Source organism: Triturus cristatus, chromosome 11 (genome assembly GCF_964204655.1).
Source record: "Triturus cristatus chromosome 11, aTriCri1.1, whole genome shotgun sequence".
Taxonomy (NCBI): domain Eukaryota; kingdom Metazoa; phylum Chordata; class Amphibia; order Caudata; family Salamandridae; genus Triturus; species Triturus cristatus.
Window position 1 is genome coordinate 1073512875 of NC_140594.1, and position 1153433 is coordinate 1074666307.

A 1153433-nucleotide genomic window follows, 5' to 3' on the forward strand; every position below is an offset into this window, starting at 1 on the left:
CCAGCAGGATGTTGGCCAGCAGGTTGTCCACCCCGCATGCAACCAGGACCTGGCACTCCGTGCAGCGCAGCTCCCAGCAGAAGGTGACTATGTTCTGCAGGCAGCAGCAGCAGAAGGTGTGCTGTCAGGGCAGCATCCGGGCCGAGGTGTCCAGGTACACAGAGCACTCCAGCAGGTCCAGTAGTGACCACTCATCCATCCCGCCACGGCCGCCTCCTCCACCACCTCCACCGCTGTCTTTCCTGGCTCCTCCACTCCCTCTGCGCCTTCTTCTCCTCTCCACCTCTTCTAGGGTGGCTTTCTGCAGTCCCTTGGACATGCACAGTCAAGATGCCCCGAGGAGCATTTAGACAAGAAGCCCAGACCAGGCAGGGAGACATGTGGGCACTGCCAATGCCATGCCAGGCACAGCCGGTGTGGTGGCATGCAGCTCAGAGCAGAGACTCACCCAGAAGAAAAGCAAAAAAACAACTGTGCCCATAACTCTCCTGACAGAAAATCTTAGTTATATTAACAAGCATTTGCAATGCAATAGGACTCGCATTTACGTGAAACCTATTGCTTGCAACGGGAGTGCAAGCATGCGAGAAGGAACGAACAACTGGAGTGGGGGGTGAGAAGGCACGGACGGCGGGGGGAGGAGGCAGAGGAAGCAAATAGTGCTCACAATCTAAATAAAACATACTGTGCAACACTCGAAGTAAAGGTGCCAGTAACCATGGAAGGATACAAATGACGACATGGCCGTCATAAGGAGGGACTAACAAGACTAAAACCAATCGGAAGGCAGCATTTAGGAACAACAAAGACACAAGCCAAAGAAAAAGATGGCCGGAGAGTGGGCGGAGCTTCCATGGAACTTCCACTCCGTACTGAACACTGCATGCCTCCCAACGCGTGCAGCGCATGCGTGCTGCTGCTATAGGCTTGACCTTAAAAAACATGTCTCCAGGGATACACACACATACACTGAGTACCATCTCTGTGGCACCAAGCTCCAGATAACTGTTTCCTTGCTGAACTTATGACCTGTCAGTTCATTGCTTTTAGCAACATTGCATATCTAATCAGTTAGCACTGGCTGAAATAAACCGAAAGCTAATGTGGTAAAAATGTACTTCTGGAGCTGTAGCTTTTATCCAATATTTTCAACCGAATCAGGCCACAGCACAGTGACATTCTTGGTTTTCTTTTTCAGAAATTAAACATGACACAGCACTGCTGTGAAATTCGTGTTTTTCTTTTTCAGAAATGTAACATAACACAGCTTGTCCTGTAAGTCAGGGGTCGCAGCTGCCATCTTTGGCGAACCACTATTTGATGTCTTTGCTTAATGGTTTGTACGGTTCTGGCCTCCCATTGTTAATTCCCAAACCGTCCCATTGCCATGTACCTTTACTGCTTGTTGTTTGTGAGTCCTGACCTTAAATTGGCCGGGATACTTGTTTGTATTGTTATGATCCTTGAGCCAGCCATCTTCTGTTTTTTTTTTCATTTATCTTCATTTTGGTGGTTTATTTTAATTCTCGAACACAGAACACGTTTCCTCCTATTCTGATTTATTTACCCAAGAGCACATTTCAGTCTCTGCTTTGTTTCTGATAGAGGCTAATTTCAAAACATGATGAATGCTTCCAAAGAGGAAAGCTTTTTACGTTTTCATTCTTATTCTGAAATATATTAATTGTATACGGTCAAACAGTTTCTTTATGATTTGCAATGCAACGTTTTACACTGGTTTTAAGCAAGTTCCAGGGTTTGTAGGCAGACGCCAAATCTAGTAGGTTTGTACTTTTACAAAAATGCAGGCATTTTGGAAACATTCTGTTGTGGGAAAGAAAATGTATGCATCTCCTGCGTCCATTGCCTTCCGTGGAGGCAATCAGAGCTTGTAAACAGATGCAGGTTGGTCCCCATGGACCCAAGGAAGGAAAATGACTGTCAGGCAGGAAAGGAAGTTTGCATTTGCAAATTGTAAAATAATTTCCCTAACCAAATAATTTTTTTTTTAAATGTGCTCTAATTTTTGAAGCTCGGTTTCCAAGGCAGTAAATTTATCGGAATTACATGTTTTTGACCCTGCCTTTTCCAAATTGTAAAACAGCATGTCTACATGGATTGCTTGTGATGTTTACACAGATTTTACAAAAAGCTCCTTGGCATTTTGGATGTAATTCCTTATTATATATTTCACATTAATGAGATGTGGTAAGGGTATACTGTTATATATAAGGGGATTCTGTTTGCCTGAATCATTAGTCACAACGTGCCATGTTATTTGGTCCCAATTTAGAGTTTGACAGACAGGGTGCCCCACTGGCAGTGCTCTTGCTGGTTCCACTGCTGGACACCTGCACTGAAGCCTGACTGAGGCCTTTAGTGTAAAAACATCAGACCCTCCCACCCTATTGAGAGTGGATGGTCTTACCTTATTTTTTATATGCTCCGCCGCTATGAAAGAACTTGTAATGGGACCTGAGAGGAACTTGGCAGCATTTCCAGCTGCCCCACATGATTTTTCTTTGCTCTCAAATACTGCTGCTCTCTACTGATGAAGGGCTCAATCCAGAAACAAGGTCTCTAGAGATACATAGCAAGGTCTGCACCAACATTGGAGAAAAACTCAAGCTAATTTTGAAGTAAGCATGAAAAATGTACTGCATTTACTAAGATGCAAATGGGCGAACTGTGCTGGGATGTGAGGCAGTGTGCTCACACCCCCATTCTACAAAAGAAATTAGATTGTAGGCACTTTACTGAATTTAAAAAAATATATTTTATTTGTTTTATTGTCATCAAAAATTGGATTCAAGTTCAAATCCTTTATTTTTGTAACAGTGCCTTTATCTGATCGATTCCTAAAACGCCCCTAACTAGTCAATATATATTTGATATAGTTATTTTACCATATATTATTTATAACTATATGCATATTTGTTACATTCCAAATAAGTAGTAACAGAATTGTGCTGTGATAGTAGAACACTACTCAAGGAAATGCATTTGCTAGGTTTGATATCAGTAGTTGTTGAGCCCTAGAAAAATGTTTTATGTAGCAGTGAAATGAGATAACCTGTTAATTAGGATGGAGCTATCTAGATGATTAAGCATCAAATGGTCCACAAACTTCAGTATGTGGACCATCCGTGATCCCAAATTTCAAAACATAAACAAATCTGGTTGGACAAGAGAGCTTTCTCTTGCTTCGTCATTTCAGGAGCTTGAATATAAAGCTAGATCCAGGGACCAGAAGCTCTTGAACTGGCTAGCCACAACGTGGAGGAAAATTAAGAAACATGAGGACCACTGCTTTCTGAAAACAAATTGAAAGAGTTGCATGAGGGCAGTGGGAGCATCTCCTTACCTCCTGGTTCAGATGAGGGTGGCACAAATCCCCCTAATGTTGAAATTAAAATAATGCTTCTGATTTTGTTGCCAGCTTTGCATACCCCATGGCTAACTTCTCAGTCTCCAGTGTGGCGTGAAAATGAAAGTTCTGGGCTCCCAAAGCAAGGTTGCCCTGGACTATTTTTGGTAATATCAAAAGGCTTTATGGACACAGAGATGGTTCCTCATCAAATAACCCCTTCCATTGGTCATAAGGATGTTTGTTTGTTGACAAGGAGACTTGAGAAGGAACAATCATTTTCATCAAGCATCATGAACAGTGAAGTCCATTTGGGGCTGCATAAGAATTACTAGAGAGGGAGTTGGTGTGAGTGATAGGGTTTTACTAAAAAAGTTATTCAAATTGATTTACTTGTTCAGTTAGTATGAATATTTAGTCATCATCATTACAGATTCAAATAGTCCATTAGTCGTCATTTCAAAAGAAGATAAAATACCACATTAGTAAGAATTTTTTAAAAATGGACAGAATACAGCAAGTGTGATCCATAAAGCAAATCCCTTATCTAAATTAATAAAGGTTTAGGCATATAAAATAATTTTCTTCAATAGCAAAGTAAGGTGCCAGTTCTGATGAGAGAAGAGTAAATTCATAGGCATGAAGCCTTTGCACTTAAGCAAAAGAACATTTTGCAAAGCTGGAAAGTATTCTCAGCTACATAACATCAGGTGCATCTCTAGGTGATAAAGAGAAGGGCTCCAAGGGGGTCTCTCCTATCCAGTTCTGGTCTCTCTAAAACTAAGGAACACACAACAATAGAATTCTGAAAAGAACCATTGCAACTAATATTACATTCCCCATACTCAACCAGCTATCAATTTTCCACAAATTTCAAGGAGAAGGTGAACTCCCCAGCTTCTCATGTCCTCACAATGAAGCGCGGAGTTGAGCCCTTGATATGATGCGCTAGAAACAGCTTGCTGTTCAGACAGTTCTTCCCACAAGTCATGTTTCCTGACATCTACTCTCAATACATTATGGTTCTTTGTTTGAGTGCTTACAATGTCTAAATACGATTACCTACGAAAAACGTTCATTTGTTATATGTGTGTTCTTCGGCATAAAATATTGCACTTTTTAGTAAAATGCGTTTATTTTGCCAAATGAGAACCTTTGCTCCATCAGGTCTATGAGCACCACATCATACATAAAATGAGTTCAGTGTTGAGGTGTGTAGTAAGTGAAGCTGGGATTTAAGGATGACAGAATCACATGTAATAACCAAACCATAGCCATTCATAATGTGCAATAATGCACTTCTTTAATGTTGCATAAAGTTAGGAGAATAAGTGTCAGTGGAATCCTTGAGGGAGTCACATTGAAAGAGTGGACCTTGCAAGTGTCAGTTGTATAAATGAACTAGCAAATGTTTGTGGTTCATCAATGTTACATGCATTGAGATTCCAAATTGCAAAACATAGGTCTCCTTATGTATTCTAGTAATCAACCGTCATCATTGGGATTTGGTTTATGTTGCAGAAAAGTCCCAGCCTGAGCATATAGAGCACCCTCCCTAAGAGATGTTCTGTGTTTGCCCCAGCTTCCTTGACCCTTGCAAAATGCACTATCAGGTGAATTTTCCTACTTCCTGGCAACTTTAGTTGTATGGCCATGCTCCTACCAACTGAGTTATCTGAAGTAATCCTATAAGTTTAGCTGTAGACTTGCTATGTTTGTGTAAGATTTGAGCAACCACCCAAATATCTCACTTTAAATGGAGGAGAAGCCTCTCTGTCTCTTTACACATATCTCTTGTAAGCTGTCTTAGCAGCTACCAAATGTTCATATACAGATTTTCAGATATGCCTGATATCTTGCAACACATAGTATACATAGGAGACAGAGAAAGAACCAGTGTGGGATTGCATGCAAGAGTTAGATCCATAGATACAATACGATTGGGAATTCAACCAGTGAAAAAACATTTACTCCAGTCCAGAGGAGGATTTCTCAAGGAAGATCTCATACATTGTTAATCATACTGATTGAGGGCCTGATTTAAAGCACGACTGGCCAGTTTCTCCATCACAAATGTAGTCTACAGCCACTAGCCAAACTGAACTCATATGAATAAGGACGTTACACAATAAAATCCATCAAAATCATTGCCCAAGGTTGCCTGGAAGTAGTCAATGGTTGCAACTCATATACACTGGAAAAGGCATCGGAATCAGGACGCTCAACAAGAAAATCCATCAAAAATACCTGTCCAAGGTTGCAGCAGTCCTACTGGTTTCACGTGAAGTCTCTTAGTATGAGCACAGATGCTGTATTGTTGAATGAAATTGTGAATAAATGCCTGTATCCGTTGCCACCAAAAGAACTTAAAAAAATGATTTCATCTTTCTCTCTCCTTAATGCACTGTTACTAAAGACCTATACCATCAACTGAAAACTAGTGACAACTCTTTCATAGAAATGTACAAGGCATTGTGATGAAATAACAGTGTGTTAATTCTATGTCTCATATTCAATTTGTTTGCAACCAGGCTGCATGATCAAGTTCTTCACAGCTCTCGTTAATCTTGGCAAAGAACATTTCTGATTTCTGCTCTTCCCCATGCAAAACTGTCAAAAATACTCAGAGGAATTGTAATGTTTACCTTATCATCTGAGTCTGTGATAAAGTGTATGCTTTGCCATCATGGTTTCGTGCACTGTACGTGATCATTCACCGAATATGAGACAAAAATAGAGACCATCTTGCATACCTTGCATTGGTGCATTTCATGGCTGTGAGATGAAGCAGGTTTCATCCACACTGTGTTTTCTTGGATGGCTCCTTCTAAATAATGAAACCAATGTTGCAAAGCTTTTTCAGCGGAAAAGAGTTCACCTTCATAAATTGTGGAGTTCTTCTTTGTACTTTTTAAGGTCCTAAAATAAAAGGCAACTGGTTATAAAACTTCTCTATGAGGATGCCATTAAATAATGCGTGCTCAGATGCATAGGAGGATGTATTTGGATCTATAATAAATAGCAACTGCACATCTGGATGCCTCAAAATAGGGCTGAAGTAAAAATGTGTTTTAGAGCAATGCAAGCTTATTCTTCACCACTGAGAATAGATTTTTCTATTTTGTCAGTTTCATGGTGTGGGCCTTTAGACAAATTTCTGAAAATTTAGGAAGGTCATTTCTAAATCATTTAAGTTTTTTAGCATACAGGGAATGTCTTCTCTACCTTCCCAAAACATCTCTGGCATGTTGACGATGCTGTTCTATTGTTTCAGAGAAAATCAGAATATTGTCCAATTACACAACAATGAAAGTGTCTCATCAGTCTGAAAATACATCATTGAGGAAATGCCAGAATCCCACAGGACAATTACAAAGACAAAATGGCATTATTAGCTATTCATAATGTGCATATCTAGAGGTAAATGCTGTCTCCCACTCATACCCCTCAGGGATCTGCAACAGATTATAAGATCCCCAAAGATTGAATTTATAGAAGGTGTTGACTGTTTTAATGTGGTCCTTGAGCACTGAAATGCGGGAGAGGGTTACAATTTCTTATGGTGATCTTGTTTAATTCACTATAGGCAATAAATGGCGGATTTCCCTCAGAGGCCGTGGGAATAAAAAAGATGGGGATGATGCAGGTGATGTAGAATGTGCTAAACATATTTTCCAAGATTTTCTTGTAGGTATTATAGGAAAACCTTTTAAAGTGAAGGGTAGATTTGGCAATGAAGAATTGAGGTTCCAGGAGCCAGATCTCTCACACAATCATATTGCCTATGAGAATGCAAATGTAAATCCTAGTATGCACCAGGAAGGCCTGTACACTCAATAGTTGCTTTTTTTACTCAAGGAGCCAAAGTCAGAGTTGACACCAAGCATCTAAATTTTCTTAGTTTTTTCTGCTTTTCTCTCATAATATTTCTCAAAGCAGTTATAGGAGGGTAATGTAAGAAATAGAAGGGCCCAATCAATTGTAGGATTGTGTCCTCTTAGCAACATTATTCCAAGAAAAGTGTGGAGCACCATTAATATCAAATTTAATCTTCTCAAAATGACTGGTCTCTGTGGCCATAATTAATAACTACTTTGATCATTTTACAGCTCTTGCAGGGTACCATCAGTCCACTGAGGGGTTCAAGATTATCTTTCGTTTGTACTGGAACTTGCAACTGGCATTGACATTATTCATCCATGAAGTATTCAGGTGAACGGAGTCTACTAAAGCAAATGAGGGTCTGATTTTGAATTTGATGAATAGTACACCATCTGTCCGGGTGGCGGAGAACAGTACCTCCGCCATCTGTATGTGGTACCGTCTGCCAAATCTAGCGGTGAATGCCAGCACAGCAGTAATATCTGTATATTGAAAAAAAATGCTGTCACACTGTCACTCTGTTTTCTTTCAATGTACAAATATGTTGGTGGAGGGTCATGGTCAGTTTTGATGACCATTCACCAAACTTTTCAAAAATATTTGTTTGGCAGAAACAATCTTGCACAGTTTGACTTTGTTTCTGAAAAGCAAAAAAAACGAATGCCCCCTACACCCTGGTTGTTTTTTACTGTAAATTACTGCCAGTCTTTTCCTTGCCTTGAAGGACAGGAAAACAAACGTGGGCTTTGTCGACAGAAAATGTAAGGTACACCCATCACTAAATGAGGCAGCCAGAGTGAACGTTTAGCTGACAAAGTACTTTGTCACATTTGCAATGGCGTACCTTGTCTGCCAAACTATAAATTTGGCTCTAACTGTGGTGGGTATTGTGGAAGCATTTAAGCTATTCTTACACATGACGGATGTAGAATAAAAAATGGACCCAATTGTAATCTTTGAATCACTAATGAGCTACCCTATTTCTGGCCCAGGAAATATGAATAGGTCTGCTTTTTGGTGGCATTAGTTCTCATTGTGAGTTAAGTGCCTCTTTACTCTCACAACTTGCATTGGATCTTCACTGGATCTGCTTTCAGTTAGTCACTGAGGAAGGCTGCATTGGGATCTCGCTCAATCATGTTTTTCACTGTGCCTTGCACTTTGTTGAATGCCAGTGTGAGGTAAGGTCAATCAAAGCTGTTACCATTGTATAATGATTTACCACCGGGGACAAGGAGTCCTTGAACATTTTCCGCAATCTTTGGTAAAAAGAGACAGCAGCTGTATCATCCATCAACATCACTTCAGCTGCAAATTGCTGGAAGTCTGTGAATTTTGGTTCTTTCAAAAAATCTCCTTAAGCTGAGTTATGAACTGTAAATAATTAGAAAGCCAACAAATCTGGTTGTTTATAAGCAGATTTGCCCAAACTAAGCATCTATTGTTAAATAAGAAAGTACAAATGCAACTTTAGCAGTGTCTGAAGAAAACTCTTGAGGCCATGGTAGAAAATGCCATTGACACCGGGCTATAACATTCTAAAATGCAAATTAATTTTTGCTGTATTTGTCAGGATGCGCCAGATGTAAGGACCCATTGATTGGGGAAGAGGTATCTTCCAGTATCTACAAGTTGTTATAAGTAGGTGCCCTCAGCTTATCGGAGGTGCTAACAGTACCAATCAGAGGTTGAAATTCAAAGTTTAAAGTCCTGGAAAAAGCCATCAACAAATGCCTCACCTACTACCTCAATAAACACCAGCTTCTCGGCACGACACAATCTGGATTCAGACTTAACCACAGCATGGAACCCGCAATCTTAGCAGTAACAGATGACACCCAGATGATCCTCAATGGGGGAACCACAGTCCTCATCCTTCTAGAGCTATCAGAAGCCTTCACCGCCATCTCCCAAAGGCATCCAGAGACTTGCCCCTTAATGGATTTTCTTATCTTTTATTAAGTCAAACCATCAACATGCCCCCCTACACCTCTGAGGTAGGAGATCTTATTTGCAGAGTCTGGAATGGCTCCTCAGTCATCCCAATGCCCTTTCACATTTATATGACCACGCTGACCGATGTCATCCAAGTTCACAAAATAAACATGCTCGCTTACGGCCATGACACACAACTGACACTATCCCTCTCAGATAAAACACCCAACACCAGAAACAAGTTCACCACATGCATGATAAAACTGGCCATCTGGATAAAATCCAATTGTCTCAACTTGAACTGGGACAAGACCAAGGTGGTAGTCTTTGAACAGGACGCCTCACCATGAGACTCAACCTGGTCCCCCACAGACCTTGGTTCCACCCTCATGCCCTGCTTGCAAGCGAGAAATATTGTAATCATCATAGACAACAAATTGGACATGACTGTCCAAGTCAATGAGGCGGTCTCAGCTTGCTTCAACACACTAAGAATGTTGAAGAGAATTTTCAAGTGACAACCTGGCAACACCAGGAAAAAGATCACCGAAGCCAGCATCATGAGCAGACTGGGCTATGGAAGCTCCCCTGAATGCAGAGATTGCCAACCAGTTCACAAGAAGACTGCAGAACATCCAAAACACAGCAGCCAGACTAGATTTCAACCTCCTACACTGAGCCCACATCACAACACACCCTAGGGAATTCCACTGACTCCTGATACACAAGTACTCTTATTGTGAAACACCAGGTGGGTGCCATACAAAAATCTACACAAAATGTGCCTGGTCCCCCACTCACACAGCAGTGGAAATCTATAAGGCACAGGCCACGGGGGCTGCACTGAATGGGGTGCAATAATGGAGGTACTCCTTAAGGGCCCTGTTGGGCCTAGGGAAGGGCACACCACTGGTTCCCTCCATTTAGATCTAGGCGTCCTCGAGTTAGAGACAGTGCTTTTGCTAAAACCTTTGTTGTACTGGATTCGAGTGTGGAGTACAAAGAATTGTGCTAACTTAACTTAAGGAGGGTTTGAGGGGCGTTATTTCAGCAAATGGGGCAGGTAGAGCGGGTTGGCTAAGTGTACTTTAAAAAATATGGCTTGACGTGGATCTAGAACAATTCTGGAGTGAGCCCTGAAGGGATGCTGTTGTAGTAAAGAAGATGGTGGGGGAGAAAGTAAGCCGCCTTAGAAATCACAATGCATAGGTAGGGAGTCTGACAAGTTCATTCCTCTCCCATAAGTCTGTGTGTGAGGTTGTGAACTACCTGGATTTTATAAGCCCGCCACGAGCCCGAGCCATATACCTACAATTTAGATACGGCTTCTTACCAGTTATAAGGTAAAATGGAGAAAAGCAAACCAGGAATCTGATTGTTGTCCATGCTGTCAAATTTCCTGTGAAAACGATGAGCATGTCTTGTTATTCTGTCCCTTTTATGAGTAAACAAGGTCTAAAGGGATTGTCTTCATGTGTAAATCTCTCTTTTTACAGACGAGATGAGAGGCCTACAGAATGTGCAAAAGTCGATTGTGGTGGTGGCTGTCTCCAAATTCTTGTATGCTGCATGGTTATTCAGAACCAAAGTGTTAAAATCGAAACAAACCCAAGTTGTGAATGCCCTCTTGTAATTCCTGCCCTATGATTGATTTTAAGGATATTTAATATTTATTATTATTTATACTTGTGCTTTTACAAACCTCTCCACAGCACTGGCCCTGCCCACCTGAACATCCACATTCACTTCCACCAGCCTTCAAGACACTTACTCTTAGCCTGTCTCTCACTAGCACACACCTCATGCATACACAAAAGCAGAGCTGGGGGCCCTGTCCTCCTGTACTTGGCCCCTAATCTTGGAACGACCTCCCACAACACATTACAGACTCCGCCTCTCTTCTTGACTTTCGCAAGATGCTGAAGACCTGGCTTTTCCTATAAGCCTCCAGAGCTGACCTCACACACCTGCTACAAGAGTGTCTCGAGACCCTCATGGGTGATTTGCACTTTATAAAAACACTAGTGCCATAACATACCATAAAATAAGATAATATAACCTAACATATCATATTATGCCGGTGAAATTTGCATAATTTGGGGTATTTCATGTTACACTTGTTATGTGAAATAACACAACTTCTCGTAATTACACACTATTTGTGATAACAATCTATGCAAATTGTGCCATTCGTAGTAAAAATGTATTGCAAACACACTTGATCAACAGACCACAAATGACTTGTTTGCAGCAATTTTAGAGGGCACATTCTGCACTCAGATATAGCGCAAAATCACTGATTTGCATTTGAAGTCGTTTTGCGTCACTTGCCGAAATTTCACAAGATTTTCAAAAGAAAATTATGTGAATTTGACACACCGATAATGCTAATTGGTTTAATCATGCTAAAGGTGAAGATGTATTTTGATTGGTAATACCAAGGTCTTCTTGGATGGTGGTATGGCCATTATCTTTAAATGATACTCAGCACAGTCCCTAGCCCAGTAAATGGCATGGCAAACTAAGCACTGCAAGTCGGGCTGTTGTTCTGATGAGAATATTGTTCCTTCCACTTTCTCTCTCATGATCCAATCAGCAATACTTAGTACATAGTTTGTCAAAGGAGACAAGGAAGGGGGAGAGAAAGGAAGACACAGGTGATTCTCACCCACTTTGAATCTTCCAGAATGGAACAGCTCATATAAGTGGTGCAGCAGGAACAGATTCAGAACAAACAAACACAAGTGTGCATATCACAGAACTTTGGGTACAGAAGGGTAAAAGAATCAGTACACATCAAGAAGGGTCTTCCTGAACTCCATGGCAGATGGTGCTTTGATGAACTTATCAGCAACCAGGATAAAGATGTCAAACCGACGATGCCACAGAGTCTTAGATTAATAAAGCACCATCACGCCACCATGCCACCATGCTACCTTGCCATTTTTATATAGGTGATCTACTGTTTTACTGTTTTGGAAGGTGTCCACACACATTCTTCACCTTTGGCATGTGCACAGCTTATGGGAAATACAAAAGTCTGAATAGAGAAGGTGGTTAAATCCACATATAAAGTGAGTAGTAATGGGGCCGATGTCAAAGTTTGCCACAGTCCTCTCTGCCCAACTTTTACAACTCCCACTTCATTTAGAGTGTAGAGGTCAGCTGGGTTCCCGATAGTGGAAGCAGGTCTGGCTCCATTGTTGAGAAAGCCATTGTGCTCAATGGGAAATGCTCCTAATAAATCATCATAGCCATCTACCGGTGACCAGTGAAATTATCATTTCCAGATTTTATGAATCACATCATTACAATTTTCAAGTGTGCTTCGCATTGGTGAGCAAACTGGAAAGTGGCAATGAATAAGCACTCTGAAAATTGAAAACAATAACCTTTAGAAAATATCAAGAAGGAGCTTAGGAAAAATATGATCACTACAACATTTTAATTATGAAATCAGGAAAATGTTAATCATGCTTAGTCTGTGCATCCAGAGTCTTGTACTGAAAAGAAAATGGCAAAAAATAGCTTTGTTTTCTATTCGTCAATCTCTTTATACATTCACTCATTATCCCTTCATGCACTTATTCCACCCATGCAGTCCTTCATCAGTATAGACACATATCCATTCATTCGCAATTCTAGGCAATCATCCACTTATCGACCCATTCATTCTTGCATTTGCTAATCTACTCACCCATCCATTCATTCAATTATGTGTAATTCATCCATGAATCCATATGCTGTCTGGCCCATTATTCTCTTAATAAACTCTGTACCCTTGTATCCAGTCATTCTCAGAATCATTCATCCATCCACAAGTGCACTATTACCCATCCATCGTTCCATGATTCGAAAATGTGACTATATACACCTTTATGGTGTATTAATATTAATATGGCATTGGTGAAAGGGGATACGTTACTATAAACAATTTTAAATATTGGTCTCAGACAATATTGCATAGCCATGGATGCCATCCAAAAATTATTTTAGATTTAAAGTTTATCAAAGTAATTTCTTGTATTTAAAATAGATTTTAGTTATAACCTTTAGTTCCTTCCATCATTCTTCAATTTACAATCAAGTTAAAAACATATTAGGGTAACGTATTTACTAAGGCATTCATTTCCAGGCACAACCATTTGCTATTATGAATATTTTAGGCACAGCTCCAACCAATTGAAAATGAAAATCGCCTAAATGTGGGCATCAATTCTTCATACTGTATAAATGGAAAATCTTTTATAAAATCTGATGTCTGTTTCCAACGTAGTCCATTAAGCTCAAACAAATATTTCTATGTGCTCAAATTCCTTTCCTGGGATACAGCAGTTAGAGAAATCATTTTAACAATAACATCAAGTACAATTTTTTTAACCCATTGTTAAATTGATTTGTATATGTGGCATGTTATAAAACAATGAAAAGGAGGTAAGTGTTTCTTGCTTTGCCTACAGATAACTATAAACGATAAAACTAAGTCTGTCATCACACTTTTCACTTCTCGTAGCTTATGTTGTAAGGAGTTTTCCAAATAGTTTCCTGTAATCTGTAGGTTTAAAACAACTATATTGAGTGCAGGTGGAATTTCAGAGGTTATACGTTCTTCAGGCATTGTAATGCAAGTCATTCTCACTGGCGTTGCACCTGTAATTCAATCTGAATCACATTTCTAGTTAATAAGTTCACTTTTTTCCTATTTTTTGAAGCTGGTTAATTTCAACCATACTAACATTTATGTACTTATTACTTGCGGAGCTGCAATTTGGTGGTGGTTTTTGCAACATGTACAAAAGTGCAACCCCACATTTTCCCAGACATCAAAGAAATATTGCATGTTCAATTCATTTAAATAACACAGACCAGGAAGATGAAGTAGGTTAATCAAAAACATCCACTACCAAGCTTCTCTAGAGACTCACGCTAATTCCAGTGAAAATAACATATTACAAATTTGACATTACAGCACATATGTGGTGAATAAATAATGTGGCTGTATAACATACATAATAATTTTGAATTTGCCTCTGTAAAAACATGTTAAAGACTGGAAGGATAAGTGACACATTTAAATTGCTTTATATGTGTAATTTTAATAGTAACTTTAATATTGGACATATATTCTAACTGGCCTCAGATGAATATATTCTGAGATGTATACTGTTAGACCAGCCATCCTTAGGGTGGTCTTCCCCCAAACCTACCTCCATTTTTGGTGCTGAAATGTGTTTCTGTTCTCCTTAGGGTGCTGTGCACTTTACTATTGCTAACCAATTTCCTAAACATGGAAAAATTGATTACAATTGATTGGAATATTTAATTTATTATAGGTCCCTTGTAGAGTGGTATACCATATACCCAGAAACTGTAAATTAAATGTTACCAGTGGGCCTGCCACACCTATTGTGCCAACCACTTAAGTAGAACTTTAAAACATGTCACAGGACTGCTATTACAGCCTGAAAGAAATTGTAATCTACAAGTTCCACTTGGCAATAAAACCCTCTTGCCAAGGCTTAAACTCCCTTTTTGTGCATATAGGGCACCCCTAAGGTAGGCCCCAGGTAACCCAAAGGGCAGGGTGCATTGTGAATACAAGGTTGGATATGCACTTTAAAGTTTTACATGTCCTGGTAGTGAAAAACACCTAAATTAGTTTTTCAGTACTTTGAAGACAACCTGGCTCATAAGATAACTTTGCGTTGTCATATTACATTTAATAGGTGCTTACATTTGTTTGAGACCAGGTATCCAGTTCATGTTTGGTATCTAGGAAATTGTGATGACAAATTATCTTTAATGGTAAAGTAGAATTTTTTATTACAATTCTGAAAATGCCCTTTTTAGAAAGTGGGCATTTTTCCTGCCCTTAGTTCTTTTGTGCTTGCAGCCTGTCTTGGACCACATGACTGCGTGTAGATGTCAGTTAAACTTTGTGAATTCTTCCCAGACAGTCACACAAAAGAGCGATCAGAGGTGCCTGAATGGGCCATCTGCTGCCAGGATGGGGGGTGGGGAGTTGAGCACAGATTCACTTGTAACCAAATAGGGTGTGCTCTGCCTCCCACCAATTGCCTATCACCTTCACATTGTCATTGTAGCCAGTTTGGAGCTAGGTCAGGCAAGTCAGGAAATTCCATACACTTCAAAGAACCTTCATTACAGAAAGATGATCAGCATTTACCAAAAGTCATATAGGATATATATGCATCACAAATGGTTTAGATTACATAGTGCACAGACTCCATTGAGGTTTTTCTTGAAAAGTAAAACATGTAGCTTTAAATGTAGGAAATTCGTTTCTCTGAGTGTGCAAAGAAAAACATGTAGCTTTAAATGTAGGAAAGGTTCTTTTTCAAGCGTGTAGAGCAAAAACTGCAGTTTAATAAATACATTAAGCTCCCATTCTTAGTGTGCTCCCACGACTAGATCTTACATTTCTATTCGACCTTTGTTTTCCTCTTACCTAAAATGCTTTTTAGTAAATGTTGACCCAATGCTAGCATCTGACTGCAAAATCGTTCTTCACTTAAAAATGTGCTGTTCTAAAAGAAATGCAATTCCTTGCTTATTCACACCATATGATTTATTTTCTTCTAAAACAATGTGCTTTGCTGTATTTCTTTTCTCTTTCCATAATAATTACAGTATTAGCAATGTTAAGCTGAAGATATTATTTACATGATCTAAGTGATTAAATGAAAAAAAAATTGCAATGTATTCCCACTTCATGGACAAAGGGTTTTAATGTACATACGCCTTGTGAAACACCTCCAACAATCATTCCTGATTTGAATGCTTCTTAAACATCTGCTAGAGAGACAGGTTTGTAAACTGGACACAATGTAGGCTGAATGCCACACTATGGATATCATAGATAGAGAAGATTCGACAAGCACATTTTAGAACTTACTGATAAACTAAAGAGGATTCCATGACTCACACACAGTACTACTTTACACATGGCATGAAATAGATGTTTTTGAGGGAAAATGGGCCAGAACTGACAAATAACAATACTACTGGACAGCTTAGCAGTCGATCCCTGCATTTTTCCACAGGTGAATGTTAATTTTGCTATGATTTTTGTTCCTATAAACAGTAAGATCATCTTTCCGCAGACCAGTGCAAAAATAATTTAAAGTTGAGCATTGCAAATTTCAGTTCAAGGATGAGATGGACATTGTCTGGCACCAGAGTAAGAATAGTCTGCTGCTGTCTGCTGCAGGTGAAATTTATGCATCTGAAGGAAAACATCTGTTTCATCTAGGAACACAATATCTTGTTCTGCTTCAATAAACTAATTGAATTGCAAGGAGAAAGAAACACTGAATGTGCTTTTTTAAGTAAAGCCACAAATAGTAAATTATTAAAAGCATCAACATAGGGCACGATGTAGTCAGACTGTCTCTTCATACTGCAAGGGTTGTTGCCTATCAGGGGGTCAGAGATTTAGAACAGATGGTGGTAATGCTGAAAACTGAATATTTTGTCCGTCTGAACTGTATCTAAAGAAACCCTTTGTATTATACATCAATCATTCAAAATTCTTTTTTCGGTCAAATTAATGTCTATAAAAGCACATAAAAAAATATATGCATACAACATTCAGAAATTAGTCATCAATACACAACTAAAAATGAAAACAATAGAAGTCATTACTGGACAGTTGTCTCTCAAAAAGGGCACAGCTGACAGATACAGAGGATCATGATTACGTTATCAAAAAATCTAAACAGTAGCAAAAACTTTTTATGTACCTTTAAAAAAGAAATGTGTTATTATGAAATTAACATTCTCAGAAAGCGAAACTCTGTCATGATCAATTAGCATATATCTTCCTTCATTTCAATGCAGAGACAATAACGTTTAAAACCACATGGCATAAAGCTGGAAAGTTTAGGCGCTGGATATACTGCAATCCTTCCTTAAATGATCTAAAATTCATGGCCTGTAAAAAACAATATAAATAATGGGCTCTAAAAGTGTGATACAGTGTGCAAAACAGCATAAATGTGAGATAGATTGAATTAAAATGCAATCACATTGGCAACACAGGAGTGATTTAAGCCAAGACCCTGTTTGGGGAAAGGCTACTAGGTAGTGAATTGTACATAGTCTTAAGTGGGTAAGGTACAATCATAACTCCAGGTTTTCTATGTAGCTAAGATATGGCTCAATATCCAAGGTCTCAATATCCAAGGGTGTGGTGAGTGAGACATATCGAGAGATGGTTTGCATTTTAAAGATAATACAATTCTAATTTCATCACAGATGTTGGTGTTTGTTGAGGTATCAAAAAATGTACTTAACCCAAGGTCATTAAGAGAGTTTTTAACATTGCCAACCATGGGATAGCTACTTGATTACTCAACTTGAGGCAGTCCTCCACTTTGTTGTGAGAAAAGCTCAGTTTAGGAGTAACACACAATTAATACCATAAACTGATAGGTGCCAAGATTTCCCCGTTCTCTATGAAGCTTAGGCCAAGTTCACTGTGAGAATAGAGACTGAGGGTAGATTCAGGGATTGACAACAATCTGCACAAGAGAATATTTTCTACAATTTTGAGGGGACGATTTTGTGTAACACTACATCACACCCCATATAAGCCTGGTGAAACACATTTTCTTTTATACAGCATAAGCATCTTTTTAAGTGGCCTGTGACCCAACTTTTTCACAAAACTAAAGACTGCTTCACAGGAGGCCGCCATCTTCGGTGTTTGTTGGGTAATTAGACGATCCCATATCATTCTGGAGTCAATAAGTATACCCACATAGTTACATTTTGAGATCTTAGTAATGAGAGACCCTCTAATATAAGAAGATGCAGAACGTGTAAATCGTGGCCTGTTAGTCAGAATAAAAGATTTCTTTTGGTTCATCTGTAAATTAAGAGTGCCCATAAAATCATAAAAAGCATCTAAAACAGTCAGTAGCCCATTTGTAGTACGGGTCAAAAGGACTGTGTCATCCATGTACAAAAGTAGGGGGACAAGACGAGATCCTATGTTGGGAACATCTATGGCTCTGGAGGCAAAAAATGTATTTAGGACATTTATATAAAATAGAAATAAGAAGGGCACCAATATACAGCCCTGCCTTACACCTCGGGCCACATTTATGACTTATACAGTCACCGGATTGTGTGTAATGGACCTTCATGAGCGTACCCGAATGGAGTCTTTTTAAAAGGTCCAGTAGAGAAGGGTCATGGCCCGCTGCTTCCATCAACCCACACAATATCTTCGTATTCACTAGGTCAAAGTCACACAAGGGGTCCATAAAAGCCATATGATGGCTCCTCTCCCAGCCTTCTCGTATTTACCTTGAATTAGAGAGAGATTAAGTACCTGGTCAACCGTCCCCAAGTGTGGTCTAAAACCAAATTATTCACAGAAAAGGAGTGTGCCTCTGCCCAGTCTTCACATTTGCCTAGAATAACACACCCAAGAGATTTAGCTGAAGAATCCAATATGGATATGAGGCTGTAATTTGCCGGGTGATTCCTAGCCCCTTTCTTAAAGATGGGTATGGAAATCGAATCCCGCCATGTGTCTATTGGGCCAGTTTTGATGATGGCTCTAAAAAGATTGGTTTGTATGGGGCCCAGAAAGTAATATTATACTAGAGTAAATCGACAGCTACCCCATTGGGCCAGGTGCCTTTCCTGCCACAGAACTAGCAATAGCTTTAGGAAATGTCTGCTACAGTGATGGACTTGGATAATGTTAATTTGGTATCGTAGGGGACATCAGCAGAAAATTAGGAAATTTGTTTTTTTTAGTCCAAATTATCAGGGTCAAACATTTGCGAGAAGTGTATCACATTACTGTACAGGAATATGGCAGTTAATTCCCAAGGTGGTAACATCTGTAAAAAAACGGTCAATTAATAACTTTCCAAAATGCTCAAGTGTCCCTTAGTTTTGTAGCCCTTTTTAGATCTTCCCAAACTTTGTGTCCTAATTCCTTCTTTCTGTTATCCAACGCCCAGCTAATAGGCGTTCCTGGCCCTCCTGACAGTTATCTAGTTATGAGGAGTCATGCTGATGGCCTTTTTTAGGGTTTTGTAAGCCATAGCACACTGCATTAAACCATCTGTGGACTAGGCACTGGTGGATTTATTTCTGGTCTACATTTGATTAATTGACTTAGACAGGTCTGTAAAACCTTCCAACATTTTACCTGGCATTGCCTCTTCTTAGAGACAGTTTGCAATAGCCTTGGTCTTCTTGCTAGCCAGATCTTTGAAGAACATATGTGCATGAATTATTGATCATTTCATCTGCCCCCCCATATCTTCTGAGTATCGGAAAGTATTTGTAATTGTCAATCAAGAATGGCTTTGGGCAGGAGAAGAAAAAACTGATGACAATAGGGTGGTGATCGTTCAGCGGAGAGGAGTGTACCTCGTGGCTCCTCAGTAGAGAGGCCAAATCCTCTGAGAGTAAAATAAAATTGATCACACTACCTTCCCCTCTGCAAACAAAGGTAGGTGGGTTGCTCTAATCTTCCCTATGCAAATCTGATGAAAACGAGAGGTCATCTGTGAGTATTAAATGGTTAAGAACTTTTCCATAAGCATTGTGAATTAAGTGGCTTACATTATCGCCCTTTACATTAATAATTCCGCAAACCTGATTACTACTATGGTTGCACATGTTGATATTAAAATTGCCAGCCCACAAGAGGGAAAGATGCTTCTTCTTATTGCTAGACAGTAGATGTTTCCAAATCTTCAATAATACACACTGGTAGTGTTCATACATTTTTTTTTAGAAAAATTAGGCCAACTCCTCTCCACTCAACCAAGCAGCCCTAAAAAGGGTTATCAGACCTGTCATAGTGGTGTCTGCACACAGTTTGTAACTACCATGTTGACCTGGCAAGTGCACCCACTTGCCAGGCCCTAACCTTCCCTTTTCTTACATGTAAGTAGGCCCAAGGTACACATGTGGGCAGGGTGCCATGTATATTAAATCAATTCAATTCAAATAGACTTTATTCGGATTTCACAAACCATCCATAAAAGCACATAATCAGACATTTTAAAATACACATCAAACTACAATTTTGGGCCGTCAGACATTACATATAAAAATATAATTTATAAAAAGACAGCAATGAAAACACAGGAACCTACTAACTGGGCTGTGCATAATACAACTGAATAATATGTTAAATTCCATCAAGACATGTTTTAAAGTGCAAAGTGAATGTTTAACAAAGCTAATCAATTTTCAACGACCTGCGTGAGCATACAATTGCTTTAAGGAAGCTACTAACTCTAAAAATTAATTCATCAGATCCTAGCATTAAAAAGTGTCTATAGGCAAGGTTGTGGCTAAGCAAATCATATTTCTTACAATATGGTATTAGATAATGTTTTGTGAATTCCATATAAAATCCACAACCGAAGATAAAATGGAGCATACTCTGGGTTCCACCGTGGTCACAAGGACAATATAGTTTTTCCAAATTTTTAGTATAACCCAGTGGAAAGCAGATGAGATTTATAATGCTCCTGTCCCTGAATCTAAATAATAAACATCTGGTCCATCTACCCAGTTTTTTACATAAGTAAGGCTGGGGGGACATCGGGGATTCAATATGAGATTCCTGGATTGATAAATAGTCGACTGTGGATTGTTTCACAAAAACTGCTCTTTCCCTTTCATTCTGGAAATGCTGATAGAGTGCTCTTCTCACCAAATTTTTATGAGAGGCGTCAATCCTATCTGGATATGTGAACAGGTGTCCGTAATTGACGCTCTTAAGGCTGCTCTCTACCGCATTAATCCATGGGATTAGGGCTACATTATCACTTTTCAGACAGTCTAAAATAATCTCACGAGTCAATGAGGCTGCCGAGTTTTGCCATATCCTTAGCCAAAATAATGCAGGTCTTGCTCTAATAAAATCCTCAACATATTTTAACTTTAATTCATTGTGACAAACAAAAGTCGGTGCGCTAATAACTCCCCCCAGGATTTTTCGACAAAATCTGTTCTCTTCGCTCTGTATTGGTTTACAGTTTGAAAACCCCCAAACTTCTGCACCATATGTGCCAGTTGGGAGACATTGGGTTCGATAAATTTGTAATAGGCTAAGAACCACATCAGCCTGACGCGGTTGGCGTAGGGAGGTGATAGAATTAATTGATTTTGAGAGTTTGTTTCTCCCCATCGCCACGTGTGGTTGCCATGCACCACTATTAGAGAATAAGAGGCCCAGATAGGGGAAAGTGCATGTGCTTTTTAGAATGTTTGGACCTATCACAATCTTTGGGATTTTATAATTTTTAGGGCCGCAAGTCATGATAAACGATTTGTTAAAATTAGTGCACAGCCCAAGATCGGACATATAATTAACGAATCCCGTTATTAAAATACGTAGAGCATTCGGAGTGCGGCCCATAAGGACCGCATCATCAGCGTAGAGTAACGCCGGGATAGGTTTCTTATTGATAATTGGAACGTCCTTTGTCAAATTGCACAGGGAATGAGTTAATTCATTGATGTATAAGATAAAAAGCAAGGGGGCCAAGACACAGCCCTGTCTTACCCCCTTGCTAATTAAAATCTCATTTGAGACCTCACCATCATTATTTAAACGAACTCGGGCTTTCAAGTTGCGATGAAGATGAGCCAGAAAGTGAACTAGGGGTTCGTCCAAACCATAATTTAAAAGAATGGACCACAAGCGAGAGCGATTAACAAAATCAAACGCTGAGCTTAGGTCCATAAAGCCAAAGTACAGAGGAGATCGTTTAGCTTTCGTGTATTTGGCCATTATGAGGTTAAGGTTTAGACATTGTTCCACCGTCCCAAGCTTGCTCCGAAAGCCGAGCTGGCAACGGTGGATGATGGAGTTATCGTCTGCCCAAGTGCTTATTTTGTCAAACAAGACCCTGCCAAGGACCTTCAGGGTGTTGTCGATCAAAGATATTGGACGATAACACCCCGGGTCCATCCTATTTCCCTTTTTAAAAATAGGCACAATGGTACTGCAAGACCATGTGGGAGGGATAGATTCCTTACCTAAATTATTAAAGAGATTACAAAGTAGGGGGGCCCAAAACCATGTATTTGATTTTATCTGGTCGATGGACAGACCATCCGGGCCAGGGGCCTTGTTGCCAGCACTATTTGCGATGGCTTCCTCCACCTCCTCTAGTGTAATGACTACAGTATCATCTAGGAAAGTGTCCTCAGCAGAATTCCCAGCTGTGGCATAGAGCTTAGAAAAATGGCTGACCCATGAATCACCTGTGATATTACAATTTATCGGGGTGATATTACAGCCCAGGGCTCTCAAACTTTTTACTTCTTTCCAGAAGCCGGTGGTGTCTTTTAGGGCGGTTGTTTTGGTGAGATTATCCCAATGGCTTATTAGGAGCTCTTCAGTTCTTGTTTTTAAAACCTGTTTATATTTAAAACGTAGTGAACTGACAAGGGAAATATCTCGGGGTTTAGCTTCAAGAGCTTTCCTAAGTTCTCTATTAGCCCTGGAGCAATTGGTATCAAACCATCTTTGAGTGTTTGTATTATGTTCTAATACCGGTCTGGAAATAGCCCTTTTTATTGCTGCACATAGATCACAAAAGGATCTAGTAATATCAGGTCCACCAAGTGTTAAACAGTTGGAAATCAACAGGGGATTATTCTTAATTACATTGGTCAAGATCTCTCGGTTATTAATCCCTCTCCAGATGATTCTTAGTCTATCAGACGATACATTAATATTTTGAGCTCCGACCTCACAAAGACCTACAGGCTTTTTAATAGATTTAAGATGAATTACTAATGGTAGATGGTCACTGTATGGGCTACTGACAACCTTAGATTTAATTAACACTTCACTAAGGGGGGGAGAGGTAAACATATAATCAATCGTGGTTGAAGAACCACGACCAATATACGTGGGGGCCGGTACCTTTCCCTCATCAATTCCAAAATGGCCCATGACATCATCTAGATCTCTACATTGTAAAAGATCCAATAATTCCGAGCCTCGTCTACAGGGCGGAGATGTAGTATAAATATGAGCATTAAAGTCTCCGCCAACACAAATACCATCGAATAAACCGTATTTTTCACCATCCACAACATCATCGATAAACTTAAACAGTTCTAAAAAGGTGGGGTTAGGATGGTTGACAAAATCATTATTATAAAAATTTATAAAACAAATCTTTACCCTTGCAGCATATTTAACGGCTACCAGATTTTTACTAACCACATTTAGAGGTTCAATTTTCGTATCCTTAGAAATTTTTGCCCAGATAGATAGACCGCCACTTGGACGTCCCAAGGCAGGGGTCGGTACAATAAGATTGTGGCAAAAGAAACCCTCCAACAGTTGGGTAGATGTACACCATGTTTCCTGTAACATTACCACATCAAAGTTACTTATCCAGGTAACCCATTCTTTGATTTTCATCTTACCTGGGAGCCCTGCAATATTCCAACTAATGACACTTAGGGTGTCAGTTGATGGACTAATGGTAGAGGGAGTAGGAATAGTGGGACAGTCTGAACAAGCTACATGTGGTAGGACTAATCTATCTGGACAAGATTTATTGGTGCGTGTAGAGTTGACCATATCCAATGGGACTGTGCTAGCAACCTTATCCACCGTGGTGGGAAATGTTGATGGTTGTCAGTCTAAACTTTCTAAGTCCGATAAGGCGGAGAATCTATTAGCTATAGGGACGGTGTAAGAGGCTGTCTGAGTTGGTCTCTGGGGGGGCCTATAAAAATACCCCAAAGGGTGGAGGCTTATTGTAGTGGATGTACTGGCATAGGTGTTGCGTGTGTCCATGAAATATTTCACAAAGTTCGGATGTCTAAAGTTAATGACTATACAATCCCCGCTAATATTTTTCTGTTGTGGCCCCACCCAGCTTACCCTACGAGTTAGTATAATTTCATTTGATATGTTCCATCTTGCCCCTCTATGTTTTGTCAGCCAATTAATGCATTTATTATGTAGTTGTACCCATGACTCACTTTGACCTTCTTTCAGAGCAGGTACGCCAGCTAACACTAAAACATACGGGCAAGATTCTGGGGGTAGGTTGAGGAACTGCCCTAAATTATTAGCAGGTCTGTTTCTTACTAATGGGCCTCCGCCAGCCCTTGTATCCTCCGGAATAATACCTATCCTATCTGTTCGGGGGACTAGCGGGGTCTTGGCATCCGGGATAGAGGTACCAGTTATTGTTCCTTCTAGACCAGGGGGGTCATGATCAGGACCCGTGGACAATGTAGGTAAAATGTTAGCAGAGGTACTGTTAGATGACACAATTTTATCAACAGTAAGACCCTGCATATTTACACGGCTGAAATCAGTGGCGACATTCTGATACCCCTCCCTCAGATCCTTGCATAAAATTTCTAATTTACTCATAATTGTATCACCTCTAACAACGTCTAAGTTAATAGATCCTTTCCTTTTTATTTCCTCTTGTTTAACAAGGTTTTCGATTTTGTCCAGTCTCTTAAAAACAGTATTAAATTGTTTGACTATTTGAATTTCGACTTGTTTAAAAATAGTATCAACAATCGTTTCTATCAAGTTGCCATTGGATTTGAGTAAAAAGTTTTGATCGGTGGCCTCAGTCTGGGTACTGACTGTATTGACGCTACTCTCCTTGGATGACATAGAGACTCTACAAATACTTTTGTCCGCGGTTGGTGACTCTAATCTTTGTGTGAGAGTAGTAGGTCTCTCGGGTCCTTCATCCAATGGAAATGACGAGAGTAGTGAGTCCTCATTGGCACTTGATGTTACTATTTCACAATCTTTGGCTTTATCTTTGTTCCACAAACTCTGTGGTGTTGGTTGATTTCTGCATCGACCTAATTGTTTCCTTTTATTTACTATACTTTTCACTGGGCCTCTCTTACGTTTCTCTCTTACAGGTTTGTTGGAGCGTGGCATTTTGTCTGGTGCTGGCTCCGCTTGACAGTCTGTTACAACAATAGTCCGCAAGCTTGATTTTCCAGTGGTCATACTTAGAGTGTCCACGTTGCTATTTGTTTTAACGACTGTTACTATGGGGGAGAGGGGGAGGTCCGGATTAGATAAAGCCTTAGGTGATTGTGAACATGGCACAGTAGTAGTAGTGGTGGGGAATCCAAAAGACATTCTACGTTCAGTGTCAGCGATCTCATTTGTAACCATAGTGAGAGCATTGGCCAACAATGCATCTATTGATGTGGGCGAATCAACAGGGGCGGTAGTAACAGTGCATGTAGTTTTCGTAGTACGTTTACCCATGCTTGAAGTAGTTACCTGTTTCGTATGTAGACTCAAGGGGGATGGCCCAGCCCGGCCTCTTCCGTCCACTGAGGGCCACAGAGGGCCCGCCCTTTGCCCGGGCTTAGCCCGGCGCCACCCGCACGCGTCCCGCGAGGCGGAGGGCGGCGTCAGTTTTGTAGCTCCTTCGGGCGCGAAAATGCGGCACTTCCGGGGTGCCAAGGATCATGGGAGATGTAGTTTCCCAAGCGTCTCCCCCCACACAGCGGTCGCGTTCGTCCGGCGACGGCGGGAGGGAGATTCAGGCGTCAACAGGGAAGGCTGCCCCAAGGATCAGGATGCACAGCAGGTAAGTGCAACAACACTCAGGGATTGTTTCCACTTCGTAGCACCGGGTATATTAAAGGTAGGACATGTACTGGTGTGTGTAACATGTCCTGGTAGTGAATTAGAGTGTGTTTCATTATTCACTATGGAAATGCAATCTGTCCCATAGGATAGAATGGGAGTTTAGTTATAACATCTTATAAGCATATCTTCCCATTGGGACAAGATGGAGAAATGGGGTTTAGTATGCCTGAACTCAGAATATAAAAATACATCTTTTAGTACAGATGATTTTTATGTTCAGTGTTTGAGAATACCACTTTTAGAAAGTAGGTATTTTCTTGCTTATCCATCCTGTGTGCCTCTGCTGGGTTTGTAGATTGACTGTCTGGCTTTGGAGTGACAGGGGCTGGTAATGTACATTCTCATCAGGCAGCCACTGGGGGGAGGGGGGTCAATGTGTGTCCTGCCTTTCCTGGATGAGACAGGGCTGGGCTGAATAGACCTGGGCTGTATTTAGAGTAGTAGGAGGAGATTTTCTTGCACCTAAATGGGCCTGGTCTGCCTTGGACAATGCTGTCTCCACCTCCTGCCAGGAAGCTGGACCACAGAGGATGGAACTGGTTTGGCCTGGGCACAGACACTCTCTGCCCAATAGCACAAAGAGAAACTGAGTATATATATTGAGGCCCAGACCCCAGCACTTTAGAACTCGCAGGAATCAAGGAACTTGCCAAGAACAAGAGCTGGAGGAACTACCCAGAGGAGTACTGCCCCTTTGCTGTGCTGTTGCTTTGTTGGGTTGGCCTGCAGCTGCTGCTTCTGCCTTGGGCAGTGGACTGGACTGGACTTTCTTTACCTGTTGCTGAGTAGCTTAAAGGGCTTGAAGTAGAGCTTGCCTCCTGTTCTGAATTCTCAGGGACCGCAAAGACTTCACTGACCTCTGGGTACTGCCTCTGTGGTTTCAGGTGCCACAGAAGGGGGAAAGCAACCGAGTCCGTCACTGACTCCGTCGCTGGCTCCGTCGCTGGCTCCATGTCCTAAAGGCACTGCTGAGGGCACCGCCGCATCTCGGACCGCAACCATGGTCTCACTAACGATGATTGCTGCCACCGAGCTGCTGCTTGCACAGTGACCTGTGGGCACCGCACTCCGCACTGCCTCGCTTCACTTTGCCAGCCCTGGTGTCACCACTGACGCCGCTGCCCACTGACTTTGACACCTGTGACCGCACTGTGGCTTGGGGGGCACCGCTTGTAAGTCTTGAGACAAGCAGCCTCGTCCTACACCGCAGTCTGGACTGACCGACGCCAGCTCCCCACAACTGGCACTGTCAACTGCATCGTGATCTGTCAGCACCGCAATGAGCACCGCCTTAACTCTGCACTGCCGCTGGATGACCGTCACCGAGCCACTTCCTGCACTGCGACTTGAGGGCACCACACCGCTCCTCTTCACACCACAACCACGACTGTGGCCATGACCGGCCCAAACCAATGTCATCGGCTGCAAAGAAAACGTACTGTTTACAAGTCTGCCGACACCCGACCAAAGCAGTCAGACAGAACTGTTGGATTCTGTTGTTCAGAGCACCGCTGTAGCACCGAACGGACCTACCAACTTCATGGAACTACATTTTTAAGGTTATTCTTGCAAAGTATTGGATATTTTTCTAAACTGGTGTGGTGTCCTTTTGTAGTGTTTTCACTGTATTACTGTTGGTTATGCCAAATGCTTTACACACTGCCTCTGAAATAAGCCTGACGGCTTGTGCCAAGCTTCCAAGGGGGTGAGCAGGGGTTATTAAAGTAGTGTATCCCTCTTACCCTGACTAGAAAGAAGGGTCCCTACTTGGACGATTGCCAACTAGAAGCCCCCATTTCTAACAGCCCCCAATTACCACAGCAAATCATTTTTATGGTGGGGAAATGATATTAAACAGTGTTTAGCAAACCAAAGGTTAGTGTGTAACTAAATACGAAGGCCCTAATTTATGAGGAATTGGCGTAGGGCAGCGCCGCAAGTCCTCTTCCTATGGAGCTGCCCCAGGTTTAGGTGATTATGTAAATATGGGGCAGCATCAAAATCCATGGGTGTTGTGTGGGAACCTCACGCAAAGCCTATGGAACACCCTCCTTGACGCAGAGTAAGGCAATGACTTGTGCTGCTATGTCTTACTCCATATCTATGAGGCCATGCAAAGCCATGCAGGGTGACTTTACACTGCCTCATAGGTATGGTTGAGACTCTTGCGCCACCGGAGCATAAAAAGAATGATGCTCTGGCGATGCAAGCCTCTCATAAATAAGCCGAAAATATTTTTTACGTTTTTTAGGTCTTTCACCATCAGGTATCTACATATAAAATAATGGGCAGCGTAAATGAAAAATGAATAAAAAATGTTATTGCTCAGTGGGAAATGCACTGTAGTACATTATGAAACCTCTATTAGTTAATGCACTGCAGAGATCTGTGTATAACCAGAGAACCACAGAATTAAATCTTGATTGATGCAGTGGAGAATAGTGATGTGTAATTTTTAGTGCTACGTAGTCACAGCCTGTGACAGAAATCACTGTGAATATGTAAGTCAATTTTTTATACTTGCATTACACACAGATAGAATGCTGCAAAACATGAAGATAGTTTTACGATAAAATGGTGCTTTTCAAAATGTCGATTTTAATATGTATGTATGTAATGTAATTTCTTTTTTTTACAAAGCTGTCCCTTCAACACCTCTTTAGGGACACTAAGGGCGGTGCAAATGCAGTTAAAATTAAAAGCAAGAACTTCCCGTCCCAGTTGCTAACTCTTTGTACTCAAAAAAACAAGGGGCAGATTTACGTTTCCTGGTGGATCCGTGCAAATCAGCAGGGATGCACCCAGAAACGTGCGGCTCGCAATGCCATTGTTGTGCCACTACGGATGCGCCGCATTTACAATGCAGCGCGCCATGGCACAAGGATTGGCAGATGCATGTCGCATCTGCCGGCGTAAGTATAGCACAGTGCAGGAGTTGTGTCGTGGGCGCGACGCAACTCCAGCACTGTGCCAACCCGGCCTATCTTCCACATGGTGTGTCACACCTTACGCCTGCTTCAAGCAGGGGCAAGGTTTTGACGCAGCGGGGTCGGAAACGTGAATGAGTGAAATCTTGTAGATTTCACTCAGGCACTTTTCCGAGGCGTTCCGCCCACCCTGCGCCGATACGCCCACATGAAACCTGATGCAGGTTTCAGGTGGCGCAGGGCTTTACAACGTGACGCATCTCCCTAGATGTGTCACATTGTAAATCCCCCGCAGCATGGCGCTAGCTTTACGCCGCCGATGCGTCACAGAAGTGATGCAACGGCTGGGCAAAAGTGGTGCACGGTGCTTGTAAATCTGCCTCCAAATCTTTGTCATCACAAAGATCCAGAACTGCTCCAAAGCATCCTTTACACTTGCAGATGAAGTGATAAGGCTCATTCGCCTTTCATTTAGGCAAGCAGCTGATAACGATCTAAATTAGGCGTCCCTCGACAGCTGTGTTTTTGCAGAGACAATTGAAGCTGGGGAGTCTGCGACCCCCTTTCAGGGACTCCACAGCCCCTCTGGGGGTCACACCCCACAGATTGAAGACCGCTGCCCTATAGTGTTTATTGGCATGGGGCCTCCCCATCTGACACTGCAGTTCATAATGATTATCTCGGCTAAGTTAACTCTACATCCCACCTTTTTCTGACACCAGTGAGCTGCTTTGTTGATTAAACTTTGGGTGTCTTCTTTATCTTTTGATTCAAGAGAAAGAACTCTCTCCTAGACAATCACTTAAGGTGTGAATTATGGTAGCAGGTGTAGATAGTCCGGGTAGGTCCTTGCGGCACACGGCTCACAAGTAGTCAGAGGGGCCCCTGTAGTAGTGCTTGATTTGTAAAATATGAAGGTGCCAGGGCCCTTCTCAGAAGACCACTGTAGCCAGCACCACCCACACCCTGCCAGCGCTGCCAATGGCAGTACCAACATAACACCTCACCATCACACTCTTACAAGTGTGACAATTCACACTATTTCAGGCCACACAAAGCTATAATAATGGCATGGGAGGCTAGAATTAGTCATGTTTAATGTATATTGACTTAATAAACACCATCTGGTGGATTGTCACTAGTGGGTGCTCACAATTAAGTGCCGGTGTTAAGCACCGGAAACCACAGGCACAAATTAAGCACTGCCCTGTGGTAACACTGTGGTTGGGCACTTCAGGGTAGGACATGATGGAATTTGTATCCTGCTCCCTTAGCCTGGACGAGTGAGATAAAGGGGGAGAGGTAAGACCAGTGGGGCCTTGTACCAGTGATATAATGGGAGGTGGGCATTGGAACTCTAAAGGGCCGGGATACTTCCTATTGAGGAGTTCAGTCAGAAATTGGATTTTATCGATCAAAGAATTAAATGGCTTACCATAGCCTGTCAGAGGAAGCCAAGAGTGCTTCCACTCCTGTCATTAGGGGTCGATTCCAAGCCTAAACATGTAGAATGCAGTCATAATTTTAACATTCCCATTTCCTGGCTGAGCTGGGCTGAGTCTGTTGCCCAACACTATTTGGATGAAGAGGTTTATTCTCGCTGCACCCCTTGGTGTTTGACTTATGTTTTTTTCCCTCCCTTGATTCCTGTTAGGGGGAGGAGGTTTATTTTCAGCCCGTTGGGTCTCTTCAAGCTCTGTGATGCTTGTGTCATCGTCCACAATGCAAGGATTGTTTATTTTCCCCCTGGGCCTTTTAGCTGGATGGGAAGGTTGTAGATGTAGTTGATCACCGGACTCACTTGGAACAGCCAAAGAACCCAACAGTAGAATTATGGACGATGAGGGGGGAAGGGAGGGGTCGGTTATTAGCTTCTGGACTGCTTCTATATGGTTTTCTACCATTTTGAGCTCTGTTGAACTAGAGCCTTTTTCCATAGTAAGATAGGTAGTGATTGAGGGGCTGGAGCCCTTTTCCCCTCTATTAGAGGATGCTACACTTTTCTTCCCTATAATGGAGCGAAAAAATCTCCCCAAACTAGAAGGCAAGAGAAAATCTGTTGTGCAGAACACTAGAATATTAGGGGAACAGGGACAGAGGGAAAGATTTCAACTAGGATGAAACAATATTTACACCAAGTCTCTTTTAAGTAGCAACAGATCAAAGAACGTCCAGAGTCTTCTCCAAGCTGCAGAACCAAGAGCCATGGCCCAGCCCAGCATCGGCCTGCCACGGACAGGCCATCCCTTGGTCCGAGTACAGCAGCCTGTTCGCGTCCCAAGCTGCGGAGGAAGAGACAGTACCATGAGCATGATCCAGGTGCCTCCCTCTCTACCAGCTGAAGCTGGTGCCAGTGATGGAGAGGAACTGGACCCTGGGACAGCAAATCCCACCAGGGTCAGCATGTGCTGTGGCCCAAATAGTAAAAACATAATATATATCATATTTATAATGTTTAATGATACTATTTCTTCCAAATACAGATTTGGTGTTTGCAATCCATGAACTGTCATTTTCTTTATATTGCTCTTCACTTTGACAATTTCCGTAGTCGCATTTAGTGTATCGTGCCCCAAAATCTCTCATTGTTGCTGGAATTACTATTACATATCTTAAAATACCCTGCATTGGTAATGCACATTTTACCGACAAAAGTCTCTAGAACTGTACGCAATGAGCCTGGCAAAAGTGAGTGGAGACCACCGGGACTGTAATATGAAGTGAAGCAAAAGACATTTCAGCCAGGCTAGCGGAAAGGAACCCTGGTGAAAGGAATACAGATTCAACATCAGGGAATTTGCATCTCTCATCTTTTTTTAAAAGCGTACATGATTTTCATTGTTTGTTTTGCCAAATTACTGTCACCGGTGTAATTATGTGTGTGTGTATTGCAGTGTTGTTTTGACTTCTGCTTATGGTGGAAACACATAAAAGTGTTTTGTGAAGACGTAGCTGCAGATTCCACAATAGGGGCCGATTACGATGCCGTAGGAAATGGTTCTTACTGCATGGTAATCAGCAGTTTGGATTCATTTCCAACCAACCCATTTGGATGGAGTCAGTCGGAAATGAATCCAAACTGGATTTCCGAACGGCTTCTGACTGGCTCGGAGAGCCTGTCTGCCATTAGGAAAGCCTCCTGTAATCCCAAAGGCAGCTCTTTCCACCTGAGGGATTACAATGTCGGATTCTGACAGTCTTTCTGATGCGGTCTTTCCGACACAGAAAGGCTGTGGGAAGTCGACTTTGGGGAACCCCATGGGTACCAGGCCTCCGGATGGTGGCTGAGGGGGTACCATGCCCCCCTGTTGACCCCTGCACCCGGTGTCTGCCACGGGGTGAGGGATGACCTGCACCTCAGCTCTTTACAATGACAGCATGCATTCCAGTCAGAATGCATGGTCCAATTGTAAAGAATAGGTGACTGAACAGTATTCGGTCACATTCTAACTGCTGGTTTGGGACCAGCGACAGTAGGCCTGTCGGTCCCAGTTCCAGATCGATGTCGGACGGACTCAGGTCTGTTTGACATCGAAATCGGCCCCATAGAGTTCCGAAGTACATTTTCCCAGTAGGTCTTGGAATTACGTTTTAAGGAGAAAACATCGCAGAATGATGTACTGCTTGGTTTTAGGTCACTTATCTTCAATATATGTAAGAGCACATTTTGGGAAAATAGCACTAAAATTGCTGTCCAGTTGCTGCTCTTTCTTATAAAAAGGGAGTAACTTTATTACACACACTACTAAATTCTACATACAGGTTTACAAATACATGCAAAACTAAATGTCTATGGTCTTTGGTGACACACTCTAAAGAGCCTCACAACCAACAGGATGCACACACTAAAGACAAGTACCACTGGTAAAGTAATCACCTTAAGGAATCCTGTCAGAAGGCTCCTCTAACGGGCTGTGCTCTGGCAAACCCTGAACCCTAAAATGCCAGTGACCTCAATCTACTTAACACAGTATAGTGGATGCAGTTAATAAGACAATTCAGGCCAACTGGCTTTTTCACGGTGTCTGAAGAATAGTTAAGGGCAGAAATTTAAGATCAAACAGAATGTAATCACTATTCCAATATTTTAGGATGCTGCCATCTTTCAACACCATTGAGAAACACATGCAATAATTCACTACTAAAACTGTTCTTCTCAACAACAAATAACATGTTCAGAACTAGGCAGTGAATTAATCTTTCCTCCACTTTTACACTTGCTGCAAAGCAGCCATATACCCCAGATAGAAAGATCCCTTCACACCATAAGACTAACAAACTGAGCGCTGTGAGCACTTGATAAAGAACAAAACCTTTTTAGTGCCCTTTTAGCGGCAGCCCAGGAATTTTAAGGTGGCAACAACAGAATCAAGAGAATCTGGGGGTGCACTATTTCCTCTGATGGCACCCTAAACCAGCTGGGAACACTTTGTGGTGCCCCAGCTCTTCTTGGGAGACCGAAAGAAATGTACATATTAGTAAAGAATGCGCTATGGGGTTCATCTTTGCCACATGGTTATTCATAGACACTTATCACCACTCCTGGGGCTCTTACCCTCACCAGAAGCTCTCCTACAGAGCACAGCACTGTTCCACACTACCCTGGGGTGCTGGCCTCCCCTAGCCAAAGGGACATAGAATCATATTACACCCATGCTTCTGTTCGCCTAATGATTCTGGCTCTCCCGAGATGCTATAAGGCTTTCTGCCATGTGAATCCATGTGAGATGATCTTCTCACAAGGCTCTGGTCCTCCTGAAGGAATGCTGAAGTGAAAATGGGGGCGGAAGCTCCAATTCCCTTTGCTCACTAGTCTTTCAAGGTGACTATATCTTACCTGTGGACTGTGAAAGCAGATTCACAAACCTGGTAGCACTGGGGGCCCACCGGATAGTATTCCACTGAGAGGAATGCACAGAGGTTGTTTTCTCTAGGCCTGGGGCACATTTTGATGGAATTTGGCTCATTTTGTTCCTGGTGGTGTGCTCTAGCCACCAGGAGTGTTCATTTTTGGTCTTTAACATTTTTAGATGTCCTGAGCTGTTCTCTTTAACTGCTTGAGAGAGAGTTCATGGCTTGCCCTATTGCCCTAAGCTCAGGGCCGGACTGGCAACCGAAACTGGCTCTGGCAAACTGCTCAGCCGGCACCCAAGGAGGGGGGAGGGGGTGCAGCTGAGCTGTTTGCAAGGGTCAGTTTCAGCTGATTTTGTTACAGGAGGCTGATATTGCAGGCCCCCAGTAACAAAAACGCCCCCCTAGGGACCTAAAACTGGCCCCACCCTGGTGGCCCACTGGGGAAATGTCCCATGCCCACTACGGCCGGTCCGGCCCAGCCTAATCTCTTCTCAGCCTTGTTGAGGTTTTTCTCACTGGACCATCACCTGTCAGTCTCTCTCCTACTACTGTGGCTGTACAGGACTAAAGACCTGTTTCTCTTTCAGGCCTGTAGTTCTTGTCAATTACCCAGGGTCGTCCTCATCAGCATCAAGTATCCGACAGGGCATATTATCTTCTCTGCCTGCACTGCCTCTGAAACACTTGCAAGACGCACATGTGTCCAGCAGTCATTGAATGTACCCATTTGGGGGTCATCCCTCCACAGGACTAGTCAACAGAAGGTCCAGGAAATTGCATTATTCAAGGATCTCCAAGCAATTCCTTCTCTCTACTGTTCCCAAAAGGAAGTGGAGTGGGAGGGAGGGAAGAAGCCAGTGGCATGGGCACTGGAGACACAGACCCGAAAAGTCCACACCAGGAAAAGTCCAAACCTTAATTCACTTGAGACAGGCTCATCCACAAGAAGGCCAGTCATCCTTGGGTCTTGCAAAGTTCAGTGTTTCTCAAAAGTCTCGCCTTTGTGTAGGGGCTTTTAAGTGGTGGTGGTAATTTAAAGAAAGTGGACACCTCTATCTAATCCAAAGAGGACAACACATCACTCCAACCTTGTCCTATCCCTCCTGCACAGCATCTTTGGACTTTTAAAAATTGTGACTTCAAGTCAGCGGCCACAGGTATAAGAGAACGTTAAGTTCCACCCTTGTCGGCTACTGCCAAACTTCAAAGGGGCGCCTGGAGAGAGTGAAGAAAGTTGACTTGCTGTTCCTTCAATATTTCTCTGGATACTATATGTGCTCGTCTGGCAGGGGGAATTTATTCAACTCATACAGATTCTGCCCCACCATCTTCCTCTTCCAGAAAGAGGCGTACTGCCCTCTGAATGACTTATTGTGTGGTAAAGCCTTTTATCTACCTGCTAGCCAGCAGAGTGTTAGACTTCACCTAACAGGGTACTTCATAGTTGGTCAGTGATCTTACTATCAATAAGGTGTTGGTGCAGATCTGTAAAACAAAGACTGAACGAGCGCTCACAATCAAGTTGTGCAGCCCCTGATAATCCTTCACTTCACTGCCCTTCACAAACCATCCAGTGCCTTGAACAATTAGGTCACAGCAATCCACCCAGGACTGCTGGGAAAGCAACAGGTTGTCCCTAAATATCTGCCAGTACTTCTCAGGGGTGAGACATACTTTCTGACATAGGTTTCCTTCATAGCAGATACCTCATCCTGCCTCCCCTTATCTAGGGCAAATAGGTGGCCCTCTTCTTAATACTTAATAGAGATGTCTTTCCAGAGGCTAGTCCACCCAATCCTCCTCTGGGATCCTATCCATCTGTAAAAGCAGCACATAAGCTTTGAACCATTTATCGATGTAGACCTCCACAACAAAGTCAGACTCCAGGCCTTTGGAAATATGGACCCTCTTTTCTCCAGAGGACACTGTAGGGATGTCACCACCATTATTGCTGGACTCAATCTGCTTAGCTGTTAAGTCCAGCTCTTTGAGACTTAGCTCATCGGCCATTCTTCTCTCTTCCATGACAAATCTCTTCTCCTACAAGCGCTCTCAGCCTTAGCCTTCTCCTTTGCCACTGCCCTCTCAGCCTTAGCTTTCTTTTGTTCTGCCTCCGTGGGCAGTTTCTTTTCCTTCATTTTGATCTGGGCCATCTGCACCCTGAACTCCCTTTCTACCTTCCTTTTAGCCAGCTCCTCTTGGGACAGGCTGCAGGTAGAACACATTGCTTTCTGCTCTGGCTGGGCGTTTCAACTCTGGGGTCAATTCATCCTCCTCACTGCCTGCTACATCTCAGGCCTGGTATTCAGGTCCCCCACATCATCCTCTCCATCCTGGTCCTCTGTGGTTACTAGCATTCACGTTCTCGAAGGCTTTTTGAGCTCAATCTTCTTGGTATTCTTTTTTTGCAGGTAGAACACTTTCCATGCAAAATTCCTTGAGTTCAGCCACAGTGTAGCTCTCCAGGTTGAGGAGCTCAAACTCCATCTTAACAGGTGAAGCCACAGACACCAACAGTCAGGTAGAGTAAGGGTGAATTTGAGAAACCAAAAAGGGCAATCAGCGAAAATTTAAAACTCAAATTGAACTCAACTATGAGATGGCAGTGTACACAAAATCACTATATGACCCAGCAGAAAAACAAGTCGAAATCCTCACCGCTGATTGACAGTGTATGAAATTGGGTTGTTGTTTGACTGGGGTGTGAACCCTGGTCAAGCGGCAACTCCAATTCTTAACTGAGTGAGGCACAAGACAACCCTTAACTAACCTGTACTTAACCCTCTAGTAGCTTGTCACTGAGCTGTCAGTATTAACACAGAAGCAATGTATAAAGTATTTGTGCACCACTTCAAACAGTAATAAAGCGTAAAACACGACATAAAGATGATCCCACACCAAGTTAGAAAAATTTAGTATTTTTTGTAAAATAAAACAAGACCAAAACAACAAAAATCCATTCAATAGAACTGGAGATATGTAATTTTAAAGATTTTAGTTAAAAGAGCATCAAAAAGTGCAAATCGCCAACTGGGGAAATCTGGTCGAGCCAGTCCGTTGTCACAAGCTCAGGCTAACTGCGATGGAGCATGGCGCAGCTACAGGGACTCAGTTAGGTCCGCTGAATAAAGCACCTTAGATCCTGGTTTGAGAAACGTTGCGAGGGTCTGTGTTGAAGATGCATAGCACAATCGAAGCAATGCGTTTTTCCAAGGAGCAGTGTGAGTATGGTGCGAGGTCTCACATCAACTAGGGTTTTCAATGCAAAGTTTGATGTCAAGGATGTGTCGCTCTGTTGAGGCAATGCATCATTCTTGAGGAGCTGCAAGGCTGCAGTGTGGAGTTTGTAGTGATCATCGAGGCTGCCATATATGAAGGATGCAAGGGCCTGCACCAAGGATGTGTCGGGCAGCAGCAGTTCTGCTGGAGCATCGGACTGCGATGCGATGCAGGCCTTTGCTGTTATACCGATCCATGCAGCAGCCGCAATGAGTCAGTTCTGTTCTGGGTTGCACCGCACAGTAGAAGAGATACACCAGTTCTGCTGGAGCTACAGAGGCTGGTAGAGATCCTTAGACCCACTTCCAAGAGTCCAGGACTAGGGTGGCACCACTTGGCAGGTTAGACTCGCAGATGGCTGAGTCTAGGTGCTGGGATCAAGGTTGTTGGACCTTCTGTCCCTGACGCTCAAGTCAGGAGGCCAGACAACTAACCTTAGGAGTTAATTATGATGGTCCTGAGATCACTCAGGCAGGAGGGGTTCAGGTAGCAGTTCAAGTCAGCACAGCAGGGCAGCATTCCTTCATAGCAGCAGTCAAGCAGAGTGGCAGTCCTCCCAGCAGCATAGCAGTCCTTCTTCCTGGTAGAATATCCACAGATCCAGAAGTGTACTGAAGAGTTTGTATTGTCTTGTGTTTCCTGCATGGCCCATTGTCATTGTCCCTATGTTGGCCTAGTTAAAAATGTTGTGGGCCACATTTCTGTTGCACATGTTATTAAATAGGCATGCTTGCTTTTGTGCCACATTGTATTTTCACACAGAACATGCATATGTTTTCGTGTTCTGTTATTTTCATAAGATTTAGTCTGAACACCATAGACAAGGTCAAGCAACAATGTCCCTTGCTATTCTCTCTGGTCAGACACTAGCACCTAGACATAACATGAGAAAGCAGCTGCTGTTTGTGAGCAAACACGTCTTTTCATATAACTGAGGACAAGCGTTCTGAAAACGCACACACTGAGTGATGGTCCTGAGGCAAAATTACAGCGTCAGCTAAGATGTAGAATGTCCATGAAAATTTCAGAAATCTTTGATATGTAATAATTTGGCTTCAGTAGGAAAGGGGGGTTTTAGGCTAATCTGTCTTATAACATGACAGGACTTTTTATGATATATGGTTTGTTTACCATGCTAGCTATACTTTTGCTACTCGTTTGTTTTTTAATTGTAGTACAAATATGGCATCTTTAAGCATGATAGTTTAAATCAATATTCTATACTTTTTTCGTGTCTCTTGTTTATCTTATTGTGTACAATTACGTGTGAGAGAGTGTAGGGAAGTAGGATCTGCTTTTATGGTTACCCTCAATTTTTGCCTGGTTCTAAGCTGTTCTTGACTAGTCTGACTAGGATCCTGCTAATCAGGACTCCAGTCTATCTGCTTTCTCTATTAAATTGTTGTGTTCAGTACTTAGGTACATCCCAGATTGGATACTGGGGTACCCTTATCAGTCCCTAGTATATGGTACCAAGGTACCCAGGGCATTGGTACCCCAGAGGTCCCCCCTGGGCTGAAGCATGCATTATGCCACCTATGGGAGATCATTCAAAATAGAACTACAGGCCTGCCATTGCAGCCTGCGTAAGCTGGTGCTAACACCACTTACTAAAGATATATGTTGTCAATATCTAGGGTCACTGCACTTAAAACATATGTCAGCCCTATCGATCGTGAAGTCAGGGTGCTTGGTTCTAAGTGTGAGGGTGCCCCTGCATGAGCAGGACATCCCTACAGCCTACAGAGTCCATTCTCCCAGGTTGTAAGTGAAGCAGCCATATACTACATAGAGGGGCACCGCGTAAATACGTGATGACCATGTCGAAACTGGCTGCTACGAATCCTATCATGTTTGTTATCAAACGTGTTGGAATCATACCCCCACACCGCAAATGGTGTGGGAGGTATGATTCCAAGCACTGGAAGAGCCCACCGTTAGGCTCTCAGTGTTCCCAGTACCAGCCTTCTAGATCTGGACAGCACAAAATGGTTGCTGCTGACCAGAGACACGATTCTGTCCTCTAGATGCTGAGCCAAGGTTGAGCGGGGGAAGGCAGAGCAATAGGCATCCTGTCACAGGGAGGTGTGACCACCTCCCAGTCAGGATTTAGTGTACTAGGGCAGGTTGGGTGCACCTGCCAGCGCCACTCAGTCTGCATAAGGGGCACGTTTGGTGTCCCCATGCATAGTTCAGTTCAAACCAGATCTGGGAGCTGTTGGCTCCAGCTCTGGCAGAAAACTGGGCAAAGGACCTGTGAGTAACCTCCCCCCTGTCCACACCCCCCCCTGGGAGGGTCCCCTGAATCGTCCCAACCCTTTCCTTAGGGTACTTAAGGGCTAACCTGTGGGTGGGTCCCTAGATTAGTCGTGGGACAAGATTCAGATCAGACACCACTTCTTCATTCTACATTCTGGGCACTCTGGACTTTGCTGGACTTTGTTTGGCCTCAACTTCATCTCCCTTCCAGTCTGCTGAATCGTCTGTGCCTGTGCACTATACAGAAACCTTTCAAGGCCTGTGTGCTTCAAAGACACCTGTAGGAATCTCCCTTGGAGTGAAGGAGTCACTCCCCTGCATTCACAGGCACCACAACTAAGTGGATCGGTCTGCTGATCCTGAGCTCCTCCAGGCTCCATAAGGTTCTGCACCACAGGTGGTGGTTCTCCACAACTCCCTAGGCTTGCCCTGCCCTCTCACCTAGTTTGAGGTCAGTATTCCTCGTGGGGGTTGCAATAACCAAAACCCCTGCGCATCGCATCAACTTGCAGCTGCAAAGGCTTGTAGACTTCCTTCCAAGAAGATCTTTGGGCTCCACGTAGCCCCATCCTCGAGTACCTCCAGTGACCAGAATCTTTGGCCATAATGCATTGTTGTGCATCGTGGCCTGCATCTTTTGCTGAGCTGCTTGATTTCCTCTTGCGACTCCAGTGCCTCCAGCCTGTGGGTCCATTTGAGGGTCACCTTTGTTTCTTTTCGGCTCCCCTGATTGCTCGGGACCTGGCCTGACTCCGCTGCTTGTTGTAAGTCCCCTGAACCTTGCTGGTCCTGACATTACACCTTCTTTGACTTCTGTGTGGGCTGCATTTGCAAAGGCTTGTTAGTGCTCCCACCAGACACCGACCCCTCAGCATTAGACATCCGATGTGGGACAGCTTGTGCATGGCTCCTGCTCTTCCTCAGCATCGCATGGTCCTCACAACTGCAGAGTCAAGGTCCTCGTCAACTCTCATGCAACTCCAGACATTGGTGGGTATTCATCTTCCAGATCTCCTGGTTACTCCTGAATGACATAGACTCTGTACCCTCCGCTTGCAGGTACCTCTCAACTAGAATCCACCTTCAGGTTCCACCAAACACTTTCACCTTCGTCAGCAGCGCCACTCTCCAGAAGTCCTCCATTGGGTTCAATGGTGGTTTCCGACACCACTTCACACCCATGCACCTGGCCTCCCTGGTGTACTAGGGTATCCACAGGTGGGGTGGCTCTCCAGCCTTCTGTCTTCCACAAGGTTTCTTTAGGGTGCCCTGGGAAGGGTCTTTCATCTTGGGTGGATCCTTGGGTCCCCAGCACTCCTACGTCCTCTCGACATTGTCTTGACCCAAGTCGTAGTTCTTATACCTCTTTCTTAGTATATGGTTTGGTACCCCCCTGGGGTCCACTGTGTATTTTGTGCGATTTAATGAATTCTTTGCAAAGTATTGTGTGCATTGTGTTCATCTCCGGGTAGGAGATATCTAAACGTGTTAGAGAGTATTTTATAATAAATACATATGTTTTATAAATACCTTGTGTGGTTCTTTTTCCCTTAATCTATACTATAAGATTGCATTCTGGTGAAACAAGCTGCTTTACACTCCTTATGGACTATGCCTGAATGCTGTTCTCCACAGCTACCACTTAGAGAGCTCTTTAAGGTTGTCTAAGACCTCTTAAATCACCATAAGGGTCCTCTGGACTGGTGCAAAGTGCCCAGTTATATTAGTGGACAACATATACCAGACCAGCTTTTCACAGAGAGCAAAATGGTGTGTCCTGTTACAGAGACCCCTGCGAGAATCGAGAATATTGTGTTCTGGGGGGGTCAGCTCACTTGGTTCTCTGGAAAGGTTAGAGGGAAAGTGAGGCACTATAGCTAGTCAGAATCAGGCTCATAGATACTGAGGTAGTATGGTGACTCAGTCCCTACATGCTGTTGTCCTATGGTTCCAAGCATTGTTCTCTTCCTGAGCAGAATCCCTATAACAGTATCTCTGATCCAATATGTATTCTCGGTTGGGCCTTTGAAGTGGAGAGAAGCTTCTAATGAAGTGTACAGGTGCCCTGCCTTCTTGACCCAAGCTTCAGACTTACTACAGGGGATGTGAGGCCCTTTGTGTGGAGGCAGTGTCATGCAGTTTCCACTTTCTCAGTAGGAACTATTTGTTTGTTGGATAACATAAACATATGGATGGTGCCTGACTGATTCTTTGCACCCTCTCAGGATATGCTGGCTTATAGACTAGCTAGCTCACAGTGCCATCATATGTATCCCTAAACCAAGTAAGGTAACAGAAAGTTTAAGTGACCTCAGAACATGACAGGCCTGACTTCTAATGGAATTGTGGTAACAGATCTAGAACCTTTTCGCTCAATCACTTGTGTATACTCAGAAAAGTACACAAGACATAGACAAAGGGGCATTTCAATATTTATTGAACCATTGTTTTTCTTGTATAAAAGATATGTGCTGCAATGAATAACAGACAGTAGCAGATAAAAGGGATTAGCAGAACAGGATAAATGATTCCACCATTGTGCTAAAACTGTGTATATATGCTGGCATATAAGTACCGTGTATAGTGTACTCCTACTATTCGATCCCTAACCTTGTTGCCTAGGGCTGGTGTTCTGCCAATCCCCTACTGGAAGATCTAACTCCACATTACCTGAAGTAAGCGTATGCCAGCTGAACATCTCTCCTCGCAGAAGGTAAACAGGAATCAGCTGGGCTGGGACTCCAACACAGCGACGACCTTGCAATGACAGCAGCGTGCTCTCTGATTTGAACATGGATATGCATATGTATTTATAACAACAGTATCCATGCTTCTGTGTTGAGGCTTCAGCCAGGCTGACATTGTTTATTCTCTTGTGATAGCTATGTTGCCTCATCGACGAATATTAAACAACAACATTTGCCCAATGTGTGTACAGGCCTTGTACCAAATGTTCAAGGTGTCTTGATAGTGTACTTACGAAGTGGAATTGTAAGCAATTGTGGGCCTAAACTAGCCACATGACAGCAGGGCAAGGCCTATTTAAGAGTAAGGGGGACTGGGCCTAACTCCCCTCTCCCATCCCGCCAGTGATGGCCCATCCAGGCACACATAAGTTCCTCATTGTGCATGGCTGTCTAAGAGGAATGCACAAAACCCACTGTCAACTACACCCAGTCATGTGACCCAGAGAGGGTCTGCAGACACCAAATGGCAAAGGCAGGAAAATGCCAGCTTTCAAAAGGTGGCATTTTCTAAATTGTAATTTGAAATCAGACTTCACCATAAGTTAGGATGTTTTATTGCAATTCCAAAGACACCAAACATGAACTAGTAACCTGCTCCCATTGGAGAGCTCCTTGAGGTAAAGCATAAGGAAACATAAAAAGTTTATGAAACTTATATTAATTAAAATATATTTTTTAAATTTATTAAATAAATATCCCAGCTAAATTAAAATGTTTATATTTTTATAGTTCCTCCAGTAGTCTTAAAGAAGAAAGACCACACTCATTGAATACGGCTGTGCCACACTGTTTATTAGTGCAAACCATTACATACATTGTTGGATTTTCAATACATTTTTCAGCAAGCATGTTCATCACTGTGGGGCATTTGCTGAAATGCGTTGGGGATCCAATGCTGGCTATTTATAGAATGACAGGTGGCAGGCAAAACTGCTTAGTTAGCAGATGCATTATCCTCTATTCTTCTGGTTGAGGTCTACAAATTTAGAAATATCTGCTTTTTTAGTGGGGCTCTCTGTGATGAAAGTGCATCTGCCAGTAAGGTAAATTAACTTTCTTCACTTTTGGATGCTGAGCTGGTCACCGTTTTGTGGCCCACTCAGTATTCCGTTTTGCTTTTCAGAAACATACAACCAACTTGAGCCTGTGTTGTTGAAAATTAAAATACAATTGTACTTTTAATGCCATACTAAAAGGAACTGAAATTCCGGATACATGGTCAGGCGCCAAAGTAGTGCCCATATTTAAAAAGGGGGGTAAAAGTGATCCGGAATATTACCGGCCCATTAGCCTCATTGACATCACTCAGAAAATATTTTGCCTGCACTTGTTAGAGAGAATCCAGGACTGGATGAGAGAAGGGAATATATTATCATCCCTGCAGGATTTAGAGGCAAAACAAGCACCATAGATCAGTTATTCAGTTTTCAAATGATCCTCTGGAAATATGCGACAATTAAGAAAGTTCAATTTTATGTAGTGTTTGTAGACCTCCGTGCTGCATTTGATTTAGTTCTCCATGAAAACCTGTGGGCAGCACTCAGCAAAATGGGGATTCCGGAAAAACTCCTGCAAATCATCATTAGATTGCATTCAAATAACTATGCCCGAATTAGATGGGGGAGTGAGGGTGGGGCTTATTGATCGGATCAAGGTAAACAGAGGAGTGCGGCAAGGGTGGGTCCTTGCTCCTACTCTCTTCACCCTTTACATCAATGGTCTGATCGAACCACTCCTAGACTGCAGGGGTGACCCGCCCAGGCTTGCTTGGCAAGTAGTGCCCACTCTTTTATTTGCAGATGACACCATGCTCATCTCCCAAACCCTGCTTGGGCTCCAAAACTTAGTAGACCAGTTCAGGAAGGATTGCAATGAATTTGGATTAGAAATAAACTCCCTAAAAACTAAATTTATGTTTTTTAATTATCACCAGTGCTTTAATCGTAATATCAGGTTGGGTTCGACAGTACTGGAGGAGGTAAAACAATTTGATTATCTAGGGGTAAGGCTGACTAGCACACAATCATGGTCCCCACAAATAGTTAAAAGCCAACTTTCGCTGCAACATGTAGGGACAACACTTGTTACAAAATGAAGGAAGTCAATTTATAGACTACTGACACCAGTAATGCGAGTCTACCAGGCACAGGGTTTAGGATCGGCACTTTACGGGGTGGAGTTATGTGGCTACACAAATATGACTCATTGAAAAAACTGAAAACATATTCATGAGATCAGTCTTGGAGCTCTCCCGAAATACACCACTAATACCAATGCGTTTGGACTTGTGCATGAAGAATGTCGTTCACGCAACTGCCCTTAGGCCTCTTACGTTCTGAATTCGCATTTGGTCGAATGACTCACCACTCCCCATGAAAGAATCACTCTTAGATATACTATCATTAGCTACCAGAGGGTGTGTGAAGTGGCTCAATTACATCAAGAGATGTTTGGTCAAAGTAGGCATTAGTGACTTGTGGCTCAACTCTGACAGCATTCAAAAAAGGTCTTTAAATCTCCTCAAAAAATATATTGGAGTTATATGGATGATAATTGGCTATGCAACTGGGCAGCAGTCATTCAGAGCAGCAGTTCAGCACAGTGGCAGTCCTTTCAAGAGCACAGCAGTCCTTTTCCTGGCAGAGCCCACAGGTCCAGAAATGTAGAGAAGAGTTGGGTCTAAGGGTCTAATAGTTATAACTGGTGCTCACTTTGAAGTAGAGGAAGCTTCTAGAGGGTTCCACCCCTAAGGTGTCAGGAATCCCCTTCCTCCCTATCCTGGCCCCAGCTTGTCTGAGGTCCCAAAATACTAGTCACAAACCCTTTGTAAGTGATCTCAGGCAGAGCCTTTGTGATGTGAAAGTGTGTTAGGTGACTGCTCCTCCCCATTGTTAACTGAGAGGGGCCCATACTGCCAACAAGTAGCTTCCCTTTATCTCACTGTCTGCGAACAATACACAAGGACCAACTGCCATGTACACATAGACATGTGACCCAGGAACAGGCTGCAGTAACCAAATGGTTAGGACAAGACAATGCCAACTTTTTAAATGTGGCATTGTCAGAATTTTCACTAAAAATTCAATTTTACCATAAAAAAAGGCTTTTAATTACAATTATTTAGACACCAAACTCGATCTGTCTAACTGCTCCCAACTGGAAGGTGCAGCTTATTACATGTAATAAGATAACTCCAATGTTAAACTATGGGAGAGGCAGGACTTGCAGTAGTTAAAAAAGGAACTTATGAGTGTTTTAGTACCAGGACATGTAAAACCTAAAAGTACATGTCCTACTTTTTAAATACACTGCACCCTGCCTAATAGGTTGTTAAGGACTTACTCTAGGAGTAGGCCAAACAAAAAATGGAAGGTGCACTCTAATGGAAGTAAAACAGGAAATACACTTGAAGTCCAAAACGATCGATTCTTCTTTTATTCGCAGTTGTTTTACTAAAAACGGCACACAGCTAACGCGTTTCGTTCCCTAGTGCGCGAACCGATTCGCGCCGTCCACAGTTATCAGGCTGTCTGATTTCCTTTACTGCTGACGAGAAAGCTGATAGCGGGATCTAATGGTTCTCTATCATTATTACCTGTGTGAAATTACTGCTCCGGCATTGGCGACTCATTCTGTACCGTATTCCCCCTTCATTAAGGGATCTTTTCAGGTATTATACACATCCGCCTTCTTTGACTATTAGGAACGCTTACTTGATACGAGTTGAATATTCTCTTTCACTGGTTCTTTCTTCAGGAGTACTTGGATTGGTTGAATCAAATTATCCATAGTAGTGTTTGCATACACTATAAGCACTGAACCTGAATTTTGATGCTCACTCTGAAAGTGTTTTTGATATTCTTAGTAAGCCCTGACGAAGTTCCCGTGGCACTAGGGAACGAAACGCGTTGGCTGTGTGCCGTTTTTAGTAAAACAACTGCGAATAAAAGAAGAATCGTTTTGGAATTCAAGTGTATTTCCTGTTTGACTTCCATTACAGTGCACCTTCCATTTTTTGTTTGGACTGATTAATTGATTGGCATCTCCCAACAGAAGATGCGGGGAGTTGTTGCACTTGACTTTTGATATACGCTATTATTTGAATTGAGGTGCCTGACCTTGGTCAGCTGTTGTTTTCTTAATTGCTCTTACTCTAGGAGTAATTTATATGTAGTAAAAAGAAAAGCTTGAGCCTGGCAGAAGGTTTATTTTGCCAGGTTGAAATGGCAGGTTAAAACTGCACACACAGGCTTAAATGACAGGCCTCAGACATGTTAAAGGACAACTCAAGTGGGAAGCACTATCGGTGCTGTAGGCCAACTAGCAGCATGTAATGTACAGGCCATGGTCACATGTAGTACAATTTTACCAGGGACATTAAATAAAATATGCCAATTGGGTGTAAGGGAATTCTACCAAGTTTAATGGGGAGAGCACACACTTTAGCACTGGTTAGCAGTTGTAAAGTGGCACAGAGTCCTAAAGCCAACAAAAACAAAGTCAGCAAAACAGGGGAGTTGAAGGCAAAATGTTAGGGAAGACCCGCGTCAGGGATGCTAGGTCTAACAGACATAGTATGCAGGTTTGCTTGAGGGAGAATTGCCTCCAATTGAATGTGAAATATTTTGAGGTCTGCTTTGACTCTGAGTTTTCCTTCAACCAAGGGATTGTATAAGTGATTAAAACACTAACACTAGGTAGACTTGAAACACAGACTTGAGCTTACAAAAGTACTAGTGGTTTACATTGTTCATCCTTAGACTGGCTTTATAAAGTTTCAGAGAATAAGGAACAATGTGGTTAGACAAACCCAGATGGCGGGGCACTGGCGGTGTATTTCGATACTGACTCTGGTATCGAATGGGGGATGCCAGTACCCCCTCCGCTAGTGGAAATCACTTTAAAAGCATGCCAGATTTGGCGCAGGACACTGCAATTGAATGAATGTAGGAATGCCGTACTTGGCTAACAATACATGAAAACTACTGACACTAGTTTATGGAGTAAGTTAATTAAAGCAGAACAAGATAAATAAGCCCTGACAAAGTTTAATTAATTTTGAACAAAACTTGTTGACTTGATGCTTTGGTTGCTGGACCTTATATTTTAAAGTGGAATTAAAACAAGGAAGAACTTTTGCTATAAACAGTTTAGAAGATTCGCTGATTTTATTCCCTTGGGTGCACCATTCCATTTTGTTTTGAACTTTACTTTGCTCTGCAGCAATATCATACAACGGCTGATATTGGAGATGAAGTGCACCAAACCATAATTATCTGGGACTGTGTGTTAGGTGCTGTTGATAGGTCTGCCGTTGGTGTCTGTCTTTTTTGCTACGTTGAAAATGAAAACTGTGAATTGTGGAAAATGACTTTGATGCTGAATTTTGAGTGAAAATACTATGGGAAGTTTTCACAAAGTCATTTTGGAGTGTGTAAAGTAGAACTTCTGAGGTATTGTTTAAGGCACTCTCACATGCCTGAGTGAACTGGACCCAAAACCTCAAAAAAGGATTAAAGTGTTACAATTCAGGGGACAATCATATAGATGTAGTACAAATTGTAAGGAGTGTGCCCTCTTTAATTTTTTGCTTGTAGAGAATTGAATGTTTTCAGGGCCAACTCACAAAGCAATGTAAGAGCATGTAAAGGAGTACTCCTGCAGCACTGCTCCTGCTTGGGTGAATCGGTCCAGTGGTTTTGCAATAAAAGTAAACTGCAGGGAACAAGAATGAATGCCTTGTCATCTAATGAATATGCTTACTCCTGTTGAAATGACCTTTTCTGCCTTGCAATAAAGGACATTACAAAATAAACACTGGAGAGAAGCACAAAGGAAATATGTTTGCATAATTAAGATCGTCCTGTATGTTGCACTTTTGTTTCCCAGCGTGCTCCTTGTGTCTTGTCTCAAACAGAGCAAATTAATGAGTTTTCTGGCAGGACTGTAATTAAAGATGTCCCCAGTGACTTTGTTGGTATGTTCCTGTGGAAGCACTCTTCAGTGTCTAATAACAAAATATGAAATAGCCTTATTATTCTCCAACTTTTATCCTAGTCATCAAAAACTGACCGCAGACAAAAATACAAACACACCACAGTGCTGCCCATTTACCAACTACAAGGAAGGATCATAGAGATCAAATAAAAGTCAAATGCAAAGTCATAGGGCCCGATTCACAGAACTAACTTAAGACAAAATCCTAAACTTACTACCGTTTTGGTATTCACAGAAGGCACTTACTCATTTTGGTATTCACAGAAGGCACTTACTCATTTCGGTATTCACAGAAGTTAGGAGTCCTAACTTTAGGACTCCTAAATGCCTTCTGTGAATACCGAAAGTCTTAAAATTAGGATTTATCTCAGTTTAGTAGTAGTATAGTTAGGACTCCTAACTTTAGGACTCCTAAATGCCTTCTGTGAATATCGAAAGTCTTAAAATTAGGATTTTCACAATTTAGTAGTAGTAAAGTTAGGACTCCTAACTTTAGGACTCCTAAATGCCTTCTGTGAATACCGAAAGCCTTAAAATTAGGATTTTCCTCAGTTTAGTAGTAGTAAAGTTAGGAGTCCTAACTTTAGGACTCCTAAACTGAGAAAAATCCTAATATTAAGACTTTCGGTATTCACAGAAGGCATTTAGGAGTCCTAAAGTTAGGACTCCTAACTTCTGTGAATACCGAAGTGAGTAAGTGTCTTCTGTGAATACCAAAATGGTAGTAAGTTTAGGATTTTGTCTTAAGTTAGTTCTGTGAATCGGGCCCAAAATGTATCCATTTTAAAAATGCACGCAAATTATCCGAGCCCTTAGTTGCTTGAATTACTGAAAAAATTGTTTGTTCCAGAAGGTCTACTTTCAAGCATTCACTATATATTTTATTCCACTGTATAGTTCATTGAGGATAACCACGGGTTATAGATCTGCACTATTAAATGTTAGGGCTATTCTTCTTTGAAATTTCCACCATCAAAAGTAGTACGGGGTGCTACGCGGTTTTTTCTACTTATCACTGGAACTGCCACACACATCTTGTTTGAGAAAATGTTCCATTTGACTGTAATGAGGTGTGTTAAATGTGATCCAGATTTGCCTATTTAAAGTCGAATCGCATTAGGACAAGACCCAAAGGGAATTTTTATTACACAGGCATAATCTCACATACTTTAATGTTCGGCTTGTTAAACGAAATTCCAGAGATTATGGTACTATGCCATGTTACATAATTATGCACTGTTGATTGCTAGCATTTAACATAAGCACAGCAAAGCAACATGTGTGTGTGTGTGTATTTTCCCATCACTTTTCCAAAACCTTGCAAAATTATGCCAAGGTAAATTACAGGAATTTTGATGTGTGTATTTTGTTCAATTCTCTGTTTGTGCTGTCAATTTGAGCCTACTCTGTTCCTTGGTGTTTTCTGTGAAATAGTTCTGCCTGAAATATCTGAAGCTGATGTTGTCAATTTGCTAGGATTTACTGAGTTACTGGGACTGCTTTTTGCAATCTTTCCTGTGAATAGGACAAAGATGTCTAATTACGTTGATGGTGTTGGTGAAGAATGGTAGCCATTGTTCCTTTGGAGAAGTGGGTCCAGAACTTACAGAGATTATTCAGTGTTTTTTCCTGCTTTCTTATGTCTAATATCCTGCGTAGGTTTTCCAGGCTCAGATGGCTTAGTACGACTAGTGCAACACTGATTGGTCGTGTAATGTGAAGATGGCATTTAACTTGTTTAAGGCAAAAATGGACTCCCCGGAGTGGGTTCAATTTATTGGTAACTTTGACGTTTGCCTCCTCCAGGAGACTTGGTCCTGTGAGCCCCAGCTTCTGCCGGGTTTCCTGAACTTTCATATTCCCGCATCCAAGGGATCCAAAGGGCGTCCCATGGGAGGATTAACAACGTGGGTTCGCCAAGACTTATTTTTCGTGGCTAATGAGATTCCCACAGGGTCCCCCGACATCCAACTGGTCAGATTATCCCTGGGCCCACTGGGTGACATGGATATTTATAATCTGTACCTAAGAGGGACCAAAGGGACAAGGTCCCGGACTCTGGTTATATTGGATTCCCTTATTGCTCAGCACTCGAGTGAGAGGGGAGTGCTTGCCGCGGGGGATTTGAATGTAACCTTCGAACCACTTCTAAATCCAGATTTTTGTTGGGGACTTGACCCTGAGGAAGACCAGCTATGGGGTATTCCTGGACTCGAAATAGAACCAATCAAACGATGGTCAGAGCCCGTAGTGCAGGTCAACGCCCTCTGTTACGAGAGAGGTTTGAGGGCATTGAACGGAAGAACCCCGGGGGCCAACACCTTTGATAACGGCCGCCATAGGAGCAGGATTGACTATGTCCTCTGTAGCATGAGGTTATGGCAATCTGTAAAAGATATGGTAGTCGAACCTAGACCAGAAAGTGACCATAATCCTCTATGTGTAACGCACTGCTGGTGGAAGAATGGCAACTCAAAAGAAGAGGAGACGAAATCCATGCTACCTGAAGTTTTCCCCTCCAATGACATGCGCAGGCTCAAGTGGAGTGTGGTTAAGTCCAATGACAAGGTTACCGATAGCATTGATAATCAGCTGTCCAAAATTATATTGGAGTTTGAGAGTTATAAGACCACTGTCCCAGGCATCTCGCTAATCACTGGACTCCACAAAACTTTTTTCAAGGGATTACACCGGTATTTTTTCAAACCTGCTAGGAAAGACAAAAGTCTCCCTCCCAAGCGTCTATGGTGGTATGATAATGACTGCAGGAGAGCCAGAGCCGATCTTACTACAGCCCTTTCCAGTGGTCGTAATGACCACGTGCGGAAAGCTCGCCAATTTTACAAAAAATGTATAAGCCTGGCTAAAAAGAAATGGGACGAGCTCTATTGGTCTGACTTGAAGGATGCCAGCCATGCCAGGGACACCAGACTATTTTGGAATATCATCAAGTGGGACAGAGGAGGGTTACCCGACAGACCCTCAAATTATGTCTCACAAGATGAATGGGTAAACTATTTTAAACCCCAATATGCATGTGACCCTCAGTCTAATCCCACCTGGGAGATAACTCATGTTTTTTTTCGCCAAGGACCATTTAGCACCAAAGATGCCTTAACGGCTCTGGGATCTGTAGCATCTGGACGAGCACCAGGACTCGATGGGGTTCCATCTGATCTTTTCCTTCACAACAAAAACTGCTGGAGTAAATACATCACTTTACTAGCAAATGCTGTTGCTGAAGGTGCCCCAGTCCCTAAATCTTGGGGGGGGGGGCTGTTATAATCCCAGTGTTCAAGAAGGGTGACAGAACGCTGCCTGGTAACTACAGACCAATCAGCTTGATCGATACAATCCAGAAGGTTATAGGGAGGATGGTACTGAACCAGTTATTAGTGTGGACTGAAGACAACACGATCCTGTCCCCTTTTCAAGCTGGTTTCCGTAAATTAACTAGCACAGTGGACCAGGTCTTTCGCTTCGTGCAACTCCACTGGAAAGTGGTTTCTCTGGGGAAAGGCAGGGCCCGATTCACAGAACTAACTTAAGACAAAATCCTAAACTTACTACCATTTTGGTATTCACAGAAGGCACTTACTCATTTTGGTATTCACAGAAGGCACTTACTCATTTCGGTATTCACAGAAGTTAGGAGTCCTAACTTTAGGACTCCTAAATGCCTTCTGTGAATACCGAAAGCCTTAAAATTAGGATTTTTCGCAGTTTAGTAGTAGTATAGTTAGGACTCCTAACTTTAGGACTCCTAAGTGCCTTCTGTGAATACCGAAAGTCTTAAAATTAGGATTTTTCTCAATTTAGTAGTCCTAAATTTAGATTTAGGATAATGAGGCTCCACGAGTCTAATTTCGCTAAAATCCAGTGGGGAGGACCGGGTGACGATACTCCTGAGTTCCCGGTAGAACGTGGTGTGCGGCAAGGCTGCACCATGGCTCCTACGCTTTTTTCCCTATATATCAATGGGATAGTTAAATCTATGCTTAGTGCCACCACTGACGCCCCTAAGCTTGCCGGAGTTATCACTCCGATATTAATGTTCGCGGATGATACGCTTATCGTATCAAAAATTCCGAGTGGCTTGCAAAGAGCTTTATTAGTTTTTGATGATTTTTGTCTTGGCCATGGCTTGGAGGTAAACGTGGCCAAGACGAAGCTCATGGTTTTTAACCCACATCCAAGCTTTAGAGGGAGAAAGTTCTTTATGGATGGACAACCGTTAGAATTGGTTACTAATTTTGTTTATTTGGGCATACATATAACTAGTAACAATACATGGGACAAGCATATAGAGATGGCCGCCCTGAAGCATAGGCAAATATCAGGAGCATTAACTAGGGAGCACAAAAAATCTTTTACCAAGCCCGTAAAACCTGTGCTCCAAGTTTATGAGGCTAAGGCCTTAAGTTCAGCTTTGTATGGGGCAGAACTATGGGGGTTTAATCGGCTGGCTGCTTTAACTACAGCCGAAAATACATTCCTCCGCAGCATAACAGGTCTTCCTCAGAGCTCCCCTATGGTTCCCTTAAGATATGAGCTTGGTAGGAAGGCCATTGCGGATATAGCCAGACTCCGTCCGGTTCTATATTGGCGAAGGCTCTGGACTACTCCGGAGCTTTCCCTGTATGCCAAAGGGCTTATGGATGTTATAGAATTAGACGTCTTTCACAAGATCGATTGGTTGAGGCAGCTCCGCCAGACCCTTATAGACTTGGGTATGGAGGGGTTGTGGAGCGACCCAGCGGCTGCACAGTTTCCTCCAAAGAAGTCTATCCAATCCATAAACTGGGAACGAGTTGACCACCAAGTATGGAGTAGAGCAAACCCCAACGGGATGACTGGGCGCTATCTCTAGGTAAAGATCACACCTGCTCTAGAACAGTACTGGCACTTGATTGTGAAACCCAGAGACAGGAAGCTTTACTTCCAGCTTAGAGCAGGCTCTCTACCACTAAAATCTCTCACAGGTAGATGGTCTAGTCCCCGAGAGGAAAAGTGCCCCGCCTGTGGGTCACAGACAGAATCTATTGCCCATTTCCTGTTTGTCTGCCCAGCATTAGCCACTCCTGGGCGAGTGTGGTTGTCACCTCTGTGTAGAACTCTAGGTACCAGGAACTGTGTTGTTGCTTTAAGAATTCTATGCACTAGCACTTTACCAATTGTCTCCATATCAATAGCTAAATTTTTGGGCTGGGCATGGACCCTAAGGGCTCAAGCCTGTGGCAAATACTAGAAACATTTCCATTATTTTGCCCAAATTGACGCACTATAGTGTGAACCTTATTAATTGATCCTCCATAACTTTGTAGCTGATGTGGGTTTATTAATCATGTTTTATCAATTCCGTTGTCATCTTGATCTGTTTAATGCTTTTTTACCACTTTTTAAGTATTTATTGATGAATTTCAAAAGTTTTAATGGGTTTTACATGTTATGCTGGGATATATGTTTGTGTCTTCTATGATTTTTTTAAATCGAATAAAGACTAATGATGATGATGATGATGATGATGTTTATGGCTATCATCATGATTATCCTGAGCCAGCCCTTTTTCTTCTAGTACACAGGTGGATGGTTCAAAGTTGTCAAAGGGAACCTTCTGGTGATTGTGTGACTTCCACATGTCTGAAAGATGCTATTGGTGCTTGTATGTCTTTCAAATGCCAGTTGGACATGAGACTGGCATTTTCAGCACACAACATAATGTTTGGCTGCATTTTCTGTGATGATGTATGCTTTCTTTCCAAACAGAATGTCTCAAGCTGACTATTTGATGACGGCCTGGTTGCAGGTGATGACTAGAAGGTGATTGTGTTTGGTATCATGATAGTTTGAGATAATCTATTTTTTTCTTGTTGGTGTTTGAGATTTATTCATGTTCTTGATCTCTTGATTGTTTCAGGAATCTGTCTAGGTTCTTCCTTGCATTGCTCATAGATTCTCTGTGTCAGGATCAGTGTCAAGAGCTTACTGAAGACTTTAAACATTCAAACAGGGAAGAAGTGCTTCTTTCACTGAATGCCACTGAAAGGCCTCGGGTTCATTTATTAAGTATTCCCCTATGTTGATCCTTCGATGATTCTTTTTAGCAGCATGAAAGTGTAAAGGGGAGCAACATTTCAGAAATCAAATTTGTATACAGTGTAACCTAATGTTGCGATACAAATACTCAGAATGGCAACCAAATGAAGGTTAGTCAAATGTATTACAAATTCAGAAATAGTTGGACTTATGCTATTCTCAGCATAAGAGTATAAAACTACAGAGGAAACAGACGAAATCCAAATCTTCTAAAGAGAGTCACTCAATGCAGCGAGAAAAGAACAAGTTGTACGACTATAATGCATGATATCAGAAAGCAAAAGTTAAGGTTCCCCTGCATTGGCACTTAGTTGATGAAAAGCATTACGTTCGATCTATCCCTGCTCTAACTCTGAAAGTGGCATCCCTAATTTAGCCATTAAATGCCAAGAAAACTTATCAGTAGCTAGAGTCTTCCTAAGAAGTCTCCACAACATCAAATGGGTCAAGCAGCATAAAGACACATGCAGGGAAGTAGAAAGCTAGCAAGGTGTTTTCTGTTGAAAAGGCAAGATGGCAATGAGCATTTGTCCCTCTTTTCAACACATCATATATTCAAAATTTGAGTCAGCAAATGTCCCATAATGCTTTTCTCACACATACTCTACAATACTCACACATACTCTACAATAGATACAGCCACCAAATTTTCCATTTAGTCGATTCCTTTCACAGAATCTCCAAATACACCGCTCGGCAACACTTTGTCCTTAGTTTCTTTTCCTTCTCCCTTGTGACCACACCTCATTTCACCTTATCTTCGCCAGTCTGAGCTAACTGTAACTCCTTAATTCCTCAAATATCTCCTACTCTTCACTAACAGGGCATTTGTCCACCTACAATGCAAAACGTGGAACAAGTAACATTCTACAACTTGCATGGGAATCTAAGCATTAGTATCAGAAATGAGCAGATTCAAACGTGCTGTGAATTCAGGCCTATGACTTAGGCTAAAATAATAAATGAATGATGTTATTCGCATTAGTATTTCCATAAAGTCATTAGCATGTTCAATAGACATTCACTAAACTATATTAATACATCCATTTCCACTACATCACTGGCCTACTAACATTCAAAGTACATTTAATTTGTCAATGGGTTACATCACAAATGAACCCTCTATAAGTGTGTTACATCGTTTACACATGGAGAACACTTTTACAACGTGGTCGTTACACCGCAATAGATTTACAACACGGTCATTACAACGACTTGCGCTGGATGGCGCTCTACACTAAGGAATAGTATGATTTACTATTCCAACACCTTCCCTACTGTTCCACACACTGGAGTTGGAATGGTAAATCCTACTATTCCTAAGTCCAGCGCCTCTAGCACAAGTCGTTGTAATGACTTGCGTTGTAACAAACACGATGTAAACTACTGCGTTGTGAATGCATGCAATGTAACGTCATGCATTCTTTACATGTATTCAGTACAATTCTTTAAATCAACTGTTAAACTTCACATCAGATTGTGTTAATTCCACAAGAACATGTTAATTGATTCACATTTATTCTAATATCTAGTTTCACCAATAGCACTGAATATTATGTGAGTGCATACTACCAGTGGTTACTTGCACTCCTAACAGGTACCCTATGTAGGGCACAAATTTTTGCTCAATCACTAATGTATTCCCGAATGATTCAGTCAGCACACGGGTGATTGTCTACAATGCTTACGCCATTCTGCTTGTAGTCACCAAGGAGGGTATGCTTTGCTAGGTGCCCAGAGCGCCATCATAAAAGAAAAATGGGGACACTCCTGAATCCAAGAAAGACAAGGATGTTTAAGTTGGGCTTCTTCATTCATCAAAAGAATACCATGCTTTTCTCAAAGGGTGTGTAGGCAGGTACTGGAAATGACTATCTTTTAGCTGGTATTCCCTAGACATTTGCCTTCTTTTGTTGGCCATAGGACTCCTGCTAGCCTTTGCTTAAGTGTTCCATCACTCCCCTTTAAACCTAGTAAGATTTGAATATGGCTTTTTGCCACATTTAATTTATTTATAAGTCACTAGTAAATGGTACTAGCTGTACCCAGAGCCTGCAAATTAAATGCTACTAGTGGGCATCCCCTTTGGTATCGACTAGTGGGCAGCAGCACTAATTATGCCACCCACTAGCATAGCACTGTAACACGTCTCTAGGCCTGCCCTTGCAGCCTTGGTGTGCAGTTTTAAAATTACCATTTCGATCTGGTAAAAGGAACATTTTGCCAGGTCTAAACCTTCATTTGAAAACTTATAAGTGATCCCTAAGGTAGGCCCCAAATGCCCATAGGGCTGGGTGCATGGTATTTACAAAGTATGGCATGTATATTCAATATTTTACAAGCCCTGATAGCTAAAACCTCCACATTTTGTTTTCTCACATCGGTAAGGATGGCTCTCCCATAGAAAAACAGTAGGGTATACTATAGCAACTTATAGACAGTGGACAAAGGGCTTGGGTATGGAGGGGGGTTTTCCGCCTCGGAGCAGCATGGCCTGATGGGCTGTGCCTGATCCCTTCCTGAGCTTCAAATGATGCCAGACCTGTCAGTGGAAGATGTAGCTCACATGTATTTCTAAAGAACATTGCTCTAAACCCACAATTTGGAGCTTTCACAAACGACCGCACCAAGACCCCTATTTTAACCAACCTGCCACCATCAAGCTCTACTTCAGATCCAGCTTGCAGCTTGCAGCTTTCCCTGCCGACGACTCGTCAACAACCACTTTTTTCCATAAATGTTTCTAAGACAGAACTGGATGAACCGGGTCCCTGTACCCTGTACCCAACCCACACTCCATCGCAGTCAGCCTCAACCCTGTCTAGTGCAGCAAGGTAACACAGCCCTTTGCGCTTTTTGGCACTGTTCTCAGTTCAAACTTAAATATTCATATATCCAGTTTAACTTATTGGATGTTTGTCTTTTCTGTTGCATCGTATTTGTTAAAATATTCAATATTCTTCAAAAATGGTTTGGGAGTTTTCTTGTGTAGTATTTTTACTTCATTATTACTGGATTGCTTCATAAATACTTTACACATTGCCTCTAAGTTATGCCTCACTGCTTTGTGCTAAGCTACCAGAGGGTTAAGAACAAGTTTGTTTAATTACTTTTTTGGATCACCCTCATAAGGATTGTGGTTATCACTTTAGATGGGTCCTCACCTCCTTAACCGGTACTCCCATTTCTTACAACAAGCATGAGAAAAAGCCCTTCCCAAAACTGTGGTTGTCTGTATGATTGTATTCAAGGTTCCCTATCTAAGATGAGGTACAGTTGTTTTTTGTGAATTTAGTTCCTGTCTGAATCATATATAAAGGAGGCAAATATGAGAGGAAGGTGTGCGAGAGAACAAGTTTCCTTAGATTTCATAAAGTTCTTTTCCCTTTCAGAACTATTTTATTCCCAGGCATATGCCATACAAATGTTTAATTGTCTTCTTTCTTCTATTCCAGGTTTGGGCCTTTTTCTGCTGTTTGATGTCAGTGAGAGATTGATGTCCTCTGATGCTGAGTGAAGAGCTAAATGTTTGTCAAAGAGGTGTTCTCTTCTTTGTGGGCTTTTTCTCCACACAGTGACCTTGTTAAGGAGATACTTGACAACTTTCAGAAATTGTATTCTGTGCAGGGTGGCAGCGTGGCTACTTAGAGGAGTCACCCTTTCCTCAGGCAATCAAGAAAGGAACTCAACAGACCTTCTCAGGGTCCACGTTTTCAATCTTCCTCCTCTTCACGTTTGTCACCTGTAACAGCATCATACATTTGCTTCTTAGTATACTGTCTAGCAATGTGCTGTATGTACCACCATGTCTGTTACGGTGTGTAACTGTGATGGGCTACATATGTTACCTCTTTCCTTGATGCCGTTTTTGTGTATCAATTGAATAAAATGTCTATAATGTGAAATCCACCACAGTCTTCTTCTCTCTAAGTCATATTCTCTCATCAGAAGCTGGTACTTCTGCTGTGTACATTCCTTCTATGGTTTGCCAGAAGTACACTGGCATACCTTCTGGGGTCACTCAATCTTTTCTTGCAGAAGTCTAAGTCATTTGGTAATAAACTGACTGCATTTAACCTGTGCCTAATGAATTCCTCTACATTGACTCCATTGATGGCTGACATCTACGGGTAGGGGGTGCGGGGTGGGTTCACAAGCACAATATTATAAAAATATATATAACTTAGCTAAAACAACGTCCTTGTTCCTGAATCTTTTTCATCCTTGAACTGAAACTGGATGCTGGAACTCCCTTGGCCCTGGCACTGCTCACATTTATCCATAGTGTCCTGGAGGCATGCACTGACTCTCAATCCATTCAGCTGTCTTAAAACAGCTGGGTTGAGGGGTTTAAAGTGTGCATGTTTGTCTGCTGTCTCAAGATGGCCAGCCAAAAAGACGTACACTTTAAACAGTGCATTAGGCAGCCCTCCCTCCTCCCTGCTGCTGTCAGTCAGCAGCGGCCCGACTCCAGTCCTAATGTTTGACGTGGGACGGGGGGGATGAAAAATTTAATAGTAACAAACTACCATCTTATTATTCATCTCTGTTGTATTGGAGGGGGATTTTAAGTGGGGTGGCGCTCCTCCGCTCCAACAGAAGAGGCGCCCCTGAAGGTCTCATGGGCTACTTGATGTACTGACTAACAGTAATCCAAACAGATTGCCCCCACTTTATTGGATGGCTCCATAAACTTTACTTTGCAAAGCCTTGCTGCCCATTTCCTGGCAAATGCTGGTCCCCCATTCTTTATTTGCTGCGAGGAAGGAGACCTGTGCACCGTTCCGATTTTAACATGACTTCTCAGCTCCTACTAACCTGCTCTTGTGTGTTTCATTTTACTACAATGCGCCATTTTCCAGCTCCAACTGTCTTATAGAAGTATTGTAATTTTTATTTTGCAAACACAAGTATTCCTGCTCATTGCATAAAGCTAGCTCAAAATTAAATTGCACAGGCTTCTCAAGAAACAACCTGTGGTAATGTTGTTTCCAATTTGTGATATTTGCACCAAGCTGTTTACAAACTCTCTATTTGAATACACTAATGTCAACATTATTTCGGTGTTCATGAAGCTGTTGAATTGGTGTCACAACTGAGAATCATAATGGTTATGCTAATATGTCATTTCTTTCAATTATTAATGGGACCAAATTTATAAAAATAATTATGTCAGTGCAAAATAAGTATTAACAATGTTAATAGTTCAAGAAATATTAAAACATTTGTTAGGCTGTTTTTCTGTATGTATATGACTCAGTGGGCTAGTTTGTTTCAGTACTTTATTGAATAGGATGGTGAGAAGATGTGGTCGAACGAGCTAGGGCTGTCGATCTCAAATATATAGAACTAGGTTTGAGGCTCGGCAATAATGCTCAACATCCTGTGATTCTGGGCAAATCACTTGATCTCCCTGTGCCTAACCAAAATGAATGTGTCCTTGTGTAACGTAACTGGTGCTCATGCAACGATACCTGATACCTTTGGGTCAAGTTCGTGCTATATAAAACTCCGGGGAAAAAACAAAAGGATGATATATATTTCATACAGTGGCTCATGTATATAATACAATTCTAGAGGGTAGAAACTTCCCCCTCAAGTGACTCATAGTTACACAAGCAGCAGTAAAGGCATAATTATCAGAAATTCCAAGTCAAAGAGTAACACAGAATTACCAAAATTATATATAATAATATATAAAGCTTCATTGAACTTGTCTGGGTTACATTATACCAATCCCACAGATATAGCAATAGCCATATTGTAGAACAACATTTACCCCTATTCTACTGCTCAGCCAGCATAATTCTCAAACCAGGTATTTGTACAGGAACATCTAAACCTGATACATGCCTAAGAACTGTAGATCAACGGATGACGTGGAATCACCTCAAGTTAAATGCTTCAAAAACTGAAATATAGCCTTGTGGTGAATGGAGACCTTTATGATCATCTATGTTTCTGGCTGTTTCCATGAATTCCTCAAATATACAGGCTGTCTCAATCAAGTTTCTTCACAATGAAACCTCTTAGATACAGCTTTCCACATTTTGAATTTCCTCAAAAGGTACACGCAACATCACTCATCCTCTTCAAACATGATTATGCTAAAGGGTTATCCCAAAACAATCCACTCTCAACTATGAGAAGAATACAGAGAATCCAAAACTATGGATAAAGACTTCTTCTAAATTTAAAAATAAAAGATATTATGCATCACACACACAGCCTTGAATGGCAAAAGACCAAAATGTATTTGAACAGAGATCACAAAATACACCCAAAAAGAACTTCTGTTCTATACTGTCTTAACACTTAATAATTTCTGCCTACAAAAGAAAACCATTGATACTAAGAGAATGTCTTAGTCTGATGTAAATACACCCTATTTAACAATATGTAGGACAATATTTATCAACAATATTTCTCACTGTGATATTCTGACATGCAACTTGTTTGCCAAAGGAGCACACATAAGTGTCACTAATTCTAAGGTGATTTTTTTCCCCACTGGAATAAGATGATCCCTGGTATGAATGTGAAGTTAAGGGGAAAGGCATTTTGATCCATGGAGCCCTGAAATAGCTGCACCAGAGACATGTCAGGAACCATTGGGAGGATTCCTAAAACTGTTGCTAATTTGCTGAAGCTAACTCTGGTGGTGCTGGTAATTTAGGTGTAAAAGGGACTGTATTTAAATATTGGGTAGTTCTCTGAGGCTCCACTCCAGTGAGGTACCCTAACTCATTAGGCAATGGAGCTACCTTCATACTATTACTTGTGCAGTACTCGTCTTCAAGGGAAGCTCTCCTGTTTTTGAGTCCATCACACTTAAATTATCAATAGAAGACAAACACCCCAGATTATAAATCAATCACAGTAAAAATATTTGTACGAAGAATAACCCATCATAGACCCAACAAAGACAAGTCTGATATATGCAACCCACTGGATGACAAGGTAGAGCTGTAAGTGGTTTTCATTTGACACCCAAGCCACTCAATTACCCTGCCACAGTAAAATACTTTCCATCTACCTGGCAAGTTCATCTTAGTTAACATACTGAATCTCATATCTAATGAAGAGAATTAAGAAATGTTTAGCCATCTGAAACAGGTGTTTAACTCAAACTCAATGCTGATAATAACCGCAATAGATAGGAAAGGTATTTTAAAGTGCATCCTAAGAGTAATCCAATTTCATCTGTCTATGACTTTAAATAAAAATGTACTCTACACTTAGAAATTGGACACAAAAAATATGAACAATATAACCTGCCAAAATACTTTCAAGTAGATTTGTTCACTTTTCCACAAATGTTAAGAAAATAGTTTCACATTCTATTCCCTCCTATTTTTTGCAGTCAACAAATCATTTCTACGTAATTTCACACCATTTAAAAGGCATTGTACAACTATAAAAATGTTTGATTCAAGAGCATTCTATTTTCTCTGCCTTGCATATGGAAAAACACATTTTTATTTTATTTTGTTCTTAGCATAGGTTACAACATGGGTTTCTGAAGTATGATTTCAAAAGGATTCTTGCATGTGCTTTGAAAATAGGAAGCCTTTATTTTTTAAATTTTAGATAAGGTGATTGACATTTCTTTAAAGGCCATAAAGTAAATATACAGAGTCCTATATGTAGAGCAGAGGTCCTCCTAGGCCACTTTCTGGACTTGCTACAATTGTTGCCTGTATTTGTAATCAGTTTATGGCACTAGAAAGAATTAAATGTTCAGTAATATCAAAGGTACACAATGAAACAGGATACTGAAGACTTCAGGGTGACAAAGATGGCGTGTGACTAGCTGCCGCAACCCTCACCATCTGTACCGATGGATTGATGACTCGATGAGGAGCTGCTTAGCCTGGAACTGACCCCAGCGAGCCGCTCATTGTACGCGCTTCTGCAGGTAGCGCTACGGTGGTTCGTTGCAAGTGCTCCCCACCACCACACCTTTTTTGCTTGGACGGGCTGGCGGCTATGGCGGCATTGCGGATTCCCCCTGAATCATTCAATGGCAGTCAGAGGCAGAAAAATGGGGAAAACACGGATTGCAGGAATCCCCAGCGGAGGTGCGGCAATGGCGGTGGGCAGTCAGCCAGAGGAGACCTGCAGAGCAACGGCTGAAGCAAAAAAACATAGAGGGGCTGGAAAGCCAAAACGATAAACCGGATTGAAGTAGGCACCAGGCAAAATGGCAATAAAGGTAGAGGTGGGTGCCGTACAACCTACTGTTGCTTCCATATTTTCCCACCTGGCATTTGACTAGCAGGAAAATTATGTATCACAGGAGGTTGGTGGAGCTGGACATATAGAGGATGAGAACTGCGGCAGGAATGAGAGAGATATAGTGGAAGTGGTATTCTGTGGACTGTTGTATGGTGGGGCAGATGGCTTTGCTTGATCTTTACCCTTAGAATCCAGTAGGAAATGTAGGAGAGAATGGTGGAATACACCTATTAGCTACAAAAGAGCCTACAATACAAATAACTGATGTTGAGATACCTGGACAGCTGAAAGGAGGTCCTGGAGACTTAAACTTGTGTACACCAGTGAATGTAGGTAGCTCTAAAGCAATATGGTTAGTCAGGGGGGAGCTGTCACCATAACTGCCAGGAGAGAAGTTCTTCTCATTAACGGAAGACTCAGATTTTCTGTTCAAGGAAACATGCTCTCAAGTAGTGAGCCTCTATCAGACTCTGGTAGTAGCACATCAGTTGATGAAGTTCTGGTAACACAGAGGAAGAAATCTGCTAGACAAAAGAAGAACAAGGGGAAAGATAGCCAGAGAAAAAGTGCTAGCAAACAGCTAAAATGTGGCTATACAGACTGATGTCTTAGGAAGAGGGGGTGGAAGAACATCTAAAGGAGGGCCCAAAGGAAGATTAATGGTCAGTACGGTTATTAGGGGCCTATAATCTAGAGAAGGGACACAGGGCTATAAAGAAAGGGATACAAATTTGGAGACACCTTGATAATTGGGTAGAAGATTTGAATACCTAAAATAACCTCAGTTTGGTGCGGACATATCTCAGGAGGGAAGAACAAATTTAGGGTACGTCAGTTCCAGCTATGTTATATCTGTTACATAATCTGCACTAAAGACATTTTTGAACCCGCCTTTTAAAAGATCACTTGGGTAATGAGATTGAAATTGTGATTCTTAATTTGCACTAGCACTTTGTGAATTACCTTCGCTGTATATAACTGATATTCAAAACTAGAACTAGAATCGTCATCCATTCTCTATTTGCACTATCTTGTTGGCTTCTATCGCACTATTGCACTTTGAATTTGCTGTTAAATGATGAATTGTAATAATTACTATCCACACTCCTTATGATTGCTTTTGGAATGTATTAAAATGCAGGGCAGGGTGGGGGAGGGAAAGGGTTTTGGGTGTGCTTTAAAAAGGGAAAAATGTGGGGGGTAAGGGAAAATTGTTTTCTTTTTCCTACTCAATAACAATTTTTATTTAAAAAAAAACACAGGATCTAATTAACAGGAGGAAAATGAGTGCATACAAGTACAAGCAAACAAGGGTATGCAGTTCCTAAAAGTGGAGAATGAGAGTGGGATCCCAAGAAAGACGATTGGTTGTCCTCTAGAAGGGAAAGGGGAATCTCTCATTTCGGAATTAGGGCCCTCACACACCCAGCCGGCTGGGTGTCATGCTTCATCATAGGGCATGCTCTTTGTCAGGTCGGCGCTGCAGTACCTGAATGGCTCCCTATGAAGGGGTTCTTTGGCGGAGATCTTTTAGTCCTTGCTGTTTGGTGGCATGGGTGTGAGGGGCCTAAAAGTGTAGATGTGTTTATTGTGAAGGTCAATAGACCGTGTGGATTAAAACAGGAAATGGAAGGTCAGGCACAATAATTTTAATAACCCTGACTTCCAACCTGATTAAAAAGTGGAGTGGCAACTACATGAAGTAATGTTTCAGGATGTTGCGCCCAATCTCATATGGTCGACATGTTTCTTGCCTCTTAGTCAGGACAATCTGGCGGCAATTCCTCAGGATCTAATGAGAAAGTATCTATCTAACACATGCACTGCTACAATCCCTTGACCACTACTGATGCAGTCCAGCTATCTGCGTGTCACTACCCATGCAATCCTCCAATCACCCAGCCAGTTCCATGTCCTTATCTAATCACTGCGCCAAAACACAAGCACTTATAAATTCACCATGCACTCTCCTTGCAGTACTCTAATCATCCAGTCACTACCCATGTATTCATGCAATGACACAGGCACAAACACATGCACTGCTACAATCCCCTGAGCACCACTGATGCAGTCCAGACATTTCCTTGGCACTACCAATGCACTCCTCCAATCACCCACCCAGTTCCATGTCCTTATCTAATCACTGCCCCAAAGCACAAGCACTTATAAATTCACCATGTACTCTCCTTGAAGTACTCTTATCATCCAGTCACTACCCATGTTCTCATGCAATGAACCAGGAAATAACACATGCACTGCTACAATCCCTTGAGCACTACTGATGCAGTCCAGCCATCTGCGTGTCACTATCCATGCAATCCTCCAATCACCCAGCCAGTTCCATCTCCTCATCTAATCACTGCGCCAAAACACAAGCACTTATAAATTCACCATGCACTCTCATTGCAGTACTCTAATCATCCAGTCACTACCCATGTACTCATGCAATGACCCAGGAACTAACACCTGCACTGCTACAATCCCCTGAGCACTACTGATGCAGTCCAGCCATCTCCTTGTCACTACCCATGCACTCCTCCAATCACCCAGGCAGTTCCATGTCCTTATCTAATCACTGCACCAAAACACAAGCAGTTATACATTCACCATGCACTCTCCTTACAGATCTGCACTATTAAATGTTAGGGCTATTCTTCTTTGAAATTTCCACTATCAAAAGTAGTACGGGGTGCTACGCGGTTCTTTCTACTTATCACTGGAACTGCCACACACATCTTGTTTAAGAAAATGTTCCATTTGACTGTAATAAGGTGTGTTAAATGTGATCCAGATTTGCCTATTTAAAGTCGAATCGCATTAGGACAAGACCCAAAGGGAATTTTTATGACACAGGCATAATCTCACATACATTAAGGTTAGGCTTGTTAAACTAAATTCCAGAGATTATGGTACTATGCCATGTTACATAATTATGCACTGTTGATTGCTAGCATTTAACATAAGCACAGCAATGCAAAATGTGTGTGTGTGTATTTTCCCATCACTTTTCCAAAACCTTGCAAAATTATGCCAAGGTAAATTAAAGGAATTTTGATGTGTGTATTTTGTTCAATTCTCTGTTTGTGCTGTCAATTTGAGCCTACTCTGTTCCTTGGTGTTTTCTGTGAAATAGTTCTGCCTGAAATATCTGAAGCTGATGATGTCAATTTGCTAGGATTTACTGAGTTACTGGGTCTGCTCTTTGCAATCTTTCCTGTGAATAGGACAAAGATGTCTAATTACGTTGATGGTGTTGGTGAAGAATGGTAGCCATTGTTCCTTTGGAGAAGTGGGTCCAGAATTTACGGAGATTATTCAGTGTTTTTTCCTGCTTTCTTATGTCCAATATCCTGCGAAGGTTTTCCAGGCTCAGATGGCTTAGTACGACTAGTGCAACACTGATTGGTCGTATAATGTGAAGGTGGCATTTAACTAACACATTGTTTATGGCTATCATCATGATTATCCTCAACCAGCCCTTTTTCTTCTAGTACACAGGTGGATGGTTTAAAGTTGTCAAAGGGAACCTTCTGGTGATTGTGTAACTTCCACATGTCTGAAAGATGCCTTTGGTGCTTGTATGTCTTTCAAATGCCAGTTGGACATGAAACTGGCATTTTCAGCACACAACATAATGTTTGGCTGCAATTTCTGTGATGATGTATGCTTTCTTTCCAAACAGAATGTCTCAAGCTGACTATTTGATGACGGCCTGGCTGCAGGTGATAGTTTCTGTTGATGACTAGAAGGTGATTGTGTTTGGTATCATGATAGCTTGAGATAATCTATTTCTTTCTTGTTGGTGTTTGAGATGTATTCATGTTCTTGATCTCTTGAATGTTTCAGGAATCTGTCTAGGTTCTTCCTTGCATTGCTCATTGATTCTCTGTGTCAGGATCAGTGTCAAGAGCTTACTGAAGACTTTAAACATTCAAACAGGGAAGAAGTGCTTCTTTCACTACATGCCAATGAAAGGCCCCGGGTCCATTTATTCAGTATTCCCCTATGTTGATCCTTCGACGATTCTTTTTAGCAGCATGAAAGTGTAAAGGGGAGCAAAATTTCAGAAATCAAATTTGTATACAGTGTAACCTAATGTTGCGACACAAATACTCAGATTGACAACCAAATGAAGGTTAGTCAAATGTATTACAAATTCAGAAATAGTTGGACTTATGCGATTCTCAGCATAAGAGTATAAAATTACAGAGGAAACAGACGAAATCCAAATCTTCTAAAGAGAGTCACTCAATGCAGCAAGAAAAGAACAACAAGTTGTACGACTATAATGCATGAAATCAGAAAGCAAAAGTTAAGGTTCCCCTGCATTGGCACTTAGTTGATGAAAAGCATTACGTTCGATCTATCCCTGCTCTAACTCTGAAAGTGGCATCCCTAATTTAGCCATTAAATGCCAAGAAAACTTATCAGTAGTTAGAGTCTTCCTAAGAAGTCTCCACAACATCAAATGGGTCAAGCAGCATAAACACACATGCAGGGAAGTAGAAAGCTAGCAAGATGCTTTCTGGTGAAAAGGCAAGATGGCAATGAGCATTTGTCCCTCTTTTCAACGCATCATATATTCAAAGTTTGAGTCAGCAAATGTCCCATAATGCTTTTCTCACACATACTCTACAATACTCACACATACTCTACAATAGATCCAGCCACCAAATTTTCCATTAAGTCGATTCCTTTCACAGAATCTCCAAATACACCGCTCGGCAACACTTTGTCCTTAGTTTCTTTTCCTTCTCCCTTGTGACCACACCTCATTTCACCTTATCTTCGCCAGTCTGAGCTAACTGTAACTCCTTAATTCCTCAAATATCTCCTACTCTTCACTAACAGAGCATTTGTCCACCTACAATGCAAAACGTGGAACAAGTAACATTCTACAACTTGCATGGGAATCTAAGCATTAGTATCAGAAATGAGCAGATTCAAACGTGCTGTGAATTCAGGCCTATGACTTAGGCTAAAATAATAAATGAATGATGTTATTCGCATTAGTATTTCCATAAAGTCATTAGCATGTTCAATAGACATTCACTAAACTATATTAATACATCCATTTCCACTACATCACTGGCCTACTAACATTCAAAATAGATTTAATTTGTCAATGGGTTACATCACAAATGAACCCTCTATAAGTGTGTTACATCGTTTACACATGGAGAACACTTTTACAACGTGGTCGTTACACAGCAATAGATTTACAACACGGTCATTACAATGACTTGCGCTGGATGGCGCTCTACACTAAGGAATAGTATGATTTACTATTCCAACACCTTCCCTACTGTTCCACACACTGGAGTTGGAATGGTAAATCCTACTATTCCTAAGTCCAGCGCCTCTAGCGCAAGTCGTTGTAATGACTTGCGTTGTAACAAATACAATGTAAACTACTGCGTTGTGAATGCATGCAATGTAACGTCATGCATTCTTTACATGTATTCAGTACAATTCTTTAAATCAACTGTTAAACTTCACATCAGATTGTGTTAATTCCACAAGAACATGTTAATTGATTCACATTTATTCTAATATCTAGTTTCACCAATAGCACTGAATATTATGTGAGTGCATACTACCAGTGGTTACTTGCACTCCTAACAGGTACCCTATGTAGGGCACAAATTTCTGCTCAATCACTAATGTATTCCCGAATGATTCAGTCAGCACACGGGTGATTGTCTACAATGCTTACGCCATTCTGCTTGTGGTCACCAAGGAGGGTATGCTTTGCTAGGTGCCCAGAGTGCCATCCTAAAAGAAAAATGGGGACACGGATGTTTAAGTTGGGCTTCTTCATTCATCAAAAGAATACCATGCTTTTCTCAAATGGTGTGTAGGCAGGTACTGGAAATGACTATCTTTTGGCTAGTATTCCCTAGACATTTGCCTTCTTTTGTTGGCCATAGGACTCCTGCTAGCCTTTGCTTAAGTGTTCCATCACTCCCCTTTAAACCTAGTAAGATTTGAATATGGCTTTTTGCCACATTTAATTTATTTATAAGTCACTAGTAAATGGTACTACCTGTACCCAGAGCCTGCAAATTAAATGCTACTAGTGGGCATCCCCTTTGGTATCGACTAGTGGGCAGCAGCACTATTTATGCCACCCACGTCTCTAGGCCTGCCCTTGCAGCCTTGGTGTGCAGTGTTAAAATTACCATTTCGATCTGGTAAAAGGAACACTTTGCCAGGTCTAAACCTTCATTTGAAAACTTATAAGTGATCCCTAAGGTAGGCCCCAAATGCCCATAGGGCTGGGTGCATGGTATTTACAAAGTATGGCATGTATATTCAATATTTTACAAGCCCTGATAGCTAAAACCTCCACATTTGGTTTTCTCACATCGGTAAGGATGGCTCTCCCATAGAAAAACAGTAGGGTATACTATAGCAACTTATAGACAGTGGACAAAGGGCTTGGGTATGGAGGGGGGTTTTCCGCCTCGGAGCAGCATGGCCTGATGGGCTGTGCCTGATCCCTTCCTGAGCTTCAAATGATGCCAGACTTGTCAGTGGAAGATGTAGCTCACATGTATTTCTAAAGAACATTGCTCCAAACCCACAATTTGGAGCTTTCACAAACGACCGCACCAAGACCCCTATTTTAACCAACCTGCCACCATCAAGCTCTACTTCAGATCCAGCTTGCAGCTTGCAGCTTTCCCTGCTGACGACTCATCAACAACCACTTTTTTCCATAAATGTTTCTAAGACAGAACTGGATGAACCGGGTCCCTGTACCCTGTACCCAACCCACACTCCATCGCAGTCAGCCTCAACCCTGTCTAGTGCAGCAAGGTAACACAGCCCTTTGCGCTTTTTGGCACTGTTCTCAGTTCAAACTTAAACATTCATATATCCAGTTTAACTTATTGGGTGTTTGTCTTTTCTGTTGCATCGTATTTGTTAAAATATTCAATATTCTTCAAAAATGGTTTGGGAGTTTTCTTGTGTAGTATTTTTACTTCATTATTACTGGATTGCTTCATAAATACTTTACACATTGCCTCTAAGTTAAGCCTCACTGCTTTGTGCTAAGCTACCAGAGGGTTAAGAACAAGTTTGTTTAGTTACTTTTTTGGATCACCCTCATAAGGATTGTGGTTATTACTTTAGATGGGTCCTCACCCCCTTAACCGGTATTCCCATTTCTTACAACAAGCATGAGAAAAAGCCCTTCCCAAAACTGTGGTTGTCTGTATGATTGTATTCAAGGTTCCCTATCTAAGATGAGGTACAGTTGTTTTTTGTGAATTTAGTTCCTGTCTGAATCATATATAAAGGAGGCAAATATGAGAGGAAGGTGTGCGAGAGAACAAGTTTCCTTAGATTTCATAAAGTTCTTTTCCCTTTCAGAACTATTTTATTCCCAGGCATATGCCATACAAATGTTTAATTGTCTTCTTTCTTCTATTTCAGGTTTGGGCCTTTTTCTGCTGTTTGATGTCAGTGAGAGATTGATGTCCTCTGATGCTGAGTGAAGAGCTAAATGTTTGTCAAAGAGGTGTTCTCTTCTTTGTGGGCTTTTTCTCCACACAGTGACCTTGTTAAGGAGATACTTGACAACTTTCAGAAATTGTATTCTGTGCAGGGTGGCGGCGTGGCTACTTAGAGGAGTCACCCTTTCCTCAGGCAATCAAGAAAGGAACTCAACAGACCTTCTCAGGGTCCACTTTTTCACTCTTCCTCCTCTTCACGTTTGTCACCTGTAACAGCATCATACATTTGCTTCTTAGTATACTGACTAGCAATGTGCTGTATGTACCACTATGTCTGTTACGGTGTGTAACTGTGATGGGCTACATATGTTACCTCTTTCCTTGATGCCGTTTTTGTGTATCAATTGAATAAAATGTCTATAATGTGATATCCACCACAGTCTTCTTCTCTCTAAGTCATATTCTCTCATCAGAAGCTGGTACTTCTGCTGTGTACATTCCTTCTATGGTTTGCCAGAAGTACACTGGCATACCTTCTGGGGTCACTCAATCTTTTCTTGCAGAAGTCTAAGTCATTTGGTAATAAACTGACTGCATTTAACCTGTGCCTAATGAATTCCTCTACATTGACTCCATTGATGGCTGACATCTACGGGGAGGGGGTGCGGGGTGGGTTCACAAGCACAATATTATAAAAATATATATAACTTAGCTAAAACAACGGCCTTGTTCCCGAATCTTTTTCATCCTGGAACTGAAACTGGATGCTGGAACTCCCTTGGCCCTGGCACTGCTCACATTCATCCATAGTGTCCTGGAGGCATGCACTGACTCTCAATCCATTCAGCTGTTTTAAAACAGCTGGGTTGAGGGGTTTAAAGTGTGCATGTTTGTCTGCTGTCTCAAGATGGCCAGCCAAAAAGACGTTCACTTTAAACAGTGCATTAGGCAGCCCTCCCTCCTCCCTGCTGCTGTCAGTCAGCAGCGGCCCGACTCCAGTCCTAATGCTTGACGTGGGACGGGGGGATGAAAAATTTAATAGTAACAAACTACCATCTTATTATTCATCTCTGTTGTATTGGGGGGGATTTTAAGTGGGGTGGCGCTCCTCCGCTCCAACAGAAGAGGCGCCCCTGAAGGTCTCATGGGCTACTTGATGTACTGACTAACAGTAATCCGAACAGATTGCCCCCACTTTATTGGATGGCTCCATAAACTTTACTTTGCAAAGCCTTGCTGCCCATTTCCTGGCAAATGCTGGTCCCCCATTCTTTATTTGCTGCGAGGAAGGAGACCTGTGCACCGTTCCGATTTTAACATGCCTTCTCAGCTCCTACTAACCTGCTCTTGTGTGTTTCATTTTACTACAATGCGCCATTTTCCGGCTCCAACTGTCTTATAGAAGTATTGTAATTTTTATTTTGCAAACACAAGTATTCCTGCTCATTGCATAAAGCTAGCTCAAAATTGCACAGGCTTCTCAAGAAACAACCTGTGGTAATGTTGTTTCCAATTTGTGATATTTGCACCAAGCTGTTTACAAACTCTCTATTTGAATACACTAATGTCAACATTATTTCGGTGTTCATGAAGCTGTTGAATTGGTGTCACAACTGAGAATCATACTGATTATGCTAATATGTCATTTCTTTCAATTATTAATGGAACCAAAATTATAAAAATAATTATGTCAGTGCAAAATAAGTATTAACAATGTTAATAGTTCAAGAAATATTAAAACATTTGTTAGGCTGTTTTTCTGTAGCTTATATGACTCAGTGGGCTAGTCTGTTTCAGTACTTTATTGAATAGGATGGTGAGAAGATGTGGTCGAACGAGCTAGGGCTGTCGATCTCAAATATATAGAACTAGGTTTGAGGCTCGGCAATAATGCTCAACATCCTGTGATTCTGGGCAAATCACTTGATCTCCCTGTGCCTAACAAAAATGAATGTGTCCTTGTGTAACGTAACTGGTGCTCATGCAACGATACCGGATACCTTTGGGTCAAGTTCGTGCTATATAAAACTCCGGGGAAAAAACAAAAGGATGATATATATTTCATACAGTGTCTCATGTATATAATACAATTCTAGAGGGTAGAAACTTCCCCCTCAAGTGACTCATAGTTACACAAGCAGCAGTAAAGGCATAATTATCAGAAATTCCAAGTCAAAGAGTAACACAGAATTACCAAAATTATATATAATAATATATAAAGCTTCATTGAACTTGTCTGGGTTACATTATACCAATCCCACAGATATAGCAATAGCCATATTGTAGAACAACATTTACCCCTATTCTACTGCTCAGCCAGCATAATTCTCAAACTAGGTATTTGTACAGGAACATCTAAACCTGATACATGCCTAAGAACTGTAGATCAATGGATGACGTGGAATCACCTCAAGTTAAATGCTTCAAAAACTGAAATATAGCCTTGTGGTGAATGGAAACCTTTATGATCATCTATGTTTCTGGCTGTTTCCATCAATTCCTCAAATATATAGGCTGTCTCAATCAAGTTTCTTCACAATGAAACCTCTTAGATACAGCTTTCCACATTTTGAATTTCCTCAAAAGGTACACGCAACATCACTCATCCTCTTCAAACATGATTATGCTAAAGGGTTATCCCAAAACAATCCACTCTCAACTATGAGAAGAATACAGAGAATCCAAAACTATGGATAAAGACTTCTTCTAAATTTAAAAATAAAAGATATTATGCATCACACACACAGCCTTGAATGGCAAAAGACCAAAATGTATTTGAACAGAGATCACAAAATACACCCAAAAAGAGCTTCTTTTCTATACTGTCTTAACACTTAATAATTTCTGCCTACAAAAGAAAACCATTGATACTAAGAGAATATCTTAGTCTGATGTAAATACACCCTATTTAACAATATGTAGGACAATATTTATCGACAATATTTCTCACTGTGATATTCTGACATGCAACTTGTTTGCCAAAGGAGCACACATAAGTGTCACTAATTCTAAGGTGATTTTTTTCCCCACTGGAATAAGATGATCCCTGGTATGAATGTGAAGTTAACCTCTTCTGTGCCCATGACGAGATAGTCTCGTCATGGAGCACGGTTGCGCTGTGCCCATGACGAGACTATCTCGTCATGAACCCCACCCACTAATACAACGCCCGGCACAGGAGGGGGAAAGGGCGTGGCACTGAAGGGGTTAAGGGGAAAGGCATTTTGATCCATGGAGCCCTGAAATAGCTGCACCAGAGACATGTCAGGAACCATTGGGAGGATTCCTAAAACTGTTGCTAATTTGCTGAAGCTAACTCTGGTGGTGCTGGTAATTTAGGTGTAAAAGGGACTGTATTTATATATTGGGTAGTTCTCTGAGGCTCCACTCCAGTGAGGTACCCTAACTCATTAGGCAATAGAGCTACCTTCATACTATTACTTGTGCAGTACTCGTCTTCAAGGGAAGCTCTCCTGTTTTTTAGTCCATCACACTTAAATTATCAATAGAAGACAAACACCCCAGATTATAAATCAATCACAGTAAAAATATTTGTACGAAGAATAACCCATCATAGACCCAACAAAGACAAATCTGATATATGCAACCCACTGGATGACAAGGTAGAGCTGTAAGTGGTTTTCATTTGACACCCAAGCCACTCAATTACCCTGCCACAGTAAAATACTTTCCATCTACCTGGCAAGTTCATCTTAGTTAGCATACTGAATCTCATATCTAATGAAGAGAATTAAGAAATGTTTAGCCATCTGAAACAGGTGTTTAACTCAAAATCAATGCTGATAATAACCGCAATAGATAGGAAAGGTATTTTAAAGTGCATCCTAAGAGTAATCCAATTTCATCTGTCTATGACTTTAAATAAAAATGTACTCTACACTTAGAAATTGGACACAAAAAATATGAACAATATAACCTGCCAAAATACTTTCAAGTAGATTTGTGCACTTTTCCACAAATGTTAAGAAAATAGTTTCACATTCTATTCCCTCCTATTTTTTGCAGTCAACAAATCATTTCTACGTAATTTCACACCATTTAAAAGGCATTGTACAACTATAAAAATGTTTGATTCAAGAGCATTCTATTTTCTCTGCCTTGCATATGGAAAAACACATTTTTATTTTGTTTTGTTCTTAGCATAGGTTAGAACATGGGTTTCGGGAGTATGGTTTTAAAAGGATTCTTGCATGTGCTTTGAAAATAGGAAGCCTTTATTTTTTAAATTTTAGATAAAGTGATTGACATTTCTTTAAAGGCCATAAAGTAAATATACAGAGTCCTATATGTAGAGCAGAGGTCCTCCTAGGCCACTTTCTGGACTTGCTACAATTGTTGCATGTATTTGTAATCAGTTTATGGCACTAGAAAGAATTAAATGTTCAGTAATATCAAAGGTACACAATGAAACAGGATACTGAAGACTTCAGGGTGACAAAGATGGCGTGTGACTAGCTGCCGCAAACCTCGCCATCTGTACCGATGGATTGATGACTCGACGAGGAGCTGCTTAGCCTGGAACTGACCCCAGCGAGCCGCTCATTGTACGCGCTTCTGCATGTAGCGCTACGGTGGTTCGTTGCAAGTGCTCCCCACCACCACACCTTTTTTGCTTGGACGGGCTGGCGGCTATGGCGGCTATGGCGGCATTGCGGATTCCCCCTGAATCATTCAATGGCGGTCAGAGGCAGAAAAATGGGGAACACACGGATTGCAGGAATCCCCAGCGGAGGTGCGGCAATGGCGGTGGGCAGTCAGCCAGAGGAGACTTGCGGAGCAACGGCTGAAGCAAGAAAACAGAGAGGGGCTGGAAAGCCAAAACGATAAACCGGATTGAAGAAGGCAACAGGCAAAATTACAAGTGGGTGCCGTACAACCTACTGTTGCTTCCATGTTTTCCCACCTGGCATTTGACTAGCAGGAAAATAATGTATCACAGGAGGTTGGTGGAGCTGGACATATAGAGGATGAGAACTGCGGCAGGAATGAGAGAGATATAGTGGAAGTGGTATTCTGTGGACTGTTGTATGGTGGGGCAGATGGCTTTGCTTGATCTTTACCCTAAGAATCCAGTAGGAAATGTAGGAGAGAATGGTGGAATAAACCTCTTAGCTACAAAAGAGCCTACAATACAAATAACTGATGTTGAGATACCTGGACAGCTGAAAGGAGGTCCTGGAGACTTAAAATTGTGTACACCAGTGAATGTAGGTACCTCTAAAGCAATATGGTTAGTCAGGGGGGAGCTGTCACCATAACTGCCAGGAGAGAAGTTCTTCTCGTTAACTGAAGACTCAGATTTTCTGTTCAAGGAAACATGCTCTCAAGTAGTGAGCCTCTATCAGACTCTGGCAGTAGCACATCAGTTGATGAAGTTCTGGTAACACAGGAAGAAATCTGCTAGACAAAAGAAGAAAAAGGGGAAAGATAGCCAGAGAAAAAGTGCTGGCAAACAGCTAAAATGTGGCTATACAGACTGATGTCTTAGGAAGAGGGGGTGGAAGAACATCTAAAGGAGGGCCCAAAGGAAGATTAATGGTCAGTACGGTTATTAGGGGCCTATAATCTAGAGAAGGGACACAGGGCTATAAAGAAAGGGATACAAATTTGGAGACACCTTGATAATTGGGTAGAAGATTTGAATACCTAAAATAACCTCAGTTTGGTGCGGACATATCTCAGGAGGGAAGAACAAATTTAGGGTCCGTCAGTTCCAGCTATGTTATATCTGTTACACAATCTGCACTAAAGACATTTTTGAACCCGCCTTTTAAAAGATCACTTGGGTAATGAGATTGAAATTGTGATTCTTAATTTGCACTAGCACTTTGTGAATTACCTTCGCTGTATATAACTGATATTCAAAACTAGAACTAGAATCGGCATCCATTCTCTATTTGCACTATCTTGTTGGCTTCTATCGCACTATTGCACTTTGAATTTGCTGTTAAATGATGAATTGTAATAATTACTATCCACACTCCTTATGATTGCTTTTGGAATGTATTAAAATGCAGGGCAGGGTGGGGGAGGGAAAGGGTTTTGGGTGTGCTTTAAAAAGGGAAAAATGTGGGGGGTAAGGGAAAATTGTTTTCTTTTTCCTACTCAATAACAATTTTTATTTAAAAAAAAACACAGGATCTAATTAACAGGAGGAAAATGAGTGCGTACAAGTACAAGCAAACAAGGGTATGCAGTTCCTAAAAGTGGAGAATGAGAGTGGGATCCCAAGAAAGACGATTGGATGTCCTCTAGAAGGGAAAGGGGAATCTCTCCTTTCGGAATTAGGGCCCTCACACACCCAGCCGGCTGGGTGTCATGCTTCATCATAGGGCATGCTCTTTGTCAGGTCGGCGCTGCAGTACCTGAATGGCTCCCTCTGAAGGGGTTCTTTGGCGGAGATGTTTTAGTCCTTGCTGTTTGGTGGCATGGGTGTGAGGAGCCTAAAAGTGTAGATGTGTTTATTGTGAAGGTCAATAGACCGTGCGGATTAAAACAGGAAATGGAAGGTCAGGCACAATAATTTTAATGAACCTGACTTCCAACCTGATTAAAAAGTGGAGTGGCGACTACATGAAGTAATGTTTCAGGATGTTGCGCCCAATCTCATATGGTCGACATGTTTCTTGCCTCTTAGTCAGGACAATCTGGCGGCAATTCCTCAGGATCTAATGAGAAAGTATCTATCTAACACATGCACTGCTACAATCCCTTGACCCCTACTGATGCATTCCAGCTATCTGCGTGTCACTACCCATGCAATCCTCCAATCACCCAGCCAGTTCCATGTCCTTATCTAATCACTGCGCCAAAACACAAGCACTTATAAATTCACCATGCACTCTCCTTGCAGTACTCTAATCATCCAGTCACTACCCATGTATTCATGCAATGACACAGGCACAAACACATGCACTGCTACAATCCCCTGAGCACCACTGATGCAGTCCAGACATTTCCTTGTCACTACCAATGCACTCCTCCAATCACCCACCCAGTTCCATGTCCTTATCTAATCACTGCCCCAAAGCACAAGCACTTATAAATTCACCATGTACTCTCCTTGAAGTACTCTTATCATCCAGTCAAAACCCATGTTCTCATGCAATGAACCAGGAAATAACACATGCACTGCTACAATCCCTTGAGCACTACTGATGCAGTCCAGCCATCTGCGTGTCACTACCCATGCAATCCTCCAATCACCCAGCCAGTTCCATCTCCTTATCTAATCACTGCGCCAAAACACAAGCACTTATAAATTCACCATGCACTCTCATTGCAGTACTCTAATCATCCAGTCACTACCCATGTGCTCATGCAATGACCCAAGCACTACCACATGTACTGCTACTATGCCCTGAGCACTACTGATGCAGTCCAGCCATCTCCCTGTCACTACCCGTGCACTCCTCCAATCAGCCAGCCAGTTCCATGTCCTTTTCTAATCACTGCGCCAAAACACAAGCACTTATACATTCACCATACACTCTCCTTGCAGTACTCTAATCATCCAGTCACTACCCCTGTACTCCTGCAATGACCAATGAACAAAAACATGTACTGCTACAATCCCCTGAGCACTACTGATGTAGTCCAGCCATTTCCTTGTCACTAGCCATACACTCCTCCATTCACCCAGCCAGTTCCATGTCCTTCTCTAATCACTGCACCCAAACACAAGCACTCATAAATTCACCATGCACTCTCCTTGCAGTATTCTAATTATTCAGTCAGTAACCATGTGCTCATGCAATGACCCACGCACTAACACATGCACTGCTACTATCCCCTGAGCAATACTGATGCAGTCCAGCCATCTCTTTGTCACTACCAATGCACTCCACCAATCTCCCAGCCAGTTCCATGTACTTATCAAATCACTCCGCCAAAACACAAGCACTTATAAATTCACCATACACTCTCTTTGCAGTACTGTAATCATCCAGTCAGGACACATGTACTCATGCAATGACCCAGGCACTAACACATGCACTGCTACAATCCCCTGAGCAATACTGATGCAGTCCAGCCATCTACTTGTCACTACCCATGCACTCTACCAATCAACCAGCCAGTTTCATGTCCTTATCTAATCACTGCGCACCAACACAAGCACTTATAAATTCACCATGCACTCTCCTTGCAGTACTCTAATCATCCAGTCACTACCCATGTGCTCTTGCAATGACCCAGGCACTAACACGTGCACTGCTACTATCTCCTGAGCACTACTGATGCAGTCCAGCCATCTCCTTGTCACTACCCAAGCACTCCTCCAATAACCCAGCCAGTTCCATGTCCTTATCTAATCACTGAGCCAAAACACAAGCACTTATACATTCACCATGCACTCTCCTTGCAGTACTCTAATCATCCAGTCACTACCTCTGTACTCCTGCAATGACCAATGAACAAACACATGTACTGCTACAATCCCCTGAGCACTACTGATGTAGTCCAGCCATTTCCATGTCACTAGCCATACACTCCTCCATTCACCCAGCCAGTTCCATGTCCTTCTCTAATCACTGCACCCAAACACAAGCACTCATAAATTCACCATGCACTCTCCTTGCAGTATTCTAATTATTCAGTCAGTAACCATGTGTTCATGCAATGACCCAGGCACTAACACATGCACTGCTACAATCCCCTAAGCAAAACTGATGCAGTCCAGCCATCTCCTTGTCACTACCCATGCACTCTACCAATCACCCAGCCAGTTTCATGTCGTTATCTAATCACTGCGCACAAACACAAGCACTTATAAATTCACCATGCACTCTCCTTGCAGTACTCTAATCATCCAGTCACTACGCATGTGCTCTTGCAATGACCCAGACACTAACACGTGCACTGCTACTATCCCCTGAGCACTACTGATGCAGTCCAGCCATCTCCTTGTCACTACCAATCCACTCCTCCAATCTCCCAGCCAGTTCCATGTCCTTATCTAATCACTGCACCAAAACACAAGCACTCATAAATTCACCCTGCACTCTCTTTGCAGTACTGTAATCATCCAGTCAGTACCAATGTGCTCATGCAATGAACCTGGCACTAACAGATGTACTGGTACAATGCCTTGAGCACTACTGATGCAGTCCAGCCATCTCCTTGTCACTACCCATGCACTCCTCCAATCACCCAGCGAGCACCATGTACTTACAAAATCACTCCACCAAAACCCAAGCACTTATACATTCACCATGCACTCTCCTTGCAGTACTCAAATCATCCAGTCGGTACCCATGTACTTATGCAATGGCCCAGGCACTAACACATACACTGCTACAATCCCCTGAGCACTACTGATGCAGTCCAGCCATCTCCTTGTCACTACCCATGCACTCTTCCAAGCACCCTGCCAGTTCCATGTCCTTATCTAATAACTACACCAAAACACAAGCATTCATAAATTCACTATGCATTCTCCTTGCAGTACTCTAATCATCCATTCGCTACCCATATACTCATGCAATGACCCAGGCACTAACTCATGCAATGCTAAAATCCCCTTAGCACTACTGATGCAGTTCAGCCATATCCTTGTCACTACCCATGCACTCCTCCAATCACCCAGCCAGTTCCATATCCTTGTCTAATCACTGCGCCAAAGCACAAGCACTAAATAAATTCACCATGCACTCTGCTTGCAGTACTCTAACCATCCAGTCAGTACCCATGTGCTCATGCAATGACCCAGGCACTAACACATGCACTGCTACAATCCCCTGAGCACAACTGATGCAGTCCAGCCATCTGCTTGTCACTACCCATGCACTCCTCTAATCACCCAGCCAGCACCATGAACTTATCCAATCACTCCGCCAAAACACAAGCACTTATAAATTCACCATGCACTCTCCTTGCAGTACTCTAATCATCCAGTCACTACCCATGTACTCATGCAATGACCCAGGCACTAACACATGCACTGCTACAATCCCCTGAGCACTACTGATGCAGTCCAGCCATCTGCTTGTCACTACCTATGCACTCCTCCAATATCCCATCCAGTTCCATGTCCTTATTTAATCACTGTTCCAAAACACAAGCAATTATAAATTCACCATGCACTGTCTTTGCAGTACTCTAATCATCTAGTCACTACCCCTGTACTCATACAGTGACCGAGGAACTAACACGTGCTGTGCTACAATCCCCTGAGCACTACTGATGCAGTCCAGCCATCAACTTGTCACTACCCATGCACTCCTTGAATCACCCAGCCAGTTCCATGTCCTTATCTAATCACTGCGTCAAAACACAGGCACTTATACATTCACCATGCACTCTCCTTGCAGTACTCTAATCATCCAGTCACTACCCATGTACTCATGCAATGACCCAGGCACTGACACATGCACTGCTACAATCCCCTGAGCAATACTAATGCAGTCCAGCCATCTCCTTGTCACTACCCATACACTCTACCAATCACCTAGCCAGTTTCATGTCCTTATCTAATCACTGTGCCAAAACACAAGCACTTATAAATTCACCATGCACTCCCCTTGCAGTGCTCTAATCATCCAGTCATTACCCATTTACTCATGCAATGACATAGGCACTAACACATGCACTGCTACAATCCCCTGAGCACTACTGATGCAGTCTAGTCATCTCATTGTCACTACCTATGCACCCCTCCAAAATCCCAGTCCGTTCCATTTCCTTATCTAATCACTGCTCCAAAACACAAGCACTTATCAATTCACCATGCACTTTCCTTGCAGTACTCAAATCATCCGGTCAATATCCATGTACCCAGGCGCTAACAAATGCACTGCTACAAACCCCTGAGCACTTCTGATGCAGTCCAGCCATCCCTTTGTCACTACCCATGCACCCCTCCAATCACCTAGCCAGTTCCATGTCCTTATCTAATCACTGCGTCAAAACACAAGCACTTATCAATTCACCATACACTCTCCTTGCAGTACTCTAATCATCCAGTCAGTACCCATGTGCTCATGCAGTGACCCAGGCACTAACACATGCACTGCTACAATCCCCTGAGTGCTACTGATGCAGTCCAGCCATCCCTTTGTCACTACCCATGCACCCCTCCAATCACCTAGCCAGTTCCATGTCCTTATCTAATCACTGCGCCAAAACACAAGCACTTATCAATTCACCATGCACTCTCCTTGCAGTATTCTAATTACTCAGTCAGTAACCATGTGCTCATGCAATGACCCAGGCACTAACACATGCACTGCTACAATCCCCTGAGCAATACTGATGCAGTCCAGCCATCTCCTTGTCACTACCCATGCACTCTACCAATCACCCAGCCAGTTTCATGTCCTTATCTAATCACTGCGCACAAAAACAAGCACTTATAAATTCACCATGCACTCTCCTTGCAGTACTCTAATCATCCAGTCACTACCCATGTGCTCTTGCAATGACCCAGGCACTAACACGTGCACTGCTACTATCCCCTGAGCACTACTGATGCAGTCCAGCCATCTCTTTGTCACTACCAATGCACTCCTCCAATCTCCCAGCCAGTTCCATGTACTTATCAAATCACTCCGCCAAAACACAAGCACTTATAAATTCACCATACACTCTCTTTGCAGTACTGTAATCATCCAGTCAGGACACATGTACTCATGCAATGACCCAGGCACTAACACATGCACTGCTACAATCCCCTGAGCAATACTGATGCAGTCCAGCCATCTCCTTGTCACTACCCATGCACTCTAACAATCACCCAGCCAGTTTCGTGTCCTTATCTAATAATTGCACACAAACACAAGCACTTATAAATTCACCATGCACTCTCCTTGCAGTACTCTAATCATCCAGTCACTACCCATGTGCTCTTGCAATGACCCAGGCACTAACACGTGCACTGCTACTATCTCCTGAGCACTACTGATGAAGTCCAGCCATCTCCTTGTCACTACCCAAGCACTCCTCCAATAACCCAGCCAGTTCCATGTCCTTATCTAATCACTGAGCCAAACACAAGCACTTATACATTCACCATGCACTCTCCTTGCAGTACTCTAATCATCCAGTCACTACCCATGTACTCCTGCAATGACGAGGAACTAACACGTGCACTGCTACAATCCCCTGAGCACTACTGATGCAGTCCAGCCATTGTCTTGTCACTAGCCATACACTCCTCCATTCACCCAGCCAGTTCCATGTACTTACAAAATCACTCCACCAAAACACAAGCACTTATAAATTCACCATGCACTCTCCTTGCAGTACTCAAATCATCCAGTCGGTACCCATGCACTTATGCAATGGCCCAGGCACTAACACATGCACTGCTACAATCCCCTGAGCACTACTGATGCAGTCCGGCCATCTCCTTGTCACTACCCATGCACTCTTCCAAGCACCCTGCCAGTTCCATGTCCTTATCTAATCACTGCACCAAAACACAAGCATTCATAAATTTACCATGCATTCTCCTTGCAGTACTCCAATCATCCAGTCACTACCCATGTTCTCATGCAATGAACCAGGATCTAACATATACACTGCTACAATCCCTTGAGCACTACTGATGCAGTCCAGCCATCTCCTTGTCACTACCCATGCACTCCTCCAGTCACCCAGACAGTTCCATGTCCTTATCTAATCACTGTGCCGAAACACAAGCACGTTAACATTCACCATGCACTGTCTTTGCAGTACTCTAATCATCCAGTCACTACCCCTGTACTCATACAGTGACCGAGGAACTAACACGTGCTGTGCTACAATCCCCTGAGCACTACTGATGCAGTCCAGCCATCAACTTGTCACTACCCATGCACTCCTTGAATCACCCAGCCAGTTCCATGTCCCTATCTAATCACTGCGTCAAAACACAGGCACTTATACATTCACCATGCACTCTCCTTGCAGTACTCTAATCATCCAGTCACTACCCATGTACTCATGCAATGACCCAGGCACTGACACATGCACTGCTACAATCCCCTGAGCACTACTGATGCAGTCCGGCCATCTCCTTGTCACTACCCATGCACTCTTCCAAGCACCCTGCCAGTTCCATGTCCTTATCTAATCACTGCACCAAAACACAAGCATTCATAAATTTACTATGCATTCTCCTTGCAGTACTCCAATCATCCAGTCACTACCCATGTTCTCATGCAATGAACCAGGATCTAACATATACACTGCTACAATCCCTTGAGCACTACTGATGCAGTCCAGCCATCTCCTTGTCACTACCCATGCACTCCTCCAGTCACTCAGACAGTTCCATGTCCTTATCTAATCACTGTGCCGAAACACAAGCACGTTAACATTCACCATGCACTGTCTTTGCAGTACTCTAATCATCCAGTCACTACCCCTGTACTCATACAGTGACCGAGGAACTAACACGTGCTGTGCTACAATCCCCTGAGCACTACTGATGCAGTCCAGCCATCAACTTGTCACTACCCATGCACTCCTTGAATCACCCAGCCAGTTCCATGTCCCTATCTAATCACTGCGTCAAAACACAGGCACTTATACATTCACCATGCACTCTCCTTGCAGTACTCTAATCATCCAGTCACTACCCATGTACTCATGCAATGACCCAGGCACTGACACATGCACTGCTACAATCCCCTGAGCAATACTAATGCAGTCCAGCCATCTGCTTGTCACTACCTATGCACTCCTCCAATATCCCAGCCAGTTCCATGTCCTTATTTAATCACTGTTCCAAAACACAAGCAATTATAAATTCACCATGCACTCTCCTTGCAGTACTCTAATCATCCATTCGCAACCCATGTACTCATGCAATGACCCAGGCACTAACTCATGCAATGCTAAAATCCCCTTAGCACTACTGATGCAGTTCAGCCATATCCTTGTCACTATCCATGCACTCCTCCAATCACCCAGCCAGTTCCATATCCTTGTCTAATCACTGCGCCAAAGCACAAGCACTAAATAAATTCACCATGCACTCTGCTTGCAGTACTCTAATCATCCAGTCAGTACCCATGTGCTCATGAAATGACCCTGGCACTAACACATGCACTGCTACAATCCCCTGAGCACTACTAATGCAGTCAAGCCATTTCCTTGTCACTAACCATACACTCCTCCAATCACCCAGCCAGTTCCATGTCCTTATCTAATCACTACACCAAAACACAGGCACTTATAAATTCACCATGCACTCTCCTTGCAGTACGCTAATCATCCGGTCAATATCCATGTACCCTTGCAATGAACCAGGATCTAACATATACACTGCTACAATCCCTTGAGCACTACTTATGCAGTCCAGCCATCTCCTTGTCACTACCCATGCACTCCTCCAGTCACCCAGACAGTTCCATGTCCTTATCTAATCACTGTGCCGAAACACAAGCACGTATACATTCACCGTGCACTGTCTTTGCAGTACTCTAATCATCCAGTCACTACCCCTGTACTCATACAGTGTCCGAGGAACTAACACGTGCTGTGCTACAATCCCCTGAGCACTACTGATGCAGTCCAGCCATCAAATTGTCACTACCCAGGCACTCCTTGAATCACCCAGCCAGTTCCATGTCCTTATCTAATCACTGCGTCAAAACACAGGCACTTATACATTCACCATGCACTCTCCTTGCAGTACTCTAATCATCCAGTCACTACCCATGTACTCATGCAATGACCCAGGCCCTGACACATGCACTGCTACAATCCTCTGAGCAATACTAATGCAGTCCAGCCATCTCCTTGTCACTACCCATGCACTCTACCTATCACCTAGCCAGTTTCATGTCCTTATCTAATCACTGTGCCAAAACACAAGCACTTATCAATTCACCATACACTCTCCTTGCAGTACTCTAATCATCCAGTCAGTACCCATGTGCTCATGCAGTGACCCAGGCACTAACACATGCACTGCTACAATCCCCTGAGTACTACTGATGCAGTCCAGCCATCTCCTTGTCACTACCCATGCACTCCTCAAATCACCCTGCCAGTTCATATCCTTATCTAATCACTGCACCAAAACACAAGCACTTATAAATTCACCATGCACGCTGCTTGCAGTACACTAATCATCCAGTCAGTACCCATGTGCTCTTGCAATGACCCAGGCACTAACACATGCACTGCTACAATCCCCTGAGCACAACTGATGCAGTCCAGCCATCTGCTTGCCACTACCCATGCACTCCTCTAATCACCCAGCCAGCACCATGAACTTATCCAATCACTCCGCCAAAACACAAGCACTTATAAATTCACCATGCACTCTCCTTGCAGTACTCTAATCATCCAGTCACTACCCATGTACTCATGCAATGACCCAGGCACTAACACATGCACTGCTACAATCCCCTGAGCACTACTGATGCAGTCCAGCCATCTGCTTGTCACTACCTATGCACTCCTCCAATATCCCAGCCAGTTCCATGTCCTTATTTAATCACTGTTCCAAAACACAAGCAATTATAAATTCACCATGCACTCTCCTTGCAGTACTCTAATCATCCATTCACTACCCATGTACTCATGCAATGACCCAGGCACTAACACATGCACTGCTACAATATCCTGAGCACTACTGATGCAGTCCAGCCATTTCCTTGTCACTAGCCATTCACTCCTCCAATCACCCAGCCAGTTCCATGTCCTTATCTAATCACTGCGCCAAAACACAAGCACTTATAAATTCACCATGGAATCTTCTTGCAGTACTTTAATCATCCGTTCACTATCCATGTACCTATGCAATGACCCATGCACTAACACATGTACTGCTACAAACACCTTAGCACTACTGATGCAGTCCAGCCACCTCCTTGTCACTACCCATGCACTCCTCCAATCACCCAGACAGTTCCATGTCCTTATCTAATCACTGCGCCAAAACATAAGCACTTATAAGTTCATCATGCACTCTCCTTGCAGTACTCGAATCATCTAGTCAGTACCTATGTACTCATGCAATGACCCAGGCACTAACACATGCAATGCTAAAATCCCCTTAGCACTACTGATGCAGTTCAGCCATATCCTTGTCACTACCCATGCACTCCTCCAATCACCCAGCCAGTTCCATATCCTTGGCTAATCACTGTGCCAAAGCACAAGCACTTATAAATCCACCATGCACTATGCTTGCAGTACTCTAATCATCCAGTCAGTACCCATGTGCTCATGCAATGACCCTGGCACTAACACATGCACTGCTACAATCCCCTGAGCACTACTAATGCAGTCCAGCCATCCCCTTGTCACTTCCCATGCACCCCTCCAATCACCCAGCCAGTTCTATGTCCTATCTATTCACTAAGCCAAAACACAAGCACTTATAAATTCACCATGCACTCTTCTTGCAGTACTGTAATCATCCAGTCACTACCCCTGTACTCCTGCAATGACCCAGGCACTAACACATGCACTGCTACAATCCCCTGAGCACTACTGATGCAGTCCAGCCATCTTTTTTTTCACTACCCATGCACTCCTCCAATCACCCAGCCAGTTCAATGTCCTTATCTAATCACTGCGCCAAAACACAAGCACTTCTAAATTCACCATGCACTCTCCTTGCAGTACTCTAATCATCCAGTCAGTACCCATGTGCTCATGCAATGACCCAGGCACTAACTCATGGCAAATACAGAGGAGGTTATGTTAATTGCAGGGGTACCCCCAACGCATAGTGTTCCCTAGTGTATGTAAGTGTTTTCACTGTATTCTATGTGTCTTTTAGCATAGTACTGGCTCTAGGCCTGATTAGTCAGAGTCAGTTACCACCAGGGCTCGTCAGCAAAAGGTTGGGGGCACAGGAGGATATTCTGCTCCTCTGTTGGTTGTTTCTGCACATCTCTTGCTTCTTCTTGCACTTTTCTTCGTCTTTCTGGACTTCTGTTGCCCATTTCTGCATTTGTCTTGCTTACTTCTGCGCTTTTCTTCCTCTTTCTTCACATGTACTACGTGTGTAGGCATAGTTAGAAATTAGCATTTAAAAAAACCTTTGAAATTCACTGAGAAAACCATAGGTTTCAGGGACGTTATAGTTAGAAATTAGCATTTAAAAAAACCTTAGAAATTCACTGAAAAAAACACAGGTTTCAGGGACATTATACCTAGTTGGACATTTAATTCGTACAAAACCAGAGAAATTCAGTCGTTATAGTTAGTTCAGCTAACTGTAACTCGCGCCCCCGCAATGCACTGCTGATGACGTCACATATTACATCATTCATGACATGATCAGTGACATCACTGATGACATCACTGATGACATCACGGAGGACATCATCCACATGATAGTCTGATGCACCTCCTCATACCCTAATATAACCTTTGATACACCCACTCTAAAATACAGACTACCATTTTTGAAACCATAGACACACCAATACCAGTTAATACATACCCACCCACTAATTCCTAGGTCTACACACACATCCACTCATTCAACCATACAATCACTCATATATGTACTCACATATCTATACAGGCACTCACACACCGCCACTCATCCATAGAGTTACTCACACACCTAGTCAGTCATGCAAAGAATCAATCACACTCCCATTTACTCACTTATACAGTTATACACACAACACCTCACTTATTCAAACATATACGAACACATACTTCCACTCTTATACACTAACTAATACAAGCACACACTCATCAATACAGCCACTCTCACAATCACTCACTCTCACATATAGTCATCATATATTCCAACACTCACATATACTGCCTTTCGCATATGCAGTTACTCACACATGTACCAATGAGGCATCCATTCACTCACCAACATACCCATACACACACTTACCCACCCATACAGCCCTTCACAGATGGACTCTTGAACCCATACACCCAGTGAATCACCCACTCACACATCTATGCACAGAGTCACACACCCCACCCACCCACACAGACGCTCTGGCACCCATACAGATACTCAGACAACCAATCATAACCCATATAGACCCTCATTTAGCTACTCCCCAACCCTTGCAACCGCTTACACACCAACTGACAAACTAAACTGTGTTAATGTCTTTATCAGTCACTAACCCATGCATTCAGTAAGACACATTTAATCACTCACTTATACAGTCAGTCACACACCTACTAAATCATCCATTCAGACACTTATACACCCATGTATTCTTCAATACACCTTGGACTATATATATATATATATATATATATATATATATATATATATATATATATATATATATATAACATATTTAAACTTTACAGAAACACACAGACACTGGATGATGTCATCAGTGATCTCATCAGTGATGTCATTTGAGATGTCATCAGTGATGTCACTGACCATGTCATGAATGATGTAATATGTGGCGTCATCAGCAGTGCATTGCGGGGGCGTGAGTTATAGTTAGCTGAATTAACTATAACTGCCAAATTTCTCTGGTTTTGTACGAGTGAAATGTCCAACTAACTATAACATCCCTGAAACCTGTGGTTTTTTCAGTGAATTTCTAAGGTTTAAAAAATGCTAATTTCTAATTATAACGTCTCTGAAACCTATGCTTTTTTCAGTGAATATATATACAGATATATATATGTATATTGAATTATATGCAAATATATATTTATTAATTTAAAAAATATATATATATTTATTTCCTCCTCCCGCTATTCATATGCGGATTAAGACACTTTTATTGCTTTTAATACTTTTGCTATCATAATTTTTACCTAGCTAGATCCATAAACTCATCATTAAGTGCTATGTTTCAGGCTAAACTGTTAACATGTGCTCTCATAATTCTGAATACGACTGTAATACATTATCTATTAAAACACACACATTTCACCAACTGACAAGATCAAACTTAACAAATAATGAAATGCAACAGAAGAAAATGAATGCTTTGAATCGGAACGCGCAATTGGACATATTTCAGTGGAGCCACCCAAGCATGTTATAATTATCACCACATGCTACAAGATACCCCAGGCTTGGCATTGCTCCCACAAAGCTTGGCACGATTACACAGCTTCCAATCAGAGCTGGCACTATAAAAAAAGCCAATCATGTAAAATGAAAATCAGATAAAAGTGAGCTTATCAATATTAGCAAATCAAACTGTCGCCAGTTTGCAAGACAAGTACTACTCGAGTCTAAACTTTTAGCTGGTCCAAATGATTGCTGAAAAGTGATCTGTAAAATGTTTTCAAAGCTAGAAAATTCTCTAGGATATGGCGTGGACCGTTAAGGAAATGGCGACTGTATAATATCCCTCCGTGCAACCTGATGGCGATTCGCTGCAATAAATCAGAATTGCCTTGCTCTACTTTATATGTAAAGCTTCAATTTAGAAATTGGAGGCTGCATTGACACACTGGAAGAAGGAAGAAATGGTGTTTTCAACATGCTGACCCGCCAATGAAAAAACTTACTGGTAGGGCTGGACAGGCCTTGTTTTCAACTGGGCATTTTCCTATTGTGGGCAGGAGTGTTTGGAGGCCGGTTTTATAAGCCATGGGACGCTCCAGTTGTCTCTGTCACTTTCCCCAGTTCCTTGAAGTTAACTGAAGCAGGTGTGGTGATGCCTCAAGAGAAAGAGAGAGTGAGGGAAGTAGGGGAAAGGTAGAGTGAAAGAGACGTGAAAGGGGAGAAGAGAGTGCAGGTAGAAGGAGTGAAAGTGGATGGATGGTAAGAGAAAGGAAGGAAGCTGGGCTGGTTGGAGCATTTCTGCCAGGGTAGTTTTGTGTTCCCCATTCAGGGCCTGCTTACTGGAGATCCAAGCTGGATGAGTGACAAGTGAGTTCTCAGCTGCAAATGCAAATGCTCCTGTAGGAATTAATCAAGTGCAGTGTCAAGAAGAACCTGAAGGACCAAGCGACAAAACCATTCTTGCTTACAGTCAAAAATATTGTAACGCTAGCCCTTTGGTATGGTTAAAGTCTTATGATTATGTGGTGATTACCACCAAGAACAAACTTTGCAATAGAGAGCTGCAGAACCCTGAGAGAGTTGACTCACATGCTGGTGACATTTAAAACGTTATGCAGAGTGTAGAATTCAGTATGATTGAGGTGCGGTAAGTCTCCTTTTGTGTCATGCATGGTGTACTAACCAATGTGTTCTCTTTTTAGTGAAGGTACGAAGCATTTGCTTTATCTATAACTGAAACTACAGCATCGTGTGTAGGACGCCGAGCATTCAGAATCAGACTTCAGAAATTATTCGATGATCTGGCACATGAAACTTAAGTTTAAGAAGAAATGTCAATATTTTTTATTAAAAATTACACAATCAGCTACATGAATACAGAGGGAAGAAGAGACACTTTGACTTCTTTGTACTGAAAAAATCAAGGAACAGATGAAGTGCACCGAGGGGCAGATTTCCAAGGAACTGACGCATCTGCAGAGATGCCTTAGTTTCCTTGCGCTGGTGCCAAATGTCCTTACGCCACCATGGATGCGCTGTATTTACAATACAGTACTCCATGGCACAAGAAATATTGACGCATCTGTTGGCATAAAAGTGACGCATTGCTGGAGTTGCTCATTAAAGTGACGCAACTCCAGCAATGGTCCACAACAGATAAGTGAGTCCCATACCAAAAGCTCTGTGTCATTCCTTACGCCTGGTCTGAGTAGGCGTAGGGATTTTGACGCAGTGAAGGCGTAGAGCGACGCAGTGAAATCTACATTTCTCTGCGTCAGTTCTACATGGATTTTTGCGTGCGAACACCTCACCTATATACATTATACCTGGTGCAGGTAGGTATATTGTGACGAAGGGTTTTACAAAGTGACGCATCTCCCTAGATGCGTCAAGTTGTAAATTGGCCGCATTGTTTGCGCCACTGTTGCGTCAGAAAAAGTGATGCGATGGTGGCACAATCAGGAGCAAGGGCCTTGTAAATCTGCCCCTGAGCTTTTCCCTGGTATTTCCAGAAATTTCCTTTTGAGCAAATCCCTATGTTCCTCAGAAGATGCAGAGGTTTCGATGAGTGATTAATACACTAAGTCTGAGGCTTTATTAAATCCTCAGTTTTATATACACTAACTACTGTCAGACGTAAGTACATCTAGGTATCGATGAGTCAAGCAGTACACTAAGGGCCATATTATCAAGAACGGCGATAACATTATCGTTGCTTTAGCGTCAGGAAACTGCGGCTAAAGCGGCGATAAAGTGCTTGATAATATGCCCTAGAGAATTCCAATAGAAGCCCAAGTTCTGGTGTGAAGGACCACAAACCTGGGCTTCTATTAGAATTCTCTAGGGCATATTATCAAGCCCCTTATCACCTCTTTAGTGGCAGTTTCCTGCAGCTAAAGCGGCGAGAATGTTATTGCCGTTCCTGATAATATGGCCCTAAGTCTGAAGCTTTATTAAATCCTCAGTTTTATATAAACTAACTATTGTCAGACGTAAGTACATCTACCCCAGCAATACGCTTTCGTATAGGAGCAACAAAGTAACATTTCCTAAAATTGGGCCATCCACCACACCTTCATCCCCAAAATGGTAGACAAAAGGGCCAGAGACTAATGTGAGGCACTTTACAGACTCCTGTTATTCATGAATTCATATGCATATGCATATTCATAACATACAGCTAGGATCTTTGAACCACCAGCCTTTCAACCACAGATCCTTCATCAACAATATTGTGTAAATGTAGGCTAAACATACAGTGATTCAAGTGTTCAGATGGTTGATTATCCGTGACATTATGCCTACCTTTATGTTATCTGATGACCCCAATGCCAACCCATATGTTAGATTGCATGCCTCGTTATTTTATGAGTCCAAGTTACTAGGGCAAATTAAAAATAATCAGATTTATAGGAACAGATTTCAGACTGGGAGAGAGTTGGGTTGCTGGGAATTTAGAGCCAGAATAATTCACAGTGAGAAGAAATGTTGGATTTCAATAGCTGTGCATACTTTTAGCATTGGGTGGTGGTAGAGGTATAAGAATGAACATTTATTTTTGCTTGGCCAGCTACACTCTAAGGATGAAGGCCCAGGACCAACTGTTGGTCCTGCAGCTGTTTCATTCCCAACATATTTTCATTTGTTATCTAGATCATCTCCATTTGTTTCTATTTGTCTCAGTTTAAAGGGCTCCTCGTCACTCCTCCAGTCTGCAACTCTAGTGTTCCTTAGGAAAGTCCAGTTGTAGTATAAGGTAGTCAATTTCTACATGGACCTTCCAACCATCTACTCTCGAGGCAGGACCTTATCAACCTCTTAACCCTGGTTCTGTCTTTACTACATTATTGACTTTTGGACTGCAGTACTTGCAGGAAGAGTTTTGCCTTTTAGGATTCTGTGCAAAATCTATCCATTTACCTACTGTGTGTTTTCATAAATGTAAATGTCTGCAAACATTGTTCACATTACTTTTACAGTAATTATTGCTTATATATTGACAGGTGAGGGTAGAGAATTGATCAAGATCAATTTACATGACACTAGGTTTAACCTTAGATCATCTTAAGCATCCTTTTAGTCTGAAGTGAGTGCAAGATGGAGGGTGGATGCTACTCTCATAGAAATGTCAAGGACATCGCTTTTGTCTACAGCTTTTATTTTGCCTCTGGTGCCCGGCCTCCAGGTGCTGTCAGAGGAAAATACACATGGAGTTCAACTAGAGCAGACAGATGGTGAATTTACATGACTGGTGTCATGCAGGTGTAATCCAATGCAGAGTGTTTTTGGAGCAACTCTGCATTGTTTCCTAACACAGAAAACATTATCCAACCGGAGTGATAGCAATTTTTAACCTTTAGGGTGCACTGGTATGCAATGGTAGTGAGGTGCTACTCAAATGTGGGAGTGTATGAATTTTGCCTAATTTACTCTTGCACAATTAGATAAAATGTTGGGAAAATTATGCGAAATTACATGTAGTCATGGGAAATGCAAGTCTGTCATTTATTGCTGTATTTTAACAAGGATGTTTTTTGCTGTAAAATAAATATTGTATAAAACATAAGTGGCACAAGCAACAGCCACTTGTGTTCTTGCCTTTAACATTATTGCTGCACACTCACTGTAAAACTTTGACGTGAACTGCACCTATTCACGTAATGTCGCCTAAGGGTGTAATTTCAAGACATTTTGTGTAAAAAGCATAACACAGATTTTACCAAATTACGCGAGTTACACTGGCATAATTTAACCTTTATTTGGGCCTACCCAACTGCCATGAACTATAAGCATAAGATGAGCCTCTTGAAGAACCTACATTGACTTAGACTTGTGTGAACATTGCTGTAGTGCAACCTGAATGTGGAGCTCCATATGGCCTATTCCTCAAGTCTTAGCGCCTCATTAGCGCCAAGACGCCCCAGGGCAATTGTGCGCTTTAGAAATACCAAATCAAATCAAATCATTACAATGGCGGTGAGACTGCCACTGACAGCCCATCGGTGGCTGTCCCACCACCCTCCATAGAAGTGGTCCAAATCCGGTGGTCTGAGGCATCAGTCGTAGGGACAGACTGCTGCTTTTCCGATGGGCTCAAGGAGCCTCTCGAAGCAGCGGTCAGACCATAATCCCTACAATAGGGGCAGTGTCTGCTCAGACACCACCGTAGGGATTACAAGGTCTGTTTCCTTTGGTCTGTTTCCCTTGGCCTGTACATGGCAGTCCGACTGCCATGTACAGGCAGACAGAAAGGGACTTTAGGGACCCTAGCAGGGCACCTGTCCCCTTTTGGCCTCCACTATGGGGCTTGGGTGGCACATTTGGTGCCCCCCAAACATCCATGGACCCTGTACCAGTGCCTGGCACACGGTGCATGGATGTTTAAAACATGCCTATTTTTATTGTGGCTTCTGCTGCTGCCCATTTTCGGGCCGCTGCACCAGCCGCAATAGAAAACAGCATGTTTCTGACCACCTGCTTGGCGGTCGGATTGTAATTTGGTGGGTGGAACCACTGACTACATGCCACCTGGTATCCATCCCGCAATGATGGCGGTCGGACACTCATCCGTATGCCATCATAATAAAGCCCTAAGACTAAAACTGGTGTCCTTTTAAATCTTGCTTGTCTGCTTTGATCCTGCCATGATCCTGCCATGGGATACACAAAAGCTCCCCACTCCCCACCAATACAAGAAATGCAGTCTCAGTCACTCAAAATCAACATACTCTCTTTACCCTCTGTGAGAGACTGAAGGAATGCTGCCAATACCCATTGATTAACAGGTGGCGGGGAACTGAGTGGCGGCTATTACTGATTAGCACAGTCCCTCCCTTTACCAATGTATCTTTGTAAACTTTGTACACTTGTCATTTGGCATGTCGTCAGTAATGGCATCATTAATGCCATTGACCATGTCATCAGTGATGTAATATGTGAGGTTATGAGCAGTGCATAGCTGGGTACTAGCTTCAGTTAGCTCAGTTAACCATAACTAGAGAATTCCAGATTTATTTGGTTTTAATTGTTAGTTTTTACCTGATAAAACCACCTAACTATATAATGTTTTTTTTACAGTAAAAATGTATTACCATGTCTAACTATAATGTCACTTTAGCAGTTGGGTGATGGTCATTTCATTAAATTTCTGTGTTTTTTATCATATTCAATCAACGGGGTAGGAGATCCCGGCACTAAACCCCATAAGGGCAGCAAACGACCCCTGTGCATGGCTTTGAGCTGTGAACAGTGCAGGTTGGCGACCGGGCCTGATGTGCCAAAGGCTGTCTGCTTTCCAAAGCATGCATTTATCAAGGGGTGTAGTAGGCGCGTAAGGATGGAAATTCCTTTTGATTGAACCCCTGTTAACTAAAGATGAAGGTCCAGGAACAACCACATATGTATTTTCTACATACTGTATAGAAGTGTTGTGTGCATTTCTATAATGTTATTCAGCCATAAAGCAATCTTCTTGAGCCTCCAAACTACTGTTACACTGATAGCATATGTGAACATTCAGCTCTGCCATGTGGTGTTTGGTAGTTCTATTTTGTTTTCTGTGAGCTGTTGATTATCATTTTTGATTGCAGCCTTTGGTGTTCAATAATCATACATGATAGGTTAAAACAGCTGTTATGACAACTTACCCTCCTCTTCCACAGGCCTTGTCATTTTCTTTCTAGAACTGTCTTTGAAAGGCTTCAAAGGCATATTGCTAGCCAAAAGGAGAGCTTTTGGACTTTGTGGTGATTCTGGTATTCTGTTGAGATGATTAAAGTCTTGTGGTTCAGTTTCAGAAGATTTATTATTTGTGTTTATTATACTGTGCAGTCTTAGTCGTCTACTTCACATGAAGTTCTTCACTCTTTTGCACTACAACAAAGAAAGACCCCATCATATTATTAAAAGGCAACAAGTAATTTGTAACAGGTAAGTAGTATTGAGGTAAAAGAGATACCAGTAGGAAAGCAATTTATGACCTATTTAAATATCTCTTCACTAAGCAGGCGGATGTTCAATAGCAAAACAGGAAATCAAGATGTTTTCAGTGGTATCAAAATGATGTGACCCTCTTCCTACAACATGTTTGTTCTCCTTCAGTTCTAGAATATTTTCCTTAATTTTTCACATATACGCCTCACAAATGTTTTCAATAGTCTTCAGGGCCAGAATTTCTAGTTCAAGCCACATTTAATTTGCACACAGTTTTCTGTTAGCTCCAATGAGGTATTACTTCAGTAGCAAAATGGCATCTATTTGTTGTGTATGGAAGTTGGGCTTTTTTTGTCGATGTGCACTTAGGGGCAGATTTATGAGCCCCTTGCGCCACTTTTGCGTCACTTTTAACATGGGAAAAGTGACGCAAAAGTGGCGCAAGGGGCTCATAAATCGGCCCCTTAGTGTCCCGCCCTGTTCAGAAAATATTCAAAACAATGGAAATTTCAATACACATAATATAACAATTTCCAAAACAATTATTGAGAAATGCATCTTCTATGCCACGATGAACATATTAAACCACACACACATATTTCAGAAATACTTTAATATGACAAAATATTTAGGGGCAGATTTATAATAACTGGCGCATCCCTGCATATTAGCAGGGATGCGCCAGTTATTATGCGCCACAGCTGCGCCACCATGGATGCGCCGCATTTATAATGCGGCGCACCATGGGGCAAAAACGGCACAGATGCGTGACGCATCTGTGCCGTAAAAGTGGCGCATTGCTGGAGTTGCGTCGCAAGCGCGACGCAACTCCAGCAATGCTCTGGGGGGCCCTATCTTTACAATGCTGCGTCAATCCTTACGCCTGCTTCAAGCAGGCGCAGGGTTTTGATGCAGCATGGGCCTAAAAGTGACTGAGTGAAATCTTGTAGATTTCACTCAGCCACTTTTAGGAGGCGTTCCTGCGCCGGAACGCCCCCACCTGCCCTGGAACGCCTACATGTGGCACAGGGCTTTACAACGTGACGCATCTCCCAGATGCGTCACGTTGTAAATACCCCGCACCATGGCGCAGGATTTGCGCCGCTGCTGCGTCACAAAAGTGACGCAACGGCGGCGCAAAAGTGGCGCAAGTACAACATAAATCTGCCCCTTACTGTTTTGGCAACATAGATCACTGTGTGTCACAGGGAATGGAAATGGGTACTATTTTAGGTGTAACACATACCAAGGTGTGCATTCCCTTCCTTGTACTATGTATAAACTACAATTTTGCCCACCCTGGGTTTGCACCCACCTGGATTTCAACCAAAGAGTTAAGAAGGAATAGTGCGGAGGTCGTTTTTTCCACAGGTTCGGCGGAAGATCTCATCCATACAGTTTGCTACAAGAAATGGGACAAACAAGTTTTACTCGATTTATGTTCACTCTATAATGCAACATGAACAGTGGATTCTGTAGAGCATGTTGATATTTCATTTTTCACGAGTCCTTGCATGATCACATTAAAGTGCTTTTGTTTTTTTGATCATCGGCAGAGCCATGTTTCTGACGATCCAAGTGCTGAATTGTGGGAGTTGTGGTTCTCTGGTAGAAGGGAGGGTCGTTTTGAAAAGAGAAATCAGCAGCAGGTGGCATTAATCAATTGACGGTTAGCATGGGAGGGTTTTCAGCAACTCAGCGCAGTTTAAAAATGAAGGGGCAGATTTATGAGCCCCTTGCGCCACTTTTGCGTCACTTTTCCCATGTTAAAAGTGACGCAAAAGTGGCGCAAGGGGCTCATAAATCTGCCCCTAGGGTGAACAACAACGTTGCCAATTCCTTTGAAAAGAATAGATGAAGAGGGCTTATTTACGGCAGGTACGTGTTACAGTGAGGTTTAAACGCGGAAGGCTTCTTGTAACTTTGCACCCTTGGAAAACAATGGGGGTTTTGTAAATCGGCGTACAGTACTAGCTGTTAATGTTTAAAAGCTGGGAAGGTAAAATGAGGACGAAAGAATTTGGAAGAGGGTTGATTGTTTAATAAAAGAAGTGTTTCAAGGGGAGGTTCAGGTAGCAGAAAGCTGCGTTTTTGAATTCAGAATGGAAAGGATTAATCTGTTTGGTGTCAGAGGCTGTGCAATGAAGGCTGGGGATCGGAGGGTTCAGCGCATGTATAGTTAGATCAGCAAGCAGGTAGTGATCAGCGAGGGGTTTAGTGATGGGTTTAGTTTTATCAAAATGAGTTTTGCATAAATGATTTTGCAACTGACATGTTTCAAAAAATAACTGTGCAATTAAGATGTGATTTTATTGTTTACTTGCAGTGACCCCTGACGAAGGGCTTGAGCAGCCCGAAATGCATTGGGTATTTTATTAAAGCTGCCGTTGGATGAATTTAATGCGTCATTACGTGTTATTGTAAAGAGGTCCGGATGGGCACATCAATGGCATTAGAAATTTGGAAAATTGGCATGATACTGCGCTTGTGGATTAAACGGGAGATAAAGAGAGAAATGAGCAAGCAAATGATTACACGTTTTAAAAAAATGATTAATTGGTCTAAACACAAATTGAGGATTCAAGGACTTGATCGCTGTGCCTTTGGTTAGGGCGCATGTCGCCCCAAATTGTTTTTCATACTATTTTAGGTGGAACACATACCATTGACAATGTACTATCGGGTTACTTTACCCTCAAACTTTCACCCCATAACTGTGTAAGCAACCTGCCCTCCATTCCACATAGGCCGACTCCACATCTGTGAGCCATGACAAACATTGGTAATATTGAAGACAAGGCAATCGCATTATTGCACTGTATGCCATTATTAGTCCTGGCATCCTTGGCGTGGTTTTACCGCTAACATTTTGACTCCAGGCCTCCTTGTTTTGCTTACTTCGGGCCTCATTTATGAAAAGTGACGCATCACTGCGTGAAAACAGTGATGCGTCACTTTTCACTGCACCCTCCCTGCGACTCCAATGATGCGTCATATTTACAGTATGACGCATCATGTCGCAAGGAGTCACAGATACGTCAGTATTTCTGACGTATCTGTAGGCGCAAAAGTGACGCATTGCTGGAGTGTGTCACAAAAGTGACGCAACTCCAGCAATGTATCCTTTCACATGGGGTAAGCCCCATGTGAAAGGGCCTGCGTCAGTCTTACGCCTGCTGTGAGGCAGGCGCAAGATATTGACGCATTTGCACCCTAGAAGTGGCGCAGTGAAATCTCGTAGATTTCACTGCGTCACTTCTACGATGCTTACTTACGTGGGAACGCCCACCCTGCATACATTATACCTGACGCAGGTATGATGTAGCGCAGGGGTTTACAAAGTGACGCATCTAGGTAGATGCGTCACTTTGTAAATATGGCGCATCATGGCGCATGTTTTACGCCACTGGTGCGTCACAAAAAGTGACGCACCGGTGGCGCAAAAGTGACGCAGGGGCTCATAAATGAGCCCCTTCATTTTTGCTGGCTTTAGGACTTTGCATACTTTACCAGTGCTAACCAGTGCAAAAGTGCTTGTGATCTCTCCTTCAAACATGGTAGAACTGACTTATACCCAATTGCCATATCTAATTCATTTGTAAGTTTCTAGTAAAAGTGGCACTAACTGTGCCCAGAACCAGTAAATTAAATGATACTAGTGGGTCTGCAGCACTTTTTGTGCCACCCACCTAAGTAGCACTTTACATATTTCTCAGGTCTGCCATTTCAGCCTGTGTGCAGTTTTTAAATTTCCATTTTCATATGGCAAATTAAACTTTTTGGGACACCTTCCTGCGCATAAACAATCATTCTCCTCAACACAGGCACCCTTGCAGCATAGTGCAAGGGTGCCTGCGTCGACGCATGGCAGCAAATTGTGCACCAGCACAGGGGAGAGCAAAGGGATCCGTCATATTGTTGTAGATATGAAGCAGCCCTGTGCTTCGGAATTAACGAAGCGCGGGGCAGCCAAATGGCTTGCGGCACCGCCCTGGGTTAATTCCTTGTAAATGAGCCCCAACATTTCCATCTGCAGTTCTGCATTCACAAATGTTCCTGAAGAAATGCATTGCACCTTTGTGTGCAATATTAATCCCTACACGCATATGCACACCAAGAATCACTGGGGAGCACAGCTCTAAATAGTACCTTGTTTTTTATTTATTTTTATTCAAAGACAGCAGAATGGAATTTGCAGTAATTGGCAATGCACAACTTTATTCAAGAGATACGTATATATCACATTTGGGATTTTCTTGAATACCCAGCCATCGTTATTTTCTTTTACATTGTGCAATGCTTTTTCAAGTGCTAATTGGTGTTAGCAGAGGCCCACAGTTTGTAGAAAAAGCACTACAACCCTTTACTAGATCTAAGCTTCCATATTAAAATAACAGTCATAAACTTGGAAATAAATGAAAAATTGAAGGTTAATGCATTTAAAAGGGCGTCAATCTGATCGATTTCACCAGGGACTATATATAGCTTTTAAAGTTTTAGAATTATCTTTTTATTCCTAGGCACACATGCTTTCTAACGTAAAGTTTTGCTTCAAACATAGCATTAGGGGAAACACAGATAAAAGCATGGGGAGTCAGGCTTCGCTTCTCTTCTGCAGATGCGCACCACAGCTGTCTTTCCGATAGGAAGGCCCAGGGGTAAGTGCAGGAAAAAGCCATACTGTTGAGCAGGTGGGATGCCGAATTGAAGTTATGTAAATAGAGAATCAAGTAAATCTTCAGAAATTCTTCCCCTGTTTGTAAATTGTTCATTTTCTGGATAAAGACACCATTCCACAGGGGTATCTTTTGAATTTTGATGGATGAGGCATGCTGTAATGCCTGTCTAAACAGATGTGATATAAATGGCTAGGTGAGATATGATCTGCGATAAATTACTCTTTGCATACAATATGTATCCATGATCCATGTCAGGGTTCATTTGAATAGTAGTCAGTTAGATTACTCAGATGATGAGAGTACAAGTTAGGCGGGCATCACAGTGGAGACAGAATTGTGCACTGGCAGGTAAAATTAGCAGATCCATCACAAAGTAATGAATGCATACAGATCAGGAAAATTTTGCAGAAATTGAAAAAAAACTGTAATAAGCACAAGTACTTCAATATATTCATGGTCCATTCACTTAGTTAGATGAACAACATAATTAAGAGATGTGTGCACTACAATTAAAATCAAAATATATTTGGTTTCTAATTCTATTTGTATACACGATAAAAAGGACAAACTATATTTTCATGGAGTATGTTTTGCATTCAGAGCAAGCAACATGTAGGGCCAGATTTTAAATTGTTTGCACTGGACATATGTCCCTAGTAAACTGGTGCTACCTGTACCCATATGCTGCAGTTCAAACAGTAATAAAGTGAAAACACAGCACAAGAAAAATTCCACACTATTATAGAGAAACAGAATAAAATGTATTAGATTATTTGAGACCAAATGGCAAACATCCAATCAGTGGATCCGGAGATATGACATTTTAAAGATTTAAGTTAAATATAGCACTTAAATGCACAAAGAACCACTAACGGTCATCTGGTCATGCACGACCAGGTGAAAGTCACAAGTTCATTAAGGCTGCAATGAAGTGCATGCTGGATACACAGACTAGGTTAGTTCCACTGAAAGAGTTATCATCAAAAGGCCTGCATGAAGAGTTCAGATAGCAGTGGAGGGGGTGGCATAGAGCAGAGAGACCCTCGTAGATAGTTCAGCACTGTAGCGCGAAGAGCAGTCTGGGTGTTGCGGACAGTCATCGCTGGAGCATGAAGGTCCTGTTTTGAGCGATAGACAGTAGTTGCTGGAGATTTGCATTGACGGTCAGATCTCATGTTGCCGGGAGTCCCTGGGAGTCGCTGGGGTGAGTCGGACTTTCCAGAGCTTCACATTGGCAGGCAGTGCAGGCACAAGATCTTAGCACGGACAAGCCTATTTGCAGTCCCATAGAGCCCAAAACCTCAGGATTTCTCCTTTTGTTGAAGGGAGAGCTCAACTAAAGCCACACCAAGGGTCCAGGTCCTGAGGTAAACCATTTGAGGCTCAGGAACTTACTCCAGCAGAGGCCAGCAGGGCTCAGACAGGTCTACTTGTAGGCCCAGGCAGCAGATCAGCTGCGCTGTTGCAGAGAGGCTTCTGGAGTTTGTTTTGTCCCTGTAACTCAGAACAGGTCAGTCAGCTGACACTTGAAGTCACATCCGCCTGGGGAAAAAAGGGTACATGTCCAATCTTCTCAGCAAGTAGGGAAGGAGGTAGCAGGGCACCAGAGTAACAGGGCAGCAGGGAAGCTGTCTTAGTGGCTGCAAAGCAGCAATGCAGTCCTTCTTGTGTATTATCCACAGGGCATGAGATGTACTGAAATGTTGAGTTTAAGGGTCCAATATTTATACTTGGTGCCAGCTTTGAAGTAGGAGAAGATTCTGGAGCTTTCGTACCAGAGATATTTGAAATTTCCTGCTTCTGTGCCCTGGCCCCAGCTTGTCTGGGGACACAAACAGGTGTCAAAATCTTTGTGAGTGTGCTCAAGCAGAGGAATTGTGATGTACACGTGCGATAGGTAAGAGCTCTGCCCCCTATCAAGTCAGAGATTACCCCTCCTGCCAACACCTATTTCCCTTTGTCTCACTGTCTAGGAGCAATAAACAAAGACCAACTGCCAGCTACACCCAGTCGTAGGACCCAGAATACAGGCGGAAGGCACCAAATGCTTTGAACAAGAAAATGCCAACTTTCTAAAAGTGCCATTTTCAGAATTGCAACAAAATCTGACTTTACAGTGAAATACAGTTTTATGTTACAATTCCTTAGACCCCAAACTCGAAATTCATATCTGCTCCTAATTGAAAGATACTACTTATTGGATGTAATGAAAACAAATGTAGTTGTTTTTCACTAGGGCAACATATAAATCGTAAAAATACATATCTAACTTACAAACTGCACCCCGCATTAAAGGCTGTTTAGAACTAATCTAGGGGTGGCTTATATGTATTAAAAATGAAGGTTTGGCTTGGCAAAAGATTCTATTGACCAGGTCAAAATGGCAGTTTAAAACTAGACACACAGGCAGCAATGGCAGGCCTGAGCCATGTTTAAAGGGCTACTTAAGTGGATGGCACAACCAGAACTGCAGGCCCACTAGTAACATTTAATTTACAGGCCCTGGGTACAGGTAGCACCAGTTTACTAGGAACTTACAAAGAGCAATTTGCCAATTGGGTATAAGCCAATTTTACCATGTTTAGAAGAGAGAGCACAAGCATTTTAGCTCAGGGAAAGTGTGCAAAGTTCTAAAAGCCAACAAAAACGGGTCAGAAAACAGGAACATAAAGCCAAACGTGTGGTGATGACCCTGCAAAAAGGCCAAGTCCAACACCAGTTACTAGCTTATTACTGGTTAGAGATCGGACTAACAATTTCAGATTTGCACTAATTTGACACAGTTCTCGTTTAGGATTCCATAGCAAGTGAAATTATTCTTATTCTTATTATGATTATTATTATTATTATTACTATTATGATTACTATTAATATTAGTTTTGTTATTATTATTCATAATAATACCCAGCTGAACTTGTATCCAGTTTGAGAAATATAACAGTTTTAATATACTCATAAATTTAATGAATTTCTTGCACAATAACTTGTGAGCTACCTGATAGCAGGGTTTTCGAAAATCTACACAACAACACTGGGTTTGGAGTTCTCCTGTCTCTGAGTACATCCAAACTAAAGTGAAAAACATCAGTGTATTACCTGCTCCGAATGTGTGTCTTGTGTCTCTAGAATCAGCTGTCCAATAGAAAGTAGCAACTTAGCAAAAACAGCCTCTGCTCCTTTCACTAAGTTGAGTTTTTCTGTAAATGCGAGTAATGCCTGATGCTGTTTGTAAATAAAAGGGGAAATTGCTGTTCCAAGAATTCACAGAAATAGCAAGATCTATCATTTGTCTCTCCTTGAACATATTAGCACATTTGATCTAATTGGAAAGCGCATCCAGGATAGGTTCTCTGTTTGCTCTTTTCTCAATTTTTTTTACGTTACTCCATGACATTCCTTTCTTTAAATTTGCGTCATATTCACCTAATTTTTGCAAGATAAATTCTCAGGCTCCTTATATAGTCATTTTCTTTCCAACCGGTTTTTATTATTCTTACATTTTTTATCTTTTCCATTCCAGTGTACACAATTTTAAACTTTACATAAATATGTATATGCACTCGCACTTGTTCTGCACATTTGCAAATAAGGATCTAAGGACTTAAGAATATATATTCTTATTCCAGATAACTTTTTGGGTGAGTTGTTGGTAGGGTATGAAATAATGAGAAGCTGGTTATTGAATATCATATAGACTTTGGCATGTTGTGGGTCTGTTGCCTTATCTGTTTAGCATCTGTGGATGTGGGAGCTTTTCCTGGGTCATTGTTCTACATACAGGCACCGGTGGAAATCAGGTCGTTTGGATGAAGGCTTGATTTGACATTTAAACATGTGTCACTTGTTTTTTCATATGCTGCTGCATGTTTAAGTTAGATTGATCCTTTAATATTTGCCCCTTTTAGAGATATCACTGGCATGAGGTTTGTGTCATGTTTCGGGTGGTGTTTCATTGACTTAGTAAGGTGTAGGATTAGACTGGTCTACAGGGCAATAAGGCATTTTCAGAAGAACTGGTCTACCAATTCAGTGTGTGGAGTAGTCTCTTGGCTGTTTGTGGGTCTGTTTTATGGTTAGGTGAGCGAGTCTTTTCTGTTTTCCCTGATATTACCATAAACATTACCTGTGGCAAGCACAAATGCATGCTGTCTCCCATATCTCCCAAAAATCCTATACACTGAGGGCCTGATTCACAAAGGTAAACTTACACGTGTGTTTAAGTTTATTCCTTTTTTGGTATTCACAAAACTGCTCTTTAATAGTAAATTTAAGACTGTGGAGACTCTAAAGTCGGGGCACAGATAATTCCGCACATAAATAGATAGGGCTTGTAAGTTTATCGTTGGGAATCAGGCCCAGTGTCTTTAAAAGTTCAAAAGTGCCCTGATTTGCATCATATAGACCACTTTTTTAGCTATCTGATTTGTTAATGGAGGCCCCTTTTATTTTGGTGCCCAGACCAATATTCTATCCTGGTTCAACCTGATGGGATGTCATGTTCTTAAATGCATTTAGTACTTGGTCCTACTAGCTAGTTATTAGAGTACTTCTAAGGCATCTTTTTCTTCCAAGTGTAATTTAATGGTTTTCTTAGAGGCCAGTGATTGACCTGTGTTCGTCAGGGTCTGAGTGGTGAAGCTAATGTTGACCACCAAGCCACAGCTATAGCCCTCTTTGCAAGCAACAAAGCCCCTTTGAGTTTGAAAGGTATTAAAAAGCCTAATGACCATTACCTGTTGAGTTTAGGTTGGTGCACTCTAATGTTACTTCAGCAATGTAATTTTGTTGATTTCCATCCAATATTTCTAGATGATGGTATAGCCCCACACCATGTGCCAGAAGCCTGTTTTGCGACCCCATTGGGAATTGTAAACAGTGTCTGAGACACTGTTGTACTTTCACTATTGTGAGTCACAAATTGCGAGTCGCAATTTGACGCAGTTTGCAACTCGCAAATGTGAATGTTCGTACACCTGGCCCTTTATGTTTCTTCTTCGCCCTGCTTAAAAGCAGAGGGACGACGTTCCTCTGCCATAGCGGAGGATCTGCCACTGGGCTGAGGCTAGTTGTGGTAAGTGTTAGACCTGGCACCATTGGCGTGGGTCTCCCTTCCGTTTTTTTGCTGTTGTCTCATGTGTTTTTGCTGGTTATAGATGCTTTGGGCACTGTGCCACTACTGTTCTGCGCCACAGTGCAAGTACTCCCAATGGTAAATTGATGTATGGATTAGTGACTCCATGATTGGCTTGATTGGTTTACTTCTCAGACCCTTGTACAGTGCACTGCGTATGCCCAGGGCTTGTAGCCAATGCTGCTGGTTGGCTTGCAGCACTGATTGTGCCACCCACCGGAGCAGCTTGTAAAGTGTGTCTCAGGTCTGCCATTGCAGAGCCTGTGTGCAGTCTGGTACTGCCATGATGACTGGGCAAGTGCACCCACTTGCCAGTCCCTAAACCTTCCCTTTTATACATATTAGTCACCCCTATGGTAGGCCCAAGGACAGGGTGCATTGTAGGTAAAAGGTGGGACATGCCCAGGTGTGTGTGGCATGTCCTAATAGTGAATAACAGCCATTTTCGTTTTTCACTGTTGCAAGGCTACCTGTTCTCCATAGGCCAGTATGGGCAGTTTGATTATTACATTTTATAATCCTAACTGACTCAGGGAACATGATAGAAATTCGAGTTTAGTATGCCTAAACTCAGAATGATAAAATACATCTTTTAGTGAAGTTGGTTTAAACATTTTGTTTTTGAAAATGCCACTTTTAGAAAGTATAGAACACAAAACAATGAACTCCGTACTACCGTACACTCCTACTACTCATGGAGTAACGAACAGTCAACTCTTTCATCTGTCCGAATGGAATTTTTACTAGGCCATTCCTGTTTCTTATTAAATAAAAAATTGATCAAAACAATTTTTAGGGACTGAAAAAGAAACACAGACTTATCAAATTCACACATGAACTTACACGTGTATACAATTCACATTAACATACACTTAAAGACAAAAATGGACTTAGACACTGTGAAAAAATTATTAGCAACAGCTTACAACATGACAAAATCAGCAAATGAATTTATACATTAATCTGATGCAAAACACATTTTAGAAAAATGTACATCACATACAAAATTTAGTAATAAACATGAAAATATCCAATGTTATAGTTATAGTTATAGTTGGCCACATGGGTGTATTGTCTAAGGATAGGGTGTTGTTAATGCCAGACATCACCTAGACCCATAGCCAATAGGAAGTACCCCACTGACCCCACCCTTCTCCACGATGCTGCCACCCAAAACATCCAACTCTACTGGGACAACATTATTCATATTTCCACCTAGTATCAATCGCCCTTCTAAAAACTCTAGGAGTAACGGCCACAGCATATCCAATGTGGGATCCTGCAGCCTAGGTGGGACATACACCCCTCCCACTGGCCGCTTACACCCACAAACCTACAGGTATGCCCATTTTTTCCCTGGAATAAAAGAGAGCATCCTTTCAAATTTTTCCTGGCTTAGATAAGTCATGGCCACTTCCCTTGGCAACCTATCCACTCTGCAATGACCACTTTTCCTTCTCTCTTTCTGAGCACTCAACTTTCTGTCCATGATACTTCCATAATAATTCCCCTTTCCCCAACTTTGACCCACCTCCCCTACCCTGCTAAATAGGTTGTGCATTCCCCAACTTCCCAACCTGCAGAGCACCTGTCCAAATAACATAGAATAACTACAATGGGGGTGTCTTGGCTCTGTCAAGATAACCAGCAGAAAGTGTCACTTATTTCAAACCCCTATTAAAACAATCACTGTCTACAGTACCCAATTGTCCCAGAATGATTATGTCCAAGGTGGTAAATCGGGCACTCCACTTAGAGTTCCATCTTATTATATCTGTCGAGTCATTTCCGTCAGGGCCATTGCACTTGCTCAGTGACAGTTCCCGGCCCCACTCACTCTTGCCTTCAGGACGACTCAGTTGGTCAAATGATTCCACCCCACCATCAACCTGCTGTAATTCTATGGACTTCGTCACCATCTGCTTCTCCTGTTTCTCTCCTGCCTCATTGCTTCGATCTGGTCCTCTGTGGCTACGTCCCGGTCCCTTGCCTCTATTTTGGCCAACTGTGCACTATCCCTCCAGCCCCTCCCAGGCTTTTTCCGGGAATGCAAAGTGCCAAGTTTTACCCTCTGCATTTATGCGAAGCTTTGCTGGAACGAACATCATGTATTTGATTTCTCGCTCCCTCTTCACTGCCTCGAAGCTCCTCTGCTGGTGCTGCACTTGTAATGTAAAGTTGAGGAAGAAGTGGACCAGGGTATATTCATATTGTACGTCTCCTTTTGCTCTTGCTGCTTGCAGGATCACATCCCGGTTGTGGTAGTTGAAGATTTTTGCGATGATAGTGGGAGGAAGAGCATCTGTCTTGGGCGGGGGCACCGGGACCCTGTGTACCCTCTCGACCAAAGAATTTCTTGACAGTCTTTTGTTTTGAGCCGTAGTGAGTTCAGTATGAGGTCCTCCAAGAAGAGGTCTGCACTGGGACCCTCCGCCCACTCCGGGACCCTCACCACCCTGATATTATTCCTTTTTGCCATTCCTTCTTGGTCTTCAAGCTTTGATGCGATGGACGTGGCCTGTTGAGTTAAGGTTAGCACTTGCGCTTCCAGACGTTTCGTCGTGGACTACAGCTGTTGTGACTTTGTCACTCAGCTTTTGAAGATCTGCCCTGATCAAGCTGACCTCAATAGTCACGGTATCTATTTTTACGTTCTACAGTGCATTTTCACATCTTTTATCGCTTCCATGATCGCTCCTAGGGAGGGCGCCGCCGCTGCTTCTCCCTCCACTACAAAGGAGGGATTCAGGACCATGTAGTTACCATTTTGTTGGTCTGGGGCACTCCGATTCCTTTAGGCTTCATCATTGTTACACAGTCTGCCCACTTGGGCACATTGGGTTTGCCTCTTCTAGCTAGTTTGGAGGGGAGGGGGAAAAGGAGGTGTCCCATGCCTTTCCTGCCTCTCAGGAGATTTCAACCTCAAGGGTATCCCACTGACCCCAGGGGCTGCTGCTGTGTGCCTGGGCCTGCTCGATCACTCATTGGGGGGGGCTCTACTGCCTTCTTCCCACCCCTCGACTACAATCCAGGCTGCAGGCTGGTCCCTACCTCCAACCAGGCCTAGTGCTCAGCCACTCATCAGACCTGACTCCACCTTTCCCTCTCCGGGGATCCTCCAGAGATTTCTCAAAGTGTGGTTCTGCAGTAGGATGTAGATCCGACCTTGCCTTCTCCTCCGCTTCAGGATTCCGTGGTCTGCCCTCTGCCACGCTGATCAGTTTAGTGACTCTTAGGGCCCCCGTGTTTCTCAGGCCCACGTCCAGCTGGGCCTGCTTAGTCACTTCCTGGGGGGTCCAGTGCATTCTTCCTGCCACTTGACAATAATCCACGCGACAGGTAGGCCCCCACTCCCAGCCAGGCCCAGTGCTCAGCTGCTAGCCGGGCCTGACTCCAACTATCCATATCCGGGGCACCTTAGAAACTTCTCCCTACGTGGGTCTGCAAAAGATGTAGGCCCGGGTCCCACCGACCCCGCTTTCTCCTCTACTTCAGGACAGCTGGGTCTGCCCTCCGCCCACGCCGACCTGTTCAGTGCCTAAGTGTTATCAGGCCCCAATCTAGCTCTTACTCAGGGGTTCGCACTGAGGTAGAGCGATGCCTAGACCCCACCCCAGGTGGTATGATAGGTCCGTCCTGCTCCTCCGCTTTTCTGCTTGGCTTTCACAGGCCTACCACGTTCAGCATACCTGTGCTGCCGGGCCTCGACTTATTCCTTCTGTGCCTCACTTTTCTTGCTTTGGGCAGTTCTTCAGGTCTGTCACCCTCTGCCTCACCTGCCATAGTAACCACGGGTCTCCTAGACCCCAGGCACTACCGATCCGCCTTGGGTGTCTTCTCTTTCACCGGGTCTGCATCAGCTTGGACCGCCCCACAGTGGGTCAGCCTCCTTGTTTTGCCCTCATTCACCACTGTCCTGGACCCTCAATTACCGATGGGTGACCGACCTGGCATCAGTCATCCAGTCGTTTACTGCTGCGTTGTTGGACTTCAGCTCACCGCCATTACGTCATTCTTCCTCGCCATGGCCTAGGCTGCTTCCCTCGTCGTGTGGGGCGCGATATATAATCTTGGGGTCTGGGAGGCAAAGTATCATGCCTTTCTGTCTTGGATGCCCACTCGGTATCAGATGGGATTTATTCTGGGGCTAACTAACTAACTGCGCGGAGCTCAATTAGTGTGCAGCCATCTTTGTTCATGGCCATGCCACACCCCCCTGCCTTGTTGACTTTTATACTCATCTCACTTCAAGTGGCTCAAATAAGACACATACATGGAGAGTTGACATAAGACAGATTACTACTTTACTGCTTCTGCATGCCTAACTAAACCGCAATGTAGATTTTCCTTCCTTCTCTGAGATGCAATTGCTACAAGGATGAAGACACACAGGTGAAGGTAAGATGATCCTTTAATGAAGCCCCAGCCATAGAACAGACCGCAAAGATTCATGGTCAACCAGGGGCTGTCCCCAGGCGCTGTCCCCTAATTCGATTGGAGTTCCACAAGGCTCAATATTATCTCAATCACTAATCAACCTATATGTCGAACCCCTTACAGAAATTCTCCAGCATGCCAAAATCTTCTATCACATGTATGCACATGACACTCAGATCTACATCAAGCTCTCTTTGCTGGAGGAGATCAAGACAACGAATAATGCCTTAAAGGGGTCATTACATTGGTAAACTAGCAATCATCTGAAACTAAATATGCAAAAAACGGAATTCCTATTAATATCCCCCTAAAAAGCTCCTCAGATGTGAAGAAATGGACCAAAATGATCACAGCGCTATCTCGCACCCCTGTACTAGTTGATTTGACCAAATCGATAGGAATCACGCTCGATAAGAACCTAGACGTGAAAACCCTCATCAAATCAATGGCGAAAAGTGCCCGTTTTCACCTGAACTACCTTAGAACATTTAAATCAATCATTACTACGTCAGACCTCAAATTGGCAGTTCAGTCCTTAGTCATCTCAAGGATTAAATACGGCTGTACGACATTAACAGGACTACCTAAGATCTCCACAGCACCACTAAAAGTCTGTCTCAATACGGCCGCAAGACTCATTACAGGTTCCAGAAAATACGACCACATTTCCCCACACTTGAAAGCGTCAAACTGGCTACCATATGAAGCCAGAATTCAACTTAAACTGGCATGTATTACCCACAAAGTGCTCCACTACAAAACACCAATGTACCTAGCCCGGAAAATTTAGTTATCTGGTGGAGGCAGATGATTTCGGAGTGCCAGAGACCCGATGCTGAAACCTCCCATCTTACAGAAGATGAAAACGTATGACAGAGCATTTTCCGGCACTGCCCCTAGAATCTGGAACTCGCTCCCTCCAAATATAAGAAGAATTACAAACACGTCAACCTTCAAGAGGGAAGCGAAGAACTTCGTAATGAGCAAATTCCTACCATAAACAACTACTGATCATCATCTGGATCATGGTCAGTTGCTAGGTGTTGCCTAGTCCTTCTCAGGAATGGATGCATCCTACTCAAGAAGGATCACAGAGGCACCATTACAGTCCTCACCACTTATCAAGGAGTTAGTGCCAATTAGATCTGGTAGAGGAGTTTGCCTCAACAGGACAATAATGTATTTAAGGGTAAACTTTCTAGATCGCTACAAATGCACTTAGGCTGTACATTACTACAATTAATTGCTCCTACTGTTGTTATTGTCGTACCCAGGTATGAAAGGCATGAATTGGAATTGTGTGTTTGTTACTACTTCTATATCTTCTGTATTGTAAACAATTTACGTCATGTACCTGTAAAGCGTTCTGATACCCATGGGCTATGTTTGTGCTATATAAAACTCGGAATAAAATAAAATTAAAATAAGAGACTCTGGGGCCAACTGTCAATGATTAAACTCTGACATCTACCTCTGTCATAGTGATTTCATGGGGCTCCAAGAGCCTAGGCAGACCAAAGAGAGAAATAGTAGCAACACTATGTCACACATTTCCATTTTACAAGCAACACTTTTGAAAATGACAAAAGTCAAAATACAAATCTAGAAATAGTAACTTTCCGCAATGTAGTTAAAAGAAAATACTGATAAAGGTCTAAATAATAAACATGAAAATCACTAGCTTTAACAGGGAAACAAAGCTATTTTACAAAATCTTTTAGGTGCTTATTTCTTAGTGCGGTGGGTCATCCTCGGTCCACCATGGGAGCACAATTGTTTAGGAACAATTATATCATGAAGTTCTTTCCCACAGAACTTTCATTTTTTAAGGTTCCACTCGGTGTAGAAAAAAGAGTGACACTCTCCGGGCACAGGAAACATCCTTTACACCGTATTCATTACCACTATGTACCTTTACATCGCAGTCAGTACTCTAATATTACCATGTGTTCCTTTAACATGCAATTAGTTACAACAACTGGCTATACAGGATGCGTTGTTGGACTGGTGTTGGATTTTAAGTCCAACACTTTCTCTACTGATACAATGACTGGAGTTGGAACAGTAATTTTCACTATTCCAAAGTCCAGCGACTGCCCTAAGGCAAGTCGTTGTAACAACTTGCATGGTAAAGGAATGTGTGGCAATGTCTCAGTCAGGGTGCTGACTGTGGTGTAAAGGCATGCATGGGAAATGCATGCAGGTTTCTGTCATAGAACCCTTTGGGCGCTGTATTATTAGGATACACTCTGCCCAAGTTCCAAATGCGCCCACAACTGGTTCTGACAACATATTTGAATAATTTGACAACAGCCCTTGGTTGAGTAAACTTGGACCACTCTCTTGTTCCTACTGGAGCACACATCATGACCCAATAAACAAACTGCCCTTTCTCTACTTTCACATATTGCCTCTTATCAGAATTCTTCTTTCTCAGAATGGCAGTTTTGCCTTGTTCAATCATCAGATACCGAGATCTCAACTCATCCCTTTATTTAATTTATCCAACCGAGAAGCAGTTTTAAATGTGGATTGGAAGAGTTTAAAGAGAGTTTTCCCTGTTTTGGAATGTGGAGCAATAATAAATGTCACTAATCTTCCAATTCAAGCTATTAATCGTTGCTAAATGTATTCCCTCTTTTGATGTTATATTAAAACTTTCTACTTCCATGAATGTGGTGATAAAGACAACACCTCTTGTGAATGATGCTACAGGACCCAGTAAAAAATCCGAAAGTGTGTATTTAGAGATATCCCTCTTGTTGAAAGACTCTCTCAGGAACTTTATCACAGAACTTGATGAAACATCATGAACACTCTTAACTTCAGGCCACTGGGAAAACATACTTATAACCACAATGAGATATGGAGTAATACTTTCACCTCTCGGGGAACCTACTATGTCTATTGCTATTTCTTCCCATGGAGCATTAGGCAACTGTCTACAGACCATAGGTGGTACACAAAGACTGTGATTTTTATCGCTTGCAACATATTCACTACAGTTTCTAATGCTTCTTTTTGCTTCCAAATCAAAACTTGGCCACCAAACATCTGTGTGAATGCATTCTTTAGTTTTTATAATACCTAAATGACCTTGATGTGCATGTTAATTACTCTTTCTCTTAGACCTTTTGGAACTATCTGTCTAGTACTACTAAAAAAAGACCAACATTATCTGATAACTTTTCTTTAATGTCAAAAAAATATATTACAAAGGAGTTAATTACTTTTTTTCATGGTCAACCCTCTTTTAAATATTTTATATGCATTTTCTCAACCCCATCTTGTCCTACACATGCCTTCCATTTCATTTCTCCAATAGCCCTTTTCAGTGATGGCACACACACTCTCAAAATACCTTATCTTCTTGTTTCTCCTCTAGCACATTCTCCTTTGCGAATAGTCAACACAACCAATCAGCCATGCAGTTGCTGGTTCCTGGTATTTACTCAACAATAAATGTATGTTTTTGGAGCTCCACCGCCCAACCTTCTTTTGTGAGATGAACGATGGAATGAAACAGGCAGTGGCGGCCGGCACAGGTAAGTCTGGTGGCCACGGCGGGATGGGGGCACGCAAGATAAGTGGTGTCTTTTTTGTTAAATTTAACTTCGTGTGCCGACTTCCCGACCCCCAACCTGCCTCGCCCCAACGCTCTTACCTGTGCCGGCCGTGACTGGACAGAGGTAAAAACAGTAGAAACAATATGCCTCAACATTCTTTAGTATGCCTAGATCTTGGGTGACATTGCATTGCTTAGTCTTGAGCTAAAGCTAGGACCTCAAGCCTGACTCCATATTCAAATTGTAGTCAGAATAATCTAGAGTTGGTAGCATAATCAAAACAAATCTTTCACTTTGGGAAATTCACTCACCACATACTTGCATGAGCTTATTCATCTACAAGCAAATGGGCAATTCTACTTTGGGCTTCATCTTCACAACGACAGCAATATTCAAAGAGCTCTGCAATTAAAATGACTGGTGTGGCTGGGAAAACCTAAAAATGTTTAAGTCTGTTTTTTTAACTAGTGTAACTATTAAGAGTTAAACTTTCATCTGTTTCAAACAATCCAAGATCAATTGCCTTCATTTTCTGCAAGACCCCAATCTTTTGAACCTCATAAAGCCAAACATTAGTGGCATGCTAAGTGATTTTCACATGCTAATGTCTTCTTGATGCACAAGATTGCTGCATGCCACTTCATCATTACTGCAAGGCTCAGGAATATACAAGAGGCCGCCATCTTCCTTGAAACTCACAGTCAGACCAATCAGCACACATAGATTCCATCAACACATGGTTGCAAACTGATAGTCAGGTCACACAGTAAAAAATACATTCCAGTCTCTTTGTCAGCCCTCATTGAAGTACATCTTCACACACTTTTTTGGAAACTTGATTGTACTTCATGAAAGGCATTGCCCTAGATCAGAAAATGTTAGAACTCGCTAGGATGAGCATGCTCTGGCTAGTTTCAACCAGTTCCAGTCTCTTACTCTATCTGTCTCTCCAGCTCTGTCTCTCTCTCTCACACACACACACACACATGCACACACCCCTCACCACCAAAGCTCTCAATCATGACTCATTATAAACAGTGTTTACAATGAACCATGAGTGATAGTTCTGGACTTGAATCTAAAGACAGTGCGATTTTCTCACAGTGCCTGTTAGTGGATAATAAAATTAAAACTAAAATGTTTACTTACCAACTGGCTTGCCCCTTATGGTCCTCAGTGTGCTTTCATTCCATGGACCACTGTGGTTTCAGAACAAACTCCCCTCTAACAAAGCCAGGATTGGCTAGAGAAAAGGATAGCTTGTGTTGGCGAGGTTTAAAGTGTGAATGTCAGGCTGGCGGCCGCAAGACAGATAGCCAAAGTGACACGAACACTTTAAATAGGAGAGGGCACCACTCCTCCCTGCTTCCAATCAGCAACAATGGCCCCACTGCTCCCAGCCAATGGGGAACGCTCAGCTCAGGCTGGGAGCAGTGAAAAATAAAATGGTAATGAATTCATTTTATTAACATTTTAATTGTCACCTTTGCTGTGATTTCAGTAGTGGGGAGATGCTCTTCCACCCTAATGGAGGACCTCTTCTCTGCAACATGGGTATAAACAAAGAACACATGAGAAAATGGTGCATAAATGTAAAAGGATGAGTGAGCACATGCATTTCAAAACTGTAGAAATAGGGTGGAAAGGCACACTCAATTAAGGATGAAACTGTTCGAGAAGGATGATTAGCAATTCAGGCTAAACAGTGAATATCAATATGTCTAGGCTTGAGTCAGGTATGTTTGTATGTGAATTATGATCTGTGTTGGCTGTGTTTTTATACACGCAGCAGTGTGGATACTTAATTCTTTGTTGGTGTACTGAATCTAGGAAACATGACTGCTGCCCTATCTATTCCAGCTTCTGCAATGTGCTAAAATAATATTTGCTGCACAGTTGTAAATTGAAAGAAGTGGCAGCCTGACTCCTTCCCAAAAATCCTTGTGTATTTTCTTATTTCATAAAATTATATACCATATCATCTTAATATATTTGAACTCTTTGCTGTGGCAAATACCCACATGCCTATTTTGAACTGCTCATATACAGAGTTTTATATAATTGCAACATAATGCATGATGACCATTCGTTATGAGTGGCATTTTAAGCATCAGAATGAATCACTTCCTACCCATTTGTACACAAAAACAGAGTGTTTTTGTAGGACAGGAAAGATACGTTTAGCAAATAATGGAATAAACCAAGTTACTGGCATGATTTTAAATGATGGGCTAAAGTATGCGTGACTCGATTTTCCAGTGTAGATATATTTAGAAAGAAAAATGGAGCCGTGTGGACAAAATGTTTTCATGTATACAAATGCAAATAAGCAAACGGTAGCTGTTGATACCTAATTGGTATCAGGCCATGCTCCTCCACCACTGAGTCCAAGACATCTTTCTCCCCCCCAGGAGGAAGATTATGGAGTGTTCCCCCTCAATCTGCTCACCAGAGGCCGGATCGCTGCTGCATCAACCCTCGGCACCTGGATTTTCTCTCGCATTGCACCTAGGCGGCATTTTTTTCCGACGCATCACCCACAGACCAGAACCGTCTTGGATTTTGATGCATCGCTTCCACTTACAGTCCGGATTCAATGCAACACTTCTCCTGCATGCAGGTGAACTGACGCATCACCTCCCGAAGGACTCAGAAACCAACGCATTGCTGTGTTTTCCAGCGCTTCCCTTCTCTGCGGCTGTTTTGACTTGTGAATTGTGGTGCATCTGAAGATACTTTGTGTAAAATCACTGCATCCATAGTTTCCTATGAACAGAATTGCTAAAACCTTTAAAAAGTCATATTTCGTGTAGTGTATGTTGGATTTTTGTTGTTGCGGTCTTGTTTGGTTTAGATACAGATACTTAATTTTTCTAAACTGGTTTGGTGTCCCTTTGTGGTCTTTTCACTGTGTTACTGTATGTGTTTTGTAAAAATGCTTTACAAATTGCCTCTGAGATAGGCCTGACTGCTCATTCCAAGCTACCAAGGGAGTGAGCAGGGGTTATCTTGGTTGTGCAATCCCCTCATCTTGATTAGAAGGAAGGGTCCCTACTTGGACAGCGTACAAATCTAGAGACCCTCCCTTTCTAACATCACCAGTAAAGGGGCGTGTTGTAGGTGTCACTTCTAAATATCAAATTGGTGTCATATGTATAGAAGTATAGATGTTTTGCGACAAAAATCTGGTTACAAAACAATGGAAATTTACTCACCCAAGATGGGGTGGTAATCCATTCCCTCAAGGGAAGGGGTCTTTTTAGGAGTAGGCCCTATCCCTCAAAACAATGTTGGGGAGATCGCAGTGGTCTTTGGGATCACTACAAACTCTCAAACGAAGAAAAAAGTAAACTTCTCTTTTTAAACGCAGTTCCATGTCCTTTATGAAAAATGGGGCTGCAATTTAAAGGAAAATTGACTTTATTGTACGGCAAGGACAGAGATGGAGATCTGCTGATCCCAAAAGGCCACCATAGATGTCAATGCCTCCTATGTGAATGAGTCACAATTAGCGATCTGCCTCATGAATATTAAGGAGGTATTGTTGCAGGGATTTGGCTCAGGAACAGAACTATGTAGGTAGGGACTGAGTCACCGTATCACCTCAGTACCATGAGCCTGAGTCCGACTAGCTATGTACTCTCACTTGCCCTCCTACTCATATCCAGCGAGAAATGTGAATTGACACCAATCAAACACAATACTCCCAACCCTCTCAGGGATGACGGAAAAAGTACACTTCCTTTCGCTCACACACTTGCACTTGTCCACAATAAACTTTCACAGAGTGAGGAAGGAAGTTTGAAATGTTTATTTAAACTATAGTGCTCTACAATGCAGTATACATGCCACAATCAGAAAACAGATGCCTAGCAAAAATACTATCAGCATACTCAGTAAACCGTATATTATGAAAAGCTGTGTCATATTATAAAACAGATTAGGCTAACCCCCCCTACCCTGCTACAGAAGCCTAATGATTATACAGCAAAGATCTCTGGGATTAGTGGTGGACCACGTACCTTAGCATACACAGATGGACATTCTAAATCTCAAATACAGCTGTGACCTTCTCTCAGAAAAGATCTCTCTCTGTGTGTTACATTACTGGGCATACGTATATGACAATAAAATTAAACAGAACAACAAGAGCAACCCTCATGTCCATGCAAACAGGGGTATCAAGAATCCTTAAAATATGTGTTCACATGGAAATCATTCAGAAAAATCTTATAAATATCACAGAACTTTCTGTGTAGATTAAATCCAAATCATAACAATAGTGCGTCAAAATAATAAAAATGAAGCCAGTGTGTCACACGTTCAGCTGAACCGAGTTTTATTCACAATAGAGGTAAAATGCACACAATTATTTTTTTTTTAAATTGTATAGGTGGAGAATATAGTCGAAAAAGACCCCAGGAGTGTAAACAAACCAAAACCAAAGAAAACATAGGACAAAGTGAAATTAAGTGTCAACAAGAGGAGGTAGTTGGTTGGTACAGAAAGGAGGCAGCAGTTTCAATAAAGAACAAACATGGATACAAAAATTCTATTGTTGTATTAACAACATGTAGTAACCTTGTCTGCCTCTAAAATCATGTCAACAACGTTTCGACCCTTTCAGGATCATAGGGTCTCATCAGGACTAAGGATGTCTAGGGTTGGCTGGACTGAAAAACAGATGAATTCAGTAAGATCTCTGTAATATCCTTGATAGAAGGGAATTCTTCAAGTGGCGGCAATCCCTTGTGTCCACTGTAACAATTCACTGGTGGACTTATGAGTCATTTATACATGCAGAAGGGCTCAGAGAAATGCAGAGTCCCTGGAGGAGCCAGAATCGCTTCTCTCCACGTACACGTACACGCTCGCGAGCAGTAATTAGTATATTTTGTCCATGAACAATATCACAATATGACACAGGTAGTATACATAGGTATGCATAGATTAACTGTATGTAACTCCAAATATATGTACTGTGACTGTATGTATGTAATTCTAGGGACATAGAGGCTTATTTATGGGAATCTAATGCAGCACGGTGCCGCAAGTTATTTTGCTGCACCCCACTTCATTAGTTTCCAGGCACAGGGATGCAATTATTTACAGCAACATGTCGGATTTCTGTGCCTTTCCCTGCGCTGGTGCACAAACCCCTGCTATGCGCACCTTCCTTCACAAAAACAATCACTTGAGGTGATTTCCTCTTCCAATGCGTGCTGAACAATGGAGCACGCATTGAAAGAGGAAAAAACGAGGAGAAATAATAACATTTCTCCTTGCTGCGCCTCCCTACACCACCCCTGGGGGTGACATAGCATCCCAACACATTTCCAGATTTACGATTGCTCGTAAATCTGGAAATTCATCAGTGGAGATGGGTGTTGTGTGGGAACACCCACAGCAACACCCATGACACGCCCCTAATAAATGCAGCGTGTTGCGTAGATTGGGGCTAGATTTACGACCACATGTAAAGGCACGCAGGGTGGTTCTACGTGTGCTTGTAAATTTCACGCAGTGAATTGTGCTGCCGGTGCGTCTCGCAACTTAAAGCACCGACGGCCCAAGGGGCTCATAAATAAGCTCCAAAGTTGTGAGGTTAAGACTAATAAATCTATACTAACCTACCTATACCTACCTTCATTATATAATGGTAGTCAATATTTTGGTCACAATATTTTGGCAGGGCGATATTTAAAATTCGACACATTACATTCATATTTTTAACATATTTTTATAACATTGTATGATTATTTGAGCAATCTGAAAATGACTTTCAGAAGTAGGTCAATAACATAAAGTTTTTTCGTTTGTAATGCGTGATTTGCATTTAGTGTTTGCATCTACAGCATTTTCTTGAGAGTGGAACTGACTCTGTAATGAAAAACTATGACTGTGCTAAAGAATGCCTTACTTCTATAATAATCACCATGTTATACACAGTACACACACCATTGGGCTGAGAGTTTCGCTCATTGATGCAGTTGGTAAATCTCAATTTGCTAAGGAAGAAGCATTTTGATTTCAAAGAATGCATCCACTCTCCCCCTAACAGGCCAATTACAGTAAATCCTCCAAGTGATAACCATGCATAATTCAAATCAAGCAGAGCACAATTGTTCAAGAGAGTCATTTAAAGTGTATTTTCTGTCACAGAAGCAACTATAATATGCACTCCTCATAGCCACATTAAATGATGGGCCACTAAAACGGTAGCGTCTGAAGTGTCTCCCTGTTGCTGCATTGAGTTGTTATTCAATTATTAGGGGTTTATAACGAGTTTGCAGAGTATCTACTGCAGGAATTCTATGCATATGAGTTGGTTAAATACTAATCAGAATAAATGGAAGCAACATTCTCATTTTATTCACTCATTGTCATCTCACACTCTACAATGGAATTAAATGATAAAGTACCATGCCTTATATGCAAATATTAGCAAAGTATATTATAGAAAATACAATAGACAATATTAAAGAAATGTCCAACAAAACTATAAGATGTTCTAAATAAATTTAGTTTGAACTGTTAAATAGAAACAGAACTTGGAAAACACAAGGTCGTTTATTGTTGCACATTAATTTAAATGTCACATCACTCACAACTGGCTGCACTCAGCAGGAAAATAAATGTGTAATGCCGTGGGCTAGTATTTTGCATAAACTCTCTTAATGGCACTGCATAGCATCGCGTTCTTAACCCTAGAAACGCGCACAGAAGAACCTTGCATTGGCAGAAGACATTCCAAAATGATTTTCTTTTCTTTATGGCTCCGCAGAGATCTATAAGGCTTTTTATTTTTATTTATTCATTTTCAGTTTGTTTATTTTCTGGTAATACTTTGGCTTCAGTATATGGGACTGTGCTCTTCTCTTCTGTTTTGTAAGCTGTGGTCCCTGTGTTTTATTTGTTAGGAATGGTAGGAAGTAGCTAGTGTTGTCCCTTATAGGGGTTTAGTTTCCCTAGTTATGTCTATGTGTGATGCCCTGTTAATGTATTGTGTCATTCCTGGCTCTCAGTCCACCTATAAGTGTTATGTGAAATGGAGATGTGAGGAGGAAGTGTGAGGTGTCTATTGCCTCAAGGAAGGCCTCCACTGATTAGAGGGCCTGCAGTGCACTTGCTTCCCCTACAGAGGGGAAGGGAAACCGTTGAAATATGGCTTATTTTCATGACGTGAATACAGCCAAATCAGCAGACTCTCAGACAATGTAGGCAGCCATTTTGGTAGGTCTGCCTATTTAGGTGGTTCCCTTGCAAAGCAGGTTCTGATCCATTGAGTAACATTTGCAGGCATTTATGTAAACCATATTAGTCTAGTTATGTGTTAATTAGGCTATGGCTGCCAGCTTCGTCTGTGTACTCTTCTTTAGATTGCAATGCTTTATCTGGGCTCTTAGAAACAAAGGGGGGTATGTTCAAGGAAATGGCGGAGCGAGGCGTTACCCGTTATGGCTTAACGCTTCACTCCGCCACTTCTGAAACACAAGACTGCACCATATTTACAAGGATATGGTGCAGCCTTGCGTTTCCTCCTGCGCTGGTGCCTCACTTAGCAGTGCAGCACCAAGGCAGGCACTCTTGTACCATAGTGCAAGAGTGTTATATGTACAGGGGGACCTTCCTGTACATAAACAATCCAAGGCATTTTGCAAAAACGGGGAGAAATAATGCATTTCTCCTCATTTTGCCAACTTAAGACCAGGTTTTCTCTGGTCTTAATTTTGACAAAGCCTCCTATAATTACACTGCCCTTTTAAATAGAGGGCAGCGTCAACATTAATGTGTGTTGCGGTGGAATGCCAACCGCAACACCCAGTGCCCACCCCTTTCATGCTAAGCAAGCTAACACGACGCAGGAATACACAACAAAGCCCTGGCCTGGACCACCTCCTTCCTCACCGACAGAACCCAGAGGGTCCGCCTTCCCCCATTCCATTCTGAAGCCACCTGGATCATCTGCGGCGTGCCCCAAGGATCATCCCTCAGTCCTACCCTCTTCAATGTCTACATGGCACCACTTGCGCACATTGTCCGCTCACACAACCTCAACATCATCTCCTACGCTGACGACACTCAGCTGATCCTCTCACTTACTAAGAACCCTGCCACCACCAAAACCAACCTGCACGAAGGATTGAAGGCTGTCGCCAACTGGATGCAGAACAGCCACCAGAAACTTAACTCAGACAAGACAGAGGTCCTCATCCTCGGCTCCACCCACTCCGCCTGGGACGACTCTTGGTGGCCAGCCGCCCTGGGAGCTGCACCCACACCCACCAACCACGCATGTAACCTGGGATTCATCCTGGATTCATCGCTGACAATGACCCAGCAAGTCAACGCCATCTCCTCCTCCTGCTTCAACACCATCCGCATGCTTTGCAAGATCTACAGATGGATCCCCACCATAACCAGGAGGACGATCACCCAGGCCCTCATAAGTAACAGACTGGACTATTGCAACGTCCACTATGCAGGAACCACGGCCCAACTCCAGAAAAGACTCCAATGCTTACAGAACGCCTCCGCACGCCTCATTCTGGACATACCCCGCCACACCCACATCAACGCCCACCTGAAAGACCTGCACTGGCTCCCAGTCAACAAGAGGATCACCTTAAAGCTCCTCACCCACTCTCACAAAGCACTCCACAACGCCGGACCAGCATACCTCAACAAACATCTCACCTTCTACACACCAAACCGCCAGCTTCGCTCCGCCGACCTCGCCCTCGCCACTGTCCCACGCATTCACAGGACCTCCACAAGCAGCAGATCCTTCTCCTACCTTGCCGCCAAAACATGGAACACCCTCTCCACACAGCTGCAACAGACCTAGGACCTGCTGACCTTCAGGAGACTTCTCAAGACCTGGCTGTTCGAGCAGTAGCTGCACCCCCCCCAGCGCTGTGAGACCCTCATGGGTGATTAGTGCGCTCTACAAATGTTTGATTAATTTATTGATTGATTAACCATTGAGTGAAAGCCGGCCTTATTTACAAGGCAACGTTAAGCCACGTTAAGTGACTTAACGCTGCCTTGTAAATAAGGCTAAGCCCCTATCGCCACCACAACATTGTTAAAAGTGACGTTGTGGTGGCGATAGGGGCTTGTACATATGCTCCAAAGTCTTTTCTTCTTTGTGGCATATATGCAACAGATCTCCATAACTGCAAACTCAGCTTGATTATGGTAAATTAGGAGCATGTATTTATGACAGATGTTGGTGCAGGACCATTATAAGTTCCATAGCTACCTTGGAGAGAGTCACTGGGACATGCTGGGGATGAGGGTCTGGTACCTTCTAACTCTGCTTCTGGGAAAGAGATAAAGAGTATTCATATGTGCGACCCTCAGGGCAGTGCTTATAATGGGCAGCTACTTCTAGATGATAGGTACTTGCACTTTTTTAATTTGAAAGGGAGAATACCTACACTTCTCAGGACTGGTGTGAAGCCTTTAATGGGAGAGTACCAGCACTTCCCAGGAGCAAACAGGTACTCTAAAAATTGAGTAACTACACATCTCTATTTCCAATCAAAACACTGCCTCAAGGAGAGAAGCTGTTGAATTTACTGAGGATACAGCATCATAGAACATCATAGTGATGGACAGTAAATCACTGACTGTAGTAAATGAAAACAAACATGTCTACAATTTTGCATCCTAAATGATAAGGTACAAGTTTAACCAAATCTGTTGGTGCATTATGTTTTCCATCCTGAAAACACATTTACAGATCTCTGAATCTTTAGATGATGTGGACCATTTAATATGTTTGTTATGCACACAAATGAGAGTGTTAGCGTATTTTCATTATATTATCGGTTACAGATGGAAACAGCCCTGCGCTAGGTTACTAGCCACTGTATCAGTAACCCAATAAACAGATATGTTGCAAGGAAACATATAAACTCATTGGCGGGGAGCCATTATCATCTAGCTAATATTAATTAACCAATACACCCTCACTCTTTTAGCTTTTTCTTTTATTGAAAAACTGTTTTTCTTTAAAATCCTGTTTCAAAAAACCTTTTACTTGTTTACCAGTACATTTCATCCAGAATTTGTTTACAGTGATAACGTTTTCATCAAATTTAAAACAAAGTACAAGCCCCATGAATAGTTCTTGATACTCTGATACAGTCATAGCCTAAACATGTTTTGTGGCTTATCTTTGCCTATTTAGGGCTGTGAAAAGTCAGCATACAAAGCACAACAAATATCACTGATAATTTAAACCATATAAACATTTATAAAAATACCACATAACAGACAAAGAAATCATTTTGCAGCTAACTACAACAAACACATGCTCAGAATTTTTCTGATGAGTGATTAGTGGGAAACAGTATCAAAAGCTGTGGAATGGTCGAGGAGGATGAGTGCGGCCATTTCACCTTGGTTGAGGATGCTTCTGATGTCATCGGTGGCAGCAATGAGAGCGATCAATGTGCTGTGGTTGGCAGGAAAGCCTGATTGTGAAATGTCTATGAGTTGATGGAGTTCTAGGTGATCTGCTAGTTGGGTATTGATGGCTTTCTCAATGACTTTAGCTGTAAAAGGCAGGAGCGAGATGAGTCAGTAGCTGCTGAGGGTGCTGTGGACCGCTGTTGGTTTCTTCAATAGGGCATGGACTTCTGTATTTTTCAAGCAAAATAGGAAAAACGGCTATGGTTATGGAGGTGTTAATATTAGTGGCGAGTGCAGGGAGATTATGGTTCTTCCAAGGTTGTGTATAAAATAGGGGCATGGGTCTGAGTGTGCCCCTGAGTGGATGATATTCATCAGGGTGAGGATTTCCTAATACGAGAGGGGCTTCCAGTTGCTTTGCTGCTGCTTGATGAGGGAGGGGTCCGGCTGGTTGGGGAAGCTTGTATTTGTATGTTGTGGGTTGGCAATCTTCTGTTCGATGAAGTTTGAGAGGTTGTTGCAGAGTGCTTGGGATTGGATGATGTCGCTCTTGGTAGCTGCAGAAAGGAAGAACTCCTTGATGATGGTGAAGAGTTCTTGGCAGTTGTTGGAATTGGCTTCAAGTCACAGAGTTAGGGCCTTTTGCTTTGCGTCTTGTAGTTGTTGGTGTTAGAGATTGAGGGGGGCTTCGTATGTGGATCAGTCTGTAGTGTTTTTGCTGAGTCTCCATTTTCTCTCAAGTTGTTTGCAGTGGCACTTGAAGTCCCTCTTTTGTTCATGTACCAGCTGGGTTGTTTTTTGCTTTTGTACATCTTGTTTCTGGTGGGAGCATTGCAGCTGTGGCAATTGCCAAGGCGTTTATTTAAGAGCTTGGGGTTGACATATATTTTCCCGGTGTGGTTGGGTGGGCATTGCTGTAGGTTCTTAGTACACTTTTCTTCAAAATACTTGCCCCAGTTCTTGATGGAGCTTTACGGTTTTTCTGCTGGGGTGGCTTAGTGGGTGGGTATCTTGAAATGTTTGATGTAGTGGTCAAAGAATGTGAGTGGGTCATGTGGATGGTGATGATCCTGTTGTTAGAGGGTACAATAGAGTCAAGGGTGTGGCCTACTTTGTGGGTTGGTCCTTAGACAAGCTGGGTAAGTCAGAGGTTTCTGAGGCTGTTGACGAGTGCTGTAGCCTTAGAGTCTGTGGTGTCGTCTAGGTGGAAATTGAGGTCACAGAGTTTGTTGATCTGATAGATAAGGGAGCAATGAAGTCTGTGATATGGTTGCAAAATTCCACTCTGGGGTCTAGAGGGCAGTAGGGGAGGGCTCCCTGAAGGGTGGCAATGTAGTCTGTTCATATTTTGAAGGGAAGATGTTCAATGAGGTGGTGTTTGAGTCCGTGGAGGTGGCCTAGTCAATAGGTCATCACATCGCATCATTGCCACATCTCAAAACCGATGCATCGCTTCACCTGCACAACACATCTCTGATATGGATCCTCTCAACGCTCCACAAACCAGGATTATGGGCAGAGCTGGCTTCCTGTAACTGGCCCACGCGCATTGCAGTTAGGCTGAACTTGTGACTTTTCCAGGATCCAGTGCGACCAGATATCCACAGTTGGTGCTTTGTGCTTTTTGGTGCTATTTTCAATAAAATCTTTAAAATTGAATTCCCCAATTCTACCTATTGGGTTTTTGTTGTTTTTATCTTGTTTTATTTTTTATAGAAAGGTCTATTTTTCTATCTGTGTGTGGCATCTTTTTAGTGTGGAGTTTTCACTTTGAATATTAATTCCTCTAAGCACTACTGAATGGATTTACACCATAACACCAAAAGCACTCTTTCTGGGCCTAGATCTAGCTTTCTGTCAAATTTGGTGTAAATCCATTCAGCGGTTTGAGCTATAGTTGTGTCTAAAGTTCCTATGGAAAATTGAATAGGGGAAACATGTTTTGAGATCCCTCTTTTTCTCTTCCCCGCTTGACAAATTCCCACCAAAATCTTACATTTGCAAACTTGCCAAAAAATAGCACTTTATTGGAAGGTTACCTGGAGATTCGTCAGAGGGGTTAAAGTTATTAGCAACACAAAAAATGCATTTCCTGTGGAAACACTATCCTAACTATGACTCTGCACTTGCGACAACCACTGGGTTGCAAGTAGGTAGTTATAGCTAGGACCTAGTTTCTATAGGAAGTGTTTTTTAATTTTCCCAAAACTTTAGCGTTGTTTGATGAATCCTCCCGAAACTTTAAAAAATAGTATGACCATCATTCCAGCTGCTGTCCTGAAAGTTACGTGGTGATTCAACAAGCCGTGCCAAGAACAATGGGGAGGGGGGTTCCCAAAACGTGTTTTCACCATGTTAATTCTCATTGAGATTTTAAACACAACTACAGCCAGAAAGGTGTAATTCTGTTCAGTAGTTTTGAGATACTAGGAGAAAAACCAATTTGTATATATATATAATGACACAAAGGCTACGCAAACCTTCCTGATTTCGAGCTGAGATCTGATTGGTTGCCAACCCTTCCAACTAGGAAGTGCTGGCAGTCATCTTGGGAAGCATTAAACAAAAAATTAGAAGGAGGCAGGAAGGACCACACTAGGGCAAAAAACTTTCTTGGAAAAAGAAATGTAGACGGGAGCCACGCTGGAGCCTCGCCTCCTGCCATAAAATAAAATAAAAAATAAGAGAGGGCTTTTGTACTTTTTTTCTAATAGGCCCCCTTGTAGGCCACACACCGGGGGCATGAGCACTTTTAAGTATGCAGGTAAGCTGGCATGGCACGGCACTCCCCAGGCCCTGATGACCACCACATCCCTTTTATAAACATTTAAATAAACTCATGGGGGGGCCTGAGCGGCCCACTCGCAGTCCTGGACACAGTCATCTCCTTAGGGCACTATCAAAGTACATATGGGGCAGGCCCGATGGACCTATCCATGCCTCAGGGACCGCCACTTCTGTGGGGCACTTCATATTAAACATAATATGTATTGCCAGCACTAGGGAAATCACAGGGGTGCGCCGAATTCTTGTGAATACAACACATCCCTGCATTTTGAAAATGTTGGAGGGCGGCTCTGCCAAAATTGGCACAGTTCAGCGATCCCACATTTTATTGTAAATATGCCCCTTAATGTCATACTGCCCATAGACTGCTATGTGTTTCCCATCCCTCCTGTCTAAAGCCCAAGCGCTAACTCGGCTAATTTTCAAGTTTATGTAAGTGCTAAATATATTGGGATTTAAGCAAAAATAAAGACTGAACAGCATCATCATAAAACCCAAAGCTTCATGACTGTGATTTTCTAAATGCCATGTTATAGTGCTTACATTGTAAAAATAATAAGTGCTGGGACCCAAAGTTTGTTCAGGAGCCTAGAGCTGGTTCTATCAAAGCTCAGGGCGCCAAATACCAAGCTTGTGTAGTCTTGATTCCACCTCATGCCTCTTTCATCCACCGCCAGAGACTCCCTCTCCGTTTATCTCAATCTTGCAGGTCCCTTTTCATCCGCGCTCTCTTCCTTCGACACAGTTGTTTCATCTTTCTCTTCCTTCTTCTTTCCCCCTTTTGTGTATTTCTCTCTCTTGCCCTGTATAAAAGTCTGTTGAGGAAAAGTGAATGCCGGTCCCCAAAAAATGAGTACCAGTGGGCCCCACCTGCAACCACAGCCTTCAAAATAAGCACTGCTAGGTTCCCCTCAAACTATGCAATAAAAGAAAGTTCTTTCAGAAAAGCCAAAGAGCTCAATATGCCACTAAATGCCTGTTCCCTCCGGTTTGTTTGCCAGCATTTCTTGATCTGATCTTTACAGTACCCGCCTAAACAGTTCTGTGCAACAAGAAAGATATCGACGCGCACCCGCGCTTTCCAAACAATGGGTCACTCTTGATTGAACTTCAATTGAACGCTCAAGTTTCAATCTTAATACAAATTGCCTCCTTTCTTTTTAATTTGGACCCAATCTCTTATTTCCCTCCGGTCTCCTGACAGTAATTTATTGATCGCAAAATCAATTGATTGAAGGAGTGAAAATGCAAGAAATATCTTTAGCTTGCATTTCCTTTCAATTCTCAAATTTCCATTTAACGTTTCTCTTCTGGACAAGTTACTTTTTGCGCGATTGTTTCTTTCTTTAACAAATGAAAGAAGTGACAGCACTAAACTCGGGGACCCCGTTTAATTATGGGTTTGAATTGCCTGCATTTCCAAATTGTTCAGTCCCGTGACAATTATGTTTTTTTTTATTAAAGCAGTGGTTATTCTATTGAGAAAAACTACTTATAGGGGTATATTTAGAGATTGCCTAAGAGGGAGGAACACATTCATTAGATAGTGGTCTTGGTGCCACAGGGTGGCTGACCCCCCCTTAGCGCATCATGTGGTATATCCCATTTAACACAATCGTCCCAATAGAGATTTTCCCAACTCAGCTCTGATTAGACATGGTGAACGAGGCAGAGAAAATCAACAGAGGCCTCGTTCATTAGGGTCATTTTTTTTAATCTAATCTTAGAAACAAACCTTCACTTTGATGTTTAGCTTCTGAAACAGAAAGACTTAGGGGCATATTATCAAGAAACGGCGTTAACATTATCGCCACTTCAGCGGCAGAAAATTGCCGCTAAAGCGGCGATAATGGGCTTGATAATATGCCGCAGAGAATTCCCATAGAAGCCCATGTTCTGGTGTCAACATGGGCTTCTAGTGGAATTCTCTGCGGCATATTATCAAGCCCATTATCGCCGCTTTAGCAGCAGTTTTCTGCCGCTAAAGCGGCGATAATTTTAACGCCGTGCTTGATAATATGCCCCCAAGCAGGTAAGGATCTCTCAATAAGGTGGATGTTCCTTCGGAAGGATGGCAGATTCCAGAAAGTGTAGTCTATCACCTGTCAGGGTCTAATGACATTATAATCAGGAAAAAATATTAATTTTAAGTTACAAAGCGCTTTTTATTTTTTTTATTTTTTTTATTGAAATCCATATATTACATAAATTAGCATCTTAATATTCATACATCAAAACTCATCAATATCATCAGATTAGCAGGACTTATAATTTAACATGGAACTCTTAATCAAAAATTCAACAAGCTAACAAATCAGACACTGCATATTAAATCCAATGAGATAAAACACATAGGGGCAGATCTATATTGGAGATGCGCCACTTTTATGCCGCCGTGGCGTCACTTTTGTGACGCAGCGGCGGTGTAAACCCTGCGCCACGTTGCGCCATATTTACATCGTGACGCATCTATGGAGATGCGTCACGATGTAAAGCCCTGCGCCACATAAAACCTGCGTCAGGTTTCACATGGGCGTGTCGACAGAGGGGGGGGCGTTCCGTCGCAGGAACGCCCCTGAAAAGTGACTCAGTCAAATCTATAAGATTTGACTGAGTCACTTTCCCAACGCTGATGCGCCAAAACCCTGCGCCTGCTTGAAGCAGGCGTAAGGCTTGACGCACCATGTTAGGGATAGGATAGGTTGGAACAGTGCTGGAGTTGCGTCGCGCTTGCGACGCAACTGAAGCACTGCGCCAACCTTACGCCATCGGATGCGTCACGCATCTGTTTATTCCTGCGCCATGATGCGCCGCATTGTAAATGCGGCGCATCATGTGTGGCGCAAGGGTAAACTTGCGTGACGCATCATTCCTGGCGCATCCTTGCTGATTTGCAGGGATGCGCCAGGAAACATAAATCTGCCCCATATTATTTTAAAACAACGTCCATTGCCTCATATTCCCATCAATGTTAAATATATACTCGGATCTTACATTCCTAAAATATGAACCTAGTAAAAACATATATCTAAAGTGTAACTTGATCCTGTATAGTTTACTAAGAATGCAAAAACTAATCTAAACGAAATATAGTGCTACTACCTTTTCCTTAAAAATAATAAAAGTCAGGATACCACAGATGAAAGATTCCCATACCAATTCTGCCGATTACGCATCACAATTAAAAAAAGTTACAAAGCGCTTTGTTAAAACATTGATCACATCTTTCTATTATTTAGATATGTATGCATTGCTGAAGAAAATGTCATTCATGCTACATATCAAGAGGTCATGTAATTCTCTAATGCAGGGCTGCGAATATTCAAGTAATGACATGACACTGACACAGAAAAGAGCCGAGACTTTCAGGATAGTTTTAGAAAGGGACACATGCGGGCATAGAGTTCCTAACTAACACAGGTTACTTTTTTATCTTGGTGAAAGGTTTAAATGTTCCCTTTGTTGCAGAAGTTGATGGAGAGCCCATGACATGACTGCGAAGAGGCTGGCACGATGGGGTATGGCATCAGCCAATCTGTTTGGAAATTCAGAGACTAGGGGGCTCCTAAATATAAAATATGTTGAATTAATATCACACTCAAAGGGTCAGATGTACGACCCTCAGTGTTTTTCTAACTCGCAATTTGCATTTTTGTGCTACTCACAAATTGTCACAAACACTGATGTACAACAGTGTCTGAGACACTGTTTGCGATTCCAGAATTGATCTCGAAGGACCTGCCTCATTAATATTCATGAGGCAGGTTCCATTTTGCGACCCTTTCGGAACGCCCTGCACTCACAGGAATGGTGGCCTGCTTGGGTCAGTAGACCACCATGTCTGTGACTGCTTTTTCAAAGAAGCTTTTGTTTTAAATGCAGCCCATTTTACTTAAAGGAAAACGGGAGGCATTTAAAAAATACGAAATTAAGTTTTTCAGTTTGATTTTTTAAGAGCAGGTAGTGGTCCCGGGGACCACTGCCTACTCTTAACAAACATTTTCGCTGCCAATCACAAAACGGAAGGGGTCCCCTGGAAACCCCTTCCTGTTTGCGAATGGCATACCATCAATTTGAAAATAGTGGTAAATGCGATTATTTTGCTACCACATTTGCAGTCAAAAAACATTCTTACATCATCCTATGACTCGTTATTAGGAAAGGACACCTTTGGCACACCCCTTCCTAATAGCGACTCACAAAACATATCTTGCGTCTCGGTGATAGATTACCGACTAGCAAGATAGGTTTGGCACATGTTACAACCCTTTTTAGTGGATGCAAATGGGACAATTTCCCGTTCACGACCACAAAAAATTGTCGTACATCTGGCCCAAATGTAAAGCTTGAGCTGAAAACAGACACACAGTGCATAGTTCCTTGGCCATTCCTCTAAGGAAAGTAAGGGGCATATTTCCCAAAAATGTCTGAGTGTGGTGCTACGTCAAATTTAGCAAAGCCGCACTCTGACATTTTTTAAATGCACCCCTGTGTTTCCCCTAGTGGTCGCACAAAAAAGCTGCAGAGCGCAGGCAAAGGGACACTACCCCATGTTGCAATGATGCCTGTGCTGCAGGGGCCATTGTTTATGTGAAGGAAAGGACACCTTACTGCACATAAACAACTGATAATAGTGATTTGCTCTTTCTGTGTGTGCCGCAGAGTGCAGCACACATAGAAAGAGCAAAAAACAAGAACAAATTAATAACTTATTGCCATTCTAAGACTAGGTATTCCCTGGCCTTCTAAATCTGGGGCAGCGTCAAAAAGCAATAGGGGTTGCGGTGGAACCCACACTGCGGCACCCGTTGCACGCCGCTTTGCTGTAGAGGACTACGATGGAAAGGGGCATATTTACAAGGTGGCGTAAAGCCACGTTAAGCAGCTTAGAGGCATCGTGTAAATATGCATAATGGAGCTACGCCACCAGAGCGTCTAAAAAAGTGACACTCCAGTGGAGAATAGGGCTTGTAAATATGCCCCTAAGTATTATGTCTTTTACCTTCAACCCATGGTATTTCCATAAATTTCACCTCAAAAATAGATGTAAAACTGGACACTTCCGAGCTCCAAAATTCTTCATCCTATCAGGTGACACAACTACCATAAAATGAGAAAAATTGCGAGGATTGCCCATGATATCACTAAGCCAAGCTCTCGAGGGGCTGGGTGAAGGGTTTTCCATCTCAATTCACTGTCTTAGAAAGTCCACATTGCATACTCAGACAGAATAAAACCCTCTAAAGAAGGTGGTTTTGTGACATCATTGTGTGTCTGAAGTCAGTGGTTCATGTAATACTTCAAAACATCAGCTCCCCATCTCCGCCTGTTGAGCAGGGATCAAACATGCGTTGCATCCATGCAACTAATTCTATAGGACTTTCCCAACCCAAATCCCGGGGCTTAATGCCTGCATCAGGGGACACATTTTCCAGGACTGTGGATGGCACCCACCCACATGGAAATCTCTAAGCCCCTCATTGTTGGACCTGTGGTACCACTTGCATACTTTGAAACACATCGAAAAACTACTTGTAGGATGACTTCAAAAGTGTTTGCAACTGTATGCATTTTTACTACCACTACAGGGTTAGTTGACACCCTTGCTGAAGGGCTAGAAGGTGCCCTATATCAAAGAAATTGATTGAGACCCCATGTGAACACTCATGCTGATAGAGCAGAGCCCATAATAAAGGCCATAGCCCACCATCTAATCTGGCTGGTAATGTATGGGCAGGGCCCCCCAACTTGAAAACTATAGAATTAATAAAACATTCACAAATTTGAGAGTAACCTGAAGCCAGACATGCAGGACATATCCTCTTGCCTATTGATAAAAAATGTGGTGCCTGGGGCACCTCTCTATCAACCCCCTAAAATCTGGCTTCAAAATTTGCTGATGCCAGGTGACACAACTGACACTACCACAGGTCATCTAACAAGAAAAAGTGGCTGACATCTGGTCATGGGATGTTTCTACCTTCCACCTTAACAGCTGTGCAGGCCCACTGATGCAGACAATGCTGCAAAATTGAAAATTAATATCTTAGCTACCAAAAAGCATTAAACATCTGTCATGGAATTTTCTGCTAATACGTCTGCAATATCATACAAAAAAAACTTCCAACAGAATGCTGTGATAAAATCACCACCTAGTCTTGTAAAAATCACCAGCATCCAAAACGTTATATGTTCCCCATGTTCCAGACTGAGATCTAGCACAGTGCTGATGATTGAAACGGTCATGTCACCTAATAAGGGATTAAAACCATACTTAATAATAATCTAATACATTACTTTATTTGGAGTCCAGTAAGGATAGATTAAAACTAAGAGGGGAGTGAAACCTCAACCCAGTGATGGTGAGAGATCAACATGTTTCTGATTGTCTTGAGACCCTACAAAGAGGTTCAGGGAATTACTCAGACCATCATCCTTAATAGTCACTCTGCCATGCAATGTGGGGTACAGAGTATATAAAATGCCTATAAGGAAATACAGACAGTGACCAAAAATGTTTGTGGTAATAGTCCACCGTCATTGACACCCATGATAGTCAGGTGTTAGGCCTCAACTGTGAGAAGAGATTGATTACCTGGGCCATAAACTCATGGCCTGCAGCATCTCCCTGAGGCTTCCCCGCTGCAATGAAGATATGATTCTGGGCCGGGGATGCATGGTGATTCTTTGAGGCGAGGATGTGACAGCATCCTCGCCTGCTGCCATGTTGTTTCATTTGCACTAACTTATACAAGAAAATTCTAAGATAACTCCTGGCATACACCACAAGCAGATTAATATAAACATAGGTATACACATATGTTATTAGCACCTTGGTACAAAGCATATTGCAAATATTTGTAACTACTTTTTCTCTGTTTATGCTCATATTATTTCTTTTTATCCCAATCCAAGGTGGCTGAATCTTTATTCTCTTAGGTCATTTCCTGGTCTTCACTGTAAAGAGAGTTCATCACGAAGTCCAGTTGTGTCACAATTGTTTCTTCAGTGTGCATTCCTGGTTTCTGTGGATCTCCTCTGTCTCCAATTTCTATTTCATCATCCTGCACTGCAGTATCCTGTAGTTTTCTTGTGTCCTATATATGGTTGATGAGACGTTTTTCTCAAGAAACCAGTTTTTCCTTCTTGCTGGATTATTTCCTGGAGCAGTTTCATACTTTAACATGTGTATTTGCAAAGTGCACATTCACCCAAGCATATCGTGGTGCTAAATAACATGTTTATTGTTACTCACAATGGTACTTTTTTTTATCGACCTCAGAAGCGTGAACGGCTGAGTGGACCCACCGGGATTTGAACCTGTGACCAAGATGACAGTGTGGACCCCACTCACCTGTGTTTGCTGTCTTTTTCTTGTAGGCACTAGAGTGCCGAGGAGTTGCCTGGCTCCTGACAGCAGCCACCATCTTAGGAAGGTGGACTTTTGATTGTTTTTATGTGTTTAATGTTCACCCAGCTATTTTAACTTGCTTTTTATTTCACAGTAGCTGCACCTCACAAGGGAGCTTGTGAACGTAGCCAGGGTAGCTGGTCCCCAGTCTAATCTTTTATTTGCCCTCACCGTTTGCTTGTGCTCTCTCTTACCCTTGTGTGTAGAAGCTCCTGTGACCACACCCCGTCATGCCCCTAACTCACCCTCAGATGTTGGTCTATAAAGCCGGAGCACTAAAGGCAAGCCAATCTCCACCCGTCGGCGCTCGGCTTGGCTGGATCCAGACATGTTGCAGCCAACGTCCAAACTATATTACTCCAGGAAAGCTCTGCTGAGTTTCAAACCATCAGGTAAGAGATGCACTGGCCCATGCTATGATCCTCAATCGGTTAACAACACCTCGTGCTGTCCCCAATGCAAATTAATTATTACAATCTCCCACTGGACAACACAAAGTCTTATTCCTTTACACCGACATCACATGGGGCAACAAGATCTTTGACCCCCTGTGTGCTGATAAACACGGGATCATTGGTAAAAAATGTGATTGCATTTTATGAATTCATAGAAAACCATTACATAGAACTTGCTTTTGTCACAGAAAAATGGGCCAATGCCTCATCCGATTCCAGACCGGCTTCTGACCCTTTAAAATCCATAGATTAGCTGGATTAGGGAAGAAAGGTGGGAGAATAGCCCTAATCTTAAGAACCAGCCTCACATCTTGTGTCTAACCTCCCCCTGATAATTTAGATTTTGAGGCTCTGGTCTTTAAGATTGAACTAGACAGTCAGTATTCTTTTAATGGCATACTGCTCTACCACCCTCCCAGGACTAAATCCTCATTTATTGACAATATTGACCATCTTTTTTAATACACAGGTGATTTTGCCAATTTTTCCATTTGAGGAGATTTCAACTTTCATATGGAGAACGTCATTAATCATGACTCAGAAGCTCACCTTGATCAAATCGCTAGCAAAGGACTAATCCAAATAGTAAATGATCCAACAAATATCGCAGAACACTCCCTTGACAGCATCTTTTTGGATAACCCCAATTTAATGTGAACTGAATCTCTTCCCCTAACATGGTCTGATCACAACGCAATTTCATTTCCTCAAAAACTAGCTGTTAAACACCTTGAGAAGCTAATCACCAGTTGCCCATGCAACAAGATAGAAGCTAAACAACTAAAAGCCGTACTTACTCAATCCTTGCAGGATACACCCTTTGATCTGTATCTAGCTGCAGCGAACTTCCACTGTTGGCTTGACTCTGTACCATTGCAATTGGCTCCTCCCAGTATTCATCGGTGACCCAGGCTCTCACCTTCAGAACCCTGTTTCAACGACACACTGAGAGCTCAGAAACAAGTATGCCATAGATTAGAAAAGAAATGGAGACTAGATAATAATTTATACATGAAAGCAGAATATAAAATGTCCATTCAAGTATACAAGAAGCTAATCCTGAAGGAAAAGGCGTTCTATTAAACTGGAAAAATCAAAGTGGCTAAAGGCTGCTCAAAAGTATTATTTGCCACGATTAAAATTCTTTCTAAAATCCCAGAAAAACAAGATCCTACAGCTAGTCAGCATTTTTGTTACTCATTAGCTACATCCTTTCAGCATAAGGTAAAAGCTGTTTATGATACCTTTATGCTCCAGGACAAGTGCATGGCTCAGATACTGGTCAGATACTGGTCCAACAGATTTTACTACAACCCTCACCACCTTCTGACTTCGGTTAGGCAATGCTGATGCTCTCATCATTTACCCCTCTTACCGCAGATCAGATGCTAAAAATGATCTCCTAAATTAAATCATGATCTCCCACTGACCCTTGTCCACCGAGAATGGTACATCTATTCCCAGAGATCAGAGCCACTACCCATATACAATATGATGTTTTCATCATGGCACTTTCCTACAGAATGGAAAATGGCATCTGTACTTCCCTTGTTGAAAAAGTCTAATCTAGACTCTAATGACACCCTCAACTATAGACTTATTTTGAGACTTCCTTTCCCCTCAATGGTAATAGAGAAAGCCATCAACATGGAATTATCCAACTTTATTGCCAATAATGCCCTTCTTGACACATCCTAATATGGTTTTCACGCACTTCACAGCACGGAGCTGGCTCTGATTACTGCCACTGAAGAACTTAGACAAACTCTGGATGGGGGGAAAGTGCTGCCCTGGCCCTTTTAGACCTATCAGCGGCTTTCAATACGGTCAAACATGAGCAGCTGGTAGGCCGTCTTGCCTCACTGGGAATCAGGGATAAACTAACGCTCTCCTTGCAGTATTACTTTCTTTCAGAGCATTCCCAAGTGGTGGTTTATGGAGGCTATGTTTCCCCCTCCTTTTTGCTTCCTTGTGGCGTACCTCAGGGATCCTCCTGGAGCCTGACAATTTAACATGTATGTCACCCTCTTGGCTAAATTAAGCAAAAGTTATGGCTTTACACTGGTATCTTATGCCAATGTCACACATATGATTGTCTCTGTGAATAGCCCTTTAAACTCAACAGCAATCAGATTCCATGTGTCATATAGGCAACTGAATGTCTACAGCTTAACTCATCCAAAACCAAAGTACTTTACTTCGGCAATAGCTCATCGATCTGGGCGGACAACTGGTGGCCCTCTTAACTTGGCCCTTTGCCATACCAACAAAAAAAGCAAAACATTAGGGGTAATATTTGACACTAAACTGTCTTTCGAAGTGCAAATCAACCATACCACCTCCGCCTGCTTCTTCATCCTCAAAATCTTGAGGAAAATACTTCTTTTTATTCCTTTTGATTTAAACAAAACAGTGGTCACAGCAGTTATCTCATTCAGGCTGGACTACTGTACTGTCCTGTTCACCAGTTCCTAAAAGCGTAGTATCCACAAGCATCAGATGGCACAAAATGCAGCAGCCCGAGTACTTCTAGGGATCACTAGATTTGATTCCACCTCCAAGGCCCTGTACAACTGCACTGGCTACCAGTTGCTAAGCAAATGCAGTTCAAAGCCTTGTATATACCATTTAAATCTTTGAATGGATTTGAGTCGGAGCGGATGTCATGCTATATGAAGCCATACACCCCCGCAAGATCCCTTAGATCAACTGAAAATGGCAGCCTTGTCATCCCCAGGGTGGGAAAGGTCAGATGGGGTGGTACGAGCTTCACTAACACCACAACTAGACTCTGGAACTCCATGCTAATATTACTAAAAAAAGAAACCAATCTGCTAAAGTTCAGAAAGGGTCTAAAGACCTGACTTTTCAGAGGTTTAGTCTTAGGCAACAGTAAATAGTTCTATCATTCTGAAGGCAGCACCTCGATACCTCATGGTATATGCAGTGCTTTATACGTGCTTCATTTCATTTCAAGAGGTCCAACACAGGCCTCTACAGTGGATGCATTAGTTCACTAAGCCACCAGAAACCTTCAGACTCTTCCATTCCAGGATCGATTCCTGCCGCTGGTAATAAATAAAACCAGCTCTTGACATCAACTCTAGCCTTCTCTGACAAACCAAAACATGGTTGTTATGGTCCGCTGTTGCTCTATGGATGGTTTTCAAGGTGACTAGACAATCTACTCTTTGGGTTGAAGTTTCACTCCCCTTTTAGTTTTGACCTATTTCTTGAGGACATTTAATATTGTCATTATCCAGCCCAAAAGGAGGTAGTTTTATTTCTCACTTTTTCGCTTTGCAAATCTCATCCACACCGACACTCACTTTTCACATAACAAGTGCTCCTCCTTCACTGAAGGGAGTTGGAGCCCACACTATCTCGATGCATGGTGTTAGGAGGAACCCTCTGATGAAGCATGCCACCTAAGGGTGGGTGAGAGTTCTCGTCCTGAAAAAAAGATTCTGTAACAATTACAGAGAGAACCTATTCCAGAACAATATATTTGATTGTTTCCTCAGACTTTGTTCATCCTTTGTGTTTTGAACTGTGATTTAGGGAGTGATTCGTAACTGGTCATCTAAAAACTCCGATTTGATGCCCTTTTGTGTATAGTTCACTTTCTTCATAACAGGAAAAGCCACAAATAATATTTGGCTACTTGCTAGAGCACAGATACCAAGCTCATTCCATTCAGATGCATTGCTAGAGGGTCGATCTGTGTATCTGTGCCTCAGCAAGGATCCAAGGGCTGTCTGCATTTTTTTCTAGTAAATATGCAAACAGCATTTGACTTCTTGCTTAGGCCTAGAATTCTGCTTTTATGTCCCAGAAAAGTGCTAGGCTTTGATTGAAAATGTTCCCCTTTACTCTTCACCTCAACAGGAAATGAATTGGGGAAGGGAGGAGCTGGAGGCAGTGATTGTTGATCTTAACCCCTCCCATTGATCCATCCACCAGCTCAATCCAGTGAAGCCCATGGGAGGTGGTAGGGAGTTCCTCGCTGTTCTTCCATACATTTGTGACATTTATTGTAATATCACATGTAAGAAATTGGGTTATTGGTTGAGGGCAGTAATAGCCCCACTGATGTAACAACCACATTCCTTGTCATGGTGAACCACAAAAGTCACTAAGTTAATCTGTGCTTAAAACTCTAGTAGCTACGAACAAACCAGTGAGGTTTAACTCAGAGGCAATCTGTAAGGGAGTTATGCAGCACACAAACAAAATGAATGGGGAGAGGATGTGGCCTAACTGCTAGAGAAGTCACCCTCAAAGCTGGGGAACCGATTTCGAATTTCGGCAGAGACGTTGAACATCCTGTGATTCTGGGCAAATCACGTAATCTCTCCGTGCCTAACAAAATGAATGTATCCATCTGCAACGCAACTGGTGCTCATGTAAAGGACTTTGATACCTTCAGTCGAGTTTGGACTATACAAAACTCAAAAACACAACAAAATAAAGTACATTTCAATAAATAATGTGACCCTAAAACAAATTAAATCCAATCAGTAGGATGAGAGTTAAGAGTTTTTAAGGTTTTTAGTGAGAAATAGCACCGAAACGGCAACTCTGGGTATCTAGTTGAGAGAGCCCGGGTCATCATCCAAAGTTAAGGCCTGCAGTGATGGCGTGCCGATCACATGCAACAGGTGTATTGGGAATGGTCTCAACTAAACTTCAGATGTAAAAACATTCTTCAAGATTTCCTGGAGAAGTGGAGCGTTCAGTGGGGCAAGACAGCATTTGAGGAGAGGCTATAACCATTGGGGAGCTCATAGATGAGGTTGCGGAGAAGTGCCAGATACCTTCTTCAAAAAGTCCAGCTCAATATGATATGCTGCATGCCATCAATCATTTGTTCTTTAGGTGATACCCTAAAACTGGTCCCTGGATGCTTGTTTCCGGTACAGGGAAGACCTGGCCTGGCAGTTTCTGACTGGACAGTTCCCATGGATTAAATCCAGATCTGTGAATGGGGTGAATGTTTGATTTGCTCAGCATTCCATCCATCATTTGTCTTTGCTTTTATCGCCTTAAGTGGGAAGGGTATGCCCAGGCGTGGGTCCAGTGCTCACTGTGCTACTGGATTCAACCTAGCCTGGCTGATGAAGGGTGACACCCTGAAATGGTTTCCAGGATGCTTGTTTTCGGTCCAGGGAGGATATGGCCTAGCAGTTCAGACTGGACTGTTCTCATGAGGAGTAGGGTCAAGACTGATTTGCATATGGCTGGTTTCAAACTGGGGGGCATGGAGAACAAAAAAATAATGGATTAAACCCAGATCTGTGAATGGGGGTGAATTGTTTGATGTGTTAGCATTCTGCCCATCATTAGTTCTTTTTGCAGAGAAGAATGTAGCGAGAGCTGCGGCATAGTCAATCCCACCAGCAATGCGCCCTCATCGGATTGACTTGTAGGTAGGGCCTGGTCTCCTATTGACTCTGAGAGCAGTTTTTGTTAGTAAATTTTAATAAAAGAAATGATACCAGAATGATAAAAATTCAATAAGTAGAACCAGAGATATTAAAGTATTAAGTGGCAATAGCGCCTGAAAGCACAAACCGCTACTCAGGTCCATCTAGTCGTGCTAGACCACGGGAAAGTCACAAGTTCGGGTTGACCATGATGGAGCTACAGGGATCAAATTGGTCCCACTGAAGAGTTACTTTCAAAGACCGGCACAATGGAGGATGCTGAGAGGAGCAGGAAGGGAGTCATGGATGGTTGTCACTATAGTGCCAAGAGCAGGTCAGGCTTGCAGGCTGTTATCACACTAATGCGAAGAGCGAGTTGGGTGTCATGGACAGTCGTTTCCAGAACTTCTAATTGGCAGTCACCATGGGTTGTTGTTACTGTAGCACAGAGTGTAGATCTGGTACTGCCGGTTGTTGCTGGCAGGTGCTGTAGCTTGCAGAGCTGATCTCTCCTGAGCTTTGTAATAGTGGTCATTGCAGGCAGCAGAGTCTTATGTGAAAGGCCTGTTAACAAATAAAGTTCAGGATTTAACCATATCTTCTTCGAAGGAGCTCAAACCAATGCCAGCTAAGGGTCCTACACCTATGGGTACCTCTTGGGGATCAGGAACACACTCCTACAGAGTCCAGCAAACTTTAGGCAGGTTCAGTTGCAGATCCAGGGAGGTCCAGTGCAGCAGATCAGCTGGGCACATGCAAGGATGCCTCTGGAGCTTATTATGTCCTTGTAGCTCACACAGGATCTGAGCCGACTGATCCGTGGAGTCACTCAGGCTAGGCTGGGATGAAGGTAAGAAGGTCCAGTCTTCCTTCTCAGAGAGAAAGGTGGAACTCAAGTAGCAGGGCCCTCCTCTGGCAGCAATGCAGTCCTTCTTCTGTAATGTTCACAGCTCCAGGAGGGGTCTGATAAGTGGTCAAATACTTATACCTGGTGCCTCCCTGCCCTATCTCCACATCTGGCTCTGAAGATTATTTCCCCTTCCCCTGTCAAGACTCCAAACTGTCTTTGGAAACAAAAGACAGGGCAGGCCTGGTGTCAGATTCCTTTGTGTGTGCAGGAGGCAAAGCCTTTTGATAAGATAGAGGGGATGGATGCAGCCCCCCCTCAGTAGTCCTGCCAGGATGGCTTATTCTGTCCACATCTAAGCCTCCCTTTGTGTTACTCTCTGAAAACAGAACACAAACCCCAAAAGCAGAGCCATTCACTATCATGTGACACAAGACACTGGCAGTAGGCAGCAAATGGTTAGGGAAAGTAAATTCAAACGTTCAGAATTGTTACATAAATATGATTTTTCCATTGAGGAGGACTTTAAATTACAATTCATTTTAATCCCTGCCTGCTTCCAATCAAACGTTAGCGCTTATTACATGTAATAAGGCAACCCAATGTTATCCAATGGGAAAAATAGACCTTAAAGTAGTGAAACATAAATTTAATTGGAGTAGCTGATAAATTATGGGAAACATCCATTATAACGCATTCACTACAACGCACTACCTTTACAACGCAACTGTTACAACTCAACTGCCTTTACATCACATGCCATTACAACGCATGTCATTACAATGCATGTCCTTACAACACATGCCATTACAACGCATTATAAGGTAAGTAAAGGAGATTTTTAGGTTTTAGGGTGGGTATGGGTTTTGGGGTACATGGGAATAGTAATTTTTACCCCTACACTATCCAACACTTACCCTACTGTTGCACTCACTGGAGTGGGAATAGTCATTTTTACCCCTAAACTATCCAACACTTACCCTACTGTTGTCCTAAAAGTATTATGCGTTGTAATGGTATGCATTGTAATGGTATGCGTTGTAATGGAATGCGTTGTAATGGTAGTTTTAAAAAATGTGTGGTAATGGCATGCGTTGTAAAATCATGCAATGTAATGGTAGTTGCAATGTAAAAACTGCGTTGTAAAAGCATGCGTTGTAATTGTTTGCTTGGTAACGTCATATATTCTAAATTAAACTCCACTGGTGGACTTTGTGGACATTTGGGCCACTCCGCGTTACGCTTGTAAAGGCAAGTTGGCAAGCATGAAAGATAATTGGCATCCCCTAGCATCATTTTCAGTGCTATGAGGGCACCCTGCAATATTTCTCAATGCAGGCGGTTGTGACGTTCGCGGTAAGAAAGATGCCGCTAGATTAGGAAACCTACTTGAACAGAAGCAATGAAGCAACACCCTCTGGTGTGCTTCGTGTTGCTGTTCTCACTGATTTTACAGTGCGGAACAAACTTCTGGAGCTAAACAACAACATAAGCAACACAACGTGCTGATTTCCGTTTTCCACCTGCTTGTGAAACTCCGTGGAATATCACACAGATTTCATGTTCCACTGCAGAATTCCGCAAAGCGTAACTCCGCAAGTCCACCCACCACTAGAATTTAGGAGTTTTTCACTGCCAGGACAGGTAACACTTAAACTCCCATGTTCTACGTTTTAAATGCTATGCACACTTCTCTAAGGGCATTTAGGGCACACCTTGGGGTTTCTTAAATGTATTCAAAAGGAAGATTTAGGTCTGGCAAAAGATTTATTTTGCCAGGGTAATTTGGCAGTTTAAAGCTGCATTACAGACTGTAATGGCAGGCCACAGACATGTTTTAAAGGGCTACTTTAGTGGTTGCCACAATAAGAGCTGTAGGCTTTTGCAAAGACGAGTCTCACAAGGATGCTTCAAAAGTATTTAATTGAATTGGTAGAAAGCCCTTGATGTTCAGCGCGCTGCTCTCTATACAACTGCCTCAGTGTCCCCTCCATTCCAGAATCCCCAGTCATCATACAGTTGCTAGGCAAACAAGAACTTCTAAGAGTCACTACAATAAATCTAAGGAATAAATAATGAAGGATACTAATGTGTATTGGAATGTAAATATAACATATCTCCCTTCTAACAATAAAAAAAAACATCAATACATATTTCTCCTACTAAATAAAAAAATATATAAATACAATTATTGAATAAATTGAATAATATGCTTACTTAATATAGAAACGATCAATCACAAATATAATCATCAAGAAATTTGGACTTGCATATGGTACGGGAAGATTGACGGGTACAAATTGTTTTAGATACACCTTTACTATGTGGTATATTCATATTAGAAGTGGAGTTAGAACTATTACTGTGAATAGGTTTAGGAGATTGACATCTAAGCCATTCATTCTGTTCAGTGGTATTACATATGGACACTTTTCTCGTATTCCACCAATTACCATCCGCCAATTTTACACAATTACCTTTTACATGTACAATTTCCTTGAGACATAACCATTTAGAGGTGCCTTTTTTTAATCTATCCCCAATGTGAACTCTTACCCACATTCCTGTCTTGAAAGGTCGGGAGATTTGTAAACACGTGAATTGTGTCTATGGCCATACGAGTTCTGGTATCTTCTAACACGTGCCCTAATTTCATCATGATTGGCTTTACTTTTGCGCGCTCTATTCATCCAAGCAGGCACAGCAACTGTGCAAGGTATTCTTCCTTTGAGAATACTGAAAGGAGTTTCTTTGGTAACTGAATGTGGAGTGGGCCTATAACACCATAACATGTCTTTTACTTGTTGTTTGTAATTCAAACTATTTTTGCTAGCAAGTTGTATGTTTTCAACTAGTACTCTGTTGAACCTCTCCACTAAACCGTTTCCCCTCGGATGATACAATGGAGTCTTGGTATATTTACCTCCCCATTTAATTAAAAATGTCTCAAATTCAGCTGAAATTAATTGAGAACCATTGTCTGAAACAATTTCAGCAGGACAACCCTCCCTTCTGAAAATGTGTTCGCAAAAAGTGATTACTACACTAGACTTTACATCTTTTACAAATGTTACCTCGGGCCACTTTGAAAAATAATCAATCATGGCAATGGCAAATCTGTCATTGTTACCAAGAGTTTCAAATGGACCACAGATGTCAATGGCTAATTTTTCCCAGGGTGATTCAGGTAAAGGTATAGGATTAATGGTGGTTTCTTGGGTGGTGTGTGTTTTATCACTCACAGCACAAGCCTCACAATCACGTACAAATCTTTCAATATGAATGTCCATAGCTGGCCACCAGAAATCTTCTCTGATACGTCTTTTCAAGGCAGACATGCCGCAGTGACCTTCATGCATGAGGTTTAATAGTCTTTCTCTAAGACTTTGTGGGACTACGAGATGACACCCCCTTCTTACAAGATTGTTCAATACAGCGAATTCTGTCCATATAAGTTTGAAAGGTTCTAATGAATCGGGATGTAATTTCCACCCTTGGATATCAGTAAGAGCTTCCATGAGGTTTTTTAAAGTTGTGTCATTACTGGTAGCAGACATCCATTCCTCTTCAGATATGGCATTACAAATGTCATTAATGTGAGCGATCATCCATTCATCATCATCATTCACGCAAGTGTTTTCAATTGGTAATCTAGATAAACAGTCGACATTAACATTCTTTACACCAGGAACATACTTGACATCAAAGGAATATTCTTGAAGTCGATAAAGCCATATGGCCATTCTAGGCGTGGCCTTAGATGATCCTTTGGTGGAAAAAAGATCTTCTAACGGTTTATGGTCCGTTCTTAACGTAAATCTGATGCCCCAAACATATATGCGAAAATATTGCACACCCCACCAGCAAGCAAGGACCTCTTTTTCTACAGTAGAATAAATGTGTTCTGCACCCTTTACGGTGCGAGAAGCAAACGCTACCACTCTTTCTTTCCCCTCGTGTTCTTGGATGAGGAAAGCACCCAGACCATGGTTACTAGCATCAGTAGATATAATGGTCTTGTCATTTGGATTAAATGGTTTTAAAATCACAGCCTTAGCAATGGCCTTTTTTATACCCTCAAATGTAGTTTGGCATTCATCGGACCATGTGAATTTGACTCCATTCTTCATGATATTCCTTAGATTCTGAATTTTATCAGAAAAATGGCATACAAATTTGGAGTAATACTCCACGAGACCAAGAAAAGATCTTAGTTGATCTTTGTCTGTAGGAGGAGGTGCTTTTTCTATGGCATCTATTAAACTACTTTTAGGTTTGACTCCTTCTTTAGTTAAAGTGTGACCTAAATATTCTACTTCAGGTACACAATATGTGCACTTTTCAAGTCCTATGGTAAACCCCGCATCAGCTAGTTTACACAAAACAGATTCTAAAATGAAATCATGTTGTACAACATCACATCCCCAAATCAATACATCGGCCTGAAATACTAAAGTGTTCTTGACTTCCGTTAAGATCTTTTGCATTACTCTTTGAAAAACGGCGGATGCCAAAGCAAGACCAAATGGCATCCGGATAAACTGAAACGCCCCCTCAGGAGTAATGAATGAGGTGAGATGTCTGCATTCTTCGTGTAAAATGATTTGGTGATATGCACTTGATAAGTCGAGTGTGGTAAAATATGCACCTCCTTCAATACTGGCCAACATTTCATTTATTTTGGGAAGAGGGTGACGATCAATCCATATGCAGTCATTTAAGTCTCTCAAGTCAATGCACATCCTGATCTTGCCATTAGGTTTTTTGGCCAAAACCACTGGAATTAGCCATTCAGATGCCTCAATGGGCTCAATTATGCCATCTTTGCATAGTCTCTGAAGTTCATCCTTCAATTTCTGTCTTAGAACCTTCGGTACATTCCTTACTTTGTGTACTTTAGGTATCGCATTGTTTTTTAAACTGATGTGATGTTTAAATTTTTTGAGGCATCCTAACGATTCTTTGAACAGGTTTGGAAACTTGACGACCCATTTATTGTTGGAAGAGCTTATGTTCAAAACTTGATCAGGATGATTAGGATCTAATATAATGCCTAAAGCACGTTGTTCTTTCCGTCCCAGAAGTGGTTTCCTTTTTTCTACTATGTATAGTTTGGCAATCGTTTTCATGTTTTTGAAACCAATTTCAGTAGAAACATAACCAATGACCGGAAGTTTATTGCCACAATAACCTTCAGGTGTGACATCAGTGGTTTGTAGATCCTTCGAGCAAAAAACAATTTTTTCCCAAATAGATTTGTCTATTATGGAAAACGGAGAACATGAATCTGCCCACATGTGAACCTCTGAATCATTAATCCTCACAAGACACTTGGGAGGACGATAGCTATCTTTGGAACCTTCGCAATTGCACACCTGTGATGAATCTATCATTAATAATTCAATATCGTCATTATCGCTTTCGCATGAAACTTCATCCTCTTTCACGAAATGTATGGCTTTGTTATCTCTTTGGAAATTAGGCGTGCCTTTACATAGTCTCGAGTAATGTCCGATTTTCTTGCATCTGTAACATCTGCTCCTAATGGCTGGACAATGGCTTGCATCAGCAGTATGTTTGGGACTACCACATCTGAAGCAATATCTGGGTTTAGATCTGGTTAGATCTAATTTTCTCTCATCAGGTTTGGCCTCAATGGATTTATTGATTTGTTTGTTTGCATTATTGATGCTGTGAACAGATTTATCTTGAACATCTTTACAGGAATACTTGTCGTTTAATTCTTTCACGTATCTAGAAGTATTTTCCATTCTCTTGGCTGTTGCGATAGTTTTTTCTAATGATGGATTTTTCATGCCAAGAAGTTTTTCTTGTATCTTGAGATTATACAATCTGTTGATCATTTGATCCTTGATAAGTTCATCTTTTAGATCCTTGAAATTACAATTTACTGCAAGTTTCCGTAAGCTGGATACATATTGTTCTATGGATACAGTCTGCTTCTGGTCACGAGAGAAAAATGTGTGTCTTTCCACTACTATACTAATTTTTTTTCCAAAGTTTTCTTGTAGAGCTTTTAGAGCCATGTCATAGACATCAACGTCATTAGCATCACCACTTTCATCTGTTTGCTCTACCATTGCATTAATCCCATCCATTTCTGGCAAAGTTTTTAATACATTTCTGCCTTCTTGACCTAAAGAATGTTTTTAAATAGCTAATTTTCTTTTGGAAACGTAAACATCACCACCTATGGCTTCTAAATAAGTCTCAAAGGCTTCTTTCCATTCTTCCCATGGTGTGTCCGGTTGTCCTGGATTTTGTAGGAATGATGGAGGAGCAGTGATTGTAGTTTGAGACGTCATAATGAGTGGAAAGTAGTAATAATAATAATCATACACTTTAAAATGGTGAAATTGCCTTAAAGTTCCACTAGGGGGTGTGTTTTTATCACTATTGTTCAATAGTGACTGACTTCTTATTTGTTTTATTCTCTTTTTTTTTTTTTTCTGAAAAGAGGAGGTGTAGAATCGCTGGGACTGTGAAATTGACTCAACGCTAATATAGTTAAAACGTCACGATCATTAGCTTATGTATTTGAAGCTGGTAACGTTGTTCGAAAGTTTATTTGTTTTCCCAACACAAAATGGATGCACGCACGCTGTGCGTGATGCGTGGCTGAATTTAATTGGTCTTCTAAAGGTGATGTGTCATACAGGAAGCAGCAGCTTGAGGAAAGGAGAAGGCTCGTGAGAGAAGCTCGCGGAAACTCACACGCGCGTAGCAGTGCGGAGAGCGCGGATACATCAAATAACGGTAGGCATCAAAGTCAAAATATAACGAAAGTCACTAAAATGTAACTCAGTTGTCAAACTCTAGACAGACCTGGCAGTTACTCACCGAATATAGAAGTTGTGTATTCAAGGGCTGTGTGGCTTGGATCTTGGGAGGTGAAGAGTCGATTTCTGCAGGTTTAGATGCGGTATCGATTTTTCTTGGAATTTCAAAGATCCCACATCGATTAGAAGATATCCCACGTCGATTAGAAGATGATCCCAAGCTAGTCGCCAATTTTGCAAAGACGAGTCTCACAAGGAAGCTTCAAAAGTATTTAATTGAATTGGTAGAAAGCCCATGATGTTCAGCGCGCTGCTCTCTATACAACTGCCTCAGTGTCCCCTCCATTCCAGAATCCCCAGTCGTCATACAGTTTCTAGGCAAACAAGAACTTCTAAGAGTTACTACATTAAATCTAAGGAATAAATAATGAAGGATACTAATGTGTATTGGAATGTAAATATAACACAGGCCCACTAATATTGTATAATATACAGGCACTGAGGTAATACAGTACCACCTTACTACGGACGTAAGAGTAAATTAAATGTGGCAATCATGTGTAGGCCAAATTTACCATGTTTGATGATGTAAGGACAAGCACTGGTTAGCCATGATTAGGTGCATAGAGTTACAATGCTAATTCAAACAAATCCAGAAATCAGGAGGGGTGAAGGGCAAAATGTTTGGGGGAAGACCACACCAAGGATATCAGGTCTAACAGCGCCCTATCCAAAGATAGCACTTATTAAATGTAATAAGTCAACCTAGTGTTAGTCAGTTTGAAAGATAGGCCTTACAGCAGGGAAAAATGACTTTATGAGTTTTTTACTACCAGGACGTGGAAAACGTACGTACACATGTTCTACTTTTTAAATATAATGCACACTTCCTTATTGGCCTTTAGAGCCTACCTCAAGAGTGCCTTATTTATATTAAAAAGGCAGGTTTATGCCTGGCAAAAGGTTTATTTTACAAGGTCTAAATGGCAGCTTAAATCTGCACTGTAGGTTGCAATGGCAGGCATGAGACATTGTAAAATATTACTTTAGTGGGTGGCACAATGGGTGATCTAAGCCCACTTGTAGCATTTAATTTAGAGGCCAGGATACATGCAGAACCATTTCCTAAGAACGTACAAGTAATTTAAAAGTACCAACTAGGTTTAGGCCAATTTACCATGTTTGAAGGCGAGAGCACAAGCACTTTAGCACTGGTAAAGTGCACAGAATCCTAATGCGAACAAAAAAGATTTCAGCAAAACAGGTGGAGTGAAGGAAAATGTTTGGGGGAATAGCATGTCAAGGATGCCAAGTCTAGCAACATGCAGATTAATGAGGCAGCATGGGCCACATCATGTTGGGAGTTTGCTGGTGCCCAGAAGGGATCAGGCACCAGCAACCCCTCTCTCACCAACCCCAGCACCACAAGAATGGTCCCTATTACCACAAAGAGAGGACAAAGACCCACAATCACCACCACAAGGGGGGAAAGGAAACAAGTTCTGAGTCTGTTGAGAGGGTCTAAGCTCTAAGGCCCATATGTGCGAAATTTCACTTTTGCGACTCCTAAATAGAAAATCCTAAGAAATCGTATTTGGGAATCACATGTTGCAATGTAAATAAATTACGATTTGCTAATAGCGACTACTTTAGATTTACAATCTCCATTGGGGAATCACATTTTAGGAAATCGCTAAATTGCGATTTGCCAAAAGGAATTTGCACAATGTACACATATGGGCCCTAAGAGTCGAAATGTTAGACAGCATTGTGAACGCCTGACACTCTCAATTATCTCACTGAAAACAGTATACTATTGAGCATTGAAGTGGTAAGTGAGAAATGATGACAGCTCTATTCAACTCTGCAATATGCTGGAGGGTTTTTGCATCTCTAATTTCTCTTTTATTTTTTAATGAAATGAAAGAAGCCAATATGTTTCTGCGTCTCTCGCTGGATGTGTTATTCGATTCTTTTTTTTGTTTCTCTTAAAACGAAAGCACATTTCTGTGTCTATTGCTCCGTGTGTTTTTAAGGGGCATATTATCAAGAAAAGGCGTTAAAATTATTGCCGCTTTAGCGGCAGAAAACTGCAGCTAAAGCGGCTATAATGGGCTTGATAATATGGCTTTGAGAACTCCAATAGAAGCCCATGTTCTGGTGTCAACATGGGCTTCTATTGGAATTCTCTACAACATATTATCAAGCCCATTATCGCCGCTTTAGCGGCAGTTTTCTGCTGCTAAAGCGGCGATAATTTTAACGCTGTGCTTGATAATATGCCCCTATGTTCCCAGCAGCAGACTTACAGGCACATTCCTGACATTTGCCTAAACCTGAAGCTAATGGCGAGAGAGAATTGTAAACTATAAAAGAGTGCCTAGAAGAGATGCTGGTCTGGTGTAAGATGGATGGACAAGGATGGGTGTGAGCCCTATTGTACGAATGCAGCTCAGGACTAAGGTATACATTTATTCATATGGCTGATTAGCGACCTGTCCCAACCACACCCTGGACTAGGCAGGACCCAGAGCATTTAACATACCTTGGCACAGGTACAAGATGCATATAGATTAAGTGTTACATTAGCTAAACGCCCCACTTACGCACGTTTAGTAGAACCAATTATTATATGGAACGGGGCAGTTTTACCACTTTTTCACGTAGCGCAGTGTAGCAGCCGCAAATGCTGCGTTGCATTAAAAGAAGAGAGGAAGAGAGCACCAGGTTTACTGAAATATGGCACTCTCCTCCCCTTTCCCTAGAGCCGGCGATGAAATCAGATGCTGTGCGCCACGGAGACACCTTTGCGCCATGGTGCATGGGCGTCTCCGTGAGTCTAGCATAGGCTTTGTACAGGAAGGAACCCTTCCAGTACAAAATACTATGCTTAGACTAACTTAAACCATGTTCCCTCTTTGTATCTGTGCTGTACAGTGCAGCACAGGGACAAAGTCTGAAAAGGAAGGAGAAATTAAAACGTTTCTCCTTCCTTGGGCCTACTTCAAAAGGACAACGTTTTCTGATGCTAAACCCTGTCTACTTTATTTAGTATATTGGATTTAGCATCAGAAACCCTTAAGTGGTTGCATGGGAACCTCAAAGCTCCACCCATGGTACGCCCCCTTGGCGCTAAGTAATGCAAAACAGCGCTATGTGCTGCTCTGTGTTACTTTCACGTTATTTCCAGCGCTAAACATGTTTAGTGCTGGAAAGTAAAACTGAAAAAAAAGATTTTGCGCCAATTTGCATCAATTTTGTGACGCAAACACGGGGTAAAATCTTAGTAAATCACCCCCAATGTCTTGTGTCCTGTTTAGTTTTGGGCAGGCGTGGTCAGGAAAGGTCAGGCAGGGATGTGGGGGTTGATATGTACAGAACTATACTTATAGCATATACAACTTCAGTGTAAAAGGCCTAGTCAGGCAAGTAGTTGCAAAGTCGGGGGCTGGGCCCGCGAGTAAGGCCTCTCACTGCTGACCAAAAGACCAGCACTTGCCTCCAGCAGCGGTCCGTGGAGGGAGTTCCGTGGGGCGGAAAGGCGGGGCGGGGGAGGGACAGGGTGGGGGGTACTAAACACTGGAACATGGATAATTGGAGGTAAGTAAACAATTAAATAAATAAAACGAATTACCTCACATCTAAACCCTTCCGGGCTGATTTTTCATGCAACAAACTTTCGTTTTCTGAATCAGACTTGTCTATATTTGGATGCTATGAGTGTCAAATAAATGATTTAAAGAAGAAAAATATGGTGACTCGATATTAACGCCCTCCATTGGAAGAGCTTTTTTTGGGGGGAAGAATATTCTTTTAAACATGGGAGGTAAATGATAAGGATGTGTTCTTACGTCACAGCCAGCATTATTTAAACTTATGATGGTCAGGTTCCACACTGACGTCTGCACCAGATGCTGAATCCCACTGAAATGCGGCATAGCCTTCTGCATCAAAACTGAACCCTCCCAACCGTAAGGTACATCTGAGTGACAGAAGAAAGGCCTTTTTAAGGTTTGCACCTGGTTACCACGAACTCAGAATCGATAGTAATAGAATTTCCTAAATACCCGATTTGCAATTAGGAAATTCTATGTACATGCGGTTAGGAAATGACAAATACGAAATCCCTATTTGGGTTTTCCAATTTTGGGAAATGCAATAAGCTATTTCTGCTGGGTAGAAATTGCGTTTTGCCACGCTGCATATGCTTTGTACATTAGGAAACGCTGTTTTGCATTTCTTAACGGCCCGAAATAGCAATTTGCAAATTCCTTTCGTACATATGGGCCTAAATATGTTATTGAAGTCAATACACATCACAAGGTCAACCTGTGATTATTTTATGTTATGCTATGTTATGTTATGTGTATTTGTAATGCATTCTCCCACCCAGGAGGGTATCCTGGCACTGAAGCAAGAGCTTTGTGGGTTGGGCCACTTCTAGCCTAGTTTGAAGTCAAAGAACCACGTCTTCAATTTCGGGCAGAATTCAAGAATTGAAGAGGAGGTTCTGATGTGCAAGGGTTAGGCCGTTGCATTATTAAGGAGTGATGTTGGAGGCACAACCATCAGCCTGGCTCTGCAAATGTGTTGTATGTGTGTAAGTAGGAGTCTGGCTGAGTGGAGGCCTTCTAATAGGTTTGTGGAATCTAATGCAGCATTTGAGGTAAACTGGTGGCATATCAGCAAGGGCTGGCGATAATTATCGCTCAGCGCGCTTAGCGCGAGGATGATTATCGCTGGCTAACGCTGAATTTTATCGCTGAGATAGCGTGCTATCAGCAACGCTTAGCTCAACAGCGATAAAATTCCAGGCGCAAGCTGCCAAATGTGAGATTATCGCTGGAAATCCAGCGATAATCGCACAACGTTTGGCGATAGCTTGTTGGTAGGGTAGGGCAGACTCAGCCATGATATCCACCTTCCACTGGATATCATAGCTAAGTCAGATGAAAAGCAGGCATAAGGAAAGTAGTTATAACCGTGGTTAGCGCTACTTTTCTTATCGCTCTGCAGGTTAGCGTGAGGCTAGATAATAGGAGAAATGTCGGTTAGCGACATTTCTGACATACTTTTGGGAAGGAACGCCCACTTTGCATCTCATTAGAGATGCAAAGCTGGGCGTTAAGGGGAAGGGCGCTAAGGCAAGGATTCACGCGATAGCATTATCTTGCTGTTAAGCGATAAAATTATCGCCGCTAATTTTATAGCACCGCCTTGATGATATGCCCCCTGGTCTTATGTTATGGGAGTGAGGGTATGTGTCTGTCCGCTGGCCACCAGTTGAGTTCCAAAATAAAAATAATACAAAACCATTTCTAGAGCGCCTGGTTACACTAGCATAGAGAGGAGTAGCTGAAGATTACGACTTACATCTGCTTGGTGTTCAGTACGAGACAGTTGGGTTCATCCAGCCACCTACTTTGGTCCCGACGATAGTGAACAGGGTCTGGGTGAGTGGCATTATGTCAGAGAGGGAGAGTATCAGCTGTGTGTTGTTGGCTTTCAAATAAGAATTTGGTTCCATGTGTATGGATGATGCTGGTTAGTGGTATCATATAAGTGTTAAAGTGGGTTGGGCTGAGCGATGAGCCTTGCGGTACTCCCCAGATGAGGGTACGGGCATGTGAACAGTAGGGGTGCAGGTTGACTCACTGGTTTGGCCGGTCAGAAAGGAGCATAACCAGCAGAGTGTGGGTCCTTGGATATTGGCTTTGTGCAGTCTTTGGAAGAGGACGGGGTGAGAGACAGTGTTGATGGACGCAGAGAGGCGCAAGACAATGAGGACTACAGTGCCGTCTCTATTTATGCTCATACGGATGTTGTTTGTTGCAGCAATGAAGGGTGCTACCATGCTGAAGTTCAGTCTGAAACCAGATTGAGTGGTGTCTAAGTCTAGTTTAACATATGTCACAGGGCTTGAGACTCACCAGTTACTCCAAACTAAGAAAAAGAAGGGAGATTAAAGGGTCAGAAGTTAGAACATACTTCCTCACAGAGGGTATTTTGTAAATCAAGAGGCAAAACCTTTTGTAGATGTGTATACAATGAAGTTAGTAAAGAAAAAATATTGCACTGTTAACTTTATACCACCATGTGACAAAGGAAGGTTGTGGATAGATTTCTGCAGAATTCAGACAGTTGATAACCATTTTTCTTCCGCAGCTTTTCAAGGCAAGAGGCGTCCACACTGCAGGCTATTGCTCCACCCTCTCAGCTAGAAGAGATTGAGCTCTGTCTGAGTGCTTTCCATCTCTTGAGCATGCACTGCACATCCATACTATGCCAATGGGACACACACTCTAAGGACAATAAATGACTGAAACTGGGACTTTCATTGCACTCAGTTTTTTCTGTAATGGGCAGTTAAGTTCATAAAGTATCTGCAGATTCTAAATAATTCATGTTAAGGGTCTGTATTTTTAATTACAAAAATCAAATTATTGCATATTCGAGGGACGTATTGCCATCTAACATCTTTTCTGCATGAAAGGACACATTTTATCACCAGCATTGTCATTTTCAGGAGAAAGAAATAGTTTTTATTGCTTCTCTTGAACTTCTGTTGTATGAGCAAGCTTTCTTTTACTATCCACATACTTCTATAAAAAGTTAAAAACATCCTTGCCTATTAATCATATATAACTGGTTTTATATGATGTGCTGGAATTCTGCAATTTAACTTTCACGCATTGCTAAATCTGCCTAACGTACAGCATCATGGAAATTCATTGTGGAATCATAATAAATGAAAAGCGGTTTGATATTTTTATAATGTAAAGCTATACTACTACAAAGAAAAATTCCTCGTCATATATAAAATGCAGAGATGAACATGAATACAAAAATCATGCATGCTGGCTTTGCAGATTTATGTGTTGCTTGTATTTTGTTTGTTTTAGTGTCATTGTTAAAAATTGATGCACATTTTAAAATGTTCAATGCTCAAAAAGTAAAGCACATATGTCATTGTAAGTAATACTTAGGTCCCGATTAGGAAATTGGCGGTCTGACTGCTGGACCGCCGGACCACCAGACCACCGCTGTGGTGCTAGGGAGAATGCTGTCAAGCCTGCGGCTTCGCACCCACCGTACTCCAATTTAACCGCCGTGCCGGTAGTGTACCAGCAGCAGTCTTGTGGTGGCGGCATGATGCCACACTGCAGTGCCTGCACTGTTGTGCGAGCACTGTTACTTTGCACTGTCATGCATGGCACACTGTACACCCACAACAATGCAGGCATGGGGGGGCACAACATGTGCCTCAGCCACAATGTCCAATGGGCAAAAACACATGGGGGCCCTGTTCTGGCTCACCTCTTTGCCTTTTCAGTAAACTTTTCATGGTGGGATCCCTGCCATGAAAAGGCTGTTGGAAAGGCAAGTCGTAATATGCAAGTAGATGCCGGCATCAGCACCGCCAGCATTGTGGCCTGCTTACCCAACCGCCACCTCAGTGGGATCCTAGATCCTGGTGGTTGTGGCAGTCTTGTAGCAGTCTGACACCCCGTCTCATAATCTTGTGGTTGGACCGCAGAGGTGGTGGTGGTCGGACCGCCACCTCGGGCACAGCGGTTTCTTGACCGCCGTACTCGTAATCAGGCCCTCAATTTTTAGACTTTGTTATCTAAGATAGCTTCTAGCTTTTTAAATGATATATTTTGAGTGTTCACATTCTAACAGATGTGCATTTTTATAAAGAAATAGGCACAGATGAGACTAATCTTTGAAAAACGTTTTATGGAAACATATCTTTTTGTGAATTAACAAAAATGAAGAAAATATGAGAAAAGCAGTTGAAAATTGAAGGTCTAGAATAAGATAGCATGTATAGGAAATTGGAAGATGTGTATACAAATGAAGTAATTTAAAAAGAGAAAATAAAGAGTTGGGGGTTATGCTAGACTTTTTTCTATTTCTAGAGTGACCCCACCAAAATGTATGGGGCACACACTTGGCTGAAATCAATAAAAGTAAAACAGATAAGAACAGTGGCCACAAAACAGTTACACTTGGTGACAACAGAGGCTGCAAAGGAAAAAAGAAAAGACTCCTGCATAGGGAACAATGTCCCCTACAGTGAAAACGCGCATTATGTAAAAGGGATTATTGGGATTGAAGAGGAAGAAAAAACTAAAATATCAGTATGTTGTTGGACATACTGGGGATGAATTTGAGAGATCGCTTGCCACATGAAGATGAAAAGATGCAAAATTAAGTGGGCGCAAGGGAGAAGGAGGAGAAGGATGAAAAGAGATAAAGAATGATGGATAAGGAGGATAAGAGGAGAGAGACAGAAGTGAAGGAGTCTGGGAGTTCCTCAAAGGAAAGGAAAAAAAAATCCTCCGGAACAATGCTTTAGGTGATGTGGTGTAGAAAAAGAACTAATTTATATGAGATTTGAGAAACATAAACTCGAGAAATGAAATCTCAATATGAAAGACATACACTGAACTATCATTTCAAAGAAACAGGTGACATGAAAGGAATTTTCAAATTGTCAAACTTGTTTTACATAAAGATCACAGTTACACACTACATATACTATGTGACCACATATTAAGCAGAGGCAAAAGTCAACATCCCTATACTAGGTTATTGAGGTTTAGTGTTGTATACACCTGATAAAATGAACTGCCATGATATTAACATTATCCTTAAAACTCCAATAAGAGACCTTTTGTAATTTTCCACCCATTAGACATCCTCTAGGCAGAGCTTTGATTAAAAATACCCTGTAAAATATCTGAAAATCATTGATAAAACAAGGGTTTCAAACTGTAAAAATATAACGTCCTCCTAGTTTTCAGATCTCCAAGCTCTAGGCGCTGGATCATTCATTTACATTCTGCAGTTGCAAAATGTAAAGCCTGCATTTCTCACCCACACAGTTTAAGATAGCCTCTTAACTTTTTTATATAAAACTAAACTGGCTTGTATAGCTTAATGCTCAATCAATCAATCAATCACTGCATTTGTAAAGCGTGCTACATACCCGAGAGGGTCTCAAGGCGCTGGGGGGGGGGCTACTGGTCGAAGAGCCAGGTCTTGAGGAGTCTTCTGAAGGCCAGCAGGTCCTGGGTCTGTCGTAGGATGAGGGGGAGAGTGTTCCAGGTCTTGGCGGCGAGGTAGGAGAAGGATCTGCCGCCAGCGATGGTTTTTCGGATGCGGGGGACTGTGGCGAGGGCGAGGTTGGCTGAGCGGAGGCTTCGGGTGGGGGTGTGGAAGCTGAGTCGGTTGTTGAGGTAGGTGCGTCCGGTGTTGTGCAGTGCTTTGTGTGCGTGGATGAGGAGTTTGAAGGTGATCCTTTTGTTGACGGGGAGCCAGTGAAGGCCTCTCAGGTGGGGTGTGATGTGGCTGCAGCGGGGGACATCGAGGATGAGTCGGGCCGAGGCGTTCTGGATGAGTTGGAGTCGTCTCAGGAGCTTGTTTGCAGTTCCTGAGTAGAGTGCGTTCCCGTAGTCGAGTCTGTTGGTGATGAGGGCCTGGGTGACGGTTTTACTCGTGTCGAGTGGGAGCCACTTGACGATCCTGTGGAGCATATGGAGGGTGTTGAAGCAGGACGCGGAGACGGCGTTGACTTGCCTGTTCATGGAGAGAGTGAAGTCGAGGATGACCCCCAGGTTGCATGCGTGGTCCGTGGATTCCGGTGCTGTGCCTAGTGATGTGGGCCACCAAGAGTCGTCCCAGTCTGATGGGGTGGGTCAGAGAATGAGGACCTCCGTCTTGTCTGAGTTCAGCTTCAGTCTGCTGTTCTTCATCCAGTCGGCTACGGCCTTCATTTCTCTGTGGAGGTTAGCTTTGGCGGTGTGGGGATGTTCGGTGAGGGATATGATCAGCTGGGTGTCATCGGCATAGGAGATGATGTTGAGGTTGTGTTGTCGTGCGACGTGGGCGAGAGGAGCCATGTAGATATTGAACAGCGTCGAGCTGAGGGAGAATCCCTGTGGGACGCCGCAGATGATCTCGGTGGTTTTGGAGTGGAAGGGGGGGAGGCGGACGCTCTGGGTTCTGCCGGAGAGGAAGGATGTGGTCCAGGCCAGGGCCTTCTCTTGGATGCCGGCGTCATGGAGGCGTGCTGATAGGGTGCGGTGGCAGACCGTGTCAAAGGCTGCTGATAGGTCCAGGAGGATGAGGGCGGCTGTTTCTCCTTTGTCCATCAGGGTCCGGATGTCGCCAGTGGCGGCGATGAGGGTGGTTTCGGTGCTGTGGTTGCTGCGGAAACCGGATTGGGAAGGGTCCAGGATGTTGTTAACTTCGACGTAGCGGGTCAGCTGTTTGTTGACGATCTTCTCGGTCACTTTTGCCGGGAAAGGGAGCAGGGAGATGGCCCAGAAGTTCTTGAGATCCTTGGGGTCCGCCTTGGGCTTCTTTAGAAGGGTGTTGATTTCGGCGTGCTTCCAGCTTTCTGGGAAGGTTGCTGTCTCGAAGGAACAGTTGATTGTTTTCCGGAGGTGGGGCGCGATGGTTGTGCTGGCTTTGTTGAAGACGTGGTGAGGGCAGGGGTCCGACGGGGATCCGGAGTGGATGGAGTTAATTGTTTTGATGGTGTCTTCGTCGCTGATGCTGGACCAGACGGTCAGGCGACTGGTGCGAGTGGTGGTCGCAGGGGTGGTGGACACGGTGGTGGCTGCGGGGGGGTCGGAGTTGAAGCTGTCATGGATGTCGGTGGTCTCGCGGTGGAAGAAGGTGGCCAGGGAGTCGCATAGGTCTTGAGATGGCGGGATGTAGATGGTGTTGGAGCTGGGGTTGGAGAGCTCTTTCACGAAGCTGAAGAACTCTTTGGTGTTGTGTACGTTGTTGTCTAGGCGGTCCTTGAAGGCGGTCTTCTTGATGGTCCTGATAAGTTGGTGGTGTCTGCGGGCTGTGTGGTTGTCTGGTGTTCGGTCATGGAGCCATTTCTTCTGCAGCTTCCGACAGGTGTGCTTGGAGATCCGGAGGTCCTCGGTGAACCAGGCGGCTTTCTTGTTGGTGTGGTTGGTTGTAGAGGTCTTGAGAGGGGCGAGGGTGTTGGCGCAGTCGTTGATCCACTGTGTGTGTTTGGTCATGGCGGTGTCTGGGTTGGTGGGGTCGGTGGGTGGTCTCAGGGTGAGGGCGGTAGTCAGTTGGTCCTCGGTGACCTTGCCCCAGCAGCGGCGCGGTAGCTGTTGGGTGCGTTGGTGTGTGGTGGGTTTTCTGAAGGTGAAATGGACGCATCTGTGGTCGGTCCAGTGTGGTTCGGTGGTGTGGTTGAAGGAGACGTGGGGGCTTGCGGAGAAGATGGGGTCGACCGTGTGTCCAGCGGGCTGAGTAGGTGTCGTTACGAGCTGTTTGAGTCCGAGGTTGGCGAGGTTGTCGATCAGGGTGGTGGAGTTGGCGTCGTTGTTGTTCTCGAGGTGGAAGTTCAGGTCCCCGAGAAGGATGTAGTCCGTGGAAGCGAGGGCGTGGGTGCTGATGAGGTCGGCGATGGTTTCGCTAAACTGTGGGCGGGGTCTGTAGATGAGAGTTCCTCTGAGGGTGGTGTTGGGGTCGGTGTGGATCTGGAAGTGCATGTGCTCAGCGGTGGTGAGGGTGTTGTCGGTACCCTTTTTGATGGAGTCTTTGTGGATGATGGAGATTCCTCCTCCCACTCCGTTGGTGCGGTCTCTGCAGGAGATCTTGTAGCCCAGTGGGATGGCTATGGCGATGTCTGGTGCTGAGGTGGCGTTCAGCCAGGTCTCTGTCAGGAAGGCGACGTCGGGGTGGTGGAGTCTAGGAGGTCCCAGAGTTCGATGGCGTGCTTGAGAGCGGAGCGGGTGTTGAGGAGGATGCAGCGGAAGTGGTTGGGTTCTCTGGCTGGTGGTGTGAAGGGTTGGATGCTGGTGAATCTGCAGTTCCGGCAGGTGAAAGGCCCCTGGGTGCGTTTCGGGGTAGCCCGGTAGCAGGGGTGGTCTCGTCTGGTGATGAGTGCGTGGAGGGTGCTTGCGTCGTAGTGCAGTCTGGCGTTGCGGGGTCCAGGGGTCCAGGGGTTCTGGCGCTGGGTGCGGTACAGGCGCGGATGGGCGCAGACGGGCTTGCCTTCGGCGAGCCAGCGGCGTGCCCGCTATACGCGTCCGCTGCGCGGCCGCTTCGCGGCCTCCATATGAGGGCAGAGGGAGGGAGGAGCAGCTGGGAGGTGGGAGCGGGGCGGCCAATGGGGGTGAAGGGGGTGGGGCCGCAGGGGCTCAGCGGCAGTGGAAAACCAGCAAAAAACTGCGGGAAAAGGACGGCGGGAGGGGGACAACAGGGCATAGAGGTACAGAAAGCAAAAAACACTGGGGCACAGAATCAAACAACAAAGGGGTACAGAAAGCAAAGAACACTGGGGCACAGAATGAAACAATAAAGTGGCACTGAGTGCCAGGCGCAGGGGTACAGAAGTGAAAAAAGGGAGCGAACAGTCAGGTGGCAAAAGTGGCAACCCACAGGGGGCTGCATGGCGGATGGGGGGAGCGACCTGCCTGGTGATCTGCTCTTTGTAAGGTACTGTTCCTCATTTGCATATTGTACATCCCACTGTAAATAAGAGTCTATGCTCTCTATGCAACATGTGCCATTAGCCGCATGACCCCAAGAAGGTGCTTGGCCATGAATTTAATTTAAAGGGAACCACTATGGATTTATTTAAGTATGCATACGAGCAGGATGCAGCTGATGGAAGGGGCCTTTGTGGTGCTCCAATACTGTTCCTTGGCAATACTAAAGAAGCGTAATCTCGCAATTGACTCCATATCATCTTTAAAGGGCCATTAACCAGTGCTTAATTTGTAAAATAATAATCGCTGCCAATGACGGTACCAAAACAACTATTAACCATCTCTCTTGTCTGCAAGAGCGACAGTTCAGATTATTCCAGGTCCCCAAAGCTAAACGAATGGCTGGGAAGGCAGGTACTAGTATTTTTTTGTGTACATTATATTAATAAACAACCCCTGTTCTACTCATCTCTAAATTAGATGAGCAGCGCCACCATGTGGCAGAGTGTCATAAGTGTCTTGATGACAATCAAGTGCCAGTGCCGCGCACCGGAAATTAAGTGCCGGTGCCCAGCACTGGAAACCGCCGGCTCAAATTAATCACAGCCGTTAACCTGAATCAATATACATGTGGGAATGCCCTGTGTCAGCAACAGCTATATTAGCATTTGTGCATCCTTGTCCTGTCTTTGAACTGAGACCTGTTGGACCCCTTAAGAATGGTTGCAGTCACCCATGCATCCATGAGGCCCCAGGATGCCACTCACATGGTTGTATGGCAAACGATTGACTGCAAAAATGTTGTGGGACTAAAATTGAAATGTCAAATTATGGACAACCAAAATAACAAATTTTGTACGTATAATGTAAAGCATGAGAATATTAACCTAAAAAATATCATGGACCAACATATCGACACTGCATTGGTAAATAGATGCATTTATATAATTAGCTTTATTGTAATAAAAAAGTAAAATAAGTAAAATAATTATGTTGCATTGATTATTTATAAAGAAACTTTCAGAAACAGTACATTTCAATGGTGTTTATGCCAATACCTTTGTCCATAATGCGATGGCTTTCTTAAAGCAAACTCTACTGATGGGTTTGCAATATACTTTAACCTGTATTTTAGTTTTCATGCACTATTTCTAGCCTCGCTAAAAACACGGGTCGGGGTACAATTTGTGTTACTCCTAATAGGCACAGGACCTCGTTTACGAGGCACTAGCGTCACTTTTGCACCGCTGGAGAGTCACTTTTTTGATGCTCCGGTGGCGCAATGTGCCACAGCATATTTACAAGGCCACACAAAGCAATTTTATGTGGCTTTTCATGGCCCTAAAAATATGTATCCCTTTCACTCAGAACACTGCGTGAAAGGGGCGTGCCATGGGTGTTGCTGTGGCTGTTCCCACGCACCACCCATGGAATCTGAAGCATTCCCAGATTTACGAGGAATCATAAATCTGGGAATGCGTCCGATTTTAACGCCACCCCCTGGGTGGTGTTAGGGAGGTGCAATGAGATGAAATATCCTTATTTCTCCTTGTTTTACTGCAGCACACATGGAAGGAGGAAATCCCCTACATTGATTGATTTTGTACGGAAAAGTGACCCTCCCTGCACAAAATCAATCATCCCCGCAACACAGGCACCCTTGAAACATGGTGCAAGGGTGCCTGCGTTGACTCTAGGCTGCTTTATTAGCTCCGGGGCAGGGGGCAGTACAGGAATGCACCATAATCTTGTAAATACGGCAAATTCCTGCACTTTTAGAATGACACAGCAGGGCGCTGCAAAATTGCTTGCACCACTGTGCCATTCTATTGCAAATGAGGCCCACAACTGGGCAAAAAAGATGTTTGTGCACAAATTGACATTTTACCCACGACTTGGAACGAGCTCAGTTCAATAAAAATGTGCATGCAATTGATATAAACCCCCTATTAGTCATAAAAAAATCAAAAAGTTGTGGTCAAACGAGACAAAAAAACACATATTGGTCCAGGTAAGAACAGCACCGTCTGATAATCATAATGAAGTAAATTGATGTAAAGATGCCTTTTGAGAGTATTAATGGGTGCTGAGCTCCAACTGCGAAAAATGTTCATGTTTCAACAGAAACTAAAATCATGTATTTTAGGTAGGCGAAGCTACAATGTCAAACTGCCAAAATTCAAAACTTTCCTACATAAATTACATTTAAACACCATCCTTCAGACGCTTTCACATTTTTCTTTAGAAATAATTTAGTGGGCCCCGGTTTTACAGTATCTTGGGCTGTCCTATGAATAATGTGACACATTATTTTCACACTTCTCGCCTATATTTGAGTTTGGATGAAGATACAGAAAACAACTTTTATTGCTTGTGTGGTAAAAGTAAATGCTCTGTCATCCAGACTTGGCCAAGTCATAGACAGCGTGCATTAAACTGCCAGGGCAAATTTATCGTGAGCAGTAAATGATATAGAATCTTGCTTGTTTTTGAACAAAGCACATTATATCATTTTTCAAAACAAACTGAACATGTAACAAGATAATGCTTTACTGTATTATAAAAATACAGAATAAGGCACAAGACCAGAAAACCTTGAAATTGGACACCTTTAAAATAATAGTGTATGTAGGTAAACAGGAAGATTATGCCAAAAGGGCATATATAAAAAAAACATACAGTTAATCTGCCCAGACAAAAAGAACTTAAATCCTAAAAATATAAGGGCAGATTTACAAGAAAGTGACGCATCTGTAGAGATGCGTCACTTTCCCTGCGCCACCATGCAAAACCCTTGCGTCATCATGGATGCGCCGTATTTACAATACGGCGCACCATGGCGCAATTATTGACAGATGCGTCAGAAATTCTGACGCATCTGTTGGTGGAAAAGTCACGCATTGCTGCAGTTGTGTCGCAAGCACGGCGCAACTCCAGCAATGCGTGTTGCGGCCTATTCCCAATACACTTTGGGGCAGATTTACAAGAATGTGACGCATCTGTAGAGATGCGTCACTTTCCCTGCGCCAAAATGCAAAACCCTTGCGTCACCATGGATGCGCCGTATTTACAATACGGCGCACCATGGCGCAAGGATTTACAGATGCGTCAGAAATTCTGACGCATCTCTTGACGGAAAAGTTACGCATTGCTGAAGTCGTGTCGCAAGCACGACGCAACTCCAGCAATGCTCAGGGGCGTCATATGCATAACATGCTGCGTCACTCCTTACACCTGCTTCAAGCAGGCGCAGGGTTTTGACGCAGCATGGACGTAAAAGTGGCTCAGTGAAATCTTGTAGATTTCACTGCATCACTTTTACAGGGCTTCCTGCGACGGAACGCCCTCCCTGCATACATTAAACCTGACGCAGGTTTAATGTGGCGCAGGGCTTCACAACGTGACGCATCTCCCTAGATGCGTCATGTTGTAAATGGGCCGCAACTTTCACGCTGCCGCTGCGTCACAAAAGTGACGCAACGACGGTGCAAAAGTGACGCAAGGGGCTTGTAAATCTGCCCCTTCGTCACTCCTTACGCCTGCTTCAAGCAGGCATATGTTTTGATGCAGTGGCATCCTAAAAGTCACGCAGTGAAATCTTGTAGATTTAACTACGTCACTTTTACAAGGTTTTCCTGCGTGGGAACGCCTACCCTGCATACATTATACCTGACGCAGGTATAATGTCACGCAGGGCTTTACAACGTGACGCATCTTCCTAGATGCGTCACGTTGTAAATGGGCCGCAACTTTAACGCTGCCGATGCGTCACAAAAGTGACGCAACAACAGCACAAAAGTGACGCAAGGGGCTTGTAAATCTTCCCCATAGTGTTCTATATTATCTTTAAATTCGTCTATAGTGTGATTTATTTTCATTGCCATTAAGCATTTCTTCGGATGCATACAGCTATTAAAAAATGATGCTAAGCTCAATGGTGGGAGTTGTAATATTAAACGAAAGTGTAACATTTGGAACACACACCACAACATAATGGGATGGTATTGCACCAATATTCAGACCTGACCACTGCTGATTCTTGAAAGTGGAGTATAAATACCTTTGGCGAAGGGGACGGAGTGTACCCCACATCCATAAGGAGAGTTTTGGGGTGTTTTGACGTTGAGGACATTTTGAAAAAACCAAGACCAAATTTTAAATCTTCAAGAGGAATTTTTACATATATTCCAATACTTTTGTGGAGACCTAAGCGAGCCTTATCTTCTTCCCAGGGGTTTTGGGATTCGACCTGCTCAAGAAAAAATTGAAAAAATGGTGACATAGTGTTGGATTCATCAATATAATGTTAAGCATTTATGGCACAAGACACATTTCTCATAATAATTATGTGGCAGCACAGGGATGGATATTTTCACAAAGGACACTGAGAAATCTGATGTTGATGGGCAATCATGTCATGGATTGCTAGGAAGATGTGAGGAAAGGCTGATTATATAACACTGTGTGCCATCTTCATATCAGGGACTTGCAGGACTCTGAAATATGTTACTGATGGGCCATCAGGTTAGAATTCGCGAGCTTGTCCCCAAGCATGTCCTGGAATATGCTGCTGGTTTAGATGAGCTCTTCTTCCATCTGTCAAGGTCCAAAATGTATTATGATGAATGGGGGGATCCTCCCCATTAAACTAGTCAACCTTAGATACCCTCTAGTCTTTTTTAGTATTCATTTCTCACATAAAACTGCACACAGACCTGCACGCACCTTACAGCTAGATCACTAAATGATCTCTGACAAAGTGACCCTTTGGGGGACCCGTAGGGCATTGCAGCACCGGCCTGACGAGGAGCACCCCCCATGATGAAGCAGGATATCCTTCGGGGTGTGTGAGGGCATCTAGTGAACGTCTCATTGACTCCTTTCCATGTCTCTAGAAATGACTTTCTTCTTTCTTTAAAAAAAAACCAAAAGAGTGGAGCCAAAAACAATAGAGAGCTAGCAAGAAGAGTCACTCTTATTCTCTAGAAGAACCCTCACTCACCAAACTAGTTGGTGACATGCTTTATCATTGGGTTCCCACCAGAGAGGCCGAGTGCCTCTCTGGTGTGCTTTAACGCCTGGGTGCAGCGGCGCGGGTTTTTAATCATGATGGTGGAGATCGTGATAGTGCGAAAATTAAAATTGCCTTTATCAATCGAAAGATTTATTGGTAGAGTGGTAAGGCAAGGTTAAAACACTTAAGGTGAGGTGGGTGTAAGACTAGGTAAATTGGCCCGTCACATCACTATGTGGTGATCGAAAAGTGGTCTACATGTTTCAGCCTCTAAAGTGCCAGTTGCAAGGCTTTCTTCAGGAACCAATGCTACGGCGGTGTGCACTCGCTAAGGTGCACCCTAACCTGCGGCTTCAATAAGACCGCATGACTTATGGTTACTGTTCAACCTTCAGAATTCCTGAAAGCGACGTTGCTCTGTAAAACAAAGCATATTTTTAGACAAATTTGTCAACAAACAGATTTCATATAATCAACACTTGACGAATTGTGGTGCAAGTGACAATCTTCATGCTAGCGGTTGTGTACCCTTCGATGTGCAACCATAAGTAGTAGCTTATATCCTATGTTGCCTTGTGCTTGACTATATGTGCAATTAATAATTTAAACACATATATCCGGGCTAAATCCAGGAAAAACACCAAACTGTGCCGATATAGTAGCGCTAGTTAGAGCAGCAACGACAAAGTGAACTTGACTATTAAAATAATAACCACATGGGGTTGTGTGGTTAGTGGCATCAAAATTACAAAACAACAGATGGAGAGCGCCGGGGCTTACATAGTGCGTGGGATACCCCCAAACCATGGATCCTGGTGGGGGACGGTGGCTTGTAGTCACATGCTAGAACGAGAGGTGTAGGCACATTAAGGACAAAATAGAAAGTCAAGGTACATACGAACAGTCACCAGTATGTCCATCAAGTACTTACTACTCCAAAGCCAGACACCCATGTGGCACCTGTGAAGAACCAGAACCTTTTGGACCTGGCGGTGCAGGGTACGCCTTAATCTCCTGGGTTCTCCTGCTTAGCTACACAGAGACACGGGGACACTCTGTCGGCATAAAAGATCAGATTTATTAGCTGCAGCTAGTACAGTTGTCCCAGAAGTACACGAGGTAGGTTCTCAGGAGACTGCCACTTCACTCCGTGGCGTACAACCTTTTATAGCATGTATGAAAAATATACATTAACCAAATACACACCCAGAGTACATAAGAAAGAGCCAATAAGAAAGTTGGAAAATAGGACAGAACCAATAGGAAAAGTTTAAAAACAAGTGTCAGATGACTCGAAGAAGCCTTTCCTTCAACTGTGTTTGTCACCCCTCCTTCAAACTAATTCATTAACGGATCTACAACTAACTTGCAGGTGGCGAGATACGTTTGTGTGTATTGGAGGACAGTTGTGAAACGAGAGAATGCTAGCAGAGGACAGCGAAGGCCAGACGATAAGATAAAGTCAGAAAAGAATAGTGTGAGCCAACAGATAGTTGAGACAGGGATTAGAAAAACCAGACAGGGATTAGTGTACTCGGCCAGACCTAACAACAGCTTTGCAAATAGAGGCAGAAGGTTAATTTTGACACAAAGCTTGCAGAAAAAGCAGAAAAAGACTTTGACCGTCGTGCTGCCTGAGTGAGGGCAACACAAGATGGCGGCGGAGCACAAAATGGCGGGTCGATACGATCTCAATCGAAAATCGAAGTTCCTCAGACCCCCCTTTTGCCAGAACTCAGGCAAGATACTCAGGCTCATATTAATCTGAGTCAATGTCGATGGCCATAAGGTCATCGAGCTGTTGCTGTAGCATCATTCTGATATTCTCTGTTCTTTGTGGCTTGGTTTTAGGGATGCACATAGTAGCACAGAGGTCGCAGATGGCGGGGCCGCAGTGCATACAAAGGCAACAAGAGAATATGATGGCAAAAACTACTCCAAGAAACGTCAATATTTTCCAACCCCATTTGGACAGTAGTCCCCAAAACCACTCCAATAATGACCAATCTCCTTTGTCTTGATGAATCGACTCAGAGATCATGTGTAACTTAGAGATAGCTTGGTATATTGTCGGAGCGTCATTTGGTATGAAAATACAGCAACTTGACCCGATCAATTTGCATACTCCACCACAGTCTGCAAGAACAAAGTCTAAGGCAACTCGGTTTTGTAAAGTCATGAGACGATCTGCCTGTAGTTCTGCCATGACATTACTTAAGGCTCCTACAGTGATGTCTATGGTGGTTTCTACAACACAAACCAATTGCTTTATATTTCTGCTGTTGGCCATTGAACCCCAAAAAGGAAGAAATCCTTTGAGAAAATCTCCTCCCTCTTGTCCTGCTGTGTCCTTGGAATCAATAATCCCTCTGCCGTATCTATTTCGATGATGATTTGCAGAAGCGGTTTATGTAGGGGGAAGAAGGAAAGCTATATAGCAAGTACCAGAGAAACCCATTGGCAACCACGTGTAAGCCCTATTATAACAAATGAAATATGTGCCTTGAGACGGCACTAGAGGAGGCGAGTTTTGAGAGGAGTAGACATATGTGTGGGAACAGCTATTTCTTTGTATAGTGTCAGCAAACTGACCATTTATCTGTAAACAGAAATTGCCCTGATGTGGTATAGTCCAAATCGGTGAAGACTTTCCTTTTTTAACTTTATCACTAAGGCTAGTGATGAATTGGGTGACGTTCCAGTTAGTATACGCTTTTCTTTCGTCAATGGAGATCTTACTATTTTCCATGATATTAGCCATAGCTACCATTCCCTTTATCAACGAACTATGACAAAAATCCGGATCACTAATACGTGATCTAACGGATCGTCTGAATTTGCTCTGATAGGCATTAGAGAAGATGACAAAATATGCCCAAGCAGAACCCTCATAAGAAAACGGAAGGACTAAATACGGCATTCCTTTTTCTACGGTATGTGGCATGAGTCCACACACCCAACAGTCAGTTGTATTGATCACTAATTGATGTTGATGTAACAACTGGACGAAGGAATTGTTATAATATTCAGTTCTTCTAATGAGTTCATGTTGGGGAAGTGTATGAAATAGATGTGGAGAGACAGTAGAAGAAGACGAAGAGGTAGAGGTAGAAGGAGAGACAACTTTTTGCTGCAGAGCAATGACAATCCAATTTATACACGCCAAATGAATACACAATAATATAATAATACATAAAGCAATACCACAACGACCATACATTGATTTACACTGCTTCATTTTATCTTTTGCCTGTTGTAGTTTCCATCTTTCTAAGTGGATGCTCACGGCAATCTTCCTCAATCACTTAATCACAATTGTCTGCCGTCCTCTGACACTGCAAGTCCTGCAGGCCTATTGCCACTACTCAGGTCGCAACTAAGACTCATACCGTGACCTTGCAACCGGGACAGAATACTACATAGGAGAGAGAAATCTTAAGAGTTCTTTGGTCTGGGTCTCAAATTATAATGTTCTTTATTAGGTACAGTTTGTTCTTGGAACAATGTTCGTGGATTGGTCGTATTCAAGCGACGATGTGATGGTATTGCTTCCTGAAGAATGTCGTCGTCCTCTTTCTCAGACAATGTTCCATTCAGGTGTGCATCGCTGAAAGATATGAATCGTGGAACTTTTTCACTTTCTGAGTCACCAACACCCCTACGAACCCACTGATCGAAGGGTAAAGGCAAAGGTACTTTCTTACAATGCACACCGTGAATCCAATTTTTCTTTCCTTCGACTTTGACTGCTGTTCTCGTGGTTAAAAGTACCAACCAAGGCTCCTTCCACCTGGGCTCCAAATTTTTCGTCCTTTGGAAATTCTTGGTGCAGACCCAATCACCTGGTCGGATGGAATGACCTGGGTCTGTGGAAACTTCCGGCAAAGCACTCTGAACCTGTTGATGGAGAACACGCAATTTAGTCGTAAGGTCATGCAAGTAGTCAATTAACATTGGATATGGCAAGGCTGAGTATTTCTTAGGGCGAGGGACTCCCCATACGTTAGCCGGGCATCCAAAAACCACTTCTTAAGGGCTAAGTCCCAAACGAGAGTGTAATGCAGTTCTGGTGGACAGAAGAGCTAATGGCAAAGCATCGGGCCAATTAAGTCCTGTACTAGCCTGAACTTTTGCTAGCTTTAACTTTAAGGCTCCGTTGTAGCATTCTACTAAACTTGCTGACTGTGGATGATTTGCCGCATGAAACTTTTGCTTGATACCAAGACCCGCACAAACTTTTTGCATGACTTGGCCCACAAATTCGCTCCCATTGTCACTCCAGACAATGCGCGGCAAACCAAACCTGGGGAAAAATTCTTTTAGTAGAACTTTAGCTGTTGATAAGGCTGTGTTGTCTTTTAGAGGGTATGCTTCTATCCATCTTGAAAAGGCGCATACTACCACCAGAACATATTTGAGGTTGTTGCATCGCTCCATATGAATATAATCGATCTGCAACACCTCAAATGGATATGTCGGAGGAGCAAAGTGACCTGCTGGAGTTGGGGTTCCCTTTCCCGGATTGTACATCAAACAAACAATACAATGTTTCACTACATTGTCTGCACACTTCGGGATTTCTTTATTTTGCCACACTGGAGCTAGAAGCTTGCATATACCTTTTGCACTTAGGTGAGCTGGACCATGCGCCATAGTGACTACTGGAAGTACATAGGCATCTGGTAACAGCCAACGTTGGTGTTCAGACAATTCCACCCAACAACCCATCTCATCCAACATTCCTGTACTTTCTTTCCACTTGCTCAACTCTTTCTCTGAAGCCTCCTTCTGAATCGCTCTTACACTTTCCACTGTATCCTCATACATTCCTCTCTCTCTAACCCAATTCGCAGGACCTGCCACATACATTCAACTTGTAGCATCTCTCGCTGTCTTTTTCGCTACTTCATCTGCAAATGCATTTCCTCGACCAACATCATCTGTAATCTTTTTGTGCGCACTACACTTCACAATTGCTATTTGGGCAGGCAAAGAAAGTGACTCAAGAAGATCAGTCACTAATTGGCCATGTTGTATTTTAGTGCCATGAGAAGTAAGGAAACCCCGTTCTTTCCAAAGACGCCCAAAATTAAACGCTACACCAAAGGCATACTGACTGTCGGTATACACGTTTACTCTCTTTCCTTTTGACAACACACATGCTCTTGTTAAAGCTATCAATTCTGTTGCTTGAGCCGAATTGTGTCTGATACGTGCGGTTTCCACAACTGTATGTAAAGTAGTAACAGCATAGGCTGAAACTGTATCTCCATTCGGAAGCTTGAAACAAGAACCATCCACCCATAAGATTCCATCCGGATTCTCTAGCGGCGTATCTTTCAGATCATTTCTTCCTTTTGTCTCTTCCTCGGTACGGAGGAAACAATCATGTTGTTCTTGGTCGTCTTTGTCCACTGGAAGAGGCAACAAAGTAGCTGGATTTAAGGTATTACATCGTTTGATGTGTACGTGACTAGCCAAAAGTGTCAACTCATATCCAGACAAACGAGCACTCGTAAAATGCTGCGTTTTTGTTCGGTTCAGTAAGGTATCCACTGCATGCGGCACCATAACAATAAGTGTGTTATCTAACACTATTCCAGCAGACTGCCGAATAGAAATTGCTCCTGCTGCTGTTGCTTTGAAACAACTAGGCAATGCTTTAGTTACTGGGTCTAACGTAGCCGAAAAATATGCACATGGTCGCTGTTTGTCTCCAAATTGCTGCGTTAAAACTGACAACGCACACCCTTCTCTTTCATAAACGTAGAGCGTGAAGGGTTTACTGTAATCGGAAGTACCCAATACAGGAGCGGAACATAGAGCAGTACGTAAGTCAGTAAAACTCTGCTGACATTCGTCAGTCCATGGAAGGGGCTGAGGTGTATCTTTCAAAGTGAGTGCCAACAAAGGATTGGCCAACAGAGAGAAGTTAGGTGTCCACTGCCTACAATAGGAAGTAATACCCAGAAAGGCATGTACCTCCCTTTGTGTGGACGGCACAGACATTTGCGCAATCGCCTGAATTCGTTCTGGGGTTAATCGTCGTCCCTCCTTTGATAGGAGATGACCCAAATAGGTAACCTCTCTACAAACGTATTGTAATTTTGAAGGTGAAACCTTATGATTCAGATCAAACAGATGGCGTAACAATGCAACAGTCACATCTTTGCAAATATCTTCTGAATCAGCAGCGATCAACAAGTCATCCATGTATTGGATAAGAGCAGCACCAGACGGTAAATGAAAAGCATCAAGATTACATTTTAAAGCTTGACTGTAAATAGAGGGACTTCCACAATAGCCCTGAGGTGCTGGTTTAAACCGGAAACTTCGGCCTCCAAGAGAGAAGCCAAAAATATCCCTACTCTCTTCAGCAATGGGAATACTAAAGAAGGCATTCTTTAGATCGATGACAGAAAACCAAGTCGCTGTAGAAGGTATCATTGTCAACAAAGCAGTGATATCTGGTACTACGGGAAATTGCGGCACAGCAATTTTGTTTACCTCCCGGAGATCAATCACGAAACGATATACAGGAGACTGAGAAGGATCAGTGTGTTTAAGAACAGGAAGAATAGGACTATTGCATATGTTACCTCTCGTTTCTTCAACCACACCCTTCTGAATCAAATCATGAATGATTTCCAAAAGCACTTTTTCACCTTCAGTAGAAATCCTGTACTGCGGAATGCGTGGCAATTCAACATTAGGCTTAAGAGTGACAACATAAGGTGGAATCTCAAGACAACCCACATCGTTCGGACCCGTGGCCCAAAGCGTTGCCGGAAGAGAAAGCAATTCAGGTGGAAACTGATCTTTGGACAAATACATTGGAGAGATCAGTTTCTGTCCTAAAGTAAGATGTACACCAGAAGGAGAACAATATATCGTAGCATGCATTCTTTTCAATAAGTCTAGACCCAACAGATTCTCACCGCAACCATTCGTCAAGAGAAGTGGAGCTTCCAAATCATAAGGGCCATTTGAAATGGGCAAAGGGCAAGAAACTGGGTTACAAACAGGGGCGCCAGAAAATCCTACAGAAACATTCGTTAAGCCAGACAAAGGTGCCACAGGGAGTTTGGAATGAATGATAGAACTTTTCATCGCACCAGAATCTAGGAGAAGGGGCTCTGAAACACCCATTGTAGTGACGTTAACATAGGGTCCATTCTGATCTACTGGAATCGACACAACTCCCTTACTTTGTCCATGGCTGTCCTAGTTAGTGTGAAGATTTTTATTCTCGCTTTCAACATAACAATCTTCATTATAATATTGCGTAGACCTAACATTTTGCTGATCAAAATAGTTCATGGAATTGGGAGGAGGACGGGAACGTTGTTCTTGAGTAGACATACCTCGACCTCTTCCTCTGTTTGCTGACTGGAGGCCAGCACGACCTCGTGGAGCAGATGATGCCTTATTGCGCTGCAATAAAACCGGACAACTACTTTTAAAATGACCTTCTACTCTACAATAGGCACATTGATTAGGTCCTAACAAAGGTCGCAGAATATATGACTCAGGTTTTTGATACAACCTCTGAAACTGTGGAGGCTGCTGAAACTGAGGCTGAACATAGCGAGGAGGATAAGCTTGTTGCAAAAGAACCTTTGTTTTTAGTTCTTTCGTCTTTTTCTCTTGCTTTTCTGTTTCTTCTTTATCTCTGTTTTCATAATATTGTGCAGTAGCCAATATCTATGCAGAAGAAGAAACAGCCCATGAACTTTCAGAATCTTTCAATTTGTGCGACAACTCGGGAAGCAAATTAAATACACATTTGTCCACAAATAATCGCTGACAACCCTCTGTAGCCATATCTTGACCACTGTGATCAATAAATGTCTCCTCGAAACGAGTGAAGAAATCAGAGACACTCTCGTCTTTCTTCTGTTTGCATGCTGCTAATTTATCCCAGTTAACTCTCAATGCAGGCATCATTGTTTTCATTAGTGTAATAATCCTACCAGGGAGTTCCGAAATCAAAGCGTCAGGCTTTGCACCACCCACTTGGTCTCTATCTGTGGCAGTTATAACATCCCAATTAGCACCTAGTTCCTGGGCGTGATTCTCTTTACGAATCTTAGCCCATATTGTCTGTGGAACTACATTTCCCATCAACATGTCAATATCAGCTAGGTTCATGATGCAAGCATCAACTGTCTGTCATCATTCTTTGTAATAACCTGCAGGGTTCTTACGAGGATCCGGTAGAGTCTGCTTAAGAGCCAAAACTTCAGATTGTTTCCATGGAACATGTACCCATATACGTTGAAAGTGAGCAGGAATAACCGAATTAGCACCTACTGCTGCAACTTCTTCCTGCCATACTGGAGGAAGCTCTCTCATGGGATAGTTTTTCAATGTCAGTCTAACCGACGGATCGGAATCAAGGAAAGCCTGAGAGGACAATAAGGATCTATAAGAAATAAGTGTCCTTACAGCTTTCTCAACCTTAGCTCCCACAACAAGTCCTTTATCAAAATCAGCCTGAACATCTAACAGATCTCGTGGGATCGGACTCGAATTCACATCTTCCCATTCTTTAATGAGAATATCACACATTGCATTAAAAACATATCTTTGCATAGGCGCATTCCATTGTGAGAAAGTAGACATAATGTCAGGTACACCATACTGAGGACCCTTCTTGATCCATTTACGTGCGAGAGAGTCCAACCTTTCTCGTTCTTCAAAATCTGGGAACTGACTGCGAGATTGTCTTTGAGCAAAAGCCGGAGACACATTTAAAGCTTCAAAGAAAGGAGATAGAGTACCAGTGACGGTGTCTGTGAGACGCTTACGTACAGACGGAGATTTAGACATCAGAATAGGGGACAAGGTATGAGGCGAACTTGTGGACGGAGAACCGATAATTGCAGGAGGAGCAGAAGGCAAAGGAGATCGAAGATCGGAAGATGAGGGCAAAGAAGTTGAATTTAAAGGCAAAACTGGCAGAGGCGGTAATATTGGAGGAGGCAAATGCGGAAGAGCCAGAACAGGCGGAGGTAACAACTGGGGTGCATTAGTACCTTGTACATAGGGCGGAGGCAACCTCAATAAATGGGACATTAGGGGATCTTCTTCTAAATCTCTCTTATTATCGGAAGGGGAAACAGGCAATACCGGATAGCATTTATCTATCGCCATACGATGCTGTCTTTCTGAAATTTCCATCGCATTATCAATTTCATCATCTTTAAATTGTTGGGCAGCCTGTATAATTGTCATACCCTGTGCTTTCCTATCTCGTTTTGCTTGCTTAATTTCTCTCTGTTTGGCTTCCTTATGCCAAAGGCGGAAAGAGTCAAACATTGCCGGCCGGGCTTTTCTTTTGAATAAAACTGCTTCCAAATTATCTAGCACATCAGAGTCGAAACTACCATTTTCTGGCCATTTTAAAACACCATCTTTCTTCATGTATCGGGTCCATGCCTCATTAACCCCTTCCCCGCTCATGACGGAACCGTTCCGTCATGAGCCACGGTTGGCGTGTGCTCATGACGGAACGGTTCCGTCATGACAATCCTGTTGGCGGCCGCTCCGCCTGCGCGGCGCTGTTTCCCCGCCTGTGCGGGGCGACAACGCAAATGGGCGGAGTCATGACGGAACCGTTCCGTCATGAGCACAGCTCAACTGTGGCTCATGACGGAGCGGCTCCGTCATGAGCACAGGCCCACCGCGCTGCCCCCCTGCCCCCCCCAGCGCTGCAGCGGAATGTCCGCAGCAGCGAAGGGGTTAAAGGCAATGGGGCCAACACCATGTTTTGAATAGAGCTCATATGTGGGAGTTCCAACCGAAGGAATCGGACAAGAGTCCTCAAGTCGGGAAACCCTATTACAACCTAAGCAACAAAATTTTCCAAACTTAGTCAGACCAGGCACCTTGTGATTTTACCTGACTGTTCACAAACTTCAAGGGGGTAAAACTCAGTTTACGCAGCACAAATGCACTTACCCTCGGCTTTGGCTATTGCAATAGTCGAATCTAAGGACCAGAAATACTAAGAAAACAAAGGACAAAAAAATTGTGGGCGCGACCCACGAAGATACTTAACTAAGGACGTCTTCTTACACCAACAGAGGCCCGTCTATCGTCTCGCTTTACCATACATCATCAAAGGAAGGGCCAAGGCAGGGCGGCAGTCAGGGCAGCAGTCATTAGTAGCCATCAGGAAGGAGTAACCGGGCTGCAAAAGATCTTCGGACCACTTTCGACATACAGGGGTCGCTTGATGTGGCTCGCGATTCCTCCAGAATTTTCTTGCGGGGTTCCTCACGACCTTCGGGCAGAACCGGTACCACTGAAGCCGCCCCACGTTGGGCGCCAGTTGAAGAACCAGAACCTTTTGGACCTGGCGGCACAGGGTACGCCTTAATCTCCTGGGTTCTCCTGCTTAGCTACACAGAGACACGGGGAGACTCTGTCGGCGTAAAAGATCAGATTTATTAGCTGCAGCTAGTACAGTTGTCCCAGAAGTACACAAGGTAGGCTCTCAGGAGACTGCCACTTCACTCCGTGGCGTACAACCTTTTATAGCATGTGTGAAAAATATACATTAACCAAATACACACCCAGAGTACATAAGAAAGAGCCAATAAGGAAAGTTGGAAAATAGGACAGAACCAATAGGAAAAGTTTAAAAACAAGTGTCAGATGACTCGAAGAAGCCTTTCCTTCAACTGTGTTTGTCACCCCTCCTTCAAACTAATTCATTAACGGATCTACAACTAACTTGCAGGTGGCGAGATACGTTTGTGTGTATTGGAGGACAGTTGTGAAACGAGAGAATGCTAGCAGAGGACAGCGAAGGCCAGACGATAAGATAAAGTCAGAAAAGAATAGTGTGAGCCAACAGATAGTTGAGACGGGGATTAGTAAAACCAGACAGGGATTAGTGTACTCGGCCAGACCTAACACCAGCTTTGCAAATAGAGGCAGAAGGGTAATTTTGACACAAAGCTTGCAGAAAAAGCAGAAAAAGACTTCGACCGTCGTGCTGCCTGAGTGAGGGCAACACAAGATGGCGGCAGAGCACAAAATGGCTGGTCGATACGATCTCAATCGAAAATCGAAGCTCCTCACCTGGACAAGCCCGTCAGCAGGATCCCGAGGATGTTAGGATCCTGTCCCGGGCAGCTTAAGAAGCAGCGCTTACTGCATTGAGGACCCGAGTCCCGAGGCGTGGGTTCAGCGACGTCACGATGTGTGTGTCTGCATCTTGTGCGTGCCAAAAAAGACTGCAATGCTAACCGCTGCAACGCAGCGGCTGGGTTTTGCAAAGAAAACTTTATGCAGAGAGTAAGTCAACAAGCAAAACAGTGCAAATTATGTCTGGATGTACCAGACTGTATGTAACACAATTTTAGCGGTACTGGCAAAAAATATGCACACACCCAAGCTCTCGTACTGAAGAGTGGCCAGAGGAACCATGTCGCAGTACAGAGATAGGGAGCCCTGCTTAGCCACTCTTATCTGTCAACTTTAAATGGGAACAAACTGTACACAAGAGGCGCTTAGGAATGTCATAGGTGCACCCAGTGTAAAAAGAAACCAGGACCAAACGCATAATAAAGAAGGGTACAGGACGCACTAGGAAATGTCACCATGAACAGTACAGTAGGCACTAGAGAATGTCATAGTCCCACCTGGTCTAAAAGTCACCGAGATGTTTTGAATAGTCACAGTCATCCATCCATTAAGAAACTGCCTGTGACGGAATACTAGAGTCTGATGTGGGGATGCTAAATCATCGTCTTAGCACTGAGCCCAATGGGATGTTGTCATTAAGACCATGTCTATGCATGGAGAGGCAGTAGACCCAGTGTAGCTCTTTCTCAAAAAGCACTCCTTGTGTGTTACTGCTTGGTTTTATCTGTTCAATGATAGTCCAATGCAAATCATTTGTGGTGTGATTCATCTCTAGGAAGTGCTCTGTCATTTTGGTGATGCTTTTCTTGCACCGGATATTGCTCCTGTGCTCACATATACATTGATGGATCTTCCTAGTCGTCATCCGCAGATAGCGTAGACCACGTGGGCACGTGATCAGGTAGATCACGTTACTGGAGTTACAATTTGTGTGCGATCTCTGCGTCCAGGTCTTATTAGGCTCAAGCTCCAAAGTTTTTGTCACAGAGGTCAAGTGGCAGACACTACAGTTAGTACAGGGAAAATGGCCTGTAACGTTAGGTAGACCCCATGCATTTAGTACAGATGGAGCGATGTTAATAGTCAATTTCTTTGGGTGAGTGTGTTCACTTTTGGAGGTTTTGCTTACGTGACCTCAGATGGTGGTGTTTGTTTATTCCATCTTTTTATTTGTCTATTCTTTTTGGTTTATCACTCTTTATTCTGCATCTTGTCACTGTATATATATCTCTTTACACACCTATTTGGTGATGGCTATATATATTTTTTTTATTCGGACTTCCTTGGAATGGTCTGTTGCTCCGTCTTGCTATTTAAAACCTTAAATTCCTTTTAATTATTCGTTATATGTTTTCCTCCCACAGACCAACAGTTTTAATGTGAGGGAAGCCCGGCATTAATCTGAAATTACGGTCACAGCCAATATTATGGTTATCCTTAAAATAAACCAATAAATTGCGCCCTGGAGAAGGAGCTTGCTGAGTTACATGGGATCTCCGAAACACGCGGCGGCGGCGCTTTTTTCCTTGTCCACTTTTGTTTTTTCCTGTATGTTGTATTGTATTTTGTCATTAATTGTTTTGTTGAGTCTTCTGTTAGTCATCATTGTAGCTTTTCTCATGTGTTGACTTGGGCGGTTACATGTATCTTCGCCTATCGGCTCCCTAACTATTTTGTGTGCTGGGCTCAGGTTGTGGTTTATTTAATATCTGTGTTATTTTATGTGTTATATATGAAAATGAAGAAAAATGTATATACAATCATTACGATAAATATATTCTGATAAATAAATGAATCAAACATTCTTTTAATAAAAATACTCTTGGTCTGTGGGTGCACTTAATTCAATGGATTATTGCCAATATTTGATGTACTAGTGTGAGGGAAGTTTTGCGTTTTTTGATATTTGTGATTTTTCTGTTGACTTCCCCACCTATCTAATTACTTCAGGGTCCCTCTCTTGTTTTTTGGTTAACCTTGCCTTACCACTCCACCAATAAATCTTTGGATTGGTAAAGGCAATTTTAATTTTCGCACTATCATGATCTGCAACATCACAATCAAAAACCCTCTCCGCTGTAACCAAGGGTTGAAGCACACAAGAGAGGCACTCGGCATCTCTGGTGGGAACCCAATGATGAAACATGTCACCAAGTAGGTTGGTGAGTGAGGGTTCTTCTAGAAAACAGGAGTGACTCTTCTTGCTAACTCTCTATTGTTTTTGGCTCCACTCTTCTGTTGTTTTTTACTGTTTATCAGGGGGTCCAAGAGTGGCTCCAATTCTTTACCCTCTCTCTCTTTACAAATGTCTTCTTTCTTTCCCAACTCTTATCTCAGGAACAGTGACTCTCCTTAGTGACTTATCTACTATTCAGGAGCACGAGCCACTGGACCTAAATCCAGCTCCTTGTCCTCCCCTCTGAGGTTCTGTAGCGATCCGAACCCGTGAATTCGGTATCGTAGTACTGACACGATTTCGGTACCAATGAACCGCAAATGATCCATTACATGCATGACAGTGTTTTCGCTACGCAACTAGCATGAATTCACTGAGAAATAGGGCATTCTGTTGTAAAGTCATGGCATCCATTTTAGTTACGGCATCCATTTTGTTTCTTGCCCTCACATAGTCAATGAACGGGCGATGACCCCGGCAGAGTCACCTTGTTAAGGACACGTAAGCCCGAGCCCCGAGAAAGGCTGACGCTACATGACTAGGCAGAATCAAGCTGCCTCCCCTGCCTGAGGCCAGTCCTGCTATACTGGTTCTCGTGTCCGTTGTCCTGACTGAAAGGCCGAAGACGGTAGCCATGCCCGTTTATGATCCATAAACACCTCTTATCCTACTTTTCAATCCTTTGCACCTGGCTCTGCTCCTCTCCTTCTGGGCTTTTACAATGGGGAGGTTACGATTTTTATGATGGGGAGGTTCAGAGAAAGAATGGAAAACTGTCAGGGGAATCTGATCGAATACCGAAATCCTACGACTAATTATTGTTTGATGTCTATTTACTGTTTGTTTGGGATACCGGGTTGGGCATGAGAAATATTCGTGTAATGTTGCCCAAAGACATTTTGCGTGTATTTAAAGAACAACCCACTTAATGCAATTTGAACAGTCTCGTAGATTCTGCCTCTGTGTGGTTCCTATGACTTCTGTGTCCCTGCAGTAAATAAACCTTGGTCTTTGACGCCACCATCGAGAAGCCTGTGTCTCTGTTTATTTGTGCACCGAGACAGGAGGAACTCAGGGGTCTTTGGGTGTTGTTTCCCTGACACCTCTGGACGTTACGATGAATAGACCCTGCCTTTCTTGGAGGGTTCTGAGAATAAATAGGAGAAACTCCTCCCAGAACCCCATATTAAAAGATGTAGTGCTAAGGCTGTCCTTTGTTCTGCAAACTCTTCCTTTCAACTCCCAGAATGTTGATCCCTGCTAAGTGGTCAGCAGTTAGCACCTCCCTGTCTTCCTGGGATCTGAGACTGGTCAAGGTCTTCTGAACCAGGGCCATTAATATTGTAAGCCACATACCTGTATTTCAGCTCAGGAGCTCAGGTGGTGTAATGAGGGGCAGTTTTACACTAGTTCTGGCTCTGGCAACCTGAAGGACAATATTAAAATGTTACTTTTTAACTTACAGTATCAGAAATCTGCTTTTACCTCTAATACGGATTTTGAAAATTAAGTAGCAAATAATTTGAAATACTTTGCTGGCGTTTTCCTGGGTGGGGATATAAAATTAACTATTTTAATTGCACCTAGTTCTGACATATGGAAAACGAAAGTGGACCTATATAGTAAAATATATTTGAGGCCTTCAGTCACATTGAGGGCACATATAAAAAAGGTTTTCCTACTTGGCATAGTCACTTTTCCTTGTCAAGTGTTACTTTAGTGCCTGTAAACTGCAGAGCAACCAGAGTATAGCGGTGCTCCAGTCAGCCATATATTATTGCCATATACATATGTGTGGCAAATGCACACTGCAGCTCACATATGACACTTAACTCCTACCTCACTGATGCATTTTCTATGCCATTTACTATGCCCTTCCCCAAAAGTTAAGTAGCCCAATTGTGGAAAACCAATTTTACCAATACCACCGTTGAGCCCAAGGACATACACCACTGTGGCAGTGAATAATGATGTCACAGTGCACAGAGTTCTAATACCAACAAAATTAGGATACACAAAATGGCACACATTCCTCCATGACAGTTGACAATACAGAAAATAGGATTTTACTACACTTGCTTTCACTAACTTTGTTAGCTGTTCAAAATGTATAGACATGTGCTCCAACTATGTTGTACAAAGGGCAAGTAGTGCATATTGCATTTTTAAAAGAGAATGTTTTTGAGTTGATCAATTTCTTGAGGGAGGAGGTTTGTATTAAAGAGTTTATGGGGCTTGGCATTTAGACTAAACAGACTTTTGAGCTGACCAGAGTGTGGTTCCTCATCTCTTAAGATAGACCTTGACTGCTCATCCATGCCAATGTTGATCTTGACTATCTTGAGAATCAGGGAGGCTTAGAAAGAGGACTACGCCTCTTAAGATTGTTAAAGTAATCCTTCCGGCATAAATACAATCCTACATATAACACCGGCACCCTTGCTCCTTGGCACAAGGGTGCCTGCTTTGGTGCTAGGCAGCCAAAAGTGAGCCACTGCAAGGGAAGGACAGGAATGTGCCATATTAAATGGAATGCACCATACAATGTTAAATATGGCACATTCCAGCCTTCCCCCTTTCACGCAGGAAATATTGATAAATCTTCCCTTTGATGTTGAATTCCAAGCAAGGCAGACTCAACTTTTATCCTTCTAAACTCAGTGATTGAAGTACAATTAAGTTGAGTAATCGTAGTACCTGTTATTTACGGTGCCTAGACATGGAAGTATGGTATGAAGAGCTATTCAAAAACATATTACTACCGAATATAGTCTTGTTAAAATTGATTCTGAGATTGCATTAAAAAACAAGAAAATTCTATAAGGATAAGTACTGGTTCTTAGCCGGCCTGTACAGACTCACACGCATACAATCTTTTTTAAATGACTTGCAAATTCTCTTTCTAAAAGGTCACATAGTTTGAGGTACATAATCTAGGCAGAATACCAATTTGGATATAACATTATGCAAATTGGAGAAAACAATTACTTCAAGCATTTACACTTTCAAACTAAATATGTTGCAGAGCCCAATGCTTTATGAATCTGATGGGTATTTCAAATCTATAAAACATAGGGGAGTCATTGCACTTAGGAATTGCAAGACTAAATCCCAAAGGTGTGGTAAAATATAATAAAGGTAAATTGTCTTAATCCATGTGCATAGGTTTCTTCATTTTAGTTATTAACAAATATTCTCCTGTGATGCCGGTGTGTTGTATAACATTCTGGGGTTTAGACATCTGTGTAAATAATGAATGAATGAATGAATGAATGAATGAATGAATGAATGAAGCTGTCTATAGAACATAGCTACCACAAGGGTATCCTGGCCTGAGGAGCCTCTTTAATCAAAAGCGGGAATTAATTACACATTCAATTGAAATGTTGCATGTTGTGTAAATCTCAGTCACAGATGGAGCAAGGCTGAATAAAGATTCTGCCGGTGAGGAACATGATGAATTTTTGGCCTTAGATAAGAGGCTTTGTGTAGGATACGCAAGGATTTAAACAGGGTGTGTCTGGCTTAGGACAACTAGTGTAATAGAGTTAAAGAAGAGGTGATAGAGTTCTGCCTCGGAATGTTGAGTATGAGTCCATCAGCTGCATTCTGAACTATTTGGAGGTAGCTGAAAATGAATAGCGGTAGTGCCAGATGGCCACCAGAAGATTTCAGGTCATTTTACCAGGACGTCCCATAGCCACGCTACATATGCAGCATGCATCGTGGCAACACAAGGAAATGAGACCACATAACAACAATCCTGAAATAAACTCCACTGGCTACTGTTAGAAATGAATATAATGCGATACAACGCGTTCCATTACAACGCGATATGTTACATCTTGGTTTTTACTTCGCAAGTCGCTACAATGACTTGCGCTGGGGGTGCTGGACTTTGGAATAGTATGATTTACTATTCCAACTCCAGTCTGTGCGGACAGTAGGGAAGGTGTTGGAATAGTATATCATACTATTCCTTAGTGTACAGCGCCATCCAGCGCAAGTCGTTGTAAAGACTTGCGTTGTGAAAATCGCGATGTAAAAGTATCGCATTGTAAAGGTTGCGTAGTAAAGGATGTCTCCTGATAGAAACATATATCGATTTTAAAATAGCCTGAATAATAAACAAGGGGGCTTCTTTACAAGCCCTTTATGCTGCAGGTGCATCACTTTTTCCCATTTTAAAAGTGGCGCATCGGCAGCGCAAGGGGGTTGTAAATAAGCCCCCAAGACTGAGAAGTAGGCTTTTTCCTGCCAAATCAGATCTGAAAATCCATAAATCCAATTCTAAACCTCCTTACCTTTTGAAAAACCTTCCAAACACACCTTTTCAGGTTCCTTTTTAACTTTCGTATTTCTTCCTTTTCGAGGTCCTGTTCCGTTGATTCGCCAGAATGCAGCCAGAAGCTGAACATATAAAGATGTTTTATTATAGCTTTATGGCCGCTCCAGCGTTAAAGGCCGGAGCCGAAGGCGAGGGACTTTAACAAGGGAGCAGGACTTTAATAACCGGTATAGCCCAGCTACGAAGGGCTATCAGGCTATTAGAACATTCAGCCACTAGCGGGCAGAATGCTCTAACAAATTAAACATATTGCTTCAGGGAGCGCGAGGGGATGGAAATCCCCCCGGGCTCCCTGAAGCCTTTGTTCACAGTCAGAGCTGTGAACAAAGAAGCATTGGAATGTTGGAGCTCCGGGCTTATGCCAGCGATTATAAGCCCGGAGATACTCCATTGTTTTCAATGGAGCTCCCAACATTCCAATGTTCTAATATAACGTAGGGCTGATTTCGATCTCGGCGGACGGGATACTCTGTCACAACGGTGACGGATATCCCGTCCGCCAAAATATAAATCCCATAGGATATAATGGGATTTATATTTCAGCCGATGGGATATCCGTCACCCTTGTGACAGAGTAATCCATCCACCGAGATTTAAATCAGGCCCTAAATTGTTACAGGTATAGCACCCTGCTCCCCCTGTGTCTCGGGTCACGCTCTGTTTATGTCATAGTAAATATTACTATCTGACTCCTGATATTCATTCATTTATGGATCACCAAACAAAAAATATCCTGCCACAAGCTCACTGTCATGCAATGTTTTAAATCAATATTATTTTATTCCAATATAAAATGCAACATTCGAATTTAAAATGCATTAACAGGTTGACATGGATTTCTTCCAAGAGACTGAGTGAACGTTTTAACATAACCTGCGTGCAAAGTGAGATGATGTATTTAAAATGCAAATAGGCAAATTAAGGATTCGAGAAAACATTTTAAGAGACAGAAATCCAAGCTGTGACCTTTTCAGAAACTGTGTTGACTGCCAACTTCAATAGCAATGAATTGTAACACACTGGAGATGTTTATGACACATTATTAAGCCAATAAGACACTTAATAATGTGCAGTATAATTACTTGGACAAAGCTGACAACTGCAGTCTGTCCACAGTTTAGAAGTATTTAAAAAAAAAATGGAGTGAACAACTCCAAGTATGAAAGTAATGAAGTATGTACACTGCATTGTATGTGTGTAGGTGGTATTTCTATAGTGCAAATCTAGCCCAAAAGTCAGATGAGTGCTGTAAATGGTCAAACTCTGGCATAAGGCCACAAAGTGATAGGAGAGGTAGCTGGTTTGTGAATTGTCATTGCATTGTGATGTAGTGTTCTTTAAAAAGCTGCACCTTTACCTCTTTCCTAAATTGGAGCAGCATTGGGGCATTTCTGATGGGTACCGAAATGTTACTCCAGACCCATTGTGCATAGATGAAAAAGGCCCGCTTTTTTTCTTTTATACACTTCTTAGTCTGCACTCTGATGGTGTCCTGGATGAGGGTGTGCTGTGAACCATTAAAGATAGGCATCTTGTCTGCATATAAGTGGGGGTGGTGGCCATGATCTTTTTGTAAATGGTGCAGCTGATGTTGAGGAGGGTGTGGGCTGGCAAAGGGAGCTAATGGCTCTCCAACAGGATGGGGTGATGTGATCATATGGTTTCAGATCCTGGATGAGGCGTGCAGCTGCGAGTGGGATAGCCTTAAAGGTTGCCAGTGTTGAGTTTGGGAGGTTATTGAGTAGAGCATTACCACCCTCAAGATGCAAGACTATGAGGGCTTGAACAGCAGCTCTAAAGTAATTTTCTGAAAGAAAGGTTTTCAGTTTCTTTAGAAAGAGCAGGTACCAGGTACTCAGTTTTTTTGCCAGTGACTTCGTTGAGGACGAGGCTGATGAATCCAATTAAATTGGCCTTCAGTGAAAGTTGGGGGTTCGAAGATCTCAAGTTTAATGTTATTGACCCAGGTTTATATATTGCAATATATTAAAAGCAAGTTTAAAAAAAAGAATTGTCTAGCAACAAATTGTGATTTGTTAAGCTAGGACATTTATAGAACTAATTGTGCAGGGAGCCGATTCCATGGCACAACCCTTCTAAAATAAAACAAACTTCCTTACAATTGTCACATAATTTAGACATTCCAGCCAATGTTGAATAATATGTTTTCTAATAAATTGGAGACTATGATTCCTCCTGTAGAAAAAGTTGCTCTAATTGTTTTATTACATCGATTTGTTACATCACTAGTCACTTATTCCAAGCAAATGAATTTTCTAATCTGATGTAATGTTTATTTATCACACTGACTGAGTTAATTACAGTGGAGTAAAAAATCTATGTGAATGTTATCCACACATTCCAAAGGTCAAACATAGCTTTGATACTGGCTTCCCCTTAAATATTTGAGAGTATATATGTGAAAGAAATTACAAGGTGTTTAGTGATCTGTTTATTTTCAAGACATTGATTTATTTTCTATTATACATCATCTTTAACTGGCATATGGCTTCATTCCTCCATTGTCAGGAATATTCAACCCCAATTGTTTAAAGGTCTACTTTTTACCTTGTTTTCCAACTGATGACCAAGTGGGTTTTCTCTGGTTACTGTGGTCTGTTCACAATAGCACTGGACACATTTCTGACCTACTGGTGTATGTGGTTGGTGGCCACAGAGGCGATTCATGGGCCATGGTCACATTCCTGACTGCATTGTATTATGGGGCTGCCTTCTTGAAGCTTCCCATTTTAGAGTGTTTGCTTGTAGCGCCTTTGTAACACCAAATGCACAGCACATAAGTGCATTCACTCAGGGCTGGCTTTAGCGCTAGTGGCACCCGGTGTAACAATGTTTGATGGCTCCTCCGAATGCCCTCCTTTTCCACGGATTCCCGCACTACCCCCTTTAACATTGCCCCCTCAAGTCTCTATAACCACTCTCTCTCTCTCATACATTTCTTATGTTTTAAAGCAGTGTCAGAGCACTTTACATCACATACACATAACACAGAGAAAATCAATTATATGTGTGAAAATCGATGTATTGGACATGTTACATAAGACAGAGGACTACAAGTTGTAGGGGTCACATGTCATCCATACTAGTAGACAGTATAGTTTAAAAATGCATGGTCCAGAGAAGCACAAACTCAGAATTTAAAACATAATGCCATGGTTGGGGGGGTTGACTTTACCAATAAGAATTGATTTCTAACCAAGTGAACCCTTTTTGTAACATTATGATAATGAAAGACCGGGGGGGGGGGAATCATAACTCTCTAACCTATACGTTGCAGTATGCATGCAGCTCTTTGATAATAGTTAATAGCTCACTGTTATATATCAGGATTGAAACTTATAAACTACAAGTAACAGAAGGGGCTTACTGACAGAAGCAGTAACGCACTGACCTATTTCGTTGTATGCACTTTGTGATCTGCCTGGTACAGGTGCTGTGCAGCAGGCATTTTAACCTCCTGCACTACTTTATGATGAGTCAAAACTTCCACTAGACAAAACTCCATTCTCTCTGCAGCAGGTCCATCAATCACCAGAGTTATCTTGACATTTTTATGATTGCCTGCAAATTGCTGGAAACAAGGAACTTGGCAGCAGTGCGTTTAAAACAATATTGTACTTGAAAAAACAGCACCCCCTCCCAAAGTCAGCTCCTCGATCGCACCGCCCTACGTCTCTGTAGCGCAACATGTACTTTAATACTATTTCTTTGGTTTTACTGTGTTTTGTAGTTTTTGATGAACACTTTACGCATTCAATTCCAGGTTTTACATCTTCAGTAATTCCAACTTTTTATTTTGGTGACTCAAAGGAAGTTGGACGGAAGCAACTTCCTGTTTATTCGTGTAAAGAACTTTCTGAAAGTTAGATGGAGAACTAGACCGTTGTGCGATACATTGCAGCTTTGCTTGTTACGCTTGTTGTTAGCTCCCAGTACCTGTCAGAATCTTCATCCTCATGCTTCTTCTAATTCTTTTTTCAGTGTTCCTTCATCCATGCTTATTGCCTGTTGTTTTTTGGAGATTTTTTTCCCCCTGGGATTTATTTTTTTTACGACCAAGTAATGACTTTGCTTCTAGAGTAATTTCTGTAAAATCTGGAGCCTGAGACTGCTACAGGAAGTGTCAAGCGCTTATTTTATCACGTCTAGACTACGCGAATGTGCTATACCTAGGAGCACCTGTGGCCATCATTAACAGACTTCAATTTATCCAGAACTGCGCAGCACGACTTCTCACCAACTCTGCCAGGTCTCTGGCAGCACTTCACTGGCTACCGGTTCCCCAAAGGATCCAGTTCAAGGCCTTGTGCATTGCTCACAAGGCACTTTCTAACAAGGGACCCCTAGTTGTTCGATCTCTCATTCAGTACTACCACCCAACTAGATCTTTGAGATCAGAAAATAAACATCTGGCCTTAGCACCAACTGTAAAACGAATGCGCAGTGGAGGACGGCGTTTTGGTTACAATGCTGCAAAGCTTTGGAATAGCCTCCCACTGACTATTAGATCTGAATCCAACTACATGCTGTTTCGCAAATGTTTAAAAACTTTCCTGTTCCCTTAATTTGTCCACCTGGTCTGGGAGTTGCTGCAGCGCTGGGATGCTCTAGGGTAGCCATGCACTTTATAAGTGCCCTTTCAATTCAATTCAATTAATTCCATTTGCTCTGGCATAGCAGACCATCAAGACATCAACAAGAGTACCTGCCCTTGACATCCTCCATGATTTACAATAGTTTTATTGATTTACAAGATGGGTTTTTTATTCCATTTATATCAATTGATAACTTTTTCATTAACTGCACATCTTTGGAAAACATATGCAGGCTGCAGTTCACAGAATTATTTTGGTTCACATGTGGAAATTGTAATACAATCTGGGTAAAAAAACAAGGGAACAAGTTCGATCTTAAAATACATACTAAATGGGACTTCATGGTCCAGCTTTACAACTTTCTGAGCTTATGTTGACATATTTTACTGATTGTTGTTACTTTTCAGGGGCCGTACTACATAAATGCCCTGAGGGTGCAATGGCGTTTGCACCTGCTTTGAGCGCCCCCGGGGCACTTTGGTATTACAGTAGGGGGCGCTGAAGCTTGTGCAGCCCCTTCGGTAATATGGAAAGCCCTAGCGCACATAAAGCGCAATCTTCTGGGGGCATCCCCTTAGTTGCATGGGGGCGTGCCCCATGTAAATGAGGGAATCCCTTTGCCTCTGTACCCGCACCACATTATAGATACGGGCGCAAAGGCAAAGAAACTCTCAGGAGGCACACTGCCAGTGGGTGGCGTACTGTCAGTACGCCCCGTGATGGTAGTGCTCTGGAGGGGGGTTCCCATGGTTCCCTCAGAAATCCTCCTACATGCAGGTGCAGTCGCATTGAAGGGAATCTCTAATCCCCTTTAAAAGTGCAGGCAGGTTGCCGCCTGCACTGTGAAAACACAGAGTGGCTTCAAAGCAGCCGTTCTGTTTTTCACAGGAATGCGCTGACCCCAGGGCAGCATGAGTTCACAACTGCCCTAGGGGCAGTGCATTCCAAGTAATAGGGTGCACTTTCCCTGTTTGCGACTACCGCACCTGCTTTAAGGTGCGCCGAAAGCAAACAGTAAAAGTGCTCTCTTTACATAATAGGGCCCCAGGTATGCTCCAGACTATTTTTATACATTATTTCATCTTGCAGACCCCTGCACATACGAATTAAGGGCAGCAGTGATTATTTTACTTATCAACAATCTCCATCCTCCTGGTTTATCCGGGAGAGCCTGGTACCTCTAAGTTCCTAATTGCTGATAACAAAAACATGTTCTCAATATTTTTTGCCTTACTTCTCCTTCATTAAGGGTAAATGTAAATCCACCAAATCACAGACTCTAGTAGAACATAAAATATTGCGAGAATCCTTTGCATTGAGGTTTGTCATGCTTCTATGCAAAGGAAATATTAGCAGACTCCCAGTCATGCCTAAGTTGCAGGATATCTAAATCTGATAGCACAGCTTTTACCCAATCATTAGGGATGGCTAACTGTAAATGTGTATCTGCAAATTGCCACCGGTTTTAAAAAAATCATGGCACTAAATGCATTTTAAACACCAGTTTCAAAACATTGACAGCCCAGCTGATCCTGCCTTAGATTATCACATTCCAGTCCCAGTTGTGCTTGGTTTGAGATTTTAGGTGAAATAAATTGCTCCTCTAAACAGAGAATTAAGTCCTATCTAAGAAGCTTCTCAATTTCTCTAGATGGGTCTCTTGGATACAACAATTTTATTAATAGCCTAAACAAATTTATACAATACACCTACTGCATAAACAAGTGAAATTAAATTAAAGTACATGAGACACAATCAGGGCTGGAATGGCTGTTGCGGGTATCAGACGGTTCCCAGGAGGCTGGTAGAGTGGGGACTAGTTTTTCAGCGGTGCTGCAATATCAGCCCCCAGTAACAAAAGCAGCAGTGCCTCAGACATGCACACACACCCCTCCCTGCCCTCGGAGGGCTAATCAGACAAAACAGCCAGGGCTGCTGTGGGTTCCCAGTCCGGCCCTGAACACAATACTACCCAGAATTAACCACACTACTAACTGCAACTCATTATGCTTCGATAGTCCACTGATTCAGATGAGAGAAAGGCAATATCTTGTCAGGGGAGTGGACACACTCAGAACAGATATAATTTAAAATGCAGTACTAGAACCAGAGCCACTGGTTTAACATGATACAATGTTCAAAAGAAATTCCCATGTTAAGCTCTATTGTTTGTGAAGCCTGAATTGCACCTCAAATGGAGAGAATGCATGAAACAAGACTCACAGTACGAATACAGTATCAGGCGCTTATCAATCAGGTATTACTTGCAAAGAGTTAGATGAGGATACATTATAATATTTAAAATGGTGAACATTGCTAGCCAAAACCGAATACTTTTGCTAATATAAACTGATGCTCGCAAACCTAGAAGTTCACAAACACCTCAATAGAAATGTTTGAAGGAAACACAACAGTATCAACAGTGTAAATGGTGTCTGGAAAGAGAGGGGGCAGTGCCTTAAAGTTTGAGCCCATCCAGTTTGATGTGCAGATAAGGAATGCCAACTTCAGGTGTGTCAATTAACTAACAAAGTCAACAGCCCAAGTACATATAGGTCTCTGGAGCTGTCCAGCTGGCTGCTTGACCACTATGCCCAAATTAGGAATGCCCTGCACAGTTCCGTTGCTCCTGAGAATGCCCTGGATATGGTTATTTTGCAACAGTGTACACCTTGCAATGGCTTCTTGTAAAAGAGGCATATAAAGCTCTTTTAGGAGCCATTAGTCCGAGTTTAGTCCTAATACTATGTTAGCAATTGGGTTTCTGGTTGTAAGAGGTATGCACCTTGTCCAAAGAGGAACCACAATCTTAGGATAAATCAGAAACACACCATAAATTAACCTGTGCTCACCCGAAGGTAGCTTGGCACAGAGCAGGCAAGCTTAACCTAAGAGGCAATGTGTAAAGTATTTTTACAAGACTTCAACCATTAATATGGTGAATATACCACAAAAAGACTCTACACAAGTTCGGAAAAATAGCTTGTATTTATATGGGGAAAAAAAGACAAAAACAAAAAAAATCCCAAAAGTATATCAGAATTATGAATTTCTAAAGGTTAAATTAAATGTTAGTGCTTAAAAGCCTAACACACCAACCTGGGGTATCTGTCTGTACTTGACCGGGGTAAATCCAAAAGTCAAGGCCGACTGCGATGGAGCACGTGTCGGAAACAGGGAACAGCCTTAGCCCGCTGAACAGTTCCTTAGATGCGTCATCGAAAGAGCTGATATGTGGGAAGCAAAAGGTGATATGTCATCGTCAGGATTGAAGGAGATCAATCGGCGTCAAGCCGCGCAAAGTAAGAGAAGCATTGAAAACAGGAGGTGATGTGCTACGTTTTTGGCGATGCAGTTTCCGCGGTCCTTGCAACAGCGGCAATGCATCAGCATTGAGTAACCCGCGCAACAGCATTGATGTGTGGGTTCTAGTTGTAGCAGAACTATATACCCACTTCCAAGGGCCCAGGACTGGATTGGCACCACTTCCAAGGGCAAGACTGGCAGCAAGCAAAGTCAAGGTGCTGTTGCAGGATGATTTCAAGTCTTTGATGTTCCTAACACTTCGAACAGGGGCAAGTCATCAAGCCCTTTGTGTCACTCTGGATTCAAGTGTGATGGGTCCAGTCCTTACTCAGTCAGGGCAGAGAGTAGCAGACAGGAGGGCAGCACAGCAGAAAAGCAGCTCTTCCAGAGCAGCAGTCCAGCAGAGTAACAGTCCTTTTAAGAGCACAGCAGTCTTCCTCCTGGCAGAGTTCTTCACAGGTCCAGTAGTCTACTGAAGGGGCAGGGACAGAAGTCCAGTTCATATACCCAGTGAGTGCTTTTAAATGGGATAGACTACAAAGCGGGGCTTTGAAGTACACAGAGATCTTCCCTCACCAGCCCTGGTTCCAGACTCACTCCTGGGGGTAATACAGACCTTTGTGGGGGACAGGACAAATCCTATTCAGGTGTAAGTGTCAGTTCCTCCCTTCCATCCTGCCCAGGATGACCAATCAGGAAATGGATGGCCACTCAGTGACACATACACTCCCTTTGTGTTTGTCTGTCTAAAGGGAATGCATAAAGTTCAGCTGTCACCCACTCCAGACGTCTTTTAGAGACAGGCTGCAGGCACACAGGGCTAAGAGCAGAAAAATGCCATCTGTCTAAAAGTGCCATTTTTAAAAGGGTAATGATAAATTCGACTTTACCAGTAAAGAGGATTTCTTATTGCCATTCCAGTGATATGAAACATGACAGATCTACACCTTCTCAATCTGCAATTACAGCTTATAAAATATAATAAGAATTTCTCAATGTTAACCTATCACTACCTGGACATGCAAAACGTAAAATTACATGTCTTACCTTTTGATTACGCAGCACCCTGCACCGGGCTATCTAGGGCTTACCTAAGGGTTGACATATTTAATTTAATTAAAGGGCAGTGTAAACTGCACACACAGCCACTGCAGTGGCAGGCCTGAGACACATTTAGTGTGCTACTCGAGTGGGTGGCGTAATCAATGCTGCAGACCCACCAGTAGCATTTAATTTACGGGCCCTGGGCACATGTAGTGCACTCTACTAGGGACATATAGGTAAATTAAATAGGTCAATTGTGGATAACGCAATCAAATCTTACTTAAAGGAGAGAGCACATTCACTTTAGCGTTGGTTAGCAGTGGTAAAGTGCTCAGAGTCCTGAAGCCAACAAAAACAAGGTCAGAAAAAGAGGAGGAGGAAGGCAAAAGGTTTAGGGTGACCCTTCAGAAAGGGCCATTTTCCAACATACCACATATGGTAATTACATATTACAGCTAAAATATGTAGAATTATCTAAAATTCAACATTCCTCTCAGGTATATGGAGGATTACTAGCATTATTCACAATTGCTGACCTATATAACTCAGTAATGCATTTTAACAAAATAGCAATATCACATAACTCTTAATCAAATGTGCAGAGATCCCATCACTGCACATTTATAGAAATTATAGGCATTCTAACTGAGAGTTTGTTAACCCCTCCTAGTGACTTTCCTTATACTAACACTAGTTAATATTTCTGAGCACCGATAACAACTGATTCCCTTCCTAAATCAGGTTCTTATGCATTCCTTACAAGTGAGGGTAAAGCTAATTTTCTCCTGTAAAATTGCTGATCTCCTAGATCTTAAATCTTCTAAGAATGCTTCTCAAAGTGAATCATCAAGTAAAACAGCATTGCCAATAGTATATGAATGCGTCAGGGATACAAAAGGCATATATACCCACATTCTGCACCCCCCTCGGCAATTTTGTATTACAGAAGAGTCTACATGACTGTTGTTCCTGTAATACAGATCTCACCAGCACACATGTGGCCTGGTGCAAATGGTTAAACACTTTGGCTCTATACCCATGTTGCATTATAGACATGGATGCAGAAGCAAAGGAGCTGTCAGATGGCACACGGACTCCATGCCACAAAAATATGTCTTACACTCAGGCCAGACTTACTAAATTCTCATGCAACCTAGCCCAGCAGCTAAAAATGCTCTAGTGTGTTGCATGAGAAGGAGATAGCAGGAGAGCGCTATATTTACATAGATATGTCTCTCTCTTCCCCTCTCCTTAATGCTGACGCAGAAATTTGCTGAAGAGTGCCACACACTCCGCTTTGTGCCATAGTGCAAGGGTATGTGCATCAGTCCATCATCCTATGTCTAGAAACCATTTTTTAACTTTTTCTACTTTGTATGTATATTGTACATTGCAGCACACATAGAAAGTCGGAAAAGGAAGGAGTAATGAAAAAATGCCTCCTCTTAAAGCCACCTTTCAAATGGTGTTAATGTCTCAAATTTCTGGTAGCTAGGGTTTGGTCATAAAGCATGAGTGGTTGCATGGGAATCCCTTTGTCCCACCCATGTAATGTCCCCTTGACGCTAAGTTACGCAAAGCAGAGCTTTGCAATGCTTTGCGTTACTTTTAGGCAACTTTCAATCTCAAAACAAGTTTTGTAAATAACAAAATTGTTGTGTCACTTTTGTAACGCAAACACAACATGTTGATAGATTTGCCCCTTAGTGCGCTCCCAGAGGACACCCTTAGAAAGGAGGAGAAAATGGGACCCACAGACTTCCCAGACATTCCTCCAGAGGTGAGTGCAGTCACTTACTACATCTACCTGGAGAGTGATCTCTGTCCCCTTTAGAAGTGAAGGCCGGCTGCCGCCTGCACGATGAATGGCGGTCTGGCTGCTTCACACAGCTGGTCTGCCTTTCATTAATGCTTCCTCTGGGGCAGGCAAGAGTTAACAGCTGCACTGGGGACAGCACATTAACTAAAACAGTGCCCGCTGAAGACGTCTGTGCCAGCGTATCCAGTTAAAGGTGCACCATGCATGGCCGGACTAGGGGGCATATTATCAAGCACTGCGTTAAAATTATCGCCGCTTTAGCGGCAGAAAACTGCCTCTAAAGCGGCGATAATGGGCTTGATAATATGCCGCAGAGAAATCCCAAAGAAGCCCATGTTCTGGTGTCAACATGGGCTTCTATGGGAATTCTCTGCGGCATATTATCAAACCCATCATATAGAAAACTGCCTCTAAAGCGGCGATAATGGGCTTGATAATATGCCGCAGAGAATTCCCATAGAAGCCCATGTTGACACCAGAACATGGGCTTCTATGGGAATTCTCAAGGGCATATTAGCAAGCCCATTATCGCCGCTTTAGCGGCAGAAAGCGGCGATAATTTTAACGCAGTTTCTTGATAATATGCCCCTTAGATCGCAAACCAGCCCTGGCAATTTCGTCCGATCGGCCCCGGGGGGTGGGGGGATCTGGCGGGAACACTACTGCTAGGCTTTTGTTACAAGGAGCCGATTTTGCAGCACTGCTGCAAACCGGCCCCCATTAACAAAAATGGCCCCCACACTTGCAGCTCACCGGGGAAACGACCGGTGCCCGCTACAGCCAGGCCGGGACAATGGCTCCATGGCACAGACCGGGACGATGTACTCTGAACAAAATACAGCCCCAGGCGTCCCCTGAAACAATCTGTAAGCTGAAATCCGTGTGAATCTGCCTTTTGCTCATACTGTGACAAAACTGTTTAGGAAAGGTAGAAACCAGTGTAAACTGAAAAACCAACGTGAACCAGACCACAAGTAAGTCGAGTTATCATTATATAATTTACGTTTTTCAGGTTCGAGCAAAATATGCTTCCAGAAACTGCCACACATTCGATCAAAATCATTTAAAGCTCTTCCCTTGAAATTGTAAAATAACATTTATTTAACTTTATTTTCTGCTTTCCTCTGGAAATCAATGTTGTTTTCGGTCATTAGAGAACTAGAATGTGTTCCTCTGCCATTATAGGTAGGGACTACAGTGAGCTGGAATGTAAATGATGGAACATCTGTTCTGCGACGGGAGGAATGTGCAGCGGACCACAGGCCTGTCATGAGCGCTGTACTCCTAATCCGGGAGCATCTGCTTCTTTCATTTCCACTACAGAAATCACTCCTTTGAATCTAATTTCAAGCAGACTATAGACATTTTTACTAACAGGTGCAACTGTGTTTACACATTATTTTTTTTGGTAATATTACAGGGAGCTTACATCAGGCAGATATTTCAATTAAAAGCACGGTGCCTTGTGAGGAAGGGATCTTTCTTCTATTTGGCAAACGCACAGCCTGTTTTGCATTTCTGTGGTTTCATTATTGGCAAATTAGATGTACAGATGCTTCTCAAAACTAAAGTGACTTTTTTCACAGGAAAAGGCTAGCAAAATCGTCTTTAAAGGGCATTAGAAATTAAAACTTAACTGGAAGAATATACAGCTGTTAGTTAAAGCTGTGAACCTTTTCGTGTTACTACTGGAGAACATTAATTTCCTTCAAACAAATCCTAATAAAAAATATCCTTTTTATGTCTCCCTAGATTTGTGTGTGTGTGCATTTCATCAACACCAAATAGATAAATCGGGAGGTTCTTAGGTCAGAACTCTTCAGCAATGTGTTGACTTTGTTTTTTAAAGTAAGAAATTCTTTATTCGATTTTGTTTAAAATCATAAAAGCACGATATAAACGACACACAAACTGCTTAAAATCATTGAACATTAATACCGATTTGAAAATAAAATTGCATTGAACTCGTTAAAGTCCGGTCTAAAACTGATGATAAAAAGATTTTCCTTTGATTATATATGAACTTATGGCTTCCAGCCCTACTAAGAAGAAATCGAGCTTCTGATAGGTCTAGGTTAGTCCAATTGCATGTTTCTGATAAAAGTCAACAAATGATTTCCGTAAATAATTAATGAGTAAAGTTTTTGATCTTAGCTAAACAAGATTACATTGGGAAGGCATCATTAGTTCATCTGTCTCTCTTCTCTACTTATTTTGCCACTAAGGTAAAAAAACATTATCGCCTTGTATGCCAGTTGGACTGTCGACCCTCCTAAGCATTTTATGACAGCTCATATTGATGGAGCAAGGACTCGTAGAAAAGAGACTTGCTTGAAGACAGTCCTCTCATAGAGCTCATAACGTCGTACTAATTGTGTATTGTGTAATTACTATGCACTACATTTCCATTTATAGAGAGAAGAGAAGCATGCGTACATGTTCTATGTACTGCGCATGCGTCAACGGCATCTACGTAGTATGACGAGCTGTCGCTTGGAGGGAATTTTCTGCATCTGCGCAGACGCTTCTAAAATGGCTGCTTGAAAGCTCACATGTTAAGCATCTGCTTTGCTGAAACTAAACAAAGCTATTTTACTAATTGCTAATGCGGGGAGAACATTTATAACTAAATGGGAATATAGTAGAGATAGGTGGTATACAGTGAAATCATTTTATTTTGAAACTAATATACATTTTCTTGACTTTTTCTATTAGTTCATATTCTGGCCTTATCAAAGTCTATATCCCATGTAACCGTTACACATGCGCAGTCTAAGTGAGCCAGAAGCCGCAATGTAATCCTTGAATGGCATCCAAGACAGAAACAGCAACATACCCTGGGAACCAGCACAATGTCCTGTGAAAGGAAGAGAATTGATACATAAATGTATACTTTGTTTGATAAAAAAGTGAATACGGGTGGGAATAAAGATTATGCATAGAAATTTAAGGGGCGGGATCATTAGACAATGAACTAAAGAAAATATTGAAAATCTGGCATGGTGTGATGATCATCCCCTTTGCCTGTCCAACCAGAATTAGGAGTTTTGTGAAATTGAAACATTAATGGGTGGTACATAACTTTAGAAAGGTATAATTGAGGTAGTTTAGTTAGTTAAAGTGCGTAGAGAGAGACAGACCGGAATGCTGCACAGCTCGGGATGTTGTTGGAGTGACTAGCGAGTGCTGAAGAAGAATCATATTACAGACTACAAATTAAGCCAAATTAATAAGAAGAAGATCGCGGAAGAATCAAGGAGGAAGAAAGTGTCTGAGAGGGGTGCGACGCAGGCGTCGTACCTTGAAGAGGTGACCTTATCCTGTCCTGAATCCTGTCTTGAATTTTGAAGTCTTTGTCGCCTGATCTTTCCCAGGGGACCCTTAACAACTCCTTTACCAGGGTTGGTTCTCACACCATTCTAGGTAAATATAATTCTGTGAATGTGTAATTGTACTGCTCTCTCTATCCTCTCTTTCCAGGGTATTGTCATTGAAAATTCTTGCTGATTTAATTGTTTCCTTGAGAGACAGAGACTGTACCGTACCGTACTCTGAGTTTGGCTCACATGAATTTAATTTAGAGAAACATTTAAATATTCCCGAGTCTGTGGTTATTTTATTGCAGAGAAAAGTAGGTTTAATTCTTGTCATTTCACCATCAACTAGTTCAACTAAGGGTCCATTGACCAGAGGAAAGACCTTTTTGATCAGTGAAAGATTAGTTAGAATGACAGGTAACTGATCTTAGAAAGAAAATATATAAAAATTGACCCACCAGTGATTTTAACTGGTCTGTGTGTGTGCGTACGTTTATGGGCCCAGGTGAGTAAATGGTAATTGAGTATCTGAGGCTGGTTTACCGCTGGATAAGTTTTTCTGGTAGCAGAGCTATGGTTATTATTGACTAGTTTGGTGATAGGTATTGATTATTGAATTATTGATTTATGTTTTAACAAACCAGTTTGTATCTTGTTTTGTGTTGTCTGGATATTCCCGGGGAATGAATAGCGGGTGGTAAATGGAGGCCACACTGCCGTGAGGTTACTCGTCTGTAAGAAAAGTGCTGAGAAGCTATGCAGGGCTACCAGTGCTAAATTAGGAACTATTTTCTGTGTGAAAGCAAGAGTGACTGATGGCAAAGGGTTCGCTGGTAAAAATTTAGTGTTATATCACCTAGAAAGGGTAACACCGAAGGAGTAGCAGGTTCTTCTGAGCTTGGATGAAGAGTAAGCGGAAGGTTTTACTCGCAGTAAATGAAGAGTAAGCAAAAGGTTTTACTCGTAGCAAGACTAATAATATATTCTTTGGTTTTAGTGGAACAGACAGAGTAGCAAATGATTTTGTTGTTGTTATTAATGAGAAAAATAAATGTGAATTTGAAAGAAAAATACATTTTCGTATTACCTTGTGAAGGTAGGGCCAGTTGGCAGAGTTGTACTGATGTCACAAAGAGTGGCACTAGGATTGGCAGAAGCAGCGGGCGTGTGACAGAAAGAGAAGTTGTAAAGGAGGGGTCAACAGTAAGGAGTTATACTGACGACACGAAAGGTCACGCTGGCATTGGTCAGTTCGCGAGCGTGAGCTGGAATTTGATTGGGAGTTTGGATAAAAGCCGCTTTTAGATTGGTTGACAGAAAATTTGTATGGTTGATTCTCATTTGCCATTTGGTGCAAGTTGACCTGAACAGAAAAGCTTGAGGTTGCAGATTACTGTTTTATGTATTCACAGTATGGAATGTATGGAGAAAAGAGAAAAATGTCAGTGATGAAGAGAGTTAAGAATTTCTTTAAGAAAGACAAGCCAGTATTGACTAGAGAGGGAATTCCTATTCCTCCGCCAAAAACGCCTGCTTCATTTATGATGAAAGAAAGAGTGTATGGATGGAGAATTGGATAGAGTACACAAAAGGTGATGGTGTTTTAGCTTTCCCAGAACATGGTACATTTAATGGAAGAATATTGCAGAATTTAAGAATGCGGATGAATGATTTGGATCCGAGACCCAGAATGACACAGTATGAGGCACTAGAAGAATGGGAGATTGAATCGTATGAGAGAGAAGCGAAAAGAAGTGGAAGGTACATGGGTCATTTTCCAAGGTATTTGCTTGAGTCCCAAGAGAGTCAGATGAAACAATGGAGAAAAGCAATGGTATCAGAAGGGTTATATCCAGTATTAACGGTTGATGAACAGGAAGGAGGCAAATGTAAGGAGAAAACGAAACACTTAACAATGACAGGTTTTGGAGAATCAGAAGATGAGTTTATGGAGGACATTTTAACTAAAAACCCTCCACCATATCAGGATGAACCAAGTAGAATTACTCCAAGTGCACCAGTTTTTGGAACACCTTTGCTTCCATAGATTTTACATATAACAACAGTAAATAGGGTACTTCAGGATAAGGAAAAAGAAGCTTTGAATAAGAACAGAGAAGAATTAATACAGAAAATAACCCAATTGAACATACACCCTGATGCATTGAGAATACCAGTAACTATAGGTCCCCTTGTTCCATTGTATGGAGATAAAGCGAACTGTCCCAACCCGCCAGTTGTAACAACCCCTTTGAATAAATCTAGAAAATAAATTGTAATAACCGATGACCAAATCAGTGAATGTGATTCAGTAATATCTTTCATGGATTTGCCAATAAAAGAACAAACAAATGAGACCCCGGGAAAAGTTATACCTAGTTGTTCAAAAGAAGGAAGATTAGTGACATCTTCAGGAGTTAGAAGTGCTACAGCAGTAATCCAGAGGATCTAGAGAGATGGGCATAAGGAATAGAAAAACAAAGGTCAACCCCAAACATTTTAGAAATGTTCAAATTAAAAGTGGAATTGGAAGAGATGATAGCTGGGAAATGTGAGAATAGATAGGCTAAAAACTTACAGTGAAGAAGAGTTGTTGTTCATATGTAGAAGCATAACTAGAAATGCAAAGATGTTCCATGAAAAATTGACAGAACTTGCTTCTGAGATGGGGATTGAACTAGGGAGATTGAAGGCACTACAGAAATCATATAGAGCAGAATTTACTGATAGGGATTTGGAAAATATGAATGTGTCTGTAAGGAAATTACAGATTTAAGAGTTAATGACCATTTTACCGAAGTGGGGAGACTTAGACAGGTGGAAGACTAGGTTGATAAAGAAGAAAGAGGAAGCACGGGCAAGGGGAACCGCATCTGAATATTTACTAAAGGAATCAGGAAAGACAGAGAGGTTGTGCCTGATGAGAGAAGTTCCCTGAGGGGGATATGTGCATGTTCCATGGAGTCGACAAGATATTTTGTCATTTACCAATGATTTTCCAAAGCTGAGAGAGAAGCCAGTTGAATGGTATAAGCAGGTTGAAAGGTTTTTGAAGGTTTCTAAGGTTTTGTTGAAAGATTTGGATGGTCTGTTTGACATAGTGTTACCTGCTGATTTATGGACAGAATGCAAAATCACAGTTGATTGGTCTAGTGATGAGTACCCAAGAGATTCAAAAACAGGAGCCCCTTCAGATGAAATAATGAAGATGTATCACCAAGTGATTACTTTTTGAAAGGGAAAATTCCACCAAAAGAAACAGATTGGGTAAAAATATATAGAACAATTCAAGAATCCAATGAGTCTGTACATGCCTATTATGAACGCCTATTGCAGGTTTTCAAGCAGTACAGTTGATTTGAAAACATTGGAGATAAGGACATTGGTCATTTTTTGTATAGTTTTGTGCATGGCTTAAGACCAGAAATGAGTCCGATGATTCAGCAGCACATGTTGTGCTGTCAGGGAAAACCCATAGACGACATACTAAAGTTTGCCAAGTATTGTGGGGATGATATTGTGGCCAGACATAAAAAGTTAAAAGAGAAAATGATGTGGGCCGAAGTGAAATTGGCAGAACATCAAGAGCTTAAATTAAATAGTCAGACTGATGATCAATCGAAAGAACAGGGTCAGAAGGATAATGTAGCGAATGGGGCAAAACCAAGAGGACGAATGAGTAGAGAGGAGGCAAAGAAGAAATTTCCTTGTCATGGGTGCGGAAAGCTGGGACATTGGAAAAACGAGTGTAAAAATATTCAAAATAATAATGGCCCAAATCATAATTTAAATCCACAGACGCAGAATGAGGTGCTAATGAATAAACCACAGCAGGTTGTTAATCAGCAGTGTCAGGTGCCACCTGCCCCTATGAAAAAAGTTTGTGAACAAACCAAAGTACAGTGCGGAAGGCAGATTTCCAGGAGGAAGTGGTAAGAAAAATTCTGTACCTTCACAGTTTCTTTTGTAAAACAGCAGTGATAGCGACAATGAACAATGACGGTGCCTGAGGGGGGGGAAGAGGAGTGCGTACTGGCGCATACTTGCCGGTAGATCAGTCAGGTCCATTTATTGATGGGAAAGTAGAAGGAAATTATATCACTTTTCTGTTGAACACTGGTGCTACCCGGTCTACTGTGAGAACAGCAGACATCCCAAACCTACCCCTGTCAGGAAAAGCAATCCAAGTAGTAGGCGTATCTAACAAACAGATTGGAACCCAATTACAGAACCAATGGAGGTGCGCATTGGCAATTTCAGAGAAATTGCACAAATTGGTGGTGTGCGATTCTAGTCCAGTAAACTTGCTAGGAAGAGACTTATTGTGCAAGATGAACTGCACAATTTATTGCACACCAGATGATGTCGCTATTCAGACCCTTGATGAGGACAGTGTCTGTACGATCATGTTGGCAAAGCAAGGCACAGAGGTAGATGAGATGAATTCATTAATGACAAAAGACGACTTACCAGAGGAATTAAAAACAACTGTGAATCCAGAAGTGTGGGATTTCACTGGAAAAGAAGTAGGATTAGTGGTAAATGTAGACGCAGTGAAGGTGACTGTGAAGGAAGGTGCAGTCTATCCTAACACCCGACAATACAAAATGAGTCATGAATTCAAAGCGGGTGTTGCTTCTGAAATTTATTGAATGATTAAACAAGGCATTTTGAAAGGAATAATGAGCAGTCCTTGTAATTCGCCTTTAATTGGTCTTAAAAAGCCTAGCGGAAAATACAGGATAGTACAAGATTTAAGGAAGATAAATAAGATTGTGGTACCTTGTTGCCGTGTAGTACCAAACCCAGCAGTGATCCTGTATCAGATACCCTGGAATGCAGGATGGTTTACAGTGATTGATTTATGTCAAGCATTTTTCTCCATACCGTTACATCCAAACAGCCAGTATCTCTTCTCTTTTATATTTGAAGATCGTATTTTAGTATGGAATCGAGTTCCTCAAGGGTATACAGACTGTCCTTCAATTTTTAATCAAATTTCGAAAAAGTATCTAGAAAAACTAGTTAGGCCTTGAAATTCAGTTCTGGTCCAGTATATCGACGATCTGCTCATAGCATCAAAGTCTCGAGATGACTGTGTTACTGATTCAATTGCATTGTTAAAGCATTTGGCTGATGGCGGACACAAGGTATCCCCAGAAAAGTTAAAATTTTGACGAACTGGAGTAAAATATTTGGGACGCCAAATAGAAAGGGGAGTGCGGAAAGTGACCCCTGAAAGAATGAAAATAATAAAACAGATGCAGTTGCCACAAACCCCAAGAGAGATCAGAATGTTTCTTGGAGTAGTGGGATACTGTAGGCAGTGGATTGTAGGTTTCTCTTTGTTAGCAAAACCATTAATTCAGATGACACGAAAAAGAGCAAAGGACCCAGTAGTTTGGGATGATGGAAGTGTGGAGGCCTTTGTAAAATTACGAAATTGTTTGTGTGAGGCCCCTGCCCTAGGTGTGCCAGATTATTCGGAAGAATTTGCACTATTCTGTTGTGAAAGAGAAAGTTGTGCACTCTCAGTTTTGACCCAAAGACATGGTTTGAGCCGACTTCCAGTAGCATATTTTTATGCTACCTTGGATCCTGTGGCTTCAGCATTACCTGGTTGTCTAAAAGCAGTGGCTGCTACTTGTATGAGTCTAGTGCAAAGTGAGGAAATTGTGATGGGACATCCAGTGAAAGTATATGTTCCACATTCAGTTGAGATTCTTTTAACAATAACTCGAACACAGTATCTTACACCTAGTCAGATGACTACATATGAAAGGATAATTTTGGGAGCTGAAAATGTGACAGGGGTTAGGTCTACCATGTTAAACCCTGCCACTTTATTACCAGATGTACATGGAATAGAAGTGAGAGATGAAGTTGAGCATGATTGCTTAGATGTGACAGAGTTATGCACTAAGCCCCGACCTGACATTCAGGAAGAACCACTGAAAGAATCTGACCATGAGCTTTTTGTAGATGTCTCATGTTTGAGGCTTGAGGAAGGAGGATTAAGTGCAGTTTATGCTGTATGTAAGATTACTGTAGTAGTTGAAGCATCGTGTTTACCAGGAGTCAAGTCGGCACAAGTAGCCAAATTTATAGCTTTAATTAAGGCCTGCAAAATAGGGAACAATTGGAAAGTTACCATATTTACTGATAGCCAGTATGGTTGCTGGGTTGTGCATGACTTTGGCCAACTCTGGATGCAGAGGGATTTCATGACTTCTTCAGGATCCCCTATTAAAAATGGGAAATGTGTAAAAGAATTGTTATAAGCAATACAATTGCCAAAAGAATTAGCAGTGGTCAAGTGTGCTACTCATCAGTCAGGAAATGACTATGTGGTAGCTGGTAATCGATACGCTGACCAGGTTGCTCAATACTGTGCAAGAAATAAAATGGCCATAAACAAGAAAATGTAAACAAGTGGAGTCAGCTGCAACTTATGCTATTCACAGCTCAAGAGACATGGGATGAGGTGAGACAACTGCAGGATGAGGTGGAAGTGAGTGAAAAGGAAGGTTGGAGAAAAACAGGGTGTCAAAGGAGGGCAGAAGATGATGTATGGATTTATCCAGACAGCAGACCAGTCATGCCAGCTTGTTTGCTCTCACAAATGGCTAGAATGTATCATGGAGACACACACATAGGCAGGGACACCATGATTAGACTTTTTAGACAAGATTGGTACAATCCAAGATATAGGGCTGTTGCAGAGAGTCTTTGCAAGAGATGCTTAACTTTTCAACAAATACACCAAGGCAGGAAGACAATGGTCAGTTGGGGAAAAATTGGAAAGGCAGAAGGACCACTTGTGAGGTTGCAGGTTGATTTCATACAATTGCCACCATGCAGAGGATTGAAGTACATCCTTGTTATAGTATGTTTGTTTTCATGGTGGGTGGAGGCATACCCTACTAAGAGAAATGACAGCATACCAGTTGCCAGATTGCTATTGAGGGAGCTAATTACGCGAGTTGATTTTCCAGTAACTTTGGAATCAGATAGAGGATCTCACTTTAATAATGAAATAATTCGGTTAATATGTGAAGCTTTTAAAATTGAACAAAAACTGCACTGTGCATACCGCTCAGAGACTTCTGGAGTGGTAGAACAAATGAATGGCACAATCAAGTCAAGACTGGCAAAGGTGTCTGCATCCACATCACTGTGTTGGCTAGATGCATTATCTCTTGTTCTGATGGGACTCAGAAGATTCCTGACAGAAACACAGGACTGAGCCCCCATGAGATTCTCATGGGAAGAGCAATGAGACAAGCATTTATACCAGTACATAAATTGTTGAATATAACTGATGATCTGGTATTGGACTATTGTAAAGGATTGGCTGACCTAGTGCGTTCTGTCTCTCACCAGGTTGGAGAAGACGCAGTTGCCAGGCAGTCGGATCAAGCACATGATCTGAATCCTGGAGACTGGGTGGTAGTGAAGAATCACACTCGAGAGTCGTGTTTAACACCCAGGTCTGATGATCCGCGACAGGTCATACTGGTCACAACAACAACAGTGAAATGTGCAGGGTTGCCTAACTGGATACATGCCAGTCATACCAAAAGAGTTCCGGCTCCTGAGGAATAAGGACCACAACTGACACAAGCAGTTGAAGCCGCTGAAGGTTGTGCAGCTGAAGAATCTAGAATAACAGATTCTGAAGAAGCTGACAGAGAACAACCAAGCACAAGTCAGGGAGACTGGATACCAGTGGTTGACATACCTGAGGTAATTGTTAAGGCAAGAAGCAGAACCAGATTAGAAAGACAGAAAATTTGAGAGGATCAGTCAGGTGTAGAAGAACAAGCTCGGGAAAGAGTGAATAAAACTGCTGGAGACCCTGAGCAGGACCAGACAGGGAGAGAAAACAGTACTCAGGCAAACAACAAAGTAAAAAGTTCAGGTAGAAGAAGAACAAGTTGAAATAAGACCTGAACAGGGTCAGATAGAGGAAGGAGAACACATTCAGGTGGATGAAGCCACAATAATAAGCCCTGAACAAGGACAGATAGAGAGGGACTCTGAAGACGAAGATAATCAAATTGTGCCACAACATAACAAACATAAAAGGGTTCTCGAAAGAGACGAGGAAATTGAAGGTGCAGTGCAAGCCAAGAAGGTTAGAAAAAGGGAATACTTGCCAGATGGTGTCAAAAGGTTAAAATAATACTTAAAAACAATAAGTGAAGAACCTAAACAAGTAAATGAAGTCACTAGTCAGTCTGGATGGTTGACTGAGAAAGCCAGATGAAGAGGCCAAAGACTGAGATGCCTGAACAATAAGTTCAAGGGTCCCGAATGGACATATGTGATCCTTGAAGATCTTGAGAATCTAGATTTAAATAAAGAAAGTGACGAAGAGATATTTGCCAAACAGATTGACGAAGGAGAAGTGAGACCTCCTTGAAGTGTCGAAAGAAATATAATTCCTAAAAGCAAAGTAAATAAAAGAAGAGAAATCTTCTTAGACTAAAATGGCTGAAAATAGGGTCACTGGAAGACCAAAACGAAATTGTGTAAAGAAGTGCTGTAGAATCTGAATATGTAACATATTATTTGTGATCATAGTTTGGTTATTATTAACAATAACAGTTCCTTATTTAATGAAAACAGAAACGAAAAATAACACAGACACTGATGAAAAGTTAGCTAACATAAAGGGAAATAGAGTAGAATTAGAAGCACCAGATGAGTTATATTTACATCACACTGTGACAAATAACGACACTGCTTTAAATGTATTCACAAAGTTATTATTTCAGTATGTAGACACCGTGGAGATTAGTGATTGTTACGTATGTATGAAACTACCAGCTTCAGTAGCAGAGGGCGTCACCTACCATCATTTACCATATGGCATTTCATGTAGTATTTTAACCAGTTTATTTTATAGAACAGGAAAGTTACAATATTATTATTCAAACTTAGATGTGATATTTTCAGAGATTCCTATTCGAAAGGGTATGAATCCAGTGCTTAGTAATCAAGTTGCACAGTTTCTGGGTGAATTTTTCTTAACCATGAAGACAATAGATATAGCAGAAGCACACAAGGAAAATTGAACATGCTTATCACATGAAGAAGAAAATATATTTTTGAATTTAGATGAAGAAAGGAGGCAGGACTTCCAAAGAAAAGCTTCTGAAAAGAAACCCCATATCCCACCTTGGGCTGAGAAAGAGGGAATGTATACGGCTGGCAAGACTCATGCTGCGATGTCCCTAGATTTTGAAAAGAAAGGGAAAATCTGCCTCCATAGATTAAAGACTGACTATAACAATGTATGTATTGGTACCAGTGAGTGTGAACATAATTTTTGGATTCTTGGACGTTGGTGACTAAAAGGGGGAACAGATCGAGTTTTTCCTGGTGTTTATTATCTGTTTGGGAATAAGCTTATTTTAAGCTGACTGCACGGTGATATGGGAGTTGCTATTTTGGAAGCAATGAAAACACTAAAGAACTAACCCGTAGAAAGAGAGCTAGTTTTTCGGAAATAGTAGGTGACATATTTAGCGCATTGATACCTTCAGTGGGAGTCATTCTGAATTCACGTAAAATGTGTCAATTGTCCACAGTAGTTGATCGTCTATCGGCTGATACTGCTGGGGGTTTCTTAATGATTAATACAGAAATGGTTGCAATTAGGTCTATGGTTCTACAAAATCGACTTGCACTTGATATATTATTAGCAAAAGAAGGCGGAGTCTGTAAAATACTGTAAGCATAACATTGTTGCACTTATATACCAGACAAAAGTTTTTGGAGGATAGATTAAAAATATTACCAAAATTGAAGAAGAATTGAAATCACTGGAAGTTGATAGTGTATGGGAAAAGTTAACAAAAAGTGTTTCCTTAATAGGGACTTGGTTTACTAATATAGCAAAGAGTTTTATAGGTAAAATAATACTACAAATAATTGGTATAATAATATTAATCATAGCAATAATGATATGGTGCAAATGTTACAGAAAAAGAGAGAGATATGAGATAAATGGAAAAGGAAAGAAAATAAAGTATGAAGAAATACAATCAGAAGAAATGAACGGAGAATTATACAAGAAAATGAAAAACTTAAAAGATAAAAATGTGGAAGGGAATGAAAAGACTGGAAGGGGAATTGAGATGTGCTAAAGTTGGCATCTGGTTTGTGATGGGTAATTTTGTGATGGCACAAAAATGCCATCAGAGAGGGCATTGATGGAGCAAGGTCTCGTAGAAAAGAGACTTGCTTGAAGACAGTCCTCTCATATAACTCATAACGCCGTACTAATTGTGTATTGTGTAATTAATATGCACTACATTTCAATTTATACAGAGAAGAGAAGCTTGCGTACGTGCTCTATTAACAAGTAACTCGAGTGAAATCTAAAATGGCTGCTAACGCGGGAAACTGTACTGCGCATGCGTCAACTGCATCTACGTAGTATGACGAGCTGTCGCTTGGAGGGAATTTTCTGCATCTGCGCAGACGCTTCTAAAATGGCCGCTTGAAAGCTCACATGTTAAACATCTGCTTTGTTGAAACTAAACAAAGCTATTTTACTAATTGCAATTGCGGGGAGAATATTTATAAGTAAATGAGAATAGAGTAGAGATAGGTGGTATACAGTGAAATCATTTTATTTTTAAACTAATATACATTTTCTTGACTTTTCCTATTAGTTCATATTCGCGCCTTTTGAAAAAGACCTAAGTCTATATCCCATGTGACCGTTACACATGCGCAGTCTAAGTGAGCCAGAAGCCCCGATATAGTCCTTGAATGCCATCCAAGAAAGAAACAGCAACATACCCTGGGAACCAGCACAATGTCCTATGAAAGGAAGAGAATTTATACGAAAATGTATACTTTGTGTTTGATAAAAATGTGAATACGGGTTGGAATAAAGATTTTGAATAGAAAATTAAGGGGCAGGATCATTAGTCAATGAACTAATGAAAATATTGAAAATCTGGCATGGTGTGATGATCATCCCCTTTGCCTGTCCAACCAGAATTAGGAGTTTTGTGAAATTGAAACATTAATGGGTGGTACATGACTTTAGAAAGGTATAATTAGGGTAGATAAGTTAGTTAAAGTGTGCAGAGAGAGAGAGAGACTTGAATGCCGCAGAGCTCAAGATGTTGTTGGAGTGACTAGCGAGAACTGAAGAAGAATCGTATTACAGACTACAAATTAAGCCAATTCAATTAGAAGAAGATTGCAGAAGAATCGGGGAGGAAGATAAGCCAAATTATTTAGAAGAAGATCGCGGAAGAATCGAGGAGGAAGATAGTGTCAGAGAGGGGTGCGATGCAGGTGTCGGATGTAGAAGAGGTGACCTTATCCTGTCCTAAATTCTGTCTTGAATTATTTTGAAGTCTTTGTCTCCTGACCTTTCCCGGCGGACCCTTCCCAACTCCTTGGCTATGGGTTGGTTCTCACTAGGGGTGGGCGGAATTTGCGGAATTAACCTCCGCAAATTATCGCGAGAATGCAGAAAATCTCCGCAAACACGCCGGAAATATCGCGAAGATGCGGAAGTTTTTTGCCGCCTGTTCGCGGTATTTTTTGCGTGTTCGCGGGTCGCCAACTTACCCATGCGGTCGCTCACGGGCGCGGCCATCTTGTTTTCACTTGTCCCGCCCTCTGGCGTTGTTTACTTCCTGTTCCGGGTCGCGCAATGCATGTTCGCGGTCGATATTTCCTGTTCGCGATCGCTTTTACTTGATCGCGTTGCTTTTTGCTTGCTCAGGGAGAAAATATCGCGCGAACTTGCGCACGTGGTCGCAACGGGCGCGGCCATCTTGTTTTCCACTCTATTGCATGGTTCTGGGGCCTGATTTTCAATCCTCCCTAAATCTTTTCAATCCTTTGTTTATAGCCACTTTTTTCGGATCTTTATTACTTATTATTTCTCTAACTATTTTCCTGCCTCTATATTTTTGGTTTTTGTGTACCTTTTTTTTTGTTTTTTAGCTACTTTTTCTCTTTGTATTGCCTGCTATTTATTTCCTTTACTCCTTTATTTATTTTACCTTTTCTTTCCCGCCCCGTCCCCAGAACCATGTCCAAGGGCAGGGCTGTTCGCCGGCGCAGCCAGAGCCGCGACCGCCTTCCTTGCGGAAGGCGGCGCCCACAAGGGGTGCATGCACGGGCCTTATTTGGGGAGGCGGAGTTGGCTGCACTAATTTTCTTTGTGCAGCGCCACCTCCCCTCAACCCTGGCAGCAGGTGGCAGGCCTGGGTCCGGGTACGGCCTCCGGGAGCGTCGGCAGCGGTGGGGGAAGGTGCGCCGGGCAGTGTCTCGCATCTCTGGGGTCCGGCGCACCCAGGCACAGCTGACGCACCGGTGGTCCGACATCCTGGACCGTGAGCAGGACCTGCTGGACCTGCTAGGAGTGGAGGTCCCGGGGCTTGGTGAGTACCTATTTAATTATTACAACTTTGTGTCTGTTCTTCTGCTCTATATTATATATTGCGAATATCTTTTTTTCCTTCCAACCAGATAGAATGTTGCTGCTTGCAATACATTCCAGGTTAATAATGTTTAAAAGTCTTCTGTGATTATGACACAGGTGCTCTTCTGCGCTACTACTAATCTTACTTGTTTGCAGCTTTGCGTTTGCGCTTGCTTAGCGTGATTCTTTACGAGTTTATTTTAGAGAAATTAAGTTACGTAATGCTACAGTGACTCATGTCCACTCCTTACTTTGTCCTGTCACTAATAGATAGGGGCGGATTGATACATAGGTTTAGGTACTTTGTATGAGCTTCTAATTGGTTAGTGGTATGCGTGATGCCCCCTCACTCAGTTACGTGACGTGCTGCTAGTACGCCAGTCTTTAGAACCTTTCTAGTTTGTTCAATGAGTGGAGGTAGGCTTTGCAGTTACTTAGCAGTAGCAGATGAGCATCAATCAAACCAAAATTGTGTATATACAAAAAATGTAGTCATGTTAATGTGTCCTCCATGATTGGATCATACACATTGTTGAGGAATACAGTCGAAATGCATACTTAATGTACAATTGGCATGCCTGGAATAGGTGGGCTAGGTTGGGTGGTAGGTTGTACTAATACTTAGGCTTACTTGTAACTTAGTTTTCTGGAATCAGAATGGAAGAATGGATTACTGTTGATAAATAGTAACTTAAGTAGTCGAACTGCGAATCCCCCGATATTACATGTTGACCAGATGAGATCGGTCAATGTAGTTATTGCAATTGTTTACATAAGTGTTTTTTGACCGTTGTTGAAAAAAATTGTATTTGCTTAAGTTGACACCATCCATCAATGTTTGTCTTTCTTATATCTTTCCTGTTCATCAGCACCCAGGGGCAGACGGGCAGGGACTGGGCAGTCGGCGGGACAGGAACACCACGAGGAGGACACCGCTGAGGGCTCCTCTGCTGGCCCCAGTAAGTCTTCTTGTTTTTAATAATATTTCTTATTCCATAACTTTTACTGCCCCATTTCTCCCGAACTATAGTGTGTTTCCAAATGCTATTTTTTTACCACCAATTATCCTTCGATCTGTACGGTTTCAAAAAGCTTATCCCTGCCTCCGCTATGATGACTGAGTACTACTACATACTATCAGTCTGTCTGTCTGTACTGTAGTAGCTAGTCTTGCCCAGTGCCACTCTTTGTGAAAGGTTGTAATATAAAACTCATATTCACCAGTAGCTCGTACAATCCGTTGGGTCGTTGTCTTGTACTACTTTTTACTCTTGTTGATGTTTAGGCTTTGAAAATTCACAGCAACAGCCCTACCAGATTTCTTAATATTTTGATATGATACCCTATAGGACATACAACTGTTGTAGGGATCTTGCACATACATTTGCACCAGAAAATAGGATGTTGGTGATGGTAGGTTGGACCTTCCTTGCACACCTCAATCAGAAATTCCGCACCCACCACAATTCCACTGCTTGACTATAGTACTGTCTTGTCATACCTATTAGGTCTCGGAACCCTCTCCCCAAGACAACCAACAAGTAGACAACCCAGAACATTAACACACCCAACCTCTGTCGTGGAAGCAATTCACATGCACACCCTTACTTTAATTTGCTCAATCGTGTAAGTTAGTCCACTCCACACCAAATACCACAAAGTCTATGTAAGTTTAAAATTTTTATTTCAATTTGAGAAGGTCTGTACACTGTTATCTTAGCAGCACCAACCGGCAAATCAATAACATTAAAACAAAATACATTGTTACACTAATACAGTTGGGAATTAAATCATGATAACTGAAGTGGTGGAAGGCAGCACCACCATCCCATAGCAATTTAGTTTATATACATTTATAAATGAAGATGTGAGTGAAGGGACCCCTCACCTCAGAAGAACCTAGTACTGGTAGTTGGTGCATCGTTCAGAAGCTCTGGTTCGTAGAAGCGAATCTTGCGTCTGTAATGCGAAAAAAGGAAATGGTGTGCGTTAGTATATTGCAACTTGCAAGCATTTCTCAGCCGTGCCAAAAAGTGTAGCATCTATGGATAAGCAATATGGACTAACAGTAACAGTAGTACACCAGTTCTTCCTAAAAAAGTGGCTTGTTAATGTTTGTTGACCGCCTGTACGCAGCGCGTAGACTAGACAGTAGCAGTGTGAGGCAGGTCATGTGGGCTCAAAGGTGTCTTAAGAAGCTGCAAGGTAAAGGTAACGTCACATGTGCATGGCTAGGGCTAATCAAGCAAATGCTACAATGATCATATAACTTAGTGTCTACTCTACTACTACCTGATTTGTACTAGTGATTTATGTTAGTATTAACTCATTTTTCAACCTTGCTACTGATCAATAGGGGGGAGGTGTATATGTTGCCTAATAAATGTGTAATGTTTTCTAGGCGCACTACCGACCACCATTGCTGGGGCCAGCGAAGGCGACGCAGAGGGCGAGGATGCGGCAGTTGCAGATAGCAACGGAGGGGGAGTGGCAGCACCAGTGGCAGGCGGTGGTAAGTTAGATTCATAATCTTTAACTATTGTTGAACTTGACAGCACACTCACTGCAAAGGTGTACTGTATGTATATGTATACTGTAAAGTTGTGAATTAGGGCCCCATTAGGATGGTGGGCGTATTGCCCCCGCCGGGCTGGCTGGAATTCACTGCCGTCACAGCAGGGGCAAACCTCCCGCCATCCCTGTAGAAAATATTCAGACATGTCTAGGCGGAAAAGGGTTCAATATGGCGGTGGTGTCTCTCTCACCACACCGGCAGCCATATAATCTGCATTTTGGAATGCCTTTGCGTGGCGGCATTACCGTCCGCCACGGAAAGGCATGCACACATTGCAGAGTATGCTTGGGGGCCCCCATGGAGGGTACCTACCGATGCTATGGTACCCCCCGACTTTCAAAGCAAAACGTGACAGGCTCCGTGCGAGGCCCGTCATGTTGTGCTTGGAAAAGCAGCACAACATTTTAGCATTGCTTTCAGCAAAGCCAACCAGAATTTAAATTTAAAATAACAGGGTGCGCCCGCCACTGTGCCGGGCGCATCATCCTAATTAATTGTCCCCACGGGACCCCCACCCTTTTTAGCAGTCGGATGGCGGGCGGACAAAGTCCGCCCGCTATCCGATGTCGTAAGTAAGTATGAGTTCTTGGGGACGTTTGAAGAGTGAACTAGAAGACTAGAATTCCCTTTAATTGGTATAGGACTAGGAGCCAGAGTATTGAGTAACCAATGGCCTCATCTATCTGATTTCAACTCCGCTTTGAAAGTTTTATGGAGAAGAGCACCTGGTGCACTGTTCAACTAAAAAGTGTAAGACAGGTGGAAGGAAGAAGGACGGGCGACATTTAAAATGTTATGTACTACTGTGCTTTATTTTATAGTGCTACTCTACCATGCCACTATGTGTATAAATAATTACCTTGTCCTACTGTTTTATTAAGACTATATTTTACAATTGTCTTGTTTTTTTCTTTTTGATACACAGCTACTCCGAAAATCAACCGGAAGGAGTTGGCCGCCAAGGCACGGCGCCGGAAGCTGGAGGCAATCCAGCAGGAATACCGGCGGCTGGTGGTCCTAGCCGAGGAGGAGGAGGAGAGTGCAGCAGCAATTGAAGCCTCCTCCAGTGCCCCGGGCCCCAGCCACCGCCCTCCAGCGTTACGGCGCCACCGTCTGGCGGCTGCCCGCCGCCACCGTGCCATCTCCGGTGCCCCCCCCCCACTGTGGTTGCAACTGCCGCGGCCTTAGACGCCGCGTCGCCCATTTAGAGGACCAGATTCGTGTCCTCCTCCAGTCCCGCCCCACCAGTTAGTCCCTGTCACTGCCCCTTTTTTAATTCCTGTTTGTTTCCTCACTCGTTTGGGCGTTCTCTATTTCTATGGACAGTCGTTGGGGTTAGGGAGGGGGGTGGGTCAGCTTTTGTGGGTTTAGTTTATTTGTTAGGGTCAATTAAATATATTTTTCTATGTTACATGCAATGTTGTTAATGTTTTGTAGGTGGGGTAACTGTTTTACATCACACTGTTTCTTTGCTGGTGCATGGCCGCCCATAGCGTGTGTTTGATTTCAATAATTTGCTGACTGTATAAGACACAAACAGATAGATGCGACACACCTCACTCATTGACTGGTCCTACTATGCATTCTTTGGAGTGGTGTTTGAAACTGACATCATTGACAACATGTCCATTATTGATTCTGCCTCCCCCAAACTTCTCTCTTACCGGTGCTTGATGTTTATGTCCAACTGTGGCACAGCACTGGCTGCATGGTGAAGATGGTTTCCTTTTTCATACATGCCATGATTGGGGTGGTGGTGGTAGTATAGTAGTAGTATACACTGGCAGGGTAGCAGCATTTCCAAAAAAAGAAAAGGAGATAGTCAATCGCCTTTGAGAGACTGTTAGAGGAGTAGTTGAATGAAGTACATCACAGAATTTACCGAGCAACAATTATATGCTCAAATATTTGACAAAAAAAATGAATGCTGGATATTATGAGGATAGCCTACTAGACAGAGTTACAAACTATAGTTTTGTCGACTTGGCTATGCCTACAGTCTAACAGTTAGTGCTGTATATGAGGAATGACAACAAACAAATCAAATCAATGCCGGCAATTCATGCTGAGGTATATGTTCCTTTGTTAAATAAAATAACCTGTGAAATATCCTACTCATGGGTGGGCAAGCAGAAGAAGATCATCGCTCTGCATTGAAATTGAAGTAGTGTTGCTTTCACCACATCCGCCCCAGCAAGTGTGTGATTAAGTATTGGTGTACATTTAATTTAGTTACACCTCGACAATAAGTCACACAGCCCGGGGGAAGAGGGTTAGGGTCCGTTGATTGGATGGGAAGGGGGATTTTGGGAAAGGTTTGACATAGAAAAACAGTATGCATACATAGACAAACAAACGACAATCATTGAAGACTACCATACCATATCCATTCCATATGTTAAGGTATAAAAAAGGAAATGCATGCATGATGAGACCCGGATTACATACACTTCTATTTCTTGTTCTGTTCCGGCCTTAAAACTTTAACAGATAGCAAATAGAAATTTTAAATATTGGTAGTGAAGAATCGTAAACACAGAGCAAACGTAATGATGATTGATAATAACAACTCCAAGAACACACTGTTGTAAAGAATGTATACAAGATATTAATCAAATTATTTAAAAGAAGTGAAAAGTGGATACTGTTACTGTCTTATCCTGGTCAAAAATGTGGACTGGTTTTTTGCATCTCGGCATTCCTCTTGCTCCTCTCGTCCATCAATCTTGGGTGTGTCGCCTCACCACTCGCCACTGCCCGGCTGGAATAAAAAGGTGATTGATTGGTAAGGTAATTAATATGCATTGTAATGTTTTACAAAGTTTTGGACAAGGCCCGGCCTGTAATTTTAGATTGAAAACCAAAGGGGATATTCAGAAAGAAAGTGAAAACAAATGCACAAGTGATGGTGTAGTGCAACAAGAACACTTTCCGAGGTGGCATGTATGCATATGCATCATCTCTACTGTAGTCTGTTTCCAGCATAGACCTTCAACAGTAACAGGAGAGATCAGGCCCACAGTGCTTACCATTAGCACATCCTACGTTAACACTTTAGAGTCCTTTTTTTTTTCTCTCAAAGAGTTGGACAAACGCAAAGCACATTATCCATTCCAGACATAGCATTTTACAGTTAAAGTTAGTAAAATCAATGCACTGCAGTCATCCCACCGCTACACTCTATTCAACTTCTACACAGACATTTGGGTGTGCTGTGGTTGTGGTTCACGTGTTTACCTTTAGGCTTTTCCGTTTTATGCCACTCATGAAACATCCTCCTGACTTCATCATCAGCTCTGATACTTCTACTGACTGAAGATCGGCCTGCAGTACAAGTGTAATTTTTAGAACACAACAAGAGTAGAAATATAAATATTACTGACTTGAGTCATTCTTTATTGTGTACAGAAAGATAGATTAACACTAGTACACTTTGACATCATTCACTTTGTGCACAACAAACAACGCAAACACAAAGATCAATAGCTCAGAGTCAGGTGTCCAATGCATGCCATTAATTATCATCATTTATTACCTGTTACTTCTCATCTTAAGTTAACGGGCCGTCTCTTTCGCCATCATCATGACGGACGGTGCTGTTTAAGTCACAGTCATTTGCATTGCGCAGCAGATTGAGTGAGTCCCCTTCCTGTATTGAATTAAAAGCAATGTATCACCAAGATGCAGGAGAAGTACACATTTCTTGTTTGCCAGAAGAGGAAAATTAGTAATTACTAGTGTGTTCTGTAGAAAGTTGATTAGTGGCAGTGCACAATTACATCAATTCATGCGAAACACACCACAAAATCTACATCATTCAGTCTGCTATTCTGCGGCCAATGCATGGCATCAATCATTACCTGTTGCATCTCATCTCGTTAACGCTGCAGGCCGTCTCTTTCGCCATCATCATGATGGACGGTGCTGTTAAGTCACAGTCATTTGCATTGCGCAGATTGAGTGAGTGCCCTTCCTGTATTGAATTAAAAGCAATGTATCACCAAGATGCAGGAGAGAAGTACACATTTCTTGTTTGCCAGAAGAGGAAAATTAGTAATTACTAGTGTGTTCTGTAGAAAGTTGATTAGTGGCAGTGCACAATTACATCAATTCATTCATGCGCAACACACACAACAAAATCTACATCACTCAGTCTGCTTTTCTGCGGACAATGCATGGCATCAATCATTACCTGTTGCATCTTATTTTCAGTTAATGGCCAGTCTCTCTCGGCTCTGAAGGAGGATAGCTATAGAAGTCATCAGATTCATGGTCCACTTGTTTTGGAAGGACGAGGAAAGTTTGAATTTGTTGTTACCATCATCCAATCATCATTCATGAGGGAAATGGAATTGACCAGGAGATGCAGTATGATCGAGCGGAGGAGCTGGATTCTGAGGACTGTAGTGTCAAATGGCAGACACCTGAAACTTGTATCTTAAATTAGAAGATTAGAAGACGGTGATAATGCATTGGTTGCGATTCACAAGTTTATAACCGGAACAACAGACACAAACAAAGGGGGAAAAAAGGGAGGAAGACAGTAAGTGCGAGCCTAATTGTCAGGGAAGTATAGCTCGTCCTCAAACTCTGGGGGATCGTCCAGTAGTAGGTAATCATCTGACACAATACTTCCGTCACCTGAGCCGCTGTCCTCATCTTCCTCTGTTGATTCATGCATTGTGTAATTCGGTGGTATGAAGTGCTGATTCATTTTGATCATTGTTAACCTCTCCACGTTTTTGGGAGATAGACTGGTCCTTCTCAAGGTTACAATGGAACCAGCAGCACTGAAAACACGTTCGGAAGAGACACTTGCGACAGGGCAAGCCAGATAGCTTATTGCCAGCCTGCTGAGCTGTGGCCATTCAGACCTTTTCCTATACCAATACTGCACTGGGTTTTGATCAACGTACACCTCTGTTGGGTCGTCCAGATAGGCCTGGACCATCCGCTCAATGTTCAGGGTTGCTGCTGGTAAGCTTTTGTGCTGTTTTTTCTGTGCATCAGCACTGTGCTTACGGCCCATCTTTACATACCAATCTGATAATGATTGTACTCGGCTGAATGATCCAGTTATTGTTTTTGTAGTCGATGGTGATGGTGAGTGTTGCGATTGTGAGCCAACCGCACTGCCCTCAGCCGACGAAGTTGCACTTGATTCTGCATGGCCTGCTTCAGTATCAGTACTTGTTGTGGGTTGATGTGGCGGGCTTTTAATTAGCAGCCCTTCGTTTTCAAACTTGATGGCTGCTTCAGCTATACAACTTTTGTAGCGGGCAACATCAGTGTCGGAAAAAGAAAGGAATAGTCCTAATTTTGCACGTGGATCCAGAATTGTGGCACAAATGTAATGGTCTTGTGACAAAATTTTATTTTGTATCCTTACATTTTCTGATAAGCGCCTGGATAAGCTCTCCACCAAGTCATGGGCTTGCCTTCTGTCCTCTACACCTTTGTAGGATTCAGACACATTATTCAGCTCATGCTCTAGCATTTGCAACAATGGGATCGCTTGGCCCATTGTACAGTCCTCCTTGCTGACTTCACGTGTGAAGACCTCAAAAGGAGACAGCATCTCAGTCAGGCATTGAATTAGGGTCCATTGCTCCCTCTGAAGGGTCATGCCTTTAACACTAGCATCACTGCTTCTGTACCAGACATAATCATTGAGTGACCTGTGCTGTTCGTACAGACGATCAAGCATGTAATACGTTGAGTTCCAACGTGTTGCCACCTCCTGGATGAGTGCCTTGACTGGCACCCTACGCTCACGTTGGAGGATCCTCAGCTGCTTCCGAGCTTTAAAAGAATGGCTGAAATGAGTGCATATTCTTCGGCAGATGGACAGTAAATTGCTTACTATGGGTTCTTTTTTCAGAAAGTCTTGCACTATAATGTTTATGCAGTGTGCCAAACACGGAACCCTGAAATAGGAACCAAGTTCCATGGCCTTAAGTACATTACTGCCATTGTCTGTGGCAACAAAACCAATACCAAGCCCTCTGGGCTGCAGCCATTCCAAAACCTTGGTGCGAAACTCTTCTAAAATGTTTTCAGCCGTATGAGATTTCTCCATGGCGAACATGGCTACAGTTGCATGTTTCCGAGTACCTTCAAAAATCGCAGCTGTGTCAACAACACCTCGTGCAGATAGTTGATCTTTAACCCCCACAAAAGAGATCCAGTGTGCAGTGATACACATGTAATCTGTGGCTTGGCAACTGGTCCACATGTCTGTTGTCAGGTGGATATTGTGCACAGCACTCTTCTGCAAAGCTTGTCCAACCAATTCCAGCACATCATGATGTAGTGCCGGAACAGCAATTCTTGCGAAATAGGACCGGCTTGGAACTTTCCATTTCGGGCAGATGGCAGACACAAATTCAAGGAAACCCACCCCTTCCACAAATGAAAAAGGAAGAAGGTCCAGCGCTAACATTTTAGCCAGCTTCGCATTGTACAATCGTGCCGTTGGGTGGTTGCGTTGGAACTGCCCCTCCAACCTAAACATGCTGTCAATGGTAGGCTGGCTTACTTTCCTTAGTGGTGCCATTAACCCACTAAGGCTCAACGACACAGATTGTCTCATTGAGGTACTCGCCGCCGGTCGCCTTGGTGTCTCACCCACACTCTGAGTATGGCTCTTACTGCGGTGCCACTCTGATGTTACTGAGGAGGATGTGGGCGTTACCACTGCAGTGACTGCACTACTGGAGACAGGGCTAGAAATGCCTCCCTGTTCTTCACCTGCCACCACAATAATATCGCTCCCTGATTCCTGACCAACTTCAAAGGGTTTAGTTTTCCTACTTTCTTTTAACTTAAGTAGGTGATCCTCCCACACAATAGTGTGGTGTATTCTGAGATGACTTGCTTGTCCTCCGGTACCATAGTTTGTACCAAGCTTACCACGCCGAACACCTTGCCGACAAATTGCGCATATAGCAATGTTCTCCTCCTTGGCGCTAACAGAAAAGAAGTCCCAAACTGGGGAGGAGAACTTTCTGGCACTGCTGGATGTGCCACTTTCAACACCAGATGAACTTGAGGGGGTCCTTGAAAATATGTGACCCTGTCCACCTACACTGTGACTTTTACTACCACTTCCTACTGAGGTGGTTGAGCTGGATGTAGGTCCCTGCCGGGCCTTGGAAAATATGGTAGCTGGAGGTAGTGGTGGTGTAACCTGTGTTGGTGAGATCCGTGCTACATCCCGCTCAGTAGCAGCCTTTCTGGATAGGGTTAGAATGTCGGTCTCCAATCCCTTTGGGGCGGGAGTAATGTGCGTGATGACTGGCTCGTCTTCATCAACATCATCACCCCCCTCTTCTACATCTACCTCCATAACTCTAAGTTTTTCTGGGACCTTCCTTTTCAGAAGCAATGTCTTGTGGCGTACTTCACTCTCAGACCGAGCTGGTGGGACCCAAGTGTCATCACGATCATCAGAAGCGGGGCTTGAAGAAGAAGATGATGGACTAAGCCTCCTTTTCCTTGCTGGTGGTCTGGAAGACAATAGATCTTCCGAAACAGTGGTTTGACTTCGCTCCGCTTTGTCTGCAGGAAGCTCGATTTCCTGAAATGCCCCTACGTCAGGAGCAACAACTACTATGGTGGGCTGTTGTGGCGGCTGCTGCTGTTCTGGTTGCGGCGGCTGCTGCTGCTGTTCTGGTTGCGGCGGCTGCTGCTGCTGGTCTGGTTGCGGCGGCTGCTGCTGTTCTGGTTGCGGCGGCTGCTGCTGCTGTTCTGGTTGCGCCGGCTGCTGCTGCTGTTCTGGTTGCGCCGGCTGCTGCTGCTGTTCTGGTTGCGCCGGCTGCTGCTGCTGTTCTGGTTGCGCCGGCTGCTGCTGCTGTTCTGGTTGCGCCGGCTGCTGCTGCTGTTCTGGTTGCGCCGGCTGCTGCTGCTGTTCTGGTTGCGCCGGCTGCTGCTGCTGTTCTTGTTGCGGCGGCTGCACACTGATCTGCTGAGTTTGCGCCTGCGTTGAACTTGATTGTGTACTACTTTGCGGTAATGACATTTCTTCAACATCGCTGCCCGTTAGTAGACTGGCTACCTCTGCGACAGTAAAGCCCTTGGGCCTAGGTTGGTGGGGTTGCTGGACCGCTGTGCTGCTCCCAGCTTGGTTCCCGGACAACGCTTTGGTGCCAAAAAAAACCTTGGCCGGCACACCACCAGTCGTGGTTAATGGCACTTCCTTTTTCTGTTCCTTCTTCTCACCAGCAACTTTCTTGGTACTGGACCTGGTACCTTTCTTTGGGGCCATCTTATTCCGACGTCAGGCAGGAGGCAGATGCACAACAAGTTCTGGTCACACGTGGGCGTGATGCGCAGCAGGACTTCTGTCTGGCTGGCAGTACAACGGGTAGCCAGGTGATGCCGATGACACCTCCTACTCTGTCTTTTGTGCACCTAAAAGCAAAGAAGACAGGAGAAGAACATCAGTGAAATGTTGCATTTGTTTTTGTGGTTCAGTTACTTAGTACTGTACTAGTGCAAACAAAAGATAGTCTAGCCATTTATGAATTTTTTTTAACTAGAGCTATGTTATACTACTAGTACTGTGTACAGCCACACTACACTCTCAGGAAGGTGATGTCTAAAAATTCAACAGATCACATAGAAAACACTTGATCTATAAAGCTGTGGCTACCTGCTCTGGTAGCAGTGGATGAAAGCAGGCCTGCTGGCAGACAAGGCCAGGCAAGCTTGCAGGCCTAGGCCTCAAAATGGCCACCAGCCACATGGCGAGCCCCAACAACATCAGCAAGGCCACCCCAAAATACACACTTCCCCAACTCAATCCAATGCCATCCATGCCCAAAATGATGTCTAAAATCAACAGAACACACAGAAAACAGTAGATTACTAAAGCTGTGGCTACCTGCTCTGGTAGCAGTGGATGAAAGCAGGCCTGCTGGCAGACAAGGCCAGGCAAGCTTGCAGGCCTAGGCCTCAAAATGGCCACCAGCCACATGGCGAGCCCCAACAACATCAGCAAGGCCACCCCAAAATACACACTTCCCCAACTCAATCCAATGCCATCCATGCCCAAAATGATGTCTAAAATCAACAGAACACACAGAAAACAGTATATTACTAAAGCTGTGGCTACCTGCTCTGGTAGCAGTGGATGAAAGCAGGCCTGCTGGCAGACAAGGCCAGGCAAGCTTGCAGGCCTAGGCCTCAAAATGGCCACCAGCCACATGGCGAGCCCCAACAACATCAGCAAGGCCACCCCAAAATACACACTTCCCCAACTCAATCCAATGCCATCCATGCCCAAAATGATGTCTAAAATCAACAGAACACACAGAAAACAGTAGATTACTAAAGCTGTGGCTACCTGCTCTGGTAGCAGTGGATGAAAGCAGGCCTGCTGGCAGACAAGGCCAGGCAAGCTTGCAGGCCTAGGCCTCAAAATGGCCACCAGCCACATGGCGAGCCCCAACAACATCAGCAAGGCCACCCCAAAATACACACTTCCCCAACTCAATCCAATGCCATCCATGCCCAAAATGATGTCTAAAATCAACAGAACACACAGAAAACAGTAGATTACTAAAGCTGTGGCTACCTGCTCTGGTAGCAGTGGATGAAAGCAGGCCTGCTGGCAGACAAGGCCAGTCAAGCTTGCAGGCCTAGGCCTCAAAATGGCCACCAGCCACATGGCGAGCCCCAACAACATCAGCAAGGCCACCCCAAAATACACACTTCCCCAACTCAATCCAATGCCATCCATGCCCAAAATGATGTCTAAAATCAACAGAACACACAGAAAACAGTAGATTACTAAAGCTGTGGCTACCTGCTCTGGTAGCAGTGGATGAAAGCAGGCCTGCTGGCAGACAAGGCCAGGCAAGCTTGCAGGCCTAGGCCTCAAAATGGCCACCAGCCACATGGCGAGCCCCAACAACATCAGCAAGGCCACCCCAAAATACACACTTCCCCAACTCAATCCAATGCCATCCATGCCCAAAATGATGTCTAAAATCAACAGAACACACAGAAAACAGTAGATTACTAAAGCTGTGGCTACCTGCTCTGGTAGCAGTGGATGAAAGCAGGCCTGTTGGCAGACAAGGCCAGGCAAGCTTGCAGGCCTAGGCCTCAAAATGGCCACCAGCCACATGGAGAGCCCCAACAACATCAGCAAGGCCACCCCAAAATACACACTTCCCCAACTCAATCCAATGGCATCCATGCCCAAAATGATGTCTAAATTCAACAGAGCACACAGAAAACAGTAGATTACTAAAGCTGTGGCTACCTGCTCTGGTAGCAGTGGATGAAAGCAGGCCTGCTGGCAGACAAGGCCAGGCAAGCTTGCAGGCCTAGGCCTCAAAATGGCCACCAGCCACATGGCGAGCCCCAACAACATCAGCAAGGCCACCCCAAAATACACACTTCCCCAACTCAATCCAATGCCATCCATGCCCAAAATGATGTCTAAAATCAACAGAACACACAGAAAACAGTAGATTACTAAAGCTGTGGCTACCTGCTCTGGTAGCAGTGGATGAAAGCAGGCCTGCTGGCAGACAAGGCCAGGCAAGCTTGCAGGCCTAGGCCTCAAAATGGCCACCAGCCACATGGAGAGCCCCAACAACATCAGCAAGGCCACCCCAAAATACACACTTCCCCAACTCAATCCAATGGCATCCATGCCCAAAATGATGTCTAAATTCAACAGAGCACACAGAAAACAGTAGATTACTAAAGCTGTGGCTACCTGCTCTGGTAGCAGTGGATGAAAGCAGGCCTGCTGGCAGACAAGGCCAGGCAAGCTTGCAGGCCTAGGCCTCAAAATGGCCACCAGCCACATGTCCAGGCCCAACAACATCAGCAAGGCCACCCCAAAAAACACACTTCCCCAACTCAATCCAATGCCATCCATGCCCTAAATGTGATTGAAAATGAAATATATTCAAAAAACAAAAGGAACAGTTGCTTCATCATGCACACACACACCCATGAGGCCATGCCCATGGCTAGCTCGGGCCTACTACTACAACCCACAAAATTAAAAAAAATTAAAAAAAAAAAAAAGGAATGATGATAATTAATTATCAAAAATAAATTGTAGTTACACAACAACTGCAATGCCCACAATCAAACACAACAACCACTTACTTGTAAAATATCCTATTCCAAAAATCCTGAAATCCAATTGCAATGATGCAGCAGACAAAAAGAGAGATCTTTCCAGCTGCAAATCCAAAGGCAGAATGAGCAGGAGATGGACAAAGCACTGGGAGGAGCCTGCTGGACAGGAACAGGAAGTTGGAGAATCTGTGTCACTTCCTCCCTCTCTCCACTTTGTAAAAAAAAAATGACTCCTGGAGTCCTTGCACAAAAAAGGAAAGCCAAATGTGAATGTAAGGAGTTCTTTTCATCCAAAATCAGTATTTGCAGATGGTTTCATGCTGCTAGAGCCGATATTCCTCTCCAAATTGTAAATTTTACGTTGTTGAGTTCTCCAGCTTCACATTACTTCCGCCGGCGTGTCGAAAACGATATGATCGCGTTCTCTTCTTTGTCCCTGTCGCGTTGGATATGACGTGTTCGCGGTCTCTTTCTCCTGTTCGCGTTCGATTTCATGTGCCCGCGTCCTCATTCTCTGGCTCGCGATGTAGAATGACATGTTCGAGATCTCAATCTTCTCATACTCGCGCGGTGCATGATCGCGAGAAGAAAGACCTGATCGCGCGACAAATGACGTGATCGCGTGAAAAATGACTTGAATGCGGCCGCGAACTCTCGCGAGACAGCGCAAAATGGCTACCAAAATCCAACATCTCGTGGAGAACGCGACCGGGTCAAGAAAACTTGTCGGAGAACGCAGGGATTCAGGTAAGGCGATCGCGCGCGCGCGAGAATGTATTGTTTTACAGCGCGAGCAAGAAAAAAATTATCGCTAAGCTGCGGAATGCGGAAATTTTGACATTTTCGCGCTTTCCGCGGAACGCGAGAATGCCAAAATATCGCAACTTCCGCGAACGGAACGGAATTTTGGCCCAGGCCTAGTTCTCACACCATTCTAGGTAAATATAATTCTGTGAATGTGTAACTGTACTGCTCTCTCTATCCTCTCTTTCCTGGGTATTGTCATTGAAAATTATTGCTGATTTAATTCTTCCTTCCTTGAGAGATGGAGACTGTACTGTACTCTGAGTTTGGCTCACTTGAATTTAATTTAGATAAACTTTTAAAATCTTCCTGAGTCTGTGGTTATTTAATTGCAGAGAAAAGTAGGTTTTACTCATGTCATTTCACCATCAACTAGTTCAACTAATGGTCCATTGACCATAGGAAAGAACGTTTTGATCAGTGAAAGATTAGTTAGAATGACAGGTAACTAATCTTAGATAGAAAATATATAAAAATTGACCCCCAGAGGTTTTAACTGTTCTGTGTGTGTGCGTACGTTTATGGGCCCAGGTGAGTAAATGGTAATCGAGTATCTGAGGCTGGTTTACCGCTGGATCAACATACAGGTCCTTCTTTGTTCTTGCTTCAATTTTGGCCGTAGAAGGGTTTGTCGAAGAATTAATAGCACCGGGGAAGAGACCAACGGATGGAGTAGTGACTTGTTGCCATAAACACAGAGGTGGCATTCCAGGGTTGGCCAAAATCATTTCCATTTTGGTGTGAGGTCTTTAGACGGATAACCTACAAGTCTCAGTAATGTCAGGTTGAACTTTTTCGATCTTGAAAAGTGTTCCAGCAGATATGATTGAAGTTTTAGTGTTATGTATGTTGTCATCACCACCAAAGTGTGGGTTTTATGAATCATAGATGCTTTGTCTATTAGCTTGGATTGCCGCTTGATGGCCAAGCCTCCTCCAGCTTTAAAGAGAGTGATTCCTTTATCACAGAATATACTGGCTTATTGGACCTGAGCTATTTTCAACCTCCAGCAAGCAGTAATGGGCTAAGGAATTTTCCTTTGCTCCCCTCATTCTCCAGCTGTGGCAGAAGAGGGCACCACGTCATTGGATAGTCACTGGACGAGGTCTCGATGAAGCCATTGACTTTTGGCGGGAACGTTCAGAGTCAAAGAATGTTGAATTTCACCCCCAGAGAAAGTTTCTTGCCAGCCAGATATTTTTTGCACCTTTGCATGGTGAAGATTTACCTTCAATTTTGGAGGCCGTATTCTTCCAGTGTGGCAAGGTTGCAGGCTGCAGCTGAACAGGGCTCAAGGAGGGCAGATATCTCATTCCTCTTAATTGGAATTGCTGCTGTGGAAAAGCTAAGTGCAGGAGCACCCTAAATCTTTGACCCAAAGGCAATGCACCTTCATCGGATAAGCTTAGCAGGTTGGTCCTGGTCCTCCGTAATTGTTTGAAGACAAAAGTTTCCATGTTCCAGGTTTCAGGAAACTTTAGGAGGAGTGCACTTTGACATGTATCAAGGTCCATGACCTTGAGGAGAACATGGGGAGTCAAGACATGGGGGGCAGAGGCCAAAAGCAGGGTCCAGGGCAGGTGCAGTTGCAACTTGTCAGCTGCAGAAAAGGCCTCTTCTAGCACATTGTGTCCCAGTAGTATGAAAAGAAGGTCAGCCTAATGACCCTTGGAGTCCACTTGTTTGTCCTGGGTACAAGACAGAGAGCAGGTCCAGTCTCCTAGGCTCTTCTCAGGTCACAGAGAGAGGGCCCAGTTGTCTTTGTGAAGAATTGTGCACTGATCTAGTGCCTTTCATATGAGGGAACAACTTTAATTTTCTGGGTTGCTGGATTCCGAATACCCATCAATCTAGTCCTGCCACAGAATTGACTGTACATTGTAGTAGGCCCACGGACAGCAGAGAAAAGGGAAAGTGGAATGGAAGAAGGAGAAAGTGATGGTGTGGTGTCCTTGAGGTCATGCTCTTGCCAGAGTAGGTCTTCGGTCTTCACAGAGGCAAGTCATTCAGAGATGTTCCGTTGTTAGTATTCCCCCTGTTCCCTGCCGCAAATCCTATGGTCAATCGGTAGTCTACTTTGGAGGACCTGCTCACCTGGTAAAGCAAACACAATGCCTTTGTCCACAATTGGTTCAATGTACTGACTGCTTCTTGACAAGTCGCGCCTCTATTAAAGGGTCAAAGGTCTTTTGCCCGAAACTTTGACATTTATTTATACAGGTATGATCTGGTGAGATGAAAGTTATTATTTCTCCATAACATTGACATTTCTTAACATAGCTCCTTGGCAAATTTTGTAACAAGGTCAGAATGAGAATTCAAGAGTTTGCACTCATAACAAGCTTTTTCTCAGCTTCATAATTGCAATTTAGCCATGTGCACCAAACACAGGTTAGGTGTTGTAACCTGTATATCTTTTATTTTACAGGTTTCCCCACTGCTGAGGTGCTTTGAATTGACAGGTAAGGTACCTTTAGCTACAAGCACCTGTTTCCTAACTTACTGTTCCTTGATAGGTTTTTTGTTCTCACCTCCTGTCTTTGCTTCTTCCTTTGTAGGTCGCAGGAACACTGGAGGTGCTGGCAAGGCAGAAGATGGCTGTGAACCAAATGAAAACAGCTAAGTGGAAATCTTCTCTTTTGCACACCTTCACAGATCTCCTGCCCTGCAGAAGTTTTCTGTAGTACGGGCATGGTTGTCCATTTGGGAATGACTTAAAAACATTGTCAAGCCAAACATGGCCACTGCCTATCAGGATGGCACTTAGGCACATCAGATGTGGCTTACATGTACCAATCAGGTTTCTGGTCCTGGAGCATGCTTGCCCCTGCACAGCACCCTCCACCCTTGAGCCTGGGGTTACAGCAGTCTTCTGTCTGTACTATGGGTGCCACCTTTATGTCCGTGTTTATTCCTTAAGCTTACAGTGCTGGTGTCCTGCTGAAGCCACCCTAGCTTTGGGAATATGGAATAGAGTGCTGACATAGGAGGCAAAACAGATCAAAAGTTAGGTTGCACCTAAAACCTAAACAAAAATAGTCTTGTATTTGAGAATTCATTTCTTTGAATGATTTAGCTCATTATTTTGTCCGGCCTCCTGGCAGAGTCAAAGATACCATCCAAGCAAGAGAATTTCAGAAGCTAGACAAAAACATTACAGTGTTTATTAGGGTTTTTAACTTAAATGTATATTGATAGTAAGATAAACCTAGCATGCTAGACTGGGGTGCATCCTCAATCCACAACATCGCAATGTACAAGCTTTTCACAATTTCTGGCTTCAGCAACACACTATCTCCATTGTATTAAGTACCCCAGATGATCTTAGCCAGAATGATTGGAGAGTATTGCACTTGTGTTCCTATGCCATACTCGAGGTTAAGCCATAGATAACAACAATACTTGTCCCATAGCCCACCTATTAAGAGTGTCCTCATTTTCAAGTAACAAAAGTGAAACATGATAATCACAAGGCAATTTTCCATGTCCTCTGGGACAACCATCTTCCAATCTACTAACAACTGCAATTGTTTTTTAAGTATTCTTGCATCCAGGACTTTCTATCAGTAAGTAAGACTTGTGAAATACTGTGAATGGTGTGGTGTACAGAAGAAATCTGTGCTAAGTCTCTTGAAGTAGATAATCCTTGTAATAAGATAATATCAGCCATTTTAAGAAAATGGTTCTGCAGGCACGAAAATTACAGTGCAATGTATTGCAAAATTCATTTAAACCCTATGCCTGGGTAAAACTAATAATGGTAAAAAAAACAGGTTTAACATGAGGATTCTTTATCTGAGTAAAAAGTAAACATGTCATATTGTTTCACATCAACAAAAAGGTTTGACCACCAAAAACATCTCCTGACTGCTGCTTACGTATTAGCTAGTCCAGGGTGCCCAGAAGTTTTAGATATATGAAGTCAATTCAAAGCCTACTGTTTTAGTTGAACCACTGGCAGATACATGGTCTTCCCTTGATACAGTAATCCATCATTTGGATGTCTACCTTCCTGTTTGTTAATCCAGGTTTCCATATCTATACCTTGTGTTTCGATAACTAGTTTTGCCAAAAATATTTCCACATTATTTAAAGCTATAGAATGCTTTGCAAATCTTTGATCACAGAATTAATAGCTGGATGGTTCGTCAGTTATTCTTGTTTCAAGGTTGATTCTGCAGAGACACAATGCATCAGTTATACTTCTATTAGGACCTGATCTATAATTATTAAATCAAATCCTAATCAGAAAGGAACAAGGGCCATTTCAATTGTTTGGGTGTTAGTGCCCTAATTATTTTCAGAAATTAAACATTTTCCTAATCTGTAAATGCATCTATAGTATTCTTGGCCCTAAACAAATAATGCATGCATACACTCCAAAAGATCAGTGATGATGGCATAGTTTTATTCTGCTCAAGATGACCTTTAAGAGAAAAAAAATAAGTTACTTGATAAACCTGCCAGTTTCTGGATTTCTCTTAGATAAAACACAATACTCTTTACATGATTTGAGGCATTAATGTAAATAATAAAAGCATGCTGTGCATTGGAATATTGTAAAATGGGAGCACTATAAAAGCAATCTTTCAAAAAGCAAAAGGCCTGGTTAACCTCATTAGTTCATAACAAATTGCTCACCTTAATTGGTAAGATGGTGATGAGTGTCAATATTCCCAAAAAAATTGTGAATTGCCTTCTATAAACATTCACAAATGTCAAAAACCTTTGAATAGCCTTGACAATAGTAGGTATCGGCCAATGAACAATTGCTGCCACTCTCTTCCCATTCATCTTAATGCCTGTGGTGCCCAGGAACTGTGCAGCCATAGTATGAAACACACCTGATCGTTTGTAGCAAAGTTATGATGATCTATTGACTGTTGTAAGACTGCTTTGACATGTTATATGTGTTTACCCCCAGGGTCTGAATAAATCAAATAAGTTATGCAAAACACATTAAATATCCTATGAAAAGTGCTGAAATGCTGCATGGGTGTTGCAGGGTCCAAAAAATTCTAAATAGGTGGTACTCTCATATGAGGTGTAGATTATTGCCAATTTTAACATTTCAAATATGATCAAACAATGCAGTTTGCCTAGGCAATGGGTATCTCTTTTAGATTGTTGTTCTTTATGATGCTTTGTAATGGTTTAAGAAACCAAATTGCAATATTTCAATTAATTGTAGCCTAAAAAGTTCTGTTTCTAATTCTATGAGTGCATACACTCCACTACAAGATATCTGTGCACCAGATTCTAAATCAATTTTCTAATCCTATCTACAATGTGGAGGGCATACAGATGCTTTTTCTTTTCAAACACATCATTGTAAGATTTAGAACAAGGTGATGAAGAAGTCATACAACCAATAAAAGACAGAATTGCAGTTCCATTTAAGGATTTAAAAGGATGACTCCTAAATGATTTGCATGATATCAAAGAACTTTTCTGACAATAGTTAGAACTCAATTTTCCAGCAATCCAGCCAGTGCTGGGGTAATGCAGTGTTAACAAGGGTTTACCAGGAATCACTTCAAACTGAAAAGCATTCATTAGATCAAAATAAATCTTTTCAGGATGATTTCCAACACAAATCAAGTTAGTAATATGTGTATAAAATTGTACAGATGAAACCATAAAATGATTTAACTTTCTCAGGAACATTTTCTTACTCATATGCATGCAAAGAGATTGAGCAAATCTAATGTTCATCTAGTTTCCTGAGGCATCAGAATCTAAAAGTCCTGAAAGAATATTTTCATATCCAACCAACAAAGTAATTTTTCTTGATGCAATGATGTTGACCACTGAAGACTGCATGGGATTAACTAGAATTTTAGGAAAGGATTTAATTTGTTTGGTCAACAAAGCTGCTGTTTTTTATGTGATGGTGCTGATGCAAGATTCTTAGGACCTGCCCTTCCAAAAATTCCCTGTACATCTTATTTCTCATTCTTCTTTTGATATACAGCCTTTTACAGTGTCTGTAACAGTAGCTTCAGAGGCTCATAATTGTCAATTTCGTTTAGCTCTGAATGCACTGCTAATATTGTAGCTTCTGATTTAGTATTCTCTGAACGGCAGGAACATTATAAACTAAGTGCACCATTACCTTTATATGCTCTGCACACTTTTAGGGGGATTTACTACCTGTAGCAAAACTTTCATTATTTCACTTTGAAGCCCTTGATATCACATTGATGCTCTTTTTACTTCAGGCCAGACTCAACAAATAAATGATTAAAAGTGGGTGTATAATTCAACACATCTAGATAGTTAAGTTTTAAATTATCTATGAAATGAGTATGTGACTTTTTGTCAAACAACTTCTTCATTTTCTCTCATTGGAAGAATAATTCTATAATATTTGATCACTTCTGTCTAGCAATGGAACACTCAAATTGGGATTATTTCAATTCAAATATGACTACACCAAATCTACTTTACATTGGTCATCCAGATATATAGAAGTTTTGCATAAAATTGCAAATAGCATTGATTAAGGAACAATGTGAACTTATTTGGATCCCCTGTAAGTCTGATTTAGGATTTATTAATGAAGGTGTCAAGACCAAACAATCTGTATGAAAAGGCTATGAAGATTAAGGTACTATAGTTGTATCTCTTTTTCAGTTTTTGCATGTCTCATTGCCAGAGATTGTATTATTAATGAGGGAGTGGATAACACCTACCAAAGTAAAAACAAAATCTGGTTTGAAAACACTGCTCAAAGAGAATCTCTGCTCAACCCCTTCTATTTATGGCGCAAGCTTCAGGTAATCCCCAGAGAACTGGGGTTCCAGCAGTATGAACATGTTTAGATTCAAGAACACCATAAAATAAATGTAAGGAAATAAAGAAAAAATGAGCAAAAAGATACCAATGCCATTATAATTTGATTATGAGAATCAGAACTATGATTTTGTAATGTTTTAGGGAAGATCTCACCTACAAAATGAAAGTTCCAGTGAAAAACAACTGTTTGGATTGACCAAGACCTATGTATCACTTCAGGCTGATTACCTAGGAGTGGAAATTGAATGCACCAAGTGGGTCACCTCACTCAAAGTTTCTATTTTCTCACTTAGAGGCCCATTAGGAGGGCGGGCGGACTTCCGTCTGCCCGCCACCCTAGCGGTGCTGGGACCAGCCGCCAGTGGTGCGGCGGTCCCGCACCGGTGATTAGGATGCCACCGCCATCCTCCATTCGCAGCATTGTGGCGGGCAGTGCTGTGAGCACCGCCCACCACAATGCTGAGAATGCACTGCGTGTATTGTCATGCACAAGGTGACAGGCACCGCGAGGTGCCTGTCACCATGTACATGACAATGCAGGGTAGTACCATAGGTACCCCCCATGTGCACCCCCCACCCCCCCAATACCCTGAGGGCTCGCAACGGGTCCCCGGAAGTGAATTCTGCATGCCTTTCCGGAAAGGCATGTTTCCGCCCCCATGCTAATATGGATGGCGGTGTCTAGCAGACACCGCCACCATATTAAACCCTTTTCCGCCCGGTCGACTTGTCGACCAGTGCGGAAAAGCTAAGGACGGTCTTCTTGTCCGCCACAGGGGGTAAATGGGTGGCGGGCAGGGAAGGATGTAGGGCGGGTCGCCTCCGCCATGCGGGCGGTGGCGATCCGCCCTACATCCTAATGGGCCCCTTAGTCTCTCAAACAAAACTTTAAATACTTCATTGGAGCAAGGTCCTAGACTGAAGCCATCAGTTGTGGCATCAAAAACTCAGAGCAAGCCACAGCTAAATACTTTAGGCACTGATTTCACTTTAGGGGTCAAATAGATTTTCTGAGTCTCCCTGATCATTTGGACTTAGTTACTTTTTTGCTTCTCAAAACCCCCAGTAGGGCAAGGCTGAAAGCTATGGCTGGGCAGAGCTTTACTTGTAAACTTTTACTTCAATGTCCTGCAAAACCAGTGCAGCAATAAACTGTAAGCAGGATGTCCCTGGGTTTTATTCCATACTTAGGAGCAAGCCCTCACCACCCAGGCACATTTCTGCACCTTGCTAAGGTCCTTCTAAGGTGGAGAAAATGACTAAGTCACACTTTTCTCCAACTGTTCATCCTGGCCAGTTCCGGCCCCAAGGTCATCAAGATAGTCTTCTAGGCACTAGATCTCTCTCCACCTAGTACTCCTTCAGGGTCCAGTCCTCTGTAGTCAGCTGGGTACTCTTAGAATTAGGAGTCATTCTCCTCATTGTGCCCCTGTGAAAGGCAACCAGGAAGCCAACCATGTGTCCCTTGGAGAGAAGTTCCAGAACCTGCCTGCCAGGAAGTATCAGGAGTCCTGGAGTCATTGAGTCCTCTCCATTCATCAGGAGTCACAAATCACCTTTCTTCATCTTCTTGAGTAGCCTTTCCAGGGCCAGGTATAGTCTGAGTTGGCAATGATTGAAGTGCCTCTTTTGTTCTGTGCAATGGCTAGTAATTGGAAAAACTATTCTATCCAATCCTAACAATTTTCTCACAGTCCTTCCACCTGCATTTGCAGCACTTCCTTTTTGTCTTTCTACGAGAGTTCCCCTTTCATGATGTGAGAACCCCTCCTGCATTAGGCAGGCCAATCCCCAGCTATTTAGCCACTACCCTATTTAGGTAAGCTCTGCTCTCAGCTGACAGGCTAAAAAATGATTCCTTGTCCCACTGTGAATGTATCCACGATACCTAGGAGGGTCTACTGGAGATGAATGGGAGAGCACCCTCTCTGGCATCTCCAAGTGAAAGGAAAAAGTGTCTGGTGTGACCTTAGTTTTTCCATGACTTTTTATCCACTCCCAGATAGTTAAAACCTGGCAAGTGTCCAGTAGCTAACATAACCCTGTTCTTTCTTGGCTCAGAGGTAGACTATAGTCACTCTTCCTGCCAAGGATATGTATTCCAGCTATAGAGGGACTAAATGTCAAAACTGGTTATATGTGCCAGTTTAGGTTAGTGGCAAGCAGCAAAAGTAAATGTCTGTATAGATATCTTTCCAAAACATTTTATATAGCGCGAATTAGACCCTGGAAGGGTATAAGAGCGATTTACAAATGTTTACATCAAATAGATAGCATGATAAACTAGGAACAGAAATGTGAGTGGATAGCAGGGAAAGCATAAATTATGTCAATACTAGTAGGGGATCCCGAAGGTACTTAAGAGTGTGTTAGCCATTGTTCCTAAGAATCAAGTGGAGATCATGGTTGGTGAGCTAAATCAAATGTTGTTCATTAAAATCAGTTTGACTTCTTTATTGAAAGAAGTGCTTAAAGGGTTCATTCTGATTTTTGGGGGCAGGGCGTTCCAGATCCTAGGTGGTAGTCCGGAGAAAGAACGGTTGTATGTTTTCTTTTTCTGAATTTTTTGAGGTTTCTATAGCAAGGTGCTGGTGCTTCCGAATGCTCTGCCACCGCCTGATAATTCCAGTTTATCAGATAGATACCGTGGTGTGTTGAAGTACAGGGCTTTGTGTGTTCTGCCTGCAATTGTTTGCTGTGTTCTTGCCTCATAAGAGAGCCAGTTGAGTACCTTTAGATCAGGGGTGATGTGGTTGTTCTTTTTGGAGCCAGTGACAAGTCTTGCGGCCGTGTTGAGGGAGGCTCTTAGTGGAGCCTGTCTGGATTTCAGCAGACCACATAAGGTGGTATTCCCATAGTCTATTCTGTGTATCACTTGAGCTTGCACGGCTGATTTGAGGTCATCGGCGGGGAGAAAGGGTTTTAGTATTCAAATAAAGTTCATATGAAAGATTGCTCCTCTGGTGGCTGTGCTAATGTGTTCCTGCATGGTGAGATTTTTGGGGAGGGTTATACCCAGTGATCTTGTGGAATGTATGATGTGTGGTGTGCAGTTGAAGGCTGTTAAGTTTTTCATCCAATCTTCAATGTTGCCAAGTCCTCGTGGTGGGATAATTAGGAGGAATTCGATTTTGAGCACATTAATTTTGAGGTGGTTCCTGGTAAGCCAGTTGTGGGGTTTTTGCAGAGTTGTATTGAGTAAGTGGATGTGGTTGAAGTCAGTAAGGAATGTTTTTAGGCTATTAGCTGTAGGGTCGTTGTGGTCATCCCAGTGAAGGTTGAAGTCTCCGAGGAAGATTTGGGAGCAGTGTTGCTCCACTTTGGAAAAGAGGATTTCCATGATTTGTGCGATGAATGCGTGGTTGTTGCCTGGAGGGTGGTAGATCAAGTGTAATTTACTTAGGAGACTGTTGTTGTTCACAATGTTTATGCATATTTATTCGCAGGTTGAAAGGTCAATGGTTTGTGACTGATTTACCATGAGGTTAATGCGGTGAATACAGGCTATGCAACCTCCAGTACTTTTTGGTCTGTCTGCCCATATAATGCCATCGTCTGAAGGGATTAAAATGTCAAGGATTAGTGCAGAGTCATTCTTTAGCTATGTTTCGGTTAGGAGGATTAGGTCAAGATCATTTGTAAGGATGAGGTCTACTATGTCCACTGCGTGTTTCACGGCCGATCTGCAATTTAGGAGCATGCATTTCAGGTGAGGTTTGGCGTTCCTTAAGGTTTTCTCTGTGATGGGTGCTAGTTTGAGGTTGACCTTGTCCACCTATCTAGAGTTTGGTCTCTGTTCTCTGTGTGGGTTTGGGGCAATTGTTAAGATGGGATTAGGCCTATGTGGGAGGTCATAGTGTTCATCTTGTATGTGAAGAGAAGGGCTTGGATGTCATTGTCTGACAGATATTCCGTGGTCCAAGCCGGTCTTGAGGAGGCGTTTTGGTAGGGTGCGGATCACAATCTTGTGACCAGGGGTGGCTAGAAGGTAGTGGACCAGTTGAAAGTGTTTATCGGGAGGTAAGAATTGTGTATGTTATTATTAGGGTGTATTTTAACAAAAGCTACAAAATATCTGATTTCACCATTTAATCAGATCTTCAAAATAAAGTAAAATATATCTTTTGATCATTTCTCTTGTATTTTCTCAGTTGTAGATGTATGGCAGACCACAAATTTACGACTGGTTCTGCACTAATCTGTGGTTCAGGCCCAGCAGGAGCGATGTTCGACAAGAGTTCTTCTGCATCCCCCAATGCTTAATGGAGTGAAACTTACTCGCTTGCTGTCGAGAATCAATGAAGGAACTGGGGGAAATGGGACACAATACCAAACAAACAACCAGGTATCACATCTGCCAAACTTGTACGTCCTCTTCAAGTCACTCTCTGAAGAACTGAGCCACTCATGTTGTATGGTCTAGAATAAATATGGGACATACGCACACTGAGCACATGTACACATCATATTTGTACTTTCACCTTTCTTACCTGGTTGCATGTGATGTACTGTCATTATGGTTTGTATTCTGGAATCAATCAAGGGAATGAGCCTAACTCAGAACCAGTCATGGCTGCTTCTGCGATTCAGTATTGGGGTTGGGGGAGGGGGAGAAAAAAAAATAATTAAAAAATCACTTACCTGCTGCCTCGCCGACTGGCCGGCCACCACCTCTCTTCCGTCTTCTTCCTGGCTTCTGTTGGTACAGGAATAAAGAAGCACTATAGGCTCCCTAAGTCAATCACAATGCTGCAATGCAGTGTTGTGATTGGTAAGCACCCAGCCCCCCCGAGCCAATACAGCGTTGTGATTGGTCTGAGTGCTGTGGTTCGGTGCTCAGATGGGGAAGGAAGTCTGGCATGTTCTCCACCCAGGCTTTAATACAGCCTGGGTGGAGAACATTCCTGGGCACTCAGGAGGCTGCCACCTCTCCTTCCCCCTGCACTGCCTAGCATCGCCCAACAAATCTGCCCCATCACGGAAAAATAAAATGACAATAACATCTTGTTATTATCATTTTATTTTTCCTTTTTGCCATGCTGAAAGGCAGTGGGGCGACGCTCCTCCACCTTAGCAGAGGAGCCACCCCTGCTCAGAACCCCCGTCTCAGGGTGGTTCGTAAAAAATAATATTTGAAAATATTTGATTGACACTTAGGCCTGTTCACTAAATATCTAGCACAGTCTACACAATTTACATAGCGTTTAGGCCTTAAGTCCCTGTGAGCGACCAATGAGGAACTCTACTATGTGTTTGTTTTTCTGAAATGTTTAGTCCCTCTGCCTTGTAGGATTGCAAAGCTCACTTTAGAGGTGACAAATTATTATATAAAAGTAGTTTTTCCTACATTGCAAAGGCACAATTCTGTTTCATGTGTTACTGCAGTGCTTTTAAACTGCTGTCCAGCCTGATCACAGTTGTGCTCTTGAAAGCCATATTTTTTTGTAATCTATGTGGTTGATATAAATACATGCTGCAGCTGACACATGGCATTTAACTTCCACAGAACAGGTGCAATTTCTATGCCATTTACCAAGGCTGAACAGGAAAGTGAAATAGGCCAATTATGGTGAACCCAGTTTTACCAATACCATTTAAAGTTTAGAGTACATGTAATGTGTCATTGAATTGTAGTGTCACAATGTGCAAAATCCTAATACCAGCTAAAAAAGGGCCCAGAAAAGGGAGAGCAATCTATGGGGACCAAGCGGAAAACATAAACTTACTACACCCTTACTACTACAAGGGAAGAGGTGTGGTGCAGCGGCCAGGGCGACTGACACCGGATGCTGGGGATCACGGTTCAATCCCCGGCACTGGTGGCAGGTCAGCCCAGCACCATGTGACTCTGCGCAAACCTCGCTTAATCTTCCCGACGGCCCCCAGCGCCGGGATGCCTATGGGTAGCTGTGCGCTACACAAATACTGGATTTTTTTTTTTACACCCCTATTTCTTGTTTGACAGCTACTAAAGCTTTAATGGCAATTTAGGATTGTTTTTTTATTTATGACAGAGCAGTATTGTAATCTTTTGCTTGGGATGGATTATAACATGGGATAGTGAATCTGTCAGAAAGCAGTAACCTTGTAGTCTGGATTCAACAGGAGCAATCAATGTTTCTGCACTTCTCTGAATTCACTGCTAACCATACAGAATGGCAGTATGCACATTAACCATGGACCCAGGGAAAGATGAATAGGATGAACAAAACAGAGCCTCTGGGTATTTCTGCTCTGACTCATCACTATGCTGAGAACATAGCACAATGGTTCCTGGTTCCGTGGGGCTGAGTTGCACAGGTGATGGTTCCTCCTGTAATTCCCCTGAGCAATCAAACCAACTTCCACATATTCAGATAAATGCCTAAAAGGAAGCAGGAACTCTGGGTAGTTCCTAGGTGTAGGTGGAGAGCAGTTTCTCTATATGGAGCACCCTACAACACCACTAGCACTCTGAGAGTGGTGTTGTTGGGTGCTCCATATAAAGGAGCTGTTCCCTATCTACACTTGGGAACTACCCAGAGCTCCCTGTTTTCTTTTTTGTATATGCAAATAAATGTAAACAAGAGGATTTTGATGCAAGTAAATTATTCTGTAATCATATCTCACACTAGAATAATGTAACACAGCAAATAGAGTAATCTGAACAGTTCTCAAAAGGTGAGTAGTTAAGTTATATAGAAAAAACACATCTAAAAATGCTGGGTTGCCAAACAGTAAATAGTAGAGAATGTCCAAACGGAAATATTACTCCCCATTTTATTAGCAATCAATAAAGGACACCAGGACTAATATTGACATGTCAACCCAGTTGTGTTAGTGCAAGTTTCTCATCAGGACAAGTGCCATCTGTTTATGTATCTGTGTAAAAAACAAAAGAGCGCCCTTTGAGTGTATGATTTTTATTACAAAAAATGTAATCTATGTTTCATAAAGTCCACATACCTAATACTTATATTCTTTGACCCAGGGTGTGATATTCACTATAACAATGGAGATGGAGCAACGCTGTCTTAATTAGGCTCGTAACATCTAGCACACTTCTGCCAATTATCCACATTGGGCAAATCAAACATAACCTCCATGGGTCACCTAAAAATTGAACCCACCCTTGAACCAGGGGTGTGTCAACTATTGATTTAATACATCCATGATAAAAGGAAGCACATTAAGGACAGTGGTTAAGCACAATCATATACTTCATGAATATGTTATCCACTGATTAAGAGGGCTTTCATCTGTAAATACCCCTATATCCCTTTTGAAGATATATAGGGACTTAAAGGGCCAATAAAGTAAACTAATGGAGTTCTATTTTCATTGTACTTACGGGATAATGTTATCAACATGGTGCAAGGGTGCCTGCTTTGGTGCTAGGCAGCCTCAAGTGTGCCAAAGCAGGTAGGAAGCTAAAGACTGCCATATCTCAGCAGATATGGTGCTGTTCTGCTCTCTTCCATTCATGCAAAGCATTGCAGCACTGAACAGCAACTTTGCTTGCTGCCCTGCATTGCATGACTTTGTATTAGAGATTCCTGAAAGTGTATGTATAGGACAGTCTGGCAGTGACTGAAGGACTGATCTGACAAGTCAATATATTAGATGGCTTTTTCTGCTGTTTGGCAACCTGTTTTATGGTATTGTGATTTCTCTGATATTCACATAAACATTACCTGCAAAAAGCATAGACTCATGCAATCTCTAATACCTTGTAAAACATCTACACATCCTCTCTTTATATGGTTAAAACTGCCCTGATTTCCACATGTGGGTCACTTCTTTAGCTATCTATTACACCAATGGTCCTGAATATGTGTATATAAATCAACCACTTGTTTGGTCATTTCAGCCTCATACATAATGCAGCAAAGCTCACTGTGTTGTTCAAACAGTATTGCAGGTTTTATGTCAAATCTGATAGCAGTCCACAATATTATTCAAACTTTAGGCATGGTTTTGGAGGAAATCCACTATTCTTCCTACTAAGAATGTGAACATGTAAGTGGCAGTAGAAATGTTCATACTTGTTACGGTTCTTTCAGTTATTGTTCACTCATTATCTAGTGTGTTAGACCTGTAATTCTTAGGGTAGTCTTTCCCCTGATGTTTTGCAATTGGCCTCCCATTTTTGCTGGTTCTTTTTGTTGGCCTTAGAACTCTGAGCACTTTACCACTGCTAATCAGTGCTAAAGTGCATGCCCTTCTTCCCTAAAGCATGATAACATTGGATGTATACCTCATTGACATATTTGTAGTACTTGTAAGTCCCTTGTAAAGTGGCTTACTATATGCCCAGGGGCTGTACTTCAAATGCTACTAGTTCGCTGCCACAGTGATTGTGCCACCCACAGATGTAGCCTTTCAAACCTGTCTTGGGCCTGCCACTGCAGTGTCTGTGTATGCAGTTTACTGCCACTTCAACTTGCCATTTAAAACTACTTGCCAAACCTCAAACTCCCTTTTTGTTAAATATAAGTCACCCCTAAGGTATGCCCTTAGCAATCCTAAAGGCAGGGTGCCACGCAAGTAAAAGGGAGCTGTAACTCTTGATCAAAGCGGAGTAGCTTTTTCATGTTTCATATCTTTGAAATGGTAATGATAAATCCTCCTTACCAGTGAAGTTGGATTTAACATCACTTATTTGAAAAATTCCACTTTTAGGAAATGGACGTTTGTCTGCACTTAATACTCTGTCTGCCTGACAGCCTGTCTCCAATACACAATCGGGTTGGGTGACAGCTACACTTTGTGCATTCCCTCTAGAGAGCCCCAAACATAGGAAGGTGAGGCTCATCTGTATGTGAGCACTCATCTGCATTCATCTACATTCTGATGGATCTTCTTGGGGGCAGGGAGGAATGTGAGGGGCCAAAACCTACACTTCAATAGTGTTCTGTCCACACACAAAGCACTGATTTACCCTGACAGACAGGACTGGATTGAAAGGGATCCTTGTGCGCTTCAGTGAGCTGCTTTGAAGTCACCCCCTACAACCAAGTCACGTTTGGGTGTAAGTACTGGGGCTCTGATCCCTAAAAGCAGACACTTCTGGATCTTGAACTGGACTTCTGTCAGAAGGACTGGTGTGATGCTTAAATGCCTCAACTGGACTGGTTTTCTCCTTATTTCCCTGCTGCCTGCTGCTCCCTGACTCTGATGAAGGAGAGCTGGACACTGCCTTCCCTCCAAGTCATCTCCAAAGACATGTTGGCTTGCCTCCATTTTTCTTAAGTCTCAGGAACACAAAAATCTTTCTGCAATTCTGTTGGGGCTGCTGGACTCGGCCATCTGTGAGCCATACCCTTACATGTAGTACCCTCTGCATTTCTGGGCCTCAGAAGTGGGTTCTTCAGCGGTGTTGCTATGAAACAGACTCATTGTCACCTTTGTGCCAATTGGAACTGACGCATCCTCCTTTGGCACCGACGAAGAGGCTGTTTGACGACAGCAGTTCCACAGCCTGCATGACCCGACGATGATATTCTGCATGGCTCGAATATAAAAATAATATTTATATCAAAAAAAGAATTACACTTACCTTGAATCCAGGCACGGCGTCCTCCTCACTCATTTCTTCTCTTCTCCAGGCAGGCAGGGATCAAGAAGCTGCAGTAACCAATGCTTGTGCTGCTTTCATGCAGCATGGAGAAGCACCAGGATTGGAGGGAGCGGCCTCTCTCACCGGTCCCCAGGGCACCTGAGCCCTATGCTGTCTCTAACCCAGCTGTCTAAGACAGCTGAGTTAGAGAGGTTTTAACTGCACGTCTGGCTGGCCGTCGCAAGCCGGTTGGTCAAAAAGACATGCGCACTTTAAACCTAACTGCCCTGCCCATCACTGCTTTCTTCTGCTGTCATCTATTACCATTTTATTTTTCTATCCCTGAGGGCATTTTTGTAGTGGGGCAACGATCCTCCGCATTAACAAATGAGCCGCCCTTGGATGCCCTTCTTGACGCAACTGGCAAGAGAGGAATATGTTAAAATGCACATAACTCACATAATTATCTACTGAGATTTGTTCTTGCAAATATCAAGTAATACATCAAGTTTATTATTCCATGTTCTTTACCTCACCGTTATAAGTATTTTTCCAGGATCTTTTCCTACAAACAGATTGTCTGTTTTTTCTTCAAATGTTTGTAAGTCTGAACCATTTAGCTTGATATACGGACATTTTCCAGTAAGATAAGTTGTCTTGGAGAAATTAAGATAGTTGCTATAACAGCAACATCTCAACCCAAATTTTGAAAAATATGATAATCTGATCAACCAAGGTGGATTTGGCTCTTGTAGTCCTACGGGGATCTGAGACTCGTAAGGGACAATGGACCCAAGTGCTCTTAATGACTGACCATGACAGAATCTTTCCAGAGTATGCCAATACAGGACATGGAGCTTAGTATTCATGTCTTTAAATAAATGTTAGAAGAGTATAATGCCGCATGGCAGAGCAACCTGTAAGCCCCAGGAGAAAAGGGGCTGGTGGACCACAAAACTAAAAAGATACATATTTGCAAATGAGTTTGGTCAAGGTCTGTGTGCAGTGGTATATGCAGCACTGGGGTCTGCAAGAAAACAACTTACTTTGGGTACTATTATGAGTTTGTCGAATACGAGCCACAGGTCTCAGGATCCACCCTGAGGCTGCTGAATCTGGGGGCTATTCTCAGACCAGCAACTCGGTGAAGAGTCTGTGGACTCCACAAAACAAACCACAATTAAAAAACAAAGCAGTGAACTAGACAGAAGGGCTTGATCAACAAGGAAGTCAGTCACAGGGTTTCTCCATATGCCAGAGCCTGCATCTAATTACCACTAAGCTTGGCTGGCCATAGGGCTTGGTACATCCAAATTCCATAGTTACCGAGGTAGAATGCTGACCACATTAGGCTTTAGGGCAAGTATACTGGCATAAGACCAGCTCTTCTGGCAGGCCCTTCATGTATGTTTTTTCTGTTTTACACGGTGGCATTTAAGCATAGACTCTGGAATCTACCTATAAACTATGAACTAAAGCTTGTAATCACGTTATTTTATGACAGTAGATTCTGTAGCTGCAGTCAAAAAGTCTTGCAATGATCTTTGCATCTAGAAAAAAAAATGATCAACGAACATAGAAAAACTTGTTTTTGACCAGTGTTATTTGATTATGCCTTAAACAAAAACATCCTTTCAACTTCACAATTATTGGGTTTAGAAAAAGCGAAAATGTAGTGAAGAAACTAGGAGGATAAAAAAAAAATCAGCTTAAGGTTTACACTGTCCAATATGAGCATCCTGAAGCAGTGAATGCCTGGTATTGTACAGTACGCCTACTCGAATATATTTACCAAAGCCTATACAAAACGTTGCTTGCTACTTATAGCAAGTGTGCAGATTCTGTGTTTCAGCACCAGGAGCCCTAGGTGATATGTCAGCATCCATAAATGTTATCAGTGGTACCGGTGACCTAATTGTTGACCTACATATTGACAGCAACTCCTCAGGGTGGATTTTTCACTTTTTGCCTTGACAAGCACAATCCTATTTTACATTCAGGTGCCTGTCATTGTGAAATAGCTAAATCATAATCGGTACGAAAGAGCTTGGTCGGAAATATTTAATATATGGCCAGTTGGCAAAGAATTAAAGGGCATAGTTACATGGAAATGTTGGAGCACGGAGCTGCGCCAACTTTGGCAGTGCCATGCTCTGACATTTGGAGGAACGTGCTGTATTTACAACAATACGGCACACACCTGTGTTTTCCATAGTGCTGGCTGAATATATCTTGTTACAACAAATGCGCTATAATGCATTCCATTACAACGCGGTCGTTACAACGACCACATTATTACAACGCATACCATTACATCTCAAGTCGTTAGCACGACTTGCTGTAGGGGGGCACCCCGGACTTTGGAATAGTATAATTTACTATTCCAACTCCAGTGTGCGCAACAGCAGGGAAGGTGTTGGATTGTAAGTCCAACACCTTCTGCCCCCTAAAGCTAGTCGTTTTAATGACTTGAGATGTAATGGTTCGCGTTGAGCGCGTTGTAATGGAATGAGTTGTAGTGCATTCTTTGTAAACAATGACTCCCGTGCTGGTGCTAAAGTTAGCTGCCTAGCACCAATGCAGGCACCCTTGCACCGCAGTGCAAGGGTGCCTGCGTTGCAGGGAATGATTGTTTATGTGCAGGAAGGTATTCCTCCCTGAACATAAACCATCAATAATGACGATTTGTTACTGCTATGTATGCTGCAGAATGCAGCACCCTTAGAAGCATTAGAAAAAGGGGTATACCCAAAAATCACTGGGACCTGGGTGTAGAACAGTATAGGGAAGTGGTCCCAGAGTACATATAATATAGAACACAATAAATAAGGAAAATTAAGAAATTAGAACGACAATAGAGGAAGCAAGAGTGTTGTTTAATCACACTCCGCAAAAGTATCATCTCATTTTAGATACAAAAACACATTCAATTATGCAAAATAAGGTGCAAAATAGTGCCCAGGGGAAGGGGGGGAAGGGAATCGTGTTGATAGTGATAGTTAGGAGGGGGGAGGCAAGTGACACAAAAATTTTAACAGTATCACAAATTAATTGTTTTTGGCAAAATATTTCATGCCACATATTCAGACAGAAGTAAATTCATTGAGACATGTAATCATTTACACAACCATGTACATAGAAGAAGACACAGTGTAAAATACACTATTGAGGTACTGGTATCGATGATAAGTCGACGTTTCGACCCCTTAAACCCAAGTAGGTGGATAGGTAGTTTAGGTCCTTATTGCCGGGGTCTTCATCAGGACAGGGTAGCGGGGGTGGAAGGGGGGAGGGCACCCTTGAAAGGAAACCTCGAAAAATCCTGGCTGAATCTCAAAAAACGGGGCTGGTAGGCTCCCAAGGTGGAGGAGAACAGAGACACTGAATGAAGATAAATCATGCATCAACCCGGAGTGGCCCATCCACTCCGGGTTGATGCATGCTCCCTCCGTGTGGTTCGAGGTCACAAGGGACTGCGATTTATCTCATGCCCTTCACCGATGGTTCAGTTCCACGGCTGCGACTTAGTTCCAACTATGCCTGCATGATTTATCTTCATTCAGTGTCTCTGTTCTCCTCCACCTTGGGAGCCTACCAGCCCCGTTTTTTGAGATTCAGCCAGGATTTTTCGAGGTTTCCTTTCAAGGGTGCCCTCCCCCCTTCCACCCCCGCTACCCTGTCCTGATGAAGACCCCGGCAATAAGGACCTAAACTACCTATCCACCTACTTGGGTTTAAGGGGTCGAAACGTCGACTTATCATCGATACCAGTACCTCAATAGTGTATTTTACACTGTGTCTTCTTCTATGTACATGGTTGTGTAAATGATTACATGTCTCAATGAATTTACTTCTGTCTGAATATGTGGCATGAAATATTTTGCCAAAAACAATTAATTTGTGATACTGTTTAAATTTTTGTGTCACTTGCCTCCCCCCTCCTAACTATCACTATCAACACGATTCCCTTCCCCCCCTTCCCCTGGGCACTATTTTGCACCTTATTTTGCATAATTGAATGTGTTTTTGTATCTAAAATGAGATGATACTTTTGCGGAGTGTGATTGAACAACACTCTTGCTTCCTCTATTGTCGTTCTAATTTCTTAATTTTCCTTATTTATTGTGTTCTATATTATATGTACTCTGGGACCACTTCCCTATACTGCACCCTTAGAAGCAGCAAATTGTCATTATTTAATGATTGTTTATGTTCAAGAAGGGACACCTTCCTGCACATGAACAATCATTCATGGTGTTTTGCTTTCTGTGTGCTGCAGAATGAAGCACACATAGAACAACCAAAAACGAGTAGAAATAAAAGTAATTCTTGTTTCGACATTCAAATGCCTGCTTTTCAGTGGCATTAGATTTTGACTGTGCCTCAGATTTACAGAACCTTGTAAATTTGAGGCAGCTGTGAAAAGCAATGGATGTTGCGCTGGAATGCTCACAGCAACACCCATTGCATGCCCCTTTTAAGCAAAGTGATGCATCTAAAAGGGCCTTATTTACAAGGCGGCGTTTAGGCACAAAAAGTGGCTTAGTGCTGCTTTGTAAATATGGAGAAGGGCATATCGCCACCAAAACGACGCCTAAAGTGACATTCTAGTGGCGCTATCCCCTTCTAACTATCCACTTGAGTCAGCAATGGGTTAAAATGATACCAGGTGCACACTTTTGTGGCGAGGAGGATGTATAAATATGTCCGAACCAATACAAAATAGCCATTCATCAATAACAATTTGCGGTTCATCCACAAACGCCCACCAGCATGGACAGGAGGCTTTCAGTTGTTTGGTTCTGTGGATTTCCTGTCTGCAGACTTAACAGAACAAAAAACAAAAAAATAAGTTTAAATGTATGTATATCTGCTGTTTGTTCCTTAAAATGAGAGTATAGAAATGTGTGGGCTCAAATAGGTAGGTGTTGAAGAATGTGCATTTCTAGTGAACACAGCTTTGATGAAAATGTATGAGGTTCACAGACTAAAACTTGACATCGACCCTTCACATCTTTAAAAAAGAAACTAGTGAAAGTGGGGCTTTCAGCTTATCAAGTCTTTGGTGTTCAAGCCTAAAACAGCAGATTACAAACCATAAAAGAGAAAACTGAATATATCAAAACACATTGCCTGTCCTCTGAGCTAATTTTTTAGACTATGTTGCTGCTCAAATGGTGTTTAAAATGTGCATTGACTGTTAATTCAAATTTGGACTGTTGGACTTGGCCCTTCTGGCAGGTTCACCCCTGAACTTTTTTTGCTTTTTACTGGTGACTTGGTGTGGTAATTTTTGGTTTCTGCGCACTTTCCCTGTGTCCCAGGGTAAAGTGCGTGCGCACTCTGAGTGCATGTGGTTTGATAGGCCTGCCCTCCCATAGGAATGCATGGGGAATGTATGTGTCCCTAGTAGTTCCTGATGCGTGGGGTGTGCAGGCCCGAGTTTGGTATGTGCGGACTCGTGTGATTGAATGCTGCGCGATGATGTGTGCGGCGTGCATGTACCTAGTGTGGAAGTGCCACTTCTAGAAGTGGGCACTTCTGTGTGCAGTGTGTCTGGCGTGTGATTGGCTGGGGCTGGCTGGTGAGCCTGGCTCCAGGAGTCTGGTTGGGTCTGCCCCAGGGGTGAGTGTGAGATTAGCATGCTGATGGCTGGGGAGGAGTGCACCTTGGACCTGAATAGGGCAGGGCTTTCCCCACACAATGCTGGCTCCGCCCCCTGTGGTGCGACTGACGACCCTAGCCCTGCCAGTGAATAGATTGAGGGGCTGAGCACATCAAGGGTGCTCCCCAACCAGCTGCGACTGGTTTTCCCCCTCACCCTGAAACAAGAACAAAGGGTTTTAGTGTATAAAAATGGGGCTGTGTCCCCACAGAGACTGTTCTCTGCCAGGATCTTACCTGAGGGGGGCTGCTGCTGCTGCTGGACCAGAGGACCGCCACTTGGACTACCTCCCTGCCTGGAGGCCCAATGAGCTGGCTCTGGGTCCAGCCTTGCCCCCCACCCATGCCCTGCTGCATGCAGGGAAGAACTTTTCTGGACTTAGGTGTTGACTGGCACCCCTAAGCGCCTGGAAGCGCTTTTCTCTCTCCCAAAGCGCTTGGATTTGCCTGTAGCACTCAGGAGCGCTTTATTTTTGGAAGCCGGTGCCCACCCGGCGTTTGCCCTGTCTTTGCCGATTCCGACGTCAACTGGCAGGTGCCCACCCTGCCAGGGACATTGCTGAGCGTGTTAGCGGGTGCCCACCCCGCTTTATTGAGAAGTTATTACCCCCAGCGGGTGCCCACCCCGCCAGGGACTTTGCCGCGTTCGTTTAGTAACCCCCCATAGCGGGTGCCCACCCCGCATCACCGCGACAACAAAATCACCGCTGCAGCCCGGAGTCCCGGCCGCGTCATCCCCTGCCACGCGGGGATTGGTCCAGCGGGAGGGGGTGTGGCCCACGTGATCGGGGCCTCCAGGACGAAGCCGCGTCGCAAGCCGGGAAGCGGAAGAAGCTGGTGTCTCCCACCGGGGCTCCCGAGAGCGAGGGAGAGGTTGCGGGCCGAGAGGGGCTCCCATGGTGTTGGGAGAGCCCCGCGTAGCGCGTCCGAACCAAGCCAGCAGAGACCCAGGCGGGAGCCTACCCCGCGTTGGGCCGGACTGGGTCGAGATGGGACCCCCGCGTGTCGTCAGCGCCGACGGAGTCCGGAGGTGAGTGAGGGCTGCAGGAGGGCGATCCTTGTCTGTGAGCCCCGGGAGGCTCCAAGTGCTCGGCAGTACTTACTCTCGAGCCCCGAGCGGGCTCCAACGTGAACGGGGGCATTACTATTCAAGAGTCCCCTGAGTGGGACGCCAACCTTTTGGGGGCATATTCGTTTAAGAGCCACAAGGGCTCGAACGCTACGGGGGCAGTTGTATCTAGGAGAAGAGCGGCCCCGGAAGGCAGCGGGCCGCTCCACCATTGGCCCCAACATTGGTTGTAGAGCCTGCGAGGCTCAGGGGGCATTTCTTTTGTGACTGAGGGGCCCCGGATGGCAGCGGGCCCCTCCCACCTTGCCCCACAGCAACGTTCAGAGCCACGAAGGCTCTAGGGGGCATTTTGTGCATTTAGAGTCCAGGAGAGGCTCCAACCCCTGCTATATTTGTTTAGGAAGGCACAGTGGTGCCCCAGCATCTCTCCAGTTGCCTAGCACTTAGTGGGCAACTGCTACGTGTAGGTTGTGCTTTGTGCGCCCTGGGTTGCGCAGCCTGCGCCGGCGCGCCCTGACTCTGCTGGACACAGGGCGTCCTTGCCCCTTCACGGCCAGTTGGCCTAGGGACTGCCACAGTGGTGGCTAATGTGAGTTTGGCGCTATTCTTCCTAACCTGCACCTCTGAATGTGTTTATGCGTCATGTGCCTTGTTCTGCACCTCTGAATGTGTTTATGCGTCATGTGCCTTGTTCTACACCTCTGAATGTGATGCATCATGTGTAATGTGCGTTTACCCCTATAGGTATTGTGATACTTAGGTGGTTGTTTTCTTCCTAGTACAGGTGGTACTAGTGAGGTCCTGATTCCCTGCGCAATATTTTCCTAAGGTGGTTAGGGTTGCGTAGGTGGTACTTACCTGTTACCAGTAGTTACTGGTTGTGTGCTACATGTTCTATTTTTAGTGCTACAGTGATTGTATGTGCTATGTTCTAAAGTATTATTCCTACGTTCTAAGTGTAATTTCTACAAAGTGCTAATTCCTGACAGTGGTCCATGTGGCCCTGTCCCCTGTACATATAATCCCTTGTAAATTCTGCCCGTGCCTGTTGGCACATTGTAAAGTGTGTGTTTTTATCTAATGTGTTTTGGTAATACAAAGGCTATTTTTTTATAATACCTTGTGTGGAGTTTCCTTTGTGGTGGGCCTTGGGTGTTGTTGCTGGGTGCACGCGCAAACGCTTTACACATCGCCTCAGGGATAAGCCTGACTGCTCGTGCCAAGCTACCAAGGGGGTGAGCAGGGGTTATCTTTGGCGTGTAACTCCCCAGCCCTGACTAGAGTGGTGGTTTCTGCCTGGCTTTGGCGCAAGCCCTAGCCAACCAGAATTCCCATTTCTAACATGGACAAATGAACATTTGTTAATGTTTGTGGGTGTGGCATTCAAGCCAAAAGACTCCAAAAAGTCACCTGTCGGAAGCGGAACTTCTGAAGACTTATTGTAAAGTTTAATAGAGAAAGAAGAAAAGTTACATAGCCCTCTACCTAAGGAAAAAGCCTTTGTTGTATAAAAGTTTCAACTTCTTGAGCACTGTGATCGTTCAGTGGATATCTGTAGACAGATACTCATCTCTATTTTCATCTTGTCTGCTTGTCTGCTCCTAGTGGACATGAGAGTGCTTACCCCTTGCAAGAGCCTTACATTTCACTTTTGTTTGTGATTTTTATAGTAATGCATGGAATAACTATATGTTTCCATCGTGAAGGAATTGCAATGTTGTACAAGGGAGGCCTGCCCTGATATACTTACAAATGCTTTCTTCCCCATGATCTGTTTTGGAGTTGCTAGTTTTCTTTCAGAAGCACTAAGACACAGGAAGAAGTTGTTTAAGGAATAGAGAGCTCCTATTTGTCTTCAGGCTGAGATGAATTATGCATGTATTAACTGTGGGCGGTTTCATAGATATTTTACTGCAGATATCTTTTTTTTATGTCTCTGCACCATATCATCTGTACTTTACATGCTCATTTTTATAGCTTTGATTTTGTGTTCTTTGTGCTTTATCACTAATGCTATGCTTTAACCTTTTCCTATCAAGGCTTTAGATGGTTTTATCCCCACCCAATTTGACATTGCAGATGTATTGCTGGTCTGTTTTTAATGGTCACGTATTGAATCTGATTTTGGTAATAACTTTTATTTATGTGTTTTTATGGTCTTCGGTGGCTGAATAAAGAATTTTTGACAGACTGACTGCTTACTCCTTGCAGTCCACAGAAGGAGAAGAACATGAATATAGAAAGAAATGTGGTGCATCTGGGAGACATCACAAGTAAAAGAAAGATTCCTAAAGGACACAGTCATATAGGATCTCTTCCTTCATTCTCCTGTAAAGAAGTAAGTCAATGAGAAAAAGGTAAATGGAAGACTTTGTGGCTAAGTGTGGAATTAGGCAGATTTAGAAATACACTTATTTCCAACATATGATGAAATGACATCTGTGGCAAAACACAAGAATGGATATATAAGATACCTTCTGAAAGGGCAGAGAGGGGCAAAAACAATAAGCCATGGAGTTGAGCAGAAACAAGTGAAATAGGAAGAGAAGGACTAAAGTCTGTGTTACAGTTCAGTGGTAACCACTCTAGGTAAGTTCGCAAGAGCCTTGAAAATAATGAATTATTTTTACAGGTCTAAAGTGGTCATTTGCCACTAATGTATTTGGCAAAATGAAAAGAAAGTACATAAAAAACATCCATTTTGAGAAATAGTTACTTTTAACTTCACTAAAACCATGTTACCATTTATTATCAAGCAACCTTTATATTATGCCTACTAGTTAAGCTGGAGTTTCAAAAATTAAAGACCCATTGGTCTTCTGCTATAAGATATGTCCGAAGACCAAACTCTTTATACATAAATAATGGCGATAATTAAGTGCAAGGTTTGTTTGATGTTTGCCATGCCTCCAGCCAGTGTCTGTTGCAAAGGGCAGTAGGCTGTGCATAGTAGGGTTTAGCTGTTTGGTGGATTGGCTGGTGTTAGAGCTAGTTTCAATGAAGTGAATATAGTGTGGCCTCAGAAACACTGAAAAAACGTTGTTAAGGCTAAACTATTGTGTTCATAAGATGTCTACATATGTGTAAAAATAAACCCTAAATATCCGGATTAAAAATGGGTAATTTGATGCTATGGTTATTAAATCAATTTAAAAATGATTGAAATTGAGCAGCTACCTAAGCAAACCATAACTCATGTCTAGGCCTGGGCGGTGAACTGCACTCCATTCACGGAGTTTGCAGAGTTTTCTGCACTCCGCGGAGCTTGTGGAGTGCAGAAAATTCCGCTTCGCGATGTGCAGCGAGATTTTTTCCCGCTCGCGATCGTGAACGGTAAGTTCGAGAGCGTGAGCTGCCGCTCGGGTAGAATTTCTACCCGAGCGGCAGGAATACCAGCACAAACTGCAGTTCGCACTGCACTCTGCCACTCACGGAACTTCGTGGAGGGTTTTTGTAACTTCGCGGAGTTCCACGTAGCAAAACTCCGCGAACTACGTGCAGACCTGCTCATGTCCACTCCATACATTGAACATCCCTTAAACATGATATTTATGAGGAAGAGCTATTGGTGCTAAATTGAACTTGTTGGCACAGTTTGGCAGGGCCTTCAATCTTAAACTGCAGCTAGAAAGCTAGTTTTGAGAGATATGTAATGGTAAGGGTGAGCATGAAGGGAGTATGCATCTGGGAATCAGAAATGCCACCCCAAAGCAATGAGAACAGCTTCAGCGATTTGGCCGTAAATAGTTTTTTCTCCGAACATTGTATACAAGGTCCAAAGGCCAGAGTTTGTGCATTGACCAAATGGGCAAAATTTCTCCTGCCTCCCAGAATAGATGAGAGTTTAAATGTCCAAGACACGCAATCAACATACTTTGCTGTCTGCAGCTGGCATTCAGAAAAGAAAATCCATGGTTTGTCTACAAAAGCAAATTATACAATTTTGGCTACTCTTGATATGGGTGAAAGCAGAGTTGATGTGGTGGTAAGAGGACAGGCAAAAAAGATAAGAAAGACAGTTGACTTGTGGATACATATATGAAATCTTTTTTTGCAAGACATTCAGATAAGTTAGAGCTGAGCTCAGATTGATAAAATTAGCGCCATCAAAGCTTTACTGTGCTGGCAATTTGAATTGGACAGTTCAGTTCCTGTACCATACCGGCTAAGAAATCATGTTTCACTGCAGCCTTTTCTTTCTGGGCAAATACATTCTCTCAACCCTTGTGTGTGACATAGGCTTATGGCTGTTGGGCTTTGGCTGCAGAAATATGATATACACTCAGGACCCGAGCAGCATCTCCACTCTTGCAGCAACTATTGGTTGTTCTGCACTATGCACTATGTCAAGCAGCATTCTCACTGCTTTGTGGTAATAAAAGAGGCTAAAAATCCATGGGGTACCTGCAGAAATGCTACATTTCCAATACTTTTCAGCATGTGTTTTGTTCCTGAAGATGCTTTCTTGTGTAATCTCAAATAAGCAAAGCTTTTGGGGATGTAAGAAAAACTATTGGGCTCTAATGGGGTGTTGAGCACAGTAGGGTAACATGAAAAGAGTCAGACCAGATTTTATTTGTTATGATAGCAAACTTGTGTCATAAGCATATGGAAAATATAACATGCCTAACACAGTAACAACACCAGATAACTCTTCAAAGCCAATGCATATTTAGCCTCATGTTGTGTAGACATGCTGTGACTGTGTCCCTACTACAAAAAACAACTTTCAAGACGAGTATGTCAGTGTGTGTTAGGATCATAAAGGCAGAGAACACAAATGCATGTATACACGCTTTGTTTTAACACTGAAACACACTCCCACACAACCTGAATTGTTTATTTGTAGGTCAACTAGAGCTCTATGGGCTGTCTATCATGGAAATTGTTAAATCATGAACATAAACACAATTCTATTAATATTTTTAATATATTATATTTTAAATAACAATATTTTTAGACTTGTTCATATTCATGCAAAAAAAGCTATTCTTATCATACAAAGTTAAAAACATGTTTACGAGACCACAAATTATTCATAGATGCAAATGTACAGTTCTTCTGCATTGTAATACATCAAATATTTTTACTTATCATGCTGAAGCAAATTTGGAAATTATGCAGGCACAGTAAAACAATTAGCATTTGTAATATGTGCCCCCTATAAAATCCACCACACACAACCATTCTAACCTCATACGCAGCAGCACGCTAATACACTCACATTTCACACTTAAACTACCAAGCCACTGAAACATACACCGATGAAAATAACGAGAGTAAACTTTAAAAAAAATGTCTGCAATTGTGTTGTGGGTTGGGAGTTCAAAGCAACTAGGTCAACACACGTTTCGGTGGGAATGACAGTTACCAACCACCTTCATCAGGACCACCCATGTGTCTACTTTTAGGTAAGTGGTAGGGGGTATCGTCAGACACCCCTTGCTGGTTACTATAGGTTACTGCCAGATCGGTCTGGTATAATAGCACCGGATAAGGGTGAATCAAATATGTGCAGCCTGAGGCAAGGATTCGATTTATAAATTTATTTTGCCAGTTGGTCCAGAAAAAAGCAAGAATGTCCAGAAGTATAGGCTGGTGAGGAGCTATAATATGCTATAATATGCTCATGGCTATCCAATGTGAGGAGTCATGTGCTTGGGCTGCACCATTATGTGCTAAATCGGGCTGATCTATGTGCCATACCTACGCTCCGTGTAACATCATGGATTCTTAGGCCACATCTTGTGTCAGGAACGTCTAGCTTTACACTATGTTTTAAAATATATATGTATATTAAAGATGTGACTCCATAGCCACTATTCCTGGATATATTGAACAGTGATAACAGAAACATGCAAATATATTTTCTGCCTATCTATCCCTATATTTGTTTTGTTTAGACTCTAGATGTGCGTTAATTGACTTTTATAATTACACATTTATAATGCCATCTATGTTTGCTTATTCTGCATTAGATCTCATCAAAGAATTTATACACTTTACACAGAGTATGAAATAACATAGACTAAATCCCCAGTATAGTCGATGGTTATACAGTCCTGCATGTAAAATGAGCACCCATTGCAACGGATGGTCCAGCTGTTCTGTTGAGAGTGTCATTGACATCAATGCACTATTATAAGGATGACGCAACATAGGCTTTGTACTGGACGGGGTTTCCTTTAATTATATAAATAATATTTTGATACTAACGGCATATAAAATGTGGTGAAGGGGATATTCTTAACATTGTGATCTGTATATGCTGCATCCACTCAACCCAATCTAAGGGTGAATAAAGAATATTAGGATGACACAACAGACTTGTACAATAAGGTACTGTATATATGTTATCTCCTTGCCTATCCACATAATTCTCATAACAAATTAGCATATGTAAGGATTATTCATTACACCTATACATGCCCTATAAATAATGTGGTCATGTTAGTAATGTGGTACACTTACCCTCTTGCTGCTGCTTCTCCTTGACCTTCACCTCTGCCATCAACACTGGGCAGGTCACAGAGACATGGAACACCACAATTTTTGTGTTTTAGGTGGACCTCTCCGATTGTGTAAGCATGTGAGATACATCTCTTGGCATAGGCCCTCAGAGCTGTTCCTACGGCTGTTGACAAAGACTTCCTTAGCAATTGATCTTTGTAGTGATGGCTGTAGCATTTAAAAAATATAGACAAACATGTCAAGCACCTGTGCCTTGTCAAAGTATGACAATTCACAACATATAATCCAGATGATGAAAAAACAATCCCCAATATGTCCACTACCAAAAACACTACACCTTAATATACCCTCTTGGCAAGGTCTGCAAGATATTTCACTCGGATATATGTTTCTCATCATTGCCCTAAAGAGGAACATTCCACTTATCCTAGATTGAGTGATTACCAGTAGGAGCCCGAGGATTATGTTGGAGGCAGGTCACAGGAAGATGACAACGATGAAGAAGATGCAGAAGAAGTGAGGCATGCCATTTTTGAAAATATCTTTGCATGAATTTAGGTACATGGATATAGTAAGATGTTGTTTGGTCAAATGTTATCGGAACAGAATATGAAAAAAAGAATAACAACATCTAGTAATGTTTCCTGTGTTCCATACTGGACATCTCTATTTTTCTAATCCAAGAATATAAGATCATTTTAATTTGCCCAATATTGTGCTGTGTATTTAGGAGTGTGTAGGCATGATGTGTTATTTGTGTATAGTGTTCTATAACATAGGAGGCTGATACCCCATATGGCAAAACACAATTATTCTTCATTTTTGTTGATGTACATAGTGCATTTTTTGTCATTTGTCAATAACTTGGCCGTGTGATGGATTTGTTCTAATATTTGGTTTATTCTGACATGCACAGGCAAATAGCTGTATGGCCTGGCTATTTTGGTACTACTATATTGATAAACTTGTCAGAGAATGTGTGGGAATATGTACCATGGTCATTTTTTACTTAACAATACAAAGTAGGATGGCAGGTTTTGTTACATATGTTGCCATCATTTTATTCCATGCAACTTGGCATCTGTTATTGGGTACACACACTGTACCATGAAATTCTGCATTTAATGTTGTTCATAAATGTAATGTAGATGACATGTATTGTCATGTGCCCAAGGTAGGCCTCGTAGGAAATATTGCCATTTTACATGTACACGGTGCTTTCCTAAAGTTGCCTTCTCTATTTGCCACATTGACTTTTGACAAACATAGGCTTTCGTGACATTTGACGTAGTTTCTTGGAAACACCGACCTTGCTGACATGGAACACTTTGTGAGAATAGTATTATCACACTGCCATGGCATTAGGTGCAAGACCCTCACATGCGTCATACAAGTGTGTTTGTTATCACATCCATATGGCGACACCCTATCTGTGGAATACAATAGCAGCCTGATAACAATCTTGGCCCAAGGCAAGGATACCAGTTTCTATACATATGCTTTTGTTTCCAAATACAATCAGAGGAGACACATCTGTTGACTTCGAGGGGTCCCTGCATGCTGAAGCTTTTGCCTAACAGCTGACGGACATCTCAGTGAGGGGTGTCCAGTTTGTGACCAAGACGGGGTCCTACATTCTAAGATCATCCAGAAATAGGTTTCTTGGCAGACCATACATTGACACCCTAGAAACGTAGGTTAGGGTTTGCATCGTAGGAGAACATTAGGTTGTTATAATACTGTATATGAATGCACATATAAGCTGTCCAAACAAGATGGACGAATTCTTCATTTAATTCACTGTTTTGACACTCATTATAACACTTGTCTGCTTCTGTCGATAAATCATTGCAGCACATATTTTCTATGCAAGATACACTATGGTTCTATAAATATTGAAAAAAGGCCCTTTGTGTATTCTTTGTATATTTCACTGAGTGAAAGAGAGCACAAGCGGCTGAGCTAAAAGTTCTATACTTGTCACCATGGATCCTGAGGAAACAGGGTTGTCATGTTGAGTAGTTGCTAGAACTGTTCGCTCACTGTCTAGGTTCAGGGGGCAAGAGTAGCACTGTGAGATAGCTGGCCCAAGAGACAACATATCCAGCGGGGTGCATGAAGTTAGTCTGGCACCATCCCAACTTTATGTCGTCTGCAAACATGCAGTTCCTAATGATTAGTGGAAACTACAAAACAGTAGGACAGGTGTGTCTTGCAACGTTATAGCGTCCATTAACATATCCTACATTTCTTTGGAAAGTTCATTGAAGTCTCATTGTCTGGTGTGTCATCACTTAACACTATTGCATTACAGAGTGGACCTTGTAGTTATGTTTTTGTTAAACATGCATTAATGGCCAAAGTAATGTGCAAGATTCTTTACGCTGATACGTGAGATAAGGCACTGCTAGATGAAGTTGTGCTATTGTCTGTTTTAAATAATCTACTTTATCATATTTAGAAACTTAAAACGTGTTTGTAGGATAATACTTTACACCAAATTCCATTCACACATCACAATTTGGTAGAAAATCTTCATGGCAGAATGTAATTTTATCTTGCTCTTGGTTAGCGGATCTATGGACATGCTATGGATTCTATGTTTGCTCAATGCCTTAATTTTCATTAAATGTCTAATAAATTTAGGTTCACTTCATGACATCACTAACACATTTGGAGAGTCTCTTTCATCACTGATGTAAGAAGTAGCATTTAATTTTCTACTGATGGGCGCTATTGGTGAGTCCACATGCACTTTCTCCTCATGACACTGGAAGTTAGGAATTGAGTTCCTGGTTGACTGGGGTGTAAGCCCTAATCAAGCAACAACCACAATCCTGGTCAGGGTAAGGCACAAGCAAACCCAAAAATAACCTGTGCTCAACCCTCATTGTCACTTGATACAGAACAATCAGGCTTAACTTAGAGGCAATATGTAAAGTATCTGTGTACCATTTTAAACAGTAAAACTGTGAAAACACGGGGCGTGGCCTAGCGAGCTACCATGACGGACGTGTGCTAGGAGAGCTCCGTCCAGCCCGCTCTAACATCCTACATTCTCCTGCTTCCCTGGTCTACTACCCTATCTGAATTGTGCCCTAAAGTCATCACAAGCCGAAGATTGTCACGGTTGGCGAGTTTTAGATTGCTCCGTGCCTTGGAGCGGGTGCTGCCGACGAGGGCCTGGACCGGGCCTATTCCTGTGGAGATCGGGTGGCCTGCAGCTGCGGAGATCAGGCAACCTGCGGCGGCAGTCGGAACACTAGACTGCGCAGGGGGCTTGCCGCGGCCGGGAGCTAGAGTGCGGCCTTTGTGAAAGACTGCCCTGGAGTCATCCGGAACGTGGTGGATACTACTTGGACCTGAGGCACAGCTGCCGGGGCGGATTACGAGCCCCCCCTACCTGTGGAGAAGTGGTGAGTGAGGCTGGTCAGCGGCTCCATCGGACCGCGAGGGAGCGAGCCGGGATAGGGGCGGCTCAACCGGGGGCTGAGCGTCGAACCCCCAAGGCTGAACCAAGCTTGCTGTGAGCTACCGCCCCCGTGGTGTGTGGGGCCCGCATCGGCGGCATTATCATACCGCGTGGGCCCTGGTGGGGGGTCGCTGTTTGGGCTTCCTGGCACTCAGGGTGTGCACCCCAGTCGCCCCTTGTCCTTTGAGTCTCCTGTGCCATTGATCGGCGGCTGTGTTGGGCCGCGGGGGGGACTGTGTCTGACATGCGGATTTCGGGACTGGGCTTCCTTGACTTACTGTGGCCTGGCGTAGTGCCTGTTGGGCCTGCCTCCGCGCTGCTGTCGACGGCACGGTCCTGGGGGCCGGCTGCACACTAGGGCCATGATGGATGCCATGTCGTTGGAGATGGGGCCAGGCGTAGTCTTGGGGCCCCGGTGGGGGTCTACGTGCCACATATTTCTCTCCCCCACTGGAGGAATGGCAGGCTCGCCTCGGTGGTCAATCAGGCCCCATAAGCCTGCCACAAGTGCCCTGTGGATGCTGTGGCATCGCCCTCTATTTCATGTGTGAGGATCTCTGAGGTGCTGAGGCGAGGCTGCCTTGTACCTCCCCGGGCTCCCGGCTGAGAGCGGTGACCAGTGTGGTTTGCTTGACTGTGAGCGGTGCACTGCATAGTTGTGTCCCTTGGTGCTGTGGAGTTCCGGAGCTCCCCTACATCTCGCCCTGGTGCCCATCTTGTGCTTGGTGGCCAGGCCACATCAACAGGAGAGGATTTCCCTTGTCGGACACTGGGCCTGTGAGTTGGGTTAATTGGTGTACTATCAGGACTGCGGCACACTTTATCCCCCCGTGATATTCTAGGGGCCCCATTTATCTGGACAGCGTCGCACACAGGGCTGGCACAGCACTCTCTAACCCAAAGTGAACTTTTGTATCTGCCATGATGAGAGACCGGCCGGGTGGGGGGTCGTCCAAACAAAGCACAATGGATAAATTCACAGGCCCTGGGCCATCTGCTGTGCCGTCTGGGGGGACGCCTGGTGATGTGCCTGACAACGCCACCCTCCTGGCTGCCATCACACAGTCGAGGGATGCCCTGGATGCCAAAATTAGAGCAGTGGGATCTGACGTCATGCTGTTGCGTCAAGATTTCTGCAATGCGGTGGCACGGATTACGTAGACTGAAACTAGGGTCTCTGGAGTGGAGTATGTGGTGGAGACCCTACAGAAGCGAGTGGCCTCCCTGGAGACGGTCTAACATGGGCTGGCGTCCCAGGTGGAAGATGCAGAGGGAAGGGCCCACCGCAACAATCTTTGCTTTGTTGGATTCCCGGAGGGATGCGAGGAGGGTGGTATGGAGCGGTTCCTCACCCGGGGGTTCGAGAGTTGGCTCCCTCCGGGGTCATTGTCTAAGTGTTTTGTGGTGGAGCGCGCCCACAGAGCGCTGACCCAGAAGCCCCTCCTGGCGCTTGCCCGAGGCCTGTTATCGCGAAGTTACTCAATTATCACGACCAAGACATTATCCTGAAACATGCTAGGGCCAAGGAACCACTGCTGTTTGATAATGCCCGTATCCTGATATTCCTGGACTATACTAAGCTGGTCCAGCAACAACGGCAGCCTTTTATGGCAGCAAAGGCCTGTCTCAGAGAGCTCAAGCTCCCCTATGCCCTGCTATACCCTGCTAGACTGCGGGTGGTTTATCGATCTCGCACCCATTTTTTTGATTCACCAGAAGAGGTCTTTCAATGGACAGATGAGACAGTGCACCTTCGTTCGCACACACCGCCCCGGAGGGATTCAGACTCTTCGTCGAGCGAGGTGGTGCAAAAACAACCTACGCAGAAAGGGAAAGGAAACAGACGCTCCAGGTCCAGACGCAGATCTTTATCGTGTAGCACCTCATCCCGGGCGGCATCGGCTCAGCGTCTGCCTACTGCATTAGGCTGACTTGTGGGGAATGTTTTACTTCATTAATCTCTTGATATGTTTGCCTTGACCAGGGAAGCATGATTGAAGGCCGTTACCCCTGCAGTATATCTGCTGACAGGGAAAGGGCCAGCTGACAATGGGTTGTAAATTGGGGATCCATTGGCGGGCGGGGGGACCCCTTTGGGGTCTATCACGCACGCTCGCCAAGACAGATACTTCATCGTTTTTGAGGTATAGGGTGGGGGGTGTTGTTGGTTTGGTTGGGGGGTGGGGGGGTTGTTGTTCGATCGCACTAGCCTACATTGCTTCTGAGTCACCTTATCCAGTTCACATGGTTTTGCCTGGTACACACTCATGTTTCACACTTTTTCATGGCTGATAAGCGGGATCCTTCTGGGGCCCTTCAAATAATGAGTTGGAATGTCAGGGGGCGCTAGACAAAATCAAGCGTAGCACGATACTCAAACAGGCAAAGCGAGCACATACAGACATCCTCCTACTGCAGGAAACACATCTTATGGGGAATAAGGCGCTGTGCTTCCAACGCTTTGGGTACGTACATGTTTTTCACTCCGGGTTTGTAAGGGGATCCCGGGGGGTGCAATCCTGATACATAGAAGAGTCCTGTACAGACACATGAAGGCATGGAGGGATACACAGGGTAGATATTTATTTCTTCAGGGGACGATAGGGACAGAATCCATAGTTTTGGGAAGTGTTTATGCCCCCACGCCCCTTTCCTGGGACATGGTTAAAAAGCTCATGACACTGTGGACAGACATACCTGATGGTTTAGCGGTTGTGGGGGGAGACATCGAATTATGTATTAGACCTGGTTGGGGATCGTTGGCGGTCTGGCGACCCGTCGGCCACAGGAGGGCCTATTAGGCTGCATTCACTAGTGTCGGGTCTGGATTGGGTAGACCCTTGGCGTCGCCTGCATGGGACGGCATGGGGTTATACATACTTGTCAGCCATCCATGGCTCCTTCTCCCGCCTTGATTACATCTTCGTCCCCTGTGCCCTGGAGAACAGGGTTGTTGCCGCCGATATTCTCCCGTGTGGACTTTCGGACCACTCACCAATCACTCTTACGTTACGTTTGGGCCTAGCACAGCAGCCATTTTGGTGGCGTCTCTCGACATGGAACCTCCAGTGGGAAAACTTTAGAGAACATATGGGAGACGCCAGTGATTAATTCTTGTCAACCAATGTAGGGATGGTGAAGGGGGCTGACTGCCTGTGGGAGGCAATGAAGCCCACGTTTCAAGGGGTGGATATCTTGTTTTGCGCAGCGGCCCGTAGATTGCATAGGGAGACTCTTGCTCAGATGGAGGTGAAGCTACTGGCATTGGAATCCTGCAGTAGGGATGGGGCCGACCAACGCGCTCACCGCCAACTTCTTTTGACGCAGCAGGAATATGCACATATTCTACTTGATGAAGCCCGGCAGGCGTGGCTGGCGACCCGCAGTAGAATCTACCAGTGGGGTGACAAATCCAGCAAGCTGTTGTATAGGTTGTGCCAGCGGTTATTGTACTCCCAGGCCCTACCAGACATTTTGGGCCCGGATGGGTCCGCTCTCACCGACCCCTCCATGATTGCTGAAAGCTTTGCCAAGTATTATGCGGACCTCTTTGCCCCTAGGGAATGCCTCCCCGAACCGGTGGTGGGCTGCTTTCTTGATGATCTACTGCCCAAGGCCCTCTCCATTTAGATGCTCAAGGAGCTGGATCTCCGGCTCACAGAGGAGGAGCTAGGAGCGGCGCTGGGTGAGATGCAGCCTGGAAAGGCCCCGGGACCGAATGGCTTCCCATGCAAATGTTTTAAACGCTATTTTCTGCAGTTGGGACCGCATTTCTGTAGAGTGGTTGAGGAGGCCAGGGAGCGGGGTTGCCTGCCTCGTGACTGGCGGCATGTGGAGATTGTAGTGTTCCACAAGCCGGGAAGACCCCCGGATCAACATGCATCTTATCACCCTATATCCCTCCTTAATGTGGAGGCTAAGGTATTGGCCAAGGCATTGGCCAAACGCCTTCGTGCCAATATGACATCTTTAGTGCATCCCGATCAGGCCGGGTTTATGCCCCAGCGGGCGGCCCGCCACAATATAAGGCACGCACATGTTGCAGTGGCAACTGTCCATGGGCTGGGGGAGCCGGCCGCGCTATTACTTTCAGATATGGACAGGGCTTTTGACTCCCTTAGCTGGGTATATTTATTCGCACTTCTCAGTAGATTACATTTTGGACTACGCTTCCTGTCTTATCTGATCCTTCTCTATACAGACCTGACGGCATCCGTACGAGTGGCAGGCGCTGTTTCCTCCTTGTTCTCTATTGGTCGGGGCACTAGGCAGGGGTGTCCACTGTCCCCCTATCTGTTTGCACTGGCCATGGAACCTTTAGCATCCTGGGTACGGATTGACTCCCAAGTCACTGGACTGGAATGGGCGATAGGTCCATCGGATCGTATTGCCTTATATGGGGACGATGTACTCTTTTTTCTTACAAATATTGATAGGACGGGACCGCGCCTACTATGTATTATGCAGATATTCGGGGAGACGTCGGGCCTGTACATGAACCATCGTAAATCTACACTGTGGGTCCTGGGGGGAGGGGCGGGGGCTCGGTCCATGAGCCTCCTCCTTTCAGGGAGCCTCTGGGCAGTTGAAGTACTTGGGAGTGTTTTTATCCGATTCTCCGATCATCTCTTGGGAGAGGAATCTGGCCCCAGCATGGGAGCGGGTGCTGGAAGACCTTAAAACTTGCTCCCGCATGCCTCTTTCAATATACGGCCGATCGGTCATTTTTAAAATGGTGTCGCTATCCCGCCTCATGTATCAACTACAAAACCATCCCTATCCGATTTCCCCCGGCTGGTTCAGACGTGTCAATACAGCCTTGGGTCAGTTTCTATGGGCTGGCGGAATGGCGAAGGTAGCTCTGCGACTTCCAGTCCACGTATTGCGGGGGATTGGCAACCTCTGACATCCTATCTTATTATATGGTCTCCCATCTCCTGGTCCTCAATGAGTGGTGGTATGGTGATAGGGCCGACCCAGCCTATGCGGTTGAGGGGCGTTGTATGGGAGATAACACCCTACATACTATACTATAGTCCTCACCGCTGCGCAACTCCTTGCCAGTGGCTACAAAACTGATCTTTCAAATATGGCGACAGGCGTTGCGGAGGACAGGGTGGTGGAATAAGTTAACTCTGGAGACGCTCCTTTGGTCGAATTGGCGACTACTGCAACTGGAGGTGTTGGCTGGTTTTCGGAGCTGGGAACGCATTGGCATCTCTACACTGGGGGACATCATGAGGAGACAAGTTCTAAAGTCCTTTCAGGAGTTACAAAAGGACTTCCACATGCCTAAAACTCAATTTTTCCTATATTTACAGCTCCGACATGCCATCACTCCTTACATCGAGGTTATGGTCCCTGGCTGAGTTTAGTCCCATAGAGGCAAAAGAATTTACAGGAGACCTCTATCAGTACCTGGTTCCCCCACACTGCAGTGACTTCAAGAGGCCTGGGAGGGAGACATAGGCCCACTGGAGGAGGAGGACTGGATGGAGGCTCTGGCCTCCCCGCGAGGGTCATCTATAGCCGTAAGTCTTCGTCTTATTCAGTTTAAATATCTCTACCGGGTCTATTTCACCAGGGTTAGGCTCTGGAGGGCGGGATTGGAGGCCTCCCCAGTGTGTCTTCGATGCCAACATGAGGAGGGTACTTTGCTCCACACAATCTGGCAATGCACCGCCTTGGCACGATTTTGGTGGGGAGTCTTGTCGTGCCTATCCGAGGTACTAGGCTGGGACCTCCCCAATTACCCAAAGTTGGTCCTGCTGCATGTTATGGATGATATAGGAGGTAACATATATAAACGCCATCTTATGCTATTAGGGTTCACCTTGGCTAAGAGGGATATTGCCAAAGCCTGGAAGGCTCCGAGAGCACCCTCAGTATCTGTGTGGAAAAATAACATGGATTTCTGTATGGGGCTGGAAATCTCTATCTTTGCAGCCAGGGGGCGCCCGCTTAAACGTTATAAAATCTGGAGGCGATGGGCAGAACATCGCGGCCTGGAGTTGGAACCGGTGTCAGTGGCCAGGCCTGCGGACTTGGTGTCCCTCCCCCTATAATTGGCATGCAACATCGCTCTTTGAATACAGGTGCAATGTGTCTGGATGAATGAGATTGTTCATGTATGGTGCTGTTTTGGGGTAGGCGTGAGTGCAACGGGGGTGGGTTTTGGGGTTTGTTTCTTTGAATTTTTGATTTGCTAAATATTTCAAATGTATTGTTCTTCATTTGTCCTATATTTTCATTGAAATTGTCAAAGTCAATTCAATGTTCATTCTGTATGCATGAGTTGCTGGGTTACAGTGCTCTGCAATATATTGGTTATTTGACAAATAAAATATCTGTTTTAAAAAATAAAACTGTGAAAACACGACAACAGGTGGGAAAATATAGCTGAATTGAATAAATAAAACAAGATGAAAACAACAAAATCCAATTGGAAAAACCAGAGTTATGAATTTTTAAAGAATAAACTGCAATATAGTGCCTAAAAGCATAAAGCGCCAATTGTGACTATCTTGTCATGCTGGACACGGTCAAAGCCAAAAGTTGAAGTTCACAGCGATGGAGCACAGGTCGAATACAGTCCCAGATTAGTCCCACTTAAGTTTTACCTTTTCAAGTTTTGTTCCAAGAGTTCCGCTAGCATTGGGAGGTTTGTGAGGAGCAAAGAAAGCATCACGAGCGGTAGTCTGCATGATGTAAAGAGCAGGCCAGGTGTTGTGGACAGCCAGGCTGGAACTTCGCGTTGGCGGTCCCCGGTGGACTGTTGATGCTGCCGTGTGAAGAGATGGGCTGGCGGTGGCTCACGCTGAATTTTGGTGCAAGCCACATGGTTCTGGTTTGAACTGGCCCATTTGCAGTCACAAATAGTCCAAAAGCTTGAATCTAAGAGTGCTGAGCCACCCCAAGGGTCCAGACCTGAGGGGGACCACTTGGGGTCATGAACCCACTGCATCTGGGCCCAGGAGCAGGTTGGGAAGCTTTTTATGTCCCTGAGACTCAGGTAAGGAGGCCAACAGACTAACCCTTTGAGTCACTCTGGGGTCCTGGGTTCACGATGAAGTTGCAGGTCCAATTCCTCTTCCCCAGGCAAGGGGCAGCATTTCCTTTAGAGTAACAGTACAGCAGAGTGGCAGTCCTTGTAGCAGCACTTGAGTACTTCTTCGTGGCAGAGTATCCACAGGTCCACAAGTGTACTGAAGAGTTGGTGTCCGAGGTCCAGTATTGATACACAGTTTTGCCTTGAGGAGAAGCTTCTGGGTGCATGACTTTGAAGTGCGCAAATGCCCTGACTTCCCTGCCTTAGTTTCAGATTAACTTCAGGGGGTATGCATCCCTTTCTGTGAAGACAGGGCACAGTCGATTCAAGTGTAAGTAGGGCTGAGCCCAGATTGTACCCCCTATCCTTCCAGTGATGGTCTATCCAATAACTCCTAAGCTTCTATTGTCTGCGATTGTCTAGGAATACACAAAGCCCAACTGTTATCCACACCCAGTCATGTGACCCAGAGACAGACTGCATGTACCAAATGTTTAGAAAATGACAACTTTCTAATTGTGAAAGGCTGATGAGGGGTGATACCCCGAAACCGGTCTAAGGATGCTTGTTCCCATGAGGAGCAGGGCCAAGCCTGATTTGCATATGGCAGGGTCTAAACTGGGGTGGCATAGTGAGCAAAAAAACAATGGATTTTACCCTGATTTCTTGACTGGGGGTGAATGTTTGATTTGTTTTGCAGTCCATCCATCATATGTGTGTCTTATGTTTTCTTGCCCTAAGTGCACCAGGTATAAAAAGACATGGGTCCTGTGGTCACTGTGCCACTGGATTCAAGGTAGCCTAGCTGATGAGGGGTGATTCCCCGAAACCAGTTGAACTGTTCCCATGAGGAGTATGGTCAAGACTGATTTGCATATGGCTGGGTCTGAACTGGGATGGCGAAGTGAGCTAAAGAACGATGATGGATTTAAACCAGATCTGTGACTGGGGTGAGTGTCTGAAAAGTTTCAGCGCTATGGTCATCATCGCCTTGTGTTTGCTTTGTTCGTCCCGAAACAACACTGGAGGGAGGCCCCCACCTGGAGTACTTTAGGTCCCAGAGAGTAGATTCCAACCTCCGGGCTTGTGATCTACATGGGACTTGCTCAGGACGGACTGTGCCCTGTCCGCTACTACCGAACACTTTGTGGACACCAGCTTTGAGATCATCCTGGACTGTTCTCATAAGCAGCAGGGTCAAGACTGATTTACATTTGGCTGAGTCTTAACTGGGCTGTCATGGTAAGCAAAAGAACAATGCATTTAACCAAGATCTTTTGCCTGGGGGTTCATTTTGAATGTGTTCCGCATTCCGTTCATCATTTGTATGTCATATGTTAGCTTTCTAAAATTGCATTTTCATAATTGCTATTTAGAATCAGACTTCACCATAAGTTAGGATTTTAAATTGTGATTCCAGAGACACAAAACATGAACTGGTCATCTCTTCCCATTTGGAAATCACACTTATAAAATGTAATAAAGCAATTATAATATTATCCCATAGGAGAGACAGGCCTTGCAGTAGTGGAAAATGAATTTAAGTGATTTTCACTACCAGTACATGTAAAACTTAAAAGTACATGTCCCGCTTTTTAAATACATTCCACCCTGCCTTCTGGCAGGGCCTACTCTTGAGGTAACTTATATATATAAAAAACGTATGGTTTGGGCCTTGTAAAAGGTTAATTTTGCCTGCTGAAAATGACAGTTTAAAACTGCACCCACAGGCCGCAATGGCAGGCCTGAGACATGTTTAAAGGGCTACTTAAGTGGGTGGCACAATCAGTGCTGCATGCCCACTAATAGCATTTACTTTACAGGCCCTAACCACAAGTATTGGAACTTTACTAGGGACTAGGTAAATAAAATATGTCAATAGGGTATAACCGATACTAATATTTGTTAGGGATGGAGCACAATCACTTTAGAACTGGTTAGCAGTGGTAAAGTGCGTATAGTCCTGAGGCCAGCAAAAACAGGAGGTCTGAAGGCAAAAAATTAAGGAGAGTCAATGTCAAGGATGCCAGGTCTAATACTGGATTATGCGTGACTTACCATTTTCACTTACATCTCGGTTGGCTGTTTTGTTTAGATGACAGCTAAGAGAGTTTCTGCATGATCTGGATGGGAACACAAATTGTTTTTTTCATTCTGAAAGTTGACCAATTCTTGTCCTAGGCATGTCAATAACACAGTCATGTCCTATCCTTAGTTCAAAAGCCAGTTTAGTGCTTTCTGATAAAACATTTCCAGCAGATCAATTTGATCAACACTTTCCTCACTGGATAACTTGATGATGAGGATATATTTTTTTTAAAAAGCACGGCTGTTACCTTAACAACAGCATCCTGGCACTCTAAGACTGATGCTACAACCCAATAACTAGAACAGCCATTCGAAACCTGTACAAAACTTTAAATGACTGCACCTTACCTTAAGGGGGGGGGCATTCCATATTTTGGGAACTGAAAGATAAAAGGTTCTGTCGCCAGTCGCTTCTGTGGAACAATAGAAAGAAAAGCCTAAGCAGACCATAGAGGCTTTCACTCATATAGAGAGGGCTCCTGATTAAGGCATTCGTAGAGAACAACAGGAGAAATCAGGAAAACAACCAAAGAAAGTTCTCTACCTGTATAAATCTATGCATGCAAAGAGTCGCTAATTTATAGAACACAAACAACACAAGCGAAAATTTATGATCTCACCACACATGGATAAATAAAGATTATCAAAAGATTTTTTTAAAATGAATTATTACTGCATCAAATTTGATTTTTTTGAAATATATATGTAAATAAAATATTCACAGAGCATATCCCACAAACATTCACTCAAAACATCAGACATCCCAATTCATAAACACACATACTCATACGTCCAACAATATCAGATATCCAGCAATACAATATTTATATACAGATGAGCAAGTCCCCCAGAACATCAAAGGTTACACAGGAGGTATTGCCCACCTTGCAGTGTGTATAAGTGTAACTCAGTAAAGAATAAAGAATAAGAACATGAAAATCAGCTAATCAGTCAAATAATAAATGCAATTTATATCCATACAATGATGAATATTTCTAAAATACAAGGGGGTTCAGTCATAAAGCTCCACGTTGCTAATCCAACGTTCATTTCGGTGTTAGACCCCAATGTAGGTCTCACCTTCCTCAAGGCGCATAGACCGACCTAATTAGTAGTGGGATGTGCCTGGAAGTGCAGACAGGCACACAATAGGTAACCCAGGAGAGCCGGGGAAAACACAATGGTAATCGGGCCACGCGGTCAATACAGCGGACTGAAGTGCTTGTCCTCAATATCTGACAGAGAGAATCCTGAACATCAGAGGCAAGTCTGAAACTGCTTAATATCGGCAAAACATAAGTGAGGTTCCAGGGGGAATCAAAACGGATTAGGGCACCTCCAAAATGTGCAAATGATCATGGAACGAAGGAGGCGTCCCCGCCTAGCGGGCGTGTGGATCCGTGCTGCAATGTTACAGCCAGATAAGCGGATTCAGCCGAATCCAGTAATTGAATAACTGTGGGCCCACACATGATGATGGCGCTCCAGAGCCTTGGAAGGAAATGCATCAGCGTTCAGCAGTGTGGCCGGTAGAAAGTCGATTACTTTAATATGGGTTTATTATGGCGTCAGCGCTGGATTAGCAATGTGGAGTTTTATGACTGAAGCCCCTTGTTTTTGAGAAATATTCATCATTGTATGGATGTACGTAATATCCACAACAATGATAAAACAAATTGTCACAAATAGGAATTCCATAGGGATTACCTAACCAGAATTTCTATTAAGGGAGCATAGAAGGTGTCAGCATAGTATAGACTTATATAGAACTCTTATAAAAGAGAAAATAAGTGTTTAGCATAAAGCTCAGCAGAGAGGACTGCTGCCTCTCCGAGTCTGGAAAGAATCTACCCAACTCACTATGGACGCACCAATTAAAATATCAAAAGCTTCAAAACATCCCTATCTTTTCTTACACCACCAGGAAGCAACCACATTTTTATCTAAGAGGAACATCCGCACCTGCTCTTAAGTTTCCCATCTCATCGAAACTGGGACTGCACACAGCAACTCTGAGTGTCCCACTGTCCGAGTACATGATAAACAGAAGGTCTCCTTTGACCATATTTTTCTAAGTTTGCTGCCAGGTTCCTCCGTGCAGGCCCTCTATTGGCAGACTTATGCAAACAACAGGCCATACTCTAAGTACAGAAAAGCATTATAATGCACCTGCAAAAGCAAAAACAGCATACTGGCAAGGCTAAATGCATTTCAATTGAGGCTTGTAGTTAGGCTGAGTAAATTAAATGGTTAACATGAACTCTTGTTACACAATTATACATAAACATACATGTATAGTGAAAATAAATGGCATGTACATGGGTATGTAAATATGAACACATAAATCAATTAATCAATTCAAATATAACTATGCATGAATTCCTAATAACTACAAAGATTACATTCTATTTGTCGATTTATATGTAACACATGTTAAGGAAATCAAGTCACACATGGAATATAAATGTTGTGTACGAACATATCATTGCATAATTATGATGTAGATATGGTGAATCCTAAATTGTGTTGTTCCAAAGTTGACGTAAAAGGCATTGTCTGTATTAATTGTGAAGGGAATGGATGTTGTTTTTTGGGAAGAGTGATGTGTATTGTAGTGTTTTATGACAAAGTAGCTACTTTAACTTTGTGACAGCTGTAACAGCATGGTGTTGTATTATAGAACTGTGCTGCTTCCTTTGTATACTTGCTATTCTTATTAATCCTTAGCCAGCTTTAAGGTGATGCATGATTGTTTAGGGGTCAATTACTTAGGTGCAAGCCAATATTTGGTGGCAAAATATTGTGGTTGATGTGCTCTCTAATAATGTGTAATACTTTAGCATTAATTTTATAGTGAAAGTAAAGCCAGTCCTCACAGCATGCAGCTGATATTGTTGTATGGTCAGATGTTGCCATCTGATACATTGAGTAAGTTTAGGGACAACAATGATGTGGTAATGCATGTCTTGGCGGATGGATTATATTTCTGCAAGAAATACTTTTAATATCTTGCATGTCATGGGTTGCTAGTGATACGTTTTTACAGTTCTTTTATCTTGAGATGGGATTAAACTGTAAATGTGACTGTATACGCGTTTGTAGATCTATGTGTCAGGCTGTACGTGCTTGTTATGTGTATTGTGGTCGCATTAGATATTTGAGCTGTAAATTGCTCAACTACTAAAAGTTGCAAGTGTCAATATCTGGTTAGGTAGTGGTTGGGGTCTTGTAATAGTGCTGCTCTTGCATTGTGACTGTCGAATTTTTTCTGCTCTCTTGTTTTGACTGTGACACTTTGTAAGAAATGGGATAATTGTTACAAACCACAATTCACACTTCCAAAATTGTATTTGTACTGGAAAACAAGTACCCCATTGCAGCACTTGACTCTTTCAGGGTAGCAAGGCCTGCTCAGGGGAGGTGGTGTGGGTTAGTAACCCCAATTTGATGGTACACAACAACATCACTGTAAATCATTGTCCAATCAGTGTTTTTACTAATAAAAAGAGAAAATTACTTTTATTACACTCAAACACTGCTATATACTGCACATTAAATAATTAATATATACATTCAGGTAGAGGGCAGTACCTTTGGTGACACCCTCATATTATGTTATGTCCTAGTGGGTCCTAAACCCAATGACCACAATGCCCCCGCCCACACCAGATGCAACATCACAATATAAGGGAGTGTCATTCAAAATAAGGAAGGGCTACATCAATAGAAGCAGTCACATGTCATGATTCAACATTATAAAAAAAATGATGTCAATAAAAACAGGATCAACATGTGTGGAAAACGTCATTGTCAACATCAAGGTTTCAATAAAGCATTAAATATGCCTCTGAACCTTTCTTTTACGCTTGACTGCTACTTGAGTTATAGAACTAGCCACATGGGCCCCCTACACTCAAGATTTCTCAAAGGCATTTATTCTACACATAAAACAGATTAAAACAACACAAGACAATATATGCAGATGCTAGGAGAATGTGGTGCCCACTAATTTTATAACAACAAATAATACCACAAAAGGACTGTTCTGCAACAATGTGGATATAACAGAATTATAAAAACAATTAAAAAATCATCCAAGACAAACTTCTAGAAGAAGTTCTGATTTTCTTTAATATGGTCGTCAAAGCATTCAGTATTATTTCCCGGAATTGCTATCTGAGGTAAGTGGTTTGTTGGAAAAAGTGGGTTACTGAAAATAACACTTGAGAATCCAAAATATTAGCGATTAGGTATTTGTGCAGCAGGCTTAGCCTGCACACTCTGCTGCTAGTTTGCTCATAGGTTCTCCTCAACCCCTGCTCCATATGTTTCCACTTCCGGGGTATCAGCAGTCAGTGCTTGATGGCAGAGTGGCGTGCTCAGGAGAAAGTAGCGCAATAGTTAATCAGGAAGATCCATCTGCACTGGCTACTTGGCGCACAAAGAAAAGGAAGAGAATATGGTCTTGATTTCAGATAGACATTCACAAGAAGCCAAACAAAAGCCCTTTTGCCAAACCATTGACTGAGATGCAGAGCAATCGGAGCCCACAGGCACAGAGGTGAGTGAATACCGGCCACGAGGAGTCGGGCGGGACAACACTCATAGGTGCAGGGATTTTGTTGGGGATGGGTCTGTCTTTCAGATTTAGCATTCTCCTTGGTGTAAACAATTCAGAAAAGAGCCTGAAAAGAACTGGATTATGAACTGAATGAAGAAATCAAACATGAGTAGAGTGGGAAGGGAAGGAGATGAGAGCAAAGAAATCAAGGCCCCAAGGGAGGGGAATAAAAGCAGCAAAAGGGGGACATAAAAGTCCAGCCATAGAATGTGACAGCAGCATCTAAAGCATGGGTACCTGTAAACATTTTTTCAAGAGCCACAAAGTTTGGTCTGTGATGTGACGAGGGCCGCATTTATACCAGGAGGGTGGCAAATTGGGAAGGGGGTGTGCGAAGGTGGGTATAGGGGAAGCGAAGTATATACATCTAGTTGCTCAATTGACCCATGTGAAACCAAAAACCCTGAGAATAATTCCAGCTTTCCCGCTTTACTAAATTGTGTGGTATGAAATACACATTTTGAATTTTGAAGAGATGTTATCGTATTTTTACACTTCTGCTGCCAGATGGCTTTGAAAATGAAGGTGTTTCTAAACTTAAGTGGAGCAGGACAACCTAGTAACTTACTTTTCTAAAACATCAATTAACCTATATATAAAGGTCTGCCTGTGTTTTTAATGTCTTTTTAAATATAAGTGCTGATTTCCGTGAACAGCAGCCCAGTGCGGCTGTTGATCAAGGGGCATAATGTAAAGGTCAGGAGAGCAGCATTACTTTGAGTATCACTGATCTAAAGGGACCAGCCGTTTCTAGCACTATGATCCTTCCCTCCCAGAGATCAAAAAGGCGCGCTATTCAAGCCAGGTCAGCAGAGGGTCATGGAAATCTAAGTCAACAGTTTAAAATGGACTCCCAAACAGAGGCACTATTGAATGTCAGCCAGGCAAGTACCCAGATTGTGGTGAGATGGAAGCAAAACCCAAAGGGCTCTGTGTGTCTAATGGGCTCAATTCTCACACTTCTGGGCAATCCTCCACACGAAAGGAACCGGTTGCACATCAATAATGAGAAACAAGTAGGGCTTATGATGAAGGCTTTGACAAATAAGGCCTAAAGACTATCCTCTCTTTGTGAAAAAACATAAAACTTGATTGGGCAAGACGATATTACAGTCTGAGTCCTTTATGGACGACGATGCTGTGCAAGGTTTAAAGTCAAGATTAGAGTCTATATCTGTGGCAACAATCAAGAAGACTTCCATTTCCATTCAAAATTCCTTGCAATGCCAGAACTTGGGTTATTCACGGAACATGCTGTAAGTTCAGAGTCGTACGATTCATATAATAGGGTCTCAGAGTAAAATTTGTCTAATCACAATCAATTAAGGCCCAAATATGGAGGAGGGATAACCTGCAGGGGGACAGTCATTCTGAATCTGTCAAGTCCTTACTAGACACCATACTAATTGAAATACGGGAGCTAAAGCTATCACAGGCACAAGAGATTGCCACTCTCCGCAATGGACTCAAATTGAGGAGAAAATGGCACTACTGCCAGCTTGATTGCAGTATGTGGGATCTAGGATATCACATCTAGAGGATAAGGTGGCATCCATTCAGCAAGAGATGCGCAATATGGGAAAGAAAACCGGTCACCTGGGGAATAAAATTGAGGAATTGGAAAACTACATGAGAAGTTCAAATTTGTGATTTGTGGGCATTCCAGACGGGAGCAAAAGTCAGAAAGTGGATGGACTCATTGTCCAAAGCCCATGTGCTGCCTGACATTTCAGGGGACCTGTCTATTATGAGGATCCACCGTGTTCCAGTTCAATGCTCACCCACTCTGAAATACCCACGTATCATCCTACTGAATTTTGCAGACTAAAGCATCAAAGAACAAGCATTGACCAAAGCAATAGAGAAGAAAATATCCAATTGGCGTATTTTTTCAAATATGTCAGCTTCTGTGGCTTGTTGCTGCAGTGCGTTTCTAAGACTTGCGATCTTGTTCAGAACTCTTGGGGCCCAAGCATCTGTCGTACAACAATCTAAATTGAAGGTGTTAGTGAAGGGCCAGTTTCATCTTTTAATAAATGTTGAAGAAGCTCTGGATTTCTTGTCTAAAATGTAGAATCTATTTTTTGTTAGTTGGTAAAGGTCTAGACATCTGGATAGTCAAACAGATGGGCAGGTAAGAGCATGCGGGTGAGGGTTTTGCTCCTTCCGAGAGGCTACGAGTTGTGCCATGTGTAGGAACATGGCACCTTACACATGGGGTGGTGAGGCAGGATGTAGGGTGGGCAATTTCCCCCCCACTGGGTTGCGGGGCTTGAGGGTCACTGGGTTTTAGGGTGGTGAGTTCAGGGTGGGGGCAGTATGTTCAAGAAAAATGAGCAGGCCAAAGGAGTGCATCAATTTATTATCAAGAATTAGAGGCTGAGAAGGGAAGTGTGTGTACAAAGTGCAGTAGAATGATCAAATGATTTATGATGTCAATGTGTTATCATGCAATGCCAATGATGTTTTCAATAAGTGCAAATATGGGGCTATGATGAGATGGCTCTCCTCATTTAGACTAGAAGTATTTTTTCTTCAGGAGGCGCATGTTAAAAATAGTAACCCAAAACTTCACATCCTGAAGAAATATTCAAATGCATATTTCGCATAAACTGGAGTCCCAATGCGAGGAAGGGCAATTTATCTGGATAGATCTATTTGTTGGCAGGTGAGAGATGTAATTAAGGATGTAGGAGGTAGATGGCTCTGACTAAGGGTCTCAATCCAGGATTCCCCTTTGAATTTCATGAATTACTACAGCCCTTTGGTGATGATGTGGAGCCATTGATGCAACTACGCAATTTCACTCGGGAGGGAGAAGGACCCATTATTTTAGGGGACGATATCAAGTATATTTAAGATTTTACCTTAGATACATTGATCCGATCACAAAACAGTTAAAATCCAAAACTGGTTCTCACTAATATAAAGCAGGATTTTCAATTAGATGATCTCTGGCATGTAGACCATCCATGTACTGTTCAATGTACTTGTTTTTCAAGCAAATTCAATACTGTGTTGTGGTTAGATGTTTTTTAAACAACCCAGACAAACAGGTGGGGGCAACAGATATTTGGGCAAAGGTATTTTCTGATCATTCGTCATATCCAGACCTAGGTGGAAGTTCGATATGTCACTATTAGCTAATCAGAATTGGCTTGTGGAAATTAGATTATTTATGAAAGTTCTTTTGAACCCAATCGCAATACAACTTTAAATTTTGGAGCCTGGGAGGAATTTAAGGCTAACTTTTGAGGACACATTATAGCATATAAAGCAAATCAAAATAATCTGCGTGCTTCTTGAATACACGAATTACAAATGGCGGTTCATTCATCTACAAGTGCCCACGCAGGTACAGAAGACAGGTCTGCCTCAAAAGAACAGCTGGTGGGGTCTAAGCAGTATCTCCGGTTGTTTTTTTTGTTTGGGAAGATAAGTAACTTTAGATAACAACAGCAGCAGATTTACGAAGAAAGCCAGCAAATAGGGAAATTCCTCGCCTGGTCCACCCAGATCAAGCAGGATAAACAATTGTTAAATCAGATTGAGTACATTAATTCTCACATGATTGGATAAAGGACCAAAAATGTGCAGATTATGTGATGCCCCAAAAGAGGACTGCATACATTTGGTCTGCATATGTCCCTCACTAAATAATGTACGCCGTACACTTTTATAGCACCTATTAAATGAGAGATGGATTCGCATATGTAGAACAGCTATCATGAGAAGCCTGGACCCCTCAAACCCTCAGTTAAACTGCAAACTCTTGAAGTTTTTTAAATTTCACGATAAAGCAGTAAAATATGAATTACAAGCTGCTTCCCCCACATTGTAAACATAAAACATTGATATGATATTGACACAATTATGGGATGTTGACATTTGGAGCTGCGGATAATTTTATAAACAAAACTAGTAGTTAATTTTACACTGATGCACATGCCACTTTATAATAATGGAGAAGAGAATCAACGATTGAATTGTAGAAATTTTATAATGATATGCTTCAAAGAAGACCAATATATATATATATAGATATATTTTCCCTTTATTGTGGTAACATTAATCTATGCTTTTAAGAAAACTGATTATTCAAAAAAAGTATTTCTTTTATATGCACATCTAATTTGTATTGTAACGGTTTTTATTAACTAATAACAATAAACATATTCTAGTTCTCCCAAAGAAAAAAATAAATACTCACATGATTGTAACTGAAAATGAGGAAATTACACATGTCTTCTTGCAACATTTATAGAAGATCATATGAGGCTCCCTATTCAGTTTTATTCGCTTCTTTAGAACAAAATTTGAGTTGAATGCAATTGCCCTGAATGTCAAGAACTGAAAAAGATGCAATACTAGCTAAAATACCCACCTCGAAGATGGCAGTGGCATGTTGAAGATACAAAATGCAAAAACCTGCGGGCACGATGGAATACCAAAAGATCTCTACAAGACATTTACAAATGAGCTGCTCCCCTTTCTCACTGATTTATATAACTCATAAGGAAAGATGTTGAGAATGATTCCACCAACATATAAAGAATCCATCATAGTCAGTTTCTCAAGAAAGCTAAACCCCTACATATGTTAATTTGTATAGCTTGGTAAGTCTTATTAGCATGGATTATCAATTGTTAACTAAAGGTTGGGCATCTTGTATTATTCCCAAAGGCCGAACTTTAATCCATAAAGATCAGAGTGGATTTGAATCTAACAGGCTTATGGTGGCAACCACAAACTTTTTAATCCACACAATGTATTACTTTGCTTGTAATCAAACCAGGGAGATGATAGTAATGATGGATGCCAAAAAGTCCTTTGACTTGGTGAATTTGAGTGCCCTTTTCTGCAGTTTGTGAAAATGTGGGTTTCCTAATTTCACAAAAATGCTTAAAAACCTATCTTAGAGTATGGAGGCCAAAATCATTAGAAACTCAAAAGTAGGGGTTTCTGTGAAAAATGAATAGCGGTAGCTGACAGGAGTGCCCTATGTCTCCTATTCTTTTTAAAGTTTTATTGATCCTTTAGCAGAGATGATTTGCAGTACTGGGTCTATTTTCTCACCAACAGATCAGATGCTGAAAATAGAATTATTTGCAGATGATATCATTTTATACCTAAATGCCCTTAGGGCTAATATTTAGAGGGAACTTGATGTGATCCAAGATTTTACCAATATAGTTGGGTACAAGATCAATCAAGGTATATCTGAGTTGCTTCTGTTTAATGCTTTATCAAGTGATCTTGCACCAGTTTTTCAGTAGCAGGGTAACTCTCAGCTCCCAATTCGATATCTGGGAAACTGTGTTACAAATAGATATTCCTAATTATTCCAATTGAATTACATTGTCATGCTCCAGAAAGTTCAATGTTTATTAGAAATATAGGCTCTACTTCTATTAGTGCTGATTGGCCGGTTGGCACTCATTAAAATATCCATACTGCCATTTTTATTAGGCCCGGGCGGAGTTCACTGAGTTCTGTTATGCGAAACTCCGCAAAGTGACAAAAAAACTCCGCCAAGCTACGCGTTCCATGAGCGGCAGAGTGGGTTACCTCGAGCTGTTTGCACTGATTTTTAGTGCCCTTTGTCTTGTGCTGTAAAATCAGTGTGAATGGCATCTTGCACAGTGCAAGAGGGTGCTGCTTCTTTCTGCAGCTCGAGTAGAAGGTCTACTCGAGTGGCAGTTTCCTCAATGCGAACAAAAGGTTTCTCTTCCCGGGCACTAGCGACCATCAGTGACCGTCCACATTGAGAAATCTTGTTGGGAAGTGGTCTAGTGTTGGATTTTCCTTGCTCTCCAATTTACCATTTCGGAACTACGCAAGCTCCTCTCTACAAACAGAGCAGAGTTCAATGCCCAGGCTTATTTTTTTTATTTCTATTTTCTAATTTACCTATTAATATCAATAGTTCAGATTTTAGAGAGTCAGATTCCATCATAATAATTTGTTTTGTAATAGAAAAACCCCTAGGGATGAAAATCCAAATTTTCAGTTGGATAAAACCCTGGACGGTTTAGCACTTGCCCATTTTCAAACTCATTACCAGGCAGCAGTGTTTGATACTATGGCACAACTCATTAAAGGGACTGGAGTGTTAAATGATTTTTTTATTGAAGTGTATGGTGAAAGAATCCGCAATTGATTTACCGACCTACTTAAAGTCTGCAAAGCTTCCAAAGAAGACTAGATATAAGGTGTTACTGGAGCTGGAAAGTCAAATTGGGCCATTTTTAGATCATGGCAGGTTCCGGCTTGTCATAGTTTTGTCAAGCTATAGGATTGTAAATTCTTTGGTATAAAATTATCTAGGGCAACGTTAGGATTTCGGAAATTTAAAGGTGTTATCAAGATAGGAGATTATTTTTTCAGGCCAAAATGAGATTAAATGGGAAGCACTTATCCTGTGTCACAGGACAGGGTGTCATCACTTTGAGGCCCATTACGATGCTGATCGTAGCGGAAACGGGACCACCCAAGAAGGTGTCAGTGGTCCCGCTTCCATTATCACGATGCGACTGCCTTCACGGGGGTTAGAAACCGTATTTGATCTATGGTGGCTTGTGATACGGACTGCAGTACTAGCTGCAATATGAAAAAAAACACTTTTAAAACATCCTTGCACTGTGTTGCAGGCACCATGCGGTTTCTGCCTCACAATGCAGGGATGTTTGGGGGAGGCACAGCAGGTGGCCCGTGTCTTATAATGGAGTTCATGGGGGGACGGGGGCCCTGCTAGGGCCTCCAAAGTCACCTTCCGACAGCCTTTCCATGTCAGAAAGTCTGACATTGAAATGCTGACAGAAATGGACATCATAATCCCACAGTGGTGCCTGAGCAGGGACCGCCGTCCTTTGGGGATTATTTGTGTGACCGATGCCGCAATAGGATCTCTTATCCTGTCGGAGGCATCGGTTTTTCCACCATGCAGCAGCGGTTTGATCAACCGCATCGTAATGTTGAGGTCAGACCACTGAGTCCGACTGTCAGGCGGACCGCCACTGAAACCGGTCGGTGGCGGTCCGCCCGACATCGTAATAGGCCCCTCTATGTTTAGCTTTCTCCAGGTAACTAGTTTCTTAACAGCCAACTATAAGGAGCTGAGAGAAGAGGCCCAGGCAGTTGTTTGTTTCCTATTAAATAGCGTGAGCTGATAAGATTCAGAAATTGATACAGGGTTTAGGGGAAATATTCTAACCAAGTTCTAATTATCGAGTTTTTGGAAAAAATCTATGAGAAAACTGATTGCAAGTTATCAAAAGGTGACAGGCAGTTTATTTCAGAGAAGGGACATAAATCCCTTAGGGGGACGAACTTTGAAAGGATGTAATTTCTGTCCTGTGGATGGCATATTATACCCCACAAGCTCTACATAAAATGCTCCCATTAGTCCCTGATCAATGTTTTCGATTTCAACATGATCGAATGGGCAATTGGTTATCCATATTTAATGCATGTCCAAAATTTGGGGAGGAGATTCTTCTAGCCTTTAGCAAATGTTTGCAATCCAGAATTATGCCAGAAGCAAGTCTAGTGTTATTTGTAGTATGGGCAATATGTTATTTCTATAGCATTAATGGTAGCACGTAATACTGCAATATTGGATAACGCCGAATATTCCAACTCTGCAAGCCAGGCATGAAAAAAATGATTAGGACGAAAGCCTTTAAAGAAGCACATGCAAGATGAGTTTGGAATGTTATCTAGGTATTAGAGCTCTGGAGCAATGTCTTCTTTCATTGCATTGGAGGACTTCATGTTGCATATATTGGTGTCTATATTGGGTTGACGGTCCAATCTCTAGGTAGTGGAATAGTTTCCAAAAGACAGAACTGGTCCTTAAGCAGAGGCCTATAAAATGGTAGTAGTTGTTTGCATCATGGCCTGAAGTAATGAGCCCTGAACATGTTATCAGTTTATTATACGCCGACTTGTTATGTGGAATTACTATCTGCCGAAGCATCAAAGCACTTTATACTAGCTTCAAAATTTTTGTATCCAATTTTTGGGGGCTTTTTATTGCTCTTTATCCATCATGAATTTGATTAAGTCTAGAAATTTGTGAATTATGTAAACACAGGCGATGTGGCATTTACAATGATGAATTAGTTGAATAATGGAGTTGTTTAGTCTAATGTTGATGGTCTTTTTCATAACAATGTATGTACCTTCTTAGAATCTGCTAAAAAAACAAACATAAAAAAAGAGTTTAAAAAAAGTTTTGTGAGTAAGTTTCATTTTGAGAATGCTTACAAATGAGAAAGGAATGAAAAAGAATATCATGGTCCCTGTAATAAAACGTAGGTATGGAAGATACTAAAGAAGTTTTAAACAAGCATAAAATGTCTAGCTCTAAGAAAAAGAGGGAACTGGAAGACAGCATTTTGTAAAATCGGAAAGTAAAGAATACATTGAAATAAAAAGTTTTTGTTATGTTAAGCCTTTTTCAATTTCTACCACACCTCTAAAACACAGTAAACACATTGTAAGAAATGCATGGGCATGGAATGAAGGTCAACATGGGCGATTAAAAAAAGGCAAAATAGTTCAGATACAATAAAGTTGTCTCTTAAAATGTGAGTGAACAGGATCAAGGAGATTTATGAGAAGGGCAAAGTAAAAAACAAATAAAATTATAAGAATGTTCAAAGGGAGGAAGGGTTTGGAGGGAAGGGTTAACCTCCAAAGAAACACAAATATGCAAAATTGAAGTAGACATTTTTAGAAAAAATAATTCACTAACTGTAATTAACATCTGGTGAATGCATGTATCTTGGATACTTTTTAGAAAATAGGTTAGGTTATATGGATGGCCCGAAACAGTATCCTGGAAGTTTGATTTTCACTGAACTCACATTGAACCAAAGCCAGCATCACAAGTGGTTATTGGAAAAGCACCCTCCCAGTGGGATTATTTTGGTAACACCCACTTTAAATGTGTCTTTGACATGCAGGGATTATTTCTGTTGCACATTGGGACAGTTGTATTCCATTCAATGAAATTGCACCATGGCTTAAGTAGTAGTGATGCAAATAGTAGATTTCACAGAAATACTGGCAAACCAGGTAGCCCTAAGTAGGGACAGTCTGACCCTATTTTTCAGCAAATTTTACTCCACATGCAATGGTGAACCTAGTGATGGATCTGTCATTGGGGAGACTGCCTTGCAGCACCCTCAAAAACAGTACAATTGAATGCTAACTGGAGCGGCGGGATCTGTCAGCACTCTCTTCATCTAGACCACAGACATTTGACTCTTGCTGATGTGCATGTAAAGAAAGTGATAGTGATAAAACTAAGTTCAAGGATGAGCAACCTTCCCCCTTAAGGAAACTTTCAAACTCATATGAACATCACCACTTTCAACCCTCCCCAAAGAAGAAGAAATCATGAGCACCCTTTAACAAGACCCCATTAGGGTCTTCTCTACTGATCAATAACATTGTATATTGAGAAGTTATATCAAGGAGACAAATTAGCATGTAAGAATAAAAGAAATGTGTAGCTAAATAATAAAATGCCGGAGTTTGCACTTTTATTGCCTGCGGAGTGCTACAATGCAGGCAATAGGGTTGCAAAAACCTAAATTGCAATGTACTTGAGAGATAATGTGAGCCTCAAATGGGTTTAAGACTCACAGTGTACACTTTGTTGTAAGGAAAAGGCACTTAGGGGTGGGGGAGCATACTGCCATGCTGATCGGAGCGCCCTGGTGTAGCTCTTTGCCTGGGTCCATGGAAGCTAAGCCCATCCTGTCACATGGGCTGCACCACATACTAACCGGGCTGAGATGCTGTCATTGGGCACCCTCCTGTACATGTTTGGGGGATCAGCGCTACTGGAACCAGCTGAGAACACTGTTGATTCTTGGGTGCCACTCCGGCATCACTGAGCCAAGATGGCGGCTGCCAGGAGGGACGGCCAGAGGAGTGTGAAGCGGCCCACTGGTGCCACTTACAGGGCCCGTCCCTAATCCACTGGGCTGCTGTAGACTTCTTGGAGCAGGGTCTGGTGGCTGAAGTGGTGGCTTCTCAGAAGCCCGATTCCTGGGACCAAGTCCGACACCCTGTTTTGGGGCCATGACTGTGGTTGTATTTTTAGATCGATCCCCCCTGACCACTGGAGACACTGGTGAGTGGGAGCCCATCTGCTGAACCCCATTCCTGAAGGCCCCCCATGGGTGGGGCACCTTGTGATAGGTAACCTGAAACAGCACTGAAGGGGAGGCCCCCGCCTGGAGTACTTCAGAGCCCAGCGTGTAGACTCCTACCTCCAGGCTTGTTATCTACATGGCACGTGCTCAGAGCTGACCCTGCCTTCTTCGCTATTCCTGAACACTTTGTGGACACCAGCTTTCAGATCATCCTAGTGAGAGGGCACTGAGAGGAGGATGGACTATTAAACAGGATGCATTCCTTGACGGGGGTCACCCGGAAATCTCGTACAGACACAGCAGAATGCAGCACACGTGGAAAGTGGAAAAAACTAAGAGAAATGTAAACATTTGTTCTAGTCACGACTGCTCAAGGGAGGTGCAAGGTTTTGGCGCTGCCCCAGGTTTACAAGATATTGTAAATCTGGGGCAGCATCACATTCCATGGGTGTTGCGTGGGAGCACCCACAGCAACACCCATGGAATGCCTCTTTGACGCAAAGTAAGGCACAGCAGTGACTTGCGCTGCTGTGCCTTAGTCCATATTTACAAGGCCATGAAAAGCCACGCAGGGCGGCGTTACGTGGACTTGTAGTGACGGCTAAACCCTGTGCACCACCAGAACGTCCCTGAAGGTGATGTTCTGGCAGCTCACAGGACCTGTAAATTTATGCATATTTTATTCTTTAGAGGGTTTTTTCCTAATTCACCTGACTCACTGTAGAGTGTCCGTTTCAGAGAAAGTATGATATTATTTAATTTTAAAATGAATAAATAATTCAATATGTTGTTGATCGTTAATAGAATTCTTTTTTTTTTTTTGCACCTGCTTCGTTCTTTCTCTTTTAAGATCTACCGACCATTCCTCTGCAAATGTAACTCATAAACATTGGCACCGCCTCAGTAAGCTTTCAGAATTACTCTGGTTAGTGTAAGAAACATGAAAAGTCCTCGTTCCAGTTTTCTTCTATCATCGGTGGCGCTTCCGTTTTCCTGCCAATGTTGGTGTTAATTTAGGTGGCTGTTTCATTTCATTAAAGCAATGTGCTTGGTCTGAAATATAGCTTCGGGAAAAACACAGGAGGAAATGTGGCAATGCTCGATCGTGTTTGTGTTTCTGTTATCTTAAGACTCACAGAAAGACAGCACTGAGAAGTTTGCTGTTCCTTTTGGTTAATCCTGGGTATTTAATCAGAAGACAAGGAAAAGTGCAAGTGAAACATTGTATCCTAAAGGCAAGCAAGGAACACTTTGAAGTGTGCTGTACTTTAGCTGGTGCTGAAAACATGGAGGATTACACAGGCATTTCGATGTCAAAACAGCTACTTTAAGCAATTTAAAAATAAAGAAATCTCTGAAATGCAAGTTAATATAGAAATGCTACAGAGAAATCTTTAGAAGAACCGACCTCATATAAGGGCCTAGTGGCTTGCTGTACCAAAGCATCTGCTGGTAAGACCTGTGCTTGACCCCCATGGCCACAGTTGTGGATCCTGATAAAGAAACTCACCCTTTCATGCTTCTAAGGTCGATAGCATAAGTACCATTTAGGTGGGTAACCATAAACATCAGCTATACATATAGCTCTGAGAAAGTCTCGGGTGAACAAGCACTTCAAAAATGCAATTGTAATTCTGTATGTTTCAGTGACAAAAATCAATCAGGGTAATTCTGTGATGTCATGTTAAATAATCAAGGGCCTCACATGACATCCCTGCTGGCAAACCAGAGATGTTCAGATTTCACGCTGACTGGTTTCCCTATGGGAATGTCGTTTGTGATGCAACCTGTGGACCATGTGTAAATATTTTGCAATCCCCTGTGATTGACTGCAAATTCAAAGATGGTGCCTGTATGGGACAGCTCAATGCCATCACTGCATTTGGCTTTCCAACTAAAAACTTTTTTTAAATACAAAAGCAGACCGTGTCCTTGTGAGAGATAGGTTCACAAAAGTGTTGATGTTTGGGGAAACATCAGGTGGAGCAGATTGTCTCCCCCTGGACCACTGCCTATTCCCACAAAGCCATCTGAAAACGTTCTCCAAAGGGAAATTGTCCTTTGGGCACAAATCTCTTTTATTAATCAGATACCACCCCAACTCCATGATGTTATTTGATTTGTGGTTTGCAAGGGCAACCATAGTTACAAGCCTTTGATACATCCCATTGTGGCTCTCAAGTAGAGGGTGACTCCCTTTTCAAGCCTGTTCCTGTTGTCAATGCAAAACCCTTTTGTAAGTCGGATGCAACCATAAGGGATTTATTCATCAGGCCTTAAATGCTTTTCTGAGTTTGATTTTTCAATTATAATTCCTTCAATGTGTCCATGTCCTCATATGAATGGGCACAAATTGAACAATAAGATGGGTGCAGAAGTATTGATATTGACCTTGGTACATTTATAAAGAGCTTAACTACCCCTAGGCATCTTGGCGCTAGCATCCATAAATACAGAAAACAACAGATCTATATAAAATGCTAAGGTTTTATTACAAAAACTAATTGTGAGAAAAGAGCCATATTTTAAGTTGTTCCAAAACTGTGAAAGGGCAGATAAAGCTTTGCTGTACAAGGGAAGAGTATTCCATATTTTAATAGTGACATCTGAAAGACTTCTCCTTCCCCAAGTTGCTTTCCTAGTTTTTGATCTTGCCATTAATTTAGTAGAACTAGAGCTGTCTTAAGTAGAGTGGGCTTGAATCATGAAGTCCTTGGCAAGCTAAAGACAGCGCTTTAAAAGCTATTTTTTTCCCATCTCAAAGTCAATGAAGATTCTCAATGGTTTAGGAGACTGAGAAAAGTTTTGGGATTTTCATCAAAAACAAGCGGCTGCATTTTGGAGGGCCTGCAGTTTATTCAGGTGCCTTTTTTGAATGCTCATATGAATGGCATTACAGAAATCAATCATAGAAAAAACTAAGGTAGTGATTACTTATTTTGTAAATCAAAGGGATGAACTGCAGTATCTTTCCCAGTATTCTTAAGAGATAAAAGCAGGATGATGTGTTTTGAATGATCTGGTCTGAAAAAGGACCTCTAGCACTGCCTGAGGGGGAACTGGCTAATTCCAGTATGGCAGCAGTTCTGGGTATAGTACCTTCTGCTCCTCTGATGTTTGTGCGGGACCAAACAAGCATTTTCGTTTGGTGGGGGCTCGGCTGGGAAAGCTCCTTCAAAAGAAATCACACTCTAGAATTCAATGTGGAAAACTGCTTTAGACGGTAACCCCATGGAGGGAACATCCAAGCCGGAACAAATATCAGCTTGCTTGCAAAATATGACGAGCTGATGTGGAGATTTGTTTGCTTTCTGATCATTCAGACTAGTCGTAAGAGGAGGATTCGGATCCAGACAACCAGCGCCCGAGAGAAAGTTCAATGGGCAGGGTGCTAAGTGATGTGAGCACCCTGGAGGAGCGACAAGAGCTCCACACATATGCAACATGTTGTGAGGTGACTGGAACAGCATGGAAGAATGGGCCATCACAACTGGAGGAGACTAAAGGGGGTACAAAAGGGACTACTGTGTCCTGCCCTGCTTGGAGTGTGCTGCCCAAGGGGTAAGCCAGGCTGTTCAAGGAACCTCTGATATGGTTTCGCTTGTAGCAATTTACCAAAGTATAATGGCACATCGTGAAGAAACAGGGATGGAAATCCACAAAACCCAATCAGCCTGTTGTAAAATGAAAGGTGGCATCTGCCAACTTGCTGAAATGTGCTCTGAATTTGCTGAGAGGATAGGGGAAGGAGAGACTAGAATTATGACTCTGGAGAGTGAATCAGCAACCCACAAGAAAGCCAATGTAACACTGGAGGCTAAAATGGTAGATACCCAGTGGAAATTGGAAGATTTCAAAAATAGACTCAGGCGACAATCTTCGGGTCCTACGTGTCCTGTAAATATATTGTGGTACTCTTCAAGGGAGCTTTTCCAGAACTATCTGATTGGAATGGGGATGTAGAGGTGCAGTGGCCTCAAAGATTCCCCTTTAACCAGAATTCCCAGGGCGTGAAGGAAGGGGCATAGCCCATGGCAACTTTCTGCTACAGCAATTTATGACCCGGCATGTCCCAATCATAAACACCGTGCGGTGGGGTGTCAGTTCTTTTTCAGACCAGTCTTTTGCCACTTTAAGGTGGAGAGGTGATGGCGTCTCTGACAATTGATTCCACTGCTCCAGAATAAGGGAGCCCAGGTTTATTTAATGAGCCCGGCTAAGCTTAAAGTGGTTTATCAGGATAAGTTTAACCTTTTCACTTCAGAAGTGTAAGGCAAAGGATTTCTTAGAGAGCTTGAGCTCATGAAAAATTTAACGCGCCTGACAGGTTTTTCGTGAATTTACTGGTCTAAAGATGTATGATCTTGTATAATTATGATTAATCATGTATGTCTAAATATTTGCTCTTTTCATCTCTTTTTTTCTCCTTTTTCTGAGTAGGGAGTGCCTCCAGTGAACAAAAGAGGGTCAATTGGGGCTCAGGGTCAAAGGGGGCATGCCACCATCAATGGACCTGCTCTGTCCAACTGCTTTTGGTGGTGGCATGGCAGGGGAGGGGGAGGAAAGGGGGCAGGGTGGAGGGGTGCTAAGGAGGGTGGGGGTCTGGTGGCCAGTGGAGGTGGGCAGCAGGGTTGATTAGGAAAATGGTGAGGTACATAGGTAGGTGTCACAGCAGATATGAGAAAGGCAAGAATTTTTTTTATTTTCAAGGGCATTGTCAAAGAGAAAAGGCTTTCCTTAGCAACAGCAGAAACAGTTTTAGCTGGGTTATTCCTCATTTCTAGTCATTTATTTCGTTTGAGTTGAGATGGAACAATGCTTTAGGGGATCAATGAAACACTATAAGAGGATGCAAGTGAAAATTAGTTCATGAAAAAAATAAAATGGCAAGATATGAATTGAAAATTTGCACGATTAATATTTGTGTTCTAAATTACAGGAATAAGAGAGGCAGTGTTGCACTAGGTTTAAGGGTTAAGAAACTGGATTTAGTGTGCATTCAGGAGACTTTATATTCCCTGGAATAAGCGAGCACTCTTTAATGATTCACATACTGCCTGCACATAGTAAGGTTTGACATCTATAGGGGTGGCAATCGTTGCCAGTAGATCTATTTGCTCTTCTGGCCATACACTAGTGGACAAGCTGGGTCATCACAGAATGCCATTTAGGCTACTACCTTTGAGCTACTGAACATAGAATTGGCTTCATGACCACTTCCGTTTATTCTATGTGGAGATTTAAATATTCAACTTGATGTTAAGAATGATCAAACTGAGAGCCAAATGTATTCAAGGAGGAAGCTGTTGGTGTATAGGGCTTTGGAACATTTAGTGAAGGATCATGGTAATACGGATGTGTGTGACAAATGAAAGGCCTCAGATTCAGGCTTACTTTTTATCCTTTCGGCACTATAAGCTGGTGTGATTATATTATTGTTTTGTATCTGCCGCACTGGTTAGTGAGTCTAAGATAGAGATGTTACACAGTGTCCAGTCAGATCATAGCCCACTGGTACTTGAAATCCCTGTTACATGTGCTAACAAACACCGGGGTTCTTGGGCCTTTGATAGGAAGTTATTCCCAGAAACAGCATATTTAGATCAATTGCACGCATGGATAAAGCAATTTTGGGACATTAATAGAAAGACGGCTCCAACTGGTCTGGTGTGGGATGCATTAAAGGCAGGAATTGGGGTGAAACCCTTAGTTTTGGTCAACACCTTCAGAAGGAAAAACAAACGGAGATTTTGGAGTATTAGAAGGAGTTGTCCATTGCAAAGGGTAATTTGACTTGATGGCTGGCTAAGGGCTTTGATCTGCAAGAGTCCCAGTAAGAAATAGCTCTATTAAAGGCCAAAATCAATCAGTATTTTAGTAGAGAGGTGGCTGCTAAATTGAATTTGTACAGGTTGAAATGTTAGAAGAATGGGAAGGCTACCAGAAGATTATCGGCAAAACAGATTATATTTTGAGACACCATTCAATATTTTCAGGGTTTTGGGGGATTTTTATGAAGCCTTATACTTGGAAGATCTTGAACCCCCACCAGATGGCTATGATGATTTTTTTTTTCTGGGATTAGACAGGGCTAGATTAAATTAGTAGGACCAGGTAATTCCAGACTCACCAATAGCTCTGGACTAGATCTTTGAAGCATAGGAAAGCCATGTTGCCAGATAGCCTGTCACTAGAATTCTTCAAAGGTTTTCTTGGGGTGCTCCAACAGGATATACTTCAAACTTTCACAACAGCAGTTAATCCCACCATAAGTGGAAACAACAAACATAATTGTCTTTAAGAAGAAAGTTAAACCACCCTTGCTCCATGGATCATATAGACCAATCTTTTTAATAAATTGTGATGGGAAAATCTACACCAAGGTATTGGCAAATCAGTTGGGGGTGGTTATCTTGCTATTAGTATCCTGCATATTTTATTCCTGAATGCGGCACAGTTGATCATGTCAGGAGAGTGATTACATTGTTTGACATGACTGAAGCTCTAAAGACATCATTGGGATAGATGTTTTAGATGCCGAGAAGGCATTTGACTGTGTTTCACCAGAATGTTTGTGTGCAGTGCTAGAATGGAAAGAGTTTGACAGAAGTTTCATTAAGGCCATATACTGACAATGTTGTGGTGTCATCGTGGATTCCTCTGCCTCACTCACCGAAATTGAAGACCTAGCTGGACAGTTTGGGGCATCTTCAGGATATAAGGTAAACAAGAGTAAAACCCAGGTGTTGTGTACCGAGGATATGGATTTAGGGAGCAACGGTGGTGTCTGAGGTAGTGTATCTAGGAGTCAGAATCACAGCAGCGCTGGACAGGTTAGTAGGCTTGAATATGAAAGTGATACTTTCTAATGTAAAGCAAGAGCTTGATAGAATCAATCACTAACATCTCTCATTATTCGGGATCCGCAACGTGTTCACAATTAATATCTTACCGAACGTGCTATACATTTTTAGTACTGTTTCCTTGGAGATCAGCATATTTTTGCTGTCCATCTTAGAGAGTGTATGCTATGTTTTTTGTGGAAATATCAGAGGCCAAGAAGGGCAGCTAAATACTTGATCTTGCCAAGGTCATGAGGTGGAAGGTTGTCCCTAATTTTATTTTTTATTACTGAGCTTGCATGTTGCAACACATGGGAACCTTAGTTACAGGTGTGTCACATGGAATACATTTGGCAGAAACTCTAAAACTTCAGGAGATGTTGTTGGGAGCCAAGCAAGGGGATGTTTGGTGAAAAAAGTGGAACCTAGTTATTATAAAAAAAACAGCATATAATATTTGGAGTCAGATCTAGCGTAGATTAGGTATTTTTAAGATCAATTTTCATACACCTTTGTCTGCTTCAACAATTTTATCATCTGTCTTTCAAGATGCAAAGATAGACAGGTGTGAGCAGAAGGGAATCACAGTATTGGGTGATCTTTATTGCAATACCCAACTCTGTTTTTTCACTGAACTGCAGGAGTCCTTTGAATTAGCTATGGGTGACTTTTATAAAGTTCTTCCAATACAAGACTCTCTTTAAGAGAGAAAAGGACTTAACGCCAGTAGTGAAGATTCTTTTACTTGAGGCAGCAAGACGTAGGGATAGTATTGGCTCAATGTACAGTCTACTGGCACATAGTCAACAGGATGATATGAAAACACAGAATTCTAAATGGAGGGCTAGATTTGGTACAGAGGGACTATAACTTCAGGAGTCATTGGATCTCAGCAATAAGGTTTTATTAACAGCAGGTTTGAGGAGTCAACACTTCAAGACAGCATTTAATCTACACTACACCCTGGCAAAGGTCGCTAAGTGGAGTGGTAGGTCTGGTGGCAAGTATAATTGGAGTGGTTCGAAGCAGGCTGAAATATTCCATATGTTTTTTCATGCCCCAAGTTAGATTCTTTGATGCATGACATCAGTAGTTTTGGGGAGTTATCATCGGGGGCATGTTCGGATCACTCCTCTGTTGATTTTCATGTGATAGATGAGACAGAGGATAATGCTGTATCAAGGAGAGAATCTTATTTACTAGTTATTGCAATGGCCATCGCTTGTTTTTGCATTGCGTCAGACTGTTTGAACCCAGACACCCAAACATTTTCAATGTGGAGGTCAATATTTTTAGCTGTCTACTACATGGAGATAAATCTTTATAAACTAGCTACATGAAGGTCGTTTAAATCTACTGCTATTATAGAATTACACTGCTGCTACCATTTATCTGGACCTTAGCGCTAGAGGCCTTTCTGTTTGAGATGCTATTTTTTTTGCATTAGACTCTGCAGGTGCACTATAAATAGGACTAACTGAAGTTCTTTTTTAATGTTAGGGATTTGATGAATTGCCAACTGTGAATGAGCATAGGCACTTTATAATGTTTTAGATGTTCACTGTTCTATTCCAGGGGATAAAGTGATGGGTCTGTTGTTGGTTTAGTTTGAGGAGCTTTTTGTATAAATAGACACTATCACTTTATCTTAATGCTGCTACATATGTTATTGTCTATGCTCATGGTAAATGATTATGTATCTGCAATTTGCTGACACTTTATTGCTATACATGCTATTTTTGGATACATACGATAAAGGTCTATGCATCTACATCTTACAGACTAGGTGCGTGAAGGGCAGTAGTGGCTCCGCGAAGGAGTGCTGTGGGCGGTGAGGCGGGGCGGGAGAGGGGCAGGGTTGGGAGAATAGTAAACTACGGCATATGGCCGAACGGAGGTAAGTAAAGAAATAAATAATTAAAACTAATTACATTGCGCAGGCTGCAATGCCAAATGAAATTTACTGGAATATACTGGATCAAGTATTTGAACACCATGATCCCTACAGGTTTAAATGACCATTTAGATATGAGCTGTTTTTTATAATTGAATAGCAAGACGGCCTCCATTTCAGATTGATACCAGGACTGAAGATCATAATTGAGCAGATACACTAGTCACAATAACTTCACATAGAGGAACATTGCCATCACTGGTGATGGGTAACACACGTACGAGGCACTTTATTGTTTCATTTTCCTGGACTCTTGCTTTAGAACATCACATTTTTATGTCCCATATTTCACACTTCTCAGCAATATAAGTCAGACAACATGACATTGCTATCCTTATAGTGTGTTTCATTTCCGCTAGAAATTCACTTCAGTATACCCGTCTCACCTCGTAATTCATCTATAGTTTTGAGGCTTTATCATTAGCCCATTTGTTTGTATTTGTCATCTTCTTAGCTAATTGTTCAGGTCTAATATGGCGGCTATGGAGCAGTTATTCCTAAGTAACAATCGCACATTTTTCTGATTCTGTTTTTAGTATCACCTACGGTAAGATGGCGGTCCTGGTTTTGGTCATTTCTATTTTGAAGAGGTCAGAGGTTTGACAGTCCCGCACGTGCAACCAGTACTCGACATACATTGGCAAGAGGTTTCTACTCGTAATTATAGGGCGGCGGACTCGTCGCTAAGCCATTAAGCGGTGGGAATTTGTTGCTTTATATGAGTCGTGCGTTAGTTGTGGACTTGTTAAAATTCCTATAATGTGTTATTTTCCCTGTAGGATTTTTTATTCATTATCCTTTCTCTTGAACACGATGCATTTTCTTCCAACTCTGCGAGGTAAGCGCATCTGTAGCATTTTAACATAACTGCAGTTTTCTCTATTTCTTCTGCTAAATATTCAGACATGTTTAACTCTTGTTGCAGGCACGGGGTCTAAGAGCTCGGATGGTGTTTAGCCATATCGTATATGTGTTTAAGTTTTAAATTGCTCAGGTGAGCCATTCTTGAGTTTGCGCAAGCATTAAACCATGAGTATTCTCGGGCACCACAGTAAACTGGTTATTTTTTTACCGAACAGGATACACGGTAATCTCGATATAGCAGCACGATATTTACTGACCAGATATTTACTTATTCATCTAGACCTCTGGGTTCTAACCAACACATTGGGTGTTTGTGGACTTTACTATTCCACCACCTTTTTGAAAGAATGCTTTAACAACACAAATTCATTTAGGTTATGGCTGAGTTATTAAATCCTAAAAGACAGACAATTCTTTTGGACTTATGGAAACTAGGGTTACTTACATTTTGCAGTTAATTATCATCTCACGGTTGACTGGGGATTGCAGCTGATGTGACATCATAAAATTAATGTTGATGACTTTGAAAGTGTATCATTTTTTCATTTTTTCCTTGCAGATTGGCCCCTGAGAAAGGGACTGAAACGTCCCGGGAATGCATCAGGCATGTTTGTTTTGTGGATATGACGATGACCACGATTTAACAATGTGATTTGACAATAAGAAAATGTTAGAAATGGGATTTCTGGTTGGCTAAGGCTTGCGCCAAAGTCAGGCAGAAACCACCACTCTAGTCAGGGCAAGGAAGTTACACGCCAAAGATAACCCCTGCTCACCCCCTTGGTAGCTTGGCACGAGCAGTCAGGCTTATCTCTGAGGCGATGTGTAAAGCGTTTGCGCGCGCACCCAGCAACAACACCCAAGGCCCACCACAAAGGAAACTCCACACAAGGTATTCTATAAAAATAGCCTTTGTATTATACACAACACATTAGATAAAAACACACACTCTACAATGTGCCAACAGGCACGGGCAGAATTTACAAGGGATTATATATACAGGGGACAGGGCCACAGGGACCACTGTCAGGAATTAGCACTTAGGACATAGCACAAATCACCAATAGTAAATGTAGAACATAACACAAAGTAACTGTAGAGCACAACCAACCTCTACTGGCGCAATAATGACCTCAGCGTCATCACACTAGCATCAGGTATAAAACCTATCCTGCATCTATCACAGGGGCATAAATCACATTATGCCATTCTCATTGGTCTAACTCATTAGACCTAACCACCTAGGTATAACTATACTAGGGGCGCACATCGCACAGGGAAGTACATTCTCCCTACCATCAACCTGAGCATGTAAAACAACCTTCTAGGCAGAAATAACCACATTTAGAGGTATAAGACACAGGGTGCGCCAAACATACTATACACAGCACATTTCCTAGCACCAAAAGCATGAACACAGGGTGCGCAAAACATACTACACCGTACATTTCCTAGCACCCAAATCACATCAGAGTCCAGGTTGCGCCAGAACCTAAACGTAGCAGCTGCCCACTACTTGCTGGGCAGCTGGGGACAAGCACAGGGCCTAAACGCTGCAGCTGGCACTAAGTGCTGCGCAGCTGGGGGAGGCCAATAGTAGGCATGGGCTCTCACTAGCCCCTGGAACAATATCCACAACGTTGGAGCCACCTAGGCTCGAAAAACAACATGTCCCGCATGGAGCACACGGGCTCCTGAAATCAATATACGCCAAACGTGGGAGCCATCTCTGGGCTCTACACACCATGTCCCCAAGAACTACAGTGGCCCGCTACGGCGGCGCCACTGCCAACACTGGCCCTCTCGTTGGAGCCTCAGGGCTCTATAACAATTATGCCCCTGGTTGGAGCGCACTCGCGCTCTAAAAGCAACACTGCCCCCTCGGTGCAGCTGCCCTCTGCAAGCGGGGCAGCTGAAGTCACAAGTGGAAGCAGGGGGCCTGGCACATCTGTCGGAGCACACTGGCTCACGTTGGAGCGGCCCGCTGCAGGACGGGGCCGCTCAGAACAACAAACTTGTGCCCTTCGTTGGAGCCTCAGGCTCAGAAAGTAGAGATGCCCCCAACCGCTGGAGCCATCTAGGCTCTATGAACATTTGCCCATGTGGATGGAGCGGCCCGCTGCCAGACGGGGCCGCTCTGACTGCCTCTCCCCCCCTGGAGCGCACGGGCGCTGGTGCCTCGAACAGGCACACAGGGAGCCCCCCTTCTCATTGGAGCGGCCCGCAACGGCGGGACCGCTCGGAAAGCAACTTAAACGGGCACACACTGGAGCCCGCCTCTTACCGGCTCTCGGCGTGCGGCGATCTCTGGCTCTGCCCGGTCCCTCTTCTGGGACCGGGACTTTGCTTCTCCGCGGCAGCCCTCCTCATGCAGCGCGGGGCTTCCCTTGCAGATGGGAGCCTCGCGCTGCGCTCAAACTTCACCCGGGCCTCCTCTCCCAGGAATGGTGGCACTTCCGCTTCCGTCCCGTGGCCCCGCCCACAACCAGGCGGGCCGCGGGCTCAGCGGCAATTTTGAAGGCGGCTCGGGCCGCGGCGGTGATTTCTTTCGCGGGCAAAATGCGGGGTGGGCACCCGCAATTGTAAATAACTAAATAAGCGGGGTAGGCACCCGCATCACTCCTGAATATAAAACGAAGACGCAGGGTGGGCACCTGCGCACCCCAGGCAACCAGATAAGCGGGGTGGGCACCCGCAAGGCACGCATCACGGGGGAATCCCTACGCTGGGGATTCCCTCTCTCGCTCGTAGCAGCGCAACGCTGCACAGCTCCAGCTCCTCTCTCTGGGGGAATAAAGCGCTCTCCAGGCGCTATGTTCAGGACCAGAAAAGCACCTTGCTGCAAGAAAAATAAAGCGCTCCCAGGGCGCTAGGCCAGCATCAAGCCTTGGCAAGGTAAAAGGAAAGTCACAAGGGTCCAGAAGGTCCTGAAGGCATCCAAGGGGCAAGGTAGGGCCCAGGGGCCAGCACACAGGGCCCTCCAGCAGGGAGGTAGCCCCCATGGCGGTCCCTCCTGGGCCCCACCAGCAGCACGCCCCTGGTAGATTCAAGACAGAGCAAGAACATTTTGTAAGGGGACACAGCCCCTTTTTATACACCAAATCCCTTTGTCTGGGTTCAGGGTGAGGGGGAAAACCAGTCGCAGCTGGTTGGGGAGCACCCTTGATGTGCTCAGCCCCTCACTCTATTCATTGGCAGGGCTAGGGTCGTCAGTCGCACCACAGGGGGCGGAGCCAGCAGTGTGTGGGGAAAACCCTGCCCTATTCAGGTCCAAGGTGCACTCCTCCCCAGCCATCAGCATGCTAATCTCACACTCACCACTGGGGCAGACCCAACCAGACTCCTGGAGCCAGGCTCACCAGCCAGCTCCAGCCAATCACACGCCAGACGCACTGCACACAGAAGTGCCCACTTCTAGAAGTGGCACTTCCACACTAGGTACATGCACGCCGCACACATCATCGCGCAGCATTCACTCCCACGAGTCCGCACATACCAAACTCGGGCCTGCACACCCCACACATCAGGAACTACTAGGGACACATACATTCCCCATGCATTCCTATGGGAGGGCAGGCCTATCTCACCACATGCACTCAGAGCACGCACGCACTTTATCCTGGGACACAGGGAAAGTGCGCAGAGACCAAACAATTACCACACCAAGTCATCAGTAAAAAGCAAAAAGTTCAGGGGTGAACCTGCCAGAAGGGCCAAGTCCAACACAACCCCCTTCCAGCCAAAACGCAGGGCAGACCAATCACCACCGTGATGGTCTTCCCTGCTTGGGGCGATAGAACACGGACGCAGGCCCGCACTGCAGGGACACTCTCCGGTTCTACGCCATTCTCAATCAACATGGTTCCATCTGAAAAAAAAACAACCGCAAAGAACTCAGGCCCAACTAGGCTACCCCACTGGTACTACCTAGTTGTCCACGGCCAGGACCAGGCCCTAGGCCACCCAGATACCACTGGTCCTTGCCAAACCCAGAGTGGGGGGTAGTAACCCCTGGCATACAAGCCATTCTCCACTCTCCCTCTCAGTGTAGTTCCCAACTACCACTGATCCTTCAACCTAGGGTCCGCACCCTCAGGCTGACCAGAGGTCACGGGCAAGAATGCCCCACCCTACCTCTACTTCTGGGGTTCCGCACCCTCCCAGGGAAGCACCCACCAGAACACAACTCTCCCACCAGTTTAGGACCTCTCTCCACCAACTGGTCTACCACCTGGGATCCAAGGGGTCAGAGGCGAGGACTCCCTCCCTCTGCACCCCCTTCCACTGTAGAGCAGGGTCTCTTCACCTAAGATGAGCCCCACGTGTCCTCAGGACTACAGCTGCCCTTACGTCCAGATCCGGAAACACCGACTACTGGCTCCCCAACCGAGGGACGTACCCTTTGGTCAGATGCCTGGCGAACCAGGACTTAACGAGGGTGACACATAACTAATGGGTCGTGTGACAGTCTGCCTGGCGCTGATCTCACTACCTCCTGTCCATCTGACAGTGCGTGCAGACCCCCCAGGACAGAAGTGGCGACACCACGGTCACTCAGTGGCGACACAGCCCTCCCGGCTGGTCCCTGACCTACTGGTTCCCACTGGGGAATCCCTCCCCCTCTCACCCCTCCCTCTGGACTTCTGCACCCTCCCAACTGGAGCGGTACCGCCAGACACCAGGACTACTGGAGCTCTGATTACAGACGCTCCACGTCCTCTAGACACTGGGAGATCCTCCTCAAGTGACCTATTGGTACAGCCTAGGCCCCCGACCTGATGTTCCCTAAAGAAACCATCCAGGCCCTGACACTGGGTTTCGGGCACCTGGAGACACGCAGTCCCACCCACTCCTTCTCCGCAGAGACAGGCCGTGAGCCCCTACACCGAGACCTAGCTGGGCTACTCTGAACCTCTTCCACCACGCTGGGCTGGAAGACACCTCAGCCACTACTTTTGGAATCACTCCCCAATGCAAGCTCCCTATCCCAGAGAACTCACACCCAATCAACCAGCAAGCTCCTTATTTCAGAGAACTCACACCAAAGAATTCAGCAAGCTCCTTATTTCAGAGAACTCACACCATTCATCCCCACACACACCCCCCAGACTAGTAAGACAGTTTCTACCGCCCCTGATTTCTCAACCTGACCACCACGTGACACAGGTACCACTACCCCTGGAACTGGGAATGGGAATACATGCACTGGACACACATCTGCTGCCACCACTGGATCCCACCCTCTGGTGAATCCAGAAAACACAATGCACTAAGGGGGATGATCTACCCTCCCGAGCTAGGGACACCTAACTCACAGTGCACAAGAACACATTTCCAAAGAAATGACATTTAAAAGCAAACTTTAAAACAATAATCCCTATACCATGTGATTTGTCTAAATGCAGAGTTTTGTAGTGCGGCCAGTTGCTGCTGCGGTACAGCGCAAACGCAGGTCCAAATCCCACCGCTGATCACCAATGTTAGAAATGGGATTTCTGGTTGGCTAAGGCTTGCGCCAAAGTCAGGCAGAAACCACCACTCTAGTCAGGGCAAGGAAGTTACACGCCAAAGATAACCCCTGCTCACCCCCTTGGTAGCTTGGCACGAGCAGTCAGGCTTATCTCTGAGGCGATGTGTAAAGCGTTTGCGCGCGCACCCAGCAACAACACCCAAGGCCCACCACAAAGGAAACTCCACACAAGGTATTCTATAAAAATAGCCTTTGTATTATACACAACACATTAGATAAAAACACACACTCTACAATGTGCCAACAGGCACGGGCAGAATTTACAAGGGATTATATATACAGGGGACAGGGCCACAGGGACCACTGTCAGGAATTAGCACTTAGGACATAGCACAAATCACCAATAGTAAATGTAGAACATAACACAAAGTAACTGTAGAGCACAACCAACCTCTACTGGCGCAATAATGACCTCAGCGTCATCACACTAGCATCAGGTATAAAACCTATCCTGCATCTATCACAGGGGCATAAATCACATTATGCCATTCTCATTGGTCTAACTCATTAGACCTAACCACCTAGGTATAACTATACTAGGGGCGCACATCGCACAGGGAAGTACATTCTCCCTACCATCAACCTGAGCATGTAAAACAACCTTCTAGGCAGAAATAACCACATTTAGAGGTATAAGACACAGGGTGCGCCAAACATACTATACACAGCACATTTCCTAGCACCAAAAGCATGAACACAGGGTGCGCAAAACATACTACACCGTACATTTCCTAGCACCCAAATCACATCAGAGTCCAGGTTGCGCCAGAACCTAAACGTAGCAGCTGCCCACTACTTGCTGGGCAGCTGGGGACAAGCACAGGGCCTAAACGCTGCAGCTGGCACTAAGTGCTGCGCAGCTGGGGGAGGCCAATAGTAGGCATGGGCTCTCACTAGCCCCTGGAACAATATCCACAACGTTGGAGCCACCTAGGCTCGAAAAACAACATGTCCCGCATGGAGCACACGGGCTCCTGAAATCAATATACGCCAAACGTGGGAGCCATCTCTGGGCTCTACACACCATGTCCCCAAGAACTACAGTGGCCCGCTACGGCGGCGCCACTGCCAACACTGGCCCTCTCGTTGGAGCCTCAGGGCTCTATAACAATTATGCCCCTGGTTGGAGCGCACTCGCGCTCTAAAAGCAACACTGCCCCCTCGGTGCAGCTGCCCTCTGCAAGCGGGGCAGCTGAAGTCACAAGTGGAAGCAGGGGGCCTGGCACATCTGTCGGAGCACACTGGCTCACGTTGGAGCGGCCCGCTGCAGGACGGGGCCGCTCAGAACAACAAACTTGTGCCCTTCGTTGGAGCCTCAGGCTCAGAAAGTAGAGATGCCCCCAACCGCTGGAGCCATCTAGGCTCTATGAACATTTGCCCATGTGGATGGAGCGGCCCGCTGCCAGACGGGGCCGCTCTGACTGCCTCTCCCCCCCTGGAGCGCACGGGCGCTGGTGCCTCGAACAGGCACACAGGGAGCCCCCCTTCTCATTGGAGCGGCCCGCAACGGCGGGACCGCTCGGAAAGCAACTTAAACGGGCACACACTGGAGCCCGCCTCTTACCGGCTCTCGGCGTGCGGCGATCTCTGGCTCTGCCCGGTCCCTCTTCTGGGACCGGGACTTTGCTTCTCCGCGGCAGCACTCCTCATGCAGCGCGGGGCTTCCCTTGCAGATGGGAGCCTCGCGCTGCGCTCAAACTTCACCCGGGCCTCCTCTCCCAGGAATGGCGGCACTTCCGCTTCCGTCCCGTGGCCCCGCCCACAACCAGGCGGGCCGCGGGCTCAGCGGCAATTTTGAAGGCGGCTCGGGCCGCGGCGGTGATTTCTTTCGCGGGCAAAATGCGGGGTGGGCACCCGCAATTGTAAATAACTAAATAAGCGGGGTAGGCACCCGCATCACTCCTGAATATAAAACGAAGACGCAGGGTGGGCACCTGCGCACCCCAGGCAACCGGATAAGCGGGGTGGGCACCCGCAAGGCACGCATCACGGGGGAATCCCTACGCTGGGGATTCCCTCTCTCGCTCGTAGCAGCGCAACGCTGCACAGCTCCAGCTCCTCTCTCTGGGGGAATAAAGCGCTCTCCAGGCGCTATGTTCAGGACCAGAAAAGCACCTTGCTGCAAGAAAAATAAAGCGCTCCCAGGGCGCTAGGCCAGCATCAAGCCTTGGCAAGGTAAAAGGAAAGTCACAAGGGTCCAGAAGGTCCTGAAGGCATCCAAGGGGCAAGGTAGGGCCCAGGGGCCAGCACACAGGGCCCTCCAGCAGGGAGGTAGCCCCCATGGCGGTCCCTCCTGGGCCCCACCAGCAGCACGCCCCTGGTAGATTCAAGACAGAGCAAGAACATTTTGTAAGGGGACACAGCCCCTTTTTATACACCAAATCCCTTTGTCTGGGTTCAGGGTGAGGGGGAAAACCAGTCGCAGCTGGTTGGGGAGCACCCTTGATGTGCTCAGCCCCTCACTCTATTCATTGGCAGGGCTAGGGTCGTCAGTCGCACCACAGGGGGCGGAGCCAGCAGTGTGTGGGGAAAACCCTGCCCTATTCAGGTCCAAGGTGCACTCCTCCCCAGCCATCAGCATGCTAATCTCACACTCACCACTGGGGCAGACCCAACCAGACTCCTGGAGCCAGGCTCACCAGCCAGCTCCAGCCAATCACACGCCAGACGCACTGCACACAGAAGTGCCCACTTCTAGAAGTGGCACTTCCACACTAGGTACATGCACGCCGCACACATCATCGCGCAGCATTCACTCCCACGAGTCCGCACATACCAAACTCGGGCCTGCACACCCCACACATCAGGAACTACTAGGGACACATACATTCCCCATGCATTCCTATGGGAGGGCAGGCCTATCTCACCACATGCACTCAGAGCACGCACGCACTTTATCCTGGGACACAGGGAAAGTGCGCAGAGACCAAACAATTACCACACCAAGTCATCAGTAAAAAGCAAAAAGTTCAGGGGTGAACCTGCCAGAAGGGCCAAGTCCAACAGAAAACAATTGACAAATGATAATCCTTGTTGAGTAATGTTTTGAGTAGAATGTTAAATTTGGATACATTCTAGGGGTGTGGTTAGAACTCAGTGAACAGCGCACAGTGCATTCAAGTTACCATACTTGCAATAGCTTCTTATCGCAAATTGTGCCACATTCCGTCCTTACTCAGATTGGATGTCATCAAAGAGATGGTATTCTTCTTAGGTCAGCAGGGCACCATGTTTATGATCGCATTTGATTGCCATAAACCTTTTTTTTAATACAGCCCATTTTTGTAAAAGAAAACAGAACAAATGACACAACTGTTAAATGGTTTTGTACCTCAGGCCCTATAAGATTTGGCAAAAAGCATTGAACTAACTGAGTCATCCGGTCTGCTTGAAACCAAAGTCTTCATCAAGAATAACTGAACTTTAGCTCAGATGCTCAGGCATTGTGAAAGAGGAGGGAACATAGGGCTACAAAAGCAACTAGGGATAATACATTTAGCCATCAAATACAGAAGGCATTAAATAAGGATGATATTTACCATTTAGTGCCATACAGCTCAGACGCTATCAACATGCAGTACACAAATCAGTAATTTGTAAATGATAAAGGCAGAAGGTTAATTTAAAAAAAAAAAAACATAAGTTAGGTTAAATGAGAAGTTACTTTAATAATGAAAGTGTAACCCGTCAATCCCAGGAATACAACTGAAAGTCAAGGAAAGACAAGCTTCCAGACTCAAATAAAGTTGTGCAGCACAGTTGTGGCGGCTTTCATAGTCAAATAATGGCAGACATGCTTCCTTATAATTTAGCAAAGATTCACTAACAGTGCAGGAAATAAAATCCACATTGTATAAAAAATATTATCACTATATTGATCTGTCCAACAATAGACAACGCCAAGAGAAGCCAGTTTTTCACAGTTATATGTATCAGTTACTAACTTACAAGAATCTTTAGAATTACGTGTGAGATACATCCTAAAATAACATACAGATGATCTATTTTGGCTTTCCTCCATGCATCTGCTCTGGCACAAATGTATCTCTATTAATCTTATAACTCCAAACATTATGAAGTCTGAGCTATTATTCTTATAACTGCACATACCCAAGTCTGACCTATTAATCTTATACCTGCAAACCATCCCTAGACTGACCTATTCATCTTATAACTACAAACATTTTCAAATCTGACCACAAGTTGCTACATTGAAGTTTCCTCATAGTCTGAACAAAGCCAAGTGAGCAGCATGTATTTGGTAGGGAAGGCCATAGATTTTGAATAGGCAAACTGTTGCACTAGATGCCAAATGTTTCTCTGTTTCATTTGCCAATATTCTTCTACAAATTACTTGAGGCACTTTGCCAAATCAATAACTGACAGAGTTACATGGGTGTATGTTAAGGGTGTTTGGTAATGGATCCCTTAATTAATGTGGGGGATTTTCATGATAATTACATTAAGGAACATGTATCAGACAGAGTGCACTTGACTGTTGTCGCATGTGAAAATTGTACTCAAGGGCAATTCCTCACAAACAAAAGTCACACCAGCTGCAGAGTCATCTGAGCACAAAATGTGTTGCAGCAGCTGCACACATGAGTTTTACAGTGCACACACTATATGATCAACAGCTAATTGGTTAAAAAGTACACACAATTTGGGATACTATGGCCCAGAGTCACTAAGCCTTTCCATTCTCCTTGGAATGTATGACGTTACAACGCATTCATTTACAATGCATGGCTTTACAACGCAGTTTTTACATTGCAACGTCCTTTACAACGCATTATTTTACATCTCATGCCATTACATCGCATTTTCAGAAACTACCATTACAATGCATACCATTACTTTGCATTTAAGGTAAGTGTTGGATAGTATAGGGTAATAATTACTATTCTAACTCCAGTGAGTGCAACATTAGGGTAAGTGTTGGATAGTGTAGGGATAAAAATGAGTATTCTAACTCCAGTGAGTGCAACAGTAGGGTAAGTGTTGGATAGTGTAAGGGTACTATGGGATGTAATGGTATGCATTGTAATGACTTGCAATGTAATGCCTGCGTTGTAGTGACATGCATTGTCATGACATGCGTTGTAGGGACATGCGATGTAATGGCTGCGTTGTAATGACATGCGATGTAAAGGATATTGCATTGTAATGACTGCTATGTAAAGGTGGTGCGATGTAATGACTGCGTTGTTAAGATTGTCTCCCATTTGAGCCACCTTGCATGGCTTTGTAAAGAAATGTAATGCAATGCAACAGCTTGTGCTGGTTTCCGCAACTTTTCAAGCTGGTAGATGTTCCATTTATGGAGCATGGGCATTCTTGTGCTTCCACCCCATGGATTTGATGCAATTCCAGATTGTAAAACCAAACCTGGGACTGCATCAAATCAGTATGTCTTCTAGAAGATGGTGAAATCAGTATAAAAATCTATATTTATCCTTGTTATTTCCGCTTTCTATGCATGATGCATTCTGTCTCACACATAGAAGGAGGAGAGAGCTGAACTGCTCCATATCTTTGAAAATATGGAGAACTCCTCCTCACTGCCTTTCATGCAACCCAGCCGACGTGAAATAATAACAAAAATGCCAATCTATCTGTAGGAAATGTACCCAATGAAATGAAAATGTTTCCTGTGTCTAGTGGGTGTGTTTAGAAATTCCCAGACCAAACGCAACCACATATCCCGAAGGCATCTATATAAAGGGTATGAGGAATATTATAGTTAACATATACCACAAGCAGAAGCTTAACATGAAGTAACACGTGAAAAGACTGTGTATGATTAAAACTGAGCACATAGTTCATGCTCGATGTAAACTGATTGCTCCTCCTCATAAGAATAGTCATTAACCATTAGCTTTGCTGCTTAAGTACATCCGGGTCACTGGTAACAGGAACAGAAAAATAATATAGCGGGCACTGATTGTGGCTGGGTTTACCAGATAAAACATAACATAATTTTACGACCTTATTTGCCTAGCTAAACTCAGAGATCAAGAAGTGGTCTTTCTTTAAAAATCAACACAAACATTTTAAAGCCTAAAACTTTCAAAAGTAGTCTCATTTAACACACAGTCCTCTGTGCTGCCTGCTGCATGTGTCATAGCTACTAAGGGCTGAGCATGGAATCTCTAAGAGTTGCTATGGGGTAATCTGATGTTGTTTATTACGTTGGCATATGTCACCCCTCCAAAAGTAATAGTACAGTTTCTGACACCAGGCATCTGTCAGTGCTGCTAGTGGGCTCCTAAAAAAACTCTTTGGACTCTGCAAACATATATAGATATACATTCTTTACAAATTAAGCACTGCTTATTCTATTTGGGCATCTATGACAGGTCCCAGAATGCAAACTGATCTTTGACTAAAATAAATAAATGAACAAATAGTAATCTCCGCATTTCATTTGGCCCATTTCATATAAAGTGAGCACCGATAAACACCTTTGGTGTCACTGGGCATTTAAAGGAATGTACTGTTTTTTTATGGAAATGTGATTACACAGCTTTAAAGGAACACAGCTCACTAGCATAACATAAAGCAAAATACCAACACAAATAAATCCTAACAGGCAAATCAGTAAAAACACTCAAAATGGAATGCAGCACAAGAACCTCACTAAAACACAATAAAAGCATGGAACAAGTTAGCACAAAAACACAGAAGTACAAAGACAACCCAACATATCACCACCAAAACAACCTCATCAAACCTGCTGCCATATTGCAGTGGAAAAAAGTTTTAGCACAAAGCATTCATTACCACCAAGGAAAGCAAATTGACCAGCCAACATTTGTTGGGGATCCACACCCCCTAATATCTGCACTGATCTGTTGTATGAAGACAAGAACAGGTTTGAGTTGGAGGCAAACACATCTTCCTAGTGATTACATGTCATGGGTGACTTTGTCAGGTGGTCCTGACTGTTTAGCTAGCAGCTCCTTTTATGTTTTTTTTAAGTTTAGCTTGATTTTGACAGAAAACAAAAAGGGTTTAAAGCCATAGCTGTCTTAAAGTGGCATGTGTCAACATGACATGGGGCCCATTGGCAGCTTTGATTGAGCCACCTCTGTATGTTTATGGACAATTGAACCCAATAGAATGAGTGGGGATCTGGGAACAATCTTGTAGCAGGTGGGCAATTAAAATTGAAAATTGTGCTTTAAAATACACAAAAAGGTACAAAAAGGTGCATATGGTTTGTTGACAAATATAGACTTGTTTGCCATTCACTATCAGCAAATGGCGCCATTATCAAACAACAGGATAGTGTGTAAATGCGATATGACCACTTTCCCAGCAAAAATAACCTATTGAAATCCACATGGTTACCCTTTTTCAGTGACTGTAAGCTTGCACTTTGTGGCATTTATTAAAAACCTGGCACACTGGTCTAATACTTCAAAGGGTGAACACAAATAAGACTGAAGTCAATATCCATCCAAAATGTGTTTTCATGATTAGATTGCCGTCTAATGGACCAAATAAAAGAACCACACAATTGACGTGTGACTGCGAAATAGCTTGTCTGAAAGAGGCCAGGCTAGAGGATCTCCAGAGTGGGGTGGGTTGTTTAACAGAGTGTCATATTTAGAGTTTGGTGGATGGAGTACTCTGTCACAAACATGGTGGATGTCCCATGTGCCTCATTACAAGTGCATCACAGCCTGTGGAACTTTTAAAATCCACACCAATGTCTAGAGAATCCAGCACAAAAACCTTTAAGGCCCTTAGTTTACAAATAAAACACACAGTCTTCTGTCTCCTTTTGACAAGTATTTTGTGGTAAAATCTCAGTGTGAGGGAGGAACATAGCAACCTTATTTAAACCATATTGTGAAATTGGCCTAGCAGACATTGCTCTTAGGTTTTTACCAGGCAGTAAAGCATTTGAGCAGCACATATGTCGATGTTCTGCCAGACATGAAGTATATAAAAGTACATAATGCATTTTCTAAGGGAGTTCAACACTTCTATCAATAGTAACTGCACCCAGCAATTGATATTGGAAATGGCTCCAGCTAAAAAAACCTGTTTCATTCTAAATGAGCAAGTAATCCCTCCTTGAAAAGCTGATAGGGTAGGCATAAAATTAAGGGGCTCATGTTAAGAGTTACAGTAATGTCACAAAAAGGAAAATTGATTAGCAGGAAGTTTTCTTTCTGCAGCATAACAAACTTTTCTGGAAATTACAAGGTGGTGCATCAGAAACATAGTACACCATTTGTTGATTGCTGCAAATGTCTCCACTATCTTCAACAGCCTTTGAGAGAAATATGTAAGTTGTGGTAATGATTGACGGTAACAACACCAATATATATGGCGCATGCTGGCAACGTGCCGATTCCTTGATTGGCTGCACCGTTCCTTACCTCGGCCATACCTTCGGCTCCCAGCCTGTGCCTTAACGCGAAGGCCCATATGCACAGGCCTCTGCCCACGCTGGCAATGTGCCGATTCCGTGATCGGCTTCACCGTTCCTCACCACGGCGTTACCTTCGGCTCCCAGCCTGTGCTTTAATGCGAAGGCCCATCTGCAGAGGCCCCTACCCACACCTCGCACCCACTAGCGACTAGGGTACACGCCGCCCCACCCTTACTCTTTCAACCCACTTTATAGAGACCACCTCCCTCTGTCACCACCTGTGCTTTTACCCAGCGCACACCCGGGTGACACCACCTGTGCCAAGGCCCGCACACTCTAATGCACCCCATCCTGCTGTACACCTCGTCCCCCACCATCCGGCGGCTCCTGGGACTCTCTACATCTGACGGCTCTCCGACCCCACCCGGGACCTAGCATTTTCCATCCCGCCCTCACCACCTTTCTTTCTCTCCCCCCTGTCACACAGTACTCATTCGCATTCTTCTTTCCCACAGACTTAGCGCACATCGGCCCTTATCAAGGCAGCCCGTGCAGCCCGGACTTCCACCCCAAACAATCGTTTTCCTCAACCAGGAGTTGATACGCATGGTACGTACGTGCACCAGATACCTATGTTACCACCCAGTCTCCATTTTCTACAGTATATGTGGGAGGGCTAGCTTAGATTACAGTATGGGGCTTTATTCTGTTATTACTAGAGATCTCACCTACCAGACTGATTTACTGCATGCCAACACCATTGGGGGCCTCGGCACCATGACGCACCCTGCAGCTCCACAGTTAATTGTCTTGTATTTTCTTGTGTGGTTTTGTTTGGATTCGCCTGCATTACCATAGGGACTCCATCAGCTCCAGTTCCTCCACACATATTACCCTCTCCTCATCAGGCACTGGTGGTCTATAACGACTTTTTTATCTGCTTTTTTATTTACTGTATTTATGTGTTATATGTTTTATCTATTGCGTTATTCGTACGTTGGGAGCTCTATTGATGATATCACACTGACTTGTTTTCTGAGTAATATGGCGCATTCTGTGATTATGTGACATCATATGTTTTAATAGCACACTGATCCTACTACCCTCTACTTCCCAATCCCTCCCCCCCGCTCTTGCTCACCAACACCTCTACAAGGTACTATTGCTTTTATCACAATCCCCCTTTCCCTAATCCAGCACATCCTCCCCTCCACATCACTGTTTCATTTCCGTACTCACCTCTGAGTCACGATAACCATGTATTATACACATGCACATGCTCATTGGTGCACATTCTCATTTGGTTTTGTTATAACTTACAGCCCTGAAGAAGTTCATTCTCATGAACGAAACGCGTTGGCTGGCATTTTTGAAAATAAAGAATTATTCAAGACTTATAAACCACAAGACTCATTGACTAATTAACTACCACATGTCTCAATATGGAGTGGTGCACCACTCCACAAATCTGACTTTCTCATTTATCTGCATAGCAGTTGGCACTCAACGACGGTGAGTGCTGGAGTGGTTTTTGTGCACACTCAACCAGATTGACTACTTATTTCAGAAACAACAAGGGAACTTCACAGGGTAGTGCGGTCACTGTGTCCGCCGTTGTGTGGAACTACTTTTTATATATAGAAAATCCTTATTTTTCTTAAAGGTTTTGCATAAAACATTCCATGAAAAAAGATCATCAATATTTTTTTAAGCAAGTCTCATGCACATATGTCAAGCAAGGGCCAATAAATAGGTGGGTCTCAAAAGTGGTGTTTCCAATTTCAACTCCTGTAGGATGATTTACTCAACAAAATAGCCAACAAATGGCAGCACGGAATTACAGCAAAGTTGGCAGAAAAGTAGAACTAACTTAAGGAAGTCCTTTTCCATGGTTTGGTGTTAATCAATTCAATAGTTTTTTAAAAATTAATATTTTGAAAGTCTGTGGAACTTCAATTGATTTGCAAATCCCCCCCCAAAAAACTAAATGCACACCAATGAACTAGAGAACTTTTTCTTTTCTTGTTCACTGTGGATTTGCATATCTACTTTGCTCTGATTCGTGGGACGTCACAGTAACATTTCTGTTTAATCACTATTACCCAGCAGCACAGCACTGTATAGGAAACAATAAAAAAAAGGGCCATAAGGTGGCAGGTGTAAAATCATGAAAAGTCCTCATTAAAAATGAATAAAGTTAAGTTTATTTCAGAAGAAGGATAAGTCCCATCCATCAGCTAACTTCAGTCAGGTGCAACTGACTTGCTCACAACTCCCATGCATTCTATTGCCATGGCGCTGCTCAAACAATAACAAGAGCACTTAAATGAGATAAGTAAATGAGTGTAAGTAGATAAGCACAATGTTACAGCAGGGTAAGCGGATCTAACCCCCAGGCTCATGGGGGACCCAAAGAGGCCTGGTCAGCATTAAAATGATAACGAAAAACACAAGTTTTACCATTGAATCTGCAAATCCTTGGCTGGGTTTGAAAATCCTAGCTCGTCACTGAGTCCTCTGGACCCTTCTAGAATTTGAGGATGCCTAAATCTTTAAAAAATGTTTTAAAATAATATTTTGGTGCACTACAGCTACAGTCAGGTGAGCATGACCAAAGGTCGCACACTGCATTGATTCGGCACCTGCAGCTGGTTGAGTGCGGAGGCCAAACCATGCAGATTACAGTCTTGATGTATGTACAGCAGCGTTTGGCAACCCACAGTGAGTTGGATGCGGGAAACTACTGGGTGATATTTATTTTTATTTACCTTTACCTTTACTGGTTCCTGCATATAACCCTTCATGACTTCAGGAGCAGATAATCCGTGCTGCACTTGCTGTGTTTAGCGGTGGCTGGCCACCTGGAGTGAGTTGAGCAAAGGCCTGGCTGTAGGTCAGGCTTTCAGCCAATCTCTTCTGTACAAGGCTTCAGTTTTACAAAGCATGGTTTGACTTTCTGTGGCAGACTGGATGCTGAAATGTGATGATAGTGCTGTTTGTTGGTTATGTAACACATCCAACTTATTCCTGTGGCAACCATGTGTGGGTGGAAAACTTCAGCTACACATGGGCAAAAGACATGAAGTTCTCTTACTGGCTGCAATAAATTCAAGAAAAATGTTGCAGCAGCCATTATAGGATGCCATGTCCTATTTGAAAAAGAAAAGTGCCAACAGGGCCAAGATATCCCCAAGGAATCCAACCCATGTCAGCAATAAAAAAAAATATGCTGTGGGGTTCACAGCCCACTGGGCTAGGTTGGCTGACCGCATTGCAGCCACAGAGGTCTGCAAACCTTTCCAAAGAAACTGCAAACCCATAGTAAGTTTTTTTTAAAATTCTTATTGCAGAGTTGTGTGCCATATACCACAGTTTCCTTTGCCCAACATGCCATGAGCATCCACCACCTCTGTGCAGGGCCTTTTGCATTGTTCTGCAGAGTTTGACTACCTGTGGCAGTTTGGGAGGCCTTTGGAACTGTTCTGCAGGGGTTAGACTGAGGGATGCGCTGTAGACCAAGCTCTTTGACCAAGCTCTGCTTTGCACAGTTGATGGCCATGTGGCAAGGTGGGCGCAGGGCCTGCCCTTGGTGAGTTTTGTGGAGAAAACATTTGGTGGGGAGATGTTTTTATCATATTCCACATCCAGCAAATTCCCGTGTCCAGCTAGCACAGGGCAGAAAAACATAGCTACATACAGCATTCAACTGTGTTCATTGAGGGCTGGCTGCCTGAGGTGACTTGGGCTTAAAAAAAACACTGTACATGGCTGAAGTTAATGCACAGGGGAGATTGGACACCTGTGTTTGGTAGGGCACAAGCTGTGTAGCCAACCATCTCTGTGCATGACCTTCAGCCTGTAGAGTGTTGGGAACAGTAAGCTGTTGGATATTGGTTTTTTCACCATATACAGCACCCAACAGTTTCATTCATCTCTCCCACCACGGCCTACAAGCACCTACTGCACATGGCCTTTCATTTGGTACGGCAGGGGTTGGCTGTCATATCGATGTTTTAATCATATACCACACCCAACAGTTTTTCTGAACCCACCAAGCTGTGGGCAACCAACCCTATATTGCACAGCCTTTAGACATGCTCAGAAGGTGTGCGCCACCTATGGTGGTTTGGATATTGGATCTGGCCATAGGCCTGGCCTTTAGCCAACGTTCGGACTGCCGAAGGCTTCTTACAGTGGAGGTTAACTGCCAATTGTGGGTGGGTGCGGAAACTGTTGAATGTGGTGTATGATCAAACAACACTGACCAAAACAAGGCTTAAAGTGAAGTTATGGGTGTTAGACATAAGAAACGTGTAAGATGTAGGAGTTAAGGTTTTGTGGTACATTTGATTAGATTCTACATCTCACAGTTTCCTGCAACCAATCTGCCCTAGGCGACTTAACCCTGACTCACATGGCAATTGCCCATTTTCTGTGGGAGTTGGCTGCCTGAAGAGAGTTGAATGTAGGAACTTACCTTATTTCATGCTCAGCTGAAACACCTGGTACACAGCCTTTTGTACGGCATATGAAACGGCTGCAGTTGGTATTTGCTTAAAAGAAAAGTCTCAAACAGAAGGTTTAAGTGAAGGTATCATTAGCTTTGGTTATAACATCTAAGTAAAGGTTTAAAAAAACCCTCAGAAGTTCAATGAAAAATGTAACACTTATGACCTCAACATGTTTAAAGCAATAACAATTCCTAAAAGCACAATGTAATTAAAGAACAACACATACTCAAACTAGTAAATAATTATACAGCCATAGTTATCAGATTCATAGTGCGAAGTGTAAAGCGGTATGGAATCTCATTTGTAAATATATCTGTCACATTAAGGAGTAGGTAATGTGCATTACTTTTAGTATGTGAATTATAATTTGCATAGCTTTTGTGTGAGGTATGAATTGGGGGTCCTAACATTAATTAGCAGAGTTCAATCATATTTTGTTTTACTCCGTAAACATTACTGTACTTTAACTGGGTTTATTCACTGCACATAGTATATATATATATATATATATATATATATATATATATATATATATATATATATATATATATATATATATATATTCACGTAAAAAACCATAGGTTTCACACATGTTATAGTTAGCTGTACATTTCACTCGGAAAAAACCAATGAAATTCCACGTTATAGTTAGATCAGGTAACTATAACTTGCGCGCCCACAATAAACTGCTGATGACGTCACATAGTACATCACTCATGACATGGTCAGTGACATCACTCATGACATCAATGATGACATCTGAAATTACACATTGTGGATTGCGGTCGCGCAAGTTATAGTTACCTGATCTAACTATGACGTGGAATTTCATTGGTTTTTTACGAGTGAAATGTACAGCTAACTATAACATGTGTAAAACCTATGGTTTTTTAAGTGAATTTGCAAGGTTTTGTAAATGATAATTCCTAACTATAACGTGTGTGAAACCTATGGTTTTTTCAGTGAATTTGTACGGTTTTTTAAATGCTAAGTTATGTATTTATTTTTTATTTTTTTTTCTGGTTTTTCACTATGCGCACACCCTGCACGTTGCGCAGTCCATGCCGTGCGCGCCTCGCCTTTTTTTACGCAGTAACATTTGTTTTTTTCTCCCTTGTGGGTCCTTTAATTTATTTAATAAATGTAATTGTTACTTCTTTATTTTTATTTATTTATTTTTATTGCCGTGCGCGTACGGTAAGCTTACCAAACGCGTACGGTAAGCTTACCGTACGCGTACCCCGCGATTTTTTTTTAAAATTATTAAATTTCTTTTTCGTACTTTTGGGTCCTTCTTGGATCCCCTGACAAACACTAGGGGGTCTGCAACTCTCTTCGTTGCCCCCGTTTCACGTTCCCCACCTTTGTTTCTCAGTGCGAGAGACAGAAAATGGCGGCCGACACTGCCTGATTTCGACCGATTCGAATGTTTACAGTCATGTAACCACCAATCAGAATTGAGCTCGCGCACGGCACCGTACGTGTACGGTAAGCATACGGTAAGCGCACGGAGCGCGCTTACAGATATATATATTGATTTAAATGCTATTTTCTCAGGACCTACTGAACAGATTTACACCAGACCTACAAAAGGCACATCCTTGACCTGAGGACTACCTCTCTGCCAAATTTCAAGTAATTCTGTTCAGCCGTTCGGGCTGTAGCTGTGTCTACAGGTCCTATGGAAAAATGCATGGGGAAAACGCGTTTTGGGACCCCCCTTTTTTCTCAGCCCCCGCTTGACGAATCCCCCCGAGACTTTCAGGGTAGGAGCGGAGCGGAGCGCCCCATTAGTTTTGAAAATTTCGCGAGGATTCGTCGACCGGCGCCAAAGTTATTCCAAATAGAATGTTGCGGATTTCCTATGGAAACACGGTCCTAACTATAACTATCTACTGGCGACCGCCAGTAGATAATATATATATATATATATATATATATATATATATATATATATATATATATATATATATTCACAGAAAAAACCATAGGTTTCAGGGGTGTTATAGTTAGCTGGCCATTTCACTCGTACAAAACCATAGAAATTCCTACGTTATAGTTAGTTCTGCTAATTATAACTCGCGCGCCCGCAATGCACTGCTGATGATGTTACATATTGCATCATTCATGACACGGTCAGTGACATCACTGATGACATCACTAATGACATCATCCAGTGAATGTGGTTTAGTTTGAAATTTAAATATGTATTATATATATATACCAATCTGTATTGAAGATTGAGTGGATATATAACTGTCTGGATGGAGGATTTAGTAGCTGTCTGACTGTCTGTTTAAGTGAGTAATTAAAAGTGTCTCACTTAATACATGGATTAGTAACTAAACTATGTGAATGTGTGCAGCACTGTCTCTGTTGTTGTATAACATGCTGCATCAGTTTGTCACTAACTACATGAGTGTGTATATTAGTTATTGATTAGTTGGGTGAGTATTTGTATGGGACATTGAGTTTGTGTGTGGTTAGATGGGGTGTGTGTAACTCTATGCATAGATGTGTGAATGGTTGGTTGACTAGGTGTATAGGTTTAAGAGTGCACGTGGAAACAGTTGTTTGGGTGACTGAGTGTATTTATTTGTGTGTTGGTGAGCGAATATATGTTTTAGTTGTACATCTTCAACAAAGTAAAAAAATAAAAGGCATTGTATGTGAGAGTTGGTGTATATAAATAAGTATGTGTAAGAGTCAGTGATTGTGAGAGTAACTATATGAATGAGTGTATAATTGTAATGGTGATGTTTTAACATATTAACTATGAGTTACTATGTGTTTGAATAAATGAGGTGTTGTTGGATAATTGTGTAAGTGAGTAAATGTAAGTGTGATAAAAAAAATTTATGAGTGAGTAGGATGACTGCATAACCGACTAAGGTGACTGCTGATGTGTCAATGTCTAGATATGTGTATAAGTGCATTTGATAGTGTTCTATTAATTAATGACTGCATGTATAAATGATTCTGTTGTTGAATGGGTAGTTGTGTGTGTAGACTTAGGAATCAGTGAGTAAGTATGTAGTAACTGGTATTGGTGTGTCAATGGTTTCAAATATGGTAATCTGTATTTTACACTGAGTGATGAAAGGTTATACTAGTGTATGATGAGGTGTATCAGATTGTCACGTGGATGATGTCATCAGTGATGTCATTTGAGATGTCATCAGTGATGTCACTGACATGAATGATGCAATATGTGACATCATCAGCATTGCATTGCAGGTGCGCGAGTTATAGTTAGCAGAACTAACTATAACGGAGGAATTTCTATGGTTTTGTACGAGTGAAATGGCCAGCTAACTATAACACCCCTGAAACCTATGTTTTTTTCTGTGAATTTCTAAGGTTTTTTAAATGCTAATTTCTAACTATAACGTCTCTGAAACCTATGGTGTTTTAAGTGAATTTCAAAGCTTTTTTAAATGCTAATTTCTAACTCTAACGTCTCTGAAACCTATGTTTTTTTTCAGTGAATTTAAAAGGTTTTTTAAATGCTAATTTTTAAGTGTGATATTAGTTATACCTATTTTTTTGTACTGATTTTCTACAGTTTTTTAACTGTTTATTTATAAATATTTTATTCATTAAATAACGTTATATATTTTTCTGAACATTGCAAAAAAAAAGTTTCAAAAAATTTCAAACTGAATTATTGATTAATGTTCTTGTTTTCGTTTTTTATTTTAATATATTTATATTATTTTCTTTTTTTAAAAAATCAATTTTTTTTTCGGAGTCGCGCTCTCAAAGCGTGCACATCACGGTGGGTGCGCGCATTCTAGCCGCCATTTTAGAAAAGTCGAGAAGGATCCGTGTACGGTGTGCGACGGCTGCATGTTTTTCAGTTACATCAGATAACATTTAATATTACGTGATGTGCGTGATTGGTATGACACCAGTCTGCGACTCCTGATCCTGCGTAACGTCATATTCGTGCCGGGGTGTGCTGGTGGCGCAACTCCTGCAAAAACAAATTTATGTTACAAAATATTATGTATGTGTCTTTAATATACATATTAGGGCAAGAGATTATCTAAGATATTCATAAAAATAATATATTTGTACTTATAATAATCTTATATTATTTTTAAATATAGTTTGACGAAGTCGGGTGCGTGCATCGTGAGTGCAGAGAACCAGGTCAGCAGAGCTGCTGTAGAGCCAGAGAAACCAGGTCAGCAGAGCTGCTCTAGAGCCTAAGAAGCAGGTCAGCAGAGCTGCTCTAGAACCAGAGACACAGGTCAGCAAAGCAGCTTTAGAGCCAGAGAACCAGGTCAGCAGAGCTGCTCTAGAGCCAGAGAACCAGCTCAGTAGAGCTGCTCTAGAGGCAGAGAACCACATCAGTAGAGCTGATTTAGAGGGAGAGAACCAGGTCAGCAGAGCTGCTTTAGAGCCAGAGAACCAGGTCAGCAGAGCTGCTCTGGAGCCAGAGAACCAGGTCAGCAGAGCTGCTTTAGAGCCATAGAACCAGGTCAGCAGAGCTGTTGTATAGTCAGAGAACCAGGTCAGCAGAGCTGCTCTAGAGCCTAAGAACTAGGTCAGCAGAGCTGCTCTAGAGCCAGAGAACCAGGTCAGCAGAGCTGCTGTAGAGCCAGAGAAACCAGGTCAGCAGAGCTGCTTTAGAGCTAGAGAACCAGGCCAGCAGAGCTGTTTTAGAGCCAGAGAACCAGGTAAGCAGAGCTGCTTTAGAGCTAGAGAACCAGGTCAGCAGAGCTGCTCTAGAGCCAGAGAACCATGTCAGCAGAATTGCTTTAGAGCCATAGAACCGGGTCAGCAGAGCTGCTTTAGAGCCAGTGAACCAGGTCAGCAGAGCAGTTGTAGAGCCAGAGAACCAGATCAGCAGAGCTGCTCTGTAGCCTAAGAACTAGGTCAGCAGGGCTGTTCTAGAGCCAGAGAACCAGGTCAGCAGACCTGCTGTAGAGCCAGAGAAACCAGGTCAGCAGAGCTGCATTAGAAGGAGAGAACCAGGTCAGCAGAGCTGCTTTAGAACCAGAGAACCAGGTCAGCAGAGCTGCTGTAGCTGACACTGACTGACTGACACTGACTGACTGACACTGACTGATTGACACTGACTGACACTGATTGACTGACAATGACACTGACTGACACTGTCACAGACTGACACTGACTGACTGACAATGACTGACACTGACTGACTGACACTGACTGACTGACACTGACTGACTGACTGACTGACTGGCACTGACTGACACTGATTGACTGACACTGACTGACACTGATTGACTGACACTGACTGACTGACTGACACTGACTGACTGACACTGACTGACTACTCTCTACTACTCTACTACTCACTCTCTACTACTCTCTATGACTCTCTATCTACTACTCACTCTTTACTACTCACTCTCTACTACTCACTCTCTACTACTCTCTACTACTCACTCTCTACTACTCTACTACTCTCTACTACTCTCTCTCTACTACTCACTCTCTACTACTCACTCTCTACTACTCCCTACTACTCACTCTCTACTACTCTACTACTCTCTACTACGCACTCTCTACTACTCACTCTCTACTACTCTCTACTACTCACTCTCTATTACTCACTCTCTACTACTCTCTACTACTCACTCTCTACTACTCTCTCTCTACTACTCACTCTCTACTACTATCTACTACTCTCTCTCTACTACTCACTCTCTACTACTCACTCTCTACTACTCTCTACTACTCAGTCTCTACTACTCACTCTCTACTACTCTCTACTACTCACTCTCTACTACTCTCTGCTATTCACTCTCTACTACTCACTCTCTACTACTCTCTACTACTCACTCTACTTCTCACTACTACTCTCTACCACTCACTCTCTACTTTACTACTCAGTCTCTACTACTCAGTCTCTACTACTCTCTACTACTCACTCTCTACTACTCTACTACTCTCTACTACTCTCTCTCTACTACTCACTCTCTACTACTCACTTTCTACTACTCCCTACTACTCACTATCTACCACTCTACTACTCTCTACTACTCACTCTCTACTACTCACTCTCTACTACTCACTCTCTACTACTCTCTACTACTCACTCTCTACTACTCTCTCTCTACTACTCACTCTCTACTAATATCTACTACTCTCTCTCTACTACTCACTCTCTACTACTCACTCTCTACTACTCTACTACTCTCTACTACTCAGTCTCTACTACTCACTCTCTACTACTCTACTACTCTACTACTCTACTACTCTCTACTACTCAGTCTCTACTACTCACTCTCTACTACTCTCTACTACTCACTCTCTACTACTCTCTGCTATTCACTCTCTACTACTCTACTACTCTCTACTATTCTCTCTCTACTACTCACTCTCTACTACTCACTCTCTACTACTCCCTACTACTCACTATCTACCACTCTACTACTCTCTACTACTCACTCTACTTCTCACTACTACTCTCTACAACTCACTCTCTTCTCTACCACTCAGTCTCTACTACTCCCTCTCTACTACTCTCTACTACTCACTCTACTACTCTCTACTACTCACTCTACTTCTCACTACTACTCTCTACAACTCACTCTCTACTACTCTCTACTACTCACTCTCTACTACTCACTCACTACTACTCTCTACTATTCACTCTCGACTACTCACTCTCTACTACTCACTCTACTACTCTCTACTACTCACTCTCTGCTACTCTCACTAATCTCTACTACTCTCTACCACTGACTCTCTACTCTCTATTACTCACTCTCTACCTCTCTACCTCTCTCTACCTCTCTATCTACTACTCTCTACCTCTCTACCTCTCTACCTCTACCTCTCTACCTCTACACCTCTACCTCTACACCTCTACCTCTCTCTACACGCACAAATATGCGCATATATATATTCACTGAAAAAGCCATAGGTTTCAGGCACGTTATAGTTAGGAATTAGCATTTAAAAAACCTTAGAAATTCACTGAAAAAACCATAGGTTTCAGGGGCGTTATAGTTAGCTGGACTTTTCACTCGTACAAAACCATTGAAATTCCCCCGTTATAGTTAGTTCAGCTAACTATAACTTGCGTGCCCGCAATGCACTGCTGATGACGTCACATATTACATCACTCATGACATGGTCAGTGACATCACTCATGACATCACTGATGACATCTCAAATGACATCACTGATGACATCACTCATGACATCATCCCTGTACCCTCAACTTTTTCAGATGGATACTGGTGGTAACTGAGTCTGACTAACCAGTCCTTGAGCCAGTGCTATGTTAAAATACACTCAGAATACAGTGAAAACACCTACATACACTAGGGAACGCATGACCTCCTCTGTAAGCCCCTAGTATATAATAGGGCCGGGGATTAAAACTACCTCTTAAAACGCGCCATAGGGCGTGTTTGCACACGTCATCTCAGGCCCCGTCCCCTCCCTTCCCCACTGTGTAAACACACCCTGTGGCCGTTTTAAGTTGGGAGATTAAGATCCCTTGAATCCTGAGGGTCCCTAGGGTCCAACTAGACCACTAGGTACCTCCAGTAAGCGCCACAGAGCTGCGTTGCAGAGAGATGTGAAAAGTGGCACGGCCTAGACCACCTCTCTGCAACGCAGCGCAGTGGTGCTTACTGGAAGCTCCTGGTGGGCTGGTTGGCCCCCAGGGTCCCTCAGGATTGAAGGGGAATTATTTCCCCAACTTAAAACGTGCCACAGGGCGTGTTTGCACACGTTAACTCAGGCCCCGTCCCCTCCCTTCACCACTGTGTAAACATGCCCTGTGGCCGTTTTTAGTTGGGATATTAAGGGCCATATGTAGGTAGCCCAATACCGGTCGGTAACGGCCGATTTTCGGTAAATATACCGTTACCGACCGGTATTTAGGCTTTTGCTATGTAGGGGGATCATTTCTGTATTCGGTAAATTACCGAATCGGTAAAATTACCGAATCGGTAATTTTACCGATTCGGTAAATACCGAATACAGAAATGAGATGTAGGGGGAGTGTGTCGTGGGTGTGGGGATTCGTTATTTACCACCAACTAAAAGTTGGTGGTAAATGACGAATAGGTGTAAAAATGCATTTTTGTGCACTGTGAAGTGTGCAATGTGGCAGACATACATGCCCCTGGGGCATGTATGTGCGCCACATGTGCACACATGGACGAATCAGGGGTGCAACAGGGTGTCAATGTGACACCCTGCCACCCATGATGATGCCTCCTCCCATTACCGAATCGGTATTTACCGATTCGGTAATGGTAACTGGCTTCCCATTGATTCCTATGGGCCTCCTGGCCCATAGGAATCAATGGGAAACAAGTTACCATTACCGAATCGGTAAATACCGATTCTAAAATACCGACAATTACCGAATCTTTATTTTTTTACCTACATTACATTTACCGATTCATAAATACTGAATTGGTAAAATTCGGTATTTAAGAATCGGTAATTGTAATTTACCTACATATGGCCCTAAGTCCCCTTGAATCCTGAGAGTCCCTAGGGGCAAAATAGCCCACTAGGTACGTCCAGTAAGCGCCATTGCCGAGAGGTGTAAAAAGGGGCACGGCCTGCACCACCTCTCTGCAACGCAGAGCAGTGGCGCTTACTGGAAGCACCTGGGGGGCTAGTTGGCCCCCAGGGGCCTTCAGGATTGAAAGGGAATTATTTCCCCATCTTAAAACGTTCCACAGGGCGTGTTTGCACACGTTAACTCAGGCCCTTTCCCCTCCCTTCACCACTCTGTAAACGCGCCCTGTGGCCGTTCTAAGTTGAGAGATTAAGTCCCCTTGAATCCTAAGGGTCCCTAGGGTCAAACTAGCCCACTAGGTACCTCCAGTAAGCGCCACAGAGCTGCGTTGCATAGAGGTGTAAAAAGGGGAGTGGCCTCAGAACACCTGTCTGCAACGCAGCTCCCTGGCGAATACTGGAGATACCTGTTGGGCTAGTTGGCCCTCAGGGACCCTCAGTATTGAAAGGGAATTAATTCCCCAACTTACAACTGGCCAGGGGGTGCAAGGAGGGGGCGTGGCCTCTGGCGCGATGCCGGTCTTTTATTTTTTTTATTTTTTTAAGAAGGAGGGCTTTGTGACCCCCCTTCTTTTTCTAATTTATTGGCCCTGGGGACCCCATTGGGGACCCCATCCCCCAGGACCTGCAATCTAATTTTTTTTGTTGAAAAAAATAAATTTGGAAGGGAGCCGCGTGGCTCCCCTCCCAAGGCCTTAATCGGCCCCGGGGACCCCAACCCCCGGGTCATGGCCGTTTTAAAAAAAAGAAATCTTTAGGAGGGGGGCTGCGTTGTCCCCCTCCTCAGGCCACTTATTGCCCCGGGGACCGTATCCCCCGGGGCCGGCCTTTGTTTTTTATTATTTTAAAAAAATATATATTTATAGAAACACCTAGGACATGCTGGACAAACCGTATGTACCTATCACCATGACGATTTGCGAGATATTCATTAAAAGGCGACTATGCATACAATGAATCCACGTGGAATGTATTTACACCGCTAGTGAAGCTCTGACGTGTCTGACGCCCTACCGTGCCTAATCCCGGCGCCCCCACCGGTGGGTACTCTCCAAGTAGACACCCTTGTCGTTTATTTATACAAACATGGGTAGCTATTGACGGGCACATTTAATACACACGCACACCAAGCCATTCAAAGGGGATTCGACAAAATTTCGACCAAACTATGCAAGAAACCCCCCTCACGGTTAATAAAACACACATCCACCTCCGGATGTGTAATACTTTTTATTTTACTCTCTGGAAAGGAGATAAACCTCACTTGAGAGTCACAGCATGCTCCTGGCTGAGGCCAATGCTGTGTTACACCCACCAGTGCCCGCCGAGTGCCACACACCTCTGTGTTATATTCCACCAGCTAGTGCGTATGCTATGACACTCTCTAGCCCATGTGCACTGTAACACCACCCCGTGAATATGTCATGCCACACTTGCCTTCGCACGGGTTATATTACCCCATCTAACGTGCCTTGCTCGATGCCTATGTTATAACGCACAGCGCTATGCCATACATATTACAATCTGGGATACATATCTTTGTCACAGTGCATATGCAACGTTATACTGCCCAGCACATATTTTATATTACAACTTTAGAGACTAGTTAGGTTACACAACACTGGCCTGTGCATATTACACTCCAAGGCGCATATCGCATAGCACACACAAGTGCCTGTGCTATCTCGTGCTCTCCAATGAATCTGTCACTGCGCACAATGTATTGCATATTATATTTCACGCCCCGGTTCATCTTATATCGCACTTTTTGGTGCATAGTTTATACAATATACTATATCTAGTTTTCATTTTCAATCGTGCGCTCAGGACTATGTTCTATTTAACACTGCGTCCACCTAACCTTTTCACGGGCATTACATTTTGCGATGGGGGTGGAGGGCCAGGGGGTGTTTCTGCCAAGTGAGCCTGGAGTCACAGTCACAAACGTCCTCTTCTTCCTGAATAAAAGTGAGATAATGCTGCATACTTGTTCATATTTTAAGTAGTTCGCACAGACACACATTTTAAAAACAATAAAGTTCCTAATACCCACCTTCTCTGAACAGTTAACTTGCTGCCCCATCCACCTCCTCCCTATCCTCTGTTGTCTGAATCCATGGACTAGCCTCCTCCCTCCTGCCATGCATGGTATGATGTGCTGCCACTGCCCTCCATTTAGCATGATGTACCAGTCCACTCCTCCTGCCCTCCATTGCCCAATTCTATGGCCCATCATTGACCTCCTGCTTAGCCTCTGTGCTTAGCTTGCTGCCCCTATTCTCCTTCCCCCTGCCCTTCGATGTCTTTGTGCATGCCCCTGCTCCATCCTTTTTGCCCACCATGTTCCATGGACCTGCCACTCCTATCTACTCTGAGTGTTCTGTTGAGCTGCCACTCCCCTCCCTCTGCATAGCATTGTCAGAAGACTGTAACCTGGCCCTGCCACCTCCACCCTGCCTGTCCCCTATCCCCTTCCTCCTGTCCTCCATGGTCCATTTTACTGCCACACCCTTCTGCCCTCCCTGGTCTGTTGTGCTGCAACTGCTCCTCCTGCCTGCCCCACGCGGTCTGTTGTGAGGCCCCTTCCCCTGAACTCTCTTGTCTGTCTCCAGGTCCTGACCCTCCCTTCTATCCTCCATGGTCCTTTGAGCATGCCCCTGCACCCTCCTTCTTGCCCATCATAGCCATTGTGCTGCCACTAACCCTCCCGCTTTCCATGCATGGTCTTCTGTGCTGCCATGGCCCCTCCCACCTTCCCTGTGTGGTCAGCTAGCTGCCACTGACCCCTCCCACCATCCCTCCATGGTCTGTGTGTATGCCATCATAGTCTCATTGTTGCTCTCCATGGTGTGTCTTGTTTCTAGTGCCCATCCTGCCTGACCTCCATGGTCATCTTGCTGCTCCTGCACTGCCCCCTTTCCCCCAGCCCTCTGTCTACATGTGCAGACCCCTATTCCCTCCCTCCTGGCTTGTCTGTTCCATTGTAATGCCCCTGATCCGTCCCTCCTGCCCTTTATGGTCTGTTATGCTGCAGCTTTCTCTCCTGTCTGTCCATTATGGTCAGCTAGCTACCATTGCCTCTTTCCCCTCTGTTCTCTGTTGTCCATGTGCATGGTCCTGTCCCCTCCCTATTGCTTTCTATGGATTGTTGTGCTGCACTCCCATCCCGCATGCCCTGTGTGGTGTATTGTGCTGCTGCAAACCCTGATGCCTGACCTATAGGGTCAGTTTGGTCCACCTCTCCATGTCCCTCCTGCCTTCTGTTATCCGAGTCCAAGTCCCTACCCTAATTCCTCCTGCCTACCATGATCCACTGTACCATACTTGCGAACATTTTGAACTTGGTAAGAGGGAGATTTTGAAAAAAAACTGGGGCATTGATTTTCCCATTTGAGTTACATTGAAAAAGAGGAGATTGTAGACAGGAGACAGATCAAATAAAGCCCATTTGAGCTTAAAAACATTGGACGTTTCCTGGCTGAAACGGGTCTGTTGGCGTGTATGGTTGTACTACCACTGCCTCTTCCTTCTGCCCACAATGGTCTATTATATTGCCACAGCCTCTCTTGCCAGTCCTGTATTGTTGGTTTGTTGCCCCAGCCCCCCTTTCCACTGCCCTCCATAGCCTGTTGTGCTGCCACTGCCCTTCCTGCCTGCCCAGTGTGGTCAAATTGTTGCCTCTGCACTCTCCTACCTGCCTTCAATTTTCAGAGTCCGTGCCCCTGGCCTCTGCCTCTCAACAGTATTCCAATGAACAACTAGATTGCTAACATTCTATATTTATTACAAAAGTGTGGAACGCCTGACATCATCTTGATGTAATCAAATCTGTAATACCTAGAGCATTTCCTTAAGAAATTACATACATGAGAGGGTATTATTTGCATCAAAATTATGGTTAGTGCTCTAAAAAACTAAAATGAGGACATATTTTCTGAGTTTTCAAATAGCGACAAAGAACTTTTAAATTATTTGTAATCTTTTTTTTTTTTTATCCAGTTGACCACTTGATTAAATGTTGCACTTAGGGGAGAGGATGTGGTGTTACTTCCAGAGCTGCAGACTTTGCAACTGGGGAACCAGGTTGGAGTTTCTGCTTCAGCTCAACATTCTGTGATTCTGGTCAAATCACTTCATCTCCCCATGTCTACAACCAAAACGAATTTGATCTTGTGTGATGTAACCAATGCTCATGTAAAGCACTCCAATACCTGACAAGTCTGCACTATATAAAACTGCAAATACACAAAAAGTAAGTGTTTTGCAAACTTCTGTCATTGGGCTACATCTGGGTGATATTTGGGCTGCATTTGGGCTCTTTTGTCTCTGGTGGCCATCTTGGGAGAATTATTTGTTATGAAGTTTCCTAATTTCCTCATTTACTGCAGTCTCCTCAGTAGGAAATGCTTTCAGTTTTTTACTTTGATTCCATCAAGAAGGTATTCAGATATGTCACACATTTGCCATAAATTCTGAATGTTAGCACTCTAGTTGCTCATTAGATCACTGTAGTAAAGCTATTGCTCACCACGGAAGTCTGCTGCTGGTATTAAAAGTGCATGTTTCAGTCTGCATATCAGAATCTTTTAATGAAAAGAAGAGGATTTGAGAAGTCACTCAAAATGTGCCCTAATTTTTCTTTCTTCAGCACTAATCATAATTTCTATGGCAAAATGAACCCCCTCATTGTGTTCCTTTTAAAATTAAATGTTTTAAGTGTTACCAGTTTATTCCAATCAAGATGGCTTCAGGTGTGCCTTACTTTTGTCATAAGTAAGACAGTAAGCGCTCTAGTTGTTCTTAAGAGCACTCTGGGACATTCTGTCATTGGGCTATAATTGGGCTACATCTGGGTGATATTTGGGCTACATTTGGGCTCTTTTGTCTCTGGTGGCCATCTTGGGAGATTTATTTGGTATGAAGTTTCCTAATTTCCTCATTTACTGCAGTCTCCTCAGTAGGAAATACTTTCAGTTTTTTACTTTGGTTCCATCAAGAAGGCATTCAGATGTGTCACACATTTGCCATACATTCTGAATGTTAGCACTCTAGTTGCTCATTAGATCACTGTAGTAAAGCTACTGCTCACCAGGGATGTCAGCTGCTGGTATTTAAAGTGCATGTTTCAGTCTGCATGTCAGAATTTTTTAATGAAATAGAAGAGGATTTGAGAAGTCAAAATGTGCCCTAATTTTTCTTTCTGCAGCACTAATCATAATTTCTATGGCAAAATGAACCCCCTCATTTTGTGTCTTTGCAAATTAATGTTTTAAGTGTTACTACTTTATTCCAATCAAGATGGCTTCAGGTGTGCCATTCTTTTGTCATAAGTAAGACTGTTAGAGATCTAGTTGTTCTTTAGAACACTCTGGGACATTCTGTCATTGGGCTATACTTGGGCTACATCTGGGTGATATTTGTGCTACATTTGGACTCTTCGGTCTCTGATGGCCATCTTGGGAGACTTATTTGTTATGAAGTTTCCTAATTTCCTCATATACTACAGTCTGCTCAGTAGGAAATACTTTCATGTTTTTTACTTTGATTCCAGCAAGGAGGAATTCAGATGTGTCACACATTTGACATAAATTCAGAATGTTAGCACTCTAGTTGCTTATTGGATCACTGTAGTAAAGCTACTGCTCACCAGGGAAGTCTGATGCTGGTATTGAAAGTGCATGTTTCAGTCTGAATGTCAGAATTTTTTAATGAAATAGAAGAGAATTTGAGAAGTCACTCAAAATGTGCCCTAATTTTTCTTTTTTCAGCACTAATCATCATTTCTATGGCAAAATGAACCCCCTCATTGTGTTCCTTTTAAATTAAACTACTCACTCTCTACTACTCACTCACTACTACTCTCTACTACTCACTCTCTTCTACTCACTCTCTACTACTCTCTACTACTCACTCTCTACTACTCTCTACTACTCACTCTACTTCTCTCTACTACTCTCTACCACTCTCTCTCTACTACTCCCTCTCTACTACTCACTCTACTACTCTCTACTACTCACTCTCTACTACTCTACTACTCTCTACTACTCTCTACTCACTCTCTACTACTCACTCTCTACTACTCACTCTCTACTACTCTCTACTACTCTTTCTACTACTCACTCTCTACTACTCACTCTACTACTCTTTACTACTCTCTACTACTCAATCTCTACTACTCTACCACTCACTCTCTAATACTCTCTTTGCTTCTCACTCTCTACTACTCACCCTACAACTCTCTACTGCTCTGTCTCTACTACTCACTCTCTACTACTCTCTACTACTCACTCTCTACTACTCACTCTCTACTACTAACTCTCCACTACTCACTCTCTACTACTCACTCTCTACTACTCTCTACTACTCACTCTACTACTCACTCTCTACTACTCTACTACTCTCTACTACTCTCTCTACTACTCACTCTCTACTACTCTCGCTACTACCGACTCTGTACTACTCTCTACTACTCACTCTCTTCTACACACTCTCTACTACTTGCTCTCTACTACTTGCTCTCTACTACTCTCTACTACTCACTCTACTACTCACTCTCTACTACTCCCTACTACTCACTCTACTACTCACTCTCTACTACTCACTCTCTACTACTCTACTACGCCCTACTACTCTCTCTCTCTACTACTCACTCTACTACTCACTCTCTACTACTCACTCTCTACTACTCTCTCTCTACTGATCTCTACTACTCTCTAATACTCACTCTACTACTCATTCTCTACTACTCACTCTACATCTGTCTACTACTAAATCTCTACTACTCTCTACTACTCTCTCTCTACTACTCTCTCTCCACTACTCACTCTCTACTACTCACTCTCTACTACTCTCTAATACTCACTCTCTACTACTCTCTACTACTCACTCTACTACTCACTCTCTACTACTCTTTACTACACTCTACTATTCACTCTCTATTACCCACTCTCTCTTACTCTCTACTACTCACTCTCTACTACTCTCTACCACTCACTCTCTACAACTCACTTTCCACTACTCACTCTACTACTCTCTACTACTCTCTACTACTCATTCTCTACTCTCTATTACTCATCCTCTACTCTCTACCTCTCTCTACCTCTCTTTCTACTACTCTCTACCTCTCTATCTCTACCTCTCTACCTCTACACCTCTACCTCTCTCTACATGCACACATATGCACATATATATATGCATATATATGCATATGCATTTGTAGATATGTATGTGTATATATATATATATATATATATACATACATATATAAACATTTATATAATCTACATATCTGTATAAATACAAATATAAATGCATACATATACATATACATATACATATATGCATTCTGAATGGTAGCACTCTATTTGCTCATTAGATCACTGGTATTCAAAGTGCATGTTTCAGTCTGCATGTCAGAATTATTTTATGAAATAGAAGAGGATTTAAGAAGTGAAAGTGTGCCCTAATTTTTCTTTCTGCAGCACTAATCATAATTTCTATGGCATAATGAAGCCCCTCATTTTGTCCCTTTTCAAATTAAATGTTTAAGTGTTACCACTTTATTCCAATCAAGATGGCTTCAGGTGTGCCATACTTTTGTCATAAGTAAGACTGTTAGCGCTCTAGTTGTTCTTTAGAACTTTCTGGGACATTCTGTCATTGGGCAATAATTGGGCTTCCTCTGGGTGATATTTGTGCTACATTTGAGCTCTTTTGTCTCGGGTGGCCATCTTGGGAGACTTATTTGTTATGACGTTTTCTAATTTCCTCATTTACTACAGTCTCCTCAGTAGGAATACTTTCAGCTTTTTACTTTGATTCTATCAAGAAGGCATTCAGATGTGTCACACATTTGCCATAAATTCAGAATGTTAGCACTCTAGTTGCTCATTAGATCACTGTAGTAAAGCTACTGCTCACCAGGGAAGTCTGCTGCTGGTATTGAAAGTGCATGTTTCAGTCTGCATGTCAGAATTTTTTCATGAAATTGAAGAGGATTTGAGAAGTCACTCAAAATGTGCCCTAATTTTTCTTTCTAATCATACTTTATGTCGCAAAATGAACCCCCTCATGTTGTTCCATTTTAAATTAAATGTTTTAAGAGTTACCACTTTATTCCAATCAAGATGGCTTCAGGTGTGCCATACGTTTTTGTCATAAGTAGTAGTGTTAGCGCTCTAGTTGTTCTTTGGCACACTTTGGGAAGCTGCAGTAGAACACAAAGGAACCAACTGACAGTCTCTGCCCTTGTTGGATGTACATGTTTTACTGAGAATGTCAGACTTCATTCTCACATGACTGAGAAAGATAATGTGAATTTACAGAAAATATGCTCTCAGTTTAGCTTAGAGATCACCTTCTAAACTTCTGTGGGAAAAGCATGAGAAAATAGTTTTCTCTGAAACATGATTCATGATTTCCCAGCAGAAGGCTTTTTCACATGGTAAAATCACCTTAGAACATACCACAGTTCCTAAAATGAGTATGGTACCATCAGCAAATGATTTATAATGTAACTAAAGTCTTAAAACCTTCTATTAACTGCAATGCTTTTTAATGAGGTGCTATCATGTATATTGGTCCCAAGATGGCTTCCAACACTTCTTGGATGAAGTGCTGACAGCCAATCAGATCTCACGATGAGATGTGTGGTTAGGCTCCGCCCAGATAAATATGTGATTTTACTTTTGATTTTCTCAGGAACTACTAAACGGATTTACACCATTTAAGTAAAAGGCACGACTCTGAACCAAGGTCTACCTTTCTGACAAATTTGGTGTGATTCCGTTCAGCAGTTCAGGCTGTAGCTGCGACTAAAGGTCCCTATGGAAAATTGCATGGGTAAAACACGTTTTGGGTCCCCCCTTTTTTGTCAGCCCCCGTTTGACGAATCACGCCGAGACGTTCAGGATAGGAGCGGACCGGTGCGGGCCACGAGTTTTGAAAATTTTGCAAAGATTCGGCAACCGCCGCCAAAGTTATTCTAAATAGAATGTTACGGATTTCCTATGTATAATAGGTCCTAACTATAACTACCTACTGGCAACCACCAGTAGGTAATATACATATATATAGATATATATATATAGATATGACTGCAAGACCTCCGCCTTACTTCTTGCACTCTCGGGTGGGTGCTGTGATGCGCGTAGCCAAAGACGCGCTAAATTTCACAGCTTTGAAGTCTCGGGGGGATTCGTCAAGCGGGGGCTGAGAAAAAAGGGGGGTCCCAAAACGCGTTAAGAAAGTATAAGAAAATATAAAAGCTTACCTTTCACAACGAAGCGCATAATATGTCCTCCATGTGCGCACGGTGCGCGAAGCGCATCGTGCGTACATGGCCCATCCACGGCACTAACTGCGTAAAGTGGGCGCGCGGTGCGCAAAGCGCACCGCGTGCTCACTGTACGCGCACGGTGCGCAAAGCGCACCGTGCGCACACGGAACAAACTGCATTAAGTGGGCACGCACGCCACGAATGGCGTAAAGTAACTTAGCATTTAAAAAACCGTACAAATTCACTGAAAAAACCATAGGTTTCACACACGTTATAGTTAGGAATTATCATTTAAAAAACCTTGCAAATTCAGTGAAAAAACCATAGGTTTCACACATGTTATAGTTAGCTGGACATTTTACTGATAAAAAACCAATGAAATTCCCCCGTTATAGTTAGTGCAGGCAACTATAACTCACGCGACCGCAATCCTCTGCTGATGACATATGTGTCTTTATGAAAAAAAAATATTTGTAATATATGTATAGCTAAAATTTAATGGAAGAAGACATGGGCAAATAATTGTCTAAATACAGTATTAGCATCAGCAGAGGATTGCGGTCGCGTGAGTTATAGTTGCCTGCACTAACTATAACGGGGGAATTTCCTTGGTTTTTTATCAGTAAAATGTCCAGCTAACTATAACGTGTGAAACCTATGGTTTTTTCACTGAATATATATATATATATATATATATATATATATATATATATATATATATATATATATATATATATATATATATATATATATATATATATAATATATATATACCTATTTATTTGAGTAGTATTGTGCTTTGTTATAAAAGATAGCTACTTTGTAGTGATGTTCGGTGAAATAGAGCTTTAATTGTGGCTGTCAAGTCTGTCCCATGTAGTTTAGGGCTTATCAAGATGTGTAGCAGGAATTTGGTGATATGTGTCTGCTTCTATCTTCCATGAAGTTAAAACACATCTTGTAGGGACCAGTGTCTTTTTTGGGGTAAAGGCAGTACACACGGGCACTCACAGCTAGTAGCCTGATAATCATGGTAGTATCGGATTTAGTATCTCCGGAATAAGCTCTTTTACTGCACCATGACACAGCCATTATAGATTTCCAGCTCAAATGGCCTATACTCCCTAGAAATTGTTGTTTTTGTACAGATTTCCATGTTATTCTCTAATTTTGGGTGGTTTTTCACCTCAACATTTTGTTTCCTTGGAGCAATCCATGGTTTTCCTGTGAATTTGAAAAGGTATGTTATAATGCACTCATAAACTACCTCTGCTTTAATAATCAATAACTTTGCAAAAACTATTTTACACAAATCTTTTTAGTTTTAGCATGCTGCGGTGGAGCAAACTAGCATGTTTTTCACTATTACATTTCCCGCCCTCAAATCTCATCGTTAACTGCTGCTTGCAAGTTATTTTTTTCTCTGTGCTTGATGCATTAGACAATGTTTTGTGTAACGATACAATTCAATGATCATTTCATGGCTATTTTTCATATGGCCGTGTGATTATCGTTTTTTAAGAATCAGTTTCTCACTGTGCACTGTGCACAATGCGCCTGCAAATATTTCGAACAAAGACATAATTAAATGATCAATACATTTTTACTCTGTTGTTTCATCAGGTCTCTTGAAAATTAAGTTTTTTACGAGTGGTGAAAAAGATTCAATACGTACATTGTTCGACTACAATATATTTCAGATTATGGTTTCTTCATAAATTCTGTATATTCCTATATTGTAATATCTCTTACACCGTCTCCTTTTTATTTCTTTACTCCACTGGCAAACGGATTCGGGGTCATTCCATCTTACTCCTATATGCTTTCTACATCGATAATAGAGTTGCACTGGGAACATTTTGTGCTATGTTACGGTTTAAAAGCACTCGGTGTGGCACTGTTCTGAAGCGCGTTGTAGGGTGGAAAGTGTTAGACATGGACTCGTGATAAGGTAATTAGGCCTACCTTTGCCTGGGGGTAGCATTTATGTTGCCCGTTTGTTTTGCTGTTGGAATATCTATGGGGCTCATTATGATGGCAGGCAGAGGCACCTCCACGGTGCTGGCGGAAAATGTCACGTCAACCGCCATAAAAATGCGCCCGCCACTGTGGCAGTGGGAGCCAATAGAGACCCAGCGGCGTGCGGAAGGACGTCCCGCCCGCCGTACAAATCAGGAAGCCCCAAACAGCCCGTCACACCGCAGCGGAGAAACCACCCAACCAGAGACGGCAGAAGCATGACAGCAGAACACAAAATCAGACTCCCGGTCCCCTCCACCCTGTCCGGCCGCAATGGTTCCAGCTTTACACACCTTTCCGGTACTGTACCTGATCCACTACCAGCAAGTAATACACAGTCGCGGACAACGCCGCAGGTACGCAATCACACAACTCCGCACACAACCACAACACACAACTCCTGGGCTGATATACGGTCCCTGTCCACACCAGACACTCTGTTGGGGACAGGAACACATCCACAGGTGTACCCACACATGTCCTACCTGTCACAAAATCACCCCTCCGCAACCGCGAAATCAATGCAATCTACTGGTCACGTCACCGCAGCGGTGAAGACATGGGAAAACCTGCACACAATGTAGTAGGCAGGGCCTGCGCCAGGCATGGGCAGTCCATAAAGATCATAGGGCCACACCTCCACCCTTCACACACTAGGCCCCCACACCCATAAGGAGCCATAATGTGTGCCCCTCCAGTGCCCCCCCTGCACAATTAACCAGCCAGGTGTACCCATACGGTGCACCTTACTCACCAAACAACCAGAGAGCCTGTCTAGTAAGAAGGTGGGGGTGAAGAGGAACACCCTGCACAGAAGCTATGGGGCAGGGCACCCTCCTACCCACACCTACCCTCCACTCATGTCAGGCAAACAGAGTCCAATCACAGAATTATCACTCACACTGAATATGAACCACCACTTAACTGCCTGCCAAGTCACCCAGACACACCCCCACACTGACACACAGCGACATGCACATACCAGATGTTAGAACTAGGCCTGGGCAAAAATTTCGTTCCGTTCGCGGAAATTGCGATAATTTGACATTTTTGCGTTCCGCGGAGAGCGCGAAAATGTCAAAAATTCCGGTTTCCGCAGCTTGGCGATAATTTGTTTCTTGCTCGCGCTGTAAAATGATACATTCTCGCGCGCGCGCGATCGCCTTACCTGAATCCCTGCGTTCGCCGACAAGTTTTCTTGATCCGGTCGCGTTCTCCATGAGATGTTGTATTGTTTTTAGCCATTTGCGCTGTCTCGCGACAGTTCGCGCCCGCAGTGACGTCATGCGTCGCGCGATCACGTCTTTCTTCTCGCGATCATGCACCGCGAGAACAACTCAAAACAAGATGGCCGCGCCCGCAAGCAACCACATGGGTAAGTTGGCGACCCGCAACCATGCAGAAAATCTCGCGAACATGCCGGAAAAAAACTTCCGCATCTTCGCGATATTTCTGCTTGTTTGCGATAATTTTAAACATTCTCGCGATAATTTGCGAAGGTTAATTCCGCAAATTCCGCCCACCCCTAGTTAGAACCAATGGAGGACAATAAATGGGATAGACAAAAGTGAGGAGGACAGTGCTGGAAAGCCATGAAGCAAGCCAAAAAGCATGTGTACATCACATGCAAGGGAAGGAACATATCACAACACCCTTACGCCATCAAATCAGATATGGCTGGCACAGTGAGTGAAATTAAACCACAGTGACCTCTGTGCAACAACTCAGGGAGTCAGCAAGGTAAGACATACATAGGCACTGGGATTATAGGAAGCGCCTGAAGTCAAACAGTGATCAGCCACACATCTGTCTCAACTTACTTGACATGTGTATGTCATCAGCACAACACACATGGCTCATTGTCACACTCCCTGACTGTCAAACACAAGTTGGATCCTTCACAGATACCCCTCCTCCACCCACCTCCCACCTGCACCATTCAATACCAATGTTAAATACACAAAATGGTCCAAATAATGTCCTATGAGTACACTGACAAACAATCACACTCCCTGGGATGCATCCACAAACATCACACACACACTCAGGGATGCCTGAACCAATGCTGGAATAAAAACAATAGCCAAACACAAATCTCACAAACAACATACACAGAAGTCCAACACGCCCACATATGGCCAGCCAAACAGTGGAAAGGCAATGGGACCCCAGACAGCACAGGGGTGTACAAAGTTGTCACTCAGGACCAATGCACAGACACCATACCCCAACACAAACAAGAAGTGCATCATCTCAAAACAATCATGGACACAAACTGGGATCAATGGGACAATAAGCTAACACAGATAGAGATAACACACCACCCATCAGGTTAACATGGTGTCATAGTATACCAAATACATGCACATGCACAATCCTGACAAGTGACAGCTCAAAAATAGGAGGACAAACCACCAAGGTGCACTCAAAACAAGCTCAGGAAAAATGATCCTCCTAACAGCATATGACAGACACAGAAGTAATGCACACTACGCTTGCAACACACATCTGAATGTATCGCAATGCACAAATAACTAGGGGTGGGCGGAATTTGCGAAATTCACTTTCGTAAATTATCGCGAAAATGTTAAAAATCTCCGCAAACACGCAGAAATATCGCGAAGATGCGGAAGTTTTTTTCCCACCCGTTCGCGGTATTTTCTGCGTGGTCGAGGCTCGCCAACTTACCCATGTGGTTGCTCGCGGGCGTGGCCATCTTGTTTTCACTTGTCTCGCAGTGCATGATCGCGAGAAGAAAGACGTGATCGCGCGACGAATGACGTTACTGCGGGCGCGAACTATCGCGAGACAGCGCAAATGGCTACCAACAATCCAACATCTCGTGGAGAACGCGACAGGACCGGGAAAAATTGTCGGCGAACGCGGGGATTCAGGTAAGGCGATCGCGCGCACGCGAGAATGTATTATTTTAGAGCACGAGCAAGCAAAACATTTCCGGTAAAATGCGGATTGCGGAAATGTTGACATTTTCGCGTTCTCCGCGGAACGCGAAAATGTAAAATTACCGCAATTTCCGCGAGCGGAACGGAATTTTAGCCCAGGCCTACAAATAACTCAACAGAATGTAATGCAAAAGAAAACATCAAACACAGAGCATTTGCCAGCAGAGCCAACACAGCCCAAATACTGCACACATCCACATCAAAAACACAACAGATGCACATGCCAATCCATCCCATTGCAAACTCAGCTGGACATCAAGGGATACACACCAGGCAAATACAAGGCAACATACACTCACAGCACTGTATGCACAACAAGCAGTGTGTGCACACCTACCAAATCAGTAGCACACAAATCTCAGTACCACAATATGTACTCCCACAACACAAATCAGCACAGCACACAGACAACCTCACACTCAGGAAGGGTAGCAGTACCTCAGCAAACACACATACAGCTAACTCAACACTCACAGATGCACAACTCAGGGACACCCAGGTGCAAACAACATGACCAGAGGACTGTGCAGCACAAACAGTTACACTGCACATGAGCAACCATGACTGCAAAAAGGAACAAGAAAATCACACATAACTAATTGGGAAACTGTCCTGAGTGGCACATTGGTCATGTGCACAGATCAGCACCACAAAACATAGTGTAACAAATGAAGTGGTGGGGAGGCACACACACTGGCAACCCAAGGGGATAGCTGACATGAGAGTGAAGTGATGTGTACGTCAGTAGTGGACAGGTCAGACGTGCACCATACACAAATACCCTTTATTTAGCAAAGATACTGACAAAACAGACAACAGGAGTAACTGTCTTTATTACATATTACACAGATAGGCATCAAAAGTAGACTAGAGCAAGACCAGCGGCCAGTCCACAGTTCAAAGCAGGCACATGTGTGCATGAGAAGCTGCACAGGGAATGGCCATCAAAAGTGATGAACAACAAGACCAATGGCCAGTACAAAGTGCAAAGTAGGTACATGAGAACCTGCACGGGGAATGGGCAAACACAGTAATAAACAGCAAGGCCAGTGGCCAGTACAAAGTGCAAAGTAGGTACATGAGAACCTGCACAGGGAATGGGCAAACACATTAATAAACAGCAAGGCCATTGGCCAGTACAAAGTGCAAAGTAGGTACATGAGAACCTGCACAGGGAATGGGCAAACACAGTAATAAACAGCAAGGCCATTGGCCAGTACAAAGTGCAAAGTAGGTACATGAGAACCTGCACAGGGAACGGGCAAACACAGTAATGAACAGCAAGGCCAGTGACCAGTACATACTTCGAAGTAGGCACATGTGTACATGAGAATCTGCACAAGGAATGGGCAAAGACAGTAATAAACAGCAAGGCCAGTGGCCAGTCCATACTTCAAAGTAGGCACATGTGTGCATGAGAACCTGCACAGGGAATGGGCAAAATGTAATAAACAGCAAATACGTTAACTATCATCTATAACACCATGATGGCGCATCGGGCAGAAAGTAAATCTGAAAATCTTCGCACTCAAGCCACCTGTACCAAAATGAAAAATGCTATTCGTCGAGCAATTAAAATTTCTGCTGAGACTGCTGATAGAGTAACTGAAGCTGAGGCACGCATTCTGGCTCTGGAGGAAGAGTCTATGTCCCAGAAGCAAGAATTCGAGAATGTTAAAGCCCATAGGGACGACATTTCCTACAAGTTAACGGGCCTAGAAAATCATGCCCGCAGAAATAACTTACGATTTCTTGGAATACCTGAAAAGAAGGAAGGGACTGATGTTAGACAATTTGTTATTGGACTTTTAAATGAGGCTTTTCCTGACTTAAAATCATGGGACTGGGCAAAAGAAGTCCAAAGAGCGCATCGTTTCCCCTTTTCTATTAAGAAATCTCGTCAGGGTGAGACAGATTATCCCCGGGCAATCCTTGTCAGCTTTAACAACTTCCTCGCTAGAGAGGAAATTTCAGCCTTAGCCAGACCCGAGAAAAGAGCAATTGCAAAAGGATGCACATTTTTTGTGCGGCCGGACTTTTGTCAGGCAACGGTGGCCCAGCGGTGGCATCTTAGACAATTAATACCTAATTTCCAGAAAAAAGGGGCCACCGTTTACCTCCAGAACCCAGCCAAACTAAAAATCTTGTGGAAAGGGCAAACAAAATTCTTCATATCAGAGATTAAGGCTAAGGAGTTTCTACATACATTATAAAATTTAGATCGTTATTAGGCATGATATTATGTTTTTATTTAGCTTGTAATATCATTATACCAAACTCAATTCTTAAGTCACTAGGGTTATATTGGATTCTAATTTTTTGTCTGTTTCTCCTTTTTTCCTCTTGTGGTGTGCGGAGCTGGAGGGACGCAGCACTCCATACTTTACAGGAACTGAGAGCTCCTGAGCCTCATGTGTGGGGGAGGGGGGTGGGTGGCTGGTCTCGGACCAGGGGGTGGAGGTGGTGGTGGTGGGGGGTGGGGTGTAATGCAGCAACAATAGTTAACCCAGGCATTATAAAACAGATTAGTTGGACTTTTATAAGCCATAAGAGTATTAAGAATCAATTAAAAAGATTATTGTTCATCGTGTTTTTCAAAATTCTAAAATGGGGAGAAAAAATAAAATCTGTTTGTTAAATATCAATGGCCTGAATGATTTTAAAAAGTTAGGGATTTTGCGGCATTTGACTCAATCTTTGCAATTTGATATTCTGTGCCTACAACAGACACATATTCCATGGTCCAAGAGGAGTTTGTTGAAAAATGTGGGTCTTGAGCTTCTAATCTGTTCCAAACAAACGGGTGTCACAAGAGGAGCTGCTGTTCTCATAAAACAAAGGATTGGCAAATATGTTAGAACTTTAGGCGATACATGGGGGAGATGGGGACTAGCGGAAATTGTTATTGAAGGGACTAAATTTACTGTTGGCTCTATATATGGTCCAAACCTAGGCGATAAGGAAGTATTTAATCTAATTAATTCTCAGTTAGCTGATTGGAATCAACCTTTAATTCTGTGTGGAGATTTTAATACCAACATTGATGCTAATTGTAATATCAGGAATACTTGGAATTACAAAGGTCGTAAGATCCAAACCTTTAGAGCCCTCAGGGAACTAATCTTAGGGAATGGACTGATAGATGTGTGGAACAAGCTAAGACCCACGGAGCTAGGCTTTACTTATTTTTCAGCTCCACACCAAAAATTAGTTCGTTTAGATTTTTTTTTATTTCTGCAAAGTTTACTGAAAATATAAGTATAGATGTTCTACCACAAATGGTCTCCGATCATAACCCTATTGGACTAGAATTATTACTTTCTCCTCAGGATTATTTTCAAAAAAGGCAATGGTCATTTCAAAGAAATCTACTGTTAGACCAGGACTATCTAGCTCATATGGATATGACTATAAAGGAATTATTTTTGAACAATAATAATACGGCTTCGATTCAGACAGTTTGGGACACTTTTAAATCGATTATAAGAGGTGAAACCCTGAGCTATTCGAAATACCGTTTAAAAAACAAACAAGCCGAATTTAAGGCCGCCTTGGACAAAGTAATTCAGGCGGAATTAAAGCTAGCCTCTTGTATCAGATTCGGTTCTGGTGTACAGGAAGCTCAAAAAGCTCTGTCCTCTGAGCGGTCAGCCGTCTATTCACTCCTGGCTGAGCAGGTAGCAGTGAAGTACAAATTATTTAAAAAAGAATGCTATGAATTAAGTGAGCAGACGGGCAGAATACTAGCGCAAAGATTGAGGCAGAAAGCAGCTATTACTGAAATAATTAAAATTACTGATCAAGATGGTGTAAGTCAAGAGTCTAGGTCTGGTATATTGAAGGCATTCCGGGATTTTTATCAATCTCTGTATAATAAATCGAATGATGGTACTAGTGAAGGAGCGTCCAGGTTTTTTTCAAACTTAGATTGTTCCTCTTCTCTCACTGAAGACCAAAGAGCAGTGCTATCCGCCCCAATCACCTGGGAAGAGATAGAAGGGGCTATTCTTGGACTAGCTCCTGGTAAAGCAATGGGTCCGGACAATATTCCCTTGGAATTTTACCGTAAGTTCCGTAATGTTCTGAAACCAGAGTTGCTAAAAAAATTTCAAGAAGCATTTCATGGCCGGTCTCCTTCCTCATGGTGATTAGCAACTATAGTTGCATTTAGAAAAAAAGGAACAGATTCTATGGATCTTGGGTCATATAGACCAATCTCTTTAATAACTTCTGACAGCAAGATCTTTTCTAAAATTTTAGCAAATAGGCTAAACGATCTGCTGCCTAATTTAGTAGCAAAATTTCAACACGGCTTTATAAAAAAGAGAGACACAACGGATCACATAAGAAGAATTATTGCCCTCTTGGATTGGGCGCAGGTCTCGGGATCCCCAGTCGGAGTGGCCCTACTGGACGCCGAGAAGGCGTTTGATAGGGTCGACTGGGGGCTCCTTTGGCGTGTTCTGGCTTGGAAGTGCTTCCCCGTGGAATTTATAACGGCCGTGAATGCTTTATATAACGAACCCAAAGCCTTAATCCGAATAGCTACCGATACTTCTACCACACTATCAATAACAAGGGGGACCAGGCAAGGGTGCCCCTGTTCCCCATTGTTATTTGCGCTTTACATAGAACCATACCTGCAAAAACTCACAAATGAGGATAGCATCCCCCCGGTTATAATCCATCAAATAGGATATAAAATCTTAGCCTACGCTGACGATGTTGCGATCGTCACATCGGATATCAGTTCGGCATTCCCTAAGATCATAGAACTAGCTCCTGAATTTGGCCTATACTCCGGTTACAAATCAAACATTGCAAAAACACAGATAATCCACTCTGCTGCCGGTTCACCAGCCGGTTTGACACTATCAACTACGGCTCTTTACCTAGGTGTGAAACTGTCCGCTAAGGTAGAAGATATTCTACGGCTTAATCTTGATCCATTACTTGCTTCTATTAATAGGTCTCTTGAAAGGTTGAACAATTTACATCTCTTTCTTTATGGCCGTACTAATGCTGTCAAGAGGCTTTTTTTTCCTAAATTTCTTTATTTTTTTCGGACTATGCCTTTATTGTTCCCCTCTAGCTTTTTTATAAAACTAGATAGAATAATCTCAAGATTCTTATGGGGATACAAAAGAGCTAGGAGGTCTCTCAACTGGTGTACCCTACCTATGCTTAGAGGAGGTTGGGGAATGCCGAATTTTCGTCTATACTATCTGGCAAGGGATAACTATAGATGAGCCCACATATCCATCAATTTATGTAATGATCCTTGGTACTCAAGCACGACAATGTCTAGTACGTTTTACCGAACCAAGCTATTACAAAAAAACAAGATTTAAAGTAATGCTAACGGCTTTCCAGATATGGAAGCAATTTAAGATAAGATTTTGTTTGAATAGCAATTTTAGCTACTACACACCACTATCTGATAATCCGATGTTGCCAACAATATTCACAGATCATATTGTGCAGCGCTGGCAAAGTTCTAACATATCCCGGTTAGGGGATCTTTATCAGGAAGAACAATTCGCAACATTCACGTACTTACAACAACAGCATAATCTGCCCTAAGCCGATTTTTTAAAATATCTGCAAGTACGCAGTTTTCTAAATACAAAAAATTTATTGAACACTAATAAAATTAAGAAAATTGATGTATTGGAATGCTGCTGGAAACAAAATTGAATCGGGGTGATCTATCAGACAATGATAAACCGATTGGAAGACAATCTTGAACTATTTAACATAAAATGGCAAAGGGATTTGGGTATAGAGAGTATTACTGTATCTGATGCATTGGCATTGTCCGATCAAGTCTTGTGTAATGGATCTTTAAAAAGCCAATTCTTTATGAGCATATTCGACCTATACTATACCCCTGCTAAATTATTGAAGTGGAAAGCCAATAGAGGTGACAAATGCAGCCGATGTGGATTTCTTGGTGCGAATTCTATTCACATGTTTTTTTTTTGTCCTAATCTAACCCAATTTATTTCTGAAATTCAAAAGTTTTTAAATAACATTATGAACCCACCAGTAATACTTTCTGCCGAACTGGTAATACTTGGTATCCAATCAAATCCTGATAAGCTGCAGACAGGTGCTGAAGAAGGTTTTTTATTTATATCTATGTCTATTTTTAGATATTGTATAACCTCTCATTGGCTTGATGTTGATCCTCCTTCATTTTCTCAGTGGCAATCTAAATTGTTAAACATTTATCAACTAGAGAAAGCTGTGTATTGTCTAAAGGGGGAGAAAAAGAAAGCCTTTGGTTTAAAAATGTGGGCCCCTATTTATAATTGGATTCAATGCTAAAAGTCTACTGTCTACTCATGTCAACGCTGTTAAAGTGATGCTCAGTTCTGTTTATTCTTTATTTTTATCATTTGTCTGATCTGTAATGCTCGGCTAACTATTTATCTGCTGCTATAAAAGTTAATAAAAATATTTTTTTTTTAAAAAGGGAATGGGCAAACACAGTCATAAACAGCAAGGCTTGTGGCCAGTCCATACTTCAAAGTAGGCACATGTGTGCATGAGAGCCTGCACAGGGAATGGGTGAGACTGTACACTACCATGGTCAACAACAAAGCTACGGGGATAACAATGGGCAGTCCAGGCAATGCTGTGGGACAGACAGGTGTGTGAGGGGGACTTTGCCTCAGACTTGGCTGTCAGTCGGACTGGGAGGTGCTGAGTGTCGGGGCCAGTTGGAGGACTGGACCTGGGAGAGAGAGGACCAGCTGAGGTAGAGGCATCAGTGGCTTTGGAAGCCAGAGGGCTGCTTGGACCTGGTGGTGTTGTAGCACGTGGAGGCGGAGACATGCTGCCATGAGACACAGTGTGGGTGGGAGATTGCAGAGGGGTGCCTTTCCACTTCTTGGGGACTCGATATTGAATTTTGGTCTTGGAAGGAGTGGGAGGTGGGGCGTGCACAACAGGCACACTCTCCACCAAAGCTGCATCAGTTGCAGCCGGTGGCCCTCCCTCTGGGGACCTGCTGGATCCAGCGGTATGCTTGGCCTGGCCTTGCTTTTTTCCCTCGATCCCCTGTTGACCAGATGAACCCCCTACAGTGCCCTCCGTTCCCTGCTTCACAGGGGTGTGGATGGGAGTTGAGGTTGTGGGTGAATATGCCTTAGAGGGCTTTTTCTGTGGACTCTTAGCAGGCACCAGCTTCACAGTAGGCACGGCAACTGTCTGCTTTTCTTTGAGAGACGCTTTTGGGACGGGAGTGTCCTTGGATGGGGCTACTTTTGGGGCATGTGAGCCTGAGGCCTGCTTCTTGGCATGATGCCCCTGAGTGTCACCTGAAGTGATTTTGCCTTTGCGCTCTGGAGTGACTTTGGTTTGTTTGGGGGATGGTGTCTGCCCTCTGGCCCGCTTGGGGTGCTGCTGTTGTGTGCTGCATTTGGTCTATCTTGAGCCTGAGGTCTGTGGTGTTGTGGTCACTCTCGTCAGATGTAGCCACTGGCAGGGGGGCGGCCAAAGGGACTGGAGCTGGACTCTGAGCCTGTGACAGCTGAATGGCTGCCGTCACTGTGGAGGACAAAGACTGGACAGTCCTGTGTAGCCCACCTATATCTGAATGAATGCCCTCCATGAAGGCAACTACCTGTGCCAACTTCTTGTCACGGTCTAGGAAGGCATTCAGGAGAGTTGTCTGACCCACACACAGCTGGCGCAAAAGGTCCACAGCCTCAACGCTGAGGGCAGCAGGGAAGACAGGGGCAGCGGTGCCTGGGGGAAGGACACTCTTCCCTTCTCACTGGTGTGAGTACATGCAGCACTAGTGGAAGTAGCTGGGAGGGTGGGCACTGGATGGTGTGTGGTGGAAGAAGAGGCAGAGTTCCCGCTCCCTGTGCCTGCCAACATAGAGGAGTCACCGCTGGCATCAGATGACGTTGAGTTTGGTGTCTCCGGCTGTCATTCCTCAAGCAGACTCCTCCCTCCTCCGAGGGGCTAGACACATCAGTGTCAGTGTGCCCGTGTGTAGCAGTCATGCCTGATGCCTCACCCCTGGTGTCTGTCCCCTGTCCTTCTGTGCCCGCTGTAGATGTTGCAAGAGACAGAGACGTAGGTTCAGTTTAGTGCCAGTTACACAAACATCATATGCAAGCAAAGCACTAAACAAGATGATGATACCCCATGTTGAACACCACCCTGTGCAGTCACATTGTGCAACCTTAATACCAAAGTTAAAAATTGCATGGTATCATGCAAACTTGTCATAATTGACCCATGTAATGCCCACACAGCCAAACAGCTTGCCCGTGCCTCCGTGTAACCAGACATACAGATCCCTCTGAGCATACCTAGGGACCTGTGGGGGGAAAAAGATGTACCTCTCAACATGTTGTCACAGTCACACATGGAGTCGCCATAAGGGGACAACACAGATATAGACTCCAAAACATCAGTTCGCAATGGCCATGAGCTCATGCCATCCACTATATCGTACTTTGGGGCACATTGGTATCAGATGTGAAGTCATCACAATTTAGAGGTCAGGCACTGCACACATTGATGAAAGCACATACAGATGAGGCACACTGCTGTTCACTGCCATAGGATGTCTCCGATTGACCCAATGCAGCCGATGTCATAAGGCCACAACTCAGAATGCACCGTCAAGGGCCATTACATCAATGACATGAGAAAGTACATGTAGCAATAATGCATGCAAGCTGCACCCAACACAGAGGCCACTCACAAGCAATTGCATCACACTAGCAACATCACAGAGCTCAGCACTGGCTCAGGTTTGGAATACATGCAGTCACTCACAACCAAAGTCACCCTTCCCAGAATACTCACCCCCAGCTTCCTACTGATGGTCCTTCAAACGTGCATCCAGCTCTGGCTGTGTCACTGCCAAGATGTGTGCCATTAGTGGTGTCATGCTCCGGCGCGCCAACCTGCCAGTTCGAGGGAGCCAACTCTGCTATGTTTTTGCTCAGCCGGCAGATGTTATCCCACTTCTTGTGACAGTGTGTGAGTCATCAGGTAGAGACACCCAGATCCCGCACCTTGCGTGCAATTGCCCTCCATTTGGCCTTACGCTGGTGGACTTTGAGCTGCAGGCATGGGAGACAAGAGGAGGAAATGTCAGTGACAGTGGGTTATGTACCACTATCTCTCAGTACAGGAGCATGCACAAACTCAGCACAACTTCACAGACATGTTTAGCAGAGACAATACAGCATGGCACGTAGTACATAAGCATGGGATAATCATACCAAAATGCATACAGGTATGAGGATGGACACAGTACCTGCCCATCTCATACACATGCAGATTGTCAGCACAGAAAGCAATGTGAAGAAGGCCCACATCTGCTATCCAGTTTGTGAGTGAGCAAGACATACATTACATTGGAATTGATGTGGCGGGGCAGACTCACTGTGTCCAACACTGCATACCCCTCAATGTCCTTGCCCGGTGAATGGCTCACTGTGTCATGGAGGTCACATTTAGGGACATGATCTTACAATCTCACACCCTTCTCACAAGGTCTGTCTTGTGCAATACACAGGCCTAAGATAGCTAATTCATGAATAGGGTAGCAGACAATCCATATGTCTCACTCTGTCATTACAGTGATGGGTCCATGTCAAATTGGGCAGTGAGTATGCAGGTCCACACTGAGGTTTAACGTGGGGCATCAGAAATGTCACATGCTGGGACTATATGAGAGGGCAAACAGTGCCTACACATGCGAGTCACTATATATAATGATGAAAATGGAAGGGGAACGTTTAAAAAGTACAACAATCTGCTGAGTCATAGGTGAATTTCCAGCAAGAGTGTCACCCTCTGGCATTTCACTCTTGTGCATAATGCTGACATATCCAAGGTGGCAATATTAAGTCAGACACACTTCCATCAGTACCCTCTGGATGGAAACACTTGGTAATGTCACAGATGAGCCTTTGAAGAACCTCATGGGCCCACACATCTATTAGCACAGGCAATTTCTGTCCTGACTCCAGCTTACCCAACTTGCAGTGTCAGTGTATGGCTGCAAAAACAATGCATGTCCCTCCCATCCTGACATGCAGCCAGGGAAATGTGTAAAATATGCTACAAACCCCTTTCCCCTGAAGTCAGCATGCTAGGCAGTGTATCACACAAAGCCACACTTTCAGGCACATACTGCAGCAGACCAACTTCATGTGTGTACTCCCTGCTCTCTCACTTCCACTCTGAAACACTTACCATGACATCTGGAGCACCATATAGCCTCCCATACTGTGCTAGCACCTCGTCCACCAGGACCTCCAGCTCCTCTGTGGTGAAGGGACGGGGCCCTGATGTTCTCAGTCCTCACCATCACTGGGTCAAGGAGACAGGAGCAGCAGCAGTTGGTGGTGAGGCGTGCCAGGCAGCAGTGTCTGGAGACAGGAGACAGGAGCAGCAGCAGCAGTTGGTGGTGAGGAGTGTCAGGCAGCAGTGTCTGTAGACAGGAGACAGGAGCAGCAGCAGTTGGTGGTGAGGAGTGTCAGGCAGTAGGGTCTGGAAGCAGTGGAAATGTGAGGCTCTCTCCCACACAAATATAGCCCCCTCAGTGGTTCTAAGCTGCTGCAATTGGTGTTCCTGGTCCCCATTTTCAAATTCATCCAATGACCCACCCTGTCGTGACAGAGCACGCCTACCGCGAATTTCAAAATTGCAATATGCTACCGCAATTGTGGTTCCCATTGGCTGTAAGCCATCCAACAAATAAAGCTCCCTCACGACCTATGTATAATTTCTTGTATTTATCAAACTGTTATTAAGACATATGAAGAAACATGGGCTTTAGAGCAAACAAATCAATTTGCCACTCTGGTTTATTTCTTTACTCTTATCTATTTTGTTTTGTTTTTAGATTATCCTTTTTTTATATATAAATCAATATTCATTTATGACAATATTACAATTTTACATTTCCATTATTTACATCAATTCACTAATACAAAATTATTATTCCAAACCAAACCCAGGTAGAGAACACAAATCACTCATACTACTCATTCATACATCCACATACCATACACATCCCATATGTAAGTCTAAATAGCTATCCCAGTTAGCGCTTGAAGGTTGATTACAGTCTCTATAACCCTGAAAGGGGACTACTAAAACATTAGTAGGATTTGAAAAGGACTTGGTCAATGCGTTTTTGTGGCATAAGGAAACGTAGAAGCCACCTTCATCAGGACCCGTTACTTCTCACATCACAGGTTCTCAAACCCTGGGGTTTCCTTAAGAAATATATAAAATAAGGGCATGGGCATTGGCAGTGACACACCACAGGGGCCAGGCGGTCACTAACGCGATATGGCGATATTGGTGACAATGATTTGGGTGGCAGAGCATGCCAACTGCCATTTCCCATTGTATATGTCACTACCGCGATTGCGGTTCCTATGGTATGTAAGGGCATGGCATTGGTGGTGACACACCGCAGGGGCCAGGCGGTCGCTACCACGATATGGCTGCTATCCATTGCTGCCAATGACTGTGATTTGGGTGGCGGAGCATTCCAACCGCCATTTCCCAATGTGTATGTCACTACCGCAATTGCGGTTCCGATGGGTTGTAAGGGCATGGACATTGGTGGTGACACACCGCAGGGGCCAGGCGTTCGCTACAGTGATATGGCTGCTATCCATTGGTGCCATTGATGTGATTTGGGTGGCAGAGCACGTTGACAGCACCTATGGACACATCATGCTGTGTCAATGGCCAGTTCTCAACAGTGCACAGTAGACACCTTATTCATGGCACAAGATAGTGCACACAATCCAATGTAACATTTAGCCCACTGCTGGCTACACATGCCATGTTGGTGCAGATGATTGAAAACATTGGCACGTACTCCCTCACATGTCACTTGTGATATTGCTGGGCATGCACACAGATCAGTGTTGTGATGGACTCTCCAATAGGTACACATGCCAAATGTGTGATATGGCTAAGCAACTCACAGTGATGAATGACTGACTACACAAGGAGCATATTTCACTGTGTAGTTTGCTTGGCTCATGTACACACTTGATCTTAATGCACAGACTGTGCTCATTGTGTTGTTGATGTGTGCCCTGTTCGACTTACGCAAGAAGGTGTGGCAGGTACAGCATCTAGATAGGAGCCTGTAGTGTTGCTGTTTCACAAATATGCTGTATGAACTACTGTCAGTGTTGGTTACGCAAGATTTGGACATATACCTTTGGGCATTCACATAGTCAGATTTTGTTTTGGAGGTACTCACTGTGTGAACAGTGGACAAGTGTACAACTAGTGTAGCTGAAGAGGTCCCTACATGTAAGTTGTGATGTAAGCTGAACTGAGATGCCAGTCATTGTTGACGTTGTGTCAGTCAAAACGTAAGATGTTGGACACATCACAGGGTGGATTGCAATGACATGTGTCCCCTTTCATCTTACTTAGGAGGAGAACAAATGTGCATCGTCCCTTCACAGTGCTGGTGGACATGGATGATGAGGATGTAATACAGAAATTCTGTCTGGATCGACCCACCCTACAAGACCTATGTGCTTGCAGAACGTATCCAACTGCTTTGACACTAACGTGTAAGGTGATGGTGGCCCTGCATTTCTTCGCTACTGCTTCATTCCAGTACACAGTGTCCACCGCAGGTGGGATGTCGCAACCTATGTTCAGCATGGTGCTACGTGCTGTCCTGTCCGCTATGATGAACTACAAGGGGAGATACATCCATTTCCCCAGGAGGCATGAATTGGCGGCTGTGAAGGGTGATTTTTATGTCCTTGGCCACATCCCTAATCTTGTTGGTGCCATTGACTGTATACATGTGGGCCTGGTTCCACCACAAGCACGTGAGCACATCTACAGGAACAGGAAACATTTCCATTCCATCAATGTGCAAGTGGTGTGCCAAGCGGATATGATCAACTCACACGTCTGTGCCAAATTTCCCAGCTCTGCCTATGACTCAGACATCCTCCATAACAGCATTGTGCCATGGCTGATGGCAAATCTGCTCCTGGAACCTGCATGGATTGTGGGTGAGTACGCAGAGTCAAGTGGCGTGCTGTATGTGTGACATGCTGTCCTCTGCCACAATTATATCAAAAAATTGGTATGTGTATCTCACACCTAGGTGACTCTGCATATCCCAACCAGCCTTGGTTGCTGAGCCCACTGCGGAATCCCAGGACCCCGGCTGAAGTCCGCTTCAATGATGCCTATGGGAGGACACGTTGTGTGGTGGAGCGTACTTTTGGTCTCCTGAAGTCACGATTTCGCTTCCTGGACAAGACCGGAGGTGCACTGATGTACTCTCCCAAAAAGATGTATCAGATTGTAGTTGCATGCTGCATGCTCCGCAACCTGGCCTTGCGCAAGGAGATCCCCTGCTCCTGGATGCTGATGAGCTGCCGAGGGCCCCCACTGCAAACCCACATATGTCCAGTGAAAAGGATAGTAGAGAGGAGGAAGGTGTCGACCTGCATCAACAGCTCATCAATCGCTACTTCCCTTGAAGGTGAGTGAAAACATACAACGGAGCCATTGTGTGCTCATGTTGTTGTTGGTAAACTTTTTCTAGGATAGCTTTGTGACTGCTGCCTGTTGTTGGCTCTGTGCTGGCTGCTAATGTTTCTAGGTCAGGGTAATTATGCACTATGTCGGTACTGTTGCTCATAGTAATGTGTGTAGCTAGGAGTACTTGATGACAAGTGTTGTGTAATGGCTGTGATGCCACTGTCTGACAAGTGAATATTGCTCTTTTATGTTTTTCTAGGTCTCATCAGACTCTCCTTGCCTACAAACAATCCAAGTTCCTGGTACATTGTAATCATGGTCAACATTTTACGAACGGTGATAAGCATGGAGCAGACATGATTACATAGGTGTGTAAGGAGTGTTTATTTACAATGGGTATATGTGATAGGGTAGTTAATATTTACATTAAGGTAAATAGTGAATCAATGAGTTGTCAGTGATGGAAGATGAGACAATCGAGTAGTCACCACATTGATGTGGTGACCCAGTCCAACAGACGGATGCCATTAACCTGGCAGTGTGGGGAAGACAGTCAACAAAGTCAATGCAATAGTGAAGAGGGGTGCCATCATGGCTAGTTCCTTGACTGGCGTTTGGCTGGTGCTTTACCACGGGAACCTCCTTGGGATTTCTTTGGATAACCCCTTGATCGTTTGGCAGGGGGGGCTTCTGCTGCGGGCCCAGTGGGATCTGAGGAGTCCCCCCTCTCTGTGGCCGCAGGGGAGGTTGGGGAACTGTCATCCTGTGGGCCACTGGAGGGAAGTGGAGCTGTTGTTTGGGCCGCAGGCCTGTCTCTCAGAACTGCCACTAGCTGGCGCAAGAGGTCCACGATTTGGCCCATGCGGGTGTCTATAAACCTCAGAAGCAGGCGGAGCTCACAGGAATCTTCCTGAGCCTCTCCCGTTTGTCACTGGGCGTGTTCAGAGGTCCTAAGCACTCTGGCAATGTTGGCCAGGACTTCGGTGCCAGTGTCCGGTTGTCTTTGACTCCCACTTGCCCTCCCACCTGCCCTGCTGTCACGGACCTGTTGCATCACCACTCTATGCACCCGCCTACTCTCCCTGCCCTCCTCAGTTGGTGGGGTGGGGTGGTCATCCTCTGGGGCAGGGAGAGTGTTGCAGGCAGCACTGTTGGTGGTGGTGGTGGAGGCCGCACAGGTCGTTACAGCAGGGGTCAGCGTAGTTGTTTTTGCTGATGTGGTGACGGGGGGACAGTGGGGTCCTGGGACATGTTGGGCCCTGGCATGCCTGATGGGCCGGCTTCTTGCTCCGCATCCTCGAAATCTAGAGAGTCATCATCAGAGAGTCCATTTTCTGGGGGTGGAGACTGGCTCTGCAGTTCTTGGTCACCTGTGGGACCAACGGAAAATGATCATCGACATGCACCCCTCAAGCTTGGTGTTAGATGTATCTTATTTACAGGTTATGCACCACACAGTTTACTAGTTCTCACATTGTATATCTGCACAGTACTGTGCATCATGACATGATGTGGAGGTACATACATTACTTGTCCATGGTGTGACATGTCAATGGATACCATGCGCCACGTGCAGATTTTGTGATTAAGAGGACATGTTGTCATCTAACGACTAGAGGCACAACAACTTGATGTGTAGCATCTTTGTTGGTTACTCTGCCTGGCAGACGTTACATCTGAGCATGAACTAGCCATTGTTATCTCATGCATACCTTTGTCATGTCATGTGCATTGCTTTATTTGTTCTACAGACCATGCTTGCTTTGTTTTCATATGGTCCTTCAAGCTCTGCCCCCGTGGAACTTACAGGTAGCATTTAGTGCTGTGCATGATTGTGCCTTAAACTTATTCTACATGTGATTTTGTGAGTCACACTTTGGTTTCTGTGACAGTTACATACGCTTAGCTGTCTGCACACTGTAAGTGGCTATTGGATCTATGTCAATCTTAGTGGGATGTGAGGGCTGGTGTTGTCATATGGCCGCATGCTTTTTGAGAAGAATGGTGGGGTGCATGCACTGTCTACTTACCTGTTCTGTTGTCACATTTGGGTGGAATTTCTGATACATCTCTCTGGGTATGTGGTAGAGTGCTACATCCTGCTCAGGGGTGGGACAAGGGGGCCTGTTGGGAGTTGTAGTGCAGGCCTCCCACCCCCAAACACCCTCCCTGTGAAGATGGCTACTTACCTGTAAGTTTGGTTGTTGTAATGCAATGGCTGCCCCATGCTTCTGGGTGGGGGGAATGGTCCATCCTGCTCAGGAGTGGGACAAGGGGTCCTGTTGGGAGTTGTAGTGCTAGACTCCCACACACACACCACACACACACACACACCCCTCCCCGTGTAGATGGCTACCTACATGTAAGTTTGATGAGTGAGCAAAATTGTCTGCCACATGGTTGTGGGTGGGGGGAGTACTCCATCTTGCTCAGCTTTGGGACATGGGAGCCTGTTGGGAGTTGTTATGCTGGCTTCCCACAAACAAACACCCCTCCCTGTTAAGATGGCTACCTACCTGTAAGTTTTGTTGGTGGGATACAATGGCTGCCACATGCTTCTGGCTGAAGGAGTGCTCCATCCTGCTCAGGGGTGGGACATGAGGGCCTGTTAGGAGTTGTAGTGCAGGTCTAACACCCCCAAACCCCCATCCCTGTGAAGATGGCTACCTACATGTTAGGTGAAGGTGAACAATGCAATGGCTGCCACATGCATCTGGGTGTGGTGGAGTGCTACATCCTGCTCAGATATGGGACAGGGTGGACTGATGGGAGTTGTGGTGCTGGCCTCCCACCCACAGACACCCCTCCCTGTTAAGATGCTACCTACCTGTAAGTTTGGTTGGTGAAATACAATGGCTACCACATGCATCTGGCTGTGGGGGAATGTTCCATCTCGCTGAGCTGTAAGATATGGGGGCCTGTTGGGAGTTGTGGTGTTGGCTGCCTGTACACATGCCCCCATTGTAATTTTGCTGGCTACCTTTGGGGTGAATCTGAGGTAGTGAAGGTTGGATCTGTGAGACATGTGTTGGGGAGAGTGTGGTGCACATGAATGGAATTGGGCCGAGGAGGTGTAGCTTTGTAGTTGTGCAAGACAGTACATAGCAGTGTAATGGTAGATATTTGTTTGTACTTACCAGCCTCCACTTCCCCGGGTACTCCTGTGAGACTCTCTGGATGCAGTATGGCAAGCACCTTCTCCTCCCATGCAGTGAATGTTCTTGGTGGAATGGGAGGGCCACCGCCAGTCATCTTAGCCAGATGACGCTTCTTGTAGTTCTTCTTTTTCACCATCCTCTTCAGGTCATGCCCCTGCTTCATGATTTCCTGCTTGGTGCTCAGGGTGGTCCCTAATGCATTGACGTTGTTGACTATCCTTTCCCACATTTGTGCTCTGGTGGCTAATGGTGTCTGTTGGACCAGGTTACCAAACAATTGTGGTTCTACTCTGATTATCTCATCTGCTATGACTGATAATTCACTCTCAGTGAATTTGGGCATTTTCTTTTGTGCCATGGTGTGTGATGTGCAAATGGTTTGAGGTGCAGTTGTTAGGGTGGTGTGGGTGGTGTAGGTGGTGTGTGTGCGCGTGTGTGGTGTTTTGCCTATCCAATGTGCTACAGGGTTTAGTTCCTTCAGGGCTGGAGTAGTGCACAGGATTCTGGTTAGGGAAGGGGCTGGTTTTATACTCAGCTATGTGGGTGTGTCAAAATGTAGTATTGTGTTGTGTGGGTTGTCCAGAGCTTTGTATTTTTTAAGTTGCCATGGGGGTGTCATTGGGGTGTGTTAAGTGTTTTTGTGGGCTGAGCTAGTTTGATGTGTGCACTTGGTGGCCTTGTTGTGTGTTTGTTTTGTCGACTGCCATATTTGTCACGGAGCGTCCACGGTGGTGGCTATGCAGCAGCCCTTCAGCCGGCTCTCCCATTCATCACTGTTTGCGGTCGCAGCGGTTGGGAACAGCGGATCGTCCCGCTGTCGCCTCAATGGAATCCTAATTTTACGTGCGGTCACTCCGCAGGCCTGGCGGCGGTTTTGTGTGTTACCGCAGCGAATCCGACCGCTGCGGATGGATTTTCACTGGCTCCGCCCGCTACCAGCTGTCATTCATGGCATCGTTCTGCCGCGGTCGAAACTTTGACGGTTGATCCTAATCGAACCGCCGGTTTTGCCGCGGTACCAGCAAACGGTTGATTTCCGCTACCATGGTGATCGGGATGGCTTTCCGACCGCCATCCTAATAGACCCCCATGTGTTTTTCCCTTTCAACAGAGGGAGCAATGGAGCCTGGCTCCTTATCATTTCACTTAGCTCAGGGTCTAATCACACATTTTCTGCTGTGGCTCAACTTCATTTTGCAAGATACTTATCAGCTTTTTTGCATTAAGTGGAATTCATGGGATTGAGTTGAGGCTGTGACCTTTTTTTTTTTTTTGCAGGATTACGGGTTCCTAAGCCACTTTGCCACTTTGCTTGGCCAATACAAGAATACTTAACTTGGTTCATATTCATGTAAACTCCTACCGTTAGTGGGTAATAACATTAATGTCTAGTCTGGACTGTCGCATGCTGATATCAGTAGGCTTACATGTGGAGGAGATGCGAATTGAGAACGGTTGGTGTACTTGGTGTCCTTGGGCTATATCGTACACCGCAATGGAATGAAAGGTTATTCATTATGACTATGCACTTCTTTATGAGTCGTTGTCTGATTTTTCCATATTACTGGGGATAGGAGCATGCAGTACACTGCTTTTCCTTAATTACTCGGCCTCAGTTAATGTATTTTGGTCAACTGCGTAGTTGTCTTTGCATGGAGCACAATGCACTCATAATTGAAATACGGCAAGATGCCCACGGAACTTTCTTTTCATAAGTGAGGAAGATCTTTTCCACATGACATGTTGCTTTTTCATGTCCTCCCTGTTTCCTTTCTTAATTTCACAGTTGCCTCAGTAGAAGGGATTGTTTTCCGGAAATGCATTAGATGTTTTTTGGAATGTATTCTGCATATAAAAAACACAAGACAGTACTGTTTACAATGAATTTCACAAATGTGGAGCAACATTTGTATATGGGATGAATGAAACACTATTTTGACTTCAACAGATATCTTAAGATTCTGAGAATCTTTGAGTTAAACTTTTTGTAAAGAATTTGCGTGTTGAGTTTATCATGATGACCTTGTTAAGATTGTGGCCTGTGGGCTATAATGCAGTGTACATTCCTGTGAATTTACCATATACGTTGTAATTCCTTTGAACTGGTAACTCCTCCCTATCCTTCAAATTAAGTGTGAGATGAATCCCAAAATAATATATGGATGATATATGGTGGCTTTCCTCCTTGCCTCTGCTCTGGCACAAATGTATCCCTATTAATCTTATAATTCCAAACATTACCAAGTCTGACCAATTAATCTTATAACAGCAAACCATCCAAAGTCTGACCTATTCATCTTATAGCTACAAACATTCCCAAGTCTGACCACAAGTCACTACATTTAAATTTCCGCATAGTCTGAACAAACCCACATGAGCAACAAGTACCCGGCAGAGAGGACCATAGATTTTGACAAGACTAACTGTTGCATTAGATACCAAAAGTGTTCTCTGTTTCATTTGCCAATGCTTCTAAGAATTACTTTACTTTACCAAAGCAATAGCTAACAGAGTTACATGGCTGTATGCTAGGGCTATTGGAAATTGTGTAATAGATCCCCTAATTAATGCGCATGAGTATCATGGAAATTACATTAAAGTACACATTTCAGAAAAAATGCACATGTTCGGTGTCATGTGTGAAAATGTTACTTGAGGGCAATTCCTCACAAACAAAAGACACACCAGCTGCAGACTCATGGGAGCAGAAAATGTGTTGCACCATCTGCACACATTAGTGTCATAGTACACACACGACATGCTCTTCAGGTAATGGGTTAAAAGTGCACAAAATTTGAGAAACCCTGGCTCAGAGTTAATGAGCCTTTCCATTTTCCTTGTGTTGCGCAAGGTGATGCAAGGACAATGCAAAGGCTTCTGTAAGATGTACAAAGCCACACAAGGGGTGATTTGTGCCACCTTTCATGGCTTTGTAAAGAAATGTACCACATTCTTGTGCATCCACCCCATGGATATGATGCAATTCTAGATTTACAAAGACTTGTAAACCCAAACCTGGGACTGCTTCAAATCGATATGCCTAATAGAAGATGGCCAAATAAGGGGAAAAATCTATTTTTCTTCTCCTTATTTCCTCTTTCTATGCATGATGCATTTTGCCTCACATATATAAAGAGAAAAGAACTGAACTGGTCCGTATCTTTGTAAATATGGAGAACATCTGCTCACTGCCTTTCCTGGAACCCAGCCGGGTTAGCCATTCTATGTTTAGGAATTAGGCCCAATGTAATAAAAATGTTTCCTGTGTCTAGTGGAGGTGCTTAGAAATTCGCAGACCAAACACAACCACGTATCCCGAAGGAATCTATTTAAAGGGTATGAGGAACATAATAGTTAACATATACCACAAGCAGAAGCTTAACATTGGCCTACAACTTGAAGTAACACATAAAAGGGCTGTGTATGATTAAAACTGAGCACATAGTTCATGCTCGATGTAAACTGATCGCTCCTCCTCATAAGCATAGTCATCAAGCATTAGCTTTGCTGGTAAGTACACCCGGGTCACTGGTAATAGGAACAGAAAAATAATATAGCGGACCCTGATTATGACTGGGTTTAACAGATAAAGCATATCATAATTGTATGACCTTATTTGCCTGCCTAAACTCAGAGACCAAGAAGTGGGTTTTCTTTAAAAATCAACACAAATATTTTAAAGTCTAAAACTTTCAAAAGCAGTCCCATTTAACACACAGTCCTCTGGGAATGGCCTGCTGCATGTGTCAGAGCTACGAGGGGATGAGTAGGGACTCTCTAAGAACCGTTATGGATTAATCAGATTTTGTGCATTAAGTTGGCATAGGTCACCTCTCACAAATTAGTAGTCAAGTTTCTGACACCGGGCATTTGTCAGTGCTTGTAGTGGGCTCCTAAGAAATATATTTGGGCGCTGCAGGCATATATAGATATATATTCTTTACAACTTAAGCACTGTCAATTCTGTTTGGGCATCTATGACAGGTCCCAGAATGCAAACATATCTTTGCCTAAAATAGAAAAAGAAAGAGCTAATGAAGAGTTACTTCTCAACAGTAATCTCTGCATTTCATGTGGTCCATGTCACATAGATAAACACATTTGGTGTCACTGGACCTTTTTAAAGAAATGTATTGCTTTTTGCTGGAAATGTGATTACAGAGCTGCAAAGGAACACATCTCAATAGCATTACATAAAGCAAAATTGCAACAAAAACAAATCCTAACAGGCAAATCAGTAAAAACACTCACAATGGAATGCAACACAAGAACCAGACTGAAACACAATGAAAGCATGGAACAATTTAGCACATAAACACAGCAGTACAAAGATAACCCAACATATCACCACCAAAACAAAATGCAACACAACAACCATGCTAAAAAATTACTGTCATTCATTTAAACCTCATCAAACCTGCTTCCATATTACAGTGGAAAAGAGTTTTTGCACGAAGAACTTCCTTACCACCAAGGAAAGCAAATTGACCAGCCAACATGTTTTAAGTTCCAGACCCCCCAATGTCTGCACTGATCTGTTGCAAGGAGAAATGTACATTTTCTTAGACCAAGTTTGGAAGCTGCAGGCAAACACATCTTCCTAGTGACTACATGTCATGTGTGACATCATCAGGTAGTCCTGACTGTTTTGCTTGGATCTCCTTTTATATATTTTTAAGGTTAGCTTGATTTTGACAGAAAACGAAAAGTGTTTAAAGCCAACGCTGTCTTAAAGTGGCACGCATCAACATGACATGGGGCCCATTGGCAGCTTTGATTGAGCCACCTCTAAATGTTTCTGAATAATTGAACCCAACAGAATGAATGGGGATCTGGGAACAATCTTGTGGCAGGAGGGAAATTAAAATTGCAAATTGTGCTTTAAAATGCACAGTAAGGTACAAAAAGGTGCGTATGATTTGTTGACAATAATAGACTTGCTTGCCATTCACTGTCAGCAAATGATGCCATTATTGAACAAAAGGATAGTGCGCAAATGCAATATGGCCAAGCTCCCAGCAAAAATAAGCTATTCAAAACCACATGGTTACTTTTTTCAGTGACTGTATGTTTGCACTTTGTCGCATTTATTAAACACCTGGCACACTGGTCTAACTACTTCAAAGGGTGAACAAAAATGAGACTGAAGTCAATTCCCATCCAAAATGTGTTTTTACGATTAGATTGCCTTCTTTTGGACAAATTAAAAGGCCCAAGCAGTGGACATGTTCGGGCAAAATAGCTTGTTTGAAAGAGGCCAGGCTAGAGGAGCTCCAGAGTTGGGTGGGTTGCTTAACGGAGTGTCATATTTAGAGTTTGGTGGATCGAGTACTATGTCACAAACATGGTGGATGTCCCATGTGCCTCATTACAAGTGCATTACAGCCTGTGGAACTTGTAAAATCCACACCAATATTATAGAATATCTAGCACACAAAACTCTAAGGCCCTTAGTTTACAAAAAACACAGTCTTCTGTCTCCTTTTGACAAGTATTTTGTGATAAAATCTCAGTGTGAGTGTGGAACAAAACAAGCTTATTTAAACCTTATTGTGGAAATTGGCCCAGCAAGACATTGCTCTTAGGTGTTTACCAGGCAGTAAAGCATTTGAGCAGCATATATGTCGGGTTTCTGCCAGACATAAAGTATATAAAAGTACATTATGCATTTTTGTCAGAGAGCACATCACACTTCTGTCAATAGTAACTGCACCCAACCATTGATATTGGAAATGGCTCCAGCAAAAAGAAAAATTGTTTCACTCTAAGTGAGCTCCTTCAAAAGCTGAGTGGGTAGGAGTAAAATTAAGGGGCTCATATTAAGAGTTACAGTAATCTCGTAAAAAGGAAAATTGATTACCAGGAATTACCCTTTCTGCAGCATCACAAACTTTCCTGGACATTACTAGGTGGTGCACTGGGAACATGGTACACCATCTTTTAATTCCTGCAAATGTATCCACCATCTCCAACAGCCTTACGCAGCAATATGTAAGCTGCGGTATGATTGACAGTAATAATATTTCTGCTGGATACAACCCAAAATTTGAGGATATAGAAATGACTGCTTGTGATATTAATTAGAACCCGCTATTTATGTAATCATTTATGTGCAGTATTAATGATCCTGCTAATGTATGTTAAGAACAAATATTCCACTCTGAAATTGGAAAATTGTATTTTGCATTCTACACCTAGATGGCTCAATTCAGTTTCAGCAATTGCCTACTTCAGGCCAGATGTATCGCCGTTGATTCTACTGCAGTGAGTTTTTCTGTGTTGTTAATAGAACACCGAAAATTGTACATATACCAATATATAAGGAAAACAACTAAAGAAAATATGTATTTTTCTTAAAGCTTCTGCATAAAACATTCCAATGAAAAGGTTCAGCAATATTTTTTTGAGGCAAGTTTCATGCACATTAGTTAAACTGGGTCCAATCAATAGATGGGTCTCAAAATTGAAATTTCCTATTTTAACTCCTGTAAGGTGATTTGCTCCACAAAACAGAAAAATTGGCTTACAAGAATTGCAGCAAAGTTGGCAGAAAAGGAGGACTAACATATGGAAGTGCCTTTACTTTGGATTGGTGTTAATCAATTCAATAGTTTTTGATATAATAATATTTAGAAAGTGTTCTAGTCTGGATATTAGGAGGTTAAATAATAGCGTTATCTGAATCTTCAATCTGTGGAACTTCCATGGATTTGCAAATGCAATAAAAAAAAAATACACACCATTTAACTAGAGAACTTTTTCTCTTGTTGTTCTTTGTGGATTTGCATATCTACTGTGCTCTGATTCGTGGGACAGCACAGTAAAACTTCTGTTGTAACCACCATAACCCAGCACAGTGCACTGTGAACTGTGTAGAGACAAACTCCAAACAAAAGTGTCATCAGGTGGCAGGGAAAGTAAATCTTGCAAAATCCCAAAGAGTCCTGGTCAGTATTAAAATTATAAATAAAAAAACAAGTTTTACCATGGAATCTGCGGATTCCTTACTGGATTTGCAAATCTTAGATTATCACTGGATCCTGTGGACCCTCCTAAAATTTTGGGATTTATAAATCTCTAAAAAATGTTTTAAAATAATATTTTGGTGCACTACATCTAAACTCAGTCGATCATGACCAAAGGTCGCCCACTGCATCAATTAGGCACCTGAAGCTGGTTGAGTGCCAAGACCAAACCATGCTGATTACAGGCTTGGTGTATGTACAGGATGGTTTGGCAAACACCCAGTGAGTTGGATGTAGGAAACTATTGGGTGAGATTTCTTTTTATTTATATTTACGGGTTCCTACAACCAACCCGTCATGAGTAGATAATCCATACTGTACTTGCTGTATTAAGTGGTGGCATGCCTCCTGGAGTGAGTTGAGCAAAGGCCTGGCTGTAGGACAGGCTTTCAGCCAATCTCTGCTGTACAAGACTTCAGTTTTAGAAAGCATGTTTTGGCTGTCTGTGGCAGACTGGATCCTGAAATGTGTTGATTGTGCGGTTTGTTGATTATGTAACACATCCAATGGCTTCCTGTGGCAACCAGATGTAGGTTAAAAAATCTAGCTACACACAGGCAAAAGCTGGCTTCACAGACATGAAGTTGTCAAATTGTCTTTACTAAATTCAGGGAAAATACTGCAGCAGCCATTACACGATGCTGGGAGTTGTTCAGCATGTCCTATTTAAAAAAGAAAGGTGCCATGAGGGGACTAGATATCCCCCAGGAACCCACCCTGTGACAGAAACAACTATGCTGGCTGGTTTGGCTGATCCAATTAAAGCCACAGAGGTCTGTGAACCTTTGCGAAGAGATTGGAAACCGATGGAAAGTTTTTTGATCCTTATTGTGGAGTTTTGTGCCATATACCACAGTTCCCTTTGTCCAACATGCCGTGGGCATCCAAACCTCTGTGCAGGACCATTGGCATTGTTATACAGGGGTTGACTGCCTGTGGCAGGTTGGGTGGAGGTTGAACTGAGGGCTGTGCCATAGACCAGACTCTTTTACCAAGCTCTGCTGTGCACAGTTGAGGGCCAACTGGCAAGGAGGGTGTAGGGTCTGCCCTCTGTGAGTTGGAGGGGATCACTGATACAACATCGACTCCTATAATATCGAACTACAAAAATATCGAGTCAATAATATCGTATACAAAATATATACTCCCAATACACAAAACTGAAATGACACAAACATCTATAAAACAATATCGATAACATTAAAATAACATATAAAACATCAATATAAATAATATCAACAACACAAACATAAAAAAACATATAAACAATACTAAAAAATAACATATCAAAATAAAAATAAACTATTTTCAATAATATAATAAAATAACATATACCAAACATTAATAACATACACTAAACAAATTACAAAATTAATAAAACTAAAAAACAAACATGCACTGAAAAAGAAAAAAGAAAAACATTAATAAATAATACTACATAAAAAAATCACAACTATTAAAAATAAACAAATATATATATATATAAAATATATAAAAATAAATAACATTTATTTACACATACATTTTAATTACACTAATAAACAAAATAAAAGCAAACAATGAATAATCATAATTAATATTAAACAAATTAAATTATAACTGCCCAAAAATTAAAAAACCTATCTCAAACAATAAATTTAAACTACGCCAACAAAAACCAATTGAAAACTCTGACTAATTAAATGAACACTATAAAAGCAATCAAGTAATTAACACACAATTTACCGTTAAATGGACAAACACTCAAGAAGAACGAAACTTTGTGTGAGAGAAAACAGAACATAAAATAACTACACAATCATGTATTCAGAAAAACTCTCATGAAAGGTAAGAAGAAAACTTTTTAACTTCATAAATAAAATGAGCTTAAAAATATATATATATATAAACAAATTACCTAAAACTACAACATGTTTTCCTTTATATGTCACAGATTAAACTTCACTAAAACTCCACCTAGAAAATTCAAAACAATGATTTACTTCCAAAATAACTACAAAATCAACATTAACAAAAAATATAAACCAAAGTAAGCATAGGACTTAAACACAAATAGAGGGGCATATTTATAATAACTGACGCATCCCTGCATATCAGCAGGGATACGCCAGTTATTTTGTGCCCCAGCTCCGCCACCATGGATGCGCCGCATTTATAATGCGGCGCACCATGGGGCAAAAACGGCACAGATGCGTCACGCATCTGTGCCCTAAAAGTGGCGCATTGCTGGAGTTGCGTCGCAAGCGCGACGCAGCTCCAGCAATGCTCTGGGGGGCCCTATCTGCACAATGCTGTGTCAATCCTTCTGCCTGCTTCAAGCAGGCGCAGGGTTTTGACGCAGCATGGGCTCAAAAGTGACTGAGTGAAATCTTGTAGATTTCACTCAGCCACTTTTATGAGGCGTTCCTGCGCCAGAACGCCCCAACCTGCCCTGGAACGCCTACATGTGGCGCAGGGCTTTACAACGTGACACATCTCCCAGATGCGTCACGTTGTAAATACCCCGCACCATGGCGCAGGATTTGCGCCGCTGCTGCGTCACAAAAGTGACGCAACGATGGCGTAAATGAGGCGCAAGTCAAACATAAATCTGCCCCAGAGTAAACTAATGAAGACTAATAAATTAAACTTAAAAAAAACATAACTAACAAATACTTTTCTTTTAACAGCTTCTAAATACTTTAACAAAACAAAAAGGTCAACAAATTAAACTTCATCAACTAAAAATAGTATTTTTTAATAACAACTACATAAAATAGAGAATAAATAAAATAATCAAATGAATTCAAACTATAACATGTTTTCCTTTATATTTCACAGACTAAACTTCACTAAAACTCCACCTAGAAAATTCAAAAAAACGATTTACTTCCAAAACAAGTACAAAATCAACTTAACCAAAAATATAAAACAAAGTAAATATATGACTTAACCTTGAAATATAGTAAACTAATAAAATAATTTATAAAAAAGCAAAATATAACTAAAACACTTTTCCTTAACAGCTTCTATAGACCTCAACAAAACAAAAACATCAACGTATAAACTTCAACTAAAAATAGTAAGTATTTGTTTTTACAACTAAGGACCCGAATACGATGCGGTTAGGAAAGCACTCCCACCTAGGGCCCGATTACGATGCATTTAGGAAGGCCTCCTAACGGCATATGCTTCTTCCGAATCCAATTGGGAAGGTGTCTTCCCGACCGAAGGCCAGATTATGATGCGGTTAGGAACATAGGCTCTCATAGAAGTCCTAATCAAACTAAATGTAATACTTTAATAAAAGTAACATTTTCCATTTAATCCAACAGAAAAAAAGAAACCAGTGAATAAACTACAAACATCAAAAAAGTATCCAAGAAGAAAATCAAAGCAAGACAAATGTAAGTTTATTTTCAAATATATTAATTATAAAAACATCTTTATTTATCAGAACATTCTAATTAATAAATCAATATATACATATATTCACATATATACAAAAAGTATGGACAAAGGAGCAAAATTCATCACATCACAAAAGGGAAAACTACTTTTGTGCTACATGGGCTACACTTACACGCAAGGGAAAATAACAGGAAACAAAATCCATTGTGAATGTAGTAAATACTACTTCAATTCTTGCTATGGGAGATCCACAACAGTCAAAACAAATGTTATTAATGTCAGGGAACACAACCGTCCCCCCAATGAGAAGCTTTAGAAACAATCAGAGAAGCAAGCACAAGCTACCAACAGACCAGTACCAAATATTTAAAAAAGTACTAACTAGGGTTCCTGAACATGTGACAGGACAACTATCCTCCATCCCCACTCTAAAATGGCTAACAGCAAGAACTAAAATAGCTACTGCTCAAACACCACCCACCCCTCAAACATTTGCAGAAATCAATATATTACAAAATATACTGTCACACACAAAGATGAGAAATTCATTCTTCATGACAACAACAGTCATAAAAAACAAATTATTATCTATGCCACCAACAACAACATTTAAAAGTTAAAAAATTGCAAAAAATGGATGATGGATTGTACATTCAGTTTGCCCCAAGCCTTTTTACCAACTCATTACCATCCACTGTGACTATGAAGACACTAACATCTCGTTCATATACGCACTACTCCCCAACAAGCAAAATGCCACCTACATAGAACTCCTTACAATAATAACACAACACACCGACAACTACTTTCCACAAAAAAATAATAATTGACTTTAAACAAGCAATGATTCAGTCAATTTAAAAAATATACCACTCACTGCAATACAAGGTTGCTATTATCACTTCAACCAAAGTATCTGGAGACACCTCCAAAAATCTACTCTAAGTATAGATTATGCGGAGGAGGAGCCTAGCGCGCAACCAAGATGGCCGCGTAGGTGCGAGGCTCCCGAGGACCTCCGCGACCTCCTACATATATCCTGACAATATCCTGTCCTAGATGAGGGGACTGTGTTGGTGAGCCCGAGCTGAGGTGGCACCCGCTTTCCGCTTCCAAATTGGACCTCGGACCCCGGCGGTAGCACCGATTGGGATTTCCGGCCTTCTCCACGCCGGACCCCGGATTGGAGTTGTGGGGTGATCCGGAGGCAAAGTCAACAACAGCGGCGGGCTGGGCGCGGCGGCTCGCGTACCCCGCACTTTCACTTTCGCTTTTGCACCCTCCTTGCTGTCTCGGCGAGGTTGGGTCGCGGGGCACTGTGAGGTAGTGTGGCCCCGTTGGGGTGCCCTGCCGGCCCGCCGGCTGTGACTTGCCCCGTGGCCCAGTGGTGACCCCCCCCGGATCCCGTGAACCGGCTTGCCCGCCCTTTACGACGTGCCTGGCACGGCCGTGGGACTGGAACCATGTCCACAAAGCAAGATGGAGATCGGGCAAAGGTGAAATCGACCCGACGTGGCGCAGTCCACCAGTCTAACAGCATGGACCGCTATACCCTCCAGAAGGGATCTCCCGAGGTGCCGCGTAGGTCCCCTGAGGGCCCGACTGATGCTCCTGCTCTGCCCGCGGACCTGACCCTGCGAGACGTGATGGGCGCCATCGCTGAGATGAAGGCCTCGGTGGACCAGCGTTTTGATACACTGGCGCAGAAAATTGACTCGGTCCTTGTGGATGTTGGCCTGGTAAGGGCTGATTTATCCAAGACTAATGACCGGGTCGATTCGTTGGCCCACACCACATCGGGCCTCACGACGGATGTGGCAGCCCTCCAAAAGGAGGTGCGCCGGCTTGGCCAGGCGAGCGCGCTGATGGATCGTCGCCTGGAGGATTCTGAGGGTCGGGCCCGGAGGAACAATGTCCGTATTCTCGGGGTGCCTGAGGGACGGGAGGAGGCGGCGGCGGATCTATTCGTGGAGGACTTGATTCTCACCCACCTCCAGCCCCGGGGACTGAGTAAATTCTTCGCGGTGGAGCGGGCCCACAGGGTTCCCGGGGGAAGGCCCAAGGCCGGAGCCCCCCCGAGGCCTCTCATTGCCCGGATTTTCAACTTTCGGGACAGGGACGCTATCCTGCAATCCTCCAGACTACAGGGGCCGGTCAGACTCGACAATATGGACATAAATTTTTATCCTGACTTCACCCCAGCGGTCCAAAAGCAGAGACTAAGCTTTCTCGGAGTCAAACGTCGTCTACGGGACCTAAATCTCAAGTACGCTATGCTTTTCCCGGCTAAGCTGCGGGTGGAGTTGGATGGCCGTACGCACTTCTTTGATCGTCCCGAAGCAGCCGGGGACTGGTTAGATACCTTGCCTGGGGATTGGGATCGGGGGGGTGGGGGGGGAGCGGTGGGGGGAGAGGGCCCGCCGGATCAGGACTGAGGGACTAATTTTATGCCTCGCTCTGGACAAAATTGATGTCACTTTTGACTGTTCGCCTGTTCGAGTAAGTCTCCTCCTGTGGAGGTCGTGTGGGGTCTCTTGGGGGTTCTCCCTCCTCCTCTGGGGGTTTAGTTAGTTTCACCATCTATGGGGCGACAGGCACACTGCACTTTGGGGGGGCTGTTTGGGCTCATGCAGGGGTGCAGGGAGGGGGGAGTTCTGTTGGGGGGGGGAGTTGGGGTGGGGTGTTGTTGTTCGTTTTTACCACAAGGCAAACCCTTTTCTGTATTGTTTTTAAGGTGCTCTCCGGGGGACGATTGATGGCTCCTGTGTGTGATGGGGGGTAGGGAGTTGACTTTGTTGTCTTGGAACGTTAATGGACTGGGGGATAGGATCAAACGAGGTGTGGTCCTGCAGTATTTGAAACGAATCTCACCCGATGTAGTCTTCCTGCAGGAGACACACCTTATTGGAAACTCTTTTTGTGCCATGAATCGGCGTGGCTATCGTTTGGTGGCCCACTCGGGCTTCACATCGGGTTCACGGGGTGTGGGCATTATGGTGAAGAACTCGCTCCCGTTGGAAATTGATGAGGTGCGCCATGATGATAGGGGACGCTATGCTGTTTTAGTGGGGAGAATGGACGGCAAAGTAGTGGTTTTTGTATCGGTATACGTCCCACCGGGGTTACAGGCGACCACTTTTGCAGACTTGGGGCGCCTCCTCCTGGGCCTTCCGGGGGGACTCCTAATGGTTGGGGGGACTTCAATGCGGTGGTTTCTGGGACTCTGGATCGTCACCCCCCTAGGGACCTCCCCCGGGCCCAGGCGTGGCTATCTGGCCTCTTGGATACACTGGGATTGGTGGACTGCTGGCGCTTAAAACATCCCACGCAGCAGCAGTACACTTTCCACTCGGGGGCACATGGTAGCCTCTCACGGCTTGATCATGTCCTTGTCCCGGCGGCCTATGCTGGGAGTGTGGGGGAGGTGCGCCATCTGGCGCGGGGTATCTCAGATCATTCCCCGCTCCTGTTCCATTTTGATGTCCTTCCGAGGGGTGAGGGCAGGGTAGTTCCCATCAATGCCTGGTACCTGCGCGACCCCACCATTCGCGCTGCTGTGATTAAATCCCTGCAGCGATACTTTGAGGAGAATGTGGGGTCCGTCCTTTCGGCTATCTCCTTGTGGGAAGCCTTCAAGACAGTTCTCAGAGGAGAGGCCCTGTCCCTCATTTCCCATGCCCGGAGGCGCGAGCGGGAGGAGGTTACCCGGGTGGAGGCCGAAATTGCTGAATTGGAGGGTGATTTAGAGGGCGGAGTGACGGATGCCGCACTGCATGTCCTACAACTTAAGCAGGCGGCCTACAGGGCCCTCGTTACGGAGGAGGCCAGGGGCCTCAGTAGGGAGCAGCAGGGGCGACTGTATGATGTGGGTGATAAGGCGGGCAAACTGATAGCGTGGTTGGATAAAAAGGAGAGAGTGAATCGTGTGGTCCCGCTGATTGAGAGGACGGATGGTGTGAGTGTCACCGAGCCAGAAGAAATTGTCTCCTGTTTCGCGGATTATTTCCGCGAGGTGTATTCTCCGGTCTCTCCTTGCTCGGAGGAGGACTCCCATTCCCTGCTTAGGGATATCGCGCTGCCCTCCCTCTCGGAGGAGGACAGGGTGTCGCTGGATGCCGCTCCTACATCCGACGAAATTGCCCTCGCCATACGTTCGGTTGCCTCTGGCAAGGCCATGGGCCCAAATGGCATCCCTATCGAGTTATATAAGTTGCGACCAGATGTACTGGCGCCCCACCTCCGTGCGATGTTCCTGGCGGCCCACTCGCTGGGCTCCCTCCCGCCGGACCAACGTCTGGCTACTATCGTGGTGATCCACAAGGAGGGGAGGCCTCGGGACCGGGTCACATCCTATCGGCCTATCTCGCTTTTGAATGCGGAGCCCAAAATTCTCGCCAAGGTGCTGGCCAATCGGCTGGTCGGCGTGGTGGGCGACCTGGTTCACCAAGACCAGTCCGGCTTTATCCCCCATCGCAATACAGCCCTTAATCTGCGGCGCTTGCACGGGGTGCTCGCACGTGTCCCATTCGTGCGGGAGCCGGCCATTTTGGCGTCCTTAGACGCCACTATGGCGTTTGACACGCTTGAGTGGCCATACATTTGGGCGATGCTGGCGAAGTTTGGATTCGGCCCGGGCTTCATCAGTTGGGTCAAATTGTTGTACTCGGGCCCATTGGCGCAGGTGGTGGTGAATGGAAGAGTTTCGGCCCCATTCGAGCTGGGCCGGGGCACGCGACAGGGCTGCCCCTTGTCGCCGCTCCTGTTTGCGCTGGCCTTGGAGCCCCTGGCGGAGTGGCTGCGGTGGCACCCCTCCATCCGTGGACTCCGTTGGACCCCCGAATATGAGGACCGTGTGTCCCTATACGCTGACGACATCCTTTTGTACCTAGCCTCCCCACGTAAGTCACTCATAGTCCTGGTTGATGTTTTACGTTCATTCGGCCGGAACTCAGGCCTTGTCATCAACTGGGCTAAATCATGCGTGTATGTGCTCTCTGGGGAGGCTCCTGTCCTTCCGCGGGGTTGTCCGATTCAGATTGCCTCTCAGGGGTTTCGATACCTGGGTGTCTACATTACTCTGGACCCAGAGGCTCGCTACGAGCGGAACTTGCTTCCCCCTCTCCAGCGCTTGAAGGAGGACGTCGTGCGCTGGCGGCGTCTGCCGCTTTCGCCGCTCGGCCGGGCGGCGTTGTTTAAGATGATGTCGTTGCCACGTTTCTTATACGCTCTCCAGAACACTATGGACCCAGTCCCGGCGCGCTACTTCAGTGAGGTGGAGAGTTTACAGCGCCGCCTGTTCTGGGACGGGAGGCCGCGCATTGCCCTGGCGAAGTTGACGCTCCCATGGTATGACGGGGGGATTGCCCTCCCGGACATTAAACGGTATTACTGGGCCTCCCAGCTAGCTGCAATTAACCATGGCCTCTATGGGCCCGCCTTGAACCCGGCGTTTGAGATGGACAAGATGCTACTGCCCGGTGGCGACTACAATCGAGCGCTCTACTCTGGCGCGCCCGACGCTCGCTTGACGGGACCTACGCGTGTCATGGTCAGAGTATGGCATGCGGCTAATGCAGCTATGGGGTGGAAGGACCGTTTGACCCGGGCGTCACCGCTGTATGCGTCTGAGAAGTTGGGCTCTCTCTGGACCTCGAAGGGCTTCGCGAAATGGGACATGATAGGCATCAGTAAAGTGGGGGATCTCTGGTCGAGGGGAGGATTTAAAACATTCGAGATGCTGCAGACGGAGTTTCAGTTGCAGGGCAGTGAATACTTTCGATACCTGCAGATCCGTCATGCACTGGGCTCCGTCTTCCCAGATGTCGCCTCCATCCCGGAGTCTTCCCCCCTGGAGGATAGAGTGCTAGATGGCCACGTCCCAGACAGTACGATCTCCCTTATTTATAAAAAACTGATTAATGATCGATCGGGCTTGCTGATTGGCCTTCGCGAGGCTTGGGTTGCTGACGGTCTGGAATTGGACGATGAGGACTGGATCTCCGCGGTGGCCTCTCCGAAGGAGGTGGCTATACCGGCTCGCCTTCGCTTCGTCCAGCTCAAGATACTCCACCGGGTCTACATGACGGGGCCAAGGCTTCAGCGCATGGGCTATACTGTGGATGGATTGTGTAAGCGTGATTGTGGTGCCGTGGCGACCTTTCTGCATATCTTATGGGAATGCCCGAAGGTGGAGCGATTCTGGCGCGGTGTGCACAAGGTCCTGCGAGTGGTTACGCGTGTTGCGCTGCTGCCGGAAGCGAGGAGATGCCTGTTGAATGTGTGGGAACCAACTGACTACTCGGCTCCGCAAACGTGGTGGGTGACTCTGGGATATATGATTGCTAAGCGTGACATTGCGCAACTGTGGGGATCCCAGAACCCCCCGACGGTGTCGGCCAGGAAAGAGCACATGGACTGGTGCATGTTTCGAGAAAAGGTGGTGTATGTGGCGAGGGGTAAGCCTGGGACATGGGTGAAAGTGTGGGGCCCCTGGAACGCCTACCGTGGGAGTATTTGCGCGCCACCATTGCTGCCTGCTGCCTCACCAGCCCCGTCCCCTTAGCTGACCCCTTCCCCTAGCCCCGGGCACAGGGTTCCCCCAGTCCTCGCTCTGTTTCCCTTCCCCTCCTTGGACTCCTCTGATAGTTGGGGTTCCCCATTGGGGAGCACGTGCTGCTACTTTCTACTGTAGGGTAGCCTTGTGGGTGTTGTTTTCTTGTTGTTTGTATAAAATGAAACCGTACTGTGACGTATTATGGCTGTGGCCCATGATGTTGATGACTCCTGCTTATGCTCCTTTGTAACGCCAAGTGTTCTATGAACGTATGCCATATGTTTCTGCCATTCCTAGCGGCCGGCCGGAAGGTTGTGGGCCCATACTTGTATATTCTTGAGATTTGTAATAAACGGTTTAAAAAAAAAAAAAAAAAAAAGTATAGATTATGCCACAAATAGTAACTTTGCTTACCAAATGAAAAAATTAATAGCCCTAGCCTATGTACCAACAACAGAAGTAGCCAACCACTATAATATACTTCTTGAAAGTCCTTTCTCCCAAGCCAACAAAGCAAAACTAACACCCTTCCTTCATTACTTTGAAGAAACCTGGGTGGGAAGGCTACATAGGTCAGGGCACCGAAGGCAACCTAAGTTCCGAATCCCCTGGTGGAACGTCTATGATAGCATGCTAGCTCAAAAAGCTAAAATTAATAACGCAGTGGAAGGATTACAAAATGCCTTCCAAGCCACAATAGGAAGAGGACAACCAACCTTACACAAACTAATCGAAGCCATAATAAAGAACAAAGCTATCAGGAGCTAACACTAAAGCAATCCCTAATTAAAATAGGCCCTAAACTCAGTAAACAAACAAAAACAATGTATGAATACATAAAACACAAAACTCAACTATTTCCAAACACCAAAGGGCTAGAAAACCTAGACATGACAGCTAAATCTATACTATAAACAAAAAACAATGCTAAACATCATAAAACATTTTAAAATGACAAAACACATCAAAAACATCATACTACTCTTTTTTAAATTAATAATTATAATTTTGTCAAACATACATATACATATATGACATAATAAAATAAAATTAAAATTAAAAAATGTAACCAAAAACATTTTCCACCCATAATAAATAAACAAATTACTTACAGGTATGTCGCAGTCGATGGTCCTCAAAAACAAACAAATCCATAGTAGACAAATCAAAACATGAATCCATTCAAAAAGAAAGCCCCAAAAAAAAGCAAAAATACAACTGTAGAAGAAAGGCTCCAATGACACAATAACGAAACCCCCAAAAACCCAAACATTTGCTTAAAAAGAAACACTCCAACAATCCAGAAAAATAAAAGGATATGTACAGAAGTAATTTGTTTAAAAACAAAAAAAACATTTTCCTTTTTTAAAAAAAAGGAATACGTCTTCAGCACCATCCGTTCACGAAATGGGAAACCTGCAAAAAAAACAACACCCTCTCACAATAACATATATAAATCCACAAACATTAATCTGAACATTAAATACAACATAACACAATTAAACAACACATAGCTAACATTATTAAACACTCTACTACTTTTCAACAATACGTCAAACACATCAAACACTAAGGGGCTCATTACGATGACGGACGGATCACCACCACAAGCTGTGTGCTGGCGATCGGTCCGTCATCAAACGTGGAGTGACCGCCTGCCAGATTATGATGGCAGGTGGATCCACACTGCAACCGTGGCGGATGGAAAGACCATCCACCAGGGAACCACCAAAGGCAATTGGACCGATTGCCTGGGGGAGTGGTCTGCATGCATAAAATGGTGGCGGTGCCTAGCAGGCACCGTCCACCATATTATGATGTAGGCTGTGAGCCAGCCTTTCCATGACAGTTACATTGTCGTGAAAAGTCTGGTGTAGACCCTGTTCTGGGGCCCATTGTAGGCCCCCAATGGAGGGGTGTATGTGCACTGGGGGGTACCCACGGTACCCCCCACATTTCAGTGCACTAAGTGGCAGGCACCGTGTGGTGCCTGCCACGTAGTGCACTGAAATGCACAACATGAGGTCCTCAAGACACAAGTGAACTTCATCCCCCGAGCAGCAGAGCGCCAAGAGGCGCGTTTGCAGAGTGGTGTAAAAAGGGGGCATGGCCTTGGGCCACCTCTCTGCAATCCACCTGTGTGGCGCTTACTGGAGGTACCTGGTGGGCTAGTTGACTCCCAGGGACCCTCAGTATTCAAAGGGGACTTAATCCCCCAACTTAGAACACGCCACGAGGCGCGTTTGCAGAGTGGTGAAGAAAGGGGGAGTGGCCTGTGTCCACCTCTCAGCAATCCCACTGTGTGGGGCTTACTGGAGGTAAGAGGTAGGCTGGTTGTCCCCTAAATGACCACCAGCAGCGAAGGGGACTTTAATCCCCATCCCAGAGCGCACCAGGGAGCGTGTTTGCAGAGAGGTGGGCAAAGGAGGCATGGCCTGTTATGAGAACTTAGCAATCCTACTGTGGGGTACTTCCTGGAGGTAATAGGAGGGGTAGTTTGCCCCAAGGATGTCCTTCGGGGCTAAATACCCCACTTGTTACCTCCAGTAAGTCCCGCACAGTGGGATTGGTAAGAAGTCTTTGGAAGCCATGCCCCCCTTTCTCCATCACTCTACAAATGCGTCTCCTGGCAGACTATGGGATGGGGATAAATTCCACTTTACTCCTGAGGGGAGAGGAGTTAGCCTAATGGCTAAGGCGGTTGACCTCGAATCTGGAGTCTCGGCAATGACGCTGAACATCCTGTGATTCTGGGCAAATCACTTAATCTCCCAGTGCCTAACAAATACAATGAATGTGTCCTCATGTAATGCAACTGGTGCTATGTAAAGCGCTCTGATAACCGATGTGGGTCCAGTTCGCTCTATATAAAACTCTGTAAAAAAAAGACCTCCTGGTACCTCCTGTAAGTCCTACGCAGCGGAATTCTGGAGCACTGGTCAGAGACCCAGCACCCTTTCTCTACACTCTGAAAACGTGACTAACACTTAAAGCAGTATCTTTTGGCACCTCTGACTTAGAGGTAGTTTTAATCCCCCTGCCCTATTATGTACTAGCAAAACCAAAGGGGATGATGGACAAAGTGTTGAACATTGCAAGCACTCACCCCCAGTCAACTGATCTGGGTTTAATCCATCATCATTCTTTAGCTCACTCCGACACCCCAGTTCAGACATGGCCATATGCAAATCAGTCTGACCCTGTGCCTCATGGGAACAGTCCATCCCGAACTGCCAAGCCATGTCTTCCCTGGACCGGAAACAAGCATCCTGGGACCGGTTTCTGGCTAATCAGCCGTCATCAGCAGGGCTAGCTTGAATCCAGTGGCAAAGTGAGCAAGGGACTCAGGTCTGGGAATACCCTGCCAACTTAGGGCGAACAAAGCAAAACCAAAGGGGATGTTAATTCACCCACTACTCTAAACTGGTGGTAATATTGAATAGTTGGCCATATGTACCATGGGGTGGGGATGATGGCTTGGGGGCCTAAAAGGCTCTTAAACTGCAGGGGAGAGCATTGAATGACTCCTGGCTGCTCTGGGTGATTATGATGTAGCAAATGGTCTCAGTGTCTGCTCACTACCTACCCTGATGTGATGTGGTTTTACCAGGTATGTATTTGTGCCTTGTAAAAATGAAATCAGTGTTCTTGCATCCTGTAATCCCTGGTGCCTGAACTCCAGGTCATTCAGAAATTGGCTGAAGCTGTAGACCCATGGAGGATACTGTGTCAGCCGGCTCCTCTAAAATAACTTCAAATTCGGGGGCCTTCAGCTGGAAGCTTATTGAAAAAACATTTATAAGAAATCCTAAATTTATAAACTCCTTCTGCTTCATGCTAATTTGAGTAATGAAATAATTGGCAGTAGAACATCACGCCAGCATGTATTTATTGAGATTAACATGTCTCTCTCATAGCCACAAACAAATAAGAAGGATCTAATTTTCTTTGCAGAAAGTGTAATCTTGAAAATTGATCCCAAAATGTATATGCTCTCTTTAGTCAAAGCTCAACTCACTAAATTTATTTTAGAGTTTCACCCAGCAAATGTACCCAAACGTTCTTGTCACACATTACCAGCTCCATACTTCTGTTTTATATTTATGGTGCTAGAAGGTTTTTGGAGCAAGTACTGTCTTGAAAAAAAGATATAAAATAGCGCCAATCAAAAATGTTTGGTGATCTGGCCAACAATGTTCACTACATGGTTGGGCTGACTGGCATCTTAAATGGTTAAAAAACTGGAATAGTAATATTTTAGTACTGTACAGAGTGGTAAATGGTTGTCTGTCACTGGATTCTTAACAAATTGTGCTGCTTTTGGGTTGAAATGTAGCAGCAACAACAAAATAATGAACTAAGTGCATGATACAACAACCAAAAACACATAACCACACAGAGTGCAATGACACTGCACGAATATGACAAGTTACAACGCAAACATTTACAACGCATGCCTTTACAACGAGGTTTTTACATCGCAACATCCATTACAATGCATGATTTACATACCATTATGATGCATAATACTTTTAAAGCAACAGTAAAAATTACTATTCCCTCTCCAGTGAGTGCAACAGTAGGGTAAGTGTTGGATAGTGTAGGGGTAAAAATTACTATTCCCACTCCAGTGAGTGCAACAGTAGGGTAAGTGTTGGATAGTGTAGGGGTAAAAATTCCTCTTCCCACTCCAGTGAGTGCAACAGTAGGGTAAGTGTTGGATAGTGTATGGGTAATAATTACTATTCCCTATTACTTACCTTATAATGCGTTGTAATGGCATGCATTGTAGTGACATGCGTTGTAAAGTCTACGTTGTAATGGCATGCGATGTAAAGGCAGTAATGATTGCGTTGTAAATGTAGTGCGATATGACTGCATTGTAATGGTAGTTTCCCACACTGCACATACGAACAACAGCAAAAAACAACACAACACATCACGAAGGCAACAATATGCCGAAGATCAAATACTCACAATCTTATCATGTATTACAACCCCCACATATCTGGGTTCATAACATTGTGGAAAAATGTGTTTGCATCAAGCACTGCATTACATACCAGCAAGGATGTAATAGCGTCAGTCAAAATGATTTGCCATCGGCCCATGTCTTAAATCAGCTTTTGCACTGCTCACCTCATTAGACACAGTCCATGCAGTCTTGAGGGAGTGCTCAAACTTTTGTAGTTAAATAAGCAGCCTCTTTACAATCACTTCTGTATCTGAATGTTGACTGCAGAGCAGGATCCCCAAGGCTCGGTCAGTGGTGCATCTGTTCTTTAACTGCATAACGTGCAAACAAACATCAACAGTGTGCATGGGTCTTATCAAGAGGGTTGAAGAAGACCCTTAACATGTGCTTTATAAATTATAAAACAATAAGCACAGATGGCTCATTGAGTTAACATCACAGAAGTGTGGAAATTTTGGGACGGCTTCAACATATCTGAATAATGCAAATTTAAAGTTGAGGAATACAAACATATTAGTATTGCTTTATGTAAACTTTGTAAAATATGTATTGAGTGACATCAATTATGCAAAAGAAAAGCACAACTAAGGGCTTACAATGGTGTCCCGTAGAGATCTAGAGCTACCAAAAGTTATTGTTCCATCCAATAACACAACACAATTCATCTGTCAGACAAGGACAAAACATTCAATGTGAAAACCCCATTGTTTTAGATAAAGAGCACAAAAAACTATTGTTATTGCAAATTGTACTTATAGTGCGCTTACTACCCCATGCGAGACATTGAAGGAGTTTGCGTCGAGTAGCATGCTACTTTGAAACCCACGCTTAGAGTTTTGTAGTTTGTAAATTAGGAATAAGCGTTTCTTTCCTTGTTCATTTATTGTGTTATGTTTGTGATATTTATTTCTTGTGTGTTTATTACAGTTAAGGATAGGGATAAAATGGTTGGAATGGGTTTGAAAAGGGGTAGTAGTGAATTGTTTATGTAAGTAGTGGTCACGTGTACCTGTTAGTTGGGTGAAATGCCTAACAATAAGGGGGGAGTTTGAAAAGGATGTTTGTAGTTCATACTAGTGAGAACGGTTTAGGATAAGTCAAGTAGAGGAGGAATGGGACAAAGGTTGAAGTGAGTGTTTTTTTATTAAAAGAATTAAATTAACTTATACATACATATACACATGACGCTTGGTAAGTTTTAGTGGGTTTTACTCAACCCTCTATACGATTACCCATTAGAACATAGGACCAGCAATATTTACATGGTCAGATTTGCACATGGTGAAGTATGCAATTAGTTTTTTTTCAAATAACTGTAATTAAATTATACATACATGAACACATGACACTTCTTAAAGTTTTAGTAGTAGGCATAAACCTCTGTGTATTCACCTATATGTGCACAGAAGCAGCAGTTTTGACATGGTCAGCAAGGTTAACTTTTGCACTGAAGGCTAAATGGCTTATGTTGAAGAACACTGAACTGATAAAAGACTAAAACTGAAAATGTTAAGATGAGATGGAAAGAAATGGTTCAAAAGGCAGCCTGTCAAGATACAAGCTGTAATTTAATGATGCACTCAGCCTGGACTCTTGATGAATTTAGACTTACACCTGACAATATCCCCCATCCTACCTTTGCTCTACAAGCATATCACAGTGGTTAGAAAGTACATTACACTTACAAGAGCCCATTTATCAAACGGAATCTCAAATATGTATCAGTAAAAGTACTCTTGTGTGAGGTTGCAATTCTTTTTCCTGTTCACAAAACTTGGCAGTAATAGATCTTGGAAGCGGCACATATTACAGCTTTCCAGATGTACTGTAGAGTAAATGGTGGTCTTTTTATTTTTTCTATTTCTCCAGTGTCGGAGTGTGTGAAGGGTACATTTAACTGTTGTGGAAAGGCAGCCTGCTGGGTAACTGCACTTTTTCTTCTTTTTGTGTTCTTTCTGTGGAGAAACAGCTTCCCCAAACCTGGAAGATTTATTCCAGCCATTTCACAGACCAAATATTCAACAATTTGCCGGGTGGAAAAGAGTATGATAGACGTTTGTGGACTGTCACAAGCTCTCAAGGCAACCCATCCCTTATTTTGCCCACTATCAAACTCATGAGTGTGGTGATTGTATGCAGGTGGGGCATACAAATATACAGTAGTAAATGCATTTCTGCCTGCTAGGGTTCATTTGTGGATATCGGACTGGCCTAAATTGAACAATTTGTTAGTTAAGCATATGTTTAAGGCTGAACCCGTTTTCTAAATCAGGCCAATAGTCGGCTGAGCCAGCACCCTCTCTTTAAGAGGAGTTCATACTTAGATAAGAACTCTGCATATTCAGAAAAGGGTTGCTCTTCTCAATGGGTCTGTTAAACTGTATGAGAGATTCTCTGCAACAGCTTTGGAAAGTTGCCATGTAACATAGGGAGAGTGGTTCTTGTTCCTTTTGCAGGGGAAATGAAGATCTGCCTTTTGTAAGTTTCTCTCTCCTGTCTCATTGTTTCAAAATTACAAGTAGAGGAAGACTGTCAAAATATTATTTGTAATTTAACAACAAGAGAGGGAGGGCATTTTATTGGAGCCACTCTTAGTCCCCCAGGGCTGGTATAGATAAACAAAGAAAGAGTGTGTCTGTCAGGATTGAACCAGTGCTAAAGTATTTAAAAAGCGCAGGGGTGAATCACTATGTTTTTAGAAGTACCCTCACTCACCAGCCTAGCTGGTGACATGCTTCATCATTGGGTTCCCACCGGAGAGACTGAATGTCTCCCCGGTGTGCTACGACGCCTGATTTTACAGCGGAGCTGGATTTTTTGTGTGTCAAGACAGTGCAATCCGTGATAGTGCTAGTTAAAATGTGTCACAATTTAAACCAATAGACAACTTTAATAGTGGTCAACTGGACACGGTTAAAAAATAGTGTGGTGGATGTGAGAACTCTGGTGATAAATTAGACCAGCTCCGTCCTAGAAAAGGTGCGATGTGAACAAAGTGGTCAACATGTTTCTGCTTCTCACGATATTACATGAAGCATTCTTCAGGACCTAGTGGTGGACCACCACGGCAGTATACGCTCGCTAAGGCGTACCCTGACCTGTGGGGTCCGGAACCGCTAAAACTTACGGTTATGGTAAAATAACCCTTCAGGATTTCTGAGAGCTTTCGGTTCTGTTGGAGCAAAGAAGAGGTGAAAGGAAAAACAAAACAAACAGTGATTCACAACATACATATATATTCACAGGGAACATGGACACTCAAACAAATTTGTGAATGAACCTCATGCTCACAAACGGTGAATTTCCATAAAACCTGGAACACTGGGAGTTAACGTTCGTATCAGCCCGTGCCGGTATAGTGAATTTCTCGTGGTGCTAAATAGCACTAAACAATTGTGCCACAGAGTGCTGCGCCCTAGTGAGTGGTAATTGCATCAAGGGTGGACTTTCACGTGAGGTGCACTCTAGGTACAAAAAGCTTCTGGCCATCAAACTCTTAATCAGCGTTACACTCCGGCTGACTACGGGAGGCAGAATGAAATAAAATACAGCAAAATAAAAACTCTTGGCTTTGTAAATGGAGATGCGAGGCATTATCAGACTGATTGGTAAACACCCACACGGAACCACAAGGTTGGTAAATAGGTGCTTACGTGATGTTGGATGCAACGTCACTGCATGAGTCCGGGTGGGGGGCGGGACTTATAGTCACACACTAAACAGAGAATAAAAAAGTAAGTAACTTACGAGGTAGAGGTGAAGCAGGATTAAGCAAAGCAGGACCTCTACTTACTACGCCAAAGTCACCAGCCCACAGGAAACCTACTCGGTCCACCTTTGGACTCGGATGTTAACGTCCGGGCCGGGAGTGGTACAGAAATAGGATGTGCTTTTCCGGTGGAGGAACGTAGCGTCATCACGCATGTCACGTGGTGCGGTGAATGCGGAAGTGGTAGACTAGACTGCTACACTCAACTCCCATACAAAGAGTATTACGTAGCTACAAGGGTTTCTAAGGAAACCGATAAACACCAAGAGGTTTATTAATTGAGACCTTGTTGTTAGAGCGATGCCGATTATTTGGGATTAATGATGTCTGACATGCAGAGGGAATGAACACCGTGGTGTTGAGGATCCTTTCTCTAATCAGTTGTAAGAATCAGACAAAGGTATAGGTGCACGTAGATTAATAATGATGTCTGACATGCAGAGGGAATGAACACCGTGGTGTTTATGATCCTTTCTCTAACCAATTGTAAGAATCAGACAAAGGTATAGGTGCTCGTAAATACGGACCATTTCTTAGTTATACAGCTTGGTTCTGGGTTTACGAGGCGTCAAAGTAAACAAAGACCATAAAGGTGTTAGCGGGCTTGAAAGATTGTAATTACTGCAGGCTAGGAGAATAAAAAAGTGTGGGTGAGGCCAGTTCTCTATTATAGAACACATAATGGTAATGTGTTAGATGTTAAGTGATATTTGATGTGGGACTGAAGGAATAGAGTCCTTCGAATATATAGATAAATATTCGAAATAGTGTAGTGATTAGCGTTTTAGCACTGTTCCCCAAGGGATATTGTCATTGAATCCCATAGTGTGACTCGAAAGGCGATAGATCCAGCGTTGTTCTTTCTCAAACAGGATACTCGCTGACCTATTCCCTGGTCTGATTTGTTCAATTATTGTCCAAATCAGGTCGTCAGGAGTATGTTTGACGTGTGCATAATGTTCAGTCATTTTAGTGATGTTTTTCCCACAGCTGATGTTACTTCTGTGTTCGACAATACGTTGTTTTATTTTACGTGTGGTCATACCAACGTATCTGATACCACACGGGCATGTTAATAGATAGATAACGTTGGATGAGTTACAATTCCTGTGTGCACGTTGAGTCCACACTTTGTCTCGTTCAAGATCTAGAGTCTTACTGGCTTTCGTTAGATGGCATACACTACACTGACCACATGGAAAGTGGCCTGTAACTTTTGGGAGCCCCCAAGCCTGTAGTACAGAAGGAGTGTTGTCAGATGGTGTTTGCCTTGATTCTTCTTGCCTTTTTGAATGAAAACAAGGGTTTCTGCCATTTTAGGTTGTTGCTTACAAGGATGCCCCAATGTTTACGAATAGATTTAGTCACAGCATTGGAGGCCGTGCTGTAAGTCGTCACACATGTCAAGGGGATTTCTTCCGCTGGTTTTTCTGAATCCTCAAGGAGGGCTTGTCTATGTTGGTTTTTTGCCCTCTTACAGCTGCGATTTAGAATTTTGTCTGGATACCCTCTTCTCCTCAGTTTTGCGTATAGACTGTTAGATTGAGAGCGATAGTCTTCCATGCGGCTGCAGTTGCGTCTAATACGCAAAAATTGACCAGTGGCTCAAGCGGTGGTAGTTTTAAGAATAGACAAAGGGGCAGAGGTACCAACATTACAAACAACATTGGCCTATTTTTCCCAATCAGGGTGGAAATCTCCCCAACCAATACCACCAACCCCAGCAATTCCCTGTGATGGGTTGCAATCCAGCCTTTATGCCAATCCCCCTTACACTCCCAACATGTATCGCCCCCCTTTTTTAGAGAGGGGCCGAAGGGGCTGGGGAAAGAGAAGAAGTCAGGTACATTGGGGACCAGACGAACAGATGGGGATCAACACGAGGAGAAAATCAGGGGCACAACAAGCAGGGCCGAGCAACCAGAGACCTTAGTGACCAACCTGTCTTCCCTTGTACTCTCAGACATTGAGCAACAAGTCTTAGAGAAGGGATTAGGTTTTGTCCCCACAGCCCGCCTTGATCGCTTCCGCCTACACTGTGAACTAGCGGATTTTTTCAGGAAACTTAAACTCAAACATTTCTTTGAATAACAACAATCTGTTAGTCCTTCCACACCAGAAAGTGACACAGGACTACGATTAAAATCTACCTTTACACCACCGCCTCACACTGTCTCGGCAGAACTTATTGCCTTTGAGCAGGCAGTGTTTAATGACATCGAGGCATATGAAGATACCGGCGCTTTTAAGAACATGAGTGCCGCCGAATTCCTGGCACTACAAAGCACAAACCCTTCAGTCAAATTCCTCTGTTGTCATAAAACCAGCGGACAAAGGTGGAGGCCTTGTAATTCAAGACGCCACGGCTTATGACACAGAATGCAGACGCCTTCTTGCTGATAGGGTCAGCTACACCCCGCTAACCACTGATCCATCACTCGAACTGAAAGCAATGATTCTCAATCTAGTGGAAGAGGCTGAGTCCAATGGATACATAAGCAGACATGAGGTCGATTTTCTCACTAAGAGCGAGGGCATTGTTCCCTATTTTTACACGCTACCAAAAACTCATAAAAACAAGATCCCACCGCCTGGCCAACTGATTGTCTCAGGCATTGGATCCTTGTTGGAGCCTCTATCTATCTATTGTGATTTTTTCTTAAAACCTCTGATCCATGCGACACCGACCTACTTAAAAGACACCAAAAGTCTGTTGGTACTTTTACAAGACATAACTCTGACAGACGACCCGACCTTCCTGGTCTCTCTAGACATAGAAAGTCTGTACACCAGCATACCCCAGGAAGATACCATCAGGGTTATCAGTGAGATTTTGGAAGGTACCCCTTGGGATTTTCAGACATCAAAACAGTTTGTTGTAGACTGCGCCACCCTTGCTCTGGAAAATAATTTTTTCGAATACAAGGGGACCCTGTTCCTCCAATCCACCGGTACTTCGATGGGGAGTACCTTTGCCCCCAGTGTGGCAGGTCTTTATGTTCACGACTTTGAACGGAAATACATTCTGACTATCAACAATCCTTTTTCGTCCTATATATCTTTCTGGAAAAGATATATAGACGATATCCTTGTGATCTGGAAAGGACCCGAGAACCAACTTGTGAACTTCTTTGATTGGATCAATACTTGTGATCGTAGTTTGAAGTTCACCAATACTTATGATCAGAATGAATTGATATTTCTTGACCTGGTCATTACCAAATGGGAAGGGAAATTGCTAACTAAGACCCATTACAAACCAACTTCGAAAAATAACCTCTTAGCTTTTTCCAGTTTCCACCCGCGACCCCTGAGAGAAAATCTCCCTTTTGGTCAATTTTTGCGTATTAGACGCAACTGCAGCCGCATGGAAGACTATCGCTCTCAATCTAACAGTCTATACGCAAAACTGAAGAGAAGAGGGTATCCAGACAAAATTCTAAATCGCAGCTGTAAGAGGGCAAAAAACCAACATAGACAAGCCCTCCTTGAGGATTCAGAAAAACCAGCGGAAGAAATCCCCTTGACATGTGTGACGACTTACAGCACGGCCTCCAATGCTGTGACTAAATCTATTCGTAAACATTGGGGCATCCTTGTAAGCAACAACCTAAAATGGCAGAAACCCCTGTTTTCATTCAAAAAGGCAAGAAGCATCAAGGATGCCCTTGTACACACGAGACCAAGGCAAACACCATCTGACAACACTCCTTCTGTACAACAGGCTTGGGGGCTCCCAAAAGTGACAGGCCACTTTCCATGTGGTCAGTGTAGTGTATGCCATCTAACGAAAGCCAGTAAGACTCTAGATCTTGAACAAGACAAAGTGTGGACTCAACGTGCACACACGAATTGTAACTCATACAACGTTATCTATCTATTAACATGCCCGTGTGGTATCAGATACGTTGGTATGACCACACGTAAAATAAAACAACGTATTGTCGAACACAGAAGTAACATCCGCTGTGGGAAAAACATCACTAAAATGACTGAACATTATGCACACGTCAAACATACTCCTGACGACCTGATTTGGACAATAATTGAACAAATCAGACCAGGGAATAGGTCAGCGAGTATCCTGTTTGAGAAAGAACAACGCTGGATCTATCGCCTTTCGAGTCACACTATGGAATTCAATGACAATATCCCTTGGGGAACAGTGCTAAAACGCTAATCACTACACTATTTCGAATATTTATCTATATATTCGAAGGACTCTATTCCTTCAGTCCCACATCAAATATCACTTAACATCTAACACATTACCATCATGTGTTCTATAATAGAGAACTGGCCTCACCCACACTTTTTTATTCTCCTAGCCTGCAGTAATTACAATCTTTCAAGCCCGCTAACACCTTTATGGTCTTTGTTTACTTTGACGCCTCGTAAACCCAGAACCAAGCTGTATAACTAAGAAATGGTCCGTATTTACGAGCACCTATATCTTTGTCTGATTCTTACAATTGGTTAGAGAAAGGATCATTAACACCACGGTGTTCATTCCCTCTGCATGTCAGACATCATTATTAATCTACGTGCACCTATACCTTTGTCTGATTCTTACAACTGATTAGAGAAAGGATCCTCAACACCATGGTGTTCATTCCCTCTGCATGTCAGACATCATTAATCCCAAATAATCGGCATCGCTCTAACAACAAGGTCTCAATTAATAAACCTCTTGGTGTTTATCGGTTTCCTTAGAAACCCTTGTAGCTACGTAATACTCTTTGTATGGGAGTTGAGTGTAGCAGTCACGTAAGCACCTATTTACCAACCTTGTGGTTCCGTGTGGGTGTTTACCAATCAGTCTGATAATGCCTCGCATCTCCATTTACAAAGCCAAGCGTTTTTATTTTGCTGTATTTCATTTCATTCTGCCTCCCGTCGTCAGCCGGAGTGTAACGCTGATTAAGAGTTTGATGGCCAGAAGCTTTTTGTACCTAGAGTGCACCTCACGTGAAAGTCCACCCTTGATGCAATTACCACTCACTAGGGCGCAGCACTCTGTGGCACAATTGTTTAGTGCTATTTAGCACCACGAGAAATTCACTATACCGGCACGGGCTGATACGAACGTTAACTCCCATTGTTCCAGGTTTTATGGAAATTCACCGTTTGTGAGCATGAGGTTCATTCACATATTTGTTTGAGTGTCCATGTTCCCTGTGAATATATATGTATGTTGTGAATCACTGTTTGTTTTGTTTTTCCTTTCACCTCTTCTTTGCTCCAACAGAACCGAAATCTCTCAGAAATCCTGAAGGGTTATTTTACCATAACCGTAAGTTTTGGCGGTTCCGGACCCCACAGGTCAGGGTACGCCTTAGCGAGCGTATAGCGCCGTGGTGGTCCACCACTAGGTCCTGAAGAATGCTTCATGTAATATCGTGAGAAGCAGAAACATGTTGACCACTTTGTTCACATCGCACCTTTTCTAGGACGTAGCTGGTCTAATTTACACCAGAGTTCTCACGTCCACCACACTATTTTTTAACCGTGTCCAGTTGACCACTATTAAAGTTGTCTATTATTTTAAATTGTGACACATTTTAACTAGCACTATCACGGATTGCACTGTCTTCACACACAAAATATCCAGCTCCGCTGTAAATCAGGCGTCGTAGCACACCGGGGAGACATTCGGTCTCTCCGGTGGGAACCCAATGATGACGCATGTCACCAGCTAGGCTGGTGAGTGAGGGTTCTTCTAAAAACATAGTGATTCACCCCTGCGCTTTTTAAATACTTTAGCACTGGTTCAATCCTGACGGACACACTCTTTCTTTGTTTATCCAAAATATTATTTGTGCCACTCTAAGATCTTTCTCTAATCATTTAGGTCTTTAGCAAAGAGCATGGAATACATCCTTCCGTTGCCTGGAAGACTGACAGACTTCTGCAGCAGTACTAAGTGGGGGCCGAAGATTTGTCACTTAAAAAGTAGTTTTTTACTAACATTTAATCTAGATAGATTGCACGAGAGACATGGTTGTGGTCCTGTTTGGACTTCCTCAGTGAGCCCCATTCATGCAGTCTATAAGAGTCTTCGAACATTCCACACTGTCCTGTAAGATATGTCTGCAGCAGCTCCACTACAGGCACAAGGAAGCACTGAGGTCGCAGACAGATACTGGTCAACCAAAGACTATGTAATGAAGTCCCATGCACATGAGTCTTGACGGCCAGAGCTCACAGACCCTGAGACAACCACCCTTTGTGGCAGTAGGAGCGACATGGATGTGGAAAGGTTGGCAGTCCTTAGTGATTCCTTTGCCTGGCCTACGAGAGACACTGCACAGTCCACACAGTCTTGTGGCAGCCTGGCAGAAAGGGCCTCAAGAAAATTCCTGTATGAGGGGAGTCCTGGCATGAGAGGTAAGTCTAAAGCTGCTCTACCAGTGGGCACTGGGAAGCATTATGGCCTTTAAGGAAGACTCCCATTCATCAATGTTTTCCTCGGCATTTGCAGAATTGTCGTCCCCGAAGCCTGAGCACCTTTAAAGAGATCTCCACAGCGGCCACCACACCCACTCTGGATGCACCCCACCTTGTACTATGTGCATAGTCTCCAACACCGTGAGACCAGGATGGTATGAACAACATCGCCAAGGTGAGCTAAAACCTCATGTACATATGGTCAAGAAAAGCAGTCCTGCCCGGCATGTGGCCTGACGAGACTCAGTGGTGTTTGGTTTGTTTGTTCTTTCCCATAGGCTGGTCTTGCTGTTTCTTTTCATTAAAGTTTAGGAGGTAGGTAGTGATCTACTGGACATGGTCTAGTGTTCCAGCACATGCCCTATGTAACCAGCCACTTCCTGAGGGCTGGTCTCTACACTCACCCACACCCATCCATCATAGGTATCACCAGTCAGTTGACCCTGCTAATAAAAGGGGACGGGCGCAGATCCCAGTTCCAGTTACAGTAATTATGTGTCTGCGTAGCCATTAGTGCTGCCTGAGGGCCTAGGGCCCTAAACTTTACACATCCTTCAAAGGAATTTTGGATTTCTAGACTGGCCAAAGGTGAGATTTTCGTAGTACAGGAACCACCCAAGATTTTGGGTTTCCTGAAAAGCAGACAGGCTTATTCAATAGAAGCACTGTTTAGGCCCCACAAAGAGTTTAATGTCAGGGGCGTCTCCTCTGTTATGGTGGAGGAGCATTGCCCCCCCCCGATAAAAGCCAGTAGAGGCAGAGGGCATAAATAAAATAATAATAAAACATTTTTATTATCATTTTATTTTCCTTCCCTCAGGCTGCCAGCCAAGCCGAGGGAGGGACGAGGACATCCAGCAAGCTGCAGCAAGCACCAGGGAGTAGCTGGGAGTGGTGGAGACTGCTAAATGCATATAATGGTTGGGTCGGCCCCAGATGGCCGGCGAAAAAGTCATGCATACTTAGCCTTTCTCCAACCCAAGCTGCATTGTACAGCCAGGTGGAGAGGCAACACAGGCTTCCAGTATCTGTCTGAGCGCTGAACCATAGCACTTGGACCAATCCCAGCATGGCACTCATGCTGAGAATAGTATTTCCAGCATGAGAGCCATGCTGGGATTGGTAGCTGGGAGCCTGCACAGTGTGTAGCAGTTCCTGGAAGGGGGCGAGGAACGGGAGGAATGCGGCTGCCGTCGGAGCAGGTAAGTGCTATTTTATGTATTTATAATTCTGTCTTTTTTTGTGTTGCCCGCTCCACCATTTTACAGTACAAGTGGCTGCTACTGTTTAATGTGTATTCTGGCAGGGAGAGGTAGGTGATAATTTTATTCAGGGTAGTTGGGGTGTTTTCCAATTTGATTGTTTTGCAATAGGTAATCTGCAAGGTGAAGAATGACATTGATTAGCGCATTTTATCTGACCATGTTTATTGAGAAGCGAGCCAACACTGTTGACCCTATAAGGTAGCTGGAAGCAAAGGATTTTTTTGTGCGGTTTGGTAAGCTGGAGCTCTACTGTTTCAGTTTTGTTTTTATATGGTCTTTGAAGGACAGAGCGAGGTTATGCTTATGTTTCCGTTCATGTTATGCTGCTTTTAACTTTCCTCTGCATTTTAGACAGTGATTAATTTGTAAAATAAGTGTCAGGGCCCTTGTCAGAAGGAAACTGCAGCATGCACAACCCATTCCCCCTGCCAGCACTGCCAATGACAGTACTAACACAAATACTAACTATTGCACTCCTACAAGTGTATCAATTCAGAGTATCCCGGGATCCCAAAGCCATAAAAGTTGCTTCAGCAGCTGGTATTGGTCATTTTAAATCTATATTGAATCAATAAACAGCTGTTTTTGTGCTCATATGTAAGTTAGACAAACAGCACTACCATGTGAAAAACTGTTCTAAGAGCTGGTGTTCAGAATTACATGCTAGTGCCGAGCACTGGAAACCGCTGGTTCAAATTAAGCATTCATTTTAGGTGACCTGCCCATGGGGCAGGGTACATTGTGAACAAAAAGTGTTTTATTATTACCATTTTCACACATTTCCTAAAGTGTTTCCAAACAGTCTGAGAATGTAGCAAATGTTGAATCTAGGAGGAGTGAAGATATTTTAGATTCTGGGATAATTACCTAAATGGCCATTAAATGAGAATAGGAGAAATAACGTGTGATCATTGTCAGTCTGTATTGTGGGTGGGAGTTGCACTGTAGAATCAATCAGGCAGATGGTTTAGAGTGGACACTCATTGGCTTGTGGCCACCCAAAAGCTACAGTAAATTTCGTCAACGCTTCCCTTAGAAACTGGCAAGTAAAGTGTTAGAGATGGATTAAAACTCAATGGAGCCAATTCATAAAGATTGGTATATGAGTAGATGTGACTTACTTTTTTAGTGTTCTTTTCTTTCACTACTAAGTTCAGGAGTAAGCTAGGAATACTCCTGGAGTTTAGGAATAAGTCATAAGTTCAACTAAAAGAAGTCACTGCACAACCTTTTTAAAGTGTGGCCTGTGTATCCATGTGACAGAACCCCTTTCTGGGAAGCAACTGTGTGGTAGAGGTCCTTTTATTCCTGATGTCCCAGGGTCGGACATGCTATGGGCCCTGCATACCTGGGCCACATACCCCTTCAGCACTTGACTCTCAGTAGTAGCTCGGGTTGAACAGAACAAGATTTCTTGGATGGAGGTAGGTGCAAGGTTTACAAGGGCACAAGACTCATAATATGCTCAGCAATCCCAAAAAATGAATAGTATATTATATATGAGCCCAAAGTCTTCATAAGTCCTGCACTGCATCAATGTCCGGGTAACATGCTGATTTCCACGTCCCTATCTAAGTACTGTGTTTATCCCCTTGTACGTAAGGCAACATCCAGGCTAGGCCTCATTATTATGTACTAGTCCTAGAAGTTCCATGATGGCGTTTTAAAATTCTATGGCTCTAACCACGATAGCGCTACAGTCAAAGCATGCTCCCCCAGGGACTCTGCAGCGCAGTGATCAGCCTTACCTTGTCTCACTGGTGCCGTAATATGAAAGGCCTGAGCGCATATCAGTAGCCTGGGGTTGAGCAGTAGTCTGGATGTTACAGGCATTGCAGCAGGTGTCCAGGGCACTCCTCCATCCATTCCTGATTCCAGCGGCAGATCTCTGGTGGCTTCTGGGTTCTGATGGTTAAGTTAATGCACTGCTTTAGCAGGTTGCAAAAAGCTGACCTTCACATTTGCCCGCTGCTCAGCCCTCTCTATCACCAAAGTCCCTCCTAGCATATGTGGGGTACGGGCATCAGCCTCTCAATGTCACAGCACTGGATAGGGTGACAGCTGTTAATCTTCACCTCAACCTCTATCTATCATACAGTGGTCGAACAGCGCAACACAGGCAGGTGGCCCAATCATTGACGAAGTCCAGACTGGAACAGACTCTCACACTACGATTCAGGGATCCACACCACAGAATCCAAACTGGCCCTCGCTTCCCCAGGTACTCTCCTCCTCCTCATAGGGACCTGTGGTCTTGGTGGCAAGCAGAGGCTGATGCTCAAGTCTCCAGGGCAAGAGGTTTTGATTCTCCTGAGTGATGTCCCTTCACCCAGCGGGGACACCAGCAGACAATGGTCCACATTCACAACGGGCAGAAGTTGTGCAGAGCTTCTCCATGCTGTCTTACTGCCACAGCTGACTGTCTGAGTTTGACGATTTTGGAAAACTCAAGCACCCCTTTTTATAATCCGCTTCCAGACACAGATGTTAATTAAAGTCTCATTCTTTAAAGTTTGTGCTGGGAGTGTCGCCCACTTTGAAGTGCCCACTCCTTTGCCCTGTCCTTTGTCCAGGAATCAGTCTGTCACAGAAGGAGAGGCTCCGCGCATTATAGCCCCACAACACAGGCCATTGGAGTGGCTGGAGAATCAGACCTGGGTGGCAGCCTCACTGATATATACCTACCAAAAGGTTACAGAGGCCCCAGCCCTGCTGTGTATGATTTCCTCTCTCTGCAGTGTTTCACGTATCAGGCTCATCATTTCTCTGACAATATGCCCAGGCCCAATTGACAAGTGACCTTTCCAGAATCAGAGAGCCCTTTTGACCAAATGTTTTTACCACGTATCCAGATATCTTTGCAACTGGGGGCACTCAGGACAGAGGAGTATGCATGTCACCATACAGGGGGGCTTTTCTATTCCAAAACCATGTGTTCATGGATGAAAGCATTAATACATGAGAACATACATGCTGGAGATAGTGTCACCAGAATCTCCATCAGTTACACTGCTAAGTGAATCAACATTTTAGTTTAGGTGCAGCTCAAACAATATTCTCTATGTGTCCTGAAATAGTCTTACCCCAGTATAGTGTGCAACACCATTTAAAATGTAAGGGGCAGATTTATGTTCCCTGGCGCATCCCTGCAAATCAGCATGGATGCGCCAGGGAAGATGCATCACGCAAGTTTGCCCTTGCGCCACCGCAGATGCGCCGCATTTACAATGCAGCGCATTGTGGCGCAAGGACAAGCAGATGCGTGACGCATCTGCCGGCGTAAGGGTGGCGCAGTGCGCGAAGCAACTTCAGCACTGTTCCAACCTACCCCATACCTAACATGGTGCGTCAAGCCTTACGCCTGCTTCAAGCATGCGCAGGGTTTTGACGCATCAGCGTTGTGAAAGTGACTCAGTGAAATCTTATAGATGGAACGCCCCCCCTGCGTGGAAACGCCCACATGAAACCTGACGCAGGTTTCATGTGGCGCAGGGCTTTACACCGTGACGCATCTCCATAGATGCGTCATGATGTAAATAGGGCGCAACGTGGCGCAGGGTTTACGCCGCCGCTGCGTCACAAAAGTGACGCAACGGCGGCTTAAAAGTGGCGCAACTACAACATAGATCTGCCCCTAAGTGTATAACCCTTAAAAAAAAAATCAACGTCATCAAGCTCAGAAGTCTTGTTTGTAGGTCAACAAACGGACCTTCACAAAAGTAAGCTTACACTTTTGTGTAAGTTTCATTTTTTGCAGTTCATTAAACAGTTTTACAAGTAGTGTCTTTACGCTTGTTTATGTTCAGAGTCTCCCGAACGAGTGGAAGACTCTGCAGGCGTAAAGATACTGGGTCAGACGTATCAAAGGGTTTTACCCATTCTGTGTCTATTGGGAAATGTGTTCATTCATATGGCCCACTACTCGTTAAATTCCTATATAAATTGCAAAATGAGTAAACTTACAGAAAAGTCTAAGGGGCATATTATCAAGGAGCAGCGATAATGAGCATGACAATAGGTCCTTGAGAATTCCAATAGAAATCCATGTTTTGGTGTGAACATGGGCTTCTATTGGAATTCTCCAGGGCATATTATCAAGCCCATTATCGCCGCTTTTAGCGGCAGTTTTCTGCCGCTAAACTGGCGATAATTTTAACGCCGTTCTTGATAATATGCCCCGTAGTTTACATTTGTGAATCAGGCCCTAAAAGTGGAGTCAAGAAAAAAGTTTAAAAAAAAGATGTATCTAAAAAGTCCACATTGCCTCCTACATTTCTACTTCATTTATGTACTTCCTGAAAAAGGACAAGGAGCCTGCAAATTTGGTTATATTTTCTTGCTACCAAATATTTAGTTATACATCTGTACCAAAGAAATGGAATATGCTGTTATTATAGATGTGCACTTACTGGTTCTTTGTAAAAGGCAGCAATGTGACTCTTCCATGAACGAGACCTCCACATGCAAAGAGCAGAACTGATGCTCAATATCATACAACACCAGCTGGCTCACAGGTCTATTGAGTGATGGATGACATAGCCTAATACCAAACACAGGTGTCAAATGTTAGTTTGAAATGACATCCTCAAAATTCGTCCGCATACCACTTTAACTTTATGAACAAATAACACAGTGCTCCAGGAAGGGCTGCTAACATCTGAGACACTGTGACAATAATTCATTGCTTGTGGCCCAGCTTTCACTAGAGGCCCTGGCGTGCCGTGGCCTCCACTCCATCATGGAAAGACTTTTCTTTTTTTTTGTGGGTGTCATCGTGGTACTGACTCACCCCAGGCAACCACCTCTGAGAAGCCGAAACAACCTCCCTATCAGCTGTCACAGAACACGGTCATTCAGAGGTGTTTTTTTCACTGAGCTTTCTGTGCTTCAGAGTTGACAGGATACATTGTTTAGCTCACAGAAGTGATTCTTAGCCTGGAGTCTGCAGACCACTAGTTAAAGCATTAAATAATGCCAGCAAACTAGTAAGGTATATACAATTAAAAAAGCGAAACTTTTAATTTTAATATGCCACTAAAGCGGCGATAATTTTAACGCCTTTTCTTGATAATATGCCCCCAAGTTAATTTGGGAGACCTGAGCAAGAGCAGCAAACAGAAGTCAGCAACAAAAAGAGAGCAAACAGTAGGGGCAAATATCATAGTAACATGTAGGATTCTAGCATATGGCTTCCTCTTTTAGAAACAAAACCTAATTGTAAAAATCTCCAAATTTCCTATTGAAAATGTGTATAATTTTGTGTTTCTGAATACAACAAAATATGCCATAGATTGTGTATTTTCTTGATGTATATGTGTTTCTCTAAATTTGTATATTTTTTTGAGGTTCCAAACATAGAAAATGCTCAGGCCGTGGGTCCTTGGATTCCTATAAAGATTTCCTGGGGCATAAACAGAGCTTAACGGACCCTTCCCCAACCAGAGTCCCCCTCCTGGACCTGCTAAGTGCTGCTGTCCTTATTGTGCCATGCTCTGTTGTGTCAAGGGTTCAAGGACCTGTATTGTGCACGTTTTTCTGCTCGTGCTGTAACTGTATTGTATTGGACTGTGCCTGTTTTCTTTTTCTGTTATTCCCCCCGTTTTTTGCCTTGTTCTTCACTTCTCGTCCGTTTCCCTTCCCGCTGCTGCTGCCCCTGCGGCACCTCCCTGCTGCAGATTTCCCACTCCCAGCTGAAAGTCCCTCCCCCTCCCCCACTTAATGGCAGCAGCGCCACTGGAATGCCAAAGGCGCACCTAAGGCAAGCGCGCCTGCGCCCATCCATGACCCGACCATGATCAGCACCAGAACCCCTGGATCTCCTACCATATACTGCTATGAATCAGCCGCCCTCCTCGCACTCAACCCCAGAAGAAACAACAGCTGCCAGCAGGCCACACCTAACACAACCCATGGCCAGCTCTCCTGCAGCCACTGACATCTGACCTTCACCACCACCCCTGCAACCAACACCGCCCATGCCCTGAAGTGCATCCTCCTCAATGTGCGCTCCATGCATGGACACGCCGTTGAAATGTGGAACCTCCTCGACATCCTCTCACCAGACGTCACCTTCTTTACTGAAACCTGGACAAACGCCTCCTCTGCCCTGAAATCGCCATAGCCATCCCGGACGGATACAAGATCTAGAGGAAGGATCGTCCCAACCCCCCAGGAGGAGGAATCGCCATCTCGCACAAAATCTCCCTCCGCCTCTCCACCTCGTGCGATGCTTTCTCCACTGATGATCACTTGTACTTCAGGTCCAGACCAGCCCCAACTCCACACTCCATGGCATCCTCACCTACAGACCCCCCGGCTCCACGCCCCTTTTGCCTCCACCATCACTGACCTCATCGCACCCCACGCCATCGCCTTAATGGACTACATACTCATCGGACACCTGAACTTCCACCTTGACAACCCCAGCGACCATAACTCTACCACTCTTCTTGACAACCTCGCCAACATCAGACTGAAACAACTCATCACCACGCCCACCCACAAGACAGGACACACCCTCGACCCAATCTTCGCAGGAGGAAACATAACCCACTTCAGCCACACCATGCAACCCCCATGGACTGACCACCATTGCGTACACTTCTTAGAACAACAAACCCAAACCCCCCAAACCTGATCCGCGCCCTCCGCAAAGAAATTGGAGCTGAGTCACCGAGTTGCAGCTCAACTCCACCCTCAACGGTGACCCCCCCACTGCCACAACCGATGCCAACTTCGCAGCCAGGGGACTTCAAACTTGGATCTCCAGCTGTGCAGACAAGCTCGCTGGTTACGCAACTCTGACAGACAGCGCAACAAGAAAGTCAACTGGGTCACCGGGGACCTCCAAGAAGCAGGACACACCTGCAGATGCCTCAAGAAGAACTGGCGAAACAAGGCGCCCGAAAACCACATCACCTACAAAGACACCATTACGGAATACCACCATCACATTAGAACCACCAAAAGAACCTTCATCCACAACAAAATCCTCGCCAACACCAGCATCTCCAAGGAGCTCTTCAGCGTCATCCAGGAATTCACCAAACCCGCCAGCCAAACCACAGACATCACCCCCTCCCAAGACCTCAGCGACAAGCTTGGAACATACTTCCACTTGAAAATCAAGAACCTTTACAACAACTTCAATGACCAAACACCTGGCTCTGCAACCATCGCTCCCTCCAGCAACATCAGTCAGCCTACCATCACCTCCTGGACACCGGTTATGACCAAAGTGACCACCTCAACCATGAAAGGCATCCACTAGGGGACCCCCACGGACCCCTGGCCACTGCACATCTACCACGGAGCTGCCATCGCACCAGAATTACGACAGACCATCAACGCCACCTTCATGACTGGCTCCTTCCCTGACGACTGGAAAAACGCCAAAGTCAGACTCCTGCTCAAGAAATCCTCAGCAGATACCATGGACCTCAAGAACTACCGGCCCATCTCTCTCCTCCCCTTCACGCAAAAGTCACTGAGAAGACCATCAACGCTCAGCTAACAAAGTTAATCGAAGACAACTCCATCCTCGACCCCTCCCAATCCAGATTCCGCAGCAACCACAGTACCGAGACCACCCTACTCACTGCCACAAACATCCTCAGCCTCCTCAACCAAGGCAATACCGCAGCCCTGATACTCCTCGACCTGTGAGCAGCGTTTAACACTGTCTCCCACCGCACACTCGCCGCCAGACTAGACGACGCCTGCATACAAGTAACTGCCCTCGACTGGATCCGCTCATTCTTCACCGCCAGATGCCAAAGAATCAGACTACCACCCTTCCTCTCCAAACCCACAGAAATCAACTGCGAGTACCCCAGGGATCATCACTCAGCCCAACCCTCTTCAACATCTACATGGGCCCACTTGCCGCCATTGTCAGACAGCAAGGCCTCCACAGAGTATCCTACGCCAACAACACCCAGCTCTTTCTCTCCCTCACCAAGAACCCCATCACCACCAGACTCAACTTCCAGGAAGGAATTCATGACATTGCATCCTGAATGAGCAACAGCTGCCTGAAGCTCACTCGGAGAAGACAGAAGTCCTCGTACTCGGAACCCTCCCATCACAATGGAACAACACCTGGTGGCCCACCGAACTCTGCAGCCCTCTGACCCCCATGGACCATGCCAGAACCCTCTGCATCGTACTCGACTCCTCCCTATCTATGAACAAGCAGGTCAAAGCCGTCGGGTCCAGCTTTTTCAACACCCCCGTATCATCCGAAAGACCTTCAAATGGATACCCCCCAAGTCAAGGAAGACAGTCACCTTCACACTCATACCCAGCAGATTGGAATATGAAAATGCCCTCTACGCCCGGCATCAACAAGTCCCTACTCCACAAGCTCCAGATGATACAGAATACCGCAGCCAGACTAGTCCTCGGCATCCCCCGACACGAGTACATCAGCCAACACATACTGAACCTCCACTGGCTCCCTGTAGAGAAGAGAGTCACTTTCAAGTTACTCACCCACACCTACAAATGCCTCCACAACACAAGACCTCAATACCTCAATGAGAGAATCACTTTCCACGTACCCAAAAGAAACCTCCGCTCCACAAACCTCGCCCTCGCCAAAATCACACGTTTCCGCAGAGCCAGAGCAGGGGGAAGAGCCTTCTCCTACAGTACAGCCTAGACTTGGAACAAGCTCCCCATCGACACCAGATGCACCCCCTCCCTGAATACTATCAGGAAGGCTCTCAAGATCTGGCTCTTCAACTAAACAGCACTGCTGCCGCCTCGCCCCGTGCCTTGAGACCCTCATGGGTGAGTACTGCGCTTAAAACTCCCTCATTGATTCATTGATTGATCCAGTGGTGTTTTAAGGAGCTGACCAAGCACATTGTGGGAAGTAAAGTCCAGGCCTGCCAAGAAACATCTAGGAGATTCTACACCCTTGGATTTGTGTTTTGGACACTTGCAACCCACCAGGAGACCTTCTGGAAAGACCTCCAGAACTTTGGAAAATGCTAAAGAAAGTGACTGACCCGACCCCAAGAGCCAAGCCGCTTGCATGTTTGTACCCCTAGTTCCTGCACAGGAAGTAATGCACAACATGGTGCATTTCTCCCTGTTAAGGAATGTGCTGCAGCACTCCCACTGCGGTGCCTTTCTATGGCTCTCCTTTGTGCATTAGAAAGGCACTTTGTGGGACCACGGCCACAGGATCACCTGCCAGGATTACAACTCATAATCTTGCAGGCGGAGAGACTTTGGGTTTGGAGGTCTTGGAGCGGGGCGCTGGTGTGGCAGCCTGCTCCACGACTGCCAAACTCGTAATCAGGCCCTTAGTGTCTTTTTTGGGAGTTGAAAAATCTCCATCGGGGTGGAGCTGAAGACTCTAGCCTACCAGAGTTCGACAGCGCCGGATTGCTCTTTGGCAAAGGACCGCTGAACAGGATATGCTGATGCAGAGAAGAAAGTAGAAGGAGCTGCCGCAAAGTTAGGCAGATTGAAGATGCACCTTGGGGGGATAGACGAGCAGGTCCCAAGTTTGGGATTTTGGCTATCTGTGCACCTTTAACACCACCAATAAGGGTGCAGGATTGGAGGAGCACCACTTGGGTTGTTATGACTAACGCAGGCTTGGTCCAGGTGCGAGTTCAAGATGGTTGGAGTATTTTATGTCCTTCAGGCTCTGATCAGGAGGCCAGCCAACTAGCCCCTTGGAGTCACTCTGGTTGTCCTGGGTTCAAGAAGAGGAACTAGGTTTAAACAGCAGAGCAGGCCTCTGAGGGTTTGAGGCTGACTTTAGACTACAAAATAGTCCTTCCAGGTGCAGCAAAGCAGTCATTTGAAGTACACAGCAAGTCACAGCAGAAGGCAGTCCTCTGAGAGTCCTTACTCAGGTCCAGAAAGTGAAAAGAAGAGTTCTTATACCTGGTGCCTTCTTTGAAGTAGGAAAAGTTTCTAGAGAATTGAAGAGCTTGAAGTTTCCTGCTTCTATTGCCCTGGTTGCAAGTTGACTGCATCAACAATGCAGGGGTCACAAGTTCTTTGTGTGAGGGCAGAGCACAGCCTATTCTGATACAAGTGGGACAGTGCCAAGCTCCACCCCCACCCTGCCTTTGATGACCCATCGAGGACCAGCTAATCCCTCTATTGTGTGGCTGTCTGGTAGGAATAAACAAAGTCCAACTGCCGACTACAACCAGACATGAGACCCAGGAACAGGCTGCAGGCCCAAACAGTTAGGACAGAAAAATGTAATCTTTCTAAAAGTGGCATTTGTAGATTAGGATCTCACTTTACCATTACAGAGAGTTTTCAATTACAATTAATCAGACACCAAACATGAAATGTTTACCTGTTCCCAATCAACTGTTAGCACTTATTAACTGTAATAAGGCAACCCAATGTTATCCTAAGAGACAGCTAGGCCTCCCAGTAGTGGAAAAGATATTTAGACTGTTTTCACTATTAGGACATATAAAACTTAAAAGTACAATCTCCAACCTTTTAATAGAATACACCATGCCATATGGGCAACCCAGGGCCTACCTTAGGGGTTACTTAAATGGAATAAAAGGGAATTTTAGACTTGCCAATTGGGTTGTATTGCCAAGTTGAATTGGCAATTGAAAACTGCAATCAAGCTGCAATTGTCCAATTGGGACATTTTTAAGGGTCTACTTAAATGGATGGCACAATAAGTGCTGCAGGCCTACTAGTAGCATTTAATTTACAGGTCCTGGGTGTAAGGTACACCACTTTACTAGGCACTTATAAGTAAATTGAATATGGCAGTCAGATTTAAGCCAATATTACCATGTTTTAAGGAGTAAGCACAAGCACTTTAGAGCTGGTTAGCAGTGGTAAAGTGCATAGAGTCATAAAGCCAACAAAAACTAATTAATCAAACCAGGATGGGTGAAGGCAAAAGATTTTGGGTGACCCTGCAGAGAGGACCAAGTCCAACAGCCTGCATCACTAAATGTATATGAATACTTGTTGAACAATTATGCGTAAATTCCTCTTGCAAGCACATGACTTAAGAAAAGCTTGTAACATAGTCAAAGTTATAAAATAACTGGGTTTTTTATGGCCAGGCATTTGACAATTAAGTCTCTCTTTGCTCTAACTTTAAAATCCTTGCCTTTGTTTCTGCAAATTAACTGACATACATTTCCTTTCTCCTGCCGACCTTCTGAACTTAGAGGAATAGGTGTTTGCAAGTATATGTCATATCTTTATGAACATACAAATGTATGGAATGCCATACTCATTACAGCCAAATTGTTTTCAAAAAGAGCATTTCCTTTCCATGATCTTAAGTGATATATTCAACTTCAGTAGTCACAAACAGTGGATATATAACATGTTCTGTATATCCGTTCACCATTCATTTAAAATAAGCCAACACATTACCTGCATTTGTTCCTCAGTTCCCCACACACCAAAGCAAGCGGCCCTGCAAAATAATTGGTTCCAAAGCACCCCTTGTTCCAAAACTATCAATTGAGCGTCTTCCTACGGTGCAGGCTTCAGCTTTATGAGATGAGGCGGAGGCCTCGTCTAAGTGTGATATATGTGCCTTACACGATTTGTCAGAAAATTGCATATTGTGGCTAGCACATTAAATATAAAAGATGTTTCTCCGTGCAATTGCCCAAATGGTGATATAAAGCAGACAAGGGACTCAGGTTGACATGCAAGCATTTATTACCTGCCTCAGTATCATTTATGACTTGAGGTTCTCCTAATTGAGCTCTGCTGCTCTAATTGTTTCCTTTCTCTGGTAATAGAAGGCTGCTGATGAAAAAATATCCCTTGGGTTTTTTCTTTTGGTGAGAAAGCATTTAGCATCCTTTGCTTTCAATCCTGTTGCTCCTGTTCTCACACACTGAGATGTACTCTCATTCTGTGATTGAAGTTGTTACTTTATTATTAAACACCAGTTTCTCCGTTATTTTTTTCATGTTATTGTGCTCCCAGGTAGGCATGTGTGTCCGAAAAGATAAGAAAATACAAATGAATTTCTTTGCTAAAGAATGACATTTTGTGAGAGAACACAAAACAGCTGAGGCTCACCCTGGACTATTAGACAAAGAGAGCACGAGGAAGCAAAGGGGACACACAACACTGAAATTCAGATGGAATGACAGTAGGTTAAATAAAAGAAATAAACGTTTGCCAAAGTAACAGAAAAATATTCATGTATTGCCATAAATAGTCTCAGTATAACTCGAAGTATTGGTGCATTTTAACATATTTACATTAGAGTCTATATTTGCAGTCTTAGATATAGTTCTAATAGGAATTTCACAGGTCAAATAAATGTGTGCCAAACCTTGACTGAGTCTATAAATCTCAGAATGCTAAAGTTATTAGCAGAAGGGCCTGAACCTGAACATAATGTCCCCAACGGGATGTGCCAATCAGATAAAACTTCACTCAGTACCTTTTCCGTACATTCAGTGCAATTTTCAGTTGCTGGTAAATAGCAGACTCATGCAGTGATCAGCGGGTTAAAATTAGACTTAAGTATTATACAGAAATACCTTCTTAGTAAGTTGACAGCAAATAAGCCTTCATTGACTGAGTATATAGGTGGCAGCTGTGATTGTGCAAACAAAGATATAAGATGTTGCTAAATGCACAGCTTGGCTGGTCCACTTTCCATGATTGAGGGACAAATGTTCCCTCTGCCCATACTGTGCCATTAATATTTCATATGGATACATCTAAAAGTGAAACAGGGGCGACAGATTGCCTATCTAAATGTAAAAAACATGCACAAAATGTTTTGACTCTGAATTCTCAGGTTCTAGATAATCTATACTCCAGGCAAAATCTTACACCAAACGAATGCATATGCTAACCTCTGTTGTTTCAGGTAACATCTACAGATGTAACTATTCAGACATTGAACTTCGATACACGACTGAAAAACATCACACATGTTTACACACATGTCCTATGACTCCCCCTCCTCCTTTCTAAATATTTCTACTGTATGATCCTCAGCGTTTGGAATAAAACCATAAGGCTACACAATGCACCTTACACAACTCCCTCATTAATAAACAATAAATAAATAAGATTAAAGCCACACATAGGAGCCTGGAAAATGCAAATTTATGAAACTGCATTTATGGATATATACAATCTATCAGCATTGTTATCAATTGTTATTGCACGAAATATACTATTAAATAAAAGCTAACACGCCATGCCTGATTATGACACAGATCATGACTTTGTTAACACACTGTCGCCGAACTTGTTGAAGGAGGATTAAGGATGCGTCTGCTCTGTATTAGATGCTGCCATTTTATTGATAACTTTCAAAATCTCAAGTGGTATAGTAATTCACAAAATAACTCAGTGATAGATTTCCACTATTGAGTCTCCAAAGCAGGATATGTTGCAGGTTACATTCTTAAGAATATGTTGGCACATTATTAGAAGCTGGCATTTATTGAGGGTGATCTCATGTTGTCATAGACTTTGCAATATGCTTTTCGGATGTGGCAACATCACATGCTAAAGGTTACAGTCCTATAAAGACTAAGGGCCCGATTACGATGCGGTTAGGAAATCTTCCCGACCGAATCGGTTTGGAAATGGTTTCCGACCCACTGTGTCCGACCGACCGAGTACGATGGATCCGGATGCTTCCAGATACGATTTGGTTGGACTCCCTTTGACTTCAATGGGAGCCTATGTTACTAACTGCATCGTAATCGGGCCCTCGGTCGGCAAGACACGTTCCCGATCCGATTCGGAAGGAGCATATGCCGTTAGGAGGCCTTCCCAATCGCATCGTAATCGGGCCCTAGGTAGGAATGCTTTCCTAACCTCATCGTAATCGTTCCCTAACTGTTTTAATCTCCAAAAAATCAGGAAGGTTCATCGGGCTTATCATATAGATTGAATACAGCTTCAAAAACACTTTGAAATATAATGGAGTTTACAAAAAGATACATTCAAATGTTGTGAGTTATTGTCACCAAATTCAGAGAAAATAGAAAATATTGGGTTCAGAAATGTTGAGAGCTGTTTCACGAAAGATTTCTAGGTAAATCAAATTCAGTTGTTAGCCTTATGAAATGAAAGATGTATTTTGCAAATAAAACCTTCATTTGTGAAACCAGTCCACCCTTGCCTCACTTTGCTGTAGTTTCTGGCATTTTCTCTGCTGCTAAATTGATTTCATTGTTTTTACAAAAAAGTCATACTTTTTTTTATGTTGGTTGCTAGGGATAATCCAAAGCAGATATTGGCTTGGGGAATGTTTTATACATGTGTTAATTGCTGAAATAAGAAGTTTAATGACCATGCAAGGTGTCTTCCTTCTCCACTAAATTCTTTTTTGAGATAGGAATAAAATTAAGGGGTTTATCTAGAGTTTAGCTGACATAGGTGAACTCTCAAAAATTGGCGGCTCCTTCATCCCCCTCATAAAATACCATCTGCAATATTTAGAGTTTGGCAACATAAGGGGCGAACATCTGCTGCCCTTGTCATCTACAACCACCTTCACCAATCGTTTTAATGTTGAAAATGAACGTGCAGTCCATTGAAACCAGTACTCCAGCTGCCATTTTTAAAATCCCAGTCTCCTATGGAGAACAAAAGCAAAGCCCTGTATGCACCATTCCACAATCAAAACATGCAAGATGTCTTTGTTGTTGAGAGAACTCAAAATGTATGTGGGAGAAGATGTGGACCAAATGGCTGGTATAATACAAAATCTATTTTCAATCCGCAGCAACACAATTACTAAAAAGTACATTTTAGATTAAAATTGAAATGTTTGACTGACCCTGTCTCCTAAATTTCCCTGTAGGCCAGCTATACAGAGCTTATACCTTAAACGCACAGACTCTGGGGGGTTTCCAAGCATTTCTTACACCTTTCATATAATCACTGTGAGAAGTTGGCCTGGTATATGCTGTCCACTAGTTCCAGTGGGCACCTTGCACCAGTCCAAACAACCCTTAATGATGAGTAGGTTTAAGACAACCTTTATTGAAAGCTATCCTAGTGGTAGCTTTGGAGAGCAGCCTTAAGGCTAAGTCTCGAAGGAATGTAAAGCAGCATGGTTTACCAGATTGTAACCTTCTAAATTACCAAATGAAAACAGAACCACACAAGGTATATATATAAAATATATGTATTTATTTCTAAACACTCTCCACTAACCTCTTTATGAGATTAGAGAGCAAGGCACACAATAATACAGTTATAAAACGACAGTAAATAGCACAATGTACAATGCCCCCCAGGGGGAGACCAAACTATATATTAAGAAAGTGGTATAAGAACCACGACTTGACTAGACACAGTGCCTAGAGCACCTAGAATCGCTGGGACCCCAAGGAACCACCCAAGATAGTGACACAGGGGACCCACGGGGGACGTGTGCAGTGTGAGAACACAGCCTCGAGCCCCGTACATTTCTATGGAAAAGTGGCGCTTGGAATTTTATAGTTTAAGGGCACTTAGGAGAGGACTTTGAGCAAACCCTTTCAGACTTAGAGGGTTCTAGGGCCAGCACCCACGGGAGCACCGGAGTACTCGTGTTACCTCACCCAGGGAAGCCGGGTGCATTGGTGGCAAATGGTGTCGGGAATCGTCGTCGTTTTCAATGGCAATGTGCTGCAAAGTGCTGCTGCCATGGAAAGGAGAAGTGTCCGGTGTGATCCAAGCCTGGATTGAAGATGTGAGGAACCTGAGAGCAGAGGGGACAGAGTCTGGGTCACTTGCCAGTGACCAGCGGCACGATAGACAAATGCCCACCGATGTCGGGTGTTTCAGGTGCGAAGAGGTGAAGTTTGACTCCACTGCCACGGGGACCAGGAGGCGTTGACTGCAGTCCGCAGGCGAGCTGTCCTACAAAGGATGTCGAGTGCTGAGGGGTCGGTGTCCGGATTGGAGACCAACAAGCCTTGGCAACGGCAACCCATGGGGTGAGAGTAAAAAGGATTCGGTGTGGACCAGCAAGGTCCTGTGGACTCCCCAAGCAATGGAGAGTCAGGGCACATCTGGAGCAACCAGGAAAGCCCACTGAAAGTTAAAGTACCCTTCTCAGGGACCCACAAGTCGACGGACATGGGATCGCAAAGGGACCTCGAGAGGAATCACTCAATACCAGCCCACGGGTCACTCAAGGAGTGTAGGCCAGTAATCTTCGGTGGAATCACTGCTCGGGGTTGGCACTATAAGTAGCCGAAAGCACAGCCTCAGGGGTTGCCAAAAAGCATATGCTGCTGCAAATGGTCAAGGTGTCCAGGGGTTCGGGTAGCACGGTCCCCACGAGTGCTTTGGATCTCAGGTTTGCTGAGAGCATGGATCGGCCTCGGGTACGCTTGGAAACCCACCTCCTGCATTGCAATAACTTCGGAGTCCTTCAGGAGCTGCTTAGTTGCCAACAGGACAGATGCGTCTTTGGTGCCTGCCTTGCAGGGGAGTAACTCCTTTACTCCAAGGGAGATTCTTCGGTCATCCAACGTCGTGTAGATAGAAGAAGTTCTGGGATTCTGTATCAGAGTTTAGTCCAGGTAAATCTAAAGTCCTGTAGTCAGGGGTTCCTACTTTATACCCAAGGAAGGGGTGGGACAAACTCTGGGGACCCACCTATGGGAGGGTCAGGACAGAGGTGTGGCTACACCCATATCCTTTGGACAGTTTCACACCAGAGCAGGGGCTGGCAGCCCCTGCAACCGGTTTGAGCTGGATTATGCACAGGGACACCAAAAGTGCCCCCAGTGCAGACTTCAAAGCACTCTTGGAGTGCACCCACCCAGCTCCAATACACTAAAGCCTGTCAGGGAGGTGGTCACACCTCCCTGTTACAGGAAACCTATTGTCCAGGCCTCCCCTGCAGGAGTGTTGCCCAGCAGCAGGAGGGCAGACTCGTGTCTGTGGCTGGCAGCATCCATTTTGTGATGCCAGGGGTTGCAAAGCTGGTAACGGGTATACCGGTGCTGTCATATTTCTCCCTCTAGTAGGGTAGAATCATACCTCCCACACCAGTTACTGGTGTGGAGGTATGATTCCAAGGTATTTGACACCAAACACAACATGTTTCCGTGCAGCCATTCCAAAGTTAGCATTTACCGTGAGGTTACAATGCACTTAAGAGTATATGGTTTGGCTGTATCACAAACAACCCCGGAATAAAGGTTCCGAAGGCTGCAGAGGGGCTCTGCTCATGCATGGGCACCCTCTCACATAAAACCAAGCACCCTGCCTTCAGGATTGATCAGGCCTGCCATAGGGGTGACTGATAGGTTTATATGTGCAGTGATATGGAGAGATATCGGGAACATATATCTCAGTAAGGGGTGCCTACACCACCTTACACAGGCTGTTGTAGCAGACCTGTTGTGTCATATTAAATGGCTTCCCAGGGGTGGCACAATACATGCTGCAGCCCCTGGTAGGCCTCTGGGGTACCTATGCCCTGGGTACATAGTGTACGATATACTAGGGACACATACGGGTACCCCAGAATCCAATATGGAGTGTACCTAAAGTACAAGCAATCAATTTAAAGGGGAAAGCAGATAGGCTGGGTTCCTGAATAGCAGGACCCCAGCCAAACTGAGTCGAAAACCAGCAAAACACCAGGAATAAAGTGGGGGAAACCATGCAGTCAGATTCTACCTTCCTACAATTACTATTTCCGTCATTGACTTATTGTGATAATGATACTTTAAGCCTTGGTAATGTTTTTGTCTAGACACAAATCTTTACTGTATATTGACTGTATTGTGAACTACGAACTCATGGAAATAAATAAAGTTTAAAAAAAAAGTCTTAATATTTAAACTGCTGGCTGCACTCACACAATGCATAGAATACTTCAGAAAGCACATCACACAAATGTGAATATAATCATTTCACATAGCTGCCCACTTTGTCTATTTAAAGGTTGTATGACAGAATAATGCATGCCTTCGCAACATATGCCTCAACAACGTGGGCAATACAATGAATGCGTCGTTACCACACGGTCCTTTAGCAAGCAAGTTGTTACATCAACTTGCCTTAGGGAAGCGCTGAACTTTGGAACTGTATAATTTACTATTCCATCTCTGGTCTGTGTATCAGTAGAGAAGGAGTTGAATATAAAATCCAACACCAGCCCAACACCGCGTTCCCTAAAGCAAGTTGTATGTAGGTGCTGGTGACACCCTGCCACCACAGATCATATATCAACTCCGTCTGTCACTAACAATGCACTTGAAATGGCGATTGTATTAAAAAGGAGCATATTAAAATACCTCTAATCATTATAACTTTTAAGGGGCATACGCTGTATGTGAAGTGAGAGGTGTGGGGCATTTGTGCTGGGGAGAGTGTGATTTGGGACTCTAGAGAAAATGCTGTGGTAAAATAGAGGGCTTGTATTTCTTACCAGGCGTGATGTTGGGTTTCCCCAGCACCGACAGGCCATTTAGGGAGGCAAAGTCGATGCTATGGATGATACATTCTTTTAGGTTGGTGAGTAGGGATCTAGGTTCACCTCCAGAAAGAGCCTTCTCCACCTCAATGCGGTAAAATGTCTTCATATACATTTTCTTTAGGTTTGGAGGAGGTCAAGGTAGCTGTAATGATCAATAACAGAGGCAACTAGAAGGTTTGACTCCTCCGGAATGAAGGTTCTTTTTCTCTCCAATGAGACTAACAAGGGGGCATATCAACAAGCAGGCAATAACAAATTATCGCCTCTTTTGCGGCGGTTTTCGGACGAAAAGCGGCGATAATTTTATTGCCAAATCAGCAAGGTCACGCTAACGCGTGAAACCTTGCTTTAGCGTCAGGATTCCTAACGCCCAGCTTTGCATCTCTAATGAGATGCAAAGTGGGCGTTCCTGACCTGGCATGACAGGAGAAATGTCGCTAAGCGACATTTCTCCTATCAGCAAGCCTTACGCTATGAAGCATAGCGTCAGGAAAAGTAGCGATAACCCCTGTTATCGCTACTTTCCTTACGCCTGCTTCAGGACTGACCTAGCCATGATATCCTATGGAAGGTGGATATCATGGCTAAGTTTGTGAGTCCCTATCAACTAGCTAACGTGAGATTATCGCTGGGTTTCCAGCGATAATCTCACGTTAGCCATTTAGCGCTAGGATTTTTATTGCTGATCAGATAAGCGTTGCTAATAGCACGCTGTCTCAGCGATAAAAATCGGCGCTAGCCGGCGATAATTATCTGAGCGTTAAGTGCGCCCAGCGATAATTATCGCCGGTTGTTGTTGACATGCCCCTATATTTTGTAGGCGCGTTCTCTAGTGTAGCATTTCCTTCTTGTACGTCATGCAGTGCTAGTGGAAGAGCCAATGGTCCAGGCTATATTTATGCGCGTCCTGGATTATAGTGGGCCAGATGTGGATGACCTATGTGAGCTGCTGTTTCCTTACACCTCTCATTCAGAGCTTTCTTTAGCGGATGCAATGATCTCCACCTCTTCTGCATTGAACTTCACCTATAGGCGTGGATCTGCTTCCGGGTAAGTTATTGCAGTAACTTTGTAGTCATAATTTCTCTTTTGAGAGGCTTGAGTAAGCTGGTGGGGAATCATAAATCCTCCTACTCGATGGTGATTTACACCTGGGATTTGTGAATATTATCTGGGCGGAGTTGAAGGCAGAAATCTGTTCATGCGAATCTTTGGAGAGAAATTAACCTTTGTGAATTGGGCCAGCACGTTCTGCAGTTATGAGCAAATCAATCAAAGGTTTTCGATTGCCATCTTTTTTGAAGCTTCAACCTGAATGTCAATGTGGTTGACATTCAGGTTGATGTGGTCCGTCGGCTGCGCTGCCGCCTTTGGTGCTGGAAACCAGGGTTCGAGCCTCGGGGTCGCGTCCGCATCCTGTGATTCTGGGCAAATCACTTCATCTCCCCGTGCCTGAATGTGTAATGTAAATACGGTGCTGTGTAAAGCGCTCCAATACCTTCGGGTCGACTTCGCGCTATATAAATATGCAACAAAAAAAAAAAAAATATGTGAAACTTCGAAAATTATTGCCTGACATATCTGCTAAAGACAAGCACAAATTTGATAAAAAATTATTCTCGCAAGAAAACATGAAAAACACTTTTCCATGGTGAGTGGTTGTTACAGATACAAGGGCCACTGTGGTGTTTGCACACGGTTTAGTTTTTGCACTCAATTTGTGCTTATGCTAAAAACTGGGGAATAAAGTGTGCAAACAACAATTATGCAGTTTTAGCACATTTTTACCTCAAATACACATTTTTACATAGGCAGAATCCAGAAATAACTGATTGTAAATTTGTAATTGACTGTACAAACCACAGCAGTGAGCTGTATTTGCGATTGTCGTGTGCTCGGAGCAGGCCTAAACGTCTGAACCGAATTTGCACTTTAGGACCACTCACAATGGCTTGAAAAACTCTCCGTTATCTTCATGCCATTTTAAATGAGTCACTCAAGGTGAACTCTGCAAGTGCCTGCTAAGAATTCCAAGGATTCTCTTGTGAAGCAACGACCACTTAATAAGAGATGCAGATCATGAAAAGCAAGAAATTAAATCAGAGTGGTGGTGGCGGATTACAGACTATGGGGCATATTATTATCTAGGAAGTGGCGGTGAGAGGCGTTAGCCTCTGGCTTAACGCCTTTCATCGCCACTTCGGAAGCGCCAGGCTGCACCACATTACCAAGGATTTGGTGCATCCTGGCGTTTCCCCCTGCGATGGCGTTAAGTCTCACGATGTAACGCCAACGCAGGCACCAGAGTTCAAGGGTGTCAAGTGTGTCTGCGAGCAGGGAGGTTTGTTCATGTACAGGAAGGTGTCCCTTCCTGTACATAAACAAACCTATAAATGCCATTTTGTAACTTACATGTGTGCTGCTTCATGCAGCACACATGTAAGTTACAAAATGGCATTTAAAAACAAAAAGGTTTGTTTATGTTCAGGAAGGGACACCTTCCTGTACATAAACACACCATGGCATTTTGCTTACATGGAAAAAGCAAAAACGAGGAGACATGAAGCATTTCTCCTCGTTTTCGTCACCTTAAGACCAGGGTTTTCCTGGTCTTAGGTTCGGCGCTGCCACCTATTATCGCCTCTCTTGATAATAGGTGGCAGCGTCGAAGTGAATGGGTGTTGCGGTGGAACGCCCACTGCAACACCCACTGCACGCACCTTTCATCCTAATTTTAGCGGGAAAGGGGCCCTATTACCAAGGCAGCGTTAAGCCTATCGCCACCACAACGTCACAAAAAGTGCCATTATTGTACCCATCTTTGAGAAGGGTATCCGACAGTCCCCTAGTTGTTATCGCTCAATATCACTGCTAGATTACGCAGTAAAAATTGGAGCGCTTGCTGTCCTGAACTAGGGGGTTGATCACACTGTCGGATGTACAGAGCAGTTTCCATGAGGGGCTGGGCATGGTGGAGCAATGTCTCAATTTACACCTGCTTATCGACAGGTATACCATCGCTAAGTAGGGCTCCATCTGCCTGGCCTTCATGGACCTGTCTAGTGCCTATGACAGTGTGGTCAAGTCTAAGCAGTTGGTTATGTTGAGTGACCGGGGGATAGGCCCAGGGCTCGTTCAATATTTGTGAAACCTTTCACTTCGACCTTTCTCCGTCAGTTAGGTATGACCCTGCTGGCAAGCACACCTCCAGCTTACCGCTTTGGCCCTAGTCCTTTTTCTTCTGTACATTAATGGCCTTGAGGAAACCTGTGTTGCGGATGTCCCGATGCTGGTCAGGAAAAAAGTCCCTACATTACTTTAAGGTTGATGATGCTCTTAGGGAGAACACACACGTGTTTAGACATCTTCTTCCGGAAATTTGCTAGTTACTTAGGGTCCTTGGTCCTAACCTCTAATAGCTCGAAAACTTGTCCTATGCTTTGTGAGTCCAAATCCATGAAATCAAGAAGTGCTTATCTCCAAGATCATCATGTTGCCTCTACCCAGGAGTTTTCTTATCTGGGGGTGGTCTTTTATTCAAAGGGAAATTGGGGTCTCTGTAAGAGCAGAGCCTCTCAAAGGTTTGCTAGCACGTCTGCTTTATCCACATCTTGGCCTTTTGCATCGACAGAAACTCCATTGCCCCTTTGCTGGAAGTTTTCAGGAGCAAGTGCCTTCCCATTCTCACCTACTGGGCCGGTATTTGCAGCCCCTCTAAAATCTCTGTCCTTCAGATTGAAGGGAACCGAGTTCTGAAACGCTTTTTTGGTGTACCCTCAGCATGTGCCTCCTCAATTGTCCATCAGGAGCTGAGGATGGGGTTTGTTTAAGAATCTATCCAACTGGTCCTCCTTTGTTGCACTATTTCGGCAAACCAACATGCAGGTCTGAATAAGAAAGTGGTTTAGCCATCCCCTGATTGCAATACATTAAACAGGAAAATGTGTGACCTTAGGAGACCTGAGCTCTTTTCCTCTCCTTCGTGTATATCAAAGGCAGACTTCTCTTGGGTCACAAAAGTGTTCCTTAGTAGGACGGCAGAGAGGACTTTGAGATAGCCAAAATCAATGTCAGAGAGTTTATGAATTTGCAATCCAACAACAATATGGCACCATATCTGTCTTGGATGGATACTACTTGGGACATATTCTTGTTAACCAGACTGAGGTTTGGAATCACGAGGTGGCATTTAAGATTTCCATTGAGCTAATTTAATGTCACCAACGTGTAATCTGCCCCTGTGATGAGTCCTCTCCTCAGAGTTTGCTCCACTTTATCCTCTTTTGTAAATACTATAGGGCTTACTCTAAAAACTTTTAGTCCCATTAATTAGAGCTTGTGGCATCAGAAGAAGTGCAGAGGCCTTGTTGTGCCTGCAATCATTGAATTTCCCTACTCGCTGTAGTTGTATCTTTTAATTTTTCAAATGTGCGCTTGCCAGGAGAAAACAAAGGTTTTTTTTTAACTGACCGGAGCTGTATATTGCTGGTATCTTGCACATGTTTTTATTTTGAGTGTTTTCTTATGTATTTATTAAATCAGCGATTGCTCAAGCTTTGTTTTTATATGTGTATTTGATGATGATATATAAAAGTCTGCATTTGTTTGCTATGATGGATCCACAGTGGTAAATGCAAGTCTGTGCTCCATATCCAGTTTCCCTTGGCGCTGATAATAATGAATTCTTTATGCATGGTTTTAAAACTATTTCATCAAAATATCATTAATTACCAATCTATTGTGAGAGTGAGTATATATAGGTAAGCATGGATTTACTAGTTGTAACGCCAGGTCTAGGTACCTTGAGGATATATATTGTCAAGGTGCATTTATATGGTGTGAAGAATAGTATACTTCTACTTCATATATAACACGTGTATAGATACTGTGAGACTTAACAGCCTTAGGGTGGTCTTCCCCCAACTGCCTGCCTCCCTCCTTTTTTCTGTACTCGTTTTGCTGGCTTTAGGACTCAGGGCACTTCACCGCTGCTAACCAGTGCTAATGAGCTTGTGCTCTCTCCCCTAAACATGGGAACATTGGCTCAAACCCAACTGGCATATTTAGTTTACTTATAAGTCCCTAGGAAAGTGCACTACAAGTGCCCAGGGGCTGTAAATTAAATGCTGCTAGTGGGCCTGCTAAACTGATTGTTCCACCCACATAGGTAGCCCCTTAACCATGTCTCAGGCCTGCCGTTTCAGTTCCTCATTGTACAGTTTCCTGCCACTTTGACTTTGCATTTAAAATCACTTGACAAGCCTTAAACTCCTCTTTTATTACACCTAAGTTACGCCTAAGGTAGGCCCTAGGTAACCCATTGTCAGTCGATATCCTCAGGATCGATTTGTTGCATAGAAGGGTCCACCTCTCAATACTCCCGTGCCAGATTGCTGTTAGAGCACTGGTCAACAGGATGATCAAGCGAGGGAAGGCAAGGAAGGGAATAGCAGGGAGGTAGATCTGGAACGACCCCAGGGAATCACAAATATCCTGAATCTGGTATTCGCAAAATACAACTCTTGTAAACACAATATCAAACACACTATATTCCTACTACCTATAAAGAAATATAACAAAGCGTCTGCAGTATGTCTAAGCCTCCTGAGGTGCCTGTGTAGATTCTCCAACAGGCTGATATGGCTACTGTGAGGCGACAGAGAAATGGACATTCAATAATAACATTGCAACAGACTGTACAGTACCCTCCTCCCTATAACTATACATCCTGTACCTCTTGCCTCAACGTATCGTAGTATGACTCCGCTATGCGTCACAGGGAATGATCGTAGTACATTACCACTCTCCTCACTACTCATGTTAAAGAGAGCCAAAAGACATAGAAACATACATGAATGTGTATACACATATGTTATCGCTTGTCACCGGAAATACCACTTTCCGGTAACACCAAAATGGCTCCAGGTTAATTCAAATAATCCAAAGAAAACGGAGTCCCAGTAAATATAAACAATAAGGACACCTCAATGGTGTTAGATTGGCACAGCAAGGTACAGGAAATCCAATCTCAATCAAAATACTGTAGAGATAATAACTTCCACCACAAGAGCTACTGGATGTAGCTCGCCAATGGTGGAATCAAGCTGTGAAAATAGTTGCCGGCAATTAAACAAGTACAGTGGTTCTTCCACCGGAAGAGCAATCCTGCTAGATGGTAGAGAGGCAGAATCCCTAGACCCAGGGACAAGAGTTCCAGCAACAATCAGGTGGTGCGGAGCACCCTTACCGAACCTCTGGAACTCCCAGCACCAACATGAACTGTGGGGTCTCCAGAATATCCGACACTGCAGCGTGGTCTCTCTTCAGTGATATAGACGATTCCGAAGCTGCGTGTCGACATAGCAAGGAATCATGGGGATTGTAGTTCATGCACTCACTTCTGGGTATGCCGTGGAGCAGGTCCTCCACAACCCTGAAGTAAGCAGTTTTCGGGAGTTGCACGCTCGAGACGGGACGTTCATGACACCCATAGGGCGGGGTGCTGTGTAAGTAAAAGGTAGGACACTTTTGTATTTCACATGTTCCGGTAGTGACAAAGAGCTAAATAATTTTTTTGTTAGAAATCTGTTTGTTGAGTTTTGCAAGGCAGAAAAATACAAAAATAACAAAGCCATCACAAACATATGCAGGCAGTCAACATCAGCAGGCCAAAAGTGTGCAGACATGAAATCTCATAATGGCTAAAAAAGTGATACGTAGTGTCTCAAGGTTGTAGACGGAGCCCCTCTTTGAGTTTACATCAGTGTCCAACCACTAAGAGAGCACAGGATGAATATGCCACTCAACAATAGAAGAAGGAAAGTCCAGTCGTAATAGCAAAAGCAAGAGTGACACAAAACAACTCTGAACTTGGAGACGGTTGTAGTGAAGAATAGGTTCAGCAATGGCTATTCGGGGAGGGTTGGTTGCAGGGACCTTCCGAGCCAAGGTGTTGGGGGATTCAGGGATAGTGGGGGGGGCAAGGTGGAGGGGGTCAGCCTCTTTGTGTGTAAGTGAGCTTAGTAATGGGGGAGATTAGTCAAAGAGGTTAAGGCTTTAATCCTGGGTGGAGTAAAACAGGAGTATTCTAATCGGGTGGGATAGGTTATCAATGGCTGCTATATATAGGTGAATTTATTTATCAAAGTGAGGCACCCTATGGGATAAATGTTCCATGGCCATGACAAGCCATAGTCATTGGGACACTGGGCCATCGACGGGGCAGAGATGTTCTTTCAGTGGAGGGCAATTGGTTCCCTGGCTGCTACCATCAAATGGGCTATGAGACGCCAGTCAGCGTGTGTCATGGGTGCTAGGGTCGGAGGGCAAATGTTAACTATTACCATGTTGTATGATTCAGGAAGCTAGTAGCCGACAACCCTCTTGATGTTGCTTAAGATCTCTTTCTGATAGGTTGTGAAAGAAGTCGCCCGTTGCTGAGTTATATCTCCAGCATGACTTACACAAATATCAAGTTGCAAATATCGTGCAACAGAAATATTGACAGCAAGAATATCGTGCTCAAGAATATCGATTTTAAGGTAAGAAATATTGTTTAAAAAAAATAGAAGTCATACATATTGTTTGCAAAAATATAGTTGTTTAAAATATCGATTTTTTTTAATTAGTGTTATGCATTGTAGTATATATTTTAAATGTATGGGATGTATTTTTTTGTATAAGTATTGTTTATGTTTTTTAATATATGTGTTCAATTTATAGTAGTTATCAATGTTATTTTAATTAAATGTAGTTCTTTTTAGTTCCGTCGCGGGTTGTGTGTTTATAGGGGAATAGGGTGGGAAGTAATTTAATTAGACTAAATTAATGATTATTTTTTATTTATTAATATTTATTTAATTGAGATTTGCGTTGATTTTGGGAAGTAATGTATTATTAATTGTTAATTGGTTGTTAATTAATATTAATAAATAATTGGTAATTCATTATGGTAATTATGTTATGTTGCTTAGGTGCAGGTTGTGGGTTCCATTGGGGTAAATGGTGGGAAGTAACTTATTTTCAATTAATTAATAATTAATTGTTAATTAATATTAATTAATTAATTGAAAATTAAATATGGAAATTGTGTAATTACAAGTATGGGTTGTGGGGTTTAAATGGAGTAAAGGGTGGGAAGTACTTTATTTTTGAATAATTAATAATTAGTTGTTAATTGATATTAATTAATTGATATTTAAATATGGAAATTGCATAAATAATGTTAGGTGCGGGTTATGGGGTTTTTAGGGGTAAAGGGTGGGAAGTATTTTATGTTTAATTAATTAATTAGTTGATCATTAATATTAATTAATTAATTGATAATTAATTAGGGTAATTGTTTATTTTGTGTGTATGTAGGTGTAGGTTTTGGTTTATATGGTGAAGAGTGGGGAGTAAATAATGTTTGCTTACTTTATAATTAGTTGTTAAATACAAACTTTTAATTGTGTAATTAATTTTTTTACAGTTTAATTTTAGCTGTGGGTTGTGGAGATTATAGGGGTAGAGTGTGGGAAGTTATTAGATTTTTATGAGTTTTAATTTGTTCTTTAATTAATAATATTTCTTTAATTGATAATTACTTTATTTTATTTAATACAATATTTGCAGGTATTTGTCATTTGTACTCAACATTATAATATGTTTTTAATTTTTTCTATTTTTTTATGATAAATATATTTGTATTTTAATTTTTAATATATTTATATTTTTTTGTTGTTGTTGGTATTTTGTTTGTTTTTAATTTTGAACTGGATGGAGTAGGAATATTAATTTTTACCCCTCCACATTCCAACACTTTCCCTACTGTTGTACTGACTGGAGTAGGAATGGTCAATTTTATTCCGCCACTATCCAACACTTTCCCTACTGTTGCACTTATTGGAGTGGAAATAGTAATTTTTACCCCTCTGCTATCCAACACTTTCCCTACTGTTGCATTTATTGGAGTGGGAATAGTAATTTTTACCCCTCTGCTATCCAACACGTTCCCTACTGTTGCACTGACTGGATAGGAAATTTAAGTTTAAAGATTTTTAAATAGTTTAATGTTTCAATTATTATAGAATGTTTTTTCTTATTAGATTTTATGTTATTTGTATATTCACTGAAAAAAACATAAATTTCAGGGGAGTATAGTTAGTTGGACATTTCACTCGTACAAAACCCTAGAAATTCCCCCATTATAGTTAGTTCAGCTAACTATAACTCGCGCACCCGCAATGCACTGCTGATGACGTCACATATTACATCACTCACGACATGGTCAGTGACATCACTGATGACATCACTGATGACATCACTGATGACATCTCAAATGACATCACTGATGACATCATACTTGTGATAGAGTAGCAGACCTCCTTTCACCCTAATATACCCTTTGATACACACACACACACTCAAAAATACAAACTAACATTTTCAAAACAATGGACATACCAATACCAGTTACAAGACACCTATTCAGTAATTCCAAGATCTACACACACATCCTCTCATTCATCAACAGTCCCTATACAGTCACTCATACATGTACTCACTCATCATATGTGCTCATACAACTATACATCCTGTTACACACCGCCACTCATCCATAGAGTTACTCACACCCTCACACATGCAAACAAAGTATCAAACATCTATTTACTTGCATATACAGTTATACACACACTACCACACTTACTTCTACAGAAACTTACACATACTTACTCTCTAAAACAATCACTTATATAAACACCTACTTATTTGTACAGAAACTCTTCCAATCTCTCACTCTCACATATACTCACTTGTATACACAAATACCCACATATACTAGTTTAAAACATATGTAGTTACTCATAAAGACACTATTGAGACAGTCATTCACTCACTAACACACCCATACACACACTCATCCACCTATACAGTCCTGCACACATACTGTCTTCAACACATACAAACAGTTAGTCACTCATTCATGCATCTATGCACTAAGTAATACCCCCCACCGAACCATACAGACACTCATACTGATACTCAAAAATCCAACTATTAACCCATATAGACACTCATGTAGCTACTCACTGTTAGACCTGTCAGCCATTTGGGTGGTCCCTCCTCATCATTATTTATTTTGTCCCACTTTTGCCTCAAACCCTGTTAGTATTTTTCCTTTTTGGGAACCACCAGATTTTTTAGTGTTGATGCAGGGTCAGGGAGCCATTTTCCCTACCCCTGGAACTTCTGTCTGAGGGCCTGAAACACAAAATGGTGGCCACCCATTGTCACCTGTGACATCACTGGAACCTACTAGTACCTTCCAGAACATTCTAGAACCCTGTGACAGTGTGAGGCAGGTTTAGAATGTTGGGAAGCCAGCTCAGAGTTGGCAGTTGGAGTTGGCAGTTGGCACCTGACTGGTGAAGGGAGAGCAGCACAACACTGAAGGAGGAAGGAGTGAGGCAGCAGGGGTGGAAATTTGTGCCTGGAGTGGGGTCCAGAAACCCACCCTTGATACTAGTCCCTACTGACTGAGCCAAGCCTAGAGCCCTGTGTGGGATAAAGTCAAGAAAAACCAACTCAAGGACCTGAACAGCCGGAACAGGCCTTGAAAGTAAAGAACAGCAAGTTCCTGACCTGTCTATTGGTATCCTCCTGGAGACCCGACGTCGAGTAGCCTAGAGACCTGGGGCCGGAGGTGAAGAAGCGGCGCTGACTGGAAAGCAGACGTAGTACCCGGAGCCGCCAGAGGTCGAGAGAGGGTGCCGACGGAGTTCGTGGAGACACCAGAGGTCGAGGAGGAAGTCACCTGAGGTCGAGTGTGCGGCGTCGACGGGGGAGTGAAGTCCGCCCTCCGGAGTCGCCGGAGACCGAGGTGAATCGTGCCGGAGGTCGGGAGTGGAGATCGCACTCCGGAGTCGCCGGAACCTGAGGAAAGGAGCACCGGAGGTCGGGAGTGGAGATCGCACTCCGGAGTCGCCGGAACCTGAAGGGAAGAGCACTGGAGGTCGGGAGTGGAGGTCACACTCCGGAGACACCCGGAAGTAGGGAGATCGTGTCCCTGTGACGCCGGAGACTGACATCGAATCGAGGCTGCCCAGCGACATCGAGCCGAGGCCGTCCGCCGACATCGATCCGGAACCACCTCACGGCGTCGACAGGAACTGACATCGAGCCGAGGCCGTCCACCGACATCGATCCGGAACCGCCTCACGGCGTCGACAAGAACTGACATCGAGCCAAGGCCGGCTAGCGACATCGTACCGGAACCGCCTCACGGCGTCGACACGACTCCGGCGGAGTCGGAAGTTCATAAAGAGGGCAGTAAGTGGAATAGAGGGCGCCTAAGGCCCTGTGGAGCCCTAAGAGACCATCCTAGGGGCTAGAGAGGTGTTAGGACCAGCCTGGGAGTGCCAGGGGTGGACTGAGACTGATACAGTGACCTGTGTGAGGGGTTGTGTAGTTTGGGAGAGCCAGATTCCTAGATTACCTTTGATCTACCTCAGTTTTAGCCTCAGCCTTATCCAAGCTAGGTGAGACACCCTCAGGCCATCCACATAACCACAAGCTGTGATTGGGCCAAATCAACCCATAGTACCTCACAAATGTGACCTGATTTGAAAGTGGTCTGATGGCTTATATTTATTGAGAGTATTGTATTCTTTGTATGTATCCTATTTATTGTCTCACAGTATTTATTCCCTCACAGTATTTATTTGCCTATGTATTTTATGCACATCTATTTATTCATTGATTATTTATGATCTGAGCTTATTTATTTGACCTACCCCTTTTTACAGAAGAAGCTTTGTGTACTGTAAGTGTGTTATTATTTATTTAACCTGCAACTAAGAGAAAACAAGATAAACACAGATATATTTTCATAAATTTTTACGGTGTAGAGTCGTTTTTGGAATGGATGCACGCATGGTTATTGTGAGGGTGTGACGTACGCTTAACACGGTGCCTGACCCCCGACCGCTCGAGCCAAGCTACCCCTTGTGTGCTGGGAAACACCGGGTGACTGCTAACCCCGGTTGCCCGGGGTTTTCTAACATAATTGGTGTTCAGCGGTGGGATAGAGCTGTGCTTGCGTCCACTCAACAATAACTGTGGGTAGTCCATAGGCCTACACCGGGAGTTTTCTCAAAGCGGACTTCCTAATTCTGAGTTTTGTTTTTTTCAAATTTACTCTGGTGGTGAGAGGAGGTATTACAAAAGGTACCCCCCTGCATAGCTTCTGTAAACACCTGTCTTCTATTCTGAGTGGGCAAAATGGAGTTTGTGTTGGAACATTTGGAAACTTACACTGTGGCCCAACTCAGAGAGTTTTGTCAGCGAGAGGGGGTGTATTGTCCCCCGGGTGCCAAGAAGGCTGAACTCCAGACCAGCTTGAGGGCTTGGGGGAGGCACGACGGGAAAGTAAGGCTGAGCAGGAGGACAGGGATGGAGAGCCTGTTAGCGAGGGGGCTGGGTTGTACCAACCTGAGGTGGGGAACCTGTTAGCGGGGCCCAGAACACTTTCCAGGAAGGGCAGCACTGTCTCTAGCGGTGGCTTATCTGAAGCAAAGTTAACTGACCGGAGGGAGAAAAGACAGCTCACATGGAAGTTGGCGGAGCTGGAGAAAGAGAAGGAGGGACAGAGGATGGCTCACGAGTTGAGGCTGAGGGAAATAGATCTCCAGATCCTACAAGTCGGGGCACACACTGTTCCTAATGGTGGCAGCAAAGACAAAGAAATCACCAGGGAACCCAAACCCTATCTGCCAAAAGACATAGTAGCTAGCTATAGTGCAGGGGATGATATTGCCAAGTGGCTAGCGGCCTATGAGGTCTCTTTAAGGGCCCATGGGGTGCCAGAGAAGTACTGGGGAGGGGGATTGTACAAATACATGCCTCCAGCTGGTAGGGATGCATTATTGGCCCTAGAGCAGGATGAGCAGACCCACTACCCCACCATGAAAGTGGCGCTCGTAAGAAAGTTTGGACTAACACCCGAGAAGTACAGACAGAAGTTCCGGGGTAGCCACAAACTGGGCACACAGAATTGGGTGGATTTCCTGGACTATGCAAAGAAGGCATTAGAGGGTTGGATTCAAGGCAGTGAGGTGAGGGACTACGAGGGGTTGTTTGATTTAATGTTGAAGGAACACCTGCTCGAAAAATGTTTCCCTGAACTGCGTCAACACCTGGTGGATAGCAAGCTGACCAATCCCCGGAAGCTTGCTGAGGAGGCAGACATTTGGGCTAGTACCCGGGTGTCGACAAGGGGGACTGGAGGGGATACTCAAAAGGCCGGACAGGGCGCCCCCCAGAAGAAAGAGGGAGGGGAAAAGAAAAAGGAGTTCTCTAAAGGCCCCCAAAATAACTTCCAAAGAAAGGGAACAGGATTCACCCCTAGGGCTAACCCACCCAGAAACCCTAATCCTGGCCAGAGTCAGCAGCCAAGGGTTGTCCATTGCTTCGAGTGCGGTGGCATCGGACACTATAAGGGAGATGCGAAGTGCCCGAAAAGACCACCCCCTCCCATTGGAGGAAAGGCCCCCGGAGTAGCTAGTGTAGTGCTCGGGGAGGAGATGCCCTTAACTAAGGGAAGGGAGTGGGCGGGTGTCACTTTAGTGTCCCTGGGAGAACGGGAGATGGTTCCTAAGATCCAGGTGCCCGCAAATACCGTAAAGTATGGGCAGTGGGTCACCATCAACGGCCAAAGAGGGGAGGCTCTGAGAGACACAGGAGCCAGTATGACTATGGTACGTAGCCAACTGGTGTCTCCAGAGCAGGTAATTCCCGATGTACTCCACCCAGCCGCGATGGCTGACGGCAGAACCGGCCACTATCCGGTGGTCGAGGTTCCCTTTGAATGGGAGGGGGTTGCAGGTTCACTTCGAGTTGCCGTAAGCCCTGCCGTGCCGGTCGATTGTCTACTGGGGAATGACATGGAGCACAATGCTTGGAAGGAGGTGGAATACCGGACTCATGCTGAGATGCTGGGTACACCTGACTGGGCCTGTGTTAGCACAGGGTCCGCGACTACCCGGAGAGGGATTTTGTTTCGACTGGAGCCTGGAACAAAGGCACAGCCGGCTGCCGACCAAGGGAAGAACCGAGGACAGGAGGAGCCTGCCTCGGCATCCGCGCCCCGTGTGACGGATAGGCCACCGGAGGTGGTGGACCAGGAGTCCGCGGTGGGGGATGTTACCAATCTGGAGGACCTACCCATCCCGGCCGAGTGGCACGTGGAGGGAGGGCCGACCAGGGAGGAATTCTGCAAGGGCCAGAGGGAGTGCCCTACCCTTGAGGGACTGAGGCGACAGGCCAAAGCCCAGGCAGCAGGGAACGTTGAGGGGAACTACAACCTTTACTGGGAGGATGGCCTCCTCTACAGTGAACCCAAGGCACCCCTACATGGATCGTCACGAGCCTTAGTAGTCCCTCAACGTTACCGAGCCTTCCTACTGGAATTGGCTCACGAGATCCCCTTGGCAGGACACCTGGGGCAAGACAAGACCTTCGCCCGTCTTGTCCCACACTTTTATTGGCCTCAAATGAAAGTGTCGTCCGACACCTACTGCCGGACATGTGTGTCTTGCCAAGCCAGTGGGAAAACAGGGGTGAAGCTGAAAGCTCCCCTGGAACCACTTCATGTCATTAGCACCCCCTTTGAAAGGGTGGGCATCGACATTGTGGGTCCATTAGATCCGCCTACTACAGCTGGTCACAGGTTTATCCTGGTTCTGGTGGATCATGCCACACGGTACCCAGAGGCTATACCTCTAAGGACCATTACAGCACCTGTTGTGGCTAGGGCCCTGATGGGAATCTTTACCCGAGTGGGTTTTCCCAAGGAAGTTGTGTCCGACAGGGGGACCAACTTCATGTCAGCATACATGCGGGCCATGTGGAAGGAGTGTGGAGTGACCTACCGGTTCACAACTCCTTACCACCCCCAGACCAATGGTCTGGTGGAGAGGTTTAACAAAACCTTGAAAGGCATGATTAGAAGTCTGCCTGAAAGCCTGCGGAGGAAATGGGACGTCCTCCTACCCTGTCTATTGTTTTCCTACAGGGAAGTGCCACAGAAGGGAGTGGGCTTCAGCCCCTTCGAGCTTTTGTATGGGCACCCTGTGCGTGGACCTCTCAGCCTGGTGAGAGACGGATGGGAAAGAACTCCCAGAAAGCTTCCCCAGGACGTGGTGAGCTACATGCTGGCCTTCCGAAGCCAAATGGCTAAGTTGTGGAAGCAAGCTTGGAGGCCAGCCAAGCAGTAATGAAGGCGTGGTATGACCACAACGCTCACCCGGTGTAATTGGAGCCTGGCCAGAAGGTGTGGGTGATCGAACCAGGAGAGCTTAGCGCCCTCCAGGATCGCTGGTCAGGACCCTTTGAGGTATTGGAGAAGAAGGGTAAGGCTACCTACTTGGTGGATCTTAAGACCCCTCGTCAGCCCCTACGGGTGCTGCATGCCAACCGCCTCAAACCCCACCACGAGAGGCCCGAAGTCATTTTGATGATGGTGACTGACGGAGCAGAGGACGTGGAAAGCGAGCCTCTCCCCGATTTGTTTGCGTCTCAAGAGAAGGATGGGTCGGTGGAGGGAGTGATTCTCTCCCCATCTCTAACTCCTGAAAAGCAGGAGGACTGCCGCCAGGTCCTGGGACAGTACTCTTCGTTGTTCTCCCTTGTTCCGGGTAGGACTCACCTGTGCGTCCATGATGTGGACACAGGAGACAGCCCACCTGTGAAGTCCAAGATCTACCGGATGTCAGACAAGGTGAAGGCCAGCATTCACAGTGAAGTCACTAAGATGCTGGAGCTAGGAGTGATCGAACCTTCCAGCAGCCCCTGGTCTAGTCCGGAGGTGCTAGTACCAAAAGCCGCACCACCGGGTGCCCAACCGGAACTGAGGTTCTGTGTGGACTACCGGGGACTGAACTCAGTAACCAGGACTGATGCTCATCCGATCCCAAGGGCGGATGAATTGATTGACCGGCTGGGAGCTGCCCAATATCTAAGTACCTTTGACCTTACTTCTGGGTACTGGCAGATCTCTCTGACTGACGGAGCTAGGGAAAGGTCAGCCTTCTCCACGCCCAAAGGCCACTACCAGTTCTGTGTGATGCCCTTTGGGCTCAAGAACGCACCTGCCATGTTTCAGCGTCTGGTGAACCAGATCCTCACTGGAATGGAGAGTTTCTCTGCTGCTTATCTGGATGACATAGCCGTCTTCAGTAACAGCTGGGAGGATCACTTGCGTCACCTGCAAGCTGTTCTCCAGGCCCTGAGACAAGCTGGTTTAACGATCAAGGCCAGCAAGTGCCAGATCGGGCAGGGGTCGGTAGTGTACCTTGGACACTTGGTGGGTAGGGGAGCGGTGCAACCCCTCCAGGCGAAGATCGAGGCCATCATGGCCTGGGAACCCCCCAAGACTCAGACTGAGGTCCGAGCTTTGCTGGGCCTCACCGGATATTACAGCCGCTTTGTGAAGGGATACGGTACCATTGTGGCCCCCCTCACGGAGCTTATGTCCAAGAAACAACCTCGATGGGTAGTCTGGACGGAGGCTTGTCAGCAGGCCTTTGTAAAACTGAAGCAAGCCATGTGCGAGGCCCCGGTCTTAAGGGCCCCAGACTTTTCCAAGGAGTTCATTGTCCAGACGGATGCATCGGAACATGGCATTGGGGCAGTGTTATCGCAACTCAATGAAGAGGGTCTGGATCAACCCGTGGTCTTCCTATCCCGGAGACTACTTCCCAGGGAACAGAAGTGGAGTGCAATAGAGCGTGAAGCCTTTGCAGTGGTATGGGCTCTGAAGAAGCTGCGGCCATACCTGTTTGGCACGCACTTCCTAGTTCAGACTGACCACAGACCCCTTCGTTGGCTGATGCAGATGAAGGGGGAGAATCCCAAGTTGTTGAGGTGGTCTATCTCCCTACAGGGAATGGACTTTCAGGTGGAACATCGGCCTGGAGTGGACCACGCCAATGCAGACGGTCTCTCAAGGTATTTCCGCCTTAGTGATGAGAACTCCCAAGGGGTTGGGTAGCTCTCCCCACTTTCAGCTGGGGGGGACGCGTGTTAGACCTGTCAGCCCTTTGGGTGGTCCCTCCTCATCATTATTTATTTTGTCCCACTTTTGCCTCAAACCCTGTTAGTATTTTTCCTTTTTGGGAACCACCAGATTTTTTAGTGTTGATGCAGGGTCAGGGAGCCATTTTCCCTACCCCTGGAACTTCTGTCTGAAGGCCTGAAACACAAAATGGTGGCCACCCATTGTCACCTGTGACATCACTGGAACCTACTAGTACCTTCCAGAACATTCTAGAACCCTGTGCCAGTGTGAGGCAGGTTTAGAATGTTGGGAAGCCAGCTCAGAGTTGGCAGTTGGAGTTGGCAGTTGGCACCTGACTGGTGAAGGGAGAGCAGCACAACACTGAAGGAGGAAGGAGTGAGGCAGCAGGGGTGGAAACTTGTGCCTGGAGTGGGGTCCAGAAACCCACCCTTGATACTAGTCCCTACTGACTGAGCCCAGACTAGAGCCCTGTGTGGGATAAAGTCAAGAAGAACCAACTCAAGGACCTGAACAGCCGGAACAGGCCTTGAAAGTAAAGAACAGCAAGTTCCTGACCTGTCTATTGGTATCCTCCTGGAGACCCAACGTCGAGTAGCCTAGAGACCTGGGGCCGGAGGTGAAGAAGCGGCGCTGACTGGAAAGCAGACGTCGTACCCGGAGCCGCCAGAGGTCGAGAGAGGGCACCGACGGAGGTCGTGGAGACACCAGAGGTCGAGGAGGAAGTCACCTGAGGTCGAGTGTGCGGCGTCGACGGGGGAGTGAAGTCCGCCCTCCGGAGTCGCCGGAGACCGAGGTGAATCGTGCCGGAGGTTGGGAGTGGAGATCGCACTCCGGAGTCGCCGGAACCTGAGGAAAGGAGCACCGGAGGTCGGGAGTGGAGATCGCACTCCGGAGTCGCCGGAACCTGAAGGGAAGAGCACCGGAGGTCGGGAGTGGAGGTCGCACTCCGGACACACCCGGAAGTAGGGAGATCGTGTCCCTGTGACGCCGGAGACCGACATCGAATCGAGGCTGCCCAGCGACATCGAGCCGAGGCCGCCCGCCGACATCGATCCGGAACCACCTCACGGCGTCGACAGGAACTGACATCGAGCCGAGGCCGCCCGCCGACATCGATCCGTACCACCTCACGGCGTTGACAGGAACTGACATCGAGCCGAGGCCGTCCGCCGACATCGATCCGGAACCGCCTCACGGCGTCGACAAGAACTGACATCGAGCCGAGGCCGGCTAGCGACATCGTACCGGAACCGCCTCACGGCGTCGACACGACTCCGGCGGAGTCGGAAGTTCATAAAGAGGGCAGTAAGTGGAATAGAGGGCGCCTAAGGCCCTGTGGAGCCCTAAGAGACCATCCTAGGGGCTAGAGAGGTGTTAGGACCAGCCTGGGAGTGCCAGGGGTGGACTGAGACTGATACAGTGACCTGTGTGAGGGGTTGTGTAGTTTGGGAGAGCCAGATTCCTAGATTACCTTTGATCTACCTCAGTTTTAGCCTCAGCCTTATCCAAGCTAGGTGAGACACCCTCAGGCCATCCACATAACCACAAGCTGTGATTGGGCCAAATCAACCCATAGTACCTCACAAATGTGACCTGATTTGAAAGTGGTCTGATGGCTTATATTTATTGAGAGTATTGTATTCTTTGTATTTATCCTATTTATTGTCTCACAGTATTTATTCCCTCACAGTATTTATTTGCCTATGTATTTTATGCACATCTATTTATTCATTGATTATTTATGATCTGAGCTTATTTATTTGACCTACCCCTTTTTACAGAAGAAGCTTTGTGTACTGTAAGTGTGTTATTATTTATTTAACCTGCAACTAAGAGAAAACAAGATAAACACAGATATATTTTCATAAATTTTTACGGTGTAGAGTCGTTTTTGGAACGGATGCACGCATGGTTATTGTGAGGGTGTGACGTACGCTTAACACGGTGCCTGACCCCCGACCGCTCGAGCCAAGCTACCCCTTGTGTGCTGGGAAACACCAGGTGACTGCTAACCCCGGTTGCCCGGGGTTTTCTAACACTCACCAACCCATGCAGCTACTTACACACAAAGTGAGAGACTGATACAGATATTTACATATTTAAACATTACTCACTAACCCATGTATTCACTAAGATACACTTAATCAGTCAGTTATAAAATCAATTTTACAAAAAAATCATCCATTTAGACACTTGTATACCCATTTATTCTTCCATCGACCTTGAGATATACATATATAAAACGTATTTAATTTTCAGAAAAACACACATTCACTGGATGATATCATCAGTGATGTCATTTGAGATATCATCAGTGATGTCATGAGTGATGTCACTTACCATGTCATGAGTGATGTAATATGTGACGTCAGCAGCAGTGCATTGCAGGCGCGCGAGTTATAGTTCGCTGAACTAACTATACTGGGGGAATTTCTATGGTTTTGTACGAGTGAAATGTCCAACTAACTATAACGCCCCTGAAACTTATGTTTTTTTCAGCGAATTTCTAAGGTTTTTCAAATGCTAATTTCTAACTATAACTTGCCTGAAACCTATGGTTTTTTCAGTGAATATATATATATTTTTTATACTATGTATATATGTGAAAATGTCTCGGTCCGCCTGTTTGGCTCGGTGGTACAGAAAAAATGGGTGGAACTGACGTCAGCACGCTGACGAGGTTCTTATGGCTCCGATGACATCATACGGTGTCGCGAGCGGAGCCGTGCTATTATGTCGTCCTCGCCGACGTGGGAGAGCTAGGAAAGAATTTCCGTGGAATGCTGGTGCAGGGGATATTCACCTAAGTGTTCAAGCTAGTCCTTTGGGAGGAATGGTTTAAGTTGCCACTCCAGAAACCGAAACCAGTGATCCGAGGGCAGAGGCCCTGCAGATGGCACACTAGGTGGGGTGCCCAGTCGTGTGCACCGGCGGGGCAGCGAAGTGACAAGCACCACAACCCACAAAAAAGGTAACAAGGGCACTGAATAACACAGGATCTTCTCTTTGTATCTGGCAGGAACAACAAAGTTAAAATGCCCTAGTACCAAAATGTAGAATTAGTGCTACAACGGTCTTCAAGAGGACCTGCGATGCTGCTTCTGCCTCCCGTACCCTGGAGGCGGCACATGGGTCATGCGGTACGGTCATACTGTGGTGGGACGTACACTCGTTGACCTCTCATGCCACTGCTCCACACTTCAGGTAGGACGCTTTCCATTAGCTATGTTTTCTGATGACGTCTCGCGCCGGCCCCGTCCAACAACAGAACTCCTTTAGATCCAAAGACTCTTCCACTTTCTCACCGAAAGTGAAATCAGGCCACGCGGACACTTTCACAATACAACAGCTGGGAATGCACTTTTCGGTAAAAAAACCCACATTCCTTCCTCCTAATTAATCAAATAAACGTCTCAATGAAGAACAGGGGCCAGCTTCGATCGGTAAACTGCCGTTACAACGACTTTTTTACTTCGCGATACCATTACAACGCATGCATTACCACGCATGTGTTGTACATCGCGAAGTCATTACTACACATTTTTTTAGAACGCATTGTCATTTACCACGCATGCCTTTACAACAAATTTTGTTGTAAAGGTATGTATGGTAAATGACCATGAGTTCTAAAAAACATGTAGACGATCCACGTTGCTGTAAGGAAACAGAGGCTGTTCCATTTCCTCACAACTGCATGCACCGTCTCTCAGAGTCGACGTGAAGCAGGAACCACGAGGAGAGAGGAACCACAAGGAGTGAGAGGTACGGGGGATTGGGCATGGGGTGTTTTTTTTTCTTCTAAGGTTTAGGGTAGTGCAGTGGCATTTGGGTAGTGTAGGGGGTCGTGCTAGGGGTAGTGTTTTAGGGTTTAGGGTAGTGCAGTGGTGTTTGGGTAGTGTAGGGGGTCATGCTGGGGTAGTGTTTTAGGGTTTAGGGTAGTGCATTAGTGTAGGGGGTCATGCTGGGAGTAGTGTTTTAGGGTTTAGGGTAATGCAGTGGTGTTTGAGTAGTGTAGGGGGTCATGCTTGTGGTAGTGTTTTAGGATTTAGGGTAGTTCAGTGGTGTTTGTGTAGTGTAGGGGCCCGAGCTGGGGGTAGTGTTTAATGGCTTAGGGTAGTGCAGTGGTGTTTGGGTAGTGTAGGAGGTCGTGCTGGGGGTAGTTTAGGGTTTAGGGTAGTGCAGTGGTGTTTGGGTAGTGTAGGGAGTCGTGCTGGGGGTAGTGTTTTAGGGTTTAGGGTAGTGCAGTGGTGTTTGTGTAGTGTAGGGGGTTGTGCTGGGGGTAGTGTTTTAGGGTTTATGGAAGTGCAGTGGTGTTTGGGTAGTGTAGGAGGTAGTGCTGGGGGAGATTTAGGGTTTAGGGTAGTGCAGTGGTGTTTGGGTAGTGTAGGGAGTCGTGCTGGGGGTAGTGTTTTAGGGTTTAGGGTAGTGCAGTGGTGTTTGTGTAGTGTAGGGGGTTGTGCTGGGGGTAGTGTTTTAGGGTTTATGGTAGTGCAGTGGTATTTGGGTAGTGTAGGGGTAGTGCTGGGGTAGTGTTTTGGGGTTTAGGGTAGTGCAGTGGTGTTTGTGTAGTGTAGGGGGTAGTGCTGGGGGTAGTGTTTTAGGGTTTAGGGTAGTGCAGTGGTGGTTGTGTGCTGTAGGGGGTCGTGCTGGGTTTTAGTGTTTTAGGGTTTAGGGTAGTGCAGTGGTGTTTGTGTAGTGTAGGGGGTCGTGTTTTAGGGTTTAGGGTCATGCAGTGGTGTTTGGGTAGTGAAGGGGGTCGTGCTGGGGGTAGTGTTTTAGGGTTTAGGGTATTGCAGTGGTGTTTGTGTAGTGTAGGGGGTCATGCTGGGGGTAGATTTAGTGTTTAGGGTAGTGCAGTGGTGTTTGTGTAGTGTAGGGGGTCATGCTGGGGTAGTGTTTTAGGGTTTAAGGCAGTGCAGTGGTGTTTGTGTAGTGAAGGGGGTCCTGCTGGGGTTAGTGTTTTAGGGTTTAGGGTGGTGCAGTGGTGTTTGTGTAGTGTAGGGGGTTGTGCTGGGGTAGATTTAGGGTTTAGGGTAGTGCAGTGGTGTTTGGGTAGTGTAGGGAGTCGTGTTGGTGGTAGTGTTTTAGGGTTTAGGGTACTGCAGTTATGTTTGGGTAGTATAGGGTGTCGTGCTGGGGGTAGTGTTTTAGGGTTTAGGGTAGTGCAGTGGTGTTTGGGTAGTGAAGGGGGTAGTGTTTTAGGATTTAGGGTAGTGCGCCCAACCAGCCTCAATATCCGTGAACAAAGGGGATCCTGACTCTTTTGAACGCTCTGCCAATTGAATAATTTGGGTCAAGGACCCTACCACGTCCAAGGCCTATCAATTCCTTTCTTGGGATCCCTCATATACTTTGAGAAAAAGGTACATAGCTTCTTATCAATTTCAGGTGTGTGCCACCTTCCCCTTCAGTGAGGGCCTGGGGCATTCTCCCCTCATCCTATTCCTGACCTCCCTTTCAAGGGGTTGATGGATTTTCCCCACCACATACTCTGCCACCTTGGTGTCAGGGGTCCACTCCACCAACCTAGGATGGTAAATTTGGGTAGGCTCGAACATGTCCGAGTGGACCCTGTCCCCAACCCGGGACTGAGAGGAGTGGGACTCTGGATGCCAGGGACGCCCCGAGTCCTTATCCTCATCGGAGGAGAAATCATCCTCCGATACACCCTCTAAGGGAAACCCGCGTCGGGGTCTACAATAGTGGGGACAGCATCGCAATTTTCTCCGGACTCCTCCTCTTCCCGGCAGGGTGCATGTTTTTGCGTTCACGCATTCTTGAGGAAGGTCTCCGTAAGTTTATCAAATCCTTCCAAGTGCCCCGCATTATGCTTAACGGCCCTTTTATTTCCCATCTGGGAGCTACAGGGACCCGCCACCACCAGATCTGGGTCACTGAACACCCTAGGGATGCTTTTTGCCAGCTTATCAACCTGATCCCTAAGAAGAGCCAGCGCCCTAGAAATAGCCAGGGAGAGGGCTTGGTCCACTGCTGGAGGGAGAAGTTGGGGGGCCATTCCTCCTCCACTTCCTGGTAGGAGGAGTAAAAATGGTCTTCTGGAGAAGACATGATAGCAGAGGGTGTGAGCACAGAACAAATGCCCTTAAAAACCTTAAGGCAGCCCCCTCGCCGGTGTTCCAACAGCCGGGCTTTTACCGAAGCTGTTATAAGAATAGACTGAGGCGCAATACCAATTAACTAATGTGGGCGTGTGGGGAAATCACTGCGTAGCGGTATCAAAATTAGGCGAGGGTTGGTCGGGAATCAAGCAGACACTAAAGGAGTGACCGGATTCCCAAACGTGTGTAAAGACCAGCGGGAGCGCTCGACGGAGCTGCCTCGCTCGGACCAGACGCACCTGACAGGATCTCACCGCGTGCAGAGCGCACAGCGGGAGAAACTGCGAGGGGGAGAATGCTCTTGGGCAAGAGCCTGCTTCACAGGGAATATGAAACAATACCAAGGCAATAATGCTGATAACGTGCACAAGAAACCGCTATACAAACAGCAACAACGTTACAAGAATGTAAGGAATGCACTTAACTGTTGAGCAGTTAAGAAAGAGGAAGCAGAAGGGACGTCACAATATTATATACGATGGACTGTGATATGATTGAACTGTAGTTGCCTTGGAGACTACCCCCCTAATGGTTCATGGGTTGTGTAGTCTTTTGTTTAATGATTGTTGTGTTACGTTTTCTTTGAACTGCTATGCAAATAAAGTGAGATATGCATAATCCTCGCCTCCGTCCTGCCATAGAATTCATTAAACTTTATTCGATCTGATTTAGAAACATAGATCATAAAAGTGTACATAAAAACAGTAAATCGGGGGCGTGGCCGAACGCGGGGCTAAGATGGCCGCGTAGTGCACTTGCTCCTCCGTGGGTCCCTGCCCCAACGTCTATCCTGACTTCATCCTGGTGCCATCCCATGGCAGCTCCCGAAACCTAAGCGGCAGCGGTTTTCAGCGCGCCAGCCCCGGTCCGTCCAGCTGCTGGGAGAGCTGAGATTTCAGCCCCGGAGGGTTGAGGCCTTCGTCGAACGTGTGAGCTGGGACCCATAGTGGTGGCGGCAGCCGTGGGTGGGCTTGACCCGGTCTGCTTCCTTCGCGTGGGGGCGCCGTGCTTTGGAGGTGCCACCGCAACAACAGCCAGCAGAGGAAACACCCGGGACCCGGAGCTGCGGCGGTGAGCAACACTTGTGATTTTAGCGCGGATGCCATAAAAACACTGTAGCATACGAGGAGCGCGCCGGCCGAAAGTCGATCAATGGCGGCGGCACGCTCCTCCTGATTGCCCCCGCGAGGGAGGAAATGTCAGGCGCCCGGATCGGGGCGGCATCATATTCACTCAGCTCAGGAGGAGGCTAGCTGGCACAACTACCCCCCCCTGCACTTTCAGAGGTGCCTGAATTCGAGTGTGAGGTTGGGGTTTTACAGTGACACCAGGATCACCACAGTTAAAACTTTACAGAGACATCTGGAACCCGTGGCTGAAGCGGTGATTACACCTCTACACCTGGAGACTGGTGAGGTGGAGGGGATACTAATGAGAGAGGACTGCACAGGGTGTGCCTGCCGTGCCTCTGCTGGTGGGGGCAGTGCGGCCCTGTGAGTGGCACATCTTCTTCAGCCTGCTCTACAGTTGTGCATGGATGTAGCAGGAGAGATACTGGGGACCACGACTTGAGTCCATTAAGGCACTGAGGTGAGGGGCCCCCCAAACCCTCTCAACCGGCAGTCCTTCGCAGTCTTCCTGGGTTGCGGGTCTCGCCCCCTGGAGGGGGAAAAACTTGACTTCAGTCCTCGGTCGCTGATACTCTGCATAGTTGACCTTGCTGGTGTGTATTGTCAGATTAGTGCCTTTGCCCTCCCCCGGTACTTCGGCCCCGTTGGGCCATACCTTGCACACCCTGATGGATCGCGTCAAAGGTTCCGGGTCCTGTGGGACAAAGCTGGTCCAGACGAATTAACTGGACAGGTACACCATTTTAAAAGATGCCCAGCAGAACCAGCTGTCCGGAGAGATAGTTCAGGAAAAACCGCTGGAGGAGGGACAAGAGCCGTCACTCAAGGATGTCCTGGAGGCTATCACTGGGGTCAAAACCTCACTGGAACACAAAATGGACACCATGGCGATCGACCTCAATCTTATTAGGGCTGACCTAGGGAAACTCAGTGAAAAAGTCAAGCAGGTGGAAATAACGACCTCCGGCCTGGTGGATGATGTCGCACAACTACAAAGAGAGGTGCAGTACCTCCAGGACTCTCGCAAGTACACTGATCTCAAGCTGGATGACTATGAAGGCCGACATCCTAGGAGTTCCGGAGAAATCGGAGGGGCAATCCCCGGACCTGTTCGTTGAGGACCTCATACTTAAACGCCTGCAGCCCAAAGGCCTCAGCAATTTTTTTGTCATTGAACGTGCACATAGGGTCCCGGGCAGTCGTCTCAGGCCGGGCGCTCCCCCACGGCCCATACTAGCTCGGGTCTTGAACTATCGGGACAGAGATGTTATTCTCCAAAATTCCAGAGCGGGGGCCCCCCTTCGCTATGAAGATGCGGATATCTCCTTCTTTCCGGACTTCACGCAGAGAGTACAGAAGCAGAGGTGGTCCTTCCTTTCTGTGAAACGTGACCTGAGAGAAAGGGGTCTAAAATACTCAATGCTGTTTCCAGCTCATCTTCGAGTTGAAGCAGAGGGAAGAGCGTGGTTCTTTGAACAGCCTGAAGCAGTGGCAGAGTTGATTGAACATCGTGAAGCAAAGATTCGGGCGGATCGAGATGACGGAGGATAGGCACGCATCGAACCAGCCTCCATTGGAACTCTGGGGATGGCGACATAGAACTGAGTAACGGGGATTTTGATGTGGGGTGGGCGGGGTATTTAAGTTTCATTGCGGGAGCTGGGGATATGATATATGTTTTAAGTTTCCTTTCTATCAGGGGTGTCACACTTCCCATAAGTAGGGGCAGGGACACGGAGCACGCTATTCCCCCATTTTTTTCTTCCTTTGAACTTCTCGTTAGGGCGACAGGCACTCTGTAGGTTCCCGATGGGCAGTTTTGAGCTCAAAGTGCAGGGCAGCGGGGTGGTGGTTGTTAGACTGGGGTAGTTGGTTTGTTTGTTATTTGGTACAGTTATTTTGTCAGTGCAATGTATGGGTGCATGTGCAGAGGAGTCGCAGAAAGAATACAAGCCAAGGGCTTCTTGACTTACAGTTCGCATTGAAGGCAAGATGGGGGATAAAAACGTAAAGATTTTGAGTTGGAATGTTAACGGCTTAGGTGATAAAATCAAACGAAGCGTGGTTCTCCAATACATTAAGAGGCACTCTCCGGACATAGTCCTGCTCAGGAAACACATCTGGTTGGAAATTCATGTAGGGCGATGCACAGGGGAGGATACAAACTCATTGCACACTCTGGTTTCACATCAGGATCTAGGGGCGTAGGTATTATGATGAAGAACAACTTCCCATTGACAATCAACTCCACATGGGTTGATGATAGAGGCAGATATGTTGGTATATCCGGGGTATGGGAGGGACGGCCCACCACCTTTATGTTTGTCTATGTTCCACCAGGCCTACAGGGTACAACGTTTGCCGATCTTGGCTCAGCCTTGCTCACACTTCCGGACGGGCTCCTGGTCTTGGGAGGGGCTTTAATGCAGTGGTCTCGGGTACATTGGATAGATATCCCCCTCGAGAGATGCGACCGTCTGCCCGTTGGCAGCCGGACTTCCTTGAGGCGATGGGACTGGTTGATGGCTGAAGAGTATATCATCCAGATCAAGTTCAGCACACCTTTCACTCTGGGGCGCACAGCAGTCTCTCCCGCCTAGACTATTGCCTGGTGCCAGCGGCACAAGCCATATATATCAACGAAATTAAGCAATTGGCCAGAGGTATCTCAGACCACTCGCCTATTTGGGTCCGCTTGCACATAAGTATGGGTGGAGTCGGTAGATTGGCCCCAATCAACCCCTGGTATCTCTGTAACCCCAAGATCCGTAAAGAGCTAATTAAAGATATTGACAACTATTTTTCAGAAAATGAAGGGTCAGTGTCCTCTTTGTGGTCCCTGTGGGAAGCATTTAAAACTGTAATTCGGGGACAAGCCCTGTCATTGATATCTGGCTCCAAGAAGGACAGACAAAAAGCGGTCCTCAAGTTTGAAGCAGACATATATAGACTCTAAAGGGACTTGGAGTCAGGTGTCATGCCGGAGAAGCTCCATCTGCTGAGTCTGAAACAGCACGACTATAAAGCATTGACCTCAGAAAGAGCCAAGGCCCTGAGTAGAGAGCAGCAAGGCAGACTTTATGACTTGGGAGACAAAGCCGGGAAGCTCATAGCGTGGCTAGACAGAAAGGAATGGGCGAGTCGATTGGTCCTGGAGCTCAGGGTGCAAGGAGGTGTCTCCATCACAGAGCCACAGGACATAGTGGACCGGTTTGCGGAACATTTCCACTCAGTATATACAGCGGTGTCCTCCCGCACTGTAGAGGACTCTCAGGACCTACTGCAAGATAACCTTGTCTCTCCCTTGATGACCGGAATTTTATGGATATCCCTCTTACAACCGATGAGATCGCACAAGCGATCCGCTCCCTGAATTCTGGGAAAGCGTTGGGCCCAAATGGGCTTCCCATTGAGCTCTACAAGCTGAAACCAGATAAGCTAGCCCCCTATTTAAAGTCTATGTTTGAAGAATCTAGAGAAGTGGGAATGATGCCCCGGAAACAAAGAATAGCAACTATTGTCACCATCCACAAGGAAGGGAAGGCCAAATCCGAGTGTGCCTCGTATAGGCCCATCTCTCTTTTAAACGCTGAACCTAAGATCTTGGGCAAACTCTTAGCTAACCGTTTGGTGAAGGTGATTGGTGGCTTAGTACACCCAGACCAATCCGGTTTTATGCCGCATCGAAATACAGCCTTGAACTTGCGTAGGGTTCATGGGGTGATAGCCAGAGCCCATACCCTTCGGGAACCAGCCGTGTTCGTGTCTTGGACGCAACTATGCCTTCGATACCATCGATTGGCCGTACTTGTGGGCGGTTCTGGCAAAACTGGGACTTGGCCCGAAGTACATTCAGTGGGTACGTCTTTTATACTTGGAACCACTGGCTCAAGTTGGGGTAAACAGTAAGGTTTCAGCCTCCTTTGTGCTTGGTTGGGGAACTTGTCAGGGTTGCTCACTATCCCCCCTTCTCTTTTTTCTGGCCTTGGAACCCCTTGCCGCCTGAATTCGTTGGGACCCAATGATAAGGGGTTTGCGGTTGTCAACCGGCTGGGAGGACCGCATATCCTTGTATACAGACGACCTCTTACTCTATTTGGCCTCCCCCAGGAAGTCGCTTGCAGCGGTGCTAGACATTCTCGTAGTTTTTGGTAGATTTGCGGGATTTCCCATTAATTGGGATAAATCTTTGTTGTTTGCTCTTAGTGGGAACCCTCCCGTCCCTCCACGGAACTGCCCAATACAAATCAACTTGGATGGATTTAAGTATTTGGGGATTTTTGTCTCGCTGGACCCCTCGGTCCGCTATGCCCAGAATCTCCTTCCCCCGCTTCGTAGACTTAAAAGTGACATTGCTAGCTGGAAGACTCTCCCCATTTCCCTTTTGGGCAGAGCTACTCTGTTCAAAATGATGGCATTACCATCGTTCTTGTACGCCCTACAAAATACCCTAGATCTTGTTCCAGCACGATATTTCAGGGAGGTTGAGAGCCCACAGAGGGACTTATTATGGGACAGAAGGCCTCGAATCGCCTTGAATAAGCTAACGTTACATTGGTATGATGGGGGCATTAGCCTCCCGGATATTAAGAAATACTATTGGGCCTCTCATATGGCAGCTATCAACCATGGCACATATGGTCGGGCGGATGACCCAGGTTATGCCATGGACAGATGGCTCCTTCCGGGTGGCACGTATGGTAGGGCGGTATACTCCCGCTCTCAGCGGTTTCAGCTCACAGGCCCCACGAAGCATTCGGTTCAAATCTGGCACAATGTTACTAATTTTCTTGGGTGGAAAAACAGACTAACATTAGCCACCCCTCTTTGGGATTCAGAGAAGTTGAGCGACCTGTGGAGGACGAAGTCCCACGGACTTAAACACTTCACAGACCCAGTGGGCCACTCTGGGGTACATGCTGGCAAAACGAAATATCGCTCAACTGTGGGGGGCAGCTCACCCACTCACATTGGAAGGTTGGGAGAAAAATCTCGATTGGTGTATGTTTAGAGAAAAAACAGTGTATCTGGCAAGAGGGTGCCCTAGGAAGTGGTCACTTATTTGGAACCCATGGAACACTTTTAGAGGAGAGATCTGCACACCACCTCGAAATGTTGATCATGATGACCCTATTTTGCCGTGATGTTCCTCTCATATTTACTGTCTGTATATCCTTCCATTCATACATTGTGCGAAGTGTTAACTGCATGGCTCCACTGTACTTTACCATTCACCGGTCATTGTTTAATAAAAAGAATGGTAAAAAAAAAACAGTAAATCCTCTTTCCTAATGCAATACAGTGAGAATTAATTAAAACCAGTAGGTAAAATCGGGTGTTACAAAGCCCGGTTCAGAGCAACTTCAGGTTAACAGAATCGTAAAGTTCAATGTTTTGCAAGATCAATCTCATGTACTTCATGCAAAATACGCAATAAGGGGTCCAAGTAAGATGTAACCCTCCAATATCTGACCAGTCCGCACTATATAAAACTGCAGAAAAACTAAAATTAAAAGTGTTTTGCACACTTCTGTCATTGGGCTATATGTGGGCTACATCTGGGTGATATTTGTGCTACATTTGGGCTCTTTTTTCCTCTGGTGGCCATCTTGGGAGACTTATCTGTTATGAAGTTTCCTAATTTCCTCATTTACTGCAGTCTCAATAGTAGGAAATGCTTTCAGTTTTTTACTTTGATTCTATCAAGAAGGCATTCAGATGTGTCACACATTTGCCATAAATTCAGAATGTTAGCACTCTAGTTGTTCATTAGATCACTGTATTAAAGCTACTGCCTGCTCGCCAGAGAGTCAACTGGAAGTCTACTGCTGGTATTGAAAGTGATTGTTTCAGTCTGCATGTCAGAATTTTCTAATGAAATAGAAGAGGATTTGAGATCTCACTTAAAACATGCCCTACATTTTCTTTCTGCAGCACTAACCATATTTTCTATGGCAAAATGAACCCCCTCATTTTGTTCCTTTTAAAATTAAATGTTTTAAGTGTTACCTGTCTATTCCAATCAAGATGGCTTCAGGTGTGCCATCATTTTGTCATACGTAAGACTGTTAGCTCTCTAGTTGGTCTTTAGAATACTCTGGGAAGCTGCAGTAGAACACAAATGCAAAAAAACAGTTGATGGACAGAATGCAGAACAATGTCATACATTCACCGCAGTACAGAGATCTGGGCCTAAATCCATCGTTTTTTGCTCACCATGCCATTCCAGTTTGAACCCAGCCATATGCAAATCAGTCTTGACCCTGTGCCTCATGGGAACAGTCCAGCCGGAACTGCCAAGCCAGGTCCTCCCTGGACTGGAAACAAGCATCCTAGGACCGGTTTCGGGGTTTCACCCCTCTTCAGCAAGGATAGCTTGATTCCAGTGGCATGGAGAGCAAGGGACCCACGTCTGGGCATACCCTTCCCACTCGGGGTGACAAATGCAAAAAAACAGTTGATAGACAGAATGCAGAACAATGTCATACATTCACCCCAGTACAGAGATCTGGGCCTACCCTTCCCACTCGGGGCTGAAGACGGCTGAAATGCCAGAAACCGGTCCTAGGAAGCTTGTTCCCGGTCCAGGGAAGACATGGTTTGGCAGTTTGGGCTGGACTGTTCCCATGAGACACAGGGTCAAACTGATTTGCATATGGCCATGTCTAAAATGGGGTGGCAGAGTGGGCTAAAGAACGGTGATGGATTAAACCCAGATCAGTTGACTGGGGGTGAGTTATTGCAATGTTCAACAATCCGTCCATCATTTCCTTTGGTTTTTGCTTTGTTCGCCATAAGTTGGCAGGGTATGCTCAGACGTGAGTCCCTTGCTCACTTTGCCACTGGATTCAAGCAAGCCTGGCTGAAGACGGCTGAAATGCCAGAAACCGGTCCTAGGAAGCTTGTTTCCGGTCCAGGGAAGACATGGTTTGGCAGTTTGGGCTGGACTGTTCCCATGAGACACAGGGTCAGACTGATTTGCATATGGCCATGTCTGAACTGGGGTGGCAGAGTGGGCTAAAGAACAGTGATGGATTAAACCCAGATCAGTTGACGGGGGTGAGTGCTTGCAATGTTCAACACTCCGTCCATCATTTCCTTTGGTTTTTGCTTTGTTCGCCATAAGTTGGCAGGGTATGCTCAGACGTGAGTCCCTTGCTCACCTTGCCACTGGATTCAAGCAAGCCTGGCTGAAGATGGCTGAAATGCCAGAAACCGGTCCTAGGAAGCTTGTTTCCGGTCCAGGGAAGACATGGTTTGGTAGTTCGGGCTGGACTGTTCCCATGAGACACAGGGTCAGACTGATTTGCATATGGCCATGTCTGAACTGGGGTGGCAGAGTGGGCTAAAGAACGGTGATGGATTAAACCCAGATCAGTTGACTGCGGGTGAGTGCTTGCAATGTTCAACACTCCGTCCATCATTTCCTTTGGTTTTTGCTTTGTTCGCCATAAGTTGGCAGGGTATGCTCAGACGTGAGTCCCTTGCTCCCTTTGCCACTGGATTCAAGCAAGCCTGGCTGAAGACGGCTGAAATGCCAGAAACCGGTCCTAGGAAGCTTGTTTCCGGTCCAGGGAAGACATGGTTTGGCAGTTCGGGCTGGACTGTTCCCATGAGACACAGGGTCAGACTGATTTGCATATGGCCATGTCTGAACTGGGGTGGCAGAGTGGGCTAAAGAACGGTGATGGATTAAACCCAGATCAGTTGACTGGGGGTGAGTGCTTGCAATGTTCAACACTCCGTCCATCATTTCCTTTAGTTTTTGCAGTAGAACACAAAGGCATCAACTGACAGGCTGCTCCGATTGAAATATAACAGGAAGATATTTGAGATCACACTTTTCTAATGAAATAGAAGAGGATTTGAGATCTCACTTAAAACATGTCCTGATTTTTCTTTCTACAGCACTAACCATAATTTCTATGGCAAAATGAACCCCCTCATTTTGTCCTTTTCAAGTTAAATGTTTTAAGAGTTACCAGTTTATTCCAGTCAAGATGGCTTGAGGTGTGCCATAATTTTGTCATAAGTAAGACTGTTTGCGCTCTAGTTGTTCTTTAGAAAACTCTGGGAAGCTGCATTAGAACACAAAGGCATCAACTGACAGGCTGCTCCTGTTGAAATATAACAGGAAGACATTTGAGATCACACTTGAAACATGTCCTAATTTTTCTTTCTACAGCACTAACCATAATTTCTATGACAACATGAACCCCATCATTTTGTTCCTTTTTAAATTAAATGTTTTAAGTGTTACCAGTTTATTCCAATCATGATGGCTTCAGGTGTGCCATACCTTTGTCGTAAGTAAGGCTGTTAGCGCTCTAGTTGTTCTTTACAACACTGTGGGAAGCTGCAGTAGAACACAAAGGCATCAAATGACAAGCTGCTCCTGTTAAAATATAACAGGAAGATATTTGAGATCACACTTGAAACATGTCCTAATTTTTCTTTCTACAGCACTAACCATAATTTCTATGACAAAATGAACCCCATCATTTTGTTCCTTTTTAAATTAAATGTTTTAAGTGTTACCAGTTTATTCCAATCAAGATGGCTTCAGGTGGGCCATACTTTTGTCATAAGTAAGGCTGTTAACGCTCTAGTTGTTCTTTAGAACACTCTGGGAAGCTGCAGTAGAACACAAAGGAATCAACTGACAGTCTCTGCCCTTGTTAGATGTACATGATTTACTGAGAATGACAGACTTCATTCTCATATGAATGAGAAAGATAATGTGACTTTACAGAAAACATGCTCTTATTTTAGCTTCAGTTTTCTCTCAAACGTGATTCCTCATATCCTAGCAGATGGTTTTTCACAGGGTAAAATCACCTTACAACACACCACAATTCCTGAAATTAGTATGGTACCATCAACAAATGAATTCTAAGGTAACTAAAGTCTGTTATCACCCTTTATATTTCTCCTTTTGGTAACCCTCAAAATCTTCGATTCACTACAATGCATTTCAATGGGGTACTATCATGTATATTGGTCCCAAGATGGCTGCCAGCAATTCCAGGATGAAGTGCTGACAGCCAATCAGATCTCACGATGAGATGCGTCGTTATGCTCCGCCCAGATATTGAAACTTTTTCTTTTTCTAATTTCTCATGAACTACTGAACGGAGTTACACCATTTAACAAAAACGGATCTTTCTGAACTAAGGGCTACCTTTTCGCCAAATTTGGTGTAATTCCTTTCAGCAGTTCGGGCTGTAGCCGTGTCTAAAGTTTCCTATGGGAATTAACATGGAGAAAACACGTTTTGGGACCCCCTTTTTTCTAGGCCTTCGCTTGCCGAATCATCCCGAAACTTTTAAGATAAGAGCTGACCGGAGCGCCCCACGAGTTTTGCAAATTTCGCGAAGATTCGTCAACTGACGCAAAAGTTATAGGGAAAAGAATGTTATGATTTTCCTATGGATAATAGGTCCTAACTATAACTACCCACTGGCGACCGCCAGTAGGTAATGTATATATATATATATATGTGGACTGAAACGCGTCATGGCGGCATAGCGCAAAAATATAAATAAATTAATTCGCACAAAAGAAGAGGTGTGCGTTCCTGCTTTCTGAGATTCATGTCGCAGCTGAATCTACGGAAAAAAGGTTACCTGGAATAAATATTATCTACTGGCGGTCGCCAGTAGATAGTTATAGTTACAACCTATTTTCCATAGGAAATCTCAAAATTCTATTTTGAATAACTTTGGCGCTGGTTGACGAATCCTCGCGAAATTTTCAAAACAAATGGGGCGCTCCGTTCAGCTCCTACCCTGAAAGTCTCGGGGTGATTCGTCAAGCGGGGGCCGAGAAAAATGGGGGATCCCAAAACGCATTTTCCCCATGCATTTTTCCATAGGACCTTTAGTCGCAGCTACAGCCCGAACGGCTGAACAGAATTACGTGACATTTGGCAGAGAGGTAGCCATAAGGTCAAGGAAGTGCCTTTTGAAGGTCTCGTGTAAATCTGTTCAGTATATCCTGAGAATATAGCATTTAAAACCATATCAATGTCTATACGCGCGCACCGTGCGCGCACTGTGCGCGCACCCTTACGTGCGCGAGCGCAATTCTGATTGGTTGTTAGATGTCGGTAAACATTCGAATCGGTCGAAACCAGGAAGTGTCGGCCGCCATTTTGTCTCTCACAGTCTGAGGGGGTTAAAAACAAAGGTGGAGAACGTGAAAAGGGGGCAGGGTGGATAGTTCCTGACCCCCTAGCCTTTGTCAGGGGGTCCCAGAAGGACCCCCAAGGGCAAAAAAAAGATTATTTTTTTTCGAAAAATCGCAGAGTGCGCGCACCCTGCGCGCACGGTGAAAAAACTGAAAAAATTCCGCGAAGTTCGCGAGTGTGCGCAAGCTGAAAATTCCATTAAAAAAAAATACATACATAAATTAGCATTTAAAAAACCTTTGAAATTCACTGAAAAAAACCGTAGGTTTCACACACGTTATAGTTACGAATTTGCATTTAAAAAACCTTGCAAATTCACTTAAAAAACCATAGGTTTCACACATGTTATAGTTAGCTGGACATTACACTCGTAAAAAACCAATGAAATTCCCCCGTTATAGTTAGTGCAGGCAACTATAACTCACACGACCGCAATCCTCTGCTGATGACATCAGATATTACATCACTGATGACATATGTGTCTTTCTGAAAAATAAATATTTGTAATATATGTATAGCTAAAGATTAATGGAAGAAGACATGGGTAAATAAGTGTCTAAATACAGTGATGTAATATCTGACGTCATCAGAAGAGGATTGCGGTCGCGTGAGTTATAGTTGCCTGCACTAACTATAATGGGGGAATTTCATTGGTTTTTTACGAGTGAAATGTCCAGGTAACTATAACATGTGTGAAACCTATGGTTTTTTCAGTGAATATATATATATATATATATATATATATATATGCCAGCCACAGTTCAAAGATTGCTGCGCACTCCAACCAGTATTTTTAATTATTCAAATGTTTATTCGTTTGCAAACACGATCAATAAAGCTACTGACAAACGCGTTTCAGCCTCCTGGCCTTCGTCAATGTCAGTGATTCCCTGCTCACACCTCCTATATAAACAAATCATTTCATTGGTTAGCAGGGTTTCCAATCAAAGAAAAAGAATGTGCAGTAATGAAAAAGTAAAAATAGAAAACGGTCTTGCAGAGACTGAATACCGCTTTGAGGAAATGTCAGCCATTTTAACATTGTGTTCTCTACCATTAAACAGAATGACAGTCTCACATTATATACCACGTTTTCACAGGATAATCTAACGAAAAGCAATAAATTAATTCCTCAAATGGAATTTAATCACAATATAGCTTTAGCCTGTCTCAAATCATTCCTTGCTGATCATTAGAAAAAGTGAGCCCCAATGTACTTATTAGATTTTATAAACCCCTAAATAGGGTGGGCGTGTGGACAACGTGGTTGGATTGTCGAGATCCAATCAAATCAAGATAAAGCTCTGCATGAGCAGACTCAAATTACTGCTGTCTATTCTGTTTTCGGTAGTAATTCATGTTTAATACTTCTCCCCATTTGTTAAGCTCTAAAGGCACAGCGCATTGTTTCTACCAATGTTTTTTGTTTATCCGATGAATGACCACAGTTCCTCCTCCTGGTTTAGCCCCCCCGGGATCCTAGTACGCAGTTCCACTATGAGTTTGGCCTCCAGTTGTCTTAGTGTTTTGACTCTGTCTCCCCCTCTTTCTGCCGGCTGAATCTGATCTAGGCAAAAGTATGTTAGTTTATCACTCCTAGCCTCGTGCATGCTGGCAAAATGCCTCGCCACTGGGTATGTTCTGTCCCTGTTGGTTATTGCTCGTTTATGTTCTAATACCCGTTTCTTTGCTGGGTGTATCGTGCTTCCAATATACTGCAACCCGCAAGGGCAGGTTAAACAGTATACCACGAAGCTGGAGTTGCAATTCAGTAATTTATCAATGGGCCTCCTATCTTTCTTTCCAGGTATAGGGTAGTCTTTAACCTTTTTGCAATTCTTGCAGGCCTTGCAATTCATGCATGGAAAAAAGCCCGTAGTCAATGGTTTGATCCGGGGTTTGTCCTCAAAGTGGCTGCGCACCAGGATATCTTTTAGGGAAGAACGCTTCCTATAGGTGATATCGGGACCCGAAGGGATCAGTTTCCCAAGGACCCCATCAGTCAGTAAAATATTCCAGTTTCTCTGAATGAGATTCCTTAGTTTTTGTGCTTCAAATGAGTAGGTCATGATTAACCTAACTTTACCTTGCTCTTCTTCCGTACCCTTCTTGTCTGTTTGTTTTTGAGCTAGCAATTCTAGCCTGCTTCTGCTGCTTGCCTTGACTGTCGCTTCCTGCAGAACCTTGTTGGTATAGCCCCTATCCCTAAATCTGTCTAGAGACTCATTAGCGGCTTCTAGGAAGTCGTCAGGTCGGGAGCAGTTTCTCTTGAGTCTCAGAAGCTCCCCGTACAGTATACTGTTGATTAAATTACGGGGATGTTGACTCCAAGAGTGCAAAACAGTATTCCCTGCTGTGGGCTTGCGATATAGTTTGGTACACAACTTATTGTCTGCCACAAAGACTAGGAGATCTAAAAATGCTACCTCCTTTTCACTGATGTTACTCGTGAACTGCAAATTCAACTCGTTCTCATTGAGAGATCTTACATAATCTTCTGCCTCTGTGCGCGTACCTCTCCATACTATGAAGAGGTCGTCGATGTACCTTGTCCATAGAGCTATCTTGTCTAGACAGATTTCATTTCTGCCCGCCCAGGCCACGTGCTTCTCCCACCAGCCTACGAATAAATTCGCATAGCTGGGGGCGAAGCACGTGCCCATCGCGGTGCCCTGTATCTGCAGGTACAGCTCCCCCGCAAACAAAAAAATATTGTTGTGTAGACAAAAAGATGCTATTTCTAATAGCATTTTATTATGTTCCTGAAACTTCAGGGATCTGGTCTTTAGGAAAAATTCAAGAGCTGCTAATCCTTGCGAGTGTCTAATGCTGGTATATAGACTGGTTATGTCTAATGTGATTAGCAAAAATTCATTGTCCCAAATGATGTTCTGGATCTGACGAATGAAGTCGGTTGAGTCCAGGATGAATGAACTGAGGTCCTTTACCATTGGAAATAGGAAAGAGTCCACGTAGATGGAAGCCTTCTCAAGGAGACTTCCCAGCGAAGACACTATTGGGCGTCCTGGCGGTACTTTGATGTCCTTGTGGACCTTTGGTAGGTGGTAAAAAGTGGGCAGAACTGGACATTCGACCCTCATATATTGAAATTCGTTGACCTCTAGAATTCCTTTGCTGCTCCATTCTTCCAGAAGGTCATGGAAGGCCTGTATACTTTTGTTGTAGTCCTCTCTCTTGATGAGTTTGTAGCTTTGTACATCGCCAAGTAAGCGAAGGGCCTCCTGCTTGTACAGCTCTTTGGTCATTAACACGACATTCCCCCCTTTATCTGATTGTTTGATCACCAGTCTGGGGTCGTCTCTTAGGGATTTAACAGCTTCCCATTGTTTTCTTGTGAGGTTATACTTTCTTCTCCCCCCGGGAGTGGTAGTGGCCACTCTGAATTTATCGAGGTCCTTGATTACCGCCTCATGGAAGCAGTCAATCGCATCGTGTGGAGTCTGCGGGATAAATTTAGATCATGGCTTGAACTCACTTTTCCCGCTCTGAAGCACCGACACCCCCGGTGAGTGCAAGCAGCGAGACGCGCCGCGGTGCGAGAGACACACAGACGGGTTTCAACGGCTGGGTGGAAATCGCTACGGTGTGTCTATCAATGCCCTTGGCACCAATTGAGTGTAATCGCGGCGGCAACAGCGTATAACCGGAGTCACAATTTGCAACTGCAAATTGGTACTTATTAATGCAAACACGATCATGTTCAGCGACGCTGAACGGCTAGAAGCAGCAGAGACAGTCTTTAAAGGCACAGCGCAAAGTTTAAGAACTGAAGGAGAGCGGCAATCGGAACAAACGCCGAGTAATTTGAGAGGTTGGTTCACAAAATTGGAAAGAGCATATGAAAAAGAGATAAGGAAGTGGTGGGAGGCCACTTCCTTGCAACGATACTTGGATGTTGACAGGATTCCTAGAGGGTTGAGGATTTATAGAGTCCCCTCTTATGAAAATCCAGACCCCAATCTCCTGAAGGAATGGGCGGACTATACTAGAGCATCAGCCAAAGGGATGGTGGAAATCCTGGTGAAATACGCCAAAAGCGATAGGGCGAAACTGCTGGATGAAATCAAAGAAGTAGAAGGGAACATAGCCAAAGATACGGACAAAGAACTTACTGAAACCCTGAGAGCTCGCATGAAGACCCGGCTGGTGGCGTATGAGAACGACATAAAGAGACGCAAACAGACGAAGTTTGCGCGTGATCAACAAGATTACGAGAGTGGTAGAGTACTCACTTTCGCGAAAAAATACGACGCTCCAAGGAGAGCTTTAAGAGAGGCGAGGGGTGAAGCAACGGCCACGCCGAGAGACACATCAGAATCGGAAGCGGATCTCTCCGAATCGGAGATACCCAGGAATTCCGGGGGAGCAACTGCCAACACGGACCAGCATTTTCCCGAGGAATATCATCTCATCAAGGAAACATGGCGCAAATTCCCTCAAAAGAGCCGTCCACCGGAACAAAGCGGCGGAAAACAAGGCGAGGAGGGCAGATTGGCAAATCAAAATTACGAACCCCGGGTTACAAGGAGCAGACGGGGCGGCAAGAGAAAGTGAATAACCTTTCCATTATCAACCTCTCAGAAAGAACTTTAACACAAATAGAGAAAACGGTGTTACAAAAGGGGTTGACCTTCTGCCCAACGACCCAATGGGATTACACGACAACACGCATTGACTTGTACCAATACATCCGCAAGCTCAAGCTACGCAAAACTTTCGCGATGCACCCTGGCCCTAAGAAGAAACAACAAGGAACGGAAGGATCGACCTTGGGAAACCTGGTAGGCAGCGATCTGGAAATCTTGACAACGATCCGTGATCTGCACGAATCTGAGCTAGTGGAAAGTGCTGTGGACATTCAAAGCAACACTCAGCTGCTAGTAGAGACTGGGATTGAACAGAGCAGCGGGAAAAGTGAGTTCAAGCCACGATCTAAATTTATCCCGCAGACTCCACACGATGCGATTGACTGCTTCCATGAGGCGGTAATCAAGGACCTCGATAAATTCAGAGTGGCCACTACCACTCCCGGGGGGAGAAGAAAGTATAACCTCACAAGAAAACAATGGGAAGCTGTTAAATCCCTAAGAGACGACCCCAGACTGGTGATCAAACAATCAGATAAAGGGGGGAATGTCGTGTTAATGACCAAAGAGCTGTACAAGCAGGAGGCCCTTCGCTTACTTGGCGATGTACAAAGCTACAAACTCATCAAGAGAGAGGACAACAACAAAAGTATACAGGCCTTCCATGACCTTCTGGAAGAATGGAGCAGCAAAGGAATTCTAGAGGTCAACGAATTTCAATATATGAGGGTCGAATGTCCAGTTCTGCCCACTTTTTACCACCTACCAAAGGTCCACAAGGACATCAAAGTACCGCCAGGACGCCCAATAGTGTCTTCGCTGGGAAGTCTCCTTGAGAAGGCTTCCATCTACGTGGACTCTTTCCTATTTCCAATGGTAAAGGACCTCAGTTCATTCATCCTGGACTCAACCGACTTCATTCGTCAGATCCAGAACATCATTTGGGACAATGAAGTTTTGCTAATCACATTAGACATAACCAGTCTATATACCAGCATTAGACACTCGCAAGGATTAGCAGCTCTTGAATTTTTCCTAAAGACCAGATCCCTGAAGTTTCAGGAACATAATAAAATGCTATTAGAAATAGCATCTTTTTGTCTAGACAACAATATTTTTTTGTTTGCGGGGGAGCTGTACCTGCAGATACAGGGCACCGCGATGGGCACGTGCTTCGCCCCCAGCTATGCGAATTTATTCGTAGGCTGGTGGGAGAAGCACGTGGCCTGGGCGGGCAGAAATGAAATCTGTCTAGACAAGATAGCTCTATGGACAAGGTACATCGACGACCTCTTCATAGTATGGAGAGGTACGCGCACAGAGGCAGAAGATTATGTAAGATCTCTCAATGAGAACGAGTTGAATTTGCAGTTCACGAGTAACATCAGTGAAAAGGAGGTAGCATTTTTAGATCTCCTAGTCTTTGTGGCAGACAATAAGTTGTGTACCAAACTATATCGCAAGCCCACAGCAGGGAATACTGTTTTGCACTCTTGGAGTCAACATCCCCGTAATTTAATCAACAGTATACTGTACGGGGAGCTTCTGAGACTCAAGAGAAACTGCTCCCTACCTGACGACTTCCTAGAAGCCGCTAATGAGTCTCTAGACAGATTTAGGGATAGGGGCTATACCAACAAGGTTCTGCAGGAAGCGACAGTCAAGGCAAGCAGCAGAAGCAGGCTAGAATTGCTAGCTCAAAAACAAACAGACAAGAAGGGTACGGAAGAAGAGCAAGGTAAAGTTAGGTTAATCATGACCTACTCATTTGAAGCACAAAAACTAAGGAATCTCATTCAGAGAAACTGGAATATTTTACTGACTGATGGGGTCCTTGGGAAACTGATCCCTTTGGGTCCCGATATCACCTATAGGAAGAGTTCTTCCCTAAAAGATATCCTGGTGCGCAGCCACTTTGAGGACAAACCCCGGATCAAACCATTGACTACGGGCTTTTTTCCATGCATGAATTGCAAGGCCTGCAAGAATTGCAAAAAGGTTAAAGACTACCCTATACCTGGAAAGAAAGATAGGAGGCCCATTGATAAATTACTGAATTGCAACTCCAGCTTCGTGGTATACTGTTTAACCTGCCCTTGCGGGTTGCAGTATATTGGAAGCACGATACACCCAGCAAAGAAACGGGTATTAGAACATAAATGAGCAATAACCAACAGGGACAGAACATACCCAGTGGCGAGGCATTTTGCCAGCATGCACGAGGCTAGGAGTGATAAACTAACATACTTTTGCCTAGATCAGATTCAGCCGGCAGAAAGAGGGGGAGACAGAGTCAAAACACTAAGACAACTGGAGGCCAAACTCATAGTGGAACTGCGTACTAGGATCCCGGGGGGGCTAAACCAGGAGGAGGAACTGTGGTCATTCATCGGATAAACAAAAAACATTGGTAGAAACAATGCGCTGTGCCTTTAGAGCTTAACAAATGGGGAGAAGTATTAAACATGAATTACTACCGAAAACAGAATAGACAGCAGTAATTTGAGTCTGCTCATGCAGAGCTTTATCTTGATTTGATTGGATCTCGACAATCCAACCACGTTGTCCACACGCCCACCCTATTTAGGGGTTTATAAAATCTAATAAGTACATTGGGGCTCACTTTTTCTAATGATCAGCAAGGAATGATTTGAGACAGGCTAAAGCTATATTGTGATTAAATTCCATTTGAGGAATTAATTTATTGCTTTTCGTTAGATTATCCTGTGAAAACGTGGTATATAATGTGAGACTGTCATTCTGTTTAATGGTAGAGAACACAATGTTAAAATGGCTGACATTTCCTCAAAGCGGTATTCAGTCTCTGCAAGACCGTTTTCTATTTTTACTTTTTCATTACTGCACATTCTTTTTCTTTGATTGGAAACCCTGCTAACCAATGAAATGATTTGTTTATATAGGAGGTGTGAGCAGGGAATCACTGACATTGACGAAGGCCAGGAGGCTGAAACGCGTTTGTCAGTAGCTTTATTGATCGTGTTTGCAAACGAATAAAAATTTGAATAATTAAAAATACTGGTTGGAGTGCGCAGCAATCTTTGAACTGTGGCTGGCGTGAATTCGCGAGTTTTCGTCCTCGCGGCTGGGGCACCCGCTGTGTTGAGAGCAGGGAGTTGACGGGAGAACGTGGTGAAAAATATATATATATATATATATATATATTCACTTAAAAAACCATAGGTTTCACACATGTTATAGTTAGGTGGATATTTCACTCGTAAAATACCAATGAAATTCCCCCGTTATAGTTACTTCAGATAACTATAACTCGCGCGCCCGCAATCCTCTGCTCATGACGTCACATATTACATCACTCATGACATGGTCAGTGGCATCACTCTTGACATCACTGATGACATCATCCTTGTGATAGAGTGGCGGTCACGCGAGTTATAGTTATCTGAAGTAACTATAACGGGGGAATTTCATTGGTTTTTTATGAGTGAAATATCCACCTAACTATAACATGTGTGAAACATATGGTTTTTTAAGTGAATTTGCAAGGTTTTTTAAATGCTAATTCCTAACTATAACGTGTATGAAACCTATGGTTTTCTCAGTGAATTTGTACGGTTTTTTAAATGCTAAGTTATGTATGTATGTATTATTTTTTTATATATTTATTTTACAATAAACTACGTATTTTTTTTGGTCTTTCACCGTGCGCGCACTGTGCGCGCACCACGCGATTAAAAAAAAAAAAATTAAAATGTTTTTTTCTGCCTTCGGGGTGCTTCAGGGACCCCCTGACAAAGGCTAGGGGGTCAGGAACTCTCTACCCTGCGCCCTTTTCACGTTCGCCACCTTCCTTTTTCACTCTCGCACTGAAAACAACCAAAATGGCGGCCGACACTTCCTGATTTCGACCGATTCGAACGTTGACTAACATGTAACCACCAATCAGAATTACGCTCGCGCACATTAGGGTGCTTGCACGGTGCTCGCACGGTGCGCGCACGGTGTGCGGCTATAGATATGTATGTGCTTTTAACTGCAATTTTCTCAGGAACTACTGAACAGATTGACTCCATATATGCAAAAGGCACATCCCTAAACTGAGGACTACCTCTCTGCGAAATTTCAAGTAATTCTGTTTAGCCGTTCGGGCTGTACCTTGGACTAAAGGTCCCTATGGAGAATTGCATGGGGAAAACGCGTTTTGGGACCCCCCTTTTTTCTCAGCCCCCGCTTGACGAATCCCCCCGAGACTTTCAGGGTAGGAGCGGAGCCGAGCGCCCCACTTATTTTGAAAATTTCGCGAGGATTCGTCAACCGGCGCCAAAGTTATTCCAAATAGAATGTTGCAGATTTCCTATGGAAACACGGTCCTAACTATAACTATCTACTGGCGACCGCCAGTAGATAAAATATATATATATATATATTATTATTATTATTATTATTAATCATTTGTAAAGCGCGACAGCTACCTCCAACGGAGGTGTCCCGGCGCTAGCATCCAAAAGAGGGGGGGGGAGAGGACGGTAGAGAGATTGAGGCGCTAGAAGGAAGACGAGAGGTCAAACAGCCAAGTTTTGAGGGCCTTTCTAAATGGCAGTTCCGCTTTGATCTGACGCAAGGGGTTAGGCATCATATTCCACAGCGTAGCCGTTTTTACTGCAAAGGCTCTCCCTCCTATCCTTGCTTTCCTATAGCGTGGAATGGCTAGGAGGTTCAGGTTACTGGATCGTAGAGTTCTGGCATTCTGATATTTTTGGAGCCTCTGTCTCAGATAGCGGGGGCCAACCTCTCTGAGCGCTTTGTGGGCTAGGACCAAAGCCTTAAACATCACTCTTTTTTTTACTGGCAGCCAGTGTAGGCTTTGCGGATGGGGAGTAATGTGATACCTTAGTGGCACATTTCTAATCACTCTAGCAGCAGCATTTTGAATTCTTTGAAGTCTCTTCAAAAGATAGTCAGGGAGACCAATGAAAAGGCTGTTGGCGTAATCTAACTGGGAGGTGATAAGCGCATGAACCACCATCTTTCTGCATTCCATAGGAAGGAGATGAAGACACCTGCGTAGTGCCTTCAATTTCCAAAAACATTGCGAGGATATATAGGCTATTTGAGCCTTGCCTGTTAGTTGGGTATCCATTCTAAAACCCAGGTTCCTTGCTGAATTGACCGGAATTGGTGGGGGGTTAAGTTCTGATGGCCACCAGAGCTCGGATTGAGGAGGGATCGGCTGATTAAAAAACAATATCTCGGTCTTGTCAGTATTTAATTTCAGGCAGTTATCGGTCATCCACGAGGAAATATCACGGAGACACTGCCTGAACTTAGTGAAAGCATTCTCATTTTGCTCTTTGAAGGAGAAGATAAGTTGGGTATCATCAGCGTATGAAACAACACGTATACCCAAGCCTTCAACAATGGATGCCAGGGGGGCCAGATATACGTTGAACAGGGATGGACTCAGGGCGGATCCCTGAGGGACCCCCTGCAATAGTGTCTTAGAGCTCGACACGTGCGGGTGAAGGAAAACTTGTTGGGATCTATCTCCCAAAAACGACTTGAACCAGCGTAAGACGGTCCCTGTAACACCTAGTGAGTGGAGCCTATTGAGCAGAATCTTATGGGAGACCGTGTTGAAGGCTGCCGACAGATCAAGCAGTACCAGCATGGCACCGCTTCCATTATCCATTGTCTCCCGAATTGATTCTGTCACCTCCAGCAGTGCCGTCTCAGTGCTATAGCCCGCCCTAAAACCTGATTGTGAGTCATGTAGGCAGCTATTGGATTCGAGAAAGTCTGACAGCTGCCTTTGGACCTCCTTTTCCAGAATCTTTGCGGGAGCGGGGAGTAGGGAGATAGGCCTAAAATTCTTCAATTCCGTGGGATCAGAGTCTTTTTTTTTTAGAATAGGACGGACAAAGGCTTTCTTCCATTCTGTAGGGAAAATTCCTGTGTCGAGTGAGGTGTTCCAGACATTGTTCAATGTGTTGTTCACTGCAGGGGCTAGGAGTTTGAGAATTCTAGCCGGGCAGGGATCAGAGGGGCAGCCAGACTTGACTTTCATAAGATCCCTCAGGGAAGCGTCCTTTTCATACCGATGGAAATCAGACCATTTACCTGAATGACCAGTCAGGGGCCTCTCCTGCTCATCCGTAATCGGGAAGGCAGAGTAAATGGCCGCAATTTTGTCATGAAAAAAAGAGGCTAATTCCTCACACAGCGGAGGGGTTGACGGAATGATACTTTTAAGGGGTTGAGGTTTCAGAAAACTCTCTACTATCTTAAATATCTCCCTAGGGGAGTTCTCTGCCTCCATAATTTGTTTGGCAAAAAAATCTTTCATGGTTTTACGCTTGAGGGTATGGAATTTTCTCAGTGCTTCCTTATAAGTCTCCTTAGCTGAGATTTCATATTTTTTTCTCCAAATGCGTTCCAGTTTTTTACAATGACTTTTTGCCATTTGGAGTTTGGAGTTAAACCACGGCGCTGAAGGCTTGCTCCTAGCTACTTTACAGGATCTGATCGGAGCAATCTTGTCTAGGGCAGAGGTCAGCCATGTATTGAAAAGGGAGGAGTCTCTGTTGGGGTTACCGGAAGGAATAGGAGTGGTATTAGCTAATTCATTTCTCATTGCGTCAAGAGTAACTTTCCTCCAGTTTCTTCTTTTTTCCACAGTGGGTCCATAGTATTTAGCAGGGCATAATAATCCCAGCTTAAATGTGACTAGCATGTGGTCTGACCAGGTTACTGGTAGCGGTTTTTCCACACTGATGGCCCTGTCATTAGAGAAAATGAGATCTAGTGTGTGTCCCGCTGAGTGGGTGGGGGAATGAACTAATTGCACAAGATTTAAACTTTTTAGTGCATCATCTACTAAGGAGGTTTGAGGGCACATAGCAAGGTCCATATGCACGTTAAAGTCTCCTAGTACAGTGTAGCTGGAGTAGCGTAGTGATAGATTGGCAATGCAATCAAAAAGTGGCGACCAGTAAGAAGTCGGAGTACTAGGGGGTCTATAGATCAGAAGTCCTGCCATTGACTGGTTTTTGTTGAGCTTAATTTGAAAAGACAGGGCCTCAATAGGACCCAGCTCCGTTATTTTTTTATATGAGATTTCCCAGTCTTCTTTCAGAATTATTGCCAGACCTCCTCCAAGTCTGTTGTCGGCTCTGTTGGCTATAACCATTCTGTAGCCTATGGGAACAGTCAGGCAGATGTCTGGATTCGATCCTTCTCGCAGCCAAGTTTCAGTCAGAAATAGCAAATCCAGATTTGAGGTTTTTAAGAGCAGCCACAGATCAGCAGCATGCTTAGGCAGCGATCTGCAGTTTATCAGGGCTGCTTTGATGGATTGTTTCTCCTGATAATTGTCCAGTCTGTTAGCCTTAGGTGTTGTGGAGATATCAGGGGACTTTATAGGTATTGGTCTAGGCAAACGGAACTTACAAGATTTGCACTGTGACTCGCAGGGATTTCTACCCTTTATCAGCATTCTGTCTAGTGAAAAACAGGTCGGAATTGCACAATTCGGTTTTGACAAATCAAGCAGTTGTTTCCTAGACCAAATTTTTCTCCCCTCGGGCGGATGACAAGCAGAATGTCCGGCCCCGGGTGCGGGACGAGCGCGGACGGGCGCAGACGGGCTTGCCTTTGGCACGCCTTCGGCGCGCCAGCGGCGCGCTCGTGCCATTCTGCCGATAAATACCTGTTAGTGTGCTGAGATTGGCCTAGGCCCCACACACCCCCTCAGCTCACCGTGTCAGTGCGCATGCGCCAAGCGCAGGCACTAAATCATCACAGCTGCGCTGTCAACAGGGATCGTAACGGGATGCCAAGAATAAAAACACAGTAAACACTTAAAAGTAGGCAGTAAAATTCAAAGTAAAACAGTTGTTATTTAAAGAATGCTGTGCAAAATAAGCTAAACGACCAATCAGTCGCGTCTCTCCCGGCTGAGCCTCAGGAGGATGCAGTGACGCGCGCTCGCGCCATTCTGCCGATAAATACCTGTTAGTGTGCTGCGATTGGCCTAGGCCCCACACACCCCCTCAGCTCACCGTGTCAGTGCGCATGCGCCAAGCGCAGGCACTAAATCATCACAGCTGCGCTGTCAACAGGGATCGTAACGGGACGCCAAGAATAAAAACACAGTAAATACTTAAAAGTAGGCAGTAAAATTCAAAGTAAAACAGTTATTATTTTAAAGAATGCTGTGCAAAATAAGCTAAACGACCAATCAGTCGCGTCTCTCCCGGCTGAGCCTCAGGAGGATGCAGTGACGCGCGCTCGTGCCATTCTGCCGATAAATACCTGTTAGTGTGCTGCGATTGGCCTAGGCCCCACACACCCCCTCAGCTCACCGTGTCAGTGCGCATGCGCCAAGCGCAGGCACTAAATCATCACAGCTGCGCTGTCAACAGGGATCGTAACGGGACGCCAAGAATAAAAACACAGTAAACACTTAAAAGTAGGCAGTAAAATTCAAAGTAAAACAGTTGTTATTTTAAAGAATGCTGTGCAAAATAAGCTAAACGACCAATCAGTCGCGTCTCTCCCGGCTGAGCCTCAGGAGGATGCAGTGACGCGCGCTCGCGCCATTCTGCCGAGAAATACCTGTTAGTGTGCTGCGATTGGCCTAGGCCCCACACACCCCCTCAGCTCACCGTGTCAGTGCGCATGCGCCAAGCGCAGGCACTAAATCATCACAGCTGCGCTGTCAACAGGGATCGTAACGGGACGCCAAGAATAAAAACACAGTAAACACTTAAAAGTAGGCAGTAAAATTAAAAGTAAAACAGTTGTTATTTTAAAGAATGCTGTGCAAAATAAGCTAAACGACCAATCAGTCGCGTCTCTCCCGGCTGAGCCTCAGGAGGATGCAGTGACGCGCGCTCGCGCCATTTTGCCGATAAATACCTGTTAGTGTGCTGCGATTGGCCTAGGCCCCACACACCCCCTCAGCTCACCGTGTCAGTGCGCATGCGCCAAGCGCAGGCACTAAATCATCACAGCTGCGCTGTCAACAGGGATCGTAACGGGACGCCAAGAATAAAAACACAGTAAACACTTAAAAGTAGGCAGTAAAATTCAAAGTAAAACAGTTGTTATTTAAAGAATGCTGTGCAAAATAAGCTAAACGACCAATCAGTCGCGTCTCTCCCGGCTGAGCCTCAGCCTCATATATATATGTATTATCTACTGGCGGTCACCAGTAGGTAGTTATAGTTAGAACTTAGGGGCTCATTGCAATGGCGGAGGGATTGCCACTGCTGGCCTGGCAGTGGCGGTCCCTCCGCCATCCACATGCCCATTTCCCCCGCCAAATCACAATGGCGGGGGAATTGATCCACAAATGTGATGGGAGCAAAGCCCGCCCACCAGTCTTCCGCCACAGGCAATCGGAACGATTGCCTGGCGGAGCGGATAAGGCTGTGGATATGGGGGCAGTGCCTCGAAGGCACCACCAGCCCAATCACAATGCTGGCATCAGCCAGACTTTGCATGGTGAAAGAACCGCCATTGAAAGGCTGGTGGAGGCTTGCTTCGGGGGGGCCCATTACAGTCCCCCTTTGTGGGGGGGCAGTTGTGCACTGGGGGGTACTCATGGTACCCCCCTCCATTTCCATGCACAAGGTGGCAGGCACTGCGCGGTGCCTGCCACATTGTGCAGGGAAGTGCACAACATTCCATTTGACATTGCGGCAGGTGCTGCAGCCAGCAGCACCCGCCACAATGGTAAATTGCCAGATGTGACCCCTGCAGTGGCAGTTGCATCATGATTAGGGGTGCGGGACCGCCGCATGACAGGCGGGCCGTCCCGTTACCACTAGGATGGCGGGGCGGACTTCCTAATGACCCCCCTGGTTTCCATAGGAAAAGAGTTTTTTGATTTGCCAATAACTTTGGCACTGTTTGAAGAATCTTCACAACATTTTCAAAACTAATAGTACACTCAGGTCAGCTCCTGTCTCAAAAGTTTCAGGGTGAATCGTCAAGGGGGGCTGAGAAAAAAGGGGGGTCCCAAAACGTGTTTTCTATATGTTAATTTCCATAGGAAACATCAGACACGGCTACAGCCTGAACTGCTGAAGGGAATTACACCAAATTTGGCTGGCAGAGAGATAGCTCTTGGTCCAGAAAGCATGCTTTTTTTTAAATGGTGTAATTCCGTTCAGTAGTTTTTTAGATATTTAAAGATTAACAGATATCAATATTTGAAAATTGTGAGATCTGATTGGCTGAGCCCTCTTGAGCATGAGCTTGCCTCTGATTGGCTGCCAACACTTCAAACAAGGAAGTGTTGGCAGCCATCTTTTGCCTGGGACCAAGGGAGAGGAAAAAAGCATTGTTTTTTAACATTTTCGGCCGGGTCGTGCTGGGTGTGCGATCCCCGTAGAAAAAAAAAAAACTCCTGTGCTTCATTTTTTAAAGCCCCCGGGTGGTCCAGGTCCTGGGGTCAATCCTTAATTCTGTAGCGGGGACCCATGGGGGCTCCCGCAGCCCTAGGGACCACCACTACCCCGGGGCTTATATTTGAAATACGTGGGGGGGGCTGCTGCCCCAGGGACTGCCACCTCCCTGGGGCAATATTTATTAATGTGTGGGGGTCTGTTGCGGACCCCCAAGCCCCGGGGACTACCACCTCCCGGGGTTTTAAACAGTAAGGGAAGGGGGCCACGCGGCCCCCCTCCTGGAGCCCTTGATGGCCCTGGGGACCGCCACACCCCAGGGCCGGCTCTTGCAATGTCCCGGGGTGCTCCCCTTGTGCAAAAGCAATGCCGGCTCCCGCAGGAGGCAGGGAGCCAACGGGACTGTGTGGGCATTCCCCACGACCCCAATGGTAAGGCCATGCCCCGGGGGATGGGGTCCCCGGGGCCGAAATTGGCCTTGGGAGGGGGCTGCACTGTCCCCTCCCTGTTTTCTTTTGTTTTCTTTTGTTTTTGTAAAAAGGGGTCAGGACCTGGGAGATGGGGTCCACAGGGTCCCAAAAATAGTACGAGACGGGGGGCCACACAGCCCCTCTTCTAAAACAATACTTTAAAAAAACAGCATATCCCGGAGGTCCCGCCCCCTCCCTGCAACACTCTGCAAACGCGCCCCCTGGCGTGTTGTAAGTGGGGGAATTAAGTCCCTTTCAATATTGAGGGTCCCTAGGGCCTACTAGCCCACCAGGTATCCCCAGTAAGCACCAGAGAGCTGGATTGCAGAGAGGTGGTCCGAGGCCATGCCACTTTTTACACCACTCTGCAAATGCGTCTCTTGGCGCACTGCTGGTGGGGTGATGAGGTCCTCTTGTGTCCTGAGGACCTCAAGACATAAGTGAACTTCATCCCCCGAGCAGCAGTGCGCCAGGAGGTGCATTTGCAGAGTGGTGTAAAAAGGGGGTGTGGCCTCGGACCACCTCTCTGCAATCCAGCGCTCTGGTGCTTACTGGGGAAATGTGGTGGGCTAGTTGGCCCCCAGGGACCCTCAGTATTGAAGGAGAGTTAATCCCCCAACCGAGAATGCGCCAGGAGGCGTGTCTGCAGAGTGGTGGAGAAAAGGGGCGTAGCCTGGTATGAGAAGTTAGGCAATCCTACTGTATGGGACCTACTGGAGGTAATAGGAGGTGGAATTGGCCCCCAAGATTGACGCTGGGGGTTAACTACCCCTCCTATTACCTCCAGTAAATCCCACACAAAAACCTTGGAAATTCACTAAAAATAGCATAGGTTTCATTTGAGATGTCATCAGTGATGTCATCAGTGATATCACTGGGCATATCATGAGTGATGTAATATGTGATGCCATCATCAGTGCATTGTGGGGGCGCGAGTTATAGTTAGCTCAACTAACTATAAAAGCAAAATTTCTCTGGTTTTGTACGAGTGAAATTTCCAACTTATTATAAAGTCCCTGAAACCTATGGTTTTTTCAGTAAATTTCTAAGGTTTTTTAAATGCTAATTTCTTACTATAACATCTCTGAAACCTATGGTTGTTTCAGTTAAATATATTTATATATATATATATATGATTGTTCATATTTATATAATTTTAAAATTATAAAATACATCAAAATTAATAGTTTATTAATTGCTTTGAAGTACATATATTTATATATATATTTATTAATATTTATTTGTGTTTAACATTTTTTAATTAAGGTTATTTGTTATATTTGTTAAAATTGATATTAAATGAAAACAAATATTCATTGTATTACTTTTTATATTTAATTTTCAGTATTTTATTATATAAATATATGAATAACAATATTTTGTGCAACTATATTTCTGACCGATATTTTTTTTCGCAATATTTTTGTATTTACCCTTATAAATATAGGATGTCGAATTTTTTTGACATCAACGTTTAAAACTCGATATTGTGATATTGGGATATTTTAGGTGTTGATATCAGTGAACCAACTAAGAGGCAGAGAGATATATAGTGCGCAAGCAAGCCAGGGTATAATACAATTGTGTCATCAATTTTTATGTCGTCTCGCTTTGGGGTATGCTGATGTACAACTTGGGGAGATCTTGCCACAGCTGGTCCCACTGTTTCTGGGACATTCCCTCATTAATGTCAGATTGTCACTGGGTCTGGTAGGAATGAGTCTGAGGTGGAGATGAATGTTGTAAGTGCCTCAGATCAGGCCATTCGTGCTGCTGACGACCAGACCAGCATCTTGAAGGGGGTGGGTGAGCATGAGGCCCTTGGATTTTGGAGGGGTGTAGTACCTCAGTTGTAGTGTTGCAGTTGATAATATTGTAGTCTAGCTGATTCAGGGGCCTGGCAGTCTTGCCTATACTGATCAAATATTTTGATCTGGTTGCCCTCTAATAGATTATTGAGAGTGCAACAATCGGCAATGCCGGGATGAAATCTGGGTTGCAAGCCTGTGGGGTGTTTGGGGAGCGGAAGGTGGTGAAGCCTCTCTTGAGAGCAATTCTTGTCCCAGATTTCAAAGACCATTTTGGTAAAGACAGCAAAGTAGGCACTCCAGGTCCTAGGAAGCCATGCCAGGTCAAACAGGTGTCTACAGGCAACCTTCCCATCCAAGTGGAAACAATGCTTCTCACTTTCCCGTACCACCCATTCCAAGATGTGACAGAGGAGGGCCACCCAGTTCTATTTGAGGCTACTGGGGCATGCCAATCTCCCGGTTCCCGGGGAGCATCAGGACAGAATTGGACAATCTTGGCTGGTTCCTGACCCAGAAAAAGATTGGAGATTGAGGATCACTTCTTGTGGGACAGTGGTGGGCAGTGTCTGTAACAGTTATAGAATTTTAGGCAAGATGGACATTTTGACAGAGTTCAGGTGCCCTGGTCAGGACACCTGCAGAGGCCTCCATCTGCAGAAGTCATCCAATAGGGATCGCCAATATTCCAGCCAGTTGGCGCGGGTCCAAGAGGCTAAGTCGGGGTGAGATTCAATCCTAAATATTTTATAGATTTTGGAGCCCATTGGAAAGGTGTGAGGGACTGCAAGGCAGTGAGCTCAGTTTTGGGGATTGTCAAGTTGAGGGCTTGTAATTTGTCCAAGTTTATTTTAGAGCCAGAGCATTTTTCAAAGGCAGTTAATGCTGTCACTAAAGTGGGAAGAGAAGGCTCAGTTTGGTTGAGGGCTAGCAAGAGGTAATCTGCATATGGGGTCATTTTATGTTCGTGTACGCCGAAGAGGATGCCCATAGTGTCCTTCACCAGCCGAATGCAGATTGCAAGAGGCTTAATAGCAAGGGTGAAGAGTAAGGGCGATAGCGGGCAACCCTGTCTAGTGCCCCTCTCCAGATGGATCTGCGCTGAGGGATGCCCAGTAACATGGATAGTGGCTCTAGGTACAGCATAAGACACCATGATTTTGGATAAAAGACCGAGTTCTAATCCAGTCTTGTTAAGAATTGCCTGCAGAAAGGCCATGCCAGCCCAACTGAAGGCCTTCTCCGCATCAGCGGAAGAAGACAAGTGGGGATGTTGTGGCGGTCAACTCTTTCTACTAAGTGAGCAAACGGTGAATGTTGTCTTCTCCCTGCCTCTGCCGAATTAATCCCACTTGATCTGGGTTGATAAGACCACGTAAATAGGGTTCCAGCCCATTCGTCAGGATCTTGGTGTAGATGTTAGAATGTGTTTAAAAAGGCAATCAGGCAATAAGAGGCTCACATAGTGGGGTCCTCACCTAGTTTGGAAATAAGCAAGATCGCTGTCACCGAAATGGAGGGTGTTAGAAATGTATCTACAGTAAAATAGTTGATTTCTTGGAGTTGGCGCATTCATTTGTAGTAGAATGTCACAGGAAGGCCATCAGAGCCTTGAGTTTTGTCCACCTGTAACTCCCTGAGGGCTCTGTGGAGTTCAGCTAGAGATGGGAGCATCCAGGAGGTCAGAATGAAGAGGGTCTAGGGATTCTTGAGGGCAATCCTTGAGGTAGGCGTCAATGTGCTCTTGGTGTGTGATGCTCCCTGCATTAAGAGCTCAGTAAAGTTGTGAAATGCCTGATTTGCCTTTTTCTCCGTGGCCCAAGTTCCATCTCCCAGTTTGATTTTAGCGATATGTGTTCATTCGCCTTCTTTACTCAGTTTGTGTGCGAGTAAGGAGACCTCATTGTCTCCCCCTTTATAGTATTTCTGCTTTAAGACCAAGAATGCTCGCTCAGCTTTGTTCGCCCAAAGTGCTCTCAGTTGACCTCAAAGAGTGGCTAATTGCCACTTAGTGCATCTAGAGGGGGCAGAGTGGTTGAGGCATTCCATGGGTTTAATGTCCGCTGTGCGACAGGACTCAACCAGTCTGGCTTCTCCTGCACGGGCGATGGCTATAGAGAAGATGGTCCCCTTATTGTGGCTGTAAAGCCATCCCATACAGTGTGCCTCGAGACATTAGGAAGGGTGTTAGTGTTAAAATAGGCAACAATTTCTTTTTTAAATGCTGCAATATCAACAGGGTCCATACGCAAGTGGGGTGGAAGGCAGTGCCGGTCTTGACCAGCTGAACCTCCTAGTAGGCATGGTCAGAGATTGAGGTATCTGAGAGGCAAGCTGACTTCAGGTCATGGAGTAGTATGGGAGTGAAGAAGAGGTAATCAATACACAAATAGGAGTGAACATGTGAATAAAAGGAATAGTCTTGTACCCTGGTGTTATTGTATCTCCAGGCATCCACTAAACCCAGGTCCCTGGGTTGGCGTTTGAGGGCAGAGGACATCGATCCCACCCCTTGAAAAGAAGTGGCACTACGGTCCAATTCAGATCCCACACTAGATCAACGTCTCCCCCACCCAAGGCCCCCTCCGAACTTTGTCTCATGTTCCCGTAGAGTAGCTCTAAGATATACATCTTGAGCTTAGTTAGGAGCGTAGATGTTCAGGAGGGTGAGGGGTCGTGAGCCCCGTTGGTCAGTATGCTTCAGGAATCGGCCATTGTCATCACATACAAGTTTCAGTATCTCAGAGCAAAAGGAGGCTTTGCACAGGATAGCAACTTCAGCGGGTTTAGTTATAGCGTATGCCCAATAGCTAAACAGGTGTTTAGGATGGGACATGTGGGGGGCATCATTGGGGAGTAGGTGGGTCTCCTGCCGAAATATAACACTGGCGTCATGCATAAGAGGGTACCGTCACACCTGGCATCATTTGTTAGGCACATTCAGCCCTTGTGTGTTAAGAGATTGGAGTTTAATGTGTGGTTTGCTAGTTTTGGGGGAAGGGAGTGATATGTGCCTTCAGAGTGTATGTAGGGATATAGGGGGCCTCACATAGCTAGATGTAGAAAGCCCCAGCGGCCATGTGGGCAGGAGAATGACAGACCCAGTCTCGTGGAGGTGCAGGGGGTGGGTGGCTTATGGGGCCCAATGGATGAGGTCTATGAGGCGACCGATTGCAATGCAGCATGTGGCATAGGGAGAGAAGGGTTGTATAGTAGAGGAGGTGTTGTGGGAAGAGTCTCTACTGTGCGCTCAATGACCTATGAGGGAGAGAAAGGAAGTAACAAAATCATAAACTATGCCAACAGGGCCAAACAATTCTATTCAAGTCCTAGAAGGGCCAGCACTTCCATAGGGAGACCATTCAAAAGAAGTAGTCACTCTCCTATGGCTTGAATCGAGGCGGTAATAGAGAGGAATGGAGTCCCAGTGACTCCTGGTCCTGCTGCCAGCAATAGCCGGGGTAGGGAGCAGCCCACGGGAAGAAACATTAGTTCTGAGGTACCTGGATAGGTCAAACTCTTCAAAGCCCATCGCTGCTGAGAAGAATCTGGAGGGCCGCTGAACAAGCGCACCCGATCGCCGCCCTAGGTACTTCGGACCTGTCCTCCCTTACAAACTGTCAAGCGGAGAATCATACGGCGTTCTAATCCCAGAGGCATAACAACCTCTCTACTCAAGTAATCTCAAACGGAGTTACTGTGAGTACCTTATCACTACACTCACAGCACACTTTAGGGTGTGTGCTGATATTCACACGTGGCCTATACTTTGTTTTTACGGCCATTCACAACAATTTTTTGCTGGTCCTGACGAAAGCCTCTAGAACCATCGAGAAGGCTGAAACTAGTTGACCTTAGTTATAAGGGATATAAGGAAAATAACATTCCTAATTACTTATCCCGCAAAACCTTTTTTACATTAGTCCTGGGACCCTTATAATTAAAGTTTCTCCATAGGGCATCTCCCAGAGACTTTTTTAACTCTTAAACACCTCACACATAGCACGCCACTTACTGCTCAAAACCCTGCTCCGCTGTATCTCAGGCGTTGTAGCACAACTGGATTGTGCTAGAAAATCCAGTTGGGCCCCGATGATGAAGCATGCCACCTACTAGGTAGGTGGGTGAGGGGTTTCATTCACAGCAGTTGTGCTTCTCTCTCCTTTCACGTTTTTTCAATAATGATAGCGAAAAAAGTTTGCTCTGAGTCATAAAACTTGTCCATTTTGTTTGGTCATATTGTTTGGGGAAGAGGACAAGTTTTTCTTTTCCTCGCTCTCTTGTTGTTCCCATTTGGGCCCTCCTATAGTCAAAGAGGGCGTCAGCCTGGTCCCCAGTGGTGGTGGTAGGTGTCGGGATTTCATCTACTTCTCGATTGTGGACATGTGGGTGGGCAGGTCCGACAGAGAGCATCCAGCCACACATCACCAGTTGCGACCTGGTCTAGGTTGATCCAGAAGTCGAGGGGCTGGGTGAGGGTCTCCTCTCTAGGTTGCGGATGTGCTGGGTGATATCCTGTTTGGCATCCTGGGAGGCCTGATCTCTCTTGTGCTTATGGAGGCATGAGGTCTGTACTGTGGCCCATTGTGGCTTCAAGGGTGACTGGCTGATGGAACATGCTGGGTGCAATTCATCCCGATCCATATCCCGTGTGTCCTCAGAAGACCATGTCCACCTTCTTCCGTGAGGCTTAAAGAATGACTTCTTTTTGGTGAAGAAGTGCACCCTCAACAGGATGCCTGGAGTAATGTCAGAGTGACCCAGGGACCAGGGCCACCAGTTGGACCCTGCCCAGCACAGGAAGGGAGGCATCCTCATCACCCCTGATAGTGTGGCAAAGTTTGGGAGTAAAGGTCATTATGTCCGTGCCCTCTGCACTCCACCGTAGCCCCAGATACAGATGTTGTTCCTCCTGCTTCTGTTCTAAAGGTCTTCTTGTTACATTTGCAGTTCAATTTGGTGCTCTTTCAGGGCTGTCACTGTATGCCATAGTGCTCCTCTGACCAGGCATCAACGGTGCATTCCAGATTATCTATGGACCCACCTATTTTAGTGTCCTCATGTGAGAGTTCGTGAATGCAAGTCATGATGCCTGATTTCAGTGATCCTATTTCCGATCTGATTTCAGGTAAGAACTTTTTCAGTTAGGCCTATGAGATGGGCTTAGTAGGGGTGTCTTCATGGCTGGTCCCTGAGAGGCCGCCAGAGGATTCCATGTTGATGGAGGCTGCCCTCTGCCACATCAAGGTGATTGTGTTTTCTCTATTTTGGCTACAGGAGTTCTCTTGTGTTGATTTACCTCAAGTCGTGGCAGTACAAATAATGGCATCACAATACATGCCGGAACATTGAAGCCTGATTGCTGGAAGAGTGTCCTGGGTATGGGTGACGGTAGCCTCGCCCTGCAAGCTGTGCAACCCAGGAAAGAAAGGTCCCCCCCCAAGATGGTCCAAGGCTCAGCAGCGGGAATGCAGCCGGCTACGAGGCACGACAGAGTGTGGCAGGAATACCCAGGCCTGGAGATGGAGGCCACGTGAGGATCCGCAGTACATAGCCTGGGGTAACCACCCAGATCACAGCTCACGATGATGCCAGAGAGAAGGTGCCATAGGATCCCTTTCTCAGAGTGGGGGGGTGATCCAGAAGGTGGTGAGAGCCTTGGAGTCACCCGCGACATCCAAGGGCAGCAGGGGCAGCCACTCAGTGACCTCCCAGGTGGTCAACGAGCTATCAGGGGTCCGGTGGCAAGTATCGCTGTCTGCTCCCACCTGTTTAGATCAGTAATGCCTTGCCAAGGAGTGTGGCAACTGATCCCTGGGGTGCGGAGAAGGATTCACCCAGTTGGTGCAAACGTGGCATATGGGGATGGCGCGGTTAGTCCAAGTCAGAGCGAAGGTGGAGGCGCCAGATCCAGTGGGATTTTGCATGTTGCGGTAGGCAGTTGGTGCAGACACAGTCTTGTGCAGTTCTGAAGGGAAGTTGAGGGAGCCAAACAAAACACTTAGATAAGCATGTGGACTCAGTGAGGGAATGGCGATGCCTCAGGAGGGCCAGAGGGTCACCAGTCTTCATGGCTACGGGAGGGCATCCGCACCACAGTCATGGCCCCCTAGACCGCGTTGCCAGCCAGGCCCAAACAGCAACTCCAGGTAGACCTAAAGCCATCTGCAGAGCCAGGCAAGGCCCACAGGCTCCAGTCCCACACCGAGTGTAGCATCGAAGTAGGTGGTGCTCCCAGGGGCCCTCTCTCACCTGGAGGCAGATGTTGAGGCTTAGTCAGGAGTCACAGAGCTGTGGGGCCACCTCGAAGTGTCCATCAGGTCCTGCTGGTTCGGGGTCGCTGATTTTCAAAAAGGGGAGTGGGCCCTGCTGTGAGCTGGGCAAAGAGATTGGGATGCCTCAGGGCCCACCATCAGCACCCAGATTGTTTATACACCCCCAGTATGCAGCTCGTTGTCCGCCACCACTGCGACCCCCGAAATGCGGCATACAGAGTGGTCAGCGCATCTGGTAATGTGGGCAGCCTCCGCCCCAAGCAGTATGGTGGCCCTTGCTAAGGACAGGGCTGCAAGCAGTAAGTCAGGAAGCACAGATGGAGGCACACTCAGGGGGTCAGGGTGCAGTCCCCGAAATGCGCCAGGCTCTCAGCTTCTGCAGCAGGCTTTGTGGGGGTCAGCCCTCCTTAGATAGGCTGCCTGGCTACAAAATGGCAGGTGGGCATGCAGCTTTGCTCCCGTCCAGTGTGTACTGGCCTTCAAGGCACACTGATGATTACCAGCTCCCGGGGATGTCCTCATTTGCAAAGCGCGAACAATCACCCGTAAGGGTCTCTAGGCGCTGGGGGCCGTCGGGAAGATTAAGCAAGCTACTGCCCAGAGTCAGATGGTTCTGGGCTAATCTGCCACTGGGGATCGAACCGTGATCCGCAGATTCCGGAGTCAGTCTCCCTGGACGCGGCGCCACACCACTTCCTCATGCATATGGCACCCAACAGTGCGGTTTCACTTGCTGTTGGTGTCAAAATGTAGCCGGAGCTGAGGAGAGGCACGTCCTACTCTATTGCGTGTTAGACCATGCCCCCTAAATTAGTTTTTCACTGCTGTGAGGCCTACTCCTCTCATAGGCTAACATTGGGAATTCCTTAAAATACCATTATGCTGTAATTTCTGATCAGAAAGGAGTAACTTTTTCATGTTTCATATGTTTGGATTGGTAATGATAATTTCACTTTAGTGGTAAAGTCAGATTTAACATGACTATTATAGAAATGCCACTTTTAGAAAATTGATATTTCTCTGCTCTTACTGCTCTGTGTGCCTTATAGCCCAGCCTCCAATATATGCCTGGGCTGGGTGACAGTTCCCCTTTGTGCATTCACCCCGACAGCCACAAACACAGGAAGGCTAGGTGTGGCTAAGTACCCAACTACATACATTTACATTCTGACTGCCCTTTTTGGGCAGAAGGGAGGAAGGGGCTCACACTTACACTTCAAAGGGTGGTGGGCTGACCCCACACACTAGACTGATTGCCATCTATAGAAGACTGGGTTGAAAGGGATACTTGTGTACTTCAAAACCACTCTTTGAAGTTTCCCCCACTTCAAAGGCACATTGAGGTATAAGTACTGGGTCTCTGATCCCATCAAATCAGACACTTCTGGATCTTAAACTGAACCTCTGTCAGAAGAAATGCTGGGCTGCTCAAAGGCTTTTCTGGAAAAACTGCTTTTCTGCTTGTTGCCCTGCTGCCTTCTGCTCGCTCACTCTGCTAAAGGATAGCTGGACACTGTCTTCCCTCCACGTGATCTCCAAGGGCTTTCTGGCTTGCCTCCTGTTTCTGAAGTCTCAGAGACACAAAACACTTATGAAATTCTGTTGGAGCTTCTGGATCTGCCATCTGTGAGTCCTACCGTTGTCTGAGGTGCCCCCTCTTGTTCGGGCCCTCAGAAGTATGTTCTTCAGATGTTTTGCTACAGAATCAACGCATTGTCACGCCTGCGCCGATCTGAACTTTCAAGCCGACGCAGTGCAGTTCCACAGACAACCCTGCACGGCTCGAAGATGACGCGGGATCCACTGTGAGGTTCGACTTTGACGCAGAGCTGATCTGAGATCCTGACCACAAGGCTCGACTTCGACGCATTGACCAGACTGCATCAGATTCAGAACAAATGCACTGTCCTCACTGCGTGGAGAAGATCAACACATCTCATTGATTTGCAACTAGGAATGGTATTTGTTCACCAGGACCTGCCTGGGTCCTGTAGCCAGCCTGCGCTCCATCACATTCAGCCTGAACTTTGACTTTGCCCTGGTCCAGCGCAACCTAAAGTAACCATTTTAGTGCCACTTGCGTCTAAGCGCATTGGAATTTTTGTTGTTTTGGTCCTATTTTATTCAGATGAACATGCCCTATTTATCTAAACTATTGTGGGGTCTTTTTGTGGTGTATCTACTGTGTTATTGTATGAGCTATTGCACAAATGCTTTATACATTGCCTTCTAAGGTAAGCCTGCCTACTGTGTGCCAGTCTACCGGAGGGTGAGCACAGGATAATTTAGGTTGTGCTCTGACTTACTCGGACTAGGATTGTGGTCGCTTCTTGGAAATGGGGCGTACCTCTGCCAACTAGAGAGCCAATTTCTAGCACTTACCTTGATGATATTATGTTATAGTATTGTTATTAGGGGTGGGCGGAATTTGCAAAATTAACTTTCACAAATTATCGCGAAAATGCTGAGAATCTCCGCAAACACGGTGGAAGTTTTTTTTCCCGCCTGTTCGCGGTATTGTTTGCGTGATCGCGGGTCGCCAACTTACCCATGCGGTTGCTCACGGGCGCGGCCATCTTGTTTTCACTTGTCCCGCCCTCTCGCGATGCTTACTTCCTGTTCCTGGTCGCGCAATGCATGTTCGGGACCGTTCGCGGTAGTTATTTCCTGTTCGCGATCGCTTTTACTTGATCGCGTTGCTTTTTGCTTGCTCGGGGAGAAAATATCGAGCGAACTGGCGCACGTGGTCACAATGGGCACGGCCATCTTGTTTTTCACTCTATTGCATGGTTCTGGGGCCTGATTTTGAATCCTCCCAAAATCTTTTCAATCCTTTGTTTGTAGACACTTTTTTTGGATCTTTATTACTTATTATTTCTCTAACTATTTTCCTGCTTCTATATTTTTTGTTTTTGTCTACTTTTTTTTTGTTTTTTAGCTACTTTTTCTCTCTTTCTATTGCCTGCTATTTATTTCCTTTACTCCTTTATTTTTTTTACCTTTTCTTTCCCGCCCCGTCCCCAGAACCATGTCTAAGGGTAGGGCTGTTCGCCATTGCAGCCAGAGCCGCGACTGCCTTCCTTGCGGAAGGCGGTGCCCACAAGGGGTGCAGGCACGGGCCTTATTTGGGGAGGTGGAGTTGGCTGCACTGATTTTCTTTGTGCAGCGCCACCTCCCCTCAACCCTGGCAGCAGGTGGCAGGCCTGGGTCCGGGTACGGCCTCGGGGAGCGTCAGCAGAGGTGGGGGAAGGTGCGCCGGGTAGTGTCGCGCTTCTCTGGGGTCCGGCGCACCCAGGCGCAGCTGACGCACCAGTGGTCCGACATCCTGGACCGTGAGCAGGACCTGCTGGACCTGCTAGGAGTGGAGGTCCCGGGGCTTGGTGAGTACCTATTTAATTATTACAACTTTGTGTCTGTTCTTCTGCTCTGTGTTATATATTGCGAATATCTTTTTTTCCTTCCAAGCAGCTAGAATGTTGCTGCTTACAAATCATTCCAGGTTAATAACGTTTAAAAGTCTTCTGTGATTATGACACAGGTGCTCTTCTGCGCTACTACTAATCTTACTTGTTTGCAGCTTTGCGTTTGCGCTTGCTTAGCGTGATTCTTTACGAGTTTATTTTAGAGAAATTAAGTTACGTAATGCTACAGTGACTCTAGTCCACTCCTTACTTTGTCCTGTCACTACTAGATAGGGGCGGATTGATACTTAAGTTTAGGTACTTTGTATGAGCTTCTAATTTGTTAGTGGTATGCGTGATGCCCCCTCACTTAGTTACGTGACGTGCTGCTAGTACGGCAGTCTTTATTAGAACCTTTTCTAGTTTGTTCAATGAGTGGTGGTAGGCTTAGCAGTTAGCACTAGCAGATCAGCATCAATCAATCAAACCAAAATTTGGTGTATACAAAAAATTTAGTCATGTGTCCTCCATGATTTGACCATATGCATTGTTGAGTAATACAGTGGAAATGCATACTTAATGTACAATTGGCATGCCTGGAATAGGTGGGCTAGGTTGGGTGGTACGTTGTACTTAGGCTTAGTTGTAACTTAGTATTCTGGAATCAGAATGGAAGACTGGATTACTGTTGATAAATAGTAACTTAAGTAGTCGAACTGCGAATCCCCCGATATTACTTATTGACCAGATGAGATCGGTCAATTTAGTTATTGCAATTGTTGTTTACATAAGTGTATTTTGACAGTTGTTGAAAAATATTGTATTTGTTTGACACCATCCATCAATGTTTGTCTCTTTCTTATATCTTTCCTGTTCATCAGCACCCAGGGGCAGACAGACAGGGAGTGGGCAGTCGGCGGGACAGTCAGAACACCACCAGGAGGACACCGCTGAGGGCTCCTCTGCTGGCCCCAGTAAGTCTTCTTGTTTTTAATATTATTTCTTATTCCATAACTTTTATTGCCCCATATTTTTCACGAACTATTGTTTGTTTCCAAATGCTATTTTTTACCACCAATTATCCTTCGATCTGTACGGTTTCAAAAATCTTATCCCTGCCTCCGCTATGATGACTCTCAGTACTACTACTACTACATACTATCAGTCTGTCTGTACTGTAGTAGCTAGTCTTGCCCAGTTGGCCAGTGCCACTCTTTATGTGAAAGGTTGTAATATAAAACTCATATTCACCAGTAGCTCGAGCCATTGAGTCCAATCCTTTGGGTCGTCGTCTTGTACTACTTTTACTCTTATTGATCTTGAGTCTTTGTTAATCTTGATGCTTTGAAAATTCACAGCAACAACAGCCCTACCAGATGTATTACTATTTTGATATGATAGCCTATAGGACATACTACTACTGTTGTAGGGATCTTGCACATACACAGACATTTGCACCAGAAAATAGGATGTTTGTGATGGTAGGTTGGACCTTCCTCGCACACCTCAATCAGAAATTCCGCACCCACCACAATTCCACTGCTTGACTATAGTACGGTCTTGTCATAACTATTAGGTCTCGGAACCCTCCCCCAAGATACCCAACAAGTAGACAACCCAGAACATAACACACCCAACCTCTCAGTCGTGGAAGCAATGCACATGCACACCCTTACTTTAATTTGCTCACTCGTGTAAGTTAGTCCACACCAAATACCACCAAGTCTATGTAAGTTCAAAATGTTTATTTCAAATTGAGAAGCTCTGTATTCTGTTTTATTATAAAATGCAGCACCAACCGGAACACCAATAACATTAAAACAATATACATTGTTACACTTATACAGTTGAAATCATGATAACTGAACAGTGGTGGAAGGCAGCACCACCATCCCCTAGGAATTTAGTTTATATAAATTTATAAATGAAGATGTGAGTGAAGGGACCCCTCACCTTAGAAGAACCTAGTACTGGTAGTTGTTGCATCATTCAGAAGCTCTGGTTCGTAGAAGGGAATCTTCCGTCTGTAATGCGAAAAATGAAATGGTGTGCGTTAGTATATTGCAACTTGGAAGCATTTCTCAGCCGTGCCAAAAAGTGTAGCATTTATGGATAAGCAATATGGACTAACAGTAACAGTAGTACACCAGTACTTCCTAAAAAAGTGGCTTGTTAATGTTTTTGTTGACCGCTTGTACGCAGCGCGTAGACTAGAAAGTAGCAGTGTGAGGCAGGTCATGTGGGCTCAAAGGTGTCTTATACAAGAAGCTGCAAGGTAACGTCACATGTGCAAAAATAAAAGACACAAAGGTAAAATGGATAGCATGGCTAGGGCTAATTAAGCAAAGGCTACAATGATCATATTTAACTATTAGTGTCTACTCTACTACTACCTGATTTGTACTAGTGATGTATGTTAGTATTAACTCATTTTTCAACCTTGCTACTGATCAATAGGGGGGAGGTGTATACGACGCCTAATAAATGTGTAATGTTTTCTAGGCGCACTACCGACCACCATTGGAGGATGCGGCAGTTGCTGCAGATAGCAAAGGAGCGGTAGGGGGAGTGGCAGAACCAGTGGCAGGCGGTGGTAAGTTAGATTCATAATCCTTAACTATTGTTGAACTTGACAGTACACTCACTGCAAGGGTGTACTGTATGTATATGTATACTGTACAGTTGTGACTTAGGGCCCCATTAGGATGGTGGGTGTATTGCCCCCGCCAGGCCGGCTGGAATTCACTGCCGACACCGCAGGGGCAAACCTCCCGCCATCCCTGTAGAAAATATTTAGACCCCCCACATGTCGACCAGGCGGAAAAGGGTTCAATATGGCGGTGGTGTCTCTCTGAACACACCGCCAGCCATATAATCTGCATTTTGGAATGCCTTTGCATGGCGGGATTGCCGTCCGCCACGGAAAGGCATGCAGACATTGCAGAGTATGCTTGGGGGCCCCCATTTCAAAGCAAAACGTGACAGGCTCCGTGCGGGGCCCGTCATGTTGTGCTTGGAAAAGCAGCACAACATGTATTTTTAGCATTGCTTTCGGCAACGCCAACCAGAATGTAAAAAAAACAGGATGCGCCCGCCACTGTGCGCATCATCCTAATTAATTGTCCCCACGGGACCCCCACCCTTTTTAGCGTGAGGATGGGGGGACGTTTGAAGAGTGAACTAGAAGACTAGAATTCCCTTTAATTGGCATAGGAGCGGGAGTATTGAGTAACCAATGGCCTCATCTATCTGATTTCAACTCCGCTTTGAAAGTTTTATGGAGAAGAGCACCTGGTGCACTGTTCAACTAAAAAGTGAAAGACGGGTGGAAGGAAGAAGGACGGACGAGATTTAAAATGTTATGTACTACTGTGCTTTATAGTGCTACTCTACCATGCCACTATGTGTATAAATAATTAACTTGTCTTACTGTTTTTCTAAGAGTATATTTTACAATTGTCTTGTTTTTTTCTTTTTGATACACAGCTACTCCAAAACAAAATCGCAAGGAGTTGGCCACCAAGGCACGGCGCCGGAAGCTGGAGGCAATCCAGCGGGAATACCGGCGGCTGGTGGTCCTAACCGAGGAGGAGGAGGAGACTGCGGCAGCAATTGTTCAAGCTTCCTCCAGTGCCCCGGGCCCCAGCCACCACCCTCCAGCGGTACGGCGCCACCGTCTGGCGGCTGCCCGCCGCCACCGTAGTGCCATCTCCGGTGCTCCCCCCCATTGTGGCTGCAACTGCCGCGCCCTTAGACGCCGTGTCGCCCGTTTAGAGGGCCAGATGCGTGTCCTCCTTGAGTCCCGCCCCACAACTTAGTCCCTGTCATCCTGTTCTGCCCCTTTTTTAATTCTTGTTTGGGTGGGTGGGTGGGAACTTGTTTGGGCGTTACAGACTTTTTTCTCCTACGGACATTGGCTGGGGTTAGGGAGGGGGGAGGGTCAGCTTTTGTGGGTTTAGTTTATTTTTGTTAGGGTAAGTTAAATATATTTTTCTATGTTACATGCAATGTTGTTAATGTTTTGTAGGTGGGGTAACTGTTTTACATCACACTGTTTCCTTGCTGGTGCATGGCCACCCATAGCCTGTGTTTGATTTAAATAATTGGCTGACTGTATAAGACACAAACAGATAGATGCGACACACCTCACTGATTGACTTGTCCTTCTAGTACTTTCAGTCTGTCCTCTAGTCTATGCATTCTTTGGACTGGTGTGTGAAAATGAAATCATTGACAACATGTCCATTATTAATTCTGCCTCCCCCAAACTTCTCTCTTACCGGTTCTTGATGTTTATGTCCAACTGTGGCACAGCACTGGCTGCATGGTATAGATGGTTTCCTTTTTCATACCTGCCATGATTGGGGTGGTGGTGGTGGTAGCATAGTAGTAGTAGTAGACACTGGCATGGCGGCAGCATTTGCAAAAAAAGAAAAGGAGACAGTCAATCGCCTTTGAGAGACTGTTAGAGGAGTAGTAGAATGAAGTACAGTACAGAACTTACCGAGCAACAATAATATGCTCAAATATTTGACAAAAAAACATAATGGTGGTTGGGATAGCCTACCAGACAGAGTTACAAACTATAGTTGTGTCGAGTCACTTGACTAGGCCTATAGCCTAACAGTTAGTGCTGTATATGAGGAATGACAACAAACAAATCCAATCAAAGGCCGGCAATTCATGCTGAGGTATATGTTCCTTTGTTAAATAAAATAACCTCTGAAATATCCTACTCATGGGTGGCCAAGCAGAAGAAGATCATCGCTCTGCCTTGAAATTGAAGTAGTGTTGCTTTCACCACATCCGCCCCATCAAGTGTGTGATTAAGTATTGGTGTACATTTAATTTAGTTACACCTCGACAATAAGTCACACAGCCCGGGGTAAGAGGGTTAGGGTTTGTTGAATGGATGGTAAGGGGGTTTTTGGGAAAGGTTTGACATAGAAAAACAGTATGCATACATAGACAAACAAACGACCATCATTGAAGACTACCATATCCATATGTTAAGGGAGAAAAAGGCAATGCATGCATGATGATGAAAGACCCGGATTACATACACTTCTAGTTCTTGTTCTGTTGTTCCGGCCTTAATACTTTTACAGATAGCAAATAGAAATTTTAAATATTGGTAGGGAAGAATTGTAAACACAGAGCAAACCTAATGATGATAATACCAACTCCAAGAACACACTGTTGTAAAGATTGTATACAAAATATTAATCAAATTATTTAAAAGAAGATTAAAGTGGATACTGTTACTGTGTTATCCTGGTAAAAAATGTGGACTGGATTTGCATCTCGGCATTCCTCTTGCTCCTCTCGTCCATCAATCTTGGGTGTGTCGCCTCGCCACTCACCACTGCCCGGCTGGAACAAAAATGTTGATTTATTGGTAAGGTAAGTATGCATTGTAATGTTTTAAAAAGTATAGGGCAAGGCCCGGCCTGTAATTGTAGATGGAAAACCAAAGGGGATATTGAGAAACAAAGTTGAAAGAAATGCACAAGTTATGGTGTAGAGCAACAAGAACACTTTCCGAGGTGGCATGTATGCATCATCTCTACTCTAGTCTGTTTCCAGCATTGACCTTCAACAGTGAAAGGAGAGAGCAGGCCCACAGTGCTTAGCAGAAGCACATCCTACGTTAACACTTTAGAGTCCTGTTTTTTTCTCTCAAAGAGTTGGACAAACGCAAAGCACATTATCCATTCCAAACATAGCATTTTACAGTTTCAGTTAGTAAAATCAATGCACTGCAGTCATCCCACCGCTACACTCTATTCCACTTCTACACAGACATTTGGTTCCGCTGTGGTTGTTGTTGACGTGTTTACCTTTAGGCTTTTCCGTTTTATGCCACTCATGAAACGTCCTCCTGACTTCATCATCATCATCTCCAATACTTTTACTGACTGACTGTGAAGATCGGCCTGCAGTATAAGTAACATTTTTATGACACAACAAGAGTAGAAATATAAATATTACTGACTTGAGTCATTCTTTAGTGTGTACAGAAAGATAGATTACTAGTACACTTTGACTTCCCTTTGTGCACAACAAACAAACAACGAAAACACAAAGACCAATCGCTCAGAGTCAGGTGTCCAATGCATGCCATTAATTGTCATTACCTGTTCCTTCTCATCTTAAGTTAACAGGCCGTCTATTTCGCCATCATCATGATGGACGGTGCTGTTGTGTAAATCATACTCATTGCGCAGATTGAGTGAGTCCCCTTCCTGTATTGAATTAAAAGCAATGTATCACCTAGCTGTAGGAGAAGTACAAATTTAATATTTGCAATAAGGGGACAATTGAATTTACCTTGAGTTAAGTTTAGTGTGTTCTGTAGAAAGTTGATTAGTTGCAGTGCACAATTACATAAATTCATGCACAACAAACACAACACAATCTAAATCATTCAGTCTGCGACTCTGCGTCCAATGCATGGCATCAATCATTACCTGCTCCATCTTATTTTCAGTTAATGGCCAGTCTCTCTCGGCTCTGAAAGGAGGATAGCTATAGTAGTCATCTGATTCATGCTCCATTTCTTTTGGAAGGACTAGGAAAGTTTGAATTTGTTGTTGTTATTTACCATCATCCAATCATCATTCATGAGGGAAATGGAATTGAGCAGGAGATTCAGTATGATGGAGCGAAGGAGCTGGATTCGGAGGACTGTACTGTCAAATTACAGACACCTGAAGCTTGTATATTAAATTAGCAGAGTAGAAGATGGTGGTAATGGATTTGTTGTGATTAACAAGTTTGTAACCGTAACGACAGACACACAAACAAAGGGGGAAAAAAGGGAGGAAGACAGTAAGTGCGAGCCTAATTGTCAGGGAAGTATAGCTCGTCCTCAAACTCTGGGTGTTCAGCCAGTAGTAGGTAATCATCTGACACAATACTTCCATCACCTGAGCCGCTGTCCTCATCTTACTCCATTGCTTCATGTATTGTGTAATTCAGTGGTATGAAGTGCTGATTCATTTTGGATCATTGTTAACCTCTCCACGTTTTTTGGCGATAGACTGGTCCTTCTCAATGTTACAATGGAACCAGCAGCACTGAAAACACGTTCGGAAGAGACACTTGTGACAGGGCAAGCCAGATAGCTTATCGCCAGCCTGCTGAGCTGTGGCCATTCAGACCTTTTCCTATACCAATACTGCAATGGGTTTTGATCAATGTACACCTCTGTTCGGTCATCCAGATAGGCCTGGACCATCCGCTCAATGTTCAGGGTTGCTGCTGGTAAGCTTTCGTGCTGTTTTTTCTGTGCATCAGCACTGTGCTTATTAAGGCCTAACTTTACATACCAAGCCTGTAATGATAATGATTGTACTCGGCCTAATGATCCAGTTATTGCTTCTGTGGTCGATAGTGATGGTGAGTGTTGTGATTGTGATCCAAACGCACTGCCCTCAGCCGACGAAGTTGCACTTGATCCTGCATAGCCTGCTTCAGTACTTCTTGTGGGTTGATCTTGCGGGCTTTTAATTAGCAGCCGTTCGTTTTCCAACTTACTGACTGCTTCAGCTATACAACTTTTGTAGCGGGCAACATCAATGTCGGAAAAAGCAAAGAATGTCTTCAGTCCTAATTTTGCACGTGGATCCAGAATTGTGGCCCAAATGTAATGTTCTTGTGACAAAATTTTATTTTGTATCCTTACATTTTCAGATAAGCGCCGGGATAAGCTCTCCACCAAGTCATGGGCTTGCCTTCTGTCCTCTACACCTTTGTATGATTCCGACACATTATTCAGCTCATGCTCTAGCATTTGCAATAATGTGATAGCTTGGCCCATTGTACAGTCCTCCTTGCTGACTTCACGTGTGAAGACCTCAAAAGGACACAGCATCTCGGTCAGGCATTTAATTAGGGTCCATTGATCCATCTCAAGGTTCATGCCTTTAACACTAGCATCCCCGCTTCTGTTCCAGACATATTCATGGAGTGACCTGTACTGTTCGTACAGACGATCAAGCATGTAATACGTTGAGTTCCAACGTGTTGCCAACTCCTGGATGAGTGCCTTGACTGGCATCCTTTGTTCCCGTTGGATGATCCTGAGCTGCTTCCGAGCTTTAAAAGAATGGCTGAAATGAGTGCATATTCTTCGGCAGATGGCCAGTAAATTGCTGACTATGGGTTCTTTTTTCAGAAAGTCTTGAACTATAATGTTTATGCAGTGCGCCAAACACGGAACCCTGAAATAGGAACCAAGTTCCATGGCCTTAAGTACATTACTGCCATTGTCTGTGGCAACAAAACCAATACCAAGCCCTCTGGGCCGCAGCCATTCCAAAACATTGCTGCGAAACTTGTGTAAAATGTTTGTGATTTGAGATTTCTCCATGGCGAACATGGCTACAGTTGCATGTTTCCGAGTACCTTCAAAAATCGCAGCTGTGTCAACAACACCTCATGCAGATAGCTTATCTCTAACCCCCACAAAGGAGATCCAGTGTGCAGTGATGCACATGTAATCTGTGGCTTGGCAACTGGTCCACATGTCTGTTGTCAGGTGGATATTGTGCACAGCACTCTGCTGCAAAGCTTGTCCAACCAATTCCAGCACATCATGATGTAGTGCCGGAACAGCAATCCTTGCGAAATAGGAACGACTGGGAACCTTCCATATAGGGCAGATGGCAGACACAAATTCAAGGAAACCCACCCCTTCCACAAATGAAAAAGGAAGAAGGTCCAGCGCTAACATTTTAGCCAGCTTCGCATTGTACAATCGTGCCGTTGGGTGGTTGCGTTGGAACTGCGCCTCCAACCTAAACATGCTCTCAATGGTAGGCTGGATTACTTTCCTTTGTGGTGCTGTTTTCATTAACCCACTAAGGCTCAACGACACAGATTGTCTCATTGAGGTACTCGGTCGCCTTGGTGTCTCACACTGACTCTGAGTATGGCTCTTACTGCGGTGCCACTCTGATGTTACTGAGGAGGATGTGGGCGTTACCACTGCACTACTGGGGACAGGGCTAGAAATGCCTCCCTCTTCTTCACCTGCCACCACAATAATATCGCTCCCTGATTCATCCTGACCAACTTCAATGGGTTGAGTTTTTCTACTTTCTTTTAACTTAAGTAGGTGATCCTCCCACACAATAGTGTGGTGTATTCTTAGATGACTTGCATGTCCTCCGGTACCATAGTTTGTACCAAGCTTACCACGCCGAACACCTTGGCGACAAATTGAGCATATAGCAACGTTCTCCTCCTTGGCGCTAACAGAAAAGAAGTCCCAAACTGGGGAGGAGAACTTTCTGGCACTGCTGGATGTGCCACTTTCAACACCAGATGAACTGGAGGGGGTGCTTGAAATGTGACCCTGTGCACCTAGACTGTGACTTTTACTACCACTACCTACTGAAATGGTTGAGCTGGATGTAGGTCCCTGCCGGGCCTTGGAAAATGTGGCAGCTGGAGGTAGTGGTGGTGTAACCTGTGTTGGTGATATCCATGCTACATCCCGCTCAGTAGCAGCCTTTCTGGATAGGGTGAGAATGTTGGTCTCCAATCCCTTTGGGGCGGGAGTAATGTGCGTGATGACTGGCTCGTCTTCATCAACATCATCACCCCCCTCTTCTACATCTACCTCCATAACTCTAAGTTTTTCTGGGACCTTCCTTTTCAGAAGCATTGTCTTGTGGCGTATATCACTCTCAGACTGAGCTGGTGGGAGCCAAGTGGCATCACGATCATCAGAAGCGGGGCTTGAAAAAGAAGATGATGGACTAAGCCTCCTTTTTCTTGCTGGTGGTCTGGAAGACAATAGATCTTCTGAAACTGTGGTTTCACTTTGCTCCACTTTGTCTGCAAGAAGCTCGATTTCCTGAAATGCCCCTACGTCAGGAGCAACAACTACTATGGTGGGCTGTTGCGGCCGGTGCTGTTCTTGTTGCGGCGGCTGCTGCTGTTCTTGTTGCGGCGGCTGCTGCTGTTCCTGTTGCGGCAGCTGCTGCTGTTCTTGTTGCGGTGGCTGCTGCTGTCCTTGTTGCGGCGGCTGCTGCTGTTCTTGTTGCGGCTACACACTGATCTGCTGAGTTTGCGCCTGCGTTTTACTTGATTGTGTACTACTTTGCGGTAATGACATTTCTTCAACATCGCTGCTCGTTAGTAGACTGGCTACCGCTGCGACACTAAAGCCCTTGGGCCTAGGTTGGTGGGGTTGGACCGCTGTGCTGCTCCCAGCTTGGTACCCGGACAACGCTGCTGCAGGCGTCACTTTTTTGGTGCCAAAAAAAACATTGGCCGGCACACCACCAGTCGTGGTTAATGGCACTTCCTTTTTCTGTTCCTTCTTCTCACCGGCCACTTTTTTGGTACTGGAACTGGTACCTTTCTTTGGGGCCATCTTCTTCGGATGTATTTAAGGCAACCAACATCAGAAAGGCCACCTCCAAAAAGCACACTTCCCCAACTCAATCCAATGCCAACCATGCCCTAAATGAAGTCTAAATTCAACAGACCACACAGAAAACACTTGATTAATAAAGCTGTGGCTACCTGCTCTGATCCTAGTGGATGAAAGCAGGCCTGTTGGCAGACAAGGCCAGGCAAGCTTGCAGGCCTAGGCTTCAAAATGGCCACCAGCCACATGGCCAGGCCCAACAACATCAGAAAGGCCACCCCCAAAAAGCACACTTCCCCAACTCAATCCAATGCCGTCCATGCCCTAAATGAAGTCTAAATTCAACAGACCACACAGAAAACACTTGATTAATATAGCTGTGGCTACCTGCTCTGATCCTAGTGGATGAAAGCAGGCCTGTTGGCAGACAAGGCCAGGCAAGCTTGCAGGCCTAGGCTTCAAAATGGCCACCAGCCACATGGCCAGGCCCAGCAACATCAGAAAGGCCACCCCCAAAAAGCACACTTCCCCAACTCAATCCAATGCCATCCATGCCCTAAATGAAGTATAATTCAACAGACCACACAGAAAACACGTGATTATTAAAGCTGTGGCTACTTGCTCTGATCCTAGTGGATGAAAGCAGGCCTGTTGGCAGACAAGGCCAGGCAAGCTTGCAGGCCTAGGCTTCAAAATGGCCACCAGCCACATGGCCAGGCCCAACAACATGAGAAAGGCCACCCCCAAAAAGCACACTTCCCCAACTCAATCCAATGCCATCCATGCCCTAAATGAAGTCTAAATTCAACAGACCACACAGAAAACACTGGATTAATAAAGCTGTGGCTACCTGCTCTGATCCTAGTGGATGAAAGCAGGCCTGTTGGCAGACAAGGCCAGGCAAGCTTGCAGACCTAGGCTTCAAAATGGCCACCAGCCACATGGCCAGGCCCAACAACATCAGAAAGGCCACCCCCAAAAAGCACACTTCCCCAACTCAATCCAATGCCATCCATGCCCTAAATGAAGTCTAAATTCAACAGACCACGCAGAAAACACTGGATTAATAAAGCTGTGGCCACCTGCTCTGATCCTAGTGGATGAAGGCAGGCCTGTTGGCAGACAAGGCCAGGCAAGATTGCAGGCCTAGGCTTCAAAATGGCCACCAGCCACATGGCCAGGCCCAACAACATCAGAAAGGCCACCCCAAAAAAACACACTTCCCCAACTCAATCCAATGCCATCCATGCCCTTAATGATGCTTGAAAATGAAATACAGTCAAAAAACACCCAAAGGAACAGTTGCTTCATCATGCACACACCCATGAGGCCATGCCCATGACTAGCTCGGGCCTACTACTACTACCCACAACATTTTAAAAAAAAAGGAATGATGATAGTTATCAAAAATAAATTATAGTTACAACAACTGCAATGCCCACAATCAAACAGACACAAAACCACTTACTTGTAAAATATCCTATTCCAAAAATCCTCAAATCCAATTGCAATGATGCAGCAGACAAAAAGAGTGATCTTTCCAGCTCCAAATCCAAAGGCAGAATGAGCAGGAGATGGACAAAGCACTGGGAGGAGCCTGCTGGACAGGAACAGGAAGTTGGAGATTCTGTGTCACTTCCTCCCTCTCCCCACCTTTTTAAAAAAGGACTCCTTGCACAAAAAAGGACAGCCAAATGTCAATGTGAGGAGTTGTTTTCATCCAAAATCAGCATTTGCAGAAGGTTTCATGCTGCTAGAGCTGATATTCCTCTCCTAATTGAAAATTTTACATGTTCGAGTTCTCGAGCTTCACATTACTTCCGCCCGATGTCGATGGCGTGTCGAAAATGACATGATCGCGTTCTCTTGCTCCCTGTCGCGTTGGATATGACGTGTTCGGGGTCTCTTTCTCCTGTTCGCGTTCGATTAGACGTGGCCGCGTCCTCACCCTCTCGCTCGCGGTGTAGAATGACGTGTTCGAGATCTCATTTCATTTCATAAGGCTTTATTCGAACAAAAAACAAGTCCATAAAAGCACAACATCAAAAAGACAACAGCATAAAACATCAGTCAGAAGCAGGAAATACGTCAGTTTAAAACAGTTAAAAAAACATACTTTTCCTTGCATTAATTGATTTAAGGAGAAAGGTAGCCGTATAAAAACACACATCAGGGTGATGTAAATTAAAAAGCAAACTCATGCAGTCTCGTATTGACCTGACTCCAAATTTAGCAAACAGGGGTTTCAAATATGCAGTCCGCAGGTGTTTATACAGCCGACAAAGCAAAAGAAAGTGCACAGTGCTTTGGGAGGTAGTGTTGTCACATGGACAGGGGCCAGCGGGATGTAGGTGCAGAGAGGGGAAAGCAACAAGGTTGTGGACTACTCCCATTCTAAGTCTAGTCAACACAAACCGATGTGCCTTCCAGGTTACTTGTGACAAATACGGTTGGAAACCCACAAATTCATTTAAATCATAGTAAAAAACATAAGATGAAAGATCAGAGCTATTTTGATGCCTTCTAGTGGAAAGCTGTTGTAAAGAACACTGCCTAAGATCGATTTTAGACAGCTCGGTAGCCCCATATTGATCCGCAATGATGTTAATGTTAAAGATCTCCCGAAAATTATCCACAATATACTTTAACCATGGGATCTTTAAATGATGGTCCAAAGAGAGACAATCAGAAATAATAGCTCTGCACAAAGAGGTCTCTTCTTTTATCCAGATGGAGCGCCATAGGATCAATGGCCTAAGGAGAATCAAATCGGCAAGATGGTGGATACCCAATTCGTTGTGCACTAAGGCATTAGAAACAGAGCTTGGCAAGCACAGAAGTCTTTTCAGGAATACATTCTCCTCAACCTGAAGAGACCCTGCCGGGGCATAGCCCCAGATGCCGGCTCCGTACAAGGCAATCGAAACACAACGGGACTGAAACATTTTCAGCATGTCGTTGACCCGCCTGTCTCCCAGTTTCGTAGCCATTGTAAAAATTCCGTGAGCACTCCTCGCCATCTTAGCCCGGACATTCTTAGGTTCATTGGCCCAAGTGTTTTTATTTGAAAAAGTGACCCCCAAGTACGAAAAGTTGTCAACTCCAGGAGCGCTTCACCGCGAGACTCCCTTCTGCACAGCCTGATTCCAGCTTGCCTGCTGCTGCCGGTCCTGCCGCCTGTGAGGTGGGAAGGTGAGTCTGCCTCGTGGAGTTGGTAGCCTACCCGATCTGGACTTGTGGCCTCCGCTGCCTCATGCTCTTTAGGGGAGACAGGCTCCCCTATCCAGTCCCCTCCGTGCTGGTGCCTTCTCCTCCCCAGATCCTCAGCTCAGGTGCCTGCTCACCTGCCATCAGCATATTCTACGTGCAGTTTTGGCCTGCTTGTGTCCAGCCCGTGGGATTGAAGCCGGGAGGAGTGGTGGGGCCTGGTACAACGCATTTCCTTTCAACTTCTCATCGCCTCCCCTATATTCCGCAACAGGGGGCTCGATTGACTTGAGGGGAAGCCAGGGACCACAAGCCCCAGTGCCATTTGTGGAAGCCGCCGCCCACCAACAGCACTCATGTGCCAGGAGGCGCGTTATCTGCGGCATGGGGCTCCCGCTGCACGGGTCGCAAGCGGGACATGCCTGGGCCCCGTCAGCAGCCATCAGATGCCAGGCTGGGCTACCACCCTTGGTTCCTGATTGGGAAAAAATTATATATAAAGTACAGCACCCCCTTTTTCCTTTAGATAGCATTATATTTCTTCTTGCTTCACCGAACTGGATCAAATTAACAATTACTCTGAAGAATCTTTATGCTTGGTGCAGGATCCTTTTATTTTGCTCACCTAAACATCTATATATCTACCGTGGACCTGTTGAGATAATTGATTGTAGTAGCCCTTTACATCTGGGCTGTCGAAGAGAAATGGGTGAGAGGAAGCTAACCGTGGGTACTCCGGGGGAACACAGCAACTACCCTAGACTCTTTTTTAACCAGGGCGGCTAATGTCCTGTCTAAAGAAATTGCCCTGACTTGAAAGAGACTTTCGCTGGAAATCATTAATCACCCCCAGGAACCTCTGATTCTTGCTGACCCTTCGGAAACGGAAGACACATCTGGCACCGTTCCCATTGTGATTACTGCTACTGAACTGTTAGACAGTACTGATGGTATTCGGGAAGAAGCTACACGCCTGTCTGAACCACCAGTAAAAAGAAAAAGGGGCGGAGGGAATAAAGGTGCTCAATCACACAAGAAGGACGCCGGTTTAGTAGTGCCAGATCAGACGAACATAAGTATGTCTGTGGTTAATCTAAGATCTAGAATTGAAGATGTGTTAAAATCACTTTTGGCTCCTATTATCTCACGTCTGGCAAGGATTGAAGCTGTGCTTACTCAGTCCATTGAGCCACATCTTGCCCCCCCATTATGCGGAGGTGCAGTGGTAGGGGCAGCTGCGGGTGTGGGGTCTACTCAGACAGCTGGCCCTGCACCTGCAACCTCAACCAACAGCCATAAATGCCTGGCGCATGGAAACACCTTACAGTTAAGTCAAGGGGTCGAACAAATGTTACAGGAGGATTTACGATCCCATAGGGTCTGGGATGGGATTACCCAATAATGTGTTGATAGCGGGAGCAGTAAGGTCAACAATGAGGGCAAGTGGGTTACCATTCAAAAATAATATTTATCAATGCAGAAAATATTATTAACATGGAAGATTTTCCACAATGGTAAGTAAGTCTCATCTGTTTATGTGTCAATTCAGAGTGCCTGACGTTGACTCAGGCTCAAACATTTGCAGGTACATTTGATTCTTTTTTGTTTTCTTAAGTGTCAAAAACATAAACAAGCTCATTTTGCCAGGAGGTAAATTGGAATAAGACTCCTCTACTGCAAACTATGTTTCTCATGGCAAATGTGCTGTCCCACAGTAGAAAAGAGTACCTCATTGGTCCCATTGGTAGCAGAAGATCATGCAATTGTTCCCCGACTTCTAATTTGAGGATAATTGGGAAAACAGCACAGTTGTGCATCAAGTTCCCTTGTGGAACACATGAGGAGTTTCTTTTGTGATGTCTATCTCCTGCCTCATTGGGCCATATTCAATGAGACATTCAATATTTTGCTCCCTGTTACACATTCCAGCCACCAGGAGAGAACTGATAGGGCCTCTCAACCCAAAAAGATTAGCTGATGATTTTATTGATGTCTGTCTTACGGGACCTGGCACTGCACCTCCTCCTACGTAGCAGCAGCTGGCTGTAGGGCCCTGTACCTACCCTTCTGACCTGGTGGTCTCCTGGCCTGGGGTCTTTGTGGCAGTACCCCTACCTCCACCAGACCCTTCACAGCAAGCTAGCAAGCTACGCTACAACCCTTCAATAAAAACACACATAATTTCAGACACTTGAAGGGTACATGTGCTCCCAGCAGGAGTCTGTAGTACATTCTCTGGGAGCTCACACAAACAGGGCCAGTCTAAGGGGACCCTCTTCCTTCAGGGTCTCCAGCAAGCCCACACTTGACTGGTGTACTGGGTATTGGGTGGAAGTCAGGGAGCTAGTGCCACAAGACCTGGAGGCAGAGTTCACAACAAAATGGGACTTCAAATCCAGAGTTGGGTCTTCAGGCTAAAAGCAGGGATTTGTAAACTGTACTGGGCCATTCTCCTGTTTTGAGCAATCTTCCCTGTGTAGAGTTTAAAAACTGGAGGTTGGGATTTCTGGAACATGAGAGTCACATAGAGAGAGGGAGAGGTGTGGTGCAGCAGCCAGAGTGCCTGACTCCAGATCGCGGGGCTCAACAGGTTTGATCCCCGGCGCCAGCGGCAGCTCAGCTCAGCACCATATGGCTGCAGGCAACAGCTCACTTAATCTCCCCGACGGCCCCCAGTGCCTTGAAATCTTAAGGGGTGATATGTTCACGCTTTTCACGTAGGGAGATACGCAATCCAGGGATGCCACTACACGAACTAACCCCAAATTGCACTTCTAGGGAGCAGCTCACTGGCCCAATCCATTTGCAGAGCATTCTGTAAAAAAAACACATAAGGGCTGCCGCCAAACGTAAAGCACATTCCTCCTGTGGCCAATCATCGACCGCTCAAGTGTGGTTTGTGCCCTCCAAGTATTAAAAAAAAACTCTGGTGGCAGTAACCAGATGCCTGCCTGTCCTTCCTCAGGGCCTATCATCAAGGCGCTGCGATAAAATTATCGCCATTTTAGCGTCCGCTTTCGGGTGAAAATTGGCGATAATTTTATCAGCAAGGACACGCTATCGTGTGAATCTATGCCTCAGCGCCTGTTTCCTTAACGCCCAGCATTTCAACGCTAATGAGATGCATAGTAGGCATTCCTCACTAAAATAACGTGAGACATGTCGCTAACACAACTTACTCCTATCAGCAACCTGGCCGCAAACCCACGTAGAGACGATAATAATAACGCTAACCGCTCTTATCGCTGCTTTGTTTACACCTGCTTTCAATCTGACTTACCCATTATATCCAATAGGAGGTGGATTGTAGGGCTGAGTCCGCCCTGCCCTATCAACAAGGATTTGACTATCGCTGTGCTGTTATCGCTGGGTTTTCAGTGATAATCGCACACTTTCGCCGCTATCGCTGGATTTCCTTTCGCATTGGAGATAAGCCTTGCTGATAGTGCGCTATCTCTGCGATTAAAATCCAGCAATATCCGGCGTTAAGTTAAAACACGCTTAGCCATGATTATCGCTTCTTGTTGCTGATGAGCTCCGTAATCTTTACAGGATGGTCCTACTGTTCCAGGTGACTTTGATTTTTCAGATGAGCAGGAGAAAAATTAACCCTCCCAGCTCGGCAGCTCAAAGCCCGAATCTCATTATGGCTGGCTCACAAAAATATGCTAGAGTTATAAGTGCATGAACAAGTAAAATGTGTAGAAAACAGAATCCTAATAGGCTTTTGCGACACATTAATAAATAAATAGGATGACAAATTTGTCCTAGTGCCAAAAAGTTACTCAGAAGGTTACAGTCAATTTAATCTTGGTCTCACCTGCAACAGCGCTACCTATGAGCAGATTTATTCCCTGCTTGTTCGTAAATGTGTGCACGTGTTCATGCATAACCTGCAGTACAATAGTGGATTTTATTTTAGAAGGTGAACACTGGAGGGTAATACTCACATTTATTTTACCATAGAATTTACAATGGATGAATCTCCAACGGACCTTACCCCTGTAGCTGAGACTCAAAAAAGAGAGTTCCATTAGAAAAAATCCTGGGATGTTTAAGGATAAGCATTCACCTTGTTACAGCACTTAGTTGTATCTCGCGATTATCATAGGTTATGCCAGTTTTGTAATTGTGTCCCTATATGTTTAATTTTACTATGTGCAGGTCATATGTAGCTCTGGATTGCACAACCTTTAGCAGATACATGGGTACCTCATTGTGTATGAAGGTACCTCCTTCAACCTATTGGATGTTTTTTGATTTTTCACATTAGGATCACCTAGTTAGACCCTCATTCCTAGGGCCACCAAAATCCTAATTTAGGTGCCACATGAGTTTCACCTAAATCAGGACTCCAAAATGTAAGAACATTACTGCACTCAGCAGTTCCTCCCTACAAACACTTCAGAGAGTAACACCTACTGAAGTTTTTGCACGGCAAAACTGCATTTTTCCATGATCTCCATTGCAGAACCAGGAAGCACATGTGGTGTTACTGTGCTATTCCTTTATTGGAGGTGTAGCGCTTGAAATAGGCCAGTAATGCTACAGCCTGCTGTATCAGTACTCACTGGATATGGTATTACTAATCTTAATACCTGGGCCAGTGGGCTGAGACCCTTATTGCTCAATAGAAGTTAGACTGGCTCACAAAGAGGAGATGCCAGTTCAAGATTCTGACCCATGCATTCAAATCCTTTGTTAGAAATGGGGTTTCTGGTTGACTAGGGTATACATCTACACCATGTAGAGGCCACCACTCTAGTCAGGGTAAGGGAGTTACATACACAAGATAACCCATGCTCACCCCTTTGGTAGCTTGGCAGAGCAGCCAGGCTTATCCCAGAGCCAATGTGTAAAGCGTTTGTGCACCAAACACACCAGTGACACACTAGGCACACCACAAAAAGAGTCTCCACACACTATTATATAAAAACATCCTTTGTATTATATATACAAACACATTAGACCATAATCACATAAAGCACTGTGCCACTAGGCATGATGTCCCATAGATCATATATATCACTTTTTCAACCAGTCAATTGTCTTAACATTACAAGTTAGTGCAATCCAGTAAATATTTATTGGTTGTACATGTTATAAAACCACCATCACTGCACATATAATGCGAATTTTGGAATAATGCTTGTTAGCCTGACAAAGGCAAGCAAAATGACATAAATCATAACATCAGGGCCTAAATAAAGGAAGCAGGTTGGGGTGGAGCAAGTCCCCTTAAACCACTATGGAATATCACCCATGGCTGTGACATGTCAGCCTGTCGTAAATAAAACACCTCATCACCAAGTATGGTCATAAACACATGAAGCATGTGATCAGTAAAAAACATAATCACCAAGACCCATCACTGCACACCAATCACCAAATATTATGAGGAAGCATCAAGTATCACCCTGAATTTATAGAGCACAGCACTTCTGTGCTTCTAATACCCATAATACGGTAATCTTCCACACATGTAGGTGGCAGGGCTTCCCTGCCTACCTACAGCAGTGAATGTTGTAGTTCTGGTGATTTTCCCTGAAGAAAGCATGGGTCTCCGATGAGGTCTCTCCTCGGACTGCCCCTAATAAAGGCAAGAACCCCCAAGTTGTGTATTAACACAGGGGGCACACACAAAAAAAAACCAGCAGCCCAGAATGGTGTCAGTGAATGGCTACAGCTGCGATCATGAGGAGTAGCTGCCAAAACCAATGCAGGTTGTGCTGGTACTTGGGCCAGTGTTGCAGCCTGCCTGGGATCCTCCAGGGCCTCCCTGACTTCGGTTCACTGGCTTGGAAGTTTGGAGGGACTATTTGCATGAGGCACAGGGTCAAGACCGATTTGCATATGGCTGGGTCTGAACTGGGGTGGCGATGTGAGCTAAAGTACGATGATGAAATCAACCCAGATCTGTGACTGGGGCTGAGTGGCTGAAAAGTTTCAGCGCTCCGTCCATAATCTCCTTGTGTTCGCTTTGTATACCTTAAGTATGCAGGGTATGCCCAGACGTGGGTCCCTCACTCACTTTGACACTGGATTCAAGCTAGCCTGGCTGATAAGGGGTGTTACCCCGAAACTGGTCCCAGGATTCTTGTTTCTGGTTCAGGGAAGACTTGACTTGGCAGTTCGGGCTGGACTGTTCCCATGAGGAACAGGGTCAAGACTGATATGATTTGCATATGGCTGGATCTGAACTGGGGTGGCGATGTGAGCTAAAGAACAATGATGGATTCAACCCAGATCTGTGAGTAAGGGTTAGTGTCTGAAAAAGTTTCAGCACTTCGTCCATTATCTCCTTGTGTTTGCTTTGTTCACGAAGGCTCAGCAACAGGCCTCCAGTGACCGGTGGATGGCTCCAGGGATAAAGGCTGCCTCACAGCACACCTGTTAGTTTGCCCACTGGATGGTACGTCTTCGCCAGGCTTGCCGGCTCTGCTCACTCCACAATGTCAGCGGAGTTCTCTGGCTCCACTGTCCGTCCACGCCAGAGGCAGGCAGCGGGTCGTATGAGCTGCCGTTGCAAGAGGGGAGACCTCGATGGGTCTCCCGCTTGTGCCAGAGTATGGGGCAGCTGCCTGTGACCATATGCCTTGAACCACTGCTTTGAGGGGTGCAGTGCAGTGACTCGGGCTGTGACCACAGCCATACACAGGATGTCAGCAATCAGCCAATGGGAGCACCGCGCTCTCCCCCAGATCACTTGTTGGTGTCCCATATCTTCTGCTACTACATGGCAAACCCCAGCTCCTCTTGGCTTGGTCAAACCAGCCACTGTGCAGGAAGAATCGCTCCTCACACACTTTGTAGCCACAGGGGAAAGGAAAAATACAGTGCTCAACACGCACTGATGTGGAATAATTTAGGAGCGGTCTACATCGCTCACCAATACACTCAACCGGTCAAGACAAGGGGCCTGCACAGCACTCCTTGGAGAGCACTGGGGCTCACACAAGCAGGAACGTAGGAAGCAGGCCAGCACACAGGATCCTGTGCAGGCACAAGAGGGAGTCCTTCCTGCAAGGCAGCACAGTCAAGCATAGTCCAAGTGGTGGTTATCTTGGCAGCACAGAAATCCTCTGGTGCGGTATATAGAGCCAGTAGCATCTGGTCACAAGTCCCACGTAGTGTCTAAAAACATGGGATCACAGCCCCTATACTTATACTCATAAAGTCTTTGTTCTGGGGTCACTCCAAAAACCTTAATAAGTGCACAACACCACCAGTCAATCCACAGCCCTGTCTCTAGACACACTACATTGGGGAGGAGACAGCACTGTGAAACGTAGGCACAGCCCTAATCAGGTGCAGGTAACAAATCTGACAAATCCTCCCACCACTTTTAATGTAGATCAAGCCTATTCGGCCCATTATTAATCACCCAGGTAAGGCAGAACACACCTCAACCTCCCTTGTGACTGTCTACAGTGAATGCCCTTCCCCAGCCCCTGTCACTCCAAACCAGAAGATGAATACATAACCAGGTAGTGCGAAAGAGTCATAATCACATAGAAGTGCCCACTTCTAAAAGTGCCAATTCTAAAATAGTAATAATGATTTTGCTTTCACCAATAAGCAGGATTTACCACCACTATTCCAAACATGGCCATGCTACCCCTTTCATATCAGAAATTACCAATGAAATAGATCTCAGGGAATTCCAAATGCAAACCTATGAGAGGGCAGCCTCACAGCAGTGAGAAATAGGCTGTTTGTCACTACCAGGACTCGCCACACAACGAATGCATGTGTCCTACCTTTTACCTACATAGCACCCTGCCCATTGGGCTACCTAGGGCCTACCTTAGGAGTGACCTCAATGTAGTAAAAGGGGAGTTTCAGATGTGGCAAACACTTTAAATGCCACGTCACTGCGGCAGTAAACTGCACGTACAAGCCCTGTAGCGGCAGATGCCCGAAACAGGTTTGAAAGGCTACTTCGGTGGGTGGCACAAGCAGCACTGCAGGTCCACTAGTAGAATTTAATTTACAAGCCCTGGGTATAAAAGATGCCATTGTACAAGGGATGAGGTAAATTAAATGTGCCAAACACGTGTATACCAATCTTACCAAGTTTACAAGAGAGAGCACATACACTTTAGCACTGATCAGAAGTGGTAAAGTGCACAGAGTCATAAAACCAACAAAAACAGGTCGGAAAAAATACGGGAGGAAGGTAAAACGTTTGGAGATAACCCTGCAAAAAGGGCCAGTTTTAACTGCCCTGAACAATGAAGGACCAAGATACATCAACAAACGTCCAAGCTTCCATCAACAGGCCAGAAACATGCGATCCACCTCCCTCTTCCACGCAGACACCACCCAGATCTGCAGAGCCAACAGCGAAGTATATGAAAGAAAGCAAAGGGGGGAGGCCTTATAACCCTCTGGAGCCTAGGCTACACTGCTGTACCCAGTGATAAGGAAAGAGCGCTAGCAGGATAGATATATAACATTTCACAGTGAAGCATACTTGTTATTTGTAGCCTCACAGGGACAAGAATCGCCCTTTAGCAATAAATCCTATGTATTTAATAACATAATTCACACATCATAAGAGCCATTGTTGCCCCACAACCAAGAAAGTCAATGACACTAGACTTGCATTCACATAAACAGTTTTACTTATTTAATGTATACTTTACAAAAAGATTTTCAAATGTAATTACTGCTATACATCAAAAGCAATTGGTGTCACAGAGAAAAACATTTAAATACATGTGAGCATTGGGACCGCAATGATGGACAATTCACCCTTGCCGGAAGGTGACATAGAATTTCCGTCTCTAGGAATAAACACCAAGGGGCATATTTACAAGCCCCTTCTGAGAACTGTACGCTGCCGTTGCATCACTTCTGTGCCGCAGCGACGTCGTAAATAATGCACCACGTTGTGACAGATTTACAACGTGATGCATCTAGGGAGATGCTTCACATTGTAAAGCCCTGCACTACATTATACCTGTGTCAGGTATTATGTATGCAGGGTGGGTGCGTGCCATTGTAAATGCGGCGCATCCATAGTGGTGCAAGGTTTTTTTTAAGGGTCGCAGTTTTACTGGCGCATTCCTGCTAATATGCAGAGACGCACCAGTTCTTGTAAATCTGCCCCCCCCAGTGACTATAGACCTGCTCAAAAAGTGCACAAATTATCTGTATATAAGTATAACACAAATGTTGGTCTATAACAAGATTTGATTTCCCTGTTGCTTCTCTCTGCTTGGTGTAAACCCTAGGGGGTGTGGGCCGACGCAATGATTAATGGCCTCTTCTGGACTAGTTTGAACAAATGTCACCCCAACACTTTGGTTCGACCAGTCCAGCGGGCCAAAAAGGGCTCTGTTGACAAGACAGGGTCAGAAATACACCATCTGCACTCTTGCAGAGAAGGTATAAACTTCTTGAATTGAATCAATATTCCCCTTTAACCCGTTAACCGCGGTGCAAATTCTGCCACGGTGCGGGACTTTTAATGAGTGGGCAGGGCCGCGTCGGCCAACGGACGTGTGCAGCACTAGCCAGGTAGTGCTCGCGACGGCCGTTGGCCGACGCACGCAGGGAACGGGTTAAAAATCACAGCCTGCCTTCGAAAATATCAAAAACGATGTTACAGAAGCAGTACCACTCGTCACGTTCCTCATTAGAACTGGCTTTTAAATTCCAGCAACATGGTTCAAGGGCTGTTGGACATAGATTTGGGTCACAATGGCGATCCACAAAACAGCGTACGGCAAGGGTCATTACGCCAACAGTGGAGGATGCTCCTTCTCTCACCTGGACGCCAAAGCCTGGAGCGACCTTCCCCTGCAACCTAGGAACGCTGCATCCTTCCGGGAATTCAGGAAAGGACGCAAAACGTGGATGTTCCAATGAACAGAGCACTGCGAAGCAGTTAGCAACTCCAACGCCTTGAGGCCCTCACAGGTGGTTTGCCACGCTTTATAAATCTTGATTAATTGACGGATTGAATAGACAACATGAAGTTTTACATTTTATTTGAGAATAGTGTTTTATAATACAGGTACAACTCACAAAGAAAATAGATTTGAAATAATGTAAAAATTGAATTTTGTCAAGATAATCAATAATCTTAACAACATTTGAGCATTAGATAAGGTCACTTTGCTGCATGAATGCAAATCATATTTCAATTTTAAATGAAACTGTGTTGTACAAATAAGTTTACAGCATTTTCTACTGCAAGAACACAGTCAATGTTCTTTATTTATTTTCAGCTTTCTCAATTTTATACATTGTTAAACAAGAATTAGTCTGTCAGCTATGTAATAAATTGTACAAATTATAATTCAATACAAGAAGTTTTCATGCCGCGTTGACCAGATTAAAGCTGCTCTCCCTTTCAAGGAAATTAACTACAGTGTATGTTTAACTATTTTGCTTCCTTGCTGCAAAGGAATACGCAGAAAAGCAGATCTGAAATTATAAGAATATTGTATACAGTAAATTTTATTAAACAATGCACATAATTGAAGAGGATCAAAGATGAGGAAAATCGTATATATTTAACATGTGATCAAGTATTTAAAAGAATTGTGGATGCTCATCTGCACATGATGCTTTTCTTAAACTTTAAAAGATAATACTGACAGTGATACTAAAACTCTCATGTCATTTGTGATGTCATCAGTTATGTCATCCATGATATGTTTTAACATGCCATGAGTGATAGCATATTTAAGGTCATAGGTAGGGCATGACTTTAGGGGGATTGGGGACAGTTAGTGTACTTAACCATAACTGGCAAATTTTGCTACTTTTTAGGTTTTGTTCTGTGACCATACCTGCACTTTAACTGTGTATTTTCGGTAAATTACTTGGATTTTTTTGACCAAGTACTGTAAAGTCCTATAACCAAGCTAACAATAACATAACTTTAGCCTTTGCTTTTTTAAAAGAAGATTCAGTTAGCGGTCGGTCTTTTTTTGTCCGCCGGGGTCCTCCCCACCATGGTAATGTGACGGGGGGGAATTTTGAAGCGGGCGGTGTTTTTTAGCGGTGGATCGCCACCGCCATATGGGCAGTGGCGATCTGCCCGCTATACTAATGGGCCTATTAGTGATTCACAAAAGTTCCCGCATTGGTGCATACTTTTAGCACTTAAGAAAAAGGGTTTAAGCATTTGCATACTCTCTGGTTTACCAAGTCGAAGGGTTTGTGAACACTAAAACCCTTCGTTCATCTCTCCCTAAATGCTTCCTCAGCATAGTGTTATTTTAAACAAAAGATAAACCTTTATACAGTGTTTGCAAAGTTCTGCCACTTCTCCCAGCATATGTTTCATGGCTATCAAAGTCTGCTTAAACAAGATTGCATGGCTTACCAGAATTCTAATTCCATTTCACTTATACATAACAAGGTACATGTACACCTGAGTCTTCAGCACTCACACCTTTGCTATTTGACTGGGTGAGGCAATTACTGTGCTTTTAATGCTTTGACAAAACGTGGGCATTTTCATTGCTGCTTCACTTTATCTCGTTTGTGAGTAGGGGGTGACTTGAGGGGTGATTACTGTGTTTTTAATGCTTTGACATATATTTTTATATCTGTTCAAAAACACTTTCTGTGTTTTTTAAGTTAGTGTGCTTCCCTTTCTTCCCCCTTTTCAACTCTCTGGTCCCCATTGCGAAGGGGGCTTCTTACCTTCCGCCATATCTTCTCCTATGCGTGTTCCCACACCCAAGTTGCTATATTGAAAGTGTGCTCTTTAGTTCTTGGGTAGCAATCATCTGCCGACCTATTTGAAGATGGCTAGCACACACATATGTGCAGCGGACGTGCGCAGCGGGCACTCTGCTGGTGCGCTAAAGGCATGCCAAAGGCAAGCGTGTGCACGCCCCCTCCATGCCAAGGGCCCAGAACACTGCACATTGATCAGGGCCGGACTGGCCGTAGCGGGAACCAGGCAATCCCCCGGTGTGCCGCATGGGTGGGGGCCGGTTTTGGGCCTCTGGAAAATCGGCCCTGTAACAAAATCGGCCAGGGAAAGAGCTCGGCCGCACCCCAACCCCCCGGGGGGGCCGACCGAGCACATTGTCAGGGCCGGTTTTGGTTCCCAGTCCGGCCCTGATGTTGATCCTCCCACATATGCGTCAACAGTGTAAGCCGTGACTTCCTCCTTTCTCTCTGGAATTGTGCTCCTAGCTCCTCCTTGCCTGCATGACTCATGAACATTACTGGTGCTTCAAACTCTATTCAACCCCTTACTATATCACAACAATGCTCCAATGTTTTCCCGACTATTAGCCATGCTAATGATACATTGGGCTATATAGTAGGCTTACTAGCTAATGAGCTCAGTAAACATGCCCTTGAAATATAATCTCTCCTTGAGGACTATAAAATTAGCTCAATGTTCTTAAATGAAACATTACTAAAAGAAGATTCAGGACCTGATTTGGTGTTTGCAATCTCACATGGATAAGTTGGATGCACCGTAAACCTTCCCTCCCGAATAGAATGAGGAGTGGCAGTTGTATATAAATACAAGCTCTCGGTATCATCTTACACACACCACCTCTCTTAGAGAGAGCCACGCTGTCTATCACTCTAAATATTGCTGCAAAGAGATCTGCAAAATTTCTATTCATATTTCTCCAGGTCCTTATAAAAAAAGTGTATATCTTCTCTACAGGGGTCATCTCCTCTGTGTTTCTGGACATTAACATGATCATCCTAGGTGATTTTGATAGACTCATAGACAATGCTTCAGATACTGATGCTATCAAATTACTGCACATATTTTCACCTTTAATCTGTTTCCACATGTTCTGTGGCTCACTCACTCAGTGGGTCACACTTTAGACCACATCTATGCTTGATGTGATCTTAGCAATATCTAGTGTTGTCTGAATCTTTCTTGGACCAACCACAAAGCAATTGGCTTTAGGATACTCGGTGAAGACTACAGACTGGGTTATCCTTTGACCAATTTAAACTTGAATTATCGTCCATGGTTAACACTGGATACCCAAAAACTAAACACTACTCTCACAGCATGCTGGCCTTACAGCATGAGATCAATGCATTTACTTACCAATTTAATACATGGGCCACTGATGCTTTATATGTAACCCTCCCTAAGAAAATAGGTATTTCTCATCACTTTACTCCTTCTAATGTGGCATTCAGTATAATTAACTGAAGCCAAACACAAATGTAAAAATCTCGAAAGGGCTTGGAGGCTTGACAAAATTGCCTGCAAATCAGATATCCCAACTACTATCAAGACTTGTATCCTCTCTGCTCAGAACCCTACTTCATGGTTTATAGTTCCTTGGCTAATGGGGATGCTTTTTGCCCCAAAACCCAGTCCACTCAACATCTACTTTTTTCCACATCAAGGTCGCCCTGCTGCTATCATCTTTTCTCCCTTTGACTCCTTTTTCATTTCCTGATCAATCTTACATCCCTAATGTCTTAGTCAACTTTTTACCCTATTTTGCAGGAAACTTTTCAAACAAAACTACTTGCTATCAAATATCGTTCCCCATTGGACTCAAAGCCTGCAATGATCATCATGATTATTGCCCATTGTATCACCCAATGGATTATGACAATATGCAATCAATCTTTAAACCACCAACATAGTCTCTCCAGTTTGTAGGACTGCATTTTTCTTCCACTTCTGAAGAACCCGAAATTGGATCCCGGAACCCTTTCCAACTATCGCCCCATTTCTCTTCCTCTGGCAAAAATTCTGGAAAGTTAGGTTAAATGTCAGCTATCTCAACACATTGAGAATACCAACTTTCTCAAAACTTTACAGTCCATCTTTAAATATACATAGAGTACTGAGACCATATTGGTTGCCAACACTAATGACATCCAGATGATTTTGGACTCAGGCTCTGCGGTCCTCATCCTACTGGATCTTTCAGCAGCTTTGCACACAAACTCCCATAATATCTTGCTGGATAGGCTTTGGCTGGCTGATCTAGAAAGTATGGTTCTCGATTGGTTTAGCTCCCTTTTGAGCTTCTCCTCATAGGCGGGTTTAGCTGGCCCATACTGCTCAACCTTCAAAGTTGAAGGGTGCAGTGTTCCTCAGGGGGGTGCTCTCAGCCAAAACCTATTCAATCTTTATGTGGCTGCTCTAGGAGATCTGATTTCTTCCTTAGGCTTCCAATCATTGCTTAAATAGACAACACTTAGCCGATCCTTCACATGGAAGATAGATTGTACTTCCACCACCAATTGAAATATTGCATGTTTAAGTTTGCTGAATGGCTGAACACCAACTCATGTCGATTCTATTGGGGAAAAACTGAGGTCTTAAGGGGTTATTAGGATGGCAGAACGACCGCCACCGTCAGCTGTGTGGTGGCGATCTGTCCGCCATCCAAAGTGGATTTTGCCCCCGTCACATTACGATGGAGGGGGAATCCAGACAGGGACAGTGGCGGATGCAAAGACTGTCCACCACTGAACCACCACATGCAATCGGTACGATTGCCCGGTGGACGGCCCATTGAGTCCTAAATGGTGGCGGTGCTTAGCGGGCACCGTCAACCAAATTAGGATGCTGGTTGCAGGCAGCATTTCCATGGTGGTGATGCTGCCATGGAAAGGCTGGCAGAGATTTGTAACGGGGGCCCATTGCGGGCTCCTCTTTTGTTGGGAGAGGTGTGGGTGCACTGGGGGGTACCCATGGTACCCCCCTACATTTCACAGCACCACATGGAAGGCACCATGTGGTGCCTGCCACGTAGTGCTTTGAAATGCAACACCCGGCATTTTTGCATCGTGGGGGGGTGCTGCTGTCAGCAGCACCCACCGCAATGTTGAACTGCAGGACCCTTCCGCCATGGTGGGGGACGCATCCTAATCCATTGTGCGGGAAAATCATATTTAATTTACTTTAAAGTCCCTAGTAAAGTTGCACTGCATGCACCCAGGGCCTATAAATTAAATGCTACTAGTGGGCCTGCAGCACTGATTGAGCAACCCACATAAGTAGCACTTTAAACATGTCTCAAGCCTGCAATTGCAGCCTGTGTGTGTGCAGTTTTAAACTTAAAACTGCCATGCCGACCTGGCAAAGTTAGCCATTTACCATGCCCAAACCTTCCTTTTTAATGCATATAAGCCACCCATAGGGCAGGCCCTAGACAATGTATTTAAAAAGTAGGACGTACTTTTAAGTTTTACATGTCATGATAGCGAAAAACTCTTAAATTCAATTTTCACTGCTGCAAGACCTACCTCCCTTGTAGGATAACATTGGAATTAACTTTTTATTTTTTATAAGTGTAATTTCCAAATGGCAACAGGCAACCCCTTCATGTTTGGTGTCTCTGGAATCCCAAATTAAAATCCTATCTTACTGTGCAGTCAGATTTTAAAATGCAATTCTGAAAATGCCACTTTAAGTAGTTGCCATTTTCTTGCCTTAGTCATTAGGTCCCTGCAACCTATCTCGGGATCACATGACTGGATCTAGGTTGGGCGTTTCATATTCCTCTTAGACAGCCACACAAAATGTGGAATTTAGATGTGAATGGATGGGCCTTTACTGGCAGGATGGGAGAGAGGAGCTGGGTCTAGCCCCACTTACACTTGAATAGGCTGTGTCCCGCCTCCACACAAATGGCTGCACACCCTCTGTAGTTCATTTGGAGCCAGGAAGGCAAGGCATATGTGCACTTCAAAGGCATGCCTGTAGAAGCTTCTCCTCACTTCAAAGGGACAAATGAGAATAAATACTGGACCTCAGACACCAACTCTTAAATTCACTTCTGGACCTGTGGATAATCTGCCAGGAGGAAGGACTGTTGTGCTTCTACCAGGACTGCCACTCTGCTGAACTGCTGCTCTATTAGAACTGCTGGCCTGCTGTGCTGACCTGCAGCCCTCTTGCCTTGGGAGGAATAACTGGACCTTTAATTTCATCTTGAACCCAGGACCCTGGAGTGACTCCAAGGACTAGTCTGTTATCCTCCTGATCTGAGCCTCAGGGACATAAAAGGCTCTTCAAACATCTCCTGGAGCCTGATGCAGCAGGTTCCTGCACCCAAGTGGTGCCTCTAAGCTCCTGAACCCCTGCTGTGGCTCTTACATCAAGCTTTTGGGCTCGACATGACTGCGAATGGGCCCATTCGCACTAGACCATCCTGCTCAGACCCAAATTAAAAACAAAGGGGAATGATGGAAGTAGTGTTGAAAATTGCAAGCACTCACCCCCAGTCAACTGATCTGGGTTTAATCCATCATCATTCTTTAGCTCATTCTGCCACCCCAGTTCAGACATGGCCATAGGCAAATCAGTCTGACCCTGTGCCTCATGGGAACAGTCCAGCCTGAACTGCCAAGCCATATCTTCCCTTGACCGGAAACACGCATCCTGGGACCGGTTTCGGGTTCATAACCCTCATCAGCCAGGCTATCTTGAATCCAGTGACAAAGTGAGGAAGGGACCCACGTCTGGGCATACCCTGCCAACAAAGCAAAACCAAAGGGGTTTGCCACTGGATTCACTGGGGTGGCGGAGTGAGTTAAAGAATGATGATGGATTAAACCCAGATCAGTTGACTGGGGGTGAGTGCTTGCAATGTTCAACACTCCGTCCATCATTCCCTTTGGTTTTGCTTTGTTCAGACTCAAAATAAGTGTGAGCCACCACCAGCTTATCTCTTTTCACTGCAGCATAGACTGCTCTTGGGGGACCACCAACGCGAAGCACCAGACCACCCTTCGGCGATTCCCAGCCTGCTCACTGCACAATGCCGACAACCACCTGCAATGATATCCTGGCTCTTTGCGGCACTCTGCAACATGAAGGGGACTCTTGGCACAAAACATGAGAAGCTAAACCTTCAGCAGGACGAATATGCAACTATATCTCACCCACTCTCCTTCACGGTCGGCTTGAACTTTTGACTTTGACCCGGACCAGTGTGGCAAGATAGCTGCGATTGGCACTCTGTGCTTTTAGGGGCTAATTTATATTTTATTCTTTAAAAATGCATAATTTCTGATCCACTGATTGTAGTTTTGTTTTTTATGGTCATGTTTTATTTTATTAAATGTTGCTCTAGTTTATTAACTTGGTGTGTGAATTTCACTTTTTTATTGTTTTGCTGTTTGAAGTGTTGCACAGATAATTTACCCATTGCCTCTGCATTAAGCCTAGCTGCTCTGTGACAAGCTGCCAGGTGGTTAAGCAAACTTTAATTTGGGGTGTGCGTATTCCTTTCCAAACAAGGATTGTGGTTGCTCCTTGGCCAGGGCTCACACCCTAGTCAACCAACAACCCTATTTCTTAAAATGACCACAACCCGACAAGAGCCTGTCTGACTAGTGCTCATCCACCTTAGCAGCCTTAATGAGCTTGAGAAGGGCTTGGAGTGTGAATCTCTCCTCAAAATGTCCTTCTGCCTAGCAGTAGTAGGTGCAATCATGGTAGCTAAAAGATTGTGTCGTTTGTGCTCAGTCTTGATTGTTCTTCCACTTGCTTCCTCCTTCATGCTGTGTATTTGTTCAACAGTTGTCAGTGCCCTTGCCTTTGAAAAAAATAATAATAGTAGTGACATAAAATGGTTCATAGCTACTGCTCAACCAAATCCCATTTCTGACCTTTTGACATCCTTTTACACATTCAACAGCATCTCTGCCTATCACATGCTGCCATATTGATTATGGGGTGACTTTTGATTACCTCCCTTTTTTGGTGTGTACAAATACAGCCCCTCACTTTTTTGGAGTACACGCCCCAATGGCAAGGCTGGTGCGGTGTAGCTGTTTTTTAAAATTCTTTATTACAATTATGAAATGCTTCTCTATTGGTCATAAACCCTCACTGATTACTCTGCCTGGCAGGTGGTCATCGTGCATGATATGAAAACAAATCCCACGGGATGTGCGGATACGTTTTTGGTTGCCTCATATCGTGGCGGCACACACTATATCAATGCTACAATACAATATAGTCCTTTAAAATTAAAAATGTCCATTCATATTAATTCATTAAGATCAGAGTTTCCATTTTTCAGTTTGATTCAATTATAACTGATAAAACACCACAGAAGAGAACATTTCCTTTTGATTAGAGACTCGAAAACAGCAGATTTTCTTGCACTCTGCATTCAAACAGCATAAGTGCATCTCCTACTTCTAAGTAACTTTCTCTGATGGATGCTCTCGCTATGACCCTCTCAGTCCATGGTAAGCCACTGAATAAGCTCTTTCGACCTCCCTCAAAGTCCCTGGAGCCTACATCCACTCCTGTTTGGGAACATGCCTCAACTCATAGGGCTGCAGCTCACTGCTCAATGCATGTTGCTGTATCATGGTCATCAGGTTTGCAACTGAATTCTGAGCAGGGTCTCAGCAAGGGCAAGCAAAACGCCATTCCTCTCTCCTTTTCTGGTAGCAGTACCAAGCTTTGCTTCCAGAAAGCTCAAGTATTAAGATTGTGGCAACAAAGATCACTGTGCACGCGATCGCCTCTAGAATCAGTGTCCTTTTCCCGATAGTCCTGTTCTTAGTTTTATATGGTGGTGGTCTAACAAGCTATCATTTAGGAGTTCTATCTTTTTACACAGAAAGACAAGGTCCATAACATACACAACTTCATCAACCATGATGAGTCCAGAAGACGCCTATATTTTGGTATTGCTGAAATGGAGCTACCTACGGCACATACATTAACACAGAAAATCTATGAGTTGGTTTAGGAGCTACAGACAGCACAGCTCCAAATCATGAAGAGAAAGTTATAAGGCTGTTTCCAAATGTTTCTGCAGACTGAACAATCTGAGAGAAACATGTGCAGGAACCAGTTTCGAATCTACATACTGAAGTCTACCATGTTCATGATACAGCCCCTGATCACCAAGGTTAAATTTCATCCCTACTACCTCAATGTTGAAATGAAGCTCTGAATCTGTGGTGCTGAAGTAAAGCTTGACACTTGACAAAATTACATGTACAAACTATGCTGAAGTATTTAATATAATATAGAGATGGGATTGTTCTTTTCATAAAAATGGAAAATGCACAGTGAACAAATGATGGAGAACAGGTCCTGCACTGCTTTAAAATAAAAAGGCCACATGTGTGGTAAAATCAATTCTTAGTGCTCCATTTACTGACTTTCAAATAAACATAAAATCACATACCATAGCCCAATGACATAAAACAATCTTCATTCATGCTGTGAATGATGCAGTCAAATTAATCAATGCAACCTACAGGTCATGGAGTTTCTTTACTACATCAACTGCATCTTTACACAGCAGAAGAGTTTGCTATCCCCAATTACCCTTTAGTTAACAGTATGTACATTGTATTGTGTTGTATTGTGATTGCATTTATATAGCGCTTACTACCCCTGAAGAGGCGTCAAAATGCTTTTTCGGTGAGTAGCAAGCTACTACGGGACCCATAGAGGATTAGTGTTGCATTAGTATAGTGAAATATGAAAGTAATTTAATTGGTGACTAGGTTAGTCAGTTATTTGGATTCGGGAGGATAGCAGAAGGATAGAAGAGGAAAAAAGGTTTGTATTTATATAGCGCTTGTTACCCCTAATAGGGTGTTGAACCGCTTTTATTGGCGAGTAGCACGCTACTCCGGAAACCCATAAAGGATTAGTGGTTAATTAGTATGGTGAAATATGAAAGTAATTTGAGTGGTGGATATTAGTCAGTTATTTGGAGTGAGAAGGATAGCGGAGGGATAAAAGGGGAAGAAAGGTTTGCATTCCTATAGCACCTGTTACCCCTGATGGGTGTTGAAGCTTTTCTGGCGATAAGCACGCTACTCCGGAACCCATAAAGGATTAGTGTTGAAAATTAGTATAGTGAAATATGAAGTAATTTGAGTGGTGGCTATGTTATTCAGTTATTTGGATAGAGAAGAGTATGCGTACGGATAGAAGAGGGGAGGGAAAGAGGTTTGTATTTATATAGCGCTTGCTACCCCTGATGTGCTTTGAAGTGCTTTGTTGGTGAGTAGCACACTACTTTGGAACCCATAAGGATTAGTGTTGAATTAGTATAGTGAAATTTGAAAGTAATTTGAGTGGTGGATATGTTAGTCAGTTATTTGTATTGAGGAGGGTTGTGGAGGGATAGAAAAGGGAAAAAGGTTTGCCTTTATATAGCGCTTGTAACCCTGATGGGGTGTTGAAACGCTTTATTGGCGAGTAGCACGCTACTCTGGAACCCATAAAAGATTAGAGGTGAATTAATATAGTGGAATATGAAATTTGAGAAGTGAACATGTTAGTCTGTTATTAGTTTCTCTGTAAACCTTTCACCCAGAACCATGTTGTGTAAGAATAGGCTTGGATTACCAAATTGATTAGCCCAGTCCTTTCTTGGTATCTCAAGACAAAGAACAGGACAGTGTGACCCATTTTTGCAATAACAGAGCCCTGAGCATCCCACCACAATACATACCGCATTTCCCAAGTAGAAAATCTTCATTCAATAGATCTTTGATGAGTAGAGCAGCATATCCTCTTCATTAAGATTTGATCTGCTGCAATTAACTCTTAGTGAAGTGCAAACATATTAGCACTAATGGAGGTGGTAGAAATAATTAAAATAATTAAATCAGAATAATAGGAAGAAATAATTAAAACTAGTAAGAAAAAATGTGGTTAAACTCATAAAATGGCAGCAGGCCATGCCAAGTGAAATGTATGTACAAGAGAGGTGCCTCTCATGCTAGTTTAATGATTAATTTCCAGAAACTAATCAATGTGACATATTATTCTCACCTGCTTTCATTGAAGATTTTGGACTGGTGACTCATCAGAATGTATTTTTCTTAAAATAACCCTGTAGGATGCTTTATTTGAGGGTTTAGTTTGCTATGTTATTACAGATCACTTCAATCTGAGGAAAAGTGCACTTATTGTGTTCTCGCTTTGGCGGGTGGGGGGCATATTGTCATGACGTGATGGGGGCAATTTTTTAATACATTGAATTTCTTGATGTATTGACATTCTTCATTTTTCAAAATCCCAATAATAAGAAATTTTTGTGTTCTGTTCTATGGTTTTTCTATGTGAGATATAAAATGGATACAATTTTTCATCTAACATTTGTTTACAATGCATTTATGACTGAAGGCGACAGTGGATATTTTGCAGAAATAGGTCCTGATTACAATCTTAGTGGATGGGATACTCCGTCACAAACAATGTATTACAAGTTCCATAGGACAAAATGGAACTCGTAATATGGCAGAGAGGATGTCTATGGCGTTTGTGACAGAGCATCCAGACCGCCAAGCTCATAATCAGGGCCTATGTGTTTAACTGAGCGAGAGAGGTATGTTTCTTGTAAATAATGAACAGTTACTTGGAAGAGCAAATTCAAGGGGGAGGTACAGAGAAGGGATCAGGAGCTGCAAAAAAGGAAGCAAGAACTAGCAGATGAATTGAATGAATGAAGAAAATGATAAACACATTCTTTAAAATCAGTGCAAAAATACCATGCCCATGACCTTTTAGGGCACAAAAATGAGTGAACACCGATTACCACTGAGTTGTACAATTTTTGAAAACATTGAAAAAAACCCTCTTGCATTTACAACAAATGGAAACCCTAATTGTGACGTTCATTGAATACTTAAAGCAAATAACTAGGGTTTACCTCAACAACAAAATGCAGTAAGGTGTACTCTTGTGGTGCACATTCTTCATATGAAATGTAGATTTTCCTAGTTCTTATGATGGAAAGTCTTCATTTTATTAAAGACACGGAGGCGAGTATTATGCTTTTCTTATCTTGCTTTATTACACGGCAGCCAAGATAAGTGAAACACTACAGTTCCCAGGGGGCCAAGCGAGAAAAGGCTGGCCAATGGGAACACAGTAAAAACGAAACCAATAACCAATCAGTAACCAGTCACTAATAAAACGTCACATCTGACTGCGGAGCTTCCTCTTTTCGCAGGTGAGCAGATCAGAAAAGGTCAGAAAACAAAGGAGCAATGGAGAGAACAATAAAAATAGCCAAAGTCCAGGGGCAAACACCCTGAGCCAGATCCGTCCAGGAGGAACGAGCAACAGGAAACATCCGAGATGGTAGTAAACCAGAAGAAGGAACCAATTGAGCAGGAGGAGGCCGTCTCTGTGGAGGAATCAGACCATCAGGAAGATGTAGGCGGCAAAGCCGGATTCGCTGAAGGCAGGAAGAGAACACATGTTAGTAGTGAAGAGGTGGGATAATACTCGCCTCCGTGTCTTTAATGAAATTAAGACTTTCCGTCATAAGAACTAGGAAAATCTACATTTTATGGCAAGACCGGAGGCTCCTATTATGCTTGTTCAAAGCATATCCACCACCATAGAAGCCACAGTATCAATCGGTTTGCAATAGAACATACGAAAGACATTATCATTGGTCTAGTCCGCTGATCTCAGAATGCCCTCAAGGCGAGAGCCTGCCCAAAAGGCTTTAGAAGCCATGGCTCCTCTCGTGGAGTGGGCTCCGAAAACGGAGGTATCAATACCCACAAGGGACATAACCCAACGAACCCAACGGGCCAGGGTAGCGTAAGAGACAGGGAGATGGGGTTTACGCAAAGAAATAAGGAGTTGGGAGTGAGAGGGTGCTCTGAGATCAGAAGTCCTTTGTTCATACATTTTAAGACATTGACCAACGCATAGTTTAGGATGAGAGGGAAAATAGGGATAAAACACTGAATTTAAATTTGTTTTAGTTCGTCTATGCACTTGAAACAGAAACCCAGTAGGGGAAAACTGACGAGCTGAAATGTCTAACGCTTTAACATCAGAGACGCGTTTGAAGGAAACAAGGCACAAAAGCATGGTAAGTTTAGCAGATAACATTTTGAGAGAAAGAGCATTAATATCTGGCCAGTCAGAAAGAAGTTTAAGCACAAACGAAACATCCCATAAACTAGAATACTTAGCCAACGGAGGTTTGGAACAACGGACTCCTTTCAGCAGACGACATACCAACGGATGAGAGCCGACTGGCTTGCCATCGATGGGAGAATGATTGAGGGAAATGGCAGATCTGTACAAATTAACTGTTCTGTAAGACTTACCTGCGCTGGCTTTGGAGGCCAAAACATTAACCACGAAATTCAGAGAGGCTGAAAGGGGATCGGTATGCCGTTCCAGGCACAAGTTTGCCCAAAGAGACCAAGCGGATTTGTAAGCTTTAGAGGTCCCGGGGGCCCAGGCTTTGCTGATAAAGAGAGAAGCCTCTTGTGAAATGAAGTCGTCAAGAGGGACAGGCGGAAATCCTTGCAGCTTGGAAGGAGGACCGGAAAGTCCGCCGCCATCTCCAAGAGGGACGGAAACCAAATTTGAGATTGCCAAAAGGGGGCTACCAGGACCAGGGAGGTCGACTGACGACGTACTTGGGAAAGAACTCTGTTGATCATGAGAAAAGGGGGTAAGGCATAGTTGAGTTGACGTGACCAATCCTGGAGGAAAGCATCTGTAGCCAGGGCTGAAGGATCTGGTTGCCAGCTGAAGAAACGGGGCAATTGAGTGTTGAGGCGAGAAGCGAACAGGTTGATGCAGAAAGGGCCCCATTTTTGGGAGAGGGATAGGAAAACGGATGGAAGAAGCTTCCAATCGCTGGAGTCCTGAAGAAAACGAGAGTGCCAGTCCGCCACGGAATTGAGATCTCCTGGCAGATATTCTGCTGTCAAGGAAAGTTGATTTGACAGGCAATACTCCCAAAGGCTCTTTGCCAGCTCTGCCAGAGGTTTGGACTTGGTGCCACAGAGATGGTTTATGTAACGAACCGCAGAAATATTGTCCATGCGAAAGAGGATAGAACACCGAACTCTGTTCTTTGAAAGGCTTTGGATTGCAAAGGAGCCTGCAAGCATCTCTAAACAGTTGATGTGCAATTTCGACTCCTCTCGGGACCATGCACCGCCAGTCGATTTTAGACCACAGCGGGCGCCCCAACCTGACAGGCTGGCATCGGATTCTAATACAAGATCTGGGGCTGAAGCGAAAATAGTTTGCCCGTTCCACGCATCTAAATGGTCTATCCACCATTGAAGTTCTACGCCTGATTCTAGATCTAAGGCAATAAGGTCGGCGTAGGCCAAGCCTTGGTGCAGATGTCTGATTTTGAGACGTTGGAGGCCCCGATAATGTAGGGGACCCGGAAAGATGGCTTGAATGGAGGCCGAGAGGAGACCGACTATCCTCGCCAGTGATCTCAGAGAGATGAGAGAAGTCCGAAGGACGGAAGAAATCTCCGCTTTGATCGAGGAAACCTTCAACTGAGGAAGAAACAGAGAGGCCGCGACGGAATCTACTCTGAAGCCTAAGAATTCGATGCTCTGGGAAGGAAGAAGCATAGATTTCTCGAGATTGAGTAAGAACCCTAGTTCTCCGAGCAGGGACTGAGTTACGTGGAGATGGGAGAGAAGAAGCTGTTTGTCCGTATCCATGATTAAAATGTCGTCCAGATAGATGATCAGTCTGATCCCCAGGGAGGGCAGGAAAGCTGCAACCGGCTTCAAGAGTTTTGTAAAGCACCATGGTGCTGAAGAAAGGCCAAAGGGAAGAGAGGTGAAATGGTAGGTCTCGCCTGACCACTGGAATTGGAGAAACTTGGAATGAGAAGGATGAACGGGAGCCGTGAGATACGCATCCTGAAGGTCCAAACGAACCATCCAGTCGTGTGGACGAAGGGTATCCCTTAAGTGTAGGATAGTCTCCATTTTGAAGTGGCGATAGACCACAAACTGATTGAACCATTTTAGATTGATTACTGGGCGCAATTTTTTGTTCTTTTTCCGGACAAGAAAAATGGAACTTAGGAAACCTGTGAGATCGAACGGGGAAATGACAATGGCTTGTTTTTGGAGGAGGGACTGAATTTCTAACGAAATGAGAGCGGCCATGTCGTTTGAAAAAAATAAAGGAGGAGGAAAAACAGTTTGGAAAGGCGGCGAATAGAGCTCTATAAGATAACCTTGAACCGTGTTTAGGACCCAGGGATCTGAGGTAATCGTTTGCCATTTTTGGAGAAACAGTTTTAGACGCCCTCCCACCGGGGGAAGGGAAGACGGACATACCTTGTTGATTGAAGTTGTTGGAATGAAAACCTCTGTGTCCACGACCTTTGGAACCTCTACCCCGCTGCGGGTAGAATTGTGGTTTGTATTCCTGGGCGGGATTGTTGAAGGAGCCTCTGGAGCCTTGATTGTTGTAGGAGCGGCTGGAAGAGCGACTCCTGCCTCTGCCTGCCCGTCCAAAAACCCGGGGGGAGAACACCTTTTTTATAGATAATTGGGCTTTGTCTAAAGACGCGAAGGTGGACACAAACCTACTGAGGTCCTTGACAAGCGAGTCTCCGAAGAGGAAACCGTTAGCCTTGGCGCCAGGGTCCTGGGGAGCGAAATTGGCCAGTTTAGGGTCTAATTTGATGAGAAGTCCTTTACGCCGCTCATGAGTAATGGCGGCGTTAGCATTGACGAGCAGACAGAAGGCACGTTGGACCCACAAGGAAACCTACTCTGCTGATAAATCAGACCCGTCAAGGCGAGCAGCTTCGGCCATGTCAAAAATGTGTGCTAAGGGACCCACAACATGCAGCAATTTATCCTGGCAGGTGGACCAGGCCTTGTCCACACCTTTGCGGGGATCCTTACCGAATTTGGAGAAGGTAAGTAAGGGTTGGTCGATGGAAGGGACCAAGGTAACCTTATCAGGTAAAGAGGGCTTGGGGCACTCAGATTTTAAACGAGAGCAGACCGCCACATCCAAAGGGAGACGTAAACTTGCGGAAATGTAGTCCGCCACATGAGAGGAAGGCAGCCATTCAGTAGAATTAGGATGACAAATGGAAGCTGGGTCAAACATGGGAACCCCTTCGGAATCATAAACTGGTTCAAAAGTGAAAGAATCAGATTTAGATTGTTTGGCAGGAGGAGAGGGAGGGTCAGAGACATCAAAAAGATCATCTGCGTCATTCAAGTCATCGTCAGTGGCCAATATGGTGGATATAACCAACTTATTTGGTGACTCTGCATGCTTTAATTTATGTTTACGTTTGCCCTCGGAACCTAGAATCCCCTCCTGAACAGGAGGCCTGGGAGGAGCTTGGTCCTCAGTCAAGCGCGAGGAAACCCCGCCAGTCAAAATTGACGCAGAATGAGAAGCATGATCAGAGGCAGAGGAGACCACCTATCTTTTTCTGCTATCCCCCGCCGAATGGGCCAGAGCTTTGGACAAAAGACTTAACATTGACGATTCCATACCCTTGGACATACGTCTCATTGACACCTCCACTGCATTTTCCACAGAGGAATTAATGAATTTGTTCAAATCCTTTTTAAAGGCTTCGCCTTCATCATTGGGATGTATTGGCTCAGGAGAGCTATCCACTTCCATAATAGACAATGAGCAAAGCAACCAGAGGGCAGGAAAGAGTTAACTAGGAAGAGGAGGGAGGGGCGTGAGGAGGAAAAACCTCCCAGGGGCGTGCCAAAATGAGGAAAGTCTCTGGAGCTGCTCGAAGTGGTCGTTAGGAGAGACCGGGAGCTCCGTGTCACCTTTCAAGCGGCAGGATAATAATGGAGGCAGTAGAAACACTCCGAGCGTGACACAAGTATAACGGTGAGCGCTGCGTGAGGAGAAACGAAAGCAGGAGGAAGTGCGCAACAGCGCGTCCCATTAGTGGTACAAGCGCGGGGGAGAAGCGCGGCGCGAGACCGCGGACGCAAGAGAGCACTGTAGGGGCACCGAGGGCGACGTCGGCGATAAGCAGGGAGCGTTAACCTCTTCAGTGCCCATGACGAGATAGTCTTGTCATGGAGCACGGTCGCGCTGTGCCCATGACGAGACTATCTCGTCATGAAACCCGCTCACTAATGTAACGCCCGGCACAGGAGGGGGAAAGGGCGTGGCACAGAAGGGGTTAATAAAAGACAAGCAATATCAATATCAATATCGTGTACATAAACATGAAAATAAATGGAGGCAAAAGATAAGGTCACTTATCTGACTGCGAGCAGCAAGAAAAGAGGGAGCTCCGCAGTCAGATGTGACGTTTTATTACTGGTTACTGATTGGTTACTGGTTTCGTTTTTACTGTGTTCCCATTGCACAGCCTTTTCTCGCTTGGCCCCCTGGGAACTGTAGTGTTTCACTTATCTTGGCTGCTGTGTAATAAAGCAAGATAAGAAAAGCATAATAGGAGCCTCCGGTCTTGCCATAAAATTTGCTTACATAGTTGGCAAATGTTGGACAATACCCAAAGCTGATTCTTAATTTGACCCGACTAATAAGCAACCTATAATTTTGCTGAAATACCAGCATTTGTAAAGCGCACAGCTACCTCCAGAGTGGTGTCCCAGCGCTGGAAGCCATCGAGAAGATTAAGCGCTCGATTGCCCAGAGTCACATGGTGCTGGGCTAAACTGCCGCCGGCGATCGAACCCCGTGGTCCGGAGGCAGGCACCCTGGCCGCTGCGCCACACCACTTCCACAGGATTTATGCAATAAAAGTTCTTAAGTAAACATGCACCTAATATACAAATAGGCCCGCAGGTACTTTGGCAATTATTTTCAACTCTCAGTATTTTATGCAGGATGCCTCCTGGTATTTCCCTTTTGTGCCCTTGCTATTTAATTGTGCAACTATGATGACCTCTTTTGCTCATGCTTGAAAGTGCAACAGTGAGTCTTCTCTACATATCCTGCTGCATTGCAGCTCTCTTCCTAGATTTGACTCTAATCAAATGCAAGTGGGAGACAATGGCCAGCATATTTTGAAAATGGCTGTTATTAGCTAATGTAAAATCCCCTAATAAGGCCACTTAACTGTTTCTCTTTTCGGGGAGTTTTTTCGATGTAACTGATTAGTTATTGCATTATACAAGTCACTAAAACGTAGTATAAGGAGAAGCAATAGCCAGTATACTCATCTTTTTCATTGGTATTGTTATGTTCTAATAAGAGGGTACAGAAGAGTAAATAGTTTTATATTCTTAAAACTAAAATCTCAATTCGTTTTTCACACTGTAGGTCATAGAATGTTATGGGTGAAGCCATGTGATCTTAGATTTAATTTGTTTTTGACTATACGAATAAATTGATTTTATTTCGTTTTTCACACTGGCTCCCGACTAGATCTGATCTCTTTTGCTAACGAATGAGCTACCTATAGAGAGGATGGAGTCGGAGCAGTCAGTGATGTACGATTGTAGTGACCAGGCTCTGAGGGTGCTCAAGATTCCACTACTGAGCCCTAAAAATGCATTTCTGCAGCTCCATGAAACCTCCCTCATTATAACATTTTGCAAAGTGCTGACACTGCACCTCAGTGGTGCGACTGCAGCATGTGTGTCTGATGTAAAACACAGCAATCGCATAGGCGTTTTGGGATGGGCGCTGGTATCATCATGCTCAGCTTTATTCGATTATCCTAAAACAAACCATAAAATAAAAGGCAAATTGATTAAAAACTCATTTCATAATCATAAACCATTAAGCGAAAGAAGATGCAAACAAATTAGCTTCTAATGTGCAGACATATTTTTTCTTAGTAGTATCATGGACCATGAGAAACTTTAAATATTGCAAAAAGGTAAGGAGTTCAATTGTTGCAGAAACAATAAGACGGGAGAGGATGCAGCCTCACGGCTAGAGCAGTCGATCTGGAAGCTGGAGAACCATGTTCAAGTCTGGGCAGGGACGTCCAACATCCTGAGATTCTGGGCAAATCCCTAAGGGCCACATGCATTAGGCTAAGGAATAGCGATTCTCAAGGAATCACTATTAAGAAATCGCTATTCCTTATGCATGTAGGTTTTGCTAAAATATTAACGATTCCTACACATTCCTTAATTGCGAATCGCAAATTGCGATTGACAATTAACCCCTTGTGCGCTGCGCACATTCCCTCGCTGTGCGGGCGAATTAATGAGTGGGCCGGGTTTGGACGGCCCCTGCCCGTCCTCTGCACACGCCCACGGTGACGTCGGACGGCCCCTTAAGGGGTTAAGGAATGCCTTCTCATTCATTCCTATGGGCCTACAGTGCGATGCAATTTGCAAATGCATAATGCATCGCACTGAGGGAATTGCAATTTCCGATACCCTAACTGCATTTGCAAAATAGTTCATCTCAAAAATTGCGAATAACTGTTTTGCGAATGCCTTTGGGCTTGATGCATCGCAAATAGCATTTAACTGTTTGCAAATTGGCCCGTTTGCAACCGCTAAAATGCTTGATGCATGTGCCCCTTAATCTCCCCGTGCCTGACTAAATGAATGTGTCCATCTGTAACGAAATTGATGCTCATGTAAAGCACTTTGATATCTTTGGGTCGGGTTTGCGCTATATAAAACACAAAAAAATCATGCTGGACGACAATATTTAAAATTAAGATCATGTAAAATAGGAAAAATAAAACGTTTGGTAGTCACATCATAAAAAGGACAGAAAAACATAAAGTGCAAAGTGCATTGCCTAAAAAAACTGTTACTAGGACAGTTGGTCAGAACCTCTGACTAGTTGTTTCAGGCGAGAAAATTGGGATGTATAACAGTGTCTCAGACACTGTTTGCGATTCCTATTGAGGTCGCAAATTGCATGCCTCATGAATATTAATGAGGCATGAGCAATTTGCGACCCCATTAGGAATGGCTATCACTCCCAGGGGTGGTGGTCAGTTTCCTTTCTTTATGGGCAGGCAGTGGTCCCTGGGACCACTGGCTGCTCTTAAAAATATTTTCTCAAATACTCACAAAGAGGAAGGGGTCGCCTGGGGACCCCTTCCCGTTTGCGAGTGGTTCACCACCTACTTGAAGGAGATGGTAAACTGCTAGCGTTTTGCAGCCGCAAATACGGTCGCAAAACAATTGTACATGGCATGGTGACTCACTATTAGGAAGGGACACCCCTTTCGAATAGCGGGAGTCGCAAATGTTATTTTGCGGGTCAGTGACTCGCAAAATAGCATTGGTACATGCCATTACCCTTTTTCGCGGTCCCAAAAGGGAGGATTTTCCATTTGCGGCCGCAAAAAAGAGTCGTACATCTGGCCCACAGTGATTAAAAAAATGGCTCATTTGAAACGTGTTAAAATAAATCTTCGTTGACAACTTTGTATAACAGTTAAGTGTGGCTGAATGACGTCGGTGACCAGTGTCAGCTGAATATTGATGACACTAGATTTAACCATTCCCCTGGAAAAATCTTTGATCTTTAAGAAAATACAGGTATCAAATCTCTTCTACTGATGCTGTGTAAAACATTAGCTAAGTCAAAATATTCAGCATGACCTGTGTTCGCACAAACTTGTTTAACAGATTTAAACCAGGAATTCGCTCCAGAGCTTATCAATCTTAGGCAGTCATTAAAAATCGATCAATTTAAAATAGTAAAATTGCTCGTCCATATTTTGTGCCAAAGTAAAATTGGCTGAATGTTGATCAAATCAGATAAAAATGGGGCATTAAGTTCTGCATGACAAACAAAAGTGGAACAACAGGCTGCAACTGCAAAATGATTACTGAAAAAAGCCTTCGTCAAAGTCTGAAGCTGGGCGTTGTTGTTTAAGCCCCACATACCCGCTCCATATTGGGTCACAGATACGCATTTTGAATTATGACTAGTGTACATTTCTCTGAGTATTTTTTTGACTAACTTGGTAGCAAAATTAAGCAATGCTGAGATAGATTTATTAAAATGTTGCTTTCTGATATCAACAGCTGTGGACCATGACCAGGTTCATCAAATAAAATGCCCTGGTCGCAAAATGTCAGGGTAAAACCTAGTCTCAAGTTACTTATCGTGAAGTCACGACACTTCCGAATCAGCCTCCCACACTTCATAATGAAGGTTTTACCTATATTGACCATCAGAATCCGATCGAACATGAAGCCGACAAGCTGTTAAGCAGCTGCTGAAAACACAGCTGGCTGCAGGACATTAGTACAGCATGGAACAAACCGGGTAGAGGTCTATGGCCAATCTAAAGAGAATCACTAAAGGTACTGCTTAGTGTGGGGCCTAACTTATTCATGTAAAACGTAAATAAAAAGGGTGCGGTATGCAGACCAGTCTGACTCCTCTCTTGATATCAAAAGTGCTAGTGCATTCACCCCCAAGGCCAAAGCGTAGTCTGGCCTTGCCACCGGAGAATTTATCTCTAAGAAGGGCAATTATCAGTCAGTCCATCCCCATTTCTGTTAAAACTGCCCAATGTTTACTGTGGAAAACACAATAAAAAGTGCTTGATAAGTCATCGAATGTTCAGAACAAAGTTCACTTAATCACACATTAATACCGATTATTTTAAGAGCTGACACAAGCGCCATTAAATGGTATTCCAAAAATGATTTTCTTTTATTCTGTACAACATCAAACTGCAGCGCAGCCATTGCAATTTATCCCAACAAGGGACTTCATCAGGTTTTATATTTTTCTTAGAGTTTTCTTGTGGAGCCACAAGTGCAAGCCACACAGAAGAAGAGGGGGCTGAATTGTGGTATCACTCAAGATTCATTAAAAATTCCTTATTGATTGTCCCTGGATAAATATAAACTAGGGAAGGGAGAAGGCTGAGTATTTGTATCCCCAGTTTGACCTGCCAGGTTAAGCAGAAAGATGCAGCATCTCATCCATGCAAGACTTCTCATTGATGGTTAAGAAATCTCTCAACACTAATGAAGTTCCTTGTCAGGACGAAACACGTTGGCTGGGCTACAGCGTCATGTTGTGAAGAATAAAGACAACCCTTTTTAGAATATTATTGGAATAAAGCTCTCGACAGATGGGGCTTTAGACTGGCGGTTCACTCAGAGTTTAAGTCTGGTTCCCGGGGGGTAGGAATCCTCATTAAAAAGCAGCACCCAATTGTTATAAAACACACGTACACGGACGATCGGGGCTGTCGCGCGGCACTGTCATGCCAATGGGAAGGTCGGGTACTCAACTTGGTTTCGGTATACATCCCCCCACGCTCCACTCGTTGGCATTTCTAGCGCTCAGCGCATTCCTGCTTCAGCTCCAACAGGGTAACTTAATCATAGGAGGTGACCTCAATGCAACACTAGATGATACCCTAGACCGCACACCCCCTCGACAACAGCATCAGACGCACACTAACTTAGCAAACTTTCTGGACACCATGGGTCTGGTTGACGTCTGGCGGCTCCGCTTTCCACATGCACGACAATACAAGTATCACTCGGGAGCACATAACAGCCTGTCTAGAATAGATCACCTACTGATACCAATGGGCGAAGTCGGGAACTTACTGGACGTTACGCATTTACCAAGGGGCATCTCGGATCATTCCCCTGTCAGTGCTCTGTACAAGTGGCACGCCACAACGCAGTGATGAATATTCCCTATCTACCTGGGATACCTTAAGAACTCAAAAATTTGGAAGGTACTGACTGACACTACTAAACTCTACTTCAGTGAGAACACGCCCTCAGTCTCCTCCACGCTTGTTCCATGGGAAGCCTACAAACAATGCTCTGCGGACAGGCGATCTCCCTCATCACAAACCACAAGAGAGAAAAAGTCCAGGCAGCGATGACACTCGAGCGGGAAGTGAGCGACCTGGAGAGGGCCCACGGACAGGATCCCTCCAACATGACTACCCATTTGCTTCACCTCAAAAAAAAACAGGAATACAAGGACTACTTGTGGGAGGAAGCGAAGATGCGAATCTCTGCTCCTCAGCACACTGTATACGATAAAGCCGGCAAGCTTTTGGCCTGGCTTGAGAAAAGAGAAAAGGCAGACAGAGCTCCAGCTTCCCACTGGAGAAACTACACCGAACCCGCAGGACATAGTAGACCTCCTAGCACATCACTACGAAGAGGTTTACACCTCGGCACTTACAATAACGCAGGCTGATGTGGAGGACTTCCTCTGCGATATCCGACTTCCTAAGCTCACAGAGACGGAGTCTCAACTATTAGAGGCGGAACTCTCCGCAGAAGAGATAGCAATTACGATCGGTAATCTCCAGTCAGGGAAGGCCCTAGGCCCAAACAGTATCCCCACAGAGTGGTACAAACAAAACACAATGACACTCACGCCCCATCTCGTGGCGATGTATGAGGCTGCTCTAGCTAGAGGGGAACATTCGTGAGACCAACGTATAGACACAATAGTGACCATTCACAAGCCCGTTATTCGGCTTGAGAGTGCACCTCCTACAGGCCCATATCTCTGATTAACGCCGAGGCCAAGATATTGGCTAAATCCCTGGCCAATCGACTCACACTGCACCTCGCCACATTGATACATCCGGATCAATCCGGGTTCATGCCAGGTAGGACTACGGCCCTAAATCTGAGGCGTCTCCACAGGGTACTGGGATGCAAACACACCATACAGGAGGACGCCATCGTATTATCCCTGGATCACTGACAAAATATCGAGAAGGAGAATATCGACCTACAAAAATATCGAGGGAAAAATATAGAATGCCAAAATATCGAATCCCTATTTCCAAACAGGTAAGTACAAAAATATAGAATCCAAAATATCGTTGTAAAAAATATAGTTGGTCAAAATATCGAATTTTTTAAATGTCTTAAAAGTAATGTAAAATTAAGGAAATAATACATATAATTAACTAAAACATACTTAAAAATACTTAAATAACTTTAAAATTAATAAATAATTAATGCAAGTAAAAAAATATTTTTTTAAATACACATATATTAACGTAATATTAACTAAAAAGCTTCAATATTTTTTGCGTAGGATAGCGGGCGGGTAGGATAGCGGGCGGGTAAAATTAACTATTACCATTCCAGTAAGTGCAATAGTAGGGAAAGCGTTGGATAGCGGGAGGGTAAAAATTACTATTCCCACTCCAGAGAGTGCAACAGTAGGGAAAGCGTTGGATAGCGGGAGGGTAAAAATTACTATTCCCACTCCAGAGAGTGCAATATTAGGAAAAGCATTGGATAGCGTAGGGGTAAAAATTACTATTCCCACTCCAGAGAGTGCAACAGTAGGGAAAGCGTTGGATAGCGTGAGGGTAAAATGTACTATTCCCACTCCAGTCAGTGCAGCAGTAGGCAAAGCGTTGGATAGCGTAGGGGTAAAAATTACTATTCCCACTCCAAAGAGTGCAACAGTAGGGAAAGCATTGGATAGAGTAGGGGTAAAAATTACTATTCCCACTCCAGAGAGTGCAACAGTAGGGAAAGCGTTGGATAGCGTAGGAGTAAAAATTACTATTCCCACTCTAGAGAGTACATCAGTAGGGAAAGCGTTGGATAGCGTAGGGGTAAAAATTACTATTCCCACTCCAGAGAGTGCAACAGTAGGGAAAGCGTTGGATAGCGTAGGGGTAAAAATTACTATTCCCACTCCAGAGAGTGCAACAGTAGGGAAAGCGTTGGATAGTGGGAGGGCAAAAATTACTATTCCCACTCCAGTGAGTTCAACAGTAGGGAAAACGTCAGATGGCGTAGGGGTAAAACTTACTATTCCCAATCCAGAGAGTGCAACAGTAGGGAAAACGTTGGATAGCGGGAGGGTAAAATTTACTATTCCCACTCCAGTGAGTGCAACAGTAGGGAAAACGTCAGATGGAGTAGGGGTAAAACTTACTATTCCCAATCCAGAGAGTGCAACAGTAGGGAAAGCGTTGGATAGCGGGAGGGTAAAATGTACTATTCCCACTCCAAAGAGTGCAACAGTAGGGAAAGCATTGGATAGAGTAGGGGTAAAAATTACTATTCCCACTCCAGAGAGTGCAACAGTAGGGAAAGCGTTGGATAGCGTAGGAGTAAAAATTACTATTCCCACTCTAGAGAGTACAACAGTAGGGAAAGCGTTGGATAGCGTAGGGGTAAAAATTACTATTCCCACTCTAGAGAGTACATCAGTAGGGAAAGCGTTGGATAGCGTAGGGGTAAAATGTACTATTCCCACTCCAGAGAGTGCAACAGTAGGGAAAGCGTTGGATAGCGTAGGGGTAAAAATTACTATTCCCACTCCAGAGAGTGCAACAGTAGGGAAAGCGTTGGATAGTGGGAGGGCAAAATTTACTATTCCCACTCCAGTGAGTTCAACAGTAGGGAAAACGTCAGATGGCGTAGGGGTAAAACTTACTATTCCCAATCCAGAGAGTGCAACAGTAGGGAAAACGTTGGATAGCGGGAGGGTAAAATTTACTATTCCCACTCCAGTGAGTGCAACAGTAGGGAAAACGTCAGATGGCGTAGGGGTAAAACTAACTATTCCCAATCCAGAGAGTGCAACAGTAGGGAAAGCGTTGGATAGCGGGAGGGTAAAATTTACTATTCCCACTCCAAAGAGTGCAACAGTAGGGAAAGCACTGGATAGAGTAGGGGTAAAAATTACTATTCCCACTCCAGAGAGTGCAACAGTAGGGAAAGCGTTGGATAGCGTAGGAGTAAAAATTACTATTCCCACTCTAGAGAGTACAACAGTAGGGAAAGCGTTGGATAGTGTAGGGGTAAAAATTACTATTCCCACTCCAGAGAGTGCAACAGTAGGGAAAGCGTTGGATAGCGTAGGGGTAAAAATTACTATTCCCACTCCAGAGAGTGCAACAGTAGGGAAAGCGTTGGATAGTGGGAGGGCAAAATTTACTATTCCCACTCCAGTGAGTTCAACAGTAGGGAAAACGTCAGATGGCGTAGGGGTAAAACTTACTATTCCCAATCCAGAGAGTGCAACAGTAGGGAAAACGTTGGATAGCGGGAGGGTAAAATTTACTATTCCCACTCCAGTGAGTGCAACAGTAGGGAAAACGTCAGATGGCGTAGGGGTAAAACTTACTATTCCCAATCCAGAGAGTGCAACAGTAGGGAAAGCGTTGGATAGCGGGAGGGTAAAATTTACTATTCCCACTCCAAAGAGTGCAACAGTAGGGAAAGCATTGGATAGAGTAGGGGTAAAAATTACTATTCCCACTCCAGAGAGTGCAACAGTAGGGAAAGCGTTGGATAGCGTAGGAGTAAAAATTACTATTCCCACTCTAGAGAGTACAACAGTAGGGAAAGCGTTGGATAGCGTAGGGGTAAAAATTACTATTCCCACTCCAGAGAGTGCAACAGTAGGGAAAGCGTTGGATAGCGTAGGGGTAAAAATTACTATTCCCACTCCAGAGAGTGCAACAGTAGGGAAAGCGTTGGATAGTGGGAGGGCAAAATTTACTATTCCCACTCCAGTGAGTGCAACAGTAGGGAAAACGTCAGATGGCGTAGGGGTAAAACTTACTATTCCCAATCCAGAGAGTGCAACAGTAGGGAAAGCGTTGGATAGCGGGAGGGTAAAATTTACTATTCCCACTCCAGTGAGTGCAACTGTAGGGAAAGCGTTGGATAGCATAGGGGTAAAAATTACTATTCCCACTCCAAAGAGTGCAACAGTAGGGAAAGCGTTGGATAGCGTAGGGGTAACAATTATTATTCCCACTCCAGTGAGTGCAATAGTAGGGAAAGCGCTGGATAGCGTAGGGGTAAAAATTACTATTCCCACTCCAGTGAGTGCAATAGTAGGGAATATAATAATTTTATATTTTATTAGAAATAAATTAATTATTAATACCAAAACAAAGTATTACAATTATTTACCAATCACACAATATTTAATAATTAATTAATTATAAATAACAATATATATTTTTTTAATTAATTACCTATTAATAATTAATTAACAACCAATTATTTTTCTATGCCAAAAATTAATAATTACGGATAATATCAATTAATACTTAATTAATAAAAAATTAATTATCAATATTCAAAAATTATTTCAATAATTAATTATTTACAATTAAATTACTTCCCACCATATTCCCCTATAAACCCACAACCCGCTACAAATAATAAATCAATACAATTAACATAATTATCAATTAAACAATTAATACAAATTAATTACCAATTAATACAAATTATTTACCAATTAATAATTAATCAACAACCAATTAATGTTCAATACCAATTAATAATTACCTAATAACAATTAAATTACTTCCCACCCTATTCCCCTATAAACCCACAACCCGCTACAGAAGTAAAACGCAAAATTAAAATTTAAATAATTAATAATTCCTAAATATTATTATTTAATGTACTATAATTAAATTACTTCTTACCCTAATCCCCTATAAACCCACAACCCGCTACGGAATTAAATTACACAAAAATTAAATAACATAAAATTCATTACTTTAAAAATATTCAAACATACATTCCAAAATTAATACATACTTTTAACACATATACTAACACTTAAAACACTATAAAAAAATTCAATATTTTTAACAACTATATTATGACTGTCGATATTACTTACTTCTATATTATTTAAATCGATATTTCTTACCTGATTTTCGATATTCTTCACCACTATATTTTGGCAATTTGATATTCTGTCCATTCTATATTAAAAACTCGATATTCTGTCCAGTCTGTATTTTTTATTCGATATTATGTCTGTTTACCATTATCCCTAGATGCCCGAATGGCCTTTGATACGGTCAAGTGGACCTTCCTATTTGCTGTCCTCATAAAGATGGGGTTCGGGCCAAAATTCTGCGCTTGGGTTAAGTTGCTATACACCACTCCCCTAGCACATGTGATAGCCAATGGACATGTTTCCAGAGAGTTCCCACTGCACCGAGGCACCAGACAAGGCTGCCCATTGTCTCCGCTTCTCTTTGCCCTCTTATTGGAGCCCCTGGCAGCCAGAGTGCGACAAGACCCTGTTATTTGCGGGTTCCGCTGGACAGAGAACTGTGAGGTTCTCCTCTATTTGGCCTCTCCCAAACGTTCTCTATCTTGTATATTAGACATTTGTGACTCATATGGAAGACATTCAGGGTACACAATCAACTGGACTAAATCGTGATGTACGTCTTGAAAGGGTCTCCACCGGCACTACTGGCTGGATGTGCTATAACGATTGTAGGGGATACTTTCAAATATTCGGGAATCCACATCACCCATGATCCGGGGGTCTTCATGGCCCTGAACTTCTAAGCTCCCCTGAGATGGCTACAAAGAGACACCAAATACTGGCAATCGTTCCCACTAACGCTTTTAGGAAAGGCGGCACTTTTTAAGATGATGTAGCTTCCGAGGTTCCTATATGCCCTGCAAAAATATGCCTTTCTTGGTCCCCCAGTCCTACTTCCGAGCAATAGAAGCAGAAGTCACCAAACTCCTCTGGAATAACAAACCAGCTCGCATAGCTATGACCAAACTGTTCCAAACCTGGTATGATGGCGGCATCACGCTCCCGAGTATACAAGTATACTATTGGGCATCCCAATTAACTGTCATTAATCACTGGCTCCACGTCCCACACACGGACCCGGCCTATGGCCTCGATAGACTAGAACTGGGTGAGGAGGGATTATAGCACTCTATAACCAGACTCGGGCCTGATAGACCCAACGAACCACACACTCCAGGTATGGAACATAGTGCATAGAAAGTTGGGGTGGCATAACAAGATCACACAAGCAACGCCCCTCTGGGTCACGGATAAATTAGGTAGGCTGGGTAAGAGCAAAGGTTTCAAACACTGGAACAACATAGGGATATCCAGGGTCGGGGATCTCTGGATGCGGGGAAAGATGGTCCCCTTCACGCAGCTCCTGGAGCAAAACGAGATGGCCCGACTGTGAAGTTCCGTTACCGCCAGATCAAGCATGCATTAGAGGCGGTGATTCCCCCTGACACTATTCCACTGAGGCCTCACTGCTAGAGGATAGACTACTAACGGATAATATGACAACAAGAGCAATCTCCATGAGTTATCGATAGATTATTAACAACATGCCTGACCCCATGCAAAGGCTCCGAGACAAATGGCGGAAGTAGGTGGGAGAACTAGATGACACTGATTGGCAGGAAGCGCTTGCGTCACCCAGAGAAGTAGTGATCACATCCAAGCTGCGCCTCGTACAGCTCAAGATACTTCACAGAATTTACTACACCAAAACCACTCTCTTTGAAATAGGGAGAGCTCATACCCAACTCTGTCTACGGCAATGTGGGGAGATTGGTACCTTCTTCCATACATTCTAGGACTGCCTGCAATAATGTCATACTGGAAATCAGTCAATAACACCATCACACGAGTTAGCGGGAAATCAGTCACTCCAGAGCCCAAACGTTGCCTTTTAAATATTTGGGAAGCAACAGATCTTAACTCTACAGCACAGACGTGGGCAACACTGGGAATGATGCTGGCTAAAACAAAAAACATTGCCAAACATTGGGGTGGGGCTGTCGCACCCCCACATACAGAATGGTGCAAAGATATGGACAGGGCCATGGTGGCGGAAAAGACTGTGTATGTGCGTAGAGGTAGTCCTAAAAAGTGGATTAAATTGTGGGGAGGATGGAACACTTATGGGGGGGAATATGTGAATTTTCCGACAGTGCCTCGTGAACTGGAACTGCCTTAATGCAAAGAACGCTAAGGTATGCGCTGAAATACACACACGAAGCAACATGTGAGAGATGTTCTAATAATGTTGAAACACGATCTGTACTCTCTATGACTGTATGTACTCGATATTTGCAATGTATGAATAAACAGAATTAAAAAAAATATTTTAGAATGCGTAGGCTGTATTTCTTTTCTTTTTTTTGTGATTAAAAGTTGCTTAACAGAAAAATAGTGATTTAAAGCAAAAAAACTGTGTGTGAAAGATTGAGCAAAGAGGCCCAAATCTTACCCTCCAGAAGAGGAAAACGCAAAAAATGCCATCATTAAGAGGAGCTATATCTAAAATCTCCTTTTGAATGACGACTTCTAACAAATATTTTTGGATGAAAATGTATTGGATTTTTCTTTTCAATTTGTTAACCCACATACAGCTAAATAAATGGCAAAATACCCTGTAAATACATTGACCAAACATTTAAAAACTCCAGCCCATATTTATGAAGCCCTTGCATTATCCTTGCATTATGGAAGGCGATGTAAGGACAACGCAAAGGTTTCAGTAAAATTTGCACAGCCATGCAATGATTGATTTGCGCGGTCCTGCGTGGCTTTATAAAGAAATGTAATGCAAGGCAGCTGATTGCACTGCATTACATCACATTTGAACTTCGGAGTAGATGCATGGGCAGAGCATGGGCTTTCCCATGCATCCACCCATGGTTTTTGGCACATTCCCAGATTTACAAGGACTCGCAAACATGAGAGTGCCTCAAAATGCTGCACTTTCCTGAGTGAGGCTTAACGAGGAGAAATATCTTTATCTCCCCTCGTTATTTCCTCTATCTATATAAAGAGTAAAAGATTTTTGTGAAGGAAGGTGTTCTTTCCAGCACAAAAACTATGGTGCAAGGGTAACTGCATTAGTGCCAGGCAGCACATAGGGCACCAGCAGAAATGCTCCATATCTTAGTTAATATGTTGCATTTCTCCTGTCTCCTTTTCATGCAATGCAGCACAACAACTTTGCTTGGTACACTGCATTGCTTGAAAAAGTATTACATCGGCACCCGATGAACCAACCATACCACTGTTCCCCGACTGGGACACATAAAAAGGAATACTTCAAGTGCTTTTTACTCCACTATGAATCTAAGGAGGATATATGACGTGAAAATATTCACAAAATTCGAAAATATCTTACATATATACTCAGTTAACTTTATTTCAGCTAAAAGTTGCCCATCAATCAAATGCTCCAAAGGTACACAATGGGCCGGTAAGATACAATTTTAATGTAGTTGTCTTTCTTTCAACCAACTGGAATAAACCTAAAACACCTGTACAAAGCAGGATGGCCAGAATTTCAAAAACTGATTAAGAAAAGGGTGGCATGTCTGAGCATCTTTACCTACACACACTTAAAAGGGGCAGTGTGGAAATTAATGTTCAGGGAGACCTACTTTTACAACTATAGATTTGATAGAAACTAAAAATGTACATATTCTGCAAGTTTCCAACAAGAGATTCAAATCTTCCATCGGAGAAGCCCAGACATAATAATAAGAGTGGGGTCTGGAAATATAAGGGTGAAACAATAAAACAAATTCTGTGTGTCTGTATCACACTGGTTGAGGAACCCAAAAGACTTATCTGAGTTCAGTTTAGTCATATAAAAGTCAACATATGCTAGCAAGCCCTCATAAAGTGCATGCACAGCTTCAATATGTTTTAAACATATGATTCATAAAACTGATGGAACTAGCCGAAACGAAATTACAAACAGCAGAACAATCATTAATACCAGTCAGTATCAAGAGATTGAATTATTGCCAATTCAGTCATGAAAACGTTTCTAAATCTTAGCACTTTACACCATCTGCAGCTGTACCAAATTGAGCAATGACTGAATAACAGACAAGCCATATAGGGCATCATTTTGAGGCAAAAAAAATGAAAAATAATAATGAATTGGATCATGACAATGATTGGAATCCTGCCATTTTTAAAATGTGTGGAATTTGTTAATTTGCAAAGTTTTCCTTGTTGGAACTCATCATATATATATATGTTTTATTAACTAATTTAGGCATATTAATTGCTAATAGCTTGAACTGACTTCGTTTGCATACTTACACACCTTGATTAAGGTTCTTAGACAGCTAAGATTCGTAGACAGCAAGATCTGTAATAACTTCATCATAAAATTTGCAACACACAGTATTTGAGATGTAATTTTACTGCTACATTTTACAATTTCCTCCTACTGTCTAAGTCACAAAATATGCAGCTTTTATTATTTTCCTGTTTTTATAGATGAATCTGTTGCACTGCAAATTTACTTTGTTGCACAAAATGTACTATTTTAGAAATGTAGAGCTTTAAGGTGACGGTTGACAATGGAACTATGAGGGACCCCACACATTACAGGGATTTTCTGGGACATGGAGGTGCCTGTGTGATTGAACTGAGGGTGGGATAGGTAGGAGTACAACCAGTGAAGAACATTGACAATCAATTGTGTTCAAGACTTCCTGGTCGGGATGATGGTGGGATGGTCAGCGTGACTGAAATGTCCAAGAATTAGGAAGCAGTAGCCATCATCATCTATTATCAAGAGGGTGTTATCTATGATATATAAGGTATAATGCTCAATGTTGCAGCATAACCTGGAGCCAAATTTACAGTTCCTCATAAGATGATTAGCCCTGATTTAGTCTTGGAATTAAGTTTATTGACGATCTTGTCAATGAAGGGTGGGTGAAGTAAGGGCAGGAAGATGCCCTGAGTAAGGGAGGCATTGTAGGGGTGAACGGCCTTCTCCAGAGAGAGCTATGATGAAGAATGAGATTAAAACATCATCATCACTGGAGGTTATTTTGATAGAATTGGGTATGTCAGTAAGATCTACAAGAGAAAGGGCTTAGGGAGGATGGGCACTGTGGGATGCTACGAGAAGGAGTTGATCGAAGAGATGAAACAGTCTTGCTGCTGTCACTCTGCTAACAGTTCTTCCATAATTCTTTCACAAAGTTGATGACTGCACTTGTCTGTGAAGGGTGGAATAGCAGGATAAGCAATGTCTTAATTCAGTGCAAGACAGTTTTGAAGGCCAATGGTGTTGATACAGTGACCTGATGTGATGAGTAGTCTGCATGTTATATAGAGGCAATTCAGTAGCACGAGATCTGTGTACAGATGGAGCCCTTGTTGTCTGCTAAGTATTTGGTAGTGCTGAGGGTTTCAGCTTGCACATGGCTTGCATGTTTGATTTGTAGCATGGGTATTCCCAATGTTTGCCAGGACAAACCAGAAGTTGTTTAGAAAGCTGTTAAAATCGGCCATGGATTGGGAGTTCAAGAGATGAGTTCAGGCTTAGGTTGTCAATCAAGAAGTCTTTGAAGGATCTAAAGGTTTGTTGTTCTCTTTTGGTCTGTTTTTTTCAGTTGATCTTAGTGTGTACTAAACAGTGAGTTTTTTCAAGCTTGCATTTTCTCAGAATTTAAGCCACGTATGTAGGGGGTGGGGTTGAGTCATATGGATGAGGCGGCAAGGAGAATTTATCACTGAAGTCCCTGTTCTGCCTGAGTGGCCTGTAAATGAGATAAAAAGTACTTCTACAGAGTAGGAAGTGGCATGTGAGGAGCTCCATGGAGTTGATTGTTGTTTTCTTGCCTACGGTGCAGAACCAGCATGACGTATTTATGAAAGGTAAGACTTATGTTGTTAAGAGGATCATCTTCATGATTAAATTAAAGAGTTTCAAGAAGCGGTATGAGGGTGTAAGTTAGAGTATGACGAAGTTGGAACACAGCTGCAAATTGGTGGTACTCCACCCCACCAAAATTCGGATTCATACAGACATCTGTGCAATCCAGTGTTAACCAATGGTTATACTATGTTAAATGGTAAAAATGGCAAAACATTGTTTTTTCACTGTGTGTCTTTTGGGTCTGGGAGGCTTGGAGGATTTGTCCAGTGTATAAAGATAAGTTAAAGCGTAGCATCTACATGGATTGAAAGTTTATCCATGATGAAGGTCACACAATCAGATAGGCAGGCGGGATCCCAACAGAGAAGAAGAAAGAATTAAATATTACCTGCAGGCACGCTCTGTGGTGGTAGTTGGCAGGTGCCTTACAGTGGCAGCAACATTGGGAACATTTTCTGTTTCTCTACGTCTCACTTAAAAAAGGGGTCACAGGTCTATACAGGTATTCATTTGAGATGTCATGAGTGATGTCACTGGCCATGTCATGAGTGATGTAATATGTGACGTAATCAGCAGTGCATTGCAGGGGCGCGAGTTATAGTTAGCTCAACTAACTACATCAGCCGAATTTCTCTGGTTTTGTACGAGTGAAAAGTCCAACTAACTATAACATCCCGACACCTGTGCTTTTTCCAGTGAATTTCCAAGGTTTTTTAAATGCTAATTTCTAACTATAAGGTAGTATTCGCATTTGCAGAGTGGTGCAGAAAGGGGCATGGGCCTCCTACCAGCACTCAGGAATTCTGCTGTGTAGGACTTACAGGAGGTACCAGGAGGGCTACTTGGCCGCCAAAGTCACTTAGGAGTAAAGTTAACTTCATCCCCCAACCAGTACTGTGCCAGGAGGTGTGTTTGCAGAGTGGTGGAGGAAGGGGAGCGTGGCCTCTGAGGACCTCTTAGCAATTCCACTGTGAGGGACTTACAGAGGTAACAGGAGGTGTAGTTGGCCCCCAATGTCAACCTTGGGGCCCAACTACCCCTCCTATTACCTCCAGTAAGTCCTACACAGCTGGATTTATTTACTTCAGGTGTCTAAGTGTGTACCTGGAGGATAACTGATTTGAATCCTGGTTAGCGCACTGGAGAATATTGATGTGTACATCAACCTTGAGGCCCAACTACCCCTCCTATTACCTCCAGTAAGTCCCACACAGCTTGATTTATTTACTTCAGGTGTCTAAGTGTGAACCTGGAGGATCACTGATTTGAATCTTGGTTAGCGCACTGGAGAATATTGATGTGTACACCTATTGCTAAGAGGGCCCAGTCTGTGATAGAAAGCTTGTGAAAATGCATCTCGGAAATTTGAAAAATATATTACATACAGTATAGGATATGCTACACACGGTATAAGATAGGCTACCTCACTGTCAGGCCCTGCATTGGTGTTTGTGACACAATGTGTGAAATGCATTAATTTACACACTTGTATGATTTATTATCTCTGTTGTTTTCTTTGTGTAATATGTGTATTTGACAAAGGAGTCTTACATTGGGATCAGTTGTGCTTCAAACGAAATTAAATAAATGTGTGACAACTGCTCTGGAGATATGAGGGGTACTATGGAGGGTGGAAGTGTGGGAATACATGGACAAGGAGGTCAATGGGGGCAAGCAGCAATGAGTGTTGTACAGGGCAGTACCTTCACTAAATGTGGTCCATGGTAAAAAGGATAATATTATGTACACATAGGCATTCAGGTGTAGCATCAGTGTGATCAGGATGATGTTTTTTTTAATAGAACTATAAGGTGACTGAGTCTGCTGTATATACATTGGCCCCACAATGAAAATCGAGGGGCATATTTACAACCCCCTATCGCCACAGGAACAAAACGTTTTCTGATGTTCCTGTGGCGATAAGGGCTTCACCTTATTTACAAGGTGGCGTTTAGCCACTTAACGTGGCTTAATGCTGCCTTGTAAATAAGGCCTCCTTTCACACAACACTTAGTTTGAAAGGGGTGTTGCAGTGGCCATTCCGCTGGAACTCCCATTGATTTTGACACTGCCCCCTATTTACCAGGGTGGCGTAAATAGGTGGCAGCGCCAAAATTAAGACCAAGGAAAACCTGGTCCTAACATGGCAAAACGAGGAGGAATGCTAAATTTCTCCTCATTTTTGCTGTTTCTATGTGTGCTGCATTGTACAGCACTCATAAAAACCGCAAAACGCCATGAATGATTGGATATGTGCAGTAAGGGACACCTAAAAAATGACGATTTGCAACTTCTATGTGTGCTGCACAATGCAGCACACATAGAAGTAACAAATCGCCATTTGTGATTGTTTATGCGCAGGAAGGGACACCTTCCTGCACATAAACAATCATTCCCTCAATGCAGGCACTATGGAGCAAGGGTGGCGCTAGGCAGCTTAATTAAGTGCCAAAATGCTGGTGTGCCCTGTATCTTTGTAAGTAAGGCACATTTCTGCGTTTTCAGAATGGCGGAGTGTGGCGTTGGCATTTTAGGGCTGATTTACAAGCTCCTTGCACTGTAGGTACGTCACTTTTTCCCATATAAAAGTGACTACCAGCGGTGCAAGGAGTCTGTAAATGAGGCAGTTTGTGCTTAACGCCGCGCTCTGCCATTCCCTTGTAATTATGCGCCCAAATATTTAGACGTTCATACATGGGAAGATGGAACCCTTGCTTCACTGTGAATAACATAGCCTGGAAACATGCGCATAGCCCTAGCGTTCATATCTCAAAACTTTTACAGACACATTTGGACAGAAGATAGTGAAGGAAAGCAGTGGTGCAGCAAAGGGTGGTGGTGGGCTGTTCCCGGGAGGCACGAGTTTAGGGGTGGCCCCCCCATGCTCTTACCTGCTGCTGAGCGGGGTGGCAAATGCAGGATTTGTTTTCCAGAACCCCCCGCTGCACTTACAGCCCTTTGGGGCTTATTTACAAGACCCTTGCACCACCGGCAATGTTCCCTCTTATTTGTTATCCTCAGTGTGCGGCAGTGTAAGGTCTCCATGCGGTGCTACCAAAGCTATGTACGCCAGGAACCCGACCACACATGTGGGTGTAGCGACAAATACCAGTGCAGATTGTGTGAGTATTCATGTTGATTGCAGCGTCAGTCATGTGCTGCAATTAGCATGAATACTTTCTCTGTGGCACACAATATGCCCGCATGGGGCCGGCCTTAGCGCTGGTGGCACCCATTGTGGCAATTTTTGTTGGCGCCCCCAAATGATCCCCTCCGCCAGTGATTTCCTTTCTATTAACCTTAAGCAGTGCCCCTCAAGTCTCCATTACCAATCTCTCTAAGATGCCTTTAATTTGATTTATAGCGCCACTCATACCAGTGTAGGGGAATATGAGATGTTATTTCGCATGCCATTACTTCGCATGCTATTACTACGCGGTTATTACATAGCAATAACCGTTACCACGCAAGTTTTTACTTCGCATGGCATTATAATGAAATTGTTAATGTATGCGAAGTAAAAACTTACCAACCAATAAAGATGGTATGCGGAATAACGTGTCATACTAGCTTACACATCAAAAACACTAAAACACTACCAATACACTAAAACACTACACTACCCTACACTATTGAAACACCACTACACTACCCTAAACCCTAAATCACTACCCCCTGCACGAACATACACATTCACCTACTCCTGTCCCTACACTCATTCACTGCCTATCACAACCCCCCGACACTACACTAAACCCTAAAACACTACACTAACCCCACAACACTACCCTAAACCCTAAAGCACTCCCCCCAGCAGTACGACCCTGCCCCTTCCCCTTGTCAGTTCCCTACTCCCAAACACTACCATTCACGACCCCATACAATACACTACACCCAAATACACTACTTTACACTACACCTACACAGCTTCACTTACCTCTCTCTACTCGTGGATCACCTTCCACTGCTCCAGTTTCCTGCGTCTTCAGAGTCGTACTACTTTTTTTACAAATGGACGCGCCTAAATAAAAACAGCGATGTGGATATCCTCCGAAGTAACGGTCATGCGCATTAAAACCATGCGAAGTAATGGTTTCTGCGCGCTAACGATGCGAAGTAAAGGCAATCCGAAGTAGTGGCCGCATAGAAAAGGTCACCCACCGTGTAGGGTGTACTTTACATTGCACACACATTAAATAGAAACAATCAATCACATGTTATTGTTATGTTAAATCATGACTCACCAACTTTGGAACAGTTTCACATTCATGTTCATAAATCGAGTTTTGTAACAAAATGTTAACTAAACAGCATTTTACTGAAAGGAATATAAAGTCTACTAAGTAATCTTTGTTTATACAAATACTGAAAGCACAGAATATAGGGCTCGCTGTATGCAAGAGTGCCTGCTTTCGTAGTAAGGGAGTGGTTGCTGGTGCAATCATTAACAAAACACACCAATTCAAAATGGCGTTTTAATTGAGAGATGAAAAGTTGGCTTTTAATGAAGCAGTCCTCATAAAGGTGTTTCATTGCCCCACATGTGCAAAGCAACATGATGCACTATTTGAGTGTAGCTGCATCAAAGACTGTTTCATTTACAATCCACAAATTTTAAAAAAGCAACAAAAAACAGTTTTGGTAAATACAATTAGAGGTACCTGTATTGCATTCAAAGTTTGAAGAATGTGCCGGCCTAAAGCTAGGTGCCTATTTGCTCTCTTAAACCCCACATAAATACATACACAGTGCAACAATCTGCCTGGTTGACTTCCTGAAGTGATTGTGCTGATTTTAAAATAAATCCAATTATTTCCCACTCAAAATCTATACAAATGCTACCAGGATTGTAGTATTAATTTTTGGTTAAAGTTGGGAATCTTGGAGGTAGTGGCACTATCAATTACTCGCCCTGTAAACACCGTCAGCCTAAACTGAGTAGGGCGGCCCTTTCATCCTCCATGTTGTTTCTGTGTTATTCTAATTTGATGTGTGGCCAGCAGTTGGGTTGTTGTTTGTTCGGCTCAGGCCTCATCTGCACGGTCTATGAATACTGGGAATAAGTGATCGGCCATTGTGCTGTTCGCTATGCTGTCTAGCTGTAACATGCTAAATCTTCATATGGGTTTGGGCAGTGGGATGAAAAAGCTGGGGGGTCTCTCATAGGGATGTGGCCGATAGAATTTAGGGAGTGGCTTAAAACACTTAAGCTAAAAATCTGTACTTAGCATAGTGTGCTGCACCAGTGGTATTTTGCTGCATCTGTCCATTCATCCAGATATACAACACAACAAGTAACATTACACCCAAAACAGGCCAGGGCTCCTGGCTTTGTCAACCATTGTAAATTACATAAGAAAAATAAGCAACATCTATGACTTTGTTGTATATAATCTTGAAAATGCTTCCATGCTTGTGGGCGAAGTTGTGGCATAAGGCTAGAGCAGCCAACCTTCGAGCTGAGAAAGCAGGTTCGAGCCTGACCTCCTGTAATTCAAAAAATAAATATAGCCTTGTGTAATGTAAAGCGCGCCAAGTAATACGTATCACAAACAGCGCATCCTTTTTCACTCCAATCATTTTTTCCCAAATATTAGCTTCTTCATTCACGTTAATCCATCTTTCTGATAGGCGTACTACATAAAACTAGTTTTAAAAAATGATTAATAATTCAATTTTTTTTTTGATTTGAGATTTCTTCATCAGCCAACACGTGTTTCACGAGAACAAGTAGCTTCATCAGGACCAAAATATTGAAACTTTGCTACTGCAATACGGTGATCTTTAACACTTTTCACGGTGAGGGAAAGACAACACAATAGTCTTGATCTTCATCCTAAATATTTTGAACAGATACATTTCATATCGGCACAGACTCCCGGTGAAATCTAGCAATCTGCCACCATACCGAAAGTGTGGAGTTAACTTTCATGAAAAAATATATAGCTCCTAGGCAACACAACACCAGGCGAATATCAGGTAATACACATCAGAACAATGGGGCAGATTTATGTTGCACTTGCGCCACTTTTGCGCCGCCGTTGAGTCACTTTTGTGACGCAGCAGCGGCGCAAATCCTGCGCCATGGTGCGGGGTATTCACAACGTGACGCATCTGGGATATGCGTCACGTTGTAAAGCCCTGCGCCACATGTAGGCGTTCCAGGGCAGGTGAGGGCGTTCCGGCGCAGGAGCGCCTCCTAAAAGTGGCTGAGTGAAATCTACAAGATTTCACTCAGTCACTTTTAGGCCCATGCTGTGTCAAAACCCTGTGCCTGCTTGAAGCAGGCGTAAGGATTGACGCAGCATTGTACAGATAGGGCCCCCCAGAGCATTGCTGGAGCTGCGTCGCGCTTGCGACGCAACTCCAGCAATGCGCCACTTTTACGGCACAGATGCGTCACGCATCTGTGCCGTTTTTGCCTCATGGTGCGTCGCATTATAAATGCGGCGCATCCATGGTGGCGCAGCTGTGGCGCATAATAACTGGCGCATCTCTACTGATATGCAGGGATGCGCCAGTTATCATAAATCTGCCCCAATGCATTTTATTCTTTATCATCATCAATAAAAACAAACAATTCTTATTTTCATAAAAACTACATCAGAAGACAAATGACAAAACAATGACATGATTATTAATAAGGTCATGTGTTAATTATATTACAAATCCTTTGTAGTAAAAAAGACATGTAAACATTACATGAACAAACAATACAAGGGGGCTGAATCTAAGCAGATGGAGATATGAATCTCAATTGATTCATATTTCCATCTGCTTAGATACTCTGAGATAAGATACCCTGTGGGGATTGTGATTTAAGTGTGGCCAGTACAACCTTGGTGCTAGGGTGATAGTATCCAAGATGGGTACCAAACCCAATTGAGGGTATAAGGGAAAAAATGACGTGCCAAGACCCAAATTCAATAGTGATCGCCAGAATGAAATTTAAAAAAATGGCAATTGGTGCAGACATGCCCATAGTTCTGCAGTGTATATTTCTGCCTCTAATGCTTTTTGTCTATAAACTTGTAAGATGATCGGCATGGCACAGAGCCAGATTTTATGTATAACCCGCAGGATAGCATGTGGTTGGTGCTGCAAGGCAATGGTTGCCTTTTCAATATGATCACGCCAGTTTAGTTTATTATTGAAATGAATATCCAAGGAGCCATAGCTCTTGACCACTTCAAGCCCCTGGCCCTCTATCCTTGCATATTTCCCTAAAGGCAGAGCTTTTGAAATTTGAATAGCTTTTGTTTCCTTGTGCATTAATGCAAAGATCCTTCTGGCTACAGAAGCTCTCAAAGTTCTCCAAGCTTTTATGCATTTCATTCTATATGCACATCAATAAGATGTGTCATCTGCGAAATAGAGGATGACTATTTTTTGTTGCACAACTTCAGAATGCCTGGGCTCACTCTGGAATGAATTTCTCTGCAGTCATTTAAAAATAAAGAGTAAAACAATGGGAGGAGAACACATCCTTGCCAGAACATATTGTAAAATGAGGGGTGCATTCACTAGAGCTTCTGCAGCAGACAAAAACACTTGGTTCCTGGTGTTGAGCGATGAAAGCTTGAAGGAGGGTGATTTCCAACCCCATTTTTGTCAAGTGGGTGCCATCATTTGGATCTGTTGACCAGATCAAAAGCCAAACATAAGTCTATATATAAATATATATAGAGATGATTTGAGTGCCCTTAAATATCTGGCGCACATCATGTATAGTTTGACCCCTTAATCGATGGTGCTAATACCTTTGCAGAATCCAGCTTGTGCATAAATGAATGCATTATTTTTGTCAACCAAGGCATGTAGCGTGTTTAAGAAAATATGGGCAAAGACGTTCTCAGTGCCATCAAATAACGAAATGGGCCAGCAGTTACTAGGTAGTAACTTGCTTCTTTTTTTGAGGTAGTGCACTATGGTTGCAGTTTGCCACGGAGAGAGAATGCAGTTTTTTTCCCAAAGATGCGATAAAGATCTTAAACAAGATCGTTGACTAGGCCTTGGGATCAGAGCGAAACATGTCCGCTGGAACAGGGCGAGGACAGGAGCTTTGTTGGCTGTTGCTGTTTCTATATCTGGGCATAGAATATTTAATTCTCCAGTTGATCTTTGGTTGTCAGATTCTTCCAAATGCAGCTAACCATTACTGCCAAATATATACTGCCAAATAATGGTCCACCCAGGTCTGAGAGCAGATCTGATGGTCGTTACTATTAGGGCCAGCCCTGAGCACTCTGGTCATTTTCTCTTCAGCTGCCTTGATAAGGTTGCTCCACACCCCTTGATTGAATGTTTGATTTGTTCTTCCTTAGTACAGCTTTATATATACTCCTTTGCTTTAGTAAGTTTTAACTCCCTATCATATCACCCAAAGTTGTTCTTTACCCTACCATTCTGCTTCACCATATTTGTTTTATACCAGTAGTGTGTAAGCTCACTTGACAAAGCAATTTAATTTGCTAGTACTATGTTATGATCTTCATTTCCAGTGGCTTGGATACTCCGCAGATATTTTTCTATGGCCTTCATCACTATATTCTTGTCTGATGTGTAGGCATACACGTAGCATTTTTAAGCTCTTCTACTGTTTTCTGCTGTGATGCTACATGACACAGAAAACACTCAAGCCCTGTCACTACTCCTCACTTAAAACACAGGGGGTCATGGTTACTTTCAGGCCATTAAATTACTTTTATGTCCATCACCAGTTCCCATTGATTGTTTGGGAATAGGATATAGTCAATGATACTACTTCACTTGGCTTTGGAGTAAGCTATTAGAGATGTCTTTGACCATTCAGAAAGCTTAGATTTAAATTACAGAGGAAATTAGTGAAGGATCTCTCTTTACTGCATCTATTAAGTGGTAAGGAGTGGACAATATCAGAGGACAGGATATCCCAGCTCTCCTCCTCTTCCCCTGATGCCTCGTTTCATATGCTTTCAAGAGGGTGGATATTTAGATCTCCACAAACAATCAGATAATACTTAACGGGAGGATTCACCTTGGCCTTATTTCCATGGATGACTTCCTGTAGTATTGCAAGTTGATCCTCAGGTTTGCCATACTGGTTTGGCTTCATATAGACATTAACAACATCTTTTTGGGCATATAGGTTCTTGTGGGCCTGGGTAAGTCTTGCATGCAGCATACATAATGGGGTGATGGATGAGGAGACTTTTGATACCACATAGTCCAGTTATGTAGAGATCCAGGCGGAGAGCCCCCCATCACTCTCCCTCTACTAGAACTAATTGCTTCAGTGGCAAAGCCCACGTAGACGGGCGAAGCACGAATGCTGCCATAATAACATCCACAGCCCAGGACTCCTGAAAACAGCCAATATCCTTTGAGCTAAAGTATGCCCACAGTCACTATCCTCAAGCTTTGCATGTAGCCTAGCTATATTCCAGGACATAATAGTATCCCGCTGGGTTTATGCTGTAGAATGCCTCCAAGCCTAGTTCACAATTTTGGACAGGAGGCTGGGCACCCTTTTTGTTAAAATAATGAGGCCAAGGTGGAATGAGCTGTATAAGCTGCTGTATTTGAACTGTTCAATACTGATGACAGCTAGTGCCAGGTAACACGACCATCTACTGCAGACTGGAACCTCCTCCAGTGATTAATAATGACAGCTCTATGGCTGATTTCCCCTCTAATAACTGTTACATTCTTTGCTCCCCTTATGACATCAGGTGTCAGTTTATATAGTCCCTCTGGTCTTGGGGGTGGAGCTTGCATATCTTGTCACTACCTCTTCCTTTGATCTGACTCCATGTGGCATTCTCGCTGCTCTGTTGCGGTCTAATCCTTACTTTTAGGGACCATGTATAGGCCCCTCACATACAGCTTTACACATCAGCTTCTTTGAAACGGTTAAAAGGGCCTGGGCCCATCTATTCAGTTCTCTTACACTGTTGGTCTTCCGATTGTTCTTTTTAGCAGCATGAAAGTGTAAAGGGGAGTGCATTTAATGAATCAATTTAAGATACAATGTTATGCCAAAAAGCTACAACCAATTGAGGGTTAGTCAAATCTATTACAAGCTCAAAAATAGTTGGACATACATGAATCAGCATAGGAGTATAAAAGTACGGAGGAGGCAGAAGAAATCCCAACCTTCTGAATATATTTACTTGGTGCAACATGAAAAGGTCAATAAGTTCTATGACGATTATGCAAGAAATGAGAAAGCAATAGTTTAGATCTCCCTGCATTGGCACTACTCCAGTGTGCAGAATATAGTTCTATCTATCCCTACTCTAACTCTAGAGGTGAAATTTCTAAAATTGGCAAGTAAGCAAAAGGATTTGTAAGAGGAAAGATGTCAGTGGGTAAAGCCGTCCTAATAAGTCACTCCAACATAATATGGGTCTGAGGTATGAAGCCACAAGCAAGGAATGGAAGCAAATTAGCACTCAGGTGCTCTTCGTTAGTAAGGTAGCAGGAATGGCATGTCCCTGCCTCTCTACAATGCATCATATACTCAGAGTTGAATTCAGCAAAATGTCCCATAATGCTTTTCTCACACATACTCTAAAGTGGATTTAGCACCAACTTGTCATCATGTTGATTCCTTTTACAGCCTTCCCCATGTGCGCTCCTCTGTAACAGTTTGTTCTTGGTCTCCTGTCTTTCTCCTGTGTGAAAGTGCCTCCCTCTACCTTTTCTTTTCACAAGGTCAAGCTAATTGTACTTAGTTCATTACCTGACTTATAACAATACCCCAACTCTTCCCTAACAAAAGTTGTCCACCTGAAATGCAAAACATGAGACAGGAAGCAATCTACGAACCTCACATGTCAACTTAAACACTAGTTTCAGAAATGAGGACATTTTAAAATGTACTGCAGACTCAGGCCTATGACCTAGGCTAAAATAAGGAATTCATCATAATATATACGTTAGTGAATACGTAAAACATATGAATAGGAAGCTACATTAATACGCATTTTGCAACTACATCATTAGCATAGAGAGGGTTATAACACAGTCAATTCATCACATGATAACATCACTAATGAGGCCTATAGAAATGAGTTACATTGGTTACACCTTCAGCACAAGGTCTATGCAATAATTATTGAGCTTTACATTGGAAAGCATTAATTTTGTAGGAGCCTGTTGCTTGATTCACATTTTCTCTAACATCTAATTTCTCTCATAACATTGAATATTATGTGAGTGTGTTCTACAATTGATTACATTGCACTCCTACCAAGTACCCCATATAGGATTTGAATATTCCACTCTTTCACTGTCATTAATCAGTTTCAGAATAACGTGTATGTAAAACTCCATGTCATTGTACAGTTAACTCCTGCCAACCAAGGAGCTGGGGGTAACAAGCACACAGGGATTAATTCATTCAATATCCTGCGAGGTTATAAGGCTAAGTGCAGGGATGGACCGAAACACTTCTAGTAAGCATGCTTGATTTAATGGCAGTGGGCATATTGGATCTAGAAATAAATAAATAAAGATAAATTCCATCGATGCCTGGGGAGCCAGTACATTACAATACCCGGACATCCCCTGGGGGTTTAGGTCTTTCTGTTGTGCTAGTTAGTTTAGGCAGGAAAGCCTTCACACATGGGTTTAATGGTGCATATCTTCTACCATTTGCACTACTTTGCTCTTCGCCACCTATTCCAGTGATTTTTTCCTTAAAAGGCACTTAAAGGTGTTCCCGCGTGGATGGCAATGTCGCAGGGGTTGTTTCCTACAGCTGGTGTAAAGACCCCTTGCTCCCCTTTCCTATATTATTGGGTGCTTCTAAACCAATCTAGGGTTTATGATTTTATTTAGTTTCTTCTTCCATTTGCATTTCATAAATAATTGTGACACAAAATCTGTGTATTTAGCGAAAGAAAAGAGTCCACGTTGCTGTATGTAACTGTCTGGAAACTTTAGACCTCTGAGGCGGAAGCCGGAGCTATTTTCGCTCGTGTTTTAAATTGTGTGACTTGTGTTTTTTTAAACTTTATTCTCAACTGTGCACTCACCCAGAGCTTTTCCCTGCTATCCCCGCCAAGCAGGCTCCCCACAAACAGCGGATCTCAGCGCTGTTTACCGGGTGAAATAACTCACGGCCGCCATCGCTGCTCAAACGCGAGGCCACGCCCATCCGTCAGGCCACGCCCACCTCCTCTTTCCTTAAATGTGCTTCCCACGCAAGCGCAGCGGACGAGCGCAGCGGGAGCGCCATTTGCGCGCCGAAGGCGCGCCTAAGGCAAGCCCGTCTGCGCCCGTCCGCGCCTGGCCCGTGCCTAGGGCCAGTCCCCCTGGCTGTCGGGCAGTTTCTGGTCGCACTTGCTGGACCAGACCTCAGCTCCTCCTTTTAAAACCCGCTACTTGTCTGTCCACCTCACGCTGTAGTCCTGGTCACCTGGAGGATGCCCCTTTCCACTGCCCTCAATGTAATTACACTCTCCCGCCTTGGAGCCTTCGTCCCTCTCCCTGCCTCAGCCTGCCGAAACGCCTGTTCCACCCTTTGACGCTGAAAGCTGGTTTGATCAACTGCCGTTCCTTGCCCCGCCATTCCAACGAGATCTGGACATCAATAGTCTCGGACGCCTGGGATATTTTGTTTTGTTACCGAGTCCTGGCTTAGAGATACCTCTACCCCCGATATTCACCTGGCTACCCCGCCGGGCTATCTCTTAAAGGGCATTAATCGTGAAGGGGACAAACTAGGAGGTGGTCTTGCCATTATCCTTAAATCCCACTTCAATCTGTCTATTACCAAAATGACGAATATCGGGATGATTGAAGCTATGTACTTCACTATCTCGGATACCGCGGCAGTAGTTTTGGCGGGTACTCTAGTCTATAACCCTCCTACTGCCTCGTCTCTCTCTTTAACGGCATTTATCCACCTGGTGGCTGATCTCTCCCTTAAGCACCAACGGTTCCTGGTGCTTGGAGACTTCAACCTCCACGTGGACAACTCTCTCTGCTCGAAAGCTAACAACCTGCTGGAATCGATGCAGAGCCTGAACTTGCTTCAGTTAGTCAAGGGCCCCACACACATAGCTGGGCATACACTTGACCTTATCTTCGCTAATTTCTCGAATATCACAGTCCCTCCCTCCCTTCCTCTCACCTGGTCTGATCACCATCTTGTCCCTTTTGACCTAGAGCTAAATCTGAGACCCACTCCTACTGTCGTCAGGAAAGTGCTGGGAAGAAAGTGGCATAAAGTTTCCTGTGCAACCTTTGACCCTTTATTCAACTATCAGCCGGACCTTCTGCCTAGTGACATTGATGAAAATGTGTCCAGACTCAATTCCGCACTGCTCCTCGCCATCGATTCCATTGCCCCTCTCAAACCCATCACTTCTGCCAGAACACGCCCCTCTGCTCCTTGGTTCTCTCTAACTCTCCGTGAGGAAAAAAGCCGCTGCAAACTACTTGAACGCAAGTGGCGGCAGAAATATGACCCTGAATCTAAAACAATCTACAAAACTGCTTTGAAAAAATTTCTCAAATTAAAAAAAGTTACCATGAGAGACTATTTCTCACTACAAATCTCCAACGCTAAGAACTCTTCTAAAACCCTTTTTAATATCGTCAAAGAATTTGTAAATCCCCCCGCTAGGGCCGCACAGAACTCTTCTAGCCAGGCACTATGTGATGGACTGTCTGACTATTTCCTTGAGAAAATTGATAAAATTAGAACTTCGTTTCCTATTGAGGAATCCCCCCTGATCCCCCCTGTGATGGCCCCGGAATCTGCCTCCTTACAGTCTTACAATGAGCTGACTCCTGAGACCGCACTTAGGTTACTTACCCAGTGCAGATCTGGTTCTCCTTCCGACATTATTCCCGCTAAGACCATGGGTGACCTGGCCCCTTCATTGGTTTATCCGTTTCTCTCTATCTGGAATGCCTCCCTCCACCATGGCATCTTTCCAACTACGTGGAAGGAAGCTCTGCTGGTCCCCATTCTGAAAAAGCCTGATGCCGATCCTACAAAATTTTCTAACTTTCGCCCCATCTCCCTCCTCCCCAAACCCGCAAAAATTTTGGAAAAGGCTGTGCAGCTGCAACTAACAGAATATCTAGAAAAAAACTCTTTACTACACGACTCCCAATCTGGCTTCAGAGCAGGTTTCAGTACTGAGACTGCTCTCTTGGAAGTGGCTGAGACTATCCGTGAGTGTGTGGATAGGGGCGAGGAGGCCATGCTGGTCCTCCTCGACCTATCCGCCGCTTTTGATACGGTTTCACATACCATCCTATTAAACCGTTTAAAGCAGGTCGGAATCGGTGGCTCCGCTCTCGCCTGGATTGAGTCTTTCCTCACTGGCAGAACTCAGAAGGTGGTGCTCAGGCCTTTCAAATCAGAGGGTAAACCCCTGTTGTGTGGTGTCCCGCAGGGCTCTGCCCTGAGCCCTCTGTTTTTTAACGTTTACCTCGCACCCTTGGCCGCAGTGGTGGAGTCTTGTGGAGTCAGAGTGGTCTCTTATGCTGATGATACTCAGTTGATATTCTCCTTTAGAGACCACTCGGACTCCACCTTTGTCAACGTCCGCCATTGTCTGGATAACATCTGTGCCTGGATGACCATCAACCACCTTAGACTTAATGCTGACAAGACGGAAGTCTTGTTTTTCAACCAGAAAACTCCTATATCCTCTAGCCTGTGGTGGCCTACAGCACTTAACCCTGCGCCTACCCCTGTTCAATCTGCACGCAACCTGGGCTTTCAATTCGACGATACATTTTCTTGCAAAGCGCAAATCAATAAGGTCACCTCTGCCTGCTTCATGAAGCTTCGCATGATTAAAAAGATCCTTCCCTACCTTCCCCTGGATGCCCGTAGAACGATCACTCAGGCCCTCATCACTTCTCATCTAGACTACGCCAACAGCTTATACGCGGGTGCCCCTCAATATCTGATCGCTCGTCTTCAGATCGTTCAGAATGCGGCAGCCAGACTGATCGGAAACATCCCCTACCGTCAATCGGTTGCCTCCTATTGCAAAGAGCTTCACTGGCTCCCCATTGCAAGCCGCATTCAATTTAAGATCCTCGCCCTCGCCTTTCGAGCTATCAACGGCCTTGGACCTGGATACCTGAAAAAGCGAGTAGCAATATCTCAATCTGTTAGATCTCTGAGATCTAACCACTTACGCCTTCTGACTGCACCTCGCTTTCGACGTTCCAGAATGGGTGGTAGAAGGTTCAGCGTAATTACTGCTAAGCTATGGAACTGTCTCCCACTCGACCTCAGGCTCTGCCCGTCTGAATCCATCTTCCGTAGTAAACTAAAAACATGGCTGTTCTCCAGTTCATGATTCCCGTCTTGCAATCGGCTTGACTACTCCCTTCTTTCTGAGTTTCTGTATTAGCGCCGGGACACCCCTCCGGGGGTAGCTGCGCGCTTTATAAGCTACTTAAATAAATAAATAAATAAAAATGTAGCCTTAGTGTGTCTTTATTACAGATGTGCTTGGTTTTCATAGATGGACAGCCAATGTGTTTCGCCCAAACATGGGCTTCTTCAGGGCTGTAATATCATACATTATATATACATATTTAGAATCCAAATATTAACCAAGTATTGAGTACAGGATTAAGGGTGACTTTTGTTTAGAGTGCTCTTGGAGGGAAAAACACAGAAAAAGTGGGGGAGAGGAAGTGTATAGTAAGGGAGGAGAGTCCTTCAGAGAGAAAATAGAAAAACCAATGCTGCATCAACTGGTATGACAGTCCCAATTCAAAGCAGAATGAGGAAGGGAAATTTCACCCTAGGATAAAATAGTGTTAATTGAGTTCCGAGTGGTGCACCAAAAAGCAAAAGTGGACGGTTGTTCTGAATGGTGAGGCTAAGTGTGACGAAAGGTGGGTTTATAAAATTACATCAAGTGTTCTCATTGTGCTGGGAAATACACCACTAAAATCCTATAAAAAATATTATTAAAAAGGCGTTAAAAAAGGCGATTCAAGGAAGAATATTGTTCCTATCATGTACTGGAGTACGCTTACCGATTTGAGCGTACGCTAATCTCGCCAGGGGATCTTAGCTAGGTCCGCATGTTTTTCGTGTCCGCGTCGGGATGTAGGCAAATGAGGAATTAACCTAGGCAGTTAAAAGTTTGTATCAATAAAGAAATTTCCATCATATGTGCAAAGTTTGATTAGTGAGAGTAATCATTCTAACCAACCTCTTTATTGGAGAAGCACTAATGGTCTATTGGTGAGAGGCCTCAAGTCTCTGTCCCTGTCGTATGGGTCCATGTCAGAGGCAATAAGTGTCTATAAGGAAAGGGACCTGAGATAAATGATCGAAAGCAGGCCTTAGTGGTTAAACAAAAGCGATTTGAGAGGACTACACAGTAATACAACCATAAGGGATCTCCAGCAGATTGCAATGCGTAAATGCTAACAGCTAATCTATGCGGTGCGCTTGTTAAACAGAGACTGGTGCGCAGGTACGGTGACTAACCCTAGTGTGTTTCCAACCCCGTATCCATTAAATGTAACCTAGAACACAAGCGGGGGCACTAATTAATGTCGCGCTCGTGCTAGGGTGACCCATATTTCAATAGGGCTGTCAATAGTTCATGTTTTTAATGTGTGCAAAAAATGGTGCAACCTATAAAATAACCTAGAACACAAGCAGTGGCATTGAATAATGGCACGCTAGTGATAAGATCACCGGTATTGCACTAGCACTAGCAATACTGCACTTTCAATACAATTAATGTATACCAAAAAACTGGTATAATATAGAGTTTAATACTAAACCCTAAAATGGCCTCTGTATTACAATAAACCTTCCGTGCAAAGAAGGATGTAAAGGGTGGCAGCAATCTAGTTTACCATGCCGCCAAAGCGTCGACAAGGAGTATTTACACTTTTAAACATTATACCAGAAACAGCTAGGGTGTCGGAAATGTAATGTCTGTAAGAAAGTCATCCTCCGTGCTGCCTGCGTGCCCACAAAGGCTCCCCTTTCCTATATTATTGGGTGCTTCCGAACCAATCTAGTGTTTATGATTTTATTTAGTTTCTTCTTCCATTTGCATTTCATAATTATTTGTGACATTGTCTCAGCAGCACATGGCTCTGTTACAAGGCAGTGTATTTGTGGTACCAGGAATTTTTTTCCTAGAAATTGGAATCAAATGCATATCGTCTTCAATGCTCTCCACTTGTTCTTTAAATAGCTCTCTTAGACTAAAAGCCTTTCCTGCTTCTGATGAGTGACCATTTTGTTTTGATGGTTTTCCTTCCCTTCTCACTGGTGCTTCTGTTATAAATTTATTTTTGTCCCTTTCTGGATGGTAGGCACTATGCTATTTGGTATGCCTGGTCGCCGGCACCAGGCGGTGATGCAACTCCACGATGCTTTGTTTCATACCTTGTATGTTCTTTTGTTATGTTTTTTCCTTGTTAGGGGATATAGATCCCACAGTGACCTCTACAGTTTGACTTTCTGTAATTACCCAGTGGTTTCACTTTAGGATTATCCAAAATAGAGGACTTCTCCATAAGTGCTGTTTCTAAATTCTTGCTCGCCGTTGTCCTGGACATTAAAGTCTCAGTAAGTTTTGCTTTGGGAGAAGAAATTAAACCTACTTCCACCTTTCCTGGTGGGGGGTTACCATAATGCTGATACTTGTCTGAGTAGAGGTTTCAGTTTTGAACTTTTTCAAGGCCATCGTCTCACATGTGAGGGTAAGGAGGTCTGAAATGTGATCGTTGTCTTGTACTACCTGCTACAGGAGCATTTGTACTGAACTTAATATCCTCTAAAATCCAACAAATGATCTGGAGACTATGATCTTGTGGCTTACCTGACAAGGCAAGCCATATTCTCAGCTGCTATCAGAGAAGTTGTAATACCATAGAGTCACTCAGGGAGGAATCGATATTAGATAGGTCTTTCATTCTGGTTGGTAAGATGCTGCGGCTCGTAGCTTTAGCTTCAATGTTCATTAAAGGTTAGAGGCTTTAGGCCCCATATAGTCAATTGATAATGACATGTTCAGGGTTGATGTATCCAGTATTGTCATATCTAATATGTTTTGCAAAGATCCATTATGCGAGTGTTCCACTTAAAGCAGGGAGCCATGACTTGGGGGAGGGGATGGCAGGTGTTGCTCCCAGTTTACCAATGGTTGTTGTTGGCCCATGACCCTCCTTGCTGTTTGTAGGATATTTATTGTTCTTTAGCATTGCACAATCACCTGTGTTTTTCCCAATGCCTTCCAACTTAGGTGCTTTGCTCCCCGCCCTGTTACTCATGGTCATAGTGCTAGGAGGGCAACTCACTGAGGAGTCCACCAGGGCTGATGACCTAGGCACTGCACAGCTCTGGGATCAAAGGCCTCACCTTGCTCTGCCATCGACACCAGAGTAATCCTGCAGGCGCTTGTGCAGTGCTCATCAATTGCTGGCCTGCTGTTAAATTGACAGTCGGATTAGGAAATGATTTAGTCGAAAGAGAACTTGAACTCTAGATCCCCACAATGTATATTGTCTTCCTTTATAACTTCACTTGCCCTCGAAGCATGCTTAACATAGTAATCTTTGTTCTGCAATGGTTTAGTATAATAGAGTATAATAGTCTGTGATTAGTTTTTTACCTGTTCTTTGTGCTCTGATAATTTTTGTAGAGGATGAAGATTCAACCAGCATTGCACTAAGGAAAACAGGGTTATTACTAGGCATCTCGCCAACTATACCGGCTATAACAGGAGTGAGTTGTTGTCCTTTGCAAGTGCACATAGACTGGTGCTTATAATTTCCCCTTGAGTCTGGCGTATTGGAGGACTTGGGAGGCAGTGGAAGCAGTTTACTGTATGGTCATAGGGGTCTTCTAAGCATCAAGATGCATTCACATATCTTAGTGACAGTCATAATTGGAACCAAACTGAAGCGACAATAAAGGTCAGGCAGGTGCAGACCAAAGAAACAAAAATCGAATTATTATTATTATGAGATTGATTTTTAAAGTTTATTGTGAAAAAAGCACCAAAAAGCACAGAGAGCTATTAGAGATATCTGGTCGCGCCACACCCGGACAAAGTCCCAAGTTTAGGCCAACCACGATGGAGCACAGGCCAGCTACAGAGACCCAGTTACGCCCACTGAACAGAGTACCTTAATTCCTATTTGCAGAGTGTTTCGTGGATACGTGGCGAAGATGTGTTGCACAGCTGAGGCAATGCATCAGTTCCAAAATGTGGTGAAAACGTGGTGAATTGTCTTGATGTGCCAACGTCGAGGATCCTGTTGTTGGTGATTGCGATACGAAGTCCAGTGTCGAGGATGTAAGGTGCAGCTGAGGCAATGAGTCAGTTCTGATGTGCATGGAAGCTGTGATGCAGAGTTTCGTCATTGTCATCGAGGCTGCAGTTGACGAAGTATGCCAGCAACTTACACTTGGAAAAATGTTGTGCAGCAGCAATTCCAAAGGCTGTGAGTTGGTTCCAAGATGAGGGAGGTGGAGATGTGAGTCTTTGTGGTGAGTCCAATTCACGCAGCAGCTGCGTTGCATTGGTTCTGCTGAGGAATGAGCTGCTAAGTCGATCGTTGGTTGTGCTCAGGGATGCGCCAGTTCTGCTGGCAAAAGGGTCCAGGACTGGGATGGCACCACTTGGCAGTGTAGACTTACAGATGGCAAGAGATGCAGGTCCAGTCCTTATCGCCCAATCAAGAGCAGAACAGGAGCAGATGAGCACAGCAAAGTAAGTGTCCAGCAGAATGTAGTCCAGGATAGTGGTAATCCTTCAGCAGCACAGCTGTCCTTCCTAGCAGAGTAGCCACAGGTCCAGAGCTGTACTGAAGTGGTGGTGTATGTGGTCCAGAACGTATACGTAATGGCGCCTTTTTAGTGGGGAGGCTTGAAAGACACACCTCTGAAGTGCACAGAGGTCCCTCCTTCCTGCTGTTGCTCCAGACTCACTACAGGGTGTATGCAGCCCTTTGTGTGTGAACAGGATGCAACCTATTCAGGTGTAAGTGAGGCTGTGCCTAGCTCCTCCCTTCCATTCTACCAGAGATGGCCAGTTGAGGCACACCTAAGCTCCTATTATGTGTGTCTGTCTAGGAGAAATACACAAACCAAACTGACAGCTACACTCATGTGATCAGAGCCAGGCTACAGGCACCAAATGGCAAAAGCAAGAAAATACAAACTTTCTAACAGTGGCATTTCCAGAATTGCAATTTAAAATCCAATTTCCCCATACGTTTTGATTTTAAATTGTGATTGCAGAGAAACCAGCATTGAATAGTTTATCTCTTCCCAATTGGATTGGAAAAGTAATAAGGTAATCCCAATGGTATCCTATTGGAGCTAAAGGCCTTGGAGTAGTGAAAGACGAATTTGAATGTTTTTCATTATCTAGACATGTGAACTAAAAAGTACATCCATCTCCTGCTTTTAAAATACATTGCACTCTGTCTTCTGGGTTGTATGGGGCCTACATTAGGGGTGACTTATATAAATGAAAAGGGAAGGTTTGGGCCAAGCCTAGGTTTATTTTACCCGATCGACATGGGAGTGTAACCTGAACACACATCTTCTGCAATAGCAAGACTGAGATGTGGTTAAATGACTACTTAAGTGGGTGGCCCAATCAGTGCTGCAGGCCCAGTAGTGCAAAAACAACAATTGATGGACAGAATGCAGAACAATGTCATACATTCACCCCAGTACAGAGATCTGGGCCTAAATCCATCGTTTTTTTGCTCACCATGCCTTTCCAGTTTGAACCCAGCCATATGCAAATCAGTCTTGACCCTGTGCCTCATGGGAACAGTCCAGCCCGAACTGCCAAGCCAGGTCCTCCCTGGACTGGAAACAAGCATCCTAGGACCGGTTTCGGGGTTTCACCCCTCTTCAGCCAGGATAGCTTGATTCCAGTGGCATGGAGAGCAAGGGACCCACGTCTGGGCATACCCGTCCCACTCGGGGTGACTAATGCAAAAACAACAATTGATGGACAGAATGCAGAACAATGTCATACATTCACCCCAGTACAGAGATCTGGGCCTAAATCCATCGTTTTTTTGCTCACCGTGCCTTTCCAGTTTGAACCCAGCCATATGCAAATCAGTCTTGACCCTGTGCCTCATGGGAACTGGTCCAGCCCGAACTGCCAAGCCAGGTCCTCCCTGGACTGGAAACAAGCATCCTAGGACCGGTTTTGGGGTTTCACCCCCCTTCAGCCAGGATAGGCCCAGTAGTAGCATATCATTTACTGTCCCTGGGCACATGTATTACTTCTTTACTAAGGATTTATAAGCAAATTAAAGATGCCCATATGGGATGAACCAATATTGTCATGTTTAGAGAAACGAGCACATGCACTTTAGCACTGATTGGCAGTGGTAAAGTGCTCTGAGGGCTAAGCCCAGCAAACATGAGGTCAGAAAATTGGAGGGAGGCAGACAAAAATCAGCCTCATTTACTTTTCAAGAAAAATTCATAATCTCTGCATCAACCTCCAATTATATCACAGATTCTCAAGAATGTTGTCATGTTTATTGCCCCCTGTTTTCTATTACACTTTATAATGCTTCTGTTCGTGGTGTCTTATTTTTTTCTTCAAACTATTCTTCATTGGATTGGTCTTTTATAGTTTTTGTACACTCTCAAATAACATCATTTAATTGACTACACACCTAAATTGTATTTTTCGTTAAAAAAAATCCATTCACACTAAAAATCAAACCTTTTATGTATGTGCTGCTGGCTAGACTGCATTTCTCATACTGTGATTCATAGAGCTTCGGTGAGGGTATGATGAATACTTTTCTTCTTCTATTTTTAAATACACCCTTAAAATATACCTACATTTCTCCTTCCTCGAGCCATCTAATTAAGCTAGGCTAAATATTCTGTGGTTTTGGGACCATGCCACGTTAAACAAGCTTCAAAGTACTCAAGTGCCCATCACCTGCTGAGGCTGCAACTCGTTTAATTAGCGGTCCTCTTTCTTTGGCACTTGTGTCCTGAAGGGTGCAAATTAGAAATTACTGCATGATAGGTGGTAGAATATGTAGCAAAAAAAAAGGATCACGCTAACAGCAACTTGAGGCAAAAAAAATGGAGGTGTGCAATAATATTTGGCAGTCGAAAAAGCAACCGAGAGGCAAAACTATAATTATCTGTTACCTCTTGGCTCAGATTTATCATTAGTTGACGCAGTGCATCACAACAAGGCAACTTGCTGTGCTGCACTGTCAAATGGAGAGAGCAGGAATGCACCATGTTTACCAACATTTGATGCGCTCCTGTGATTTATATGCACTGACACACTGTGTGCCCGCTAGCGACAACACAGGCACCCTTGTGCTGGGAAACAGCCTTTACTACAAGGTTTTTACCTCGTTGTGCCTTTACCACACATTTTTTAGCACGCATATTTTTACCACATGCATGCCTTTACAACGTATGCCTTTACCACGCATTTACTGTAAGTTGGGGGAAGTGGGGGGGTCTCCTCCCCCCACAAGCACATTGTTTTTATATAAAAAAACTATGCGTGGTAATGGCATGCATTGTAAAAGCATGTTTGTGGTAAAAACATGCGTGATAAACAAATGCGTGGCAAACGCATACAATTTCTTTACCTGCGTTGTACTGTCAGAAAACCCCTTGTGCCATGTCATGAGGGTGCCTGTGCTGTAGGCAGGATTGTTTGTGTACAGGCAGAGACACCTTTCGGCAGAAAAGCAATCTGTAGGGTTATTTTCCTCTTTCTAAGTGTGCTGCAGAATGAAGCACACTTAGGGAGATGACAAAACAAAGAGAAATAAATATATTTCTTCTAGTTATGCCTCTATAAGGAAGGTGTAGCATTTTAACACATTTCCAGGTTTACCTGTCTTGGTAAATCCAGGAATGCATCAAAATTCATGGGTGGATGCGAGGGAACACCCACTCTCCACTCACGTAACGCATTCCTGGTGCAAAGTAACTCAAGGCCGTGATTTCGACTACCTCACATTACTCCAAATTTACTAAGCGACATAGGTGCTGGGACTTGGTAAATCTGTCACTCAGAGTGACACAAGGACAACACAATCCTATGATAAATCTGGGCCTTCTTTTTTAAAATCTTAAGTCACTACACCAAACTTGAGGGTATATTTGCAAGCGGATAGCGCCACCACAATATCACTTTTAGTGACGTTCTGGCGCCGCTAAGCCTTAACGCTGCCTTGTAAAGACGGCCCCTTCACAAGCATCACTTTGCGTGAAAGGGGCGTGCAATGGGTGTTGCTGTGGGCATTACACCGCAACACCCATTGCATTTTAACGCTGTCCCAAAAATGAATGCCTTGCGCACCAAGGAGAAATACTTTTATTACTCTTTGTTTTTGTTTTTTCTGTGTGTGCTGCATTCTGCAACACACATAGAAAGAGAAAAATGCCATTATTGGTTATTGGGACACCTTCCTGCACATAAACAATCGTTCCCTGCCAGTGCTGGGTGAAACACACGGGTACACTATATTGTTGTAAATACGGCCTATCCCTGCTTTTTGGAAATGTCAGAGCACTGCCAAATTTGTCGCAGCTGCGCGCTCAGGCGTTTCCTTGTAAATATGCCCTGGGGTCTCTCAAGTTTTGGACCTTAAAGCAAGTGGCATTTGTTTGACCTGTAAAGCCTTTTCTTTGTAATTTCATCGTTGGATATTGGAGTTGCTCACTGTATGAAGACATCTCAGCCAAGGATATTTCTCAACTGATATGTTGGTTCTTTTAATTGTTTAATGAATTAAGCTATGATGACTTGACAGGGCTCCCTAGAGTTGAGTTGTGGGTAGTTGAAGTTGTGAGTCTGAGACCTATTTGGAATACATTCTATATTGTAGTAGAAAGTCATAATTGTGGCTGCTGATGTAATCCCTTTTGTATTATTGTTTTATTTTATTTTCTGTCCATGACCTTTTTATCGTGTGTCATTGTTCTGTTTACTGTTGATTTACATTTCTATGAGACTATGTCTCGTAAATTTTTCAATACATTATTAATTATTTGGGATCTGTTATTAAAATGTTTTTGCAAAAACAAATGCTAAACGTGACATCACATTTGTCATCCGCTGGACAAGGAATGCTGTGCAAGCACATAATAGTATTTATTTTGTTTCTTGTTAAAGATTGTAGTCAACAGTTAAGGTAGTTTACAAATGTTTAACTTGGGAAAATAATGTGTTTGAACAAAAGATAAACACCTTGGGGCAGATTTATGTTAGACTTGCGCCACTTTTACGCCGCCATTGCGTCACTTTTGTGACGCAGCGGCGGCGTAAACCCTGCGCCACGTTGCGCCCTATTTACATCGTGACGCATCTATGGAGATGCGTCATGGTGTAAAGCCCTGCGACACATTAAACCTGCGTCAGGTTTAATGTATGCAGGGTGGGCGTTCCATCAGAAAAAGCCTCGGAAAAGTGACGCAGTGAAATCTACAAGATTTCACTGAGTCACTTTTCCGACGATGCTGCGTCAAAACCCTACACCTGCTTGAAGCAGGCGTAAGGCATGACGCAGCATGTTAGGAATGGGCAGCCCCTAAACATTGCTGGAGTTGCGTCGTGCTTGCGACACAACTCCAGCAATGCGCTGCCCTTACGCCATCAGATGCGTCACGCATCTGTTTATCCTTGCGCCACGAGGCGCTGCATTGTAAATGCGGCGCATCTGTGGTGGCGCAAGGGTCAACATGCGTGACGCATCTTTCCTAGCGCATCCCTGCTGATTTGCAGGGATGCGCCAGGAAACATAAATCTGCCCACTTATGGACTACAAGGACAGGGCAAGCATGTTGCAATGCATCTGGCATATATCTCTGTGTTAGAAGATTCGTGAGCTGTGTTAAGCTTTATTTTTTAACGTTTTTATAGTTTAGCTTTCTGAAATCAGCAAACTCACAGATAGCGGCACTTCCATCTTCAGTCCATAAGTCATCACACATTTCAGCACCTCATTTAGTATAATTCTAGCTTTTCCTAGGAACCCACCAAAGGCACCGTGGAAATGCCCGGGTCTCTGAATACCAAGGCTGCCTATTCTTGAGTCCCCTCACATCTCCTTCTTGCAAGACCCCTAATGCCCTCTCTCTTTTTTAAGCCATGTTTTCCTCAATTTGTCAATATTTTCTTATATTTTTCTATTTCTCTCCCTTTGCCTTCTTTCTTTACCATTCCTGTGTCGAGTTTGATGCTGAAAAATAAGCTCCTGTCCCAAAAAGGAGCAACAGTGCCCAACAACTATGGACACCGGCACAAATTAAGCAATGGCTTCTACTATAGCACACAATGCACTCCTAAATGTGGAGTACCCTAAGGAGACAGAAACTCATCTTAGAAAGATGTGAAAATTAATGCATGTAAGATATATATGTTGAGATAAATGATGTTTAGGCTGAGGCTTTGACCAACTTGCTAGAGTGGCCCTGGACCATTTTATCCTTTGCCGTTTGAAATATTGCCACTGCACTTTGCTTGAAGTTCCCCTTTATGTTTTCACATTACCTCGATTTAGGATTCAGATTTAAACTGAGCGTTGCTTCATCTCAGCTTTGTAACCTTTTCATTAAATTGAGTTTTGGGGTACCAATCTGTTTATTCCTAATGTGTTGCTTACATCATAGATGAGTCGCGTTCTATTGAGCAATTAACACTGACCTAGATTTTGGATCAATTCAAATATTTTTTTTGTGCAAATATGAAGTAATAAAACCTCATAAGAAGAATAGCTCTTTATTTTGTTGAAATCAAAACAAACCTTCTAAAGGCTGAAAGAGGAAAAGTCCATCAATTGCAAGCTGCCACAAGAAACCTAAATGTTTAAATCATATCCTCGGTGGTCCAACTAGCCTAACAAACTGCACTGCAGCAGCAGAAGTGTCCCCTGAGTGATGAAGAATAAAGACAGAAGGATGTTTTGGTCAATAGCAGGAATTAGAATTTAATACCGCCACAGTGCTACAGAAATCTGATCTGAAACAACTAAATCACTGTCAGCAGAAAAGGTGAGGCGAAGGCCTGAAGTGCAGAATCTCTTTAAAGGAGTTTTTAAAGAAGTTGTTAGAAGTTTGTTCTTAAGGGGAAGAATTTTTTTTAGCTGATCTTGAAGACTTGATGCAGGGGCCCTAGAATGATGTGATTTGCCTGCAACCAACATAGGGCAATTTGTGAAAGTATCACAGAGTCATATGCTGCTGTCTTTACCGGATTGATTACGCTATATACAGGTTAATACTATTATCCTACAATATTAGTGTATCCACTTCAAAGCCCTTACCAATGCATAGCATGGTAAGCTTATCATTACTATTCTTAACTCCACTCTACATAAATATATTTACCAATTGTGCACACTTGACTTTGGCGCAATAGATTCAGTGGGTCTACAATGTTGAAGACAGCCTTTCCGATGCATTGACCACTCACATTCTTCCTGACCAGTATTGCCATGTAAATCATGAGAGGGATTGAGTTTGTAATTTGTCGAACATTGATCTGGGCTTTCTGAGGTGGGGTCAGTTGCTGGAAACCATGTTGGTGTAGGCATGTATGGCATCCACTCATGAAATGTCATACCTGCCTTTATTATTCATCCCCCTGAAGTGGCTCTTACTGTGATGGTGGTAATCTCTTCAGGGGCAAAATGTCTTCAGCCAGGTGGCAAACTCTAATGACCTTATTATGAGTAGCCTACTCAATTCTAGAAATTGGGGTGAACAGTGGTGGCCGGTAAGCACAGCGTTGGGGCAGACGGGGGCCCACACACGCACACACACCACACCACACACATACACACACATACACACACACACACATGCACACTCACTCACACCAATGCATTCACATGCAGGCATGCGAACACACACCCTGAAAGATAAAGAAAGGCAGTAAGGCTATAAGACAGACGCACAAGTTTTTATCTGTATTATTTCATTAACCAGACCCAGACACTAAACTGTTTGTGATCCTACCGCCAACGAATCACTAAACAAAAATACTTAGCACATACAATATAGGAGCGTATATTATCTAAACATGTGCTACCATAATAGTATCATTTATACTTCACATTTCCATCATTGATGATGCCCAAACATCATAATTAATATCGACCAAATGTGTAAATTATCCAACCCGTAATTATGGAAATATACATTAGTAATACACAGGAGTCACGGAATATTGATGCAAAAAATTATTGATTTATTTCTATTATTTTTGTAGGTGCAAACATAAAATCAGCACAGCCAATGCCTTTCGTTCTTGCCGTCTTCATCAGGGCTGAAAAAACATATACAAAATGTCTTTTGATCAGATATTTGATACATATATATATATGTATATGTATATGTATATATATATATATATATATTCCAATACGTGTGCTCTGCACTTGAAGGTGCACTCGGTGAACTGCAATCTGTTCGTTAGGACACTAACAGCACTTCAACCTCGAGTGTTTGCCTGACGCGTTTCGGATGATTCCTTCCTCATAGGCTCACTCCAATGATTTGCTATCAGCTGACACTCGTTTAAATGCTCCAATGAGCTTCTTCACCTTTTCCCAACGCCTGCTGGGACTTGTAGTGTCAGCCGCCGCCTCTTGCTCAAATGAGATAGGTAAGTGTATAGTCCTTCAGCACAATTCAATATGGGCATCAGCGGCACATCACGGCGCAGTTGTGCTGAAGGACTATACACTTACCTATCTCATTTGAGCAAGAGGCGGCGGCTGACACTACAAGTCCCAGCAGGCGTTGGGAAAAGGTGAAGAAGCTCATTGGAGCATTTAAACGAGTGTCAGCTGATAGCAAATCATTGGAGTGAGCCTATGAGGAAGGAATCATCCGAAACGCGTCAGGCAAACACTCGAGGTTGAAGTGCTGTTAGTGTCCTAACGAACAGATTGCAGTTCACCGAGTGCACCTTCAAGTGCAGAGCACACGTATTGGAATATATATATATATATATATATATATATATATATATATATATATATATATATATATCCAAAACAAAGAGCAAAAATGTATTGTGCGCTCTCAGTAAGTAACAGGCAGGCAGCCAGGCTACAACACCATTGTATTTGTTTGTACCATATGCCAGTCGTATCGTTAGTTCACTTATCTTGATTTCTTTTGACATGTTTACCCACATGTTACACAGATGTATATACACGTTCTTTTTCCATTGTGGTTGACATTACCTTTGGTTACTAACCGTTCCAAGATAGTCGCTATACTTACAGCTTTGTAACCCTTGCTGTGAGTCCTTTGTTGATTGTGATCACCTTCAACATTAACCGTGAATGCTTTATTTAATGACTGCCTTTACATGCACTTTCACACGTGAACAAGGCTTCTGCCGAAACGCGTAGTTTGAATTAAAACTCTTGGAATTTGTTACCTGGCTGCCTGCCTGTTACTTACTGAGAGCGCACGATACATTTTTGCTCTTTGTTTTTTTGATATTGTTGTCACCGGCGCGCTCCGCCGGCGTGTGCACCACCTCTCTTGGGTTCCTGCATTTCCGGAAGGAGCAACTGAAACGCGTCATGCCGATGGTAATGAATAAAGAGCGGATGTTCTGTTAACCCGTCTGTGCTCTACTTTCTTCAACCTTGGAGGGAGAGTGGTTTGGATGTCTGGGTGCGGCCACAAGCACCGTACAGGAGTACCCACCCCCAAGTGGTTCGGCGGACTTTGTGGCGACCTTTGGACTCTCCAAAAACTTTTTGGAAACGCTGTTTCACACCGCTTGCTGAAAAACCTGCCTGCCCTGTGTTTAATGGAGTGCGACTTCGCTGTAATTGACTGCTTACTTAGGCAGTACTCACAGGCTACAATCAGGACAGTCAACGGTGGGGTGAGGGACCGGAAAAGCTGCTCATTGCCCATTTTACAACAACGAGGCACGCACTGGGAGAAAGAAGCAGACGCAGCCCACTGTGGTCAGTACTTACGCTATGTTGTCTGCTCTGCGCGAACTCAGATTCCTGAGGTCAGGCATTTCCCGGTGTGAGAGTGTCAGCGTTGCCTCAGCCAATCGAAGAGGGGCTTTCGCTACAAAAGTGGGCTGGACAACCATTTGAAATTTTGGCGGCATCTGAAGAAGTTTATCAAACGAAACGCGTCATGCCGATGGTAATGAATAAAGAGCGGATGTTCTGTTAACCCGTGTGTGCTCTACTTTCTTCAACCTTGGAGGGAGAGTGGTTTGGATGTCTGGGTGCGGCCACAAGCACCGTACAGGAGTACCCACCCCCAAGTGGTTCGGCGGACTTTGTGGCGACCTTTGGACTCTCCAAAAACTTTTTGGAAACGCTGTTTCACACCGCTTGCTGAAAAACCTGCCTGCCCTGTGTTTAATGGAGTGCGACTTCGCTGTAATTGACTGCTTACTTAGGCAGTACTCACAGGCTACAATCAGGACAGTCAACGGTGGGGTGAGGGACCGGAAAAGCTGCTCATTGCCCATTTTACAACAACGAGGCACGCACTGGGAGAAAGGAGCAGACGCAGCCCACTGTGGTCAGTACTTACGCTATGTTGTCTGCTCTGCGCGAACTCAGATTCCTGAGGTCAGGCATTTCCCGGTGTGAGAGTGTCAGCGTTGCCTCAGCCAATCGAAGAGGGGCTTTCGCTACAAAAGTGGGCTGGACAACCATTTGAAATTTTGGCGGCATCTGAAGAAGTTTATCAAACGAAACACGTCATGCCGATGGTAATGAATAAAGAGAGGATGTTCTGTTAACCCGTGTGTGCTCTACTTTCTTCAACCTTGGAGGGAGAGTGGTTTGGATGTCTGGGTGCGGCCACAAGCACCGTACAGGAGTACCCACCCCCAAGTGGTTCGGCGGACTTTGTGGCGACCTTTGGACTCTCCAAAAACTTTTTGGAAACGCTGTTTCACACCGCTTGCTGAAAAACCTGCCTGCCCTGTGTTTAATGGAGTGCGACTTCGCTGTAATTGACTGCTTACTTAGGCAGTACTCACAGGCTACAATCAGGACAGTCAACGGTGGGGTGAGGGACCGGAAAAGCTGCTCATTGCCCATTTTACAACAACGAGGCACGCACTGGGAGAAAGGAGCAGACGCAGCCCACTGTGGTCAGTACTTACGCTATGTTGTCTGCTCTGCGCGAACTCAGATTCCTGAGGTCAGGCATTTCCCGGTGTGAGAGTGTCAGCGTTGCCTCAGCCAATCGAAGAGGGGCTTTCGCTACAAAAGTGGGCTGGACAACCATTTGAAATTTTGGCGGCATCTGAAGAAGTTTATCAAACGAAACGCGTCATGCCGATGGTAATGAATAAAGAGCGGATGATCTGTTAACCCGAGTGTGCTCTACTTTCTTCAACCTTGGAGGGAGAGTGGTTTGGATGTCTGGGTGCGGCCACAAGCACCGTACAGGAGTACCCACCCCCAAGTGGTTCGGCGGACTTTGTGGCGACCTTTGGACTCTCCAAAAACTTTTTGGAAACGCTGTTTCACACCGCTTGCTGAAAAACCTGCCTGCCCTGTGTTTAATGGAGTGCGACTTCGCTGTAATTGACTGCTTACTTATGCAGTACTCACAGGCTACAATCAGGACAGTCAACGGTGGGGTGAGGGACCGGAAAAGCTGCTCATTGCCCATTTTACAACAACGAGGCACGCACTGGGAGAAAGGAGCAGACGCAGCCCACTGTGGTCAGTACTTACGCTATGTTGTCTGCTCTGCGCGAACTCAGATTCCTGAGGTCAGGCATTTCCCGGTGTGAGAGTGTCAGCGTTGCCTCAGCCAATCGAAGAGGGGCTTTCGCTACAAAAGTGGGCTGGACAACCATTTGAAATTTTGGCGGCATCTGAAGAAGTTTATCAAACGAAACGCGTCATGCCGATGGTAATGAATAAAGAGCGGATGTTCTGTTAACCCGTGTGTGCTCTACTTTCTTCAACCTTGGAGGGAGAGTGGTTTGGATGTCTGGGTGCGGCCACAAGCACCGTACAGGAGTACCCACCCCCAAGTGGTTCGGCGGACTTTGTGGCGACCTTTGGACTCTCCAAAAACTTTTTGGAAACGCTGTTTCACACCGCTTGCTGAAAAACCTGCCTGCCCTGTGTTTAATGGAGTGCGACTTCGCTGTAATTGACTGCTTACTTAGGCAGTACTCACAGGCTACAATCATGACAGTCAACGGTGGGGTGAGGGACCGGAAAAGCTGCTCATTGCCCATTTTACAACAACGAGGCACGCACTGGGAGAAAGGAGCAGACGCAGCCCACTGTGGTCAGTACTTACGCTATGTTGTCTGCTCTGCGCGAACTCAGATTCCTGAGGTCAGGCATTTCCCGGTGTGAGAGTGTCAGCGTTGCCTCAGCCAATCGAAGAGGGGCTTTCGCTACAAAAGTGGGCTGGACAACCATTTGAAATTTTGGCGGCATCTGATGAAGTTTATCAAACGAAACGCGTCATGCCGATGGCAATGAATAAAGAGCGGATGTTCTGTTAACCCGTGTGTGCTCTACTTTCTTCAACCTTGGAGGGAGAGTGGTTTGGATATATATATGTATATATATATATATATCAACGTTTCACCAAGTGTATAACATACACGGATGCACTCCTCCCCAAAGAAGAAACAGCATTTCAAAATTCAATCACGAAGATTTAATTAATGTGCATTTAAGCCAAATAATACCCAACGCGTTTCGACGAACATATCGTCTTGGTCACGGGTAAGTGTCTGTTCAAATTCAACAGTTAAATACATTTAAAGAAAGGGGCATCGGAACCACGCACAAGTTTTGCGGAAATAAACAGTAAAAGAGGACAATAGTTTGCATGTACTCCTGGCGGGCGGCATGGCGGCCTTGGACTTGGGATACTGCACCCAAGCCCCCAGTAAGTGATTTTGATTTTCGATTTCGATGTCGATTTTCGGTCTCCCCCAGTTACAGCCAGTCTGTGTTTCAAGATATTCAGTTTGGATATCACCTCCAGCTTAAGTGATTTGTACCGCTGCGTTCCCTGCCTTATCTCTGCACGTATTGTACATTGAGATCTGCGGGGCTCCCCATATAACAGCATTGGACGACCGGCTGGTTGTCTTTTCCAAACATTGGAAGAACATTCAGATGAGTGCGTTCTACATAATGGTAGCGGAATAAAAAGCTCAGCCATTTGTAGTGGTATAAGCCAATAACGATCAATATGGATCAAGATACAGAGTCACGGAGGAGACTCAGAGCTAAGACTATGTTTGTAAAAACGGCTGAGCAATCACAAGCCGGTGAACAGGTGGCAGCACCCTTGTCCTTACAGCACAAATATCAAAAACTTGAAAAACTTATGAGAAAAGAAATCTCGAAATGGTGGGAGGCAATTACGTTGGAAAAGTATCAAGAAGAAAAAAGAGTCCCAAGAGGACTTTGCATTCTGATTGCCCCATCATATGAAGACCCGGATTCCGAAATTGCTGAGGAATGGGCGGAGAACCTAATGGATTGCTCTAATCGCATGCTGTCTATCTTAATTAAGTATGCTTGGAAGGAGAGAGCTATTTTGCTCAAAAACATTTCAGAACTGAAAGAAGAGATTCAGAAGGAAGATACGACTGAGAACTTTACTAACAAGTTGGATGAGATAAACAAAAGAACAGACAAACATGAGGAGGAGATCATCGCAAAGAAAGAAAGGAAATTTCTGCGGGACAAGATTGATTACCAATCAGGCAGAGTATTTACGTTTAGTCATAAATATGACCATATGAATCGCAAAGGACTTCAAGGAAGTATAGATACTATTCCAACAGGTGGTGGAGTTGAAAGTGACGTCGTTGAAAGTGATGTTTCGGATGAGGGCACCCCACAACCAACGAATATTCCAATCAAGTCGGCAAATTTTTGGGAGGAGTTCCGTCTAATGAACCTGACATCAAGTCAACAGAATTGGCAAATCGACAGAGGCCGAGGAAGAGGACGCGGACGAAGCTTCACAGGACGTGGCAGAGGAAGAGGCAAAACCTCAAGAGAAACTTTACCATCCACAAGCAAACCAGGAGGGGTGGATGGCGGAAAAGCAACAGCAACCCCAATGGGAGTGGAAACACGGGGCCAAAAGAGACGAGGAAAATGAGTGACTGCAGGAATGTGGTAAATCTTTCCCTACGTTCACTAAGCTCTGCTGAACTGGAGGTTTTGCAATATGGCCTTTCTTTCTGTCCTTCCTCTAACTTTTCCTACCCCCAAGAAAGAATTGATTTATTTTACTTCACACGCAAATTGCGTTTGCATAAATGGCACAAATTGAAAGTAAAAAACATTGTGGTCCCTAGTACACTTTCCACATGTTTGCCGGTAAGTGAAACCATTAATGAAGTAAATACTCTAATTGCTCTTAAGGAATTGGATTATGACAATGTGGAATTAGGATCGATTAATGCACAAACATTGGGTTACAAAACTGATCTTAACTGTCCCAACCATTTCAAACCAAAATCTATTTTTAATCCGACATTGCTACCTTGTGGCATTGACATTTTTGAAACATTGGTAATCAACGACCTCAAAAATTTGGCGAAAAAGAAAAAATGGTTTGTTGACAATCTAACCAAAGAACATAGACTGGCAATTAAGTCTCTACAATCTGATAGGAATATTGTGATCCGTCAGTCAGATAAAGGTGGGAACGTTGTTATTTTGAATGTGCAGGATTATATACAAGAAGGGCTACGACAGGTTAATGATCAGGATTGCTATGAGCAAGTATCTATCAGTGCCATAGATGAGTCAAATGTCATCTTTCATAATATGCTTAAAGAATGGCATTCTAAGGGTATTTTAGAATGGGATGAATATTCTTTTATCATGAATCGTAATCCTAAAATACCCATTCTCTATTTATTACCCAAATTGCATAAAAACTCTATCTCCCCTCCCGGGAGACCGATTGTCTCTTCAATAGGTTGTTTAACAGAGAATACTTCCAAATATATTGATTTTTTCTTGCGTCCATATGTGCAGACTATGCCTTCTTATCTAAAAGACAGCAAAGACTTCCTGAACAAAATCAAAGATGTCATCTGGCAGGATAGTTTTTTGCTAATTTCCTTGGATGTTTGCAGCCTATATACATCTATCTTACATGTGGATGGTCTAGAGGCGTGCAAACAATTTTTGGGTACCCGGTCCGTTTCATTTTTGGAACATAATGAAATGGTTTTATACATGATAAAATTTTGTCTCGAGAAGAAGTTTTTTGTCTTTAATGATAATTTTTATAGACAAAAACAAGGTACAGCCATGGGCACCTGTTTTGCTCCCAGCTTTGCCAACCTTTTTATGGGCTGCTGGGAGCAGCAGGTGTCCAGAACGGATGAGTTATACCGCAGCCATGTGAAAGTGTGGCTGCGGTATATCGATGATTTGTTTATCATCTGGGATGGTTCTCGTGAACTAGCTGAGAATTTCATCTCCATTTTGAATATGAATACCAAGAATCTGAGATTTGAGGGAACTATCAGTAATCAGAAAATTCAGTTTTTGGATTTGGAAATTGAAGCAGTGGATAAAAGACTATGTTCTCGACTCTATCGTAAGATCACTGCAGGTAACACTTTGTTACACGCAGAAAGCAGTCATCCAAAAACCCTGATTCGCAGCATTCCGTATGGGGAATTTCTTCGGGCTCGGAGAAATTGCAGCACGGATGCTGATTTTAAAGATGAAAGTGACTGTAGGATGAAAAGATTTGTAGAGAGAGGCTATAAACTGAATGTGATACAAGAAGCACTCTCAAAGGCAATGCAGTTCACACAATCTGAATTGTTGAAACCAAAAGATATAGTGCAGGAGAAGGATGATCAGGTTGTGAGATTTATTACTACTTTCAACTCTAGCTCTTATGAAGTCAGAAAATGTCTAAATAGACATTGGGAGATCCTGAAGACTGAATCTACATTAGAGGATATAGTAGGAGATGCTGTTAACATCACCTACAGAAAAGCGAATTCTCTAAAGGCCAGATTATGTAGCAATGAAGTGCCTGGCACTAAAGGCTCTAACATGGATATACAAGGCTTTTTCACATGCATGTCCTGCAAGGCATGCAAAACTAGCTCTAATGTGAAAACAGTACATTTCCCAGTCTCTGACACCAACAGACGCATTGAGAAACACCTAACTTGTTTGTCAGATTATTGTGTCTATGTGTTGATGTGTCCTTGTTCTAAGAAGTACGTTGGCAGCACTATGTTTGCTGCCAAGAAACGTATTTTGGAACATATGAGGGCAATTCAAAATAAAGATAAGTTGTCCCCTATTGCCAGGCACTTTGAAGAGTTCCACAAAAGTAACCGTAACCTGTTAAGATTTTTTGTTTCAGATAGAATTCTACCCTCCAAGAGGGGTGGTGATAGAATTCGCAAATTACGCCAACTTGAATCCAGGTACATTATGGAGCTCAACACCAAGATTCCAGTAGGATTAAATTCGGAGGAAGAATTGTCTTGGCATTTGGGGGATAAAACTTAGAGCTTAGGTTGATTTCTCGCTCCTTATTATTCCCTATCCTCCCCCAATTTTCAGAAGCTACAGTAAGATTTTTTACACATATATTACTACGCTTTGCTGTTTTAAAGACTAGGTCCCCAGTTTCCTAGTTTCTTTGTGAATGTTCTGAACCTCATTGTCACATCTCCATTCTGATTCTCTCTGCTTTTCTGCTATGCCGTTACAATGTTTTAGTAGATGATGGGAGTTAAAATTTGTAATGGTGGGTTGGCTTTAATGTTTTCCTCCTTGCTGAGTCTGAATTGATCCTTTCTAGTTTTTTAGCATTGGTGCTATACTTTGATATGAGAGCACTAGTTTGATTGACAGTTTTGTTTTGTTTGCTATCTCCATTTTTGTTATGTTTAGGTGATCCAAGACGTAGAATTTAAGGATGAAAGAGGCTACTATCAAGATTAAGAGTCAGAAAAAGAAGTATAAGAATAAGAGTCAGAAAAAGAAGTATAAGAATAATTGATGGCCCACTTGGGCTAAGTACATTTTGCATAGATTTTGCATAATTTGCAATTTGGAATTTTGGTATAATTATTTCATATTTCTTATATTCTTGTCTGGAGAGTAAGTTGAATTATTTAAGTTGACCCTTATGATATATGATACATATGCACACTATGCAATGTTAAATTTATATGGATATTCCTCTTTTCAGCAATTATGTTAACGTTTACCCACTTGGGTATGATATGGATACGCCGTGAATTCTATGGACTTATACCTATAATAATTTCTTTATGTAACTGGGGGCATTTGGCTGAGGTACAGATTAGGATATATAGAAAACGGATGGCTAAAAAAATGTTCGACTGTATGCAGATGCAATAATTTAAAAAAGTAGCGATTTAATTAGTAAGCATATAGTATGCAAACCATCATACATCCAACATTATTGGCAGATTGCAACTTATGCAGGAATAGGAATTAACATCATTGTGGTTTATATAGTCATCTCTGTCTCTTTGAATGTAAAACTTTATTGAGGTACCTTTTTGTTGTTGGATATAGTATTATGCCTTTACCGTTTCAAGATGGCCGCCATGCCGCCGGCCAGGAGTACATGCAAACTATTGTCCTCTTTTACTGTTTATTTCCGCAAAACTTGTGCGTGGTTCCGATGCCCCTTTCTTTGAATGTATTTAACTGTTGAATTTGAACAGACACTTACCCGTGACCAAGACGATATGTTCGTCGAAACGCGTTGGGTATTATTTGGCTTAAATGCACATTAATTAAATCTTCGTGATTGAATTTTGAAATGCTGTTTCTTCTTTGGGGAGGAGTGCATCCGTGTATGTTATACACTTGGTGAAACGTTGATTAATACAGGATATCCTCGGACCCTGCTTTTGCACCGCCGCACTTGTGTCCCGGAATCTGAGGATGTGGACATTTTATATATATATATATATATATATATATATATATATATATATATATATATATATATATATATATATATATATATATATATATATATATATATATATATATATATATATATATATATATATATATATATGCAGCAAAGCGATACTCTTACCGGGGTGTTGGGACATACATATTCAGAATCTCAATCACCTCCATCATTATTATACATTAGTGAACAAAATATTCACTACAAAGAGACTGTGACTCCACCAACAACAATAGGTCAAGTGTACATTTGTAAAAGTTCAAATAACTATATTAAACATTTCTAACAAACACTAGTACATATGAATCACAATTGCAATATGTTTTTTACAATGAAGTACATATACAAATTGTAGCAAAAATCACAACAATGTGACTTAAATGAATTATTGAAATTCAGATCAGTTTGCCATTATAAGTTAGATACCTCAAATTTCTAATTTGTTGATAGTTATTAATTTTGATGAGCAAGTAATCATACTCCTAAAGCTCAAAACCAGATGTTTCATCTCTAGGTAGGCCATGCATTGTGATTGAATGGATGCCATATGATAGTCTAAATAAAATATAAAATATAATATTTTACTGAACTCAATGTTTTACCTCAATTGTATTAGCATCAGATAAAGTCCTAATATGTATGAACTACTTACATCAAAAAATGAATATTCAAATATTCTCTGTTAAATTCCAATTTATTAATTCACCCCTCCATCTACCACAACAGTAATTAATTAATTTTGATCAGCTAAAAAATTAAGGTTTATTCAAGATAAGATATAACTTATCCACAACATCTATTGATTAAATATTATGCATCCCACACTATCTACATGACCAATCATTCCCCTATTTTTACAATGTAAAGCCACAAATACAGCCACCATTCTGTCATTCACCAGAATTGAACACTTCAAACCTCAAGCACTTACCTATAATGTTCTTCCATGGGTCCCAAGCAACAACTACCATCTACCGGGTTGAGAGAGTAAATGACCCAAAGCTTATGTTTGTTCTTTACAGCCTATTACCTGTCCAATAAAATTTCTGAATGCAAACAAACCAATTGGCTTTGTTGTAACAAAATGGTAACATATAATGTTTCCATTCTGGTCCTGCAAACCCATCCTCTAATCAAATGCTTGCTAATGTCAACAAAATAATCTCAACACAATTGAGAGTGAAAGCACCCGATAGGTCCATCAAAGGGCCACCATAATCGCTAGCACTAAACGACAAAAAACAGTTGCCTGCCCAATATAATTAAAGAAAAAAGTGTAACAAATAGGCTTTCTTGTGGCAAAATAATACGTATGATGTTTCCACTCTGGTTCGTTGAACCATTCCACCTATTGGATGCTTGTTACTAAGATCCACAGAATTCACTTAACTGACATAGGGTGAAAACACCCAATTGGGCAGTAAATGGGCAAACCGCAATCTTGATAAGCTCTGTGCCTTAACAATAATGGTCTAAATTTCAATTATAATATCATGTCCAAGTTGTACCGAGTATTTGTAAAATTTAAACTTCAGTACACTGCACCAATCCACATGTCAAATTTAAGAATTAAATACAGTATCGTCGATGTTCTAAAAGTGGCGGTATAGCTAAAATACGCGGTCCTATCATCTTGATAAACAACCAATCAAAAAGTCATATTTGCCTTTTTAACCAATGAAGAAACAATAATTTAAAGAAACATCTTTTTTTGCATTGCACATTATTTGCCAATCCAATAAGCATTTTCACATTCTGTTGCTAAACATTTCCGCGTTCCATTATCTTCCAGAGCAAAAGTTAATTTGTAAAAAAGTTCTCAATCTAGTCCAAAACAATTATTCGTTAATGTCACCTCCCATTCTTGCTCATCTAAATGTCGACCTATTTACTTATATTTTGATAACATAAGCATTTTGACCATCCACTCAAAAAAAGGAAAGTATGCGGCAGAGGAAAAACAGATTTAGTTCAATTTTACCAACATATTAGAAAGTTATGAATGTAGCTATATCATCACACTATGTTGTCACATTGTCCTGATCCCTTCTTGTATATATATATATCCATAAGTGAACTGGGAAAAACCCGTCCAATTATCAGCTACAATTTATGAACATATACAATTACCGCAAAGCACCTACATCCTATTATGACCAAAGAAACAGACAAATTTACCTCTGATCTGAGATAGTAATGAAACTTGTTTTCAATGTTCAATCCTAACTGGACTGTTCTCAAACGACTAATCCCTTTGGTCTCTTCTTGTCTGGGTTTCAAAATCCGGTCTCCACCTCTTTCATCCTTAATTTCTCTTTGAATAACATGGAATTTGATACTGCAACTATTTGGGTGGCTCTAATTTATGTGTTGAACTAAAGGTGACCGTTCATCATCATTACAAACTGATCTGCGATGTTCCTGAATTCTCAGTTTCAACTGTCTCTTTGTATTTCCTACATAAATCTTCGAACAGTTACACACAATCACATAAACAACAAAAACTGAATTACAATTCATAAATGGTTTGATATAGTGAGTACTGCTCATACTGTATGAAAACTCTTTCATTTTGTTCAAACCAAAATTACAAGTTGTGCAGTTACCCCACATGAAAAATTTACCAGGCGTATCATGCCTAGTAATTGCTGCAGGTTGGGGATGTTTGTGTGGTAAGCACCTAATAACTGGTAATATTAGCTGTTTATTGTACACAATAACTCCACTTCCGGCGGAAAGCGCGCCCGGAGGCGCTACTTCACCAGAGGTTCCCCCGGTGGAGCGGGGGTCCGAGCCTTGCATCAAAGCTGCTTTTGCCACGCAGCGCCAAGCAGCAGCAGCACTTACCCGGCTCCTGGGCTTCCAGGGCAGAGTCCCTTGAACACCTTGCACCGTCGTGGCCAGTCTCCCTCGCCGCATCTTGCCCTATCGAGGCCGCTGTAGGGGGGGGACTACAGCCCCCAGCAGCCAATTTGGGACCCGCCCACTTCCGGCGGAAAGCGCGCCCAGAGGCGCTACTTCACCAGAGGTTCCCCCTGCGTCGCGGGACGCGCGCGGGCGGCGCCGGGCTGAGCCCGGGCAGAGGGCGGGCCGTCTGTGGCCGTCAGAGGATGAAGGAGGACGGGCCGGGCCACCCCCCTTGTCACGGCAAGTCATCACCTTGTGTGGATTATTAGTATTGTAGCCCAACAGCATAAATTGTGAAGCTAAGAAGTACGCTGCACTTGCAGTGTGATATAGGGAACAGGAAGTAGGAACATTAAATCCACAGTTATGGTGAAACGTGGAGCTAAAGTTTTAGCAGACTCTGCCTGTAACACCATCGATACTTACTTGGTAAAAGCAGTCAGCGCACTTACCCAGGAAATAGATCGCACAGAAAAAAGACTGTCTATGGGTTCAAACGCACCACCCCCAATTATCCAAGGAAACCAAAATTCCTCTAGTAATAGTGAGGTATCTATAGCGCTAATTCCCACCGAAAGAGATGCCACTAATATTAGTACCCCCTCTAATATTTCTAACTCCCCTAGACTGTTTGCCACTGACGTCAGTCCTGTTTTAGTTACATCTCCATTGGGAAACAAAACAGGAGCTCGTAGAAAAACACCGGGGTTACTCAATGGGCCTAAGAAAAGAGGGAAAAAATCTACTCCTACAGACAGCAAGGCTGTTACACGCTCCAGGGCTAATCTATGCATTTCGGAAACATTTAACCCGGAGACGATTTGTGACAAACTCGCTGAACTGATTAAACCGCTGTATGAAAAGGTGGATAATTTAGTCAGGGAGGTGAACAAATTAAGAGGAGATATTGATAAAGTTAGGTTACGGGGCCCACTTAAGACAGGTATAGAAGTTTCAACCACAACTACGGATATGGCTGAAAGGAACACAGAGGTTCCAACTTGTATTAAAGAAAAGACCCCTATAACCCAGCCATGCAGAGAGTTAAGTAATCCTTCCACCACAGCTTTGGGTGAGAAACTAATAGAAACAGTCACTGAGAAAGGACAACCAAATAGTAAAACTGTACCTATGGAACAAGCATGTTCGGAGAAAGACGTCTATATGGCTTCTAATAAGGCTGGAAAAATATCACCTTGCATTCATTTGCCCCCAGAATGCAGCCCATATGTCGCTGTACTTGTGAATATTCCCAAGCTAAGAAATGGCCAAGAGGAGAGCAACGAAACACTCAAGAATAAAACACTCCACTGGTTGGCCAACAATTGCAATTTTCCTATGATAGGGGCTAACCAGATTATATTAGCACAAAGAGTAAGCTGGATAGGTCCCATTAGAAAAGAGTTTGAAGGAGATTGCGTTGTAATAAATTTTAAAACCTGCTCTTGGGCGAAAAATACTCTTAAACATGCCCCTGCTCCCTCAGCCTGGGAATATAACACTACTTTACTACCACTAGGCTATTTCTATAGGCACTTACTGGAATAAAGTTTCCCAATTAAGGCAAACCAATTGGCTTTGTTGTAACAAAATGGTAACATATAATGTTTCCATTCTGGTCCTGCAAACCCATCCTCTAATCAAATGCTTGCTAATGTCAACAAAATAATCTCAACACAATTGAGAGTGAAAGCACCCGATAGGTCCATCAAAGGGCCACCATAATCGCTAGCACTAAACGACAAAAAACAGTTGCCTGCCCAATATAATTAAAGAAAAAAGTGTAACAAATAGGCTTTCTTGTGGCAAAATAATACGTATGATGTTTCCACTCTGGTTCGTTGAACCATTCCACCTATTGGATGCTTGTTACTAAGATCCACAGAATTCACTTAACCTGACATAGGGTGAAAACACCCAATTGGGCAGTAAATGGGCAAACCGCAATCTTGATAAGCTCTGTACCTTAACAATAATGGTCTAAATTTCAATTATAATATCATGTCCAAGTTGTACCGAGTATTTGTAAAATTTAAACTTCAGTACACTGCACCAATCCACATGTCAAATTTAAGAATTAAATACAGTATCGTCGATGTTCTAAAAGTGGCGGTATAGCTAAAATACGCGGTCCTATCATCTTGATAAACAACCAATCAAAAAGTCATATTTGCCTTTTTAACCAATGAAGAAACAATAATTTAAAGAAACATCTTTTTTTGCATTGCACATTATTTGCCAATCCAATAAGCATTTTCACATTCTGTTGCTAAACATTTCCGCGTTCCATTATCTTCCAGAGCAAAAGTTAATTTGTAAAAAAGTTCTCAATCTAGTCCAAAACAATTATTCGTTAATGTCACCTCCCATTCTTGCTCATCTAAATGTCGACCTATTTACTTATATTTTGATAACATAAGCATTTTGACCATCCACTCAAAAAAAGGAAAGTATGCGGCAGAGGAAAAACAGATTTAGTTCAATTTTACCAACATATTAGAAAGTTATGAATGTAGCTATATCATCACACTATGTTGTCACATTGTCCTGATCCCTTCTTGTATATATATATATCCATAAGTGAACTGGGAAAAACCCGTCCAATTATCAGCTACAATTTATGAACATATACAATTACCGCAAAGCACCTACATCCTATTATGACCAAAGAAACAGACAAATTTACCTCTGATCTGAGATAGTAATGAAACTTGTTTTCAATGTTCAATCCTAACTGGACTGTTCTCAAACGACCAATCCCTTTGGTCTCTTCTTGTCTGGGTTTCAAAATCCGGTCTCCACCTCTTTCATCCTTAATTTCTCTTTGAATAACATGGAATTTGATACTGCAACTATTTGGGTGGCTCTAATTTATGTGTTGAACTAAAGGTGACCGTTCATCATCATTACAAACTGATCTGCGATGTTCCTGAATTCTCAGTTTCAACTGTCTCTTTGTATTTCCTACATAAATCTTCGAACAGTTACACACAATCACATAAACAACAAAAACTGAATTACAATTCATAAATGGTTTGATATAGTGAGTACTGCTCATACTGTATGAAAACTCTTTCATTTTGTTCAAACCAAAATTACAAGTTGTGCCGTTACCCCACATGAAAAATTTACCAGGCGTATCATGCCTAGTAATTGTTGCAGGTTGGGGATGTTTGTGTGGTAAGCACCTAATAACTGGTAATATTAGCTGTTTATTGTACACAATAACTCCACTTCCGGCGGAAAGCGCGCCCGGAGGCGCTACTTCACCAGAGGTTCCCCCGGTGGAGCGGGGGTCCGAGCCTTGCATCAAAGCTGCTTTTGCCACGCAGCGCCAAGCAGCAGCAGCACTTACCCGGCTCCTGGGCTTCCAGGGCAGAGTCCCTTGAACACCTTGCACCGTCGTGGCCAGTCTCCCTCGCCGCATCTTGCCCTATCGAGGCCGCTGTAGGGGGGGGACTACAGCCCCCAGCAGCCAATTTGGGACCCGCCCACTTCCGGCGGAAAGCGCGCCCAGAGGCGCTACTTCACCAGAGGTTCCCCCTGCGTCGCGGGACGCGCGCGGGCGGCGCCGGGCTGAGCCCGGGCAGAGGGCGGGCCGTCTGTGGCCGTCAGAGGATGAAGGTGGACGGGCCGGGCCACCCCCCTTGTCACGGCAAGTCATCACCTTGTGTGGATTATTAGTATTGTAGCCCAACAGCATAAATTGTGAAGCTAAGAAGTACGCTGCACTTGCAGTGTGATATAGGGAACAGGAAGTAGGAACATTAAATCCACAGTTATGGTGAAACGTGGAGCTAAAGTTTTAGCAGACTCTGCCTGTAACACCATCGATACTTACTTGGTAAAAGCAGTCAGCGCACTTACCCAGGAAATAGATCGCACAGAAAAAAGACTGTCTATGGGTTCAAACGCACCACCCCCAATTATCCAAGGAAACCAAAATTCCTCTAGTAATAGTGAGGTATCTATAGCGCTAATTCCCACCGAAAGAGATGCCACTAATATTAGTACCCCCTCTAATATTTCTAACTCCCCTAGACTGTTTGCCACTGACGTCAGTCCTGTTTTAGTTACATCTCCATTGGGAAACAAAACAGGAGCTCGTAGAAAAACACCGGGGTTACTCAATGGGCCTAAGAAAAGAGGGAAAAAATCTACTCCTACAGACAGCAAGGCTGTTACACGCTCCAGGGCTAATCTATGCATTTCGGAAACATTTAACCCGGAGACGATTTGTGACAAACTCGCTGAACTGATTAAACCGCTGTATGAAAAGGTGGATAATTTAGTCAGGGAGGTGAACAAATTAAGAGGAGATATTGATAAAGTTAGGTTACGGGGCCCACTTAAGACAGGTATAGAAGTTTCAACCACAACTACGGATATGGCTGAAAGGAACACAGAGGTTCCAACTTGTATTAAAGAAAAGACCCCTATAACCCAGCCATGCAGAGAGTTAAGTAATCCTTCCACCACAGCTTTGGGTGAGAAACTAATAGAAACAGTCACTGAGAAAGGACAACCAAATAGTAAAACTGTACCTATGGAACAAGCATGTTCGGAGAAAGACGTCTATATGGCTTCTAATAAGGCTGGAAAAATATCACCTTGCATTCATTTGCCCCCAGAATGCAGCCCATATGTCGCTGTACTTGTGAATATTCCCAAGCTAAGAAATGGCCAAGAGGAGAGCAACGAAACACTCAAGAATAAAACACTCCACTGGTTGGCCAACAATTGCAATTTTCCTATGATAGGGGCTAACCAGATTATATTAGCACAAAGAGTAAGCTGGATAGGTCCCATTAGAAAAGAGTTTGAAGGAGATTGCGTTGTAATAAATTTTAAAACCTGCTCTTGGGCGAAAAATACTCTTAAACATGCCCCTGCTCCCTCAGCCTGGGAATATAACACTACTTTACTACCACTAGGCTATTTCTATAGGCACTTACTGGAATAAAGTTTCCCAATTAAGGCAAACCAATTGGCTTTGTTGTAACAAAATGGTAACATATAATGTTTCCATTCTGGTCCTGCAAACCCATCCTCTAATCAAATGCTTGCTAATGTCAACAAAATAATCTCAACACAATTGAGAGTGAAAGCACCCGATAGGTCCATCAAAGGGCCACCATAATCGCTAGCACTAAACGACAAAAAACAGTTGCCTGCCCAATATAATTAAAGAAAAAAGTGTAACAAATAGGCTTTCTTGTGGCAAAATAATACGTATGATGTTTCCACTCTGGTTCGTTGAACCATTCCACCTATTGGATGCTTGTTACTAAGATCCACAGAATTCACTTAACCTGACATAGGGTGAAAACACCCAATTGGGCAGTAAATGGGCAAACCGCAATCTTGATAAGCTCTGTACCTTAACAATAATGGTCTAAATTTCAATTATAATATCATGTCCAAGTTGTACCGAGTATTTGTAAAATTTAAACTTCAGTACACTGCACCAATCCACATGTCAAATTTAAGAATTAAATACAGTATCGTCGATGTTCTAAAAGTGGCGGTATAGCTAAAATACGCGGTCCTATCATCTTGATAAACAACCAATCAAAAAGTCATATTTGCCTTTTTAACCAATGAAGAAACAATAATTTAAAGAAACATCTTTTTTTGCATTGCACATTATTTGCCAATCCAATAAGCATTTTCACATTCTGTTGCTAAACATTTCCGCGTTCCATTATCTTCCAGAGCAAAAGTTAATTTGTAAAAAAGTTCTCAATCTAGTCCAAAACAATTATTCGTTAATGTCACCTCCCATTCTTGCTCATCTAAATGTCGACCTATTTACTTATATTTTGATAACATAAGCATTTTGACCATCCACTCAAAAAAAGGAAAGTATGCGGCAGAGGAAAAACAGATTTAGTTCAATTTTACCAACATATTAGAAAGTTATGAATGTAGCTATATCATCACACTATGTTGTCACATTGTCCTGATCCCTTCTTGTATATATATATATCCATAAGTGAACTGGGAAAAACCCGTCCAATTATCAGCTACAATTTATGAACATATACAATTACCGCAAAGCACCTACATCCTATTATGACCAAAGAAACAGACAAATTTACCTCTGATCTGAGATAGTAATGAAACTTGTTTTCAATGTTCAATCCTAACTGGACTGTTCTCAAACGACTAATCCCTTTGGTCTCTTCTTGTCTGGGTTTCAAAATCCGGTCTCCACCTCTTTCATCCTTAATTTCTCTTTGAATAACATGGAATTTGATACTGCAACTATTTGGGTGGCTCTAATTTATGTGTTGAACTAAAGGTGACCGTTCATCATCATTACAAACTGATCTGCGATGTTCCTGAATTCTCAGTTTCAACTGTCTCTTTGTATTTCCTACATAAATCTTCGAACAGTTACACACAATCACATAAACAACAAAAACTGAATTACAATTCATAAATGGTTTGATATAGTGAGTACTGCTCATACTGTATGAAAACTCTTTCATTTTGTTCAAACCAAAATTACAAGTTGTGCCGTTACCCCACATGAAAAATTTACCAGGCGTATCATGCCTAGTAATTGCTGCAGGTTGGGGATGTTTGTGTGGTAAGCACCTAATAACTGGTAATATTAGCTGTTTATTGTACACAATAACTCCACTTCCGGCGGAAAGCGCGCCCGGAGGCGCTACTTCACCAGAGGTTCCCCCGGTGGAGCGGGGGTCCGAGCCTTGCATCAAAGCTGCTTTTGCCACGCAGCGCCAAGCAGCAGCAGCACTTACCCGGCTCCTGGGCTTCCAGGGCAGAGTCCCTTGAACACCTTGCACCGTCGTGGCCAGTCTCCCTCGCCGCATCTTGCCCTATCGAGGCCGCTGTAGGGGGGGGACTACAGCCCCCAGCAGCCAATTTGGGACCCGCCCACTTCCGGCGGAAAGCGCGCCCAGAGGCGCTACTTCACCAGAGGTTCCCCCTGCGTCGCGGGACGCGCGCGGGCGGCGCCGGGCTGAGCCCGGGCAGAGGGCGGGCCGTCTGTGGCCGTCAGAGGATGAAGGAGGACGGGCCGGGCCACCCCCCTTGTCACGGCAAGTCATCACCTTGTGTGGATTATTAGTATTGTAGCCCAACAGCATAAATTGTGAAGCTAAGAAGTACGCTGCACTTGCAGTGTGATATAGGGAACAGGAAGTAGGAACATTAAATCCACAGTTATGGTGAAACGTGGAGCTAAAGTTTTAGCAGACTCTGCCTGTAACACCATCGATACTTACTTGGTAAAAGCAGTCAGCGCACTTACCCAGGAAATAGATCGCACAGAAAAAAGACTGTCTATGGGTTCAAACGCACCACCCCCAATTATCCAAGGAAACCAAAATTCCTCTAGTAATAGTGAGGTATCTATAGCGCTAATTCCCACCGAAAGAGATGCCACTAATATTAGTACCCCCTCTAATATTTCTAACTCCCCTAGACTGTTTGCCACTGACGTCAGTCCTGTTTTAGTTACATCTCCATTGGGAAACAAAACAGGAGCTCGTAGAAAAACACCGGGGTTACTCAATGGGCCTAAGAAAAGAGGGAAAAAATCTACTCCTACAGACAGCAAGGCTGTTACACGCTCCAGGGCTAATCTATGCATTTCGGAAACATTTAACCCGGAGACGATTTGTGACAAACTCGCTGAACTGATTAAACCGCTGTATGAAAAGGTGGATAATTTAGTCAGGGAGGTGAACAAATTAAGAGGAGATATTGATAAAGTTAGGTTACGGGGCCCACTTAAGACAGGTATAGAAGTTTCAACCACAACTACGGATATGGCTGAAAGGAACACAGAGGTTCCAACTTGTATTAAAGAAAAGACCCCTATAACCCAGCCATGCAGAGAGTTAAGTAATCCTTCCACCACAGCTTTGGGTGAGAAACTAATAGAAACAGTCACTGAGAAAGGACAACCAAATAGTAAAACTGTACCTATGGAACAAGCATGTTCGGAGAAAGACGTCTATATGGCTTCTAATAAGGCTGGAAAAATATCACCTTGCATTCATTTGCCCCCAGAATGCAGCCCATATGTCGCTGTACTTGTGAATATTCCCAAGCTAAGAAATGGCCAAGAGGAGAGCAACGAAACACTCAAGAATAAAACACTCCACTGGTTGGCCAACAATTGCAATTTTCCTATGATAGGGGCTAACCAGATTATATTAGCACAAAGAGTAAGCTGGATAGGTCCCATTAGAAAAGAGTTTGAAGGAGATTGCGTTGTAATAAATTTTAAAACCTGCTCTTGGGCGAAAAATACTCTTAAACATGCCCCTGCTCCCTCAGCCTGGGAATATAACACTACTTTACTACCACTAGGCTATTTCTATAGGCACTTACTGGAATCCAGTTTCCCAATTAAGTCTCATCACCCAACGAATTCCCGCTACGTAGATACGTTGAGATTAAGCTACTATACCCCTGTCCCCACACATAACAGATTCCAAGTATTTGAATCCATGGAGGACATTGATTGACATAATCCTCGCAAGGGCACTGTTTATGACCATAATTCCTCTCCTCACATAATGAATGATGTTCTTAAAACTGTAAGAGGAGAGAAGGTTTATCAAGACATTTCCTATACATCCATAACTGTAGAAGCCGTTCAGTTACCCACCACTCCCGAACTAACTTCGGTAGTTGTTGATAAAGGAAATTTCTGGACTAACAGGAATAATAATACTGATGTTATCTCATCCAACCTGGCAACTGATGAAGAAACAGTTGATGGCATTTTAACTCCCGAACCTAATTTGGACGGTGGCCTCAGAATAATCACATGGAATATAGCTGGCCTAAATAAAAAATTGGACACTCCCTTCTGGAAAGACTTCATTAATACAGGACATGACATAATATGCCTTCAAGAGACTTGGAGTGAGGAGTCTATTTTTATTGAGGGTTATTGTGCTTATTGTTTGAATGCAGTGAGTTCCATTTCTGGCAGAGCAAAGGGAGGCCTTCTTGTGCTGATATCAACCAAACTTTATTCCTGTAAAATCAGAAGCTGTGTGTCAGTGGGTGTCCACGCTCAGGTATTATGTCTCGAGTTTGAGGGAGGAAAAAAACTAGTTTTGATTAATTATTACAACAACATATTTTCCAAAGAGAGAGATAAAATTCTGACACCTCTGGACGCGGAATTAGAGAGGGTACTGGAACTTCCGGGTAATCAATCAGTCATTCTATGGGCGGGTGATTTTAATATCAGCCCTTGTATGTTTGCTATGAATGGTCTTTGTGGGTTACGCAGGGAGAGCGGAAACACACAGGATGCCGATTATTTACATTTCTCACATTGTACGTATGGCATGGCCTTAAACCAGATGTTAGCAAAATATGATTTGGATTTGTTAAGTTGTACTAAAAATAGAGATAATGTTAGCTGCCCTACTTTTACTGGTAGAGATGCCAATACTTTTATTGACCATTTCTTACTTTCAAACGACACTGTTTTCTCTAATTTATGGGTTAACGAACAAGCTTTGAGTGATCACAATAGCATTTCCATTTCACTGCATTGTTGGGGTGATGAATTGAGGAATGCTAGTAACTGTATTAACTCTGTCGAAGCTGTAAGACCAAATGGTATGAGGATAAGATGGTCAAGGATTATCCCACATGAATTACTAAAGGAATTGTTGGCTAAACGCAGCAAAGAAATAGAGTACTGCCTTGGCGAGGATATTTCATCTTCTATTATACTTAATAGTGTTTCTATGATTAACGAAACAATAGACAGTTTATTGACCAGGAAATTTAAGAGGGGAAATAAAATGAATTCTGGTTGGTTTGATAATAATTGTACTCGCGCTTTACATGAGCTAAAAATAGCCCTGAGCACTAAACCACGAAACCCCTCAATTATTAAGAACTGTAGAATTATGTACAAACAATCACTCGCCAATAGGAAAAAATAACTCCAAGAGGAGGCTTGGGATAATCGAAGCCTGGCCGCAGACACAAAAAATAGCAAATTATACTGGGAGACTATTAATAGTACCTTTTTAAAGAATGACAGCGCCCCAGAGTTAACTTCACATGTTAATTGTAATTCATGGATGGAACATTTTTTAAACATTTTTAATCCAGATGGGATTGTTTTAGATCTTTTATTGGATAATGACCCTCCCTGGCCTAGGTTACCACTAAACATAACCCTCGATGAGGTCTTTGAAGGATTGAATAATAGTAAGGGAGGAAAAGCTCCTGGTCCAGATGGGGTCCCGCTCGACCTCTATAAAACCGAAAAGAATTTGTGGGCCCCTCTTTTAATCAGATTTTTTAATGCAACTGCAGAGGGTCAACTACCCACATCATGGGGCCAGTCTTTAATAATTCCTCTTTTTAAAAAAGGCTCTAAGTCGGAGGCAAGAAATTACCGTCCTATTTCTTTATTAGATTCCTCCATTAAAATTCTGAGCAGAATTTTGTTAAATAGACTTGAAAATTGGGCCACAGATAATTCAATCCTATCAAAGGCACAATACGGTTTCAGGAAAGGCCTGGGTACCCTGGAGCAGTGTGTAAATCTTGATCTTTTGATCAATAAATACACTGCTGCCAAGGAGGGTAATTTATTTCTTTGTTTTGCTGATTTGAGCAGCGCTTTTGATCTTGTGGATCATCAAATTTTATGGGACGTTTTACTAGAACTAAATGCTCCAAAGGAGTGCGTCTATTTTCTGGCGCGGCTCTATTCTCAGTTATCCTGCAAGGTTCGTTATGGCCCCCAGGGCGAATGCACACCTTTTTTTAAAGTCGCAAGAGGCATCCGTCAGGGTTGTGTTTTAGCACCGTTTTTATTTTCACTTTTTATTAATCAGATCGACTCAATTTTATGTAAACTACCCTCGGATGCTCCTAATATCAATGGGAATGTAACCCCAATTTTATTGTACGCTGATGATGCGGTACTTATGTCAAGAACACAGGTTGGGCTACAACGTCTTATGGACAGATTTGCGACATTCATTAAAGAAAGAAAATTGGTAGTCAACAAGTCTAAGACATTTGCGGGAGGAAAGCTAAATCAACCACCACCTCCTTTTATATTGATAAAGCCAAGATTGAAACTGTCAAATGGTTCTGTTATCTAGGAATAACATTTTCAGGAGATGGGAAATGGAACCAAGAAGATGAAAATGTTAGATCCAAGATGATCAGAAATACTACTAGTATTTTTAGATTTTCTGCCAAATTGGGTCAAAGGAGAATAAAAGAAATGATGACAATTTATAATGCTAGATGTATTTCTGCTGCATTATACGGGGCAGGCGTGTGGGGACACCATAGTGTAAATGCACTACAGAATGATGAAAACAGGTTCTTAAAAAAACTTTTATGTGTTCCCCCATCAGCTTCTACCCTGTTGATTCACAAGGAAGTAGGTATTGATTATGTTGCGGACCTAGCTTCTTTACGCCCATTATTACTCTGGCGATCTATTTGGTCTAAAACAGAAACGATCTTTACACAATCAATTATTAAAGATTGTTTGAGGCTTGATAACTCATCATGTATACCCTGGCTGAATTACATCTGTTATTGGTTCGATCTTTTATTCAAATGTAATGTCCGCCTGAACCCTGAGGCTTCAGGATTGATATCTAAGAAAGACCTAAAATTGAAGTTTCTCTCACACAATAATGCAACCAGAGAGAAGCAATCTAGAAATCTAACAACTATTGTACAGTATAATGATTTGAACCTAAGTAAAGGCTTCCAGGCCTACCTTTCCTGTGTCACACGCACTTCCCACCGTTTTGTGCTAACGCGTTTAAGATTGGGGATAGCCCATCACTTAGTCTCTTTTCCACATATGAAAATTAGATCTGATAAGATGTGCCCTTGCGACAATGTCTCAAAACAAAGCTGCTGTCATTTTTTATTGTTTTGTAAATTTTATACTCATTTTAGGAGATTTTATCTAAAACCCATCTTTTTAAAATATAATGTTCGGTCCACTAAATCTGCACTGAAATTATTAACTACTCTGGATAGCCCTGACATTTGTTTTTTTACTGCAACATATATGATAAAATGTGTTTTTATAAGGAAGTATATAGTCATTCCAGTATAATTGTTGTTGTTCTGCGTATTTTGCACTTCTGTTTAGTACTGTTTGTAATTCTCTATGCACTCTAATAGTTTGAGGTCTGTATGAGCTGCACCTGCACTTTTGGCCCTTACTGCTTTTATAATATTTTATGCACGGCACTTTGCTACTTTATGTGTATTTGCACTTTCTTTGAAGGACCTTCTATTTTTACCATGCAAATCTGTTTATACTTATTTATAAAATATAGTGTATTTTATGTGTAAATTTTAAAAATTGTTTTATGTGTTTGTGTGCTTATAAAGTTGTACTTTTCCAACCGAATAAAGCTTTTTGAATTGAATTGAACTCCACAGAGTCGAATTATATCAGATGAGATAATTATCTCACCAAACCCCAGGCTATTCCTAATGCAAGCCTTGATCTAGTGCCTCTGTTGCACCAGACACATTTTAGTGGCACTATAGAATTTGAAATAAGATAGGTAGACCACAAATGTACCATGCTGTGTAGCATTAGATCTGCCTAAAGAGTACTGATGTGTAAAATGTTAGACTCAACAGTGTACCACCTGTAAATACTTTTTCCTGTTGCCCCATGAACCCATCACAGAAGTTATAGTCATTCTAAATCGTCCGAAAAGCTAAACTGTAAAAACAGCCATAAGCAACCTGTACATCATTTAGATAACATTATTCATAAATGGGTTGCACTAACAAAGAAATTAAATTCGATGTGTTTTGTTGGCAGTGTTTAATTACATTAAAAATGAATATGAATGGGTACTGTATGTTTTTCGCAAAAGTATTCCTACAATCAGGCCTGTTTTACCATTTCTTCCATTGTGCGAGTAGTATTTGTATCTTCTCTCACTATACACAAAGGGCCTGATTCACAAAAGTAGCTTGCACTTTTGAATAATTTACACTGTTGAGTAAGTTTGCTGCTTTTGGCTGTTCACAAAATCTAAGTATATGTTGCTACTATTTTCTTTTTAAAGCAGTACTAAGACCAGCACAACACATTGCCAACCACTGGTACTGCAACAGTGTTCCTTAGAAAACAATGGAAGAGACAATAAAAATGCAACCCCACAGGATGTCATTCAGTAGATCTTCATCAGTTCTAAACCATAAAAGAATACAGTACAGTTCAATGTAGTAAAATTACACAATAAATACATGTCAATGGAATTAACAGCCATGACCAACAATTAGACATGTATGATGTTCTGCCAATAATCCAAGTACAAATATGCAAAAAGCAGCAACCAGTAGCAACATTATTCAACCAAACTATTGGATAATAAAGTGATTTGTGCTTAATATTCAATGTAATTGCCCTGGAAATAAGACTCACTTTTAATTTTTAAAGTCAGTCTTTAAAAATCATCCCGAAGATTCCGCAAAAATTGACATAAAGTTACGCATAAATAAATAAAATGGTCTTAAAGTAAAATATTTTACCACAATATAGCCCATGTGTAGATCTCAACAAGTCATGTAAATAGTTTATACATATGAAATTTTGTATTTACTTGAATATACAAGTTTCAAGGCGGCTTTATCTCCTACCTATTTGAAAAATGAATGTAACAAGCCAACTTACTTGGCCATCAGGTTACACAGCCTAACAGTGGTCGCAATAAATCTATACATTGTCAGGCACGCCACATCAGATTGTAGCAATTGCAAATAGAGTAGAGCTGGTCTGCATCTAAAAATATTAAGGGGCCGATTCTGATCTGGGTCATAAGGGCACCAAACGCGATCCGGTCGGAAAAACTACGAGCGTTTGCGTGTTTTCCGCCCGACTCGTACAGCTGTACGAGCGAGCCAGTACGATGCGAGCAACATGAAATTCACCGACCGGGTCGTTTCCGGGTCCGAACCGCTCCGTACGTCTCGGCCGTAAGCTAACCGTGACATGCAATGGATGCGATTCACGACCGAGCCAGTACGATGCACGCGTCAGACAGCCTGTGCGAGCCGGAGTGTCCGGCTCGGAAAAGCTCCCGAAGTCGGACTTCGGGGGTCCGCCTCAGACTCCCTGACATCCGCAGCCGTATGACTCGCACACAGGGGGAGACACACGGGACTCCCCTGCACAGGTATGTACGGCACGGATGGCACCGACACGTACCCACTGTAGGGGACGCACTTGTTCGAGACGTACCCATTCAGTCAATGGGAGTGCATGTACGCGTCGTACAACTGTCTCCCATTGACTTCTATGGGAGTCCGACCGAACCGAGTCCGACAGCATACGTGCGCATCGTACTCCCTCAGTCGGACTGTAGGGGTCCAGCTCGGTCGGAAAACACTCCGGATCCGACTCAGTCGGAGTGCTTTCCGACCTGGATCGGAATCGGCCCCTAAGTGTGCTATGTAGGGAGTTTAAAATGCAATTCCTTGGTGCTCTGTATGATGCGCAAAGAAAAAGAAATGCAACAGGGACTGTATAGGTACAGAAACACAAGGACAAGGTATGAGATCCTTGTCACAATTGGCATCTCTTGGTTAGGTCTTCGCAAGTGAGCAACATTAAGGCAAAATCTTACCAGGTAATAACTTTGATGGCTCAGAACATTATATAAGTATGGCTCCTACAATTAGCAGTGATTAGTGGAGCATGGGCCTCCATCATCCTTTTGCCACTCTCAAATATTGCTCTTGACACAAGATTGAGTTTGGCAGATGCTCTATCCGAGGGACCAATATTCTGGGGCCTATCATAAGGTTCCAGGATTCTTATTGAGTAGATTTGAGCCTCATCCACTGAATGTTCCAGACTTTATCTTGACTCATGTAATCAGTAATCATCACTTGCGCTTCACATCAGGACCAGATCGACAACCATACTATGGTTGGTGTGATCTTTATATGGTCCTCTAAATGTTGTAATTCAAGCTCTTCATGTCATACTGAGGTGGGCACACTCATAGGAAGTCGAAGCAACCTGTGTGCAAAGATTTTTTCACTGATCTATAATTGTGCCTTGCGACACAGTCTCCAGATACCTTCACCATATGTAGCCCACAGGAAATCATGTTAGATTTATTAAAAGTAGTTTTACATATAAATAAAAATTAATACATTTTCACAAATGGATGAAAAGTTCATATTTATTATTTAATTATAAAATATTGTAATACCTTATTTTGAATGTAAAAGATAAACAAGTATTTTCTAAAAATATCATTAAAAAAGTTTAAATACATTTTATACATCACTTTTAATCATTTTGAATTCATAATAAAATTATGTGTTTTTCTTTAGGTAGGATTTATTTAAACTTCCAAAGGATAACTTATTATATTTACGTTTATTAAAGTTTTATTTCAAAATTAAGTAAATAGTGCAGGAGCATTTTCTAAAATGCAGTTGTATTACTATAATAAACATATAAAATAAATGTATATTAACATAACAATATTTTCAATCATTATTTTCACGTTAAATAAACTTCTTCTTTATAATGTACCATGTGGAGATATATACCCCAATTTCAGGTTCTTCATATGGTAAAGTATAGGGTATATTAAAAAACATGTATTTCTCTTGAAAATAAATATTAAAAACATGTTTATGACTTTAATAACATTATTGGCCATTAAAGTCACCATCGTTTCAACAAGAATATTGTCCAAGTACTTATATGCGGATGACCTGGTAATAGTAGATCAGACGGAAATAGGCCTCCAAAGGAAGCTGAAATTTTTTAAGGAATATTGTGAAAAGAAGTTTTTAACAGTAAACCTTGATAAGATGAAAATGTTATGCTTCGGGAAAAAAGCGATCAAGTTTAATTGGTTTTTAGGTGATCTTAAATTAGAATCTGTAAATGAATACCGTTACCTAGATGTGTGGTTCGATAAAACATTAAACTGGCACACACACCTAGAAGCCCAAAAAGCGAAGGCACTTACAACAATTGCCGGGCTAAAAATGTTTAACCGCGACTATGGGGATATGTCCCATCGTCCTTTATTAAAGGCTTTCAACGCAATGATACCTTCACAAGTACTCTATGGAGCAGAAATCATTTATTTGAGCGGTAAAGATGTCTGGGACCTGGAGGAAGGAAAATGCCTGAAAAATCTTCTATCACTGCCCCCATCAGCAATGATGCAAGCATTAAGATTAGAAATAGGAACAATGGCGTGGGCGGTACAAGTATAAGTAGCAGCGATTAGATTTTGGAAACGCCTGGAATGATAATGGACAAAAAATTGCATATTGGTGTCGTAACGAGATTCAACAAAGTAATTTAAGTTGGGCAAAAAGGTGTAGTAAGAAAGTGGTACAGGCCGCTGAGAATACAAAAGTGGTCTTATGTCGAGCGTCACTCAAGATAGAATGCACAAAAAAAGAGTTAAAGTATAATGGTCAGGAAGCCTCAAAAAGGGCAGATAAGGAATACCTTAGTAAGAAAAAATCAGTAAAGTTTATGATGACCTCCTGGGTAAAGGAAAATTGGTTCCCCTATTTGGATATCTTACCAAATCCATGGTATAGACAGGAGATCTTAAGGTTCCGCACTGGGATTAACCCAAGGTTAATAAATAAAGGAATTAAAAATAAAATGCTCGATCCCAGATGGTGCTGTAAATGTAACCTGGGAACAAAAGCAGACTCAGTGCATATTATGCTGGACTGTTTAACTATCTTAGAGCAACGTAAACTCTGGTTACGCCCAATATTTGTAAAATATGGCATAAGAAATTGGGCACAAGCGATCGATATTATCACAGAAATGCCCAACATAGAAATTGCAATCGCCTTGGGGAAGTTCATAAAGGCAGTACAGAGTTTTATAATAAATTAGAACTGATATTTTAGAATTTTATAACAAAATATTTTTATATCTTGTCTAGAACCGGTTTTATAATTTTGTAGGGAGTAGACCCACCAATAAAGAAGTGAGTTTTATTTATTAACTGACATGCATATAGGTCGAGAGGAGTTTAATCTGGTTTCAATTTGGTCTGTATATCTAATTGGAAAAATTGTTTATGAGATTGATGTGAACTAATTTTAAATTATACTAATTGTTTTGTATTGTTTAAAGATTATGATCTAAATAAACATATCTTTGACTTGACTTGAAAGTGCTGAAACAAAGTTGCAAATCATCTAAGTAAATTAGGAAGGCTTCATGAAAGAACAACTAGACAGTTATACATTTCATCCCTGATGCTTACAGAATCTTATGGGTTAGACATTCTTCCCTATGGGGTGAAATCAGAATCTTACCCATATTCAACCTACAAACAATTCATCACATTCTAACCCCAGAATTATTGATATTCATCATTGCTCAATTTCAGTCTTCCATATACCATCCCTTCAATATCTACACAACATTCCAAATTCTATGACTTCTACTTTCTGCTGACTTAGGCACAAACATTATATAATCACTGTTAATGAGTGGATATGACTTTCTGAATGGAGTACCTTGACTGACATCCACTTTCCCACACAACTCCTCAACATTTCGATCCTGATTACACCGCTATCCTTTCTTCAGCTCCCAATTCTGGCAGCATTAGGCATATTCCCCATTTGCAGATAAGATTGAAATATATTATAACTAGTGTGAAGTCGCCATACAGGGTCATGAACAGGCCACACACTTGATTTAAGAGCCACACCAAGGGTCCAGGACCTGAGAGGCACCATTTGGGGGCAGGAACCCAGAGCAGCACGGTCCGGGAGCTGTTTGGAGAGCCTTTTATGACCCAGATGCTCAGATCAGGAGGCTAGCACACTAGCCTTTGGAGTCACTCTAGGATCCTGGGTTCAAGATTTAGTTGCCATTTAGAAATTACACTTTAACAAATGTAATAAGGTAATTCCAAAGGGTTCCTATGGGGGAGGTAGGTCTTGCAGTAGTGAAAAACGAATTTAAGAGTTTTTCACTATCATGACATGTAAAACTCAAAAGTATGTCCTGATTTTTAAATACATTGCAACCTGTCTTCTAGGCCTGCCCTAGAGGTGGCTTATATGTATTAAAATGAATGTTTGGGCCTGGCAAAGGGTTAACTTTGCCAGGTCAACATAGCAGTTCAACACTGCACACACAGACTGCAATGGAAGGCCTGAGTCATTTTTATAGTGCTACCTAATTGGGTGGCTCAATCAGTGCTTCAGGCCCACAAGTAGCATTTAATTTACAGGCTCTGGGTACATGTAGTACCACTTTACTGGGGACTTAAAATTAAATTAAATATGCCAATAGGGTATAAGTCAATGTTATCATGTTCAAAGGAGAGAGCTGAAGCATTTTAGCACTGGTTAGCAGTGGTGAAGTGCACAGGGTACTAAGGCCAACAACTATGAATTCAGCAAAAAGGGGAGGGAAAAAGGCAAAACATTTGGGGGTGATCCTGCAGAAAAGGGCAAGTCCAAAAGCCAGACACTAGCCAGACTAGCACTCTGCACTTGCAATGGTGAGAGGCGAAGCGCTTGATAGGTTTCTGCCTTGACAGCATAGGAGTGATTCAGCCTGCCTCCTGTTACCCTGCTGCACTTATCCCTCCATATGAGCCCAAGAATGTTGCAATATCCTGAGGCCTTCGTTCTTTCTAGTTTATGTAAAGAGGCATTTTCCTGATTTTCTACAATTTCCTTCCAGAACAACTTACAATTTCAATACTAGTAGAGAAACCATAAAAAACTAAAGTGATCTCGTTTAATCGCCGTATTCTAACCAAGCGTAAATGGCATCTTAGTGAAAACATAATTGATGAAGCCTTTTCCTACATCTATCTGGGATTCAAAGTAGATGCAAGAGCAAAGTTTGTACCGCAAAGAGAGGCGATTAAGGAAAAAGGCCGAGCACTCAATCATGCCTTCACAACACTGGCAAGTTCCATCCGAGGTCATAACTTGAAGCCACTGGTGACAGTAATGAAAGCCATGTTGCTACCAACTCTTGCATATGGATCCGAAATAATGATAGACGTTGAGGCCAGCCTTTTTGATAAAATCATGATAAGAACTAATAAGCAAGTATTCTGGCTTCCGACATTGGCATTGCCAACCCAAGTCAGGCTGGGGTTCTCAGTGACAAAACAGTCACTCGCCAGACCCGCGGCCTATAATAAGTGTTGCCACAAATTGCTGTCATCCACTGAGGGCACACTGGCCAATCTAGTCTGGCCTGAAATGAATCTGCAATGGAGGAACAGCGAATGCAAAATATATCTTGCAAGCAGCATTCAGGTGCTCGAGCCGGGTGACATACGGAATACCAGTATTCCTGTTCAGGCCTTTAAAAGAGCAGTAAACAAATCTATTAAGCTGCAAAGCTGGCCGAATGACAAAGAAAAAGTGTCCAAGTGGTTGCACAGGTGGCTGGTCTTTAAATATTATGCTGTTCCAGTGAGCCACCCCTTCTGGAAGCCACTCACCACTGGACGATAAAGCAGAGTTTGCTAGCCCTGTGACTTGGTGATATTCCAACATTAGATTTCCTCCCAAAGTGGAGGGAAGGTGGCCAAAGAGAAGACAAGAAATGCTGCCTATATGAGTGTCTGAAAAGTTCCAGCACTCCGTTCATCATCTCCTTGTATTTGCTTTGCTCACCTATATCATCAGGCAAATGAAACCTTGCAGCTCATTGTATGCATCTGCCCCGCCTTAGCCATACAACGAAGAGGTTTGCTGAGAAAAGAATTTAACAACCTGGGGATCAGGTGTTGTAGGTCAGAACAGATGGAGTCACTAGACCCAAGGAACACAATAATAAACATTAGACTGGTACAACTCCTGAATATTTTTCAAACCTTAGCAAAGGCAGATACTGGGATACCGATAAGGCAAGAAGAACGCACCTGGTAAGACCCCATGTCGGTGCTTATGATTATTCCGTGGAGGACCATTTCTAATATTGTTTCCTGTCCCGTCAGGTTAAGTATAAGTTTTGACATCAGACTACCTGTTCCTTGGCTAAACACCCGGTTCACCGGAAAATTTGCACTTTACTTAGGCCCTTCCGGTTCAGCTGTCAATGTTTGGCACCTTTATACTTTTATGTTAAAACTGCTCATTGTACCTCTGGTATCTCTTTATCCAAGACTGCTGTCTAAATGTTACCACTGTACCCCCAGTACCTATTTATCAAAGACTGCTGTCCAAATGTTACCCTGGTTAAATATCGTCTCCTTTCCGCAAATTTGCACATTGTTTAGGCACCTCTGGTCTTAGATATCAATATCAGGCCCTTTTTCACTTTAGGTCAGATTTGCTTATTGCAGCCCTAGCAGTTTTGCATCAAAAACCTATGTCCAAATATTATACTGGTTAAAGGTCCACGCTTTTTCAGAAAATTTGCACACGATCAAGCACTTCCGGTTTTAGATATCAATGGTTGGCACTTTTGCACTTTAAGTCAGATTTGGTTTTGCATCGACAAACTAATATTCTAATGCTCTCCTGGTTCAATATCAGCCCTTTCTCTGTAAATGTGCACATTGCCCAGGCTTTCCTAGTTTTAGACAGTGTAGCCATTTGTGCACTTAAGGCTCGACTTGCCTAATTGTTCGACTAGAACATCCTGAAGCAATGACTCCCGTCTATGTGAGAAAGAGATTTTTATCACGATCGACAACCTCACTTCAAGATTTTATTGATGTATATGATCTGTGCTTTATGTTTTGATCAATGTTTATGGTTTCAATTATCTAACAAAGGAATTTACCCAGAATGTACCTGAAGGCTTGGATTTAAACATTCATCATTTGCATTAATTCAGGATAACCCTAAACACAAATGGTCAACGACTGAAGTTGACAAAATTCTATAGCTTGCACCATAGTCAATCAGTCAATCAATCAGATAACTTGTAAAGCGCACTTAATACCCGCAAGGGTTTCAAGGCGCTGAAGGGTGGGGAGGAAGGGGGTGCTGTTGCTTCTGGTCGAACAGCTAGGTCTTGAGTTGTCTCCTGAAGGTTAGAAGGTCTTCGGTTTGTCGTAGGATGAGGGGGAGGGTGTTCCAGGTCTTGGCGGCGTGGTGGGAGAAGGATTTGCCTCCGGCTGTGGTTCTACTGATGCGTGGGACGGTAGCCATAGTGGATATGCTCTATCACAATTCCTTGTTTATAATATTCTTAATAAGAATGCTCATGCATAACACTATGTATTACTTTTCCAGACATAATACTTTGGTGTGATTTTAAAGAAATAACACCTTGACATATTGTATGCTTAATAAAACTGTCCAGTCCCTTTAGCTAATTGGACCACAAAACCTCTTTCTCACCTTCCACCTGCAAAGAACTATCTTTTAATAAGTATAGTGCACTGTCACTTGCACTGTTTTAGATACACGTTTTCTTCTGTTTTGCATTGAGTCTCATGTGCATTGAAGCACTGTGATAAAAATGACAATAGAATCACAATAGGGGGTTTGAAATAAGTTATAATATGTGTTACATTGTATTTCGCTATACCAATTACTGCAAACAACAGTGAAAAGCTCCAGGTTTGATGTTTCTAAGGGGTAAAAATGTGTTGAAGGTAATCTGTGCAAAAATGAAGAAAAACAACATGTTGTAAGCAACAAAGAAACATATTAAAAAATAAACCTATTCATAAAGCTTTGCCAGTCGAGTGGAAGCATTTTGTGCATAAATAATTTAACACTAAATCTATGTTTATTTATCAACGTTATACACTTATTTTCTTTGTAAAGCAAGCATAATATTTCAACGCGGTTGGGACTAGGTCTTGGAGAAATTTCTATTACACCGACATAATCCCACGTAATTTCCAACAATATGCCATTACACTGCATGATGCAATTGCACAAGGCAGCACACATGGAAAAAGCAAAAACGAGGAGAAATAATGCATTTCTCCTAGTTTCACCAACTTAAGACCAGGTTTTCCCTGGTCTTAGTTTTGGCGCTGCCTCCTATGTACACCAACCTTGTACATAGGGGCAGCATAAAAAACAATGGGAGTTGCGGTAGAATGCCCACCACAACACCCACTGCCCACCCCTTTCAAGTTAACCATAGCATGAAAGGGGCCTTATTTACAAGGCAGCGTTAAACCTAGTTAAGTGGCTTAACGCTGCCGTGTAAATAAGCCACTATCACCACCACAACATCGGTAAAAGTGACGTTGTGGTGGGAATAATACATATGCCTCCAAGTGTGAACTGCACGTTTAATACATTCATGATGCTATTGCATGCACACGCCTCTAGGCCCAGGTGCACAATAGAGGAATGCACATTGGGTGGAAGGTATTTGAATTGCTGTTTTTCCAAATCGTTAACATTCATTTGATATATTCTGTGGTAGGTTGATCAACAGAAAAATAGGGTATTCTTGTTTGAGGATGGGGCAAGGGCTAGGGGATAAGGAGATTTGGGTTGCAGTTCAAGGCCACTGAGAAGTTGTCCACGTCCCCTGCTATCCAAAACTTGGGTTAGGTATAGGTTTCTGCACTGGAAGAAGGTGGGTTGCTGTGTGGGTAGCTTTTACCTACAGGTGGTTCTTGACACCCTCTCCCTATGTGCTTGAGGCACATTACTTCATCCTGTAGCTTGAGATGGAAGCCTGAGTGACAGTGTCTGACTGCGCTGCTTGATTTTGAAATGGCACCTTACGCACTTCTTCCTCAGAGCCCATAGATATTCCCAGTACAACTGTTAAGGCTCTGGAAACTTCCTTTCATGTTCTCCAAGACATGCCTCTGTCTCTCCATCACCCTCTGAATGTCTTTATAGTGGGTGGTTATTGTGGGCAAGGTCCCATTTAAAAAATCTCATCCTGCACAGACGGATGTTGTGTAATGAACTGTGGGTAGTATTTGCCCATGGCAGTACTCCCTGCATATGTGTTTGTCTCATACATCCAGCTGATTGCTGTCCTGTACATTGAGAGTTGACACATGGAGGCTGGGGGTAGAGAGTATTCAGCGGGAGAGACACATGTCTCTCCTGGGTGCCTTCCTCTCAGTAGGAAGATAGAGTTACATCTGTTTGGAAAGTTAGAGCAGAGGAAGTAACCAAGGCACTATGCCAAGGGGGTGTAGGAAGTGAGTGCTTTGTAGCCAGAACTTGCATCTGTGTTTTATTTGCTGGTGATTGGGCAATCCTGAAAAAACGTCCTAGGAGAGAGAATGCATGCCGGCAGAGAGGTGGTCTTTTAGGTGTTCTCCTGCGTGGGGGTCATAATCTCCTCTTCCTCTGCAGTAGTGGAGGTAGCAGACAATGCAGCTTGCAGGAGGTGTGGTTTCCTCCAGACATTGCATGTCATCATCTGTTTAAGTGGTGCCATTGTCAGACTGTTGGTCACCAGGTGCTAAATGCAAAAAGAAATGACAATTGTTACTTTGTCATGTAAGAGAGAGAAGTGATAGGAAGTTGACCTACATAATACTCACTCGAATTTTTGGATCTCTGTTATCTGGACCTGTGCTAAGGGTGAGTCTTACTATTTGAATTTTACTCTCTGAAAGCTTCTGATGAAATGTACATAAACAATAATGGGCAATTCATACATTTTCAAATAAAGCCCACTGCATGCAGATGGGCTAGGAGACTCTTAGCTGGTTACATGTGAACACGTGCCCACACCTGAGCATGCATGTGTGGGCTGGCCAAAGAAGAAAACAGTCTGATTCCGCCTTGTGTCTGCGTGCAATTAGCCTACCACAGATGGAACCTTAAACAAATTTGTCTTTGACCTTTTAAGTTGACTGATCATCCAAACATAAAGATCCCATTTCTTTTTTCCCAAAGTGTTAGTGTAAAGTGCTTCACTGTGTATACACCTTAGGTGAAAAGTACAAACAATATTAGTTTTGAATTAGTTCAACACTCAGACTTGATTAATGTGACTTTCCCTAAGTATAAAAAGGTCTTGCTGTATTTGCAGTTTTTCATTTTTTGGGGGGTTAAGCAATATCTCCCAGATACAGACCAAATAACATTCTAGTCTTGAACTTCCCTGCTGCACAACATTAATTACCCTGCTGTACTGATCATTAATAGGCCTATTTTAGTAGCACTATCCTCACTGTGCTAAAGGAAGAGCAACGGGAGACATCTGCATGGCTGGCAATTTGCACTGACTGACAAACCTGGGCATATCATTCTCACAGGGAAAAAAGAGGACCAGTCAGAACTCTGCCAAATGTCACACCAGGGGTTCCCTTTGAAGTCTTGGGGAAAAACAGTTTTGCAGTGTAAGGTTTGGCAGAGCTTTGCCAGACCGATCGCTTGGAGACAACTTGATCTGTATGAGTTACACCGATGACATTTTACCAGTGGACTTAATTTTGTTAGATCTCTCCATGGCATTCAAGACTGTCAATCATGTCATTCTACTTAAGAGCTTGTTGAACTTTGCATTAAAAAAAGTCCTAAGCACTTTTTTTGATTGACCGTAAATTTCAAATTCTGATTTCCTCACTGACTTAATAAGTCAGAATCCTAAATTGTGGGGATACGTATGGATCTATTTTGTCACTTATTTTGTTAAATGTATACATGGTACCTTTGACTCACCTGATCCAGACCTGTAGATTTGCTCTGGTTCTTTATGCCAATGATGCCTACATTTTCTTAAAGGCCACACAAGATGGGACTATTGCTGCCTGACTATATGACTGACTTGTGAATGTTGAATGCTGGATGAGTAGCAGTCATTTGAAACTAATTGGTGATAAAACTGAAATTCTTTGTCCCACAAGAGCATCTCCAATTTGGATTTTTTTCTTTTGGCTAGTGTTGCTTCGACCTAAACCAATCTTATCCCATTGCATAAGGAATTTGGGAATACAATTTGGTCCCATACCAAGTTTATTTGACTAAATCAATTCTGTAGACAAATTGTGTTTTTTTTACATCTGTGTAGGCGGAAGCACATTTGTATTTGCTTGCACACAAGGTTCCGTTCCTAAATGTCTCATTTATTCTCAGCTAAACTACTGCATCTCAACCTACTCGGTCTACCAGAAAGTGTGATCCACAAACTCCAATCACTTTAGAACAATGCAGCCAGATAGGCACTGAAACCCCATCCATCAACCCGTAAGCCTGTGACTGCACTGAGCAGGGAAGGCCCTGACAGCAGGTCGGAGGCAGACAATGGCGGCAGGTGGGAAGAGCAGACCCTATTGCCCTCCGGCTCCAGCCCCAGAGTGCATATACATCAGACAGGAGAAGTAAAGATGAAGTGGGTTGCCAGTCAAGCAGAGAGCAGGTAGCCGACCCGCCTGGCACATGAGGAGGGGGGGCATTGTGTTTTTTATGGTTAGGGCTTGTTGGTATGTGGACCCTAAAAGATGCCGGCAGCATAAGGAGTTGAGGTTACACATAGAGGGTTACTTAAGCTGTGTAAACTTTCCTCTTTGTGCACCCCTGTAGATTGTGAGGCCATTTAGATAATGTCACCACAGTTACTGCTACCTGTCAGTCAGTAGATAGCTGTTTATTTCTTCATAGTATTTATTTTTGTGCATAAAAAAAGATTTTCTTTAAAAAAAAAAGATAAAGCACAAACTGTACAATGATTTATTAAGTGTTGTTTGGTGTGTTATTGAGGACTGAGTCTCGAGGCCACAGTATCTATCCTGAGTAAGCCTTCGAGTGCTCTCCTCAGCTACTCTGACAGTCAAGTGACAAAAAGGGATACTTGGTTTGCAGTTTGGTGGTACGTAGTACAGCTGCCCAGTGGGCAAAAACCCCAGGTGCTGCAAAACATTCTGACTGCCCTGGAACTCTCCAACCCAGATTTCTCCTAAAAAGTTTAGAGGAAAGTTAAGGCACAAATGAGTTTTCAACTAAGACAGATAGAACATAACATTGGCAATTCTGGGTATCTTGTCTTGTATGTGCCAATGGAGATGAGACAGGACAGAGTCTAACTGGACAATACCATGGATGCACAATGTATGGGCAGACCCTTTGACTTAATCTGCTAACCAACAGTCCCTGAAGTTGTTTATGATCATGTGTCCCTCGAAGTAGCATCTGCATAAAATATAACTTAAACACTTTAGATTTCTGACCAACTGAGTACAACTGTGATAGTTAAAAGGATGTAGATAGTAGTGTACATATGAGGGTCACAGCTGTACCTTAATGATGATAGGAAAGGGATTCATTGCTGTTTGTAGGATGCCACCTAATATGGTATGAAGGGTGGCCCATAGTGTGGACACCAATGCACATTGTGTCGCTGCAGCTGTGACTAAAGACACATAAAGAGTATGGAAATGTCAGAATACAAATAGTATGAGCTTTAAGTATGAATACATTAGGTAGTGATTAAATATCCTGGGTGATTGCTACTGGGAGAATACTGTCAGCTAGAGGCAGGCATTGATGCAACTCAAGAGAGTGTTAGATACTGTAGCTATGGACAAATCACTTTATATGAAATTGGGTGTCATTTGGGACCAGGGTGAACACAGTTACTTACAGGACACATGCAAATATACTTACCAATGAAATAGTTAAATATAAACATGTATTTTCTGACATAAAGTAACAGTCATCAGACATGAAGCTTTACTCATTGCATCTGTTGATGAGAAATGCTGAACATATGGCCCATAAAGGTGCTATGGAATCACATTTTAATTAGCCTCACACCTATGCAGAGTGATAAATGTCCAATCTTTTAAAAAATAACATGAATGTTGATTTACCATGATCTGGCATTCACCCAGTACCTGAGAGCAGTTCATATGGTGGTGTAAGCAGGGTATCAGCAGTGAAAGTGATGAAGTCTGAAGGAGGGAGTGATAACACAAGAGCTGTAATTAAGAAATTACATGATGTGGATGAGCATATTTGAATTCTATTCACTTTCAAAATAATAATGCATAGTTCTTATTGATATGACATAAGCTATATTATGGTATTTTAAATTATGATAATGAAAGATGTACACTTCTCAATGGTGTCCCTGTGACATAGATAGCAGTGAGGCATATCTGACTGGGTGTTTGTGGCCCTGCCACAGGCGGGTCTGTAGAAAGTAATAACAAATTAAGAATAGTAGTCAGTTTTCACTCTTAATGGGGAGAAGGGTGTGGGCAAGTGACATGTGTGGGATGTATGTCTGTATGTGAAGGGGTAGATATGTGCTGTCTGAGAACAATGTGACATGAGTGCAGAGATATATTGTATTTGGAATATAGCCGTCTTAAATGAACTGATGTGGAGATACCCATAAACAGGAAGCCTATTTTGTAGGTCAGGGTTCACAGGGGAGAGAATATGCTTGTCAAAAGGGGTGGGCCTGAGAGCCTCATCGACCATCAGGCAGTGCCCTGTCCATCTGAATTCTGCAAAATGTCTCCTTTACCTACCTCATCTAATCATATTTCTTTTTGAAGAAGATAATACACCTAATACACTCACCCTGTCAATGACCTTTTAATGTGGCCGTCTTCTCTTTTTCACTGAGGGTATGGAAAGGCAGACCATGTAGTTCTCCGTAGTGATATATTTCAAAGTTAACTATAAGTGCTGTCTCCTCATCAGTGAAATGACATGCAGTAAAATGAGAAGAGGGCAAAGCCAGGCCGTAGGCTCCCAATAGTGTTTGACAGATGTATGTGATTCTCTTCAGGTGATGGCTGTTTCCCTACTTTTTCCATCTTGTAATTCAGTGTAACATAGGGGAAGATCTATGCCTAAACTATGCAGACCTAGCTTATTAATATATGCTTAAAATACACATGCGAGGTTGCTAGTAGTCTTTGCAGGCATAATTTCCATTGTAAATGTCTTCACCCCAATATGAGGCATGTATTCCAACTACTGGGTAGAAATTTACAGCTGCAGTTGATGAATCCCATCTAAGCAGATATCTACATGTGTGAGGAGCTCTACATCTTCATTTCCCTTCATGAATAGTCTACACTACTACCTTTGGTCTTTGTGCATACAGTTCAGCTGCTTTAAGAATTTCAGCAGAATTCTGCATGAAATGGGCCAGCATTAATGTATACTAAGAAAGCCTCTGTATTCATAGTTGGGTGTGTTAAGTTTCTCAATTTGCATCTTTTCTTCCAATACATAGCTACATTAAGTTTTTTGCTCGACAATATTCAGTATTGCAGTAATTAAATACTACCCATCTACATGATAATGGTGTAATGCAGGTAATGCATTATTGTTACAAATTGGGATTTCTGGTTGGTGGAGGTTTGCACCCTGTCCAAGCAGGAACCACAATACTAATCAGGGTAAATCAGATACACACTATAAATTAAACTGTGCTTACCCTCTGGTAGCTTGCTGCAGGGCAGGCAGGCTTAATTTAAGAGGCAATGTGTAAAGTATTTGTGCAAAACTTCAAACAGTAACACAGTGAAAAAACCACAAAAAGACTCCACACCAATTTAAAAAATAGATTATGGTTTTATAAATAAAACAATACCAAAATGACAAAAAAACTATAAGTAGAAGTCAAGATATGATTTTAAGATTACAAGTGAAAAATAGCTCTTAGAAGCAATAGGCTTCTATGGAGTTATCTGGTCATGCTGGACTGGGGCAAAGTCAAGAGTTCAGGCAGACCGCAATGGAGTGGGAACCAGATACAAGAGCCACGCAAGGCCCGCTGGTACCTTGATCCTTGTCACAACAGAGAGATATGGGTGCAGCCTAGCGATGTGTCAGTGGTAATCCCGCATTTGCGGTGATGTGCCGATTTTCTCCACACAATGATGGTAATGCACTGGTTCTGAAGATGATTTATAAGGGAAAAGTGGTCCCTTTCAAAGCAAGATCATACAGAACAATAATACACAGAGATACAATGATGTTTATGTTTTTGAATTTCCAAATAGAATCTATGAGTTTATTAAATCAAAAGCTAAGTAAAAAAGAGAACATGGAAGTGGGACAATATGCCAAAAGAAAGGAACTTCAGAGTTTAGGCATTACACAACATGTGGCTAAAGTACACACAATAGTTAAGCCACCAATACATAGTACCTTTGCTCATATAAAAATTAGTTAAGTAAACAAGTGGAGTCAAGGTACTCAAGTCGACCAAGTTTTGATCCCTAAACAGAATAGGGGGGTCATCATAAGGACACAACAAGTTATGACTGAGAAATTGCCTGCTGGGAGAGAAAAAGGGAAAAAACAGAAAAGGATGAGATAAGAGAAGAGAATTGTGTTACAATAGTGGAGGTGACTTCAAAGAGTGGCTTTGAAGTGCACAGATGTCCTCTTTCCCAGCTCTGTCTCCAGTCTCACTACAGGGGGGTATGCAGCCATATGTGTGTGGACAGGATACTGCCTATTCAGGTGTGTCAGCTCCTTCCTCACATCCTGCCCTGGGTGACCCATCAAGATGTGGGTAGCCATTTACTCACATGTAACCTACTGGTGTGTATGGCTGTCTAAAGGGAATGCACACGGTCCAGCTGTCACCCACCCCAGACATGTATTGGAGACAGGCTGCAGGCACACAGATCTCAGAGCAGAGAAATGCCATCTTTCTAAAAGTGGCATTTGTAAAATAGTATTGATAAATTCCAGTAATATGAAACAAGACAGAGCTACTCCTCCTGAATTAGGTATTACATCTTATAGGTGTAATAAGGAATTGGCAATGTTAACCTACAAGAGGGGTAGGCCTCACAGTAGTGAAAAACAGATCTGGGTGTTTTTCACCACCAGGGCATGCAAAACTTAAAAGTACATGTCATACCCCTTAATTACACATCACCTTGCCCTATGGGTGGAAGAGGGGCCTACCTTAGGGGTGACCTATATGTAATGAAAGGGGATTCTAACGCTTGGCAAGAGGTTTTAAATGCCAAGTTGACATGCCAGTGTAAACTTCACACACAGACTCTGCAGTGGCATTTTTTAAAGTGCTACCTGTGTGAGCGGCACAAACAGTGCTGCAGGCCCGGTAGTAGCATTTCATTTACAGGCCATGGGCACATGTTGTGCACTCTGCTAGGGACTTAGAGATGAATTAATTATGGCAATTGTGGATAAGTTAATCTAATTAAGGTTAGGGGAGGAGCACATGCACTTTAGCACTGGTTGGCAGTGGTAAAGTGCTCAGAGTCCTAAGGCCAACGTAAAGAATACTGCAGAATTGGAGGCAACCAGGCAAAATGTTTGAGGGAAGACCACCATCAGGTCTACCAATTATATACACAATTACTCCTTTCTTAGTTTATGTAAATGTTTTACTTTATGAATCCCGCTTGACTAAAATGTGTTAATTATTACTTAAAAAATGATAATGTCAATATAATTTTTGCATTTATTAAGGAAAGGGAGGCAAAAAAACAGTGCAGCGATGACTACTGTTTCCTAGGAAAAGTCTTTTGATGGCTCTCTACCCTGAAATGCTATTTTAATGATCTCCAAGATAGCAATAAAGGTTAATTCTGACTGAACATTGAACTATAATTGTGCATGTCCATGTCTTTGACTTTGTGCCGTACAACTAATAGATCAGCAGGAGCTGGAAAATCTAAAGTGGATGGTTCATTAATGTTTTACCTTAAGCTTAATGGAAGTCTCATCATATTGCTGTGCTGGGAATAACCACTAAAGGCAACATTTTGCATGACGAAAATTAAAATATCACAAAAAACAAGCATTTTTTTCTATGCTCCTCATTCCATCTGTTTAAGGATTACCACACAAAAAATGTATTCCACTGAAAATCATTTCTATGACTTTGGCAATTTTTGAGGCACGTGCTGGTTAGGACAGTCCCATGTTGGGGTATTTAATATAGACATGTGTGTGTATGATATAATGTATTCAACATTTTATGTCCATTTATCACTGCCACTACAGTTAACTCTTTCTTTGAACAACTGTTGGCTTTTCGAAAAGTTGTTGAAATCATTGGATTTTCCCATGCCAAATAAGTGTGTGTTTGTTTTAGAAAAGTTTCTAAATATTAAAAGCTCATTCAAAGAAAGGGAGCTATTCTGCCTAGTGTAGATTTATTCCAAGAAAGTGCATTCATGATCATTTCAAAAGATTTATAGAATCATTTTAAACCTATGCAAATCTTACATTTCCTGGCATATTGCTGCTACGCTATGCATACACCAATGGATTGTGTACATGGTACAACATTACTTCATTATGCAAGCTGGAGATGCACACAAACATTCTATTTCATTGTTATTTTGTTTAAAGCCAGTTCTTTTACCACCCTGGCAAAGTTATTTACTGATGTTCTTCACAGTGGTACATTTCAAGTAAGGAAGCAACCTGCAAAATATTTTAGAATCCCCATAAACGTACAGGATTCTGGGTGTTAAACCGGTTTTTGATGAGCGACTGCCCTAGAACAGCTCTATGGTCACCTTTAGTTGGTGACTTATTTTTCCATTTACAATAGTTTATGAGGGGATGTAATGCTTTTAAAAAAAGTTGGTGATTTACTTTAACAGCAAAACTGGCAAATTACCCACAGAAGTAAATAAAAACTGTGGATGGAAATGATTTTTGATTGGAACTAAAAACAATGCAATTTCTGCTTTTTGGGGTGATCACAGTCCAGCCCGAAATGCCAAGCCATTTCCTTTGGTTTTGCTTTGTTCGCCATAAGTTGGCAGGGTATGCTCAGATGTAAGTCCCTTGCTCACTTTGCCACTGGATTCAAGCAAGCCTGGCTGAAGACGGCTGAAATGCCAGAAACCGGTCCTAGGAAGCTTGTTTCCGGTCTAGGGAAGACGTGGCTTGGCAGTTCGGGCTGGACTGTTCCCATGAGGCACAGGGTCAGACTGATTTGCATATGGCCATGTCTGAACTGGGGTGGCAGAGTGGGCTAAAGAACGGTGATGGATTAAACACAGATCAGTTGACTGGGGGTGAGTGCTTGCAATGTTCAACACTCCGTCCATCATTTCCTTGGTTTTAATCATGGGAGGTAGACAGGGTATAGCATGGAAGTTTTAGAATCGGAACAGCCTGGCAGAAGAGATGAGGAAATCCGAGGAAATAGAGTATAAGTTATAATGACATGGTGCACTGTTGACATAAAGTAGATGCTCTATATACCAGGGTTTGTTGGAAACTGGGCTATTCCATGGGGAAAGCGCAAGGAAAGACAATGCAAATGAGACCCTCCTAAGTTGTATTTGCGCAGATCAAATTACAGCCGTATGAGTAGCAAACATTGTATCATAAATAAACACTGGCAATGGTGACCCCCATGTGACTGTGGTGTAGTATGATCAACCTTCCATGAAAGGGTGTTTGCGACCACTGCCCTCTGAAGAATTGCTAATGCTCAACTGCTCCTTGTGTCACTCATCACATATTTGAGTGTCCAGGGAGTCTAATAGCAGAAGTTCTTGCACAAAGAACCTTTATGGATAGATTGAGAATACCTGGAATGTGTGTCCATTTGAGGTCCATCCAAGCAACAACATTGTCAGACAAGGAGAACCCTCATGCTCCTTTCCTCACAACCGCTCTCATTAACAACTCCTTTCACATGTTCAGTTCTCTATCAGATTCTTCGGACTGCTCCTATTCTAGATCCCCACTCACTCATTCTACACACTCCTCTCTCATACTCACTCCTGTAATTAACATTTCTCTTCAAAGGAGGCACCTGGTATAAATATTGGACCTCAGACACCAATTCTTCAGTACACTTCTGGACCTGTGGATACTCCACTGGGAAGGAGGTTTGCTGTGCTACTCAAAAGGACTGCCACTCTGCGGGACTACTGTCCTGCTGGACTACTGCCTGGATGGACTGCTGCTGCCCTGCTTCCCTCCTGCCTGAGTCAGAGAGATTGGACCTTCACCACAACCCAGGACACAAAGAGTGACTCCAAGAGCTAGTCTCTGGCCTCCTCTTCAGAGCCAAATGGACACAATAAGCACCCAACCAGTTATATGTGATTTCATAGAAAAACATTTTCAGAAATACAATTACTGATAAACTATTTCATCTGAACTGTTTAATGGAAATTTTCAGAATGAATTACTTTTAACTTTTTGCAGAAACCAATTTATAGAAAGACTTTTTGGCTGAATTTGGCTTTACTTAAGAGGACATTAGTTCATATTAATATTGTCTACATTGTCAGACAATTTGGATGCTTTTAATTCTCTGACCCATCACCATCCATAAACAGCATCCATCGCTGACCCCTCACAACCCCTGAACACAATCATTCCCTGTCCCATAAAACCCCTTACCACACTTAAACAACACTCATCCCTGAAGCCTAAAAGCCTTTTCTAACCCTAAAAGCCATCCCTGAACCTTAAAATCACTCACTACCCCAAATCCCACCCATTCCTGAATTCTAAAGCCCCTTTCTACAACTAAACCTCACCCATCCCATACATCTTAAAACACCTCAGCACATCCAAACTCCAACCTTCCTTCCTTGAGCTATAAAGAAATCTCACTGCCCTTTAATACCAGCCATCCATGACTCATAAGAACTCATCACCCTAAACTACTCATCCCTGAACTCTAAAAACCGCTTTCTACATCTAAATTCCACTCATCCCTGAATCCTTAAAACCTATCACCACCCTAAACTCCACCCCATCCTGAACTCTAAAAACTCTTCACCACCCCAGTCGCTACCCATAATTGAACCATGAAAACCCTTACCAGCCCTAAACTCCGCCCATCTATGAACCCCAAAACCTCTCAACACCCTTACATTCCCCACCTCTCTGCGAACCCTAAAAATCCTTCATCACCCCTGCACTCCACCCATCTCTGAACCCTAAAATCAATCAATCAATCAATCAATCAATCAATCAATCAATCAGTCAATGGGTTGTTAAGCGCAGCTACTCATCTGGAAGGGTCTCAAGGCACTGGGGGGGTTGGGGGTGGGGCACGCAGCTCCTAGGCACCCATTCTATTCCCTAAAGCCAATTATTCCTGATCTCTAAGTACCCCCTCATCATGATCCATCCTGAGTGCAAAAAACCCAGAAGTTCTAGACTTCACTCAAGTTTAATGTAGTTTTGTATTTTCTTTAAAATTATCTTTCCTTGAATAAGCCAAAGGCTTCCTTTAATTTTCGATTTTTTTGTATTTCCTTAAAATTGTATTTCCATGATTTGGTTTCCGCCAATGAGGTTTCTATATTTTTGTTTTTCTATGAATTCACCTACTACCTCCCAACCATCTGAACCAACACCCAGTTACAGCTGTAGTAGGGAAATAACCCCCAATGGGTGTCTCTTAGGTCCTGGATAACCCCGGGCGGAGAACTCTGCTCCGCCCACGGAGTGTGTGGAGGTTTGCCTTCTACGCGTTCCATGGAGAACGCGGAGAGGGCAAATCTTCGCACACTCTGCAGTGGAGCAGAGTTGGCCAGCCCCCGCCTAACCCCCTCATTAACAAGTAATTAAACATTAATTAAAAATAAATTTAAAACCAGTTATCTGTACTGCGGCGTCCCCGGGCTGCCCTCCTCCTCTTCCTTGCCGTCTGGCATGTGCAGTTTTATCAAGAATTAGCGAGAAGGCAAGGAAGAGGAAGAGGGCAGTACAGGTAAGTGGATTCAAATGTATTTTTAATTAATGTTTAATTACTTGTTAATAGGGGGTGGAGGCAGGTGGCGTAGCGGAGCGAAGCAGAGTTCCACTGAGTTTGTTTGCAACTCCGTGGACCTCCGCGTAGCCCTGCTATGCACACTACGCCCAGGGTTAGTCCTGGATCCTTGGTGTGGCCACAGTGGAGCTGAATTGAAGTTTTTGGCATCTTGGGTCCCTTGGTGCCAAAACCTTGCTGCTCGCACTGCCCACAAACGGGAAGTTCCGTTAATCCAACCCTTCACGCTACACCATTGACTGCTCATGGGGAGTGCCACTGTGGAGCTCTGGCAACAACTGTTCACGAGCACAGGAACTTTGAGTTACAGTAACGACCGCCTGCGATGCCAGGCCTGCTCTTTGTGGTTCATGAACAACCATCCGCTATTCCCCCTGCTGCTCGCAGTCCCCTCCACTGCGAACAGGACGTTTTGCACTGAACTGAGAAGGTAACTTTTCAGGGAGACTAACCTTGTTCTTGTATCTACGCTCCATTGCGTTCTGCCTAAACTTGTGAATTTCTCCCAGTATATGTACAGATGTCATATGTACCTCTGGCCAGAGAAGTCATGCAGAGCTGGGGTGGGATCAGTCCTCAGATCAGTGGCACTGAAATCCAGTAGGATTGCATGGTATGCCAACCACGAAATCCAACATACCAGAAGCATCAGTGAGACAAAGGTGGTAAGCATATTTCAAATCTGTCAAAATTAATTTGGAAAGCCTAAATTTTCTTCTGAAGTGCATGTCAAAACAATGTGAAAATTCATTTTTAGACTACGGTATCAAAGAATCTTGAAGTTACAGTTGATATATTATGGTTACTATAAATTAACTTTCTTTTCATGCTTAATACATCTTTTATGTGATACTAATTGTTGCTGTGTTAGAAACTGGGCTTCTTTTCAGATGCCTCCCACTTTTTGGCACCCAGTAGAACTGCTAGATGCCGTTTGTAATTCTGATAGTGCTCCTGGACCTGCTTACCAGGCCCCTGTGCCTGTAGTATTTCCCCTAAAAGTGATGTGAATTGGTACACCCAATTGGCAAGGTACTTTGCCCCATTATAAGTCCCTAGTAGACAGTACCAGGAGTACCCAGGGCAAGGGTGGTAAAGGAGTCACCAGGGCTGCAGCACTATATTGTGCCACCCTGTGTGAACCAAGTAAAAGTATGTTTGCAGGTCTGCTATTGCATCCCTGCATGAACAGCCTGTCTGCTCAAGAGTGACTGCACACACCAGGAGCTGCAGAGCCACACCAAGCCTTAATGTAAGTAAGTCACGCTTAAGGTTGTCCCCCTAAGCCCAGGAGGTTGGGTGTGAGGGACAGTGCGTGCGTGCAGTGCGAATTAAAAATGCCTAAGGGTTGCCAAAAAGTTTTTAATGAAAAGGTACCCTTGGCAGAGTAAAAAAAAACCCGTAGGTTAGAGGTTACCAGCATGGGCGCAATGTGCCCAGGTAACTATGTTAAGGTCAACATGTTTCACGCCTGAAACGGTCTGAACGATCCTTGGCGTTTCTTCAGGACCAAGAGTGTGGGTGGAGCGTGGTGAGTGCACGAACGTGTGTGTTATAAGTGGGGTAACATTAGCCCACTTAGAGTTTAATGAGGGGGAAGGGAGGGAGCCTAAAGCTACTAGTCAGTGGCTATAATTGATAGATCAGTGCCCCCTAAGATAATGATCTAGATACAGAGATAATGTTTCTCCATGAGCTAATGGCGTGGGATGCCCGCACCTTCTTGGGGGTTTTACTCGGCTGTCGGCGTAGATAGCCTACCCTGTCCGGACGCCTGCTCGTAGGTACGAGCAGGCGTCCGGACAGGCATCCCACGCCATTAGCTCATGGAGAAACATTATCTCCGTATCTAGGTCATTATCTTAGGGGGCACTGATCTATCTTGAAATTTGGTGAAACCTCCGCTTCTGTCGCCCTCCAGCCGCCGAACGAGCCATGGATTACATTTGCCGCAGCCAAGGCTTGCTGATAGCCAGTCGGGTGATTGACCCCTTGAACGACATCTCCAGCCTGAAAGCACCTCACAGCGACAGGGAAAGATATCATTAATGACCCTGGTGCTGTGTTCCTGCATCCTGAAGTTGGAGATGTGAAGTGTGTGGTAAAGGTGATTGACAGCTGCCAGCTACCTCTGCACACAGAGCCACTGAGCCAGGTAGAAGAAATCCAGCTGTTAAACTCGGTTCTTAGGACCCCAAAAACCTCTACTCCCCATGGGTAGAGTGGAACTCCATCTCCAAAAGTGGTTTTGACAAGGGCTGCACATTTGACAGCTCTTGCAGATCCCACTCAGTAGCAAAGACAGACAAGTCACCTCTGCACCCGGACCCCCTAGGCAAAGTAACAAAGTAACAACAGTTGGAACTTGAACTAGGGGTCCGCATGACCTTATCCACAAGAGTATTTGTTTGAACTCACCCTGCATGTGACCGAGTGTCACCTGTGTTTTCCTCCATTTATTTCAATGGGACCAGTGTGACTTAAAGTGCATCTATTTTCGAACACTTTAAAAATCCACAACTCTGGTTGTATGTATTATGCAACTTTAGTTTTGGTGTCTATATTTATATAAAAATACACTCTATTTGTATACATTTGTGTTAGATTTCTTTCAAGTTTTCTCAATTGCTTATGCACCATAATGATACTGTAAAATGCTTAACACATGTGCCTCAAGTAACGCCTGACTGCTCTTTGCCACACTGCCAGTATTGAGCTAAGGATTATTGTTGTTGAATCCAAGGATCATCCATTGTGTATTATGTGAATATTGCATGGTAAGGCCCCACAGCCATACCATATAATATTCGACCTTGCAACATGCTGTAACTGGAACATTTTAACAAACTAAACATTTCCCTCTTGGTTAATAAACACACATTTACTTTCTCTTGCAATTGAACAGACACTGAAATTTTCTAAATCTTGACAGATGTTGTAAACGAACACACTGCCTCCCTTGGTTGCCTTGCTACTTTCATTTTCACAGCAGGGATTATCACACTTCAGCTGTATGGAGTCCCCACTGCCCACCTATTGTGCTGTGACTTTGGAGCCAATTAGGTTGGCCAACTACTCCCCATTTCACAGTTTTGCTGCATTTCAGAGACACCTTTTCTTCTGCCCCTTAATTAGGAACAACTGCTTCTATCGGCAGTTGTCTTGGTTATAACGTGATACATGAACGACACATGCAACCATTAAATAAAGGCATAGCAAGAAAAATACATTGCATATTTCTACTGTTTTATATTCTGTTCTGAACGCTTCTGAAATGCTTTAGAAAAAAACACAAATTTGCAAAGCCAATAGGTCTGGCTGTTTTATAATTATCAGTGATTTTTCATTGGCTGGTGATTTCATGTGCGCTGTTGTTTAGATGGGTGAATGTGAGAATTACTCAGTGGTTTAATAGATGTGTGACAGGATGAATGGATAGGTAAGTGTGTGGATCAGTGGGTTTATGCATGGTTGAATGGATGAGTGAGTGAATGAATGAATAGAAGGAGATATGTTGAGCCAATCTTATGCACTGAGTTGCAAGAAGTTTTAATGGTATGAAAATAACAGTGGTTACCAATACTGTGCCAATGCAATCATTAATCAATACATGAGGGTTGGGCATCATTGCCACAAGAATTCCACCATTCAAAGAAATAGTAACATCACACTTGTGGCAGCATTTCACTTGGGGAGAGCACCATTTGCAAAGAGTGCCTGCAACATGTCAAGAATAACCGCCTCACTTGAGTGTAAGCATTATGCATGATTGGACACCATTGCACCAAGAATGCCACTGCGATCTGAATAACTACCACTAAAATGCAGATTCAAACGTGCCAAATCACTTAGTCCATAATGCATATTCAGATCAGTACCGTCACTCATTGTTCCTGAGTGCATGTTAATTTTTGCGATCAGATATGCTGAATGGCATGCCACTTTTTGCACAATCACTTAGAAGTCTCAACTGCCTGGCGTCATTTTCACCCTCACTCATTAATTCTTGGTGTAAATTCCGAATTCTACCATCATCTAGTAATCCTAGTCTGTGTGCATGTTTGTTCCACACTCGGTGATCATTAGTGCATGTTCAGATTTGCACCTAGTAATCCACAGTAGATACCCAGGTTTGCAACGTCATCAGCCTTACACTTATTTGCACAAATCCAGCGTAGTGCAATGCAAGTATTCATTTTATTGTGGGATTTATACTAGGTCAGATTTGTAATCTGGAGGATGGCCTATTTCTCCGCCAGGGGGCGATGGAGTACATTAATCTGTCCCCCTGGCCGGGTTACAGTCTGCTAGATTTATGCTAAACAGGCAGTCATTTCATAAAGCATTGCCAGGAACCGCCAACACAGCATTAAAAAAAAACACCTGAAGCAGTATTTTCTTTTTGAAAATCAAAAACAAAATGCTCTCCTCGCCATGGCGAGGCAAGCATTTAGCTGTTTTCACAGTCTCTCCCTGCTGGGGGCTTTCTCGGTGGTAATGGGCAGTAAAACTGACATCTAATTCCACCCATCTAAATTAGGTGGGCGGAAGTAGAGGTCTGCCTCCGATGGCCCTTGCTCTACTGGGCCATCCGAGAGGGTCAATCACAATAGAGATGGGGTTGTCTCCAATATGATTAAACCAGAGGTTCGCCTACATCTAAATTTGCCAGACCATTATGTTGGTGGTAAGCATACTGCGGCACAGTTGCAATGCAGTGTGCTTAGGGGTATAGACTGGACCTTGGCTCAAGGCACTTCACAGAAAAGAAATATTATGATCTAGGACTGCTTAATTACAAAATGACTCAAAGTCCTGCAAAAAGATGTTTCATTGTCGAGATCAATTCATATGCGACACACTTGCAGCTGGGTGTATGGGAGTACCGTTCCTGGAGTACGCAGGAGATGTGGGAGGTAGAGCCAGAGGCCGGTGGACGGATGTTTGTGGAGAGGGACGCCCACTCATCAATTGCCCTCCGTTCACCACCTACCGCTGCTGCTCCTGTTCCTGCACCACAGTCACCCCGGGGTTCAGCTCCAGCCACAGGAGGTAGCAGTGATAGTGGCCGGGAGCCATATGAGTCTCACAAGCCACAGGAGCTCGAGCTGTGGGGCAAAGAGAGCTGGAGTGCAGTGAGCACCAGTGGCGGTGCGTCCATTAGGGCGCTGGGGCGTTGCCCCACAAGCCGTCTGCGAAGCTGCCGACGCCACTGTCTGACATTCTGACAATGCTATTTTGACAGTCTCAGTCAGCATGACGTCGGACCGCCTGACCCACCCCCTTCAGAGTCTGAAGATGGGTGGGCGGTCCAGCATCATGCTGCTGAGTGACTGACATGCAGCAGAGCACTGGGGGGCACAGAGCACACAGCAGGCAGCAGTGCGCATGCTGGGTGAAGGTAGGTGAATTTTTCCGCTGTGCCCAGTCATGCGCACTACTCTCTGCTGTGGCTGGCGGCTGCGCATTAGGAGAGGAGGGTTGAGCAACGTTGCAACCCTCGGTCTCCTAATGGGCAGGTGGGCGGCGAGTACCCCTGCTAAGCCAATTCTGGCACTGCTGGAGCAGCGTCAGTATTGGCTTAGAGGGGTCGCCACTCCAGCGCTGTTCCAGCCTGTTCCTGTGTGAAGACTCGCGGCGCCAACGCGGACCGACCCGGCCGAGGAGCAGAGGCGGCACGGACCCGGTCAGGCTGAGGTAAGTTTTCTTTTTTAAATTTTAAATCCAGTAAACAGGCCACAGAGGCATTTTTCTGTGTTTAACGTGTGCGCAGGCTTTAGAAACTGTTTTTATGCGTTTTAGTTGTGTTCACGCATTAGCGAGTTTGTCAGGTGTTCACAGGCTTACGAGACAGTGTTTGCGTGTTGTTTCAGGGGGCTTGTTTCTGTGTTTTCAATGTGTCTTGACTTCGGCGTCCTGTTTCTACCTGTGTTTTAGGGTGTGCAGGCTTCAGAGACCTTGAATCCTTCTGTGTTAAAGGTAGGCCGCTGGAGTTATGGGACAGGGGGGAATCTCATTAAGGAAAAGTAAATAGTGCAGCACATTTTGTGATAGCTATAACATATTATTTTGTCATTTTTACACCTTAGAGGGCAGAGGTTTAACCTCATTACTACTAGTAGTTTAACAGCCAAAAACAGCAATAAGCAGCAGGCAGGTGACCAGTTAGCCTTTGCAAAGTACCTTCCACTGTGCAACAAACTTCACCTCAGGTTTACTAACTTTTCTTCTGTCTGAGCTTGAAGCTTTTTTGTGACATTTGTTACACATTAGTGGGGAAAGGGTTAACCTCATTGCTACCAGTTTAACACCCAAAAACAGCAATAAGCAGCAAAAAGGTGACCAGTCAGCCATGGAAAGATCTTCCACTGTGCACCAAAACGAGTCACCGAATGTTTGATAACTTTTCTTCCATTTGAGCTAGAACCTTTTTTGATAACACCTGCAGATTATGCAGCAAATGATGGCTGAAGTGTCAAATCCATAAAACGCAGCAGCCATAAAATAGCATAATTCCATGAGTCATAGGTGTTGGTAGCTTTCAGAGCCCTTGGGGCATATATACAAAGAGGCGATAGAAAATTATAGCCTCTTTTGCAGCCGTTTTCGGCCGAAAAGCGGCGATAATTTTATTGCCTAATTAGCAAGGTCTTGCTAAAGCATGAAACCTTGCATTAGCGCACGAAATTCTTAACGCCCAGTTTTGCATCTCTAATGAGATGCAAAGTGGGCGTTCCTGACCTAACATGACAGGAGAAATGTCGCTAAGTGACATTTCTCCTATCATCAAGCCCCAATCTATGAAGAATAGCGGCAAGAAAAGTAGCGATAACCCCTGTTATCGCTTCTTTCCTTACGCCTGCTTCAGGACTGACTTAGCCATGATATCCTATGGAAGGTGGATATCATGGCTAGGTTTGTGGGGCTCTATCAACAAGCTAATGCCACATTTTGTGAGATTATCGCTGGGTTTCTAGGGATAATCTCACGTTAGGCAGTTAGCGCTAGGATTTTTATCGCTTTTGAGATAAGCGTTGCTAATAGCACGCTATCTCAGCGATAAAAATCCACGTTAGCCGGCGATAATTACCCTAGCGCTAAGTGCGCTTAGCGATAATTATTGCGGGTTGTTGCTGATATGCCCCCTTGTTTCTTTCTGTGTTTTTTTGGGTGGGAAGTGTAGGCTTCGGGCACCTTGTTTCTTTGTTTAGATACGAGCAAGGTTCAAAAGATTCCTTTCTGTCTTTTAGGTGTGTGTACATGGTTCTTGGGCCTGGATTCTGTGTGTTTTGGAAGTGTGCAAGCTTTGGAGACCTTGTTTGTCTTCGTCTGAGACAGTGCATGCGCTGTCACTGTGAGATCTCTTACATTTAAAGCGGGCTCAGAGCCTGTCCATTACTTAGGTAGGTACATTTAGTATCATACATTTGGTCATAGTAACTTCTGTTATTTTTAGCCTTTTGGAATTGGAGAATTGTGGTATGAAGCACTATAAATGTTATGTCTTGCCTACTAAGCCAGGAATTTATCAAGATATTTTGAAAGTTCTTGTACAAAAGCTTATCAACGCTATAGCTTTTTGTTTCAAAACATCGTGCTGGGAAATGCATCATTTTATCCCATTGTTTAAAAAAAAAATATGGGGGCAGATTATCAAGCACGGCGTTAAATTTATCGCTGCTTTAGCGGCAGAAAACTGCCGCCAAAGCGGCGATAATGGGCTTGATAATATGCCGCAGAGAATTCCCATAGAAGCCCATGTTGACACCAGAACATGGGCTTCTATGGGATTTCTCAAGGGCATATTATCAAGCCCATTATCGCCGCTCTAGCTGCAGTTTTCTGCCGCTAAAGCAGCGATACTTTTAACGCCGTTTCTTGATAATATCCCCAATGATTTGCACGGAAAATGGCGGCCAACCTCCCAAAAAATGCAGTGCCCACCTAAAGTGAACTCCGATGATCCACCCCCCTACCAGCCAAGCCCAGCCTCACCACTCTCAAACTTCACCAGCCACCACTGGTGAGCACACAGAGCCCACGGTGCACTAGGCACTGTCAACCCGACTCCAGGGGACGGAAGTGAATCTTGCACCCAGGTCGAAGGGCTGCCAACTAGCTTACACACACTCCCATTCCAGGATTTGATTATTCACATCGCACATCACACTCCTCCTCCTTGCAGCTCCCTACAACTTGCACCTAATATCGCATTGTCACACTGTTGCAACATAAATGCTTTCATCCTGTGGCCTGTGCCTGTTGTATCTTTGGCCTACACTGGCTACTGACGGTTTCTGTTTGCTGTACTTGTGTTGTGCTTGTGCTCCCGTCAAGAATAACAAAGACTGCAGACCACAGACAGTAGAGTGCTCTCAGAAGCCTTGGAAGGCCAAGTAAACAGAAAATTAAAGAATTTCCCTCAGTCACATCCGCCTTCCAAATTGTTTCCAATTTTTCGACAGGCTCAAGTTTCTTCCACAACTCAGACTGGCTTCTCTACTTCCCAGGATTATGTGGATTCAAATCCAGCATGGACATCAATTCACCAAAAAGCCAGGGGTAGTGGAAGTGACTTCACATGCCATTTGACCTTCACTTTCACTCACACATACATATGTTTGTACATGCACACGCATTCACACATACACAAACTCTCTCATACATAAACCCACTCAAAACTGCAAGCAAGCACACAACATACATACATTTAAAAGCATTTTTTGTACTTACCTCAGCTGCAAGGAAAAATCACATTCCAGCTATTTGTACTCCATTTGTTATTAAACTAATATCAAATAATGTAATATTATTCACTATTAGTATAATAAAAAATTGGCAAAAAATGAGGTGAGTGACGAAGTGAGTGAAGTTCCCACCCACGTCCATAAGGACGAGTTACTTCTGTTCCTGCCACTGATTTTGCCACTGCTGAGGCTAGAGGTGGCCAGGGGTCACAAGGGACAAGCCAGGTGTCACAGCAGTGACCACAGGAGATCCCTAAATGATTTCCATGAACTCCAGCGCCTAGGTTTCATAAACATGACCGATCTCATCAAAATTCCACCCTAAGCAATGCTAGGTTCATAAATTCTTATCAACCCAGCTGGAAACCATGATCGACTCATCAGATACCCATTTAACAAGATCCCTGGTCTGTATACGGTGGTTTCAGCTTCCAGGACACTCGTTAGCAGACATTTTTATAAGCCCACTCCATCAAGCATGAATCGGGTAGTCAACGACTTTGCTGATGCACACCACCCAAATACCTCTCAAGAAAAACTAGATATGCACACCGGTGCAGCTCCCCAGAATTACCACAATCTAAACAGCTCCCCCAGACATTTTCTAAAAATCTTTCAAGTGTTGGCAACCTAAAAGCTGATTCATCCACAAATGAAGCACCTAATTGGATGTAGGATGAGCAACACATAGAACTGAAAGTACATTTTATTCCAAGGTACACATCAAGGGGTTAGAATGACACTTTGAATAGGGGAGATATTCTATGACTTCTGCAACATCTTCTGTCTCTGACCCACTACCAAACTAATGACATTCTTACTGACCAGTTGTTATACTATTGTAACTTGACGAACCCGTCAATTGCAACCCAAGTTCTTAGTGAAACACACACTTTTGCAGTGTTTGGGTATCGATATACGACCTATGGAACCAAAAAAATACCCCCACACTTTGATTAACAGCTGCTTATCATCTACATGCAAACTGATTTCAATTATTTTAAGGGGTGTAAACACCACTTCAAACTTCAATTGGTTGAGGAATCTTAGGATTCAAGTCTGCATGAACAAAAGATAGCAGACAAAACGTATACTCCTATCCTACTAAAACACAAAGACAGATGCAGACTGGGGCTGAATTACAGGATCACTATCTGCTAAGTCTAATAACTGCTCCTAACACTTCTACAAAAGTGTGCATGCAGGGTCTGTTTTTGGCAGCTCCAACCTAACTATGATTTCCTGGAATGTAGCAGGCCCACAACAGATGCCAACTCAAGGTGAGGTACTTGCAGAAAACATGGGCACTGTCTCAGGTCCCGATAGCAGCCTTCTCTGGTCTACACAACCTAGCTACTGAAACAAATCATTTTGGACGCCCATCAGGCAAACTTGCACCTCTCCCTGGTATACTACAGAATTAAGACTGAGCAAAACTGCTGCCAGTAGAAGATACAGTAAGGCTAATCAGTGTGCTCTACAGCAGCTGAGTAACAAAAGGAAAGCCCATCACACTCTGCTGTGGTAGTTAACTGCAAAATATGTCGAATCGAAATGGACATCTTTATTTTCCCTTTTGTCTTGCAAAAACCAAGAGAAGCTTTGGCTCTGCATTAACACATTAAATGATAAATCTGTCTTCAGAGGGATTGGTGTCCCAGCAACGAAAGGGGTAGAATATGTACAGAAACTATATGTAGATCTTGATTCTATGATCCATCATGGTGAAGCTCACACATGGCAGGGATTAGACTTAGACAGTGAAGAAAAGATAACTGGGTCTATGGTATTTATTTGAGATTCTGTCTCGAAAGCCATCAAGTCCAGGATAACCAATGGGGTCCCAGACCTCAATGGCCTACCAATTGCAATTTTCAAGTTCGATGTAGATGTTTGGGCTGACCGCCTCCCTCCACTGTACATTGACTGCTTCCAAACCACAAAGGTCCCACAGTCTTGGATCTATCCTCCATTCAATTCACAAAAATGGGAGTAAAGCTATAACAGGGAACTATTGGTTATTCGCATTCCTGGATGTGGAGGCTAAAATCTATGCAAAAATTCTACTCAATAAACTTCAGCCATGGGTGGGCGAAGCTAATATTATACCCTTTTATCAAACGAGATTTAGACAGCATTCCTCTACTATATACAAACTTGCTGCCTTGTCGTATTTCACCTACAGCGCTTCTCCTCCGTCTAGGCAGTTACTATTTGCATGCTTTGTGGATTACTCTGCTGCTTTTGAGAGTGTTGACTGCAATTAACTCTGGGCAAATTTGGTAGAATGGGGCATACTTACCACATTGCTTAGAGCAATCATTTCATCGTACTCAGACACGTGGTCTGTGTCAAGTCCGGTATGGACAACTCAGCGGCCAAACAAATAACGACTATAAGGGGGTGTGCTGGCTCCTATGTTTAATCTTTACACCACAGACATAGGTCATTCACTTGCAAGGGCAAACTCAATCCCACCAAAGATTGGCTCTGTCAGGCTTCCAATGATCCAATACTCTGACGACCTGCTGATACTAGATCATACAAAAGTTGGTCTGCAGCATGCTCTCAACAAGCTCCTTATTGACAACACAGGGAACAAACTGGTGGCAAATCCAGATAAAGCAAAGATGATGATTTTCAGCAGTTACAAAAACAAGAGAAACTTAAGATGGGGCCTGGGCAGCCAGCTGACCTCTCAAACATCCAAGTATAACTATCTTTGTTGCTAGTTTATGGATACAGGCAAACTGAGTGACCATCTTAAAAATATTAGTTGTATGGCCAACGCAATGGCATTTATCTTATGCAGAATATACCACCAGCTATACTCCCCTTCAGCAGATGCCATACTGCGAGTTACTCAGGTGAAAATGCTATCCAACATTTCCTACGGAAAACGTGCTTGCCTAAGGGTAATTCACTCCAATATTAGCTAAGTTTCAGTGCAGCTCCTTAATGAGGCTGTTCCATGTTCCAAATATACCCATTGCCCGCTACTTTATTTGGAGATTGGACTGCATGGCCAAGGCATTGAAAGTAAGTACACAATACAATAAGACAAACCAGACATCTTAAAAAAGGTTCTTCAAGTGATTTTCATTGCTTTGACTAATCTAGATTGTATATCTTAGAAAGGCGGCTCTTAATTTAGATGATAATTTGAATACGCTGATGGGCCCTCAATGCTCTTTACTCCAGCAAAAAGCAATCTGGAGGAAACAGGCCGCATACCGCTCAAGGAAGGTCGACTTAGCATCTGTTCATTCCATCACCTATGCCGCCTTTATCATAAAATCATATGGGGAAGCGAAAATTAAACCGTATTTAAAATGAGGTTTAACCAAGGAGACCAGGCACTATATCCTTAGAACACCATTCATGGTCCTTTCAATTAATAAATTCCGACTAGAGTGGGCAGGAACATAAGGTTGTATGCCCTGCAGATCCTGCAAGTATAAAAGATAATTCATGTTTCACTTACTATGTAGCTGTCTGGAGTTTTTAACTGCATGCCGCACTTTTTGTAAAACCAATATTCAGGTTGAATGGGGTCTTGTCCTGTAATGGAATTGTGTATGAAGAAAAATGATTACCACTGTTCCCATGTACTTGGCATGTTTTGGGAAATTTGTCAAAACAATTTTTACTGCCATTAGGCAGTAAAAGACTATATTGTGTTGGCTACTGGTACTGACGCAGAATCAATATTTTAAAGTTATATGTATTTATTTCTGAAATGGAGCAGTATTTTTATAGTTAGTCCTGTTCTATTTTTCAATTGGTGCTCATGTGTTCTTAACTGGTTTTGTTATCATATTTTGGTGATTTATAGTGACAAATTGTATCAATTTGCATTAATTGACACACATAAACATATTCATTAATTTCTTCATTCATTCACATGCTGTGTAGTTAGAATGTTAAGTTCTTGTGATAACATCTGGCATCACATGAAATAATGAGCATGGTGGAAGAGAGTGTTTTAATGATTTATTTTATATCTTTCTAGCAATGAAGGTAGGTGGTTGAATGATGGCTACCTCTCATTATGACTCTTGGTGTCAAAACACAGAACAGGTGGTGCAACATCAGGCCCTTATCCCTATCTGCACAGAAAGTCTGCTGAAGTCCATCTCCTTAGGAGGCTGCTCAAATGCTTAAAAGAAATCCAATCAGAATTGCAATTAAAGCCATAGTTTGAAGGGCAGCTATACATTTTCAATAGATGCTCCCACTGATGACTCTTGCCTCCTAAGAGGGAGGGCATTGCAATCAATATGTAACTCTGCATACGAGTTGGCTACAAATTAAACACCCACTGTGCAAATACAGAAAGTGTGCAGACGTTTGTGGAAATGCAGATTTTCTGTTAAACTCCTTGCCCCTCTTGTTATTGCAAGAATCTATGATCTCAGCACCCTCCAAAACAGAGACATTGCACTCTTTTTTTAGCCCTCATTCATAAAGTGAGAGAGGGGCTCAACTACCATGGGGATTCTAGCCATCTCCGAGCTTCCCAAAGAGCCAGCCTCAAGTGAATCAGGTGAACGGAGGATTATTGTTGACCTGAGAATGACTCCTCCTTCCTGCCATGGTCTTACTTATTTCATAATAATTGGACCTTTTATAGATATTATCTAATGATTATTGTTAACCCACTCTTCCTAAGCCACCCATATTTCTGCATTTTTTTTGATAGACAGCTAAGATCTAGGCTGTTTACTTTATTTACGCACTTGACCCAATCCAGATAGAATGGAGGTGAAGGGGATACCCAGCTCAAGCAGATTTCCCTGCTTGCCAATAATATTAAGACAAATAACAGTTGTGCAAGCTATTTTATAAGTTTAAAATGTGATCCCTCACCTGGCAGGACCCCAAAAATAGCCAAATCAAGGCTTACCTCGATCACTTTTCCCAACAGTTCTGAGATAGCCTTACCATCATCTTGCCTGAAGACTTGGGAGTGGGGACACTGCCGAAACATATGTACATCATCTGCATTCCCAGTGGAACACTTTAGGCAAGCTTTGGTTCCGGTGCCTCCCAGTTTTGATGAACTTTTAGGGGTACAATACGCTCTGTGAACCATTAAAATATGATTTCTTCTGAGAGGTGCAGCTTTAACAACCGACCATAAAGTGAGCATCAATACTTGCCATAGATATGTTACATCTATCGTCAGCAGGTCTCTATTCTAGGACTCATCCATAAGTGCTGATGCCATATCTTCCCCCTTTACCTGCATCCAGTACCACCTGGAAACTTCTTTACATTGATGAAGGGGCCCTGCAGTTTATTTTCCCATTCTTAGTTTCCTTCCCTGTCTTTCCCTAAGCTGCGTGCTCAGCTCGATAATTGGTAAAACTTAAACTTAAATAAACTTTGGTTTGTGATAGTGTTTAAGGTCTCCCAAGAGACTATTTTGTTATCCTGCATTAATTGCCCTCATTTATTTAATCCTGCTTCCATCAATGGGACAGCCAGTTTATCCTGCAGGCAATTAGGAGTCCCAGAAGAATTCCAAATAGGTGCACCAATACTGTAATAGGGTATCTTCAAAATTCTTCTGATTTAGTACCAGAGCTCACTTGCTGCTCTTAACGTCTTCAGTTTAACTTTCTTAAAAAAGTTTGGGTGACCAAATTTCAAACGTAAGCAATCACCACCAAAGGGTACGTTTTTTGTCATCACTTGAAAACAAGGAGAAAAACAAGCTAGGTTATACAAGAGAGGTCTTATATTTTTTAGTTGAAAGGCCCAACAGTATAAACAAAATCAGGCCCTGCAATGCCTCCCTCTAATTTAGATCTTTCAAGTTTCTTCCTGGCGATCCTCACTCCATTACAGGACCAAATAAAACTTGTAATTTCTCCTTGCAAATAGATATAATGATAATGGGATCGTATTTAAAAAAAAGTTGAATTTTGGTAAAATAGACATTTTCCCCACATTAGATCAGCCTATCATTGAGAGCAGTAGACACCCCAAGACCTTAGCAAAGCTCTAGTCTCCCTCATTTGTTTGTCGAAATTTGCCTGGGCCATCTTGGTAAGGTCCTGAATAACCTGTATCCCAAGATATCTTATCTTTTGTGGTATCAGGGGGTTATTTAATTGAGTATTCAATGACATGATCTCAGTTTTTGTGGGTTGATTTGATAATCAGAAACCACCTCAAAATCAATTCGAATTTGCTCTAGCACAGGAAAGGTACAAGCTAAGTCCCTTGTAAAGACCATCAAATCATCAGCATATAGTGCCACATTTTTCTCCTACCCATTCCACTCAAATGGCAAGATATTTTGATTTGCCCTAATTGTGCATGCTAAGGGTTCGATATACAAATCAAAAAGCAGAGGGGATAAGGGGCACCCCTGTCTTGTCCCTCGCTCTATCTTAATTGACTGAGTGAGGGTCCGATGAACTAAAATCCTCGCAATAGACTTCCTATATATGGCGCTGATAGCTTTGGCAAACTTCTCACCCAGACCACATTTATGGATAGTTTGAAGTAAGAAAAACCAGCTTGCTCAATCAAAGGCCTTTGCAGGCTCAGATGTAAGAAAAGATAGAGGTAAGTTGTCAAGTATAGCCAGATCGATTGCGCCTATCAAATCATGTGTTAAATCATGCAACTGATGGCCTTTATTCTTCTGATCAACCTGAACCAGGGAACCAATTACTTGCGCCAACCTCTTTGGTAGAATTTGCGCATACATTTGAAAGTTGCAATTTAGCAATGAAATTGGTCTGTAAGACTCACAATTTTTGGGGTCTCTATTTGGTTTCAGGATTAAGTTAATGGCCGCTTCGTCCCAAGACTTCAGGCTTGCAGATCCTTGGAAAATATTCCACCCATCAACTTAGCAAAAACGGGCACAATTTCCTCGGAGAGAGATTTATAAAACTTGTTGGGAATATGATCCAACCCTGCTGAAAAGATTAAATACTTTTACTACAGTACCGGTCAGTAGCTGAAGTGGACTATCAGTCCCTTGCTATATGTTATGTGTGTGCTTTATGGTGTGCAAGTGTGATGTGTGCCTTGTTTGCTGGCATGAGGTGTTCTTGCCATGGCCAATGCTTTCTGCAGCCAGACCGTAAAAGCCCATCTTTGTTTGTGTTTTGATTCCGGTATATTATTTAAAACATTCAACAATAAATTAGCAGTGCACTTACTATTTCACCTGACAGTATCATAAAAATGTTTTTGTTTGTAAAATACTATTATCCAGTGGTATGCCTCACAACTCTCTCATGTCAGTCTGGTGCTTCTCATCTGCACAGTGCTTCGAGGTTTATTGCTCTGCCCTCACCCTCTTCAACACATACACGATCCCTCGCCAGCGTCATCCATGCACATGATATAAGCATCCTCTCCCATGCTGATGACACACAACTCATACTCACCCTTTCAGATAAGACCCTCAAGAAAAGACATACTAGAAGGCTACAAACCATCCAGAACTCAAGAGCCAAACTCATTTTCTACCTCCCACACAGAACTCACTTCACACCACACACCAGGGAGCTCCACTGGCTCTCGATACATTAAGGTACTCACTTCAAACTCCTCACACACAAATTAAAGGCACTACACAAGTTAGGCTCCACCTGCCTGAACAGTCACATATCCTTCCACCAACCACCCAGACACCTCCACTCTGCAGAACTCCTACTTGCACACATCCCGCGCATACACAGAGCCAGCTCTGGAGGACGGATGTTCTCTTACATCGCTCCTAAAGAGTGTAAAGTCATCCTATTCCCCCTCAGTGCCTCCCCTTTTCTTCTTGAATTGCACAAGAAGGTAAATACCTTTGCTTTTCCATTAGCTCTATGATACCCTTGCAGGTAACAGTGTGCTTTACAAATACACATAAAAGGGAAATAACAAGAACAACATTGTATGCTATACCAATTGGATGCCTGAATCAGTAAAGTCACACTACAATTTACTGAGTTTCATTTTGCAAAGCAAAAGACAATTTTACTTTTATGGTTTAAATTTACTCACATGTTTGAATTTGGAATATATTTAAAAGGAATATTTTTATTTTATCCAGGCGAGATCCAGACCTACAGATCACTGTGTGCACAGAGGCTGACATTCCCAAAGTGCACTGCGAGGCTACTGTGCTGAAACTAAATGTTCTACAGCTTGTTTTTTGGCAATTGCGGGTTGTGTTGTTGTACACTGATATTGTCTTTCAATGGGGATGATGTTGCAGCCCCAAGTCCAAAAATCATTTAGCCTATTAGAGCCCAGATATTGTAAGAATCCAGGATAAAGGAATAATAACAAATTCTATTTACAGCAGCTACAAATCACAGGAGTGTAGTGTGAAGTCCTATGTAAAACACATGATATTACTGATATTACTATTATTATTATTATTATTATTATTATTATTATCATCATCATTATTTGTAACAAGGTGCTTATTAGCTTCATATACAGTGCTTATGAATAGCATAAATCGTGATATGAAGTTCCATGTACATATATTATTATTATTATTATTATTATTATTATTATTATTATTATTATCATTGTTATTATTAGTAGTATTATTGTTGTTGTTGTTTCATGTTGTTTTTGGTATTGTTTGTATCAACGTTTTATTTAGCACCCTATTACATGTCCTTTAGAGTTGCTATTTTGCAGCATTTTATTTTGCAGCATTCCCAGCTGTTTTGAGGCAGGAAACATCATTGTTTAAACTTTTACTGAACATTGATTACTACAGTCACAAAGCAATACTGAGGGCTACAAAATTAAATGGAAAAATTGATTTCAACAGTTTGCAACAGTAATTCTGGTCACAAACCATTGGAAAGTTACTAAAACCTCAAAGCAGATGGTAACTGCAAAGGGGAATAACTCCCCTCTGGACCTTTTCACCTTCCGGAAATTTGTAAAAGTTTTAGGTTGAGGAGGCAGAGGTCGGGGGACCACTGGCAACTCTTGGCAAAACGTATAAAAACAAAAAAAAATTATTTTGATAAAAACAACCCCATTTCTATAAAGAAATATGGGCTGTTTTTAAAAAAAATCTTACTTCATTTAAATGCAGTCACAGACATTGTCATTTACTGACCCTTGCAGACAGTTCACCATCCTTGTGAGTGTGCCAAATCAGACTGAGTTCCAATATGCAACCTATCTCATCAGTATTAATGAGTTTAGTTGGATTGAGACCCATTGTTAATCAAAATTTTGTGAACCAAACTATTAGTAGATAGATTGGTTAACGAAATGTCAACCCACCACAGATTTACTAATGCTTTGCACCTATTTTGCACTACATTCAGTCGCGGCTGCTGGCAATAAACAGTGGCGTCCGGCAAGGCATCAGCAGAGGAGGGAGATTCATAATTCTTTTTATACGTACCCTATGCTTCCGGCTGCCTTGCACCTCAGTGCTCCTCTGCTTTCTGCTCCCAGCAGACCCTGGGACACCACCAGAGACTCCCCACACTGCATGAGAGCAACAGGGGATTGGCCTGAGCGGGCTGGTTTAACGCTCGCTCAGGCACAGGGAGTCTGTGCTTTTTCTACTCCCGGCTGTAGAAATACAGATGTGTTGGAGAAACCTAACTGCTCATGTCTGTTTGGTCGGCCTAAGAAGGCCGGACAAACTGACATGTGCACTTAGAAGTGCACTTCACTCCTCCTCCCTCCAATGGTCCCGCCCCTCCTTGCACATGCTTGGCTCAGCCAGCAGCTGAAAAATAAAACAATAATAAAATATTATTTAATTTTTTCAGCTTCTGGCTCTCAGGCAGTTCGACGACACTCCTCCACGATTGCGGAGGCGCCGCCGCTGGTTGCTTTTGTAAACCTGATGCAAAGTGTTATACTGGGTTATACTATCCAACTCAAATCAGGATTTTCATTGGATAGTTTTGCAAAGTAATGCAAAGTTGTGATGTGCACTGCTTTGCATTACTTTTCATCAAAGAGATTTTCATGAGTGGTACCTGGGCGTTCCCATGCATCCACCCATGGGTAGACAAGGATTTATACCAAAATCTTATGTCTCTGGGAGGCATGAATAACTGCATTGTACAACACACTTAAAAGCAGGAAACTTGTTGAAAGATAGTTTTTGTGCTCGAAGGGTCCTCTTTTTTGTAAATTTGGGCTGCCTAACATGATTGAGTGCTGCAGAAACAAATGAGCCATGGAATGCTGAATAAATCAAACATTCAACCCCAGTCAAGAGATCTGTATTAAGTCCATCATTCTTTTGCTCACTACACCACCCCAGTTCAGGCCCAGCCACATGCAATTCAGTCTTGAGCCTACACCTCATGGGAACAGTCCATCCAGGTCCTGCCTGGAACAGAAACAAGCATCCTGGGACTGGTTTCAGGGCATGACCCCTCATCAGCCAGGCTAGCTTGAATTCAGTGGCACAACGAGCAACCCTCGACCCCAAAGTGACCTCACCATTTAGCTGCTTTGTCTGAGCAAGAAAAGTCTACGTGACTGAACGAAAACATTATGCAGAGCATTACCAGGCATTGTGGATGACAATCTTAATTCATCTTCAAAATGTGCAGTACCATCTCTGACCTTATCAGAGACCAATAGTCAGACATACTAAACCTTTTAGATGTTGCAAAGCCTGGGAATGCTAAATGTGTGTTTTGTCGCTTGCAACCACTAAGCAGTTTAATACCAAGTACCAAACCCATTTTAGGAGTTAACTCCTAAAATAGGTTTATGAATAATTATTAATCTCAATTTGGAAAGGAGTCTGTTGTGGGTGTTCTTCCAAACTATGATTCCTATCTCTATGTATTTGATTTGATTTGAATTTTTCTGGCACGCGCGAATACTCAAGGGTGTCTTGACACTAAGAAACCTGAGACAAACTAACCAAAGGAATTGTGGGGTGGAGATGAAAGAGAAAACAGCCAAGATTTCAGCTGTGAAGATTCGACTGACATTTAAGATGTAATTGAAGTTTATTCCATAGCTGGAAGGTGGAATACACAAAGCTATGGCCACCTCAAGAGACTTTCCTTATCCCGGGGACAAAGACTGAGCATAGGGCAGCAGATCTCAGTCTTCTTTTTGGTTGATATCACCTAAATTTCCTTGAAAGGTAGTCAGGTCCTGTACAGTACAAATCTTTATGTGCAGAGAAAAGTGTCTTAAATGCAGCCCTTTTTTTACAGGAAGCCAGTGAAGCTCCAAAAGGGCACCTGACACCAACTTGTGTTTAGGAAGTTTTTGTGGAGGTGGGTGGCTGCATTTTGCTGTATGTGGAGCCTTTTGATCACCAATTGTTTAATGCCCAATTGAAGTGCATTACAATTATCGTTCCTGGATAGGACCAGAGCAATGTATCAATGTTATTATACTTTATTAGCAGTCACCATTGAAAAGTTACTGACCAACAAGTTGGTGTAGTAACTGATCTGCAAAAGTGTCTCCTCTCGGTGGGCTACTTTGTAAATATTAAATAAGTAGGTCATACTGCAACTCACTCTGATTCTTTATTTTGCAAACATTGCAAACTGGATATATAAATCGGTTCACAAAATTCGCTTCTGGATGCAAAAAGCAAAACCCCAAAGTGCAACCATTTTCTGCATCTAGAAGGTTTGTACTTCTGGTGCCAAATATCCATAAAGTTTCACCTCCAGGGAGACACCAAGATCTTCACTTTGATTCTAGTGGAGCCATTTTACCAGTCAGGATACTATGATTATCTGTCAAAAATGTATATATACATTTTAGATCTTATAACAGAAAGATTTGGATGTCCGGGAGATCTCACTTTATCAATAATTTAAACAGTATTCACATATAAAAAGTCACACAGAAGGCTTTGGGTCAGCCATCTTCAGATATTGGCTCTCGTGTAATTTTCAGGGTTTGCAGATGGTTGGAATGGCTGCCCTTAATTTTTTTAAACAAACTTTATTGGATTTTTTCCAAACATTAAAACTACAATATGGAATGAATTGACATGGAAGTTCTTCGTACGAAAATATGATATCCGCCAATGTGCGCAATCTAGGAGAAAATATCCTGTTATAACATACTTTCCATTTATCATGACATAAACATTTATATATGTAATAAAATCTAAACATGACCCATTAACACCCCCCCCTCCCTTTCGACGATCCGCCCCCTGTCCCTTGGCTCTGGCTACATAATTCATAATCCTGAGCATTCGTCTCACTCCGAACAAGTTTCTTTTGTTATGATTACATACCTCTCTGTCCTGCCCGTATCTATTACTGAATAACTGCATGTAAAATCAGTACTACATTCTATTGAGTGTGTGGAACATCAGGGGTATTGTCAGGATCAATGCTTTTATGGGCTTCTAACATTCCGTCCCATTCCAGGGAGACTGATTTTTCCGTAGACCCCGGGCCTCTTCCCTATGCAGAGCTGCACTTTCGGCCCCCGCCCATCTGGTCAGTTCACCATGCCATATGCATAATGCAGGAGCTTTGGCCAACTTCCAGCGCATGCTGATAGACCTTTTAGCAACTATGAGTGCCAAGTCCAGAAAGCGCTGGACCTTGTGTGATTTTGTACGTCTACGGATACCTAAGAAGCACACCAATGCTGCGCCCCCTATAGAGATGTGGGTGGTCTCCGCTCTCATTCGTTTGACTCCACCCCAAAAATCACCACGGCACGGGCACGCCCACAGCATATGGTGTAAATCAGCTTCTGACAATTTGCACCTGGGGCATTGGTGGGCAGTGTCCAGGTACATCCTCTGTAGCCTGTATGGGATCTGATAAGCTCTGTGCAGAATCACACATTGAATAAACTTGAATTTGGCATTTCGGGGTATTCTCCATGGGTATTCCAAAATATCTGTCCATTCCCTATCTCTGAAGTCCCATCCCATATCTATTGCCCATTGCGCTCGGATAGCATCTAGGGGAATTTTTGCATGTGTCAAGATACTAATGTATAGCCAGTTAATAAGATGGCTACCCCGTCCCATGTAATGAATAAACTTGACTAATTTGTTTGCTTGAGGCTCCTCCCAGTGTGGAGACCACTGTTTTTTAAATATAGTGTAGTAATGCTGCGTATGTCATGTATAGCGTGTTGCGTGCCCCTGTTTCCTTCTTAAGACTTATTCTACGATGACCTGTACTCCAAATGAGATCTATCAGAATAGAATCCAATGTGTTAAAAATGGCCGGTGGTACCAGCAATGGCAGGTTCGTAAAATAATATAAAAGACGAGGGAGCACCACCATTTTGGATAAAGCCACACAGCCAATAGCCGATAAAGGAAGTGTGGTCCAAAAGGCCACCTGAGTGCGTATACCCCGGATGGCCTTATTGAGATTGCCCGCCAACATATCCGCTTGTGAGCAGTAGATATTAATGCCCAAATATTTAAATGTGTGTGGGGCCGTTGGTAGGGTGAGCCTCCCGAAGTTAATACTGTCCGGATGCAGACTGTTCTGAAAAAAGAAAGCGTTTGATTTGGATTTGTTGATGGCTAGTCCTGATATTGTTTCAAAGTCAGCAAAAATACAGGGGTTGAGCCCAACCCCATCAGTATGTCCATCACATATATAATTAGGTCGTCTGTATATGCCGATACCAGGTGCGTCGATGTGCCTGAAAGTATACCGCATTGTGTAGTTTCCAGTCTCAGACAGAGTGCCAACGGCTCCAGCGCCAAGACAAATAATATCGGAGACAGGGGGCAATCTTGTCGTGTGCCGCTGTGAATACAGTATTCCCTTGATATATGTTTCCCCGACCTAACTCTAGAAGTTTGGGCTGCGTATAATAACCGTACCCACTTAATATATTCGGAGGGTAAACCAAAACATGCAATGGCTTTAAACATGTAATCCCATGACAATGTGTCAAATGCATTTCTCATATCCAATGATATGCAGCTGGCCTGTCGATGTTGTGTAAGATCCGTTGACAGAATCTAATGTATTCTGGGTATGTTGAGTGACGTGCTCCTGGCCGGTATAAATCCACATTGATCAATGTGGATCAGTTTATTGAGGTATGGTTGAATTCTGTTTGCCAGAATTTTGCTGAGGATTTTGTATTCTGTAGATAATAGTGACACAGGGCGATAGCCCGACATGTCCGATAAATCCCTACCTTGTTTGGGCAATGAGATTATCAGTGCTTGGACAGTGGTGCAGGGGAGATGCCCCAGTTCAAGCGACTCATTATACACCGCTTCCAAGTGCGGCACTAATATTTCTGAATAGGTGTTGAATATACTAAAGGCTTCATTTATGTCATACTGCAAATTCGTAGTACCTCCGCCAGGGAGAGTAATATGGCTGATAACGGTGGTGGGTGGATCATTCCTTATCAATTTTGCTAAGAGAGTGCCTGATTTGTCTGTGTCAGAGTGTCTCAGCTGAGTGTAGGAGCTGTAATCTATTGATCTGAGAGTTTCAAGCAACCCTGCATGTTGAATGCGTGCTTCCTGTAGTGGGGTCTGTTTTGTGGGTTCGTGCACTGCCTCTTGTTCAAGCGTTGACATTTTGTCCTAGACGTCTTTCAGGTTCCTATGTGTCTCCTGTCTCGCACCCACAGTGGCGCTAATTGCTGTTCCCCTAATGACGGACTTCAATGCATCCCACTCAACCAATATAGTAGAGGCAGTATTTTTGTTCTCTGTATAATAATTCAGAATTATTTTGGAGAGCGTGCTACGAAACGCAGTGTCTTCCAGGAGTTGGGGCCACAACTTCCATGTGGGGACAGGGGTGGGTACTCTGCCCCAAGTAAGGACAGTCTCCAAGGGATTATGGTCGGAAAATGTCTTCGCCAGGTAAGTAGTGCTTGAGACTTGGTCTGCTATGGAGGTGGGGCGCCAGAGTCTATCTATTCTTGTATGCAGTTGATGTACCGGGGAGAAGAAAGAGTATTCATTGTGCAGTGGGTTCTTGAGCCTCCAGGCCTTGCATAGGGACCAGCCCTCTACCCAATTACATGGGGCATCTACCTGTTTACTTGCCATTGTACCTCTCAATGGGGGATGCGATCAATCCAGGGTAATACCCATAACTGCATTACAGTCTCCTAATACTATCCATGGGTAGGCCTCCCAACCCGGCAAAATCGAATTAAGGCCGATAAAATATTTGTGTTGGTCTAAATTTGGGGCATAAATGTTACCCAGGATAACCGAGATTCTATCCAATGTGCCACGTAGGAAGATATACCTACCCTGTGTGTCAACCCTTTTTTCCAGTAGAACAAAGGGGACCCCCTGTTATCCAAATCGTCACCCCTCTGGCAAGGGCAGAGTAATTTGTGGAGATTACCTGCCCTCTCCACTTCTTCCACATCTTTGCTGCTTCGGCCTCCGTCAGATGTGATTCTTGGAGAAAGACCACGTGTGCCCCGCGACGCAGCAGGTGCGCTTGTATCCTGTGTCTTTTGTACACTCACCCAACCCACGGACGTTCCATACAATAAAGTTATACTGGTCTGGCGTGTGCATTATCAGTTAATCGTAACGGAAGTATTCTGGGTACAAGACGGAGCATCCTTGTGAGACATAATAATTGCATTTTGCCAGAGCCCCGGAACCCCAAAACCAAACTGAATACCAGGTCTCGCCTATAAACTAAACAAGGCCAAACCAAACAAAACACACATAGAACTAATACATAATAAACTGTAGCAACCGCAAAGTGGGGACCGGCAGCCATATCCGTCATTTAAAATAACATATAATCAAGAGCTACTCCAAGACCGAGCAAATAATGTACCATATTGCCCATGTCAAAGTAAATTGCATAAAAACAGAACAAAAGGATATATGTGTCCGAGGTTGAGCGTGCCATAATCATCGCTCCCCTCCACGGCGTGTTCATGGAGCTACAAGATTATGGTGCTTCTACATCATATTTACATCATATCTACAGTCCTAATAAATCAGCTGTTTGAGGCGTCGCAGTAGGAAAAAGGGTTAAACTGTTCTGTGCTGTTTTCGGATGAGACTGAATCACGGTGAGAGGATTTGTCCCTGAAAGTGTTCCCAGCCGCCAGGCCCATCTCCTGGCCTTCCTGCACCTGTTCCTGTGAGGGCCCAGGAAATGTTGCTGTACCGATCGTTCCAACCACACGCTGCAAACGTTGTCCTCTTGCTCCCCCAGGGCAGCACAGCAGTTTCTGGAGAGATTGACCGGATAATTGCGTTGGGTCCATGACTTCAATCCACTCCTCTACATCCTCCGGACTTTTGAAGAAGTATGTCTTTTAATCGTGGATGATCTTCAAGCAGGCGGGGAAGAGCAATGCATATTTGAGATTCAGGGTACGTAACTTCCTCTTTACCGCCTGATAAGAAGAACGACGGTGCTGGACTATGAGTGTGTAGTTGGGAGACCTGACAGTTCTCAAATTGGATCTGCGGCTTCTCTCGCTCCTTCTGGAGCAGAATGTCTCGGTCCCTGTAGCGAAGTATTCAAACTATCAAGGATCTTTGCTGTGCACCCACCCTCGTCTGACCTGTGGGGACATGGTGCGCCCTCTCAACATAAAAGAAGTCTGAGAGATCCTCGGGGGCCACATGCATGTGGAACCATTGCTCCATGTAGGTTGAAGCCTCTGGTCCCTCCCTTCGTTCCGAAAGCCCAATGACGCAGATATTATTGCGTTGCGCCCTGCTCTCTGCGTCCTCCACCCTGTCCATCAGGCCTGCAACTTGCTTCTGGAGTTCCTGTATCTGTTTTGTGTGTTCCTTGTGTTGGGGCACTAGGTCATCCAGAGTGGAGCTATGTTCCTTCACCTTAGTGATGAGCTTTGCATGGTCCGCCTTAAGTAGGATAAAGCCAGTGGTGAGGTTTCCTATTTGCTGCTCTATGGCTTTCCTTGATTCCCGGACCTCCTTTAGTATCAAATCCAACTTATCTGGGGCCCCCTTTTCAAGCACGGGCGGATCAGTATTAAGTGATTGAATATTAGTGGTGGGGTCCCTGTCCTCCATATCCTGAGAGGTAGTGGCAGCTGCCTCCTGCGGTTTTCCCTTTGGGCGTCCCATTGCTTACTTTTGGTTGTTGCGCACCAGCTACTTCCCATCCAATGCTTAGGACCTTACACTGACGGAGTGACCCAGCTCCAAAAATGGGGTATTTGAATGACACAATGCCCAGTGTGTTTGTTCCCTTTTGCACAGGTGCGGAGACCCGGCCTGAGACCACAGGATAGGAGCTTCTGCAGAGGGTAAGCACCTCCTCCCCCCGCCTACTTCATGCACAATGACAGACTATGTGGCATCTCATCCTAGCAAAGTATCCTCCAGCCACTCCACAATATATCACCTGGTGCCCGTTGCTTTGTCGGCCCAGTGAAGGGTCAGTGGTGCCGCTCACTCCTGCCGAGTCAGGGACCCAGGCAATAGCAGTGACAGCAACACGGGGGACAGAGGTGATCTCTAACAAGTTGTGGCGTATGCGGCACTCCTAACAAACAAAACACACCCCAGACAGTCTGCTAGGTGTTTAACTAGTGCCCACAATTTGCCTGCTCATTGAGAGCGATGGCCTATTTCTCCCTCGTTGGATCAGGGCTTCAGGCAGTCTCAGCAATGTTGCAAGACGAGCACACTGGCCGCCCCCATCACATTCACGCCAGGCAGCACCTACCCCTGTAGACTCCTGCCTCCAATAGTACAGTCACACGTAAGCGGTCTGCTGATCTCAGCCACCACCTAGTTTCAAGCAGCCAGGCTCATCTGGCTGTACACACTGGCCACGGCAGCAGAAAACCAGGACCAGCCCCCGGGGTGGGGTATCTCCAAGCTGTTATTATGTGTTTTCCCTTGAGTACCAACACCCAGGGATCCCGGGCTGAGCAACACGGGTGCTTCAATGCTCACTGTGCAATACTGTGCTTCAATGCTCACTGCATCCAGGATTGCAGGCAGATTCGTCCTCACTACCAGGTGAGTGCTCCACCAGTCCCCTACCTCCAGCTAGCGGGGCAGCACTCACCTGGGTAATCTCCTGTTTGGGGTATCGTGGTACTCCTTAGGCCATTCTCCGGCCTCTGCTGCCACCCTGCCCCTTCAGTCCAGCCCCAACCAGAAGCAGTCACAGCTCACTGCACAGAGCCGCACAGACAGGGTACCGGGGGCAATGGCAGCAATATCTCCACCATCACGCTGCAGCTGATGGTCCTCCGGCGTCCACGGGTCCCTCCTCACAGCCGGCTCAGTGATGACGCAGGTCTTGGCACAGGCCTCACAAGCCTCTGGCGTAGGCGTGCAACCTCGCCCAGTACTCGGTCACCTCGTAGGCCACAGTCTGGATCTTCGAACATGCAGGGAGTTGGTGCGATTCCAGCACCAGGATGAGGTCCTCGCCTTTTCCTCGTTACCCTGCCCTCACAGCATGCCACAGAGGGACTAGGATTCAGCCTAAAGACCGGATATTCGAGCTTGGGCTACGGAGCTCACTCAAATCCTGTCCGCCATGATCGGCGGCTAGCCACGCCCCCTCCATGGCTGCCTTTCATACCCATGACATTTAACAGAATGTTTCATTGTCCCACTTGGTTTTGGTGATATGGCAGATGCTGATTGTTAGACCTGGCATGGTTCTTCCCTAACTTTTATCCTTCTATCTTCCTGTTTTTCTGACTTAGTTTTTGACAGTTTTAGGACTCTGCACACTATGCCACTGTTAACCAGTGCTAAAGTGCTTGTGATCTCTCCTTAAAACGTGGTAGGCTTACACCCAATTAACACATTTAATTTACTTGTAAGTGCCCAGTAAACTGGTACTTCCTGTACGCAGGGCCTGTAAATTAAATGCCACTAGTGGGACTGCAGGATTGATTGTGCCACCCACCTAAGTAGCCCTTTGAACATGTCTCAGGGCTGCCATTGCAGCCTTTGTGTGCAGTTTTAAACTGACATTTTGGCCTGGCAAAATAAACCTTTTGCCAGGCCTAAAACTTCCTTTTTAATACCCATAACACTCCCAGGGTAGGTCTTAAACATCCCAGTTGGCCAGGTGTAGTGTATTTAAAAAGTAGGACATGTACTTTTAAGTTGTACATGTCCAGATAGTGAAAAACTCCTAAAGTCACTACTACAAGGCCTACCTCTCCCATAGGATACCATTGGAGTTACCATATTACATTTAATAAGCTGTAACTTCCGATTGGGAACAGGCAGATAAATCATGTTTGGTGTCTAAAAAGTTGTAATTAAAATCCCTCTTTATCTTTAATGGTAAAGTCAACATTTTTAGTCACTATTCTACAAATGCCACTCTTAGAAAGTTGGCTTTTTTTGCCCTAACCAATTGGTGCCTTCTGTCTGATCCCGGGTCACATGACTAGGTGTAGCTGGCAGTTGGACTTTGTATGTTGCTTTCGGACAGTGAGACAAAGGGAAGATAGGTGTTGGCAGGAAGGGCCACTCTGAGTTAATGAGGGACAGGGGCTGTCACCGCCCACACTTGCACATCACAAAGAGACTGCCTGAGCACTCTCACAAAGGTATTGTGACTAGTCTAATGGAAGCTTCCTCTACTTCAAAGTGGGCACCAAGTATACATTTTGGACCTCAGGCCCCAAGTCTTCAGTACACTTCTGCACCTGTGGAATTTGCGAGAAAGAAGGACTGCTGTGCTGCTGAAATGACTGCCACCCTGCTAGACTGCTGCTCTGAAGGACTGCTGCCCTGCTGTGCTGACCTGCTGCTTGCTGTCCTCTTGCCAGGGTGAGAAAGACTGGACCTGCATCTGTTGAACGCAGGACAGCAGAGTGACTCCATTGGCTAGTTGGCTGGCCTCCTGACAAGAACCTTAACTACAGAAGGCTCCAACAACCGTGAACTCAGCACCTGGACTCTGTAATCTGTGAGTTCAGACCAGCAAAGTGCTGCCATCCCAGTCCTGGATCGTTGAAAGTGAGCCTGAAAGTGCTTTGTCAGCCCATCTGTAGATCCAGTAGAACCAATGCATCTTCTCTGCTTCGTGGCGCAACCCCAATCAGAATCAATTCATTGCCCCTACTGCGTGGACTTTCCAAATAAAAGGGCCTCACATCCCAGCCCGCAGCCCCATCAGAGCCGCTGCTGCATGACACAACTCTGACACAGGCCCTTACATCGCAAGTCTCTAGTCGACGGCAGCCTGGACTATGATGCAGGACTCTGCATCGCAAGCCCTACAGCTTCTTCAAAACCAATGGATCCGCATTACATCCTCGATGCAGGATTTTGTATCGCATGTCCCCTTATCGACAGCCTCCTTGATGACAGCGGAGGATGCAGCCTCGACTTGGAACTCCCTATCCTCGATGTGGAACTCCATAACACTTTGCGACAAGGATTTGAGGTACTCTTGTTCAGTGGGCTTAATTGGGTCCCTCTAGCTGGCCCACACTCCATCATGATTGGCCTGAACTTGTGACTTTGTCCCAGTTTAGAATGACCATATAGCCACAGTTGCACTTTGTGCATATTGACTCTATATTCACTGAAACAATTGAAATTGCATATCTCCAGTTCTACTGATTGGATGTTTGTTGTTTTGGTCTTGTTTGATTTATTTGTTAAAATGGACTCTATTTTTCTAATTTGGTGTTGTGTTTTCACCTATTACAGTTTGAAGTGCTGCGTAAACACTTTACACACTGCATCTAATTTAAACCTGACAGCTCTGTGCCAAGCTACCATAGGGTTCAACACAGGTTAATCTGGGGTTTTCTTGTGACTTAACCCTGACAAGGACTGTGGGTTTTGCTTAAGTAGGGTTCCACCCCCCTCAAACAGTAACCCAATTTCTTACAGTGCTGCATTTCTTCTCATATTCAATCCGTCCCCCCACCAACTCGCTCTCACTTCCATCATTCCACTTTGTGCAGCTCCACTGTCATCACATTCACCACCTCATCCCCGTCACAAGCTCTCCCCTTTTGTCATCTCCTTCTCAAGCCGCTGTCGCCAGGTTTTACCTCTTCATTACCGCCTCATCCCATCAACCTTCCCATCTATTCCCCCATCATCATTGCCTCTCTGATTACTCACTTCCATCTCTTCATTGCTTGTACAACTCCCTGTATTGGCTACTGCATTTCACATTCTATGAAACAACAAAAGAACTGTTCCTTAATGAGAGTGAAGGTAGTTAGTGATTACAAGTAACTAGTAGTACCTATGAATATTAAGAATGACTTAATAGGAAGCATATACGGGATACACTTTGGTAATCCCTATCACAATCTTAAATCTGTTTTGCAATATTCATTTATAACAAAGAAAAAAAGCAAAACAATATAGACTTGGGAATGTGAATATGCAAATGTATCTGGTCAAGCCACGCAATCTCTGCGATTTGTTGTGCTCAGAGTAAATGCATATGCAAGATTTTTTGCCTATGTTTCATTTTATTTCCACTAATAGGAGGCATCTAAGGGGATGTATGACGTTACAACGCACACTTTTACAACGCATGCACTTACAACGCATTTTTTACAACGCATAATCCATTACAACGCATGACATTACAACGCATGACACTACAACGCATTTTTAAAAAATACCTTTACAACGCATTTCCATTACAACGCATACTACCTTTACAACGCATACCATTACAACGCATAATATTAAATTACATTTAAGGTAAGTATTAGATAGTATAGGGGTAAAAGTTACTTTTCTAACTCCAGGGGGTGCAACAGTAGGGTAAGTGTTGGATAGTATAGGGGTAAAAGTTACTTTTCTAACTCCAGGGGGTGCAACAGTAGGGTAAGTGTTGGATAGTATAGGGGTAAAAATTACTATTCTAACTCCAGGGGGTGCATCAGTAGGGTAAGTGTTGGATAGTATAGGGGTAAAAATTACTATTCTAACTCCAGGGGGTGCAACAGTAGGGTAAGTGTTGGATAGTGTAGTGTAATATTATGCGTTGTAATGGTATGCGTTGTAATGGTAGTATGCGTTTTAATGGAATGCGTTGTAAAGGTAGTTTTTAAAAATGCGTTGTAGTGTCATGCGTTGTAATGTCATGCGTTGTAATGGATTATGCGTTGTAAAAAATGCGTTGTAAAGGTAGTGCGTTGTAAAAGTTGCGTTGTAAAGGTTGTTCCCCCATCTAAGGGCACCAGGTGCATCTGCTTTGTTCATAATACTCTGGCACTTGAGGTTAGAGTGGTTGACGTGGAAGCTTATGGGATCTGTAAGAGGTGTGCATCCCCAATATCGAATCCACAATGTTGGTGGAACAGAATATGGAGGACAGAATAGTGAAAAATAATATTGACAGGTAAGTAAGTCTAGATTGTATATACTTAACTCCAAATACATGTTCCTAAGTGGTATATATGTCTTCAAGGTATGTAGAAGTGGAGTTGGGAATAGTGAATCTTGTCCCTGAATATTCTTGTAACAATATTGTTGGTGTAGATATTCAGTAGTTCAACCCTCCAGGAAATGCTTAAGGTTTTCCAGCTTGTGAAAGCAACTTTTTGATCAGTGGCGTAGCTAGTCCTGTGAACTCCTGTGGCGATTCCTGTGTTTGCCACCCTGCGACTCCTGCAGGTAACAGCGGGGGAGGCCGGTGCCCTCTAAACTCGTGCCACCCCCCCTTGCTACGCCACTGCATTTGATCCTTACTCAAGCTGTCTTTATTCATGGCGTAAAGTACTGCAGTTAGCTAAGCAAGCATTTGTGTCTCACTCAACGCACCTCTAATAATGACCTCATGTACTGCAACTTACATCAGGAATGTGCAAATTATGCTTTTCAAGGGCGAACAACAGTGTTCTTTAAAGAAGGTGTCATCTATTGGTTTGCTAATGCTTTTTAAGGGGAAACAACCTTTACAACGCAGTCATTACATCGCACTACATTTACAACGCAGTCATTACATTGGAACATCTTTTACAACGCATGTCGCTACAACGCAGCCATTACATTGCATGTCACTACAATGCATGACACTACAACGCATGTCACTACAACACAGGCATTACATCGCATGTCATTACAACGCATACCATTACAACGCATAGTACCCCTACACTATCCAAGACTTACCATACTGTTGAACCCCCTGGAGTTAGAATAGTAATTTTTACCCCTACACTATCCAAGACTTACCCTACTGTTGCACCCACTGGAGTTAGAATAGTTCTTTTTACCCCTACACTATCCAACACTTACCTTAAATGCAATGTAATGGTATGGTTTGTAACCGTATGCGTTGTAAATGCTATGTAATGGAATGCGTTGTAAATGTAGTTTTAAAAAATTAGTTGTAATGGCATGCGATGTAAATGTATGCGTTGTAAAGGATGTTGCGATGTAAAAACTGCGTTGTAAAGGCATGCGTTGTAAATGTATGCGTTGTAACGTCATACATTCGCTTTTTAAGTGAAAAGAGAACCCTAACCCTGTTTTTCAGTTATAGAAACATTATATTTCGTTATTAATGTACCCAGTTTCCTTTATTTATAAGAACATGAAACATTTTCTGGAAGAACTGGCATTCTAGTGAAGAACTTGCCTGACCACCTGTGTTGTTTAATAGCTGGTTCAAAGCTGCTATCCCGCTTCATTTGAGCATTTGTACGTATTTGTAAGAAACATTTCAGGTTTTTACGATTAGAAACATTTATAAGGCAAGGCCTACATATATGGCACACGTTGAAATCAGTTCTTTAAGTGTAATGAAATGTACCAAAGAATATACTCCTTCATAAACAAGGAGCACATAAGTGGTCATGCAACAGCCCCACAGGGCTCATTCCATCATGTGATATACAAAGCATGTTCGCAGTTCTTGCGCCTCTAAATTTCCCAGGGGTAAAACAATCTTGTTTTCTGTGACATTAGGCGTTTGTTAGGGAAGAGAAGGCCCCGCATGTGATGTATGTCTGCACGTTCTGCCTCGGTGTGGGGCTTGGAATGCCACAGCCTGTGTTGGATGCCAGAATGACTGACTTGGTTATAGAAATAACAGTCAGACTCCCGCCCTGAGGGGATGGCTGCTGAATGGCATGTTGTGATTCCCTGAACTTGCTATTTGATTGAATTTGGCACTTTGATTGATGTGGAGACAGAGAGGAAAGACTCAGACGTTGTGTAGAGATTGGATCATCTGTAGGTTATAACAACGTTTGGCATCTGTGGCAATGCACAGATATATATATATATATATTTTATTTATTTGTCACACAGCCCTTGGTATACAGTTAACCAATAAACATGCAGCAGTTCTTGTCACATTTTGTTTTATAATGTCTTTATGTACACCTGTGCGACAAAGGTTCCGACTAACCCTGGTTTCTGCACATGTGACAGTGCTGCAGCTTGCTGCAGGTATACAGGTGTTAATTTAAAAAAAAATAATAATAAGCTCTCATCAGCAGGCAGCTTGCACCGGCCCATTTCCCCTGTTATCGACAGCACAGCCTAAAATAGGGCCACCTACGAGCCATGAAAGTAGGGAGAAGATGTGGCCGCTCTCCTCTTGCAGATTTCGGAGCTAGGGAACCAGGTTCGAGTCTCGGCGTCGGCTCAACCTCCTGTGATTTTGGGCAAATCACTTAATCTTCCTGTGCCCAGCAAAATGAATGTTTCCCTAACTGGTGCTCATGAAAAGGGCAGGTGTTATTAAGTGCCAGTGCCCACCGGAAAACAAAGCTCAAATTAAGCATTGACTGTTGATTCTGACCACACCTCCTATTACTTACGCTGAGTTTTATTTTAAATTCTAGCCTTGGGTGAAATATTTGTTACACCGGGATAATCCAGCCAAATTTCGCAAATTTCGTATAACTATTGTTGAGCAAAATTTTACAAATGATGCTATTATGCCTCGTTCTGTGACTATGCGCAGTTCAGTGTTACTGTGAACACAAGAGACCAACAAGAGCATCAGAAAGCCAGCAGCTTTTCGTTGTGGCACTTTTGTTTGTTTGCACTTTTTTTTAAAGCTCAAAATGCATCTTTGCTTCCGCAATAGGATGCAAAGATGCATCTTTCGCTAAAAGTCTGCACCAGATGTAGGCCTAATTACACGCATCTGGCGTGATTTTTGACGGGATTTTGCATAATTACGCAAAAAAACGAATTATGCAGATTTCACACACCCCTTATGAGCAGCCGTGTGCCATTGATATTTTCAAGTTGTATGCTGCTGATTTTCTTCCTTCAGGACAAGAGATTGCGTTTGGTTTCACCTGAGGACTGATGCCCTCTCTTAACCACCCCATTGCCTTATTTACTTATTTATTTATATATTTTATACCACCCCAAGGTGCATCAAGGTGCATTATGCAATACACGTTGACTTTGACTCATCAAAATGCCGGGGATGGTGGAAGTGCTATCACACAACCCTTCCCCCACTGATGACGCCACAGGATTGTTGACACTTTGGGGCACATGCATCAAGCTTTTTACCGGTCGCAAACGAGCCGAATCGGCTCGTTTGTGACCAGTAAAAGCCATTTCCAATGCATTCAACCAAAATGCATTCGCAAAATAGGTAATCACAATTTTTGCGATTACCTATTTTGCAAATGCAATTAGGGAAACGCAATTTGCGATTCCCTGAATGCAATGCAAGAAACATTTGGAAAAGGCGACTTTGCATTAAGGATTCGCAAATTACCATCAACCTCAAGTTGATGGTAATTTGCAAAAACTTTAAAAAATGCACAAAAGGTCATGTGCGTGCACCAGATATGCACACTTACCTTTTTTGTGGGTGCATCAGGGAAGCCATAGGCCCCCTAGCACCATTGAAATTGCATCCGCAATTTGTGATTACCTATTTGGTAATCGCAAATTGTGAATGCTTTCCCATTTAGTCCTATGGGCCTCTAGGTAATTCGCTATTAGGGAATGTGTAGGAATCACTATTTTTTTTGCGATTCCTCATGCATAAGGAATTGCAACACCTAAAAATGGCTATTAAGGAATCGCAATTCCTTATCTTGATGCATGTGCCCCTTTGTCCGATCCTCAGACTCTCACAAGCCATTTATTAGCTGATGAGGTACAAAATCCTTGTAAGTGTCGGGTTTGAGTTTGAGGAAAAAGGGGGGAGGGGCAGGCTGTTGAACAGAAGTAGATAGTTTACCTAGCATGGATGTAAACGCCTGTATTCAGAGAAACAAATTCCTTTTTTTAAATATGCTTCTTATAGGCCCCAATAAACTCTCCAAGGGGGAAAATACCTCCACATTAGAAAACAACCCTTAATCTTCACCCCCTCCCAGTTTGAGAGTGTTCCCTCTCATTTCCAACACTGAAAATAGATTTATACCTGCCTGGACATGACAGGAGTAAACCTGTGACCATTTTTCAAGTGGGAATCGACATGCAAAGGGTTTGTTCAACTTGGGTACTTCGTTTAGTGGCAAGATGTTTAAAAATTGCTATGAGAAATCTCTCTGAAGTAGATAATCTGTGAATAATTATTGCATCTTGAAGTATCATTTGCATAAATGCTTTGTACTGTACATGATATGATTTTAATAGGTTTTATTTTTAGTGATCCTTCACAACGCTTTTTTCCTGTCTTTCTCTTTTTTTATTTCAGTATCCTAAGTGCAAAATACTGATTTGTGCAACTCTATTAATACTGAATATAGTTTTCTCTGCATTGAGGCTCATGCTTGCACTTAGTTCCGGCTTTGCACTATTGATGACATTTCCCATGATGCAACATCGCAATCAATGTCATTTTTGTAAAAAGTCCGTCACTTGCATTTTTAGTTTGGTTTACTTTATATATGGTTATTGATAAGGTTTAGTTATCTGCCAGTACAGTCGTACTGCGAGTACAATTCCACCTCGAATTATCACTGAAGTGAACCCCCACAATCTGAAAAAAAGGCATACAGATACTTTAAAATCTGCTGTACTGATGTAATTTTGCATGTGAGTAAATTAATGTCTTCATTCTTATTTTACATTCAGAAATGATGCTTTTTATACCTTTGTTTCGCCTGAGCACTGTTAGATTTGTGAATCTGGATCATACTCTGTGGTTTCTCTTCCATCAATGGGGATATTGCATCTGGTATGGCCTTTCCCTTTCCTTAAAGCAGCCAATGGGATGTAACATTATGGTTAAATACTGCATGCCAATCACAACTTGTGTCATCAAGTGTTTCCCAGTACTTATTATCTGTAGTTCCTCAACTACTGGTGAGCTGTGAAGGTTATATATGAGCAGAACAATGCCCAGTGCATTATCTATAAGAGAACATACATTGCTTTAACCTTGAAGGGCTTTAACCACAGAATTCTTTATCTTATGGAGACCTCATGTTTCTTCATGCCTAGACTATTTTGGAGACTGTTCAGCGTGTAATAAAAACAATAGACAATGGTAAGAACATATAAAATATTTTAATATGGCATTGCGGAGGGGTGAAGCAGGCAAATTTCACTATTTATAAGATTTCTTTATTTATGAAGTTTTATATAGCGCGAACGTGACCCACGAGGGTATCAGAGCGCTTTACAGTCACGAACATAAATGAATCAGTAGGTATGCACACATTCAAAAGTGTCAATTCGTACATAAGAAATAGCAAAATATATGAATATCAAACATAGAGGACCGTGAAACTACAGGACGTTGTACAATAGACAGTTAGTGAACATTAGGTGATTGTGGTAGCAAACATACATATTAAGACCACAATCGATTAACAATAGATATAAAGTGTATAGAAAAACCAAGCTGAAATGTGTTACTTTACTGTGAGGGACTTTAACCATCAAACTCTTTTTTGTTATGGAGAACTCATGCTTCTTCAGGCCTAGACTACTTAGGAGACTGCTCAGTATGTAATGGAAGCGAGAGATGATGTTAAGAACATATAGCATACTTTAATATGGCCTTGGGTAGTAGTGAATTAGGCAGATTCCACCGTTAATAAGAGGACATTTGTTACTTCAACCGTGAAGAATGTTAACCACAGAACTCTTTTTTGCTATGGGGAACTCATGCTTCTTCATGCCTAGACTATTTTGGAGACTGCTCACTATGTAATGGAAGCAACAGACAATGGTAAGCACATATAACATACTTTAATATGGCCTTGGGGAATAGTAAAGCAGGCAGATTCTACCAGTAGGAAGAACAACAAGGAAGGGCAATCTGAGTTAGCTACCATCTTCTGCTGAAGAAAGCTGGGGGGTAGTGCCACTGGGAGGGGCATTCAGAATTGAAGAGGCTAAAATGTCAGCGGTAAGCTAATGAGGACACGTGCCACAATGGCACCGAATGCTCAGGCTACCAAAGAGAGCCTTTGGCCGTGAAAACAATGAGGAAAGCATTGCTTTCCTTTTAATGACAGGTAATACAAGAGATCCTCTGAGAAGCCTCCATGAATCTCCATTAAGTTCACTATAGAACTTACACATCACATCTCATTGCACAAATATCATGTATAGGAAACTGTGAAATTATGCAGATCTTGGACCCAAAGCTATTGATTGCTTTTGAGACTTGGGGGAGAAACCTAATATATTAGATGCTGCAAATCAATGCATTTCCTCTTGCATGGCTATCTGGGTGAAACATAGGGTGACAGCTGTGCTTGAATACCCTAATAAAGAATCCCCAAACATGCCAATTGTGAAGAACTGAAAACAGTAGGGCTAATGGTTTCAATTGTAACCCGTCCCATGTGGTTGCTTTTCTCCCAGTGCTGAACCGTTTTTAGATGTTTGAGGAAATTTGTGCTTAAGCCTTCAAAAGTCCCCCCTCTCAAAATACACCTAGGCGATATTTGCATCCTTTTTTCTTCAGATGTTGGGGATTCTAAAAGTATCCAGAGTATATGGATTCCCCAAGTGGGAACCATAAAAATTACCGAAATGTAGCAAAATGTGGGGATGTTTTGAGAGAATGGGAAAAAACTACAGTGCAAGAAAGTGTGCAATTCTTTTCCTCAATGGAAACAACAAGGGAGTAGCTTGACTATGATTATCCTCTGCTCAGCTTTAAGGAACTTGGCAGTGTTGCAAAAAAATATTTTTCCACTATAATTTTTGCAATTTTCTAAGTGGCAGTCAATAGTTCCCTTTATTCCCCTTTGTGGGAGAAGTAGGTGTAGAACCCATGGATGAACTGGGAAAGCTAAAAAAGTCAACAAAATTCCAAATTCAGCAAGGGGTTATTGGTGTATATTATGAATGGTTTTCACAAAGAAACTAATTGAAGGAGAAAAAATAAACAACTGACAGTAAGTAGTAAGAAAAAAAAAATAGGAGACAATGTTTTCACCTGTACTTTTTACCCTTATGTCTGACAGGCTATTCAAGTCGCAGGGATATATTTTTTGCTGGTTGTCCAATCACAAGCAATACAAAGACCCATCAACTGAGCTGCAGCTTATAATGATTTTGTCATTGATACCAGTCATACATCAATTAATACAGTAAATTCTAGCAAATGAAAAATGGCTACTAAGTAAAGATGTGTATCTTTAAAATGTGCCTAAAAATCTGAGTTTAGGAATAACGGTTATTTATACTAGTCTGAATTTAGTGTGACCCATACGATTGTGTGATTTAGATAACTTTTCACAAAAAGTTTTATTTCTTGCACACTACGTCTGAAAGCCAAAAATGAAGTGAAATTCAATAAATGAGAACAAATGTTGGGCTATTTTGTGGCCCCACACTTCTTTCAATGTATCTGGATGTCACCAAGGAAAACCTTGCCCCTCCACCCTAGACATTTCTGAAAACCAGACACCTGAGGGAAGTCCAGAGAGATGTGACTTGCATGGATCACATAAATTACTCATTCTCAGAATGCCCTACAAATGCTGAACAATTGGACAAAATAACACATTTTACTAACTTTTCTGAGAGTGATAATTCTACTCTTCACCACATATGAATGGTGCCACACTTGCATCGGCGAACATATCACCCTCGACAGGAAATGCCCTAAAATGCACTGTGGGGATGTCAATATTTTCCCTTAGGATTTCAATCCTAAAAAGGTCATCTAAACTTTTGGAACTTCTATGTGGCATGGAATATAATCCCTTAGACACATGTACGTATCTAAATGCCTTGAAGCACAACCACAAATAAATCAGAATCACACATACTGAATTCTATGCTTGGAAGATTGAAATGATTTACAACTCCTCCATTAGGGAATTGTAGGAGGAGCCTCACCAAGATGGTCGCTCGGACCTGATGTTCCAAAGTGAACCCTCTTACCAGCTTCCGGAGAAGCGTTCTGACGCGATGTTGTCCCTTCCAGAACCAGCGCTTTCTAAACCGGAATGCAGGCCGATCACATGAAGCCTGAAATTGCCTATCTCTTACCTTGCATCCCAGAGATCTGAGCCCCGACGTCCCGGCCAGTCACTATGCCAAGATGGTGCCTGGAGAGCTGACCTCCGCGCGACAGGACGGGCACCAGCAACACTAGGACGTTGATCCCTGCATAACGGAAGGCCTTCACGGAGACAAGCTCAGCCCTACCTGCGGGGGTCCGCACAACCATCGGCGGGCCCACCCCGCTCGGCTCAGAGCCCATCAGCCAACCTGCAGTAAAAGAGCGGGGGTGCCCTCGACCCCGCCCCCATCATGAAGACACGCAGTTTTTGCCCCTCTCACCCCTGTGGGGGCCGGCGACAGTGTCCTTCCTTGCTCCCATCAGAGACAGATACCAAAACCACAGCAGCGATAGGGCAGAGAGCTGCTCCAGGATATGCACCAGAATACCCTCCAGGTATCTTTTTTATTTTTATTCTCTTATGGTTCATTAGTGAAAGGGGGCAAGGAAAACGACCAACGGGAGGGGGGGAAAGCTCCTGGCTCGGCCTTCCTGACCTCAAAATGGCAGCTGGGACCCCCCTAACGACAGATCATGTAGGTGGCACCCCCGCAGCAGGGGGGAGACAGGAGAGAGTCATAGAGGCACCTTGCCATGGCTTCAGATGAGGCACAGATGGCCCAGGCACAGTGAGACACGGAAACACCCAGTACATGCCTGATCCTAAGATGGCCGCTATGAGTCATCTCGAGGAGACCCACCATTTCAGGGGCTTAGAAGGACCTGGGCACATATCAGGAACAACTCTCTACGGGCGCGTCCTTTCCCTGCTGCACAAAGAGGGGACCCCAGAGATAAGAGGGGCCCAGCCACAGTGGTCCCTACCACATCGTGCTACTACTCTTAAAAAAAAACGGACATCGGCTAGTCCTCTAACACATCTCCCATCTGGCCTACCCATCAGGATATGGAATCTGTGTGGAGCTACTTGATAGCTAAAGAGGAGATGGGCTGTCGACTACCCCTTCAGCCGTCATCTACCCAGCCAGTCTTTGTACAGAACGTTTCTCCGTTGTATTCTCCCTCCTACCCCTTTACTCAACCCCCTTTCTCCTCTACGCTCCATTTATCCCTCCTCTTTGCTCTTTAATTGTTTTTCCCGTTGAGACCTAGCTGTTTGGCTGATGCCCGGTGGAGCTACCCAATTGCTAAAGAGGAGATGGGCTGTGGAATTCCCCCTTGGCTGTCATCTACCCAGCCGGACTTTGGGCAGACTCTCCTTCGTCTCTCCATCCTATCTACCTCCTACCCCTTTACCCCACCCCCTCACCCTTCTAAGCTCCATTTACTTTGTTTTCTACTCTCTTGAAATGTTTTTCTAGTAACTGATGTAACATATAACTGATGTAATTTTGTAATTTTTTCCGGAACCTTATGTAAAGCGCTCTGATACCTCCGGGTCTAGCCAGTGCTATATAAAACTCTCAAAATAAACAAAAAAATTAAATTATTCCCTCACCTCCCTGATTCATGTCTCAGCTTCTATTACTCCTCCGACTACTAACTGAAATAAAATTGCACACTTTTTCACAGACAAAATAGCTAAAATCTACACCTCATTTTCAGAAACATAGAATAAAACTATTTGGCAAATCCTCTTGACCCCTATTTCTCACCACCTTAGAGAGCTTCCTGAACATACCTTCCCTATCTGCGGCTGAAACGTGCAGATTACCAAAGTGAAATCGGACTCTGCCCTGTAAATATCGAACATTTGCTAAAGTCACCAATTTTCCTCATGTTTCTGTGAGGTAAAGTTCAAGAATTTGCTGGGATTGACAAATGTTCAACAACCCAGCATTCCCACACATCTCCCAATAACAAAGGTACCCCACATGTGTGGGTTGACATGTCTCCTCGAATAAGAAGTGCCGCAAAAATGCAACGCGGAAGCATGATTATTTTTTTACTGAATTTGAATAATTGTAGCTATGTGACCAGCTGTGGAAATTGTTCCTGCAAGAAGGTTTAGGCATATTTTTGATGTTTGCTGGGCATTTGGGGTAAGAAAATATGCATGGTGTCTATGTTAATATTGAATGTAACTTAGGGTATTAGAGTTGCATGTGTGTGTGTTTTCTAATAGTTGCACCTAAAACCATTTACAGATATCAAAGTAGTATTAACAGAATTCATTAATAAATGTTTATGATCTATGCTCACAAAAATAAAATTGAGATAAAAGATAGGGGTTGTTAATTCTGGTTCTAATCTAACCTCCACTTTGAAAGTTTGTAACTTGGTTGATGGTCCTGAAGAAGATGATCACACTTAAATAATAACCATGGAATATGTATTGACTGTCCCTTAGATTTAGATTTACTGGATATAAACCACTACTGTAAACGTACCTTGGGGAACAATAATGCATGCTATTTTAAGAATTTCTGTTTTCCAGATACCATTGTTTTTATTATCAAGTTCAATGGATGTTTATATGTCATCATGGAGAGGATGGTGTAAAGGTGTCCATGCTATGTAATGGATCTCCAGTAATGAATTCTGATTGGCTACACAAATATGTTTGTTTATTGTGAAATGAACTGATGTTTAAAAGAATTAGAAATTATTATGCCCTCAAAATTAATTATGTTTGTATTGAATGGATGCTATGATTTTTTTGAATAAATTCTGTTAAATAATTCTTCCATAAATACTGATGGAGGTTGAGCGGAATTGTTTGATTACTGAAGTTTTTTCCCCCTACTACATTCTAAAAGGGAATAGGTTTTGTGTGGTTTAAGTATCCATGCAAGCCACACCGCCCTGGATTCCCCTGGGTCTCTAGGTTTCATAAATGTCTTGGGTTTCCAGGGATCCCTACCTACTGGCCAACACCTGTATGAAATGTTTAAGTTGTTCCTTATGGAATGAGAAAAAAAAAGTCATTTTAGGTACATTTTTTATGTTTGCGTGGCATTCTGATTAAGAAAATATGCTGGATGAATCCAACCCACACCACACTGAATTCCCCAGCATCTCTAAGTTTCAGATATGCCCAGGGTTGGAAGGGCTTCGTAGATGTCTATTGACCCAGGGCCTAAATATTGTGGACATACCCCATAGATACTGAAAGGAAATTGGAATTTCTTTGGGCATAGTTTTGAAATATGGGCAGACAAAGGGGTAAACACCACATTCTATCTCCCTTGTGGGCAGAAAACAAACTGCCTGGTGACAGGGGTGGGCCTTGATGCCAAGAAGTCCAGTGCCCACCCCATACATTTTCTACAAGGCAGACTGGTGGACTTTCCTCCTTCCTGAGTGGGCAGATTGGAACATTAATCCCAATTTGCCAGTCCCGGGGGAGGTCAAGTTAAGTCAAGAAACGTTTATTAGATGTACTCCCTATAAAACAAAACAATGCATGCTTTTGTTATCTAAAACAATTGCATCATTATTAGTTACATTAAAATAAATAATGGTAAAGCATACATTACAGTATTTATACATAAATCTCTATATTGAAACTACATATGTAAATCACAACAGGCCCTGTTTACCACACTGGCCTGCTGAGGCAACCCTGTTGGAATTTCACTTGCATAAAAACCTAAAAGCTGCTGCAACAGTGAGAATACTATATAAAAAATGGCTTTACATTTTTTATCCTCATTGATTTAACAGCAGGGCCAATGATTATTAAATACTCAAGGATATTCAGGTCTACTGGAGAACATATTACCAAATAAGCTAATATTCCAAGAACATCCTTTACATTATGTACATATTTCAGTGATTTTTATCTTCAATATATAACATATCTGTGTCGTTTGTTAATACTATTGCTCTCTGCTTAAGCAACCCTTTTATCCAGAAAAATGGCTTCCCATTTGTAAGCTCTCCATTTTAATACCTAAAACACAGGGCTACTAACTTTGGGGCTGATTAGGATGGCGTTTGGACTTTCGTTTGACCGCCATCCTATCGGAGGTGGGACCGGCCTACAGGATGTCGGCGGTCCCGCCTATGAAATTACAATGCGACCGCCTCCAAAGTGGTCGCAATCTCTATGTTTTGCATTGCGGAAGGTGCTGCGTGCTGCAGCACATGCCGCAGTGCAAAACATAGACATAAAACATACCCCTGCACTATGTGGCAGACACCATGTGGTGCCTGCCACAAGTTGCAGGGATATGCAGAGGGAAACCATAAGTGCCCCCCAACACCCAAATTCAAGGGTCAGGAGAAAGGTTAGCCCACTACTGGCCCCCAATGTCCTTTTCCATCAGCCTTTCCATGGAGGGTGAACCACCATGAAATGGCTGGCGGGGAGGGACATCATAAGACCTACTGTGGTGCCTAGTAGGCACCGCCATCATTGTAGGGATTAGAGCAGCCTCCGATGCACCGCTCAAAGAGCCCATCAGATGCATGGTGGTTGGTGTTTCCAACTGCCATCACACCGCCCGCCATTGTAATATGGCAGGCGAGAAGCTTGACTATGATGGCGGAGAGACTGCCACCGATGCGCTGTCGGTGGTTGTCTCACCACCATCATAATTGGCCCCTTTGTTCTTGTCTTACTTTTGCGTACATCAAATAGGCACTCTGATGCAAAAGACTTGTTTGCTAAGTTTATTAAAGCTGTTATTATAACCACTTCATTAAAAAAAATAAAGAGCACAAGCCTAGCTCGAGGTGTAACATTTCAACTCCAACCACACTGAGCATGTTTAACATTTTATACAATATATGGCCTTCAAATGTTTTCCTGGTACCTCTAAAAACAACACCCAATGGCAATATATGACCACCGGTACTATTCTAGCTAGATACGCCATGAAAACGGTCTTACTGTGTGGCCTCTGTATTTAATGGTAAATATACGCAGGACCATTGGTGTAACAAAAATTAACCGCATGGCAGCGGTGCGGGCGAATCTGACGCGTGCGCAGATCGGACGGCCCCCGGCCGTCCGACGCACACGCCCACAGTGACGTCGGATAGCTGGGGGCCGTCCGACGCTTGGAAGTGGTTAAGGGGAGGTCCCCTGCAAGGAACATGGAGGGCCCCACACTCCAGATTCAATCAGGAGTTTCTCAGGCCAGAGTACTGTGCTGAGTGGGGTCTCCTGCAGCTCGAAGGCCCCCGCACCACGGGGCCTGAGTTATGTCACTGTGCAAGACATCCAGATCTACAGGTGTTCTGGAAACTGTTTGCTTGGCAAAAGTGGTAGAATGTATAGTTGCACAAACTCCACACCCAAATACGTATATGGTTGTGCCCTCTCTGATTTTGAATCATAAATATGCCACATCAATGGAGTCTTATTCTAGACTAGCTGCATACCCTTACACCTTACTTTATGTGTATAAATAGTAAGTCTGTTAGTTTTACAGTAAATTCTAAGTTGTGCCATTTTCACTGAAAACGAATTGATCATGAGGTTCAGGAGAACCAAATCATCAAGATGACGTAAGCAGTTTACTGGTATCCAATTTGTGATAGGTGGATTGCAATTAGTTTTCACCAAAGCAGAAGTAAAATCATGAATCCACAAAGAAAATGAAGAGATGATGCGAGCACATTCGCTTGCTTAAAGCCACTGTTCACTGTTACCCTGAATATCCACTCACTTCTACAGCCGACATTGACTTTTACCCATGTGTACGTATGCAGTACTACTAGTAATTCAAGTAAAACATTTATGTTCTGCAATAAGATAAGATCATATACTGCCTGATCATCAATTTCCCCCTTTTTAAAAAAAAATCATTGTTATTAGTGAACCCTTCCAGGACCTCAGGATAGATCCACTTTTTCCTATATGATTTAAAACGTTTTCCAATGCTTTCTGATCTTTCCCTGTGGAGATCCGAACGCCAAACTGACCATCAGTGAAATAAATGAGAAACACAATTGGGTGTGAGAATTTCCCCTCCTTGCATTGGACTGCAGCCCCCAAACCTGGCCATCATCAGTTTTTCTACCTACACATAGGGGAAGATTGGAATATTCACATCCTGTGTTTGCAATTAACCCAGCCACTTGCAACAGGGGTGGGGCATAAGATCTTGATGCACAGTATAAATATGTCATACTGTCAGAGGTATAAGGATCACAGTTTCTTCAGACCTGGCCAAAAGAAAAGGGATACAAAATTTTTAGCCCTGCTTTAGATTGTAGATCTTTTAACCAAAGCAATCTGCCTGAGAAGGTTTTAGATTTGAAAATAATTCAAAAACAACCCATGCGCATTACCACAAATGTCATACTGCAACATATGAATTACATTTGAACAGAACAGGCTGCCGGGTGATGCGGATCCCACTAGTGCAACACTTGTTATGAGAGTGTGTTGATTAATTTACCACCAAACACGCCAATTATCCCATCAGGTGGGTGCATGATAATTGCTTAATCAGTCTTCTAATCACAAATGTTTAGCTAAGATCTTTATAACAATTACCTTGCTGCAATACTTTGTAATTATTACCACAGTGATTAATGTACTAGCAAGAGATGATTAGTTCCTCACATCTGTGTGTTTTCACACATCCACAGCTCACCATCTAATTAAAATAACATTACAAACACTGTGAAGTAGCAGGACACATTTTGCTTTTCCTGTGTTTAGAGTCAAAGCATGGGCAAAGGGATTTGTATTGCTTAATTTTTGATAACACAAATGAAATTGTGTTAATATGATTAAACACAGATATGTTATTTTAGCTGTAATTTAACATGACTAGTTTCTATTTCATACCAGTTTAACAATCTAATTAGACTGAGTGGTCGCATAGGAGTTCAATGATCTATTAATATCTGGGTAATGTTTGCAACTTAACCCAGTTCACCCACATCACACAACTACACAAGGGGAAGTAAAGCTACTCCCTCTTGCCTTTTGGGGAAAAAATAATCAATAGCTTCAACTTTCAAGCTATGGTTTAATGAGTCTGTCTACATAAAAATAAATGTTAGCTATTAATATGCAGCTTAGGCCTATTACTCTGCAGAATAGCCTGATGACAGTAGAGATACAATTTCATTAAGATACCCTTGCATGCTGTAGTCTCTAACTTGTCCAGAAACATTCAATCAATATCAATTTTACAACAGATAAGAAGAATAAAAAAATATGGTCTGATTAAATATGCATCTAAGAATCCATGGTGACACACATATTAACACTGTGTTACCCATCTAGCAATAAGAGTAATAAGGGTGTGAGAAATTTGCGTAATTTCCTTTATGGAAATTACACAAAATTATCAAAAAGATTAAGCAAAATTACACGGAATTACGTGCAATGCACCTTGGCTGCCTCTCGTTAAAAAATTACAACAGAGACATATTTTCCGTTAGAAAAATAGCGAGAAATGGCAAGTGTGCTACCATTTACTCCGTGCAGCTCTTGCCCAGCTATCTCTCATGCTTCTCTACTTTCCAGGCCCATCCACCACCTTCCACCCCACGGTTGTCCATGTCTCCCCTTTTTTCAACTTTATTTTAACTTTTGTTGTGCTTTGACTGCCCCATGCATTTATTATTCATGTTGTGTTCCCTGTAAATTTTTGTATATGTACCCTTTTACAATATTTATCCAATATATGGCAGAGAGGCAGGCTGCGTTGGCGTGCCTTTTGCACCTTTATATTTATATTCCATCAAAAGTCTGAGACTGCAGACCAGTGGCATAACACAGGCCCCCGCGGGGCGGGGGCCCCCAAGCTCGATGGGCTCCCGCACAATACTCTGGCTGGACAACTCCTGATTGAGTCTGGAAGGGACTCCTCTAAGTACCTTGCAGGGGTCCCCCCTCAAGTTTCATTATGCCAGTGCTGCAGACCCTTAGCTCGAGGGATGGGGCTCGTGCTGCGGATGACCAGGTACGCCACATGAAATCCAATGCACTTCCCTCACTACTTCCCTGGAACAGGAAGGAAACTCATGAGTCATTCCAGAATGAGTTTTGCGGCAATTCATTTATTTTATGTGGCAGAGAAATTACATATTTGTTTAAGGGTTTCTGTATACATGTATACGCTTTATATTTACAGGATAAAAATATTTCATAATTAAATAATGAATATATACTGTTTGTAAAATAAATTTAAATTATTTACATAGTTAACTATTTAAAAGAATGCTATTCAATTCAACATCATTTCCTATGGGTTTTACTTTAAGTCCCTACCTCCATTATTTTTAAAAGGAGGGTGTTGCCGTGCCAGTAGTTCGCCCTCTGTAGTGCTGGATCTACTTCAAAAGTGTACATCCTTGTGTTTTCTGTTATATTTTCTTTGTTTCGTTTCTGCAGCTGAATTCCTTCTGTCTTTAGCTTTCTTCCCCTTTTTATTAGTGTGGCAGAAAACTGTCCTTTACTCCTCTTCTTTCCTTTCCATTTCCCTCCCCTTCTTTAATCATTGTTTTTCTGACCCTTCCTAGCCAATTTCTTTCTAATATTTAAAATGTGTTTTATAGTGTTGAATTGATGACTACTTCATTCTTAAATAAGCGAAGAAACCATTGAAAGGGACACTTTGGCTAGCAATATTTTCCTGCCTGAGATATTGTTTTTCGAACCTGTGTAAATACTGTGGTTAGTACTGATATTCTAAATAAGTGTGTTATATTTGGTCTAGAACATCAAGCACTCCAGGCAGTGGAGGAGGGCAAGGGCCATCCGGTGGAGGTCGACAAACCAGTCCTTTTTAAACGACCCTCCTTCCTATGATTCTTTGTAGGCCTCTCTACTAATAAAATCATCAAGAGAAGAAAATGGGCATTGCCCAGTGACCATTCATACCTATCACCTCTCAATTCTGTTCCAGCTAGTCCATGATCCCATTGCGGTGCATTCCACATTCCTCACACAATTTGTGCCAAAGTGTCTTCTCATGGCTTCCATCACACTGTTCTGTCTTCTATCTTCCATTAACCATGACACTAAGCCTATTACATGTGATATGACCCAGTCTGTCCATAGCCAAACTGAAAACTGATGTTTTATTAGATCTTATCTTACCCAACATTCACTTGATCCATAGCCAGGGATTCAAATCTTTGCTGTACATTAAATGAATTTGAGGTTGAGGATGTGGTGTAGTCTCAATTTAGGGCAAACCCTCAAGGGAGTAGGGTAACATCAGGGTTATTGCAATTAATAAGGCATGCCTATTTGTTGTCCAAACAAGTATGTTGCCCTGCCAGACTGGCTCAATTAATGTTGCATTATATATATTATCAAATACATTGTGTAGTATACATTGAATGCACCATATTTTGGTACCTGGCTATCCATGTGTATATTTTGCAGCTCGTCATTTTTTAATAACACAGTACGTGTATGGTGTCACCCCATGAATTTATTTATTTGGGGAGACGATATGGCCTAACGTCTAGAGTGGTCGACCTCAAAGCTGGGGAACAGAGTTTGAGTCTTGGCAGGGACACTCAACATTCTGCGATTCTGGGCAAATCACTTAATCTCCCGGTGCCTAACAACAATGAATGTGTCTGTCTGTAATGCTACCGGAGCTTGCATAAAGAGCTCTGATACCTTCGGGTCTAGTTCACGCTGTATAAAAGTAAAAAACAATATAATTACATTTTTCATCTAATATAGCAAACATTCTATTTTTAAATATGCCTGTGGTCATGCATTAATTGATACCATGCACTGCATTATATGAATTATGTGTGGGAAAAAAGATCCTGTGACAAAGAATGACACTAAAACAAAACAAATTCCAGTGGCTCTAGGGGACCAGCAAAGTTATATGACTGTCTGACTATATAAACAAGTTTATGCAGAGAGTACTACAATTCATGCTGTTTCTTCTTTCCTTTGACCATCCAGCTACTCCTGCTGGAAGCCAGGCCTCGGCATAGTGGTGGGAGATAGCTGCTCCACTTTGCTTCAAGCAATGGATGCCATTTCAGTGGAGTATTGCCAGCTGGTTTCCTCAGAGGTGGAGGAAACTTCTCCTGCAGCCTTGAAGGCTTTATCAGGTCACCAGTAAGTGAAATCCTCACCACACCATGACCACCACTGCAGGAAGTTTAGGTCCCAAGCAGCCACTCTCACCCAACAACAATGTCCTTTCTGCTGCAAGTTCTGCATAGATTGGAGGAGGTGAAGAATGCCCAGTAGAACATTATTAACACCCAACAGGACATTTTAAGGAGGCAAGAGAGACAATGAAAATATATTTACGTACAGGGTGAGCCTGTTGTGGGAGGTAAGGGTGGGAAGAACAGATTTGGATGGGGCAGGTATGAGTGTTTTAGGGTTTAGGGAGAGGAGAGTTGGGCCTGTTGTGGGGGTTAGGGTTGGAGTTCAGATATTTTATGGTAATAAATGGGATTATTTTTTCTTTCAAATGTGCGTTTTTACTTCTATTTAATTTAGTACTAGGCATTACTGGTTAATGCGTTTACATTAACTAAAGACAAGTTCCAGCAATGTAGTAGCAGCAGAGGCTAAGCCCTGTACCTAGCCAAGTCAAGTCAAGTCAAAACAGCTTTATTCGATTTTTAAAAGAAAAACCATAAAAGCATACATATAAAATAGTTCATTTTTTACAAGAAGCAGTACAAATTAATAACAGTTAAAAACATATCCTAATTCATGGAGATCCTAAATCTTATAATGGTTTTAAGAAATGTTGAAACAGAGAAAATGAGGAATTCATCATCCAGCAATTGCAGTTTAACCAAAGCCACTCTACATTGCCTCAGCCCTAGTTTTTTTAAAACGGGTCGGAGCAACCTTTTCCTAGGTTCTGAGTAATATTTGCAAAAAAGGATACAATGCAGAGACGATTGAACGGAAACCTCGTCACAGGGACAGGCAGTAAGTTCCTTAGACCAACAATTCATCACAGGAAAAGTCACTAATCTAAAAAAGGCATCAACCCTAAATCGGGTTAAAAGCATTCGAGAATAGCAGCTAGGGACAAGATTCAAGTATGGCTGTATGCCTTGCTTCTGAATAAGTAAATGGTTAGCCATAACGGAGCTCTTACATTTCTCCAGCAACCAGCGTTTCTCTGACAGAAAGACCAGGCATAATTTCTTAAGTTTTTTTCTTGACAGTTCTGCCATGGTGTCTGGGGAATCAAAGAATTCCGGATGGCCCATCTCAACAAAGACATTTTTTAGGTATTTGAACCAGGAGATTTTTGGAGACCCATCTAAGCCAAGACAGTCCTTGATTATATCCCTGTTCAAGCCCGTCTCGGTGCCCGACCAAACTTTGTGCCACAACAGAATGGGCTCTAGGTTAATGAGGTCAGAGATATAAGGTACGCCCAGCTCTTGATGACAAACGTAAGAGCAAGTGGACCCAGGTACTGCCAGTAAAAAACGAAGAAAAACATTTTGACAGATCTGGATGGTCGAGGCGTTTCCTATACCCCAAATTCCTGCACCATACAGTGCGGTGGATACACATTTGGCTCTATAAATGTCCAACAGCACTGATACAGGACGACCCCCTACCTTATTAGAGAAATGTTTGACGGCTCCTATAGCTCGTGAGAAGGCTAATTTTCTTGATTCCCTTGCTGCTAGCCAAGTGCCCTTTTTATCAAAATTAATACCCAGATAGGAGAAAGTGTTAACAATCGCAAGTTTTGTGTCGGATAAAAAAGAATTGCAGCGAAGGTTCTTCTTTTTTGTGCAGCACATAGTAAAAGTTTTGCTGATATTGATCTTTAAACCCCTATTGCCCATGTACTCTGAGAATTTGCTAATCGATCTTTGTAGGCCGATTTGAGTCCGGGCCATAATTACAGCATCGTCTGCATATAAAAGCCAATCATAAAGCAATTGTCCATCAATGTCCATCCCCATCCTCCTCTCGTTAGTTTTACCTGCGCTCCCCTGCCGGGTTAGTTTAGGGATAGGACAATTAACTTACCTCCTCCTGTCCACCAGCATGCAATCAATGTTGGAAAACTGACATGGCCATGCCAAACCTATCCCTTGTAATGGCCTCACCCTTTTAAACCTGAGCAGCAACCACCCTCCCATGGGTAATCATTGTAAACTTCTGTTCTTGGGAATGCTTTCTGTAACTGAGTAGAAAACGTGATGTCTGGTACCTCCCCCAATCACCCCAGTACCTCCACACAGCAGTTTTTCCAAATGCCCTTAATGCTCATGATGGCTTGCTACTAATAGGAAAGACACAACACATCATAAAAAAACAAGGCTCCTCTTATTCTGTATGAAGGTGGTGAATTAGTCAAAGAATTTCCATGCAGCATCACAGGTAACTAAATAAAAAGAAAACCACTGAGTGAGAGGAAACTCCAAGACAGAGACCTTCATCATAAAATAGCACAGTGTAGAGTTATTTACAAAAGTAAGCAAATTGAAGATCTCAGCTCTCAGGACTTCAGATGAGGTTACAGCAGTAGAATCAATGGGGCATAGACTGCAGAAAAAAGTGCACACTACCTGTCTTTGGAAAACCATTGTTGTATCTTATTCTCTGCACTATGATGTCCCTTAATGCTGGCACAATCAACTGTCCTTAATGTGAAATAAAAAAGAAGTGGGGGCCTATTGATGTCTTCAAACGTTTCTGCCCTTGTCACTGTTTTCCTATCTTTCTCTTCCACTGTTCTTACCCTTTTGTCTTTCTATTTGTAGAAGAACAATAAGTCCCAGTTACCAAAAATCAGTGCTACTGCCCACCATTAGCAACCACCTGCACAGATTAGACACTGTCGAATGGACCAATAGGGACATTGTTGTTTTCTCTAAGTTAGCATGAGCACACTGCAGCTTGCCTGCTGCTTTGTGCACTTTACTACACAACTTTTTTGCAATCATTTCTATGGCTGTTTTCACATGAGAACTCATCGCTGTGTTCACTCTCTGCAGGTTTCTGGGATCTTGACTGAACATTGTGAGCAAGGTCAAACAACAATACCCCTTGTTATTTTCTTCTGGCCAGGCCCTAGCCCTTAGACAAAATATACCGGTGCAGCTGTTGTTTGGACAACGTACTTTGGTCTTATTAGAATACATGAATAGATAGCACACAATTGGGAGATGGACCTTTCCAGGGAGAAGAGCGAGACAGCACCTATGATGTAGATCTATCATCTATAGGCTGAGGTATGGGGTCTGCTGACAAAGCCCAGAGATCTTCTAATATATAATAATACTGCTTCGTAGCAAGGGGAGGTAGGTTAGGCTCTATTCTCTTTTCATTCTGACATCTCCCTTCATGATATATGGAGTAGCTGCTATGCTGACTGTATTTGTACTATGCATTTTCCAGCTTGTTGCGGCATGTATACTGCATTTTAGGGCACGTAAGTTAAAACAAATATTTTAAACTGTTTTGTGTCTCTGTCAGATCTTATTGTGGACAAGTTGAAGAGTGCAAGCGAAAGGGTGTGTCTTGTTACCGCGATTCCTGAGAGATCTGGCACTGTTGTGTTGCGGGGTGTCTAATCATTTGTTTCTCTGTGAGTGAGTAGGAGAGCAAGTGAGACACTACAGCTAGTTGTCTTGGGCTCATGTGTACTAAGGTGGTTGAATGACTCAGTCCCTATACACCAAGGTCCTATAATCCTGCGCATAGGTCTGTGTTTGTGCAGAATCCCTACAACATAGCACCACCAACGTTTGGTCTGGTACTTATTCACAAGACCCCTGAGTAGCGATTGTGCTTGTCCACAACACCCTCTCACTGGTTATCTGAGACGTCCGTGGTTGGAGAGTTTAACCTCCTATATTTGTATATTTATAGGTTTTTCATGCTTGAATTTTAAAAGGTTTCCTGACCCTATTCTGCGCTGCCGTTTTATAGATCGCTTTCTTTATAAGCATGGCACTACCAGTCGCTATTGTGGCACCTAACCATGCCACGGTTACAGCACACTTAACTTATCATGGAGTCCCCAATGCAGGGCCTACATGTATTTTTGTGGTTGAGACGGACCCATCTTACAGATTCGAGGTTTTTTATTCTTGGGTTACCTTTCCTGCAGTAGATGGGAATGATCATTTTTTTCATGAATATACGAGGGCGGCTTCTCCTGCGGCTTATCGTCTATATGCATTAGTTGAAGTTCTGTTGACGTCCTAGGAGCATACTATTTGGTTTAATGGTACTCTTCCTCACCCTCTCCCTATTGTTCATATGGGCCCCTTATCAGTTGATGGGGCCACTTAGTCGGTTTTGGCTTGTTTTACACCGCATCCAAATTATATGAATGTTACTGTCGCAGAGCTACGCCTGTTATATACGCAGTTGATTCAAATCCACAGAACTGACATACAGTTTATGTCACGTGCACTTCAAGCGGCTCCGGCTGGAGCTCTTTCTCCACCATCGGGACTTGGTGGTGGACTGGTGATTAGCCCTGTCATTATTAATTCGGTGATGGGCAAACTTCCTCAAAATCGTGATGACTTGCCGTTTTTGGGTGGTGGCATATTAATTTGTGCATCAATTCATGGAGGAACCTACCCTTCATAAAGCACTTCTGATTGCAGTGTACCTAAGCCCCTGCTACCAGACTCAGCATCTTTGCCAGAATATTAGCAATTAATTTAAAATTGCTGTTTCAAAGTGGCGTCTGTCTATACAATTCACAGAGTCTGGGCCTTTCCCCGGCTTTAAAATTAAACTAACAACGGCCTCTCCCCATAATTGTGGTAGTGATGCACCGTTACCCAGTATCACACAAAACAATCTTGTCAGAAATTGAGTTAATTTTTCTCCTCCTAGGCCCTTATAGAAATCATTTGGAATGCTGCCAGGGCCTGCTGCTTTATCTATCTTTGCCATGTTAATTACCTGACTGAGCTCTTGTCGCCATATCTCTTGGTCTAGCTGTGCACTCTGATCTTCTATCAATTTACTATTAATATCACTCGCAAGCCAGTTGCCCACCATTTTGTCTGCCACTGTCAAGTTCTCTGAATATAATTCTGTAAAAAAATAATAAAAGCATTCTCAATTTAATGAGTACTTGAGACACTTAGTCGGGTACCTTCTTTACTGCATCCCTGACCTGGTCCGTCCTTACCTTTCAAGTAAGCAATTTCCCCACATTCTCCCCTTACTCAATATAAGCCATGTAGCTTGCTTCCCATCTTGCCCTAAATCGTGCCTGCAAAACTATCAACTTTATAATTTGTACTGACATTTCCTTCTCCAGGGCCTTTTTATGTGCTATATACTCTCTGTCTAGCTGGCACAAATCTTTTTCTAAGACCTCCATCTCCATTCTATATTCCCTGTTCTTTAGTGCTGAGATGCTAATTAGCCTCCCTCTTGTGATTACTTTTTAAGTGTCCCGGACTAGAGGCAGGTCGGCTGAAACAATGTTTATGTAAAACAATTATTCCGTGCATTGGCCAGGATCTGCTCTTTTATCGAGCATGTTAGGAAGTTCACCAAGATCTTCTTTGTTGTGGTCCTACTGGGGTGTCTCATGATGGGTCCCTTTGTATTTGTGGATATCAACAGTGAGGGCATCCTCAGGGATCTCTGTCACTCCCACTGCTTTGAAAAAAGCAACAATGAACCCCTTTACCTCCTCACCTTCTGCCTCTTCAGCTACATTCAGGAATCTTATATTACTTTTACTAGTGCTGTTTTGTAGGGACCCAAGTTTGTTTTGGAGTTATTTCTCACTGGATTGCAACACCTTAATCTCCTCTCTATCTGCTGAGGCTTTTAGTTCTGCTACTGTGTCCTCAAGGGCTTGCCTTCTAAGTGCCAATGAGTCAAGCTTTTCCGTGAATGTTTCCCACTCCCTGAATCTTTCTCCGGTTTGTGGTGGTGGTGTAAAAAATGTTTTTCACCTCCAATGTCAGAGCTCGTAGCATTCTTTCAACTGTGCCCCCAGAGTCCTGTTGTAAATATATCATACAGGAAAATGTGCCACTTTATTGAAGGACAGCAACTGAGAGCTGACCGATCCCTTGCTGACCAGTGATCAAATGCCCCTCAAGGAACAGTCCACGTGGAAACAATTCTGAGGAATCTCACAACTGTGAGATTCCAGCATTAGATAATGACATACAAGCAGGGAGGTCTTTACAACAAGTCCCCATCTAGAAAGTGGTGTACCTCACCTACACTCTCTCGCAAGGTGTCTTGTGTCAGCTTCACCCCTGTCAAACTTGTGCTCCCATGTCGCTCCCTACCGATGCCCCGTCTGCAGTTTCTGTGGTGGTTCCTTCCTCAGTTACTAATACTTAGAATCTGTTTTTATGCTCTAACGTATCCATTTTCGGGGCCTTGTGTAGAGTATTCTGATTTCCACCCCTGCTGGGCACTGGAAAAATGGACAACTGAGAGTACTGGGGGTGTTAGATACATTGGGTGTGGAATGTGAGGTTGGTGCTGTATTTTAAATATTCTCCAGCTCAACTCCTCAAGCCTTGTGGGCACCGTCATGTAGCACTGGGTCTCCTTCAATGACAGATCTGGGCAAAACTTTAAAGAATGTTCTTACGTAGGGAGTCATTTCCACAGGTAGATTTCACTGTAGACCCCACCTACCTTTGCATGTGAGGCCCCTCATACACTCACTTCTATGTCTGAGCTGGAACCAGAGGGACTGATATTACCCTTGCCCATCTGCCTTACTCTTTTAACCCTACCTCCACCTCCAGCCCTTAACTTACCTGAATGGGTTTAACAGGTTCAACAGCTTGTATAACAGAGGCTAAGTCTTGAAATCTTATAGTGGTCATCAATAAATATCTAATTTATGCCTGGCACGCTCCGCAGTAACTGCAGTGAAAGTAGCTGCCCACCTACCATCTGTACAACTGTCCTTCTCTCTAGGGGGTCTGCTTTCCTTTATTCTGCAAGTTTTCAGTGATACCAAACTGCTCCTGGTACTGGCATCCTGCCACTGCTCCTCCACTCTGCAGGCAGGCACGTTTTCCAGTGTTGCTTCCGAAACCTTTACCCCGGAGGGGTATCTGAGCTGCAGCTCGGCAACCCTTCCGGAACTCCTCCACAGCTTATAGCGGGTGCTCCGCATAAGCCTCATTCAGCTTCACCAGGAAGATTTTATTGAAGAAAGAGTTACAATGGATAAAGAGGTTGAATACTGTAACACCAATAGGACTGAATGACAGACTGTCATATGTTTTCTCTATATAATGCTAACATACTTTACTGAGCAGAGATGGACACATACAATTTACATAGACCTGAATTGACCTTCTACTAGAATGTACCTTGTTTGAAATACCATATGGATTGTTATGTCTTTCCACAGTATACACCGTGTATGATTTGTTTGTTTTACATGTAGTTGTTTAACCTTTGTTCATCTTGAAATTTGTGAACAAGTTTTACACCCAATGAGGTACACAGGTCAATAATGTGAAACAGTTTTAGAGGGTTCATGTTTACATTCTTTATTCATGAAACAAGTGAGCAAAATATGAAGACAGACAATGGACTAAGATGAATGTGATTCTACTTTAAGAGACCTCTCTTTTGGATAACATAGTTCTTTAAACATAGGATGTTAGATATGATTTGGGATTAGGTTGACTTGACCTTCCAGACATCTGTCGCCACATGTAGAGCTAAATGTCAAGTCCCCTTCACCCCCTAGTTGCACGTCAATCACACGTCATGCTGCTGCGCGCGCATTTCTGCCAAGTAATTCTGCTAACGTTGCGAAATTCTTTCATGGAACCACCCTATTATGACATCACACTTAATGACGTTCTTTAGTCACACCCAGTTACACCTACTTTTGCTACGTATGTATGTTTTATCTACACTATCAATTGTTACGCCTCTTGTATTTGCTTCACTGTAATGCCTATTGTATAAAAGTGATTAATTATCAATAATGTATGTACTTCACTTCCTGAACCTTCGTGGTGATGGAACTTGGAGCAACCGATTCGAATCGTCCATTGGAATAAAGCCCATTCCGAACCTCTAATACCACGGATTCTGCCTCTTATTTATTGAGCTATTTTTATTATGTTTCTGTATCAAATTAAGTCTCGGTAATTAAATTATTTACCACATGAATGGCGCCCGAATAGGGACACTTTCTCATCTCACGCGCCGGCGGTGCGTTGCAGGCCCGGTCTCCTGCCACAGCTGGACGGACAACAACGCGTACCAGCAGGATTTCCTGTATCTCCCTCCGGTCAAGCGGGGGCGACTGAGGCTGCGATCAACACCCAGACGAGGCGGTGAGAAGTGCGAAGTATCCCGACCAGAGCCTAGCTGAGAGAGCAAGATCCGAGGTATACAGAGGCCCACCAGGTTTCCGAAGCTCAGAAGTGTCCGAAGTTGTCGAGTCGAGTCGAGTCCGGTCCAGTTCAGTTCCGTTCCGAGGCCTTCCGTTCCGAGCTACCCGGTGAGTACCATTACTGGGGAGGCGTTCTGACGTGCACATAGGTTGTGCCGGTCAAGACGGGTTTGGGTACACAAATCCGGTCTGCACTGTTTCAGCAGTGTATCTGTACTGTTTAGCAGTATATCTAGTATTTCAAGTATATAAATTCAGAATAATTCAGTTAATGCCGAGTATTATGTTTAGTGATTAAGTTTTCCTTAGAATCGTCATCATCATTGTTGCTCATTTAAATGTTAAATGTTAAATGTGTTAATACGTTCTGCATATTGTGGTATGAATGACTGTTCATTATCGTGTTTATTGTATTAAGTTTGTTCAAGATCAAGTATCAGACCAGTTCTCAATATGCCGCTCTTTTCGAAATTAAGACAGTTCACAACTAGAAAAGGGGTACTCGAAGAAGCTGTTCCTATTCCTCCTAGGGACACTCCAGGGTACTTCATGTATCATAAGCACGGCTTAGACGCTATACTATTTCTTGATTTGTGGGTAGACTACACCAAGGAATTACCAGAAAGTCAGAGGTGGCCCGCAGCTGGGACCTGGGATGCAGAGTGCATCATGAAAGTAGAGGAAGAGTTATGGAAAAGGAAAGCCAGACAGTCACAGAAAGACGCCGTTGAGTTATGGCGCAAAGAATCTCATAGACGTACAGAAAAAGCACTCCGACAGGAAGAGAAAAATAAAGAGAACTCAAATAAAGTCCGAGAAAATCTATTAATTGAAGAAGGAACACGAGTGAAATCAGAACAAGTAGACAGACAAAGAAATGCCCTTATGAAGGGTATGTATCCCCTTCTGGCCGAGGGATTACCTAAGGCTACTCCGGGGATACCAAAAGACTTGCCACCCCCATTATTTCCAATAAAAGTACATCCTAAGGGGCATCCTAGAACCGCAGAAGATGTTTTTCTTTCCTCATATTTAGATGACGCAGCTCCCGAGTATGCTAACCCCGCCCCACATAGACCGTCGGCCGGGGAGGTTCAACGCCAAGATCCTGTATCTGTATCTCTACAACAACAAATCCTGACACAAGTTCCGGCAAGCACATCTGTTTCCACATCTGTTCCTACAGCTACTTCTATAGCTGTGTCCACACCTATAGTTGCTGTATCGCGTTCTACGAATCCTTTCACGCCCGATACCCCAGACGGGGCTACTGGAGGTGCTACCAACATTTTTTCTACGCCACCCAGAATAAATAAACTTACATTTCAAGAGTCAGCACATCCACGTACCCCCAAACTCATAAATGCCCGCACGCTTAAGGAACTTCTTATAGATTGTAGATATGACCCTGTGCCCGGCAAGGAGGACGAAATGATCATGGCATCATTACGTATCAGACGAGCCGCGGTGTATTTAGGGAAGTTACCAGGAATGACTGTGCATCTAGATAATATATATCATTTTGTCCAAACAGGGCGAGATTCTGAATGTATTAACAGAGCTATGGAATACCAGAAAGTGGAGATACAGGGGGAACTGTTACGTTTCCTCATAAATTGTGTGATCAGAAATCAAGACCGACCGGGGGTAGACCCGGAAACAATGGAAACTCTTACCAGATGGAGCCAGAATATATCAGAAGGGAGACATGATAGGCAAAAATGTATAATAGCCATGTGCAGAAAGATCCGTAAAGAAATAGAACGCCTACACGAAGAGAGATTAGCGGTAGACCAGTTTGAACAAAACGAGGAGGAGGAAGGATCAGGACTGTCCACAGGACAGTCAGAAACCATAGCCTATGTAGGTAGAGGAAGATCTTGTAGTAGTACTAGATGTTTTACTGACCCGATACGTCCGATATGTCCAGATAATAACAGGAATTTCCAAACACCTATAATAAATATAAGGTCCCCCGAGCATTCGTTCCAAGCCGCTGACAAATTACTCCGAGAACGAAGGGGTTACCATTTACTCGATTCTATGGATGAACAAGAATTAGCCAGGTCAGCCGTTCATTGGGTTGACAGTCCCGGAAAATATGGTGATGATACAGTAGCACACACATTTTTGAACCTCACCCCAGATGAACAGCGTTTAGCTGGGATTTATATGATTCAACAACTTCTTATACTATATAAAAGCCAACATTCAGATCCTGGTCCCTTACCTGATATATTGACTGAATTACTCACGAATAGATGGAGAGGTTCAGGTACTAAGCTAATTAAAGAAATACTAGAATCAAGAAAGCAGTACATTCTTTTTGTATGCCCAGAACATGTCTCACTGCCCATCAAGGAAAGACCGATGTATTACATGGACAGACAGAATCCCTTACGAGAAGTACACCCAATAAAGGGCGAGGACAATCAGTTTAAACGTGTATTTGTATATACGCCCATATCGAAAATAGAATTGTTAGAAATGAAGAAAGTGGTACCCAGTCATGACAAAGACCCAGCGGGTTTCCACCGAGAAATTAAAGACATGTTACTCATGGGAGAGTATACCTATCCCGACATTATGACAATATTAAAGGTATTAATGCCTGCTGGCATTTATGAAAAACTCAAGGAAAAAGAGTGGGAGGTGGGAGACCAAAAGATAGACTGGACAGCATTAGAAAATGAAGAAAAGGCCCGAGGTCCAGGTTCGGGGCTTGGGGACAAAACTAAAGCACTACCAGGTTTACTAGTACAGGTACTGCCGCGTTTATTAACTACGAAAAAGGAAGACTGGGGTGCAATCTCAGCTTGTTAACAAAAGCAAGATGAAGACACTAGTGATTTCTATGCCCGATTTGAAAAATGTTTTGGTATAAATAGTGGCATAAAAGCAAGTAGCGAATCATACCCACATCTGTTTGTGACAAAATTAGTTGAAAATTCCTTGCCCCAAGTGAAGAATAGAGTATTAAAATTCGAGAGTACCTGGCAAGGTAATACCCCATCACAAATGTTACAAATGTTACAGTACCATTACAATAGAATTAGAGAGGAACAAGAACATGAACAAAGACGCATGAAAGACACGAAAATGAAAATGCTAGTCTCCCAGACAGTTCCAGCTGAAGGACATAAAAAGGGTACGACACATTCCGGTGAGTCAGCAGGACCTGTAAAAGGGACATGCAACTATTGTAAACAGCCAGGACATTACATACACGATTGCCCAGTCCTGAAGCGTAATATCGCCACAGGTAAAACACAGGAAAGACCACGGCCACCTAGACAGGATCAGAATGAACAAGGAGCCCCGCAGCATGCACAGTCCATGCCAGCTCCACAACAGTCTATACAGTTTGTGCCAGCTGCACCAGCGCTGCCGGTTGCTGCCACACAAACCACGACACGACAGCTGTACCAGACCGCACAGTACGACTATCCTGATTATCAACGATATGCATGAACCAGCCTAGAGAGGGAAGTTGACTTACCCCTTATCGAGGTCCCTGTAGACCAAGAAGGACCTTATGTACATAGTGAATTATTAGGCCAAGATAGAAAATTTTTACTTGATACAGGGGCAAGTCGAACAACAATAAAACACAGTGAAGTTCCAGGGGCACCCCTCTCAGGCTCACAGAATATTTCCCTTGGTTTTTCAGGAAAACCTATTGTTAATGAAGTATCACAGCCTCTTCCACTTACGATAGGACCCTTGACCAGAACTACAGATTTATTGCTTACTAAATCATGTCCAGAAAACTTGTTAGGTATAAAAACACTGAAAGCTCTAGGAGCTATAATATGTTGTTCTCCGGAAGGAGTAAGATTGTTTTTACGTGATTTCAAAGGTCACTATGTGTCTCGAGACATGGATCCCCGACTGCAGACTTTACCTACACATTTATGGGCACAAGGCCCTACTGATGTTGGTTGCATGAATATTACACCATATCGAGTTACACTAAAGGCAGGAGTGGTACTACCACGAATGCGACAATACAAGTTACCACCAGATGCTGTAGTGGCTTTACTACAAATCATTGACGAGCTCATTGCCCAAGGAGTGGTTGTGGAAACAGACTCCAATGTATGTAATTCCCCGATAATTCCGATTCTTAAACGAACAGATCCAAAGGCCCCGCCAGTATATCGATTGGTTATTGATCTGCGCGAATTGAACAAATGCATTGTGCCACAATTCCCTGTGGTCCCAGATATCTCGTCATTACTGACAGCTATTGATTCTGAAGCAACATTCTTTACTGTAATTGATCTCAAGAATGCCTTTTTTCAGCGTCCCTATAGATCCGGAAAGCCAATACTTGTTCGGATTTAGTTTAAATGGACGTAGCTTTAAATTCTCACGCGCACCTCAAGGATTTACAGAAAGCCCCAGCATCTATAGCCAAGCACTGAAACGAGAACTCGACAGTATCCACATGCCAGTAAACACTGCCCTGCTTCAATATGTCGATGATCTGCTGATCACCGCTAGAAGCGAACCTGAATGTGAGAAAGCATCACTGACAGTTTTACAATTTCTAGCCGAAAAAGGGCACAAGGTGTCCCCTTCTAAGCTGCAATTCTGTGTCCAGCGAGTTGTTTATCTTGGACACTCGCTGTCCAAGGAGGGAAGGCAGCTTACACCCGACCGCATTCAGTTAATAGCTAACATGCCAATACCCAAGACACAAAAGGAGGTGCGGGCTTTTATAGGCCTCACTTCATATTGTAGGCAGTGGATCCCTCAGTATGCATTTCTAGCAAAACCACTCATTCAATTGACAACACAGGAGGCAGCCACATCGACTGTTCTCCCTTGGACTCAGGAACATACACAAGCTTTTGAAAGCCTAAAGAAAGCCTTATGCCAAGCACCGGTTTTAGCAACACCATGTTACAATAAACAGTTTACACTCTTTGTTACAGAACGCGAAGGTACTGCCTTGTCAGTACTCACACAGGAACAGGCAGGATCCCACAAACCATGTGCTTATTTTTCTAGTACATTAGATCCCGTAGCTCAGGCTTTGCCTGCATGCCTGAAATCAGTGGCAGCAACAGCTTTAGCAATCAGACAAAGCGATGCCATAGTGTTAGGACATCCATTGACAGTTCAAGTACCACATGCAGTAGAGGTTCTCGTGAATCGAACGCAAACACAACACTTGACTATAGCGCGACTTACAGGGTATGAATTAACATTGTTCCAGCCACATATAGAAATCAGACGTTGTAACACATTGAATCCTGCCACACTTTTACCCGTAATCGGAACAGACCCACTAGCTCATGATTGTATTGAAGTTATTACAATCACGACGAAACCCAGACAAGACTTAACAGATGTCCCATTGTCAGACCCAGACCTGACGTTGTATGTAGATGGTTCATGTATGAGAACAAGTACAGGAGAGTTAGTGGCCGCTTACGCAGTCACAACAGACACTGAAATCATTGAAACAAATTGCATAAATACCTTGTCCGCTCAAGCAGCAGAGCTCGTCGCTCTGACACAAGCCTGTATTCAAGCCACAAATAAAAGAGTCAACATATACACTGATTCACGTTATGCATTCGGAGTTGTACATGACTTCGGCGTGCTGTGGCGAGAGAGAGGTTATTTAACTTCTCACGGTGCCCACATTCAGCACGGACCCCTCATTCATGCCTTATTAGATGCAATACATCTACCCACTGCAATATCAATTATGAAATGTAAAGCTCATACGAAAGTTACTGATATCATTTCTCAAGGCAATGATCTAGCTGACAGAACAGCTAAACAGACTGCTCAAACCCAAACATCCGACATGACAAAGACAAAAGTCCCGACGCCAACACATTGTATGACGATTAAAGATCCCGCTCTTGACGTAATTGACATACAGATGCATGCTACACCAGACGAAATAAAGAAATGGACTGAATTAGGAGGGATCCAAACGGATCAAGGATGGATGACGAAGGAAAAATCTGTGTGGTTCCTTCCTGATTCAATGGTCCAAGTTATTATTAACACTATACATAGTCCAGCGCATCTAGGAGAGAAAGCTATGCTAGACAGCATTCAACACATTTGGTTCAATAAACATTTACGAGCAGCAGCCAAACAAAAAGTTCGTACCTGTATGATCTGTTGTCAGTTCAACCCAGGAAAAAGCATTCCCGTAGAACAGGGTGGATTTCAGCCTCCTGATCACCCTTTTGAAGTCCTCCAGATGGATTATATCCAGATGGAACGATGTCGAGGATTCAAATATGTTCTCGTAGTTGTCTGTGCTCTTTCCCGTTGGACAGAGGCATACCCGGTTTCAGATTACACTGCCCCGACTACTGCCAAACAGTTAGTTCGAGAATTCTTCCCACGATACGGTTTACCACGTGTTGTCTACTCAGATAACGGCCAGCCGTTCTCATCCGAACTAATGAAACACGTTTCACTTTTGTTAGGTTATCAGTGGAAGTTTCACTGTGTCCGACACCCCGAGGCAGCAGGTCTCGTAGAAAGACATAATCAGATCCTGAAAATTAGATTGTCCAAAATATGCAGAGAGAAAGGTGTCGACTGGGTAGTAGCGTTACCAGTTGCACTCTTTTACATGAGAATGGTAGCACACTCTCGAACAGGGCTATCCCCGTATGAGGTGATCTTTGGCAGACCACCAAATATGTGGGGGACGCCTATACCACGTAAAATAACTGATATTGACTGTAATATGCTGACAGATTATTTGGCTTCCTTGATGTCTGCACTACAATCTTGTCGTTCACAGGTAGCTGCAGCTTTTCCTGACAACACTGAGGTGAAACCCCATGACGTAGTTCCGGGGGACCTGGTCTTGGTGAGGAACTTTGATCGAAAGACTCAGCTGGATCCTAGGTGGAGGTCGCCGCAACTGGTCTTGCTCACCACAAGGACAGCCGTGAAGATCGAAGGCAGGAAAGGCTGGATACATTCAAGTCATATCAAGAAATTTCATGGACTACCATCGGATGTAAATACCACACCTCGTGTGTCTTCACCCATTGACTCAAAGCTTCCTTTGGTTGAATCAAGTAGTCACGAACAATATAAACTAAAACTCAGATCTAACCAGTCGGGCAATTTGATTGTTTAAGTCCTCTCCAAGGTGAAGCGGTTGAATTTGTCTCTGACATGTATCCCTTAGATCTGAATAGAGAAAACACCCGAAAAATGTTGAAACGACATGCATACTGTAAATCACTGCGTAGTCATTGCACAGTGACGTTATTAATTTTGTTTTTCTTAAGTCTTTTAATAATTACTGCAAGTATATTGTTGCACATATATTATCCTATTTTTAGACATGTTTATAATGTTACTGCTGAACATTCTTTTAGTGAATTACCTCCGCATGAGTTGTCTTATAGATTTGCGCTGCGCAATAATACGTTTATTAGTATGTTACATCATTCCCATCAGGTTAGCAATGCTACAAATTGTTGGATATGTGGCCGACTCCCTCCCTATCAGAATTATAAAGGAATTCTACCTCTCTTTCCATACCCATTCACACACAACGGCTCCTGTGGAGCATGGTTTAGTTTAATTAATCCCCTAGATTCAAATTCTGCAGTTTATCAAGACAACTGGGTATGGGGAAATTTAAACTTAGTTTTACTTAAAGTCTGCTACCCTAACAAGGAGGGACTTCCCAAGAGAACAGGAACTGATCTAGAAAATGAAGTATATGGATTAGGTAATTTTATGCTTAATCTTATGATCCTAAATGTCGAATCCGAAGGTACCCCAATTTTGCCCGCCATGTCAGTATTTCCAGTAAAAGGTGAATTATGTGTAAGAAAGAATGGTTCCATACATATGGGCCATAGTAGATGCACCACTGTAATAGAATTCAGTGATCAAGGCAAGTCGACATTTAGAGCTTCCCGCCATTCCTATTTTTTATGTGGTCAGACGGCATATGTACATTTGCCTCTAGATTGGGATGGTACCTGCTACATTGGATTCCTTTTGCCACCTGTTTTCCTAGCTCCTCCCGATTATCACAGAAATACTCATTTAGTACACAATAGAGAAAGGAGAGATCTCCCAATTGTCGATTACACTGAAACAGCATGGGAAAAATACACAGATTTCAATAAAGGTCTCTTTCCCTATATAGGTACCGTTACTAATAGTAAGCTGATACGTAGATTAACTAGAACCCTTGAAGCAGTGGTGAACGAAACTATTTCCGCCTTAGGCAATTTAACAGAAGAACAGTCTGCTATGCGGATTGTTGTGCTTCAAAATCGTCTTGTCCTTGACGTCATCCTGGCCGATAGGGGCGGAGCTTGTAGGGTCATCGGATCAAGTTGTTGCATTTTCATACCAGAAAATTCGCCATCTGTATATAAAGCCATAACTCGCCTTCATAAGATTGTAAGCCAGATACACCAGAATCCAGGCACCTGGACTTGGTCCGGTTGGTTTTGGAGTGTATTATCTACCTTTGGATGGAAGGTCCTATCCTTCCTAGGTATTGGCTTTCTCATACTATTCAGTTGCTGTCTATGCCTACAATGTGGACCAGCGATTTGTGGTCTGTGTGCCACATCGTGTATTCCATCACCAAGATTTCATTCGTCCCAGAAGAAAAAAGAAGAACAAATGATGCTATATGAACAGATCAATGGATTGATGAAGATTGATATCTCTTGACGGGCAAGTAGGGGACAAGGAGGGAATGTGGAAATATGGATTTTTCTGATCAGTTATGTCCCCTATCTTGGACCCCAACGGTTTCATGTATGAATCACAAGTACATGTATGTTCCCTCCAGTTCCAGTTATGAAGACGCAAACACATGTGCGTCCACCGTCAACATGTCCTCTTTCAGATCAGCCATGAATAGGCCGGATATTCCATTCCTAAGTATGAAAGGCCACCGGCTTTATATGGTTCACTTATGCCATTTTACAGTCCAGGCAAGTAGGCCCTGATTCTGTCATCAAGCTTTTCTTGCTTTCTGTCTCTGAAGCTCCAGTCTGAGCCTGCATCTGTGACCATGAACTTTGTCTCATTCCCTGCGCGGCTCACGAAGCCTGACATCAGCTTGCTGCCTGCCAAAAACTGTATTTCACCTTCGAAATTATCTGCTCCGCTCCCTGCCCAATGCATTCCTGTCTAGTAGTTTAAGTAAACATTCTTCCAGCTACCGAGCAAAGGCCCGGCTTCTCTGCCTTTATGCAAGTAATTCATAGCCTTATTATTATGGAAGACTTCTGCCCTCGCATCTAGTGTAGACACTTAGACGCTTGTACACGCACTAACAGTCAGTATAGGCAGTATAGAATAAGATTCTACTTTAAGAGACCTCTCTTTTGGATAACATAGTTCTTTAAACATAGGATGTTAGATATGATTTGGGATTAGGTTGACTTGACCTTCCAGACATCTGTCGCCACATGTAGAGCTAAATGTCAAGTCCCCTTCACCCCCTAGTTGCACGTCAATCACACGTCATGCTGCTGCGCGCGCATTTCTGCCAAGTAATTCTGCTAACGTTGCGAAATTCTTTCATGGAACCACCCTATTATGACATCACACTTAATGACGTTCTTTAGTCACACCCAGTTACACCTACTTTTGCTACGTATGTATGTTTTATCTACACTATCAATTGTTACGCCTCTTGTATTTGCTTCACTGTAATGCCTATTGTATAAAAGTGATTAATTATCAATAATGTATGTACTTCACTTCCTGAACCTTCGTGGTGATGGAACTTGGAGCAACCGATTCGAATCGTCCATTGGAATAAAGCCCATTCCGAACCTCTAATACCACGGATTCTGCCTCTTATTTATTGAGCTATTTTTATTATGTTTCTGTATCAAATTAAGTCCCGGTAATTAAATTATTTACCACATGAATGCCGCCCGAACAGGGACACTTTCTCATCTCACGCGCCGGCGGTGCGTTGCAGGCCCGGTCTCCTGCCACAGCTGGACGGACAACAACGCGTACCAGCAGGATTTCCTGTATCTCCCTCCGGTCAAGCGGGGGCGACTGAGGCTGCGATCAACACCCAGACGAGGCGGTGAGAAGTGCGAAGTATCCCGACCAGAGCCTAGCTGAGAGAGCAAGATCCGAGGTATACAGAGGCCCACCAGGTTTCCGAAGCTCAGAAGTGTCCGAAGTTGTCGAGTCGAGTCCAGTCCGGTCCAGTTCAGTTCCGTTCCGAGGCCTTCCGTTCCGAGCTACCCGGTGAGTACCATTACTGGGGAGGCGTTCTGACGTGCACATAGGTTGTGCCGGTCAAGACGGGTTTGGGTACACAAATCCGGTCTGCACTGTTTCAGCAGTGTATCTGTACTGTTTAGCAGTATATCTAGTATTTCAAGTATATAAATTCAGAATAATTCAGTTAATGCCGAGTATTATGTTTAGTGATTAAGTTTTCCTTAGAATCGTCATCATCATTGTTGCTCATTTAAATGTTAAATGTTAAATGTGTTAATACGTTCTGCATATTGTGGTATGAATGACTGTTCATTATCGTGTTTATTGTATTAAGTTTGTTCAAGATCAAGTATCAGACCAGTTCTCAATATGCCGCTCTTTTCGAAATTAAGACAGTTCACAACTAGAAAAGGGGTACTCGAAGAAGCTGTTCCTATTCCTCCTAGGGACACTCCAGGGTACTTCATGTATCATAAGCACGGCTTAGACGCTATACTATTTCTTGATTTGTGGGTAGACTACACCAAGGAATTACCAGAAAGTCAGAGGTGGCCCGCAGCTGGGACCTGGGATGCAGAGTGCATCATGAAAGTAGAGGAAGAGTTATGGAAAAGGAAAGCCAGACAGTCACAGAAAGACGCCGTTGAGTTATGGCGCAAAGAATCTCATAGACGTACAGAAAAAGCACTCCGACAGGAAGAGAAAAATAAAGAGAACTCAAATAAAGTCCGAGAAAATCTATTAATTGAAGAAGGAACACGAGTGAAATCAGAACAAGTAGACAGACAAAGAAATGCCCTTATGAAGGGTATGTATCCCCTTCTGGCCGAGGGATTACCTAAGGCTACTCCGGGGATACCAAAAGACTTGCCACCCCCATTATTTCCAATAAAAGTACATCCTAAGGGGCATCCTAGAACCGCAGAAGATGTTTTTCTTTCCTCATATTTAGATGACGCAGCTCCCGAGTATGCTAACCCCGCCCCACATAGACCGTCGGCCGGGGAGGTTCAACGCCAAGATCCTGTATCTGTATCTCTACAACAACAAATCCTGACACAAGTTCCGGCAAGCACATCTGTTTCCACATCTGTTCCTACAGCTACTTCTATAGCTGTGTCCACACCTATAGTTGCTGTATCGCGTTCTACGAATCCTTTCACGCCCGATACCCCAGACGGGGCTACTGGAGGTGCTACCAACATTTTTTCTACGCCACCCAGAATAAATAAACTTACTTTTCAAGAGTCAGCACATCCACGTACCCCCAAACTCATAAATGCCCGCACGCTTAAGGAACTTCTTATAGATTGTAGATATGACCCTGTGCCCGGCAAAGAGGACGAAATGATCATGGCATCATTACGTATCAGACGAGCCGCGGTGTATTTAGGGAAGTTACCAGGAATGACTGTGCATCTAGATAATATATATCATTTTGTCCAAACAGGGCGAGATTCTGAATGTATTAACAGAGCTATGGAATACCAGAAAGTGGAGATACAGGGGGAACTGTTACGTTTCCTCATAAATTGTGTGATCAGAAATCAAGACGGACCAGGGGTAGACCCGGAAACAATGGAAACTCTTACCAGATGGAGCCAGAATATATCAGAAGGGAGACATGATAGGCAAAAATGTATAATAGCCATGTGCAGAAAGATCCGTAAAGAAATAGAACGCCTACACGAAGAGAGATTAGCGGTAGACCAGTTTGAACAAAACGAGGAGGAGGAAGGATCAGGACTGTCCACAGGACAGTCAGAAACCATAGCCTATGTAGGTAGAGGAAGATCTTGTAGTAGTACTAGATGTTTTACTGACCCGATACGTCCGATATGTCCAGATAATAACAGGAATTTCCAAACACCTATAATAAATATAAGGTCCCCCGAGCATTCGTTCCAAGCCGCTGTCAAATTACTCCGAGAACGAAGGGGTTACCATTTACTCGATTCTATGGATGAACAAGAATTAGCCAGGTCAGCCGTTCATTGGGTTGACAGTCCCGGAAAATATGGTGATGATACAGTAGCACACACATTTTTGAACCTCACCCCAGATGAACAGCGTTTAGCTGGGATTTATATGATTCAACAACTTCTTATACTATATAAAAGCCAACATTCAGATCCTGGTCCCTTACCTGATATATTGACTGAATTACTCACGAATAGATGGAGAGGTTCAGGTACTAAGCTAATTAAAGAAATACTAGAATCAAGAAAGCAGTACATTCTTTTTGTATGCCCAGAACATGTCTCACTGCCCATCAAGGAAAGACCGATGTATTACATGGACAGACAGAATCCCTTACGAGAAGTACACCCAATAAAGGGCGAGGACAATCAGTTTAAACGTGTATTTGTATATACGCCCATATCGAAAATAGAATTGTTAGAAATGAAGAAAGTGGTACCCAGTCATGACAAAGACCCAGCGGGTTTCCACCGAGAAATTAAAGACATGTTACTCATGGGAGAGTATACCTATCCCGACATTATGACAATATTAAAGGTATTAATGCCTGCTGGCATTTATGAAAAACTCAAGGAAAAAGAGTGGGAGGTGGGAGACCAAAAGATAGACTGGACAGCATTAGAAAATGAAGAAAAGGCCCGAGGTCCAGGTTCGGGGCTTGGGGACAAAACTAAAGCACTACCAGGTTTACTAGTACAGGTACTGCCGCGTTTATTAACTACGAAAAAGGAAGACTGGGGTGCAATCTCAGCTTGTAAACAAAAGCAAGATGAAGACACTAGTGATTTCTATGCCCGATTTGAAAAATGTTTTGGTATAAATAGTGGCATAAAAGCAAGTAGCGAATCATACCCACATCTGTTTGTGACAAAATTAGTTGAAAATTCCTTGCCCCAAGTGAAGAATAGAGTATTAAAATTCGAGAGTACCTGGCAAGGTAATACCCCATCACAAATGTTACAAATGTTACAGTACCATTACAATAGAATTAGAGAGGAACAAGAACATGAACAAAGACGCATGAAAGACACGAAAATGAAAATGCTAGTCTCCCAGACAGTTCCAGCTGAAGGACATAAAAAGGGTACGACACATTCCGGTGAGTCAGCAGGACCTGTAAAAGGGACATGCAACTATTGTAAACAGCCAGGACATTACATACACGATTGCCCAGTCCTGAAGCGTAATATCGCCACAGGTAAAACACAGGAAAGACCACGGCCACCTAGACAGGATCAGAATGAACAAGGAGCCCCGCAGCATGCACAGTCCATGCCAGCTCCACAACAGTCTATACAGTTTGTGCCAGCTGCACCAGCGCTGCCGGTTGCTGCCACACAAACCACGACACGACAGCTGTACCAGACCGCACAGTACGACTATCCTGATTATCAACGATATGCATGAACCAGCCTAGAGAGGGAAGTTGACTTACCCCTTATCGAGGTCCCTGTAGACCAAGAAGGACCTTATGTACATAGTGAATTATTAGGCCAAGATAGAAAATTTTTACTTGATACAGGGGCAAGTCGAACAACAATAAAACACAGTGAAGTTCCAGGGGCACCCCTCTCAGGCTCACAGAATATTTCCCTTGGTTTTTCAGGAAAACCTATTGTTAATGAAGTATCACAGCCTCTTCCACTTACGATAGGACCCTTGACCAGAACTACAGATTTATTGCTTACTAAATCATGTCCAGAAAACTTGTTAGGTATAAAAACACTGAAAGCTCTAGGAGCTATAATATGTTGTTCTCCGGAAGGAGTAAGATTGTTTTTACGTGATTTCAAAGGTCACTATGTGTCTCGAGACATGGATCCCCGACTGCAGACTTTACCTACACATTTATGGGCACAAGGCCCTACTGATGTTGGTTGCATGAATATTACACCATATCGAGTTACACTAAAGGCAGGAGTGGTACTACCACGAATGCGACAATACAAGTTACCACCAGATGCTGTAGTGGCTTTACTACAAATCATTGACGAGCTCATTGCCCAAGGAGTGGTTGTGGAAACAGACTCCAATGTATGTAATTCCCCGATAATTCCGATTCTTAAACGAACAGATCCAAAGGCCCCGCCAGTATATCGATTGGTTATTGATCTGCGCGAATTGAACAAATGCATTGTGCCACAATTCCCTGTGGTCCCAGATATCTCGTCATTACTGACAGCTATTGATTCTGAAGCAACATTCTTTACTGTAATTGATCTCAAGAATGCCTTTTTTCAGCGTCCCTATAGATCCGGAAAGCCAATACTTGTTCGGATTTAGTTTAAATGGACGTAGCTTTAAATTCTCACGCGCACCTCAAGGATTTACAGAAAGCCCCAGCATCTATAGCCAAGCACTGAAACGAGAACTCGACAGTATCCACATGCCAGTAAACACTGCCCTGCTTCAATATGTCGATGATCTGCTGATCACCGCTAGAAGCGAACCTGAATGTGAGAAAGCATCACTGACAGTTTTACAATTTCTAGCCGAAAAAGGGCACAAGGTGTCCCCTTCTAAGCTGCAATTCTGTGTCCAGCGAGTTGTTTATCTTGGACACTCGCTGTCCAAGGAGGGAAGGCAGCTTACACCCGACCGCATTCAGTTAATAGCTAACATGCCAATACCCAAGACACAAAAGGAGGTGCGGGCTTTTATAGGCCTCACTTCATATTGTAGGCAGTGGATCCCTCAGTATGCATTTCTAGCAAAACCACTCATTCAATTGACAACACAGGAGGCAGCCACATCGACTGTTCTCCCTTGGACTCAGGAACATACACAAGCTTTTGAAAGCCTAAAGAAAGCCTTATGCCAAGCACCGGTTTTAGCAACACCATGTTACAATAAACAGTTTACACTCTTTGTTACAGAACGCGAAGGTACTGCCTTGTCAGTACTCACACAGGAACAGGCAGGATCCCACAAACCATGTGCTTATTTTTCTAGTACATTAGATCCCGTAGCTCAGGCTTTGCCTGCATGCCTGAAATCAGTGGCAGCAACAGCTTTAGCAATCAGACAAAGCGATGCCATAGTGTTAGGACATCCATTGACAGTTCAAGTACCACATGCAGTAGAGGTTCTCGTGAATCGAACGCAAACACAACACTTGACTATAGCGCGACTTACAGGGTATGAATTAACATTGTTCCAGCCACATATAGAAATCAGACGTTGTAACACATTGAATCCTGCCACACTTTTACCCGTAATCGGAACAGACCCACTAGCTCATGATTGTATTGAAGTTATTACAATCACGACGAAACCCAGACAAGACTTAACAGATGTCCCATTGTCAGACCCAGACCTGACGTTGTATGTAGATGGTTCATGTATGAGAACAAGTACAGGAGAGTTAGTGGCCGCTTACGCAGTCACAACAGACACTGAAATCATTGAAACAAATTGCATAAATACCTTGTCCGCTCAAGCAGCAGAGCTCGTCGCTCTGACACAAGCCTGTATTCAAGCCACGAATAAAAGAGTCAACATATACACTGATTCACGTTATGCATTCGGAGTTGTACATGACTTCGGCGTGCTGTGGCGAGAGAGAGGTTATTTAACTTCTCACGGTGCCCACATTCAGCACGGACCCCTCATTCATGCCTTATTAGATGCAATACATCTACCCACTGCAATATCAATTATGAAATGTAAAGCTCATACGAAAGTTACTGATATCATTTCTCAAGGCAATGATCTAGCTGACAGAACAGCTAAACAGACTGCTCAAACCCAAACATCCGACATGACAAAGACAAAAGTCCCGACGCCAACACATTGTATGACGATTAAAGATCCCGCTCTTGACGTAATTGACATACAGATGCATGCTACACCAGACGAAATAAAGAAATGGACTGAATTAGGAGGGATCCAAACGGATCAAGGATGGATGACGAAGGAAAAATCTGTGTGGTTCCTTCCTGATTCAATGGTCCAAGTTATTATTAACACTATACATAGTCCAGCGCATCTAGGAGAGAAAGCTATGCTAGACAGCATTCAACACATTTGGTTCAATAAACATTTACGAGCAGCAGCCAAACAAAAAGTTCGTACCTGTATGATCTGTTGTCAGTTCAACCCAGGAAAAAGCATTCCCGTAGAACAGGGTGGATTTCAGCCTCCTGATCACCCTTTTGAAGTCCTCCAGATGGATTATATCCAGATGGAACGATGTCGAGGATTCAAATATGTTCTCGTAGTTGTCTGTGCTCTTTCCCGTTGGACAGAGGCATACCCGGTTTCAGATTACACTGCCCCGACTACTGCCAAACAGTTAGTTCGAGAATTCTTCCCACGATACGGTTTACCACGTGTTGTCTACTCAGATAACGGCCAGCCGTTCTCATCCGAACTAATGAAACACGTTTCACTTTTGTTAGGTTATCAGTGGAAGTTTCACTGTGTCCGACACCCCGAGGCAGCAGGTCTCGTAGAAAGACATAATCAGATCCTGAAAATTAGATTGTCCAAAATATGCAGAGAGAAAGGTGTCGACTGGGTAGTAGCGTTACCAGTTGCACTCTTTTACATGAGAATGGTAGCACACTCTCGAACAGGGCTATCCCCGTATGAGGTGATCTTTGGCAGACCACCAAATATGTGGGGGACGCCTATACCACGTAAAATAACTGATATTGACTGTAATATGCTGACAGATTATTTGGCTTCCTTGATGTCTGCACTACAATCTTGTCGTTCACAGGTAGCTGCAGCTTTTCCTGACAACACTGAGGTGAAACCCCATGACGTAGTTCCGGGGGACCTGGTCTTGGTGAGGAACTTTGATCGAAAGACTCAGCTGGATCCTAGGTGGAGGTCGCCGCAACTGGTCTTGCTCACCACAAGGACAGCCGTGAAGATCGAAGGCAGGAAAGGCTGGATACATTCAAGTCATATCAAGAAATTTCATGGACTACCATCGGATGTAAATACCACACCTCGTGTGTCTTCACCCATTGACTCAAAGCTTCCTTTGGTTGAATCAAGTAGTCACGAACAATATAAACTAAAACTCAGATCTAACCAGTCGGGCAATTTGATTGTTTAAGTCCTCTCCAAGGTGAAGCGGTTGAATTTGTCTCTGACATGTATCCCTTAGATCTGAATAGAGAAAACACCCGAAAAATGTTGAAACGACATGCATACTGTAAATCACTGCGTAGTCATTGCACAGTGACGTTATTAATTTTGTTTTTCTTAAGTCTTTTAATAATTACTGCAAGTATATTGTTGCACATGTATTATCCTATTTTTAGACATGTTTATAATGTTACTGCTGAACATTCTTTTAGTGAATTACCTCCGCATGAGTTGTCTTATAGATTTGCGCTGCGCAATAATACGTTTATTAGTATGTTACATCATTCCCATCAGGTTAGCAATGCTACAAATTGTTGGATATGTGGCCGACTCCCTCCCTATCAGAATTATAAAGGAATTCTACCTCTCTTTCCATACCCATTCACACACAACGGCTCCTGTGGAGCATGGTTTAGTTTAATTAATCCCCTAGATTCAAATTCTGCAGTTTATCAAGACAACTGGGTATGGGGAAATTTAAACTTAGTTTTACTTAAAGTCTGCTACCCTAACAAGGAGGGACTTCCCAAGAGAACAGGAACTGATCTAGAAAATGAAGTATATGGATTAGGTAATTTTACGCTTAATCTTATGATCCTAAATGTCGAATCCGAAGGTACCCCAATTTTGCCCGCCATGTCAGTATTTCCAGTAAAAGGTGAATTATGTGTAAGAAAGAATGGTTCCATACATATGGGCCATAGTAGATGCACCACTGTAATAGAATTCAGTGATCAAGGCAAGTCGACATTTAGAGCTTCCCGCCATTCCTATTTTTTATGTGGTCAGACGGCATATGTACATTTGCCTCTAGATTGGGATGGTACCTGCTACATTGGATTCCTTTTGCCACCTGTTTTCCTAGCTCCTCCCGATTATCACAGAAATACTCATTTAGTACACAATAGAGAAAGGAGAGATCTCCCAATTGTCGATTACACTGAAACAGCATGGGAAAAATACACAGATTTCAATAAAGGTCTCTTTCCCTATATAGGTACCGTTACTAATAGTAAGCTGATACGTAGATTAACTAGAACCCTTGAAGCAGTGGTGAACGAAACTATTTCCGCCTTAGGCAATTTAACAGAAGAACAGTCTGCTATGCGGATTGTTGTGCTTCAAAATCGTCTTGTCCTTGACGTCATCCTGGCCGATAGGGGCGGAGCTTGTAGGGTCATCGGATCAAGTTGTTGCATTTTCATACCAGAAAATTCGCCATCTGTATATAAAGCCATAACTCGCCTTCATAAGATTGTAAGCCAGATACACCAGAATCCAGGCACCTGGACTTGGTCCGGTTGGTTTTGGAGTGTATTATCTACCTTTGGATGGAAGGTCCTATCCTTCCTAGGTATTGGCTTTCTCATACTATTCAGTTGCTGTCTATGCCTACAATGTGGACCAGCGATTTGTGGTCTGTGTGCCACATCGTGTATTCCATCACCAAGATTTCATTCGTCCCAGAAGAAAAAAGAAGAACAAATGATGCTATATGAACAGATCAATGGATTGATGAAGATTGATATCTCTTGACGGGCAAGTAGGGGACAAGGAGGGAATGTGGAAATATGGATTTTTCTGATCAGTTATGTCCCCTATCTTGGACCCCAACGGTTTCATGTATGAATCACAAGTACATGTATGTTCCCTCCAGTTCCAGTTATGAAGACGCAAACACATGTGCGTCCACCGTCAACATGTCCTCTTTCAGATCAGCCATGAATAGGCCGGATATTCCATTCCTAAGTATGAAAGGCCACCGGCTTTATATGGTTCACTTATGCCATTTTACAGTCCAGGCAAGTAGGCCCTGATTCTGTCACCAAGCTTTTCTTGCTTTCTGTCTCTGAAGCTCCAGTCTGAGCCTGCATCTGTGACCATGAACTTTGTCTCATTCCCTGCGCGGCTCACGAAGCCTGACATCAGCTTGCTGCCTGCCAAAAACTGTATTTCACCTTCGAAATTATCTGCTCCGCTCCCTGCCCAATGCATTCCTGTCTAGTAGTTTAAGTAAACATTCTTCCAGCTACCGAGCAAAGGCCCGGCTTCTCTGTCTTTATGCAAGTAATTCATAGCCTTATTATTATGGAAGACTTCTGCCCTCGCATCTAGTGTAGACACTTAGACGCTTGTACACGCACTAACAGTCAGTATAGGCAGTATAGAATAAGATTCTACTTTAAGAGACCTCTCTTTTGGATAACATAGTTCTTTAAACATAGGATGTTAGATATGATTTGGGATTAGGTTGACTTGACCTTCCAGACATCTGTCGCCACATGTAGAGCTAAATGTCAAGTCCCCTTCACCCCCTAGTTGCACGTCAATCACACCTCATGCTGCTGCGCGCGCATTTCTGCCAAGTAATTCTGCTAACGTTGCGAAATTCTTTCATGGAACCACCCTATTATGACATCACACTTAATGACGTTCTTTAGTCACACCCAGTTACACCTACTTTTGCTACGTATGTATGTTTTATCTACACTATCAATTGTTACGCCTCTTGTATTTGCTTCACTGTAATGCCTATTGTATAAAAGTGATTAATTATCAATAATGTATGTACTTCACTTCCTGAACCTTCGTGGTGATGGAACTTGGAGCAACCGATTCGAATCGTCCATTGGAATAAAGCCCATTCCGAACCTCTAATACCACGGATTCTGCCTCTTATTTATTGAGCTATTTTTATTATGTTTCTGTATCAAATTAAGTCCCGGTAATTAAATTATTTACCACAGCTCCCTACCGATGCCCCGTCTGCAGTTTCTGTGGTGGTTCCTTCCTCAGTTACTAATACTTAGAATCTGTTTTTATGCTCTAACGTATCCATTTTCGGGGCCTTGTGTAGAGTATTCTGATTTCCACCCCTGCTGGGCACTGGAAAAATGGACAACTGAGAGTACTGGGGGTGTTAGATACATTGGGTGTGGAATGTGAGGTTGGTGCTGTATTTTAAATATTCTCCAGCTCAACTCCTCAAGCCTTGTGGGCACCGTCATGTAGCACTGGGTCTCCTTCAATGACAGATCTGGGCAAAACTTTAAAGAATGTTCTTACGTAGGGAGTCATTTCCACAGGTAGATTTCACTGTAGACCCCACCTACCTTTGCATGTGAGGCCCCTCATACACTCACTTCTATGTCTGAGCTGGAACCAGAGGGACTGATATTACCCTTGCCCATCTGCCTTACTCTTTTAACCCTACCTCCACCTCCAGCCCTTAACTTACCTGAATGGGTTTAACAGGTTCAACAGCTTGTATAACAGAGGCTAAGTCTTGAAATCTTATAGTGGTCATCAATAAATATCTAATTTATGCCTGGCACGCTCCGCAGTAACTGCAGTGAAAGTAGCTGCCCACCTACCATCTGTACATCTGTCCTTCTCTCTAGGGGGTCTGCTTTCCTTTATTCTGCAGGTTTTCAGTGATACCAAACTGCTCCTGGTACTGGCATCCTGCCACTGCTCCTCCACTCTGCAGGCAGGCACGTTTTCCAGTGTTGCTTCCGAAACCTTTACCCCGGAGGGGTATCTGAGCTGCAGCTCGGCAACCCTTCCGGAACTCCTCCACAGCTTATAGCGGGTGCTCCGCATAAGCCTCATTCAGCTTTTCTGCCGTGGTGGCCGATGTGGGGATTACGTCCCACCTGCATCTGTATCCTGACAATGTGGTGCAGTGGTAGGTGAGGGTTATTCTGCTGGGGGAAAACTGTCTGCCTATGTGTCTGTCAGCCTTTCGCTCAGCTCCCCATCATGGATGCTCCCGCAACCAGCTCCTAGCTGGCCACCATGTTTCCCCACAATGACGAAGGATATGTGATGAACAAGATGATATTTTCAGACATTTCAGATAGCAGATAGTAAGTTTGAATCCTGGAAGATCTACAAACTAAGAATGAATATAGCATCAGCGACACCTACTAGAGTGTACTGTCTGAACAGGTGCTGATCACTAGCCCAGCCAGGGGGAACGGCCACACTGTATTATGTTGGTTCTTTGTAGAATAAACCCTGAATCGTTCTTCCAGGATTTCTATTAGAAACAACCCACCACCAACAATACAGAACAAGGCCTTCTCTCTTTGAATATAAAGTCCAGGTTGTCTGGCCCCTAAAAACATTCTGCCTGAGAATATAGTGGCATGGCAGGCATTTCCACACATGCATGTTACAAGCCACAGCACATCACCCCTCTACTAAATTTGTATTTTATCACAACCACAATAACAATTTTACATAATCATATAGGAAAGAAAAATACTAAACTTACAAAACAGTACCCCACCTAAAATGGCCATTACTACCTATGAGAACTCTTTTTAACAAATCTGGGTGTTTTCACAAGATCTTTATCACCAACAGCCCAGGCTCTATACTTGACCCTATACATTATATCAAGCTATGATTTGTACTTCCACTGGTTCCATGCCATTCTCGCTTTGCGCCCTTCATTCTCAAAACAGCCTTCTTTACATCGTAACAGCATTAAAAAAGGATTCCGTTTAGAGGTAGCTTTTCTTTCTGTCATTCCATCAAAAGGTGTTACTCTAGTAAAACAAATGTATTCACTGCTTTTGGAAGATAATTAGTTTGTGCCAAATATAAGGCTATACACTGTTGCGTAATGGCTAAACCCTTCGAAAACTGGCATATTTCTATTGATATAAACTGTACATCAGTATCTGATATAATAGTCACTGTTGGACTTGGCCGTCTCTGCAGGGTCACCCCCAAACTTTGTGCCTTCACCCCTCCTATTTTTGTGCTGAATTTGTTTTTGTTAGCTCTATGGCTCCGTGCACTTTACCACTGCTAACCAGTGCTAACATGCTTGTTCTCACGCCCTAAAAACATGTAACTTTGTCTTACCCGATTGACATATTTAATTTACTTATAAATCCCTAGTAAAGTGGTATACCGTATGCCATGGGCCTGTAAATGTAATGTTGCTAGTGGGCCTACAGCACTTATTTTGCCACCCACATAAGTATCTCCTTAAAAAATGTCCTCTAGGTCTGCCATTGCAGCCTAAATGCAGTTTTAAACTACCAAGTCGACTTGGCAATATAACTACCTTGGCAAGCCTTAAACTCCCCTTTTAATGCAAATATGTCATATTTAAGGTAGGTCCTAGGTAGCAAATAGGGGAGCTTGCATTTTTATTATAAGGTTGTGCCTGGACTTTTAAAAGCTTTACATGTCCTTGTAGCTAAACACTCCTAAATTAAATTTTCACTACTACTCTCCCTAAGGATAATATTGGGTTGGCTGATTACATTTAATAAGTGCTAACTTTTTTGGAGCACAGGTAAACAATTTGTGTTTGGGAAATTGTAATTAAAAATTCTCTTTAATGGTAAAGTCAGATTTTTCGTTAGCATTTTGAAAATGTTTGTTAATTCAGTGCAATCCACAGTTATTTAAAGAGTTCTTCGCATCTTGGTTTTATTTTGGTGCAAATTGAGATCACCCTCTGATCCAGGGTGCTGGCAAATATATAACAGATGCTTTCTGCCATTCTGGTGTTGTGTGTCCCTTTGCACTCCCAATGTGTCCTCTGAATGGGTATCTTCACTTTAAATTCTCTACTCCCAAAATCAATTTCTGTTGAAACTATGTTTGAAAAACAATACTTCATTTATTGAATTCACCTTTTCTCCTTCAGTTCACTGTTTCAAGTGAATTTCTTGAAACCAAATATCTTATTCTACAATGTCAATATATTTCAACAAAACTCTTATATTGATCCTCAATGCATTTAAGGTTCTTCATAAGGAGGTAATTTTCTACTGAACAAAGAGAATAATGCAAACGTTTTATTCCTTGCCCTATAAGACAACATCGGGTCTATCATTAACCCACCTTAATCAAAATCCATGCCTTTCCCTTATTCCTTGCTTAAATCTAAAGTTCAGTTTCACAGGGCTTTCCTCCTGATAGGTCCTAAGTATCAATCGATGTTCGAAGTCTCCTATGCGGTAAATCACTAGGACAAAGCTAAAAGAATGTATCATGTGTGGTGTCATTGCAGGTTGAATCATCATGAACAATGCGACTCACATCTGTAGGTGAAGTCTAAAATATTTTCATGCATTCCAAAGTGCACCCATCACCCGTGTAAAATCTTCAATCACCAATTGTGTCTGTTAAAATAGTGTGAGCTATTGTTAAAAGACCTTGGTTCTCGTATTCAGTTGTGGACTTGGTTGCATGCTTTATCACAATTGCACTGCAATCTGTACCATACAGATAACATATAATTATGCTAGCATTTAATGTGATAACCAGTATATAAAAATGATATGTGTCCCTGAGCACCTGTTTTTTTACATTGTGAGTGTTAGGAGCAATCTCTGTTTGCAATATAGAGTAACTCTGTGATCTTATTTTTCCACGGAAAGTCTCCTGTTAACCATGCTTTAATCACATGTGCCATGTTTAAATGTGCCACAGCGGCAAGATTCTAAAAGCTGTGTGGGGCTTACCGGCTCAAGCGGAATGGTACTGCCACCCGTGTCTGGCATGCTTTATGCACGCCATATTGTTTCTTCCTTACATTAATACCCTGTGTGGTGATAAACTTAAAACAAATGACTTTTCTTTGTCCGTGCAGTTAAATGGCGCGCTGTGTACCAGCCATATTATACTGAACATCTTACTATGTTGGTTTGTGTGAATTAGTTAACTTGCAAAATGTAAATGTCAATTTAAGGTAAAAATGTGCTTGGAAATGGAAATCTAATATTACCAATGTGCAAAGGATGTATGAAAAATAGAGCAAAACGCTTGATTAAAGTGAAAGTCTTCTGAATGTGTTTCGCATTCATTCATCTTAGTCCATTGTCTGTCTTCATATTTTGCTCACTTGTTTCATGAATAAAGAATGTAAACATGAACCCTCTAAAACTGTTTCACATTATTGACCTGTGTACCTCATTGGGTGTAAAACTTGTTCACAAATTTCAAGATGAACAAAGGTTAAACAACTACATGTAAAACAAACAAATCATACACGGTGTATACTGTGGAAAGACATAACAATCCATATGGTATTTCAAACAAGGTACATTCTAGTAGAAGGTCAATTCAGGTCTATGTAAATTGTATGTGTCCATCTCTGCTCAGTAAAGTATGTTAGCATTATATAGAGAAAACATATGACAGTCTGTCATTCAGTCCTATTGGTGTTACAGTATTCAACCTCTTTATCCATTGTAACTCTTTCTTCAATAAAATCTTCCTGGTGTCCATGTTGTCTCTGATAGATACTTGTTCTAGTATGTTTTTTTTAATTAAATATTTTTATTTTAACTTGTTCGTACACAGAACAACTCAGCATGGTACAATCATAATTCCCACAGTCATAGAACAAATATTCTCAATATATAAATCAAGGACAATGCAATACAGTGTCATTTTGTAGAAACAGCAACTATCTGATGCCATATACTGTACATCTCCCTAAAGAATAGGATCGAAAAGAACAGCATCGAACATCTATGCACAGAACCAAAGAACTCCCTCTCTCCCCACCCCCCAGGGTCAACTAGATACACCCTTGCCTTAACCTAGATATCATGAAAATCAGTATGGAACCAGTACGATAACTCAATTTCACCATGTGCCCCCTAAGACACCACGAGCGATGCACCTACCCTGTCGTCGGGCTCAGATTGCACCCCCAGGGACCCCTCAGTATTCCGTGAGAAGGAGGCTTCGACCTCTTTCCCGAAGCGGGGCCTCCAGAATTATTCCCTGAACTTGTTCTGGTGTGTTAACTCTAAGTTGACTGATTCCTTGTCCAAATGAATTGAAATGTGAAGCTACAGATGATTTCTCATTACAAATTCTTATGTTGCTCTTATGTTCTGTTATCTGCTTTTAAATTTTTCTCTCTGCTTTACCCATGTATGCTAATCCAAAGGGGGATTTTTGACACATTTTTGGTCCCATAGATTGCATTGGTTTTCAGTATTCATCTTAACCCCCCTGGATGGTTGATTGATTTCTGACCCTTTTATTATGGTATTGCATTTGATGCACTTGTAACATGGGATGTTAGGATCACTCACGGCTTCTAGGGGGGAACATGGGGGCCGTCAGTGTAGGTCGCAAGCTCCATTGCCCGTGCGGTAAACAGATCGTAATTGTACCCGTGCTTGTGTAATGAAGCGGGTTGCTGCCTCTGGATGATTCCCTGATTTCTTCGAGGGGTTCCTTTCCTACTTTCGCGGCCCCTGCTTCGGGGGTTTTCTTTGTCCACGTTTATTTGTTTGGCTTTTTTCAAAAACGGCATCTAAGCTGCGGCGTAGCGTGTAGGCGGAGGCAGCGGTCCGGCTCGAACAGGGTCGGCGTGCTGCCGCCAGGAATAAATTTTGGGGCAGCGGGAGTTGTAACCTGACCACCCGTACACAGGAGTGCAGTTTGTTTTGCACTGGAAAGGCCCTGCCCTCCAGTGGCAAAGAGGGAACGAAGGCAGGAACAGTCAAGGTCACGACAAAACCTCGGATGACTCCGGTAAGAGGGGGGAAGGGGCAAAAACAAAACATTTTTGGCGGGGGTTCTAAATCTCCAGAGGTTTTTAAAAGAGGGAGAGAGTGAGGGTTTGACTGAAGTTTCTACCGGCTCCACTAACAGATACACCCTGAGAAGTCGGGATTTCAAGAGCAAGGGTCAAAATTCTGCAGGTCCTTTAATTAAAAAGTACCCCTGCTACCCTCTCAAAAAGGTCAGGATAAAAGAGGATCTCTCATCTCCCAGCTGGTCCCTCCAGCTAGCACTGCAAAGGGCTCTCTGAAAGACAAACCTACACCGGGACCGGGGAAGAGACGATCTAAAAGAAACCCTGAATGCTTACAAATTATGCCCTCACTTCGCTCTTCTTTTAAAGTTCAATCCCAGATTGTGTATTTAACCTCCCCTCTACTTCAGTACCTACACTCTTAGACTCGGTACATACCTCTGATTCTGATAACCACACATGCATTATGGACGGCACTGTTAGTACAGAAGTCATGGATAGTACTTTATGTCTTGAAAACAGGTTTAGCCCTTTAGCTGCAATAGCAGAAAACGAGCTTGGTGTGCAAGCAGGGGCTATTTCAACAAACACCTTTAACAAGCCTCCTGAAATGGCCACTGCGTTGTCTGAAAAATTGGACCAGCCTGACCAGCTTGGTATGGAAAAATTACTATCTACTTTATTAACGGACGTTAGGGAAAAGTTTGCCGTTTCGGAGATAAATCAGCAAAAGATTCAAAGCACTTGTGAGATCCTGGAAAATAAGATTAATAACTTGATGGACGTAGTTGGAGTAATGGAGAATTCCCTGGACGACCTTTCAAAAAAAGTTGACTTAAATAAAAGTGAGATTGTAAAACTGAAAGATAGTGACAAAGTTTTCATGGACTAACTGGAAGTTCTTGAAAATAACGCCATGAGAAATAACATTAAGATCCTGAATGTCCCAGAGGGTCTTGAAGGGGAAGATATAAGGGGTTTCACAGTCAGACTCTTAAAAGAGTTCAATATGCGTATTGAGGAGCTTACTTTGGAGGAAGACATCCAGAGAGTGCATCGGGACCCCTACCTTAAGAGACCAGGCAAACAAAATCCAAGGAGAATTCTGGTTAATTTCAAATCATATTCCCTTAAGGAGAGAATTCTAGCAGGTGGCCTCAAAGCTGGTATATTTAAGAAGGGTGAATGGTCCTTTCGAGTTAGATCTGACATCTCACGCACTACTCAAGATCGAAAATGGGAGTTGGGGAAATTTATTCAAGAGTTGAGAGGATTGGGGGCTACTGCTAATCTATGTTTCCAAGTTTCCTTAAAAGTGATGTGGGACAATAAAATGCACAATTTCAGGGACCCCACCGAAGTCAGCAAATTTATTGAACAAATTAAAGCACATCACAATTAATTTGTTAGCTTCCGCCTGATGCAATGGAGCTCAAATTGGAGGTAATCATCCAGATACCTCCAGTAGTGTTAGGAGGGTTCCCCGGGGTGGTAAGGTTGGGAAGGGGAGGGGGGAAGAAGGGGGGGTCACTGGCAAAAAATAAAATACAAACAAAAAGATGATTTAGTTTTTTGTCAATATGATCCAATCAGACTACAACACATTTCAGCCTTTTTAGAGAGTTATAAGTATCCGAAACACCGCAGATACCTTGAGCTACCCAAATCACTGTGTATATGATGAATTCAGATAAACCCAAAAAATTAACATTTTTATCGTGGAACGTCAATGGTCTCAGAGTATTTGGGACTCTCGGATAGCGAGGTGCTATTAATACAAGAATCTCATCTATTAATAGAGGACTGGGCTGAGGTACTTAAAGGACAAAACTGGGTGGAACATTGTGTGTGCACCACCCAAACATGCCCGTCAAAGGGAGTAACACTACTCTTTAAAAAAAACATTCAAGCCACCTTAGGGAAATGTGTGGTTGATCCCCTCGGTAGATGGGCAATTGCCAGGGCCAAACTTTACGGATCTTGGCTGACCTTTGTGGGATACTGAGGCCCTAATATAGACGATCTGGCCTCGCTACGTACCTTACTTCTTCATCTGGTAGCTAACAATCCTATAATACTTGGTGGCGACTTTAATGTTGTTATAGATCCAATTCATAATACAACATACTTGGTGGCGACTTTAATGTTGTTATAGATCCAATTCATAATACAACATCTAAGAGGGGCGCTGTAACTCGTGAGATGAGAAGTACTTTAAAACAATTGATGGAAGACATAGGCCTTGTAGATATATGGAGTTTGATGGGAGATAAGGCTAGGACGGGTGGGGGAGTTTTTACCTTCCATAATAAAAAACGCAGCCACCGATCCAGGATTCATTTTTTTCTTGTGGACGCCTATGTCATAAGGGGCATTGTAACCCGCCTATCTATCGTACATAATAGGAAAGTCAAGGATGATATAAATAAACTGGAAAATATAATTCAAGGCTGCTAGGTAGAACTTCAACAAAACTCAGGAAGTTTAAATGTGATGCAAATAAAGAACAAATTGCAAACTGCAAAATTGGAGCTGGCCGATTATCTTGAGGCTATTGTGGGGAAAATGGGAAGCTAGCAGACTGTCACACCATGAATATGGAGAGGGGTGCGGCAAACTGCTTACATGGAAAACAAAGGCTAACCAAACAAGAAATCGCCGATGAAGATGAGATTGCGAATGCATATGCCTCCTTCTTTCAAGATCTTTATAAAGAAGATATTAAAGTAGACAATAAGAAAATTGAAGATTTTCTTCAAGACATCGAACTCCCCTCATTGCAGGGCCCGGAAAAAGATTGAGTAAATAGTTCTTTTAGTCTTGAGGGAATACTTCTCATTATTAGGGGCTTGAAAAGGGGGAAAGCCGCAGGTCCAGATGCTCTCCCAAAAAAAATGTATATTATACTGAAAGAGGAGCTTGCCCCAATATTACTGCAACTGTTTAACTCTGCCTTTATTTGTAGACCGAATCTTCCGTCATCTTGGGGTATGGCTACTATAACCATACTTTTAAAACCAAACAAAAATCCGAGGGTCTGTGAATCATATAGGCCAATCTCTCTCCTTAACAGTGATTATAAAATCTATACCCAGGCTTTAACAAAACGATTGGATAAGGTGATAGGATCTTTATTCCATGTCAATCAACAAGGTTTTATAAGGGGGAGGCAACTTTATGAGTTAACTCATGAATTAATTGCTACTATAGATCTAGCGAAGGAATTTGGGAACCCCTGACAGTGATGACTCTAGATGCCGCTAAGGATTTAGACAAGGTTAATTGGTCTTTTCTGTATAAAATGATAGAACATTTTAACCTAGGAGAAAGTTTTTTAACAGCAATTAAAGCAGTATATAAGAATCCTTCGGCAAAGGTCTTGGTAAATGGGAACCTTTCTAAATTAATAAAAATTGGTAGAGGGACTAGACAGGGTTGTCCTCTTTCCCCCTCTTATTTAACATTTACATTCAGCCACTGGCTTGTAAATTAAGGGCAATTCGGAGTATCTATCCTTTTGTCTATAATGGATGGTCAAAAAAAATTGGTCTATATGCCGATGACTTAATGATCTTTACTGGTGACCTAATTAACTCACTCTCAGCTATTTGGGAGGCTCAGGATCAATTTGGAAGCATATCTGGGTATTACGTAAACCAGCAAAAAACAGAATTGATGCAATGGAACACCCAATACAGCAGTAACTTGATAAGGCAAGAAATTAAATATCTGGGAGTATAAATAGTTCATAATTTGGAAAAATTAGCTCAGACGAATTTTGACAAACTAGCTACAGCAGCTAAAAAACAACTTCAAGCCTGGGGTGCGCTGCCATTGCCTTTTCTTGGCAGGTCAAATCTTTTAAAAATGTTGGTGCTCCCAAAGTCTACTTTTTTGTTCAACACCATTCCTTTAGAATTTAAGAAAGTATGGTTTAAGAGAATACAAGGAGAGTTTACTAGTTTCATCTGAGGAAATAAATGTCCCAGAATTGCTTTGAAAAAACTACGAAGGAAGCAAGAGGAAGGTGGCATTGCCACCCCAGATTTATACCAATATTATCGAGCCTTCCATCTAAAGAGTTTTCGCCAGCTTCTAAAGGACAGCTCCTGCTTAGCTCCTTATTTAAAGGCTCTCGTAAAGGATCCCCAAGTTCAATCAGAATCTTTCCTTCTTAAATTTGGCCGTCCTAATTTTTTTTTTTAAGTTAGGTTAAAGATCCTTCAGGGTGCAGCCAAGATCTGGTATCATATAAGACTCACATTACAAATACCATATCACTGTGATTCTGCTCCTATTTGGGACTCTCCGGGTACCCCTGACTGTCTTTTGGATTCATTAGCAACCCCTCTGTGTGAGTGTGGAATCAATCATTGTGGGAAGCTCCCAGAAAACTCTAAACTCATTTTGTGGCAGAGACTGTCAGAGATTTCTAGTGATTCTGTCTCTAAATTTAAATACTATCCACTAGTAAGCTGGGCAAATACCTTGGCCAAAAATGGTGAGAGGAACCTGGAGTCGGAGACTAGGATACATCTACGTCCCGTGCTGCGGGAAGAAATTGCAGAGTGGTATTGGATGTTGATTCAGGCAGAAGAAGGGCACAAAATCCACTGATGGAGAGCTGGAAGAGGGAACTTCCGGGCCAGGATCATGATGCTGCTCCACTGAGAAAGAATCATCTTTTCACTATCCATAAGGCTTACTGGACGCCTTGGAGGTTATCAAAGATGGGAAGTCAGGCAGTGAAAAAATGTTCCAAATGCGGCAAAGAAAATGCGAATGAAGCACATATGTTCAGGCAGTGTCCCTCGATTCAGGCCTTCTGGGATAAAGTGGGTAAGATCATATCGGAAGTCGTAGCCCAAGAACTAAAGATGAGCTTGGATATAGTCAACTTTGGGGTACTGACGGGTGGGGCAGAAAATGTTAACTTTCCTAAAATTCAAAAAGCCATTATTTTTGTCTTAACTCTTCTCGCACGTAGGGAGTTGTGCATTAAATGGATACTCCCATGCATCCCTACAGAGGCGGAATGGATGTGATCAGTACAAAGGGTTGTCACTCTTGACCGATCTGTTAAGATGGTTAAGAGAACAAAATTTGGGGAGTTATGGGACACATGGTTTGAAGCTTATGTAACAAATTCAACTCTTTAGTTTTGAAATATTCTCTAATTTGAGTTTAAATTTGGTTGGGTAGAAAACTCCATGGCCTGTAAATCCTCTCTTAAGTATTGTCTTTTGTTTTTTGTTTCTTTTGTTATATCTATGGTCCTATGATTAGTAATATGCTTCACAGGTTGGTCTGATTTTCTCAGAGCCACAACTTCATTTACCTGTTTAGTGAAGTTAGTCCGTTTGACCGGACAGTGAAAAATCTGTTAACCCGGGATGCTTATTACAACCCCTCCTTATGGAGAGACCGGGCACCCCCAGTCCCAGTAGAATGGACCTTCTTTGACATTTTAGCATATTGACAAATGAGGATAAAAAAAAACATGGGATGTTACCCTTGTAGGATCTCTTTTCCTCAATTTTGTACCTGGATTGTAATAGTTCTTTCACATTTTTTGACCGTTCATATGCAGACATTGGTGTTTGGTTAAATATTCCTTTGAATTCCATTTTGGTTTGTAACATGAGTCAATATTTCAAAATTATGCTTTTCACTTTGGCACCCCTCGTGGTAAAGATACATGTAGTCCTTGACCCTTCTTTAGTTCATGGTTTACTAACCAGTAGTTCTTGTCTATTTCTTCTTTCTCCTCTGTGTACAGCTTCGTCAATGATGTTGAATGGATATGTTCTCTTCACATTTTTCACAAATCATGGTTTTGCCTTCTTTGTATGTTTCTGTGTCAGCTGTTATTCTCCTGATTCTGAATATGGTGAATGTTTCTTTAGAGAAAACTGATGCAAACTTGTAAAGTGTTGAAAATTGTTTCGGTTAGTTGGCTTTACCAAAATATCAGTTGTGAATTGTCTATCTTTGATGGTAATTTTGACAACCAAAATGGTAATATGAGTGAGCTACCGTTGAATAAATTGATTGCTATTGTCCACTAAGTTCAACTCTGTAATAGCCTCTCTAAAATCATATATTGTGCTCTTCCACACCAAGAAAATTTCATCTATGAATCTCAGTTATGTCCTCAAATTGTTGGCCCACTTGTCATTGATGTAAATGTGTTCCTCCTTGAACATTTGTATGAAGCATAGCAGGGAGCTGCACAGTTTCCCACTGAAGTTCCTGTTAATTGTATATAGCACCTCTCTTCCCATTAAAAATAGCCATGATAAAGTGCAAAGTGCATTAGTTCCATTATGAACACATTTATGTCTTCGTCCAGAGTGGAGTTGATAAGTGCCTGTTCCACGGCTGTTACTCAGGAACTGTGAGGATAAGTAGTACACAAAAACTTTACATCGATGGTGCACAGTAATATATACTCTTGGTATTCAACTTGATAAGAAGGTCTGTAGTATCATAGGGCTTCATGTGTTGTGCACTGAGCTATAAATACTGATCTATATATTTTCCTATAGGCTTCTGAAACTATCCTCTTGTTGATACTATAGGTGAAACACTGTGGATTTCTTACATCCTTATGTATCTTGGGTAACATGCTTAGAGTAGGAATCAGTGGATACATTTGCGTAAGGTACTGTTTATCTTCTTGAGTAATGGTTCCCTGCTCAACAGCCAATTTAAAAATGTAATCCAAAGTTTTTGCAAATACTTTAGTGGGGTTCTCTTCAGTCATCATATATGTTGTGGCATTGCTTACGTAATTTCTCATGTTATTCTTGTAAAATTGTTGATCTATAATTACCAAGGCCCCTCCCTTGTCCACCATGCAAAATTCTATAGACTCTTCTTTGGTCATCTGTCTGAGAATGCCTGATTCTTTCTTTGTTAGATTGGAGTATTTGCTTTTGCCACTTGAGCATGTCTTCTTGATCTCTGTACTAACCATGGTTTCAAATGTATCTATAATCTTGTGGCTTACTGGAGCCTGAAAGGTGCTTTTGAGCTTTACGCTTTTTAATGTGCCTCTGATTTCCTTTTTGATTCTTTGTTCACCTATGATATTATCAAAATAATTACGTAGTCTTAGTGTTCTCATGAATTCATACACAGATACTTCTATTTCCAACTCATTTGAGTGATAGTCGGCGCGAAAGAAGTGTCAGTAAATCCTCTGTTGTTAGCTCTTGGTTTGACTCCTGGTTATTCTACTTCTTTCTCTTACCGCCTAGCTTCCTTCTGGTTTGTCATTTGGTGTGGGTCTTACTTGCAAAAAAGACACATTGGTAGATGTAGATGCTATTTGTGAGCTGTTATTACCATTGGTAGGAACAGGCTCCTTGGTTTGACTGTGGTTAAATGGGCATGTATCCTTTTGATAATGTCTTCATCACTTGTGGATGTGGATGTGCTACTCTCCATGGTCCTTACTCCTTGTGGTAGGCTTTGTTTGTCTTTTTTTCCCATACATTTCAGCCCAATTGTATACCCCCCTAACTTGTTATCAATGCTATCTCATGTAAATTTTTAGATTTTTCTATCGTTGATCTCTGATGTGTAATGTGCCAATTGAATGTTGATATCTTTCATGATTTGATCCCTATTTTCTCATTCCAGCTGTTTCCTGATTTCTGTCTTTAGTTGTGCAGTCTCTGTGAATATGTAGTCTAATATTTTTGACAATTTTTCTATAATGAGTAGAATTAGATCTAACAAACACTTATTCAAAATGGCATGCCATCTCTCCATAAATCTTTGGCTCTGTTTGCATAATGTAGGCTTCAGGGCAATCATTAGACCTCTCAGTATTCTTTGTACCTTGTAGAATTTGATTAAGATTGTTGCTTGTCATCTTTCATTTATTTCCTTCTTGGACATCTATAAAAGTTGCCGTACATTACTCTAAGTAGTAAGCTCTTAATCATTTACTAGAAAATAGATGCCATTGAGCTTCATCATTCGAATATGGGATCTGTTTTCCATTAAAACTGATATGTCCTTAAATGGCATTATTCTCGGGGTGCTACTGAATAGTGACCAGAACCTAGATGAATACAACTTTTTATTAATTCAGTGCACTCCACGGTTATTCAAACTTCCCCCAAATCTCGGTTTTATTAGGGTGCACAGAGGTATCACCCTCTGATTCAGGATATTGACAAATGTGCCCAAACACATTTTCACCTAAAATTTACATTTTCGTTCTGTAAGTTAACTAATTCAGACAGACCGACATAGTAAGACATTCAGTATAATATGGCCGACAAATAGGGCACCAATTAACTACATGGACAAAGAAAAGGCCTGCATTTATGTTTATCATGACATAGGGTATTAATGTGAGGTAGAAACAATATGCATGCATGGAGTAAGCCAGACACGAGAGGCAGTATCATTCCGATTGAGCTGGTAAGCCCCATAGTCGCTTTGGCACTTTTAAACATGGCACATGTGATTAAAGCATGATATAATGGTGACTTTCCTTGGAATTATAAGATTACAGAGCTATTTTATATTACAAACAGAGCTTGCCCATAACACTCACAATGTTCAAAAATGCTTCCTCATGAACATACGTCATTTTTGTATACTGGTTACCACATTAAATGCTAGCATTATACAGCATTATTCAATCGGATCAAACAGCATCACAAATGTGGCAAAGCATGCAACCAAGTTCACTAATAAATGATGAGAACCAAGTTATTTTAATAATAACACACAGTATTTTAAAAGACACAATTGGTGTTTGAACATTTCACACAGGTACACTTTTTAGTGCATGAAAATTATTTTGATTTCACCTACAGATGTGACTTGTATTGTTCATGATCATTCAATTTGCAATGACACCACACATGATACATTCTTTTAGGTGTGCCCTAGTGATTTAACGCATCAGAGACTTTGAACATCGATTGATACTTGAGACACATCAAAGGAAAAAACATGTAAAATTGAACATTGGATTTAAGCAAAGAGTTGGGAAATGGAAAACCATGAGCTGGTTAACCTGAATAATTTGGGTAAGACATGGATATTGATTAAGGCGGGTTCATGACAGACCCAATGTTGTATTTTAGGACAAGGAATAACACATCAGCATTAGTCTCTTATTTTTCTGTAGAAAATGTCCTCCTGATGAAGGACATTTAGTCCGAAATGCATTGGGAATCAATATTTGGGGTTTGTCAAAATATATTGACATTAAAGAGTATGATATTTGGTGTGAAGAAATTCACCAGAAACAGTGAATTGAAGGAGAATAATTGAATTCAATAAATGAAGCATTGTTTTTCAAGCATCGTTTCAACAGAAATCGATTTAGTAAATAGAGAATTTAAAATGATGTAACCCATTAAGGGGGCATACGAGGAGTGCAAGGGCAGACACAAGGCCAGAAGGACAGAGTGCAACTATGAGACAATTTTGAAGATGCCACTTTAAGAAAGTTGGCATTTTCCTGCTCTAACTATTTGGTGCCTGCAGTCTGTTCCTGGTTCACATGACTGATTGTTGCTGGCAGCTGCACTTAATCTATTCATCCCAGACAGTCACACAATAAAGGGATTAGGTATGCCTAGTTGGGCCATCAACTGGACAGATGAGGTGGTCGAGCTGGGCACAGCCCCAATTGCAAATGAATAGGCTGTGCTCTACCTTCACATAAAAGACTTGCCACTCCTGCATTGTGCATGCAGCCAGATTGATATCAGGGCAAGGGAACCTCAAAGGGAATTCTTTAGAAACCTCCCCTAACTCAAAGGACGCTCCAGGTATAAATGTAGGACCCTCAGACCTACTGTTCGGTTCACTTTCTCGACCTGTGGAAGAACTCTCGGAGGACTGCCTGCTGCTGTGGTCTGCTATGTACTTCAGAAGGCTGCTTTGCTGCTCCTGGAAGGAGCGCTCTGCTGCTCCTGGAAGGAGTGCTCTGCTGCCTGAAGCCTGCCTTGAACCCTCAGAGGCCTCCCATGCTGTTTGAGCCATGTTCTACTGCTGAACCCAGGACTACCAGAGTGACTTCAAGGGCTAGTTGGCTGGCCTCCTATACAGAGCCTCAGAGACAGAAAAGACTCCAGTCATCTTGAACCTGCACCTAGACCCAGCCTGAGTGAGTCCTAAACCCCTAAGTAGTGCCCTCCAGTCGTAGACGCTTTGTGGTGATTCTAATGGTGTCCAGATAGCCAAACTGCAAAACCTTGGACCTTTAGACTAAAATCTGCTCTGAGAACTGAGAGGAGACCAGGACCAACCCCCTTGTCTTTCTGCCTAAGGTGCTAAAGCTGTATCGCCGGTCAGCCTGACTTCACAGCAGCTCCCTCAACGTTGTTCTCTGAAACAGTAAATCCTATTCAGTAGTCCTTCACCAAAAGGGTATCCAGTATCATAGAACTCTTGTCTGCTAAAGCCTCCAGCCTCATCCCCCTGGAGATTTTTAGCTTCCAAAAAAGAGCTTAATAGCTCGATTTAATTCAGGGCACGCAACTGGTCATTCCTCCACGGGGATGGTGTGAATTACTCAATCACCATAGTGGAGAGGTGGCCTACCTAATTTATAAATGACCGCCAAGCATGCCGTCATTTATAAAAGCATTGCCAGGAACCACTGTAAAGGCAGTTGCTAGCAATGTATATTACTGTGTGCTACAGTGCTCTGACAGCAGGATGCAGCCCTGTAACACAGAGTAATTTGTTTTTCTCATCAAAAGGAAAATCGTGAAACAGGATTTTCTTTTGAAAAGAAAAAATATAATGCTCTCCTTGCCTTGGGAGCTTTCTCTGATGGCAGGGGATCATTATAATGATTTTACTATTCCCTACCCTATAGTTTTTACCTGGCAGAAAAAAAGCGACAAAATGACTATATGTCTGCACATCCAAGTTCAGTGGGCAAACATGTAGCCATTCCTCTGACGGCCCATCCTCTCCAGGGCTGTCAAAAGGTTTGTCCACGGCGGAGACAGAGTAGTCTCCACCTGGCCAAACTAGAGGTCCATCAGCATTTACATAGGGTGGCGTACCTTTATACTGGCAGCATGTATACTCCATCGCCGGTGAGATGGAGTATCCATACCGCAAATATATAAAACAGGCCCTAAGTCTAAAAATAGAAATCTTCACTGTGACTTTGTTCCATTGGGTCCCGACGACGAAGCTTCCTTCTTGGACACCTCTTGTAGCCTTGCCCCTGAACTTTGCCTTCACAGAAAATGTTTCTTCAAATTTCTTTTAAGTACAAAGATAAGTGCAGACCTGGCCCAATTCACTTCTTGTATCTGACTCTTGCTGCTTTGTGGTTTGCCATATGTTTCGACTTTGACCCAGTCTCCCTCCACTAAATGTACTCTTTGATCATTTAGATGCTAGTTTTTACTTTGAAGCTTAAAAAATTCATACATCTGGGTCTAACTGGATTTTTGTCATTTTGATGTAAAAAATATTAAAATGTACTCTAATTTGCTAAATTGGTGTGGGATTTTTCTTGTGTGGTGTTGTTACTGTATTACTCTTAAGGTGCTGTTAAATATTTACACAGTGCCTCTAAGTTAATCCTGTTTGTTTTTTGTGACTGGAACTCTTCACACTGCACTTTGAGAAGGTAACATTTTCAGAAGGACTAATCTGGCCCCTATATTCAGTCCACAATCCAGTGCGTTCAGCCAGAGCTTCCCACTTCCTTTGGTCTAGCAGGACCCGATGACTGCGAGTGGTGTTTTGTACTTTTAGGCCCTAAAACTTTGAAAATGAATATCTAATAATTGCATTTGTGTAATTCTGGTATCATTAAATTAAAACATACTTTATTACTGTTTGTGTGCTGCAAACATACTTTACGTAGTGCCTCTACGTTAAGCCCAACTGCTTTGTGCCAATCTACCTAAGTGTTAATCACAGGTTTATTTAGACTTTGCTTGTGTTTCACACTGACAACCAGATGTTGCTGTTACTTGAATAGGGGTTGACCCTCCTAAACCAGCAACCTAATTTCTCAGTGTCACTAGACCTCTTTCTCTGGAAAACTGCTCCTTAAGAACGATAAAGCGGGTAGGTACTGATCCAACACAACTCACCGTGACTCACTTTGAAACATAGTCCACCAAAACACACATCTTTCCATCAGCTCAAGCATATGAAAAAGAGCTAATATATTAATTCCTAACATTTACCATGGTATATCTGGAACAGCAACAAGCTACAAAGTTGCTTGTTAGACCACTTTGCTCTTGTATTCCTGTGCACATAAAAAACATTTACTGCTGTTTCAATGCTTTGGTTACGTTCTTTCCTAAATGCTCTTCATAACTTTTCTCTCACCACTTCTGGAATAACTTCCTCATGTCTCTGCACGAACCACCTTCCATCAAATACAATTCATTCTTCAGCTGGGCTTTGTGCATTCCCTCTAGACAGTCACAGAAGAGGAGAAGGGGTGACATTTACATCCTGATGTTCCCATCAACAGGCTGATGGGCAATCCTGAGATAGATTGGAAGGGAGGAGCTTACACTTGCACCTGAATGGGGCTGTGCCTGTCCTCACACAAACAGCTGCATACCCCCCTGTTTCGAGTCTGAAGCCAGGGCAGGAAAGGTAGGAACCTTGTGATCTTCAAAGGCCTCTTTGATGTTTTCCCCCCACTTCAAAGGCACATTTGGGTATAAGTACTGGACCCTGACACCACTAATTCAGAACCCTCCTGGAAAAAAAGACATTCTGCCTGGAAAAGGGCTGCTGTGCAGCAGGAGGGACTGCTACCTGCTCGGCTGTTTTGGCCTGCTGCTGCTTGCCTGGGAGTGAGAAGGACGGGACCTGTTCTCTACAACTTTGAAACCAAGATTCTCCAAGGGCTTGCTGTTTTGCATCCTGTATTCTGAAGTCTCCTGGCCACAAAATATTCCTTGCTACTCTGCTTGTGCTGCTGCATTCTGCCATCTGTGAGTCCTACCATTGCCTGAGGTGCCCCCTTCTAGTCCTGGGCTTCATGATGACATGGTTTCCAACTGCGAGGCTTGACTCTGAGGCAGCGTTGATCCTTCGATTGCGGGGCTCAACTTCCACATATCAACCGACTGCATGAATCGCAATCAACGCAGGGAGTCCCCAACGCCAACACTGGCTCCGTACAAGGTATTTTTTCTGTGGGCCCTACGCGGGTCTATTAGCCGGCCTGAACTTTGGATTTACCATAGTCTAGTGCAGCTCAAGTAACCATTTAGCGCTATTGACTTCTAAGCACTATTTTTGGAATTCATCTTTCAAATTCATATTTCGACTTCTACTGATTGGATTTTTTTTAATGGTTTTACTTAGATAAATATACTCTATTGTCTTTAACTGGGTTGGAGTCTTTATGTGGTGCTTTCACTGTGTTACTGTAATTACTGTAATTTAAGTGTGTTTCACAAATACTTTACAGATTGTGTCAAGCAATCAGAGGGTGAGCACAGCTTAATTTAGGTTGTGTTTCTGATTTATCCTGACTAGGATTGTGGTCCCTACTTGAACAGGGTACACACCTCTGCCAACTGGAGACACAATTTCTAACATCACTTATTACAAAAGAACAGTAATTTCATAATTTACACTGTTGAAACACAAATATAAGGCACATTTTCCATAGAAGTGCATTTCTAAAGAAAGTATGATGAAAGGCTGTCCATTTTTAACAACGATTTTGCTGAACAAGAGAGTAGAAAAGTATTCTCAAGTTTTGAGAGTGATATGTTTAGAAGGCATGTGAATGAACAAGGTTGCAAGTGCTTATTTATTCATTACACGCTGGGCCATATTCTCAAGGAGCTATCGCCGACGTGATAAATTTACCGCCCCATTAACAAGCCGGTGCAAACAGCCGACAGCACCACTTTTCCGGCTTTACCATCCGCAACAAACATCGCCACGGATGACCCCGGCAACTATCGCTAATGAGATGCAGAGTTGGCGTTCCCGAGCAAAAAGCAGCGACAACACCGCTCCACAACATTCTCAACGACCAGCCTGATCTGCAATAAGATCACAAAACAGGCGATAAGGCACTTTAGCACCAGGAAACTAACACCTGCTCCGACCTGGTGCAAAGTTAGACTACAACCCGCACCGGAAAAGAGAGCACAGCCCAGAGTCAGACCTGAAGAACAACAGATGCCATGGAGCCACTGAACATGCGTGCCGGACACCCAAGAGGGCCACAACACCCACCGCCACCACCCCCAGGACCCCCCTCTCCGGACCCCCCTCTCCGGACCCCCCTCTTCGGACCCCCCCCTGCCAAAGACATGCCATATCAACAACACTGAATCATGTACCAAATAACCCGCATGATGTTGCACAATCACATCTGGTGACATGCATGTGTCGTCACAAAAATGAGCATCACACATTCACCTTCGAAGCAACAAATGATATTTGTTTTAAATAAACACAGAACAAACATCATGGGACAGAGAGAGAGCGAAGCAGAGAGAGAGAGAAAGAGAGAGATAGATGGACAGAGAGGGGGAGCGAGAGATAGACGGACAGAGATAGATAGATGGACAGAGAGGGGGAGAGAGAGATAGAGAAAAGAAGACAGGTAGAGAGAGTGCCTACACTGCGCACCCAGGCCACACTGCTCACCTGCTGCCACCGGTGTGTCTCCAACCACATGCCGGTATGTAGTGCAGTTCATCAGGTCCCACATCTGAGACAGACCCGTCATCTGAAACAGAGTCCAGATACCTGAATGGCAAACTACATACAATTGCACACAACACCATTACCTGTCCGCCACAGCGCACCCAGGCAACTGCACCTCAGTCCTCCTGCCTAGCGGTGCATGGCCACCCCTGCGCACCCAGGCATTTGCACCCCAGCCCCTCCCACCGCCCAGCGGTGCATGCCCGCCCCTGCGCATGCAGGCCTCACTGCTCACCTTCAGCCACTGGCGTGTGGAAAAGAGGGCCCACCACATGCCACTGCAAGCCACAAGCACGGGGCCCTCTGGCATGGCACCCTCCACATCATGCAGCACTGCTCCGCAGGCCACCAGGTCTCACATTTGGTGCTGGGTCTTGATTACTCCATGGCAGAGGACATACCAGTGCACCCGGCATCATCACAGGCTGCACACCCGCTCAGCCTCATAGTTGCCACTATCTCTGTGTTCCAGGAGGTAACGCCATGTGGCGGTAGGCCCACGCTGCCCGCTGGCTCAGGCCTACACTGCAGTCCAGCAGGGCACACAAAACCTGAGCCGTCCGGACCGCCGGGATGGGGCATCATAGCAGGCTGCACACCCGCTCAGCACTTAAGGTGCCCCTACCTCAGTGCACCGAAAGTCACCTCCCCGTGACGGTGTGCCTGTGCTCTGATTTGCCTGCCCCTTATCCCTTACATGCGGTGTGCCTCTGACTTCTGTGCTCATACAGTGCTGAAATGTTGCATACTTGGGTAATTAGTTCTCTTGGTGGGAGTTGGGGTCTGGGGCATGATTTGTCCGCAGCTGTGCTCTAGTTACTTGTGCATGTGTGCCATTGTGCACATCTCTCCCCTTCCCCCCAGTCTCTGGTTGTTACTCACCCTCTTGCTGTTGAGTCCGGTCCTGTTGAGCAGTGTCCGGACCCCCAACTCCTGCCACCATCTCTCCACTGATGACTGTGGACACCATTTCCTCCATGTCGTCCAGCTCCTCCTGTGGCGCTGGACTCCCACCTCCAGTCTGCATTGCTGCCTTCCGGTTGCTGGTGAGTTACGGCTTGGTTTTGCGCTTGACGTCATTCCAGCGCCTCTTGACCTCGTCCATTGTCCTCTTCAGCACTTTGACTGCATTCACCTTGTCCACAATGGCCTGCCATGGTCCATTTTTTGTCTCCAATGACACAGTGGAGGTGACGAACAGTTGTTGATGGTGTTCGACCACCTCCGTTATCAGGATCCTGTTCTCCTGCGGACTGTAGCACTTCTTCCTACTCTTCTTCTCCTTGCCCTTCCCTGACCCTGAGGTCCCAGGCAGGTCCTCCGGGGGGCTTGTGGGGTTCTGGTTCTCCTCCGTACTTGCCCCGGCAACATCCATTGTGCTTGGCTGTTGTTTGGCATTTGTTTGTCAGTTTTTTTCTACTTTTATGGTGATTGTTCCCGCCTGACGCGTGCGAATTGCAGGCCTGTAGCTGGTGTTTGGTGATTTTTGTATCGCGATTTGCCTCATCGCAGCATTTTTTGCGTTCGCGTTTCGCATTTTTGCGGCGTGGCGTTGATTTTATCGCGGTCAGTTGACATGTTATCTGGTGACTATCACATGGTACAGCCGTGTTGTGAATGCCTAGTTAACACGGCGTAAATTCCCCACGATAGACTGCGATCTTGTAGGTTGTGCTAAGTTACTTTTGCTATGATTATCACACGTTCTTTATAATATGACCCTTGGTTTCTATCATGTGCAGGGGTGTTGTGTAAGGATTAGATTTGAAGCTTTAGATCAGAACTTTCACTAACAGCAGCATCTCAGGGCTGGTCACATTAATTTTTACATAGAAAAAAGAAATATCATTATTGTCTAAGACAAGACTCCTTGACAGTTTCAGTGCAGAAGCCAAATTGCAAATGGGTTTTGAAGCTGAACTGCAGCATTTCCCATTATGGCTTGAAGCCTGCTCTTTCTCCACAAAACAACCTATCCAGAGCACAGTTGCAACATACTGCTGAAACGTTTAGGAACCTAGGTAACCAGGTGTTGGTTTAAATAATAATACAGTTGCAGAATCAAACATTATACAAAAGTATGCAAAAATGTGACGATGAACAATATTCGTGTCAAATGGAAAACAAAAAAGTGTCCTTCGCATTATACTAAATGGCATACATTGAGAATACATACCTACATACTGATGTTCACTAGGCTGGCTGAACCTCCAACTAATTAAACAGTGCACATTTGATGGTTGCAATTGGATGTGTTGGGTAATTGATGAATGATCATCATCGTCCCTAACTATAAATCTTGCAAGGGAAAGCTGGAGTCCACAGTGCGGTCAATATTCTTTAAGAACTTCATTACAAGTGACCTTTTTAATTCTGATTAGGGCAGAAACAGGAGACTGCATGAATTGAATATGCATGGGGCAGGACATTGCATGCGTTACGCTCATATCCACCTGTTAAAAGCTGGTGTAAATACACTGAAATGGCTCAGTAATCAGGAAAAACATGGACAAAACGATGTGTTGTGAGTTCCCTTTAGGGACCACTTAGTTCCTCCTTATTTGATCCTAACTGCAAGTTGTAGGCTGCTTTGCTTTCCACACGATGCACTCAGCAGGTTTATTTTTGTGCCACAATATTATTTTAGCAAAACACTCCACATGTTTTTGCTACTGGTTCTTCTCTCTGGGACTCTGCCTGAACATCTTGTACAAGGTCAAACAACACTGTACTCTGTCTTCTCTGCTCTGTTAACAATGTAGCTTGACATTTAGACACAACTTACATCCACATCTGCTGCTTTCACACCTTGTATAACATACACCGAGACATGTCATTTGAAAACAGAGAGGGGAATTTTTGCAGAGGAGAGGTCCTGAGACCAACGCACCTGAAATACTGATTACCTAACAGCAATAGAGGTATAGGGGTTGGTTCTAATTCCAGAGATTTATAATATATCATGGTGCCCATGTAGTGAGGACATATACATCTTTAAACATGGTAGGGCTTCTCATTGTATATAGTTTACTTGCGATGTTATTCACTTTGCTGGCATACATTTGTTTTCTAGTTGCAGCGCAGTTGTTTTATAATAAATCGCAATAGATTTAATAAACATTGCAAACTGTTCTGGTGTCTTTGTTTTGTTTAGTATGGACATGCATGAGTGGCAAAATGAAATGGTGAAGATCTGTTTCCACAGTTCCCTGAGGGGACTAAAGTGTTGTGTTCAGGGGTGCTAACTTACCTGTCACTCTGGGAAGGTTAGGAGAGCAGATAAGGCAATATGAGCTAGTGTGGATTGGGGTTCAAAGGTACTGATGTGGCATGGTGTCTCAGTCCCTACATACTGACATTCTGTGATCCCAGGAATAGTTCTTGCAGAGAATCCCTGCACCAGATGCAGTAATACTTCATCATGCATATTATTGTTCATTCAGGGACCAAAACATGTTATGGCCCAGTAATGGTGAGGTTCTTTGTCTCAATTACAATAAAACACGGTAAGGTATTACAGCACAACTGTTCCTGACCCACTTGTAATGGGGCCCAGGGCAGTGTAGGTTGACTGTTACTTACAGCTCTGCAGAGGAAGGCACCCCTCATGCCAGGTGTTTAAACATTACAGAAATACTAATTTCATTCCAGATGTGTCTGTAATATGAAACTATAGTTAAAAAAAAAAGGTAGAAAATTCAATATGTTCGGTGGGTAAATATTTTAAAAAAATGTTTTTAATGATTCAGTAAGTAGAAGGTGCAGACATTAACTTTCACTTAGAGAGAGACATAGAAACCTGTGCATGGATTCCTTAGTGCAGAGATATTTAAACATTAATGTTCACATTAAAATAAAAGCTATGCTGTTTCCTTGATATAGAGATGTAAGCAATGATGCTTGCTGTGTACAATGTGCAAAACACTGTGCAGTGCAAAAGAATAGGCCTCTCATTACGAGTTGCTCGTAATATTTGGCTTTTTTTACATGGAGAGCTTAAATCTAGGCTGAAAAGGCCAAGGTAAGCATTCATAAATCAGCAGGGAACACTCATTTGTGTATGGTATTTTTCAAACCTCACCCCCAACAACAGTAACTCCAGTGTGGGGAAATAACTGGATTAATCATGGACACTTATAAACATAGACTTATTGGCAAAAGACAATTAGTAAAAGTCTGCAGCTGTACGGCTTTCAAGATCCAACATTCGTGGTACATTAACCACAATTTACATTCAACAATCAACATTTATTTTGGCCCATGCTGGGACAGAATCTGTCATTTAGATCTTCTTCACACTTGAAACATTTCAAACAGAGGTCACTGTATGTGTAGTGGGTTGAGATTTGTATAGTGCATGCTCACAATTCCTTTGGTCTAATGTCATAATTTGTAGGTAATATATCTTATCTCCAGTTTTTTCCATTTGCTCACAGAGTGTGTGACTGTCAGTGGCAATGTCAAGGACAGTATAGTGTGACTGGCTTTGTGTTGGATTTTCTTTGTGGTTGTGCTCTGGGGTTGGGAAATTAACAGGATCAATTTGACATGATGGCAAATCCTGAGTGAATGTGAGTACATCAGAGTTCATCTACCCTTTACCAAACCCATGATCACCTGGTGAGGTGAACCATTCACTTGAAGCCTAAATGGTTAAATACTGAAAGGTATAGAGATACATTTTTTCTGGGTTTTTGTGGAGTGCTTGTGGGTGAGTGTGAGGCTTGCACATTTTGGAATGTGTAAAGAAAAGAGTGGTAACTTGATCATAGTGTATGGGGTATTGGAAAGCCGGTTTGTAAGATTAGAGTGTGAATTTGGCTATGTTGTTTCGGGTGTTCAGAGCTGTTAGCTTTCTTTTTTTATTTTCTAAAGCCAGAGCAGTACTTTCTTGATGGTTTATTTGCCGTAGGCACCCTGGTCTGTTGTCACTCTGTTTTTATTTCTTTCCTGCTCACCAGGTCCTCCATTTCACGAGAATAATTATTTCCTGAGCTTCCACTTCTGTGTTGACTTTCATGTATGTTTAGGTGTTTAGATTGTTGAGTAATTTAACATATTAGTTTGTCTCCTTTGCGTCTTTCATCTGAACCACTACAACCTCAAAGGGGATGTTTCTATTATTTTATTGCATGGTGTTGAGGATGAAATAATTGAGTGGTACATACAGTGAGTGGTTGTGTATATGCATAATGACAGTGGGTGGCTTTGGATAGCTCCCCTTTGCTATTAGAGTTGAATGGTCAGGCAGTTATGATGGAGTTCACCAAGAGTACTGAGGTCTTGGCTGGTTCAGTGTTGTAAAGTTTGGTTAACTTTTGTACCACTTTGTTCGCCATAAGTTGGCGGGGTATGCTCAGACATGAGTCCCTTGCTCACTTTGCCATTGGATTCAAGCAAGCCTGGCTGAAGACGGCTGAAATGCCAGAAACCGGTCCTAGGAAGCTTGTTTCCGGTCCAGGGAAGGCATGGCTTGGCAGTTCGGGCTGGACTGTTCCCATGAGGCACAGGGTTAGACTGATTTGCATATGGCCATGTCTGAACTGGGGTGGCAGAGTGGGCTAAAGAACGGTGATGGATCAGACCCAGATCTGTTGACTGGGTGTGAGTGTTTGATTGGTTCTGATGCTCCGTCCATCACCACCCCCTTTTGTACCATAACATTATAAAGAAGACTGTATGATAAGGAGTTGAGTTTATTTTTTTAGTTTAGAGCAATGTGGGGGGAAATAGTAACGTAAGAGCGCATTTAGCGGGCGCACATTATGCTACAGGAGAATTCCACGAGTTACGTGCACCCCTCGTTTTATTTAGAACTGGAGTAAGTCCAGCACCACACATGGCCAACCTTTGGTACTGCAACATGCTCCCATACAAACAAATGGAGGTAAGGACTTTAAATAGCAATACTAATCATATTATAAACATGGAAACGTACCAGAGTGAGAAGGGTGAGCAACCCAGTCGACAGGGGCCAAACAAGTGAACACTTTGCTCCCTGTATCAGGCAACTCCGTTGAATGTTTAGAGGAGGGAACAGGCAGATGAAGAAGAGGGCTGCTGAACGTGAGCCAGTTGAAACAAACCCTGTAAGTACAGCAGTGACGGAGTCGGAGGAGGGAGTTGGGGGCAGTAGCGTTAGTGTTCGGAACTATTATGCCTTAGGGAACACCATGGCCAGAGGAATTGTTGAGATAAAGGGGGCACTAAAAGATCAGATCACTCCCACTAATGAGGACAATATAACAAAGTCGAAAAATATACTTTTAAGGTAAGGGTAGGTCAGAAGGAACATTTGACCAGGAACCCATTGGGAAGGGATAAAAGAAAATTGTGATCTGCCAATAGTAATATAAATATTAAGATAAAACCTAAAGTAACACCCTCACAGTGAGCTTACTTTAAAATTGAAGCCCAAAGGGACATAAAGTATGGAGATTTCTTGCCTTCTGGAATTTGGAAGGGAGAAAGAGACGAAGGAGGGCCGGTGCCTCGGGAGGAGGGGAATCGCGATAGAGATCCCAGCAACATGGCGGCAATACAATTGAAGGAGGAGGTCCCTGAAGGGGTGCAGACTGAGAGCAGGTTCCGAGCTATGCTGGATAACAGAGTGTCTCTTGATGGTGAAGCTGGTAGAGAGGAAAATGCAAAGGGGAACACAGACCCAGACACCCACAATACCTCCGAGCTCGGTGCCCAGGGAGATGAGTTATTAAAACAGGTTGAAGATGCAAGTTGAGATATACAGAATATTTTACTTGCATTGACTTCAGACGTGAAGGCAGGTTTTGGAATCAGAAAATCAAGGCTGCAGACAAGAAATTGGACAGCATGTCACTGTGAACACAGGAACTAGAGAATACAGTATAAGAATTGAAAGACACGCTGAAAGCTAATAGTTAGGAAACAGTTGGACTTTTGCAAGGAGAAACAACATTAAATTATTGAGGGCCTCATTTATGAGGTCCCTTGCACCTCTGGAACGTCACTTTTTGTAAGGTTCTGTGATGCAGGAGCCTGCTCCATATTTACGAGGCAGCACTAAGCTTAATGCTACCTCATAAATATGGCTCCCTTTAATACAGATTTCTGCATTAAAGGGGCGTGCAATAAGTGTTGCTGGGGGGTGTTCCCAGCAACATCCATGGTTTTTGACACTGCCCCAGATGTATGAGAAATTGTAAATCTGAGGCAGTGGCAAAAACTTACGCCTGCCCAGGGATGGTGTAAAGTATGCACAACAAGGAGAAATATCTTTATTTCGCCTTGTTTTTCCTTTTTCTATGTGTTCCGCATTCTGCAGCATACAATGAAAGAGGAAAAAGCTGCTTGTGATTGTTTTTGTACGGGAAGATTTCCCTTCCTGCACAAAAATAATCATCCCCGCAATGCAAGTACCCTTGCACCACGGTGCAAAGGTGCCTGCGTTGGCGCACGTCAGCCCATTGTGCATCGGCGCATGGGAAACGGACAGGAGTGCGCCGTATCTGATAGATACAGCGCATGCCTGCCCTTTTCTTTTGCTTTAGGGCTGCGCAGCAGAAAGGCCTGCAGCGCTGACCTATGGGCCACCCTCATCAATGAGGCCCTGAATGTACCAGAGAGGGAGGATATAAAGGTTTCTGTGGCAGATTTGTTAAAGCAGACAATTCACCTGGAAGGCATAACAATTGACTACATGACAGAGATTCTGAAAGCATATCAGGATCCCTTGAGGAGAAATCCAAATAGGAAAAAGCTGAGAAATATTCTTGTAAATTTCTTATCTTACAGCGTGAAGAAGCAAGTTTTAGGTACTGTGTTATGAGAGAAAGGCTTATAAGGCAATGGGAGCTGGGGAATAGAATGGAAGAATTTAGGTGCCACTGCGCAATAAAAATTCCCTGATATGCTCTGTGTGATCTGAGGTAATTAAATGCAAATCTGAGGGATCCTAGTGATGCAGATGAAATAATTTCCCAAATTATGGCATACTCACTATCAAGAGATTATTAAGAGATTAGTGGGGGAGGGAAAGCAGAAAAAGGTGAAATTTTAAGTCCTGAGCCAGAAAGCCCATAAAAGGGCAATAGGTATGCCTATTCAGAATCAGAGGAGGGTTCCCCAGGACGGTGGTGGGGAAATTGGAAGTGGAGGCTGCCTGGGGACATGTGCACTGTGGGGTGAGCAGAAAGAAGAAAAATGACAAAATACAAGTTCTCATATCATATTACAGGCTGCATGAGCAGTGGGTTAGGACAAATGAGTGGATTTGTAAAAGCATGTTAATTGATCATTCAGTATCAATTTCTGTCTTGGAATGTAAATGGCTTAAGCCTGAATCGTACGTAGTGTAATATAATGAAATACTTAAAGGAGAGTAAAGTGGATATCATATTATCACAGGAAACCCATTTGATAAGGAAGGAATGCAAGGTCATGTTAAGAAGACAGATACAGTTGCAAAAAGTTGCATGTACAGAGCCACTGTGCTCCTCAAAATGAGTAGTCTTATGAATCAGAAAAAAATCAGGTATACAGATGATAAGTTACTTTTCTGAGAAAGCAGGAAGAAAGAAGGTGGCTAGCCTGCAGATACATGGCGTGGCATTTGTGCTGGTAGGGTATTACTGACCAAATGTTGATGACACGGGTCCATTCAACAATATAGTAGATGGAATACTTAGATTTACAACTCCCGTGATAATAGCAGAGGATTTTAATGTATTATTGGACAATGAGATGGACAAGCAGCAGGAGGAATAATGCACCAAAAATTCTAAGTTCTCTAAAATGATTAATGAAAGATCTGGGGCTATGTGGTGTGTGGAGGAAAAATGCAGGCATGTTTAGAGACTACACATTTAATAATAAGAAAAATGGTCATTACTGAAGAATTTAATATTTCTTGGTAGATCACAAAGTAGCTGAGAGGGTGAGATGTACTATGGATAGGAAGATCTATTAGGGCAAGAATTGGTGGCTGTATTACAAAAGGAGACAGCAGAGTATTTTATGAGGAACATGAGCACAATATTGTCTGACATCCTTTCAAGTTCTTTATTAGAGGGAAAACTGGTTGTATATCCATAATAATAATTAGCGGTGAGGGCTTCCAACTGGTGTGCACAGTACAGGATTATTGCTATATCAATTCAATATTATTAATCCAATCAATCACGCTCAACCTTCTGTAGCCCACCGATGCAGGGCCACCTCCAATGAAAAATACCACAATGAAGGGAGCGCTGTATTCAGTAATCAGTATTTGCAAATGCAAATTTGTTCCCAACTGATTCAATCAAAAAGACAGATTTCCTTGAATCCACAGATCCACAATTTATTGCACGTCACTTTAGGATAGAGTTTCCACAACGATTATGACAGTTCATCAATATTGATTGACAAGCTTGTAGCAGTTCATCAACAGAAGTTCCTAATAAATTCAGCCAACGCGTTTCGTCCAACGTAGGACGTCATCAGGGCTGAAAAGAAAAACAAAACAGCGTTCATTCTTTCCCATACCACATAATTAAAATCATCTTGATTGATGTCACAATTTCCTAAGCATTAAATTCTTCATATTATCATCAACATCCCCAATATATCATTGTCATCAGCATTAACAATGTCCCTCTATAAGGAAGCCTGCCTATATAACAATCTCAACAAAAGTCGATCACATAAAGCAAATTGCAAACAATTCTTAGAAACAACTAAACACTGGGAGAAAAACATATTCATCCTATATGTAGAAAAACTAGACCCTCCAAAACATAATCTCATGGTTATTAAATCCTAACCGTACATTGACCAGTTCATTCATTTCACCTAATTGTCTTTCCTGACATTGATCATTCACTTATTATTTAGCTCAACCTGAGACAATATTACATGCCAGAATTCTATCTCTATCCTAAAATCCTCTTGACAGTATTAGGACAGAAAAGTAAAACACCTACCTATAGTTCAGTGTTCTTTCCGTGTAACTTCTCCCTATCACGCAAAAGGTTCTGATCTCTATTTAGATTTTTCTGAAGATAAAAGGAGATACATAAAATATGATTATTACATCCGCCCCAATCCTCTTATCTCTTGCCATTCATTCCTAATTTGATAACCTCATTGCCCATTAAACGTGCCTTCTAAAATAAAGGTTTCCAAAATGTCATGAGCACCGTATTTCATTAGGACAATTAGGTGACATGAATGAACTGGTCAATGTACGTTAGGATTTAATAACCATGAGAGTATGTTTTGGAGGGTCCTGTTTTTCTACATATAGGATGAATATGATTTTTTCCCAGTGCACGGTTTTCACATTGACTACATATCTAAGAGAAAGAACATAGAATAATCATTGTTACTATCCTCCATTAAGATCTTAGAAATAAAGTATTTCTCCTCTAAATTGAAAACTGCTCTTCAAAATTTAATTAAAGCAAAGTGACATTTTAATACTTTATTCTCTAATAATGCAGCCTTCATTTTGTTAAAGAGTAATGCTTGATAGTATGGTGGGAGAAATAAAGTTGGAAAAATACTAGCAAATTATTTGAAGGTGAAAAAAGAAGACTTCAGATAGATTCAGTACTAGACCCACAAGAATCGCACTGACTAGACACAAAGATATCCTGAATGAATTTGCCAATTTCTATAAACCTTTATATACACTTGTACATACAGTACACCATTTTTGCATTGAAGACTCTCTACAACAGACACCTAACTGTGTTCCTTCTTATTTAGACATTGCTTCTTTAGAGATGGACATTAGCTTAAAGGATAGTGCTTTGAACTCTCTAAAGAAAAGGAAAACTCCAAGGAACAGATGGCTTTACTGCAGAATATTTCTAATTTTCTACAATATTATCCTTCCCCATCTATCATGTTTGTTTAGTCATTTCATTGAGACTGGTTCTACTTCAGGCATTTTTCAAGAAGCCACAATCTGTTTAATACATGAGGATGGCGAAGTTCCCACTTTATAAAAAAAATATAGGCCTATCTCATTAATAAATGTAGATGACAAGATTTTTGCAAAACTCTTAGAGATCTGTTTAGAATCCTTTCTCCATCATCTTATTGGAAAAGAGAAGTCTGGATTTATAAAAGGCAAATTAGCATCAGACAACACTAGATTATTCCTTAGTGTACTTTGTTAGGCTCCTCTCCTCAAAACTCCTCTTAAAGCAATAACAATAGATGTGGAGATTGAGAAAGCATATGATAGTATCAATTGGGATTTTATGTAAAAATCTTTGGCATGGCATGTTTTCGGTCCTAAAATCATTGCTCTAATCTCTCTTCTATATCATTCCGCACATGCATCTGTCCTGGTTAATGGTAAAGTTTCGACATACTTCCCCCTACAACGTAGTGTTCGACAGGGATGTCCTCTTTCCCCCTTATTATTTGTTCTTGCTCTCAAACCTTTCATTTCCTTTCCTGCATCCATATTAATTTATTCATATCTGATTATCAATATGGTGACCGTCATTTGAAACTAGCAGCCTATGCGGATGATGTTCTCCTCTTTTCTTTCGTCCCCAAAATCTTACTGCTGCTACTTTACAATTAACTTTAAGGAACTATTTACTTAAATTGAAAACCTCCTTTCTATTTCTAATCCCTTAATTGTGTCGTGGGGACGTCCTTTTGTACTCTATTTTATTCATCTGTTGTCAGTTTCTATTTCCAAAACCACCTTTAATAAAACAAACTCTCTGCTTACAAATATTTTGTGGAATAATAGGAAAGCAAGAGGTTCTTAATGTCACCTGGAAAAATCAAAGATTGAAGGAGGAGTCAATTTGTCAGACTTTAAAAAATACCGTAAAGCTTTTGGTGTACATCAGGCCTCCTTTTGGATATCCAACTCAACTTCACCATCTCTCCATTATGGTTTCATGTGGAGAAAGCTCTTCTTCATCCCTTTTCTCCAAAAGTGGTTCCCTCCTTTTCTTCAAAAACGACCCTTATTTCATTCCTTCCTTTTAAGCATACTACTTCCTTGATAAGATCTACGTACATCCCGGTTATGTTAACACCTTCTATGTTCTTCAATATGTCAACATGGCATAGCAAGCATATTAAAATTCACAAGAGACAGATTGTTTGGCTTTCTTGGAAGTCTAAAGGAATTCTGTGGATTGTGCAATTATTTGAAAATGACGCCCCATCTCCTTTCCCCGGTTTAAACATATACTTCAATGTTTCCAATCTTTCAACACCCATTTTTCATTGCTGATGAACTTCTTCCTAGATGCCCTTTTCTCTCTACAACAGACCCCTCCTTCCATCTCACATAATTCAGATCTTACCAAGCTTCTTACTGTTTACCCTTTGTCATTTATAAAACTATTTAATCTTTAACTACTCCTCAATCCAAGTCCAAAACTGAACACCTCTGGGAAACAGACTTTGGGGTGACCTGGGATATTTCCTTTTGGAGCAAAATGTGGTCACGTATCCAAACAGTGATATTATGCATGTGTTATTAAGGTGTCCCAATACCCTTTCTTTTTAGCATACAGTTTGGTCACAAATTAGACAAATATATAAAATACAACATTCTCTTAATATTCCCTATCTCTTTTTAGAAAATTTAACGGCTCAGTTGTCCACTTCTTCCTTGATTTTAAACTGCTTTACATTGTTTCAGCAACTACCCTTCAGCAAATTGCTTTTCATTGGAAATGTTAATCTAAACTATCATATGAGACTTGGTGGATTGTATTTGTTCTCATCATATGGCAGTCAACCATAGGGTGGGGTGTTGACAACATCACTTCTCAAACAGAGACCCACGAAGAGGCTATAGGCAGAAGTAAAATGAGTGTTACTTAACACATTTGTCCTCCTACCATCCACAAACTGCATCACTCCATGAAAGCTACTTACTATTCTTGAAAACATGTATACAAGCATATCCTTCTTTTCAGACAGCACTGAAGAACTTGAACTATGACACCCATCTATACAGAAACTGAATGGGAAGCTCGTGCTGCCTTTACCTATTCTGTATTTGTTTGTAATGAGTTTCTCAATTAGGCAGAGAAGTCTATTTGCTATGAACATATTGCAAGAGAAATGGTTTGCTCAGCACAGGACATTTTCTGAGCAAACAAAATCACATCATTTTTGCAAAGTGTGGAAGTGAGTTGCGATGCATAGGTTTTGAAGCAAAGTAGCTGCAGTACCCTCTTCTGAGGCCCAGCACTAGAAGGGGCATTGCAGGCCAGGGTATGACTCAGAGATGGCAGAGTCCAGCAGCACCAGCAGGATTGCAGGAAATTTGTTGTGTCCCTGAGTCACAGAAAACAGAAGCCAAGCCAGCAAGCCGTTGGAGTCACTCGGTTCCAGTGCGATGGTGTCAGTCCTTGTTGTCAGCAGGACAGAGATTAAGGAGGCAGCAGGTCAGTAAAGCAGCCAAGGCAAAGTGGCAATCCTTACAGCACAACAGGCTTTACTTCAGCAGAGTGCTTCCCAGGTCCAATATACTGATTTGTTAGTGTGAGATCCCCAGTACTCATACCCAAATGTGCCTTTAAAGTGGGGGGTGACTTTGAAGCAGCTCCTTGAAGTGCACTAGTCCCCTTTCATCCCAACCCTGTCTTCCAGTCTGTCTGTGGGGGGGGGGGTAACCAGTCCTTTGTGTGGGTACAGGCAACAGCCTAGTCAGATGTAAGTGTGAGCTCCCTCTCAACCCTGCTGCCCAGGAAGTCTATCAGAATGCGAATAAAAGTAGATGAGTCTCCTGTCACATTCAACCTTTCTGTATTTGTGACTGTCTAGAGAGAATGAACACCGTGTAGCTGTAATCCAGCCCAGACATGTATTGGAGTCTGGCTGCAGGACTACAGAACTAAATTAGAAGTAGAGAAATGTCCACTTGTTAAAAGTGGCATTTCTATAACAGTGACGTCAAATCCAGCTTTATCACTAAAGAGGATTTATCATTACCATTTCAAAGATGTGAAACGTGATTTAGCCACTCTTTCCTAAACAGGAATTACAGCTTAAAATTGTTTAAAGGAAATCCCAATGCCAGCCTATGAGAGGAGTAGCGAAAAAAGTATTTAACTGTTTGTCACTTCCAGGATATGTTAAACTTAAAGGCACATGTCCTACCTTTTAGCTACACAGCACCCTGCCTATAGGGCTACCTGGGGTCTACCATAGAGGTGTCCTATAAGTAATAAAAGGGGAGTTTAAGGCTTGGCAAGTGGCTTTAAATACCAAGTGGAAGTTACAGTAAACTGCAAACACAAGCCCTGCAATAACAGGCCTTAGTCAGTTTAGACAGGCTGCTTGTGTGGGTGGCACAATTAGTGCTGTAGGCCCACTAGTAGCATTTAGATGACAGGCCCTGGCATTCAACTTTGCAACGGACCTACAGGTAAACTAAATATGGCATTCCGGCATACACCAATGTCACCATAATTTAGAGTAGAAGCGCATGCAATTTAGAACTGGTTAGTAGTGGCAAAGTGCTCAGAGTACTAAAGCCAACAAAAGAAATTCAGCAAAAAGATGAGGAGAAATGCAAAAAGTTTGGGGCAAACTTGTAAAAAGGGTCATTTCCAACATGCTGCACCAGCTTTGGTGAACAACTACAGCAAATGTGACGATAATGTACTGCATTTACCAGAATGCCATGGGGTGAACTGTGCTGCAATGAGAGGCAGTGTGCTCCCTCCCCCCCTTGTGTTCAAAAGGCTCCCATAAGCCAATGAGTTGTCATGCTGACTTGGTATGCACCTGTATGCATGTAGACTGCTACTGTGACCTGTGAAGACTTGGGCATAATTTCAGCAACCCCAGATAACTTTTCTCTGCTCTCTACTACTTCTGCTCTCTGATGATAAAGGGGTAAACCCAGACACATGTTTTTTGAGTTAACAGCACTACCTGCACCAACTTTGGTGAAAAACTACAGCAACTTTGAAGTGAGCGTACTGCAGTTACCAGAATGCAATGGAGTGAACTGTGCTTGGATGAGATGCAGTGCGCTTCCTCCCCCCTTGTGTATTAAAGAAAATATGTTGACACTGAAACATGTCAAGTAAATGCCTGCACTAGCAAATAAAGTTAAAAACAGCAAGGCGTGGCTATCTAGTAATGATTTTGCATATAGCGGATCATTGGTTAAAAGTTTCAGAACGGCCACTACATTTACAACCGACACGTTAGGAGCCTTGGGATGGGAAAACAATGATGTTCTATGGACAATACCATTCCATCATAATTAGGGCTCCCGGTTTTCCGTTTAAACGGATTTTTACATATAAATACAGACGGAAAACAATTTTTCCTTTGTCTGTATTTATATATAAAAACGGCAAAAGACGCAAATTTTGCCACGCTGCCGTGTTCGAATCCTGAGTTCATGTCTCCTTCATGCTGCTGGAAATTCCTTCTAATCCTTCCAACCCTGGTCTTTTAGTGACAAACAAAGACGAGGCGGGGAGGCGCGGACCATAATCCCTCGTCGATTTCCCAATACCTGCTTCGTGTGCTTTAGGACTGTATGTGGGACTCCGAGGAAGCTGGGGGCACAACATACCGTAAACATGCTTTGGTTGAATCACGCCCTGCTGGTGTCACAGTCATCTCTCCTGTCCCCAAAGAAGCAGACAATAAACAACAAAGTGTATAAACGCCCTGTCAAATGGTACACCACGTTTTAAGAGCACAGAAACCCATCTCCCACTGATATTTGAAGTCTTTGGTTACTACGTGCCAACAGGCATATAACCCGTTTGCACGTTACACGATGACTAAGTAGCAGGCACGCAACGCCCATAGGGCTCAAAGGGCTTTTGCAGTCCCCCCCCCCCCTCCGCCGATCGTGTGTGAGACAGCTTCCCTGGCACACACAACACAGTCGCACCCGAGCACTTCACAGGTCTTTAAAAGACCATTTTTCTTGCTTAACAAGGCTTTGTTGTGTTTTCACCCTTTCTTGGAGCCCCTGCATCTCTCCACTCTGCATATTGCTGGAATAATCAGCCCCCCCACGACATTTTTAGAAGTCCCGCCCCACCCCCGACATTTGGCTGCAGTTGCGCATGATACAATCAATCTTATGCGAGGACATTCTGCAACGGGGCTGGCTTCGCAATACCCCATTGTCAACAAAGGTTCTAACCCGCAATATGAAGGTAATTGTGTTAAAAGGCTATCTGCCTGCTGAAGGGTATTCATTAGCATTCTGAATCACCCCGGGAAGGTAATAGATCACATGTCGTGCCTAGGAGGATATTTAACTGAGAGAATGAAAAGCAGGCACCTTTCCTATTTCAGGCATTTTGAGATCGGTAATATGGTTTTGCCCACTTGTCCCTAAAGTTTGAGAATGGAAATGCTCCAGAGACCCGTGCACAATAGGAGCTTTCTGATAAGCAGTTCCCATTAATTTAGCCACCCAAGCATTACAAACTCTAAAATTCTTAATATAAAACAGTGAGCTATTAATTCTGGTCGTAGAACTGCCTATCCACTGCAAAGTATACATTAGAGCATAGCTTAAAGTTGCAAAAGAGGTAATTTGGGTAGAAATCGATTCTTATTATCCAAGAGAACTCCCAACTATGCTGATTCTTATACAGTTCTGAGTTTTGCTGCTCCACACCCAGCACTCCTACAATGTACAGCCTACGAGGACGAAGTGCGACTCCCACGGTCTGGCGTCCGTCTTATTGCACCAACACCCGAGTACTTCGCAGGTCTTTAAAAGACCATTTACTCTTTAACAAGGCTTTATTGTTCTTTCACCCCTTCTTAGAGCCCCTGTATCTTCACTCTGCCGATTGCTGGAAGAATTAGCCCCCCCAGGCGCCCTGGATTCCACGCATCGCAACCAACCTCCAACCCAGGGCATTCGATGGAAATGCAGAAGCGCTGGCACGTTTGCTCCTGATAAGTGCTTGCACTCTATCCTAAAGTGTTTTATAGCAGAACTGAGAAGCACAGGTACTCTCCTTTTCAAATTACTCAGTACCGGACCATTTAAAGCACTGCTAAAGCCACAACAAATCGCTAGTTTGCGCATGTGTGCATTGTCAATTTAAATAAATGTGGAAAAATACTAGCTGTAGTGTCTTCTTTTGCTTGTGGTAAAAATAAATATGGATAAATACAGAAAAAATGTCCAAAAAATATATATGGATAAATACAGATGGAAATGGCAAAAAAATAAATACCATAAAACCTGGAGCCCTAATCATAATCATCTGATTTAGAGGCCGTGGCCTTGCAGAATGAAATGTACTGCAGGAGAAAAGAGGGGCAAGCAACATGCTATTAGCGCTACCCGAGGAGCTGTAGTACACTCTAAAAATAGAAAATGAAACAGGACATATAAATGGAGAAAATGAAAAGGTAAAGGTTTGGCCTACCAGCCTTTCTACAGAAATACATTCAATCAATGTTCTCAATTACTAACTTTGCAAAATGCATACCTTGCTCTCCCGTTATGTAAGACACCAGGGGGCATATTTACAAGCCCCTAACTCCACCGGAGTGTCACTCTATCTGACTCTCCAGTGGTGGTGTGCCACTCCCGATATTTACAAGGTGGTGCAAAGCCACTTAAAGTAGTTTGGCGTCACCTTGTAAATTTGTGCCTCTCTGCCTCTGTTTGCTGCAGCTAAGGGGCGAGCAATGGGTGTTGCAGTGGGCGTTCCCCTGCAAAACATTTGCTTTTTGATACTTTCCCAGATTTATAAGGCTGGGGCAGCGCCAAAATCTAAGGCCAGGTAATACCTGGTTTTAGAATGGTCATACAAAGAGAAATTATTGATTTCTCCTCGTTTTCTGCTCTTTTGATTTGGGCTGCATTCTGTAAGAGAGCAAATGACCACTATTGAGTGTTTATGTGCAGGAAGGTGTCCCATCCTGCACATAAACAATCGCCCCTGCAACGCAGTCAGCCTTTCAAAATGGTGCAAGGGTCCCTCAACTGTCGCTAGGCAGTTTTTTTAGCGCCAGCGCTAGGGGAAATGAAGGGGTGTGTCGTATTTTGTAAATATGGCACATCCCTGCGTTTTGAAAATGTCGGAGCGCAGCGTTGCGAAAATTTGGCATAACACATCATTCCGGTATTGTCTTGTAAATATCTCAACAGGTTCCCACAAGGGTCATGCTCTGCACTTAGATGGACTCCTTCTCTCTCAAAATCTGGAATTTATATTCTCAACTGTGCAGCACTCGAAGGTAACAGTCAAGCTACTTTTAGCAACTGCTGCATTAAAATAGCTCAGAAATGTGAGCATATTATATTTTCAAGGCCATATTCACACCATTACTTTGATTTGCTGATAGGTTTTTATTTCCTAAAATGATGCTTTACACATCTAGCTGGTATATAGGTGCACAGAGACATTTGTGACCCTGGCCCACTTCAAATGAGTAGATAAGTAGAGTATATATGTCACTCGCTTCCCATTATTTCACTAGCAAACTCAATGAAATTCTGATTATGCTGATGACAAGAGCCTTGGATCTTGACATTTAAATCTACTGCATTAAAAATAGCTGGAGATAACCCTCAAAAGATGAACTTGCTTGCCACCATGTTGTTTTTTACTTCAGTAAATTAATGCACTGCTCCCTTGCAAATTATAAGCCCAATTATGCCTGCAGCCAAGCCATAATAACTAGATGTCATTAGGTGACCCCCAGATCTGCTCAGATGTGGGTGCACCTCATGTGACCTCTTAGCACGAGGACGTGGAAAGACTTATCAAAGCATAAAAATGATCAAAGCAAAACAGTGGCTCACTTTAAATCTTATCAAAGGGTGTTTTAACGCAGCATGCAAGACCGAGAAGAATCCTGCCTCATGCTGTTAATAAAGATATGCTCAAAATACCTTGAGGTGAATCATTGTGCATACATTTGATGTACCAAGGCATGTATGACAATGGTGCATTAAAATACACTTCTGTGAGCATGGCATCTACGTGTCAGGGTGCAAATAACTTAACCATCCTCAAGAACTCGGTCTCTTTCTTACCATGGGTTAAGTTTTGGAAATGTTAGGATGTTAAATACTAAATCCTTGTTTTACCTGATTATAGGAGCTGCAGACTTTGCTTTAATGAAAGAATGATGATATATTCTGAAATTAATAATGGTAATGTATTATTGTCAGGGAATATCATCTGATCCTAATTTGGAATCCTGATTATAGAAATGAAATGATTTGCATATTCTTGTTCACATGCTAATTGTTTAATTGATGAAATGTCTGGAAAGCATAAAACACTGTTAATATTTCACATTTTCACGTTACATATCGACTCTTAAAGAGTACTTTAGCATTGAGTAGTCTTACATTTCCCACAATTCATCTCTTGTAAAAAAAAAAAAAACAAAGACAAAAAAGCTGCCAGATTACTGGTCCATTCTCAACGAGGCCTCTGGTATTACAGTGTCGAAGACAACCCCGATTTAAGATGAGCGTTCCAATGCTAGTTTTTCCTATTCCGGGTTACTATGCTCTGACAGGAAAAACACTCATTTCATCTTGGCCATTGTTTTTTTGCTTTCGTAACACCATTCCAGAATCTGTTTTAAAACAATGCTGCTCTGGCTGGCACGACATGGCGGCCTTGACCAGTATTAACATTTTCACTGTAAGTGGGCATGTTGGCAGAAGTACTTTGGGTAAAAAAAAATAATAACGTTCCTGGCTGGTAAAAGATGCTAAATTTGCAAAGTGGCCCTCTGGCTGGCTAGCAGAGTCATAGTCTCCCTTTAGGTTTGCCAGGTAGTTCACCATAGAATAAACAGGGCCCCTGGAATTATGCGATTGTGCGGGCGTGGCAATTTTCGCACATTTATATCTTTGATGCATTTGCCACATAATTCATAACCTGCCACATAATCTGCAGTTTCCACGCAGAAGAAGGCCCTTGGTAAAGCTGGACTGGTCACCTAAAATTATGCTTTACACATCTAACTGGTATCTAGGTGCACAGAGACATTTGAGAACCTGGCCCACTTCAAATAAGTAGAGAAGTAGATTAGATATATTTAACATGCTTCCCATTTTCTCACTAGCAAACTCAAGGAAATTCTGATTATGCTGATGACAAGAGCCTTGGATCTTGACATTTAAATCTACTGCATTAAATATAGTTGGAGATAACCCTCAAAAGATGGCCTTGCTTGCCACCATGTTGTTTTTACTTCAGTAAATGAATGCACTGCTTCCTTGCAAATCATAGACCCAATTATGCCTGCGGCCAAGCCATAATAACAAGATGTCATTAGGTGACCCCCAGATCTGCTCAGATGTGGATGCACCTCATGTGAACTCTTGGCACGAGGACATGGAAAGATTTATCAAAGCATAAAAATGATCAAAGCAAAACAGTGGCTCACTTTAAATCTTATCAAAGGGTGTTTTAACGCAGCATGCAAGACCGCGGATAATACTGCCTCATGCTGTTAATAAAGATATGCTTAAAATACCTTGAGGTGAATCATTGTGCATACATTTAGGGGCCGATTCCAATCCTGGAAAAAGGCTGTACAAATCGTTGTATGGAGTGTTTTTCCCGTACAACTCGTACCCGGTAAACATTTCTTACAACCTAAGAAGTACGATTCGTACAGAAAGCCTCTTTTCATACAATTCGTACAAAATACCATACAGCTAAAATAACCCAACGATTCTGATCCGGAACAGCTTGCACGCGACGTCTGTATGTATTTAAGCAGCGGTTTCCAGCCCAGCAAGTACGATTCGTCCCTACTGCACTCCGTACGGCTCCTTTCTTACGGGAGCCAAAAACAGCTGTAAAAGCAGAGTCCCCAGGTGTATGAGTCGTACAGGCATACACCCCCGTGCGTTGTGTATGTACAGTGCGTACCCCAACATCGCGTATGTACTGTGCGTACCCCAACATTGCGTACCCCAACATCGCGTACCCCAACATCGCATATGTACTGTGCATACCCCCAACATCGCGTACCCCAACATCGCACACCCCAACATCGCGTACCCCAACATCGAGTATGTACGCACCGTACATACGCGATATTGGGGTACGCGATGTTGGGGTATGCGATGTTGGGGTATGCAATGTTGGGGTACGCGATGTTGGGGTATGCCCCGTACATACACAACGCACGGGGTGTATGCCTGTACGACTCGTACCCCTGTACGACTCGCACCCCGGGAACAACTTTTCCCGGGATACGAGTCGTACAAAGTTTGCTTCGTAGTGGGTAATGGCATTCCCCGTGTACGGGACGTTTTCCGTACAAATCGTAAATCGGAAAGCCGGTGCATTTTTACAATTTGTACGGAAAAGTGTCCGGGTCCGTCTGGTACAACTTTTCCCGATCCGATTTGTAAGGATCGGGCCGATCCGTACAAATCGGATCAGGAAAAGTTGTATTTTTCCCATACGAATCGTACTTCATGGGTCGGACGGGACTTGTACGATTTGTATGGAAAAATTTACCGATACGAGTCGGACGGGAAAAAAAAATACAGGATCGGAATCGGCCCCTTAATGAACCAAGGTATGCAAACAAATTGTTTCTAGCTCAAAGGGTTCAAAAGTTACTAAAAATGCAGCGGCACGTGTTTCCACGCAGAAGAAGGCCCTTGATAAAGCTGGACTGGTCACCTTTCTGTTGCTTGTTGCTATATTTGAGTGTTAACCTGGTACTAATGAGCTGCAAACAAAATAATGAAGTAATACTGTTACAAAAAGTGCTGCATTAAGCGGCATAATAGGCCTTTTCTTGGTGCATAATTTACTCAACGCCGCCAGATAATTTGGCCCTCTTCTGCCGCATAATTCCAGGGGGCCCACCCTAGGTGGCAAGAGTTTTGGGGGCAGGGGCCTCCTCCCTGTTACCTGCCATCTCAGGGGCAGCAAACGCCCTCACCCCGCTTTAAATTGCAGCCGTCGCGGGGACAGCAATCAGCGCGAATCTTGACATCATGCCCCCCCCCCCCCCGGGCGGCAAATGCAAGGACTAGCAATGCCACTGAGACAGGCCCGGACTGGTAATTCTGGGCACCGGGCAATCCCCCGGTAGGCCGGATGGTGTGGGGGCCGGTTTTATGATAGGGGGCCGATTTTCAGGCTGTGACTCCGTGAGTCAGTGACCTGACTCACGGAGTCACGGCCCGAATTACTGCAGGAGGAAAAAACAAAACTGGCATGATTGGCATACCATTCATGTGGCATTTCTTTAGGGCAGATCAGTGATATATTAATAAGGGGCCATGCAGGCTCGCAGCGCCCAGAAGTCTCAGTGTCAGCTGTAGCAGTCTATTTGTTCTGTTGAAGGTTGCTCCCCTGGCCCGGAAGCATCCACATACTTTGTATCACTCTCTGGCCAGGCATGGCCAGAGAGCTTAAATAAACGGGCGGAGGTTGCACGGGACTTCCTGCCCACACGTTGAACCAAGTGTGTGTCTCCTCATTTCTGTGTCTTGCTGTATGTGCGCAGGTGCTGTGAATAGCCACCACATCGGCGACGAAGGGTGGGCGCCTTTACCCAGCGACTGCAGTCTCCCTATCTCTGCGTGATCCTGGCCAGCACCAACGTCCAAGCGTCTGTTCCCTGCTCGAAGCATATCTGCACTCCTGCTGATTCCCGATGTGCTCAGGAGACTGCACATGAGCGGTGAGCATCGGCAGCTGCGTCGTTCCGGCCTCATCGCCGCCCAAGTACCCGGCGGCTGTCTGAAGGTTTGCCCGCTGCCCCACTGAGCAAGGGTAGGCACCGGACACGACGCTGCTCACATCGCGCGCAGGCGTGCTTCAACTCGCTGAAGCCTTCTGGGTGTCCCACTACCAAGTTTCCTGCCTCACGCGCACGCGCGCATTGTCTCACCCGACCCTCCGACTGCTCCCCTTCACCGTTTCATTTCAAGCCTCGCCACCTGCTGGCCTTAGTGAGAACTGCAACTCCCTTGCTTCGTGGTTTGCTGCTGTCTGTGATATTAGGAAGTGCCAAAGAAGGGTTCTGCCCAGGAATAGCCGTCTGCTGCCTATGCACTCCTGCATGTTCCCTCTTGTGTGTCTGAGGAGGTGTAAGATCTGGCCTGCTGTGGGTGCCACCTGTCGCGTTAGCATTCTTTCCACGCCCACCTGGGGAAGACCTCCCACGCAGCCTGAAAAGCGTGCCGCGCAATGCCTAGTGGCGAAGAGGGACACCATCAGCCTTGCAGAGTGCGTCAGTGAGCTGTCTACGCCAACATACTGCGATGAACCCAGCTGCAGCCGCCGCACATGTAGCACAACAAAATGCACCTCCTGTACAGCAAGTGGCACAACAAGCATCACAATATGCACAGATCACAGCGCTGCCCCCGTTCAGCGAGCTCATCGATCCGGCGACAGTGTCCCCAAGGTGGACGATCTGGATTGGCAGGCTCAACAACTACTTCACTGCCACTCGCGAGATGGACGGTGCAGTTAAAAGGTGGCTACCACTCCATTTTGGGGGGGAAGAGATATACAAGCTGTTCGCACACCACCCGGACACCGGTCCCCCCAACGATTATGATGCAGCAGTCAGGGCATGAAATGCCCATTTTGACCCACAACTAAACTCAGATTACGAGCGCTTCAAGCTCCGTCAAGCGCGTCAGAGAGAAGGAGAGATGATGGACGCTTTCCACGCTAGGTTGCGAGAGTTGGCCAGTACCTGCACGGATGACGATCAGAATAAGGAGGTGAGGGCCCAAGCGATCCAAGGGTGCCGTAACAAACATCTTCAGACCCTCATCTTGCGACAACCAGGAATCACCCTGGAGGACATTCTTATCCTAGCTCGGTCGCATGAACTCTCGGACACCAGAGCCACAGTCATGGACGCAGCGCTTACCAAAAAAGGAGAAAAGCAAGTAAGAGTAAAGACGGAACGAGCAGATGCGATACGCACCCCAACCAGAAGCACCCAGGACGATGGCCAACCAGAAACCCGCGTGGACCACGCTGTGGCTACTGTGGGAATGAAGAACACCCACCTGAGGAATGCCCTGCACAAGGCCGGACATGCTCCAAATGTGGCATCCCCAACCATTATGCAAGCGTCTGCAGAGGAGGAGCCCAAAACAGAGGAGCTCGGTGAAGACGACCGCCCTCCAAGGCAATGCGACAGTTATCGCTCGATGAAGTGGACAAGTCCACAGCAGCTAAGTCGTCAGTTAATCAAAGGCAGAACCTAGAGGATTCATCCATGGAGGACGAGGCGGAAGCATACATGATATCATTTGCAAGTGATCTGAAATAGGCCTGGGCGGTAAATTCCGTTCCGCTCACAGAATTTGCGGAATTTCGGTAATTTCGCGTTCCGCGGAGAACGCGAAATTGCCCAAAATTCTGCTTTCCGCAACTTCGCGAAATTTTTTCTTGTTCGCGTTCTCAAAATGCGTGTTGGCGAGATATTTCTCCCCGAGCACGCAAAAAGCAACTGTGAACAGGAAAAAAGCATCGCGAACAAGCAATTCCGCGTGTTCGCGGAATTTATGCATGTTCGCGGAGATTTATTACCGTTTCGCGGAGATTTGCGTAACGTGATTACGCAAATTCCGCCCACCCCTAATCTGAAACGAAGACGGAGACCACAACCGACATGCGACATCAAAACTGCAGGATCACCAGTGACGGCTCTAATCGACACAGGGGCGTCTGTAAACGTGATGGGCTGTCAGCATTACAAGCAACTGAAGCCGAAACCAGTACTGATCCCATCAAGTGTGAAAATCCTCACGTATGGCAGCCAAAAACCACTACAGCTAAAAGGGAAGATGATGGTGCAGGTCAAATCAGACACGCATGAAGTCACCACGACGTTCCACGTTATAGACCGTGAAGCTGACATCTTAGTAAGCAGTCACACAGCAGAAGACCTAGGTCTGGTGACATTCGCCAACGCCGTCAAGACCCTACAGGCCGACGACATACTGGAGCTGTTCCCACAACTTTTCAAAGGCCTTGGGTGTATGAAGAGAAACCCCATCAAGTAGCACATCGATAAGGCGGTCAAACCCTCTCAGGCCACTCGTTGAGCAAGAGCTGCAGAATCTAGAACGGCAAGGAGTGATCAAAAAGGTCACGGGACCGACGCCGTGGGTGTCGCCCATGGTAATTGCGGAGAAACCGAAGCAGCCAGGGAAAATACGCCTCTGCATTGAGATGTGCATGCCGAAGCAATAAAATGTGAGCGACACCTCACCCCAACAGTCGACGATATACTGGCTGATCTAAACAGATCCCAATGGTTTTCCAAGCTCGAACTCAACGCGGGATATCACCAGTTGAAGCTGGCGGAGGAAAGCAGGTATATTACGACTTTCTCGACTCATCTGGGACTGCGCCGCTACAAAAGGTTAAACTTCGGCATATCGTCGGCAGCAGAGATCTTCCAAAATGCAGTTCGGGAAATGCTGTCAGGGCTCCAGGGAGTTCTCAACGTAAGTGACGATATACTCATTCACTCAGCCACACTCGAAGAACACCATTGCTGTCTCAGGGCCACCTTGCAACGACTGGTTGACCATGGGGTGACACTACACCGGGACAAATGCCAATTCTTCCAAAAGTCCATCGAGTTCTATGTATTTAGCCAAAATGGAGTGCAAGTAGACCCCAGGAAATCGCAAGCCATCCAACAAGCACCAGCACCCAGCATGGCGTCAGAAGTTCGGAGCTTTCTAGGCATGGCCACCTACTGTGGACGGTTCATACCTAACCTTGCTACCGTGGCTGAACCGTTCAGAGCTCTCACCAAAATGGAAGCCATGTGGAAATGGGGAAGCGAGGAAGAAGAAGCATTCCAAAAGGTAAAATCGACCTTGTTGAGCAAAACAACCATGGCTTATTTCGACACGGCCCGGCGAACAGAAGTAGTGGTGGATGCAAGCCCCGTGGGATTAGGAGCACTCCTCGCCCAGGAAACAGAACACAGAAATTGGGTTCCCCTTGCTTTTGCAAGCAAAGCGCTCACACCAACCGAGGCTCGTTATTCCCAAATTGAGTGAGAAGTGCTAACTATCAAATGGGCCTGTAATCACTTTCACCTGTATATCAGCGGACACCCCTTCAAAATTGTAAATGACCACCAGCCACTACTTCCTCTGTTTAGAGGTACCGCTCCACACCCATCCCCCAGAATCGAAATGTGGGCCATACAGTTACAACATTATCAAATGGAAATAGTATACAGACCCGGAACCAAAAATCCTTCTGACTTTCTGTCCAGACACCCGCTAAATGTCCTCCCTAGCAACTCCAGGCAAGAACAACACACAGAGGAATACCTTTGCATGTTAGCCCAGTGGGCCTGTCCACGAGCTCTTACCGTAGAGGAGATAAGGGCAGAAACAGACAATGATGCAGTCCTTCAAAAAGTACTAGCAGCTATACGCAGTGGGACAGAGGAAGGCTTCCTCCAAGGCATCACTGGATGGAATGAACCGGACCGGATTAGGCTAGGGAAGATGTGGCGGGTCCATGACGAACTGAGCACTATCGACACTGGTCTCGTACTACGTGGGTCACTAATCGTTATCTCGGCAGGCCTACAAGAATGTGCAACTGTTCTAGCACAAGAAGTCCATCAAGGCACTGTGAGGATGACGTCACGGATGCGAGAAAAGGTGTTGTTCCCTGGTCTAGAAGCAGCCGTAGAGGCAGTTGTGAGAAATTGCCGAGCCTGCCAGCTCACTAGTAACCCAGAAGCACCAGCACCGGTGATAACCGAAGATCCAGCAGTGAGTGGGCCTCGATTTTGGGAGCTTCCCAGATGGAAGGGTCACCGCGGTTCTAGTCAACAGCTACACGAAGTACCCTATTGTAGATGGCATGCCGTCTGCATCGTTCAACCATCTACAACCAGTACTCAAGAAGGCGTTCGCTCTGTTTGGACCCCCTCAAGTCATGAAGACTGACAACGGGCCACCGTTCCAAGGGGGAGAATTCAAAGAATTACTAACACAACTAGGAATCAAACATCACCACATCACTCCCCAATGGCCTCAAGCCAATGGTGAAGCAGAACGCTTCATGCGAACACTGAACAAATTCTTCGAATACCAGCCGCAGAACAATCTGACCCAGAAATGGTGCTTCACCGGTTCTTGGGAGAGTACCGCAGTACCCCGCATTGCACCACGCAATGGTCGCCGTGGGCTCTCATGCTGGCAGGGCCCCGGCGAGACACTAGCCGAGAACTGGACACCCTAGCCATACAATCCTGTCGACACACAAATGCGACGAAGAACCACTAACAATAAAGCTAGCAGTCAGAGAAGAGCACGGTTGAGAGTCATAACACCTGGATGTTCTGTCCTAGTGCGCCACCGTCGTGGCGGAGGGAAGTTCCTCACAGTGTATGAACCTGGGCTGTGGACGGTGTTAAGCATTAACGGAACGGCCCTCACCGCCAAGAAGGAAGGGGAGATCATTACCCGGAACATCTCCTGGTTTAAACAAGTTCCACCAGACAATACTGAGCTGTTGCATCCCAGCGAAACAAGTGATGAGGAACTCCCAATAAGCAGTCTGTCACCACGATCTGACAGCATGCAAGGCCAGGGTCCTGAAACTGTTACCTCAACCCCGGGTGGTGGACAATCTATCACCATGGAAACACCATCAGCCGCCAGCCCGATGAGAAGTCAGCGAGTGGCACACGCCGGTACATTTTAAGACCAAACAAGAAGCTAGCAGACTTTGTATGCTAACCTGTCTTTGAAATCCCCGTTGAACACTGTTTTGGGATGGGATGTAGCAGTCTACTTGTTCTGTTGAAGACTGTTCCCCTGGCCCGGAAGCATCCACATACTTTGTATCACTCTGTGGCCAGGCGTGGACAGAGAGCTTAAATAAATGGGCGGAGGTTGCACGGGACTTCCTGCCCACACGGTGAACCAAGTGTGTGTCTCCTCATTTCTGTGTCCTGCTGTATGTGCGCAGGTGCTGTGAATAACCACCACATCAGCGTCTGCATGCGATCTTTAGGGTGGGGGTGGGGCTGGGGCTGCCTGGTGTCCAATTGTGTCATGCGCATTGAGGGCGAGGGCAAGGCTCGTGGAATTAAATGTTCGCATTTGGCTTGCTTAGGCCCAGGCTAGTTCTTCTGCTCTCCTCTGTCGGACCCGCAGGTGAGTATCTGTCACTCAGGCCTGGTGTCTGTTGTGTGTCGTCCCGTCCGTCACGGTCCACTCGGGGTGGGTGGTGCAGGGGCATCATCAGGATTCATCATGGGCTGGGCACAGTCAGGTGGGCGCAGGCCGGTTCTGTTCGGTTGCCGCGCACCAGGGCCTGTTTGAATAGTTCTTCCAGGAATGTCCTGAAGTGAATACTACATATTACGGTTTTGCTCTCAAGGTTGGGTTGAGAATGTGACAGATACTTGGACTCGGTTCTGTTGGCTTTGCCGTTCGATTTCTGCTGAATAACCCGCTTCTTGGAGATGTGTTGTTTAGTTCCAAATATTAAGGAATTCTTCAGCAACCTTATAGTAGTTACATCACTACTGTCAACGATTCTGAGTGTCTGGCAAGATATTACAGATATATATTATTTGGAAAGTTGCAGACTATTAGATAATTCCTTAAAATGTTGGGCAGCTTAAAAACATGTCACGGTTGTGGTGGTAATAGTTGGCAAGCTTCTCTGAATGTATTTCGTGCACCGATAACGAGGCTCGAGCATAGTAACACTTTCCAGAAATACAGTTAGTACTGCTCAGTGTTTCAGGGTTTTTTTTCAATATCCAGAAAACCTCTGATGTTTTTGCAACATCCAAAATGTTTATTAAAAGATCAGATTTTTTTTTATAGCCCCCTCTTGTTAATTTTAAGGAAGCATTTGATTTGGTATCTGTTTGCTCTTTAATGGTGAGATCTGATAGGGTGTTGTTTTTATTTAAGCCTTTCGACAGTATCTACTGCCGAATTCGGGTAACAAATGCCAGGTGTTTGGAAGTTTCTGGCAGCCTCATGGCAATGTTTGTCAAGATAATGGTATCTGGTGCTGCCTGAATTCTGGTTGTCTACCCGGAATAGCAGGTTTCTGGTAGAACGTGTCATGTAGATGTGAATGGCGACTAATTAAATGAAGGATAATTACCAGTTTTAAACGCCCGATATCATGTGGGAAGTACTGATGTTACCATTGTCACCATAACCCCACCCAACACGGGCAGGTCAGCAAGCCTGCTTCATGCCCCTGGCTCACACTCCTCAAACTTGGAATTCAAAATAGCATTTACTATCAAGGATCTAATATTTTCTTTTTGTTTTATTGTATTTCGGGCACTATCGGAGATATTCCCCCACCCAAAAAAATATTTGTGATTCTGACATAGTAGACAATACATTATGTAGTTAGTTAATCGTTTACTATCCTTTAAAAAATAATACAATCTAATATGTAATGGAAAATGTGTTGAAAAATGCATTGTTTTGGCCTTTCTGTCTCCAAAATTTTCTTCAGGTGAGAAACCCCCAAACTCCCCCTAGTAGTGGTTGCTCACTGCGCTTGCTCGCTACACACCATGTGGGGTCTGGTCTCACTTTTACTTTGTTCTCTCTGATTCACTACTCGTGCCTATTTTTGGTGCTCTCTGTAAGAATGTCTATGGGTACTTATGACTGGGTGGGTAACCTGGTGCTCTTTAAAATCATCATATACTATTTACTGTGCTTTGAAAGTTGATACAATTAAATATGTAATTAAAAATGTGCTGTAAAATGCACCATTTTGGTCTGTCTTTTTCCAAAATTTTCTTGGGGGGCAACACCCCAAATCCCCTTAGTAGTGGTCGGGCTGGTGTGGCAAAATTTGCCAGGCCTGCTTTCAGTTCAGACTATACGCAGATGCTCATTGTAAACCTTGCTCAAGCGTCTCGAGGGAAAAAGCTCTAAAGACATGAAAAACTCTGCTCTTCCGACAGGTCCAAGCTTCCAGTCATAGGTAGACATTGTTGGCATTTTATATTGTACAAAATTAATGATTAAGACACTTCTTTCTTCTTTTGATAAGTCAGAAAACTGCCTGACCATATAGAGAGTTGAGATTTAAATTGTGCATGCTTTAACAATGCTTCCCCAATACTGTGGCAAACATGTCAAAGCAGAAAGAAGAAAGTCAAAGGTCTCCTTGAAGTAACTAAAATAGATGTTACCAATTTTTTTTTTATTCCGTTAGGTTGACCATAAAACAGATATCAGGGGGGCTGCACACAAATGTGAGGAAGGAGGAGACATTCCAGCTACACACATGTCCACATGGATATTTTCGAAGCTTTGAGATTAAAGGACCATTCGGGTTATTTGTGGAAAAAGCAGGCTTGAGAGTTTTGATGAAGCTCAGTGGATAACTGTGCCTTCACTAGGCCTGGGCGAGAATTTCGTTCCGTTCGTGGAAATTGCGATAATTTGATATTTTCGCGTTCCGCGGAAAGCGCGAAAATGTCAAAATTTCCGCATTCCGCAGCTTGCCGATAATTTGTTTCTTGCTCACGCTGTAAAATAATACATTCTCGCGCGCGTGCGATCGCCTTACCTGAATCCCTGCGTTTGCCGACAAGTTTTCTTGATCCGGTCGCATTCTCCATGAGATGTTGTATTGTTTTTAGCCATTTGCGCTGTCTCGCGACAGTTCGCGCCCGCAGTGACGTCATGCGTCGCACGATCACGTCTTTCTTCTCGCGATCATGCACCGCGAGACAACTGAAAACAAGATGGCCGCGCCCACGAGCAACCACATGGGTAAGTTGGCGAGCCGCAACCATGCAGAAAGTCTCGCGAACATGCGGGAAAAAAACTTCCGCATCTTCGCGATATTTCCGCGTGTTTGCGATCATTTTTAACATTTTCGCGATAATTTGCGAACGTGGATTTTGCAAATTCCGCCCACCCCTAGCCTTCACCCTTGAAATATTTTGCTATTCAACCTGGCTAAGAAGGACCTTGTCAAATTCAACAGCTACATTTGGCTGTATATAATTTGAAATGCTGACCAGTCAACAAGAGCAGCTTCTTGAAATAAATAACATTCAATTTGATATAAGGTACCTTTTGAGCAGCCGTGGCCCATGCAGGTAAGAGCGGTGAGGCCAGGTGAGGAGGGGGTTTCGACAGACGAAGACAAGGGAAAATAAATTATTTATTTAATTTCCCCTCGTGGCTGTCTGTCGAATTCCCCCGCCCCAACCCGGCCCACCGCTCTTACCTGCACCGGCTGCTTTTGAGACCATTTCAGAATAAAGGTCATCACCCTGTATACAGTGACCTCTCACTCTACCCTCCTGTAGTAAGTGATGTGGCGCACTGGATTGTCCCTCAGATGCTGTCTGACGGTTGTGTAAACTGAATGGGAACTTGGGGTAGAGAACCTTAATGGTGAGGATAAATACCTGACCATAGCAAAGGTTTTTGGGGAGAACAGGATCATGGTAGGCATAGCTGGCCTCAGACATTTATTCATTTAGTTTACAAAGTTTGAACCTTGTTGGACTTGGCCCTTTTTGCAGGGTCATCCCTGAACTTTTTGCCTTCCTCCTATATTTTTTCTGACCTGTTGTTGCCTGTTTTATGACTAGGCACTTTACCACTGCTGATCAATGCTAAAGTGCATATGCTCTCCCCATTGTACATTGATGTATGGATTAGTGATTTCATGATTGGCTGGTTTGGTTTACCTGTGAGACCCTAGTACAGTGCACCAGGAGTGCCCAGGGCTTGTAAATCCAAATGCTGCTGGTGGGCTTGCAGCACTGGTTGTGCCACCCACAGAAGCAGCCTGTAAGCATGTGTCTAAGGTCTGCCATTGCAGAACCTGCATGCAGTCTGGTACTGTCATGCTGACTGGGCAAGTGCACCCACTTGCCAGTCCCTAAACCTTCCCCTTTCTTCATATCAGACACCCCTATGGTAGGCCCAAGGGCAGGGTGCATTGTAAGGATAAGGTAGGACATGCCCTGGTGTGTGTGGCATGTTCTAATAGTGAATTACAGCCATTTTCGTTTTTCACTATTGCAAGGCTACCTGTTCTCCATAGCCCAGAATGGGAAGTTTGGTTATTACATCTTATAATCCTAACTGACTCAGAGAACATGGTAGTAATTCGAATTTAGTATGCCTGTACTCAGGATGAGAAGATACATCTTTTAGTGAAGTTGGTTTTAACATTCTGTGTTTGAAAATACCACTTTTAGAAAGTAGGTATTTTCTTGTCTTACCATTCAAACCTGCCTCTGCTAGGCTGTGTATTCCTTGTCTGGAGTTTGAGTGACAGGGGCTGGGGAATTTCAGGGGGCTGGGAAATTCCCGGAGACAGGGTGAGTCCGCCCAGTGGTGAATAGAGAGATCTGCATCTAGATGGGAGGAAGGAGTTGCACCTGGGACCTGAATAGGACAGTGCCTGCCCCCCACAGTGCTGGCTCCACCCCCTGTGGTGCATCTGATGTCTCTGCCCTGCACTGTGAAAGGAGAGAAGGAATCATGTCAACAAAGTGCTCCAGGGCTGTGCTTTCCCTCCACAATGCTGGCTCCACCTCCTGTGGGGCGTCTGATGTTTCTGCCCTGCACTGTGAAAGGAAAGAAGGAGTCATGTAAACAGAGTGCTCCCGAACTGGTTTGGACTGGGCAAAGGCCCCTCTGCCAACAGAGGACTTGGTTACTTGGAAGAGTGTCGCTGCCAAGGCCGCTGTCGTCGCATCACGTAAAGTGTGTCGCCGCTGCAGTCGAGTCTTCTCGCAACATCGTAGAAGCGTATCGCATCTGGAAGATCTTCACGTCTTTATTTCTTTGCACCAAAAACCTCATCGCATCAACATCGTTGCAACACTTTCGTTGTCCTGCGTGTCGCATCTAAAAGGTACATTGACTTAAAGTGTCGCATTTAAGAACTTAAGAGAACTAAGCAAAATTCTACCATCTAAAGTAACAGTATTGTGTGTTTTTGTCGTTTAATGGTCTTGTGGTAAATCTATATAAAGAATACTTATTTTTTATATAAAACCTGTGTGGTGTCCATTTGTAGTGTTGCCACTTGGTTACTGTATGTGTACACAAATGCTTTACACACTGCCTCTGAGATAAGCCTGTCTGATCGTGCCAAGCTACCAAGGGGGTGAGCAGGGGTTATTTTAGGAGTGTACCCCCTTACCCTGACTAGAGGCGAGGGTCCCTATTTGTCACAAGTGCATACCTGTGCCAACTGGAGACCCCCAAGTCTAACAAACCTCAGCAAAAGATTGTCAATTCAACGGTTTGAAGAAGGATGCTGGGAACAAAATGTCTTTGTAAAGACAAAAACTGAGGAGGAAGCTGATGAGAATGTGAATTTCTTGCATATGCATGGGAGCATATTGTCAACATATTTTGCACAGCTACTATCTCTTATTATTTGGGACCTTGCCCTCAGGGGAGGGAATCCCTCAGTTGGGCCCTCATTGAGAGGATTTGAGTCTGCACACCAATTCACCAGGTTTACAAAATTACAAGCCTCTGCTCCCTTGGTTGAGGGCCACCTGCCAGGTTTAGAGATCCATGCTTCTCTGCCAGGTGGAGATCACCAACCATTTAGAGTAGCCACTAGTGTGGTCGTAACTCAAGCCTGAAGAGTTTGCCAATCTTCTGCTATGGTTGTTGCATACTCTTGACAACTTTTTTTGTTTTCCAGAAATAAACTCCCAACATGAGAGCTTGATCATGAAAAATGAAAAAAACAATGGCACCGAAATAGAGAGAGATATAACCATGAGCACTATGTGAACGTTCTTTACCGACCAGGATGTGCGCAGGAAAATCTAGTGATGGCCCAGTGGCAAATGATCCATCAGGTCATTGATTTTAAGTGATCGAGTCAGATGAGGGTTTGCCGGTGGAAACCCTGTAGTTCCTCACCTCTAAATTGGTTGACTAGTCCGTGAGCTTGGTGAGGCTTGTGACCAGCCAATGTATGCTGGACTTAATCTGGCAGACTCAAAATGAAAATACGGCAGAAGATAACTGTCTAGAACTAATCTTCAAACACAATTTTGATAATGACAAACCCAGTGCAAGATGTGAGGTTCTCTTCAGGACAGATCATAAAATGGGTGGGTAATAATTTGAGCAGGGGTAGCTACTGTAGGTAGTACAGTCATAGGTGGATGGGTGTGTGAACAACTAAAAATAGATTCTGGGAGTCCTCTTTGAAGGAGTCTGTGTGCAGTATGTAGCTCCAGGACTCCACGAGGCTGCAAGTGGCCGGCCGATAAATAGGTCTGTTTGGGAATTGTACATGATGTCAGGCTCACCACAAGATTGCATTGGTAAGGTGTTGTTTATGTAGGGATACAGCCACTTACATGGTGCCATGCAAGGAGGTGAGCAAAACCACAAGGGTTACCTATCACCACTGTGCAAAATGATAAATAAAATGATTATACTCATGGGACTGACTCCGCAACAATAGTAGGTAAGGGTTCAGGTGGGGAAACAGAAAACAGCAAAAATATAAGGACCATTTGTGCTTGATATTTATATTGCTTTGTAGGCAACCTTACCCAAATGTATTAATGCGGCCGGAGGTCCTGTATCAGGGATGAATAAAGCAGCTAGAGTGGCATACAGGTGTACTCCAGATCAGAGAATTGTCAAAATTATTGATTATCTTCAGAATCCTGGCAAACAACAGGCTTTATTCAGCCCAGCTGCGTAACATGCAATGTCCTCAAGGAGAGGGGCGTGAGCGGGTTGGATAAGTGCATGCCTCTCAATGCACTTAAGCTCGCAGGACAGCGACGCGGCCACAGACGTGGCTGCTGCGAACAGTGAATAATAAATTAACAGATGCTGCAATGGCTCTCAGTATACATATAGCTACAACATCTGTATGATGGCTTAAGCTAAGGATTATTAAAAACAACACCTCTCAGCACCACTATTGCTACAAAGATAGCAACATGGCTGCAGACGTCACAGTGGTAAGCAGTAGGATCGAGGCAAACATCGAACACACTGGCTGTGTTTGATGGCTGCAGACTTGGGAATCAGAGAATTGTCCCGCAAGAGAGCTGAGGGATAGGCAACACTGTAGAGGCCAAGGTAAGGTATTAGGCTCCTCTTCCGTGAGTGAGGCACGAGAGAACATGGTGGCGAAAACATACTCAGAAATAAGAGCAGAACGTTTGTCGCACTAGTACATATGTCTAGGTATAGCTGACATGCCTGAGGAGCATGGAGGCCTAACAATGAAACATAAACATTGCAAACATATTAAATATAATTCAGTACAATGAAAGCATGTGAGAACATAATGGACAATGTGATAACAGAACTCTAGGAAGGTAAGATCTGTTTTTATGGTTACCCCCACTTTTTGCCTGGTGCTAAGCTGTTATTGACTAGTTTGACTGGGATCTTGATAATCAGGACCCAACTCTATCTGCTTTCTCCATTAAATTGTTATGTTCAGTACTTAGGTACACCCCAGATTGGAAACTGGGGTACCCTTATCAGTCACTAGTCTATGGCACTAAGGTACCCAGGGCATAGGTACACCAGAGGTCCCCCAAGGGCTTAAGAATGTGTTATGCCACCCATGGGAGACCATTCAAACTGTAACTACAGGCCTGCTATTGCAGCCTGTGTAAGCTGGTACGTGCACCTCTTACGGAAGATATAGGTTTCCCTATCTCTAAGGTCACTGCACTTAAAAAACGTATAAGTCACCCCTACAGGTTTGAGGGTGCCCCTGCATGAGCAGGACACTCCTACAGCCTACAGAGTCCATTCTCCCGGGTTGCAAGTGAAGCAGCCATATACTATATAGAGTGGCACCCTGTAATCTCATGATAACCATCTCGTAATCGGCTGCAACAAATCCTATCATGTTTGGTATCAAACATGTTGGAATCATACCCCACACCGTAAACGGTGTGGGAGGTATGATTCCAAGCACTGGAAGAGCCCTCCGTTAGGTTCTCGGTGCTCCGGGTACCAGTCTGCTAGCCCCGGACAGCACAACATGGCTGCTGACGACCAGAGAAACAACTCTGCCCTCCTGCTGCTGAGCCAGGCTCGAGCAGGGGAAGGCAAAACAATAGGTATCCTGTCACAGGGAGGTGTGACCAACTCCCAGACAGGATTTATTGTATTGGGGCAGGGTAGGTGCACTTGCCAAACCCACTCAGTCTGCATGAGGGGCACATTTGGTGTCCCATGCATAGTCCAGTTCAAACCTGCTCTGGGAGTCGTTGGCTCCCGCTCTGGTGTGAAACTCGACATAGAACACGGGAGTAACCTCCCCCCTGTCCAAAATCCCCCCTGTGAGGGTCCTCTGAATCATCCCAACCCTTTCCCTAGGGTACTGTAGGGTTTACCTGTGGGTGGGTACCTCGATTCGTCGTGGGACAAGATTCAATTTAGACACCACTTCTACTTCTACCATCTAGGTACTCTGGACTTTTCTGGAATTCATTTGGGCTCAACTTCATCCCCCTTTCAGTTTGATGCATAGTCAGTGCCTGAGCACCACACAGGAACCTTGCAAGTCCTGTGGGCATCAAGGACACCTGAAGTAATCTCCTCAAAATTGAAGGAGTCACTTCTCTGCATTCACAGGCACTGCAACTAAGCTGACTGGTCTGCTGATCCTGAGCTCCTACGGACTCCGAAAGGTTCTACAACACACATGGTGGTTCTCCAGAGCTCTCAAGGCCTGCCCTGCCCTCACACCAAGTTTCAGCCCAGTATCCCTTGTGGGAGCCCCAAGAACCGAACCCCTATGCACCGCATCGACTTGCAGTTGCACAGGCTTGTTGACCAAGATCTTCGGGCTCCAAGTAGCCCCAACCACAAGCATTTCCAGTGACCAATGTCCTTGTCCACATCGCATCGCTTGTACCGTGGCCTGCATCTTTTGGTGAGCTGCTTGTGGCCCTCTTGTTACTTCAGTGCCTCCGGCCTGTGGGTCTTGTTGAGGGTCATCTTTGCTTCTTTTGGGCTACCCTGATTGCTCAGATCTGCCTTGACTCCTCTGCTTGTGGTGAGTCCCCTGGACCTTGCTGGTCCCCACATTGCACCTTTGTCTACTTTGGTTGCATTTGCTACGGCTTGTTGGTGCTCCCGCCGGACACCGACCACTCAGCACTCCAAATCTGACATGGGACAGCTCATGCATGGCGCCTGGTGTTTCTCAGCATCGCCTGGTCCCCACAGCTGCAGAATCAATGTCAAGACCTGGCTCTTCATCTGAACGGATCTGCGCACCCCCCTTCAGCGCCTTGAGACCCTCACGGGTGAGTAGCGTGCTTACAATTCCCTGATTGATTGATTGATTGACTATCAACTCTCCTGAAACACCAGACATCGATGGGCATTCATCTTCCAGATCTTTTGACCACTCCTGAGTGACATAGACTCCGCCCCCTGTGCTTGCATGTACCTCACAACTAGAATACATCTTCGGATTCAACCAGAAACTTTCTCCTTCTTTGGCAGCAGCACTTTCCTGAAGCCCTCTATTGGGTTCAACGGCGGTTTACGACACCACTTCACACCTATGCACCCGGCTTCCCTGGTGTAGATAACGTGGGCACTAGGGTATCCACGGGTGGGGTGGCTCTCCAACCTTCTGTCTTCCACAACGTTTCTTCAGGGTCCACTGGGAAGGGTCCTTAATCTTTAAAATTCCAACCATGACTTAAACGTTGATTTGTACTGAGAATGCGGTTATGTTTCCACTTTGCACATACTCTCTGTGGGGTCCCTATCTACTCACCTTTAGTTGGTTTCTTGGGTCCGCAGCACGTCTACGTCCTCACGACACTGTCTTGACCCGAGTCGTGGTTCTTATACCACTTTCTCAGTATATGGTTTGATCCCCCCTGGGGTCCACTGTGTATTTTGTGCTATTTACGTAATTTCTATGCAAAGTATTGTGTGCATTGTGCATATCTCCTGTAGGAGATATTTGTATGTGTTAGAGAGTGTTATATAATAAATACATATTTTTATAAATACCTTGTGTGGTTCTTTTTTACTTAATCTATACTTATAAGTTAGCATTCAGGTAAAACAAGCTGCTTTACGCTCCTTCTGGACTAAGCCTGAAGGCTGCTCTCCACAGCTACTACTTAAAGAGCTTTCTAAGGTTGTATAGGACCTCTTAAATTACCATAAGCATTGTCTGGACTGGAGCAGGGTGCCCACTTACATTATTGGACATCATATACCAGGCCAGCTTCTGACAAGAACCAACAGGGTAAATGACTCTAACAGTGCGCTCCACAGAGAGGAGAGAAGTAAATGGATGAAAGAGAGGAGAATGGGGTGGTGTGGCGATCAGGAAGCGACATGGAAAAAAGAGTAGAATGAGGAACTTTGAGACATGTAAATTACGTTAGTGTAGCAGGTGCTGGCACACCAGGAGGGCGTGGTGGGAGCAATGTACCTCACTTATAGAAGTATTTTAATGCTGGCTTTAGCAGTATTTTTTTACTGGCTAGGGTCCTAGTTCCATTGCTTGCACTAGTGCCATAACCCAAAAGCTATGCCATTGAACTGAGCCAATTGGACTAACACACCTGAAAACAAGAATTTCTAAAAGCAAATGTGAGGACTGGAATGTAGTGTCCCTGGTAATATGTCACATTGAGTGACCTTAACTCCACTACTTGAGAAAATCAGTAGGCTATCAAGTACACAACTACAGGCGAGATGTAAGACCATTCCGATTTTCCGGGTTACTAATTGTGATTTTTTTTGCGACTCGCAAAGTGGAATATACTAATGTGTCTGGAACACATTATTGATTCGCTCAGGGGTCGCAAATGACCTGCCTCATGAATCTTCATGAGGCAGGTCGCAATTTGCGACCCATTGGGAATGGGCAATAACACAGGGATGGTGGCTGTGTTTGATTTTTAAATAAAGCAACTTCATTTTTTCAAATGCAGCCATTTTCCCTGAAGGAAAATGGGATACGTTTAAAAGAAAATTATGAAGAGCTTTGTTTTCATTTTTTAAGGGCATGTAGTGGTCCGTAGGACCACTGCCTGCTCTTAATAAATATTTTCGCTGCCAAACACAAAGGTAAAGAGGTCCATTTGGGACCCCTTCCCGTTTGCAACTGGCTTACCACCAATTTGAAATTGATGGTAACTGCGATTGTTTTGCGATCACATTTGTGGTCGCAAAACAATTATACATCCCCCTGCAACTCCCTATTAGGAAAGGACGCCCTTGGCATGCCCCTTCCTAATAGCAACTTGCAAACGTTATTTTGCGAGTCGGTAATAGGTTTTTTTACTTCCAAAATAGGGTTTGTACATGCGACAACCTTTTTTAGCGGTCGGAAACGACCCGATTTTCCAATTGCGACCGCTAAAAACAGCCCTTACATTTCTACCTTTAACCAATGGGTACAAATGTATATAACTACACTGAAATATACATGACTTACAAAGCCTGCACATGCTAGCGCTCTTTCAAAGTCTGAGGAGGTTAAATGGCAAGGAACCAAGTAACATTAGCAGGAAACCATCCCTCGACTCAGGTTGGTGATTGGATGTTGGGTTTTCAAATCCACACCGGCTGCTCTATTGCGGATTAAGAAACATGAGCACAGTAACATCATTCATAAACAAGTCCATTCTCTGGTTGTGGGTCCCATTAGGAATCCGTACACTTGTTCCTGCAAAATGGTACATTCAAGTTTCATTCTAAAATAATCAAGAGGTTTTTGCTTAGTGAAGATTAAAAGAAAACTATCCTCACCTGGAAACTAGGAGTATCTGTACATAGTTGGTGGAAGTGATACAGTACAGAATGAACAAGGCCAACAAGCAAGAAATAAAAGAAAAATATCCAATCAACAACATTGTGGAGAATGGACGGTCTCTTACAGTAATTATTTCTAACTATAATGCTGCTTGTTAAAACAGAACCATGCACAATTACTCATGGTGTGAAAATTAGGTCTGAGCGAAATTTAATTCACGCTGGTGTAATTGGTGCAATTTCATGTTACACTTGTGATGCCACATAATTATGCACCGATCGCAGGACAATTTTGCTGCAAGCGTTTGGCAGTAACTCAGATATCCGAAAAATGCAAGCGTTTGTTGCTCCCCCACTTCGGGGCATATTATCAAGAAACAGAGTTCAAATTATCGCCTCTGTAGCGGCAGAACTGCCGCTAAAGCGGCGATAATGGGCTTGATAATATGCCCTTGAGAATTCCCATTGAAGCAGGGCCGGACTGGCCGTAGCGGGGACCAGGCAATCCCCCATTGCGCTGCATGGGTGGGGCCCGGTTTTGGACCCCTGGGGGCCGTTTTTGTTACAAGGCCGTTTTTGCAGCATTGCTGCAAAATCGGCCCTGTAACAAAAATCGGCCAAAAACCGGCCCTGGCAAAGAGCTCGGTGGCACCCCCACACCCCGCGGGGGAGGGAGGGCGTCCAAGCACTTTGCCAGGGCCGGTATTGGTTCCCAGTCCGGCCCTGCATAGAAGCCCATGTTTTGGTGACAATATGGGCTTCTATTGGAATTCTCAAGTGCATATTATCAAACCCATTATCGTTGCTTTTCATAATTTTAACTCCATGCTTGATAATATGCCCCCTAGTTTTTTCTCACTTTTCTTAGTGCATATTACAGACTTGTGTAAAAAAATGTTGCAAGGATGCATTTCATGCTAAAATACAGTGCTAAATGACAGCTTTACAATTTATGTAAGTGTGCAGTATTTTATGTACTTCCCACAAATGTGCGTTATCATGGAAAAGAAATAACGCGTATTTCACAGACATCTAATGAAAATCCCTCTCAGCTAAGACATGTAGGGGCATATTAGCAAGACCGGCGATAAAATTATCGCCGTTTTAGCGGCGGGAAACTGCCGCTAAAATGGCGATAATGGGCTTGTTAATATGCGTTATAGAATTCCAATAGAAGCCCAGGTTAGATGTCCTGCACATCTAACCTGGGCTTCTATTGGAATTCTATAACGCATATTAGCAAGCCCATTATCGCCGTTTTAGCGGCAGTTTCCCGACCCTAAAATGATGATAATTTTATCGCTGGTCTTGCTAATATGCCCCCCAACTTTTTACAGATTGTGGGGCATATCAGCAAGCGGCAGCGATAATTATCGCTGGTCTCCTATAGCGTCCAAAATCCTAACGCCACCTAACACCGGATTCTATCGCCCGGTCAGCGCATTATTTACAACGTGCATCGCCGAGGCAATAGAAATCCCGGCAATAATGGCGATAGGCATAAAATATCGCTGAAATACCAGCGATATGACGAACAGTCAGAGTAAACATTGTAAATAGGGAGAGGTGGAACTAGCATTATGATCCACCTCCCATGCAACATATTGCTAAGTCATGAATTCATCAGGCGTAAGGAACCGGCGATAGACCCGGTTAGCGCTAGTGTAAATGACAGTAGAAGTGTTAGCGATTATCTAGTTAATAGTGAGTAGCCGTTTTAGCAATTCTTCCCGCAGAGTTTCAGTCGGAAACGCCTACCTCGCATCTCATTTGCGAAACGAGGCGAGGCGCTAAAAAAATGGGCACAGAGGCATAGATTCACGCGTTAGCGTGTCCATGCTGATAGGGCGTTAGAATTATCGCCGCTTTTCGTCCCAAAACGGATGCTAATGCGGCGATAATTCTAACGCTGTGCCTTGTAGATATGCCCCTGTATTGTTTGTCAGGGCTATTTTATTTTTCCGAACTTGTCATTATAGAATTGTGTGGATCCCTTTAATCAGGCATATTTTTCTTTCTATTGCCCCTCTATTTGAGAAACTGAAATGTTGTTGAACTTTGATAAATCAATTTTACAGACGTGATGAATCTACTATGTCACATAATGTAAAACATTTAGTGATACTAAGCATGAGTGCGAATCCAAAAGTAAAAAGAAAAAAAAAGATAACAGCAGGGAAAGAGGTCTCCATTCACCACAAATGCTTTACATCCAATTCTTCACTTCTCAAGAAGAGCTAAATCCCACATCACATTCCTAAGAGGAGGTTAAAAAGGTGGGTAGCCAGGCGAGAAATGAAGGCTGACAAGACATGTAAGCACCATAAATAGCATCTGCCTTTCTCGCTTGGTATATTCATTTTTCAAGCTCATTTGTTATAGAGCAGTGAATGGAGCAAATACCAAATAGAAGTTTTAGATGTTTATTTGCAACTGCCAGCTTTGAAAAACTTCCACCCAATTGTATGAAAGACCATTTTCAGTCGGCATAAATTATTGAACGTACCTGCCCCACCCCATGTCAGAATCTAAAGATTGCCTTCTCATTAGTATATTAATTATTTCTGATCAATTGCTTGAATTAATCTCAGCCAACAGTTATAGCTCTGGCCACAATCCAATTAATTATTTTTTTGCAGACCAGAACCCATGTTATGTAACAGGTGCATTGTCCTGGTTTCCCCACAGCACACCTTTAAGCAGGTGGGCAGCTTCAAACAGATGTGCAGTGCATTACATGTTACAACTTTTGCCACCAAGGCAGCTGCAAACTGACATTACCCCCTCAGGGCAGTGAATTAGTGAAATATGGAGCGGCTGTTGGAGTCAGCAGCTTTGTCTTTCTCTATGGAGGCAGCACCCGCCTGCTCTTTAAAGTAGGGGCAGAGATCTCCCCTGCAGGTAGGAGCTGTGAGTGTTTACACTTGGCTGCATGAAGATGTTTGAGGGTCCAAGAAGTAGGGTTGCACACGGAGTGCACTGACTGTGCACCACCTTTTTGTCGTAACGTTGTAAAGTTAGGATTTTGTCTCAGATTACTTTTGTGGATCGGGCCCTAACTAACTTTGTAATGCACAATTTGAAATATCTGTAGTTCTAGCTACCACATAAAAAGATATCCTAGCACAGTGAAGAGTCAGAAAATACCATAGGACAAAGGAGAAACTGTCCGTATCTCTCCAGCAAAGCCAACCTGGTGGAGTGATAACCACAGAGAAGGTGCTATGCTCATACGCAGGGTCTGCTGATATAGGCACAAGATGTACGGACTAACAAGAGTAGGCATGACATCACACACTCAAGCATTACTAGACCTAGGCAAATTGAATGTTATGCAAGTGCAGTGTAATGATCAATTTTAAAGCCATGACAACCATGTCTCGTAACTGAGTCTCACGTTGTAGGAAAATCAGACTGTGGGAAGTAGTGAAACAATGCAGGAGTAAGAGCATTTGTGTTCGTCCTCTCTCGGTGAACACGATCAGAATGTTCAGTGGCCATTAAGCACAAAATGCACTTTTCATGTTTTTTAAATAGTGGCATAGGGACTGGGAGGCTACTGTACATGCAATCACAACTTCCTCTTCTTGTCCTGAGGGCTTCTCCCTCTGCTTTGTTCACCACTTAGTCACTTTGGATTTTGATTTTGGAGGGAAACCATGACTTTCTTTTTCTGCAATCTATGCTACATCCACACCCTTGGAATCCTAAGTTTTTTGCAAAAAATCAAGTACCTTCAATGCAGCATTTTGGAAAACGTTTCTTTCTCAAGGGCGGGTATGAACCAATATTTTTGTTCCCTTTTTTTATTATTTTGTATCTTTGTTGGTGGGTAGACTGGAATTAGGACTGGAGTAGAGGTAGGGACTATGTGATATTAAGTTATTGTTTTAAGGATGTTGCACTTTTTTATGGTGGAGGCTGGGTTAAAATAAAGGGTTTCTCTAATTTATTGTGTGCTTTTTCTGAATTTAGAACTGATTTGTTTTTCATTTTACTTTGGTGTTGTTTTACTGTTTGGGTTCTAGTCTACCCTACACTACGCCTTGGGTGTATTTTGATGTATTTTTCACACTCTCACTACTGTTGTACTTTATGCTTTTTAAAAACCTTTAGGCGGTTGTGGTGGATGGCCTTAGATTACATTCTAAATGTATGTTAATTTTTATCTGCATGAGCCTATTGCTGGCGAGGTTTTGGGTAGCTCTTGGTAACCAGGCCCAGGTAGCCAGACATCTTCCTTTGTTTTCAGCTACCTTTTTCTGGCCATGTGGCAGTGGCCATTTTATGTAGCTAGCTTGTAGTGTGTTTGTCACAGGGCACCATTTTGTGTTGGTTCTCTACTCCTTCTTCTTTGCTGGTCTTGTGATGGTGACCAGATTGTGTAGCCAGTTTGTACTGTTTGTCAAAGCCCACCATTTTGTCTTCTTCTCTTTGCCTCCTTTGCTGTTCATGTGATGACCAACATCCTATGGATCCAATGAGGTGTACGTTTTTGATGCCTCTTCTGTTTTTGTTTTCCATGTCTCCATGAGCTACCTACCACCATTCTGCGCAGCCAGTGTGTATTTCAATCCTTTTCTTTCATTTGTAAAATCCACTTTCTAGGAGCATTGATAGAAGATCACTGCAGCATCAACAGTACCACCACCACAACCAAAACCTAAGGCCATGTCTCTCAGTGCAGCAGCTACTGTGGTCATGGAGGAGTTAGTTTGAAATGGAATTGCCTCATATACAAACAAAATAATTGCAAGAAAGTTGTCAACAGGAGCCAGAGCCAACCAAAGATCCTCCAGAAGTAGAGGCAGAACAAGAGTTGGAGGTGTCTGTTGAGTAAAATGTACTCCCCACATTTTCACCAAGCCCCACATCCGATGATCTGGACATGGATTGGATCCTGGCTGAGCTGAGGGAAAAGGAATATTCCTGAAAGACTTACAAGTGAGGAAGTTGGTGATGATGATAATAAGCCAGTGATTGTCAGTGTGGAGCTTGGCACAGAGAACGTAAGGCCCCTTCCAATTCAACCTGCTCAGAGGCATGTGGTCCCACCAACAGCCCAGGCTTCCATATTTGCAAGACCCCAATAACATGCAGCCACCACCACCCTCACAACAGTCAAAACACACTCTAAAGGAAGGAAAACAACACTACCACCTAGCTTAACCTCCAGTTATTCAGGCTTTGGCTCAATAAGAATGCTCTACTCCCCAGTTTAGAACTTGCGTGAGGATAACATTGTAAAAATGCCCCATTTGCCACAAGAAAGTTTGTCATAGTAAGTCAAGTGGGAAGAGCATCACAAAAGCATCGCTGCTTATGCAAAGCAGCCATGTAACTCTCCCTCATGGTTTACAGCCCTCACCCACTGCAGTCTTTGATTGACACAAGGGACAGCAGTATACAGCAACTTCCACCACGAAGATGGTGCCTTTCAGGTCTTTGGGCTGCATGCAGCATTTATGAAGTCTGCCATGGAGAAATCGCATAGCATTTCCAGAATCTTGAATGAGTTTTTTACCAAGGTCTATGAGTGACTTAAACCCAGAGGAGTCACAATTGGATTTGTTGCTAGTGACAATGGCAGTAATATAATCAAATTCTATGGAGGTGCACAGAAACTGTGCACACAAAGCACACAACTCTTGACCTCTAGGGTTCTTGCAAATATTATAAGTGTTTCACAAGGTTAATACAATGAACTAATTGCTTGATCAAATGTGTTATCTTAACATATATGTTATCTTGAAATATATTTTTTTACATATAAGTTTGAGTTAATACATCTTTTAACATGTGATAGCAAACACAGTTGCATAAATCCTGATGTTCAATAAACATAAACAATGTTGCATTTACATCACATAGCATTATAATTTCAGTTGAGCTTGTCCCAATGCATTTTGGGCTGCTGGGAACTGCAAAAACAATGTGTGTGTGTGTCCAACATGGAGCAGCGTTCTTTACAAGTATCAAAAGGCGTTTTAAAAACACAAAGTATGTATTGGTATGCTCTCCAACAGACATTAAAAGAATCCATCTGTGTTACTAAAACTGCAAAAAATAAGAAACCAAGATGTTGCCCGACACATCAGCGTGAAACCATATACTTATCTATACTCTAGGTGACTCGTGCAACACCAACTGTAATGAGCAAACCCTAAATGAAAACCGTCACCAACACCATTGTTCATAGGACACCAAAACGTGTGTACTAATATAAGTAATATAATCAAAGCCATGGCTAACTTTGCATATTTCAGAGTCCTGTGTTTAGATCATGGCATCAACATAATTTGTCAGGACATTCGAAAAAAGAAGAGACAGTCAGCAACATTCTGGTCACCTGCCGATGAATATGCACTCATTTCAGTCATTCATTTAATTAACATACAGAGCTGAGGATCATTCAGTGTGCTAATAAACTACATGTAAAGTGTTTATGCAGAAGGTGCGAACACATTAAAACTCAACTTACTACATGCTGCAATGCCTGTATGAGCAGTACAAGGCTATCAAGGATTATGTAATTTAAAAGATAGGGGATGCAACTGCCAAAGCAATGACAAGGGTGGTGGACACATGGAGGCAAGTGGAGTGGCTTATACAAATGCTACTACCTTTCAAGATTCAGACACAGGAAGTCAGAAAGGATGAAAGTACCATGAGCCAAGTAATCTTGTTGTTCCATCTGCTACAGTTCATTTGAAAAAGGTGGAAAAAATGTTCAACTATGTAAACAAAGAAGTAACTTCTTCAGTGAATAGTCTAATCCTTCACTTGAACACTAATGAAAGGCTGTGAAAAGGAGATTGTTTCCTGCATAGACTACGTCGGTGCCACAATACTGGATTTCACAATACAAAAAAGCGCTGGCCACTTTCATTGCCTTTACAGGATCAAATGCCTTAGTTTACAAGTATTGGATTGTTAGAAAAGCAAGTGATCAAGAAGAAGAATGTCTGCAAATTCAAGCCAAGGGCAGAAATTCTGAAGTGCAGCCTTCAACCGCCAGAGAGGATGTTGCTGTTGACTTGTATCTCTGTAGCCACAACCAGCACCAACACCACCAGCTATGTAACCCACAGCAATTACATATCAAGTTCACTTGCAGCCTCTGAAAAGTGTTGGTTTCAATCAGCAGGACTTAAGTGCAGAGGTGCAAGCAATGCAGCCAAACAAGTGGCAGCACCAGTGTAAATTCAGATAATGATCCAAGACTATCTGGATGATCTAACAAAGGTAAACCATGATCAAGACACATTTTCCTATTGGTATGGGTAGAGGGCACAGTGCCCAGAGCACTGCAGGTGGACAGTAAAGCATGTCCCGTAGTAATTGTGTCTTCGGAGCAAGGTTTTAGTTCAGCTGGTTCAGTTATCATAGTCAGATGGACCCAGGTGGGCCAGATCCTTGTGGGGAACATTGATATATATTGGGGGTGGGAGGTGCACCTGGTCCCCCTCCCTAGGCTGAATTCAGCCAAAGGGACCTCATCCCATGGGACTCGCTCTTATTAGAAAAGTGGGGGGGCATGCAGCCCCCCCTCCTGGGTAAATTTTGGATGCAGGGACCCCATTCCCGGGGACCTGCCAGTAGTGAAAAAAGGGGAGGGGGCACACACCCCTTCTCCCTGGGCTGATTTTGGCCCCGGGGACCCATGCCCTGGGGCCCAGGTGCATCTACAAAGGACAGGGGGCTGCAGGTCCCCCTAGCTGAGCAGTTAATCCCCTCATAAAGTCAGAGATGTGACATCCTGCCAACACCTATTCCTCCTTTGTCTCACTGCCCAGGAGTAATAGTCGAGTAATACATGAAGACGAACTGCCAGCTACACCTAGTTATGTGACCAAGGATACTGGCTGCAGACACCAAATGGTTGGGACAAGAAAATGGCAACTTTCTAAACATAGCAATTTCAGAATTGTGACTTAAAATCCAACGTTATCATTGATGAGGGTTTTCAATTACAATTCTTTAGAGATCAAACTCAACTTCCCTACCTGCTCTTATTTGAAAGTTGCCACTTATTACATGTAATAGGGTAACCTAGTTGTGTCCTATGAGAGAAGATGGCCATGCAATAGAGTTTTTCACTACCATGACATGTAAAAGTTAAAAGTAGTTGTCCAACTTTTTAAATACACTGCACCCTTCCATGTGGGCTGTTTAGGCCTATGGTGTCTTATATATATTAAAAATGAAGTTTTAGGCCTGCAAAAGGTTGATTTTGCAAGGTGGAAATGGCCGTTTAAACTGCACAGTCAGGCTGCAATGGCAGGCCTTGCATATGCTTAAAGGGCTACTTAAGTAGGTGGCACAATGAGTGTGGTAGGCCTACTAGTAGCAATTAATTTACAGGCCCTGGCAACATTTAGTACTACTTTACTTGGGACTTACAAGTAAATTAAATGTGACAATTGGGTGTAAGCCAATTTCACCATGTTTAAAGAAGAAAGTATATGTATGCACATTTGCGCTGATTATCAGTGGTAACGTGTGCAGAGTCCCAAGGCCAAGAAAAACAAATTCAGGAGGAGCAAGGCAAAAGGTTTGGAGGAAGACCACACTAAGGCTGACAGGTCTAACAACTGGTGCCTGGCCTCTTGTACTTGAATGTCACCTCCTCTTCCTATAAAATCCCTGCATTGGATAACATCTCCATAGAGAATGTGTTTAATGATCCAATTCCCTTTGCACTTCACTTTCCTTGACAATGGGCCAAGTGTCTCCAAACTAAAATATTGATTCCGTAACCCACATCAAAAGTAAAACCTAACTATGAGTCTCTCTTTTAACACCCAAGTGGCACTGAAATCCAGAAGCCAGATGTGTGCATTAGCTGATGCGCTAGGAATCAGGTATGACATTCTTGTTGCCATATATCATCAATCAAATTATATTATCTTAGTGTGGCCTTTAACAAAACTTTCTACAGAGACATTTTTTTACATTCAGTCATACCACTTTTTGAAGTCCCATTGACATTGATTCAAGAACATCAATGTCACACCAATTCAGGAGTAAAATAAGTGACATCAATGAATGTTTGATCCCCTGATGACATCAGCCAGATGGCTTCTTGGAATGTTGTCAATCTTTAGCTCCTTTTCAACCTTTCATACGCTGTAAAAGATAAAGAGTGGCCCCCATGGAAAGCAATCAGGCTTCTTGGAGGCCTGCTTGAGTCCTATGCATTTGACTGCCTTCTTTAACCCTCAGACCAGGGATGGCAAGGGTGGTGCCAGGAAACCAAAGGACATGTTAAGTGACATCTATGAGAATCCCGTTGCCATTAAATACCATACTCAGCTGATCCGAGAACCTCGTCCATTGTTTTTGGGGGAAAAGATTTTGATCTTCTACTGACATACATTCTGTCTACAGCTTAGCAGTCTCTCTCTTCACAAGACATTGATGTTAGTTTATCTTAGTACCCTCTCTGTAAATGTGAAGCTTTATAAAAGGTAACGTAACCAAACCTTATGTGAGCTGAAGCTCAGGCATTGCTTGGTATAGAACAGACTGTGTGCCATGAAAGAGGTCTGTGGTAGGGAAATACATATGCTGGCACTTTACACCCAAAAATGCTGAAAGGCCGGACATGCTGGATTGGGGCTGTGTGAGTCCCAAAGGACATGTAATTAATTCTAACCCTTAACCCTGAAAAACAAGAGAATGACACTACATTTTTGCAAGATTTAAATACAAGGGGTGAATGAGAATAATCCCCAAATACAGGAAAAGTTCTTGACTTGTTGCAAGAGAGAGTGCAGTCAGAACATAGCTTCCTCTGATACTATGAAGAAATTGCATTTTGTTTCAGCACAATACTGGAGAATATATCCTTTTTCTGGTATTTTCTGTTAATGTAAAAGAAATCCAGCAGGCCTTTTTAGAATGAGGAATAAAAATGCATTTCATTTTGTAATTGCAAAAGTGAATGTCGGTAAAGGAAGGATGAGGCACAGTTATGTTGACTCAAGGCCTAGTTTTGCTTATTTAAAACACTAACTAATGAAACATTATTTTAATTAATAAAACCTGCACTAATGCATACATGCATACTTAAATAATCAACCAGAAATCCTCTACTATGTCAGAAAACATTAAAAGTCAATGTATATATGGGAGCATCACTGCCCTATCACATTTTAGAGCAAAACCTGCTTGCCACATATTTCTTGAGCAAGTAGGAGCTATTGGTGCAGCTCCCACCTTTTTACCTGTGGCTCTGGTGTTTATTATATGCTTGCAGGCTGGATTTGATTGTAGGACAAGGTTCAAGTTAGATCCCTTTGGATGGGTTACACTGATAGGTTGGCCTATCTAAGGGGGGCCTGTGTGGTATATGAAATATTTGGAAGCTATCAACTTCACTAACAAAATGGTATGCCTGGAAACAGTAGGAAAAAATAAATCCTATTAGTGTCAGACTTAAATCTGTCAGAAAGCAGTATTCTCCCCCACTTGATTGGGAAAGAAGCATGGACCTGATGGTTCCCCATAATCATCAAACCACCAACCAAGATTAGAGTTCTGGGTGGCATGAGTGATGAACCCAGGGAAGGGGGTCGGGAACAAACAATGAACTAAAATACCAAAGGCAAATTAAGAAAGGATATGTTTTGGTCATTCACTTGTTGAGATAAAGAGCACACTGAATCACTTACTGTCCCTTTCTTTTGGAACAGGAACACCCTCCCAGATGGTTACCTACCAAGATGTGTTTTCTCGATAACCAAATGTGAGAAGCAATATGTTCTGCCTTTGAAATATGTGAGCATGTCTCCCTGTTGAAAAGAGGAAGTGATTTACTAGTCAGGTACTTGTAAATTTTAATTCATCCCTCCCTTAGATCAGCATTAGTGCCTGTGTTGAGAGGCCTGCTCTCACACTGCTGTCTCATGTCAAAGATACAGCCTCCTTGATAAACACTGTGACTCAACTTCAGACATATTTCATTTTCACTATTCTTAACAATAACTTATGTGATTTTTTGTAACACCTATTTACTGATGATATTCATTTGTTTGGTTCATTTCCTTCCATTACACTGTATCATCAAATAAAAATCATGGAGTGCTTCAGTGTTATCACTCACGGGTGCTGCTCCCTCGTTTATGTTCAGTAAAAACATTAACAATTAATCGGTATCCTTGGAGCTTATGTCCCTGTTCTCGCCCTGGAGTTTTTCTGACTGGTCCACACCCTTAATGGGACCACTGACATAATATTGATGCATACAATACCAAAACACTGAAATATCTGAAAATAAATATTGTTAACAAAAATATCCCTTTCCTATACTTAACTGATAAAAACAAAAATATCGAGAACACAAATATCATTGTAAAAAATATAGATTTTTACACATTTTCTTTGCCTTGTGGGGTGCCACAGGGATCATCATTGAGCCCCACTCTGTTCAATATTTATGTGGCAAAGTTGGCCCCTCTTATTAAAATTTTTAAGATGGAGCTAATGTCTGATGCTGACGACACATAATTGATAGTCACTGCTGCTAAGAATGATTTGTCAGGACTGCAAAGATGTCGAGACTGTATCAAAGCAGTGAGCTTTTGGATGAGTAGGCATTGCCTGAAACTGAAATCAGAAAAAACTGAGATCATTATATTTGGGAATCCCTCACCAACATGGTCCCATAGTTGGTGGCCAGAACAGCTAAATCCCAAAGCAAAAAACTTGGGAGTCATCATTGATGACAAACTGAATTTGGGAGCCCAAGTGTCCTCGGTAGTATCCTCAGCCGACTACATCCTAAAAATTATCAGAAAAATACTGCCATACATTCCCAACAAACATAGGAAAAACGTGATTACTTCACTAGTCCTCTCAAAATTACACTATTGCAATAGCCTCTACTTAATCGTGCAAGAAAAGCACGTAAGTCGGCTGCAATTGGTGCAAAATGCCGCTGCCAGAATGATCCTGAAGCTACCCAAATTTAATGCTATCTTCCAGGGACTACGAAAGCTACATTTGCTTTCGATCCGAAGCCGGGCAAAATTTAAAGCCTTATGTCTTGAATATAAAGGACTGTACAATACAGGCCCGGAGTTTCTTAGGAATGATTTTAAATGGTACACCCCTAATAAAGCTTTACGATCTGCAAACTCCAAAACTCTGATTATGATGCCAGTAGGAAGGCCTCCGACCACTCGTTGGAAGCTTTCTGACAGCGGTCAGAGGCTTTCCGACCGACATGGTCTGTTTGTGGTTCGGCTGCCCGATTATGATGTCGGCAGACGGAACGAAACTGGCCGGTCATTCCGACGCGGTTCCGACTAGCCCCCTATGGATGGTGTTTACGCCGTCAAGATTACAATGTTGGTTTCCCACAGCCTTTCTGTGCCGGCCTTTCCAACTTTACGACTTGGGGACCCCTTGAAGGGCCCCTTGCCTCCGCGGCCTACGGTTGGTGGCCAAGAGGGTACCTAGGGTGCCCCCCCCTGTGAAACCCTGCACTGTGTGGCAGACACCATGCAGTGCCTGCCACAGGGTCCAGGGTTTTACACACACCCTAATTTCTCTATAGGAGCCTGTATTACAGCCGGTTTGCGGCCATAACACTAGCTCTCATGGACAAAAGTCAGTATGCGACCGAACAGTGTTCGGTTGAATCGTAATCAGGAGGTCAGAACCGCCGACCGGAGGTCAGTCGGTCCCCAGACCGAGACGGTGTCGGTCGGAGCTAACTCAGACCAAAATCGTAATAAGCCCCATAGTATGGAAAAAATATTGATTCACACAATATAGACTACAATAATATCACCAAAATAATTACATTATATTTAAATTTAAAAAATAATATTTTTTAACTAAAACAATTGTGTAAAATAAACATAAAACATTTGCTGCACATTTTTAAATTAAAAATTAATATATTAGATCAGCAAAATATTTACAATTCACCCCAATAAAGTATTTAGCTACATTTATAACAATATAACAAAAATAAATATCCATGAACCACAAACATTTATACACCAACCTAAAGTTATATGATAATATATTCAATACTATCAAACTATCTATCAAACATTATAAATAAAACGTAAATTAGTATTTACCATGGAAGGACATAACCGATACAAACAATTCAAACTAAAACTAAACAAACCAATAAAATCAAATTTAAAATAACCTTAACCAATACAATCATAAAAACAATTAAATCAACAACATATAATGCACACTAATTTTATCAGCTAAATACCTCTAAACTCTGAAAGGCAAGGAAACGATGACCAGACCCTTAAATAAGAAATATATACATATTGACAACTACGTACCAAAGTAAGTATAATTCATAGTTAAATTAAAACTTACTTGTAAATAAACTTAAACGAGTTAAATAGGTAATCCTTGAAAATCACCCTCCAACTTTATCTATTTACATGAACGTCCTAAAAAAAAAATATTAATAAAAATGACACTTATAAAGCTCCTGGTTACACCAGCTGGAGTGTCCTGTGCTGAGATTGCTATTCAGACAAAACAAAGGGTAAACAGCGCAAAAAGGGAGGTCAAAGAGGAACAAGAGATGTGGAGAAAGCAGTGGCAGATCTTATAGCTGGAAAAGCCAAGTTTTTAGTCTTTTCCGGAAAAGGTTCTCTGACGGTTCCGCCCAGAGAGCCAAAGGTAACGCATTCCAATTTTTAGCTGCCAGGAAGCTAAAAGATCGAGCACCCAAACATGCTTTATTACCTTGGGAACTCTAACCAGGTGAGTCCCGGTAGATCTGAGATGTCGGCCTGCGTTATAAGGAGTGAGGATGTCCCACAGGTAGAGTGGGCCTTTACTCTGTAAGGTGCGATGGCAGACACACAGGGCATTAAAGACAATCCTCTTAGCTATAGGTAGCCAGTGTAAGGACTCAAGTGTTTCTTAGAGAAAGCTTTCCTGGGTAAATTCAGAACTAGGCGTGCTGCTGCGTTCTGTATGCATTGTAACCTGTAGAGATATTTTATTGTTGCGCCTAGATATAGCACATTCCCATAGTCCAGTTGAGATGTCACAAGGGCATGGACCAGGGTTTTCCTAGCGGAATGAGGCAAAAGGTCCAAGGTTTTCCTCAGCATTTTCAGGATTCCGAAACACTCGCCTGCAACTTTCCTGGTCTGAGTTTCGAAAGAGAGAGTAGAATCAATCCAGACTCCTAAGTGTTTCACCTCTGTTTTGGGGCTGGGGATGGGACCTAAAGTTGTTGGCCACCAGGCTGAAGACCAGAATCTTGGTTTTGTTGCCATACAATTTCAGCCAATTGCTTGTCATCCAAGAAGCAAGGTTCTTTAGGCAGTCTGGAAACTTGTTAGCTGCCTTCATTGAATTAGGAGAGAGAGTGATCACTAGCTGCGTATCGTCTGCATATGATACGATGGTGACCCCATGGTTCTCCACAATCTCTACTAAGGGGGAGACATAAAGATTGAAGAGAGTGGGGCTCAAAATTGATCGCTGAGGTACCCCCTGAGATAAAGCAATGTTTTTGGAGATGTGTGGAGGTTGAGTAACTTGGAACCTGCGGTCCTGTAGGTAGGAGGTCATCCACCTAAAGGCAGCACCACCCAGTCCTCCTAGTCTGAGTGTAGGAGAATTGTATGGGATGCCGTGTCAAAAGCTGCACTAAGGTCCAATAAGACCAGTGCAGTCATCAGGCCTTCATCCACCCGCATGTTTGCTGTCTCTGTGACAAAAAGAAAGGCAGACTCAGTCGAGTAGGATTCTCTAAAACCTGATTGGGACGGGTGGGATAGGTTGTGTTGGTTGATGTGTGCCACCAGTTGTGTGTTTGTCGTCTTTTCTGCTATCTTTGAAAAATAAGGGAGCAGTGAGACAGGTCTCAGGTTCTCCACTAGGTCCATGTCTGCTGAGGGTTTTTATTCAGGGGGAGAACAATAGCTTGCTTCCACGTGTCAGGTACCCTCCCAGTTTGAAAGGAGGTTTCTAACAGCTGCTGTACACAGGGAAATATACTCTCTAGCCCTATGCTGATGACTTTAGGAGTGGTTGGGTCTGACGGGAGCCAGATTTAATGCTTAAAGCTATCTTTTTCAGATCTTCTAGGGAGGGAAGGGAGCATTCTGAAAGACAGTTCACCCCCCACTCTGGGATCCGTATGGTTAGACAATCAGTGCCATTGTGAGCCTCATCCGGGAAGGTGTTGTACATTTTTGATAATTTCACAGGCAAAAAAGTCGGCAATTTCGATCTCTCTAGAGAGGATGGATCCTTGAGAATAGCAAAAAGTTTTTGGGTGGAGTTATCTGCTTGCTCAATCCTATCATTGTAGAATGCAGCACGTGTCTTCTTGATAAGGGAGTGATAGTGTTTTAAGTTCATCTTGTAGGCAGCCTTGTTTATCTCCAAAAAGTCTGTCCTCCAATTACGCTCTAAGCGTTCGCAAGATTGCTTAGCCATCGTCAAGGCTTCATGAAACCAAGGTGCAGATTTTGCACATCTGTGGGGGGCACTAGATGTCCATGGAGCAACCACATCCAGTGCTTCATTAATCCATTTATCAACTACTCTACTTGCCTCATCAATGTCCTTACCTAGGGAGGGTTGGTTCAATTGTCGAGGCTGAGTAAAGCTTTCAGCTTTAAATTTGGACCATTTCCTGTGAGTGGCATGAGGTACTGTTCTAACTTGAGGGAGTGGTTTGGATAGGGGGATATAAAAGGCCACAAGGTGGCGGTCGGACCAGGGGGCAGCAGTCGGGGGGTCAACAACCAGATTTGAGCAGTTGGAGAAAATAGGGTCTAATATGTGCCCTAGTTGGAGTGTCGGGGCATAGATTTAAGTGTTAGCTGGAGGCCAACAAGTTCTTGCCGTAGAAACTGGGCTTTGCCACAAGAGTGGTTGTCAAAGTGCAAGTTTAGGTCTCCCAGGATAGTTAGATTGCTATGTCCTACTGCAGGTTGGACCATTAATTCTATTTGGGAAAAAGGGGGTGGTGATGGACAGAGTTTCTGAATGATGCAGAATACTCTTACCAAGTCAAGAGATCATGGTTTTAATCCATCACCATTTTTTAGCTCACTGCACCATCCCAGCTCAGAACCTTGCTACATGCAAATTAGTCTGTACCTGTCCCAGTGCATGATGGGAACAGGGCAAACCAAACTACCAAGCCAATTCTTATACTGGGAAGGAAACAAGCTTCCGGGGACCGGTTTCTGGCATCACAGTCTTCGTCGGCCCGGCTTGCCTGAATCCTGATGGTGCAATGAGCAAGGGACTCACATCTGAGCATACCCTCCCACACTGAGTGTGGATAAAATCGATTTGAGAAAAAGGGGGTGGTGATGGACAGAGTTTCTGAATGATGCAGAATACTCTTACCAAGTCAAGAGATCATGGTTTTAATCCATCACCATTTTTTAGCTCACTGCACCATCCCAGCTCAGAACCTGGCTACATGCAAATTAGTCTGTACCTGTCCCAGTGCATGATGGGAACAGGGCAAACCAAACTACCAAGCCAATTCTTATACTGGGAAGGAAACAGGCTTCCGGGGACCGGTTTCTGGCATCACAGCCTTCGTCGGCCCGGCTTGCCTGAATCCTGATGGTGCAATGAGCAAGGGACTCACGTCTGAGCATACCCTCCCACACTGAGTGTGGATAAAATCGATTTGGGAAAAAGGGGGTGGTGATGGACAGAGTTTCTGAATGATGCAGAATACTCTTACCAAGTCAAGAGATCATGGTTTTAATCCATCACCGTTTTTTTAGCTCACTGCGCCATCCCAGCTCAGAACCTGGCTCCATGCAAATTAGTCTGTACCTGTCCCAGTGCATGATGGGAACAGGGCAAACCAAACTACCAAGCCAATTCTTGTACTGGGAAGGAAACAAGCTTCCGGGGACCGGTTTCTGGCATCACAGCCTTCGTCGGCCCGGCTTGCCTGAATCCTGATGGTGCAATGAGCAAGGGACTCACGTCTGAGCATACCCTCCCACACTGAGTGTGGATAAAATCGATTTGGGAAAAAGGGGGTGGTGATGGACAGAGTTTCTGAATGATGCAGAATACTCTTACCAAGTCAAGAGATCATGGTTTTAATCCATTACCGTTTTTTAACTCACTGCACCATCCCAGCTCAGAACCTGGCTACATGCAAATTAGTCTGTACCTGTCCCAGTGCATGATGGGAACAGGGCAAACCAAACTACCAAGCCAATTCTTATACTGGGAAGGAAACAAGCTTCCGGGGACCGGTTTCTGGCATCACAGCCTTCGTTGGCCCGGCTTGCCTGAATCCTGATGGTGCAATGAGCAAGGGACTCACGTCTGAGCATACCCTCCCACACTGAGTGTGGATAAAATCGATTTGGGAAAAAGGGGGTGGTGATGGACAGAGTTTCTGAATGATGCAGAATACTCTTACCAAGTCAAGAGATCATGGTTTTAATCCATCACCGTTTTTTAGCTCACTGCACCATCCCAGCTCAGAACCTGGCTACATGCAAATTAGTCTGTACCTGTCCCAGTGCATGATGGGAACAGGGCAAACCAAACTACCAAGCCAATTCTTATACTGGGAAGGAAACAAGCTTCCGGGGACCGGTTTCTGGCATCATAGCCTTCGTCGGCCCGGCTTGCCTGAATCCTGATGGTGTAATGAGCAAGGGACTCACGTCTGAGCATACCCTCCCAGACTGGATGTGGATAAAATCGATTTGGGAAAAAGGGGGTGGTGATGGACAGAGTTTCTGAATGATGCAGAATACTCTTACCAAGTCAAGAGATCATGGTTTTAATCCATCACCGTTTTTTAGCTCACTGCACCATCCCAGCTCAGAACCTGGCTACATGCAAATTAGTCTGTACCTGTCCCAGTGCATGATGGGAACAGGGCAAACCAAACTACCAAGCCAATTCTTATACTGGGAAGAAAACAAGCTTCCGGGGACCGGTTTCTGGCATCACAGCCTTCGTCGGCCCGGCTTGCCTGAATCCTGATGGTGCAATGAGCAAGGGACTCACGTCTGAGCATACCCTCCCACACTGAGTGTGGATAAAATCGATTTGGGAAAAAGGGGGTGGTGATGGACAGAGTTTCTGAATGATGCAGAATACTCTTACCAAGTCAAGAGATCATGGTTTTAATCCATCACCGTTTTTTAGCTCACTGCACCATCCCAGCTCAGAACCTGGCTACATGCAAATTAGTCTGTACCTGTCCCAGTGCATGATGGGAACAGGGCAAACCAAACTAAGAAGCCAATTCTTGTACTGGGAAGGAAACAAGCTTCCGGGGACCGGTTTCTGGCATCACAGCCTTCGTCGGCCCGGCTTGCCTGAATCCTGATGGTGCAATGAGCAAGGGACTCACGTCTGAGCATACCCTCCCACACTGAGTGTGGATAAAATCGATTTGGGAAAAAGGGGGTGGTGATGGACAGAGTTTCTGAATGATGCAGAATACTCTTACCAAGTCAAGAGATCATGGTTTTAATCCATCACCGTTTTTTAGCTCACTGCACCATCCCAGCTCAGAACCTGGCTACATGCAAATTAGTCTGTACCTGTCCCAGTGCATGATGGGAACAGGGCAAACCAAACTACCAAGCCAATTCTTATACTGGGAAGGAAACAAGCTTCCGGGGACCGGTTTCTGGCATCACAGCCTTCGTCGGCCCGGCTTGCCTGAATCCTGATGGTGCAATGAGCAAGGGACTCACGTCTGAGCATACCCTCCCACACTGAGTGTGGATAAAATCGATTTGGGAAAAAGGGGGTGGTGATGGACAGAGTTTCTGAATGATGCAGAATACTCTTACCAAGTCAAGAGATCATGGTTTTAATCCATCACCGTTTTTTAGCTCACTGCACCATCCCAGCTCAGAACCTGGCTACATGCAAATTAATCTGTACCTGTCCCAGTGCATGATGGGAACAGGGCAAACCAAACTACCAAGCCAATTCTTATACTGGGAAGGAAACAAGCTTCCGGGGACCGGTTTCTGGCATCACAGCCTTCGTCGGCCCGGCTTGCCTGAATCCTGATGGTGCAATGAGCAAGGGACTCACGTCTGAGCATACCCTCCCACACTGAGTGTGGATAAAATCGATTTGGGAAAAAGGGGGTGGTGATGGACAGAGTTTCTGAATGATGCAGAATACTCTTACCAAGTCAAGAGATCATGGTTTTAATCCATCACCGTTTTTTAGCTCACTGCACCATCCCAGCTCAGAACCTGGCTACATGCAAATTAGTCTGTACCTGTCCCAGTGCATGATGGGAACAGGGCAAACCAAACTACCAAGCCAATTCTTATACTGGGAAGGAAACAAGCTTCCGGGGACCGGTTTCTGGCATCACAGCCTTCGTCGGCCCGGCTTGCCTGAATCCTGATGGTGCAATGAGCAAGGGACTCACGTCTGAGCATACCCTCCCACACTGAGTGTGGATAAAATCGATTTGGGAAAAAGGGGGTGGTGATGGACAGAGTTTCTGAATGATGCAGAATACTCTTACCAAGTCAAGAGATCATGGTTTTAATCCATCACCGTTTTTTTAGCTCACTGCACCATCCCAGCTCAGAACCTGGCTACATGCAAATTAGTCTGTACCTGTCCCAGTGCATGATGGGAACAGGGCAAACCAAACTAAGAAGCCAATTCTTGTACTGGGAAGGAAACAAGCTTCCGGGGACCGGTTTCTGGCATCACAGCCTTCGTCGGCCCGGCTTGCCTGAATCCTGATGGTGCAATGAGCAAGGGACTCACGTCTGAGCATACCCTCCCACACTGAGTGTGGATAAAATCGATTTGGGAAAAAGGGGGTGGTGATGGACAGAGTTTCTGAATGATGCAGAATACTCTTACCAAGTCAAGAGATCATGGTTTTAATCCATCACCGTTTTTTAGCTCACTGCACCATCCCAGCTCAGAACCTGGCTACATGCAAATTAGTCTGTACCTGTCCCAGTGCATGATGGGAACAGGGCAAACCAAACTACCAAGCCAATTCTTATACTGGGAAGGAAACAAGCTTCCGGGGACCGGTTTCTGGCATCACAGCCTTCGTCGGCCCGGCTTGCCTGAATCCTGATGGTGCAATGAGCAAGGGACTCACGTCTGAGCATACCCTCCCACACTGAGTGTGGATAAAATCAATTTGGGAAAAAGGGGGTGGTGATGGACAGAGTTTCTGAATGATGCAGAATACTCTTACCAAGTCAAGAGATCATGGTTTTAATCCATCACCGTTTTTTAGCTCACTGCACCATCCCAGCTCAGAACCTGGCTACATGCAAATTAGTCTGTACCTGTCCCAGTGCATGATGGGAACAGGACAAACCAAACTACCAAGCCAATTCTTATACTGGGAAGGAAACAAGCTTCCGGGGACCGGTTTCTGGCATCACAGCCTTCGTCGGCCCGGCTTGCCTGAATCCTGATGGTGCAATGAGCAAGGGACTCACGTCTGAGCATACCCTCCCACACTGGGTGTGGATAAAATCGATTTGGGAAAAAGGGGGTGGTGATGGACAGAGTTTCTGAATGATGCAGAATACTCTTACCAAGTCAAGAGATCATGGTTTTAATCCATCACCGTTTTTTAGCTCACTGCACCATCCCAGCTCAGAACCTGGCTACATGCAAATTAGTCTGTACCTGTCCCAGTGCATGATGGGAACAGGGCAAACCAAACTACCAAGCCAATTCTTATACTGGGAAGGAAACAAGCTTCCGGGGAATTCTACCAGTTGAGAAAGAAATCCCGAAGCAACTCCAGGAGGTCGATATATCAAAAACCCACTGACTGTGTGGTTCTCGGCTGCCTTTAGTGTGAAGGAGGCTGCTTCACTTTGATCTAAGTCTACTGCAAGCATAGAGCAGGTTAAGGACAGTTTGTGGATTATCGCAATGTCCCATGAATGCTTGTCTATTCTGCCCTTTCTGAGGATCCCATAGTCAGGTTGCAGTGCTTGTAATATGTCTGGAGCGGAGGACTCATGCAACCAGGTTTCTATAAGGAATAGTGCATCAGGTTGGTATTCCAAGATGCAGTCGTTAATTTCCACCTTGTGTTTATTCAGTGACCTACAGTTATGAGTAGAAGTTTAAGATTGTGCTGCCCTACTGGAGCTGCCTTATGTACGCTTGCATGGAATGAGCAGTCAAAGTATTGCCGTAGCATTGACTCCGCAGAAAACGAGTGCCTACATGCTGTTAAATGTGGGGACTCTAATGCTCTGGGCTGATCTCCTGAGTACCTTAAGTGTTGCTCCCTCTGAAGCCATGCAGGGGTTCTGGCCCCTTGCTCTGGCCAGCCGTGGAGGGGCAATGATGGGCTTGCCTTTGGCACGCCTTCGTCGTGCCAGCGGCACGCGTCCTCGCTGGTATGCAAATTAAATAGGCGGGGAGCCGCTGGAAGCTGAGCGTCAGACTGCAGAGTCAGTTGGAAGTAAGGAGAAAGTCACACCCTCCGCTCAAACAGCAATGCAGCCGCGGCGGAACAGGGCAGGAGGTCGTGTCACCGTAACAGGTGAGAGTGCGGCGCAAATACAAATAAAAGAAGTTAAAGTTGGTACTTTTAAAAGTACTTCAAGTACAATGTGCAAAGTGCAGTGTGCATTTAAAAAAACAACAGCGTGTTTACCGCAGATTTGTTCAGAGCAGCCTACCAGCACAGCTCATCACTGCGTGTAGAGCACTTTGAAAAGTGATAAGCTGTGAAGAAAAAACACATGTGACAAACCAGCAAAAGGATATAACAAATTAAATATACATAAATTATTAACAAAATGTAAACTCACCCCAATAGCTAGTAAAAATAAACCTAACGATCTCAACCTTTACAAAATACCTCAAATAAACATTTAAAATGACACTGACACACTTTTTTTCCAACACAAAAGAAAGTACCTGTTACACATTAGAACACCCCCAACAGAAAAAGCTGCAAAACAGTGTGAAAGAAACTGCTAAAAAATAACATACATTTAAGCATAATAAGCCATGATTCAAACCATTTTAAAAATGTATCCTCACACAGCCATTCAAGGCTGTTACTATCATTTCAATCAAAGCATATGGAAACATTCCAACAATCTGCACTAAGTTTACAATATGTTACAAACACCCAATTTTCCTTTGAAATAAAAGAAACAAATGAAAGCAGTAGCCTATGTGCCTTTCATATAGGTAGCTAACCACTACAATGTACTACTAGAAAGCCCTTTCTACCAACAAAATAAAGAAAAACTAAGCCCCCTAATGGATTATTTCGAAGACACTTGGGGTGGCAGACTACATCACTCTGGATACCAAAAACCATGGTGGAATGTCAATGAAAGTACCTTGGCTCAGGAAGCCAAAACAAATAACGCAATGTCTTCCAACCCACACTAGGCAGAATCTAACCTACACTCTATAAATGTATAGAAGCATTACAAAAAGAGCAAAGCTACCAACAACTACAAATGAAGCAGTCTGTAACCCAATTTGCACCTAAACTTAGCAAACAAACTAAAAGAATATGTGACATGCTACAATGTAAAGTCAAAATCTTCATAAACAAGAAAAGTGTAGATTTTCTCGGAATAATAGCCAAAACCATATTCTAAAATAATAAATAACCTACAAAAGACCCCAAAAACTGTCATAAGATCTAAAACAATGTTAGACATGGGGGTCTCTAGTGGCAGTGGATAGCACCCTGTCCAAGTAGGGACCCTTCCTTCTAGTCAGGATAAGGGAGTTACACACCCAGATGACCCCTGCTCACCCCCTTGGTAGTTTGGCACGAGCAGTCAGGCTTATCTCAGAGGCAATGTGTAATGTATTTGTACATAAGACACAGTAACACAGTGAAAATACTAGAAATGGAGACCACACCAGTTTAGAAATATAAAGTATCTTTATCTAAACCAAACAAGACCAAAATGACAAAAATCCAACACACACAATTCAAAATATGAATCTGGACTGTAGGGGGAAGCAATGCGTCAAAATCCAAGATGGTTCTTGTCTGCGGGTGATGTGTCTGGAACTCTGTCACACAGGTGCGATGCGTGGAAATCTGGACACGCTGAAGATTGTTTCTTTGATGCATCGATCTTGTCAACCACACAGCTGGCTCTGCGTCGGAATCAGTGCTCCTCACAGGGGTGCTGCATCAGAAAAGCAAGTACTGGAAGGGCAGTTCTGATGGTTTTAAGCATATCTTTGCAGCAGGAACAACCTCTAAGTGCCCAGAACTGGTGTTGGCACTACTTGCAGGCCGAAACTCCCAGAAGTGGAGTTCAGGGATGCTGCACGGGAAGTTTTTGTTGGCACCTAGAGTAATTAACAGGAGGCAAGCGCACACAAGCTCTTGGAAAAACTTCACTAGCAGGATACAAAGCAAAGTCCAGACCTTTTCCTCTCAAAAGCAGAAGCAGTAACTGCAGGCCAACCCAGCAAAGCAACACACAACAAAGGGGTAGTACTCCTCCTCACAGCTCTTCCTGGCTTCTCTTTGGCAGTGGTTCCCCTTGATATAGAACTGTTTTCAAAGTCTGGGGTTTTAAGTCCAATACCACTTTTGGCCTTTGAAGTAAGCATAAACGATTGTCCTTATAGTGCACAAGTTCTTGTCCTGCCTGATCTTGGCTCCAGACACACTCCGGGAGGGTGGAGACAGCACTATGAGAGGCCATGCACGGACCTATGCAGGTGCAAGTGACATCTCCTCCCACCATAGCTCAGGAAGGTCCATCACCTTGGTGATGGACCATCAGGCTATGTAGGGGACACCTAAACAACGATGGATTAAACCCAGATCTGTGACTGGGGGTGAATGTTTTGCCAATGTGCAACATTACGTCCATCTTCTTGTGTGTTTTGCTGTTCGCCCTATGTGGGAAGGGTATGCCCAGACGTGGGTCCCGTGCTCACTACGCCACTGGAGTCAAGCTATCCCGGTTGAAGAGGGGTGAAACCCCAAAACCGGTTCTAGGATGCTTGATTCCGGTCCAGGGAAGACATGGCTTGGCAGTTCGGGCTGGAGTGTTCCCATGAGGCACAGGGTCAAGACTGATTTGCATATGGCCATGTCTGAACCAGGGTGGCGTGGTGAGCAAAATAACGATGGATTAAACCCAGATCTGTGACTGGGGGTGAATGTTTTGCCAATATGCAACATTGCGTCCATCATCTTGTGTGTTTTGCTGTTTGCCCTATGTAGGAAGGGTATGCCCAGACGTGGGTCCCATGCTCACTATGCCACTGGAGTCAAGCTATCCTGGCTGAAGAGGGGTGAAACCCCGAAACCGGTCCTAGGATGCTTGATTCAAGTCCAGGGAAGACATGGCTTGGCAGTTCGGGCTGGACTGTTCCCTTGAGGCACAGGGTCAAAACTGATTTGCATATGGCCATGTCTGAACTGGGGTGGCATGGTGAGCAAAATAACGATGGATTAAACCCAGATCTGTGACTGGGGGTGAATGTTTTGCCAATGTGCAACATTACGTCCATAATCTTGTGTGTTTTGCTGTTCGCCCTATGTGGGAAGGGTATGCCCAGACGTGGGTCCCGTGCTCACTACACCACTGGAGTCAAGCTATCCTGGCTGAAGAGGGGTGAAACCCCGAAACCGGTCCTAGGATGCTTGATTCCGGTCCAGGGAAGACATGGCTTGGCAGTTCGGGCTGGACTGTTCCCATGAGGCACAGGGTCAAGACTGATTTGCATATGGCCATGTCTGAACTGGGGTGGCGTGGTGAGCAAAATAACGATGGATTAAACCCAGATCTGTGACTGGGGGTGAATGTTTTGCCAATGTGCAACTTTACGTCCATCATCTTGTGTGTTTTGCTGTTCGCCCTATGTGGGAAGGGTATGCCCAGACGTGGGTCCCGTGCTCACTACGCCACTGGAGTCAAGCTATCCTGGCTGAAGAGGGGTGAAACCCTGAAACCGGTCCTAGGAGGCTTGATTCCGGTCTAGGGAAGACATGGCTTGGCATTTCGGGCTGGACTGTTCCCATGAGGCTTGTAACTTCGTGGAATTCCGCGTAGCAAAACTCCACAAACTACGCCCAGGCCTAAAATAATACATACACATTACAATAAATCAATGTAACATAACAATACATTACTAAAAATAAGTAAGATAGAGAATGCCGACCCTATGAACAATCCCCTTAACTCGGCCGACCTATCCCTTCTACCTAAATACGATGAAAATTTTTCTGCAAGAATATCAGGGGACCCAACAGAGCCCCAAACATGAATATGGAGCAGTCTCCTCAACACCATGGACACTATAACTAACGCCCTTAAGTATCACTCAGATAAATTGAATATACAGGTGGATTTATTGAATACACTTGCCCTTTACGTAGCTTGGATTGACTCCAAGTTACTTAATTTAACAAACCTAGTAGTAAAGGCACAATCTGACAGAGATAAACAAATGATCACCTGTGGCCACATTTTAGATAAAATCTATGATAGTTGGATCCCTGGTAGTTGAAGTTAAGATAATGTTGGCACAGAATAAAAACGAGCTAGCAAATATAATAGACCACAGTCACTGTCAGTGCCAAGATATTAAACTACCAATAGTACAAAAATCCAGAAAAGTCAGGAATACAAAATTAGATGTGACTGGGATAGGAAATGAGGGAGTAAACAACAATGGACTTCAAAAGTATAAATATCAGCAACAAACACGATCTATCAAGGAAGATGAAAGAAGAAAAAGTCTCACAGTAAGGCAAGAAAGTATATCATGTGGCTTACAAGACTCCCCTGATGTTTCCAAACAGAATGAAACCACACAATTAACACCAGGACAAGACGGTGGAGACAATCAAGTTACAAACAATATAGACTCATCTTCTAAGTCAAAATTATTAGGGCTTACCAAAAGATCAAGGAAGAGACAAAGAAAAGCACACAACAGTACCAATAAAATAAAAAAAATAATCAATACAAGTTTACTCCATAAACCAAAAGAAAACTATACGATCTTTAAATCATCTGAAATACCTTCATGTGAAACAAAAGTAGGGGATAATGGGTTGACCGCAAGTTTAAGTAGATTAGATGTGCCACTCTCTTCTGAAGACGCCCCCAATAAGTCAATAATAACTCACTTCAGTGAAGCCCTAACTTGCCATGTGTTTGGACAAGGCCCTACTCAAGGGTCTCTACTAGTAAGCAGAGATTAACAGATATCTGTGCCAGATAAGGATATAGGAACGCAAAGCAATATATCAGTCTTTCAGGAAAACAAATCAGCAAACATAAAGTCACCTTCAAATTCCCCATCTGGTAAAAATTCTGTACAAATACAAAAAGAAAACTCGGAAAACAATTGCATTTTAAGCCTAACAGCTCCAGCAGAAGACCTTCAAAGATTTTGAAGATACAAGGCTTAACTTCATCATTTTTTCCTAATCACCACCACATGATGAATACAAGAACAATTGCGCATAAATGTTCTGCTTCTTCTGCAAAACTACTATATATTCCATGATACGTCTCAAGGGGCACACACAACATCTTAAATCGTAGTTATATACTTAAGTTACTAGTCTCAATTCCAGAGCTTAATAATCCAACATCAGTTGCTTTCGAATCAGTCCAATTCAAACAAGATCCATACAATCCTACGCAAGAAGTAACTTGTACCATTTGGCAAAGTGAAGAGACCATCAATAAAATCCTAGAAAATGGTCCACAATTTGAGAAATGAGGGAACGAAATAAGGAAATGTCCTACCTGTAATGTAAAGTTATTATCCAACTCTATTAATTCCCAAGCCAGCGGTAAAGAGAAGTGCTCAGACAAACCCCACAACAAGTGGAAAACAATGAGGATATACTAATGTTCTAAAAGGAGCAATAGGCCCACTATTCAATCCTATGTTATCTTCCAGCATTAAATTCACATGCCACAATTCAGGCACACAAATGTGTGAAGAAATACAGAAAATCCATCTCCAAACGATGAATGGGCCTGACTTCCAAAAATAATTACTACAAGGAAATCTGAAGGGAATGTCCATGGCATAACAAGACTGCTAGAAGATAATAACACAGTAACTTTCATACAGAATTTTAAAGTTTTAATGTTTCAGGAAATGTATAAAATGTTCAACAAGGCCATTATTGGCTATCAAGAGTACGCAAATTCATTCATTCTGCCTATGGCAGAGTAAAAAATTGGCTATCTACCTATGTGTCGTTGGACCTAGATACCAAGCATCACGGAATCAATTTCCAACTAACTTGGCTATTATGCACCAAATAAATTTTGAAATGTCGATCATATTTCTAAATGTATTTTTGAGCAGAAAGAGATCAGTCAAGATGACTCAGCTTACTGTTCTATGGGAATTAATTAAAACTTTGACATATCAACATCCTGTCACTAGCCTAATCATTTCAGGTGATTTTCATATGCATATATTTTCCAAGAACCTTCAAGATAAACCAAGTAGAGATTTAACTTAGATGTGTTGTTCCCAGTTACAAACATACAAGCTCATGTTGCTACAGGAGGACACTCAACATAATATCATAAGTGCTCCAACATTTAAAAATTCACAGCAACACTCTACTATCGATTACACCATTATATCAAAGGAATTAGGATCCAGTTTCATTGAGTAGCGAGTGGTCCCTAGAGTGGAAATCGACTATAACCCTCAAACAATGGCATTGTCGTTAACAGTTGACTATCTGCCAAAGTCAAAAATCCTTGAATCTAGGCCTATTGCCTATAATTTGAGAAGGCTGGTGGCACTCAGCAAAACAAACGGAGATCTTGGCCTTCCTAGAACCTACAAAAGAATCAGTCCTTAGTGAGTGTCAACATGTTAAACCTTGCTGGTCTGGCGCGCGGGACACTCACGAGTAACCGTGCGCGTAATAAATTTATATTAAATAACATAACATGGTGGTATTTAGCCTTGTTTCTGTTCCTCATTAGTAGATAATTTTTTATAAAATCAACAATGAGGCTAAACCCTGTCAGGCCAGCAAAAACCAGGTGGTACTCGCACAGGTTACATCTCCAAAAGTAGGCACCTAACAAAGCATTACAGGTTATTTACAAAGAACCAAATATTGCTTATAAATTCTCAAAACTGTGCTCACTTAAACGCTTGGGAAGAATATATAAAAATGAGATATGGAAGGCAAAAAGGGCACATCATGAAAAAATATGGACAAAACTGCATCACACAAACAAAATCAACAACTTGACAGCATTCTGGGAAACAATTCTGAATCAGGTTGGGCGTCCTTCATTTTTAAACTGGATGGGGCGTCTGACATCATTGTTCAAAAATTTCATAAAATCCAAATTGGTTCTGGAATCCTGGCAAGGAAGCATAATACAGCCAGTCTTCAAAAGTGGCCCACCAAATAGGCCGGCTAAATATCGGCGGATTGCCCTAACGGATGTAGAGGCTACAATCTTTGCCACATGTCTACTAAAAGACTGGGAAGAGTGAGCCACGAAAAGAAAAATTATTCCTATTTTCCAAACTGGATTCCATAGGGGACAGTCAACAATCACAAATTTGCTGTCTTTCACTCCAATGGCAGAAAGAGCAAAACATAAAGAACAAAAGCTATATATATGTTTGGTAGACCTCAAAGCTGCCTTTGACTCTGTTCCCCGCAACTTTCTTTGAGCAAAATTATCATCATGGGGTGTACCCAAGTAACTGTTAGATATGATCATATTGTCATACTCAAATATTTGGGTCCAGGTAAAATTGGGGGATAGCAGACGCACCACCCACCACCTTGAAACTCGTAGTGGTCTCAAACAGAGATGCGTATTAGCTCCATGTCTTTTAAATCTTTTTATGGCCAATCTACGGGGCCGATTCACAGAATTAACTTAAGACACAATCCTAAACTTACTACTTTTGGTATTCACAGAAGGCATTTAGTAGTAGTAAAGTTAGGATTTTGTCTCAAGTTTGACTTAAGACAGACTTAAGACAAACTTCAGACAGACTTAAGACAAACTTAAGACAGACTTAAGACTGATTTAAGACAGACTTAAGACAAACTTAAGACAAAATCCTAACTTAAGTCTGTCTTAAGTCTGTCTTAAGTTTGTCTTAAGTTTGTCTTAAGTCTGTCTTAAGTTTGTCTTAAGTCAAACTTAAGACAAAATCGTACCTATACTACTACTAAATGCCTTCTGTGAATACCAAAAGTAGTACGTTTAGGATTTTGTCTTAAGTTAGTTCTGTGAATCGGGCTCTACCACTCCATCTGCAAAATGTCAATGCTCACTCTCCAAACTTTGCATGCAGGTTACAATGTAAAATATTTACAGTATGCTGACAACGCTATATTGTTTAGCCACACTGCCATAGGTCCACAAAAACTGATAGTCATTTAATATTATATTTTAGCCAATGGTCTGCGAATGAATACAAAACAAAAAAGAATAATGATGATAGGATCGACCAAATCAGATATGAGAGTATGAAAAATGTATGGATTAACGATTGAAATGGTAAAACTATATAAGTATCTAGGGATCATTTGAAACATCATTTTACTAACAGAATGTCCAAAGCCACCTAACTTTCTTCTGCTTTTAGAACATTGCAAGATCAGCTGCTATGCCCTAGTTATGAGCATTTACTTAAGGTAATGAAGACAACGTGGATTTCCTCTCTATCTTATGGGTCACTAATATTTTGAGGTAAAGACTCCAAAATCCTTGATAATCTAGAAATAAAAGTTTTCAAATCAATCTTTAGGGTACCGAGAAACGCTGGCCTTGAAAAGCCAAGCTCTAGTGATACAATCTGCAATTTTAAAATGTTTATATTTACTATTTTTATCTGACCCAGGCACTCTTGCAAATCTGTGCTGGCAGAAAGTAACAAAATATGAGTATGCAGGTGCTGGAAGATCTTACCTAAAGGAGAGCCAAACACGTTTAGGTCCCTGCCTTTTGAACATGTGGATAGAAATAAAACTGCTTTTAAACAGATATTAAATCAATCAGCAAATTTCGTATTTTCCCTATTGTATAAGGAGGAGTTTCACAAAACAAAGTATGCTTCATTGGCCATTAACTCATTCAATAAAATTGAGACCCAACCATATCTAAGGTCCTTTTTAAAACCACTTTTATGAGATACATGTCCCATGCTAAGATTAGTCCATTATCCTACAAAGGATAGAATTCCAAGATGGTTACAAAATTGGTTAACAAAATAGGGGTCCCGATTCTGATGCGTTCAGGAAAGAATTCCCACCCAGGGCCCGATTACGATGTGGTTAGGAAGGCCTTCTAACGGCATTTGCTCCTTCTCAATCAGATCGGGAACGTGTCTTCCCGACCGAGGGCCAGATTACGATGCGGTTAGGAACATAGGCTCCAATAGAAGTCAATGGGAGTCCAACCAAATCCTATCTGGAAGCGTCCGGATGCATCATACTCGGTCGGTCGGACTCACCCGATCCGAGTCGGTCGGAAACCATTTCCAAACCGATTCGATCAGGAAGATTTCCTAACAGCATCAGAATCGGGCCCCAAGTTGTAAATTATGGGGGTTTCATAATGAAATAGTATTACATATCAAATGTACTTGCCCCCGATTGTGACAGGAGAGGCAAGCATTGTTAAAACCCATTTTTAAGGAAAATGGGGTGAGAAAGTGGCACCAAGCAATTATATCTTGCCTCTCCGGGAACTCTACCCACCTAACAATCCAATTTGTAAAGTTTATCCTTATAGCGGACAAAAAGTTGAACTAGGAGTATCTCCTAGATAGAAATGGTAAGCAGTTATGACCAGCAATCAGATATACTTACCTGTACTCTTTTAAATCCCTATGGTGCCATGAGACCTAATTATGGTAACTTTGTTTATCGAAATCCCTAACAAATCAATGCTGAAGGTGGTAATGGCTCTCAGGAATGGAAACACTTTGCGGATTTATCACCTGCCAGTAACCCATTAAGACTATCGCTATTAATTATTTGAATTACTTGACCCATCTGACTCATGACAGACAATGGTAATTTTATATCTAATTTTAACATAATAATATTGAAAAGAAAGCATGATGACACTTTAATGATCTATCCGATCTATTTGGTTCTCACAAATTAATTTTTCAAGGAAGCATTTATTTAATTACATTATACCATCAGGGCCAACTTATAATATTAGCTGATTTATAAAATAGGATATTAATACATTTATAAATTTTATAATTTTCGAAGAATAGGGTCCTTGAATGCAATGTCCCAAGAAATGTGCTTTCGAGAAATAGAGTTCATCTCTGGAGAAGTAAGCATGAAGTCACCTTATAGATCTGGAAATTTCCCAATCGTTGCAGCTAAACTGTTATGACATATGATTCTAATAGATTTAGTTCAGCTTTGAGAAGAAGCACGTAGGCACTTTACAGATCAAATCCAAATTATTTTTTTCTATCTAATGAAATATGACTATAATAAAAGTAGCAAATTTAGGTAATGACGGTCTGCACGGAAGGATTTACCAGTATATAGAGAAATTATGTTTTAATAATGAAATGAAATGTTAAAAATATGACAAAAATGTAAGTAGCCAAACTAAATGTTATTTTAGTGATGTGTTTATGTGCTAGCAATGATCCAGTACAGCATGTTATCCCTAAATGATCTCAATACTAGTAATATAGTTTTTCTGAATTTGATGATTCAAGAAATGAACACTGCTACTCTAATTACTTTTTAAACCTATTATTTTAAGAAATTTGATGACTTTATATATTCCTTGATTGTAATGATTTTTATTAATTGTACAATAAAGATTTACTTACATTACATTAAATCATCATAAAATATGTAACAGAGTGTAACATAACATAATAATACATTACTAAAACAGTGTTTGAAAACCCCAAACTACACTCTAGTGAAAAAATACTATTTCAATACAACTAAATGCACACAAAAAACCCATACAACACTATGACTAACCTCTAGAACTCCCCCATGCCCCCCTCACCCTCAAAACCCTTAACATAAATTACAACTTTAAAAAAAACGTTCTGTTCTGAGGAGCAGTACCAAATTACTGTGACGTGGATACTGGGAAAAAAATACATAAATAGACTTTGCCTGTGTGCCCCTGATGGAACTTTGTGCCTACCTCTTTTGCCTTTTCTTGTTTGGCGCCATTGCTGCAGCTCCCGCTGGCTTCACCCTCCCGCTGCCGCGCTTGTGACTCTCGCGGCCGCTGTGAGGAGGGAGGGAGACAACTACTACTCCCAGGCTCCCCCGCGGTCTAACACCGGAAGCAGCGTCACCACCTCCCGCGCTTGGAGGCGCTATAAGATCGGACCCATTCCCGGCGGAGCGGGTGTCCCTTTGCCTGTGTGCCCCTGATGGAACTTTGTGCCTACCTCTTTTGCCTTTTCTTGTTTGGCGCCATTGCTGCAGCTCCCGCTGGCTTCACCCTCCCGCTGCCGCGCTTGTGACTCTCGCGGCCGCTGTGAGGAGGGAGGGAGACAACTACTACTCCCAGGCTCCCCCGCGGTCTAACACCGGAAGCAGCGTCACCACCTCCCGCGCTTGGAGGCGCTATAAGATCGGACCCATTCCCCGCGTCGCGGGCCTGCGCGCGGACGGCGCCGGGCTAAGTCCGGGCAAAGGGCGGGCCCTCTGTGGCCCTCAGAGGCCTGAGGAGCCTGGGCTGGGCCAGAGATCTTGGCTGCGCAGGGAATGCTTATAGGTTACGATCTGTGAATTCATATTGTAATACTTACGTGGGTAAATAGTGCTGACTGTTATAGGACAGTACCTCTGTAGCTATTCTGTAGACATTATCGTAGGTAGCTGGTAGAATTAAGCTACCCTGATGACCAAAGGAAAAAGTGATAATATTTCGTCTGGGATGGGCACAATGGATAATTACCTGATTAGGAAGGTAAATCAGATTAATAACGATAGAAGGGCATCCCTGGGACAGGAGATCCCCATATCAATTCTTGAGGAGGTGCCTCTTCTAGCGGTGGATACACCTGTGCCCAGTATTCCCATTACTGGCGTAAGGAAAGTTGTAACGGCTATAGCCCAGGTGTATGATGAGAGACAAGAGGATCAGCCAGGCAACTGTAGGGCTGAAATAGAGCATGCCTTATCGCCCATAAGATTGGTTAGAAAATATAAAAAAGAACAACGGAGATGTAGGGGGAAGTATAACCATAAAAGAGTAGCAACATCCAATCATAAAAGGTTTTTTTTTCTGGAGTCACTAACGGGAAAAAGTTCTGTTCTGGGGCAAATAGGAACTGTGCCTTCGCCAACGATAAATCCAACTAACATCTTAGTAGAACATACTGGGTTATTAAATAATGGAGATACAGAGGATAAGGGAGAAGTGACGGTTAGTATCTGCACTGATGATTCTCTGTTAAGCACGCCTGTTAACACTTGTGAGCCTTTGCCGAGCTTCTACAGTAGCAATGATGATGAAGGGTCATCATATCTCCCTAGATTCTCCTCTGTATCCCCCTCAAACTCAAATGATATGTTATCACCTAGGGTTAAAAGCAAAATAAGAGGGGGTGGTCCTTTAAAAAAGTGGCGTACTGGAAAATTAAAGAAGAGTTAAACCTCAATTTTGAGGGATGTGGCTGGTCCACTGACTCCTCCCACGGTGCCCTTAAAGGCAACCCATTGTCCTATTAGTGATGGTGGCCTATTGGAAAAAATCGAAAACGTAGTGAAATTATTATTGCAGCCCCTTTTAGAAAAGATGATGTTGATCAATACGCACTTGGATCTGATCGAGAAAAAGGTAGACGCCAATACACTCCTACTATCTGACCTGGCGAAAGGGTTAATTAAGATAAACCCCAGTAAAATACCCGTAAAAATGACGACAGCAATAACTCAAGCCCCAACATGTCCTTCTTCCTCTTCAAAATGTAACCAGGTCGGACAAAAGCAATCTCGTCCTCCCCCAATTAAAGTACAGACACCCCCTTTGTTGAAGAAGAAGCCTGCTTCTAAGGTGCAACTCCAAAGTAAAGTAGGTGATCAAATGGAGGGTAACTTGATCTTAGAAGAAAAGACAGTATCATCGCAAAATACGGTCAATAAGGATAGTGAGGACGGGATTTTTAATAATAAAAATTGGCAATCACTCAAAACAGTAGATTTACTGCCAGAGGCAGCACCTTATGCGATTGTCATGGCGGGTGTCCCCGATCTCCCTTTTGGGAATAGGGAAGATTATCAATCCCTAAGGAATAAAGTCGTTCATTGGCTTTGTAATAACAGACCCTTGCCTGCCTACATAAATGGAGAAATCCTAAATGTTAGGCGTTCTAACTGGGTGGGGTCACGTCCTAAAGATAAGATAGGGGATGTAATTATTGTAAATTTTAAAGACCATAGAGCTGTTAGGCATATTGGGGACTGGTATGATTCAAGTAGTAGTGACTCCATCTCTACACATTATCTTAGTTATTTCTATCCATACTCACAAGCTCAACATCCTATAAATCAGGAGGCAAGAAGGCAGACCGTGAATAGGCTTGCTTTTAACCAACATGGATATAGTTGGACCGCTTTTTTGCAACCACAAAGTTCATTTAATTCCCACCCTAGGCAGTTGTACCCTTCCACCTCAGGCCCTAATTATGGAAATAATTATTTGCGGGATATTAGAGGCATGGCTCTACCCGCTTATAACGTACTAACCCACAATCGGTTTGATGTTCTTTCAGGCCTTGAATATGTGGATTGACATAAGAAGGATACTTGTTACAGTAACATATCAGATCTAGGTGGGCATACTGATAAAACTACTGGGAATGTAAAAGAACAGAGGCTCTGGGATGGTACTGAGGATAGCGTACAAGTACAATCCGCCCAAAGAGTGACTCATGCTGATTTTGGGAAGGACAGTTGCAAGATCATGTCAACCTTCACTTAAATGAGGGGGGAATTAATGGAGGAGTTAGTTGCCCGCGATCTGAAAAGCTGTCGGGTAAAGCATCCTTATGTGATTTTGGAGCAAATGAAACAGGGAAAAACTGTACATTCCTGTTTTGGAATGTGGCAGGATTACGGGAGAGAATTAAAAATCCATCTTGGGAAACCGTTATAGATGGTCATGACATCTTGGCCCTCCAAGAAACCTGGTCTATTGAACCAGTGTATATAAGTGGCTATATAAGTTTTTTTACTCCGGCTGTGGGGGGCCAATACGGGAGAGCAAAGGGAGGCTTAATCACGTTTGTCTCAAACCAGCTCAATTTTGAGCAGGCTTGGTTCACGCCAAAATCTAGTTTTGATCAATTAATAACCTTAAGCAACAAGAAGGGAGTTCATGTGGTTGTTATAAATTTTTATAACAATATCCCGAGGAAAGAAATTCCTAGCATCTTAAAAATGCTGAGGGAGGACATACAACATGAAACAGATAAAACTGACAGTGAATTAATGATTTTATGGGGGGGGATTTTAATTGCAAACTTTGCACAAAGGGTAAACAGGGTATGTGTGGTTTAATGATAGAGCAGGAGATAAACCTAACCCATTTTGACCATTCTCTAATTGAGGACCTATTAAATGATATATTGTTCATGTTTGACTTGGGTTATGCAAATGAAATAGCCCAAAAACCTACTACCTTTGTGCCTACATATATTGGTAGAGGAGCACTGTCTACCATTGACTTCATCATTGCCTCAAATAGTTGCAGCCATAAGATTACCAAGATAAAAGTCTTGGAGCTGCCATTAAGTGACCATCTGCCCCAAATAATGGAGGTTGAAAACCCATTTTTTGATTGGCATGAGGATGTGGCCTCAATGTGCACAGTTCCTGATGTGGCCCTTGGGAGACAGAACGGGTACACTTTAAAATGGGGTAAGGTTGTCCCGGAAATGTTTTTAGGTAAATTGCTGAATGTTTGCTCAAATAGTTTTGATATCTGCCTGGAAGAAAAATCTAACAATGAGCAGATAATTGAGCATTTTAATATAATAGCCTCCACAATTAAGAAGAGTTTATGGGTGGAGGTAAAGAACAGGGCAAAGGGTAACAAAAGTTGGTTTGACAATGCCTGTACAAGGGCCTTGACTGACTTGAAACATGCTATTCATAGGATACCCCGAGATCTTATAGAAATAGGAGGCTGTAGGAAAAAATATAATGTGGTTTTAAAAAATAGAAAAAATGCTATAAAAAAGGAGGCCCTAGAAGTTCTATGTGAAGCATCACAGCTTAGGGATGCATCTGCATTCTGGAGGGCCATAAACACCCCGTTCCTCTACGACAAGTCTAAAGCGCGCATAGAGATTGCAATTGCGGAGGAGGACTGGGTTGAGCATTTTTCAAATCTTTATAAGTCTCAAGATGAATGCCGTGATATAGATTCTGTTATAAGGGGCAATATAGGTGCAGGGGCTGAAAAATTGGTAATAACCCTGAAGGAAGTTACGACGGGTCTGAAAGCAATGAAAGGTGGCAAGGCCGCAGGGCCTGATGGGATCCCGGCCGACTTGTTCAAAGCAAACATAGAGATCTGGGGACCCATGCTGGTACAACTTTTTAATGCAGCACTGGCAAGGGGCTTAATCCCGTCTTGGTTAGTCTCGGTCATTGTACCTATATATAAGAAGGGAGATAGACAAAGCTGTATATGTTATAGACCAATCTCCCTTCTAGACTCATCTGTAAAAATCCTTGGGAGAATAATCCTGGCAAGACTACAAAGTTGGGCTGAGGAGAATGAGATAATGAGCGACCTACAGTATGGATTTCAAAAGGGCATTGGTACTGTCGAACAATGTTTAAATTTAATGATTTTACAATCAAAGTACACGAGGATAAAGGGTGAACGCCTGTATCTCACGTTTGGTGATCTCACGTCGGCGTTCGACTGTGTGTCAGATGTTAAACTATGAGAGAGCTGGGTGTGGAAGATTCCATTATTTGCTTTCTGAGAGAATTATACTTAGGAGCCACAACATCGGTTCGCTCCGGTAGGGGGGGCCAATGTACCAGAAAATTTGGGGTGGGTAGTGGTGTGCGCCAAGAGTGCGTGTTGGCCCCTTTTTTATTTTTGGTGTACATACATGGACTTGAGCATCGCCTGCTGCAGGAGTGCAGGGATATGCCTAGGGTTGGGAAGAGGTCTATCCCTGCACTCTTGTATGCGGACGATGCAGTCCTAATGGCCCGCACCCCGTTGGCCCTACAAAACATGATAATATCTTTTGAGAAGTTTATGTCAAGTTTAGACTTAAAAATTAATTGTAGCAAAACCTTCTCTATGAATTGTGGCACTAGACCTGGAAAGCAGATAAAAAGAATGTATATAAATAATGTCCCATCCGAGTATACCTCTACTTTCCCTTATCTTGGTATTTTGTTCCATGAATCTGGGGTGTGGACTAGTGCTGTAAAGGCCAGAACCCTTTTGTTCCTAAAAACCATAATGGCCTTAAAGAATTTTATTAAAAAGCTGGGCAAGAAACAGATAAAAGAAATTTTAAAAATATATAAAGCCACGTGTACATCGGTAGCTTTATATGGCTCGGGTCTTTGGGGGTATTCCAATATAGACTCAATTCAAATAGCCGAGAATAGGTTTTTGAGGGATGTCCTGACAGTACCACAAAGTGTTGCGACTTACATCTGCCATACTGAATTTGGACAACCTCATATATCAGACTTAATTAGAATACAACCCATCCTTTTGTGGCATAGGGTATGGACAACAAATGAGTGTGTTATGAACCGGGCTATATTGCAGGATGTATTAAAATTGGATAACGTGGGTAGATCTGATTGGCTAAATTATGTTAAACATTTCCTTGTTGAAATTGGCTGCCAACAATATTTTGATGACCCACTCTCAATGGGCAATATATCCAGAAAACTACTGAATAAGCTATGTATGGAATACCTCAAGGAAAAGAGAAGGCGAGAGGAAATGAAGAAAAAGCCAGTAACCTCGCATCTCTTGTTGATAATTGGCAACAAAGTACAGCCATACTTAACTCTGCCGATGTCAAATTATGATCGATTTCTTTTGACCCGTTTTAGATTAAATATTGGTTTTAGACTCTTGTCCTTCCCAGAAATGAATTCATGGATGCAAAATTTGCCTATGTGCCCGTGTGATGACTCCTCGTCCCAATCTGACATCCATATTTTATTTTTCTGTAAATTCTATATTTTACCACGTAGGAAATTCATTATCCCACTCCTCAAAGAATTGCAAATAAATAAATGTCGCCCAGCTTTTTTAGAATTCCAGAGAATGGACACTGTTCTAACTGTAACTGTAGTTTTAAGCTTTTTTAAAAATGTTTTTAAATTACGGAAAACAATGGGTCTTGATGAAATATAATAGATCTGTTCTTCCTTATACTTTCCCTGTGTAAATTGTAATTTGATGTTGTTGCTTTTATGGTTTTTGTCTTTTAAACCGAATAAAGTACTTTTTGAACTTTGACTACTAAATGTAAATGTGTTTGTACTTGTATAGCGCACTGCCACCCCCAACGGGGGCATCCTGGCGCTTTTACTCATACCGCTGTGGAACCCTTCCTGGCTTTCCATGTGAGGTGTCCACTCCTGGGCACCCCCATGGTGAGGCCAGGCATCCCAGCGCTGTTGGGGCCGTTGTGGAGATTAAGCAAGCTATTGCCCAGAGTTGCAGCGTGGGACCCATGATTAGAATAGGCACTGAGGCGAGAATATCCGGTCCGCGGAATTTATAGCCCGAGACCCTGCCGTGACGGGAATCGAACCCTGGTCCCAGACCAGTGCTCTGCATCGAGGTCTGCCACTCTAACCATTGAGCCACACTTCTCTGGAAAGTAGAAGTAAAGAAAGTGGCCACTAAATGAAAGTAAAACAACCTAAGACTACCTGTTAGAAATGGGATTTCTGGTTGGCTGAGGCTTGCGCCAAAGCCAGACAGAAACCACCCCTCTAGTCATGGCTGGGGAGTTACACGCCAAAGATAACCCCTGCTCACCCCCTTGGTAGCTTGGCACGAACAGACAGGCTTATCCCTGAGGCAATGTGTAAAGCGTTTGCGCGCGCACCCAGCAACAACACCCAAGGCCCACCACAAAGGAAACTCCACACAAGGTATTCTATAAAAATAGCCTTTGTATTATACACAACACATTAGATAAAAACACACACTTTACAATGTGCCAACAGGCACAGGCAGAATTTACAAGGGATTATATGTACAGGGGACAGGGCCACATGGACCACTGTCAGGAATTAGCACTCTTAGAACATAGGAATAATACTGTAGTACAAAATAGCAAATGTAGCACACAACCAGTAACTACTGGTGTCAGGTAAGTACCACCTACGCAACCCTAACCACTTTAGGAAAATATTGCGCAGGGAATCAGGACCTCACTAGCACCACCTGTACTAGGAGAAAAACAACCACCTAAGTATCACAATATCTGTAGGGGTCTAAGCACAGTACACATGATGCATCGCAACACATTCAGAGGTGTAGGAAAGGAAAACACATGATGCATAAAATAACACATTCAGGAGGTGTAAGAACAAGGCACATGATGCATAAAAACACATTCAGAGGTTCAGGTTAGGAACAATAACGCCAAATTCACATTTAGCCACCACTGTGGCAGTCCCTAGGCCAACTGGCCGGGAAGGGCAAGGACGCCCTGTGTCTGAATGTTAGGGCAAGGCTGCGCAAGCTGCGCAAACCAAAACGTCAAATGTCCCCCACCTAAACGTGGCAGCTGCCCACTAAGTGCTGGGCAGCTGGGGAAATGAGCCTGGGCACCACTGTGCCTCGCCCCCAACGTTGGAGCGTCAGCGCTCTAAAATACACAGTGGGGGCCAACGTTGGAGCGGCCCGCTGCCTTCCGGGGCCGCTCTGAGTGCCAAAGAAATGCCTGGTTTCACCTGGCAGCCTCACGGGGCTCGAGAAACCAATACCTTGCCCCTTCGTCGGAGCCTTGCAAGCTCTAAATAATAATGTGCTCCTTCGTTGGAGCGGCCCACTGCCTTACGGGGCCGCTCTGATTCAGAAATCTGGCCCCAAGTAACGTTGGAGCGGCCCGCTGCCTTCCAGGGCCGCTCTGATGACGAACCAAAATGCCCCCGTTACCGAGGGAGTCCTGCTCGGGAACTCACCTCACCACTGCGGTACGTGGGAGCCTCGGGGGCTCCACGCACCAAAGAAATGCCCCACACGTACGGAGTCCCCCAGCCCTTCACCACTTACCGGGCTTTTCTCTGGGGACTCCGGCGGTCGGCGGCTCTTCTCCGGTGGGGCTTCCCCTCTGCTGGGGAGGCTCCGGTGTCAGGACGGCTCCCTCGCGGCGGGGCAGGCACCGACAATGTGCCTCGGGGCCCCGCCGCCTCAGCAGTCCTTCTCTCTCCCTCTGCTCCGGGAAGCGCGGGGTAGGCTCCCGTCCGCTTCCTGACTTGGAAACAAGGCTTCCGTCCAGCGGCACGCCCCCAGAGGGTGCCTGACTTCCTGGTCGCCGGGTCGCGGCGGTGAAACGGCGAGAAGCGCGCAATGTACGGCGGGGTGGGCACCCGCCGTAGGAATAATTCAAGAAGCGGTGTAGGCACCCGCCAACGAACGCCACCACAATGTCCCTGGCAGGGTGGGCACCTGCCAGGGGACTTCAGGATCGCCAAAGCACGGGGCAAATGCCGGGTGGGCACCGGTTTGTAGAATTAAAGCGCTCCTAGCGCTAAGGGTAACAAGTAGAAGCGCTCTTAGCGCTAAAGGCCAATAAAAGCTCCCAGACGCTCTAGGGAGAATAAGCCCAATGTCCAGCAATAAAGTCCTTCAAAAAGGCAGGGGGGGGCAAAGACTGGGCCCAGGGGCCAGCTCACAGGGCCCTCCAGCAGGGAGGCAGTCCCCAGTGGCGGTCTCTCCTGGCGCCCAGCAGCAGCAGGCCCCCCTCAAGTTGGATCCTGGAAGAGAACAAATTGTAAGGGGACACAGCCCCTTTTTATACAGTAAAAGTCTTTGTTCTTGGTTCAGGGTGAGGGGGAAAACCAGTCGCAGCTGGTTGGGGAGCACCCTTGATGTGCTCAGCCCCTCACTCTATTCACTGGCAGGGCTAGGGTCGTCAGTCGCACCACAGGGGGCGGAGCCAGCATTGTGTGGGGAAAACCCTGCCCTATTCAGGACCCAGGTGTACTCTTCCCACCCATCTAGCTGCTGATCTCCCCAGTCACCACTGAGTGACTCATCCTGACTCTGGGGAATCCCTAGCCCGTCACATGACCTCCACCAGCCAATCGCCAGACAAGCCACACATTTTACACTGCACACCGAAGTGCCCACTTCTAGAAGTGGCACTTCCACACTAGGTACATGCACGCCGCACACATCATCGCGCAGCATTCAATCACACGAGTCCGCACATACCAAACTCGGGCCTGCACACCCCACGCATCAGGAACTACTAGAGACACATACATTCCCCATGCATTCCTATGGGAGGACAGGCCTATCTCACCACATGCACTCAAAATGCGCACGCACTTTACCCTGGGACACAGGGAAAGTGCGCAGAAACCAAAAAATCACCAGTAAAAAGCAAAAAAGTTCAGGGGTGAACCTGCCAGAAGGGCCAAGTCCAACACTACCTCCACAGAGAAACGAATGGGAAAAAATATAAAAATATTGAATTGTATTAGAACAAAAAATGTTTTAAAAAATTGAAAATGTAATGTATACATTCAGTAATTGTATCAAATTGTATCAAATATGTACAATTATTTATCATATTCTGAAGAAACGTATGTTAAAATATTTTGAAAATATATATATTAAACAATTAAAGAAATCTTCAAAAACAATAAACAATGGAACATTTTTTACAACATACAATACAGTTTAAATATGTTATGCAATAATAAAACTGTATTAAAAATGTTTCATTTATTTAGATATATATATAAATGTTTATTTTTAAGTTGAAATATATATGATTAAAAATGGCATATAAATATTTATGTTCACTACTTCTGTTTAAAGCACTTACCACCGTAATAAATGGAAAATATTTAGATTTCAGAGGACTTCATTTGCAAGCAATGATACCACAGGCGTTCGCTCTGGGGTTTGAATCCGTGCGGTATAAAAATTACAAACCATAGATGTCACGCAATGGGAGGCACGCACAATGTTTTTTGAACCCTTGAGTTTTGATATCAAGGAAAATAAAATGCAGATTGAAGTATACATATACCAATGATACATTTAATCTGATCTTAGTAAAACCTTCAGAAAATGGGCCCTGCAACCTACTATACATTACAAAACCCCATATGTGCAGATTCAATTTGCACTGCATTGCGAGTGCCAGCACAATCTATTGTAAATTTGGGTACATAATTATTACCAGACTACCCCAAACACCAAGGCCTGAAAAGTTCTTGTCGTTACCATAACAGTTCTCAACAGCATAGCAGATTTATTTAATGTGCAGAAAATATCTTTGAATTGAGCTGAAAAGGCAGAAAATAGCATTAAGGTAGCACACTAGTGCAACATAAAACTGTATTACTGACTAAATAGATAACTGTATTGAAGTGCATTATTGACTCCATCGATAAAGGAGGTGTGAGCTGAAGTGGAATGAAATTGACATTTCGGAGCGGTATCACATAAAGTGAGCATTGAGAGAGCTAACTTTAGACTCAAGGGCAGATTTATTAAAGTTTCATGCAATATAGGGCAGCAAGCAAAGTTGCCTTGCTGCATTGTATGAAATGGAGATAGCAGAAATCCACCAAAATATGTCAGACTTCTGCTCCCTGATTGCGCTGGTGCACTTGAGTCTGCCTTGTGCCAATTTAGACATCCTTGTATCGTGCTGAAAGTCTGCCAGTGTTAAGATCAAGATTTCTCATGTGCGGGAAGGGGTACCATCCTGCACAAAAACAATCCTTAAAGGCAATATCCTTTTTTCATGTGTGATGCAGAATGCATCATACATAGGAAAAGTACGTAATCTGACAAAATACATTTATTTCTCTTTGTTACACCTGGGTCTGGTAGGCACACCATTTTGGTGCAATCTCAGGTTTACTGACCTTAGCAGATTTGGGATTGCATCACAAGTGGTGGATGGATTCAGGAAGTGTTGGCAGTCATCTTGGGACTTGGCTTCAGCCAAGTCCCGTAAAAACGTTTAAAAAAAAGAAAAGTGAGCACGGTAGAAATACCCTGACCCCTTAACTCTGGCCATGGGGTCGCAGAGGGACACCAACAGGGCCAAAAATCACTTTAAAAACAAATTGCCACAAAATGCAAATGGTTAAAAAACCAAGCGCGGGCTCCCGTTCTTGTTTTTCAACACTGTACTTGGCTGGGGCAGGTCCCGAGGGCAATATTTTTTAAAAGGAGGAAGGTAAATAGGGCCCCCCTCTCCTGAGACTCATCGAGACGCGGGGACCTCCATCTCTCCAGTGCTGTATTAATAGAAAAGGAGGTGAGACATGGTCTCTATAAGCCGTGGGGACCACTTCCTTCCCTGGTCAATCAAACATTCAAACATCAAACATTACAAACATTGCTGGTGAGGTGCATGGGCCTGCCAACACATGAGCCCCGTGAGCCCTCCAGGGCCCACCATCTCCCCAGGGCTAAATATTTAAATACAAAATGGAAGAGGGACTGCACAGCCCCCCTCCCAGCCTATATTGAGTCTCGGGGACCACCACCTCCATGGTGGCTGGCCGTGAAAATAAAGGAGGGGAATGTGCAGCCCCCTCCTGGAGCCATACAACGTGCTCCCACTGCTGGAAATGGAGGTTTAATCTCTTTCCTGCCCACATATCTGTGGGCAGGGAATGAGAGGAAAGTATTGCTCTCACACACGGGAAGCTGCATGTTTAGCAGTTCCCTGTATGCAAAAGCAATGCCGACTCTCCCAGGAGGCAGGGCGCCAGCTGGGACCACAGGTGCCTTGAAGGTCCCCCCACAGTCCCAGGGGAACAAAAAGCAGAAAGAGCAGAATAAAGATCAGAATAGAGCAGGAAGAGGTAGAATAAAGGTCAGAAACAAGCAGAAAGAGGCAGAATATTGTTAAAAAATGGCCAGAAAGAGGTGAAATAGAGTTCAGTAACAAGCAGAAGGAGGCATAATAAAGGTGAGAAACAAGTAGAAAGAGGCAAAATAAAGGTCAGCAATGATCAGAAAGAGGTAAAATAAATGGGAGAAATGAGCTGAAAGAGGCAGAATAAAGGTCAGAAACAAGCAGCAACAGGCAAAATAAAGGTTACAAATGAGCAGAAATCAGCGAAATCAAGGTGAAAAATGAGCAAAAAGAGTCAAAAAAAGTCAGCAATGAGCAGTGAGAGGCAAATAAAGGTGAAAAACAAGCAGAAACAGGTGGAATAAAGGTCAGTGATGAGCAGAAAGCTACAACCCCTACTCACACAAACATGCACCCACTCACAGACCCAATCAGAGACTCACACCTACTCACAAACCCACTCAGACACTCACGCACCCACTCACAGATCCCCTCAGATACTCTTGCATACTCTCACAGACCCACTCAACACTCATCCACCCTCTCACAGACCCACTAATTTTCCAAATCACAGATATACTCAGAAACTAATATACCCACTCACAGATCCACTCAGAGACTCACTCACCCAGTCCCAGACACTCAGACACTTAGAGACCCACTCACAACCCACTCAGACACTTATAAACCCACTCACTCACCCACTCAGAGACTCACATACCTACTAATCTACCTATGCAGCCACTCACCTCCACTCTCAAAGGTTACAGGCTATAGTTAGGAAATTAAATTTAAAAAAAAACATCAACATTCACTGTAAAAAACGAGGGTTACAGGGACATTATAGTAATGAAATAGAAATAAAAAACCTTAGAAATTCACTGTAAAGCCAAAGGTTAGAGGGACGTTATAGTTAGGCTCAGGTTTCACATGTACAAAATCATTGAAATTCAGCAGCTAGAGTTACCTGACCTAACTATAGCTTACGCCCCCGCAATGCTCTGCTTATAACTGCACATATTACATCACTCATGACATGGTCAGTGACATCACTCATGACATCACTGATTATATCTCAAATGATATCATTGATAACATCACCCACAGAATCACTCAAACACCCAGTCACACCCATATAAAACCTCTCATATGCCCACTCACATACCCATTTACAGACCCCTACAAGTACTCACACAACCACTCACTCATTCATAGAGCCAATAACACACCTGCTTACTCACTCATACTGCCACTCACACAACCACTCACTCATCCATAGAGCCACTCACATACCTACTCACTCACTCACTCACTCACACAGCCACTCAGACAACCACTCACTCACTGATATAGCTACTCAAACATCTAATTACTCAGCCATACAGCCATACAGCCACATACATACTCATTTTTCACCTATACAGCCACTCACACACCCACTAACTCACCCACACAACCACTTACATACCCATTCACACATCCATACAACCGCTCAAACAACCACTCTTGCCCATGCAGCCACTGTCACAGACACTCATTCTCCCATACAAACACTCACACACCAACTTACTTAACCAAACACTCAATCAAATAGCTACTCACTCACCCGTACAGCCACTCACAAACTGTTGGACCTGGCCCTTTTTGCAGGATAATCACCAAACATTTTGCCTTCCTCCTCTATTTTTTGGGACCTGTTTCTGCTGGCATTCAGACTCTGGGTACTCTACCAATGCTATTCAGTGCTAAAGTGCATGTGGTCTCTCCTTTAAACATGGTATGATTGGCCTACACCTGTTTGGCATATTTAATTTACTTGTAAATCCCTTGTACATTGGTTTCCCATATAACCTAGGCCTAGTGGGCTTGCAGTGCTGCTTGTGTCACCCACAGAAGTAGCTTTTTAAACCTGTCTCAGGACTGCCACTGCAGGCCTGCGTGCGAAGGTTACTGCCATAGTGACTTGGCATTTAATGTTACTTGCCAAACCTGAAACTCCCCTTTTACTACAGATAGGTTACCCTAAGGTAGGCTCTAGGTAGCCCTATGGGGAGGGTGCTGTGCAAGTAAAAGGTAGGATATGTGCCTTTGTTGTCCTGCATGTCCAGGCAGCAACAAACAGCCTATTCGGTTTCTCACTGCTGTGAGTGCTGCTCCTCTCATGAGTTTGCAGTTGCAGCCTCCCAGCTCATAAATGCAAGCATACTTTTCTTCATTCACCTGCCCCTTGGTTTAATGAACAATTAAAAACAGAGAAGTCCCGTTGCAAAAAACTGGAGCGTATCTGGAGGTCAAACTACTCTCCTGGTGAAAAAGAAAATTACAAACGTGCTTTACATGAATACCACGCTCTATGTAACATTGCCAGGGCCAATCACGTCAATGACACGATACTAAAAGCTAAGAATCGCCCTAAAGCTCTTTTTAAAGCTGTGCAGGAATTATCGGGTATGTCATGCGCTCCCAAAGCCCCCTGTCTGGATAGTACTCAATGTAATTCCTTGGCGGATTTTTTTACGCAGAAAATCGATAACATTTATGCAGGCTTTGGAGCTGCTTCTTCGGCTTTACTTAGCCCGCCCTCACAGAAGCATGATTTTACTCTTCCTCAGGATGACCCTGTCCAAGCTTCATCACCCCTCCTAGATAAGTGGGAACTCATTTCCATCCCCACCTTTCAGAAATTGCTGGCAGAAATCAAATCGGGTTCCCCTTTGGATCCCATGCCCCCGCAGTTTCTCTGCACTTTAGCTTCTATTCCACTTAATTTTATTTTGACCCTTCTGAATGCTTCTCTTAGTAAGGCAACTGTTCCCAGGGTCTGGAAGCATGCTATGGTTGTTCCGCTTTTGAAAAAAGCTAATGCTGACCCTAGCAACCCAACAAATTTTCGACCTATTTCCCTACTTCCCTGCCTCTCCAAAGTATTGGAGAAACATGTTAATCGTCACTTAACCACTCATATAGAATCAGCTAACATCCTGCACCCGTCCCAATCAGGCTTTCGGGCGGGCTTTTCTACTGAGTCCACCCTTCTAGGTGTCACGGAGACAGTCAGACGTCGGGTTGATGGTGGGGAGACGGTGGCACTCATCCTTCTGGATTTGAGTGCGGCTTTTGACACCGTCTCCCATACCATACTTCTGTCTGCCTTAAGGTCCGTCGGGATATGTGGTTCTGCACTTGCTTGGATTTCTAATTTTCTCTCTGATCGCACTTTTCAGGTCTTCTCCTCTTCTTCGGTGTCCACTGTTCATAACGCTCCTTTTGGTGTCCCCCAGGGTTCTATTCTCAGTCCGCTGTTCTTTAATCTTTACGTCAGACCCCTTTCTTTCCTTGCTGCAGAATTTGGACTGTCTATTTTCTCATACGCAGATGATACTCAAATCATCTTCTCTCTTTCTTCTAATCAACATTCTTCCTCCTCCTCTCTGCGCTCTGGCCTTACTGCTATCGCCAATTGGATGCTAACGCACAAATTGAAGCTTAATGGCGATAAAACGGAGCTGCTTCTGTTCGGACCAGACTCGTCTCTCTGGGGCCCAAAACATTGGCCTCAGCAAATGGGTCCTTTGCCGGCCCCAGCAACTACTGTACGTAATCTCGGGATCCTCCTTGATAACCAACTATCTTTGAGGCAACATGTGGTGAAAGTCGCAGCCACCTGTACTACCATCATCAGGTGGCTGAAGAAGATCACATGGATGCTTCCTCTCGACACGCAGAAATCAGTGGTCCATGCCTTAGTGATCTCACGGCTGGACTACGGAAATGTTTTACTTCTGGGTGCCGACAAGGTGGTTTCCCGCAAACTTCAAGTGGTTCAGAACATGGCCGCCCGCTTACTTTGTAATTTGCCTAGAACCATGTCTGTTTCCTCTTCTCTTCGCGACCTGCATTGGCTACGCATTGAATCGAGGTCCAAATTCAAAGCTTTATGCTTTATGCATCGTATTAAAGCTGGCAAATCCCCTCATTATTTATCCACCTTAGTCCATCAGTATTGTCCTTCCCGTACTCTCAGATCCTCCTCCCAGTGTAGATTCTCTGTTCCCCGTTTCAAGCGTACTAGAGTTGGTGGGCGCTCCTTTGCCTATCTGGCGCCCAAGCTTTGGAATTTGCTTCCCATCCCTTTGCGGACGGAAACTTGCTATCTTAAATTCCGCAAAGGAGTTAAAACCTGGTTGTTTTCCTTGTAACCTGCTTTGACTTTGTTGCTGGCCCGTGTCATTTTTTGTGCCTCCAGCGCCGGGAAACCTACGGGTAGCTGTGCGCTTAATAAGTCTATATATAATAATAATATTAATTCCTTGATATGGTTTTCAGTGGTATTTTTTGATCTGAAAGGAGTAGCGATTCCATGTTTGGAATAGTGGAGATAATTCCTGCTTATTGGTGAAAGTGGATTTGTTATTACTGTTATAGAAATGCCACTTTTGGAAAGTGAGAATGTCTATGTGCTTATGACTCTTTGTGATTGCAGCCTGACTCTTTGTGATTTGCAGCCTGACTCCATTCCATGTCTAGGGTAGAGTGACAGCTGGGCTAGTGCATACTTTCCAAACAACCATCACACAGGAAGGGTTGGGTGTAACAGGCTGGTATTTGCATTCATCTACATACTGAATGGTCTTCCTGGTCTGGGAGATAGGGAGGTGGGGTGCACTTACATTTATAAAGGCTGGGGCCTGCCCTCATACAAAGGGCTTGTTTACCCCCTACTGATGTCTGGAGCCAGGGCTGGGATTGTAAGTTTTTTTTTTTAAGTTACCTCCGCATCAAAGAAATTTTGAGTTTAAGTACAGGGGTTCTACCATCATGTTTGTACAACATTGCATGGGACATGTAGCCAGACACTGCTGGCTTTAAAGACTGCACCTTGCCAGAAGGAACTGTTATGCTGCCATGAGGAACTGCCATTGGACTCCCTCCTTTGTCGTTTTGACCTGTTACCTGCTGGACTGCAAGAAGGACTGCCTGTTTGCCTACAAGGACTCTGTATGCTGGCCTGCTACCTACATTCCTGCTTTGGTGCCCCTCGTGATCTCCAGGGGCTTGAGCTGCGCTTGCCCCTGTTCTTAGGGATCTCAGGCCATCAAAAATCCATCCTTCTGCCCCTGCCGTGTGACTAGGCATCTGATGAGTTCAGCAGGGGGCATTAATCACAATCAGCTTGTGAACACTGGCTGTACTTTGTGCCTGTATGCTCAGATCCATTTCACACTATATATTCCCCCTGGGGCACAAGCAGGCATCCACGTTGGTGTCCCTCTCGAGGAATCCCCTGTGTGAGGAGTTTCCCTGGGACTGGTGTGTCCTCTCTATGGGTGATGCCATGTAGGCAGTGTGGGCATGAACGAGGTATCTCTTTTCTCTATTCTTTTGCAGGAGGAGCACCCTAGTCGAGTCACACACTGGGACAGTGACTTGGCCCCGTCGACACTGTGCGACATGCTGTGCCGAGGGACTTTACAATGGCATGCAGCCTTTCTTCCAGGGGCTGCAGTGATAAGTGCTGCACTTCCTTTTGTGGGTGGATCTGTGTCCTGCTGGAGCTCCCACCGTGGGAGCTGCCGTTGTCTTCAGTAGCATCACCGCATGGTTGCGGCAGATGCCTGTGGTATTTCAGTACATTGGTGCGGACAAGGTCTCTCCCCACCATTTACCATATTGGTGCCTCACCCTGCCTTCCTGGACAAAACGTAGTGTGTGGGGCACTTCTTCTGTGATTTCCAGCATTACGGGGTAAACCTCAATGGATGTCCCCGATTACAACTGAGAAACCAGACACATTTTTGGAAGTCATTGTGAGCTGCTACACTTACCATAATATAGCTAAAAAAAGTGCAGAGGCTCAGGTACCATTTAGGGAAGCCCAAATTACTGAATCACATATAATAAAGGCGCAGGAGCTCTACAGCAATGTATTGACTGCATCCTATGTGTTCATGTGGGTATTTAGTGATACCAGTGATTATGGTGATCTAAGTGGTTCTCACCCTAACCTAATTGCTGAATTTGTAAGTGCAATGATGGTGTTTTTATGATGTGTGCAACATATAAGCCTTGGTCTTATTAAACTAACTGTGATGTCATGACAATTTCTTAGTTGGCAAAGTGATTATTGGTTCATGTTGTTTTGGTCTATGTTTATATGCAGTACAGAAACATGTTTTTATATAATACTGTGTGAAGTCTCTTTTGTGGAGTATTTATTGTCACTGGTGTGTGTGTCTGTGTGTTGTGCAATCACTTTACACATTGCCTCTGGGATAAGGCTAACTACTGTGGCCAAGCCACCAAGGGGGTGAGCAGAGATTATCTTGGGTGTGTGACTCGCTTACCCTGACCAGAGTGGTGGATTCTTCCTGGCTTAGGTGCATACCCTAGCCAACCAGAAACCCAATTTTTAACACACACTCAGTCACTCACTACTCATACAGCCATTCAGACACCCACTCACTTGCCCATACAGTCACTCACACAACACCTCACCCACCCAAACAGCCACTCATACAGCCATCCACTCACCAAAACAGTGACTGAAACACCCATCCACTCACCAATGCAGCCACTCACACAGACCTCCCTCATTCACACAGGTACTCAGACACCCACTCACACACAGATACACACAGTCACATAGCTACTCACATAATATATGTTAAAACTAGTATTACTCATCAATACTGATTTAACTTTTCTAGTTGCTTAGTATATATGTTTAACAATCATAAACTTTTAGAAAAGACTCACAGGATGATGTCACTGACCATGTCATGAGTGATGTAATATGTGTGGTCATAAGCAGTGCTTTGTGGGGGTATAAGTTATAGTTAGCGCAGGTAACTATAACTGATGAATTTTAACAGTTTTGTATTAGTGAAATCTGAGCCTAACTATAACGTCCCTGTAGTCTTTGCTTCTTGCAGTATATATATATATATATATATATATATATATATATATATATTACCTACTGGCGGTCGCCAGTAGGTAGTTATAGTTAGGACCACGTTTCCATAGGAAAACCTCAACATTCTATTTTGAATAACTTTGGCGCCGGTCGACGAATCCTCGCGAATTTCTCAAAATAGGTGGGGCGCTACGCTCCGCTCCTACCCTGAAAGTCTCGGGGGGATCCGTCAAGCGGGGGCTGAGATAAAAGGGGGGTCCCAAAATGCGTTTTTCCCATGCATTTTTCCATAGGACCTTTAGAACGAGCTACAGCCCGAACGGCTGGACAGAATTACTCAAAATTTGGCAGAGAGGTAGTCCCTAGGTCAAGGAAGTGCCTTTTGTAGGTTTGGTGTAAATCTGTTCAGTAGATTCTGAGAAAATAGCCTTTAAATCAATATATATATCTGAGCCCGCTTACGGTACGCTTACGCGAAGCGCACCGCGTGCTCACTGTGCGCGCACGGTGCGCGAAGCGCACCGCGCGCGCACGGAACGAACTGCGTTAAGTGGGCGCGCACGCCACGAATGGCGTAAAGTAACTTAGCATTTAAAAAACCGTACAAATTCACTGAAAAAACCATAGGTTTCACACACGTTATAGTTAGGAATTAGCATTTAAAAAACCTTGCAAATTCACTGAAAAAACCATAGGTTTCACACATGTTATAGTTAGCGGAAATTTTACTGATAAAAAACCAATGAAATTCCCCCGTTATAGTTAGTGCAGGCAACTATAACTCACGCGACCGCAATCTTCTGCTGATGACATATGTGTCTTTATGAAAAAAAAATATTTGTAATATATGTATAGCTAAAAATGTATGGAAGAAGACATGGGCAAATAAGTGTCTAAATACAGTATTAGCATCAGCAGAGGATTGCGGTCACGTGAGTTATAGTTGCCTGCACTAACTATAACGGGGGAATTTCATTGGTTTTTTATCAGTAAAATTTCCGCTAACTATAACATGTGTGAAACCTATGGTTTTTTCAGTGAATTTGCAAGGTTTTTTAAATGCTAATTCCTAACTATAACGTGTGTGAAACCTATGGTTTTTTCAGTGAATATATATATAAACAGACACACACAGACATACTTATATATATCTACATGTGTGTATTTGGAAATCCAATATTTACTAACCATTACAAATGTTGACTTCAATGTTTTGCCCGCGATATATATGTACACCTCGATATTCTCCTTTGGAAATTCAGGGGACATACTGTTGCATTTACTGATTTGAGGTTGCATTGTGAAGGCTCATTACAGGTCAACACTACACTTGTGAATTTAGAATTAAGTCTAAGGATTATATATCTTGCTTGATAAGGGCTGGTCATTAAACTGATCTTAATGACCACTTTTTTAAAAGTACGTGATCTTTTCACTACTTTAATGAAATTCTTTTCTGAAAATCCTATGCAGTATTTGTGCTGCATTTTTCATTCCAGTCCACAGCTGTGAAACATTATTATCAAACGCCTTGGGCTGCAGACAGAATTTTTTTTATCTGAGAGAAAGTACTGGTTTAATTACAGAATGATGTCGTCCAGCAAGACGTAGTTTCACAGACAAAAGTCCATATTTGCCCCCAAACTAAGCCTAAGTACAGCGAACTACATATTGGCTTTGTGCTGGGTCTTAGAGTAAATGTTATTTTGAAAATAGACTTTAGATTCTGCGTGTTGTGCTATGCCTGTAAAACAAGGCATTTCCAAGAGCAGATGCATTTGATGCTTATTATATTTAATGTGTATCTTTCGCGAATCATCAAAATATTGCAGGCATTTTATCATTAAAACTGATTTCAGTAATACCAAATATTGATTTACTTATTAAATGTATGCACTTCAGCACCATGTAATTTGATGAAGGGTATTGCCCATGTCATACGGCAAAGATGAAAGGCTTGGATTAAGATAACGTTTTCAAGCACGACAGGCACTCAATGGAGCTGCTTTCTAGCTTTAGGCAGGTGTGTAACTAAGACACCTGGGGCATATGGACAAGTCCTTATCGCCACCACAATGTCACTTTCAGTGACGTTGTGGTGGCTATAGGGGCCTCGCCTTATTTACAAGGCAGTGCTAAGCCACTTAACGTGGATTAACGCTGCCTTGTAAATAATGCACCCTTTCACGCTATGCTTAGAGTGAAAGGGGTGGGCAGTGAGTGTTGCAGTGAGCATTCGAAATGCATTATTTCTCCTTGTTTTTGCTTTTTTCCATGTGTGCTGCCTTGTGAAGCACACATGCAAAAAGCCTTGGATTGTTTATGTACAGGAAGGTCCCCCTTTCTACACATAAACAATCTTTAAATAAAAATTACATTTTGTGACTTCCATGTGTGCTGCATTAAGCAGCACACATAGAAGTGACACATGACATTTAAAGATTGTTTATGTACAGGAAGGGGGACCTTCCTGTACATAAACAATCTTTCCCCTGTACACAGACACCCTTGCACTATGGTGAAGTGCCAGCGCAGGGGGAAACGCAAGGTTGCACCATATTCTTGTAAATATGGTGCAGCCCTGCATTTCTGAAGTGGCTGAGTGAGGCGTTAAGCCATGATGGCTAATGCCTCACTCCTCCACTTCAGTTGTAAATATCCCCCCTGGGGTCATATTTACAAAATGTTGGCGTTGGGCAGGATTGCCAGCCTCATCGCGGTGCTGTCCTATGGCAAATGAAAAGGACAGGAATGCACCATATCTACAAGGTACGGTGCATTCCAGTCCTTTTTGCCAGCGCCGGCACACAAGTTGCAGCCCAGTGCCAACACAAACACCCTTGCAGCTGGTTGGCATGATTGATTTTGTGCAGGCAACTTCCTGCACAAAAACAATCAAGGAGGCATTTTCCTCGTTCTATGCGTGCTGCAGAATGAGCATTTCTCCTTGTTGCGCCTGCTAGGGAAGGCATTAGTTTTGGTGCTGCCCTAGATTGTTGTAAATCAAGGGCAGTGTCAAAAACCATGGGTGTTGCGTGTGAACACCCGCAGCAACACCCACGGAACTCCCCATTCACGCAGAGTAAGGCATTGCCTTCCTCAAATTTCACAAGATCATGAAAAGCCACACTGTGTGGCTTTGCATGGCCTTGTTAATATGAGTCAGCACATGGTGCCTCTGGATCATTACATAAGTGATTCTCCGGTGGTGTAAAAGTGCTTCAGGGGCATTGTAGATATGGACCCTGAAGTTAAGGGCAGCCCCACACTACAGGGGCCCCATTCAACCCTATACTTATAAATATCTGTGAGATACGGGAGTCTCAGGTGATGCTGACCACATTCTGCCAGAGAGCCTCATCATTTTGCGTTACGGAACTGACTGCAGAATCTCCTGCTCAAGAGCAGCAGAACATCCTATGGTTAAAAGTCTTTCCAAGCAAAGTTGTTACAGCTGGAATGGGGCAGGCCGAAACTTGGCGAGCTCAAAGTGCTGGGAACTCTGCAATGATCAGGGGTGGCCCACGGGACATGCCAGGGGTGTAGACTTCAACAGAAGACTACTGCCAAGTGGTAGCAGTCAACCTGTGCTACTCATAGTAGTAGAATCCATTTGCTGTTTCCATGGAAGCCCAAAGAGGTCATCTTTTTTCAATCTTTGCTAGCTTTTGCCTTCAAGAGAATTACAAAGTTTAAAACACATATTAGGAGTGTAGCGATTTTGCCAAACTTTTCTATTTATGACGCACAAATGTAGAGTACATCTATGCCATACAAGATCTTCTCAAATTAGGTGTGAGTTCACCAAAATTACATCCATCAAGTAAATGCTATGAGGCACGACTTGAATCCATTAGGAATCATCAGTCAACCATATTTCATGCCAAGATATGTGCCCCTTCAAAGTATTTGAAACACAGGCAAAAAACATTGTTGAAACAGTAGTAAACCTCTACAGAGATACAGCTTACTGAACGAGCTGGGCCAAAAGCGGTCTTCATGGTTCTTTCATTATTAAAGAAACTGTTTAATTACCAGAGCTAAAAGAATATTTACTTTCTTCTATAGTTTTAAAGCCTTGAAGCATGCACCCCTTTACTTCAGATCAATGTCCTTTACTTACCATTAGATTATTCAATCCATTACTTTAACCTCTAACACATCTTCTACTGCCTCATGTCTTGAGGCTTGATAGCCAAAAATATGTAAGTTGTATTGAATATGATCTTGTCAAAGGCGGGCTAGGTGGCAGACAAGATGGCAGCATTTCTATGATCTCCAATTGAGTGCAGAGCGTTTCTACATTTGAGCCCTAGCTATTGAATTTGAACTTTTTTCTCTCATGACTGATTGGAGAGAGGGCCTAGTGTTGATGAGGGTATTTTCATGATTTGCTGGAATCCTTCTTGGAACAAACTAAGACAGTGACGATTTAGTTTACCAGCCATCATTTTGTTTCATGTGGTGCAGACAATTTTCTCATATATTTTCTTACTGCAGGATGGCTAACAGATAGTAGCTGTAACTTGTACCATTTGGTTTAATATTTTGGAGTAATTTACATTCACCAAATTTTCAGTAGTTGGAGCGATATTCTTTTCTTCATTTCTTTTCTTGACTTCTGCCTAATTTTAAGTTTGACAGAATGTTTGCTGCCTATTAAAGTGTTTTACTGTGATACGTCTCTTAATGTCATTTTGGTGAAATATTATTGCCTACATTATGGTAAATGCAAAAAGAACAACGATGGACAGAATGTTGAACAATGTCAAATATTCACCACAGTCCAGAGATCTGGGCCTAAATCCATAGTTTTTTTTGCTCCCAATGCCATTCCAGATTAAACCCAGACATATGCAAATCAGCCTGCTCCTTATGGGAACAGTCCAGCCCGAACTGCCAGGCCAGGTTCTCCCTGGACCAGAAAAAAGCATCCTAGGACCGGTTTCCGGGTTTCACCCCTCATCAGCCAGGATAGCTTGACTCCAGTGATGGTAAGGCATTTTTTTACATTGCGTGCTATCTCTCATGCCGTTCGGAACCAGCCAATAAGATCAATTTTTTACCTTTACAAACTCATGTGAATCCTCATTCCGTTCAGCAGTTCACGCTGTAGTCATGTCTAAAATCCCCTTGGGAATTTGCATGGAGAAAACGCATTTTGGGGGCCCCCTTTTTCTTGTTCCCAGTTTAGCAGATCACCCCAAAACATTCAAGACAGTAGCAAAGTGAGCATTGTGCTGATTTTGAAAATTTCGCGAGGATTCGCCAAGATGTGTCAAAGGTAATGTCTCTCTGTGTTGCCGGGTCGTAGGACGCCTAATGGAATAAAAAATGCCTTTCATACTAAGCAGTCCTCGTGCGCGTGCTCTCTTCCTTGTGAAGTGGGGTGTTGTTCGATATACATCACTGGATTTAAAGGCACCCTGGTCTATAGACCGCCTGGACCCAGAAACCGGTTTACAATACAAGCTGGCAGCTGGTTAGAAAATGAGCTAAGTGCAAGTTCATATACCATACTAGGGGATTTTAACTTCCACTTAGAAGCTGATAATGATTTGGATACATTAAACTTAATAGATCTAATGAGTACTTTGGACTTAAATCAACTGGTCACTGGTGCCACACATAAAGCAGAACACACACTCGATGGCATTTTTTCCAATAATGGGCATTTAGTCTTTACGAACACTCTCCCGGTGGTCTGGTCGGATCATAGGGTAGTACTGTTCGAGGTGACACCTCCAGACCGAGACACCAAGAAACCAGTTAAGAAACAGATGATTACTAGAGCATGGAAACGGGTAAAAGCGAATGAATTTCATGACGAGTTAGCCTCTACGTCTCCTATTCTACCAGTAGATTTAGATGAGGCCACATCTGTCTATAACAACTGGTTAGAAGCAGCTAGTAAAAAGTTAGCTCCTTTGAAAACCATTTATAATAACAGGGAATGTCCAACGTCACCTTGGTACACCCAGGACCTTAGAGAAAAAAAACTCATCTGCAAGCACTTGGAAAGAGCTTGGAGGAGGGAGTATATTGAGAATGAAAAAAATAAATATAAACTAAGTTTAGTTCAGTATAAGAAGCTACTCCATAAAACAAAACAAGAGTACTTTGCAAATAAAATATATTCTGCAAAGAACTCTACCAAAGAACTATTCAAAACAGTTACGGCATTAGCACATCCTCCCTCTACCTCCATTACAGCAAGTCAAGAACTGTGTGACAAGATAGGCAACTATTTTTTTTAACAAAGTTGATGATATCTTTGCCACATTTACAGGATCCATAAAAGAGACCCCTTTAGAGATAAGGTTGACCCGAAAATTGAAGAAGGTATATTGCCTCAGTTCTGTAATTTTACATCAATCACAGCTTCTGACGTCTGCACACTCCTGGCGAAAGCCAAATCAGGGTCACCAATGGATCCATGTCCTCCTTCAATACTTAAACTCGCACCTGAACCAGTTACATCGATCCTGATGGCCATAATTAATGCTATGTTTTTAGAAGGTTATTTTCCGAAGGCCTGGAAAACAGCATCGATACTTCCCTTGCTAAAAAATCCCAATCTGGATCTGATGGATTCTAACAACTTTGGACCCATATCTAGACTTCCATTCCCTGCTAAAATCTCAGAAAAAATAATGAACACCCAACTCAGTCGGTTTTTGGAGGAGGGACATGTGCTGGACCCTACTCAGTATGGATTTCGGGGGTGTCATAGCACAGAGTCTGCTCTCCTCAAATCCACTGAAGAAATTAGGACCATTCTGGACCAGAGAGGAAATGCAGTCCTCATTATGCTTGATCTCTCTGTGGCATTTGATATGGTCCATCATGTTTTATTGATGGACCGGCTGCATGAGATTGGTGTAAAAGATATGGCCTGGAAATTGATTACATCATTCCTAACCAATAGAGTACAGACAGTCACACTTGGAAATGTTACTGCCAAATCGTTCTCTCTCCCCTGTGGTGTCCCGCAGGGGTCATCCATGAGCCCACTCTTTTTAATGTTTATGTGTCGCAATTGGCTCCCCTTATTGAATCCTTCAGGTTCAATCTGACTTTTTACGCAGATGATACTCAGATTGTAGTATCACTGCTTCCAGAGAGAACTCAGGAGTTAGCGCCCCGCTTTCATGATTGCATGACAGCAGTGGGTAGCTGGATGGCCTAAAACTGCTTGAAACTTAATTCTAACAAAACAGAGGTGGTACTTTTTGGCAATAATCCTAAATTCTGGACACCCGCATGGTGGCCAGATTCATTCGGCCCCCTCCCAACTCCTGTCAGGAAGGTGAAAAATTTGGGATTTATAATTGATAATAAACTTTCCCATAAAGATCAAGTGAATTCAGAGGTCTCGGCCACATCGTACACCCTGATATCATGTAAAAAAAATACTGCCTTTTCTCTCTAAGGAAAGTAAAAAAATAGTCATTACAGCTTTGGCTATGTCCAGACTGGATTATTGCAATAGCCTATATGTAAATATTCAAGACGGGCTCATGAAAAAACTCCAACTCCTGCAGAATACAGCTGCAAGAATGCTTTCTGGTACCTTAAAATATGAATCTATCTCGGCGGAAATTAAAAAGTTACATTGGTTACCTGTCAAAAAGCGAGTTTTGTTTAAGGCCCTGTGTGTGGTCCATAAGTTACTTCATGGCATTGGACCTTGTCCCTTGATTCAGCGTTTTCATTGCTATATACCTAGAAGATCTTTGCGTTCCTCAGAAGCCAAACTAATTTGTGTACCGTTTGCAAAAAAAGCTAATTGGGGTGGCAGAAGTTTTCTGGTCGGCGCAGCCAAAGCCTGGAACTCTCTTCCGCTGTCTCTTAGAGGCATGACAAAATTACTGGACTTCAGGAAGGCCTTGAAAACATGGTTATTCAATGCCTAAGGCCCAATTTGGATCCCCTCTGTGTTCAAGTTTCAGCAGGACATCATAGATAGTGCCAGGACACCCTCGGGTAACAGTGCGCTCCATAAATGTCAATAACATTAACATGAACATATATATATATATATATAAATATATATATATATATTATCTACTGGCGGTCGCCAGTAGATAGTTATAGTTAGGACCGTGTTTCCATAGGAAATCTAAAAATTCTATTTTGAATAACTTTGGCGCCGGTTGACGAATCCTCGCGAAATTTTCAAAACTAATGGGGAGCTCCGTTCAGCTCCTACCCTGAAAGTCTCGGGGTGATTCGTCAAGCGGGGGCCGAGAAAAAAGGGAGGTCCCAAAAAGCATTTTCCCCATGCATTTTTCCATAGGACCTTTAGACGCAGCTACAGCCCGAACGGCTGAACAGAATTACTTGAAATTTGGCAGAGAGGTAGCCATAAGGTCAAGGAAGTGCCTTTTGCAGGTCTGGTGTAAATCTGTTCAGTATTTCCTGAGAAAATAGCATTTAAAAGCATATCAATATCTATACGCGCGCAGGGTGCGCGCACCGTGCGTGCACCGTGCGAGCACCCTAACGTGCGCGAGCGTAATTCTGATTGGTGGTTACATGTTAGTCAACGTTCGAATCGGTCGAAATCAGGAAGTGTCGGCCGCCATTTTGTTTGTTTTCAGTGCGAGAGTGAAAAAGGAAGGTGGCGAACGTGAAAAGGAGGCAGGGTAGAGCGTTCCTGACCCCCTAGCCTTTGTCAGGGGGTCCCTGAAGGACCCCGAAGGCAGAAAAAAAGTATTATTTTCGCACGGTGAAAATAAAAAAAAATTTAAAAAAATTTAATACGTAGTTTATTGTAAAATAAATATATAAAAAAAATTATAATACATAAATAAATTAGCATTTAAAAAACCGTACAAATTCACTGAAAAAACCATAGGTTTCACACACGTTATAGTTAGGAATTAGCATTTAAAAAACCTTGCAAATTTACTTAAAAAACCATAGGTTTCACACGTTATAGTTAGGTGGATATTTCACTCGTAAAAAACCAATGAAATTCCCCCGTTATAGTTAGTTCAGATAACTATAACTCGCGCGACCGCCACTCTATCACAAGGATGATGTCATCAGTGATGTCATGAGTGATGCCACTGACCATGTCATGAGTGATGTAATATGTGACGTCATGAGCAGTGGATTGCGGGCGCGCGAGTTATAGTTATCTGAACTAACTATAACGGGGGAATTTCATTGGTTTTTTACGAGTGAACTATCCACCTAACTATAACATGTGTTAAACCTATGGTTTTTTAAGTGAATATATATATACATATACATATATTTATTTCAGTGTTTTCTTCTTCTTTAATGTGAAATAGCAAGTTTCTTAAAATTTCAGCATTAAAAGATACTTTTTCAATACCTACAAATATTATATATTACATGATTTGCTTACAAACTATATGGTACCTAATTCGCACTGCAACTAGCTGATTTTCCACCAACGGACTTTGATACTTTACTCTTGAGTGATACTAACCCTTAAGCTGAAAAAATGGCTAAATTTTTCTTTTCACAGAGTTTTACATAGCGCAAACTTGACCAAAGGTATCGGGTATCAGAGCGCTTTACATAGCACCAGTTGCGTTACATGAGCACACATTCATTTTTTTTAGGCACGGGAGATTAACTGGCACATGCATCAACAATGCCATTTGCGATTCCTTAATAGCGAAAAATAAGGATTCGCTAATAAGGAATAGCAAAAGGCTATGCATGTAGAAATCGCTTACAAAATAGAGATTTCTAAACATTCCTTAATTGCTACTCGCAAATTGCGAGTCGCAATTAAGGAATACCTCCCCATTGATTCCTATGGGCCTAGAGGCCCATAGGAATGAATGGGAGGACTTTCTCAATTTGCTAATCTCAATTAGAGAATCGCAAATTGCTCATGCTATTTCAAGGGTGCCAGGGCGTCAAAAAGGACACCCTGTTGCACCCCTGAAATCTGCATATAAATACATCTTGCACACACACATGCCCCAAGGGCATGTGTGTGTGTAAAATGGAACTTTGAAAAATGCACTTTAGTGCATTTTTCAAAGTTTTTGCAAATTACCATGAAGTTCAACTTCATGGTAATTTGCTCCCCCTATTAGCGAAATCGCTAATTTTTAAACTTTCATGCATTGCATTTAAGGAATCTCAATTTGGGATTCCTTAAATGCAATCGCAATTTAAGGAATCGTATTTAGAGATTCTTTAAATAGCGATTTTTGCATTTGGGATGATACATCCCAAATGCAAAAATACCGGTTGCAAAGGGGCAGATTCTGCTAATCTGCCCGTTTGCGAGCAGTTTTCTCGTTGATGCATGTGGCCCTAAGTGATTTGCCCAGAATCACTGGATGTTCAGAGTCGTTGCCGAGACTCGAACCCAGTTTCCCAGCTTCAAGGTCGACCGCTCTAGCCGTTAGGCCAACTCCTCTCCTACATTACTTCATCAGTCAAATAGAGCTAGATTGCAATCTTCGTGAAAGCTGCAGGGTGTGCTTCTGACTGCAGGCCCTGAGGGGGGGTCTTGTGGGAGAGACTATCAAGGCTGGGCTTGGTTCCGCTGTGCAGCGTGGTGTGGTAATACAGCGGTGGATAGCCTTAGTCTGTGCAGATAGCCTAAGCAGTTGGAGAATCGCACACAGCAGGACGCAGGACCGCAGGACGCAGGAAGCAGCTAAAGTGGCCAATTGGCTCAGAGCCTAGAGCCTGCACTAGGATCTAGTGACCAGGTGAGGCGTCCTGACTAAAAACGGATTTCAGGGGCACTGAGGGATTGTGCATACTGCAGAAAGGAGACCGTGTTACCGGCAGGGAGGCAGACTACAAGCCCCAGGTGACTTCGTGGCAGGAAGGCCGCAAACACCACCAGTTAGCGCCCGGGGCACCCTTCAAGTTCTGCTGGATGCACATGACTGGACGAGGCTTGGCTGGGCTACATCTCTAACGTAGGTGCTGGGTTGTTTCAAATTACCTGGGTGGGTGAATCTATAATCCTGTTCCTCTTTGCCTTATTTGATTACATCCTTGGGGTGGATGTTCAACTTCTAACTTGGTTTGCTCCTAACTACACATAGGGGCATAGGGCTATTTCAATGGGGAATGGTAATTGTGCAGGGGCTGCGGCCACTCCACCCCCACCCACAGTTACTTCAATGAACATGATGCTTCATAGAGCATTCAGGGTTGTTGTTACAGAGATTGAGTTAACTAAGAGATGACTCTCTGTTGGAGCTGAGGAGTGTGTGCAGTCACTGCATGGGTCTTCTGCGGTAACTGCAACACCCTTACCCTGGGCTTCCTCAATGGCTGATTCAATTTTGCAGTGATCCGACTCAGTTCACAAGCCAAATACTGTACTAAATGTGGCAACTGGTGAAAATATCCCTGAGGAACTGCAACCGGTTGCCAAAAGGCTTTGGAGGCCAGGAAGAGGCAATCAACCCAGTCATGATTACCCTTCTGCCCATTGCTCTCCCCATCTATGCGTTCCCATACCGTTATCAATAACCCAGGATCTAGCTGTATAGTTAAACCAAGCTGGGTAGATGGATTAATGGAAGAGCTTGTTGACAGGGTAAAAGGGATCATAAAGGTGGAACTTTACCCTGTTTTGGCAGGTTGGCATAGAGCTGCTACCAAATCAATGGTACCTGCTTGAATGCCCACAGAAGGAGGAGATCAAGGGCCCTCTTTATCCAGTTCACTCCCAAGGCCAGAAGCAGTGGGTAGTTGTAGTGGGAGCACCTTAATTTCCTTTCCAACTTCAACAAACTATAATGGTGACTGTGCAAGGGCTCAAGGGGGCATACGGTCAATGGATTCTGTACTAGGCCAATCTCACTGCGAGGAGGGTAGCCCTTGATGCCTTAGGGCTGGAGCTGGAGCCCCTTTTTAAAGCACAAAGGATTTACCCATCATCGTCCTTGCCCCTATGTGACAGTGTTGACAGCGGTCCCAGGGTTGCGCGAAGGGCATAATAAAAACCACATTGAAATGGGCAACAAGTGCTTAAACTGGCTGGGGAAAAACAATGGCGGATAATATTTTCTTCGCGCGCAGGGTGAGTTGGATAGGGAAGGGACAAAAAGACGGCCCAGGGGACTCTGTTATTATTAATTTAAAAAATCCTGCAGTAGTTTATAAACTGCTTTTTGATGCTGCAGAGCCTAAAGCAGGGGCCTCGAGTGTTGTTTTATTGTCTTTAGGTTATTTTTATAAAATCCCACCAGGTGAGGGTCGGCACCCAGTTGCCCCCTGCAACCTCACTGTTACTGTCACTGTGCACCCCACAATGGGTTATCGGGTCTTAGATGGTTTTACAATGTGTCAATATCTAACAGGTTTGGGATCCTGGCCCTAGTAGACTGAATTTTTAATAAGAATGGTCCCACACATTTTTGTCATCTAAGAAGGATTACTGATAGCTGTTATAGAATGGATCCCAACGGGGAATGATGATACCTTTGTTTCCCCGCCAACTCCCCGGTAGGTTCCTTGATAGTGGTTCAGTTGGATTGTTCCCATGACCGATGTTTGTGGATAGTACAGTGACTACTGGGGAGGGATTTCCTTCTCCACAGTCAGTTAGAAGTAGCACTGAAGCATTTTCCTTAGGTAGAAGCGTACATTCTTGTGGCACTTTTATGGGCCCAATCCCAACCTGTTGTGATTCTAGGCCTTAAATATGCAATGCAGTGATCCACTCACTGAAATTTAGAATGCTGGAAAGAGAACGGGAAACAGCAAGTATCTGAGATATTACTGCCTAAAAGAGACTGGAAGAGGAGAAAGCCTCTTATTTATGTATAAACCTCACCCACTCTAATAGTGGCATGCTTCGTTGCCGGGTTCACCCTGGCTCCTGAAGGTCAGGGTGGGCTCGACTGTATTTCAGGCAGCACTTAGAAGACAGATTGTCTTACTGTTTTAGGTTTTTTTCAGCATTAAGGTAAAACTCCCTGGTTCACTCCCAGTATCCCTTTATTTGTGGGGTGGACGGGGATATTAAAAATGAAAAAGGAGAGGGACAATCAGGATGTTGTGGTCGTTTGAGCCACGCTCCATGTGCCAACATGTTTCTGCCCTACTCTATTGGCCCTTGTGGGCCCGGGGCATTCGTCAGGGCGTTACTAGAGAAGCGATCCCCCAGTAGCGTCACCTTGTGATATTTCCAAAAGTGAACATGCAAAGCCGGAGTGATAGCCCCGGCGTTTTACAATATGCAAGTGCACCAAGGGGCCCATCCCATGGGGAAACCTATTGGTGCCGTCTGCTCCCCTCGCTGGTAACGGGAGGTTTTCACTGGCTGCATTTTAAAGCCCATTTACCACAATGTCCAATAATGGTCATGCGACATTCGTGACGTGAGTTCACAAACATGACCCTGGCGTCTGAAGCATCATGCCATGTGCGTAACATCAGTCGCCACGGTGATTGGAGAGCGCATCCTCTGCTAGGCTAAGCTGTGCGTTACATTTTGTATGGTTTTCCTATACCTGTAGGACATCACAACTCAAGATCCTAGGCCTTCCCAAAATGTAGAGGATGGCAGATGTGACTGATAAAAACCTTTCTCTGAAGATTTTATCATTGAACGCTACAGGTATATGTTCTAAGGTAGATAACGCTGACTGGGGAATGTTTATTGAAGATTGTGGGTGATGATTTCAACTGCCAGTTTGAGCCCCTGGACATCTCCTGCTGTGAGGTTGTGACGTAGGTGTATTGAGTGTGGGCTATTCCCACTCGAACTATTTGTCCTATTAAGAGATGGTCTGTTTGGCTCTCCAACTCAATGCCCTGACAATGAGCCTAAGTATTTGTGCATGTATTGGGAGAACTTGTTCTGATAGGGAGGGGAAACATACCTTTAATAGATTCTCCAGCTCTAGCCTAATTGATTATATCTTAGTTGACCTTAGACTCAGGCCATATGTCATCGATCTGTCAGTCATAACCAGGCATGACTGCCATCATAACGCATTAGAGCTGGTTTTGGCCCTTTCCCATATTAGGCCAACTCTGACTTGTGTGTCACCTCTGGATGGTAGGAACCAACGTGCTCCCAATAGGTGTATGATACATTGATGTGAAGCGGCTCACTCCCAGTAATCAGTGAGGTCTACTTACTCCCTAGTGGTGGCTAGTCTTGGGGCCCTTGGTAACATAGATCTTAATATGGGCATTGGCACCTCTCTGGTGAAGGTAGGGGAAGTGCATAATATTCTTTTTGAGAAACTTAAAGAGCGCTTCTCTAAAGAAGCTAGGCTCCTGGGAACAAGAAGGAGCCAATCCTCATGGTTTAACAACCACATTAGAACTGAAAACCTTGTTTTAATCAATGCAATCACGGCAGAGGTCAGAAGTGAGATCTAAGAACTAAGAATTGCATACAAATGTGCTGTGAGCAACGCTAAAGTGGAATGGGATCAAGAGAGGTGGTATTTACTTCTTGCTGCCACTAGGGATAATGATCAGACCACCTTTTGAAATATAGTAGCTACCGGGGACAAAGAGAAGATAGTAACTATAGAAAGCAACATTGCATCTGAAGTTTGGAAAACACATTTCTCTAACTTGTATGCACCCTCTGCAGGTGAGAGCACTGACACTGCTCTGCCTGGGAACACCCTGTTGCCAGTTATAGATAGGCCTCTTGACAACTGTGGGCCCCTGGTTATTACATGCAGGAAGGTAGAGCAGACAATCAGGAAGATTGCCCCCCCTTAAAGCACCGGGCATCGATAAAATCCCTGGGGACTTGTCTTTGCCTGAGATTGATGTCTGGGCACCATATCTTGCTGTCATGTTAAATGCCTTCTTGAATGGGCTATGCACCTCACCCTCATGGGCAGGGGTGGAAATCCTCCCCATTTATGAGAAAGACTGCCTAATGGACCGATCTAATAACGTGCCTATCAGCCTTATTGATACCATGCAGAAACTCTTTAGTAGAGTTATTCTTTCGAGGCAACAAAACTGGATAGATGACAACAACATAGTTTGCCCTGTGCAAGCAGGGTTTCATGCTTGTACATCCACGACTGACCAAGTGTTCAGGCTTCAGTTGATCTATTGTAAATCCATTATTCTAGAGAAAGGCAGGTTATATGTGGCATTTGTAAATCTCAGATCTGCATTCGACTTGGTTCATAGAAACCAACTTTGTAATGTGCTTGCTGGCCTGGGTGTCGCTATATATCTACGCTGAATTATTGAGAGGCTGCATAATCAAAATGTTGCTCTGCTTCGATGTGGGCAGTTAGAAGAAGTTACAGACCTCTAAACCATGATTAAGAGCATTAGTCAGGATGTGTCCTTGCCCCAGCCCTTTTTTTACTCTGTATTTTAATGATTTGGTTGCCTGCCTCAATACCTGTGACAATGATGCCCCCAAATTTGCTAACATAAGGGTTTCAGTCCTCATGTTCCTGGATGATACTCTTCTTTTATCCAAGTCACCAATGGGGATTCAGAAAACCCTGGATGCAGTCAGCAATTTTTGCAAACAGAGAGGGTTGGAAATCAACTTTGGCAAAACAAAAATCATGGTTTTTAACCTCTATCAACCTACTCATTTCAAACCGATGCTGAATGGTACCCTGTTGGAATAGGTCCACCTATCGGAATACCCTGGTATCACCCTGGATGAGAAATTGGACTGGGCCCTCCATATTTCAAAGCACAGGCTCAAACTGGAGCGGCATGTCAGGCGATGTTGAAGATCCACCAGGGGGTCCTTCTCTAAACCAGTTTTTCCAATTGTTCAGTTGTATTCAAATCAAGCACTGAGTACAGCTCTATATGGTGCCGAGCTTTGGGGACACAAGTCCACAAAAACATAAGAAACAGTGGAAATTTGTTCTTGAGGCATGTGCTATGCCTCCCGGTTAGTACCCCTCTTTTCCCATTACGGTTTGATGTAGGACTTAGGCCAATCTCTGAAAAAATTGCAGTCCTATAATATTTTAGAGGAAACTTTGGGCCACACTGGAATTGTCACACTATTGTTGTGGGCTGGAGGTGATACTCAGTTACCCCAGGGCCTAAGAGAAACCCTTTTGAGCATGGGTCTTGTAAAACTGTGGGCAGATCCAGGGGGTTTAGGTCTGCACAAAAGTAACCTTGAGACTAAAAGAGTTTTAAGTTAGATCTTTTGCTATCAGCAAAGGCCCCGGGTACACTAACCAGCACATTCATATCGGTCAGGATTCTTATTTTTCAGAACCCATTTCTTGACGGGGTAGTACCAAGCCTGGCAAGGAAATTGTTTATGCCATTCAGGCATGGAACTCTACCACTTCTTACCTTTATGTCAGAATGAGTGGATGCTGCTGGTCTGGAAGAGTTGGCCTGTCCTTCTTGTGGTTATATCAAGGAAGCTGTAGCCCATACCCTTTTTTTCTGCCCAGTGTATAGTAGGTTTAGGGCCAAATGGCAGATCCCTATCTGCAAGAACCTGCAGCACCCGCCACAATGTTATATATAGCAGATGCGACCGCCATGGTGGCAGTCGAATCGTAATACCCCCTGTGGGACCGCCACCTTGTAAGCAGGCGGACCCACTCCCCGACATGATGGCGGACAGACAGAAGTCCTTCCGCTATCGTAATGACCCCCTTGGTTGTATTTATTATAACATTGTTCTTATTTTGTCTATCTTAATATGTATACAGAAGGCTAAGAATAACATCTTGATACTCTGACTTACGTAAAACTGCCACTGTGCAATACATATATTACTCAGTGGAGACCACCACTGGCTAGTTATAGTTAGGTCAGCTGTCCCATAGGTAAAAGCATTTCATGTGTTGGAAATACCTTTAGCCCTGTTTAACGTATCTCCATGGAACCTTCCAAAAAGGTGTTACATTTTAACTGGTTTGTGCATGGAAAGTGCTAAGGCCATCCTTCAAGCAGGGGCTGGAAAAAAGAGGGTTTCAAAACACAAAATCCCCATGCAATCTCCATTGACTTCTTTAGGAAGAGCTACAACAAAAACTGCTTTTTTATTTGGTAGGAAACTAGATTTTGGTTCACAGATTGTGCTCTATGTGATTTGTTGTAAATCCATTCTGCAGCTTTTTTAGAAATTAAGGTTAAAAAATATTTGCATATCTTGACGGTTTAGTCCTTGAGCGCCCTCACCATGCACTGCTAATTACCCCACATTTTACATTAGATTCCCTGGGGAGCTGCTCCTGCCTCTTCCAGCCCCAGAGAAAAACTTTGTTCAAAAAATCTTTTTGATTAAATTCTGCAAGTTGTTCAGGGCAGAGAAGATTGATATGAAATCACCCAGTTCCTTAACGAAAAGGTCCCAAAAAGATTTCCTGTGATATAGGTCCTGCCTCTGATGTTGCCAGATCCCTGAGTTTGGGGTCTCTCTTGATTAGAAGGGATCTGCATTTTTGTGCATCTGGCCCATTTTATAAATCAGAGCAAACATTAATAGGGGAGGCTACCTTGACAACACAATTCACAGTGTATCATCATCTGGTTGTATAACTGGATATACCTAAATGTTTGCTTTCTGAAGCGGTCTGTGAGCAGTGCAAGGGTCTTTAGAATGTGCCAATGCATTAATAAATATAAATAAAGTCACTAAATACATGCTTTCAGTTTGAGAGATGAAAACACTGTGTCAGCATTACACATCTCTTCAACCATGAGTACTTTCAGAGACTATATTTACTCCTAGGTATTGCAGTTCAATTTTGATATCTAAAGAAGCTAGCATTTGCTTTTTTTTTAGCTTTGAGTATTATTTGCAATTGCAGAAATCATAGAGGTATTTGTGAGGCATTAGTAATGTGTGCAGACAAGCAGCCCAATTTATAATTTGGCAGATGGAGTAATCTCCGATTGCCTGGCAGAGGACTTCAATGTCCGCTAGGCCGACACTACTCTGCCTGCCAAATTATGAAATGACCACAAAGGCTGTGGCCATTTCTAAAGCATTGTAAGGAATCACCATCATGGTGGTCCCTGTCAATGCTTTTTGAAGTTTGTTGCAGAGCTCCACCGAAATGATTTGGTGCGGGCTACAAACAACATGACGGAGCCGTCCATCAAACTGCTATCTTTTTAATTTTCAAAAAGTAAATCCAAAACCGGGATTACCCATTTGAAAATAAATAAAAAGCTCACCTCACTATGGTAGTTATCTACCATGGTGTGGGGACCATTTAGCAATTGTTACTGCCACTCACAAGATTTTTCATGGTGGTGACAGGCAGAAGAAAATTAACTATAATTCTGCCCATCTAAATTAGGTGGTCGGAATAAGAGGTCTGCCTTACTCCATAGAGCCGTCGGAGGGGTTTATTCAAAGCGGACACAGAGTAGTCTATGCCATGAGTAAACAAAAGGTCCACCTGCATATAATCTGATGGGCAGACCCCAGTCTTGCGGTATGGATGCTCCATCACCATTGCAATGGAGTATCCATTAGGTCAAGAGCTAAATTAGGCCCCCGATTCTTACCTGTAGAAACCAATACACCCTCTGGTGGAATATAATGATGTCCCGATGTACAAAGGATACTTTGATAATCTTTCTAGTTTGCATAGATCACTTTGACAGTGAGACCGCTTGAGAACTGGAGGGTTAAAGGAGAGCATGAAATAAACACCACCCTTCTCCTTCCTACTCGTAATGTAATGCATCAATAGCTTGCAATCAAATAAGCCACAACCGATGTTCAAATACCATCTGGCAAACAAGTTGGCAGACATTCTTAAAGTCGATGGCTGTCCTTGAGGAACAGCTTCTCCTTTGTGATTATCAGCTGTGGGCATCAGGGAAGAAAATGGAGGTCCAGCAGATCAATACAACCTCCCTCTGACGTCATCAAGCAGCATGCAATTTTTTTTTCTCAATTGCCAACATTTTGAGTTTGTGAACCTAGAGCAGTTGCAGCCGGCATGACTCGTGGGTGGTGGGGTGGGTCACTCAGGGAGGGGTGTGTCGCGCAGGACGGGGTAATTAAAAAAAAACAACATATAATTAAACTTTCCTTCCTGCCGGCCGGGTCCCGCATCTTCTCTGCTCTCCTGCTTTCCAGGAACAGGAAGCAGAAGCAGGCAGCCTGGCTACCTCCCTCCCCTAAGCCAATGTTGGGGATGCCGCTGAGACAGCTGCGTATGGGGAGGCTATTTTTTCCATATAGGTTGCATTGCAGCCTGCATGGAGAAGGGCAGAGTGTGGATGACTGGTTTGGGTGGCCCCAAAGGGCCGACCAAACAGTCTTTGCGCACTCAGGAGTGGGCAAGCACACCACTACACCCCTGCCCTGCACTCAGGGCAGCACAACAATCAAATATAAATTGGTAACAATGGAAAGTTATTATCATTTTATGTTTCTGCTTCTCGCAGTGCGAGAAGTAGTGGGGTGGCGCTTCTCTGCCCTAGTGAAGGAGCTGCCCCTGACCTAGAGGCTGAAAACTGCTGTCCCTTCAGGACATACATTTTGTAGGATTCAGCAAAAGCTCATTTTGCACTGCAAGTGACTTGAACAGACGATGCTCCTAACAATGTGGGCATGCAAGAAGCAACTGGTGGCAATGTGCAGACACAATGAGAGTGATGTGACCAAACCAATAGCACATCACTTCTAATAGGCCATTACCTAAATCAAATATTTACTAGCACCATCTTATGGGGATGTACAGCACTGCAGCAAGCAAACACCAAGGCACACGACTACTGACTGTAAATTATCTGATGAAGACGACGCTTTAAACATTTCTCCAGCATAAAGTGCTTAAAGGGGATATATCTTTCCAATCATCTATTGATCAGGGTATTATGATATCATAATACATTATGTACTGACAAGATGCAATTAGCCAAGCAAAGCCAAGATGCAAAGTACTTCAGAATTTATTTTCAGCACAAAATGAGCATTAACTGCATAAATTGTTCTAGTAGCTTCAAACATGCAAGAGCCATTAGAAATGGTAAGTTACACATGAATAAACCATTCATCTAAGGCGTGCTTCCTCATTTACATCTTCACATTCAGGTTCTGGGGAAATATAGGCTCGATTTAGATCCAGCATGCAGATACAACGCTGCCTTCACTCTGTACAGCAATTATCTGTGACAGTGATTTTTATTGTTATTACCATAATCAAAATTAGCAGGCTGACTCTCAAATGAAGCATTGTGGCTCGTGGTTAATCATGGAAGTTACCCAGGGATTAGCCTGCCCTGGTTTTATCCAGTCAACTAAGGCCAAGTGAGATAACAATAATTGGCGATTAAAGAGATCAGAAGCCAGCCCAAAATCACTAGGTCAATTGATCCCAATGCATTACTGTTGAGATATCCCTGTTCCCAGGCAGGAGAGTGGCAGCACGTTCATGAATACAGCAGACATCTTCCAGAATATGGGAAAAGGCTTCAGTGTAAGAATGCAAGAATAAAAGGCTTGAGATTGAATTAGCACTCTGCCTTTCTACTCTGAGATTCCTTTATAGACTGGAATAAAAAGCAACTAGCCACCGAAAATAACAAAGGTGCAATTTTGTACACGGTTTAAAAAAGCAATTCAATAAAATCTGCTGCTTTTCAATAACCACATAATAGTAATAACATATTGTGAACCTTTATTTCTTTTAGAAATTGGAATGCAACTGAGAAATCAAAGGCTGGGGTTGTTAACATCTACGAATAACATTGAGTTTGAGACCTGCCTAGTGCCATGTTGCTACAGAATGGTCATCTGCTGCTTAGGTATAAATCTGATGTTATGCATGGCTTACATGGGAATCATCTATAGTTTACACCAAATTCTAAGTCTGGTAATTCACTGGCATGTAGTAACAACACTTTATAACAAACCCTGTTACCCACTGTTGTTACAATATAAAGGCCTTTCAGGCCAGGCTGACAGGACTCTCTTAGAGTTAGCCAGCTCAGCTCTGCGTGTCTGCTTTGCCTGAAAAGAAAAGGCACAGCTGTAGGAGGGGACGGAAAGCAGGCACAGTGGTGAGGGTTAGCTAAGGATAGCAGGTAAGGTATGTTTCCATATTTGGGCAATGTATGGCTCCCTATTACTTTTCAGCCCCAGCATAGCAGTTAGAAGTGGGAGCATATGATTTTGTGGGCCATACATAATATGAAATTATTGATTGGTTAAAAGTGACGTATGGGGATGTATTTCACTTCGAGTTCTGAGTGTTATGTTAGCTAGCTGTATTTTGTACGTTGGGCTAATCACCCTTGAGGGTATCCTGTGGCAGGTTGCATCATAGACAACCACAGGTTCGGTCTCTATTTGAATTCACTGTTACCCTTCTATAATACTATGGGGCTAATTACGATACAGGCCGTAAAGGTTTAAGGCAGCAACTTAATGGGCCGGACGAATTCCTTTCTGACCGCATAATTTGGGTGGAGGCGATTGTAAAAGAATCCTACCGGTCATTCAGGCTTGCTTCCCACAGGCTCAGAAAGCCCTCCCGCCAGTCGGAATGCAGCTTGTAATCTCGAGGGCGGCTCTTTCCACGCTTGTGATTACAGTGCACAGTTTCCGACATGGTTTCCATGATGGTCTGTCCAATATGGAAACCATGTCGGAAAGCGTGTTAGATGGCCCGAGCTGGGCCCTCTTGGGTGCATGACCTCCAGTTGGAGGCCGAGGGGGCACCTATGATGCCCCCCTGTTGATCCCTGCTCCTTGTGGCAGGCTCCTTGAGGTGCCTGCCACGGGGGGCAGTGATGAACTGCACCTCCCATGCATTACAACCGGTTTAGGCTGTAATGCATGCTCCCATAGTGAAATACAGGAATGCGACCAAACAGTTTTCTGTTGCAACCTAATGGGGCAGTCACGACCGATGACCGGGTGTCTGTCGGTCCCATGACCGAGTCGGTGTCGGGCGGAAGTGATTCTGCCCAACATCGTAATGAGCCCCTATGTGTCTCTCTCCATGGCCTTCTTTTCATTATTGGTTGCTTTACTGTTTGCTTATAATACATTGGATCAATTGATGTCAACAGTGATGCAGATGCAAAAGTCAACCTCTGAGATCATAGCACCAAAAGAGTGCTCTGGGCCTTTCTTTTTCATGGGCCATAATCTTGTTATCAGAATACAATTAGACATTGTGTACCACTACATTCATAGACAAAAAGTGGGGACAGTGGTCAGACAATTCAGCTTGCACATCAAAAATTCAGAAGAAGTAAAGAATGCAAACAAAATGTATATAACCTCTGCTCAAATGGACATAAACACTGAGTCACCAATCTAGTGTTTAACAGATATCAGAAAGGATCAACTTTCAAATACTCTTAACATGAAAAACATTTCCAGAGCACCACAAAGTATCATGGTCCGTTAATCCGACAGGTCCAATAATTGTCTTTAAGAGAACAAACGATTGATAGCCAATGAATTAGAGTCCAAAAATGCGAAGACACTGTGTTGATCAGGAATTCCCACCCAGAGCTTTTTATTTCTTTAAGCACTCAAACTGATAGGAATCTGAAACTGAAACAGCCGACACGTGTTTAGTTGTTTGACGACTTTCTCAAGGCTTAAAAACTCATGAGGAAACAGTACAATCTAAAACGCGTATGGTACCGAACAAGCTGTTTACTCAAAATTGCATTGGTGCCGCGAGGACAAAAATCTATTAATTCCAGGCAGTTTTTCGGAAGCCAGCCAAACCATTTGGGCAAAAGAGTTCAATCCCAACAGGTCCCACACATAGGTTTTTTTTTAAATGTACAATCACCCTACATATAAAATGTCAATATTTAGCACAGTCATCTTGTTAGCCATGCATAAAAGTAGGAGTTAACATCAGCATTCGGCTCCTTAAGAAAATACAGGAACAAATTGCCTGTAAACAAGCAAAGAGGTTGCCATTATGAATAATTTCCTCAGGCATTTTAAATTATTATTTATAAAACATGCAAAAAATAAAAACCAAGAGATGGCAACAAGAAACCATTCAGTATCAAAAACATTCCGAGAAGTGTTGATCTGGTCAATTAGCAATCAAATTGGACAAATATGTCCTAGCACTGTCTGGCTATAAAACCTACGGTAGATTTTCAGATGGTCAGGGATTTGCAGCCTTATTGATTTTCCCTTGATAGATAGTTCTCCTGCTTTAATGAATCAAAACTAAATACACACCATCAGTTTTTCTATAAAACACCTGTTATTTACAGTATGTTTTACACAGTTTTATAAAAAACAAATACATGGGATAAAATGCACCCTACCATACATACTAAGGATATTGCAAGTCATAAAGGAATTCCATGAACAAATATGGTCTTGAAATGTTGAGGCTATATGCAATATCCTTTTTATGTACAGTAAGGGGTGTTTTATTTCTTATACTACACAACACCATGATCCTATTTTAAAACTACCTACCCGCTTAATCCCATCGTACAACCCTGATCAATTTATCCCTCTTCTGAAAGGGTTATTTGGGCTGGAGAGATTAGAATAAATATAGAAACCATACTGAGAAAATAGGTATTCCAATATGTACTTTGTAATTTATTGGAAACACACTTTAAACATATTCATGTATGACACTAGCTAGCTTTATGGGTCTGAACATCGTGCCATAAATACATTGGTTAATGCCTTCCTGCATTGAACTTCAGAATTGCAAATGTCTTCCACATTTTGTTGTAGTTCATATTCTACTCAAGGAGTTTTTTTTCATTCTGTCCACTAGCTCTGGTGGTAGGCATTGTGACCTCAAAACTCAACTGTTGTAAACTGCTACAGAATAGTAGTGATCTACATTCCTATTTCAGTCTGAGTGGTGATGTCATAGGTAGACTGTAATAAAACTTTGTCAACAGGTTTTCAACATGTTGTTATAAGTTATTCTAGTACTATATGTGAGACATAGTGCATCTACCATACAATATAAAGGCATTGCAAGTGATTAACAGGTTCTTTGATGAAATACATCAACAAGGCCAGATGTTGAGTGGCTTTCCAAGTCTACCTACCACCCAGGGTGCTCCAAATATCCTTTTCATATATGGAAGATGGTGTTTTATTCTACTAAATATATAGTCACTCAATCAATGACGACTCCAAACCTCAGATTAAGTCCTTGCTTGAGGGGTTTACAAAATTAAACTTCTTATATTGAACAACAGTGCTAGGTCAGAATCGAGCTGAGCGCCAGCTTTTTTTGCATTTGTAGCATCTAATGTGCTTAACTATAACATAGAATTTCTCTGAGTTAGTGGGTTGACTGCTTAATGCTCAGCTCGGAAACAGTGAGCAGTGATTGCTTCTCTCTGTTGAAAGCGTTCCTATTTGCAGCTAATGCACCAACCTGGAGAAATGTTGCATTCACTGTATGTGTTCTACATATTGCAAGCACAATAAAATAGGTGCTAATCCCAGCCCTAGTTCAGGACACGGCCCATAGTTTCCACAAAAGTTAGGGCCTGGTTTAGGTCAGTTCAGACATCCTGGTACTCACCAGGTCAGCGGAGGCGATGGCTTCTACCCTGTTGGTGGAAGATGGTCATCCATGGAAGCCTTGTTTGGAGATCTCACCCAATCAGATGGGGATCTTGCTGGCTTCAGTGAAGGGTATGCTGTGAAAAATAAATCCATGACCCTAAAACACAAGTAGTTTTCCCCTTGCACGTGGAGGCCATTGCTTAATTCCCCTGCGGTTTCCCTGCATGGTACCGCCTTGGCTGGCAAGGTTTTCTCGGTTGGAAAAATCTAGTGTTGTTCACTAAGCCCTAAATAGGGCAGCCTGACCATTAGTATGACCTGACAGCCCTGAGGCAGATGGACCATGCAGTCAGCAAATTTCAATGGTGGGGCCAACTAAGACTGTATCTTTAGAAAACCACAGCTTCCACCAACATTAAACCAGAAGGGGCGGTGGCCAAGAGTTTGATGTGGTGCAAACATGCAGTGGCGGATCCTCAGCTAAAGCAGAGGAGCATCGCCCAACTGCTTTGAAACAGTGCAAGAAAGGAAAAAGAAAATGATAATAACGTAATATTATTATCATTTTATTTTGTCCCTCTGCCACAGGCAGCTTTTCCTGATGGAGTGGGGCGAGGCTGCTCTGCTCGCAGGGCAGGGGAGGAGTGATAACACCCTCCCAAGTGCGCAATGACTGTTTGGCCATCTCTCTCGGGCCAACCACTCATTGCGCACTACGCATGTTCTCCATGCATGCTGCATTACAGCCTGCGTGGAGAACATGCCCAGGCCCCCAGTCTCTGGCAGAGCGCCGAACCACAGCGCTCAGACCAATCACAATACTGCATTGCAGCGGTGTGATTGGTCAGGAGAGCCTGGCTGCCTGCTTACTGTTCTGAGGAGAGAGGACAGAGAGTAGGTAAGTTTTATTATTTTTTTAATAATCCCCTAATCCCCCCCGCCCCCTGTCCCACCACCTCCGAGCCATGCCAGTCGCTCCTGCAAACATGGATATTTATATTGAAGCTGCTGCTCCACCAATACATAATTGATACTTTAAAACTGTGGAATGAAATTTAGAGAGAGCTTTCATATATGAATTGCAACAACATTTACGGGTTAAAGTACCTCGATCTGTAAGTTATAGGATATTGGAAGTCACTGAGGAGTGCTATGAACATATACAGGCACAAAGCTGAGGGTCAAGGGCCATTATATTGTCATAGTACTCCTGTCAGTGTCAGCCCAGCACCAGAATACAGATTGGCTTTCTGACATTACTACTCACTTGTAATAACTGGTTGTATGACGTTACAACGCATTCCGTTGCAACGTATGCCTTTACCACGCATGCGTTACAACGGGAATGCCTTCTCCACGCATATCCTTTACCACTAAAATGCCTTTAAGACGCACACTTTTACAATGATTTTCGTTGTTAAACTATGCATGTTTATGGCATTTTTATGTTAAAAGACATCTCCGATCACTAGTTATTAACCCTAAAAATTAACCCTTATAATTTACCCCTGCGCAACACCACCCCCTCATTCCCCCTTACCTCTCCACAACCTCTCCACTCCAAGCACTTCCGAGGTGACGTTTCACGTCGTTAAGAGGAGAAGGAAGTGTCTTTCTGTTTCCTCTAACGACGCTGATTGCCTCCACATTTTTTTCTTCAGATTAATAAATTGACAGAATCAGGTGTGTTACTCTTTTTGGGTGGGGGTAGACCCCCCAAGCCCCCTTTTTTAAACCCACATTGTCGTTTTTTGGGGGGAAACCCCCACCAAGCCCCCCCTTTTTTAAAATCTTTAGCACACATGCCTTTACTACGTATCTCGTAGGAAAGGCATGCGTGGTAAAGGCTATTCATTGTAACCACGCATGCGTTGTAATGCATGCGTGGTTATGGTTACGCGTGGAAACGGCCGCGTTGTAGTGGCTGCTTCCCGTAATAACTTATTGCTAGAGAGTAATACATGCATGTTCTGACATCACAACACATGTAATTAGAAAGCAAACAGTCTTCCTAGCATTTTATTATCATCAACACCCTGTGTGGAATGCTGAGAATGGGTCAGAAAATCAGAATGCTTCTAATGCCGGCACAGGCTTTTGTTGCCTTTCTGCATTCTTACCTATTTAGAAGAGACAAGAAGCAGATAGAAACTAGGCATGTTTGGGTAGAATTACCGGAACAATTGCTAAAAGACATATTACACACTTGCAATTCACCCTTACTACTGCCTAATGCCTCATGGCGGGTTGTTATGAGGATGTTATTCACGATTAAGGCCCTCGGGAAATGACAATATAATTTGCCACCCTCTCTTCAAGTTTGTTGTCTTTGCCCTATGCAAAATTGCTAGACCAACTCACAATCAGGAAATGGGTCGATTTCAGAGAGGAGTTTTCCTTACCAGAGCATTCAGGGCTTTCGAGGGCCTGTACCCTTCCGTTTTATGCACCCAGAGAAGCACCGCCATTGCTAAAAGGATACAGGCCTTTCTGCAGTACGGCGGCCCTAATGGCACAATAAACTCTGGAAACGCCTTGAGCTGCCAGGAGAGTTGATTGTCTTCAGCAAATAAGGAAGGAAGCTGGCCTGGCTCTCATTTGTGTATTCTGAATGCATCCAATCACGAGCTCTATCAAACACTGTGAAACTGGAGGAAATGATGTGTGTGCTGGCTATTGGAAAGGTCAACGGGATGCTTTAAGTCCTGCATATTGCAGGAGATGGGCTGATTTTCTTATCCGATGAAATTTAAAGGGCTTTGTGATTTATTAACTGGGCACCTTCTATGCAGATAGTATTTCCATAATCCCATGCCAATTTGACTTTGATTTCTGTATCGCCGAGGTGGGGGAGTGATGGAAAAGAGCCATAGAATTGAAGATGATTATTTTTCCAGTTGAAAATATGAAATGTGTGCACTGTCTAGTTCTAACACCGGAAACATATTATCATGAACACAATCTGACTGGTATCTAGCCTGACATATTCTGTTTGCACAATTATATAAACAGACATTATGTAAGATTCATTGTCAATCCCACACTGTGACCTGTTAAATTGCCTGTTACACATATTTATTTTTAAAACAATTCTGAGGATTGCCAACATTTCTGTTTCCACTAATGTATGCCGTTGGAAATGCAATAGTGTATGTGTGTGTGTGTTTGCGTGTGTGTGTGTGTGTGTGAGTGAGAGTGAGAGTGTGCGTCTGTGGGTATGTATGTGAGTGAGTGAGAGTGAGAGTGTGTGTGTATGGGTGTGTAAGTGTGTGAGTATGTGAGTGAGTGAGAGTGAGAGTGTGTGTGTGTGTGTGTGTGTGAGAGTGTGTGAGTGAGTGAGAGTGACAGCAGAGTGTGTTCATGTGACTCTTATTGAATGCCACAATCAAATATTTTTAGAACCTCAATTACAAATGTCACAGAGGCTGATATTTTTTTGGTCCCAGTAAAACCTTTTCACTCTGAGTTTGGAAATGCAATAATGAACACCTTTTCTGACTTTTGTCCATTAAGTGGCATAAAACATGGATATGTTATTGCTTTCGACACCAAAATCAACGCGTCCATATTTACTGCCCCTTTACTCTCCATTAATTTTGGCAAGTTTAAGTTGTGTAAATTGCTCGAGAAGTGGGGACTTGATTGCACCTGGTAGCTTCCAGGCATGGTACACTCCGCACCACTTGTAATCGTGAGCTCTGCTCTAGGATTTTTAAAAAACATGCAGCACTCAAAATAAATGTGTTGGTGGCCATTATTTTGAAAGCTACATATGTCCACATTTTGGCATGCAGCCATTTCCTTAGATTGCACCACTTCAGTTGTGTATCAGGAAGGGCATCGCTGGCACAGCTCTGAACTGGTTGATTTTCAAGTTCACTTTTATTATCCTGCTCGATTTAATTGGCTTATGAATTAGAACTGTTGCTTATAGCTCTGTCCTATATGCTGGCTGTCAAAACAAATTTGATCAAATAATGAAAAGGCTTAGAAGACTTTTGTTACCGACACTCTTGCAGCATTCTAGGCTCACCGAGAGTGTGTGTAAAGAGAATGAAGCAGGCAGATGAGTGACTGCATCTCTCTGGCTTGGGGTGGAAGACGGAGGAGATGGGTCCTAAGGATGTTATTGACCACATGCTGTTAAGCATTAGAAACAGTTCATGCTTTCTCTGCATTATGCATATGTAGCTTCACCTCTGTCATTAGCAGAGGCGCGGGTTCAGAAATAATGCTGCATTGCTAGTGTGAATTTCTCAAAGTGAAGTTAGATTTTTTAAACATCATTATGCCTAGGTCGGTCTTATTCATCACAGTGCTTTTCGTTATGAGTAGGCCCCTCGGTGTTACATTTGTAAAAGAAAATTAAGTGTTGGCACCCAATGTTTTTGCTTGTAGCCAACTGCTGGCACTGCAGAGTGCTGGGGTTTCCTGACACTTAGGTTGACACATCTTGATTCCACCTCGTGCCTCTTTCTTCCACCTTGCTATACTTCCTGTCTCATTACCACAATCTTGAAGGTTAGCTTTCATCTCTAGTTTCTCCCTGTGTCTGTTTTTTGTATAGTGCCTGTCCCCTTCTTTTTCCTTCTGCAGTCTTCCTCTATCTAAGTCCAAGCTCTCCAAAATCATTACCAGTGTCCCGACCTGCAGCCACCAGCACAAATGGGGCATTGACAGGCCTCCTCCTGCAGGAACATTCACAGTTTTAGCATACCCACTCTCATATACCTTCTTCTTTCTTTAATCTTGACTTCAACTGGTGAGCGCACAGAGGCCTCTGCTGGGATCGAGACCCAGAAGATGGTTGTAATAGGTCTATAGCTATCTCAGCTCTGTAGACCGAGTACCTGAAGTCAAGGTCAGAATGATCAGACGTATGGCTGTGGAAGTTGCTGAGCGATGGTTCAGGGGAAAGCCAACATGCGTCCAACATGAATCTATCTCTTTAGCAAGGATAACCTCAAGGTTGCATCTGTTGCAGGATGCACAATGTAGGAAAATAGGTTATTAGTTGGCGAGGATGTGGATCCTTCCCAAGTAATGAGTCCAGAATCTTGTCAGGTCCAGCACACAGGCTCAATAAATAAATGTGGAGAAAGACCATGGTTGCTATGGCAAAGCGCAGACATGCTTAACTTAAGGAAAAGTGTGTAATGTATTCAGCAGTAGCAAAACAATTAAAAAGTCAAAACGCAACACAATAAAAAATAACACAACTAAATTTCTATGAATCGAGAAAACTTCAATAAGAAAAATAATACAAAAAAGTATTTCAATTCAATAATGAAGAACCACAATATGATTTTTTTTAAATGTTAGGCCAGAAAAGCAGCAAGGAAAAGTACAGTGACAAACAGAAGTCACTGTTCCTGGCTGACCCGGATCTTTGTGCAATAGTGGGTCATCCCATTCAACACTTTTACCTTCTTACTTATGGCGAACTTACGAGTTTGGTAGTCCAAAGGACCACCAAACTTGTGGTAGAGGTGCAGTGGCAGTAGGGGACCGCCGCACTAGGGTTCCGACCGCCAAATTACGAGTACAGCTGTTGGACCTCCATGGGACCGCTTCAGCCACCAGGGATCCGCGATCCCTGGCACTGGTGTGGTGGGATCTTAAGTCCACAGCTCTACCAAGCACATTACCACTTTCCTCACTGCGACCCTAACCACAGCAGTGAGACCACATTTGAAAGGGTGGCGGTGAAGAAACAAAGAAGGCCCTACAGGACTCCTCTTCCTCAGGCCAATGGGATGCATGCAGGGGGGCATATGTTGTGCCCCCCTGTCTGCATGCACCCTCTTTCCTGCACAGCATGCCATGCAGGAAGGGGCTTTGTCATTTCCATTATGGTGCTTTTTTGAAAGGCACTGCTGTGGGAATGCCAAAGGACCATCCATCAGACTGCGAGGAATCTCGTAAACTGGTGGGTAGGCGGCAGCCTTGTTTGGTGGTATGGGAGCGAGGCAGTGGCTTGGCGGCCCACTCCCACACCACCAAATGGGTAATCAGGCCCTTGATCTTTTTTTGTGGAAGTTGAAATCCTGCAGCAGGGCAACATTGGAGGTGAGGTTCCTTTGAATTTGGATACCAATTGTCTGATGACCAGCTGAACCTATTGTTTTTTTTATATAGTGCAAACTTGACCTAAAGGTATAGGGTATCAGCGTGATTTACATGAGCACCGGTTGCTTACACAAGGACACATTCATTTTTGTTAGGCACGGGGAAATTAAGTGATTTGCCCAGAATCACAGGATGTCGAGTGTCGATAGGCTACATACTCTACCCATTTTGGCAGGAATTACTCAAAAGTTGAAAACTCAAATTTCATGCCCACAGAACTCCACTCCTTGTTTAGAAACATTTAGCAACTTTCCATGATCAATATTTCTATGTTTGGACACTCTTTTGGAGCTCTTTTGGAGCTCTGAAACCTCTAACAGGACTATCATGCAAGCTGTAGCCAGTCAGGTCTCCCTGAAGCCAGATACTTTGAACTTGAGGGTCTGCTGAATCCTATTTTTAGGTGGTAAAACCTCCAAGCAGGACCAACCTGATATTGTTGCCCGCTGAGGTCGCACATTGGGTGGATAGCCTTGAGTGGTTAGTAGCGATCATATGGAGGAGGAACATGTTCTGTCATGACTTATCAAACGTTTTAAATTAGCTCCTTTTGGTCACTTCTATGGCCCCCAGTACCTAATAGACAGCACTCAGAGGCTGGGTTCCACACCAGCAGAGGCCACCTGCATTTGCCATGGGTTCACTTGCCACTGGTCAACTGATCACTTCAGAAAAAGGCCTCATCCAGTTTTTTGTGTCCCTACACACAGGAGGTCAGCCAATTGACTCTTGGAATCCACCTCTTAGTCTTGGGTAAAGCAGGTGGAGGTCTTCACACAGGTCACAGGTCACAGACAGTAGATCCTGTTCCAGTTAGCTTCCTCATATCCAAATTTCTTCTGATGAGCTGGGGTGGGGTGCCAGTTTTGTGCAATTCGCTAGCTGGTGGGTAGGGGTGACTGCTGGAGACTCCCTAGAAAATGGGTCAACAGTTCTCAAGGGCAAAGCTTCCCACTTTTGTAGTGCAATAGCATAGATGTCAAATGTCCTCTACGGACTGAAGCACATATGCTGCTATCCTCGAGAATGACAAGGAAAATATGACTTCAGGCCTACATAGTCCAACTGCTGTAGTTTTTGAAACCTGCAAGTGGACCTAAAACAACAGCACTTTTTCTCTAAAGGTGCCTTTACTTCTAAATATTAAACAAGTAAGTAAGTAGGCTGTTTAACCCAGAAGGAGAGATGCCTAGAAATGTTAAGAATAACACATAGCAACTTACGTGTTTAGCTATTTCTCTAAGAAAAGATAAATACAAATTAAATAATATTTTTCGTTGAAAAGCAACCCCAAAGTGAAGAATTCTGTTCTGACATTCTGCTTTTTCACATAATAGTGTTCTGTGATCAAATAGAAAAAAAATTGAACAAGCATGAGGGAACATAGAAAGGTATATATCAACGACATTCAATTAGGTGAACTAATTCCTTTTTAGGATCAGCAGAGACAATTCAGAGTCAAGGCTCCTGTTACCTTACATTAGAAAAGACAGTGGAAAATGAAATGGAGGAGCTATGTCCTATTCTACATCATTTGGGAGAGATGTTTGATTAACCTCAACGAGATTCCTTCAGCTTACAGAGAACAGTGTCTTCATTAGAGCTCACTTTCAACCTATAAGTGATTTGTGTTCTTTTTGGATTTAAGGTTAGTGAGATTGTGTAATTTAACCTTCCTCCACTCTTTTTCAGAACAAGTACCGACAAAACTTTAATTGACGATTCATGATCAAATGAAGAGACAACAGCACCACCAACGAGTGAAAATTTGTTTTTGAGGGGCTTCCAGAGATGCTGCAGCCCCCCTGAAGAGTGTTATAAAAAATTAGTCCTACGTGTCCTAAGGGAGTTAATCCCTGACCCCTAGGTAGGTTTCCATTGTTTTCCAAGAGTCTTGGAGCATGTGTTTTTACACATGGTCTTTTAAGTGCGGGACACCTGTTAATTGGTCTTGCAGCAACAGCATAGTAAAAGTGAAAGTAAAAGAGAAGACACTGAGACACATATTTTCAAAAATAATGCTTCTTTGACAATCTCGATAACAGACAATGCAAAGATTTATATTGCAATGAATGTTAATGAATAGTAGTACTGTCCCCATTGATTGCAAATGTGAATTATACAGTGGTGCTGCTCTTATCAATGTGTGACACCCAGACAAGACTAGTAGTCCTGCCTTTTGATAATGACACACCCCTGTATATCAACTAGTATAGGTGGGAGTATGGTGGTTATAAGGTTCTGGACCAAGTAGGGGTGCAACATTTTATGATAGTGTCACTAAAGGTATTTCTGTCTATTTGAATGTTCATTTTTGTGAATTAATGCATATTATTTAGTAGGACCTGACTACTCTGCTTCGCTACCCTAACAAAGTTAAGTTCGGCAATGGGGTACTTGGCTCCCAGGAAAGAGAAGCTTGCAAACGTATTACTTGTAAAGGACTCATATTCTTCACAACAACAGAAAATAATTTCTTACATAGGGACATGTCAAGTCCCAGAACCTGGGGCTGGTGTTTTTCCATGGAGGTTGTGGATAGTTCAGGACCTGATTAGCCAGCTTCAGTTCACTTCAATGGTGTCAACATGTGTGGTTGGCCCACTGTGCCGGGTCTTTCTAAGGACTTAGGTCTCAGGGCCTTAAGGTTCAAGATAATGGTGACAGTTCTTCAGATGCAAACAGGTTCTAATGCTCTAAACTCAGACTCTGCAGACAGACCCAGTGGGTCAGATTCTTTGATAATGAAATAGTTCCTGCATTTTGTTGTCCATGTTTCACTCAATTGACATTATTCTATGTGTTTTGTAAATTTGTCTATCATTTCCTATTATTTCCAGAGTGTTGATCAAAATATTGCAGTGTCAGAAAAGTTGATGGAGATATCCCCATTGTAGCTTAGGAAGGACTCTCCCAGCTCAGATGATGATTTTTCTGATTTCGCTACTTCATAAGTTCCACTCGAGCAGCTATAGTAATAACTAGAGACCCATCTCCAATATCATGGATTTTCATCATTTGAGAATCAATGTTTGCTCAGACATGGTATCCCAGAATAGCACTACTTCAGTTGTCAAGGAGCGTCTGTGTTACACAGATATTAGTGCAGTTGAAAGTCTTTGGGGAAATTGTGTTTTAAGCATATTGCATCCTATTTATTTTGTCAGTTCTCTATATTTGCTGGATAGACTCTCACTAGGTTTAACTTGCTACATAACTGGGTTGCCAAAAAGCAGGCACTAGTAACACAATTGTCAAAGACATTTTTTTTAATAAAATGGCCACAAGTGTTTAAGGTTTTTCCACCTAGAGATTCACAGTTGTATCTGAGAGCATTCCAGGTATTCGTTTTTTAACCTGAGACTTTGGTGAGTATCACTTTATTTCCTTGAATACAAAGTATTCAATAACCTTTGTTGTTTAATATAGAGAATATGTGACTTTTCTGGTGACATCGGTGTGTGCAGACCCCTCTCTACCACCAAAGATCTTGTCATCTTTTCTGGCAGAGAAACTCTTACCAGCTCAGTACTATTCAAGATAAGACTGACATCGTAGCACCATGAACACACAATTCTGCACTTATTTAGATGGAGCTCAGTTCTTCTGAAAATTTCACAACACTTCCCTTGCATTTGATGGCGGTAGGTTGAGCAGGAAATGTCCGGGAATGACTTTGGGCAGTTGTATTTTATCCATGATCACATCGGCCTACCTTTTAGATACAACTCCAGCTTTGCAGAGATTGAGGTTTAGTCAAGTTGGGCAATGGCTACCGGGGGATCCTGTTGAGCAACACTGGTAGAGCAGGCATGTAGGTTTTTAGAGAAAATGGTGGAAAATGCTGCCCAGTGTGAAGCACGGCTCTATAGGTTGTTGTTTTAGAATGTTTAACAATGTAATTGCTATTAAAGGACTAGCTGATGCTGTAATATCCTCACCGTGAGCTATTGTCATGTGTCTCTGCATCCATAAATACATTTGGCATGCCTCATTAGAAAGGTTTTTGTTATTCTTCTCTTTGCAGGGTCAGACTAGCACTATCAAAGATAGGATTTCAGGTGTTCGCATTGACCCAAATTCTTGTTAATCTGTGGTTGAAAGTTGACCTCTCACATTTTTATGACTCTCAAGGTAATTAATTTAATCGGTTGGGGCTTAGCTCAAATGAGGTGGTGTGAGGACTGAGAATAGGTATAGCACAACACAGTCATTAAATGTAAATGAGCATGCAATGTTCATTGGCTGTTATGCTTCATAATAGAACAACACTGTAATAATACAAAAATATGCATACACTAAGAATACTAGTGCAACAATGAAAGTATAAAAAATAAAGCAATTGCACTACATGGCATACCCAGGCAGGGAAAATAAAAGTGATGGTACCAGACCCTACATAGTGCTGGGTAACTGGTGTGCTGACTGAGCTGGTGATCAGTGGCACAAGGGTTTCCATGTCAAGCGTTATCACAGACAGAATTGTCTGAGGCTCCACCAGCTCAAAATAGGGCAATGGAACTGCACAGTTGATGATGCAGGAGCCCCACTGATTTATACAAGTACTCCCATATTGCTAAACATGGGGGGCTAAGTTAACATGGAAATGCCCATGTACCACCCATGTAAAGCCCCCTCGGCAGTAAGTAGTGCAAATCAGTGCTTTTTGTTGCTTTGTATTACCATCAGGGTACTTTCTAGTGCTGAACAAGTTTTGTGCTGGAAAGTAAATTAGGAAAAAAACATTTTGTGGTGGCTAGCACCACTTTTGTGATGCTAATCCAGGGCAAAATGTTTGTACATCTACCCATAAATCCCAGCGTAAACATATTGACCTGGTAAAAGTGTGAAAAGTATCTGGCTGATGAGAGGACTTCAACAGGTACAACATTTCATTTTCCCAGCCTTGATCTTGTCCCCCTAACACCAGTAGTAACTTATCCAATGGGTAGTCGACTACAAACAGACCTTTCCAGATACTGCCTTCAACCTTGTTCTTCTAAAGGATTTCTTCTTTCGCAAAAAGTAATGAAGATAAAAGCTAAAATATTTGACCGGACAGACAGACTAGGCATAGCCAGCTTCTGGTGCTATCCAGTTTCATGACAATTTTTACCCAAATAAACTTTAGAAATATATATCTCTAGTTCTCCAGATTGAATTTGAATGATTTGGGTATAATTTTCAGATCTCACCTAAGACAGCGTGCATGTGTACAACAAAGTGCTCGGAACCTGCCCATTGCTTACCATTAATGGCTTCCGTGTCACTTTTATTTCCTGTTTCCTAATTGGCCAGCGTGTGCCGGTTTCACTTCCTCTTTTTTTACGTGAAGAAGAGACCAAGTACTGTTTGCTTCATTTTGATTACTGTCCTTCCTCTGCTCAGATGTTTGGGTAGTAGTTTTTTCTTACCCTGTCATCCTTGTCTTTGTTGCTTCTTTGCTCCCCTCTTGCCTGTGTTACTTCTTACCCTGCCCCCCGTTTGACCATATTGTTTCTTCCCCTCCCACCTACACCCTTGTATGTATTACATCTTCTCCTCCCAACCCCACCCCCACTCTTATCTGTGTTGCTTCTTCCACTCCCATCCCCCATCCGCCCCCTGTCCATATGACGTCTTACCTCTCACCCACCATTCTTCTGTTATCTGTGTTGCCCGCCCACCATAAAAAGATGCCATGATGTGGCCAGCACTGGACTCATCATGGTGCTTTTTTTATCATCCCATTATATCCCAGCCTCCCTCCTGTTGACCCTCCCTCCCATTGTGTGGGTTGCCCACTTGCCATAAGGAAAAACACTCTATGACCCCGCCAAAGCTAGCCTTGTCATTGCTCTTTTTCCTGACTTTTAGCCATGCTACATAGCAACCTTGCTGCTTTTGAACTTAGTTAAAAGACATTGGTAAAGCCAAGAGCTCTCCCATAGGCTCAATCTATTGTTTGTGCCAAAGCGTGTTCTTATTACTTTTTTTGATTTTTAGAAATTGGTGTTGTGTTTTGACTTTGTAGTTGTTTTCGATACTTCTAAATGCTTGAAATAATTTTCTTACAATAATCCTGTCTGGTTGTGTCATAGCTACCAAGGGTTGAACCAAGGCTTTTATATATGTGTATATAACAAGGATCTAGGAACATTCTCTATGTATTTTTCTATGATTTAATGGAACAATTAATTCATATTCCAATGACATTCAGTTCAATTATTTATTCCTGCTATTTGAATAGCTGACAGTTGACCAGCGCAGAATATCTACTATTCAGCCAGCAGTCGGGTAAATATTTAAGTTTTCGTGCTATTTGCACAGCTACTGAATGAACTGTGCAAAATCTCTACTATTTAACCAGCAGCCTCGTATATACTGAAGTTTTTCTGATATTTACATGGCCGTTGCCAAACAGTGCAGAGCCTCTACTATTTAGCTAGTGGCCGGGTAAATAATGAAGCCTTACAGCCATGTTCATGGCCACCAGTTGATCAGTGCTGGATCTCTGCTACTTAGCTAGCTGCTCTGCAAATAGTGAAGTTTTCTTCTGTTTGCACAGCCATCAGCCAAACAATGCAGAATCACTATTATTTAGCCAGCGGACAAGTACATTGTAAAGTTTCCCTGCTATTTCCAAGGACACCGGCAAAACAGGAAATAATCTCTACTATTTAACCAATGGTCGAATAAATAGCAGAAAAAAATCACTATTAACCCAGCAGCCGGGTAAATAGCTGCTACCCAGGATTAATGGTGCATCACTTATGCGGACTATATCTTCAATCAAGAACATCAGTGATCGCTAAAGAGCTTTTTTCCCATTGTGAGTTTTTTCTCCAAGCAGGGACACTCTAACAGAGACTCCTTTCATGTTGATGTCACCAATGATATATAAAAGTTTGTAGTGTCACCATTGCTAGTAAGAGGGGTAGCCCTTTCTTTAGGCAAACATTCTTTGCACTTACTTTATGTCCAGTACTTGACAAGGCCTCATATTTAAAAACCTACCTGTGTGCACATGAAGGGCTGAGTAAGACAAAAGTCACCCTTGCTCAGCTTTCACATGTAAACATCAATCTCATGTTTAACATGCGACCTACCCAGAGACCCTTACCATATCGTCCAAACCACTTGCCTTATATTTTAACCAATTTTAATGGACAGCTGCAGTGAGTGAGACTCAAGTTGTTAGTCTCAAACTACAGCCGAAGACACAATCCAATGTCCATAAAATGATTAAAAAACTGGGTCCAAACTATTTTCCATTTATATCTACTTTAGCTCTTAAATTAAATACCTTTAAGGGTAAAAAGACATTTCACATAAAAGCAAGAAAAGCACCAGATGAAAGTAAGTCTGTCAAAGCTTCTCAAAATCTGATATTCTTTGATATCTGATGGGGGTGGAATTCATGGATGAGTTTGTAATTTTGATATAGGCATATACTACCCATAGAGCAGTTTCGAAAGACAGGTTGCAAGGCCAGTCATCCAAAGTGCTGCTAAGCAGGATGGCAGGAGATTGAGGAGTGATGGTTGCCTTCTGACGGCCTTAAAATCCAATGTGTTGTACTTTCCTTGTGCACAATAATTGGAAGGATCTGCCTTGCAATGCTAACCTATCAGAGAGTACACTCAAGGAGGCTTCAGTAATTCAATGTAATGCAGTTTTTACAGGGTATTTTCCACATCTGACAACATGGATTGCACTGTGTACATGCATCTTCCATTCCAAATGCAGAGTGGATCAATAAGCAATTTGAATGTATGGATTTACAAAATGTGTCTAACTAGCAGTTTGTCTCCCTGAAGTGCCCTGCAGTGCAGTCACAAACATAGGAATATGCACCACAGCACAGGCATCACTGATATCCATTGTGGATGAGTGGGAATTGTGCTTGAGTGCACCGAATGCACAGATTCTGGCTTCACTTGTCCAGAATATCATGTGGTAAGTATCGTTTTATCACAATATCGAGGCAAAAATATTGTAGGCCAAATATTGACAGGTAAGTATATATAGGAAAGTTTAGGTTAACTGTATTTTAACTTTACATATTTGTACCTTGATGCTATATATGGATATCTTTAAAGTATGTAGACATGGAGGGAACAATAGTAAATTCATGCTTACCTACAGGTACTTACTTCCTCAATATTTTCGTCTTTGAAATTTAGACATCGATATTGTGTTAAAAACCTATTTACAACATGGTATTCCAGACTAGAACTCTCAGAAACAGTGAGCAATGGTTGCCTCTACCTGTTTTGCACTGTGCTGTCTTAAAACATTACACATTAGCAGCTGTGGCCTGTGCAGGTAAGAGCGGTGTGGCCGTGGGGCTGGGCGGAGGCGGGGCAGGTCAGGGGGAAGTCAACAGATGGCGGAACAGGTAAAATAAAAAAATAAAAAAATAAACCACTTACCTTGCCCTTAGAGCAAAGTAAGTGTTTTTTTTTTAAATTGTATTTTCCCTATTCCTTCGTCTGTTGACTCCCCCCCCTTCTCGCCACAACCATGCCACACCCCACCACTCTTACCTACACCAGCGGCGGCTGCAGATTGGCCATGATTCTGAGTTTGTCAGAATCCATGTCCTTTTTAATGCACCTGAATAAAAACGATGTCCTGGTGTACATTATTTATCGAGTGCAATAAATAGCATCTATTACGACTTTCCGAGGAATAACATATGGAGTGTGGTGCACATTTAATCAAAAGCTGCATGGTATGGTAATTACCACACACTTTTCCTCTTTTTAATTCCTGCAGGCTTGACCTGCCAAAATGTATTGAAGGGTAAGTTATTAAACTCATCCATTAATTACTGAACACAGTAAATACCACCCAACAGATAATTCCTACCACTGTGCAAACAGTAGTTCACCCACAGGTCCGAAAACATGACCCACTCATAATCAGGGCCTGTGTCAAAGATATATATTTGCATTTCAGACACTGTGGGTCTTATTTACAAAGGGCTTGCAACACTTTTGCGCAGACGTTGCATCACTTTTCGTGCTACATTGCAACATTGCACCATATTTACAGGGTGACTTGTCTAAGCAGACTGCATGACCTTGTAAAGCCCTGCGCCGCATTATACCTGCGTCAGGTAAAATGTGTGTAGGGTGGGCGTTCCCACCTAAAAAAGGGTTGCAGACGTATTGCAGTGAAATCTAAGAGATTTTCCGCGACACTTCTAGGACACCATTGCGTCAAAACCTCATGCCTGCCTCATGGCACACGTAAGGGTGATGCAGTGCCATAAGCACAACCCTACCCCATGCATTGCGACATGGAGTGTTGTACATCAAATACGGCACATCCATCGTGTCGCAAGAAAGGTGCAGTGAAAACTGTTGCATTGCTGTTTTATCGCAGTGATGCTATAGTTTTCATAAATGAGGCCCTGCACGCTCATAAATGCTATGAGCTCTGAGCCAGCGCAACTGTTTATGATAGGGCCTCTCAAAATCCCAGAATTCTTGCAGTCCATCACAATAAATCATAAGTACATTTTAAAGGCATCCCTTTTGCAGCATCTTATAAAATGCAGTCCCACAAACAGATTTACAGCATATTAACTGATCGGTAGGATAAGAATTTGTATTATAGTTTATTGTTTTGCTCTTGAAAGCACATATACTTGTTGGGACAGAGGCATGCTGCTATCAATATATGGGTTTCAAAGGATTTAATCAGTGTCGAGGAAGCTATAGTTTACATGTTGAATTCTAACTTTGTAAGAAATGTATGAAATATTATTTGGTTCTATAATAAGATTTTAGATGATTGCTTTCACTTCTCATCCCATAAATATTAAAAATAGATTTTATATATGATTCTTCACACAGAAATCTAAAAATAATGCCACAGCTACTATGCTTTTTTTCTATCAAATTTTATTCTGATGGGAGTTGCAATATACTGTAACACGTGAATGTTGACATTAAACCGGAATACAATCAAATTAGAAAATATACATTTTTTAACCACGCAAGACATCACTGGCAATTTGCCTCTACGTTTGCCATATTTTCAAGGGTGCTGGGAATTTAACTATTTCCCATAGGAAGGTATTCTTATTTTGGAATAGTACTGCTTTCTATATTTTTAATTCATTGGCCAGCAGCACCCAATTCCAACGTGAACCTTTCAAAATAAGGACCCTACATTAATACTAAAAATATATAAATAAATATATGAAATACTTAAACCAAGTTGTTAAGAATCGCAAAATGTGTTTTCATGCACAAACCTAAACATATTACTAAACAAATCATGAAAAAAATTAAAATGAACATGGTTAGCTTTTTATATAGAAACTGTGTGGATGTCTGTTGAGAAGCATGGGACTAGCAGTGAGGCCAGGCAGTCAGCTTAGAACTGCACAACACACTTTCTACGTTACAAAACCTCCAGCCAGGACAATAAAAAAAAGAGAAGGAGAAAAATACGATTTAGATGAGAGACATTAGATGTGGTTCAAGGAATGCGTAGGTCAGGATGACAAAGGATATGTGAAGGAATGGCTACCTGTACCAGAGGAAACTATGCAAAATTTATGCCAGAGAATGTACATGCATGTCAAGGCTGGGGTGTAAACCCACTATACAATTGAGGTGTTAAAGGAGCAGTAAACAAAGTGTAGGGATGTGCAAAGAAGAGGATGGGTACACTCCTGTCAGACGTATCCGAGACAGGTGGAGGAACTAGCGCTGAAACCCACAACATCACTGAAGAAGATTGTGGAGAGTACCATGGCACTGGAAGCATTGAAGGAGTTTCACAGATCAGACACATCAACGGGTCATCTTTTACCACTCCACCCCAGGTCTCAAAGAAGTTACCTGCCAAATTAGCTCTTGTCTCTGTGATGCCATACTATGCATGTTTGGAATTGGGGTAAAGGGGTGTTGCCGTCATAATGTACCCTGCCAAACATGTCAATGCAAAGCACAGTTACATTCAGAGAGCAAGGAACATGCAAGGGAAATGTGTGTGCCAAGAATAACCTCACACCTTGTACTAAATCATGCATTCTTTGAAAATAAGGGAACATCTGTCCATTGCTTTTCTTATTATCCGGACACGTTGCAGCCATTGGTCATTTATGTTCATGACTCTCGTGCAGCAGCATGCCACATTGCCATCACCTGTTAGCCCTTGCACTAGGACAGCACTACATCCACAACAGAGCGGTTGGCCTAATTCTCATTGGCCAATGTTTTTCTCAGATATTATCCTTCTGCTGATTTGCTCCATCTAGTGCCAGGCTGATGGTCATTCTTAACTGAGTCTTCATTATCTCCTTCTATGAGCAAAACCTTCCAAATGGATTGGTTGTGGAAAATGACAGCAGATTCATTAATTTTCCAACATATTTAAGGGTTGAACATTATTGGTCCTTCTTTCGTATGGAGGCATCAAAACATTGACTTGTGTGTTCCAAATGTATATTCCACTGCAGACTATATCTACTTATGAACAGCAATTTGTCACCTTTGGCTGGAGGAGTTTGGGTTCAAATAGGGTGACAAGAGTATTGATCATGTGGCATTGTGTGACCTATTGGAAAGTACATCAGATCAGTGTTGGCAACATGTTTTAGTTATGGATTATCCAGCTATACACAGTACTATCTGACCTGCTAGCCAATCATTTCCAAGATCATCTCGGACAAGTAAAAATATGCCACAACCTATATAAATCAAGCTGGAGCGACCCGTTCAGGTAAGGGCGGTGGGGCCGGGTTGGGGTGGATTCGACAGACGACCATGAGAGAAAATTAAATAAATGAATAAATGTCCCTTGTCACTGTCTGTCGAACCCCCCCCCCCCCCCCGCAAACACACAGCCCCACTGGCCTCCACTCTTGCACAGGCGTGGCTGGAATCAAGTGTGTTCTCAAGAAGATATGATGCCAAAGCAGTTATGGTGCTGTGATCATTCTAGTCAAGCAGAAATTATAAATTAGTGACTGTGCTTCCAATTTCCAAGTAAGTTTTGCATTCGCTCACGTGGACAGATCATATGTGTTTTCCGGTTGAATCAACCAGGGACATTTAGAGTGTGGCTTAAATTGCTGCACTTCTGCAGGTGCTAAAATAAATTGTGTTCATGTGTGTGTGTGTTCGCGGTTGTGTGTTGCAAATTACACCTGCCATTGCAGCTCCTGAGTGATATTTATTTGTCCTCGGCTGCAGGAAGATATATTGACCCTTAAATTTGAATTAAGAATTTGACAACTAACACCACACTGCCCTAGATTTCCCCAGATAAATGTAAATGGTCAAACCTGGAAAAATGTATTTGTGGCAAAATGACCTAATAATTAAGAGGCATGTGGATTTAGTTGAATTTAGCCTGATAATCCGCATGTTAGTCCCCATTATCGGAGTCAAAATTGTAACTGAGAAATATTCTGGTAAATCCAACCATTTCCTGAAAATTATGAGTTAATTCTTAGAGGGTGTTTCACTGACAGGGTGCAGTAAAACCCAGCAGATATATTTCGTTTTAGTTCATTCCTAAATTTCCGACTCAACATGTAAACAATGTGTACTGTCATTGATTGTTTACCAATCTAAGCAAATGGCACAACTTTCAATTAGCACTCTGGGTGGTAAGCATCATTTAATCAATTAATGAATATTGTGATGATTGTATCCTGATTCATCTTTCCTTGAGTGGTTGTGTCTTGCTTCATACTTTGATATAATTTATTAACTAATGTTTAAAAGTTAAATAGTTTATTTCTGGAAATTGATATTTTCATGTAATGTGCTTTGTGAAGTCGTGGACAAGTTCTTCTCTCTTGAGTTGTGGGTTTTATTATTAATTGACATATGCACTGTAACACATATTCCTGACAGGCTGAGCAGGTGAGAGTAGCCAGACACCTTTATAAACACTGTGGCTAAGCTCCCCAACAACAGGAGAAAGCCCGCGAAGCAAACTCAAAAATGTTTCCTAAAATCGCCATGGCTTGACCATTACTAAGGGAACTATACTGAAGACTAACTCCTAGGGACATATAGGAGTGAGCACACATCATCAGCTCAACATGAAAGATGACTGAAGGTACATAGAATATATAATCCAAATCAGGTCCATGAAAAGGTTTATGGGTAGTGGCTAATATCAGTAACATTTCAGCAAATATATAAGAATAAAACATAAATGTAAACGTTTCCAGTTTTATTCAAACATTTCTAACCTTCGGTTACAAGTACAACAACCCTAATGGAGGCCTAAGGTACCCCATGGGCAGGGAGCAGTTTATGTGAAAGGTCGGACATTTACTGGTGTGTGTGACATGTCCTTATAGTGAAATACTGCGTATTTCATTGTTTAATATTGAAAGGCTATCTGTGCCATTGGCTAATATGAGAGTTGCTTTGTAACAATTTACATGTGTAACTTTCCATAGGGACAAGTTGGAAAAATTGAGTTTAGGCTCTCTGTACTCAGAATGTATTAACACACCTTTTGGTGAAGGTGGTTTTTAAATTCCACTTTTAGAAAGCGGGCATTTTCATGCTTTACCATTCGGGCTGCCTCTGCTGGTTGTGTATTCAGTGTCTGATGTTGGAGTGACGGGAGCTGGGGATGTGCGTTCACTCTGGACAGTCACTGGGGGGGTTTGAGGTGTGCCCTGCCTTTGCTAGGTGACTCATCACTGGACTGAATAGACCTGGTCTGCATTTAGAGGGGTGGGAGGAGTTTCACTTTCACTCACGGGCAGTTGCAATTGGGAGCCTTTCTGCCTGCAAGAGCCCCAACAAGGTCTCCACAATGATGGTGGCAGGGCGTCCCTGCCACTCCTGTCCTGACCCCATCCTCAAAAAACATCGCCACGGATGACCCCGGCAGCTCTCCCTAATGAAATGCAGAGTATGCGTTCCCAAGCAAAAAGCTGCGACAACACCACACTGCAACATTCTCAATGACCAGCCCAACACCAGAGAATGTCATTGACCACTGTGAGAAGGTGGCCTGATATATGCTGTCCACTAGTTCTAGTGGGTACCTTGTATCAGTCCAAACAACCCCTTATGGTGATAGGTTAAAGACAACCTTTATTGAAAGCTATCCTAGTGGTAGCTATGGAGAGCAGCCTTCAGGCTAAGTCTTGAAGGAAGGTAAAGCAGCTTGTTTTACCAGTCTATAATCTCTTGAATGATCAAATGAAAGGACAACCACACCAGGTATATATTCAAAATATATGTATTTAGGTTAAAACACACCCCTCTAGTCTCTTTATGAGACTGGAGTTCGAAGTACTTAGTTTACAAGTGAGCAAGCATCAGTAATAGCACAAATATACGTTTTGGGCCCTAGGGGCGTACCAAACCATAGACCAAAAAAGTGGTATTATAACCACGACTGGGATAGACACTAGGCCTATAGCCTGTAGAATCGCTGGGACCCCAAGGAACCACCCAAGGTAGTGACACAGGGGACCGACGGGGACTGTATGCAGTGTGTAAACACAACCGCGGGTTCCCATTATCTTCTATGGGCAATGTCGCAGTTGGAAATTTTAAGATTAGGGACACTTCTAATCGAGTCAGGACCAAACCCTTTTGGACTTAAGAAGTTCTAGGGCTAGCACCCATGTGAGCACCAGAGTACTCGAGTTACCTCACCCAGAGAAGCCAGGTGCCTTTTGGTGTCTGGTCGCGTCGTCGATTTTAATGGAATCCTGCAAAGAACTGCTGCTGCCATGACGAGGAGAAGTGTCCAGAGAGATCCAAGCCTGGATCTAGGATGTAAGGAACCTGAAAGCAGAGGGGACCGAGTCTGGGTCACTAGCCAGTGACCAAGGGCAGGATGGACCAATGCCCACAGATGTCGGGTGCTTCTGGTGAGTTTATGGGTGTCTTGACTCTTCAGCCACGAGGTCGAGGAGGCGTCAACGAAGTCCACGAGCCGGATTCAAGCTGTGCCACAAGGTCTGTTGAGTGCTGCAGTGTCGGCGACCAGATTGGGCCCAACAAGCCTTGGCAACGGCAAGTCATTGGAATTTAGAGAAAGGACTGCGGTGCAGACCAGCAGGGTCTGAGGGACTCAACCAGCAAGGGTAAGCCAGGGCACATCTGGTGCAACCAGGAAAGCCCAAGCAAAAAAGGAGTTGCCTTTGTGGGGACCTGCTAGCCAATGGACTAGTGATCACAAAGGAGCCTCAAGCGGTCACACTTGAAGCTGGCCCACGGGTCACTTGTGGAGTGGAGGCCAACAATCTTCGGTGCAGGAGGTGCTCAAGGCTGGGGCTACTTGGCGCCCAAAGCACAACTTTGAGGAGGACCAGGAAGATAGTGTTGCTGCAAAGGTTTACGGTGTCAAGGGTCACGGTTCCACGTCACCCACGATAGCCACAGACCTCAGCTTTGCTGTGGACTCAGGGTAGCCTCGGGGAAGTCTGGAAATCCACCTCTGGGGATGCAGAGACTTTGGTGTCCGGTGGGAGCTTCAGAATTGCAGACCAGTGAGTTGCTTATTTGGTGCCTGCTAAGCAGGGGAGTCACTCCTTGACCCCAAAGGAGATTTCTTCAGTCTTCTAGTCAGGATAGAACGTCGAAGGTCCAGGGTGTACGTTGCAGAGTTTCATCCAGGGTAATCTAAAGTCCTAGGGACTGGATACCTATAATTATAGTAAGTTTAGGGAATGGACTAACTCTAAGGCCCCACCTATGGGTGGGCCAGGAAAGAGGGGTGGTTACACCCATTTCCTTTGTCCAGTTTCGCACCAGAGCAGGGGCAGGTGGCCCCTGCAACCTGTTTGAACTGGGCTATGCACTGGGACACCAAACGTGCCCCCAGTGCAGGACTTCAAAGCACCAGAGAGTGCTCCCGCCCAGCCCCAATACACATCTGCCTGTCTGGGTAGGTGGTTACACCTCCCTTCGACAGGAACACTATTGTCCAGGGCTCCCCTGCCGGAGTTTCGGTCAGCAGCAGGAGGCCAGACCTGTGTCTGTGGCAGAGGCATCCATTTTGTGATGCCAGGGCTCAGCAAAGTCCCACCGGATTTAGCCAATGTGAATATGTCTCTCCCTCTAGAAGGGTGGAATGCTACCCCCGCCGCCAGAACTGGAGAGGGGGGTAGTATTCCAAAGCATTTGACACCAAACACGACATGTTTTGATGCAGCCATCCCAAAGTTAGCATTTACCGCGAGGTTATAATGCACTTAAGAGTATATGGTATGGCTGTATCACAGAACAAAAATAAGGACGTATTTCTGCTTGGGCACCCTCTCACATAAAACCAAGCACTCTGCCTTCAGGATTGTCAAGGCCTGCCATAGGAGTGGCTTATAGGTTTATATGTGTCTGTGCAAGCACACCCCGACCCAGGCTGCAGTAGCAGACCTGTGGTGTCATTTTGGAGTGCTTCCCAGGGGTGGCATAATACATGCTGCAGCCCCTGGTACGCCTCTGAGGTACCTATGCCCTAGGTACATAGTATACCATATACTAGGGGCTTATAAGGCATTCCAGAATCCAATTAGATATGTACCTAATGTACATGGAAACCATTTTACAGAGAAAGCAGATAGACTGGGGCCGTGAATAGCAGGATCCCAGTCCAACTAAGTCATAAACCAGAAAAACACCAGGAAAAAAAGTGGGGCAACCATATAGTCAGATTCCACCTTCCTACACCCACTACAGGCCCAAAAGGACAGCCATCCTCCATATCCTGAACATCATTGCTCACAGACCGACAGCACTAGCACAGCGGACAACCAACATCCCACCTCAGACAAAGCTGCTGGCTGCGCTGCACCTGTTGGCCTCTGGTACCTCCCAACCAACTGCCGGCCGAGTCGGAGCAGTCTCACAGCCAGCCCTATCCAAGTTCATCACAACTGTCCTGGATGCCATTATCAGCTTGGTAACCCAGTACCTATGCCATCCCCACTGCGCAGGAACAGCTGTTGACCAAGCAAGGCATCTACACCTTACCAAGGCATCTACACCATAGCTGGCTTCCCGCACGTGTTAGGGGGCAATTTACTGCACACATGTCCTACCTGTGCCCCCTGGTGACACGGCACACAATTACATCCACTGAAAGCACACGCATTCCATCAATGTGCAGGCAAAAGTGGACCACTGGGGAATCGCCACCAAAGTCGTCGGCAATTACCCAGGCGGTGTGCATCATTCCACTTCTTCCGACAGTCGATCAGCAACCAGCGCTACCAGGATGGCACTCATGGAAATGCACTGCACGTTGGTAAGTACCAAATGAACACACGACACACCTCAACTCCACAATCATCCAACTCACAACACTGGGAATGCAAACTTACCAAATTCACATACAACATGCCCAACAACATGCCCACCCACCAGACACAACAGCACAACTTACTGTGGCAACCTGGGCCAGCCATGTACGTGAGCCATCAAAGACATGGCACATCAGCCACAAAATAGCAGATTGTGGGGAGAGGTGGGAACCAGGCATGTGCGAAGGATTCAAGTGACCCATTAATGAGAAGGTACACAATGCCAAGTGTGGCGTGGATGTGATGGCCAGACTGCAGTATGCAGACCACACACATAGCCAGGTCGACATACACCGCTGGTGTATGGAGTGCAGTGGACAGTGGACGCAACCATGTCACACCAGCCAGTGGGGAAGATCATGAAAATGTAGCTTGTTACGTCCCCCCCTGTAAGCGTGAGCGGAGTGGGCTGGTCCGGCATATGCTAGGCCAGCGTAGGGGTGTGAATAAAAAGCATGTAGCTATGGGCATGGTTCTATTCCGGAACGCCCAATGTTTCTGCCAGGGCAGCGCCTCTCACCCCGCCACGAGGCCGATGCTGTCGTCATGAGTGGAGTTGCCTTCGATCCTGTACGCCTGCTGTACGCCGGGCTGCTGGTCCCTGAACCCATCCTGCCTGCCCCAGCGCACCCAGGCCTCACTGCTCACCTGCCAACACCGGCATGTGTCGAAGAAGGCCCACCATGTGCCTGTGCTAGCTCCAAGCCTGAGGCCCACCGACCCTGGCAGCCTGCTCAGACCATCACAGCTTCCTCGATCAATACCCGCAGTCCTCCTTTCCAGTTGACGTTCACCACCGGCATACACAGCAGACAAGTAGGTCACACATTTGGAACTGAATATTGATTTCTTTATGGCAGAGTTCATATCACTGTACGCAAGGAGAGGTGTAAGAGGAAGGCGCGTTTCAGTCCGGAGGAAAAAAGTATCATATATCGTTACGGAGGTGATCGAGCACTACCAAAAACTGCCCTGGTGTCCCTAACTCTGTGCTTTGCAAGCCGACAACACATGCTTGTGGGCCCCTGCTGACCGCTGCCTTCGACCTACACTGCGGTCGAGTAGGTCACACATTTGGACTGAGTCTTGATTATACAATGTCCGAGTACACACGTTAATGCAGAGTTTAAATCATTATACTCCCTTTGATGTGGTGCCACCAAGTCTGTGCATAGCATCCCAACCACACGTGTCTGTGGGCCCTTGATGACTACGCCTTCGGCAAACAATGCTGTCCAGCAGACCTCATACCAATCCAATCCAGTCCGTACCAGGCAGGACACGGCATCATCGCTGACTGAACACCCGCTCAGCTCTGGTGCTCCCAGCTCCGTCAACCACAAGTCACCCCCACATGCCAATTCAATGTCATGTGTGAGAGTTCCAGGAGGAGCTCGCTGAACAGCGGTTGGCCGGTGCTGACCGCTGTCTCGGGCCTACATTGCGGTCGAGTAGGTCACACTTTCAGAACTCAGTCCTGTTTCATTAATGGCAGATTTGATATCATTGTACAGGCCTCATCGCAGACTGCATCCCCTTTCAACTCCGGTGCTACTAAGTCTGTTCCCCCACATCAATGGACACTTTCTGGTTGAACTTTGGTGACGTCATCATCATGTCGGTGATACTGACTTGGTGGCAAAAATGAGGCAGTCGCATTCCACTCCTCCATTTGCCGCTGCCGGATGGCTTCTGCCCTCTGCATCATGCCCTGGAGGGCACCTTCCACTGTCACTCACAACCCACCGCCACATTCACCTTGGACATCGATGAGGACCCGCTCAGCTTGCATGGCCTCATCTCACTGCACCGCAAATCACCGTCCCATGGCAGTGTGCCTGTGCCGGCCACAGTGCATCCAGGGCCACTAACTCTGTGCAGCTCATCCCAGGGACCCTGTCTTCTGAGATATTGGATGACCTCTGAGACGATGACCTTGGGACATCAACACCATGTGTATATGGCCCTGCGCTGTCTGCTGCCTCCGGCCTCAACTGCGGTCCACCTAGGCTCACACATCAAATCGAGTCCAGACCAGCCCGGACGTCGCATCACCGCAGTAGGCACACACCACCACCGCCAGGACCAGCTCCACACGCCAAAAGCCAGAGTCAAAAGTGTCAAAACTGCCAGACGATCAGAGTTGCTCACACCTGTCGTGGATCCCATCATCTACCTGATACCCTGCTCAGGACTACAGGTGATGCTAACTCAGTGCACTACAGCTCATGGACACTTCTGTTTGCTCATTGGGTGACCTCTGTACTTGCTCCAGATACCGCAATGAAGCTCCGCAGTTGTCTCTATAGTGCTGGTGTTTTCTGATTCCGTTTCAATAGTGTTCACTGTTGTAGTTGTTGCCAGCACCAACCTCTCCTTGTGGGCTGGCTTACACTCACCCCAAACACATCCAGCATAGGCGTCACTGTACATGTGACCCTGCCAATAAAGGGGCCGGGCGCACAGTCCCGTAGCCAGTCCCACAAACTATCTGCGTATGTCCATGTGGTCATAATGTATGCTTGGGGGCCCCGGGCCCTACAACATGACATTGTGCTGTGTACAGTGAACGCAACCATGTCCCTGCTGGCAGCGGGTGAGACCTTGGACATGTAGCTTTGTCGTCACCCACTCAATAAGTAAGTGGCCTGGCCTGTCATACGGAGGTCCGGCGTGGGTGTGTGAATGATAATTCCGGGGCTCTGGGGGTGGTTCATTACAGGACATGTGCAAATGCCTGTGTCTCTGTCGCAGTGTGAGTCTCCTTTGTGGGGTGTAGGTTGTCCCTGATGGGCCTTAGACACCCACGTATGTGGTCCAGTTCGGCTTCCGTGAGCTCTGACCCCACCGCACCTGTTTGGCCACCTCCTTTTGACATTCTGACACCTCGCATTGGAATGTGATGGGTGCCTCGTGGAGTGTTAGGAGCCAGCTGTGGTAGCGGGTGCTTCCTGCTGTTTGGTCTGTGCAGGGGCTGGGGTCTCCTCTATATAGCTTGACTGCCCTGTTCCTGAGGGTGGGTTGCCTAAAATGTCCATGAGCTGTTGTAGGGTGTCGGTGTCGGAGGTGCAGTGGTCCTCTCTGGCATCACTGATAAGTAGTCTGGTCTGCTCTGCTGGAGGTGTTGTTTGTCCCTCTGCAATCTGAAGGGGAGATGCATGTTGATATTGTTTTGACATGCATGTTGGTGCATTGTTCTTGTTTACATGCAGACTGTATGACAATGTACATTGTGCCTGGGAGGTGCTGAAATTTGTAGAGGGGACAGAGGACATTTGGACTACATGACGCATGTGGGCTTGTACACGTACATTTCATTCTCACAGTTTCCTACTATGTTAGATGTGATTGGCCTGTTTCTGCGCATGGGCGGACCCAGTTGTGTCCTCTGTTCTGCAGTGTCTGTGTTGCACATTGTACCACATTGCTGTGGGATGTGCTGTGATTGCTATGTGAATGTGCTGCAGTGTGCCACGGGGATCAGGGACATGATCCTGCGTCATTGTGGGTGTGACATGTGCTACACATCGCTGTGCATGTGTGCCATTGTGCCCATCTCCATCTTCCCCCCAGTCCCTGGTAGTTGCTCACCCTGTTGAAGTTGTGTCAGGTCCTATCGTGCTGTGTACATACTCCAGACTCCTTGCACCGTCTCCACATTGATGGCTGTGGCCTCCATTTCCTCCAGTTCCTCCTGTGGCACAGGACTCCCACCTGCTGTCGCCGTTGGTGCCTTCCTGTTGGCAGCGGGTTTCAGTTGATGTTAGTGTTCTGTCACCTTTGTGACGCTGATCTGGTTTTCCGGCGGACTGCACCCCGTCTTCCTTTTCCTCTTCTCCTTGCCCTTCCCCGACCCCGGAGTTCCTTGCTTGAGGTCTGTGGGGCTTGTGGGCTTCGCGTTGGCCTCTGCACTCGGTCCGGTTGCATCCATGTTGCTACGCAGTTTATTTCGTTTTTGGTATGTTTTTCTTGTTCTGCTGTTATAGTGCATTTTCCCGAATGAAACGTGGGATGTGCAGGCCTGTCGCTGGTTCTTGGTGATTTTGGTATCGCGCTTGGCCTCATGGCAACCTTTTTCGTGTTTGTGTTTTGCATTTTTGCGGCGTCACATTGGTTTTAACGCGGTCATTTCACGCGTTGTCATTGGACTATAGAATACCACATTAACACGGTGTTATTTTACCGCGATAGACTGCGATGTGAAGAGTTGCGTTAAGCTACTTTTGTGGTGAATATCACACGTTCTTGAGAATATCCCCCCAAATTTTTCTGCTCTTTCATTCCTCCAAATCAATCACGCTTCATATATAATGCCTACTAATATGGATGGCATGTGACTATTTCATTTCCAATACATTTATTTACGACCTTGTATAACTTATTATCTCTGCTTAATATGTGTGCGATGTAAAGTACTCTGAGAGCCTACATTAAAATTATTAGCACTATAAAATAAATACATGTGAAAGAGGGGCTACAGAGAGATGAGGATTACAAATGGAGAGTAGTAGTGAGAGAATCAGTGAAGAAGGAGGGGACACCAACAAAGGCTGTCGCACAGGGTGCTATTAATGCTTACGTAAGCCCGGCAGTCATGGTTCTGGATACAGATATGGTGTTCAGTACTAACCAATTCAGAGAAAAGCATATTAACTGATGTGAGAGGAATAAAGTAACATTTCACCTGAGCTTGGGGGGATAATAAATATTCTTACATACTATGCATGTTACACTTATTTGAAATTCTGTGAAAATTGTTATCGGCAATGCTTTCCTTCATGGTATCCGCCTATTTCCCCTCAATTTAGTTGTATATTTGAACTCACACACACTTTCCTCAAGCCTGTGTACTGTCTTTTTAGTTGATGAGGGATATGCATCTACTATCCAATTGATTGATGGAGTGAGCGACACACATTTGAAGCAGACAACTATGTTATTTGAAATTGTTCAAGTTTGGCCATTTTCCTGCCTTGTTCTACAGCTGCTCTGACTTTATAGTTCTAGCTTTAGACAGCATTATGGTTTCATTTCACCACAAAACACACCACACACAAAACACATATCACACAACACACACAATATACAATACAGAGCAGTGTTTTGGGTCAGCTTAATTCAACCACTGAGCCACCTTCAGGCAGTGGCTCCATTAGATCTGTGGGCTGTCCTCTCTGCTCTAGATCATCTCACAGCATATTGCTGACCTTTACATTGACAAACATTTCCAATTTTCAGTGTTGTTTGGGACAGAAAGTAGCCCTTTTCCAAATGCTGGGTAACCATTTGACGGCAATACAAAACATACCTCTCCAACCAAAGATCAAACGAGATTCATTTACACTCAGAAGTTACTTTTATTAACTCAGAGATTAATCAATTATTTTTCTTTCTCTTTTTTTGGAGTTTTCCCCCTTTTTTTTAAAGATAAAACATACACCTCAATTTCATTTGTGATATTTACAAAAAATTACAAAAAACAGTGTAAACAAACATTACAACATGTACATAATACACAAATGGATGATACAGTGTTCAAAGAAAGTTGGAACAAAAGACAAATCAACTGTACACTAGACAATTGATACAGTATTGAAACTACTACAATTAATAGAAAGCAAATCAACAATGCTGGTCTGTCCTACTGTGCTTTTACAGGTGTCAGGACCTATGCCTTCAAGTCCTCGGTACTGTGTATCTCCAAGGTCCTAGAGAGGTCAGAGTAATCTAAACTCTCAGGCTGCGCCAAATTAATCAGGCCCAGTCAATACATTATTTAACATAATGTTTCTGTATGATTACTCTTGACCTCAAGGGGAAAATGCCAACGCGTTTCAACCTTCATAAACTGATCCACAGCTAATTTGATTGAAGGTCTTCATCAGGGCGGGACGAATAAGTGTAGGACAATACAAATTACCTAATGCAAAGAAATTGTTTTTTTTTTAGCATGGCTTCTCTTAGTTAAAAGTACAATGTGTTTTTGCTCTTATTGTTAAGATGCTTTTTACATACCGGGTGGTGGTATCTAGCTGAACCCTCAATAATAGGGGTCTGGTAGTGTTGTGCAGCACCCTCGTCACTTGGATGTCTCTCTTGATTTTCTTAGCGCCTAGAGTGTCATACTGTCTGTGGTTGACCCATGGGGGAGGAGCAAAAAAGGTAATGTTTTAGAGGGGAGCTCTTGAGTTAAACAATAATGATGGTCATGCACTTCTACAGGGGGTGATGTCTTTATAGGATCAGTGTCTTCCAATAGATGGGCAGGTAGACTGGTGTAGTGTCTATAGCAGCTAGTGGTATTTAAACACCTTTTGTGGCCAGGAGGATGGAGGCAGGCAAACTAGTTTATTGTGGGTGGCAACTTGCGTTGTTAAGGTGGTGCCGGGCATGCTGTACGTCATCAAGATGTGCTCAGTTACTAAACTCGGCATGCTAAATGTGACCTCCCCGTGAGTATGATACGAATGGCTCAAAAGTGCGTGCCAGCGTGACTGAGTCTCTCATTTTGCGCCGTCTTTTACCTTCAGGCTGGTCACGGTGTAATCTCTTACATGGTCCCAGCTTCAATCAAGGGCTCTGGTCTTGAACGTGATCAGTTCTTCCGACATGTGTTTACCAGCGGAAGCGTTTTTATTTCCAAGGTATTTGCGCGTTCTAGCATTCGGTGCGGCTCGACGTCTTGGCGTGCTTCTGTTAGTCTCAGTGTGGCCTGACCTTGCCTGACTTCCTGTTGTCTAAAGACCGCTTCCTTTGCAGTCATAGGGGAATGCCTTTCATGCGGCTCAATTTATTTCATTTCCTTTCCGCATTTGGAGGTGCTGTGCTCCTGCTTCCTGTAAAGAATTTGCTGTAAAGGCTACAAACGTTTTGCTGGTGAATTATACCCCATAATCAGCTGTTTTATTTCAGATTACAGGATTTCAACATCCTACTATTGTACACAGTGCAGAATGTCATGCATTTCATTGAGTCCATTTTCTGTAGTTCCTAGGTACATAATAGTTTTGGCTTCAAATCTGGCTAGTAGATTATCGATATTGCCGCCTATGACGTGTTTCAGGACTATTCACTTGATGTTGTTTGGGCCATGGCCTTTATCGATGCAGTGTTGGACCATGGGTGCATTTATTACTTGGCATTTTATTCATGAGTGGTGTTAGGTTATTCGTTTCTTCACAGGCTGTGTGGTTTTACCTATGTAGGCCTTGAGGCATAGGCAGAGGACACAGTATATGACGCTGTGTGTATTACAGTTTGTAAATTCTTCGTGATTCACATTTTTGTTCCCATTAGTGAATTGCATGCCTTCAATGGTACTTGCACATGATGCGCAATTGCCGCAGCGTCGATGTCCTTTGATGGGAGGCAATGCAAGCATTGTTCGTATTGATGGTATTGGTTTCTTCACTGACGTCTTTGCCAGTACCAGTTTGTGTTTGATGCTTTTATTTTTCGTCAGCGCGAATACTGGTATATCCTTAAATACTTCCAATCCCTTCACTGTATGCCAGTTTCTTTTGACAATTTTCTTCGTCATCGTGATACTCTCATGTAGTGTATTTTACAACGCAAGCAAAGTCTTAAACCAGAGAGCGTCAACACGAAGTGGAGACTGCCAGCCTTATCTCCTCTGATTGTACTTGGTGCTTGTGTATAAGCAGTATTATGGCCACATGGTGCCCAACCATAACCATTAAGCCTTACCTTTTGGAATGCTTCCTGACACAATGAGGGAGGAATAGGTCTAAGGAAGAGGTGAATTTAGAACAGGTACTCTTACCGAACCTACAGATTAGCATCACTGGTTTTTACAGGGATTGTCTGCTGTCAGTGCAACTAACAAGTGCCTATATTTCTTCTGTCTTTTTAGGAAAGTCATTAATCACTTCTATTGGGTAAGAAGGTGTTTCAGATGAATATACATTAGGGGCTGATGGTAAGTAATACTTATTCGTACTTGATGTTATAATTGTAAATCTCTGTAATAATTTAACTTTCTATAACTTTAACTTGCACATCCTTGGCAGTTTGAGAAGTTGATATACCATTTGCTTTGCAGCTTCAAAGTTCCAGCATTTTCCATATTCACCCAGCTGTAAAGCTGACAAAAGTTTTAAAAAAGTGAAATCACTGTCTTTGGTCTTCTAGATTAAGGATAATACCCAACTTCTACTATTTGCTCTTGATCCATTTGGCCACCGTATGGACTTGTGACCCAGTAGATGCCATTTTGCCAGGCCCTATGCAGAGACATTGAACTGGAGAAGTCTCAACCTCTTAGGCAGCTTCCAAAGAAGCTTATTTGAGAGACATTTGTAATGCTGCTACTTTAACATTAGCTGACACCTTTATATCACATTACCAGTTGCAGGTGGGTGCAGGTTTCTCAGCAGACTTTGCTTCTCACATTATGCACTACCAATTCATAAAGGCGGTCTGTTGATAATCCTTTATATAGTTCATTCTTACTAAAGTTTAGAAAGCACAGCATCCACTCACTGATATGAATGCTAATTATTTAGGCAAAAAGAAAGCAAGAACCTATCTTCTGATAATTTATTTAAGTCTCAAGTAAGCCCGAATTTTGTTTGGCCCATTCATGCAGTTTATAGTTTGTTTAGTTCTTTAACTTTCAACTATAATACATTTCTTTCTTTCTCAATGCCCCACCCTTGTTGCAGGGTGTCTTGATCTCATCAAAGCTATCATAAGGAGAGCTAAGGGTGCATTTTAAAGCGTTATGCTTGTGCCTGCTTGTGAATATCAAAGTTTACTTGTTGTAGAAGCTCATGTACAAAACACTAAACTCTACATACTCACCACAAATTTTGCTGAAAGCCACAGTCTCTCCTGTGTTTGGGAGTAACTGAGCTCTTGCTCTGGGCAGCACTTTACCCCTACGCCTACTAACACATAAGATTGCATCTTGAACTTTTTGGGATAAGAGGAAACATTCTTGTTGCAACATGCATTTTAAGGATGGAACAAAAGACTATCAAGGTAAGACACAACCAGGTATATGTGCAGAGCACACAACATAGATATAGGGATAAGTGAAGCATATATAGTGACAGACAGACATGGATGATTCACCCCTACATAGGGAGAATCGCACCACACACAGCACATACATAAACAACCCTAAAAAGAAGGGACATATCACTGACCTTTGACCAATCACAGCGCTAAATAAATGAGATAACAACAGGTCCCTTGCTTTTCTGGTGGTGTGGACCAGAGTGGTTGCACTGGTCTCCGTATGATCGATGCTCTCTAAAGAGTTTCATCGTAGTTTAAAATGGCACATCTGTTTCTCTGCAGAGGTCGACGCAGTTTAGAAGGGTTGCAGTGCTTGTATTTTTCTCACACATAAGTAAATGAATACATTCAGGGTATCAAAAAAACAGAAAATCTTTGCTTTACAAATTTACAGTAATCGGTAGTTTTAAAATATAACCTCTGTCAAGAGTCTTGTAGAAACTGAGATTATGAAACATCTGTAATATGTAATATACATTTTTGAGGGCAGCATAGTTTGCTGTGATTTGGTGATGTGTTGACTATTCTTTGTCACTTATGGGCATTCTTACTGGAATTATGGTGCAGGGCAGTGCAGCAAGTTACCTTGCTGCACTGCTCCACATCACAGGGAAACGGCAGGTATGCACCGTATTTTTCTAATCCGTTGCATTCCTGTCCTTTTCCGTTGAGCTGGTGTAGTTTCAGCAGCCTAGCGCCAATGAATGCAAACTTGTACCATGGTGCAAGGGTGTCTGTGTTACAGGCAGGATTGTTTTTGTGCAGGAATGGGCACCTTCCTACACACAAAAAAATCCATAGAGGCAACATATAAAAAACGAGGAGAAATAAAGATATTTCTCCTCGTTACGCCTCACCTGGGGAGATGTAAGATTTTGAAGCATTCTGTTATATTCCTTGCATGCTTTCTATTTTTATGATGTAGTTTGTGCTCGCTCCAGCATTCCTGTCTCCATGGTGATGCCGCTTTGGGAAGACAGTTGAGGATGAACACTGGAGGAGCAGCTTGTCTATGTTGGTGGTGCTTTGTATGAATAAACTACAATTGAACTAAACCAGTGTTCGTCCAATTTAACACTGGCAACGACGGGAGCATCATTACTGAAGAGTTAATGCACCACCAACCCTTGTTGAACCCACGGAGAGTTGGCTTCGAGTCAAGTGGAACCTACTCTGAAACGATTCTCACGAATTGACCCCACGGGGATTTTGACCGTGCTGTGCTGACCTAGCATTTCCACACCATTTGTGACTGATTTTGTTTTTCGGATACACATACTTGCTGGGAACGTTCCCCATTGACTTTATCTACCGTGATTTGACTGTGCGACTGCTACGGTATTCAGCGTACTTTTTATTCTGCGTATATTTTATGGCACGCAAGCAGCCTTAATGCTTCCCCACAATTTCGTTTTGGCTGTCATTTACTTGTGTGGCTGTCATTGACTTGTGCGACCATTATTTATATTTACATTTGAGACTAACCAGCTACAACCGTCAATTCTCTTCCCTTGCGCAAGTTGGACTCTCGCGTTTTTCCCCGCATGCGCACCTATGCACAAACGGCCTACATAGCATCCGGAAATCGTCGGAGCCAACGTCGTACATCAGCACGTCTAGTCCACGTTGACGTGCCTCCATTTTGTTTATTTCTTTCCCTTGGAAACAACCGGTGCTCGCTACAACGAAAAAAACAGCTGATTTTGTTTCCGTTGTTTGTTCTTTTGACTCTGTTCTCTCAACAAGCTGCAACATTTCTTACTCTTACAGTTCTTTCCCAACAAATTGTGATATATTTAGGCATTTTGTTAATTTTGTCTTACCTTTCAAGCATGTCTTCAACTTCAATGAGCCAGCCTCCTGCGTTCCTGTGCGAAAATGGTGAGCCACTACTTCCTTGGAAGAGATGGAAAAATCTTTTTGACTCTTATCTAGTGGCAATTGACGGAGAAAGATTTTCAGCGGTGAGGAAACAAGCTATTCTTCTGCATAATTTGGGTGTTGAGGGTCGAAATATTTATGATAGTATTGACGAACTTCCGATTGGTGATGGGTCTGGCGAACCATCTGATGTCTTTGAAATGTCAATGAAAATGCTTGAAAATTACTTTGGGCCATGTATAAATGTTGTTCTTGAACGCCATAAATTTTTCATGCGAAGTCAGGAACCAAATGAGAAAGTTGAAAACTATGTAGCGTCCCTAAAAACTTTAGCTCGAACTTGTGAATTTGGTGAACTAACTGAATCGTTAATCCACGACCAATTAGGCAGGTGCACAAATAGTCCTAGAGTCCAAGAGAAGCTTTTATCTAAAAAACCTGTCTCTAAGAGAAACCATTTCTATTGTGGAAGGTATTTAAAACACATCAGGATGGCTAAAGGAAATAAAGGAACACAAAACCTCTACAGACTGCACTCCTACCCCTAGCAGTATCCACGAAGTTGCCACAGATATTCAACAGACTGCTGCAGGAGACAATATTTGCAAAGTTACTCAGACTCCTAAAGCAAAATTCCACATTGAGCGTGACAAAATCAAATGCTATCGATGTGGGAGTCCTAACCACTCCTCAAATTTTCCTAACTGCTTAGCAAAATCTGCCACTTGTCTAAAATGTGGCATAAAAGGTCACTATGCCAGAGTTTGTAGATTCTCTGGCAAAGTTCACTGTCTTGAGAATGTAGAACCTGTATCAGCGAACCTGAAAATGATTGTTTCCAATGTAAGAAGTGATATTGTTGATGCTGATCCCATATCTATGCCTGAATGTAATATTGACATTGGTGGCAAAAGTTTTGTTGTACTAGCGGACTCAGGTTCTCCTTTCACAATGATTGGAAACGAAGTTTGGAACAAAACTTTTCCTAATATCCAATTACTTGCTCCTGATATTAACCCGGTCAGCTATGGGGGGTCTCGAATTGATGTGTCTGGTTACACGGACATGAGAATACATTTCAAAGGTTGCAAAACTATTGGCAAGATTTATGTGGCACACAGGGGGGATAATCTCCTAGGGTTTAGACATCAGAGAGATTTAGGTATAATCTTAAATCCCAATGCTCTCAAGCCATCTGATCAAGTCATGCTCATTGATCACAATTCTAACTCCAACAGGTTCTTTGATGAATTTCCCCAAGTTTTCATGGATAAACTAGGACTGCTAAAGGACTTTGAACATCGCATCATTCTTAAGCATAACGTGGTACCATGTGTGCATAGAGTCCGGAAAGTTCCAAACATGATGATATCTCCTCTTAAAGAGGAACTAGATAGGTTGATTGGTCTGAATGTAATAGAGGAAATAGAATCATCGGAATGGTTGGCCCCAGTGGTTTTGGCCCCCAAAGATGATGAAAAAAGCATTCGAATGTGTGTGGATCTCAGAGATCTAAATAAATGGATATGGGTGGACAGCCAACCTCTCCACAATATTAATGAGTCAATAACTATGCTTAATGGTGCTAATTTTTTTTCTGTTCTCGACTTGTCTTCAGCATACCATCAAGTGCCTCTTCATCATGATTCAATACATCTGACGTCTTTTGTAACGCCGTTGGGGGCATTCAGATTTGTCAGGATGCCTTTCGGGTTGGCGTCAGCTGCAGCATGTTTTCAACGCATTATGAAGATGGTCATTGGCGATATGCCGAACGTCATTTTTTTTCAAGACGATATTCTTGTCTATGGTAAAGATGACAATGAACACAACACTATTTTGAGGATGGTTCTGGAAAGGTTAGCTAGCAAGGGTCTCACGGTCAACAAACAGAAGTGTAAAATTGGTGTATCCTCAGTTACTTATCTTGGACATGTAATTTCTGGTGAAGGCATTCAGCCTAAGCTTGAATTAGCTAAACGTAGCATTGATGCTCCAACCCCTAATGACAAGGAACGAGTTAGATCTTTCCTTGGGGTAGCTGAATTCTATGCTAAATTTATAAAGGGATTTGCATCAGTTGTTGAAACAATCAGAAATCTACTAATGAAAGGTATGCAATTTGAGTGGAATGAAGCATGTAATGTTGCTTTTGAAATTGTCAAACAAACTATCAGTCAACTACCCAGCTTAGGCCACTTTGATACTGAAAAAAAAAACGATACTTACCACTGATGCCAGTTTATCCGGTCTGGGTGCAGTACTTTCCCAAGATGACGGAGGTGTAGATAAAGTTGTTGCTTTTGCGTCACGTGCTTTAAAAAAGGCTGAGCAACAATATTCTTGCATTGAGAGGGAGGCACTTGCGATAGTATGGGCAATTAAGCACTTCAAATTCTATCTCTGTGGAATTCCTTTTATTGTGAGAAATGACCATCGCACTCTGGTACAGGTCTTCTCTTGTATGGAGAGTGACAGATTAACTCTTAGGTTGAAATGATGGAGTGAGGGTTTGGAAGAATTTAACTTCCAGGTACAATATCTGCCTGGATCCTCCAACATAACTGCTGATTGTCTTTTCAGGTTACCACTACAGGTGCATGATGATTATGCCGATGTTGAGCCTATCAGTGTCTTTTGGGTTAGAGAATCCTCTATTTCTCAAGAAGAATGGGATGATGCTACATCTCATGATCCCCTATTTTTAATTGTCAAGGATTTTATCATTAAGGGTTGGCCTGCCCGCTGTAAAGATATTGATCATGACTTATTACCTTTTTGCTCTATTAGGAATGAATTAACTCTTCTACATGATGGCCTTATGCGTGCTGAAAGATTTATTCCTCCTCTAAGTTTGCGATCTAAATTGATCAATCTTGCTCATGAGGGACACCTGGGGATGAGTCTCACTAAAACACGACTGCGTGAAAGATATTGGTGGCCTAATATGAATCATCAAGTGGAGAATGTAGTTAAAGATTGTTATCAATGTTCGTCTAATGATAAGTCTAAAATTGTTAATTCTGCTCCCCTGTCTCCAGTTGAAGTCCCCAGTCAACCACGGATGAAATTGGGCCTAGACTTGATGGGTCCCTTTGATTTACTTGCGCCTTCAGAAAGATTTGTCATCCTTTTTGTAGACTACACTTCTAAATGGCTATCTACCAAGTGGATCACTGACATAATATCGACTACAAAAATATAGACTTACAAAAATATAGATGCAAAAATATAGAATACCAAAATATCGAAGTCCTATCTCCAAACAGGAAATTACAAAAATATCGAATCCAAAATATCGTTGTAAATAATATAGTTAGTCAAAATATCGAATTTTTTAAATGTTTTAAAAGTAATGTTAAATTAATGAAATAATACATATAATTAACTGACACATACTTAAAAATACTTAAATAACAGTAAACTTAATGAATAATTAAAGTAAGTAAAAAAAAAAAAAATAATACATATATCTTAACGTAATATTAATTAAAAATATTCAATATTTTCTGTGTAGGATAGCGGGCGCGTAAAATTTACTATTACCACTCCAGTAAGTGCAATAGTAGGGAAAGCGTTGGATAGCGGGAGGGTAAAAATTACTATTCCCACTCCACAGAGTGCAATAATAGGGAAAACATTGGATAGCGTAGGGGTAATAATTACTATTCCCACTCCAGAGAGTGCAACAGTAGGGAAAGCGTTGGATAGCGAGAGGGTAACATTTACTATTCCCACTCCAGTGAGTGCAACAGTAGGGAAAGCGTTGGATAGCGTAGGGGTAAAAATTACTATTCCCACTCCAGAGAGTGCAACAGTAGGGAAAGCGTTGGATAGCGGGAGGGTAAAAATTACTATTCCCACTCCAGAGAGTGCAACAGTAGGGAAAGCGTTGGATAGCGGGAGGGTAACATTTACTATTCCCACTCCAGTGAGTGCAACAGTAGGGAAAGCGTTGGATAGCACAGGGGTAAAAATTACTATTCCCACTCCAGAGAGTGCAACAGTAGGGAAAGCGTTGGATAGCGGGAGGGTAACATTTACTATTCCCACTCCAGTGAGTGCAACAGTAGGGAAAGCGTTGGATAGCGTAGGGGTAAAAATTACTATTCCCACTCCAGAGAGTGCAACAGTAGGGAAAGCGTTGGATAGCGGGAGTGTCAAATTTACTATTCCCACTCCAGTGACTGCAACAGTAGGGAAAGCGTTGGATAGCGGTAGGGTAAAAAATACTATTCCCACTCCAGAGAGTGCAACAGTAGGGAAAGCATTGGATAGTGTAGGGGTAAAAATTACTATTCCCACTCCAGAGAGTGCAACAGTAGGGAAAGCGTTGGATAGGGGAAGGGTCAAATTTACTATTCCCACTCCAGTGACTGCAACAGTAGGGAAAGCGTTGGATAGCGGTAGGGTAAAAATTACTATTCCCACTCCAGAGAGTGCAACAGTAGGGAAAGCGTTGGATAGCGTAGGGGTAAAAATTACTATTCCCACTCCAGAGAGTGCAACAGTAGGGAAAGGGTTGGATAGCGGGAGGGTCAAATTTACTATTCCCACTCCAGTGAGTGCAACACTAGAGAAAGCGTTGGATAGCGGTAGGGTAAAAATTAATATTCCCACTCCAGAGAATGCAACAGTAGGGAAAGTGTTGGATAGCGGGAGGGTAAAAATTAATATTCACACTTCAGAGAGTGCAATAATAGGGAAAGTATTGGATAGCGTAGGGGTAAAAATTACTATTCCCACTCAAGTAAGTGCAATAGTAGAGAAAATAATAAATGTATAATTTTTTTAAATTAATTAATTATTAATACAAAAACAAGTATTACAATTAATTACCAATCACACAAGAATTGATTATTTATAAATACCAATAATTTTTTTTTAATTAATTAACTATTAATAATTAATTAACAAACAATTGTTTTTCAATAACAAACATTAATAAATGCAAATAATACCAATTAATAATTAATTTATAATATATTAATTAAGGATATACACAAATTATTTAAATAATTATTTTTTTCAAATTATATTACTTCCCACCATATTCCCCTATAAACACAATACCCGCTACAAATATTAATTAAATACAATTAACATAATTATAAATTAAACTATTAATACTAATTAATTACCAATTAATACTAATTATTTACCAATTAATAATTAATCAACAACCAATTAATTTGCAATACCAATTAATAATTAACTAATAACAATTAAATTACTTCCCACCCTATTCCCCTATAAACCCACAACCCGCTGCAGAAGTAAAACGCAAAATTAAATTAAAGATATATTAATTAACAATATACACAAATAAATTAAATAATTATTTATTTACAATTATATTACTTGCCACCATATTCCCCTATAAACACACTGCCCGCTACAAATATTAAATGAATACAATTAACATAATTATCTATTAAACAATTAATACAAATTATTTACCAATTAATACTAATTATTTACCAATTAATAATTCATCAACAACCAATTAATTTTCAATACCAATTAATAATTAACTAATGACAATTAAATTACTTCCCACCCTATTCCCCTGTAAACCCACAACCCGCTACAGAAGTAAAACGCAAAATTAAATTAAAAATATTTAATAATTCCTATAAATTATTATTTAATAATCTATAATTAAATTACTTCCCACCCTATTCCCCTATAAACCCACAACCCGCTACAGAAGTAAAACGCAAAATTAAATTAAAAATAATTAATAATTCCTATAAATTATTATTTAATGTACTATAATTAAATTACTTCCCACCCTACTCCCCTATAAACCCACAACCCGCTACGGAATTAAATTACAAAAAAATAAAAAAACCATAAAATTCATTAATTTAAAAATATTCTAACATACATTCCAATATTAATACATACATTTAACACATATACTAACACTTAAAACACTATAAAAAATTCGATATTTTTAACAACTATATTATGACTGTCGATATTACTTACTTCTATATTATTGCAATCGATATTTCTTACCTGTTTTTCGATATTCTTCACCACTATATTTTTGCAAGTCGATATTCTGTCCATTCGATATTAAAAACTCGATATTCTGGCTACTCGATATTTTTTTTTCGATATTATGTCTAGTTACCCTACCAAGTGTGTGAGCACCGTCAACACAAAAGTTATCCTTGATTTTTCAAAAGATGAATTTGCCTGTGAAGGCATCCCTAAATGTCTTATTACAGACAATGGGGTACAATTTGTTTTCTCTGACATGGGAAAATTTCAGGATGATCTTGGAATCATACACCTTAAAACAGCCCTTTACTCTCCTCAGGCCAACGGTCTTGCTGAACATATGAACCGTGTGGTCAAAAGTTGTGTACAAACAGCTTTAAATACCAAGTCCCCTCTCAAAGATGTTTTACGTGACACTTGGTGGGCTCACTGCAGCACAGTTAATCACATCATGCATAACTCGCCTTTCCTACTTTTGCGTGGTAAGCATGCCCGGTCTAAGTTGAATACTGGTTGACTTCCTTCTCAAAATACTATTCCTTTGGATGAGAGGGAGGTATATGCCAGAATTCATTCTTATCAAAAAAAGTACAAAGATTGTTTTGATTCCAAGAATGCTGCTAAGTTTAAATTGTGGAGCATTAGCGAGTGGGTGTTGGTCAAAAATCCCAGATTTCACAAAAAGGGTGTTTCGGAATTTATGGGTCCCTTCATGATCACTTCAATTCATAGGAATGTTGTTACGATGCAAAATGGTTGCAAGCGGAGTATGTCAAGGCTTGTAAAATTCACTGGGCCAAAATCTTCCTCTCCTCCAGGTTTTGACAGTACTTCACTTGCTCCTCATCCACCAGATTCTGGTCATGTCAAGTTTAGGAGGTTTCCACAAAGATCACATCGTGCTCCTGCAAGGTTTAATGATTTCCATCTAAATTATTCTTAATAATTTTTTTTTTATTCTTTTCTTTCTTCTTGTTCCATTTACCTTAATTTTCTTGCCCTGTTATGTATAGGGGTTGTGTTATATTCCTCGCATGCTTTCTATTGTTATGATGTAGTTTGTGCTCGCTTCAGCATTCCTGTCTCCATGGTGATGCCGCTTTGGGAAGACAGTTGAGGATGAACACTGGAGGAGCAGCTTGTCTATGTTGGTGGTGCTTTGTATGAATAAACTACAATTGAACTAAACCAGTGTTCATCCAATTTAACACATTCCCAGGTTGCCAAGTCCTTGTATATCTGGGAATGCGTTAAAAACCACAGGAGTCGCTTGGGAACACCCACCGCAATGCCATGGAACTCCTCCCAACGCAGAAATTTGCGTGGCTTCATAAATATGACTGAGAGGTTTGGGTCGAGCATGTACCACGGTGTGTGGTGCAAGCATGACGCAAAGCTCTTATAAATATGCCCATTAGCGCTTTAGAACGACTTAACTGTTGATTGTAAAACTGCCACTCTGTTGTTCTGCTATATTTTGCATATTTCTCTTCCCTTTTGTGAATTTCCAGAAATAGTTTTAAATTAGCTAAATTAGAGAGAGTCTAATTAATAAAGAGGCAATTTAATATAAAACAAAGATTAGATTCAATTTATTCTGGATTTTTTTAATTAGCCCACTTTTGCATCTTTTCCTGTATTTCCAAGCAGTTTTCTGTGATGTGTGTTTTTTCAGTAGCTTGAAGGTATTATAATACAACTAATAATATCCTTATACTCTGTAATGGGTTCTCAGTGGTGCTGCTGGGAGCCACCCACCAAGAGATCCAATTTCACACCAGGCAAATGACCTTTCACAAGTCATTGGATCCATCTGGCCTACATAAGCTTTCACGAAAAGTGCCACTTTAAGCTTTTAGAAGGCGATGTGTCTTTGGAAATCGGTGGTCTTCAACCAGGGGTCTATTATTTGTCAGCATGTCAAATAACAGGATGCAGAAGAGAGTGAAAGGTACTATATGGACACAGGCAGTTTTATTATGATGTTTTCCCTGAAGTCCAATGATGATATTGTTTTCTCTATCAAAATCTTGTGCAACATAAATTAATTGATTGAAAATATTGTTCATAGCTATTAGGGCAGAGAAAAAGGATTTCATTGGTGTAGAAATCAGACACATTCACATGCATTCTTGATGCTAAAGAAAGAAGAACTCTGGGACATATTTACAAGGAAGAAACGCAGCGCAGTCCTGTAAGCCTTTGGCTGTGCCATGCTGCGTTACTTCCGAAGCAAAGTGTTACATCATATTTACAACAATATGACGTATCACTGGGCTCTCCCCTGCTCTGGCGTGGAATCGGCTGGCATGACCTAACGCAGGCACCTTTGCCCAATAGTGCAAGGGTGTCTGCGTTGCCGGGATGACTGTTTTTGTGCAGGAAGGGACACCTTTCTGCACAAAAACAATCACGAGAGGTGTTTTTCTCTTTCTATGTGTGCTGCAGAATGCAGTGTGCTTAGAAAGAGGAACAATTATGAGAAATGAAAGTATTTCTCCTCATTGCACCTCCTCATGCCTCCCCTGGGGAGGAGTTGGATTCTGACGCATACCCAGGTTTACGAAAGGTTGTAAATCTGGGGATTTGGCAGAATTCATGGGAGATGCGTTTAAACACCCACATCAACACCCATGAAATGCCTCTTTTACGCAAAGTGTTGCGTGAAAAGGGCCATATTTACAAGGACACAAAAAGACAGGCAGGGTGGCTTTATGTGTCCTTCTAAATGTGGAGCACCACCAGTGCGTCACAAAAAGTGATGGACCGCCAGCGCAATGGGCTTGCAAATATGTCCCTGTATGTTTGTATATGTACGCTAACTTCTTTAATTGCCTATCAGTTATTGAAAGCATTTGGGACTAACTTTGATGTAATATCCTTACACCGTAAATGGCTTTTTTTCTACTGTCTCCCCATCCTGAATGTGGCTTGAGGACATGGCTCCACATAACTTACAATCTTATTGCATAAATGTTTATTGAAAATAGAAAAACAAGAATGCCAAAAAATATGAGGGAAAGATGGGACAGCCTTAGACCTGGAAGAAGACAATGGACTCATAAATGTTGATTTATTTTGCTTGAAATGGTAATGACCCAATAAAAATGAAGCTCTGCGGTGCCCCTGTTAGGGAGCAATGTAATAGGGGTAGCAGACATTCTGCTGCTTGTATTTCACTTACAGCAGGCGCCAAAACAGCCAATATGGCTTTATTGCACCCTATTTACTTATCTATCTCTCACTGTTTGTTACTCTCTACGTTTTTGTTTGCTGTCTCAGTCAGTTCATCTCTGCATCTCTATTCTGTTTATTTCAATTACCTATTAATGGTCATAGCACCTCCTTCTCCCCCACATCATTTGTCCATCATTGTAATCCGCAATTGACTTTGATAATGTCCCATTAGTTTTTGTCTCAGTCTGGAATCTGTGGCAGACTTTTCCAGCCTTAGTTAAATCAAATCTCCTAGAAACAGCAAGGACGTTCTATATTGCGATAGAAAAAAAATGTTTTACTTGTAGAAACAGAATACCAATGTTTATAGAAACCTCGTTAACATTGTAAAACCATTATCTAAAAAGAAGAGTTACACAGATATTGGAAAGCGTAATAAATAGCCAGGATTTTATTTAATGGATGGAAAAGTAAAAAGTACAGTGAAAGAATACTCGGAAATAGCAGCTAAGATTCCAAGCTAGCTCTTGCAAAACTAGTCTAGGTATCGTGAGAGATTGTGAAATGTCCAATTCTTTTCCCATGTAGCTGTCAGGCCATTCCATGCTGTGAATATCTAACACTCTCCTCCGACAATCAATCTCACATGTCTACTCCGTCATTCTTTTTATAATGAATATTACCTCCTTCCTCCATCGATTTCATGGCAGGATTCTCTGCAAAATTATTTGCACGAAATTGTCTCAAAGATTCATTGACAAAACTGTGGATAAAAATCCCTCCACCGTGAGCTCCATAGCTTTGTTTATAATTGGTTGTGAATTTAACCCTACCTTTCATTTATATTTTTTCAAAACCATTTGCTCTCCGTTTGCAGAATTAAATGTACTGCACGTGTCAATCATATTTCGAAGGTGTTTCAGGATTATCATGCATTGAAGTTTTGTAATACGAAAATTGCAGAGATCCCTAAACATTCTCGGAAGCCTGATAACGCAGCGTTTACGTGTAAAAGAGCATATTAATACAATCACGTAATATTTCGAATCGCTTAACTGTTAAATATGCCTCCTCTGTATTTACTAAACACATGGTCACAATGAGGTTACATTACTTATGTTGATAAAGTCAGAGTCTCATGCAAATGTCTTCATCACTGGCTTTGAATTTAAGACTAAATTGTGGCCTTTGCAGTGCAGATTTCGCATGAAATATATGGGCACTAGCTGTTCAATCCTAAATGGCATTACAAATAATATACCCTTTATTCTTGTTCAAAACAAACATTGCTCTAAAAACAGAAAAACTGCTTCAAACTGTGTAAATTTGGGGTTTGGCTAAGGAGCAGACCAGCCAAGACATGTCTCCCCTGACCTCTGGCATGAAACCCCTATAACCCCCTGAATATGGAACAAAAGTCATTGGGGCAATCAAATATATTGTCTCCCTGAGATCTTGCGGGTAAGAGAAGTGGAGCGGGGATCTTGCCGTTGCCGTCCTCTCCATCTGACCGAACTCGGGACTTGGCCCCAGGACAAAAGCAACATGGCAGCCACTTTCTCCTCGGGACACTGCTAACATACAGGGCACTTCTCCCTGGACAAGCTGCTGTTGCAGGCCAATGGATCGCTAGAGGGATGCCAAGTGCTGGAAGGGGAGCATCTTCGCCGAATCGGGTGAGCAGCAAGCGATCCCCCCACAGGGCTGACCTGGACCCAGCGACGGCGGCTGCACAGGAGGGAGGCGTTTCTGGCCAATGGGAGCATCAGGATGTGAGGGCACCAAAACACCAACTGTGATAACCAGAGCTCAGGCGGAAACGTGCAGGGGCCTGAGCACCCACCCTCTCACACTGCTTTTGCTGAGGGAGGCAGAGTATTGTGGGCCTCATCAACACTTGTGGGGGATTGTAGAGGGAGTTTTTTAAAATGCTGACATCCAAGAGGGTGGTCCCAGTTGAAGTCGAGGGATCCCTGGGGACAGACAGCAGATCCCTCACTCCCCGTGGCACTAACACCAGCAGCATGGAAGTCTGGGACATAAAGCGGCAAGGCTACAGACAGCAGCAGCCCATGAAAGCAGGGAGCAGCTTCGCATGGCGAATCAGGATAGGGCTTCCGCGAAGCGGACAACCAGGACAGGGTCGAAGCCTGACCCAAATCAGGATAGCAAAGGACAGAGCTGCTAAGTTAGTGCCACTATCCAATATCCTCCTGGGATAAATAGATATTTTTCCTTGACAACAATGGCACCTAGCAAAGCAAAACCCCCCACCCCTCCACTATCAAAGATTTATTGCAAAAGGCTGACACCCCGCATTGCGATGGAGGACTCCCAAACCACATCCCCAAAGCCAGGAGGGAAACAGGATCCCCAACCCCCGGAGAGCAAAGAGGATATCCCAGACATTGCTGTCCGACTTTTAGGTAAAGCACTGCACCCTTTCAGAAAGACTTCAACAGGGCCTTAAACAACATTGTTCATTCACTCTGCCAAACTGATTCCTGTCTGGAGAGTTTCAAATTGTCGGTGGCTGGACATGCCCAGGACAATGTGGATCTAACAGCTCACTTGGAAAAGCTAGAATGAGACTACGCCATGATCCTCAACAACCTCGATGACCTTGAAAACCGCTCGAGGAGGTATAATGTTGGGCTCCAGGGAATAGCACTAACCATTCTCCCAGTAGATTTAGAGGCCCACAAACAGACCCACTTTACTTACATCCTCCAACAGCCTGACGATGCTCCGATCCTTCTATATTGCACCCACCTAGTGTACCAAACTTATAAGCAGCAAAGTAATCTCCCTAAGGCTGCCCTCACCAGAATCCACTACTTCCACGTAAAATAAAGAAATCCTACAAGCAGCTCACCAGAAGGAACCTATAATGTTCCATGGAGATGCCATCTCGCTCTACCAACACGTCTCAGCCTATTTGCTCGCCAGATGGAAGGCATTTTGTGTAATAACCCAGCATCTGCAAACAGAAAATCTCCCCTACCGTTGGGGGTTCCCCTTCCGACTACTCTTCACATACTAGCACAAGTGAGTCATGGCACTCACCTTGCAAGAACCCTGCAAGGTATTGGGCATGCCGTCCACCCCGGGCAAGTACTGACCTCAGACCCAGGATGGGCTGAACCCTGTGAAAAGAGGTGGGGGGTGGCACTTTCAGTCAACATGCTCTGCATGGAAGGAGGCCCGCAAGCAACAATGTCAAGGAGACAGACAGCAGAGGTCATCCATATCTATGGAAGAGGACACACTAGTGTGAGCGATGCTTGAAGAACTGGACACCTCAGCACAGACAGATTTTATTTCCATATTTCTGGAAGTAAGTTTAATCTCTGTGCCAGGAATTTAACTTCACTCACTGAGATGAACTAGGTTGATGGAAAACAGCAGTCACTAGAGATGGAGTAGGTCTGTTTCATTCAATTTGAAGTGGTTATTCTCCAACAATTTATTAATGGTGGCAGATATTATTGTTTTCAGAAGTGTATAAGAAGCAATTCCTTGGGAACCAGTTATTGTATAGAGAACCCCAATACCACTTTAACAAACGTCATCTACAAATTACCAATTCATACCACATGCTGTAACTGAGGTGACTGTAACTCAATCACAATCTCAGTTGACTGAATAAATCTTAAGGCAGGAATTGGATAGGGTACTTGATGGACAATTATTTGGTTCATGGGATGACTACCGCCATTACCAGGAAATTCGCTTTCGTATATCAGTGGAGTTATAAGAGCTGGATGTAGCTAGTCATTCTCTGTTTTACTTTCACTTAATCTAGCCAGATTAGTAAATTGGAATATATCAATCAACCTTCTGCTTCTGCTACCTGGGACACCATTGATCATTAATCATGCTGTCATATGATACAAAGGATTTGTCTAAGAGATCAATGCCATATGTACGAAACACTGATCGCAAAATATTGATGGCAATTTATCAAATTGATACCAGTATTTCTGCAACCAGTGATGAATTTTGCAAACCGACCTACCTCTTCAATATTCATGAAGTAGATGGCAAAGTGAGATTCATGACAATTGGTGCTATTATTACAGGACTGGTGTATATATATGTATTTATAAAACCAAATGTTACAGGGACATCACAGTTAGGCTTAGATTTTACTCGTACAAAACCAGTGAAATTCAGCAGTTATAGTTTACTGAGGTAACTATGATTCACGCCCCAGGGCGCACTCCTTACAACCTCACATATTACATCACTCATGACATGGTCAGTGACATCATTCATGACATCACTGAGCACATCTCAAATGACATCACCGATAAAACCATCCAGTGACTGTGAGTGTTTCTAAAAAGTTTATTAGGGGGGCATGGCCAAGATGGCGACCTAGGCAGACGCAGGGTCTCGTGGCTCCTCGCTCCAGACCCCTTCTTGTGGCCATTCTGTGCATTATAGTCCCCAAAATTGCACACAATTGCCCACAGAGCAACTGGGGAGCACAAGGCTTTTGTTGAAAGAGATTCCGGCAGCCTCATATCACTGTAGGACAACGATTCAGCCCGGGGAACGGATCGACGAAATGGCACCCAAACGGAGCGGATGCTAGCAAGGTCCCCCTTGCACACCGACCAGCGGAGAAACCGGTGCCCGGACGGCAATCCATTGGTGCCACCCTGGGAGTAGTGAGTGGGCCGCGGCGATGAGGGGGAGGCGAAGCACCGGGCCCCCTGGAGAGCACGCCCACACATCCGAGGGAGGCCCAGGTCCCCCAGCGCCGACACTAAAATTGAGACCGTGGCTGCTGGGCCTACAGGAGCATGTGCGGACATCACTCCCCTGAGAAGTGTGGCAATACCCCTGCGCCAGATCACGGGCATGACATCACAACGCTGAAGAGGGGCAACAGGGAAGGAGGCCCCACTCCGCAGCCTCACAGGGTACCGCAGACCCAGCTCGGTGGTGGGATCGAGCCGGGCGTCAGGGGAAGGACTGCGTCGCCACAGTGGGAAGCCCGGGAATCGCACATCGGTGCTGGGTGAGTGCGGCCCAGAGGACCTTCCCCCATAGATTGGAGCGGTGCTGGGACGCAGGGGAAACCAGAACCAGTGCACAGCGGGGGACGCCCGGCACAGCGTCGGCGAGGCCCAGGCACAAGGTATCCCAACAGTCGGTGGGAACCAGAGCCATGCCATAAGGTACTGGGGAAGCAGCAGAAGGGGCGGCAGGATGGCCCCCTCCCCGCAATTAGCGCCATCGACAAAATCAGAGGGGAGCCACAACATGATCCCATACTAGGAGTCACACGGCAAGAGATACGTAAGACGGCTGCTGGGGAGTGGGGGCTGGGGGGCTTCGAAGACTCATACAAGCGCAACTGGGATACTGAAGCTCCCCACACACAAGGGTGGCAGCCGTTGAGGACAATGACCACACCAGAAGCGAAGAACTTTAACACCTCCAACAAGAACTCATTCACCTTAAGGACCAACAGGTGGACCTACAAGCGCACGCTGAAGACCTAGAGAACAGGTCAAGACGCAACAACATACGGGTCCGAGGTGTTCCACCGAAAGCAAAAGGTGCTGATGTCACCCAATACTTGCAGGGCTTCTTCCGAGAGATCCTCATCGAAAGTTCAGACTTCGAAATCCGTATCAATCGAGCGCACAGAGTCGGTCTGACGCGGCGCACGCCTGTTCCCCCCCAGACATCTTGGCCTTCCTGCCGGACTTTCCATTGAAAGAGCGGACCCTACGGGAAGTGCGACTGAAACAGCCTCTTCAACACCAAAGACGCTCAGTGACGCTATTCCAGGACTTGTCCGCCATCACTCTTGAAAAACGAAAAGCGTTCAGAGAAGTTACTACGTTCCTGAGAGACAAAGGGATACCCTACGCCTGGGATCATTCCTTCCGTCTGATTTTGGAAATGGAATGGGGCGCTGCACCACATGAGATCCCTTCAGGAGGCTTGTGCCATGCTTGGTCTTGAGCAAAGCGAGTCGGTGGCCTCCCCAGATCGCTCTCAAAAACTCCTGAGAGACGGATGGCACCGTGTGGGCCGAAGACGTCCACCTATAGCAGAATTGAAACCGGGCCGCACAACTATATCGCAGGAACGGGTTACGGCCCTCACCCGGTAACTAGAGACACCTCACCTATCGAATAATTTGCTCTACAGTTGGGGACGCATACGCACTGACTCTTAGCTGGCTGGGGGGGCGGGGGGCTGGGGTCACTGGAGTTGCACGCTCAGACAGGTAACTTCACCACAAGCCTGCGGTACGAGTGTTCAGGCTTTGAACTATGGTAATTTGTTGGAAATGTTGAGTTGGGGTTAGGGTGGGGGGAAGAGGGGTAATGCTTAACTGTTTGGTAAGAGAGGTTTGGTCTGGGGTGGGCGGTTGAGGTTCGGGGGAGAGGGGGGACCTGGGAGCAGTGGGGGGAGGGAACCGGTGTGCCATAAGGGTGGGGTTCAAGTGGAATGCCACGCAGGGGCAGGCCACCTCTGACAATACTATCCTCCGGTATGCAGGAAAAATAACAGGGGCCACTCTGAAAGTTATTACCCTAAATGTGGGAGGGCTCAATAACCCCATTAAAAGGCACGCCATTTTATCGTATTTAGAGAACTCGGGCGCCTCGATTTGTCTTTTGCAGGAAACACACCTCCTATCCAAAGACTGGCATCAGATGAGGTCCCGGGCGTTCCCTCAACAGCTCCATTCCTCTACCACTGATAAGAAAGTGGGGGTAGCTATATTATTTGCTAGGCACTTTCACGCCGAGGTGGGAGATAAGGTAGCAGAAATCAAAGGTAGGCTACTCATTCACAGCATACGAGTGGGCGGAATATCCATGACAGTAGGGTCCCTATATGCCCCCAACTCAGGTCAAGAATCCTTTCTTAAAGGCGCCCTGTCGGAGATTCTAAGTTCCCAAGACAGATACACACTTGTGGGAGGTGACATCAACCTAGTCATGGATAGGGAGACAGATAGATCAGGCCATCGCTTTAGTTCAACGGGAGCGATCTCACCAGAGGGGAAGGACTGGATGGCTCAAAGGGGACTGGTGGACTTGTGGAAGGAGGCGCACCCTCAAAGCATGCACCACACTTATGCCAGGCTAGACCACCTTATAGGATCCTCGGAGTTACAACCACTAGTAAGAGAAGTAGGTATTATCCCTGCTGCCATATCGGATCATGACACAGTGGTAGTGAATATTGAAGTCCCCGGGACCAAGACGGCGGGGGAAGATGGCGACTGCGGGAGGCCCTACTGCAACGGAAGGGGGTAGCCCAACAATTGCACAAAAGCATCACTGATTATCTCGCACTTAAGATAAACCGGACACACCCTTGACAGCAGTTTGGGGGGCATTTAAGGCAGTAATAAGGGGGGAGCTGATAGCCATCTCGGCGGCAGAAGCCAAGGAGCGTAGGGAAAAGCGGGACTCCTTAACAGCTAAAGTGGTCGAACTTGAGCGGGTGCACAGCCGCACCGGGGCTCCCAGGATATGGAGGCAATTGAAGGCTGCCAGGGCGCAACTAGCTGGCCTAGAGCTCGATCGCGCCAAGTATGCAGCCCTGCGGCTCTGCCATACATACTATGTGTAAGGCGATAAAACGGGGTGTCTCCTCGCCAGCGCGCTTAGAGCTCAGGTCCAGCGGTCAAAAATCACAACCCTTTACAACACCTGAGGTGAGAAATTGGACAGCGACGACCAGATAGCTGAGGCCTTTAGAGAGTTTTACGCATCGCTGTACAGCGCAGATCGGTCTCTTGACACAGATTGAGAGACTTACCAGAGGGGGCGGCGACGACGGCACTCAATACAGTGGGGGCCGCCGCGTTAGACTCGCCTATCAAGATAGAGGAGGTGGTGGGGGAGATCTCTCGCCTTAAGCCCTTGAAGTCGCCTGGGCCAGACGGCTTCTTGGCTGGCTTCTATAAAACATTTTGCCCGGTACTAGCACCACTTCTGACTCGACTTTTCAACTCATTCCAGGGACCTGATTCGATACCTCCTGATATGTTGGAAGCCGACATCATTGTAGTACCTAAGCCAGGTAAAAACGCCACCGAATGCGCCACTTATAGGCCTATCTCCCTACTTAACCTAGACCTTAAACTCTTCATAGGGATCTAGCTTCCAGACTTGGACCATGGCTACCTGGCATCATCGAGCCGGACCAATCTGGTTTCATCCCCAACAGACAATGCAGTGATAATACCAAACGCCCTATGCACTTAATAGACAAAGCTCACTACCAGGATGCCATGCTCCTGTCAATAGACGCCGAGAAGGCATTTGACAGGGTGGACTGTTTTTTTTTAGATAAAACGATGGCACACTTTGGAGTCTGGGATCGCTTTAGGGCATGGGTTGCCAGCTGTGATGATAAACCTAGAGCAACGATTCGTGTCAATGGCATAGGCTCCAGGCCCTTCGACATCAGGAGAGGCACACGGCAGGGATGCCCGCTTTCGCCCCTTCTCTTTGCGCTCTATGTATAACCTCTGACGCAGAGGATCCGAGATAACCCTGACATCACGGGCATCACCTTTTGAGGGGGAACATCATACACTTAGCCTATACGCAGATGATATCGTGGCTGCGCTGGACAAGCCTAAACAATCAGTGCCTGCCTTCTGGAGGGAGCTCGAGACCTTTGGGAGGGTATCTGGCGTTAAAATGAACAGGGGGAAATCAATGCCCCTTCCATTGGGCCGCAACACACACACAGTCAACGATGCATCTTCTGAATACGTGGGTCTACAAATCCAGGCCTCAATCCCATACTTGGGGATAGTCCTAACCCCATCCACCGAGCAGACGGTTACCCTGAACTACACGAATATCACCTCCCAGATACAGGGTGACCTAAGGAGATGGCAGAAACAACCCCTATCACTACTTGGTCGCATCGCTGTGGTGAAGATGTCCATATTACCCAAACTCCTATATATCTTTCAGGCAGTCCCGGTGATCCCTCCACTGGGCACCATAAAAAAGCTACAAGAAGCAGTGCAACACTTCATATGGGCTGGGAAAAAGCCACGTATGCCCAGAGACCTCCCATACCGACCTCCGGACGAGGGAGGCCTGGGGATACCAAACCTACTGCAATACTTTAAGGCAGCACAATTGAGATACCTGGTAGCGTGGAGCCAGCCCGAGTCGGAGAAGAGATGGATCTTTCAGGACAGGGCGATGGCGCAAACATCGCTTTGGAAGAAACCCTTCCTAAAGCTCCCCGATAGGCCAGCCTACCTTCAGAATTCCCCCATCACTCGCACAGTGATGCGGGTGTGGGACACAGTAGCGGGTAGGAGGGGACTCACCACTTTTCCCTCAACGCTCACACCTTTATTCGATAATCCTGACTTTATTCCGGAATTAGAGAGGAGGGCGTTTCAGCAGTGGTGGATGTCGGACTGTAGATCCGCAGGCCACCTATTCGATCTTGAGGGATTTATTCAGCTCTCCGATTTACCACAGGTTTACGGCATCAAAGCTCCGCAACTGTATCAATATTTTCATATTCGACATTGATTGACACAGCCCGAAATACGCCCTCTAGTCAGTAGAAAGCTGACAGCTTTTGAAAAATGGCTCCTTACCAGAGAATCGGACCGAAAGCTGATCACTGAATTGTACAAGATGATGTGCCTGCCGGTCGCTTTGCGTCCCTCGGCCGGTCAGAAGCGTTGGGAAAGAGAGCTGGGGAGAAGCCTCACTGTAAAAGGAATGGCAAGCTATATATTATAGGGCCAACCTCACGGCCAGGAACACTGCCAGCAAGGAAACAGCGGTAAAGGTCGCGACCTACTGGTATTTGACTCCGGTCAGGTTAAATAAGGGCAACCCTAACCGTAGTCCAACTTGGTGGAGGGGATGTGATGAGGAGGGCACCTTGACCCATCTACTATGGGAGTGTAGAGACGTGACAGCAGTCCTTAATGACATTGACAAACACTTTGATACCGAAATCCCCCGTTTCCCCGCCTATACACTTCTAGGGATGCCCAACGCACTCACATTTCCATTAAAACCCATCAGGGTGCGACAGATGGGTCTGGCCATGGGAGCGGCTGTTCAGCACATCATATCGCTCTGGGGAACACAAACTCGACCTAACCACCCGGGCTGGCTGCATAAACTATGGTACACAGTGGGAATGGAACACATACAAGCAACTCTCACGCAGTCCACAGCATCCTTCAACACGGTCTGGCAACCTATTCTGTCACTCCTATCAACAGAATTTAATTAAGTCACTTGCCCAAAGTACCTTCGCCTCTTGCGACTTACCGACACACTGACCTCCAGAGACACTCCTGGAAATTAGACAATTGGTGGTTCTCCCGTGTGAGGGCCTAAGAAGGTATGGATGGACATGGCACACCGTTTGGGTAGGAGGGGGATTCAAGAAGGGGGTTATTGTTATTCTTTCTTGGCATTTAGGGGGTGGATGAGCGAATAATTAGTGGGAGCCTCGGCCCCGTCCACACCCATGGACACTCGAGACCCTGATGAACTTTTGCTACAATGAGCTGTTATAAGGGGGATGGGATGGAGCCTGGGGTTCATCTGCAATGTACCTACATGGGAGAATACGATAAAACAAAGTTAAACCTAAAAGGTTTCTGAGTGTTAAATATATATAACAAGGTATATTGGTGAATCAGTAGGTGTATGAGTGTTTGTATGGATGACTCAGTGGGTGCATGACTGACTGTATAAGTGAGTGATTAGGAGTCTCACTGAATGTATGGGTGAGTGACAGGTTGTGTGACTGTCTGTATCAGTCTGCCAGTTGGTGTCTAAGTGGCTGCATTGGTGTGTGAGTGGGTATGTGACTGTATGTGGGTGAGTGATTGGTTGTCTGAGTATCTGTATGGTTGTCTAAGTGGCTGTGTGGGTGGGTGAGGGTGTGTGTGATTGCCTATATGAATGAGTGGGTGGGTGAGCAGTGGATGTATGGGATAGTAAGTGCATGTGAGAGGGGCTATATGAATGAGTGTGGGTGTATGGCTGTGTGGTTGACAAGTGGATGTCTCAGTGGTATATGAGTGAATAATTGGGTATGTGAAAGGCAGTATAGGTGAATGATGGAGTATATGAGTGGCTGTATGAGTGAGCGAGTGAATATGAGAGTAGTTGTATGGGTAAGTGTGTACTTGTGTCAATTACTGCATAGGTGAGTGAGTATGTGTTAGTATCTGTATGAGTAAGGGAGTGGATATGTGTGCATGTGTATGGGTGAGTAAGTAGCTGTGTGATTAATTGTATGGGTGAGTGACTAGGTGGGTGAGTAGCTCAATGGGTGACTGACTCAGTGTGTGAGTGGCTGTGCGGGTGTATGAGTAGATATCTCAGTGGATGTATTAGTGAGTGAGTGGGTATATGAGTGGCTCCATGGGTCAGTGATTGGATGTGTGTGTAGATCTATGAATCAGTGAGTGTGTATGTAAGTACTGGAATGGGTTGTGAATGGTTGTGTGGGAGTGGTAGTGGGTGTATGAAAGGTTCTTTGGGGAGGTGCGTGGGTGCGTCAGTGATTCTGTGGATGATATCATCAGTGTTGTCACCAGTGATGCCATTTGAGATGTCATCGCTAATGTAATCAGTGATGTCACTGGCCATGTCATGAGTAATGTAATATGTGAGGTCATAAGCATTGCATTGTGGGGTCGTGAGTTATAGTTAACTTAGCTAACTATAACTGCTGAATTGCATTTGTTTTATTCAAGTGAAATCTGAGCCTAACTAAATCATCCCTTTACCTTTGCTTTTTCAGGGAATTTCTAAGGTTTTTCATTCTATTTCCTATCTATACCATCCCTGTTACCTTTGTTTTTGTAAATGAATTTCTATGGGTTTTTAACTAGTAGTAGCATTTGCAGAGTGGTGGAGAAAGTGGACGGGCCTCTGACGAGTTCTCAGGAATCCTGTAGTGTAGGACTTACCCAAGGTAACAGGAGGGCTTCTGGGCCCCTAAGAAACCTCAGCATCCAAGAGGACTTGATCTCCCAACAGCCAGTGTGCCAGGAGGTGCATTTGCAGAGTGGAGGAGAAAGGGGGCATGGCCTTCGAAGATCTCTCAGCAATTCCACTGTGCGCAACTTACTGGAAGTAACAGGAGGGCTTGTTGGCCCCCAAGGGCACTCTAGAGCCACGGGTGCTTCATCCTCCAAACAGCAGTGCATTAGGAGGTGTGTTCGCCGAATGGTGGCGAAAGGGGGTGTGGCCTCTGAAGTCATCTCAGCAATTGCTGTCTGTGGAACTTAGTGGTTGTGACAGGAGGGCATCCAAGGGGACTTCATCCCCCCACCAAGCAGTGCGACAGGAGGTGCATTTCCAGAGTACTGAAGAAAGGGGCCGTGGCCCCCAAAGATCTCTCAGCAATCACGCTGTGTGGGACTTACTGGAGGTAACAAGAGGGCTTTTTGGCCCCAAAGACCCTCAGCATCAAAGGGGACTTCATCCCCCAACCAGCAGTGCACCAGGAGGTGCATCTGCAGTGTGGTTGAGAAAGGGAGTGTGGCCTTTGAAGACCTCTCCACAATCCTGCTGTGTGGGACTTAATGGCAGTAACAGGAGGGCTTTTTTGGTTCTCAAGGGGCCTCTAGAGCCAAGGGGACTTCATTCCCCAAACAGCAGTGCGCCAGGGAGCGCATTTGCGGAATGGTGGAGAAACTGAGCTTGTGGGACTTACTGGAGGTAACAGGGGGCTTGCTGGCCCCAAGGACCCTCAGCATCCAAGGTGACTCCAGCAGTGTGTCAAGTGGTCAGGTAGGAATACCCTGACCCCTTATCTCTGGTGCTGGGGCCAGGGCAAAAAGTATTTTTTTTTTATTCGCTAAAAATCATGGCAGATCTTCGACTCAGTGAAAATGGTAAAAAAAATGCACTTATTTTCAAAAAAGCCCCCAGGTAGACCAGGTCATGGGGCATTGCTTAAAACAATGGAGGGAGTGCACAAGGCTCCCCTCTTGAGGCTCTTGGAGCCCTGGCAACAACCACATCCCTGGGGCTATATTTATAGAAAAGGAGGGGAGCACTGGACCTTCCTCCTTAGGCTCTATAAGCCCCTGGGGACCACCACCTCCCCGGAGTTAAAGACACAGTATTGGGGCATTGCAGAACCCACGATCCCCGGGGACCAACACCTCCCTGTGACCAAATAATGTCTAGTGGAGAGGCCCCACAGAACCCCCTGGGCACCAGGAACCACCACCTCCGCAGGGCTAAAGAATTTTAAAACAATAGAAGTAGGGCTGGGCGGCCCCCCTCCTGAGCCACATATGGCATAGGGGACCACAACCTTCTCAGGGGCCGGCTCTGATAAGTAAAGGAAGGGGGACCACATGGCCCTCCGCCTGGAGCCATTAATGGCCCTGGGGACCGCCACCCCCATGGCCAGCTCCCTCTATGTCCCAAGGTGCCCACCCCCAGGGCATAGCTGTTTGCTTTTGTTTTGCGGAAGCTGAGAGTACTTGCCAATCATAAGCAAACAGTCCGGTTCCAGCGGGTGGTAGCTGTCAAAGTGCTCCCACCCGCAGAAAGCAGAACTTCCATCTCTTTCCATGCCCACTGACATACAGCTCTATGCGTGCAACAGCAATGCTGGGTCCTGTAGGAGGTGGTGAGTCAGCTGGGACCGTAGGGGCCTTGAGGCTCCCCCTGCCATCCAGAGACACATTGCTGGGCCCCGTGGGATGGGGACTCCAGGGCTGAAATTGGCCCAGAGAAGGGAACTGCACAGCCCCCTCCATTTTTGAATATGTATAAATTAAGACCGGGCCCCCTCCCCTATTCAATTAAGGCCGGGCCACAGGGCATGGGGTCCCCAGTGGAAAACAGCCCAGAAAGGGGGGCAGTATAGCCCCCCTACCCTGTGCAAAGGAAGGCAGAAAATGTGCAGAAAAGGAAGGATCATAAATAGAGCAGAAAGCCAAAACAGGAGGCAGAAAATAGAGGAGGAAAGGCAAAACAGATGGTGAAAATTGAGCAGAAAATGAAAAATGAGTAGGAAAACAAGCAGAAAAAGGCAAACAGAGGACAGAAAAACAAGCAGAAAAGGCAAAACAGAGGGCAGAAAGATGAGCAAGAAAAGCAAAACAGAGCAGAAACGAAGTGGGCAGACAAATTAGAAGGAAAGTCAAAACAAAGGCAGAAAAATGAGCAGGAAAGGCAAAACAGAGGACAGAAAAAGAAGCAGAAAAGGCAAAACAGAAATGAAGAAGGCAAAACAGAGAGCACTCAGAAACACACACACAAACCTACTCACAGACCTATTGTGACTCTCATACACCCACTCACAGAACCACTCAGAGGCTCATGTGATACAGCGTGGAATTTTAAATCCTCCCTTCGTCACAGATCAAGTATCACACTAGCACATTCACTCAATACATTAATTGGTGGGGCCCATAACACCAACACTCACACTTCATTGATCCGTACTCACGGGAGAGATAAATTGTCCAAACGCTGACATGAAAGGAATACCTTTTTCAAATAAAGAACTTAATTCACATGAACCTACATTAAGTACCTTTATTAAACTCAGAACGTCAAGATATTCCCTCCATTTAGTCGATGGATCAATTAGTTGATATTGGATATTTGATGACTCAATTCTTTAATCTACATTTAATCTTATTCTAATTTCTCTAAATAAATCACCCGACACATTTGTTCGTTAGAATAATAATTTCGTTTATCTAATCAATTGCAATTTTAATAAGTCATAAACCAAATCACCGAACATCATATTTACCTAATCTGGCTATTAGTCGTCCTCTAAATCAATCAAGTCGTGGAAAAGTCTTTAATTCATCAAAGTCAGGCAGCAATTCAGTCTGTCAAAGATTCATGATAACAGCTGTCCAGCAGTGTCGCCGTCCTCTCTGTCAGCATAACGTCAGGAAAAGGAAAAAGGTTCTTCTTCAACTCACTAGTCTACCATCTTTTATAATGAATTTTATGTCAAGATGTAACAAAAATCAGTTTCAGACAGTCCTAATTGGATACTTTGGGGTCATTCGGTGAAGTTCTCACATAGTCTATTAGGTTAGGTCATCACACTTGCTGGTTCCGGTTTAAAGACAGTCTTTTTGTTTGACAACTTGGCAACTCTCCCAGTGCGTCCTTGATAGGTACATCTCACATGAGGTCAAGACGAGGCCACTTGTTGCTGGCTCCCGGTGCGCAGGTGCACTTCACCCTAAACCTTGTGGAACAGTGACTAGGCCGTCATGTCGGAGTCAGCCATCTTTACGAAGGCTCAAATTGGTCAACTTAAGTAAAACAAACACAAAACGTAATTAAAACATTGAAATGGCTAATAAAATGTTCAACCCTCACTAATTCCCCTATGTATATGTAATTATCTAGCATGATAGCAACATTCAAAGCGTTTATATTCACCCAACGATGTCATCTGGTGCAACTTACAATTACATCTCAAAGCAACATATATCATGCAATATTCTAATTTTCTACCATTAGTATGCGTACATAAATTAGTATACGGTTAATTCAGCCATGCAAATGCAAATCCCACGTGTAATTCTTTCGTTAATATAGTTGGTTAGATATCACTTCAAACAGATTAATAATACTGTAATTAATAGATTATTCGGATTAATATAAACATGCAGAAATGGGGGGGTATACAAAATGTTGTACTACCCGCTCCAGCAATCCCCCCTTTGGTGATTATATCACCACACCATCAAAATTTTGTATCTCATTTACGGAATTTCAAAGTGATTTCTTGTTTTTATTCATAATTCAGTTTCCCCTGTCTCTTCTCTTTTTGCTGATTTGTACATACTCTCCTTAACTTCCTCCAATTCAATCTCATCAAATTCTCTCTCTTGTTTTACGTCTTTTCTCCTTAAATTTTCTCTTTTTAACTTTTTCTGGTTTTTATTCTTTTTACAAAAAATACACCCTAATCTTATTTTTAATACTATAGAAATCACACATGTTAATGGAAATAATATCTTACCTTAAAAGGTACTACCTAAATTTACTAAGAAATCTTTAATAGATGATATTTTCCTTCCAATCTTTTCCCATACACCTTCAACCTCCAGTGGTGCAATTTCGTCATGCAATTCTGTAATATTTTTAATATAAATTTTCAAATCTTTATTTTCGTCAGGAATGTAAGTACAACAATGTTGAACTTTCAGCATTCCACAGACTCCACCCTCTTTTGCCAATAATATATCAAGGGCAAGTCGATTTTGCATTACCATAGCACGCATGGCAACCCCTTCAGTGTTTACCAATAAAAATCCTTCAGCTGTGCTTGTTGACAAGCGATCCACTACTGTTGAAAGTCTTCTGATTTTGTTTGCATTCAGAGATATTCCCACTGCCGGTATCAATGCTCCAAAAATATCACCTACAATTTCTGCCCAAGATTCTCTCTTATTACGTACTAAATTACTACCTAAGCTATGTACACCATCTTCTCCTCTATCCATGTGAAAAATCTTCGGAAAAACCAGGCCTACATAACATGTGCCATACCAATGGTCTGGCAAAAGATAATATGCCCTGTTCCCACAAATAAAATATAATCCAGGAAAAACTGGATCTTTTCCACCTTTAAATCCCCATCCACCAATGATTCGGTATGTATCATGGCACTCGCTATTCCCTACAAAATAATTATCATATGCAGTTTGATTCCTTCTAATACACAATTTCCCTTTCTGAGGCCAATCTAAAGCCATAGTTGGATTTGTTTCCCCTTTCAAGTGTTTTTCCATTTCTACATCCCATACTGTTTTCTCCACCTTTTCTTCTGATGCCTTTCTTTGCATTTTCAGTCTCCTTTCTTCAACCATATCTAAAAATGTATTTTCCTCTTTCTTTAAACTAAAAGTCAAATTGTTTTCAAATATGTATTCTAATGTTAGTTCTTTAGTCTCTAAGAAAAATTCACCTAATACCTTTGCAGGTTCTACCTTATTTAGCTTGTTAATTGACGGTACTTGTGAAAATATAGTATCTTCATCTGAAAAATAATATTCTAATTTCCCTGTCTGATAAAATAGACTAGCTATTACACTACAGGTTATTCCATAAGTTACTGGAAGGTGGTGATAAGTCACTCCCTCCGATACAGAGGCAGGTAATTGCCTGCAGACATAGCAGTCCCTTACATCCATTGTTTTTACATATTCATACAACAATTTCGAAAACACATTATTAGAAAAATTAGTTATAGACCTGTCTTTGTGTAAATAGTTTTTATCTATTCTAGTCGGAACTACTTTTTGAATCTTCCCTATATTAGTTATGTTTTCACTATGTCCTTCTAGTGTATCTATAGTAACTTTAAATGAGATCAAGAGAGCAAGTACACTCCATAGAAGCATTGATAATCCTGTACAACAACAACACATTTTACACCATTTCTTCAAAAATTTACACCTACCTTTTCTACTATCTATGTTTGCCATCTTTGCTAAAATGGACTGTGCCTTTTGACTTAGCCTCTTCAACTCCACAACTAGTTTTCTAACCCAAGGCTCTAAGCACCTACTTGGTTCTACCAGTTTTTGTCTTTTTCGGTATTTTTGTCTTTCCATCAGTTGTTTTCTTATCTCATTCAGTTTGGCACTTCATCATTTTTCACTTTTCCTTTGTGATCGGTATACAGAATGTCCTGAACATCCGCTTCTTCTCCAATATCGGACAAGATAACTCTCAGGATTTCCGATTCTTTGTCTTCCTCAACCACTTCTGGGACAACCACCTCTGGATTTCCTTGGCTATCCGCCTCTTTTTTTACTTCAGGCAGGGCCACATACGTCCATTCTGGTGATTTATACTTCTGGTTAGGTTTTCTGGTTCTTTTGCTCTCTTTAATTTCAGTGGTTTCTTCGTCTTTTGATTTCACCTGACTTGTCACTTCATTCACCTGTTCAGCTCTTGGTGAATTTACTCGAGTCAGTCGGTATCTCAACCTTTTTATTTTATTCGGCCAAACATCATCTTTTGCTGCTCTTTTCAATCTACTTCCTTTATCATTCTTTTCAGTTCTCCAAGCTCTCTTTCTTAGAACTCGACCTTCAGGTATTTCATCTTTGCTTTCCTCTGACTCTGTTTCAACTTGCTTTTTACTCTCAACCGTTTCTTTTTCTGCCACTTCTTTAGTTTTCCCTACTTCTGTACCTCCTCGAATCTCTGACACGCAATCTTTCTGCTGACTACTTGCCCTGTTTCTAACTGGATATTGGAGTTCCCTACACCTCCTCGGGGGTCTTCCGAAATAATCTATCCCTCTCTCTCTGTATCTGGTACCTGTCCATCTAAATGTGTTGTTTCAGGTGGAATTTCTCTCAATCTTTCATCGGCACTTCCTTTTCATGAATCTCTTTTATTGTCTCTTCACTGTCTTTTTCTTTGGTTTTCCATTGTTTTTCCCTTGAACACTTCGCTCCTTGTTCGGTCTCTGAGTCTGAACTGGTATCAGAAATCTGTAACCTTCTTCTCAGGTAAATACATCTTGCAACATATGTTAGACTTTGTTCTGCTTCCCCCATTTCAGGGTTTTCTTTAGTTTTTGGCTCTTCGTCATCTGAATCAGTACTGGATTCTGATTCATAAAAATACTCCTTCTCCTTGCTGTCTACTGGATTTGGAATTCTCAATGTATGGCTTGCATGGATCCAGTTTTTCAATCCAGCACACTTTACAGATGTTGTTGTGGTCAAGATGACTTGTCTTGGTTTTCCCCACCTTGGAACCAAACAGTTTCTTCTTCTGTGTACTTTTACTCTCACCCAGTCCCCTGGGCTTAGATCATGGGCTGGCTTCTTTTCGAGGGTGGTGGCATCCGCTCCAACCTGATGAAACACAGAATGAACTGCGTCAGCCAGGCTTTTACAGTATTCCAACACCATGTCATCAGTTATAGTCATCAGCTTGTTGACTGGTATAAACACGCATAGCTCGTCCCATGATAATTTCATGGGGGCTTAACCCTTTAGTTCTATCTGGAATTGATCTTATAGTCATCAGTATCAGAGGCAAGACATCAGGCCATTTCATACCTGTGGCTAAACACATTTTCCCTATCCTGTTTTTGATAGTACCATTCATCTGTTCCACCACACCAGAAGCCTCTGGTCGGTAGGCACAATGTCGTTTTTGTTGTACATTCAATGCTTCACAAATCAGTTTTATGATCTCATTATGAAAATGTCCTCCTTGGCTGATTCAATTGTCACTGGGAACCCAAATCTAGGGATGAATTCCCTCAAAAGTAATTCTGCCACTGTCATCCCATCATTTCTTCTTGCTGGGAATGCTTCTCCCCATCTAAAAAACAGACAGACCATAACCAAAACATACCGCAGTCTGTTACAGGGAGGCATCTCAATGAAATCCACTTGCATTCCGGTAAAAGGCTCTCCTTCTCGACCTATTGTTCCTAGACTTACTACTGTCTTTCTTCCAGGATTGTATTGCTGACATATTAGGCATCTCTGACAAAGACTTTCTGCTACAAGTCTGAATTTTGCATTGTACCAGGTTTGTTTAAATGACCTGACCATAGCTTCTCTCCCTATGTGTCCCTGACCATGATACATCTCTGCCATGGCAGACATCATGCTAATAGGCATGACAGGTCTTCCATCTCGATAGACCCACACATGATCCTTCTCTCTTGGAGCACTCCTGCTTTTACCACTGCTTCATTTCCTCATTTCCTGCTTCTTCCTGTAATTGTCTCACTTCTTCCCATGTTCCCACAATGTTAGTAAACATCAAGGAGCAAGAAATCACTTCTCTTTCCATAGCCCGATTAATGGAATTCTGATTTGGTGCACAATATTGTGCCATGTCATTAGCTGTCAGTTATCACAGTCACTCTCACAGTTTTTCCAATCTTGCATGCTCTAGTCAAAGCAACAAGTTCAGCTACTTGTGCCGATTTTACTCCTTTCATATATGATTCTTCCATTACTGCTGCAACCATACATACCGCATAGGCTGCACTTAACACTCCATCATCTGTTCTCAAACAAGACCCGTCCACAAACAGAACAAAATCACTTTCTGGTAGGGTACATCTTTTATGTCAGGTTGTGGTTTTGTGCAGAAATCAAGTACATCCAGACAATCATGATCTGCTTCATCTCTGACCTCCTCATTTTCAGCATCAGGCAGTAATGAACATACCTGTACTCCTGAGGCGGAAGCCAGGAGGGTTTTTAAAACTGTCACTTCACTTTGCAGATCTTTTAAAATCACTGCACTTCGCCGTTTCTGACAGGACACAGCTTAGTCCTAGGCTGCACGCGCTGCTGATCACTAGCTGACGCGAGGGAAAGACTTGCATTTCCCGACGCCATTACCGGCGAGCCACGAAGACACGCCCCCTCGGAGGCCACGCCCCCCTGCTTGGGATATAAATAGACGCCGACTGCGAGCGCCTGACAGAACATACCTGTACTCCTGAGGCGGAAGCCGGGAGGGTTTTTAACCCCTTGCATGCCCGCCCCTTTCCCCGCCCAGTGCCGCGCTTAACATTAGCGGGCGGAGTTCATGACGAGCTGGACTCGTCATGGGCACAGCGCCACCGCAGCCCATGACGAGTCCAGCTCGTCATGGGCACTGAAGGGGTTAAAACTGTCACTTCACTTTGCAGATCTTTTAAAATCACTGCACTTCGCCGTTTCTGACAGGACACAGCTTAGTCCTAGGCTGCACGCGCTGCTGATCACTAGCTGACGCGAGGGAAAGACTTGCATTTCCCGACGCCATTACCGGCGAGCCACGAAGACACGCCCCCTCGGAGGCCACGCCCCCCTGCTTGGGATATAAATAGACGCCGACTGCGAGCGCCTGACAGAACATACCTGTACTCCTGAGGCGGAAGCCGGGAGGGTTTTTAAAACTGTCACTTCACTTTGAAGATCTTTTAAAATCACTGCACTTCGCCGTTTCTGACAGGACACAGCTTAGTCCTAGGCTGCACGCGCTGCTGATCACTAGCTGACGCGAGGGAAAGACTTGCATTTCCCGACGCCATTACCGGCGAGCCACGAAGACACGCCCCCTCGGAGGCCACGCCTACCCCTTTTCACCTTCTGCATAAAAACATGTGTGCTACACGGACGCGCAGCGGACGGGCGCAGCGGGCGCGCCGTCGGCGCGCCGAAGGCACGCCAAAGGCAAGCCCGTCTGGGCCCGTCCGGGCCCGACCGGACCCAGGTCCAGGGACCATGCCGGATGCCTCTCTTGAACGTCGGGTATTCTCAAGGGAAATGCTTCTAACTTTGCAACCGGCGAAATCTCTGCCCTGTTACCATACGCACGCGGAAGGTAAACCTTTTTCTCACTGTGTTCGATGCAACCCAATTAGCCAGCGCCCAACCAAACCGAGGCTTAAGATGGGACTCCTCAACTGCCGTTCCCTCCCTAAACATGCAGACGAAATTAATTTACTAATACAAAATCAGGAGCTGGATACACTATTTCTTACTGAAACGTGGTTATCCGACCACTGTAATGCGGATATCGTCAATGCCCTCCCCCCAGGCTATCTGTGCCAAACTCTTCATAGACCCAGAGGGAGGGGTGGGGGATTGGCCCTAATCCACAGACAGCAATTTACCTGTAGAACCTCTAATGCTCATATTGATGACTGCGAGGGATGCAATTTCTCTATTCAAACCTCCCGGTCCTCACCCTGTCTGGACTCCTGATATATCGCCCCCCAGGTGCCCCTGGGAAATTTGTTAATGCCATTACTGAAGCGGCCGCACAACTGGCCTCTTCTGCTTCTAGCTTCCTTATGGTGGGCGATCTAAATTTGCATTTCACGGACCCCACCGATCGGTTAGCGGTCGAGCTTCTTCAAGACCTGTCGTCTTTTAATATTCGTTTGATTAATAACGAGCCCACCCACGATAAAGGACACCTGCTGGACCCAGTCCTCACCAATGTCACTAATATTACCACAGACCCCCCCTTGACTTTACCATGGACCGATCACTTCTTAGTCCCGATCTCCTGGGAGGTCCCCATTAAGACCCCTAAAACCAGGAAATCTCAAGTCACTGATAGACGGTGGCACAAACTTGTTTCTACAGAATGGGCCACCACTCTTTCAAACTCTATTCCTGAGCTTTCCTTTGAGCCCAATACGGCGAACGAACAATTTAACACCTGGATTACGTCCTCACTGGACAAATTAATCCCCAAAAAGGTCATTCTTAAACACTCCAAAAGAGTGCCCTGTGCTCCCTGGTACACCGCAGAACTCAAAACTCTGCGCCAGGAGTGCAAGAGGGCCGAACGCATCTGGCGGAAAGATAAATCTATTACAAACAAAGGAGCATATTCCACCTCCCTTGCGACCTATAAATCATCCATCCGCAAGGAAAAAACCATATTCTTTCAGCAAAGAATAGAAAAAGCAGCATGCTCGAGCAAAGAATCTTATACCATTCTAAAAGAGCTACTGAATCCCCCAGTTCCTGAGCCGACAAGCCCCCCAGACCCCACTGTAGATCAGGAAAAATGCCATCAGTTGGCTAATTTCTTTCAAGGAAAAATTCAAAAAATCCTTGATTCAATTCCCCCTGCCAGTCCATGCGAAGACATGGATCTTACATACACTCAGACACTCAGCTGTCTCCCCTCTTGGGGTCAAGTAACCACCGAAGATGTGGAAAATACTTTAAAATCCATCAAAAGTGGATCTCCTAGAGACCCCGTCCCACTTCGGACCCTGAAAGAAGTAACCCCCATCATTGTTCCCCCTCTTACCCACCTGATCAATGCCTCACTTCAACAGGGAATTGTGCCCCTGAACTGGAAGGCTGCAGTTGTGAAGGCTCTATTGAAGAAGCCTTCCCTCGATCCCGAAGACCTGGCCAATTTTAGGCCAATCTCCCTTCTCCCTGGGATAGGCAAGGTTGCCGAAAAACTGGTTAACAAAAAACTGTCTCAGTTCTTGGAAGACAATAACAAATTAAAAAATTCTCAGACAGGTTTTCGGCCAGGGCAGGGCACTGACATCGCCCTCTTGGCGGCGGTAGAGGAGGCCAGGACACTCTTAGACGAAGGAGGATCAGTGGCAGTGATCCTCCTCGACCTGAGTGCGGCCTTCGATACCGTCAATCACCAACTCCTCATTAAACGGCTCGAAAGAGTCGGTGTGGTAGGCTCTGCCCTATCCTGGCTCTCTTCCTTTTTGGACCAGCGTACCTTTCAGATCTGGGAAAATAACATCTGCTCCTCCGAAACTCCCCTCCAATGTGGTGTGCCTCAGGGCTCCTCCCTGAGCCCCACTTTATTTAACATCTACATGTCCCCATTGGAGGAGGTTATCACCCCGTTCGGAGTGAGCGTCGTCAGCTATGCTGACGACACACAATTAGTGGTTTCATTATCCCATCCCAATCGAAAACCAGCAGATCTACTCAACTGCCTTACGCAGGTTCAAAACTGGATGAACAGCTCAGCCTTGAAACTAAACGGAGCAAAGACGGATGTCCTTCTTCTTGGTCAGAAAGGAATCACTCTCCCCCCGAATATCTGGCCTGATTGTCTGGGTCCCATCCCTGAACCAAAGCAAGAAGTAAAAAGCCTGGGTGTGTGGCTAGATACCACCCTGTCATTTTCCACACAGGCAAAAAAAGTAGCCGGGACCTGCTTCGGCATGCTGAAATCAATGAGAAAGATCATGCCCCTTCTGCCACCCAACTCCCAAAAACTGCTTATACAGGGCCTGATAATCTCTAGGCTGGATTTCAGCAATGTGATATATCTGGGCGCCCCGGAAGCAACACTGAACAAACTTCAGAGAATTCAAAACATAGCCGCCCGGCTTCTCACTAAGACCTCTGCCAGAGATTCGGCCAAACCAGCATTGACACTCCTCCACTGGCTTCCAATAAGGGAGAGAGTTAAATTCAAGGCCTTGTGCCTTGCTCATAAACTGTTACAAAATCAAGGCCCTCCCATTCTTAGGAAATTTATCAAACCCTACAAATCCTGCAGATCCCTCAGATCGGACACGGAGAATTTCATCAGCGCCCCCAGAATCAGGAAGGCACGCACTGGTGGAAGGCGGTTCACAGTCCATACCGCAAGCCTCTGGAATGCACTCCCCCGCGACCTTAGAACGGAACTTCATTACCTTCGCTTCAGGAAGCGGTTGAAAACTTATCTTTTTCCTCAATGATCCCTTCCCCTCCGAACCACTGTTTTCTCGTCCTATCCCTCACCCCCCTTCCGGCCCCCCCTTATCAGGTTTAGGGTAGGGTTCTTAGCGCTGGGATACCTTCGGGTGACTACGCGCTCTACAAGAGTTTTTAATAATAATAATAATAATAATAATGTTGAAGGATTCACATCAAACATCTCACAAGACTTACATTTGTGGCACCTAGTATACTTTCTCATACTTAGTCAGCCGACTATGTGTCATATACTGAGTGCGACTCCTTGTTAAAAGGATTGCCACATCATGAGGTACGAACACTTTCACAGGATATCTCATCACAATTCCCTCACTCTGTTCCAAACTTCGGCATGTAGCAGCTACTTCTTTCAAACACCCAGGTATGGCTATAGCTACTGGGTCCAACATTGATGAAAAATATGCAATTGGTCTCCTCAGTTTTCCATGCTTCTGTATTAGCACAGAGAGCGCATATCCATTTCTCTCACTGCAATACAACTCAAACTCCTTTTCATAGTCAGGCATACCTAATGCAGGTGCTTCACACAACCCATCTCTCAATCTTTTAAATGCTGCCAATTCTTCTTCAAATCAATGGGATCTTTCATATCGCTTCTTGTCAGTCGTACCAAAGGTTTTGCAATCAACAAAAAATTGCTAATCCACTGACGACAATATCCAACCATTCCCAGAAACATTCTCACCTCTCTTTGGGTCATGGGTGCACTCATTCTTTTTATGATCCTGATTCTATTTATCGTTATTTTTCTCAGTCCCTTTTCAATGTGATGTCCTAAATATTGTACTTCTTTCTTGCAAAATTGTAACTTTGATGGTGACACTTTAAGTCCTCCATCTGCCAAATGATTCAGCAAGGCGATCGTGTCAAGTTCACAAGCCTCACGGGTTGTTGACGCCACAAGAAGCTCGACGATGTACGGGACTAATACTGAATTTTCGGGCATTTCTAGGCTTTCCAAAGACTTCTTCAATAGCTGATTAAATATCGAGGGTCTTTCTGTATACCCCTGTGGAATTCGTCACCAAGCCAAAATACGCTTGCCGAAACGAAATGCAAAAATTTGCTGACTGTCATGGTGCAATGGGATGGAAAAGAAAGCATGGCATAGATCAATTACTGTATACCATTCTGCATCATGGGGAATCTGATATAAAATCACAGATGGATTTGGTACAATGGGACAACAGGACACAACAATTTTGTTTATCTTTCTCAGATCTTGTACTATCCTGAACTTCCCACTAGGCTTTTTTAGTCCCATTATTGGTGAATTACATGGACTACTCATTATTTCTCTCAAAATACTTTGTTTTATCATTTTCTCAATTACAGGAGTCACTCCTTCAATTATTTCAGGTGTCAATTTATATTGAGGGACATTTGGATAACTTACTCCTTCTTTTACTGTTATTTTTACTGGATCTACATTTCTCATTAATCCCACGTCTTCTCCTGTGAAATCCCAAACTTCTGCCTTAACAGATTGTTTTATTTCTTTAGGTAATTCATTAGGGTTAAATACAGCAAAGGTTTCAATAACCTTATTTTCCCTGTTTGTCATTGTCATTTTATACAGCACATCTTCATCCGGGGTTTCCAAATGCTATCCCATCCGGGGTACAAAATATAGTGCAGTTAATTTTGCACAACAAATCTCTACCTAACAGATTCACAGGACTGGTGTCGCACACGACAAAGCGGTGCATTTCTGAAAATTTCCCTATGCTAACTTTCACCGGATCTGTAAGGTAAGTTTTAATCTGCCTGTAGGATACACCAACTACTTGGATCGTTTCATCCGAGAGAGGAATATTCTTAACATCAGCTGATCTGACAGTTGAGAGAGTAGCACCAGTATCAACTAGGAAAGTAATGCTTTCATCATTAATCTTTCCATCTACAAATGGGCCTGACTGGTCTACTTCTAGAGTTGCGCCAAGTACGCCCTCTTCTTCCTCCCTTCGGCACCGTAAATAACTTTCTTCTGAATCACTCTCATCGCGTTGCAGCCAATACTGTGAAACAACGCTCCCGCGTGATGGTTTATTTACCTGTTCTCCGTTGTAGAATCCCGTTTCACTACTATACCTCTGGGAGTTTTTGCTTTGTGGAAAAGGCGGTTTTGGCACCTGATTCTGTTGGGTAACAACCTGCTGCTGTCGCTGCGGTTGACCACTCACCTCATTCTGCACCTGTGGATTCAATGATGCATTTTCATCGTTAGTACTTGGGGGGAAACGTACACTCGGATTTCCAATGCCCTATTCTTCCTCAATTATGACACAGGAATTTCTTCTTAGCTTCCTCTATATTTCCTTTACCTTTCCCAGGTCTGAATTTTTGTCTTGATCCTGTATTATTCGCTTGTTCTGCGAATTGAGCTTCCTGTCTCTCTGCTACCTTAACTTGTGCCCATATAGCCTTTTCTTTCAATTTTCGCTGTTTAGCTTCAATCTCATCACTGAAATATTTAGCGTGACTCAATACTTCGTCTATTTTCTTATTCTGCCAATCTACAGTATGTTGTTTTATCATCTCACTAATTTCTGGACGAAGACCGTATACAAACCTGTATACAAAATGACTTAGATCCTTTTCACTCAGATTTTCATCTCCACTAAACTGTTTAAAGGCCAAGATCAGCCTCTCATAGTATCCATGTACTGACTCTTTGCTTTCCTGATGCGTTCTGTCAATTTTTACCCAATCTGTCTCTTTAGGTGGAACCTTATTCTTCAGAAAGGCAATAACCTGTTTGTATTTCTTCATTACCTCGGGGTCTGGAGCCCCTGTTCTTGGATCCCTTGGGTATTCTTGTGTTGGCCAATCTATCATTATTTTACACTCTGTCCATAGGTCTGCTGGTACTATTATGTCAAACAGGCTGTTTAGATCAATCCATAATACTTTGGACAATTTCACAAATCTGTCTACCTGTCTATACCACTCGACGGGTTTTTCACGTAGTCGAGGGAAGTCATTTGTGAATGACAAAATATCTTGCCTACTCCATGGGACATGTACATATCCTCCTCCTGGAATCTCTCTCATAGTATATTCTGCTACTACCTTCTCCTTTTCTCTAACAGGGAAAGCTGAAAAGGTTTTATCTGAAGCATCATCTCGTTTTCGATACCATCTACTTTTCCATTTGTCCACATCTCCCCATTTTCTCAACAAGATAATTATTTCCTTAATCTGACTCATTCGTCCTGTGGTATTCACATTTTCAATGTCCTTTTCAGTGAAATCTATTCGATATGGTTTCTGTAGGGCTTTTACCTTTTCAATATCTATACCCATTTCATTTGCTACTTCTTCTAACCTTTCATGGAGACGTTTTGCTCTCCAAGTTATGCTTTTACACAGAAATAACAATTCCTCATCCTGGTAAGTTTTTAACTTCTCCGTAGGGATAGTTCCTACTATTAACTCTTCCAGTACCATTCGTAGTTTGGCCACATCCATTGACTGAGATTATTTGTCTTTTCTCTGCAAGCTTCTCAACCATTCCTCTGTAGATGGTCCTACTGACTTCTCTACATTAGCTTGTTCTGAATCCTTTTGTGTTTCTAATATTGACTCCATTGTTGTTATCCGTCTTTCTGCACAATTCTGGCCTACAAACGGATTATTTGAAACATTTGGTTAAATCATACTTATTGTCTGTCTCCATGGATTTTCATTTTGACTCGCTTTTGGCTGTTCTACCTGTTTATTGATTTTATAGGGGCCGTTAAACAATGTTCGCTATCTTTTTGTTTATCGAAAATTGGCATTACTGGACCTATCGTTACTGGAACTGTTACAGCTTCCAGATTTTTGGTTAATTCCCTTATTTTCTCTGTTAATTCTAGGGTTGTCTTTGCTAGTTCTGCTGAATTTTCACCATTTATTCTACTTTCTGACTTCCTTTTTACCTCTCTAATGGAATTGTTTTTTCCCAAATCCTGGAACTCGGTTTCCGTTTTTATGATTCATAAAGTTTCTTTCATTGGGGCACTTGGTGTTAATATTTCTGGTTCTGGCTGATATGGGGGAGGATTTTTATAGAACATGTCATCAAGAACATCATCCTCTGATTCATTCACTCCATACCCTCTCGATTCCACATTATGTCTTTTTTCTGCGCATTTTCTTCCTCCATTTTCTCCTGCAGTTCTTACGGGAAACAAACCCTCAGTCATACTCGCATTCCGCCACCTTCTCATTCGATCATCATGATAATCATGTGCGTATGACCTACCAAACATGTACCTATACCTTCCGCCACTTCTCTGTCTTTCTCAGTCATGCATCCCATCTTCCCATTCTGTCAATGCTTCAAATTGTGTCGGTCTAGGTCTCGGTTCTAAATTCATAATTTTCTCTCTTAAATTTCATTTCTCTTTTTCTTTTTATTTTGAATCGCAATAACAACAAAACCACAGAGCAGTATTAATAGCACAGGGAAAAATTAACATATGAAAAATTAGAAGAAGAGAAGAGAATAAGGAGAGAAAGAAAGAGCGAAGAATGAATATCAGGACAAAGGTGTCCTATCCCAAAAATCCAAGAAAGAAATAGATACCAATTAGACATAGACATATTGTTTACAGATCACATTTAGAGGTAGTTAGAGAGAAATAAAGCGATTAGTTCCACTGAAGGCTTGACCAAATCCTTCCGAATTTGACCCTAGATGACGGGCCACGAGCTTTCGCAAGTGCAAGCTCCATTTCAAACATGCCTCTCAACAATACTCAAAAACCAGAGATCTTAGGGGGCGCCACGTCAATCCAAACCCTGACAATAGACAGACGGGCAGCGCTAATAATAATTGAAATTAAGAAGATAGGCAGATTGCCTGGGTCTGCTACCACCCCCAAGACCATAGCCTTCTCATTTAATTGGATCTCCTTACCGACTAGCCTACTCAACACACAAGTAATATCATACCAATATGAAGCTAGTCGGTGGCAGGCAACAAGCATATGTCTAAGATCAGCGGCATACTCATTACATTTAGGACAATAAGACTTCCGTGAATCAAGCGAAGTAGTCCATTTTGAGATGAGCAGCGGAGTATAGTAAAGCATGAACATAGTACGATGTTGTTGTAACTTCAGATTAATTGAAGTAACAGCAGAGTTAATTATGGCCATTGAATCAATGATTTCTTCTGCACTGATGTTCATTAAGAACATATGAGTAAGTTTATCCGCCATCTGCAATCCATCATTTCTATTTGAAGACATAAAACTCTGATATATTTTCCCGATCTGCCCCCGACCCGAAGTCTTAAAAATAGCTCGTAGTAACTCTGTAGTATAGGGGAGGGCAACTAAGCCTTTCCCTTGTAGAAGATAATCCCTGACTTGTAAGTACTTAAAAAAGAGTTATGGGATAACCCAAACTCTTCCCTTAAGGAAGAGAATGACCTGAAACCAGATTCATCATATAATTGCCCTAGCAGTGTAATTCCACACTGTTTCCAAGTCTTACATACAGAATCCGAAAATATGCCCCGAAACCTAGGATTGTCCCACAGAGTGATAAATTCATGTAAGTCTGGTATAGAAAAGTTTCTGCCGATGTACTGCCAGATATGATAAACGTGTCTGACGATCTTAAAACAAACTCTCTTATAGTAGTTCGGATCAGACATGTAATGTAGGAGAAAGCCAGTATTTAGACCGTACGTGAGTTGGTACGCAAGCCATGTTTTAGCCACATTAGGTCCTAAAAGCAGACTCTGGATGCGATTCAGAAATGCTGACCAAAAGTAAGTCTTAAAGTCGGGGAGAGAAAAGCCCCCTTGTTCATATGTCAATTTTATATATTTAAGAGCTCTTATAGATTTTTGAAAGCCCCAGATAAAATTATCCAATAGCAGAATCAAGCCGTTTAAAAAAGGACATTGGTACTCGTAGAGGAATAGAGCGAAACAAATAGAGAAATTTAGGCAGATGCAATGGTTAATAATTTAGAGCCATAAATTCCTCTGTACGACTGCTAATACGAACACCGAGATACATAGCAGAGGTAGTTAAGCCTAGATGAGATGCTACAAATGTGGGCACATAATTGAGAATAGTCTGCGTTTTATTTATATTGAGCTTGTAGCCCGAAAAAGAACCAAAAAGTTGTGCCTCAGCTGTTGGTGTAAATATAGACGTCTCGGGCGTGGTAGTAAAAACAGCAATATCATCAGCGTAGGCTGTAACTTTCAATGTCACACCATTAAATAAAACTGGGGATATAGAAACATTCTGAAGAAGATGTCTAATGAATGGCTCAAAATAGAGAGCAAATAATAAAGGGGAAAGTGGACACCCCTGACGTGTACCCCGCTGAATACTAATAGAGCTGGATGTACAGCCGTTAAGTTTAATGACGGCAGACGGGTTATAATAAAGTCGCTGGACCACCGAGACAAACCTCCGACCGAGGCCTAGAGAAAGCATAGTACTCCAAAGAAAACCCCAAGCAACGCGGTCGGAGGCCGTCTCGGCGCCCAGCATTATCATGCCAATTCGCTGAGCCAGATGACCAGCAACGTCAAAGGCAGAGAAAGCAGTGTTTACATGAGCTACTGTATCTCTGCCGAGGACAGAGCCGTGCTGTACATCTGAAACTAATAGAGGTATATACGGGACAAGACGTGAAGCAAGAAGCGTAGTAAATATTTTTGCATCTGTATTAATGAGCGAAATCGGTCGATATGACCCTAGATCCTCAGCAGATTTACCCTTTTTAAGAAAAACAACTACGTTGGTTCTATTCCAGGAGGGTGGCACCTCCTCTCCCTGCAATATATCGTTGATTAATTCCAGAAGAACTGGCAACAATAAGTCCCCAAAAATTTAGTAGAATTCAAGAGGGATGGTATCCTTGCCCGCTGCCTTACCATTGGGCAGAGACTTAATTGCTGCTTTCAATTCAACCAGATCGGCCATACTCTCTAAGCACAGAGTATGAGATACATCCAGCAGGGGTAAAGTACTTTCTCTTAAATAGTTCATGGCAGCCTGATGATTATAACTGCCAGACTCCTTATACAAATTGGCATAAAAGAGCTTAAATTGCTCAGCGATATCCTCAGACTTTGTGTAAGTTATGCTGTCTACCCTATTAATAGTCTTAATATAAGACTTAGCCTTTTGATCAGCAAGTTGATAGGCTAATACCTTCCCCACCCTCTCCCCGTATTCATACCGCATTGATCTAGCCTTCTGGAAGTTGTTAGCAGCCTTATCTTTCAGTCTTCTACAGAGTTTGGCCCGGACTTCAATAATTTGAGCGTATATCCACGGCTCACTAAGATCTCTCGCCATGATTGCCATGGCGTGTTGTTGCTCTAGAGCAATACACTGCCGGTGTTCATTGCAGAGCTGTGCGTCATTAAATCTATTTTGCTGGACAATAAACTGGACAGTAGCCCCTCTAACACATGCTTTTAAACAGTCCCATACCATCCCAAGAGAAGAAGTATGACTATTATTAGTAATATAATCCGTTAAAGCCAGATACATGTGATCAAAAAAGGCCGGGTTATTTAAAAGATGCAGAGGAAATGAAAATTCCCTAATTGAACTTTTGCTGAAGGAATCTAAATAAACAGAAAGCAAAATGGGATTGTGGTCCGAGGTTACTTTTGGACAAAAAACCATATGTGCGTTAGCCAGGAGTCTATGATTAATTAAAATCATATAAATCCTAGAGTATTGTTTATGGGGGTAAGAAAAAAAAATTCTCAAAACTGCCAAATTAAATAAACCATGTTCTGGAAAAGCCCAAACTCCGTCATCCTTAGTATACGTGACCCAATTGTCTAACCAAATACAGGTGTGATATCCATATTTCGCAACCATAAAGGATGCGGGGGGTTTCAGTGGAGGAAGTAATTGTCCTTCCCTAGTTACAATCGGTTTGTCCTTCTTAAACCACTTTTTAATTCTACCGAACCAGGACTTCTTCTCCTTTTCTGGGGGGTCGTAATACATCTTTTCTGTCTTTTCGTGTATCTCTAGTTTCTCCTCTCGACCGTACCGCTTTTCTGACCAATTGTAGCGTGACTCACACTAACGCACCAATCAGGAACGTCAATTCACTCTGCAATTCTCCAATCCCAGCGCAACTCACACTAACGCACCAATCAGGAACGTCTATATCACCCTGTGATTCTCCACTCCTAACGCGGACACTAACGCACCAATCAGGAGCGTTCTACGTTTCCGACTGACTGGCCAATCTCAGCGCGGTCGTTCTGACGTCAGCAGCCGCTGCCGCAGCTCCTGCTCATGTCTACCCCTCCTTTACAAAATTCACTCGGTAAGTTTTGTTTCAAATTTACAAATCTGTTAGTAACAACACAAAAGCACTACCATTGTCCGCTTCGCTAACCAAGGAATAGCAATAGACCTTTCTCACAAGAATTCTGTCTTTCCCGAGAGCAGCACTTACCTCTGCCCTACTACGGAATCGTTACTTCCGTTGATAAAGTAGCACATCCCTCTACCTTACCCTTCTAACAAGCATTAGCTAACCGTTTCTCCAGAATTAAGACACTTGGTTGGAGACCCAATGCTCCTGAGAAATAAAACTAGAGTTTCACAATTAACCTGAATGCCTACACATTCACGCACTTTCACACGAGAAAATGTAGTACATTCACAAAGAATCCTGCCTTTCCCGAGAACAGCGAACAGTCTGTCATACTACAGATTTATGACATACATTAATAAAGTAGCACTTCCCTCTACTTTATCCTTCAAACAAGCTTAGGGAGCACCTATTACCTTTCTAGTGATAAGCGTAATCGGAGTGCCATTTGGACTCCTGGTACCTAAGACCAAAACTTCACAGGTGACCTTCGCTACCATACACTTCTTTCATACAGGAGATATTTCTGATGGCAACATGCGACGATGTCACCGGATCGAACCCAGACAATGCGTCGTGCAACTTCAATCATTACACGTTTTTCCCAGTGTACCTTCAGGGCAACAACAATTCCGTCTTTCCCGAGAACAGCGCTTACCTCTGCTCTACTACGGAACTGTTACAAACTTCCGACTTCCTATATCCCAGAAGCCGTGCCAACAACATAGAACTCGACACAACTCAACAGAGAGTGTTAATACATAACTCAATACTAATCAATAACCAATAAGCAATTTACAAGCAATAATCACCAAACCAAAACAATAATAACCATCATACTGCTACCAGAAAAACTGATGCAGCGTGGAATTTTAAATCCTCCCTTCGTCACAGATCAAGTATCACACTAGCACATTCACTCAGTACATTCATTGGTGGGGCCCATAACACCAACACTCACACTTCATTGATCCGTACTCACGGGAGAGATAAATTGTCCAAACGCTGACATGAAAGGAATTCCTTTTTCAACTAAAGAACTTAATTCACATGAACCTACATTAAGTACCTTTATTAAACTCAGAACCTCGAGATATTCCCTCCATTTAGTTGATGGATCAATTAGTTGATATTGGATATTTGGTGACTCAATTATTTAATCTACATTTAATCTTATTTTAATTTCTCTAAATAAATCACCCGACACATTTGTTCGTTAGAATAATAATTTCGTTTATCTAATCAATTGCAATTTTAATAAGTCATAAACCAAATCACCGAACATCATATTTACCTAATCTGGCTATTAGTCGTCCTCTAAGTCAATCAAGTCGTGGAAAAGTCTTTAATTCATCAAAGTCAGGCAGCAATTAAGTCTGTCAAAGATCCAGGATAACAGCTGTCCAGCAGTGTCGCGGTCCTCTCCGTCAGCATAACGTCAGGAAAAGGAAAAAGGTTCTTCTTTAACTCACTAGTCTACCGTCTTTTATAATGAATTTTATTTCAAGATGTAACAAAAATCTGTTTTAGACAGTCCTGATTGGATAATTTGGGGTCATTCGGTGAAGTTCTCACATAGTCTATTAGGTTAGGTCATCACACTTGATGGTTCCGGTTTAAAGACAGTCTTTTTGTTTGACAACTTGGCAACTCTCCCAGTGCGTCCTTGATGGGTACATCTCACATGAGGTCAAGACGAGGCCACTTGTTGCTGGCTGTGGCGCAGGCACACTTCACCCGAAACCTCGTGGAACAGTGACTAGGCCGTCATGTCGGAGTCAGCCATCTTTACGAAGGCCCAAATTGGTCAACTTAAGTAAAACAAACACAAAACGTAATTAAAACATTGAAATGGCTAATAAAATGTTTAACCCTCACTAATTCCCCTATGTATATGTAATTATCTAGCATGATAGCAACATTCAAAGTGTTTATATTCACCCAACGATGCCATCTGGTGCAACATACAATTACATCACAAAGCAACATATATCATGCAATATTCTAATTTTCTAACATTAGTATGCGTACATTTATTAGTACACGGTTAATTCAGCCATGCAAATTCAAATCCCATGTGTAATTCTTTCGTTAATATAGTTGGTTAGATATCACTTCAAACAGATTAATAATATTATAATTAATAGATTATTCAGATTAATATAAACATGCAGAAATGGGGGGGTATATACAATTTTGTACTACCCACTCCAGCACATGCACTCTCTCACAGACACACTCAGACTCACACACCCACTCACAGATCCACTCAGAGACTTACACACTCACTCACAGACCCACGCAAAGACTCATGCACTCATATACAGACCCACTGAGAGACTCATGCACTCACTCACAGACCCACTCAGAGACTCATGCACCCTCTCACAGACCCATTCAGGCACTCATGCACCCACTCACAGATCCAGTTAGGCACTCACTAACCCACTCACAGTCCCACTCAGAGACTCACACACTCATTTACAAACCCACTGCCAGGCTGACACACCCACTCACAGACCCACCCGAATACTCATGCACTCACTCACAGAGCCACTCAGAGACACATACATGCACTCACAGACCCACTCAGAGATACATGTACTCACTCACTGATTCACACACTCATTCACTGATTCGCTCAGAGACTTATGCACCCATTTACAGACCCACTCAAATGCTCATGCACTCACAGACTGACTCACACACTTATGGAGGCACTCACAAATGTATTCAGACAGTTTAACACTACTCCCAGAAACACTCAGGCACTCAAGCTCCTACTCAGACACCTATTCAGACACTCACACAGCAACCAAGGCACTCACACACCCATGCCAGACCCGCTCAGACACTCTCACACCCACTCACTACACACAGACACTCGTGCACTCACTAACTTTTAAAAGTTACTGGCTATAGTTAGGAAACAACATTAAAAAAACTTTGGGAATTCACTAAAAAACACAAGGGTTACAGTGATCTTATAGTTAGAAAATAACATTTAAATAACCTTAGAAATTCACTGAAAAACAAAGGTGACAGGGACGTTATAGTTAGGCTCAGATTTCATCGTACAAAGACATGGAAATTCAGCAGTTATGGTTACCTAAACTAACTATATCTTACACCCCGCAATGCACTGCTTATGACCTCACATATTACATCACTCATGACATTGTCAGTGACATCACTCATGACATCATCCACAGAACCACTCATATACCTACTCACACCCTTATACAACATATCATACACCCACTCACACACCCACACAACCACTCTTATACCCATCCACATATCCATACAAATACTCACACAACCACTCACTCACCCATAAAGCCACTCACATACCCACTCAATCACTCATATAGCTACTCACACAACCACTCACTCACCAATACAACCAGTCACTCACCCATAAAGCTACTCATACAACCAATCACTCACCCATACAGTCAGTCACATAGCCATGTGCTCACCCATACAGCTACTCACACCCCCACTTATTTACCTATACAGCTTCTCACACACCCACTCACTCACTCACACATACTGCCTCTCAACACAACCACTCACTCATCCATATAAGCATTCACACACTCCCTCACACACAACCTTATATACCCATTCACACATCTATATAAGCACTCACACATCTGCTCATTCACCCATACAGCCATTCACACAGACACTCCTTTCCCAAACATGCACTCAAATAGCCACTCTCCCATACAGTCACTTACATATCCTGTCACTCGCTCATACAGTCATTCAGACAACTGCTCACTCACCCATTCAGTCACTCACACAACCAGTCTCTCACCCTTTCAGCTACCTACACACCCACTCACTCACCAATACAGTCACTCATTCACCCACACAGCTACTCACACACCCACTTATACACACATACAGCCACTCACACATCCATACAGCCACTCAGACACCCACTGACAGATGGATACACACAATCACACAGCAACTCACATAATTCATATTAGAAATAATATAACTCATTAGACGTACACCTAGTATACAAATGTAACTGTTGTAGTAGCTTAGTATATATGTCTAACAATCATCAACTCTTAGAAAATATTTACACTCACTAGATGATATCATCAGTGATGTCATATGAGATGTCATCCGTAATATCACTGACCATGTCATGAGCGATGTAATACGCGAGGTCATAAGAAGTGCATTGCGGGGGCATAAGTTATAGTTCGCTCAGTGTAAAATAGAGGATTATTTGCCATGGTCCTCTTCGCAACTAGTCATGTAACCATATGAACCTATTGCTTTCCATAGGCTCACCTAGGGTCCTTCAGCTTTAAGATTCCATCTTCAGAGTCAACAGGGCAGGACTAGCAGCATTGTCCTGGCCAGAAGAGTCTCTGCGAAGACACACATACGGAGAACCTCAATGAAGATGCCACAGCATCGAGACCTGGAGGAGAAGGGACCCTTTAGCCAGTGAGTGCAAAAGGAGAGATGCCATCACGGTCAAAAGCAGAGGGAACTTGTGATGACAAAAGGCAATCCAACCAAATCTCACGAGGTGGCGGAAAAGTTGATCCAGACGCAGAGGAAAACCACCTGCTGGTTCATTAATGTTCCCAGCCATGCTCCAGGAAGAGAGCGGCTGTCACAGGTGCATGATCAGATTCGGAGTTGGGGCGGGGGCCGAAAACCTTTCATGGAGATATAAAAGGGCAGCCTAGCACTCTAAAATACACAAATGGTTCTTGTGTAAGACTGATGCACCAGTTGTAAAACAACAGTGTGTGCATACGCTTAGGTATACACGAATATTGAGTGTTTTATCTTTTTGTTGGACTTTCTTGTTTAGTTTTTTTCTTGACCACATCCCTCTCATCTGCATTCTATATGAAAACCTTTGTCAAGGTTAGAGAAAAATCTAACTTGAGGATTTTTTGATACTAATCACCTGGGGGTTCACAACAACCACTATAACAGAGATTAAAAAAGCATAAATAAATGGAAAACGGAAGCTCTTTAATGGTTGACTTACCTGCCTCCTTTCCTTTCTTTTCCAAGGGTACTGGCAGGAGGCTCCTGAAAATCAAACCTAAAGGAATAACAAACAGAAGGAGATTGTCACAGACTAAACTATACTAGTTTACAAATCAATGAGAAAATAAAATAATGTCTGCAACTAAACTACGTTTCTTTGGGACTTAATAAAAAATCTAACGTATGCAAACAAGCCTGACACTCAGGTAACTATAACGGCAGAATTTCTATGGTTTTGCATGAAGGAAATCTGTGCCTAACTATAACGTCACTGTAAGCTTTTTTTTTTGGTATATATATATATATATATATGTTAGAGTCAGCAAGCGGGTCGCTGACTAGCGATACACCCTCTCGTTCTGGAGCACCGTGAAGAGACCAGCACGTTGTGGATATTTTGCATGGACTGCATCAACACGGCACCCCCCCAGCTGCCCAGATGGCCACATGGTTTGACAAGCGGCAAGGGGAGAGAGTAGGCGAAACGTTTCGCCTGATAAGGGGCTGGCAATAGACTTTGTCTCATCCCGCTGGGCACCTGAGCTGACGTGTGGAACACAACCAACTTCGTTGGGGCATCACTTGTTGTCAGGAGAAACGCTGTCACTATACAGACACTCCATGTGAACTACACTTACCAGCATGCATTTGCTCAGCAAGGTGAGAGCTCAAGGGGCTAACACACCTTCTATGGGAGGAGGAGTGACGACATCACTGAGGGAGCGGTCTATTTCACAGCTGCATCTCGTTGGACCCCCTCACAGAGCACAGAGTTTGTGAAACCGGCACTGAAGAGAGCCATTGGAGGCTTGAAACGCGTCTGCCTGAGCGTTTCAGGAACTATGAGCATTACGCGCCTTTGAAAAATAAAGCCTTTGTCATTTTACCCCGGAGCTGTATCGCGCTTTTTCTTCAATGGGAGGAAGCTTTGGTTCGGATGTTAGAGTCAGCAAGCGGGTCGCTGACTAGCGATACACCCTCTCGTTCTGGAGCACCGTGAAGAGACCAGCACGTTGTGGATATTTTGCATGGACTGCATCAACACGGCGCCCCCCGAGCTGCCCAGATGGCCACATGGTTTGACAAGCGGCAAGGGGAGAGAGTAGGCGAAACGTTTCGCCTGATAAGGGGCTGGCAATAGACTTTGTCTCATCCCGCTGGGCACCTGAGCTGACGTGTGGAACACAACCAACTTCGTTGGGGCATCACTTGTTGTCAGGAGAAACGCTGTCACTATACAGACACTCCATGTGAACTACACTTACCAGCATGCATTTGCTCAGCAAGGTGAGAGCTCAAGGGGCTAACACACCTTCTATTGGAGGAGGAGTGACGACATCACTGAGGGAGCGGTCTATTTCACAGCTGCATCTCGTTGGACCCCCTCACAGAGCACAGAGTTCGTGAAACCGGCACTGAAGAGAGCCATTGGAGGGTTGAAACGCGTCTGCCTGAGAGTTTCAGGAACTATGAGCATTACGCGCCTTTGAAAAATAAAGCCTTTGTCATTTTACCCCGGAGCTGTATCGCGCTTTTTCTTCAATGGGAGGAAGCTTTGGTTCGGATATATCTGTGAGGCAGAGGCATTCCCTATGTCAGAGTTAGTGTGGAAGCTGAAAGCTTATCAGGAATGCCCGCCGGCTGCCAGTATGAAGCATGAACTAAGCATTTATGGAAGGGCTAATGAGAGGCCCGCCGTATCTTGGGACGTGAAGAGTTTGAGCAGCCAGGATTTGCGAGAGAAATTCTCTGAAGCACTTCATGCTTGATTTTGCCTGGAAGACGAATTACGAGCCGCCAGAGGACACGGTGGTAGTGAAATTTTCTGATGAATACTGTGTCCAAGGTATGGAACTTTTCCTCTTATAGCGTGCATTGCTCTTGGAACACTGTGGATTCAGTTAAAGTTTTGCCAACATCGACATTGGGAACCAGAGAAATTATAAGGACGGTTATGAGGCATTGTGGGAGATTGAGTCCCGAAAATCAAGTTAATAACGAAATAAACTGTGCAACGAAGATTAACTAAGAAATAATGCCACTAAAGGTTTAAAGGATTAACCTGGAGAATATTGGAGTGACTGTACTTGTCTTCGTTACACATAACACTCGAACAACCAATGATACCTTGTTGAACATTGTAGAAAATGAACTGTTCCTTTAAACTGGTAAAATTGTCCTTTCTCAATGTCTTGCAAGTTACGTTTAAAAAGCTAACGAACCCACCGTTACTGCTGCGATTGGCATATGATTAAGAGTCGCTAGACTCGAAACGCGTAATGCCTGTTTTATTGATTCCTCTTTCCTGGAATAAAAGAACTGTGTACAAGCATCGTTGGTGTGGCCCGTTTTGACGCTGCTGGAGAGAGCGCGCCGTGTGCTGTGGATATATATATATATATATATATGTATATATATATATATATATATATATATATATATATATATATGTATATATATATATATATATATTTATTAAATATATTAAATGCCATCAGTTATCCTTGGCGGTAACAACTGCCTACTCCCCCAAAAACATATATCTATATTCATAAATGGGAAGTGTACCAAGAGGATCCATTCATTTTTGCAAATGGCTTACCCTCCACAGTGGGAAGATGTACAATTTCAATGTTTGTAAACTGTTGCCAAGTCAAAAAGAAATGCTGAGTACATTGCAAAGAACATTTTTCTGTCACACACTGCAAATGTTTTTCACATCGGGTCCCAAGATCTTTAGCTAAGTGGTCCGTTGTTGAATTTTGTGAGCCAGTTGATCATCTATATCAGGGAGTCTCTATTTACAAGAACATTTTTGGAGATTCAACGCCTTTTGAATCATTTAAGTGATATTTGTAATACACTGCATTGAGAATGAGGATTGAGAATTTTTCTCATCGTTTTTTGAGAGGATTATGTTATACCTTTTATAAAACAAGCTGATGTGGGGGAGCCTAGGTCAGAGTTGTCCCTTTTACATACAAAATTAATTCTTCTGGAATACATGGTGACAACTTTGAGGTGGCTCCAATTTGGCCTAATTGAGCGCTATCAAAAAAATTATCCTTCACCTGGGTGTACTGAACCCGGGTGAAGTTTACATCTAGCTTTTTGTCCAGACTCGTCCTGTTCCAGTTCCAGACATCTAGACTGCACACTGCCTTAACCACACATATGCATGGTTAAGGCATATGCTTGTTTAGGGCACACATGGTTGCGCTGGCGGGAAAATGGCATGCGTGGCTTTGCCCACAATGAAAGTCCGTTTGTATGACAAAGGCACATATTGCTAAACCATGTGTGCCTCTACAACACAGCCCGATCAAAGAATGGATCTGAAAAACAAATATTTTTACCACTGATGCCTTTACAATGCAATTTTGTGGTAACGGCATGATTGGTAAAGGGATGTGTGGTAAAGTTCATACCCCATCCCCTTCACCCTAAGCCCTAGATGCAACCCAACACCCAAGCCCTAAAATCTACCCCATCCCTAAAACCTAAAACTACCCCGACCCCCCTTGCTCTGAGCCCTAAAACCCTGGCACCTGCCCTATAATCAACCCACCCCTCCTAAGCTCTGAAAACTACCCTGCCCCATAAACTACCCTCCCAACCCCCAGACCTAGCCCCAGCCCCTCTTACCTGTCTCTGTCGAGCTTTCGATACCATTGCGTCCTTTTCCTGTTCCGGACATCTAGACCATGCACTGTCTTATGCGTGGTAATGCATATGCGTGATTAAGGCAAGCGTGGTTGTGCTTGGGGGGATACGGGACATGTGGCTCTGCCCGCATTGTAAAGCCTGTTTCCCATTTCACACAGATAAATAGACAACCGAAAGTATTCAAATAGCTTTGGAGATATGCAGTAACTTTGTTTGTTTGGTATCTAGTAGAAAACCATTTGAATACCTAGAGTCAATTAGTAGAGTGGAGATGCAATTTTTGCCCATAATGGAATGCCTCAACTGATAGCTAATTGCCATTGTTTACTTTTCCCCCTGCCTTCATTGTCCTGGTCAGGTGTTCATTCAAATAAACTACAAGGTAACAAGAATTGGAGTTGTCAGCTAAACAGGATCCAAGGGCTTCAGACAGTAAATAACAACAGAATTTCAAAGTAGTACCATTATAAATTAAGTCAAGGATTGTGACTCATACCTATAAAGAAACTATCTAAAAACAGAAATAAAAATCAAAAACCCCATAGACTTGTTATCCAAAATTACATATTAAAGTTACTCCATCTCTCCTCTAATTGGACTTGGTGGAGTGTGGCATGGCACAGTTCAAACTCCCCTGTGTGTTGGCGTCTTGTGTCTTCAAATCCAGTGGAGACTTCTTCTTTGTAATTTTAGGGTCTATGGGCCTGATTTGTAGTTTGGCAGACAGGTTACTCTTTCGAAAACGGGAGGGATATCCAGTCTGCTGTATTACAAGAATAATTTGCTATAATGCACTTGTAATACGATGGACTAGATATATGCCACATCTGTGATAGAGTAACCCATCCACCGATCTCTAAATCAGGCCCATTGACATTTTTAGTTTTTGGGGGGGGAAGGCTAGCTCATCCTGCTCTCTTCCCTTACGTAACGCTCTGAGGCTCTCTAGGTGCTCAGTCGGCCCTATAGGTGCCTTTACACCTCAGTGCCTCTGAAACTCTGATTTGTGGTAAAGGGCTGAGGAGGACAGTGGGGAAGTCAGTGCCGCCCGATGCCTGGGCATATAGGTAAGCAGGCACAGGTGGATTTCTGTCCCCTACCATGCCTTTTCCTCACATAGACTGTTCAATGCTTTTCATTTCACCACCTTTGTTGTAGTGACCAGCGCAATGCAAAGAAGTTTCAAAAGACATTGTTTTCTGATATACAGCTCATTTTAGGAAGTTTTAGGAATGGAAAACTGAAAGACCTACGACTTGAGACCCTTAATCGATATCTGGGGCTCTTTAGGAGCATGAAGTGTGCTGCAGGAGTGTGGTGTAGGTGGCAATGACGTGGCTTGTGGCTTTGGGATGAGTAGAGACAAAATATTTAAGCCCTCATGTGTGGTCTGGGATATTTGTTCACCTCTGGGGAGTATTGGTGTGTTAAAGAACCTGGGTCGCCTCCTACCTAAACAAAATTGAAAGGTCTTTTTATGAAAATCAGAAAAGAAGATAAGAAAAGAAGACATGTTAGTCCCTCACTTACTAATTCCCATGTAGCAACACATATATATATTCCTCAAACAGAGGAACATTAAGGAGCAAAGTAATTGTTTTAATCCTCTAACTGAAGATCTAATTTCTAATTGTCCTGTCCCCCAAATCCTCACCTACTATATCACTTTATGTGTATGGGTGTCCTCTAAAATGAGAAATTTAGATTATTTCAATAATAACACCAAATAGTATTGATTCCCCTGCTGGGACGGGCTGGGTTAAAATCATGAGGACCTGATAGAAGTATGTAAAGAAGCCAGAATCTGGAAACAGTCAGGATCCTCAAGTCACAGACTTCCACACGTAGAATAACAAGATAAAAAAAGAAATCAATGAATTGAGGGTTCTAGGAAACATGGATAACATTACTAGCAAAACAGCTTATTATACAAGAACACTCTCTTTGAATGTTAACTTCAATTCTCAATTGTTTTCCTCACAAAACACATAGGGGGTGATTAGGATGGCAGGCGGACCTCGTGGTGCTGGGACCAGCCTCCAGACGTGTGGTGGTCCCGTACCGCTAATTAGGATGTGACCATCACCCTGGCGGTCGCATTCTGCATATTTGACATTGCGGCGGGTGCTGCTTACAGCAGCACCCCCAGCAATGCAAAATTGCCATGTTGTGCATTCCCATGCACAACGTGGCAGGCACCATGCTGTGCCTGCCACGTTGTGCATGGGAATGATGGTTCCCCACAAGTGCACCCCCCACCCCCGTGGGGGCCCGCAACAGACCCCTATTGCAAATCCCCCCAGCCTTTCCATGGCGGCAAAGGTCTGTGAAACCCAGCATCCTAATATGCATGGCGGTGCCTGCTAGGCACCGCCACCATATTGAGGCCCAAGTCCACCCGGACGATTGCCGACCGGCAGAAAAGTGGCAGATGCAAAGTTGCACTTTACGTCCGCTGCGATACACCCCCGCCATTATAATATGGTGGGGGTAAATCGGGTTGCGATGGCGGGAAGATCGCCACTGCCGAGCTGGCGGTGGCGATCCGTCTGCCATCCTAATCACCACCATAGTTCTCAAGCATATCAATGTTGGAAGTGGAAAGAAAGATTTCGGTATCATCTGAAAAGTGTAGCATTTAAGTGGAATTGGCCAAGGAATGGGATGTAGTGGTGGAGAGAGAAGGTTGAAAAGAGACTGAGTAGGTGGAACTATAAAGTCAGGATAAAACAACCGTTACGTTCTGAGCTGGATACTAGGAAACCTGACGGCATTACACCAACACATAGATCACTGTATTAGTTGTTTTTAAAGGCACACTGTTGAGTTAAGCTGGCCGGCTTCTGATATAAAACTTCCATCATGCAGCAACCATATGAAGCAGCTGCAAAACATCAGATCTCCTGAAGGTTGCACACTACCTGCAGCAATCTTGTATATCGACTCACTATACCTCTTGTCAAACAAGCTTTTATGATAGGAACCATGGGTTTTGAAACTTACTCTCATTCTCCCAGACTGAATCCCAAATTTCACATTTTTCAAATGGAATTTAAATTCTTTTTGTTCGAACATTATTCATCCTACTTTTTGTGGTGGTTTGAAAAGTGTTGTCTTATTGTTCTCTCTAATTTAACGAAAAGCAATTTTTGTTTGGATTTGATTGGTTTAATCAGTTTCTGGAAAGTTTTTTGATGTATGAAAATCAAAACAAATAATGAACAAGTGAATGTATTGCTTATCAATCAATTAATCAAACTGGATTTATAGAGATTGGTTAATCACCTGTGAGGGTATCCAGGTGCTGAGAGCAGTGATGCTCAGTGGAGTCATTTGAACATCCAAGTATTGAGTCTCTTCCTGAATTCTTGATGAGATGGCGATGTCCAGAGGTGGAGGGGCGGCTGATCCAGGACTCCACGGCGAGTAGGATAAAGAGCGCCCTCCACAGTTGCTGAGGCAGATGCAAGGTGTAGGGGGTGAAGCACAGGTATCTGGAAGGTTGGTACAAACTCAGGCGATGGTTGATGTATGATGGTCCTTGATTGGAAAGGCCTTTGTAGGGGGGTCAGTATCTGGAATTGATTTCTCTTGTAGATGGGAAGCCAGTGAGTTTCTTGAGGTATGGGGTGATGAGGATTCATTTGGGGAGGTCAAAGATGAGTCAGCTGCTGAGAGTGAAGTGTCAAGATTCACTCTTTGTGCTCTCATGCCCACCACCAGGTGGATAGAATTGTGGGGCTTTCCAGTGTTATAATATGCCTCCAGACACTCCCCTGTATGCATATCCTGACTTCCAGGCATTAGGACATCATTTAGAAATTGATATCCATTCCCAAACCATGCCGGGTTTTGTGAAAGCCAGCCTGCTGATACTTAAAGCCAGCCTGCTCATGTTTGGAATTCCCTGTTCACTGCTTCTTCTCCACCCCTGCAGGCCAAGGGTGGGTGGGGGAATTCAGTTCACCTGTGGCTGGCTGCTGCTAGCCTGCTCACACCTGCTGCATGTGATTACTGTGAGCTCTTTTAATCCCCAGCTCCCTTCCGACCAAGGTTGGTCTTTGTAGCTGTATACCAGTGAGACCGATCCTTGTTACCAGTGTTTCATGAGCCTTTGATATACTTGTTCCTTGATTCCTGAGCTGTAGCCATTCCTTGTGCATGAATTAGCACTGCCCGTAGTGCTACCTTGTTTCCTGAGTTCCTAAGCTACAGTTATTATTTGCTCCAGTTCCTGAGCTTCAGCTATTTCTTGTTCCTGATTTGCACTGCTTGCAGTGCTCTCTTGAGTCCTTGTTTCCTCAGCTGTAGCTATTTCCTGTTTCCTTGAACTAGCACTGCCTGCAGTGCTACCTTGACTCCTGAGCTATAGTAATTTCTCTGTTACTAAACTAGCACTGCCTACAGTGCTACCTTGACTCTTGAGCCTTAGAATTCCTTGTTCCTGACCTGCAGAAGTTTCCCATGTTCCTGAACTAGCACTACCTGCAGTGCTACCTTGACTCCTGAACCTTCGCTCAATTCTTGTTCCTGCCCCAACTCTGCCTTCTTTGCTACTTTGTTTTCTTGATTCCTTAACCTTCACTATTATAGTATACCCTTGCAGTCTCCCCTTCTGTATATCCTTCTCCAGTCCCCGCCTTTCTTCCCATTTCCTTGGTTGCAGTTCCTAGTTTGCTGTCTTTCTATTCTGCTGCCTTTCTTCTGTTGCCTTGTATGTTTGTTACCAGCTTTCTGCCAAGTGTGTACTGTGATTTCCTTCCTTTCCTGTTAAGCACTCCTCCTTGCTAGCTCCTTGTCTATTGTGCTTGTGTTTAGTTCTACCCCTTTGCTGTTACTGCCTTGCGTGTTCCTGTTTGATCGGCAGGATCCGTGGGCACAGCTGACTACCTAGGTGGTGTTTCTTGTTCACTGTGAGTATTGTCTTTGAGTTGCATTTATAACATCACCATAGGTATAAGCTCCACAGACCCTGCCTTTGCATGCATATCCTATATGTGGGTATTTGCCGTCAGCTTCTGTAACAGCAATTGTGGGTGAGAAACTTACTGAGCTTCAGTCTTACCATGTGGAGCTCCTGAGTGCTTTACCCCACACTGCCCTTTATTGTTGATGTTGTTTCATATATATATCTTTCACATACGTCCTGGGAGTAGTTATTCTGAATGCTAAATTACCTTGTGAGTGCCCTTCCTTTCTGAGTTTTACCCATCTTGATTCACTTGTACAGGTTTCCCCTTTTTCTCCTCTGACTCCCTGTATGATCCTGAGCAGCGCTGTACTCCTCTTTCTGTGTACGTTTTCTACCCAGTTCCCAGTCCTTGCCCAAGTCCCTGACTGTGTTCGCCACATAGTCCCGGACAGTCCCTGACATGAGGAAGCAGGTGGAGGAGACTACATTGATCTGGTTTTTCATGGTGAGTTTACTTTACAGGATGATGGAGAGGTTCCAGCCATGGTCTGTGGGGATGGGTGAGAGTCCAAGTTCAGGGGGCCACCAGGAGATGTTCCACAGGGAGTTGTTGTTCCCAAAGACCAGTACTTCTATTTTATCTGTTTTTAGTTTGAAGGAGATGTTTTGCATTCAGTCATGTTGGTAATGCACAGGCAGAAGTCGGCCCTCGCGGTAAATGCGTCTTTGGATAGGGAGAGGATGAGCTGGATGTCATGTGCTTAGGAAATGATGTTCAGTCCGTGGGTTCTGATGATGTTGGCCGGGGGGTCATGTTGGTCAGGGAGGTCATGTAGGTATTGAGCAGAGTGGGGCTGAATGATGGACCTTGAGGAATGCTGCTGATGATGTTCTTGGGTTCTGAAGTAAAGGGTGGTAGGCGGATTCTCTGGGTCCTTCCGGTGAGGAAGGATGTGATCCACTACATAATACATTTGTAACATATGCTTTCAGGTAAGTAGTACAAACACTTATCATTCTCACTATACCTATTATTATATAGTAAAGTGAATAATACTTGGGGTTATACTTTCCTTCTGCTTAGCACAATGTATGTTACAATTGCTTCAATTACTGATGCTAAATACAACTTTTATCACAGGTTTTTAACCTTTAGTTTCTTCATTTACTTGTGATAAAATCTAATCAAGAAAAGTGGTGTATATCTGCAACGGTAGCGTAGCAGCATTTGCTGAAGACATTCCTTAAGGAAAATATATTGCCCTTAGATATTCATAATGGAATAAGTGTGTTTTATGGCATAATTCAAACAAATTATAATTCAACACCTTTGACACATTGAAAAGTACTAAGGTTTTCCTATGGCGCCCACACTATTATCACAGGACTGTAAATCTCTGACCTGGTAGCATGTGGTTAATTATGTTAATTAAACAAGTTATCATTGGACATATGCCTAGCCTACAGTTCTAATAGGAATGAAAATCGAATCTAAAAGTACAGTTGCATACTTTTCAATCTGTAATTGTCCTTAGCTTATTTCAATAGAAATATATGAAGCTTGATTCATAAACCTAAATGCATAATTTTCTGCAACCTGGCTTAACAAAACTGTAATTTGAACACATAATGCGCACAATCTGGAATTGGGATATTTTATCATATGAGATGAGAGTTTCTCGCATGTAAATTCTATGAGTAATGTGGACTTTCCATGAACTGTTACGGTCCCTAGTAGCACATCAGGAAACAGCAGATGAATCCTCCCTTTGTTTCCAGTGATAATAGAAGGTCAGTCTTTTTCTAATTCCATGAACCACAATGAAAAGGAAAGTCAAGCTATTGCTCTCTTTTAGCAGGTGGTATGCATGCTGCTCACCTACGAGGCTGGTGGTACAGCTGATGGGTGGGAAGTGTGCAAAGCTAGTGGATTCACCAAATTTTAAGTAACCTTTTCAAATATAAACATAAAGGTATCTATTTTTTTAGATAATTACATTATTTAAAATATTCATAGATGTATAATGTTTGCCATCGTTTAAAACCTAATAAATACATATAAATATATGCATTTTACTGTAAGTGCTATACTTTTGTAATAAATCTTTAAAAAATATTTATTTTTTACTTTAATATATGTTTATTAATTACGTGCTTAGCCCAAATTAAGTTCACGGTGATGTACCATTATTTTGTTGTGTTCTATATGTAAAATAAATATATACAATTAATCTATGTTCATAAATAACCTAAAAATATGTTTATTTGTTGCAAAGTGTATAAACCTTTTAAAAATGTCTAATACTTCACCTCTAGGAGGTCTGAGCCAAGGTGGTGGAGACAAGGTCTGGGCAAGGTTTGTGAAGTTCCGCTATGCGAAACTCCACGAAGAGACCAAAAAACACCACAGTGCTAAAAGGAATTCCGGAAGCGGCGGAGTGCATTTGACCATGACGTTCGCATTGCTTGTCAGCGCTGGGTGTTTGTCCCGTGCTGTAAAATCAGCATGAATGGCACCATGCGCAGCACAAGAGGGTGCTGCTTCTTTTCTTGCTGTTCGGGCATATTTTCTACCCCGCAGGTTCTCAACGTGAATTGAAGGTTTCTCAACGTGAGTGGTCCAGCCCATCCGCGACCGCCCCCCATTGAGAAATCTTACCACCCGATTTGGGAAATGTCGGCTGGAGGTGGATTTTCCATGCTCATCACCTTGACATTTATGGGAACTCCGCATGCTCCGTGGAGTGAGGGAAACTCAGAAAACTCCACGAACGGAGCGGAGTTCACCGCCCAAGCCTAGTGGAGACCTCGACCAACATATGAAACTTACTTGTAGTAACTTTACACTCATAACTTTGGTTGCTCCCCTATTTCAAGGGGTGGACACATGTAAGTGTATATTTAGCAATAAATATTCTGTGACTGGGCACTGGCACTATAAGTAACTTGAGCAGGTAAAGGTTGACCATAACAAATTGGAAGCGAGGACAAGAGGGGACAACATGTGTGTTGCACTGAAAAGCAGTGTTTCTTTGGAAACTAACCAAGGACTCATATGGTGTACTGCAGACCATTCTCAATGGAATACCATTTTTGAAAACAATCAGATTTTTTGGAATGTAAAGTTTTTCTTTTTTGAATGCCTGTTTTAATGGTTCTGGGGTCGGAAGAGTCTGGAAGGGGTGAGTAGGTCCCTTTGCTAAATGTACAAGGGGATGTGATGTGGAATCCCTGGCTGTGTAGGGGGGGCTTGTTTTTTGTTTGTTGGCTTCTTCCTGAGTGCCATCTATTCTTCTTGCTCCTTTCAGGCCCCTGGATAGATTGGGTTCTTTGGATTCACCAGAGCCAATGGGGTGTGAGAGTAGCGCCTCATTGGGTGTAATTATTAGGGTCAGTAGTGATCTTTTGCTAGGCGATGGTTTGGGAGTAGAGGGGGGCTGTGGGAGGTCTGGGGGAGTGGGAGGTAGAGAGGGTTGGGGAAGCGGGTGGGAGGGGGTAGGAGGCAAGCAAGCAGTGATACAAGTAGGGTACAGCAGCTGGTGTAGGAAATAGTAAAATGCTTAGATGATTTATTGAGGCACTTAGGGTGTTGCCTTTTTTTTATCTATGAGTAATCTACGTATAGCTTCAATCAACATTTGTGGGCTTAATGATTTGTTAAAAAGGCAAAGGGTGGCCATAGAATTATGCATGCTAAAGGCGGAAATAATTTGCATGCAAAAGACGCACATAGAAAATGCGCTGCAAAACATGTGGTACTGTAAATTTCGGAACCACGTATCTGGCATGATTCTAACATGACGATTTCTTTATCAACAGACCGAGAATGTTTAGGATACTATGCACAAGCATTTGCGTCACATTCGAGTGACGCGATCGCCTGGAATCAGAGTTTCTGTCCTAATACCTCGAGCACCATTTTATGACGACAGCCATTTTGTGATTGCCCTCTCATAGGCAACAGGACTACGGCCAAGCATGGGTCTGATGGACACACACACCTTCGCTGACTCCTCGGTGACCTGGGTGAACTGACTCCGCTGCCTAAGGCCAAACCTGTTCGGTCAGTTCCCTTCCCGCGGCCGAAGGAGATTAGTATCAGGGGCCAGCATATCACGAAACCTTTCATCACACACGAACCATGCCTAATCTTCTACACACCTGCCCCTGTTTCCCTCTTTATGACCCGTTTTACGAGGAGGAGGTGTCCGTTTTTATTGGGTGTCCGTCGATATCTGATGAAGGCGCTAAGCTTTGCCGGGTAATTGATTAAGGGCTGAACGAACTGAAATATGTACTTGCCATTATGACTCCATCTTTTCCTTTGTAATGAATTCATGTGAATGATCATACTGTAAAACGAGGAATGTTTGCCTAAAGCATAATATTTGGTATATAAGGAGAAGGCTGGTTTTCGTAAGGGAGCAGTCTCCTGAGAATATACACGTGTTGTACTTCTAGGATACCTGTTACTGGCTGCAGCCAATAAATACGATCTTTGACTTCACCAAGAAGACTCTGTGTTTCTGTAGTCTGAAACAGGAAGAACTCAAAGTCTTCGGGTGTGTTCCCTGGCACCGCTGGGTTCCGAAAAACCCAGTACTTCAGTTGGCGCCCAACGTTGGGTGATTTCAGTGGTACCGGTCCAAGCCAGAGGTTCGTGAGGAGCTTCGTGTGAAAATTCTGGAGGAAGGCCGCCACTTCATCGACCCCTGTATGTCGATGTGGTCCGAAAGTCTTTGCTGCGAGGTTCTCCACGTCCCAACGGCTACAAAGGACTGCTGCCCTGACTATCGCCCTGTTTTGGACCCTTGATGAATTGGTAGAGCGAAACGATAAACGAGTCTTCTGGTGACGTCATCGATACCACAGTTAAGTATAAGTGGAGCGTCTCCCAGTGCTTAGTTTGATTACTTGGTTTGATATCCCCTTGGGATCTTTTGATTTGGAACTTGCAAGCGCCAAAACCAAGGGACTCGTGTATTCACGAGACTATCGTATTCGATAATCCTTTGAAGTTTGAAACTAGACTAGAGAGCGAAGATGCCTGGTTCTAGTATACTTGGAAATTTGTTTTGTCTTGCTTATAATAGGGATTCCCGATTGGAGGACTCGTGTCCGGTTCCTCCGATTGGAACTCCAACTTATGAATTATATGTAAAACATGGCATAGGCCTACTCACATATAATGAAGTATGGATCCGTTACACCAGAAAAGATGGTGACTTAAAGTGGCCCCAATACGGTAGTTTCGACACAGAGATTCTGGATAATCTAGAGGTTAAACTCTTTAAGAAGAAAGCCCGGCCGGCAATGTTTGGCTCTTTCCGCCTATGGCGTAAGGAAGCCAAACAGAAGGAAATTAAATTGGCAAAAAGAAATAAAAAAGAAAAGGGTATCTCGATAATGCAAGCTGCTTTGCAGTTTCAAGATAATGAAGAAGAACAGATGAGTGAGCAGTTGCACAGACAATGTAAACTAGTGATAGATAAATGTTATCCAGTTTTGCCGCTTCTTCAGCAAGATGCATCAAAAGAAATAGAGAAAGATACTTTGATGTCACACTTGTTAAGTTCACCACCCCCTTATGCGCAGAGTGCTACAGCGCCTCCGCAACCCCAAGTTGTGCAACATCCAGTTATTTTACATCAAGCTCCTCTACCACCAGTTCCTCCTCAGTTGGCCCCTGCTCCTATGGTGCAGCCCCCTCAGGGGCCGCCGACTTTGCTGCCTGTCCCCCCTTTTCCTTCTACGACTTTGCCTACTACATCGGCTGCCTCTCTTGGTGCTCTTCCTGATACTGTCTCTACATCTACGTCTACACCTACTGTGCTTCCCTCTGTTTTTTCCCCTGTTCTTTTGCCAGCTTCTCCTTCTGTCCGACAGAGAGTGACGGATACAGTTGCTAGTTTTATATTACCTTTCTTCGGGTCGTCTGGTGTGACCCCTGATCCAAAGTGTAAGCAGACGCGTAGTCAACTGCCTAATTCTCATGAGAAAGAGATGTTTGACCGTATGGCGCGCAAATGGATTGTTCACCCATCAAGGTATAATTTGGAGTCTGGTATGGAGGAAACAGAGATACGTTTTTGAACAGATGTGTGTTTTCCTTTGTGAGGAATTGGAGGATAATGATTTGGAAGCAAATTCGCAGGATTTGTGCCGTGTACGGTTTGAGTTTGAAAAGGGTACGATTGTGGGTCCCGAAGTCGAAAAAGCAGTTGCGACATTGTTATCTTTTAGGATTGAGGATCCTTCCCAGTCACTGTTTAAACATGACTCCTCTGGTAAAAAGGTGCGGCAGTACCCTATGAGGGAAGTCCCTCCGGTATGGAAGGACGCTGTTGCGGCTGATGCCGCTCAAGGTATTGCTGCTGCTCCAGCTCATTTTCAGCGTGTTTGGGTACACGTCCCCTGGAAACGATCTGAAGTGTTAGCCCTTAAACAAACTTTACCCGACCCCCGTAAGAACCCTGCAGGATATTATAAGGAGTTATCGCAGACTGCGGAATCATGTGTTATGAATTTGGCTGACATAGACATGTTATTTGGCAATGTGGTTCCGCAGCCTTTGTGGGGATTGATTCGCAATACAGATCACGTGCAAGAGTTAGGCGCCACATGGGCTAATATTAGAGCTGCTAACGATGGGCAAGTTGGTGGTGCCAAGGCTGATCCCGTAGTAGCAGAACTCCCTGCTAGGATCATCACTTACATGAAAACTTTAATGCCTGCGATGCGTGTTAATTGGGATAAGTTATCTGCGTGTAAGCAGAAGAAAGATGAAACAGTGTCTGATTTCTTCACTAGGTTTGAGGAAACGTTTATCGACCACAGTGGTCAAGATATGAGTACAGAAGGTGGTCGACGGTTGTTCGTTGACAAATTTGTGCATAAATTGCTTCCCGAGTCGTGTAAGAAATTGAAAGATTCAGAAAGCTCTTGGGCTGTTTCCTCTTCAGCTCAAATATTAGCTACTGCACAGTATTACGAAAACAGGGATAAAGATGAGAAAGATAGAGCAGACAAGAAAAATAAGGAATTAAAAACTAAAGTTCTTTTACAACAGGCTTACCCGCCACGTGGTGGTCAGAGTAATTATCAGCAACCTCAACAGTTTCAGAAAAACATGCAAAGGTATGAGTTTACTCGACCGCGTGCCCCTGTAGGTCCCAATCAGTGTTCATATTGTAAAGAAGAGGGTCATTTCAAGTATAGTTGTCCTATTTTGTTGCAGCGTGCTAATGGCGCATTTAGCGCAAGAGGTCGAGGTATTCAACAAGCTCCCAGAGGTAGAGGACGCGGAAGTCTTACCCAGAACGCGTGTCCTTTTCCACCTCAAAATACACTGAATAGTTTTGACCAACAAACTAATGCGTCTGGTAGGACGGCTCAGTACTATAATGATGATTATTATGTGGAAGATGAGAATATGGAAGGTAATGATTGCTAGGACAGTCATAGACAAAGAGAGGGAGTTGTTTCAGTTCCAGTAGATCAAAGTGGACCATATGTTAAGGTGACTACATCAGGTGTGTCAGAGCCTTTTCTGTTGGATACTGGTGCTGCAAAGAGTTCTATTATGCACTCAAAACTCCCTGGCGCGCCTTTGTCTGGCAAGATGAATGTTTCGGTAGGGTTTTCTGGCCCCCCGGTTAGGAATCCGATTTCTTGCCCTATGTCCCTTTCTGTTGGACCTTGTGAATTGGAAGCACCCCTAATTTTGACAACAGGTTGTGGTGAAAACTTGTTCGGATTGGATTTGTTGAAAAGATTGTATGCAACATTATATTGTTCTCCTTCGGGAGTACAACTTACACTGGGTAGGAAAGTGGTTTCTCCAATGTATTTGTCAAAGGATAAACTTCCGACAGAATTGTCGTTTCTTCCTGACGCCATTTGGGCTACTGGTCCTAATGATGTGGGCCTTTTGGAAATACCGCCATATGTTGTAAAATTGAAAGCCAATGTTAAATTGCCACGCATTCCCCAATATAAGATCTCTAGTGAAGGTGAAAAAGCATTGCTAGCGATCATTTATGATTTGATTAGAAAAGATGTGATTGAAGAGACCAGAGGCAACGTTTGCAATAGTCCTGTTCTGCCTGTTTTGAAACGTACTGACCCTTCTCAGCCAAATAGTTGTGCCACAGTTTCCAGTCGTTCCTGATATTACTGCCTTATTGACTATGATTCCAGCCTCCGCCGCCTGGTTCTCGGTGATTGACTTAAAGAATGCTGTCTTCAGCATCCCGATTGCCGAGGAGAGCAGAGATATTTTTGGTTTCAGCCTAGGAGGTCGAAGCTTTCGCTTCAAACGCGCTCCTCAGGGCTACTGTGAAAGTCCATCAATATACAGCCAAGCTTTAAAAACTCAGCTCGATGCGATTATTTTACCTGATGGTGCTACCCTTATTCAGTACGTTGACGATTTACTAATCGCCGCAGATACTGAAGACATTTGTAAAGAAGCAACATTGTCGTTGTTGCGTCATTTGTCTAATCTACATCACAAAGTGTTGTTTTAAAAACTGCAATATTGTCGACAAGAAGTGACCTACTTAGGTCATCTCTTATCGAAGGAGGGAAGGAAACTGACCCCAGAAAGAATTCAGGCAATAGCAAAATTGAGTGTGCCTAGGACACAGAGAGAAGTATGTGCTTTCTTGGGCATTACATCCTACTGTAGACAATGGATACCTGGGTTTTCTCTGCTGGCCAAACCTTTGATAGCGTTAACATGTAAAGATACACCGAATCCCGTCCCATGGTCTGAAGATTGTCAGAAAAGTTTTTCCGAATTGCGTGAAGCATTATGTTCGGCTCCTGTGCTGGGTACTCCTGACTACAGCAAGCCTTTTACACTGTATGTGCACGAGAGGGAAGGTTGTGCATTGTCGGTGTTGACACAGTCTTTTGGAGACAAGCAGCGTCCATGCGCGTATTTTTCATCAATTTTGGATCCGGTAGCTAAAGCATTGCTGAGTTGCTTGAGAGCCACAGCGGCAGCAGCTGTTTCTATTCGACAGTCTGCTGGGTTAGTAATGAACAACACGTTGTTTGTGATGGTTCCACATGCAGTGGACACGTTGTTAAACAGAACCAAGACACAGCACTTAACTAGTGCTCGATTGTCAGGCTACGAGTTGACACTGCTAGCGAGTCATGTTCACATACAAAGGTGCGATACGTTGAATCCAGCCACGTTATTGCCGATTTCAGTGGAGACAGATGATGTTGAGCAGCATGATTGTGTTTTTAGAACAGAAGAAGAAACAAAAGGGAGAGTGGATCTCAAGGATACTCCCCTTGTAGAGTGTGATGGTACCTCATGGGTGGATGGTTCATGTTTCAAGCTTTCGAATGGTGATACGACTGCAGCATATGCTGTCACAACTTTGCATACGGTTGTTGAAACTGCACGTATACCACATAATTCAGCCCAAGCAGCACTTACAAGAGCGTGTGTGCTATCAAAAGGAATGAAAGTGACCATATATACCGACAGTCAGTATGCTTTCGGTGTGGCCCATAGTTTTGGGCGATTATGGAAGGAACGTGGGTTCCTGACTTCACATGGAGTTAAAATACAAAATGGTCAGTTGGTGAATGAGCTCCTTGAGTCACTGACATTGCCGCTACAAGTTGCGATTGTGAAATGCAGTGCACACAAGAAGGTTACTGATGATGTTGGTCGTGGTAATGCATTTGCGGATGAAATCGCAAAAGAAACAGCAAAGAATGTGAAGAATCGGATGTATGTTGCAGGCCCTGCAAGATGGGTTGGTGATGTTGGAATGTGTGAAGACACGATAGAGAGTGTGAAGTCTCTTCAAGCCGAAGCTTCAGAGAAAGAATTAAGTATGTGGAGAGAAAGTACGGGTAAACTGGATGAAAATGGTTGTTGGATTGACTTGTCAGAACATCAGCGATGGTTGTTACCCGATGCGTACGTGCTTGCAGTGGTGACAATGGCTCATGGAATGGCCCATATCATTGTGAAAGGGATTTGTAAGTTGTTGGCTCCAGTATGGCAAAATACTGGAATTCCTAAATGTGCAGAGAATGTGGTCAAAAACTGCATGGTGTGTCTGAAATACAATCCTGGTAGGGGAACCCCAACTCCAGCTGGTCATTTTGCGCCTCCAACGTATCCGTTTGAGGTTTTGCAGCTAGATTTCATCCACATGGAAAGATGCAACAATTTGAAATATGTACTCGTTGTTGTTTGTGCCTTTTCAAGGTGGATAGAAGCATACCCTTTAAAAGACAACACTGCTCTGTCCACAGCTAAAGCCCTTGTCAAAGAATTTTTCCCTAGATTTGGAATGCCGAGAATGGTCTGGAGTGACAATGGGAGGGAATTTGTGGGTCGAGTGATGAAAACAGTATATGATGGACTGGGTATCCGGCAAAAATTTCACGCTGCAAATCATCCCCAATCAGCTGGATTAGTAGAGTGCTATAATGGCGCATTAAAATTGAAGTTGGCCAAGATTCAAGCAAGCTCTGGTCTTAAATGGGCTGACGCTCTGCCTTTAGCACTCCTGTCAACAAGAATGACTGCGCGTTCACGAGTGGGGCTTAGTCCCTATGAAATCGTGTTTGGCCGCCCGGCCAATGTATGGGGAGTGCCAAGGCCTACAAAATTCAGCGAGATCGAACATCCAGTACTGCTTGGTTATTTGTATGAATTGACGGCTAAATTGCGTGTTTTACACCAACAGGTGCATGATACTCTGCCTCAGGTCTCTGAAACTCCAGGACATCCTATCAATCCTGGATCATGGGTCCTGGTCAAAAACTTTCAACGGACAGAGAATGATGAGCCCCGTTGGACCGGCCCCCATCTCGTCCTTCTCTCAACGAGATCAGCTGTTCGAGTGAAAGGGAAAAAGAACTGGATCCACGGCGTCCATTGCAAGAGGGTCCCTTTGCCTCTGCCATATGACCGGTGGGTCCAGGAGGGGATCGCTGATTCTGAGACTGAAACCGTGCTTCGTTTTCTGCCGTTTAGCGATGCTCGTGTGAAAGGAACAAGCTCTGAGCAGGAAAGCGATGACATTTTGCAAGAGGCTGTGCCACCGTCAATTCGATTGGACACTACAGAGCCTGAACTCTTGTTCCAAGACCAGACAGTACCTGGGAGAAATCGCTACAATTTGAGGCCAAGGACTATGGACAAATAAAATTCTTTTCCTTTCCCTTGCTATTTTTAATAATTTTGGGAAGTGCAGCTCTCTCTTTCATCTGAGAAACGTGCTTATTTTTGCTTTTTCGAACCGCCATCCGGGTTCAGCTGCAGGGTCGCGGTTGCCCAAGTCTTTGGAGTGCAACTGGAGACGTTAGGTCAGCAGTTCTGGTCGGTCCAAGGAGTTGCCCTGGACTGACAGAAGCATTTCCTTAGCATAGAACACCCTACCACCGCGAGCAGCACTCAGAGAGGATGGAGTTTTTCGAGAATGAGAGACCTGCTAAACCAATGGACTGCAAAGACAGAACATGTATAATGATGACAAGAAAACGATTTTTGATGTTATGTATTTCCATGTTACTGAGTGTGATGACGATCTTCAGAGGACATGTCTTATTCTCTTTCCAAGTAACATTCGCACCAACTGCACAGCCCATACCTCCTCCTACTGTTTCCTCGCATTCCCTTCATCCCCTGCCTGAACACGAGTCCGCTAGAAGATTGGAATTTGTCAATAATTCGTTCATTCAGCTCCTACACCAACACCAACTAGTAGTAAACACAACTAACTGTTGGGTGTGTGGCCTCATGCCCCATACTACTGATAAGGGTATCCCGTACCTACTCCTACCTTTCAGCCATAATGGTTCTGTGTGGGCATATAGAACAATGTTCATGTATGCTCATGAAGCCAACCCCCTACGTTCTGTGAAAGATAATCCCAAGAATAGTGCTCTAGTTAAGGGGATCGTGGATATGATTAGGGAAGAGATTTCCTATGAAACCATCCCAAGAGATGAGACACTAGCATATATTGGCTGGAATATGACAGGATGTGAAGTTACTCTGAGTGAGAACCAGCGAGCAAAGAAATCCTCACCGATCTGGATTGTACCCCATCAGGGTCACCTATGTTTGCAAGGTTATGGCAAGAATCCCAGAGCTCAGTTAGGGAAAAGTATCTGCGCTGAAACTTCCGTTTTTGCATCTCAGACTTCCCCTTCGTTCTTAGCAGCCAAGGGTACCTATTTCATCTGCCATGATAGAGCCTATACATGGTTGCCCCCGGACTTTTCGGGCACATGTTTTGTTTCGTTCCTGCTGCCTCCCACCTACACGACCGCGGCAGATTACCATAAGACAAGGATGGTTAGAGGCGTCATCAGTCAAGATGACACTGCAGGACAAGAATTTGGAGATTTCGTAAAAGGTTCTCTGCCGTTTTGGGGTCCAATGGTTAACAGCAGGAACATAAGGCAATTGACAAGAGTGGTTGAATCCACGGTAGTTGAAACAGCCGGTGCCCTTGGTAATTTGACTGCTGAGCTCCAGTCGGATCGTCTTATGACTCTTCAGAACAGGGTCGCGTTAGATGTCATACTTGCAGACCGGGGTGGGGTATGTAGAGTGATCCAATCTAGCTGCTGTGTTTTTATTCCAGATAATGCTCCAACAGTTTTCCAGGCCATTTCCAAACTGCATAGAATCTCCGAATCTATTCACGTAGATAATGGGGAATGGTCATTGGCGGGGTGGTTCTGGGAACTGATATCCGCTTGGGGTTGGAAGATCCTGATAGTCATTGGAATGATCTTAGCCATTCTTTTCCTGCTCTGTCTATGTGTACAGTGTGCTCCTGTAATTTGTGGCATCTGCGCTACATCATGTATAAGGAAACCTGTAACACGAGACGGGCTAAGCAATAGGATGATGCTACAGCAACATCTCCGCGACTTTATGGACATAGACCTGGATTCAGACTAGCGGGAGTATAGGTTATTGCCTATGTAAGGGCAAAAGGAGGGTCTGTGGTACTGTAAATTTCGGAACCACGTATCTGGCATGATTTTAACATGACGATTTCTTTATCAACAGACCGAGAATGTTTAGGATACTATGCACAAGCATTTGCGTCACATTCGAGTGAGGCGATCGCCTGGAATCAGAGTTTCTGTCCTAATACCTCGAGCTCCATTTTAGGACGACAGCCATTTTGTGATTGCCCTCTCATAGGCAACAGGACTACGGCCAAGCATGGGTCTGAAGGACACACACACCTTCGCTGACTCCTCGGTGACCTGGGTGAACTGACTCCGCTGCCTAAGGCCAAACATGTTCGGTCAGTTCCCTTCCCGCGGCCGAAGGAGATTAGTATCAGGGCCCAGCATATCACGAAACCTTTCATCACACACGAACCATGCCTAATCTTCTACACACCTGCCCCTGTTTCCCTCTTTATGACCCGTTTTACGAGGAGGAGGTGCCCGTTTTTATTGGGTGTCCGTCGATATCTGATGAAGGCGCTAAGCTTTGCCGGGTAATTGATTAAGGGCTGAACAAACTGAAATATGTACTTGCCATTATGACTCCGTCTTTTCCTTTGTAATGAATTCATGTGAATGATCATACCGTAAAACGAGGAATGTTTGCCTAAAGCATAATATTTGGTATATAAGGAGAAGGCTGGTTTTCGTAAGGGAGCAGTCTCCTGAGAATATACACGTGTTGTACTTCTAGGATACCTGTTACTGGCTGCAGCCAATAAATACGATCTTTGACTTCACCAAGAAGACTCTGTGTTTCTGTAGTCTGAAACAGGAAGAACTCGAAGTCTTCGGGAGTGTTCCCTGGCACCGCTGGGTTCCGAAAAACCCAGTACTTCAAACATTCTAAGTGGTTTGGGCTTCCAAACTGTTTGTTGTACTACTCAAGGGACACGCACTCTGGGTTGCTATCTTGACATGAAACGGGGCCTGTAACTTTCCTCGGTCGAGTACAGATACATTTGGCCATTGGGCCATCACAGAATGCTGCTCCCCCTCAGGTTCCTTTGCACTCTGTTCTTTATATGGGCCAGTCTTGGATGACCCAATAGTTTTTAACTGGTTAAATTATGACCTAGCGCTATGGCCTCTCTGATGCCTATTGTATGTGGGGACCTTAATAATAATTCAGCCGATGGGGCATTCAAATAAGACTCTAAAATCTACCAAGGTAGAAAAATGAAAGTTTATAGGTCCCTGGCTAATTTAAGGGTAAATAAAGGGTTGGTGGATGTATATAGGAAAAAGTAGTAACGGACCCCTGCTTTACTTTCTTTTTTGCCCCCCATAGGGTGCGTTGAAGATCGAACTATTTTTTTTATTTGAGAAGAGCTGGTGCCACAATTCACTGGTACGTGAGGTTAAAATGACTTTTTCATCTAAGGTTGACTGTAGCTGGTCGTTTGAGAGGGCTCTTCTGCTAGATCCAGAATATGTGAGATATATGCAGGGGTCAAACCCAGAGTTTATGACAGAAAACCTTGGTAGCGCTCCAGTCGTTTGGGACACCTTCAAGGCTTGTCTGTGGAGTGAAACCATGAACAGATGATAGACCTTTAAGCAGCTTTGGAAAAAACAGTGGCCAAATCGGTTGACTCGGTATCAACCGGACAAGGGTTTGGGGAGTTTTTGGCAAGCAGAACAAAACAAACCACTATTCTGGGGCAGATTAAGGAGATCCAGCTGTAATACGGATGACCTTTCAGCGGTTCTACCAACAGTTATATTCTAAGGAAGTGGACAAAATAAGTAATGTTATAGAGTGGTATTTGGCTTCTGGTCTTGGAGACTTCCTGGAGGTGGAAGACGGAGAGATGCTAGAGCAACCCATCTCAGGAGAAGAAGTAGGACTGGCTATCACTACTATAAACTCAGAGAAGGCCAGGGGGATGGATTTTATTCCAGGGGAATTTTATAAAATCTTCTCTGCTATTCTAAAAAGCTATATTGGGGAACTATTTCAGCAGGTCCAGCAGGGGATAGCTCCTCCAAAGACTTGGGCTATGGCTAACATAATCGTTTTTCCGAAGAAAAATAAGCCACCTCAAGAACTGAGTTCTTACCAGCTGATCACACTCATGAATAGTGATTCTAAGACTTACTCAAAATTCCTGGCGGTACAACTAGCGGCTGTTATTAGCCAGCTTGTCTCTCCAGTTCAGCACTGATTTATTCCGGGAAGCGGAACTACTGATCATATTCGCAGTTATCGCCCCGTTTGAAGCGACTAGAACAGCATGAGACCCTATGGAATTAATACTTCTGGACGTGGAAAAAGCATTTGATAGGGTCTCCTGGTCGTATCTCTGGGAAGTTTTGGCAAGCAGAGGGATGTGACGGGGGTTAATGACATCGGTTAAGGCCCTCTACCATAGCCCTCAGGTTCATAGTGGTGGGGCTATTCTGAACTAGTGAATATAGAACAGGGTATTAGGCAAGTTTGCCCTTGCTCCCCCCTACTGTTTGCGTTGTACATCGATCTCCTAATCAGGCAGATTCAGTATAACCTGGCAATTTTGCCAATAGACTCTCTGAGGGGAAGTCAAAAATTCTGCCTTATACAGACGATTTAACTATTGTCACTCCTGATCCTAGAAGTGCCATTTTAGAAATTGAAAGGGCAGCTAGGAGATTCAGTAGTTTCTCTGGGTAATGGTCCGTGGATAGGCGGGTGGCAGAAGCTTTTGTTTACCTAGGTGTCACTATTAAGGCAGATGTTGGAAATATCGTGGAATGTAACCTAGCCCCTCGGATACATAAAACTAAGATGGATTTCACGAGATGGAACAATTTAGGACTATCTTTAATAGGGCGGAGTAACGTTATCAAAATTCTATTTTTTTTCGGGCCATTACCAAGGAAGTGGGAAACAAGTGGTTTAAGGAACTGGATGGGATGCTAACACAATTTCTTTGGGCATATGCTAAACCTAGGAGGGCATTAAAATGTATGGCCCTTACAAGAGAACGTGATAGCTTGGCAGTACCACATCTTAAATTATACTATTAGGCATCAGCAATACAACAAATGACCACCCTTTTGCAAGTGAAGGAGTTAGTGTCGGGGACGCAAAGGCCTGGGGGTGTGTATATCGGCAGACTGAGTTTGGTTATTACAAGAGAGCTCTGTTTAAGACACTGAAGGATGCCTTCCGTATATGATCAGAGGTTCAGAAAAGAGTAAGTATTGGTAGCTTGGACTTTTATACACCTATTCACTGTAACCCTTTCTTACCCAGGGTAATTTGGGATTCACAGGCAGGGTAAACACATTTGAGGTTATACAGCAGAAATGTAAGCTTGATCATAAGGATTTTTTTTTAATACTTACAGATTCGAGACTTTTTGAGGAAAAAAGGAGGGGGCTGGTAGGGTTTTGTAAGGTAGAAATTGTTGAGATGATTATTGGAGGGGATACTTTAATTGGAACCCTATATCATTTTTTGAAGAGCCCGATGCAGGATGATATGGATAAACATGCAAAAGGATGGGAATAAAAATAAACGCACAAGCTAATGACTTGGCTACTTCACTTGATCTGGCCCAACCTTACTTCATATCTGGTAATCTACAGGCTCAAATTTTAAAACCTGCTTTAACTTGTATATAACTCCAGGGAGAATAGGAAAGTGTGAGATAACGGGAACAAGGTGCCCAAGATGCCGGGAGTATGGGGCAGATACGATGAATACGCTGGCTGGATGCCCATTATCGGGGGGCCTTAAGAAAGAAATTACTGAGTTCCTGCTAAATAGATTGGGAGTGCAAACAGCTTTATATCCCCAATTAGTGCTTATAGGAGTTCATAATGAAGTAGTATCTGCTAAAGCCCAGCCTTTTATGTTTGTCACAAAGGCAGTACTGAGGCCGGGCTTCACAACAGCCTAGCTCGACTCTACCCCCCACCATTTCACCAATAGTTGGCGCGACTTTTGGCGATATATCATTTGGAAAAAGCAGTGTATTTATGGAAAGGCAAGAAGGCCCGTACAAAAATGGCCAAAGTGTGGGACCCCCTGAGTCACTGGAATTTCATAAGTACTGTTGGGGATTAATCTAAGCAATTGTGGTCTAGCAAGGGGTGGGGTCTAAGGTGCCCATTCAGTATTTGTTGATAACTGCTCATGCCACTTTATGTCTGGTTTCTGTGTAAAACTTGTGTGCTTTTTTTTCATTTGTTCTGTCTCTTCTTTTTTTCTGATGAATCATGTATGTTTTAACTGCTGCTATTTGATTTACTTGTTGTAAATTATGGGATACGTCTGCTTGACGGGGGGGGGTGTTATTATGTTAAATTTCAATCCAAATATAATAACAAAATAAAATACACCCATATCAGAAATAAGTTGCTGACAAAAAACAATGCACCAGGGACACAATTAGTCAAATTTCTTATTAAAGGAAGTTAGTCCTTGTCTCTTACAAGTGTTTAGAACATTTGATTCTGCACCATTGTGTCAATATTGGATGCAACAATGTCCATGTGAGAATATGAGGAGACACCTCCCTGAAGCAGCACTGGGGACCACAGATACATTAATTTTGTTGCAAATGTCAAGATATCTCAATTTGTAACCATTTTGAGTTCATTTAAAAATTATTTAAATACGAATCTCTCAAAAAATAGTGAACATATTTACATCAAAATATACAAAGACACTTCCTACAGTAAAGTTCTACTTTCATGCCAGATTGGTGTAATTCTCTTCAGCAGTTTTTTTGGTATCAGAAAGCAAAGATTTTTATGGGAGTAAAAGTGGAAAATGCAACTTTAGAGCTCCCACTTTTTCTTGATAGCTGCTTAATGGATCTACTTGGGTTATGGATTGATGTTCTTACCATGGCTTATACATTTCAGTATTTTTATGGTTTAATTTGTGACCATAATTAGACTTTAACTGTGGTTTAGGTGAATTTTTAAATGTATGTTAAAGAGTTACAAAACAGGCAATGATAATTTGACTATCCACTACATTTTGATAGTTTTTTTTATCATATATTGCATCCAATACTTCTCTGACCTGAACCAGCTGCAAACCCCCACAGTGTATGGTTTTCAAGCTTGAGCAGCACCTCCTCCCCATGACTAGTGTGGCCCAAAACCCCATCCCCCTGTGCCCATATTTCTTTTAGGTGGGTGCCCTGATGAGCACCTGGAGCACCCACCAAACAGCAAATTGAGGGCTGCGTTGGGAGCCCCAGTGCCCCCAAGCCCCCACCCTGCATACAGTGGGAGCCAACATTGTTCCCACCGTTGGTAGCTGTTGTTTTTTGTTTACTCCTCCTGGAAAGCAGCAATATGTGTTTCCCTGTCCGCAGGAGCACGGGCAGGGAAACAGAAGTATGCTTCCACCTGGTAGGAGCATTGTTTATAGCTCCTGCCAAGTGAGTGCAGACATGCCTTCCCTGCCCCCACTCCTGCAGGCAGGGAAGGCATGTCTGCTCCCACCCAACAGGAGATTTAAACATGCTCCTGCTGGGTGGAAGCAAAGACATTTTAACCAGATTCTACTGATGCAGGCAGGGAAACTTCTTTGTTGCGGGGTTGGGCTCCCCCGTATAGAGTATTTGTGCCAGGCCAAAGGGTTGGGGTCCCCGGGGCCTGAAGAGATTTAGGGAGGGGGGATACATGGCCACCCTCCATTTTTTGTTCAGTAAATCACAGGGGCTGGGGACCCTGAGGCCTTTGAAGGCTCGCTGAAAAGGGCTGTGAGCCTCATCTTTTTATAGAATTCATGCCCGGGTTTGGGGTCCTCGCCCTAACAAAAGAATGAGTAAGGGAGGCGCGTGGCCACCCCTCACTTTTATTATTGAATTTATCCTGAAGGGAAGAGTGCATGGGGCCTCACAGAGGGTGGCAGATGACACCCCTTCGCCTAAATAAATATTTTGCACAACTCCCCGGGCACTGGCCCATCCCACGGAGCATTTTTAAGAGTTGCATGGGAGCCGATGTTTTTTCTTTCAATTATGCTGCAGATTCACGGATTCTTGTCTTAGGACTGTATCCCGAGTCCTAAGATGGCTGCGGCCACATCTTGGTTGATGTGGTGGCAGCCAATCAGATCTATCCATGAGACCTGTTGGCTCCACAGATCCTCTGTGCTATTAAATATACAAAGTTTTTGAGCATTAATTACTCCAAAACTACTGAACAGATTTACACCAAGAACAAAAAGCACTCTTTCAACACAAATATCTAGCTTTCTGCTGAATTTGCTGTAAATCTGTTTGACTGTAGCTGTCTTCAAACATCCCATGGAAAAATGAAGGAGAATACCATGTTTTGGGACCCCCCTCCCTTTTGATGTGATGTCATGAGTGATGTAACTGACCATGTCATGAGTGATGTAATATGTGACGTCATCAGCAGTGCATTGCGGGCGCGCGAGTTATAGTTAGCTGAACTAACTATAACGGGGGAATTTCAATGGTTTTGTACGAGTGAAAAGTCCAGCTAACTATAACGCCCCTGAAACCTATGGTTTTTTCAGTGAATTTCTAAGGTTTTTTAAATGCTAATTCCTAACTATAACGTGCCTGAAACCTATGGTTTTTTCAGTGAATTTCAAAGGTTTTTTAAATGCTTATTTCTAACTATGCCTACAGAGATAGGACATGTGAAGAAAGAAGGAAAAACGCACAGAAAGAAAAAAAAGAAATGCAGAAAGAAGCAACAGAAGTCCTCAAAGACGAAGAAAAGTGCAGGAAGAAGGATAACGTGCAGAAAGAACAAACAGAAGAGCAGAAAGATGCCTTGTTGCAAAATCATCCTGTACCCTCAACTTTTTCAGACGGATACTGGTGGTAACTGAGTCTGACTAACCAGTCCTAGAGCCAGTGCTATGTTAAAAGACACTCAGAATACAGTGAAAACACCTACATACATTAGGGAACACTATGCGTTGGGGTCCCCCTGTGATCAGCATGACCTCCTCTGTAAGCCCCTAGTATATAATAGGGCAGGGGATTAAAACTACCTCTTAAAACGCGCCACAGGGCGTGTTTGCACACGTCACCTCAGGCCCTGTCCAGTCACTTCCCCACTGTGTAAACACGCCCTGTGGCCGTTTTAAGTTGGGAGATTAAGTCCCCTTGAATCCTGAGGGTCCCTAGGGTCCAACTAGACCACTAGGTACCTCCAGTAAGCACCACAGAGCTGCGTTGCAGAGAGATGTAAAAAGGGGCACGGCCTAGACCACCTCTCTGCAACACAGCGGAGTGGTGCTTACTGGAAGCACCTGGTGGGCTAGTTGGCCCCCAGGGTCCCTCAGGATTGAAGGGGAATTATTTCCCCAACTCAAAACGCACCACAGGGCTTGTTTGCACATGTTAACTCAGGCCCCGTCCCCTCCCTTCACCACTGTGTAAACACGCCCCGTGGCCATTTTTAGTTGGGAGATTAAGTTAATTTGAATCCTGAGGGTCCCTAGGGTCCAACTAGCCCACTAGGTACATCCAGTATGCGCCACAGAGCTGCGTTGCAGAGAGGTGTAAAAAGTGGCACGGCCTGGACCACCTCTCTGCAACGCAGCTTAGTGGCGCTTACTGGAAGCACCTGGTGAGCTAGTTAGCCCCCAGGGGCCCTCAGGATTGAAGGGGAATTATTTCCCCAACTTAAAACGCGCCATAGGGCGTGTTTGCACACGTCACCTCAGGCCCCGTCCCCTTCCTTCCCCACTGTGTAAACATGCCCTGTGGCCGTTTTTTAAGTTGGGAGATTATGTCCCCTTGAATCCTGAGGATCCCTAGGGGCAAAATAGCCCACTAGGTACGTCCAGTAAGCACCATTGCAGAGAGGTGTAAAAAGGGGCACGGCCTGCACCACCTCTCTGCAATGCAGAGCAGTGGCACTTACTGGAAGCACCTGGTGGGCTAGTTGGCCCCCAGGGTCCCTCAGAATTGAAAGGGAATTATTTCCCCAACTTAAAACGCGCCACAGGGCGTGTTTGCACACGTCACCTCAGGCCCCGTCCCCTCCCTTCACCACTGTGTAAACACGCCCTTGAATCCTAAGGGTCCCTAGGGTCAAACTAGCCCACTAGGTATCTGCAGTAAGCGCCACAGAGCTGCGTTGCATAGAGGTGTAAAAAGGGGCGTGGCCTCAGAACACATGTTTGCAACGCAGCACCCTGGCGCACACTGGAGATACCTGATGGGCTAGTTGGCCCTCAGGGACACTCAGTATTGAAGGGGAATTAATTCCCCAACTTACAACTGGTCAGGGGGTGCATTTGCAGAGTGCTGCAAGGAGGGGGCGTGGCCTCCAGCGCGATACCGGTCTTTTATTTTTTTTATTTTTTTAAGAAGGATGGCTGTGTGGCCCCCCTTCTTTTTCTAATTTACTGGCCCTGGGGACCCCATCACCCAGGGCCTGCACCCTAATTTTTTTTGTTGAATAAATTTGGCATTCCCGAGGCCTTAATCGGCCCCGGGGACCCCAACCCCCGGGTCATGGCCTTTTTTTAATTTAAATTCTTTAGGAGGGGGCTGCGTTGCCCCCCTCCTCAGGCCACTTATGGCTCCGGGGACCCCATCCCCCGGGGCCGGCCTTTGTTTTTTATTATTTTAATAATATATATATTTATAGAAACACCTAGGACATGCTGGACAAACCGTATGTACCTATCACCATGACGATTTGCGTGATATTCATTAAAAGGCGACTATGCATAGAATGAATCCACATGGAATGTATTTACACCGCTAGTGAAGCTCTGACATGTCTGACGCCCTACCGTGCCTAATCCCGGCGCCCCCGCCGGTGGGTACTCTCCAAGTAGGCACCCTTGTTGTTTATTTATACAAACATGGGTAGCTATAGACGGGCACATTTAAGATACACGCACACCAAGCCATTCAAAGCGGATTCGACAAAAATTCGACCAAACTATGCAAGAAACCCCCCTCACGGTTAATAAAAAGCACATCCACCGCCGGATGTGTAATACTTTTTATTTTACTCTCTGGAAAGGAGAAGAACCTCACTTGAGAGTGACAGAGTGCTCCTGACTGAGCTCAATGCTGTGTTACACCCACCAATGCCCGCCGATTGCCTCACACCTCTGTGTTGTATTCCACCAGCTAGTGCGTATGCTATGGCACTCTCTAACCCATGTGCGCTGTAACACCACCCCGTGAATATGGCATGCCACACTTGCCTTCGCACGGGTTATATTGCCCCATCTAACGTGCCTTCCTCGATGTGTATGTTATAACGCACAGCGCTATGCCATACATATTACAATCTGGGATCCATATCTTTGTCACAGTGCATATGCAACGTTACACTCCCCAGCACATATTTTATATTACAACTTTAGAGACTAGTTATGTTACACAGCGGTACAAAAGGGTGTGGTGATGGACGGAGCATCAGACCCAATCAAACACTCACACCCAGTCATCAGATCTGGGTTTGATCCATCACCGTTCTTTAGCCCACTCTGCCACCCCAGTTCAGACATGGCCATATGCAAATCAGTCTGACCCTGTGTCTCATGGGAACAGTCCAGCCTGAACTGCCAAGCCTTGCCTTCCCTGGACCAGAAACAAGCTTCCTAGGACCGGTTTCTGGTATTTCAGCCGTCTTCAGCCAGGCTTGCTTGAATCCAGTGGCAAAGTGAGCAAGGGACTCACGTCTGAGCATACCCTGCCAACTTATGGCGAACAAAGCGGTACAAAAGGGTGTGGTGATGGACGGAGCATCAGACCCAATCAAACACTCACACCCAGTCATCAGATCTGGGTTTGATCCATCACCGTTCTTTAGCCCACTCTGCCACCCCAGTTCAGACATGGCCATATGCAAATCAGTCTGACCCTGTGTCTCATGGGAACAGTCCAGCCTGAACTGCCAAGCCTTGCCTTCCCTGGACCGGAAACAAGCTTCCTAGGACCGGTTTCTGGTATTTCAGCCGTCTTCAGCCAGGCTTGCTTGAATCCAGTGGCAAAGTGAGCAAGGGACTCACGTCTGAGCATACCCTGCCAACTTATGGCGAACAAAGCGGTACAAAAGGGTGTGGTGATGGACGGAGCATCAGACCCAATCAAACACTCACACCCAGTCATCAGATCTGGGTTTGATCCATCACCGTTCTTTAGCCCACACTGCCACCCCAGTTCAGACATGGCCATATGCAAATCAGTCTGACCCTGTGTCTCATGGGAACAGTCCAGCCTGAACTGCCAAGCCTTGCCTTCCCTGGACCGGAAACAAGCTTCCTAGGACCGGTTTCTGGTATTTCAGCCATCTTCAGCCAGGCTTGCTTGAATCCAGTGGCAAAGTGAGCAAGGGACTCACGTCTGAGCATACCCTGCCAACTTATGGCGAACAAAGCGGTACAAAAGGGTGTGGTGATGGACGGAGCATCAGACCCAATCAAACACTCACACCCAGTCATCAGATATGGGTTTGATCCATCACCATTCTTTAGCCCACTCTGCCACCCCAGTTCAGACATGGCCATATGCAAATCAGTCTGACCCTGTGTCTCATGGGAACAGTCCAGCCTGAACTGCCAAGCCTTGCCTTCCCTGGACCGGAAACAAGCTTCCTAGGACCGGTTTCTGGTATTTCAGCCATCTTCAGCCAGGCTTGCTTGAATCCAGTGGCAAAGTGAGCAAGGGACTCACGTCTGAGCATACCCTGCCAACTTATGGCGAACAAAGCGGTACAAAAGGGTGTGGTGATGGACGGAGCATCAGACCCAATCAAACACTCACACCCAGTCATCAGATCTGGGTTTGATCCATCACCGTTCTTTAGCCCACTCTGCCACCCCAGTTCAGACATGGCCATATGCAAATCAGTCTGACCCTGTGTCTCATGGGAACAGTCCAGCCTGAACTGCCAAGCCTTGCCTTCCCTGGACCGGAAACAAGCTTCCTAGGACCGGTTTCTGGTATTTCAGCCATCTTCAGCTAGGCTTGCTTGAATCCAGTGGCAAAGTGAGCAAGGGACTCACGTCTGAGCATACCCTGCCAACTTATGGCGAACAAAGCGGTACAAAAGGGTGTGGTGATGGACGGAGCATCAGACCCAATCAAACACTCACACCCAGTCATCAGATCTGGGTTTGATCCATCACCGTTCTTTAGCCCACTCTGCCACCCCAGTTCAGACATGGCCATATGCAAATCAGTCTGACCCTGTGTCTCATGGGAACAGTCCAGCCTGAACTGCCAAGCCTTGCCTTCCCTGGACCGGAAACAAGCTTCCTAGGACCGGTTTCTGGTATTTCAGCCGTCTTCAGCCAGGCTTGCTTGAATCCAGTGGCAAAGTGAGCAAGGGACTCACGTCTGAGCATACCCTGCCAACTTATGGCGAACAAAGCGGTACATAAGGGTGTGGTGATGGACGGAGCATCAGACCCAATCAAACACTCACATGCCAGAAACCGGTCCTAGGAAGCTTGTTTCCGGTCCAGGGAAGGCATGGCTTGGCAGTTCGGGCTGGACTGTTCCCATGAGGCACAGGGTTAGACTGATTTGCATATGGCCATGTCTGAACTGGGGTGGCAGAGTGGGCTAAAGAACGGTGATGGATCAAACCCAGATCTGTTGACTGGGTGTGAGTGTTTGATTGGTTCTGATGCTCCGTCCATCACCACCCTCTTTTGTACCACTTTGTTCGCCATAAGTTGGCAGGGTATGCTCAGACGTGAGTCCCTTGCTCACTTTGCCACTGGATTCAAGCAAGCCTGGCTGAAGACGGCTGAAATGCCAGAAACCGGTCCTAGGAAGCTTGTTTCCGGTCCAGGGAAGGCATGGCTTGGCAGTTCGGGCTGGACTGTTCCCATGAGGCACAGGGTTAGACTGATTTGCATATGGCCATGTCTGAACTGGGGTGGCAGAGTGGGCTAAAGAACGGTGATGGATCAAACCCAGATCTGTTGACTGGGTGTGAGTGTTTGATTGGTTCTGATGCTCCGTCCATCACCACCCTCTTTTGTACCGCTTTGTTCGCCATAAGTTGGCAGGGTATGCTCAGACGTGAGTCCCTTGCTCACTTTGCCACTGGATTCAAGCAAGCCTGGCTGAAGACGGCTGAATTGCCAGAAACCGGTCCTAGGAAGCTTGTTTCCGGTCCAGGGAAGGCATGGCTTGGCAGTTCGGGCTGGACTGTTCCCATGAGGCACAGGGTTAGACTGATTTGCATATGGCCATGTCTGAACTGGGGTGGCAGAGTGGGCTAAAGAACGGTGATGGATCAAACCCAGATCTGTTGACTGGGTGTGAGTGTTTGATTGGTTCTGATGCTCCGTCCATCACCACCCTCTTTTGTACCGCTTAGTTATGTTACACAACACTGCCCTGTGCATATTACACTCCAAGGCGCATATTGCATAGCACGCGCTAGTGCCTGTGCTATCTCGCGCTCTCCAATGAATCTGTCAATGTATTGCATATTATATTTCACGCCCCGGTTCATCTTATATCACACTTTTTGGTGCATAGTTTATACCATATACTACATCTAGTTTTCATTTTCAATCGTGCTCTCAGGACTATGTTCTATATAACACTGCGTCCACCTACCCTTTTCACGGGCATTACATTTTGCGATGGGGGTGGAGGGTCAGGGGGTGTTTCTGCCAAGTGAGCCCGGAGTCACTGTCACAAACGTCCTCTTCTTCCTGAATAAAAGTGAGATTATGCTGCATACTTGTTCATATTTTAAGTAGTTCGCACAGACACACATTTTAAAAACAATAAAGTTCCTAATACCCACCTCTCTGAACAGTTAGCTTGCTGCCCCATCCACCTCCTCCCTATCCTCTGTTGTCTGAATCCATGGACTAGCCTCCTCCCTCCTGCCATGCATGGTCTGATGTGCTGCCACTGCCCTCCATTTAGCATGATGTACCAGTCCACTCCTCCTGCCCTCCATTGCCCAATTCTATGGCCCATCATTGACCTCCTGCTTAGCCTCTGTGCTTAGCTTGCTGCCCCTATTCTCCTTCCCCCTGCCCTCCGATGTCTTTGTGCATGCCCCTGCTCCATCCTTTTTGCTCACTATGTTCCATGGACCTGCCACTCCTATCTACTCTGAGTGTTCTGTTGAGCTGCCACTCCCCTCCCACCTGCCTAGCATTGTCAGATGACTGTAACCTGTCCCTGCCACCTCCACCCTGCCTGTCCACATGCCATGTCCCTATCCCCTTCCTCCTGTCCTCCATGGTCCATTTTACTGCCACACCCTTCTGCCCTCCCTGATCTGTTGTGCTGCAACTGCTACTCCTGCCTGCCCCGCGCGGTCTGTTGTGAGGCCCCTTCCCCTGAACTCTCTTGTCTGTGCCCAGGTCCTGACCCTCCCTTCTATCCTCCATGGTACTTTGTGCATGCCCCTGCACCCTCCTTCTTGCCCATCATAGCCATTGTGCTGCCACTAACCCTCCCGCTTGCCATGCATGGTCTTCTGTGCTGCCATGACCCCTCCCACCTTCCCTGTGTGGTCAGCTAGCTGCCCCTGACCCCCTCCCACCTTCCCTCCATGGTCTGTGTGTATGCCACCATAGTCTCATTGTTGCTCTCCATGGTGTGTCTTGTTTCTAGTGCCCATCCTGCCTGACCTCCATGGTCATCTTGCTGCTCCTGCCCTGCCACCTTGCCCCCAGCCCTCTGTTTCCATGTGCAGACCCCCTATTCCCACCCTCCTTGCTTGTCTGTTCCATTGTAATGTCCCTGATCCGTCCCTCCTGCCCTTTATGGTCTGTTATGCTGCAGCTTTCTCTCCTGTCTGTCCATTATGGTCAGCTAGCTACCATTGTCTCTTTCCCATCTGTTCTCTGTTGTCCATGTGCATGGTCCTGTCCCCTCCCTATTGATTTCTATGGATTGTTGTGCTGCACTCCCGTCCCGCATGCGCTGTGTGGTGTATTGTGCTGCTGCAAACCCTGATGCCTGCCCTGTAGGGTCAGTTTGGTGCACCTCTCCATGTCCCTCCTGTCCTCTGTTATCCGAGTCCATGTCCCTACCCAATTCCTCCTGCCTACCATGATTCAATGTACCATACTTGCGAACATAAGGGGGGTAAATTAGGCGGACAGAGCTTTGCTAATTGAGAGCGTCTAGAGCGCGCAGCGCAATTTGGTGCCTGATAATACCGCTTACTCTCGGCATTCTTAAAACATCCCGTTTTGTATTTTGGGTACATCTTATTTTCTATTTTCCCTTGATTTTAACTTGCGCCCTGTTACCTGCACGATAAAAATATTGACTATCACCGCTGTTGGGCGGGCCCTTTTCCTGGCGATTTTGAAATCTTGGCGGCCATATTAGGTGCACACTGGGACTCCTGGCGGCGCCATTTTGGAGCTCGGACGTTTTAGTCGTCACAAGGACGCTAGACGTCTACATAAGGGGGGTTAATTAGGCGGAGAGCTTTGCTAGTTGAGAGCGTCTAGAGCGCGCAGCGCAATTTGGTGCCTGATAATACCGCTTACTCTCGGCATTCTTAAAACATCCCGTTTTGTATTTTGGTTACATCTTATTTTCTATTTTCCCTTGATTTTAACTCGCGCCCTCTTACCTGCACGATAAAAATATTGACTATCACCGCTGTTGGACGGGCCCTTTTCCTGGCGATTTTGAAATCTTGGCGGCCATATTAGGTGCACACTGGGACGCCTGGCGGCGCCATTTTGGAGCTCGGACGTTCTAGTCGTCACAAGGACGCTAGACGTCTACATAAGGGGGGTAAATTAGGCGGAGAGCTTTGCTAGTTGAGAGCGTCTAGAGCGCGCAGCGCAATTTGGTGCCTGATAATACCGCTTACTCTCGGCATTCTTAAAACATCCCGTTTTGTATTTTGGTTACATCTTATTTTCTGTTTTCCCTTGATTTTAACTCGCGCCCTCTTACCTGCATGATAAAAATATTGACTATCACCGCTGTTGGGCGGGCCCTTTTCCTGGCGATTTTGAAATCTTGGCGGCCATATTAGGTGCACACTGGGACCCCTGGCGGCGCCGTTTTGGAGCTCGGACATTCTAGTCGTCACAAGGACGCTAGATGTCTACATAAGGGGGTAAATTAGGCGGAGAGCTTTGCTAGTTGAGAGCGTCTAGAGCGCGCAGCGCAATTTGGTGCCTGATAATACCGCTTACTCTCTGCATTCTTAAAACATCCCGTTTTGTATTTTGGTTACATCTTATTTTCTATTTTCCCTTGATTTTAACTCGCGCCCTCTTACCTGCACGATAAAAATATTGACTATCACCGCTGGTGGGCGGGCCCTTTTCCTGGCGATTTTGAAATCTTGGCGGCCATATTAGGTGCACACTGGGACGCCTGGCAGCGCCATTTTGGAGCTCGGACGTGCTAGTCGTCACAAGGACGCTAGACGTCTACATAAGGGGGTCATGCTGACGCGCAGCGGATTCGCGCAGCGGGGTCGCCGGATTTCCGCCGGAGTTACGCCTGAGTTCAGCCCGTCTGCGCCCGTAAGCGCTGAGGACGGGCTGCGGGACGGGCCGGGAACAGAAGACTTTCACTCTGCGCCTCAGGTAACATGTTCTTACTCCTTTCAGGAGATGACTGCGTTAAGGCCTTCTCTACTAGCCTGTCATCATAGTTTTTCGCCTAAGGGCATCCTACGCTCCTCTATATGCCATACATGTAATGGGGCTCTATTGCCCTCTTGCTCCATTATCGGGTCAACACATACCTCCTTCGTTCCACTGACCCATACCCAATTTAGTAAGGGTTTCCTAGTCAATGCTAGGTCACTTATTAAAAATAATGTTGCCTTTCATGACTTTGTGACTGCCAGGAAACCCTCCTGGGTGTTCGTGACTGAAACCTGGGCCTCGGACTCGTCCGGTCATGATCTAGTGATGGCAATTCCTGAAGGCTATGCATTACATTGACTTGATAGAACCAGATGTAGGGGGGGGGCGGACTGGCAATTCTCTATAAAGCTTCCTTTGCCTGTAGTATTAGAGCCCTGTCCGAGTCCGCGGACTCCTTTGAGGCCATGTACTTTTCTATCTCCTGTTCCCCCTCGGTATCCTTTACAGGCATCCTTATTTATAGACCTTCCGGTCCCAGATCCAACTTTAGCTGTGAGCTCTTTAGAATTTTAGAACCCTATTTTGGTAAATCCCATATTACCATACTTGGGGACCTAAATTTTCATTTGGATGACCTGGGGTCTAAGGATACGCTTTCCCTGGTAGACTCGCTGGACGCGCGTGGCTTCACTCAACTGGTGAATAGCCCAACCCATCGAGCCGGTCATATACTAGACGGGGAGTTTACCAACGACCCGATACTCTCAGTGGGTCCACCCCTGCCTCTGGTCTGGTCTGACCACTTGGCAGTGCCTCTAGAACTGGCATCTTCCCCTGTAGGGGCGCCTAAGCTGAGTTCCACTAATAGAGAACCCAAAAGGAGCTATAGGAATATTACCAACGAAGCCCTTGCTCCTTTTATAGGGGGAACCTGGTATTCTTCTTCAAGGGAAGCTGGTGAGGCGGCACAAGAGCTCGCTATTTCTATCACTAGAGCGGTAGATGTCCTAGCCCCTGCATCCCTACGGTACTCAGCAAGGCGCAAACCCTCAGCTCCATGGTTCACTGAGTCGTTAAGGCTCTTGAGGCAGAGCTGTAGGAGACAGGAGAGAAGATGGCGAAAATTCTGGGACCCCATTGAAGGCGAGACACACAAACGTCTGTTGTGAGAATACAAGGTTAGGGTGATAAAGGAAAAGCAGGAGTTTTTCTCCGACCTCACCACATTCCTTACTTCATCTAAGAAACTTTTTAAGATTGTGGATTCCCTTTGTTCCCTACAAATGCCTGATCCAGTTGTAGGTTCGCAGGAGCTGTGTAATAAAATCTCAGAGTTTTTCCACCATAAAATCGAAGATATCTATCTTGCTCTGAAAACACAGAGGAGTACCCTGGGGACTCACTCCTCCTTGGCCCTTGTAAAATTGGAGTCCTGGACCAGAGATCCCTCTAAGATCTTCACACATTTCCCGCCGCTTTCCCTTGCTGAGCTTGATCTTCTGCTGGACAGGACAAAGTCATCTTCTCCCTCGGACCCCTGTCCCCTGAAAGTGCTGAAAGCATGTCGGGATAATCTACTACCGCCTCTGTTGGAGGTGATGAATGGTGCTATGGCACAGAGTACTTTCCGGCAGCCTGGAAAAAGGCTATAGTGAAGCCCCTGCTTAAAAAGTCTACTCTGGACCCAGAAATGCTCAAAAACTTTCGACCTATATCTCTGCTGCCTGCCCCAGCCAAAATGCTCGAATCCCACCTTAATTTCCATTTGTCTGCTTTCCTGGATTACTCTGGGTATTTGGACAAATCCCAGCATGGATTCAGGAAATTCCATAGTACGGAATCTGCACCCACTATGGTGGTGAACAATATTCGAATGAAGGTGGATCAAGGTCAGACCACTCTTTTGGTCCTTCTTGATCTGACGGCAGCATTTGATACCCTGTCTCCCTCGACTTTAACATCACGTCTGAGGGAGGCTGGAGTGGCAGGCCCGGCCCTGAGCCTTTTGTCCTCTTTTTTAGTTCTAAGAGAGCAGAGGGTTAAGCTTGGAGAGCTCCTCTCCCCTGCCAAATCCTTGCAATGTGGGGTTCCACAGGGGTCGGCCCTGAGTCCGACCCTGTTTAACATTTAGGTGGCCCCACTTGCGAGGCTTGTAAAATCGCAGGGGATGGAGGTTGTGTCATATGCCGATGACACCCAAATCATGGTGTCCCTGGCTCACTCGGTTAGTACATCCGTGTTCAACTTTAGGAACTGCATGCAAGCAGTTTCCGAATGGATGATCCTAAACTCCCTAAAGTTGAACGGCGATAAAACCGAGGTTCTGATTTTTGGTAATAATCAGGATATTTGGTCCAGTGAGTGGTGGCCCCCATCTTTGGGAACCTGCCCTATTCCATCCCACTCTGCCAGGAACCTCGGTGTTATATTTGACACCACATTGACCATGACTCTCCAGGTTAATAGAACGGTGGACACTTGCTGGGGGGTTATTAAGATCCTTAGGAGAATTGTTCACTATCTCTCCCCCCAGGCCCGTAAGCAGACAGTGGTTTTGCTAGTGGGTTCAAGGTTGGACTATTGTAATGCATTGTATGGAGATATTAACAAGGATCTCATTCATTGCCTCCAGGTTGTGCAGAATGCTGCAGCAAGATTTGTTCTAGCTGCACCCAACGCCTCCTCGGCTACTTTGGCTAGGAAAAGTCTGCACTGGCTTCCAATCCAGCACAGGATCTCGGTCAAACTTCTGTGCCTGGTGTATGGAGCCTTATTGGCTGGATCCTCTGATGCCTTAGGTTCATTGCTAACCTGCTATATCCCAGGTAGATGTCTCCGCTCCTCTGAGATGAATCTTCTGGTAGTTCCCCATTTTAAGAAAGTTAGATGGGGCAGCAGGGCCTTTTCTAATGTGGCCCCTCGATTATGGAATGCCCTCCCCTCGGAGATTAAGGCCCAACCTTCACCAGCCCTTTTTAAAAAAGCGCTCAAAACGTGGTGTTTCATTAAGGCCTACCCGTAAGCAAGACCATTTGTTTCACCTAGCATTATTTGGTTAGGCGCCTTGACACCCATTGGGCTTAGTAGCGCATTACAAATTGGATTTAATTCATTCATTCAACTTGGTAAGAGGGAGATTTTGAAAAAAAACTGGGGTATTGATTTTCCCCTTTGAGTTACATTGAAAAAGAGGAGATTGTAGACAGGAGACAGATCAAATAAAGCCCATTTGAGCTTAAAAACATTGGACGTTTCCTGGCTGAAACGGGTCTGTTGGCATTTATGGTTTTACTACCACTGCCTCTTCCTTCTGCCCACAATGGTCTATTATATTGCCACAGCCTCTCTTGCCAGTCCTGTATTGTTGGTTTGTTGCCCCTGCCCCCCTTTCCACTGCCCTCCATAGTCTGTTGTGCTGCCACTGCCCTTCCTGCCTGCCCAGTGTGGTCAAATTGTTGCCTCTGCACTCTCCTACCTGCCTTCAATTTTCAGAGTCCGTGCCCCTGGCCTCTGCCTCTCAACAGTATCCCAATGAACAACTAGATTGCTAACATTCTATATTTATTAAAAAAGTGTGGAACGCCTGACGTCATCTTGATGTAATCAAAACTGTAATACCTAGAGTATTTCCTTTAGAAATTACTTATATGAGAGGGTCTTATTGCATCAAAATTATGGTTAGTGCTCTAAAAAACTAAAATGAGGACATATTTTCTGAGTTTTCAAATAGCGACAAAGAACTTTTAAATTATTTGTAATCTTTATGTTTTTTTATCCAGTTGACCACTTGATTAAATGTTGCGCCTTGGCGAGAGGATGTGGTGTTACTTCCAGAGCTGCAGACTTTGCAACTGGGGAACCAGGTTGGAGTTTCTGCTTCAGCTCAACATTCTGTGATTGTGGTCAAATCACTTAATCTCCCCATGTCTACCACCAAAATGAATTTGATCTTGTGTGATGTAACCAATGCTCATGTAAAGCATTCCAATACCTGACAAGTCTGCACTATAGAAAACTGCAAATACACAAAAAATAAGTGTTTTGCACACTTCTGTCATTGAGCTACATGTGGGCTACATCTGGGTGATATTTGTGCTGCATTTAGGCTCTTTTGTGTCTGGTGGCCATCTTGGGAGATTTATTTGTTATGAAGTTTCCTAATTTCCTCATTTACTGCAGTCTCCTCAGTAGGAAATGCTTTCAGTTTTTTACTTTGATTCCATCAAGAAGGTATTCAGATATGTCACACATTTGCCATAAATTCTGAATGTTAGCACTCTAGTTGCTCATTAGATCAATGTAGTAAAGCTACTGCTCACCACGGAAGTCTGCTGCTGGTATTAAAAGTGCATGTTTCCGTCTGCATATCAGAATTTTTTAACCCCTTCAGTGCCCATGACGAGATGGTCTCGTCATGGAGCGCGGTTGCGCTGTGCCCATGACGAGACTATCTCGTCATGAACCCCGCCCGCTAATGCAACGCCCGGCACAGGGCGGGGAAAGGGCGGGGCACTGAAGAGGTTAATGAAATAGAAGAGGATTTGAGAAGTCACTCAAAATGTGCCCTAATTATTCTTTCTTCAGCACTAATAATAATTTCTATGGCAAAATGAACCCCCTCATTGTGTTCCTTTGTAAATTAAATGTTTTAAGTGTTACCAGTTTATTCCAATCAAGATGGCTTCAGGTGTGCCATACTTTTGTCATAAGTAAGACAGTAAGCGCTCTAGTTGTTCTTAAGAACATTCTGGGACATTCAGTCATTAGGCTATACTTGGGCTACATCTGGGTGATATTTGGGCTACAATTGGGCTCTTTTGTCTCTGTTGGCCATCTTGGGAGATTTATTTGTTATGAAGTTTCCTAATTTCCTCATTTACTGCAGTCTCCTCAGTGGGAATACTTTCAGTTTTTTATTTTGGTTCCATCAAGAAGGCATTCAGATTTGTCACAAATTTGCCATAAATTCAGAATGGTAGCACTCTAGTTGCTTATTAGATCACTGTAGTAAAGCTACTGCTCACCAGGGAAGTCTGCTGCTGGTTTTGAAAGTGCATGTTTCAGTCTGCATGTCAGAATTTTTTAATGAAATAGAAGAGGATTTGAGAAGTCACTCAAAATGTGCCCTAATTTTTCTTTCTGCAGCACTAATCATACTTTCTATGGCAAAATGAACCCCCTCATTTTGTTCCTTTTTTAATTAAATGTTTTAAGAATTACCACTTTATTCCAACCAAGATGGCTTCAGGTGTGCCATACGTTTGTCATAAGTAGGACTGTTAGCGCTCTAGTTGTTCTTTAGAACACTCTGGGAAGCTGCAGTAGAACACAAAGGAATCAACTGACAGTCTCTGCCCTTGTTGGATGTACATGTTTTACTGAGAATGTCAGACTTCATTCTCACATGACTGAGAAAGATAATGTGAATTTACAGAAAATATGCTCTCAGTTAGCTTATAGATCACCTTCCAAACCTCTGTGGGAAAAGCATGAGAAAATAGTTTTCTCTCAAACATGATTCATGATATCACAGCAGAAGGCTTTTTCACATGGTAAAATCACCTTAGAACACACCACAATTCCTAAAATGAGTATGGTACCATCAACAAATGATTTATAATGTAACTAAAGTCTTAAAACCTTCTATTAACTGCAATGCTTTTTAATGAGGTGCTATCATGTATATTGATCCCAAGATGGCTGCCAACACTCCTTGGATGAAGTGCTGACAGCTATCAGATCTCACGATGAGATGTGTGGTTAGGCTCCGCCCAGATATATATGCGATTTTACTTTTGATTTTCTCAGGAACTACTGAACGGATTTACACCATTTGAGCAAAAGGCACATGCCTGACCTGCGGACTACCTCTTTGCCAAATTTCAAGTAATTCTGTTCAGCCATTCGGGCTGTACCTTCGACTAAAGGTCCTATGGGAAAATGCATGGGGGAAACGCGTTATGGGACCCCCCTTTTTCTCAGCCCCCGCTTCATGAATCACCCCGAGACTTTCAGGGTAGGAGCTGAGCGGAGCGCCCCATTAGTTTTGAAAATTTCACGAAGATAAGTCAACCGGCGCCAAAGTTATTCAAAATAGAATTTTCAGATTTCCTATGGGAACTCGGTCCTAACTATAACTATCTACTGGCGACCGCCAGTAGATAATATATATACACACACACACACACAACATCCTTACAGGGTTGCAGAGCAGCCTTTATTTCAAGCTACTTCCACAAATATGTACCAGGTCGGAATCTAAGAACTTCACGTTTGAATCTACTGTCTATTCCTTCTTTTACGAAGAACACATTGGGTGGCTCTAGTTTTTTAGCACTTGCTCCTCATATCTGGAATACTCTACCTTCTGAGATCAGGTCTGTCTCTTGTCTTTTCAAATTTGGGAAACTTTTGAAGGCTCATCTTTTCAGGGTGGCCTATGATTAACCTTTTGAAGCGCATAACTGTAATATTGCTTCTTAGCTCTAGCACCAAGAGACCTAATGGTGGATGTGCATTCTATAAGAACTTGGTAACATAACATAACATAACAACCATTGAACCATTGAACCATTGAACCATTGACGTAAGGCTCTTTTACCAAGGAAGGTGCCACACATCGCAAACCTCAATACACAGTTCTAATCAGGAAATAAATGCACACTCAACACATCATAATCAAACATTGTTTTAATAGTCGCAATAGCTCACCTATGAATTTTTGCCACAAATTGCCTTGTGCACTGTCAATCAATCAATCAATCACTACTGTAAGAAGCCATTTGCAATAGTGCCTCATTTAATTCACTCAACATGTGATTGCAATGAAGTATAGACATGAAAAAAAGATATCATTTACAGGTTCCAGAAATCTCATTGCTCCAAAAAATATAAGCTTATTATTAATTCATAATTAAAGTGATCTTCAAGTTCATTTGAGAAAATAGTTATATTTCCCACTCTTTATTTTTTATATTTATCAGCATAGAAAAATACTGCAGTATACCAAATATTTTTCATTCAAACCCTTTTTACATATACCATTGCCAAACAAAATACAGCTATGTACTCTAATAGCGCAGAAAATATTTTCCTATAGGCATACAAGTGTTGGTTCGCTGCAAAAAACAAAGACAAAATGGCAGTCTCTGACCAACAGACACACTGACTATACAAAGTTGCCACTTCTGCTAGGCCTGCTAAGGAGGCATGGAGAACAAAAAACATTTGGCAGCCTTTAGCAAACAAACACTGGGTACACAGAATGGCTCCCACCACATAGCCAACCGTGGGGTCGAATAGGATGGCGTTCCGAAAGACTCCGAACGTGATTCAGATTCGGCGAATCTGAATTGGAACCTATGTTTCTGACCGAATCGGACACATGTCCAAACGACTGATTATGATGGAAGGAAACCGTTCGGGCTGTCCAAATCGGTTCCGAACAGCATTCGGACAAACCGAGTCGGTCAGAGCAAATTGTACAGGTCTATAGACACGGTTTCCGAACGAGCAATTGCGATGACAGATTTTGACAGATGTTCCAATTCGGTCTGTCTGACACCAAACAGCCGTCAGAATCGGACTTTAGATGCCCGTAGTAGGCTTCCCTCCACCCGTAGGCCTCCGGTTGGGGCCCATCAGAGTTCCCAAGGTACCCCTCTTTCCAAACATGCACAGTGTGTCAGGCACCATGGGTGCAAGGTTTTCCACAACCACCTCTTTTTTGTTCTCGTTCGGAACACAGGCTCTGATTAAAGTCAATGCGAGGCCGACCGAACGATGTTCGGAAGCCTAGTACTCTGTCAATCCGACTCGCAGAACAAAATTTAGGTGGAAACGATTTAGGGTTTCCGAACAACATCGTAATTGGCCCCCAAGAACGAAGTGTGGTTACCCTGTCCTGCCTAGAGCACCTTTCACCCCCAAAATATCTTGTAGCACTGCAGGGAGATGATTTCACATTATTTTCTCAAAATGTGCATGGGCCCACAAATGGAACTGTCCCTTACCCACCAGTATTAAATCAGCAATGCCACAAAGAAAAATTAAAGAATCTTTAAAAAGTCCCCAACCACAAGCAGCCCAAGGAGTCATCAATTACCCCAAAAATATTAATATCTGGAAGGAAACAAGTAGAGACCTTTATGAACTATATCATGCATACACAAACTCAAAAAATCTTGGGCAATCACATGGGGACAAAGGTAGCTGAGAACACGGAAACATGGCTTTTTGGAGTCCCTCAAACCCTAATCGGCAACAGGCACATGCCGATAAAAATAACCTATCATTTTGCATTTTATTTTGCATTTCATATAAGGCCATCCACAGACCACTAACAGCCAGATGTACAAAGCATTTTTGCAGTTACAAATGTCCTATATCGCAGAATTGGACATTTACAACTGCAAAAAAAAATGGAAATATACAAAATGTGGTTTGGTCATTTGTTTCTGAATCACAATTTGCATTTGTGATTTATGATTTGGAAGGGACGTGTTTAGGGCATCCCTACCAGAAGCTGAATCGTATGCTACGTATTACTGTTTTGTGACCAATAGGCACAGGTAGTGGTTCAAGAGAACTTAAATGTTTCATTTTCTTTTTCTTTAAATTCCTTTAAGGATAATGGGCTGCATTAAAATTACAAAAACAAAAGATTGCTTTATTAAAAAGCAATCACAGATATGGTGGTCTGCTGACCCCAGCAGGGCACCATCCCTATGATGGCAGTGATTCTCATTAGTATTCATCCAGCAGGTCGATTTGTCTTCTACTATGAATCGCTATTTGTGAATAAAAATATTCATACGTTAAGAATACCGATTTCTTAATTTCGATTCTGAGATTATCACAATTAGGACATTGGTATTCCTATTTTTTGTACATCTGGTCCTAAATGTTTTGAAAACATGTAGTGCAGCAGCAGTAAGAATGTGCATACTTCATCAAAAATAACCCTAAGGCTTAGTGCAGGTCAGATTATGCCTCCAGGAGTAAAACAGCAACATCACAGTATAATATTAGGAAATCAGTACAAAATGTTCCAAAAAACGAACAATAAAATGGGGGAAAATATTTTTAAAAAATTACCAACATTTTCCCTCTAAAAAATGTCAGTTCTGCATTGGCCCCTACTCCAATCTCCAGGTCATCCACCAACAAGATAGAAAATAAAAAAAACACAAAAAAAGATAAAAAGTACTGGTCTGTTTGCCCTCCGTCAAAAACATGTTTTTTCCAAAGTGCTGCATTGCACTTGAGTTTTCTCAAATGGTGAATATTCCAAATGTGTGGATGGAGCAGAGATTACAGAGAAAAAGAGTGCTGCTTTCCCTTCAATATCAAAATCCAAGATGACCAAGCACTGAAATAGGGAAGAGTCTTCAGGACTGTAATAGAAAGTTCATGTTGTATGTCAATCACCCTTACTCACTATGGCACTGTCTTCCTCTTTTTTACAAAACAATTCAGTTTGTGCACAAAATCTTACAATCTGTTAGGAAAAAAGAATAACTTGAAAAAGGTAATTTTGATTTGATTTCCCAGTTGTTGCTCATATTGGGATTTATAGTCTCATGCTGAAAATCTACCCTGATGGTCCGCTTGGGTAAAAAAATCTACCTGAAATTTATCCTGATCACTCACATTAACTGCTGCTTGTGTTGGGAAGATGCTACTCACTTTCATGATGAGTTATTTCCCTACATTAAGAGGCCTATTAGGATGGCGGGGGTCCTGAGTCCGCCCACCATCCTCGCGGTGTTGAGACCGGTCACCAGACATGTGGCGGTCCCACACCGGAAATTAGGATGCGACCTCCACCCTGGCGGTCGCATTCCGCATTTTGACATAGGGGCGGGTGCTGCTTACAGCAGCACCCGCCACAATGTAAAATTGCATGCCTGGCATGTCACTGCACCCCAGGGTGCCTGCCACTAGGTGCAGGGACATGTGAGGGGTACCAAATGGAAACCCCCAAGTGCACTCCCCCACCCCCCACCCCCTGGGGCCAGCAACGGGCCCCCAAGGCCAATCTCCACCAGCCTTTCCATGGCGGCATCACCGCCATGGAAAGGCCTTCAAAATGCCACCTCCTAATATGGCTGACGGTGCCTGCTAGGCACCGCCACCATATTGGAGCCCCTGCCCCACCCGGCAGGCAATCGTAATGATTTCCTCCCGGCGGAAAAGCAGTAGACTGACTTGCCGTTCGCCGCGATACCCACCGCCATCATGATATGGCGGGGGTGTTGCACATTATGTTGGCGTACCGGTCACCACAGCCGGCTTGGCTGTGGCGATCGTTACGCCATCGTAATGAGCCCCTTAGTGTTAAGATTTCTCCCTCAGCAGAACCCCTGTTGCACCAAGTAACGTTGTAATCCATAATTATGCATATAATTCTTGATGCAAAATTACTGAAACTATACTGGTGTAATAAATATTTCACACAGCCCTAACACAGAAAATCAGACTTGTGTGCACTCACACACACAGACACACACACACACACACCAATAGATAGACAGACATAGATAGATAGATAGATAGATAGATAGATAGATAGATAGATAGATAGATAGATAGATAGATAGATAGATAGATAGATAGATAGATAGATAGATAGATAGATAGATAGATAGATAGATAGATAGATAGATAGATAGATAGATAGATATTCCCATGGTAGATGTAGTTAGAGCTAAGTATAGTAAACGTTTACTTACCTGTAAATCAGTCACGGTCGGTGCAGGTAAGCATGGTGGGCGGGCCGGGGCGTGGCAGGGGGCGTGGTTGCGCTCACCACATCGCCGAGTCGGCCATGCGGTGAGCACAAGGTAAGTGGTTTTATTTATATATTTATCTGATTTTACCTATTCCATCCTCTGTCCTCCCCCCGCCCCACCCCACCGCACTTACCTGTAACAGCCACGACTGCTGCTTATATTTTGTTGATATTTGGTCATCCATATTTTTGCTATGATATTAAGGTAGCAGAGATGTTTAAAACTCCTCCTTTTAGTAACAAACCACTGTGTATGCATCGTGGTACTCTAATGATTGGCACTTACTGTGCAGCAAATGCGCTGTTTTTTTCTAGGCTTAATATAAGAAAAATCCCTGTTTCTAGGCCGACCTACTTCGATATCTCTTTGTATTTGTGACAAAATCCAATCTCGGCTCACTTTGTCTGTGCTGTGAATGCCATTATTTTGTTCTAGAAAAGTACCCTGAACATTAATATTCTTAGATTTGGAGGTATGAATCAAATGTCATGATAGTTTTTTATGCAGGCAATCAGAATATGCTTTAGCATTTTTGGTGTGTGTTTCAGCAGTTTATGCATAGGACTTAAAAGCAAGTCCATAATGTCCAATTGTAATAAAAGAAAATGGAACTACAATTCCATAGAAACAAAGGCTGATTGTATTCAATAGACGTTACGTCACTTATTTGAGAGCCGAAATGACTGAGACACCTGCAGCGCTAGGCGGAAAATGCAAAAAATTTGTAGGAGCCTTTAACCGCGTGGTCATTATTCTTGTTTTACTACCTGTTGGCGGAATAAGCATTACCAATGTGCATTGATCAAACTGCACCTCTGTGTGCTCCTGTGTGAGGCTTGCAAAACTGATGCAAGTGTTTTAGGCTCAATCAAGGAGACTTGTAATCAACTGCCCGTGACTTAAACTGATGGCTAAAGAAAGGGAGAACATTCTAGAGCATTGCCTTAATACTTCCACTCTTTTCTGAAGTCTATGAAATCAAGAAGCACACTGTTTTCCAAATCCCCAAGTAATAGGCAGTCATCTAGTGGTAGCATCTTTTATTTTTTCTTCCTTTGTCCACTATCGTGTAATTTCTCCTTTAATTTCACCCCCTTAATAATACGATTATGTGCTCCTGGTTTAAAAAAACATCCTTATCTTCCTGTGTTGTTTATGTTGGGGTGCCTTGAGTCTCTTGCATTTACTATCCCTACACGGTTCAGTGTCTCACTTTTATTCTTTCTGTCACAACTAGTTTGCATCTGTCAATTCTAATTAACCTTGTTTCAATAATTCCATTTTTTATTCTTTTATTCTCAGCTGATCTTACATAAATATGTATTTTTTTCATTTCTGTTTTAACATCATCGCTTTTAAATGCAGAAGACCTGCCGAAGGTAACTGGCCTATATACTAAGTTTGCGCTTCATCCATGTTATCTCTAATGCCTTGTGCTGTGCTAGCCTCCAGGTCTTCTTAGACAGTCCCTTTTGGGCTCCATTGGAGTTATTAAATGTTTCCTGCCACCCGGCAGATGTGGTACTGTGCCTCTTCCTGTATGGATGGCTCTGTAAGTCCAACCCTGGGTACTTCTTCTAGAGCCACTTCTAGAGCCACTAATGCTGTGGTATGATGACTATGTTTAATTGGTTCAGGTAAGCAGATGACTGTTTCTTGTATCTGAATCACTTTGCTTTATGGGAATCTGTTAGTACTGTGTGACACCTGGTTGATCTCTGCCTCACAGCACTTCTGATTGCAGCTATATCTTGCAATTTGCTATCACTATTTGCTACTTTTTTTAAAACCTGGTTGTATCTGCCTTTTACCTTATCAGTCCCTATTATGTATAGTTTTAGAGTGCTTAGTAGTGCAGAACCTCTCTTACCTGCCTTACCAGCAGGCTTTTGGCCAACGATTTGTAAACTTCTCAATAAAGCTTATGTTATCTTCAACTACTTCACACTGGCTAGAGTTGATCTTTGACTCCACATATGCCAAACATCGATTCTGCACTTCGACTGAGGCACACATGGCACGCATGAGCAGTTTGCTGGACCACGGCAAACTCTCTGGGAGAGCACTGTTGATCTTCGGGCTACTTATCCCCTACCATATCTCATCACCAGTTGTAGCATCCTCCCCAGCCTGGGTACCCATCAATAACTATGCAACACATGAAGCTTGGTATTATATGTCTTTATTTGTCTGTGAGTAACAGCAAGCTCAACTCTCTAAACCTGCATTCACTTCAATACACTCTAACAGTTCCATAACAGTTCTACAGAGCCCATCAGGAGCCAAAAGGGTTCCATCATTGCTAACTCACACAATACTACAGAGTCTACATAGGTCCAGAAATGTTTTGATGAGGTGTTATTTGAAGCTCCTAACTTGTCCTGTCCATTATCCAGAGACTGGAAAAAATCTGTTATCCGATCCAAACTATTTTCTTGCAGTCCCCGCAACCTCCTTTAGCACACTTTCTTATCACCTTACTCAGAAAGTACCAGGACCACTGCTTCAGTATTTCAGAATCCTTTTGCACCACTAGGTAAGAAGGTCTTCAGCTCATTATCCATATGTGATGGAATCCAAACTGGTTGTCACCCCTATTGTGACTGGAGCCTGCCTGTCTAAGAGGGTGCTACAACGGAATATAATAAGTCCTGAGAGGCAGCTTTAAATTAAAAAAGGCAGTGCTAAAGCTACCCTTTCTGCTGCCAACTGTTACAGTCCACTCCCATATATCTAATCCCTGATAAGTGATGAGCAGTTAATACCAATCTGGTTTTCCTGGACTGAGAGGCAGGCTGCTGTCCACTGTGCCACAGCAGTTAACGCTTCTAGCCATGGATGCGTATTTTAGCTTTGGATGGTGTAAGAAACTGGGTTATTGGACAAGGGGGTGAAATACTAACTCGGGAAACAACTAAAATCCTTGTCAAGGTGAGTCACAAAAATAAATAAATTAACCTGTGCTTAATCCTCGTGTAGCTTGGTACAAAAGCAGGCAGGCTTAATTAAGAGGCAATGTATAAAGTATTTATGCAGCACACAAAAAGGATTAAAGTGAAAACACAACAGAGGAAAAATCCCACTTGAAGTTAGAAAAATAAACACAATTTCAATAAATAAAATTACACCAAAACAAATGAAATCCAATCAGTAGAACCGGAGTTATGAATTTGTAATTTTTCTTGTGAAATTTAGTGCCCAAAATATCAAAGCCCCGACAGGGGGTATCTGATCACACGAGGCCAAGGCAAAGCCAAAAGTTAAGGCCTATCGTGATGGAGCATGTAGCAGATACAAAGGGTGGATTGGGCCCGGTCTCGCTTACCTTCGAACTTGGAAAAACTCTAAAGAAAAGTCTTGGAGAAGTTCAGAGGGGCAAGGCAGCAGGCTGTGTCTGAGGAGGAGTCATTGACATAAGAGAGTCACTAGACAAAGTCTCAGTGAAGCTATCAACAATGGCAGGGAAAAGGTCCGATCAGAGAAAGCTAGATTTTCAGGCAATAGACATTGTCATCATTGATAGGGAGCCGTTCGTCATCAGGCCCAGTGAAGATTATTACCTTTGGACTTCGACAACTTTTTGGAAGTTGAAAATCTAGTCAAAAAGGGCTACTTGAGGCCAGATACCTTTGCCATGAGATCCTGCTGAACAAAATTTGCTGTCATGCCGACCTGTGATGCAACTTGGGCAGATCGGCTGGTATATATTTCCCGATCTTCTGTCAGTTCTCCAGGAAGTTTTTGTGGGAATTGTTTTTAAGAACCAGCTTTTGGAGAAGTACAACCAACACCACTAACAAGGTTCCTGGGTTTAAGGAGATGGTCCAGTTCTCCTTCATGCAGTGAGGCAGTCCCTGAAGCATCAGGGCCGTCCTCTGGTAGCAGCAGGGCAAACCTCTGATGGCAGGGCAGTCCTTCCGAAGTCTTTCACAGTTTCAAGAGTGCACTGAAGAGTTGTTCTGAGGGTCCAATATTTTATACCTGGTGCCAGCCTTTGTGTGTTGGGGAACACTCTGTCCTACCTACACATGTTGTTCTGGAAAGTTCTTCCCTTTCTCTATCAAGGCTACAAGAAGTCTGAAGGGTGACAAAAGGTTGGTGTCATGGTCCTTTTGTGTGCTGGATGCAAACCCTTTGAAGTGAAAGCAGGGAAGGGAACAGCTTCACCCCCACCCATTGCCCGTCCTGCCCAAACCTAGTCACATTTGTGTCACTCTCGAGGAAGAAGACACAAACTCCAAAAGCAGAGCTATTCACAGTTATGTGACCCAGGACACTGGCAGAAAGCACAAATGGTTAAGACAAGAAAAGGCCAACTTTCTTAAACTGGCATTTTCAAAACAGTGACTTAAAATCTGACTTTACCGCTACTGAGGATTTTTAAATTACAATTCATTTGAGCCTAAACATGACCTCTCTATCTGCTCTGAATTCAAAGTGGGCACTTATTGCATGGAATTAGGAAATCCCATGGTAGTTAATGGGAGAGATAGGAGTAACAGTAATGAAAAACAACTTTAAAGGTTTTTCGCCACCAAGATGTGAAAAATTTATCTCACATGTCCTACTTTTTAGATGCCATATGGGCTGCTAGGTCCTACATTTAGGGTGACATTTGTATTAAAAAGGAGGATTCAGGCCTGGCACAATATTTATTTTGCCAGGTCGAAATGGGCAGTTCAAACTGCATACAAACTGTAGTGGCTGGACTGAGACATGTTTCAAAAGGCTACTTCAGTGTGTAGCATAATCAGTACTGCAGGCCCACTTGTGACATTTAATTTAGAGACCATGGGGCAGATTTATGAGCCCTTTGCGCCACTTTTGCGTCACTTTTAACATGGGAAAAGTGACGCAAAAGTGGCGGAAGGGGCTCATAAATCTGCCCCATGAGTATATGTAGTGCCATATTGTAGGGACTTAAAGTAAATTAAATGTGCCAGTTAGATGTAAGCCAATTTAACATGCATTAGGGAGACCACAGATGCACTTTAGAACTGGCTAGCGTGGTAAACTACACAGAGTACAAAAGCCAAAAAAAAACAAATCCGGCAAAACAGGAGAGGTGAAGGGAAAAAGATTGGAGGAATACCATGTCCAGGATGCCAGGTCTAACAGAGGGTTGAGTGGTAAAACTAGTTTTTGCCCAGTGTTGTCTCTGGCAGCTCAAATTTCAATTTTGTACAGTTAATGTTCCTCCAATGCTATCAAAAAAACAGATTTTACCATGAAATCCGATTTTGAAAACTAAATGGCAAATAACTTTGAAGCCTTTTCTTGCATTTCCGCCAGTGGAAATAGCAAATAAAGATTTTAAAGTTATTTAGGCTGTTTCAGGGAAAAGTCCAGAAAAGCTACGCAGTGAAATTACTTTTGAATTTTATTTAAAAAATAGTGTGCCTTTATTTTTTATATCAGCATCCTACGCTGTGGGCTTTCAAGGCATTCTTTATGGTGACAAGAATGTATAAAAATAGACTCTTTCTACATGGCAAAGACATTTTTTCATTGCCATGTTTTACTGCAGTTCATTTAAATTACAGTCAAGCCAAAGTTACAGTGGTTTTGCTGGCAGACACCTAGATATATATGGGGGGTGTACATACAGATTGGAGCCAAACATGACATTTAACCTTCCATGCAATTGGTACAATAAATAGGCAGAACAGGTAGTTTGAATGTACAGTGCATGGTTTAAGAGAAGGCCATACACTATACTTCTGTTTAGAAGTGCCAAAGCGCAGAAAGTTCTAAAAGCAGCAAATTCGAACAGGAAAAAATGTAGCGACCACAACAAAAATGATGTCATTTATTACATATCACTATTATAAGCTCCATTTGTGCTAATTTACTGGCATTCAAGAGTTATTTCAAGGCTTCAAGGGTTATTTTTATGTCAAGTGATATAAAAACATAGGGCCTGATTCACAAAGGTACACTTACCCTTTTGTGTAAATGTATTTTGGTTTTGGTATTCACAGACACAGTTAATAGTAAGTTTACGACTGCAGACATTTTGAGTAGGGGGCAGTACTCTGCACATAAAAAGATAGGCATTCCGCTCTTTTCATGTGAGGAGTTTTCTGCCCTAACAGCAGAGTCTCTAGAGTCGTAAAGTTACAATTAACTCTGTGTTTGTGTATACTAAAGCAAATTTAAATTTACACAAAAGTGTTAGTTTACCTTAGTTAACCAGGCCCAAAATGTCTTGGTCCCAAATGACATAACTTCCTAAAATATTTCAATGTGCATGTTGAATACTGACAGAATATTGTGTTAGAGGTCAAGAGGTGTTCACTATGGTTAATGTATATGTTATCAGATAAGCATGCCTTTCAGTGGCACACATTCCCACTGACCTACACCCTTCAAGATTTTAGGGGAAAGATTATCCAACAACATTCACACATTCAGAAGGCACAGCACATACAGCACTAATGCAAGTATGGCCATTGCTGTCATTAGTGCTGCTAGGGAAGTGTTGCTTGGTCTAACGTATTTGAGTAATCCACTGCACTGAACTAAGGCTGTCTTTGCTACCCATAAAACCTTCTCTGATACACTTCAACTGTCTGCTAAGCATGTGCCCTCCTCTTTCATCATGCAGAAAATGTGTAATCCCAGCACTGGCTTCTTTAATTCAGCTATGGAGTGTCCCCCCCCCCAGCCCCCACCCCTGTGAAGGGTGCAGAAAAAGTGAAACATTAAGTATTAATAAAATGACTTTATCATCTTTCTATTTTTTTCTCTGAACGCCCAAACCGGATTGTGAAGGTGGGGCAGGGCCAATGCTGCTGATTGGCACCAGAAAGGAGTGGTGGCTGACTACAGCAGCCTAAATCGTGCATGTCTCTTTGGCAGGCTGTCTTGCGATGGCCAGCCTGACATGAGCACCTCAAACCTCTCTAACCTGAGCTATCTTAGGCATCCAGGGGGTTCAAAGGCACAGGGCCCCAGTTTCTGAATAAACGCTGAGCCAATCCACTCCAACCAATCCTGGCACTTCTTTAATGCTGGTTAACAACATGAGAGCAGCATCTGAAATTGTTAGGGCAGTTGGCTGGGGCCCGCACTGGATGACTGAAGAAGAACACCAGGAAGGGAGGATGTGCAGCCAGTAGGTAAGGGAATGTTACATTTTTCTTTTTAAATATTTGATCAATGTAAACAGTAACTAAATTCCTGGCATAGATTACATTAATGTTTTAAAGTTAAACATTTTAACTTTCAAACGTTAATGTAATGCATTGCAGCGCTTTCGTTTCTGTTTTTTGCTTGCAAGCATTTTATTTAATACTCCCTTTTGAACCATTGATCGTTTATAACGAGCCACAATTGAGAGCTTTGGTACTGAGCCTAAAGCCATTGCCGGTTTTTCTCAGCGCCAATTTACCAGTAAGATTTCTCACCTCACTACTTTCAATTGTTGCCAGCCGCCACTGTGTAATTCTGGGGACCATTTTCACTCCTCCCACTTTCATTGCCCTTATCAACAACGCAGTCAAGAGGTCATTGTACTACATGCATCTTTCCTGTAGAAATAACTCCAGATGAATGCATCTGCTACAGCAAAGTACCTAAGTCTATGGTTTGGCATGTACCTCTTTGACTATTACAACGGCTTCTATGTGGCATTTTAAGTGAGTACAGAGAGTACTAAACTTTGTACCTCTTCTCATTTGTGGCATGAAAACATACCTTCCTCTCATGACAAGTTTAGGTAGCTCAAATACGGCAAAGATTACTGGGAAATGTGCAGTAAATTATGATAGACGTGGAAGTAGGTGCAGAAAACAGGTTTCATATGTAATTACTCATGTTTGAGGAAATATACGGAATATAAGATATTTATTTACCACACCTGATAAATACAGCTGACTGGGTGATCAGTATTTATTTGGTACAGTAAATAACACATACTTAATCCACCACCTTATAACCAGAACCTACGCTGGGTTTCCATGTCAATTTGTCAAATAATCTGTTGTTCGCAGATAGAGATATGTGGGCAGGGTCCTTTAAGAAGTGTTGCAATGTTGGACTTTTCAGCAGGGCAGGTTCCTTTGAGAAGTGTTGCAATGTAGGACTTGTCAACAGGGCAGATTCCTTTGAGAAGTGTTGCAATGTAGGACTTGTCAGCAGGGCAGGTTCCTTTAAGAAGTGTTGCAATGTAGGACTTGTCAGCAGGGCAGGTTCCTTTGAGAAGTGTTGCAATGTAGGACTTGTCAGCAGGGCAGGTTCCTTTAAGAAGTGTTGCAATGTAGGACTTGTCAGCAGGGCAGGTTCCTTTGAGAAGTGTTGCAATGTAGGACTTGTCAGCAGGGCAGGTTCCTTTAAGAAGTGTTGCAATATAGGACTTGTCAGCAGGGCAGATTCCTTTAAGAAGTGTTGCAATGTAGGACTTGTCAGCAGGGCAGGTTCCTTTAAGAAGTGTTGCAATGTAGGACTTGTCAGCAGGGCAGGTTCCTTTCAGAAGTGTTGCAATGTAGGACTTGTCAGCAGGGCAGGTTCCTTTGAGAAGTGTTGCAATATAGGACTTGTCAGCAGGGCAGATTCCTTTAAGAAGTGTTGCAATGTAGGACTTGTCAGCAGGGAAGGTTCCTTTAAGAAGTGTTGCAATGTAGGACTTGTCAGCAGGGCAGGTTCCTTTAAGAAGTGTTGCAATGTAGGACTTGTCAGCAGGGCAGGTTCCTTTAAGAAGTGTTGCAATGTAGGACTTGTCAGCAGGGCAGGTTCCTTTAAGAAGTGTTGCAAAGTTGGACTTTCTCAGCAGGGCAGGTTCCTTTAAGAAGTGTTGCAATGTAGGACTTGTCAGCAGGGCAGGTTCCTTTGAGAAGTGTTGCAATGTGGGACTTGTCAGCAGGGCAAGTTCCTTTGAGAAGTGTTGCAATATAGGACTTGTCAGCAGGGCAGATTCCTTTAAGAAGTGTTGCAATGTAGGACTTGTCAGCAGGGAAGGTTCCTTTAAGAAGTGTTGCAATGTAGGACTTGTCAGCAGGGCAGGTTCCTTTAAGAAGTGTTGCAATGTAGGACTTGTCAGCAGGGCAGGTTCCTTTAAGAAGTGTTGCAAAGTTGGACTTTCTCAGCAGGGCAGGTTCCTTTGAGAAGTGTTGCAATGTAGGACTTGTCAGCAGGGCAGGTTCCTTTGAGAAGTGTTGCAATATAGGACTTGTCAACAGGGCAGATTCCTTTGAGAAGTGTTGCAATGTAGGACTTGTCAGCAGGGAAGGTTCCTTTAAGAAGTGTTGCAATGTAGGACTTGTCAGCAGGGCAGGTTCCTTTGAGAAGTGTTGCAATGTAGGACTTGTCAGCAGGGCAGGTTCCTTTAAGAAGTGTTGCAATGTAGGACTTGTCAGCAGGGCAGATTCCTTTAAGACGTGTTGCAATGTTGGACTTTCTCAGCAGGGCAGGTTCCTTTGAGAAGTGTTGCAATGTAGGACTTGTCAACAGGGCAGGTTCCTTTAAGAAGTGTTGCAATGTAGGACTTGTCAGCAGGACAGGTTCCTTTCAGAAGTGTTGCAATGTAGGACTTGTCAGCAGGACAGGTTCCTTTGAGAAGTGTTGCAATGTAGGACTTGTCAGCAAGTCATCCCAATTCTTCTGACAATTTCTATAACAATAACGCGATGCCTGTTGCTACATTTCTTAATGTACAGAACAAACTGACATGCACATGCTTCAAAAAATAAAAACTTCAATTCATGTGAACAGGGAATTTTGACTTTCATTGGTGTATGCTTAAGTATTTGCATGGAAATATTCCCATTTTACTACATACCCTTCAGAGGAGGAGAAAGGATAACACATGTCTTGAATGCTGAGTTTTAACATTTCATTCCAAGACATGTCTGTTTTTTCTTACTTCTACTGAAATGTACTGAACAAAATAATTTTGTATCAAGTCAATTAAACTTAAATATTGATTGATTTATTCAATAGGATTTCTTTAGGGAGCAGCCTGTGATAATTGCTCAGCCATACAAGTCAGCTGTGATTTAATTGAATTTTGTTCCATCTCTCTGCATTCGGGGAGCAGCTGGCGTGCTATCTTCACCACAGGAACAGGTCATTTGAGCTTAGGTCTGAGGCTTAGGTTGGATTGCATGTCGCCCTGTATCTAGATTTGAATATTTTACAGTCAGTCTTACACAAGACAACAGCAGGTAGCCGTCACTGATATGGACACATGATTTGCACTCGGGAGATTCTGAAATATAAACAAAAATCTTGTATTTTACCATATAAATTGATTTGCATTTTACTCAGTAACTCCTGAAGTAGTAGTAGAATTACTACCAGCAAAATTGCAAATAATCCATAGAGAGAGAGATTTTGAGGCAGTTTTACTAACCAACATATTGTTTTCAATATGATCTATGTTATTGACCAATCTTAAATTAGTATCAATACTGAGAACTTCATTAAAAGTCAGTAGAACTCTGTAAGATTTAATTGTTTATCAATTGGCATCAAATTCCCAAAACTTGGAGTGCTCTTTTTTTATTTCATAAACAGGGGGTGCTAGTTGTAGGAAAGTGGGTTTCTGTTGCAGTAACCCCCCCACTTTTTGCCAGAGTACTGATGCACTTTTTCTTGGTGTGCCCTGGGTCCCATGCCAGTGTGGAGTTTAATGAAAAATGCACACAGATGGCATCTCAGAAATGCCCCCTGAAAACTAACCCACCCTAGTGTCAAGGCTGAGTGGCTGCTTTCAGCTGCCACCACCAGCCATGTTTCTGGACCCCTGAGTCGAGAGCCTGCTGCACTCTGGGGAAAGGAAACAATGCACATCCTGGGACGAGGTGCCAAGTCCCCTTCCCCAGGATGGGCTGGGTTAACGATGGGGAAACGTCAAAAGCATGCCGCCTTTGTGAGCCTCCCCAGACCATTTGTTGCTTTCAGCAACTGTTCCCCACTGGTTCTACCCCCCACTTTGAACAGGAGAGCCAACGGGAAAAACAAGTGAGGGAAAGAGGTGTGCCCACCTCTGCCAACTCCACCCCTCAGGTGGGGGAGGCGAGGTGAAGCACCACTCTGAGTCCCCGCCATCTTGAGGATGGGAGCACCCAACCAACCAGGGACAGGCTCCTGTCCCCCTCCCACTGGAAGGTAGCATGATACAAGATGTACCCACCCCATGGAAGGTACCCATTTGTCCCTGCCCTTTACCTACCTCTAACACTCCTAAATCTAGTATTTAGGGGGCACCCTGAACCTTGCTTCCTCAGATCCAGACAAGAAACAAGAAGAAACAAAGAAGGACTGAACAGCTGTGCAGCCAGCTAACAAGAGGAAGACGCCCACTGACTTGGCCCCAGCCCTACCTGCCTGTCTCCCCTTGAACCTGCTCCTGCGAAACCCTGGTGTGTCCTGCAGCCAGCAACAACAAAGACTGCTTCTACCCTGAACACCGGATTTGTTCAACTGCAATCTCTGGCAGCAGCCAGAGACCGCGTATCCACCCACTCTGCACCACTCTGCACCCACCGAATCCGGCTTTGAGATCGAGTGGAAAAACACCTGACCCGAGATCCGGCAACCCCTGACCTCCCTCAAGCCTCCAGCCGAAGCCTGCAGTCTAAATCCAGAAGGCCTCCCTAAGCGTGACCAGGTGCTGGTAAGAAGATCCTACCCCAAAAGGCACCCCTGCACCTGACGCCCCACGGCCTTGTGTGCCCAAACCGACAGTGCCTAACCAACCCTTAACTTCCCAACTTACCTCTCCAAGTGGTGGTAGCACACAGAAGTCCTTCGTCTCCCTGCCTGCAGTGCTTTTGCAAACCGGAGGTTCTCCATACAAAACAACAGGGCACCCAACGTCGAAACAGCACTCTGCACCCGGGTGTCCCAGTGCCACTGAGGGTGCAGCTTTTTTGCTACTTTGTTTCCCCATTTGCCCTTACCTTAACCCTAGGAGCTTTGCTCCCACAACCCATTGGCCTGCTTCCTAGCAGCCACCAACCGGAGGCCCCCTCCCCTCATTGGATAACATTGGGACTCAACCCTCTGCACCCGGCCGCCTAGTGCCACTGAGGGTGCAACAACAGTGCATCACTTACCCTGGGAGTCCCCTGAGTCTAAACCCAGAACCTTAACTTCCACAGTCGATTACTTACCTGTAAACCGATAACCTGTTTTTCCTACATAGGATAACATTGACAATTTTCTTCCAAAAAGTTTCTAAGTGTGGAGTTTTGAAATCTAAAGATAGTCTTTAAAAATCATGCAAATTACCAAAACGTAATTACTTACCTGTTTACAGGAAATGTCCCAGTGCTGAATCTAGGTATCCAGCACTGAGTTAGAAAAGTAACATACAAAAGTAACTTACCTGTAATTTACTGAAAAAGCCTATTCATTCCAATGTACTGTATTTTCTACGCGTGCAACCTGCTGCATCCCCTGTAAATCAAACAAAGTACACGTTCTATTGTATTTTCAAACTGTTCTGTATTCAGCAACTTTTTACTGAAAAGTATTTTATGTTTTCCTGTGCCATGCTTGCTTGGTTCTAAAAATAAACAACAGTATATTTGTTATACAAAATCAATTGGACTAGAGGTCAGTTCTTGAGTATGTGAATTCATTTGCTGACTGAGTGTGTACATCAAATGCTAAGCACTGTCCTCTGATTCTGCCTTACTGCTCGACCACTCAACAACAAATAGAGTGTAAGGTTCTATCTAACTTTAACCTCTGCCTACCTGCCTACCTCTGGGGTCACTTGGTCTCTATACACACTATACCTCATTTTGGTGTAGTATTTATATAGAGCCAGTTTCCTACACTAGTGTTATGCTACAATGATAACATTATGAATAAAAAATAGGGCACACTTGTAGGTGGAACAAAGAGGTTATGCATTTGCATTCAATTGCATCTCTAAACTAGGCCTGTTGGTTTTGCCAATGTTTGTTAGTCATAGTAGACGTAGGTAGGTGCTCTATTACCAAGTCGTAAGCTCCATGTAGGTGATGTAAAACATTTCTTAGGCTGCATTTCATGGTATCAATACATTTTTAACTATTTCAATGTAAAAAGTGCTTTGTGTGTCAAGAACCTTAGTATCTCAATGAGTGGTCATTGAAGTCAATACTATGAGTTAATTAAAGTTTTCACTAATGCTAATTTGGTGCATGAATGCAACGCATTATATGTATCTTAACTGAACATGTACTCAGACATTAGTATTTCCTACTTCCCTGAAGCACAAGAGACTACTTTTATGGTCTCCTGTTACAGAGTTTTTGGACGATAGTGCTAAAAGATCCTTTGCTCCAGTACCATATATTCAAGAAGTTGCTCAACCCCCTTAATTTCTTGGTTTTTGTCCTTTCTATAATTATACTCGTTACATTGTAACCTTATCTTCACTGTATAATTATTACGCCCTATAACTGTTTTCTCTCCCTTTTACCTTGTGCCCTTGCCTTGAACCTTCTCCTCTTCTAAGATTATTTGCTTATCTACCATTAGTATTATGCTCTGTATTGTTTATCCTTGATGCTTTATTATTCGATATTTTGCTGTATCCTTTGTGACATACTTTCAATACAATTACCCTTTGAAACTTAAAAAAAAGAAAAGGCTGCCAATCTGCCTTCCTCGCACCACCTATGGGACCCTCTTGGTTACAATTTAAGATAGACAAACAAGATTTTTGATTGCTACAGCAGATAACATGTTTTTGTACAATAATGTATTTGCACGAGTGTCAATGCATTGCGAGGTACCAATTAAGGGTGGGAGGAATTTGCTAAATTGACTTTCTAAATTATCGCGAAATTGCGCAAAATCTCCGCGAGCATGCAAAACTTTTGCAAAGATGCAGAGATTGCTTTTCCCGCCCGTTTGCGATGTGTTTTTACGTGCTTGCGGGGAAATATATCTCCAACTTGCCCATGCGGTCACTAATGGGCGCGGCCATCATGCTTGCGATGCTTATTTCCTGTTCGCGATCGCAATGGCGTGTTCGCGATTGCAAACTCTCGCGGGATAGCGCGACCGGCTACCAACAATCCAACATCTTGTGGCACGCACGAACGGATAGGAAAACTCGTCAGCGAATGCAGGGACCCGGTAAGTCGCGACCGCGCGCTAAATTGCATTTTTAAAGCGCAAACAAGAAAAATACTTCCGTTTCGCGGCAGGTTGTGAAAGTTTTGACATTTTAGCACTCTCCGCGGAACACGAAAATTTCAAAATATCGCAAATTCCGCAAGCAGAACGAAATTTACCGCCCAGGCCTAGTATCAATGAGACCGCTCGCGTGTAATGCAGAGAAACCAGTAGAGAGACACACCTCTAGGATTTTAATTTTCAGGAGTAACAAACGCAGCAGCACGTTAACATACTATGTAAGTAAACTGAGATTTCTAATGCCAAGTTGCTCATATATTTTAATAGAATACATATACGTAACAAGCACCCAGAAACTTTAGCTCTGACTAGCATATGAACAGCACGCTGTATGTATAAGCCCAAATGATGATCTTTAATTTGAATATAGAGCATCATGACTAATGTATATGCGCTTGCATTGCCAATCACGTCCTTTTTATAAACCCCCTCCTGGGGTGTCGACATGTACTGACCTACAATCTATAAGTTTCATTCAAAGTTGTTCTGGTCATGGGATGAGTAGCTCTCTAGTATGGACACTGAGAAGTATATTCAGTTTTATTAATTAATGTTGCTTTTACCACTGCAAAATGTGCTGTTAAAAAATTAACATAGAGTGCTATTGTTGGAAAGTGGATTATTGGTAGGGGCAAATGTATATATGCCACTGGCAATAAGGCCACTAATACAGTATAGGGCTCAGAATAGGTCTTAGAAAATTATTCGTATGCTCAACCCTCGGTAGCTGGGTTGCGAGCAGGCAGGCTTAACTTTAAAGACAGGTTTGTGAAGCATTTAAAAACACCAATTCAGTAAATAATTAAGTCAAAATGCACAATAAAAATCCAACACCGATTTATAACAATAGGAAAAAATTACACCAAAACGACAAAAATCCAATGTAGGGAACCGGAGATATGAATTTTCAAACATTTTGCATCAACTAGCACATAGAAACCTATAGCGCCTTATTGGGACAGCTGGTCCCGATAGACCGGGTCAAAGTCAAAGTTTCAGGCCGACCGCGATGGAGCCCTGGGTGGCTACCCCTCACAGTAGGTCTCGGTCAAAGTTTTTACCTTCTGACTTAGAAACATTTCTAGAGCTTTTCTTCGTGGGGTCTCTTGAAGCTCTCAGCCAGAGTGGATTCCGTGCGGGTTCGCCGGATTGCCTTGCACCGAGCGCCCGGTCAAACTTATGGAAGTCCGAACTCTGGAGCGTTCCAGCAGGACAATCCAAGGATCCAGGCCGACACGCGGTTGAATGCAGGCGGCTTGGCTTTCGCGGTTACTCTAAGTCACCTTTTCTGCGTTCGGACTTAGAAACTTTTATGGAGATTTTTGTTGCGGGGTCCCTCGATGCTCTTTACCAGGCTGGATTCGGTGAGGGTTCACCGGCCTCGGATTTTGCCTACTCCTCATCAAACTCTGAAAGTAGGACCTACGGAGCTTTTCAGCGGGACAAACCTGGATGGCAGGCCGAATCGCAGGCTGCTTGGCTGACGAGGTAGAGTCAATGCCCTCAAGGAGCTTTTTTCGAAAGTTGCTCTAAAGCGCTCCAAACATCTGGAACTTCATCCGGAAGTTCCCCAAAGGGTCTCAAAGTGTCTCAAACGCACTACAAGGGTCTGGAATCTCCACAATGGTCCTTGAAAGTTGAGGGCTTCAGTTCCCACAATCCACTTGGCAAAATCCTTACAAATCCACTGGTAGTTCTCCAGGTTGACAATTCTTAGTGGTGATGTTCCAGGTGAGCTCTGTTAACCTGTAGCTTGCAGCGAGTCCACTCTTTAGTCCTTTTACAGCAAGGTAGTCACAGGGCTGTAGTTATAGATGGTACAGAAGGTGCAAACTTCAGAGTGCAGGCCTTAGGAAATGCACATCAAACTTGTCAGCATGGCCCGTCTTGCTTTCTTAAGTTTCAAGCAGTAGATCTGAGAGGCTCTGCCCTTCTCAGATACTTATTCCAAGTTCTCTGGGTCAAGCAGGAGGTCACTCCTGTCCAATGGGCTGCAGGCTACCACCCAAAGGTATGACCATCTCCTTCCAAGTGTGGCACTATTTTGTCCCACAGTGCACAAATTCTTCTAAATTCATGACGGCTGATTTTCCAGCAGGGAGAAAAGAGCTGGCTAAACACATCCCTAGGATGGCTAATCTCCATAGTCTCTTCCCCTTGCATCTGCTCATTCCTTCCTTAAGCCTAGTACCTGGCTGGGTTCAAAAGTGTAGAGTTGTAAATGATAATGCTGTCTTCCTCTTCCCTTGAAGTCCATTGTTTGCGACTCCTCCCCCTGCACTGACATTCCTGTGTAACAGAACACTGCCCTACCAGCACAGCTGGTTAACCCCAAGGGCACTTTATCACCTCTTCAAAGGAGCCTGGCTAATCCACTTAACTCTGACCAGCCATGACAGACAACTGCAAGGCTGAATCAGGCCTCACAAACAAGAAAGTCTTATAACTTCTTGTCTGTACATTTTAGGAGAAATTCAACAATATCATATTGTTGGATTTATTAATACACTCCTGGGAAGTCTTTGAAATGTATTTTTAGTCTTCTCCTATCAAGAGTTAGTAGTTGATACCTTCTTGCCATGTTAACCTATGTGGCATGGGATTTGCAATGGGAAAAATGACTTGGGCCATTTTCCAGCACCAGGGCTTATAAAAACATATGTTATAAGTACTCTGCCTTTATCTACAGGACCCTCACCCCTGGAACACCTAGGGGAGACCTTTGGGGTTATGAATCTGTATAAATATTGCAGATCCTCCCTCCACAGTTCTCCTAGCACCAAAGTCGATTTTGGGCAGCACTTTATCACAATGTGGGGAGTGTAATGTGCAATTTCACTTAACCCAGGGCATATAAAACACATTTTTATAAGGGTCCTCCTTATAAATACCTGATCCCACACCCCAGAGACACCTACGGGAGACCCTTGGGGTACCTAATATGCCCAGACATTGTAGGTTATTTATTTTTAAGTGCCCCAAACACCAAAGTCAAGTTTGGGCACAATTTACTTTTTAAAAGCAGTCCTGCAACCCAGAGCCACATTTAAACTGACCCCATGCGTCAGCAGTGCACACACGCAAGTGCAGAAAGGGCTGCTGGCCTCTATTCTGCCATGCCCTATTATATATTAGGGACTGAGAGGTAGGTTCAATCCCCCAGACATATTATGTACTGGGGCCTTAGAGGGTAGGTCATGCCAATCACAGGGGTACCCAAACCCATAGTGTACCCTAGCGTATGTAGGAGTTTTCACTGTATTCTAAATATGTCTCCTTCAGCATAGCACTGGCCCTGGGCCTGGTTAGGCAGAGCCCAGGGTCAGTCGGAGTCAGTTACCACCAGTACCAGTCAGCAAAAGGTTGGGAGTGCCAAGGGTACAGGATGACTTTCCAACAGCTATTATATATAATAATTTAGAGGATTGTTGATCAGGCACAAGGCGTCATTACATTGTACAAAATATGGTGATGCAGCACAGTAAACATGTGAAATTGTGTACTTTCTACTGTTTTTTTCTTTTCTGTCCAGAGGGGAAGAATGTTTTCTCGAACACTCACATAGAGAGAGCACATAGAACATGAAGACAGGGGAAAGTGTACCATGCTTCAATTCTGTCAATCCTGATGGAAGCCACAGACCCTCCAGGGCACAAGTATGGCTGAACATGTTGACCCGGTAAAACACTGAGATTAATAATGTATTTTTAGATGTGAGCGACATCTTATATTTAAATCTTACCCCTACCCAAATTTTAAATAAATTCCAGTGGTTTTCGGTTAGGAGGTAATTTTAGATCACATTTACTTGATATGTTTCCAACACCATCTTTTTGTCTTAAAAAACAACAGCCTGGTGGTGGTAAAGACCCAATAGTGACGCTGTCGGTTTTTACCACATAAGTGGGAAAACATATCATTGACCGAAAATAGCTGTTGGGGGTCTCAAAATATTTCCAAGAGAATTTATAAAAAGAATTCCCCAAAGAGACCCTCACATGACAACATCTGATTCCACTCTCTTTTTTGATTTTCTGCTTACATATTAATCAGAAATCCTTGGGGCAGGGGAAACGGAAGTTGTGTGACCAGGTACATCTAACGGAGCTAGGTATTCAATGGCATCAGTAATTCAGCCATTACACAGTGCTAGATCCTTAGGTAATTCTCATGTCTGGCAAGGAGAAGAGCATGCCAATTGGTTATCCAGATTAGAGCATTATATTTTGCCCCACTTGCGCGTATGCGTGCTCCTTGTGTCCATTGGTCTATCAACAAATTTGCGGGGTTCCGCTAATGTATTAGAAGGGATACGCATATGAGCCAACCACTCCTGCACTTCAGGCACACCAGGAAACAAGGAAGGATGATGGGTAAAATTTAAATCAAGGAGGGGTGGCCAACTGCAAGGACAGCACCTGCTCGTTGCTGAGAAAGATAGAGAACGGCTAAATTGTCAATAAGACGTGTTTTCTGCCATTTCTGCCCACAACCTTTCATTGGTCTGGGATGGGACTTTGTTCCACAGTTTACAGTGCTGGAACAGGGGATGTGTGAGTGACGCGCTATAAAGAGTCTACTGACCCGTACTCCGGGACGCGGTTTCTGCCATTTCTGCCTGCAAACAGGCGGACCTTTCATTGGTCTGGGGTGGGACTATGTCCTCCAGAGAGCAGTGTGAGGACAGGAGTAGTGTGAGTGACGTGCTATAAAGTGCCTATGGACCCCCGCAGCAAGGGACAAACATGGGTAGGTACCTGGGCAAAGCCCAGGCCAAGGGCGGACTCGTCTGCACCCGTCAGAAACCGGAGGAGGCTTGGTTGAGCCCCTATTCTTGGTTCTTATATCTAGTGCACAAATGGAGTATTTATGTCCTCTGGTGTTCCACTGACCTTTCTCCACTTTTCTCATTCTCAGAAAGACAGCCCTATCATCATCAGGGGAACCTGTAGGAGCGTCCATGTTCCATTCATTAGCAAGCTTCAGTCTACCAGTAGGAGGCACTGATTTTCCCTCTTTTGTCTTTTATTCAGGGATGTCTGCTGAGTGTCGGACACAGATTTATTATTGACAGGCTTTGGGGGATGTATTACATCTTGACAGGCCCAATTAATGTGAGTGGACATGCGCAAGAAGAAAACTGGTGGTTGTGGGCCTGTGCCTACTCCTTCCGTAAAAGCTACTTCCATCAACCGTATGTTAGAATGTGCTGTGAGTGTCATGAAGTCTTATTGAGAGCAGACTTTCCTTAAACTTGGGCTGTGGCCCGAGCCTGATATCTGACCTCATCTCGCTTGGACATAACCTTGCCGTCAAATGTAGTAGAGATAGACAACATACCCAGCCAAGTTACAAAACCCACCGACAATATGAACTCTCCTAATTCTTCACTTCCAGGGAGCTGCATTTCGATCCCAGCACAACTTAGGAAATCTAAATGTGGTTCTCAGCCCAAGCAACCCAGCAGTGTTATTTCCACGTCACAGGAGGCATCCCTGCAGGTTTTCAACTTTGTGGCTCGTAAATCCCTGATTCCGTCAATAATGTCAAGTATAGAGGAAGGGATCTCCAATCAAAGAGTCATCTCGAGAGGTTCCGATAAGCACTAAGGATGGAAATCTCTCCATTCATTCAACGGTTAGACTCCGTTAAGGCTAAAATGGCATTATCACAGCCTTGCAAGCATCTACCTATTTAGGCCAGCCAGCAATAGATTTAAGGGCTGAAACATTCGATAACCAATCAATCTGCCCCTGAAACTCATATCATGTAATGCACGAAACCAGCATCATTAAGGAGTGCAGACTCAGTGGAGCCGCCCCACCAGGTTCAACAACTTTGTAGCACTCATGGAGCCCTTCCACAAATTTCCAGCTCTGCTGAAGGCTCTACTTCATCAGGCTTGACTAGGAAGGAATTATCACCGACGCTACATTTGCACAAGCAGTTATCAACCTTCCATCAGCTGCATGTCCGTAAGTACCTGTTCTGATTGGGGGTCCAACTCTTCAAAAAAGACAACAAGAATCCTGTGAGAAACTATTTAACAAAACCCTAGATTGGTTAGTGCTGCATAAAAGTTTGCTATTTTATCATGCCAAATATGTTTTGTTAGTGTGGAGGTGTGCCTGTATTGGTCCAAACCCTGTTGACACCATGGGGGATTGTATTATCATGAATTTTAGATTCTCTTTCCTGGTTCGAACCTGTTGTTTAAAGCTAACTGCCAAAATATGCTGAGAAATACTATCATTTTGGACACCCTAGGATATTTTTCAAAATCTAATTTTTGGGTGCGAGTGCTTAAGGGGGCCGGCGATACCCGTGTTGCGGATCCGAGAGAGATCGCGGAAACATTTGCCCGACATTACAAATCGGTCTATACTGCACCGGCTACCTCCCAGGCGGCTTGGGCGGCCGATCTCCTGGCCACCATCGAGGTTAGGGGTCTGTCAGAACAGGATACTGAGACACTCGAGGCGGAATTGTCCATGGAGGAGGTCCATAAGACCATACTAGAGGTCCGGTCCGGAAAAGCAGCTGACCCGAACGGCATCCCGGCGGAGTTGATCAAGTCTTCGGCCTCTTTATTGGCACCCCACCTGCTCGGCCTCTATAATGAGAGCCGTGAACTCGCCCTGCTGCCTGAAGAGATCCGCGAGGCCGCTATTGTGGTCATTCACAAACCCGGTAAACCCGCTGATGAGTGTCAGTCATACAGGCCCATTTAGTTAATTGCCGTTGAGGCAAAGATTTTAGCCAAGCTACTCGCGAACCGACTGCTCCCTTTTCTGCCCGACTTGATCCATCCAGACCAGTCGGAATTTATGCCTGGGCGGAATACGGCGCGCAATCTCCGTCGGGTTAACGCGGTGATTGGGCGGGCTCATACCCTCGAGGAGGAGGCCATACTACTCGCGCTTGATGCGCGCATGGCATTTGACACGGTGGCGTGGGAATACCTATTCGCGGTCCTGGATAGAATGGGATTCGGTCCGAAGTTCAAGAGCTGGATTCGACTGCTATACTCACAACCCAGGGCGCACGTCCTGGTGAACAATTACCGTTCCTCCTCCTTCCCGCTTGGGCGGGGCACCAGGCAGGGGTGCCCGCTGTCACCCCTGCTATTTGCTATGGTCCTGGAGCCATTGGCAGTTTGGATAAGGGGGGACCCTGAGATAAGAGGTATGAAGTGGACGGCGGAACACGAAGACCGTGTGTCGTTGTATGCCGACGACATCTTACTGTACCTCGCCTCCCCCGCTCGCTCGCTTCGGCGGGTTCTCCACATCTTCCATATTTTCGGGGTGCATTCGGGGTACCAAATAAACTGGTCAAAGTCCCAGATGTACCCCCTCTGGGGTGAGCCTCCCCTGAGTCCCCGAGGATACGCCATCCCGGTGGCCAGCCGGGGCTTCCTCTACTTGGGTATATTTATCACCAAGGACGTGGCGTTGTTCTTTGACAGGAATCTACAGGGGGTGCTGCGGCGGTTCAGGGCAGATGTGGCACATTGGAAGACCCTCCCGCTCACATTATTGGGGAAGGCGTCCCTATACAAGATGCTCGTGTTGCCCCGCTTCTTGTATGCGTTACAGAATACGCCAAATCCGGTTCCCAATTCGTACTTCTCACAAATCAAAGGCGTGGTCCGAGACTTGCTATGGGACAGCGGCTCAACCCGTATTGCCATGGCTAAATTAACTATGGGATGGTACGATGGGGGAATTGGTCTGCCGGATCTGTGCCGGTATTACCAGGCCTCGCAATTGACGGCCATCAATAGCTGGGTGTTTGGGAGGCATGATGACCCGAGCTTCCGTACAGACCACTGGCTGTTAGGAAAAGGGGGATATAATAGGGCCCTTTACACCAATTACAAGAAGCTGGACAGGCCCAACGGCGCGGACGGTGGAGTTATGGCACGGGGTACAGAATCAGATGGGATGGAAGGGGCACCTGACGAAGGCGATCCCACTGTGGGAACCAGACATACTGGGGAGGCTCAGTACCTATGCAGGATTCGACAAATGGGAATTAATCAGAATCTCTAGAGTGAGTGATATGTGGGTGAAAGGGAGAACGGCGACTTTCCCAGAGCTTCAGGCCCAGTACCAATTGGCCCCAACGGAGAGATTCCGGTACCTTCAGATCAGCCGTGCCATAGATGCTGCTCGACCTAAGGACGCACCTCTCCCAGACTCCTTTCCCCTGGAAGATAGGCTCATGCCGGACCCAATGATCCGCAAGGCCATATCACTCACTTACCGGAAACTGACTAATAACAGAGGTGACCCGATGATCAAGCTCAGAGTGGCCTGGGAAGCTGATCTCGGAGACCTACCCGGCGAGGACTGGCGTGAGGCACTCGCCTCGCCTAGAGAAGTGGCGATCCCGATGCGTCTTAGGCTGGTACAGCTGAAAGTCCTGCATAGGGTATATTTTGACGACATATTGTTGCATAAACTGCAGAGGCGTCCAGACCCGCTATGCCTTAGACGGTGTGCGCTGCTCTGAACATTCCTCCACATCCTATGGGACTGCCCCAAAATACAGGAATTCTGGGTTAAGGTCACCAGACAAATGGCGAGGGTGTGTGGGAAGACCATACGGCCGACACCAGCTCTGTGTCTGCTCAACATCTGGGTAGATACAGACCTTACGCGAACTGAGCAGGAGTGGGCCTCTGGGGGCTGGGGTTTAGCCAAAAGAAACGTGGCGCAGCAGTGGGAGTAAGCTCCACGCCGAAAATGGTGGATTGGGCTAAGGATATGGATCATGCCATGCTGGCTGAAAAAACGGTATTTCGAGAGAGGGGGTGCCCGCGGAAGTGGGATCACAAGTGGGGAAGCTGGAATAAATATAGAGGGAACATCTGTATCTCTCCGGTGATTGAACTCAGGAAGGAGAGACACATACTACTGGGAAGGGCGGCACAGGAACAATAAACATAGATGATGGAGCGAAGATTATATCAGAGGGGGGACACAAGTTCATAATACATAGTGGGACGGGCTCGGTGGGTTGATGGGACATTGGGGTCTCCTACCCAGGGGAAGGGCAGGTTACTAGGATCAGGGGGGGCTGTCTGCAGATCGGGGGGTCGTTGAGGTATTGATGTGTAATATGTGTAGGTGGACTGAAAGACTGATAAGGGGTAACGATTTGGACATCATCATACTGTCATTGCAACTGTCTTTACTGCTGTCTTGTTTAATAATAAAAAGTGTTTTTAAAAAAAAATAGTTTTCAGCTTTAGATACACACCTTTCCACTGGACCCTCTGCTGTGTCCTTTAATCAGCCGCCCCTATCACTCTCAGGTTTATCAGCATTTATTCTTGCTGCACTCGACCATGGCCTACCCAACGTGAATACCAGCTAGGGCACTTGCTCAGGGACTAGCAGTTCCCTTAGCAAGCTCTATTAATTCTTTCTCTAATCCCATGGATAACAGATTTGCACTTGGTCTAGTACTAACCCTATGTCATGTGATGGGTATGCGATTTACTCCAATTCAGCTATTCCTTTTGTTAGAAGCATGGCTATGGAAGAACCTTCGACCTGGGTTAGTTTAAATTTCTATGTAGATGTAACAGTTATTGAATCTGAATCTCCAGTTTGTCACGTTTCTCTTTGTAACTTATACATTTTTACAAGAATGATTTTACTAACACTGTTTGTACTCATTTTACTCATTTGTTTAGTTTTCTTTCTAAATAACAAACTGTAAAAGGTAACAAACAATCACATGTGTATTACTTGTTGTGTAGAGATTTCAATGCTCAGTTGAAAGTATGTAACTGTGAACCAGGAGAGAGATAAAGATATTCCCTCCCCTTTCCAATTTGGCTTTCGTTCAGGCCTGGGTATGGTGGAGCAATGCTTGAATCTGAGTTTTATAGTGATCAAATATACTCACATTAGGCGTTGCCCATGTGCCTGGCCTTTATGGACCTGTCCACTGCATTTGATTCAGTGAACAGGATCAAGCTGTGCTTGATGTTACTGAATTTGGGGGTGGAATTTTCTCTTGTGAACTTCAGCAGCAAAAGTACTTCTTTTCCTTTTAAATCTTTTTATTAACAGTCATCGACTTACAAATTTTCAATAATACGTCAATACAGGTTCATCCCAGGCGCGGCAAATTCCGACAATAATTACACATACGTTACACAGTTAGGACCAGTCAGGGAGAGAGCTGTTCGTCTAGAACAAGTTGTTGTGGCGGAGTACAAATGTCCCCTCTATACGAGTACCAGGGCCCCCATATCCTGGACCACTTTTTGGGGCAGCCCGAGCAATAAACAGAGTCTTTTCACGGAACATGCACCAGTCCATATCCGACTTCCATGCCTCCAGAGTAGGCGGAACTGAGGCACCTCAAGCCTGGGCGATATTTCTTTTTGCCACCATAAACCTCAGTGTGACCCATTGTGTCTGATGTATATTCAGATTGGTAGGTTACCATATGTTTAATAAACACCTAAGAACCTCCGGGAGAAGGGGCACCCCCATCACTGTCTCAACTATTTAGTGTATGCCCCTCCAGTATGACTGAATGTGTGTGCATTCCCAGATAATATGTAGAAAGGTTCCTAGGTGTCCACCACGTCGATGGCAGTCTCTGGTGGTAGCCTTTCCCATTTGTACCAATTTAGGACCCGTCATGTATATTCTGTGTAGGATTTTAAGTTGTACTAAACGCAGTGTAGCTGGTATCGCCACCACCCTGGGAGAGGACACAGCCCCCTGCCAGTCCTTGTCATCCATCTCAATACCGTCTGCCACCCACTTCTGTCGTAACGAGGTAAAAGGGTCCTCCATATTATAGATTAGTTTGTTATAGATCAACAAGATAGTCCTCTCTGGGAGGTGCCCATCCAGTAGCCTACTTTCTAATGGAGAGGACTCAGGAGGGGAGGAACCCCGGGAGAAGACTGAGCGTCTAGCATGACTCACCTGTAGATAGCGAAAATGCTCAGAGTCGGCCAGTTCATGTTGACCCTGGAGGGTAGCAAATGTTTTAATGTCGCCCTTCTGCCACATGTCCTGGATGCGAGAGATGCCAATCATGTCCCACTTGTCAAATCCCTTCATCGTCCACAGATTTCCCAACCGCGCAGAGTCCCAGAGGGGGGTGGCCAACGACAGTTTACCCTCCCAGCCCAGGGACCTGTTGGCGGCATGCCAAACAACCACCGAGTGCCCAGTAGGGCCCGACAGTGGAGGCCTCGCCGGTTTCGAATACAATGATCTGTTATAATTCCCACCCGGGAGAAGCCACCCGTCCATTCGGTAGCCTGGATTTCCAGGGGCTCCATAAGTGCCATGATTAATAGCAGTCATATGGACAGCCCAATAATATTTTTTAATGTCGGGGAGAGCGATGCCTACATCATACCACTTCAGGGTAAGTTTCTTGAGAGCTATTCTTGGTGTACAGCAAAAGTACTTCTGAGTGTTAATGGTGAAATGTTCTCTGAATTTTCTTTAAAGTAGGGGGTGTGCTAAGGATGTATGTTGGTTCCCCTGCTTTTCTTTCTTTACATCAGTGGTTCATGTACCTACCTGATGTCAAATCCAGGAGACACCCCAAGGATTGCAGGCACGCAGGTGACTGTGTTGCTCTATGCTGACGACGCAGTTCTCCTAGCCTGCACCCCAATGATATGAGGCTGCTGGTAGATCGCTTTGCCTCCTTTATGAGTAGCCTGGCCCTAGTGACCAACATGGAAAGTCACACATTATGGCATGCTGGCCTGGCAAAACTAGTCTAACCAGACTTAATATTAACATTAACATTAAATGCCATTTACTAGTGTTAGCGATTTTAGTTACCCAAGAGTGACTTTCAGTTCCTCTGGGTCCTGGCATTCTCTTTTTTTTTTTTTTTTGAAAAACCTTTATTGACATTTCAATCAATAACAAGTATGGGCCTACAACCCCCCGGGGCCGGCCGCTAAGCAGTCAGAACAACAGAGATCAAATGTTAACACAGGCAGCACCTCGGGGAGCAGAATCTTCATGCTAATATAGTCTGGCCAGTAAAGAGCGCAGGTAGGACACCAGGATAAAAAGGGTTTTCATTTTATAATGGAAAAAAAACAGAAGGATCAGGTGCCGAACAATTTCCCAACAGCGATAAGAGGCAGGCAGAATGATAAACGTAAGCAATAAACAGCAATCTATTGAATCAATGGCGCAGACACAGGAAATTCAGGATAGGGAAGAATATCATGCCCAGCTGCGCCTGCAGTCCCCTGCCCTAAAGCCCAGAGAACACCCCGGAAATTGTGGCACACATGAAAAGGCAACGATTCACAACAAAGGAGATGTACCACGCTGATCCCAGAAAAGAGAAAACAAGAAGAATCAGAGAAGAAAAAGGAGGCCATGGAAAAAAGAGATTAAAGACTAAAAGAATCCCCTCCCCCAACCCCCCACCCTGCACCTCTGCAGATGAGTACGGCCCCCCCCCCAGCAGTGTGCCTGTCGCCCTGGAACCAGACCCGAAATATAGAAGAAACAGGGAAAAAGGAGTAAGAAAAGAACCCCACCAGAAGGGGGGGTAGAGAGAGTATTAATAAACTGGAGGAGGGCCTTCAAAACATGCCCCCGGCGTCTCCCTCCCGCACATTATGTTTCCCCCAAAGCAAACAGTAAACAACACAAAATCGACCATGTCAAGGAAAGATGGGGAGCATTTTGCACCTACTATACCGACAGTTATACCATGAGAGCACGCAACCCCGAGCCCGCCCGCCTATTAGCCGACCACCACTGAAAGAGCATTCTTATCCTTGGCCACTCTTGGCAAATCCGCCCATGCATACCCCTCGACCCGGCGCCATGTCCAATGCTACACGGTAAAGGAGCGTCCAAAAACGACCAGGAAGCGACGCACCCCGGTGGGGTGGAAGTCTCTGAGTACCAACCCAGTCAGCATTATGGAGGAACGTCTTTCCCAGTGCTGCCCCAGGATCTGCACTGCACACAAGGTCCAGGAAGGCGGAATCAGCCAGAGTAGACAACCGTTGCTTGAGTTTTCCCAGGGTCGCCGGAGGCCGCACACCGGACAAGGCCACCCCCCCCACTCAGGTCCAATACCTCCGGGACAGATCAGATCCACAGCCAGCCGATCACACAATAGTAGACTGTCCGGAGTTTCCAGCTGGTCACTAGGCACAGGGGTGGCCCCGACGTTGTCGTCCTGAGTGCAGTGCAGGAAGTCCCTGTGTATCGGAGGACAGGCAGGCCGCAACTGTCCCAACGCTGATGCCACACCATCAAGCCTACTCCCCAATACCCAAACGCCATGAAGCAAGGTGGAATGAAGGGCACCGAGAGCCTCGAGAAGGTCCCGGTACCCCAGCACAGCTCTCTGCGATCGTTCCGCTACGCTCCCCGGAGTCGCACACTCCCGATCCTGCTGTGACCTGGTGGACAGGATGGTAGACTTCATCGTGACAAGATGGTCGCCGGGTAGGTCCAACCCGTATTGGGACCGGGACCCAGGGGCAAGCGCATCAAGGTCCATGTCGCTGGCAAACAGGGTTCCGGAGGCAGACCAAAAATGTATCCGTTATGGAGTCACGGGCAACAGTCGTCCCCACCACGGACCAGCGCCCGCGAAAATCCGGGAGCAGCCCGCAGGAATCAGGGCGAGTTACGGGCGGCGTTCGGGCAGCTCACCGTCGAAGGCGGAGGCAATCACCGGAGAGTCGTGGAACTGCCACCCCGGGCATGCACTTGTACCGCTCCGCTTATTGGTAGGAAGCGACCACGGCGAAATGTAGGCCGATAGTCGCACCGATCCGGCAGTCCGACTCCACCCAGTCACCAAAGGCCGCTGTTGTGAAACTGCCACCCGGCCAAGATGTCCACTCAAGGTCCCGGCTCCAGGGCCGCACAGGCCGCAAATTGCAAATACCCGTTTCTCCGGCGGTACAGCCGCCAGAAACTTCGGAGTCACTCGATCGGTTGCCGCTCTCATTCACAAACACGGGCGCATAGCGCAGGCTGAGGATCTAATGCAGGATATCCGTGCGGGATACGGAGGTTCACGGAGCCGGGAGTCTACGCTGCCGTCCCGGTCGCCATCTTGGCTCCTCCTCGGTCCTGGCATTCTCAGCTACATAGTTGTTGCCCCAAACTTAGAAGATCAGCAGGAGCAATATGCACTCTTTATAGACCTAGAGCAAAAGAGACTAGTTCCCTTCTTTTCAAAGTGCATATTACCCAGTGTGTTACTGCTGTTTTACTTCTGCTATATACGCGGGGCAGGGATATGGGGCTTTGATATCACTTCTCTTCTTCAAGCTGAGGAAAATCATATTTGCCAAAGGTTATTGTATCTTCTGTGATCTGCCCCCAGTTTTATTATTTACTCAGAGCTAAACCAAGGCTATATTGCAGGTAAGGGTCATCTGGCTACCCTATTGCTGTGGGTTAGCGTATCGGTTAACCCGGAGGAGGATATAATTTTCCCTCCCGTGGCTGAGCCACATTTCTGATGCCTTGGGGCTATCCTCTTTTTTTCTGCAGTTCTTATAATTTCCCATGTAAGCACTTTCTGAAACCTACACTAAAGAATATAGGGCATCGCAGGTGTAGAGAAGAACAGTTTCATCTACAAACATTGAGTTTTCCCAAAATATGTTTTAGTGTTAGTTCGTCTTTTAAATCTGCAGTTAAAACCAGAAATTCACTGGATGTATAATCTCAGCTATTCTATTCTTTATTGGCTTATGTTTACGTTTATATTTTATAAATGTCACTTTTACCAGCTGCCCATCATGTGAATTTTATGAGTTCAGAATTCTTGATTAAAGGAGAATTCCTGAGATACAATATATGAATTATTTTAACCATACTAGCTGCTAATTTACCATCTAAGTGTTTTCTGACTGATGGTATTTACCTTTTATAAGTATACATTATGATTTTCTTTTATGACCTAAACAGGTTGAATAAAGATCTATTTGACTATTAGCATATGGGTTCTGAATGTTATTAGTATGATAATTAAAATACCCTAGCACTGCAGGATTAGAGTATTGTAATGCATGAAAATAGAGGGCATCTCCCATCAAGCCGAAGAATTTCAGACAAGGTCCTGGAGGATTGTAGACCAAAGTCCCGGAAAAATAACAATATTGGCCTCATTTTAAACAAAAGACTCTCTGCTCCCTTTAAATGTACTTCTTGAAAAACTGTACACTGGAATGAATCTTGAAAAATAATAGCCAAGCCTCCACCACAGGCCTCTGTCCTGCCACATCGGAGGATGGAGAAACCCGAAGGGATGGCAGCAGCTCAATAGCCACTTCTCGGTAATAAACCGAAAGTTTAAGTGGCGTTCAGTGAGAAGGACAAATATTTCTTGGGCATGACTTGGAAGACAGCCTACATTCATAAGACCACAAAGAAGAGTATTATTCCCAGGAATCTGAGTGACCTGTGGAGGACTAAGAGGACAACAAGCACTTGAGGCCTAACCATCTCATAAAGGACTGTTGGCTTCCAAATGGAGAACAGATTTACAGTGTAAGCTTTAGAGAAGGCCTACAACTCTTGAAATACCCAAATCAACTTTGCATCAGGCCATCTTACCCAGTTACCTTTGGGGTCATTTCGGTGCAGCCTCTGTGCGCATCCGATGCGTGTCCACGCCGCTAGTCTATTCATATACCCAGTCATATACCCAGTCTTACTCTCGTTCCATCCACTAAACCGCCAACCATCACAAAATAGACACAGCAGGATCAAAAGTCAACATAAAAATGAGCATGAAAACAAAAGTACATACGGTAAAAAAAGAACAATGTGGTTAAACCAAATTCATACATAAATTCCTCTTGAGACTTCTAAAGTGCAGCTCCCAACAGAAAAGCATGTAATTATTTCTGAAAGCGAGCGTGTCAGCACCGCAAGTCTATTCAGATGACAAGTTTTCCCCTTAGCTCCCACCTCCCTCGTAACCACTAGACCGCAAACTAACACAAAATGGCATCTAGATATTGACCTGCTCGTGAGGGCTGGCAAAGTGAATACTGTCTTGTATAGGAAAGATTGATCAAATATTCAGCTTCATGACCATGTCCTGGAAGTATGCCATCATCAAGAAAGATCATCTGTATGTAGCCTTTATTAACATGAGGGCTGCATCTGATATGATGCAGAGGCATACGGTTTGGGAATTACTTGATTGGATGTGGTTGCCCCAGGACCCTCTTCATCTATTGTTCAGGCTACATGCAGATACAAATGCCCAGGTGAGGTGGAACGATCAAGTTGGGTTATTCCCCCAGATCTCTACTGTACAGGGAGTGAGACAGGGATGCACCCTAGCTCCCATGTTTTTGTCTGTGCTTATGAACAGTGTGGTGGAAGTGTTGAGCAACTGCCAGCATGACGCCCCAAGGAAGCTGGTGCTCACGTCTCTGTATTGCACTTCGCTGATGATACCTTCTTACTTTCTCTGACACCGATGGGCCTTTAGGATTTCCTCAACCACTTTGTGGTTTTAGTGAAAGTAGGGGGCCTGGAGACTAATGCAGGTAAACCAATGCTCATAACCATAAATCCCCACTGCTCATTTAGAAACAACTTAAAGGTAAATCGTTCAAAGCTAGATCAAGTCAGTTCAGTTCAATAGTCTTTATTCGGCCACAACAATGGCCATAAAAACACAAAATTAAAGACATTATACATTCATAGGTTATTAAAGAGCTTCGCACTTTAGGTTAAAACAGATTTAAAACCTCATTAAATATGACATTTGCACAATTATATAAACTTAAAAAATTATATAAAATTATATATTTACCACCCCTATTGATTAGTGCTTATTAAAACTATTAGAATTCTCATCAAAATAAGTATCATTATAAAGCATACCTCCTCCTCAGTTTTAAAGTGGAAAAATGAAGTTGAGGACAGAAACAATTTGTAGGGGTTTCTAAACATTTTTAAAAAATCGATCCCTCTTGGTGTCAAGTAAAGTGCTTATGCTTTAAAGGTTGTCATAAAAAGCTTCTTCTGAAGCTGCTAGATCAAATCAAGAGCTTTGATTATTTGGGTTTCATGTTCATGGAGAAACTAACTTGGGACATTCAACTCCAAATTCATAACTCCCTCTTATCTCACATATCGTTGTTAAAAGCCAGGAAACACAAAACATCAGATAATAGAGCTGTTTCCCTAGCTGTTGAGGTATACAGAGTGGTGACTTTGAGTGGAGCGATTTATGGGGCAGAAATCTGGGGCTCGAGATTGCTCCAGATTGAAAATCAAAGATTTTTTTTTTAAGAACATTACTAAATGTTCCAGTTAGCACACCTCTAACACCTTTACAGTCAGATTTGTACCTTAAGGAAATTGACCATATTGCATTCCTCAAAATCCTGACCTACTGGGCTAGAATATGGACAAACTGGGAGGTGATCCCTTACAAAGAAGCTCAGCAGGAATTTATTCTTCTCAATAAATCCTGTAATACACCGTGGTTGAGAACTGTGAAATCTTTATGCACCCAGTTAATATGGTGGTCATGTGGGTGAATCCAAAAGAGATGGACAAAAATTCAGCCAGTAAGATAAAGGAAACATACTGGGAACACGTCTTGCAGAACACATCTCGTGATATAATGTCTGAGGGGCTAGTTGATACATATCTAACTCATAAATGCACTCCGTATTTTGAAGTGTATCTTGATAGAATTATCCCTGCAGAGGGTTACCCCCTATTTGTTTCTGAATTGGCACAATGCCACTTAGGTTTTTCAGTTCATAGTGAGAGCACGATGATACAGAAATAGAGGATTGTTGTTTTTGCCCCAGCACCGTGGAAACTGAGCTGCACTTTTTACTGATACACCAAAGGTATAAACCCCCTAGGTCAAAATGGATCCTTCCGCTATGTCATAACATAGGAGTCAAATATTGTGCAGTGGCCTTCCGCATATTAAAAAGTGACCCCGCTGAAACAATTGTATTTGCTCTTTCGAAATATTTAAAATGGGCATGCTTACTTGAAACGTTATTAAACTTTGAGCCATCACTTCTTTTATATAATAAAGAAGGGATAGAAATAGAATTCCTTTCAACCACACAGACAGTCTCCTTTATGGACGAGACATAAACTCTTCTCGTCTCTCTAGCTAAGGTTCTGTCTTTAGGTCATTGAGCATATCCGAATTGGAAACAGGTTTGCAAACGTATTATCTATAAAGGCAATTCTAATTTCTGGTTGCCTTGTAATATGCATTTTAAATCTTGCTTGTTTTTGTATCTCGGGGACTCTTTATCCTTTATGATGTCAAAACGAAATAGGCACTTTGCACTTTATTGTTGTTTTATTTTAGTATTCAAGGGAATGTGTACCTATGCTGATATAAATTCTATCCCTCCAGTGACTCACGCAAAATGCACATGTTAGTGGAATATGACATTTGAATGTGTCAAACAAACTTATGAAAGGTATTGGATTTTATTTCATGCACTGACATGTGTTTATCCACAAAGTGGTTATTCTTTGTGCAATTAATTTTTGTTGATTTTGGATAAGTTCTTCTATATAGATGTTGTTTTTACCTGATGTTGATCTGAGAAGGAATTGTACTGTTTAAGTTGTTTCTATAATGTGTTTTTCTGCTTTTAACTAATGATAAAATATGACTATTGTTGTTGTTGCTATGTCATTTTATGGCTGTTATGACCGAAATAAAGTAATTGAAAGAGGAAAGAAAACTCTCCACAATAGAACCAACAGGACTTAGAGTCAGTACAAAAATTAGCATAAATACAAATATAAAAACTTTAAACAAATAGCAATGAGGTTAAAATCAAATTCATACAAGAATTCAAGTTTTTCTTGACTTCTAAAGTGTCTCAAGACATCTTATCTTACCATTCCTGCACAAACGTTTGTGTAGCCCCATCTCATGCCTTCAATATTGTCCTTTTTTATGCCTTACATGCCTGTTAGGATCCCCTGATACTGTGCAATTGCTTGTATGCATTTATGATTATTGTCATGTAGGAAGCCCATGCTACATGTATCCCATATTCTAAAATTACAGTTCATATATATTTATATAAATGTTAGATGCTAAGAGAAAAGGCACTTCCAACCTTACATCATTTATCACAAGGGTGAGTTTTCTCAAAATACTTGGTATGAATGATAGTAAAATGGTGACCGACACGCATCTCACTGAGAGCGTGAGGAGTTTGATATCATTATGAGCAGAGCAGTTTGCCATATAACTGCACCCACAGCCATTATTTGATAACAAATGTGACCACCGAGAGACAATTCCTCCTTGCTCTGCAGACATGCTGAGCACTGGAAAATAAACAAATTTCATGTACATATTCATTCTTTACTAAAATTGGTTTCAAACAAAGCTTTAAAATGCGGGTGTGGATTTCTTATGTGGTGAGCACTTTGGAAAAAATTATGTCAGTCACAAGAATTGCAAATGCCTGACATTCTTCATCAGGAGTTATTATATACCTACAATGAATTCCCTCCTAGAAATTTGAAAGAGATGTGTGGGCCATAGCTAGTTCATTTTCCCCACTTAGCCAGGTATGTAGATATTCCTGTGCTTGCCATCTGGTCAAGGGGTAACAGATTATGATCAGGAAAATAACATAACACCACTTAGTAAAACCCATTGAGAATGTACGATTGTTTCATTTCTAATCACTGTAATTCACTTTGTTTCTTTTCTCAGCCACTTCTTTATTATTTACCTGCCAAATGCCTGCAGAGATATTTGTATTTAAAGTATTAATACTTAACAGCAATTTTATGGATATTAGCTCAAATTGGGGAAGCCTTTTAGTTTCCTGGAATAAGCTTTTCTTCTCTAATTGCACCGATCCCAATGAAATTTAAAGAGGCTTTCTAAAGATACAATACTTCACATGCCTCCTTAAAGATTTCTAAATTCATACTCCCTGATGAATACATTACTATTTCAAATGTTGAACTTAATTTTGGTATTTTCACTTGGAAATATTTTCAATGTGTGTCATGCGGTCTTTAATTGAAGAGCAGAAATGTAATGTTACACCTGAAAGAGATTCTGTATAAAAATTTGCATCTAGTTTGGAAATTGTAGACCAAGAACAAATATAATCGCTGTGTAACATGTGAATAATTAACTGAAATAATGGCACAATGGCAAATGTTAAACCTTGTTAATTCCAAGTAGGTTTCTTTAGTTTTCATGTGGTAATGGAATTGAAGTGTTTGAAAATTACATATTACTATCATTGTATTGTCTTTAACCATTTACTGACCATTTTCAGTACCTGTTCAGGGATCACTTTAAATCAAACGCAAAATATATTCTTAAATGGTAGAAGATGATAGATGAGAACATTTTCCTGATATTTTCCCTACAAACTGAAAACAACTGATTATTTTACATTGCTGCTATTTCACAATTTGCTTTCCTTGTGTGTTTTTTACTAGCTCAATTTGTTATTTAAAATATGTTTAATATTTCAATATCGGTCTTTGTTTGCTTGGGAGCCTGGGACATACTTGTACACAGCATGTTGATTTAAAGTCATGTCCATTTGATTTCAGGTTTGATGTCCATTTAGCTTGTGCCATTCAAGGAAAGAAAGTAGTGCAATGTACTTTCTCTTAATTTAAGGTCCTTTGAATCAGTCTTCTTGAGCCTGTTTTTTTTCCTTTGAATTTGTCAACCATTGGATTAAGATGTTGTCATTCACATCTTTACTCAGGCAACAGTATTATTTCTCCCTCACCATTTTTCTATTGGCTGTTTGGGTGTGTCTCTCTATCTCCATAAAAGCCATCAAGAGTACGAACAGTCAGTGAGGTGTGCTTAGGACTTGCATGTCACTGTAGTCAACTCCAAGCTCTGCTCGTATTGCTGAAATTGGGATACAAGAGGTCAAGCCTGTGTATGTTTGCCACATGCTCCATGGTTTCTAGATGACACACCAACAATTTAAAATTAATTCAAAACATTGTATATGGCACCAAATAGCTTGGGCACCTTTAGCACCACTTCCAAGGGCACCAGGACTGGTTGGGCACCATTTGGAGGGCAGGACTCACTTCAGGCAGGGTCCAAGGTTATTGGAGCTTGTTGTGACCATGTACTTTATAACAGGAGGCTTGTCAACTTGCCCTTGGAGTCACTCTGATAGTCCTGAGTTCAAGTAGCAATCAGGCCTTAAGCAAGCAGAACAGTTCTCTGAGTTTACAAGGCCGGCTCCAAGTAGCAGAGCAGTCCTCTGGTAGCAGAAGGACAGTCCCCGGAGTACAAAGCAGGCCTAAAGCAGCAGAGCAGTCCTCTGAAATATGAAGATGTCCATCTGCATGTCATCCACAGGTCCAGGAGTGAACTGTAAAGTTGATCTGAGCATTCAGTATTTATTCCTGGTGCCAGCCTTTGAAGTAGGATAAATACCTAGAATGTCCCCCCATCTGGTTCTGGAATTTTCCTTTCTTCCACTGATAAGGGATCTAGTTGTCTAAAGTGACAATGGCTGGTGTCAAGCCACTTTGTGAGTGTCCATGACATAACCCTTTGAAATGTTAGTGGGACAAAGAACAGCTTTGCCACGCCCATCGTGGCAGGATAGCCCATCCTGCCAACATCTAGTACCCCTTATTCTCACTATGTGGGAGGAATCCACAAAGGCTAACTGCAAGATACTCAAAGTAATTTAACCCAGGTCACAGGCTGCAGACACAAAATGGTAGGGACAAGAAAATGTCAACTTTCTAAAAGGTGACCAAATGTTTCTCTATTGTAGAGGTATGCCTTGCAGCAGTGAAAATTAAATCTATGTATTTTCCACTACCAGGACATATACAACTTATAAGTACATGTCCCACATTTTAAATACACTGTACCCTGCCCTAAGGGCTGCTTAGTGCGTACCATGGGGTGACTTATATGTAGTAAAATGGAAGATTTAGACTTTGCAAAAGGTTTATTTTGCCCAGTCAAACTGACACTTTAAAACTACACAGACACGTAGGGCCTGATTCACAAACTGCACTTGGTAGTACATTTTGTAGTACTGCATTAGTGCTACAAAACTTACTACAAGATTACAGTCACATACAGCACGTTTGAAGTAGCTTACACTTTTGTGGTAATTTACACATCTAATCTACTCTTGTGTTGTCATTTACATATGTAACTTACACCTATGTAGCACTATACACTTTTGTGATAAGCTTAGCACTATACATGGCCAACCACTGGTACTGCATCACTCTCCCAGAGAAAATAATTGAATTTGGGATTTAAAATTAAATCCCATACAAAATCATTTTCAATTAAATTAGATTATTTAAAATAGTTAAAAAGTATGATCAAACATAAATTAAAGTTACAAAATATAAAATGCATATTTATTATTTAATTATAGAATATTTAATAACCTATAATTAAAAAAGCAATTGCACATTACAGTTCATCAAAATATTTACATGAATTGTAGTTAATACTGAAAACCACTTTAAATTATTACTAATGGATGTTACAATTTTCTTTTCTTGAGGTGGGGATTTATTTTTTAATATAAACATCAAAAACATATTTTGTATTCATTTTAATAGGTTTCCACTATTAACATTTTTATTTAATGTAATAGTTGTGTAGCATTTATGTATTTTTTTCTCTATTGGAAGTAAATATATATACAATGAATTTACAATAACATTTCACACAAAATATGTTCAATCTTTAAAATAATTGTAATTAATTTCAGTAGATTTCCATTATTAAGGTTTTAATTCAAAATTAATTTAATAATTGTGTAGCATGTTTGTACTTTGTTCTACATTTAAAGTAAATATATATAATGAATTTACATTACCATTTAACATTTACGCTTCAATTATTAAACATTTTAAATCCCCCCCCCCCCCCAAATGTGGAGTCTCCTGTTGAAAAAGTATAGGGAACATTTAAAAATATGTATTTTTATTATATTTCATTATTTAGCATTGTATTTTACTATGCAGGCATATGTGCTCTTAAAGATTAAAAAAATCTCTGACATACAGTTGTCTTAGTTGACATTACGTGTGGTTGCACAAATTCAACTATGCAATGCATTATTTAAGGAGCTGGTTATTGTAGTTTCATATGCAAAATGATAATTAGAAAGACCACATTTTGCTGATTTTAAAAAGTAAGATGAATTATAACTCAAAATCACTAACGGCTTTTACACGTTTTCTCCAAGCCTCACATTTTCAGTGTCTATGTAATCAAGTATGTCCAAATCAGGTGGATCATCAGATGCTTATTATTTATCATAGTTACCCTTTTTAATGGTTTTTAAAAAATAATAATTGCCCGACGCATAGTTCTAGTGCTTAGCAGCTAGGCCATTACATTTTGGCATTCCTCCTACTGGTCACACCTCATTATTATTTTTCACTTATCGAGTAAGCTTGTGGTGATAGGGTCAATTTGAATAGCTATAAAGGCTAGCACCACAAAGAACTTAAGAATAGAGGGGAAACTTGCTCCATACAGACATAGGTAACATCCCTGCAAAATAAAAAAGCATAGGTTCTTTCAATGTAGGTGCTTCTTCAGCACAGTCACTCATTGTATGGGAAGAAGACTAAAGGGTGCAGAAGACAGGGAGATTTTCTTTGACCCTTTTTAAGTGTAATGGGGAAATAATTGGCTGTGCATGAGACTAAGATGAAAACAAGGGAACTACACTGCTGAAGTGTCACGTTTTGTTTGGGGAACAGACTCTGTGGTAGATTTGGCAGAATGGATACCCATAAAACAATCATCTCCTTCATGGATAAAGTTCAAGACTGGTACTTTGATTTGCTATTGGGTCTTACCCAATCGTAGACTTAGTTTACCCTACTAGATTGCTTAATCAACCAATTCCCAGTACTGTCTGTAACCTATACAGAAGATACAGCTTGAAGAATTATCATCCAGATGAAAACATTTCTTTTGTGAACTATACATTTTGAAAAATCTTATAGGACTAGTTCCAGAACAATTTCAGTGAATTTTATTGACCAATTTATTGAGGATAAGATTATTTCAGTGGTACTATGGCCCACATCCTTTACAGTTGAAAATAAATAATAATTTTCAAACTTACTTGGATGTGTGTTAAGAGACCTCATAACGTAGGTTAGAGTTCAAACAAATGATTGCTTGATTCAAAATTATGGCTGTTCAAAATTGAGTGTATTGATTAGTGGAACATGTAAAATATATACTGATACAGGTTCAGCTCATGAATTCTGGGAGTTTCTTGAGCTTTTTCAAGTCAATGGTAAGGCCTAAATACCCCCCTAAGGCAGGACATTGCTTTATGGCTGAGCTAAATGTGTTTTTATAAACATAAATGGCAGAAACAATAGGAATAAAGGAAAGCCATTTTATTGTGGTTAGTCAGCCACAATTGGTTGAATGTAGAAAACCCAGATAAATAAGGAAACAAAATTATGTGAATGGAAACAGGGCTGCAGTTCTAATGGATAATACTTTTACAACATCTATTACCAAAGTGATGCAAAGTGAACCAGGCCCTGGATATCTGCAGAGGTAGATCAAAAATCCTTCACAATTATTTCCTATTATGGTCTAATATAAGATGATTCTAAAACAATATACAATGTGACATCATTAGTGACACAATCATTATTGGTGAGGACTTTAACTTCCTCCAAGTACCGTCATGTACATATTTGCAAATTAATACATAGTGCAGAGTATTGGGCATGTAATAACATAATTTTCTTTTTTATAAGGAAATAATGACAGGACAATGATCTGACTTTTGTTTGTGGCGTGCCAAAGGAGTTTTATCCTCGCCCACACAACCTCCTTGTAATAGGCATTAGACTATTCTTGGTCACTACCCTGAAAGAGTCAAGTGCTGCAAAGGGATACTCCCAGTGGAAGGAATGTTGCAGGAATGTTGCAGATGCACAATCCTTCCAAATTATTAATCAGATTTATTGCAATTATTATTTATGGATCTAGTGTTAAACAAATGGCAAAAAGACTTGCGGCTGGAAATCAAGTGTGCAATCTGAAATAAAGCGTGCAATTAAACTTTAAACACAGTGTTTGGAGCAAATGTCAGGATAATGCAATGCTGAACAATTGTTGCTGTATTACACACTGGGTGTCTGCATACGCACAAACAGGAAATAACTCTAAACAGTGTCACAGGAGCCAAAGTTATGTGACTATTTTATGATGTGGACCTGCCCATTGTTGACCGGATTATTGTAAAATATCTTTCTATTTAGAACAAGTTGTCTCACTGTAGAGATAACAGTGTTCTAAATAAGTTTGATAACATTTGGCACTGGTATTAAAATTGAATAATTTTGGGTCTAATTTTGTTTCCCATGTGTGGGAAAGTGAATTATTAGTTAGCGTTGCTGTTGATAGTCTACCACAAGTAATAAAGTTAACTATCTTTTTAGGTTGAGTGGGGTTTCAATGATTTAAATCTGAGCTCAGCCACTGGTATCTATGACACAGGGTGGATATGCTTAAATTACAACATGTACAAAGCATTTAAAAGTACCAAAACAAAACACACAAAAATCCCACTCCAATTGATAAAGATAGAGTAAAATGTAATGAACACGAAGACACATTTCAACATTTAAGTGAAAATAGCCATACAAAAGCACAAAGCCCCACGGATAGTTAATGATTGTAGACTGGGACATAGGCGCAAGTTAGGGCCAACCACATTGAAGTGCAGACCAAATACAAGTAGAGTGGCCCCTGCTGGGGCCCTGAAGTAGTTTGAAAAGGTTTCCAATCTGAAAATGGATTTTGTCATTTTTCTGATAAAAACTCCTCTCTGCATGGGACAAACCTACAGTTCAGTCCAGCACTGTGCAACTGCTGGTCAAATACTTTTTGTGCAGAGTCCCCTTGAAGCTCTAGAGTTCTAGAGCAAAGGTTTTGAAAAAAAGGTCCAAAAAAGTGTATTGCTGGCTGAAGAACCACAAGACCCAGGACCTCAGGGGGCACACTTAGAGACTCTCAGGAAGTCATACACTAGGCAAGAGCAAACTACAGTCCAGGTTTGGTTGCCAACAGTCAGCTGGGATTTGTCACAGAAATATCCTCCTCAGCTTTTTTATGTTCCTGGAGCTACCATGGGAATCACCCGTATGATCCATGGAGATCTTTCTGCCTTTGGATTTCAAATGGAAAGGGTCAAACCTCCTCAAATACTTCTCACAGGTCGCTGCTGACAAGTGCAGTAGGTTTAGTCTGCCTGGTATACTTTCACAAGGTCAGCAGTGTTCTCATGAAGTTGCCTTAGAGATCCAACATTTATGCTTTGTGCCATTAGTGGATGGTGTTGACTCCTGGATGAACCAAAAGGGTAAAAGTTACAAGGACAAACCCTATCCACTTTTTTCAGTTGTTTCTGCTTTTCTTACTGCAAACAGGCCCAAAAGAGAGAAGTCTGATAGGACAAAAGACGGGTTCTTCTGCAGCAGGCCAGGGGATACACAGGAATTGCCTTGACATCCTATTCTCTCCCTTTCAAGTGCACCCTAATTGTTGCATGTGGCTCAACAGACCTGTCAAGCAGGATTTGACAGTGTGGTGTTAACAGGATGTTCACAACCCCCACTTTGAATATTTTGTGAAGTTGAGAGGAGTAATCGCGGCCTTTTTAGGTCAGCCTATTGTTTGCTCCAGGGAGGAATTTCACACCTCACTCACACATATTCAAGATTGAGCAGAGGCTGGGAGAAGCTAGAGGGATAATGCAATCCAGAAACTTCAAGCATGGAAAAAGGGGCTTCTGAAAAGTACATTTTCTTTAATATATTCCAACTTCACCATTGAGTTGCATTTTTAATAACTATTAAAAATGTGGTTTCATTTTTTTTTATAGCTTGTCCCTTTCCCAAATTAGTATTTTAATGTGCATTCTGATTTTCAACATAGGACAACTAGGCCTACCACAGTGAAAACAGATTTTTCGGTTTGTCACAAGCGACGCATCAGTGGCACAAGGACTTCATAAATAAGGCCCTAAGACCATGGCACTGCCAGGGCTTAGGTTTCCCATTTCAATGTCTTCAATCTCTTGGCTCAGATGCAAGAGAGGATTGCGTAGGATCAGGATGAAAAGAGATCTGTGATGTCTTCCAAACTTCTGGCACTGAAGACAGAATATTTCTGGGTGTGATTACAGTTCAGATAGGGAGGGAACACTATCATAAGGTATCTGCCTGATCAGTCTAAAACACAGGAATGTAAAAAAAACAGGAAATGGAGTTTCGATTCGATACATATACAAAGGGGGAGCAATCCTGTTGACCGATCTGGAGTGAGCACTGCCTGGCAATTGGCATAAAACCTCATATACCACATTTCTTTTTTTAAGGTTGCACCTCAGGCGGAAAATAAACCCATGAAACAAATTCAAAATATCAATAGTAGTAAATGTGTTTTTATTGGCATGAATGGTACCTTGGATTAGGGTTAGGCTGAAGTGATTTGCAGGCAAAGGAAAATTAGTTCTGCAGATATTTGTTGGTTTTTCCTCATCGCACCTCTCACTTGATCTGCCATAAGGAATTAGGGCTCACCCTTTTGGAGGACAAAATACAATTGATACCTATCCTTTACATCAGGAAATCCTACTAGAGTGCCTAAAATTAGATATAAGAAACTCCAAGGGCCATATTATCAAGAATGGCGCAAACATTATCGCCGCTTTAGCGGCAGGAAACTGCCGCTTAAGCGACAATAAGGGTCTTGATAATATGCCCTGGAGAATTTCAATAGATGCCCAGGTTTGATGTCCTTGACACCAGAACCTGGGCTTCTATTGGAATTCTCAAGGGCATATTATCAAGCCCCTTATCGCCGCTTTAGAGGCAGTTTCCTGCCGCTAAAGCGGCGATAATGTTTGAGCTGTTCTTGATAATATAGCCCCAATTCCCTTAGGGGGTTATTTAAAAAAAATTGGCACTGAGGTAAGATGACAAAAACTGTTTGATGTCCTAACAATAGATGTCAAATGTGCAAACTATATATTAATAAGATGTAATCCAACAGGCAACAATCTATAAAGAAAGGAGTGAATTGGGGAAAATTACAGTTAGATTATTTATTCTTTTAAAACCACTCTATGACATGACCCATATTTAGAATTAGGTGGCGCCAACCAAGATGGCCGCACTGAGATGAGGCTCCTGGCTGCACGACCCCTCACATCCACCCTACATCCGCCAGAGCCGTCCTAGGTCCGACCTAATGCCCGCCGAGTGCTGAGGACCCGCTGCCCTACCTCCGGTGAAGATTTCAGCCGCCTGCGAGTCACTGGACCCGAGATAGGCGACCCGTGAGCTGCGCCGGTGACTGAGCTACAATCAGCCGGTTCCTCGGCCGGCAGCGCAATTCACGAGCGCCCGCGGCGCACCACGAGGGCGGAGGCCGCGAACCTGTCAACAGCTGCCCGGGAGTCGGCGGAGCCTCCGGAAGGTGATCGAAGCTGGTGCTGGTCTTCAAGTAAGCTGGGGGGGGGCTGTCGATGGTGCACACCCCCCAGAGCTGCTGCGGGGTGGAGGCCTATGGCGGGTGACGACGCGGCCCTGTCCGGCGGGCGGATCGGCCCGAGCTGTGCTGTGCTGTGCTGTGTGGGCCCGACTACAGGACCGAGTCTGGTGCTGCCGGCGCTGGCGCCACCTACCCCCCTCTGCTGCCAGCCCTGAGCCACTACCGTCTGAGGGGGATGGCTCCTCCCGGCCCCCCATCTACCTGTCCTGGCTGCCGCGTGGGGGACTCGACCTCTACCATAGTCCTCACGCGCAGAGCGGTGCAGTCTCCTTGGCGCATGTGATGCCGGTGTGTGGGGAAAGCTGTGCCGGATGTTCTACCTTGCGCCAGTGCCCGGGCACCATCGTCGACGGGGAGGCTCCCCTTCCCTATCACGGCTTGTCTCTCTTGCCCGGTGCTGCACCTGGACTGGCGGCCGCGGAGCCCCCTGCGGAGTGGGCCGAGCCTGTGTCCTTGAGTGAGGGACGGCACTTCAGCAGCCCGTGGGCTGTGCGTTGCAGGGTGATCTTCACGGGCGTGGACTACGGTGTGAAGCCTGCGGCGCGGAGAGGGCGGCTCGGCCCGGATCTGGCTGGACGGGGTGCGTGCCGGACGGACTTGGGGCACTCCCCCGCTGGGGTCGGGAGGCTCCCTCCCCTTTCCTTATCCTCGACGTCTCCGTCCTTGCCCCGGAGCAGGGAGCTGTTTCGCTTGGCGGGCAGGAGCCGCCTGCCGGTTTGCGGCGCGGGTCTTCGTGCCCGGCGCGTGCACCCTGGGCCCACCATGGGCAAGGAAAGAGGCCCCAGGGCGGCGGCGTCCCACCAGACGAAGATTGACCAGTTCACGAACCCGGACCCGCCGGGTGCGGGCAGAGGGGAGGCGCCAGCCCCGAACAAGGACTTGGCCACCATCCTCCAGGCCATTGACGCCTCCCGCACATCCTTGGAGGGGATGGTTGGGGAAGTGAAGGTGGACGTCGCGCTCCTGCGGCAAGATCTCCGCAACGCCACGGCCCGCATTACGGAAACGGAATCCCAGATCTCCACGGCGGAGGACGACATTCGCCAGCTGCAGGACCACGTCCGAGAGCTCACAACCCACTCCAAAGAGCTGCACCGACGGGCAGAGGATGCCGAAAACCGCGCCCATCGCAACAACCTCCACCTGGTGGGGTTTCCAGAGGGGGTCGAGTCTGGCCTAGCCGACGACTTCCTAGAAGCCTGGTTTAAGTCTTGGATGCCGGCGGCCAATCTGTCAACCTGGTTCGTGGTGGAGAGGGCGCACTGGTCGCTCGCGGCCAAACCTCCTGTGGGAGCCCCCCCGAGCCCCTTTATTCTTAGGATCCTCAACTTCAGGGACAGAGACGCTATCCTGCGGGAGGCGCGGGTGAGCGGCCCTTTGACTTTCCACAACCACACCATTATGATCTTCCCAGACTACACCCGGGAGGTCCAGGAACAACGCCGCTCCTACACGGAGGTAAAGCAGAAGCTGTGCTCCCTGGGCCTCCAATAACAGCTCCAATTCCCGGCCCGTCTGCGCGTGGTCCTCCAGGGCAAGACACTGTTCTTCGACTCTCCCAGGGTGGCTTGGACTTGGAGCACCGAGGAGAGACCTCTGCGTCAGCCCGGAGGGATGTCGCCCACTACTGTGCCCCGGGGCCATGACGCAGCTGGGTCCCAACGACCGCGGCGCACGAAACGCACGCACTCCCGGCAGCGAAGGGGTGTGGCGGCGGCCCGGACCCGGTCTGCGAGCATCTCTGGCAGGACATTGAGAGACTCCTCTGCGTCGTCTGGAACATCATCTCGGGCAACTGGGGGGTCCCGGCGCCGTCTGTCGCCTCGGACGGGGGGGTCTCTCACCCCCCTCAACGTGCAGATTGACCTGTCAGACCTCTCCCGCAGCCCTGCTATATGACTTAATATTTGTTTCCTGCATCTACAGGGGGAGGCGACGATCTTGCCCGACATCGGGGATGGGGGGCTCTACAGTCTCTCACATTTTCCGTAGTAACCTAGGACGACTCACTGGAATCCGTGCTTCAGGAGGGGTCCACCACACTCTTTACACCCGGGCGCCCACGCTTGGGGTTCTGTAATTGTTGGTTCAGTTAGGGCGACAGATGCTTCCGTTCTAGAAGTGTAGGGTGGGGGGTGGAGGGTTGGGTTTGGGTACTCGTTGGTTGTTCCTCCTTGGGGGATTGTTTTGTTTGGTTTGGGTTTGTTCTCCACTGCGCCTCTTATGCAGCACCACGCATCGCATGTCACCACACTATCCCCTGCAGCCACTCCCACGCACCCCGCCGCCGCTCGCTTCCCTGTACCGTCCGCTGGCTGCCCCTAGAGTGGGTGCCGTAGCACCGACGTCCCCTGGCCGCTTCCCTCCCGGCGCGCCCTGTTCCCGTCGATATCATGGATGACATGGCTCCCAAGGCCCAGATGCGCATTTTGTCCTGGAACGTGAACGGCCTGCTGGATCGGCTCAAGCACACCGCCATCCTTAAATACGCCCAGCGCGCGGAGGCAGATGTGCTCATGATTCAGGAAACCCACCTGCTTGGCGAGAAATGTCCCTTTCTGGCGCGCTATGGGTATGATCGGGTGTGGCACTCCGGGTTCGCGCGCGGATCGTGGGGGGTCGCAGTTCTGCTACGCCGCTCCCTCCCTTTCGTGATTACCCGGGAGGTCCACGACCCCCTTGGCATGGGGATTGCCATTTGTGGCGCGCTTGAAGGTCAGCCGCTCAGTCTCATATCACTCTACGCGCCGCCTTCAGGGCTGTCTCAGGCTTTGGCGCAGGCCTCGTCTTTCCTGGAAACTCTCCCGCCGGGCACTGTTGTTCTCGGAGGAGATTTCAATGCCGTCTTGGCCCCGCAGCTCGACTCCTCGGGTCCGGTATCGGCGCCCCGCGCCACACGGGCGAAACAGCTGGCAGGTTGGGCAGAAGCTCAGGGCGTATGTGATGCCTGGCGGACCTGGCACCCGCGCGCACGGCAGTACACTCATACCTCGGCTGCCCACCACACCCATGCACGCATTGATGCGATCTTTGTCCCCTCCGCCGATTGTGTGGGCATCCAGGACATCCGCATCCTCCCTAGGGGGATATCTGATCACTCTCCGGTCCTTCTCGGTCTGGGCCCCCCGCCCCGTGTGGCCCGCCAGATGTGGCGCTTCAACGCCTGGTTTCTCCAGGACAAGACGCTTCGTGGGGAGGTGGGGTCCGCCTTGGCGCATTATTTCGGTGATAATGACCCGGCAGCTGCGACTTCTGCGTGAGGAGATTCGGCAGCGGTCACTTGAAGCGGCTAAGCTCCTCTGGCAATCCTCGCTGGCGAGGGTATACGGGTGGGGCGATAAGAATGGGGCGCTGCTGCATAGGCTGGCTACTTACCCCAGGGCTTCACGCATCATCCCGGCGGGGGCCGACTCGGCCGGACTGCTCCAATCCTCCTCTGTGGCAATAGCGGAAGCTTTCGCTCAGTATTACTCGCAGCTCTACCGGGCTCGGGCGTCGGACCTTTCCCTGGCTTCTCTGCTTGCTACTAGTGATCTGCGGCTTCCCCAACTTCGGTCAGACGACTGGGAGAGTCTGGAGGTGCCCATTTCTCCTGAGGAGATCGGGACGCGATAGGGCGCATGTCCGCGGGAAAGACCCCGGGACCGGACGGCTTCCCCCAGGAGTTTTACGCCACTTACAAGGAGCACCTGGTCCCGCGGTTGGGTGCCCTCTATGCTGAAGCGGTCACCAAGGGTTCCTTCCCTCCAGAAGCTGACATTGCCACGATTGTGGTTCTGCCCAAATCTACGCCGCCTCCTTGTGATCGGTCGGCCTATCGGCCGATCTCTCTTATCAATACTGACATCAAGCTTTACGCAGTGGTCCTGGCCCAGCGGCTCCGGCCCTTTTTGTCGTCCTTGGTGCATCCAGACCAATGCGGCTTCATGCCGGATCGGGGCACTCGCCACTGCCTCCACCGCCTTCATGTGGCCTTGGCCCACCGCCACCGCATATCTCCATATCTCACCCTCCTGCTTGCCGATTTCGAGAAAGCTTTCGATTCGGTTGGGTGGCCCTACTTGTTTGATGTCCTGACCCACATGGGTTTCGGCCCCAAGTTTGTTGGGATGATACGGGTCCTTTACGCGCGCCCCCGCGCCAGAGTGTTGGTCAATGGGGCACTGTCGAGGCCATTTCGGATCGGCCGAGGAACACGGCAGGGGTGTCCGTTATCGCCCCTCCTCTTTGCGCTTGCAATGGAGCCCCTCGCTGCCCTGATCCGAGCGGATCCTCTTCTTAGGGGCTGGGAGTGGCCGGGCCTCGAGCCGGACAGAATAGCCCTCTACGCGGATGATGTCCTGCTGTACCTTAGTGATCCGGCGCGCTCGGGACCGCGTGCACTCCAAATCTTGGGCCGCTTTGGCCGCGCGTCTGGCCTCTACTTAAACCCGCGTAAGTCGGTCCTTGTGCCTCTGCACCCCTCCCGGGAGTGCTTTGACTGGCAGGACACTATCCCCCTCCGCCGGTTGTCCTTCAGGTACCTGGGCATCTGGGTCTCTCTTCTCCCGGAGCTGAGCTGGGCTCTTAATGTGACCCCCCTAGTCAAGAAAGCCAAGGTAGATCTGGCGGGATGGCAATCACTCCCGCTCAATCCGCTGGGGCGGGTGGCACTATACAAAATGATGATTCTCCCCCGGTTCCTTTACGTACTGCAAAATATCCCCGTGTCCTTCCCGCGGCCTTGGTTTCGCGAGCTGGACGGGTTGGCGACCAGGTTTCTCTGGAGGGGCGGGAGACCGCGGCTGTCCCTGTCGGTCTGTCGCCTGCCCACCTTTGATGGAGGGCTGGGCATGACCAACCTCAACCTCTACTACCAGGCCACCCGCCTCCTGGTCGTCCATGACTGGTTTGGGGGGGATGGTCTGACCCGGCCTATAGAGTGGAGTTAGCGGACCTAGGGTTCTCCCGTTTGCAGGACCGCCTGTACGGCGCCCCCATCCCCACCTCCTGCCCCGACATTACCAAAGCGGTCTTCCTGGCATGGCGAGCGGTGCTCCGCCACACACGGTGGACCGGGAGGCTGACTCGGGCCACTCCCCTCTGGCATGGGACATGGATGCGGGAGGTTGCGAACCTGGAGGGCTTTAAATCTTGGGACCTAATTAGCATCTCCCAGCTGGGGGATGTCTGGCGGGGGGGACGCATGTGCTCATTCTCGGACCTGCAGGCACGCTTCTCCCTCCACTCATCTCAATTTTACAGATACCTCCAACTGCGACACGCCATACACACCTACACCCCACTGGACAATAGACTGCCTGACCACAGCCCCCCGGAGGCTCAGGTCCTGCTGGGCAACCTGGGAAGGGGGAGTATCTCCAGGATACACCGTTCTCTTATCAACAACACCCCCGCGCCCCGGGAGGGCCTGAAAGAAACCTGGGAGGAGTGGGTGGGTCCCCTGGACGAGGTCGACTGGCGGGATGCCCTTATGGCCCCCAGGCTGGTGACGGCCTCCGCCAAGCTGAGGCTTATTCAAATTTATTACCTTCACATTGCCTATCTCACACCAGCTCGTCTGCACCGTGCGGGCCTCTCCGTTGACGCAGCTTGCCCCCGCTGCGGCTTTGCTCCAGCTGATTTCATCCACATGGTGTGGTCTTGTCCGGACTTGGGGGGATATTGGAGTGGTATAGAAGCGGACCTCACAGAGGTTTTGGGGTGGGTGGTGCCACACAACCCTAGACACAGCCTACTGGGTATCACTGACGGCCTAGATGGCACGCGCGCAGAGAAGCTCTTTCTTATGACGGCGCTCATGGTGGCGAAACGAGACATTGCAGCAGCCTGGAAGTGCCCACAGCCGCCTAGCTTGGCCAAATGGAGTACTGGAGTGGACTGGTGTGCGGCACAGGAACGGACTCTCTACCAGGCGAGGGGCTGTCTTAAGAAATACCGTAGGGTCTGGGGGAAGTGGTTAGGCAATATATTGTGAACATGCTGTTTGGGGGGGAGGGGGCGGGGGGGGGAAGGGGGGGTGGGGAGGTGGAGTGGTCCTGTGCTGTGTGTTTGTAAGCTGGTGGTTCGACAGACTCAATGTTTTTTTGTTGTGTCACCTAAAACAATAAAAACTTGTTTATCAAAAAAAAGAATTAGTCCTAAATGCCATGAATTTAAGATATTGACCTGGTTTAGAGTAGGGCTAATTTGTCTCTGCAACCACCGTGTGGCGGAGTTTACCGGTTCCCACCACCATGCTCCCTGTGACGTATACACACGCTGTCAGCATGTGAACAAAAGCCTGCAGAAATCAGATCTCTATAACCTGTCAAGCTGGTTGCAGAAGCCTTAGTCAGCCCATTTGGACATTTTGCGGCAACCAGTCAAACAGTCTGACATCACATACCACCCACCACCCCCCCTTTCCTACCCCAAGCCTGGGGGTAAATGGAATAGCCCAGTCTTAGCAATTCACTTTTAATGAAGAGATTTAACCCCAATGTTCCTCATTTCTGAGAATGTACTGACGCACATGGAGATACAGTGATCTGATCAGGACTGAACAGTTAAGGGTAATTCGAGACAGGAGAACAATCCGTCTCCTTGTTCCACTGGTGACAGTTTAGAAATTACATAACAGTGACACAGAAGGGTTTCCTCTCATGAAGCCACCAAAAGGCTCCTCACCCCCATCATTTCTCACCAGGGACCCCCAAGAGTTTACCCTGCTTCACCATACTGAAAAAGCACAGGGCAGCTAGTGGGGAGGAGATCTCGTGAGAGCAGGCCGTACCTCTCCTCCGAGCACAGTGTGTCCTTGGAAAATTTTATACAAGTGTTATCACTAGGACCGGGAGGCATTCCACTGCATGCAGAAATCTCACTGAGGGGCATATCATCAAGGGGAAGCGATAAAATGATCGTCACTTTAGCGCCTGTTTTCTGGCGAAAAGCGGCGATAATTTTATTGCACTATCAGCAAGAACACGCTAGCGCATGTTTCTATGCCTCTGCGTCTGTTTCCCTAACGCCCAGCTTTACATCTCTAATGATATGCAAAGTGGGCGTTCCTCACCAAAATAACATGGGAAATGTCGCTAACAGACATTTCTCCTATCAGCAAGCTGCACGCTACCCTTCACAGCGATGAGAAATGTAGCGCTAATCACGCCTAACGCAGGTTTCATTATGCCTGCTTATAACCTGACTAAACCATTTTATCCTATGGGTGGTGGATTATAGGGCTGAGACCACCCAGCCCTATCAACAAGGTATCGCCTGTCGCTGTGCGATTGTCGCTGGATTTCCAGCGATAATCGCACTTTTTGCAACTATCGATGGATTATATATCGCATTGGAGATAAGTGATGTTGATAGCACGCTATCTCGGCAATATAATCCAGCGATAGCCGGCGATAGTTATCCTTGTGCTAAGCGCGCTTAGCGATAATTATCGCCGGCTGTTGCTGATATGCCCCTGAGTTTTTAGATGACTGCGGAATTCTGCAGAGTAAAACTCTGCGGCCGCGAGTTCCACCCACCCCTACTTGACACCTGATTGTTGCACTGCATTAGGACAATGTGACCAATCAGCAGCAATTAAAACTCCAGAATCTTGCTGTCAATGCCAGTGAATGCATTCAGGTTAGGGGGTCTGATAACCTCTTGTTGAATCTAGAGTGCCTTGGCAAATGAAAAATCCATTGTAACCGCCCAGCCTTACAGCTGAGGCCGAAGGTCCATCCCTGCTCTGTCTGATGAGGAACCACCTCTGTAGCATTCTGGACCTGGCTTTAACGATGGAATTGTCAAAATTATAGTTGACAGAGGTCAGATCTCGATGGGCCAAGACGTGTTGGATCAAAGGGTTCAAGTGGAATTATTAAAACATAAAAACCAATACAGCCATTTCATCTTGGATCTGCCACTGTTTGTGTACTGAGCAGTGGACCATAGAGCAGAGGGCACATGAAGGAAGCTTCACTGGTCGCTAGGGATGAATACTTTTAACAGACAATGACAAGTCTGGAGTCCTCAAATATTGGGTGCAGAGAGCCAAATAATGGAATGTTGGTAAAGGTTTAATGGCAGAAATGACATGGTGAGTCTTGAAATGAGCAAAGTTTCCTATTGTCAAGTATTGGACAATGAGAAAGACTGCTCAGCACCCTTATACATTGCCCAAGGGAAGGGTAACCCCTCCCAATAGTCATTGTGCAGAATTACACCTGTGAAAAATCGCAAGTGACTCCTTTGTCTCAAATGATAATCGTTTAATCCTTGATAAAATTGAAGAAGTTAGTGTTAAAAAAATCAAAAACCCACCAAATTCCTCAAGACATTAGGAAGTGGCAAACAGCGTGTCTATGCCAAGAGACGGTTCTAGAAGAAAACAATTCAACCTGTTAAAAGCAAAAATCAGGGTCACAAATACCATCAAGGGTGGACAATAACAAAATTGAATCATTAAATGAAATGCATGGTGGCACATCTTCTTCTAAACCTCCTGTTAATTCGTCTGTAAAAACTGGAAAACACTCTCTTTTGCTTCAGTTTTACTGCTGTGGCTCCCTAAAGTGTCCTACAGCGTAAACGCAGCCCATACCTTGAATTATGTTATATGATTGATGCTGTCACTATAACCCTCTTGGGCCATGCGTAGCCACTTAACATCCCTTTTTGTGAACATAAGCAAATTCTTAGGACACTCACTACCAAATTTCACTTCTATTGTGAGAGCATTACTCACATCAAATAACATCAACTCACTGTTTTCTCTCTGTCGCTGTGCAGTGGCAAGTAGGTTAGTCTTACTCCATGTACTGTCTCATTCCAGGGCAAGTGGCACCTCCATGATGTAATTTGCCTTCATTTAAAGCAGGACAAAGATTTGCTTTCTGAAAACTCAGGTATCAGGATTGCAGCATTACAGATCACCCAATGTGCCTGTTCTTATGTTTACATTGTGGTGGTCTAAAACACATGCCTATCGGAGCTGCATCATTTGATACAGAAAGATCAGGGCCATATAATTAACATGTTCAGTTCTGATGCACCGTGCAAAGAGGAACATGAGCTGGGTTTGGGGAAATTGTGCTGGTTTTAGCACACACATTTACTCAGAAAACATAGGAGGTTAGTGTATAAACTATAGACAATACCGCTGGTAGTTTCTTAGTATATTGTGCAGATGGTGCATATTTCAGACTCAGTTCAGCTGCTGAGTAGAAGGTTTCAGGGTGATTCGGGAAGCGTGGGCCAAGAAAAAGTCAGGTGCCAAAAACGCTTTTCCCCCCATGCGATTTCCCATACGTATTTTGAACACGACTACAGCCCAACCACTGGACAGAATTACACCACGTTTGGCAGAAAGGTAGCTCTTGGTCCAGAAATAGCCCTTTATGTTCTTTGATGTAAATCTGTTCAGTAGTTTTTGAGATATTAAAGGAAAAACAAACATGCATATCTAGGGACGTGGACCCTCCATGGATCCAACAGTCCCCATGCTAATATCTAATTGACTGCCAACATTTCAACCAGGATGTGTTGGCAACCATTTCGGGACTTGGACTCAGCTGAGTCCCCAAAACAAAGTTATAAAAAGAAAAGAGGGCAGGGTAGAAATACCTCGACCCCCTAGCCTTGATACTGGAGTCCGTCAAGGACCCTGACAGGGAAAAAAAGCATTTAAAAATATATTTGCTGTGAAATCAAAGGTGGGTCCACAATTTTGCGGTAATTTTTATTTTTAATTCCTGCACTTGTTTGTCTTTCAGCCCCCGGGTGGGCCAGGTCCCAGGGACATAATTTAATAATAAAAAGGGGGAGGGGCGCATGTGCCTCACCCCAAGTCCAGTTTGTGTCCTGGGGACTGCCACCTCCCCGGCTTTGTCACTAAAATTATAAGGAGGGCGGTCATGCAACCCCCCAGGTCCATATCAGCCCCAGGTACCACTACCTCCCCAGGGCATGGCCAATATAAAAGTGAGAGGTGAGCTGCGTGCCCCCCTCCTGGGTCGATTTAGGCACCAGAGACCACTAATGGCCCTGGCCCCCCCAGGGCCAGCCCCATACCCCCTGAGGTGCCCACCCTCAGGAGATAGCAAAAGACACACAATTGATGGACGGAATGCAGAACAAATCAAAACATTCACCCCCAGTAAAGAGATCTGGGTTAAATCTATCATTCAGACGTGAGTCCCGTGCTCTCCATGCCACTGGAATCAAGCTATCCTGGCTGAAGAGGGGTGAAACCCCGAAACCGGTCCTAGGATGCTTGGTTCTAGTCCAGGGAGGACCTGGCTTGGCAGTTCGGGCTGGACTGTTCGCATGAGGCACAGGGTCAAGACTGATTTGCATATGGCTGGGTTCAAACTGGAATAGCAAGGTGAGCAAAAAAATGATGGATTTAGGCCCAGATCTCTGTACTGGGGTGAATGTATGACATTGTTCTGCATTCTGTCCATCAACTGTTGTTTTTGCATTTGTCACCCCGAGTGGGACGGGTATGCTCAGACGTGAGTCCCGTGCTCTCCATACCACTGGAATCAAGCTATCCTGGCTGAAGAGGGGTGAAACCCCGAAACCGGTCCTAGGATGCTTGGTTCCAGTCGAGGGAGGACCTGGCTTGGCAGTTTGGGCTGGACTGTTCCCATGAGGCACAGGGTCAAGACTAATTTGCATATGGCTGGGTTCAAACTGGAATGGCATGGTGAGCAAAAAAACGATGGATTTAGGCCCAGATCTCTGTACTGGGGTGAATGTATGACATTGTTCTGCATTCTGTCCATCAACTGTTGTTTTTGAACCCTCAGGAGATAGCAGTTTGCTTTCGCTTGGTAGGAGCTTTGGCAGCTCCTGCCAAGTGAGATCAAACTGTAAGTCCACTACCAGCAGGTTGGAGCAGGAAAACTGCTCCCGCTTCTTGGGAGAGTACTTTTCATCTGTTTTCCTACCCGCTGTCAAGCAGGCAGGAAAACAGATGAATGGATTGCTCCCCCACACAGGGAGCAGCATTCTCCCTACATGCAGGAGTAATGCTGGCTCCCGCTGGAGGTGGGGAGCAGGCAGGGAACACAGGCCCTTAAGGCTCCCCCCACAATCTCCACCGTATTAGGTAATATGCACTATAGAATTACCCAAAGAGTATTAGCACTTACTAATTAGCCAGTAGAAAGTACTCCCGTTGGGTATACATGTTGCACCAAACTGTGAAGTCTTTTTGGATAATTAAGCAGGTGAAGATCCATTCTGGCACCAATGCTTATTTCACAAAAATTAAACCTCAACCAGAAGCATTTGCAAATATAAACATAGCACATGCCCCAGTTGAAGGTCCACTTCGGTAAAGAACAAATCCTCCCAACTTCTTGAGCTCAATCAAAAGAAAGCCACAAGGGTATTTTCTCTGCAATTCTACCTTGAAAAACGATTTGAAATGCTTGATAGCAGTGAATGTATCCTTGCTCTGTTGGAACACGATCTCTTCTGTAATGATTGTGACGAGTGGTATCTTCCCTCCTGTCCTCTCCTGGTGAGAGTGGAGCCCATAGTTAGTCCTTACAATTACTATGAGTATGCAAAAAAGCACAATGACTTCAAAGCTCTGCTCGTTTGACTCCGCCCATATACGTTAGTGGTATGAAACAGTCTGCCCATCCTTTTCCAGCTTGATGGACAGATTGCCAAAAACTCAGCTGAGTGTTCATGATGCAGAGGAATATGGTGTGGGGTTGGATGCCTACGGGGTTTGTGGCCAACCCCTGCTGTGCACTGAAGCTTGCCATGAGTGGTGCGGGGTTAGATGCCTGGGGGCTTTGGCTGCAGGGCCTAGACACAAGCCAGGACCTGCAGATAAACCCTGTTGTGTACATCAAAAGGTCATGCGTGGCATGGGGCTGGATGCATGTAGGGAGGTGGCAGCACATGGAGGGTTGAGTGTAGGGCCTGGCCAAAGGCCAAGCCCTGCGGACAACCCCTGCTGCATTAAAGTTACCATAGAAATTCACTGAAAAATCCAAAGGTAACAGGGATGTTATGATTAGGAATTAGCATTTAAAAAACACTTTAGAAATGTACTGAAAAAAGCCAGGTTAGAGGGAGGTTACACTTAGGTTCTGAATTTACCTGCACAAAACCATCGTAATTCAGCTGTTATAGTTAGTGTTATTTCAAGTAACTATAACTCGCGCTCATGGTAACTATAACTTGCACCCTCGCCATGCACAGATAATTACCTCACATATTACATCATTCATGACATCTTTTATGGCATCATTGATATTATCACAGCAACATTTACAATTAAATTATTGATGATAAAACTGTGCATGGCAGGGGAGCAATTTATAGTTACCTTAGTGCACGAGTTAAAGTTATTTGAAAGAACTATAACTATAACAGCTGAATTTCAATGGTTTTGTGCATGTAAATTCAGAACCTAACTATAACGTCCCTCTAACCTTTAGTTTTTTCAGTGAAAATATATATTAGAGGGGAGAGAGAATGTATAGGTAAAGTTAGGACCATGTTTCCAAAGGGAATGGATCTTTTGGTTTGCTAATGACTATTGCATCCATCAAAGAAGCTTCTTCATGGAAAGTGTCGGGGTAATCTATCAAGCTGGGTCTGAGAAATATAGGGTCCTACAACACATTTTTCTTGTGCAATTTTGCCTAGGAATATTTGATACAGCTCAGCCAAATAGTTTTTGTGATTTGGTGTTATTCCAGTTGGTAGTTTTGGGGAAATAAAGGCTCAAAATGTATGTATATTTCAAGCACGGTTTCCACAGCAGATTCACTGCAGTGGATCTGTGCATCCATGAGCTCAAGCATAGATTGTGATTGGCTGACCTCAACCTCAAAGAAAAGTTGCACCCCACATCTTAGGACTTGGGAACCTGGTCCACAAGTGCTACAAAATAAATTGCAATAAGATATAAGGGGGCAGGGAAGAGGTATTTTGACCCCCTTGGCCAAGTGGTGGGGTTAATTATGTTGCTCATAACTTTGGCACTGTTGGACAAATCTTCATGAATGTGGTAGTCACCCTCGGGCACCTGTGTGAATACTTAAAAATCAAAATAACTAAAAGTATAAGTACAATATATGAATGAGATGACACAGATGTATGCATGTATCAGTCTCAATGAACTTATAATTTTTCATTCTAATTCAACCCTTCAGGAATAAATTTTCATGTATTACTTGGATTTAAGCTTTCTTAGCTCTATTGTTCTTTTACTACCTCTTATATTGGTACCTAGTCTGTCAAATGCAAAACAATTCAAGAAATTCATATCTGTTGAATAGATCAATGTTTATCTGTTTTTTAGTAACCATGTTCTTGCTTAGTAAATCTTTGAGTGATTTGCACCTTATAAAGGTGATCTTTGGCTATTATGTCACATATTTTAAAAGAATATCAACAATGTTCAGCATATGTCAAGGTTTATGTAATATCATTCTTACAGTTTTGCCTTGCTACAATATTTTGATATACATCTAATGCAAGAATTATTTTCTTATATCTTATTTTTCGAATCTTTGGTATCTCAGAGCGACATTCTAGTTACAGTTTCTGTTTTGTTGATCGCTGCATTGATGGTTTAGGACTACTGTCTCTATTAAGAAAGATTCTCTTTCCCCTCCTCAAAGGTTACTGGGAAAATACATTTTCTACTGGTCCGCAGAAACTTCCCTTATGGGATACTGTTTATAAGGTTTCTGGGATGTGCACTGCGGACATGCAGGATACTGTTACCTATGGTCTATGATTGCTTTTTATTTCTTCCCCGTCTCTGTTTTAGGACTATTGCTTGACAGGTTTAATTTGTTTTAATTAAATTTTTTCACTATTCACACAGGTGCACCGGTGTGATTCTCACATTATCGCCCATGATTTAGGCCCTCTTCAGTTAAGCTTTGGTTTTGTTTCTGTTAATTTTAATGGTAAGTGACGTATGGACAATTTGTTTTTTGGTCCGTAATATTGGCACATTACAGGACATAATCACACATTCACCATATTTGGATAGTGGCCAGACTGATAGATCCGCCTTCACGTGAGGTCTCCAGCTGAGGGTTTCATTGTACATTGAGGTGGAACAATATTGTGTCAAAAATACTATAAAGTCAAAACTATTAAGGGACAGAATATAAAAGGTAAGAATAAACCGGGACTTCGGAAACTGAGACTCTGTGAAGATAGACGTATGGCTTGATGGAACGTATCATGGCTCCACAAGGATATTGAAACTTGGTATTTGATGCTCAGGGATACTAATGCAAACTACAAAGGAAATACATAATGAGAACAGGATGATAACTTGAAGTACATTGGATTCCTGACAACCTTTCGTGCGGAAACAATATTTTGGAATAATCACTACACAACAGTGTGTGAGCTACGATACAAGTGCTCCTTGAGGAAGCCCCAGGCGGGGCGAAACGCGCGTCGGCTGCTGCATTCCATAAAGAAATAAAATAATTTTTGAATGGTCTACAGCTACGTGGATATTGATTGACGTGGAACTTTCCCGTAACATGATGATATGGTTGTTGAAAGTGTTCAAAACATATGAGATTAGAGTTACTTTTGTATGGTGTGCTCTTGTGTCTTTGTTGCTAGTATAAATGGTAAGAATATAGTTTTGCATGTATGTAAGATTTCTTTTTGTACATTCTGTTGTATATGATATCATTTATTTTAGTATAATTGTATTAAATATTGTTATTTCAATAATGCAAAATATATTAGTTATCATATTATTTTTAAGTATTACTATTATTGTATTAATTGTTTTATTTTGTTTAGTATACTTTGTAAGCTTAATGTGTAATTAAAACGTTTGTGCATTTAATTAGTAATTTATATTTTAGTAGCGGTGTAACAAGCGGGTTGTTCGTTTGTTGAGGAATAGGGTAGGAATATTTATAACTTATCAATTATTGTTTTTTATTAATTTTCTTATGTTGTTAAATATTGAACTGGTAATTATTTATGGAAAATATTTAATTGTTTACTTCTTATATGCTGTGAATTTATAAGCAGCTTGTTGGGGGTTGTAGACAACTAGGGTGGGAAGTTATTTAAGTCATAAATTATAGATTTTTTACTGTATTAAAGTTAAGTAAATATTTGTTAGGTAATGAATAGGGGATACTATTTAATTGAATAATTGTTATTTTAAGTACTTGTATTTTATTTAATTACAGAAAATCTTGGCATAGTTACAAGAGATCTACAGAGTATCTGAGCGCTGTACAGGGTAATTGTTTCAATATTTCAAAGAAAAGTGTGCACAATAAAAAAAATACAAGGAAACTACAGAGAGTCATATTTACAGGCAATCCACTGATGACATCTCAAATGACATTAGTACTAGTAATACTTGTTATAAAAAGTTTTAATGTCAGTATTAATTTTCTTGTTGCTCTTCTGAATATTCATTTTTAGTAGTATCATTAGCAGGAGGAGCAGCAGTATTTTAATTTGATCCAAGGTCCCTTTCCTGAAGAAACTGCAATCATCCCCATCATCCATTTCTTTTACTCTTTGGAAGTCAGTGTGGGCTACCCACAATGAATTTCAAAAATGCCTCTGAAGAGCACAAGCATACAGTGTTAGGTCAAAATATCAGCGAGGCAATCATTTTTTTAATATTAGAAATTGTATCTTTACACAAACCAGGTTAATTTAGAGCAGTTCATGGAGTTATACATTTGGATGCCTAGCAGACACAAGTTTGCACTGATGCAAATAATAATTTACAGTATCCATGACACACTTGCTCACTCAGGTTCGTCATGTCCATAGTTAAAACCCTCTTCTGTTAATTGTCCCTTTAAAATGCTACAATAGATTTTGCATACACTGATGGAAGAGCGAAATGTTTCTCTGTTTACAGAAGTTGCTTTCATTATCCACCCGGAAATGCCATCGTCTGCCACTTAATAGTATATGTTTCCAAGTTATAAATAACAATTATCTTTTCTTTGCTAATCACTTTAGGAACATTCACTGCACAGCTTAATTGCTACTCTGGATCACTGTCGGATATGTAAAACGTAATTGTTTTTACATCTCTTGATAGCATTAGCCTGTTTTCTTTGGAGTACCCCAATTAAATGAATTTTATTTGTAACTGCTTCTACCAGAAAACTAACAGTCTTCCTATTTAAATATTTGGAATAAACCCACCCTACCACAGGACACAATCCCTAGAAATGCATTATTTTGAAGCAGCTGCTAGCATTTCCAGATAGCACATTGATTCACTCTGCCCACTGAAATCCATGAATATAACTAACTCCCATGTAGAGAAACTGATTACCTAAAGAGAGTTCATGTAGGTCTCGGCTTGAAGAAACCGAGAACAATTGAACCAAAAATATGTGAAAAATGATTCGTTAGCCTTACATTTCTTTTGCACTATTGAACTAATAGGTCACAGATTGTATTTTGATTACAACGTTATGAATTACATAGGAAATGGTAAACTAATAGACTTTATTTTCTTATTACAGAAGCATTTTAAAGTCAGGACGCACCTGTAATAAGAAATATTATTACTGGTCGCATGTAACAGCATGTTCCAAGTGACCAATGTCTTCTCAAAACCACCTGCTCAGTGCCACTGAATATGAGGGCTCCCCTACTTTCCATTCTATGGGGCATATTTACAATACCTGGTGCATCCCTGCATATCAGCAGGGATGCGCCAGTTATTGTGCGCCACATCTCCGCCACCATGGATGCGCCGCATTTACAATGTGGCGCACCATGGGGCAAAAACGGCACAGATGCGTGACACATCTGTGCCGTAAAAGTGGCGCATTGCTGGAGTTGCGTCGCAAGCGTGGCGCATCTCCAGCAATGCTCTGGGGTGCCCTATCTTGTTAATGCTTCGTCAATCCTTACGCCTGCTTCACGCAGGCGCAGGGTTTTGACGCAGAATGGGCCTAAAAGTGACTCAGTGAAATCTTGTAGATTTCACTCAGCCACTTTTAGGAGGCGTTCCTGCGCCGGAACGCCCCCCCCCCCTGCGCAGGAACGCCTACATGTGGCGCAGGGCTTTACAACGTGACGCATCTCCCAGATGCGTCACGTTGTAAGTACCCCGCACCATGGCACAGGATTTGCGCCGCCGCAGCATCACAAAAGTGATGCAACGGCGGCGTAAATGAGGAGCACGGGGCTTGTAAATCTGCCCCTATGTCTTTAGCCACAATAAATTACATGTGTCACTGTAACATAACCTGCAGCCAACACCCCCTCCTCTAATGGGTTTAGTGCTAGGACACTAACCCGATGTGTTTAGGCACTACTCCTTTCCAATTCCTTGACTTTACACGCACAAGACAGTAGCTCTCCAGAATTTGAAAACAAAATGCCTCAATGTCCACAGGCAGGCAATGGAGTTGTTTGCCTGCCTATCCACTCACGCCACCTGCATTAAGTCACACACCAGATTGGCTGGCCTGCCTGATGCACTTGGAAGTCTGCTCCATACAAACAGCAAGGCCCATGAGGACTGGGTGGTTTGTTACTTCAGGTAGGCCAAGCACACTCTAATGGGTGCGGCAAACCAGTGCTTGCCTTCCTCAAAGCATCTAAAAAGCATCTGTGGAAAACAAGGAAAGGGGCTACTGTGCCTTGGCCAACCTGGAAGCCTAAGAGTACAAACAAAAACATAAAAAATGGATGCACTGTTCTCAATAGTCCCTAACAGGCAAGAATATTTCATCCATCCCTCATATTCATTTGCATTATTATTACATTGAAGTCTGCTATTTTTAAGCTGAATAACAAAATTACTGGTCCTAAGAAGATGACAACATGAGAATAAGGAAGCCTTTAAAAAATTGTTTAAAATCCTGACCGTAAATATCAGATGAACAAGACACAAGACCATATTCCTCAGTTGTATATATTTTGCCAAAATGAAGCCATGGCTCCTAATATGGGTAATAAGGCATGGGGGCTGCCCATTTATTCCAACCACAGGGAAGGTGTCCACACACTGCCCTGACCCATGATTAATACCTGAGTCAGGAATTGTCAGCAGGTTGTTTCTCATTCAGTTTTGCATTGCCACAAAACAAGCAGTGAGAGGGAACAGCGTTCTAGGATGGTAGGCTCCGCCTTACTAATTGCGACAGAGAGTTGTAAGAGAATTAGGCTAAAAGGAAATAATTCATCCAAGCTCAATTTGAAATCCTCCAATAATGGTTTTTGAAATCATCTAATACTGGTGCCAGAGCAGTGCTAGTCAGCACCATGTCTGGAAGCCGACTTACATGCTCAAGCAGTTCCATTGACTGATTGTGAATCGAGAGCCAATGCGACAGATATTTTTCTCCTAAATTGTGATACAACCAGCAGCAGTGAGATGGGTCTGTAAATAGACATTGTTAGCAACTGTCCAATTATAGTTAAGTTGAGTGTTTCAAATAAAATAGCTTTTTTGGTTTGCTGATTACTTTGATACCATTTGACAATCTGTCAGCGGCTCCTCATCCGTAATGACGAAGGAGCGTTACCCCATTGGCTCAGAGCCAGCAGCTGAAAAATAAAATTATATTGTATTATTGGTTTATTTTTCAGCTGCTGGCTGAGCCAGCATGTGAAGAAAGGGGCCGGCCAGGCCATGGGAGGGAGGAGGAATGATGTGTTGTGTGCACTTCAAAGTGCGCATGTCTGTTTAACTGGTCACCTTAGGCCACCAAACAGACATGGCAGTTTGGTGTCTCCAACCAAGTTGTATTGCACAGCCAGGTTGGAGAAATGGCACAAACCCCCAATTCCTGAGCGAACATTGTACCGATCCCATCACTGCGCTCATGCCATTGGTAATAGCATGAGAGCAGCACAGGGATTGCACAGGAAGGAGCAGAACACCGAGGCGCCAGGCGGCGAGCAGCTACAGGTAAGCCATATTTTTTACCTTGCGCTCCCCGCGCGCCACCTCCACCCACCCCCATAAAAAATGTTTATGTCAGCCACCACTACGATCTGTATGAAATTTTGCAGATGCTTGACACATCCAGATAAGGTTCTACACTCCAATTAAAATGCTGATCCGTGAAGAAAAGACAACATTTTGGGGGTAATCTTAAAATAGTGATTCCCATTATAAGTACCCAAGGAATTTTTGGTTGCCACTAAAGCAAAACCTACTGAATGGAATGTAACCACTCTTGACATGAAGATATAATGTCTCCCTGTATAGGCGTTTTTGTAATTTGCTGAAAAAATATGTAGGCCCAGTCAGTTTTCAATGGCTGCACGTCTTATATATTTAGGCTATTAGATTTCAAATTATATGCAAATCTCAAAAAAATCCAAGGTGAACATTCCTGTGAACTTTTTTTGATGTGTTCGCCATTATTGAAACATAACATCTGCAGCTATGCTCCAAGCCCAAATGAGGGAAAATGTTGGCCTTCAAAGGGCAAAAGGGTCTTTCACAATGAGCAACTCAGAATTACAGAATAGGAGAGTCCATGCTCAAAACTACCAAAACTGTTTTCGATGCATTAAAAGGAGCCACATTTTAAACAACCAGCGGCTAACCATTACTGCCATTGTGTCACTTTTGGACACATAAATACATCTGTAGAACTGGTGATAGAGCTTCTGTTCCTAGCAGCTCAGCGCTCTGGACACAACTATTAGCAGGTTCCACCTCTCCATAAAACCAGTCTCATAGGTGGGCAATCCCTCTGCAATCTGTACATGTAGCCTGCATTCTTATCCGCACGATCCCTCAGAAGTGACTTGCCCACTTCTCCACTGCAACACGCATGCGGCGTCTGAAGGCACGGTTTTCTCACTGCCGTAGCCTCCTATCCTATCCCTAGGGCTTGGTAATTCATATGTGTGGCAAGCAGCAAGAGTCAAGTGTTTAATAACCTCCTTTGAAGCAGAGCCTGAGCAGCATGCCAGAAGTATTGTGAATTGCATCAAGTTTGATGCAGGATCTCAATGACCTTTTCAACATCTACATTTGTAGCCCTATTAGTAAGACCCAAATAAAATGCCACGCAAACCTCCCCGGCCCTGGACACAGGACGCAACTTTTGCGGACAGCTTTGCACTGATACCAGGAGCTTAGCAATTCTCCTACAGCACAGGAAACATTTTTCCTTATCTTCTCCATTTACTTATACCTGATTTAGAAGGTTAAATGGTACATTGGCTCATATGATCAGGACTTTACATTTACGCCTACAGACTACACGGCTGGCCCGGAGTCCTTCAAAATTAAACATGATAAGCAGAAATATCTTTTGATGAATAACTGTTCATTCTTAGTGCTAACAACTGACCTAGCAGGCATTTTCTTACTTGGGAAGGAATCGGGGACTCACCATCCATTTACATGTGATCATTCTCACTGAACCATTTTTTACATTTGTCACGCTAAGAGCCTTAAAGAAGTTAAGCAAGTAGTGAAACACGTTTTGGCTGTACCTTCTGATGTCACTTTCTCAAATGAAGATCTTTACCAATAAACTGAACCTGGAATTAACATTTCCTGACCTTGGCTTGTTGGACTAAATTTTGAATTACTAGATCACATTCTGAAGTGCTGCGATATCCTTTGTATACATGAACAACATGTGCATGGATGTGGTGCAATGTTTGTCAACTATGGATAGTCTGGAGCCTACAACAATAGCCATCTTCGCACTACCTGCAGTGTTTGCATTTAAAGAAAATCAAGTGGGGATATAGCTGGCTTTATTTCCATCCAAGGACTGTGTGGGTGTGGGTGTAGCTAAAGGTACAATACGAGCCCTGCAGGTAGTGAGCCACTGAAATAAACGAGGCCAGCATACTTGAGAATAGATCTACACATACCAAAACGTATCTCACTCTACCCACATTGCAGTGTTAACACACAGATAACACAAATGCCCTAATCAGTAAAGTAAAATTAATAGACTGACTATTAACAAACCACAGGTGCCAGACTACATAAACTACATACTTGATGAGCAGTTTCAACCGGGACCAATCAAACCTTCCTCTCATGGGCTCCTGTAACAGTGAAAGGTATCAGCTCAGAAAGCTCCAGCAGTCATGTTTTTTGCAAGGTGTTTGAACACTTGAAACCCATATTTGGCACAAATAATGCATTTCTTACTTACATACTTTAGGCTGCCTGGGAAAAACTTGGGCATTCATACTGATAGCTTAAATGGTTTGCACAGAATTAAAACTATTCCTAATGTTCTACTAAATCAACAATAATGTGGGAATACTTTTTCAATTTTCTGCTGTCAATAACATTCATGACATCATAGTCCTCTGACCTCCAATGCTCATCTTTCAACTTCTCCCCCTCATGTTTGGTGAACTTGTAAAATCACTTACCCATCTGCATTCAACAAACTGTAAGAAGAAGGAACAGTGGCCAGATCGCAGTAGGCTGGCAATAAAGTATCTATCATGTCTGGTAGACAGTGTGTCTTTGGAGTGTGGGCTGATTGCAGTTGATGCAGTTGTCACCGTCAGAATTACCAGTTTCTCCCCTCAAAACACAGAGAGAATAACAATGATTACATTGAGCAAACACTTCATACCATTATAATGCTCCTCAAGACACAATTGTGTCTGTTGAGGGCAATTGGTCTGACATCACATGTATGGCGACTGATCAACCTCTGGAAGACCCCCCGAGTTTGAAAACAAAATCTACTTTCCTGACTAAGACATAACACAACAACAGATCCAATAGAACTGATTTACTTATCTATATATATAGCCAGTGCAAAAGTGTATGCGTGAGTCTAGCATTGGCGCTTTACTGGGAGGGTGCCCCTCCAGTACAAAATACTATGCCTAGACAAACTTGAAAACTTCTCTGATTTCGGACATGTGCTGTACTGTGCAGCACACATACAAAGTGAGAAAAATTAGACAAATAAAAGCAGTTCTCCTTTTAACTCCTGTTTCAAAGTGGTGTTACTTTTTGCTGCAAACCCCAGCTACCATTATTAGTAGATAGGGATAGTGCCAGAATTTAAAAACCATAGATGGTTGCATAGGAATATCCGTGTACCATCCATGGAATTCACCCTTGACACAAAGTAACACAAAACAGTGCAAAACGCTAATTTCCAGCGCAAAACAAGCTATGCACTGGAAAGTAAACCCAAAGCAAAACATTTTGTGCTGGTTTGCATCACTTTTGTGAGTCCAATCTAGTGCAAAATGTTTGTAAATCTGCCCCAGAGATTTAACTTCAGCTCACACTCCTCCTTTGTGACCACTCCCAGTTGAGCCCCTGCATTAATACCCATATCCAGCCATATTATATTTGATCAAGTCCATTGCCCATGTGGCTAGTCACTGCTTAAGTAATATAACTTAAAAGGGAGTGAAACAGGGGGGTCAGCTGTATTGTAAAAGATCAGTATATTTCCAGCTTTCCAGAACCTTCAGCAACATAGATGCGTTCCATGTATTGGTGGGAAGTTTGGTGCAATTAAATTAATCTATTTTTTTCTTTTTTCTGCCTTCATCTCTTGCTTAATTTGTATGTTGTTCAGGGTTGTGGCCTATTATCATATTTCTCATTCTGAGTGTGAGCCAATTCTTCCCACTGCCCAGCTTAGTTTGTATGTTGTTTAGTTTGGCCTATCATCATATTTCTCATTCTGAATGTACGCCAATTCTTCCCACTGCCCAGCTATCAGCTTTCTCTTCTATACACAATGTGCAGCTCTCTGCTTCAGCCCAGTCCGTTACTACCCTCCTTTAAAAATGTAAATCCAGTATTTGTAAAGCGTGAACAGCTACCCGAAGGCATCCCGGTGCTGGGGGCCGTCGGGAAGATTAAGCAAGCTATTGCCCAGAGTCACATGGTGCTGGGCTGACCTGCCGCCGGTGCCGGGGATTGAACCGTGAGCCTCAGATTCCAGCATCACTCTCCCTGGCCGCGGCGCCACACTTCTTCCCAACCAGATGGCCAGAAGGAGGGGTTGAGGGAATTTCCAGTACATGGTTGTGGCTCTTTTAGCTATTCAGAGTGCTATATTGATAAATTGTGTTGTCGCTTCACAATCCCAACGCAAAGTCCTCTATATGTACAATATCTGTTTGCCACCTGGTTCGAATTATGTCATCCAATTTTTCAGTGCCAAAGTGTTTAAACCCTACACATTCCTTGATGTGTTTAAATCCAGCTGGCATAGTATGACACCTGGATCATGTGGATGATGCTCCGGGATATATCATACTAATGTTATGTCCTGTGTAGTATGTTGAACTGTATGTATTTTTAGCGAGTGTTGTGTGAGATCTTACATTGGTATTTCAACACTTTCACTAATTATTTATCATTGAATACTGCCATTCGTGCCTTCCATTTGTTTCTTAATGGCTGAAGGGTAACCCCTGTATTTTCTTAGATTAACGTATGTATCCATTTGACATATTTACCACTGTGTCCCATTGATTATAGAGCTGGTATCACGGCATGAGTCTGCGGCTCCACCTGGTAAATGCTCCACAGTTTTTTTATTGCAGAAAGCACTCCGCTAGATAACAGGAATTGACCTCTCTGTATCCCATACTCCTCCAATAATGTCTGAAAACTATAAATCGAGTTCTCTCGTAATAGGTCCTGCACTGTGCAGAGCCCTGCCTCCTCTCAATGTTCTAATTTTAGAGCACCCATCTATGTAGGAAGGCAACTAAGGTGTATCACCGATTCATGTCAATGAAATACTAAAGCACCAAACCCTAATGTGGTTCTGATACAAAGCAGAAAATCTTTGGTGTTCTGGGTGCCCAGAAATAGGATCTTGAGCAGTTTCCCTTACTGGATGTACACTCCAGTATATCCTATCTCATTATGGTGATTTCTGGCCAAGCTGTAGGCTTCCCTTTGCAGATAAACTTCTATGTCGTATCCGTTAAAGTCTGGAGCTCCACCTCACCTTTGTCAGTGAGATGTTTCACTATCGGCAGAGTTACCCTCCGCCTACCAGTTCCCCATTGTAAGCCTCCCAGGAGATGTCAAACGCCAGGAAACGGTTGACCGGGATCACCAGTGGTAAGTTAACAAAGTAATAGAAAAGACGAGGGAGCTAAACCTTCTTGGCTGTTGCAATGCCACTCATAACAGACAATGGCAACATGACTCCAGAGAAAAATTTAAGATCATAGGGAGCATACAGCTCCCCGAGGTACGCCTCGACTAGGTCTGCCTCCTCACAAAACATGTACATTAGTGAAATGTGTGTGTCATCCATTGCAATAGTGCGACCCTCAAGTTCACTTCTCACTGAGGGAATATTTTCTGGAGAGGGAAAATATAACTTATCCAAATTGACCTTCAGTCCCGACACTCCTGAATGCATTCAAGGTGTCTGAGATTGATGTCCACTCAGAGTCAGAATCTCTCACAAAGAGAAGCATATTGTCTGCATACATGGAGATCTCATATAAACTCTGTTTTGGTAGTCTTTCCCAGGCAGTTCTCGGGCTCCCATTTTTCTTGCTAGGGGGGATTCAATTGATAGGAGAGTGAGTACTCATGCTTCTTACCTCTGGTCACTTTGTACGAGTCTGATATATGATGACCCATTCTGATCCTTGCTGTTGGTTTATCATTGAGGAGAACCACCCAGGTAATCATCTGTCATCCAATGCTGAACTTCTACAACACCTTAGTAATATATTTCCAATTGAGTGTATCGAAGACCTGTTCAAGGGCCAATGTAAGACAGGCCGATGGGGCTAGCACTGAGGGGGCCTCTCTAGTATATTATGGATTCTCTTATTCTTCAGGAGGTATACCATCATAGAAAAAAAAACATTTGGTCCTCCTATGTTATCCCAAGTGATCTAGTGAGTACTCTCTCATTGAGATTCTTTCTCAGAATCTTTTATTAGTAATTTAAGGCTGACAGCTTATGATATGAGGAAATACTTGATGGATCGCTCCTAGCCTTTAATAGCAAGGTAACCATCACCTCATTTGCTGTTTTTAGGACATAACCCAAGTTCCTCACTAATTCATATAGATTGGTCATCCTGGGGATCAACTGAGATTCAAAAGTAGTTTACAATTCGATGAGCAAGTTATCAAACCCTTCTGTTTTATTCCTCACTAGGGTGTGAATAGCATGTTTCACAGATGGCTCAGAGACTGTTGATTCCATCACCTCACTGTTGGTTCCTTAATCTTACTAAAGTAAACTCCTGCCAAGATGGCTGCAACCTCAAGGTGGATATGTGGATGGGAATTCTGCCCTGGATAAAGCCCAACTACATTGGGCCATGGTTGGACAGTGTTTTACCAAAGAAAATCATATGGCACACACACAGCTGCAGCATTTTGTAGCAGCTGAGCATATGCCGCCTCCCTGGGACGGAATAGAATGAGTACTTGTTCATCATTTCATTTCTAGGTCTCAATTATTCTACCGGTGATTCTACTGGTGACTGTTCCTGCAGCCACAATTTAATATTTTTAGCACTGTAGACCATGGAGGCACTCTGCGGTGGGGGATGCCAGTGATTAAGCGTTATATCAAGTGCACTATAAACATTCCCCCTTGCATCCACAGGATATCCACCCATTCTGCCAATTTCTGTGATAACATTGCTAGGAAGTGGGGCTGATCTATGTTAGGGGCATATCAACTGCACAGTACTGTGGGATGTACATCGCAATGGCCTTTAACAAGTACATATCACCCGTTTTGATAACAGCGTAACTCCTCAGCCTGGTGCACCTGGCCATGGATAAATTGCAGTGCACATCTGGCTTATCCAGAGAACATTGAGTAGAATGTCTTCTCCATGTATGTTTCAGTCTGTTTACTTCCTTGAGAAAGACAATGTGAGCCCCTAGCCTTTTTCGTTGGGCCTGTATCTCTTGTATCACTTACTTAATATCATACCCAAATATTTCAGATTGCAAACATGTATCTATCCTGTGTCCCCATTTTCTCTTCCAATGCACCTGTACTCTGTGTCTGTCATTTGTGGCAATCTTTTCTGAAGGGATTTATCAACATCTGTTTTGGATCATATTTCCCAAAGCATTTTGACAGGACCCACTGTTTATGGCATTACCTCTCCTCTAAAGTCAGATTTTGGATACCTTTCACCACTTAAGACCACCAACTTTGACAGGCAAGTTTTAAACTGCGTTTGTATATCTTTGGCTATTGTCGAGGAGGGGTATAAGTACATTCTGAACCATATTTTGGTTGTTGCCTCAAAACCCAGCCCATTTGGTGTCTATGAAGTTATATATATTGGTGCGGTAGGGGGAAACAACCATTACAACCTAGTCATTACAACGCACTACCTTCACAACATAGCTGTTACAACGCAACTTCCTTACATCGCATGCCATTACAACACATGCCATTACAACGCATGTCAGTACAACGTATGTCACTACAATGCATACCATTACAACGCATGCCATTACTATGCATTATAAGGTAAGTTTTAGGGTGAGTATGGGTTTTAGGGGTATATGGGGATAGTATTTCTATCCGTACACTATCCAACACTTACTATACTGTTGCACTCACTGGAGTGGGAATAGTAATTTTTACCCCTACACTATCCAACACTTACCCTACTGTTGCCCCAAAAGAATTTTGCGTTGTAATGGTAGTTTCTAAAAATGCATTGTAATGGCATGCGTTGTAAAATCATGCGTTATAATGGTAGTTGCAATGTAAAACTGCGTTGTAAAGGCATGCGTTGTAATTCTTTGCATTATAACATCATACAATCGGGGTAGGTAATCTTTGTCTTTTATAGCACACAATTTCCACCACCAGTGGGAGATCATTTCTTCCCTTACAGCAGTACCCCTCCTTGGCCGTGTGTAGTAGACTGACCAACCCTGCACCTATGTAGGAGTGTGTTAAATTTGCCTAATTTACTTTCACGCAATTTAGCAAATTTTTCAACGAAGTTATGTCAAAATTATGCATAATTACATGATCTTCAGATGTCATTACCTGCTATATTTTAGCATGGGGGTACATTTAAACAAAGCACCGCGAACAACAGTCCCTTGCGTTTTTTATCGTGAATGGTGCATTTCGTGGTAAATTTTAATAGAAAATAGCACTTAATTGTGCAAAGTGAGGTAAAGGGTAAACTCCAGGAAATTCCTCTAGCAACCAAATGCATAATTCCCATAATTTTACGGACAATGTTGTGTAATTTCAATTTTGCCCAGGCGTCCTCTTATGTGAGTCCTGCTGTCATTTATGTTGGTACTCTGTTATTCTACATATCTGTCTCAGTGCTGTCCACACGGAATAACAGAAGGGGCATAGTTCCAAGGGGCATAGTTCCAAGCCCACTCTTGCAGTTGTACAGAAGGTCTTTGGTGGTTTGTTATGTCACCAATGAAAAGTCTCAAGCTATCACTGGAGTCTGACCTCATAGTTTCTTCCACAGAGTCTTTTTATCATAGGTAGCAAATGACATCTTGTATGGTACTTCAGCCATCCTAGGCTTGTGATTGGGAGAGTACATTACACAGGGTCTGGGGCCTAGGTGTCCTCATCCAACGTCTGGGACCCTCCTGCACTCTGCCTTCATCTCTGACCTGAAATCTGTTCCTCCAAACTGTCCTGATATTATTCTAATCGGCTCCAGTTGTGTTCCAGCTCAGTGAAGAAATAGGTTTCTTGACCATTCTAGTTGGAACAAGGAGATTGTATTTAAGGCTAAGTTCTCTGAGTCTCATTTTCACCCTCAAAAATGAGGTTCTGTGGTGTGGAAATATGGATTTTTCTGATCAGTTATGTCCCCTATCTTGGACCCCAACGGTTTCATGTATAAATCACAAGTACATGTATGTTCCCTCCAGTTCCAGTTATGAAGACGCAAATACATGTGCGTCCACCGTTAACATGTCCTCTTTCAGATCCGCCATGAATGGGCCGGATATTCCATTCCTAAGTACGAAAGGCCACCGGCTTTATATGGTGCACTTATGCCATTGTACAGTCCAGACAAGTAGGCCCTGATTCTGCCATCAAGCTTTTCTTGCCTTCTGCCTCTGAAAGCTCCAGTCTGAGCCTGCATCTGTGACCATGAACTTTGTCTCATTCCCTGCGCGGCTCACGATGCCTGACATCAGCCTGTTGCCTGCCAAGAACTGTATTTCACCTTCGAAATTATCTGCTCCGCTCCCTGCCCAATGCATTCCTGTCTAGTAGTTTAAGTAAACATTCTTCCAGCTACCGAGCAAAGGCCCGGCTTCTCTGTCTTTATGCAAGTAATTCATAGCCCTATTATTATGGAAGACTTCTGCCCTCGTATCTAGTGTAGACACTTAGACGCTTGTACACGCACTAACAGTCAGTATAGTCAGTATAGAATAAGATTCTACTCTAAGAGACCTCTCTTTTGGATAACATAGTTCTTTAAACATAGGATGTTAGATATGATTTGGGATTAGGTTGACTTGACCCTCCAGACATCTGTCGCCACATGTAGAGCTAAATGTCAAATCCCCTTCACCCCCTAGTTGCACGTCAATCATACGTCATGCTACTGCGCGCGCATTTCTGCCAAGTATTTCTGCTGACATTGCGAAATTCTTTCATGGAACCACCCTATTATGACATCATACCTGATGACGTTCTTTAGTTACACCCAGTTACGCCCACTTTTGCTACGCATGTATGTTTTATCTGTACTATCAATTGTTACGCCTCCTGCATTTGCTTCACTGTAATGCCTATTGTATAAAAGTGATTACTTATCAATAAAGTATGTACTTCACTTCCTGAACCTCCGTGGTGATGGAACCTGGAGTCAACGATTCGAATCGTCCATTGGAATAAAGCCCATTCAGAACCTCTAATATCACGGATTTTGCCTCTTATTTTACTGAGCTATTTTTATTATTTTTCTGTATCAAATTAAGTCCCGGTAATTAAATTATTTACCACATGAATGGCGCCCGAACAGGGACACTTTCTCATCTCACGCGCCGGCGGTGCGTTGCAGGCCCGGTCTCCTGCCACAGCTGGACGGACAACAACGCGTACCAGCAGGATTTCCTGTATCTCCCTCCGGTCAAGCGGGGGCGACTGAGGCTGCGATCAACACCCAGACGAGGCGGTGAGAAGTGCGAAGTATCCCGACCAGAGCCTAGCTGAGAGAGCAAGATCCGAGGTATACAGAGGCCCACCAAGTTCCGAAGTTCCGAAGTTCCGAGGTTTCCAATGTTCCGAAGTTTCCGAAGTTTTCGAGTCGAGTCCCGTCCAGTTCAGTTCAGTTCCGTTCCGAGGCCTTCCGTTCCGAGCTACCCAGTGAGTACCATTACTGGGGAGGCGTTCTGGCGTGCACATAAGATGTGCCGGTCCAGACGGGTTTGGGTACACAAATCCGGTCTGCACTGTTTTAGCAGTGTATCTGTACTGTTTAGCAGTATGTCTAGTATATCAAGTATATGAATTCAGAATAATTCAGTTAATGCTGAGGATTATGTTTAGTGATTAAGTTTTCTCAGATCGTCATCATCATTGTTGCTCATTTAAACGTTAAATGTTAAATGTATTAATACGTCCTGCATATTGTGGTGTGAATGACTGTTCATTATTGTGTTTATTGTATTAAGTTTGTTCAAAACCAAGTATCAGATCAGTTCTCAATATGCCGCTCTTTTCGAAACTAAGACAGATCACAACTAGAAAAGGGGTACTCGAAGAAGCTGTTCCCATTCCTCCTAGGGACACTCCAGGGTACTTCATGTATCATAAACACGGCTTAGACGCCATATTATTTCTTGATCTATGGGTAGATTACACTAAGGAATTACCAGAAAGTCAGAGGTGGCCCGCAGCTGGGACCTGGGATGCAGAGTGCATCGTGAAAGTAGAGGAAGAATTATGGAAAAGGAAAGCCAGACAATCACAGAAAGACGCCATTGAATTATGGCGTAAAGAATCGTATAGACGTACAGAAAAAGCACGTAGACAGGAAGAGAGGAGTAAGGAAAATTCAAATAAAGTCCGAGAAAATCTATTAATTGAAGAAGGTACACGAGTGAAATCAGAACAAGTAGATAGACAAAGAAATGCCCTTATGAATGGTATGTATCCCCTTCTGGCCGAGGGATTACCTAAGGCTACTCCGGAGATACCAAAAGACTTGCCACCCCCATTGTTCCCAATAAAAATGCATCCTAAGGGGCATCCTAGAACAGCAGAAGATGTTTTCCTTTCCTCATATTTAGATGACGCAGCTCCCGAGTATGCTAACTCCGCCCCACATAGACCGTCTGCCAGGGAGGTTCAACACCAAGATCCTGTATCTGTATCTCTACAGCATCAAATCCTGACACAAGTTCCGGCAAGCACATCTGTTTCCACATCTGTTTTTACAGCTGCTTCTACAGCTGTGTCCACACCTATAGTTGCTGTATCGCGTTCAACGAATCCTTTCACGCCCGATACCCCAGACGGGGCTACCGGAGGTGCTACCAACATTTTTTCTACGCCACCCAGAATAAATAAACTTACTTTTCAAGAATCAGCGCATCCACGTACGCCCAAACTCATAAATTCCCGCACGCTTAAGGAACTTCTTGTAGATTGTAGATATGACCCTGTGCCCGGCAAAGAGGACGAAATGATCCTGGCATCATTACGTATCAGACGAGCTGCGGTGTATTTAGGGAAGCTACCAGGAATGACTATGCATCTAGATAATATATATCATTTTGTCCAAACAGGGCGAGATTCTGAATGTATTAACAGAGCTATGGAATACCAGAAAGTGGAGATACAGGGGGAACTGTTACGTTTCCTCATAAACTGTGTGATCAGAAATCAAGACCGACCGGGGGTAGATCCGGGAATAATGCAAACTCTTACCAGATGGAGCCAGAATATATCAGAGGGAAGACATGATAGGCAAACATGTATAATAGCCATGTGCCGAAAGATCCGTAAAGAAATAGAACGCCTACACGAAGAGAGATTAGCGGTAGACCAGTTTGAACAAAACGAGGAGGAGGAAGGATCAGGACTGCCCACAGGACAGTCAGAAACCGTAGCCTATGTAGGTAGAGGAAGATCTTGTAATAGTACTAGATGTTTCACTGACCCGATACGTCCGATATGTTCAGATAATAACAGGAATTTCCAAACACCTATAATAAATATAAGGTCCCCCGAGCATTCGTTCCAAGCCGCTGACAAATTACTCCGAGAACGAAGGGGTTATCATTTACTCGATTCTATGGATGAACAAGAATTAGCCAGGTCAGCCGTTCAGTGGGTTGACAGTCCCGGAAAATATGGTGATGACACAGTAGCACACACATTTTTGAACCTCACCCCAGATGAACAGCGTTTAGCTGGGATTTATATGATTCAACAACTTCTTATACTTTATAAAAGCCAACATTCCGATCCTGGTCCTTTACCTGATATATTGACTGAATTACTCACGAATAGATGGAGAGGTTCAGGTACTAAGTTAATTAGAGATATACTAGAATCAAGAAAGCAGTACATTCTTTTTGTATGCCCAGAACATGTCTCACTGCCCATCAAGGAAAGAACGACGTATTACATGGACAGACAGAATCCCTTACGAGAAGTACACCCAATAAAGGGCGAGGACAATCAGTTTAAACGTGTATTTGTATATACGCCCATATCGAAAATAGAATTGTTAGAAATGAAGAAAGTGGTACCCAGTCATGACAAAGACCCAGCGGGTTTTCACCGAGAAATTAAAGACATGTTACTCATGGGAGAGTATACCTATCCCGACATTATGACAATATTAAAGGTATTAATGCCTGCTGGCATTTATGAAAAACTCAAGGAAAAAGAGTGGGAGGTGGGAGACCAAAAGATAGACTGGACAGCATTAGAAAATGAAGAAAAGGCCCGAGGTCCAGGTTCGGGGCTTGGGGATAAAACTAAAGCACTACCAGGTTTACTAGTACAGGTACTGCCACGTTTATTAACCACGAAAAAGGAAGACTGGGGTGCAATCTCAGCCTGTAAACAAAAGCAAGATGAAGACACTAGTGATTTCTATGCCCGATTCGAAAAATGTTTTGGTATAAATAGTGGTATAAAAGCAAGTAGCGAGTCATACCCACATCTGTTTGTGACAAAATTAGTTGAAAATTCCTTGCCTCAAGTGAAGAATAGAGTATTAAAATTCGAGAGTACCTGGCAAGGTAATACCCCATCACAAATGTTACAAATGTTACAGTACCATTACAATAGGATTAGAGAGGAACAAGAACATGAACAGAAACGCATGAAAGACACAAAAATGAAAATGCTAGTCTCCCAGACAGTTCCAGCTGAAGGTCATAAAAAGGGTACGACACAGTCCGGTGATTCAGCAGGACCTGTAAAAGGGACATGCAACTATTGTAAACAACCAGGTCATTACATACACGATTGCCCAGTCCTGAAGCGTAATATCGCCACAGGTAAAACACAAGAAAGATCACGGCCACCTAGACAGGATCAGAATGAACAAGGAGCCCCGCAGCATGCACAGTCCATGCCAGCTCCACAACAGTCTATACAGTTTGTGCCAGCCGCACCAGCGCTGCCTGTTGCTGCCACACAAACCACGACACGACAGCTGTACCAGACCGCACAGTATGACTACCCTGATTATCAACGATACGCATGAACCAGCCTAGAGAGGGAAGTTGACTTACCCCTTATCGAGGTCCCTGTAGACCAAGAAGGACCTTATGTACATAGTGAACTATTAGGCCAGGATAGAAAATTTTTACTTGATACAGGGGCAAGTCGAACAACTATAAAACGTAGTGAAGTTCCAGGGGCACCCCTCTCAGGCTCACAGAATATTTCCCTTGGTTTCTCAGGAAAACCTATTGTTAATGAAGTATCACAGCCTCTTCCACTTACGATAGGACCTTTGACCCGAACTACAGATTTATTGCTTACTAAATCATGTCCAGAAAACTTGTTAGGTATAAAAACACTGAAAGCTCTAGGAGCTATAATATGTTGTTCTCCGGAAGGAGTAAGATTGTTTTTACGTGATTTTAAAGGTCACTATGTGTCTCGAGACATGGATCCCCGACTGCAGACTTTACCTACACATTTATGGGCACAAGGCCCTACTGATGTTGGTTGCATGAATATTACACCATACCGAGTTACACTAAAGGCAGGAGTGGTACTACCACGAATGCGACAATACAAGTTACCACCAGATGCTGTAGTGGCTTTACTGCAAATTATTGACGAGCTCATTGTCCAAGGAGTGGTTGTGGAAACAGACTCCAATGTATGTAATTCCCCGATAATTCCGATTCTTAAACGAACAGATCCAAAGGCCCCGCCAGTGTATCGATTGGTTATTGATCTGCGCGAATTGAACAAATGCATTGTGCCACAATTCCCTGTGGTCCCAGATATCTCGTCATTACTGACAGCTATTGATTCCGGAGCAACAATCTTTACTGTAATTGATCTCAAGAATGCCTTTTTCAGCGTCCCAATAGATCCGGAAAGCCAATACTTGTTCGGATTTAGTTTAAATGGACGTAGCTTTAAATTCACACGCGCACCTCAAGGATTTACAGAAAGCCCCAGCATCTATAGCCAAGCACTGAAACGAGAACTCGACAGTATCCACATGCCAGTCAACACTGCCCTGCTTCAATATGTCGATGATCTGCTGATCACCGCTAGAAGCGAACCTGAATGTGAGAAAGCATCACTGACAGTTTTACAATGTCTAGCCGAAAAAGGGCACAAGGTGTCCCCTTCCAAGCTGCAATTCTGTGTCCAGCGAGTTGTTTATCTTGGACACTCGCTGTCCAAGGAGGGAAGGCAGCTTACACCCGACCGCATTCAGCTAATAGCTAATATGCCAATACCCAAGACACAAAAGGAGGTGCGGGCGTTCATAGGCCTCACTTCATATTGTAGGCAGTGGATCCCTCAGTATGCATTTCTAGCAAAACCACTCATTCAATTGACAACACAGGAGGCAGCCACATCGACTGTTCTCCCTTGGACTCAGGAACATGCACAAGCTTTTGAAAGCCTAAAGAAAGCTTTATGTCAAGCACCCGTTTTAGCAACACCATGTTACTATAAACAGTTTACACTCTTTGTTACAGAACGCGAAGGTACTGCTTTGTCAGTACTCACTCAGGAACAAGCAGGATCACACAAACCGTGTGCTTATTTTTCTAGTACATTAGATCCCGTAGCTCAGGCTTTGCCTGCATGCCTAAAATCAGTGGCAGCAACAGCTTTAGCAATCAGACAAAGCGATGCCATAGTATTAGGACATCCATTGACAGTTCAAGTACCACATGCAGTAGAGGTTCTCTTGAACCGCACACAAACACAACACTTGACTATAGCACGACTCACTGGTTACGAATTAACATTGTTTCAGCCACATATAGAAATCAGACGTTGTAGTACATTGAATCCTGCCACACTGTTACCTGTAAATGGAACAGACCCACTTGCACATGATTGTATTGAAGTTATCACTATCACGACGAAACCCAGACAAGATTTGACAGACGTCCCATTGTCAGACCCAGACCTGACGTTGTATGTAGATGGTTCATGTATGAGAACAGGTACCGGAGAGTTAGTAGCCGCTTATGCAGTCACAACAGACACTGAAATCATTGAAACAAATTGTATAAATATCTTGTCCGCTCAAGCAGCAGAGCTCATGGCTCTGACACAAGCCTGTATTCAAGCCACAAATAAAAAAGTCAACATATACACTGATTCACGTTATGCATTCGGAGTTGTACATGACTTCGGCGTGCTGTGGCGAGAGAGAGGTTATTTAACTTCTCACGGTGCCCACATTCAGCACGGACCCCTCATTCATGCTTTATTAGATGCAATACATCTACCCACTGCAATATCAATTATGAAATGTAAAGCTCATACGAAAGTTACTGATATCATTTCTCAAGGCAATGATCTAGCTGACAGGACAGCTAAACAGACTGCTCAAACTCAAACATCCGACATGACAAAGACAATAGTCCCGACACCAACACATTGCATGATGGTTAAGGATCCCGCTCTTGACGTAATTGACATACAGACACATGCTACTCCAGACGAAATAAAGAAATGGACTGAATTAGGAGGGATCCAAACGGATCAAGGATGGATGATGAAGGAAAAATCTGTGTGGTTCCTTCCTGATTCAATGGTCCAAGTCGTTATTAACACTGTACATAGTCCAGCACATCTAGGAGAAAAAGCTATGCTAGACAGCATCCAACACATTTGGTTCAACAAACATTTACGAGCAGCAGCTAAACAAAAAGTTCGTACCTGTATGATCTGTTGTCAGTTTAACCCAGGAAAAAGCATTCCCGTAGAACAGGGTGGATTTCAGCCTCCTGATCACCCTTTTGAAGTCCTCCAGATGGATTATATCCAGATGGAACGATGTCGAGGATTCAAATATGTTCTCGTAGTTGTCTGTGCTCTTTCCCGTTGGACAGAGGCATACCCAGTTTCAGATTACACTGCCCCGACTACTGCCAAACAGTTAGTTCGAGAATTCTTCCCACGGTACGGTTTACCACGTGTTGTCTACTCAGATAACGGCCAGCCGTTCTCATCCGAACTAATGAAACACGTTTCACTTCTGTTAGGTTATCAGTGGAAGTTTCACTGTGTCCGACACCCCGAGGCAGCAGGTCTCGTGGAAAGACATAATCAGACCCTGAAAATTAGATTGTCCAAAATTTGTAGAGAGAAAGGTGTCGACTGGGTAGTAGCTTTACCCGTTGCACTCTTTTACATGAGAATGGTAGCACACTCTCGAACAGGGCTATCCCCGTATGAGGTGATCTTTGGCAGACCACCAAATATGTGGGGGACGCCTATACCACGCAAAATAACTGATATTGACTGTAATATGCTGACAGATTACTTGGCTTCCTTGATGTCTGCACTACAATCTTGTCGTTCACAGGTAGCTGCAGCTTTTCCCGACAACACTGAGGTGAAACCCCATGACGTAATTCCAGGGGATCTGGTCTTAGTGAGGAACTTTGATCGGAAGTCTCAGCTGGATCCTAGGTGGAGGTCGCCTCAGCTCGTATTGTTAACGACGAGGACAGCCGTAAAGATCGAAGGTCGAAAGGGCTGGATACATTCAAGTCATATCAAGAAATTTCATGGACTACCATCAGATGTAAACGACACACCTTGCGTGTCTTCCCCGAGTGACTCTAAACTTCCTTTGGTTGAATTGAATAGTCGTGAACTATATAAACTAAAACTCAGGTCTAACCAGTCAGGCAATTTGATTGTTTAAGTCCTCTCCAAGGTGAAGCGGTCGAATTTGTCTCTGACATGTATCCCTTAGACCTGTACAGAGAAAGAAACAAAAGGATAAAGCTGAAACGACATGCGTACTGTAAATCACTGCGTAGTCATTGCACAGTGACGTTATTAATTCTGTTTTTCCTAAGTCTTTTAATAATTACTGCAAGTATATTGTTGCACATATATTATCCTATTTCTAGACATGTTTATAATGTTACTGCCGAACATTCTTTTAGCGAATTACCTCTGCATGAATTGTCATATAGATTTGCGCTGCGCAATAACACGTTTATTAGTATGTTACATCATTCCCATCAGGTTAGCAATGCTACAAATTGTTGGATATGTGGCCGACTCCCTCCCTATCAGAATTATAAAGGAATTTTACCTCTCTTTCCATACCCGTTCACACACAACGGCTCCTGTGGAGCATGGTTTAGTTTAATCAATTCCCTAGATTCAAATTCTGCAGTTTATCAAGACAACTGGGTATGGGGAAATTTGAACTTAGTTTTACTTAAAGTCTGCTACCCTAACAAGGAGGGACTTCCCAAAAGAACAGGAACTGATCTGGAAAACGAAGTGTATGGATTAGGTAACTTTACGCTTAATCTTATGATCCTAAATGTCGAATCCGAAGCTACTCCAATTTTGCCCGCCATGTCAGTATTTCCAGTAAAAGGTGAATTATGTGTAAGAAAGAATGGTTCCATACATATGGGCCATAGTAGATGCACCACTGTAATAGAATTTAGTGATCAAGGCAAGTCGACATTTAGAGCTTCCCGCCATTCCTACTTTATATGTGGTCAGACGGCATATATACGTCTGCCTCTAGACTGGGATGGTACCTGCTACATCGGATTCCTTTTGCCACCTGTTTTCCTAGCTCCTCCTGATTATCACAGAAATACTCATTTAGTACACAATAGAGAAAGGAGAGATCTCCCAATAGTCGATTACACTGAAACAGCATGGGAAAAATACACAGATTTCAATAAAGGTCTCTTTCCCTATATAGGTACCGTTACTAATAGTAAGCTGATACGTAGATTAACTAGAACCCTTGAAGCAGTAGTGAACGAAACTATTTCCGCCTTAGGCAATTTAACAGAAGAGCAGTCTGCTATGCGGATTGTTGTGCTTCAAAATCGTCTTGTCCTTGACGTCATCCTGGCCGATAGGGGCGGAGCTTGTAGGGTCATCGGATCAAGTTGTTGCATTTTCATACCAGAAAATTTGCCGTCTGTATATAAAGCCATAACTCGCCTTCATAAGATTGTAAGCCAGATACATCAGAATCCAGGCACCTGGACTTGGTCCGGTTGGTTTTGGAGTGTATTATCTACCTTTGGATGGAAGGTCCTATCCTTCCTAGGTATTGGCTTTCTCATATTATTCAGTTGTTGTCTATGTCTACAATGTGGACCAGCGATCTGTGGTCTGTGTGCCACATCGTGTATTCCACCACCAAGATTTCATTCATCCCAGAAGAAAAAAGAAGAACAAATGATGCTATATGAACAGATCAACGGATTGATGAAGATTGATATCTCTTGACGGGCAAGTAGGGGACAAGGAGGGAATGTGGAAATATGGATTTTTCTGATCAGTTATGTCCCCTATCTTGGACCCCAACGGTTTCATGTATAAATCACAAGTACATGTATGTTCCCTCCAGTTCCAGTTATGAAGACGCAAATACATGTGCGTCCACCGTTAACATGTCCTCTTTCAGATCCGCCATGAATGGGCCGGATATTCCATTCCTAAGTACGAAAGGCCACCGGCTTTATATGGTGCACTTATGCCATTGTACAGTCCAGACAAGTAGGCCCTGATTCTGCCATCAAGCTTTTCTTGCCTTCTGCCTCTGAAAGCTCCAGTCTGAGCCTGCATCTGTGACCATGAACTTTGTCTCATTCCCTGCGCGGCTCACGATGCCTGACATCAGCCTGTTGCCTGCCAAGAACTGTATTTCACCTTCGAAATTATCTGCTCCGCTCCCTGCCCAATGCATTCCTGTCTAGTAGTTTAAGTAAACATTCTTCCAGCTACCGAGCAAAGGCCCGGCTTCTCTGTCTTTATGCAAGTAATTCATAGCCCTATTATTATGGAAGACTTCTGCCCTCGTATCTAGTGTAGACACTTAGACGCTTGTACACGCACTAACAGTCAGTATAGTCAGTATAGAATAAGATTCTACTCTAAGAGACCTCTCTTTTGGATAACATAGTTCTTTAAACATAGGATGTTAGATATGATTTGGGATTAGGTTGACTTGACCCTCCAGACATCTGTCGCCACATGTAGAGCTAAATGTCAAATCCCCTTCACCCCCTAGTTGCACGTCAATCATACGTCATGCTACTGCGCGCGCATTTCTGCCAAGTATTTCTGCTGACATTGCGAAATTCTTTCATGGAACCACCCTATTATGACATCATACCTGATGACGTTCTTTAGTTACACCCAGTTACGCCCACTTTTGCTACGCATGTATGTTTTATCTGTACTATCAATTGTTACGCCTCCTGCATTTGCTTCACTGTAATGCCTATTGTATAAAAGTGATTACTTATCAATAAAGTATGTACTTCACTTCCTGAACCTCCGTGGTGATGGAACCTGGAGTCAACGATTCGAATCGTCCATTGGAATAAAGCCCATTCAGAACCTCTAATATCACGGATTTTGCCTCTTATTTTACTGAGCTATTTTTATTATTTTTCTGTATCAAATTAAGTCCCGGTAATTAAATTATTTACCACAGTGGTGCTGGATGGTCAGAGTGAAATCACGCAAGATCATTACACGGCAAGAGCCCGCCAACAATGGTCTCTTTACCTGGCCTTCTTCAGTATACTGGTGCCATCCCTATCATTTAGAATCTTTTTAACAATTGGTTGAGGTAGTGCCTCCTGGGTGACCTCCTGGCAGGCACTCGGTGTGCATGTTCCACTGTGAACATAGGCTAAGGGTTTCGTGGTTTGATAGGGTGGTGGGGGGATCACAAACCAGATACCTTTCTTTTTGTCAGAGCAAATGTTCTCAGGCACAATGGGTATTATGCGGAGTTCCCTGGTAGAGGGATCCATGTGACCCATTCCGTGGAATGTTTAGGGTCCATTTACCACTCAGTTCACAAGATGATCTCAGAAGGAGAGAATTTGGTGAACTCAGTGAAAACCACCCATAATGCGCTTTATATTCTGAGCAATATATCCCTTGCCTCCCTCTACACTGTATTTGGAAATCTGATGATTGAGAGCACAAAAAATGGCAGGTTGAAAGTCCCAACATACCATAACGATTAAGCCATTATAATAAGAATAGAGACAGATAGAAGTGTTTTGAATGTGTTCACTCCTCTTCAACCTAATGCCTCCAAATTAAATAAATAATCCCACTGGCTGGTCGAGTCACCCACCCCAACAGTCTTACTCAGCCCCCAACCCTCCACAAGGGAATCCTTACTCTTTTATAAAAGAGTACTCTCATCCACAAGGAATGATTAGTGGCATGCTTCATCATCAAGTCCTCACCCAGACACCTACAGTGGATCTGTGGGCACAACCTTGCAAACCAAGGGAGGTCTTTTGAATCGTACCCACCTAAGAGTTAAGTTCTTAAGATAAGTTCCCCTGGCTGAGATCCTGATGGAAAACACTCCAATGAAAAATAGCTTTATGAGACCTAAGACATGACTGTAACCATGTAACCATAATGTAGTGGCAGCACATTCTTCAACAATGTGACTTGAATTCCTTCTCCGATATTTTCATCCCTAGAAATTAAAACCATGGATTGTGCAATTTCACACTTCCTATAAATGTATTACAGAGTGCAAGTCTTGTATTGAATTGAGTTGGCCTACTTTTAGTATTCTGAAGTTATTGACTCTCGAAGAAGCTGAAGCCCTCCATTTTCATTTAGTTATCAGGCGAGTCCATCAAGGCTCGCTGTACTCAGGCCAACCTTCACCACACACCCACTCCCACCTACTCAGCGCATCCATACCCTCACCGGTGACAATCAGAACTGTACAAATCCACCTTGCATTACATTAAATTGAAACTGTTTTAGGTTCAGAGCTCACTGACAGTAGCCTGCACACATATGTGAAACTCAACCAATTTTTTAAAGTATATGTACATCATTAAATGGTGCTTGAAGGACACACTAACAGTGTACATTTGTTTCACATAATGTAATGCCTTCACACCCTTGATACCAACCTCCTTTTGGTGGTGACAGAAAGTATTTCTGTTGCCTGATTCCTTTCAGGCACCACCTTACGCCAGAATGAAACAGTCCAGTTTGCAGCTTTATCTCCTGCCTAGCCATGCCCATTGACCAGATCCTGGTTCTCTGCTGGTGAGCTGGAGTAAATAAGAGAGTTTTATCACTCCTTCCTATGATTCCTCCCAGCATGCCAACTGAAGATATGAGCCAGGAGGTAAGGATTGGAATGGGCAGACTGGAATTGTTCTGAATCCTGCTTACAATCTTCCCTTTGTGCATTAGTAGCTTGCTGGATTGGTGAAAAGAAAAGGTAGCCACCTACAAAACCTTGACAGATGAAGGCCTCGAAGGAAATAGACTGAGAGATCTTCCAGCTCTGACCCACATGCATTTCCCTGCTATTTTATGTAGTAACAATGAGGGTAGATCTGGCTGTAGAGCCCATCCTCCTACCTATCTATCAACTCCATCAAGGAAACTAACATCATGATACACATCTTTCCTGTGCGGAATTCCCAAACACCAAGATTCAAATTTATATATTTTGATTCCCGGGGATTGTAAGGAGACTGGAAAGGCTTTATCAGCACCCTCAACACCTCCACCATAACCTACCATCAAATTGACTGCCCACTGTCAATGCACAGAATTATATGAGCTAAAGTACAAGAATGATATGATCTGTTTGTTCCACTTCAACCTGTTGCATTATTGTTAACTATGTTTTATGTTATGCTAACAATGTTTCATATAGTGCTATTTCACCCAGAGATGTCATGGTGCCAAGAATGTCAGAAAAGTATTAATCATAGCATAAACCTGCCTTGAGCTTTTTTCCTAAAATCTCTATGGAAAGTAGTAGGTTTCAGATTATGTAAGTGTTTTTCCTTAATTGGGGTGTGTGGGAGTGGGGTTTTCCATATCTTAATCTTTGGGTATAATCATTAAATAACCTCTGGCACTGGTCGTATAGACCTTTTCTCATTGACAAGAAGAAATTAAAAGTAGCAATCATCTACATCAGTCCATTTACATGCTGAGTCATTAATAACTTTTAGTCTCGGAGAGAGGGGCCCTTTAAACACCATAGAGGTGGTGCACCAATACGACAAAGGTCAAACAAATTCCTCTTTCATTAACTCAATCAATCAACCACCACACATCCCATATCACCAAAATGTGAAGGTAAAGACAACATATTGTACAATATTCCTAAAATAAGTCAATTTATTAAAACCTATTTACTGTGTTAAATAATCTTGAATGTCACATACAATACATACATCAAGCATACATGTTTAAAAATATAAGCTCATGATCAAAAAAACTTTCCAAATAAACAAAACACATATAACATCACAATTCATTACAGATAGGTAAACAATTCAGCTTCCTAAAAGACAATGAAAGACAACACAGTGGTGAGTACAAAATCAGACAAAAAATTGGGTCATTAAAACAGCACTAGTCTGTGTCCGATCATTTGTTTCTTGTTAAAAGTTCAATAACTTTTTGTCTCACAAATGTCCCAGAGATCTAGCGTCCTACAACACAGTAGAGCATCAACGCGTTTCGGTTCGCCATACAATATCATTGCCACCTTCTTCAGGAAAAAGATATCTCCCAGCCACAGTTTGTTCACTCAATAAAAACATAAAGCAGCTTTGGCCAAATTTTGATAGCAATCCCCCTGATATGGGAATGGTACTGCAAATATAGCTTTTAAGCACCCTCAAATCTCTTTAGGATATCTCCTTAACTGGGATCACGATGAACAGAGGTATAAAAGCTGGATTAAAATCTTGATTAAAAACTCCAGTACTTTCTATTCTGGTATATGATGATGCCCTCTGATATATAAATGATCCAGGAATTTGAGCAGATGTAGAAAGAAGGACTTTTATCCTTATTCTAGATGGGCCACTCTTGCCTCACCCTTGACTTCGTAATTGTCTTTGGCAGCGAGTGTACTCTGGAGCCAAACCTCTGTGTGCAATTAAAGCATTGTCCTAAAACAGGAAGGAACTTCCAAATATGGGCACAAATGTGGGGCAACCTGCTTTCCTAGAAATGCTGCTAATGCAAGAAAAAGAGTAATGAGACTTGGGCAAAGCAGAAGGATTCAGATTTGTCTTTTTCAGAAGAGGCTTCACTAATCTTTATATAAGTTGGACAATGGTTGAATGAAAAGAAAGGTTGAAAATCCTTCCTGTGGCTCCATATAAGTGAACCAAGTTCTTCGGGAGGTTTTACGGTGGCATGGGATCTTGGGGAGAACCTCATTTAAAATGTTTAATGGTCATTTGAATTTATTCTGTAGAAAGTTTGAGGATGGTAGACCTGCTGTAATGACAAATGAGGGCTTTGAAACATTGTTTACAGCTCTCTGACTGCTTCTCTGAATTTTAATTATCTAATCTCTGAAATATTAGGTTAGGTCATCAGCCACTTTGAAAATATCTTTCTGCTTGTTTCTGTATTCTAGAATATGGTTACAATATTAATCTTTAAACATTGTATGTACAGCATGTTTACATGTATAAAAGCCATTTTAAAATCTGGATTTTATATGTTCTCCAGTTATGCTCAAAATATCTATTGGCCTTTTTTAGCAGTAGACTTGAGAAAGACAAAGGAGAAATATTCTTCCTTTCTCTAGAGTTCTCATCACTCCAGGCTTCGCAGGACTGCCACATAAGCTTCGGTTTACTCCAACTTTATTCCGAGTGTCTGAGTTTGGAGATTAAGAGACTGATTTAAAATTTGCTGGGTTGCTCACAATAGACTACTGCTCAACATAGTAATAGATCAGCGCCAGCTAGCGTTGATCTCTGTGCCTTCAGAGGAACTGCTGCCACAGAGATTCATCTGAAAGCATTGCATATTTGATGCACACATGCCATCTTTATAATAGTGTCACACCAAAGTTTCATTTTTTTTCAAAAACAAACTCTCAAAGTGGGATTTTATTTTTGAAAAAAAATAATCTAAAGAGTCTAACAGCCTAGGATTTTCTTGAAGGATGTGAGGGACACTTTTTACTATTTTTAAATTATTTTCTGTCCGGTTACACCAGGTTCATTGAGGTATTTTAACTTCAGTCATTCCTAAAATTGGTTGCTTGCACTGCACTCAGCTTATCACCAATAAATTCTCCTAACCCAGTGAAAATCGATATGTATCTGGTATTTCTATGATCAGGACTCATGTCTCAGAAGGGGGAAGGCAATGCTTTAGGAAAAATGCAGAACTCAGCCAACCAGGGCAATGGAGAGCTGTTAGCTAGAACCCTAATTCTTAGCATGTACAGCTGTTGAAAATACATGGATATGTCATGTGTGCTTACATTCCAGGGGTCGATATCTGTGGCGAAATAGCAGGGACCCATCCAACAAGTTCCCTTTTAGTTGCTTTTGAGATTGCCAACCTGCACTGAACCAGGTTTATCACCTGTGGGCAGTCCAATCCAATTGAAAAGGTGCTCATGACTGATATCCCACAGTCAAGAAATGCCAAATACTTTTGTGAATCAAACCTTGTCAGGGATATGCTACCATTCAAGAGACCATCAAGGAAAAATATTTGTTTTGGAAGAAATTGCAGAAAGCTATTAAATGTCAAGTTCTGTGTGGCCACATGTCTTCCAATCATGGTGATAGAGGGCTGCCAAGCTTCTCTAAAGTCCTTTCTTAAGATGTGCAAATGTAGAAAATACAAGGTTGTCACCTGTTTCCTAATCTTATAATTGTACTTTAAAGATGAATGCAAATCAAGTTTATAAATTCATTTCAGATATAGAAAAAATAAACATGCTGGCTGCAGCACTATTAAATTAGTTTTGAATCAAATCTGTAATTAATGTATATATATTAAATTAAATAGCAATTATTTTTCTGGAGCTTTAATTAAAAAGGAAATTCCCAACTAAAGTAAAAAACATTTTTTTTTTTAAATGATGCACTAATAATGATTAGGAATAATGAATAGAAATAATTGAAAACAATTTCATTTAAATATGCTTTATTAAAACCTAATCTTATACTATTATTTTATAAATTCAGAAAAGGTTGTCAAACTATTTTATAATTAAGTAATAAATATGATGGATTTTAGATTTTTATTTACATTGTATTATACATATGTATATATAAATATTTTTTACTATTTTAAACAATTTAATTTATAAATATTTCCTATGAGGTTCCTATCGCCATTATTTTCTATGAGCGCTTGTTGTAGTACCAGTGGTTGCACAGGTGTGATGCTGGACTTACTCCAGCTCTGAGCAGGAGTAATTTACTACTGTTTAGGGTCCTGTTTTGGCTATCGTAACTTTAGAAGTCCAGTTTGTGAATAGTAATGGGCCTCCTCTTTTGTCGTTATGTGCATGTCTCTCCCTTAACACCTCCCTAACCCTCAATAAATTACTCCCAACTCCTACCATAACCTCCTATTTAGCAACAAATATGCTCTTTTTTAGAGCTATTCCCCTGCTCTGTGCCACATTTACTACTTAGGGGTAAATTACAACTTGAGCCTGTGACCTAACTGACTTCCGTAATATTCGGATGCCCTTTAGAACACCAGGATAGCAGTTCCAGAACATTTTCTGAAGTTGTGGCAACCCTGCAAATGCAAAACAAGGACCTGTGTCTTAACAATCAGCCCATAAGTACTGATCATTTGTTCATCACCTACTTGATACTAAGTCCGAGGTGGGCATTGTTTTTAATTCAGCAAAGACAAAGCTGTGTAACCAGTTTATGACCCCAGCCAGCACATTGTTTTGTACATTTTCCTTCCAAAGTATTTGTTTTGGATCAGGAAAGCATATCAAATCTTCCAACTACTTCATATCCCTACATTAGAACCACTTAATTTTAGTTCCATTTTATTCACTAAATAGTTTTCTTGTTTACTGAATTGGTTTGGGAATGTTATTTAACCATAAAATTTCACTGCTGTACTTTTCGTATACACCATGAAATTTGACCTCAAGAAGGTCCTGCTACTTCGGTGAAGCTCTCTCATGAGAGGTATCCAAGGCAGTTTGTTCCATTACACTTTCCCAGGAAAAAAAACGTACAAACTGATCTATAATTTCTATCAATGTATCTATGGTAAGGACTTTATAAATAAAAGGGAAACAACAAATAAATGTCAGGTCCATGATCCATGTCCAAGCTCCTGGAATGTGAGCTGTACACACGCAGGGAACCGGATCTCCTCACTTTTAAGAAGCATTTAAAAACCTTCCTATTTAAAGAAACGTCTACCACCACGTAATCATCTGCCTACGCCGCTGTTATTCTACTTCTGCACCAGTGACTGGCTCACCTTTTCTCTAGAAGCGCTTAGAGACCTGTGGTGATTTACGCTATTCAAAAGTCATATTACATAACATAACACACATCATAGTGTCACTGGAGGCTGCCCCAGAGCTTTTACTAAGAGCTGCGGTGGACGCAGAGCAGTAAGTGCTGCTTCAACAAAAGAGTCATGGCCCTGGCCATCAATTATGCTAGTAAATCATTGTTGGGACACTTATGCCTCAGGGAGGACAGAGGGGTCGGCATCTGCCTCTGTTATTTGTCCTGGAGCAATACGGAGAAATAATTCTGCCATCTAGAGGATCACGTGTGGTCTTGTAGCCCTAACCAAGATGGAGTCTCCTGCTCTCTGCAGATGGGTATTCCACCCAAGTAAAGATGGCAGAAGTTGGATTGAATAGTGCAGAACAACACCCTCAGACTGTTGAGGTTGGTAGTCATTTTTTCAGCCAGTTTCTTGTAACATTATTTTTGATCCCATCTAATTTCAGTTTGTTTCTTTTGCCTCTTAAATTTCACATCATCTGCTTTTCCTATTTAATTTTTTCAAACAGGTGTGATTTATTTTTAGGATAATTAAGTTTCTACTATAAGGTAGGCTCAATAGGTTCAGTGGCTACTGAAAGGAATTGCCCTTCCCTCCAACGAAATTGATAACAAATTGGGTTCCCCATCTTCCTTGAGTTTTATATGCCCAACTCATTTGACCTAGAGTGGGAAGACATCTGGGCAGTCATGCAATCACCAGCCAATCAGAAAGGCAGCAGGAGAAGTTGGGCTGCGCAAAGAGTTTTCTAAAACCCTGTGGAGGAAATAAAGCTATATCCAATGTGGTTGTTAGCACAATGACTGAAGAGTCAACTGTACCTCATCCATGGAACTATGTCGGAGCACTGGTTTCTCTAAAAGTAGTACCAATTTTCACAGTGACTTTTAGAGAATTCATCGGTATTTTATGAGCCAATATTTGTACTAATAGGTAGTGTCAGAAAACATTGAATAGTAATGGGTCGCAATTTTACCTACCTCATGCAAATTAATGAGGTAGTTCACAAACTGTGACTCACTAACATTCCCTGCCATCACAGGCATAGTAGATGGCTGGGGTCAACATGGCATGTCTGTGATTGCTTTTAAATAACACATTTTCTTTTTTAAATGCAGCATGCTTCCTTAAAGGAAAACGGAATGCATTCAAAAGAAAAATGAAAAGTTTTATAGGCTTTTTTTAAATTAGACAGTGGTTCATGGGGTCACTGCCTACTCCTAGAAAAGTCTTTTGTCATCATTCAAAAAAAGGAAGAGATCTTTTAAGAACCCCTTCCTGTTTGTGTTTAGGTAGTCAATAATATATTAATGGTTTTGCAACCGGATTTCAGTCACAAAACATTAGGACTTCACATTGTAAAACACTATTTGGAAGGGACACTCTAAAAATGCCTCTTGGAAGTAGCAATTCAGTATGTGCTCGCAAACCCAAATTGTTAGGCAGTAACATGTTACAGAATTGCAATTTAGGGTTTATACAAACCAAAAAGTCATTTTGCCGTTAGAATGGCTCCGATTTTTTTAATGAGAATATTTGCAACTGCAAAATCCCTTTGTTCTTCCGGCTCTAGTGATTATAGTGTTATTTCCAAGAAGGAGACATTGTCAATAGAATGTGATTTTTATCTGTCGATATCATTATTGAATACAGATGTTGGGATCTTCCTGAAATTAATATCTAATCGCATAGCACCACTCAAGGACCTCATTTAGGGGCCTCCAGGGGTCGCAGCTGAGGCCCCTGACTTGTCCCTTGTGACCCCTGGTACTGCCTTTCAATATCCAGATATTCAACATCCAGATGCGCTGGTCACATGGTAGGCTAATGATCTGCCTTTGTCCTTGACAAATGTGTGAATACATGCCATGCCAGTGCCCTGATCCATGATGAAAAAGATACCCACTTTTAGGGTACCACACCCTTGACAACAGTGATAAATCAAAGGGATTGAACGAATGAATGAATGAAAGCATTTATAAAGCGCAACTATTGCCGAGGCCACGATACCACGATACTGATAACTATTGGATTAGCTGATTGTGCATGATTGTGGATGAAAGTTTGTTGTACTCAGGATGGCCTCTTTGTTTTCTTCCCCCTTTAGTTGTATGAACTGCCTTTGCGACAACCAGCCTAAGCGGTAGCAAAATCAGTGCCAGGAACACAGGAGCAGGTCATCCTCATGGGCACCGATTGGAGGTCAGCTCTCTTTGCTTTCTGCCTATTTGTGATTACATTAATATTGATTAATAATATATTATTGATCATTAGTGCAATAAAAGATGGAGTACAGTTAATTGGAATAGGACCTTCCCTGGCCAGTCAGGTAACTGCAAAAAATGCTTTAAAATATATGTTGTGTGAACTGGTGGGTGAGAAGGTGTTTATGTTACAGAGAGTGAGCGAGCGAGAGAGTGTGTGTGTGTGTGTGTGTGTGTGAGTAGGCCTGTGTAAGCAAATTAGAGACAGTAAGTGATGGTGTGGGAAACTGAGAGGCATACTTACCAGAAAGTGGCAGAGTTAGCCACCTTGGCTTAACGCCGCGCTCCGCCACTTCCTAAATGCAGGGCTGCTCCCTATTTAGAAAGGATACGGTGCAGCTCTGCATTTCCCCCTGCACTGGCGCTCGGTTTAGCTGCCTAGTTCCAGCGCAGGCACCCTTGCACTATAGTGAATGGGTGCCTGTGTTGTAGGGGAAGGTGTCCCTTACTGCACATAAACAATCTGAAATGGCATTTTGAAACTTTTATGTGTGCTGCTTAATGCAGCACACTTAGAAGTCGAAAAAACGTAATTTTTTTATTGATTGTTTATGTGCAGAAAGGGTAAACTTCCTGCATATAAACAATCAATGGCATTTTGCTGTTTCAAAAGAAACAGCAAAAACGAGGAGGAATGAAATATTTCTCCTCATTGCGCCTGTTTAAGAACAGGTTTTACCTGGTCTTAATTTTGGCGCTGCCCCATATTTTCTCTGCCCTTGTAAATATGGGGCATTACCAAAATTAATGGGTGCTGCGGTGGAACGCATTGTCCACCCATTTCAAGGTGAGTATAGCTTGAAAGGGGGCCCTATTCACAAGCCGGCGTTAAGCCCTGTTAAGTGGCTTAACGCTGCCTTATGAATATGGCGAAGCACCTATGGCCACCACAGCGTCAGAAAAAGTGAGGTTGTGGTGGAGATAGGGGCTTGTAAATATGCCCCAGAGTATCACTAAGTGAGTCTGAATGAGTAAGAGTGAGTGAGAATTGAGTGAGTTTAATAGTGACTGAAAAAGATTAAAAAATGAGTAGTGGTAGAGTGTGAGAATCTATTTGGGTGAGAATGAATTACACAGATTTTGGCAGACCACAACCCTCCATAGAACAAAATACTAGTTATCAAGACACAAGAAAGAGCAAAATGATGGAATCCCTACAGTATCCAATTAGAAGACGACTGATGTCTTGCGCCAAAAAAATAGTGTTTTCCTGCTCGTCATATATACAGAGAAGGCATCCAAATAATGAAAAGGCTTGATCTTGTGCTTGCCATTCGAGACCTCATGGAGAGATTCTCAAAAGGTTTTTTACTATTAGTGCAAATGAATAATTGCATTACCCGATAGGATACCTACTGCATCGCTATGGATTTGCCATTAAATTTGGAATAACTTGCATCAACACTGCACGTGGAAGTTTTTTTTTGTTTTGTTTCTTTGTATTTAGTGTTGCAGAGTTAGCACAAAACGTTTGTTTGTGTTGACAGGAACAGGTTTTCATTGCCGCAATCTAATGTTGGCACATCAAAAGTGTGATATCACCATATTTGTAGAGCATCAATACCATATCATAGAATGTTAAGTAGTAAATCCTCTAAACGAGAAGCTTGGGGGCATATCAGCAACAACCGGCGATAACTATCACTAAGCGCACTTAGCGCTAGGATAATTATCGACGGCTAGCATGGATTTTTATCGCTGAGATAGCGTGCTATCAGAAACGCTTATCTCAAAAGCGATAAAAATCCTCGCACTGACTGACTAACGTGAGATTATCGCAGGAAACCCAGCGATAATCTCACAAAATGTGGCGTTAGCTTGTTGATAGGGCCTCACAAACTTAGCCATGATATCCACCTTCCATAGGATATCATGGCTATGTCAGTCTTGAAGCAGGCGTAGGGAAAGTAGCGTTAACAGGGGTTATCGCTACTTTTCCTGCCGCTATGCTTCCTAGCGTGGGGCTTGATGATAGGAGAAATGTCGCTTAGCGACATTTCTCCTGTCATGTTAAGTCAGGAACGCCCACTTTGCCTCTCATTAGAGATGCAAAGCTGGGCGTTAAGAATTCGTGCGCTAATGCAAGGTTTCACGCGTTAGCGTGACCTTGCTAATTAGGCGATGAAATTTTCTATCGCCCCCTTGCTGAAATGCTCCTAAGTATTTTGCAAAGAAAACTGCACGTATACATTATGCGGCAAAGCATATTTAGAGTGCCCCAGCTGCGCAAAAATGAAAACTTGTCAAAGCTTCCATTTTCATCTTTTCTTGATTTTTAAAAGCCTGTATACCACTCAATAATTTAAATATAGTTCGCCAACTTCTTTTCACATGAATATCAGAAAAAAAAGGCACTGCAAGCGGATCTCAAACTTTGTCTGCAGAAGCAACTGTACATCTAAGGATTAACTGTTTGTTGCCTGTGTGTATACAATGCAGAAATGTAGAATCCTCTTCCAATTCACCATTCTGTGATGTTCCCGTTCAATGTATTATTTACACTTGCAGACATGCTCCTCATGAAACGCTGTAATGCAATAAATAAATTATTAACCGTACTGGAGAACGCTCGGCGGATCCTGGTTTTTTCCCCCCAAGAGTATGCACTTATATCTATACAAATGCCCCTTTTAGAATGCACAATTCTCCGCGTTGGGAACCTGTCATTCTTAAATCGAGGCTCGAGTACTGCTGAGAGGCAGTGTGTCCTGGTCGTTTCAGCGGGTTTCTGCCTTCATTACTGCAGGAGTGGCTACAGAACACGCTCAAACATGCACACATGTGCATGCTGCTACGAAGAATATAAGACGACCTTTTCATAAAATGTACTATCAGTCTCTCAGGAATGACGTGCTTCCCGCATCTAATATCAGCACTTCAAACTTTCTTAAAGGTCTTCAAATTTCGTTTTAGGTTTGCAATGGGCTGCACAATCGACAGTTGTGTTTGTCTCTTGCATCAAATTGACATTTTATGAACCTGTTGTTTCTAAGCTTTAGTAAAGAGTAAATGTTGGTTGTGAAACCACTGGCAGTGTCTCAACTCTTTCGACAGAGGCACAAGCACATTATCCATTTTGTATCTCAAAAGCATGCATGTTTAAGGTCTGTGTTTACGTCATGTACATCATAACCTGCATTTGTCATAGCTTTTTAAGCACTTCACACACTGATGTATGGATCAGGTAACGTGTAGAACTCAGGAGTATTGGCTAAGATGGCAGGAGAGGATTGTGCGTATTTTATTAAATAACCATGCCTCCTCTAATACAAATTGTATCGGTATGGCATGCTAGGCACTTTACTCTTTCGAGGCCAGTACAAGCACATTCGAAGTATGTGTTGCAGTGTGCGTAGCGCACTCCTCAGGAATAACTCAGCTATGGTTTGAGTGTGCACGATAATGTTGGAGGAAGAACTATGATAAGTACTTTATAGTCGGAATTGGGAGAGTCTATCAGGAAATAAGACTTAATTGGTATGCCATTGAATAACTTAGTTACGGCATGAGTGTCGGCATGAGTGTCGGCATGATTGTCGTTATATAAGTGCACCTAGTAGGTATTACAGTAACTGGACTGCACTCAATTTAATGCATGAGGTTTGCACAGTGTCATAAACACTTTACTGCCTGAATAAGCACTTGCACCTGATGTATTCTTCCTCACAAAGACCTGGCTCAAACCTACATATTTACCTGACTTTGTCACTGAGATACCTGAAGGATGCAAGATCACCCATCGTGACCGCATCAACAAGCACCACTACAATGAACAACATCGCCCCAGCCATGGAACATTTTAGCTTCCGGTTCCAAACGGATGGCAATATTATCATCAGGGCACCCTCGTTTACAGCCCACTGGGACCATGACCAAGCTTTTGCAACTTCATCGCCTCCATCCCCATAGACTCAAACAATTGCATATTCCTTAGTGACCTCAACTTCGATCTTGACAATCACAATGACACCAACACCATCAACCTCCTCGACAGTCAGATCAACATTGGCCTCAACCAACTGCTCTACGACACTACGCACACTGCAGGCCATACACTAGACCCAATTTTCACTTCAAGCAACCTCATCAAGTATAGTTATGCTACAGAACTGGTGAGGACCGACCACTCCATTTTCCACTTCAACGTTACCAGCTCACAAACCTTCTTCCCCAATCCGCCCAGTGCCAGAACGTCAGAAACGTCAGCACATGGGCCATTAACTGGGCCGACTGCATCACTCAAATCAGCAACCACACTCACAGAAGGTTCACCAAGTAGGCAAGCTGGTACACAGAAGACCTCAGAACCACTAAAAGCTACTGTAAGCCACTGGAAAGAAGATGGTGCACAATCAAGGTCTCCACTGACAGGACCTCCTGCAAGACAGCCCTCAACCTCTTCCACCAACAGTTGAGAGAATCAAAGGGAAAAACAACTAGCACCACGCACTGAATTAAGCTCCAACAACAGCAAAGAACTCTTCAGCATCATCAATGAATTCTCCAACCCCTAAGCTGCAACAAACAATGATTGATTGATTGATTGATTGATTGATTGATTGATGTGGAGCTTATATAGCGCAACTATCGCCTTACGGGCATCTTGGCGCTTTTGACTTAAAGACAGCATCAGAAGGTGACAGAGGGAGAGTCAGGAAGAGAACCTGCCTAGATTAGGCTTTAGGATATAACCAGGTTTTGAGTCCCTTGCGAAATTCAAGTAGGGAGTTACACTGCCGCAGGTTCACAGGGAGCTTGTTCCACAAGCTGGATGCTACTATGCTGAAGGATCTTCCGCCTACCCTAGTGCGCTTAAATCTCGGAATCACCAGAAGACCAGCTGTAGAGGAGCGAAGTTGCCTGCTTGGTAGGTAGCGAGCAAACTTATCCTGTAGAGGGGCTGGGCCCAGTCCATGTACTGCTCTGAAAGTTAGGCACAAGGACTTAAAGACAACCCTTTCCCCCACCGGGAGCCAATGTAAGTCCCTTAGTGCTCTGGCCGACGAAGAACAACGGCGCCTATCAAGCACTAGCTTGGCTGCGGCTGACTGAATCCTCAGCAATCCTTGGAGGATATACTGCGGAGCCCCTAGATAAAGGGAGTTGCAGTAGTCAAGTCTGCTTAATACCGTGCTGCGTACCACTGTAGCTCGCGACTCCCTGGGGAGCAGAGGAAGAATACTCCGAAGTAGCCGCAGCAAGGCAAAGCAGACATTGGCAGTCTTGCTTGCCTGGGACACCATCTGGAGGTCGTCATCGATGATCACCCCAAGATTGCGAACATTCCTGACTGGTATGAGGGGTCCTTCCTCCGGTGTAAGACGGAAATCAGGAGGGAGGTATTTGGGGATCCTAAATGGCGAGCAGAAGACCACCTCAGTTTTACCGCTATTAAACTGAAGAGAGTTCCTTCTGAGCCAATTCGTAGTCTGGTTCATGCACTGATGGATAGTGCATCATCCCCTTCTAAAGAGAAGGCCAGTTGCGTATCGTCAGCGTAGTTCACCAAGCTGACTCCGAAAGATTTTATTAACGGGAACAGGGGCCGCAGGTAGATGTTAAAAAGGATGGGACTAATTGCGGACCCCTGCGGCACCCCGTACGTAACTGGAGATCTGCTAGAGGAGAACGGTGGCAGGGTGACAACCTGCTGTCTGTCTTCTAGGTAAGAATGGAACCATTGTAGCGCTCTACCCTTTACACCTATCTGCCTCAGCCTCTCTAACAGGACTTGGTGGCTCACCGTATCGAATGCTGCTGACATATCAAGAAGATCATAGCATTCCCGTTGTCGGCACGCATTCGAAGGTGGTCCAGCATGGTGGTTAACACTGTTTCGGTTCCGTGGCCAGGACGTAAACCGAACTGGTCCCTGTCTAGCACAGAGTTCTCCTCCAGAAACTGAGACAGAGTCTTACTTACAGACTTTTCCAGTATTTTCACCGGGTAAGGCAAAAGAGAAATGGGCCTGAAGTTAGCTGGCACCAGAGGGTCCAGGTTTGGCTTTTTTATCAGTGGGGTTACCACTGCTAATTTCCAACAGCTTGGAACAGATCCAGCCATCAGGGATTGATTGCAGATCATCCTTAACCAGGGGAAAGTGTTACGACCGTGAAGCTTCCATGTCTTCCACTCCTCCCCCTCTGCCCGAACTGCGAATCTTGTGAAGGATTTTGTATCCGCTAGGACAGGCCCCACTCAAACCAACGGCGGACTCCGTGGTGGCCCATGTTTCTGTTACGAAAAGTGCATCCAGTTCCATATCTTCCAGAAGGCTAAACACTTCAGTAGAGTGCTTAACAAGCGAGCGACTATTAATTAAGCCACAGGAAAGACCAGCACTTACTGACTTATGGCCCTTTGATGGATTTAGCTGTAGTAGTTGTGCTCTGCTGTATGTCACTCTTTCTGACTGGCAGTTTAGCCGAGTAGCATTGCTGGCGCTGGGAGCGTCCGGGACGCGGACGGGCGCAGACGGGCTTGCCTCTGGCGCGCCGCCGGCGCGCGCGCTTCGCGCTTGCATCGGGCAGTTTTAAATAGGTGCTCAACGAGAATTCCCAACCGCTAGAGCGCCTCACAAAATGGCGGCAGGTAGTGGCACAGTAGCAGAATGACACACCCAAGATGGCAGCACTGGGAGGAACAGAGGATCGTCACGCTAAAGCAGCGTGTGCAGATTAGTTTTATGGTGCGGGTAAGTGAAACACTGTAAGACACGAGTTTTAAAAGTACACTTTCAAAGTTTAAAATACAGATGTAACAGGAGTAAAAGAGTTAAAAACAGCACCACGCGGCGCCCTGACTAAACAGCGTATAAGACACACAATCACTCGTTCTACCACTCGATGATAGCCTCAGTCAATATCACCCCTTTTACAGGAACTCTGCAACACTCTTGCAATCTTCTTCCCCAACAAGATTGCCAAAATCTACAGACTTTGAACCCCAACCCAAGGCCACCGACTTCTTCAACCAACACAACTGCCCTGTTACCACCGTAGACAACCAACTGACTAATTGGAACCAGCTCCCCCTGGGACACCACCATCACCATGAACTCGGTCCTCTTGCGGTCCACCCTGACCCGTGTCCACATCACATCTTCAACCTATGTGAAGCCAGGATCAGTCGCAAACCCACCTCTGTGTTCAACACCTCAATAGCCACAACCACCTTCCCTGAAGACTGGAAGCATGCAGAGGTCAACGCCCTGCTAAAGAAACCACCAGCCAACCCCTGCACACTCATTATCTACCAACCAATCTTCCCATACTTGCAGGAAAGTGTAAGATATATTACAGGGCTAGGAGGCCCCTGGGGAACTTGTTCGTCTATGTAGCACTTTGAGCGCTGGAACACTTTTGACTTTTATCAGAGTCAGTGTGGGATTCCTGAGACTTGGATGACTGGTGAGGCCTAACTTGAATGTCGCCTATAGTGAATGGGTAATAACCACTTCAGGCAGTGGGAAGGAAGTGGGACTCTCTGGGACCTGCTTATTGAACACTAAATCCTCCACCTCAGGGTGCTGTGTGTATTGTTTTTGTGTGCTGCATTTCACTTTTTATTCATATACAAATTTTCCTTTTGTCATAAAATTAAGTATCTTACTGGACAATAATGTATTGCTGCTATTAAATGCAGTTTGAGTTGTGAGCCTATGTTCACCCCCCTGTATCTATACAAAACCAATTTTGTGCTTTATATCACACACAAGCACTGCACTAAGAGAAAAACACTTTATGCTTGAAGTGTTTTATTCCAGCAGTTAGTAGCCTGTTGCTTAGCACATGTAAAATAACCACACAGAATATTATTAAAACAGCAATAACACATTTTGTTAACAACGAAAATAATATGAAGATTTTCACCATAGTGCAAATATCATCTGCCAACTTAAAGCCCTAAATCCTACCTCTATTGGTTATACTATGAGTGTATGGAGTAGCTTAACTTGCAACTAGAGTTTTATAGAAGGAACCTGTGCACTGCATACATTTCTACAAGAAGAAGCTGTAGTTATCAGTAGCCAAGAGAGAGTGTTCCCTCTTGGACTTGACTTGCTATCAGATCTCTGCATCAGACTCTTTGTTTAATCATGACAGTCATTTGTTGTATTTTCTCCTTCCAAACAGTTCTAGCCCTGTAACCATGAAGGGCAAGTCAAACCAAGTGTTCAGTGTCCACTTGCATTCGCCTGATACAGTAAGGAGTAATCCACCTGGGTTCTCATGGGGGGAGGGTGGTCTTAGAGAAAGCTGTCAAGTCCGACAAAATTGTAACTATATTACATTCACTAATTTTCAAATGGATTTCACAGCCAAATTATACATTTAAATATAGTACTAGGATGATATGATTTAAGGCTGCAATGTTGATGTGTTATCACCACCACTTACCCTAAAATTGCCATATTTTTCCCAGTTTAGAAAAAGGGTTTTTCTTACCTGAAAAAAAAAGTTTCAGAAAAAATGAAACATTTTGCATTTACACCTTAACTCCAATTGAAAATTGGCAACGTTTTTGCTGACAGTAAACCATTTGGTTTATACTTAGGTGAACGCTTATCTGTATGAATTAATTTTGTAGACTGCCATTTTTACATCCTGGTATTTATATGCAGGTGCGGCCGGCACAGGTTACAGCGGTGGGGTGGTGGGACAGACTGGGGGTGGGGCAGGGCAGGTGGGGGGAATGGAGAGACGGCGGGATAGGGAAAGTAAAAAAAATAATAAATAAAACCACTTACCTTGCGCTTGCCACAGTGCTGAGAACGATGCGGCGAGCGCAAGGTAAGTGGTTTTATTTTAATTTTGTTTACTTTCCTATCCCGCCATCTGTCCACTTCCCCTCCACCCGCCCCACCGCCCACTGCTGTTACTTGTGCCAGCCGTGCCTCTTTATATGAATCTCTTAGAATCCAGAAACCCACTCTGATGATAGGAGGAACTCTACGATTAGTAGGTTTCCAGTTGTTTGTAATTCACATGTGGAACCTTCTGTACAAAAGCTTCATTGTTAGTGCAAAAAGAACACACGCCAGCTGAATTTGTTAATTAGCTTTCTTTCTAAAGGGTGGTTTTCTTTTCAGAGGTATGCCTTGGGATCACATGATGTTCGCCATGTTTCTTCTTCTACAGACCAGAAAAAAAATGTATCAAACGAGATTGTCTTCACTCGGAGTCTCAGAGAACAAGCTAAAGATTGAGTTGTCTGCATGTCAAAAGGTAGTTAATTCACGAAAGTGGTCTAATTAATAAAGAACATATTTCATTTTTGCTCGTCCAAATTGGATTTCATTTGAGGATGTCCATATTAGAATGTGAGCATGCATCAGTGAGCATCTGAGTAAAATGTCCATGGTACATAGTCACAGAAGACGACTGAAGCTGCTAAAGTGGAGGCAAATACAAATAAGGCTTGAAAACATACACTACACAAGGCCTGGCACTTCGGTGAGGTGCAGAAGTAGATTTAAAGTGCCATATGGTGCTGGTGTCCAAGTACTGCAAAATTCCTAATAATGCCTTATTTCAGAGTGTGAGACACTCTCCAGCAGGCAAAATTAGTTTTTGCCCAGACACCAGAAAATCTTTGCATAGCTCCTGCTTCGCACATTTTGAACATTTGCACCACAAACACCACTGCAAATGACATGGGCTAAACACTTAGGAACCCGACACATGGATTATATCTCAGAAAAAAACTAGACACAATTATGTAACACATCTTTACATAAAAAAATTGTCCCCTTGCTCACACAATCCACATTTTTTACCATAAATCTACTCAACTGGGCATGTGTCAAATCACACAAATTAAAATTGTGCGATAACAACAAGTGCTGGAACTGCAACCTGCCACCTGAGACATCGGAAAATATGTTTTTAAACTGCACACACCTTTGCTTATACTGGGCAATGATTGCGAACCAACTATCAAAGATATTTGGAACGGGAGACAGCACCTACATCACAAGTGGTACACCGCATGAGATTACAACGCGGTTGTTACAACAACCGCATTGTTACAACTCGAACCATTACAACGCAAGTCATTTCAATGACTTGCTGTAGGGAGCGCGCTAAACTAAGAAATAGTATCATGTACTATTCCAACACCTTCCCTACCGATGCGCACACTTAGGGTGGAATAGTAAATTATACTATTCCTAAATCTAGCCGCCCCCTACAGCAAGTCATTGAAATTACTGGAATTGTAATGGTTCGCGTTGTAACAACGTGGTCGTTGTAATGACCACACTGTAATCGCATGTGTTGTACCGCATGCGATGTAATGACATATATTCATTTGGAACATTGATCACCTTAAATTTCCCCATGGTTATCCTAGGCCCCTGGGCCTCACCAATTACTCTACACCTCAACACCCACGCTATGGTACTACTTAGCCTATTACTGATCACCGCCACCTAGAGTATGCCCACGGAATGGAAATCGTTCAACAGCATATCCTATCACACTTGGTGGGCTTGGATAATAGACCTCAGAGGGGCCCATAACTCCAGAGAGAATATGTCTAATAATCAATCCCAAAGTATCGCAGAAAATATGGCAGACATTAGATAACTTTACCAAATGCAATCAAAGTATTTCTCCCCCTTGACTACTCTCAGTTCTTGACAATCTAGACATACAGCTCATACCTTCCAAGACCACCTGGATATTATATTCACTAGGTCTTCGTCCCCACCTGTTTCCCCTTTCTTACCCCAACCCTGGTTATTTCTTGAGATACATGTGGGGAATTTGAGTATGTGGCATTTTCTGACTATTTTGAAGTTTCTCATGTAGTAGTTGGGAGCCACCACATATACCCAGCCACTGCTTCTCCTATGATTTATATTGGCTGCTGTACGAACCTTGTTCCAGGTCCAATAGACCTAACTATGATGGTATCATCTTTGAACAAACTACCATTTGTCTAGGTTTCTGGAGCTCAGCACCGGCACTTAATCATCAACACCGGTGCTTTTCATGAGCACCAGTTAAGGATGCATTAATTTATGGTAGGCACTGAGAGATTAAGGGGCAGATTTATGTTGCACTTGCGCCACTTTTGCGCCGCCGTTGCGTCACTTTTGTGACGCAGCAGCGGCGCAAATCCTGTGCCATGGTGCGGGGTATTTACAACGTGACGCATCTGGGAGATGCGTCAGGTTGTAAAGCCCTGCGCCACATGTAGGCGTTCCAGGGCAGGTGGGGGTGTTCCGGCGCAGGAACGCCTCCTAAAAGTGGCTGAGTGAAATCTACAAGATTTCACTCAGTCACTTTTAGGCCCATGCTGCGTCAAAACCCTGCGCCTGCTTGAAGCAGGCGTAAGGATTGACGCAGCATTGTGCAGATAGGGCCCCCCAGAACATTGCTGGAGCTGCGTCGCGCTTGCAATGCAACTCCAGCAATGCGCCACTTTTACGGCACAGATGCGTCACGCATCTGTGCCGTTTTTGCCCCATGGTGCGCCGCATTATAAATGCGGCGCATCCATGGTGGCGCAGCTGTGGCGCATAATAATTAGCGCATCCCTGCTGATATGCAGGGATGCGCCAGTTAACATAAATCTGCCCCGAAGTGATTTGCCTAGAATCACAGAATGTTGAGCCGACACCAAGACTGGAACCTAGTTCCCCAGCTCCATAGTCGGCAGCTCTGGCCATTACACCACATCCTCTCCCCACTTTTATGGTTAAAAGTTGGTTTTGTTTTAGGCAGCGCTGACAGGAGAATTGGGCTGGTGCAAGCTGCCTCCTGACGAGAGCCCCAGCCCTTATTTTTTTTCTACAAAATAACCACGGCCCGTGCCAGATAACAGATATAGACGCAGAGACAAAGAACCCCCCAGGTTCACTTTGTGAGGGGTTGAGGGGTCCCTAGACCCTTGAGGCAGCCCACCACAGGTGGGGGCAGTCAGTCATCGCTCTCAAATTCAGGGGGATATGTACAAATTTGTGCCTGGACTGAGTTCAGCGCCTTCGCGTTGATACAGGGCACTCCCCTGTTCTGTACTTGGGGTAAAGTGGGGCAGTGAGTCATATCTGTAATGCGGCCCCAGGTTCACAAAGTGTGTAAGAGACATGGCACCCACTCATGATAAAAAGGTGCTTGTGCCCCCTCCCCGAGAGGGTGCAATTGTAATGTAAGGAACACACCAAGGTAAATTGAGACCCTCTATTGCTAGCGGCCCCATTATAGATTAAATGATTAAAATACATTTTGCAAGAAAATAATAAAAGAAAAGCGCCTTTGACTTCGGAAAGCTTTCAGTATGCCGGGAATAACGCTTTAATATATTCAATTCTATAATATCTTTTTAACATGTGATTTCAAAGGTTTCAAGCACAGGAAAAATGGTCATTAAGGGAGCTCAATCACTTTCCATTTTGATATGAAAAGGCATACATAGACCCTGCTGAACCTCGCCACATCCCTTTATTTTATGATGGTGTTAAAGAAGGCAATGACACACAGTTAACGAAAGTCATATGAAATGCGCGCGCAAAAAAATAGGACAAAACCTTTTGCAACTTGGGAGGCCTTCATGTCATTATTTTATGGAAAGTAGGCAGAGGTTCGTCGAAAATCTCAATGACACGAGGACACCACTGGGCTGCATATTATCTTAGGCGCACGTTCATTATTTTTTCCTTTTGGCTCAAGGGATGCACTGTAAGTGACGGAAGAAGAAATACATCCGTAACCTGCTGTGGTGTGCAATGTCCTATTACTTACCGGTAATCTTCATTACTCCGGGTCCCGTAGTCCTCGACACCGTCAGTGACAAATGAGATTTACTATCTCAATGACAGACAAAAGAACGAAGGAATGCTGGACCTACCCCTCCCCCTCCCACTGGGAGTACTTAAGGAGTACCGTCCCAGCATTCCTCCTGAAATACCAAGCCCCAATGAAGGCCGGCAGACAGGGAGGGAGGGAGGGAAGTCATGACGGTGTCGAGGACTACGGGACCCGGAGTAATGAAGATTACCGGTAAGTAATAGGACATTACCCCCAGGTCCCTCCGTCCTCGACACCGTCAGTGACAAATGAGAAATACCAAAGCAAACCCCGGCATTCATACCAGAAAACACAACAAACCACCAGGATAGCAAACAAACCCAGAGATTTATTGGAAACAAAGTAGAAAAAAACATTTAGGAGCGAACAGAGCTCAACACCCCCAAAGCAAAACCTCCATCATCCCCCAACAGATTGAGGAGGCGATAATGCCAGATAAAAGTATTGGAAGAGGCCCACGTGGCAGCCCTACAAATCTCAGAGAGAGGGACACCCTGAACCTCCGCCCAAGAAGCAGCCACCCCTCTCGTAGAACGACCCTGAACCCCCAAAGGAGGAGGAGAACCAGACAGAGAGTAGGCCAAGGAAATGACTTGCTTCAGCCAACGGCCGATGGACACAGAAGAAGCCTTACTCCCAAGCGAAGCCGCACCAAAGGAGACAAAAAGGGAGTCCGACTTGCGAAAAACCGCCGTACGGTCCAGATAAATGCGCAAAGCCCTGCACACATCCAACAAAGACCACTGGGGACCCCCAGGAGAATCCAAAACAGAGCCCAGGGCAGGTAAGACCAACTCCTGACACCTGTGAAATTGCGAAGAAACCTTCGGCACAAAAGAAGAATCCAGTCGGAGCACCACACCCCCCTCCGTGAAGGAAAGAAAAGGAGGCCGCGCCATCAAGGCACCCAACTCCCCAAGACGACGAGCAGAGGTGACAGCCACCAGGAAAACCACCTTGAGAGTGAGAAATTTTAAATCCACCACATCCAAAGGCTCAAAAGGAGGACCGATCAAAACCCGAAGGACCAAAGGCAAATCCCACAGGGGAAAAGAAGGACGAGGAACAGGCCGAGAAACAGAAAAACTGCGGAGAAGACGAGAAACCAAGTCCTCAATATCCGAAAGATTCCCCCACGGGGAACGAAAAGCCCGAACAGCGGCCCACTGGGCCCGCAGAGTAGACACAGCCAAACCCTTCTCGAAACCCTCCCACAAAAATTGAAGGACAACCTGCAAGGAACAGAACAAAGGGGAGACCCCCAACGCCGAACACCAACGATCAAAATTACCCCAATGCCTATCATAAGCCTTAAGGGTAGAAGGCCGCCGGGAACGCTGAAGAGCCACCGCTAAATGTTCTGGGAAACCGCGCCGTCTCCAACCCTGCCTCTCAACTTCCACACCGACAACCGCAACCGGAGAAGCGACAGGCACGGGGAAGATCGAAGCGGAGACGGAGACAGGGGAAGAAACCAGGGACCCTGCACCGCCAAAAGACGCACCGTCGGAAACCAAGACCTCCGAGGCCAAAACGGCAGGACCGCCACCACCACCCGATCCTCCTGACACAAACGGGCCAGAAACCTGGGAACCAGAGCCAGGGGGGGGAAGGCATAGAGGAGACGCGAAGGCCACGGGAGAGACAGAGCGTCCACCCCCCAGCAACCCTCCTGCAGAAACCGGGAGCAGAACCGAGGGAGCTGAGCATTGTGCCGGGAGGCAAAGAGGTCCAGAAAGGGACGCCCAAACCTCCCGCACACAAGCCGAAACGCAACCGGGGTGAGAGACAACTCCAGAGAATCCGGAAAGCACCGACTCAGGGCATCCGCCACAAAGTTGTCCACTCCCCGAAGATGAACCGCCGTCAGAGACAGCAGATGGCCCTCCGCCCAACAAAACAGGGGCACCACTATCGCATTCAAGGAAGCCGAACGAATCCCCCCTTGATGATTCAGATAAGCCACCGTTACCATATTGTCGGACCGCACCAACACGTTCCGACCGAGCAACAGATCCCGAAAACCCATCACAGCTCGGGACACCGCCGTGAGCTCTCTCCAGTTGGACGACCGGCGGCTCTCCAGGAGGGACCAACGACCCTGAAGGGAACGAGACCCCAAGGTCGCCCCCCAACCCAAGGCGCTGGCATCCGACGTCAAGACCAGAGAAGGAGCAGACTGCAGGGGCAGACCCGAAGACAGATGATCCCTCACAGACCACCAAAGAAGAACCGGGAGGACCACCGGAGACACAGGAATAAGAACATCCAAGTCGCGGGACAGGGGATCCCAGAGAGACAGGAGGTACACCCAAAGGGGGCGCAGATGAAAACGTGCCCAGGCCACCGTAAAAACTGTCGCCGCCATCAGACCCATAAGACGCAACCAAAGGCGTACCGGAAAAGCACCCCCCACCCGGAAACGACGAGCAAGGGACACCAACGTCACAACCCGAGGCTCGGGGAGGAACACACGGTTCAGATCCGAACGGAAGCGGGCCCCAATGAAAACCATGTCCTGCGACGGCGTCAGCTGACATTTGGGCAAGTTGATCAGAAACCCATGGGCCCGCAACGCCGAGCACACCACCTCCCTGGCCTCCAGCAACAGGACCCGAGATGGAGCATGGATCAACCAGTCGTCTAAATAGGGGTACACCATCACCCCTTGGAGATGAAGCCACGCGACCAAAGGCGCCACCACCTTCGTAAACACCCGTGGCGCCGACCGGAGACCGAAGGGCAATACCATGAACTGGTAATGACGCCCCTGAACACAAAACCGCAGAAACCTGCGGGACCGAGGATGGACCGAGACATGATAATACGCATCCTGAAGATCGAGGGTACACATGAAGTGACCTGGCAGCACCAACGGAATCACCCTCTGCAAGGTCTCCATGCGGAAAGGAATCTTGGCCACCCATTTGTTCATCACCCGCAGATCCAAAATCAAGCGGAAACCCCCCGTGTTCTTTGGAACCAGAAAGACCAGGGAATAGAAACCCAACCCCGTCTCCAACGGGGGAACCTCCTGAATGGCACCCTTCCGAAGAAGGTCCAGAATCCCGAGAGAAAGATGAGACCGCTTCACACGACTCGAAGGCCAAGGAGTTGGCCGAACACCCGAGTCTGGAGGAGTAGCCGTAAACTCCAGAACATAACCCTGGCGAATCACGTCCAACACCCAGACGTCGGAACAAGACTGAACCCAGGCATCCAGGAAGAAGCGCAGCCGCCCTCCAACCAACAACCCGGGAACCACCGCCAAAGAGTCAGGAACGTGGCTTGGCAGGAGGAGGGGACTTAGCCTTACGGTCCCGACCACGGCCAGAAGCAAACCTACCCTGGCCTCTCACAAACTGCCTACGAGAAGTAGGGCGAAAGAAAGATTTGGGTTTAGAAGTGACAGGAGCAGTAGAGGAGACTTTAAAAGAAGAAGAATGCTTCTTTTCCTTAAATAACTTGTGCAATTTCGCCTCCAACTCCCCCCCAAACAACATTGTACCCTGAAAGGGCAACCTCAAAGCGCATGCTTTCTGCGCAGAGTCCGTCTTCCAGTCCTTAAGGACAAGACTGCGACGGGCAGCCACACAAGCCCCCCCGGACAGAGCAGAAGCACGCACAACGTCAAAGGAGACATCAGACAGCAGCTCCACCTGACGCTCAATCTGCTCAAGCAAACCAGAACAGTCCGTGGCATTATCCATCGACTGATAGAGAGACTTCAGGTCAGACAACAGGGACTGCGACACATAAGTCCCGTAGATGCCCGCCCTCAAGGCCAGGTGGGAACCAGAATACACCTTACGGAGCGCCACATCCGCCTTTTTGTCAACCGGATCTTTCAGCACAGCGTCCTCAGCAAGGGAAGTACGCCCCACCAAACTCGCCACAAAAGAATCAATAGGAATCGAATCAGGCAGTTCAGTAGCCATATCCTGCAGAGGATAGAGTTTCGCCATGAATCGCGGAATCAGGATGCGATCAGGATCAGCCCACTCGCGTTTCAAAACATCTTTGATGAAGGGATGGACAGGCACATCGACAGTGGCAGCACTCTGAAACTGTCGCAACAAAGGGCCCCTAGAGGTACTAGGCGCGTCCCCGTCAGGGAACCCCATGTTCTCCTTAACATGCTGCAAAATACCAGCCATAGCATCCTTGTCCACATATTTCCCTTTCAACTCTTCATCCCCCAACCACGCAGACTCATCGCCACTGGAGTCCGAAGAAACAGGAGCAGGGCACTTGCGACGGGATCCAACATCCCCCATCTCCGTCAAGGTTTCCCTGATCAAGCGCTTAATATGCGCATCAGCACCAGCATCACGGCGCCTGGACCTGGCAGGGGAGGGAGACCTGGAAGCACTAGAAGAAGAGGAAGACCTCTCCCTGTGATGACGCTTTCTGGAATGTTTCCCCATCGCCAACAACACACCAACCACCGCCAAAACACAAGGAAATAACAACCGCTATGCGGTACTCACCCCCTCTGCTCGTTTTAACGAGCCACCTCCAGCCGGGAACCTCGAGGCGCCTGACTTCCGTCCTCAAAGCCCTAAACCGGAAGTCAGGCAAGACGAAAACCCGGAAGAGGAAGGAGCCACAACCAATCGGAGCAGCTCGGCCGCGCCCCCTAGCAAGCCCGGCAGGCCAGGAGGGGCGGCCATCGGGCAAGGAGAAAGCCAACGCGGTATTACACCGCCGCGAGGCCCAGAGACATGAAGAAGCCCGCGCCACTCCCCCCAAGCCCGGCAGGGGGGGAGAGGACATCCACGGAGGTCCGCCGGAACCTGGAATGAGAACCAGCAGCCCCCAAGTAAGTCCAGAAGAAGGCAGGAGCGTCCAGCTCCTGCCGCGTCCACACTGTCAGTAAGACAGAAAAAAGAACAGGAGGAATGCTGGGACGGTACTCCTTAAGTACTCCCAGTGGGAGGGGGAGGGGTAGGTCCAGCATTCCTTCGTTCTTTTGTCTGTCATTGAGATAGTAAATCTCATTTGTCACTGACGGTGTCGAGGACGGAGGGACCTGGGGGTAATGAATGCGGGGCTTGGTCGCCGTATGCTCTACAAAAGCCTTTCTTTCCGATTGCTTACCCAGCGAACTGACCAGTGGATCTCGGCTCCCTACCACCGAGATGTCATTACATTCTCATGCTAGTCTTAGCAGGAACTAATGACGTGTCTGCAAAATAGGCATACTCAAATCTGAAAATTCAGTATCTGTTGCAAAGAGGGTCGCTGCTGGTCATGGGGAACCTCTAACCACCTGTTTAGGAGTTAGGCAGAATTGGATGCGGAAAGTCGCTAGAGTAACTGTTAACTAACTGCCTGTATCTCCGCACAGAGGGCCCAATTCACAAAAGTAAACTTAGACCAAAAATGTACGTTTACGACTTTCAGTGGGGCAGATTATCAACGTATAATATGTATAATGAAAACTGTGAGTCAAATACTATGTATGACCTTAACGCTACTACAAAACTGAAAATAAGTGCTCAATCGAGTCAGGCTGCTAACGTATATTATCAGTATGTATATATATATGCATATAAAGAAAAAGGATTCCCATCACCCACTCGAAGTGGCTCGCTTCATCATCTGGGAACCCGGAACTTAACAGACAACCGTCCTCTACTGAATTATGTAGATATTGGTTCAATGTATGTCCCAGATGCATATAACAGTATGTTATTCTTATAGTGAAGGAGACAACCATAAGTAATGGTTCAGGGTGATGTTTGCAGTGCAAGTGATAAAGAAAAAGTGCTATTTAAAATTGACTAACAAGGCACAAAAGTAGTTTATTAAGGCGCTGCCTTGATGCCAAAAAGTAAAAACAGTGCTTTAACAGTTTGAACAAATAACTGTAATAGAAAACTGGTCTACATGTTTCAGCCAATGGATATTTCTATCCAGGCTTTCGTCAGGACCAAAAAGAAGCTACTGCAAAAATTACTGTTGTTGTGCAAATCTAACAAAGAAGAATCAGTAACTATATAACCTGAACCCTGCTGTTGGTCCAGGAAGATCTATAGAGAATGGTTCTGATGGTTTACCTAAAAAAACGAAAGCAGAACAGACTCATAGAAGAAGCAGAGCCAATTGTGTAGCGTCATGATTAGGTCAAACCACGCATATAAATAAAATATATCAATTATGCGAATACTTTGTATGTATCTTGACACCTCAAAGTCTGTCATATCAAATAGTATAAAGGTTTTGGGCACTTACCCGATTCGTTGTGGGTGTGCACCTCGCCTCACCTGGCAACCGCTCAGGTTAGGAGGCACCGGTCTGGAATATAATACAAGTGTAAAACATTACCCAACCTCAAAAATGGTTCGTTCAATGTCATCCACCTGATTTATATAGCGCATATTAAAAACCACGGAAGGTAGGTTCACAGGAGCCCTTGTATTGATGAATGTTAATGCTATGCAAGCTATATGTACATTAATCTCACGATCCAATAGCGAGATTAATGAGTGCCGCAATGTCAGGAAAAACTTAATAAAAGACCTATAGTAATTGAACAAGGCCAAAATCGAAATAGTCATAACCGTAAACAAACACAAGAGGGAAGTCTTAAAAAGCGGTTGCTGACAGCATAGATGAAACGTGCATATATAAGGTGCAGGGTCTAAGCTTATAGACACAGAAAGTGCTGCCTTGGGCGTTTTTTAGACCACCTCATCTATCAAGTAACTTAGCCTTAAATATGGAGCCACTCTCACCTCTCCGTCGGTACCCCTCTCTGATGCTGAGCTGGAAGGGGAGGTAACCGGCATCGGTGGGGATCCATAGTTAAGTAAACTACAAGGCGTTTTGCTCACCGCGTCTTGTGCGCGGTGTGCATCAATGACGGGACGCATTTAAATGACGTCATTGCGTTTAACGTGAACAGACTGTTTTATCTGGGAAATGTAGTATTTAACTGTAGCGCGCATGTTCGATGCAAGCAAAATGGGTCCAGGAGCGTCATGTAATCCAACACCTAGGTTGTAAGATAGGCGCCATGCGTCTAGCTAAAGCCAATTAGGCAATACCCTCGTACTTGCCATTACAATGAGCTGACTCTTCCACAATGTAATCAAGGTTGATCGCAATCACGGTCTCGAAACAATGCAAAATGCACCTAGAGAATGACACACTGAGGTTGAGGTAGTCACTGATAACGTCAATCTCTGTACAATAGTGCCCTGGTGAGCCCGTACTGGAAAGTTATCTTAACAGCAACCCCAATCCAAATAGATGGTTATAAGATCAGAGCTTGCTCCATGTTAATTAGCGGTACAATTGCGCAATACACTTCAAGAAACTGATTAGATGGCAAATGACCTAGTCTATCATAACAGTGTCCATGGTATTTCATCATTCAACCCTCGGCAATCACTCTGAAGTTTGAATACCCATTTCTGTTCTTTTATGAATAGAAATTTGGTAATATCTGTGACGTGCGATGGAATAAAGGGTTGTTCCAATATAAGCCATCTGAGATCTTCTGGTTTGTGATTAGAAGTCAGAAAATGGTTGGTTAATCTGGTGGCTTGTTTGTTTCGCCTGATGGTACTTTTGTGTTCACTGATACGGACTTTGATCTTGCGTGTTGTCATTCCTACGTATCTAAGTGAACAGGGACATGTAATCAGAGAAATGACTTTCTCTGAGTTACAATTTGTGTGTTTCCGTAGTATCCATGGTTTCTCAAACCCAATGTCGACTGATTTTGTTGGTTGCGTCTGAGGGCATACCGAGCCACATGGATAGTGGCCTTGTATGGGTGGTAAATCCCATAATGTCAATATTCTCGTGCCTAGTTTGACTTTGGGTCTCGTATGTACAAGATTATCTCGCAAACTGGTGCCTCTTTTGAAAGAAAAAAGAGGAAGTGGGATGTTCTCATTGCCCACATTAAGAATGTGCCAATGTTGTCGAACTGATTTTTGTACGCTATTGGATAGTGTCCTGAAGGTGTTTACAAAAGTTATTCTGGTAAGCGGTGTTCTAGATGTGGGAGGTTCCAGAAGAGCGTCCCTGTTGTTATTGGACGCCCTTTGGCAGGCCTGTCTAACCAGATGTTTTGGATATTTCCTGTCCTTTAGTTGTTTTGAAAGTTCTCCAGCATGAAAATCAAAACTCTCCTTGGTGGAACAGTTCCTCCGCATACGTAGGAACTGTCCGACCGGTAAGTTTTGTCGAAGAGACTTAGGATGATGACTCTGAAAATTAAGTAAAGAATTCTTGGACTGAGGTTTTTTGTACAGTTCACTCCCAAGTGTGCCAAGTGTGGGGTAGATCAAAATGTCCCAAAAGGGTAATCTGGCTTTATCATGTGTTCCTGTAAATCTCAGAAAACTGTTTTGAGAATTCAGCCAAGAGTGGAAATCAAGCAGTGTGGCAACAGTCCCATGCCAGACCACAAAGGTATCATCTATATATCTCTTCCAAATAACAATTTGATCTCGAAAAGGGTTAGAATCATTCAACACACTGTTTTGTTAAAAAAGATGAACATAGAGGTTCGCCAGACTGGGCGCAAAAATACTGCCCATCGATGTTCCGGAGGTTTGCAGATATATAGTTTCCTCAAATTTGAAGAAATTCTCCATCATTGCCAGCCTGGCGCATTCCGTAATAAAGTGTGTGGGTGTTATAGTGTCAATATCTCTACTGTCTAAAAGACCCCTGATGGCTTCCAATGTCTCTTCTTGAGGAATACACGTGTAGAGTGATTCCACATCAAAACTGACCAAAAGGTCAGTCTCGATATTGAAGGCAATCTCTGGTAGTAATCTCAGGATATCTTTGGTGTCCTGGAGGAAGGTAGGCATTTCTTTAACAAGAGGTCGTAGGAAAAAGTCGACGAAAGTAGAAAAGGATTCCAAAAGAGAACCGATGCCTGATATGATAGGACGACCAGGCGGTGGTCTTGTTGCTTTATGTATTTTTGGGAGAATATAGAAATATGGCATAACAAGATGTTTGGTAGTTAAAAACTCAGATTCTTGCGATATGATCCAGCCTGATTCTTTGGCTTCATTAACGAGATCATGGATCTCCATAGACAATCTCGTGGTAGGGTCTTCTGAGAGAACATGATATGATTTAGTGTCATTCAATTGTGTCAGACATTCCTCGCGATAGATCGCTGTGTCCATAATGACAATGGCTACGCCTTTGTCGGCGGGCTTGATGGTAATAGTTTCATCAATTGACAGTGTTTTCAAGGCCTGTTTTTCAATTTCAGGTAAATTCTGAGAAACGCCATTACTCTTTGAGTTGAGTAAGGTGGCGTCATGAATTACAGCTCGTTCAAAAACTTTAACCTGGTCTGGTATTAAATGAGCAGGTGGGTTGAAAGTAGAGGGTGGCTTCAAGCCTGTATTCGAGGGATACATGAGGTCAGATGATTTGGTGACCACTGCTTCTTTGTTTTTAAAGAAAAAATGCAATCGTATCTTTCTGAAAAAGTTTCCAATTTCACATCTGAGCTGAAAAGGATCACCTACATTCGTCGGGACAAAGCCCAGACCTTTTTTGAGGACATTAAGTTCATCTGTTGTGAGAGGTCTCAGACTTAAGTTGACAACTAAGTCATCGTGTCTATGTTCAGCCCTGTTGTTTGTGGACCCTTCTTGTTGCGAGTGTTTTGTGGGAATTGGTCTGTTTGCCAATGTACCTGAGCTTGTGTTCCTCCTCTTCTCCTGCCTCTGCTGCGTCCTCCGCCCTGTCCTAAAAAAGGTGGCTGGCCAAAGAAAGGAGGGGGCTCACATGGAAAAGGAGGCATGGGTTGTGAAAATGGCGAAGGCTGATAGCCCCATGGAGCTGGGGGCCACCAAGAGCTATATTGTTGATAATGATTTTGTGTACCACGTCTGCGACTGGAACGGAAACGCTGACTATTGTTTCTATTGAGTGGTAAAGATGTACTTGAACCATCTGAATCAGTCGAGTAAGTGTCAGACCTGGAAGAAGAGTAATTGGAACCATATTTTTTGCCCTTTTTGTTAAACTCTGGAGGAGTATAATTATCACTCGTGTATGGGTATACTTTTTCAAACGAGAAACGTGCCAAGTCTTTCTTGAACTTTTCAATCTTGGTTAGAAGAATGGTATCTTTGTGTTCCTTGTTAGATTTATTGGTTTCTTCCAAATTCCTCTTATATAAGGCACTTGTGATTGTTGCTTTGATCTGACCCTCCAGAGTCTGTATCTCTAAAAGTATGGCGTCTGCCGCTTTTTTAGCTGTGCTAATGATTAAGATCAACCAATCGCGGGTGGAACGCCACGTGATTAGCGACCAATCTTTCAGAAAGGTTTTATCTGTGAGAAAGAGTCGAGGAGCATTCGTCACTATCAGGCCCGTAGGAGCACTGTTGCTTCTAAGGTACTCCGTCATTATGGCACCGTGTTTGAAAGTTCGGGAATGCGATTTTTTCAAATTAAGTAGAACTTGCCAGTCATCTTGTGTATTGTTGGTGACTATTGGCAAGCTATCCAGAATGCTAGGATTAGTACTGAGGATAGATTGTAGCATATCTTCATCAAAGGACAAACCTGTGAATCCTGCCATGGCCAAGAAACGTGCGCGCAACAAAGAGCAATGAAAAGGTACTCATATCTTGTTAAAGAGTGCCTAGAAAGTAGACCCGCAGCCGAGGCTGCTCAAATAACAATAATAAGATATCTCAAAAAACAGTGAGGGTCTAAGGGATGCAGTTTAAGGACTCAAACAGTTTACAATCCCCAAATCACCGTATAATATGTATAATGAAAACTGTGAGTCAAATACTATGTATGACCTTAACGCTACTACAAAACTGAAAATAAGTGCTCAATCGAGTCAGGCTGCTAACCTATATATATCAGTATGTATATATATATGCATATAAAGAAAAAGGATTCCCATCACCCACTCGAAGTGGCTCGCTTCATTATCTGGGAACCCGGAACTTAACAGAGAACCGTCCTCTACTTGAATTCTGTCGATATTGGTTCAATGTATGTCCCAGATGCATATAACAGTATGTTATTCTTATAGTGAAGGAGACAAACATAAGTAATGGTTCAGGGTGATGTTTGCAGTGCAAGTGATAAAGAAAAAGTGCTGTTTAAAATTGACTAACAAGGCACAAAAGTAGTTTATTAAGGCGCTGCTTTGATGCCAAAAGGTAAAAACAGTGCTTAAACAGTTTGAACAAATAACTGTAATAGGAAACTGGTCTACATGTTTCAGCCAACGGATATTTCTATCCAGGCTTTCGTCAGGACCAAAAGGAAGCTACTGCAAAAATTAGTGTTGTTGTGCAAATCTAACAAAGAAGAATCAGTAACTATACAACCTGAACCCTGCTGTTGGACCAAGAAGATCTATAGAGAATGGTTCTGGATGGTTTACCTAAAAAAACGAAAGCAGAACAAACTCATAGAAGAAGCAGAGCCAATTGTGTAGCGTCATGATTAGGTCAAACCACGCATATAAATAAAATATATCAATTATGCGAAAACTTTGTATGTATCTTGACACCTCAAAGTCTGGTATATCAATTGGTATAAAGGTTTTGGGCACTTACCCGATTCGTTGTGGGTGTGCACCTCGAAGATTGTAGCATATCTTCATCAAAGGACAAACCTGTGAATTCTGCCATGGCCAAGAAACGTGCGTGAAACAAAGAGCAATGACAAAAAGCCGAGGGTTGAATGATGAAATACCATGGGCACTGTTATGATAGACTAGGTCATTTGCCATCTAATCAGTTTCTTGAAGTCCATTGCGCAATTGTACCACTAATTAACATGGAGCAAGCTCTGATCTTATAACATCTATTTGGATTGGGGTTGCTGTTAAGATAACTTTCCAGTACGGGCTCACCAGGGCACTATTGTACAGAGATTGACGTTATCAGTGACTACCTCAACCTCAGTGTGTCATTCTCTAGGTGCATTTTGCATTGTTTCGAGACCGTGATTGCGAACAACCTTGATCACATTGTGGAAAAGTCAGCTTATTGTAATGGCAAGTACGAGGGTATTGCCTAATTGGCTTTAGCTAGACTCATGGCGCCTATCTTACAACCTAGGTGTTGGATTACATGACGCTCCTGGACCCATTTTGCTCGCATCGTTCATGCGCGCTACAGTTAAATACTACATTTCCCAGATAAAACAGTCTGTTCATGTTAAACGCAATGACGTCATCTAAATGCGTCCCGTCATTGACGCACACCGCGCACAAGACGCGGTGAGCAAGACGCCTTGTAGTTTACTTAACTATGGATCCCCACCGATGCCGGTTACCTCCCCTTCCAGCTCATCATCAGAGAGGGGTACCGATGGAGAGGTGAGAGTGGCTCCATATTTAAGGCTAAGTTACTGGATAGATGAGGTGGTCTAAAAAACGCCCAAGGCAGCACTTTCTGTGTCTATAAGCTTAGACCCTGCACCTTATATATGCACGTTTCATCTATGCTGTCAGCAACCGCTTTTTAAGACTTCCCTCTTGTGTTTGTTTACGGTTATGACTATTTCGATTTTGGCCTTGTTCAATTATTATAGGTCTTTTATTAAGTTTTTTCTGACATTGCGGCACTCATTAATCTCGCTATTGGATCGTGAGATTTTTGTACATATAGCTCGCATAGCATTAACATTCATCAATACAAGGGCTCTTGTGAACCTACCTTCCGTGGTTTTTAATATGCGCTATATAAATCAGGTGGATGACATTGAACAAACCATTTTTGAGGTTGGGTAATGTTTTACACTTGTATTATATTCCAGAGCGGTGCCTCCTAACCTGAACGGTTGCCAGGTGAGGCGAGGTGCACACCCACAACGAATCGGGTAAGTGCCCAAAACCTTTATACTATTTGATATGACAGACTTTGAGGTGTCAAGATACCTACAAAGTATTCGCATAATTGATATATTTTATTTATATGCGTGGTTTGACCTAATCATGACGCTACACAATTGGCTCTGCTTCTTCTATGAGTTTGTTCTGCTTTCGTTTTTTTAGGTAAACCATCAGAACCATTCTCTATAGATCTTCCTGGACCAACAGCAGGGTTCAGGTTCTATAGTTACTGATTCTTCTTTGTTAGATTTGCACAACAACACTAATTTTTGCAGTAGCTTCTTTTTGGTCCTGACGAAAGCCTGGGTAGAAATATCCGTTGGCTGAAACATGTAGACCAGTTTTCTATTACAGTTATTTGTTCAAACTGTTAAAGCACTGTTTTTACCTTTTGGCATCAAAGCAGCGCCTTAATAAACTACTTTTGTGCCTTGTTAGTCAATTTTAAACAGCACTTTTTCTTTATCACTTGCACTGCAAACATCACCCTGAACCATTACTTATGTTTGTCTCCTTCACTATAAGAATAACATACTGTTATATGCATCTGGGACCTACATTGAACCAATATCTACATAATTCAAGTAGAGGACGGTTCTCTGTTAAGTTGAGGGTTCCCAGATGATGAAGCGAGCCACTTTGAGTGGGTGATGGGAATCCTTTTTCTTTATATGCATATATATATACATACTGATATATATATGTTAGCAGCCTGACTCGATTGAGCACTTATTTTCAGTTTTGTAGTAGCGTTAAGGTCATACATAGTATTTGACTCACAGTTTTCATTATACATATTATACGGTGATTTGGGGATTGTAAACTGTTTGAGTCCTTAAACTGCATCTCTCAGACCCTCACTCTTTTTTGAGATATCTTATTACTGCATATTATCAACGGCCAGCGATAATTATCGCTGGTCGTGCTTAGCAATAATAATATTATCGCAGGCTATCTCTGGAATTTATCGCCCTGGTAGTGCGTTATTAACAACGCGTTACTCCAGGGCGATAAAAATTCCAAAGATAGCGAGGTTATCGCCCTTTTGCAGGGAGCATTGCTGGATTTCCAGCGATGTTCCCTGCAAAACGACGATAACCTTGCTGATACAACCCACAGGGTCGTATCAGCATAATCCACCCCAATGTTGGGGATAAGTAAGTCTGCATTTTAGCAGACGTTAGTTTTTGGAGAAAACAGCTGTTTTCTCCAAAAACTAACGTGTGCTAAAATGCTGGGTCAGCCTTGTAAATATCACGATGTGAACTTCAGCGATATTTGCAAGGTTGTCCATCCGGGGTACGCCCAGTGACGTCCACTTTGCATCTCATTAGAGATGCAAAGGGAGGCTTTGGGAAAAAGGGTGCTAACATGCGATTATGCATGCTAGCACCCTCTTGTAAATAGGGTGGTAGTTTTATCCCCGCTTTTTTGGCCTTTCAAGCCAAAAAAGCGGAGATAAAACCCTTGTAAATATGCCCCAGTATTCGCAAAGGTAAGTTACAAATAGTATCTTTACATCCGCACTCAGGGCGAAATCTCCGTCCTGAGTGTGGAGGTTCCAATTCGCATCTGGAGTGGAAACTCCACCTTGGCCCCGAGGGCAGGGATTCCACTCCGCACTCCAAGTGCGGAGTGGAATCGCCACATTCATGAAGGGGATTCCGCCCTGAGTATGGAGATTTTGACCCGAGTGCGAACGTAAAGATACTACTCGTAACTTACCTTTGTGAATACCTACAGTCAGAAATGTAGACTTTTGGTCTAAGTTTACCTTTGAGAATCATGCAGAGAATTCTGCCTATTACAAATGAAACACCTCAAATTGGGGAATATCTGTGGACTTGCACACAGTATTCCAATTTCCAAGGCTTTTAATGCACACCTGCTCTCAGCAGGGGCTAAATGTACTTGCATTCTTCTGTTTGGAGTGGGGAAGGAGGGGAGAGGTAGGAAGGGTGGGGGCAGGATAGCTCTGGCTGGGGAGCATTGAAGTCCCCCCTTGCCAGACAAAAAGGTTGTTAGGGACTGGGGGACATGGCTTGGGTGACGTTGTAGCCAAAGCTTCATGGGACTTTACTGTCTGGAATTACAAGCCAGTAAAATCAGGTCTGGTGCTGATGCAGCTGGAACGCTGGAACTGTTGTGATCATACCCGAAAATCTGATGACATTTCCAGACAACAACAAGCAGCCTAACTGCCATAAATGTAATTGTATGAAATATGCAGATGAACACATTTAATTCGGGCAACGCTACGGACCATATATTGACCTAGCCCCAACTGAACAAAAAGCTAGCAGCCACCATGGGAGCCAGAAGACAGGAAAGAAAGTTGAGAATATTTCTCATTAGGTGAAAGCAGGTCACAATCAGTGGCTTTATTTGGGGCACCGTTATACTAATATTTGACGCATGGCAACGCAACAAAGGAAGCTACCGCACTGCCATTAGGGGTGGGTGGAATTTGCGAAATTCACTTTCGCAAATTATCGCGAAAATGTTAAAAATCTCCGCAAACACGTGGAAATATCGCGAAGATGCGGAAGTTTTTCTCCCGCCCATTTGCGGTATGTTCTGCGTGGTCGCGGCTCGCCAACTTACCGATGCGGTTGCTTGCGGGCACGGCCATCTTGTTTTCACTTGTCTCGCGGTGCATGATCGCAAGAAGAAAGACGTGATCGCGCGACGATTGATGTTACTGCGGGCGCGAACTGTCGCGAGACAGTGCAAATGGCTACCAACAATCCAACATCTCGTGGAGAACGCGACCGGATCGGGAAAACTTGTCGGCGAACGCGGGGATTCAGGTAAGGCGATCGCGCGCACACAAGAATGTATTATTTTATAGCGTGAGCAACCAAAAATTTTCCGGTAAAATGCGGATTGCGGAAATTTTGACATTTTCACGCTCTCCGCGGAACGCTAATATGTCAAATTATCGCAATTTCCGCGAGCGGAACGGATTTTTAGCCCAAGCCTAACTACCATGTGTCACAGGGAAGGAAAGAAAAATGTGCCCTATCCATTAAATTAAGGTAAGGTGATTTTTTTCACTCCCCATGAATCCCTTTGGGCTGCCGCGAACCAATGCACAGACCCTTGCAGCATAGCACAAGGGTGTGTGCATTCTGTAAAGAACATGCTTTGTACTACAAGGGGACGCTTCCAGTACAAAGACTGTTCTTTAAGATTAATCCAACTTTGTATGTGTGCTGTACAATGCTGCACACATGCAACGTTTGAAAAATATGTGGAAATGAAGACATTTCTCCTCATTAGCCCTGCCTCGAGGAGGCAAATCCCTATCCACGAGTGTTTGCAGATAGGGATTTGTGTCAAAACCCATAGGTGGTAGCATGGGAAAATTCATGTACCACCCATGGTGCAAAGTAGTGCAAAATTAATATGGGCCTCAGGCATTTGGCCTTGCCCAACAGTGAAAGTGCTATGGGTTGACACAAGCATCAAAAAAATGTAAATGATGCTGAAAAAAAACTAAAAATTAACCATTTGCTTTAAAACATCGTCGAACTGTGCTTCTAAATATCTTATGTTTTTTGTTTTGCATCAAAAATGTTGCGATTAATTTTAAGAAAATATTTTATACATGGTAGTAGAACAGAAGAAAACTTCACCATTTTCTGTCAGACTCAAATTTGTTTATAATTATGTGAGACATTGTCAAATGTTCTGTTTTAGGAAAATTAACACAAGGGCTGTAAGTTTATTGTGATCGATTTGCAATGTTTGGAAGGACACTAAACTATCTTTCATGTCGGCTGTCAAGTTCACTTGATTATTAAAGTCCAAACTTTTTTAAAATACTAGAAAGTAGAACGCCTTTGAACGCGTTATACTCATGCTCGTCTTACAACAATCTTTTGAGATTATGCAGCTCAGGAGAGTTCAAACGATTTAGACATTCATGTTGAGTTAAAAATTAAATGTGCAACCCTACCAGCTTGAGGTGGGTTTCCCATAATTTAATCAAAAGACATTATGATTAAAATGACAATTGTTTCCGTTGATGGAACTGAAATTGTAGTCCACATTTTACACAGGATGCCTTGCAGGAATCAGACTTGGTATGGAGTAAATTGCAGACTTTAAGGGATTGATTCATAATGAATCAAGCCCTGTGCAGTAGGGCTTCTATAACATAATATTTGTGAGAAAGTCATCCTTTTTGGCCCTGTTAATTACCCCCCCCCCCCCATTTTTGACTGATACTGGTGGTAGCTGACTCTGACTGTGCCCTGGGCTCTGCTAACCAGGCCCAGGGCCAGTCGTCTGATGAAAACTGCATATAGTAATTGCGTATAATTACAATTGGCAATGACAGCCCTTGTATGTCCCTAGTACAACATAGGGCAGAGGGGAATTCAAACTGCCTATAAGTCCCTTGTATATAATAGGGCTGGGCGTGTTTAGAGGCCCAGTGGGTTTCCTGCACTGGAGTGTGCACTGCTGTGTTGCTTGCTGCCACTTTTAAAGACAGCCCTGCTTTGCAGATTGTCTTTAAAGGTAAATTGTATGCAAAATCAACTTTTGGATTGGACAGCTCCTACCACCCAGACACAGATCAGGGCATTCATTGGTCTGCATGGTTATTATAGATTTGTTCAGAAGGTTATGTGGACCCTAGAGTGTCAGAAAGCCTTTGACACTCTGAAAAATAGTATGTGTTCAGCACCATTGTTGTTGGCCCCTGACTACACAAAATAATTTCCTGTTCAGACAGATGCTTCAGAACAAGGGATTGGAGAAGTGTTGGCACAGGTAAATGACGAGGGTCTTGATCAGCCAGTTGCCTTCATTAGCTGGTGACATCTACCTAGAGAGCAAAGATGGAGTGCCATTAATAGGGAAGCCTTTGCTGTGGATTGGTCCCTGAAAAAGTTGAGACCATACATGTTCGGTACTCACTTCTGTGTTAAAACTGACCACAGACCTCTAAGAGGGCTCATGCAAATGAGGTAGAGACTCCAAAAATATAGAGAGTGTCCATTTCTATACAGATTATGGACTTCATAGTGGAACACAGACCTGGGGTTGTCCATGCTAATGTGGATGAACTTTCCCGGTTTTTCCCACATAGCTGATGAGGACTACCAGCGTGTAGGTTAGCTACCCATCACCTTTCATTTGGGAGGAGTCATGAGAGAAAGTAATCCTTTTTGGCCCTGTTCACCCCTATGTTTTGACTAATATTGCTGGTAACTGACTGACTGTCTGTGCCCAGGGCTCTGCTAACCAGGCTCAGGGCCAGCGCTCTGAATAAAAATGTATATGGTATTTAGGTATAAGTACAATTGGCAATAACAGACCCGGTAAGTTCCTAGTATTTATTTGGGCAGGGGCGTTTTCAACTACCTACAATCCCTAGTATATAATAGGGAAGGGGGTTTAGAGACCCAGTAGATTTCCAGCACTAGAGTGTGCCCTACTGTGTTACCTGCTGTCACTTTTTAAGGCAGCCCTGCTTTGCAGACTGTTTTAAAAGTAAATTACATATAAATTCAACTTCGGAATTAAAGGTACTTGCAAAGTGGTAATGTAATAATGAAGGATGTCTCGTAGACAGGTGGCTTAGAACAGGTTGTAGGTTTATTTAATGAGTAACAAAGTCCATATAAAGTTCATAAATAAAGCCTCAGATCTCCTGTAGAGCCCCACCAGGAGCAGCCTCCCTGCTGCTCAGCCCATCTCTACCAACTGCCAACTCCTCCAGTCTCACACACTCAACATTCTAAGTGACATCACTCATGGCTGAGCAGCAAGGGACAGAATATTAATAAGGAAGATGCACCACAACAACAATAGGTTATAACAGGTAATATATCTTATTTTTGCTATAGGTCACCCCTAGGACTCCCATAGGCGCCCCTTTAAGCAGCTACATTATAAATGACGTTTTATAAGCCCTGGTGAGGGACAACTGCCAATTCTATTTTTCCCCACTGTAGATTATTAGCTTCATAGGCTAACATTGAAATATGTTATTTACGTATAAATATTGCTAGGAAGGGGCTAAAAAATGTAATTTGAAGGATCAAAAGATGGCAATGATAAATTCAACAACTTGCCACTGTTGAATTTATCATAACTAATACAGAAAATAAATTGTAGGACTTTCTTTTCTGTGAGCCAAAATTCAACCTTCAAGCAGCCTTATTTGAGGGGTCAACCTTAACAGACTTAGCCTGGCTGCTTTGATGAGGTGATAAGTGACTGCATAGAGCAGAGGGTATCTTATGGGGAGAGCTCTGCAGCTGCAAAAACCAGGCCAGGTCAGGGGCTGGGTAAATCAAACTGGCCTTCACAGAGAGCAGGACAGTAAAGAATGCCAGCCAGGCCTACCCCATATTCCTGTAACCCAAGCCAGATGGGAGGCCCGGGAATGGAATTTGCAGGAGGGGGAGTGTTAATGGAAATGAGTCACAGTAGTAGGTTGGTTTACTCTTACGTCAAAGGAGAGAACATCTTCATCTTGAAGTTTAGAGTGCAGTGCTTTGTAGGACAAGAATCTGCCACACTTTGGAGGAAGCTGTCATGCTTTTGGGTGGCACCTGACACCTCATTGGATAGGAGTGCCCCCCGGCTTGTCACCTCAGATCATTGAATAAATATGTGAGACCTGCATAGCAACTCCAATTTGCTGCCTGAAACTACAAGAAGAAGGATTGCCCTGCTAGAACGCTTATCGCACCACACAGGATCGCTCACTAAAGGACTGCTCCTGTTGCACACTTGGAACCAGAGCCCTGAGGACTTTGCCTTGCTTCATAAAGGATCAAGGAATGGACTCCCTGAAACAACATTGTTGGAAGTGGCCCTTTTTGCAGGGCTATTCCCAAACATTTTGCATATTTTTCCTGACCTGTTTTTGTTGGCTTTAGGACTCTGGGCACTTTACCACTGCTAATCAGCGCATTTGTTCTCTACATACATTTTTATTTTGATTGGTGATTCACGATTCACATAAAAGGTTTACTGGTAAGTCCCTAGTAAAGTGCACTGAGTGCGCCCAGGAGTGCACCCAGGGCATGAAAATCTAATTATATTAGAGGGCCTGCAGCACTGATTGTGCCATCCACATAAGTAGCCCTGCAAATGTATCTTAGATCTGCCACTGCAGTGTCTGGCGGCAGTTTTGAGCTGCCATGTCGACCTGGCAAGTGCACCTACTTGCCAGGCCCTAATCTTTCCTTTTCTTGCATGTAACGCACCCCTCAGGTCGGTCCAAGGAACCCTACTGGGCAGGGTACAGTGTGTGTGAAATGTTGCACATATACTGGTGAGTGTGACATTTCCTAATAGGGAAATATTGTCAAATTAGTTATTGAAAGGCTATCTGTCCCTTAAGTTAACATGAGAGATACTTTGTAACATCTTACAAGTATAACTTCCCATTGGGACAAGATGGAGGAATAAAGTCTGTGTCAAGACTGTGAACACAGACGCGCTGACTTCAACGGACTTTTGTCTGGACTTGCTGTGAATGGTTTCTTCCTGCAATCAGAGTTAACTCTCCACAGGACACTTGCCTGGTCTACTCAACACTGCTGTGTTGTTTCAAGGCTAACTAATTCCTATATGCCATTCTTCTCAGAGATTCCACTTGCCTGAGTCTTTCTGACAAGTGCAGATCTTTCTGGCAGCCCTCACCAGCAAGGGATGCCTAGGGATACCTTCCACTCGTTGGGCTGTCTTTTTGTCCTGAAGAAGACCCGCCATGACACCCCATTAACGCATTGTCAGGTTCGAAACGTCGACGATAATAAATGGTTCAGCCCTAGCAAATCTCTTGGTTTAGACCATTGAGCGATCCTGCCAACAACAAGAGATATTGTCTTCTTTACTGTTCTGACCATTCTACGACTTGAATATACTTGTACATAGCAGAGCGCCACACAAAGAATTCTTACCAAGATTCATATTCACTAGTGATGTAATTGTTTTTCCCCTGACAGAACCACTGTAGCTTTACTTTTAGAAAGTATGCATTTTCTTGTTTAACCATTCTGGGTGCCTCTGCCTGTTTGTGGATTGGCTGTCTGGTTTTGGGAGTGACAGGGAATGGAGATGTGCATTTAATGTAGACAGCCATGGGGGGGGGAGATTTGAGGTGTGCCTGACCCTTCCTGCATAACCCAGAGCTGAGCTGAATAGACCTTGGCTGCATTTAGAGTAATGGGAGGAGTTTTCCTTGCACCTGAATAGGGCCTGTTTCCCTTGCACAATGCTGTCTCCTCCCCGTGTGGTCGTACTGCACCAGTGAGGAAAGAACTTCTTTAAACTGGGCTCAGAGACCCTGGCACAAAGAAGAACAAAGACAAAGTTTGGTATAAGTAGTGAAATTTAAACCCCAGAGCTTTAGATCATTAGGGGTCGCAAGAGGAACCTTTGTCAAGGAGAAGAGCTGGTGAGCTATAAGGAAGAGTACTGCCCCTTTGCTGTGTGCTGTGTTGGGTTGGCCTGCAGTTGCTGCTTCTGCCAAGAAAAAGACAAAAACTGGAACTTTGCTGAGAAACCTGCTTGTAGAAGAATCTCCAAGGGCTTGAGTGTGCTGGCCTTCTGTTCGGAAGTCTCAGGAACACAAAGACTTCATCACCAGCTCCCCTGAGCTTCATTCCTGGGAGTTCTGATCTGCCTGGAGGTGCCTATTCCAGCTTTGAGCATCTGATGAATGTTCCTGCTGTTGGGAGCTGGAAGAAACCTAATAGATGCAAGAACAGATAATCTCCGATGCCGTCAGCGCCACCGCAGTGAAGGCACAGACTTAACTGAGGCCATGCGCACCACTCGTTAAGTGCTGGATGCACCACCTGGCCTACACCACAGCTCCGGCACCCCTCAATGCCTGCAGTTATCAGCATTCCCTATGCCTGTGCTCGCACAGTATTTCTCATCACCTGCATCCTGTTATCGCGGTGTTGTTAACTGCTGAGGGTGACTCCATGAGCTCGCCATCTTTGCACCACATCACTGGAGCCGCTGCTTCATTGCCTCCGCAACCAACTTTCCCTGTCCTGGATTTGACACGCAGCCTCACTTTTGGCTGCCAGGGAGCCCTCATGAGATGTCATCAGTGATGTCACTGACCATGTCATGAACAATGTAATATGTGACATCATCAGCAGTGCATTGCGGGGGCACGAGTTATAGTTAGCTCAGCAACTATAACGGCCGAATTTCTTTGGTTTTGTACGAGTGAAATGTCAGCCTAACTATAATGTCCATTAAACCTGTGTTTTTTTTAGTGAATTTCTAAGGTTTTTCAAATGCTAATTTCGAACTATAACGTCCCTGAAACCGGTGGTTTTTTCAGTGAATTTCTAAGGTTTTTTAAATACTAATATCAAACTATAACGTCCTTGAAACCTGTGGTTTTTTCAGTGAATTTTTATGGTTTTTTAACTAACAATCATGTTTGCAGAGTGGTGGAGAAAGGAAGCTGGGCCCCCAACCAGCGCTCAGGAACTCTGCTTCGTAGGACTTACAGGAGGTACCAGTGGGCCTTTTGGCCCCCAAAGTCCCTCAGGAGTAAAGTGAACTTCATCCTCCAACCCATAGTGTGCCAGGAGGTGCATTTGCAGAGTGGTGGAGAAAGGGGGGACGTGGCCTCCAAAGACCTCTTAACAATGCCACTGTGTGGGATTACTAGAGGTAACAGGAGGGGTAGTTGGCCCCCAAATACAACCTTGGGGGCCAACCACCCCTCCTATTAACTCTAGTAAATCCCACACAGCAGCATTGGTAAGTTCTCATAGCAGGCTGTGACCCCTTTGCCCTCCAGTCTGCAAACACACTCCCCGGCACACTCTTGGATGGGGATTCACCACCACTCTGCAAATGCGCCTCCAGGCACACTCTTGGTTGGGAGATTAGGTTCTCTTGCCTCCTGAGGGTCCCTGGGAGCCAACTAGCCATCCTGTTATCTCTAGTAAGCCCCACACTTCTGGATTGCTGAGAGTGGTCTGAGCCAATGCCCTCTTTTTACAACACTCTGCAAACGTGCCTCTTGATGCACTCCTGCTCGGGGGATGAAGTCCACTTTAGTCCTGAGGTCCTCTCATTGCCCACCAGCAGTGCACCAAGAGCAGCGTAGTGTAAAAAGGGTCATCGCCTTGGACCACCTCTCAGCAATCCCACTGTGTGGGGCTTACTGGAGGTACCTGGTGGGCTAGTTGGCCCCTTAGGACCCTTAGAATTCAAGGGGACTTAATCCCCCAACCCAGAATGCGCCAGGAGGTGCATTTTCAGAGTGGTGCAGGGAGGGGGCAGGGCATCCGGCGAGATGCTGGCTTTTCTTTTCTTTTCTTTTTTTAGAAGGGAGGCTGTGTGGCTCATTCCCCAAGGCCTGAGCCATTAAACAAAAAAAATGGGAAAGGGGCTGGGAGGCCCCCCTTCCAAGGCTGATTTTGGCCGCGGGGACCCCATCACCTGGGGCATGGCCACTTTAAAAAAAAAACTGCATTTAAAGGAGGGGTGCCCTGTGGCCACCCTCCTTAGACCTTTTTCGGCCCTGGGCACCCCATCCCCTGGACTCTGCCTCATTTAAAACTTTTTTTTATTTAAAGGGATGGGGCCATGTGGCTCCCCCTCCCTGGGCCACTTTTGGCCCGGTGACCCCATACCCTGGGGTCTGGCCTCACGTTAGGGATCGCGGGGAAGCCCTAATTTCCACCACGGTCCCTGCCTGCTCCCTGTCTCCTGCGGGAGCCGGCATTGCTTTTGGACAAGGGGAGCTGCAAACATGCAGCTTCCCTTGAACAAAAGCAATTCTGCTTCGCTTCATGGAAGCAAAAGCAGTTTTTCTGCTCTCGCTTCCATGAAGCGAAGCAGAAGTTTGCAATGACAGGGTGGGAGCAGTGCTCCCACCCTGCCATTGCAAACTGCAATGTCCCGGGGGTGGGCAAACTGGGACATTGCTGGAGCCAGCCCTGGGGGTGGCAGTCCCCAGGGCCATCGAAGGGTCCTGGAGGGGGGCCACGCGGCCCCTCTCCCTTAGTGTTTAAAACCTCCGGGAGATGGTGGTCCCCGGGGCCATAGGTCCGCAACGGACCCCGTATCTTTATTATTCTATGCCCCAGGGAGGTGGTGGTTGACAGGGCAGTATTAGGGGTCTCGAGCCCCCCTGCACTTAGTATTTAGTAGTAGCTCCAGGGAGGTGATGGTCCCCGGGGCTTGGGGGGCCCATGAGGCCCCCTACCCCTAATGAATTGAAACCCCAGGGAGGTGGTGGTCATCAGGGCATTGTGGGGGGCTCAAGCCCCCCACACATTTTCAAAGCTAGCCCCGGGGAGGTGGTGGTCCACGGGGCTGCGAGGGGAGCTTGAGGCCCCCCCGCATTTAAACATTGAAGCCCTGGGGAGGTGGTGGTCCATGGGGCAGCATTGGGGGCAGGAGCTTCCCCCCGCTTTTATTTTTTAAAAAGCACTGTGAGGTGGCAGTCCCCGGGGCTGCAGGGGCACGTGCAGCCTCGCATATATTTACCACATTGAACCTGGGACCTGGCCCACCCGGGGGCTAATTCAAACAAAGCGCGGTACATCGCACTTCGCTTTTTTTTGGGTGGGATTCGCAGATCCTACCCGAGTCCATGTGGGACCCCCTGAGCAGGCCTAGGGGGTCAGAGTGTTTCTACCCTGCCACCTTTTCTTAATTTGTAACCTTTTCTCTTGTGATTCAGTTCAACCGAGTCACTTGATGGCTGCCAACACTTTTTTGTTTGGAGTTTTGGCAGCACCACCTCCCTGGGGCTTCCTTGATTAATAAGGGGGGGCATCACGGTCCACCTCAAGCCCCAGGGACCACCACCTCCCAGGGCTTCTTTCATTAGTGAGGGGAGCCTTGCGGGTCCCCCCAAGCTCCAGGGACCACCAACTCCCCGGAGCTTCCATTATTAATGAGGGGGGGCCTTATGGGCCACTGAAACCCCGGGGACCACCACTCCTGGGGCTTCTTTCATTAATGAGGGGGGCCTAATCCGGGACTTACTTAATTGAATGTGGGGGGCACATGGCCCCCCGCAGCCCGGGGATCGCCACCTCCCCAGGGTTTGAACAATAAATGCATGGGGGTGTTCTAACCCCCCACGCTGCCCCAGGGACTGCCACCTCCTCAGGGCTTTATTATAATTCAGACATGGGGGCCTCATGGGCTCACCAAGCCCCAGGGACCACCACCTACCCAAGGTTTCCTTGATTAATTAGGGGGGCCTTGTGGGCCCCCCAAGCCCTGGGGACCACCACCTCCCCGGGGCTTCTTTCATTAATGAGGAGGGGGCCTTGTGGACCCTCCTGAGCCCTGGGGACCACCACCTCCCCGGAGCTTCCGTTATTAATCCCAAGCCCCGGGGACCACCACCTCCCTGGGGCTTTTTTCATTAATGAGGTGGGCCTCGCAGTCCCTCTCAATCTCCGGGGACCACCACCTCCCCGGGGCTTTGCACTCGAAGGGAAAGGGGCCGCATGACCCCCTCCTAGAGCCCTCATTGGCCCTGGGGACTGCCTCCCCAGGGCCAGCTCCTGCAATGTCCTGGGAGTCCGCCCTCTGGGACATTGCCGTTTGCAATGACAGGTGGCTCCCGCCCTGTCATTGCAAACACTGCTTTGCTTCTTGGAAGTGAGAGCAGGAAACCTTCTCTTGCTTCCACGAAGCAAAGCAGAATTACTTTTGGGCAAGGGGAGCTGCATGTTAGCAGCTCCCCTTGTCCAAAAGCAATGCAGGCTCCTGCAGGAAGCAGGGAGTATGGCAGGGACCGTGGGGGCATTGGGGCTCCCCCCACAGTCCACAACTTGAGGGCCGGCCCAGGGGATGGGGTCCCTGGGGCCAGAATTGGCCAGGTCAGGCTTAGATCGCGCCTCCTGGCGCATTCTAAGTTGGGAGATTAAGTCCCCTTGAATCCTGAGGGTCCCTGGGGGCCACCTAGGCTGCCAGGTACCTCCAGTGAGACCCACACAGCGGGATTGCTGAAAGGTGGTCTGAGGCCACGCCCCTTTTTACACCACTTTGCAAACTCACCTCTTGGGGCATTGCTGGTGGGGCGAAGAGGTCCTCTTGTATCCTGAGGACCTCAGGACTAAAGTGGACTTCATCCACTGGGCAGCAGTGCGCAGAGTGGTATAGAAAGGAGGCGTGGCCTCTGACCACTCTTAGCAATCCAGCTGTGTGGGGCTTACTGGAGGTAAGAGGTAGGCTAGTTGAGACCTAAGGATCCCCAGCAGCGAAGGGGACTTCAATCCCCATCCAAGAACATGCCAGGGAGCGCGTTTGCAGGGTGTTGGGCAAAGGGGCGTTGCCTGCTATGAGAACTTAACAAACCTGCTGTGTGGGACTTATTGGAGGTAATAGGCCCCCAAGGATGTCTTTGGGGGCCAACTACCCATCTTGTTACTTCCAGTACGTCTCACGCAGTGGGATTGCGAAGACATCTTTGGAGGCCACGCCCCCTTTCTCTACCACTCTACAAACGCACCTCCTGGCAGACTACAGGATGGGGGATGAAGTCCACTTTACTCCTGAGGGACATTTGGGGCCAAGACGCCCTCCTGGTTCCTACTGTAAGTCCTACTCAGTGGATTTCATGAGCACTGGTTGGAGGCCCAGCCCCCTTTCTCCACCACTCTGCAAACACGACTACTAGTTAAAGAAGCATTTGCAATGTAATAGGTTTCGCATTTGCAAGAGTTAGAGCTATTGCGGTTGTAAATGTAAAAGATTTTTACTAATGTTTTTGGGAGTGGAGTGGATGTACATTGTGTGTAGTGGAATTATGTGGCATGTTTTGCAGTGAAATTATGTGGATAGAAAGTATGTGGTATTTAGTATATAGGAATTATGTAGAGTCGGGTTATGTGTTATGGGGAGTAATTATGTGGTATGGTAGTTTGTGTTGTGGGGTAGTAACCTCAGGTTTAGTCTTCCTCGTTTCCATAAAAGCTCAACTATAAAGTCAGTGAGACAAAAAAAGAAGGAATCACTGAGGAGCACTTGTAGACCTAGTCAGAGGTATGAGCAGGGCCACTGGAAGTATGCAACTGTCTGGCTGCACCGACTTTCGCACAATTATACATTTCCCACATTAGTCACATAATCCATCATCTGCTCCCTAATTTGCAGATTTGAACAAAAAAAGCCTTTTTTCTAGCTCAAACGGCTCAAAAGTTACCAAAAATGCAGCGACAAGTGTTACAGCATGGTGGAAGGCCCTTTGCAAACCTGGAATGGTCACCTGTTACTTATTGCTAAATGTGGGTGTTAAATTGGCACTAATGGACTGCAAGCCACTCCTGCTTCTTTCTGCACCTCTCTTGCCTCTTTCTGCATTTCTCTTGCTTCTTTCTGCACATCTCTTCTACTTTCTGCTCCTCTCTTGCCTCTTTCTTCACCTCTCTTGTCTCTTTCTGCACCTCATTTGCTTCTTTCTGTACCCTTCTTGCCTTTTTCTATACCCGTCTTCCCTCTTTCTGTACCTCTCTTGCCTCTTTCTACACCCCTCTTACCTCTTTCTGCACCCCTTTTGCCTCTTTCTGCATCTCTGTTTCTTCTTTCTGCACTTCTTTTGTTTTCTCTGCACCTATCTTACTTCTGTCTGCTTCCCTCTTGCCTCTTTCTTCACCCCTCTTCCCCCTTTCTGCATCTCTGTTGCTTCTTTTTGCACTTCTCTTGCCTCTTTATGCACCCCTCTCCCCTCTTTCTGCACCGCTGTTGCTTCATTCTGCACTTATCTTGCTTCTTTCTGCACATGTCTTGCTTCTCGTTGCACCCTTTGTGCCTCTTTCTGCACCCTTCTTCTCTCTTTCTGCATTCCTCTTGCCTCTTTCTGCACCTCTGTTTATTATTTCTGTACTTCTTTTGTTTCTTTCTGCACCTCTCTTGCTTCTTTCTGCTTCCCTCTTTCCTCTTTCTTCAACCCTCTTCCCCCTTTCTGCATCTCTGTTCCTTCTTTCTGCACTTCTCTTCCCTCTTTCTGCACCCCTCTCCCTGCTTTCTGCACATCTGTTGTTTCTTTCTGCACTTCTCTTGCTTCATTCTGCACCCCTTGTGCCTCTTTCTGTACCCCTTGTGCCTCTTACTGTACCCCTCTTCTCTCTTTCTTAACTCCTCTTGTCTCTTTCTGCACCTCTGTTTCTTCGTTCTGCACTTTTTTGTTTCTTTCTCCACCTCTCTTGCTTCTTTCTGCTCTCCTCTGGCCTCTTTCTCTACCCCACTTTCTTCTTTCTACACCTCTGTTGTTCTTTCTGCACTTCTCTTAGTTCTTTCCGCACCCCTCATATCTCTTTCTGCACCTCTTTTCCCTCTGTCTTCACCCTTCTTGCCTGTTTGTGCACCTCTGTTTCTTCTTTCTGCACTTCTCTTGCCTCTTTCTGCACCCGTCTTGCCTCTTTCTACACCTCTGTTGGTTCTTTTGCAGTGCTCTTGCTTCTTTCTGCACCTCTCTTGCACATTTCTGCACCCCTAGTGACTCTTTCACACCCCTCTTGCCTCTTTCTGCACCTCTGTTCCTTCTTTCTGCACTTCGTTTGTTTCTTCCTGCACCTCTCTTGCTTCTTTCTCCACCTCTCTTCCTTCTTTCTGCACTTCTTTTGTTTCTTTCTGCACCTCCTTTGCTTCTTTCTGTACCCTTGTGCCTGCTTCTGAACTCCTCTTACCTCTTTCTGTCCCCATCTTGCTTCTTTCTGTACCCTTCTTGCCTCTTTCTGCACCTCTGTTCCTTCTTTCTGCACTTCTTTTGTTTTTTCTGCGCCTCTCGCTTCTTTCTGCTCACCTGTTCCCTCTTTTTGTACCTCTTGTGCCTGCTTCTGTAACTCTATATCATCTTTCTAGACCCGTCTTGCCTTTTTCTGCACCTCATTTGCTTACTTGTGCACTTCTCTTGCCTCTTTCAAACCCCTCTTGCCTCTTTCTACACCTCTGTTGCTTCTTTCTGCACTTCTCTTGCTTATTTCTGTACCTCTCTTGCTTTTTACGGCACCCCACTTGCGTCTTTCTGCACCCTTCTTCCCTCTTTGTGCTTCTCTCTTGCCTCATTCTGTACCTCTTGCCTCTTTCTGCACCCCTCTTGCCTCCTTCTGTATCTCTGTTGTTTCTTACTGCACTGCTCTTACTTCTTTATGTACCTCTCTTGCAAATTTATACACCTCTTTCCTTTTTCTGTACCCCTCTTGCCTTTTTCTCAACCTCTGTTCCTACTTTCTGCACTTGTTTTGTTTCTTTCTGCACCTCTCTTGCTTCTTTCTGCACCCTCTTGCCTGCTTCTGAACCCCTCTTTCTGAACCCTCTTGCCTCTTTCTGTACCCCTCTTGCCTCATTCTGCACCTCTGTTCCTTCGTTCTACACTTCTTCTTTTTTGTAGGAATAACTTCTAATTCCTTTCACAACCTCAAGTCGCCTCAACTGACTCGAATAACTATCCAAGACTGAACAATTCACTTTAGCATATTCCATAATAACTGAGGGACAAACCAAAATAACCATGGCCAAATAATACAAACGAAAACGAAAACCAATATAGAAGATACATAATGTGAAAAGAGATCATAAAATTAATAATTAGCGGAAAGGATATTATAGAGATACAACAGAACCCTTTGGTACAGCTCAGGTAGTACACTGGAGAATCAACTGACAGACCACTGCTGCTGTTGGAAGTGTATTTTACTCAGCATGTCAGAAGAAGGTCTGGGTCAAAGCCAAGTATTATTAGCCAAGTGTTCAAGCCTATTAAAATAATGCATTCACGTTCCATATGAAAGAAAATATCCTTCCAGAACCTCTGAATCAAGGGGCATTGTAGTATAATGTGCGCCCAATTGGCTGAAGGATGGTTAAAGCAGCGGAAGCATTGCACTGATTGGTTGGTATAAATTTTAGATGAGAAAAGAGGAGTTCTATAAAGTTGCCATTTTACTAAAAAACAACATCCTTCGCCAATTGTCTCCCCTTAATGTACTAAAATTAAGATTGTTAACTGCTGACCACATACTCGCTGAAATTTCCAACCCCTCGTGCTTAGCCCATTTCATAATGGCCTTCTGCTCCAGATCGATACCCTTGGTTTGGGCTAAACACTTTTTCCATTCCCCAGGTTTCTTAAATGCATTATCATCTAATAATTCATATACTACTTGTTTCCGCTCACATATCTGCGCCAAAGCAAGTTTGCTGAGGAATGTACTAAAGATATTGTATGACCCAAGAAGAAGGAAGTCATTGACGATTAAATGAGACATTTCAGCTATTCTCAACCATCTATCATTCCTCAAAAAATCTGAGATTTTCCGGAATCCAGCATTGGCCCATTTTTGTATTACTACTGAAGATTCTCTGATCCCAGATAATAAGATAGGGCCGGCTAAAGGGGTTGAGGAATTGATTGCGGGGATGGAATATCTTCTATAGAGAGCCTGCCGCTTTTGGAAAAACCACTGTAAACAGTTATAGCGTACCAATTTGGGTGATTTAAAAATTGTTAATGGGGAGTGGATCTGATTTTCCTTGCAATTTAAATTAATAAAATAGTTAATAAAAAGATTCGATTGTTGTTGCGGCTTAAATCTGGATATATATTGTGCAAAATATGCAAAGTAATAATCCCGAAGATTTGGGAGAGCTAATCCTCCATGTTCCTGTTCTTCGTATAAAGTGCTAAGTGCAGTTTGCAAGCCCTCTTTGCCCAAAGGAAGGTTGTAAACATAGACTCGAACGTGGTAAAAAAGGAGCTTATTAAAATACAAGGAATCACCGAAAAGAGGAACTTAAATAGTGGAAGGACAGACATTTTAATCAATTCAACCCTACCCAAGATGGTTAATGGAAGAGAACTCCATCGAAGGAATAAGTCCTGAGCTTTTCGTAGAAGTGGGGCAAAATTCAGTTCGTAAAGATCAGCTATTTACTCAGAAAAGTAAACACCCAGATACCTCTTAGGTTTAGTATTTAAGCTGGAAAGAATATCAGGGTGTAAATCCATAGATGCTCCACCACACTGTATAATTTCTGTTTAAAAAAAATTAATTTTATATCCACATAATGCCTCAAATTCCTCGAAGATCTTAAAAGATTTTGCTTGGACCTCCTTCTCAGGCTTTATAATAAGCATGATATCATCGGCGTGTATTTTCAATTTTGCAATAGTTGGAAGTGGGAGGCAGATATCAATACTATTCCTGATTGCAATCGCTAATGGCTCGATAAAAAGGCAAATAATACCGGTGACAGAGGGCACCCTTGTCCAGTCCCCCCTTTAACCTTAACCTGGCCAACCTCTGAGGTGTTAATAATTACGTTGGCTTCAGCGTTAAGGTATAAATTCTGGACCAACACCGTAATTTTAGGAGGTATACTGACATTTTGCAGAATAAAAAATAGGGTCTCCCAGACGACTAGGTCCAATTCCTTCTTGGCATCTAAAAGGAGGACTAGCGCCAGTATCCTCTGAGTCTCAAAATAGTCTAATGCTTCTGTTAATTGGTGCGTATTTGTGCCCAGCTGCCTGCCAGCGATAAAACCATTTTGGTCAGGATGAATCAAATTTGAGGTATTTTGATTAAAATGATTAGCTAAAAGTTTGGTGATTATTTTATAGTCAGAATGTAATAACGTGATGGGGCGGTAAGAATTTGTGTCTTCACTATCCTTTCCCTTTTTAAAAAAACTGACTATGTTCCCATGTCTGAATGACTCTGGTATCGCCCCACCTTCTAAAATTGAATTAGCTAACAATAAAAAAAAAATCGAAAATGGCACTCCGAAAAACTTGAAAAAAATTCTTCCGGGAGGCCATCTGGGCCACAGACTTTTCCGCCCGGAAGATTTTTTATGACCCCCTCCAGCTTGTCTTTTGTGAAAGGCCTTGCCAGGGTGATTTTCTCAATATCCGAGAGTACCGGTAATTTATTTCTCTGAAGGAAACCTCTCAGGGATGTAATATCAACAATCTGTTGTTGGACATATATAGACCAATAATGCTGTAATATTATATCACCTATTTTTACCAGGTCATCAGTATGGGAGGCAGTTGAAGGGTATTTTAATGCATTTATCTGATTAGTGGCAGCCTGCTCCCTTGTCTGCCAAGCAAGAAACCTGATGCTGGTAGAAGGATTCACTCTTAAGATAGTATCATTCATCAAGGTCACGTTTAGCCTGATTAAGGTGTCGCTGGTTGAAAACTATGGGGCTGCTAAGAAATGCGTTGAGAGACCTTTGTACTGTCTGCTCTAGTGATCGTTTTTCTTCCCTGGCTTTCTTGAGAATTTCAGCGTTTTTTCCAATGGCCAGCCCCAGAATAAAGGCCTTGAGTGAGTCCCAATTCACTGTAAAGGTGCAGATTCATGGTTTTGTACAAGGAATTCCCTAATCTCGGTTTCAATAAAAAGCACCCAATTCTCTTCTGATGGACATTGCCTATTTAACATCCATCTTTTAGGGGTCCTAATATAATCTCCTAACTGTAACTCAAGAATCAGCATCGCATGGTCTGAGAATCCATTCTGAAGGAATCTCTCCTGGCTGAAACTCAGTCTCCTAGAAATAAGAAAGATATCGATGTGTGATGAGGTATGAAATCTGCCTGACAAACAAGTATAGGTGATCTTAGTTGGAAATGCCACCCTCCAAGGATCCAATTTGTCTAGAGTCACGCCATAGTTTTTTATAATTCTTAAAGTTTTTGGTTTCAGCTGATTTTTGGACAGAACAGAGAAGTCGATTTTAGGATTCATTAAAAAATTAAAATCCCCCCTAGGATCGATTTGCCGGGTACTTGAATTAGGGATTGAAAGGATTCCTCATATGGCGTTGGATTATCCTCAACTGGGGCATATATACTGGCAAAATGTATAAGTCTATCCCCTACGTTACAGGTGACCCAGCACCATCGTTCGCTCTGGTCATTTGCAAAATTGACTGCTTCTGCCTGAAGTCTTTTACTCAGGAATATAGCCGTGCCCCGATGGGATGCTTAAGATGAGGAAAACCCCCTATAGGCTGCCCAGGACCTAAACATAGAGAAGTCTGGTAATTTTGCTGCCGGTATATGGGTTTCTTGTAATAGAATAACCACTTGATTTTCTGTCTTAATCCACGCCTCAATTGCCCTCATTTTCTTTTTGTTATTAAGGCCACTAACATTGAAGGAAGCCACTTTCAAAATCTCCTTTCTAGCCATTGATAATAGAGACGATATTTAGCTGCCTTAACAGCATTGCAAGACAGTACACCACCACACTATGGAAAAAATAATGGCGAATAGTCCCATTTGCGAACTGACAGAATTTGAGTCTATTGTCATAAAATGGATGTATAGGTGTATGGATTTGAAAAAATTTACTTTGATTTTAACCTATGCTCCATTTCCCACCCTTGTGACCCCACCTACCCCTATCAGCTACTATGAACGGAACGCTGTCTCTGCTCACATCTGGCATGCTTCACCCTTCCCACTTAACTGCCACTATGACTTGGTGCCTAATACCCCGGGCCTACCAAACCCCCCTCTCTTCCTAGAAGTAAAACAAGAGGAGAGACACTGAGCAGATCAAAGTACAGGCAAATAGAAAGGAGCTATCCAGCCTATTTAGCCTATCACGAGTGTCTGTAGTTATGTAGATTACAGCCACACAGAGAAATGGAACAGCGTAGCAGCAGAGTCAAGGGATCGGATATAGATAAAAAATAACCTCTAGTCGAAAAGACTGCCCTCCAACGTTGAATTACATTGAGCCATACCAACCCAACAATATCTGCAGGTTAGTAAAGTCTGAATTTGTTGCAGTAATTACCAGAGCTTCGAAGACACTACCGGCTAAGGAACCTGTCCCGCTTCCCCATCCCAAAAAACAAAAAAAGTTTTAAAGATAAGAAGATAAAGGGCACCACCTTTACCTATACCACTAGACAAACAAAACCAAAAAACAATAGAGGACAAATCAGCCTCATAGAAATATGCAGAGACAAGCAAAACCCCAAATAGAGATCCAGACCAGCAGATGCCAAACATATAAGAAACATTTGAGAGCAACTTGAAAAACCTAATATTGACATAATATCACATCTTAAGACTGAAAAAAGTGTAGGCACTTAGGAATTTTTCGTAGAGATTTGTTGCAATAGTTCCTGTGCTTCTGAAACATCACAAAACACGTGGAACTTTCCGTTGACTAGCACTTTTAGCTTGCTCTGTTGAGCAATCATGGCCTGTGCCCCCTGTTCCTTAAATAGATGTAGCATTTTTACAAATTCCTTCTGCCTTTTGGCTGCCGAAGCCGACATGTCAGGAAAAATGTGGCACAGTGGAACTTATGTCGAGGTGAACTGTTGCTGTTTAATTGCCTTGGTTAGAATTTTTTCCTTAACCCTATAATCATCAAAGTTAATCAGCATAGTTCGTGAGAACTTAGAATTAGGAGGGAGATGGGCAGGTACTGTATGTGCTCGCATGAGAGTGAGATCGCCATTGAACTCTGGGAGGACTGTTTTTTTGACAAATGAGTCTACCCACTGTAGGGTCTCCTGCCCCTCAAGGCCTTCCGGAATACCTAAGATCCGGAGATTTGAGCGATTGGAATGATTTTCTAATTCCTCAATTTTACGTTCCAATGTTGCTTTTTGGCTTTCAAAGGAAGCGACTTTGCTATTGACAGTTAAGACTTGGTCCTCCAGCTGCGAAATTCTCATTTTGGCTTCAAGAAGCTGTGCCGGTACCTGGGCCATGCATTCCTCGATTTTGGATAGACGGAGATGTATTGCGGCTATCTCAGCAGATTGAGAGACTTTCAGCTCTCATATCTCATCCAAGATCAGATTCAGGAGGCTCTTGGCGTTCCATTGCGTGGAAAAGGATGTGTTTTCCTGTATGAGGTTCTCTTGAGATACTTCTGACGTGTCTTCAGGCAGTGCAGGCTGTGTAGAGAGCATGGAATCTGCCGAGGCAGACTGGACACGTCCCGCAGGAATAGAGAGATCAGAACAAGAACTTCTTCCAGAAGAAGATGTAGACTCAACTGGGATGGACAAAGTAGGGATCACAGGAGTAGGTAGACCCTAAGAGGGCAAGGACCCCCCCCCAAGAGCGGCCCCTGAAGAACAGAGGAGGGCGGGTAAGATTGACTACAGTCTAAAGGATCTTTCAGACTCCCGCCTGTGTCCAGAGCTGCAGGGTTGTCTATAGAATTGTTGATTAGGGGGGCTCATTCCCTGTTGCTGCCTGCTCCCCCGATGGCAAGCCGTGCGTAACCTTGAAAAACAAAGGATATTTTTTAAGATCCTTGGATTCTCCAGCTGAGCCAGGTAGCGTCAGTGTCTTAACTTTATTTGGGTCTGATAGCTTGGAAGTCACAACAATAGAACAAGGGCTGATGCTCGAGTCCAAATCTGCAGAGGATCCCCTTTTATCAACTTGCTTGGTAGCCTCTAAGCTTGCCATTTCGGCGGTTTCACTGTTTACGTTAAGATCCTTCCTGAGGACTGCCGTGCGGTTTGCATGGGCAGCAGCTTGACCAACCCTTTTTTTCACACTCTGGCCTAGGCTTGGGGAATCCGTGTGGACTGTTGTTGTGCTTTTAGCTCCTTTAGCAAGATTTTGCATAGTGTGGTTGTGGCATAAATTACTTCTCCGAACGGTCAAAGAGTAGCTGCCTAAGATCCCCCAGCGACCCTCAGCCAAGCAGCATAGGTGAACTCCTGTGCACTGGATGATAAATGCACTTAACCCTCTTGGCAAGAAACCTGATGGATCAAGACAGCGAGGAATTGAGAAAATCCAAAAGGGGTAGCAGCAACCTGAAGAACTACAGCTCTCAGAAGTCCAGGTGGCAGTACAAGATGAAGCAGCCAAAGAGACACCAAGAGCAGCCTGTAAGCCTGTAGGTTTGTTAGCCTGTGAGCCAGCTCAAGAGCCAGCCCGGGACAATACACGGCTGGAAAATATGGCCGTGGATGCAAGCGCACAGAAGCAAGGGCAGAAACCTGAAGAACTACAGCTCCCAAATGTCCAATTGGTGGTGCAGGAGGAAGCAGTCAAAGAGACCCCAAGAACAGCCCACAAGCCTGTAGCCAGCTCAGGGACCAGCTCGGGACGATAAACAGCTGGAAAATGTGGGAGATGTGTCTGTGGATGTAAGTGTGCACGGGAGACCCTCACTTCTTAGTGCAACTTCCCAGCACAACATCGTGTCCAAGCAGTTTGCCCACTCCAGCCGATTTTCACGGGGTTTCAGGAGCCTTCAGCATTGCGTTGCAAAATCCAAGCTTGCCAAATCTGTCTTACTTCCTCTTCTCTAGTACATAGCCAAGGACTACACTGTGTTTCCTCCCGGTCACAGTGACTCAGAAGTGGAATGTTTGCCATATCCATGTGCCCACGCTGAAAGTTGAGATGACATCCTCCTTCCGTGAGCCTTCAGTGATCAGCGATCAATATTCCGGATTCGAGCCTCTTGGGATCCACGTCCGACATCTGTTCCGGCCCTGCATCGGCCGTGAAGAAGGAAGGGGTTGTGGTTATGGTGCCAACAGCCGGCCGTCAGCATTTCCCTTCTTTCTGCACTTCTTTTGGTTTTTTGCACCTCTCGCTTCTTTCTGCACCCCTTTTGCCTGTTTCTGTAACTCTATTGCCTCTTTCTGCGCTTTTCTTACCTTTTTCTGAACCTCTGTTGCTTCCTTCTGCACTCCTCTTGCCTTTTTCTGCACCCTCTTGCCTCTTTCTGCACCTCTCTTGCTTCTTTCTCCACATCTCTTGCTTCTTTCTGCACCCCTCTTTTCTCTTTCTGCACCCCTCTTGCCTCTCTCTGCACACCTGTTCCCTCTTTGTGCACCTTTCCTGCCTGTTTCTGCACTTCTCTTGCCTCTTTCTGCACCCCTCTTGCCTCTTGGTGCACCTCTGTTGCTTCTTTCTGAACTTCTATTGCCTCTTTCTGCACCTCTCTTGCTTCATTCTTTACCTCACTTTTCTCTTCCAGCACCTCACTTGCTTTTTTCTGCAGATCTCTTTTCTCTTTCTGCACCTCTCTTTCCTCTTTCTGCACCCCGTTCCTTCTTTCTCCACCTTTCCTGCATGTTTCTGCACCTCTCTTGCCTCTTTCTGGACCTCTCTTGCTTCATTCTGCACCCCACTTTCCTCTTTCAGCACCTCAGTTGCTTTTTTCTGCAGATCTCTTGCCCCTTTCTGCACCTCACTTGGCTCTTTCAGCACTTCTGATACTTTTTCTGCAGATCTCTTTTCTCTTTCTGCACTTCTCTTGCTCTTTCTGCACCCTTCATGCCTCTTTAAACACCTCGGTTACTTATTTCTGCACTTCTCTTCCTTCTTTCTGCACCCCTCCTGCCTCTTTCTGCACCTCACTTGCCTCTTTCTATACTTCTCTTGCTTCTTTCTACACCTCTGTTGCTTCTTTCAGCAATTCTCTTGCTTCTTTCTGCACTTCTTTTCCTTCTTTCTGCACCCCACTTGCCTCTTTCCGTACCTCTCTTGCCTCTTTGTGCACCTCTCCTACCTCTTTCTGCTCCCATCTTGCATCTTTTTGCACCTCTGTTGGTTCTTTCTGCACTGCTCTTGCTTATTTCTGCACCTCACTTGCCTCTTTCTGCACTTCACTTGCCTCTTTCTGCACTTCTCTAGCTTCTTTCTACACCTCTGTTGCTAATTTCAGCAATTCTCTTGCCTCTTTCAGCACTTCTCTTGCCTTTTTCTGCACCTCTCCCGCTTGTTTCTGCACCCCTCTTGCCCTCAGTTGCCTCTTTCTGCACTTCACTTGCTTCTTTCTGCACCTCTCTTACCTCTTTCGGCGCCTATGTAGCTTCTTTCTGCACCCCTCTTGCCTCTTTCTGTACCACTCTTCCCTCTTTGTGCAACTCTCTTGTCTCTTTCTACACCCTCTCTTCCCTCTTTCTGCACCACTCTTGCCTCTTTCTTTACCTCTGTTGCTTCTTTCTGCACTTCTCTTGCCTCTTTCTGCAACCTTCGTGCCTCTTTCTGCACACCTGTTGCTTCTTTCTGCACTTCTCTTGGTTCTTTCTGCACTGCTCTTGCCTCTTTTTGCATCCCTCTTGTCTCTTTGAGCACCTCTTTTCTTCTTTCTGTACATCTCTCTTTCCTATTTCTGCACCCCTCTTGTTTCTTCCTGCACCTCTATTGTTTCTTTCTGCACTTCTTTTGCCTCTTTCTGCACCTCTCTTGCTTCTTTCTGCACCTCACTTGCCTCTTTCAGCACCTCTCTTGCTTTTTTCTGCAGATCTCTTGCCTCTTTCTGCACCTCACTTGCCTCTTTCGGCACCTCTGTTGCTTTTTACTGCAGATCTCTTGCCTCTTTATGCACCCTTTGCTCTTTCTACCCCTTTCTCACTTCTTTCTGCACCCCTCTTGCAGCACCTCTGTTGCTTTTTTCTGTAGATCTCTTGCCTCTTTCTGCACCTCACTTGTCTCTTTCAGAACCTCTGTTGCTTCTTTCTGCACTTCTCTTGCCTCTCTCTGCACCCCTGTTCCCTCCTTCGGCACCTTTCCTGCCTCTTTCTGCACTTCTCTTGTCTCTTTTTGTACCCTCTTGCCTCTTGCTGCACCTCTGTTGCTTCTTTCTGCACTTCTATTGCCTCTTTCTGCACATCTCTTGCTTCTTTCTGCACATCACTTGCCTTTTTCAGCACTACTGTTGCTTCTTTCTGCACTTCTCTTCCTTCTTTCTGCACTTCTCTTGCTTCTTTCTACATGTTTGTTGTTTCTTTCAGCAATTCTCTTGCCTCTTTCAGCACTTCTTTTCCTTCTTTCTGCACCCCTCCTCTCTCTTTCTGTATCACTCTCGCCTCTTTGTGCACCTCTCCTACCTCTTCCTGCACCCCTCTTGCCTCTTTTTGCACCTCTGTTGGTTCTTTCTGCACTTCCCTTGCTTCTTTCTACACCTCTGTTGCTTTTTTCAGCAACCCTCTTGCCTCTTTCTGCACTTCTGTTGCTTCTTTCTGCAACTCTCTTGCGTCTTTCTGCACCTCTGACTTAGAGGTAGTTTTAATCCCCCTGCCCTATAATGTATTAGACAGTATCAGACCACAGGAGGTAGCCCATATACCACAGTGAGACTGGGGCAGTACATGATATCTAACAACAATGTCTCATAGTGGGATTCATTGGAAGGACAAGTTATTTTAACGCGAACCATATCAACAAATAACGGAGGAATGAATCCATACAGAGAGGACACAGGGAGACCAAGAATGCAGGAGAGAGTTGTATTTTCAACACATGATGGACATATTACGTCATATGTACATGTCATATAAGTTTAAAAGCACTGCGTGACACTTAGTGAAAGTGTAACCAACAAAATACTGTGCACAAGTGCTCGTGGAATTTGTGACGGCGCAAGTGACACATAAAGTGGTATGTACAGCGGTGAAAGGGCGCAACAGAAAGAACAATGGTACATTGATTATGTCAAAGTTTTAGGGCATTTACACAGTTGATGAAGAAATTATAAAGGAACATTAGAGCAAATGCCCATGATACAATGCGCCAGAAATAACGCTGTGGAAGTCGACGGCGTTTCGGCCTGTAGTTTTCTAGGCCATCATCAGGACTGGTTACACATATTTGGGGCAGTGCTAGGGTAAAGGAGAGACAATTCTTAAACAAGGGAAAGCACTCCAATTCAAAGGACCAAAGAGAGAAGAAAGAAAAGGAGCCGTGCAACGTAGTGGTGACCACGGGCGACGTAAGGCGACCAGGTGTGACGGACTACTGAGCGGTCAAGAGTGAAAGGGCAAAGGGGAATAGACAAGAAGACAGTAATAGAGAGAATTGATAAAGGTGCCTGGAAAAGCGACGGAACCCCGTGACTCACAAGCGTAGGGTGGGCGGGGGGGGGGCAGTGGACGAATAAAGGTTGCAGAGCCCAGGAAATAGGCGTCTGTAGAGGCGAGGCCGGAAAGGGGATCGAACTAAAACAGAATAGCAACTGGCCGGGTCGTGACTATGAGTAGTAACAGTCGGCATCTGTACAAACTCCTAACCGAATAGGTGAGAGCCGTCGAGCCACGAGGAAAGTGCTGTGGAAAAGCAACTATGGGTAGTTAACAATGGACTAACCAATTAGGTTAGAGCGGGCGAGCCACGAGGAATGTACAGTGACTAAGCAAGGACGTGACTAAGAAAGAACAAGGGAGGCTATGCACAACCAAAGCGGGAAGGTGAACGTGAATGGCAGGACAAGGGTGATCTTGACAAGAACGTGGCTGGGTCACAAACAGGGAGAAAACATGAGGCGACGGAAGGAAAACTTACAAATACGGAGCCGGAGGGCTGGAAACAGCAGGAACCAGCCGAGTGGGGGTACGGGCAGGTCCGAGGGGTTCTAAACTATAAAAAGGAGAGAGAGACAGAAAGTGAGGGGAGGCACGGGAGTGGGACGGGCAAAGGCGGGAGAGCGGCGGGCAGTACTTACTTCGAGGAGGAAGAGGACGCAATCAATGGAATAGCTGAAAAATGAATGAAGGGAGGCGGGATTAGGAACGAGCCAGAGGAACGAGCGAGGACAGTGGGCCAAACGATGGGAGAGGGTACTTACAATTGAGGAGGCGATTGAATCGTCGGGAGGTGGTCCAAAGTAGGGTGCTGGCCGGTACGAGTCAGGCGGCGAGTGGTGTGTAAGGACCCCAGGAGGAAGGTGGGAGGCTTTAACTCCGGGTCACGTGGTGAGTGGACGAATCACCGCGGATGTGAGAAAAGCAGAGGCGTGTGCAGATGGAAGCTGAGTGATGAGGGGTGAAGGGTGTGGACAGGGGAGTCATGGTAACTAGGAATGCAACTAGTGCTAATGAGTCACGGAGGCGAAACGGCGCATGTGTCAAAGAGACAAGAAAGGAGGGAAAGCGGATTGAAGGGAGGGGAAGGATACAAAGGGTCGAAAACAGGAGGAGGAATACCAATACATATAGTAAATACGTATCATTGGAGCATGGAAAGGCAAAAAGTACACAATTCAAATAAAGGCAGAAAGTACACAATTCAAATGATTAAGCATGGGGAAACATACTTGTGGAATTAAAAGGGGATAGAATGGCGGGAAAAGGAGCTGGAGAGCGGAGGAAAGGGAAGGCGGCGGGGTGGGGGGGGAAGGGTCGGGGAGAGATGAAAAAACATATTTCTAAGAACTGGAGAAACGAAATAAAACTTAATTGGCAAAATCAAGTATGACAACATAGTTACTTGGAAGTAAAAAACATAATAATTCTAATGAAACAGAGAAAGGGAGGGAGGAGGAAAAAAGGCAGGGGGGGAAGGCAAGGAGAGGGGAGGCACCAAAGAGAAGGGTATCAAAAATGGTAGATAAAGAAAAAGAGTAGAGTTGGGGATGTATCGGCTAGACAGAGAAGGTAGGGCAACAGAAATTCAGGATTATGCAAGGGTGGAGTTCCATTCGTCAAGGGAATTCAAGCCATGTTCAATGGTGTTAAAGCGAGCAATCCAGCGGCATTCACATCTATTAAGAAGTCTTTGAATGTCCCCGCCTCTTAATGGAGTGGACGGTTTGTCGATTACCAGCCAGGTGAACTCGGTTTCTTTGTGATTTTTCTCTTTGAAATGGGAGACCAAGGGAGCTGTTAGGACTCCACACCTGATGCGGCTGCGATGCTAAAGGATGCGGTCCTTGACCATCTGGGTGGTTTGCCCGACGTATAGTTTATTGCAGGGGCATTTTATCAAATAGATCACGTTTTGGGATCTGCAGTTGGTGAAGGAGTTCAAATCAACTTTCAAACCATTGTATTCAAGAGTCTTGGTATTGGTCGTGGAGGAGCATGCTGCGCATCTTTGGAATCTGTAGTGGCCCCGTACCGGTTGGAGTTTCCATGAGTTTTGGATCAATTCCGATATGGCCGGTGTAGTAGGCCAAGTGATTGCATGTACCAGGTGGTCGGCTATATTTTTACCCCGCGGTATGAGAATAGAGGGGGTTCGTTGAAGATGGTGAGTGGAGCTAGAATGTTCCAGTTTGATTTGATTGTCTTGGCTAGTTTATTGCTGGAGGGTGAGAAGGTAGATACAAATGGAATGCGGCTATTTGATCTCTTTTCCTTGGGGGTGAGTAAAGTATCGCGATGGTTATACCATGCTCTTTGTCTTGCCCTGTTGACCAGTTTTTTGGGGTAACCACGGGCCACAAGTTTGGTAGTGAGTACTGCGGCCTCTTTGAAGAAATCCTTTCGCCATTTGCAGTTACGCCGAATCCGCAAGAATTGTCCGAATGGGAGACCGTCGCGTAAACCACGTGGGTGGTTGCTAGAATAGAGTAGTAAGGTGTTGCGCTCTGTTCGTTTCCTGTATAATGAGGTGCCGATTTTACCCTCTTCAACCCGTAGAGTAAGGTCCAAGAATGGAAGGTTGTCTTCTTTTGGGTCAGCTGTGAATTTGAGATGTGGTTGACTATTGTGTAGCCAATCAATGAAATGGGATAGAGAAGTCCTGTCACCTGTCCAGATGAGCAGGATGTCGTCTATATAGCGACGCCAGAAGGTGATGTTATTCCTGAAGGGGTTGAGGTCGGTAAGGATCAACGTACTCTCGAGGTGGTGTACGTACAAGATGGCAAAATTTGGAGAAAAACATGCGCCCATTGATACTCCTTTAATCTGTAGGTAGTAGGTGTCCTTATAAAGAAAATAGTTATTTTCCAAGGCAATTTCCAAGAGATCCATCACGAAATCTGTAGGTATTCTTGAGGGGGATGGTCGAGTGTTGAGGATGTTTCTTATAACCGCAAGTCCCTCTCTGTGGGGTATATTGGTATAGAGGGATTCGATATCCATACCCACCATCAAATTAGTACCAGGTATGAAAGGGGTATCCTCAATGAGATTAATTAGATCCATGCTGTCACGCACGAAGTTATCCGTCTCGGGTACGAATTCTTTAAGGATGCTATCGATGTATTTGCCAATGGGCTCTAGGATAGATCCACATCCAGAGACTATTGGCCTCCCAGGAGGATTCTGTTGATTCTTGTGTATCTTGGGTAAGACATAGAGTACAGGGGTACGTGGATTGATTTTGTTAAGAAACAGTGCCTCTTTATCTGAGATGATATTATCCAATTTTGCTTGATCAGTTATGGTAAGAATCTTGGATCGTATACCGGGGAGGGGATCTGAGGGAAGAGCACGGTAGTGTTCCATGTTGTTGAGTTGGCGAAGTATTTCCGTGTCATATTTAGTTTGATCTTGTATGACAATACCTCCCCCTTTATCTGCGGGCTTGATGATTAAGTCTTTGTTTTTGCTAAGGTGATGGAGGGCCTGTTTCTCTTCCAAGGATAAATTATAAGGGACAAATTCATGTTGCGATTAAATGTTCTTCATTTCAAGTAGAATCCTTCTCTCAAAGGTAAGAACTTCCGGGGGCATAAGTACTGATGGCGGGTTGAAGGTGGATGGTAAATGGAAAAGAGAACGTGTGTTGAGTTCCCGTGACGGTCTCTCTGAAAAGAACTGTTTCAATCTGATTCGTCTGAAGAAAAGTAACAAATTCTCCTGGATCTCGAAAAAATTACTTCGGTCTGTAGGCACGAACGATAATCCTTTACTAAGGAGGTTGGTTTCGTATGGCGTGAGATTGTGCTGGGAGAGGTTGAAGATGGGGAGTGCCATTGAAGAATCGGTTGTACTTGATTCGGTTACCATTGGTAGAATTTTCTTCTGGTCTGGCGTTCTCCGGAGTATTGATACTGGTTGTTGCCTCTCGATCGGCCCCTCCCTCTCCCACGGTTTGACTCTAAAAAACCAGCAGGAAGTAGGGGTTGTGGCCTTGGTGGTTGGTTTCTTAGGGGTCGTGAGGTGCTATGCCCTTCTCCCGGGCTAGAGTCCTCGGCTGAAGTATTTGAGGAATTAGAGAATGACACTTGTTGATGATTGCGATAGCGTCCCCAATTTCTTTGTTGTTTAGGGGGTTGATATGGTGTGTCATAAAAGTCGTCCTTTAAGTAAGGATAGGTGTGTTCGTTGTTGTAGTAGCGGATGTCTCTTTGGATCTTGTTGATTTTCTTGTTTTGTTCAAAGGTATTAAAGGTAAAGATGGTGTCGTTCACTTTGTCAAGAAGGTTTTTAGCATCCTTGATGGTGGTGTCCTCGACGATAAGTTTTTCCAGTTCAGCGATTTCAGCGAGCTCCTTCCGGCTATGCTCCAGGGCTGTATCAATTCCGAGGACCATCCAGTGTCTGGAACAAGTGGTGGCCAGATGGCTAAATCTGGATCTGAATTTTGGATCCTGTGTGAAGATAGCCGGGACGTTACGAATTTGTAGACCAAGTAGGATAACGTTGGATTTAAGATATTCCGTTAGCATGCGTGCATGAAGATCAGTGCGGATCTGTTTCTTTTTAAGCCTTTTAAGTCTGTCCAGTAAGATGCGAGATTCAGTTGCGCCAGGTGGCGCGGGAGTGGTGGAGGACGAGAGAAGAGAAGGTCCAGAGAGAATTCTTTGGATATATTCGTCGGAATAATTTGGGGTCTCCCTGGAAACCATGCTGTGGAGAAAATTACAAAGCACAGAGGGTGCTTGAAGAAAATCAAGCAAATATATTAAAGCAAGTCCCAGAGGAAGATGTGAATGCCGCTGGATTGCTCGCTTTAACACAATTGAACATGGCTTGAATTCCCTTGACGAATGGAACTCCACCCTTGCATAATCCTGAATTTCTGTTGTCCTACCTTCTCTGTCTGCCTCCCCTCTCCTTGCCTCCCCCCCTGCCTTTTTTCCTCCTCCCTCCCTTTCTCTGTTTCATTAGAATTATTATGTTTTTTACTTCCAAGTAACTATGTTGTCATACTTGATTTTGCCAATTAAGTTTTATTTCGTTTCTCCAGTTCTTAGAAATATGTTTTTTCATCTCTCCCCGACCCTTTCCCCCCCCACCACCCCGCCGCCTTCCCTTTCCTCCGCTCTCCAGCTCCTTTTCCCGCCATTCTATCCCCTTTTAATTCCATAAGTATGTTTCCCCATGCTTAATCATTTGAATTGTGTACTTTCTGCCTTTATTTGAATTGTGTACTTTTTGCCTTTCCATGCTCCAATGATACGTATTTACTATATGTATTGGTATTCCTCCTCCTGTTTTCGACCCTTTGTATCCTTCCCCACCCTTCAATCCGCTTTCCCTCCTTTCTTGTCTCTTTGACACACGCGCCGTTTCGCCTCCGTGACTCATTAGCACTAGTTGCATTCCTAGTTACCATGACTCCCCTGTCCACACCCTTCACCACTCATCACTCAGCTTCCATCTGCACACGCCTTTGCTTTTCTCACATCCGCGGTGATTCGTCCACTCACCACGTGACCCGGAGTTAAAGCCTCCCACCTTCCTCCCGGGGTCCTTACACACCACTCGCCGCCTGACTCGTACCGGCCAGCACCCTACTTTGGACCACCTCCCGACGATTCAATCGCCTCCTCAATTGTAAGTACCCTCTCCCATCGTTTGGCCCACTGTCCTCGCTCGTTCCTCTGGCTCGTTCCTAATCCCGCCTCCCTTCATTCATTTTTCAGCTTTTCCATTGATTGCGTCCTCTTCCTCCTCCAAGTAAGTACTGCCCGCCGCTCTCCCGCCTTTGCCCGTCCCACTCCCGTGCCTCCCCTCACTTTCCGTCTCTCTCTCCCTTTTATAGTTAAGACCCCCTCGGACCTGCCGGTACCCCCACTCGGCTGGTTCCTGCTGTTTCCAGCCCTCCTGCTCCGTATTTGTAAGTTCTCCTTCCGTCGCCTCACGTTTTCTCCCTGTTTGTGACCCAGCCACGTTCTTTCCAAGATCACCCTTGTCCTGCCATTCACGTTCACCTTCCCGCTTTGGTTGCGCATAGCCTCCCTTGTTCTTTCTTAGTCACGTCCTTGCTTAGTCACAGTACATTCCTCGTGGCTCGCCCGCTCTAACCTAATTGGTTAGTCCATTGTTAACTACCCATAGTTGCTTTTCCACAGCACTTTCCTCGTGGCTCGACGGCTCTCACCTATTCGGTTAGGAGTTTGTACAGATGCCGACTGTTACTACTCATAGTCACGACCCGGCCAGTTGCTATTCTGTTTTAGTTCGATCACCTTTCCGGCCTCGCCTCTACAGACGCCTATTTCCTGGGCTCTGCAACCTTTATTCGTCCACTGCCCCCCCCCCCAACCCCCCCCTACGCTTGTGAGTCACACGGTTCCGTCGCTTTTCCAGGCACCTTTATCAATTCTCTCTATTACTGTCTTCTTGTCTATTCCCCTTTGCCCTTTCACTCTTGACCGCTCATTAGTCCGTCACACATGGTCGCCTTACGTCGCCCGTGGCCACCACTACGTTGCACGGCTCCTTTTCTTTCTTCTCTCTTTGGTCCTTTTAATTGGAGTGCTTTCCCTTGTTTAAGAATTGTCTCTCCTTTACCCTAGCACTGCCCCAAATATGTGTAACCAGTCCTGATGATGGCATAGAAAACTACAGGCCGAAACGCCGTCGACTTCCACAGCGTTATTTCTGGCGCATTGTATCATGGGCATTTGCTCTAATGTTCCTTTATAATTTCTTCATCAACTGTGTAAATGCCCTAAAACTTTGACATAATCAATGTACCATTGTTCTTTCTGTTGCGCCCTTTCACCGCTGTACATACCACTTTATGTGTCACTTGCGCCGTCACAAATTCCACGAGCACTTATGCACAGTATTTTGTTGGTTACACTTTCACTAAGTGTCACGCAGTGCTTTTAAACTTAAATGACATGTACATATGACGTAATATGTCCATCATGTGTTGAAAATACAACTCTCTCCTGCATTCTTGGTCTCCCTGTGTCCTCTCTGTATGGATTCATTCCTCCGTTATTTGTTGATATGGTTCGCGTTAAAATAACTTGTCCTTCCAATGAATCCCACTATGGGACATTGTTGTTAGATATCCTATAATGTATTAGGGCCTTACAGGGAAGGTCATGCCAATCACGGGGTATCCCAACCCATAGTGTACCCTAGTGTATGTAGGTGTTTTCACTGTATTCTAAGTTTCTTTCAGCATAGCACTGGCTCCGAGCCTGGTTAGTCATAGTCAACTACCACCAGTACCAGTCAGCAAAATGTTGGGGGCACAGGATGACTTTGCAACAAGGGCACTTTCTGCACCTCTGTTGGTTCTTTCTGCAGATCTCTTGCTTCTTTCCGCACCTTTCTTTGTCTTTCTGGACTTCCATTGCCTCTTTCTGCATTGCTCTTGCTTCTTTCTTTGCTTTTCTTCCTCTTTCTGCACATGTCCTACCTCTGTAGGAATAGTTAGAAATTAGCATTTAAAAAACCTTCGAAATTCACTGAAAAAACCATAGGTTTCAGGGACGTTATAGTTAGGAATTAGCATTTAAATAACCTTGAAATTCACTCAAAAAAAGCAAAGGTTTTAGGGACATTATAGTTAGAAATTAGCATTTAAAAAACCTTAGCAATTCACTGAAAAAACCCACAGGTTTCAGGGACGTTATAGTTATTTGGACATTTCACTGGTACACAACCAGAGAAATGTGGCCGGTATAGTTAGTTGAGCTAACTATAACTCGTGCCCCCGCAATGCACTGCTGATGATGTCGCATATTACATCATTCATGACATGGTCAGTGACAGCACTGATGACATCACTGATGATATCTCAAATGCATCACTGATGACATCATCCAGTGACTGTGTGTTTCTGTAAAGTTTAAATATGTTTTATGTATATAAATGCCAAGGTGTATTGAAGAATAAGTGGGTGTATGAGTGTCTGAATGGGTGATTTAGTAGGTGCATGACTGACTGTATAAGTGAGTGATTAAAATTGTCTTACTAAATGCATGGGTTAGTGACTAAACTGTGTGAATGTCTCTATCAGTCTGTTAGTTGGTATGTAAGTTGCTGCATGGGTTGGTGAGTAGCTACATGAATGTCTATATGGCTTATTAATTGGTAGACTGAGTATTTGTATGGGTGCCTGAGTGTCTATATGGGTGGGTGGGGAGTGTGTGACTCTGTGCATCACTGTGTGAGTGGGTGATTCACTGGATGTATGGGTTCAAGACTGCATGTGGGAAGGGCTGTATGGGTTGGTAAGTGTGTGTATGGGTGTAAAATGGGTATGAAATGTCCATCTAACTATAATGTCCCTGAAACCTGTGTTTTTTTCAGTAAATTTCTAAGATTTTTAAAATGCTAATTTCTAACTATAACGTCACTGAAACCTATGGATTTTCAGTGAATATATATATATATATATATATATGCATACATACATACATACATATTTTTTAATATATATCTATTGCTCTCACTAAATATATATATTTATAGAGTATAGCCTGGTGGTAGTTGTAGTTAGGCTTGCCATTGATAGGAATTGCTTAGATTTTCACCATTTGATAAATCTCAGCAAGTCTTTGCAGACATATTCTTCCTTCCACATTGACAGAATAGACAACGTTTTGCAGTGATTGGCCAAGGGGGTTGTTAGAAATGGGGGTCTCTAGTTGGCAGAGGTAGCTACCTTTGTCAAATAGAGAACCTTGCTTCTAGTCAGGGTAAGGCGGTTACACACTTTAGATAACCCCTGCTCGCCCGAGGGTAGTTTGGCACGGGCACACCGACTTATTCCAAAAGCAATTTGTAAAGTATTTGTACACAAAACAAACAGTAATACAGTGATAACACTACAAATGGACACCACGCCAATTTAGAAAAATAAAGTATCTTTATCTAAACTCAACAAGACCAACAAAACAAAAATCCTACATACATGAAGCAAAAAAGCACTCAAAACAGTTGTTGTGTAGGGCTTTGTATGTGTATGTCAACATCTTGAACTGGCATCTCTTCGGGACCGGTAGCTAATCTAACTTCTTGAGGTGCAGAGTGATGTGGGTCCATCTAGGGAGCTCGAATATGAGTCTTGCCACTGAGTTTTGTATTGCCTGTATTCTCTTCAGAAGTTTCTGATGCACAAAAAACATACTGGGCATAGGGAGAGAACATCAGAATTGGTCTATGTCCTCGGAATCCCCTCTGCACATCTGAAGGCCATATGATAAGAGACATGGGATTAATATCACTTGCTCCATGCATAGTGAAAGGGTAATGCCCAGATTTCAGAGCCTAGATCTGACTGGGATTGGCCAATGGCTATGCTAGTGGTTTATGATGAATGGGTTTAAGAAATGAACAAATGCCACACTCTGCACCATAGCTATTACTTTAGTGAAACACATCACAATAATGCTGGATCTACCAGTCAGAGGTTTCCAGAGGTTTCCAGGAGTCTTCATCCACAAATACCACTTCCACCGTTAAAGTGAAGAATGTGAATTAAGTCTGTGGGATTCATCTGCTGCCACTTGCATATTTCTTCTTATTGATAGAAACCAAACACAAGGAACTCTATACTGGCCACTTTTCATGGAATATTTGACACTGCAAAGAAAATAATCTCAGAGAGGAATACATACATATTAAATTTTACTGGCTATTCACTAGCTATGCAAATCATATTTATTTAGATTTGTTATAGGTAAATCTATCTTCCATGACTATGTAGCAAATTGAGCAGTACAATTAACACCCTTTACAAAATCAACTATCTTTGACTTGCATAACTCATAAAGCATGGAATGCACCATATACCATAAAGATTTTGCATGTCATACAGTGTCTTTGACTACATAGAGGAATGCGGCTGCCGGCGAGTTCCTTTATAACATCATGGAACTCCCAGGCAACATGTATTATGCTTAAAATGTTCTGTAAGAGGTATTTTATCCCTTATATAACATTGTCCCATACTCCTCATTTCCTAACCATTTTAAGCCTTACTCTCTTCCTTTGTATCTTGCACCTCCTAATGAAACAGATACTAAGGTTTTAGTTGTGTGAAATCCAAATTGTGAAAATATACCTGTAAATAAGAAGCTGGTAAATAGTTACAAAAATCAGAGCAGTGGAATATGTCACATTATAAATATATCTGCTTGGAATGTGTGGCCACATGAAGCTATATTACTGCTTTCCTGTAATGGATGCCAGCAGAACAATAATTTAACATCCTACCATATATATCTGCTTAGCAGGTAATTGTTATAAAGTTTTGATGACAAATCAATCAATACGAGAAATGGAACGGCTACTTATCGTTTAATTGTTTAAAAATCAGTATTCTAATGCAGCAAAAGAGATGGACCCTCAGTGGCTCATATTTAAGGGTTATATTTGATACATCCTATGAGCACTGTTTTTACCTATATAGGCTCAGATTATAAGCTGTATGGTACTGGAGTAAAGGTAAAATCACATGCCATTTTGCAGTTAACAAGTGGTATTTTGAACCAGTACCGTGCAATTATGAGTAAAACCCTATAGAATGGGGATTTACTCTAAAGGACTGATTTCAATTCTATGGTGCTAAAACCACATGGAATTCACCATTTCATTGAGTTTTACTGTATACGTTTACCACTTCTTCTAAGCAGGTGGTAATTCTATATTTTCCCCTTTGGGTGGGGTGTGGGTGATAGGAAGTGGATAGAGGAGGAAAGGTAGAAGATTTTTTTGGCAGGAGCATTGTATGCGCCACCTGACAGGAAAAAAACCCTGAAAAAGCTGCTGCTTCTGCTGCCAAAGCCTCATCTCATTTTTCTGACCAATTTTACTGGCCAGAAACATCAAGTCAAGTCAGAAAATGTGAGTGTGGGAAAAATATATATCATACGCAATCCTAGGCAGAGGGAAATTTCATGAGGTAATTATGCTACAGATGGCTCGTAAAATGTATAAATGTTTCCTAGCTATAATAATTAGTAACTTGATACATTTAACTTGCTACCTATTTATAGACCTGGATAATACATAAACATTTTATTGAATCAATAAAATTCTCCTAGAATTTCACTTCAATTAATGTAGATAGATAGATAGATAGATAGATAGATAGATAGATAGATAGATAGATAGATAGATAGATAGATAGATAGATAGATAGATAGATAGATAGATAGATAGATAGATAGATAGACAGCAATAAGAAAAAGTTATAAAGTGATGGCTGATGGATGAATAAACAACATGTACATGTGTAGTGATGGAGATACACACCTGAGAGAGTCATAAAAAGCTAAAAGGGCGGGAAAAAACCCAATGAAAAGTGAAGCACCCCATCCTGCTTTTATCAGCTCAATTTTGTTAGTGCCCGTGATTAGCTCAATGTTGCTTAGCCAAGATTGCTTCTGTAAACCTTTATATTACCAAATATATCAGCGTTATGAGACACATCAGTATAAATAAGCATCACAGACTGAGGCTTTATAAATACATGATCTAACTATTGTTGATCGAAGACACAAAACTAATATGTTGGGGCAGAAAAGTCCCTTGCATGGAAACAGAAATGCATTCCTGCCCTGAGTGCCCCAGCTGCAAAGATGTCTGGATCCCTGGTGCCAATTTTTGCTCTTATGGACGAACATGTGTGTGTGACATGGCATAGGCATGTACCACAGATTGCAGTCTTTTTGGACTGGAGAGATGCCCAACCACTATCCTTATAGTGGTGAAGGCTGTAGTGTTTGCCAGGGGTTCAGTAGCATAAGTGGGGGGGTGGCAGCATACAATGCAGTGATCAGTAGAAGTGAACAGGCCTTTTTGCCTGCGCCACTAGAGTCAGGCCTACAGGCTCATCCATGTAAACTTCTGTTGCTGTGTACTTAACTCACACTCAGTCTACATACACTTAGAGGTCCATTAGGATGGCGGGCGGAAAAGCGCCCGACCGCCATGGAAGCAGAAAACAACCGCGTGCCGGCACCGTGGGAAAACCGGCGACCAAATTAGGATCAACCGCCCCAAAAATCCGACCGCGGTGGAACAAGGCCAAAAAAAAAAACGCCCGTATCGGGCGGAGATGGCCAAAATCCGTCCACGGCGGTCAGATTTCGGCGGAAAAACACCAACCCACCGCAAGTATAGCAGAGACACCGCACCGGAAATTAGGATATCCCTGACGGTCCTGCGGTACGTACTGCTGTCTCTGACCGCCGCGGTCGCACAATGTGATGAATGGGAGAGCCAGCGGAAGAGCTGAAGCACAGCCACCGCGGCGGACGATCCGTAAAAAATATGGCGGACGAAGCAAGAAACCCACAAGAAGGCCAAAAAGTGCACACAGAAAACTATCCATGCCCCCCAAATACGCAAAACACACCCCAATGACACAAACACATGGCAAAAAGAAAAATACAAATCCTAGAACAACACACCTGTCAGCAACACCCCAATTGGACACACCCACATAGCTGAGTATAAAACCAGCCCCTTCCCTGACCACAATCCCTTGCAATACTCCAGGAGAGAAGGGACACATACCCCAGCTGACAGGAGAGGCAAAGGACACAACATCACTAGCCACACCACACACAGCACCATCACCACCTCCACACCAGCACAACTAACCCCCCTGCACAACACACACCATACACAGCACAACCACAACCACCACTCACACTCCTGCACCCACAACCACTTTGCACACCACACACCATGGCCACACGGAAAATGCCCAAATTCACTTAAATTGAGTTGAAGGTCATGATAGATGAGATAGTCAGAGTGGAACCACAGTTTTTTAGTACCCTGGTCCAACAGACACCATTAGCCACAAGGACACAAATGTGGACAAGGATAGTCCAAAGGGTCAATGCAATAGGGACCACCCCAAGATCAAAAAAGGAGATCATGAAGCGTTGGCATGATCTGAAGAGGGTGGTCAAAGAGAGGAGGAGCAAAAACTGTGAGCTGGCTCAGAGGACTGGCGGTGGCCCTCCCATTCCACCAAAACCATTCACACAATGGGAGGAGAAGGTGCTACCCATACTGCATCCAGAGAGTCTCACAGGAGTAGCCGGGGGAGTGGAGGCTGGTAAGTACAAACAAATGGCTACAGCCACTCTGCTATGTAATTGTTAGACGGCGACCTCAGAGGAGCCTGGAAGGGGTCCTGACTACCCTGAGTCCCACCCTCAAGGTATCGTAGCCGGGCACTGGCGGGAGACTCCCCAGGGGGAGGAATCTCGTATCTAGGATCGTACTTCTGGCACCACACGACACAGAGTGACCACACCGGGTATTCTGAGAAAACAATCTTTATCAAGTAGGTTATCACTGCAAATATGTACAAGGTGAGCACGGGCTCAAGAGTCTCGGAAGGGGTAGGGGGTAGCGGGACAGTCTCTGGTAAAGGTTCAAGCAGGGACGTATCCGGCGCACAGCTCACAATCCTCGAGCTGGGGGATACGATGTTGTAGTCGGGGTCCGGCGGGACCGTGAGAGTCGGTTGGAGCCGCGAGTCACTCAGCGGGCTCAGGTACAGGTTCGGAGGTCTTACGATCTTCAGGGAGCCGCGAGTCACTCAGCAGGGCTCAGGTACAAGTTCGGAGGTCTTACGATCTTCAGGGAGCCGCGAGTCACTCAGCAGGGCTCAGGTACAAGTTCGGAGGTCTTACGATCTTCAGGGAGCCGCGAGTCACTCAGCAGGGCTCAGGCACAAGTTCGGAGGTCTTACGATCTTCAGGGAGCCGCGAGTCACTCAGCAGGGCTCAGGTGGGTCCAAGTTCCAGGAGCCGCGACCACGTCGGCAGGCTCTCGTTGTTCCAGCGTCGAATCTGCCGGACAGACCCAGAGCACCCCTTGTTATAGGTCGACCCCTCTTTGATGTCCGGAGTCTGTGCAGGCAGGGGTCTTGTCACCTGGGGGTCGCTTGTCGGGATTTCCTGCTATTGTCTTTTGATCCTTTCAGGGCCGGGTCGGGAGGAGTCCCAGACACCCAGCAGGCATGGAGCCAGCCCTCAGGGAGGCCGGAGGGCTGATCGAAACCCATCGTCCCGGGGGAGTTCAGAGGTGCGATAGAAACTGCTCCTCCCTCTCTCATCCCCTGGAAGCGTGATGTCCTCCAGCCGGAGTGGCGCCTCTAGGCCCGGGTCGCGCTGGGGCCGGGCGGCCATCTTGGTGCATGAAGTGGGCACGCGGGCCCGGGGTGGCCGAAAGGAGAGAGGCCAGGGACGGGGATGTCCGGGTCGGTGCGTGTGTCCTGGTGGGGAGGTTCGGCTGGGCCGTGTGCTTGGGCTGTAGGTACCCGGTTTCGGTGGTGCGGGGGCACGGAGGGCCATTCTACGAGGCCGGGTCCAACACGCGTCCCCCCCAGCTGAAAGCCGGAGAGAACTGCCCATCAGCTTGGGGGGTTCTCTTCGCTGAGGCGGAAGAACCGGGAGAGGCCGTCAGCATTGGCGTGGTCCGTACCAGGGCGGTGTTCCACGGTGAAATCCATCCCCTGGAGGGAGATTGACCACCGCAGTAGCTTGGGGTTTTCTCCTCGCATCTGCATGAGCCATCGCAAGGGCCGATGGTCAGTTTGGACTCTGAAATGGGTGCCGAACAGGTAGGGTCGTAGCTTTTTGAGTGCCCAGACCACGGCAAAGGCTTCGCGCTCTATGGTGCTCCATCTCTGTTCTCGGGGCAACAGCCGCCGACTGAGGAAGGCGACGGGCTGGTCTAGGCCTTGGTCATTTACTTGGGACAGGACGGCCCCAATGCCATGCTCGGAGGCATCGGTCTGGACTATGAACTCCTTGGCGTAGTCGGGAGCCTGGAGGACGGGGGCAGTACACATGGCCTTTTTTAGGGCATCGAAAGCTTCCTGGCAGGCAGCCGTCCACTGCACTTTCTTTGGCTGTCTTTTAGACGTGAGTTCTGTGAGAGGGCCGACAAGGCTGCCATACCCCCGAATGAATCTTCGGTAGTAGCCCGTGAGTCCCAGAAAGGCTCGGACCTCCGTCTGGGTGATGGGTGGTTCCCAGGCCAGGATGGCGTCGATCTTTGGCTGTAGAGGGGCGACCTGGCCACTCCCGACCTGGTGCCCCAAGTAGACCACGGATCCTTGCCCGATCTGGCACTTGCTGGCTTTTACTGTGAGGCCTGCCTGGCGCAGGGCGGTTAGCACCCTCCGGAGGTGCTGGAGGTGCTCACTCCACTCTGAACTGAAGACAGCGATGTCGTCCAGATATGCCGCGCTGAACTGTTCTAGCCCGGCCAGGACCCTATTCACCAGTCGCTGGAAAGTGGCCGGGGCATTTTTCATCCCGAAGGGCATTACGCGGAAGCGGTAGTGCCCATCGGGGGTGGAGAAAGCGGACCGCTCCTTGGCCCCTTCGGTGAGCGCAATCTGCCAGTATCCGCAGGTGAGGTCGAATGTGCTGAGGAACCGGGCTGCCCCTAGTCGGTCAATGAGTTCGTCGGCTCGTGGAATGGGGTGGGCATCGGCTCGGGTAACGTCATTGAGCCCCCGGTAGTCCACGCAGAATCGGAGCTCGGGGGCGACACCGGGGGCCGCTGCCTTCGGGACCAGGACCACGGGGCTGGCCCAGGGACTGTCAGAGGGCTCGATCACCCCCAGGGTCAACATCTTCGAGACTTCCGCTTGAATGCAGGACCGGACCCGGTCAGGAACCCGGTAGGCTCGGTGTCTCACCGGCGGGCTGTCCCCGGTGTCCACGTCATGAACACACCAGTTGGTGACCCGGGGGGTCAGGGAGAAGAGGTCGGAAAATTGTCTTAGGAGCTGGCGGCAGTCCGCTTGTTGATGGGCAGTGAGGGCTGGGGAGAGGTTCACTCCTTCCACGGAGCCATCCTGCTCCTTGACACACAGGAGGTCCGGGAGGGGATCCGACTCATCTTCGGCCCCGTCATCGGTGGCCAGCAGGAGGCTCAGTTCTGTCCGCTGGAAGTGAGGCTTGAGGCGGTTCACGTGCAGGACCCGGAGGGGATCCCGAGGTGACTGGACGTCCACCAAGTATGTGACTTCGCTCTTCCGCTCAACCACTTTGTAGGGCCCAGTCCATCGGTCCTGGAGGGCACCAGGCTTCACGGGGGCCATGACCCACACCTGCTGGCCCGGCTGGAACTCGACCAGAGTGGCATTCTGGTCGTACCAGCGCTTCATCTCCTCTTGACTTGCCTCCAGGTTGGCCTCGGCCAGTTCTCGGAACTTCCTGGTCTGGTTTCGGAGGGCCAGGACGTATTGCAACACATCTCGGGGGGTGGTCTGGGGTGCTGCCTCCCACCCTTCCTTAACCAAACTGAGGGGACCTCGGACGGGGTGTCCATAGAGTAATTCAAACGGGCTGAACCCTAAGGACTTCTGGGGGACCTCCCGGTAAGCGAACAAGAGGCAGGGGAGAAGGACGTCCCACTTACGCCGGAGGGGCTCTTCTAGGCCAGCGATCATCCCTTTCAAAGTCCTATTAAACCTTTCTACTAGGCCGTTCCCTTGGGGATGGTACGGGGTGGTGAACTTATAGGACACCCCACATTGTTGCCACAGGGACGTCATATACTTCGAGATAAAATTAGTACCGCGATCGCTCACGACCTCGCGGGGAAAACCCACCCTGGAAAAGATCCCCATCAGGGCCCGGCCCACCACGGGGGCCGTAATGGTGCGTAGGGGAATAGCCTCAGGATAGCGGGTGGCGTGGTCCACGAGGACCAAGATGAAACGGTGGCCTTGGGAGGTGGGGGGGTCCAGTGGTCCCACGATGTCGATTCCGACTCGTTCAAAAGGGGTACTGACGACCGGGAAGGGTTGGAGGGGAGCCTTGCACTTCCCCCCACTCTTCCCACTAGCCTGGCACGTGGGGCAGGACTTGCAGTGGGCTTCTACCGCTGCTCTCATTCTAGGCCAGTAAAAATGGGTCACGAGTCGGCTGTAGGTCTTGTCCTGACCCAGGTGGCCGGCGAGGGGGACGTCGTGGGCTAAGCCCAGGAGGAAATCTCGGAAGCGGAGGGGTAACACCAGTACCCGTCCGGATCCCAGCTCCACCGACTTCTGCTCACTGTACAAGATGCTATTTTCCCAATAGATTCGGTGTGTCCCGGTCTGGTCACCTGCGGCTTGGCCCTCGGCCTGGCGCCGCAGTCCGACCAGGGAAGGACAAGTGGCTTGCTCCCGGCAAAACTCTTCCCGAGTGGGCCCGCCCTCGTGGCGCCAATGGGCCAACTCGGGTAGATCTCCCAACTCGGGGACCGGGGCGGGGTCGGATGGTGCGCGTTCGTCGCGGGCGACGGACCCTTCTGCTGGGGGGACAGGAGGACCCTCGGCGGGGACTGTACTGGTCTCTTCGATCGGGGTGTTCTCGACTTCTCTCCGGGGAGTGAGCCGGGCTGACATAGATCGGGTGGTGGCGCACACCCACTCGGGGAGTCCCATCATTCCTAGGTGGGCCTTGCGCTCGACGTGCTTCCAGGGAGAACTCTCTAGGTCGTTCCCTAAGAGGCAGTCGACCGGCTGGGAGGTTCTTACGGCCACCTTGAGTTTACCTATCACCCCTCCCCACTCAAACGGCACCAGGGCTACCTGACACATACTTTCTCTATTGTCTGCGGATATTACGGGGCAAAAGACGTTGGGGAGGATCTGCTCCTCGGGGACTAGGTGCCTGAGGACACCGGTGATACTGGCCCCGGTGTCCCGCAGGGCCTCTACCTGGTGGCCCTTGATCTTGACGAGCTGCCCGTATTTCTGTGTGTTGGAGGGTAGGAGGCTACCAGGGATCATCTCTCTATCTCCCAGGGATACTAGGGCCATTGCTGCGGGTTCCCACTCCTCGGCTTCCTCAACCTCCTCCCCCAGAGCTACGTTGGCTATCTGTCTCGCAGGGGTGGTAGGGGAGACTTGGGTGGCCATGGGGCCCTCTGGGTCATTGGCGTAGTGCCCGGGTTTCTGGCAACGGAAACATGTGACGGTCACCCGGTGTCCCCGTCTCCCAGGGGGCCCTGTCACCGGTGGGGGGGGCGCCGGGAAAGGTGGAGGTTGTGTCTTCGGGGGGCTAGGCTGGGACTCTCTCGGCCCTCCCTGGTTCCCTCCCCCTCTCTGGCGGGGTGGTCCCTGACCGGCTCGGGGGTACTCTCCTTCCATGCCCCGGGAGACCCGGGTGTTGGTCCAGCGGTCGGCCTCCACAGCCAGCTTCCGGGGATCTGTGAGCTTGCTGTCAAGCAGATGCTGACGTAGTTCTATGAAGCAGTTCGCAGCCAGATGTTCCCACAACATGAGGTCAGTGAGTTCGGCAAGGGTGGTGACTTGGCTGCCCTTGATCCACCCATCGAAGGCCCGACTGAAAAAGTTTACATACTCCACCCAGGTGGTGCCCGGGATCTTCCGGCAGTCCCGGAATCGCTGACGGTACATTTCTGGGGTGAGGCCGTATCTTGTGAGTAGAGCCTCTTTCATGTGGCTGTAGGAGGTCTGCAGGGAGAGGGGTAGGTCGAGCAGGGTGTCCCTTCCTTCGCTCAGAAACCGCCCCCACAACCCCGCCCCCCAGTCCTTCTGCGGGATCCGATGGGAGGTCATGGCGACCTCGTAGGCCCTGAACCATTGCTGAATGTCATCGTTTTTATAATATTCCTTGACCACATCCTTGGGGATGTGGACCTTCTGTTCCGCTGGGGAGGCCGTCTCTCGGTTTCCCGGGGGCCTTCCTTCCTCGCTTCTGGCCTTGAGCTCGATTTCTTTCAAGCTGCGTTCGTGCTCTAGTTGGAGCTTCCTTCCTTCGTGCTCCCGTTGGAGCTTCTTTTCTTCTAGTTCGCCTTGTACACGCATTTGCTCTACTGCTAGCTTTTTTTCCGCTAACTTCAATTCGCCCTCGATTTTGAGTTTGGCTAACTCGAGTTCATGATTGCGGCTTCTCTCTCTGTCCGCGAGCTCTTCCGGGGATAGGCCCCCGTCTGGTACGATGCCTCGCACCTGATTGCTACTGCTTCCACTTTGGGGGGGTTCGGCTTCGTCGGGGCGCTCCCCCGTGCCTTCCGGGCGGGAGGCCCCGGTCTCCACCCAAGTTTTCAGGGCTTTCTGCAAATCCTCTTTAGTGTTGAGACCAGTGGTAGCGATTTTAAGTTCTTTGCAAAATTGCTTTAGCTCCTTGTGTGTGTATTCTTCTAGCTGCTCCACCTGGAACACCCTGTTGGCGCTGGTTTCTGCGGGGCTCACGGCGCTTCCTTCTGCCATCTTTGTCGGTAGTGCTTCCGTTGTTCACGGTACGATCTCTAGGTGATGGGCCCGAATCCCGTCGCTTGCCACCAATGTTAGACGGCGACCTCAGAGGAGCCTGGAAGGGGTCCTGACTACCCTGAGTCCCACCCTCAAGGTATCGTAGCCGGGCACTGGCAGGAGACTCCCCAGGGGGAGGAATCTCGTATCTAGGATCGTACTTCTGGCACCACACGACAGAGTGACCACACCGGGTATTCTGAGAAAACAATCTTTATCAAGTAGGTTATCACTGCAAATATGTACAAGGTGAGCACGGGCTCAAGAGTCTCGGAAGGGGTAGGGGGTAGCGGGACAGTCTCTGGTAAAGGTTCAAGCAGGGACGTATCCGGCGCACAGCTCACAATCCTCGAGCTGGGGGATACGATGTTGTAGTCGGGGTCCGGCGGGACCGTGAGAGTCGGTTGGAGCCGCGAGTCACTCAGCGGGCTCAGGTACAGGTTCGGAGGTCTTACGATCTTCAGGGAGCCGCGAGTCACTCAGCAGGGCTCAGGTACAAGTTCGGAGGTCTTACGATCTTCAGGGAGCCGCGAGTCACTCAGCAGGGCTCAGGTACAAGTTCGGAGGTCTTACGATCCTCAGGGAGCCGCGAGTCACTCAGCAGGGCTCAGGTGGGTCCAAGTTCCAGGAGCCGCGACCACGTCGGCAGGCTCTCGTTGTTCCAGCGTCGAATCTGCCGGACAGACCCAGAGCACCCCTTGTTATAGGTCGACCCCTCTTTGATGTCCGGAGTCTGTGCAGGCAGGGGTCTTGTCACCTGGGGGTCGCTTGTCGGGATTTCCTGCTATTGTCTTTTGATCCTTTCAGGGCCGGGTCGGGAGGAGTCCCAGACACCCAGCAGGCATGGAGCCAGCCCTCAGGGAGGCCGGAGGGCCGATCGAAACCCATCGTCCCGGGGGAGTTCAGAGGTGCGATAGAAACTGCTCCTCCCTCTCTCATCCCCTGGAAGCGTGATGTCCTCCAGCCGGAGTGGCGCCTCTAGGCCCGGGTCGCGCTGGGGCCGGGCGGCCATCTTGGTGCATGAAGTGGGCACGCGGGCCCGGGGTGGCCGAAAGGAGAGAGGCCAGGGACGGGGATGTCCGGGTCGGTGCGTGTGTCCTGGTGGGGAGGTTCGGCTGGGCCGTGTGCTTGGGCTGTAGGTACCCGGTTTCGGTGGTGCGGGGGGACGGAGGGCCATTCTACGAGGCCGGGTCCAACAGTAATGTCTTGCACAACTACAAAGCTACACCACCTAGGACACATACCATCCATCTGCACCACACACTCACAAAAATATGGCTCACAGATCCAAGATTCACCAACTCCCATTCACCCCAAACGTAGCTAACAACATTACCATGGGGGCATGTGTACAGGCAGACAGCACTACAACTCCCACCAGGCCCCCTGGCCCACAGCATCAGCAAAATGGATCCCTCCCCCACCCAACCCAGAAGCATGTGTCAGCCATTACACAACCCACATCAAACTCACAGGTAGGTATCCATCTTCCCCGGGAGGGTGTCTGGGGGTGGGGGCCTGCACCACTACTCCCACCATGCCCCTGCCCTATAGCCTAGCAAGATGGACCCCTCCCACCACCCCACCCAGAAGCATGTGTCAGCCATTACACAACCCACATCATACTCACAGGTAGGTAGCCATCTTCCCCGGGAGGGTGTCTGGGGGTAGGGGGCCTGGACCAGAACTCCCACCATGCCCCCTGTCCCACAGCCTAGCAAGATGGATCCCTCCCACCACCCCACCCAGAAGCATGTGTCAGCCATTACACAACTCACATCAAACTCACAGGTAGGTAGCCATCTTCCCCGGGAGGGTGTCTGGGGTGGGGGCCTGCACCACTACTCCCACCATGCCCCTGCCCCATAGCCTAGCAAGATGGACCCCTCCCACCACCCCACCCAGAAGCATGTGTCAGCCATTACACAACCCACATCAAACTCACAGATAGGTAGCCATCTTCCCCGGGAGGGTGTCTGGGGGTGGGGGGCCTGCACCGCTACTCCCACCATGCCCCCTGTCCCACAGCCTAGCAAGATGGATCCCTCCCACCACCCAACCCAGAAGCATGTGTCAGCCATTACATCCCCCTCATCAAACTTACAGGTAGGTAGCCATGTTCACAGTGAGGGTGTTTGTGGCTGGGAGGCCTGCACTACTACTCCCAACATTCCCTCTGTCCCACACCTGAGCAGGATGGAGCACTCCCCCACCCAGGAGCAGTTGGAAGCCATTGAAGTACACCAAACAAACTTACAGGTAGTGTAACAATCCTGTCCGAAGACGGGCACTCATCAGGATTCGTGCGATGCAATAAGGGTTCCACCCCTTGACATCCCCAACTACTACAATGACTTACAGAGTATTAGGGCGATCAAGTAAGGGAAGGGAAAGGAAGGGAACAGCAGGGAGTAGAATCTGTAAAAACAAAGAACAGGTTGATAACAGCATGCAACACTACTCTCAATGAGTCTCGCTAGTCTGTGTCACATCTGACCTGTCTCACAAACAACCACCAAGCTTCTTCTATGCTCCAATGTGCGGTATTACAGCATACTCAAGGAGTGGTCATAACAGAAGTCTCAGGCAACAATGTACTGGAGTTATTTGGAAACAGATTGAACCTCAGTGTACTAAAATATAGTCTCGATTCCACAATACCCAAGGAGCCGTGCACTTGTTGAAAATCACGAGTGTCTCCCAGTTTCCTTCCCCAAGTTTTTGAAATATCAAAACAACACGCTCCTACGTCGGAGCCAAATCCAGCAGAAAAACACAAAAACACAAAGTCTTGCAACTCCAGGTGTCTGGTGAGGAATAGCGAGGCGCCTTCCTCTGAGGGGGACAAAAGAACAAAAGACCAGTGCAAGGGGTTACCCAGCCAAGGGATATGTCACTGCATCAACGTATTTAGGCAGCGCTGTCAGGCAATGTCCATCGCTCTTACTTCAGAGCGTGTAGGGGGGCCATAAAGGGCAATCTGGGTTCCCACTTGGCGCACTGCCTTAACCAAGTCAGGCACTCTTACCTCAGAGCATGATGGGGGTCAGAAACGGCATCTCGGGTCCTCCCCCAGCGTGATGCAGGCAACTGACCTGGGGAACGAAAATGCTGAATGTAGAAGCGCCGGGTGTCCGCTCCGGCTCTTCTCCAGTCCTTTTGAGCATGGGTCGGAACAAACTCCCGCTGGAGTTGCAGCACTGGCTGCCGAAAATCCCGGGAGGAAAACTAGGTCGGGGGGAAAAGGCAGATGCGTCCGCACGTCTGCTTCTTGAACGAAGTCTCGGTCTGCTGTGCGACAGGGTCGCATACAAGAATAACGCACGCCTATCCGGCGTGTGGTGTCCTCATTTAAGGACGTGGCTCCACCCTCTTCCACATCGCAGGGCTCCCTGGGGGTTGAAGTCCCTAAGCAGGTGTAACGCATGTCAAACCCTGACAGGTAGGTAGCCATCTTCACAGTGAGGGTGTTTGTGGGTGGGAGGCCTGCACCACTACTCCCACCATGCCCCCTGTCCCACACCTGAGCAGGATGGAGCCCTCCCCCTCCAGCAGTTGGAAGACATTACATCACCCTCATCACACTTACAGGTAGGTAGCCATTTTCACAGTGAGGGTGTTAGTGGGTGGGAGGCCTGCACTACTACTCCCAACATTCCCTCTGTCCCACACCTGAGCAGGATGGAGCACTCCCCCACCCCGAAGCAGTTTGAAGCCATTACATCACCCTCATCAAACTTACCGGTAGGTAGTCATCTTCACAGTGAGGGTGTTTGTGGGTGGGAGGCCTGCACCACTACTCCCACCATGCCTCCCGTCCCACACCTGAGCAGGATGGCGCACTCCCCACAGCAGCTGGAAGCCATTACATCACCCTGATCAAACTTACAGGTAGGTAGCCATCTTCACAGTGAGGGTGTTAGTAGGTGGGAGCCTGTACTACTACTCCCAACATCCCCTCTGTCCCACACCTGAGCAGGATGGAGAATTCCCCCACCCAGAAGCAGTTGGAAGCCATTACATCACCCTCATCAAACTTACAGGTAGGTAGCCATCTTTACAGGGAGGGTGTTTGTGGGTGGGAGGCCTGCACCACTACTCCCACCATGCCCCCTGTCCCACACCTGAGCAGGATGGAGCACTCCCCCCCAGCAGTTGGAAGCCATTACATCACCCTCATCAAACTTACAGGTAGGTAGCCATCTTCACAGTGAGGGTGTTTATGGGTGGGAGGCCTGCACCTCTACTCCCAACATTCCCTCTGTCCCACACCTGAGCAGAATGGAGCACTCTCCCACCCAGAAGCAGTTGGAAGCCATTGCAGTACACCAAACAAACTTACAGGTAGGTAGCCAGTACGTGCACCCACCTATTTGTCACAAATTAAATGGTGCCATATGACAACACCAGCCCTCTCATTGCACAAAGAGGCATACCTACCCCATAGCGAAGCGAAGTGTGCACACAGGTAAGCTAAGGAAACTGTCACAGCTACCAAAGTGTGACACCCCAATGCAAAAGTAGAAGAAAGTCAGGGCACAATCATGCACAGCACCTAGTTACATGTGCATCACCATGGGGCAAGTGCAACAAGGACCATTCAAAAAATATGAAAGCATGTGTGGTGGCACAAATCAAGATATGCACATGACAGGACAAAGGGATGCAGGAGATGACAATGGCCAGTCCATGGCCAGATGTGACGTGTGCCAGGTCAGACAAATAAACAATGAGTTCTCAATTAAACACATGTTGTGCCAGGCCCTAGATGGCAACAAGTCCCTGTAAACCTTAATTGGGCATGGGTCGCATGGTATGCCTTGACACCTTACACCATGGACAAGTAATGCCTGTACCACTGCATCATGTCAGGAAGCACAGTGGTGCACATAGTCTCCAATGTGATGATCTGTCAATTGTGCAGTGTACAAAAAGTGAATGACACACAGCTAACACAAAGCTTTCCGGGTGCACTACAATGACCATTCCCCATCTGACCCACAGGTGACCACTGCAGAGGACAATACCAGCAACCTGCAGAGCCAGTCTCGCCCCCCGGTACATGGACTCTCGGATGTTGACTCCCAGGATTCCATGGACGATGAGCTCGAGGCCGGCCCATCTGGCGTGCCAGGGAGCGACAGGTCTCAGGACCCCATCGTCCCCCCTTCACATCTGCGCCAACAACAACTACACAGCAGACCCCTGCTGTCACGGCATATGTGGCCACAGCCACCACCACCATCACCACCAGTGCTGCCTGCAACACCCTCCCTGTCCCAGAGGATGACCAGCACACACCACCGACGGAGGAGCGCAGGGAGAGGATGTGGGTGCCCACAGTAGGCCTGGGCCAAAATTCCGTTCCGTTCGCGGAAGTTGCGATATTTTGGCATTCTCGCGTTCCGCGGAAAGCGCGAAAATGTCAAAATTTCCGCATTCCGCAGCTTAGCGATAATTTTTTTCTTGCTCGCGCTGTAAAACAATACATTCTCGCGCGCGCGCGATCGCCTTACCTGAATCCCTGCGTTCTCCGACAAGTTTTCTTGACCCGGTCGCGTTCTCCACGAGATGTTGGATTTTGGTAGCCATTTTGCGCTGTCTCGCGAGAGATCGCGGCCGCATTCAAGTCATTTTTCACGCGATCACGTCATTTGTCGCGCGATCAGGTCTTTCTTCTCGCGATCATGCACCGCGCGAGTATGAGAAGATTGAGATCTCGAACATGTCATTCTACATCGCGAGCCAGAGAATGAGGACGCGGGCACATGAAATCGAACGCGAACAGGAGAAAGAGACCGCGAACACGTCATATCCAACGCGACAGGGACAAAGAAGAGAACGCGATCATATCGTTTTCGACACGCCGGCGGAAGTAATGTGAAGCTGGAGAACTCAACAACGTAAAATTTACAATTTGGAGAGGAATATCGGCTCTAGCAGCATGAAACCATCTGCAAATACTGATTTTGGATGAAAAGAACTCCTTACATTCACATTTGGCTTTCCTTTTTTGTGCAAGGACTCCAGGAGTCATTTTTTTTTTACAAAGTGGAGAGAGGGAGGAAGTGACACAGATTCTCCAACTTCCTGTTCCTGTCCAGCAGGCTCCTCCCAGTGCTTTGTCCATCTCCTGCTCATTCTGCCTTTGGATTTGGAGCTGGAAAGATCTCTCTTTTTGTCTGCTGCATCATTGCAATTGGATTTCAGGATTTTTGGAATAGGATATTTTACAAGTAAGTGGTTGTTGTGTTTGAATGTGGGCATTGCAGTTGTTGTGTAACTACAATTTATTTTTGATAATTAATTATCATCATTCCTTTTTTTTTTTTTTAATTTATTTTAATTTTGTGGGTTGTAGTAGTAGGCCCGAGCTAGCCATGGGCATGGCCTCATGGGTGTGTGTGTGCATGATGAAGCAACTGTTCCTTTTGTTTTTTGAATATATTTCATTTTCAATCACATTTAGGGCATGGATGGCATTGGATTGAGTTGGGGAAGTGTGTTTTTTGGGGTGGCCTTGCTGATGTTGTTGGGCCTGGACATGTGGCTGGTGGCCATTTTGAGGCCTAGGCCTGCAAGCTTGCCTGGCCTTGCCTGCCAGCAGGCCTGCTTTCATCCACTGCTACCAGAGCAGGTAGCCACAGCTTTAGTAATCTACTGTTTTCTGTGTGCTCTGTTGAATTTAGACATCATTTTGGGCATGGATGCCATTGGATTGAGTTGGGGAAGTGTGTATTTTGGGGTGGCCTTGCTGATGTTGTTGGGGCTCTCCATGTGGCTGGTGGCCATTTTGAGGCCTAGGCCTGCAAGCTTGCCTGGCCTTGTCTGCCAACAGGCCTGCTTTCATCCACTGCTACCAGAGCAGGTAGCCACAGCTTTAGTAATCTACTGTTTTCTGTGTGTTCTGTTGATTTTAGACATCATTTTGGGCATGGATGGCATTGGATTGAGTTGGGGAAGTGTGTATTTTGGGGTGGCCTTGCTGATGTTGTTGGGGCTCGCCATGTGGCTGGTGGCCATTTTGAGGCCTAGGCCTGCAAGCTTGCCTGGCCTTGTCTGCCAGCAGGCCTGCTTTCATCCACTGCTACCAGAGCAGGTAGCCACAGCTTTAGTAATCTACTGTTTTCTGTGTGTTCTGTTGATTTTAGACATCATTTTGGGCATGGATGGCATTGGATTGAGTTGGGGAAGTGTGTATTTTGGGGTGGCCTTGCTGATGTTGTTGGGGCTCGCCATGTGGCTGGTGGCCATTTTGAGGCCTAGGCCTGCAAGCTTGCCTGGCCTTGTCTGCCAGCAGGCCTGCTTTCATCCACTGCTACCAGAGCAGGTAGCCACAGCTTTAGTAATCTACTGTTTTCTGTGTGTTCTGTTGATTTTAGACATCATTTTGGGCATGGATGGCATTGGATTGAGTTGGGGAAGTGTGTATTTTGGGGTGGCCTTGCTGATGTTGTTGGGGCTCGCCATGTGGCTGGTGGCCATTTTGAGGCCTAGGCCTGCAAGCTTGCCTGGCCTTGTCTGCCAGCAGGCCTGCTTTCATCCACTGCTACCAGAGCAGGTAGCCACAGCTTTAGTAATCTACTGTTTTCTGTGTGTTCTGTTGATTTTAGACATCATTTTGGGCATGGATGGCATTGGATTGAGTTGGGGAAGTGTGTATTTTGGGGTGGCCTTGCTGATGTTGTTGGGGCTCGCCATGTGGCTGGTGGCCATTTTGAGGCCTAGGCCTGCAAGCTTGCCTGGCCTTGTCTGCCAACAGGCCTGCTTTCATCCACTGCTACCAGAGCAGGTAGCCACAGCTTTAGTAATCTACTGTTTTCTGTGTGTTCTGTTGATTTTAGACATCATTTTGGGCATGGATGGCATTGGATTGAGTTGGGGAAGTGTGTATTTTGGGGTGGCCTTGCTGATGTTGTTGGGGCTCGCCATGTGGCTGGTGGCCATTTTGAGGCCTAGGCCTGCAAGCTTGCCTGGCCTTGTCTGCCAGCAGGCCTGCTTTCATCCACTGCTACCAGAGCAGGTAGCCACAGCTTTATTGATCAAGTGTTTTCTATGTGATCTGTTGAATTTTTAGACATCACCTTCCTGAGAGTGTAGTGTGGCTGTACACAGTACTAGTAGTATAACATAGCTCTAGTTAAAAAAAATTCATAAATGGCTAGACTATCTTTTGTTTGCACTAGTACAGTACTAAGTAACTGAACCACAAAAACAAATGCAACATTTCACTGATGTTCTTCTCCTGTCTTCTTTGCTTTTAGGTGCACAAAAGACAGAGTAGGAGGTGTCATCGGCATCAGCTGGCTACCCGTTGTACTGCCAGCCAGACAGAAGTCCTGCTGCGCATCACGCCCACGTGTGACCAGAACTTCTTGTGCATCTGCCTCCTGCCTGACGTCGGAATAAGATGGCCCCAAAGAAAGGTACCAGGTCCAGTACCAAGAAAGTTGCTGGTGAGAAGAAGGAACAGAAAAAGGAAGTGCCATTAACCACGACTGGTGGTGTGCCGGCCAAGGTTTTTTTTGGCACCAAAGCGTTGTCCGGGAACCAAGCTGGGAGCAGCACAGCGGTCCAGCAACCCCACCAACCTAGGCCCAAGGGCTTTACTGTCGCAGAGGTAGCCAGTCTACTAACGGGCAGCGATGTTGAAGAAATGTCATTACCGCAAAGTAGTACACAATCAAGTTCAACGCAGGCGCAAACTCAGCAGATCAGTGTGCAGCCGCCGCAACAAGAACAGCAGCAGCAGCCGGCGCAACCAGAACAGCAGCAGCAGCCGGCGCAACCAGAACAGCAGCAGCAGCCGGCGCAACCAGAACAGCAGCAGCAGCCGGCGCAACCAGAACAGCAGCAGCAGCCGGCGCAACCAGAACAGCAGCAGCAGCCGGCGCAACCAGAACAGCAGCAGCAGCCGCCGCAACCAGAACAGCAGCAGCCGCCGCAACCAGACCAGCAGCAGCAGCCGCCGCAACCAGAACAGCAGCAGCAGCCGCAGCCGCCACAACAGCCCACCATAGTAGTTGTTGCTCCTGACGTAGGGGCATTTCAGGAAATCGAGCTTCCTGCAGACAAAGCGGAGCGAAGTCAAACCACTGTTTCAGAACATCTATTGTCTTCCAGACCACCAGCAAGGAAAAGGAGGCTTAGTCCATCATCTTCTTCTTCAAGCCCCGCTTCTGATGATCGTGATGACACTTGGGTCCCACCAGCTCGGTCTGAGAGTGAAGTACGCCACAAGACATTGCTTCTGAAAAGGAAGGTCCCAGAAAAACTTAGAGTTATGGAGGTAGATGTAGAAGAGGGGGGTGATGATGTTGATGAAGACGAGCCAGTCATCACGCACATTACTCCCGCCCCAAAGGGATTGGAGACCGACATTCTAACCCTATCCAGAAAGGCTGCTACTGAGTGGGATGCAGCACGGATCTCACCAACACAGGTTACACCACCACTACCTCCAGCTGCCATATTTTCCAAGGCCCGGCAGGGACCTACATCCAGCTCAACCACCTCAGTAGGAAGTGGTAGCAAAAGTCACAGTGTAGGTGGACAGGGTCACATATTTTCAAGGACCCCCTCAAGTTCATCTGGTGTTGAAAGTGGCACATCCAGCAGTGCCAGAAAGTTCTCCTCCCCAGTTTGGGACTTCTTTTCTGTTAGCGCCAAGGAGGAGAACATTGCTATATGCGCAATTTGTCGGCAAGGTGTTCGGCGTGGTAAGCTTGGTACAAACTATGGTACCGGAGGACAAGCAAGTCATCTCAGAATACACCACACTATTGTGTGGGAGGATCACCTACTTAAGTTAAAAGAAAGTAGGAAAACTAAACCCTTTGAAGTTGGTCAGGAATCAGGGAGCGATATTATTGTGGTGGCAGGTGAAGAACAGGGAGGCATTTCTAGCCCTGTCTCCAGTAGTGCAGTCACTGCAGTGGTAACGCCCTCATCCTCCTCAGTAACATCAGAGTGGCACCGCAGTAAGAGCCATACTCAGAGTGTGGGTGAGACACCAAGGCGACCGGCGGCGAGTACCTCAATGAGACAATCTGTGTCGTTGAGCCTTAGTGGGTTAATGGCACCACTAAGGAAAGTAAGCCAGCCTACCATTGACAGCATGTTTAGGTTGGAGGGGCAGTTCCAACGCAACCACCCAACGGCACGATTGTACAATGCGAAGCTGGCTAAAATGTTAGCGCTGGACCTTCTTCCTTTTTCATTTGTGGAAGGGGTGGGTTTCCTTGAATTTGTGTCTGCCATCTGCCCGAAATGGAAAGTTCCAAGCCGGTCCTATTTCGCAAGAATTGCTGTTCCGGCACTACATCATGATGTGCTGGAATTGGTTGGACAAGCTTTGCAGAAGAGTGCTGTGCACAATATCCACCTGACAACAGACATGTGGACCAGTTGCCAAGCCACAGATTACATGTGTATCACTGCACACTGGATCTCTTTTGTGGGGGTTAAAGATCAACTATCTGCACGAGGTGTTGTTGACACAGCTGCGATTTTTGAAGGTACTCGGAAACATGCAACTGTAGCCATGTTCGCCATGGAGAAATCTCATACGGCTGAAAACATTTTAGAAGAGTTTCGCACCAAGGTTTTGGAATGGCTGCAGCCCAGAGGGCTTGGTATTGGTTTTGTTGCCACAGACAATGGCAGTAATGTACTTAAGGCCATGGAACTTGGTTCCTATTTCAGGGTTCCGTGTTTGGCACACTGCATAAACATTATAGTGCAAGACTTTCTGAAAAAAGAACCCATAGTAAGCAATTTACTGTCCATCTGCCGAAGAATATGCACTCATTTCAGCCATTCTTTTAAAGCTCGGAAGCAGCTGAGGATCATCCAACGTGACCGTAGGGTGCCAGTCAAGGCACTCATCCAGGAGGTGGCAACACGTTGGAACTCAACGTATTACATGCTTGATCGTCTGTACGAACAGCACAGGTCACTCAATGATTATGTCTGGTACAGAAGCAGTGATGCTAGTGTTAAAGGCATGACCCTTCAGAGGGAGCAATGGACCCTAATTCAATGCCTGACTGAGATGCTGTCTCCTTTTGAGGTCTTCACACGTGAAGTCAGCAAGGAGGACTGTACAATGGGCCAAGCGATCCCATTGTTGCAAATGCTAGAGCATGAGCTGAATAATGTGTCTGAATCCTACAAAGGTGTAGAGGACAGAAGGCAAGCCCATGACTTGGTGGAGAGCTTATCCAGGCGCTTATCAGAAAATGTAAGGATACAAAATAAAATTTTGTCAAAAGACCATTACATTTGTGCCACAATTCTGGATCCACGTGCAAAATTAGGACTATTCCGTTCTTTTTCCGACACTGATGTTGCCCGCTACAAAAGTTGTATAGCTGAAGCAGCCATCAAGTTTGAAAACGAAGGGCTGCTAATTAAAAGCCCGCCACATCAACCCACAACAAGTACTGATACTGAAGCAGGCCATGCAGAATCAAGTGCAACTTCGTCGGCTGAGGGCAGTGCGGTTGGCTCACAATCGCAACACTCACCATCACCATCGACTACAAAAACAATAACTTGATCATTCTGCCGAGTACAATCATTATCAGATTGGTATGTAAAGATGGGCTTTAAGCACAGTGCTGATGCACAGAAAAAACAGCACAAAAGCTTACCAGCAGCAACCCTGAACATTGAGCGGATGGTCCAGGCCTATCTGGACGACCAAACAGAGGTGTACGTTGATCAAAACCCAGTGCAGTATTGGTATAGGAAAAGGTCTGAATGGCCACAGCTCAGCAGGCTGGCGATAAGCTATCTGGCTTGCCCTGTCGCAAGTGTCTCTTCCGAACGTGTTTTCAGTGCTGCTGGTTCCATTGTAACCTTGAGAAGGACCAGTCTATCTCCCAAAAACGTGGAGAGGTTAACAATGATCAAAATGAATCAGCACTTCATACCACCGAATTACACAATGCATGAATCAACAGAGGAAGATGAGGACAGCGGCTCAGGTGACGGAAGTATTGTGTCAGATGATTACCTACTACTGGACGATCCCCCAGAGTTTGAGGACGAGCTATACTTCCCTGACAATTAGGCTCGCACTTACTGTCTTCCTCCCTTTTTTCCCCCTTTGTTTGTGTCTGTTGTTCCGGTTATAAACTTGTGAATCGCAACCAATGCATTATCACCGTCTTCTAATCTTCTAATTTAAGATACAAGTTTCAGGTGTCTGCCATTTGACACTACAGTCCTCAGAATCCAGCTCCTCCGCTCGATCATACTGCATCTCCTGGTCAATTCCATTTCCCTCATGAATGATGATTGGATGATGGTAACAACAAATTCAAACTTTCCTCGTCCTTCCAAAACAAGTGGACCATGAATCTGATGACTTCTATAGCTATCCTCCTTCAGAGCCGAGAGAGACTGGCCATTAACTGAAAATAAGATGCAACAGGTAATGATTGATGCCATGCATTGTCCGCAGAAAAGCAGACTGAGTGATGTAGATTTTGTTGTGTGTGTTGCGCATGAATGAATTGATGTAATTGTGCACTGCCACTAATCAACTTTCTACAGAACACACTAGTAATTACTAATTTTCCTCTTCTGGCAAACAAGAAATGTGTACTTCTCTCCTGCATCTTGGTGATACATTGCTTTTAATTCAATACAGGAAGGGCACTCACTCAATCTGCGCAATGCAAATGACTGTGACTTAACAGCACCGTCCATCATGATGATGGCGAAAGAGACGGCCTGCAGCGTTAACGAGATGAGATGCAACAGGTAATGATTGATGCCATGCATTGGCCGCAGAATAGCAGACTGAATGATGTAGATTTTGTGGTGTGTTTCGCATGAATTGATGTAATTGTGCACTGCCACTAATCAACTTTCTACAGAACACACTAGTAATTACTAATTTTCCTCTTCTGGCAAACAAGAAATGTGTACTTCTCCTGCATCTTGGTGATACATTGCTTTTAATTCAATACAGGAAGGGGACTCACTCAATCTGCTGCGCAATGCAAATGACTGTGACTTAAACAGCACCGTCCGTCATGATGATGGCGAAAGAGACGGCCCGTTAACTTAAGATGAGAAGTAACAGGTAATAAATGATGATAATTAATGGCATGCATTGGACACCTGACTCTGAGCTATTGATCTTTGTGTTTGCGTTGTTTGTTGTGCACAAAGTGAATGATGTCAAAGTGTACTAGTGTTAATCTATCTTTCTGTACACAATAAAGAATGACTCAAGTCAGTAATATTTATATTTCTACTCTTGTTGTGTTCTAAAAATTACACTTGTACTGCAGGCCGATCTTCAGTCAGTAGAAGTATCAGAGCTGATGATGAAGTCAGGAGGATGTTTCATGAGTGGCATAAAACGGAAAAGCCTAAAGGTAAACACGTGAACCACAACCACAGCACACCCAAATGTCTGTGTAGAAGTTGAATAGAGTGTAGCGGTGGGATGACTGCAGTGCATTGATTTTACTAACTTTAACTGTAAAATGCTATGTCTGGAATGGATAATGTGCTTTGCGTTTGTCCAACTCTTTGAGAGAAAAAAAAAAAGGACTCTAAAGTGTTAACGTAGGATGTTCTAATGGTAAGCACTGTGGGCCTGATCTCTCCTGTTACTGTTGAAGGTCTATGCTGGAAACAGACTACAGTAGAGATGATGCATATGCATACATGCCACCTCGGAAAGTGTTCTTGTTGCACTACACCATCACTTGTGCATTTGTTTTCACTTTCTTTCTGAATATCCCCTTTGGTTTTCAATCTAAAATTACAGGCCGGGCCTTGTCCAAAACTTTGTAAAACATTACAATGCATATTAATTACCTTACCAATCAATCACCTTTTTATTCCAGCCGGGCAGTGGCGAGTGGTGAGGCGACACACCCAAGATTGATGGACGAGAGGAGCAAGAGGAATGCCGAGATGCAAAAAACCAGTCCACATTTTTGACCAGGATAAGACAGTAACAGTATCCACTTTTCACTTCTTTTAAATAATTTGATTAATATCTTGTATACATTCTTTACAACAGTGTGTTCTTGGAGTTGTTATTATCAGTCATCATTACGTTTGCTCTGTGTTTACGATTCTTCACTACCAATATTTAAAATTTCTATTTGCTATCTGTTAAAGTTTTAAGGCCGGAACAGAACAAGAAATAGAAGTGTATGTAATCCGGGTCTCATCATGCATGCATTTCCTTTTTTATACCTTAACATATGGAATGGATATGGTATGGTAGTCTTCAATGATTGTCGTTTGTTTGTCTATGTATGCATACTGTTTTTCTATGTCAAACCTTTCCCAAAATCCCCCTTCCCATCCAATCAACGGACCCTAACCCTCTTCCCCCGGGCTGTGTGACTTATTGTCGAGGTGTAACTAAATTAAATGTACACCAATACTTAATCACACACTTGCTGGGGCGGATGTGGTGAAAGCAACACTACTTCAATTTCAATGCAGAGCGATGATCTTCTTCTGCTTGCCCACCCATGAGTAGGATATTTCACAGGTTATTTTATTTAACAAAGGAACATATACCTCAGCATGAATTGCCGGCATTGATTTGATTTGTTTGTTGTCATTCCTCATATACAGCACTAACTGTTAGACTGTAGGCATAGCCAAGTCGACAAAACTATAGTTTGTAACTCTGTCTAGTAGGCTATCCTCATAATATCCAGCATTCATTTTTTTTGTCAAATATTTGAGCATATAATTGTTGCTCGGTAAATTCTGTGATGTACTTCATTCAACTACTCCTCTAACAGTCTCTCAAAGGCGATTGACTATCTCCTTTTCTTTTTTTGGAAATGCTGCTACCCTGCCAGTGTATACTACTACTATACTACCACCACCACCCCAATCATGGCATGTATGAAAAAGGAAACCATCTTCACCATGCAGCCAGTGCTGTGCCACAGTTGGACATAAACATCAAGCACCGGTAAGAGAGAAGTTTGGGGGAGGCAGAATCAATAATGGACATGTTGTCAATGATGTCAGTTTCAAACACCACTCCAAAGAATGCATAGTAGGACCAGTCAATGAGTGAGGTGTGTCGCATCTATCTGTTTGTGTCTTATACAGTCAGCAAATTATTGAAATCAAACACACGCTATGGGCGGCCATGCACCAGCAAAGAAACAGTGTGATGTAAAACAGTTACCCCACCTACAAAACATTAACAACATTGCATGTAACATAGAAAAATATATTTAATTGACCCTAACAAATAAACTAAACCCACAAAAGCTGACCCACCCCCCTCCCTAACCCCAACGACTGTCCATAGAAATAGAGAACGCCCAAACGAGTGAGGAAACAAACAGGAATTAAAAAAGGGGCAGTGACAGGGACTAACTGGTGGGGCGGGACTGGAGGAGGACACGAATCTGGTCCTCTAAATGGGCGACGCGGCGTCTAAGGCCGCGGCAGTTGCAACCACAGTGGGGGGGGGCACCGGAGATGGCACGGTGGCGGCGGGCAGCCGCCAGACGGTGGCGCCGTACCGCTGGAGGGCGGTGGCTGGGGCCCGGGGCACTGGAGGAGGCTTCAATTGCTGCTGCACTCTCCTCCTCCTCCTCGGCTAGGACCACCAGCCGCCGGTATTCCTGCTGGATTGCCTCCAGCTTCCGGCGCCGTGCCTTGGCGGCCAACTCCTTCCGGTTGATTTTCGGAGTAGCTGTGTATCAAAAAGAAAAAAACAAGACAATTGTAAAATATAGTCTTAATAAAACAGTAGGACAAGGTAATTATTTATACACATAGTGGCATGGTAGAGTAGCACTATAAAATAAAGCACAGTAGTACATAACATTTTAAATGTCGCCCGTCCTTCTTCCTTCCACCTGTCTTACACTTTTTAGTTGAACAGTGCACCAGGTGCTCTTCTCCATAAAACTTTCAAAGCGGAGTTGAAATCAGATAGATGAGGCCATTGGTTACTCAATACTCTGGCTCCTAGTCCTATACCAATTAAAGGGAATTCTAGTCTTCTAGTTCACTCTTCAAACGTCCCCAAGAACTCATACTTACTTACGACATCGGATAGCGGCCGGACTTTGTCCGCCCGCCATCCGACTGCTAAAAAGGGTGGGGGTCCCGTGGGGACAATTAATTAGGATGATGCGCCCGGCACAGTGGCGGGCGCACCCTGTTATTTTAAATTTAAATTCTGGTTGGCTTTGCTGAAAGCAATGCTAAAATGTTGTGCTGCTTTTCCAAGCACAACATGACGGGCCTCGCACGGAGCCTGTCACGTTTTGCTTTGAAAGTCGGGGGGTACCATAGCATCGGTAGGTACCCTCCATGGGGGCCCCCAAGCATACTCTGCAATGTGTGCATGCCTTTCCGTGGCGGACGGTAATGCCGCCACGCAAAGGCATTCCAAAATGCAGATTATATGGCTGCCGGTGTGGTGAGAGAGACACCACCGCCATATTGAACCCTTTTCCGCCTAGACATGTCTGAATATTTTCTACAGGGATGGCGGGAGGTTTGCCCCTGCTGTGACGGCAGTGAATTCCAGCCAGCCCGGCGGGGGCAATACGCCCACCATCCTAATGGGGCCCTAATTCACAACTTTACAGTATACATATACATACAGTACACCTTTGCAGTGAGTGTGCTGTCAAGTTCAACAATAGTTAAAGATTATGAATCTAACTTACCACCGCCTGCCACTGGTGCTGCCACTCCCCCTCCGTTGCTATCTGCAACTGCCGCATCCTCGCCCTCTGCGCCGCCTTCGCTGGCCCCAGCAATGGTGGTCGGTAGTGCGCCTAGAAAACATTACACATTTATTAGGCAACATATACACCTCCCCCCTATTGATCAGTAGCAAGGTTGAAAAATGAGTTAATACTAACATAAATCACTAGTACAAATCAGGTAGTAGTAGAGTAGACACTAAGTTATATGATCATTGTAGCATTTGCTTGATTAGCCCTAGCCATGCACATGTGACGTTACCTTTACCTTGCAGCTTCTTAAGACACCTTTGAGCCCACATGACCTGCCTCACACTGCTACTGTCTAGTCTACGCGCTGCGTACAGGCGGTCAACAAACATTAACAAGCCACTTTTTTAGGAAGAACTGGTGTACTACTGTTACTGTTAGTCCATATTGCTTATCCATAGATGCTACACTTTTTGGCACGGCTGAGAAATGCTTGCAAGTTGCAATATACTAACGCACACCATTTCCTTTTTTCGCATTACAGACGCAAGATTCGCTTCTACGAACCAGAGCTTCTGAACGATGCACCAACTACCAGTACTAGGTTCTTCTGAGGTGAGGGGTCCCTTCACTCACATCTTCATTTATAAATGTATATAAACTAAATTGCTATGGGATGGTGGTGCTGCCTTCCACCACTTCAGTTATCATGATTTAATTCCCAACTGTATTAGTGTAACAATGTATTTTGTTTTAATGTTATTGATTTGCCGGTTGGTGCTGCTAAGATAACAGTGTACAGACCTTCTCAAATTGAAATAAAAATTTTAAACTTACATAGACTTTGTGGTATTTGGTGTGGAGTGGACTAACTTACACGATTGAGCAAATTAAAGTAAGGGTGTGCATGTGAATTGCTTCCACGACAGAGGTTGGGTGTGTTAATGTTCTGGGTTGTCTACTTGTTGGTTGTCTTGGGGGGAGGGTTCCGAGACCTAATAGGTATGACAAGACAGTACTATAGTCAAGCAGTGGAATTGTGGTGGGTGCGGAATTTCTGATTGAGGTGTGCAAGGAAGGTCCAACCTACCATCACCAACATCCTATTTTCTGGTGCAAATGTATGTGCAAGATCCCTACAACAGTTGTATGTCCTATAGGGTATCATATCAAAATATTAAGAAATCTGGTAGGGCTGTTGCTGTGAATTTTCAAAGCCTAAACATCAACAAGAGTAAAAAGTAGTACAAGACAACGACCCAACGGATTGTACGAGCTACTGGTGAATATGAGTTTTATATTACAACCTTTCACAAAGAGTGGCACTGGGCAAGACTAGCTACTACAGTACAGACAGACAGACTGATAGTATGTAGTAGTACTCAGTCATCATAGCGGAGGCAGGGATAAGCTTTTTGAAACCGTACAGATCGAAGGATAATTGGTGGTAAAAAAATAGCATTTGGAAACACACTATAGTTCGGGAGAAATGGGGCAGTAAAAGTTATGGAATAAGAAATATTATTAAAAACAAGAAGACTTACTGGGGCCAGCAGAGGAGCCCTCAGCGGTGTCCTCCTCGTGGTGTTCCTGTCCCGCCGACTGCCCAGTCCCTGCCCGTCTGCCCCTGGGTGCTGATGAACAGGAAAGATATAAGAAAGACAAACATTGATGGATGGTGTCAACTTAAGCAAATACAATTTTTTTCAACAACGGTCAAAAAACACTTATGTAAACAATTGCAATAACTACATTGACCGATCTCATCTGGTCAACATGTAATATCGGGGGATTCGCAGTTCGACTACTTAAGTTACTATTTATCAACAGTAATCCATTCTTCCATTCTGATTCCAGAAAACTAAGTTACAAGTAAGCCTAAGTATTAGTACAACCTACCACCCAACCTAGCCCACCTATTCCAGGCATGCCAATTGTACATTAAGTATGCATTTCGACTGTATTCCTCAACAATGTGTATGATCCAATCATGGAGGACACATTAACATGACTACATTTTTTGTATATACACAATTTTGGTTTGATTGATGCTCATCTGCTACTGCTAAGTAACTGCAAAGCCTACCTCCACTCATTGAACAAACTAGAAAGGTTCTAAAGACTGGCGTACTAGCAGCACGTCACGTAACTGAGTGAGGGGGCATCACGCATACCACTAACCAATTAGAAGCTCATACAAAGTACCTAAACCTATGTATCAATCCGCCCCTATCTATTAGTGACAGGACAAAGTAAGGAGTGGACATGAGTCACTGTAGCATTACGTAACTTAATTTCTCTAAAATAAACTCGTAAAGAATCACGCTAAGCAAGCGCAAACGCAAAGCTGCAAACAAGTAAGATTAGTAGTAGCGCAGAAGAGCACCTGTGTCATAATCACAGAAGACTTTTAAACATTATTAACCTGGAATGTATTGCAAGCAGCAACATTCTATCTGGTTGGAAGGAAAAAAAGATATTCGCAATATATAACATAGAGCAGAAGAACAGACACAAAGTTGTAATAATTAAATAGGTACTCACCAAGCCCCGGGACCTCCACTCCTAGCAGGTCCAGCAGGTCCTGCTCACGGTCCAGGATGTCGGACCACCGGTGCGTCAGCTGTGCCTGGGTGCGCCGGACCCCAGAGATGCGAGATACTGCCCGGCGCACCTTCCCCCACCGCTGCCGACGCTCCCGGAGGCCGTACCCGGACCCAGGCCTGCCACCTGCTGCCAGGGTTGAGGGGAGGTGGCGCTGCACAAAGAAAATTAGTGCAGCCAACTCCGCCTCCCCAAATAAGGCCCGTGCATGCACCCCTTGTGGGCGCCGCCTTCCGCAAGGAAGGCGGTCGCGGCTCTGGCTGCGCCGGCGAACAGCCCTGCCCTTGGACATGGTTCTGGGGACGGGGCGGGAAAGAAAAGGTAAAATAAATAAAGGAGTAAAGGAAATAAATAGCAGGCAATACAAAGAGAAAAAGTAGCTAAAAAACAAAAAAAAAGGTACACAAAAACCAAAAATATAGAGGCAGGAAAATAGTTAGAGAAATAATAAGTAATAAAGATCCGAAAAAAGTGGCTATAAACAAAGGATTGAAAAGATTTAGGGAGGATTGAAAATCAGGCCCCAGAACCATGCAATAGAGTGGAAAACAAGATGGCCGCGCCCGTTGCGACCACGTGCGCAAGTTCGCGCGATATTTTCTCCCTGAGCAAGCAAAAAGCAACGCGATCAAGTAAAAGCGATCGCGAACAGGAAATATCGACCGCGAACATGCATTGCGCGACCCGGAACAGGAAGTAAACAGCGCCAGAGGGCGGGACAAGTGAAAACAAGATGGCCGCGCCCGTGAGCGACCGCATGGGTAAGTTGGCGACCCGCGAACACGCAAAAAATACCGCGAACAGGCGGCAAAAAACTTCCGCATCTTCGCGATATTTCCGGCGTGTTTGCGGAGATTTTCTGCATTCTCGCGATAATTTGCGGAGGTTAATTCCGCAAATTCCGCCCACCCCTAGCCCACAGTACTGAGGCAACAGGTCTGTGGCAGCAGGGCAGGTAGGAGGGGCAGGGTCACCCACGGACACCAGGAGACTGGGACCCACTCCCTTGAACATACGAACAGGCCCAGGGACGAACGGGACGGTCGGACGAACTGTTGCACGAGCTCATCCTGCTGATGAGGTTCATAAGCACCCGCATGGGACAAAGCGTGGACCTCTTGGGCCAGCAAGTGGCGGTACTGAGGGACAGGCATGCACCACAGACAACACCTCCACCTCCCTCTGGTGGGCCGCACGATGACAGTTCACCATCCTCCCCTGCGCCCACAGAGAGGGGTGAGTCCTCAGTCCCCACTGGCCCTGCAGCAGGGCCCCCCGTGCCAAACAACGAAGGGGCCGTCCCAAGAAGACCCTGGGTGTATCTGGAGGCCAAGCACCTGCCATATGCCAGTCACAGAGCCAGCCATGATGGCAACCCTCTCCACCACTGCATTGACCTTTTGGACTGTCCATCCCCAAACTGCCTTGTGAATGGCAACTGTCTGTTGGACTGGGTCACCACATCAGTGTGGTGACTACTCGATTATCTCATCTACCACAACTGTCAACTCACTGCTCCACCCCACCCCCAATGGAAATGTACACCCCCCTCGCATTTCACCATTGCAAATAAAATATCCTTACACACATGTTGTCGTGTCTGCTCTGTCTTTATTGCAGGATGTACAGTCTTCAACATGATCACAATGTACCAGGAGCATGGGCTGTATGTAGGCAAGGAGAAGTCGAAGGCACCTAGGGAAACACAACAGAACAACTGTCACTGGTCTGGGTGTGACATCACAGACATCACACAACCCCTACCACCAGGATAACCCAACATGCACATGTCACAATGGCCAACAAGTGTCAACATACGTGTCCTGTTGATGTTCCCAAATGACATGTCTCAGAAACATTTCCAACCACCACTGAGTCTACAACTGGCTGATGCTACAATTCTCACATGCCCCTTCATGACAACAGCAATATCAGCAGACAATGTGTATGTTTCACATTGATGCCCACCGTCAAGTGAAGTAGCGGGTGATGAGCTGTTCACGCAGGTCAACACCTTCCTCCTCTCCACCGTCCTCATCACTGGACACGGCTTGGTTTGCAGGCTGGTGCCTTGGGTCCTCACCATCATCCAGGAGCAGGGGAATCTCCTTGCGAATGGCTGGGATGTGGAGCATGCAGCATGCCACTACAATCTGACACACCTTCCTGGGCGGGTATGCCAGTGCACCTCCGGTCTTGTCCAGGCAGCGGAAACGTGACTTGAGGAGACCAAAAGTACACTCCACCACACGACGTGTCCTCCCATGGGCCTCATTGTAGCGGACTTCAGCCGGGGACCCGGGATTCCGCAGTGGGCTCAGCAACCAGGGACGGTTGGAATATGCAGAGTCACCTAGGTATGACAAATACAAATAGACATTGCAACGTTGCAGAGGCTGAGGGCAGCAGGTCACACACCCAGCACGCCACATGACTAGGCATACTCACCCACAATCCATGCACACTCGGGAAGAAGTTTAGCCATCAGCTGGGGCACTATGCTGTTCCGCAGGATGTAGGAGTCATGGGCCAAGCCTGGGAATTTGGCACACACGTGCGAGATGGTCACATGTGCCAGGCACACTACCTGTACATTTATGGAGTGGTAATGCTTGTGATTGCGGTAAATGTGCTTACTTGCCTGTGGTGGCACAAGACCGACATGGGTGCAATCAATGACTCCAACAACATTGGGCATGTGTCCAAGGGGATAGAAGTCTCTCTTGACAATTCAGCACCCCTGGAGAAATTGATGTATCTGTCCTTGTATAGCATCATGGCGGACAGTACATCACGCAGCACCATGCTGAACATCGGTTGTGACATCCCACCAGCGCTGGCCACTGTGTCTTGGAACGATCCGGTGACAAAAAAATGCAGGGCTGCCTTCACCTTATAAGTAGGGGTGACAGCTGTTGGATATGTCCTGCGGGGCTGCAGGTGGGGATTCAACAGATCACAAAGGGTTTTCAGGGTGGCTCTGTCAAGGTGACATTTCCATATGATCGCAACATCCTCCATGTCCTCCAGCACCATCAAGTGACGAATCAAATTTGGCCTCCTCCTAGTGGAGATGATAGTGAACACGTGTCAATGCAATACAATAATGAGATATGCACAGCACATCACGGTCTGGATGACACAATGACAACAATGACTGACATCAACCTTGACTAACAGACCAGCTCACATGTAGGGACATCTTCATGTGCACAAAGGCACCACCTGTCAACTTACACAAGACAAGTACCTAACCACCTTGGTCAATGTGAATGCACATAGGGATACGGCCACATTTCAAATGGGCACGCCTGGGAGTATAGCATCCATCAAATGTGTATCTAATCTAACCCACTGTCTCATACCTAGCTGCTGTACCTGTCACACCTAAATGCGTCATTACAACCTGGCACACATCCACCACACAATGACCACAGTCAGCGCTGGAATGACAAATGTGTGCATGAGCAGACATGAGAGGCAAGGCAACATAGTTCATCATTCATTGGGAGGAGCATCGCTGTGATTGTCACTGCACCTCAACACATTGACATGTGTACACATTGTAGAGTCCAGAACAGCACTGTCCTGCCTACACCAACATCACATCCATAAGTGACATGTGAGTGGATACAGCTATCCTATTGTGAACATAGCTTACACAAGAGCATTTCAGAAATGCTCTTGTGTAAGCTATGTTCACAATGAGAATGTATTCAGTTTACATTTTTGTACTGTAATCAAGAAATATGATATGAATACTGATGGTGATGTGACTGAATACTTGTATTGCAGATACCCCTGACGAAGGGAAATCAATCCCGAAATGCATTGGGTGACGCAAATAAAGTCGTGATATGCAGAAACACGTATTCCTCCTGCTTTGTATTAACATCATCACTTATGGACGAATGAGTAGAATAAATCGAAGATGAAGAAAGTTGAGAATAAAAAATTACGTGATAAAATAAGAAGAAATTAAAAGAGGTGGAATTGAAAAATTGATTTATTGGATTCATAATAATCCAGGATTGGGCTGTGCATCCGGTATAGGTTCCAAAGAGTGGTTCCTTCATGTTTGGTCTTGTTGAAATACGCAACGGGAACAGGGCGCGAACCGTGTTTGCACGCCGCACAAAGTTGCAATGGACAAGCATGAGAACATAAAGCATGAAAAAATTTGAAGTGCAAAAAAGAACGGTGTGCATCTCACTACTTATCAATATATCTGGATGTTCCATTGACCATCAACGAACTGTGCCCTGTTGATGTTTGACAGTTGGGCATTGCGAATGTATGGCACCCATATCGCGGTTGCTCCCGCCTGGCCCCGGCGGTGTGTCACCAGCACCCCCATTCACACAAGTGTGGTAGTTATAGGCATGGAGACATGCCCATATGGCAGTGGGCATACTCCGCCACCCAAATCGCGGTGCCTCGTGTCAATGCATGGCACCCATATCGTGGTAGCTACCACCTGGCCCCGGCGGTGTGTCACCAGCACCCCCATTCACACAAGTGCAGTAGTCATAGGCATGGAGACATGCCCATATGGCGGTGGGCATGTTCCGCCACCCAAATCGCGGTGCCTCGTGTCAATGCATGGCACCCATGTCGCGGTTGATACCGCCTGGCACCGGCGGTGTGTCACCAGCCCCCCCATTCACACAAGTGCGGTAGCCATAGGCATGGAGACATGTGGAAATGGCGGTAGGCATGCTCCGCCACTAAATTCGTGGTAGCGCACACCGGGCCCCAGCGGTGTGTCACCGCCATGGAGCTTGTCCTAGAGCCAATGCGAAGCTCGATAGCGGTGGCATAATGTAATTTTGAAGATCGCGGTAGGCATGCTCCTCCACCGCGGAGGCGGACATTGGCTGCATTTGAAAGATGCACCATCGCGGTAGCGCACCCCGGGCCACAGCGTTGTTTTACCCCCATGGAGCATGCCCTTACAGCCAATGGGAGCCATGATTGTGGTGACATGATGCCATTTTGAAGATTGCGGTAGACGTGCTCCGCCACCGTGGAGGCGGACATTGGCTGCATTTGAAAGATGCACCATCGCGGTAGCGCACCCTGGGCCCCAGCGTTGTATCACCGCCATGGAGCATGCCCTTACAGTCAATGGGAGCCATGATTGTGGTGACATGATGCAATTTTGAAGATCGCGGTAGGCGTGCTCCGCCACCGCTGAGGCGGTCATTGGATGCATTTGAAAGAGGCAGACCTGGACCACCAATTTCTGCAGCTTGGCACCTTTGAAACGACCCCAGGGGGCTATATATGTGTGGGTGTGAGCCTCACATTGCCACTGCTCCCAGACCCTGCTGCCCGAGACCCCTCACCTGCTGCTGCCTCCAGGGACTGCTGCCTGAGACCCCTCACCTGCTGCTGCCTCCAGGGACTGCTGCCTGAGACCCCTCACTTGCTGCTGCTTCCAGGGACTGCTGCCTGAGACCCCTCATGTGAGAAGTTGGCCTGATATATGCTGTCCACTAGTTATAGTGGGCACCTTGAATCAGTCCAAACAACCCCGTATTGGTTATAGGTTAAAGACAACCTTTATTGAAAGCTATCCTATTGGTAGCTATGGAGAGCAGCCTTCAGGCTGAGTCTTAAAGGAATGTAAAGCAGCTTGTTTTACCAGTTTATAATCTCTTGAGTTCCTAAATGAAAGATATGCACACCAGGTATATATATAAAATATATGTATTTATTACTAAACACACCCTCCTAGTCTCTATATGAGACTAGAGGTCAAAACACATATTTACACTTCAATAATCACAGTAAAATAGCACAAATACACGTCAGGCCCTAGGGGCGAGCCAAACCATATACTAAAATAGTGGTATAAGAACCACGACTTAACTAGACACATGGCCTAGAGCCTGTAGAATCACTGAGACCTCAAGGAACCACCCAAGGTAGTGACACAGGGAAATCACGGGGGCCGTATGCAGTGTGTGAACACAGCCGCGAGCTCCTGTTAGCGTCTATGGGGAAAGTCGCGGTTAGATTTTTAAAGATAAGGGAGACTTAGAAATGAGTCAGGACCAAACCCTTTTGGACTTAGGAAGTTCCAGGGCTAACACCCATGAGAGCACTGGAGTACTCGTGTTACCTCACCCAGGGAAGCCGGGTCCCTAGGTGTCTTTTGGTGTTGGGTCACGTCGTCGATTTCAATGGGAGCTGGCGAAGAAGTGCTGCTTCCGTGAAGATGCGAAGTGTCCCAAGAGATCCAAGCCTGGATCGAGGATGAGAAGAACCTGAAAGCAGAGGGGACTGAGTCTGGGTCACTAGCCAATGACCAGGAAGGCGATGGACAGATGCCTACTGATGTCAGGTGATTTCAGGTGAAAGAGGTGAAGCTTGACTCTTCAGCCACGAGGATCAGGAGGTGTCAAGGATGACCAAGAGCTGGATTCGAGCTGCCCCAGGAAGGATGTTGAGTGATGTAGCATTAGTGTCCGGATTGGACAGAACAAGCCTTGGCAACAGCAAGCCACGCAGAAATGAGAAAGATGCTTCAGTGCAGACCAGCAAGGTCTGTGGGACTCACCACTTGGTAGGGAGTCAGGGCACGTCTGGAGCAACCAGGGAAGCCCAAGGAAATTCAAAGTTACCCCCTCAGGGACCCACTAGTCAATGGACCAGGGATCACGAAGGGACCATGAGACGAAACACAAAATGGCGGCCCACGGGTCACTCGGAATGACCAGGCCAACAATCTTCAGCGGATTCAGTGCTCAAGGTGGGGGCTAGAAGTCAGCTGAAGCACGACTTCAGGAGACGTCGAGAAGTCAATGCACTTGCAAAAGTGCAGGGGCACCCGGAGTTCCGGTTCCACCCTACTCATGAGGGCTGTGGGTCTCAGCTTTGCTGGGGACTCAGGTCAGCCTCTGAGATGTCTGGAAATCCTCTTCCTGGGCTGCAAATACTTCGGAGTCCGGCGGGAGCTTTGGAAATGCAGACCGGAAAATTGTTTTGTTGGTGCTTGACCCCAAGGGAGATTTCTTCAGTCCTCTGGTCTTGAGCAGAGCATTGAAGGTCCAGGATTTGGCTTCAGGGTTTCGTCCAGGGTAATCTAACGTTCTGGTTACAGAGGTTCCTTACTTATACCTAAGGAAGGGGTTGGACTAGCTCTGGGGACCCACCTATGCAAGGCTTTGTCTAGTTTCACACCAGAGCAGGGGCTTGAAGCCCCTGAACCGGTCTGAGCTGGACTATGCACAGGGACACCAAATGTGCCCCCAGTACAGGACTTCAAAGCACTCCGAGAGTGCTCCCACCCAGCCCCAATACACATAATCCTGTCTGGGAGGTGGTTACGCCTCCCTGTGACAGGAAACCTATTGTCCAGGCCTCCCCTGCCAGAGTTTCGGTCAACAGTAGGAGGCCAGACTTGTGTCTGTGGCTGCAGCATCCATTTTGTGATGCCAGGGCTCTATTAAGTTTCTACTGGGTATACCAGTGCTGTAATGTCTCTCCCTCTAGAAGGGTGGGGGTCATACTCTCACACCTGTGTGGGGGTATGATTCCAAGGTGTTTGACACCAAACACAACATGTTTCCGTGCAGCCAGTCCAAAGTTAGCATTTACCGTTTGGTTATAATGCACTTAAGAGTATATGGTCAGGCTGCACTACAAACAGCATCAGAGAAGGGTCCGCTGCAGAGGGGCTCTGTTTATGCAGGGGCACCCTCTCACATAAGAACCAAGCACTCTGCCTTCAGGACTGATAAGACCTGCCATAGGAGTGACTTATAGGTTTATGTGTGTATATGTAATCACTGTATTGTCGTCTCAAAGCCAGGCTGATTTGCTTTCTGTGAGCTGGAGCATAAAGGGGTCCCGAGGGAGTGCGAGGACTTTATTTTCATCGTGAAACTCCATTCTATCACTGCGCCTTTGCCCTGAACAGTTTTTTTCCTTCTCCAGGCAACACCCACCGGGGAGCGAGGCTTTCTGGGAGTTGAAGTAACATCGGAACTACAGCGGGTAATATGACCATGTGACTTGGGGTCGGAACTTACCTTCCAATGAGGGCAATGCAGGACACTCAAAAAGGCGTGGGTGGAGTCTAAACGTGATGGCAGCGGCAACTGAGGAAGGCTACTATGCCGAAATGCATCTTGCTTTGCTGTCCTAATAAATTGGCTCCCAAGGTTTCCCCGTGTGGCCTCTTCTCCTTTTCTATCGGAGGGGTGTTTCGTGTTGATTCAATTTGCGCACCAGCCAGAGGTGTGCAAGAGGCCCTGTTCCATTAGTGGCAGAAGAGATGCTGGCACCAGCTTTTGAAGCTTTCTTTCTTCTTTCCGTGGAAGCGGAACAACTTCTGCCCGCCTCAAGTGCAAGAAAAGCCTATGACTACTGCCAGGTGCAGCTCGTGACTGCACGAGGAGATGTAATCACTGTATTGTCGTCTCAAAGCCAGGCTGATTTGCTTTCTGTGAGCTGGAGCATAAAGGGGACCCGAGGGAGTGAGAGGACTTTATTTTCATCGTGAAACTCCATTCTATCACTGTGCCTTTGCCCTGAACAGTTTTTTTCCTTCTCCAGGCAACACCCACCGGGGAGCGAGGCTTTCTGGGAGTTGAAGTAACATCGGAACTACAGCGGGTAATATGACCATGTGACTTGGGGTCGGAACTTACCTTCCAATGAGGGCAATGCAGGACACTCAAAAAGGCGTGGGTGGAGTCTAAACGTGATGGCAGCGGCAACTGAGGAAGGCTACTATGCCGAAATGCATCTTGCTTTGCTGTCCTAATAAATCGGCTCCCAAGGTTTCCCCGTGTGGCCTCTTCTCCTTTTCTATCGGAGGGGTGTTTCGTGTTGATATATATATATATATATATATATATATATATATAGTGATATAGGTAACCTATATCACAGTAAGGGGTGCATGCACCACCTTACCCAGGCTTCAGTAGCAGACCTGTGGTGTCAGTTTGGGTGGCTTTCCAGGGGTGGCATAATACATGCTTCAGCCCCTGGTAGGCCTCTGGGGTACCTATGCCCTGGGTACATAGTATACCAAATACTAGGGACTTATAAGGGCACCTCAGTTCCAATCTGTAATGTACCTAAAGTACATAGAATTATTTTAGAGAGGAAGCAGCTAGGCTGGGGCCATGAATAGCAGGGTCCCAGCCAGACTAAAGTCGAAAAACAGTGAAACACCAGCAAAAAGTGGGGGTAAACATGTGAAGCAGATCCTACTCTCCTACACCTCACCACCCAAATCCCCTGCTGTTGTCTCATGTCCACAAGGACAGAGAAGATCCATGCCAGTCCCTTCACGAGTGAGGAGCTGGAGGTCCTGGTGGACGAGGTGCTCACACAGTACCCAAGGCTATATGGTGCCCCAAATGTCGTGGTAAGTCTTCAACAGTGGTGGCGTAGGGCAGGGGGGCCACACATGTAGTTGGACTGATGCAGTATATGCCTGGGAGTGTGGGGTAGTGTCATGCACTGCCTGACATGCTGTCTCCAGTGAGAGGCTGTGTGTACCCAATGCCACAGCTTTCCTTCCCTGCACATGTATGTATGAGTGACCTGTGTTGTGTTGTCAGCCATACAGTGACACAGAAGGTTGTTCATGCTGTAGTCAGGGCAGTGATTGCCTGGCTGGATGGCTGTGTGTGCCCCTGTAGTCCATCTCAGTGTGAGCCCAGCTGGCCTGCACAGTCCCCGCCTACAAAGGCAAGGACAACTTGCTTAACTTACACAGTATGACATCGGTCTTTTCACATTGCACTCCAGCTATGGTCCATCTCAGCGCTGTAGTTTGCACACAACTGCCCTTGTAAATGGCATTTTGTATTTGTGAGTTCATGTCCCTCTATGTGACCACCATGACACATTCAACTATTCACAGGACAGGGACATTGATGGCTGCGCAGTCTTGGGCAGGCCATATGGGTGTTTCAGTGCTGGCATCCTGCTTGTGTGTGAGATGTACAGGGACTGTGTCCCCCCTCACACCTGCATGATTTAACATCAGCTTTTCCCATGCAGGTGTCCCATGTGAGCTGTACTATAGTCTCTGATTGACCTATCGTTGGATATGTGATGATTTTGTATCTTGCTGCTATACTGATAGATCTCAGTACATGACACTGTGTCACTGATCATTTCCCCCTCTTGTCTTCCATGCCTGCAACTCAAGGTACACCAGCGTAAGGCCGTGTGGAGGGCCAATGCAGCGAAGGTGCGAGCTCTGGGGGTCTCAAACCGACGGCACACCCACTGCCACAAGAGATGGGACGACATCAGCCGGCTGGCAAAGAATGTGGCGGATATGACCTTGGGGCTGCTTCCTCACACTGGGCGTCTGGCATGGCCACCATGACACCACTAATGGGGCGCATCTTGGCGGTGACACTGCCTGAGCTGGATGCACGTTTGAAGGAGCATCAGCAGCAAGCCAGGGGTGTGCATTTGGGGAGTCTGACTTTGGCTGGGGGTGGCTGCATGTGTACAGAGCCTGTGCCAATGCTGGCCTATGTGATGTTGGTAGTGTGATGCTGTGGCATGTAAGTGGCTGCTGGCCTGGGTGCCGGTGGCATGCATTTGCCCTACCTGTACTTACAAAGGTGATTTGCTGTGCCTTCACATTACATTCTGAGTTGTGCTCTTCAGATTTCTTCTGCATTGGGGTAGTCTTGGGAATCCCATGGGAGGGAACGGCAATGTGCCCGATCTGATTGTGGGTACATCAATACGTCCATTGCATGCACCCATATTGGGGAGGCCTACACATCTTATTGCAATGTGCAGCATTATATTGTCCCCAAGGTACGACATGGTGGGTGGCATGGGTTAATGTTCATTGTGGACTGTCATGGTGTAATCTGGGTCTGTGTTGTCCCCTCCTGTTCCATCCAGTTCTGTCATTGGCAACAAGTAGTGTGCCCCCATCATGTCCCAAGGTGTGCTCAGAACTAGTTGTGTGTCTGTTTGAACAGAGCCACAAGCAGGGTGTTGTGCTGTGTGGTCATCACATGGCTCACTCATGCTTGAGTTTCCAGTTTCCACACACTGCTTGAGTCTATATAGTGAGTTGGCACGATGTGATTGCACAGGGTAGTGTGCAACATGTAGATTTGGTCAACTTTTGTCATGCATTGCTTGCATATGTTTGTTCTGTTGCTGCCACTGACCTGACCTTACATCTCTCTCTCTCATGCAGCATCACCTGTGGTTACGGAGGGACAGGAGAAGGACACCAGTGGGGGTGAAACTAGCACAACAGCTGCCCGGGAGCCCAGTGACACAGATGTCACCAGCACCTCAGAGGGGGACAGGAGTCTTCTGGAGGAGTCCCAGCCTGAGACACAAGGCACCACATCATTCGATGCCAGCAGGGATGCATCCATGTTGGAGGGCACAGGGAACGGGGACTCTGCATCGACTTCCACCACACAGCAGCCATTGCCCACCCTCCCAGCCACTTCCTCTGGTGCTGCCCGTGTCTGCCTCAGTAAGAGAGGATGAGTGTCCTTCACCCCTGACACTGCTGCCCCTGTACCCCCTGCTGCCATCAGTGCTGAGTCTGTGGACCTTTTGCACCAGCTGTGTGTAGGCCAGGAAGCTCTCCTCAATGCCTTCATTGACCACAACAAGAAATTGGCCCAGGTGGTTGCTTTCATGGAGGGCATGCATTCCGACGTAGGTGGGCTGCACCGGACAGTCCAGGCTTTGTCATCAACAGTGACGTCTGCCCTGCAACAGGCACATACTCACAGTCCAGCTCCGGTCCCTTTGTCCACCCCACTGGCAGTGGCCACGTCTGAAGATAGTGACCACGGTCCACATACATCAAAGTCACGATACAGCACATGAAGCACACAGCAGCAGCAACCCAAGCGGTCCCGGGCACAGACCCCATCCCCACAGAAGACCAAAGCCATCCCAGAGCACAGGGAGAAAAGCCCGTCAGGCGACTCCAGTGGATATAAAGCAAAGCAGCAGACGTCAGGCACACATGCCTCAGTGGCATCCCCATCCAAGGACTCACCTGCCCCTAAAGAATCGCTCAAAGATAATCGTACAGTGTCTGTGCCCACCAAGGAGGTGGTGCATGCCAAGGTACACCTAGGAAGGGCTCCAAGGCAGAATCACTAACCACCTCGACTCCCATTCCAAGCCCAGTGAAGCAGGGGCCAGAGGGCACTGCAGGGGTTACACCTAGTAAACAGGGGAAGGGGGCAGAGGCAAAGCCAGACAAAGCGTTCCGCTGGGTCCAGCACATCACCAGAGGGGCTACCACCACCTGCACCTGCACCTGCTGCAGCTGTGATGGTGAGTGTGCCTGTTGCACCAAAACCACTTCCCATTGATCTCAAGTCAGGCAAGCCATTTAGGATCCCCAAGAAGTGGAAGGGCACCCCTCCACAATCTCCCAGCCACACCATGTCTCCCGTCTGCATGACTCCACCTCCACGTGCCACTACACCACCTGGTCCAAGCAGCCCTCCAGCTTGCCAAGCCACTGATAGCTCTACCTCAGCTGTTCCGCTCTCTCCCCATCAAGTGCCCTGACAGTCCCAGAGACACAACCAGCTCCCAGTCCTCCTGACAGCCAAGTCTGAGTGGTAGTCACCATCACACACCTGTCTCTCACACAGGTTGGCCTGTACTGCACATTGTTGCCCCCTGACTGTGTTGCTGACCATGGAAAGGTACAGTTGCACGCATTCCCTGTGCAGCTTCTCATGGACATACTCTGCACCCTGAACTGGCCACTGGCCTTGTGTTTTGCCCCCAGCCTGTACAGCTTCTCATGGACTCAATCTGCACCCTGAACTGGCCACTGGCCTTGTTGCTCTTTGCTGTGTTGAACTCTTCCCTGTGCAGCTTCTCATTGACATGCTCTGCACTTTGTCCTGCCCACTGGCCTTGTCGTTCACTGCTGTGTGCCCCCTGCCTGTGCAGCTTCTCATGGACTCAGTCTATACCCTGAACTGGCCACTGGCCTTGTTGCTCTTTGCTGTGTTGAACTCTTCCCTGTGCAGCTTCTCATGAACATGCTCTGCACTTCGTCCTGCCCACTTGCCTTGTCGTTCACTGCTGTGTGCCCCCTGCCTGTGCAGCTTCTCATGGACTCAGTCTGCCCCCTGAACTGGCCACTGGCCTTGTTGCTCTTTGCTGTGTTAAACTCTTCCCTGTGCAGCTTCTCATGGACTCAGTCTGCACCCTGAACTGGCCACTGGCATTGTTGCTCTTTGCTTTGTTGAACTCTTCCCTGTGCAGCTTCTCATGGACTCAGTCTGCACCCTGAACTGGCCACTGGACTTGTCGTTCACTGCTGTGTACCTCCAGCCTGTGCAGCTTCTCATGGACTCAGTCTGCACCCTGAACTGGCCACTGGCCATGTTGCTCTTTGCTGTGTTGAACTCTTCCCTGTGCAGCTTCTCATGGACTCAGTCTGCCCCCTGAACTGGCCACTGGCCTTGTCATTCACTGCTGTGTTCCCCCAGCCTGTGCAGCTTCTCATAGACTCAGTCTCTACTTTGTCCTGCCCACTGGCCTTGTCGTTTACTTCTGTGTGCCCACTGCCTGTGCAGCATCTCATGGACTCAGTCTGCACTTTGTCCTGCCCACTGGCCTTGTCGTTCACTGCTGTGTGCCCCATGTCTGTGCAGCTTCTCATAGACTAAGTCTGCACTCTGTCCTGCCCACTGGCCTTGTTGTTCACTGCTGTGTGCCCCCTGCCTGTGCAGCTTCTCATGGACATGCTCTGCATCTTGGCCTTGCTCTTCTCTTCTCATGGTACCTATCTGTGCAATATGTGAATAAAGACAGTTGCTCCTGTTGTCTATTTTGTCAGTGTCCTTACTGAATAATGTTCTTTTGCTGTGTGTAAATGGCTTGCTGTGCCACATGGCCTGTGTGGCACTTGAACATAGTCAATGTTTGGGCTCACTTACTCTCTTTTTTTCAGGGTTGACAGGGTCTTCAGTTCTTCTTGACCCAGATACTTGTGGTGGCAATGGTGTCAATTTCTATGGACGTGTCAACCTCATTAAAATGTCTATACTCCCTAAATTAACTTTTTTGTATAATTCCATCCCCCTATCATTTCCACAGAAAGAGATTAAGAGCCTTCAAGGTAAGATTGGCTCCTTTATCTGGGCGTGTAAATCCCCCAGAATAGCCTGGAAAAAGCTAAGGAGAGGGTTAAAAATTGGGGGTCTAGGCTTACCAGACCTACTCATGTATTGCCATGCCTTTCATTTTAAAAATTTTAGACTACTGACCAATAAATTGGACTCAACTTCACAGGGCCGCCTATTCCAGGCATTGCTCCATGACTTACCACAGGGACAGGAGTTTTTTTTGTTTAAATTCGGCGACCAGAAATTTTATAAAAAAGTCAGTTTAAAGATCCTGCAGGCTGCCCTTAGGAATTCGGTATATGTCCGGAGAGCTTTGGGAATCCCATATTACCATACTTACGCCCCAGTTTGGGACTCCCCGGGCACCCCGGAGTCCCTTCAGGACCAGCTGTCCCAGTCTTTATTAACAGCTGGCGTGAGGAGATGGGGAGATCTCTGGGGCAATTCGGGCCTCATGGATTGGGATTCCTTAGTGTCATTGACAAATGGATCTATAACGAGATTTAAGTTTTACCAACTCTCCGCCTGGTGGTCAAGACAGACGTTACAGCGAGAGAGGGACCCTGAGATCCTTGAGTCTGTTTGCAGGGGAGGAGGGTGGAAACGAGAGGTTTCATTTTGGTATAGGGCTTTAGCGGGGGCAACAGAAATGTTAAACTGTGAGCTGGCGAGTCTTTGGGGTAATTTGATGTCAGATAGCCCCGAAGCAATAAGTAAGATCTGGACAGATTCTTTCTCTTTGTCTCAGAGCCTAATACAACCAGCCAATCTAAGGAGAAATCATCTGTACACGGTATATCGGGTGTACTGGACTCCCACTAAACTGTCCAAGGTCACACTTGAGAGTTATTGTTGCCCGCGCTGTAAACTCCCGGCAGCCAACGATATACATATATTCTTAGTATGTCCAAAGATTCTTGAATACTGGAAGGAGATCGTTGACTTCCTTGGGAAGGTTTTAACAACTACTATTACATGTTCTCCGAGGTTAGTTTTTTTTTGGCTTACCACCTGGCTATAACGTTAATAGCTATTCCTCACAATTTATATTCTATGTGATGGTTATAGCAAGGAGAGAGATCTGTAAAGAATGGAAGTCAGCGGCCCCCCCCCCCAGGTTTACTGATTGTTTACGAAACATTATAGAAGTCAGTAAGATGGACATGGCGTGCCAAGCAGAGAATACGGATAATGTGTGGTCGGAATTGGTGGCCTGGTTGTCGATATAACGGTCCGATGATTATGCCAGAGGTCTGTGTCGGTCCTGTCCTCCCCTGGTCCGAGGTATTCCATCATAGGATAGGGGAGTAGGATAAGGAAACAGCCTACCTCTGGGTGACCCCTGACTGCTACGCATTGAGTCCAGGGTGGTATCAATTTGACAATGTGAAAGGCATATGGGGTTCCTATCTAGAGTATATACTAGTGGCATATATGAGGAACAAAAAAAAAAAAAAATGGTGTCAATTTCGAATGGTTAGCAGTAGTCATTTACTTGATTGGTTCATGTTGGCTATATTGTACACATGTCAGGTGGGGGGGCACTGCTAGCACAGAGTGGGTTTCTGCACACAGTATTACAGGCAGGCTGTCCAGGGTCATCATGTGTGTGTGTTCTTCCTATATGTGTGCCCAGTGGTGTATGTGTGTGGTCATCTTGTGATGGCCAGTCATCCTAGTCCCATGGCTTACTTTCCATTTGCGCTCTTGGATGGCCAGGTAGTGTGCAGTGTGAAGGGGTGAGTTTGTGGGCAGTGTTGATGTGTACATGCCTCTGCAATGTCAACTACACACATGTGTCACCCAGGAGTTGTGTGCCTGTTGTTTTGATTGTTCGTCCCTGTGGATGTGGTTGTATGCCCACGTGTGAGTTGTATGCTGTGCACTGTGCAGTGTGTTGGTGTGTCCTTGCAGTTCTGTGTGACTCCTACTTGTTGTTTTTGTCACTTGTGAGTATGCAGAGAGTGTTACTGGCAAGTCAGTGTTGTGTTTTGTTGCACATCCATGTGTCTGGTGGCTGTTTGTGGGGACTGTGCAGACCTGCTGCTCCACACTGCCACTGTGGTTGTGTTTTCTCATGCCTTGCTGTCACATGGTACCTTCTTGCCTCCAGTGTGGCATGTTGTATGTGTTGTCATGCCATCCCCTATCTGTGCTTCAGCTGCCTACCCATTGTGCATCTGCACTCCCTCTCTTTGTGTATGGGACACTCCTGCCATGTCCCCTACTGACCTGCAGCACACTTCACTTTGGTGTGAGCTGTCCCCTTGGTTTGTATGTGTGTGTGCCTCCCCATGACTTCATTTGTGACACTGTGATTTGTGATACAGTTCTTTGGCCAGGGACAATGTGTCACTCAGGGCATTTCCCCAATGGGTCATGTATGATGTTCTGGTGCTGTTTGTCAGTCATGGTTGCTCCTATGCAGTTCAACTGTGTGTACTGCACAGCCCTGTGGTCAAGTTGTTTCCACCTTTGTGTCCTAGACTTGTGCATCTATTGGGTGTTGTGTTGGATGTGTGTGTTGTTTCTGTTTTTGCTTCACTTCCTGGGTGTGCTGTTGTCTTTGTGCTGTGCTGTATGGTGTTGTGTGGGTTGCTGTTCTGTCACTGATTTCTGTGTGTGTCTGGTATGCTTGCTGTGCACACACAGCTTGTTGTGCATGCAGTGCTGTGTGTGTATGTTGCCTTGTGATTGCCTAGTGTGCATCCCCTGATGTCCTGCTGTGTTTGCTATGTGATTGTTCTGCCTGTGCATCTGTTATTTGTTTGCTGTGGCTGTGTTGTTCTGTGATGGTGCACTTCTTGTGTGTATTGTGGTATGTTGTCTGTGCATTGTTCCTGAGTGAGGAGGTTGTGCACTCCTGTTGTGTCTGTGCTCCCATTGCCTTTCCCCAGTTTAGCTGAACAGGGCATGTCTGTTGTTGTTGTGGCTCCGTGTGTGTTTCTGTTGGGCTATGTGTTTGTCTGTTGTATTTGTTTCCACATTTGTGGTGGTGTGTGTGTGTGTGGTTGTGTGTGTGTGTGTGTGTGTGTGTGTGTGATGTTTGTGGCTGAGCCCAGGGTGTGTGGTGTTTTGTGTGTGTATTGACTGTCAAGTATTGCCAGCCTTCAGTGTGTTTGGCACTGGTGTTGTGTGCTGCTGGTGTGAGGGGGGTATGTGTGTAGATTCTTACTGGTGTTTGTCAGTCCTGAGGTGTGTAGATGGGCCCTGTGTGTAGTGCTGCTGGTGTACTCCTGTGAAGTAGTTGTACGGATGTGTGGGTGTTCACAGTTTGACTTCAGGGCCTTCCTTTCATCCTTGTGCCTATACGTGGTTTGCCTTGCTGTCTCCCTGTGTTGCTGCACTGAGCTGTCTGTGGTTTGAGTTCACTGACTGTGCCAGCCATGTGTGCTTTGATGGTGTGAGGGTGTTGTGCTCTGTTCCTTATGTTGATGTGATATACACATGCTTGTTGTGTGTCTCCATGGCCTTCCATTTGTGTGCAGCCCACCTTGGTTTCCATAGTTGTTGTGCTCCATTGCTATTGGCATGTGGGGTGTGTATGTATATGTGTGTCAGTCTGCGGTATGTATGTGTGACTGTGCAGGCTGTGTGTCCATTTGGATGTTAATTCCTTGTATGTGTTCATTTTTTGCTTGTCCTTATTTATATTTCCCTGAGTGTGGTGGTATGTGTGTTTCCCTGGCACTGTGCTACTGTGCTGTGTGTTGTGTGTTCCTGTGCAGCCAATCCTGCAGTGTGTGTCTCCATGATTGTTTGTTGTGTGGTGCAGGGTGTGTAGTGCCCTGACTTGTTGTGCATGGGGTGCACAGGAAGGGCACATGGCATGAGCCTTCATGGGGTGTGCTAGTGTGTGGTGGGAGGGGGTGTGGCCCTGTGGTCTTTTTGCCCTGCTGATGCCTGGCACTGACCCTGCCTTCTGCATTGTGCGCATGTATTTGCTTGTGTTCGCCGCTGCGGTGATGTGACCAGGACATTGCTGCATGGTGGTGGTAGCTGTGTGTCCAGGATCCAGCGGTGTGACTTTGTGGCAGGTGGGTGATGTGTGGATGCTCTTGTGGATGTGTCCCTGTGCCCCCTAGGGTGTCTGATGTGGATTTGGACCCTGTGTTAGCCCGTGTATTGTGTTTGTGTTGTTGCGTACCTGTGGCAGCGTCCGTGGCGGTCCATGAGTTCCTGGTTATGTAGCAGGTACAGCACCGGAAAGACGTGTAGAGCTGGGTCCATGGCGGTCGTGACCGGGACTCTGGTTTCGCGCTCCACTGCGTCTGCTTGCTTGAGTCATCCTAATTTGTGGAGCGGGGCGGTCCTCATTCTGCATGGCGGTGAATCTCAATTGGCTCGCACCGCCGCGGTGGCGGGCGCACTTTGATGGCGGTGTGTGGTCGGGAAATGGCCTATGTTTGACCATACTAATATGACGGGCGTGAGGTCCGCTGCTCACGGTCGGTAAAAGGCATTTTTGCGCACCGCCAGCGCCACAGTGGTGCCACCGCCCAACATCCCAATGGACCCCCTAGTATGTAGCCGTGTGCAACACATGTGTGTTGTGTACATGTGCTCAGCGTATGTGTGCATGTGAATGGTAAAATAAATAAAAGATTCTGAGTTATATTTTGGGATACCCAAGGCTGACCGGAGGAACATGTGAAGGTAGTTGAATCACTACCTTCACATGACTGTGTTCTGGGTTGGAAAAAATACACACTGGGGGAAGAAGGGTCAGGTCCTTCTGAACACTTCAAAGGGTGATTTTTGATTCAGAGAGACGTCACTGGAAAGTGGCCTAGGTATGTCTCATGAAGGATATGGGGCTGATAAGATAATCATAAAGAGTCAGGAGGAGGCCCTGTGGTAACCATTTGATGCACTTATCACTGTGGCTAACATCCAGGTGTAAAACTCTAGCCATTCCCATCAGCTGTGTTGAGGTATCAGATTTGGAGCCTCCCTGCTATGAAAGACTGTTTTTTGGAGAAAGGGCAAAGCAGAGTAGTGGACATTTCAAAGGGAAGCCAACCCCTAACACAAACTTCAAAGACTCAGACGCTAAATCACATTTGGTGTCTGAAGGATGCTCAAAGCCTCCACAGTTGTCAAACGTCAAGCAGCCAATTGGGCTGTGAGAAGCTCTGCAAGACTTCTCCCTATGACCAGGGCTGGGAGCTGAGGCTTGCAAGTCTGCCAGCTGGGTGAGACGGCATTCACCCTGGGAAATCCAAGACCACCTGCCTCTGGAGTTTGTAGCACCAATGCCTGAGTGCTTGTCAAGACCAGTGTGCCCTTTGAGGGAGAGGATAGTGCTGGAGTCAATGAAGTCCAGTGGGGGATCCTGGAGAGTGGATCCCTGTAACGAAGAATAAGAAGACTGGTGCTGCAGTGATCAGGTCATTGTCTGTGTGCAGGGTCAAGTCAGAGATCCCGTATGCCAGAGGGAGCCGCCATGAAGTAGCCATGGTTGGCATCACTACCATGCTGATCATAGCCCATGGGCGGAGTGAAGATGGCAACCCCATATGCTGGAGAGAGCTGCCATGAACATTACAGCTGTGCCGATTGGGCCATCACCCGTGTGGAGTGAAGTCAATGACCTGCCGATTGAACACTAGAGTCCAGACCTCAGGGGACTGTGTGTATTTTTTTTGTATGCAATATTTTACTTTATATTTGTATATGAATGCTCTTTTTTTCATAAAAGCAAGTGTTTGACTGAACAACCATCATTGCTACTATTGAGAATATTTTGAGTTGTGAGCCTGTGTCCCCTCCTTGCCCGTATCTGCCTCACCTCAGAAGCCTTGGACTGCTCAACCCGTGCTACTACTAAGAGCCAAGTGCTGCTCGGGTACTTTGCCCAATTGCATCAGGAGTAAAAGGAGTCACCCCCGACGGTTGGGTCCAGGAGCTCCAGTTTGCCTCCCGTCCCTCAGAAAGGAGTCCTACGCTCATCTATGGTGTATATTTCTAAATTATAGAGATATTAATTACTACGCAGTGTCTTCATAATATTTCTTTGGTAATTCAGTCCCCCTGTAACTGATCCTTTTCAGACAATTAAAGTAAATTCTGTCCTTTGCATTTAGCAAAATTGAATTTCTGCTTCAGCTTTACCATCTGTCTCTTGCTTCCCTTCTTTGATTCCATCAGAAGCGAAGTAAAACAATAACTGAATCATCATAAGTGAATAATTGACAAGATTACACTGTCTCTTCAGAGAGAAGAACATAATTTAAAGTCCAAGATAAATGAGTTTCTTTTGGGGAAAGTGAATTCCACAAGGATACGACTGACTAGGTAAAATCATCACATGCATCTCATAAACTCATAAGGAGAGCTCCACCTGTGTGCAGAAAAAAAACAATTCAGACACAGCAACAGGAGACTGAAACGTCTATTTAACCTACAGATGGCACATCTAATGATTGAAATAGAATATATTTACATTCAAATGCATCTTAGGGACACATGCCTAGGAAAAACCATTGACCTTGATGATCCAGATATTTTGTTCATTCATAAGTCACAGAATGTTGTCAAAGTGTCTCCATTTGGTCATCTAAACACGTTTATCTAACTTAGCTGATTTGTCACACAAACAATGTTTTTTTTTTTTAGATATTCGAACATTCTTAGCATGGCCTCATTACCTGATTTCAAGTTCAAGATACCAAAGACAGATGAATCTGTTATTCCTGTGCCTGGTATGTCTATTGTTTACATATGTCTGAAAATACGAAATATGCCTTTTGAAGTGAGGTGTGCTCTGCACTCACATTGTTGTAAAGTATGAATTTCCAGTGCGTCAATTTTAACGTGGGAAAAAGTGAGGTACTGGCGGCTCAAGGGGCTTGTAAATAAGCCCCTAAAGAAAGAGTTACTATATTTTTATGTAGGACACTGCAGGAGCAGTAAATCATGCACTGCGGTGCGCGAGAAGGAGAGGGGAGCAAAGCGCCCAATTTCCTAAAATAAGGCACTCTCCTCCCCTGTCTGTCCCTTGTACCGGCGCTGAAATCACCTGCTGTGCGCCATGAAGACACCTTTGCGCTACGGTGCAAGGGTGTCTCCGCGAGTCTAGCATAGGCTTTGTACAGGAAGGAACACTTCCAGTACACAATACTATGCTGAGACTCACTTCAAGTCTTTTCCCTCTTTGTATGCGTGCTGTACAGTGCGGCACACATGCAAAGCCGCAAAAGTAAGGAGAAATGAAAGCCTTTCTCCTTCCTTCCGCCTACTTTGAAAGGGCACAGTTTTCTCACACTAACCCCTGTTTACTTTGCTTAGTAAATTGGGTTTAGGGAGAGAAACCTTGGGTGGTTGCATGGCAATGCCCGTGCTCCACCCATGGTGGCCCCCTTTCCCATTATTTCCAGCTCTAAACAAGTTCAGCACTGTAAAGTAAATCGGGGAAAAAAAGATTTTGCGCTGATTTGCATCACTTTTGTGACACAATAACATGGCATAAAATCTAAGTAAATCTCCCCCTAAGTTTCACCAAATCACTTTGTGACCAGAAAACAACAGGCTGCAATGTACAAAAGGTACTTTACTGGACTTCCCAATATGTAACGTAGCCTCGTTGCACATGAAAATGTAAGATGATGAAGAAGGTGCTAAAGGGGAACTCCTCTCCTCTTTCTGAAGTGCAACGGGATAGCAATGGCTTGCAAACACACTTGCAGTAAAATATATTGAGTTTAGAAACTTGTTAGAGCAGGTGGGATGGTGGATTTCTGAGACTGACAGCTTTCCTTCTGAGAATGTCAGCTGCGAGCATTTCATGGAGTCCAAACAGACCACTGCATGCTCCCCTCGTTTCCACTAGCAGCATGCCATTGTTTTTTCTGACATAGCCCCTTTCGTATATATTTTACATGTGTTTTAGAATACAAAATGAATTATTATGAAAACCCATATTTCACATGGAACCATGAAAAATAGAAATTATGTCACAGGTCTCTGTGAAACATATGTTTCATCATTATAACCAGGGCCTACTTTGAGTTGGTGGTTGCTGGTGGGGGTCATCGCCACTTATTTTTGGAGACCGCACTTATTTTTTGCATTAGATATTTATTGAGAGCAAGAGTTGGAAAACCACACACATCGGAAAGATGGAGGAACAGAAAGAAGGAAAAACTAACACATAGGGCCTTATGTAGGTGGGCTGGCATTTACCACTTCATGAAGCGGTAAATGCAATGTAGGTAATGAGTCGGTAAATATTACCGAATCGGAAAAATTCGGTAATTACCGAATCGGTATTTACCGATTCGGTAATGAGGCATACCTTCCCATCAAATACCGATTCGGTAATGGGGGAGCACATGCAAGGGTGGCAGGGTGTCACATTGACACCCTGTTGCACCCCTGATTCGGCCATGTGTGCACATGTGGCGCACATACATGCCCTAAGAGCATGTATGTCTGCCACATTGCACACTTAAACGTGCACAAAAATGCTTTTTTTCACCTATTCGTCATTTACCACCAACCTTTAGTTAGTGGTAAATAACGAATCCCCACACCCACCACACACTCCCCCTACATCTCATTTCATGATTCGGTATTTACCGAATCGGTAAATTTACCGAATCGGTAATATTACCGATTCGGTAATTTTACCGATTCGGTAAATACCGAATCATGAAATTCTCCCCCTACATCTCAAAAGCCAAAATACCGGTCGGTAACGGTATAATTACCGAAAATCGGCCGTTACCGACCGGTATTTGGCTTCCTACATGAGGCCCTAAGAGAGAAAGCAGGAAGGTGCAAGAGTGAGATAAGGGTGTAGGGAGTGTCTAGCAGTCGATTAAAGAGGCGTGAAGTGGATTTAAGCCTGTGCACCCTAGGTATTCGGGGTGCCAATATTTAATTGCAGTTGGCATGGGCTTCTACGGAGAGATTCGGGCTCCAACACTCTTTCTTTTACAAATTAAGCACTGGTCATAATGGTATCTCCTAATACTTAGAAGAGCGTTACCATTGTCAGAAATGGGGGTCCTCATTGTGCGCACTGTAATCTAAATTAAGTAGAAAGAAAAGCCAAATTAGGTGGCACATTCTCTGGCAATATCATTTTGATCCATCATAGCTAAAAACAACAATTTAGTTGAAATCTGAAAATTATGCGGAAAATTAGAATGCAAGAGTTGTAAAATCCATAATTATGCTGTAAACACTACAAGCACCAGATCACATAATTCCACTAACCCTTAAAATTGTTCATTAACAATCTTTTCATAAAAGGTAACAAAACCTAAACATTCTCATTAAATGAGTGACCATTGTTATAGGTCCCTTAAAAAGACCTGCCTTAACCATCTCTTATTTCTACATACATGTGCACAATGCAGATGGTGCTTTGTCTAAATTTCTATATTTTTAAGTGCAACAATAAGTAATGATCGTGCGCTAAAGTAACCATAACTTGCACCCTCGTCATGCACTGCTTTTACCCTTGCATATTAAATCACTCATTATGTGTTCATTGACTACAGTTATAAGATCCCTAATCACATCAGAAATGCAATCATTATTGATAATACTGTGCTTGGTGGGGGTGCCAGTTAGTTACTTTGAGGAATAAATTATTTCATATTAAGCCACGACCAATCCCCTGCATGATTGCCTTTACAAGGCGTACCCAAATGTACCTTCCAAAGTGTTTCATGCATAAAATGGCGTGAAGAGTCCCTTTATAAGTGTCAGACTTGGGGATAGACTAATCCACAGTATAACAGGCCGTAGTGGCAACACATCAGATGCACACTTCAGACCAAGTTCAAGCTTCAATGCCGCTTGTGCGGGTCAGCACCCTAGGGTGATGCACTTGTAAAATCTGCAAAAAGGAGATCAATGAACGAGAACACTAGATGGATGTTGAGGATCCTGAATCTATTTCTGCAAATGTCATTTGGATGCGATCAGTATCTGATTTACTTTTAGAATTTGCTTTTTTTTGTAAGATCATTGTAAGGATGAAAAAAGGGCATTTTTGTAGGTTTTATCTGAGCAGTACCATGCACTGTTGCTGTTGTGTGTATTTGTGTCCTTTATTGTTTACAGATTGGAAAATTTGGTGGACTATGTAGTGTGTGTGTTTCTGAAATAGTGTTGTTATCCAGCGATTGAAGTGCACTGAGAAAGTATGGGAACTGAATTTGTGAATGGAATAGGGGTAGTGTCAGTAAGTGTAGAGGGGGAGTCAAAGACGTGGTTCAAAATAAAAAAACACATTATGCAGCTATTTTTTAGGGGTGAACATAATGTTCCGTTCTGCCCGGGGAATTGACAGAATTTTAGCCACTCCATGTTACTCTTTAACACAAAGTTCTGGCCAAATTCCGCCAATGGCCACATGGCAGCATTTTTCTTCCCACAGTGGTCCAGCATATGCGAGCTGGTGAGCAAAAGCAAGATTTGGCGTCCTCTAGCATAACTTTCTAATGCGGGTGGTTGCTGGTGTTTGTCAGCGGTCTCGGTCCGAGGTCTGCTGTTCGAGTATATTTGCTGCCTCTCAAGTAGATTTTCTACTTGCACTGTAGCTAAATCATCTTGAATGGCTGCGACCTCTTGCACAATGCATGGTGCCATTCTCTTTGATTTTCAGTGCTGCTTGTGCTGGAGGTGCTAAATTGTAGCTCAAGATGCTTCCCCCCTCGTTGGCAGAATTCCACTGAATTTCGCTGAGTTTTTCTGTAAGGATGTGGATTCTGTGGAGTGAAACTCTGCGAGTTCTGCCAACCCCCAGTAATTTCATGGTCATGGTCTTTCACCTTCAGATAATTTTATAGAAGATATAACACACATCTGTTAAATGAAACATAAATGATAAATGCAAATTAAGCTAATTGATGATAAATGCACTCTGTGGGGCATATTCTCGAGAACGTGTGGTAACTACTGCAAGATTAGCTTATCGCAACTCACCACATCGCAGTCCATCGCGGTAAAATAACACCTTCATAACGCTGCATTCCCAAGCCGGCGAAACACCAATGCAAAAAAAGCTCCGATGAGGCCAAGCACGATAAAAAAATAAGCGAAAAGCAACCACAGGCCTGCCAATCCCACACGTGATGGGGGAAAATGCACTCTAAAAGAACTATTAAAAAACACACCAAAACCCAATCAAACTGAGTAGCACAATGGATGCACCTGGACCGAGTGTAGAGGACAACCCGAACCCCACAAGTCCCACAGAGGATGAGCCAGGAACCCCCTGCTCATGGAAGGGCAAGGAGAAGAGGAAGAGGAAGACGGGGTTCAGTCCGCAGGAAAACCGGATCTTGATCACGGAGGTGACAGAACACCACCAACAACTGTTTGTCACCTCCACCGTGCCACTGGGAAGACAAACGGAAATATGGCAGTCCATCGTCACCAGCGTGAATGCAGTCGGAGTATCGCGGAGGGCAATGGAGGAGGTCAAGAGGTGCTGGCATGAAGTGTACAGCCTACTATACAAGTACAACACATTTAACCAAGGAGAGACTCGCTGCGAACGGGAAGGCAGCAAAGGTGACTGGAGGTGGGACTCCAGCGCCACAGGAGGAGCTGGATAGGCTGGAGCAAATGGTGGCCACAGTCATCAGTGGGGAGACAGTGCAAGGAGTTGGGGGTCTGGACACAGCTCGATATGACCTGACCCAACAGCAACAGGTTGAGTAACGACCAGGGCCTGGTGTGATGGAGGGAGATGGGCACAATGGCACACATTCAAAATCATGCCCAGCACACTGAACGCCCACAATGAGTGTGGAACATGTCCCTGATACCTTTGGCACACTGCAGCACACATAGAAACACCAAGTAGGCCCCTGTCCACAATGTGCACAAATGGGCCCCCCTCCATATCACCAATGCCACAACCTACCCATGCACATGTGCTGAAGCAAAAAAAGCTGCGGCTCTGTGAGCCACACAGACTATGCAACTGACACTGCATGGCAGATAGCATGGCTGCCGTCACAATACATGACATGGTGCACGAGACGTCTTTGAGGTGGCTGAGTGTGGACCACATCTGTAAAGGAGCAGGTCACACTCTGACACATCCGCGTGCACCTACAACCCATGACGTCAAGAACACATCTGCAGACAAACAATGCACAAGAGTAAAAAAATAGGTCCAAGAGCACAATTGACCAAGTCGCAAACATCACAGCACCCGGAAAGCACACAAGTAAAAGGTACATCCACTCATAGGGATTAAGTGCCACCAAATCAGAGCTGCAGGGCCGACTCGTCAACAATGCAGCACACACACATAGCAATCACAGCACATCAACAATGACGACAATGTGGTACAAAGTGCAACACTGACACCATAGGACAGAGGACACAACTGCTGCCGCTCATGCGTAGAAACTGGCCAATCACATCAGGCATTGCATGATACTGTGAGATGATGATGTATGAGTACAACCTCACATCCATCATGTAGTCGAAATGTCCACTGTCTCCCATCAAATAGGCAGTTCCTCCAAAACAGTCACAATGTACATTGTCATGCAGTCTGTATGTAAACATGTACAATGGGTCAACATACATGCAACACACTGTTACCCTGCATCTCCCCTTTACATTGCAGAGGGACAATCAACACCTACTACAGAGCAGACCACACATCTCTACAGTGATGATGAAGAGGACACCCTGCACTTATACTCAGACACCCTCCAACGGCTCGTGGACAGCCTCAGCACTCCACCCACAGGAGCAGTGCAGCCCAGCTGAATCAAGATGACCCCACCCCCTGCACAGACCACACAGCAGGAAGCGCACACCACCACAGCTGGCCCACAGGACACCAACAACCAACACTTTGAATTCCAATGCCGTGTGTTAGTGTGCCAGGAGGAGTTGGCTGATCAGCTGCGGGTGGTTTTTGACCTCATGGCAGCCAAACTTGATGCCATACGTGGGTGTCTGAGTCCCATCAGGGACCACATACAGTCCCTAACGGACACTCCCTGTCCGCACCATGTTCACCGACAATCCTTAGCTGACCTCGCTGGGGCCATCACTCGGATACAGGAGCTGCCTAGCCAGACAGGCTACAGAAATGACAGCACAGAGTTGGCACAGATGCGGAGGACAATGGAGACCATAGAGCGGATGCAGGCTGGGAGTAGGGCTGCCATGGCTGAACACCAGCGACATATAGATGGGATCTTCCAGGCCTTGCAGATCCTCATCTTGCCATTGCTGCCACAGAGCCTGTACCAGATAACTGATGCAAGAACTTTGACACACACATCTCCGCCCCCTGATGTGTCATTGGCACACAGTGATGCGGCCATTACACCTCCGCACCCTGATGTATCAGTGACCCACAGTGATGTAGCCATAACACCACCACACACACCTGACACACCAGAAACAGAAGATGTCTCAGAGGAGTAAGATGTGGAGTGCAATAACTGTATGAGGAAGGAGGCAGTAGCAAACGTACCCGCCACATGGCCAGTCCATGCATGGTTCAGCCCCATGCATCATGCCCTGGTACAACGCATCCAACTGTCCCCCGGAAAACTCTGCAACAATCCCTGGACCCCGACATGGACTGCCACATCTGCCCTTGTACCAATGACACAGCAATCCGGCTGAGGACTGTACTCTTCCTCTTCAGATTAACTTTGCATTTCCCCACGGACTCTGGTTGGCCCACCACCGGGCAACCACTTAATGTTGGCCTGAACTGAACATGTACCCCTCCATCTCGGAGACTCCCCAGAATGTGAATAAAACATTTCAAATCACACAGATGTGTCATGTCTATGTTCACCCACATGTACAAGTATGGATGATTGGAGGGACGTTGATTGCACTAAGAGGTACACCCTGGTAAATGTTAGCAATGTACAAGTTTGTTGCTGAACCGCATGGCCAATTGTATTACTGTGAAGGTGTGAACTAGCTGTGGCCTCATTGCACATGCAAAACAATCTCGCATCCCCCAACGTAGCCCCACGTCCATGTATCATGTAAGGCTGTGTGTGTCAATGTCAGAATCTGTAGCCTGACTGAAGTAGTGTCCCCCATCACATGTGGCTACGGAACTCCTCTTCGCATGACATACTCACATACATCAGTGTGTACACGGTCTACTTCAATGGATCATATCGATCCACAAGGCAAGTAGTTTGACACCATGCGCACATTGCTGAAGACACGTAAGAGCACAGGTCTACCAGCAACTATCCCAAAATCAATGTGTGGCTCACAGAGGTGGAGCTGCCAATAGGGATTCACCACCTACGTACCACAGGCAGTCTGTCCCTATCTGTGTATGGACAATGCTCATTGATATACACGAGTCGTCAAACTAGTCAACACTCATCACAGTTGTAGACTGGTGAAGTTGCGTAGGCTTTATTAGCATATGCGTGTCAGTACAGGAAAGTGATGGGCAGACAAATGCTGAAAACACTTACAGGCTTATGGGACCAATCCTCCATGATGCAACATGGTGTTGGGACCTGTGCTCTGGATGTCAATCAGTTGTGTATGCAGTAATCATCCATGAATGCGAGCTCTGCTTCGTAGGCAATCAGTTCCAGAAGTACGTCATTCTCAGATTCAAGGAACACAAGGGAGAGCCAATCTGTTAACTGGTCCGGACAGATGTGCTCTTACCACGCAGTTTCACCAATATGCAGCACAGCCCAATAGGGGAGTGCCTCGATGTGGTCACTGCACACGATGACTTGTGCAATCTCCCATACACTGCTGCCGGCACAGACACCACATATCAAGGTTTCCCTTGCCCGGGTATGCCAGTTGCACGACTGTTCATGTGCCAACAGGGGTTGCACCCACAAGTCGTAATCCAGTTCAGCTACCGTTGTGTTGAATGGGCAGACCTCCATGGGCCACTCGAATGTGCATGATTGACAGTGGAACCATGGCTGGACGCATGTCACGGATGCAAGCCGGAAACCCAGACGGTAACTGATTCGCAGAACTGCCATTCGCAGAGCTCCCAACAGATGCAGCATTCGTGTACGGTACAGTTCCACGTGACTGTGGCTGTGCGCGGGATTGCCTGCAATTGCATTTGTTGGTCTCGTACTACCGGCACTCCTCAGACCGGGGGCAGTTCTGTGGACGATATGCCATGGCTCGGAGTAATGAGTCATATGTGTGTTCAATGTTTTGATGTAGGGGTTGTCTCTTGTACCGATGTGTTAGGGGCATGCCATGTACGTGTAGCTCGAGCAGGGACAAGTGTGTGTGGGGTGTGGCAAGTCGCTCTTTCATTAGCGTAGTTCATGGTGTGGGAGTCGCCAGAGTCTGGTATGGTATCTCACTCAGGGGGTGCCATGCACATTGGAGGCCAAGGTCGGAGGTTCGGATATCCTTCCGCCTTGTGTTTCGAGACAAAGGAGCTTTCATGCCTAATTTTAGTCAGACTACTGCTTGCGTTTCTGAAGTGTGATGTGGCTTTCACGCTGAATATGTTGCCAGGCCTCAGATTTTGGGTGCACCAATTGCGAGACACACGCAACAGTTGGCATTTATGTGCCAAAGCACGATTGTCCTTGTGCTCCTTGTTCAGTCTCTCTATCTCTCTGTCTCTCTCTCTTTCTCTCTCTCTCTCTGTCCTTTGATGAGTGCCTGACATTCCTTCTTATCTAAGATATTGTCTTACAGGCTGTCACTTGCAGATTGTCCAGGGATGACCCGCCATGGCTCTACCAAATAGTTGTTTGGTGTGATATTTGATTTTGATATTTTGTTTGGAATGTCAATGGTGAAGGATTGAATCTGCTTTTTCTGTACTCACATGGCTGTTAGTTGTTGTGTTTCTGCGGCATCAGGCAAATGGTTTTGTGCATGATTTCATGACGTTGATGTGCATTTTCTTGGTTCAGGGGAGGTGGGGCGTGGCCGGGGTGTTGCCCGGGAGGGCGTGGTACGAGGGTGTGCTGGCGGTGGGTGTTCTGTCCCTGTTGGGGCGCCGAGCTGCATGATCAGAGGCTCCATGGCATATGTTGTTCTTCAGGTGTGGCTGTGGTCTGGGCTCCCTTTTCTGTTGATAGTTGTCGTCCGACTTTGCACCAGGTCGGAGCAGGTGTTAGCTTCCTGCTGCTATCGCGCCTTATCGCATGTTTTGTGATCCTATCGCCAATCTGGCTGGTTATTGAGAATGTTGTGGTGGGATGTTGTCGTGGCTTTTTGCTCGGGAACGCCTACTCTGCATCTCATTAGCGATAGTTGCCGTGGTCATCCATGGCAATGTTTTTTGAGGGTGCTATCGCTGGAAATCTGGTGGTATCTGCATTTTGCACCGGCTTCTGAATGGGGCGATAAATTTATCAGGAAATTGGCTGTGCTAAAGTGCTGTTAAATCAGCGATAGCTCCTTGAGAATGTGGCCCTTTATCTTTATAAAAGCTCAGTTGGTTAATGAGATCACTCAAGATGGATGTGTGTATAACCAAAGAGACAAGGAACAGAATCCTTGTTGGTGCATTGGGGAATAGTTTCTTGTGTATTTATGGCGCTACGAGGTCCCTGCCTCTCACATAAAGGACTGTTAATCTATAAATCATTATTTTAAAACTGGATTATACATAGCATAAGGTAGGCTGCCACACAATTTGCCAAACGATTTAGAGTTTAAGATAAGCCATGTACTTTCAATATATATTTAGTAATATGTAACAATTTCTATGTGTCCTTTAAACAGACACACATCAGAGTTCAGCTAGGAACAACCTTAAATTACTTCTCAAAATGAATAAATCTTTGTCACCATGGAGCTTCAAATGACTACAATAATTAAATTCTATTGTTTCTCCCAAACAGCTTTCACACTTGCTGATTAACATATTGCACACATTTACATTTCTCGGTAGAAGGCACTTTGGTAAGAATGCTTCTTGTTTTTCGTTTAGCTTTCTGTTCCTCCTCGCCTACTGTGACCTCTGGTGTTAGGCAGCTTTCTTTATTAAAGATGTGCAATATTGTTTATTATATTTTTTATGACTTCTCTTATTTCATTATTGAATTTAAATTTCCTTAAAGTGCATGCTAAGTTCTAGCAGTCCCAACAATTTAAAAAAACTCTGCACAATGAAATTCCCAAATCAATTTAGATAAATGGGGCAAATATAATGATCAAAAATAGACCAAGATGATCAAAACAGGTTTAGGGGACCCGAAGATATTAGTTTTCAAATTTAATAGAAAAACCACAATGAAAAAGGAAAGCACCAGTCAAAAGTCAATATAGGCAGCTGACCAAGAACTAGGCATTATTTGAGGCCAACCGACATTGAGTGGGTCAGATACATCATGAATGTTTGCCTGGTCAATGATTTTACCTACTGACCTGGCTTTTATTATGGAAGTCAAAACCTTGCAGGGAGGCAATGTATGAGGCTGTGGCCTGCTAGGGGCCCTAAAAGTTTAATATGTTGTCGTTGAACTCCCACTGAAGCTACTGGATTTGGTGCCATAAGCTGTGAGAAGGACAAACATGGATTTTATAACTGTGACCAGAGTTTCACTAATCAGATGGATTTGCTGCCTTGCCCAGGTCCAAAGATTTACCTTTAAACTTAGTAATTGTTTTGAAAGTTAATATCCTTTAACAGAGCAGGGCAGGAAACTGTAGCCATGCAGGGGATTCATGAAGGTGGATATGTGTGCTACATCAATCTAAGCCAAATTTCCAGCACTGCAAAAAGCACTGAGCAGGACAAACCTGGATTTCTTTCCCACCATATAGCAGCCTTGTGGTACTTTAAAATTTGGGACCGCGTAGGAGGCAGGGCCCTACCCCTGTCTCTTCCGGTATTAGCAAACCGCGAATGGCCAATGCGGTATATACAAGTGCTTTATATAACGTTTCATTGATAAATGCACTATGTATACGATATTATACATCACTACGTGGGTTCCATCTTAGAGCGGTGGCCATCTTATGGTTGCCCTCACATAGGCTACATATTATGAAGCAAATACGGGCCTTTAGAGCACATGTGCCTTCCTTTGACTTCTCTATGACCTGGGCAGCTTGGCTATGCTGCCCCAGGTCAGTCCGGTCTCACGAGCTCCCCGTCCTCTGGCCACCTCTGATTAGCATCAGGGCTTGACACACCATAAAGCCTTTACATTAAACACGAGCCTCCAGCTAATCTCTTTCACACCTGACTGTTCCTGCTTTATGGCTTGTTTCCCAAACAGGAGATGCTCATGTTTATTGGGGCCTATCGATATCTGATGTGGGATCTGAGCCTCGCTGGGTAAATAATTGTGGGCTGGTTGAACAGGAATGTAGGATTGTCACCATGGCTCTGCCTTTTCTTTGAAGCCAAAATATGTGAATGACCACTTGTAAAACAGGGGCGGTGTTGCCCAAAGCGTAATATTCTGTATAAAATAGAAGACTGGTTTTTGTTCTGCAGACTGCCTCATTCAGTTGCTAAGGCTTCTGTGCGACGTAGTCTCACTCATTTGAGTTTAATAAAGATGTCTTTTTCATATTTCAGCTTCTTCTGCCAAGTTCTTTGTTACATTACCATGAGAGCGTCGTTTATAATACTACAGCAACAGGATAACCCGAAGTCATAGGGTGCTATCCCTGGCACCGCTGGGGTCCTAAAATCCCCGGTACTTCAGTTGGCGCCCGACAGCGCGGCATCAATACAAGTGACTATCTGGAGGAGCGATCTTGTCAGAGGACAGAAATCTACTGGGGAGAACAGGACAGAAATCCACTAAGCAGGTACCGAGGTTCTGGGGGATTCTTTGTCTCTGCAGCCCAGTATATCTCTGATCTTTCTGACTTTGACTCTCCAAAAGATGTCACTCCCGATTAGAACCCTTTTTGGCGTGAGTATTATAAAAGACGTTTTGTTATGAAGAACTTGACAGTTAGAATTTGGATAACCTTTTGATTAATAAAAGTAAGAGTTAAGTATAAGTGGGTCGCTCCCACTCCTTTGGTTCTTTGGGTCTTTGATTTGGTTATCGCAATTACCAAAGCCGAGGGGTTGGTTTCTTGGTTTTTAATTTGGTCATTGCAATTACCATAGCCAAGGGTCTCGTATATTTGCGAGTGTATTGATAGAGATAACCCCTTGAAGTTTGAAGTTAGATTAGTGAGCTATAAGATGCCTGATCTTAGCAAGTTTGAAATGTAGAAATTTGTGTTGGCCAACTTTTGGTTTGTATAGGTTTGGATATGCGAATTGCAATTTGTGTAGGCAGGTAATGAGGAGATATTTCTCCATTTGGTTTAGTTGCATGCCTGTTTGTAAGCTCACATGGAAAAATGTGTTGCTTTTTTGGACGGTACCATAGTTAAAATCGGTTAGATTTGAAAACATATTTCTTCCTTGGTGATTTTGTATCCCCAGGGAATTAAAATATGACATAATACAAAACAAGGATCCTTCGTTCTGCCCAGTTTCATGAATAAAGATATGCAGAACGATTTTGTGTGGTGTTCTGCTAGGCAAAGCTAGTGAATTGAGCGCTCTCACTACTTCTTGGACATACATCTGTCTGTTGGGCTGTTTATGCAGCCTTTTGGAATACTATTGAGAAGCGCTTCTTGTAAATATGACTTACAACTAGTATTTGCAAATGGTTTGGTTCAAGTATAGTCTGTGATCTGTTCTTTCTTTCTGTCATGTGTCTTGATTTGCAAGTCAACTGTGTGTTTAAATGTCTATGTGGTTTTCTCATTAGTGCAACTTCCGTAAGTAAATTGCGACGGCGCTATTTATGAAAAATGGCTAAAGCACGCTGTATTGTCTGTTTGACCCCCTTTCCGTTTATGTCTGAAATGAGCTCAATATGTGTTTGTGGGTCTTCTGATGTTTTCAGTCTGTTAAGCAAAATGTTGGTTAATTAATGTTAAGTAGAAACTTAGGAAAAATCCAGAAATGAACAATGTGATGTGCTAAAATAGCTATGTGTTGCTATTTAATTTATAGAATGAGCAGTTGTTAACATATACAAAACTGCCGTTAATTGCTTCAAGGATAAAATTAGAACCACATTCAATAGATATAAATAAGGCCGCAAAAACGAAATTATCTATTTTTGCAAAAGTAAATAAATTTACAGCATTTTCCTTAGATGCATTGTATTAGATGTTCACAGGCAAACTTTTCAGCTGCAGTATATTTGATAGGAATGTTCCTTCAGCCAGCACTTTCCCAGTTAAACACGGGTGGAATTTTGCATAACCGTCCTTTTAAATGAAAGTGGCGCAAAAATGTGACGCGTTTGAAATTGGGCTTATGCGCTTAGGCTTGTAAGTTAAATGTGTCCAAAATGATAGGCAAGGGATGCAGCTTGTTTTTTATACATGGAATTATCACAAAAACGAATAATTGGGATTTTTTTTTTTAAAGAAAATTATTAATCATGGAAAAATTATTTTTACTAAAAAATAAGTGCTTTTCAAAATCGTTTTTTTATATTTATAAAGCTTAATACTCATACTATGGCCTCCTAGCATTAAAATTTGATTTGAGTTGTGTTGCATCACTAAAATGGCAAGCATTCGTGTGTACAATTTTCCCTTGGCGCAGGCGCAAACAAGCTCATTTTTATAAAGTATAAGTTATTATTTCCAATGCCTGACTCATGGGTTATGTAATGGACATTCTGGTAATGCATATTATGCAAGAAAATTGTAGGATACTCATTTTTTAATACCTAAAATATCAAAGTCGAATTTGGGTAAAAGAGCTGTTTTAACTGCATTTTCTTTCATTCAGAGTACTTTTTAAAGTGTCTCAGGCTTCAGTAAATACATACATTTAGGTTTGATATATATTTACAGGTTGTGCCTTCTTATGATTCAATGAGTTAATATGCCAGTACAACGGCTTGTTTTTAATATCAGGGTTCAAGGTTCTAACTTCAGCTGGGCCTACTGAGAAGTTCATTAATATAAAGTTGATGAAATGTGTACCATTGCATAGGATTGCAACAAGCATTTATTCTAAAAACTGGTATGTGTGTTATTAAGTTTTGTGAATTATTCACAGTACATGTAGTTTAACAATCTGGGAATAGGGATAATTTCTTTAGCGCCTTAAAAGGAGAAATTATTTTTCAAAATAGAGTGAATTATTGCAAGTTAGGAGGAATTAGGAAGGCCTTCTGGCTTTGACAAATTCAGAGTGGCAGAAGCTGGGGGCTGGGAGAGCTGCAGAGGCTGGCTCGGTCACGCTGCTGAGATGCTATCTTTCCCGTAAACAATGGAGTTGACATTTATGACCTTTTAAATTAGGGCCTTGTCTCTGTGGAATGCAGAATGACCTTGCTACACGGGCCTCTAAAGCTGGGGTTTCAGGTTTCTCCATAACAACATCACTAAAACTAAAGAACTTAATTCCAAAGGGAAAATATAGAAAAGGGGTTTTCTTTGAAAGCCCAAACATCATGTTAAATGCTTTGCAGAACTGATACATTTGTGTTATTTAACAGAAAACGAAGTGTTGCATTAAGTCTTAGACAGAAAACAAGATGCAGCCTTTTTCTAAAAATTTTGAAGGCTACATGCCTCAGTTAGAGCGATTTTGCTAATTAAGGATTATTTTTCACAGTGGAAATTGTAGGTGCCAAATTAATATGGAGTATCAGTGTAACGATTTTTATTTTTAGAAAGGTAAAACTTAAAGTGGCTGGATGTTGCAAGGACTGACAAGAGGGTAACAGTTAAGTAATGGAAATTTATTTTTGTGTATTTGGTCCTATCATGAATTGTTCTTGCTGGTCCTGTATGTTAGAAGAGAGACAGTAAAGTTATGTTTGACAGCAGATTTCCATTGCCTGGTGATCTGCTATCAAAAGGAGGGTAAAGATTTTAAACCTGACAAATTAAACAGGCCCGTATATTGGGTTTTGGGCTGCAGTTTTACAGTGCATAAAGTACATGACATGGTGTTTATGTGTCACCGCTTACTCACATATGCTATTGTTTTGTCTATGCTTTTTGTGCTTGATATACAGCAAGTATATCTAATGGCTTGACGTTTTGTGCGTTTTTTATTTTTTTTTGCATGTTTTCGTTGTTTTTGTTGCTGCTTTTGATACTATTACAAGTTTACCTGTGTTGTGAGGGGATGGTCATGACGATGCCCATCGCTACGCAACAATTGGTTGAACTTGTTCTGGTTACTAAATTCCACAGCTAATAATATTTCATGCTGTGAACATGAGAGACAACACTTTACCAGTGCATGTCTATTTGGCTATAATTGTATTGAAGGGAAATAAAAGAGATATACAGGATCAAAGTGTGTCACCTGTAGTTAGTCACGCTACTGCCCCTTCCCTTAAAGGAACAGGCAGCCTTACATTTATGTATCCTTGATTGGACCTAAGGATGAAATTATAGATCTGTGACTCAAGGTGGCCTAATTTCTATATTACATTAGTTAATGATGTTTTGCTTCCTAAGTAGCCTATGGCTTTTGTTCCTTAAAAGAAAACTAGGTTTTCATTTTTCCCTGAAGAAGGAACTGGAACATTACCTAAGATTACCGTATATGGTGTAGCCGCCAGCGGTACAGTTAAAATGTATGTAACTTTGGCCTTTGTGTATCACCCGTACTCTTGGTGTTGTGTCACATGCCTGACTATCACCCAAATAATATTTGGTCTTCCTATAGATTTTTTTTTTCCTTTTGTTGCTTCTCCCCTGACCAATGTCGCATCATGCTTAGTTATTGGGGATTTTGGTTGTGTCCTAGTTCCAATTTCCTTTTCCGTATTCCTTTCACCAGTCAGCCCATTTATTATTGTAGGTGTAT

At 43.9% G+C, this 1153433-nt stretch overlaps 1 protein-coding gene and 1 long non-coding RNA gene across 2 annotated transcripts; both read left to right on the top strand.

Annotated features, from left to right (window-relative positions):
* The first annotated feature begins 96862 nt into the window (after positions 1-96862).
* Positions 96863-115780, top strand: LOC146786020 (uncharacterized). Its single transcript, XR_014970539.1, has 3 exons — positions 96863-96963; positions 112718-112877; positions 115310-115780. It is a non-coding gene; the product is annotated as an uncharacterized LOC146786020 (long non-coding RNA).
* A 790771-nt stretch (positions 115781-906551) lies between these two features.
* On the top strand, positions 906552-908063 carry LOC146786021 (endogenous retrovirus group PABLB member 1 Env polyprotein-like). Its single transcript, XM_085633131.1, has one exon. The coding sequence runs from the start codon at positions 906552-906554 to the stop codon at positions 908061-908063; it is 1512 nt and encodes a 503-aa protein (XP_085489257.1).
* The last annotated feature ends 245370 nt before the right edge of the window (positions 908064-1153433 follow it).

Bases quoted from the DNA above. Each gene is read 5' to 3' on its own strand.
- LOC146786021 (XM_085633131.1), top strand. From the start codon at position 906,552: ATGGAGTTTTTCGAGAATGAGAGACCTGCTAAACCAATGGACTGCAAA.